The sequence below is a fragment of the Rhinatrema bivittatum genome, chromosome 1 (genome assembly GCF_901001135.1).
Source record: "Rhinatrema bivittatum chromosome 1, aRhiBiv1.1, whole genome shotgun sequence".
NCBI classification, from domain to species: domain Eukaryota; kingdom Metazoa; phylum Chordata; class Amphibia; order Gymnophiona; family Rhinatrematidae; genus Rhinatrema; species Rhinatrema bivittatum.
Window position 1 is genome coordinate 680937388 of NC_042615.1, and position 982034 is coordinate 681919421.

General features: G+C 43.7%; 9 protein-coding genes and 1 long non-coding RNA gene across 28 annotated transcripts; 6 read left to right on the forward strand and 4 right to left on the reverse strand.

The window, feature by feature from the left end:
• Positions 1-305: 305 nt before the first annotated feature.
• On the reverse strand, positions 306-106513 carry FAM151B (family with sequence similarity 151 member B). Of its 2 annotated transcripts, XM_029574238.1 has the most exons (6): positions 106299-106513; positions 95343-95468; positions 69646-69811; positions 35698-35915; positions 18534-18669; positions 306-507 (listed from the first exon to the last, which is right to left on the reverse strand). In XM_029574238.1, the coding sequence occupies exons 1-6, from the start codon at positions 106312-106314 to the stop codon at positions 348-350; spliced, it is 822 nt and encodes a 273-aa protein (XP_029430098.1). In that variant the 5' UTR covers positions 106315-106513; the 3' UTR covers positions 306-347. The 2 variants fall into 2 exon arrangements, with proteins under 2 accessions (XP_029430098.1, XP_029430106.1); XM_029574246.1 differs by lacking the exons at positions 95343-95468; positions 106299-106513 and adding an exon at positions 70050-70162.
• Positions 36998-40813, reverse strand: LOC115074632. The gene is made up of 2 exons (XR_003852300.1): positions 40756-40813; positions 36998-37380 (listed from the first exon to the last, which is right to left on the reverse strand). It is a non-coding gene; the product is annotated as an uncharacterized LOC115074632 (long non-coding RNA).
• A 22196-nt stretch (positions 106514-128709) lies between the features above and the next one.
• Positions 128710-355732, reverse strand: ZFYVE16 (zinc finger FYVE-type containing 16). Of its 2 annotated transcripts, XM_029574267.1 has the most exons (18): positions 355478-355732; positions 339474-339582; positions 326302-328613; positions 279242-279338; positions 265071-265244; positions 259417-259568; positions 235967-236219; positions 196528-196650; positions 192226-192381; positions 188482-188706; positions 181501-181583; positions 180949-181053; positions 178238-178388; positions 165494-165574; positions 161555-161717; positions 150698-150803; positions 146568-146735; positions 128710-133055 (listed from the first exon to the last, which is right to left on the reverse strand). In XM_029574267.1, the coding sequence occupies exons 2-18, from the start codon at positions 339541-339543 to the stop codon at positions 132894-132896; spliced, it is 4581 nt and encodes a 1526-aa protein (XP_029430127.1). In that variant the 5' UTR covers positions 339544-339582; positions 355478-355732; the 3' UTR covers positions 128710-132893. The 2 variants fall into 2 exon arrangements, with proteins under 2 accessions (XP_029430127.1, XP_029430138.1); XM_029574278.1 differs by lacking the exon at positions 265071-265244 and having other exon boundaries at positions 355478-355667.
• Positions 355733-355759: 27 nt separating this feature from the next.
• Positions 355760-437003, forward strand: RAD17 (RAD17 checkpoint clamp loader component). Of its 2 annotated transcripts, none has more exons than XM_029574290.1 (17): positions 355760-356235; positions 363124-363226; positions 363390-363638; positions 366349-366432; positions 375528-375669; positions 381568-381704; positions 387374-387426; positions 387523-387648; positions 387926-387995; positions 393334-393442; positions 401006-401203; positions 403445-403530; positions 415033-415179; positions 424678-424824; positions 432168-432288; positions 434428-434485; positions 436336-437003. In XM_029574290.1, exons 2-17 carry the CDS (start codon positions 363185-363187, stop codon positions 436574-436576), a joined length of 2010 nt encoding a protein of 669 aa, XP_029430150.1. In that variant the 5' UTR covers positions 355760-356235; positions 363124-363184; the 3' UTR covers positions 436577-437003. The 2 variants fall into 2 exon arrangements, with proteins under 2 accessions (XP_029430150.1, XP_029430152.1); XM_029574292.1 differs by having other exon boundaries at positions 355798-355946.
• A 15903-nt stretch (positions 437004-452906) lies between these two features.
• Positions 452907-522367, reverse strand: CCDC125 (coiled-coil domain containing 125). 2 transcript variants are annotated; one of them, XM_029574306.1, is made up of 12 exons: positions 522240-522367; positions 493838-494207; positions 493610-493668; positions 486887-486973; positions 486347-486424; positions 483831-483916; positions 476631-476713; positions 472048-472163; positions 468018-468128; positions 465902-466079; positions 455162-455295; positions 452907-454982 (listed from the first exon to the last, which is right to left on the reverse strand). In XM_029574306.1, the coding sequence occupies exons 2-12, from the start codon at positions 494157-494159 to the stop codon at positions 454629-454631; spliced, it is 1608 nt and encodes a 535-aa protein (XP_029430166.1). In that variant the 5' UTR covers positions 494160-494207; positions 522240-522367; the 3' UTR covers positions 452907-454628. The 2 variants fall into 2 exon arrangements, with proteins under 2 accessions (XP_029430166.1, XP_029430177.1); XM_029574317.1 differs by having other exon boundaries at positions 522195-522296.
• An 18083-nt stretch (positions 522368-540450) lies between these two features.
• Positions 540451-576144, forward strand: AK6 (adenylate kinase 6). Its single transcript, XM_029574329.1, has 5 exons — positions 540451-540588; positions 569138-569230; positions 573684-573742; positions 574757-574902; positions 575847-576144. Exons 1-5 carry the CDS (start codon positions 540558-540560, stop codon positions 576034-576036), a joined length of 519 nt encoding a protein of 172 aa, XP_029430189.1. The 5' UTR covers positions 540451-540557; the 3' UTR covers positions 576037-576144.
• Positions 576145-587695: 11551 nt separating this feature from the next.
• MARVELD2 (MARVEL domain containing 2) lies at positions 587696-636588 on the forward strand. Of its 12 annotated transcripts, none has more exons than XM_029574413.1 (9): positions 587696-588200; positions 588913-589026; positions 605466-605522; positions 606524-607714; positions 610682-610717; positions 618841-618983; positions 627897-628068; positions 628651-628701; positions 636243-636588. In XM_029574413.1, exons 4-9 carry the CDS (start codon positions 606524-606526, stop codon positions 636360-636362), a joined length of 1713 nt encoding a protein of 570 aa, XP_029430273.1. In that variant the 5' UTR covers positions 587696-588200; positions 588913-589026; positions 605466-605522; the 3' UTR covers positions 636363-636588. The 12 variants fall into 12 exon arrangements, with proteins under 12 accessions (XP_029430273.1, XP_029430253.1, XP_029430301.1 ...); XM_029574393.1 differs by having other exon boundaries at positions 587696-588155; XM_029574367.1 differs by lacking the exon at positions 605466-605522 and adding an exon at positions 605604-605702 and having other exon boundaries at positions 587697-588200.
• A 28261-nt stretch (positions 636589-664849) lies between these two features.
• On the forward strand, positions 664850-711557 carry OCLN (occludin). Its single transcript, XM_029574455.1, has 9 exons — positions 664850-664974; positions 670420-670534; positions 672221-672899; positions 678340-678501; positions 691955-692091; positions 703585-703785; positions 705537-705708; positions 707586-707627; positions 709849-711557. The coding sequence occupies exons 2-9, from the start codon at positions 670485-670487 to the stop codon at positions 709948-709950; spliced, it is 1545 nt and encodes a 514-aa protein (XP_029430315.1). The 5' UTR covers positions 664850-664974; positions 670420-670484; the 3' UTR covers positions 709951-711557.
• A 41773-nt stretch (positions 711558-753330) lies between these two features.
• On the forward strand, positions 753331-858989 carry LOC115074713 (general transcription factor IIH subunit 2). 4 transcript variants are annotated; one of them, XM_029574469.1, is made up of 17 exons: positions 753337-753673; positions 754143-754210; positions 756959-757055; positions 757148-757225; positions 773412-773448; positions 781479-781565; positions 786250-786300; positions 793089-793143; positions 801122-801227; positions 801509-801599; positions 806649-806736; positions 817128-817235; positions 826379-826442; positions 828290-828393; positions 837466-837568; positions 851128-851167; positions 858535-858989. In XM_029574469.1, exons 3-17 carry the CDS (start codon positions 757000-757002, stop codon positions 858652-858654), a joined length of 1188 nt encoding a protein of 395 aa, XP_029430329.1. In that variant the 5' UTR covers positions 753337-753673; positions 754143-754210; positions 756959-756999; the 3' UTR covers positions 858655-858989. The 4 variants fall into 4 exon arrangements, 3 of the variants coding, with proteins under 3 accessions (XP_029430329.1, XP_029430346.1, XP_029430337.1); XM_029574477.1 differs by lacking the exon at positions 753337-753673 and adding an exon at positions 753733-753864; XR_003852326.1 differs by lacking the exon at positions 858535-858989 and having other exon boundaries at positions 753331-753673; positions 828290-828407; positions 851128-851169.
• A 28926-nt stretch (positions 858990-887915) lies between these two features.
• On the forward strand, positions 887916-953021 carry NAIP (NLR family apoptosis inhibitory protein). The gene is made up of 15 exons (XM_029574496.1): positions 887916-888605; positions 895065-895645; positions 904043-904142; positions 905700-905781; positions 910167-910218; positions 913267-913386; positions 913604-913703; positions 915633-915714; positions 919855-919918; positions 921043-923145; positions 938408-938578; positions 940054-940215; positions 947053-947139; positions 948970-949137; positions 951879-953021. The coding sequence occupies exons 2-15, from the start codon at positions 895099-895101 to the stop codon at positions 952241-952243; spliced, it is 4203 nt and encodes a 1400-aa protein (XP_029430356.1). The 5' UTR covers positions 887916-888605; positions 895065-895098; the 3' UTR covers positions 952244-953021.
• Positions 953022-982034: the final 29013 nt, after the last annotated feature.

Here is a 982034-nt window from a genome sequence, read left to right on the forward strand (position 1 = left end):
AAAATACAAAAGCAGCACTTAGGCGGATGGCTGTGGCTGGTGGCCGCGAGCAACACCTGTCACGTGATTGGGGTGACCGGCCCACTGGGGCATGCCTGAAGCCCCGATAGGCCAATCCGCCCCGGTCCCCCACCCAGCAAATACACCATGTGCTTCTTAATGGGTCCACCTGAAAGTCAGTACTGCAGTTGCCTCCCTCTCATATTTAGTCAATAATAAAGAATGATAACTGTGGACTTTTTAAAGATAACTAATCCCCCCTCTCTAAAGATCGCTTTCAATATAGCTCAGTCTTGACATACACGTACACGCACATAGAGATACACATTTATATATGAACATTTCTTTTAGTGTTTCATTTCTTTTTCTATGGCCTCTCTGAATTCACTGCTTCGTGGCTCCAGCAAATCAAAGTAAACCCTACTTTTATCAAACTTTTCTCTGATGAACAACAGGTCTTCCAAGGAGTACACGTCATCTTTTCCCGTCCAGATCGTCAGGCTGTACCTGCAGTAACAGACAGTGACACGTTACTATCCTTTATTCTTAGGAAGAAGAGCACCACCACCAGCAAAGACGCACAGTTTCAGGCAGCTGCTAAAAATAGCCACAACTCAACGCATCTTAAATCTGCAGTGCAACAAACACCTTTACTGAAAATTAGTCACTGTCGCTTTATTACGCTGCAGACTGAAAATAAAGCTGGTCTCATGACACTGACGCAGATCTATGCGCTTGGCAGATGTGTCCTGCTTCATAACTTGTTGCAGTGCCTGGGGTGTCTTCATGTACCAGGCTGCAAGGCACAATCCTGAAATTGGGACACCTTTTTTTCTGTTCCAAATAAGACAAAAAAAACCCTCCTCAGAGTTCCACTTTGCCCTGGTATGTACTGCAGGGTTGTCGCATAGCTTTGCTTGTCTGTACCAATGCACACAAAAATGATTTTCATAATAGTACTTTGTGACATATACACTCTGACTGCCAACAGGAGGCCTCTCTTGAACTCAAACAGTGTGCGTTCTAAACTAGTGGAACTTAACATCCCTTTTACACTAATGGGGTGATGATGCCACAAACAATTAGATCTGGCACTTGGAATGCTCACAATCTAATCAAGTTCCAGATCTGCAGGCACTAATGGTGGAAGCAGAATTGCACCTTTGTGCAATTACAGAGACACACAGTTCTGAGAGTCTCATGAACGGGATACAGCCAGACCAGGCTGTTAAGGAAGGACAGAGATGACAGAAAAGGGGGGAGGAATTGCTCCTTATGTCAACATCATCATCCAAGCAACTAAAATGCAACTGGTTTGGGGATAGGAAGAAACACTGTGGATGGTCTTAAAACAAATACAATGGCACTCCCATTTACACTGGAGTGCTCCTCAGTCCTCTGACTCAGACAGAAGAACTGGATAGAGATCTGGCTGAAGACATCCATAAAAAGCGGGGAAAAAAGAGCGAGGTGTCTGAGATTTTTATCTATTAGACCTGCTGTAGAATCTGCTCAGATGACGATGGAACCCAGGAGAGGAAGGGGGATACTGGACTTGGCATTCACAAATGGAGACAGTATCTCTTATGTCTGGGTAAGCACCCATTTGAGCGCCAGTGATCATCAGATGGCACGGTTTGATATAGCAGCTGAGACGGAGAGAAGACATATGAAGACCAAAGTCCTGGATTTCAGAAATAGTGATTTTGGTAAAAGGGGTTAAATATCTTGAGGAGAAGCCAGAAGACTGGAAGAAGATGGGCGAAGTGTAACTATGGGCCAGATTAAAAGGAACTATAATAAAGGCAACAGATCTTTATGTAAAAAATGTAAATAAGAGGAAAAGGAAACTGGCATTGTTCACTGAAAAGGTGGCTGAAAAAATAAAAGCAAAAAGAGCAGCATTCAAAAATTACAAAGGAACTCAAAAAGAGAAACACAGGGAAGAATGAAATACCGGTGAAGTTGAAAGATGAGGAGAGAGATGAAGAGAGCAAAAGGTCATGTGAAAGAAAGGATTGCCAAAGAAGCTAAGCCAGGTGACAACATTTTTCAGCTACCTCAGAGAAAGGAGGAAGGTCAGAGGTGATATTGTAAGACTGAAAAGGAGACAAGGAGCAACGTGTGGAGCAAGACCTGGAAATAACAGAAAATATTAAACAAATACTTCAGTTTGGTGTTCATTAAAGAAGTCCAGCAAAAAAAAAAAAAAGGGATAGATAAAGGCTGTCCTTGAAAAATAAAAATTGCAGGCAAAGATTTAGCTTATTTAGATAATATTTAATGTAGATAACACCAACGCCAATAATAATTTGTTCCCCAGTACCGTCTGTGTTTTGTGAAGAGCTTCATCTGGAGGGACAACACAATTATTTAAATATAAAAGATAAATAAAAGATGGTTTCAAATGACAGCACAAAAAAAAAAAAAAAGACCACAGACAAAAAAAACAAAACAAACAAAATGTAAAGACCTACCAGAATCAGCAGTGCAAACATTTCTTATGGCAAATGACTAAATGGCAGCCACAGAAAGCTTTGTAATAAAATCTCAAAAAACATGCCAAAAGAAGAGAGCGCCAATCCACAGCAGAGAGAAAAAATGTCAATCATTAAATCAAATGATCTGGAGCAGCCAGAGTCGGGTCTCAAGAGTCATCACAGAGGGGCGGACTAGAATGAATGGAATCACATGATCAACAGGAACCAATGAAAGGCCCAACATCAGGGGATTTAAATCGGGAACGAAAAAGACAATACAAAGCTTAAAAAAATTATGAGAAAAATAAAATCAGAACTGCACAGCAAATACAAACAGAGCAGCAGTTAGAAGGCATGGGGGGGGGGGGGGAGTAATCTGCATGGAGCAGCAGTTACTATCCTTAACTTGCTGTGCAGACTGGATGGATCTTTGGGGGGTTTTTTTTATCTGCTGTCGTATACTATGTTACTATAAGATCTTGGGATTTCCATTTCAGTTTTTGTTTGCATGTTGGTTTCAAATTTGTGGGCACTTATTTTATATTTGGTCAGGGTCCGCGTGACACAGGTGAGGTACTCTGCTGGTGTGTAGAGTCTGTGCCAGAATATACAGTAGTCTGGTTTGTTTTGTTTTTCTAGCGTGAGACATTGCCATTTTAGGGCCTGGTGTAGTATTTGCACTGCTGCCTTTTTATGGTAGAGTTACTACTGTTTGAGTCTGGTAGTTAGTGTGTTATGGTATTGCAGGTTTGCTTTATTATTATTTTACAGGATTGTTCTCCAAGAGGGGAAGAGGGAGCTGCTAATTGTGATTAAGTTGCTTAGTTATCAAAATTTCAGAAGAGGGAGTGCATGAGCTTATAGGCCCATGCCCCAGATCTTTTAAATACCTAGCAATGCTTCTGCCCCTACCTCTTCCCTCCCTAAAACCTCTTTATCCTTACCTATTAGTCTTTCCCTTCTCTTTCTCTCTCTCCATCTCCCAGCCCCCAACTCCACTCTTTTCTCTACTTATCTCTTGGCTCTCCATCTCCCTAGTCTTGGGTTCTCTTCCATGGCAACTGGAGAGCAGTACAAAGCAACCACCACAAGCTTGGGAGTAGTGGGACTCAGGAGAAGTAGCTGGCTACAAGACGAAAGCAGAAACACCAGGCACTAAGGGGGACAATGCTTCCTGTCTCCATGACTGCGTCTTCTTTCCCCTATCCCTACAGAAGTTTCATTTCCATTCAGGAAGCCCATGTGATAAGGAAACAAGTCGGAGAGGAGATATTTGTGAGAACAGGAAGTCCAGAGTTTCACTGTCCTTGGAAAGAACCTGCTTTAGTTCCGTAGCCAGCTGCCTTCCCTGCTCTTTTTGCATTAGTAATGACAGCCTTGGGCTCTCCTCTCCTGTGCTGCAGCAGTGATGCCGCACATTTCCATTTTACTTCTCCCAGTCAGAATATGACAGTTGACGAGCAGCCCATGATTTAACACTGGAGGCTAGCACTTTGTACGGCAGAGGCCAGTGGGTTGCTTTCTTCAGTTTAAGCTTCCCTCTCCCATATGGTGGTGGTCTGGTTTCCAAGAACTCCTAGGGTTATGCGTACCCCTAGTTCAGAATCACTGAACTAGACCATTGATTCTCAAGGCATCATTTCCACTAGTCTGTGGAGCGACAGAAATATGATTTGTAGCACTGCTCCTGCAATTGTTCTTGTCTGTGTGCTTTCTGATTTTCTTCTGCAGGCCCTCCAGCAGTATAGTGTGCCAGTTTGGCCTGTGAGGCACTTACTAATATCCACAGTTTTTTACTGCCCCATGGACCTTTTCTTTTTAAGTTGGGGCCGGTTCTGAGGCCAGAACAGTGGCAGCAGCTAAAACTTAAGAAGCATGGGCTGGAGATTACCAGCACATGCACTGCTCTCAGGCCCTGCCATCCTATGCAAGCCAGAAGCAGGGAGAGCTACCACAGGTCTTGCGAGCAGAGCATGCTGACAGTTTCCTGCTTTTAAGAACATAATAAATTGCCATACTGGGTCAGACCAAGGGTCTATCAAGCCCAGCATCCTGTTTCCAAAAGAGGCCAAACCAGGCCACAAAAACCTGGCAAGTACCCAAACACTAAGAAGATCCCATGCTACTGATGCAATTAATAGCAGTGGCTATTCCCTAAGTAAACTTGATTAATAGCAGTTAATGGACTTCTCCTCCAAGAACTTGTCCAAACCCAGCTACACTAACCACATCATATGGCAACAAATTCCAGAGCATAATTGTGCACGGAGTGAAAAATAATTTTCTCCGATTAGTTTTAAATGTGCTACTTGCTAACTCATGGAGTGCCCTCTAGTCCTTCTATTATCCGAAAGGGTAAATAACCAATTCACATCTACCCATTCTAGACCTCTCATGATTTTAAACACCTCTATAATATCCCCACTCAGCCGTCTCTTCTCCAAGCTGAACAGCCCTAACCTCTTCAGCCTTTCCTCATAGGGGAGCTGTTCCATCCTCTTTATCATTTTGGTTGCCCTTCTCTGTACCCTCTCCAGTGCAACTATATCTTTTTTTAAAATGTGGTGACCACAATTGTATACAGTATTCAAGGTGCGTTCTCACCATGGAGCAATACAGAGGCATTATGACATTTTCCGTTCTATTAACCATTCCCTTCCTAATAATTCCTAACATTCTGTTTGCTTTTTTGACTGCTGCAGCACACTGAGCCAATGATTTCAATGTATTGTCCACTATGATGCCTAGATCTTTTTCCTGGGTGGTAGCTCCTAATATGGAACCCAACATCGTGTAACTACAGCAAGGATTATTTTCCCTATGCAACACCTTGCACTTGTCCATATTAAATTTCATCTGCCACCCAATCTTCCAGTCTTGCAAGGTCCTCCTGCAATGTATCACAATTCACTTATGATTTATCCACTCTGAATAATTTTGTATCATCTGCAAATCTGATTACCTGACTTGTATTATTCCTTTCCAGATCATTTATACATATATTGAAAAGCCCCACTCCAAATATAGATCCCTGAGGCACTCCACTGTTTACCCTTTTCCGTTGAGAAAATTGACCATTTAATCCTACCCTCTGTTTCCTGTCTTTTAACCAGTTTGTAATCCATGAAAGGACATCACCTCCTATCCCATGACTTTTTAGTTTTCTTAGAAGCCTCTCATGAGGGACTTTGTCAAACGCCTTCTGAAAATCCAAATACACCACATCTACCGGTTCACCTGTCTCTACATGTTTATTAACCCTTTAAAAAAAATTGAAGCAGATTTGTGTGACAAGACTGCCCTTGGGATCCATGCTATGTTCCATTAAACCATGTCTTTCTATATGCTCTGTGATTTTGATCTTTAGAATAGTTTCCACTATTTTTCCTGAAGTCAGGCTCACTGGTCTATAGTTTCCCAGATCGCCCTTGGAGCCCTTTTTAAATATTGGGATTACATTGGTCACCCTCCAGTCTTCATGTACACTAACATTCATTTGTTACTCCCATTCCACTTAGTGGGCCTTGAGATTGGCTCCAATTTAATTCAAAGGTCTGGGGGGATATGGGGGTTAAGATTAGGGGACTGTCTTCTGTTGGCTGGCTTGGAGAAGGGGGAAGGGAGAGAGAGGCAGCATTTATTTTTAATACAAGCCACTTTAAAAAAAAAAAAAGAAAATATAGCTTTAACTGTTTAGTCGCCTTCTTAAAATGATATGGAGTGAAGAACAAGGTTTTGGGGGGGGGGGGGGAGCGGAGGCAGAACACCTCCCCTTCTGCTCTTCAATTTTCAGGGGGCACCTCTCCTCCCCCTCCCTCATCATTCCTGAAGGAAGGTAATTAGCTGGTCCCTGGCATACAAAAGTTGAGAAATACTGACCTAGACTGAGCTGCTGCACTGAAATGCCCAACACCCCTCCAAATGATGATGCTGTAGTGGCTTTTAGACCTCAGTCCACCAGCCTCTTTAGGAACTTGTAGTTTACTCTCAAAGGAAACTAGTAAGAGGCTCTCTGAGTCTCTTCAGTGTAACTATCTTTTCTTCACAATCATTTATAAAAGCCTCAGCGGCCTTGGCACAGTGCACCCACTACCACCAGAAGCCTCTTTTTCTCTCTCGCAGGGAGTGCTTTTGGAGATTTTGCTCTGAGCAGGCTGCTTCTGAAGCAGGTTTTTCAAATAGCAGGCCCACCCACCTATCAGGCAATTAATTAGGCTACAGCAGCCCATACATCCAGTGACCCTGCTGCTTATGCTCTTTACTAGATGTCAAGCTGACTTGTCAAAGCTTTTATGATTTTAAACTCAGTAGAATCTACGGACAAGAATTGTTTTACCTCCTCAATTCAATAGAAAGACCCTATCACAGGCTGAAGAACACAAATTATTCCATGTATTATTGTAGTAGTGTTAGTGGGGAAAAGACAGGGCAGAAAGATAATGGCAATACCAGGCCAGAGGAAGAGTCAAGGTTTTGGAAAATAAATGAACAGAAAGACAGGGCTGGCTTTTGGGGTGTATAGGATGCCATGCATGAGGGAGCACCATCACTACCCTCCTGACATAGTGTGTGTGTGTGGGGGGGGGGGGGGGGGGGGGGGGGGGGGGAGGGGCAAAGAAAAGTACTGCCACCATTCCTGTTCCTGACAGGGCCTGTAGGGCCATAAAATACCACTACTATTCCCCTGTCCTGATGCAGGGCAGAGTTGCTGCTCTGTTTTCTCACTGTGACCCATCTAGCAGGATATCAACAAGGGAGGGTCGGGCATTTCTAGGCTGCTCCGACTGCCACTGGCCCCTCTCCCTTTCACATGATCACATAGCTGATCTGAACCATGCAAAGGAGGCAGCAGAAGCAGGTCAGAAGCATTAGACCACCAGCCCCTGCCTTCTTGCTAGCTGAACCACATCCAGGTCAAGAAGTAGAAGAGAGTGGCAGTAGAAGATGAGGAAAAACGAACCTGGGAGGCAGAAGGAGCATCTTGAAGCTTGAGGGATTAGGTGAGGGTTGGGGGGGCGGGGGAGGAAGAGTTGGAATGGAAAGATTCAGTGGAGACTCAGGGACTGCGTAAGGGAAGAACGGAGACTAGGCATTTAGAGAAGGGACTCAGCAATCAGGTGGAGAGGAGAGCTAGGATCGGAAGAGGACTCAGAGATTGGATGGGGGAGAGTTGGGATTGAGTAGGGATTGGGGGACAGCAGAGACTCAGACTGGGGTAAGAAATGGAGGGCTAAAAAGGGAAGAGGTTGAGAGATGATGTGAAGAACCTGGAGGCCTGTAGAGTGAGTGAGAGGCAGAAGAAAAGTAGTAGGGGCTCTGGAGAAAGTGAGGAGGGAAATAGAGGAAGCTGAAGAAAGGATGAAAGAGGATGGGGTGAATGACAAAGGAGCTGAGGCTGGTGAGGGAATGAGATGCAGAAGTAGATGAGGATTGGGAGAAAATGTGTATAGAAGGTAGAAATGGGGTTCTAAGGAATGGATGAAAGAAGAGGGCAAAGAATGAGAGACAGAAATGGGAGGACTGGGGAAGGAATGAGATGGGGGAATGAAGGAGATGGATGACTGGGAAGGACAATGGGAATAAGAGAAAGGTGGGATGGGGGAAGGTAGAGATGTAAGTGACAAGAGGGGGAGGGTGCAAAATAATAAAAAATGCAGAAGACAGCAAGAAGGGAGAAGTAAAGAGATGGTTACGGGAAAAGAGCATTGAAAATGGAAAGGAGATCCTGGAAAAGAAGTTAAGAGGAGAACGACAAGAACGAAGTGGAAATGAGAGACCAGGAACAGCACATTTTAGAAAAATAAAACGTACAGACAACAAAAAGGGGGTTTTTTTGTTTTGGTTTTTTTTTAGTTATTGCAATGTTAATGGTAAAAATCTAAATTCATCACCAGTGGCAGGGCAGAGGGAAAGAGATCCTGGAAAAGGCTGTGGGTAGTGGCACAAGTTAAACACATTTTTCATGGGGTAGAAGTGGTGGAATACCAATTTCATTTTTCACACAGGGTCCTGGTTAGTCTTAAACTGGCCCTGCGGAAAGGTTCCAAGCCACAACTGAATAGAAAAAATTTAAGTAAGGAGCAGAAAGATAAAGGGAACTGATTTTTCATGGCTCGTTTTCAGAATTTAAAAATGAAAAAAATGAAGTTGCTTTGCTTGAAGGATCTTCACATGCCACAAAGTACAAGGAATTTAATTTCTGAACCTTTCATTGGCTGGCAGAAATATTGCATTCTCACTACCTGCAAGGGTGAAAGGTCTCGTTCTGGTCTGGAGAACAGGTGAAAGGTCGCAACCTGGTTGCTTTTTTTTTTTTTTTTTTTTTAAATAACCCTTCACGGTATCTCTCTCTCTGAGAAGGAATATATCTTTTTTCAATTATTATCACTTTCAGTTATCTTAAACTATTTGTCTAGGGTAATTAAATCCACTTGAATTCTGTTTTTCAGATACTGTAATGATATATGTTTAAGTCTCTCCCTTACCAGTTCAGCCTGCTAATTAATTTGAAGTTGCATGATATTTCTTAACACATTTAATACAGAAAGTCCTTGAGTTAAGGCATTTCAAGTTACAATTCAGAGTTACAGCATTTCTAAACTGACACTTGTTTTGACTTTAAGAAACCTGAGTGTCTCCCAATGGGCAAACAATGGTCTGCTGATGACCACGAGGCCTGGAGAGGTAATGTCAGAAGGAAGAATACCAGAGATTTCCTCTCCTCAAAATAGTGTCACTGCAATGTCCTGTAGGCAAGCCTTGCACTTTCTCTTTAAAACGTGTCTGTGCCTTTTATAGTACTATATAATAATGAGAAACTTTAGGGTTATTTTGGTGAAAATAGAGGAACTGGGCCCTTGTGCTGGAACCAATCATTATTTATAACATTGTTCTTATGATAGAATACGTTTCGATCTACAACATTTTAAACTTAAGATATGGTTTTCAGGAACCAATTGTGTCTTAAGTCTGAAGACGTCCTGTATACTTAATAAGCAATAGGGTTTAGAGGGATAATGGCACTAGGAACTAGAGCAAAAATATAAGAAATGCCATGCTGAGTCAGACCAAAGGACCATCGCGTCCAGCATCGTATCCGTAACAATGGCTAATCCAAGTCATTAGCAAGTACCAGGCCGATCCCATAGAATAGATTCAATTCCTTGTTGTTCACTCCCAGGGATAAGCGGTGGCAGGGGGCGGTCCACCCTGAGTGACAACAGGGGGAGGGGTGCCATTGCTGCCAGCAGGAAGATCCTGCGGCATCACGTAGCTGTGACGTGCTGATGGGGTTTTCACTCCCCGCCAGCAAAAGTAAGGTCCTGTGGAAGAGGTCAGCAGCACCACAGGCATTACTGTTGGGAATCCTGGCCGGGCCACCCCTTACCACCAAGCATGCCTCCTGCTCCGCGGGCTGTCCCGTCCATTTCGGGCCGTGTCAGAGCTTCTCGCGGCGTTCTCCCCACGAGGGAAATGCCACCGGCATCTTCAGGCGGCTTCGCCCACTAGGCGCGCGCACACGCACGACTGCCCGGGATTTAAAGGGGTCGCTGTGGGAAACTTCGGCCTGGCCCCAAATCCCATGTCATCCTGCCCGTTCCAGCTCCTATCCTGCTCCTGAGTTCCAGTTCCTACTTGCTTGCTTCTTCGGTTTGACTTCGGCTTGGTACCTGGTTTCGTCTGTCTGCTGCCCGTCCTGACCCTTGGCTTGCTCTCTGACTTTGTCTGTCTTCAGCCGGCCCTGACCTCTGGCCTGTCTCCTCGTCTTGCACCTCTGCTGCCTGCCTCGAACCCTGGACCATCTCAGACTTTCCCCCATCTTCAGCCTGCCTTGACTCGGACTGTTCTTGTACTCCTCTTTGCTCGGAGACCTTCTCCTAAGTCCTGCTGGCCCCAGCACCCAAGGGCTCAACCTGCGGGGAACGAGGGCTGGTATAGGTGAAGGTCCTGTCTAGTCTCCTGGTCCTGATCTGCCTTCTGACTATAAGTACCGCTGCAGGCCTTCCTTCAGTGGGTCCACATTCACAACAATTACCTGGAGCCAGAGGCAGAAGAGGCCAATCATTGCCGCCAGCATCTCCCGGAGCCAGCAGCAGAAAAAGAGGCCGGCTGAAGAAGTGAGAGACTGGCCCTGTGAGAGTAAGTGCCAGTGTATGAGGTGTGTGTGTGTGTATATATATGAGGGAGGGCGTGTGTGTGTGTGTAGGAGGGGGTCAGTATGTAGGAGGATGTGAGTGCATGTGTGTATGAGACATTGAGTGTATAGAAGAGTGAGTGTGTGAGGGCCTGTGGGTGCATATGTGTGAGAGGGTGCCTGTGTGTGTGTGTGTGTATGAGGATGCCTGTGCTCAGAGGTGGGGGTGAGAGAGAGGAAGTGTGTGTGTGTGTGTGTGTGTACACGTGGGTGAGACAGGAATCTTGTGTGAAAGATACAAAGGAAGCGTGTATGTGTGTTATGTGTATATGGGAGAGAGATGGAGGAAATGTGTATCTGTCTCTTTCTCACACACACACACACACACACATACACACACACACACACACACACACACTCAAGTTCCCTTGGTCTCTCACCAAGTGTGTATGTGCGTGAGAGACAGAGGGAGCATATTTTGTTTGTGTCTCTGTGTGTGTGTACCCTCACTTCATCACAATCTCAGGGTGTCAGGTATGGAGAGTGGGAGACTTTTAAAATCCTTATTAATTTTAATTAGGTGTTATTTGATGCCTGCTGTTTTGAAATATTTTAGCGATGTTTAGGAAATTTTTAAAAATTTGTACAGGATGGTTTTACTATTTTGATTGATTTATATTTCTTGATTGTATTGTTTTGAGGATAGTGATTTTTTGCTTTTCCACTGTTGCACCGCATGCAGAATCTGGCTTGTGGTTTCCAGTTCAGTTTTTGTCTGCATGTGTGAGCGAGAAAGAGAGAGAGGAAACATGCGTGTGTCTGTCAGCATGTGAAACAGACACAGAGGAAGTGTGTGTGTATGTGTATGAGAGAGAGGTACAGAGAAAGTGTGTCTCTCTCACACATACACGCCCCCCTTTGTCGCTCATCAAGCATGTGTGTGTGTATGAGAGAGAGGGCACATATTGTTTGTGTGTGTGTGTGTGCATGCGTGCCCCCAGTCTACAACAATCTTAGGATGACTGATATAGAGAGTGGGTGATTTTTAAAATCCTTATTAGTTTTAATTATTAGGTTTTATTTAATGTGTCTGCTGTTTTGAAATATTTTATCAATATTTAGGACATTTTAAAATTATACATAGGGGGTGTGTCAAAGTAGTATCCGCCCCAGGTGCCAAAATAGAGGCTTCACTTATAACAGCCTCTTCCCCCACAGGTTGATCCCTTAGGTTCTGAGGTTGGCAAGACTTAGGTGAATGTTCACAGCTGGAGAGCGGTCCCAGTGTTAGGACAGCCAGCAGTTAGACAACATCAGCATGCAGACAAGGGTCAAGACAGGTGGCAATCCGGCAGAGACAGGAAAGACTAAAGAGGTTAGGACTTTTCAGCTTGGAGAAGAGACGGCTGAGGGGGGATATGATAGAGATGTTTAAAATCATGAGAGGTCTAGAACGGGTAGATGTGAATCGGTTATTTACTCTTTCGGATAATAGAAAGACTAGGGGGCACTCCATGAAGTTAGCATGTGGCACTTTTAAAACTAATCGGAGAAAGTTCTTTTTTACTCAACGCACAATTAAACTCTGAAATTTGTTGTCAGAGGATGTGATTAGTGCAGTTAGTATAGCTGTGTTTAAAAAAGGATTGGATAAGTTCTTGGAGGAGAAGTCCATTACCTGCTATTAATTAAGTTGACTTAGAAAATAGCAACTGCTATTACTAGCAACGGTAACATGGAACAGACTTAGTTTTTGGGTACTTGCCAGGTTCTTATGGCCTGGATTGGCCACTGTTGGAAACAGGATGCTGGGCTTGATGGACCCTTGGTCTGACTCAGTATGGCATGCTCTTATGTTCTTATGTACTTTTCAACACCAGCTCGTAGTCTAATTTCAATAGTCAAAGCAACTAGGGCTGACTCAATATTATAAGCATGCCTAAATCCTGATTATTGAGGATGCAGAACATTAGTTTTAAGAACAAAGTCATTAAATTGATCAGCAATGACTCTCAATGCCTTTAGATACAAATCTAACATTTGACACAGGACAGATGACCTTTTATGTTTTTTAGACAAAGGCAGAAACTCAGTTATTATGCTGCTGGATCCAAGTGTAGCTTTTGATGCCATTGCCCACAGCATTCTATTAAAAAGTTTGTGGTATTTTGGTGTCAGAGATATTGTTTTTAATTGGTTTAAATATTTTCTTCTGAGACATTCACAGCGAGCACTTTTCTCAGGAAATGTATCTTCTCCAACAGACTCATGTTATAGAGTATCACAGAGGGCTCTATTGTCTCCTACCCCTTTAAATCTTTCTTTCAGGCCACTCGCTCCAAAGGGTTCTGGTTCCAAATGTATGCTGATGGCAAACAAGTAGTGAGAAAGTATATATTTGTGATTTAAGGTAGATCAAGAACTCTCCCTGCCACCATATATAGCAGCTATATCCAAGTCATGTTTTTTTCAACTATACCAATTACATCAACTAAGAAGGTTTGTAGAGTAGTCAAATCACTTTACTCATTTCTCTGGTCATCAATCAGCTAGACTATTTTAATTCTACTTTAATTGGCCTGAGTAAAACATTTTTGGCAAAATTACAGTTAAAACAGAATGCTGCTGCTCATTTGCTGTCAGGTGTACACCCATGGGTTTCCCTGGTATTGTAACATAGAAACATAGAAACATAGAAATGACGGCAGAAGAAGACCAAATGGCCCATCCAGTCTGCCCAGCAAGCTTCCCTCATTTCTTCTCCCATACTTATCTGTTTCTCTTAGCTCTTGGTTCTAATTCCCTTCCACCCCCGCCATTAATGTAGAGAGCGGTGGAGGAGCTGCATCCAAGTGAAATATCTAGCTTGATTAGTTAGAGGTAGTAGGAGTAGTAACCGCCGCAATAAGCAAGCTACACCCATGCTTATTTGTTTTTACCCAGATTATGTTATACAGCCCTTATTGGTTGTTTATCTTCTCCCCTGCTGTTGAAGCAGAGAGCTATGCTGGATATGCATCGAAAGTGAAGTATCAGGCACATTTGGTTTGGGGTAGTAACCGCCGTGACAAGCCAGCTACTCCCCGCTTTGTGAGTGTGAATCCTTTTTTCTTCTCCCCTGCCGTTGAAGTTATGCTGGATATGCGTGAAGTATCAGTTTTTCTTTTCCCCTGCCGTTGAAGCAGAGAGCTATGCTGGAAATTCGTGATGTATCAGTCTTTCTCCGATGCTGTTGAAGTAGAGAGCCATGCTGGATATGCGTCGAGAGTGAAGTATCAGGTACATTTGGTTTGGGGTAGTAACCGCCGTAACAAGCCAGCTACTCCCCGCTTTGTGAGTGCGAACCCTTTTTTCTTCTCCCCTGCCGTTTAAGCAGAGAGCTCTGCTGGATGTGTGAAGTAACAGTTTTTCTTTTCCCCTGCTGTTGAAGCAGAGAACTATGCTGGATATGCATTGAAAGTGAAGTATAAGTATAAGAAGTATAAGAATGGAGTGATCAAGCTAGTTGAAAGGCATCAGGAATAGAGGAAGGTGGCGCCCTATAGAATTTAGGAGTACATTTAAAATCATTTCACTCATTTAGAGAGTATTACATGATCAAACACCATGTTCATCGATATCTCCCATCAAGAAATGTGATCCTCAGAATAAACTTTATGATGTATCCCTCCACCTATGGCAGCAAGGCTGGTTTCTACTACAAACAGAACTTTGTGCTGTGTAGGCCCAAAACTCTGGAACTCATTAGAAGGATCAACTAGGGATAGTTATGACTGTTGCATGTTCTGGAAGTTTGTAAAAGATTCTTTTTGCTCATGCCTCTTTTTGATAATGCTTAGCTTGAACTTATTTAGATGTATTTTAATAACTTAACTGTCTGAAGAGTAAGGCTGGCTAATTTCTAGTTATGTTGGATTTCATTAGGTTTTTGTTTTTGACTACGAATGCTTATTTTAAATTCCATTATTGTCATTTGTTATTATTTGATTATATACGTTGTAATAAATGTTAAGTTATTACATTTTATTTCATGTACTGTATATTACTATGAGCATTTTTGGATATAGTGAGTTAAGTTTGACAAAATATATAAATAACAAGACTAAATATATTGGTTAAAAAAAAATTAGTTGCTGAGCAGCGCCAATCCCTATTTCCCCCCCTCATCCCCAAACTCTTCAGAAAAATAGCAACGGAGCCCATGCCACCCCCAATCTTTTACAAAAATTGCAATGGAGGCCCCTAATCTCTTAAAAGATTAGTGGCCCAAGTGGAGCTAATCCCAGCTCCCTCCACAATTTAAACAAAATATTTGGGAAAAAAAAAAAAAACCCTATCCCCAAAATGTTCCCCAATGTATAGCATAAGGCGCAGAGTCTTTTATGCCCTCCTGCTTGCTTAATACATAAGTGCCACAAGCCGTGACAGTTCTTAGTATTTATGTATTCATTTATTCACACCACTCTTTTACCGATTGGCTCTTCACTGACAGCTGAGTTCTGTACAGGAATTGGCTCTTCAGTTGTCAGTGAAGGAGTGAAATGAATAAATGTATACATAAGTGCTTTCAGAGCTTATGGCACTTATACATTAAATGAGCGGGAGGAAGTAAAATACACTATTCCAGCTCTGCTTGCACAGGGGGACCTTTTGGAGGCTGTGGATGGGGGGCAGAATTTTCTTAAATATTCTAAGTTAGGGAACAGGGTGGAAACAGCCCTGCTTGGGCTGATCATTTTCTGACGTGATTAGGGGGTGTGGGAAGGCAGGGTCTGCTGCTATTTGTTAAAGAGATGGGGAAGGTGGTTCCATTATGCTTTTTTTTTTTTTTTTTTTTTTTTTTTTTTTAAGAGATTGAGAAGGGGGATCAGTTTTCTTTTCTTTAAACATTATCTGGCTAACTTTAGGCTTGGATTTTTTCAAACAGCCAGTTAAGCCACGACTCTGGAATGCCCGTGCCTTATCTCTTTTTTTTTACTCTGCTAAGTCAGAGATGGGCAAATTATGGCCCATCAGTACATTTTTCATAGCCTGCCTACCTATATCCTGCATTCCCTTATCTCTGGCCCACCAATGCCATCATCTACACGCCAGATATCATCATTGATGGCTTAACATTGCATGCATTAGGACAGCTCTGGCAAAAAGAGAAAGGGCCTCAGAACTGCCAGCAGAGCCCTCCTGCCAGCAACTGAAGAGTGGAAGAAGCCCCCAGGACCGCTGGAGCCCATCTCACCGGCAGCCAAAGAGTGAAAGAGGATGCATGAGAGAGAGAGAGCATTTGTGAGTAAGAGAAAGCAAGAGTGTATAAGTGAGCAAGAGAGATCATGTATAAGTAAGGGCATGGAAAAAAGCGCGAGTCAGAGTGTGGAAGAAAGCTGTGTATAAGTGAGAGAAAGAGGGACACAGAGATGTATCCAACATACACATATGCTAGAGGAGCTCCATAGGAGGATCACCTTCCACTCCCCTTTGCTGGAGGAGTTCCGAGGAGGACACCCCTGGACCCTTTGTACAGATGAGAGCTAGTAATATGGTATTGGTTAGAAAAGATCTTCTCTCACCCCTGTGTTAAGTTTTAGCCAGGTAATGACTTACCCAGTTAAATCTACTGGTTCAGCAGGGCAGGATATTTAGAACATGCGGTTGGACCAGCCAAGTCCTGAACAGGCCGGACAAACCCTTTTGAATATCAACCTTGTGGGGGTTTTCTAAGACTTAGCATACATTTCAGTGGTTGGCTGATACATGTAACGTGCAGAAGCCTGGAAATATGTATTTAGGGTTGATGGTCTTTTATTGGGGTCTATATTAAGTTGAATAAGTTGATTAGACTTAGAGCTGCGTGTCAGTAGATTTAATTTGGGTGGCGGAGGCGTGGGTGATCACATTTGTTCTTCTGATCATGGAGTGAATTGTCCAAAATTATTAAAAAAAAAAAGTATGATTTTTGTAAAAATGTAGATTTGGATATTTATTTTTAAGTCTGTCATTTAATGTAGCTTATGCGGAAACTGTATTTTATTTTATTGTTGTATGCAGATGGCTTCGTTGGAAATGCAGTATAGAAATAGTTTAAATAATATTGTTATTGATATTGCTCTTTTAAACAAAAGACTTTGGTATAAGTGTAGTCATTCATTTGGGGTACAGAATCCCAGGACAGTCACATATGATTGGGGGTTAAGGTATCAATAAACCACAAAACAGGAACTGGGAGTGATCAAATATTATGATTTCAAGGTTGCCAAAAAAAGAGATAAGGCATTAAGGGAGACAATGGAATGCTAGGAGAAACAAGGCAAGGTATAATGAGCAGAGAAATGAGATACTAGTCCTATAACAATTAATTAGTGAGACTTCTTGAGTACTGTGGCTATTTCTACAGAGGTATACATGGACTAGAGATTGTCCAGAGGAGATCTACCAACATTTTGGCTAATCTGCACCATAAGCCCTCTGATGTGAGACTTAAAACCTAAATATGCATACCCTAAAGGAGAGGGAGAACATATTAGAGACATTTCAGTTCTTCAACTGTATAAGTAGTGCACAAGAAGCAAAACAGGGGGTGTCATGGCATATGGTTGGGGGGGAGATGCAGAGAGTCAGGAGTAATATAAGGAAAAGTGGTAAATGCATGGGACAATCTCCTACCAGAGGGGGGAAACAGTATTGGATTTCAAGAAGGCATAGGACAAGCACAGATGATTTGTAGTGGTGGGAAAGCAAGGGTGAAGTCAGATGCCTGCTAAGGTCTGTGATACTGAAGCAGGCAGGGAAGACAGATGAGATGGGCCAGGCAGGCTTTATCTACCATTAGGTTTTATTTCTGTTTCCATAAAGGAATCATTCACAGTTCAGAAAATATGAAGCTAAAGAAAGGAATGCTTAATCATACTGACATTAAATACCTGTTTCATATTATTTAATTTGACACCAGCATGAGATATCTGCTGAAACTTAACAGGCAAAGTCTGTGGAGCCCTTTTATAAAATCTCTGCAGGTGCTCCACAATGGCCTGCATGTAATAGATAATGCTTAAATCTGATAAAAAGGCCCTGAAATGAAAGCTCTGTGTTCCAAGTGGTTTACTTTCCAGTTGTAGAAGCCAGATCATTAGGTTGTGCATAATGACAGAGAAAAGCCAAGAACTGATAGCCGAATAAGGAACAAAGGTATAGCTCAGCCAGAGGCTGGAACCGGCTATGGAAGGAACTCTATTATTATGACGTTAAACACTGGAGAGTGCAACTGATGGCTCCAAGAGAGCTTCCTCTCTCATCCTTAGTTCATAAGCAATTGGAATATGGACCATGGTTTAATGTGTCTCACCGTTCTGTGTCTATGGGACAAGACCCAGATAAATCAGGCCCTTAGAAACCGACTTTTGCAAGATTTGAACACATGCATCACATCTCTTTTCTCATAGGTTAGTGGAAGTAACTTGGGGTTAATTTAGTGATTCTTCGTTTCATGCCCCAACAAGCAGCTTTAGTTTCAGGAATACCCACAATGAATAGGCTTGAAATATACCTGCAGACATCTGGTCTAAGAACAAGGTTAACTAGCACTGATAAATTACCCTGTAAACCTGTCTGCAGCCCTGCCTCAACCTCATGCACCTCCCCTTGTATTCGGGTTTGGGAGCACGTGAGATGTCTTTCCAAAGCAAAGCCAAAGAACGACCCAAGAAAGTATGTGGCACTGTTGAATCAAAGCTAATGTACTGACCAAAGGTCCACAGATCCAAAAATAATAGCAAAATTAGCCAAGTATAAAAAACATTAAAAAAAAAAAATCTATACGCAGACTAATGATTAATTTGCACAGAGGAGACAAATTTCATGTCAGGGCTGCATCTACTTTTAGTTCAGTGCTTTATTAGAACAAATATTCTTCTCTGCTAATTACTCACCTTACTGAGCTCTGTAGCAACCAAAGCAATTCAGACCAGGACTGGCGCACAAGAGCTGCTCTGACCGGGAATGTGACAGGTTGGCTGAGAGCACTGCATATATGCTCCATTTCTTTCACCATCTCCCAGCTGTAGCCTAAAGCAGGAAAACCAAGACAGATGAGAGACATCATTCTTAAAGTAGCAGCATTCGTGTATTAGCAGCTGGTACAATTCCAGCTAGATGAATGGATCTCCACTAGATGTCCCTAGTCTCAGTCCTTGGATAGACAGCTGCAGAGGGACCAACCATTAATTACAGCATCTCCCCCAGAGTTTGTCTGGAATTGGACGTCCCTTAAGCACAAGGTGGGACTAGTTTAGGTGAGATTAGGGGCAGATGTAATTTGCTTCAGAAGGGAAGATGTGTATCATGTGTGCATTTGGTGTTAGGTCCAGTAATCTGACATTGGACAAGAGAGGCCTGTTTGTACTGCAAATACTCTTGTCTATACATCTACATAGGCAGAGTGGGAGTAATACCCCACAACCGTTATTCTACATATACACAGTAAGCATCTTTTTACAGTTTTATCACCTCCTTGAGTGTATAGATATGCTTTACATTGACATTTATTTATTTAGCACTTTTATATACCGATATTCATGTAAAATTACATATCATTTCGGTTTACAGTATAACAAAAACAGGCATGTAAGAATGCTTTACATTAAACAAGGGATAAAAAACTAGGAGTAATGGAACTGGGATCAAAGAACCGAATAAATAACAGGATATTTTTTGTGGAGTCAGCAATTAAGAAGGCTAAAGATCTAAGTGCCTATTGAGTTCACTTAGGGTTAAGATAAAATGTTGTTAGTTTCATCAAGTTGTTCTGTGTTTCAGAGTTTTGCACAGATCCGCAACACAGTAATCAAATGATTTATTAAAAGTTTTCCAATTTTTGGTTACACTAAGTTTAGTCTTGTTCTGACAAGTATCAAAATACCACCTCATCCACTACTACATTACAACACCCCACCCATATCTATGTGTGTAGAATCTATTCTTTTCTTTTGGTGCTTATTTGGTTTCCATTGCCCACACACATATATTGATTCCATGTTTTTGTATTCACATAATAGTTTTTATCTATGTTTTGATTTATATCTTTATGTTCTTTTGTCAGATGTAATTTAACATATATTTATGTGCTATACTGTCTTTTATGTGTGAGATTTAATTTCAATATTTATTTTAATTTTAGTAGCCCCTGAGGTAGCTCTCCAGAGGGAGCAAAACTTGGCCAGAGTCGGGCTTGCAATTTGTCACAATAAAGCTCTTTTACATATACCGATCCAGTTCTCCTGTTTTTTGGTCGCTACATAGCCAACTTGGATCGACTTACAGTCTGTTTTTTGGGTCCAACAGTGGTCATTCCAGATCACAAGTACCTAGCAGATCCTATAAAGTAGATCTAATGCCTGTTACTCACTTCCAGGGATAGCAATAGCTTTCATCAGTTTTTTTTAATTAACAGTTTCATTAAATTTTATACATTACAGTAATTTCAAAAGCGAAACAAAAAACAGATATCAAGATATAATTGACAAACATTGCATCCCAACCCAACCTCTCAAGGAGTTCACAAAGAAATGTAAGTACCACTATCATATCCATATTCTGCAAAATTGTAGGGCAATAGTATAAAACATAAGCATAAACATAATCAAGAGCATTGTCAGAAGCGGAAACCCCAGCTATCTCGGTTGCGCAAATCCCCTTATAAAAGAAAGGGAAAATGAAGGAAACAATCATCTCCAAAAACAGGTATTTAAATACATAAGAACACAGAGACACAAGGAAGGCTGGTAACTAAGGAAACCCCCCAAAGATACTGAGGGGTTCTGGGAAACAAGGTATCGACAATACAGCTAACATGCTAAGCCTACTTCTGGCAGGTTAGATTAAGAAAAGGTTTCCAAAGTGCATAAAAAGAAGACAATCTATGATATCTTGTAGCCGTCAAGGATGCTAAAATGACAATAAGTGTGCAGTTTTTCCATGATTTTATGAAAAGAAGGCCTTGCTGGCTGTCTCCAACCGGCAGCCATTACCCAGTGTGCTGCAATAAAGACTTGCAGGCAGAAATGCTGTTGGTATTTGTTCAAACCCGGGATTGGCCAGTGTCTTAATACAAGTTCTGCTTCTAGGAAAATATCAGTACTTAAAACCTTATTCAGCCACCTATTAAGTTCAGACCAATAGGGAGTGAGGACAGGCAATTGCCACCATATATGTAGAAAGGATTCCTTCAGCCCACAATTTAGCCAGTACAAATCAGATTGCGTGGGGAGTAGTCTATGCAGCTTTACAAGAATAAAGTGCCATTTATATAGCAACTTAAAGCTATTCTCCTGTAACTGAGCCAAGAAGGAGCACTTACTAATGCTGGAGTAGACTAAATTCCAATCAGTTGGGCTTAGAGATCGGCCCAAATCTGCTTCCCAATGTTTAATATGAGAAAAGGGCTCCTTCTCTGGGCCAAGAAAAAGCATATAAGTTTTCAAGACGATATTCCGAATGGAGTCAGCTTGGGAGCAAAAATTTTCAAATAATGACCTACCACTTCTCCGGGTTCCAGCACATAGCAATGATTGAATACAATGATAAGCTTGGGCAAAAGCTAAAAAGTTTAAATGCTCCGGTAGAAGTACTGCCGCAAGCGCATTAAAATCAATCCAGTTGTCCTGTCTCATTAGGTGGCCTATGGTAGAAATCCCAGCAGATTTCCAGGAGAGGTACAGGATGGTTTGAAACCCAGCTGGGAAAGCCAAATTATAATAAAGCGAGGAGGAATAAAATTATAATGAGATCCCCACCAATTTAGTTTTCCACTGTGTCCAGACTTTTAGAGAAGTGTGAAGAGCAAGAGGAATGCATCTTAATGGCCTCCAGGAAGAGAGAGGTTGCCAGGGTAATACAGCTGCTGGAATCGAGCCAATAATTTCCTGTTCTGTCAAGGCCCATTGTTTGATAGAAGAGACTGTGTAGGTCTACAAGTGCTCGTAACTGTGCAGCTGAATAGTACCAGGACAAATTGGGAACGCCCAAAAAAAAAAAAAACAACATGCCGGGCTACCCTCAGGGGCCATCACCTCAAAACGAAATAAAAATTTTTCTTCTGCCATCTACAGAGGAGAGCATTTGGTAAAAAGATGGGTAGAGTGGAAAACAAATCTAAAAATCATTCATCTTGACTATGGCTATACATCCAAGCCATGAAAAACTTCCTTTGTCACTTCTCCAGATATTTCTCTAGAGCAGAAAGAAGGGGGTATAATTAAGGTCAAACAATTCAGAAATGCGAATACTCAGATGTACTCCTACGTATTTAAGTGATGCTTTAGCCCATCGAAAAGGGAATTGCTGCCGGACAGAAGAGACAACCTGAGCAGGTAAATTGATATTTAAGAGCTCCGACTTGTCTAAGTTTATCTTAAAACCAGACATCAAGCTAAAACACTAACTCAGACTCATCGTCAGCCAAAGACAGGCTGGGTTCTGTCAGGGTGAACAAAATATCATCCGCAAAGACCGAGAGTTTATAATAATGGTTACCCAAAAAAAAACCACTCCCTGAATCCAAGGTAATCTTGCGCACTCGCTGCAAAAGGCTCTAAAAATAAGGCGATTAACAGTGGGGAGAGAGAACAACCCTGCCTAGTCCCTCTGCAGATGTCAAAACTTGACCAATAACTTTTATTTATTTTTACTTTCGTTCAAGGAAGTTTATATAGTTTCTGTATCCAGTGAAGTTCATCCATTGAAAAGTTTTAAATAGAAAGGACCAATGAACTAAATCACAGGCCTTCTCCGTATCAATGGACAAGAGATCCAAGGGGATATGTTTCCAAATAGCCCATCACATAATGTCAATAAACTTGCGGACGTTGCCCACAGCCATGCGTTGGGATACAAAGCTCATTTGGTCTGAATGAACTAACTGCGGTAAAAAAGTGTTTAAATGTAGGGCTAACACTCTGGCTAAGATCTTCAAGTCCACATGGATTAGAGAGATGGGTCTATAAGACCAGGGTCTCTACCTGGTTTCGCTATAACAGAGATACCAGCAAAGGCAGGGACTCCTCATCATGTAGAGCAGCGGTTCTCAACCAGTGTGTCACGGCACACTAATGTGTCACAAAGCACCGGCAGGTGTGTCGCACACCCGCTGCTCTTCCCCCCCACCTTTCACCTCAGCGAGATGAACACTGCTGCCGTTCCTGCCCGGGCTATCGCACATTCGAGCCCAGAGTGGAACGGCAGCAGTGTTTGTGAAAGCCGGCAACAGCAATATGATCTTTTCTTTTTCCCGCCCCTGTGGTCCGGAAGAGGAAGTGATGTTTACCGGGCATGTGGGAAGAAGAAGAGGCCATGCATGCTGCTGCAGAAATCGCATCTCAAGGCTCTCCCCAGCCCTGCTACACTCAGCAGTTTGCCTGTGCTACGGTCATCGCGGCACAGAGCAATCAGCTGAGAATATGGCCGCCGGGATTTCCTGCCGCGCGGCTGTTGGGGAAAGCCGTCCATCAGCTGCCCGGACCTGGAGCTGAAGATCGGTGCTGGCTGGCCACTTTGCCAGGGGCTACAGGAGTACGGTGCCGCTGCCTCCCCCCCCCCCCGACCTCCCCTTCTCTCGCCAGTGCGACACCAGCAAGAAAACATAAAAATAATAATAATCAAACTGCAAAAATATGAAAGGCTGGGGTGGGGAGAGCAAAAAGCAATTACATTCTAGGCTGACTGATCTGTGCCGTGATAGCAGCACAAATAATCAGCTGAGTGCTGCCGCCTTACCACTGCGGGGCAGGGAGGTCATTCCTGCTGCAGTTTCTAGCTTGTCAGTACTCTTCTTTAATAGCAGCATACCGGCTACCTTGTGTTGTAGATGCCATGTGTGATGTGGGTGGGGGTGAGTGAGTGAGACAGAGTGAGCCGGTATGTGTGTAAGTGTATAAGAGAATATATGTGTGTGTGTGTGTGTGTGTGTGTGTGTGTGTGTAAGTAAGAGAGAAAACGTATGAGAGCAAGATAAGGCTCAGGAAAGTCACTGGTGTGTGAGAGAGAAAGACTGGTCAGGGATGGGACTGGTGTGAGAGAAAGACATTGGTCAGGGAGGTGACTGGTGTGTATGCGTCAGAGAAAGACATTGGTCAGGATGTGACTAGTGTGTGTGAGAGAGAGAAAGTGACTAGTGTGTGTGAGAGAGAGAGAAAGACATTGGTCAGGGAGGTGACTGGTGCGTGTGTGTGAGAGAAATGTGTGTGTGTGTGAGAGAAAGATATTGGTCAGGGAAGTGACTTGTGTGTGTGTGAGAGAAATAGATTGGTCAGGGAAGTGACTGGTGTGTGTGTGTGTGAGAGAAAGATATTGGTCAGGGAAGTGACTGGTGTGTGTGTGTGAGAGAATGTGTGTGTGTGTGAGAGAATGTGTGTGAATGTGTGAGTGAGAGAGAGAGAGAAATAAATAGACTAGTCATGGGCCCTAAGGAAGAAAAACGTGAGGACAGAGCTTCAGCAGCCCTTGTTGCCTCTGGTATATGCTATTGGCCTCAAGGGAAAGAAGTAGGAGAGTTACTGGAGAGGGTAAGTAAAAGTGGCTTTTTAAGTTTATCTTTCTTGATTGACTGCCATTTTAATTATTGGGTATTATGTGATGTGTCTGCTGTTAAGAAATATTTTATTGGTGTTTGGAGAATTTTTAATAATTTTGAAAATGTTTAATGATTGGATGTTATTCCATTTATCAGTTGTTTTGAAACATTTATTATATTCTAGTTTTAGAATTATTTTATATTTCACAAGGAATGTATAAATAGAAATGTGGAGACAAAAACTGAACTGGAAACAGCAAGAAGCCAAACTCTGTATGCAGTGGTCACTTTATTCTGTATTTGGTGAGGGTCTGTGTTTTCTGCATGTGTGACCCAGCTAAGGGTGTTCTGCAAGCTTGTTTCTTGGTAGGGATCTATAGCAGCTTGGCTCGTTCTGTTTTCCTAATAGGAGCTGTATTGGTGTTTAGGGCCTGGTGTAATTTTTGCAGTGCTGACATTTCATAGGTAGGGTTATTACTGTGAGTTACATAATGCAGGTGTAACTTTGAATATATATATTAATTTCCCACTTTGTAAAGAACTTGTGAAGTACAATTACCGTGTTAGCTAAAGCAACCTTCATATGGCACTAGGTTCCTGATAAATATATCGGGTAACCTGTCAGAGCTGGGCAAGCTTCTGTGTGCAGTTTTGTATAATCATTGGTTGCTACAAAACTGCACACAGAAGCTTGCCCAGCTCTGACAGGTTACCAGATATATTTATCAGGAACCTAGTGCCATATGAAGGTTGCTTTAGCTAACACACAGGTCAATACAGTAAAGTGCGGCCGCGGTTATCCTGCTTCTAACCCGCTTTCTACTCACTTTTCGGCTGCGTAAGTCCAACCCGCGATACACTATCCCCTTTAACCCATTCTTACCACCTCTTTAAATCACCGGGTAACCCCTTCCGCACGCGGCATGTATATTAGATGTAAACGATCGAATTAGCTATTCCCTCCCATACAGTAACGCGCGCCCCGACTATCGCTTTTTTAACCTGCCGTTTTGCTGCGCGTTTCACCTGCTAATTTACCGCCTACTCCTACCCCTGCGTTAGAGGCAGGGGTAAGGGTAGACAGCAAACTTTCCCCCAAAAGGAAACCTAAAAGCCTAAAATCCCCTCCTCCCAAAGCGACTCGACATGTTACCAACTTACTTTTGGTTGCTTTCAGCCCCTTCCCTTCTCTGCCATCCTCCGGAGGGGGCAGCCGGCGGCGAAAGCGGCTTGCAGCGGTCCCCCCCCCCCCCCGCGCAGGTCCCGGTTCTCCTGGCTCAGCCCTCATCTGCTTAAGGAAGATTGTGAAGTCAGGTAAGAGCCCACTGTTCTGTGCCCTCTCCAGTCACGGCGCGAGCGAAGCGAAGCGTACTTTCATTGGCTTGAGCGCCCGTCATTTCGGGCGCTCCAGCCAATGAAAGCACATGGACGGGCAGGTAATGTCACGCCCGCCCGTCCATGTGCTTCATTGGCTTGAGCGCCCGAAATGACGGGCGCTCAAGCCAATGAAAGTACGCTTCGCTTCGCTCGCGCCGTGACTGGAGGGGGCACAGAACAGTGGGCTCTTACCTGACTTCACAATCTTCCTTAAGCAGATGAGGGCTGAGCCAGGAGAACCGGGACCTGCGCGGGGGGGGACGACTGCTGCAAGCCGCTTTCGCCGCCGGCTGCCCCCTCCGGAGGATGGCAGAGAAGGACTGAAAGCAACCAAAAGTAAGTTGGTAACATGTCGAGTCGCTTCGGGAGGAGGGGATTTTAGGTTTTTAGGTTTTCATGGGTTAAAGTTGGGATCCACTTCCTGGTGCCTGTCATTTCAAATGACATTTGAAATGACAGGCACCAGCGCACCCAGGATACTGTATAGGCGCTGTATTAAGCTCCTATACAGTAAAATGGGTTGCGCGGGCCTAACGTGTCACAGACGCTTCTTGGACGTGGCTTGCATTTGCAAGCTATTTACATACAGTATCGAGCAATAGGTGAGCCGGACTGTGCGTGCGGCAAACGCGGGTGCGCCCGGCACTAACGCAGCTCTTCCTACCGCTCCTTACTGTATCGGCCCGACAGTAATTGTACTTCACAAGTTCTTTACAAAGTGGGAAATTAATATATATATTTGGTGTAGCTTTGTGCGCATTCGTTTGTGTACATTATTGCAGATCCCAGAAGTCTGTTTTTTTCATAAGGAGGGCTATTACACCTGGTAGGAGAGAGTGTTTATGTTGCTGTTACTGAGATGACACGAGAAATATCTTTTTTGTATGGTAAATTGAACGGGGAATGTCCTAGTTCTGTTCTGTAGCCATTGTTGGGGGGGTCAGGGTGGATCCTGAAGATACAGAGTATATGTTTACATTTAGCCCCGTGATGATTATGTGCTCAGTGTGTCACGCATGTGAGAACCATCTGTCAGGTGGGTCCCAACAGAAAAAAAGGTTGAGAACCACCGATGTAGAGAGGTAAACATATTAGCTAGAAAAGCAGTGAGAATATGGGCTAATTTGTGATAATACCCACTGGTAAACCCGGCTTAAGCATCCCAATGACCCGCAACACCTCTTCAGGGGTAATTGGGCCATCGAGATAGTCCTGTTGCTCAGATGTAAGCAGAGGTAATGTGAAGGACTGGAGATAGCTATCAATATCTTTGTCTTCAATACCAGAGTTCCTGCTACACAGAGTTGCATAAAACTCAGTGAAGAAACTACGTATTTCACTGACTGTGGTATGAAGCCAGCCCTGAGAATCCTTTATCTTGGTGACGGTTCTCTGGGCAATACGTGCTTTCAGCTATCGGGCCAAATAGTGCCCTGCTTTATTGCCCCATTTGTAAAAAGCCTGTATAGACTGATCTAACTTTTGGACTAGCCGTTCATCCTCCAGGCATAACAACTCGGAATGAGCACCTAGATACACAGATCTTGGCTGAATGAGTATGTTTGAGATGTTAAAGAATCAATTTTAGTCAAAGAAGATCTTTTCTTTCCCGTTCCCTTTTACAGGCAACTGCTTTAGCAATGAATAGGCCTCTAGCTACAGATTTGGAGTATTCCCATAACACACCTTGGGAATTATGAGATAGAGTTCAGTTCAAAATATTCTCTTAAGCAATCCCCCAATAGGGTAACGAAAGCCTCATCTTTGAGTAAGGCGTCATTTAAGCGCCAAAACCGTTGGCCCTGATCATAATCATTAAGTTGGAGTTTGAGCCATACAGGAGGGTGGACCGACCAGGTGATTGACTCAATCCTGACTGAGTGGGCTCGCAACTCCATAGCTTTATCAAATAAAAAATAATCAATGCGCAAGTAAGAATCATGCGCTTGCGAGTGGAATGTATAAACTCAGGACGTAGGGAATCTCCGTCTCCATATATCAACCAGGCTCCAATCATAGATAATAGAGGCCAAAACTGCCCTCAGCTCTCAAACTGAAGAGCTCAGTAACTGCGAATTGTCTAAATTTGGATGTAAGGTGAGGTTGAAATCACCATCCAGAATTAATAACCTGTCCCCATGTGTTCCAAGAGTGTCCTAAGTGTCTGAAAAAAACTGACCCTGAACCTGGTTAGGGGCATACACAGACACTAGAGTAAAGACTTCAGTGCCTAATCTGATTTTAATTAATACATACTGACCGTGAGGGTCGGGGGCATAAAAAAGCAGCTCAAATGTTAGGTGGGATGAAATAAGAATACAGACTCTGGTGTACTGTGAGTCTTTTATACAAGCAGATAAAAATTTGTAGGGAAAATCCTTGGATGACAAATTCTCATGTCTTTTCCAGAGGTGCATCTCCTGTACGAGAGCAATCAGAGCTTTCTGGGAGATCAGCTCTCGGAAAAGGAGATGACACTTTCATGGGGAATTAAGGCCCTTTACACTTTATTCTGCTTTTAGTTCTTGCTTATTACGGGGGGAGGGTGGAGATATGTTTGTGTGCCCACACCCGAGGGCGGATTCGCCATTTGAAATGGCGGATCAGAGAGTGCTTCGGGAGTCCTTAGGAGTTTTTGGATTTGGGAGGTCCTTTTATTTTTATACCCATACAGCTTCTCTTTTCATTTTAGAACTTTATTATCGTGTCCATTTTATTTTCCCCAGTGATTTCCTCCAATTATGGCACTGAAGGTGACTTTTCCTTTAGGCTCTTGTCTTTTAAATCCAGCTACGTTAATCATCCTGATCACATCCTCTGGCAAAGGATTCCACAGCTTGACAGTGGGTGGAGTTAAAAAAGTACTTTCTATAATTTGAATGTGTTGGATTTTATGATTCATTCAGGGTCTCCTTGTAGTATTATTTGAAAGGGTAAATAACCATATATATTTACCCATTACACCTCACTCATAATTTTATAAATTCTTATGTCCCCTCTCAGCCATCTCTTTTCCAAGAAGAACCCTAGCCTGCGTAGCCTGATCATAGGAGAAATGTTCCATCCCCTTTATCATTTTTATCACCCTCCTCTGCACCTTTTCTAGTTCTGCTATGTCCTTCTTGAGATGGGCGACCAAAACTACCCTCAGTACTCAAGGTGCCATCACTCCATGGCTGAAAACAGAGGCAATATATTTTCCATTCCTTTTCAGATCATTCCTACATTCTATTTGCTTTTTTGACCATTGCTGCACACTGAGCTGAGGATTTAAATATATTATACACAAGGACTCTAAGGTCCTTTTCCTGGGTAGCGATTCCTAATACAGAGTCCAGCATCGTGTACCTGTAGTTGGGATTATTTTTCCCTATCTGCATCACTTTGCACTTTTCCACATTAAATTTCATCTGCCATTTGTATTCTAGTCTCTCAAGGTCCTTCTGCAGTTCCATGCACTGTTGTTTTAACTAACTTAAATAATTTTGTGTCTTCTGCAAATTTGATCAAATCACTTGTCATTCCCTTTTCCAGATCATTTATGAACATGTTAAACAGCACAGGTCCCAATACTAGTCCCTGTGGTACTCCACAAGCAACCTTTCTCCATTTGGATGTAATGGCGTACACTAAGGGGGATGTGAAGGGGCCTCCGCCCCAGGTGACAGCCAGGAGGGGGCATCATCAGGAAGCCAAACTGGGAGAGAAAGTCCCGCAATAGCGCAGTGCAATTTGATGCCAGTGGAGTTCCTACCTCTCCCGCCAGTAGGCATATTCAGACCCATGGAGATAGTGCACTATAATGAAGTGCCTTTGGGGTTTTCACCCCTCACCAGCAAGAAGTAAACCTGTGCACTGGCGAGATTCCCACCTTTCCAACCAACAGGAAGAGACAGACCAGTGGAGGCAGCACACTATAATGACATGGAGGAGTTCCCACCCCCTACCAGCAAGAAGAAAACCTGCATACCAGCGGAATTACCACCCCACATTATGACAACGTGCTGATGGGGTTCCCACCGCTCACTGACAAGATCAAGACCTGTGCACCCACGAAGTTACCGCTTCCCCCATGGCAGGACAGTCCTATGGCAGTGACCCAGTGGAATTATTTATTTTATTTATTTAACACTTTTTTATACCGACCTTCATAGTAATAACTATATCGGATCGGTTTACATAGAACAAGGATAACTGAAGCAATAAATAAATTGATAAAACAATAGAGGTGAATAAGGCAAAAAGTTACATTTAACAAGGAGTAGAAACTTGGAAGCTTAAATAGCTGGAAAAAGATAAAGGCAGGAAGTATTGTAACATAATAAAAAGAATATGGGTTAAAGCTTAAGGTGCTTTAACCTAGAAGTGCAGAGTCCATCTTTCAAGAGGATAGCAGATCATTCGTCCAGGTGGGGATAATTTCGTCCAGGTGAGAATAATGGTGGTTAGAGATTGTCTGGAGGATCAGCGAAGGCTTGGTGAAAGAGCCACGTCTTAAGTTTTTTTCTGAACATTAAGAGGCATGGTTCTAATCTGAGGCTTGAGGGGATGTTATTCCAAATAGAAGGTCCTGCTATTGAAAACGCTCGGGCTTTGGTCGAGGAAAGGCGTGTGGCTTTAGTTGGGGGGGAAATTCAGAGTACCTTTGAGAATATCTCTAATTGGTCTGTTGGAGGAGTGTAATTTGAAGGGGATTTCGCGGTCGAGTTGGAGTTGATGATGAATGAATTTGTGTATTAGGGTGATTGATTTATAAAGGATTCTAAAATTCACTGGAAGCCAATGTAGAGTTCTGAGGATGGGAGAAATGTGATCTCCACGGCTGGTGTTGGTCAGTAATCTTGCCGCGGCATTTTGTATCATCTGCAGTGGTTTGGTAGTAGATTTAGGGAGGCCAAAGAAAAGGGCACTGCAGTAGTCTATTTTGGCAAATAGCAACGCTTGGAGAACTGTCCTGAAGTCTTGGAAAAATAGTAGTGGTTTTAGACGTTTTAGAACTTGAAGTCTATAAAACAGTCTTTGGAAGTGTTGTTAACCATTTTCTTTAGGTTTAGTCGATTATCTAGAAGAACCCCAAGGTCTTTCACATGTTTATGGGTGATATATGAGTTGTGTGGGGATGATGTGTGAAAAATTTCTTCGTTTGAAGAGATGAGGAGGAGCTCCGTCTTTGAGGCATTTAGTACCAAGTTTAATCTATTGAGGAGGCTAGTGATAGATAAAAGGCAGCTATTCCAGTGGGTGAGTGCTTTTGAAATAGATTCTGTAATAGGGATTAGTATCTGGACGTCGTCTGCATAGAGATAATGAATTAAATTAAGATCAGTTAACAATTGGCAAAGGGGGAGGAGGTAAATATTAAAAAGGGTTGGAGATAGGGAGGACCCTTGTGGTACACCAAGGGTGGATTTAGTTAAGGGCGATTCTATATTATTAATTTTAACTTTGAATGTTCTATTACAGAGGAAGGATTTGAACCAACTGTGGGCTGATCCGGAGATGCCGATATCTGCTAGGCGATCCAGGAGGATGGAGTGGTTGACGGTGTCAAATGCCGCCGAAATGTCTAGTAGGATTAATAAAAAGGAGTGGCCTTTGTCTAGACCCATTAAAATATGGTCTGTAAGAGAGATGAGGAGAGTTTCCGTGCTGCGTGATTTGCGGAAGCCATATTGTGAAGGGTATAAGATGTTGTGATCTTCAATGTACTCAGATAGTCGGGTGTTTACCAGCTTCTCCGTTAGTTTGGCTAGGAATGGGAGATTGGAGATGGGTCTGAAGTTGGCTGGTTCATTGGGGTCTAGATTATATTTCTTAAGGAGGGGTTTGATTGCTGCGGTTTTTAAACTGTCTGGATAACTCCCTTGAGTTAGAAGGCAATTTATAATACTTGTCAAAGGACCTGAGATCGTGTTTGGAATGAGAAGCAGGAGTCTCGATGGGATATTATCTGCTGGATGGCTAGAATTAGGTTCTGGAGGGTTCCCACTCCACACCAGCAGAAAGAGATGAATCCACAGAGGCAGCACGCACTAATAAGGTGTCAGTGGAGTTCCTAACCCCAACCAGCAAAAGGAAGACCTGTGCGCCAGCAGGAATCCCCCTTCCCTTCCCTTCTGCCAAAAGAGGGACAAGTAGAAGCTGTCTGGTGAGTTTGCAATAGAAAGAACACAGGGAGGTAGAGGGTGAGAGTGAAGGGATGGGAAGGGGAAAGGAAGGACCTGAGGTTGGAGAAAGAGGTGAGTGAGAGGGAAGGGGAAAGAAGGGGGGAGTGTAAAAGAGGGAAAGGAAAAGAAGGGAAGGGGTGTGGGTGACTGGGAGTAAGGGGTCACCTCTTCCCCACAGCTGGAAAAAGGAAGGCAAGACAGAGGCCCCAGCCTGATTGCGAGTGAGGGTTTTGTGTGTGTCAGACAGAAAGTGAAAGAGAGAGTTGCTAAAAGGATGCCATATACTTTGGTTATGCCATTGTTTGGATGACAGTGATAAACACAGGAATAAAGAAAGAGAGAAAGAGTGAAGTAGGTTAGGAGGAAAATGTAAGAAGTTTTGTCCTAGTTATGTTAAGTTTAAGGTGTTGGTGGGGCATCCAGGTGGTGATGTCAGACAAGTAAGCAGAGATTTGGGACTGGATTCCTGGTGTAGAAAGGTAGATATGGGAGTCATTAGAATATGGATAGTACTGAAAGTCAGGGGAGGAGATCAGAACACCAGGAGAACAAATACAAGAGAGAAGAGATCCCAAGAAAGAGCACAGAGTCACACTTATTGTGAGTAGGATAGTGATGGAGGAAGATCCAGCAGAGCATACACTAAACATGTGATAAAAGAGATAAGAAAAGAACCAAGTCTCAAAATCCAAGTGAGGACAGAGTATCAAGAAGTAGGTAGTAATCAACAGTGTTGAAAGCAACAGATAGGTCAAGAAGAATGAAGATCTGTAGAGGACCTTGGACAGAATCAGGTTGCAGGAGACACTAACAAGAGCTTTTTCTGTGGAATGTAGATGGTGAAAGAAACTGAAGTGGATCTAGAATGGCTTGAGATGAAAGCAAGTCAAGCAGCAGAGGTGAATGGCTGCAAAAGGGAGGAGCGAGATGGGACAATAGTTTGCAGGACAGCTAGGGTCCAGTGAAGTATTTTTGAGGAGTCATGTGATCACTGCATGTTTGAAGGAAGAGGGAACAATTGCAGGGGCAAATGATTGATTAAGGATATGGCAGATGGAGGGGAAAACAGTAGGGGAGATAGGGCTGAGAAGCTGGGTGAGAATAGGGTCAGAGGAACAGGTACTCAAGTTTGGAAGAGGAGAGAAGATGGGCAGTTTCCTCCTCTATGATTACAGAAAAGAAAGAAAGAAAGGATGCCAGGGGTCAACAGAAGGGGGCGGTAACTTGGTAGAGAACTCACGTTTAACCTTATGAACTGTATCATGAAAGTAGTCAACTATAATATGGTCAGAGCGTGAAGAGGGGAGAGGGACTGGATGCAGAGGCATTTTGAGGAGGGACGAGTGTGGCAAATAGATGGCATGGGCTAGAGGCAAGGGAGTTTGTTAGATAGACATTGTATTCTTGTCTGGCATGTGTAATAGCAGACTGGAAGGAAGTCTACATGAATTTGAAATGCATGAAATCAGCATGGGCTTAGGATTTTAGCCAGAGATGCTTTGCACAGCAGGCACAAGAACATACAGAGCGAATTCTGGAGGTAAGCTGCCTTGAGTGATTTAATTAAATCAGGGAGGCAGATTATCAATGTGTTAAATTCATACATACAGCTAGGTTTGGTAGTCTTAGGACAGAACAAGGGCAAAACAAGATTGTCCAAATCACAGGATAGAGTTATAAGAAGAACCTGGTCAACAGATTATAACAGCATAGTGGAGAGGATGCAAGGATCAATAGCCTGGAGATTCCTAAATGTGGTGACTGGATGAGACTGTAAGGGAGGGCAGTTAAGTGTGAAAGTTATCAAATGATGGTCAGGGAGGGGAGGAACTGAGATGGAGAACTTTGAGAGAGCAGATGGAGGAAAGAACTAGGTCAAAGTAGTGGCCATGTTGGTAAGTAGGGGCAATACAGCATAGCTGGAAATCAAATGAGGAAGTTAAAGCAAGGAGTTTTGAGGCATAACAGTCAGAGGGGATGGGGAAGATGGTAAGCCAGAAATCGAAATCAGTGAGAAAGGAGGCGAGCGATTTATGAAGGGGTCGATAAATAACAGGTACCCAGATAGATAGTGGGTGAATAGGTGGGTGGCGTGGACCTTGAAGGAAGAAAATGAGTGGGATTGAGGTGAAAGAAGAAGTTGAAATTTACAGAAGGGGAGAGTAGCAGCCCAATACTACCACTGTGGCCAAATGAATTATGTTGTATGGGAGAGTAGGTAACTTCCATGACATAGGCCTCAAAAGAAAGCCATGCCTCAGTCAAAGTGAGAAGATGGATAGTATGAGAGAGAAAGAGGTCATGAATAGAGGCAAACTTCTGCAAATACAGCAGGCATTCCACTGGAGTATGAGAAAGGGAGTGAAGAGAGGAGGAGGAGGAGGGGGATAGGGTTAAGATTAAAGGGCTAATGGTTTTGATGTGTACAAATAGGGCGCGAGTTTCCTTAGAGGGCCAGGATTGGGATTAATATTCCCAGTTGAAAGGAGGAGGAGGATCACAGAAGGGAAGGTGATGACAGTGACAAGATGGCCTCAGGGAGAATGGAGATGGCTGGATGACAGGAAGAAAATTTTGAAGCTCAAGAGCTGTGAATAGTGCAGAAAACAGAATGGTTGGTGAGGTAAAAAATATAGAGAATAAGGACAATGTATTTGATGTCTGTAGCAGATTGCAGTAGGGAAAAAGATTGGGAAGGATTAGCATCAAGAAGAGAAGTTGTAATGGAGCCATAGGAAACAGAAGGAGAAAATTCTACTGATCAGAGAGGATAGGATGGTATGGCAATGTGCCTTCTGACAAGCGACTGGAAGGAGTATGAGGTGTCACAGCACAAGTGGGCTGTGTTGGAATTGGAATTCTAACATCAGGGAAGCTAGAAGCATGCAAATGGGCTGCACCTCCTCAGTTACATGGCAAGCAGCTGGAAGGATTGTGGAATATCAGCAGCCCAAGCCCAGGTGGGTTGGGGTGGACCTGGGAGTCCACTACCAAGGAAGCTGGGAGAAGCATGCAGATGGACTGAAACCTCCCTCCAGAGGCTCTTTGTTTCTCACTCCCCCTCTCTTCCTCCACCCAGAGGCTTCCTTCTTACCCCTTTCAAGGTTCTTACCTCTTCTCACCCCCTTCTCACTTCCTCCCTTCCAGAGGCTATCCCACCTTTATACATCCATTTTTATTTGACTCTATCCAGTGTCTCTCCCCTTCTCACTTCCCCTTCCTCCATTTGCTTTATCCTTCATTCTCATCCTGTCCCTCCCAGGCTCTTTATCTCATTCTTACTCCCTCCCAGTTTCCACAATATGGCACACTGGGATGTCTTTTCTGCTGGGTCTTGCAGCACACCCCATGGTTACCAGGATACAGCTTCTTGCCCTCCTGATCCTCCTTCGCACCCTGGAAGCAGAAGCAGCATTTAAGCACACAATATCTCCTGCTGCCATATGTCCAGTGTCATGATATGAGCTGTGCAATGTCAATTCCTACCACAAAACTAGCCTCGTGATAGAAGACGACCTGTGATTAAATGCTGCTGGCCTGGGAGGGTGAGGAGGAAGATCAAGAGGACAGGAAAGCACTGCACCCCCATCAGATTGGGTGGGTTACCCTAGCCCATATTTGATGTCTTTGAAACTGTGATGGCAAGCCATTCTTTTTTTTGGAGGGAGGGGGCATTTAACCCTTGCCACTCTCTAGCATTTCCAATGGGAAGGGGTGAAGAAGCAAAGTTAAGGAGAGGAAAGAGAGAGGGAATTAAAGCGTATGTGAGTGGAAGATGTGCGCATTTCAAGTCACCGAAAGGGCAAGACCTGGTTCTCCCCCAGGTCAATGAATTCTGAGGGGATCCTTCCCTCCGCAAACTGTCCTGCGAGGGAGATTTTTCCCCTTCCCCTGTTTATTTGAAATGTAATAGAACATATTAAATTATCAGATTACCCATCTGTGCTGAGAGGAAGAGGACCATTTATAATCTATACTTTTTACCTTCATTACTTTTCTGTGGATGCCATCCAGTTGTCCATCCCAAAGACAAAGTCACATCTGAGAAGAATGAAGTCACAACCTCTAGAAATCTTTTGGCATCCAAAGGCATGTTGGTTCCACCAGGACCAGGGAGAATATCCGCATTGATCCAAACTGGACTCTTAATACGTGTCTTTACCCCATTCAGAAGCACCATCGATGGTTTAACAGCTTCTAAACTATTAAGAAAAGAGATTGGCAAGACAGAGAAAGATGAACATAGGTATGCGCAGATACAGAATATACTGTGATATTTGTACTTCAAGGGACACGCTGTCAGAGCTGACAAAATGGAAATAGATTACATTTCTTAACCACCTTTGTACAGCAACACAAATACATACAATGAAGCCCAGAGCCTCAGCAGAAACACACCAGGAACTGCTTCAGCAGGAGAGGCCCATTACACTGCTTCAGTTGGCAGATTCTCCATGAACAAGCAGGATAAAGTCTGCCACACTAATGGTAACATCATTAAATAGTTACTCAGCTAACTCTAGATTTGGCCAAGAGCAGGGTTAAAGTTACCCAGGAATGTGTTCAAAGAATATAGCTAATTAAGTGGCAATCATCTTAAAAAAATAAAAATGGCAGCCAAGCAGACCTGCAAGCCCTACTGCTCACCATAGTGAGAAGAATTTGGGGCACAGTGGCCTAATCTGCACCCCCCCCCCCCCCCCCAAGCCACCACCCTCAAGTTTTAGCAAAGTAAATGCTGAATGGGGCCGATCGCTGCTCCTCCCCCCTCCGCCCCAGTTGGCCAAACAAACATATTTCTGGCCCCCTTCTCTTCTCTTCCCTTCCACCACCCCAACCCTAACCATTCTACCCTGCACCCTACAAAACCTTCTGTGCTGCCTGGATGGTGGTACCCTCATACCTCATACTGCAATCTTGTGGCTTCCAGCGTTGCTTTGACAGCAGAGCTGAAGTATAAGCGCCCAGTGCTGCTGTCAGAGTAACAGCAATTCTGGTAGGTGATGTTTTCAGCATTACTGTCGAAGGTATAATGGAAGCCATCGGGACTGTGATATGAATGCACCACAATCCTGGTGGCACAGGGAGTTTTTGGAGGGTGTCAGGTGGGGTGGATAGATTACGGTTGTGGTGGCAAGTGGGAGAAGAAGGCCAGAGGTATGTTTTTTTGCTAAATCTTTGAGGGAACTTGGGGGGGGAGGGGTGGAATAGGGGGAATCAGACTGGCAAGGCCCCACATTTCTCTCACTGGGATGGGAGGTGGATGTCGTGCCCACCGACTGCATTTTTTTTTTTTTTTTTTAATGGTTGTTGGACGTTTTCTTACTGAATATCCCTGATAACTTATCTGGATAAGTTATTCATTTTCTGGGTTTTTAAATACTCACCTCAACAAGGTTTTGTTTTTCCCTACCCGGAGATCAGACTCAGATGCCAAATATTATAGCACATCAATAATCAATTGTGAATGGACCATCATAATAAGCACTACTGGTTTTATACCCTCTTTGCTTTACATTTAATCATCGGTCCAATATAGACTCCAATCTTTTTTTATTTTTGTTTTTTTGCAAATTAAATTATTCTCAAAACAGTCTTGTTTACTTATCTTTATATTAATCCAATGTTCCAAGAACAATCCAGATATGTGTATTTTGAAAACAGATTCTGCGTCAGGGAAACAAATGGTTATTTTCTTTTTCGTGTATAGACATTTCAACATAACTGGAGTGTCTAGCACCAAGTTTTATTCCATGTTTCTATGGCTTCCATGGCTACAATGCCTAGCTGTTCAACAACTAATAAGATTGAGCATATTCCCATCACTCATCACAGTGTAACAGAAACCTCCTACTTTCTAGCCTTCAATCTTTAGCTCCAACTGCTTGGATGTTGAAAGTTTGGTAGTATCATCTAGGAAATTGCCTACAGAGATGAAGAAAATTCTTCTAGCTTCAAGGAAGTACTCTACTAAATATTATACAACTTTAAATGGAAATGATTTACTACCTGTTGTTCACGTTTTAGTCAGGACCCTTTTTTTTTTTTTTTTAGAAATTTCTTTATTGAGCTTTTTTAAATACAACATGTAAATACCAACCTCCAACAACAGATGATAAAGTAACTATAAACTGACTTATGACCCTATTCCTCCTAGTAAGGACTTCCTTAGTCAGGACCCTTTTAAATGTTCTCTTTGTTACTTCAATATCTACTAAGCCTTTCTAACTCAGATTTGAAATCTAACTCCGTCACAGTTAGATTAACTCGGCACCATAACATGATGACTAGGATAGTGCTCTTATTTCCCATCAAGTCTGGACACTTGCCAGGAAGTGATGTCAGGGGATTGCCATATTTAAAACTTGCAGACAGGCATGTAGGCTGTTGACAAGGGATATCCTAAGGTTGCTGTCCTTAGCATCTTTTGAGTCTTTGTGCTTCTGGCTGAAGCCTGCATGCCTTTTTGCCTACCTCAGCTTTTTATCATAGGATTTTCTTCATATCTTTCTGACTGCGTTTACTGATCATCTGGGATAATAAACCGTGGGTGGATAGATCCCTTTTATATGGAATCTCACAGGGCTCCATGCCTGAACCTGACAACAGAATTCCAGGATTGGATTATAGTTGCTTTTTTTTTTTTATGCTGACAATATCCAGGTGATCACTCACTTAAATGCAGATAGTCATGAAGAGCTTCAGAGATTTAACCAATGCAGAGACCATATTGATCATTGGCTTTGGTTACATAAGATTACGATTAATCCATTAAAATCTGAAGCACCCTGGGTGTACAGGCAAGATATTATGCCTGCAATAGCCCTTCTATGTCAGGCATTAATATTCCACTTAAAGTTGTGACAATGTTATGTAGGATCAAATTTAAGATTGTATGTCTGACATTTCAAGCATAATCAAACATACACAATATGTGAGAATTAATTATGTTTTAACATTTCATCCGTTTATTTTTCACCTTCAGAAATTGGTATCAGACTGCGTGCTCAATCGCTTAGGCTCTTGCCCTATACAGGGCTACAACCTCTTTCATGATGGCAATGGCACTAGAATAGTAACTTCATTTACCAATTTCACTAATGTACTCTTTTTATTATATATGCCAATTTTTGAACTTTTTTATCGTTTTAAAATTTTTTTTTAAATTTTTTACTTATCTTGCCAAATTCATGACAACCTCTCCGCACCGTTGTGTGAACTTGTCCCGTGAATATCCAGAACAACTGCCTGACAGGCAGTACTATCAACCAATATGTGTGTGTGATTGCTAAAATAGTACTGCCTGCCAGGCAGTTGTTCTGGATATTCACGGGACAAGTTCACCACCAGGTCCCCATCGACCTGCAAATCCCTCTCAAACCCCACACCTCTTCAAGACCTATCAGGGAAGCATACAAAGGTTCTTTACACACCCCTCCCACCAAATCCACCCATCTGTCAACCACCAGAACTTGCTTAGCACACTGCAAGCCTTTCAAACTATTAATAGGAGAAACCACAGCATCATAAGTTTTTAATACATAATGCACATTAAACTGGGAATTGTCACTGAACTCATTGCAGAACAAAATGGACAGGCTCTGTGATGAGGCATATTCACAGAAAAGCATTTATATTTCCACCAGGTAGGATTAAGGAAACCACATCCCATAGAATCTGGAAATATCAGAGAATTTTTAGCTGGAAAATTGTTACACTTTCAATAAGCTAGAATCTGGGGTGCAATTGTATCATCGGGAAGTGAAATCTGTAGCTTGGGATCCGGTTAAGGTGCAGCACAACTGCTACAGACATTTACAGATGCAGATATAGTCCCACAATTTAAAATTAGGGATATGGCAAACATTACATTGTAGATAATGCAAAGGATTCCAAACTTGGCAGGCAGGACAAACAAAACATCACACACAATCTGGAATGGGTTGAGGTACTGGGGCAGAAACACAATTGCTAATATTAATAGCAGAATGATTAGAATCTGTATCAGACTCACTTCACCCACTTCTGTGGGAGTTATTTGACCTTTTTATTCGGTCACGGACTAGCAGGCTGGAATCAGGCAGTACCCCCATAGAAGCAGTACAAGGCTACAGGACTTTTGCCTAACTAACCCCCTCCCCCAAAGGTTGAGTCCTTGGGTTCTGGGGGCTGGTAGGACTTGTCTTCTGATGAGCATCAGGGCATGGATTGGGAGCTGAGATCAGGCACAGGCTGGACAAGGCAGAGAGCTGGATACAACTAGTAGCTGAGGACTGGATACAGAGCACAAGCTGGGACTGTATCTGAGGCAAGGACAAGATCTGGGGAGTACACAAGGGACGGAACTGGACTAGGAAGGACAGGGACTAGATAGGTAACAGGGAACAAGAAAGCCCAACAGGGCATAAGATTGGGCAAAGTAAACCTAGTAGGCCTGGAGGCTGTAAGGTAAGACAGAAAACACCAGGAGGGCACAGAGCATGACAGGGAGGCCTGAGAAGCCACAGAGCAAGGCCAGAAGACCTGAAAGGGCCAAGAGAAAAGAAATATAGATTGATATGGTTGATCATCAGCTTCTACTCAAAGGCAGTGCTGAGCTCAAGACAGACTAGAAGAGTTGCATCACCTTAAAAACATAAGAAACTGCCATACTGGGTCAGACCAAGGGTCCATTAAGCCCAGCATCCTGTTTCCAACAGTGGCCAATCCAGGCTACAAGTACCCAAAAACTAAATATATCCCTCGCTACTGATGCTAGTAATAGCAGTGGCTATTTTCTAAGTCAACTTGATTATGTTATCAAACCGCTGTCTGATGGGAGGAGCAATCAGATAGGAATTAGCAATCTGTGATCATTCGGAGTTAGCAGTCTGCATGGAGTCGCAATCTGTTATAGTTAGGGATAGTTGTGGGTGGATCCTTGGGCCGGTGGCAGATGACCACGCCCCCGGGGGGGAAGATCCCGAGAGAGACCACCAGTCAGGCTCAGAGTTTGGAGACAGACACACACTAGTTCTTTTATTAAACAATATATTGAACTACCAGAGATGGCAGTAGTGAGCTGGATGCGCCTGGCTGGGCTGTAGTCCCTCAGATACTGGAACAGCGATCCCTGGAGGCTGAGCTGTAGAGAAACTGAGATATAGTGAGTAGGCAGGGTATGCAGAAGGTAACACTCACACAATGTCCCAATAAAGCCCAGGCGCTGGAATGTATAGGCCCTCGAGGAACGAGTACCTGGTTCCAGGGAAAGCTCAGAGAGAACGATGGTAACTCACTGATGTAGCTGATATAGTTGGTAGTGATGACTTCCAGGCTGAAGAGTATATGAAGCAAGTCTGGGAACAAGGGCCCTCAAGGAGCGAGTACCGGTTCCAGACTGTCACCTGAAAAACAAAGGAGAGAGCGAGGCCCCTGATGAGCGGATACCTCTGGTAAGTCCGAGGAGGCAGAGTTGCTTAGAAAGACAAGCGAGCCCGTTGTCAATCCTTGCTAACTCAATGTGTTAGCAAATACTGAGACCTTAAATATCCGTCGCAGGTGACATCATCTTTGGGAGATGCCCCCGAGGTTCGCGCCTAGGCCTCCAGGAACATGGCAGATAGCAGCGTCAAGCCGGTCCGGGAACACCCGAAGACTTGTGGCAGCAGGACGCCACGGCATCCAATCTTCCCGCGGACGGAGAGGGAGGCGCCAGAGAGGTAAGGAGGGCAGAGAGAGGGCGTCGGGCACCGACGGACACAACAGATTAATAGCAGGTAATGGACTTCTCCAACAAGAACTTATCCAAACCTTTTTTAAACCCAGCTACACTAACCACATCCCCTGGCAACAAATTCTAGAGAGTTTAATTGTGCACTGAGTGAAAAAGAATTTTCTCCCATTAGTTTTAAATGTGCTACTTGCTAACTTCATGGAGTGCCCCCTAGTCCTTCTGTTAACCAAAAGAGTAAATAGCCGATTCACATTTACCCGTTCTAGACCTCTCATGATTTTAAAGACCTCTATCATATCCCCCCCCTCAGCCATCTTCTCCAAGCTGAATGGCCCTAACCTCTTTAGTCTTTCCTCATAGGGGAGCAGTTCCATCCCCTTTATCATTTTGGTCTCCCTTCTCTGTACCTTCTTCATCGCAACTATATCTTTCTTGAGATGCAGCGACCAGAATTGTACACAGTACTCAAGGTGTGGTCTCACCATGGAGCGATACAGAAGTATTATGACATCCTCCGTTTTATTCACCATTCCCTTCCTAATAATTCCTAACATGGTTTGCTTTCTTAACTGCCACAGTACACTGAGCTGAAGATTTCAAAGTAATATCCACTATGATGCCTAGATCTCTTTCCTGGGAGGTAGCTCCTAATATGGAATCTAACATTGTGTATCCATAGCATGGGTTATTTTTCCATATATGCATCTCCTTGCACTTATCTGCCATTTTGATGCCCAATTTTCCAGTCTCACAAGGTCCTCCTGCAATTTATCACAATCTGCTTGTGATTTAACTATTCTGAATAATTTTATATCTGCAAATTTGATTACTTCACTCATCGTATTCCTTTCTAGATCATTTATAAATATATCGAAAAGCATGGGTCCTAGTACAGATCCTTGAGGCACTCCACTGTATACCCTTTTCCACTGAGAAAATTGTCCATTTAATTCTACTCTGTTTCCTGTCTTTTAGCCAGTTTGTAATCCACAAAAGGACATCACCACCTAACCCATGACTTTTTACTTTACTTAGAAGCCTCTCATGAGGAACTTTGTCACATGCCTTCTGAAAATCCAAGTACACTACATCCACCAGTTCACTTATATCTAATGTTTATTAATCCCGTCAAAAAAGTGAAGATTTGTGAGGCAAGACTTCCCTTGGGTAAAAGCCATGCTGACTTTGTTTCTATATGTTCTGTTATTTTGATCTTTATCCAGACAACGATCAGTACTATGTCCCTGCCTATAACTAGACTGCTTAGGATGAAGTGGACATAGCTTTTAAAAGAAATGCTGATAACTGAAATTTCAATACTTTTTCAATAACCTTAGCAAGAGTAGGAAGGTTGGAACCAGGACGATAGTTCTCAGGGACCTCAGGGTCAAGTCTGGAAGAACCCAGAGCAAGGCAAGAGGCCACAAGGCAATACAGAAGGCCTCGATAGGGCACAAGGCTAGGCAAGGTAGAACAGAAATGTAACAGTAGTCAGCTCAGATGGCCGAGGTGACTCAATGAAGAGGCACTAAGGCATTGAAGAGGCTAGGTTAAGTAAGGCTGCAGCGTGGTATGACCAATGAGGAGGTGACTGGCAGGGCTAGGAGGTAGAAGGAAGGTTGCGCAGCAGGCAGAACCTTGTAACGGGGAGACTACATAGGCTGTCATAGTTTAACCTGCTATCACCCAAATCATAAAAATGCTCGAACCTGAATATTTTACTCACACAGTCCCTATCTGGTTGGGGAGTATAAGAACATAAGAACATGCCATACTGGGTCAGACCAAGAGTCCATCAAGCCCAGGATCCTGTTTCCAACAGTGGCCAATCCAGGCCATAAGAACCTGGCAAGTACTCAAAAACTATGTGTGCGTGTGTGTGTTGGAGGGGCAGTATATTTAGACATTTACCTATCACTTGGCAAGAAACATGGGAAATCAATGTAAAAACAGACTTCAAAATGCTAACAGTTATTCTTTTTCCAGATTAAAATGTACATTTTTTTCCAGCAAGAATGCTTTAAGTATATAATCCTGCTAGTCATGACTGCTTTAATTAGTAGCATACTAGCTGCCTTACGCTGGGGGTAGAGGTGAGTGAGTGAGAGAGAGAGAGAGATTGGTCAGGGAGGTGACTGGTGTGTGTGTGTGTGAGAGAGAGAGAAAGATTGGTCAGGGAGTTGACGTGTGTGTGAGAGAGAGAGAAAGATTGGTCAGGGAGTTGACGTGTGTGTGAGAGAGAGAGAGAAAGATTGGTCAGGGAGTTGACGTGTATGTGTGTGAGAGAGAGAGAGAGAGAAAGAGATTGGTCAGGGAGTTGACTTGTGTGTGTGTGTGTGTGTGAGAGAGAGAAAGATTGGTCAGGGAGTTGACTTGAGTGTGTGTGTGTGTGTGTGTGTGTGTGTGTGTGTGAGAGAGAGATTGGTCAGGGAGTTGACGTGTGTGTGTGTGTGTGAGAGATTGGTCAGGGAGTTGACTTGTGTGTGTATGAGAGAGAAAGATTGGTCAGGGAGTTGACGTGTGTGTGTGTGCGCGTGTGTGTGAGAGAGAGAGAAAGAGATTGGTCAGGGAGTTGACGTGTGTGTGAGAGAGAGAGAAAGATTGGTCAGGGAGTTGACGTGTGTGTGTGTGTGAGAGAGAGAGAGAAAGATTGGTCAGGGAGTTGACGTGTGTGTGTGTGTGTGTGTGTGTGTGTGTGTGTGAGAAAGAGGTTGGTCAGGGAGGTGACTGGTGTGTGTGTGTGTGAGAGAGAAAGATTGGTCAGGGAGGTGACATGTGTGGGCATGTGAGAGAAAGATTGGTCAGGGAGGTGAGAGTATTTGTGTTTTTTCACTCCTTCAGTCCAGCCTTGCCCTCCCCTCTAGCTCCCCCTCTCCCACCCTTCCGGTATCCTCGCTTCCCACTCCCCTCCCCTGTATTATTGCTCTATTGTGCTATTGTTTTATTATCTATTTATCTGTTTTACTGTTTTATTGTTATATTGTAACTTTCCTCCGTTTGAGTTTTTTGTAAACCGGCATGATGTGTTTCACGAATGTCGGTAAATAAAAGTTAATAAATAAATAAATAAATAAATAAATAAATGTGTGGGCATGTGAGAGAAAGATTGGTCAGGGAGGTGACTGGTGTGAGAGTTGTGGGCCCTAAGGAAGAGGACCATGAGGACAGAGCTTCAGCAGCTAATGATGCTTCTAGGGTGTGCTATTGGACTACAAGGGAAAGGAGTAGGAGAGTTGCTGGAGAGGATAAGTAAAGGTGGCTTTTTAATTTTATCTTCCTTGATTGACTACCATTTTAATTATTGGGTTTTGGGGTTTTTTTTAATTTAGATTTTTAAACTTGGCTTTTCAAGCTAGCATACCCATAATACCTACCATTACCCCCAGCCACTGATGCTCTATTTTAAAGTTATAAACTGCTTTAAAGTCATAAAATGCTCTCTGAACATGCCTAGTCACCAAGCCATTTTCCTTTAACACATATTTTATTTCAACAGCCATCTACTCACTAGTTTTAATGATATATACCGCACTTTAAGCATGCCTGTTACCATAATCTTTAACCAAACATTGTATATAGTGTACTATATATATATATATATATATATATATATATATATATATACACACACACACCTTTATCATCAGTTATATTTCACTCTGTATATAACGTCATGCACCTTTCTTTAGTTTCAATAATATATACGTATCTCTAAACATGCCCTATTACCTAATTTTTATCCAAATATATATATATATACACACACACACACATATACTTATATCAACAGTTATGTTCACCCTGCATATAAAGTTATTCTTCTTTCTCTGTTTGCCATGTAACCAAATTGTTCAATGTACTCTCTATCATTATTATAAGTTCTATGTAAACCGATACGATGTGAATATGGTTATCGGCATATAAAAACACAAATAAATATTCTGCTTTTGGCACTTTTTCAGCATTTCAAAGCATTCAGGTACTATGTGATGTGTCTGTTTGAAATAGTCTATTGGTGTTTAGAGAATTTTTAATTTTGTAAGTTTTTAATGATTGGATGTTATTCTATTTATCAGAAATTTTGAAACATTTATTATATTTATTATTCTAGTGTTAGATTATTTTATATTACTTGAGAAATGTATAAATAGAAATGTGGAGACAAAAACTGAACTGGAAATGGCAAGAAGCCAAACTGAGGGTATGCAGTGCAACAATGGAAAAACAAAAACATTAACTTGATGGTCACTTTTTACTGTATTTGGTCAAGGTCTGCCTGTGTTCTGCGTGTGTGACCCAGGTAAGGGTATTCTGCAAGCTTGTAGTTTCTGTGGAGGGATCTTGGCTTGTTCTGTTTTCCTAAGAGGAGGTGTATTGGTGTTTAGGGCCTGGTTAAATATTTGTAGGTAGGGTTGTTACTGTTTGAATGAGTTCCATAATGCAGCTGTAACTTTTTGCATATTAGATTGTGTACACTATTGCAGATCCTGGGAGGCTGTTAGGTGCTATATTTCTGTTTCCATTTCTTCAGTTTTGCACTGAATGCAGAGTGGCTTTTTTGTGTTTCCATTCCAGTTTCTGTTTCCATATTTGTAATTTGTGGTCTTTCTTTGTTTGGTGAAGGTCGATTCTATGTGTGTGACCGAGGTGAGGTATTTTACTAGCACGTAGGCATTTGTACCAATATTATTTGTTGTGTTTTCTCAACAGGACATGTATTGGTGGTAAATTACTGTTTTTTTCCTAAGGAGGGCTATTGCACCTGCTAGGAGAGAGTGTTTATGTTGCTGTTCAATTGAACAGGAAATGTCCTAGCTCTGTTCTGTACCCGCTGTTGGGAGGTCTGGGAGGTTCCAGTAGAGAGAGTATATGTTTACATCTAACCCCATGATAATCGTGTGTACTGTGTGTCACGCATGTGAGAACCATCTGTCAGGTGTGTCCCGAAAGAAAGAGAGTTGAGAACCACTGTTCTAGCGCAATACATTTTGAAGGCACCAAATACCCAGGCCAAAGAGGAACACAACTGGGCCAAGGAGAAGCCTGCTCCACTGTCCACTTCAAAGATTTGCTGCTATGGCACTTAGACTCTAAAGGGGGGGGGGAGAGGGAATTCACCCACTATCTGATCTCCATGGTCTTTCTCCCCCCCCCCCCCCCCACCACTCCAATCCTGCCACTGGATGTCCAAATCATAAATCTGGCCCTGTAGAAACCCTCTCCAACAACTTCCTCTTCTCTGGCTTACAACACTGCTTGCAAGGTCACTCTCAAAGAGTGCTCTCCAACTAGCTCTCAGCAAGGTCTGCCACAGCCCCCCTTATCTGCCTATTTCTTTGTCCCTCCATGGTGAACTGCTTTGTTGAATGTTCTATGATTATACACTGCACTTATAGAAGGTACTTTAATTATAAATCATATACATAACATAGCAGTATTTTGTGTTAAATACTTTCATTAAAATGCAATGCAAAGCAGCTTTGGAGTCTTAATGCACTGCAAAGGTTTATAATACTCAAGATGCATAGTGAAGGAAACAGCCAGACACAAGGCAAAAGTACATATTCTGAACAATTGTGGCTAGATTTGAATAATGCAGGACTTTAGTATAAAGAGTATTCTGGGGAATGCAGGTAAGACACAGTGTTCTTTTGCTAGGATTCCAGTTTGTTCTTTATAAAAGCCCCTCAGACAAGCGGCATCATGCCTATCATGTGACACTGCTACAATACCCGGGGGGGGGGCATGGAGCTTGAGAACAAGAGCAGAGTGCCTCAAGCATCTGAGAGGTTTGCCAAAATCTTTCAATCTTAACAGTCCACACTATGTTACTGCACTTATTCAGTGTCCTGGTATCCCAAATAAGATGCATTTTTCCTTTCAGCTATTCAGGTGACATTAGAAATTCATCTGAGGTGCAAATACATTTTGATATTAACCATCTGCCTCATGCATTCACCCTATTTCAAAGGCTTGTGACAGTCACATGGTTCTGTCTGGAAAAAAACATTTCCCACCCATTTTATAAAAATAGCTAAATAAATGCTGAATTACATGAATATTAAGGTTGTTTATTTGACCAAACTCCTTCCACTGAGATAAACCAATAGATATTTTTGACCACTGTAAAATTGGAGTTCCTAATTACATTTCATGACCTTAACATAGTAGACAAGCCCCATTCGCCCCCCTCTACACTATTCTAGGATTGGTAAGAGAAAGGAAGGTTAATAACCATCGCACTCTGTACTAAGGAGCTCTCCAAGCCAACCAAGCTTGATTGCCTGTAGATGTTGCTTATTCTATGATCAGCTGGGAGTATAGCCAACGGGTCTGTCTCATAAAAAGTAAAGCTGAAGATAACAAGGCTGGAAATGACCTACTGGTGGAGGCCATCATTGTAACATTTCAACATTTTTTCCTCCCAATGCACTCCAGTGCATTGGGAGGAAAAAAAGGTTGAAAGATCAAGTAAAAGACTCTGGGAGAAGAGGGAGATGGAAACAGTACATGACAGCAGATAAAGACAAAATGATCCATTTAGTCTGCCCAGCAAGGTGCTTAGGGTAGTGATTGCCATTCTGTGCAGGTTACCCCCATGCAGAAATATTACACTTAATATTAACATATGTAACTCTTTTTTGGAGATAGTTTATGTACATTTAGGATGCAGCCTAATTAGTATTTTGGGGCTAGTTCCACAGTCTCTTTCTCCCTCTTTTTGTCCCAAGTGGTGGCTCCTTTCTGTTTTGTTTTGGGTTTGTTTTGTTTTTTTTTGGGGGGGGGGGGGGGAGAATAATCTTCTAGGCCCAGGGAATAGGTAATTTCCTGTGTGTGTGTATTACCATAGCTCTTTGGGACAGGTACACTTACAAACAAGGCTAGACTATTTGAATGGGTATTCAAATTAAAGTTTACTGTGATTTCAAAAGAATTAATAGATGCAATAAACAAAGTGCCCAAGTATATCCAGAGGCCTCAAATTTACAGAATCTCTGCCTCTGTGTACGTGTCCCTTCAGGCAGAGGCTTGAAACTTGCTTATTTTCCATGGAATAAGATGATACATTTCCCCAAGGGCGCTGAGGTGTCCTAACCGTGACTAGATCCCTTACCGCCGTACCTAAGGTCCATGAAGAATCCCGCCCTCCAACTTGGCAGTGACCTGTGTCCCGGGGTGGAAACTCTTTTGGGGGTCTCCAGATGTCCTTCTCCTCTTCTCTCCCTTCAACTCCTCTTCAAAAGATAACTTTAGGCCTTCCTGAAGGAAAGGCCAAATACTGAAAGCAGTCCTTACAGCTTCAAGCTCTGGGCAAAGAAGGGTGACAGAAAGCTTACTTCCTTGCCTCTGCAACAGGAAAAACAAACTGGGAAAAACCTCCTCTCTTCCTTAACTGGTCACTGTAACCTCCTCTTGAGCTGGGTGAAGAGGTACACAGTTCCCTCCTGACCAGGGGAGATACAGCCTGCCAGCAATGGTACAGGTCAAAAATTGCAAAAGCCAGAAAAAAAATGCAACAATCCTCTCTCTCTCCCCCCCCCCCCCCCAAAATCTAACCCTAACATAGGGACTGGCAGAGCAGTGTCTCTTCCATTCTGTGCTAGATTGGGGACCTAACTTGGAGAGCACAGTGAATCAGCTCCTCCTTCCTCAAAATCAGATCTACACTGCCACACTAACATGATCTAGCCCTCCCTTGTGCCTAAAGGTTTCTCCAATCCCGACATCCTCTGGGGGAGGTGCAGTAAAGACTAGGATGCCCTGGATGGGCCATTTTGGTCTTTATCTAGTCATTTACTAAGTTACTTTGCCCTGCAGCCATTGCCAGGAGGCCTGCCATTTCCAAATTATATATGAGAAAGTACTAAAATGCCCTACCAATGTTCCATGCTGCTTGAACTTCTCTCTTCTTGAGTTCTTAATGCAGCCACACCCCTGCTTCAGTGCAAGGTCAACCCTTCCTTCTGGCCCTGTGCTGATCCAAAGAGCCTTAGAAGACATGAAGTGAGAGCTGAATACAAATTACTTTCAATAACACCTGCTTTAATGATGTTTAAAGTCAATTTTCTTACCAATAAAACGGATTTGAAATTTCTTAAGTTATTCCTTAACTGGCATTATTACTTTTGATTGAAACCTGGCTACCACCTACAGTCACTGTAACAGTAAGTGATGTGAATCTGCCCACAGACTCTTTGTATGCTCAAATTCCTGATATTTACAAAGGAAGGAAGAGAGGGGGATGCATTCAGAGCATGCAAGATGAAAAGAAAAAGAAAAAAAACCTCACTTTGCTTTACAAGTTTCCTTTCACCTCTGCATTCTGAGCAAGCCTGTCTCACCTGCATCCTGGACAGTTTTCATAGAACTTAGAAAAGCAAAAGAAGCTAGAAGCACATCTGGAATGAGTAATCATTTAAGGTTGTTCATGCTGGCAGGAGGCATCTTGTTCTTGTGGACAGCACAAAGGCAAAGTACACATTCTAAACCTGATTTTGCATGACCTCTCACCCCTTTCAACTTGTGCACTTGCATTGCCATTATACTGAAACTACCAGTAAGGCTAAGGAGCAGATAAGGGCAACAAAAATCACAAAGGGGATGAAACAGCTCCCTTATGAAGAAAGGCTCAACAGGGGATATGGTAGAGGTTTATATAATCATGAGTAGAATAGAACAGGTAGATGTAAATCAGTTATTTACTCTTTCAAAAAAATACAAAGACTAGGGGGCACCCATGAAGTTAGTAAACAGACATTCAAAACAAATCGAAGAAAATGCTTTTTCACTCAATGCACAATTAAGCTCTGGAAAGTCATTACCAGAGGATATGGTTAAGGCAGTTTGTGTAGCTGGGTTTAAAAACAGTTTGGACAAATTCCTGCAGAAATCAAACTGTTATTAACCAAACAGACTTAAGAAATAACCTCTACTGATTACTCCGCAACAGCAGTATGGGATCTGTTTACTGTTTGGGATCTTGTCAGATACTAGTGACCTTGATTGGCCTCTGTTGGAAACAGGGTACTAGGCTTGATAGATCCTCAGTCTGACCCAGTATGGCAAATTCTTAGGTTCTGGGATTATAGTCTGGAGGCGCTGTAGCTTCAAGAAAATATCCCTTACCGCTTCTCTCTCGAGTTGAAAAGAGCAAGTTTGCTTACCGTAAACAGTGTTTTCTGTATACAGCAGATGAATTAGCCATGCTGTCTGGGTACGTCCTCCGTGCAACTAGGTGGCGGAGCTCTCTAAGTATGGTTAAGTCTTTCAGCTAGGTACTCCCTCCTGTATATCGCTTGCTCTGCCTCAGGTACCTCAGTCTGTATCAAAGCAAGTGTTATGCCATGTCAGAACTGTCCGGGGAGGCAGGAGGGTCAGCATGGCTAATTCATCTGCTATCTACGGTAAACACAGTTTACGGTAAGCAAACTTGCTCTTTTCATGTAGATAAGCAGCTGAATTAGCCATGCTGTCTGGGAGTCCCCAGCTGACGTACAGGTCGATACAGTAAGGCCACGGTAAAAACAGTGCGGCAGTGTCAGGCGCACCCTTCCTCCCCGCACGCACAGTTCTCTTGACCTAGCGCCTGATACTGTCTTCTAATTGCATGCAAATGCATGCCGAGGCTGTGAAGCTTTAGGGAAGGGTTATGCCCGCGCAACCCATTTTACTGTATAGGCGCTTAATACAGCGCCTATACAGTAACCTGGGTGCGCTGGTACCTGTCATTTCAAATGACATTTGAAATGACAGGCACCAGGAAGTGTAAAAAGTGTAAAAAAACAAAAAAACAAAAACCTGTGTGTTATATAAAAAATAAAAAAAATTTTTAAATACCTGTCGGAGGGCCGTGGGTCCAGGCGGCCGGTGGGCGGACGGGCAGACGGGCAGGCGGCGGCGAGAAGCAAAAAAAGCGGCATCCGGGATCCGGGGGCAGCAGCGGGATCCGGGGCGGCAGCAGGATCCGGGAGCGGCGGGTAGGTAGCAGCGGCAGCGGCAGCGGGGGGGGGGGGGGCAGCAGCGAGATCCGGGGGGCGAGTAGGAGGCGGCGTGTTCGATCGGGCGGGCAGGTAGGTGGCAAAAAAAAGAAAAGATGGCCGCCTGCACGGGGGAAAGCGTGCAATTGGCCGCCAAACGTCGTGATGTCACGTCTTCAGCGGCCAATTGCACGCTTTCCCCCGTACAGGCGGCCATCTTTTCTTTTTTTGCCACCTACCTGCCCGCCCGATCGAACACGCCGCCTCCTACTCGCCCCCCGGATCTCGCTGCCGCCCCCGGATCCCGCTGCCCCCCCGCTGCCGCTGCTGCCCCCGGATCCCGCTGCCCCCCCCCGCTGCCGCTGCTACCCCCGGATCCCGGATGCCGCTTTTTTTGTTTCTTTGCTGCCCCCCCCCCCCGCTGCCGCTGCTGCCCCCGGATGCCGCTTTTTTTGCTTCTCGCTGCTGCCGCCCCTGGATCCTGCTGCCGCTGCCGGACCCCCCGGATCCCTCTGCCGCTGCTACCTACCCACCGCTCCCGGATCCTGCTGCCGCCCCGCATCCCGCTGCCCCCCCCGCTGCCGCTGCTGCCCCTGGATCCCGGATGCCGCTTTTTTTGCTTCTCGCCGCCGCCTGCCCGCCCGCCCACCGGCCGCCTGGACCCACGGCCCTCCGACAGGTATTTAAAAAAATTTTTTATTTTTTATATAACACACAGGTTTTTGGTTTTTTTTACACTTTTTACACTTCCTGGTGGGAGGAAGGGAGGAAGGGAGAAGGGTCTGCCGTAGCAGGCCCGAGCCTTGCTACTTTTTCGTTTTTTTTGCTTCGGGAGGAGGGGACCGGACGGGGCTGCAGGAGACCGGACTGGGGCTACACCGGACGGCTGGACCGGGGACCAGGGCGGGTAAGCAATGTTTTTTACACTACACTACACTAACACTTACTAGGGGGAGGCGGTAAACTAGCACATTAAGGCTGCGGCAGAACAGCGGGTTACTGAGGAGATAATATCAGCGCCCGTTACAGTATCGGAGGGGAATAGCTAATTCCTTCATTATACAGCTTTTTCGTTCATTTACATGCTGGGTGTGGAAAGGGTTATGTGTTTATTTTAGGAAGCGCTAAGGACGCGTGAAACTGGAGACTGTATTGCTGGACCGCCTTACTCGTCTGTATTGTGCGCTCCCAGCACGTTACAGACGGGGAATCTTTAACTGAACGTTACTGTATCGACCTGGTAATGAGCAGTTGATTTTTTTTTTTTTTATGGTGCTCAATACGGGATATATTGGCAGACAGTTCCTATGAAGGCTGTTTATGTGAGGTACATGTGCTCTTCTGTAGGATAGTCCGTCACACTAGCACGTCATCCGCAGCTTGCTAATCTAAGCAGTAATGGGATGTGAAAGTATGTAAAAATGACGACATCGCCATTTTACAGATGTGTATGATAGGTGCTTCATGAAAGTGGGCAACTGAGGTCGCCACAGCTGTTACTTGATGCGTTTTGCAGTTGTAGATAGCGACTGCGATCATTTATGGTAACAAATTTGTAAACCGTTGGACATATTTGTGATTGGACGTCCTTTAGCGTTAGGAATGAACGAAAGAAACAGTTGCGAAGGATTGTTTGGTGAATGGGTGCACTGTGTACAATAGGGAAGTGCACACTTATTGTCCAATGTAAGTTCTTCTCCTTGTCATTTTCATGAGGTCTTGGATGAAAAATGGGTAAGGTGATAATCTCGTCGAGATGGAAACTGGATATTACCTTTGGTAGAAATTTAGCGTGAGTTCGCAAGGTCACCCTGAGATGATGGAATGCAGATAAGGAGAGTAGTGAACAAAGGTTTGAAGGTCACTAACTCGTTCCACTGATGGGAAGGCCGTTAGGAAAGTACTCATCATGGGAGGTATCAAAGTTACAAGTCTCTAATGGTTCAAATGGAGGAAGCACCTGTTGTTCGTGGATTATGTTAATATTCCACGTTACTGGCGGTGTCTTTATTGGTGGACACCCTCCATGAATGTGGAAAACAAGCGAATGATATGAAATAAATTCTCCGTTTAGCGGAGTATGGGAAGGTGTTAAGCTCTTAAGTGAACTAGCAGCGAAGATGCGGCGAGACCTTCACTGTATAGGAGATAGAGGTAAGAAAGAAGGTGCTTTGGTGGACAAGGTAGAGGGTCCATTCCCGTTGTGGAGCGCCCAGAAGTGTAGCGAGACCACTTTCTCTGGTAGTTGAGTATGGTCAAAGGCTTCCTTGAGGACAGTGATATGCCCTGGAGGGAAGGATGTAAGTTCAAGTTGCGGTAGATGATCCGTTCAACCTGCACCCCGTGAGGTGGAGGGAGGAGTGAAGATGATAATTTAGGGATCCGTTGTCCTGGGTCAGAAGAGGAGGATGCTGTTCAGGGGAATTGGGTCTGTTATGGATAGAAGTAGTTGATAATTGTACTATGGTTGTAACGGCCATGCTGGTGCGATAAGAATTAGATTCGACTGCTCTGCGATGCATCTCTGGATTGTCCGAGAGTTGAGAGGTATTGGAGGGAATGCATAGAGTTGGTCGTGAGACCAGTTTATGAGGAATGCGTCTGGAGCTAGTCTAAGTGGGCTCGGGTACACCAAGCAGATGTTCTCCAGCTTCCTGTTGTTTTTCGGTTGCAAAGAGGTCGATGGAAGGAAGACCTCATATGGAGAATATGTGGTGCGCAACCTTCTGAGCTAGTTCCCATTCGTGGGAATGAAAATGCTGCTCAGTTTGGCTGCCATGGAATTGTGTATTCCGGGAAGTTAAATTTTTAAGAAGGATGGATCTGTGACGAGTTCAGCTTAGTATTTGAACTGCTTATCTGCAGAGATTCCAAGAACCTGATCCTCCTTTGCTTATGTAGAACAATGCAAATTGAATGTCGTAGGAATCATTACCACCATCTGTGGTAAGGTGCTTTCGAAGGTCGGAAGGGTGTTTCTATCCACCTTGAGGTCCAGGAGGTTTATGGGCCCGCACATGTTCGTATGTGGTCCATAGACTCTGAGTCTGTAAGTGGGCTAGGTGAGGTCTGCAGCCTCTGGGGGATGCATCAGTAGGGAGTGGTACATGAATGCCCAAGGGGTGGTAGAGGTGAACCCATTATTAGTATTAATGGGAGAAGCCACCACAGTAGGTTTTTCTCCATGTTGTTATGGTTATAGGGTTGGACAATGTATGGAAGATCTGATCCTATTGGCTTTGTATACCTCATTGGAGACGACGCATATGTAGGCGTGTATGAATAGCTACGTAAATGATCGCTGCAATGTGTCCTAATGAGGTTAGGACTTGGCGTTCTGGAACTGTTGCACTGTGAAGTAGAAGTGACGCCAGCGTGGAGAGAGCTAATGCTCTCGGATGTGGTAGGAAAGACTTGTCCTGAATTGTGTCGATATTTGCTGACTTGAAATGTAAAGTTTGTGTTGGTTGTAAAGTGTTTTGTAAATTACTGGTTGTGCCGTAGGAGAGTCTGATTTGGCACGATGAAGAGACCATCGTCCAGATAGGGAAAACATTTTTACCCCTTTACGATGAAGGTGCGCCAATGTTACTGCCAGATCTTTTGTGAAGACCTTGGGGGCAGATGAAGGCCGAAAGGAAGGACCTTATATTGGTAGTGACTGCTTGTCCGCCTGGAAATAGGCAGGACCAGGAATCTGGATGCATTGGTATGTGTATCTTTTAAATTCAGGGAACACAGCCAATCCTTGGGTCGTAGAAATGGAAGAATGGACTTGTGGGAAGTCCTTGAAGTTGTCCTTGTAGAGATTTTTGTTGAGTTAACAGAGCTCTAGGATGGGACGTAGGCCTCCTGACCTCTTGGGAATTAGGAAATATTGAGAATAGAATCCCCGATAGATCTGTTGGTAGAGTACTCTCTGAATGCAGTGATTTTGGAGAAGAGCAGTAATTTCCTTCAGTCTGGAATTTGAGGGGAGACACGTTGTTTCTGTGCAACTACCTGTTAAGGATGAGAAATGAAGAGAGTAATGGTGTTTTATAATGGAAAAAACCCAACAATCCAAAGTGATGAGCTTCCAGGTTGGAAGGAGGTTGGGTCTCCTGCGTCACTCATCAGAAGTATGTGCGCAGGTGGTGATGTGCCAGAATCAGTCTACGCAAGGGCAATGGTCTCCAGTCTAATCTCAATGGCACATCAATCGTCTGGAGGCCCGAGTGGTTCGCATGGTGCTCAAGACACTCCTGCTCCAATTTATTTATTTTTTTTACATTGAGGATTTGGCGGTTGCAGGGTTTGGTGAGGCAGCGTAGTCCGCTGTCTTTACACCTGTTGTTGATTAATATGTAGTCACGATGGTTAGCGAGACGGAGGCTTATAATGGAGATAAGGGTTAAGCTCCTCTTTTTTTTTTTTTTTTGTAATGCTCAGCAGTGGGCCAAGACTGAAAAGTAACATCATGCTATATATGGACATGATGAGATGTTAATGAAAAAAGGTTGATGTTCTCTGTCTGTAAGCCTTGTGAACTGTTCAGTAAAATTGATGTTAGTAAAGAGATGCTAGACTGTATGGTAAGCTTTCGCCGTGTCGGGAACCATGTCTGTTATGTCGGTCAAACGCAACCATGGAAGACATCCGTGAGTCTAGGCATTCGTTGAAGTCTGTAAAGAGACACCAAATCTATGGAAATGGATTGTCAGTAGCCTACGCAAGATATGCGCGATTATTGAAAGGGAGGCCTGGAGCATTTTAGATGCAATGGTCTATGCTTCCCTTTTTTTTTTTTTTTTGAAAAGTCCCAGTGACTCACTAAGTAATACATTAAGGCAGTCAAGTGGATTTTTGTAGTAAGTGACCGGTTCCGAAGGCACCTCAAGAAAGCCGTGGAATACCTAGTATTACACTGTCGCGGAACTGGACTCAGTGTGGTGACCGTAATTAGCATGCGAATGAAATACACGGCACCGTTTAGTGGCAGGATGCTGTCAAGGATGGAATGGGTTGCAGTATGCGAGACTCCGTTCTTCTCTTTTTTATTTTTTTAAATTTTTTATATTTATATATTTATTTTTTTTGTCGCTAATGTACATTTGTAGGTACTAGCGATGAGTAGGCGCACGTGCCTCTTTTGGATGCCCTCGCGTGTAGCTGCAAGGCAATCCAACGTGTGGGTGCCCTGGTGCATACTTGGCTGACTGCATTGTTGTTTTTTTTTTGCAGCTAACGCCATGATTGTATCAGGCAGTTGTTGTGCAGAATAGCATGCCCCCGCGCCGTCTCAGATGTTTTCCATTTTTTTTTTTTTTTAAATTTTGCACCTACGCTTATGCATCGGCTCAACCAGTGCCCATGTGCAAGCGAAGACCGATATGTGGCACGCCCGTCTTCCGTTACTCGTGTCCATGTTGTAGGCAGGTCACGGCGCGTCTGCAGCGCTGATCCAGCGCATTTGCGCACGTGGTGTCATACATTGGCGCGACCGCGTCAATGTGTTGGCACGCCGGCTCATGCGTTGAAGCGCATTGCATGCGTCGGTACAGCAGCATCTTTGGCGCACTGCATAAAGGTCACAGCGCTTCAACTGATTTATCGATGCTTCCTGCAGTGCTTCAGCTGTGATGGTCCCAGCGCTTCTAGTGCGCATGTCAATGCTTCGGCCGAAGTGGACTAAATCCGTTGGCGCCGGCACGGTTTGATGTTTCAGCACCAAGGCAATAGCCTCCGACTCAGGCTATGATTTTGGCTTGCTGTCTCTCAGCAGACCGGTGAGTATCAGTGGCTGTGAGAGCGTCCCTCCCCCAGTCTCTACTCAGTGGGTCCCGGAAGAAACAGGAGGGTGACCAAGGAGACAGAAGAATATAGCAGTCAGCTGTGAGAAGAGGGAGGGGAATGCCCAGAGATATAAATAAAATCTCGTAAGTGCAAGGCTCATGAAGAGGTTCTTTTTTTTTTTTTTTTTTTTTAAGATGAGATCTGTTGATGCAGCTTCTCTTTTTTTTTAATGTTATTTATCAGTTGAAGTGAGAAGTAGAGAGCTCCGTATACTCTGTTGCGTGGAAAAATTTAGACTGAGGTACCTCAGGCAGAGCGAGTGATATACAGGAGGGAGTGCCTAGCTGAAAGACTTAACCATACTTACAGAGCTTCGCCACCTAGTGGCATGGAGGACGTACCCAGACAGCATGGCTAATTCAGTTGCTTATCTACGTGAAAAATAAGGAGAAATCACAAAGGCCTCTGGCACTAGCGTCACACATTCTGGGGGATAACCCTTTATAAAATGTCCAGAACCTATTTGTCTGTTGTGATTCAGATCCACTCTGAATACTACTGCAAGAGGTGGCCGCACACTAGCATTATTGTCAGAGAACATAAGACTTGCTATACAGGGTCAGACCAAACGTTCCATCAAGTCCAGTATGCTGTTTCCAACAGTGGCCAATTCAGGTCACAAATACCTGGTATGTCATTGGGCGTAGCAGCTACTTTCTGCTGCTACAGAAGGCTCTGCCTTAGTTCTCCTGGCCCTTCGAAATGGATGGGCCTTATTTTGTGTGGTACATGGTGGGGATTGCCTGACTGGTTTGTATCTGTGTCGCTGGAATCTGGGACCTCACGTTCCCAGCAATCTTTGGGGTTTTGATTCCCCCAAATCTTTACCAGCTTTTCCAAGCCTTCTTCAAAGAACAGATCCGCTTTAAAAGGCAATTTACATAGTTGCACTTTGAAAGCTGAATCTGCTGCCCAGTTACGTAGCCATCTGGCTGCTACCCCAGAGTCCAGATCCCCGGAGGACATCCTTATCAAGCCATACATAGCATCTGCCAGGAATGCTATGCCAGATTCTAGTCATACTGTTTCCGTGCTATCTGGAAGCTCTTGGATTCAGCGTAATGCTGCTTGAGCAACGTAACGTCTACAACTGGATGTCTGTAATATCATGGAGTTTGTAGAAAAGGTCTGTTTCAAAAAGGAATCTATCTTCCTATCCCGAGGATCCAACTTTACAAGAGCTGGTTTTTCGTGTTACTGCTTAGACCAATGAATCTACTCGGGGTATTCTAAGGGCATTAATTTGTCTCCTTCAGGGCAGGGGATATATTTTACTCATAACCTTACCCCCCCAAAAAAACATGGATTGCCCCATTCTATCACTACCATATACTTTAAGGCATTATTCAATGGGATTGCTTCTGTAGGCCCTCCTTATTCCCTGAAGAATGGGATCCCCTTCTTCTATGTTCTTTGGGGTAAGATATGTTACCTTCAGCATGGCTAAAATACTAGATATAAGGGACAAATGTGCCTCCTTTCTGAATAGCATTCACTTTCCTCCTGGGAGCCCCTAGGGGAATCACGGTTCAAATCCTCTCCCGACTGGGAGTCTTGAGTGGGCATGCAAAAAGAGTGCGGGGGTTCAGGAACCTCCCTTGCTTGCTTGAATATAGGTCCTTTTAAAGTGTAGCAGACACCTAAGGACCCAGAAAGGGAAAGTTGCTCTGGCTTTTCCAGGGCACAAAATGCTTGGTGCAGCAGCACTAAAACTTCCAGACCTCAGTGGGCCCAGCTGCCCTTCCAGAGGAACCAGCTTTCCCAAGTTGGAAGCTTTTGAACCCTGCTCTTATATCCAATGGAGGGGCTAAGGGAGCTTGCCCATAAGGAAGAAAGGGGCTTCCCTCCCCTAATACAGGCTGGGCTGGTTTAATCAATGAATCATGGGTTGATTGCTCTTCCCTAGCTGCAGGGGGGGGGGGGGGGAAACTTCCTCCTCCTGAGAATCTGGGTCTGGTCTGCCATCACAAATGGGGCAGAAGGAACCTGATACACTAGTGATCTGCTTTGCCCCACAGCCAAGACACCTCTTGGCTCCATGCATAGCAATGGGAGAGGCAGTTAGCTGTCCCATAGTGGCATTTGTAGCTCCCTATAGTGGAATTTATGCTGCTGCTGCTTCTGTGCTAAACTTGCTGTTCACAGCTAGTGCTGTGGTTTTCTTTCACACACACCTCTCGTTGTCTTGCCTTGCTGTGTTGCCTCTGTTACCCTGTTCCCTTGCCTTGACCACCCGCCTTATCGTAATCCTCAATGACTTCCAAATCCTCCCTGTCTCAGCCTGCTTCCCGGTACTGATATCTGCCTTGGACTTGAATTACTTTTGCCTACCATAGTTAAAATTGTATATATTGTATAAGTTATTTTTTATTCAATTCAATGTTGTCCAAGTTCCGAATTTTCCTTGTTCTCTGTAAGACATTTGTGTTAAGTCATTTCTAAGTTCTATGTAAACCGAAGTGATTGGTAACATTGTTACCAGAACTTCGGTATATAAAAAATGTTAAATAAATAAAAAATAAATAAATACCATGGACTTCTGAATTGGACACAGCTCGCTCTTGCCTGCCACTTGACACTGACCTCAGCTTGGCCCCAGACTCTCTCCTTGTCTTTACCTTGTGGGAACATTACCTAAGTCCTGCCGACCCCTGGAACCCAAGGGTTCAACCTGCAGGGAACAGGACTGGTACAGGTGAAACCCCAGCTCTGTCCCAGCCCAGGGTGCAGTCAGCTATCAGCATGGGCCTAGTGAGTTTGTCTACTAGGCTGTGCCAATCACACCACAGCACAGTCTGTGCTGTGGTGTCCCTTCAGTCTGCAGCTATAGCCAATGATGACAGTGGGTGCATTCTGTAACCAGGTGTGGTAGTTGCGCAACGTGAGAAAAATTCCAGGCACACAATGGAAAGGACCATGGTGATTAAATTCCTGCTCATGTGGTACTCTTATTCTACTTCCCACAGGAACTTGCTTCTCCAGGAGTGATTGAGCTAAAAGCTCTGGGGAGTCTTTACCTGTGACTGCTGAAGTGGTTTTGGTGATCTATGATCATGTGGTCGTATCCATGGTGAATGTTGTTGGGATTGTTGTCACGGCACTTGCAGTGGGGGTAGCCAATAATGCTGTAATGGTCAGTATGGTCATCTGGAGTAATATGGACATTTGATTTAGTACAGCCTCCGGGCCACTGTGGGTTGTTCAGTTGCAGGTAAGGACTGGACAACTACATTCTGTTCCTTCAACTGCAATACTGTTTCCTGAGGTTTCTCACCAAATTGGTTATCACCAAGGCATGGCAGATCCACTAATTTCTCATAGACATCGTCGCAGATGGCATTCATGCAGAGCCAAGCAATCCTCCGAGCACCAAATGGATGCCACCAACGTTCTTGCCAGAGTCGAAAGATTTATAGATCACCCGCAAAAGGTGACGAACCGCCTCTTCGAGATCTGAAAGCGGCAGTAGCATGAAGGCACTATCAGCCTCATTCTTAGTGAATGATTTTAAATTCTGAACATAAAAAAATGCCATACTGGGTCAGATCAAGGGTCCATCAAAGTCAGTATCCTGGTGTCCAACAGTGGCCAACCAAGTTGCAAGTACCTGGCAAGTACCCAAACATTAAATGAATAGATTCCAAGATACTAATATCTATTAATTAATAGCAGTTTATGGACTTCTGCTCTAGGAACCTATCCACCAGGTTGATGCTCTCCGACCAGGAGACCTCCCTCCTCCAAGGCAGCCTGCAGTTGTGTATATATTGAATTATAAAATTCATGGTGCACAATGCAGACCACCAGCAGCATGGAGGAATATAACCTCACTTTCTTGGCCCTTTTTAGCACCAAGTCCACCACTTTCAATTGGGAAGGCAATTGAACCACACCATAGCCCAGTGACTTTTGATTGTGGAACTTTATGTCTACTTTTCTAGCCGCCAGTGAAAGGGAGATAGGATTCTCCCACATCTTCATTTGGACCTTATCCAACAGCGAGTGTGTCGGAAGAGCTGCAGGCTCCAAAGGGACTTCCAAAATGTGGAGGATATTCATAATATCAGCTCTTGGGTCTGGCTCCGTTCGTACATGGACCCCTAGGGATTTCCCCATCATTTCTACAAATTTGGAATACGTTAGATCTTCCAAGATGGGGGTGTGTGTGTGAACGAGATGCTGGCAAGGGGTCTGAAGGGATTCCCGTTGAACTTCCTGAGGACTCCCCAGGTGAGTGGCCCACCAATGAAGGCTATGGAGATTGAGATGAGAAAATAGGCAACATTGGAGGGGGTTGAGCGATGGAGAGTACTCAGCTCCTGGGATCTCTGGCGGGGTCTCTGCTCCAGACAAGAATGCGTCTTGTGGCAAGAAAGGTGGCATTCCCAGCATAACATCAGGAGGATGCAGAAGTATGGAAGGTAGTGGTGTGGGTGTAGGTGGAAAAGTGTGATAATCCGGTGAGAACATTGTGATGAATAATTTAACGATATCTGTGAGTTGCTCCAATGAAGTCTGGAGTTTCTGAGTGGGAGATGGTGGCTCACTGTCTTCCTCTGATACCATAACGTAACATAGTAACATAGAACTGATGACAGAAAAGGACAAAGTGTTCCATCCAGTCTGCCCAGCAAGCATCTTATGGTAGTATCTGCTGCACTGTGCAAGTTAACCCCATGTTTCTCTTAAGGGTAGCTACTGCTGCTCCATGCAATTATCCCAAGCTTTATGATAACCCATAAAAATTTACTGCTACCAACATTTTTACTGGGTGGTGGGCTTTCTTGAAAATTCAGCCAGTGCTGCTTGACATACTTTGCTTATGGACTTGGCTGTAGAAGTACTGGTTCTGGTTGCAAAGATGAGAGCTTTGTAGATGAAAGCAGGACAATGGAGCACCGTGGATCTAAATGAAGTCCCCGAGCCACCAGGAGACTAATTGGCATTGTATAGATTGGAGGTGGATATCAAAATGATGGCATTGGGTATGCCATACTGTGGTACAGCACTGATAGAGCTGAAGGTATTAAGTAGACTGAACAGTGATTGGTTCCCTCCTTGGGGAGCGACTAGGCAAGTGAAAGGACTTGAGGGAATCTGGGCTTCACCTACGGGTTTTATGCATCAAGGAGTGTGTCGCTAGAACTGGAGAGGTTGAATGATGTGCCAGTGTGCTCAGTGGAGTTTTGTGCGCAGACAGCTTCATATATATCGAGTTAGCTCGCTTCAGTAGTTCCTACACATCCCACTTCAGATGCTTTGAGGCACCTGGGGCTTCAGACACACTTTTCTTAACATGCTTCTGTAGGGAAATACCAGATGTTTTACTGCTGTATGCAACCAAATATGAATACTGACTCCACAAGAGGGATGCTGACATGTATTTCAACAAAAATACAAAGATGAGAAACTTTGGCCAGAACATCAATACATGACTAAGTTATCTGAACTGCTTGCTTAGCTTAAGGAATATGGCTGTGCTGGCTCAATAAAAACATCCAAATTTCCCTCATCCAGACAGCTAACTTTCCTTCCCAGTCAGTCTTCAGGCAAAGATCTTTTAAGTTTGAAATTATTTATTGTACAGATAATTTTTCATTACTTACAATTGTTGCTTCCAAACGTGTAACCCCAGGCAAAGACCTTTGTAGCTGGAATAGGTAGGAGAGGGGAGAACGGAGTTTCTTGGGATTCAGGGTGAGAAGACAAAATGGTTCTGAAGCTGATTTAATCTTTGGAATTAAAGCGATAGGAAGAAATGTAAAAAAGCTAATCGTATCACAGAGCTTGCAGGCACTTCTGGCTTTGAGGCCGCATGGCCGAGACTGGGAACAGTCTTGGAGAGTGATTATACAAAACATCCCCACAAGCTGGGGGCAGGGGGCAAGATCCAATGGCAGCGAGCCTAGGATCCATGTGACACAGGAGGCAACATGAAGGGCAGTCCCTTCGGCCAATAAGGCACTTAAGAAGACTCAAATTAGATTGAGAGAGTATGCAGACCCTTCCCAAATGAGAGAAGCAGGGGGGAGGGAGTTTCTCTTAAAGGCAAAACTCCCTTTAAAGGCAGGGCTCTCAGGCTTCCATCATGGGTTACAAAAATGTTTCAATATCAAGAGTTCTCGGAAGGAGGGGCTGTAGTAAACACAGTTGAGCTACAGTATATACAGACACAAACATGTACCCACTCCTGGGGATAGAACAATGGCTTCTCTCCGCAAACAAAGACCTAAACTTCCCAGGTGTATATGTCAGGGACCTGTCCTAGACTGAAAGCAGCCCAAATCTGCTTGGAGAATAGCCTATCCATAAAGGCAAACTTATCAGATAGATCTGCTCACCATGAACTCTGCCACAGCCAGGATAGCGCTGGTCCAAATGTCACAGGACCAAGATCATGCATCTGAGTCAGGAGTTGCCATGCAGCAAGAGCAGTGACCAAAAGGGGGACCAGCAGTCTGAAATGGAGAGACCCCATTTTCATGCTCCTGGTTTGATTATGCATAAGCTTTGCATATGTATATCCTGCCTGTTAAAAGCAGAAGGAGAGAGGGTTCAGGGAGGCAGCCAATGGAAGACGTCCATTCACACCAGCAGAAGACAATGCCTGAGACATCATTCCTGCCCCTCCCTGCAAAGCAGAAGAGCTCCTGTGTCTTTGAAGGCTGCATGTAAGAAAGTCCTGTCTGTTACCTGGCTGCTCATGTCGAACCTGTCTTTTCTTCTCTAGGGCTAAGAAAAGCCTCCTTAGTCCAGCAAGTGACAGGGGCCAAGAATGGATGCTCCCTTCAGTAGAGACTGCTCCAGGCTGAAACTGAAGTTAATCTCCTAAAGTTATGGGAGTAGTTAGCTAGTTACGTTTATTAAAATACTGAAAGCATGTCAAAGTCTCTGATATTTTTGCCCCAAGTTCACTAATGATGCACAGTTTTACTCAATATAAGCCTATGCTGTGTTAAGGACTGACAGGCATGTTTTGTCTATAGTATTTTAACTGGTAAGCCTGAAATGTCTGATTAATAAAAATCTGATTCTGAGGCAGACCGTGTCCTTCCTGAGCCATTCAGATTGCATATATAGGTGGTCAATTTATGTGGTGCTGCCCCTCCCCTATACTTCCCTGAAGACTAAAGGGAGGAGGAAGCAGATGGCAATCCACAGGTTACAAAATACTCTTGTATTTTCCTACACTTTGATGATACAGCATAGTCAACACAGAGTCCTTTGAAGGCGTCAGCGGGGGCGAAGCAGTCGGGTTTGGGTGCTTATCTTACGTCAGTTTGCTTGAGGCATGTATCAGCTTCTCCAACAACATTTGGCTCTTCTCCAATGCTCTTTGGTCACTCAAAGCTGTGTTCTTCCAATGCCATAGTCTTCAAATGCATCAGTTTTTCCCAGGGCATGTGTCAAAGTGTGCGTCAACAGTGCTCTCTAGCTTTTTTCAAGCCTGGGAATATCCCCCATCCCGTTTCCGTTTATGTTGGGATTCGGGATGTCTAGGTGGTGTTGCAAGTGAATAACTGATGCTCACTGTACTACCCAGGGAAGGAGATGAGGAGCGACAGTGGCCTACTTGGGCCAGATGCAGTTCCTCGATTTTACCCGCTCTTTTTCTTTGAGCTCGTGGGGACGTTTTGTTGCAGGCTGGGCAGCCGGGCTGGTCATGATCAGGTCCTAGGTTTCAGTAATCCGCCTCGTGGGTATCTGTCATGGACATCAGCCGTCCGCAGGAACAAGCCTTGAAGCCACTTACTAGCTTTTTGGGCTGAGACATCATTGAAGAAAGAAAAAAGGACTTTTCTGTAAATAGGGTAGAAAAAATTGTTTGCCTGACCCTGGTGCTGTAGTGGAATCCTGGAATTGTGCTGGGGATTGAAGTTCTGAAAGAAATAGCTTGAGTTGTATTACAATAATAAAGAAAAAGTGGTTTGTTTACTTGTCCCCTTTCTGGGGAACTTACATTTGTTTATTAATGTTTGGTTTGAGGAAAAATGGGGAAAACTGTTATGGTTATAAGCTGCTTCTACATTAAAATATTGAAAATGAAGCTTGTTAATACAGAAATGTATTTAAAAAGCTACATTCTAGCAGAATCCCTCACCTTGGTCACACAAAGAAAACAGACCTAATACAGAATAAAGAACCACAAATTAGAAACCAAAACATGCAGAAAAAACATTGAAATGGAAACTCCCAAGAAGCCAGACTCTGCACAGAGTTCAACAATGGAGAGAGAGAGACATATGTTACTAAAAATATTTTCTGACATTTCTCACATGCCATAGAGGAAGTGGAAGAGTTTTTAGCGATGTGTTCTGAAGTTTTTAAAATGTTGGGAGTGTGGGGGGGGGGGGGGGGGGGAAGAGAAGCTATATTCACTGCGAAATCTCCTGCTAAGATAGTTGTCACCTTTCTTCTCCCTCACCCTTAATCTCCCTCGCTTACTACTTCCTCAGCCTTCCCATTCCTCACGCCCTCTCACGCCCTCTCACTTCTTTCCCAGCCTCCTATTGCTCCTCTTTCGCTCCCTAGTCTTCCTTTCTACCTTCTGTATTCACCTCCTCTCCTCTGCCTTTCATCCTCATACCAGCCCCAGCTTCTTCCCCATCATTCATGCCCAGCCCCATCCTTCTGTCTTTTACCCCCTACCCAGCTTCCCATTCCCCCTCTAATTATCTTTTATTCTGCCCCCATTTCCACTTTCTGTCAATCCCTTCCCAGCCCTAGAATTTTACATCCCAACTCACCCTGCTTCATACCTCCAACTGATCTATATATCCCCACTCATACCCCACACCCAATTCTCTGCTCTTCCAAATCTGCACTCCCTCCCCCCCCCCCAAATCCCTGATTCCTCTGCTTTCACATGATATTTAGGCCCTTAAGGCTTTGGATGCAGACTCTGCACCATTTTGGTAGCACATCTCTGGACTTCTTCTCGGTTTCTATCCTTTTGGAGTCACAACCTCCAGGACTGGACAAAATACTCCAATGACATCTACAAAGGCATTTGTACAGTTCAGTTTTTCTCTTTATTTACTTTTCTACCAAAGGTTTGTTGCTCTTACAATGGCTCCTTTAAGTTTAGCCTGTTATTGTTCGACTTCATAAAGATCTTCTCACCCTACCAATAACTACCTAAGAAATTTCTTCATTTTAACAAAGGTGGCACTTTTCAAGTCCAGGATCTTAAGAACATAAGAAATTGCCATGCTGGGTCAGACCAAGGGTCCATCAAGCTCAGCATCCTGTTTCCAACAGAGGCCATACCAGGCCACAAGAACCTGGCAATTACCCAAACACTAAGAAGATCCCATGCCACTGATGCAATTAATAGCAGTGGCTATTCCCTAAGTAAATTTGATTAATAGCCGTTAATGGACTTCTCCTCCAAGAACTTATCCAATCCTTTTTTGAACCCAGCTACACTAACTGCACTAACCACATCCTCTGGCAACAAATTCCAGAGCTTTATTGTGCGTTGAGTGAAAAAGAATTTTCTCCGATTAGTCTTAAATGTGCTACTTGCTAACTTCATGAAATGCCCCCTAGTCCTTCTATTGTCCGAAAGAGTAAATAACGGATTCACATCTACTCGTTCAAGACCTCTCATGATCTTTAAAACCTTTATCATATCCCCCCTCAGCCTTCTCTTCTCCAAGCTGAACAGCCCTAACCTCTTCAGCCTTTCCTCATAGGAGAGCTGTTCCATCCCCTTTATCATTTTGGTTGCCCTTCTCTGTAACTTCTCCATCGCAACTATATCTTTTTTGAGATGCGGCGACCAGAATTGTACACAGTATTCCAGGTGCGGTCTCACCATGGAGCGATATAGAGGCATTATGACATATTCCGTTTTATTAACCATTCCCTTCCTAATAATTCCTAACATTCTGTTTGCTTTTTTGACTGCTGCAGCACACTGAGTCGACTATTTAAAAGTATTATCCACTATGATGCCTAGATCTTTTTCCTGGGTGGTAGCTCCTAATATGGAACCTAACATCTTGAGCTTTCTATATATGATATGATATATCTATCTTTGTTCTTACATTACGCTACATGTCTCCAGAGCTCAGATGGCCACAGAGTCAGACATGGGAAGCACCTTCCATATGTGTAAGTAAGTATCAGCTCCCTCTCTTGTGGGTTCTATTATCAATAGCTTGAGGAGCTCCCTGTGAAGGAAACTCACAATCTCTCTACTCCTTTCTGCAGATGGGATGCTATCAGTCACCTGTCTGATGTCATAATTATATATCCTATTGCTAAACATATATAAAAGGACTGAATTTTCAAAAGCAGATGTGTGTAAAACATTTTACATGTGTATATAGGCTTTTAAAAAATTACCGGGGCGTTTCCAAGATGGCGACTTAGACGGTGTGTGCTGTTGCGCTCCCGCTTGCTGTTTCCACAAATATCTAAGAACCAAAGTTGATCTTAGTAATTTTTATTATGCCGCATAAGCGCAAGGGCAAGATTAGGGTCTTCCCAGCGGACCCTGATCCTGCGGTGGAGCAGCGTTTGACCACCCAGTACATCGTCACTGCACCCTCTAAACCGGCGGAGAGCCCCATTGGCGGTTTGCGGAGAGAGGCCACGATATCGCCCGGGGAAATCACCCTAAGCCCGCCGGATTCAAAGCAACCTCTAATTGCATCCTCACCGAATCCTGCCGCTTCTGCACCGACACAGACTGAGGGTGGAAGTCTCGTCGGAAGGTCTGTGCTTGCAGGGAGGAGCGGCGGTGACGTGGAGGAACTCCCAACCTCCTCATTGTTGAATGCCCCAGATCCACCGGAGGGAGGAGCGGTTGGAGGTGAACGTGTTGAGCCACGTTCCTCTGGCTGGAGAGGAACATGGCTCAACAGAGGAATTTGGATTAAAAGATCTGGAGACAGAGGATTTGGTCAAACCAGAGGTTGTCTCGATGGACTCCCTTTGGGGAATGACGGCAGGTATGTCTAAACTGATAAAAGAACAAATCTCTCAAATAGCAAGTTTGGGGAGAAAACTAGATTCGGTGTCCAAGGACAGTTTTCAAGCACAACAAGAGCAAGTGCATGTGGCTGAGACGCTAAAGATAGAAGTGAAAAAGTTACAGGACACGTCTACAGACCTAGTGCGGGACTCTTTGGCCTCTTCAAGGCATTTAGAAGCAGTCGAGAATTTTCTCAGGCATTTGAACATCAGACTCTTGAATTTCCCCAAAGTTTTGGGTGAAATACCTATTGTGACTTTCAAGAAATATCGTCAAGAGGCCTTAAAAATCCCACTCGAGCAGATACCTTCAGTTAAAAATCAGCTTTTTAACTCAAAGAACTGGTAATGTTTCTTTAAGGGAGGAGAATAGGCCTGATTTATCGAATCTTATCCAGTACTTGGAAAATTTAGAAGTAGAGGTAACAGAGAGAGCTGTATTGTTTATCTCATTATATTCAGAATAGGACTTTAGCTTTATAATGAGAGCTTATTTTAAGAATATGAAAGAATTGTACCTAGGTCAACTGATCCATATATTTCCTGATCTCTCTCGGCCGACCCAATTGCGGCGAAAAGTTTTCTTATCGATGAGAGCGGAAGTGTTGGCACTGGGTGCGAGTTTTCATCTTCGCTATCCGTGCAGAAGTGTAGTAAAAATTTCCAATAATGTATATGTTTTCTTTAACCCGGACCATTTGAGAGAATTCCTTGTTAGTAAAAGCCAACTGCCTTCCATTATTGGATAAAAAATAATGTCTGTGTAGTAGTTTCGCCATTTTTTTTTCTTTTCTCTATACTGATTTAAATATCTTCTCAATTATAGTAAATACAGCCCCCCCCCCCCCCCCCAAGTTTCTTATATAAATCTGTTGGGATACAAAGTAGGAGAAGGATTATATCTATGATGTAATTAGACTCATGTGATGCATGTAATTTGATTTTCTTGCTATTTTTTTTCTCTTGTATCTCATGGAAATGTTTCAAACAAAGTTATTCTTTGTGAATTATGTTTAAAACTGACAAATAAAAAATTAAAAAAAAAAAAAAAATTACCCCAGGAGTTGTATGCTTAGAAGTATGCACAGAAGCTACTTCACATATACTTTTATGCATACTTGAAAGACATTCCTGGGGGGGGTGGGGGAAATCGAAGTTATAATGTAAAATGTATGTGTGTGGGTATAAGTGTGCACATGCCGCACAAGGGTTCATGTATACCCACTAATTTTCAAGCAGACTTACATGTTTAAGTCCACTTTGAAAATTATGGCTCTAAAAGAATAAGACTTCAGTAATAAAAAGTGAATGATAAATTTACAAATTTGTGATCCAATGTTTTCTTTAGAAGAGCTATGTAGTCCTAGCTCCTTTTTTCTGCTTTTTGTGCACCACACAGTGAATGGCTAAAAAGGTAATGACCTTTTAAAATCCAGCTTGATGCCTCTGTTTGTTTTCATCACTTCACTGAGCCACTCCCACAACGTGATGTCACTGTCAGTCTGAGGAGGGTGAGCCAAGATTGGTTCTTCATTCCCTGTCCCTCCAGCACGAAGAAGGACATCAGCCTCTATCATGTGAGCAGCACCTGGATATGTACAGAACAAAGCATAATTAGATATTCTAGAAGCAGAAGCCCTATTTTTGTATCCTTTTTCAACACTTAACATTTTAATATTTTTCTAGATTTTTTTTTTTAAGTTAAAATTAATGTCTGTGTAGTATATATATAAAAAAAAACTAAATAAAAATAAAATAATTTAACAGGTTATGTGACAGAGTGGGTAAAAGACAAACTAAACATTTCCTGGGATTAGATGACTTACATGAGTTGTTGGTTTCTTTTTTAATTAACTGATTTGCTGGGTGGGACAACAGCCTTAAAACTTGCTCTTGAAAGGAAGAACTTCCAGGCACTCAGTGCTGTGCTGCTTCCCTTGTGAAAAACTGGAAAAACCCTTTTGGGGGAAAAGGACCAAAAGTCTTGGTGAAGTTTGAGACTGAAGAGAAGCAGTGATGGCTGTTTAAAGGAGCCAGGCATTACCCAACTGCAGATATGAGTCAAGATACCACTTTTAAGGAGGCAAGTGATTTTTGGAACTACTTGTTCCTCTTTTGAGGATCTCACTTAAGTCCTGAGATAAAGGACTGGCTAAAGACTTCACAATGTTCACACAGGCCTTCCCCAACTCCAACTCCATCTAACTCCCTTCATGCAACAAGCTCCGCTAGCATTAGCGTTAATAACCACCTTTCACAATGTTATTTATACTTGTATATAACTATCTGATCTTCATTTCCTCTCTCATTCCAAGTTATTGTTTTCCTTGTTATATGTAACTGCTTTTCTGCACTTTTGTTTAAATGGTAAAGTTTATTATAATTTCACCCCTGTTTCTTGTGAACCAGCATGATGGGACCACCGTCCTGAATGTTGGTATATAAAAAACTTAAATAAATAAAAAATAAAATAAACAATGTGTCAGTTATAATACACTGAGAGGAGAGGATCACCTTGCTGGTGGCTGAAAGTAATCAGTAAGTTTTTGCTTGGGACATTGACATTGACTTTTTTAAAAGTATTGGGGCAAAGTTAACTATTTGGGAATATTATTTAGTGTGTTTGTGTGTTTGTGCCTTTAATAGTCAGGCAGTGAATAAACAAGTTAGACTGTTTGCATTTTTAAATAGTCAGTCAATAAGGTAGCAGTAGGTAGGCAGTGAATACACAAGTTAGACTGTTTGTATTTTTAGTCAGTCAATAAGGTAGCAGTAGATTGGCAGTGAATAAACAAGTTAGACTGTTTGTATTTAGTCAGTCAATAAGGTAGCAGTAGGTAGTGTGTTTATTTTTTAAAAGTCTGCCTGACTATTAAAGTGTCCTCCAGACTTTTAAAGAGCTGTGTTTTATTTAATAATAACTGAGTGCATTGTATTGAAAAACAAAAAAAAAAAAATCCACAAAAAAAAAAAAAACCCCCACAAAAAAGTAGCCAGAAGCTAGAAATAAGCTAGGAGCAGTATATACCAAAGTAAAAAAGTTGAATAGTTCAGCTCAGTTACTCACCTTGGAAAGGTGTTGAGGTAGTGTGATTGGGTTTGAATAGGGAACAACATTTGTTAATCAAGGGAGCTGTGAGTCACTCAGGCTGACTAACTAAAGTTAGACTGTTTGTATTTCCCAACCCTCCCACCCCTCGCCCATCCCTTGCCCATCCCTTAATTTACAGGCAGGTGCCACTTGCACACAAAAAAAAAACCAAAAAACCCATCAACAAAAACTTTGAGAATTCGATCAGACCCCAGTAGGCCACTACCAGACATATAGTGAATTCACTAATACATTTAAAGGAACTTAGACACATTCCTACTCCCATAGCAACCTAAAACTTAACTAGGAACTGATCAAAATTGAGATGAAGGCAGCAGTCCAGCAGCAAGAGGGGGGCTTCCCAGTCTTTTGCATCGAGTGTCACATGTATGATTTTTTACCCACCGGTGAGAAGTTGTACATGTGCATGCGATGCAAAGAGCTCCTGGCTCTCAGAGAACGAGTCCGATCTCTGGAGGCTAGAGTGGCAGACCTGGAGGAGCTGAGGGAGACAGAGAGGTATATAGATGAGACCTTCAGGGACATAGTAGTCCAGTCCCAACTTCAGACTGGCAGCCCTGGTGCTGCCTTGGAGGAAGAAGGTCTCATAATGGGAGAGCACCAACCAGGTGTAGCAGGAAATGATCCTGTAGCAAGGACCTGCTCTCTAGGTGATGCATTGTCCTTTCGCACTGAGGATATCTCCCCAAAGCCTACTGCCCAGGAGGGAAGGGTTAGGTCGGCCGTCATAGTTGGTGATTCGATTATTAGGAATGTAGATAGCTGGGTGGCGGGTGGGCGTGAGGATCGCCTGATAACATGCCTACCTGGTGCAAAGGTGGCGGACCTCACGCGTCACCTAGATGGGATTTTAGACAGTGCTGGGGAGGAGCCCGCTGTCGTGGTACACGTGGGCACCAACGACATAGGAAAATGTGGGAGGGAGGTTCTGGAAGCCAAATTTAGGCTCTTAGGTAGAAAGATTAAATCCAGAACCTCCAGGGTAGCATTCTCTGAAATGCTCCCTGTTCCACGCGCAGGTCACCAGAGGCAGGCAGAGCTCCGGAGTCTCAATGCGTGGATGAGACGATGGTGCAAGGAAGAGGGATTCAGTTTTGTTAGGAACTGGGGAACCTTTTGGGGAAGGGGGAGTCTCTTCCGAAGGGATGGGCTCCACCTTAACCAGGGTGGAACCAGACTGCTGGCGCTAACCTTTAAAAAGGAGATAGAGCAGCTTTTAAACTAGAACAAAGGGGAAAGCCGACAGTCGCTCAGCAGCGCATGGTTCGGAGAGATGTATCTTTAAAGGATACTAATGATGCATTAGAATTAGGGCATCCCGACAGTGAGGTTCCAATAATTAGAAAAGTAGTCCAAGTGCCTGTAACTAAAAACTCACCTGAGCTAAAAAATTCTAACTTATCCCTATCAATTAAAAAGCAGAATAAAAATACAAACAAAAAACAAACTTTGAAATATTTGTATGCTAATGCCAGAAGTCTAAGTAGTAAGATGGGAGAATTAGAATGTATAGCAGTAAATGATGACATAGACTTAATTGGCATCTCAGAGACATGGTGGAAAGAGGATAACCAATGGGACAGTGCTATACCGGGGTACAAATTATATCGCAATGACTGAGAGGAGCAGTCGGGAGGAGGTGTGGCGCTTTATGTCCGGGATGGCATAGAGTCCAACAGGATAAACATCCTGCATGAGACTAAATACAAAATTGAATCTTTATGGGTAGAAATCCCTTGTGTATCAGGGAAGACTACAGTGATAGGGGTATACTACCGTCCACCTGGTCAAGATGGTGAGATGGACAGTGAAATGCTAAGAGAAATTAGGGAAGCTAACCAAATTGGTAGTGCAGTAATAATGGGAGACTTCAATTACCCCAATATAGACTGGGAAAATCTATCATCGGGTCACGCTAGAGAGATAACGTTCCTGGATGGAATAAATGATAGTTTTATGGAGCAATTTGTTCAGGAACCGATGAGAGAGGGAGCAATTTTAGATCTAATTCTCAGTGGAGCACAGGACTTTGTGAGAGAGGTAACGGTGGTGGGGCCGCTTGGCAATAGTGATCATAATATGATCAAATTTGATTTAATGACTGGAAAAGGAACAGTGTGCAAATCCAAGGCTCTCGTGCTAAACTTTCAAAAGGGAAACTTTGATAAAATGAGAAAAATTGTTAGAAAAAAACTGAAAGGAGCAGCTACAAAAGTAAAAAATGTCCAAGAGGCGTGGTCATTGTTAAAAAATACCATTCTAGAAGCACAGTCCAGATGTATTCCACACATTAAGAAAGGTGGAAAGAAGACAAAACGATTACCGGCATGGTTAAAAGGGGAGGTGAAAGAAGCTATTTTAGCCAAAAGATCTTCATTCAAAAATTGGAAAAAGGATCCAACAGAAGAAAATAGGACAAAGCATAAACATTGGCAAGTTAAATGTAAGACATTGATAAGACAGGCTAAGAGAGAATTTGAAAAGAAGTTGGCTGTAGAGGCAAAAACTCACAGTAAAAACTTTTTTAAATATATCCGAAGCAGAAAGCCTGTGAGGGAGTCAGTTGGACCGTTAGATGATCGAGGGGTTAAAGGGGCACTTAGAGAAGATAAGGCCATCGTGGAAAGATTAAATGATTTCTTTGCTTCGGTGTTTACTGAAGAGGATGTTGGGGAGGTACCCGTAATGGAGAAGGTTTTCATGGGTAATGATTCAGGTGGACTGAATCAAATCACGGTGAACCTAGAAGATGTGGTAGGCCTGATTGACAAACTGAAGAGTAGTAAATCACCTGGACCGGATGGTATACACCCCAGAGTTCTGAAGGAACTAAAAAATGAAATTTCAGACCTATTAGTAAAAATTTGTAACTTATCATTAAAATCATCCATTGTACCTGAAGACTGGAGGATAGCAAATGTAACCCCAATATTTAAAAAGGGCTCCAGGGGCGATCCGGGAAACTACAGACCGGTTAGCCTGACTTCAGTGCCAGGAAAAATAGTGGAAAGTGATCTAAACATCAAAATCACAGAACATATAGAAATACATGATTTAATGGAACAAAGTCAGCATGGCTTTACCCAGGGCAAGTCTTGCCTCACAAATCTGCTTCACTTTTTTGAAGGAGTTAATAAACATGTGGATAAAGGTGAACCGGTAGATGTAGTATACTTGGATTTTCAGAAGGTGTTTGACAAAGTTCCTCATGAGAGGCTTCTAGGAAAAGTAAAAAGTCATGGGATGGTGGCGATGTCCTTTCGTGGATTGCAAACTGGCTAAAAGACAGGAAACAGAGAGTAGGATTAAATGGGCAATTTTCTCAGTGGAAGGGAGTGGACAGTGGAGTGCCTCAGGGATCTGTATTGGGACCCTTACTGTTCAATATATTTATAAATGATCTGGAAAGAAATACGACGAGTGAGATAATCAAATTTGCAGATGACACAAAATTGTTCAGAGTAGTTAAATCACAAGCAGATTGTGATAAATTGCAGGAAGACCTTGTGAGACTGGAAAATTGGGCATCCAAATGGCAGGTGAAATTTAATGTGGATAAGTGCAAGGTGATGCATATAGGGAAAAATAACCCATGCTATAATTACACGATGTTGGGTTCCATATTAGGTGCTACAACCCAAGAAAGAGATCTAGGTGTCATAACACATTGAAATCGGTTCAGTGTGCTGCGGCAGTCAAAAAAGCAAACAGAATGTTGGGAATTATTAGAAAAGGAATGATGAATAAAACGGAAAATGTCATAATGCCTCTGTATCGCTCCATGGTGAGACCGCACCTTGAATACTGTGTACAATTCTGGTCGCCGCATCTCAAAAAAGATATAATTGCGATGGAGAAGGTACAGAGAAGGGCTACCAAAATGATAAGGGGAATGGAACAACTCCCCTATGAGGAAAGACTAAAGAGGTTAGGACTTTTCAGCTTGGAGAAGAGATGACTGAGGGGGGATATGATAGAGGTGTTTAAAATCATGAGAGGTCTAGAACGGGTAGATGTGAATCGGTTATTTACTCTTTCGGATAGTAGAAAGACTAGGGGACACTCCATGAAGTTAGCATGGGGCACGTTTAAAACTAATCGGAGAAAGTTCTTTTTTACTCAACGCACAATTAAACTCTGGAATTTGTTGCCAGAGAATGTAGTTCGTGCAGTTAGTATAGCTGTGTTTAAAAAAGGATTGGATAAGTTCTTGGAGGAGAAGTCCATTACCTGCTATTAAGTTCACTTAGAGAATAGCCACTGCCATTAGCAATGGTTACATAGAATAGACTTAGTTTTTGGGTACTTGCCAGGTTCTTATGACCTGGATTGGCCACTGTTGGAAACAGGATGCTGGGCTTGATGGACCCTTGGTCTGACCCAGTATAGCATTTTCTTATGTTCTTATAGATTCCAGTTGCAGACAGGTTTTGGTTTACAATTGACATCAAAAGCAATACTTTGTTACCCCCAGAAGCACTTTGTAAATATTGCAAAATAAAACTTGTCCCAATGTTTATGTACCAAACTCCCAGTTTTGGGATGTTCCTCTCTCATCTGAAGACTAAAACAAGAGGGATGCACAGAGATCAGAAAGGGACCCCATCACAATCTATTGCTGATCTTTTTAATAAATATTTTGGGTGTCTATTTTTCAGTCACAAGAATGCATACATTTCCTAATAAGGAAGTCTTTTTTTTTTTTTTAATTTTATGTTTATTGAATTTTCATAATTATACAAACAAGAAAAAAAACTTGTCATACAGCAATTACTGAGCTTATTATAATGTGTAATTCAATTCTCACAAGAAATAAATTTACTTAATCTCTTAAACATTATAAATCATGCACAGCTTATAACTTAAGAAAAATTAAGAGAAGATAATCTGAGCGATTCTACATTAATCATATATATTTCTCAGGAAAACATGCATAAATCCCTTAACCTACTTATTAGCCGGCGTTGCTATATTCTCAAAATGATTCTCAAGCTGCATAAGGTCTGAAAACAGATAAACCTTCCCCTCAAATTTTACTACGCAACTACACGGATATTTTAACAAAAAGGAACCACCTTTTTCCAATACTTCTTTTCTAAGAGTTAAAAATTTCCTCCTACGTAGCTGGGTACCCCTGACTAGGTCAGGATATACCCAGATGTTTTGCCCATAGAATGTACCTAATCTATTACAGAAAAAATATCTCAATACATTTTCTTTATCAGTGATGAAAACAAATTTTACCAGCAAGGTACTTCTATTTGTTACTAACAATTCTTCTTGAGATTTTTTAAGTAAATCTGATATATTTAATACATTTCCTTGAGGAGTTTTTCCTTCTTTTTCATCTTTTACCTCAAGCTGAGTTGAATCTCATTTACCTTGTTGTTCCCTCTTCTTCCCTATATAAAATGCTCTTTCAATAACAGGAGTTACCTGTTCAGGAACCTTTAAAACCTGTGTAACATAAGTTTTAAATAAATCAACAGGATTAATTTGTTCAATAATTGGGAAGTTAATTATTCTTAAATTCAAAGCCCGCATAGAGTTTTCCAAATTTTTTATGAAACTCCTCTTCAGTTTTATCCTGATTACATTGAATTTTTTCAAATTTTTACAAGACGCTGTTCCATATTACCAATTACGTTTTGCTGGTTTTCTATTTTTTCTGAGTTATTTTTCATAGATTTATTTGCTTCCATCACTGCTACTGTTAAATTAGTAATTGAGGTATCCAATTTGGCAATATAATTCCACAATGTTTCAAGTGTGATATTCAGTGGCTTCATTATCACTGATGTTGAACCCTTAGATTTAAAAGATGTTATATTGTCTTTTGATTTTGTCAAACTCGTAGTTTCCACTTTGGGGGTACTTTCCTCTTTAGGAGTAAAAGAAATATTAGTAGATTCTCCAGATCCAGATGTTTCAAAAAACAAATCCTTATTAGAATCACTAAATATAACTCCTTTTACTGTTCTCTGATCCACGGCACAAGAGGCTTCTTGAGAAACGCCTGGTTCATTTCCTGGGATAACCCCAGTTTTACCAGGTGGAGGAGGTGTTGCCGGCGCCCCTGGACTCAATGAGATCTCTTCAACCAAGTGGGGAGCATTTCGCTCCATTTGCATCCCCACAGCGGTTCCCTCGACAGGGGTAATCTGAGGGGATTCCAGCCACTCCGTTACACTCCTCTGGTTCATCTCAGTAACTGTAATACCAGAGGAACGTTTTAACTTTGCCTTCCTCTTGGTATGAGGCATTGTTCAACACTAGAAATCACTCAAATGAGCTTGAGGAGGCTATCCGTTTTGGCAATGCAATAAATTTGAATAAATATCTTCTCTAATGGGGGATTAGGCAAAGCAATGTTTATAAAAAGAAAACGTTTGCGCCTACCGAAGCTCAGAAGGGTAGAAACATCATCAGGTTCCCATTTCAAATATTTCCATACAGTTCCACTCGATTCCACGCGGATCCAGGCGGAGCCAGGCATAGCCATGCGCCCTTTTGGGGCGCGCGGCTTCGGTGCTGCGCCGCTGTAAGGTCAGTTTTAAGGTCTCCTTCCGGACTTAGCAATTGACACCAGCTGAGCCCTGTCGGGGCAGGGATCAGTCCTACCCCCGGAAAGGCAGCACTGGAGGTAAATCTTTCTCCTCAAGGTGAAGAAGGCAAAGAGACCGGTTTTAAGGTCTCCTTCCGGTCTTAGCAATTGACACCAGCTGAGCCCAGTCGGGGCAGGGATCAGTCCTTCCCCCAGAAAGGCAGCACTGGAGGTAAATCTTTCTCCTTTCTCCCCCCTTGTTTTTTTTATTTTGTATTTCTCACAAGTTCTTTTATTTTTTTCCTCTTTGTTTCCTGTTTTTGACTCAAGACCTGCATCTGCCCCTCCATGTTCTTAACACAGATATAGAATAAAACTGAAAAAGACTCCACAAAACTTAAATCCTACCTGGAAGACAAATAGTCCTGAAGCGAGTCTAAGCTTAAGTATTTTATTGCTTTGGGAAAGGTGCAGATTCATATACAAATCTTCCTGCATGCTGATTTTTCTTTATGTGAGGGCGGAGGTTTACTTCTGTTAATACTTTTTTCTCCTTTCCAATGCTTACCCTCTTGGTCATCACCTTTTCCCCTTCATCCCCTCCACTTTTTTCACCCTTTCACCATCTTTCATCTCTCCTCACCTTGACCCCTCCCCCAAACTCTCCAGCGTATTTTTTCTGTTCTTGCTGAAGGGCCACTATTGCCCTCTTTCCTGGCCCTGCACAGGCCACAGCTATTTTTCTATCGTGTCCAACTGAGCCCTACCATCTCCTTCTAGGTACTGTTCAGTCTCCACAAAAGCCCAATAATGCTCTCCTCCCCTTTCTGTAACTGCCACCCCCCCAATCTTTCTTTACCCAAATACACTGATCTACCTCTGTTCCCTCCAAGTCTCCATCAGGCCTTATTGCCCCGCCTGGTCTCACGCCTTCTAATTCAAGCCCTCTGTCCAAACATTTCCTAGGAACCTTCAACAACCCCAGAGCTCCAATTGCCAGTGACTTGGAGCCTGATATATATTATGGCAGCAAAAATGAAGGATGAAATTAGGATTCCCTCATATACACAAAAATAAGGGAAAATGTACACTATACAAATATAATAAAGTAAATGAATCAATAACTTACAGACCCTTTACAATAATTTCTATTTATCAAAGGATGTGCATTTATATAATCACATGACATATTATACAATATAAATATCCTCTAATTATAACGCTGGACGTTTAAACCCCATATGCCCAATATCTTAAAAATAACTTAACCCATACACATCCATCACACATACCAACCCTAAACCCACGTATAAAACCAAAGGCAATAAAAATACTAATTTATGTGCCAGAGAAAGTTAGGACATACTATGAAGTAGGGTGATTTCAACTAAATTGAGATCTCTTCCCCTTAATCAACTTCTTTGATAACTGTGATTACGAACTGCATTTATTTCAGACAACAAAGACTTCTCAATCCTTCCTCCTTCTTCCATAAATATTCATCATAAATGTAGGTAGCAAACATGTGAATGGTAACGCCCGTAACGTCTGACGCTCCTGTTCCCTTTTTGTTTTTGACCGTTTGACATGATCCTGTCATGATTTGCGTTTGAGATTGGCAAGTTTGAGCATGGGTTGCGCTGGAGAGGGGTTGCGCTGGTAGGCGTTAATTTCTGCCTGTGCTGGAGAAGTGCACAGAAAAGCAGTAAAAACTGTTTTTCTGTGCACTCTCCAACTTAATATCATGGCGATATTAAGTCGGAGGCCCCAAAAGTTTAAAAAAAGTAAAAAATAAAAAAAATAAAAAAAATCTAAAACGGGCCCGCAGCTTGAAAACCGGACGCTCAATTTTCGAACCCATGGCTGTCAGCGGGCTCGAGAACCGACACCGGCAAAATTGCGCGTCGGCTGTCAAACTCGCTGACAGCTGCCGCTCCTGTCCAAAAAGAGGCGCTAGGGACGCACTAGTGTCCCTAGCGCCTCTTTTTGCCGCGTAACCTAATTTAAATAAATTAATTTATTGTGTTGCGTGCACAGGAGAGCGGGCAAGCGCCCGCTCTCCCGCGATTTTTACTGTATCGGCCCAATAAATGGGAGAAGAGCTAGTATGGATTTAGCAAAAGGGAGGTCGTGCTTTATTAACATTTTAGAATTCTTTGAAGGTGTGAATAAGTGTCTGCAAAAAAAACTGACAATGTGTATTTGGATTTTCAGAAGGTGTTTGATAAGTCCCTTGTGAGAGATTCCTCAGTTGTGCGATAGGAAGTGAGATCTTACTGTGGATAGGTAACTGGTTAAATGACAGGTAACAAAATGGTCAGTTTTCCCAATGGTGAAAGGTAAATAGTGGAGATCTCTATTGGGACAGTGTTTAATTTATTCATTAATGACTCAAAAAAAGTGAGCAAGTGATTAATAGTGAAGTTGACAAAAATATTCAAAATAGTTAACATACAAGCAGATTGTGAGGAACTGCACAAGGACCTTCCCATACTGGGGAACTGGGCATCTAAATGGCATATGAAATTTAAAAGTGGACAAGTCCAAAGTGATGCACATAGTGAAAAATAATTGTAACTATAGTTACACAATGCCAGGGTCCGTATTAAGCATAATCATGTAGGAAAAGTATCTTTGAGTCAATGTGGACAATACATTGAAATCCTCAGTTCAGTATGCAATGGCGGTTAAAAAAAAAACAAAAAACAACAAATAAAATGTTAAGAATTATTTGGAAATGAATGGAAAATTAAACTGAGAATATCATAACTCCTCTGTATAGATCTATAGTGTGATTGCACCTTGAGTAGTACAACTGTGGTTGCTCCAGCTCAAAAAAGCAATAGCAGAATTAGGAAAGGTACAAGGGAAGACAACAAAAAACGATAAAGAGGATAGAACAGCTTTCTTATGAAGAAAGGCTAAACAGATTAGGACTCTTCACCTTGAAGAACAGAAGACAGAAGGGCCTTTTTAGAGGTTTATAAAATGATGAGTGGCACAGAACAGGTAAATAGGGAATAGTTATTTACCTTTTCATACATTACTGGGATTAGGGGACACTCCAAGAAATTAGCAGGGATCAAATTTGAAACAAATTGGAGAAAGTATCTTTTCATTCTAGCACACAATTAAGCTGAGGAATTTATTGCTGGAGGATGTGGTCAAGGCATCCAGCACAACAGGGTTTACAAAGGATTTGGGCAAGTTCCTGGCGGACATATAATTTGGGACAAAGGCAAACTATAACAGATTACCCAGAGGTCAAACATGATGCAGAACGGTGAAGTTTGTATTGTTTACCGGTGTGAGGATGTTAAAAGTAGTGAGTGAAATAGTTTGCCCTTGTCGGCAAAACCGTATGTCCTTTGAAAACATGCATAATAGAACATTGATCAAGTATCCGATCATCCCGTGAAGGAGCCCCCTTGGTATCAATGGCCTTCTATCCCTCACTCCCCATCTGTTTTAAGATTGTTTGTAATTGATGCCATCAAACCCTCTCCTTGGGGCAGTAATTTCCCTGCACAATTACTGTGCAGGGAACAGAAATGGATTTTCATTTTCTCCACAGGGTGTTGAACGCAGACGTAGAATGGATGCACTTTCTATAACATTGTTATATCTCCTCTGTTTCACTTGCTTTTTGGAATATTTCCTTGAGGACACTAACTTTTCCATGCTCCTATTATTACAATAGAGTTTCTCTTGAGCATGTGTACTACTCAGATTTGGTTTTCGGAAAAAAAAAGTCTAAAACCCATTATTAGTCAAGTATACTTGAGAACAGCCACCGCTTATCCCTGGGAACAAGGAATTGTTGCGTTGGAGGTGGACACTTGGGCCGAGGTGGGGTTAACGCAACCCGTAGGTAAGGACATACGGGTCCCCACCGTCGTCAGTCGGAGTGGGCTGATAGACAGAGGCCACTGGAGCTTCATCTATACCATCCCTCGTTCCCCACGAATTGAGCCTTTGGGTGCCAGCAGGACTTAGGTGGGCCTCCGTATGAGGCTGCAATAGGAGTTGGTTCAGCCCAGAGACAGCAGGTGAGAGATGGTACAGTCTTACCCCGGATTGGGTAATGCCCTGGAAACTCGGGCGCCAATGGAACAAAGGTAGACAGAGGGCGTTCGAGCAAAAACAGGCCGAAGCCTGAAGAAACCACGTTCAGGGCGTAAGCTGAAGAGGCATCCAAAGATAGGCATGGGTCAGGGCTGGCAGCAATCTGAAGGCAGTGGCAAGCAAGGCAGAGGTCTGATCACAGAGATAATCAAGAGCATAGTCAAGCGATGCAGAGGTCTGATCACAGAGATAATCAAGAGCATAGTCAAGCGATGCAGAGGTCTGATCACGGAGATAATCAAGAGCATAGTCAAGCGATGCAGAGGTCTGATCACGGAGATAATCAAGAGCATAGTCAAGCGATGCAGAGGTCTGATCACGGAGATAATCAAGAGCATAGTCAGGCAAGGCAGAGGTCCGGGTCTGGAGATAGGCAGTAGCGTGGTCAGGCGAAGCAGAGGTCCGGGTCTGGAGATAGGCAGTAGCGTGGTCAGGCGAAGCAGAGGTCCGGGTCTGGAGATGATCAATGGCAAGGTCAGGCAAAGCAAAGAAAGTCAATGTAGTCAGTCTGATGCATAAGCAGGGTAGGAGCGAAGAGAAAGGAACCAGGAACACGAGGAACAGGAACGCAGGGATAAGACGAATCTCTAGGAAGCAACGAGTACTCGACCAGCAAGGAGACCTGTTGCAAAGGCAACGCTAGGGAGCGGAGCCTGAGCTTAAATACTGTAGTTAGGTTGACATCATCCGGAGCCGTGGCTAGGTTCCTGCCACGGTCCCTACTTAAGAATCAATGGTGCGCGTGCCTAGGGAGGGCCACGCAGAGAGGCCCAACGAGAAGTGGAAGCAGGACCGGGAACGCTGGGAACTGTGGCAGAGCCAGAGGCACTGGGGGAGGCCAGAGGATGGAGCTGATGGCCCACCGCCGCCAGCGAGGAGGAACCAGAGGCTGGAGTCACTGTAGAAAGGTGAGGGGGCCATGCTGCAGGTCTGCTGCGGACAGCACACGTAGCAGGAATGAGATCAATTCTTTGAGATATGCCGGATTCTTTCTAATGACCTGGATTAACCACCGTGGGAGACACAATGCTGATTGACAATCTTTAGTCTCTCTCAACATGGCATTTATTTTCTTACAGAACATTTACAATAAAATTTTACTAAATATGAGGCACCCAGATGAAACACTTAGGGCCCCCATCTAGGGAAATAACCTTTTCCATCAAGTGGTTCTATCTATATCAGGGAAAAGCCTAGCTTTCAAACTGAAGCAAAGAAACTCCCTCATAATTTCTCAGGGAGAGCCTAAAGACCCAGTCCAAGTCAAGTTTTAAAACAAAGTTCATAATTAACATTGCGAGAAAAACCTGGACTTCGGACCTTGAGGAGTTCCTAGAAAAGGATCTTTGCCTTACTGAGGCTGCCACTCCAAGATGCATCTTAGTCAAGCAAATTCCTTTGAGTAAGATTGTTCCCAAAATAGCCCTTCATGGATGTTCATTTAAATGGCCCTAGGGGCCACCTACCCAAGGCCTTTAGCATTCAAATGATATCCCACTTGATTCTCAACCCAACCTGACTGTAAAAGGAGGTGGGGTATTGGAGGCCTGATGACAGCCACCTTGGCACTTAAAAGCCAGACACTTAAGTAAAAGTGTGGCACAGTGCCCTGTGTATGCTGGGCTGCTGACATCACTACCACAATCTTTGTGAAGGTTTTGGGGCTGTTGCTAGGTCAAGTCACCCTTGAGACAGAGAACTACTGGTTTTGGCTAGGGTCACACCTCCTTTATAACCCTCGGTGAGGTCATGAAAAGAGTGTGTCCACTGTCTCCATCAGCTGTGGAGGAGGGAAATCATCATAATGACTGGTCTAGCAGGATGATTAGGAAAGATTTATTCATTCCAGTTCTTACTCACTAAATTACAATCGGGCCGATACAGAAAACCTCGCGGGAGAGCCAGCGAGCGCCCGCTCTCCCGACGTGCACCCAGGCCACTCTCATGGGCGCGCGATTCAGGAAGCCAAGGAATGCATTTAGGGCCCACGGTAAAAAGGAGGCACTAGGGACACTAGCGCGTCCCTAGCGCCTCCTTTTTGACAGAAGCGGCGGCAGTCGGTGGGTTTCACAGGCGACTCTTAATTTTACCAGCGTTGGTTGTCAAACCTGCTGACAGCTACAGGTTCGGAAAATGGATGCAGGCAAAATTGAACAACCGTTTTCCAACCTGCGGGCAGAATTTTTATTTTTTTTTTTAATCTTTGGGGCTTCCGACTTTTTTCTGCTTTTCTGTACACGTTCCCTGTTTGGGCAGGCAATTTCTGAAAGTAAAATGTTGCGGGTGCTATTAGTTTCGGGGGGGTTGGCCGCACGTTTTCCACGCGCTATTACCCCTTACTGTATAAAGGGGTAAAAATAGCGCGTCGAAAACGCGAAGCCAAACGGGAGCTACAGGTGCTCTTGGCCAAATGTGCCCTTATTTAGGTACAGCAATATAAAAAAACAAATACAAGACATATCAGCTAAAGGTTCTGCCAGATAGGAATGTGCATTTGTCGAGGACGAATTAGACAAATAACAAAATTGTCTAATTCGTCCTGTTTCGGCCACCCTGAAAAACAAAGGAAATTTCCCTGAAATTTCGGGAAATTTTGTTTTTCGGAGTTAGTGCGCACTAACCCGAAATTCAGGATGACCAAAAAAAAAAAAAAGGCCCGAACTGCAGGAAACCGAAATTTCCCACAGTGGGCCGATAACGAAGGCTGAACCGAAAAGTTTCAGCCGAAACACATCACTACTGCCAGAAGACCAAAACACAGCAACACAATTATATAAAAATAACAAAGAGAAACCATACACATATGAGCAGTTATACAAAAACACTCCTATTGTTTTGAATATACCCAGATATTTATTCTTACCTTCTATTTTACTACCCATTTTAGGCTTGTTCAAGTTGCACTATATGTTTCTATCTTATTTTGACTTATTTGTACTTGTTTTGTTCTATGGTCATTAGAATGTAAAGCTAGTTGCTGAATTATTGTTTACTGTAAACCGAGGTGATGTTTTCAACGTGCCGTGGTATATAAAAAATGTATAAATAAATAAACAAACAAACATTAATAAAGATGGCTGAGAAGTTATCGCCTAAGCTTGTTCTACTCCCTTCTTGGATTCAAGAAGCCAGAGTACCCTATAAATTGGTGGAAGAGACTCTGCTGAAGTTTTGAAATATCTCTGGCAAGTATTTTTTAAACAAGTATATCCAGAGCCAAAATGGTCTTCACTCTCAGAAAGTTCATAAAACACAGATTACGGTCTCTCAGCATGTCTTTTCTAGCTTACTGGCAAACAATATATTATCCTTCACTAAGGATCTTTACAGTTCTAAACTTCCATCAACATTTCCAATCTATTTTTTTTACAAAATAAAATCTCAGTAACCTGGACTTCTTTCAGAAAGGTCTCTTGCAGCTGTCCAGAAAGCTGGGTCTGTTGGTCGGAACATCACAGGAAAAGCAAGTTTGCTTACCGTAAACGGTGTTTCCGTAGATAGCAGGATGAATTAGCCATGTTGTCATGGGACTGTCCGTCAGGCTTTGGAGGCGGAGCTTAATCAAGCTGTTACAGAGCTTAGTTCTGTGTGGCTGCACGTGTGTTCCCACACAGGAAGGCAGCATCTCCTCAGTCTGCATCATAGCAATAAGAAAAGCTGTCCAGGGAGGCAGGTGGGTCAGCATGGCTAATTCATCCTGCTATCTACGGAAACATCATTTATGGTAAGCAAACTTGCTTTTTCCCAGTCTATAGCAGGGCTGAATTAGCCATACTGTCATGGGAGTCCCTAGCTCCCGGTCACGTTATGTAGTTTTTGGTGCTGTCATTCTTGTAGTGTGACCTTGTTTCTGTGGACAGCCTTTTGGATCGTTTATATGGCGAAATTTTTCAAGACCGCTTGTCCCAGCTTGGCATCCTCAGATGTTTGCTGGTCTAGACAGCAATGGGACGTGAAAGTATGGAGAGATGACCAGATGGCAGCTTTGCAGATGGTTAAAGGTGGGACATGTCGTAGGTGGGCCACCGAGGTGGAGATTGCTCGCAGTTGATGAGCATTCAGCTTTTTGTGCAGTGGAATGTCTCTCGTTGTAGCAGAATTGAATACATTGTGCTAGCCAACTGGAGATTGTCCATTCCGCCACTGGCAGGCCAGGGGCGGAATGGACAATGGAATGGGTTAAAGGAGAGAAAAGGTTGTGATGGCCTCGTTGTTGAGTGGGTTCTAGTCTTGTAGTAGGCCAGCGCCTTTTTACAGTCCAGAGTGTGTAATAATCTTTCCCATGCGTTCTGATGTGATTTGGGAAAGAACGCAGGGAGTTCTACAGACTGGTTAATGTGGAAGGTTGAGACCACCTTCGGAAGGAAGGAGGGATGAGTCCTTAGCACTGCCCTGTGGTGGAAAAACTGAAGATAAGGAGTGTAGTGCACCAGTGCTTGTAGTTAGCTGACTCGAGTAGCTGATGTTACAGCAACAAGAAAAACGACCTTCCATGTGAAGTATTTGATGTGTGCGGATTCCATGGGCTCGAATGGAGGTAGCATTAGTTGCTCCAAGACTAGGTTGAGATCCCAGGCCACTGGAGGCTTGGATACTGGGGGCCAAAGATGGTAGAGGTCTCTAATGAAGCTGGTAACGAGTGGGTGATTAGATAATCGGGTGTCCATGAAATGGTTTGTGGTAGGCCGCAATGGGACTCAGGTGTACCCAAACAGTAGTAGTCACTAGTCCCGCTGTTTATAGCGTGAATAGATAGTCCAGGAGGGTTGTCGGAGCGCATTCAAAGGGATTACAGTGATGAAAGGTATACCAGGAGGCGTAGCACTTCCATTTTAATTGGTACATTCTTCTGGTAGAGGGTTTTCTGATCGCAAGCAGAATGTCCTGAGCAGTCTGTGATATCCCTTGTTCTGTCAGTATTGACTGTTTAATCTCCACACTGTCAGGTGGAGCGAGCTCTGCATTGGGTGTAGAAGGGCACCCTGCTCCTGGGATAAGAGGCCATTTTTGTCACCCAGTGGAATGGGAGTGTCGACTGATAAGCGGAGAAGGCAAGCTTACCAAGGTTGCCTGGGCCATGCTGGAGCAATGAGGATCAGGTCCGCAGTGTTGGCTATGCATTTCTGAGTTGTGCGCGTGATGAGTGGAATCGGTGGGAATGTGTACATTAGTCCTTTCGACCACGGGAGTAGAAAGGATCCTGTACTGCGCGGAGATGACTTGGAAAAACCTGTTCAGCTCCGTGGCGAAGAGGTCTATGGTCGGTATTTCCCATCGAGTGAAAATGTCATCGGCCACCTGCTGGTGTCCCACTCATAAGGGTGAAATATGCGACTCAACTTGTCCGCCCAGCTGTTGGCTATGCCTGGTAGGTATGTCGCTTGAAGGTGGATTGCATGATGGAGTTGCCCAATCCAAGATGAGGAGTGCATCCCTGCAGAGGATCCATGAACCTGACCCTCCTTGTTTGTTGATATAGAATATGGCCACTTGGTTGTCTGTGTATATCATGACATGTTTCCCCTGTAAGTTTGAGACAAAGGTCTTGAGGGCATATCGAATGGCTCTCAGTTCAAGAAGATTGATCTGATATGACTGTTCAAGGGGACATAGGCCCTGCATTTGTAGGGGTTGCACCCGTTGCAGATGGCTGCGCCCTCTGTTGCTCACCTCTTTTCTCTCAGCTCCAGCGATTCTAGCTAAGATGGCCACCTCCGCCTCCAAACGCCAACCTCCCTGGCGTCCCCGGGACAGAGTGGGCGCTCACGGTCGCCATCTTGAATTGGGGATAACCTAGGGCACGCGTGCGCCAGCCCTCTCTTATACATGTCATAGCGGGAACCTCGGGGGCATCCCCTCCGCATGACGTCATCTGCCTGTGTGTACTTAACCCTCTCGGACCTTCCTACCTATGAGTTAGCAAGGACTTCCTTCCTGCTGAATTCCACTACCTCTGAGACGTTCGCTCCTGTGACTCTCGCTGAACGCCTTAGGTACCCGCTCCTTCGGGGCCTTGCTCATTCAGGGCTATCTGCTCCTCGAAGGGCCTTCTTCACTCAGTCTCCTTCTCTTCGCTCCATGAGTACAACTCACTTCTATCTACTCTACTGACGGAATCTCCGGTGTACCCCATACCTCGGGCCATTGCCGTGCCATCCGCAGCAAGACCACCTTCTACACTTCAGAGTGAGTACCACATGCTCCTCAGCTCTACTGCCTGCCTACTCCGCTTCTACCATCAGCTGGGTGGATTCTCGGCATACCCCGCGCTGCGGGCCACTACCGGATGGATCTACCTTGGCAAGATATCGAGGAGTCAATACTTCTCGGTGTACCCCACTCTGCAGGCCACTACCAAGGAGATCACCATCGAACAGTACTCCATCTCTGGACTGTGTCTCAAATCCATTTGGTGGGCTTCCTTCCACAATACTGTACAATAAAGTCTCTTCTCTTCCTGTGTCCATAGTACTGAGGCTAGCCTATCATAGTGAGTCCCCTCAGGGCTCCTCCCTGAGGGTGGAGTCACCTCTCACCACAATCCAAGAGTCCACACAAGTACACTAAATTATAACAGTAGGTGGTAGAGGTGGGCTCCCCATCCTTTCTGGGAAGCGTCCGTTGTTAGAACCACGTTGTGAGGTGGTGCATTGAATAGTGCTTCCTTGAGAAGCGCATGCGGTTTTAGCCACCAGTCCAGGTCTAGGATCATGTCTGGCGTCAAGGAGACTGTCCGAGATAACTGTTGAGAGTTGTTACCATTGCCGTTTTAGGCCCCATTGTAGTCGGCATATGTGAAGACGGGTACATAAGAACATAAGAAATTGCCATGCTGGGTCAGACCAAGGGTCCATCAAGCCCAGCATCCTGTTTCCAACAGAGGCCAAACCAGGCCACAAGAACCTGGCAATTACCCAAACACCTAGAAGATCCCATGCTACTGATGCAATTAATAGCAGTGGCTATTCCCTAAGTAAACTTGATTAATAGCAGTTAATAGACTTCTCTTCCAAGAACTTATCCAAGCCTTTTTTGAACCCAGCTACACTAACTGCACTAACCACATCCTCTGGCAACAAATTCCAGAGCTTTATTGTGCGTTGAGTGAAAAAGAATTTTCTCCCATTAGTCTTAAATGTGCTACTTGCTAACTTCATGGAATGCCCCCTAGTCCTTCTATTATTCGAAAGTGTAAATAACCGAGTCACATCTACTCGTTCAAGACCTCTCATGATCTTAAAGACCTCTATTATATCCCCCCTCAGCCGTCTCTTCTCAAAGCTGAAAAGCCCTAACCTCTTCAGCTTTTCCTCATAGGGGAGCTGTTCCATCCCCTTTATCATTTTGGTTGCTCTTCTCTGTACCTTCTCCATTGCAACTATATCTTTTTTGGATACGGCGACCAGAATTGTACACAGTATTCAAGGTGTGGTCTCACCATGGAGCGATATAGAGGCATTATGACATTTTCCGTTTTATTAACCATTCCCTTCCTAATAATTCCTAACATTCTATTTGCTTTTTTGACTGCTGCAGCACACTGAGCCGACGATTTCAATGTATTATCTACTATGACGCCTAATTCTCTTTCTTGGGTGGTAGCTCCTAATATGGAACCTAACATCGTGTAACTACAGCAAGGGTTATTTTTCCCTATATGCAACACCTTGCACTTGTCCACATTAAATTTAATCTGCCATTTGGATGCCCAATCTTCCAGTCTTGCAAGGTCCTCCTGTAATGTATCACAGTCTGCTTGTGATTTAACTACTCTGAATAATTTTGATTCATCCGCAAATTTGATAATGTCACTCGTCATATTCCTTTCCAGATCATTGATATATATATTGAAAAGCACCGGTCCAAGTACAGATCCCTGAGGCACTCCACTGTTTACCCTTTTCCACTGAGAAAATTGACCATTTAGTCCTACTCTCTGTTTCCTGTCTTTTAACCAGTTGGTAATCCACGAAAGGACATCGCCTCCTATCCCATGACTTTTTAGTTTTCGTAGAAGCCTCTCATGAGGGACTTTGTCAAACGCCTTCTGAAAATCCAAATACACTACATCTACCGGTTCACCTTTATCCACATGTTTATTAACCCCTACAAAAAAATGAAGCAGGTTTGTTAGGCAAGACTTCCCTTGGGTAAATCCATGTTGACTGTGTTCCATTAAATCATGTCTTTCTATATGCTCTACAATTTTGATCTTGATGATAGTTTCCACTATTTTTCCCGGCACTGAAGTTAGGCTCACTGGTCTATAGTTACCCGGATCACCCCTGGAGCCTTTTTTAAATATTGGGGTTACATTGTACCTGAAGACTGGAGGGTGGCCAATGGATGATTTTAATGATAGGTTACAAATTTTAACTAATAGGTCAGAAATTTCATTTTTTAGTTCCTTTAGAACCCTAGGATGCATACCATCCGGTCCAGGTGACTTGCTACTCTTTAGTTTGTCAATCTGGCCTACTACACCTTCCAGGTTGACAGTGATTTCATTCAGTTCGTCTGACTCATCGCCCCTGAAAACCAACTCCGGAACTGGTATCTCCCCAACATCCTCATTAGTAAACACGGAACCAAATAATTCATTTAGTCTTTCTGCAATGGCAGTATCTTCCCTAAGAGCCCCTTTAACCCCTCGGTCATCTAATGGTCCAACCGACTCCCTCACAGGTTTCTTGCTTTGGATATATTTAAAAAAGCTTTTATTATGAGTTTTTGCCTCTACGGCCAACTTCATTTCACATTCTCTCTTCGCTTGTTTTATCAATATTTTACACTTAACTTGACAATGCTTATGTTTTATGCTATTTTCTTCAGATGGATCCTTCTTCCAATTTTTGAAGGATGATTTTTTGGGTAAAATAGCCTCTTTCACCTCACCTTTTAACCATGACGGTGGGTATTTGGGACCATATGAATGGCTGCTGCCATATGACCCAAAACTGTCAGAATCTGGCGGGCCATTGGCCTTATTGTGGAACGTAGATCTCCTGTTAGTCTCTGTAGTATTAATCGTTGTTCCTTGGGAAGGAAGGCTCTGCTTCTGGTCACATCCAACTGAGCTCCTATGAACTGAAGTATTTCGGGAGAGTTGGAGGTTTGACTTTTCGTAATTGATGATGAGTCCTAGGTTCTGAAGACAGGAGATGGTCTTTAGAAGGTGGGATTGAAGAGTTTCCGGATCCGAGGCTACTAAGAGCCAATCATCCAGGTACAGGAATAACTGGATCCCCAGTTGTCGAAGGTGGGCCCCCACCACTGCCATGCACTTTGTGAATACTCGGGGGCGGCAGATAGGCCAAAGGGGAGAACCTTGTATTGGTAATGTTGCCCCCTGTATTGGAAACAGAGATACGGCCATGAAGAAGGGTGCATTGGAATATGCGTGTAGGCATCTTTCAAGTCCAGCGAGCACATCCAATCGTTGGGTTGAAGAAGGGGAAATATTGTTTTTGGGGAGACCATTTTGAATTTCTCCCGGAGGGAGTAAAATCCCATATACCGGAGCTGTGGGGTTAGGACACGAATTGCCTGCTGTTGTTGCAGAGTTGATATTTCTTCGGCTAGTTGAAGATAGTTGTTCCCCACTCTCTTGATCAGAACGAGATTTGGTAGGGGTGGTCTGGACGTGAAGTTGAGTTGTTAGCCCTGGTGGACTTTTTCTAAAACCCAGTGGTCCTTCGTGATCTGGAACCAGGCTTGACTGAACGCAGTTATTCTTTCTCCATGGCCGTGGGGGGTGGTAGCCTTGCTGGAGTTAAAAAGATGGTGGGGCTTTTGAGCTGGTGGTAGGTTGTTGGCCCTGTTGTCGCTGTGATCTTGGCCTGCCTCGACGTTGCTGGTGCTGTTGTGGCAGCTGTCGAAGTAGCTGCGGATAGGGGGCCGGGCAATATGACGGATAGGCCCAGAACAGATGTCTCTGATAGGGTGCGCAACGAATGGGTGCAAAATAGCGGCGAGAGAAGGCACCGTATGTGTGAGGCGTTGTTAAAGATTGTACCACCACGTTCTTCTCCTTCAATTGGGCAACTGTTTCTTGGAGACTGTTAACGAACAGATTATCCCCTCGGCAAGGAAGGTTGGCCAGTTTCTCATGGATGTCTTCCCTTATGGCACTAGCATGCAGCCAGGCCAAATGTCTGACTGCAATAACTGACGCAGAAGCTCTGGAAGACGTCTCAAAACCTTCATAGAATTGTACGGAGGAGATGTCTTATGCCTTCCTCCATGTCTTGAACTGGCTGCGGCAGGTGAATCGCGGGATCCGCATCTGGCAGGAGTTCTTTGAATTGTTGTAGGGACTTAAAAAGGTATTGGACGATATAGAACTGATGTTGGTGAATATGAGCTCCTAACATTGATGATTGGACGTTATCTTACTGCATGCACATGGCTTAAATCCAGATGGTCAGGGCATCGTGGTGTGCTGCGGCTCAATGGTGGTTGATCCGATGTCTTGTTCATTGTGTTTATACTCTTTTTTTTTTTTTTAGTCTTGCTGAGGAGACAGCAGCTCTGCATGTGTTCTCGCTCGTGGAAAAGGACAGACTGAGGAGATTCTGCCTTCCTGCGCGGGAACACGCACAGCCGCACAGAGCTAAGCTCTGTAACAGCTAAAACTCTGCCTCCAAAGCCTGACGGACAGTCCCATGACAGCATGGCTAATTCAGCCCTGCTATCGACGGGAAAACATGGTCAGTGGGACCAAAGAACTACCTATAAATGCCATCCCTCCCAGCAACATTGCTCTAGAGCTAAAGCCGGCTTCAAATGCTGCACACTGTACAAAAGGGTCCATTGAACCAAATGCTGGACTATGCAGAGGTTTGAGGGAGAAACTCAAGCCTTCCCCTTTTGCTTCACCATTTTAAAGTGTCATTTAGGTAATAAGTACGCAAGGACAGAGCCGAGACAGCAACTACCTCCTCCTGCCATCTTAGATCTCTGGAAGGAAAGAACTTTTATATTTAGTTCTGGACCATCTGGGGGATAGTGTATTGTATAAAGTAAGCAGAAAACTAAGGAAGAAGTAGGATGAAATTGGGGGGGGGGAGATACAAGTAACTCTGTCCTAAAAATGGTCCAAGGCATGCATAAGCCAGATATTCAGGTCAGATGACTCCATACAGGGTGCTTTATTGCGCTTGGAAAATCATCCTCACCTATTTTGACCACCGACTCTTATGAAAACAAGGCTCCTTTTCTGCCATTCCTTTGCATTTCTCGAAATACCCTTTTTATTGAACACACAAGAAATGGGCATATCGTCTCCTGCTGCAATACAGATATCAAGACAGAGCCGCCTCAGTCCTTCAAAGTCTTAGAGCCACATAAATGGCCAGATGTCGAGATATTTGGCCTGTGGAATATTTCTCACATTGCATAAAAAAAGATATTCAAGTTGGTGCAGGGGATATTGGACTGTCTGGCTGAGATTTACTGCTGTGTGATTTCTTGTGCACATCTAGATTTTGCAGAATAGAGGCCTAAATACTGAAAAAAATATAAAGTATTCATTGGTTACAGAAGTGAAGACAAGACTCATTTTTTTGCTTATGCCTGCCAGTAACATTATTTCTCCGATATTTAATGACTGGGTACACAAAGTGGCACAAGATTCGCCAGACACGCTCAGAACTACCCTGCATAATGCAGAAATCTCGATGCTAACAGATGTTATCACATTACCTGAAATGAGTACTTTACCACAAAATACTGCGATCACCAGTACAAAACAGGTAGATTTTTAAAACGAGCATGCGTGCGCCAATACACGTGTGTATCAGCGCATAAGTGAGAATAGAATTTTTAATCATGCATACACTTACACACATATGTTAGTATACTAATTGTAAGAGGTTACATAAGAACCTAAGATATACCATACTAGGTCAGACTAAGGGTCCATCAAGCCCACCATCCTGTGTCCAACAGTGGCCAATCCAAGTCACAAGTACCCAAATATTAAATAGATCCCAAGCTACTATTGCTTACTGATTAAAAGCAGTTTATGTACTTCTCCTCTAGGAATTTATCCAAACCTTTTTTTAAACCCAGTTACACTAACTGCTGTAACCACATCCTCTGGCAATGAATTCCAGAGTTTAACTATGCATCGAGTTACGTGAGCACAGCTAACGCTCGTCTTCAATAGTACCATATCAACTTTTATGCACAGATGACAGTGAATTTTAAAACATGCTCGCACAATAATAGTGAGGTCTTTCAAACTCCTCTGATTCTTCATCCTGCCCAGTTGACTAGGACCCCTCACCCTGTTCTATAAGCCCTAAACATACTTGCTCCTCCTCTGGAGCAGCAGTAAAGTTACGCAGCTGTGTTTGCTTAATAAAAATCGTTTTAACTAAAAAAAAAAAAAAAAAAAGGTTACGCAGCTATCTAGCAAACATGTGCTGCTGGTTCCATTTTTTAAAATCTGGAATTATGCACATATTGGCCCTGCCCCCTTATTCCTCATGCATGGACGGGTAATATGTATGTATTTTGCGGCTTTTCAAAACCCATGTTGCTCGCACATGGTCTACATACTTGCACAAAAATGCCCACGTATGCATGTAAAAACTAATCGGAGAAAGTTCTTTTTTACTCAACGCACAATTAAACTCTGGAATTTGTTGCCAGAGGATGTGGTTAGTGCAGTTAGTATAGCTGTGTTTAAAAAAGGATTGGATAAGTTCTTGGAGGAGAAGTCCATTACCTGCTATTAAGTTCACTTAGAGAATAGCCACTGCCATTAGCAATGGTTACATGGAATAGACTTAGTTTTTGGGTACTTGCCAGGTTCTTATGGCCTGGATTGGCCACTGTTGGAAACAGGATGCTGGGCTTGATAGACCCTTGGTCTGACCCAGTATGGCATTTTCTTATGTTCTTATGTAATGCTTTTAAATCAACCTGTAAAATTAAAAAAAAAAATGCAGGAAATTGGTAGTTAAATAGAACAAAGTCACAGACTAATAGAGAACACCACAGCTTCCACCATGGCACCTGATGGTATGTGCCCTGACTGTGGAGCCCAATACACAGCGTGTTCTCTCAACCAAAATGGGAGTTGAGAAAGTTTGCTTTCCTGAGAGACAGAAAACATTAGCATGGACTTTGATTTTAAAGTGTTTTGTCATTTGCTCAGAGCTGAGCTAAAAAGCTGAAGATGTCCTACATCAGATTTGACTATTGCTCTGGATTTGGACTGCAGCACGCCAGCACCACCACAAACACTAGCAGCACATGAATCCAGCTCATACAGGACAAATAACACCGATCACACACTGAGTGCTAACTGATAACAGAACTGGTCCTCACCTGCCAGTGCTTCTTGAAGTTGTGACCTGCTGTTGGCTGCATGATACCAGATGATTTCAGCTCCATCTCTTGCTTTAATTTGTTTATTATTTAGAAAATAGTCCAGTATATCTTCACGCCAATATCCTGCAGCGATCACAAATGTATAGTCAATATGTTAGATATGAAACATCTTAAACTGTATCAGGTCCAACATGGAACAGCTACCCTATGAGGAAAGGCTGAAGAGGTTAGGGCTGTTCAGCTTGGAGAAGAGATGGCTGAAGGGGGATATGATAGAGGTCTTTAAAATCATGAGAGGTCTGGAACGAGTAGATGTGAATCCGTTATTTACACTTTCGGATATTAGAAGGACTAGGGGGCATTCCATGAAGTTAGCAAGTAGCACATTTAAGACTAATTGGAAAAAATTATTTCACTCAACACACAATTAAGCTCTGGAATTTGTTGCCAGAGGACGTGGTTAGTGCAGTTAGTGTAGCTGGGTTCAAAAAAAGGTTTGGAGAAGTTCTTGGAGGAGAAGTCCATTACCTGCTATTAATCAAGTTTACTTAGGGAATAGCCACTGCTATTAATTGCATCAGTAGCATGGGATCTTCTTAGTGTTTGGGTACTTGCCAGGTTCTTGTGGCCTGGTTTGGCCTCAGTTGGAAACAGGATGCTGGGCTTGATGGATCCTTGGTCTGACCCAGCATGGCAATTTCTTATGTTCTTAAGTCCTTGGCTGCTATATATGAAACTTTACTGCAGTAGATGTGCAGAGCTCACAAGAACCTTCAGTTTGCTCCCACATGGCCAAGGCTGCTAGTTTTGCTATGCTATAAACTTGTGGATTTGTACTATTTTCCCTACCGTGTTTTGCTATTTAGCATGATGTGATCTTGTGGGACTTTTACCGCTGGTGAGGGGAGGGCAAGGAGATGAACAAAATCTTAAAAATGAAACTACAAAGGCTTTATGAGAAGTGTCCATGCTTTCTTTGTTTCTCTACAGTTACTCTTTCTCCCCTGCAGGGCACAGGGGGAATGGACTCCTGATGCAGCTGTTTCAACAGCCAGGTGAAGGTAGGAAAGATACACAAAATCTGGCCTGGCAGATTACTCCTACAATCTTTTGAGTTTTTCGAGATGGTGGGGTTTCTCCAGGCACTTTCCTCTTACTTCTTTGGTTTCCAGCTCAATTGGAGCCAATGATGGGATTCTGGCACCATCAGCCTTCATTTATAGCCACCCAGATATTTTTTCCCTATTTTATATCTCCTCCCAATTTACTCTAGTCCAGTCCCTGCAGCACCAGGGGTTTCTTCTGGAACCCCACATTCAGTCCTTAAATCCAGCCACTAGGTGTCACTGTTGCACAATGACTAGGACTCCCGCCCCACCAGAGGCTATGAGCACTGCCTCCATAGTATCCTTGGGGTTATTTTAATATTTTTCCCCTCAGTGCACTATGCTATGTTTTAACATTGATAAGTTTTAACATTGATAAGTTTAGAAATGTATGTAGGAAGAGGAGAGGATTGTGGCAGGATCTTCAGCAATGTGCGATTCTGACTATATTTTTGAGAATTTCCCGTTACTCTAAGTTAACTTCTAGCTAATTATAAAAAAAAAACAAAAAAAGCCCCCCCACCCCACACACACACTATCTGGAGTTGAAACTTTAGTGATTATTGCTACTGCTCACCAGAGATTTAACTTCTGCTAATTCCATCCCTTTGTCAGCATTCTACCACAGGTGCAATATAAGCACACATTTTGCTTCCTAATTTTAGTCTGTAACACTGACCAAAATATCTGAGTTGAACTGCTACTTTATACTGGAATTATTCTATTTCATTTTTAACCCTTGCACATACTGTACTTCAAAATATGCTGCACATGGGAGGCAATTTTTAGTAGCCTATGTTGTTGCAAAGTTGTAAAGGCAAAAAAAAAAAAAAGCCCTGGCTGGCCCTCGACTGGGCAGATTGCTGGAGCTCTGCCCTCGAGCCACAGAGCGACTGACAAAGCTGAGCAGCCCTGGAAGTTTGCAGCAACAAGCTGATCCCCACCCCCGAGGACTCAGACTGCTCCCCAGGGCTTCAAAAGGGGTGCTGGGGCTGCAGGAAGGCATGCCTGGCAATTAGCTGGCCAGGCTGGACAACCCTGGAAGAGATTTGTGAGATCTGAATCCAGAAGTAGGTTGACCTGTGCTTTTTTAAGTCCTGCAGGCGTAAGCCAGAACATGTCTGTCTTCCTCTCAAAAGCGCATACTTTGTGATTAAAGCTCTACTTTAAATCCGGAACAAAGTGTGTCTAATATTGGCAGGAAAGCCTAACCTGGAAAAGAGTATGCAGGCACTTTCGTACCTGTGGACTTTGTAGCCAATTTTCAAAGGGAAACACTGTGGGCGCAAAAGCAACCGCATATTTTGATACTTTTATTTCCGTAAGTGGTGGAACGGGGGGGGGAAAAGCACCGTGTGTACACATGCCTGAAAATCCAAATATACAGGAGTTGTTTACGCTCTCCATTTTCAAACATTCCTTCAGGAATTGCTCTCTTTTTTTCATCTGGCTAAACATGTGTGTGTTGTGAAAGCCTGTGTATACTTTTAACTGCTCTGAGTGGGATAATTTTCAAACAGAGCAACCTAACATAGTAATGACTTAGTTACCTGGCTAAATCTTTGTCCTCAGAGCAGGGGTGGGCAAAATATGGCCCAGCGACAGGTTTTTTCTGACCCTCCTCCTACATGATTTGCCTATTATCTCTGGCTTGCTGGTACCTTGCAATGTCGTCATCAACAATGGCCTGACTTAAAGGGCCTTTATTGATGACCTCGACCTGGGTATTGGCAGCTAATGATGACATCCTACTCAGAAACACATAGCATATGCAGGAGAACAAAGCGGCCCCAGGAACAAAAATTAAAATACGAGCTGTGTGCCAGCACTGCAGGAAGAGGAGGAACATTGTGGCCCTACTGGAATCAGCACATGCTGACAACCAACATAGGAAGGCCCTTGTTGATGCCAGTGGACCCCATTCCATCAGCAGCTGAAAAACAGGAAGAGAAGCCCATGAGGCCACCAGTGGACTCCATCCCACTGGCAGCTATAAAACAGGGAGAGAGGCCTGTGTAGTGGCAACGGAAGAGTGAGAGAGGATCCGAGGCTGCCGGCAAAAGAGAGGAGCCTGCCTGGGTGTGTGAGTGTGTGTAAGAATGAATGGGAGCTTCCCTGGTGGGGTGTGTGTGTGTGTGTGTGTGTGTGTGTGTGTGTGTGTGTGTGAGGGAGTCAGTGAGAATGAATGCATGCATGTGAATATGGGTGGGTGAGCATTTTACATTGATATTTATAATTATTTTAATCTCAGGCATTACTGTAATGTCATTTAATATAGCTAGAGTTCACATGCCATAAAAAGAAAAAAAGATTTTAAGTCTTTATAAAAGAGAAAAAGCTCACATCGTTTTTTTGCAAAAAACTAATTTAGATTCAAAGCAGCACTTAAAATGTAAACATGATTGGGTAGATTAATGCATATTTTCTTTTTACACTAGGTTTAATCATTTTTTTTCATAAACTTACCTTTTGTAGTAAAAAAACCAAAACAAAAAACCATTGCAGACCCTGAGGAGTGGTATGTGTTTGTTAGTGGATCTTTGGAGCAAAAGAAATATTTGTTAATGCGTATGCACCTAATGTTTACAGCCATGTACTTTTTCACAAGTGGCTGCAATGATTAAGTCAATTTTCAAACATATAATCCTTCTTGGAGCAGATTTTAATTTACTTGTTACTGCTAGCATACATGCTAAACTGCCTAAAATGGAAAAAGATGTGAAACCAGGCATGGATCTACAATTTATTATGAAGGAACTGCAACATTTGACATCTGGAGGGTATTGCACCGAAATGAGTTAGACTTTTTTTTTTTTTTACTCAAATCCTCATAAATCTTACTCACATATTGATTGTCTCTTCCTCCCTTTTACTTATTGTAAAGGCTGTTGCTATCAGGATTATGTCAATCCTTGACCATGCCCCTGTTACCATGGTATTCAAGATGGATAAAGATATTACGCAACCTTTTAATGACGTTTCAATACCAATCTTTTCTGTGATCCTCAGTTTTGCACCTTTTCGGCAAATAATGGCTGGAATATCTAAAACTGAATAGGACTCCTGAAACTGGTCCAGATATTTTATAGCCAGCAGGGAAAGCAGTAATGAGAGGGGAGGTTATTGTATATGTGACAAAAAAAGAATAAGAACAGAGATGCTGAAATTGTATACTTAACCAGTCAGTTGCAAATCCTGAAACAACATCTTAAATCACACAGTTTAAAGGATAAAGAGCAGCTAGACCTTGTACGAAAAAGATTTGAATCATTTACTTCATCAGAGAGCACTGAACTCTATTCAAACTTTTAAAGCAAAAATATTGTGATATGCTAATAAATCAGGCAAGCTGTTAGACTAGTCAAACGTCATCAACCTAAATATATTACAAGAATGAAAAATAGCAATGCCTCTGAATTTACAGATATAGTCCATTTTATACAAAATTTCCTGGATAACTATAGTCGTTTATACTCAGAACAAGTGATTTCAGATGAGCTTAAGGAACAAAAATATGGCAAGGCTAAATCTGTATCAATTACACTGGGCAACAAATTTTCACAAAAGTCAAGTTATGGAAATGAAATTAGTCAATTCTTATACATTTCCATGTGCTAAACACGAATGTGACTGTGAAAATGAAAAATTGGCTCTAGTTTTTTTGTAATATTCAATAATATAATTACATCTTGAATTGTATGCCAATAGTAGGAGACCTACGGTTAATACCGTTTGAAAAATGAAGTCATAGACTATGTCTTAGATTTCTTTACTTGTCTCTTGTATGCCTGCTCGGGAGCATCTCTGCAGAGTGTCCAGCAGTAGTCAGCCAGCATGAATATTTCAAATGCTCACCCTTTCTGACTGGGCTTCATATAGTACACTGCTGACGTCAGCTTACTCAGCAGCAGCATGGCAGGAGAACTGCATTGCATCAGAAAATGATGTAATAAACTCTGGATGATGTGTGCATGATGGTATTATGCAATATTACATCATTCTAGGCTTATTTACAGTCCTACTGGATAAATTTACATGACTAAACATAGAAAGTGAACTATATTAAATATCTTCAAAACGAGAGCCAATAAAAATGTTTCATGGTCATATTCGTGTTCAGCACATCAAGATACTACAGAGTAGGACCTTTTTAGGTCAGTAACACTTTCATTGTTGCCCAGTGTTATCTGCATCTCAGAAAGGAGGAGGAACATTTAAATAGCCTATTTTAGTAATAGATGTAGTTACTCAATGTTGAAATTGGGTAAAACCCCAGGGATGCTCAGTATTTTATAAAACCTTTCAAGAACACATGATTAGCCCGATTCAGTGGATGTTTAATTTTTCCTTTAGTAAAGTGGCTTTTCTATTAGAAGATAAACAAGCCTTGATAAGAAGAACAAGGATTTTCCAAACCTGAAATGATAGGCCCATATCTCTCATCAATACAGCTGTTAAAATGTGGGCTTCCATAACTGGCTAATAAGCTCTGCCTAGCGTTACCTGATCGAGTAGGATTTGGAAAGAATAGACATGGGGTATGTAACGCCCAGAAGCCTATTCATGCTCTGTGGGATAGCTGAATTTCTGAGAAAGGGATCATAGCTAGTCTGGACGCAGAGAAAGCCTTTGATAAAAAGTACAATAGAAATACATGTTTTGGATTTTGGAACAAAACGGTTTTCATGGCGCTTTTCTTCTATGGCTCCAGCTTCTCTGCGCCAATCCACAGGCCCTACTGGTTAATTGGCAGGTTTCATCTTCTTTTGGGCTTTTTGGAGGTACCAGGCAGGGATGCCCTTTATCTCCCTTGCTTTATGTTCTAGCTATAGAGCCTTTGGCAACTTGTCTTTTTCTATCTTTTAAGGATTACAATTAGGTAGGACAGAACAACAAATGTACAAGTTTGCTGATATTTTACTTTTTATTGCAATCCCTACTGAGGTGCTACATAACATTTTGGAAGGTTTTTTTATTAGGTTTGGGGACATTTTCAGGCTTGAAAATTAATCTAAGACAGAGGCCATGCCCATTGTTGAGTCTATGTGGAGGAAATGGACAGGGACCTTCTATTACATTGAGCATCTTCACATCTCACTTATTGGGACTGACAATTCCTGCAGTGTAAATATTATCCAGTTGCTTGATGACTTTTGTTCTCATTTACAAATCTGGATGGAATTGCTTTTGTCTTTGTTTGGTAGGGCTTCCCTATTTAAAAAGGCTTTATTGCTGAAGCACCTATATAGTTTGCAAATGCTGCCCTGCTGGCTTACAGCTGAAGTACATTTAAAGTCTATGACAGCTTATTCTTCTAGCTTTAGTCCGCCCCAGAAATGTAGTTATCGGACCCTGGACTTGGGTGACAACTGCCTGTTAAGAAGTCACAGGAAGGTGGTGCTTCTGGGAGTCAGCCACAGTTTTACTTGATTTTTCTCACATAAGAAATTGCCATGCTGGGTCAGACCAAGGGTCTATCAAGCCCAGCATCCTGTTTCCAATCCAGGACATAAGAACCTGGCAAGTACCCAAAAACTAAGTGGGAGCACTGAGAGAATCACCTTGCTGGTGGCTGAAAGGAATCAGTAAGTTTTTGCTTGGGAAATTTTCTTTTTTAAAAGTATTGGGGCAAAGTTAACTATTTGGGAATATTATTTAGTGTGTTTGTGCTTTTAATAGTCAGTAAGGCAGAGAATAAACAGAATTTAGACTGTATTTTAATTAGTCAGTGGTAAGGCAGCTAGTAAGCAGTAGTTAGTGTGTTTGTATATTAAAAACAAAAAAACAAAAACCACAAAAAGAAAAAAGTAGCCAGAAGCTACTAATAAGCTAGGAGCAGTGTATACCCAAGTAAAAAGGTTGAAAAGTTCAGTTCAGTTACTCACCTTGGAAAAAAGTGTTGAGGTAAGGTTTGATTAGGTACCAACATTTGTTAATCAAGAGAGCAGCGAGTCACTCCTGCTGACTAACTGAAGTTAGACTGTTTGTATTTCCCAATCCTCCCACCTCTCGCCCACACACCCCCAGCTCATCCTTTAAATTTATAGGCAGGTGCCACTTACCAAAAAAAACGAAACAAAACAACAAAAACACCTTATTGAGAGTTTGATCATTCCCCTGCAGGCCACTACCAGACATATATTTATTTTATATAGTGAATTCACTAATACATTTAATTAGACAAATTCCTACTCCCATAGCAACCTAAAACTTAACTAGGAACTGAACAAATTTGAAATGAAGGCAGCAGTCCAGCAGCAAGAGAGGGACCTCCCAGTCTTTTGCATAGAGTGTCACATGTATGATTTTTTACCCGCCAGTGAGAAGTTGTACATGTGCATGCGATGCAAAGAGCTCCTGGCTCTCAGAAAACAAGTCCGATCTCTGGAGGCTAGAGTGGCAAACCTGGAGGAGCTGAGGCAGACAGAGAGGTATATAGATGAGACCTTCAGGGACATGGTAGCCAAGTCCCAACTTCAGACTGGCAGCCCTGGTGCTGCCTTGGAGGAAGAAGATCTCATGATGGGAGAGCACCAACCAGGTGCAGCAGGAAAGGATCCTGTAGCAAGGACCTGCTCTCCAGGTGATGCATTGTCCTTTCGCACTGAGGATATCTCCCCAAGGCCTACTGCCCAGGAGGGAAGGGTTAGATCGGCCGTCATAGTTGGTGATTTGATTATTAGGAATGTAGATAGCTGGGTGGCTGGTGGGCGTGAGGATTGCCTGGTAACATGCCTACCTGGTGCGAAGGTGGCGGACCTTACGCATCACCTAGACAGGATTTTAGACAGTGCTGGGGAGGAGCCGGTTGTCATGGTACCTGTGGGCACCAGCGACATAGGAAAATGTGGGAGGGTGGTTCTGGAAGCCAAATTTAAGCTCAGAGGTAGAAAGCTTAAATCCAGAACCTCCAGGGTAGCATTCTCTGAAATGCTCCCTGTTCTACGTGCAGGTCCCCAGAGGCAGGCAGAGCTCCGTGGATGAGACGATGGTGCAAGGAAGAGGGATTCAGTTTTATAAGGAATTGGGGGAAGCTATTGGGGAAGGGGGGAGTCTCTTCCGAAGGGATGGCTCCACCTTAACCAGGGTGGAACCAAACTGCTGGCGCTAACCTTTAAAAAGGAGATAGAGCAGCTTTTAAACTAGAACAAAGGGGAAATTCGACAGTTGCTCAGAGGCACATGGTTCGGAAAGAGGTATCTTCAAAGGATACTAATGGTGCATTAGAATTAGGGCATCCAAAGGTGAGGTTCCAATAATAAGAAAAGTAGTCCAAGTGCCTGTAACTAAAAAGTCAGCTGAGCTAAAAAATTCTAACTTATTCCTATCAATTAAAAAGCAGAAAGAAAATACAAACAACAAACTTTGAAATGTTTGTATGCTAAGGCCAGAAGTCTAAGAAGTAAGATGGGAGAATTAGAATGTATAGCAGTAAATGAGGACCGACTTAATTGGCATCTCAGAGACATGGTGGAAGGAGGATAACCAAGGGGACAGTGCTATACCGGGGTACAAATTATATCGCAATGACAGAGAGGAGCACCCGGGAGGTGGTGTAGCACTTTATATCCGGGAGGGCATAGAGACCAACAGGATAAACATCCTGCATGAAACTAAATGCACAATTGAATCTTTATGGGTAGAAATCCCATGTGTGTTGGGGAAGACTATAGTGATAGGAGTATACTACCATCCACCCGGTCAAGATGGTGAGACGGACAGTGAAATGCTAAGAGAAATTAGGGAAGCTAACCAAATTGGTAGTGCGATAATAATGGAAGATTTCAATTACATTTACCCAGTCAATATTGGGGTATCATTGGTACATGCCAAAGATATAAAGTTCCTGGATGGAATAAATGACATTTCTATTGGTTCAGGAACAGACAAGAGAGGGAGCAATTTTAGATCTAATTCTCAGTGGAGCACAGGATTTGGTGAGAGAGGTCAACGGTGGTGGGGCCGATTGGCAATAGTGATCATATGATCAAACTTGAATTAATGACTGGAAGGGGGGGCAGTAAGCAAATCCACGGCTCTCATGCTAAATTTTCAAAAGGGAAACTTTGATAAAATGAGAAAAATAGTTAGAAAAAAACTGAAAGGAGCAGCTACAAAAGTAAAAAGTTTGCAAGAGGCATGGTCATTGTTAAAAAATACCATCCTAGAAGCACAGTCCAGATGTATTCCACACATTAAGAAAGGTAGAAAGAAGGCAAAACGATTACTGGCATGGTTAAAAGGGGAGGTGAAAGAAGCTATTTTAGCCAAAAGATTTTCATTCAACAATTGGAAGAAGGATCCAACAGAAGAAAATAGGATAATGCATAAGCATTGGCAAGTTAAATGTAAGCCATTGATAAGACAGGCTAAGAGAGAATTTGAAAAGAATCTGGCCGTAGAGGCAAAAACTCACAGTAAAAACTTTTTTAAATATATCCGAAGCAGAAAGTCTGTGAGGGAGTCAGTTGGACCGTTAGATGATCGAGGGGTTAAAGGAGCACTTAGAGAAGATAAGGCCATCGCGGAAAGATTAAATGATTTCTTTGCTTCGGTGTTTACTGAAGAGGATGTTGGGGAGGTACCCGTAATGGAGAAGGTTTTCATGGGTAATGATTCAGATGGACTGAATCAAATCACGGTAGGCCTGATTGACAAACTGAAGAGTAGTAAATCACCTGGACCGGATGGTATACACCCCAGGGTTCTGAAGGAACTAAAAAATTGTTTCTGTGCGTAGTTCAAGGGGCATGGAATTCCATAGTGTGGGGCCTGCGAGGGAGATATCTAGGCATCATAGTGGATAATACTTTAAAACCGACGGCTCAATGTGCTGCAGCAGTCAAAAAAAGCAAACAGAATGTTAGGAATTATTAGGAAGGGAATGGTTAATAAAAACAGAAAATGTCATAATGCCTCTGTATCGCTCCATGGTGAGACCGCACCTTGAATACTGTGTACAATTCTGGTCGCCGCATCTCAAAAGGGATATAGTTGCGATGGAGAAGGTACAGAGAAGGGCAACCAGAATGATAGAGGGGATGGAGCAACTCCCCTATGAGGAAAGGCTGGAGAGGTTAAGGCTGTTCAGCTTGGAGAAGAAGCGGCTGAGGGGGGGGGGGGGGGGATATGACAGAGGTCTTTAAGATCATGAGAGGTCTTGAACGAGTAGATGTGAATCGGTTATTTACACTTTCGAATAATAGGACGACTAGGGGGCATTCTATGAAGTTAGTAAGTAGCACATTTAAGACTAATCGGAGAAAATTCTTTTTCACTGAACACACAATAAAGCGCTGGAATTTGTTGCCAGAGGATGTGGTTAGTGCAGTTAGTGTAGCTGGGTTCAAAAAAGGTTTGGATAAGTTATTGGAGGAGAAGTCCATTAACTGCTATTAATCAAGTTTACTTAGGGAATAGCCACTGCTATTAATTGCATCAGTAGCATGGGATCTTCTTAGTGTTTGGGTAATTGCTAGGTTCTTGTGGCCTGGTTTGGCCTCTGTTGGAATCAGGATGCTGGGCTTGATGGACCCTTGGTCTGACCCAGCATGGCAATTTCTTATATTCTTAAGAATCAGGAAGTGGGAGTAAAGAATCAACTTCAGCTTTGTGCTGCTGGCCAAAAGGGCAACAAATATAGGAAGCAAGTCCTGCAGAACATGCCAATCCTACATATCCTTGAAAAGTTCTAACTGGAAAGCATGTAAAGGAAGAAACAATTTTTATATAAGACAATATTATGCTCCTTGTGGAAATTCATAGAAAGAAAAATAATATCTGATTTTCTTTAACACCTTATAAATAACGAAACCAGAGTGAATTTCCAGTTCAACAAACAGCTTACCGTGTTTCTGGTCCATTTTGAACGGACAATAAGTTACTTTGCAGCAAGCATGCCACCTCTCTATAACACAGCCAAGAAAAGGCAAAGAGACAAGGGTCTGCGTACACTATGACTGAAGCGTAGTCAGGAAGAGCTCATGCTCCTAAACCCCTATTCTTGCGTTAATCATCCAGATAGTTTCTGGCAAGCCTCTCTCCCAGTGCGAGAAACATACACCTTACCAGCTTCCGAAGACGGGAGGCGAGCTGAAATGGGCAATAGCGCCGGCCAATCAAAAGGGGCCGCTCGGGGCCTGCCGATACCAAACCGAGAATGGCCAATCAGGAAGAGGTTTACAAATTCTGCTCAATCTGCTTTATGTTCTACTAGTGAACAACTATCAGCTTGCTTCTACTTCCGGCTTCCGTAGCTCGGCCCGTGCTACCAGGTTTGCTTATGCATGTATATAAAACCCAAATCTGGCCAGTTCTAATTAGAGGATCAAGGTCTGTGACTGGCGCTGCTCTGAAATGCCACAAGGTTTAAACAATCGTGTTCAGGAAAAAAGTGGTAGATTACATAGTTGGCGAGACAATTAAGATTTTTCATTTTATTTTGTTCTGTTTTGGATTTTATTTGTTAATGAATGCGTGGATATACAAGTTGACGATCAAAGCGAATTCCTTCTCTTTATCAATTCCTCCTGCAACTGTGAATCCAACTCTGTCAGGGAGCTGCTGTCCTGATCCTTACCAAGTCCCCCATGCGGGCTTCACACGCCTGTACTGGTAAAGGAAGTGAGAAAAGCTGTAGAGTTGACTCCGGGGAGGATGGCTGCGAAAATGCAGAATATGACCATAATAAAAAGGCATATATACTTTTTTCTAATACCAAAAAGTGTAAAAGAATAATAAAAAGCAAACAGGGAAATTTGTATTTTGAGAAATCTATTTTATACTTCGCCTGCCTTTAAAGAAAGCAATCTTTTATTATTTATTTATTTATATTAAAAAATTATTATGATTGAGAAAGCCAAATGAAATGTTTTGTTTTCCGTGAACTCCCACTATTTTCTGCTTGAATGATCCTGCATTCTCAGGTAGAAACAATTGTCATATATATAAAATGTGGTTTCTATCCACATATTTGTGTGCTTGCACTGGTGACCGCCCTGCACATGCTCTGGACTAGGAAGTGGAGGGTATTAGTACGTACTAGATGCAAATATGCAATAAGAGGGAAATACCGTGCATGAATCGCAAATAACACATACCCTATGACACATGTTGCACTTTCATATAGCACGTGCTATTCACAAATAAGATGTGCTAATCACCTTTAGTGCATGCGCAGAGCCAATGCTGAGGGTACAGGGGACACAGGAATCTGATGTTACCATCTTGAATGCCCCTAGGCACTGTTGGTGCTGTCACCACTCTTCCTGCCTCCCCCCTGCCCAAGGTTGGACAACAGGGAACAGATCTATGGCACAGTCCTCTAGTTTCCTGTGGTAGCTCAAGGGTAAATCCTGTGGCATAAATTTAAAAATTCTGAAGGAAATTGTCAAACATTTCCATCTTTTATATACATTATAAAAATAAAGTAGTTTTACACTATAATTAGTAGAATATTTTATTTTTCTTGGGTGAAGAAAATTGGTCTCAAGTTTCAGTACAGGCAGGAGACAGGAATGGGGAGAAGAAGGGAGGAGAGTCAGGAATGGGGTGACGAGAAAGGGGGAGGAGTGTGAGAAGGAAAGAGAAATAAGGATGGGGAGGATGGGAGATGGGGAAGATTAAGAATCTTGGATGGGGACAAGGAGAGAGAGGGAAGTTCTAGAATTGAAGCGGAGGAGGAAGTAGGCAGAGTTGGGGAGTGGGTTTCAGGATCTGGGGAGAAGGGAGGTTCTCGGATCTGCGCGAGAGAATCCAAGATCAACGGAGGGAAGAATTACAATGAGTGGGGAGGAGAGGAGGGAGGTGTCCTTACCATGATCTGGTCCTGTTCCTCCTTGCATCCCTTCTCTAAATCCTACCCAATATGACATGCACGCAAACACACACACGGCACCAATCCCTTTTCTCTCATACACACAAACATTGTCCCCCCCTCTCACACACAGACACACTCCCCAGCCAATCCTGCTCTCATTTCCCAGCCTCTCTTATCCTTCAATGATCTCTACTCAGCCCCTCCTAATCTCCCCAAAATTATTTCCCTTTGTTGTGTCTGCTGCAGGCTCTCCTGTTCCCTGCATGCTGCCTGGACAAGATCAGGAAACAGAGAGCTGTTCTCTGCTGAGTGAGATTCAGCACAGATGAAAGGCAGCAAATCTTCAGCCAGCCTGCTGCCTCTCACATTTCTGCTGCCCTAGGCACAGGCCTAGTGTGCCTACTGACAGATCCAGGCCTGGGCAGGAGCTATTGGGCATCACTCCTGGACCCCCAAAGCCTCAGCTTGCCCTGGGGTGGGAGGGGGGGGGGGTTGTTTGAAAATTGGCTGGGGCCAAGGTTCCTGGCATGGGTGTTGGGGGGGGGGGGGGGAATAGGAGCATTGCTATTGTACCACATCATAAAGATCAGGCATTCCAGCAAGCTAAACATAGATATGCTCACTAAAAAAATGTCTACATGCACAAGGCAAATAATATTAGGTAAAAGCCTGAACAAATAAAAAGAAATTAAATAGGGGTGACCATCCTGGGCTTCACACTATGGGGATCCCACACCGACATTGTAGCCCCATCTGCCACACTATTAATATCAATGTTCCAGGTTCCCTCTGCAGTTGATTAACCCTGGGCCCCTGCACCCTCCTAAGATCAGCCCTGTCTGGCTCTATAAATATGAATCCAGCCCATGCAAGTATTTCAGAACATTAAAGGAGGAACTCTCATGACTGAAATTTGATTTTCCACTATGGACATAAAACGTTTATTCCCAGCTGGCATTTTAGAAACAGAAGTGGTCCACAGGCCTATCTATGAACAACTTGTAACTCATTTTTGCTGCTCTCAGTAGGTATATTCTTCTAATTATGTTAACTGCATATGTTAACAGCAAATGACATTATTAACACAGAAGTGAACACAAATAAAAGACCCTGCAAAATTTTTACTATTTTAATGCATCTGTACAAAATATGATGATTTTCAACTTAAGTATGGGATCAATTTATCAATTCTAGGCTGGAAAGAAGGCCAAGGAAAACAGCAATATGAGAGGGCCGGATGAATATTTTAAATGCTAGCTCGAGAATAAAAAAGTTAATGAGCAGAATGCATTATCAGCATCAATTAAAATACTCATAAGCTTTATTATTCCTTTTCGGACCTGAAAAATGGTCTAGTGATGTTGGTCCTAAACGCAATGCAAATACATGGACCATGTTATTGCGCTTTCCTTTCATGGGACAGGCCTGCGAGTGGTTCACTCATCCCCAACGCCGCACTGCCCCGACTGAGTCTGTGCCGCACTGTCTCTTGCAGTCTGAGCCACTGCCCTGTCTTAATGGTGGGAGAGATGCCGCTGGCTCCTGATGCTGGCTGGACACCGCCACCTCCGTCCATGCAGTGGGGGAATGCCACCGTTGCTGATCTGCTTCTTCATGGCCTGGGACGCTGACTTCCTCCCTGCTGCTGGCATCTTCCTAGATGTGTACACCTCTGTTTGTAATTTAAAAGGACTGGGGCTGGAAAAGTCCCACGGCCCTTCCTGATTATGTCATGCCTGCAGCCCTATAAAAGGGCTTCTCTGCCAGTCCCTGATTGTCTTTGCAATGGATCGCTAGTGCCATCAAGGTCTTCTGTTCTTCATTCCCCATGTTCCTGGTCTCTTGTTCTTGTTCCTGGTATGTGTTCCTGTCTTTGTCACCTGCGGTCCTAGTCTGATGTTTCTGCCTTTGTCTTCTGAGTTCTTCAGTCTGAAGTCCAAGTCCTCGGCTGGTTCAAGTCCTCGGAGTCCTCAACCTTGCTTTTAGATTCTGAGTTCCTGAGTCTTATTCCAAGATCCTGAGTCGAGTTCCTGGTTCCAGAGTTCCTGTTCCTGTCTTGGAGACTTGTTCCAGTCGGAGGAAACCTTGTCTTCAGTCTTCACCGGTCTCTCGTCTTGCCTGCATCCCTTGTCTTCAGCTGGTTCCAAGTCCAGAGTCTGCACTGCCGTCGGCGTGGTCCATGACAAGCCCTGGATTAGGGCTCTTTAGCATGGAGAAGAGATGACAGAGAGGATATGATTGAGATTTATAAAATCATGAGTAGGGTGGAACAAGTAAATGAACAGTTATTTACCCTTTTAAACAACTGGCAGATTTAAAAGAAATCACAGGAATTCTTTTTTTTCGCTCACCAAACAATCGAGCTATGGAATCTCTTGGCGGAGGACGTGGTCAAGGCAACTAACAAACAGGCCGATGCAATATCGGTGTATGGAAAACGGGCGCTCATTCATGAGCGCCCGTTTTCCATACCAGGAATGCACGACGATTGACCTCTCCGGGGTGCCCGATTTAATATTTAAATCAGCTGCCATGGTAAAAAGGAGGAATTAGGGGAAATTGGGCACCCTTAGTGCCTCCTCAGCATCGGGCACCCAGGAGAGGTGACTGTCAGCAGGTTAGGAAAATGGACACTCAATTTTATGAGTGTCCATTTTCCTAACATGTGCCCAGCCAGTATTTTCTGCTTTTCTATACACTTTTTGGGCTGCTCAAAAATTAACGCCTGCTCTGGGACGGGCGTTAATTTTGGAGAGTAAAAATGTGCACGTCGGGTGCACATTTTTTTATTGCATCGGAGGAGAATAGCTAATAGCCTCATCAACATGAATTTATGTGTGATGAGTGCTATTAGCTTCGCAGGGGTTTGGATGCGTGTTTTGGACAAGCTAATCCCCTTATAGCATAAGGGATTGTGGATGTGTGTCCAAAACGCACGTCCAAGCATGTATTAACCAGCGTGCTCAGCTGAGCATCGGCCTGATAGTGAGGTTCAAAAGAGAGCTGGACAATTTCCTGAAGAAACAGTCCAAAACCAGTTATTAGTAAGGTAGACCTTACTCCTAGGAGTGAGATACAAGAAATAGATCAACTATTTGGGATCTGATAGGAACTGTCCACTGTCAAAGACAGGATGCTGGGCTCAATGCCCAGCATAGCACTTATGTTCTTAGTCTCTCACTAGGTTTCTCGGTATGCCACAAATCCAGCATGTCTGGTCAGCCGTACGCCGCTCCTTCACAGCCTGCTAGTTTTCTAACCCACTCTCTTTCTTTGTTCTTTTTATAAATGAGTTCAGCACTTGCCGGACGGGTGCCTTAGACAAACCCCTAGTCTTATACGGTCTCCCCCCGACAAGATTTAATTATTGGCAGCAGCTCCAGCATAGCGCTCCCTTCTTTAGCGGCAATGGCTCTGTCGCAGCACCACCACCCCCCACCCCGATCTCTACTTTCAGTTTCTGCTTAGCATTCACTCTTTCTCTCTCCCTGCCTAGCTCTCCCCTCTCTCCCCTCCATGTCTAGCATGCCAGTATTAAATAGCGGTGATCATCCTGGGCCAATCTTTTTCCACAGTGCCAGTATCCTCTTTTTCTCCACTCCCCCATCATCTACCCAGCACTCTCTCTCTCTTTCTTCACCCCACCAACTGCTTAGCGCCTCTCTCTCTTAGTCTCTCTCTACCCCCTACACACTCAGGACCTTCTCGCTTTCCCTAGCCTGCCACTGGCTCTACATACTCTCTACACACTCTCCTACCCCCCAACTCACTCAGCATACTCTCTTCCTCACCTTCACCTGCTCAGCTTACACTCTCAATAATCCTCCCCAGCACACTCTCTCTACCCCTCACCAAATCAGTACCCTCCCTCTCTATTCTCCACCTGCCCAGTATCTTCTTTTTTCTACTCCCCGTTTACTCAGTACACACCCCTCTCTCTCCTCCACTTCCCCCCCAGTATTCATTTCCCTCTTTCTCTCATTCTCTCTTCTAAGGCCAGGCCGCCTCCTGCTTTCACTATCAACAGCCCTGGACCTCTCCTTCAGCCACCAGTAGGATGGGTTTCACCAGCAGCCACAGGTATCTCCTCCCTCGGCTGCCAGCAGGATAGGCTCCACCAGCAGCCTTGGGACTCTTCTTTTTCTATGGCCACCAGCAGGATGGGCTCTGCCAGTGGTCCTGGGACCCTCTCTCTACTTTAGTCACTGGAAGTATGAACTCTGCTTGCTGCCCTTTCTATAAATGACATCCCTGGGAACTTCTGAAATGTGGTGACCCTGAGCTTCGATGTGGATTGGGGAGGGATGTGTGCATCAACTTTCTTTCTTCCACGTCCCCCCATCCTGGCTCATGCACACATTATCTCAGGGCTGGTGCAAAGGTATTAGATACCCTATATGAACCTTCAGCCTTGTGGCCCCTCTCCTACTTTTTAATTTCCTAACAAGCCTCTCATGAGGGACTTTGTCAAATGCTTTCTGGAAATCCAGGTACAATATATCACCTGGCTCACCTTTAACCACATGTTTATTTATGTCCTCAAAATAAATGTAGCAAATTGGTGAGGCAAGACTTCCCTTGGCTAAATCCATGTTGGCTTTGTCTCATTAAATTATGCTATCTATGGCCTGGATTCATCATTCTTCGCAGAATGATGAATCCTGCAAAAACGGGGGGGCGGGCCTGTGAAAGCCCGCAGTCTTCGCACCACGGCAGTGCGCCGGCTTTCACACCAAATAGCGCCACAGTGAAAGGTGGTGCTATTCGGTGTGCTACTGCCGACGATAACGTTACTAACATTATCGCCAGCAGCGAAGACACTGCTAACTCCACCCCTCCCCACCCCAACTCCTCCCCGCCCCCTAATTTGCATTCTATCGCATGCGAAAAGGCCCTTATCGCATGCGATATGGCCGTATCGTGTGCGATACGCCTTTGATAAATGACCCCCTATATGTTCAGCAATTTTGTTCCTTATGATAGTTTCCAACATTTTGCCTGGCACAGATGTCACTCTCACTCATCTGTAGTTTCCTGGATCGCCCCTTGATCCCTTTTTAAAAATTGATGTTACATTGGCAACTCTTCAGTCGTCAGGTACCATAGACGATTTTAGTGATAGTTCACAAATTACTAAGAACAGGTCTACAATTTCATTTTTCAAATCACCTTCTGAACCAGGTGATTTGCTACTTTTTAGTTTGTCAATTTGCCCTAGTATATATTTGAGGTTCACTGAGATTTATTTCAGTTCCTCAGAATCATAACCTTTGAATATCATTTCTAGTCTGGGTATCTCTCTTACATCTTCCTCAGTGAAGATCGAAGCAATGAATTCATTTAGTCTCTCTGGTATTTGGAGGGGGGTGGGGGGAGAGGAATTGGATTCAGATGACAACCAACACAAGCCCTAACTTTTACAATCTGGGATGCTGATATGCAGACATAAGGGAAAAAGCACAGGACTGCTTCTCTGGCCAAGTCCATAAGCAAAGCATTTCAAGCAGCACCATCTGAATTTTCAAGAAGGCTCATCACCCAATAAAAATGTTGATAGTAATACATTTTTATTTGGTTATCATAAGGCTTGGAGATAACTGCCCGGAGTGGTAGTTGCTACCCTTAAGAGAAACATGGGGTAACCTGCCGGTGCGGCAGTTATTACCATAATAGTCTTGCCGGACAAACTGGATGGACCATTTGGTCCTTTTCTGCTGTCATTACAATGTTACTATGTTTAACCCCTTGATCATCTAATGGTCCAATTGACTCCCTCACAGGTTTTTTACTTTGAATGTGCCTGTAAAAGTCTTTATTATGAGTTTTTGCTTCCACGGAAGCCTTGAATAACACTCTCACAGAATTATTTTTCCCAATAATAGGGCAGCTTCTTCTACCTTCAAGAATTCCCTTTCTAGGGTACATTGTCTCCAGTAAAGGGTTCACCATGGACCCAGACAAACTCAAGATTATCGAGGATTGAGCCCAGCCAAGTGGGTTACAGGCCCTACAAAGGTTCTTGGGCTTCAATTATTACAGACATTTCATTGCTAACTATTCCAAAATTGCCGCTCCTCTCACTGCCCTCATGCGAAAAGGGGCTAATGCCAAGCTCTGGCAACCTGAGCCTGTGACAGCCTTCTAAGACCTGAAAGACACCTTTCTGCAAGAACCATATCTCCATCATTCCATGATGCATCCCTTCATCATCGAACTGGATGCCTCCTCAGTGGGGACAGGGGCCGTCTTAATTCAGCACTCCACCAAGGGCGTTCTTTTCCCATGTTCTTTCTCAAAACAATTCTCCCTGGCTGAATGCAACTATGGAATTGGCGATAGGGAACTCCTCACGATTAACTTAGCCCTAGAAGAATGGTGCCACTGGCTCGAGGGTGCCCAATACCACATATTCATTTACACTGATCATAAAAATCTGGAGCCCCTCCATCATGCCCAATGTTTAAACGCTCGACAGGCCCGCTGATCTCTATTTTTTTATTTCGAACTGAGATATTGGCCTGCACTCAAGAATGCTTGGGCAGATGCCCTCTCCTACTGTTATGATTATTGATGTTTGGGTGGATCCTTGGACACTGTGGCAGCTGACCACGCCCACGGGGGCAGTCCCGTGAGGGACCACAGTGTCAGGCTAGACTCTGGCCACACAAACACAGATTTGAATATTTTATTAAACAGTTCTGGAAACCACCAGAGGTGGCAGTAGTGAGTAGTGGATGTTCAGCCCGGCTGGGCAGGTCTCCCACAGAATGCTGGAACAGCGAATCCTCTGCTAGCCAGTGCTGTAGTGGAAAGAGACTGAGAGTTATGAGTACACAATAAGAAGCATTCAGAGTCCCAGGTAGAATTAGGAGAAGCTCCAAGACAGGGAGAGCAGGACCTCGAGGAGGGAGTACCTGATCCCTTTGTTGCAACCGTCTCTTCCTGGCAGCTTCACTCCGCCTACCTTTCTTTCTTTGCACCTCCTCTCGCTGTGCATGGACGCCTGGCTGCCACGGCATCTGCCTGCCGTCCTCTCCGGTGTCCCCGGACCGGCTTGGGCACTGCCTCCCGCCATGCTCCGCTGGTACCTTAGGGCACACACGCCGAGTGGCCCTCACTCTTATTTCCTACTTGGCGCAAACCTCAGGGGCGTCCCTCTGTGATGATGTCATGCTGCCCAGATATTTAAAGCCTACGATGTTTGCTAGCCTTTGAGTTAGCAAGGGGAATCTTACGAATGGGATTCGCTCTCCGTACCCAGCTACTCTGCCTCTCCAATTCTCCATTGGACTCAACGCTAACGGAGTACCCGCTCCTCGGGGGCCTCACTTGCTTTTCAGGTCGCTATCAGGAAACCGGTACTCGCTCCTTGAGGACCCATGTTCCCTGTCTCACTGCCTGCTCCTACCTTCTCTTCTGCCTGGAAGGATTTGCTATCTTCAACACCAGTGAGTACTACCATCTTCACCTCAGAGCTGTTCCCTGGAACCAGGTACTCGCTTCTCGAGGGCCTGCCTCCATTCCAGCCCTAGTGCCATCTCCTACGTGGAACCGCTGTGCATTACCTTCAAGCCTCTCAGCCCTCAGAGATCAGGTACTCGCTTCTCGAGGACCTGCCTCCGTTCCAGCCCTAGTGCCATCTCCTACGTGGAACCGCTGTGCATTACCTTCAAGCCTCTCAGCCCTCAGAGATCAGGTACTCGCTTCTCGAGGGCCTGCCTCCATTCCAGCCCTAGTGCCATCTCCTACGTGGAACCGCTGTGCATTACCTTCAAGCTTCTCAGCCCTCAGAGATCAGGTACTCGCTCCTCGAGGGCCTGCTCTCCCTATCCCTGGGGTTCTCCATACTGGGGCTTTGTGCATATTCCACTGTACTCATTATTCTCAGTTCTTTCCACTACAGCACTGTTACTGAAGGAGGCGCTGTTCCAGCACCTGAGGGATACTAGCCCAGCCGGGCTACTTCTGCTGCTCACTACTGCCATCTCTGGTCGCTTCACCACATTGTCTAATAAAAGATTAATCTCTGTGTTTGTGTGTCCTAAGCTGAGCCTGACCTGTGGCCCCTCACGGGACTTCCCCCCATCGGCGTGGTCAGCTGCCACAGTGTCTAAGGGTCCACCCAAACCTCACTAATTATAACACCCTTAGAGCAGAGAGACTCAGTTGTATTGTACTCACGTAGCAGTAACAGAGATTCCATTAGATGAGAGGTCTAGCACTGGAACAGAGGGCAGGCCCTCAAGGAGCGAGTACCTGGTTCTAGTGAAGCAGTACTGTGGAATAGATGGTAGTTGTACTCACAGATGGAAACTGTTAGTGAAGTCTTCCAAGTAGAAAGGTTTGAATATGCAGGCAGCGACTCAGGGAACATGGGCCCTCGAGAAGCGAGTACCGGTTTCCTTATAGCACCTGAAAGAAGCAGAAGAAGCCCCCGAGGAGCGGGTACCCAAAGGATATAAGAGTTCCAGATAGCGCTGGAGTGGCAGAGCAGCTTCGGTACGGAGAGCGAATCCCATCCATAGAATTTCCATTGCTAATTCGATGAGCTAGCAAATACTGTAGGCTTAAATATCTGGCCAGCGTGATGTCATATCAGGGGGACGCCCCTGAGGTTCGCGCCAACGTGGAAATAAAGATGAGGGCGGCATGCGCCCTAAGGTACCTTGGAGGAGCATGGCGGAAGGCAGCACCAAAGCCGGTCCGGGGACGCCGGAGAGGACGGCAAACAGACGCCGCGACAGCCAGTAGTCCGAGGTGAGCGGGAGGAGCTGTAAGTAGTGAGAGGTAGGCAGGACCACGGAGCCTCTCAAGCACATCATCGAGACAGTTGTCTCACACATACTCAGAGAAAAGGTATTAAGATGGTCCTACGACTCCCGTATAGCAGGGAACCCTGATGACCACAGATGCAACGAGACAACCGAGCCTTCGTGGACTCCTGTCCCACTTGCACACAGCAGAAAACTTGGTCAGGATGACCCCCTGGAGCTGTTACAGCTGTTGCCAGCCCCCAAAGGAACCCTGGACCCATTCTCCACCAATTTCATAGTGGACCTCCCTTTTTCTAATGGCTGCACCATTATTGGGCTGTTATTGACCATTTCTCTAAGATGGCTCATTTTGTTCCCCTACCTGGACTTTGCTCAGCACCCGAGTTGGCCCGCCTATTCACGCACCACATTTTCTGTCTGCATGGTCTGCCCAGACAAATAGTCTCAGACCAAGGAACCCAATTAATCGCCAGATACTGGAGCTTTTTGTGCAAGAAATTCAGTGTTTCTCTGGACTTCATGAAGGCATACCACTCCCAGGGGAATGGCCAATCCCTCAAAGCATTTCTCAGAGTTCATTTGCCAATGAATGACAGGATTATTGGCATCTCTCTTGCCCTGGGCAGAATTTTCCCACAACTCACACATCTGTGCGGCCATGGGCTCCTCACCCTTCCAAATTGTTTATGGAAGACAGCTGCTACCTCCTTTACCACTTCCTTTAACCATCCCTTCGCCGGTGGCCGATCCTCCACACAGGAGCTCCGTGGATTCACACCCAAGAAATGCTCCTAAAAGCAGCACAAAAGGCCAAGAGGTTCATAGACATTCATCGGAGACCCACTCCACAGTTCAAACCTGGCGAAAAGGTATGAGTAAGTACTCACCATACCAGACTCTGTGTGCCCTCCATGCAGCTTGTTCCCCGGTACATCGGACCATTTCCAGTCATCCAGAATCTTGACCCCGTAACCTACCAACTACAGGTACCCGCTTCCTTGGGAGTTCACAATGTATTCCACGTCTCGCTCCTAAAACCCTTGGCCCTCTCGTGTCCCTCCAGGAAAACCCCAGAGCCGCAAGAGATCTCCTCCAAGGAGAATACTACCTATCAGCAGGGCCGGTGCAAGGGTATTAGGCGCCCTAGGCGAAACGTCAGCTATGCCGCCCCCCCGCCTCCACACACAATTAACTTACATTGTGCATTAATGAAAATAACGAAGTCTGTATTTATAACAGAACACTTATTTGACATTTTTATGCCATGTAAACCATTGAGATGATTTGTCTTATCGACGGTATAGAAACTTTTATAAATAAATAAATAAAAATAAATAAAATAAACATAAACCAAAGCTATACTTGTTGCTCAAACAAAAAAAGCAGACACATCACATAATATTAAACAATTAAAATGGCAGTCAATCAAGAAAAATAAACTTAAAAAGCCATCTTTACTTACCCCCTCCAGCAGCTCTCTTACTCCTCTTCCATGCAGGCTGTAGTACACACCAGAAGCAGCAGTAGAAGCTAAGCTCTATACTCATGGTCCTCTTCCTTAAGGCCCATGTCTCTCACACACACACCATATCAGTCATGCCCCCATGACCAGTTTCTGTCTCTCACACACCAATCATCTCCCAAACAGTCTTTGACAAACACACCAGTCACCTTCCTGAACAGTTTCTCTCATGCCATACACACACAGGCTTCCCACTCCCGTGTTCCACTTACATATATGGGCTTCTCACTCTTATAATCACTTTCTCTTTCTCACACACACTCACCAGTCTCTCACTCTCATGCTTGTTCTCTCCACATGCACAGGCTTCTCATTCCCATAATCACTTTCTTTCTCTCACACACATACACAAACACACACACCAGTCACCTGATCTCTCTCATGCATACACACACACAGGCTTCCCACTCCCATGTTCTCTTTCAGATATACAGGCTTCTCACTCCCATGCTGTATCTCACACACTCCCAGCTTTCTCACTCCCATGCTCACTCTTCACATGCACAGGCTTCTCATTCCCATAATCACTTTCTTTCTCTCTCTCACATACACACAAACACACACCAGTCACCTGTTCTGTCTTACATATACAGGCTTCTCCCTCCCATGCCGTGTCTCACACACACCCAGGTTCTCACTCCCATGCTCACTCTCTTCACATGCACAGACTTCTCATTCCCATAATCACTTTCTCTCTGTTACACACACACACATACACCAGTCTCTCTCTCATTTCCATGCTCGCTCTCCAGGTGCACAGGCTTCTCATTCCCTGAATCACATTCTCTCTCTCTCACATTCACATACACACCAGTCACACCGTCACCTTACCAACCAGTCTCTCTCTCATACATGCACACACACACAGGCTTCCCACTCCCATGCTCTCTCTCACATAATCAGGCTTCTCACTCCAATGGTTTCTTTCACATACACCCCCACAACACCAGGCTTCTTACTCCCATGCTTTCTCACATACCCAGAGTTCTCACTTCCATGCTTTTTCTCTCTTTCACACACACACACACACATCAGTCACATCCCTGACTGTCTCACACTCTCACACATCAGTCACATCCCTGACTGTCTCACACATCAGTCATCTCTCTGAGCAGTCACTTTCATTGTCTCTCACATATACACATACATCAGCTCTCTGACCAGTTTCTCTCAATCACACACACATGCTCTCGATCAAATACGTTCTCTCACTTACACACAGGCTGAGGCTCTCACTTACACACTGGCTGGCTGGCTGGCTGCTTCTCTCTCTCTCACTCACTTCCTCTCTCCCCCCCCTAGCACAAATGGTAGCTGCAGCAGCCTCCTCCTCCAGCCCCCGCAGGCCAAAAAGGAAGAATCCCATCGGCCGCGGGAGGCTCGTGCTGCTGACTCCTTTACCTATTATCAGCTGCTTCAATTGCTCGGGGGCCGATGCTGCTGTCGCCGCTATTTTTTTCATGTGGCACCGCTCTTTCTCCTTCCCGCGCATCACTTCCTGTTCCGGGTCGGGGGGGGGGGGGGGCGGGAGGAAGAAAAGGCCAGCCGCGGATGCCACAGCTTTTTTTTTTTTTTTGCACTGCTGCCGTTCCCGCTGGGCTTGAACGTGCTGATAGCCCAGCATCAACGGCAGCAGGAGAGACCGGGAGCGCGCGAACCGCTGGGGGAGGTCAGATGGGTCTTTTGGGGCGGGCTGCCGGCAGCGGCTCTTTTATTTTTATCGGGGGGGGGGGGGCGGCGGCTTAATGCAGCTCTTTTCATTTTACCGGGGCAGCGGCTGAGCGCGGCTCTCTTAATTTTACCGGGGCAGTTCCGCCCCCGGGAAGCTGGCGCCCTAGGCGACCGCCTAGTTCGCCTAGTGCTTCCGCTGGCCCTGCCTATCAGTTGAAAGAGGTCTTGGATGTCAGATGACACAACAAGAAATGGGAATATCTTTTCGCTTGGGAGGGATATAGACCAGAAGAGAACACATGGAAACCAGCCTCCAATATCTTGGATAATTACCTCTTGAAGGAATTCCATGCTGCGCATTCCGGGAAGCCTAACCCATCAGGAGTGGGGTTAGAGGAGGGAGTACTCTTATGATTGGTTGTCCGCGTGGCAAAGCTGCAGACTGCCGCTCTCACCTGCTTCCCAGATGCAGGCCTGGCCCTTCCTTTTCTCAATGCGTCTGTCTGCCACGCTCCCCCGTTCCCCTTGGCCTGGGGCCCCGCTCCTCTGCGTGACTGACTGCTGCGCCACTGCAGCCCGATGCAGCCTGTGTCAGGACACTGGGCCTAGCCTGCCTTCCGTGGTGCCTGATTACCAGCCCCTCCTAGGCGCACGCACGGCCAATTCCCCCACATTTAAAGGCCCAGTGGTGGGAGCGGCAAGGTGGTGCTCCCTGATGACGTCACCCAGCCAGTCCTATAAAAGGCCTATCCAGGGCCTCGGCAAAAGGTCATCTCGCTTTGAGAAGGACTTTGCGCCACATTCCTGATTCTTGGTCCAGGCTCCTGTTCCTGCTGTGTGTTCCTTGGTTCCTGTGTCTCATTCCTGTTCCTGTTTGGCGGTCCGGTTCATCTTGAGTTCTTGTCTTTGTGGCCAGGCTCCCCTTGTCTGTCTTCAACATGCCAGACTCTAAGCTCTGGAATCCTCCAAATTCTCAAGTCTCATCCTCTATTCCCTTGCATCACATGGGGCAGGAGTTTTTATTATCTCCAATGAGAACCGGCTCACCTCCCTATCAGTCTACATGACCACATGGGCAAGGACTGGTTGAGACCTCTGATGCATACTTAGGGCACTCAGGCCAGCTGAGGCCATGCTGCTATAATAGTAAGGGGCAACACTCTTAGTAAGGGGCAGAATTTGACACCACCTTACATATGCATGTACCGTAGCTCGCTGGGAGTCTGAAGAATGGAAGACAATAAGAATCAGTCATACTTATCCTGAATATGTTTAAATTACTAGGAAGTCATAGGCAAAGAATCCGTGAATGCTGATATTGTACATTCATTATAAAAGGAAAGCAGCTCAACAGTGGAACAGAAGGAGGAGGTGACAGGAGATGTGGCAGCTTGAGTGGGTTGCTCCCAGGATGGGCTCTAGGCTAACTGCACCCTATGTGAAAACTGAAATTGGCATGTCCCACCCTTCCCCCATCTTGGCAGCAGCTCTGATGTAGCACTCCCTCCGGCAGCATGGTAGGCCCATCTCTCTCTCCACCCCTCCCCCCTTCCTTCATTCTCTACGCAGCACTAGTATCCGCTCGCCAGTATCCCCACCTCTCTGTTCCCTCTAGCATCTTCTTCTTTCCCCCTCTTTTTTAGCTGCATCCCCTCTTTTCTTGCTTCTCCTTCTCCTTTGCGGACCACCACAGATAGATGCCTCCTCCCACCTGCGCATTATTCTTGAGTCTCCTGCTTGTAGACATCATATGAAAAGGTGCAGGAAGGAGGGGGCAGAAATGATGACCCCTTGAGCATGGTTCTCTTTGTGGTCACGCACGTCGCACATCTGAAAAGCCAGCTCTAGTTGCCCCCAGTCTTTGGATGTGGAGGAAAAAAAAACTGCTAATGACTGTAATTTTCTTTAACTGATTATTTTTAGTGATCTTATCTATTTTTCACACTGGAAATCTTAGACTTGTCTAGCAATATGTGTGAAAATGTTCTATGTATGTACCTCGAGAAAGTGACAACAGAAAGCAAGCGTCTGGTCTTTTATGGACTAGCAACTTTTTTTTAAATTTTAAGCATTTTATTTTTATTTTTTGCAAACAATCATGATTGTTAATTTGCATTTTTTGCATATTATTACAGTTACACATCTGTTTCTAAGCTCTGTGGGAGAATGCTCTGTAAATAGTATTCATTTTATAATTGTAAAGTGCATGTGGTGGAATCAGAGTTTGCAAATTTGGATTCTTCTATATTTTGAAAACATTACAAATTCTGCACCACCAGAATGCTGATGCAGTATTTTTATCTCTTCTCTCCACACTCTTCAGTTTGTTTGAAATCTCATCTTCTCTCTACCTGCATTCTTCAACAGCAGCTGCTTGCTCATTGGCTGTACTTTTCCTCTCCTTCCCTTTCAGCTGTTACCTGACAAACGCTGCCATACCTTAACAGTCACAGTCAACTTACATTTGCTCCCATCATATCTTATATTCTGCTATAACAGGTGTTTCCTTAAAACGTCTCCCCCCAATCTGTCCCAAGTACATCCAAACCTCACCACAGCAAATGCCTTCACCACTTCTGCTGGCAGTTCCTCTGCCAGGCCTTGTCATCTTTCTTTCTCATTCCCCAAAACAGCAATATCTAAGCCCTCTTCCACCTTCTTCCCCTGTCACTTCCACAAATATGAATCTAATCTGCTGCAGAATTGACCCTCATCAATCATCACATTATTACACATTATACACAAATATAGCATGAAAACCTGACTAGTGGATTTGAGCCTTTTAAAAATAGAAGCATGGACATAAAGCAGAGGCATGCTCATATTTTGAAAAAGCTAACTAGTACCACTGCTTTCCTTTCCCTGAGATGAAAAGCTGGAAATCTGCAATAAAGCTGAAATGACTGCCTTCCAGGCAGCATAAATGTTATTGGTTCTTAGCTACTGTTTAGGTTTGCTGGGCCCAAAATAGAAAGCTGGCCGTTTAAGTAACTTAACCAGATATGACTTATCGGTTAAGATACAAGGGATATTCAGCAGATGGCTATACCACTGAAAATCTGCATACTTCCCGCTCTTAGCCAGATAACTTATCTCCACTTGTTACACCTGCTTGTTCGCAGGTATAACTTGCCCGCATAACTTATCGGCCTAAGGCTAAATATCGCTACTTAGCCGAATAAGTTATCCAGCTATGTAGCACCACCCTGATCCGCCCACTGCCCATCCACTATCTAGCTGGCTAAGAGAGAGCTGGATAAGTGACTGATCCGGTTATCTAGCAGCTGCTGTTATTCAGCCAGATACATCCTACTTTTCTGGCTATTATGTGCTGACCACACTTTCAAATTTGGGCCCGTAGAATCTATATTCAGCCACTATCCAGCTGCACAAGCTACCCAGATACTTGGCTATCTTATGACCAGCCAGATAAGTTTATTCAGCTAACTATAGAACAGCTATCCTAGACTTAACTAAGCCAGATAAGGCTGAAAATTGGCACTAAGATAGCATGATAAGTAGCTCCTGCCTGGCGTTGCAAAATGCAAGGCTGCATGATATTCTGTGCATGGTTCAGCTGACCTTGGAGCAAAACTCACAAAATAGTCGCATGGATTCATTTTGTAATTGTGGATTCCAAAAATAAAGTCAGCTTTATTTTTTTAAATCTAGAAGCAGATTACCTTTTTTAGTTTAGAAATACTTTAATTGTTCTGTTGATAAGTAGCAGAATTTCATAGCCCACAATTCATAGTTATTTGTTTCTCTTCAGATTATGGGGATATGTGAAAGGAAGTGTGCTTAGGTAACTCACAAGAGATGAAACAAAGAAGAGTTCGTATGTGCTGTTAGCAAACTCATAAAGAAGGTCAAAACAGTAAATAAAATTCAATGGGGAGTAGAAGTGTTTATAGGATATATTGAAATAACAGAATCCATGTGATCTAAGTATACAGAGTATACAGATGTATATATTCAATACACTTACACAGAATATAGAAACACTGATTTCAAAAGGATAAGTGTAGCTTTTATTATGATTATAAATATCACTAAATTCACTCTGAAATATTCACTTGCCATCTATACATTCATCTTGGTAGGTTCAAAGTACATGCATCATAAACATTTCTTCTATGAAAAATAACCAAAGTTTTTTGTTTTGTTTTAATCTGGAAATGGAACTCCTATTCCCTGAGCTTGCTATGCTAATAAGTACAAGGAGTAATGAACAAAGTCCTTTTCACTGGAAAGTGAGTTTGCTTACTGGAAACAAGGTTCTCTGTGGACAGGAGGATAAATTAGCCATGGCACATAGTTGACATCATCCGATGGTGCAGACTAGAATCCTCTCTCTGAGCTCAGCAGAGCTTTCTCATTGACCATGCATGCGAGTTTATTACACAACTGCTGCCTCATGAAACCCTCAGTCAATTATAGAACTCAGCTTCAGTTGGTAGTCTACTCTCTAGGTGGGTATTAAGCATGGCTAATTTATTCTGCTGTCTATGGAGAACCACATTTACAGCAGGCAAACTTGCCTTCGCTGTTGACAAACGGGGCTGAATTAGCCAGGACACGTGGGGATTCCCATGCTGAAGGTGGTGTAATGGAAAACTTACTGAAAAATCAACCCGGATCCCCCATGGAGAGTAGACTAGGCAAACAGATTTGATAAGACTGCCTGCGCCAAAGCTACTGTCCCTCTTTGAAAGATTGTCTGGACATGAATGGGATTTGAAGGTGTGTACAGATGACCAAGTTGCCACTTCGATGAAGGGACGGATGAGTCTCAGACTCACTGTTCTTTTGGGGATAAGAAAATATCAAGAGTAAAATCCCTTGCCATGCTCCAAGGAGGACCAACTATCACCCTTTGTTGAAGTAGTATGTCCGCTATGAAATGGAATTGGGTCTAGTGAGACGGATTGGAATTGAAGGCCAAACAGTGGTGCTGCACTGGCAGATGGGAGAAATAAAAGTGGTAATCACACTCCATGATCTTAAGTATCCAGAAGTTCTTGGTAATTTTCTTCCATTCAGGGAGGAACAGTTGAATCTTCCCTTCACTGGAGGAGATGGGGCATGAGATTCTATTCCCACCAAAAACTGGGTCCTACCTTTGTCTGAAATTGTTAAGCTGTCTTCAGCTAGCACTATTCGTGCAGCAATCCTCTGGGTGAAAGTTGTTTGACTGCATTTGAGGAGCCTGATAGCACTGGTATATACAGAAGGGGTAATGTTGGAAGTAAGCTCGCTTGTATGAGAAATACAGACACCTCTGAGCAGACTGTTGATCTGCTGTAGTTGATAAGGATTGGACTAGATAGTGTTCTATGAGACAATCTCTCTGACCTTCTCTTTAAAGAAATTGCCTCCAAACATGAGATGTCTTCCAGCTTATCATGGATGTCCTTTCATAGGCCACTAGCCTGTAACCATGCCATTCTTCAGGTTCTGATGATGGCAGCTGAACCCCTAGCCACTGAATCCATAAAGAGCCTCCTCATCTTGTTGATATAAGCATGCAAATACTACATCATATAAAACTGGTGACTGGCTATCCAGCTTTAAAAAGACTTCTTTCCAAATAAATCGAGTAGTCTTGGATCCTTCCCAGGTGGGGCATTAGAGAAAATTCTCATTTTCTTTGCCTTCTTCAGAATGGACTCCACCACCACTACTGACTGATGGGAAAGTTGGACCACCCCAAACCGAGGAGACTGCTGTACTCCATCCTTAAGATCCAGATTTCTCACAACTGGTGGACAAGAAGCTGGACTTTCCCAAATTCTGGTCTGAAGATTTTGGAGAATTTTTGAACTGGAAGGGCCAATGGTTGAAACAGAATCTCTAGAACATGGAGAATGTTAGACATCTTTGTGAGGATCTTTATCCCTCCACCCATGGATATTGATGGCCTTTCCCAGAAATTTAGAACACAACAGGTCTTCCAGTTCAGAGGCGTGTTCCAATGGGTCTTATACTCATCTATCTCTTTTCTGAATCTGATAAAGGCAGATGCCCATCCAAGACTCCGATGAAGGCCAAGGTGTCTGAGATGGGGACCTAGATAACTAAGTGTGAGCTCCCATGGATGATAGAAACCAGATCCCCCATGGCCCTCTTCTCCGGCTAGCCAGTAATAGCATCTGATGCTACTGATGGAGCTGACCCTTCAGGACTAACCCCAAGAACTGGAAGCTGTTGCACTGGGATAGAAGTCGCTGGGACTCCCCCTTGAGGGAAGGCAACTGTCACCTGGGACAGGATAGGATATAAGATTCCCTGTTTATAACTAGCTGCTAAATATGTGAAGATCTTGAACAATTCCCTCATCTGGTCTGTCTGTTCCCCTGTGGTGCTGTTGGGGGGAGATACATTTTCTTCTGAAGCCAGAACAGGGTCATCATTCTGGAAGGCTTCCCCTGAGCTCCACAGAAGGGCTTCTGATGGGGAATGGTCATGGACTCGTCCTAACATTGACTCAGATCCCCATGCTAAGGGAATCCTTTCCTTTGGACCTTTGCTTAAGTGATGATGGCTCCACAGGAGTTGGATGCCTTAATGGCACCAACTGCAATGATCCTTCATACTTTGGCACCAGTTGCACTGAGCCCTGACACTTTAATGGTGCTAATTACATTGGGTCCTTACCTTCAACGCCAACTGCATTGAATGTGCTGGTTCTGAGAACCCTGGCTTAGAAGAAACAGCTTTCTGCTTAGTCAGTCTGTTGGGGTCCTGTGCCAATGGCAGTGAGAAGCCTTGAACTCATGTTTTGTGCTCCATGGAGCTGAGGCCCATTTCTTTGAGCTGTTCGACCCAGACACTGCCTCTGCCAGTGGGGGGAGCCTTCGGTACAGAGCTCTTGCTTGACTCACCATGCACAGAGCTCAAGGAAGATGAAGAGCTCAGACAGTCCCTGAGCTCGGACATCTTGTAGGCCCAACTCTTCTGTGTTCTGGGGGACATCCAGCCACAATTATAACAAATGGAGGAGTCATGATAGGGCCCTATCATTCATGATGGACATCTTTTGCCCACAGAAGCAGTCCTTGAAACTGTTTATGGTAGGCTTCATGGGCTTAGGCAGCTTCATTTTTTCTTCTAATATACTTTTGTATTTGTAGCACTGAAAAGTGCTGTTGAGGGACTGCCCATGCAGTGAAGCAGGGCAAGGACCACTGAAGGATTGAGAAATATTCAGAAAGAGAGACTGGTGAATGTCTAGATGGCAGTGCAGACAAAAAATGACTGAATGGATCATGAGGCAGCACTTGCATGGGAACTCCTACACATGCTCAGTAGAGCAAAAGCTCTGCTGAACTTAGAGAAAGGTTTCCATTTGGCACAGTCACCCACGGGTCATAATTAATTCAGCCCTGTTTGTTGACAGAGAACCCACTATTTTATTGGTGAAAAGGTTTTTGAAAGAAACTCTGTATTTTTAATTTATTTATACATATGATATGCAGGTATCTGTGATGCATCTGGAATGTGTACAATCTTGCTCAAACATGCAAATGTTTGATTTAAAAAATTACAATTGTATACAGCCCCAAGCTCACTGTGGTACTTCTGCTCATGCCAAAGCATTAGGAGTAGTTCTTTTGATTTTTAGAATTTTGGAAAGATGTGCTCTTAACTTTTGAGGCTTGTGTTTTTGTCAATGAAACCAATTCTTTGCATCATTTTCTTTTAAGTCATCACTGTTGTGGAGAAGTGACATTTGGATACCTTACAAATAAATATGGTGACTTCAGAGGCTTGTTAAATGTGACTACATGTGATGTATCTGTAAATTTGGGCCCTCTTTATTGTGGCCGATCAGACTGCATCAGAATGGCAAATGTTTATAAGCTTATTGGAACAGACACTCAACTCTTATCTACAATATGGTCAGAGCTAGGGCAGTTGCCAAACTAATACTGCCCAGAGCTCCAAGTGTGCAGGGGGGGGGGGGGGGGGGGATAACTGAGCCATGTATTGCTTTTACAGTGGCACTCTGGGTTTGGCCAAGATGCATCAGTGGAAGGGGCACTTGTATCCCTCCCACCACAACCTGTCAAAGTATCTGGTCTACAGTGGGAGAAAACAAGGAGAATACTGCCGGCCATGCTTGTGCTCTTGCTAATGATAATTGGATGGGAAGAACCAAGGATAGAATATTTCTATGGAAGGACAAACAAAATCTTATCTATCGGCACAAATTCCAGGAAAAATACGTTACCTATAATTCGTGTAAGCACACAATCTATTACCTAAACTCTAAAATGAAAATTCTTCATTCAAACAAGAAAATAGATTTAGTATTAATTCAGTATTTGCAACAATTTCAATCCTGAGAGAGAACTAATTATACAGATCATGAAACAAGAACCTAATAAAAAATTCAGATTCATATCCTGTGATGCTTATAAACCATGATCATACTGTTTATATGAGCTAAAGCATGCAAATGTAACAAATGGACTTTCAAAAGAAATTTACTTGAAAATTGCTTTTATCTTCTATAATTATGCTTAACAATGCAGTCAAATCATTTATCAGGATTTGAAAAAGATATTTAACATTCCCCCCCCATCATTCCCCCCCCATCTTCCTTTTGATTTACTTCGTCAGTCTTCATCTGTGAATCGGAAGGATGGATAACTTGTATCAGCTGCATCTAGTGGAGAAGTCTTTGGCTGTTCAGAAAAGCTATAAATCTTCTGATTCAGGGAAGTGCCCAGCCTCATGATGGGCCTGAGAGTTTTACATCAATTCCTGAGCATTTTTCCTAGCTTTGGCCCTTCAAGTAGTTGAATAGGTTGGTTGGTTAATACAATTTATTTTAAGTTGTTTTTGATATAAAAATGAGATCAAGGTTTTTCTTTGAGAATCAATAAAGGCAGCTGAATAATAGGTGAAGGAAATTCTCAATCAGACTTTAAACCAGCTGAGTATAACTTGTATCCTATGCACAGCTGACTCACTGATTGGTCCGACAGAGATGCATTTTCCTTAAAGTGATCTAAAAGTAAAGTGTTTGTCTTCCTCTCCTGTGCTATCTCCATACTGCTTTTGCAGTGAACCACCTTTCTTAGCTTCCTGTATTTTTCTAGGTTGCACCCTCACTCTTGCAATTACCGCCTGTGGCCAAGACAGCAGAATACTGACATGACCTTGTGAAGTGTTTCCGATGCAACTCACCGGCTGATCACTAGATGCTGCCACCAGAAGGACCGTGTGATTCAGCCCTCTCAGCTAGGGCTGGTGTGGGTTGCATTAGCAACACCCCAAGCCTTAGTCAATTCAGGAAACAGGTACACAAACTAAGAATCAAGCACAGGCATCCTCCTCAAGAATAGCACAGGGAAACAATCTTTAGGCCATTAGTCTGACCTTGAATACATAATTTTAGAAATGTAATAAAGGCTCTAAATTAGTGCTACACTGGAACCATAATCCCATTTCTGATGCAATACTGTTGGGTGGTCGCTCTCTCATTTCTCCCTTATTGTTAAGAGATTTCCAGAGCTGTGCAGCAGACTTCATAACTACAGCTCAGATGCAATTCTCATACAGTGTTGAGCAAGCTGGTTTTTTTTTTTTGTTGTTTTTTTTAAGAAGAATGTACTGGAAAATACATTTTCTGAGACTTATGGGAGCTATGTCATTTTTTCAAGACAAAAATATGTGTTAGAAGAATAATAAAAGTACTTAAGAGAAAATGATCCAGGTAGTAGTCTTTATAAGGCCAATGAATTCTTTAGAGTATCCATATTTATTTATTTACAAGGTTTTTTTTTATACCACCCATATTGTAGAAGCTGTGCTAGATGATTCACAACAACAAGAATATTGCTAATTCTTAGAAGGGTGATAACAGGCACCTGGCATGGGGGGATCTTCTTTCAAGTAGACAGGCAATCCAAAGTCTAACAGGAAATAGTATCTTTTGTCTATATCTATGGCCAATTTCATTAACCCACTTTTCAAGTCTGATTGAGAATTTACTGTTAATATTCCAGAACCTTTTGGGCGTACATTCTATATCATTGTGTGTCTTTCACTCCCTATCACAGCCCTTGGCTTCTTTCTACTAGACGAGTAATGTATTTTCTCAAGACCCATGTGCACTCTCTGTTGGACCTGAGCGCTTGTTACATGTAAATCCCACAAGTATATAAATATATTGTAAACGTTAACTAATATCTAAACATCAACAGGCACAGTACAAAGGCTTGAAGTCAGGCAGGTCATGAAACTTTACACAATATTATTTTTTTTCCTTCTACTTTGGTTTCTAGAAAAACAAGAGAAAAGGGTGGGGGGGGGGGGGGGGGGGGGGAAGATTGCGATGCAGAGATAATGCCTCATTTATTGCTATGTTACAACCACTTCTGGGCCGACTGGCAATATCTTTCTAAGCCCAGCATACTGTGATAAGCAACTCACCGCAGGAAGAAAAAAGGATGAATATAATAGAAACATATATTACACATTTACGGATAATTGCAGATACTATCCTATGTGAACATAATGTAATGGCCGCTTACTCCCTCTGTAGAAAAACAACAGAGATGTTAGATGGAGGTGCAGAACTTGATCCTGTGGGTCCCAGTTTGACAGTGAAAAAGAAAATTTGAAGGCCTGCATGTAGGATGCATAGTCTTGTTTTCATGTAGTTCCTCAACTTACCGCTGCTTAAGCACCCGTCTAACTAATACAGCAGGTGCACCTCTTGTCACTGGTGTCCACGCCCTCCACGATGGTTCCAAGGGAACCCAAAATGACACAGCATCACCCGGCTGGTAAGAGGTCACCTAGAAGTCTGAGCATGAGAAGCTCTTCAAACCTGAATTACGGCAGAGACCTGCACACACCGTTCTGTGCTAGGTAAGGCAACAATCTGTGTTAGCTGGCCAGTGTATTTTATTTTTATTTTCCAATCACCCCACAGAGCACCACTATGTGTTTCCACTGATTTCAAGTAATATGTACCTTCTGTGCTCTGTGCATTTTAGTTAAACATCCAAAGCCCAAATCTAGAAAACAAAGGAAAATATTAAACATCTTGCCTGCTTGTGCTTAGTAATAACAGGAGCACAGCTGCTGTCCAGTTTCCTGGTTGTTCAACTAGGCTACAGTTGTTTTTTCCATTTGCTCACTCTGTGATGCCAGCTAAATTATGGCTGAATATTAGAACAGTTGCCGTTTTTAGCAACCTTTTTCCTTTAGAAAATGAATTTCAGTCTTCTTTATGCAAACTGCACTCACTAACAGGAGTAGCATAAAACTGTTACGTGCTCATTGCCAACGAGATACTGTATTTTCCCATTCTTTAGACAGTATGAATTAAAGGCATTTAATTCACCAGAAAATCCTGGCAATGCTACATCATGTGTTTCAAAACGTGTTTATCCCTTCACCAGGCACCATATGCCTGGCAAATAGACAGCCTGAACATATACCCATGGCAAATCTATTGGACTTGAAGCTATTGTTTTACTGTGCACAATAAAAAGTGCATTTAGTTGAAATTGAATAAATAACTGTTTTTTGTGCTGTTTATAATCACTCATATTACTAGGTGCTGTTTTGTCCTAATACTTATTTATCAATGTCTTATCCTCATTGTTCACAGCACAGTACAAACTAATTCACATAGATACAATGTACCTTTCCTTGAACCAAGCTCACAACAAAAATTCTTTTACTACAAGTACATTAAGGTGAGTATCCTGGGAACAGTGAAACCACATCATTACACCTCATTGCCAGTTCACCTACACGTGAGGGTCCAAATATCTACCTGGCCTCAGTTGGGGAAATATAGACTGGATTTACAAATGTCAGTGAGTGGATGCAACATGCACGGTGAAAGAATCAACGTCTGTAGCAGTCTTTCATGAAGCAGCGTGGGGCAGGTTATTCTCCATGGTGAAGGCTGCTGCTTTAAGTTAATTTTTTACTAGCTGATATGAAAGCCCCTATGGATGTCCACATGACTAACCAAACATTCCGCCATCTGAGAGATGGAGTGAGAGCTACTCCAAACACAATTTCTGCCAGAATGAGTCTCCAAACTATTCAGTCTTTACTGTTTTCACAATGGACATAAACCCAAAGATAACCAACAAAGCCTTCTTCTGACCAAAGACGCAGTGTTGATATATAACTTCACAAATGCAGTAAAAAACTTAGATTCTCCATCAAGTAGATTCTCATTTTGTGCTTTTTATGTCAAAAATAAAAAATTCCCAAATGGTAAAGGCTCCTATTAGGCAAAGCTAATTTGCACTTCCCGTTCACAAATTGGGAGCCGATTACTTTGTTATGGCTTGTGTTCTACAATGGGGCATGAAAAGTGAGCATATAAACCCTAACATTACTATAGCACCTTTTTCACTCTACCTCAAAAGGTGTTCAAAGTCCCTGCTTTACTGACTATATTAAGTGTAAAAGTTCAGACACTAGAGAAACAAACTCTTGCTAGAAAAGTGGATGGTGCTTTGTCTTTTAAATTAAAACCCATTAAAAGAAATGTTGAGTTTTGCTTTCATTTTGAACAGCCCGACCCCCTTAAATGTTAGTGTTTTTAATCAATAAAGCTGTGGTGTGCAGTTTAGTTTTCCACTAGATTTGATAAAAGATGCAAAGTCACTGTGATTAAAAGAGGTTCTCTATAAGAAAAAAAAAGAGCTCCATCATGAGCGGCAAAGTGCTGGTATCGGAAGCCCTGCCGTGGATCACCGGGACCAGTGCACTGTCCAACTCATTCAGGTAATGCTGAGGGAGAAGCTGGCCTCCAGATCCTGCCCGATACTCCACCTGAAATAGAGAAACAATGTAAGCTGTCATCACAACAGCAGATATTCAATATGAAGGGTTGGTCATTGGTGCAGTTTTGCTTTTGGTTTAAATTATCACCATCCAAATTTTCCAAAAATTCATGGAAGATATGAAATGCATGCAGCATGACTTTATTAGAGGTGGGATATACAACAAACATCAAGGGTTTCAACCACAGGGAAGAAAAAAATTTTTTATGAAGAATTACATGGAGGAGAAAGTTGAAATATATGGATGACATCATACAGAATGAATAATATATGGATTATATTATTTGGTAGATAAGTATGTGTAAAGAATCAACTGTAGGAGACTTAAATATTTAAAAATAATTTGATACTTATGGGAATGTTTAAATATTTGTTTTTTGATAATTGTATTAAAAGTGGTATAATATTGTGGAAATTATTCAATGTATTGCACTGAGTATGTATGTGGAGAGTGAATGTTGATGGTTGATATTTTATATTTTATATTGTATTTGTATTGTGATGGTATAAATCATTTTTTAAAAATGTTTTGTTGAAAAAATTGTATAAATAGAAATCTGATAAATATGTACATACAGGTATGTGATGATTTACTTTTTACTAGAGGTGGGTCTTGTCAGACAAATCTGATCAATATCTTTGAGTGGCTAGAAATCTGGACTGGGGGGAGGTCACTAGACGCAGTGTACTTGGATTTCAATAAGGCCTTTGACATGGCTCTGCAAAGGTGACATACATAACTTGCTATGGGATTGAGTTAGGAACTAGTTGCATAGGGGGACTGCAAACGATAGTGATAAATGGAGTTCACTCAAAGGAGAGGGACATTACTAGCAATGTGCCAGAAGGATCAATTCCTGGACTAATTCAACATTTTCATGAGCCACTTTGTGGAAGAATTATCAGGAAAAGGTTTGTCTTCTTACTGATGATACCAAAATCTACAACAGACATCCAGGAAGGTGTGAAAACCATGAGACGGGATCTAGTGAAACTATAGGAACAGTCTTGGGACTGGCAACTAAGATTTAATGCTAAAAATGCAGAGTTATGTATTTAGGATGAAAAAACCTGAGGAAGAAGTACAGTATAAGGAGTGAAATTCTAAGCATGAAAGAAGAGTGGGATCTGGAGGTGATCTTATCAGATGGTCTTAAGATGGCCAAACACGTGAATAAGGTGACAGTAAAAGCAGAAAGATGTTTGGATGCATAAGGAGAAGAATGATCTGCAGAAAAAAGAGATGATATTGCTCCTGTATATGTCCCTGGTAAGACCTTATTTGGAATACTCTATACAGTTCTGAAGACTGCATCTTCGATATAAACTAGCTGGAGTTGGTCCAGGGGGTGGCTTCTAAAATGGTCAGTGGTCTTCGTTCTAATGCATATGGAAACAGACTTAAAGATCCAAACATGAGTACCCTGGAGGAAAGGTGAGATTTGATAGGGACATTTAAATACTGCCAAGGCTTCCATGCAGAGGAGTCGGGCCTCTTTCAAAAGAAAGGAGGCTCTAACAAAAGGGTCAAGGAATGAGGGTGAAATGGGGTCGACATGGCAGTAATCTAAGGCAGTGGTTCCCAATATGGGGTCTGTAGGAAATGAGGCAATCAAAGTGCAGCTGCTGAGAAAAATAGCAGGCTGACATCACCTCTGAGGAGCTCTGCTCTAAGGAGGCTGCTGACTGATTTCACTGCCTGATCCCATCCTGCCCATGACAAAAGGAGAGAAATATCAATCTCAAGGAGCCCAAACATACACAGAGAGGAGGAGCAGGGGAAGAGTGGGGCTGATCACTGCCATGGGGAGCCAGAGCTAGTACAGACAGGACACAAGAAATTGCCACGCTGGGTCAGACCAAGGGTCCATCAAGCCCAGCATCCTGTTTCCAACAGAGGCCAAACCAGGCCACAAGAACCTGGCAATCACCCAAACACCAAGAAGGTCCCATGCTACTGATGCAATTAATAGCAGTGGAGTCAATGGACCTCTCCTCCAAGAACCCATCCAAACAAACCCCTTCCGAACCCAGCTACACCAGCTGCACCAACCACATCCTCTGGCAACAAACTCCAGAGCTCTACTGTGCACTGAGTGAAAAAGAACAGTCTCCGACCAGTCCCAAATGTGCCACCTGCTAACCCCATGGAATGCCCCTCAGTCCCTCCACCATCCGAAAGTGCAGGAGGCAGGGAAGAGTGCAGATGTTTGCTACCATGTGGAGCCTGATGTCACATGAAATGGAGGATGGAAAGTATACTAATTTCAGCATCCAAATTAGCTGCTGCTCCATACTACCAGAAGAGGCCAGCAGGGCAATAACCTTAAGGAGTGTTTCTGGACACTGCTGCATGTGCTCTGGCTGCCTTGCTGACCCGACAAGTGAGGGAGAAAAGCTGCACTAAGGGCCTGATTTTAAAAAGCATTTACTCAAGTAAAACTGGGTTTTACTTGTGTAAATGCACTTTTCTCGAGTAAGTGGGCTTTTGAAAATTGCCACAATATATGCCATTAAATTCTCCATAGGAGTAACTACAGTAAATGGCTTTTGAAAATTGCTACGATTATATGTTACATTTATGCACATAACACCTTTGAAAATTATCCGCTAAGTGAATAGTATGACCACGGGGGAAGAAGGAGGAAAGCAGGAGAAAACAGACCAATTGAGATCCAGCATGTGGGACTGGGAGGAGTAAAACAAGCACTCAAGAGGTGACCTGGCCACAGGGAGTAGAGGGCAGGAGGAAGAGCACTCAGGAAGACAAAGGTGAACTGGTAGATGTGCTGTATTTCGGTTTTCAGAAGTCATTCAACAAAGTCCCTCATGAAAGGCTTCTAAGAAAACTAAAAAGTCATGGGATAGGAGGTGATGTTCTTTTATGGATAGAAAACTGGTTATAAGACAGAAAACAGAGAGCAGGATTAAATAGTTTGTTTTCACAGTGGAAAAAGATAAACAGTGGAGAGCCTCAGGGATCTGTACTTGGACCGGTGCTTTTTAATATATTAATAAATCATCTGGACAGGGGTACAATGAGTGAGGTCATCAAATTTGTGGATAACACAAATTTATGCAGCATAATTAAATCTTAAGCGGATTGTGATAAATTGCAGGAGGACCTTGTGAGACTGGAAGATTGGGCTTCCAAATGGCAGATGAAATTTAATGTGCAAAGTGATGCATATAGGGTAAAATAACCCTTGCTGTAGTTACACAATGTTAGGTTCTATCTTAGGAGTTACCACCCAGGAAAGAGATCTCGGAGTCATAGTGGATAATACGTTAAAATCGTTGGCTCAGTGTGCTGTGGCGATCAAAAAAGCAAACTGAATGGCATATAAAATGGTGAATGTCATAATAAGAACATAAGAAATTGCCATGCTGGGTCAGACCAAGGGTCCATCAAGCCCAGCATCCTGTTTCCAACAGAGGCCAAACCAGGCCACAAGAACCTGGCAATTACCCAAACACCAAGAAGATCCCATGCTACTGATGCAATTAATAGCAGTGGCTATTCCCTAAGTAAACTTGATTAATAGCAGTTAATGGACTTCTCCTCCAAGAACTTATCCAAACCTTTTCTGAACCCAGCTACACTAACTGCACTAACCACCTCCTCTGGCAACAAATTCCAGTGCTTAATTGTACGTTGAGTGAAAAATAATTTTCTCCGATTAGTTTTAAATGTGCTTACTTGCTAACTTCATGGAATGCCCCCTAGTCCTTCTATAGTACCGCTCCAGGGTGAGACCGCAACTTGAATACTGTGTGCAATTCTGGTTGCCACATCTCAAAAAAGATATAGCTGCACTGGAGAAAGTGCAGAGAAGGGCGAACAAAATGATAAGGGCCATGGAATGGCTCCCTTATGAGCAAAGGCTAAAGAAGTTAGGGCTGTTCAGATTGGAGAAGAGAAGACTGAGGGGGGGTTATGAATGAAGTCTACAAAATCATGAAAGGACTCGAACAGGTTAATGTAAATCGGTTATTTATTTTTATTTATTTATTTATTTAGCATTTTTTTATATACCGAGGTAGAGCAGAGTAGCCTTCACTCCGGTTTACAAATTATAACAACATGTTACATAAAACTATTGAAGACATTGAAGAAAAACAACAATTAACAATCTGAGAACTGTCATGTCAAACATATGAACAAGGCAAGATATCCTAAAGGATAAGCATATTGAGTATAAACCAGATAAGATGTACCAAAGGATAGGTACATTAAATAGACTGAGTTCAAGTATAATGATAAAATAGTCTTAGATATCTGTAGGAAACAGGATGATTAGACAGAGGGGGGAATAAATGACAAAATATGGGAAGCTGTGGGATTAAGTTTTGAGATTGTTGTGCAGGCTGTCAGTATGAGATTGGCAGAGTAGCCAGGCTTTTAGTTCTTTCTTAAAAGATTTTGGGTTTTCTTGGGAGGTGAGGAACTGAGGTAAGGAGTTCCATAGTTTTGGGCCGATGATAGAAATGGCTCTGTTTCTGGTGGACGAGAGTTTAGCATAAGGGAGTGATGGAATCACTAGCTGTAGTTTACTAGTTGATCTTGTTGTGCGTGGAGAGTACTGGATATGAATGATGTCATCAAGTGCGGTGTAGTCTGCTTTGTATATTGCTTTCTGTAAAGTTGAGAGGACCTTAAATTCGATTCTTTGTTCAATTGAGAGCCATTGTAATTGCTTGAGTACGGGTGTGATATGATCAAATTTTCTTTTACCCGTCAGAACTCTGGCAGCAGCATTCTGAAGGAGTTGTAAGGGTCTTAGGGATGATTTAGGTAAGCCAATTAGTAGAGAATTGCAATAATCCAGACCAGAGAAGATTAGGGTTTGAAGGACGGTTTTGAAATCATGGGGGTGTGAAGCAGAGGTTTTAGGTGTTTGATTACATGTAATTTATGAAATCCTTCTTTTATTTTTGAAGAGATGTGTATTTTATAGTTTAGATCGCTATCAATCCAGAAGCCCAAGTCTTTAACGTTGTCTTTGAGTTGGATGGTGGTATTGTCGAATTGGAAAGGTGGGATAAATTTTGGTCTGACATTATTTCTGGCGATTAGAATGCATTCGGTTTTGTTCATGTTTAAGCATAATTTGAGCTGGAGTAACATGTTTCTGATTGAATCAAGGAGTGAGGCAGCACTGGACATAGAATCTTCAATGGAGGAGGAGATTGGAATGAGAATTTGAATATCATCGGCGTACATGTAATAGGTAATATCAAGTTTGGATAGGAGATGGCATAGCGGAATAAGGTAAATGTTAAACAGAATGGGAGAGAGAGCTGATCCTTGTGGTACACCAGTATTGAGGGGGATGGCATTTGAAGAAGAGTTGTTGTAAGAGACTCTGAAAAATCTATTTTTCAGGAAGGATGAAAACCAACTTAGGGTTTTTTCAGCGAGACCGATGGTTTCCAGACTAGAAATAAGCAAATTGTGGTCCACCGTATCGAAGGCTGCGGAGAGGTCTAGAAGAATCAGTAAATTTGCCATTTACTCTTTCAGATAATAGAAGGACTAGGGGGCATTGCATGAAGTTAACAAGTAGCTCATTTAAAACAAATCGAAGAAAATTCTTTCACTCAGCGCATAGTTAAGCTCTGGAATTCACTGCCAGATGATGTGGTTATGTCAGTTAGTGTAACTGGGTTTAAAAATGGTTTGGCGAAGTTCCTAGAGAAAAATCCATAAACTGCTATTGATCAATAAGGAATAGTAGCTTGAGATCTATTTAATGTTTGAGTACTTGCCAAGTACTTATACCCTAGATTGGCCACTGTTGGAAACAGGATGCTGGGCGGGCTTGATGGACCCTTGGTCTGACCCAGTATGGCATATCTTATATTCTTATGTAGGCCATGATAGGGTTAGCACTCAGGAAGAGGTTATGGGAAAAGTGCTATATGTGGGATAAAGCAGTGCACAAAGGAAGGCACTTGGGAAGGGGCCATGGATAAGACAGCACTCAGAAAGGAGTGAAAGAGGGAGGCAGCCACGAGAAGAGGAAAGCAGGAGGGAACGCCCCATGGGAGGCAGAAAGGGGCCAGAAGGTCCAGGGACAAGAAGACAGGGTGGAGCTGGAAAGATAGAAGGCATTCAGAAAGGAGCCATGCGGAAGGCAAAAGGGAGAGGAGCAGTGGGGGGGGGGGGGGGGGGGAGTTACAGGAGGAAAGGGCAGGAGGGAAGACACTTGGGAAGAAATCATTGGGGAGGGCAGGAGGGAGAGACGACTGCCAGGGATCATAAGGAAGGTGGGGACAGATGGTTGCCAGGGATCAAGGAAGGCGGGAGGGACAGACAACCACCAGGGATCATTTTGGAATCACCTGCCCACCACTGGCTCCTGAATGTTCTGAGGGTCACTCCATTAGGGGTGTCCATGAAAATTTGTTTGCAAGCCTGTGAGTACAAAATACAAAGTATACTGCTGGGTGGAAGCTGAAAGGGAGAGAGACTGGTGGAGGAAGTGGAAGAGTGCTTGAGTGGCAGAGACTGGAAGGGGGGAGAGACTAGTAAGTGTGAGAAAGACTGTTGGGGAGGGTATGGGGAGAAAGACTAGTGAGGGGAACTGAAGGAAAGAAAGACTAATGGAGAGAGGCTGGGGGGGGGGGGGCTAAGAGAGACAGAATAGTGGGGAAGAGCTAAGGAAAGAGAGACTATTGGGGAGAGACTGCAGTGAGAGCCTGATTGGATGGGAGCTTGGGGAGAGACTAGTAAGGATGCGTTTGGATATGAGATACTGGTGGGTTGGGGCTGGGTAGGAATGGGGAGAGACTGACTTGTGGAGAGGGTCTGGGAGGAGAGATTGGGAAGACGGGTGATGGGAGAGAAACCTGTGGGGAGAGGCTGATGGAGAGGACTGGTGGGGAAGAGTTAGGGGAGAGAAAGAGACTGATCGGGAGTGACTGGCTGAGGGAAACGAGACTGGTAAGGAAAGAATGGGGATCCCTAAAACTTATGAATGTTGAACAGGGGTCCCTGCATCCAAAAAGGTTGGGAACTCCTCTGATCCAAGTAAATATTTCTTTACAGAGAGGGTTGGTGGATACATGGAGCAGCCTCAACATGGAGACAAGAACAGTATTTGAAGTCGCGAAATCATGGGATAAACACAGAGGACCCTTAAGGAGTGGAAGGGATTGTAAAGCTGGATAGTGGGTGTGGATGGGAAGACTAGATAGATCATAATGATCTTTTTCACCCATCATGTTTCTAGGACATCTCAGTTTCAGAAAAGGCTTACATAACACAAGACAGGTTTTCAGAGACTATTTCAGAGCTCTACATTTTCTACACCTATGCAATACAAACCATATTCAGTCCCTCCATGTGTATATATATTAAGCACAGTTGTTTTGCATGGCTGCTGATGTAGAATTTTGTTCTTTATTCCCCATTTTGAAATTCTCCTTCTCCAGATGGCTCGCCCAGTTGTCACAGAATCCCTCACTGGTGGATGGATCAGTGGCACAGCCAGAACTGAATTTTTTAGGGGGTCCAAGGTTAACATGGGTGAGCAGTAGGCATATAGGTTTGAGCCCTACTAGTTGTACTCTTATCAGTAAATAATGCCTTAGAGTGTACCTGACAATCGGGCCGATACAGTAAAGTCGCCCGCTTTCCCGGCACGCGCACAGGCCACTCTCCTGTTCGTGCGATTCAGTATTCAAATTAGGGCTGGCGGTAAAAAGAGGTGCTAGCGGGTTTGACAGCTGACGCTCAATTTTGCCGGCGTCGGTTCTCAAACCCGCTGACAGCCACGGGTTTGGAAACCGGACGCCGGCAAAATTGAGCGTCTGGTTTTCAAGCCGCGGGCCGACTTCAAATTTTTTTTTTTTTTAACTTTTTGTAACTTTCGGGACCTCCGACTTAATATTGCCATGATATTAAGTCGGAGAGTGCAGAAAAGAAGTTTTTAATGCTTTTCTGTGCACTTTCCCAGTGCCCAGAGAAATTAGCGTCTACCTTTGGGTAGGCGCTAATTTCTGAAAGTAAAATGTGCGGCTTGGCTGCACATTTTCCTTTCTGAATCGCACGGGAATACCTAATAGGGCCATCAACATGCATTTGCATGTTGCGGGCGCTATTAGGTTCGGGGGGGAGGGGGGGTTGGATGTGCGTTTTCGACCCATTACTAAATAAGGGGTAAAACTAGCGCGTCGAAAACACGTGTCCAATCGCGGGTTAACAGTGTGCTCCGCTGGAGTGCACTGTACTGTATTGGCCCGTATGGATTTCTTTGTAGTCTGCAACAAGCTATCATGCATCATGAGTGATGCTTTAAAATATTTTGTTTCAAGCACTTATCAACATTAAAATAGTGTATTGATCTGTATTAATTTATTTTATATGTACTGCAGTTTAGAAATACACAAAAATCATATAAAAGTAAACAAAGAACACTTAACAGAAACATCAGATCCAATCATGTCATAAAACAAATATTCTCTTTTATGAATTCTCTTTCCAAAAATGCAGAGCATATAACTAATAAAACAGCAAAAATCATAAGAATCATTAGAACTTAAGATTCACAATGGGTGCAAAGCAGAACTAGGATCATTCATATTATAACCCAACATGCAAAAAAAAAATATATATATATATTCAGATTCTGGTGTCACCTCAGTAACAGCAAAACAAACTCCCTCCACTGCCAAGCACTTTGTGAAGTAACATAAACCCCTAAAAACATATAATAAAAAAAAACATCAAGAGCCTTGCCATACTATACCATAACAGCAGTAACTCTCAGGACTCAAAACAAAAGTAACCTTATCTATGAAAAGGCAACAAGGCAAATGTTATGCCTGGCCCTAGAACACTAATACACCACCTACTGGGCAAACAAGCCAGAGTGCTACAAATCCCTACAGAGAAACTACACACTAGCCGAAATACTGCAACTCTGTCACACATGCGCAACACAGACAGACCCTTACCTAATACTGAATAAGAGACTACAAATTAAAAACAAACATGCAGACAAGACTGAAATGGAAAACCCAAGAAATCAGACTCTGTGAACAGTAAAATACTGAAGAAAAGAAAAATACAAATATAGAAGAAATGCACATTCCCAAAGATGGCATATTTCAATCCTGACATATGCCATTTTTATTTTTTTTTAACTTTGTTGTCTGATCTTATTTTTTTTAATAGGTTGGTCACAGTCTAATTTTTCCCTTGTCTGTCTTTTCCTAATTCATTTTCCAAAGTCTCTTTTATTGTTTCTTCTTTCTTCTCCTGTCTTCTTTCCTTCCTTCCTCATACAGGCTCCCTCTCCCAAACACTCTCTCTTACCCAGGCCCCCACTCTCACATGCAGGTTCTCACTCTTATGTACTATCTCTAACAGGTAGGTTCCCACTCCCACACACACAGGCTCTCACTCTTACATTTTCTCTCTTACACGTAGGCTCCCACTCCTACATACATGCTCTCTCTCTTATTGGAGACTCTGCTGAAGGAAAGGATAGTGAACTATCTACAGTCCAGTGGGTTGCTGGACCTGAGGCAGCATGGATTCACCAGGGGAAGATAATATGAGACAAATCTGATTGAATTTTTTATTAGGTGACTAGAGAATTGGATTAAAGAAGAGAAATCAATGTGATTTACTTGGATTTCAGCAAATCTTTTGATACAGCCCCACATAGAAAGTTTATGAATAAAATGAAAAGCTTGGGAGTGGGCAACAAGAAGGTGGTATGGATTACAAACTGGTTGATAGTGTGTAATGGTAAATGGAACTTACTCTGAAGACAGAACAGTGTTAAGTGGACTGCCGTTAATAGCTACTTCTTGTGGGTCTAATATAAGGGATTGAGTAGTACATTCTTATTTTTCAGACAAGGATGTGAGATCATCGGGATATTATACCAAGTGCCAACAATGTAGTGTGTGTACCAACACTACTCAAGGGCAATTTTGGCACAATCCTATTAATGGATATTGCATTAAATGTAAGTCCATTACTAAGTGTCAATCAGCAAATGTTATTTACATTATTATGTGTCCTTGCCCTAAAGTATATGTGGGCCGTACTAGCTGCCCGGTGCGTGTTAGGATAATGGAACATCAGTCACGTTTAAACACATCTAATTTGACGGTGCCTAGAGTGGCTCACTGTATGGCTAAACATCTTTTTGAAGATCTGCAGTGGATGGTTTTGGAAAAACTTGATTGGACTATACACAGAGGAGACCTCTCAGAGTGGTTAAATTACTGCGAACAATGTTGCAGTTTGATGCTGCTGGAGAGATAGTGGACCCTTGGGCCGGCCTACCTAGGGAGACAGGGTAGGCCGGGGGGCAGAGCCACAAGCTGGAAGGGTTCACCCAGGAACCAGGGACCCCCCGGGAGGAGCCCGTAGGGTCCCGGGTCCTCGGGACTAGGAGCTGACACAGAAAGTAAAGAGGCTGAGATGGGCGTAGGCCGGGACCAGAGCAAGCAGAAAGGATAGGAAGTCCAAGGGAACCGGCTGCACAGGGCCGAGGGCCGGCTGAAGGCAGGACAGCGGGCGGCTGCGGAGTCTGTAGCAACCGGAGACAGAGGCAGGCAGTGGGTGAAGCGGGGTCAGAAGCAGGCCGGAGTCAGAGGCTGGCTGCAGGCTGAAGCGGAGTCGGAGGCAGACCAGAGCCAGAGGCTGGCTGCAGGCTGAAGCGGAGTCGGAGGCAGACCAGAGCCAGAGGCTGGCTGCAGGCTGAAGCGGAGTCAGAAGCAAATCGGAGTCGGAGGCAGGCAGCGGGCTGAAGCGGAATCAGAAGCAAGCCGGGGTCAGAAGCAGGCAACGTGGAGATCAACAGGAACGCAACTGAGAACAACTACGGAGTTGTGAACCTCGTTGCAAGGCGATGAGAGAGAGTTTGAACACCGGTTATATCGGGACTTGGGCGTGACGTCAGCAGCGTGGGCGGGGCCGGGCTTCCGGGAGCTGGGCGCTCAAGACGGATGTCCTCGCGTGCGCGTGAGACCGAAGGGAAGCAGGCCCGTAATGGCGGCCACCACGTGGAGTGAGAGAAGCCCCCGGGGTCCGGAGCGGGCGGAATGCGGTGATCACTGAAGCGGAGATAGGCGGGCCTGAGCCCTAACAGAAGGGAAGCGGTCGGGACCGCAACAAACAATATTGGATATTTACATTGCTCGCAGTATCCCCTAAGGGTTTGAATGAAAAAGTGTGATTGGTTATCCTTGTTATGACGTTGGTTGTTCCTATTGGTTGATTTCCGGGTTCTGGGAAATTTAAATCAATTGGCATTCTATTTGTTTCTCAAATGGGTACAGACGAACATTCTTTAAGTGGCATCCAGCTTTAAACAAAAAGAGCATTTTGTAAAAAAAAAAAAAAAAAAGAAGAAGAATGGACGGACATTTGGCTGTGTCACAAAGAATGAAAGAACGATGGAAATTTGGCCGTGTCGGGTCCCCTGAAGAAGGGGAATTGTTTCCGAAACTCGGCTGCATCGGGATTCACATTTGCTGCTAAGTAGTCCTGTTCTTTAAAACAATTTCAAAAGAAATTTTAAAAGAAAGTTTGCTTTTGATCACAGCAGCATTTTGAGACAAAAACACAAAAAAGTTTTTGAGATGCTACAATTGTTTTCATCAATATAGGTAGTTGCAGGTTGGTTAATGATTACATTGAGACAATGTTCGGTAATTTGAATAAGTACCACTAAAAAAGTTATATATGAAACCACCTCCATCTATATTTATAATATTTTTTATTTATATAGTATTTAATAGTGTCTTCATTACAAGTTTGGTAGTGAGTGTTGTTGGGTTTGATGCAACTGCAACATTGCTTTCCACTTCGACAGCAGGAAGGGAAGGGGAGCAAGGGGAATTGGACTCAGACGACAGCCAGTGCTGGGCCCCAACTTTTACGGTCCGGGGTACTAATATGCAGACATTAGAGAAAAAGCACAGGACTGCTTCTTCAGCCAAGTCCAAAAGCAAAGCGCATTCAAGTAGCATTGTCTGAATTATCAAGAAACCTGCTCACCCTGTAAAAATGTTGTTAGCAGTAATTTTGTTAAGGGTTTGACAGTTGCTTGGTTTTGATTGTAAATATTACTGCCCTTAACATAAGGCTTGGGAGTAACCTGCATAGACTAGGAGTTACTGCCATAAGAAACTTGCTGGGCAGATTGTTTGGACCATTTGGTCTTTTCCTGCCATTACTATGCTTCTGTGAGTCTTGAACAAGATGTCTAGTTCTGTTACATGTCACCTTCTGCATCAGTTATACCAATATCAACTGCTTATATGATGTAACTATAACAAAATAATTCAAAATAACACCATAAGCGGAAGCTGTTATTTGTTTTTTTTTAAATTTTTTTTTTGGAGTAGAGGGAGGAGACCTCATATATTCAAACAGAGAGTACTATATTCATGTACTCATACTATCAAGTGGTAGGTTCCACAAAACAGTTTCATTGGCATTTCATATCTGCCATACTTCAGGATATATAATCATTGGTCTCTAACCCTCTTTTTTTGTTTAACAAGCATAAACTTAACGTCAAATTAACGTGAGCCATTCAACAGAGTCATTCATACAGAGTCACTGGATATGAATGGCTCACGTTAATTTGACGTCAGCCGTTGTAGCATCTCATTGGATACTTCTGGTAAGAATGATGATTGGCCACATTAATATCCCATGATACGGTTTAAATAGGACCCAGGAACAACAAAATGGAGGGTTACCTGGAGGAAACGCTGTAGCGGGTTACAACAAGCAACAATTTAAAAATTGGACAAAATGACTCACAGAGTGTATGTAAGGTTGGTTTTGTTTAAATCAATTTGCTAAATAGATGAATGATATGCTAACAGTTTTTTCCATCACAGCAACAACATAGACACACCGAGAGCCCCTGACGAAGCAGCCGACGAAACACGAGCCGTGTCAGGCAGCTCGTCATGCCTCACTACCGCAGCGTCCACCACCCAGCTTCTGCTCTAAATGGTAAGTGCTATTTTTTGTTATATATAGCGTGAAAGCACACAACAAAAGTTAAAAGTTTATGCTTGTTAAACAAAAAAAAAAAAAAAGAGGGTTAGAGACCAATGATTATATATCCTGAAGTATGGCAGATATGAAATGCCAAAGAAACTGTTTTGTGGAACCTACCACTTGATAGTATGAGTACATGAATATAGTACTCTCTGTATGGATATATGAGGCCTCCTCCCTCTACTCCAAAAAATAATATAAAAAACAAAAAACAAATAACAGCTTCCGCTTATGATGTTATTTTGAATTACCTTCTGCATCAGGACTTCAAGCCTGAACTAGGATATTCTCCAAAGGACCAGAAGGCATTCAGTCAATCTTCTAATATAAGCTATTTGCCTGTGCAAATTTATTACAGCTGCCACTGTGAAAAGCTTATTAATTGGGTCACAGCAAATGTTACAGTTGAACTGAATCCTACAGAAGTAGGAAACTTGAAAGAAAAATAAAGTTTACCATGTCAATATCCATGGAAATCCGGAGGCCAATCTTACTCATTCCATTTTCTTTCAAGATTTTGAGGTGTGGACAAAGAGCAGCACTGCAGGCTGTTCCAATCTCTTTTGCAAACTGATAGTGAGTGGCTGTACTGGCTGAGTCATGGCCCCTTAGAAGATAGAACACCTGCAATAAAACAGAAGCAAAGGAAGAGGCAGAGATTTTATTGACAGCTTTTAGCAGGCGTTGACCTAACAGGATGCCACTGCTCAACTCTGCTTAGACATGTGGGTCTGTTCTGTAAGGAACAATTTTTCTTCATTCATTATTAAGGGAAAAATTTAATGGGGCATAAAGCAAACATAAAAATGAGAGCAAATAGGAAAAGGGAACAAGTCTTGTCTTCTGAAGTTTGTATTGTTTAATTTAGTCTGTTTGTAATTTTGTTTTATTGACTATGTTTACCTTAGGGCCTTGAATAGGATAGCTCCATTGATGTCTGGTTGTTATCCATCCCATCTAGACATTCACAGCTGCACCTTCAGCTGCTATGGTTTTATGTATACATTGTTTTTATTTTTTTTTTTGTATTTTGTCTGTTAGTTTTATTGATCAATTATGGATGTAATATTGTAACCCAATGAGAATTGTAGATTAGCAGGCTATAAGTTTTTTAAAATAAACAAAACACACAAACTGTGTGCGCCTATGTGTTGGGATTTGACCCTCTATCAGGCTGTACTAACCGCATTTTACAATGGTTCACAGTTCTGAATCTGACCTGGGGCATCTAATTTCCAGAGCTGAGACCATTGGATGTTACTGTATTCGATGTTAATAATGGCACCTTTGAGGTTAATATGCAAAGGCTTTGTGTGGGTAACATTTGGAGTTACACATACAAAATCCAAGATTTGAATATGTTCCCTCACTGACCGCACAAAATATATGTAAATAAAAAGGGGTGCTGAGGGAGCTGTTCTCAGGCTGGGGTAAACTTTTGAGGATGATTTGTACGCACAACCCGGCACGCACAAATCTACACCCGATTTTATAACATGCATGAGCAGCCGCGTGCATATTATAAAATCCAGGGTCGGCGTGCGCACAAGGGGGTGCACACTTGTGCACCTTGCGCGTGCCAAGCCCTAGGGGAGCACCAATGGCTTTCCCCGTTCCCTCCAAGGCCGCTCCGAAATCGGAGCGGCCTTGGAGGGAACTTTCCTTCTGCCCCCCCACCTTCCCCTCCCTAACCCGCCCCCAGCCCTACCTAAACCCCCCCCCCCGACCTTTATTTTAGAAGTTGTGCCTGCCTCTGGGCAGGCGTAGATTACGAGCGCCGGCCGAGTGCCGGTGCGCGTTCCCCCAGCCTAGCGGCCCTATGAAGGCCTCTGGCCATGCCCCCGCCCCGGACCGCCCACACCCTGCCCCTTTTTTCAAGCCCCAGGACATACGTGCGTCGCCAGGCCCATGCAAAATAGGCTCGGCACGCATAGGGCTTTTAAAATCTGCCCCAAAGGTTTTATGCATATAAATGGCTGTTATAAAATTGCCTGTGATTCATCGTATATATATAAAATATATGCTTAGTCTAATTTTGTACATATATTACAAATACCGGGAAGAGACATTTAGGGGGTAGAGTTAGGCCTTATGCACATACATTTGTGTTTTAAAAAGTATGCATATAAGTTTACCCACACAAGTTGTGTCCTGGATAGAGCAGGTGTAAAATTAGATTTCTCAATAGCTGACTCAGGGGTGCATAGTGATCAAGGACACCATCGAACAGATAGGATCGGGTGTCTCTAGATGAATACCTTGCTCTAGAAGCTATGATGGGGAAATAGCCTTTGAAATAGGAGGAGATAAGTGGAGCATATCACCCTCTGTATCTCCCAATCTCTCTGAGTGCAGAGGGGATCGACGATTTACGGAATAGCTGTGTCAGCAGTACCAAGGCCCAGTGCATCAATGGTATCGACTTGCACACTGAGGCTCAAGGCATCAAGAGTTCCCAGGTCCAACTTAACATTGCCAAGGGAGAAGTATCACCAACGCAGAGGCTCAGTGCTTCGGCAAGTGGTGTGTTGATGGTGCTGCCAGCATCAATTGCACCACCAACTCCAAAGAATGATGCTTTTTCTTCTTGGCCTATCCCAAGTCCTGAGGTGCCCACGAAGGGCTTGCGGATGCCTGAGAGTGGTGTTTTTGCGATTTGCTTGACCCTGACAAGGTGGAGGGGCCTTAAGCCTGTTCCAAAGAGGGGTGGAGACCTTCTCAAGGAGTTCCTACTCAACTCAGCACTTGGGGAACTAGAAGCAGCTCCACTCTGGGAGGAGGAACATATCTGTGGCTTTTCAGCAACTTGCACAGTTCTCCTATCTTCCAGGATCTGCATTTCTGGGCCCATGGTGATATCTTGTCACAGTGGTAACAGGTATGTTGTGGTCAAGCCCGAGACACTGGTAACAAATATAATGGCCATCAGTGGTAGACATCTTCTTACCACACATGCAATCTTTGAAACCGCTGAGGGTGGCCTTGTTGAAGCCAGACACTTTGTAAGATTTTTTTTTTTTTTATATTAGAGATAGCACTGAAAAGTGCTGTTTTGGGGGCTGTTGAGGAGGTGAGGCAATAGAGAGATTGAAAAAAATGTAAGAAATAGTTATTTTTATTTATTTAAATAGATTTGTTGGCTGCGTCCTCCAAGATTCGGGGCGGTTTACAATAATAAGAATGTAACAAAAAAAAACCCAGAGTAAATATCTGTGAAATAGCTTGGATGAAAAAAGACTGAGGGGTTCACAAGGCATCTTCTGCATGGGAACTCCCGCACATGCTCAGTAGAGTAAAAGCTCTATAAGCTAAAAGAGACACACACTCATGTGTCATGACTAATTCAGCCCTGCTTGTCGAAGGGGAAAAGATCTTTGAAGACTTTACCTCTACAAGCAGAGTTATAAAATTACTCTTATTTAGCACTTTCTGGAGTTCGATGCAGAAGTCTGGTCAGAAAAAAGCTACCCTAACTTTATCCAGGTAAATTACACATGTAACATTGTACATGTATATTCAGTGGTAGTCTTATCCAGTTAAGTCCTGTTGAATATCCGTAAAAAGTTATATGCATTTAATTTTACCTGGATACATTTTCTGCTCACAAGCTCTCTGAATATTGATCTCATTGTGTTCTTTAATCAGTCCACTTTATTTGAATCAGAAATTGAATACATAGGTGCTCTTTGTAGCACCATACTTTCAGACTGACACTGCACTGTCTTTACTATGCTTGTAACGAGGTTCAGGATGCATTTTAGGACAAGATTTTTCTTTTTAATGCAGATCTATATCTTAAAAATACTTAATATGCCATATTTTACATTTCATGGTGCAGGGGTGGCCCACTCTGGTACTCATGAGCTACAAAAAGGTCTGATTTTCAGAATATTCACTATGAGAATGTAAGAGATAGATTTTAATACAATTGAGGCAGTGCATACAAACCTCTCTCATGCATTTTTCATTGTAGATATCCTGAAAACTAGGCCTGTTTATGGCACTTGAGAACTGAAGCTGGCCATCCCTGTTGTAGAGTATTAAAAACCTGCAAAATGTGATCTTGAATGTCTAATAAACATAAAATTAACTGAATATAAGTAGGTTCAGACTGGGTTTTTAAAGCAGACTGGACTTTTAGCCAGGTTGAAATACTCCTCATTAATACAGTGCTAAAATGTAAAGTTGTATACTCTGGAGAAAATATGTTTTTTAATTTAAAAAGTAAATGGCAGAGGTGATGTGTCCAGGGAGAACAACACATGCATGTTATCTATCAATGTCCCCCTGGCACATACGGCTGCTGCTGATCCAAAGCATTTGGAGGAGGAGAGGAAGGGGAAGTTTGTGTACAGCTGTTGATTTGGAACCCACAACTCCAGTGTCTGAGCTCAGAGACATAGCAGAGATTGCAGGAGATGCAGCACACAGCCTGAATATCTCGGGCTGTCTGCATTCACAAATTCAGCTTGAAGTGCACAAGCCACGTTGGGAACAATTACTAGGCCCTGGAACCCTCAACCATGGGGATTATTATTGCATGGGGTACTCCAAAAGTTGAAAAGTGTTCCAAATTATCCACTTACGTCAGTGCACTTTACTAGTTTGTCATCAGTTTCAAAGTCTGCTTCCTGAAATATTTTCTCACTTGGAATTCCTTCCATTGATTGTCCATCTATAGGGCTTATAACACTATGAAGAAAAACATGTAACAACAGTATTTAATAAGTGGCATAAAAAAATCTAAAATGCATAAAAACCTGGACAGAATCATTCAGGATGCAAACATTTCAACATATCACTTCAAACCTTAATTTATATATTCTTTTTAACCTTTAAAACTGGCTGTTGCAACCAGCCACAGTAAGAACAGACTTTGGTTTTATGCTCTGCAATTCAGTTTAAATTTCCCCTCTCTCTAGCATGTTCACCCAGGCTTAATCCTCTGGGTTTAGCCATGGACCAAACAGTTTCATATGCCAAACAGGGTCTACTGGCAGGGTGTTAAAGCCCTCCACTCAATACTATAAAGTACAGGTTCTCAGTCTCAGACAAATGGTCAGGAAAAGATTTATCCTCAGATCACAGCTCAGTTCGAGAAGCCTCCTCTTTTACACTTCTCTCTTCTCCCCTCAACCCAAAAGGCTTAAGTATCAAATCAAGAAGCCATAGCTCTGTCAATTAGCAGATACCAAATCCCTCAGCTGCAGGAAATTCTGCTGGTTTCTGACACACATCAAAATCGGAGGCTTATTTCTATGACTTAAGAGTGATCATTCACACGGAGAAATTCTAGCCAGTTGCTTGCATCTGCATTGGGTATCCATCTATATATGACTAATACATACATTTGCATATTTCAAGGAAAACCATTTGAATTGTGCATGTCAACCACTATTTGTTTAATAGAAATCAATTCATGGTGCCTGGGGAGTTGCTATGAATTAGAAATTATTCTTTTTAATATGTTCATTGGAATTTTTCAGCGAAGAAATAATTATATCGAGAATACCAACACAGGGATTATGATCTAGTGTTCATAATTTTTCCTACTAGAGGTCAGGGCACCAATTTATATAGAAGTTGTAATTGCACCTCAATTCTGGAATATTTCAGTGTCTTCCAACCAGTTTGTGTGTTTCATGCACATTGTATGGTGCCAAAGCTAAAACTCGATGCAATATTAGGCGCTGAGCTCAGCACACCAGGAAACGCGTGGTTAGATGTGCGTTTTGGACGCGCTAGACATATGCCCAATGCAATATCGGGATTAGCGTGTCCAAAATGTGCATCCATACCGGCACATAGCTAATAGCGTTCATCACTTGCAAATGCCATGTTGATGATGCTATTCGCTAGTACCTCAGATTTAAAAATAAATGCCAGCCCAGAGCTGGTGTTAAGTTTTGAGGAACCCCAAGCCATGCTCAGAAGAGCAAAAAAAATACAGTTTTTTTGTGGTTCCTCCTACTTAATATTGCTTGACCCTGTTTTTGCTTGACCCTGTTGTTGCAGAAAGCTGCAACAACAACAACAAAAAAAACCCCACAACTTGACAGCAGTCAGGTTAGGAGAAGGGATGCTCAATTTACAAAAGCAGGCATTTTCCTAACCCGTAAATGTGTACCGGTTAGGAAAACGGACGCTCAGAAAATTGAATGTCTGTTTTCCTTATCTGTGCACAGCCACTTCTCCTGGGTGCTCGATGGCACAGACGCACTAAGGAGGTGCAAATTATCCATTGCGCGTCCCTTTTAGCGAGCCAGCTCATTAGACTATTAGATTGAGAGCCCAAGAGAGGAGATGTGCGGGCGTTCAAAAACATGCATCGGCCCCAAGGTGTTTCCACTACTTGCCCTTGTTTCACCCTCTTGACACTGAGCATTGACTTCTGATCAAGGGGGTCAAGGTCTCATCAAAATGTGGCCTAATTCTCCTTCATCTTTGTAAGAGAGGAACTGATGGGCCATTTCCAAGTGCTTGCAAAACTATGAGTATTTCACAACCACAAATCTTTCAGCAAAACTAGATACTGCAGCTATTGCTGGCATACCTGACAGATCCAACGCTACAAGTTTAAAAGCAGGAAGACTAAACAAATGTTTACACAATCCAGTTAAGAGTCAAACAAAATCATCAAAACTCTACTAAAATGTTTTTTTTTTGTTTTGACAAAGAACAACAAAGGCAGGTAAACTCAAAAAGGGAAGCAATACCACTAAAACACAAGTGAATTCCATATTCTGAAGGCTAACTCACATTGCTTCTTTACCAACTTCTAAGCTATTAACACATACCCAGAAAGATTACTGAAAAGCCAATACATTAACATTTAGAAGAAAATTTCATATACTTTTGTTTAAAATTCTCTAAACACAGCTTTAAAAGCCAAAAAAACCCCCAAAAACCAACGGGTTAGCTGCACTGCTGTGCAGGAGTCCTGTGTTCAATTCCTAGATCAGAGTTTCCAGTCCTTCTGCCAGCCAGGGCTCGGGAAGGTATGGAGGCTGCATTCACAGCTTCTGGGGTGATATGTACTGGCCAGACTCAGGAGGTACACACATAGAAGCCAATTCAATAAGGTGTGCTCAGCTTAGCACACAATTTAACCCTCAGGTGTGCATATATTTTTTATGCATAAACTTTATTGCCAATGCAGCAAGGAGTTTTGGCTCAATAATGTGTATTTAAGTCAGCGCCCTCGCTAGTGCTGGAAATGTAACTCCTAGTCTAGATGGAGTAAAGTTCCCATTGCTAATGTTAGTCTAAGGGCTGGTGTTCCAGTGCTAGAATCTGTAATCAGTGTTTTCTGCGTAGAAAACATGCTTTCCAAGCATAAAATATTATTTGTGCTCACAAAAAATGCTTTCTATGCTGAAAACATGTTTTATATGCATAACATTTTATGGACAGAAAACATGGCTTATGCACACAAATCGTTTTCTGTGCATAAAATATGATTTATAGTCAAAAAATGCTTTGTATGGAAAGCATTTTTTTGTGCACATAAATCATATTTTATATGCGGAAAGCATGATTTGTGCAGATAAAGAAAATTTGCTTACTGTAAACGGGGTTCTCCACAGACAGCAGGATGGGTGACATAGGTGACATCATCCAACAGCACTGAATGAACCCATCTCTGTTCTTCAGTAATGTTTTACTACAGAGCATGCACAGGAGTTCCCATGCACACTGCCTTATGAGCCCTTCAGTCTTTTGCAAAACTTAGCTTTAGCTATGTAGTCAATTCACCACAGATGTGGGCAGATATTAAGCATGACTAATTCATCCTACCCAATTTACAATAAGAAACTTGCTTTCTCAGTCAACAAGCAGGGCTGAATTAGCCATGACACATGGGGAGTCCCAAGCTGAAGGTTGTGTAGTGGAGCACTTACTGAATAAGCAACCCAGAGCCCCCCAAGGAGAGTGGACTACTGGGTGAACATGCTGCTCAAAATTGATTGCCCAAAGTTACTGTCACTTCTTGAGAGGTTATCTAGATAGTAGTGAGATGTAAAGGTCTGAACTGAAAACCAAGTTGTAGCTTTGCAAATGTCTTGGACTGAGATGGCTCTCGGAAGAGCCACTGAGGTAGCCATGGCTCTTACTTGACGAGCCTTGACAAAGTCTGTGATCTGAAGGTCAGCCAGTGCATAGCAAATTGTGATACAGTCTGCTAACCAGTTAGACAATGTATGTTTGGCGACAGACATGCCCAGTCTATTAGGATTAAAAGAGATGAAGAGTAAAGAAACATTACAATGCGGTTGAGTTCTCTTTTTACAGTCCAGTGAATGGAGGACCTTCTCTCCTTTATGCGCACGAGATCTTGGAAAGAACGAGGGCAAAATGATAGCTTGATTAAAATGAAATGCAGAAACCATTTTAGGCAGAAACTTAGGATAAATGCGGAGCACCACCCTATTGTGGAAAAACTGTAGGTATGGAGATTATAAAACAAACACTTGTAGCTCTCTGACTCTTCACATCATTGTGATAGCAATTAAGAATACCACTTTCCATGTCAGAAACTTTAAGGAAGCTGAGTCTAACGGCTCATAGGAAGATTTAATCAGTTGGGCTAAGACAAGGTTGAGATCCCATGGTACAGGTGGCTTTGCAACCAGAAGTCTTATATGGCACAAGCCCTTCATGAATCTCGATACCAGAGGATGGATGGAAATCAGCTTTCCATTCACTTGAGGGTGGTAAACAGCAATGGCACTGAAATATACTGACAACATACTGAGGTACAAAGAGGAGAGGGACAGCAAGTACTGAAGCAGATCTTTTGGAGCACAGGCAAATGGGTTCAGGGAGCCTGCCTGACATTAAGATGAGAAATGCTTCCATTTAAGGCCATACACTCTTCTGGTAGATGGTTTCCAGTCCGAAATCACAATGTCCTCAGCCTCCTTAGACAGTGACATTGAGGAGACCATCAAACGCTCAACCATCCATGCTATTAAACTGAAGGAGGGGAGGCTCAGATGACAGACAACTCTCCTCTTCAGTCAGTAGAGCCAGGTTAGTCCCCAGAGGGATCAGTGGATGGACTGACAACATGATGAGGTAGACAACCACATTTTTGGGGTAGAAAATCCCTACTGAGGCAACTAACCAGTAGGGTGGGTGCACACACAGACTCCTTACTTGGTCAGCACTTTCTTCAAGGAAAGAGAATTCTGATCCAGACCAACAACTAACTGGCAGTATTCTGTGTGAACAAACAACTAACCAGTAGGGTGGGTGCACACACAGACTCCTTACTTGGTCAGCACTTTCTTCAAGGAAAGAGAATTCTGATCCAGACCAACAACTAACTGGCAGTATTCTGTGTGAACAAACAATGGGACACAGGGTCCTGTATCCCCTGCCAGGAATCTCTGAGTATTTGGGAGTGGGTGCTCAGTCACAGAGTTTTTCTTCAAGCAACTTACCTTCCTGGGATCTCCCAACATGTTAGGAGATCCCAGGAAGGTAAGTTGCTTGGAGTCTGTGTGTGCACCCACCTACTGGTGAACACATCAATGCCAGCATTATCTAATGAGGTAGAAATCAAAGAGGGAGACCTATTTTGAGGAACCATGGTTCTAGTCACGACTGGAAGAATGTTTTCATCTCCGTGGCTACCCTTACGGAATGTGACAAAGGCTGACACAGCTGATCCCACTGCGAACGGAGGCCCCATTGTAGAACTGTTGGGGGTTCATATTCAGCCGCTGTGTGGCTTGCTAGTTAACCAGATAAAACCATCTAGTTAACTTAGCCTGTATATTTAGCAAATATACCTGGCTAACCTAAAGTTAGCCAGATAAGTCTATCTGGTCCATAGGATGACCAAACTTTGCCAGATAAATTATCCAGCTAATTCTGAATATTAGAGTTAGCCGGATAACTCATATGGCTAACTCTGCTCCTCCCAGATACGCACCAGGAATGCCCCCTAACTTATCGAGCCAAAGTTTGGCCGGATAATAAGTTACCTGGCTAAATATTTCAGAATATGGACCTCCTTCTGTTTAGGCACATCATTGGGACCATATACACTGCTGCCGCCAGGTGCCCAAGGACAACCAGTATTGATCAGGCCGGGACTTGATCTCATTACAGTAAGCCCTGGACCCGCATTTGAAACAAATCACATGTTCCAACAAGAGGAATGCTTTCTCTTCCGAGTCTGTCTATACCCCAAAGAACTTGATTCTCTGGGTAAGAATGATGTCTGATTTGACAAAGTTGACTATGAAATCTAGAGGTCCATATTCAGAAACATTTAGCTGGATAATTCAAACATTATCTGGCTAAATGAAGATTTGGGCACTTATCCAGCTAATAAGTTAGCCAGCTAGAATTTAGCGGGATAAATTAAGGGTGTTCCAGGGTCATAACTGGGAAGAGCTGAGTTAGCTGGCTAACTTTGATATTTATAGTTAGCTGGATAATTTACAGGCAGTAAGGTGCGGTAGAAAGAGGTGCGTTAGTGCCGGGCGCACCCGCGTTTGCCGCACGCACAGTCTGGATCACATACCTCTCGATACTGTATTTAAATGGCATGCAAATGCAAGCTGCGTCCAACGCGCGTCCACGAAGTGCAATCCATTTTAATGTATAGGCACTATACAGCGCCTATACAGTATCCTGGGTGCGCTGGTACCTGTCATTTCAAATGACATTTGAAATGACAGGTACCAGGAAGTGGATCCCAACTTTAAGCAAAAGAAAACCTAAAAACCTAAAATCCAATGCACCGGGAAAGCCACACTTCAGATCGTGACTAATCCCATCCCCCAGCCCCCGCTCACCTGCCCTGGCTGCGTCCATGGGTGCCGATCTCCGGGGCAGCCCCAGTCCTCTCTCCCATCCTCCCAGGGGCAGCCGGCGGCAAGAGCGAGAGCAGCCCGGGGCGGATCGCGAGGCGGCTTCCAGCAGCCCTCGGCAGCGATGGTGAATGGGCGCACGCCGTGACCTCTGATGTCCAGCCGGGCGCTCAGGTCACGGCGTGTGTGCGCTTATGCACCTTCACTGCCATGAGCGCACGCCGTGACCTCGGACGTCCAGCCAGGCGTGCGTTCATGCACCCTCGCCGGCGGGGGCTGCTGGAAGCCGCCTCACGATCCGCCCCGGGCTGCTCTCGCCGCCGGCTGTCCCCGGGAGGATGGGAGAGAGGACTGGGGCTGCCCCGGAGACCGGCACCCATGGACGCGGCCAAGGCAGGTGAGCGGGGGCTGGGATTAGCCGTGATCTGAAGAGTGGCTTTCCCGGCTCGTTGGATTTTAGGTTGGGCAGGCAAGAGTTTAGGTTATGCTTGGAAACAACAGGTCCTTCCTTCCTGCTCCGGAGCGGTCAGCGCGCCCGCACGGGAGACCGGCACCCATGGACGCGACCAGGGCAGGTGAGCGGGGGCTGGGAGAAAGTTTGCCCGATCCTGGCTCTTGTTCCGGGGGGTGAGGGGGTCGTTTGCCTGTGAAATTTCGTCTCTCTGACCTGACGCTCCACACTAACGCAGGGGTAAGGGTAGGCGGTAAATTAGCAGGTTAAACATGCAGCAAAACTGCAGGTTAAAAAAGCGATAATCGGGGCGCACGTTACTGTATGGGAGGGAATAGCTAATCCGATCGTTTACATCTCATATACATGCCGCGGGCGGAAAGGGTTTCCCGTTGATATAAAGAAGCGGTAAGGATGGGTTAAAAGGGATAGTGAATCGCGGGTTGGACTAATGCGGCCAAATTGTGAGTAGAAAGAGGGTTAGAAGCAGGGTAACCGCGGCCGCACTTTACTGTATCGGCCTGTTAGCCAGCTAAGTCTGTTTGGGCCAAAGAGCTGCCCTAAAGTTAGCCGGATAAAGTTAGCTGGCTAACTTTTAAGGAAGCTGACTATATTCAATTGTGTGGCTACACTATTTAATATACCTCCAAAGTTAGCTGCATAAGTTTATCCAGTTAACTTTGCTATCCAGTGACTGAATACAAACCTCCTAGTGACTGAAGGAATTGGATCATTTTCTGCAGGAAGGTCAACACCCCTGCTTGAGAAGGTCCCATCACCAGCCAGTCTTCCAGGTAAAGGAAGACAAATCCCCAATGAAGAAGATGAGCTGCTGTTACTGTTAGGCATTTCATGAAAACTTTTGTGGTGGCTGAGAGGTCAAAGGGGAGAACCTTGTATTAGTGGCGAGACAAATCCACCACAAATCTGAGGTATTCCCAGTGAGACTGATGGATTAGTATGTGAGCATACGTATCCTTCAAATGCAAGGCATACATCCAGTCCGCTGCATGAATGAAGGATACGATGGTGTGGAGGACATTCATCTTGAACTTCTACCATAACAGGCTCTTGTTCAGTCTTTGTAAATCCAGGCTAGATCTCAGTCCTCCTGACTTCTTGAGGATAAAGAAATAGTGGGAATAGAACTGCTTACCATGATCTTTAGAAGGGACAGGTTCTATAACCAATTGGCTAAGAATTGACTCTAACCTTGAGATGGAGTTGGATCATGAGACATAGATCTGGATTGAAGGCTAAATCGTGGTGCAGTGCTGGGGGATGGGAGAAGCGCAAATGGTGACCAGATTTCACAATTTTGAAGACCCAACAGTCCTTGGTTATCTTCTGCCATTCTTCGAGGAACAGGTGAATCCTCCTCCCTACTGGAGTGGTTGAATCTTAAGAGTCAAGTTTCATAAAAAACTAGGCCCAGGTTTGGGCTGGGACTGTTGTGGCATCTTAAGTGTCTGTGTGCTGGAAGCTCCTATTGCAGCAGTGTAGGTGGAGTGCAAGACTGCTGCTTTGAAGTGCTGAAAAAGTGTGAAAAGCAGAATATAAAAATCTAAATAAATAAATTGGCAAAAGGAATGTCTCTGGAAGAAGGAGCATATAAAAGCGAAGTAAGGATGTGTAGAGGAAGAAGGCTATTCGGCTCCTGCCAACAAAGACTGAATATCTGTATGCTGCTCCATAATCTGGGCAATGGCTTCCCTAACATTATCCCTGAAGAGATTGTCTCCAGAATGTGGATCATCAGCCAAATTGTCAGGAACATCCTCACGCAGGCTGTTGGCTCTCAATTAGGCCATCCAGCATGCTCCAATGACTGCTGCTGAGGATCTTGCTGCAGTGTCAAAGGATGTGGTGCTCATATTCTTCTAAATCCTGAAGAGCCTGCTGATAACCCTCCTGCTCCCTGTCCAGAGACTATACTAGAGGCTTCAATTTGTTGATGAGGTTGTGTAAGCTTCGCATTATAAAAAGCTGGTGAGCTGCAATGCAGGAGTTAAGCATCAAGCTCTGGAATATTTTATTCCCAAAATTGTCCAGCAATCTGGGGTTCTTACCTGGGGGTGTGTTGGAAAAAATTCTAATCTTTTTAGCCATTTCAATGCCAACTCCACCACTACAGAATGATGTGGCAGTTGGACTATGCTAATAACAGGAGTTTGTTTAACTTTGGGGGGTAACAGAATAGAAAAAAAAGTCTGTATGGCCAATCTAGTCTGCCCCTGCTCAATTAATTTAGAATTATAATTTCCATCATTTCCTTAGAGATCTCCTGTATTTATTCCATGCTTTCTTGAATTCAGATACTGTTTTTGTCTCCACCGCTTCCATTGGGAGGCTGTTCTACACATCCACTGCCCTCTCTGTAAAGAAAATATTCCTAATATTACTCCTGAGCCTACACTCTTTCAACTTTATCCCATGACCCCTCGTTCTAGTGCCTCATTTCTGTTTAATGAAGCTCGCCTTCTATGCATGGAAACCTTTAAGATATTTGAATTTTTCTATCAAATCTCCCTTTTCTCACCCATCCTCCAGGGTACACATGTTTAGATCTTTATGTCTATCCCCATATGCTTTAGAATAAAGACCACTGACCATTCAGTAGCCACCCTTTGAACAGATTCCGTCTTGTTTATATCCTTTTAAAGGTGTGGTCTCCAGAAACGGGAACTCCCACGCATGCTCAGTAATAAAACTTTATTGAGCTACAGAGAAGGGTCCATTCAGTGCTATCAGATGTCTTCACCCATGTATTGTGGAAAATTCAGCTCCGCTTGTTGATGAAGAAATGTTTTCTGCATATAAAATATGGATTTATGTGCACAAATCATGTTTTGCTATACTAAGATTTTTCTTTATGCAAATTTTCTGGTTTGTGTAGATTTTTTACTGCATCGGGTGTTAAAAAAAATTAGCTTGTGTGTTAAGAAACTATGCTGAATTTCAGTGCACAGTTTTAACACTTAGCTTTTTACATTGGCCCCAAAGTAATGAAATTCAAAAAAGTACGGGAAAAGCACAAGGGGATCCTTAGTGGCAAAGAAGTGAAAGGAAAGCAAGAGCTCAGCTGGGTCTGTGGTGCTGCACCAGCAGTGAATTTGGCAGAATGGATGGGCTTAATTGTCCTTATCTGCTGTCATTTTCTATGACGGTGGTATGAACAGGATTGGGAGGTTATGATATTGCAAACAACCCACATTTCACTTCCTCAAGAGCAGAGACAAGGTGATAAGGACAAAACAGTGTGTGAAGAAAGGAAGCATTACCTAGGGATACTGCAAGCCATGGAGTAGCCAGGTTGGTACTAGCAGGTTACAACTCCCCAGAAACCAACTGGATCAGTACCTATGGGGTTCTAGGAGGCTAGCTGTTCAGGCAAAAGCCTCACTAGTTTTGAGAGCTCTTTGTTTTGTTACAGGACTTGCTGGTGGACGGAGTATGAGATCTTGTATTGTCATCTACCCAGGATGGTAGAGACCCAATGAGGAAACAAGCAAAGTCTATGTCCCCTGGCCAAAGAATATAGCTGCAATGGCTGTGCTGCTGCATCTAACCCAGGAGTACATCGAAAGGTGATGGCACTAGCTTTAGGTGACTTGCATTTGAAGAATCCATTTCTTTTCATTTTGATGTTATTTCTAAAAACATCCATGCGTTCTGATTTTATAAGAGGTTATCACAGATAGATTCAGAAAATCATTCTGCTCTGCATGTATAACTATTAATGCCAAAAGAAAGCGGAATATATAAGGCCCCTGACACAAAAGGGACTGGCACATGGGAGTTCTTGCAGGCCATCCCAAGCATCAGCAAGTTAATGGTCATCCTCAAATTAGGTATATGTGATGTGTTACTGTAAACAGTCACCACTTCAGTAGTTCTTTTTCTCTACCGCCAATGCACAGACCACAAACAAAGAGTGCAAAATAATCCGAAAAAGGATCTCATAAGCTTCCAGATTAAGGGCTGACAGCCAACATGAATTTAGAAAGCAGACTGCACCCCAGGCTTCTCTCCACAACTCCCATTTGATATACTTATATTGGCTACTTTTTGTCCTCTCTAAAAGCACATGGTTTAACATACTGAAGGAGTAGACATGCTACAGGTTGCCTCCAGCATTGGAGGAACTACTCAGTTACTTTTGTTACCCTTTGTTAACTTTGTCTTCAGTTTCCACCCAGCAGATGTTTACATCTTCTCTCAGGTCTCCTGCATCCAGTTTTCCACATGCAATGCAAAAGTCTCTCTTTTCCCTCAGAGCTTGCCGCAGGGCTTCCATCGTCTCTGGGGTTATCTGCACCATTAGCCCATCTGCAGGAAGACAAGTATAACACTTCTCACTTTCTTTTACAGATAAGCAATGCAACAGATTTTAGTTGGAAAACAATGAGGTCCATACGAAAAAGCAGTTTGCTGGATAAGTTCAGACTTCGCCAGACAAACCACAGGATTTGAATTTTGTGCTATACTGACCACTGTTAATTTATCTGGATGCATTTTTAGCCAGATAAAACTTTACCTGGCGGGGGCTAACTTAGTAACATAGTAAAGGAACAAATAAGCAGACTTATCCAGATAATGCTAATATTCAGTGTTATCTAGCTAAGTTATCCGAGTAAGTCTGGCCATGCTGGAGAGTAGTCCTAAAGTTATTTGGATAACTTGGACTTTATCGGAGAATATTCAGCAGAATGCAAAACTGGCTGTATTGTACTGAATGTCCGAGTAAAGTTATCTAGATGTAAACATTCCATTTTCTAATAAGGAACAGTGACTGCCAGTTGGAACCTGACAGTGGACAATAATTGTTTTCTCTTTCTCAGGAAAACGTTCTCTCTCTGAATGCTGTAACATGTACCTTATTTTTTAAAATATTTTTATTCCACCTATGTTTACATCTTTAATCCGATCGGGGGAAATTTTCAAAATGGTGAGTTTTAAAGCAAAGTCTGTAGTTCCTTTTACCTGCGGACTTTGCACCATTTTCAAAGGGAGCGTGCACATGTATTTTCCCTTTAAAAATGATCTAGAGAATAAGTACCCGCAGTTTGCACCTGTTTTTACTGCAAATACTTTTTCCGTCAAAAACAAAACACTTAGTTTTGAAAATGCAAACCTAGGTGTGTTGTTTCATTTCACCTCTGTTCAATGCAAATAAAAGTACTCGCACTGTGGCACAATGCATGTACATTTACCCACACACAGGCTGGGCAGTTTTCAAAAAAGCAAGTTTGCTTATCATAAACGGTGTTTTCCGTGGATAGCAGGGTGAATTAGCCATGATATCTGGAGATGTCCCTCCGGTCCTCTAGGTGGCAGAACTCCAAAGAGCACACAGAGTTGAGCTCTGTGTGCCTGCCTGTGCATATCACCACATGGTTCCCAGCTTGTTTCAGTCTGTTATCCAAGCTTGCAGTTTCACTGTCCCGGGGAGGCAGGCAGGTTAGCATGGCTAATTCACCCTGCTATCCACGGAAAACACTGTTTACGGTAAGCAAACTTGCTTTTTTCCGCAGATAAGCAGATTCAATTAGCCATGATATCTGGGGAGTCCCCAGCTGAAAAAAGGTTGAGCACCACCAGACCTGGGAATGACGTACAGTCCATTCCAGTTCTTGTCTGGGGTTATGCTCAACCTGGTACCCCCCTTTGCAGACAGTCTCCTTTGCTGTCCCTGCCAGCAGAATGGCTCGACCCACTGCTGCATCCGCGGTTGCTTGCTGGTTAAGGCAGTAATGTGTCATGAAGGTGTGTAGTGACAACCACGTGGCGGCTTTACATATGTCCTGAATAGGCACTTCACACAAATGTGCCACAGAAGCTGCCATTGCTCTAACCTGGTGAGCCTTTGGTGTGGTAGACAAGGATTCTGCTCTTATCATAGCAGAACTCTATGCACTGGGCGATCTACGATGACAACGTCCACTTGGCTTTGATGTGTTGGATACTTCGATGCATCGGATGCTTCACGTCGATGCTTCGAGATGGCGGATGCTTCGCATTGGTGCGTCGACCGCAACTTGCCTGGGTCTGTGAAGCTGCTGCTCCTCCAACGTCCTGCATCGAGGCAGCTAGGGCGCGCTTCCGCGGGGCCCTCTCATTGCCCGAGGGATCTACAGAGCAGGTACTTCTTTTCCCTCTCTCTCAGGGCTTCCCGACTGGGGCATGGAGAGGACTGGGTGGATCCCAGGGCAGGCTGTGCAGTCTGAGGTACTGCTGCTGCCTCCTTTAACACTTGGATCTTTGCTGCTCTTTGCCTCGTGCCCTTGGAGACATGCGGCCGCAGTCCCTGCAGTTGGCCTGGTCATGGTCGGGCCCCAGGCAAACATAGCAGAGTGTATGTCCATCAGTAATCGACATAATCTTGCCCCACTGGCAGGATTTGAATCCAGATGGTCTTGGCATCTTCACTACTCAGTTTTGGGCCCATGAGGAGTTAATTCCTGTAGTTCCAACAATGTAGCAGTGAAAGGCAGAGAAAGAACAAGACTGAGGCAGGCGGGATCCAAGTGGTGATATGCACAGGCAGAGTTCAACTCTGTGTGCTCTTTGGAGCACCGCCACCTAGAGGACTGGAAGGACGTCCCCAGATATCACGGTTAATTCAACCTGCTTATCTGCGGAAAAAGCCTTTTATCCAGGTAAATAGCCATTTCTGCCCACTTATTCAGAAAAGCATTTACTGGGAAAAATTATAAACTTCAGCTGATATATTAAAATTTTAATGCATTGTTAAATGTTTTCTGTTTCATGTTTATAATGTATTTTGCATTGTTTTATGTTTATGTATTTATGATTGAGTGTTAATTTTAAATCTGCACTGAACATAGTTTGAGAATTTATTTATTTATTTAACAGCTTTTAATATACCAGTGTTCGTGCGGGCACATCACGCCGGTTTACAATAAAACTTGAGAAAGGAGGAAAATTACAAAAAACAGGGAGCGGGTGATGGAGCAGGTGCGAAAAGGGGCGGGAGAGAGGGAGAAAGGTAGAGGAGGAAAGGATAGCAGCTGAGAAAGTAAAGGAACGTAACCATAATTGAAGAGGAGGTATTTACAGGAGGAGATATTTACAGCAGAAAGATTGTAGAGGTGTGAAAGTTTAAAGTATGTTGTGCATTGTGACTTATTTAGAGCAAATTAAACATTATTGCTTATTTACAGCCATTAGAGTAGGTTATATATATATATATATATATATATATATAATAACTTATTTACAGCATTTCAGAATTGCGGTGAATAAACAAACAAAAATACATAATATCGGTAAATAGCTTTTGAAAATTATCCTCAATAAGAGTTACATTTTAAATTGCAACAAGGTCAGCAATTAAGTTGTAGGTGATAGCTTTATACTGGATTAACCCAATACATTTGTGACGAGCTTTCGGGAGCTATACACAGGGACCTAATGCTATCGTGGTTCCCCCTCCCCCCCCCCCCCAAAAAAAAGTGAAAAGCAGTCTCCCCAATGAAAGGTCAGTTCCCTAGAGAAAACCTGGCTTCTTCCCCCAAAAAAGCTGTGTCAGGCATAGGGTTCTCTCTCTTTCCTGCAATCCCCAGTCCTCACTGTCCTCACCCCTACCCCCTCCCCTGATTAATCCCCGGATATGCCTCCCTCCCTCCCTCCCTCCCCTCTTCCTCTGGCTGGCAGGTGGAGGGCTCCCTTACCCTTGACTGACTCCTTTGCTGGCCGGCTTTAATCCCGCGGTGCCCCACAGTCTTGTGAGAGCTGCCAGCACCGCAGTTCAAACCATCACACTGAAGTTGGCTGGTAGAGGAGGCTGGTAGAGGATGCACACTCCTACCAGCCAGGGGAAAGGAGAGAGGCCCAAGGACTGATCGAGAAGTGAAGGAGAGATGTGGGGGGAAGGAAAGAGGGAGGACAAATTGTTTGTCTTAAATGTCCCCTTCCTTTTCCTCAACAAAACCACTGGAAGGTTATATTCTTGTGGTTCCTAAGGTGGCCCACGATAAAACTGGGTCTCTGATTATACTTCCCTCATCAAATCAGTGCAAATGGACAAATGGACTAACAAAGCAGCCACATTACTTTATTCAAGTTGCAACACAGACGCATACCTTCAACTATGCTGGATTTGGCAAGAAATCCAGAAGATGCTTTCAAGGCTCCATTGAACACAACAAAACTTGCACCTGTAACTAAAAATGCAATCTCAATTAGGAAAAACAATTATTGCAATATGATAAGTGGATGAACTGCTTTTTTTTCCCTCTCCATAACCAGGCCTATACAAGGCACCCTACCCTAGGTGAACCTTCAGCCTTGCGCCTCCTCATCCCACTCCTCCCCCGGCTTATCGCACACACAAGTAAAAATTATGCATTTATAACAGTAGATTTTACATGAAAAAGGACATTCAAAGTCCATTTTTGTGAGGTAAAAGTATCACTTAAAGCAGTGCATGAATATATAATTTGCATATTGAATGTCAACCAAAAAGCCCTGCTAAAAGGCAAAAAAAGGTAATTGGAACCCATATGTATTAGGTCTATTGTAATGCATGTTGGGTGTGAGCTTGGCATTTAAAGTCATGAGTCAACTGAATTACAATATAGTAAACCTCCCATACCAAAACAGCACTAACTGCCAGCACTCAAATAGTAACAACCCTACTTATGAAAATGTAATTCTGTAAATATTACACCAGGCCAAAAATACCAAAAAACTTCCTATTAAGAAAACAGAACAAGCCTATCTGCTATAGAACCCTATACAGAAACTACACACTAGCAGAATACCTAAAGTTCAATCATGCATTCAGAACACAGACAGAACTTCACCAAATACAGAATAGAGAGGCCATAAAGTAAAAATGAAAAATGTGCAGACAAAAACTGAACTGGAAACCCTACCCTGTATGCAGTACAACAATGGAAAAACAGAAACATTGCCATTCTTCATAAAATATCAAACAATAAAATCAAGCAATATAAAACATCAACAACATTGGTCTACAGCCTAAATGCTTCCGAAATAAATGTAGTCAAACTTTACTAAATCTGGGTCACTGAGAACAAAAATGATGCTTAAAATTGTTGATTGGCTTTAGTTTCCAAAGATATATATATGACCTTTAACTTGGGAATTACAGTGGGTAAGAAGGGAAAGGATTTCAAATTAAACCAGAAATGACTAATATTCATCTTTGACTGAATCTATGAATACATCTTTGACTGGGTTTGCATGGAAAGCCTTCCAGTTAGTGGTAGCAAATTTTCTTGGAAACAAGGCCGACAACTCAAGGAGTTGGTGGGAAACTTTCTCAAGGCATACAAAAGCCTTGGCAGCAACATGTCACTAAAGATACATTTTTTGCACTCTCTTCTAGATTCTTTTCCACCAAACTGAGAAGCAGTGAGCGATGAGCATGGTGAGCGACTTCACTAGGACAATGCAGCAATAGAAAAATGGTATCAGGGCAAATGGAGCCCATCAATGCTTGCAGACTATTGCTGGACAGTGACAAGAGATGTTCCATTTAATGAACACAAGAGACAAAATTTGTATACCATTTGTCTACCAGTGTAATAGTATACCAGTTAAGAATATTTCAAAATAGCTGATAAATAGAATGACATCCAATAATTTAAAACATAAAAATAAAAAAAAATGTTCCAAACTCCAAAAAATATTGAAAGTCAGCAGACATATCAAATAACTATCAATGATTTAAATGAACAAAGATAAAAAATCAACTGCTCTTCATACCTGGGAACTTTTGATTTTGAGATGCCCTGAGATTGTCGGACATAGCTAATTTGATGGGGGGTTCTTGCACACAAATTTTCTCCTCTCTCTCATACACAAACACACATTCTCTCACTCTCACACTTTCTCTCCTTCACACATAGGCGCACACATACATACCCCACATTCACTCATGTATACCCTTCCTCTCTCTCATGCACACATACACATGTTCCTTGTCCCACTCACACCACACACTTCTTCACACAGGCTCTCTCTCATACACACACACCCCTTCACACAGGCTCCCTCTCTCACACAAACATGCACCCTCACTCCCTCATGCATACACAATCCCTCTCTCACACACATAAGACTCCTAATCTCTCACTTACATACACACTCCCTCACAAACACTCCCCCTCTCTCTCACACACACACATACACTTACCCTCACTCACTCATATACAAACATCTCTCTCTCTTATATAGGCTCATAGGCTCTCTTGCATTCTCACTCTGTGCCTTTTCATCTTCTGCTGCAGGTGGGATAAGCTCTGCCTGCAGCTCTCATGGGTCTATTTCTTCTGTGTCTTTGTCCATGGGTGTGAAGGGCTCTGCTCACGGCTCTCTCAGGCTTCTCTGTATCTTCGGCTGCAGGTGGGATGGGTCCTGCTGGGCCTAACTTTGGCCATGAGTGGGACGGACTCCACTTGCAGCTTGCCAAGCCTCTCTCCTAATTTTTGGCCACAAGCGAGGTGGGCTCCACTTATGGTCCAGCCAGGTCATCTTTGGCTGTGAGAGGAATGTACTCTGTGCGAGCAGGATGGGCTCTGCTTGTGGTTCTGCCAGGCCTCTCTCAATCTTTGGGTGTGAGAGGGATGGGCTTGGCTCATGGCCCCACTGAGCCTAATCTTTAACCGTGAGCAAGACTGGTTCCGCTCGTGGCTCTATGAGGCCTATCTTTGACTATGAGCAGGATGGGCTCTGCTTGCGGCCCACCGGGCTTAATCTTTGGCCACAAGCGGGATGGGCTCTGCTCTCATGGCCCCACTCGGCTGTTCTCATTTGTATCTTTGGCTACTGACCAGGGGTTTGCGCTGGTGATTCTGATGCCCCCTAGTGGTCAGCGTTCTAGGTGAATGCCCAGTTCAGCTAATGGATGTTCCAGCCCTGCCCATAACTATAAGTCTCCTCTTCTGTCTTCTTCCTCTTGGGCACACCTATTTCTGCCCAAATCTCACTATGTGAGCTCCTGCAAGACTGTTTGCTCTGCAGCTGCAGCATTAAGGAGGCACTTTAGCTGCCTTATATGAGTCTGCTAGGGTTATGACTGCTGTTTCAATCATCTCAGTCCTGAATCACAAGTACAAGTTGCTGGGCAACTGTATGACATAGATAGCAGACACAGATCTGCTGCACTTTACAATAAAATAAACACATAGAGGATAACTTTTAAATAACTCTGCTTGGTTGCATATATGAGCGAATATGGCCACAGATGATATGACAATGCTGTATAACCTGCGCTTATCAGATACACACATATTAAAATACATGTTCGTCGACCCCCAACATATGTGCTTACACGTGAATACATGGAATGCATGGAAAACAAGTATTTCAATGTACTGAATATGAATACTTTCCCTATCAATTTAAAAAATATATGTGCATATATTTTATGCACAAAAAAAAGTAGGACTTGCTTGTGCAGAAGTCGGTATATTTTAAAACATGCGCACATAACTGAAATTACTAGTTTTCTGATTCATCCACCAGTTCAACCAGTCTTTCCTCCAGGTCAATGAGGCTCTTCTGGTTCTTCAGATCACCCAGACCTCCCAACCATCCAATAGAACATAATAAACAAGTCTGATATCAAATATGCAAGGTATTTAGCAAGTGTAAAATTATGCAAGTTGACAAATGTACATGCAGAAGAGTCTTTAAACTAGCAACTTATGCACGTAACTGTTGGCCCCACGCTGAACTCCCTCAGGCTGCCCCTTTTTTCGCATGAATAGATGCACAAAATGTAACGTACACATGTACATTCAAGGTTTATAATACAGTGATTTCATGAGTACAAGCTAGTTACACTCATATATGTTAACTTTTGCGTGCTTAATTCTTTGAAAATTCACCCCATAGATCTTAACATATATTGTGTTAAGATTTGCAGCTCACGGGTCTGCCCTTCGAGTCACTGAACTTAGCCCCGATGTTGCCATTACCGTGCAGGCCCCAGATCCTCAGAAGGCTCTGCTGCTGCTCTCTGTCGCCATGCTTTGGCTCCTTCCTGCGGTGCCTCTTAAAGGACCTGCGGTATCCTTGGATGACAGCAGCAGCCCTGGCCTATATAAGTGCTCCTCGGACCTTCCTGCTTTGCCTCAGCAACAGGTCTTCTGCTTTTGCAGTGCGTGTTTCCTTGAGTTCCTGGCTCCTGACTCCTGCGTTCCTGATTCTTCGTCCAGCCTTGCCTCGCTCATCCTTGTCTCTCCCTGTCTTGTCCTTCTATATCGACCAGTGTCTTCAGTGTTTTTTCATCTACTCCTAGCCTGACTCTCCAGATCTTGAACTCTTTCCTGGACCTGACCACAACTGCCTGCCAGCTGGACCTGACCATCCTTGTTAGCCACCGGACCTTGGGCTGTCTCAGACTCCATTAGCCTGCTGCCTGCCCTGACCCCAGCATGCTTTTGGACTCTTGTTCTCTTCATTGCCCTAGGGACCTACCTAAGTCTTGCCAGCTGTCAGAACCCAAGAGTTCAATCTGTGAGAAAGGTGGCTGGATTAGGTGAAGCTTCAGACTGTCCCGCTATAGGGCACATTTGCCAGCTGCTTGCGCAGGCCTCTTAGTCTGTGTCAATTATGCTGCAGCACAAAGGGCCCACACACCCATGTTACCTTTCATAGTTTGCTGAGGCCTTGATCTCAGTGAACTCGTCTCAGACCTCCACACTTGCTGGGTTAGCACACCAACTTCAGCAGCAGTAGGACCAGCTGAATACTATGGCCGGGTACCTCCATGATATGGCTCTCCGGCCTACTCCAGCTTCTGGTTCAGCACCCATGATACAGCCTACTACTCCCACTTTCACCTGCCTTCGCCACCGAAGTACATTAGAGATGTAATGCAATGTAGGGGCTTCCTAAAACAGTGTTGGATGCCATTCAAACTACAGGCACCTGTGTTTCCCATTGATTGTGCCAAGATCACTTATATTCTAACCTTGCTGGGTGGCTTGGCCCTGGCCTGGGACTTGCCCCTCTGGGAAAGAGAAGATCCGCTCCTGGGAGACATTGTTTCCTGCAAGAATTCTGGTAGATCTTCGACGAGCCTGGCTGCATGGCTTCCAAAGCATCCAAACTCCAGCAGATCCGACAAGGTTCTCAGTCTGTGGGGGGAGTATGCTGTGCATTTCCGCTCTCTGGTCTCTGAACTTCAATGGGGCGGTGACAGTCTGATTGCAATTTTCAGGCAAGGGTTTGCAGAGCTATAAAGGATGAGTTGGCTGCCAGGGATCTGCCTGAAATATTGGAGGGCCTAATCAGCCTAGACCTAAGATTCCAGGAAAGGGCCCAGGAAAGGGTCTTGGTCTGCCGCCACGTCCGCCTTGCCCCACGTTTCCAGTGACCAGTTTCCTCTCGCTCACCTCCTGAGCCAGGTTGACTGTTTCAAGCTATCTGCAGATGAGAAGCAAAGGAGCCACAATCTAAACCTGTGCCTTTATTGTGTGGCATCTGAGCAGTTCGCAAGTCGCTGTTCGAATAAGCCAGGAAACTCAAGGACCTTGGTCTGGTGGGAGAGGCCACCCTAGGTCATCCCTTCACCTCTCTACAACTACTAGTTCCAGTATCTCTCTCTTGGGCACATTCCCGTAAACATTCTTGCTTTCTTGGATACACCTGTGCAGGTGGCAGCTTCATCCATGATGCTTTGATCCATCACTACCAGATACAGACAGTCCCCTTGGATACCTTCACTCTAAGTCTTGTCCATATATGGATAACCTTTGCCTGGATTTGTTGCAACAGCCATTGTGTCCCTCAATATGCAAACAGGAATTCTGCATAAAGAACAAATCAGCCTTTATGACTTCCCTAAAGCAGTCAATGCAGTTATCCTGGGCCTACCATGGATTGTACTTCATCAGCCCCAAATTGTTTGGGACACACTACAGATCATCAAGTGGATTCCTAGCTATCATGAACGATGCTTTACCAAGGTTTCGCCTGTGGTGCCCATGGCTCAAACAATTACTTCAGAGCTTCCGAGTCTGCCATGCAATATGCAGAGTTTGCAGATGTGTTCAGCAAATAGTAAGCGGAGGTCCTGCCACCTCTTCGCTCCAACAATTGTACCATAGACTTGGTTCCTATTAAGGTTCCACCCACAAGCAAGCAGAGTATACCCGCTCTCTGCTCCTGAAACAGAAGCTATGACCAATTATATTAAAGAGAATTTGGATTGAGGCTTCATTTGCCCTTCTTCGTCACCTGCTGGGGCTGGATTGTTTTTCGAAGGCAAGAAGGACGGGTTCTTACATCCCTGCATAGACTTATCGTGGTCATAATTTCATTACCAAGAAAAATCACTATCTTCTTCCCTTGATCTCTAAGCTCTTTGACTGGCTTTGGGGCACACAAATATTTATCAAGCTGGACCATCGGGGGGGGGGGGGGGGGGGGGCGGCATATAACCTGATCAGAATTTGAGAAGGTGACGAATGGAAGACCGCCTTTAACACCTGTGACGGACACTATGAAGCATTAACAGAAATAAAATGTAGTTCATAACACAACATCATCACATCATCAAAAAAGAAAAACCAATTACATCATACCTCATATATATGTAGCAGATCACCATAAACCAATACTATACTGCACTGTCAAAGGCTAATGTGAAAAGATACGTCTGTATCTCCTTAGTATTAGGTGTTAACCAGAGTGAATCAGGCAGGGTGTTTCAGAGGATAAGACCAGCGACAGAGAAGGCATGCCTTCTGGTGAGATCAAGCCTTGCTAACTTAATTGTGGGGACATTGAGATTTTTGTTCAATGATCAAAGATGTCTACCAAATTGCTAAATGCGAAGACTAGAACATAACCAGATTGAAGGTTTATTGTATAGTAAGTTATGAATTATAGTGAGGACTTTGTACTGTATACGAAATGAAACAGGAAGCCATTGTAATGAATGAAGGGTAGGTGTTATGTGTTCTTGGTGACTTGGATTCACTAGGATGCATGCTGCTGCATTTTGGATTAGTTGCAGTGGACATGTGGGAGTTTACCTGGATGATAACCTAGTCTTCTCTATGTCCCTGATGGAGCATCGACGTCATGTAAAAAAGGTCCTCCAGAGACTCCATTAGCACCACCTCTATGCCAAGTTACAGAAGTGTACCTTTGAACAGGAAGAATTTCCCCTCTTGGGATATATATTATCTCCCACCAAGGCCTACATATGATCCCAGACAAATTAAAGGCCACACTAGAGTGGACCCAGCCTGTGGATATTAAGGCGCTGCAGCGTTTCCTGGGGATCGCAAATTATTATATATAATTTATTCATGATTACTCCTCCTTGGCAGCCCTGCTTGCAGCCCTAACTAGGAAGGGCTCAAACACCAAAAACTGAATCGGGATGCTATCCAAGCTTTCGAGAATCTCAAAGAGGAGTTCACTCTTGATCCATGCCTACACCACTCAGATCCATCCAAGCCATTCATTCTGGAAGTGAATGCATTTACCCCTCAGGGTAGGCGCTGTCCTCCTGCAGCATAACCATAATGGTACTCCTATGACCTGCTCCTATTTCTCGAAAACAAATTCTCCCCAACAGAGAAGAACTATACCATTGGTGATCATCTGCTGTTAGCAATCAAACTGGGCAACAACTGTTGGAAGGAGCTAAACACCCAGTAACCATCTATACAGATCACTAAAACCTAGAACACCTAGCACAAGTGCAGAGGCTGAACCCCAGGGCAAGCCCGCTGGTCATTGTTTTCTTTTTTTTAATTGTTTTGATTTTGAGTTGCAATACTGTCCCGCTGAAAAGAACCAACAAACTGATACGCTATCATTTTCCTTTGATATGGAGGGCTCTGTGGAGTCTTCATGGCATATCATTGACCCTGCAAAAATTGTGGTTGTTGTCACATTCACTGTTCCTCTTGGGAGGACAGTGGTTCCCCAGTGCCTACGACAAAAGGCTCTTCAGTGGGCTTAACACTCCCTCTTTGCAGGTCACTCAGGCACCACCCGAACCTTGGTATTAATTGTCCAACATTACTGTTGGCCTCAGATGAAGACAAACGTAAAGCATTGCACAGAGTCCTGTCCCACATGCATGATGAATAAGAGAGTGTGCGAGCACAACCTTGGGGGTTCTTATAGCCGCTGCCAGCCCCGAAGGAACCCTGGACCCATTTGGCCACTGACTTCATTACGGACTTTCCACTCTCTTGCAGCAACACCCCCACATGGGTGGTAGTGGATAGATTTTCTAAGATTGCTCATTTCACACCCCTTCTGAGCCTCCTGTCTGCGCCTGAACTGGTTAAACACTTTGTCCAACATATCTTCCGTCTGCACGGGGTCCGCCTTCACATCCAGGGAGTTCAGTTTATGTCCCACTACAAGAAGGGCTTTTGCAAGAAGTTTGGAATTATGTTGGATTTCACTTCAACTTACCACCCAGGGCAATGGACAAACCAAGAAAGTAAATTAGATCTCAAGGCCTTTCTACCAGCCTATGTGAACCAACAGCAGGATATCTGGGCCTCTCTCCTTCCATGAGCCGAATTCTGCCATAATAACCACGCGAACAGTTACACTGGGTCATCGCCCTTCTACATAGTGTTCAGATGTCATCCTCGTACACCCAGATCTGGTTCCAGTCATTTTCCCGACAGCTAACCTGATAGAGATGAACTCCAGGAACTTTGGCAGAAGACACACCGCCTCCTTGACAGTTTAAAAAATACGCAGAAAAGAAATGTCATGCAGCGCCTCAACTCTATCCAGGATGCTTGGTTTGGCTCAGCACTAAAAAGCTGCACTTGGATATGCCATCCCTTAAGTTTGCACTGCAATTCATGGGTCCATTTCCCATTAAGCACCAGGTTGTTTAAGTAAACGTGTTTTTGTCATTGCACTACTTTGTGATTGACCAGATACAGAATGATGTTAGAGGAGGAGATTGTGATAAGCATCTGGTTCAGTTAGAACAAAGATGGATTTTTTGTCTACAATCTGTTGAACCATTAGGTTTAAATGTGGCCATAGAGTGGGCTGCGTTATTTTGAACAAGACGACTTTTTATTTACAGAATTTTCCAACAAGGTCAATATTTTATTTTTAGTGGGTCATTTTTCATTAGCTTTGTGATTATATTAAAGACATTTGATGACAATATGATTTCACTGTGCATGTTCAAATTTTTGCATAAGTTCTCTGTGCATGCTGGGGCATTTCTTCATAAAAGATTTCTATTGAGAGCAGTCTGCTCTGACATAACATTTATATGGTCTGAACAAGTTTAATGCTGTGAGTAGGATGTTGTTTATTTGCTGTTCCAAACATTTATGCCTCAGCATTTTTTTGTTTCTTTTGGCCTACATTTCACCCTGAAGCCTCATCTTTCGAAACGCTGGCCACCATTGGTTCTTTTGATATTTGCCAAATGTTGTCTTAGTGTCTGCTAAAATAAGCAGCAATGAAGGATATCAGTTTTGTCTTTAAGTTCACTGTGCTTCTTATGAGATAAGTTGCAGCATTTTTTTTTTGCTCACTCCATAAAAAAGCAGCAATTAATAAAGGAAGGGGGAACCTTAAGGAAAAAAGCAGTTTCGCTTGAAAGTTAGCCACGAATCTTACCAGACAAATTGTGGCATTTTCTGTTTATTGTTTAAAGAAGCAGCAACTGATAGAGAAGGGGAAACCTCATTTTTAAGATTGGTTTACATCACAACAGGTTAAGTTAATCGGTTTACATTATAACAAGTTAAGCCTAGGAGTTTTTTTTTAGATGGGTGGTTACAAATGAGCACATGCCTCTCCTGCTCTTGTGCACGGTGAAGCATCATTGCATCTCTGAGGTCTTTTGCCTCCTAATTAAATGTATCTACTCTATACAAGCATTTGATGCATAATTTATTGTGAAGGATTTCTCTGGGTATCAGTTATTTTCTCCTTCACTTGCCTGTTTCAAATTGATGTATTTTATAACAGACCATGAATTTATAACTATATCCTCACGGAGCTGAAGGACTATTGGTGACTTTGTAGTAGAAAGTTTCTGAACAGTTTTTTCCCCAGAGAAAGAGACATGGTAATATAATGCTGACCGTAGCAGACTCAGGTGGTTTCCTTGAACAAGGCACATGTTTTACAGAACCAGTGAAAGAGAGGAAGTCATCACAGAGAGAGGAATGGCATGTAAGATAGAGACTTCACTACTTGCACAGCTCAACATATGATTTCTTACTTAACGTGCCCAGGGAGTTTGAAAGACAAAGGATGCATAAAACCTTTGAAACATTGAATATAAAAACATGTGAGCTCCTGTAAAAACATAACTTTTTCATTATTTCATAACTGAGTATTTTTAGGTAGCACAAGAGAGAAATCCATTAGGATTCTGTTTTCTTGTTTTCAATGGATGTGCGATGTAATTTTACTCATTGAGATGATGTGGGTACAGAACCAGATACTATAATTCCATCTGTGTTTAACGAGGATTACAGCTGGACATATTTCCTCCTAAAAATGAGTCAGATAACTAAATATTGATTCATGCTATCCCCTGTTCTGGATTTTTGGAGCTCTTTATTAAGAGTTTACACTGTGTTTTGGATTGTCACTGGCTAGTAAGGCTAGGGAGGGCTAACGCCTGCGGGGTTATTTTTTTTTTACCCACAGACTTTAGGCAGAATTTTCAAAGCAGATTTGTAGGCGTATAGCCACTTTGAAAATTTGCAGGTGCACCCTGAACCAGGCGCAACTGCTCTTGAGTACTTGAAAAATTATGCATGCCAACTTGCACTCGTACTTTCAAAAATAAAAAATGTGCGTCTAAATCCTATCCCGCCCCCAACTCTGGCCCCCTTCCCCAGAATGCCTTACAATGCATGTAGGTGTGAAATCATGTTCCATGCGTAATTTTATGCGCATAGAGCCTGAATTGATTTTTCAAAGGATTTATGTATAGAAAGCCAGGTGGAGTTCACCTTGGGATTAAGCATATACAAAGTCATGCCACTCTCCTTCTCCCCCCCCCCCTCCTATATCTGGAGGTTCATAGCATACTTTGTATGTTTTGGGAGATAATAACTGGAATTTGAAATGTTTTTTGCAGGGGAAATTGGATTTGGTTTTTTAATTTATTCACCTTTCCAAATCTGAGCTCAAGGTGAGTTACATTCAGGTAGAATAGGTATTTCCCGATTTCTGGAGAGCTTACAATCTAAAAAGGTCTATTTACTAAAGCTTTTTTCCTATTTTGTGTCTACTGAAAAAAAAATTTGTAAATGAGGCCTTAAGTTTGTACCTGAGGCAATGGAGGGTTAAGTGATTTGCCCAAGGTCACATGGATTGCCAGTGGGAGAAGCAGGAGTCAAACCCTAAACACTAGATTTCAGTTCTTCTCCCTTCACTACAATGAGACTGATTCATTCCTGAACTGTGGGTGCCTTGATTGTGCATATATATTATCATCAGTGTGGCGTGGCACCAATTCAGTAACGTTGGGACTGTAGGTGTTTGCCAACTCGGGCAACAGTTACTATAACTTTTTCTGAAAAGTCTGGCCAGCCAACATTTCCGGAGCAATACAGAGCTTGAAAATTGGTAGAGGAACATGTTTGAAGAGTTTTGATTAAAGTTCAAAATTTTTTCTGGTGGAAGTCACAAATGTTTTCTTCACTTGTCCTAACAAATTTGTCCACATGATATTGGCTTGTTAAGGATGGAGAACCAAACTGTGATTCCATTGTAAACCAAACTCACGATTACGGTGTAAATGATTAATTATACAAAGAAATTCTAACTTTCATGTATAACCAAACATATTACCAGAAGACAATAATCAAAACCTTTCAGTTGCTGAGAAACCATTTCTGGGAGTAAACATATCAGCCACGCCAATAATTTAATTCATCCCTTTAGAAATTATAGAAATGAAATGCCAGACACACCAGACCATTCTCCCTCCAAATCAGCTCTCTGATTCTCAGAAGGTCAATCAATATCCTGCATTCAGTGAGCTGCTCTTTGATCACACTTGGTTGATTAACACCCTACACTCTGTGAGCTGCTCTCTGAGATCCTCACAGGCTAATCTATGCCCTGCACTCTGTAAGCTGCTTGCTAAAATCCTACCAGGACCAATCAATACCCTGGACTCTGTGTGTTGTTCTCTGACTCTCGGAGGATCAATCAGTAAAATGCACTGCGTGAACCGTTCTCTGACTCTCTCAGGGCCAATCAGTAACTTGAATTAAGTGAGCCGCTCTCTCAATGGACTGGAACAGTAAGACAATCCATAAAAGGAGAACCACAGAAGAGGGAAAAACTCATTTTGCAAAATTCAATTTCAAAAAGATACTTTTTCCTACAAAGGGGATTTGATACTACCTTGATTCTTTTCAAGCTACTGAATGCAGAGTTGCCTTTTAAATTTCACACTTGCCTTATAATACACCACCTATCCCTGCTTGTAGAAGACATCCCTACAATACATAAAGGAGTATTTTTACCAATGGTGTTTACACCAGTCATCAAAACAAAACTACACCTGTAGTTTGGCTTTGATTATTGCTCAAGAAACAATTATGCACAGAGGCTGGAGCCTGCTTCCATTGTATGCAAGTTTTTGGCACAAAACTACACTCACAGTTGCCTCTCCTGAATTAACCCTGGCCCTTGGGAATGCCTACCAAGTACGAGGGTAAAAATACACGTTGTTGATGTATGCACACACTTTCACCTGGGTAGAGAGTGGCAGTAATCAAACAGTGTTTTACGTGTGGAAACGTCTTTCATCATTGCCCCAGAAGGCTTTCGACTCTGTTCTTGCAGAGACTGGCTAGGCTGCTTACCTTTGCGGGGTTCATCTGTGGCGCTGTTTGCTTGCGTCTGATACTGCCCCTCATCGTTCTGCACACAGACTAGGTGAGAGTCTGCTTCCACGCTGAAACTGGCTCCAATGCTAATCACGTGTTCATTGCAAGAGTTTATGACTTTCAGTACCTAGAAAAGAAAACGTTACTTCATTTTCCCCCCTTTTAGAATTTTGCACCATCTTACTGAGACATTAGTACAAGCCAGGAAACCTCAAAGGGAAAGCAAATGAGGAAGAATTCAGGACTGACATGCATTCCAGCACAGGTACACAGATCTCAGTTTTATTTTCTATTGGTTTGTTTTCTTCTTTGTACATTTTCTTCTCTTTTCTGAGCTCACAGCAAATAACGGTGGGCACTGCTTCTGTTCCCTCACTGTCACATGTCCCTCATCCCACAGCAGTGTTGCTCCCTGCTGACTTGCTTGACTTGCAGAATTTCTTCAGAGATGATAGTGCCATCAGCAAGAGAATAATCGATTTATGAAACTTCAGAAACTCAATTAATCCCTTTCAATTTAGATATGAAATTCATGATTTCACATTACAAAGCCAATGGTACATGCTTTTTTTTTTATATGGGTGATTAATCAAATTTGAAAACTCATCATAATAAAACCACAATCAATGTTTCAACATCCCCTGTAAGCCCTTTTTTTTTTTTTTTTCTTTCTGGTGGTTTAATAGCAGTATTATGATATACTTAATTTACAAGAAAAGGCAAAAGCACCCTCATTATTTCTGTATCTTTTGAGCGTGGTATTTACACTGAAATATCTGTAGTGATAACATTAAAGTAGTAGGAAAAAAAAAGCAGTGACAGGTGGAGGCATCAGGGGACAGAGGAAGCAGGATACTTGCAGTATAATTATGATTTTGTTTTGCAATATATTTCCTCTCGGACATGTTCTTTTTTTTTTTTTTTTTTTTTTTAATTTGGCTCTTCTGGCTTCAAGTGCAATCAGAACTGGCTGCTACTATGTTAGGGTGCTATGAGCAAACAAGGTTCCTCCTTCTCCCCCATTTTTAGCCCTTTTCTAGTCTAGCCCTGTCATTGCATTAACAATCCTGGACCATCAGCCACAGACAGGGGCTCCCCTCAGAGCCCGGATGGCATGCACAGTCTCTGGCCACCTGGTGTCCCTATTGTGCAATAGCTTCAACTCCCAGCTTCAGCAGAAGAAGCTGGGCTTGGGAATCGGACCTCCCACACAGCAACCTATAGCACTGACACTAGGATTGCCAACTGGTTCCATTTATTTGCAGGACATGCTGACACAGCCCTGGTTTTACCTCCATAACCTGCATGGAATTGTAGCTCTGGTTTTCTTCGGGACATCAACAGGGGAACCGGAACTACAAGGTCATGCAGGTGCTGAGGGGTAAAACCAGGACTGTATCAGCCTGTTCTGTAAAAACATGAAGCCAATTGGCAATCCCAAATGCCACCCAGGCCAGACCCAGCATGTTCACTTATTAAACAAAAGATCATATTCAAAAAGTGCCCTGGATACTGTGTTCCTAGAACAAGCAAAAATGAACAAACAAAAATTAAATAAAATTAGCCAATAAGGCTAGAACAGAATTTACATAAACTATTCACTTCCTTTTCTATGCTGAAGACTCAAATGGCAATAAATCCCCAGAGGCATGTGAGATTAACACAGCTTTAAAGAAGCAGGAATAACAGGAGGCTCACTTTACCAGTTTCTTGATTCTATTGCTTGCAACTTTTGTCTATTACTCTCGGGTTTACTTATTAATAGAATAATTTTCAGACAACCCGCATATCTTGTGTCATAAATACACCAATTTTCAAAGTAGACTTGCATGCACAAGCCTGCTTTGAAAATTACCCCACCAAACCTAGCCCCCACAAACTACATCTGCTATTTGGTGTTCACAAAATTTCCCTGAAAATATATGTATATATGGTAGGATTTTGTAAAGTATGCACATGAATCCAAACCCCTCCCCTTCTCCACCTCCGGGAATGCCACTGCTCAGTCTAGGTAACTTATATACAAACATGACATATGCATGTAAATTTACCTGGCAGGCAATTTTATAAAAGGCTACTTCTGCCAGTAAAACTCGTGCTTTTTAATACAGAAGTCCCTTTGAAAATATCCCCATTTTATTTCTTATAATTTTAAACCTTTTTTTGGGTGGCGTGGGGGCGAGGCACTGCATTTAGTACAACTTTAATTAGGCGCCACAGTCCCCATTTTGGAAAATCTCTCGTGTGTAATCTCCAAGGCTTGTGCTATAGGCACACTTTTTAATGTAGCAGTGAGAGGCCTGTATGGGCTCCTGATACGGATCAACATAACAGAGTTCTGATTCGCTTTCATTTACAGTCGGGGATGGGGAGGAAACTAAGCAGGGGGGGGGGGGGCTTTCCACAACTTTACATACTAATCTCTGGTCGTTTCCTCAGTAATTTTATATCCTACAGTTGCATATACTCTGGGCTAATTCATTTCAGTGTACAGGAATATGGGGTAACGTGCACAAGAACAGTGGAAGAGTGCGTTAAACCTGTGCAGTGCAAGCTAATGTCAGGGATCTTAAGTTTTAAACACCAAACGACTTATCAAAAAATCGCATTACTAATATGGATGCTATAAGGCAAAGGTAACAAAAATCCCCAAAACAAACAGTATCATATGCTATCTATTTACTTACCTCACTGTACCGTCTTAGGGGTATTTTAATGCAGCTTTTACCCATTTCCATATGGATTAATAATCCATCTACATTAGGTAAGGTGTACTGAAAATTTCTGAGGTCCTGCAAGGCATATTAGAAAGTTATCAGATACAATTTCAAGAGCATTACAAAGCTGTAAATGAATCCTCCCCACACACATGCACATGTTTTCACGTTTACAGCTGCTGCATTTTGTGGACAACACGCCATGCATTCTTTTCCACCCTTTCTACGCTGCGGCTAGCTCCCCCATAACGGAGTGATTTGCTGAAAGCATCATCTTTTGTCCTGCTAATTACAGCACAGAAAGCAGCTCCAGTACTAAACGAAAGACTGTAATAAATGCGGAGGGGTGGGGGAAGAGAGGACTTATACGAGATTTATATGACCTGCAGCAGGATCACTGCTGACGGGGAGACAAGGTGGCTTTCTCCTTGTCTGACGTACCCATGTTCCTCGATTGTTTTGTTGTATCTTTTTAAAATGCAAAAACAATCTGGAATAACAGAATATAAATGCCTTACTTACAGCTAATAAATTCATAATCGTATGTCCTATTTCACCAAAGAGAGGCTTCCGATGTCTAATGCTCATCACAGGAGATGGATACACTTTATAAGAAATAAAAGAATAAACATTTGAGATTCAATATATTTCAGCTACCAAATAGGTGCATGAAATTTCTTTTTTCCCTATATGTTACTAAATATTGTAATTCACTACACAAAAATGTATGCAACAATTAATATAATATTAATTTTGGTCCCTCCTAAACTATTTTATTATATATATATAAAAAAAAAAATCAGACATTGTATAAAACCACTCACCTCCCCCTGCCACGTGATGTGCTCTTCACCTTTAATACCAATAGTTTTTACTCTCCCTCTACATTATATCTTAGACAAAGCTGCAAGCTGATTAAATAGCACCATTTATAATTCCAAAAATGTAGAATTTTTGGTTACTTTGCTTTCCTACAAAAACCAGGACTTTCAAATTATCATGAATCACTTCTAAGAATTGAAAACTACCACTGTTGAACTTTACAAAAACGTCAATTCCTTTAAATAATATTTATTATTATATACCTCCTTTACAGAACAGCTCAAGGTGGTGTTAACAAAAGTAACATATTAGCGATCAGAAGAGAAGGACTTCTTGATTGACCTGATCTGCCCAGGTGACCTTGCCCACTGCGTCACTGTAGACCCTACTCAACCTACCCTTGCCTCCCTCCCTAGCCCTCTGTAGTTGAGCTGAATGCACCAGAATCCTGTCGGTTTAGCTTACTGCTGGTAGGGTATTCTCAACATCCACTACTCTCAGTATAACTCAAGGTGTGAAGAAATAAACTGATCAGTCCTTTCCTTCCTGGTTTGTCCACAAGCGTTTTGGGGGATTTTTCCATATGCAGTTATAAGAGTCGACAAATTTAAAGTAAAAAAGTTAACATGGATACAGCATGCAGAGCAAGTTTCACTTTACGGTTTTCCACGAACTGGACAACAAGGCATGAATCCCCTATACTACAACTAAATAAAATATTGTATTTTTAGAAAGAAGACTAAAGGCCTGCAATGCTGTGTTAGTTGTCAAAGTGGGAAAAACAAAGGCAAAACGTCTGAGCTTCCAGTGATAGAGCAACTGGTCTGAATTCTGGCATTGGGATCAGCTAACTTTATATCCCTGACGCTCAAGAACAATAAGGCCATTCAAAATAGTAAAAGTTTGTTTTTTCTTTTGCTGATGACACTTTAACATTTGCAACAGTAAGGACTCCCCATATGGGACTAAAGCACTACGAAGAGTGATCGAGTCCTTAGCAGCTAAGCGTCAAAGCAAAAAAAGTACAGAGTCATACATTCGGGGAAAAGAAGCAGCACATGACCGGGGGGGTAATAGTGTCTTATGATCTCAAGGTAACAAGACCGTGTGACAAAGCGGTGGCCACAGCTAGATGGTTGCCTGGTGGTATAGGAATAGGTAATAGGTATAACCAATAGTAAAAAGGAGGTGATAATGCCTCTGTGCAGATTGTTGCTAAGACTTCACCTGGAGCATCGTGCTCCATTCTGGAGGCTTTACCTCCAAAAAGATCTCTCTATATATAATGTGCTGTTTGTGCACTGGTGACTCTGTGCATCACATTACAAAAACCATATTTGCGCCATCTTTTCACAGATTTAAAGACTGGTTTGTTTCCTTAGGGTCTTCTCTCAGCACTCCACCAAAAATTGTTCCTTAATAAACTTAATTGACCACAAAGGACAATTCAAATCTAATTTCTTGTGGAACAAGTAAAGGCGGCAATTTATGCGTTTCCCACGTGTAAGCACATATTTACACGTGCAAAACAGACTTCTGAACACTGCCTCACCTCTGTGTGGGTAAAAGTACACGCATATTCCATACCCCGCACAAAACCTTCAGCTCCCTCAAATTAGAATTTGGTGGCAGTCAAATAATCCCGTTGAGCACCATGTTTGCCGGTCAATGTCGGAAAATGTCAGAAGCAATGACGAAAAGGGCAGCTTCTCCATGTAGGAGCAGAAACTGAATTAACCAGGCCATGGAGGTAATTTTAAAAGGAGTTACATGTGTAAATGCAACATACTATTGTAGCAAATTTTAAAAATCCATTTAAGTGCACTTACACATGAATATCCTATGGACGATTCAATAGCCTATATTGTAGCAACCTTCAAAAGCCCACTTACATGGGTAAAGTGCATTTACACATGCAAAACCCAATTTTAAGCGTGAAAATGCTTTTTAAAATCAGGTCCCCATGTGTGCTGGTCAGGATCCATCCTTTAAAAGAATTACAAATCCTTAACTTATGGCTGGGCTCCTGATGAACATGAAGCACAGAATTACCCAAATGAGATGAGGCAGCCAAAACAATGGGGAGGGACGGAGGGAAAGGCATGTTTGCCACCTTTGTACAATGGAATTGTTTAGCTGCAGCATAAACCGATGTATTTATACATATGCGTCTGGAGGCCTTTACACTCACAAAGAACTCTGGCTGTGCCAAGTCTATGCTCCGGAAGACAGCAAAGGTCAACTTTCAAAAAAGAGAAAACCTGCATTTTCAGGTCCGTGATATTATTGGGCTTGATGTAACAGCACAACATGAGTCTGCTGACCTTCAGGATTAGCAGCATCCTTAGCATGTCCAATCTGAAACCGTTTTTTGTTTTTTTTTTTTATAAAGTTATAAACCCAGTGTTTGCAATATTTGACCTAGATTTCAATTTTAGCTCAGAAAGCTGGAAGACTGATATCTGTCATTAAGTTACTATGGTTTAAACTGGATTGTGATAGGGGATCATGCGATGCTGTGAGAGAGAGCAGACGTGCTTTTGGTCTCTCCGAGGGTCCTCTCCCCTCTTACTCGATTTCTTAGCAAGCTTCTTCCTTTGGATTTGGCCACTTTCTTCACCCCTTCCTCCTTTTGGTCTGTCGTGTCAACTCTGCTGCCTTTGAAATCTTTACCATCAGGAATGGGGAAAAAAAAAGACAAAGAAGGTGAAAGGGGCCGAAACCAAAATGACCGATGGACCTCATTCCAATTTGGGGATTGACGGGCCAGATCCTCAAAGCTCTGATATCGCCGCGGAGGTCATCGTGGCTCTGGAAGGCAGATTTATCAACCTTTCTGGCCAAATTACCGGGGAGAGTGCTCAGCTGACCACCAAAAAGCAACAGCTACAGATGCTGGAACAACACTTGTTGGATGTGGAGGACGCCGCGGTTATCATGTTGCAAGATTTTAAGATGCTGAAGGAGAGCTGAAAAATCTTACAAGCCAAGGTCGACAACCTTGAAAACCAATCGTGAGGAATAATCTCCGGGCCATAAGAATACCCAAGTCTGTCCCTGAATAGGTTTTGTGCGAACGATTGGAACAACGACTGCCACAAGCTTTGAAATTGGATACCAAAAATGGCGTCCTGCGGATTGAGCGGCCCCACTGGCTAGGGCCCATTCCTTCTGGGGATAACACATCTCATAAGCTGTTAACAGTTCTCTTCAAGATTCTCAACTTTGCCCATAAAGTCAAAATTTTGCAGGCCTATCGGCGCCAAAAGAATCTGCTCTTTGAAGGGGGAAAGATACTCCTATTTCAGGACTACTTGGCGTCCCTGTGCAGGAAAGCTTTTGCTCCTGTTTGCAATGGCACTGTGAATGCTCCATACTGCTTTTTCCTGCCAAGTTAAAAATTCTGCATAATGGGAAGAATCAATTCTTTACCTCTGCAGAAAAAGCCAAAACTTTCCTAACTAGTCTGAGCTCTGACTGAAGTCAGCTGCGAACTCAAGTGTTTTTTTTCTCCTATGCTTCACTTGTTTCTCTATCTGCTTTGCTGCAACATTATGATAACTTAGAGCAAGAGCTTGCTACTTTATTTTTTTTCTGTCTCTACTTGATGGGGGGACCCTCACGGCACAAATGATCCAGATTTTTGGAAAATAATTAAGGTCAATTTTTTCTTCATCACCCAGAAAAAATAAAATATTGTTCGGTCCCTCCCGACGCAGCCTCACGGCTAAACACGGGTCCGTGTCGGGGGACCGGTCCTGAATCATACCCCGTTATAAACACTGTGGAGTTGCCATCTCAAAAATATAATTCTTTCACTTAAAATGTGTGGACATTGAATAATTTTCTGCACATTTGTTTGCTTTATTTGATTGGTTTGTTAAGGATCGCCAGGCGGTTGTTAATGTGTGTAGGGTCCTGGCCTCTCTAGATTTCTCTATCAAAAAACAATTTTATTTATTTAAGTATTTTTATATACCGCGGCACGCTGGGAACATCACCTCGGTTCCCTTAGTTAGTTTCGATGTCGAAAAGACTTTCGACAGAGTGAATTGGCTGTTTCTGTTTGAGATTCTTAATGGATTTGGTTTTCAAGGCCAATTTATTTTTTTCTTACTACGCTTTACACAAACCCCCAGGCAGCAATTTTGGTTAATGGGAAATTCTCCAGGGATTTTATTTTGTTACGGGGAACTTGTCAGGGGTGCCCCTTATCCCAATTACTTTTTGTTCTTTCCCTAGATCCTCTTTTGAGAATTCTGAATACTTCTGCTACTTTACATGGGATAGAGTGTAGGAATACTTTTTTTTTTTTTTTTTTTTTTTTTTTTTTTTTTTTAAAGGTAACGGCATTTGCCGCTGATTTGCTGATACACGTTGCAGAACTCATTAATTCTTTGCATAATGCTTTCAGTGCCATTGGAGAATATGGCCTTCTGGCTGGTTTCAAATTAAATTTGGACAAATCAGAGGCTATTGGTGTACGGCAGAGTGGGGGGATGATTTTCCCTTGAAGTGGGCAGGGACCTGACTTACATATTTAAGAGTGTGGCTCCCTAGCGACATTTCCAATCTTTGTTTCATAAATATTTCCAAGCTACAGGAAGAGACTGAGACGTCAGTACTTTCTTGGATACTTTTACACTTATCGCTCACAGGCCGTATTCATCTAATAAGAATGACTATACCTCCCCATTGGCTTTACATAATGGGAGTTCTCTCTTTATCTCTCCGTGATTCTACCCTCAAAAGGTTTCATGGGGTACTTAACTGCTTCCTTTGGAGCGGTAAAAAACCTAGATTGGCTCTACACACTACATTCTACTCAGACATCATTTTAGAAGCACAGCTAGATTCCCCTTTATCTTTGCAGTTTGTGCTCCAGGCTAAACATGCAGATGTGGCTCGCCATGTACGATCTATGTTACTTTTCTCTCCTCTTTGACGGACTTGGCATGGCTGACTTCAAAGGTCTCCTTGTCGTCTTGTCTCTCTCCTTTCTTGCCTATCAGGGGGAATGGGAACTTTCTTCCAGGTATGGGTCTATCACATTTTCAAAAGTGGGAATTGCAAGGGTTAGTGTATTTGTCTCAAATATTTAATACCACTGGCTCCATACTGGCATTCTCTGAAATATGCACTAGATACCATTTGCCTTTTCAGGACTTCTACTATTACCAAGTGCAAGACATTACTTTCAAACTCTTCAAGTCCAGGACTTCAGAGGCCTGAACTGGCAATTCATTTTGGAATGGTTTGATCACGAGGATCCTCAACCTCACTCTGTCTCTTTCTTTTATAAGACTCTGGAAACTCAATACAAACCCTGGTCTTCGGATGTACCCTGGACTAAATGGCAACATGAATTGCAAATCCAACTTTCTCTTTCTACTTTCATGGCTGCCTTTTCGACCATACCCAAGACTACTTGCAATGTTCTGATGAGAAAAACCCCATATAAAAGTATTTTATTGGATCTACTTGTTTCAACGCCAAGCGTATCTGGCTAAGATTACAGATTCTGATCTATGTATTAAATGCTGAGTGTAAGTGGCGAATTTGGGTCACTCTCTTTCGGGCTGCAGTTTCATTCAAACGATTTGGAAAAATGTTTTTTCACTTCACTGCTCAGATTTTAGACCTTATGATTCCTCTCTCTTCACATATTGCATTGCTTGGGAATTTCCCGGGGTCCTTTTTTTTTTTGTAACTTTTAATTTTTAGCACAGTCAGAACATATAACAGGCATGAAAATGACAGAGAGAACAGTAAGAACGATGCCCCATAAGATAAAATACTAAATAAAGGCAACTTGGCAAAGGGTTGGCCGCCTTATTGCATAAATTACAGTCTGTCCCCTATCTTTCTCCGGCACTCTGCCTTCTGGGTTTGTGGCAGGTTCTCAGGGTCCTTCTCGGGGACTCTGAAATAAACTCTGGCTCAATAACATTTTTATCTTAGCAACAACAGCTATCTTGCAAGTTTGGAGACAAACTGAAGCACCTTCCATCACCCACTGGAATAATACAATCTTGCCTTATTAAGGGTGGAACCGCTCCAGTAGATACTCTTCTCTGATGTCTAAGCGATGGTTTATGTCGGTGTGGATGCCCTTTATACAATCTCTGCCACATAGGATGCATAGCCAAATTCTGAATGATTTTTACTACTGAATTCTGCTTATTCTTCTGAGTAGTATATGTTCTTATTCTTTTGTGACTGTGACAGCCTTCTCAGCAGGGGGAGGGTGTTCGGGGAGGGTTGAGATTTTGGGATTTAAATAAGGTTCTGATCCCATATTCCTTGCAATAATGTGTGATATGTAACAGGGTACCTTATGTATCATATATTACCATTTGTGTATACTTCATTCTTCTATTTTGTAAATTAATAAAACAGATTACACATAAAATGGTTTGTGATATTATAATCTTGCATCTCAGCACCCTTAGATATCAAAAGGAAATCACTGTATTAAAATAAGTGTCAAGGTATATTTCAGAATAAATGCTAAAGCTGAATTTACAGCAATGTAATGTAAGCATTTATTAAGGAGGGATTAACAATCTTGTATAATTTTGAAGTGAAGGGGTGGTGAGGTATCTGCATTTTTATCCACAGCCTTTTCTTAGCTTGGGTGAAAGGTTAGAGCTTCAGCACTAGCAAACTCTTTGAACTTACCGCCATATTCTGCTCCCAATCTCAACATTAGCCGAACTGGAAAAACTTTTGCCCAGGGCACCTCCAGCTTCTGGATGAGAATTCCACAGAGAAAAGGACTGCTTGGCAAAGGGAGTTCACCAAGATCCTGAAATGTGGGCGCAATGAACAAAAATCCTCCATGGTCCTTGCTGTTGAGAAAACTTTCAGTAAAGGTAATATTTTCCAGGTTTCCTATGTACTTTCCTATTGAAAAAAGAAAATGTGCATGCGTTCTAGGTCAAAACAAGTTTAATTGTTCCCAAACACAAGTTAAAATATCTGAACGTTACACTAAAAACAGAGTAAGCATCCTATTCTATTTCTTAAGTTCTTTTACATCTTATAAGATTTATTTACAATGTTAGTTTTAATTTTATATAGTTAAGTTTTATTTGTTGTATTGGACTAGGCCTGGCCCCATCATATTGTGAACAGACATGAAGTGATAAACAAATGTTCGGTATATAAAAATGTTAAATAAATAAACAAACAAACAAATAAATAAATAAAGTATCCCTGAAGCACAAGAATTCTGATATGTTCTCTGACCTTAAAGCTAACCAACCAGCCACAGCCTGAGATTACCTATACCATATGGTTTACCCTGGAAAGTCCATTTACTTTGCAAAGGGTTCATTCTTTACTCACAGGTCATATCTAAACCCAGATACTTGAGATAAGATTGAGAACTTAACGTGCATAGCGTGCTGATTATGAATTATCAATCTGCGTAAACAGTGCACAAATCTCCCATTTAGTTTTCTAGAATCTAGACGAGGATTTTAGATTTCCAAAGCAAGAAAAGGGCTGTACCCACTGCACACTGCTTTATATTTCAAAATTACACATGGCAAATAGCAATACTCTCTCTGTAGCATTAATGACTTTGGAGGAAAAAAAAGTTAATTTTTTAAATCCTTTAAGCTGCTTCCCTGTAATTTCTCTGCAACCACTGAGAACAGCCCTGCTAGAAAGTAAGTCACAAATTACATCTCATACCATAGTATCCAACCAGGTCACGTAATATTATTTCTGACATCACAGTCAATATGATCCAATCAAATAGCAGTGAGAGTGAAGTCGTGGTATGTCTTCCTTGCTAACACAGCTGCTCTCCTGGTTTCATGGAACTTGCAGTTTGAGCTGATGCGGGCTGAATAATTCAGTCTGTCAGGTACTTGCTGAAAATCCTGGGCTGTGCATGGAAGGTATAGCTTCCTTGTACAGAAGGAATATCCATTTGTGGCAACACAAGGATGGTTATTATGGTATACTTTGACGCTCCATTTTTATATTGTCTGTAGAATTCAATGATTGGCACTGGTGTCCAGGGCCAGATTTAAGATAATGGCACCCATAGACAGTGCCATGGCAATGGTGCCCCTTTGACGCTGTGCTAACACATGGTACAAGCTGAAGCCAAAGAGAAGCTGGATATTTGGTACCTTTATCATGTGGTGCCCTAAGCAATTGCCTATGTTGCCTCTGCCTAAGTTCTAGACTTGTTGGTGCCCTTAAATCACTACAAGTGTGTTCGAAAAGAGCTTCTTGCTAGGATGAAAACAAAAATGTCCATGATTCACATCATCAGTAATGGTTGCTTCCCACAGTGAACCTTTTCTCTCCTTGTGCTACCTACTCTCTGGTCTAGTGAGGCAGCCAATGTCTAGAGAAAATTCCCAGAGATACTTGCTTGCCAGGAGAGCATAAGCATGCCTGGTCTTTGGGGTATGCACTCACCTACACCTTTTTAGGCAAGTAAAAGGAACTAAACTAAAAACTCATCTATTCCTTCCACATGCAGCTTCAAAGGGTGGACACAAGATCTCCACCTGACCCTATGTTACAAAGGGAAGAGTCTCTGCATACTCGGGCCAGATAACTGTGTTGCTGCTTTAAAAAAAAAAAAAAAGAAAAAAGAAAACCAATATCCTTTTATTGTTCGTATTTTTATGACAAACTATATAATTTATATATTAAAAAAATTAATAAAATTGTGTCCTTTGTGCACTTTGTGATATTTTAAAAGTATAACATGGCATGTAATGTAAGAATCCTCATTTTAGATTGCTTAAACATTTCACCGTTAAGCTATATCTTATCTTTACATTTCTATAAGTAAAGCAAGTGTGAATGTGTATATCTGGAGCATCACTAATGACATCTAACACCCTGAGTTTTCTTGGTCCTCAATGACTGTGATGTTAGAAAGGACATCATATATACAGCAAGAACCAAACCAGTTCTACTGAATGGAATAGGATTTGTGTTGCTTTCAAACATGCCTCCATATCCAAGTAAAGAATGAGGAGAGCAGCTTCAAGAAACCTAAACACTTATAAACAGGTTACATCTCTACAGAGTGAATACTGTGGCTTGCCATGAGTATGCCTAAAATATTGCACTGTACAGAGAAGTGTATATATATATTTTGTTTTAACAACTGCTTTCTGAAAGTTTTCACTGCTCAAAATAGAGGTGAAAAATCTACGCTTACTGACACACTAATCAACACTATGCACACTAAAGGTTTCATTCTAAAACTAAACTCTTCCTTCCTCTGGAGGAGGGAAAGCAGAAATGCACAATCATTATTTAGAACAAAAGTGGCAAAATGACTCCTCCACTGTGTTTGGTAAACAATATTACATAGCTCTATACACCCCTAACAAAATGCTATTCCGTAATGCACCAGGATCTGATTGTTCCCTCCCTGTGGCTCCTCACACTCCTGCAAAGCCCCTTTCAGAGCGCTAGAGCTCCCTAAGCAGCTTCCTGACATTTTCTGAGGCTGGCTGGGAGACCCGCGTCTGCTGCTGGTCTCAAAAAGAAAGGAAATCAATTCTCCATAAAACATTATATTTACTTTGGAGAGGTGAATGTTGTTAACTTATAATGTTACATGCATAGTCTATTTTAGCATTTGTAGTAATTTAGATTATAGAACAGGAAGACATCTTCTGGGTGCAATTCCCAGCTCAGGTCTTCTGTTCCTTTAGTCAGTTGGGGCTGGGGATGCTGTGGAGGCAGCTTCACAGTCCCCAGGAGGAGGAAGTCTCAGTCATCCTTCAATGGTGACAACTAATAACTGGACTGGAGGTTTGTGACTGCAATGGCTGGGCTAGACGAGAGGTGGGGTTATGAAAATAGGGGTAATACCCCTGATGAAGGCTCCAGGCACTGTAGTCTCAGTTGGGGCAGGTTCTATCTGATCTGGAAGCCCAAAAGGGCAGGAGAAAAATGCTGGGTCAAAAATAAAACAACTTAAAAGAAAAGAATTATTATGGGGCTCCACCAATAGAGAATTCAGTTTTCACAAGGACTCATATGGCTACAGTTACACCACAAAACAAAATGACTTCAAAATTCAAATCACCATGGACCTTTTAATTAAGTGAATGTGATGCGTATTTATAACAAACTACAAGCTCCCACCTTGCTGTCCTGCTTTGTGGTATTTTTTTCCTAAGTGACCATAAAATCAGTTTATCCTCTTAGCTAAAGTTTCTGTACCCTCCTAGTCTGGAAACCTGTGCCAGCATACACAGCCAGCGAGCATGTGTTTCTAGTATGGCAATCAAATTAATATAAGGATCCTCTCTTTTTTTTTTTTTTTTTTTTTTTTTTTTTAATTGTGTTGTGACCCTTTTCGCTATGTGCACCAACAACTACAAGAAAACACTCACATAATTCCTAGGACTAGTCCATTCAAACTGTATGTACCTTTCAATGCATCCTTATATATGCTGAGAAATAGCTTGAAGATGTCTTTTGGAAGAGAGTCTTCATGTGGCAAACATTGTAGGAGAATAATGATTTCTGCCTGACCCAAGCCATGTAATCCATTGGTTGAGAAGTACCAGCACTTTTCTGAAGAATCTTTGTAAATAATAATAATAAAATTATTACAATGATTAAAAATCGATCCCAGGGCATTTTTTTGTTCTCATTAAAGAAACCTGTACCCCTTGTGTTTTGTACGATTCTTCAAAGGTACACATGGCAATGTCATCCAAAGAAATAAAAGTCACCTTTTAACATCTTTAAATCTAACTACTTACCTCAAAAATGTTTCTGAAGTCATTTTAATGTTGACTAGACTAACTAACCTATATCAGCAAACTTGAGTGCCCTATTGCAGACATGATGCCTTTTGGTTTAATTGTAAGAAATTCAATGGAAAAATAACACTCGATAGCAAGTATGTCAACTCCGATCCTTAAGAGCCAAGGATAGGTCTGGTAATTCAGGATATCCATAATGAATATACATGAGAATTTTGCATGCAAATCTCTCTCATGCATATTCATTGGGGATATCCTGAAAACCAGGCCTGCTGGTGGCTCTTGTGGATAGGAGTTGGCCAATGCTCCTTTATAGTATGATCGGTTAGTATTACATCTTCATCATTAATTACAAGTTGTAGATCAGATTTATGGGTTTGTGTATGCTCATCTACCCAGAATGGTAGAGGACCAAGGAGGAAGGACAGCAAAACTGATATGGATAAGGAGCTATTATCCTATAGATTGTCAAGTCTGTATGACTGATAACTAGGATACATTTTTAGGTACAACTGAAGGGAACAAATGGGAAGACTGGGTGGGCCAAATGGTTGTTACCTGCTGTTACCTACTATGTTCCCAGGAACTATACAAGGGATGAGGACTACACAAATGGACATTTACTTAGAGATAAAGAGTGAAACTTAAGCTTTAAGCTAATTAGATTTGTTCAGTAATTTTCTTACACTCAGGCAACTCGTCCTCGATTGCCACAAGCTGGTCTAGTTTTCAAGATATCCACACTGAATAATTATGCATGAAATGCATTTGCCTGCATCACCTCCATTGCATGCAGACGCATCTCATGCATAATCATTCTGGATATCCTGAAAACTCAAGTGACTTGTAGCATTTGAGGACTGGAGTTGCCTACCTCGGTGTCATGTTAGGAGCAATATATTACATCACATGCATTGGATTTGATTTGTCCATGCCTTTTGATAATGTCAATGCTGGCAGACACCAGCATGTGGTAGGTTATTTATGTTACTCTTGCTCATGTTCTCCCATACTCTTGGTACCAAGTGGATAATCTCAGGGTTATTTCAGGCATTTAAACCACCATGGAAGGTATTCGCCAAAACCCTGCCGATCTTCTCTCTAAACACCTTTCCATCTATCTTTCATAAGTAATCTATTTCATGGTGAATCCAGCAATCTCAGTTGACCACTTATACCCCAGGGAGAATTTTATGGTCCAGTGGCAAAAATTTACTTTGGGTATTTTCAGTGAAATCTGTCCATCTTGCTGGCAACAAGGCTTCATGCATTTTTCATTTTGGGGCCAGAATGTTGGAATGCTCTGCGTGGACATATGAGAGAGACTGTTGATTTAAAGATATTTCGGAGATATCTCAAGACCCTTCTATTTCAAGAAGCATTTGTGTAATTGTAATGAGGCATGCATTTCAGTCACAATGTTTTTGTTTTATATATTTTGTTTTTAGTTTTATGTTATGTTTTAACTGATTTTAATTTAATTTTATTTATTGTACTTCACCTAGCATGACTTTGATATAGGTGGACAATAAATACTTGAATGAATACATAAATAAATTTCACATTTTTCTCCCAGATAAGACCAAATAGTGCAGCAGACTCTTAAGGCTGAAGAAGTAGGGTACAGTGACTCCCAATGTTGACCTGTAGTGGCTAATCTCTAAGTATCATTGAAAAAACAGTGCTTAATCCTTCTCTTCCAGAAGCTGAGTGTGCTACTTCAAGAGTACTCAGGATCCCAACATTTTCAGGACCTACAATTATGCTAGGTGATGAATATGTAAACCAGCACTTCTACAGAAGTATATATATGTGTGCAGGCTACCCACTCAGAATTCTGTTAGGCCACATGCTATTTTCCTAATGCTGGTTTTATGATAAAGGATTGACAGCCATTGACAGTAATGGCATCTTTTTTATTTAATTAATTGCAACCGAAAGCCCATTCTTACAAACCACAAAACAACCACTATTTAACATCTTGGAGAGGGGGAAGAAATTAGCAGCCTAAAGTTTGGGGGCACATTGGCCAGGAAAAGACTGTCGGGTGAGTGTATGTGGGGAAGCTCCACAGCGCCAACATGAATTTCAAGGCTAATAGTGTTTTTAACTGATAACAAACATACAGGTCAATACAGTAAAGTGCGGCCGCGGTTACCCTGCTTCTAACCCGCCTTCTACTCACAATTTGGCCGCGTTAGTCCAACCCGCGATTCACTATCCCCTTTAACCCATTCTTACCGCCTCTTTAAATCAACGAGTAACCCCTTCCACCCACGGCATGTATATGAGATGTAAACGATCGGATTAGCTATTCCCCCCCATTCAGTAACGCGCGCCCCGACTATCTCCTTTTTAACCTGCAGTTTAGCCGCGCGTTTAACCTGCTAACTTACCGCCTACCCTTACCCCTGCGTTAGAGGCAGGGGTAAGGGTAGACGGCAAACTTTCCCCCAAAAGAAAACCTAAAAACCTAAAATCCCCTCCTCCCAAAGCGACCGGACATGTAAAATATGTAAAACCTAAAATCCCCTCCTCCCGAAGCGACTGGACATGTAAAATATGTAAAACCTAAAAACCTAAAATCCCCTCCTCCCGACACGCACGCCCGTCCATGTGCTTTCTTTGGCTTGAGTGCCCGTGCACTACGGGCGTGCGTTCGTCCGTCTTCGCCGGCGGGGGCCGCTGGAAGCGGCTTTCGCCGCCGGCTGCCCCCTCCGGAGGACGGCAGAGAAGGCTGAAAGGGCTGAAAAAGAAACAAAAAGTAAGTTGGTTACACTTATTCATATATTTTACATGTCGAGTCGCTTCGGGAGGAGGGGATTTTAGTTTTTTAGGTTTTCTTTGGTTAAAGTTGGGATCCACTTCCTGGTGCCTGTCATTTGAAATGAGAGGTACCAGCGCACCCAGAATACTGTATAGGCGCTGTATAAAGCGCCTATACAGTAAAATGGGTTGCGCAGGCCTAGCGCTTCACGGACGCTTCTTGGATGCAGCTTGCATTTGCATGCGATTTTAATACAGTATCGAGCGGTAGGTGAGCCGGACTGTGCGTGCGGCAAACGCGGGTGCGCCCGGCACTAACACAGCTCTTCCTACCGCTCCTTACTGTATCGGCCTGATAGCAAATGATGGCAGAAAAATGTCACAGTGGCCCATTCAATCTGCCAGTTGCATCTCTTCCATTTGAGTTAGATGAGCACATAAATTCCCATATTCAACATCAATACCAGCTTCCCACCCTCAAGCCTTATGCCTGAACTTTCAAACCCCCCCCCTTTTTTTTTTTTTTTACCATTGCCCTTTATATCAATCACAATCATATCCAGAATCTACAAAAGCACTGGCCTAGACCATCTCTGCTGGTAGGTCCTAATCATCATCTTCTGATTCTTACAAGATAAAAAAAAAAAAAAGAATCCAAGACCCAGGTCCCCTTCCATGAGTCAATACCAAGTTTGCTAATAATCCACACAACTGCCAAAACAAGCAAACCCATTGTCCAAAACATTTGGCCTTCCCCATGCTCACTGAAGTTTGGGTTTAACCATGGTCACTTCAAACAGATTTCCCTTTCATATCTAATCACGTACACGGCACCATGTCTCTTGTACTTTTGAAGAATTGCACAGGACACAGAGGATTCAGCTTTCTTATGAAAAGATGGCAAATCACACCAACAAGCTGAGACAAACAGAAGAACTCGAATTACTACTGTCCCAGCAGCCACACTGATTTGATACAAAATAAATACTGTAATACAAAAAAAACCCTTCTTACTGTTTGAAAAAGTTTAGATTCAACTAATATAGGATTAAGATAAAAATATTTATAACATATCTGTGACATACAAGCACTTCATTTTAAATTAGTTGACTGGAAAAGCCAGATTAAGACACAGGTACACAGAGTAGTGATGAAGCACATGAAATTGGCGCTGTGTGCGTGATCTCTTACTTACATGACGTAAGCTTGATGTTCACAAGAAGGTTAGCATTTAGGATAAAGGTCAGAGGGTTGGGTCCTCCTTCCTCCAGCAGCATCATTAGCTGCTTGTGGGATGGGTGTTTTTCAACTATTGGATCTACACACACACAAAAAAAGACATTTTAAGCTACTAAGCCATGGCTTGCACCTTCAGAGCAAAATATGAGAAATCTTTAATTCACCATATAACAAAAAATTCACAGGCTGTTGAACTGAAAACGGGACTTACGTATCTGCATACCTTCGACTGAACATTTACAAACACTGCATTAATGTAAAGAGAGGTTAAAAAATATGCCGCTACATTTTCATGCTATTCTACAAGAAATAAAATATTTTGTCTTGAACAGTTAGAGGGTTATTTTCAAATGCACTTTTCCAGGTAAAGTATGCTTTAGCCACAGAAAAGCAAGTTTGCTTACTTGTAAACAGGGTTCTTTGTAGACAGCTGGATAAATCAACTATAATCCATGGGTGACGACAACCGACGATGCTGATATAGCTTTCAAAAAAAGACTTTCTGAGCAGATGCAGGAGTTCCTGCACATAGACACGGACTTGTGAGCCTCTCAGTCTCTTTAAGAGCTTAACCTTTAGTGAGGTAGTCGACTCTCCAGTGAAACGGGTGGGTATTAAGTATGGCTGATTCATCCTGTTGTCTGTGAAGAACTCTGCTAATAGGTAACCATACTTGCTTTCTCCATTGACAAACAGGAATGAATAGGTCATAATGTGTGAGGAGCCCCAGGCTAAGAGTTGCATTATGGAACAATGGAGAAATTACTTACCTGATAATTTTGTTTTCCTTAGTGTAGACAGATGGACTCAGGACCAATGGGTTTATGCTTCCCTGCCAGCAGATGGAAATGGAGTCAGGTTTCAAAGCTGTCGTCACCCTAGATACACCCCTGCAGTGACCTCAGCCCTTCAGTATTCGCTTCAAAAGCCACTGTGGGCATACTATCGAAAAAACATATTTAAAAACGGATAACCATAAATATACTTGACCAAACAAACACTGAACTCCATTAAAATTATAGATGCCCTGATCTAGGGACTGGATGACGGTTTACCCGTAATCACTTGCAATCGATATCCACTCCACGGGCGAATCCTTGGCACCATTCTTGGGCAGCCGTGGGCAGGATGCTGCTTCATCTGTCTACACTAAGAAAAACAAAATTATCAGGTAAGTAATTTCTCTATTTCCTAGCATGTAGCCAGATGGACTCAGGAGCAATGGGATGTACAAAAGCTACTCCTGATCGGGGCAGGAGGCTGCCCACAGTCCAGTTAACACTGCTCTTGCAAAGGCTGTGTCTTCCCGGGCCTTAACGTCCGGGTGATAGAAACAGGAGAAGGTGTGCAAAAAGGACCACGTCACCGCTCAGCAGATAAGACGGGAGACAGCAGTCTAGCTTCTGCCCATGAGACTGCCTGAGTCCTAGTGGAATGAGCTTTAACCTGAAAGGGTAATGGCTTTCCTGCCTCCACACAGGCTCCTCTGACCACCTTCTTAATCCAGCGAGCTATGGTAGTCCACGAAACTAGTTCGCCCTGCTTCCTTTTCACCGTGAAGGATAACAGGTGGTCCCATCTTTCAGACTGGTTCTGAAACTTTCAGATACCGCCCCAAAAGCCTAGTGACATTCAAATGGCAGAGGATGCGGTATTCTTCTGAGTCCTTGTGCTTACCTAGAGATGGCAACGAAATGGACTGATTCAAATGAAACTCTGAGACTATCTTGGGCAAGAAGGTATGCAGCTGTAATGCTCCTGGAGTCATCCAGAGGAACTGTTCCCGACATGACATCTGTATATATAACTGTATATATAACTGTTATACATCTGTATATATAACTGTTATACATCTGTATATATAACTGTTCCCGACATGACATCTGTATATATATCCAGTGTACAACTTCTGTATATAACCATTGTACATATTTCTTCCTCGAATCCCTATTCACATTTTATCCCCATGTATCTGTTTGCACCCTCCCCCTGCCCCCCCTTTGTATCGACCCCCCCCCCCCCATCCCTCCCCAGTTACTTAGTTATTTGTTCTGTTACTGCGTTTTACGTTATACACCGTTCTCTGTAAAGGCTATGCCTATATACTTTCTGTTGTAAGTTACTTGTGAACCGGCACGATGTGCAAACGGTTGCCGGTATATAAAATTAAATAAATAAAAAAAAAAAAAAAATAATGACAATGCCTGTAGTTCAGAGATGCGACGTGCCAAGAATACAGCCACCAAGAACATTGTTTACAGAGTTAATAAACACAAGGAAAAACTGAGCAGCGGCCCAAAAGGAGGGCCCTGTCAAAAACTCCAATACTAGATTAAGATTCCACAAGGGAATTGGCCACCATAGGGGTGGCCAGAGATGCTTCACCCCTTTCAGAAAACGGGCCATGTCTGGATGAGTCAAAAGGCGGGTTCCATTCATCTCATCCCAGAAACAGGAAAAAGCTGCTACCTGGACCTTCAAGGAGTTAAGGGTCAAACCTTTATTCAATCTGTCCTGCAAAAATTCCAGAATTAGTGGGATTTTGACCATCTGAGGGGGAAACACCGCGTTCCTTGCACCAGGCTTAAAATACTCTCTAGACTTGCACATACGCTAGGGACGTAGAGAATTTCCGCGCGCAGAGTAAGGTGGCAATTACTGCTGCCGAATATCCTCGTTTCATCAGGCGAGCCCTCTCAAGGGCCAGACCGTAAGACAGAATCTAGTCAGATCCTCGTGAAGGACTGGTCCCTGCTGCAGCAGGTCCCTGTGCGGTAGGAGGCACAGGGGAGTCTCCACATATCCGCATACCATGTACGCCTGGGCCAATCTGGAGCTATTGGTAGAACTAATCGCCTGTGGCATTCGATTCTGCGAGTGATGCTGCCCAGGAGGGGCCACGGAGGGAAGGCGTATAGCAGCTCCTCTTCCGGCTAGGTCTGAACGAGAGTGTCGATCCCCAGGGTCAACTGATCTCTTCTGCAACTAACGAATTGGGGAACATTCGCATTGTTAGATGCGGCCAGCAAGTCAATGGACAGGAGACCCCAGCGATCTACTACCAACTGAAATGCTTTGCCCGACAATACCCACTTCTCCTGGATTCGGATTCTCTCTGCTATGAAAGTCTGCTCTGATGTACTTTCCTGCGATATAGGAGGCTGAGATCATCTGTAAATGTATTTCCATCCATTCCATAAGAAGATCTATCTCCTGTGACACTTGCTGGCTTTTGGTTCCACCCTGGCGGTTGATGTAGGCTACCGTTGTTGCGCTGTCTGACATTATGTGGACCGCATGACCCTGGAGTATGTGGCTGAATTGTAGACACGCCAATCTGACTGCCTGGGCTTCCAGGAGGTTTATGTTCCAGAGGGCCTCTTCCTTGGTCCAACGCCCCTGGGCCATCAGTTCGTGACAGTGAGCTCCACAGCCCCAGAGGCTCGCGTCTGTCGTGAGGACCAGCCAGTTCGGAGGGGACAGGGGGTACACCCCTGCCTGGATGAGCTTCCTGCAGTCACCACTGGAGCAGAGAGTATACTTCCATCAGCAAGTGGAGGCGAATCGAATAGTCTTGAGACAGTGGGTTCCAACGTGACAGCAGGGAGTGTTGACATGGTCACATGTGTGCCCTCGCTCATGGCACTACTTCCAGGATTGCTGCCATCAAACTGAGGACTTGAAGATAGCTCCACACAGTTAGGCGTATTGTGTTCATCAACAGATACACTTGGGACATCAACTTCCTTATCCATGTGCTCGGGAGAAAAACCTTGCCCTGCTTGGTGTCGAACTAGACTCCCAGATATTCCAAGAACTGGGAGGGTTTACGACCTAACCGAGTTCCTGAAGCAAGGAGGTCATCCTATTGGTCACCCAGAGACTATTCCATGGACTTTGCCAGGATCAACCAGTCGCCCAAGTATGGATGCACCAGGATTCTCTCTTTTCTCAATGCTACCGCTATGACGACCATAATCTTGGAAAATGTTCTGGGAGCGGTGCCCGGAACTGATAATGGTGACCCAGTACCACAAAACGTAGGAAACAATGTTCTTGCCGGATTGGAATATGAAGGTAGGCCTCAGATAGGTCCAGGGAGGGTAAGAACTCTCCTGATTGTATGGCCATTATCACGGAATGTTGGGTTTCCATGTGGAAATGAATCACTCGTAGATGTCGGTTGCGCTCTTGAGGTCCAGGATGGGGCGAAAGGAACCTTCCTTCTTGGGTACAATGAAAAATATGGAATAACGCCCCATATTTTCCTGGGGCGCAGGTACTGTGATTATAGCCCTCATCCTGAGAAGCCTTAAAAGGGAAGTCTCTACTGCCTGCTTCTTGTGCTGGGAGTGGTAAGGAGATATCATGAATATATCCCGAGTAGTACTGCGAAATTCCAGGGCATATCCTTCCCGAATGACCTCCAGTACCCATTTGTCCGAAGTGATCTCGACCCACCGTTGGAAGAAGAGAGACAGTCAACCCCCATCTCCTCGGTCCGAGGGTGGGTCGGCAAAATTTCATTAAGGGGTTCAGGCAAACCTGAACACAAGCCTGCCTCTCTCTTGATCTGACGACTCTGAAAGGACTGAGACCTCCTAAATGCCGAGTTTCTGTAGAGGTGAAAGCGTTGGGAGCCCTTGGATCAACCCCTCATGGTCGAGGGGCACTGTAACAGTTTTCTCTCATCTTCTGGTAGCCAGGGTACTGAAGATTCACCCCATTTACTGGCCAGCTTTTCCAATTCGCTTCTGAAGAGGAGTGATCCTTTAAAGGGCATCTTTGTAAGATCTGCCTTGGAGGTTGCATCGACCAATTCTGCAGCCATAGCTATCTTCTGGCCGCCACCACCGAGGCCACCTCCTCTGGATGAGGTATGGACTAGCTCCTAGCCCGCGTCAGCTAAAAAGGTGGTGGTGGGTTCCCATAACCGTTCTGGAATTCGTCCCAGAGTCATTCACCTCCCAAGAGAGGAGCAGGCATAAATGAACTACCAGGCTACAACAAGAAGCAATCTGTAAGGACACTGCTATTGAATGAAAGGCATGTTTAAGGATGGACTCCATCTGCCTATCATGCGCATCCTTTAAGATCCTTCCTCCCTAAACTGGAATACTTGTTCGCTTAGAGACAACACAGACCAGAGCATCCACATTAGGGAAACACAAACATGGATACAGAGCTTCTAACACTTGTCTACCTTTAAAACTTGCTTCTGGGGCATCCCATTCCAGGTCAATCAACTCCTGGATGGCTTCCAGTACTGGAAAGTAGCAAGAGGCTTTCTGTAGGGAAATCAGAATAGGATTCTTCTTTGGTTCCATCATAGAGTCTGCCCCAGGAACTCCCAGCATCTTCAAGGTCTGGGAAACCTGGGCTGGCAATTTGTCTCTATGGAAAAACCATAACAGGTCCGATACGGTTCTAAACCAGGGGGGATTTCCCTATCTTCTAAGGAATCTGGATCATCTTCTTCATCTGTGCCATCCGGGTCCCTGCCAAGGGTACCCTTGGTGAGTCGAGGCATGCCTCGAGGTCTGCCAATAGGACTGGGAGAGGGAGGGCTTACCGGCTGAGGTTCCGTCCGGACAAGGGCAAGTGAGGGTACCTGTACAAAGGTTTGAAGGCCTTGAAAGAATTCCACCCAAGAGAAGGCGGTTGGGTCCATGCCTAGCCCAGGAGACACTGGGGTAGGTGCCGCTACTTTTCCCTCTTCCATGGATGACCCCAGTCCTGGGATACTCAGATCCGGGGTACTTCCGATTAAGACTGGCTGACTCATCCTCTGAATGGGAGGAGCCAGGCTTAGCAAAGTCTGGGGAGGCAAACTCTCCCTGGGCTTCCTCAGTGCTGACATAAGAATCCAGGTCAGACTGTGCAGCCCTAATATAACAAGCAGCGCAGAGAGAGAAGTGCTTATGTGTTGCAGCAAGGCACATGCACAGCCTGTGCACCCCGCTTTACTTGTATTCTGTGCTTAGTAAGTTGTGCGCGTAAGTATGCGTGACGTTATGTGTCAACGCATGCACAGAGCCGACACGCACTGCGTTATCGAAGCTCAATGGTGGGCAATACAGGCACAAACACGTGCAAGATGGCGCCGCTGCAACCTACCACGTGGTGTGCTGACCAAGCCTAAAGTGGGGCCTAGCCCACCGGGGGGCTGCTCAACCCACTCAGAAGCCCACTTCCCCTTAACCCGACGGGATCGGGATGGACATTGATATGGCGTGTCGAGCAAGGAGTCCAGAGGAAGTCTTACCAAAACCCCTCCAATGTCTCTGAATTGGGAGGACATCCTCTTCTTTTTTTTTTTTTTTCCTTACCTGGGCTCAGCGCTTACCAGCTGAGTACAGAGACTGTCTCTGGCTGCAGGGGGGAGAGAGTTTTGGCCATCACCAACGCACTCTGCTTCCTGCACCCGCTGCCTTTCAGCTGCTTCAGCAACCGGCTACCAGACCAAGGCATACCTTGGAGGGAGCTCGGAAATCACTTCAGGAATTCTCAGCTGGAGAGGGAACTTTAGGTATCATCACAGGAGAGCGGGCTCAATCTTTTCTCCAATTTAAAAGTAGAATTTCTTCTTCCAAAAGGTACAGCGATCCCCATAGGGAAAGCATGTCTGCATCTGCTGGAGATGGAGAAATACTGAAGGGCTGAGGTCACTGCAGGGGTGTATCTAGATTGACGTCAGCTTTGAAAGCTGACTCCATCTCCATCTGCTGGCAGGGGAGCATAAACCCATTGGTCCTGAATCCATCTGGCTACATGCTAGGAAACTAATAACAAACAACCCAGACCTCATCAGTGGAGAGTGGTCTATTGATGAACAGGCTATACAGAACTGCTTGTCCCAAGCTACTGGTCCTGTAATATTTCTGCATAGATATGACTCTTAGTGACTAGATGGAATCACTTTGAAACTGGAAGAAAACTCAGATTGACAAACTAAGGAATAACAAATCACTGGAAGTGGATGGTAATCACTCCAGAGTTCTCAAAGTACTAAAAAATGAAATTGCAGACCTATTTCTGGTGATTTTCAATCTATGATCTAAAACAGCTACAGTACCAGAAGGCTGGAGGCTGGCCAATGTAATGCCAATTTTTAAAAAGAGCACTAGAAGTGATCCAAGAAACTATAGACCAGTGAGCCTGATGTCTGTACTGGGCAAAATGGTCAAAGCTATTCTTAAAAACAGAATTACTGACCACATAAATAGGCATGGTTTTTACTGGTAGGGAGTCAATATGTGTTTTACCAAGGAAAGTCTTGCCTTATCAATTTACTAGATTTTTTTTTTTATTTTTATTGCAGACAAAGGTGAGCCAGTTGATAAAGTGTATTTGGATTTTCAGAAGGGACTTGATAAAGTCCCTCATGAGAGACTCATAAATTGGTAACTAGATAAAAGACAGGAAAGAGAAGGCAGGCCTAAACAGAGTAGAGAAGTAGCCTAGTGTTTAGAGCAGCAGGCTACAAACCATGGAAACAAGGGTTCAAATCCCACTACTGGTCCTTGTGACCTTAGGTAAGTTACTTCACCATCAACTGCCTCAAGTACAAACACTCTGTAAGACGGGGAATACCTTTGAAGTGCCTATAAAGTAAAATATAAATAATCAGTATTTCCAAATGGAGAAAAAATAATTAATGGAGTGCCCTGGGGGTCTGTATTTTGACCTGTGCTATTTAAGCATATTTCATAAGCAACCTGGAAAAATAAATGAGGTGACCAAATTTGCAGAGGACACAAAATTGTTTCAAGACAGCAGATTGTGAAAAATTGCAGAAGGACATTGTGAGACTAGGAGATTAAGCTTCTAAATGGCAGATGCAATTTAATGTGGACAAGTGCAAAGTAATGCAGGTAGGGAAAAATTATCCCAGCTACAGTTATACGATGCTGGGTTCCGTGTTAGGAGTCACCACCCAGGAAAAGGACCTTGGATTCCCTGAGGGCAGTACCTTGAAATCTTCAGCTCAGTGTGTGGCAGCAGTCAAAAAGGCAAATAGAATTGTAAGAATTATTTGAAAAGGAATACAAAATTGAGAATATCATAATGTTCTTGTATAGATCCATGGTGCAACTGCACCTTGAATATTGTTGGAAGTTCTGGTCGCCCTACCTCAAGAAAGACACAGTGGACATAGAAAAGGTACAAAAAAGTGCGACAAAAATAATAAAGGGGATGGAAAAGCTCCCTCATTGAGAAAGACTAAACAGATTAGGTCTCTTTAGCTTAGAAAAGAGACAACCGAGAGGGGATATGATTGAAATTTATAAAATCATAAGTGGGGTGGAACAAGTAAATAGGGATCACAACACTACAAGAAGTACACAGCACTGTACAAACTCAAAAAGTGCAATGCATTCCCACAGCAGAAAAATCAATGTAAACAGCCTGTAGGGTTCTACAACTGTTTAGATAAATTATTATTATTATTATTTATTTCTTTTGTATACCGACATTCGATCGAGATATCACATCGGTTTCCAGAAAACAGGTTGAATAGAGCCGGAACTGCCCTATTTTACATTGTAACAAGAGAACAGTTGATTAAACAATAAATATAAGGAACATTGTAACATATGAATAAAATTAAAATTAAATATTAGATGTGGGTATATAGAAATGGCATATAGCCTATATACAATATGTACAATATGACTTGGTTATGAGTAGGGTGGGGGACAGGGAAAAGGGAGGTTACGAGAAGGGTGGGGGTCAATCTAATTTTGTACCTGAGGCTATGGAGGTTAAAGTGACTTGCTCAAGTGTAGTAGGGATCAAATAAATGGTGATAGGCTGTCCTGTGCTGGACATTTTTTTCAACCTCCATAAAAATTTCTTAAAACAATGTAGGTATATGATTGTACTCTGCTGCACAGATGCTGACAAGTATGCATAGCAGGAACCCAGCACCAGTTTAATTGATTTATTTAAGCCTTTGTAGAGCCATACTTATTGTTTATATTTACACAGCACTCAACAGATGAAATATAAAGTTAATACCCTTAACAGAAGGCATGGGGGATTATTAACCTTAACTAATTAGCCTTGATGCTTTTGACGCAACTGCAACATCAATCTCTGCTTTGATGGTGGGGAGGAAGAAGGGAGGTATTGGATTCTGATGGCAGCCAACACTGGGCCTCGACTTTTGTGGTCTGCGGTACTGATTCACTGGCAGTGATAGGGCACAGGACTCCTTCTATGGCCAGGTCCAAGAGCAAGGCATGTGCAAGCAGCACTGTCTGAATTGTCGGGAAGGCTGCTCACCATGTGAGGAAGTTGTTTCCAGTGATTTTGTTATGGGTTTGACAGTTGCTTGGTTTGGATTATGAATATTACTATCCTTAACAAGAGGCATGGGGAATGTTGCAGGGAAACCAGGGTTCAAATCCCGCTGGCGCTCCTTGTGACCTTGAGCAAGTCACTTTAACCTCCATAGCCTCAGGTACAAAATTAGATTGTGAGCCCTGTGGGGATAGGGAAATACCTATAGTACCTGATTGTAATCTGCTTTGATGTACACTCTGAAGTGCCAAAAAGAGAAACATAAAAAAATCTAAATAAATAAACAGTTATTTACCCTGTCGAACAACATTAGGACTAGGGGATACTCCATGAAAACTAGCACCTAACAGATTTAAAACAAATCATAGGAACTATTTTTTTCACTCAGCACACAATCAAGAAATGGAATCTGTTGCCGGAGGACATGGTCAAAGCAGCTAATATAGAGGGGTTTAGAGGACTGGTAAAGTTTCTGAAGGGAAAGTCCATAAACAGTTACTAGCCAAGCAGCAAGCCAGTGTTTATCCTGGGAGTGAGCTACAAGAAGTAGATCAACTATTGGGGATTTGATGGGTTCTTGTGACTCAGACTGGCCACTGTCAGAGAGAAAATGCTGGGCTCACTGCCAGGGATAAGCACTGGCAGAATGGCTCACTGCCAGGGATAAGCACTGGCAGAATGGCTCACTGCCAGGGATAAGCACTGGCAGAATGGCTCTTCTAATGTTCTTATTTAGAATGTAGAATATAATTAATGATAGAAGCATAATGATAGCAATCTGTCTTTCATTTATTGGTATTCTTATATCTATAACTTGGGTACTTGCATGATAACCTTTGTAGAGTGATGATGAAGAATTGCACATAAATGCAAGAACCAATTGCTTGGTTCTTGCATTTATTTGCTGCTTCATACAAGACTGGAATTAAAATTCTTACAACAAAGAAAAACTGTTTCTAAAGATGATGAATGACTGACAACTATGTGTCCAAACTCCAGATAGCTAAATACAGTTAAAACAGATCAGAAAACTGCCTCAACAAAAGGAAAGAGTTAAAAACAGGACTATTAGAAATTATAAAAAATCTATTGTCTTTTTGTAAATGGAGAGACTCTAAAATCAAGTCTACCCCATATGTCAAGCATGCTAAAAACTGTAAACAATAGTGTTTGGCAATGCTGAAAAAGGATCCAATGATTGGATAACAATGAATAGCCATGTATTATATATAATACATATCTAGGCATCCGGCTTTCTATATAAGAAAGCTACCAAGGCTTTGTGGATGAAGATGAAGATGAAACAAAGAAGAAAAAACAGCCGTCTGTTTTAAAACGGGGTGGATCCAGGATCTCTCGCTCATGTTTTTTAGGTTTGTTCTCCAATTCAGAGATTCTGGCAGAAAATTACCAGCTTTCTTGGGGACCTTTTGGGACAAGTTATTGTGTTCAAGCCTAAGGCGGCACGTTTTGACCATGCTTCCACTCTCAGACTTAGAGAGATTATTGGTGCACAAAACGCTTATGTTAGGGAAGAAAACAATTTTATCAAATGGGCTGGGAACCTCGCCGCCATCTTTTTGGCACTGGCATAATTTGCTACACAGATGGAAAACATGAGATGCAGATGGAAAACATGGTCAGTGCTTCTGAGTTTCTACGAAGAAGAGAGTTTTCTTGGCTGTCTGGGACAGATATAGTATATAGGAAAATTAGTTCTTACCTGATAATTTTCGTTCCTGTAGTACCACGGATCAGTCCAGACACCTGGGTTGTGACTCCGCACCAGCAGGTGGAGACAGAGTAAAACTTGTCGGGCTCCCTACATATAGTAAGGTGCCACCCACAGCCCCTCAGTCGCACGTAATGTCAAAGCCAGATAAAGCCAAAAACTAGCTAACTAGAAAAAAACCCCAAACATGAGGCCAATTCACAACAGCCCCTTGAGCTGGAGCCGAAAACCTTCAGAACCATGAACACAACGTGCAAAACTGCAAACTACAATGGCCAAATAACCAACCGAGCAGACTCTCTCTCTTTCTTCTGACATAAACTACAAGACACAGACGGGCGGGAGCCTGGACTGATCCGTGGTACTACAGGAACGAAAATTATCAGGTAAGAACTAATTTTCCTTTCCCTGTACGTACCCGGATCAGTCCAGACACCTGGGATGTTCCAGAGCCAATTTACCCAAGGTGGGAAGCAGAGAGTCCCGCTCGGAGAACACTTGCCCCAAAACCCTGAGCCTCAGCCGCCTGGACATCAAGCCTGTAATGTCTCGTGAAAGTGTGCAACGATTTCCACGTTGCCGCTCTACAGATCTCCTGTGTGGACACACTAGAAACCTCGGCCCAAGACGTGGCCTGTGCCCGAGTCGAATGGGCACGAAGCTCCCTGGGTGCCAACTTGCCCTGCAGAAGATACGCCGAACCAATCGCCTCCTTGAGCCAACGCGCAATCGTGGCCCGTGAAGCCGCCGATCCTCTACGAGCCCCCGACCAGAGAACAAACAAGTGATCGGAAACCCGGAAAGGATTCGTAACTTCCAGATAACGAAGTAGAATCCTACGGACATCAAGTTTCCTCAGTTCCCTCGATCCCCTGGCCTGAGGATCCATGGCCGAGAACCCGGGAAGATCAACTGACTGATTCAAGTGAAAGGACGAGACCACCTTGGGTAAAAAGGAGGGGACAGTCCGCAGAGAGACACCTGTCTCTGTAAAACGCAAAAACGGTTCTCTACAAGAAAGAGCTTGTAACTCCGAGACCCGACGCGCGGACGTAATAGCGACCAAAAACACTGTTTTCAATGTTAAATCCTTCAACGTCGCACGCTTGACCGGTTCAAAAGGCGACCCACAAAGAGCCGAAAGCACGCAGTTTAAGTTCCAGGAGGGACACGGATTCCGGACCGGCGGACGGAGATGCTTTGCCCCCCGCAGAAACCGCGTCACATCTGGATGGCCCGCCAAGGACACTCCCCGGACCTTTCCTCGAAGGCAGCCAAGGGCTGCCACTTGAACCTTCAGGGTACTCCAGGACAGTCCCTTCGAGAGTCCCTCTTGAAGGAAAGAGAGAATCTCCGGCACCTCCGGCCGAATTGGGTTCACCTCGTGAGCACTACACCAGTCCTCAAAGACCGTCCAGACCCTCATGTAGGTCAAAGACGTGGACTGTTTTCTAGCCCTCAACAACGTGGTGATCACTGCCTCGGAGTACCCCTTGGATCTCAGGCGCGCCCTCTCAAAAGCCAAGCCGCGAGACAGAAGTGATCCGCGTCCTCCAAACAAACGGGTCCCTGCCGCAGAATGGTCGCGTCGCCCCGCAAACGGAGCGGAGATTCCACCGCCAGCCGCAGTAGATCCGCGAACCACGGACGCCGTGGCCACTCCGGCGCCACCAATATCACCGCCGCCGGATGTAGCTCGATCCGTCGGAGCACCTTGCCTATCAGAGGCCACGGGGGAAACACGTAGAGCAGCACGTCCGTGGGCCAAGGAAGCACGAGTGCATCGACCCCTTCCGCGCCCCGCTCCCTCCGACGGCTGAAGAACCTCGGAGCCTTTGCGTTTTGCGCGGTGGCCATCAGATCCAGACGTGGCTGACCCCACCTGGCACAGATGAGACGATATGCTACCTCCGGGAGCTCCCACTCCCCTGGATCCAGCCGGTGCCGGCTGAGGAAGTCCGCTTGTACGTTGTCGACGCCGGCGATGTGTGACGCCGCAATGCTGCTGAGGTGCCGTTCCGCCCAGCACATCAACTGAGCCGCTTCCTCCGCCACTTGCTGACTCCTTGTCCCGCCTTGACGGTTGATATAGGCTACCATGGTGGCGTTGTCCGACAGGACTCGTACCGCCTGGCCCCGTATCCACGGCAGAAAAGCTTGCAACACCAGCGCCACCGCCTTGGTCTCCAACCGATTGATGGGCCACTGCGATTGCTGGGCTGACCACAGACCCTGCACCGAGCGCCCCCCACAGACCGCTCCCCAACCCGAGAGACTGGCATCCGTCGTGACCACCGTCCAGTTGGGCAGGATCAGAGAAACGCCGCACGTCAGGTGGTTGGGGCAGAGCCACCACTGCAGGCTGGCCCTGGCGCGGTCCGTGAGAGGCAGCGGGCGCAGGAACTCTTCCGAGACCGGCCTCCAGCGGGAAAGTAACGCTGATTGTAACGGTCGCAGATGAGCAAAAGCCCAGGGCACCAAGGCGAGTGTCGACGCCATGGAACCCAAGACCATCAGGTAATCGCGGACCAAAGGGCAACGTAGGGCTAACAAATGCCTCACCTGTCCCTGGAGCTTGAGGACCCTGTCCTGAGTCAGGGATACCATGGCCTCCTTGGTGTCGAACAAGGCCCCCAGATATTCCAACCGCTGGGTGGGCTGAAGGTGACTCTTGGCTAGATTGACCACCCAACCAAGCGACCGCAGGAGCTGCAGAACCCTGGCCACCGCTTGCCGACACTCCATCTCGGATTTGGCCCGAATGAGCCAATCGTCCAGGTAAGGGTGAACGAAGAGCCCTTCCCGTCGGAGCTGAGCAGCCACCACCACCATAACCTTGGTGAAGGTGCGTGGAGCCGTGGCTAGACCGAAGGGAAGAGCCCTGAACTGGAAATGCTTGCCCAGGATGCAAAATCGCAAGTACTGATGATAGGCTGGCTGGATCCCTATGTGGAGATATGCCTCCGTCAGATCCAGGGACGCTAGAAACTCGCCCGGGCGAACCGCCGCCACTATCGAGCGAATTGTTTCCATCTTGAACCGGGGAACACGAAGGCACCGGTTTACTCCTTTTAGATCGAGGATCGGACGATACGCTCCGTCCTTCTTTGGAACCACGAAATAAATGGAGTACCTTCCCATGCCCCGTTGCGTCGGCGGAACAGTAGTGATGGCGCCCAGCGCCTCCAGACGCTGGAGGGTTGCCCGTACGGCGGCCCTTTTGGCTACGGCCTTGCAGGGGGAGACGAGAAACTTGTCCCAGGGGAGACGTGCAAATTCTAACGCGTAACCGTGTCTTATCACGTCTAACACCCACTGGTCCGAAGTGATTTTGGTCCATTCCTCGTAAAAACGCTCGAGGCGCGCTCCCACCAGGGGCACGGCCTCCCGAGCCCTCGCCAAGGAACGAACCAATCGCGTATCATTGGGCCGACTTGGCCCCGGATCCCGCCGAGGATCCCCCTGACCTGTTGAATCTCTTCCCCCGAAAGGACTGAGGCCAGGTCAAAGCTCTGGCAGCGCCTCCTCTGAAGGATTGACCCGCCCCAGCTGACCTCTGCGGCCTCTGGCGACGGTTGTTTCGAAAACGGTTCCGTGCAGAGAAATTGGGTCTAGGACGTGGCCTGTCCTCCGGTAGCTTAAAAGCCTTGTTCTCACTCAGGAACTGCATGATATCATCCAGCTGCTTTCCAAACAGCAACTTCCCCTTAAAAGGCAAGGCGCCGAGATGAGCCTTAGACGTACCGTCCGCCGCCCAGTTTCGGAGCCAGAGAAGACGGCGCGCTGAAACCGCAGACACCATGGCCCGGGCCGAGGTGCGCAGCAAATCGTGCATGGCATCAGCGCTGTAAGCGATTACCGCCTCCAGAAGGTCCGCCTGAGCAGCCTCCCCTTCTGAGAGACCCGCATTCGCTTGTAAGGTCTGGGCCCAGCGGAGCCCAGCCCGCAACGCAAAATTGCTGCAAATAGCTGCCCTGGCTCCCAGGGCGGACACCTCGAAAACTTTCTTGAGCTGCACCTCCAGCTTCCGATCCTGGACATCCTGCAGCGCCGTAGCGCCTGTGACGGGAATGGTCGACCTCTTGGTGACCGCCGACACGGCGGCATCCACGCGAGGGAGCCGCAGTAGCTCCAAAGCATCCTCCGGCAGAGGATATAGCTTATCCATGGCCTTACTTACCTTGAGGCCCAGCTCCGGGGTGTCCCATTCTCGGAAAAGAATGTCGGACGCAGAAAAATGGAAAGGGAACGCCACCGTAGGGCCCGCGAGTCCCAGGAGTACCGGATCCATCTTAGGCCCTTGGCGGGTTTCCACCGGTGGGGCCTCCACTCCAATTTCGTCGAGAATCGCTGGAATGAGAGAGGAAAGTTCCTCCCTCTTAAAAAGGCGGACGACCTTGGGGTCGTCACCATCCCCCGTCAGCGCGCCCTTGCTCGTGCCCGGCTGTACTGGATCCTGATCATCGGGCCCCTCAGGCCCTCCAGGCGCCCCCGAGACCGACCGCTCCCCCTCCGAGGAAGTAGAGTCCGGTTCCGCGTCCTGGGGAACGCCTCGCGCCGGTCTCTTGTCCTTCGGGCATATCGAGACATCCCTAGGGCGGGCCGACCTCTTCCGGGAGCGAGAACGTGCTTCATCCTCACCTGGCACCTTCCCGTGCCTGCGCCGCGTCCTGCGGTACTTTGCCAGTTTCTTTAATAAAAAATCAAGATCTTCCGAAAAGGACTCCTCCGAGTCCGAAGGCCCCTCCTCCGAGCCACAATCCGCCGAATCAGAGGCACCCCGAGGCGCCCCCCCCGAGGCCCGAGGCTGGGGAGAGAGAGGAGGAGGCTGGGCGCCATGATCTATGGCTCTCCTGGTGGCCTCGCGGACGGAAGACAAAATGGCCGCCGTTCCCGCGCTAAGCGGGAATGGATCCGGCCCCCCCACCTCGGCCGTGAAAACGCGCGGCGGCGAACGGGACGCCCGGGTTCGACCCCCCCGATCGCCCCCGGACGGTCCCTCGCCTCCGGCGAGACAGCCTGAGCAAATTCCATCCCGCGAGACCCGCGTGCGCGTGGACCCACACGCGCGGCAGGCGGCCCCGACGGGCATCTCGACCGCGCCGAAAAACCAAAGGAACGCCGCCTCAAAAACCGCCCCCCCCGAACGAGCTTGCTGACCGAGCTTGCTGACCGAGGTGCTGAAGGCCTCCGGGCTCCACCGGGGGTGAGTGAACCGGGCTCCCCGGTGTCACCCCGGACGCTGCTGCCAGAGAGGCCGGGTCCTCGACCCCAGCAGCGGCCTCTACCAGGGGGGGATGATCCCCTCAGGATCTGACAACCCCCCTGGGAGGTACTTACAAAACTGGAGCTTCCTGAAACGCTAAAACAAAAAACCTCTTCTTTTCTTTCTTTTTTTTTTTTTTTTTTTAAACTTTCTAAAGTTAAAAGACAAAAATTGAAATCGCTATCTTTTTTTTTTTTTTTTCCTATCCCTGACTAGCTACACCCCAGGGATCCCAGAGACTGTGGGTGGACCTGCCCCATCTGCTGGAGACAGAGAAAGACTGAGGGGCTGTGGGTGGCACCTTACTATATGTAGGGAGCCCGACAAGTTTTACTCTGTCTCCACCTGCTGGTGCGGAGTCACAACCCAGGTGTCTGGACTGATCCGGGTACGTACAGGGAACTAGTATTTACCTGCTCATGCTCTCAGTCTAATAATTAATATATTTGTTATCTAAATCATCTTATGTATTCTGTTGAATTTCTACTTGGGTTTGACTTGATCTATGTAGCCTATAGCTGGAGAATGGGAGGGGCACTGTTTAGGGGGCTGCTATAATGATGGGGAAGGGTAAAATTGTTACAAAAAATTAGCAAACTATATCTGAACAAATTAGCCTAGTGTGCATAAGGTAACAATGCACACTGGGTTTTTTGTGTGTATTTTTGAACTTTTTATTAAAGTTTGAACATAAAAAGAAGAAAAAACATTGAGCGGATGTCAAGGGTACGTTTGAAGTTCTTTTCATTGACTACCAGACATTAGTGTCCATGCTATCGGATACCTCCTGGGCAGACAGTGAGTATTTTAAGTTGTAAGATGTAAGATATGCAGATAAAAGAAAAAAGAAAATTATTCCTCATCTGCTAATTTTCGTTCCTGTAGTACCAAGGATCAGTCCAGACGGTGGGTTATGTCCCCTGTCCAGCAGATGGAGTCAGAACAAAAGCTCGAGAGGGGGCGGTCCTATATGACCTCACACCTGAAGCTAGAATCCTCAGTAACAAGACTTTCATAGCCAAAAAGAGGAAAAAAATGGAGGAATCAAGAAACACAACTGTTCATAAAAAGATAATTAACAATTGAACTGTTTTAAACCAATTACAACAATGGAACTTGCAAACAACAAACACACAAAACTCGATCATTCCCTAGAGAACTAGGGAATGTCAGAGGTAGAGACAGAAAAGAGTAGTAATGACGAGCAGAGGCGTTCCCCAAACAAGAATCCCCCCAAAAAATTAGGGAGGGTGTCTGGACTGATCCTTGGTACTACAGGAACGAAAATTAGCAGGTGAGGAATAATTTTCTTTTCCCTGTACGTACCAGGATCAGTCCAGACGGTGGGATGTACCAAAGCTTCCCTACTACGGGTGGGCCTTGGAAAGCCCTGCTCGAATGACACTATCTCCGAAAGATCTGAAGACAGGAGCACATATGTCCAGACGATAGTGCTTGGAAAAGGTATGCAGTGACTTCCAGGTAGCCGCCCTACAGATCTCTTGCGCAGATACTGACATACTCTCCGCCCAAGAGGCCGCTTGAGCCCTTACAGAATGAGCCTTAACAGCTAACGGTGGTTGTCTTCCAGCCGTTATGTATGCCGAGACTATCGCACCCTTCAACCAACGGGCGATAGTAGCCTTGGAAGCCATACAACCCTTCCTAGGCCCTGACCAAAGGACAAACAAGTGGTCTGAGAGTCGAAAATCATTTGTAGATGCTAGATACTGCAAAAGACACCGCTTGACATCCAAGGAACGCAGATGTCTAGAGTCCTCCGACGAGAAAGAAGGCAATTCGACCGACTGGTTGAGATGAAAAGGAGAGACTACCTTTGGTAGAAAAGAAGGAACCGTGCGTAAAGATACTCCGCAGTCCGTGAAACGGAGATACGGTTCCCTACAGGACAGCGCCTGGAGTTCTGAAATGCGACGCGCTGAAGTAATAGCCACCAGGAAAATAGACTTAAGCGTAAGATCCTTTATGGTGGACGACCGTAGAGGCTCGAATGGTGGATCCCCCAGTACCTTGAGTACCAAGTTGAGACTCCATGAAGGACAGAGTGGTCTGATCGGAGGCTTCAATTGTCGTACTCCCCGAAGGAAGCGTACAACATCTGGATGCGCCGAGAGAAGCGAGTCCTTTCCATTATGGAGAAGCGCTCCCAAGGCAGCCACCTGTACCCTAATGGAGTTGTAGGCGAGACCCATCTCCAAACCTGACTGCAAAAAGTCAAGAATCTGTGCGACCGAAGCTTTACTCGGAATAAGAGAGCGCGAAACGCACCAATCCTCAAAAACCTTCCAGACTCTTACATAAGTAACCGAAGTAGAAGACTTACGAGCTCGTAGAAGAGTGGAAATCACAGCCTCCGGGTATCCCCGACGCCTGAATCTACGCCTCTCAAAAGCCAGGCCGCAAGACAGAAGCGATCCGCCGCTTCGAAAAATATGGGCCCCTGCCTGAGAAGCCGTGGGAGATGACCGAGCCGGATCGGACCGTTGTGAGCGAGGTGTAGAAGATCCCCGAACCACGGACGACGAGGCCATTCCGGAGCTACCAGGATCACCGGACCCGGATGGGTCTCTATCCGCCTTAACACCTTCCCCACCAGAGGCCACGGTGGGAAGACATACAGAAGAATCCGGTGTGGCCATGGCAGGACTAGCGCATCGACCCCTTCTGCACCGTGTTCCCTTCTGCGACTGAAGAAGCGTGGTGCCTTTGCGTTTGCCGCTGTGGCCATGAGATCCAAGCGAGGCTTGCCCCAACGATGTTCTATCAGGGACATCGCAGCCATGGAGAGTTCCCACTCCCCGGGATCCAGACGCTGACGGCTGAGAAAGTCTGCCTGTACGTTGTCGATGCCTGCTATGTGAGAGGCTGATATGCGGAGTAAGTTGAGCTCTGCCCAACGCATCAACTTCTCCGCTTCCCACGCTACAAGGCGACTCTTTGTGCCTCCCTGGTGATTGATGTAAGATACTGTTGTTGCATTGTCGGACAGAATCCGAACCGCCCTTTGACGAACCATCGGGAAGAAACCCTGGAGAGCAAGACGAACTGCCCTGGTCTCCAGACGATTGATGGACCACTTCCTTTGTTCTTCTGTCCAAGTTCCTTGGATGGAACTTAAGTAGCAGACCGCCCCCCATCCGGTGAGGCTGGCGTCCGTGGTGATTACTACCCAGTCCGGAGTCTCCAGGGACACTCCCTGAGCTAAGTGACGAGGGTCTAACCACCAATGGAAACTGAGACGAGTCACCGCCGGGATTGGAAGTACTGTTCGATAATCCCCTGAAGCCGGTTTCCAACGAGACAGCAAGGCCCACTGAAGAGGCCGAAGATGAGCGAAGGCCCACGGAACCAGGTCGATTGTGGACGCCATAGTCCCTAGCACCTGAAGATAATCCCAGGCTGTGGGTTCTGGGAGGGATGAGAATCGTCGAATCTGTGCACGCAACGTCTGTGCCCGTTCCGGTTTCAGAAAAACCTTGCCCACTTTTGTGTTGAAATGAGCTCCCAGAAAATTCAGCGTCTGCGAGGAGGTGAGATGACTCTTGTCGAGATTGATGATCCAGCCTAGTGATCGTAGAAGAGAAACCACACGGTTCACGGCTTGTACACCCTGCAGTTGAGACTTTGACCGAATGAGCCAGTCGTCGAGATATGGGTGAACTAAGATCCCTTCCTTGCGGAGAGCAGCTGCAACTACCACCATCACCTTCGTGAAGACACGTGGTGCCGTGGCGAGGCCAAAAGGTAAGGCTTGGAACTGAAAGTGCTGACCTAGAATCTTGAAGCGTAAATACTTCTGGAAATCCGGATGAATAGGAATATGAAGATATGCCTCCATCAAATCCAGAGATGCAAGGAATTCCCCTTGATGAACCGCAGCTAGGACCGAGCGTAAGGTTTCCATGCGAAAACGCGGGACCCGTAGCGCCCTGTTGATGGTCTTGAGGTCCAAAATGGGACGGAAATTGCCTTCCTTCTTGGGCACTACGAAATATATTGAGTAATGACCTCGTCCCAGATTGGAGGCTGATACTGGCTTTATTGCTCCTAAAGCTAGCAGCCGATCGAGGGTCTGCCGAACAGCTTTTTGTTTGTGGGAAGACCCGCATGGGGAGAAGAGGAACCTGTCCCTTGGGGCGTGGACAAAATCCAATGCGTAACCGTTCTTTAGAATGTCCAGAACCCACTGATCCGAAGTGATGTGGACCCACTCTTTGTAGAAAAGAGCGAGACGACCCCCTACCCTCGGAATCGTCTCGTGGGTCCATCTGGCATCATTGGGCTGGTTTGGTGGAAGAGCGAGGTCCAGCCGGCTCCTTACCGGATCTGCGCCCACGAAAGGACCGGTTCCAAGTCTGAGAACGAGAGGAGGGATACCGAGGAGTTTGCTGTTGCCTAGAAGTTCTTGCTCGACGCTGGGTACGAGTCCGATTTCTAGAGAAGCTGAAAGACCTGGTAGAGCGAGGTCTGTCTTCTGGAAGTTTATGCACTGTGTTTTCATTAAGAGACTTAATGATTTGGTCCAAATCTTCCCCAAAAAGGAATTTGCCTTTAAAAGGCAGGGATCCCAGTCGAGCTTTGGAAGAAGAATCAGCCGACCAGTTGCGGAGCCACAGAAGACGACGAGCCGAGACCGCTGCCACCATGGAGCGAGACAAGACCCGGAGAAGGTCATATAGGGCATCTGCCCCATAAGCCAGCACCGACTCTAACCTGTCCGCCTGTTGAGCCTCGGAATCCGGGAGATCCTGCGAGGTGAGTAGTTGTTGTACCCAACGCAGTCCTGCTCTCTGAGCTAAGGCAGTGCAAATAGCCGCTCTGACCCCAAGTGCGGAAACTTCGAAGATCCTCTTCAGATAAACCTCCAGCTTCCTGTCTTGAAGATCCTTCAAAGCAGTACCGCCTGTAACTGGAATGGTAGTACTCTTAGTTACTGCTGAAACCGCCGAATCCACCGCTGGGACCTTAAGCAATTCGAGAAAATCCATAGGGAGAGGATAGAGCTTATCCATAGCTCTGCTTACTTTAAGAGAAGCCTCCGGAGCATCCCACTCCCTAGAAATCAACTGTAAGAAACTGGGATGTGTGGGAAAAGCCTTGGCCAGCGGGCGAAGGCCTGCCAGAAGAGGATCCCCCTGTTTTACCTTAGGATCCGGAGTAGAAGGGTCCGGGGGAGGATCAATGTCCATCTCTTGGAGAATATGAGGAATGAGTCCCTCCAACTCCTCAGCCTGAAAAATCCTAAGGACCCGTGGATCGTCGCCCTCCATTTGGACCGACACACTGGGATCATTCCCAGTTGGGTCCTGAGAGGGGTCCACTTGTGGACTTAAATTGGAACCGCTTGAAGGTCCTGCGGGAGTCCTAGAGGGAGCCTGTGAAGCCCCTGACTGCTGAAGCGGTCCCGAAGGCCCCCCTAAGGAAACATCCAAACGTGGCAGTTTAGCTGGCGTAGGTGCCAAGAGAGGTCCCAGGGGCTGACTGCTTTGCAGAAAAGCCCGGTGCATAAGCACCACAAACTCCGGTGAAAAACCGGGGAGTCCCGGGGGAAAACCACCCGGAACATTTGTAGTCGACTGACTGTCATTCTTTTCAGACCGGGGAGCCAAAACGGGGGGAGGCGGCAAAAGCGAGCCCCCTGCATCCTCTTCTGAACTGTCGGCTTCCTCATCTGAAAATAAAATGGCCGCCGTTCCCACGCTCAGCGGGAACGGAGCTTGCCGCAGTTGAAAAGAGCTCTCTTCAGAGAGAGTTCCTGTGCCATCCCCAGCTTGAACTTCGGCTCCTTCCACCGGGATACAAGCGGAACAAAGCCCCTCAGAAAGGCGACTGGTTTGTCGACCGCACGAGGAACAGGTCGACGCGCGCGGCATAGCAGCTGTGAGGGGAGGCAGGAACGGGCGGCGCGCCAAAAAATGAAAAGCAATTCCCCCTTAGAATTAGCGCTCTTCTCTGCCCTAAAAAGTTCTCGGCTCCCTGTAAAACCGAAGGAGCTGCCGGGGAATGAACCTCCCGGCAGCTAGCAGCCCCGGGGAATGGACTTCGCGGGGCCGCAAGGTAGAGATACACGGGAGCGGGGGGGGGGGGGGGGGGGGGGGGGGAGGAGGGGAGCTTTATCAGTGCCACTGACGGTCAACCCTGAGAAAAAAGAAAACGCTGCCCTCCAGTGCCAGTAAGAAACGGCAAGAGGTGAGGTCCTGAAATAAAAAATTGAGGAGAAAAATCACACTTACCCCCAAAACGGACCCTCAAGAAGAGAAACAGAAAAAGGAGAGAGAAGACTGAAAGCAAGTCCCTCCCCTTGCAGGACAGCCACTGAAGTAGCTGTCACCAGGTTTTGTCAGAGAAAATTCTCTATCTAAACTTAAATAATATAAAACTTCTTTTTTTTTTTTTTTTTTTTAATTTTCTTGATTCCTCAGAGACAGGAAGGCCTAAACCTAATAACCTGTGCTGGGGACTAGCCAGTCCCCTGCTCACATCTGCTGGAGTCAGAAGATACTGAGGATTCTAGCTTCAGGTGTGAGGTCATATAGGACCTCCCCCTCTCGAGCTTTTGTTCTGACTCCATCTGCTGGACAGGGGACATAACCCACCGTCTGGACTGATCCTGGTACGTACAGGGAAACTGTGATTGCTATTCATTGGAAATAATTATAATCCAGTATAAGAACATAAAAATTGCCATACCAGGTCAGACCAAGGGTCCATCAAGCCCCATATCCTGTTTCCAACAGTGACCAATCGAAGTCACAAGTACCTGGCAAGTACCTAAACATTAAATAAATCTCAAGCTATGATTGCTTATTAATTAATTGCAGTTTATGGATTTTTCCTCTAGGAACTTATTCAAACCTTTTTAATACCAGTTTCACTAACTGCTGTAACCACATCCTCTGCGCTGAAGAAAAATAATTTTCTTCAATTCCTTTTAAATAAGCTACTTGCTAACATCACAGAGAGTAAATAACAGATTTACATTAACTTTTTCAAGTTCTTTCATGATTTTGTAGACCTCTATCATATCCCGCCCCCCCCTCAGTTGTTTCTTCTCAAAACCGAACAGCCCTAACATCCTTAGTCTTACCTCATAGAGCAGCCGTTCCATGTCACTTTCTCCAGTGCAACTATATCTTTTTGAGATGCGGCGACTAGAATTGTACACAGTTTCAAGATGCAGCCTCACCATGGAGCGATACAGAGGCATTATGACATCCATCGTTTTATTTGCCATTCCCTTTTTTTAATAATTCCTAACATTCTTTTCACTTTTTTTTGATTGCCACAGCACACTGAGATGACAATTTCAATGTATTATCCACTATGACACCTAGATCTCTTTCCTGGGTGGTAACTCCTAAGATAGTACCTAACATTGTGTAACTACAGCAAGGATTATTTTTCCCTATATGCATCACTTTGCACTTGTCCACATTAAATTTCATCTGACATTTGAAAGCCCAATCTTCCAGTCTCGCAATGTTCTCATGCAAATTATCACAATCCACTTGAGATTTAACTACTCTGCATAATTTTGTAACATCCGCAAATTTGATCACCTCACTCGTCGTACCCCTTTCCAGATCAATTAGAAATATACTAAAAAGCACTGGTCCAAGTACAGATCCATGAAGCACGTCACTGTTTACCTATTTTCCACTGTGAAAACAGAATATTTAATCCTACTCTCTGTTTCCTGACTTTTAACCAGCTTGCAATCCACAAAAGGACATCACCTCCTATCCCATGACTTTTTATTTTTTTGGAAATCTCTCATGCGGGACTTTGTTGTATGACTTCTGAAAATCCAAATACACCACATCTACCGGCTCACCTTTGTCTACATGTGTATTCACCCCTTCAAAAAATGTAGATTTGTGAGGCAAGATTTCCCCTGGGTAAATCTATGCTGACTGTGTTCCATTAACCATGTCTATCTAAATGTTTTGTGATTTTATTCTTTATAACAATTTCCACAATTTTTCCCGGCACTGAAGTCAGGCTCACTGATCTATAGCTTCCCACATCACCCCTGGAGCCCTTTTTAAATAATCGGGGTTACATGGGCCATCTTCCAATCTTCAGGTACCACAGATGATCTTAATGATAGGTTACAAATTAATTGAAATAGGTCTGAAATTTCATTTTTTAGTTTGTTTGGAACTCTGGGGTGTATGCTATCTGGACCAGATGATTTACTACTCTTCAGTTTGTCAATCTGGCCTATCACATCTTCTGGGTTCAACATGATTTGGTTCAGTTTATCTGAATCATCACCCTTGAAAACAGTCTCTGGAAAGGGTATCTCCCCAACATCCTCTTCAGTTAAACACCGAAGCAAAGAAATCATTTAGTCTTTCTGCGATGGCCTTATCTTCTCTAAGTGCCCCTTTAACCCCTCAATCAGTCGAACAGACTCCTCTGCAGGTTTTTTGCTTTGGATATATTTTAAAGTTTTTATTGTGAGTTTTTGCCTCTATGGCCAATTTCTTTTCAAATTCTCTTAGTCTATCTTATCAATGTCTTACACTTAACTTGCCAATCCTTATGCTTAATCCTTTTTCCTTCTGATGGATACTTCTTCCAATTTTTGAATGAAGATTTTTTGGCTAAAATAGCCTCTTTCACCTCACTTTTTAGCCATGCTGGCAATTGTTTGACCTTCCTTCCACCTTTCTTTTTTTTTTTTTTTTTAAATTTTTAATTTATAATCTTTTAACAAATATACAAATAAACATTTGTATTGGAAATACAGAGATATATTGTACATATAATCTAAGGCAAAAGCCTATAAATTTTAAACACCAAATTCTCAATCTCAATCTCTTGTTTCATAGGAAAACTGGAGAGAACAGAAACTCTTACGAGGAGTATATAACATAAGCATTTTCAAATTTAGGAACCCTGACCACCACAGTATTAATATACTCCCATTATTCCTCATCAGGAAGTCTCCTACCAGAAATAAAACCCTCAACTGTTCCGGTAAAAAGAAAACGTAAGTATCTCTGGCCAGTTGGATTATGCATTTACAGGGATAGCGCAACTTAAAGCTACCCCCCAATGCTAAGGTCTCAGCTTTCAAAGATAGGAATTCTTTTCTATGCTGCTGCGTAGACCTAGCTCGGTCTGGGTACACTCGTACTAGGCCCCCATAGAAAGAAACATTTATATTCTTAAAATAACTCTTCATTATCAGAGATACTGCCATTTCATCAAAAAAAGTAACAAAAAGCACCGCACGGTCCATTATATCATCATTGGAATTTTCAAAATAATCTGTCAGGTTTTGAAAATCTGATCGTGGAGGAATTATTAACGGTGTGCTGCTTCTCTAAGGTAGAAAAAAAAGTTTTTTTATAGGTGGTATCTCTTCACATGGTATTTTTAATACCTCCATTGCATATTTCTTGAAGGACAATAGGGGTATTTCCCCATTGATAACTGGAAAGTTTAGTAGCCTTAGATTAAGATGTCTCATATAATTTTCAATAGACTCAAGTCTTCTCAGAGATGATACTTTTTCTAAAACCATTGCAGCGTTAGCACTCTGGAGGCTTTTTATATCTTTGTTAATTTTCTTTATAGAGTTATCTTGCTCATTAAATTTAATTCTTGTGTCCGTTTCGAGAACTCCAACCTTAGCTACTATTTCGTCCAGTTTTTGAGTTTGAACATCTAGTTTAAAAGACATTCCTGCCATGAGTTCCCAGATATTATCTAGGGTTATCACCGCCGGTTTATTCAATTGCCGGGGAGGGTTCCTTACCCCAAGACCGACGTTTTCGTCAGTTTTGCCCGATGTTCTGGGAGTTGCCACTCTCATTCCTCCTTCTTCTCCTGGCGTTTCAAATTCTCGAGGATCCAGAAAAGCTCCCTCCTCTCCACTCGTTCGGCAGACGTCTGGGCCACCCAACGGGCTCCGTCCGATGATGTCATCGGGTTGCGACTCGTCTCCACGGTCGGCTGTTAGAGGCAAAGCTCTCGGCAGTGTTCTAAATTCGGGGGGGCTCAGTGAAAGTTCCCCAGGAGAGTAAGGCTCTCCTCTCGCCTGCTCTCCAACGGAGTCTGACGCCCTTGGTTGCGGTGGTTGGAGGGCGAAGTCGGAAATCAGTCGCTGTCCGGCAGCAGAGTTCAGGTCCGGTGGAAAGACCCGAACTTTACCTTTCCTTTTGTGAGGCATTTGTAAAAATCAGAAACTCCAAAAAAGACAGCAAGAAACTGGAACCGGAGCTAGCGACAGCACACCCTCTTAAGGCGCCATCTTGGATTCTCTCCGAGAGGCTTCCCTTCCACCTTTCTTAATGGGAGGAATACATGACTGTGCTTCTAGGAATTTTTTTTTTTTTTTTTAATGTCCACGTCTGTTGCACACCTTTTACCTGCACCTTTCAATTCTTTTAAAACTATTTTTCTCATTTTATGAAAGTTTCCCTTTTGAAATGTTAGTGTTACAGGTGTAGATTTGCTTACTGTCCCCCTTCCAGGCATTAATTCAAATTTGATCATATTATGATCACTATTGCTAAGTGGCCCCACCACTATTTCCTCTCTCACCAAATTCTGCGCTCTACTGAGAATTAGATCTAAAATTGCTCCCTCTCTCGTCGGTTCCTCATTTATTCCATTCAGAAACTTTCTCTCTCTAGCATGTCCTGATGTTTCACTTGCCCAGTCAATATTGGAGTAAATGAAATCTCCCATTATTATTGCATTACCAATTTGGTTAACTTCCCTAATTTCTCTTAGCATTTCACTGTCTGTCTCACCATCTTGGCCAGGTGAATGGTAGTATACTCCTATCACTATACTCTTCCCCAACATGCAAGGGATTTCTACCCATAAAGATTTGAATGTGCATTTAGTCTCATGCAGGACTGTTGGACTCTGCCATCCCAGACATAAAGCACCACCCTGCCACCAAGATGCTCCTCTCTGTTATTGCGATATAATTTGTACCCTGGTATAGCACTATCCTATTGGTTATCCTCTTTCCACCACGTCTCTGAGATGCCAATTAATTCTAGGTCATCATTCACTGCTATACACTCTAATTCTCCCATCTTACTTCTTAGACTTCTGGTATTAGCATACAAACATTTCAAAGTGTTTTTTGTTTGTATTAGCATTCTGCTTTTCAGTTGACAGGGATACATTGGAATCTTTTAGCTCAGGTGAGTTTTTAATTATAAGCACTTGGAGTATTTTTCTTATTATTGGAACCTCTGTGTTGTGATGCCCTAACTCTAATGCTTCATTAGTACCCTTCACAGATACTTCCCTCCGAACCATGCATAGATGAGCGACTGTCGGCTTTTCCCTTTGATTTAGTCTAAAAGTGTTTTATCTCCTTAGTGTCAGCAGCTTGGTTCCACTTCGGTTAAGGTGGAGTCCATCCCTTTGGAGAAGGCTTCCCCCCTTCCCCAAAAGGTTCCCCAGTTCCTTACAAAACAATCTCTCTTCCTTGCACCATCGTCTCATCCATGCATCGAGACTCTGGGCCCTGCGCGTGGAACAGGGAGCATTTCAGAGAACATTACCCTGGAAGTTCTGGATTTCAGCTTTCTACCTAAGAGCCTAAATTTGGCTTTCAGAACCTCCCTCCCACATTTTCCTATGTCGTTGGTGCCCACATGTATGATGACAGCTGGCTCCTCCCCAGCACTGTCTAAAATCCTATCTAAGAGCCGCATGAAATCTGCTACCTTCGCACCAAGAAGGCATGTTACCAGGTGATCCTTACACCCACCAACTGTCTACATTCCTAATAAAAGAATCACCAACTATAATGGCCGACCTAACCCTTCCTTCCAGGGCAGTAGCCCCGGGAGACACATCCTTGGTGGAAGAGACAATGCACCATCTGGAGAGCAGGTCCTTGCTACAGGATCATTTCCTGCTGTACCAGGTTGATGCTCTCCAATTATGAGACATTCATCCTCCAAGGCAGTACCAGGGCTGCCAAACTGGAGTTGAGACTTAGCTATGATGCCACTGAAGAACTCATCTATATACCTCTCTGTCTGCCTCATCTCCTCCAGGTCTGCCACTCTAGCCTCCAGAGATCAGACTCGTTCTCTGAGAGACAGAAGCTCTTTGCATTGCATGCACATGTACAATTTCTCACCAGCGGGTAAAAAATCATACATGTGACACTCGATGCAAAAGACTGGGAAGCCCCCTCTTGCTGCTGGACTGCTACCTTCATCTCAAATTTGTTCATTTCCTAGTTAAGTTTTAGGTTGCTATGGGAGTAGGCCTGCAAATGTATTAATGTATTCACTATATATCCGGTAGTGACCTGCAAGGGAATGATTAAACTTTTGATAAGGTGTGGGGAATTTCTGAATTTAAGTTAAAAGGCCAACTAATTAATTAATTACTTCTTGGAGTGTGAAATTGCCAGCTACCTATAACTTAAAGGATGAGTTAGGAGTGAGTGGGAGGTTTGGAAAACAAACACAAACTTCTGTTTTGGTTTTTTTTTGCCTGCCTTTCTGACCACCTATTTAATACAAAACACAAACACACTACATAATATATCCCAATAGTTTTACTTCTCCCCAATACTTTTAAGTTTTAAAAAAATGTCCACAAGCAGTACTTACTGATTCTTTTCAGCCACCAGCAAGATGATCTTCTCTCCTTATCTTCCTCACAAGATCCTGTTACATTTTTTTTAATTCTGATAAAATTCTGTTAAACATCTGAGTATAATCTTTTAAAAGATTTGTTCTAAATTGTATTAATTTGCTCAAATATCTAAATTGTATTACTTTTAAAGATTTTAATACATTTCTAAATTTATATTTACTCAAAGATAACTGATAATGAATAGAGATAAATTCCCCTAATTTTTATATATTTTTTTCTCAGGACATACCTCCAGACAGTAGTGGGACATGAAGATATGAACAGACAAACAAACAGCAGCTTTGCATATGCTTTCAATGGAAATGGCTCTGAAGTGGCATGGCTCTTAACTGATGAACCTTCACAGAGTCTGTAATCTGTAAACCAGCCAGCATGTTACAGTGCACTATACTGTTTGTTAGGCAACTAGACAAAGTTCTTTTGGCAACTGTCTTCCCAGTTTATTGGTATTAAAGGACACAACCAGTTGAGAAGCTTAATGATGAGACTGAGTCCTCCTTAAATAATACACTAGGACTTTCTTGCTGCTCAAGCAATGAGGAGCCCGTTCTCCTTTGTGTGCCTGCAGTCTCGGAAAGAAAATCAGCAGCACAATGCCTTTGTTAATGTGAAATACAGACACTACTTTCAGAAGGAACTTAGGATGAGCTCACAGAACTCTGTTATGAATGAACTCTAGGTAGGACGAATAAGAAATCAGAGTTTAATTCCCTAACTCTTCGTGCCATGTTGATGGCCACAAAATATACTGTTTTCCAGGTAAGAAACTTCAAGTCCACCAACTTGAAAAGTTCAAAAGAAGGTTTCATTAGGTGAGTCAAGAACTTGCTGAAGTCCAAAGGCAATAAAAGGTAACAGACCAGATGATCAGATGCCATAATCCTTACACAAACTCAGATACAAAAGGCTAGAGAGAGAATGGAGCTCCATCCAATTGCTGATCATATTTCACAGTTATGCTAGAGTATACTTTAACTAAAGAGGTGCTGAGGCCTGAGAAAAGATACTGAAGCAAGTTCTTTGGACCACAGGAAGAGAGATCTACTTGACTGGTCCCACCATGTAGAGAAGCTCTTCCACGTCAAACTTTAGAATTTTCTAACTGAAGGTTTCATGGTTGAAACTGGTGTGTCAGTTACGTTCTTAGGAAGCAGTAAGGGGGTAAATACTGCCATTCAACAACAATGCCATAAGGGCCAGAGAAGGCAGATTTGGATGATGGAGTCTGTCATCCTCCTGAGTGATGAGAATCTGAAACACCCTCAAGGGAAATGGAGGCTGAATTGACAGATGGAAGAGATACAGATACCATACTTGTGCCTAGGTCAGGGTATGAAAATACCTTCATCTTGTCCTGAATGGACAGTCCTAACAATGAGAGGAATTGGCATGTAAGCACAGAGTAGATTGATGCTCCAATTTATCACAAAAGCATCGGGAGCTAATCTGTAGCTGCTCAGATGCATGCAGTACAATCTGACTTTTCATTTGTCTTCTGACATGAACAGATCAATTATCAGTGCTTTTCAATGACAGAACAATTTGTTCACAACCTCTTGATCCAAAGATTACTCATGAGGTTGTAGAACTGTGCTGAGACAATCTGTCAGTGAATTCTAGATTCCTAGCAGGTAGGTTGCCTGGAGATGCACATTGTGATGACCAGCCCACATCCAGATTCAAAGGGCCTTCTCACAGAGAGCATACAAGCCCATGCATCTTTGCTTGTTTACAAAGAATATGAACACCTGATTGTCTATCTGGATCAAGATTCTCTCGCCTGAAAACAGATGGGAGATAGCCCTAAGCACATAATGGATAGCTCCAAAAGATTGATTTGCAGGTGACTCTCCATTAGGATCCAAGTTCTTTAGATCTATGCCACACTGATGTGTGCTCCCAACCCTCTAGTAGAGGCGTCAATAGACAGGATCACAATGTGCTAGGACAAGCAGTGAGACTCTCTGGACTGATCCACCATTCGCATGCCAGAAGTTGGTAGGATAATGATTGGATCAGTTGATCTCTCTGGCAGCAGACAGCCCACATGCACTACTGCAGCCATGTACCCTAGAAGAACAATGATACACCTTTCTGCATGCCAGGTTCTGCTGTGGAAGGGACATCACCAGGCCCAACAAAATTCTGGCTCTTTTGACAGGAAGGAACTCTTTTCCCATAGCAAGTCTATCCAGGTTCCTACTCTAGCATTTATTAAATTTATATTCCACCAATATTGAGCAAGTCATACTAAGTGGAATACAGAAAGAAAAAAGAAAAGAGCACTTAAATAAAGCATGACAGATATATAGAACAAGCACTACACCCGCTCCCAATCACCAATTCTCTCATGCCTCTACCCTTGTCTATCACTTTCATTTAGGATAAGACCAAGCTGGACATTGAATAATTGACCACGAATCCCAGGACTGGAAAAGATGGATGGTCATGCTGAGGGACTTGAGTACTCCTGCCAAAGATGAGTTCATCACCAACCAACTGTCCAGATATGAGAACATGCAGACTCCCTGCTGATGGAGTTGTGCAGCCATGACTATGAGATATAGTCGTAGTTGAAGGCGTTCGACAAAGTCCTGCATGAGAGGCTTCTAAGAAAAGTAAAAGTCATGGGATAGGAGGTGATGCCCTTTTGTGGATTGCAAGTTGGTTAAAAGACAGGACACAGAGTAGGATTAAATGGTCAGTTTTCACAGTGGAAAAAGGTAAACAGTTGAGTGCCTCAGGACTGGTGCTTTTTAACATATTTAGAAATGATCTGGAAATGAGTGAGGTGATCAAATTTGCAGATGGCACAAAATTATGCAGAGTAGTTAAATCTCAAGTGGATTGTGATGAATTGCAGGAGGATCTTGCGAGACTGGAAGATTGGGCTTCCAAATGACAGATGAAATTTAACGTGGACAAGTGCAAAGTGATGCATATAGAGAAAAATAACCCTTGCTGTAGTTACACAATGTTAGGTTCTATCTTAGGAGTTACCAGCCATGAAAGAGTTCGCCCAGTGTGCTGTGGCGATCAAAAAAGCAAACTGAATGTAAGGAATTATTAAGAAGGGAATGGAAAACGGAGAATGTCATAATGCCTCTGTATCGCTCCATTGTGAGACCGCACCATGAATACTGTGTGCAATTCTGGTCACCGCATCTCAAAAAGGATATAGCTGTACTGGCGAAAGTGCATAGAAGGGCAACCAAAATGATAAGGGACATGAAACAGCTGTCATATGAGGAAAGGCTAAAGGAGTTAAGGCTGTTCGGTTTGGAGAAGAGATGACTGAGAGGGGATATGTTAGAAGTCTACAAAATCATGAAAAGACTTGAACAAGTTAATGTAAATCAATTATTTACGCTCTCAGATAATAGAAGGCCCAGGGGGCATTCCTTGAAGTTAGCAAGTAACTCATTTAAAACAGATCAAAGAAAATTATTTTTCACTCAGCACATAGTTAAGCTCTGGAATTCATTGCCAGCGGATGTGATTACAGCAGTTAGTGTAACTGGGTTTAAAAAAGGTTTGGATAAGTTCCTAGAGGATAAATCCATAAACTGCTATGACGGTAATTAATAAGCAATAGTAGCTTGTGATCTGTTTGGGTACTTGCCAGGTACTTGTGACTTGGACTGGCCACTGTTGGAAACAGGATACTGGGCTTGATGGATCCTTGGCCTAAAGGAAGCACCTTGTACTGGTAGTGCACGCACTCCACCATGAACCTGAGGAACTACTTATAGGCAGGGTGAATGGGAATTTGTGCATAAGTGTCTTTCAATTTCAATGCACACATCCAGTCCCATAGTTGAATAAAAGACAGAATTGTCTGGCGAGAATTCATCTTGAACCTCTCTTGACAAATAGTCTGTTCAGTTTCTACAAATCCAGGATAGGCCTCAACCCTGCTGAGTTCTTGGGAATTAACAGGTACTGGGTATAAATCCCTGGCCACATTCCTAAGATTGAACAAGCTCTATCACCTTCTGCTGAATAAGAGATGCTACTTCTAGCCTCAGTTGAATAGACAGAATCAGAATTGAAGACTGATCTCCACTGGGCTGGAGGAGGGAGAGAGACACGCAAGTGGTAGCCATACTCCACAATTTTCAGGACACATTTGTTATTGATGATGCAGATTCACTTTGGAAGAAAGTACTGGACCCTTCCCTCATTGAAGGAGATGGACTTTAGGGATGTCAAAAACTGGTCCCAGGCTTAAGCTGAGATTGTTCTTGGGCCTTTGGAGTAACTGCCGCTCTGTGCAGAGTATTCTAGTTAACATAGGTTACCTCTTTTCTTAATTTCCAACCTTTAGCCACAAAGGATCTTTGCTGGAAGGGACTGCCGTGGTAGTCCCGAGACCTGGCGCCCAGGCCCCTCCTCCAGCTGCCTGCGTCACAGGCCGGTGCAGCTCGCCCCTTTAAGGGCCAGAAGGTAAGAACTGTGTGGGATACAATCAGTGGTGGCAGGGTTGAGTCCAGGCTTGTCCTCTAATTTGGGCCTCCCTCTCTCCTTCCACCACCATCGTTACTGGATATCCACGGGAGCCCTGGTTGCCCAGGACCCTATTCCAGCAACCTACATCACTGGTTGGCGCCACCCATCCCTTTAAGGGCCAGTAAGGAAGGACCACATAAGACACCATCAGCAGGGTGAGTCTGGCCTTGTCCTCCATCTTGGGCCTCCCCCCACCCCTGCTGCTACTATATAACCACAGAAGCCCCAAGACTGGGCTGCCGAAGCCCTCCTCCAACTGTCTACATCACCAGCTTTAAAGGCTGGCCTAGAAGCAGATTTTCCACCGGAGGACCATGCTTGGTAGGCTACACCAAGGGGCCTGCCCCTTTGTGCATCCCAAGGGAGCACCCTTAGGCCAAGGCTCCCTGTAATCTCTCAATGCAGAGAGATGATTCCAGTGATCTCTTCCTTCCTCTTGCTCCCACCAGAAGGTGCTTCCCCCCCCCCCCAATCCTCCATCCATCAACTTGGCACCCCCCTCCCACCTGGACCTCTCAATGCTGTCCCCCTCTCACTTCCTCAGAATGCCTCTATGGTGTCCTACGTCCCTTGGTAATTGCTGGGTACCTCCTGAAAGTTGCTTACTAGCTTTTGCCACTTGGCTCTCTGCTGGCTACAACCTCTTACTCCCCCCTCCCCCCTTAATCTCCTGTCTCTTTGCCTGATCATGCTGTGGATCATCATCATGTATCTTACACTCCATCTTCACTTCATATACTCACTGGCAGGTGCAAATATTCCCCCTCACAGGCATACAAGTACTCACCATATGCTCATTCACCCTCCCAGAGAACCTCAATTGTTGACCAAAGTCTCCAGCCAAAACACCCCTCACAAGCTTCTCCTCCCACCCACCAGATCCATCCACAAGAAACTAGACTCACTACATTATCTACTTGCTGACCACAATGCCGATATTCTGTGCCTAACAAAATCCTGGACCCCAGCTCTTTCAAATTTGCCTGCAGGGTTATTCCTTTGCTCACTCTCTGTCAAAGCAAACATAGTGGTGGAGGGGGGTGTTGTGATTCTTTTCAAGGAAACCCTTGGCTTATCTCATGCCCTACAAGGAAAGTGGATGGTACTGAATGCCCACTAGTCCAATCAAATACCCATCCCAAATGAGGGCTCTTTCTGGTGTACTGCCCACTTCAGCATACCAATGAATCCCTCCAGGAGCTCCTAACACTAATGTCTGAGATCATATTTGAACATCCCAGTTCTCCTATCCTGGGTGACTAACATCCACATGGACAACTAACTCAGCAAGTGCAGAAGATTTCCTCTCCTTGCTGGAAGCTCTTGATCTCTCGCAGCTGGTCATGAGTCAATCCTCGAGACTGGCCACATTCTGGATGAGAACTATCGAGATATGAGCAACTATCAATCATCACTATCATGGACTGACCATTACCCTATCTATCGGGAGATGCTAACCCTCCCATAGTGCAGGCACTGTGAAACTCACACCAAAAGGCTTCCTACAGAAACTCCAAGCACTGGCTAACAATCTGGCCATTAAATACAACTAATGTAGTAAACTCCATCTAGTCGACACATGGAACTCTGACCTCAGGAAAATCCTAGATGAGCTTGCCCCAAAAAGGATTACAACCATAAAGAAGACCAAACCCATCCTTTGGTACACCCTTAAGCTGAAGGAATTAAAAGAACAAGCTAGAAGATTGGAATATCACTGGCAGAAATCTAAATCACAAGCAGACAGAGACAATTGCAAAAGACACCAGAAAATCTACTGCAAGGCAATCTTAGAAGTTAAGAGAAGCTATTATTCCAAAACAATTGCCCAAGCAGAGAACTCACCTAAAGAACTCTTCTGCCCAATCAAACTCATAGGAGTAACTGCATCCATATCTTTATCCCTTCACACAGGCACCTACGTTAATAAGCTAGCTGAATTCTTTGTCAACAAAATCACAAGCCTGGTGCTTACTGAACCAAACACTCATTCACACCCTTTTACTTCCTTCCATTCCCTAACCCCTGAAGAAGTGGACTCCATTCTTGCAGACCTCAAGCCTAGTGCTTGTCTAGATAACCCCTACCCATCCTGGCTCAAAAGCAGGCCAAAGATGGTCTTCTTGCCCACCTTCAGATTATCATAAACATCTTGTTGTTGGAAGGCCACCCAACTAAATGCCTTAAGAAAGCTGTAGCAAAACCCACACTGAAAAAACCCCAACCTTGACCCATACAACCTTAGCAATTATTGGCTAGTCTTCAATCTTCCTTTCCTCAGCAAAATCATTGAAAAAGCAGTCCTGTGACAACTAACTGAACTCCTTTACATCACTAACTACTTGGACCCCTACCAATCAGGCTTTAGACTGTAACACAGCACAGAAACAGCACTAACCTGCCTTGTGGATGATCTGTGACCATATCTAGACCAGAGTCCACAGGCCCTCCTGGTGTTATTGGACCTCTCAGCAGCATCTGACACAGTTGACCTTGAGTCCTCATCACCTGCTTTGTAGTCCTAGGTCTCTCTGTCCCAACTCTTGCTTGGTTCAAATCTTTCCTTTATATCATACTCAGACTATATCCCTAGGTCAGGCCTTCTCCTACCTGTACCTCCTCCAATGTGGTGTATCATAAGGCTCCATTCTTTCCCTTATACTTTAACAGTTATCTGGCCCCACTTAGCAAGCTAATCAAAGACTGTCAATTCACTTTATATGCCCATGTTGATAATATTAAACTGCTATGCTCCTTGGATGCTAACTATGATCAAGCAATCACAAATTTGAATAACTACTTAAGAGAATCGCAAACTGGTTACACCTCAACAAGCTGAAGCTTAACCCTCAAAAACCGGAAGTATTATGGATTGGAAAAAACAGACCACACCTTCCCTCCACTTTAGCGTAACCTTGAAAGGATCTATGATACCAGTCAAGTCCACAGTCTTGGCTTCATCTTAAACACCAAGCTGTCCATGGAGGCACAAATACACTCCATTACAAAATTAGCCTTTTTCCACCTTCGCCATTTCCGTCCCCTCTTTGATTTCCCTGCCTTTGCCACTGTTATCCAAGCTTGTAAAATCTCCTGCCTAGACTTCTGCAGTTCTCTCTACATTGGCCTGCCAAAAATGCTCTTTTGCCATCTGCAGTTCATTCAAATCCCTGCAGCACAGAGCCTGCTCAGTGCTATAAAATCTGATCCAGTCACTCCACTTCTAAAGCCTCATCCCTTGCTGCCAATCTGCTATTGCATCACCTTCAAAGTCCTGGTTCTAGCTTTTAAAGTGCTCAAGGGCCTAGCACCACTCTATTTAGCCAATTGACTCTCCCTGTATATGCCTGCTTGCCTGCTCTCTGCACACACTACCAAACACTCACCTGGTCTTGCCTGCCCCCAAGGAAATCTAGCTCATCAGCATGAGGAAGAGGACCTTTGCTGGTTCAGTCCCTATTCAGTGGATCTCTCTGACTCTGGACATCAGGATTACAACTGATCTCCTGACTTTCATGAAAAAACTACAAACCTGGCTATTTGTTGAAGCCTTTGGCCCATAGCTGAGGCCTTTTGACTTTGGCATCTCTTGACTGGGACCTGTTGTCTCGCTTGACCAGTGACCGATTTCCCTACCCTTCCCACTCCCTTGACCGGTCGAAATTCCTGTTTGCCCTCCTCTCTAATTTCCTGCTTGGTTGTCTCAACCCTGGATTACTATGGGCAGCATCAGGTCCCCTTCCTATGCAAGAAGTTTTAATTTAATTATTGTTGTACTACTCCCTTATTTGTTGGTTTGTTATCTTATTACTCCTGTTCATTACACCTCTTCCTGATGTTTTTCCTCTTATTGCTGCTTTACATTCACTTTATTGCTTAACCTTGTTTATTACTCACTCATTCTACTTTCAGTGCTGTGGGTTTGGAATCTATTGACCTGCTACTATGTAACACACACTGATCTTTGCTGTTGTAAAAGCATGAGAAATATAAATGATATGTTTTGCATAAATGCTCTTCCTTCCAAGCGAGATGGATGCCTGCTCCCCTACACTCCACTCTAATGAAAGTACTGCGTGTGGTACTCTACGCTGAGAAGAATGACTGCGACCTAGAATACACCAGCATGCTTTAATGCTGATGAGACAGATGGCATCGTGACTGGAAAGTACAGAAAGAACAGGTTGCTCAGCACCATGGGGATTTTTCACTTCAGGAAAACCGATCCCTTCACCAAAGGAACTACCTCTAATCTCAGCATCGAGGAAAGTTCACTCTGGCAAAGTCCCACCCTGACGATGCTGACTTCTTCAGTGCCAAGGGAGACTGCCCCAGAGGGAAACCCTCACGTTATTTAAGTGCTCATCTTGGTGTCTCATCCAACGTCTTCTGCTTCCACGCCTCACTCAACCCCTGACCTGTGACAGGTTTGGAAGCCAGAAGCAAGGGGGGCAGGGGGAGAGCCTTCCCTTATCTGCAGAAACATCAGTGCCAGCAGCCTGGATAAAGAAAAAACGGAACTCCTGCACATGGCTCAGAAAGACGTTTTCTGGTCTCTAAGAGCTAGGTCCCTATCAACATTGTCAGATGACATCACCCATGCATTATGACTGACGCATGTCTGCTCATCAATGGAGAATGGCTCTTTAGAAAATTATTTATTTATTTTTTAAATTATTTTCATGTATTTCTATGATTGAAACAAGTGTAAAATTATGTACATACACAGTGTATGTGTATACTTTTACACGCACAGGGAAGAGACATTCCAGGGGATGGAATCTAGGTGGGATTGAGATTTTTGCACATATGTTTTGATTTTAAATTCTCTCAGCAAAACTACATGCACCAAATAACAGGTATAATTGAGTATGCATGGTTTTGCCAGGATAATTTTCAAAGTGATGCATAAATCCATTTTGAAAATTATTTAGATAATTTTCTAAAGGGCCATTGCTGGTGGGTTAAGCAATACTTTACCCACAGAAGTCCCTTTGAAAATTACCCTCATAAGGGATTAACAAGACATTTAGAAGCAAGTCTGTCAATACCAAGGAACTGAATTAAGTTAATAGTATCAATCATGTCTTTCTATATATCTAACAACAGACAGCAATGCATAAGGATGAAAGAAATCAAGGACTGCTGCTGATATTCACATAACTTGAGCATGATAATTAAGAGCTTCAATGTAACAAAGCAGAGCCTTTAACAGTCCTCATTTTCACCATTACTCATACATTACTGTATATGGATTAAGGAACAATCTTCACACTCCCCATCTCTAGATCTTTCTTGCTCTACTCAAAGTCTATTCCATACCCCAAAACATTTTTCTCAGTCTCTGTGTTGTCATTGTCTCTTAAAGCTGGGCTAGAGTGGAGAGAAGAGGTGAAACTGGACCCTGTTACTGTGATCTGCTGGCCTAGTCAGGCTCTGCTTGTATGGTGCCTCTCAAAACTATATGCGTTAGTGGCCTGCATAATCAAGCACATTTTTACCATGGTACACTAGAAGGGCATTCCTGTAATAGTGCTTTCCCAGCTGTAAGGACATCACAATGTTAGCACTGCATTTTAATTGATGACAGCACCCAGAACTAACATCAAGGTGATGTTCAGTGCATTGAAATGAGCCTAAGTCTCAAACAAATGTTCCCATGAGAAACAGAAATCCAGTGTTCATGTTATGAAATATACATACAAGTACTTGATAAAGGATAAATCCCAATTATAGAACAGACTTACCATGGATCAAGACCCTGCAATTTACCTTAACTGTAGCAGTCAACTTGAATTACTAAACTGACAATTTTTAACCAAAATTACATTTTCTTTTGCTTTGATTTTCTCTAATGATTTTTATCTGGCAATTCATTGTTAATCCAGTCACGCATCCTGGTTTTACCTTCTCCAACTGCTACTAAAAGAGGTGGTAGCTGATCCTCCTCTTCAGGCAGAAGGCTGATCTCTTTGCTAACATATTTTGCAATATTACATCTCATCTTGTCAGCAGAAGAACAAATCACTGGTAAAGCAGCATCTGAGGAAATTGCAGGAACAGGACTCAGCAGCTGCTCAGCTTCTGCAACCAGACTGTTTGTGTCTTCCTTGGGCCATACATCAGCTGTACAAGGGTCATCATCCACTAGACTTGCAACCTGTGGGAAATACGACAGGCTCCAGCTCACCTACTTCAGTTTTCTTTTGAATATGCATATCAAGATGCTGCTCATTAAGGACCACATGGACAAAAAGACTTTTATTCCATTTGCACCTGTGAAAAAACCTTATAAAACACAATTACAATATCATAGTTTGTTTACAGATAAGGATGTCTTGGCTTATCCAGTTGCCCCCTGCTTACCGTGTCAACGCAGACCCTAACCATTCTTCAATCACCTCCCTCCCATATCACCACCATAGATAGTTGTCCCAGGCAAGTTGGAAGCTTCTCACCATTTTAGTTCACACCCCCTCTGCAGTTAGGTCAGAGCTTCCCAGACCTGTCCTGGTGACCCCAAAGTCAATTGGCATATACTTAGTCTTCAGCCCATTCAAATTTATCTCATTTATATTCATTGTGGAGATCTTGAAAACCTGACTGGCTGTGGTATCACCAGGCCACGTTTGGGAAATCCTACATTAAGCTACTCCAGGCTTTTATTATCCTCAGTAAATATTTCTTCATATTTCCTTAGAACATTACTCTAATTTCCTATCATAACTTTTTATCCTTGACTACCTTTTTCTATGGAAGAAGAGAAATTTAGCCCAGCTAGACCAGACAAGTGGGTTTATGTTCCCCAATCAGAAGATGGAAACTGAAACAGGTTTGCTGTCGTCACTCTATATAGGGTCCTGTGCCGACATTGGCCTGCCAGTAGTCTTGTAACAAGCAGAAATGAACACCACACCCCATACCCCCAAATGCTAGGGGCTTCCAGGTTATCAACAATAGCAAACTCCCACAATATGGGAAACCAGATAACCAAATCAGACCCAAGGAGATTATATATACAACCTTAAATCTCCTGAAAACCCCCCAGGAACATCACGGAATAGTTTGAAGGTCTTGGACTGGTTTGGCATAGCTGAACTCAAAAAAGAATTAGCAGATAAGACAATTTCTCCTTCTTTATCCAGTCAGACCAATCCAGACAAGTGGTATGTACCAAAAACCATATATAAAACTAGGTAGGAAACTGCTAACCCTGTTTGCAAAATGCTAACATCAAACACAGCATCTTTCTTGGTATTCACATCAATGCGGCAATACTTTGTAAAGGAAAGCAAGGATACCCAAGTAGTTGCCTGACAAGTCTCCATCTGAGAAATGAATCAGAGCTCTGCCTATGATGAAGCTTGGGACTTAGTCGAATGTGCCCTTGGACGTTTAGTAGCGAGAGGTGCATCGCTAGCAATGTACACCAAACCAATTGCTTCCTTAATCCATGTGGCAATGGAGACCTTCAAGGCCACTTCCTCCTTCCGCTGACCACTGAAGAGAACAAATTATCTCTTAAAAGAGTTAGTTATCTTCAGAAAGCTCTGAAAGACCCTGTGAACATACAAATAATGGCTTTCCCATTACCTTCCAGAGCAGACTCCTTCTTGAAAGACAGAAGGAACAGCACCTGATTGAGCTGAAACTGCAAGACTACCTTAGGAAGGAAGAATAGAACTCTATGGATCAAAACTCTCTCTGTAATCCTCAGGAATGGCTCTCTTTAAGAAGGCTTAAGCACAGAACAGCCTTGCTGAGAAGGGTTATCAGATAAGAAATATTGAACCCAGTGCTTTATATGATGGTCGCTTGAATACGAGTTCTAAATAGTCCATTTTAAAAAATTGTATGTAAAAAATATTTTTGTAAAGTACATGGTTGGGGTTTTCTTACAGTAATAGGTTCACACAACATAGTACAATTCTAATCTCAGCACCAAGCCCAACATTGGGATAGATGGAATGGTATTAAAATGCTCTACATCCTTCCTAGATGAGAGAACATACCAAACAAAATTTGATGATTAACAGATATCTGACACCTTTCAATGCAACACTGGTGCTCCTTGAGGATCAACTCTATCAGCTACACTATTAAACATCTATAGGCTACCATTATGCAGACTACTCTTAGACCTTGAAATAAACGTCTTCCTTTATGCGGATGACCTACAATTCTATATACCACTAACAAAATCTATAGAAAACACTACATCTATAATCGCAAAATATATGACAACGATAAACGAAAATCTATCAACTTAAAACACACTAAATACAAAAAAAAAAAAAAGAAATCATTTGGCTGAGCTGAAACCTCCACAAAATCAATACCACCTGCTGTAGATTTGGGAAATTGCCAAATTAATCCATTGATGCAAGTAAGAGACTTAGGGGTACAACGCGATGAAAACAATCAATGAAAGGATATATCAGTAAATTGATTAAAACTGGTTATAAAAATTGTGGCTAATAAGCTGCTTGAAACCATTACTAACTGCTACAGACTTCGGAACTGTTTTACAAACACTAATATTCTCAAACCTTGAGTACTGCAATTCCTTGTTCCTAGGTCTTCCTGCATGTCACATAAAACCTCCAACTTCTCCAAAATGCAGCAGCAAGACTATTATCTGGCGCCAGAAAATATGAAGACACCACTCCTACACTGAAGGCACTACACTGGCTACCAATCCAATCAAGAATCCAATATAAAGCATTAGTGAACATATTCAATTAACATTAACCTAAATAACAATGATCTACTTGGGCTGTCTTTTAAACAGCACAAGCCTTAACGAACTCTGAGATCACAAAATAAAGGTCTCCTTTCAATCCCAACATTACAAACCTCTCTCTCTATAGCAGGTCCTGAACTATGGAATTCTATGCCTGAAGATGTAAGAACTACAAAAGACAAAAAGAAATTCAAACAAGACTCGAAAGCATATAACAAACTGTCTGATTACATAATCTCATAATAAAATAGGCTGTCCGATTTCTCAAATCTCCATAATATCTAAAAAAACAGAATGATTCCCACGAAATTATATTTAAGAAACTGATCGTATAAAGAGACTTTACCATCTCCTGCACTTATTACCTGTGAACCATGCCTCAATTAGCATTCAAGATGTGTTTTCCCCCTTTGTCTGGTCACTTATAATTGTGAATGTTTATGCTATAAACCATTGTGATCTAGTGATAACGATGGTATATAAAACCTCTAAATAAACAAAATCTGAGAATTCTTGAGGAAGAAAAAATTAACTTGCCAACGTCTGTAGAAAATGGTCAATTTCATCTTTGGAAGTAAGCATGATGGGACCTCCAGTGCGAAATATTTTAAGCTTAGTTGGGAAAATAACCGCAAATTTGATGCCTTTTTGTATAAGCTCCTTGCACACTGAATTTAAGGCTTTGTGGCTTGCAGAGACCTTAGCTGAGTAATTGTTGAATAAGAAAATCTTTTCCTCCTGGTATTGCAGGTTGTCCTTATGTAGGCCTGTATTTATTTAACAGCATAATTCAAAATTTTAGCCATCACTGGTCTTGCGCATTGAGTATGTCACCAACCGAATCTGTGCAACATATCCTCTTAGCTAGCACTAACTCCATTTCTAGAGAAAAATCTAATGTTTTATTGTAACTGCATTCCTTAGCCTTTCTCTTGTTTAATGTGTTAATGTTTTATCATTACTGTTATCATTATTTATTACTATTATTAGGATCAATGTTATTTTTTACCTTTTTGTTCCCTATCCACTTGTTAAATGTAAACCGGCATGATGCGATATTTATCGCGAATGCCGGTATAGAAAAACTTAAAATAAATAAATAAAATAAATAATGTTTTCGAAAGCCATATTTGAATGAAATGTATTAGCTCAGAGTCCTTAAGCTGTTCTGGGGGACCAATAATCCTGATATAGTTCCTGTGGCCTCGATTCTCCTGGTCTTCAATTCGGGCAATAAGGAGAACATTCTCCCACTGTGAAGCTGTAATCTGGGTGGTAAATTGCTGTGTGTTCAATTCTTATGTTGCTAGTCTATGGTCTATATCATTGATTTTTGTAGTGTGTCTTTCGACACCTTCTTTAATATCTTCGAAGGCTGAACATTTTTTATCATCTTTGAATGCATGCAGTGAAAATTTCACCTTCCAATGCCATTTTGTTATCTCTGGATTTCAGTTTGTCTCACAACCCTCGAGATTTCAACAACATAGTAATTACGCCACTGACTAAATAAACACCCCTTCCCCGGGTAGATAAAAGGAGCAAAAAAAAACAAAAAACCCCAAACAAAAAAAAACCTCCAGAAAAAATTAGCACTAGGAGGAAAAGAAAATCACAAGGATAACAGAGGACTCCAAGAGCAGTATGATCCTATGACTTCTTAGACAGCAATCTTGCCAGAGATCTTCCTTAGGATCCATTATGATAGGAATATGCAAACAGGCTTCCATCAGATCCAGAGAGGTTAAAAATTCACCCTGTCTTACCAATAACATGAGGATCTTCATTCGGAAACAAGGAACTCTAAGCACTCTGTTGACCTGCTTCAAATCCAAAATAGGACAAAATATTCTTTCCTTCTTGGAGACCATGAAGTAAATAGAATACCTTCCTTATCCCCACCTCACAATGGAAACAGGAATTACTGGCCTTATCTGCCAGAGTTGATCCAGAGTAGACTGAACCATCACTTTCTTCTGCAGACCATAAAGTGGTCTGAAATCAGACGGGAAAACTCCAAAGCGAACCATATATCACAATGTGCAGGACCTAATGATCCAATATAATCCGGACCCGCCTCTGGTAAAATAATATATATATTAGGCGGCTGCAATTTGTAGCTCTGGAAGGTGGACTTCCACACCTTCATTGAGCCATCGGGTTCAGTAGCCCCACTTGAACTTCCGTCTTGGCTGCGTTTTCTTCCTCCTTGAAAGGACTGGTATCTCTGAAAAGGCAGGTTTCCACAGATGGTAGCATGTACTGCCCCTAAAGCAACTTCTATGTAGTGTAGCACAGGTGCAATCTTATGCTTTCCCTAAATCCTTGATTATCTTTTCCAGATATTCCCCAAATGAGAAATTTTCCCCTAAAAGAAAGCTTGGCCAGTTGGGCTTCGGATGCAGAGGCAACTGCCCAGTTTCTCAATCAGAGAAAACAGCAAGCAGCTACCACAAGATCATACGCCAAGATGAATCCCAAATAGAAATCATATGAAGCACCTACTAAAAACATTGTGCCTGTTTCCAGCAGAGCCACAACTTCCAGATCTGTTCCTGAAATTCTCACCAGTCTGCATCCGCCTCAAATACATCCTGGCCATTTAACCACTACAGACCACTATCTGTTACGCCAAACCAAAGACTTCTAAGGACTGCTTGAGCCAAGATTCACTCTTATGATCCTGAGTGCCCTTAAGTGCCATGCCCTCTTCAACAAGGATCGAGGTCTTAATCATGACAATTGTTATCAAGGAATTATTCACATTACCTTTAACTTCTCCTTCTCAAACTGAAGAGGGTAGTTTCTTCATCATTTTACCAGACTTGAGGTGAGAGTTTTGGGAATCCAATTCCACTTCTATCAATTCTGTAACGGATTGTTGTATAGAAAAATCTTTTGCAGTCTCTCTTATTCCTGTCATAATGGGATTTCCAGAAGTCTTACTCTCACTTTCCTGCTCCTCCAAAATGTTCAAGGGTCTTCTGATCTTATCAATCAGTGAAGAGAGCTCTTTTCTAACCCCCCCCAAAAAAAAACAAAAGGGAAAATCCCTAATCACAGAGGACTCCACTTCTCTGGAGGAAATCTTGTCCTCATCTGAGATTTTCTCAAACTCCCTCTATTATGCCTTAGGAGACCCCTCGTAATTGACAGAGCAACAGGACCAATCTTCCTCTATGTCCCATATCTCCTCCTACCTGCAGTGCTTCTTGAAGGTTCCCATGGACACATCCCCTATAGGAAGAGCAATGAGAAATGAAATCTCTCCAGCCATTCCCTGCTTCATCAAAAAAAACCTGATGAAGCAGGAGAATAACTCAGCGGACAACTGAGAAGAAGAGGTAAGGGCAATAGGGAAGGCCCTGTACTTCCTCCTGCAATAGTCAACCTGGGAAATTGTCAAAAGTTGTACTTCCCTAGGGGACATCCGCAATAAGACTAAAGGTCCAATCTCCTCCTCTCCTGCAAAAGGACTATGGCTTTAAGATGTCTGCCATTCCCACCACAGTGCTGTGTGTGTTAGTGGCCATTTTTTTGAATTCAGGTTTTGCTGTTGCCAAACTCTCCCATATCACAGCAGCTTATATTCTGGGCCTCCCTTCTCTAAGCATGAATGGCACCTGCGAGAGTTGCATGTATCATGGGTACCACATTTCACAGGCCTTGACAGGGACCCTATATAGGGTGACAACAGCAAACCTGTTTTCTCTGTCTCCATCTGCTGGTTGGGGAGCATAAACGCACCTATCTGAATTGGTCTGGCTGAATGAAGAGGAATGCTACCTTTTAATATTTCATTAATGTTTGTTAGATGTTTGAATGCATATTTCCCCTTCTAGAATACATTGTGAGAAATGTCTGATTATATTATCACAAATGGCATCTCAGACATCCTATAAACCAGAAAGACCTTACTGTGTGCATAAGAATTATGACAATCTGCCGTACATACTTACCACCCTAACACAGGACTTTACTCAGTGCAATGTACACTCTTGAAAACAAGCCCAGTGCACAGGGTTCAAGGTTTCTTTTAATTTAACAATGCCTACCACAGATATAAGACAACAAGCATCTGTTGTAATATGGTATATCTGGCTATTCTATTGTATAACAAATAAAGCTAATTGTACATTATGAAGCCTCATTTTTATCACCAATTATATTTATTCAACATTATACAGTACAACATGCTATATCAGGAGTGTGGAACCTAAACCAGTTGGGTTTCCAGGATATCCCTAATGAATATGTATGAAATTGATTTACATGCACACACAGTGCATCACTTATATGCAAATCTCTCTCATGTGTGTTCATTAGTGATATCTTGAAAACCTGATCAATCTATGGCTCTGGAGGGCCTGAGGTTCCCTACACCTCTGCCCTATACCATCCAATATAGCAGTGGTTCTCAATTCACTTGTAGGGTCACGCTCAGATTTTCAGAATATCCACAATAAATATTCATGAATTAGATCTGCATATAATGAAGGCAGGGCATGCTAATTTATCACATCTATTCATTATGGATATCCTGATAACCAAACTGGACTAGCCTGTGTCCCAAGGACTGGGTTGAGAACCATTGCAGCCTAGTGCAAGACTTCCCAAACCAATCTTCAGGATCCCATAGCCAGTCAGGTTTTCAGAATATTCATAATGGATATGCACAAGATAGTTAGACAAATTTATCTCGTGCATATCCATTATTGTTATGCTGAGAACTTAACTGTCTGGGGAGTCACCAGGATAGGTTTGTGAAGCCCCAGCCTAATGTTAAGAAGGAAATGTTTTCAAAGTCACCCAAAACAATGTGACTAAGCAAGAACAAGCTTTGACAGAAGACACAACTCCTAAAAGAATATGCATATCTATCATCAGGTCACTATTGTTTTATGGTATATATTTTAACTGAATGTTGCTGAGGCATTTGTGGATCATGATAACTTTTTTTTTACAAGTGTGCTCTTCCGTCCCGTAGAGCAATACTATTGGAAGGCTTTCTGTTTAAACACACCAGGATAGACTGTTTGGGTGCAGTTAAATCATTTAAAGCAGCAATCTCTCTTACTCATGAGGAATTGAAAATACCTTACAGGAGTAGGGTAAAAGAAGAGCAGGAAGTGCTTTTCTAAACCCGGCTCATTTTTTCAAAATATAATTAATTCAATTAAAATATAACTGGAAGTTAAGAGGGGGCTGTTTAGTGCTTAGTCCACCATTTGCTACTCCTCCATTTCTTCCTCGTCACATCTTAACCAACTGGATAAAAACTAGACACAAATTGATTTCCTTTCTTCTTCCTCTCCTACAGTAATTTTATTTGAAATTGACTCTTGTGCTGCTCCTATACCATAGTTGTAGACAATCCATAATATATTATTTTTTGGTTAAAACTAAGTTTCATGTTAACTTTGCAATTTGACTTTGTCTATTCCAAGAATTAGCTTTGTAAAATAGTCTGATTATTGCATTTTGAATTTCAATAAACAGATCTAAACAAAAAACTAAGCTTCAAATGAATTCAACGAGGCAAGGCAGGATCAAGTTAATCCCCCTTTACAAAGGAATTAATTAGCTCAAGTGACAGCAATCACTTAACTTGAGAAACTGATGCTAATATTTTCCAAACCCCCCCCCCCCCCCCCAATTGAGAACATTACCCCAGGGTCAGGAAATCTCTAAACTAGGACAACTGAAAACTGAGACAATATGACACATCCTACTTTTGATTCCCTTTTTAAGAACCCATTATTTATCACTATCAAGGGAAGAATGCAGAATTCTTATGGATTAAAATATTTGTGAGCCCTATTAACTTATTAACAGGGATTTTGTGCCTCTCCTTGCTCCTACTGCCCAGGAGGCTTTACATTTTAACCCCTCTACTCTATTTCAAAGTAATCTTTAGTTATGTTCAATATCTCACCATCCTCAAGTCCACCAGGTTTCACTTTCTAATCACCTCAATCTCACCACCATATTGTGCTTCTGTCCCTTCCACCAGAAGGCTCTATATTTCAACTCTTCTCCCCCCCCCCCCCCCCCCCCAACCACGTTATACTTTCAATTTATCCTCTCTCCCTTTCCTGTCTCATTTCCTTCCTACCATTTCCAGGCAGTTTCTGGTCAGCTTGAATCATCAAGATGTTGTTGTACATGAATTTATACGACCACATTGATCTCTTCTTCAAACGTGACTGCAAGACTGAAGGAAGCAAAATGTTTTAGCTATAGTATGGTGTAAGTCAGGGGTAGGCAACTCTGGTCCTCAAGTACCATAAACTGGTCAGGTTTTCGAGTATGCCATTGAGTATTCTTGAGATATAATTTTATGCATTGCATGCATTCCATGCAAATGCATATTCATTATGGATATCCTGAAAACCTTGACAGCTTGCGGTACTCAAGGACCAGCGTTGTCTAGCCTCTGATGTAAGGGTTTGAATTCTCAGAGTAGAGGGCTTCAGGAAGTGGCAAGTGGACACTGGATTAACATCAATTAGCATTTTAGGCATAGGAAGTGCAAGAGATAATGGGAACAGAGTGTTAAAGTAGCACCTCATCAGGATTATCAACAGGTAGCGTTAAAATCATGAATCCAATGTTTTGGTGCAGGCCATTATTTTTTTTTAAGGTAATAAGATTAATTTATTTCAGTTTATATATCCATCCTTTCTTTCTGTATTTTTTCATAATTGCCATTAAGGGTAAATATAGATCACTAGAGATGTGTCCTTTCTATGAGAAGCGCTGTCCCACTGGTGTACTAGTGCTCTGGGTGGCTATAGGAGTATATTAGATAGCAATAAAGCCCAGCTGGCTCATTCAGTCTGTAAGATTAATGGTTCATCTTGGTTTGGAAGGTCAGAAATTCTCCAATAAGCACTATTTGAGAGATTAAACCAACTCTCCAATGCATTAACATCAGAAGCCGAATATCCAGTACCACATTCAAAATGTAAAAGACTGCTTTTTAAGCAGAAGAAATTTCTGATGGTGACTATAGTACTCATTTAAAGTAAAACTGACGTGAAATCAGGTGTTCAGGACATCCACAATGAATATGAATGAGACAGGTCTGCATACAATGGAAGAAAAGCATGCAAATCTATCATATATGCATATTTATTTTGGATATCCTGAAAAACTGTCTAGGTGCATCCTGAGGACTGGGTTGAGAATCTATGTGCTGGAAAACAAGCATCCATGGCAGTCCCCTATTAAATTTAAGGGTCTGGGCAGCAACATGGGTTATTTGCATTTTGGCTCTCTTAGAACTAATACAATCATGCAAAACACCCACTTAATGCTCATGAGAAATGATAGTGGAATACTTTTTTAGCAATGCACTGTCATCCCTAAAACACCATGTTTATTTTTTTCAGATTTTATTTTATAAAATCCTGGAAAGGCTGGCTGACAAACAGACTGTGATGGCTCCTCTATAAAAAAAAAAAAAGTGGTGAAAACACTGTCAAATTAGACTACATGATTGTAAAGTAAGATATATATATATAGATTATCCGTTCACTATATTCGATATGTTCAATGTAAACTGCCTCCCCGGCGATAGTTATCTCTGTTAAATGTGAACCGGAGTGATATGTATTGTATACAGGAACTTCCGGTATATAAAAACCAAAAATAAATAAATAAATAAATAAATATACCTACATGGCAAAGGACAACAGCAACTGGTTATGCAACCCCCACCTCTCCCCCCATGGGACAGATTTAGATCTGGGAAGCTGAGTAGCTGGAGGTGAGATGGTTTTATGTATGATTTTAACAGGTGGGTGGGAAGCTATTATACTAATATGCATGCTAATTTTTTGGGGTTTTTTGCTATGCTGTACATCACTTCAGGTGGTTTCACAGAGGCAATTCATAAATGTAAGAAAATAATTAAGTCTGTTTATGAAATATTCACTCAAAACTGTGTTCAAATAACAAAAATTGTTATGCAAAGGAATTTATGAACCATAATACATTTTGTGCAGTTCGTGTACACCTAGAGCATTTTTTACGTAAGCAGTTAAGAGCAAATAAGATTGTTTATGTGCCATTATGAATAATGGTGTTGAATACACAATAGCCAGGCATTTATATTTAGTACATGGGAAGTAACCATAACCAGATCAGTTTTAAAGGTACCTCATTCAAATTAAACTGAACTAAGGCTGGCCTTATGCACCTTTCACAGGTAGGTTGGCTGGACTTCCAAAATTATACTCTTCTAGCTTATGCTTTTAATGAATATGCTGAACTTTTCTTGCCTGTATTTAACATTCTGATTTTGAACTAGATATGCCATCATATAATCAAGTATGGTAGGTCTTCGAGATGCATGTGCTCGGTGAGGCAGAAATCTAGTTGGCAGGTAAAGTACTACTAGTCATCATATAAACTAAATTGGCTTTTTGGTCACCACGTTTAGAGCCAGTGTGGCATATATGCAGTGACAAATGATGATCCTGAAAGTGGATGTTTGCAGCTTCACCTGTAGGTGGCCAAATAACTACCAGGCTATCAAGAGATTTTTTACCACTCCAAGTGTTATTATCTCTAAAAAGCAAACACTATCTACAAAAAATCCTTTATTTCAAATTCTCGTACAGAAAAGGAAACATCTGACTAATACATCACTTCTTCATATCCTTTCTTCCTAGTTCTTCTCTCTGGAGAATAGGTGCCATGGTACTGCAGGATCCACTCCGTTCTCCAATACCTCTCTCCCTACAAATAAACAGGAGCTGGGGGTGAAAAATGTCTACTTAATTTCTCAGCTGATATGCTAACTTGAATAAATGGACCAGAAAAATGTATATGGGTATAATGGTGTGTGATATGCTCTAAATTCAAAGTGAAATGTGAGCATTTGACACTTATTTTAATACTAACAGTGATTTGTTTAAATCAATTAAACCAGGATCCTTATGACTGAGTAGTATTATGTAAAACCAGGGGTAAGCAACTCCAGTCACCAAAAGCCACAAACAGGTCCAGTTTTCAGGATATGCACAATGAATATACATGAGATAATTTGCATACAATGGACAGTGCATGCAAATCTCTCTCGTGCATATTTATTGCGGATATCCTGAAAACCAGACCTGTTTGTGGCACTTGAGGACTGGAGTTGCCTATCCCTGATATAAACAGATTTCTGTGATTTGGATATTGAGAGTTATCCATACACACACTGGTAATAATACACAGGTAATTTGCTATTTCCACTTCACATTGTGTCTGGTGTTTACTGAGCTTTCAGAACTGCAAATCGTTTGATTTCCTAGCACAGTGGCTAGCCTTTCAGGTTATTAAATCAGGGTGTTACCTTTTACTAGGAAGTTTGCCAATCAGTTAACAGATGATATTGAAGTAGCCCTGTCAACAAATCCAGCCCTCTGAAGGCTCTTAAATAAATGTCTTTGCAGCCATAATATGAAGAGCCTCTTTAGACAGAACTCTTCTCTCCCCCTTATGCCAGAGTGTGGCTCTGCTTTTCATTTCCATCATCATGCATGCAAAGATATCAAGGAGCTATAAATTGCCCATTGGGTCCCTGATATCTATGGTTGCAACTGAGTCTATATAGAATGATTTTTGTATGTAGTGACACATGCTCTTTGAGCCCTGCTCCCCCCTTCTGTTATTTGAACATTAACATTTATTAGATCTCTGGCCAGCTCAGTGGCTCAGTAGCAATTGCTATGCATGATAGCAGAATACCTCATCTTGGTAACACACGCAAAACACAGACAGATTCTCATCAGAAACAGAGTAGGTGACCACCGCTTAGAAATAAAAATACAGCAACAAAAACTGAACTGGAAACCCCAAGAAGCCAGACAGCCTAGAGTCTGGTTTCTTGCATTTCTTCCTGTACTGTGCAAAAATACAAAGATATCAGGGATGCACATTAGTGAAAGCTGACAGAGAAAATCATAGACATCCCATAAAAGAGCAAGCAGGAAAAACTTTATATAATCCTTAAAGAAACAGGAGAAACTGCAGCTATAACAGCAGAATTGTAATCTGATCACGGTCAATACAGACCAGCATTAAAACCATAGAACTGTCCTTGTTATTGTTGTTATTGTGGACTGTAATTTTATTACTATGCTGTAAATATTTTCCCTTTTTATTTTAAATCACTTTTTGTACTACTTTGGCAACACATGTAAAACTGTCATGCCAATAAAGTTATCTAAAAGAATTGCATATAAGGAAAATAATGAAGCTTGATGACTCTTCTGGTTGATGTCACTTTCCATGTTAGAAATTGAGAAGCAGACTCCAATGGTTCAAATGGCTGCTTCATCAGTTGTGCCAGAACCATGTTTAGGTCTCATGAAACAGGTAATTTCACAACTGGAGATTTAATGTGCTATAAACCTTTCATAAACTTGGAAGCCAACGGATAAGTGGAGATTGGCTTACCCTTAATTTGAGCATTGTAAGCTGTTCTGTTACTGAGATGCACTCTTACTGATAAGGTGCTAAATCCTGAAGCAGAAACAGAGAGCAAATAGCCAGTAAGTCTTTAGATTTGCATACCCAAAGTATTGTGTTGACACCATGTGAAGAACCTTTTCCATTTAAAACCGCAGGCCCTTCCAGTTGATGGTTTTCCTGGCAGACACTAATGTGTCCTCAACCTCCTTGGGTAAGGACAATTTGGCGATCACTGAGCGCTCAACATCCAAGCCATCAAGTTGAGGGAGGGAAGCTTCTTTTTGAGTTAATAAGGATGGATCAGATCAGAAAGAGATCAGAGGACCGATAGACAGTTGTACTAGATACATGAACCAAATTTCTCTGGGCCATGCTGGAGCTATGAGGATCAGATGAGCCTGGTCTCTGAGCACTTTTTGTACCATTCTTGCTATCGGTGGAAAGGTGCATTTGAGATCTGCATTCTAATCTAGCAGAAAAGCATCCTGAGTGGATCAGAGTTCACTAGGAAGAATGGAGCAAAACTTTTCAAGTTTTTTGTTTTGTTCTGATGCAAATAGGTCAATTGCTGGAAGTCCCCATAGACAAAATAGTCTGTCAGCCATTGACTGCTGTAGAGATCTTTTTATGGTTGAGAAACTCTGCTGAGGAAATCTGCTAATGTGTTGGAGATTTCTGGAAGGTAGATCGTTTGCAGGACAGCTTGATGTCCTGCAAACCTATATCTTTATGGCTTCTGGGGAAAAAAAAAAAAAAAGAGTCTTTAACCCTGTGCCCCCCCGATTGTCTGAATGAGAATGCTCTTTCCCTGAAGGAAGCGAATGAAAATATATCTGATCCTTCTCAATTCTAACAAGTTGATTTAAAATTGTCTTTCTATGAATGATCAAGTCCCTTGAGATCAAAAAGTATATGTGCGGGGGGACCCCCCCCCAAACCCTCTGTGGAGGCATCCATTGTTAACATTATTTGGTGAGGAAGTAAACGGAGAGATGCTCCTTTTTGAAGAATTAAGGGAGTCTAGCCGCCAGCATAGCTCCTGCTTCATTTCTTGTGAAATTACCACTTTGGTTGACAGGGGGCAAGTTAGCTGGTCCCACTGGGAATGAAGACCCCACTGCAAGAGGTTAGTGAAACTACATGAATTGCCGCTATGTGGCCCAGAGCATCTTGCACCTCCCTGGCTGATGAATGATCTGTGTTCACCAGTCTTTATACAAGGAATCTGAGTGTGTTCACCTGATCTATCAGAAGGAAAGCTCTCTCTTGTAGAGAATCTACCCAAGCACAAATGAATTAGATTTTCCTGGAAAGGAATTAGAGTAGATTTCTCAAAATCCAAAAGGAACCCTAACAACTGTAAGTAGTTGTATTGATTTTTGAAGAAAGGTTAGTATATTATCCTGGGAGTTCGCCAATACAGTCATCCAAGTAAGGGAAGAATTTGATGCCCTGTCATTGCAGATGCACTGCTACTACAGCCAGGTACTTGGTGAAGACCCTGCAACAGTAATAACTTCCAGTTGTTGCTGCTCACAGGCTGTACTAATAGAGAGAGGTCCACCATAAAGCACAGGTATTGCCAGTGGGAGGGATGGTTGGGAATAGGAGTATAAGCATCCTTTAGATCCAGAACACACATCCACTCACTCCTCTGGAAGAGGGGAAAACTGTATGGAGGGAATTCATTTTGAATTTTTCCCCGAGTATATGCTTGTTCATTCTTCTTAAATCTAGGCTGGGTCTCAGTTGCCCGGATTTCTTGAAGATAAGGACGTAGCGGGAGTTGAACCCCTAGCTATGGTGATGTGGAAGAACTTGTTCTATTGCTCGCTGTCTGTGAAAACATTCCATTTCCAGGCAGAGTTGTGTCGAGTGAGATGGATCCAGATTGAAGGCTGAGCAATGCAGAAGTGTGGGAAGCTGGAAGAAATGCAGGCAGTACCCAGACTCAACAACCTTGACAACCCAATGATATCTGGTAATCTTGTGCCACCACTCCAGCTAGTGTTGGACTCTTCCCTTACCAGAAAGGATTGTTGCTGGACATGGGGGGGGGGGGGGGGAACCAAAAAACTAGGTCCAGACTTGGGCTGGACTTGCTGAGTTGCTTTTGGCTGATGGTGTTCACACAGTCGAGCATGAACTGGCGGTTGTTACTATTGCAGAAGTAAGGCAGAATCAGATATCATTGGAATTGCCAGAAGAGGTACCTCTGAAATATAGTCTTTAAAAAGTAGAGTAAGTGCACCTTGCAGAAGACTGTTCCAGTACTACACTCCTTTATTTGAACTATTGTTTCTCTAAGCTTTTTTCTGAAAAGATGATCACCCAGGCAGGGAACATCCACCAACTGGTCATAAGAACATAAGATAATCCATACTGGGTCAGACCAAGGGTCCATCAAGCCCAGTATCCTGTATCTAACAGTGGCCAATCCAAGTCACAAGTACCTGGCAAGTACCCAAACATTAGACAGATCATAAGCTACTATTGCTTATTAATTACCGTCATAGCAGTTTATGGATTTATCCATAAACTAGAGTTTATCCTCTAGGAACTTATCCAAACCATTTTATACCCAGTTACACTAACTGCCGAAAACACATCCTCTGGCAATGAATTCCAGAGCATAACTATGCGCCGAGTGAAAAATAATTTTCTTCAATTTGTTTTAAATGAGCTACTTGCTAACTTCATGGAGTGCCCCCTGGTTCTTCTATTATCTGAGAGAGTAAATAACCAATTTACATTAACCTGTTCAAGTCCTTTCATATCCCCTTCTCAGCTGTCTCTTCTCCAATCTGAACAGTCCTATGCTCTTTAGCCTTTTCTCATAGGGGAGCCATTCCATCCCATTTATCATTTCGGTCATCCTTCTCTTTACTTTCTCCAGTGCAATTATAGATCTTGTGGTCTAACCATTTTAAGTTTGTAAAAAACTACTTTTGATACATAGCATATTTGCTGCTTCATTGTCAACAGAGTCCAAAGAAACTCCCAAACTTTCTACTTCCATTTGAAAAGGAACAGATAATCCATCTGCCAATACGGCTTCTACAGGAACCCATCTTTCAAATCCCTCTCTCACCCAAATAATCTTAGTTTTCTTAATATTTAAAAACAACTGGTGATCTGTCAGCCAGCCCCTTTCCATCCTGATTAACGCTTGCAGCTCAGTCGCAGTAAAAAGAACTGCACATCATCCACATATATTAACAACTTCACATTTAGAGACTGCAGTAATGTTGCCAAAGGGGAAAGAAATATATTAAAAAGTACTGAGGAAAGTGCCGACCCCTGTGGCACACCTCATCGAATGTGATGCTATGTCGAGCACAGGGCACCTATCTGTATCCTCTGTGTTTGATCTGTTAGATAGGACTGAAACCAATTTAGCACTGAGCCTCCCAGACCATATTTGGAAAGGTATTCAAAGTCTTGGGATGAATTGTATCAAACGCTGCAGACAGATCCAACTGGATCAATATGCCTGCACATCCCTGATCCAAACTACTCAGAGTGTCCATCAAACTCAAAAGCAGATGCTCTGTATTTTGATATCTATGAAATACAAATTGATTTGGGTTTAATAACTGGCTCTCACCTACAAAATTCTCTAGCTGCTCTATCTTTTCTAAAATTTTTGCCACTGTTGGCAAGTTCAAAACTGGGTGATAATTTGCTAATTCAGTGGAAGGAAGCTTACTATCCATTTTAATAGGTCTCATCGTAGCCCGGGAGAAACATCCCGCTGAATATACTAGCCTAAAGTTATCTGGCTACATATTTTCATTTATTTATTTTTTTATGTATCGCCAGACCCTTCCCTTCCACGCACCTCCAGTGCTGCTCTAACAGAGGGAGGAAGTGTATGTTTGAAAAGTGGAGTGCTTGAATGTATATCCTTGCCAAGTTCCATCAGCTATCATCCACTTTTTCTCAACTTACTTGTGTAACTTTATTACTGGTCAATTTACACATGTAAGTTCCACAGACATAATACATACTCATATGGAATCAGATGAAGAAATGAACTCCACATGGTCTCCAGTTTTTATAAGGTGTTAGGTGAAGGATTACTGATCAGCTGTATGGGCACAGAAAAATATGGAAGGAAGATTTAGATATGGTCTTGTCAATGGATCAGTGGTGATTAAGTTGGTCAAAATGTCTCCCCTTTACATTCCGTACCGATGTTATAATCACTATTTTGTAGCTCATTGGACTCTCTGGACTCCATTAAAACTAAGTTCCGAAAGGACTCATCCAACATTTGTTCACACTGTAAGATGCTGCTGGTCATTTGGAACATGTTATATTTCTGTCTAGTTCTTCTCAGTTTCTGGGTATCAGTGTGAATAGTGTCCAGACGATTCTCTCTTCTATTGGACATTTCTCCCCAAGTGGTTATTCTGCGGTCCACACTGTTATGGTCTACACCCCCACCCCCCCCCCACACACACACACAGACAAAAGGCCTGATCAACATGTTACCATCATTGGCCATGAAGGTTTTAATGGTCAACTGGAAAGTTATTACCTTTATGGATGTTCATTATTGGTGGAGCCTGGTATGTATATCATGTATTGAAATGAAGCAATTATGGCTGAAAAGATTAATTGTATGTCTATTTCACAAAATTTGGGAACCCAGTGGAGAGATATAACAATATGGAATCACATTAAATATCAGACATTACATAAATACTTTAACACATTTCTTAACTGCCTTACCAGCCAATTCAAGCTGCCCAATGTGGTGTTCAATAAAATCACACAACAATACAAATAAAAACAAAACAATTTAATCAAACTATAAAAACGTATCAACTTGCAGGTACATCCACTTGACCTATCTGCAAAAGCAATCCACTGGCGAAAATTATTCCGTTTCTTTCTAAAAGCAAGATACAGTTGTATGCAAAAGTTCAAGCACCCTTGGTCAAGTTGCATGTTTCAATAAATCTCTAAGTGAACAGAAGCTGATAACTTCTATATACTACAAATTTATGTATCACAGCTTTCTTCAATATTTAATGCACAATTACCATTTGATGATTTTAAAACACTGAAAATTAAAAAAAAATACCCTTCCAGTTGATTAATTACTCTAATTTTAAAATTGTAAATAAATCTCAAGAGGTTGATTGGCTTGTTAGGTCTTCAATTAGTCAGGTAAAGCAATTTGCACAGTTGAACAAATGCTCTAATCTTTCTAACCTCTTTGGTTATGATTGTTGTTCTGGACTACTTTCAACAATTGTGGGGTCCTCAAAGCAGCTGAGATTTGAAAAAGATAATTAATACTTACAAAGCAGGGGGAAGATTATAAAAAAAAAAAATTAAAAAAAAAAAAAATCTCCAACCACTTCCAGATAGCAATCTCAATTATCAGAAACATTATTCAGACATGGAAGTTAGATGGAACTGTGAAGTCAAGGCAACATCTGGAAAACAAGACAAATCTGAGAACTGCCCAAAAACTGGTCAGATCTATAAAACAGAATCCACAGATCACTGCAATCAACCTGCTGAAAAGTTTAGCTGACAATGGAGTAGTTCCTAAAATACAGGGGTGTTTATACAATAATGTTCTGCATGGGAGAATTGTCAGAAAGAAAGCTCTTCTACAAACTCATCTAAAGTATGCAAATCAAAATCTTGATAAACCTGAAATGTTTTGAAATATCCTAGAAGTTAATGTCCCACAATCAGTGAAGAAACTGAAGATGAGAAAAGGTTGGATATTTTAACAAGACAACAATCCAAAACATATGTCAAACCAACCATAAAGGTTGTGAATGGCCTTAAGAGTACCCAGATTGATTATTATTGAGAATCTATGGGGAGTGTCTGAATTAGAAGAGTGAGAAAGAAGTCCAAAAGCAGGACTAGAAAGACTCTTAGATGGCTACAGAAAATGTTTGGAAGCTGTTATTTCTGCTAAAGGAAGTGTTACAAAGTACTGACTAAAAAAGAGTGTCCAAAATTTTGTACATGCCACTTTTTGTTTTTTTATTGCCTTCAATCTTTTAAAATCAGCATATAAAATAGTAATTTTTCATTAAAAACTGCAGAAAGATGTGTTTAACTTTGTTCCCATGTAGGGGATTGCTTCAGTTTCTGTTTACTTACAGATCCAATGAAAAATATGACCAGGCGAGCCTAAACTTTTGCATACAACTAATTCTGTTTATTTAACCTCAACAGAGAGAGGAAATCCACTCCACAACTGTATGACGCAACATAGATTTCTGCCATATTTTACACAAAGGTAGTGCCAAGTAAAGCCTGCTGGGAAGAAAGGAGTGCGTCTGAGAGCTTCTCTCTCAAATAGGGCAGCCCAGTTCTCTGTAATATCACATTACATGGTCAGCCATATATATCACAGATGTTCTTAGGTCTCTAATTTTCCCTATGCTGCTCGGAATGTAATTCTGAAATATTTATAAGGCAGTTATATTATCATTTTTTAAGAAAATGTAAGGATGTGGGAATAGATGCCATCTTGCTGCATCCGATAGAGTCGATATATGTGCCCTTATTTTCCAAATTTCATGAAAGTTACTCAAGCAAGCTGGAAAAGGACACAGAGAAACTGATTGACATACAAAAAAAGCCCAAAACAAACATTCCCTACTTACGGTAAAGACTGCCTAAAAATAGACAAGCATTGCTATGTTGAAGAAAAATCCTGTGGGTTGCCTCAACAAAACTGCCAAAACTCCCCCCCCTCCGCCCCAAAAATAACTAAGAAATTTCTAAAACAGCCAGAGGAAAGAAGGAAAAAATCCCATTTCTTCAGAAGACTATTCATTGTGGAGACGATGGTCTCAATGGCCAAAAAAGAGGGAAGCTTCAGAGACGCTGCAAAGTGAAAACTGCCACATATGCACTGTAAAAGACTTTTGCCTTTCCAAAAAACCATGGAAATTTCCTGGTCATTTGACTATTTTTATTCTACCCTCAAGACTTTCTCCCCCATTCTCTTCTGTCCCCTTCAGCCTCTCCTCTTTGGTGATCAGCCTGTGGCACCTGTTCTCCTACCTACCCAGACCCAGCTCCTCACCCATTGCTCCTTCCCCACAGGCAGAATCAAATTTAGAGGCCTGAGTGACCTGGCACATCGGATTTTTCCAATCTACTACTAATCATCACTTCTATAGCACTACTCAGCAATTAGAAGCACTTTAAAATAGTCAATAAAACAGTCCCTTGCTCTACAGAGCTTTCAATCTAATCAAGACAAACATACAGGGTAAAAGAATTTGGAAATGTCATTTATTAAGAAAAAGGTTAAAATCAATAAGGCTATGAGCAGGATAATCAGGGGTTCCGATTTAAAAGCAGTCTCAAAAAGGTGGAATTTTAGTGGATTTGAAAAGGCCTGAGAGAGAGCACGACTCACTAATTCAGAAAGCATACAGACTAGCAAGATGGAAAGCACACTTAGGAGTTGGCAGTGAAGGAGAAGGCGATAGATAAGATTAGAATGGATTGAGAATGGCTTGTGATGAAAGGAACTCAAGACAGTGGAGGAGAACTGCATGTTCTCGTAATCTAAACGCAAGCAAGGAGGAGATGGGCCAACAGTTAGCAGGGCAGATAGGGTCCAGTGAGGGGTTTTGAGGAATGGAGGGATCATAGCATGGTTTGAAAGCAGTGGGTGTTTGCTTCCTCTTAAGATGCTTACCCTCTTGTATGGGTTTAACCTTTAACTCACTTCACTAAGCCACTGCACCACTTCTTGGCCAAGAGAAAAGGAAACAAGTATTCTGAAAGGAATTGGAATTTCTCAAGTTTTGGAGGTTTACCAGATTCTTCTGCTCAATGCACTACCACTACACCATAGGCAGAAGGATCCAGTTTCAGAAGCCTGGTCCCGTGGAGTATGCCCCTCCCCCTTATTTGCCAGGGTACCACCTTTTATTTGTCCTTAGGGAAACGATTTGGGAGGAATGCCCTGAACAATTCAATCCTTTGCTGAAATGTGCAAACTAGATAGTCTAGTGACCTAGTGATATTCTCAATGCCGGTGTTTAAGAGAGAGACAAGAATTGATTTGATGAGTCTGCCCTGATCCTATGATTCCAAGGAAGACAGAAGGCTCATAGAGGGGCCCTGCCTTAAACAAGCAGATCCCTAAAATGGATCTTGTTAAAAGTATGCCCAAAGTGGCTTGTTCTATCCTTTCCTCCAACAAAGTGACAACCTAGGACTGTCAAAAAATAGAGCGCACTCAAAAAATCCAAGGCCCTAAGACTTTACTCATAGTTTTAATGTAAGTTTCTCTGATTTCAACATGGCAACCCCAGAGAGCCTTACCACATGAGAGAGGCGTGGCCTAATGGTTAGAATCATGATTTGAGAATTAAGAGACCTGGCTTCAATCCTGCCTCTGCCACTGAGACTCGTCACCTTGGACAAGTCACTTTAGGTCCTGTTGTCTCAGGAACCCACCTAGATTACAAACTCTCTAGGGAACAGATTCATTGTACCTGTATGTAATTTGCTGCACAACTCCCTGATTTAAGGCAATATGTACACGAACAAGTAATAAGGATGAAGCTGAAATAGTGACCACAGAGGCTCAAGTGTAGTGCAGGCCAATGTAAATCAAGTCCACTAAGGCCCCAAGCCTGCTGTTCTACAGCAGGCTCTGCATTTCCTCTCCTTAGTTTGCAAACAGTTCTACAGGTGCTACTGAACCCTTTCGGTAGGACATTGTACAGTGAAAGTCTACTGCCAAGAGGAAGAAGATGTATTAGGCCCAGAGGTCATATCACTAAAAACGTCCATTTGATTGGTCTTTTAATAAAAAGACCTGTTCTGTTCTTATTCAGGAAAAGGCTCATGTATTCCTGATGGAATACATGAGCCTTTTTCTTAAAAGTCAATTCCACAGTTTACTTATGCTAGCTGGTCAGCACCATTTATATCTATTCATAAGATGTCTCATGGTCTTCCATAAAAATCACAGATTGCATGGTGTATCTTAGACATGAATAACCACCTACAAAGACTGTGTAAATAGTTCCTTGTATATTTATTCTCCTCATTTAAATCCTCATATATATTCATACATACATATATATATATATTGTTCATGGCATTGTATGTACTTGTTTTCATGTTACCTGTCAAGCGCCTTTTAAGTGTAGTTTCTTGTTTATTGTAAACCGATGTGATGTCCCTAATGAATGTTGGTATATAAAACCGTCAAATAAATAAATAAATTATAGTAAAGGAAAAAATGTGTGTAAAATTTTCTCCTTAAAGTATATGTTTAGTTATAAACCTTATGTTGTTAAATTTCTATTTAGATTTATAAACAAAATTAGAAATGAAGTAAAAAATCCCAGTTCCCTCAAAAAGAAACTCCATTATACTGATGACATTAAGTATGTTAAAGCTAACTGGATATCTTCAGAATATTGCTGGTTAGGTTTAAAGTTAACTGGCCTCATGTAGCTGGATAATTTTAAACTTAACTTGCAATATTTGAAGATTAAAGTCGGTTAAATGGCAAAAAGCTGGAAAAAAAAAAGTAGTGTGGGCCTAGTGACCCTATACTCCCTCCCCTCCACTAAAAGGGATAAAAGACCTCTCCTGCCAGGCCAAGCCCAAACCCCTCATTATTCATCTTTAAAAAGCTAAGTTTCAAGGGCCTCAGTCCAGCAGGGTAGGGCGCTTATGAAGCTGCATCACTTGTTCTCTGCTGCATCTGGAGATAGCTAAATAACTTATTTGGCTAACTCCAAATATTTGAGTTAGCTGGTTAAGTCATTCAGCTAACTTGTCCCTGCCCTGGAACACTTGCAACATGCCCCTTACTTATTTGGTTTAAATCTTAGCCAGATAATCATTTATCTGGCTAAAGGTTGGCATGATAAGTACATGGAGTATTTAAAACTCACCATTTAGCTGGATAACTTGTGAGTTATCTGGTTAAAAGGCTCTGAATACTGGCTTCTCTGTCTAATTAAAATAGCATGATAATTTAGTTTCAGAATAGCTTGGTTAACAAAGCTGAGTGAAAAGCTGAGTGAAAAGTGCAATCAGGTGTCCAACCCCCTTTTCCTACTCCCCCCCACCCCTTTAATCAGGAAAAATGAGTGTGCAGGCCTGTGCATCATGACCTTACCATTGGTGACTCCGGTATGACAGGGCTCACTGGACTGACATCTTGTGAGGATCTTTTGATGCCTGTTGACAATTTTGTTGTATCTGCAACTTCACCATTAGGCAAAATACCGTCAGCAAACCACACCCTCTTCTGTTCTTTTGGACACGTAACTAAGGTGGATGAAAAAAAGCATACAAGTTAATATCACTGTAGGATTTTATTAGCAAAAAGGATTGACATAATTCAAATACTTTTGCTTTGAACAAGAAATATTAATTTCAAAGAACACAAATTAGACACTGATTTTGCAGATATAGATGTTGCACCAGATACCATTTATAGCCAAAAATCAGCCTTCTGAATGTAGTGACATGCCACACCATCGCTTCAAAACACATTTGGAATGTGGAATAAACTTTTAATGATGTAAATATCTGTCCAAATATCTATTCTCTTCCCACCTACCAAGATAAATAAATAAATCTGAGTTAAAATCTTACTCTGACATGTGCTAACTTACAGGCCTTGATCCTACCAAATTCAGAAAGCAAGTCCTAGGTAAATATCAGAAAGTGAATGGGTACTTTTTTTTTTTGCTGTGCTAAAAAATGCTATTCAAAATTTATTTTTCCAGATATTTGGGAGGTGCTGCACAAAAATATTCAGACTATGTTTAAAAAAAAAAAAAGTAGTATCCACAGACATTCCATATCCACCCCCCCACCCAACTCAAAACAACTCTATCCCCTGTTGAGAGATTTCTCAGAAGCCTCCTGTATATTACGTATCTACCTGCTGGCAAACATATTTTCTCCAGCCTGAAGAGGAATAGCCATGTAGGTCCCATTAAACCTATAAAACTGTTTCTTGCTGCTCCTATTTCTTTTCCTTCTATCCCTATCTCTCAACCTCTTCACTTCCCCTAACCCATCAGTCTATATTTTTCTCTTCTCTTCTTAGCCTTTTTTCTTTACCTTTTTATAAAGGTATAACCCAGGTAAAAGAACATAAGCTGCGAAGGCTGTTTAAGCCTAGAGGCAAGCTCCCCACTTCTTGATTCTCAGCCTTGGCTAGTAGATATTTGAAGGAGTCTCACTGGCAGAATTGAATAGATACAGCTTGGTTGACTGGAATAGGAGGGTCATGAGAGACTAACGTACTGAGCGGTGATAGATGTGTGCTCTATTGAAGGGACGAGTGCTACAGTGTACACATGATGCCTGCCTGGTGTCAATGAAGAGCATGTGGAGATGAGGTAGTGTCTCCAATATGGTCCCTGATAGAAATGAAGCAGTGATCACCAGTATAGGTTCTCCAGAAAGCATACTCAGGCAATATCAGATGAAACCGGGGGAGTTCTAAATGAGGATACCTACAAGGAAGTTGTGGTCCCTAAAATTTATAGGGAAGTTCTAGCCACTGCAGGATTGGATGGGAGTTATTTATTTTATGTATTCATTTAATTTGATATATCACCTAATATGAAAACGTTTAAGCAGTGTACAATAATCAGGATATCACCCACCCCCAACAATCAGGTTATTGTCCATCCCTGATAACCAATCATGTTATCTATCACCCACCCCATTCAGTCCCCCGCCATATATTTTACAAAATAGCATAAAAGCAGACGTTGCACTTTGTGCCAGAAATTCAAGGAGATGTATAGTGGCTTGAAGAATATATTTCCTCCAGCTCTTGAGGACCGGAGCTGGCCATGTCTGCACCATAAAGAAAAGGCAGTTTTACTGCTTTATGTTCCCCATGGTGTTTGAAAGTTTCACCCACTAGTCTGCACATGTGTGGGCAGGGGGACATGCATGTGCACATTGTGTTCGAAAGACTCTTGGGCTACAGTGACACCAAGATATGTTTCCGGCTGGCGGCATCCCACGGAGGCTATGGTGGTGCAGGGGCCTTTTATGTAGGCTAGAGGGCAGACAAAACAGTTCTAGAGCAGGCTGCGACAACAGGGTTTTCTCATGGCTGGCAGGGGTTAGGGGCAGCAGTAAGAGCAGGCCAAAGGACAGATAACAGCTGTGGTGGTAGAAGCATGGGCTAGTGGAGGAACAAAATAAAACAGATGTGGAGGCTGATATGGCCTGCACTGCCCAGAGGAAAGATAAAGTGGAAGAGAAAGGTGAGGAGAATTGGGACCTCAGCATGCACTAGGGAGGCCATGTAAGCCTGTTATTTTTGACTGGCCTTTTCAACTATTAAGCTACATAATATTTCAGTTACAAAGCTTCCACTGAAAGATGCAGCGCCCTTCCAGCCTCATATTTTTTTTCTGCTGGTCCCTAATGCACAATAGGGACATCAGCAAAGGAAAAAAAAAAAATAGAAAGACAACTAAAGTCCGCCTTGTTTTGAATACAAAAAAAAAAAATCTGTATCCTATTTCATTCCTTATTTTATCAAAATGAATTTTTAAAAGTCAGAACTTTTTTTTTCCCCAAATGGTAAAAATCTACATCACACTGAGGCAATCTTTTCATCTTTGAATGAATTAGGTATTTATTTTGGATCAGTTCACTAATTCTCTGACTTGACTTCCCTGCCAAAAATTCAGATGTGCTGTGCAGGTTAATTAAAACTGCAAAGTGGTGAGAAAAATAAAGAATGCAGCTGAGTATTTTTAAGCAATGTTTGGAGTATTATTACATTGAGAGGGCCTGGACCATACATAACGTAAGGCAGGGGCAGGTTTTAATCCTCTTTAAAAAGGTACTGCGGGGGTAAAGTTTCTTACTCTCTCGCAGCTACAAAGCCCAGGGGTAACTTTTTACCCACGGTCTTTGCACCAATTTTCAAAGTAAAAGTAGGCATGTAGGCTTACTTGGAAAAATTCCAAAGGAAAAAGCACCCATAAAGGTTTGCAACTGTTTTCTGCAGATACTTTTTCTTCCCGAACCTAACCTCACCCTGGGAAAACTTCCATTAAAATGAGGGGAAAAGTATAGGGGTTGTAGAACTATGCATGTACTTTTTATGTGCATTCAGAAGGGACGATGTTTTGGGTGAGTTTAAATGCTTTTTGCCTGCAGAAATCCCTTTGCAAGCTGCCCTATGGGGGGGGGGGTAAGTTTCAATAGGGATGTCTGCGCAAAAGTGGCCGTCTACAACATCGCCTGCTCGATATGCAGGCAAACTTTCATGGGCATAGGTCCCATTTGTGCCCAAGTTTGCTTGGACTGAGCGGAGGCATTGCTGGGGCCGAGCTGGGAAGGGGTTTGGATTTACACATGCACGGAAATTTTGTGTGCATCTTGTGTAGAGAGCAGGTGGGATCATTTTCAAAGCCAACTTACACACTTAGGTTGGTTTTGAAAATTAGAGTAACCTTTGCATATATCTGCAGCATAAGTTATGCAGGATGTTTTAAAATTACCCTACCTATGTGCAATTAACTAAAAGTTTACTCAGCACCAGCTATTAGTGCAGCTTTCTTTTTTTAAACAAAGTTACATTTAGGTTTGTTTTTTGTTTTTTTTTATTACAGAAATAAAGAGGTCATATTTCAAAATCTGTACAACAGATACCTTATCAAGCTAAAGGTTCAATAGATAGCTGGATAAGCTATCAGGGATATTCGTCGGGATAAATATTCTGCTGAATTTCTTCAAATAAAGTTTTCCAGCTACTTTTAGTCAGACAGCTGGTTAGGTTTTAAAGCTGTCTGGCTAAAGGTAGCTGGATAACTTTAGACTTAACCAGTTATATTCAAAAGAATGCAGCCGTTTAAGTGGCGATAGTGTCTTAAAATAAAGAGTGCTGTGCGGGCCTGGTGGCGCAATTCCCTGACCCCCACCCAATGTCTGAAAAACGGGACCTGCCAGGCCAAGCCCACCCAACCCTTCCAAGTAAACTTTAAATTAGAAATGGCACAGGTCCAGCCTCCCCCCCTCAGTTGACCAAAATAAGATTGGAATGCCCCCAGCTCTACCCATCTGGCACTTTACCAAACCTCTTTCAGTTGTTGGGATCACTGTACACTACCTCCCTGACAGCAATACAGGTAAGTTTCTGCCTCCAGCATGGCTGTCAACGCAATGCTGGAGGCCGCCGGAAGCAGTGCATGTGTACAGCAATCCCGGGGCCTGAAAGGGATCTGGTAAAGTGCTGGGTGCGTGGGCAGGGAGGATGAAGAAGGGATATTCCAATCTTACTTTGGCCAACCAGAGGTGAGGGGATGGGAGGCTGGCATGTGGACTTGTGCCATTTCTACTTTTAAAGTTTACTTGGAGGGGTTTGGGGGATGGAGGAAGGAGGAAGGGGGAGGGCTTGGCCCACTAGGGCCCATTTTTCAGACTGGATGGAGGGGGGGGGTCTGAGAACCAGGCCACCAAGCCTGCATGGCACTTTTATTTTAAGACACTATCACCACTAAACTGGCTATATTCTTTTGTATACAGCCAGTTACGCCTAAACGTTATCCGGGAACATGTTTCTGGATAACTCTGGACCTGGTCCTGGGGCCAACCACAGCTAGCTGAAAAATGTATTCAGCTAGCCACTCATATCATAATTAACCAGATAAATTTCCTGGCATATCCCCAACTCCAGAATACCCCTAGCCAAGACCGCCCTCCCAAATTTAGCTGGATAAGTACTGCCATATTGAAAAATTGATATTAACCTGAATAACTCACATGTTATCCAGCTAAAAGCCTTTGAATATTGGCCTCATAGTGCACATGAAAATATATCATATTTATTTCATACAGCAATTGCAATTTCAGTTTACTCATGCCTTTCTGTGGGCAAATCCCATACCCAATGCAAGCTCTGCTGCAGCTTAGTAGCTCATTTAATCATCATCTGTCCAATGACTAATTTAGGTACCAGTAATAAATAATAATGTTTCAAGGATTCAAGGAAAGTTCTTTCACCTGTCATCTAAAAAATATGGCCCTGCTCCAGTGTATTTACTCAATCTCCTCCTGACCTAACAACATTTGTTGAGTAATGCACAGTTACAGAGTCAGTAGAAGCCTATTAACACCGCCATATTAGGACAGAAACCAGTTAAATCTGGCATAAACACTTCCCCACAGATTTTTCTGCTTCTCTTCACTCAGTGTAAAAGACTAGGGAAAAAAAATATAAAAGCATAGCCATTCACTGCATGTTTAATTTCTTTTAGTTTTGGTTTGTTTTTTTTTAAACATAATACCTATAAAATTTAGGGTATTTTACCACAATGGTTTCCATTCTGCAAAATTCAGAGCTGTACAAAAAATATGCACACGAATCTCGCTTAATGGGACTGAGTCAGCCAGAGTGTTGTCTTTGCAATATGAGAACAATCTCCCCCACCCCTTTCAAAGCAAAAATACAAAACACACCCATTCCATAGCTGAGGTGGGTTGTAGAGATACTATAGGCAACACTCATCTGTGCTAATATTGTCAGGTCACCACCTTGGAAATGCATTTAAGCAAGTGGCCAGCTGACGATCAGGGATGTGAGAAGGGGGATGCAAGCTATTCAGGAATCCTGCCCCACTTGTTTGAACAAAGTCTGGGGGGCATGGTGTGCCAGCGACTATTCCCAAAAAGTGGCCTTCAAATGCAACTATTCTCACAAACTTCTATATGTTCAAGTTGTAAATTAGCCTTTTCTAAACCCAAATCATCAGAGACTGTAACTAACAAATTTGCTTGAATTACCTTCAACTCCTGGTTGTTTAAGTATTGAGACAGGCACCATAACAGTAGGCGGAGGAGAGTTAAATGTGCCTGCCGCCTGGGCCTGATGCAAAGGTGGAATAGCAGAATATTCAGAGGGGGTATTGGGGTTTGGGCTAGGAGCAGTTGGGCTCATCATCCTTGCAAATGCCTGTGCTAAAGGAAGGAAAAGAAAAAAAAAATCATAGTTCTTCATCTCCCAGGTGTTTCACAGATGCTCTATAGCTGTCTCAATCTAAAACTCATTTTCTACAGCAGACCCAGAAATGGAAACTTAACCACAGAAATCATAACTCAAAGACTTAGGCTATATAAACAGTGGAAGTTTTGTCTTAAGAATATCAGCAAATAATATACTTCTAGTTGAACAGAAGTGCTCCTGAATTTACAATGGAATTATATAGGTTTCTGCACAACTATGCACTGTGAGGTCGATATTCAGATGCCAGATAGCCGGATAACTAGGTAGACTTATTTGGCTATCTAGCTGCTGCTGAATATCTGTTATATTCAGAGGCCGCTAAATAGCCAGATAAGTCACTTATCTAGATATCTGGTTAGGCGGAAAAATTGTGGGCAGGCAAGGGGTGGATCGGGGTGGCCCTTCTTAGCCAGATAAGTTACCCAGCTAAGTAGTGATATTCAGCCTTAGACGGATAACTTATTCAGCTGCATCTGCTACTGAGCAGGTCTTACTTAAACTTAAATAGATATGACTTATCCGTCTAAGTAGTGATTTCTACGGGGATATTCAGTAGCATAGCATTGCTGCTGAATATCCCATCTAAGTTAGCCAAATATGTCTTATCTGGTTAACAGATAACTGGCTAGCTTTTAAATATTGACCCCTGTATATTCACTGCATTGATTTCTGTTATTCCAAATTGAGAACCTGCATGATTTACTATTCTGAACCAGTTCCGCAACAAGAACACACACCATAGTTCTCGGAGGGCTATTTACACAGCCTCATACTATTAGATTGGTTTTTTTTACAACTTCATATTACAGAATGTAGTCACTAGTGAGTCTAAAAGGTAAGAAGATACTCTGAATGGGTGGAGCTAGCCTCCAGGTGGTATGTTTGCATTTTTACAGCTCTCAGCTTTATGTGGGGGAAAATGGATTTGTGAGAATTTAGTTTGTGGTTAACTCACTTTAAGAGCACAGAAGTAGACTAATGGCAGCCAATCTACTCATTTTAATAGGAAAATACATAAAACAGGGCTACGGGAAGGGATCAATAATGAAGAAAAGGCTGAGTAAAAGGCAACAAGAGTGACGGGAAACAATGGAACTTTCGGTAATGCATATAAATTAACAAATAACCAAATGGGTTCTAACAGTGTACAGAGACAATACTATATACATATACCATCACAAATACTACTACTCCTATTGCCACTTTTAAATATATATATATTTTTAAGAGTGTCTAAAGTATAAGACAAAGACACTGGAATCGCTGGTTTTAACACTTGTTGTACAACAGTACAAGGATAGTAGTTTTCTCTTTCCATCTACTTACATATCAATGTTATTTTACGCAGCTTGTAATTTGGGCATATCAAATCAAACTTTCCTTTGTTCTCACATAACCAGTAATTTACCAATTTTGGTTTATATGTAATAAAAAGTTACAAGATACAAAACGACCTACCTGTGGAAATATACTGTCCAGTACGGAATTACATAAAGCAGCTTTTATGAAAAGCAAGTTCGCTTACTATAAACGATGTTTGTCATGGATAGCAGGATGAATTAGATGTGATCTGTGGTGATGTTATCTAGTGGCACTGAATGGACTTGCCACTCCAAGCTAGTAGAGCTTTGAGTTCTACTGAGCATGTGCAGGAGTTCCCAGCAGGAGTTGCCTCAGACACTTCCTCGGATAATGTCAAAGCTAAGTAGGTTTATAGTCGACTCTCCAGGGAGTAGAGCAGGCATTTCATGGCTAATTCATCCTGCAAGCTATGGAAAACACTGTTTACAGTAAGCAAACTTGTTTTTTCCGTCAATAAGCAGGCTGAATTATCCATGATTTATGGGAGCCCCAAGCTGAGGGTTGCAGTGAAAAATTTACTGTATAAACAACCCAGACACAACTGTGGAGAGTAAACTATACACTTTACATAATGTCTTCCAAATGTACTTCTCGCAAGCGAGCAATGAAAATGGCCATTGCCCAGACTTGGTGAGCCTGGTCTGGGTTTGGGAGATCAAGTCCTGCAGCAGTATTGGATGCATTCTGTTATTAGTTAGATAAGTTTGTTTGGAAACAGCCACAAACAGTCTATTTACATCGATTGAGACAAAGAGCTGAGATTTTTTTCTATAAGTCTGAGTTTTTCTTTTATAGCATGCAAACATTCTCTTACAGTCTAAGGTGTGAAGAGTTCTCTCACCATCATGGGCATGCGGCTATGGAAAGAAAGTTAGCAGAAAACAACTGATTTAGGTGAAACACAGATATCACTTCTGGCAGGAACTCAGAATGAGTTTGAAACGCTACTTTATCATGGAAAGCCTGCAGGTATGGAGGATAATGAACCGATGCCTACATCTCATTTATTCGGCGGGCAGAAGTAACTGCCACCAGAAAAATCATTTTCCAGGTGAGATATTTGAGAGATGCTGAATCTAGAGGTGTGAACAGCGGCTTTCTCAAATAATTAAGGATGATATTAAGATCCCAAGGCAGAGGTGGTCTGCAGATAGGCGGTGTGACCTGTAAGAACCCCTTCATAAACTTAAATACAAAGGGATGCGTTGAGATGGGTCCAATGTTCACTGGAGTAGGATAGGCTGCTATGGCACTAAGGTGTACTCTGCCTGAGGATTTGGCCAGGGCAGACTTGGACAAGTGGTACAGATAAGACAATAGATATCGTGGTTCACAGGAGAACAGGTTCGGCTTATGTGTAGACCACCACATGGAGTATCTTTTCCACTTAAATTAATAATTATGCCTAATAGACTGTTTTCTAGCAGAGAGCATAATATCTTCCATCTGCTTAGGCAGAGACAGGTCGGCTAAGACAGTGTGTTCAACATCCGTGATGTGAAGTTGAGAGACTGCAGAACTGGATGGAGTAGATGGCCATCTTCCTCAGAGAGGAGGAATGGATTAAAATCGAGGTGGATTGGAGGGCATGACAATAGCCGCATGAGATATGCATAGCAAACTTGTCCCTCCATATTGGAGCAATGAGAATCACGTGGGCTCAGTCCCACAGAAGTTTCTGCAGTGTCTTCGCAATAAGTGTAACAGAGGAAAAGCATACACAAAGGTCTGTTCCCCAGTGCAGTAGGAAGGTACTGTGAGCCATCCAGTGAGAGCTTACAAAGTTTGGAGCAAAACTGATCTAGTTTTTGGTTGTGTTCTGACGTGAAAAGGTCTAGTGATGGTTAACCCCATTAAGTAAAACAGCCGGTTGACAAATGACTATTTCAACAATTTTTGGGGGTAGAAGGTCCTGCTGAGATGCTCCAATGTATTGGCCACTCCAAGGAGATACATGACCTGAAGAATTGCGTGGTAATTATCTCCCACTGCAAGATGTGTAGGGTTTTGTGACATAGAGCCCAGGATCCTATGTCACCCTGTAGGTCTACATAGAACATGGCGACCTGGTTGTCCATTTGAATCATGATACTCTGCCCCTGAAGTGTGTGAAGGCATGCAGGGCATTTCTGATAGCTCTCAGCTCGAGGAGGTTGATCTGAAAGAGACACTCTACAGAAAACCAGGTTCCCGGTGTTTGGCAACAGCCAGTGTGAGTACCCCAGCCCATGGTGGATGCATCTGTCAACAAAGAGTGTGGGCGAAGCGGAGCTCCATCCTGAAGGACTTGCAGCTGTACCACCATGACAGTTCCTGTTTCATCTCCAGCATGAGTCGCACCCCCATGATTAGCAGCTGTGTGAGCTGGTTCCATTGGGTTTGCAACCCCCATTGTAAGCAATGAATGTGTAAGACAGCATCAGTGGGACTACATGGATCACAGCTACCATGTAGCCTACTAGAATTTGGCAGGCTGAGAGCACTAGAATTTGGCAGGTTAAGAGGGGACTGCGACAATCAAAGGTTCCTGGTGAGATGGGTTAGTACTTGTACCCAGTCCAATAGTAAAGAATCAGTGCTCCAATGAATTACAAGCACTGAATTGGTACCAGATTGGATTTTTCAAAGTTGATGAGAAAACCCAACAACTGAAAGAGATAGATTGTGGACTCTCAGGCTGTATCACACCATCCTCCAACATTGAGGTAATGAGCCAGTCGCCAGATAAAGGGAAAATCTGTATCCCTTGGCATCCAAGGTGGGCGGCTACCACTGCAAAGTAATTCAGGGAGCCACTGAGAACCCAAATGGAAAAACTTTGTACTAAGTAATGGGTAGAATCCACTTGGAAATGAAGGTAGCACCAAAATGATGGGTGTTTAGGGTGTGAACATAGGCCTCCTTGAAGTTCAGAGAGCACATCCAATCTTCCTGTTGAATGAAGGAGAAGATTGTGCCCAGCAAGTTCATTTTAAACTTCTCCCAAGGGTATTTGTCCAAATCCAAGATATATTGGGGATTAGAAGTAATGGGAATAAAATCTCCAGTGAGATGGGCAAGATGGTACCTTCTCTATCGCACATTACCTGAGAAGACTCTTGACCTCCAGGTAGAGTTGAGAAAGCTGGTTAGAGACCAATGGAGATGCAATAGAGTAGGGTAGCTAGGAGAAATATAATCAGTGACTATATATCAGTAACTGCCTCCTCCAAGTCTTCTGGGGCGCCTTCTGTTGATGGTAACCCACTGGCAGGAGCATGGTGGAAGCTACTGGTGTTGATAATGGAAGTAGTTGATATTGATGGAAGGGGCGATAAAAGCACCTAAGTTAATAAGTATGCTTATATGAGGAGAAGGGGCATCTGGTAGGAGGATGTGGTTCTAGAGCGGCACACAGGGACTGAACCACCACATTGTTCTTTGATTTATGAAAGTGTTTCCTGCAGCTTCTCCCCAAATAGCCTGTCACCCAGACAAGTTAAGTCAGCAAGCTTTTCAAGAATGTTTTCTCTAATACTACTCACTCTGAGCTACCCTATGAGGTGTGCCCAGATAGATGCTGCAGAAGTTCTTACTGCCATATCGAAGGACTTGTAGGCTGAGTGAAGGAGATGTCGCACAGCTTCTTCCAGGTCCAGCAGAGGTGGAGATGAAACTGTTTGCTGGAGTTGGAATGTGTGAATGGTTTCATTCATGGATTTATTGCACCATGTAAAACTGGTGGTGCACAATGTGGGCCAGTAAAATGGTTTCTTGGAATATCTTCTTTCCAAAATTGCAAGGATGCGATGATCCTTCTCAGGTTGGGAATTAGAGTGCAAACAGGTCGTCTTAACCTTCTTAAAGGCTGATTCAATTTCCACCAGTTGATGAGGATGCTGCACCACTCCAAATCCCGGGGATTTTTTCAGTCAATATTTCAAATCGAGCTTCCTGGATGCTGTGTTCCCAAGCTAGAGGTTTCCTATATACACATTTGTACTGTATCCAAAACAGCATGCATAGGTAAAGTGGTTGGTTCAGAGGGAATATCAAGAATTCTCAACAGCCCCATAACTTCAGAGATTGGACTCCTTGTGTACCTCAATCTTGGGCATTGTACCCATCTTCTTGATAAATTATGAGTACAAGAGATCCTCCAGTGGAGATGTATGATCCAACAGGAACAGTGATGTGTCTGAGGGGATATTCATGGAGCTTCCTGGTGTTTCCCCTGGTGATGGAGCACTCGACCAAGAGTAGTAAGAAGACTTCAGCAAGCCAGGAGGGTACTGGGCTTGATCTACGTACAACAAGGGTGGAGGTTGGTCCTCTAATCTGGAGGAATCTGTTGCCCCTGAGGAAGAGGACATAAGTATCAGACGTGCTCAGGGCATGACACTAGCTAGAGAGGATGTTGAAGCAACATGGGTGTGAAGTGTTGGGATAGCTTGCAAGAAGGGAGGGAAGGGTTCCATCATGGAAGCACAGAAGCTTCCATGATGGAACCCTGTGAGCCCTCAGAGCCCTGTGAGCCCTCAGATACGGGCTCACAGGACCCATCCACAAAGGGATGGGTCCTGTGAGCCCGTATCTGAGGAGGAAAGTCTTCTAAGACCAAGATGGGGTCTCTTTCCACTATCTGAGACTTACTGGAAGACAGGGGAACAAATAGGCTCTGGGGACTTCAAGCATAAGCCTTAAGTCAAGAGCTGCGAGAGAGGCAAAGTACTGGCAATTGAAGGCAGGCGATGGAGTAAATCTTCCCAGGCAAGTGTAAAGTTGTCTGGAAAAAGTATCCAGCAGGATTTCATGGGCATAGCACTTATGAGAAAGGATAGGAAGAATAGGTGCTAAAACAAGCTTTTCTCATGAAGAACATATGGAATGGTGGGAAAAAGTAACTGAATGCGTGATCGAGGAGATAATTGAGTAGGACCCATAGAATGCATCAAAAGGTCTGGGTAGGATGAAAAAAGCCCAGATGCAGAGAGAGTCGACGTGCATCATGTGTGTTGTGGTAGTGGGCACAGAATGCGTCAATGGAGTGGTATCAAAGATGTTTTCGATGTATGTTTTGACAGTATGCTTTGAGGAATGCATCAGGTGCTCAAATACACCTTGCATCAGGAACTCTGATGTGCCATGTGCTATGACATTCCATGCATCTTTTTTATTTCCTTTTTATTGGTGCCAGAGCTTGGGACATCGATGGTGCCGATGCATCATAGTACTTATGTTTCTTCTATGCACTGGCTGGTTCAACAGAGTGCCTGTGCTTTGTCTTCGATGCATGCCAGCTCTCCGAACTCTGATCACTCTGCAAAGGAGAGGTTTTGCAAACAGCTAGACTCAAGTGGCTACCTGGGGAGCATGAAGAAGCTTGGCTCCAGAAGGAGGACTTGCTGCAACTCCTTGCTTGACAGAAGCTAGCTATCTTGGCTGCTTTGGAGCGCTGAGAGCGTGTGGACATCTGACCACAAACTGGGCAATTCGATTGGTCATGGTCATATCCCAGACAAATGTAGCAGCAGTCATGGCCATCGGCGATAGATCTTATTTGGCCATAGATACAAGATTTAAAGTTGCTGACCATGGTCTTCCGTTTACCAGACAGTCTGAATAGGTTTTCATAATATTCTCCCATATGGAAAAATTACTCCTTACTTTGTGTTTTTCTCTTTTTTTTTTTTTTTGTTTTTGGAGGTAGCACTTAAAAGTGCTGTTTAGGGTGCTGCAGAGCAGTAAGTTAGAAAAAAAAAAGAAGCAAATAGAAAAAAAAAGTTTTAGAGAAAAATAGAGCAGAAACAAAGTAACCTTGTGCTTTTGCTCAGACAAAGAGAGACTGAAGCGGCTTCTGACGCAACGCCTGCATGGGAACTCCCACACATACTCAGTAGAGCTCAAAGTTCTACTAGCTTGGAGAAATAAGCTTGTTTGGTGCCACCGGATGATGTTACCCACACATTATGGCTAATTCAGCCTGCTTATCAGTGAAAAAATGGCATGAGGCTCTTTGTGAATGAAAATGTGTAAAATATACTCAGATAGCAATAGTTTAAAAGTGTGTGATGAGTTAGTCTTGAACAGAGAACACAGGGACTGGAAAAAATTAGAGAAGGATTACATGTCATGAATATGGCATCTGCCATTTCAGCTGAGGCAAGTGAATTAGAAAATACTTGGCTTCCAAATTTTCTGGAATATTGCAATTAAAGCTTTTGATAAGACTGTTAAAGATATTGTTAAGATTTTGAACAAAGCATTACCAATGAAAGACTTGTGCCTTCTACCTTAGTTTCAGGACACTGTTAAAAATAAATACATTACAAAACTTCTGAATATTGCCTTACTGGTAGCAAAGAAGTTCATCCTTTTATACAGGAAAGTGCAGTTACATCCATCAATAAGTGACTAGATGAGTCCGTATTGTACTTTGTGAAGGTGATGCACTACTCTACAGGTAAATCATTGGATTTTGTCACTGTCTGGGAACCTCAGATGGATCAAGTAGACCTAAATTTGAGAACAGTATAGACCTTTATAAGGAGAAATTTTAACCTGTTAATTTTCTTTCCATGAATACTGCTACACAAGTCCAGTCCACACAAGTGGATTATGTCCCCCTACCAGCAGATGGAAGCAGTGCACACTGTTTTTTTTCTCTGTTCTATCATCGCCGCTACTTAGAGGTGGAACAGCACAGAGAAAATCCAATATTCTTATGACAAAGCCCTGGAACAGACTACAGCCTTTAATAAGAGAAGAACCAACCCATAACATGTATGAGGAGAAAATCCTCTGACAACCTGTCACTTGTTTAAGAAACAAAGAATGAGAAAGGAACAACAACAACAAACTTCAGGACAGGAGGGCGATAGACTGAAAAGACCCGAGTATACAGAGGTTAAAAAAAAAAAAATGGACTCTTCTGGTACTCAAAACAGTCCAGCTTCCCTGGATTGGTGAAGCAAGATTCATAGAAAGAAAATTTAATAGGTAAAAATGTTTCCTTTCATTTCATCCAGCTACACCAGTCCAGTCCACATAAGTGGGAAGTACTAAAGCCTGACTAATAAGGGAAGGAGGAAGTAAGGGCTGCCTTGAGAACAACAAAAAAATCTAACCTATAATTCTTCACAAAAGAATATAAGGACAGCCAGGTCACGGTCTTACAGATGTCCACCGGCACAACTGCAACCACTGCCACCCAGGAAGAAAACTGCTCTCTAGTAAAGTGAGCATGAATAATCCCCAGGGCCTGTCAGCGTTTGAGCAAAAAAGCTGACAATTGTATCCTTTATCCATCTAGCCAGAGCACACTTAGGGGCTGCCTTTCCCAAACAAGATAATAATTAAGTACCTCCAAGTATCTAATGATCACCCCACAAATGTTCAAACATTGTGTTAGCACCATGACACCCTTCCTAAGAAAAAGCCTGCAGGGTGATAGACTGATTTAAATAAAATCCTGATAACACCTTTGGAAGAAAGAAAGGGAACCAGATGGAAGGAGACCAAATCAAAAATGGATGATCAGGAAGGGGTTTCTGCAAGACAGCCTGAATTTCTGAAACTCAGCGAGCTAAAACAGATTGCTACAAGAAAGAATCTTTTCTTGAAGGTGATTTTAAGTATCACTTGACTAAAAGGCTCAAAGGGGAGGCAAAATCAAAGCTCTAAGAACCAAATTAAGGTCCCGCTGATGAACAGAAGGCCTAAAAGGAGGTCACAATTTTTCAAATCCCTGCCCCCCCCCAAAAAAAAAAACAAACTGAGAAACATCCAGATGAACTGCCACAAAGTCCACGATCTGGCCTCTATAACAAGAAACAGCTGCAACCTGAACCTTCAGGGAATTCAGGGCCAATCTTTTCCAAAGCTCTATGAAGGAAGGCCAAAATGTCTCAAAAAAGCACCAAACCCAAATGTAAGCAATTTAGTCTTAAAGGGCTCTCAACAGGGTAGAAATAACTGAAGAGCAGTGTCTCTTCTTCAAGCATGTCCTCTCAAGAGCCAAGCCACAAGATAAACCTGAGCTGGATCTTCCGTGATTATGAGATATTTAAGGTAGGTAAATCCAACACTGCTGCATGCTCTAGTTGACTTTCTTTAATAGACTCCATTTTGTTTTGTCCCAAATAATTTTTAAAGGACAGTAGATAGCATGCTCATGTTAAAGGAGGAACAGCATTTTCAGGTATCTTAAGGATTTCAGTAACATATCCTTTGGTGTTATATAAGATATCTTCGGAAAGTTCACTAAACGAAGATTTTTACCCTTCACCACATTCTCTAGATTTTCAACTTTACTAGATAGAAGTGTATTTTCATTTACTAGCGATTCCTGCAACAACTTTCCAGATAGCAATTTTGTGTTAACTTCAGTAATCTGCTGGAGTATTTAGTGTTCGTTTTTTCCATATGTTGTATTCGTGTTTCATAATCCTTATTTCTATCTACCAGAGCATTTATTTGGCTTGCTAACAGGTTCCCCAGGCCTTCTATGGCTTCCCACAAAGAGTCTAATGTTACCAATTGAGGTTTAGCCATGGGGAATCACATTTTCGGCTGCAGTGGAGTGGGAAAAGTTCCCATATTAAACTCTTCTTCCTCTCACCTGATTACGTTACCGGCAATCTCATCGGGCAATCTCGCTGTTACCTCCCGGCTCAGGGCAACCTGATTGGTGATCTCTTGTGTCAACAGCTTCAGTAGGCGTCTTCACCAGATTCCCTTCCAGGTTTCGGCTCGTGGCAGGGTTTGCCGGTGCTTCTCTCCAGATCGGGGATAGAGATATTTCCAAGTTCAGTAAGGAAACCTGCATCTCCTCCGCAGCTCCGAACCGTTGCAACTCCTCTCCTGACCTCAAGCCCCCTCGAACCACATGGCTATCCATCAGACCAGTCTCCAACGCCTCTGGGGGTAGCCCAGGGTAGGCTTTCTCCCTTGTACGTCTTTTTCTGGCCGAATGAGGCATAAGGAAATAATTTCGCAAGAAAAATCTAAGCGCAAGAGAGCCACGGCGTTCAGTGCGAGTGTGCAAGCGCCATCTTGACTCCCCCATAATCATTGCATTTCTGATCATATATTTATATTATTACTGTTTTTTTAGTTCTATGTATTTTTATTGCTCTTTCAAAATTTATGTACACCATTGTGATGGTTCCACCAAATGACGGTATATAAAATCAACAAATAAATAAAAATAAATAAATATCCTAAACAATAAAGTATCCTGGCTTCTCTCTCCCTCCTTTTTTTTTTTTTTTTAAAACAAGTGGCAGAAGTGCAGAGTTGGCTGTGAAAAAAATGTGCTGTTGATCACTGCCGAAAAAAACAACGAATTGAGAGCACTGACCAACTGAGGGAGCCGTGGTGAGTGTCGATGCGACGCTTGCGCTTGAAGGCTAAGGCTACCCGGGAACAAAGAGGATGAATGTGCCCTAGTCCCAGCCCTTTAATGGGCCATGATGTCATCCAGCTGAAACCACACCTCTCCTCCCCTCATCATCGGCATGACAGGAAACCGCAAATGTGAGAGAAAGGAGGAGTGTCGGCGGGGGGAGCGAGTCGGGCAGGAGGTACAATGCGCTGCAGGAGTACCACCTGTGGTCAGGTCACAAACAGCCCTCCACACACAGCACCCAGTTACAGTTGGGCTCTGGGCATGAAGCACAGGCCCACGTATTTCTCTATTTCAAATTTAAATTTTTTTTATATAAAAAGCTGGTGGCCTCCCCCAAGTTCCCATCTGGGACTGGGAGCTCCTAAACAATGGGCTTGCACTGCTGGGAGTACCAGTGGCCTGGCCCTATGCCTGCTTTAGAGTCTATCCAGAAATCCTGCTGCATAACCAGTGAGTCCTACCATCTGCTGGAAACAGAGAATAGTGGATTTCCTCTGTGCTGCACCACCTGTATGTAGCAGCAACGATATCACAGAGAAAGTTCTGTGCTTTGCCTCCATCTGCTGGTAGGGGGGGACATAACCCACTTATGTGGACTGGACCAAAGTAGCAGGATGAAATGGAAAAAAGGCACTAATATGATCTTATTTGTTCAACATTACATGTTCTCAACATATATGACTTTGTATAAATGAAGTTTCTATGGTATTTGCTTTTCATCTATGTTAGGTGTGTGAAACATTTGGTATATGTGTTGCTTTGTACTGTGATCCGTTTCTAACAAAATATTATGAAAAAAATGTACTTGGCTTGTTTTCACATAAATCCAAGGAACAAGTATGGCATGCTGCTACCCTTTCTTTACAACCTGAAATGAAGCTCGTCTTCGGATGATTAACATATGTCAGGTAACAGTTAGATGTGCACTATAGAAGGGTAACTAAAATTACAATGTACAATGTCTTTCAAAACACAGACATGCTTTCTAAGTACTGTAAAAGCTTACTAGCAATGAGCAGAGGTCATGGGCATCCCACACATTACAATTATTTCTACAATCTCGACTCAAAAGAAAGACTTCCATTATATTAAAAATAAAATTGGAAATGATCACAAATCTAAGGTAAAAAAAATAAAGTGTATCAGTCAAATACTCCCTAGTCCCCCAAGATTGTGGGATCCATACTAGTAGGGAGGCTTCAAATCCAATAGTTTAGATGGAAAAGAACATATTTTGTAATACGATTCTGGATTTTTGCTATTAATATTTCCATTAGCAAAAAAAAAAAAATAGTAATAAATAAGCAGACTGGTTTTGTAAGCAGTATGCTATTTGGCATTCTCACACCATGCTAAGGCAGAAGGTCCCTCTCCTATGCTTTTCCTGCTGCTGCACTGATAGACAGTCATGTCCTTATTATATCCCTCCTCAAAACAAACAAGATTTCTTTTCCAAAAGCTTGTTTTTGAGGCCAGGTCATCTGCCAGCTTTTACCACTAAAATGCACTTATCAGTGGCTTCTTGTCATTAAATGTCAGTCAGGAGATGTTTTCAATTAGAGCACGATTCTTGCATTACAGCCCCCTTTTCATATCATTCAAACTGGAAACTATGCCCTGACTATGCTAGTCAAAAGGTTTTCTACATTTTAAAATGCATTTATTTTGCACAGTCTCCGATGCTCTTGTTGGTTTGTTTATAAGCCAGGAGGCAGGTGTAGGGCATGTGGGGTGAATCTTCCATTTGGCTCTGGATGTTCCCTATTCGTTCACACTAACCCTTACAGAGCTACTTTCATTGCTGCTTTTTGGCTGACCACTGTGTGTCGCCAGAAGAGCAGTACTTGGTTCATCAATCTCATAATTTCATTTTCAGCATCTATCTTATGAAAGCTTTAGAGCCTTGCTGTGAAACAGCCAATTAAAAGGAATTTAAGGGTGCCTTAAGTGCAAAACAAAAAAAAAAACTTTACTGTTTTGTTCCTTCATATCACAAACTGGAAAGTGTACAGTTTTTGATCAGAAAAGGAAATTCTTGTCAAGGCCAAGGAAATTTCCCTCAAAAGTCTGTCTCAAACAAACAGCACTTTAGATGAGTATCCCTTTAATAGGGTTCTTTGCCTATCAGGATTCATGGATAATCGCAATCCTTTTTAAACTGTGCCTTTGAAGAGGCTTTTTGAGTTACTCTACCCTATATTTTAGCTTAATGCACAGAAAATATACTGTTCTCAGAGGCTTACTCTTTTCAACTGATATTGCAGTGCAATATAAATAAAAAAAAAATAACATCGAGAAACTTAAAATCTTATTTGATCAATATGATGAACTGCAGAAACATTGTGTTTCCCTGATAAGGGATAAGGAGTGGTCTTGTTATCAATTTGAAAACCTGGACATCTCTAGGAGATTTAAGATTTTTAAAAATTTTCCTAAAGCTGATTTGCTATCCTCTCTTGAAAGGCTAAAAAGACTCTATTTGGATATTTTTAAAATACCTATTGAATCTTTTCCACCTGTATCAGGGAGATAAAAAACCCCTAACAAAATCAAATATAAGGATGTTGGTATTGATAACATTGCTGTAGACAGTGTAGATTTAACTGCTCTCTTACAGAAATCACAGCTTGAACTTAGTCCCTTGAGCAACTCTTTGTTGTTTTTATTTTAGAAGCTGATAAAGAGTGGACATTAAAAATGTATTTTTGTTTAAATTCCTGTCTATTTTTAGGACAAAATTTTTCTATATTTTCTGATATTGCCAGATCCACTCAAGACGAAAAAAAAGTTTCTTACTTGCGACAGAGAGTGTTAGCTCTGGGTGCAACTTTTGCCTTGTAAATGTCAAGTTAAATGGAATGACAACCAATATGTGTTCTTTGACTAGTCAGTTGGACAGTTTTATTTCAAATAGAGAATTGCCATCAGCTATTAACTAGAATTCTAGAATTGCATATTTAGCAGTTTAATTTAATTCTTGGGTTCATTTTTTGTGCAATTCAATTTTCTTTTCCTAAGAGTCCCCACTAATTTTTGGGATTTGAGTTTATCTGTTTATACTTCACGAAGTTTATTCTTCCGTACTGTATGTGTATTACTTAAAGGTAAAATGAATTTTCTTTGACTTGTAAATCTAAATATGAATAATGAAAGTTTAAAAAAAACCAAAACATTATAATAATAATTTGTATGTTCATTTACCTTTATTAATTGAGTCATAGCAGACTACGCAAACTCTTGCCTCTTTTTCCATGTACTGCAGCTTACACTTTCGATTGCAACAGGCAGTACAGAAAACCTGTACAAAGATAAAAACTAGGTTAGAAGTTGCTTCTTTTAAAGCACAAACTCAAATGACAAAAAAGAAAAACACACCCCCAGCATTTGTAACTACTAGGCCTATCTCCTTGAGCACCAAAACTAAGTACGATGAAACCTAGTAAGAACGGCACTAGGTCTTAAAAGGAGGGCTCTCGGGTCCTCACCGTGGCCATGCTAGTGTTTAATTTAGTGAGAGTTCCTGTCTGGATAGAAACTAGTGTAAAGTTTGTAAATGGCTTCCAGCCTTCCATAAGTAGTGGGAACCACTATTATGTATTCAGTACAGTGCTGGAACATGACACTTTGGTGAGCCAGAAGGCCAGTGTGAATGTGGAACTTTGATTATGTTAATCTTTGTGAAAAGCCCTCCTACATGTAAAATCTTTCACCTCACCTTCATATTCAGACAACTCTGGTTTGTACTCCCTTCAGACAGTTTAAAAATCTAATATCCTGAAAACAAAATTACACCACCACATCCCAGTACCCCAAGGAACAAAACTGCCACAGTGTGCAATGTCTGATTTGAGAAAATTAAACAAATTTTGAACAACAAACTATTGTCGTTTCATTATGACAGGGAGAAAAGTCATCTCATCAGTCTCCATGAACTTGAGGGTGAAACTATTTCAATCACTACATCTTCAAAAAGCCAAAATCAACAGCTTACATACAGTAGAATATATAAACAAAATAGATAAAACAAAGTAAATATATCCTTTAATACAGAACAAAGTACCTAATCACCATAATCTAATCCAATATAAAATCCCTGTTGGAAATGCCATAAAATCCTACTAACATACCTTATTTATTCCAGCTTCTACTCCATCCAATACGCACTCCACTAAACCATCAATTACCTGGCTTCAAATGCTTTATTAAAAATCAATGCCTTGATCTTCTTCCAAACATGTAAAAAAATATCTCTTGGTAAAAGACCAAGGAAAGAAATTCCACACAACTGGTCCCATATAAGAAAAGGAACTGTTATAAATTGCCATCACATGTATATCCTTTGGGAGTTGGCATACAAAGTGGCAGCACCAAATGATCTCAACCAGTGAGTAGGTTCATAGGAAAAGTGAATGCAAGTAGACTCATCTTTTTTCCCCCCTATTACAGGTAAGCAACTTCACTTTACTTCTTTTCTGTCAGAGGAGGATAAACGAGCATGCAGTCCTTTCAGGATCCACATTCCCTTACTGATATATGCGAATTCTAATCTTGAAATTGTAGCTTGGGAAACTGCTTCACCTCTTCTCTGGACACTGAACACCACAAATAACCTATCTGACTTATGGAAAGCATTAGTGACCTTCAGGTATCTAAATAAAATCCATCAGACATCCAGAAAAAGCAAGTGTGCTGACTTGTAAACAGGGTTCAACGCAGACAGCAGGATGAATTATCCATGATGTCAGACAGCACTGAATAAACCCATCTCTCCAAGCTCAGTAAACGTTTGACTATGCATGGTGGTTCCTGTGCACACACTGCCTTGTGAGTCCCTCAGTCAACTTCAGAGCTTCGTAAGCTTTAGTGAGGTAGCTGACTCCAGGGAGGTGGGTGGAAATTTAGCAAGGCTAATTCATCCTGTCTACAGGGAACCCTGTTTACAGATAAGCAAATTTGCTTTTTCAGTTGGCAAGCAGGGCTGAATTAGTTATGACGTGTGGGGAGTCCCAAATTGAGAGTTGCTCAGTGTAGCACTTACTTAAAAAAAAGCAACTTGGCCTTATCAGCAGAGTGTTGACTATTGGAATAAAAGGTACGGTATACACAATCACGCCCTTCACCCCCCATCATAAGCACCTGGGGCCGGCCAACTGACCACCCAATCTCCCCCCCCCTCCCCCCGGGCTGCTCCACCGTAGACAGAGTCCTGATGAGGCAGCCGGCAGCACAGTCTGGAGGAGCAGCCCACTTGTTCCTCATGACATCAGCCAGCATTTAAAGAGCTGTGCACCATCACTGTTTTCCCCTTTTCATCCAGCGTAGAATTCTCAGGAGCATCAGCAGCCAGAGCGAGAAGGACCTGCAGGACAGAATCGCTGGCTGCAAGGAGGCTGCATGATCAGGGAGAAAGTGGCTTTTGCACAGCTGAGACCTGCACTCATGGCGCTTCCCTCCCAGTTTCATTTAAAAAAAACAAAAAACAAAACTGCAAATAAGGACAAGTGCAGTGCAGTGCGGCCACGTACATGGCCGACCCAGCTTGATTGCAGCAACGGATGAAGATCATGCAAGCCAGGCAGTGAGTGAACAAATGACAATGCGGGCATATGAGGGCACAGCATATTATACCTTGTGTGGCCCAGTGCCTCAGATTGGACTGTAGCAAGAGCAGCCGGCAGGTACATATTTTAGCAGCATTCAATTGCCCACAGGGACACCGTGGGGTTCACAGCGGTCTGACGAGAATGTACCTTCCATCACTGTATGGGCCACAGCAATGGATGATGAACATACACCCTGCTTACCCAGGAATCTACTCCTATTTGCCCTACACATGGGGGCCACGGACGGGACCTTCTCAATCATGCTATAGCAGTGCAGCGCATGGGCAGAGCGCAGGCCTCAGATGACAGTTAAGCTGGCGCCAAGACATTTTGAGTTGCCTATTGATAATGGCTCCAGGAACCTGCAGACAGGCTGCGAGAACAGCACACAGCAGCAGCCAGGAACCAGCAGAGGAGTTGGCATGTCAAACGAAGAGGACAGACAAACCACAACCGTGACAACCATCACAACAGCAGATCATGATGCTGGAATCTCGACTGGTGAGTGTGGTAGAGAATCAGGAGGTACTGGGCAAGCTTCGGGGGATCCTTCAGTGCACAAGCAGAATAAGAAAAAAAGAGAAGGAATAGCTCAATGTCTAGCTCCCGTAGCTCTTCAGATACTTCAGACTCTGAAAGCATCTCTGATTCCAGTCCGGTCACACTGTGCAGTGAAGCAGCAAGAGGACCACCGGGGTTAACAGCCCTATCACAACTATGGGAAAGTGTCCCAAAAGCCATATGAAAAAATATTTAAAAACACACGTATATTGATATACTCAGATAATTGGAAGGAAGAAGGGAGGAGGGACAAGAAGGATGATGGCCAGCCGGAGCTGACAAAACCGTCCCCAGGATCATCATTAAGATGAGAGCCTTCATGAAGATGATGAGTGTCATTGGACAGGAAGATCCATCACAGTATGGCCCCATGTTGAGTTATGTCAACACCATTTTGGAAGCCTATAAGGAGTATGACAGTTGGGCTTGGCTTAACTACCATGAGCGCTTTCGGGACAAAATGGAAGAAAACTGATTCATGTCCTAGGGCACACAAGACATAGGTCTCTAGCTAAAGCAGATGACAAACAAGGCAAGCGATGCTGGAATGTGTGACCGAAACACACAAACACTATACTATACCAGCGACTGCCCCTTCAGCTACAAGTTTGAACACCACTTGTTGGAGATATAACATGTCTTCCTGCACTTTTCAGGAATGCAAGTTTCGCCATACCTGTTCCATATATTCTGGTTCACATTCAGCGAACAAATGTGCCAGTAAGTCCAGTAAAGGGTGTACTGCAAAAGCAAGATGAGGCAATCCTTTTCAGAAAGGTCATGTTCTTCATTAACTCAAGTGCAATGTTGGCATGGTTAAATCCTTACCCCAAACGTCTGGAAGCAGAAAAATCTTCAGTGGTTTCTGGAGTAGATTTATCATACCTTTCCAGGGAGATATCAATAGCCTTGAGGCATGTAATGCACCTTTGGCAGTGCGATGCCAAGACACAGTACAACAGAAGATTGACAAGGAGCTTGAGCTGGGTAGGATGGCCGGTCCATTCCAGGAACCATCTTTTGAAAAGATGATATCACCACTGACCATGATTCCAAAGGAGGAGCCAGGAAAATTCAGGCTCATTCAGAACCTCTTACCCAAAGGGCACTTCCGTGAATGACAATCTGCCAAGGAATGCACGGTTCAATATGCTTCCTTCGATAGTGTCATCACCCTGCTGAGAGAATTCGGTCAGAATGCCCTGATGGCAAAGATGGATATTGAATTGGCATTCTGATTGCTGCCTGTTCATCCAGACAGCTTCTCCATTGCTGAGTTTCAAGTTTCGGGGTCAATATTACTTCAATAAATATATGTCAATGGGCTGTTCAGTATCATGTTCAGGTTTCAAATTATTCAGCTCTTTTATACATTAGGTGGCAGCACAGAGAATCGGTATCAACAACATTATTCATTACCTTGAATATTTCTTACTTGCAGGCAGGTGGAGTAGAAACCTGTACCAGATTGTTACAAGCTTTCCACGACTTGGCAAAGAAATTCAAAGTACCGCTGGCACACAAGAAAACTGAAGGACCAGCTACTTTAATTCATTTCTTGGGGATTGAGCTCAACTTGGTTAAAATGGTATCAAGACTGCCCGAGGACAAATTGCTTAAACTGAAGTCAATGCTCCAGCATACGTCAAGGGCCAAGAAACTAGTTGAGGGACTTGTATTTCCTCATATGTACCCTGAACTTCGCAAGTAGGGTTATACATATGGGAAGAGTTTTTCTCCGGAGATTGGCTGTGATGACTGCAGATGTTAACAGACCAAATCACTTTATCAGGGTAATGAAGTCCATCAAGGACGATTTGGTTATTTGGGTATCATTCACTGAAGAATTCAATGGTGTTTCCATGCAAGAACCTACAAGTCTCCAACAGGGATTTGGATATGCATTCCAATGCCTCAGGGGGATGGGGATTTGGCCTATATTGTCAGGGCTCTTGGTCTGCCATGCCATGGCTGGTTACATGGATTGAAGCTGGCTTAACCAGCAACGTCACATTTCTGCAACAATTTCCAATAATGGTCAATCTAGTTACATGGGGAGGCAAGTTACGAAACAAGCAGATAATCTTCTGGTGCGATAACCATGCCATCATGGTCGTAATCAATAGTCAGCCCACCAGGTGTCTACATCAGTGTAGACCTATTGAGATAAATTGCATTGGCAAGCTTAAGACTTAATGCTACAATATGGTCACATCACGTGCCAGGCATTAACAATGGTATTGCTGATGCTTTGTCATGAGCTAAATGGGATTTGTTCCGCATGCAGGTTCTGAATGCAGACGAAGCCGGGATCCCGGTTCCAGAGTAAATAGGAGGATTGGATCGCAACCACCAAAGATCTTCTCCAGAGATCTGTAGTCCCAGCTACTTGGGCAGCATACTGCAGGGGTGTGGGCTCATTTGCAACTTCTTAGTGGATCAGAAAATGTAATTGTGCGATATGTAGCAAAGACAAAAAATGTGGGCATATCTAGAGAGCCGTGTCCAATCACTTAGCTAGGTTTGTTTTGTCAAGGCACAAGGTTGGGGAGACCTTACCAAGGGCTTCCTGGTAAAGAAAATGACGACTGGATGGGGCTAGGAAAGTGGGTATTTCAAAGAATTCTCGACGCTCGGTTATGCACGACATACTCGTTAAGCTTTGGCATGCACTGTCTTCTGTTTGTGAATCCGAATTTGAAACATCCCTGTCTGACTGGCATTTTCTCTCGCGTTCTTAGGAGAGCTATGGATGAGCAATTTGGTGGCAAGCTCCAAGACTACTGTTGGCCATAACGGCATACTATTTAAGAATGTTGTGATCAGGAGCCAAGTTGTGTATAGCTCACAGGTCTAAGACTGAACAGGCCGGACGGGGTGAAACATTGTTTAAAACAGATCGAGTCACTAGTCACTTGCCCAGTAGAGAATTTGAGAGATACTTAAAGTGCCCCCACAAGGGCACACTTTTTCTAGTCCATGCCGACTGGGTTCTGCTGGTCTGATACCAATTCTATGCAGTTTTAGAGCACTGCTAACCAACAGGCCGATACAGTACAGTGCCCTTGGATGCGCGTTTTCCCTTACCCTTTATTCAGTAAGGGGCGGAAAACGCGCGTCCAACCCGCAGCACCTAATAGCGCCCTTAACATGCAAATGCATGTTGATGGCCCTATTAGGTATGCCCGCGTGATACAGAAAGTAAAATGTGCAGCCAAGCCGCACATTTTACTTTCAGAAATTAGCCGGCACCGGGAAAATGCACAGAAAAGCAGTAAAAACTGCTTTCTGTGCACCCTCCGACTTAATATCATGGCGATATTAAGTCGGAGGTCCCAAACAGTAAAAAAAGTAAAAAAAAAAAAAAAAAAAAATGTAAAATGGGCTGGCGGCTGTTGGGCCGAAAACCGGACGCTCAATTTTGCCAGCGTCCGGTTTCCGAGCCCGTGGCTGTCAGCGGGCTTGAGAACCGACGCCGGCAAAATTGAGCGTCTGCTGTCAAACCCGCTGACAGCCGCCACTCCGGGTCAAAAGGAGTTGTTAGGGCGCGCTAGTGTCCCTAGCGCCTCCTTTTGCCCGTTTCTACTGTACCACCTAATTTAAATACAGAATCGCGCGCCGGGAGAGCGGGCGTTCGTCTGCTCTCCCGCGGACTTTACTGAATCGGCCCGCGATTTTAGGTGTCAATGCAGCACAATTTGAAACCCATTCCTTTACAATAGGTGTGACCACTAGCACAGCACAAGTGGGGCTCCACATGGAAACAATACAGAGAATTGGGTGGTGGAAGTCAGCAGCAGTCAATTCTTATCTGCGATTAGATTTAGCCAGTATGCCTTATCTTCTTGATTGATCTTTTTAGACGTCCCTCCTGGCAAAGGAGGGTGTGGATCATGGGATATTTTTATGTGCATTGGGCAGCGCGGAGGGCACCAGACCGCTCATATGGTTCCTCACTTGAACTTGGCTCCTTATGAGGTTCACATTTCTTGGTTGTGCACTCAAGCATGTGATGGGGTCAACTGTTACCTTTCTTGCAACACTAGAAGAAAGTAGTCGCAGCTCCAGAAGCTTTAATAATCCATCTTGGGGGTAATGATTTGGGGGAACAGCAACTGCAGGTGGCTGGTACAGGTGATAAGGAAAAATCTTGGGGAATTGGCTATTTTCAGCAATATGTGTTTACTATAGTCAGATATTATATCCTGGGCATAAAATGGAGGGACTCGAAACTTTGGAAGCGAGGTCACAAGAAAGTGAACCGTCAGATCGGGAGATGGATCCACAAACTGAGGGTCAGACAAATTTTGTATGACTGGATTAACAACCAGTGTGAAGGTTTTTACAGGCAGGATTGAATTCACCTATCAGCCATAGGTTATGACCTATTCAACAATGCATTATAGGAGGCCTTGGAAACTGCATTGCATATCATAGGAGGGGTTCACTGATAGAGGCATGGGAAGGCATGAGGCAAATATAACATGCATCACACCTGTGGCAGGGTACCCAATCCAGTGTGCATTTTAATGGATGGACATGGGTTGTTTTTGTTTTTTTACACTAGCCTTCAGGGCCGGGGCTAGATAAAATAATGGCTTAAGGCCTCATTTTATGTGGGCCTAAACATTCTGTAGTACAACAAAGGTGAGAGCATGGTAATACCTGGCAGAAGGCCCCCTTGCTTCTTGACACGGCAGAAGGCCAAGTTAAACATCGTTGCTGCCTTGCTAGCCATGCAGTGGTCGGCTGAAATTGGAGCAACCTGGTTAGTAACAGGTGTCCAGCTTGGGTACGCTAGTGATAGTTTTGTCAATTTGAAAATTATTAATAAAAATGGCTGTGGCCTTTTACATTCAAAATAATAGTGTATGCGTTTCATTGATGTGACATCTGGGTGGAAGGTTGGGGGGACTAGGGGCGGTGGACATGTTCATCGTCGCTGCTGGGATTAGCTGCTTACCCAAAACTGTTGTCTCTTGATATGCTGTCCAGACAAGTAGTGGAATGTGAAGGTGTGCACAGTCAACCAAGTCACACTTTTGCAGATGTCTTCAATTGAATCAGTCCTTAGGAGAGCCAAAGTCACCATGGTTCTCACTTGATGAACCTGATAAGAGTATGATGTGTAGACCAGCCAGCGCATAACAATGGACAATACAGTAAGCTAATCAATTTGACAGTCCTTTTGGCAACTGCCACTCCTAGTCTATTTGGATCAAAAGACACAAATGAGAGGCTTTCCAATGGGAGGGAATCCTCGTTAAAATAGTAGGACAAAGCTCTCTTACAATCTAACAAATGAAGAGCTTTCTACCTTCATACATATGAGGCTTTGGAAAAAGGTAGGAAGAATAGTTTGATTGATGTGAAAAGCCAAAATCACCTTAAGAAAAAACTTAGGGCAAATATGCAGGGCTACCCTGCCTTGGAAGAACTGGAGATTTGGTGGATAAGTCATCAAAGCATGCAACTCACCAACATGTCATGCAGACGTGACAGTAACCAGAAACACCTTTCATTTGAGAAACTTTAAAGGAACAGTCTCCAGAGGTTCAAATGGAGGGCTGTAAGCTGAGTTAAGATGATATTCAGATCACAAGGTACCAGAGGTTTAGAATGTCATAATCCTTTCATAAATTTGGATACTAAAGGATAAAAAGCAGAGCGGCTTACCTGTAACAGGTGTTCTCCTAGGACAGCAGGAAGTTAGTCCTCACAGATAGGTGACATCATCAGAAAAGGCCCGGCATGGAAAACTGTGTGTCCACACGGGGTCCCCCTTCAGTCTCGAAACATAGAATTCATGAGCGAAAAATAAAACAAAAAACACAGGAGAACCCAACTCCATGGGGCGGTGGGTGGGTTTCCTAAGGACTCCTAGGTGTTCCTAGGAGAACACCTCCTGTAACAGGTGGTCTTCTAGGTGTTCCTAGGAGAACACCTGTTACAGGTAAGCAACTCTGCTTTCTCCGATGACAAGCAGGACGGTAGTCCTCACAGATGGGTGAATACCAAGCTACAGGCTGCTCCCAGAAACATATATGACCAACCTGCACTGAAAACAAGTGCCAATAGGCACAAAAACAACTGCAGTGCAGTTGGGAAGACTGGGGGACAGCCTGATCCCAAACCTAGGGCCTTAGGTAGGAAGAGTTGGGTTTAAGCCTGGAAGAGGTTGCGAAGGATAGATTGGTTGAAGCTACCATCTTGCTGACCATCCTTGTTCAAGCAGTAGTGGACCGCAAACGTGTGCAGAGAACTCCAAGTCGCAGCCCTGCAGATTTCAGCGATGGCTAGATGAATGGAAGGATTATGTTGACAGATCATATTGAACTTCTTCCACAACAGCAGCTCGTTCAGACTTCATAAAGCCAGAACAGGTCTCAGTCCCCTGGTTTTCTTTGGAATGAGGAAATAACAGAAATAGAATCCTTGGTCCCTCTGCTGGGAAGGAACTAGCTCTATAGCCCTCTGCTGAAGAAGCAATTTTACCTCCAAAGATGGGCAGACACACAGGTCTAAAATGAAAACGGCTAGGTTGAGGGTAGGCAAGAGAAATGCAAACAGTAACCACACTCCTGAATTTTTAGGGCCCAACAATCTTTGGTGATCTTTTTCCATTCAAACGACTGGACCCTTCTCTCACTGGAGGCAGTGGCGAGTGAGGCTTGAAGCACATCAACACCTAAGCCCAGGTTTCACCTATGGCTGAACATATGAAATGCTATGCTGGGTCAGATCAAGGTTTGAGAAGCCCTGACAGTGGCCAGGCTGGGTTACAAATATCCAGTAGATCTCATGAAGATCTATTTCCTATTACATGTTCCCTAGAATAGCAACAGTTTTCTTTAGCCTACCTGACAAATGTCTTATGGACTTTTCCTCCAGAAACTTGTCCAAACCTCTTTTTTTTCTTTATTTTATTGAACTAAGCACTAAAAAAAAAAAAATATATATATATATAGATATATATATATATATAGAAACTGACCATAATTGCAATGGAGAAGGTACAGAGAAGGGCTACCAAAATGATAAGGGGAATGGAACAACTCCCCTATGAGGAAAGACTAAAGAGGTTAGGACTTTTCAGCTTGGAGAAGAGACGACTGAGGGGGGATATGATAGAGGTGTTTAAAATCATGAGAGGTCTAGAACGGGTAGATGTGAATCAGTTATTTACTCTTTCGGATAGTAGAAAGACTAGGGGGCACTCCATGAAGTTAGCATGGGGCACATTTAAAACTAATCGGAGAAAGTTCTTTTTTACTCAACGCACAATTAAACTCTTGAATTTGTTGCCAGAGGATGTGGTTAGTGCAGTTAGTATAGCTGTGTTTAAAAAAGGTTGGATAAGTTCTTGGAGGAGAAGTCCATTACCTGCTATTACCTGCTATTAAGTTCACCTAGAGAATAGCCACTGCCATTAGCAATGGTAACATGGAATAGACTTAGTTTTTGGGTACTTGCCAGGTTCTTGTGGCCTGGATTGGCCACTGTTGGAAGCAGGATGCTGGGCTTGATGGACCCTTGGTCTGACCCAGTATGGCATTTTCTTATGTTCTTAAGGAACATCACAATGGACAGTCCACCACAGAAAAATATCAGCCAATACAGTTCAGTAGTTTCCAATTTGTATTATATCTCCCCAAAACCCAACCCTTTTTAAAAGACTGCTATTCTAGTCACCTTGATCAGATGCTCTGGTGACAGATTCCACAGTTTGACTTTGTGCAGAGTAAAAAAGTATTTTCTACAGCTTGTTTTAAATCTGATTTTTAGTTTCATGGAGTGTACCCTTGTTTTAGTATTATTTGAAATGGGAAATAACAGTCTTTTATTACCTGTTCTGTCCCATTCATGATTTTATAAGCTATCATGTCCCCTCTCAGTCGTCTTTTCCAAGCTGAAGAGATAAAACCTATGGAGCCTGTCATCATAGGAGAACCATCCCATTCCCTTTTATCATTTTTGTCACCCTCCTCTGCACCCTTTTCTAGTTCCATTATGTCTTTTTTGAGATAGGGGACCAGAATTGCACACAATTGCACCATGTATCGATACAAAGGCAACAGGTTAATTTCTATTTATTCTCCATTCCTTCTTAGATAAATCATAACATTCTAGTTTGTTTTTTGATTTTTTTACTGCTGCAACACTGAACTGAAGATTTCAATATATTGTCCACAAGAACTGTAAGTTATTTTTCTTGTGTAGTGTCTCCCAATAATCCCAACTACATATGCTCGGCATGGTGTACTGGGATTTTTTTTTCCCTGTGTGCATCACTTTGCACTTTTCTACATTAAATTTCATCTGCCATTCATATGCCTGTCTTCTAATCTCCATAGGTCTTTCTACAATTCCTCCCAATCCACTGCTGTTTTAACAATTTTGAATAATTTCATGTCATCTGCAAATATAATCACCTCACTTATTGTTCCCTTTTCCAGATCAATCATAAATATGTTAAATAGCACAGCTCCAAGCACCAATCCCTGTGGTACTCACTAATGACATTTCTCCATTTGGAAAATTATTTACTCCTACCCTATTTTTTCTGTCTTAACCAGCTCTAATCCACAGAAAACCACTGCCTCCAATCCCATGATTTTGTAATTTCCTGAAAAGTCTCTCATGAAGCACTTTGTCAAATGTCTTCTAAAAATCCAAAGCACACTATATCAATGGATCACCTTTATCTAGATGTTTATTCATACCTTAAAAAAAATATTAAGACAAGACATCCCTTTACTAAAGCTATCATTTAAATTGTCTATGGTATCTGAAGACCGGAAGGTTGCTAATGCAATGCTAATTTTTAAAAAGGGATCATGGGGTGATCCAGGAAACTACAGACCAGTGAGTCTGACATCTATGCCAGGCAAAATGGTAGGAACGTTGGAGGGCACGGGATATAAATACTTTTAAATAAACAAACTATCATAAAGAACAAAACTGCTAAACATATAGATAGGCATAGTTTAATGGAAATAAACAAATATGGATTTAGCCAATGGAAGTGTTGCCTCACCAATTTGCTACATTTATTTTGAGGGCACAAACAAACAAGTGGATAAAGGTGAGCCAGTTAATATAGTGTAGCTGGATTTCCAAAAAGCATTTGAGAAAGACTTCTTGGGAAATTAAAAAGTTGTGTAAAAAGGGGCAATGTCCTATTGTGGATTGGCAACAGGTTAAAAGACAGAAAACAGAGAGTAGGGTAAATGGAAAATTTTCCCAGTGGAGAAAGGTGAATAGTGGAGTACCCCAGGGATCTGTTTTGAGACCACTAGTTTGCTTTTTTTCATTAACTTTCTCTTTATGCATTTTTAACTATATTACAAAGAAACATGAGAAACAAATGTAGACAGTTATATAATACATCATCTTATAAAGAAATTATTAATTCTTGATGAGCCCACAAACAAAAAAAAAAAAGCAAAATATGGGGCGAGGGGGTCACAAAAAGAGGAGAAAATCAGAAGAAAAGAATTTTTAGGAAACAGCTATAATATGACATTGATCTACAATCAATACAACTGATGTTCTTTATGAACAAATTATAGGACTGGAAATCAAAAGCTTTCTTAGAGTTTACAAATACTTGTAACTGTTCAGGAGCAAAAAATATAAAATTCTGATTACCCAATTTAATGAAACATTTACAAGGAAATCTTAACAAAAGGTGGCACCTATTATTCAAGAACTTCTTGGCAAAGAGCTAAAACAGCTCTTATTTTCTGACTAACACAAGAGAGATCAGGGAAGATCCGAACAGGACAACCCATGAAAGAGTCACCAATATTTTTAGAGAAACTTCAAAAGCTGAGATCTGACTCTGGGGAAAAAAAAAAGGTAACCAGTAAAGTGGTTCTTTCAATGATCTCAACATTAGAAGTCTTTAAGAAAGCCATTAATCTAGGTCCCCGACCTGTATCTGATGGTGCCCAGATGTAAAAAGTAAAATTTGTTTAGGGCTGGAATGGTTTCTTCAGGAATCTTCAAGGTTAGTACAAACAAATCACCTCAAGGTCATCCTAGGAGGTTCTAGAATAACCCTAGGAAAGTTAATGAGTCTTGAGTTGACATGATCTATTTTCCAGAAATTCTATTCTTCTCTGAAGACTGTTCCACTCCTTAAGTATTTTCAATGGCAGAAACATCTTGTTCTAAGGATAAAATTCTCTTTTGAGATTTATTTTGAGAAAAGTTCCATGTGGTAATATGGGACTCTAACCGATGAGAAACTTTGTCAGCCTTACTGGAACAGTTTGCACAGGTCTGGCCTATAGAGATACTAAGTCCCAGAGCGCACCTATTGTAACCACCGCCGGTTTAGGAGGAACTGCGTAGGCTGAGGGAATACCGGGAACCTGACCAGACTCACAGTCAGATTCCTCGACCTCTGGCAAAGCTGCAACTTCTCCAAAAGAATTAACTTCTTCGTCAACACCCATAGTGGCACCAGGATCTCCTTTCAAAGCAGCTTGTGGTGCAATGTCTTTGTCCGACAGTGCTGCAACCACCGGGGCTTTGTCACAATGAGCCGGCGGTAAGCGAATGTTGAGGGGGCTGAGGGAAGCCTCATCCCTAGCTGGGAGAGGCTCTCCTCCCCCCAAGCCAGCATCAGTGATTCCCCCTCTTGAGACGCAGTGGCCATGAAGTCCGATATCATTTGTTGCCTGACCGGCAAAGAAGGCTCAGAGGGATAAATCTGCATTTTGCCTTTGCGTTTGGGAGGCATATTGTGAGGAAATCCAAAGAATCATAAAAGAAATCTCGGGCTGGTGGTCCGTGGCTGCGTCAGGCCATTTGTCCCACCCAGACCACAGCTTTTTATATTTATAAATGACCTGGAAATGGGAACGAGTGAGGTGATCAAATTTGCTGATGGCACAAAATTATTCAAATTTGTTAAAACACAAGAGGATCGAGAGAAATTACTAGAGGACCTTATAAAACTTGGAAATTGGGTATGCAAATGGCAAAGGAAATTTAATGTGGATAACTGCAAAGTGATGCAGTAACCCAAATTATAACTACACAATGCAAAGTTCCACATTAGGAGTCACCACTCAGGGAAAGGATCTAGGCGTCACCATAGACAATAGGTTGAAATCTTCTGCTCAGTGGGCCGCAGCAGCCAAGAAATCACATAGGGATTATTAGGAAAAGAATGGAGAATAAAACAGAGAGTATCATACTGTCTCTGTATATCTCTACATGGTGCGTCCTCATCTTGATGCGCCAACATTTCCTCTCCTCTATTACTAGCTGCTGCAGTCAGACCAGAAACAAGTATATCTTGAAAAAAAAACCAGAAGCGATCTTAAGAATGCATGCTGATAAATATTTAGGGCCAGATTTTAAGATTTACGCGTGGGTGTAGATTTCTGCGCGCAACCCGGTGTGCACAAATCTACGCCCGATTTTATAACATGCGCACGCAGCCGCGCGCATGTTATAAAATCTGGGGTCGGCGCGCGCAAGGGAGTGCACACTTGTGCACGCTGAGCCACGCAGCGTTCCTCTGTTCCCGCCGATGCTGCTCCGAAATCCAGGCAGGCATAGGTTGCGAGCGCCGGCCAATGGCCGTCGCACGATCCCGGGCACAGCAGCAAATGACTGCTGTGCCTGGAGGCTCCAGCCCCGCCCTTGCCCCACTCACTCCCCACCCCCTTTTTCAAGCCCTGGGACATACGCGCGTCGCCGGGCCTATGCAAAATAGGCTTGGCGCGTGCAAGAGCGGATTCTCAGCCTTACGCACATAACCCTTTGAAAATCTGCCCCTTAGTATGCTATAGTAACCCTGCTCTACCCCGGACCCTCTTCCTGCCCAATATGCCCCCTGCTTCCCTCTCTTCTCCCTGCCCAGTAGCACCCAGACCCCCTCTCTCTCCTTGATATCCCTCTGCTCCCCTGAGGACTGTTGGGCTGTGGAAGGGGGAGGGTGGTGGGATGTTGCCCTTTAACAGCACCACAGAGGCTAAGAAGGGCTTGTACCATTTAGAGGAATAATATGCAAAACTGATGCCCAGCCTCTGATAAGGTGCATTTATCTGGTCGCCGCATCTAAAAAAAGATATAGTTGCGATGGAGAAGGTACAGAGAAGGGCGATCAAAATGATAAGGGGAATGGAACAGCTCCCCTATGAGGAAAGACTAAAGAGGTTAGGACTTTTCAGCTTGGAGAAGAGACGGCTGAGGAGGGATATATAATAGAGGTGCTTAAAATCATGAGAGGTCTAGAACTGGTAGATGTGAATCAGTTATTTACTCTTTCAGATAATAGAAAGACTAGGGGGCACTCCATGAAGTTAGCATGTGGCACATTTAAAACTAATCGGCGAAAGTTCTTTTTCACTCAACGCACAATTAAACTCTGGAATTTGTTGCCAGAGGATGTGGTTAATGCAGTTAGTGTAGCTGTGTTTAAAAAAGGATTGGATAAGTTCTTGGAGGAGAAGTCCATTACCTGCTATTAAGTTGACTTAGAAAATAGCCACTGCTATTACTAGCAACGGTAACATGGAATAGACTTAGTTTTTGGGTACTTGCCAGGTTCTTATGGCCTGGATTGGCCACTGTTAGAAACAGGATGCTGGGCTTGATGGACCCTTGGTCTGACCCAGTACGGCATGTTCTTACGCACCCTCCCCCAGCCTGGTGCCCCAGGTGGTTACCAGCCACACCCTTTTCAACAGCTCTGGCTCCCTTCTCTTCCCCAGCATCCCTCTGTCTGACCTCTTCTGTCCCCTACACTTCCCTGTCAGCAAGCCAAAGAGAGGGTTGGATATAATTCTGATGGAGCATCTCAAAATTGTTTTTAAATCACATAGCAGCAGCAAGTTTTCCGGTTAGCCACCCTATGCCCCTGGATGAGACTACTAACAGGGCCCTGGATGTGCCAGGATCTGGATAGAAAAGTTGGCTCAGCTCCATAGAGATCTTCCATGCCATGAAGGATGAGGAGACTTGCGATGTTATGGCCCTGACAGGTATTGGCGCCAACAAGGGACTCAAAGCTGTGAGGCCAAGCAATTTCTTCTCGCTCAGCTCCAATGAGCTCCCCCCTTGGGGGATGAGCCCCTCAAACAGCAACCATGATGAACACTTCTGTGCTTTGCTCGACTCAGCATGAGCCAGAAGATGCCAGGCTCTAGGAAGACAAACAGCTCCTATGACTGGACTACTGAGAGACTGCTTCTCCTTAAGCACCCTACAGAGCTCCTGCATCTTCCAAGCATAAGACTCTTGCGCCCTGGGAGACATGCGACCACAGTTATAGCAGTTTGCGATATTGTGGTTGAGGCCCCAACATTTATAATAGACCTCATGGGCATATCTAATCAACATCCAGTGCCCACAAACAAAGGACTTGAAGCTCTGCTGGCTTCCTGACTGACTTTTTTGGGCCTTTCTCCAGAATTTGAGACTATCCAAAAGTTTTGGGGGGTTTTGTTTTTTTTTTGGTTTTTTTTTTAATTAACACTGATGTCAAGATTCATGGCTCGGCCCCACGAGGCGCTGTACTCACCCCCAATGCTGCTTGGACCGTGCAGGCCCCAGCCCTGCCAGTGGCTCAGACAACGCATCCCATCACCATACTTCTGTTCCTCCCTGCAATCCCCTTTGGCATGCGCGCACCTCTTAAAGGGTCCACAGCAGGAAGTGCTCCACGGTGCCCTGGATGACGTCAGTAGTTCTTCCCTATATAATAAGGGCTTTCTGGAGCTTCCTGCCTTGCCTCAGCAATGGGAATCCTGCGTTGCAGTGTGTGTTGCGAACATTCCTGATTCCTGTGCCTAGTCCTCCAGCCTTGCCTCATCTTCTCTGGCCTTCTTTGTCCAGCCTTACCCTGTCCTGTCCATCTCGTCCAGTGTCTTCTGTGTGTCTATGTCTCTCTTGGCCTGACTCTCCAGATCTTGATCTCTTGCTTGGACCTGACCATGATCGCCTACTGCTTGGACCTGACACCACTCTTGTTAGTTGCCTGCCCCGACCTTGGCCTGTTCCTGATGCCATTAGTCTGCTGCCTGCTCCGATCCAGGTGTGCCTCTGGACTGTAGTTATCTTCTCTGCCCAAGGAACCCAATTAAGTCCTGCCGGCCGCCAGAACCCAAGGGCTCAACCTGCTGGGGAGGCAGCTGGTAAAGTTGAAGCTCCAGACTACAGGGCACATTTGCCAGTTGTTGGCATAGGCCTCGTAGGTATGCCCTTGAGACTGTCAACTACGCTGCAGCACAAATGTTTCACACACCTGCTACCCTTCACAGTTTGCTGAGGTCATGAGCTCAGCGGACTCATCTCAAGCCCCCATCTTTGGACTAGCACTTCAGTGGGAGTAGCTGCAAGACCAGCTACAGGATTTTACAAAGCTCATGCAAGTTCTGGCTTCCTGGTCAGAGACTTCTATGATCACCTGCCCAGGTGCCTCCTGTCTTGTCCACATCTACCATGCTCCATCTGCATTCTCTACCATGGTATAAGTGGGAAGGGATCCCAAGAAGTGTCGAAGCTTTCTGAATCAATGCAGAATGTAATTTGAATTACAAGTGCCTTTTTTTCCCTCAGACTGGGTGAAAGTCACTTACATCCTTTTCCTTAATAAAGGGAAAGACTAAAGAGGTTAGGACGTTTCAGCTTGGAGAAGAGACGGCTGAGGGGAGATATGATAGATGTGTTTAAAATCATGAGAGGTCTAGAATGGGTAGATGTGAATCGGTTATTTACTCTTTCGGATAATAGAAAGACTAGGCGGCACTCCATGAAGTTAGCATATGGCACATTTAAAACTAATCGGACAAAGTTCTTTTTCACTCAACGCACAATTAAACTCTGGAATTTATTGCCAGAGGATGTGGTTAGTGCAGTTAGTGTAGCTGTGTTTAAAAAAGGATTGGATAAGTTCTTGGAGAAGAAATCCATTACCTGCTATTAAGTTGACTTAGAAAATAGCCACTGCTATTACTAGCACAGTAACATAGAATAGACTTAGTTTTTGGGTAATTGCCAGGTTCTTATGGCCTGGATTGGCCATAAGAACTGGCCAATCCAGGCTGGGCTTGATGGTCCCTTGGTCTGACCCAGTATGGCATGTTCTTCTTCAGGATTCATCCTAGCCTTGGCTTCCCCTCTCTGGGAGCAAGATGACCTGCTATTAGAGAACCTGGACAATTCCCTGAGGAGTTCTGATTGATATTTGACAAACCCGGGCACCCTCCATGGCCGCTTGACTACTCCAGATTGGCAAGGCTCCAGGACTGTAGGCGAATATGCAGTTAACTTTCAGTCACTCGCAGATTGACTCCAATGGGACAATGCCAGCCTGATTGCCATCTTCCATCAAAGGTTGTCAGAGAGAATCAAAGACAAGCTAGCCAGACATGATCTACAGGACACCCTGGAGAGCCTGATCAGCTAGGCCATATGACTATCTCCATTTACAGGAGCAAGCCTGTGAGAAAGTCGCAACTCGACATCCAATTCATTTGGCTCCCAGCTTCCAGTGTCAGGTGGCTCCCTTGCCACTTCATAAGAACATAAGAAAATGACATGCTGGATCAGACCAAGGGACCATCAAGCCCAGCATCCTGTTTCCAACAGAGGCCAAACCAGGCCACCAGAACCTGACAAGTACCCAAACACCAAGAAAATCCCATGCTACTGATGCAATTAATAGTAGTGGCTATTTCCTAAGTAAACTTGATTAATAGCAGTTAATGGACTTCTCCTTCAATAACTTATCCAAACCTTTTTTGAATCCAGCTACACTAACTGCACTAACCACATCCCCTGGCAACAAATTCCAGAGCATAACTGTGCGTTGAGTGAAAAAGAATTTTCTCCGATTAGTCTTAAATGTGCTACTTGCTAACTTCATGGAATGCCCTTAGTCCTATTATCCGAAAGTGTAAATGTGCTTTCGCTGTTGCTGGACCTACATTATGAAATTCTCTACCAATTGATCTGAGGCAATCAGACTCAGTTAAACTTTTCAAGAAACAAATTAAAACTTTATTTATTTTAGCTAATTTTTAATATTTTATTTATGTAATTCATACTTCTGTTTTAATTCTATAATTGTTGTTGCCTTTTTTGTTATTTTAACTATGTTTTATTTCATTTTACATTGAAGACTTGTTTTATTATCTGTGCTTAACTTTGTATTTTTATGTTCATCGCCCAGGCATTCCTGTGTTGGGTGATTCATAAATCCAATAAATGTAAAATGAGACCCAAAGACGCTCTTCCAGACTCTTGGCCCAAATCAGCCAATTCTTTAAGTACAGGGAACCAAAATGCCATTCTTTCTCCATACTGCCACAACCACTACGATAACCTCGGAAAAAGGTTCTGGGTGCGGAGGCCAACACAAAAGGCAGCGCTTGAAACGATAATGTCACCCCAAAACAGCAAAACACAGAAACCATTGATGCTCCAGATGGATGGGAATATGAAGGTATGCCTCTGACAAATCCAGAAACGTCAAAAACTCCCGACTGTACCGCCATTATCACTGAGCGTAAGGTTTCCATGCAAAAACGAGTCACCCGCAAATGACGGTTAACTCCCTTGAGATCTAGGATGGGGCGAAAGGAGCCCTCATTCTTGGGCACAATAAACTAAATAGAATACTGGCCCATATTTTCTTGTCACTACCCTGACCACGCAGACCACTTGTTGTAAAATTTTGGACCGTTGGTTACTATATTATCAATATATCCAAATTACCAATAAGTCCATTCTTATCATGGTCAATTTCCAGACGTCATACATTTAAGTAAAGATATTATGACCTTCATACTAGGCTTCATCATTTAGTAATCAAACTTTAGGACTCAGCCTTCTTTTTAATCATCGGTCATATTTTTCAAGTGACCCAATGTCCCCAATTCTGTGAAAATACTATTATTTTATATTTTGCTTTTTCAGATAACTTGCAATTCAAATTCATTCATAGGAACTTTTCATGAAGTATAATAGTGCACTTATCTGTGTGCCCGAATTTCATTATCTTGCAGAAGCCGTCATATCTAAAGCTCGACTCAGGACCGTGTTTCGGATATAAGTCCTTTTTCAAGGGCTCAAATATCTGCGTTGTTTGTGAGTTCAGAAATCGTGCATGATGGCGACTCAGTGTTCTATTTACAGACGTTCCTATGAATTTGAATTGCAAATTATCTGAAAAAGCAAAATATGGTGGTGGTTTCCAAGACTGTTTAATAAAAGATTCAAATCTGTGTTTGTGTGTCCAGAGTCTAGCCTGACACCAGGACTGCCCCCCATGGGTGTGGTCAGCTGCCACAGTGTCCAATGATCCACCCAAACACCACTAACCATAACATTGGCCCTCTCTTGGGTAGCCATTAGATCCATCTGAGACCTTCCCCATCTTTCTACTATGAGACTGAAAACTGATTCTGCCACTTCCCATCTCTGGGTTCAGGGAGTTTCTGCTTAGCCTGCATGAACATTGTCTATCCCTGCTAAATGAGCTGCTAAAATAGCTTATGGATTTCTACCCCCATAAGCAAAGTCGCCTTTTGTGCCACTTGAGGGTTCCTCTCCCTCCCTGTCTGTTGACATATGCTACTGATATGACATTGTCCAAAACTGTCCTTATGGCTTTCCCCTGAATCACAAGAAGGAAGGAACTGACTAAAGGCCAACCGAACAGCCCTGGTTTCCAAGCAATTTATCAACCAGCATGCTTCTGTCAGAGACCACAGACCCTGTGCTACCTGAACCAAATAATGCAAAAACTCACATCCACAGTAACCAGAATCCAATTTGGGAGGCTCCAGCTCTACTCCCTTCTGGACATGTTCTCTGGATAGTCACCACTTCAAACTCTCCCCGACTACTCTCAAAGGAAGGTGAAGCTTGAAATTCTGCGGTCAAGGAGACCACCTGGAGAGAAGCATCCCCTGAAGCAACTATATGTGAGCTCAGTCTCAGGTACCACCACCAAGAATGCTGCCATGGATCCCAGCATTTGGAGATAAGACCACACTCTGTGTCTCTCAGCTTTGAGAAGCTGCTGAATCAGACCATGTAGCATGAACATCTGGGTGTCCATCAGAAACACTTTTCCAACCTGAATGTTGGACTGAGTTCTGAGACTTCCTAATTCCAGGAGGGCACCAACCGACTCTTGCCAACATTTACTATCCATCTCAAAGACTGTAATATGTGAACAACTTTGCTAAATACTGTGTGGCAATCCTGCTCCAGCCTGGCTCTTATTAATCAGACATTTAGATAAAGATAAATCAAAATGCACTCTCTGTGGAGTAAGGCTGCCACAATCATAACATTGGAGAACATTCTTCAAGCGGTAGCCAAACCAAATGGCAGAGCCTGAGAATGGTAGTGTTTGCCCAACACTATAAACCAAAAGAATCTCTAATGAGATTCTCCAATTGGGATGTGAAGGTAAATCTCTGTGAGATCAAATGATGTAAGAAATTCTCATTGCCTAACTGCCATATGCCTGACCGAAGAATTTCCATGTGGAAGCATGGTATATGAAGGAAACTCACTTGAGATCCAAAATTGGCCTGAAAGTGCCTTCCTTCTCTAGCACGGGAAAATAGATAAACTACCTCCCTAGATCTCTCTTGTCCTCTGGAAATGGCACTACTGCTTCCATTAATACCAACTGCCTTAAGATATTCAATATGGCCTTCTGCTTGGCTGCAGAACAAGGAGAAGCTATAAAAGGCATCTGAAACAGTCTGCTGAATTTCAGAATATAACCATACTGTATTAATTTCAGAACCTTGTGGTCTTAAGTAAAGAGATGAGCAACCACCAGCAGCATCTCATAGCAGATCCTCTGACTTTCATTGAGAGGTTCAGGCTCCAGATGCAGACTCTACGCCTCCCATCCAGTCTTCTATAGATTTCTCAAAAGGGCTGTCCCCTGCCTAGATCTCTGATCTTCTGATCAGCAGACCTTCCTGGCCTCTCTAAAACTAGCTTCTAAATGAAGAGACCTTGGATGCCCCCTAACTTCAAACCTCTGTCAACCCAGGAACTTTGATTCCCTCAAGTCCTTCACCAGCTTTTCCAGATCCGCTCCAAACAAGGTTCCCTTAAAGGTCAGATTGCAAAGTCATGAAGTGGAGGCAGAATCTACAAACCAATGAGGCAGACAAAGTAGTCTGAGTGGAGACAGCTGAGGCCACGAATTTGAAGAAGCTCTAATCAGGTCATTAAGGGAATCTGCGACTCCCGATTCCACATTGCACACCTTAACCAAGGACGAAGGTTAACAACCCTCAGATCCATTCAGAGGCTGTTGCATCCAGCAAAGAACTGTCCTTGTCACCAAATTGCCACACCGCAGCCTGCAATGCTGAGCTAGAGAACTTGAAAATCTGCTTCAGTAAAGACTACAACTTCCTATCTTAAGGGTCTCTAAGAGTTGTAACCCCATTCTACTGGGATTATAGAAACATAGAAACATATAGAAACATAGAAATGACGGCAGAAGAAGACCAAATGGCCCATCCAGTCTGCCCAGCAAGCTTCCCTCATTTTTTCTCTCATACTTATCTGTTTCTCTTAGCTCTTGGTTCTAATTCCCTTCCACCCCCACCATTAATGTAGAGAGCAGTGATAGAGCTGCATCCAAGTGAAATATCTAGCTTGATTAGTTAGAGGTAGTAGGGGTAGTAACCGTCGCAATAAGCAAGCTACACCCATGCTTATTTGTTTTTACCCAGATTATGTTATACAGCCCTTATTGGTTGTTTATCTTCTCCCCTGCCGTTGAAGCAGGGAGCTATGCTGGAAATTCGTGATGTATCAGTCTTTCTCCCCTGCCGTTGAAGCAGAGAGCTATGCTGGATATGCGTCGAGAGTGAAGTATCAGGTACATTTGGTTTGGGGTAGTAACCGCCGTAACAAGCCAGCTACTCCCTGCTTTGTGAGTGTGAATCCTTTTTTCTTCTCCCCTGCCGTTGAAGTTATGCTGGATATGCGTGAAGTATCAGTTTTTCTTTTCCCCTGCCGTTGAAGCAGAGAGCTATGCTGGAAATTCGTGATGTATCAGTCTTTCTCCCCTGCCGTTGAAGCAGAGAGCCATGCTGGATATGCGTCGAAAGTGAAGTATCAGGCTTATTTGGTTTGGGGTAGTAACCGCCGTAACAAGCCAGCTACTCCCCGCTTTGTGGGTGCGAACCCTTTTTTCTTCTCCCCTGCCGTTTAAGCAGAGAGCTCTGCTGGATGTGTGAAGTAACAGTTTTTCTTCTCCCCTGCTGTTGAAGCAGAGAGCTCTGCTGGATATGCAGTGAAAGTGAAGTATAAGAATGGAGTGATCAAGCTAGTTGAAAGGCATAGTGACCAAGGCATCCGAACCTGGGGAGGCAGAAGGCTCCCTCTAAAAAAAACTTTAGCCTATGGATAGAGCTTGACCATAAACCAAACCACTTTAAGATGTCCATCTGGATTTTCCTACTCTGATACTATTTTTCAAATGAATTAGAAAAAAGAAAAAGCTCTAGAGAGTTTTCTGATCCCTGCCAAAATGGAATGTTCTGCAGTCAGCCTCCAGCTGTTCTTCCAAAATGGCCCGTGTGCTAAGGCATCTTAGAAAGAGGGCCCTCGCTCATCGAGAGCTTAATCCTCAAAATAGAAGATCCAGGCCATCTGCTGCATACAGCAATAAGCCCTATACATCAGCAAAACAAAATCCACCAAAAAAGGTCCTGACGAAAGATAGTTTCCCAGCTGTAGTGAAAATACTGACTCAGCCGAAGCAAGGCCCTGTGTAGCACAGCACAGTTGGGGAGAAAGACCCATTTTTCTCCTGCAAGGCCCCATGATGTTGCAGCAAAATGATGGATTTTCCCACCAGCGCATTTAGCACCACCGCAGCCTCCTCTCCAAAGGCTTCCCCATGAAATAATTGGAAACCCTTGCAAATACTCCCCCCTGAAAGGCCCTAGTCTACCAGTTACCCATGCACCCCACACATTTAGTGCCTGCTGCAGACGACACCTGCCAGGTTAGGCACACTGAACACTTCTTGCCTTTCTAATTGGACATACTTGTGGGCAAGGAACTGCTGATTACTTTCTTTGCCCAAAGAACAGCACCACAAATCTGGAGGACCACAGCACTTCAACTTCAGGAAGAAATGCTGCCGCACACCTTATCACTTAGAAGCTGATGCAATAAGGTGCACTCAGTGCAGTGCAACCCTCAAATGGGCACACAATTTGTGCAAATTTTACTGCCATTGCAACTAATTTTCCACACAAAATGTGTGCAAAGCTAGGATAAGCAGCTTGGAGTCTATCTACTACTTGGGATCCTGCAAGTACTTGTGTTCTGGATTGGCCACTGTTGGAAACAGGATACTGGGCTTGGTGGACCTTTGGTTTGACCCAGTATGGCAAGTCTTATGTGCATTTAAGTTAGTGCCCTCGCATGGACATTCCATGCAAATGAAGGCATTAGCTATTATATTCAATGCAGAGAGGTGTGATGATGTTTTCATAGGGCTGGAAACTTAACTCCTAGTCCAAGATGAAGCAAAGTTTCCAGAACTAATGTTAGTCTAAGGGCAGAAGCTGGAGCTCCAATACTAGGACCTTTAGTTTGTATTTTATATTCAGAAAACATGCTTTCTGCACAAAACGTAATGTTTCCATGCATAAAATATGATTTATACGGACAAAAAATAATGCATATTTTATGCATAGAAAACATGGTTTGTATGCACATATTTTCCATGCATAAAATGATTTTTGTGTGCAAAAAATGTTTCCTGTGCAGAAAGCATTTTATGTCTATAAATACTTTATAGACAGAAAACATGATTTGTGCACATAAACCATGTTCTCTGTGCATAAAATAAGAATTAACTCCCAATGCATTAGCATACCATTAGCTTACCTAGGAAGTAAAAAAAAAAAAAAAATGTAACTGTTGCTTTAAGAAACTATGTGCTGAATGTCAGCTTTTTCATTGGCCCATAATTTTTTGTGTTTTTTTCAAATAAGCTGTGGAAAAATCAACAAATCCACCTGCTGCACCACCAAGCCATTGTCCCCTAGCCCCTCAGGACCTTGGGGGAATCTGCAGGAAGACCTAGGCCTTCTCTGGGTTGGAACCTCAGGGGGGGAAGAGAATCAGCCCGACTGGCTGTCTGTAACTCTCCAGCTGGCCTCAGGAATGCATTACAAGGAAGTGGAGGCCAAACTCCTCCTCTGTCCCTTGCACCTGTCCTCATCCACTGCTAGATTTCAGACTTCTGCACCATCTGCTGGAGACAGAAAAAATACAGGTTCTGTGCTCTGCTGCTCCAGTCTTAATTGAGGTTAGAGGGAGCATAACAATTCTCTCTTCATCTCCATCTGCTGGTATGGGGACAAAACCCACTTGTCCGGACTGGTCTGGTAAAGATACAGAAGGCTGCAAGCAGTTGCAGGAATTCTATGTCCTTCATGCTGACAACTTCATTCCTGTGGCAGCCAGGGGTGGGGGGAGGAAATAAGAAGTAAAGGATCCTGTGGTAGTATTTTCTTTTGCAGCCTGCAAGAGAATGCCACCAGTTGCATGCATTTCTCCTCCTTACAGGCCCGAAGTAGGGCTCAATCACAGTAGAGTACCATACCAACCCATTGTGGAATCGGAGTGCCAGCAACTGAGCACCTGTGAAATTTCCAGCCTTTAGGATGAGGATTGAGTAAGGGCCCCTGGTCTTGGACCTGAAGAGGCCACTGAAGATGTTGGTAAGGGCTGTCTCCTTAGAACATAGAGGGCAGAAGCCAGATTAGAGTGAATGAAGAATGGCTTAAGATAAAAAAAAAGTAGAGGTAGCAGAGGTGAAACAGCATGTTTTGAGTAGGTTAGATGCAAAAGGGAATGGGATGACATGTAGCAGGACAGATAGGGTCTTGTGAAGAATTTTGAGGAATGATCTGATCACAGCATGTTTAAAGGCATTGGGAATAGTTCAGTGGAAAGTGATACACTGAACATGTGACAGGTGGAGAGGATGACTTGCAGGGGAGGTAGAACTGAGGATCCGGAGAAGAATGGGGCCAGAACAAAATAGTGAGCTTGGAGGAAAGAAATGAAGTTTCTTCTTCTGTAACTTCAGACAGGGAAGAAAGAGCTGCAGGAGCTAAAGGGAGAGGAATGAAGTGGGAGAAGTGGAGGGATACCTTTGGAGTACTCAAAGTTAATCTTGAGAACTTTATCAGGGAAATCAGTCATAGTCTGAGCAGCGTGTGAAATGGGGTGTGGGGGCAGATGCAGTCTGAGGAGGAAGGTGACTGTGGTGATGATGGAAGTTGTAGGCAAGGGTATTTGTCAAACAGACTTGCTTATCAAGTGCAATAAGCAGACTGGAAGAAAGTGAGCATGCATTTGAAAGGACAGAAGTCAGCATGGCAACAAAGTTTAGACAGAGAAACTCTACAGAGCACATACAAGAAAATAGGAAGTAAAATCTGGAGATGAGCCAAAGTTGGGGGTTTTGTACACCTTCCAGAGCAGGGGAGGGATGGGGAAAAACTGTCCTGAGCAGAACAGTATTAACAAGATGTGAAGGAGAGAAGATAGTAGTAGAGGGGATGTAACGTTCAATGTCTTTACATTCCTAAAGGTTTTGGTCATTTCTCAACCATCTTCCCCACAGTCTTGTAAAGTGTGAACGTTATCAGGTGATAGTCAGAGATGGAAAGAATAGAGGTGGAGAAGACAGAGAAGAACTAGATAGATCAAGCAGTGTCCATGCTGGTTAATGGGAGTGGTACAGGATAGGTAGAGGTCAAATGGAGGTTAAGGCAATAAGCATTTGAGGCATTAGTCAGCAGGGTTATCAGCATGAAAGTAAAAGTCCCCCAGAATAAGGGACAAGAAAGATGTCAAAAGTAGGAAAGCTAGGAAGTGAAATTGGTGAGGAAGGACAGGAACAGAAAAAGCATAACTAGCAGAATGGAATGGATCCCAAAGGAAAATAAGGAATAAGATTGAGGGTTTTCTCCCCCTCAGTCTCTTCTTCACTTTCATCTTGTCTGTATTCAAATTTTGCTTCCCAGATCTCTTATGCTCTCTTTTCGTCCATGCATATCTCATCTCTTTACCTTAACGGTCTCAAATATTTCTCTAATTTCATTTCTTGCTATTTCTCTCCCTTCATTACAAACACTTTACCTCTCTCACTCTTCATATATTTCCCACCTTTCCACTTCCCTTTCTCTTTTCCCACCGAGCCCTTAATTTCTTCTTCACTCTTAGCACACCCTCACTCTTTATCTCACTCTAACTCTTCCCCTTCACACCATCCGGCCCTTCCCATCTCCCTTTCTCTAGCTTTCAACCATAACCCCCCAAATCACCACACAAACACACCAGCATTCTATCTGGCTTTCTCCATTCCCTGTCTCCCTACTCTCGTTCTCTCTTCAAACCTGTCAGCCGCCTGTCACTCGTGTGATTTCCCCATCTCCCAGCCCCAAACTCCCTTCTTAGCTCTTCTCACCTCTTAGACTTCAACATCCTCAATCTTGCTTTCTTTCCCATGGTAACAAGAGCAGTAGCAAAGCAATCATCACAAGTACAGAAGTAATAGGGCTCAGGAGATGTAGCAGGCACCTCAAGAGACAATGAAAGCACTGTATTTTTTTGTCCCCTCAGATATTCTTTCCTTGTTGTCCTACCCTTGGGCAGTCTTCATTTCATAGTGGTCACTGGATTAGCATATAATAAACACTTTTCCTCAAATGGGCCTACCTGAGTTGTATCAGCCTTCTGTTGGAAGAGAAGATATAAAGGATCCATGTTCTTTATAGCACTGTACTGGCTATGTTAGAAGTAGTTCTAACTCCTATATAGAGATGATTATCAAAAAACTCATCAGGCTGAGATTTTCTCCAAGCCTAAAAAGAACATAAGAAATTGCCATGCTGGGTCAGACCAAGGGTCCATCAAGCCCAGCATCCTGTTTCCAACAGAGGCCAAACCAGGCCACAAGAACCTGGCAAGTACCCAGCACTAAGAAGATCCCACGCTACTGATGCAATTAATAGCAGTGACTTTTCCCTAAGTAAACTTGATTAATTATGGACTTCTCCTCCAAGAACTTATCCAAACCTTTTTTGAACCCAGCTACACTAACTGCACTAACCACATCCTCTGGCAACAAATTCCAGAGCTTTATTGTGCATTGAGTGAAAAATAAATTTTCTTCGATTAGTCTTAAATAATAATAATTCACAATCAAGGATCCCTATGCCACCCTGACATCTAGTCTCTAGCTCTCTCACCCAGAATACTGAATTAGTCCTAGCCCCATACTACCCTAGGGTCAGTCATGCCTCCGGGACACAGTCCTGGTCCAGAGCACAATTGACAAATTATGACTAAGACAAACTTGGTTTCAATACACAAGAATTCAAATTTTACAGTCTACTTTATGAAGAGGAAGTCCACTGATGTTGGGTGAGCTGAGAAACTATTAGATGTAAAGATTGACAATTCCTAGTTTTGTTTTTTTGTTTTTCTTCAAACTATGTGCTAGATCAGAAGTTTAATGGGAAAGCCTTATTTCAGTGTCTACCTTTAATATACACTTAGCCTGAAAATTTGGTTGCTGTAGGTTGAATGGTATGGGAGATTATTTACATTTGACAAAAAACAAATACAGATATGTTATGCTCTTGCACAGAGGATGCATCATCAGAACTGTCCAATGAGGACAGGGATAGGACTGCCATTATTAGTTATCCTAGGAATATAGATTGTTGAGTGGCTGGTGGCTGCGAGGATCACTTGTTAACTTACCTGCCTGGTGCAAAGGTAGCAAACCTCACATACCAGCTAGATAGGATTTTAGAGAATGCTGGGGAGGAGCTGGCAGTCATGGTCCATGAGGGTATCAATGACACAGGAAGATGTTGCAGCCTAAATTTAGGATACGTATGAAAGTAAAATTGAGACCCTCTGGGTAGCATTCTCAGAATTGCATCCAGTTCCCTGTGCAGGACCCCAGAAGCAAGCTGAGCAACCAAGTCTCAATGTGCAAAACAATGGGACAAGGAAGAGAGCTTCAGATTCTTTAGGAACTTTGAAAGAGAGGAGTCTATTCCAGCAGGATGGATGCCACCTTAACCAAAATAAGACCAGGCTACTGGTGCTAACAATTAAAAGAGAGATACAGCAGTTTTTGAACTAGATCACAGGAGAAAACTGACAGTTGCTTAGGAGCATGTAGTTCAGAACAGAGTATCCAAAAAGGGGAAATCTGAGAGTCCTGATAATGAGGATGTGGAAGAAACTGATTCCAGATTATCTACGTCAACTGATACTAACTGGATTATGAAGAATGTATTTAAGTGTCTGTATGCAAATGCAAGAAGTCTAAAAACAATAAGATGGAAGAGTTAGAGGCTGCACAATTTGGCAAATCATGACTTGAGCCAAGGTATCAGACCCCTTTATCATAGAAATCCATGACTGCCATTTTCATGGCATATATCTGGCATTTTTTGAATTGAATGTTTCTTGTCAGCCATATCTAGGAAAATCCAATTTGCTAAATATAATTCAGTTAGGAAAGAAAACGATGACAGAAAAACTGATGAAGCAGCAAAAAGAGAATTTTATGAGAGAGCTAATATGCATCTGGCTGGTTGAGAAAGCAAAAGAAACCTGAGGGGGCGCATGTGGGAACCATCACACATGCTCAGGAAAACCTTCTAGGTTTTTCTGAGCTCTGAGAGAGCTGGTCTGTCACAACACCGGGTGACATCACCCACTATTGTAGACAATCTCCATCCTGCTTATCGATGGAGAAACTCAGGCACAGGTTCCAGAAGCATGTGGGAACCTCATACACCTGCTCAGAAACTTTTCCTAGAAAGCTCTGGAAGAATCCTAGGAAGCTGGCACAAGACTGACCCACAGGCCCCCTTCTGTGCAGTTCACTGCAGTTGTGTGCCAGAGACCAACACAGGCTCCTTCAACCCTCTGACCTTCGTTGCTCTGTCTTCAGTTGCCCTTGCTCTGTTGGAAGGACAGTCCTCTTTCATTTCTTTCATCGTCTTCACAGACTTCTCTACAGCAATTGACTTCAAAATGTACAGTATAATAAACTCATTTGAAATGCACACATGACAGAATTCCATCTTTTTATGATGTATGCAATAAATTATTACACTCTTCTGAGGTGTTCTGCTCTTACATCACATTCAATACTGATGTAATCACTGCATCTAGTTACAAGCCTGTATATTCTGAGTTTGTAAAAAGTATTTCATCTATAAAATTGAACTGTACCAGCCATGTATTATGCAACACTTCAAAAAGTAGAAGCAAAATATCATTAATTACATATTTAAGTCACATTTTAAATTCTACATCCTACCTACCCCCCAATAAATTCCCTTGAACTGCTGAGAGCAACTTTATACATTACCTCATGTGGAATGGGACTGGATTGGTTATGTGGTATATGATGTCATTTTTGGATATCACAGCAAATTTGGACCAACTGGACCTAGCAAGTATGAAGCAATTTTTGAGATTTGCTAATGGTGAATGCCTTTATGCTTCTGGTGAACTGCAAGGAGCTGCTTAAAGAATGTTTTGTTTTCTTAAAGTGAAATACCAAATATGAAAAAGCACCCAAAACAATTTTTGGGGGAATCACACTATGTAATCTGATTCACATTCAAAAAACCCCCTTTTTTTAATTATTTTTCATAAGATATTAAATCATTTGATAGCTCACAATCTGTGAATCTTGTCAATAAACCTTGTTCAAGCAGGAGGTCAGCGGATCTATTGTCCGACCCGAACCAACCTCACTGCTAAAAACTGAAAGAAAATTTTTAAAGAGACGGAGGGCAGGTTTCATATATATGAGTATCAAACCCCAACCAGGGTGTGCTCAATCTTGTGCATATAATCATAAACCGAAGCCACCACCGTCCAAATTTTTTTAGAGAACACTCTGTGCAACCAATTCTAATTAAGTCTTCGTATCCAAAAGTGAGAAAAATATTTTTGTTCTACTTTTTTTGAAAAATTATCAAAACGCAGATGACTTAGCGAAATGTGTTGAAAAAGTCCCGACTTATCTGATGGTGAAAAGCCCGACGTAGCCACGTTTCTGGTCTAGACAGACCTTTCTTCAGGGGATGTTATCCTATATGAATAATAGCCGGTGAATCAAAAGCCTTCTGCGAAAAATCAATCATTTCTTCAAACAGACGCCATGAATGCGTTCAGCGGTGTAGAGACGCTGTCTGCTAACTCCCTCTGTTTTTAAACCCGGTGCACAGATGAATGAGCTACCAATTACAACGTACGTTGCTGTGGGCGTGATGACGTCAATTAATGAATGCATTTCACTAATCGTTGAAATGCTATATTGAATTTGAGACCCTATGCAATATTGCATTCTGAACTTCCGAAATGCAACAAAACACATCATAGACATGAATTTAGATTAATGAGTGCCATTCTAGCTCTTCATTTAAACCATGGGGTGCCTGGGTTTTAAGCGTAAAGATCCAAAAAGCTTCACGCTTATTTAATAACCTTTCACGATCACCACCTCTCAGAGATATTGGCACATAGTCTATCACAGTCCATTTCAGCATATTAAATGAATGTCCTTGCTGTACACAATGTGTCACTATGGGAGCTGTCAGAGTGCCTGTGTTCAATTTTGACTTATGTTCATTAAGTCTGATCCGTACTTTACGGGTCGTTCTGCCCACGTAAACACGGGGGCAGGGACAGATGATCGCATACACCACGTGATCAGAATTGCAAGTAGTGTCAAATTTACGATAAATACGATAGCCCGTATTTGGTTCTTGCCACATTTGACCATCAATACTATTTGTACAATGAAAACACTGTCCGCAGTGCTTATGTCCTTCAAATAACGTTTCAGATGGTCTGAAACACTGTGCGTGAACTAACTTATCTCTGATGTTAGTGCCCCGGGTAGTAACAATCAATGGTGTATCCTTAAAGGTATCATGTAGGGCTAATATATGCCAGTGTCGGCGTATAGATGAAGAGATAACATTGGTAGCAACTGAATGTTGGAGTACACAAACCAGCTGGGGATCTTTTTTAGAAGGCTTATATTGCAGAAGACACTGTCTATCTGAATATTTAGCCCGTTTGTAGGCTTTTTTGATCGCTGATTGTGGGTACCCTCGTTCCAAAAATCTTTTTCGAAGTAATGATGCTTGCAATTCGAAATCATAACTGGTGGAACAAATACGTTTGGCACGAAAAAACTGACTAACAGGCAAGCCACATTTAAAGGAGTAGGGGTGGTGGCTATGAAATTTCAACAAGTTGTTTTTATCGGTCGGTTTCCGATACATGGTGGTATTGAAAGAGCCGTTTTCCAAAGAGATCAGTACATCCAGGAATGCAATATGGGATGGTGAACATTGCATCGTGAATTTTAAATAGGCATTTTGCTGGTTTAACCAATCAAAAAATGATGTGAGTTGTGACTGTGTACCCCGCCAAACCATCAGTATATCGTCTATATACCTGACCCACAAAGCTATTTCCTGCCACCAACTAGCTTTATAGATAACATTCTCTTCAAATTTCATTACATAGATGTTTGCTGTTGTCGGTGCCAAGGGGGATCCCATAGGGATGCCATGCGTCTGTAAAAAAATGTCAGATTGAAACATGAAGTAATTGTGATGCAAAACTATGTCTGTCAGTTGTAATATCACACTTGTGGGTATGCGATGATGATTTATTCGTTGTGTTAGACACTGTGAAATCATCTCAAACGCTTCAGTTTGAGGTATGTTGGTATACAGTGCAGTTATATCCAATGTAACCAATATGTAATTATGAGATGCATCCAGATGTGTTGACTGGAGTTTTTGCAATAAGTGTATTGTATCTTTAATATAAGAATCTGCTTGCATCATATATGGTTGTAAGATTTTGTCAATTAAAATGGCAGGAGCTTCCAACAACGAATCATTTAAAGATACTATGGGACGGATGGGAGGGTTGACCAAGTTTTTATGAATCTTTGGCAACGAATATATCACTGGTAGCCTGGGATGTTCATTGATCAAAAATTTTTTTTCTTTCTCAGTTAAACCTATTGCTGAATCAACAATGCTCTGTAAAATCGATGATATTGTATGAGTGGGATCTGCAACCATTTTTCGATAAAAATTGGTGTCAACCCTCCCATCCGTCCCATAGTATCTTTAAATGATTCGTTGTTGGAAGCTCCTGCCATTTTAATTGACAAAATCTTACAACCATATATGATGCAAGCAGATTCTTATATTAAAGATACAATACACTTATTGCAAAAACTCCAGTCAACACATCTGGATGCATCTCATAATTACATATTGGTTACATTGGATATAACTGCACTGTATACCAACATACCTCAAACTGAAGCGTTTGAGATGATTTCACAGTGTCTAACACAACGAATAGATCATCATCGCATACCCACAAGTGTGATATTACAACTGACAGACATAGTTTTGCATCACAATTACTTCATGTTTCAATCTGACATTTTTTTACAGACGCATGGCATCCCTATGGGATCCCCCTTGGCACCGACAACAGCAAACATCTATGTAATGAAATTTGAAGAGAATGTTATCTATAAAGCTAGTTGGTGGCAGGAAATAGCTTTGTGGGTCAGGTATATAGACGATATACTGATGGTTTGGCGGGGTACACAGTCACAACTCACATCATTTTTTGATTGGTTAAACCAGCAAAATGCCTATTTAAAATTCACGATGCAATGTTCACCATCCCATATTGCATTCCTGGATGTACTGATCTCTTTGGAAAACGGCTCTTTCAATACCACCATGTATCGGAAACCGACCGATAAAAACAACTTGTTGAAATTTCATAGCCACCACCCCTACTCCTTTAAATGTGGCTTGCCTGTTAGTCAGTTTTTTCGTGCCAAACGTATTTGTTCCACCAGTTATGATTTCGAATTGCAAGCATCATTACTTCGAAAAAGATTTTTGGAACGAGGGTACCCACAATCAGCGATCAAAAAAGCCTACAAACGGGCTAAATATTCAGATAGACAGTGTCTTCTGCAATATAAGCCTTCTAAAAAAGATCCCCAGCTGGTTTGTGTACTCCAACATTCAGTTGCTACCAATGTTATCTCTTCATCTATACGCCGACACTGGCATATATTAGCCCTACATGATACCTTTAAGGATACACCATTGATTGTTACTACCCGGGGCACTAACATCAGAGATAAGTTAGTTCACGCACAGTGTTTCAGACCATCTGAAACGTTATTTGAAGGACATAAGCACTGCGGACAGTGTTTTCATTGTACAAATAGTATTGATGGTCAAATGTGGCAAGAACCAAATACGGGCTATCGTATTTATCGTAAATTTGACACTACTTGCAATTCTGATCATGTGGTGTATGCGATCATCTGTCCCTGCCCCCGTGTTTACGTGGGCAGAACGACCCGTAAAGTACGGATCAGACTTAATGAACATAAGTCAAAATTGAACACAGGCACTCTGACAGCTCCCATAGTGACACATTGTGTACAGCAAGGACATTCATTTAATATGCTGAAATGGACTGTGATAGACTATGTGCCAATATCTCTGAGAGGTGGTGATCGTGAAAGGTTATTAAATAAGCGTGAAGCTTTTTGGATCTTTACGCTTAAAACCCAGGCACCCCATGGTTTAAATGAAGAGCTAGAATGGCACTCATTAATCTAAATTCATGTCTATGATGTGTTTTGTTGCATTTCGGAAGTTCAGAATGCAATATTGCATAGGGTCTCAAATTCAATATAGCATTTCAACGATTAGTGAAATGCATTCATTAATTGACGTCATCACGCCCACAGCAACGTACGTTGTAATTGGTAGCTCATTCATCTGTGCACCGGGTTTAAAAACAGAGGGAGTTAGCAGACAGCGTCTCTACACCGCTGAACGCATTCATGGCGTCTGTTTGAAGAAATGATTGATTTTTCGCAGAAGGCTTTTGATTCACTGGCTATTATTCATATAGGATAACATCCCCTGAAGAAAGGTCTGTCTAGACCAGAAACGTGGCTACGTCGGGCTTTTCACCATCAGATAAGTCGGGACTTTTTCAACACATTTCGCTACGTCATCTGCGTTTTGATAATTTTTCAAAAAAAGTAGAACAAAAAATTTTCTCTCACTTTTGGATACGAAGACTTAATTAGAATTGGTTGCACAGAGTGTTCTCTAAAAAAATTTGGACGGTGGTGGCTTCGGTTTATGATTATATGCACAAGATTGAGCACACCCTGGTTGGGGTTTGATACTCATATATATGAAACCTGCCCTCCGTCTCTTTAAAAATTTTCTTTCAGTTTTTAGCAGTGAGGTTGGTTCGGGTCGGACAATAGATCCGCTGACCTCCTGCTTGAACAAGGTTTATTGACAAGATTCATAAATTGTTTTCTTAAAGGACATTCTAATTTAAAAACAGTCCATATTTAGTTATTCTTTGCAATTTACTATAAATAGACAAGGGTTAATTTTTTAAATAAAAATGCTTGCAATCCAAAAAGAAAAAGAGCTCTATCTCACTATTTCCCAAGAGACAAGCTTTTTAATATTTGGCTCATGAGCTGCAATTGGATTTCTACAGTTTTATAAAGTCTGATCCTCAATTACAATCACTGATAAAAGCCCAACTATCATATACATGGATGGTGCATTTCCTTTTAGGATTGCAATCATTGGGACACAAAAAATTGGCCCTTTTCCAATTAGAAACTGGAGAAATTACTACTTACCTGGTAATTTCCTTTCCTTTAGTAATGGGTAGGTCAATACCAATAAGTGGGTTATGCACCTCTGCCAGCAGATGGAGACTGAGCAAAAGCTGACGTCATGGCTATATAGTACCACTTAGACATTAACCCGCCAGTATTCTCTGAAAAAGCCAAACTGTGGACAAACCTGATTAAACTTGAACATTATTAGCAACAGGCAACCAGTCGTGTTTCTCAACCAACCGGAACACTGAGCAAAGCCAAAAAAAGGAAAATATCTAGCACACAAGAGCTAGAGAAGCCACTTACCAGTTATCAATGAAAAGCAGGAATCATATTCTGCATCGCTCGCCCTAAGAAGGATAACCACAAAATCCAAATCTGACAGCCAAGGGCAGGTCTGGGATTGACCTACTCATCACAAAAAGGAAATTATCAAGTAAGTAGTAATTTCTCCTTCCTTAGTTTTCGGGTAAGTCAATCTCAACAAGTGAGATGTACACAAGCTAATCTCAAAAAGGGTGGGAGGCTGCCAGCGGCCCAGTCAAAACTGCCCATGCAAAAGCAGCGTCCTCCCTAGCCCTAATAACCAAGTGGCAATGCTTGGAGAAGGTGTGCAAATATGACCATGTTGCTGCTCAGTAAATTTCAGCAGGCAACAAACAAAGTTCTATCCACGATACTGCCTGAGCCCTCATGGAATGAGGTCCAATCTGCATTGTAAGGCAACCTCAACAGCCACATAGGCTGCCGTAATGACCTCCTTAACCCAGTGGGCAATCGTTGCTCATGTCGCAGGTGCTCCCTGTTTACCTCTCCATGGAGCACCAACAGGCGATCAGACGTCCGAACAGTCTTAGTAACCACCAAGTAGCGCAGTAAATGATGCTTGACATCCAAGGAATGCAAAATACAGTACTCAGCTTCATCTCTGTCCCTGTCCAAGGCTGGCACAGAAATGGACAGATTCAAATGAAAGTCCGAAACCACTTTGGGCAAAAAGGAAGGCACAGTCCGAAGCTGAGCACACCCGGAGTCATATGGAGAAAAGGCTCAAGGCAGGAAAGAATATGCAGAGACCTGGTGAGCCAAACAGATTGCTACCAGAAAGACAGTCATCAAAGAAAGCAGCCACGAGGAAAGAGTATGTAACGGTTGAAAAGTCGGACTTGCCAAGAACTCAAGGACCAAGTTAAGATCCCACAAAGGCACCAAAAGCTGTAAGGGGGGGGGGGGGAGGAGGTGTTTAACTCCCCACGAGAACCAGAACATGTCCGGATGGGAAGACAAAGGCCCTCCATTGACTCTCCCCCTATAACAAGCCAGTGCCGCAACTTAAACCTTCAAGGTATTAAGGGCCAAACTCTTAAGCAAGCAGTCCTGTTAAAATTCCAAAATCAAAGGAATATCCACTTTGAGCGGCTGTGTACCTCACTCAGAACACCAGGCCTCAAAGACCTTCCAAATTCTAACATAAGCTAGAGAAGTAGAAAATTTCCGGGCCTGAAAAAGAGTGGAAATTACAGAAGGTGAATAACCACGCTTCAACAGCTGAGCCCTATCGATGGCTAAATGACAAGACAGAACAGACCTGGATCCTCATGTAGAATGGGCCTGACATTATAGATCCGTCCAAGATGGTAGCCGGAGAAGACTACCCAACCAGATGTCTCTGAGATCAATGTACCATGGCATTTGAGCCCAATCTGGAGCCATTAAAAGGTCGGTGTTGGTATGACTTGCAATCTTCTGTACCCAGCCTGCCTATCAAAGGCCAAGGGGGAATGCATACAACAGGGCGCCATGTGGCCAATCCTGAATGAAAGTGCTTATGCCTTTTGCTTTTGGGTCCCACCTGCAACCAAAGAAGTGTGGAACTTTCTCATTGTTGAAGTTCACCAGCAAGTCTTTGATCCAGTAGGCCCCAGGGTCTACCAGGAGCTGAAAAGCCTCATCTGCAAGCTCCCATTCCCCCGGGTCCAAGCTTCTCCTGCTGATGAAATCTGCTCAGATATCGTCCTTTCCGGCTATGTGAGATGCGGATATGCTTAGGAGATACTGCTCTGCCCATACCATGAGCGCATCTATCTCCTCCAACATCTGTCGACTCTTGGTTCCACCCTGATCATTGATGTAAGCCAATGTTGTCGCATTATTTGGACTGCCCGAACTTCTAGCCACTCGGTGAATGGCAGGCACGCCAATCGAACTGCTCGTGCCTCCAATCTGTTATGTTCCACTGCCACTACACTGCATTCCAGCACCCTTGCACCACCAACTCCTGACAATGAGTTCCCCAGCCCCAGAGGCTCACATCTGTCATGAGTACCAACCAATCCAGCATCATCAGGGAAATTCCCTTCCTGAGATGATCTACGTGTAACCACCACTTCAACTGGGATCTCACTTCTAACGAAAGGAGCAGTCTCACTGCATAGTTCTGAGACTGCAGACTCCATCAGGAGAACAAGGCACGCTGAAGAGGGTGCATATGTGCTCTCGCCCAGGGAACCATTTCTAATGTGGTAGCCATCAACTCCAGGACCTGTAGATAAGACCACACAGTTGACAAACAGAGTTCCATAGGGATCATACTTGCAGCATCAAGGATGGATACAAGACTCCAGCAGAAACAAACACTCTGCCCTGCCTTGTAACGAAACAAACCCAGAGATACTCCAGGATCTGAGAAGGCTGCAAATTGTTCTTGGCCAGATTCACCACCCAGCCTAGTTCCTGCAGCAAGGAAACCACCCTGCGGGAAACACAAAGACTCTCATCCAATGTACTGGCTCGAATCAACCAGTCATCCAGATAGCGGTGAACTAGAATCCGTTCTTGCAAAGGACCACCACTACCACTACCATGACCTTGGAAAAGGTCCTGGGCACTGTGGCTAGTCCAAAAGGCAAGGTTTGAAACTGGTAATGATGACCCAGGATGGAAAATTGGAGGAACTGCTGTTCCTGCCAGATGAGAATATGCAGATACACCTCCATCAGATCCAGACACATGAGGTACTGCCATTGTGACAGAGCACATCATTTCCATCCTGAAATATGTGACTCGTAATGTCAGCTGACGCCCTTGAGATCTAGTATTGGCCGAAATGACCTTTCTTTCTTGGGCATGACAAAATAAATGGAATATCGGCCCCTATTTCACTGCGCTAAGGAACAGCAATCATACTTTCAGAATCACAGCCATTGTAATGTTGCTTCCACTTCTACCCTCTTCTGAGGGGAGTTGCTAGGAGAGACCATGAAGGCAACTGGAGGAATGCAAAGAAATTCTAGAGCATAGCCATTCCGAATCACTTCGAGAACCCACTGATCTGAAGTAATCTGGGCCCACCTGTGATAAAACCAGGATAGACGATCACCTATCTCCCCGCAAACCTTCATTGGGAAGACAGAGGGGCTCTGCCTCCAGAGCTCATATCTTTACAAGACCCTCAGGGATTAAAGAACTGAGATCAGCAGAAGGGATGGGACCTCTGGGAAGAACCTCCCCTATAAGGGACAAAACACCGGATGTTTCGAGAGTGGTTATTTGCGCGGGAAGTCCAGGAAACTGACTTCATATCCTCCAAACACAGGACCGGGGTCTCTCCCCATTTACTTTACTTTTTTTCCAATTCACTGCCAAACAAAAGTGAGCCTTTGAAAGGCAGCTTAGTCAGATCGACTTTGAAATAGTATCTGTGGACCAGTTGCGCAGCCTCAGTTGTTATCTGGTTGCAATAACTGAAGCAGCTCCTCTGGTGGCTATGCGTACCAAGTCACAGCCCGTAACAACCAAGAAGGCAGCCTCTGGTTCTACCATAGGTTCTAAATCAGACCCAACGCCACCAGACTCTTGACAAAGCTGCAAGGTAGCCCGAGCTACCAAGGCACAACAAGAAGCAATTTGCAATTTCATTGTCACTGCTTCAAAGGCTTGCCTTCAGGATAGCCTCAATCCTCCTATCCTGAGCATCCTTCAGAGCCACACCTCCCTCTACCGCGATGGCGATATGTTTCAAGACAGTATACACCAAAGCTTCCATGTCAGGGAAATGCAACTGCTGTGGATCCAAGGGGTAAATGTAACATCAGGACATGCTAGAGACATAAAGTTCCTGGATGGAATAAATGACAGTTTTATGGAACAATTAGTTCAAGAACCAATGGGAGAGGGAGCAATTTTAGATCTAATTCTCAGTGGATCACAGGATTTGGTGAGAGAGGTAACAGTGGTGGGGGCTGCTTGGCAATAGTGATCATAATATGATCAAATTTGAATTAATGACTGGAAGAGGGACAGTAAGCAAATCCACGGCTCTAGTGCTAAACTTTCAAAAGGGAAACTTTGATAAAATGAGAAAAATAGCTAGAAAAAAACCCCGAAAGGAGCAGCTACGAAGGTAAAAAAAAGTGTGCAAGAGGCATGGACATTCTAAAAAATACCATCCTAGAAGCACAGTCCAGATGTATTCCACACATTAAGAAAGATGGAAGGAAGGCAAAAAGATTACCGGCATGTTTAAAAGGTGAGGTGAAAGAGGCTATTTTAGCCAAAAGATCTTCATTCAAATAATTGGAAGAAAGATCCAACAGAAGAAAACAAGATAAAGCATAAGCATTGGCAAGTTAAATGTAAGACATTAATAAGACAGGCTAAGAGAGAAACTGAAAAGAAGTTGGCTGTAGATGCAAAAACTCACAGTAAAACCTTTTTAAAATATATCCGAAGCAGAAAGTCTGCAAGGGAATCAGTTGGACTGTTAGATGATCGAGGGGTTAAAGAGGCACTTAGAGATAAAGCCATCGCGGAAAGATTAAACGATTTCTTTGCTTCGGTGTTTACTGAAGACTATGTTGGGGAGATCCCTGTTCTGAAGAAGGTTTTCATGGGTAATGATTCAGATGGACTAAACCAAATCACGGTGAACCCAGAAGATGTGGTAGGCCTGACTGACAAACTGGAGTGGTAAATCACATGGACAGGATGGTATACACCACAGGGTTCTGAAAGAACTCAAAAGTGAAATTTCAGATCTATTAGTGAAAATGTATAACCTGGCATTAAAATCATTCATTGTACCTTAAGACTAGAGGGTGGCTAATGTAACCCCAATATTTAAAAAGGGCTCCAGGGGTGATCCAGGAAACTACAGTCTAGTTAGTCTGACTTCAGTGCCAGGAAAAATAGTGGAAATTGTTCTAAAGATCAAAATTACAGAACATATAGAAAGACATGGTTTAATGGAACAAAGTCAGCATGGCTTTTACCCAAGGCAAGTCCTGCCTCACAAATATGCTTCAATTTTTTGAAGGGGTTAATAAACATGTAGATAAAGGTGAATCAGTAGATTTAGTGTATTTGGATTTTCAGAAGGCATTTGACAAAGTTCCTCATGAGAGGCTTCTAAGAAAAGTAAAAAGTCATGGGATAGGTGGCAATGTCATTTTGTGGATTACAAACTGGTTAAAAGACAGGAAACAGAGAGTAGGACTAAATGGACAATTTTCTCAGTGGAGGGGAGTAGGCAGTGGAGTGCCTCAGGGATCTGTACTGGGACCTGTGTTTTTCAATATATTTATAAATGATCTGGAAAGGAATACGACGAATGAGGTAATCAAATTTGCAGATGATACAAAATTATTTAGAGTAGTTAAATCAAAAACAGATTATGATAAATTGCAGGAGGACCTTGTGAGACTGGAAAATTGGGCATCCAAATGGCAGATGAAATTTAATGTGGATAAGTGCAAGGTGATACATAGAGGGAAAAATAACCCATGCTATAGTTACGCATCTCAAAAAAGATATAGCTCCATATTAGGAGCTACCACCCAGGAAAAAGATCTAGGCATCATAGTGGATAATACTTTAAAATCGTTGGCTCAGTGTGCTGCAGCAGTCAAAAAAGCAAATAGAATGTTGGGAATTATTAAGAAGGGAATGGTTAATAGAACGGAAAATGTCATAATGCCTCTATATCGCTCCACTATGAGACCACACCTTGAATACTGTGTACAATTCTGGTTGCCGCATCTCAAAAGAGTTATAGTTGCAATGGAGAAGGTACAGAGAAGGGCAACTAAAATGATAAAGGGGATGGAACAGCTTCCCTATGAGGAAAGGCTGAAGAGGTTAGGGCTGTTCAGCTTGGAGAAGAGACGGCTGAGGGGGGATATTTTAGAGATCTTAAAGATCATGAGAGGTCTTGAACGAGTAGATGTGACTCAGTTATTTTCACTTTCGAATAATAGAAGGACTAGGGGGCATTCCATGAAGTTAGCAAGTAGCACATTTAAGACTAATCGGAGAAAATTCTTTTTCACTCAATGCACAATAAAGCTCTGGAATTTGTTGTCAGAGGATGTGATTAGTGCAGTTAGTGTAGCTGGGTTCAAAAAAGGTTTGGATAAGTTCTTGGAGGAGAAGTCCATTAATGGCTATTAATCAATTTTACTTAGGGAATAGCCACTGCTATTAATTGCATCAGTAGCATGGGATCTTCTTAGTGTTTGGGTAATTGCTAGGTTCTTGTGGCCTGGTTTGGCCTCTGTTGGAAACAGAATGCTGGGCTTGATAGACCCTTGGTCTGACCCAGCATGGCAATTTCTTATGTTCTTATAGAGAAGGTATAGAGAAGGGCGACCAAAATGATAAAGGGGATGAAACAACTCCCCTATGAGGAAAGACTAAAGAGGTTAGGGCTGTTCAGCTTGGAGAAGAGACGGCTGAGGGGGTATATGATAGAGGTGTTTAAAATCATGAGAGGTCTAGAACGGTTAAATGTGAATCTGTTATTTCCTCTTTCGTATAATAGAAGGACTAGGGGCACTCCATGAAGTTAGCATGAAGCACATTTAAAACTAATCAGAGAAAATTCTTTTTCACTTAACACACAATTACACTCTGGAATTTGTTGCCAGAGGATGTGATTAGTGCAGTTAATGTAGCTGGGTTTAAAAAAGATTTGGATATGTTCTTGGAGAAGAAGTCCATTACCTGCTATTAATCAAGTTGACTTAGAAAATAGCCACTGCTATTAACTAGCATCAGTAGCATGGGATATACTTAGTTTTTGGGTACTTGTAGTCTGGATTGGCCACTGTTGGAAATAGGATGCTGGACTTGTTGGACCCTTGGTCTGAATTTCTAACATTCTTATGTTCTTAAGGTGCATTCCATTCCAGATCAACCAACTCCTGGATTGCATCCAAGAGGGGAAAGAAACAAGAAGCCTTGCGCAGGGTGACCAAAATAGGATCCTCCTTCTGCGTCCCCAAGGAATCAAACACAACTACTCTGAGGGTCTTCAGGGTCTGAGATATCAGACATGGCAACTCATCTCTCTGAAAGAAATGTAGAAGAGTTCTATTTGGCTTCAAATCTGGGGGAATATCCCCCTTCCTCGCCAGGAGAGCCCACACTATCATCATCAGAATAATCCTGATCCACCTGCATTCGAGCTCTGTCACACTGCACTGCGCTATGGCGCTGGAACATGAAGACAGGCATAGGAGCACTTGGAGTGCCTGGACTTACCTTAGTAGGAACTGCTGCTTCAGCAAACCGGCCCTGTAGAAATGATGCAATCCCTGGAAAAATTCCACCCAGGAAAAGGAGGCAGGGCCATTCCAGGCCCCATAGGCTTGAACCTGACATCCTGCGAGCTAGTGTCCCCTGCAGACCAATCAGGGGAGGAGACACCACTGCAGTGTCTCCCTCGGTCCCAATCCCCTCAGACCAATGAGATGGAACATCGTTGGCAAAATCAGAGAGAGGCAAATGTCCCCCAGCATCCAGGCAACGCTGACACAGGCTTAAGGAAATCTCCGGCTGATGTGGCAAGCAGCACAGATAGGCAGGCGCTTAGATTAGTTCGCCACAGGCGCCATGCTATAAGTGCACAACCCGATGAAGGCTTGCACCTAATATGGACGCACAAAAAATGTGAACGCCCAAACTGGATGCCCAGGATAGACACCTAAACTGGGCACACAAGATGTACATCCAGAAGGAAAAACACCCAATTGCACGCACAAATGAGAATGGGTGCACACCCAGATGCGCAAGCGCACGCAGATGGTCTGCAGCAAAAAAGCACGCAAAAGTATTTCTTGGCCTACCACATGCCAAAATGGGAGAAGCCTGGAAGCGGAGCCTGCTGAACCCACCATAACTGCACTTCCTCCTCACCTCACAGAACTCCCCAGAGACATGAGTGGGACAGCTGAACGCAGAGGAAACAGATCCTTCTCCTGCTGTCTTCCTGTCGCTAAATTTTTTTTTGTTAAAAACTTTTTTTTAAGTTAAAAACTTTTACCTGAGTTGAGCCCTCCATGGCTGAGAGCAGGAACAAGCCCCAGCTCTCTGAACCTCTCTCAGCCTGCAACCACTAATTAGAATTTAGGTCCACGCCAGTCAAGGCTACCAGACAGAGGCACTTTACTGAGGTAGGGACTGCATGGTATCACTACCTTTGCAACTTTATTATTATTATTTTTATTTTTTTTTTTACTCACAGGCAATCCCCCGAAGGGAAATGCACTTCCACAGAAAATACTGGCAGGCTGTCAGGGCAGGACTATATAACCATGTTGTCAGCTTTTGCTCCATCTCCATCTGCTGGCAAAAGTGCATTATCAACTTATTGGGATTGACCTATCTTAATGGTAAGGAAGTAAAATCTTCAACAAGTTTGCCTTTTCATTTAAATTAAATTGTGGCTTTTCTACTTGTTTTTATTTAATCTCCATTTTTGCCCAGGGCAAATCGACCCTCATGCCAGCTGAGTGCTTCAGATGAAGCCTTCAAGGCTCAACACAGTAGTGTCCTCTTAATCCCCACAGTGGTCCATACAGCAGTGGGGCAGTTGGCCACCTCTCCCACCCAAGCCATATTAGTTCAGATTATTAACAGTAACAGTAAAAATATATGATAATCAGGGATTATTTTCTGGTTGTCAGAGTGGTATTTCCTGGGGTTTCTTTAGCTTCTCAGACTTGCAATTCTAAATATCCTCCAGTCACATCATGCGGGGGAGAAAGAAAGAGACAAATGGAAATTGTGTATGTTTACCTAGAATAATGTACAAAATACCTAGCTTGCTTCTCAAACATTTAACTGACAGTGTCCATTCTTAGTCTCCTCTGATCTACCCTCTGCCAGGAAAGTTTCTCCTTGTTCTATCCTTGTCCTCAGTCTAACTGCGGACTCTGACACTGTGAACCACTAGTATTCACTTTTATCTTCAAACTCTTGGACTCCCTAGGCACAGTTTTAGCAGGTATGGCTTCCAACTTTGCTAACAGCCTTTGATTTTCTGAAGCGTCAATTCTTCTCATGTGCTCATGATGGGACCAACAAGGCTCCATCATTATACTTTTTTTTTTTTTTTTTTTTTTTTTAAACTTAACACGCACTTGTTGGATTCCAAAATGAGAGTACGTTGAATGTAATACCTATAACACACTTTCCTATATCATGGTCCAAGCTCCTGACTGCTTTTGTTGCATACAACTGTATCTCCAATCGCTGGCTCAGATTCAGTATGCAAGACTGAGCTACTTGTCTCTTCTTTGCATTCCTAACCCTTGGCCTATCTGCTTCTTTCTTTTCCTATTATAATTTTTACCTCTCTTCCCCCAACACATAATCTTAGTGTTTTCTTCCATTCTTCTCTATGCTCAAATGTATACTACTGTAAAAAGTGTCCTTACTACTACATATTTATCCTCCCAACAAAAAAATACCGTATTCCTTTATTTCTTGGATTACCATTCACCCACAGAATGAATTCACTCACCCTATGTGTTGGGTCCACTGCTTCTCTCATATGACCAAGCTGAAAGAATTAAATTGGTTCCCTAAAAAACATTTGCATCCAGTTCCAAACCCCCCCCCCCCAAAAAAACCCAAAAAAACCTCACTTTTGTATGCTTTATAGATACTCAGTTCAGCTCCTCTCTCTGCTTTCAAGTCCAACTGTCCCTTTGCCTCTTGGCACAAGATTCATGGCATCAACCCGCCCTTTTGCCCATTCCTCATCTTACATCTTTGCCCTTGCAGCTCTTCCTTTGGAATCAGCTGCCTTACCTTGTATGCCTCTCTCTTCTTTCTGTTCCTAAGACCTGTCACATCATTAACTCAATCCCTTCCTCTTTTCTTATTACCTGATTGTTACTTGTTCAGTAATCATTTCCTTGTGTATCCACGATATTGTACAAGATATTTCTTTTGTAAGTAAGGGACCTTCTGCAAAAGTGTGTTATGAAATTGATAATTATGTAGTGATATATGTATCATAACCTCTAATTTGAGGGAGAAAGAAAAGGGTGTTTTTATTTCTCAGCAAAATAAAGAAAAAAAAAACCCCAAAACCTAACAATGCACCAACAAAATTTACTAATTAAAATCATCAGGCACAATTTCTGATATCATGCAACTTACCACCTATAAAGCATGCAAAAAAACCCAACAAAAAACTAAAGTATAAAACTTATTAAACACTTGTCCCTTTCCTAATTTTCATGTGTGTATCATCTACCATATTGCTAGACTTCAAAACCCTGAACTGTCTACCAGGGCTTGCAATGGGATCCAGCAAAAAAGCAAATAAACTTCCTTACCCTTAAAGGTGAACACCACCTTGCCTGATGCTGCAGGTGACCTACACAGATTCAGAGCATCGACAGTGCTAGGACCAAAATGAAAGAAGGAAAAGCCAAGTGTCCACCTCGCATATACTTAGTTTAAAAGAAAAGCCAGAAGCAATCATGTTCTCAGTGGGGAAAAAAGCAACACCAGTACTGGATACATTTTCTGATTTTTCCTTTTCTGTTCTATACTCCTCCTTCCTTTCCTCAAACACAAAAACGTTGAAATTAAGACACTGACAACAGAAAGACCTCCAGAACCATCTAAGTGTGCCCATTTTCCCTTCTTGCTGCAATACCGAGCTTTTTCCTACTGAAGCTCCTTGTCACCTCAGGCAAGTCACTTAACCCTTCAATTGCCTCAGGCACAGACTGTAAGTCCTCTGGGGCAGAAAACTATCTACTGTACCCGAATATAACTTGTCTTGAGCTTGAATTCAGAAAGGAGACCAATTAAATCTAAAATCTATATCCTGCTTGATGATTCCTGGCTTTACCTCTGCTGATTTTTTTCCAGGCTTTTCCCTTCTATTCTTTGTGTAAAATACCCTTTGATTAATCAGACCCTAAATGTGCCATCAGATCTGCAACAATAGAAATTAGTTTTGGTTTTTTTTGCTTACTTACTTTTCCACATGCTCGACAATGGTGTCTTCTTTTGGTGAAGGTGAACCTGACTTGGCAATTCATGCAATTTGGAGCTTCTGCATCTGGAACCCAGGACGGTTGTTTGTGTCCTAAAACTGTACCTTCTTGTGTACTTTCCTCATCTGCTGCACTTTCTTGCTTTTCTGTGCTAGCAAGAGCAGATTCTCCTTCTGTTTCTAAGCTGGTTTCCATGCCAGAATAATTGCAGCTGGAGCTTAAGTCAGAGCTGGTCTTGCTGCCAGTAGGTGCAGCCCCTGGAGTACCAAAATTCACTTTCTGCTGCTCATTTCTGGTTTCTACTAAATTCTGTATAAGTGATGTGCTGAGCTCTCTCTCACTCACAGTTCTCGGAGGAAGGTCAAATAATAGTTTAGGTCTGGCACCTCCAAGGTTTATAGCTTGACTATTAACATTAGGAGCCTGTGCTTCGCTAGTCTCCATTATAGGGTTAAAGCACGGTGTGTTTTTTCCAGTCTGAGATGTTGAAAGACTGTCCGACTTACATTCATTGTTCATCAAGCCAAAAGTCCTAGGATCATCAGAAACTGTTGTGCACCGTGCCCCAGTATTGAATTTTGTATGTACATCCGTTAGTAGATCATCACCATCATCCATGTTCATTAAAGACATTTGATTTGCATCAGACATTGAAAAATCTTCTATACAAGGTTTTGAATTACTATACTGAAAAGTCTGTTCATTTAAGAAAGCATCAAGTTCCGCATCACTGATTAACATATCACATTTCAATATATCTTCATCTGCAGTCAACAAGGCCTGATCAATGGTGCCCTCCGCTGTTGATACATTCTCCTTATAACTATCACACTGATGGATATCAACACTAGTGAAATTACTTTCAGATTTTCCTACAACAGGAAAAGATGGAATTACCTTATGACGTTCATCCTCTGTTACTATTTTTCCCCAGATCTCCTTCCTGTCCACCTCATCAACTTTGCCTTTTTCCACAAACGTTTGATAGGCTTTACCCAAATACTGTTGTTCTCCCTGAACAGCAGAATCGGTCTGTTCACAGGACACCCTCTCGGGGATACCAGTATTTGATGCAGCTTCAGGCACTGTGACAGTATCACTGACCACCCTTCCTTTGCCTTGCTGGAGTACACTACATTCTTTGTCATCTGTTACAACTAAAGAACCACATATTGAAACTGCAAGTGGAAGACAGGACAGTGAGGTCTGGTCCTCCTCTGCAGGTAGACATGAGTTTAAAGAGGCATCTTCTGATATTTCATTGGTATTCTTGCCATTCGAAGAGCATACAATTTTATCTACAAACTGCTCCTTTTCTAACGTTACAGAACACTCTTCATGAAGCAAAACATCAGGTGACTCACACTCTTCCAGTCTTAAATTTATATGCGCTTCATACAAACTGTGCCCCTTTGGAAGTGCAGAAGGCATGGATCCTGTGCTGCTGCTGCCGCCATCATTTGACTCAGCTTTTACATCTCTTCCCTCCACATTTCCTTCTTTACTTATTGAACTATTGGCATTTTCTTTCATTAGAAATTTGTGAGACAATTCTATATTTATTTCTTCACCTTTTAAGTTCGTTGTGTTTAGATTTCCTGATGATATAAAACCTGATGTAGCACCAATAATGTTAATATTTTCTTCCTGATCACCCTTTGTGAATTCTACCCTACTTTGATTAAAATATAATTCAGAGAGTTCTGTGTTGATGGGACTGGCTGTTTCTAAGTCCTGCAGACTTAACTCGCCTGTTGTAAAGCATTCTGTTTCTGGCAAGAAAGCTCCTCCAATCTTTTGCTCCACTGGGCCCAAAGAACCACCATCCTCTTTTGATGAAAGACAGATAGTAGCTGGTACAGAGGATAAATCAAAGCCAAGTACAAAATCCTTATGGGACTGGAAGTCCTCAGGCTGCAACTCTTGATCATCTTTAGAAGCTGTTGTAAGGATTAAACTCCCAGTGTCACTAATGAGATCACAGACTGGTACACTGCATCTCCCCAAGCTTGAAGGTTGTGTTTCATCAGAGGCACTGCTATCTACTGTAGAAAGAAGATCTAGTCCTGTGACATTTCTCTCATACAGTGCAGAAGGCGTCAGTTCAGCAAAATTAATTGTATTAGCTGTCGTCTGACCTAACTTCAGAGGTGGTTCTGGTGTAGTGCTTTCAGAGATACCATGCTGCAACGTGGGAGCTGGGATTTCCGCTTGTAGGTGATGCAGTGCTGAAGGGAAGTGATGGTGGGCTGTACTGCATAAGCTTACTATTGTTCTGCTGCAATCCAGTTCATCTACAAAAAAATAAAAACAAAGCTATAAGCACAAGTCATACAAAATTCAGATTTCTTTCCAATTATAAATTATGTATTATTTAAACACTGCTACTGTACGACTGGGAATCAAAATCATATGGTTAGCAAGTCCCAGCCCTGCAAAATCAAACATAAGCACTCAGATCTATATTCAGAAATATTTAGCCAGATAACTTTAGTTATCCAGCTAAATGCCAACTTTTGAATATTTCCTCCCCTTAGCTGGCTAAAGCTTAACTGGAAAACTCAGGGTCATTCCAGGGGCATTTCTGGAAGAAGTTAGGTTAGCCGGCTAAGTTATCCAACTAACTCTGGTTATGCTGTAGGAATATCCTAAAGTTATCCGGCTATGTTTAAGATAGCCATCTATATTCAATAGTGGCTGTGCTATTGAATGTCCCTCCAAAGTTAGTTGGATAAAGTTTGTCTGGCTAACTCTGTAATCTGGCCAATGGCTGAATATGAACCTCAGGGGGGTGGGGATCAGTGCCTTGCTCCAGGTCACAAAGCAGGTGGTGGCTAGATATGGTAATCATACAGCTTGAGGAAGCAAGCTAAACCTGTCTGGTGTGCCCCTGATTGTATGCATGGTGATATAGTCCTGCTTTTCTTAGAGAGCTCACTACAGAAATCAGAATTATCTCTCTGTGCCATGGGATAAAATTATTATTATTAAAGCTTATATGCCTAATTCCAAAAATATCAACTCCTGGTGGCAACAAAACAAAAATAATCAGACAAATGAAGTACAACTAATAACAAAATCCTAGACAGTAATAATACAATATCACAATTATATGACAAATTAAATGGCTTGAAGTCTCAACTGCAGGACAACTAACCAAACTAGCAATTAAGCAGAGTTGCTTACCTGTAACAAGTGTTCTCAGAGGGTAGCAAGCTGTAAGTCCTCGCACATGGGCAGGATGGTAGTCCTCACACATGGATGACATCAGCAGATGGAGCCAGATGCAGGAAACTTATGTCAAAGTCCCTAGAAACTTTGACTAGGTACATTGAGAATGCCCAGCATGCCTTATACCACGTGGGGTCCCTCTTCAGTCTCGCAACATAGAATTACGATAAAATAAAAAAATAGGAGAAACCCAACTCCGCAAGGTAGCGAGCGGGTTTCGTGAGGACACCTGTTAAAGTTAAGCAACTATGCTTTCTCTGAGGACAAGCAGAATAGTAGTCCTCACACATGGGTGAATCCCTAGCTATAGGCTGCTCCCCAACACAAAAAGGGGACAAACAGACATCTAACCAGGTGCCAATGGGCACCACGACAACAATGGTGCTGTTGGTAACAGAGGGGGGAAGACAGCCTGAACCCAAACAAAAGGCCCTAGGTTGGAAGAGTTGGTTTCTACATCTCAAACAGATCCTGGAAGCAGAATAGCTGACCCTACCATTGTGTGGATGTGAATGTATAGAGAGAAAACTACGTCGCAGCCTTGCAGATCTCCTCCACCCCATCCCAGAGTAGATGCATTCATGATTAGCACAACTTAAGCAGGGAGACTCCGAACGCAAATCCCCTGTTCCAGATTGGAAAGTATCTGCCATTGGGACAAGGAGTGCCTGAGAAACGGGGTGATTCAGATGCAATCTTGGAGGCTCTAAGTGGCTTGGCGCCACTGTGACCTCAGGGTCCATTGGGCTCTGCATATGTGCAAGCATGCCAAGGGAGTAACATAGATGGTTGTAGCCATTTGGTCCAACTGCCTCAACATGTGCCAGGCTGGAATCTGCTGGCTCTGTTGAATTCCTGCTGCAATGGCCGCCAAGGCGACAGCTCTCTGGCACAGCAGAAAGGCCTTGGCCTGAGCTGTCTCTAGCAGGACTCAAATGAAGAAGGTGGATGGACTGAGATGGGACTTTGGGTATTTGAGAACAACCACCAGTGACTCCATCACCTGGATTGTCAAGCGCATGAACCTGGTGGCTCCTGCCTGAGACATGCTCTTGAGCACCTAATCATCCAGATATGAGAAACATGCACTCCCAGCTGCAGAGTTGCAGTGCCATCACATCCAGGCATTTTGTGAAGACCCGTGGGGCTGACGCGAGCCTGAACAGCAACACCTGGTACTGGAAGTGCTTTTTTCCCCACCACAAATCGGAGATACTTCCTATGGCCAGGGAAGATCTCGATATGGGTGTATATATTCTTTAGGTCAAAGGATCATAGCCAATCCCTTTTTTGCAAAAGGGGGGGGGGGGGGGTCAAGGTGCCAAGAGAAACCATCTTGAACTTTTCTTTTCTTAGAAACTTGTTCAGGGCCCTCAGGTCTAGGATGGGACGGAGTCCTCCTGTTCTCTTTGCAATCAGGAAGTACCTGGAGTAGAATCCCCACCCTCTTTGCCCTGGTATGGCTCATTGAAAAAACTTGTTAAAAAAGGATAACCGTAAATGCACTCAAAGATAAACATTGAACCCCAGTAAGATTATAGATGCCCTTATCTAGGAACTGGATGATGGCTTACCCATAATCTTTTGGAATCTATATCTACTCCTCGGGCGAATCCTTGGCACCATTCTTGGGCAGCCGTGCCAGGATGCTGAGCCCAACTGTCTACACTAAGGAAAACAAAATTATCAGTTAAGTAATTTCTCCATTTCCTAGCATGTAGCCAGATGGACTCAAGACCAATGGGATGTACAAACGCTACTCCCAATCAGGGCGGGAGGTTGCCCACAGTCCGGTTAACACCGCCCTTGCAAAGGTTGCATCCTCCTGGGGCTGAATGTCCAGGCGATAGAACCGGAAGAAGGTGTACAAGGAGCACTATATAGCCGCTCAACAGATGTCGACAGGAGACAGCAGTCTAGCCTCCGCCCATGAGACCACCTGAGCCCTAGTGGAATGAACTTTAACTTGAAGGGATAATGACTTTCCTACCTCCACATAGGCTCCTGTGACCACTTCCTTAATCCAGCAAGCTATGGTAGCCTGCGAAGCAGTTCACCTTGCTTCCTTCCACCGTGAAGGACAAACAGGCAGTCCGTCTTTCGGACGGTTCTGAAACTTCCAGATACCGCACCAAAAGCCTACTAACATTCAAATGGCAGAGGAGGCAGTATTCTTCCACGCATTGTGCTTATTTAGGGATGGCAATGAAATGGACTGATTCAAATGAAACTCCGAGACTACCTTGGGCAAGAAGGATGGAATCATCCGGAGGAATGGTTCCCGACACGACAATGCCTGTAGTTCAGAAATGCGACGTGCCGAACATATAGCCACCAGGAACACCATTTTCAAGTTTAATAAACGGAAGGAAAGACTACGCAGTGGCCGAAAGGAGGGCTCTGCCAAAAACTCCAATACTAGATTAAGATTCCACAAGGGGGGGAGGAAGTGACATCATCTATGGTGCAAGCAGCTTGATTGTGAAGCTCCTCTCCTCACCTGGCGAATCTACCTTCATCAAAGCTCAAAATTGCTTGGAGCCATGAATTCTGCCCTACAAGATTATCACAAGCAACCACATAATGGCTGCTAAACGGAAAACTGTCAGTTTTGGGCATTTTTTGTATCGCAAGAATGAGAGCCCAGTGTTACGCCCGTCAGTCGCAGACAGCTGCGACCGCTGATACTCACCTCTTTCTTTGCTACATTGATCCCGTTGGGGAGAATGATGGCCTCCGCCAGCTACCTCCGACCTGCCTGACGTTCCCGGGACGGCGTGGGCGCTGCCGACTGCCATCTTGCCCTTGGAATCATTTAGGCGCACGCACAGGCCAGTCTTAAGCATGTCATGGTGGGAACCTCAGGGGCATCCCCTACGGATGACATCAACATTCGAGCATACTTAAGCCGGCTAGCCCTGCCTACCTACGACTTGGCAACGAGTTTCCTCATTGCTGAATCCACTACACTCAATATGGACTTCCCGTTCCAGTTCCTGCACCTTTGGCGTAAAACACTTTGGGTACCCGCTCCTCGAGGGCCCTTTCCTTGTCTCTGGCTATCCGCTCCTCTGAGGGCCTTTTGCCTTGGACTGCTGCCTATCCCCAATCCACGGGGCTTCTCCTGGACCATTCGCTACTGTGAGTACCTCCGTTCTACAGACAACCACTGTACCATCTCGTGTGGAATGCCCACTGGTGTACCCCGTGCTGCGGGCTACTACTGTATCATCTCTAAGTAAGGAAATCTCCTCTGTGTACTTCGCGCTGCGGATCTCCACCGTACCACCTCTAGTGGGAAACCCTCACCAGTGTACCCCGCGCTGCAGGCCACTACCGTACCATCTCTAAGTGAGGAAGGCCATCAATGTACCCTGTGCTGCGGGCCATTGCCGTATCTTCACTACGGAGGTATTCCCCCTGGGTATTCCCCACCGCACAGGCTCTCTGACTTTCACCTGCACTCCCCGCTTTGCGGGCAGTGCCTATCTCTCTAATAAAGACTCTATTCCACAGCTGTGTCTGACGTCTGCTGAGACCTCGCCTCCCGATGGTGAGGCTCATAGGGCTCCTCACTGTGGGCGGTACCATCTCTCACCTCGGCCCAGGGCCCACATACCTACAAATCCTAACACCCAGACAGCGGTGAGGGCCAAGATAGCAAACGGATGGAAGAACAGGAAACAGGCCTACCTTCCGATGAAGCCCCACTAGAAAACTCTATGGACCTGCCAACTAGGGAAGAATTCAGAGAGTAGTTCTGTGAACTGAGAAGAGACACGAAAAAAAAAAGCTATCCGAGGGGTGACCAAAGGACGCGATCAGTTTTAAATATCTCTTTTCGCGGATGACATCCTATTCACTCTCACTGATCCTGGCCGATCCCTCCAGGGAGTCATGGATGAGTTGGGCCGTTTCACGGCACTCTCAGGCATGAAAATAAATTTTGATAAATCAGAAATACTTAATCTTACCCTATCTGTCTCTGAAGCCACTGATTTGCAGACAGCATTTCCCTTTAAGTGGGCCACAACTTCACTCAAATATCTGGGGGTTAAGTTAGGCTCACACACTGATGCACTGTACGATCTAAACTATAAGCCTCTCACTGATGCTATCCAGGCGGATTTGAATAAATGGTTAGAACATACCCATTCTTGGTTGGGTCGTCTGGCAATCATTAAAATGAACGTCCTCCCACGTTTTTTATACTTCTTTACCACCATCCCTCTTTTCATACCCTCTAAATTACTTAAAAAATGGCAGCAGATGCTGGGACACTATCTGGAGGCGCCGCCCCCCTAGGATCACTAGAGCCACGTTATTTCAGCCTAAGATTAGGGGAGGGATACAATTACCGAATCTTACGTGGTACTATGGTGCCGCTCAATTGAGGGCTCTGGTAGCGTTACATGGTACTAGGGACACCCCACAGTGGGTTAAACTGGAACAAGCTTACCTAGGGCCATTTCCTATAGATGCCCTCCCTTGGCAGCCCCAGTCATCTTGGGGGGAGATTTCATACGAAACTTTTGCTTTGAGGACCACTCTGAGAGTATGGCGTATTTGGCAACCCTTGTTGGTGGGCAGGGAGCACTATTCTATGATGACTCACATATTTTCTAACCTTATACTGCCACTACGGGATTGCTCCAGGCTCATCAACAATGGCTTAAGGCTGGTGTCTGTACATTGGGGCATGTATATAAACAGGACGCTATTGTAACTAAAGAATATTTACGGCAAACTCATGCTCTGGATAACATTGATTTCTTTCTGTACACCAAGGTGTATCACTTTTTGCATAAGGGGGTGAGGGAGGGCTCTATCAGGACCAGAGGTACTCTTTTTGAAACATTATGCAAAAATGCCTCTTCCATCCGAGGAGTGATATCCAAAATTTACGCTCTTATAAATGGCAGAAAACTGGATCGGGCGAGACACAGGACTTTGTGGGAAATGGACTTCAATACGTCCCTGGAAGACAAAGATTGGGAACAGATTTACACAGCCGCCTACAAGTGTTCGATCTCCACAGGTCTCCAGGAAAATTGCTATAAAATGATTTATCGGTGGCATTATACACCGGTCACTCTTCACAAATTTGCTCCCGACATATCTGACACTTGCTGGAGAGGCTGTGAGGACAAAGGCACTCAAAGGCGTGAAGTGTTTGATTGGGTAGCCCAGATTCTTCACGCTGACCACTACGTTGAGCCCTGGCATGCATTATTGGGCACCCCGCTTCCAGACGTCAGCCGTTCCAATCAGCGGCTGGTCTTACAAGTCTTCATTGCAACGAGAACAGAAATTGCGCTTCACTGGAAGAGGGATTACGCTCCCCCGCTGGCTACCATTCAACACAGTTTGCACTCTTATTATCAGCTGTATAAACTCACAGCGATTCACCAAGATCACGTTCCTCTCTTCCAGAAAATATGGGAACCTTACAGTCGCTGGCTTGCGAGTCAGGGTGACTCAGAGACATAATTTGTGCGTGATTGAATTGTTTGAGAGATCAACCCTGCTCAGGGGCTAGTGACATTATGTTTGTTCATTCCCGGATGACTGGTTAATTATGATTTCTTGCCCTGCTTCATGATGGACTTATCTACTGGTCTCATATAGTTGTGTTGCACCGTGTTCTTTCCACCTAACCCCTTTTTCTTTTATTCCCTATACTATTTGTAACTTTCCTCATTTCTTTTTTCCATATTTCCCATATTGATTATCCGCTATCAATTTGGTATCTTACCTCACATACAACCTGTACTACCTATTGGTTTGGTCGGGGGGGGGAGGGGTTACGGGAGGGATGGGTGTTGTACTGATGGGGAATAACATGGAACCAGTTGATGTTTTTCTTTGATTTGATACTATTTAAGGAATGTTTCTTAATATCACGTTATCTAATTTGATATGTCTAATGCTCCAAACTTTGTACTGATTTTCCTGTGGTTCCTAATAAAAATACGGTAGTTTCAATACAAAAAAAAAAGAAAGTGTAAGCATACAGAAGAAAGTTTATTTGATCAATCTCTGAACAATTTTCAACCTATCCAGCTAGATAACTATGATACGTTTCTGTTTCACTTCGGGAAGATTTTAATGCATTTTGAAACTAAAGCATTAATATGGTAATCAATTAGTTTTAAGAAAAGGAATCAGCAATCTATAACTAAGTAATTTCAAAAAGTAATATTACCAATTCTACAAAATACTACTACTACTACTATTTGTACCTGTAACTCCCATCATGCCAACTTATGACAGTAAGTCTGAAGCAAAATAAAGGGTCTTAAAGCACAGCAGCTTATTTTTCTAATGATATATAAATCATTTCACATTTGCCAGTTTACTACGACAGAGCCAGTTTATATTTGATCCCTATGACTGAACATGCATTCTGCTTAAAAACAAGTAGGAAAAGCATACAGAGGCATCACCTTGGGAATGCTTTCCAATATAGATCTACAGGCATGTATGGGTGTGGGGTAGAATATGTGTGTGTGTATGTGTGTGTGTACGTACATACACGCGCATAACAGAGGTGTTTATATGGGGATATAGGGCTGTGTTTAGTGTAGATGGACATGTGTTAGGCTGCATCTGGGGGTGATGTATGTGTGTAGAGTATTTTTGGGTGGGTAGGGTGTTATGTGGTTGAGAGTTTTGTGGAGAGGTTGTGTGTGCAGGTAGCAGATGTTGATGTGAGGGCAAGTATGTGTGCAAGTCCTATATGTTTGGAGGGGTTGCATGTGTGGGAGTGTATGTATATGTGTGGGGTGTAAATGTGTGTACGCAGGAATCAGAGGATGGATGTGTTTGTTGGGGGTTCTGTGCTGGGTGGTAATGTGTGGCAGGGTTGTATATGTAGGTGGGAGTTGTGGTTGCAGGGGTATGACTGGGGCAAATGTGTGCATTTGGAGGGGGGCGGTTGCATGGGGAAGTGAATTGAAAAGCTGTGTCATTCATTTTTCCTCTCTGGTGGGGTATGTATAGGTGTAGATATGTTGGGAACATGTGTGCCTGCTGGATATGGGTGTTTGTATAGGGTGTGGTGCATTCAAAGGCCTCCCGCTGTACCATCTTTCTGCACTGCTATCTACTCAAAATTTGTTTGCAAGACTCCTTTTTTCAACATCATTATGATCATTTAACCCTTTTTTCTCAAATCACTACATTGGCTCTCTGTCTACATCTGCATAAGGTTCAAACTTCTCTTACTCTCCTATAAATGCATTTCCTCTGCAGCTCCTCATTTACCAATCTTCTCTTCTCTCTTCCCACATTCTTCCTTATGAATACTGTTTATCAACTCCCTCTTCTCTTTGCCCTGATTCTCCACAACCAACTTCATAATCTGCACTTTCTATCATGTTGTGCTATAATGTCTGGAATAGACTTCCTGAATTAGTGTGCCATGCTCCTTCTCTGGCCGTAATAAAATTCAGTTTATAAACTCGCCTTTTTGAAGCTGATTTTAAATGCTAAGCATTTCCTTACGATAAATACATAACAGACAAGTCTATAGGAGTGTATGTTATTTATTTTTATTTAAAAGCTTTTATATACCGATGTTCATGTACTGGTACATATCACGTCGGTTTACATAGAACCAAAGTTGGAAATTACATCGAACAATCGAACATTATATCAAACAAGAGGGTACAAATAACAGGTCTAACATCATGAGAAATTACAGCTAATGCTGAGAACTTATAGATAGAGCTGAAGACGATTTAGGGGTGCACATTTGTGCAACTTCCGCATGCCGAGCCCTGCGATTTAGGATTAAAATTAACATTATTATTACAAATAATAAATAATAAATAAATAAATAAATAAAATACATAAATAAATGTTCACCTTGTCTAGACTGTAAGCTCCACAAAGCAGGAACTCTCTCTTATGTATATACAAGCCGTTAAGCCCGTTAAAACGGGCTACATCCCTCTGTCTCTCACCTCCCCCCTCATTCTCTCTCCCCTCCACCCCCTACCTCCCTCCCTCTCAACCCACTCCTCCCACTCCTCCCTCTCCTCCCACTCAGTCCCTCCCTCCCACTCAGTCTCACTCCCTCCCTCCCCCCCTCTCTCCCACCCTCCCTCAGTCCCACTCCCTCCCTCCCTCCTTCTCTCAGTCCCACTCACTCTCCCTCAGTCCCACTCCCTCCCCCTCTCCCTCAGTCCCACTCCTTCCCTCTGTCCCACTCCCTCCCTCTCTCTCCCTCCCCCCTCTCCCTCAGTCCCACTCCTTCCCTGTCCCTCCCTCCCCCCTCTCCCTCTATCTCCCTCCCCCCTCACTCAGTCCCCCCCCATCCTTCCGTCCCACTCCCTCCCTCCCACTCACTCCCAACTCCCTCTCTACTCCTCCCCTCTCACTCAGTCCCTCACTCTCTCTTGTCAGTCCCTCCTCTCTCTCTCTCTCCTCCCTCGCTGCCACCGCCGTATTAAGCCGTTAAAAGGGCTACATCCCTCTGTCTCTCACCTCCCCCTCATTCTCTCTCCCCTCCACCCCCTACCTCCCACCCACTCCTCCCTCTCCTCTCACTCCCTCCCCCCCTCTCTCCCTCCCACTCTCCCTCAGTCCCACTCCCTCCCCCTCTCCCTCAGTCCCACTCCCTCCCTCCCACTCTCCCTCAGTCCCACTCCCTCCCCCTCTCACTCTGTCCCACTCCCTCCCCCTCTCACTCTGTCCCACTCCCTCCCTCTCACTCTGTCCCACTCACTCTGTCCCACTCCTTCCCTCTGTCCCACTCCTTCCCTCTGTCCCACTCCCTCCCTCTCTCTCCCTCAGTCCCTCTCTCCCTCTATGTCCCACTCCCTCTCTATCTCCCTCCCCCCCTCACTCAGTCCCCCCCTCTCCCTCCGTCCCACTCCCTCCCCCTCCCACTCACTCAGTCCCACTCCCTCTCTCCCTCTCACTCAGTCCCACTCCCTCTCTCCCTCTCACTCAGTCCCACTCCCTCTCTCTCCTCCCCTCTCACTCAGTCCCTCCCTCTCTCTGTCAGTCCCTCCCTCTCTCTCTCCTCCCTTGCTGCCGCCGCCGCCGCTGCCACCCGCCGCCACCGGACGCCACCGCCACCGGACGCCGCCATGCCGCTGCCACCCACCGCCGCCGCCGCTGCCTCCCGCCGCCGCCGCTACCACCGGACGCCGCCACCACCCAACGCCGCCGCCGCTGGATGCCGCCATGCCGCTGCCACCCGCCGCCGCTACCACCGGACGCCGCCACCCAACGCCGCCGCCGCTGCCGCTGCACGCCGCCATTGTTTTTTCTTTTTTTCTGACGCTGGCTCAGACCGACGTGCTCGCCCGCACATGCGCGGTAGAGCTGGTCTCTACTGCGCATTTGCGGCACGTCGGTCAAGCTTCGTTTATTAGTATAGATGTACATTAGGCAAGGATCACTTTAGAAATGGAATAAAGGAATATTAGTTGCACTATGAGTAGTAGGTGTGTGTGAGTGTGTGCGTGCTTTGGAAGCACCTCTATGTAGCATCCTTTGCATACTTGCTTCAGTTATGGTCCCTGTCTCTCTCTGCTTCTGTTGTTCTGTGGCAAAATGCTGATTGGATTGGGGGGGGGGGGGGGGGGGGGGGAGGGGATGCATTTGGAATAGAGCGCTAATCAGCATTCTAAGTTTCCCATAGAAAGCAATGGGAATGGGGGTTTTTTTGGAGACTTGTTTTTCTGAAAATACCAATCTGATGTTTCTGGTTTTCAAGCTTGTCTGAGATATTCAAATTTTCATCCTGCATGCTAAATTTGGTGAATTTCCATCCTTTTTTGGATATTTATTGTGTCGACTGACAGATGGACATTGATCCTTTGTACATAGTTCTATTCACCATTCCTTATGATAGAAAACATTTTTAAAAAGGTACATAACCCAAAGCAATCTCAAAGGGAATGACAAACCTGTGTTCTGCTCAAAATCATCCAGTAGTTTATCCAGATCGCAAACAGCTGCTTTGAAATAGCTGTCCATCTTAACTCTGGCTATGGAATGAATTTAGCCTTCTTGATTCTAGAGAAGAAAATGTAAAAAAGATTCATTCACACCAATGCTAAATCTTTAACAGGTCTTAAGAAAAACACATCTGAATGCTTTATTTAAAATCAAAAAGGTACAAACAAAGAATAAGATACATATACATAAAAAGGAGTAGAAAATATTTAGAAAGTGTAGGTGCCAGTCAAAAGTTTTTATTTTAATTATTTTTAAAAGAGCAAAAGGATATTTCTTCCTTATAATTTCTTGGCACACTGGTATAGTGTCTAGCAACAAGGAGACAAGCTCCTGGCAGAAGTGTTTTGGTTAAGGTTTCACCAGCAGTAGCAGCAGATTATTAGTCTGGGACCCCGATATCAGCAGTGCCCTGTGTATAAACTCATGTTATAGATTATATATTGGTCTTTAGACTACATTGTGGGAAATAAGCACAATTTCTAAACAGCAGCACTGAAATAAGATTTAATTGGTCACACAAGTCAATTAAACCTTTAAATCTGTTGCTTCCCTCTCTAAACATGATCAACTGTTAAAAACACTGTTAAGCAAAATCACAGAAGCCAAATTAGCAAAGAAACCTCAAATTATGAGCAGCCTATAACCAGACTGGTGGCCCAGTGGCAGTGCTGTGCACTGCAGTATGGAAGGTCTCCAATTTGATCCCTAATTTGTCTTCCACATCTCAGGTTAGCTGGAGATGTTGCAGAAGCAGTGCTTACAGCTCCTAGAAGGGAAGGGAGCTGTGGTTGTTATGGATGATACCTAGGGGCAGATTTAGCATCCACAATAAAAGGTTCAAGAAGGAAGCTTGGTGCATGGCTCCCAGCTTCAGGACCAGACTAGAAACAGTAAGAGAGGAATTATAAGATAAGGGGAAAATCTCTGGGTAGTGTAGCCTCAAGCACTCCTGAACCCCCAGAAGCCTCTACTAAGGAGTATTGAAACTAATGCTGTGCAAAGAGTAACTTTGCTTTTCTACTTTGTTACAAGAACATCCTAAGGTCAGCAACAAGTACAAAGGCCTAGAAACAGATGGAAAAAAAAAAAAAAAAAAAAAAAGGCTTGCGCCCATGAACATAAAAATAAATGAGAATGAGGGCTAGTAGCAGATGGATTCTAACTTGCATCAATTCTTATCAGATAGGTATAACAAATGTATCTTATGTTTTCTTAGAAGTAGTTTGTATAGGTCAGAAATAATGAGTCCACGATTAGGTTAAAACTAATAAAGCACATACCAAAGCATAAATGAAACTACAAAGAAATCTGATGGCAGAAAAGACCAGACTGACCTACTCTGCTCTTCCACACTAACTGCTCAGCTCTACAATTCCTACTACTCCTTCAGAGATCCTTTGTGATTATCCCATGCTTTCCTGAATTCAGATACTATCCTTATCTCCACCACCTCCACTGGGAGGCTGTTCCATTCCTTCTTGCTCATTCCCAGAGATAAGGAGGTGGTTTTCCACCCAAGTCTACCTAGCTACGTAATAAGTTTATGGAATTCTCCTTGAAGAACTTGTCCAAACCCGGATATGCTAGATGCCTTGACCATATCCTACAGCCACAAATTAAGCAAATAAACTACTTTCTCCAATTTGTTTTAAATCTGTTTTCCATCGATAAGCAGGCTGAATTTGATATGCTTTCTGGGTGACGTTATCAGACAGCACAAAGGTGGAGTCATGTCTCCAAGCTTGCACAGCATTACTGTTCTGAGCATGAGTAGGTGTTCCCACACGATCATCTGCTGTTAGATCTCCTCAAATACTTTTTTCCGCACTACACATTCAAATTTCTTTTGCCTCAGTGAACTCCAAAAAGTGCTACAATGTCCAATCTCCTGGATTTAAATACTGACAGTGCATACATATTATGTCCATCACCGATGGTCATAATTACTGTTATCTCTACCCTCAGGCCTGACCACAATCAGGAAACCTGATGCGATTGTAGATGAGTGTCCCCTCCTGCTCATCAGCAGAGGGTCCAGAAAATTGCCCGTCTGTGTGATGAAGGATCCAAGTCAGCCAGAAAATTGGAGATTCCTCAAAGTCAGGAAGCTATGCTCCTTCTCTGAGGCATTTAGACAATCGATGCAATCATCACCGGTGCCTAAACTACATCATACAGACCTTCACAGGCAAGCTGCAATAATAGGCCCCAAGGGAAAACCATATGCATCATTTATGCATCTAAACAAATTAAAAGTAAAGGAGCCAAGATGTCTAAGGAAAAGTTGACGCATGTCGCCCCTAAGACGCAGGTCATTTCAAAGTCCATACCGTCAGGAGTTCCGATGCATAAAGCATCGAAAACTACTGCTCCAAAGCACTTGATGCACAATGACTACTCATTTGAAACATGCGGCACAGGGACACGATTGGTTGAAGCATATGGTGCACAATGTGGCAAAATGCAACACGTTGAAGCATGCATCATACAAAGCACCAAGACGCATCAAAATGAAGCATGCACTGAGTGAAGCATCGAGATGCAATGTCACAAAATGAATGGCGCATGATAATCAGCAGCATACACTTAAAACGACGCAAGCATCATCACAATCAGGATCTGCTGGCAAGAAGGGCAAGACATCGGAAGTGCCTGGCACTGAAATCATTGGCAGGACCACAGACTTTGAAAGAGCACCGTGAAAAGGGCTCTGCTGCATCAGACTTCCTGAGCCATCTAGAAGTGGTTTCCTTGTTGGACGTGATTGGTCATCCCCATCTCACACAGTAGTTCGCTCTTTTTCTTCCTCAGCTTCTTCTCTAAGAAGCTGTCCTCCCCTAACCCTGAGAGCCAAACTCTCTGGTATTAAGTCTTCCTCCTTTGCTTGATGCAGTAGAACACAGTCTACTTCCCTCCCCACATTCAGAGGCTCCATCGGACAAGTCAGTGAAAAACTCACCAAACAGATCAACGGGAATTCTGTCTGACCCTCCTGAAGAACCTCCCAAGCACGCCTCTCCACTGGAGGATCTCATGTACTCCAGGTACGTGGAAAAGCTGGGTAACACCTTGAATGTGGCAGACCAAAAAAAGCCAGACCTGCGTACAGAAGTGTTGGGCATCTTAAAAATTCTGGATATCACTATTTGCCAACAGCCCTTCATTCCCATGCCATTTTAGATTCAGTACTATTGAAAACATGGGAGTCCCCCTTTTTTAACTTACCGGCAGCTTGGAAAGCAGTCCTGATATTTCATCTAAAGAAATCTCCTGGGTATGGAATAGTCCAGCTGCCTCATGCCTCAGTTGTTGTGGAGTCAGCAATGAAAAAAAAAAAAAAACTAAAAAAAATCTAGACTCCACTTGAATGCACAGCTCAGAAAAGACCACAAGATCTTTACAGCCGAAAAGTATTCCAGAGCTCGATACTCGTCTCACGGATAGAGCAACATCAGTTTTACATTTTGCATACACTCAGAGATATTGAACAAACTCACTTTTTATACAATCTGACACAGGGGAAGAGATAACATCTCAACTGCTCCATGATTTGGAGGAGGGCCTTAGATACCTCCTCTGTTCAGCATATGAAGCCTTTGAGACCATGGTCACACTTCTGCAGCGTCGACTGCAGCCCACCAGATGGCTTGGCTAAGAGCTAGCACTGTTCGAGAAAACGTTCACGAGAAGTTGGCAGACTTGCTGTGCTTGGGTGACAATCTCAGAGAGATAGTATCCAGAAAAAGGAACAAAAACACAAAATTCTTCTTACCTGATAACTTGCTTTCCTTGACACCTGCTAGACCAGTCCTCACCATAGGGCTTTCCTCCTCCGTAACTAGTGCAGAAAGAGAACATGCCTCCAAGCTGTTTGCTGTGATATCACTTTCCCTGTAAGGGAAGCATGCCCAAGGCAGTCCCCAGTAGCCTTCTGCCAAAGCTGATTTCTTTAGCTGGACTGCCCTATTTTGGGTAAATGCCAAGAAAACCATGAATTTTAGTGCGAAAAAACAAACTTGAAGTTGTCCCCAGAGGACTTGGGGCTGGGGTACTCTGCCCCATTACTTTTGGATAAACTGGTGTCTGTTCTGGCTTCCTCCATGCAGAGTACCCATAAGCCCTCTGAAAAGGCAGAGCGACCAGTGTAAGTGCACCATAAAGAATAACATGCCCTGTCTCCATAACACACAAAAAAAAAGGATTTCTAAGTGCTTTGCCCCTTCATATATAGGGGCTGGAAATCTAGCCATGCTCGGCAAACAGAAAAAGAGAAACCCAAAGGGTGGAGGATACCCTTGCCCCTGGCTGCTGATAGGGGCTAAGTTTCTGCCCAGCTCCCCCAGGATGGGGCAGAGAGATGAGACAGGAACATCACAGGAGAAGAATTACCTCCTTCTTCTGAAAGCTCCTTTCTTGTGTTCCCTTTGCCCTCTTTTATTCTTCGTTTGCACCGGGCAGGAACTGAACTGGTCTAGCAATTGTCAAGGAAAGCAAATTATCAGGCAAGAATAATTTAGCGTTCCTTATCCCTCTGCTAGTCCAGTCCTCACCATAGGAATATACAAAAGCTATCAATCGCCAGGGTGGGAGGCCGTGAGTGCGGTACCTAGAACCCCTGCCCCGAAGGAGGCATCCGAGCTAGCCCAAACATCCACTCTATAGTGCTTAGTGAAGAAGTGCAGGGACGTCCATGTGGCCGCCCTGCAAATCTCCTCCAGAGGCACCTCAACACCTCTGCCCATGACGTTGCCACCTCTGCCCATGACGTGCCACTTGTCTCTTTAATCCATCTGGTCAGAGTTGCTTTAGAGGCTGCCTTCCCTTTGCATGGGCCACCAAGTAAGATGAACAGTCTGTTGGTTTTCCTGAATGGGTTTGTGATTTTGAGATACCACAGTAATGTCCGCCTGACATCCAGCGAATGCACCTCCCTCCCCCTTGTTTGAATTAGCCTTCTTGAAGACCGGCAGGTTGATAGTCTGGTTGAGTTGAAAGGATGAGAGAGCCTTAGGCAAGAAGAAGGGGTCAGGGTGGAGGATCACTGCCCTTTTGGCGAAGACCAAGTATGGATCTCTGCAGGAAAGGACCTGAATCTCGGAGATCTGCTTAGCTGAACAGATAGCCACCAAGAACACCGCTTTAAGTGAAATGTCCTTAAGCGATGCCTGCCTCAGAGGCTTGAAGGAAGGGCCTGTCAAGGCCTTAAGTACCAGGTTAAGGTCCCAAGGTGGGACCAGGGAGCAGAATGGTGGTTTAAGATGCTTTACCCCTTTGAGGTAACGCATCATGTCCGGGTGTGCTGTAACATGGTGCTCCCTTGACTAGATCACTGAAAGCTGTACTCTCAGGGAGCTAAACTCCAAGATATGTTCCACCCTGGCTTTCCACAGGGATGTCCCATTGTTGCAACAGAATGTCTCAAACATGCGCCATATTCAGATATAGGATAGCGAAGTTGTCCACTTCCTAGCTTTCAACATGGTAGAAATGACTGAGGGGGAATACCCCTTCCTGCTCAAGCATGTCCTTTCAAGGGCCCTGCCATAAGATAGAATGGAGCCAGGTCTTCCAGGAGTATGGGGCCTTGCTGAAAAAGGCCCTTCCCCTGTGGAAGGTGCAGGGGCAGACCTATCAGTAACCTCTGGAAGTCCACGTACCATGCTCTCCTTAGCCAGTCCAGAGCCACCAGGATGGCTAAATATGCTTCGTTTTCTATTTTCTCCAGTATCATTATCAACGGCCACAGGGGAAACATGTACAGTAGGCCTCTGGTTGGCCAGGGAACTAGCAGGGCATCTATCCCGCTGGAGCCTGGCTCCCTTCTTCAGCTGAAAAGTGTTGTCTTCGTGTTGAGTCGGGACGCCATCAGGTCCATCATTGGCTACCTCCATTTAGTCACAATCCTGAGGAAAGCTTCTTGGCTCAACTCCCATTCTCCCTGGTCTAATTTGTTCCTACTCAGGAAGTCCGCCTCAGTGTTGCAGGAGCTCTCAATGTGGACTGCCATCAGGCTCTTTAGCCTCTGCTCTAACCAGGCACAAATTGCCACAGTCTCACGTGCTAGCAACAGACTGTGGGTGCCCCTCTGGTGGTTTACATATGCCACCGCTGTGGTGTTGTCTCAGAGTACTTTGACTGGCCTGCCTTTTAACGATGGGAAAAAGGCTCTGAACTGCAGGCTGAAAGCCTGCAAAATCAAATCTGTTTATGTGCCAGGACTTTTCCTGCTTGTCCCATTGCTATTGGGCTGTCCGCCCCCGGCATTGGGTTCCCCAGCCTATGGTGCTGGCATCTGTGATCAGTGTGATCCATTTTAGCATGGCTAGGCTTACCCCCCTTAAGAGGCTGGGTAGATGTGCACACCAGACTAGAATGTTCCTTACTAGATGTTGCAGAGGTAACTCCTGTTCAAAGTCCATTGAGGAAGATGACCACCTGGAGTCCAGGGAGTCTTGAAGGAGGTGCATGTGTACCTGGCCCAGGGGACCAGATCTATGGCTGCTGCCATGAGGCTTAACAGGTGCATGTAGTCCCTGGCCGTATGCATGGGCTGGGTTTGGAAGCTTCTTGTGTGGGAAATTAATTTTTCCCGCCTACTGCAGTTGAGAAACACCCATCTGACTTAAGTGTCGAATAGTGCTCCCAGAAATTCCAGGGCCTGAGAGGGCACTAGGGTGTTCTTCGCATAATTCAACACCCAGCCTAGCCGCTTCAGCAGGTGGACTACCGAGGAAGTGGCCCGGGAGCTTTCCTGGGCAGATTTGGCTTGAATGAGCCAATCATCCAGGTAGGGATGGACTTGAATACTCTGCTTGCACAGCCTGGTTGTTACCACCTCCATTATATCTTGGTAAAGGTCTTCGGTGCGGTTGCAATGCCAAAGGGAAGGGCTCAAAACTGGAAATGTTTGCCCAATACATGCATAAGAGGTTCTGGTGGGATTCCCTTATCAGTATGTGGAACTATGGCTCTGCTAAGTCTAGGGAAGAGACAAACTCCCCTTTCTTTACCACTGCTATAACAGAGTGCAGGGTTTCGATGCAGAAATGAAGGATCCCGAGGCATTTGCTGACTTCCTTGAGGTCTAGTACAAACTGGAAGGAGTCATCCTTCTTGGGCACCACAAAATAGATAGAATAGGTTCCAGTGCCCTGTTCCCCAGATGGGACAGGACAAACTGCTCATAGCCTCTGTAATATTGGCTACGGTAGTTTCTATAGCTACCGCCTTGTCTGGTGATGAGCAGGGAGTGGCCATGAATATCTGGAGTACTGACCTGATCAGTGTGGGTACATACCCTATGTGGATCACTTCATGTACCCAGTGGATGAGGTTGTGTGGGACCACTCTCAAGGCACACCCCCCCCCCCCCCCCAGCATCATTGGAAAGGGCGACTAGGGCCTGCCACAGAGTCAGACTTGGAGTGCCTGGCTCCTCGAAAGGGCTGATTCCTAGGTATCCTTGCCCACTAACTAGAGGGGCTGCTAAACTTGCACCTACAATAGACACTGGCACCTCTGATGCCTAGCACTGTGCCTTGGTTTATTCTCGGGGAGCCTTTGGGGCTCCGAATCCCCCCGGGCCCTTTACTAGTTTATGTAGCTCCTTCCCAAAAAGCAGGCCCCCTTTAAAAGGGAGCTTACCCAGGCAGGTTTTTGCGGCCTCATCCGTGGCCCAATTCCTGAGCCAGAGCAGCCTCCTTATGAACACTTCCGAGGCCAAGGTCCAAGAAGCTATCCTGAGGAGGTCATTAAGGGTATCCACCATGAAGGCTACCCCGATTCAATTCTGGCTGAGTCTTCCAATTTTGGCCACTACTGGACCCAGTGGACCACTAACCAAGCAACATAAACTCCACAAATGGAGGCCTGTAGGGCCTGTGTATTGGTGGCAGGGGGGAAGGAGAGCATGCATTGGTAGGGGGGGAAAGAGGGCAGGGATCAACTGCAGGCAGATGTGTATTGCAGAGGGAACCTGCCACGGTCAGGAGCCTCTTGGTCCTGCAGGTAGGATGGGATGTGACTGTGGAGCTTGCAAGCTGATTGCAGAAACACCCATGCCCCCCCCCCCCCCCCGGCAGAAGGGCCTGCATCTGAAGCTCTCTCACTGCAGCTCCAGAGTGAGGAGCCTCTTACGCCCTTAGTTCCACCGGGTACCGGAGGCAAACACTTCCTGTTTGCCTCCGTCCCCTTTTAAGACTTTTTTTTTTTTTTACACTCACTGAAATTCCAGCAGCGGGGGAAAGATGGCATCAGGGCAAAGCACTAGGCCTTTAGGCTTCCTGCCTCCCTGTGTGTGTGTGGGGGGGGGGGGGGGGGAAGAGTCCCCTACCAGGCAGCCTCTCCGGCCCTCACCAGGGCTGGGGGCATGACCCAAGGGATATCACCGGTGGGGTGGGGGGGGGGGAGCGCCAAACCTCAACCTGGGAATGAGGCTAACAGGGGAGGCCCCAAGGGGACTGCCCATCTTCTTAACAGGAAAAAAACAAAAGAAGTTAAGATGTCAAACAGCGCTCATCCATACCTGCCACGATCGCCAGTTCAGGATGGTGGCAGAATCCAACAATATTTGTCAGCAAGGTCTCAGATAATGGACCAATGAGTTCTGAGCATAGTGCAAAAGGGATACCATCTGGATTTCAACCGACCCACTATTCCCCATCTGGCCGCTCTCCCAGGAGACCCCTCTCAGCTGCCCCTCTTAAGCCAGAAACCTGCAAGTTACTGGCTCAAGATGCCATTCAGTTAATACCAGAATTTCTATGCAGAGGGTATTATTTACAGTATTTTTTTCATTCCCAAGAAATGGGAGGGCTCTGCCTTATATTGGACCTCAGATCTGTCAAATATCTGCAAAGGGAGAAATTCAAGATGACATCTCTGAAACCAATTTTAGCTTTCATCCAGCCCAAAGATTGGATGTGCTCTTTACCTCAAGGATGCTTATACGCACTTTACAAGTCACCAGTCTTGTTGGGAATACCTCTGCTTCAAGATAGGATCCCACCATTAACAATACAAAGTACTCCTGTTTAGACTCTCCTCTACTCCAAGAGTCTTCACCCTGTTCATCGGATAAGAATATTCCTCTATTTGGGCGACTGGCTCATAGTTTCCCTGGAGCCGGGGGCCCTACATTCCAACTTAAGAGATACCATTCAAGTTTAGGCTTCCTGATAAATTACGAGAAGTCAGTACTCAAAGAGACACAGATTCTACAGTTTATAGGAGCCCAAACAGATACAATTTGCTCACAAGCAATTCTTCCCAATGATAGAACCTTACTGTTATGTCAACTGACTTCTCAGCTTCATCAATTCATCAACAATCCTCCTCAATAGTATGCCATTTACTGGTATTACTTGGCCATATGGCAGTAGCGATTCATGCTGTTCCTCGAACCTGCTGCACATGTGACATTTATAGTGGAGTCAAACACCAATTTTTGCAGTATCTACAGCCACTGTCCACCAGAATCAATGAAAACAGACATTGCATAGTGGCTAATACAAAACATCTTAGCCACAGGTGCCCCTCCATCAGCTGATTCTCACAAAAGATGCTTCAACCCAAGGATGGGGAGGCTCATGTACTTCATTACAAGATGCAAGGACTATAGTCCTGAGAGAAGAGTTGCTACCAGATCAATCTACTGGAGCTGAGAGCAAAACGGAATGAACTATGCATGTTCTGTTACATACTACAAAATAGATTAGTTATGATTCATACAGAATATCAAATGGCAATGGGGGGGGGGGGTCCGGTTCATGGGTCCTTTGCAGAGAAGCGATTCACATCTGAGGCTGAGTGGAAAACCACTCAATCTCCCTGCAAGCAACATACCAGGGATAAGATTCTGAGTCTGTCACTTGGCTGACAGACTCATTCACCCACATGAATGGTCCCTCAATCAACAAGTAACCGACGACATCTTTCTCCATTGGGGCCATCCAAAGATACATTTCTTTGCGTCAGAATATAACAGGAAACTGCAGAGGTTTTGTTCAATTCATCCCAGTTCCAATAGAGAGGGCCAAGATGCTTTTCTTCTCTCTTGATAGAGGGGCCTGCTTTACATATTTCCCCCAATCCACTTATTGCCAGAACAGTTCAAAAGTGCATACAAGACAATGCAAGAATGGTTATAACAACTCCAGATTGGCCAAGACAACCATGGTATGCATATCTCATACAGTTTTCAATGTGAACTCCAAAACCCCTGATCTAAAGCCCAAACCTCTTAACCCAAGAGAGAGGATCACTTCTGCATTTAATATACGCATCCCTACACCTCATAGCTTGGAAGTTGAATGCGCAGCATTAACTCAGTTTGGCTTACCAGAATCGATTCAGGAAATTCTCATTTCAGCGAGGAAGCCATCCACCGGACGAAACTACTTCTTTAAATGGCAATGATACTCAACATATTTCTAAGTCAATTAATCTTTACACTTGTGAGCACTTTCGCAGCCTCTCACAATTGGAATGAAAGACCACCAATTTCATCCCATGCTCTCACACCCCATTTCATGAGGGGACTTCTAAAAATTCACCCGCCACCGCAGAAACTTCCAGTGCCGTGAGACATAAATGTAGTTTTAACAACACTAATGAAGCTTCACTTTAACCTTTGGAACTGGAATCATTAAAGTATCTGACTTGGAAGGTTCTATTTTTGGTGGTGACAACTTCAGCCAGAAGAATAAGTGAACTTCAAGCTTTGTTGCATTTTCCTCCATATTTGGAGTTCTTCCATGATATGATAATACTTCAGACACATCCAAAATTTCCACCAAAATAGTGTCCCTTTTCACCTCAATCAATCTATTACACTTTCTAGCTTTTTCGCTAAGCCACACAAGAATGAAAGAGAAAGGGGGGAGGGGGGAAATCAAGTGATTCATCTAAGCTGAGCAGACGATCTCCGCTGCTCTCCCGATCCTGCATTTTTTGCAGAACCCTAACTCTGTTCCTAGTATATTTGTTGGAGTCTCGTATGGAGGATAAAGCAGCCAAGAATTTGCTGCCCATGATGTGTGTGTGTGGGGGGGGAGAACAGAACTCCAGGCTTCTGTTATGACCCAGCTGGTCTCAACTGCAGGCGAAACAACTGCTCGCCTTGATAACGTTACTGAACACATGAAGGAATTAAGAGTTTTTGCTGACTGCCACGAGGCAGCACTTGGAGGTGCTGAAGGAAATGCACAAACGCGCATAGGAAAAGCAAGATGATTTGGAGAACAGAAACAGAAGAGAACTTGAGAATCGGTCTTCTGGAAAAGGCTGAGGGCACAGATGCTGTGAAATTTCTATCATCTTGGCTACTGGCACTCTTGAATGTGTCATTCAAAAACGGTAGGCTTAAACTGGACCGGGCCCGCAGAGGCTTGGTGCCACCTCCAAAGGAGAATAGGAGACCACGAGCGCTTATTCATGTGCAAACGTTTGGAGGTAAATGACGTGTGGTGGAGGCAAGCAAACAGCAAAAAGAACTGAGATATATGGCGCAGAAAGTTTATATCTTTCAGGACTACTCTGCAGAAGTTAAACAGAAACAGCTGACGTATACGGAGGTAAATCGAGAACTGCAGCAAAGAGGGCTGGCATATACAATGCTTTACCCTGCCTGGCTGAGAGTGATTCGGGCTGACAAGACTATGCTATTTAGGTCCATGAACAGTGCAGGCTTTCCTACAGAAGATTCGAGAAGAGATTCCAGATACAGTACCCTGAATCGGCTGGACAACGGATATCCTTTTCTTGTGATTTTTATTTCTGATTTAAGTTGTCATCGCTCTTTATGGGGATGAGAGATCACAACAGAGTTTCTTTTATATCATGCTGGAATGGGGTTAAGGGCGGGCATTATTTCTCTTCTTCTCCTATATCAAGGTATTGGTCGGAGGGTGGGTGTGGGTTGAAAATGTGGAGGCAGGTGGGAGGTGGGTGGACGGGGATGTTTGTGGGATGGTTTTTCTTGGCATCGGTCCTTCAGATACCTAGACATGGTCCCACACCTTTGATTGTATGTAACTCGTCCTATACCGATCGAACCTTGTAAACAGTGATGATAGCGATACCGAATGATGGTATATAAAACTCGACAAATAAATAAATATTTGGGAGTGCAGGGGAGGAATCACTTGCCAGTCCCTTGAGAATGAGGAATGGACTCAAATGATGAACAGTGACCACAGATGTTCTATTGGGCAGCCACCTGGGTGCTTCTCAAGAGTGCTCGATGATTGTGATGGCGACTCAGCAATATGGAACCATGTGGACATTTATAGGGGAGGGGGAAGCTGGAGGGATTGTTTTTTGAAATGGGGAGGGATGGGTTGGATGGGTGGATCGGTTTGGGGATTGAACTTTAGAGAAGCACACGGGTCTCAGGATTTCCCCCACCCATTTCTGCTTCTGGTTAGGGGGAAGGTTTAGGATGTTTTGGGTCTAGAGATTCTACTAGGGCTGGAGTTCGGTCTTTTGAGGAATTGCTGTCCTTTATGTTGGCTCTTGTGGCGTTCAGCTTGGGTGATGAGTTGGGGATCTGGTTAGTGGTGGGTTTGGAGGTTTCTTTCTAAAAAAAATAAAGAAAGCTGGGCATCTCTCATTTATTTATTTGTTATTTAACAGTTTTTATATACCGGCATTCATCAAAGATATCATGTCGGTGTACATTGAACAGGGACATTATGCCAAAGGCATATGACAAGAAACTCGTTGGAATAAATGGGAATAAACTAAGGGGACAACATTATTTAAGAAATTATATAATAGATTTACAGGGTAGAATCATTAATATATAGGATTTTTTAAAGATAACGGTACAGGAAAAATATATACAGGATAACGTACAACGGTGTGAAGATATAACAGTGCAGGGTGATATGTACAGGATAAAAAAACAGCGCTATGCATCTCTCATGTGGTATGAGAGATGAGTGCGGTATACGTGGAAATATCTTTTTTTTTTTAATTTCTCCTTCTGTGGGAAATTATTCATAAGCAAATTGATTTGGGAATATTGCTAACCTCCCAATTAATATAATTTCTCTTAATGTACTAGGTATTGGGACTCCAACTCCCCTTCTCTAACCTCCCATCCAATCTGACATGCACATGCACAAATCCAGAGCCAATCCCTTCTCTTTCATATATACAAACACTGCCCATCATTCCCCCCCCCCCCAACCACACCACACACACCCACCCACATACCCCCTAGCCAATCCCCTCTCACCACCCACTCTGCAATGATCATCCTCTCAAACCCTAACCTCCACAAAATAATCCGCCTTTGCTCTGTCTGCTCCAGGCTCCCCTCCTGTTCTGAATGATAAGAGGGGAGGGGCTGGATTAGGAAGAGGGGTGGCTTTTCTTTTCTCTGCTATCTCTTCCCTATTTGGTTGGAGGGGAGAATGCTTTCCGTTGAGAGAGATTCAGCTCAATTGGGAGGCAACAAATCTTCAGCAGGCCTGCTGCCAATATGATTTTTGCTATTCCAGGCTCAGGCCTAGTGTGCTTACTGGCAAATCCAGGCCTGAGCATGGATCTGGAAAAAAAAAAGCAGCACTCCTATTAAACAGTCCTCATATTCCCCCTGACACGTTCTGAAAATCTGGTGCAGCTAGGACATCAAACACAAAAGTTATTAGGAAACACCAACCTAGCAATCTCGTAAATCTTATTTTCTTGGGAAAGGAAGCTAAAAAACAAGTGTTGTGAGCACAAACAATTGCTCATAAGCACCTACTGAAACCACAGAAACCAATAGCTGAATCTGGTCAAAGCTAGACATGGATTCAGGAACAGGAAATGAGGTTTTTTGGAGGAATTTCTGTACCAGAAAAAAAGGCCAAAGAAGTCTGTGTGGCTGAAGAAATCAAACTTTATCCATAAATACATTTCTACTGAGGAAGAGAGGAAGGCAAACCTGCTCCGGGCTGTCCATCTGAGCAACGTGAGCAAAGCAGGACTTGAGCTGGAGGAGGGTTCAGGAACCTAAAGGGACTCGGGCCAGGGTGGGGAGGAGTCGGAACCACAGAAGGGACTGGCAGCGTTGATTTCATAAATGTAGAGGGCTCACGCTCAGTTTCAGTGTTGCTAGTTGGGCAGTTTTCCTACCCAACTGGGTTAGTTTTTGAGACTGGCTGTGGGAAATTTTTGTCTTTTTTTGGGGCTTTTTTTTTTTGCGATGTGTGTGATTTTTAGATGACTTTTCTCTGTCACACAGAATGAAGGCCAGAAGGAGTACATAGAGGGCGGGGCATACGGCCTTAAAGCTGTAGGCAGATATTTTGTGACCAAATATCTTATTTCCTTGTGGTGTTGCCTTATAAAATTGTGGGAGAGTCTCACAATATCCAATCTAGTAAGGTAATTTGGCTTATCCATTGCCTACACTGTTTGTAGTTTTTGTAGCTATGCAGTCTGGGGTTGAATCAAGTATTTACACAGCCATGTATCACCCACAGAGAAGGCTTGATCTATACCCTTATATTTATGTGCGTTTTATATTTATTTTGGTAGTGTCTTGTGCATTTTACTATTCAAAAACTCATTAGTGAGATTTAAAGATGTGACAATAGTTTTGTTGGGAATATTAAAAAAGTGCATTAATATACAATCTACATTTCTTTTAGCTATGAAAAGTATTATTATTGTCTTGTAATATATATAATATGGGTTGGCATTTTTATGTGATTTCAAACGTATACCATAAAAATAAATACTCTGTACTCTTTATTTAATCAGAAATTATGCAGTTGAGTACTTCTGTGAAATACAGTTTTAATGGAGTCTGTACAGCAGCTTTATGTAAGGTAGCTGTGTATATAGGAATGGATAAATGGACCTCATGGTGAATTTCTGAATTATGTTAAAGGGTACATACACCTCAAAATGATTTATTCCTCCTGAAGTGTTTTTCCTTGCCCCGAAATATCAAACATTTTCCAGCAAATTCTTAGTTTAGTGCAGAATCACCAGTTTAAAGACTATTTTGCACACTTCTTTTCAAAGTAGCAGCTTGCTCTATGCCATTTTATTGAATTTTGATGCAGGCTTGGGACACTGTTTCTCCGAGAGTTTTATGAGATGTGAGCTCAAGTAATGGGAAAAAATGAGTAGCACTTTCAGAAAATGGAGCTTTAAAAACAAAATCAGCAAAATTGTTGATGCTGCTATTGCAAATAAAGGGGTGAGTAGGTTATAGTTTATTTTGATTTATATGGCACATGGCAGGGTAACAAGAATGTGTTACAAAAAAAAAACCTGGAGGGCTTGATTTGGCTGGCTAAGTTTAAGCAAATTTTCAGCCATCACTTTGCGGCTGAACATTTGTCCCAGCTAACATAGCTATCTAAAATCTAGTTGGCTGAGTGGTAAGTGGCTTTTTAAAACAGATCCCTATGTTACCCTACTTGCCCCCGTAAGTTAAATGGTAGATCCTTAGGAAAAAACCAAAAACACCACACCCCGGCCCCAACACTATAGTCCGATCAGACACAGATCCTTCTAGGGCTCTTTCCTAGCCCACAGCCGCAACAGATATGTACAGATGTACACGACAATCTAGATTTCTAGGCTTTTCTAGCTTTGTTTTTAAAGTGTTTTATATCCATAGTTATTTTTGTCAATTCATATGCATGCAATGCAGGACTCTGTAAAGAATCTTACATAAATAAAATTATTTTTGCACTTTTGTTTAGTTTTGGGCTAGATTTTGTGATCAGCTGGGCTATGAAAGTTTTTTGGCATCTAGCAACACTCTCGCTTTTCACAAACTACATTGCTCGTGCGCTTTGTTGTCAGAGGCTCCTAACAGAGTTAAAGAGCCTCTTGCAAAACCTTGCTACCAAACCCTGCAGCCGAGAATTCTTCAGAGGACGACACTACACCATCTCACGGTCATGTAAGAGAGCGTAAGCAAATGTAAGGTTAAAAACGGTACCATGTTCGGCGACCTCAGCGAGAGTATCCCTCCCTCTTCTCCAGGAGGGAGAACGTGCAGTTCAGAGATGGAGAAATAAAAGCCTCACTGAGAAGTGGCAGGGAAACCTCTTTTCGCGCGGCACCAGGCGAGCTCCTCCAATCCCAGCCACTACTCCTACGAGAACAAACTCTGCCAGAAACGTAAGCGGCGCGCGCACAAAATCCGTCACCGGCCGCGGTCCTTCCTCTAGAAGTCGCCTAAATAAAACATCATCGGGAAAGCGGTAGAAGGGAACAGCTCCTTCAATAGCACTTAGTTATGCTTGCTATGAAGCCGCTATAGCGTGTCCCGGCGATTTCCTTTAGTGCACCAAGTATTGTGGACTGACGGAAACCAGCAGAAGGCCACAGGCCCGGTGAGGGCAGCTGCGGGTGACGTAGAAGTATGCGCCTGCGAGAGACCGAGGTCCCTACTTGCTGATGTTTCTGTGAGTGGAACAATATTGCCAGACGTTCGATAGTATTTGATTTTCTGCATTGTGCTTGTGCAGCAGACAGCAGCGACTAATTAAAAAAAAAACCAAAAACACAACTCTTCACTGGAAACTGACTGGGCGAAGCTGGAGCTGCTGTTTTAAACTCTGTTCCGCTCCCAGCGCCCCAGCAAAGTTCGAGCCCTTCTACCGACGCTTTCCGTCGCCCCTGCTCATTGGTTGCCCACGCCGAGCGATAAAGGGGGCAGCTAAACGGTGACCATCGCATGAAGGAGACTTGAAGGTATGTGGGCTGCTTCCTTACGGTGGTTGCACCTAGCTGTCTTCCTGAACTCCACTGTGATCCTGTTGCACTAAGGGTGTGAGCAAGTTATAGCACTAGCTCTGTTCACCTCTGCTTGTTCTCCCCTAGCCCTCTGTATAGCTGCCTGGCGATCCGACTCACTACCACGGTCCCGATTCTCTCCTTCAGTGATGCAGCACGCAATAGCTGATCGGCAGGAAAAGTTGCCTGTATTTTGGCCCTCTTAGCCCTCCAAAAAATATTGGGCCAAGCTGGGCTGTCCCCAGACCTGTCATTTAAATGGGCACCATGTAATTAAACATATTTGAGCCACTTGCTCAGTTTGCGGATCTGACATACCCACCTCTCTCGTGCCCCCTCACATTCAACCGGTAAAATGCTCTCAGAGGCAAAACGGTATGGTATAGGGGGCAATATTCTTCTATGCATGAAACAAGAGTGGGATCCAGGGGTGATCGTATCTAATGAGCTCAAGAAGGCCAAACAAGTGGATAAGTTGATGACAAAAGCCAGAAAGATGTTTGGTTGCATAGGGAAAGGAATGGTCAGCAGAAAAAAAGGAGATATTGCCCTGGTATAAGCACCTGGTGGAACCTCGTTTGGAACACTATGTACAATTCTGGAGATCACATCTTCAAAAAGATATAAACTGGATGGAGACAGTCCAGAAGGTGGCTACTAAAATGGTCAGTGATCTTTGTTGTAAAACACATGGGAACAGACTTAAAGGTCTAAATATGTATATCCTAGATGAAAGGCAGGGTGAGAGAGAAACATTTACTTCCAAGGTATTGATGCAGAGGCAGGGCCGGAGGAACCACTAGGCGAGCTAGGCCTGTGCCTAGGCCGCCGAAACTTAGGGGGTGCTGCGGCAGGCGGTAGAATTTTGAAAGGGCAAAAAGTGCCCTTTCAAAATTCTGCTAGCCCCGCCTCACCTTGCCTCCCCCCCGTGCCATCCTCCCAAAGCCCCCCTGGTGGTCCAGCGGAGGGCCTGGGAGCGATCTGCCGCTCCCAGTAGCCCCTGTCACATGGTAGGGGCTGAAGGCCACCGGTGCCAGGGGCGGATTGCCCCACCGGGGGAAGCCCGATCCCCCGATAGGACAATCCGCCCCGGCGCCGGTGCTTCTGTGTGTGGTGTGTATGTGAGCAGGGAGGGTGCTTCTGTGTGTGTGTGTGAGAGAGAGAGAAACTGGTTGGGGAGATGATTGGTGTGTGAGAGATGAAAAACTGGTCCTGAGGATGTGACTGGTGTGTGTTTGTGTGAGAGAGAAGAAACTAGTTGTGGTCCCTGAGGAAGAGGACCATGAGGACAGCTTCAGCAGCTACTGCTGCTTCTGGTGTGGCCTGCAAGGGAAAGGAGTAGGAGAACTGCTGGAGAGGGTAAGTAAAGGTGGCTTTTTTAAGTTCATTTTTCTTGATTGACCACCATTTTAATTATTGGGTAGTATGTGATGTGTCTGCTGTTTTGGAATATTTTATTGGTGTTTGGTAAAGCTTTCAAAATTTGCATGAGTCTTTAATTATTGGATATTCTATTCATTAGCTGTTTTGAAATTATTTTATTAGTATGATTTTACTATTATGATTAATGATTTATATATCTTGATTTTATTCATTGTTTCATGAGGAATGGTGATTTTTGTTTTTCCATTGTGCACTGTAGAGTCTGGCGTGATACGTTTTACAGTTCAGTTTTTGTCTGCACATTTCTATTTATACTTTATGTGGCTTTATTCTGTAATTGGTGAGGGTTTGTGTTCTGCATGCAAAGTCTGAGATGAAGCATTCTTAGCATGTGGTTTCTCTGTAGGGATCTGTAGTAGCTTGGCCTGTTCTGTTTTCCTGATAGGAGGTTTATTGATATTTTAGATTCTGCTGTAATATTTGTGGTATTCTTTTTCATAGGTAAGGTTGTTATTCTTTGAGTGTTGGCAGATAGTACTGTGCTGATACGGGAGGACCATGCCAAAACATCATAATAGGTATGATGCCATATGAATTCCAAGATGCAAAGTTTTCTTGTTGGCATCACAACAGTGCATGAAAGAAGGAATCCTCGTACACCCATATCTGGACGATTGACTGATCAGGGCAAAATCCCCAGACGAAAGTCACCAGGTGACCACCAGAGTCAAGACTCTACTGGAGAGCCTCGGGTGGGTCGTCAACACAAACAAGAGCTGTCTGCAGCCCTCCCAATCTCTAGAATACCTGGGAGTCTGGTTCGACACCAAACAAGACAGTCATTCTTCCCCCTACAAGGAGAAGAAAACTGATGAACCAATTGCGAAAACTGCTAGGAGTTCCCCGCCCCAAAGTATGGGACTACATCCAAGTCCTTGGCCTCATGACATCGACCCTGGAAGTGGTCCCATGGGCAAGAGCCCACACGCGACCGCGCTCCCTACTGTCACGATGGAACCCGATGTCCCAGGACTACTCAGTTTGCCTCCAGCTCCCGGAGGAAGTGCAGAACCAGCTCCAGTGGTGGCTACAAGAAGACCATCTAAGCAAGGGAGTAAGGCTGTCTCCACCAACCTGGGTTTTGCTCACCACAGATGCGAGCCTACGAGGGTAGGGAGCCCACTGCCAAAAACTGATGGCCCAGGGGCAATGGAACAAGGAAGAGTCGGGGTGGAACATCAACCGACTGGAAGCCCGGGCGGTCAGACTAGCCTGCCTATGGTTCTGTCACAGACTCCAGGGCAAATTTGTCAGACCCATGTCGGACAACGCCACAACAGTTGCCTACATCAACCGACAAGGGGGAACCAGAAGCCAACAGGTGTCCCTGGAAATAGATTCCCTAATGGCGTGGGCGGAAACAAACCTACAAGGGATCTCAGCCACCCACATCGTGGGAAAAGACAACGTCACTGCGGACTACCTCAGCAGAGAAAGTCTAGACCCAGGGGAATGGAAGCTGTCAACCACAGCCTTCCAGTTGATAATAAACCGCTGGGGAACCCCAGCCATGGATCTCCTGGCAACCCAGTCCAACGCCCAAGTTCCCAACTTCTTCAGTCGCAGACGAGAATCACAATCCCAAGGGATCGATGCCCTTGTCCAGACCTGGCCATAGGAAGACTTGCTATATGCCTTCCCCCCTTGACCACTACTGGGCAGGATCATCCGCAAGACAGAGCACCACAGGGGACTAGTACTTCTAGTGGCCCCGGACTGGCCAAGAAGACCATGGTACCGCAGACATGCGAAGACTCGTGACGGGGAGCTCTCTACCTCCACACAGGGATCTGCTTCATCAAAGCCCGATCCTCCACGAAGACCCAACTCTATTCTCTCTTACGGTCTGGCCATTGAGAGGACACGCCCGAAGAAGAGCAGATACTCGAGGGCAGTGATTGACACCTTGCTCCGAGCATGCAAGTTCTCCACATCGCTAACCTACATACGAATATGGAGAATATTCGAAGCCTGGTGCGAAGACCACAACATCCTTCCGTGGCAGCCAAAATTCCCACGATCCTGGAATTCCTGCAGGACTGCTTACAGAAGGGGTTGTCCCTCAACTCCATTAAGGTTCAGGAGGCCATGTTGGCATGCTTCGGAACCAAAATGGAAGGCATTAGCCTAACATCTCATCCAGACGTCTCCCGCTTCCTGAGAGGGGTCAAGCAGATCCGTCCACCATTAAGGTGGCCAGTACCCCTATGGAACTTCAATCTAGTACTAGAATTCCTAGCGGGAGCTTCCTTCACACCTATCCGCGGTCTGTCTCTACGACTAATAACCTTGAAGACCACATTTCTAGTGGCAATAATTTCGGCCCGTCACATCTCCGAACTTCAAGCACTGTCCTGTCGGGAACCCTTTCTCAGGTTCATGCTGGGATCCATACAGCTACGCACTGTCCCCTCCTTCCTTCCAAAGGTGGTTTCTCACTTCCATCTAAACCAACCATCTTGCTACCATCTCCAGACGAGCACAAGGGCTTGGAAGAATCTCACCGTCTTCGCCACCTTAACGTCGGCAGACTCCTAGTCCGATACCTGGAAAGGTCGGAACCCGTACGAAAGACGGACCACCTATTCTTCCTTCACAGTGGGAAGAAACAAGGAGAAGCGGCCTCGCGGGCAACCATAGCCCACTGGATCAAAGAAGCAATCAAGGTGGCCTACATAGAGGCAGGCAAGCCTCCACCGCTACAAGTTAATGCCCATTCCACTAGAGCCCAGGAAGTGTCCTGGGTGGAAACAAAGATGCTGTCACCCACCGAGATCTGTCGGGCGGCGAAATGGTCCTCCATTCACACCTTCGTCAGGTTCTACCGCCTGGATGTTCAAGCTCGAGAGGACACAGCATTCGCAAGGGCAGTACTAAGTGGGCCACGGGCAGCCTCCCTCCCGCTTTGGGATTAGCTTTTGTACATCCTGTTGGTCTTGAATCCATCTGCTACACGCTAGGAAATGGAGAAATTACTTACCTGATAATTTTGTTTTCCTTAGTGTAGACAGATGGATTCAGAATCCCGCCCACAGCTGCCGCTATACGAAAACCTCAGGTGTCAATTCCCGAGAGCAAGACAAACACAGGTAAGCCACGCTTCCTTTCAGCTAGGACACCCATAGTTACCGGGTGTCGGCGTTTCTCGGTTGAGGGCACTGGCAGTCTCCAGCTATAGTCCACGTCAACCAGTTCAAGTTAATCACGTTTCTCAAGTTATTCAAGTTAAACAAAGTTAACCAAATTAATCAAATTATCCAGACACACATATATCCACAATTGCTTTGCGAGGTGAATACTGAAAAGCAGAGCTTCCTGCACGGGTATATGTACTGGTGCTGACGTCAGATTGACATCTGACTCCGTCTCCAACTGCTATCAGGAGCACACTATACCCATTGGTCCTGAATCCATCGGTCTACACTAAGGAAAACGAAATTATCAGGTAAGTAATTTCTCCATTTCTTTTTCAATGAGAGAAACTGTGCCAGCCTTTATTGCACTCCATAAGCTTAACCATGGAAACGAAAGTGTCGACCCACTGGTGGCTGAAGCAGACAGTCCTGGAAGTAAGTTCCTCTCTTTGAATTTTACCTTATCAGATGACAATGGCAACTGATGCATTCACCAGAGGGTGGGGCGCACATATACTCTCTTTTTCTGAACTCAAGGGACTTGGTCGCTCACAGAATGTCTGTTCTAAATCAACCTCTTGGAACTACAAGAGGTTGATTTAGCATTCTCAAAGCATTTGACATGCTTTGAGAATGCTCTTCCATCTGCTTCAGGGAGCAATAATTCTGATCCAAATCAACAAATACAGTTGTGCTCATAAGTTTACATACCCCTTGCTGAATTTGTAACATGTGTAGCATTTTAAGAAAACATGAATGATCAGACAAAACTGTCAAAGGATCTGCAAGCACAAGTAGTTCAACTTTATAAATCAGGAAAAAGATATCCAAAGATATCCAAAGATATGAAAATGACAATCAGTACTATTCAAACTCTGATCAAGAAATGGAAAATTATGGGATCTGTTAATACCATGCCATGGTCAGGTAGACCAATAAAAATTTCAGATACAACTACCAGGAAATTTTGTCAGGATGCAAAGAAAAACCCACAAGCAGCTTCTACTGTGTCCAGCTGTTCCATCCAATGAAGGTCAGTGATTCACCTCCTTGGAGGTGCTTGTAGGCACTCAACTTCAGCAATTTTTCCAAGGCAGCACACTGGAACTCCCGCACATGCTCAGTAATAAAACTTTACTGAGCAAGAGAGATGGGTCTGTTTTCTGTCAGATAATGTCATGGATAATTCATCCTACTGTTTAAGAGAACCCTGTTTACAGTAAGCAAACGTGCTATCTGGGATACCGGTGTCATGATCTGCCATGAGAGTATAAATTCTTTTCTGTTACAGGTTAATAACCCCTATTGTTAATGAGTTCTGCATATTTAACCCTGGTGTTTCTCAGTACAGCTACTCACCCACGCTTCTTATAAAATGCATGGTGACAGATGCTATGCAGAATTTACATGTGGAAGAAAGAGCATGGTGAGTTTCTGTGTGTAGCACTAGTTTACTACTTCCTGGCATCATGGAGGTCTTGCTCTGCACTGTTCTCCCATTAAAACACCTGGAGGTAGGAGAGAGAAACACAAACATTGGTAGTGGTGGTTTATTTTTCAATCCAGCCGTTTCCTCCTGTTCTTTTGGACTTCAAACTCAATTGTAACCAGAGCTGGGATCTGGCGCAATGACTGTATCATAGCTGCCCAGAGATTTTTTTTTCTACACATTTTATATTCTCTTTCAACTCACTTAGTCTAGTTACTGCAATTTGTTTGTAAACTTAGTATAGCACTTTTCTTTAAATTATTACACCAAAGCAACTAAAATCATAATATAACAAATACATGAGACTAAAATGTTACAGGTAATGATATAAGTAATAGATATTTAGTATAAAAAATAAAATCAAATAAAATACAGTACAATTAATGAGAGAAAAAATAAAACACAATCATTACAGCATAAATAAAATGAGAAGCTTGAGTAAAATAAAAACAGCGCCTTTTAAAAGCTTGAGTGAAAAAAAACAGTGCCTTTAAACCCTTCCTAAATTTGATTCCAGGATTTCTTTCGGAACCCTGCTATCATGAACCCTAAATCCAGCCATTAGGTGTCACGAATTCATGATGAAGGACTCACGCCTCCCAAAAGGACTGGAAATGCTGCCCCTGCAGCCTCCTGTTCCAGGAACTGAACTCAGGCCCCTCACAGCCCCACAAACCTGTTTTGACATGTGGTGAAAATGTTTAACATGTTTCATATTCTTGGTTGATGCAGTGAGGAATAGGTTCTGATGTTTTGTGTTTTTTTACATTTTTTCCCCAGATTACTCTTGCTTTGATGTGCTCAAGTGACAAGTTGCTGATGGGAATTGCCATAGCTGATAATGTCAACAACTTCCTACAGCAGAAAGATAGCTTCTGCTAAGGTATAAGATTTCTTAGCTAAATATGAGACTGGAAAGTTGACATTGCATTGTAATTGCGGCTAAGCTGCACAATTGTAACTCTGTGGATGTGATTTGTGCTAAAATTAATTTATTGAGTATTTGAAAACTAGAATATTGTGCTTTTCACATTTATTTATTTCAGTTAACAGACTGGGTAGAACCATCATTTGAGGATTTCTGTGGAAGCCCGGCTTTCTTATCCTCAGCTTCTTGGACTAAGCCATTAGGAAGGCGACAGCAGAGAACCAAAGGACAGTCCTCATCCACAGGCAGCAGCAGTAGCAACAGCAAGTGTCAGAACCAAAAGAGAGCAAAGCCCTTTTCCACAGAACAACAATCTAGCCAACCTGAAAATGATGCATGGATTGTCAAATACAAACCAGAAACACAGGTATGAGAACTAGGCTGGCTATCTATATCAACACATGGAAATTTGCATGCCCTGTGCCACAGTGTGATAACAGGTCACAGTGAACATCTAAACCTAGTGGGCTACCTGCCATTCCCATTGGCTTCTGGTGGAGAAATTCATAGCACTTCTGGAGGTTATGGTTTGGATCTGACTGTGGACTGAGCAGAGTTTTATGGCATTAAATTACATAATGAATGCTGTCTGTTTAACCAGGAAGTTGTAAATGGAGCCTCCGGTTTCCTGTGGCAGAGTTTTTGAGATTCTGCAGCAAGAGTTAGCAATTCTCTGGCAGACTTTTCAAGATTCTGTGCACTTATGTGGCAAATTTGCATAATTTTACATAAAGATTCATAACTCTGGCAATGCGAAATAGTTTTTTAACCATTCAGATTGTTTGTTTGATTTTAAGCAATATGTAAACTATATAAAAATAACAAAATATCCTTGCCTTTTGGAATACATGAGCTTGTATGCTAAAAATGCCCTCAACATCAGCAGTTTGTCTTGCTATTATTATTACTCAGAAAAATGTGTGCATATATTGGGCACATGGTAACAGACACAAAAAGGGGTTGAATTAATACAAGTTTGAAACTCCTCAGCAGTAGTAACAGTTGTCAAGGCTTCTATGAATTGAAATTAATGCCTTCTCTGTCGGCTGTGAAACATCAGCAGTTGCAGATTTCCAAAAAACATATCCAGGTCTTTGTAGTTGATACATGGTTGACCATATGTGCAGGTGCAAGAACCTTTTATATAATGATAAAATTCTTGTAAAGGGACATCACCCCATCCAGGAATATTATTTCAAGAAAAGCATGGGATAAGCACAAGTGATCTCTGAGGGAGTGGTAGGGATTGTGGAGCTGAGTAGTTGGTGTGGATGAACAGTCTAGATAGGCCAAATGGTCTTTCTCTGCTGTCATGTTTTTATATCAAAATCATTTTTGGTTTGAGAGATCAAACATTCTTACTGCTTTCTCTGTACACTCCAACTTCAGCCCTTCCCTCCTGTTCCCTTCAGAACAGGAGAAAGTAGGGATCGGGGGGGGGGGGGGGCAACAAGAGTCAGAGGAGATGCTGGATTGGGGAGCAGAGTGCCTATTTTCATCTGCTCCAATCTCAGCCTCACCTCTTTTCTTGTTGCCTGTAGACAGATTGCTAAGGGAGGGGCTGGAGCAGGCTGGAGCAGGACAGAGATAGTGATACTGAAGGCATGCACCCTGTTTCTTTCTTCAAATGATTGAATTAAGGGGCAGGGAAACTTCATTCAGGAATGTTGATTGTTTGGCAGGTTGTCGATTATGTGGCAACAATCTGTTTATACGGTTTCTCCAATGACCCATACAATTGTGGGAGCTTAGGGGCATTGGTTATACATTTTTTTAAAAATATTCCAAGACGTTTTGCCAACTCTCCAAGAATCTAGTTTCTGTAGTCCTCTGATTCTTTTACTACTGAACAAGGCACCACATTCAGTAATGTGGCAGATGATAGGATAAAGACCAATTGACTCATCCAGTCTGCCCAGTTAGCTTGTTCATACTGCTAAAGAAACATCCCAGCTACCAGCCATACAGGTCGATGCGATATCCGTGCAGGAAAAATGGCACTTAGGAAAGCAGGCGCTCAATCATAACACGCGCCCATTCACCTCTCCCGGGCGTGCAATGCTGCTATGTTAAAACGGAGGTGCTAGGGGAAATTGTGCGTACCTAGTGCTTCCTTGACATTGGGCGCCCAGGAGAAGTGGCTGTGCATGGGTTAGGAAAACGGACGCCCGTAAAATTGAGCATCAGTTTTCCTAACCTGACCGCTGGCAAGACTTTTTTTTTTTTTACATTGCTGCTTTCTATGGTTCCTTCGATTTAATATCGCCATGATAATAAGTTGGAGGAAACCACAGAAAAGCAGTATTTTCTACTTTTCTGTTAAACTTTTGGAGTTCCTTAAGCTTTAACACCAGCTCCAGGGCTGGCATAAATTTTTGAGAGTTAAAATGTGTGCGTCAGTTGCACATTTATTTTTTACGTAAGGGAATACTAGCTAATAGCCTCATCGACATAGCATTTACATGTGATGAGCACTGTTAGCTACACGCTGGTTTGGATGTGTGTTTTGGATGCGCTGATCCCCTTACCATTTTTCCTTATCCGGAACAATCATTTTATCTTCCTCCTTTGTACTGCACCATCTTGGGTAGAAGAGCATACAATCTTTAGTTCCCTCTAACACCCACCTTTCCTATGTCTAACCACAAGACTCTGTAATAATCTAAATAGTCAGCAATACTAATGTGGCTGTTGCCCAAACATCCAGCCTGCTAGGTCCCCTGCATTGCCTGCCGGATGGACCTGGGTACATGAGTGCCTGTACTTCCACTAAGATTTCTAGTTAATTACAGACTAACAGACAGACCCATTTGCTAAATTGATCGTGACCTGCCAAATAAACCCAGCCTTGTAGATGCTTATTTTACTGTTAGGACTTCTAACATTTCATATTAACCTTTTAACCACGCATTCTGGCAGACGCAACACCCACTGTTGAATCAGGCAAGTTCAGCACTATGAATGCTTAATACAAAAACAAACTTTCCAAAATTACAAAGAAATATATACACCTAATTAATATGTATATTATTTTGTGGATAATCTGAATACTGTGTGAGAATAATCTTGTTGTATAGACAGAACTTGCTGTCCACAAGAAGAAAATTGAAGAGGTTGAAGCCTGGTTAAAACTCCATGTTGTACAAAGGGAGCCAAAACAGGTAATACAAGAGCTTTTTATTTTTCTTATAAACTTTATGAAAACAAAACCGTTAAACCAATTTTAACAAATATATATACAACGTACCTAAGCAACATTAACAGGTGAATTTTTAAAGGTCTGTGTACGTAAATATACAATCATAAATTGGAGTTTACAGATAAGTCCTAATAACATTTATAATTATAGCTACTTGTAGGATTTAATACTTTAAACTGGATTAAACAAAGTTGCTTTATTAAGATTTACAAATCCAGAAAAAATGTCATACAATATCACAGATCACGTGTCAATAATATATACAGCACAGCCAATAGGAAGTGGAGACGATAAGAGGTATACACTAATGGTTGATAACCATATAGGGAGAGGTAATATAGCGCTTAAAATGGTGACAGATCCTTGTGATGAATTAATCCAAGGAATTAAAGCCTTGGATCAAGCGTTTTCACTTTTTATTCATAAATTCTTAACCAGAAGTTTTCCGTCCCCCAATACGGGACCATGTTTGCCACATGGGCTGCGTCGGGAGGGACAGAGGCCCGGAAAAACTGCTGCAAATGTCAGAAATGTTTAACACATGAGTCTGTAAACATGTCCAGGTGTTCTATCAGGTAAAAATGCCAGAGTTGAAAGAGGGGAGCCTTGAGGAGAGTTGTCCAAAAGAGTGAAAACAAAAAATGGTGCAATCACAGGTTCCCAAACAATTTCTAAATTTAAACGGCTTAATGATGACAGAGAGATTTTTTTTGTGTGTATAAAGGGGCACTCCGAAATATGAAGACAACTGAAGCGGTAAACAGATGCACAAAAAATGTTTCTTAACAGCAATAATCAAGAACCAGCCATGCTCACTATCATTCACAACCATCCATACTCATCTATAAAAACATATTCAACTTGTGACACTGCTAAGCACTAGATAGAAGGAATCATATATAAATATCTATCTCATGAAGTAATTTTTCTGTGTATTCCTTTCGGAAAACCCTGACAATGGGCCCTCTTGTTTCGCCAAATTGGCTTCTTCAGGGGGATTGATATCAATCAGTTTTTCTTCTCCCCTGCATAGCTCCCCTGCATAGCAGAGAGCTATGCTGGATATGCGTGAAGTATCAGTTTTTCTTCTCCCCTGCCGTTGAAGCAGAGAGCTATGCTGATTATGCGTGAAGTATTAGTTTTTCTTCTCCCCTGCCGTTGAAGCAGAGAGCTATGCTGGATATGCGTGAATTATCAGGTTTTCTTCTCCCCTGCCGTTGAAGCAAAGAGCTATGCTGATTATGCATGAAGTATTAGTTTTTCTTCTCCCCTGCCGTTGAAGCAGAGAGCTATGCTGGATATGCGTGAATTATCAGTCTTTCTCCCCTGCCGTTGAAGCAGAGAGCTATGCTGGTTATGCGTGAAGTATCAGGTTTTCTTCTCCCCTGCCGTTGAACAGAGAGCTAAGCTGGATATGCGTGAAGTATCAGTTTTTCTTCTCCCCTGCCGTTGAAGCAGAGAGCTATTCTGGATATGCATTGAAAGTTAACTGTGAGACTTTCTCCCCTGCCGTTGAAGCAGAGAGCTATGCTGGATATGCATTGAAAGTGAAGTATCGGGCTTATTTGGTTTGGGTAGTAAACCGCCGTAACAAGCCATCTACTCCCCGCTTTGTAGGTGCAATCCTTTTTTCCACATTTCCTCTTGCTGTTGAAGCTTAGAGCGATGTTGGAGTCACAGTAACCCTGTGTATGTTTATTGAATAAGGGTATTATCTCCAGGCAGTAGCAGTCATTCTGGCAAGCCACCCACTCTTCATTGACTGCCTCTTGACTTTATGGATCCACAGTGTTTATCCCGCGCCCCTTTGAAGTCCTTCACAGTTCTGGTCTTCACTACTTCCTCGGAAGGGCATTCCAGGCATCTACCACCCCCTCTCCGTGAAGAAATACTTCCTGACATTGGTTCTGAATCTTCCTCCCTGGAGCTTTAAATCGTGACCCCTGGTTCTGCTGATTTTTTTCCTACGGAAAAGGTTTGTCGATGTCTTTGGATCATTAAAACCTTTCAAGTATCTGAAAGTCTGTATCATATCACCTCTGCTCCTCCTTTCCTCCAGGGTGTACATATTTAGATTCTTCAATCTCTCCTCATAAGTCATTTGATGAAGACCTTCCACCTTTTTGGTCGCCCTTCTCTGGACCGCCTCCATCTTGTCTCTGTCTCTTTGGAGATACGGTCTCCAGAACTGAACACAATACTCCAGGTGAGGTCTCACCAAGGACCTGTACAAGGGGATAATCACTTCCCTTTTCTTACTCGATATTCCTCTCTCTATGCAGCCCGGCATTCTTCTGGCTTTAGCTATCGCCTTGCCACATTGTTTCGCCGACTTTAGATCATTAGACACCATCACCCCAAGGTCTCTCTCCTGCTCCATGCACATCTGCCTTTCTCCCCCCATCGAATACAGTTCATTCGGATTTCCACTCCCCATATGCATGACTCTCTGCACTTCTTGGCATTGAATCTCAGCTGCCATATCTTCGCCCACTCTTCCAGCTTCCTTAAATCCCATCTCATTCTCTCCACTCCTTCCGGCATGTCCACTCTGTTGCAGATCTTAGTGTCATCCGCAAAAAGACATACCTTACCTTCTATCCCTTCCGCAATGTCGCTCACAAAGATATTGAAAAGGACCGGTCCCAACATCGATCCCTGCGGTACACCGCTTAAAACCGCTCTCTCTTCAGAGAGAGTTCCATTTACCATCACACATTGTCTTCTGTCCATCAACCAGTTTGCAATCCAGGCCACCACCTCGGCACTCACTCCTAAGCTTCTCATTTTATTCACCAGTGTCCTGTGCGGGACAATGTCAAAAGCTTTGCTGAAATCCAAGTAGATGACAGAGTGCTCTTCCTTGATCCAATTCCTTGGTTACCCAGTCAAAAAAGTCAATCAGATTTGTCTGACAGGATCTTCCAATGGTGAATCCATGCTGCCTCTGGTCCAGCAATTCTTCCGACTGTAGATAGTTCACTATTCTCTCTTTCAACAGTGACTCCATTACTTTTCCCACCACCGAAGTGAGGCTAACCGGTCTGTCGGTACCAGCCTCTTCTCTGTTCCCACTCTTGTGAAGCGGGACCACCACTGCTCTCCTCCAATCACTCGGCACCACTCCCGTTTCTAGGGATCTATTGAACAGGTCACACAGTGGACCCGCCAGCACATCTCTGAGCTCCCTCAGTATTCTGGGATGAACTTCATCAGGCCCCATGGCTTTGTCCACTTTCAGTTTTACCAGCTCTTCCCATACATTTTCTACTGTAAATGGAGTTACATCTACTCCATTCCCCTCCAGTTTCTTGTTAACTAGTGAAGGGCCTTCTCCAGGGTCCTTTTTAGTGAACACAGAACTGAAATATTCATTTAATATTTCTGCCATTCTTCGTCTCTCTCCACACATTGATCCTTTCCACCTTTCAATTTCAATATACCACTTTGAACTTTTCTCTTTTCACTGATGTATCTGAAAAATGTTTTGTTACCACTCTTTACCTCCTTGACAGTCCTCTCTTCTGCTTGACTTTTTGCCATCTTGATTAATTTCTTTGTCTCCCTCAGTTCTACCAGATATTCTTCTTTGTGCTCCTCCTTTTGGGATCTTTTATATTTCTTGAACGCTGTTCTTTTAGCCTTTATTTTGTCAGCCACCTCTTTTGAGAACCAGATAGGTTTCATTTTTCTTTTGCTTTTCTTTACTTTTCTAACATTTAGATTAGTTGCCTTGGTAATTGCTCCTTTTAGATTGGTCCACTGTTGATCCACATCTCTCTCTTTCTCCCAGCCTTTTAGTTCTTAATAACATAAGAAGAACATAAGAAAATGCCATACTGGGTCAGACCAAGGGTCCATCAAGCCCAGCATCCTGTTTCCAACAGTGGCCAATCCAGGCCATAAAAATCTGGCAATTACCCAAAAACTAAGTCTATTCCATGTTACCATTGCTAATGGCAGTGGCTATTCTCTAAGTGAACTTAATAGCAGGTAATGGACTTCTCCAAGAACTTATCCAATCCTTTTTTAAACACAGCTATACTAACTGCACTAACCACATCCTCTGGCAACAAATTCCAGAGTTTAATTGTGCATTGAGTAAAAAAGAACTTTCTCCGATTAGTCTTAAATGTGCCCCATGCTAACTTCATGGAGTGTCCCCTAGTCTTTCTACTATCCGAAAGAGTAAATAACCGATTCACATCTACCCGTTCTAGACCTCTCATGATTTTAAACACCTCTATCATATCCCCCCTCAGTCGTCTCTTCTCCAAGCTGAAAAGTCCTAACCTCTTTAGCCTTTCCTCATAGGGGAGCTGTTCCATTCCCCTTATCATTTTGGTAGCCCTTCTCTGTACCTTCTCTATCGCAATTATATCTTTTTTGAGATGCGGCGACCAGAATTGTACACAGTATTCAAGGTGCAGTCTCACCATGGAGCGATACAGAGGCATTATGACATTTTCTGTCTTATTCACCATTCCCTTTCTAATAATTCCCAACATTCTGTTTCCTTTTTTGACTGCCGCAGCACACTGTACCGACGATTTCAATGTGTTATCCACTATGACACCTAGATCTCTTTCTTGGGTTGTAGCACCTAATATGGAACCCAACATTGCGTAATTATAGCCTGGGTTATTTTTCCCTATATGCATCACCTTGCACTTATCTACATTAAATTTCATCTGCCATTTGGATGCCCAATTTTCCAGTCTCACAAGGTCTTCCTGCAATTTATCACAATCTGCTTGTGATTTAACTACTCTGAACAATTTTGTGTCATCTGCAAATTTGATTATCTCACTCGTCGTATTTCTTTCCAGATCATTTATAAATATATTGAAAAGTAAGGGTCCCAGTACAGATCCCTGAGGCACTCCACTGCCCACTCCCTTCCACTGAGAAAATTGTCCATTTATCCTACTCTCTGTTTCCTGTCTTTTTAGCCAGTTTGCAATCCACGAAAGGGACATCGCCACCTATCCCATGACTTTTTACTTTTCCTAGAAGCCTCTCATGAGGAACTTTGTCAAACGCCTTCTGAAAATCCAAGTATACTATATCTACCAGTTCACCTTTATCCACATGTTTATTAACTCCTTCAAAAAAGTGAAGCAGATTTGTGAGGCAAGACTTGCCCTCGGTAAAGCCATGCTGACTTTGTTCCATTAAACCATGTCTTTCTATATATTCTGTGATTTTGATGTTTAGAACATTTTCCACTATTTTTCCTGGCACTGAAGTCAGGCTAACCGGTCTGTAGTTTCCCGGATCGCCCCTGGAGCCCTTTTTAAATATTGGGGTTACATTTGCTATCCTCCAGTCTTCAGGTACAATGGATGATTTTAATGATAAGTTACAAATTTTTACTAATAGGTCTGAAATTTCATTTTTTAGTTCCTTCAGAACTCTGGGGTGTATACCATCTGGTCCAGGTGATTTACTACTCTTCAGTTTGTCAATCAGGCCTACCACATCTTCTAGGTTCACCGTGATTTGATTCAGTCCATCTGAATCATTGCCCATGAAAACCTTCTCCATTACGGGTACCTCCCCAACATTCCTCCAGGTACTTCCCCATTTCATCAAAGTCTGTGTTTTTGAACAGCAAAACATGGATTTTTGTGCTTCTTTTCCGTGTCCTTTTTGTAATATTAAACCATACCGTTTGATGATCACTGGTGCTGAGGTGGGCACCCACCTGGACATCTGAGACATTATCTCCATTAGTGAGCACTAAGTAGAGTATAGCTCCTTCTCTCGTGGGTTCCATTACCATTTGTTTGAACAAAGCTACTTGCAGGGCATCTACTATTTCTCTACTATTATTAGATTCTGCAGATGGGATTCTCCAGTCTACATCTGGCATATTAAAGTCTCCAACGATCACCACTTCTCCTTTCTTTCCTATCCTGTGGATGTCTTCAACCAGATCTCTGTCCAGCTCTTCCTTTTGGTTTGGAGGCCTGTAAACCACTCCAATAAAAATGGATGCCCCATCTTTTTTTAAGTCGGCCCATAGTGCTTCTTCATTGCCCCATCTTCCTTGCAGCTCAGGTGCTTGGATATTGTTTCTGACATACAGAGCCACTCCTCCCCCTTTCCTATCCTCTCTGTCCTTCCTTAACAAGTTATAGCCTGGTATTGCCGTATCCCAGTCATGAGATTCCGTAAACCACGTTTCCGTGACAGCAACAATGTCCAAGTCCGCCTCCACCATTAGGGCTTGCAGATCTGGGATTTTATTACCCAAACTATGAGCATTTGTGCTCATAGCTTTCCAGCTTTCTTCGTTCAGGTTACTGCTGTTCCTGGACTCCTTTTGTGACCTATTTAGTTGAGTTTTGTTATCCACTTTTCTCTTTGCATTTGTGCAAGGGAAGAGATTAGTGCCTCTGATGACAGTCATCCATCACCGTGAGCTTTTTTCTTTGGTTTCTGATCTGGAATTTCTGTATGCATTGGGTTTTTTCTCTCTTTTCCGATAACACTTCAATCTTTTTCTCAAGGACTTCTTCAGAATTTAATACAGAGAAGGCATTTTGTACTTGTTGCACTTGATACAGTGTGTGTCTCCGGAACACAGGTCTTATTCTACTAGAGCCCACTGTAATACTTTTTAAGTTCCTTAATGGCCTGTGTGAGTGGGGGGATAGAGTTGTGGGCTGCACAGCTTTCAATAATGGGTGTCTGTGGGTTTCAGGTCTTATCCTACCTGAGCCCACAGTAAATCTCTTTTTTCTTTTGGTTATTCAGTGGTAAGGGGAAATTATTTCCTGAATAATGTACAGTGGCTGAGACTCTCTTTATTGAAGCTAATTCAGCTTTAAAGTCATCCAGCTCCTTTTCCAAGGTAGAGAGTTTTGAACAAAAGGGGCAAGCCTTAAGTTTCCATATGATTACCCTCAATATAAAGGCTCCACAGCAGTTGCATTGAATAGTACTCATTTAGGTAAGTTATTTGATTGGTACACCTAAGGAATAATCAATTTACTAATTTATCTTGTTGCCAATTATGAAGTTAGGATGACTACATTAGAAATACAAACCTAGGGGTGGGTGGGAGGGAGTTAAACAGTTTACACCTAGGTCAAGCTGGGTAGGGCAAGACACTTTCTGAAAGTTTACTTGTCCTTTAGCTAGTAAATGATCCCACAGCACTTATATGAAACAGATTATAATGACATCTATACAATAAGAGAGATACTGGGAATTTATTTTTTTTTTTGGGGGGGGGGGTTTTGAATCTTACAGCAATCTAATATCAAGAAACCAAACAGATTATACAGTATAATACAATATAAGATCAGTATAGACTCCTGATCCATTCTGATTATGATTAATTTTTAGAAAGACCTCTCCTGATTCTGGATCCTGCTGGTGATGCAGAGTTTAGATTTGTTCTGCAAAAGATAATTGTATATAGTTCTTGCTGGTTTGAGATTTAAAATTCTTTTTCTTCACCATAGTTTGGGGGTCAGTTTGGTTGGGAGTTCCAACTTGTTCCCCAGCTCTTTTAGTGGAAGAGATCCTGGTGGCTTGGAGTTACATATCTTGGCTTGGGTACAGGTCAATACTGAGGGACTGAAGATGGCATTCTCAGTTATGTAGCAGTGCCTCAAAGTTTTTGTTCTCTGCCTCCATCTGCTGGTAGGAATGCATAAACCCACTTGTCTGGACTGAACTGTGATGTTCCAGGAACGAAAATTAGCGGATGAGAACCAATGTTCCTTTCTTCTTAATTAGATACACTTCTTTAACAGTGGTATAAACATGTAACCTCCAGCTTCATTTACATTTCTTTCCATCTGTAAATTATATATATTTTAAAATAATCTCATAACAATCCTAGTATCAGAGGTAAATACAATTTCACATACACTCACCAACTGACTGATAGTTTTGTGCATTTTCCTCCACCGAACAAATCACTTACTCAACTACACAACCTAAAATATAATCAAAACCTCTGTCATATATCATTTAACTAACTATGGTATTTTCCTGTATTAGGCAGCAAACGCTGATCTACTAACCTTCTCATTTTGGCATCAAGGTGTGTGCATCCTTCATCAAGTTCCAAAAAACACTGTGCATACCTATTCTCCCACCAAACGTTTTGAAAGCACTTTGTTTGTAGTTGACTAATCCTAAATCAAACGATGGTACCATGTGATAATCCCTAGTACCTTCAAAAACTACAACTAATCAATCATTAATCATGACATATCACACATCTATACAAAGAAACCACAATCTTCAATGTCAACTTACAGATTTACACATCCCTAAATAAATCTCTCCCATACATTTATGTCTGTTATAACTGTCTATAAGAAAGCTTCCCATTCTTCACGGTTCAATCCCTCAGTTTCCAAGATACCCCAATCAAAAATAAATCGTTCTTTTTGAATCTGTAACAGTGATACATTCTGTTTTGAATGCATATAATTAAATTTAAATTATGATTCCTTTTTTGTGCTAATATATTATTGAAGACATAGTCATGAAATTAAAATGAAAGCCGAAATTTACTTGGACTAAAAGTCTTGCCACAAATCGGTGATGAGGAATGCAGCAGAATTCACAGATTTATGGGAATGCGACAGGGACTATGATGTGACTGTGTCTGCTATGGCCTCTGGAGCTGGACTGAGGTTTCCAACTCATTTCACATAGGCAACCTTACAAAGTCCCTGCTAAACTGAGCTGGATTTGAATGAATGATGCAGGGGTGAAAGGCTCTTAGGCCATCCATTCCATGCAGTGATCAGCCTGTTTTAATGCTCTGCCGCACGCTGTTGAGAGAGAGGTGGCGTAAACTCATTTCAAAACTCCTTACGTATTTTAACAAAACTACAAACTGTTTCTGGTGTAGGGAGTCAACTACACCAAACTAAAAAGAAAAAGAAATTCTTCATTTCATGAAATAAAATTAAGCTGCAACCTAAATTTCTGTGTAATAAAAGTATCTGAAATAATCTCCTATCCTATCCCCTTAGAAAATGCATCCAGAGTGCTGTTTCTTCACAATGTTTTTCTCCACTCCAGGGTGGGTCCCTTTTGCTACTAACAGGTCCTCCTGGTTGTGGGAAAACTGCCACTGTTCAAGTGCTAGCGAAAGACCTTGGGCTTCAGGTGCAAGAGTGGACAAACCCAGTCTTTCTGGATGCCAAGAACCTGTTTGACCATGGTAAGATCAGTAACTTGACTGGCATTTAAGAATTTTCAGGGCAATTTTCAAAAATGTTTAGGCTTTTAAACCAGTGTTTACCTGCAAGCCTTTGTTATCTCCTGATTAGGCTATTGCAACTCCCTCTATAACATGCTTTGATCTCATCTGCTATAAGAGCATGTAATAAATAGATGATTGATTGATTTACCTTCCTAAAAGTGGCTGCTGAAAATGACCCCTTCTCCATGCTGCAGGTAATAATTACCTGTTCTCGGTCAAGAAGCAGAAACCCATCTCTCAAAGCTCAGTAAACTTTTTAGATTGTAAGCTTGATGTCACATCCAGGTAAAATGGTAGAAGCTATTTTTAAAAATAAAATCACTGACTATATAGATAATGGAAAAGAGTCGACATGGTTTTAGCATAAGCAAGTCTTGCCTTACAAATCTATAGGATTTTTTTGAATGTATAAATAAGCGTAAAGGTGAGCTGGTTGATTTGGTATATTTGGATTTTCAGAAGGCATTTGACAAGTCTCCCATGAGAGACTCCTCAGGAAATTAAAAAGTCATGGGATAGGAGGCAATGTCCTTTTGTGAATTGATAACTAGTTAAAAGACAGGAAACAGAGGATAGGGCTAAATTGTCAGTTTTCCAAATGGAGAAAGGTCATTAGTGGAGTACTACAGGGTTCTATACTGGGACCTGTACTGTTTAGCATATTCATAAATGATCTGGAAAAGGAAATGAGTGAATTGATAAAATTAGCAGATGACACAAAGTTATTCAAAGATGTTAAAACAGTAGTGTATTATGGGGAACTATAGAAGGACCTTGCAAGACTAGAAGATTGGGCTTCTGAATGGCAGATGAAATTTAATGTGGAAAAGTACAATGCGATGTACATATACTGGGTTCTGTATTGGGAGTCGCTACCCAGGAAATGGACCGTGGCATGCTTAGTGGACAATACATTATAATCCTTGGCTGAATTCACAGTGGCAGTCAATAAAGCAAACTGAATATTAGGAATGATATGAAAAGAAATGGAGAATAAATTGGAAAATATCACATTGCTTCTCTATCGAGCCATGGTGCAAGTGCATCTAGAGTATTGTGTGCAGTTGTGGTTGCCCCATCTTAAAAAAAAAGAAAAAAAACCACAGCAGAACTAGAAAAGGTGCAGAGGAGGATGACAAAAATGATAAAGGGGATGGAATGGTTCCCCTGTGATGAGAGGCTACACAGACTCGGGCTCTTCAGCTTGGAAAAGAAACAGCTGAGAGAGGGCATGATAGAAGTTTAACCGTTCCACCCCACTCATGATTTTATAAATAAAGGATAGTTATTTACCCTTTCAAATAATATTAAAACAAAGAGACACTCCATGATACAAACATCGAGTAGATTTAAAGCAGATTCAAATTATAGAACGTACTTTGTCACTCAACACTCAATTGAGTTGTAGAATCTGTTGCCAGAAGACATGATCAAGGCAATTAGCATAGCAGGGTTGAAAAGAGGTTTGGACAAGTTCCTGGGGGCAAAAATACATAAAACAATATTAGCCAGGTAGACTAGAGAAAGCCATTGCTATTCCGGGGAATGATTAACAAGAGATTGATCTATTTTTTGGGATCTGTTTGGTTCTTGAGACCCGAACTGCTGGGCTCGATGGACCTTGGTGTGACCCAACATAGCACTTCTTATGTTTTTGTGGAATTGCTTCAAAGCAGTTGGAAAAACTATGCACAAGCCCTGCTCCCCATCAGCTCCATGGGCAATTTCCCTTTGAAAATTAGCTTGCAGGCCCATGGGTACGAGGTAACCATGGACATGCAAACCTGTGTTTCGGTTTCTTTTCTGCCATGGAAAATCCTGGGAGCTGGACTGCTACCTTGTTTTCCTTTTTATGTGCTCATATTTCTTTGGAACAGAGTCTTAAACTTTTCCATTTTAGCAGGATTTTCTTGCCAGCAAAATCACCACCATACATTGTGATTCCTACCTCTCTGTGAGGCATGGATAACGTCATCTAATGGTGCCAACCCAGATCCATCTATCAGAACTCAGTATAAACTTGTACTGAGCATGTGCAGGAGTTCCCACACACTGCCTAGTGAGCCCCTAAGTCTTTGTCTGAGCTACCACATAGACATATCCCAGTCTGTCTTTTACATTTTTTTGTTTTTGGCCTGATTGCTCTTTACTGCTTTGCTGTTGCTTCTGTTTTCCTGCTGCTGCTTCAGCAGCCCCTCAAACAGAACTTTAAATTGTAAAAAAAAAAAGAAAGAAAGAAATTAGATGAGTATGGAAAAGTCCAAGGCGAAGTCGTCCATGGTCAGCATGGATGTCCATCATGGATACACACTGGTTGCTTGGGCCCAGTCTATGACTCCAACTGCTACAGCTGCATCGGATGTTGCCTAGGATGCAGCAACACTGCACTTGCAAGATAGAAGCCCTACAGAAAATTTCAAAGGGTAAGAGCCCAAAGTATCGGCACAGGACTGAGCAGCGGAGCTGCAAGGCATTATCAGATTCTCAGCACAGGAAACTGAGATAAGAATCTTCCCTCTCTCGTGCCCACAAGCATAGGAAAGCTCCCTTCCCCCTTGTAGTGTTGGTTCCTAGATTTGACTTAGATCAGGGGTTGATAGTTCTGTAAAAGCCTGTAGTGCCACTGAGAAAACAGTGCATAAATGATGCAAGGGAGCCCCATGAGACCATTCCCCTTGGCATTGAAAAAAAGGTTGGCACCATTGTTTCAGGTTCCCCATGGACTAGGTCCTTCTTTGATGCCAAAATGGGAGATAACCTTATCTGCACAGGTCCCAGCATCCATTATGGCGCCTGGTCTGATCAGGGTGCCATCCATCGGTGTCATCAATGAAGAATGTGCATTCTAGGGTTTAGTCCACACACTCAGCGCAGCATATCAAGGCGCCATCAATTTGTGTCAAAACGGAGCACTTCGGTGCATAAGTTCAAGAGTCCCATTGCTGGTGCTATGGCATGGAAGGAGACTTGGTCAGCGCCATTTAACAGGCATTGATGTAACCAGCGTGGAGCACCATTACTGATGCAGCTGTTATGATGCTGTGTTCCTCCTCAGCTTTGCGTGCAGCTCTTAGTGAGCATGAAACTATATGAGTTTCCAAAGAGCCTGTCTACTCCAGCCAGTTGAAACCCAGCTAGTGAAATATTTCTTTGACTCCTTAAGCCCTGAAGACTGGAAAGGAAGATTAGAATCGCTTCTCTCCAACATAGAGGGAATTTTTCTAAGTAATGGGGATGCTCACAGTCCCACACCGGTACATACCTCCCCTCAAGAGCTTCTGAGATTGGGGAAAAAGTCCTCCCCATGAGATGGCGGATTCTTCTTCTCCCAAGGGAGTCCTTTCATGAATCAGAAGGGGATGAAGTAGGCTCAATCCACTTTGAGTTCCTTCCAGATGTTGTAAGCAATATAAGAGAGTTCTGTAACCTGTCTGATAAAGCGCACCTCCTTCCTCTTCCCCCACACATCTTAGGACGGGAAGTGCTCTAGACAATTACCGCTATACCTATGTAATCTAAATAGCTCAGAAAAGACCTTGGGGTTTTTCCATAGAATCAAACTTTTATTTGTCAGATTTTTCAGGTTTAGAGTGAAATAGGCAATACATATCTCTATAGTCCTTGCTGCTCAGCATTGGTTTATACTGAGTAAAGCTCTGCATCATTGGTAAACTTAACATGTCATAGACCTTGACTTGCTTAGGGTATATTAATAAACGCAACAAGCTAACTACCCCCATAACTTTAGGAGATAAACTTCTGTTTCACCCTGAAACAATTTCTGAGGAGGCAGACTCTGCTGAAGGGAGTAGGCATTTTTGGCCCCTGTCTCTTGCAGGGCTAAGGCTGGTCTGAGCCCTGGAGAAGAAAAAAATCAGGTTCAAGACGAACAGCCAGGTAACAGCAGGGCTTCTTACATGCACAGGACACAGGAGCTCATCTACTTCATTGCAGACAGGGGCAGAGGGTGCTGGCTCAGGTGTCGTCCTCAGCTGTTAATGGTTCTTCTTTCACCAGCCCCCTTGAGCCCTCTCCCCAGCTGCTTTTAACATGCAAAGCATGAACATTAAACAGCTCCATTTCAGACTGCTGGCTCCCTTTTCCCATCGAGAGGAGGTGGGGGGGGGGGTGTCACTGCTCCTGCTGCATGGCAACACTGGATCAGGACCTGATTTAGGTCCTGCAGTCTTTTGATCTGCGAGCTATCTTGTGACAGTGCTTTTCTGTGAGCTGACTTGTTCCTGTCCTGGGCAGTCTTAACTCATTGTATGAAAAAAGCTATAGCCCTTAGATAACCTGGGCACATATTGTCATTCTGGTCAAAAGTTCCTCATTTTATTTTTCTGTTGAAACATATACATGTCAGCGTCCACTTATGAAGTCAGCGTCCCTCTTGTGGGGTCAGTATTCATATTTGGTTGCATACAGTGGTAAAAACTATTGATATCTCCTACAGTGTTTCCCCCTCGGACCAACAGAGATCTCCTTGGTCTTCCTCTTTGTTGGCTTGATGTTTTATCATGGTTGGGAGTGAAGAAAGATTCCATGGGGATTCCCTGCTGGACTTGCCTCAGTGTACCTTGCCTCTGGAGCCATGCGCATTACTTGGGGAATAAAGGGAAGTGAGAACTGTGAGAAGGACAGGCCTTGTGTGACAGATGAGGGATGCCTAGGGAGTGATGGTAATTATTGGAAAATAAAAAGGAATTCCTTCATCAGCCACATCATCCACCTTACAAGCTGCAGTGTGATCTAAAAATAATGGCATGTCCACTTTGTTCTCTCATATTCAACAGCAGTACAGTACTTTGATCTTCCAGCTTTGCTATTGTCAGAACAATGCTGGAAGCACCAGGAGGAGGATACTTCGCTCCCAGCTGGCCTTTGCGCTGCTGGGGATGGAGGGAGGTGGCAGCAGGAGGGTGACTATGGTAGAGAGTGGGGAATGCAGGAAGGAGCCACATTAAAAATTAAGAAAAACAGGAAGAGGATAGGGAGGGACCTAACCTGCTGACCCTGCAACACTTTCTTTTTAACAATTCGGAATGATTTGGGGAAGGGGGAATCGGGCCCACATTATACCTTCCCCCACCTCCCACTAACTGTGCCACTTAACTGGATATCTTTTGAAGATATTCATTTAAGTAGCAAGTTATCTAGGCACATAAACCTGGAGAACTAACATCTAACCACTTATATTCAGACATAGCTGATTAGGTTTCCAAGTTATCTGAACTAGTGATTCCCACACAGAATGACGATATATAAAACACTCAAATAATTAAATAAATAAATCTAGCCACGTATATCACACTGAATATTTGAGACAAGTTATCTGGCTAACTTTAGCTTGATAACTTGTTCACTCGTTGGCTTACTGATTATGCATCTCTACAGTGCCACAAAATCAAGTTTGATACAATTTGGTGTTTTGTGTGAGCAGGATGGTTTTTATTAAAAAAAAAAAAATACTTTGAGGAAGAAAGCCTTCTTTCTTTCTTTCTTTTTTAGATTGATCAATTGTTTTTTCTGCAGTTCTGTTTCCCTTATTGATATTCTTCAAGCTATTTATTGAAAATATGTCTGGGAGGGGTGGGGACGAGATGGGTGAGTATGGTATAGAAAGTAAAAAAAAAAAAAAAAAAACCCCAAAATAAAATCAGCATGTAAGTCATTTTTATGTACGCTTTATTGCTATGCTTAGTTATTTGTATATTAATACTTTATCGGTTGCTGTGTTGGTTCAAGAAACTTTTAAATAAAAAAGAAAATATGTCTAAGAACTACAAAGTTGCTTGATTCTGGCCTGTCCTTGCAGTAATATGAAGATGAAAATGTTGTGCATTCTTTTTTCAGATTCGAGATATCAGACATTTCCCAGTCAGTCCCAAACGGTCCTTTTTCAAGAGTTTCTGTTGAGAGCAAACAAATACAACAAACTGCAGATGGTAGGAGAATCTCTGGAGACAGACAAGAAGCTTGTGCTTGTGGAAGTGAGTGAAGCTAGCAAATGTCTGCAGGGCTTTACAAGGCAACACTTAATCCTTTTTCCTTTGTTTGTTTGTTTTTTCTAGTGCTTTCCTTCTGTTCCTTTGGGCTGCCGGCTCAAATGGAACCAGCCAATAAATCATTAATATGTGAGCAGAGGGCTAAAAAAACTGGTGAGCCTAACATTGTTCAGCAAAATGGTCAAAGCTGTTCCAAAAAACAAAATTACTGACCCTATAAATAGACAAGGTTTAATGGGGGAGAGTCAACATGGGCTTTGCAAAGGGATCTGAAGAAAGGAACGATGAGTGAGGTGACCAAATTTGCAAATAACATAAAATTGAAACAGTTTGTTTAAACAGAGGTGGATTGTGAAGAACTGCAGAAAGACCTTGTGAGACTGGGCTTCTAAATGGCACATTTAATTTAATGTGGACCATTGCAAAATAATGCACATAGGGAAAAATTATCCCAATTATAGGTACATGATGCTGGGTTCCATGTTAGGAGTCACCACCAAAGAAAAGAACCTCTTGAGTCCTTGTGGACAAAGCCTTGAAATCTTTGATTCAGTATGCAGCGGTGGTCAAAAAAGCAAATAGAATGTTAGGAATTGTTTAGAAAGAAATAGAGAACAAAACGGAGTATAATAATGCAGGGTTTCCCAAACCTGTTGTAATGGATCTGGTGATGGTGGACCCTTGGTGCCAAGGAGTGGTAGAAAACCTGTTAGGCCCATTCTGTCATCTGGTGGACACTCCCTGTGGTGGGACTGACTGGAGCCTCACCTATATCAGCCACCTGTTGTGTCCGTCGGTCTCAGACGGCTTCGACCTCTGTGCCTCACCTTTCTTCCTTCTCTCTCCTCTTGGGAAGATGGCTGCTGCCGCGTCTTCATGCCGCTCTCTCCGGCGTCCCCGGATTGGTAACAGCGATGGTGTTCGCCAGGATTTCCTGAGGGCCTCCTACTGTGTCACCACCCACGTCTTTATCCACGTCATGGCCGGAACCTCGGGGTCGTCTCCTCCGAGTGACATCATCCCGTCCTGGTATTTAGCCTGTACTTTGATTGCTAACAAACTGAGTTAGCAAGGACTGGATTGAACTGCCTCCAGTCTAAGCTGCTCTGCCGCTTCCCAGCTGCCGCTGGAAGCTCTCTCTCTGCCCTTCGGAGTAATTCATCGCTAACCTGGGTACTCGCTCCTCAGGGGACCTATCTGGGAAACCGGGTACTCGCTCCTCGAGGGCCTGCTCTCCCTACTCTGGTGCCTGCATCTGATCTGCTTCTGACTGCCAGGATCTTCATCAATACAGCTTACTACTCAGTGAGTACTAACTCTCCATCTGTCTCACCTTCAGCTTCAGCACTCTGAGTCTACATCTGGGACCTGCCTCTGCTACCCTGTCCTGCCTTTCATCTACTCAAGTGTGAGACTGGTCTCCTCTGCCGAGGACCCCTGGACTACTTCTACTGGGTTACCTTCACTGCTGCCCACCCCGGGCAGTACCACCGAGCTGTATAATAAAGACAAACTCTCTGTGTCTGCGTGTATAGAGTCTAGCCTAGTACTGCGGTTCCTCACAGGCTCCTCCCCGTGGGAGTGGCCATCACTGCAGTACCCAAGAACCCACTTCAACACCTCCCCCGCAGATTGAGCCCTTGGGTTCTTAAAGCTGGCAAGTCTTAGGTGGGTCCCTAGGGCAATAGCAAGAACAAGTCCAAGGCCTTCTAAAAGTCAGGGCAGGCAGCGAGAACCAGTTTGACAAGCTGGAGGTCGAGGCAGGCAGCAGGCAAGGCAAGGTCAGGTCCAGGCAGCAAATGAGAATGGTCAAGGGTCCAGAACTGAGGTCATCATGCAGGAAATCTGGCCAAGAGAAGACCAGACAGAAGAAGGGCAGTGGCAGGACCAGGCAGGTTTGGAGGATAAGGATCGGGCAAGGCAGGAACTCAAGAGTACAGGAACAAGACGGGAATACTGGAACACAGGAACAAAGCAACATCAGAGCAAGGCACGTCAGAGGACCTGTTACTGAGGCATCGTAGGGCTGTTTTGGTTTTGCTTATGTAGGGAGGACCAGTGATCACAGGGCACCGCAGGGCTTTTCCCGCTGCAGGATTTTTAAGAAACCGGTGATCTGGCACACAAGTGCCTAGAGGGAGCCAGATCAGAATGGCAGTTTTCAGCATTGGGCAGAGTATATGCCTTGCGGGGGATCCAGTGGCGTTGGGGGTGAGTGATGCCGGTTGTGAATGGGTCCCTCGACCGGCGATCGTAACACCTCTCCTGGGGATGCCACAGCCAGTCGGGTTTTCAGGATAGGCAAAATGAATATCATGAGATAAAATTGCATTGTCGTGGAGACTCGGTATATGCAAATTTATCTTATGCATATTCATTGTGGATATCCTGAAAACTTGATTGGCTTTGGGGTCCCCAGGACAGGTTTGGGAAACCCTGTCATAATGCCTTTATTATAGATCCATGATGTGCCCACACCTTCGGGGCGATGCAATAAATGTGCACAGAAAGCGGATGCTCAGCGTTGAGTGCCCACTTTCCTAACGCACGCCCAGCCACCTCTCCTGGGCTCATGATCCATTATTTAAATGAGGGGTTACGCTAAAAAGGAGGCGCTAGGACAAATGTGCATCCCTAGTACCTCCTCGGCATCAAGCACACAGGAGAGGTGCTGTCAAGTGGCCTGTCAAGCGCGTTGGGAAAACGGTCGCTCAATCTACAAGCATCCATTTTCTCCCACTACCTGCATATGCACGCGCACGATACATGGCCTGGATTTTGTATTTTGTGTGTTTACTGGATGTCCAGAATTTTATTTTTTTTAAATAAATACTACTTTATTTATTTGGTTCCTTCTACTTAGTATCGCTACTATACTATTAGGAGGGATCACAGAAAGCAGGATTTTTCTTTTTTTTTTTTTTTTCAATTCACCCTTGAGCGTGGCATACCTTCACGCCAACCCCTGGGCAGGCGTAAAATTTGCCACATTGCAAGGCCGCATTGGCGGCGTGGAAAATTTATTGGATCGCGCGGATTAGCTAATAGCCTCATCTACATGAATTTCCATGTGATGAGCGCTATTAGCTATGTGGTGATTGGGACATGCGTTTTGGATGCGCTAATCCCCGTATTGGATCAGGGGTATGGGCAAGCGTTCAATCGCATGTTAAGCTATGAGAAGCGGCTAGCGCACAGTATAGCATCGGCCTGCTTCAGTATTGTGTGCAGTTTTACTCCATCTCAAAAAAACTCAGCAGATATAGAAAAGGTACAAAAAAAGATAACAAAATGATAAAAGGGGATGGAGAAGCTCCCTTCTGGAAAAGGACTAAACAGATTAGGGCTCTTTAGCTTGGAAAAGGGATAACTGAGAGGGGATTTGGTTGAAATCATCTATATAATCATGAGAGGGGTGAAACGTGTAGGGAATGGTTGGTTACCCTTTCAAACAACGGACTACGGGATACCCATGAAGCTGGCATCCAACAGATTTAAAACAAATCATAGGAAGTATTTTTTTCACTCTGAACGCATTCAAGCTATGGAATCTGTTGGAGGACATGGTCTAGGCAACTAATATAGTAGGGTTTAAAAGATAATTGGACAAGTTCCTGAAGGAAAAGTCTATAAACAGTTATTAGCCAGGTAAACTTGGGAAAGCCAGCGCTTATCCCTGGGAGCTGGGAATGTAATACAAGTGATAGATTAGTTAGTGGGGATCTGATGGCTACTTGTAACCTGGACTGGCCACTGTTGGAGATAGAATGCCGGGCTTGATGGACCTTGTTCTGACCCAGCATGGCACTTCTTATGTTCTTTTATATAAACATTGTCATTCTTTGAATATCCTTTTCTTTCATTAAATACTGTTTATTTTTAGGCGCCTAACCTTTCTGTGAATGTTGAAGGAAATTGTATTGGTTCTGAGCATCCTGAGGTCAATATTCAAAAAATATTTAGATGGATAACAGAAATGTTATCTGTCTAAGTGGCAAAATTACAAGCCCTATGCGGCTAAATTCTAGCTACATAAGTCTGGGATGTTCCAGAGGCAGGCAGGAGCATTTTAGGAAGAAGCAGAGGTAGCCGCATAAGCTATGCAGCTATCTCCAGTATTCGCAGTTAGCCACTTAACATATGTAGCTAACTCTGGTCAAGCCGCTGACCTGTCCTAATGTTAGCCACATAAACGTATGTGGATAAATTTAAGATAGCTGGGTATCTTCAGCACTGCTAGTTAGCTGGATACATTTATCCAGCTAACTAGCCGAGTTGCTCAGCATCTGAATATAGCCCCCCCCCCCCCCCCCCCCCCCCCCCCCCCCCCCCGTCTACTCTGTGTAATAATAATCATGGCTGCATATTACCATATAGTGTTCCCGTGTTCTGGTGTCTCCACAAACTGTTATTGGCCAAGTGCGCAATAGCAGCATGGGATCTATTTAAAGATCTTGCTAGTTACTTGTGCCCTGGATTGGCCACTTCTGGAAACAGGGCACTGGGCTTGATGGACCCTCAATCTGACCCAGTATGGTAATTCTTATGTTCCCATCATATTTTCCCTCAAGCAAGTGGTTTAATGTCATGAAGTAGCTGTCAGGGATCACTGTTGTCTGGCATGTGCTCTGTCAAGAGTATGGGTGGAAGCTGGTATTTACTCAGACTCCAGAAATGGTTCAGGGCTTGTGTATGAGGGGAAGAGGTCAGTTAGTTCTCTTTGTGCCCCTTGGATAAAAGGAGAAGACCAATTCTGGGGTGAAGGGAGGAAGAGGGTTGTTCCCTGTACGTACCAGGATCAGTCCAAACATTCATAACAAATGTCGAGTAATACAGTAATAAAGGCATATAATCATAAAGAAAAATTTTCCCTTCATCATTTCTACATTTACATGTAATAAGTAACTATGGTAACATTTAACTAAACTGCAAAAAACACATATATTTCCTGTATTTCACTTATATACTATTATGTGGAGATCCATTTTAATTTTAGAGCAATATTAACCAAACTATATTTTCAATACTGCTGAAAGTTAGGCAGCTTTAAATCTTACGCTGTTTCTATCTTATCCAGTGTCCAGATTCCATTGATGATTTTGTATAAAGTTCCCCAACTGGTCAGGGTCATAAAAAACATATCTGTGACCTTCCACTCTCATCACACATTTGCAAGGGAATCTCAGTATTATCTGAGCACCATGTAATCTTGCTTGGGGCAACAAAGATAGGAATTTCTTCCTTTTCCTTTGAGTTTCTTTCGAAACATCTGGGTACATCCATATTTTTTGTTCTAGATATAACATTGTCCTGTGTTGGAGAAATTTTTTCATTATTATATCTCTGTCCATCGATGACATAAATTTAACCAATAAGGTACCTCTTCCTTCCACTTGATGTTGTTGGGAAGTCTCTAGAAACTCCGTGATATTTATCCTTTCTCCTTCCATTTCCATCTGATTCTCTGAACTTTTCCTTTTTTAAGTGAAAATGTTTTTCGATGAGCTGGAGGCACTGCTGGTTTAAGCAATAAGTAACCCCCTATTCGATTTCTAATACCAGACTTGTACTGGACTGCCTTCTACTGTTAACTTTTTACCTCCATATGCAGAATGCCTGCATTTGACAAATGATTATGTACATGTGTTCAACAGGACATGCCCAACCTGTTCTATAGGGAGCCTGCCAGCTTACAGCAAATCCTGAGGTGAGTTTGAGAAAAATGAAGCGACATTCTGTCAATTTCAGCTGAAAGTCAGATCCTGTAGTCACTAACCTGAAATCTGCTACTGTTTAACTCCAGGCGGTTTGTGCAGACTGGTCGCTGTCCCCTGGTGTTCATAGTCTCCGATAGTTTCAGTGGAGACAGCAACCAAAGACTTCTGTTTCCCAAGGAGATCCAGGAAGAGCTCTCCCTTTCTAATATTAGGTGAGGAAGAGTTCTCATGCCATTCCACCTCACCCCATACATTGCTCTGGTTATGAGTTAAAAAGATGGCTTATGTCAATGGCTTGGTGAATTGTTTTTGGCAATATTAGTCTGGTGAAATGTGTTTTATTATGTACATTGTTTTAATGTTATGTTGTAAATCACCTTGAGAGATATAATTAGTAAGGCGATCAAAAAGTACTTTTAAAATAAATAAATGAGTTGGAAGTGTGTCATGTGGTACTTTACTTTACTTTTCCTTGATTCATTTTAACAGTTTCAACCCCATTGCTCCGACAAGCATGATGAAAGTTCTTCATCGAATAGCCGCTGCTGAGGCTAATGTGGTAAGCCTGATTCTGATTTTAATAACTTTATTAGCATGACAGTTTTACATGTGTTGCCAAAGTAATATACAGAATGATTAAAATAAAAGGGTAAGCCATTGAGTTCTTTAATGGTGAGCTTGTGCAAAGAATTGCTTATCTCAGGTGACTGCATTTAGAGTACTAAGGGGTCTGCCAATATTTAAACCTTGATATTTGATTGTGATAGTCACATAACTCAGTGATACCCTTATCACCCACTCAAGGTTAACCCTATGGACATTTGGAGGGTCCTACCAAGTATTGCTCAGGCCTGCCTTCACCTGTGCACATTTCCCTATCTGGCAGCCTCCCACCTGACAACTGAGTTTCTGCTTGCCTTCTGGGCAAGAACTCTACCTCCAAGCTATCCCCCTGGTGGGTTTCTAGGGACACTGAAACACTACACAATCCAGGGGTTACTCAGTTCCTAGAAAATGCACCCATAGACCAAATACAAAAAATACTTGGATCAAAAATCAGGACAGACAGAGCTAACAAACTAAAGAATTTATTAACAAAAAACAGGAACAGTGAACCGAAAAGATTTAATTTGCAACTAGTAACAAGTAAAACAATGATTTATAGTAAATGCTGTCTAGAAAATTTTCACTGTACTTAGTACCTGGGGAGTTTAGGAAAGTGCTATCCACATGAGCTGGAACAAGGCCTTAGCACGGATCTGGTCTGTCTGTACACCTAATCAATACTGCAGTTTTCTGACAAATTCTGAGTTGAGTCACCCTGGGCTGGTATTTATTTTATTTATTTATTTAAAAATTGTTTGTATACTGCTTTTACAAAAATAATATTTGATCAAAATGGTTCACAACTAAAACAAACATAATTTAAAACAAATAAAAACAATAAAATAAATCTAAAAATAACAATCGACAAAGTAACAACAATTATCAACTCAAAAGACTGTCATTGGTTGTGCAAGGCACCAACTTGCTGATCAGTAACAATACAGAATGTTGCAAAATTATACCACCAGGCCTCACTTTGGGTCGTACAAGGAAGTTAAGCTGCTAAGTCCTAGTTGCAGGAAATTTCAGAACATAGTAGGAGTTAGGCTACCACCCTCTTGTCAGTTTCAGAATTGCAAGGGAAACAAAAAGGTAATAAAAAAGCCTTAGGATAAAATAAGAAACCTCATTGGGCACAGAGATCCCCATTTTGCCATTGTGACATTTCCTATTTATGTATGTAGATTATTTGCAACACACGTGCAAGGACAGAGTAAGTTCCTGGGAAGATTTTCAAAATAATGTTTATTTATTATTTTATTGCGGCAACTCCTTATGTTAAATACAGTCCTTACAATGACTCCCCCAACACGGTCCCGTGTTTCGCCTCCCGGCTGCCTCGGGGGGGGGATACATTCAACAATGATCTGAAAGCGCAAACATATACAAAACCAGGAACTAAAATTAGTACTGTACAGACTATTGACGTCAGAGTGCATAAATTTTACTAACTCACAACAAACTTCAAAAAACATACCTGTGTCAAACTGTCATGATTCTTAGTAGGAGTGCATCTACAACTTCTTACTAGCAAGTTTAAAAGCGCTTCATTTGCGCGCGAAAATCACCTCAATTGCTTGCCAGCTTTATCATCCAATGAACGTCGGCTTGGCTTGCTGACGTCATTGCCCTTTTATGGTGAGTGCAACCAGGTGTACCCCGCTAACGTGATGACGCATAACCAGGAACGTGGTGACATAGACTAATAGGATTACGCTATACTGTACTGGGCAGTCCGTTCAGCAAGTATCTAAATAAAATGGTTCCACTCGATCTCACTGTTGAGACCGTGTGGTGAAATGGTATTGAGTTGGAATATCCATCTCTGTTCCTGCCGTAGAAGCCTGAGGGGGAAATCCCCCTCCTCTAACGGAGGGTAAAACGACCTCAAGGACAAAAAATTGTAATTGAACTATAGTGTGTGATTTTTCTAACCAGTGAGACACTAGTGGAGCATTCTCCTTACTAATGTTTATACTCGATCTATGTTCAATAATGCGGGTTTTAATGCTACGTTGGGTCTTCCCCACATACAGTAAGTGACAAGGGCAGGTGATGACGTATACCACCCCCTTTGTGTCACAGTCCGAGGTGCCTCTCAACTTGTATGTACGACCAGTGTGTGGATGTGTAAATTGTGTGAGTGTGTAGGGAATAGCCACTGCTATTATTAGCAACAGTAGCATGGGATAGACTTAGTTTTGGGGTACTTGCCAGGTTCTTATGGCCTGGCTTGGCCACTGTTGGAAACAGGATGCTGGACTTGATGGACCCTTGGTTTGACCCAGTATGGCATGTTCTTATGTAAGCCCCAGGGGTTAGAAGGCAAGGCACAGTTCAAGAAACTGAGTTTTCCCCAGAATTCATTTTACTGATGCACCAGGCCTCTAAAGATATGAAAGCCAAAGGGGCTGTATTAGTAGGTCCCTTGGGAGGCAGTTCCCCATTGGGCTCACAAGACACAGGATTAAAGAAACCCAGGACAGAGGGATCTTCCCTGGGTCTCCCTCCCTTCCTTTCCTGGTGTTTTGGAGAGTGATGCAGGGAATTTAGAACACCCAGAGGAAGCTCCCATGGAGGAGGAGGAGATTGAAGGAGAAGATGCATCAGTGAGGCTGTCTAGGAAGAAAGAACTGAGCCTCCTAATAGTAAAGGTTATGTAAACCTTAAGCCTGCAGGAGTTAGGCAAGGAAAAGGATGTGCAAGGGGACCCAGTCATTAGAGTTATACGGAGACCAGCAAAAGCCTATCCCCGCCACTCTGTTATACCCACTACGGCAGGGGGAGGTAGATAGGTTACTAAAAGTCCCAAAGGTAGAAGCCCTGGTGGTAATAGTGTTGAAGAAGACAACTATACCTGTAGAATGGGGCACCGCTTTAAGAGATACACTAGATAAAAAGTGGAAACGTTTTTGAAGAAAGCATTTGAGACAACCAGTTTGTCTTTACAAGCAACAGTATGTGGCAGCTATGTAGCCAGGGCACTGGTCAAATGGCTTCAGCAGCTCCAGGAAGAAATGCTAGTTATAGGAGAGAGCCCAGGAAATAATATGGCCAGAATAGAGTCAGGGATCACCTTTTTGGTAGACACATTTTATGATCTGATCAGAACCTCAACCAAGCAGATGTGTAGGGGGCCCGACCAATTTGCATGGATGGAAAAGGGGCTGCAGCTCTGCTCACCCCTGGTCTAGATTGTCCTCAACTTCTTAGTTATTTAGGAAAGATGAAATTTATTTTGAAGATATTTTGGCTCAATTCTACTAGGTTCCAGGGTTGACTTGGCGTATTTTGGGGAGCTATTGAAACATGTGCTTCAGGGAAAGTGCATGAGGGAGTCAGATACCCCATGGGCCAGTTTTGAAAAAATCCCCCGGGCCGATATTTTCCTGCAATCTGCCCCGGTCCTCCTTTCCACTTTCCTCCATTCAGCTGTATGTGAGTTCTCTGACCCACATCCTGCAGCCCTGATGTGAGTAAGGGACAGACAGATGGAGCTTACTGTGCTAGTTCCTGCGGCCAATCAGCTGAGACCTCATTCCTGTGGTCTGTTAGGCTTTGAGGAGGAGCAGAGCTAGCTTCAAACTTAGTGCCTCTTACAACTGCTAGTACCTCCTCACTCCATGTATAGGGAGGGGAAGAATAGAACTGTAGGGTGGCCTGTGTGCTAAGAGGCAGAGGAAATGTATGTATGAGGGAAATGCTGGGGAAAAGGTAGGGAACATGCCGGGGATTGGGTGAGGTGGATGCTGGAGAAAAGGGAAAAACAGATGGAATAAATGTTGGAGAATGGGAGGGGAAAGAGCTAAGGATGGACAGATGCTGGGGAAAATGGAGGGACTGGTGGAGGCAAGGTGTAAAATGTGGATGGTGGTAAAGGAAACATTATAGGGGTGAGGGATGTGGATATGGAGGAATAAAAGAAGTAGGTGGAAGAGATGAGACAAAAAGAATGGAAGAATAAAGAGGACAATGGAGCAGGGGGTAGATGAAGGAACTGAAAGATGTGAGAGTCAAAACTAAGGAGGTGTGTTCTGTTCTCAGCTCCCATTGTCCTAGCACGGGAGCCTATCCAGAAAGTTAAACCTCTTCCTTTTTAGGCTTCCCAGAGTCAGAGAGAACTCAGATCTTAATGTTTGACACTCACTGCTAATGGCATGGTAGTGAAGATAACTGCACAGACAGCAGACCTGGTATACAGAGAAACTCTGAGTCATAGGCAGACAACTGAAGTCGTATAGAAAGCTGTAGCTACCAGTAAACTGCAGAAACCAGCAGGGGGTGGGAAATAGATGAGAGAGAAGGTAAGGGAGCAATGCTTGTAGGAGCCCACAGAAGAATTCTGGAGAGCTGCAAGCTTGGCCAGAGCCAAACTGAGTTTTCAACAGGAAGTAAGGTCTGCCAGCGATTTCAAGGGGCAAAAGATCAAGAGGAAGAGGCAAGAGAACATAGACAGAGGAGAAGCAAACAGGAACAGATCCGATCAGAAGCTCAGCAACATTTAAACAATAATCAGTATGGAGGGTTAGCTGTACAACATTTAGAGAACCTAAGCTAAGCAATTACATAAATTGATGCAGGCGGCAGTGTAATAAAGAAACATATATAAATACACGTTCAAATACACTGCGAAGGCAGAACAAGCTGTGAGAAGGGAATAAATGGAGAAGGAACTTGGGTCCTTATTGGCAGTGGTATGTTAGAAAAAAATACAGCAGGGGAGGAGAATCCTATCTCCCTTGCTCATTTGATTTAAAGTTACATGTACAACTTCCTAGAATATTCTTTGTAACCCTCTGTCTGCCATACCTCTAGGTAATCTGCCGCCTCTCTTCCCCAGCATTTCAAATCACCTAAAGGGTAAGACTCTCCCAGGGAGACATGCCCCCCCCCCCCCCAGCCCTCTTAGTGATTTGAAATGTCACATATAAGCTTTTGCTGGAAAAGTTTGGGGGACCCCTGCCTAAATAGATGCTTCCAGAACTCAATCAAAAATGAATACTGCGGCAACCGCCTGAGCCAGCGGAGTGAGGCTGTTTGGCCTCCTGGGGCCTCCTTCGGTGCTGCTTCTGGTCAACCATGCTGTTGCCACAGTAACCATGTGTGATGTCCCCTTCCCCCACAGCTCAGATCCCTCAGTGGTACTGCAGCATGGTTCCATGTGTGAGTACGAGAAATCTGAGAAATAAACTGTGTCTCCCTGCCCCCCTGGTCAGTATTGCACCTGGGCTATAGCTGTTAATCTCCGTTTCCTCAAGTCCTTTAATTTGTTGTCTTTTTCTTACTTTTAGAGTGGAGGAAGAATTGTTCCTGACAAAACTACCCTGGAGCTGCTTTGTTCTGGTAGCTCAGGTGACATTAGAAGTGCAATAAACAGTCTCCAGTTTTCTTCTTTGAAAGGTAATTGCAGAGATTAATTAACTTTTCGCCATGTAGAATGGACAATAAAATTGCTTTTCTTGTATGGGGGTTAGAGCCAGGAGGAGAAGGGGTACACTTAAGGAATGGTTACCAATGTTTTAAGGGGTTTAGATATGTCAATATTTTCCAAATTTGTTCTCAAAATGTTTTCACATGAAAAAAATTGGTGTTACAAAGTAGTACGTGTAATGATTTCTCTTTGTGAGGATTCCAATATAGCTATTAAATCCAAGCTAACAGATGATAAAACAGTATCCGTGCCCCCTTCTTTGGAACTCCTATCTCATTTACTGAGCTATTAGTAAAATTCCCAGGTTCTGGTGATAGTCCATATTTTCCTTGATCAGATTATATTTTTGGCTAGCTGGCAAGATGCAACATATTTTGCTCCCATTTCTCCTGTTTTCCCCAAGAATTATAGAGTTTGCTGCTTTTTCTTTTATGGAAAATCTTTGATTTACTCTGTTAGTCTTGGAGAATGTGCATCTCTGATATTTTTGTATTCTCTGAGGACAAGCAGGATGTGAAAGTCTCACAGATAAGTGATATCATCTGACAGAGTTTGGCTGCTGAAGATTACTCCAAAGCATCTAGATGCTTCTAACATGCTCTATTCTGTATGTGCATGCTGTCCTGTGTCACAGGGGTCCTTCAGTTTGTTTTTCTGCAAAGCCTAATGGTTGCGTTTGTCTCTCTCTGTGAACAAATTTTCAATTGTTTCACAGTGTTTTTCTTACAGTTTTCATCAACCACCGTGTGCATCAACATTAGTGCACTGAGTGCTGTCTGTCAGGTTTTCTAAAAATTGAATCATTTGATTTCATCTTATTAGTTTTTCGGTCAGTGGCCCAAAAAGAAGAGAGGGCCAGTGGCTCCAGGAAGTGCCCTTGGTGCAGATTCATCTTGTCTATTATGGATTTCCGTGATAGGTGTGTGCTCAGTCTGGGGGATATCATGACGACTCAAGAGGGTTCCATATGTAGGAAAATGACTCCCAGAGGATGTATTTCCTGCCGTGAGCTTATGGAGAAGCTCTTCAGGAAAAGTAAATTTAGCCCATTGGAACTGGCAATGAAGGGCCCAGAACGCTAGCAATGCGTCATCATTGAGGAAACATCGATCTCCCCCACCATTGAGCTCTCACAGAGGCCAGACAGACAAACCAATATCTAGTTCACTCCATTTTTTGTGAATGTTTGTGTTGTAATCCACACTGAAAAAGTATTGAAAGATGCAGAATTCAAAAGCTTTTAAATAAATAAAATAAATTCTGAAGAAAGTGAAGGGTTCCATTTCATTGTCACTAGCATCAAAGACTACCAATGCCAAGCATTGGCATCAGTCCCATTTGCATGCATGATGCTGAGATCGGAGCAATTTTAGCTGCAGCAGTAAATCCCCTGAAGCATTCCCATAGAAATGGCAGCTCACCCTCTCATTGATCTTGAGAATTGGAAAAGGCTCCAAGGGCCTAGATGCTAGCCACTGATTTCCTCGGTTGTCTGAGGAAGATGTGGCATTGGCAATTTTCAAGGAGGACTTGGGGGGGTGGGGCGGGGAAAGGATCCAAGCAGTGTTGGATCGAAGGGTTGCAAGCATGGGTGCATTGGCCTTAACATTATTGATGGACTTGTAAACTGATGTCCATTCCCTGCTGGAAACTCTTATGGCATCTGACAGAAAGACCCCGATGCTGGTGTCCAAGGAAGCACTGGCATCGAAAACCACTGTGTCATGCCAATTTCCATTGCATCGGGTAAGGGAATGAGGGAAGCTTCCCAAAGTACAGAGGTTCATCAAGATCTAGAAACCAACAGGCAAAGGGGTACCCTCACAGAGGCCTTGTCTTCTAGCCAGATGCAAACTCAGACTGAGCTGTCAACTTTTGATTCTGGCTCAGTCTGAGTATTTCTTGGGGTACACTTATGAATCTGAAGGCTATTTTGATCAGGAGGAATCAACAGGTCTCCCATTGGGTCACTCTCTTCCATAGGAAAGGAGAAAGTTTCCAAAGGACCTCTCCACCAATTTTGTAAAGAAAATGGCAGGAACAGTGTGCAAATCCAAGGCTCTCGTGCTAAACTTTCAAAAGGGAAACTTTGATAAAATGAGAAAAATTTAAAAAAAAAACAAAACTGAAAGGAGCAGCTACAAAAGTAAAAAATGTCCAAGAGTCGTGGTCATTGTTAAAAAATACCATTCTAGAAGCACAGTCCAGATGTATTCCACACATTAAGAAAGGTCGAAAGAAGGCAAAACGATTACCGGCATGGTTAAAAGAGGAGGTGAAAGAAGCTATTTTAGCCAAAAGATCTTCATTCAAAAAGTGGAAGAAGGATCCAACAGAAGAAAATAGGATAAAGCATAAACGTTGGCAAGTTAAATGTAAGACATTGATAAGACAGGCTAAGAGAGAATTTGAAAAGAAGTTGGCTGTAGAGGCAAAAACTCACAGTAAAAACTTTTTAAATATATCCGAAGCAGAAAGCCTGTGAGGGAGTCAGTTGGATCATTAGATGATCGAGGGGTTAAAGGGGCACTTAGAGAAGATAAGGCCATCGCGGAAAGATTAAATTATTTCTTTGCTTCGGTGTTTATTGAAGAGGATGTTGGGGACGTACCCGTAATGGAAAGGTTTTCATGGGTAATGATTCAGATGGACTGAATCAAATCACGGTGAACCTAGAAGATGTGGTAGACCTGACTGACAAACTGAAGAGTATTAAATCACCTGGACCAGATGGTATACACCCCAGAGTTCTGAAGGAACTAAAAAATGAAATTTCAGACCTATAAGTAAAAATTTGTAACCTATCATTAAAATCATCCATTGTACCTGAAGACTGGAGGATAGCAAATATAACCCCAATATTTAAAAAGGGCTCCAGGGGCGATCCGGGAAACTACAGATCGGTTAGCCTGACTTCAGTGTCAGGAAAAATAGTGGAAAGTGTTCTAAACATCAAAATCACAGAACATATAGAAAGACATGGTTTAGTGGAACAAAGTCAGCATGGCTTTACCCAAGGCAAGTCTTGCCTCACAAACCTGTTTCACTTTTTTGAAGGAGTTAATAAACATGTGGCTAAAGGTGAACCGGTAGATGTAGAATATTTGGATTTTCAGAAGGTGTTTGACAAAGTTCCTCATGAGAGGCTTCTAGGAAAAGTAAAAAGTCATGGGATAGGTGGCGATGTCCTTTCGTGGATTGCAAACTGGCTAAAAGACAGGAAACGGAGAGTAGGATTAAATGGACAATTTTCTCAGTGGAAGGGAGTGGACATTGGAGTGCCTCAGGGATCTGTATTGGGACCCTTAGTTTTCAATATATTTATAAATGATCTGGAAAGAAATACGACGAGTGAGATAATCAAATTTGCAGATGACACAAAATTATTCAGAGTAGTTAAATTACAAGCAGATTGTGATAAATTGCAGGAAGACCTTGTGAGACTGGAAAATTGGGCATCCAAATAGCAGATGAAATTTAATGTGGATAAGTGCAAGGTGATGCATATAGGGAAAAATAACCCATGCTATAATTACACAATGTTGGGTTCCATATTAGGTGCTACAACCCAAGAAAGAGATCTAGGCGTCATAGTGGATAACACATTGAAATCGTCGGTTCAGTGTGCTGCGGCAGTCAAAAAAGCAAATAGAATGTTGGGAATTATTAGAAAGGGAATGGTGAATAAAACGGAAAATATCATAATGCCTCTGTATCGCTCCATGGTGAGACCGCACCTTGAATACTGTGTACAATTCTGGTCGCCGCATCTCAAAAAAGATATAATTGCCATGGAGAAGGTACAGAGAAGGGCTACCAAAATGATAAGGGGAATGGAACAGCTCCCCTGTGAGGAAAGACTAAAGAGGTTAGGACTTTTCAGCTTGGAGAAGAGATGCTGAGGGGGGATATGATAGAGATGTTTAAAATCATTAAACTCTGGAATTTGTTGCCAGAAGATGTGGTTAGTGCAGTTAGTATAGCTGTGTTTAAAAAAGGATTGGATAAGTTCTTGGAGGAGAAGTCCATTACCTGCTATTAAGTTCACTTAGAGAATAGCCACTGCCATTAGCAATGGTAACATGGAATAGACTTAGTTTTTGGGTACTTGCTAGGTTCTTATGGCCTGGATTGGCCACTTTTGGAAACAGAATGCTGGGCTTGATGGACCCTTGGTCTGACCCAGTATGGCATTTTCTTATGTTCTTAAAGAGGAGGAAAAATCCAGGGCAAAAAATGCTTCACATCCTCCAGTTTGTGGTTTCAACCCTCCCCCCGTGCAAAAAAAATAAGATCATGGCAGTGCCCATCCAAAAAATCCTGCAGGAGACAGAGATGAGCATCTGCGAGATGATTTTGGGCTCAGGGGAGATGTTGGAAGCGAGGTCGATGTTTTTTCTTCCCTCCCAGTCATTCTTCCTCCCCCCTCTTGTGGCTTTCGGGCACATTTGTGGGGCGGGTATGCAGCAGTCGAGCGCCGGGAGGCTGCTCACTGCTCTGGGGCTCCCAGCCGTTTCCCCTGAGCGCTGGAACGGTGGCCATTTTGGGCGCTTTTCGCACCGCGGAGGAGAGAGAGCTGTGGGGGGTAGGGATCTTCCCCCAGCACTTTCTCCAGCTAGTGCCAGTCCTAGGGCAGCCCGAGGAGCAGTGAAAGGGCTCCATAGTGAGGACCTCATGTCCCCCGGAGAGAATTTTGGGGGGCTCACGGTTTATTCTCCAGAGTTTATCTTGTTAATGCACCAGGCCTTTTTAGCCAGTGGTGCTTCTAAGCGGGATCTCCCCAACCCCCAGGGGGGGGTCCGCCAGCTAAGAACCCCAGGAGGGAGGATACGCCATCGGCGACCAGGATCCGGAGAGTTCACTCCCAGGCCCCACTCGGGAGGTCGCTGCCGAAGATTCGGATCCGGGGAAGAGGCCTGCGGACCCCATGCCGCTCCCGGACGCCCCGGACCTTAATGCCGAGCCTGAACGCCTACCATCTGTGGAGGGGGGTGACCGTAAGGTGGTGTGCCTTTTTCGGCGTGACGAGATGGCGCCCCTAATTCCTCATATCCTGGCAGAGCTAGGAATTGCGGAATCTCCATCGGACCCAAGCCCGGACACAGTGGACCCAGTTCTCACGGGTTTGCGGGGGCCTGCTATGACTTTCCCTTTGCATGACTTGCTCAGACAGATGATGCTCCGGGAGTGGGATACTCCTGAGACTGGCCTCAAAGTCAGCAGGGCAATGAACAAGCTTTACCCCTTGACTGAGGAGGTCTTGGAGCTTCTGCGATTTCCAAAAGTCGATACCTATGTTACGGTGGTCACCAAGTGCACGTCCATTCCTGTGGCAGATGCTGCGGCTCTGAAAGATCTCCAGGATCGCAAATTGGAGGGTTATCTCAAGAAGATATTTGAAGTTTCTGCCCTGGGCATTCGTGCTCTGTCATTGCAGCGGTACGAAAGGGCGAATATATTTGGCATCCCTGGACCTGACGGAAGCCTATCTCCATATCGGACCATCAGAGGTTAATGCGCCAGGGTAACATTTCCAGTTTTGTGCTCTATCTTTCGGCTTTGCCACAGCGCCACAGACCTTCACCAAAGTTATGGTGGTGGTAGCAGCAGTCCTCAGGAAGGTGGGGGTTCTGGTGCATCCCTACCTGAACGATTGGCTTATCTGAGCGAAGTCAGAAGTTCTATGCTCCCAGGCAGTGGATGTGGTCTTATGTCACCTGAGGTCCCTGGGCTGGGTAGTCAAACTCGCCATGAGACATTTAGTCCACTCCCAGGTCCTGGAATTTTTGGGAGCGTGCTTCAATACCCGAGTGGGGAAGGTCTTTCTCTCCAAAGACAGGATTTGCAAGGTGCAGTGCCAAGTCCATAATTTGTGGCGAGCCTAGGTGCCCAGAGTCTGGGATTATTTACAGGTTCTTGGTTCCAAGGCGTCTACCTTAGAGCTAGTCCCATGGGCCTTTGCGCATATAAGGTACAGAGAAGAGCAACCAAAATGATAAGGGGAATGGAACAGCTCCCCTATGAGGAAAGGCTGTTAGGGCTGTTCAGCTTGGAGAAGAGACGGCTGAGGGGGGATATGATAGAGATGTTTAAAATCATGAGAGGTCTAGAACGGGTAGATGTGAATCGGTTATTTATTCTTTCGGATAATAGAAAGACTAGGGGGGACTCCATGAAGTTAGCATGGGGCACATTTAAAACTAATCGGAGAAAGTTCTTTTTTACTCAACGCACAATTAAACTCTGGAATTTGTTGCCAGAGGATGTGGTTAGTGCAGTTAGTATAGCTGTGTTTAAAAAAGGATTGGATAAGTTCTTGGAGAAGTCCATTACCTGCTATTAATTAAGTTGACTTAGAAAATAGCCACTGCTATTACTAGCATCAGTAGCATGGGATAAACTTAGTTTTTGGGTACTTGCCAGGTTCTTATGGCCTGGATTGGCCACTGTTGGAAACAGGATGCTGGACTTGATGGACCCTTGGTCTGACCCAGCATGGCATGTTCTTATGTTCTTATTATTTCTAGCCTTTTCTGAAGAGTGGCATAGGCTATTATATTGTTTCCAGGAGGTTCACATTTCGAAGTTCGGTTCTTTATCCTCTGCTCGTTCGGGGGTACAGGGAAGTTAATTGAGTTGCATGGTTATTTGAATACTATTGTTCTGCTTGGGTGCGAGTACATACTGAGGAGCAGCAGGTGGCACACCAGGTTCAGAGAGGGTGCTCTCGAAGTTTTTCTCTGTCTCCATCTGCTGGAAGGGAGGCAAATCCCAGCTGTCTGGACTGATCCAAGGTACTACAGGAACGAAAATTAGCAGGTAAGAACCAATTTTCCTTTCCCCTCCCCAGGAGAAAATGCTATTCTGTTTTTACTTTTCCACTGTTGCATTTCATGCTAAAGTTTATTTCTACATGTTTCTAGTTCTTGTTTATGGTTATTTATTCTGAATAACATAGGTGCACACATTTACACAAAAATAGTGCAAATACCATATATGGGAAATAAAATAATAGTAAAAGGGAAAAAAGACTTGAGTAAGCAGTACAGCCAGGGAATGGGTAAGCTGATATATTAAGAAAGGTCATTGCAACGGGTGAACAAGCCAGGAGACTGACTGGGATCCCAAAAGATTGTTGTAGTTAGATGTGTGGGAGAATGGCAGCAACGGGGCAAGCAGTGTACTGCACTACTCCCTGCCTTATGTATCAAAACCCCCACTCCCCGAACATGCATGTGCTCTTCCCAAGCTGGCCAGTAGCAGCTCAGCCTACCTAACTATTTGGGCAACTAGAAGAGCTGCAGAGACAGCTGGCGAGTTTTTAACTGCCGCGAGGGGTGGGGCACCAACAGCAGCCCTTTCTTGAGGCATCAGTTTGCTGAGCAATAGTCTTGATTTTAAGTAATTTAGCTAGTACTGATGCTGCAAATGGACCTAGCCTGACCCCTGTGAACCTCTGTATGGGTTAAAGGACTTTTACAAATGACTGTAGGATCTTTCATCCAAATTTCTTGTTCACTTGTCTGTCACAGATTCCTCACTTCGAGATACCTCGTGGTCAATCAAGAAGGGGAAAACTGCTCCCAAACTGGGGAAAACCTCATCCAGAGCAAAACAAAAACAGAATTTGGAAAAGGTTTTGGACAAGCAGGAACTGCCACAAGCCATTGGTGGCAAAGATGCCTCGCTCTTTCTCTTCCGAGCCCTGGGGAAGATTCTGTACTGTAAAAGTAAGTAGCACAGAAAGCTCACAGGTCAAGGTTTTGGAATTGTGTCGTTTACGTTATTTCCCACTCATTTTCTTTGATGGTAGCAGAGGGTGGGGCCCGTCTGGCTTCACCTGAGCACTTTGGTTCACAAGCTATTGATGAACCAGCTGAGGTTCCTTCTTACTCTTCTGGTGTTCTTTCACTCTAGTGTTGCTATATGAGAGTGAAACGCCCCCTTCCCTGATGTCCTCTTGAATTTGTTCCTGTTGACTCTATTCCCTTTCATTTTTCTGACTCTGCAAGGAATTTGCGGTTTATATTTGATTCTGCTTTCTCTTTGCACCTCACACAAAGGTCCATGTTCAAAAATCTGCTGAGCAGGTAAACTATCTGGATAACTTTATCCTGATATCCAGTGGCACTCTTCCAAATAAAAATGCTGCTGAATGTATACTAGATAAAGTTTATCAGAAGAAAGTTATGGTCCCAAAAAACAAAGCGGAAGCCGATCCAGTATTGCTGTGTAGCGGGGAAAAAAACAAAGAAGGATTGGTGTGTCAGAAGGACTTTTATTAGAAGAAAGTTATACATCTAGCTTTAGTCCTGCTATTTGTCCAATCAGTTACCCAGGTAACTGGCCAGCCAGCGTTAAGCAGTTAAATGTTAACCTCTGCCCTGGGAACATCCTCTTTTTATCTGGCTAAATTTCGTGCATGCAGTGATTTGTGTAGACAAAATTTAGACAGATAGCGGATGGAGAAATTGAAACAGTAAGATTTGTCCAGCTAACGCCTAAAGTTAGCTAGACAAACCTTTTGATTATTGACCTCTTGGCTATCAGTAGGGTTTTTTTTTCCAATTTAAACCGATTTTCACTGAAAAGTTCCTGGGTTTTCAGTTTATTTTTGGCCCTCGCTAGCTACATTGATCCAGATTCTTGGTTATAATTGTTGTTTTTACTAATTTTAACAAGTCAATCAATACAGTTGCCTCATGGTTATCGGAGCATAAACTTTAAGTAAATCCTCTGAAATCTGAAGCGATTTGGTTTTCAATTCAGAAGAACAATCTAGTAGCTCCTAAAATTAAAGGGATTAAGTTATCGTTAGTAACTTTACAGTTTTAGGCGTAAAGCTCGATTCCTCTTTATCACTGTCAGCTCAGATTTTGGGAGTAACAAGATCAGTATTTTATATCATTGACATGATCTGTAGGTTAAAAGCCAGCTTTCAAAAATGTGACCCTATAACTATTACTTATACTTTTACTCCTGTCACGTCTGGATTATTGTAAGTACCTGTATATAGGATTAACAGAGGAAAATTAAATTATTACAAAATACTGTGGCCAGAGTGATTTTTGTGGTCTCTAAATTCAATCACATTACACCTCTACTTAAGGAATTACATTGGTTACCAGTCCAGACTAGGATTGCCTTTAAGATTCTGTGCCTTACCCATAAAGCAGTCTGTAAAGGGGTGCCTATAGACCATCTAGAACATTGTCAAAGCTGGAGTTACTAAAATTGCCTTCTCCACGCAATGTCAGGTTAAAAGAGATGAGGCAGTCCTCTTTTCAATACCAGGCCCTGTCCTGTGGAATTTTTTACCATTGGACTTGTGCCTGGAAAAGAATTAGCTGAAATTTAGAAAATATAGCAGAGGTGTGATTTTTTTTACAAAGGTATTTGATGAATTAGCAGCTAATGTGAATCACCTCAAGACATATTTCAATTTGCTAGTTATTTTTGGGTTTTTTAGATGGTATCTCATGGTTGCATTATCTAATATTGTGTTTTTTATGTTGATATTTTACATTTGTTTTTAATTATGATTTGTTTTTTAGAGTGATATATATTTGATTTACTATGTATGTATTTTATTTTTCTCTGTAAACCGTTTTGATGTTTTGTTTTGTTTTTTAAAGAAAGATGGTTTATCAAATAAAAAATGACCATTAGGATAATAGTATTAAAGCAATTTAAAAAATTCTTCTGAATTCAGTATGTGAACACAAAAAGGTAGATTTTTGTTTTTTAATATTTTTGTGATCAGATAGTCAGGAAGAGTTTCAGGTGTCATATGAAGAAACATGAGGTCAATGAATCTCTGATACCATTACATTAATGGTGGCACCTGAAAAACAGATTAGCTAGCAGAGAAATATTTCAAGTTGTCAAAAACCATACTACAATGTTGCTGTTTTGAAGAGGTCACTGGTGGTGGTGATAAAAAGCTGAACATATCTTTACCTCCCTTATAGGGGAACCAGTCACGGATTCTCATTTTCCTCGCTTGCCACCTCATCTGTCAGCACATGAGAGAGACCTTTTACTAACTCAGCCAGAGGTAACTGACTTTATTCATGCCTCTTAAGCTTTATGTCCTGGACTGTTTAGCTCAAACCTTTGCCTCACAAGGCATGTATTTGTTCCTGTAATTCTGTTTGCTTCAGTCAGAGAATAAATGGATTCTACCCTCCCTCCAAACTGAGGTGGAGCAGAGAAAATGTCACCTTCCATTTCTATTGGTGCTTGAAGCATAGAGCTCATTATATATTCAGATCCCCTTTTATAGGGTTTATTATAGAAATATTGAGATTGTCTGAAATCACTGATTACAACTGTCCTTCTTGCATGAGTCTCCTTTAAAATATCATGATATTATAGTAACCTTAGATATGGCACAGATAGTCCTCAGTGCCATTTTAGCATACAAGAAGACCATGTTTCTATGTGTGCATTTTGCTGGTTTGAAAGGGCTTTCTTTAACTGCAGGACAGAGGGGCAGTTAGTATGTCCACGATAGCTTCTCGCATCTTGGATAAGACCAAATGAAAGTTCTTGGCTATGGACTGAGGACGGTGCCTCCTTGCTTTTTGACTTAGATTGAAAATCTGTACGTTATTTGGGAGATGCGGTTTAACATCCTATTTACTCGACTCTTTTGGGGATACAAAAGTGTTAAGGTTATTGCCAGTGCAGGAAGTATAAACCTTCAGGTAAAAAACACAATGTAATACAGTCACAATGAAATTAATAAATGGGGGCCACTTCAGAGTAGGAGCCAGTGGAGATTTCTCAGAAAGAAAACTCGACTTAAGAGGCCCACTTAAAAGTGAGTCCATTTAAAATATCCCCCTTCCCTCCTTCTATAGCTGCATAGTACTCTGTTAGCTCTATAACATTCAAGAGAAAAATAAGTTGAATATTTTCTCTAAGAGTGGAAATCTGTGTTCAGAGTTTTTGTTTTTTTGGTCTTATTTTTATTTTCTCTATTTTCCATATTTCCTTTTTGTTGTTCTTGTTTTGCTTTTTTGGTGCATTTGCTTGAGTGAGAGTGCCTGTTGTGGAGGCTTTGCCATACATATGCACACTTCAAGATGCAGACTCTTAGTGAAGCAGCCTGTGGGAGACCGACCGGAGTTTCCCAGGCTGGAGACCGAAATCCATACTGACTCCAGCCTTTCTAATGCAGATAAAAACTCGATTACACAAACACAAACTTCTCAATATACTTCCTACCTTAACCCTATTCACTTACAACATATGGGCTGTAGACTGCCTTGCTTTCTTGGTCAATGTACACTCACTCCCTTTTCATATGCCAGCGTACTTATGGGGGCTGCCTTCCTCTGGGAGGCTTAGGGACCTCCTGAACACAGCTAGGTCTATGCTGTTATCCCAGTCCAGCTGGGTCCCGCCCTGGTCTTGCACATACAAACAAGAGTAGAAACGGGGGTCACACGGCCACACACGTGACATGTCAGTCAATTTAGGACCTGAAAGGAGAGCAGGAGGAGCAGAAGGAGCCTGCAGCAGTGTTAAGTGAAGGAGCAGGAGCATCACCAGCCATCCATGCCCCTGCTGTCGGTACTCCCTAGCTCTGCCAATCCTCCAAACTTTCTGTGGGAGGGGACAGGGAGGGGTGGAAGAAGTGGGTTAAGGTAAACCTGCTGCTGCGCACTGCTTTTAAGCTTGCATATTCCCATAAGAACATAAGAAATTGCCATGCTGGGTCAGACCAAGGGTCCATCAAGCCCAGCATCCTGTTTCCAACAGAGGCCAATCCAGGCCATAAGAACCTGGCAATTACCCAAACACCAAGAAGATCCCATGCCACTGATGCAATTAATGGCAGTGGCTATTCTCTAAGGGGTAGATTTTCAGACGAGCGCGAACAGCCTACTTTTGTTTGCGCTCCAGGCGCAAACAAAAGTACGCTGGATTTTAGTAGATACGCGCGGAGCCGCGCGTATCCACTAAAATCCTGGATCGGCGCGCGCAAGGCTATCGATTTTGTATAGCCTGCGCGCGCCGAGCCGCGCTGCCTCCCCCCGTTCCCTCCAAGGCCGCTCCGAAATCGGAGCGGCCTCGGAGGGAACTTTCCTTTGCCCTCCCCTCACCTTACCCTCCCTTCCCCTACCTAACCCACCCACCCGGCCCTGTCTACACCCCCCCCTTACCTTTGTCGGGGGATTTACGCCTCCCGGAGGGAGACGTAAATCCCCGCGCGCCAGCGGGCCTGCTGCGCGCCGGGCCGCGACCTGGGGGCGGGTACGGAGGGCGCGGCCGCGCCCCCGGGCCGGGGCCGCGCCCCGTACCCGCCCCCAAAACGCTGCCGACACGCCCCCGCAACGCCGCGCGCTCCGGCCCCGCCCCCCGCCACGCCCCCCTCCGAGAACCCCGGGACGTACGCGAGTCCCGGGGCTCTGCGCGCGCCGGGAGGCCTATGTAAAATAGGCTTCCCGGCGCGCAGGGCCCTGCTCGCGTAAATCCGCCCGGTTTTGGGCGGATTTAGGCGAGCAGGGCTCTGAAAATCTACCCCTAAGTAAACTTGATTAATAGCCGTTAATGGACTTCTCCTCCAAGAACTTATCCAAACCTTTTTTGAACCCAGCTACACTAACTGCAGCACTAACCACATCCTCTGGCAACTTTTTTGATTTGTTTTAATTTTGTCTAGTAGTTTTGTTTTTTTTTTTCATCTCTCCCCACTGATGCAGCCTCTCTTCTATGTGGGCAGGGAACAATCCCAGTCTGCAGCTACAACAGCTTTTGCCAGATTCTGACCCACCACAGTAATGATGTCTTGGACTGCGGCGGCAGCAGCAGCAGCTTCTGCCTTTGGGCCAGAGCCCTTAGTAATTCATCCTAGGCCACGGATCTCTTTGGGCCCAATCCCAGGCCCAGTGGCAGCTGCCAATTTGTTTGCACCCAAAAATTATTCTAACACTAATTTTCTCAGTTTGCTTCAGCCACTGAACCAGTATAAAATCTACATGGTGACAAATAGACAGCCCAGGAGAGAGATGGTGCTTACCGAGCAACCAGGTACCATACACCTATGCGAGAGCTCTGAAACAGTCCTTTTCTCTTTGGGGGTGTAGTACTGGTTTTTAGAGATGTGGCCTGTGGAGGGGGTGAGGAGAGGAAAATTTCACCATGACCATGTTGACTTGTCACTTTCCTCCCCCAGATGTTGGCAGCCACCTATTGTGTCTCTGTTTTGGTCAGGCAAAGCTTGAAAAGAGGAAATACTGACTCAGACCTATTCACCATATTTAATAATATGTAGAAAGTGTAGAAACACTTTTGGATAATAATCTGCTGATGTGAATTAGATGAATTTCCATCTTATGGCATTTAATATTGTCAGCAACTCCGATGGATAGATTTTGGTATATTTTGATGCAATGCTGCTTTTCTTTTATGCATATTTATACATGGCATTAAGGGCATTCCGGAAAGTGTTATGGAGGCCTTAAACAGAAACATACAGAATGGAACAACCACAGATTCCTCCTTGCTTACTGAATCCTGCATTTTTATTGTTGAAGGAAATCTGAGGCTTTCTCAACAATCTCTTCCTGTAGTATTTTATTTATTTATTTATTTATTTAATTTTATATACCGGTAACCGTTTGCACATCGTGCCGGTTTACAAGTAACTTACAACAAAAGATATATAGGCGTAGCCTTTACAGAGAACGGTGTATAACATAAACGCAGTAACAGAATAAATAACTAAATAACTAAGGGAGGGATGGAGGGGGGTAGTCGAGACAAATGGGGGGGCAGGGGGAGGGTGCAAACAGACACATGGGGATAAGATATGAATTGGGATAGCAGTATAGCAGTTGCAGGACTGTCTGTCTTCCAATGAGGAAGTTCCATCTGATTGCTGCCTGTCCTAGATCGATAATGCAGAATGTGCTAATGTTATGTGTATGGGTGTTTGTATATATATATATATAGGGCTCAATATTCAGCCATATCTGCTATGCCACTGAATATCCACACACAAATCACTACTTAGCCGGATAAGTTATATTCTGGTTTTTGTTAAAAACGTAAACTTTTAACTTTATGTTTTGTGTTTAGTGTGTCTTAAGATTGTTTTATTTTGAATATCATGCATAGCATGATTGTATTATTATAGGAAGACTATAAATATTTTAAATAAATATTATGGGTGCCATATTTAAAAGAGAAAGGGAGCCTGTGTGAGTGTTTATACAAGAGAGAGAGGGACCCCATATGAGAGGATATGTGTGTGCAAGAGAGGGACTCTGTATGAGGGCATGTGTGTGTGAGAGAGTGAGAGAGCCTGTATGAGGGGGTGCGTGTGTGTGAGAGAGCTTGTATGAGGGGGTGTGTGGGTATGCAAGAGAGAGGAACCCTGTATGAGGGCATGTGTGTGTGAGAGAGGGAGTCTGTATGAGGGTGTGTGTGTGTGAGAGAGTGAGATAGCCTGTATAAGGGAGGGGTGTATGTGTGTGAGAGAGAGAGGGACAAGAGGGAGCCTATGTGAGGAACAGTACTGAGAGAGGGGCCAACCTCTGGGAGTGGAGATAGTGTGGAAAGGGTTGAGCCTAGAGGGGGAGGGGAGAGATGCTGGCGCCTGAAAGGGCAAAGTGGCCAGGGAAGTAGGGAAAGAGAGTGGAAAGGACACTCTTATAATGAACTTCTTGATTAATTCTGCTCAAAATATTTAAAATTCTGCATCTTTAAGTAATAACATTTCTGTATTACATTTTAAATTAATCACCTAAAGACTGTCATGTATATTGTGTTATTTTGACCAATATAAAGTATGCAGAATTTTGCAGAATTTTGTTTTGTGTGTAGAATTTAACATTTTTTTGCACAGAATTTCCCCAGGAGTAAATCATAATTGTTCGGGACAGATAACAATGATATATTCATAAATATAAACAAATCAACAAAAAACATAACAGACACAAATTAAAATACAGTACATTAAAAACTACTTTAATCAAATGCCTACTTAAAACAAAAGTTTTAACTTCTTTCTGAACCTCAGGTAATCTGATTCTTCCCTCAACTCATCAGGTAACTCATTCCTAGGGACCTTCGTTATTAGTTTTTCCCAGTCATTCTTGGTCTTCCATGGCTGGAACTACATGAGCCGTTCATCAATTGGAAGATCTGGCAGGTGATGTTCCCATCACTATATTGCCAACAGAAGTGTGTACCCAATGGAGAATCCTAGGAAGTGGAGTCCGAAGAAGAGAATTTGGACCATCTGTGTTATCTAGCACTCAAAGTTAGAATTGAATAGTTGCGGAAAAGTATTCAGCATACGGAAATGTTTTTGACAAAAAAGGAGCTGTCACTCTCCCCACTCATAGACCATATGACTGCCCCATAGGTTTACTCTCAGGGGCAGAAACCCTTTTGGAAGAATCTATTCTTCATCAGAGCTTGAATTAAAGGCCTTCTGGGAATATTTAAAGGAACATTTGTAGAAAAGTTTTATTTGACATTCGACTTCACCAGCAGAGGCGCCTATCGAAAGAAGGTTCCCTTTAGCCTTGTATTGATTATCAAGCTTTGAATGCCATAACAATTAGCTACCAGTATCCTCTGCCTCTTATCAGTGAACTATTGGCATGCCTTCAGGCAGCCCAAATATTTATTAAAATCAATTTGAGGGGAGCATATAATCTTGTTCAGATTAGATAGCGAGATGAATGGAAGATGACATTTCAAACATACTATGGCCACTTTTAATTCCTGGTGATGCTGTTTGGTTTAAGAAATGCTCCTACTACCTTCCAAAACCTGGTGAACAAAATATTTTGCGACATGCTAGATCAGGGTGTAGTTATTTATTTATTTGATTTTTATATTCCGCTTTTTGGCAATTCAAAGTGGATTACATTCAGATACTGAAGGTATTTACCTATCCCTTGAGGGTTTACAATCTAAGGCCAAGATGCATTAAACTGCTAAAAAATATTGCAGCCATATGCCACATTGTTTTGTCTCACAGTAAAATACAGCAGGACAAAACAGTATGGCTAGCGGCCCTTTAGGTGTGATGGTGGCCTCCTAACCTCAAGGGACCGTCATTGCCTTAAAGAGCCACTGCCAAAAAATAAAGTGTGCCATGCCAAAATGAGCAAGCGTAGCAGGGGTCAAAGCTGACCCTTGGCTCTACCTAGGACCCTGAAACCCAAAAGTAAATATATATATATATATGTTTCTTAGCAATAGGCACCCACCCCCCAACCCTGGCTTGAATATAATGTGTTAAAAAAAGAATTTTTGAGTTGTGGGAGGCCCTGATTCCCCCTCCTAGCCCAGATGTGATCAGCGCCATTTTTCAAAATGGCGCCGACTTGACCTTGCCCCTATCCTTTAAATGTAACACACAGGAGCCTCGGAACCCGCATTAGGGTCCTGGGACTGTAACGATACATATTTAATGATTCCCCAGAAGGTGTTATTTTATTGCGGCTGATCACTTTCTCGCTCGGCCACAATAAAATACTAACATGAAATTGCCTAGTAATGACCGGTTTTGCATGTATTTGCATTATTCATGCATACAAATATCATGCAAAGCAGCTCATTGTAAGAGGGGAGGGAACCTGGGCAGGGCCATGCAAAATATTGCCACGACAGAGCCCTACTGCATCTTAATGCATCTCCCAGTAAGTTTGTACCTGAGGCAACGGAGGATAAAGTGACTTGCTCAAGGTCACAAGAAGCAGCAGTGGGATTTGTACATGGGTTTCCCTGGTTCATAGCCCTCTGCTAATTCCACCTAACTTCTTGATATTTTCCAAAGATCTGGCAGAACATGATTAGAGGGTCTCTCAGGTCCTGAACCATGTCTGGAAACACACATTGTATGCCAAGCTCGAGAAATGTGAATTTGACAAGCGATCTGTGGAATTCCTGGGATACATAATTTCACCCGAAGGAATAGAGATGGACTCCAGTAAGGTCAGCGAAGTAGCACAATGGCCTGACCTGAAAAATGTTAAGGAAATCAATGCTTCCTGGGATTCGAAAACTTTTGCCAACATTTTATCCTGGGCTTTTCCAAATTGACAGCTCCTCCAATGGAGGTTCTTACGTTGTAACATAGAATAGCAATACAGTAAATGACAGCAGATAAAAACCAAAGGTCCAGCCAGTGTGCCCAGCAAGTTGCTTTTGGTAGTAACTGCTGCTTCATGCAGCTTACTCCTGTGCCTACCATTAAGGGTAGTAGGGAACATCGTTCAAGTGGACCCATGAACAGCAATCGGCATTTGATCAGCTGAAGAAGATCTTTACGACGGCCCTAATTCTAGAACATCCAGACCCACCACAACTTTTTATAGTGGAAGCTGATGCATCAAAGATGGCTATTAGGGCTGTACTATTGCAAAGGAGGGGACCTAAAGACCTCTTCCATCCATGTGCCTTCCACTCTTGTAAGCTTACAGCTGCTGAAAAGAATTACCACGTCTATGACAAGGAATTTCTGGCCATAAAATCTGCCTTTGAGGAATGCCGTCCACCTTCTGGAAAAGGCCCATCACCAAGATCAAGTTTTCACTGACAACAAGAATTTAGAATTCCTAAAGACCATGCACAGTATGAATTCCAGGCAAGCTCCATGGTCTGTCTTTTTTATTTTTTTTTTTCCCCAGTTCAGTTTCATATTAACTTACTGACCAGGCTCCATGAACAGTAAGGCAGATGCTTTGTCCTGGAGGGAAGGGGAAGAATTTGCAGAACCAGAAGTTTCCACCTCAATCCTTTGACCAGAGAACTTCATCTTCGGAACTAGAAATTCTGATTTAATGGAGATAATATGGGGGAACCTGCAGCATGACGAGTTTGCACGAGCCTGGCTGCAGGGATTGGAAAAGGGAGAAAAGGATACTGTTAGGAGCCAGCAAGAAACTTTGTCTCAGGCGCTATCCATTCCAGATCAATGAGATCCTGTTCTGCCTCATATAAAGAGAAAAAAAAAGGATGTTTTCCTTAAACTGACCATAATAGGGTGGGTCTTTTTTCAGAGGGTTGGAAGAAACAGTCTCCTCCTCCTCCAGCTGCAGTGCACAGAGCCACTGAGAGATCAAACCAGATAACTCCATGAAAGAATCAGAGCATCAACCTGTTTGGTTCTACCTCAGGGGGAATATCACCTTTCTCTAAAGCCAGGTCTCCAAGTTCCTCTGGAGGGTTCTTAAGATCATCCAAAGAATCCTCTGAGTAATCCTGCTCATCCTCCTCTTCCTCCCTGTGTCTACGTCCCCTCTTCAGCTGCCAGACCCGCACCAGAGGGAAACACTGGTGATCCAGGCACCTCTTGCCCCGGGAGGAAGGAGGTTCCAGAAGTGGTCAGGCTATGGACTTCAAACATGGGGTCTCTTGATCCATATAAAAAGTTTGCAGGGCCTTTGAGAATTCCAGGCACCAGGCAAGGCTACACTCGCACACACTGCCACCAGTTCTGGAGGATAGTAAACAGGGGAGCAGGTACCTGCTCCCATTTTTCCATGGAGGCCTCAAGCCTATCCCCATAGGGTGATTCCCCTTCCAGCTCCATAGACTAGGACTGTGAACCCCCCTCCACAAGGCTAACTCCTTTGTGGATCTCCCCCTCCCCCTCCCCCGCACCGAGAATCAGTTTACACACAGAGTTCGAGAGATATCCGGCTGCATACACATCATGCTGCAAGCAGAACACAGCGGGAGCTGTTTCCCCACACTGACTGCCTAGTGTCATCTTGTCCTCCTGCACAGTTACACATGGTCAGCCCAATGCACAAAATGGCAGAACGCTCCCCTCTCGCTCCCTGACTACCCTTAAGAGAAACATGGCGGTAACCTGCATGGCAGATACTATCATAAGAAACTTACTGGGCAGACTGGATGGACCATTTGGTCCTTTTCTGCCGTCATTACTATGTTGTTATGTTACTATGACTGCGCTGCAGTGAACACCTGCAAACTACTATCGCTGGCACAACTCTGCCTCCCCAAAGAACTCCATGCAGCATTTTATTGTACTTTATACATTATTGTTCCACTTGATCGGGCACAGAACCCTTAAAGCAATACACTTCCTGACATGCTGAAACGCAAGGGAGATAGAGGGAGAAGAAGAGATGCAAGATAAATAAACTGGAGCAGGCAGAAAGGAAGAAAGATCAAGGCTGCCTTATCCTGTTGGAAGCCTGCCTAGTTCCTTTCAGAGAGAGAGAGGGACCCTATCTTTACCTCCTGAAACCTTCCCTGCAAAAGCCATCTGTCACTAGGAGCAGTCCAGCTGAGGGAGGAAGACAACTATCATCCCAGGAGTGCCTAGATCCATCCCAAACCTGGCATGGGGGCCACCTCTCTCCCGAGGGTCCCAAACCAGACAGAAGGGGGGGCCGCCTCTCTCCCGTAGCGCTCCGCACGTTCATGGGGAACTTGGTGCTAAATCATTCATAGAACAAGTTACTCTCATCCTTGTTCTTTGTAAGACATATTCTGTCATTTTGCTATTTGTTGTAATGTAAACCAGAATGATAAGTAACTCTGTTATTTGAACTTCGGTATAAAAAAGTTATAAATAAATAAATAAATAAGAACACCATCTATTGGAGACAGAAAATACTGGCAGGAATATATGAGGTGACATCAGTGAGTCTGTTAATCTCTGTCTCCATCTGCTGGTTGGCATGCATAAAACTAGTTGTGTGGACTATCCTGCCTGGATGAAGAGGAATTCCTTTTGTCGGCAGCATATCACCCACAATCTAATGGGCAGATAGTATCTCCTCTGCTTCTATAACTTTCTTCAGACAAACTGGGTGCAGTTACTCCCTATGGCGCAGTTTGCATATAATAATTCCGAGCACTTAGTGACTCAAATGTCTCTGTTCTTTGCAAGCTATGGTAGCCATCCCCTTTTCTGTCAAAGGAGGTTTGGCAGTTCAGGTCCCTGCAGCAGCAGCACAATGGGTAGATGCTTTAACAGAATTACTGTGCAAATCCAATGTGAATTGGAACAGGCTAAGAATTTGCAAGCAGACAATACCAGTTCACAGTAGCGGACAAGGTCTGGATGTCCACAAGGAACATAAGGAGCAAGAGATCATCAAGTAAGTTTGAGGAGAAATGTATGGGTCCATTCCTAATTAAGGAACAAATAAATCTAGTGGCATTCAGGCTTTGGCTTCCAGTTAATCTGCGTTTTCACCCAGTGTTCTTTGTGGCCCTTCTGAAACCTTATATACCGAATCCTTTCCCAGGAAGATGACCTCCTCCTCCAGTGCCAGCCATGGTGAAACGACATCAAGAGTTTATTGTCCTCCAGATTCTGGATCCCAGAATTAGCAGGAGATGCCTGCATTATTTAGTGGATTTGAAAAGGATTTGATCCTGAGGACTGCAGTTGGGAACTGGTCCAAAATGTCCACGTAAAAGAATTGCTGTCCAAATTTTACCAAGAACACCCAGAAAGTCAAGATTGAGAGCCGCAGGAGAGGGGCTACTGGGGGGGGGGGGGGGGAGACACTGTAGGGATTGAATCTGCAGCCCTGGATGTTAAAACCATTGAGATCTTGCAGTGGAGCCACAGGGACTCTGAATCAGCAAGAATCCTCTATTAAATATAAAGCGAAGAAAAGTTAGAGTGACTCGACTCCAGATGCTCCCTGCTGGACCAACATTAGGTCCAATTAATTAAATTCAGCTCAAAGAGCTGAATTTAAAGAGCTCCAGCTTGCCACACCTTTGCTAGTCCACCAGTCAATACTGAGTTCACTCTGTTATCCTGTTACCTGGTCATGGTCCTACATTCCTGGTTCCTTCTCCAGTCTTGGCCTTTAGCTGCGGTCCTGGTCTTCATTTCACTCCGATTCCTGTTCTCATGGCCACCTGCACCCAAGGCTCAATGCATGGAGAACAACGGCTGCCTTAGGTGGAAGACAGCAGCTCCAGACGCTCAGCCTTTCAAGGTACACCTTTGCTTAGCTATCACACTTTCCATCATCCTTAGCGGAACAGGCCATGACAATAAATCGTCTTAATCTGAGGCTCCATTCAGCAGATAAATAACTGAAGGGACTCAGTTTCCCACCAAATAAGGAGTCTTTTTTTTTAAGTCCCAGATGTCCAGATTGGTGCATGGAAAATGACATGGATAAAGGAATTTGTTATAACTGTCAGTCCATTTTCCATTATTTCTTTGTACCAGGCTGGAATGATCCACTATCTTTCTTTGTTTTCTAATAATCTCTTCCACAGTCCTTTGTGCTGGCCCTGCTTCCCTTTCTTTATCATTTCAGGCATTTAAAGGGACATTACTAATATAAGTTCTGTTTGCAGTTACAGAGCTTTTGAATAAGTTTTTATCTGGGTTGCTAGTACGGAACAGGGGCAGATTGGAGGAACTTACAAAAACCTAATTTTTGATTGGTCTGTTCCTGGAGCTGGTAACCTCTGTCCAGACCTGATGGAAATGGGCTTGACACAGATAAACCAAAATTGTTGATATGTTAATTTTTTTTAATGATGTACCCTTGCAATGTTTCTCTTTTATTAATTATAGGCAGTTGTAGAAAAGTCACATATGCCTGGGGACCTGTTTAATTTATACCTGCATCAAAACTATCTCGATTTCTTGACGGACATTGATGATGTTGTCAGATCCAGTGAATACCTTAGCGCTGCGGACTTCCTCACAGGAGACTGGACTGTAAGTATCATGGTTACATTATCTTTAGCTATCACATGAAAAAAGTAACTTGCCACAATGAGACAGATGTGGCAGGGGGGAGTGTAAATGTCATGCTTCATAATGAAATGTACTTTCAGTTAGTATCAGTAAAATGTAATATATTTATGTATACATTTCTGTGAATATATGTATCATTATATAAAGTAAAGCACACAGCTAGTAGTTCCCTGCTCAAAGTAATGTGAGAATGTTTAGTGACTTACTTGAGGGGAGCTTAACCTGTCAAAAACAATAGGCAACATTTACAGGGAGGGCAGGTATGAGGATATACAGAGAGAAGAAGAGGAGGAGAATTACCTAGAAGTCTATGAGCATCTTGCTACAATGGGGAACACACACTGGTCTTTATCCCAGGACAAGCAGGATGATAGTCCTCACATATGGGTGACGTCACTGGACGGAGCCCTATCACGGAAAACTTTCTGTCAAAGTTTCTAGAAACTTTTGACTGGCACACTGAGCATGCCCAGCATGCCATTATCCCTCGAACCACAGGGGTCTCCCTTCAGTTTCTTTTTTTCCGTCCTGCAGTTTGCCTCGTGGTTAGGAGCCCTGTGTGATTTTTCACACAATTTTCCTCACGGAAAAAGTATTAATATTTCTTCAAAAAAAATCCCCTCATAGGGGTTTCCCATTACAATTCATTTTTCTCCGATCAGTGAGTAAAATACTTATGTGCGGTCGATACCGTTCTCGCCATTCCTCGGTGCCTGCAGGCCGTCGATGGCTGTCCGGCCTCAACTTTTGTCATCAAGGCAACAGGGTTTAAAAAGTACCCAAATTGCCCTCGTACTATGTCGATAACCGACCCCCATAATGAGTGTGTCTTATGCCTTGGCATGGGACATAATGTTTCTTCTTGTCCTCAATGTGCCGAAATGACAGCAAAAAGTAGGCGGGCCCGTCTGGAAAAAATGGAGAATCTTTTTAAAATACAGATACTTCCATCGACATTGATTCAATCTTCACCGGCATGGGTAATCAAAAAAGTAGTAATAAAGACCCGCCGGGTACATGAAGGTAGTGGTGACCACCCGTCTCCGACTCCATCAAAGTCATCGACCAAATCTACCTCTGTACTCGAGAAAAAAAGAACCGAGTACCGAGAAAAGCATAGACAGGAATCCACACCCATTGCTGGCTCTGATCCTGGAGCGGATTCGATGGCTATCGAGCCGCCCCCGAAGAGGACTAGGTTAGAGGAGCCGTCTATGCCCTCAACACCACACAGTCCAAGGCGATCCCCACCGATATTGGTGCCAGGTACTGCGCCCACACAGAGACCTGTGGAGGAGCCAGTTCCGCCTACTCTGCCACCCCCATAGCTGCTCTGTCTTCATCAGCTATACGGGAGGAACTGGACGGATTTATCCACCGGTGCCGGTTCCCACACCACCACCAATGCCGGAGCCATCGAGTCTCACACCATTACTCACCAAACTCGATACATTGATTGGTGCCCTACTGACGCAACCTGGGCCATCGCTACTGAAGGAACCGATCAAGCATCCGAAAGACCCAATACGGATTCCCAGATCTTTGGATGAAGAAGGCACTGACTCTGATCCAAAGTCACCAATGCCTCAGCCGATGCCGGGACCGTCAGGACTCTCGGGACTGAGACATCAGTCTTCCCTCGATGCCATCGATTCCACATCCATTACCATCGAGGCCACCGAAGCATCAACCAAAACCATCGAAGGATCCATCAATGACTTTACATCCTTCGATGCCATTCTTCATTCCTCCTTCCAGTCCTCAACCTCACACCTTGTCAGATACCTGGGAAGATGTAGATACTGATTCTTCAAAATGTATTAAATCCAGCTCAAAAGAAAGAGGGTAAATGTTTTTAAGCTCTGGAGTAACCTTATATAGTGCCACTAGGGGCTACAAGCTTGTAAATAAAGCTCTAGAAGGCGCTAGGGCTTTTTTAATCATTGGTTACCCAGAGTGGATGATTCTTCACTAGAAGCTGTCATATATTTAGGTAAAAGTCCATCTTAAAGTCGAAAAGATAATAAATCTTTGTTACCAGTGTGTAGTTCACAATAAGGTCGTGCCGGGCTTCATTCATAGAATGTCTTATGCTGTCCTTGTGCTGTCCGACACTGCAATATTTCGGAAGGCGCTCCTTCTTCAGGGAAACAGGGGATGCTTGATGCCGGCAAATTGTGACTGATGGATAACCTAAAACAATGTGCAACAGAGAACCCTTTCAATGATGTGTAACATCTAAATTTGGAGGCGAAACAAGATTTGATCTATATAGAACGGTCAATGTATCGTTGAGATTGAGACTTCATAAACGCTGAAAAAAACGAGCCAACTGATCAAAATTTACATTTTTTTGCATAATTCAATATATGTAGAGGACTTCAGAGTAAAAACTTACATGCGCGGTGAAAACTGGTCTACCTGTTACATCCAATGAGTCTGTCATTGACAGTCACCCGCTGTAAAACGCTGACATTTAAGTGAAAAAAATCCCGCCAGTTTAGAAGATTGACAGGCGGATGTAACATGAGTATATCCAAAGAAGGACATATACGTCATACAGCGGCCATTTTGGAAAAGCTGGGAAAGCCTAGTTCTCCTTAAATGGGTATGTACGTCATCTGGAAGCCATATTGAAAAAAAGAGAGAAATAGACTTTATAACGTTGTTAAATCAGAGAATACTATTCAACTTTTTCATTCAGGCCAAACTGTTCAATGCACTGTAAATGGAAAATCCATTGATTCTCCTTGAAATTGAGAATCGATTGTCTGTCCCCTCCACACCACGAGTGGGGGACATGCTCAAAAATTAACCACTTGAGATCTTCAAAGGAGTGATTGGCAGAAATGCAATGTACAATGGGTGCTTTGAGGTCCTTGTTTTTGATGCGACTTTATGTTCGGTTAATCGTGTCTGGATTCTATGTTTTGTACGACCGACATATGTCAAAAGACAGGGACATTGTAGGCCATATACTACGAAGCTCGTGTTGCAGTCAAAGTCTTGTTTTCTATGTATCTTAATACCACTTCTAGGGTCAATCCATTCTATGCCTATGAGTGCTTGTGCACAAAAGATGCATTTCCCACATTGGGTTTGTCCTATTGTACTGACTGTTGGTTTAGACTGGAGAGCTGCCCTAACCACATGTTGTTTAATATTAATACCCCTGGAGTAAGCGAACATGGGGGGAGGATTGAAAAGTGGAGTGTGGGCTTAGAACGTGCCAGTTTCTTTGAATAATTTGCTTGATTTGCTGGGTTGATACAATATGTGGTAAGACACATATCAAGTTGGAGGCTCGTGACCTATGTCTATATTCTAACAACTGGTCGCGGTCGGAGAATTTGGCTCTTTTAAATGCTCGATTAATGATGTAATCAGGATAACCCCTTTCACGGAACCTGTGTCCTAATGTATTTGCCTGATCAAAAACCTCCTGTTTCTCTGAGCATATTCTGCGAATCTGAAAAAATTGTCCGGGAAGACCACCTTTAAACCATCGGGGATGATGACTCTCAAATCTGAGAAAATTATTTCTATCTGCGGATTTTCGGTATAGTGTAGTCTGGATCCCTGTTGATGTTTTATTGATGAGTATATCCAAAAATGATAGCTGATCTTGATGATAAGATAATGTGAACTTTAAATGAGGATCAGATTGATTGAGCCAAATGTGAAATTGTAATAGCTGGTCTTCCATATTCATCCAAATGAAAAATATATCATCTATATACCGTGACCATTGCTGGACATATGTGAAATATTGTGACGGATAGACAGTGGTTTCTTCAAATTTTGATACGAACAGATTGGCAACGTCTGGGGACATTGGGGACCCTATAGCTACTCCATGTGTTTGTAGGAAGTATTGTTGTTCAAAAGAGAAAAAATTATTAAATAAAACCAGTTCTATTAGTGACAATAGGAATTCCGATGGGATGTATTTTGGACACTCTCTCTTTCAGACATTCTATGAATGAAGCCCAGCACGACCTTATTGTGAACTTCAGACTGGTAATATAAAGATTTATTATCTTTTCGACTTTAAGGTGAACTTTTACCTAAACATATTACAGCTTCTAATGAAGAATCATCCACTCTGGGTAACCAATGATTAAAAAAGCCCTAGCACCTTCTAGAGCTTTATTTACAAGCTTGTAGCCCCTAGTGGCACTATATGAGGTTATTCCAGAGCTTAAAAACATTTACCCTCTTTCTTTCAAGCTAGATTTAATACATTTTGATATTTAATAGTTTCCAGCCATTTTTGGATTTTCAGTTTTTGTATTTACACAATACTGATTCTTCTACAGAAGATATCTTGTCAGACCCATCTCCACCAGAGGAAAGGAGAAAGTCACCATCTGAAGACCTCTCCTTCTCAAATTTCAGAAGGGAAATGTCAGAAGCAATCCCTTTTCAATTATTAACAGAAGAAGATACAAGACACAGGACATTGGAGGTCCTCCAATTTGTGGATGCCCCCAAGGAGATAGTGGCTATACCAGTACACAAAGTACTAGTTGACCTCCAACATCGACTTTGGGAACATCCCTGCACTGTTCCACCGGTAAACAGAAGAACAGATGCTACATATTTGGTGCAGCATATACCGGGTTTCCAAAAGCCTCAACTCCCACATCAATCTGTTGTGGTGGAGTCAGCACAAAAGAGATCAAAGAGGATTTGTCCACATTCATCTACACCTCCTGGCAAAGAGCAAAAGTTTTTGGACAATTTAGAATGTAAAATGTTCCAAGGCTCCATGCTCTTATCAAGAATTGCCTCATACCAACTGTACATGACATAATACCAGAGAAACCTGTGGAAGCAGGTTCAAGAACTATCAGAAACTCTTCCACAACAACATCAGGACACCCTCAATACCATCATACATAAAGGTCTTGAGGCTGGGAAGCACGAAGTACGTGCGGCCTACGACTCATTCGAGACAGCCTCTAGGATGGCAACAACTGGCATCAGTGCCAGAAGATGGGCATGATTAAAAGCATGCGATCTCAGGCCTGCGTCCAAGAAAAATTGGCTGACTTACCTTGCACTGGTGAAAACGTATTTGGAGAAAAAGGGCATGATGCAGTTGCGCAACTTAAAGTTCACAACAAAACGCTGCACCAACTGTCCACAGTCACTGCAGAAACCCCTTCTTCTGCAAGACACCCATCTAGAAAAGGCACCAGAAAGCCATTCTATCGACCATGCAGGTATTATTCACCAGCTCCTCATGGGACAACAACTAGGCCATCTCAAAGAGACATCCCAGGCAACCAAAAACATCCAGACCTCAGCCTCCCCCACAAACAGGCCAAGCATCTGGGTTTTGAAAAACTCCTTGAGAACAGCAGCCTTTCCAGAAACCCAAATCAAATTTTACCAGTTGGAGGCCGGGTTTATTATTTTCTACCCAATTGGACAAGCATCACCACAGATCAATGGGTCCTGTCCATTATAACAAAAGGTTACCGTCTATACTTTCTCACGGGACCCAGAGATTCCCCACCAAACTTACTGTGGGTACGCAAAGATCATACCACTCTTCTAGAAACAGAATTATCCACCCTCCTGAGAGCCAGGGCCGTGGAACCAGTTCCCTGACCTCAGCAGGGCAGAGGATTCTACTCCCACTATTTTCTCATTCCAAAGAAAACAGGAGGCCTCTGCCCCATCTTAGACCTCCAAAATCTCAACAAATTTCTACAAAAAGAAAAATTCAGGATGGTGACCTTAGGCACCTTGCTTCCCCTTCTTCAAACAGGAGTTTGGCTCTGTTCTCTGGACTTTCAAGACGCTTACGCTCATATTCCAATATTCCCCCCTCATCACAAGTACCTGCGTTTCATAGTGGGAAATCAACATTTTCAATACCGGGTTCTGCCTTTCGGACTTGCCTCGGCACCCCATGTATTTACAAAGTGCCTAGCAGTGGCTGCGGCCCATCTACAAAGGAAAAGCATACATGTGTTTCCCTATCTAGACGGCTGACTCATCAAGAACCAATCCGAACAAGGAGCTCTGGACGCTCTCAAGCTCACTATCAATCTGCTTCACTCGTTGGAATTTCTCATCAACTACCAAAAATCCCACCTGACTCCATCTCGCCTCCAACATTTCATCGGAGCAGAGTTAGATACCACCATATCAAAGGCCTTTTTGCCAAACGACCACGCAGATACACTCTCCAGGCTAGCTACATCTCTGCGCACAAAGAAAACAGCCTCAGCCCATCAATTCCTAACACTACTGGGCCACATGGCTTCCACAGTTCACATCACTCCTATGGCCAGATTAGCCATGAGATCACAGTGGCTCCAAGCCTTTCAACCACGTCATCTCTAATTCAAATAACCCACCAGTTATGCTTGTCTCTCCTCTGGTGGATGAACAAAAACAACTTGCTAACAGGCTGCTAACAGGTTAAGTCACCTTAACCACAGATGCATCCACCTTGGGTTGGGGAGCACATATGGACAATCTTCAGACTCAGGGTACTTGGACACAACTCGAAGCAACATTTCAGATCAACTTCCTGGAACTTCGAGCTATACGTTATGCTCTACATGCGTTCAAGGACTGCCTTTCACACAAAACTGTTCTAATACAAACAGACAACACAGTTGCCATTTGGTACCTGAACAAACAAGGAGGCACAGGCTCTTATCTCCTCTGCCAAAAAGCTGCACAGATTTGGAACTGGGCCCTAACACATTCTATGTTTCTTCGGGCCAATTATCTAGCAGGCATACACAACGTAGTTGCAGATCGCCTCATTCATCAATTCCATCCCTACGAGTGGTCCCTGGATCCTGTGGTAATGACCAGAATCTTCCAACGCTGGGGTCAACCAACAATAGACTTCTTTGCATCCCAATTGAATCACAAAGTGGACAGATTCTGCTCCCTGCACAAGCAGAGGAACCAGTTAGCCATGGACGCCTTTGCTTACCCCTGGAACTCAGGCCTCCTATATGCGTATCCCCCGATACCGCTGATAGCCAAAACTCTAATGAAGCTACAGCAGGACAAGGGGTCAATGATACTCATAGCCCCATATTGGCCTCGACAAGTAGGGTTTCCCATACTTCTCGACCTCTCGATCAACGAACCAATTCACCTGGGCACAGCACCCACGCTCATAACTCAGAACCAAGGCAGGTTACGCCATCCGAACCTTCAAAGCCTATCCCTCACAGCCTGGATGTTGAAAGCTTGATCCTGCAACTGTTCAACCTTTCAACTAATGTTTCTCAAGTGCTTGTAGCTTCACGAAAGCCTTCCACACGAAAATCTTATCGTAAGTGGAAAAGATTCACCGCGTGGTGCGCACAGAAAGGTATCGACCCCTTTTCCTGCCCCACGCCATCTCTATTAGACTATCTCTGGCACCTTTCAGACTCTGGTCTCCAAACTTCTTCAGTGCGGGTACACCTGAATGCAATCTCAGCGTACCACAAGGGAGTAGGGGATGCCCCAATAACAGCGCAACCCCTTGTAAGTAGACTTATGAGGGGCTTAATTCAACTTAAGCCCCTCTCTACAACCACCAGTCACTGAATGGGACCTTAATGTAGTACTAACAAGGCTCATGCGTTCCCCCTTTGAGCTCATAGATTCCTGCGATGTTAAATTTCTTACATGGAAAGTTCTTTCCCTAGTAGCCATTACATCTGCTCGAAAGGTTAGTGAGTTACAAGCACTTGTCACATACTCACCCTATACAAGGTTCCTACATGACAGAGTGGTCCAAGGTACTCGCCCTAAATTCCTTCCCAAGATGGTTACTGACTTTCCACTTGAATCAGTCTATAGTCTTGCCCACATTCTTCCCAAGACCTCACTCTCACCAAGATGAAAAGGTTTTACACACCTTAGACTGTAAACGTGCACTTGCATATACCTCGACCGCACTGCAGTCCATAGGAAATCCACCCAGCTCTTTGTTTCTTTTGACAAAAACAAACCAGGAGTTGCAGTGGGCAAACAAACTCTCTCCAACTGACTAGGAAATTGTATAGAGTTATGCTATGAGAAAGCGGGCCTTCCTCTCCAGGGACGAGTAAAGGCACACTCAATAAGAGCAATGGCAACCTCAGTAGCACACTATCGTTCAGTACCAATTGCTGAGATTTATAAGGCTGCAACATGAAGCTCTCTTCATACCTTTGCAGCACATTACTGCTTGGACAAGGAAGGATGACAAGATTTGGCCTTCAGACAATCTGTCTTAAAGAACTTATTTCCAGTATAATCCCAACTCCTTCCACATCCAACCTGCTGTGATTTCAGGCTGCCTCATTTTTTCCCAACAGTACACCAGTTGTTGTGCCTGTTGCACAAGTCGTACGCTGTTGGTTCAAAACAAAGCTGACTCAGCCTGTAGCTTGCTAATCACCCATATGTGAGGACTATCATCCTGCTTGTCCTAGGATAAAGCAAAATTCCTTACCTGTAATAGGTGTTATCCCAGGACAGCAGGATGTAGTCCTCACAAAACCCATCCGCCACCCCGCAGAGTTGGGTCCGAAACATTTTATTATTTATTTTTCGCTCGCACTTATTGCTACAAAAGAGACTGTGGTTCGAGGGATAATGGCATGCCGGGCATGCTCAGTGTGCCAGTCAAAAGTTTCTAGAAACTTTGACAAAGTTTTCCGTGATAGGGCTCCATCCAGTGACGTCACCCATATGTGAGGACTACATCCTGCTGTCCTGGGATAACACCTGTTACAGGTAAGCAACTCTGCTTTCTCCTGCTTCTGTCAGCAGCACCTTGGCTTCTCCTTCTTCCTGCTTGTGTGGACCCACACCATGCCATTTTTTCTTCTGAACCGTGTGGGCGGGACGAAGGAGAAGCCAAGCTGTTGCCACCCCCAGACCAGGGACACTCTAGGTGGCCGCCTAGACTGCCTAGTGCTTCCACTGGCCCTGCAAATGGCAGAGGCAGATTAATATATTATCACTGTCACAGAAACAGGATTCAATGAGTCCTTATATCAGACTATAGTATGTTTAGGAAGGATGAAGTAGGCAGAAAAGGGTGAGGAATAGCATTTTATGTAAAAAAAAAAAAAAAGAGAGAATTATGTTAAAGCAACTGAAATGCAAGGAGTATTGGGGAGAAGGCACTGTGGATTAGCCTGGAAAGGGAGGATGGTGTTTCTATTTACAATTAAAGCCCTCCAGCCTCACTTTTGCCTGTAACTGAAATCTGGCCCTAAGAAAAATGTATAGCAAAGAATGCGTGATACTTTAAGGTTTTTACATACTTACCTTCATTCTTTTTGTAGTTACTGTGTACCTACTTTTTATTGCAGACTATTTCTGTCCTTTACACTTATTTTGCACAATAAGATCATTGCATTAATTACTTATATTTCCTTCCCAATAACATCGGTATTCACGTTGTGCTGTCTCGTGTATGACATCTCTCTTCCCCAGTCTCGAGCTGCTCTGAGGGAGTACAGTGCGTCTGTGGCCACCAGAGGGGTGATACATTCCAACACAGCAAGAGCATTTGCCCACCGCCAAACCGGAGTCGGGTTTAAACCTTTACATAAACCTCAGTGGCTCCTCATCAACAAGAAGGTAAATTATAGTATGTGCTGGAGGAAACTTGTTCACGGGTATGATGGTGGCAATCTTGAGTAATTAAGAAACATTTTGCTTTCTTTATGCAGCACTGTAGGAGTGATTGTGGGGATTACAGACTGAAACAAAGCAAGATTCTTTGATCTTTGGTGAAGATGATTCACTGGGGATCTATGAGCCGAGAAAAGGGAATTTATATATCAGAAAGTATAGAAACTTAGAAATATGATGGCAGAAAAAGACTATATGGACTATCTATTCTGCCCATCCACCCAGCTAATTTAGCTTTACAATTCCTATCACTCCCTCAGAGATCCTCGGTTTATCCCATACTTTCTTGATTTCAGATACTGTTTGTCTCCATCACCTCCACTGGGAGACTGTTCCATGTATCCACTGACCTCTCTGTAAAGAAATATTTCCTAAGATGGCTCCTGTCTACCCCCGTTCACATTCATCCCATGACTGTTCTAGAGCCTCCTTTCCGTTGAAAGAGGCTCACCTCCTGTGCATGAAAACCTTGAGAAATTTAAATGTCTCTATCATATCTCCCCTATCTGGCTTTTTCTCTAGGGTGTACATATTTAGATCTTCAAGTCTATCCCCATATGCTTTAGAACGAAGACCCCTGACTAATATAGTAGCCACCCTCTGTACTCGCACCAACCAGTTTATATCCTTTTCAAGGTGCGGTCTCCAGAATTGTATACAGTATTCCAATTAAGGTCTCACCGGGGAGCAATAGAGGGCAATATCCCTTTTTCTGCTGATCATTCCTCTCCCTATGCAGCCAGGCATTTTTCTGATTTTGCCATCACTTTATCCACCTGTTGGGGCACAGTAAGGTCATCATATACAATCACCCCAAGATCCTGTTCTTTCATGCTTAGAAGAATTTCAACTCCAATACTCTCTCCCTTGGGTTTTTGAATCCTAAATGCACAACTCTGCATTTTTAGCATTAAATCTTAGCTGCCAGACCCTAGACCAGACCTGGGCGTGGGGCGGCCCGCGGGCTGAATCCGGCCCACCTACGGTCTGTGACCGGCCCGCCCACTGCTGAGAGCAGACGGAGAATGAGGCACGCTGCCTTCCCTTCAGAGGGAAGGCAGCAGTTCATTCTCTGCTCCCTCGCTCCCCGATTGGCCGGCCAATCGGGGAGCGAGGGAGCAGAGAATGAACTGTTTTTTTTACAGCATCCGGTGGGGGGGAGGGAGTGACTCGAGCGAAGGCACGCTGTCCGATTGGCCGGTGCTGGGCAAGCCTTGCCCAGCACCGGCCAATCGGACAGCGTGCCTTCGCTCGAGTTTCTTTCCTACATATGTCACAGTTCCGCCTTTCGTGGTCTTTTATCTCAGGGGTCCCCAACCACCGGTCCGCGGACCGGGACCAGGCCTTGGGAGTTTTTTGCCGGTCCGCAGCGCGTGCTCCCGGTCTCTCCCGCTGCCGTTGCCGCTGGGCTGTCAGCACGTTCAAGCCCAGTGGGAACGGCAGCGGTGTTAGAAGAAGCTGTGGTACCCGCGGCTGGCCTTTTCTTCTTCCCGCGCCTGCACCCCCCCTCCCGTGACCCGGAACAGGAAGTGATACACGGAGCGGTGCGCGGGAAGGAGAAAGAGCCGTGCCGCGTCGGCTGCAGCGTCGGTCCCCAAGCAATTGAAGCAGCCAGTAATCGAGAAAGGAGTCAGCAGCATGAGCCTCCCGCGGCCGATGGGATTCTTCTTTCTTGGCCTGCGGGGGCTGCTGCAGCTCCCATTTGTGCTCGGGGGGGGGGGGGGGGGGGGGGGGGGGGAGAGAAAGAGAGAGAAGCAGCCAGCCAGCCAGCCTGTGTATGATTGACTGGTCAGAGAGCTGATGTGTGTGTGTATGTGAGAGACAATGAAAGTGATTGCTCAGGGAGATGACTGATGTGTATGTGAGAGTGTGAGACATTAGTCAGGGAGGTGACTGATGTGTGTGTGTGTGTGTGAGAGAAAAAGCATGGAAGTGAGAAGTCTGGGTATGTGGGAAAGCATGAGCGTAAGAAGCCTGGTGTTGTGTGAGTGAGAAACCTGGGTGAGTGTGCATGCATGAGAGAGAGAGAGACTGCTTGGTAAGGTGACGGTGTGTGTGAGAGAAAAAGACTGGTGTGTGTGAATGTGAGAGAATGTGATTCAGGGAATGAGAAGCCTGTGCACGTGGAGAGTGAGCATGGAAATGAGAGAGACTGGTGTGTGTGTAACAGAGAGAAAGTGATTATGGGAATGAGAAGCCTGTGCATGTGAAGAGTGAGCATGGGAGTGAGAAACCTGGGTGTGTGTGAGACACATCATGGGAGGGAGAAGCCTGTATATCTGAAAGAGAACATGGGAGTGAGATACTGGTGAGTGTGTGTGAGAGAGAGAAAGAAAGTGATTATGGGAATGAGAAGCCTGTGCATGTGGAGAGAACAAGCATGGGAGTGAGAGACTGGTGTGTGTGTGTGTGAGAGAGAGACAGAGAAAGTGATTATGAGAGTGAGAAGCCCATATATGTAAGTAGAACACGGGAGTGGGAAGCCTCTGTGTGTGTGTGTGTGTGTGTGACATGAGAGAAACTGTTCAGGAAGGTGACTGGTGTGTGTGTGCCAAAGACTGTTTGGGAGATGATTGGTGTGTGAGAGACAGAAACTGGTCATGGGGGCATGACTGGTATGGTGTGTGTGTGAGAGACATGGGCACTAAGGAAGAGGACCATAAGTATAGAGCTTAGCTTCTACTGCTGCTTCTGGTGTGTGCCACGGCCTGCAGGGAAGGGGAGTAGGAGAGCTGCTGGAGGGGGTAAGTAAAGGTGGCTTTAAGTTTATTTTTCTTGACTGCCATTTTAATTGTGTGATGTCTGCTTTTTTGAAATATTTTATTGTTGTTTGGAGAATGTTTAATAGTTTTTATGAGTTTTTAATTGTTGGATGTTATTCTGTTCATAGCTGTTTTGAAACATTTATTCTGCTTATTAGTATAGTTTAGGCAAAAACACCAATGAGACAACCTTATGCCGTGGAAAGATTTATTATTTGTATTACAAAGCCCGACTCCGGCCGAGTTTCGCCAATTAAGGCTGCATCAGGTGATCCACCACCCAGCAGAAAAATGGGAGAAAATGTTTTGTAAAAAGCCCGTGATGCAGCCTTAATTGGCGAAACTCGGCCGGAGTCGGGCTTTGTAATACAAATAATAAATCTTTCCACAGCATAAGGTTGTCTCATTGGTGTTTTTGCCTTGGCTACGTGGGACCGCCTTCCGATTTGTTTTATTGGACCTATTAGTATAGTTTTACAATTATTTCTGTGTGGGGATCTATAGTGCTTGCTAGTTCTGTTTTCCTAATAAGAGGTGTATTGGTTTTTAGGACCTGATTTAATATTTGTAGTGTTGCCTTTTCATAGATAGGGTTGCTCCTGTTTGAGTGTATTCCATAATACAGGTGTAACTGTGTGCGGATTAGTTTATGTGCATTACTACAGATCCTGGGAGTATGTTAGGTCGGTTCTGTGTCTGTTACCGAGATGAGATATTTTGCTAGCATGTAAGCGTTTGTATCTGTCTTATTTGTTGTATTTTCTCAGAGGACATGCATTGGTGGTAAACTGCTGTCTTTTCATAAGTAGGGCTATTGAGAACTGAATTAATTATATTAGTCCGGCCCTCTAAAACCATCCCAATTTCTCATGCGGCCCCATGGGAAAATTAATTGCCCACCCCTGCCCTAGACCATTCCTTGCGCTTTGCTAGATTCCTCCTCCTGTTTTACACACCTCCTTGGTTGTCTACCCTGTTGCAGATTTTGATATCATCGGTAAAAAGACAAACCTTTCCTGACAATCCTTCCACTGTGTCACTCACGAAAATGTTGAAAAGAACCAGTCCTTGGACTGATCCCTGGTGTACTCTGCTAGTAACACCTCCCTCAGTAAACGCCATTTACCACTATCCTTTGTCTCCTCCCATTCAGCCAGTTTCTAAACCAGTCAGTCATTCTAGGTCTCATACCAAAGGCACTCAATTTATTTATAACTCTCCTATGCGGAAGTGTGTCAAAGGCCTTACTGAAATCCAAATACACTACATCTAGCACTCTCCCTTGATCTAACTCTTTGGTCACCCAATCAAAGAAATTGATCAGAATTTTCTGACAACATTTACCTCTGGTAAAACCATGCTGCTTGGCTCTTGCAATCTGTTGGATTCCAGAACTGCACTATCCTCTCTTTTAGCTGTGATTCCACTAATTTGCTTACCACAGAGGTCAGACTAACTGGTCTGTGGTTCCCAGCCTCCTCCTTACTTTCTCTTTTATGAAGAGGAACCATATCCGCCTGTTTCCAGACCTCCAGAACTACTCCAGACTCTAAAGAAACATTAAAAGGTCATGCAGCAGAGCTGCCATAACTTTGTAAGTTCCCTTAGTACTCTTGGATATCTCCCATCCAACCACATCACCCTATCTACTTTAAGTTTAGTTAGCTCCTCATGAACACACTTTTCTGAAAATGAATTGAGGTTTATTTCACTTCCAATCTTATTTGTATTCATTTTATGCGGTCCTGCTCCTGGCCCTTCCACAGTGAACACTAAACAGAAATATTTGTTAAGCAATTTTGCTTTTTCCTCATTATCTTTTACATATTCCTCCCCTTCACCACTGAAAACAGCAGAGAGAAATGAGGTGATGAGGTTCCCAAGTTTCCTTCCATGCTGGGCTTTTAGTCTGAGTGGAATTACAAATCAGTTTATTTAAAAATACAATAAAATTGTCACACACTTTTCCTCTTTTTTTTTTTTTTTTTGAGGACAGAAATAGTGGATCTTCCACAGAAGGGCTTGGATTGCCTTAACCAAAACCTTTTTGATGGGAGACAATTGTAGAGTGAAATAAAAATCCACCAGTGTCTTGATGGACAAACATGTTCTTTTTCAATTAGCAGACTGAATTAGCAAGCACTTTTGCATTTAAGGATGAGCCTGATTTAGTAGTTTAAAAAGGCAAATAAGGTGTTTTTTTGGCTTTGATACATAACTGCACCCTTCTCTGGTCAACTAAGGTAACCATATAGCCAAATCAAGAGGTACAAGTTGAGCCAGTCCTAGGCTAGCCCCATTGTTTGCAGGGAAATGTAGTTCTAATTTCCTAAATGATTTCTCTAAGAAAAACCACATACATCTCCAAGCTTGCAATGGGGCAAAACCAGGACCTGCTCAGCCTGTCCCTACTGTCATGGTTGTGCTCATAAGTTTACATACCCCTGGCAGAATTTGTAAAATGTGTATATTTTAAGAAAGCATGAGTGATCAGACAAAACACATCTGTTATTTTTAATGTGTTTCAACTTAAACTATTATGCATCACAGAACAGCGCAATCATTAAACAAACCATAACAATAAGGGAAATAATAAAATGGTCCTGTTCAAAAGTTTGCATATCCTTAGTTTTTAATATCGTATATTGCCTCCTTTTGCATCAATGACAGCTTGTAGTCTTTTGTGATAGTTGTGAAAGAAGCCCTTTATTTTCTCATGTGGTAAAACTGCCCATTCCTCTTGGCAAAAAGCATCCAGATCCTGTAAATTATTTGACTGTCTAGCATGAATTGCATGTTTGAATTCCTCTCAAAGTGGCTCAATGAAGTTGAGGTCTGGAGACTGTTATGGCCGCTCCAGAACCTTCACTTTCTTCATATTATTGTCATGTTGGAAAGTCCAAGTGTGCCTCATAAGCAGCTTCTTGGCTGATGAATGCAAAATTCTCCTCCAATTTTTTCTGAGAAGATGCTGCATTCGTCCTGCCATCAATTTTGACTAAATTCCCTGTGTGGCTGTAGCTCACAGACCCCCAAAGCAGCAGAGATCCACCTCCATGCTTCACAGTAGGAATGGTGTTGACTTCTCTTCAAACATAGCATTTATGATTGTGACCATAAGGTTTAATTTTGGTCTTAGCACTCCAAATTATTTTGTTCCAGAAGTTTTGAGGCTTCACTAGGTGCTGTTTGGCATATTGTAAGCGGGCTGTTTTGTGGCATTTGTGTAGCAATGGCTTTTTTCTGGCAACTCTACCATGCAGCCCATTTTTGTTCAAGTATCTCCTTACTGTGCATGCTGAAACACCCACACCACTTTGTTTCAGAGAAGCCTGTATTTCAGTAGAAGTTGCTTGTGGGGTTTTCTTTGTATCTCGACAAATTTTCCTGGCAGCTGTGTCTGAAACCTTTCTTTGTCTACCTGACTATGGTATGAACAGAACCCTTAATTTTCCACTTCTTGGTCAGAGTTTGAACAGTACTGATTGGCATTTTCAAATCTTTGGATATTTTTTTATATCCTTTTCATGATTTATAAAGTTGAACTACTTTTGCTTAGAGATCCTTTGACAGTTCTTTTGCTTTCCTCATGCTTCAGTAACCACCAAAGTCAGTGCAGCCCTAGTTGAAATGCACAAGGATTTCTTAAGAGCTAAGAAACTCATTGACTATTTATACACAGACACTAATTACAATCAGATAAGGCACAGGTGTGGATTCCTACCCTTCATTGCCATCTCAACCTGTATGTGTCAATTTGAGTGTATATTATCAGTATAAACATTCAAGGATATGTAAACTTTTCAACAGAACCATTTTATTATTCCCTTATTGCTATGGTTTGTTTAATAATTGTGCTATTCTGTGATGCATAATAGCTTTAATTTGAAGCACATTAAAAATAACAGACATGTTTTGTCTGATCACTCATATTTTCTTAAAATGCTGTACATCTTACAAATTCTGCCAGGGGTATGTAAACTTATGAGCACAACTGTATCTGGTCACCCTTAGGCAATGCAGTTTCCCTTCCCAGAGCTGGCTCCTGCTTCTCTAGCATCAGCAGTTGGGGTGATGCAGAGGCAGTGGTTACAGCCTTAGCCTTTGTCCTGCAGTACCCACCTACTGGTCAGCCCAAGAGCACAGTTTTACTGAAAAGAACAGTCCCTGTTCTTCAGCCACAGGAATACCACTGAAGGGATGGGGTGTGGTAGGGATCTCAGCAAAGACAAAATTCCTCAATTACTATGAATGAGACTCTGTCATAAATGTCAGAGCATAACTGAAACTGCTTCCGATTTAAGCCAAAAATCCAAGAATCTGAAGATGCAGGTCAACTAAAAGAAATCTGCTTAGCAAGGTGAAATTTCTCATGTTCTTGGTGTGGCTGCTTTTTACAAGACCAAGATAAACATTTTTATGGCTGCTCAGTACCAGAATTCAGTCGACACCTCAGATCCTGTCACTTTTATTAGCATTTATATTGTTCAATTTAAATATTTTCTTTTTTCTTCTTTTTTTGTTTAGTATCGAGAGAACTGCCTTGCTGCAAAAGCTCTGTTTTCAAGTTTCTGCTTAACTCCTTTGTGTATTCAAACCCAGCTGTTACCATACCTTGCTCTGCTAACCAATCCAATGAGAAATCAAGGTATGCTAAACATTTTGTAACACCTATAGATAAATTTTTAAAAAGCTTATTCTATATTATTCTATATTTATTTGTTTTCAATTTGTTTGTATATTTATATGATCTCAATTTCTGGCTTGTAACCGTTATACCTCACCCTATAATTGCTATGTTATTTGTTAACTGATATGATGCTTGTATCTCTTATACACCATTCTATTTGCACTGTTTCTTGGTAAACCCTCTAATTGCACTGTTTTTCATTGTAAACTCTTTTTTTTGTCCAAGGAAAAATACAAGGGGTTTTGCAGTTTCCTATTTTTTACACTTATAGCATATTTAAAAGAAACAAAAAAACCATAATCTATTATAAATTAAACTAAGCAAACTGCAACATCTTCCCATGTAATATTAATGAAACGAAAGACAACTCCTATCCTGAGCGATCAAAGAAATCAGGAAAACATATCACTAATAGGAAATAATAGAAGTAGAGAAGTTAGTGTTACTTATCATTTTCTATACCGTAATCAAGATATTTCTTAACTTGGACGTACCAAGGTTCTTGAGTCTAAAAATTTTTGTAACTGATCAGGTTCAAAGTATACATTTTTAACCCCCTGCTTATGAATAAGCAGGGGGTAAACTCTCTAATTGCACTGTTTTTCTCTGTAAACCGATACGATGTGCAAACCGCAATCGGTATACAAAAACCTTAAAAAGAAAATAAATAAATAAATGGTTGAAATTACAAATTTAGTATTTTTGTTTTAATTTGTTTGCCTTATTCATGAAAGAGAGCTCAAGGTATGGCCTAGAACAGAGCTACAATGGCATGTTGTACTGGAAGCTGGAGCAACTGGACCTTCTATGAAAGGATCTGTATTTCAGAGCTCTGTTCAGTCCTGTTCTCAGTCTGTATACCAGCATGCAGAGTTTTGCTGCCAGCTCTTATCCCTATTTAGTTCACCCCAGCACCTTACTATGTATGTTATTATGGATAGCACATTTCATTATGCATCAGTATTGTATCAAAGAGAAGACCTTGGGGTTTTGTTTTGGTTTTTTGCAGAGGATTTATTACAGATCTTTCATGAACCCCTTATTCAGTCTGAGAATGCAAGATGTCTAAAACATTTTCCCCATTGACACAAAATGGGGATTACCCTTTAGGACAACGGGGCTCAGAAATGCTTGGATCGATCTCTTTGGAAAATCTTGCTGAATGTGACAGATTGGCGAGTTAGTGGCCCTCATGTGTAACCAGGAAAACCTGAGTTGCCACTGTCCGGTTGTTCTGTGTCTGTTTGTGGATTTGTTTAAAGTTGGGTCTTTGAGTGCACTTTATTTTATCCACCTTTTGCCAAATTGCTGCTATTTCAAATTGCTCACACTCTTGAAATGTGAAGCTACAACAGATTTGTTGGTAAGCTAATTTTTCCAATATGGTGTAACCCACTTTGAGTGAATTCCATATTCAAAAAGGTGGATTTTTAAATTCAAGTAATAAATAAACAAGCTCAAAAGTACTTGATTTACTAGGTTAAGTCACTTTTTTGCACACCAAGGGTCAGATTAAAGAATTGGGTGAAAGAGTACAGTTGACTTGCACAGTTTGGAACCATCCAGCTCATCTATTGATCAAGGATTTAATTTTTCACAACTCTTGAAAGGGTAAAATGCTGGTATAAAAAGCGCTGTGGACTTTAGCCTGAAAGTGTTCGATATAAGAATTCCCCGGCGCCATTGCACAAATTATTGCTCACACTTTTTTTCTTTCCTTCCAGAAGTTGTAGGAAAATAGACTTGCCCAAAAGATACATTGTTCATAAATTTTATAAGCAATGTGGCTTGCAGGCTTTTTACACTTCTTTTTTCCTAAAACTTAAATCTGGAGGTTAGTGATTGCCTCTGAAAAATAAAGACTGTAAGTGCACTGCAGGTCTCGGGGGAGGGGACCTTTGGAAGCCATCTCAATTGATAATATGAAGGCAGTACGTTGCTTTCACTCTTCAGTGGCTAAGAGTGTAAAAAGGTGATTTTGAATCCTTAAGTGAGAAGATAGGAATTGGACACAGGAAACCCTCTGCATGCTACCTTTTCGTGCTATGTGCATTTGACATTCAGTTCTCATGGAAAACTTGATTTATATCTTTTCAGCTCAGATTGCTTTCATCCAAGATGTTGGCAGACTCCCCCTGAAGAGACATTTTGAGAGGTAAAGTAATACAACCATTGATCATTCTGGTCCTATAATGAATCTGAGAACTGTCTTTAAGGAATTATGGACCTTGAAGGCAGAATCTTTGCTATAGATTAAAACAAAAACATTGAAAACAGATGTTTCCAGTTGGTGATGAGTGATCTTTTATCTTTCCTTCTGTGTGATTTGATTAGTTTATAGCCTGCAATTTTGGGATTTTGAACATCTGCAGACCTGCAGTCTAAAGTGTGTTTGGAGAGTGATCAAAAGGCTTGGCAGGAGCAGCCCCCTAGGTTCAACTCTTACTCCCGAGGAAGCAGGGTGGCTTTGTAAACTCAGCGGGTCTCAGTGTTACTGACAGTGTAAGCTCTCACAGGCAGTTTAGGGGAAATATGAGAGGTGAATGAGGATGCGCACCATAAAAATGCTAAGAAAAAAATGTGCGCTGGTTTAGAAAACTTTAGATGTACAGACCTTTGCCTTCCAGGAGATGACCATGCTAGAAAACTAGCAGTGTGCTTGGAAGAAGTCCTGCTAATGACTGAGAGCATGCAGAACAATATTTCTTATTATAGATGCAAAAGTCCTACCAATACAGAAAGCTATTTTGCCAGGTACAGATGTTCAATACTGCAATGCAGTGTTTCTGTCTGGTGTCCTGCACATTTTAGCTCTTTAACAAGACTCCAAAACTCAGCATCGTGAGGCTTTAATATAGGTCTCTATCGCCTTTACCATGGCTTCCCAAACTGTGGGTTATTGATTGCAGAAGAGTGGGTCACCGGGGAGGGATGGAAGGGGGAGGACTATTTAGGTCAGAGGAGGAAAACAGTTTGTATGCTTCACATTGCCAAAAGTGTTAATGCTGTTTTATTGCACTCACAAAGAAAAAAGGATTCACACTCACAAAGCGGGGAGTAGCTGGCTTGTCACGGCGGTTACTACCCCAAACCAAATGTGCCTGATACTTCACTTTCGATGCATATCCAGCATAGCTCTCTGCTTCAACGGCAGGGGAGAAGAAAAAAACTGATACCTCACGCATATCCAGCATAGCTCCCTGCTTCAACGGCAGGGGAGAAGATAAACAACCAATAAGGGCTGTATAACATAATCTGGGTAAAAACAAATAAGCATGGATGTAGCTTGCTTATTGCGGCGGTTGCTACTCCTACTACCTCTAACTAATCAAGCTAGATATTTCACTTGGATGCAGCTCCTCCACCGCTCTCTACATTAATGGCGGGGGTGGAAGGGAATTAGAACCAAGAGCTAAGAGAAACAGATAAGTATGGGAGAAGAAATGAGGGAGGCTTGCTGGGCAGACTGGATGGGCCATTTGGTCTTCTTCTGCCGTCATTTCTATGTTTCTATGTTTCTATATATATATATATATATATATATATATATATAGACACCATCACCCCACCCCCATAAATAGCCGGTGTTTTGATTGCTTGTACTTTATGCTAGCTAAATTCAGAGGAACTTCCTGGGTGGTTTCTTTGAAAATTAACTACAAAGTACCTGCATGCTCTTCAAATAACACAGGCTACAAAACTTGCCCCCTTCATTTATAGCAATGCACTTACAGTCTTAAATATATGAAATCACACTTTGATTTGTCTTTCAAAGTCTTTATTTTTGGTGTGTCCTGTAAGATTACAGCTCAGATGATTCCCAGATATGAAGTTTGGGAACAACTGAGTTAAAAGTGATCAAAGTGGTGGCTGGTCAGAGTGGGACAGGCATGCAGCCCTGTGTCCTTTCTGGAGGCTTGATGGTTCTAGCAGACTGGACGGGCCGTTTGGTCTTCTTCTGCCGTCATTTCTATGTTTCTATGTTTGTTTCTTCCTTCCTTGCAGGTTGAAACTTGAATCCTTGACTGACAAAGAGCCCGGGGTCCTGCACCAAGACAGTTGTGACGAGGAGGAGCCTGCTGGAGCACAGCCAGAACAAGCACTTGAACAAGCTGAGAAGAGTGATGCCTGCGACGAACCTGTCGCTGATGAATCCTGTCTGCCAGCCAGCCAGCCTCAGCCCTCCACAGCCCAGGCTATTATGGAGGAAGAGGAGATAAAGATAGATGAATATTATAGTGACTGAGGTCCAGCACGGATATTTGGCTTCCTGTTTGACAAAATACATTAAGCCTTGGCCAAAAAATGAATTAACTTGCCCTCAATGGCAAGAGTGAATAGCTACTGTCATTAGCAGCCAGTGAATGCCTGCATCATCGAATGAGGCCTCTGCAAAAGATGCATAAGCAATGTAAAATACTGGAAGGAAAATAACCCCTGGTAAACAAGAAGAAGATAATTTTAAATTTATTTTTTTATCATTGTTTTTTCTGCTTTCTAGATGACCAGTATACTGTGTTTTGCTCATACACATGCTAAGTTTCTAGAATATTTATTTGAAGAAAAATATACACTAGAAGTCACTTTTGCACAGTATGCCTAGCACACATACACTGTGCACTGTACTGTTTAGTGAACTGTTTATGATGTAAATAAAAAAAATATTGAATGCCTTGTTTTATTAATGTTCTTTTGTGCTCTTTTGCTGCTTGGGATTTCATCCATGCCTATAAACTGAAAGTCATGTTAGACAGTGGCTATTTTTAGATACCTTCATTTCTGGTCAGTGTGCATACTTTTATATGTTTTCCATCTTAAAATGACATACAAGAGACAATTCACTAAGCCTCCTTTCAGGTACTAAACCCGATCAAATCTTGGGAATGGTTCATAATCTATTTCATTTTATTTTGTAATCTACCTTTCCAATAAAAAACTACTATGCAAAGCTGTTGTTAACAATTGTACATTTACAAGAGCATGTTCTTGGCCTGCTGTCCCCACCCCATCCTCTTTCTGTGACCCTAGTCTTTGGACCATAGCCTGTCAGAGTCATGCATGCATCCAGATCTTGGTTCTCACCCCATCTTTAGCAGAAATAGGGAGCATGTACCCAGATGTCTAAAACTCTCTTAATGCTCTGTTCCACAGCTGAAGGTTAATGCCTTCTTTTTTTTTTCATTTGCTTTATTCTTTTTCCAAAAGAAAATTAGGTCTTACCTTCGATAATTTTCGTTCCTGTAGTACCAAGGATCAGTCCAGACTCCTGGGTTTTGCCTTCGCACCAGCAGGTGAGTGTGAGTCCAGTTGCAATAGTGACTACATGTGGATCATCTCAGGGAGAGATTTCCATGAAGACACCGGGCTGTTTCGTTCTCATATCTGATGTGAACTGTCCAAGTTATAGGACTCGCTGTCAGGAGCTGGAGGTGCACACGGTCCCTCTGGCATGGTTGTGCTTCTCAGAGCCGCTGGAAGCTCTGCTGGTCATAGTACTGTCAACAATGTATAGATAGTGATCTACATCAATCATATAGGTGGCACAGAAGCCTTTCAACTCCTAGCAGTGCATCAGCATTGTCCAATATCGCAAAAGTACGATTCTTCAGGCAGCATTCCAAGAATACAAAATAATGGTGCTCTCGTTCAGGTTGGGCAGTGGAATAGGATATTATAAACCTTTCTGCCACAAACAGGCATCATATGTCTCCTGATTGCTAGCCAGACTGAAGCAGATTGCTACAGATTAGCTCTGAGGGCCGTGTTTGCTAATCTGCAGAGGCTTCTAGCGAGCTGTTCTCACAGGACAAGCAGGATGGTAGTCCTCACAAATGGGTGACATCGAGGATGGAGCCCTGTACGGAAAACTTTTCTGTCAAAGTTTCAACAAGCTTTGACTGACACTAGCACACTGGGTGCACTGAGCATGCCCAGCCTGCAATTATCCCTGTGAGCCACAGGTGTCTCCCTCAGTCTTCTTTTTTCCGCTCTGCAGTCAGCATAGCGGTTGGAGCTCTGTGAGGATTTTTTAACTACCGTATTTTTCGCTCCATAAGACGCACCTGACCATAAGACGCACCTAGGATTCAGAGGGGGAAAATTTAAAAAAAAAAAAAAATTGTGCTAAACCGGTTCTGCGTCTGGGCGTCTTATGGAGCAAATTAGGGGAGTGCATAGGTTTTTTTTTTCTCCCCATTTTGTTTTCGGGTCTGGGGAGGGCCATTTCGGTCCACTCCCCAGATCAGAATATTTTTCTTTCTGTGGGAACCCCCAAACCCCCCCATCCCAACCCTTTAAATTAACAACCTCCACCCCCCTGACCCCCCCAAGACCTGCCGAATTAATTTCCTGCAACCCCCCACCCTCCTGACCCCCCCAAGACCTGCCGAATTAATTTCCTGCAACCCCCCACCCTCCTGACCCCCCCAAGACCTGCCAAACGTCCCTGGTGGTCCAGCGGGGGTCCAGGAGCGGTCCGGGAACGATCTCCTGGGCGTGAGCCGTCGGCTGCCAGTAAACAAAATGGCGCCGACGGCCCTATGCCCTCACTATGTCACTGAGACCGACTGCTGCTATTGGTCGGTCTCAGTGACATAGTGAGGGCATAGGGCCGTCGGCGCCATTTTGTTTACCGGCAGCTGACGGCCCTATGCCCTCACTATGTCACTGAGACCGACCAATAGCAGCGATCGGTCTCAGTGACATAGTGAGGGCATAGGGCCGTCGGCTGCCAGTAAACAAAATGGCGCCGACGGCCCTATGCCCTCACTATGTCACTGAGACCGACCAATAGCAGCGGTCGGTCTCAGTGACATAGTGAGGGCATAGGGCCGTCGGCGCCATTTTGTTTACTGGCAGCCGATGGCCCACGCCCAGGAGATCATTCCCGGACCCCCGCTGGACCACCAGGGACGTTTGGCAGGTCTTGGGGGGGTCAGGAGGGTGGGGGGGTTGCAGGAAATTAATTTGTCAGGTCTTGGGGGGGGGTTTGTAGGAAATTAAGTCGGCAGGTCTTGGGGGAGTCGGGGGGGGGGGTGTTTGTTAGATTTTTGTTTGGTTTTTTTTTATATTCGCTCCATAAGACGCACATACATTTTCCCCCCACCTTTGGGGGAAAAAAAGTGCGTCTTATGGAGCGAAAAATACGGTAATTACCTCATGGAAACACTTAACTTTTCACTTCAAAAAACACTTTTCCCTGCACAGGTCTCCCTCCGCGTACGTTTTTACGACGCTCGGTGAGTACTAATTCTTATTTTTCGGTCGGTTTCTGTCACTATCTTAAGGCTGTTAACTGACTGAAGCCTTCCCTTCCCCCATTTTTCAGTTAGCTTTAAACAGCTTGCGAGTATCTCTGTGACACTCTGCTTGCTTATGCTAGTGGGGTAGGGATTTTTTCCTTAACTTTAGGACCTCTGTAGCTTCAAGTCCTTCGTTCCCTGGTACCCTCACGCAGTCGATACCCTATCGCTACACCGGGACCCTCCTAAACCGCCCTGGGCTTTTATATGTCATCAGCGCCCCTCCCCCCACGGTGCCCTGATGCCTTTATCCATGTTTTTTGCTTTTCAGTGCTACCAGGCTTTTTCCTCCTACGCACTGTTTTTTTCCTTGGGCTTCCTCGGTGCCGTCCCTACCCGGATGCATGCCATTGACGCACACGCTGTTAGTCACTGCCATGCATACTCGGGTCGCCGCCACCGCTGCCCGAGACACTTTTTAACGATCCCAGGGTCACTTCATTGATGCCACCCCCCCTTTTGGGGATGCCATCGATGCCCCATCCTCCCCACCGATGTCCAGCCCTTTTCCATCGGTGGGCATCGGTGCCACATCGATTCGTCGGTGGGCATCGATGCCGGATGGTCCCCATCGGTGGACATCGGTGCCGGATGGTCCCCATCGATGGACATCGGTGCCGGATGGCTTGTCCGTCGATGGCATTGGTGCCGGATGGCCGTCCGTCGATGGCATCGGTGCCAGGTCCTTTTGCATCGATGGACACCGATGCCCAGGTGTTTCATCCATGGGCATCTATGTTAGAATGCATCCATCGAGGGCAGTCGATGCCAGGCTGCTCCCATCGGTGAAATTCGATGCCCAGGTGGGTCCCATCGGTGGGTATCCATGCCGGCTCGATTCCGTGGATGGGCGTTGATGCCAATGCCAGCCTTATGGCTGGCATCGATGCCCATGCCGATTCCAGGACTGGCGTTGATGCCGGGATGGAATTCATCGACTGGGAGATCCATGCCATCGATTCCATACGTGTCCATATCGATGCCACCGACACACGTGTCTGGGGCACCGATGCCATGTACACTTGGAAATCTGAGTCTGTCCAAATCAATACCGTCAACGTCTGTGGCCCTATAGTTGATGCCCGTGGCCATGCCACAAACGGCATAAATGCCCGCCTCCATGCATCGATGCCCTCGACACCTCCGTTTTCCTTCGGTGTCCTTGACGCCCTATTGATTCGACTTCGACTCAGTCGATGCCGGTATCTTTTTCAATAACGGCAATGTTTTTCGATTATTCGATTCCACATCGTTTCAAAGATACCTATGCCACTGCTGTCAGTGCCCGTCACTGTCATCATTCTCCTGGCCAGTCATCGACGATTTTTCATACCCATTTTGATGATATCCTCGAAGCCCCTTAGGTTGCCTTCAATATCGTCAATACCGACATAGCACCGCCACATAATACCCTCGCCTCCTCACATTGCTCCACGCTTTGGGTTCTTTTTTAAGCCCCGTATTAGCTTAAGACACTCCATTGTGTCAGGAGCAGAGCAGGCGTGCTGACAGTTCGTCATCGATCGCCTTCCAGGACGACGAGGGCTTCCATCTCGGCGCTGGGGAAAGACCGGGCCGAGCACCGTGGCACCCATCATCGCCGACATCGTGATCGTCCGCCGCTGACGCCATCCAGCACATCGGTGCCATCCTTCTCCAGGCTGGACAACGCTCGGGCAGAGCGACATCACCACTGCCATCAGCACTGTTCCTACAGTTTTGGCAGTCCTTGGTGATCCAGAACTTCCGGATCCAGGTCCGACAGCTTCTGCATTGGCGTCACGACACATCGAGCTGCTGTGACGAGGGAAGGGAACATGAGTTCCGTTAGGGCTCCTCTGTTCCTGGCGTGCCCCACCGTCAAGTGGTGTGAGACTATGGCCATCTGTTACACTTAGCAGTCTAAACGCCACTCACGCCTGGCCTGTCTCCTCTGTACCTGTGCCACCATACCGGGTTTCAGAGCGAGATGGACGTTTACGTCCCCGGCCTTACCCTCGAGGACTCCGGAGACCGTCGGAGTCAACAATCTTCACCGGCTCGTCTTGCGGCGATCCACGTCGGATGGTAAGTACCCGCTTCGGCGGCATTCCCATAGAGTTGTGTTCTCCCATTCGGACCGTGGTTCGAAAAGTTCTGGGTCATGTGCCTTTTAGAACTGTATTAGTGTCACATATCGCTATGTTAGCTATGTTAGCCACAATATCAGGAGAACCCCTCTATCTTCTTGGGATTGCAGCAGGGCTTCTTCTCTTGTCAGTAACAAGTCCCTGTGCCGACCAATGCTCTGACTCTTGGTTCCCTCCCAACCAAGGTCCAGCTGCATTGGCTGATCTGCTAAACATGAGATTCAGCAACCATTGCCCCATGTACAAGTCCACCTTGAGGCCTGGCCACAGGTCTCAGTGTCTCCTTGTACAGCATACAGAAATGCGGGTACCACTTACCGCTCACACATCTGCAGGAGCCTACATGATATCCTCCATTGGGACACCTCCTGGTCTCCCATCTGGTCAGATATCAGAGCGGCCACCCCACCTTGTACCAAAGTCCCGGTACACTCCCCCAGGCGCTACGAAGTGCAGAGGGGAGAAGGGAAGGGGGTTGGGGAGGTTTAATTGCACTATTCTTTCTTTTAACAGAAAATAGTTACTCTCCGCACATCCTGGACCTAAGAAAATCCAACTTTCTTTAGACGTCACAGGTACAATGGTATCTTTGGTTACCATCACTCCATACTGCAGTAAGTACATTATTTTAATGTTTCTATGTGCTTTATGGTGAGTCAACATTACAACCCCAAGCTCTGCCGCTGGCACCAGCTTCGGTAAGTGAACTGTCTCTTGCATCACTGTTGGTGAATGCTGTTTTCTCTGCGGAGTGTAACATCATTCACTTTCCTTGCATAGACTACTGCTAACCACTTTCAGTACATGCAAGGAGCTCTCACTTTTTTCAGGACTCACTATACATTTACTAACTGGGATTACTGTCACTGCCATAAATCCCTTCTGTAACACTTCTGGACACCACAGTCTTAAGACCCCTCTTGTCCAGCATGCGCACAGACATTCTGATACATTGTTATATGTCCCTGCGCATATTTTCCATAACCTCAGCCTTTCAACTTTTCATGGTTGGGCTATGGGGTTTCTTCCCACTATGCATTTTCTCATAATTCAAAACTGCTATGGGTTATATTCAGTGACATTCTATACTCAATGGACCTAAGTGGTTTCATTGCTTTCGTCCCTGATTCTTATCCCAGTTCGAACTAGGACCTAGTCTCCTTCGACTCATGCTCGCAATTCCTTAGGGTTATAAAGTTTCTCCTGAAAGCTGTCAACCCATTATGCATCTATTGCACTCCAGCATAGTTTCTCATAAACTTCCTGGACGTTGCACCCATGAGTTATGCCCTTATGCCTTCCAATACTGCTTTTGAAACAATTCTTTGTGCATACAGACAGACAGCATAGGGACAATGTGCTTTCCAACTCATAAGCACGCATTACCTCTTAGCTGCTCTGCTAGACAGCTGCGCAGCTCTACCCTTGGCCCTTGTTCACTTCATGCGTCCTTGGGCCACATATCTAAGAGATTTAATGAACGCTCTATCAGACCTTCTCCACGTAGGTTCTATCCTCTCGAATGGTCTCAATTACATGTGTACAGGGCAAATCTTTTAACGCTGAGTTTAACTAAACTTTCCTCGGCGTCTGCATCATTCCATACGATGCACAGGTTCTGCTCCCTGCACATGTTTCCTATGCGTTCCCTTAGATGCCTTTTCTTCCATCAAAGGCCTCTTCAATATATCTCTTCTGCTGCCTCTCGTAGCCAGCATTCTTCTAATGTTGAACTGGGATGGGGTTCAGTATTCTTTTCCCCACTCCCTGACTGAGATCAGTATGCTTTCCCATACTTCTCAATCCATCATATCAGTAACCTTTTATTCTCTCACCAGTCAGTCCCAAATCATAGATTTACTGATGTTCTTAGGTTCTGGTAGCGTCACAAAACCTTCTAAACATAAATCTTGCCGTTTAATATGGCAGGCTTTACCTCCTGACGCATAAAAAAAAAAAAAAAAAAAAGAGGTATTACCCCTTTTACTTTTCCACCATTTTTTCTTACTCCCTCGGATTCTGTTCTCCAGACATCCTCCACATAGATACACCTTTCTCTTAGGAGGTGTATCGTTTTGGGAGTTGGGTTCCCGTTTTCGGTAATCCTCTCTGAGTCGGCTTACCATGGATTATCCACTGATCAAGCCGCCTCTATTTCTCTAATCACGGAATGAACATATATATTCTCCTTATAAGTCTCATACATTCTACGTTTGAGCCTTTCCATTCCTCTCTTCCACAGTTTGGCAAGGGAACTTCTTTCCCTCTTAATGTCATTCCTGCCAGCAGGGTCCGTGAGTTATGCACTCTTTCCATACTCACCTGACTCCGTTCCTCTGCCACTGAGTAGTTCTACGCATTCAACTTTCTATCCTTTTCAGGTAGATGTTGTATCTCCTTTCCTCAGGAAATACTCTATTAATTTTTCCTAACCTCTCTCTCTCGCCCTAGGGAGAGACTGGGTTTTCCACATTCCTGGACAGTAATGCTGCGCTTACATTCTATCTACATTGCACTGCATTCCATGTGAATTCCACTTGACTCTTTCCTTCATGCAAGGGTCAAGCTGCTACTTCCAGTGGCCACACAGACCTAATCCTTCTGATTAAGTGGTCTATATTTCCTTTCCTACCAACAAGCAGACATTTCACTACAACACTGTGGGTATCCACATACTGTTGTGTCCGTCTTAGCCTTAACAGCTTCCCTTTGGTTACTGCTGCTTGTACTTTTTTATCAGGTTGCAGCCTGGAGTCCTCTCCATACCTTCGCAGCCTATTATTGCTTACATTTGACTAGCCGGCATGCTCCATGTTTGGCCAGTCCGCCTACTCTTACTTTTTTCAATTCACTACCCAACATCCTTCCACGAACCCATTATGGTGTTGCGGATGCCCTCCGTTCCCATTTCCACCTCAGTTGTTACGCCTTTGCGCATCTGCGGTGTATCTGGTGCATTCCCGGGCATCCTCAGCTCGGTACTCACCCATTTGTGAGGACTACCATCCTGCTTGTCCTGTGAGAAAGCAAATGTTGCTTACCTGATGTAACAGGTGTTCTCACAGGACAGCAGGATGTTAGTCCTCACGAAACCCGCCCGCCACCCCGCGGAGTTGGGTCTGTATACTTTTATTTTAGTTTCGCTTTTTAGCTATAAGACGAGACTGAGGGAGACACCTGTGGCTCACAGGGATAATTGCAGGCTGGGCATGCTCAGTGCACCCAGTGTGCTAGTGTCAGTCAAAGCTTGTTGAAACTTTGACAGAAAAGTTTTCCGTACAGGGCTCCATCCTCGATGTCACCCATTTGTGAGGACTAACATCCTGCTGTCCTGTGAGAACACCTGTTACATCAGGTAAGCAACATTTGCTTTCTCTAAGCCTGTCCTTCATGAACTATCAGTTACTTCAGGGACCCGTGCTAAGCCATGACCTGGGTCGATTTTGTTTAATAATTTGACCCTTGAGAGAGTTCAGTTGCTGAAGTGTGGTATTCTTCTGCGGTGATTTCCACTTTGCTCAAGGCCACAAAGTGTTTTATTTCTCTGGCTTCTTTTACAGTCGAAATTTTTCAAGGCCTGGTGGGAAGAGTGAGGTCCTCAATCTCTTCAAAAGAAATTCCTTACTCTTGGAATTTTTGACAGATTTGCTTACAGGCTTGGTCTTTACCATCCTGAAGGTTCAGGTAGCAACTCTAGCTTGTTATAGCAGGCATGTCTTCAGTGGACCATTATCTTCTTATCCAGAGGTGTCCTGGTTCTTGACGGGAGGTAAGCGTTTTCAGGCTCCCATGTGGCTACTGGTGCCACTACGGGACTTTCATCAGGTCTTGACTTTTTTTTTTTTTGCTGAGTTCCTCCGTTTTTCCACTCTGTGGGAGTTATGTGCAGCTACTTGCCTTGAAGTAGTGTTTTTTCATTGCAATCTGTTCAGCACGTCGGGTTTCTGGGCTGCAAGATCTTTTTTGCCATGAGCCATCTTTGTGCCTGCCTCCAAGTGGTTTCGGAACTTTCACTTATTTATTTATTTATTTATTTCGAATTTTTCTATACCGACATTCTTGAACAAAGATATCAAATCATATCGGTTTACAATTGAACATAACTGTCGCGGCTATGGCGTTACATCGAACATAGAACATTGAGCAATAAACATAGAACAGGTCAACAGTTCAACAATAATATATAGTGAAATGCTTCATCATAGAGTAACATAATATATATAAATAGGGGAACAACAACTGGGGCGACTGTATGCGTAATATCAAAATACGTTTAATGAAGTGTCATTATGCAGCTGCATAGTGGATAAGGCGTGGTGGTAGCATAGGGCATAAGGTAGCTATGAGAGTAAGACTGAGTGGTGGAGGGAAGGAGGAGTATGTAGGCAGGAAGGGAGTGAGGCATTGAAACAAGATTAACACTTGACTCATTCTATCCCCCTTCCCATGCTGGAGGGGGTTCATCATGAAAGTGGGTCTCTTTTTGTGTGCATTGAATGTTAAGTGGCATTGGCTGAGATACTTTAAGATTCCTGAATCTTTCAAGCAGTCGGATCAGTTGTTTGTGCTCCATGGTGGAGGTAAACCAGGAGATACGGCAACATGAGCAGCTATAGCCCAGATGCTGAGGCTTCCTTCTCTCAGTAAGTTTGAACGCATTTGGCAGTATTGTGTGCAGAGAGTTGGTTATTCTCTCCTGACAAGATTTCCCAAGCAGCAACATGATCTTTCTTGCGCACATTCCCAAGCATTACCACTTGGACATTCGAGCTCCGACAAGTGCAGATTTCACACATGCAGTGTTTGCTGCACCATAGGCAGCCTCCTGCCCTGGTCGGGAGTAGCTTTGGTACAACCCACTCGTGTGGATTAACCTGCCTGAGCGTAGAGGAAAGAGAAATTACTACTTACCTGATAATTTCCTTTCCTCTAAAGAGGGCAGGCTAATCCACAACCTGGTCTTGGCTGCCTATTTGCTTTTAGCTCATCCCTTCTTGTGAGCAAAGCAGGCTGTTATTCTATTCATTCATTAAGTGACATAACCAGCCCCTGAGATTAGTGCATGTTAATGCTTTTGTCCAAGCTCTGTGTTCCTGATTGGGTGAAAATATGTCAGGTTCACTGTTAATAATCATGTTCTTGTATAATCAGTTTGTCCATAGTTTGGCTTTTCCAGCAAATACTGGCGGGCTGATGTTGGGGTAGGGCTATATGTCTGTGACATCAGGCTTTGTTCTATCCATCTGCTAATAGGTGCATAATCCACTGCTTTAGCTAAGCCTACCCTCCTTAGAGGAAAGGAAATTTTCAGGTAAGTAGTAATTTCTACTTACAATATCAAAGTAATCATCCTAAGAACTGAAATCATTTACCACTAGGGCAGTTTCTGCCTCTCTGAAATCTGATATAGATGAATATAAACCTCCAAACAGAGTGCTGCTGAGGCTATGAAGTTCAGGTTCCGATAGATGTGATGTTATTAATCCTACATATAAAAGGGCAAGGTCGGCTAATCTGGACTTACTTTTACATTCAGCAGCTAAGGCTTCTTAAACTCACCCAGTGTGTTTTACCATTTACATATCATGTACAGCAGTGTGTCAGGAAGCACCGGTCTATTTTAAATTTACGTAAACAATTGCAAGATCCTCCCCTTGTTGCCTTAACCAGAAGATTTAATTTACTTAAGTATTTGGTCCAATCAACATTCATTTCCCAGACAATTTCAGATTCATATAATGGTACTGCTACTGGCCATTATTCATGTGGTATTTTTTGTTCAATGGGAGTAAAATAAAATTTGAGAAGTTCTCTTCTATTAGACTCTTACAGTTTACATTATGTGATGCTTTGATGGCCATTTACATTATTTGGTGCCCTTGTCCTTTGCTTTACCTAGATAAAATATGTGTGAAGTTAGGACACATTACCAACCATCTGAATTGTAGAAGATGTGAACGGATTGAGGCACTACTTGTAATGTATTGAGTATCAGTTCAGCATATGAACAATCTATGATCTGCTGTTTTAGACGTACCACAAGTTAAGATCAGAGATGGCAACTATTATTTTAAATTATTATGCTATGAACAATGCTAGATTCATAGACTGGGAACCATGTCCCCTTTTGGGTTTGAACAAGGACATTAATTAGACCATCTTTCTTTAAGATATCTGCATAGCTGGTGTTCTACCTGGTAGGGATGTGCAGACCAAAAGTTTAAGTTCATAAGTCCATAAGTCGAAAGGGGGTCCCATTTGCGGTCAATATGGACATATGGAGAATTCCATAAGTTGAGTCTATGTCCATATGTGCAAATAAAAATTTAAACCCCTCACCCGCCTTAATCCCGCCCCCCCCCCCAAGACTTACCAAAACTCCCTGGTGGTCCAGCGGGGTCAGGACGCCATTCCTGAACTCCTTTGCAAGGAGCACGTGACGTCGGCGTGACGCGGCGTCACATGATTCCCCTCGGGTTTGCTCCCGGACCCCTCATTAGGCTCAAAAGGAACTTTTGGCCAGCTTGGAGGGGCCTCCTGACCCCCCCCAAGCTGGCCAAAAGTGCCTTTTGAGCCCAACGAGGATTCCGGGAGCGAACCCGAGGGGAATCACGTGACGTCGGCGTCACGTGATTCCCCTCGGGTTCGCTCCCGGACCCCTCGTTGGGCCCAAAAGGCACTTTTGGCCAGCTTGGGGGGGGCAGGAGGCCCCCCCCAAGCTGGCCAAAAGTGCCGTTTGGGTCCAACGAGGGGTCCGGGAGCGGAACCGCGATGGACCACGTGACGTCGGAGTGACGCGGACGTCACGTGATTCCCCACGCGTCCGCTCCCGGACCCTCACGGAACTTTTGGCCAGCTTGGGGAGTTTTGGTAAGTCTTGGGGGGGGGGGGGATTAAGGAGGGTGAGGGGTTTAAATTTTTATTTAGATCAACAATCGCGATTTCCAACGTATTCAACATAGCTATGTTGAATAAGTTGGAAATCCGATCGTTTACGCCTCATCATTTTTTTAAGTTAAATGGAAAACACAACTTTTTTTTTTTAAGTTCAAAACGAATGCACACCCCTACTACCTAGTGGCTATTTCTTGAAAGTTAGTGATTAGCTCCTTCTTATTTATAGGTGGAGTACAGTACAGTACCCACCATTTTGCCACTTTTGAGAAACCCGAGAGACAGACTAGCCAATGTTTTATGTAAAATGCCATGGTTTCAATTTTATTTTACATTGTGAACAATAACATTTTACTTTTGTGTTTAGCAGATTTGAAACTCTTATGAAGGCAGCCTCTGCTGAAACATTGTCTATGTTAGGTTACAGAGGCAGGCATGATAATTTTCCCATCATTTTGCCCTGCAGCAGTCCTTATGGTTAAATTGATCCAGCTATTGAAGTATACTTCATTTAAAAGATAAGTGCATAAGAACATAAGAAATTGCCATGCTGGGTTAGACCAAAGGTCCATCAAGCCCAGCATCCTGTTTCCAACAGAGGCCAAACCAGGCCACAAGAACCTGGCACTTACCCAAACACCAAAAAGATACCATGTTACTGATGCAATTAATAGCAGTGGCTATTCCCTAAGTAAACTTGATCAATAGCAGTTAATGGACTTCTCCTCCAAGAACTTATCCAAACCTTTTTTGAACACAGCTATACTAACTACACTAACCACATCCTCTGGCAACAAATTCCAGAGCTTAATTGTGCATTGAGTGAAAAATAATTTTCTACGATTAGTCTTAAATGTGCTACTTGCTAACTTCATGGAATGCCCCCTAGTCCTCCTATTATCCGGAAGTGTAAATATCCGATTCACATCTACTCCTTCAAGACCTCTAACATATCCCCCCCTCAGCCATCTCTTCTCCAAGCTGAACAGCCCTAACCTCTTCAACCTTTCCTAATAGAGGAGCTGTTCCATCCCCTTTATCATTTTGGTTGCCTTTCTCTGTACCTTCTTCATCACAACTATATCTTTTTTGAAATGTGGCGACCAGAACTGTACACAGTATTCAAGTTGTGGGCTTACCATGGAGCGATTCAGAGGCATTGTGACATTTTCCATTTCATTAACCATTCCCTTCCTAATAATTCCTAACATTCTGTTTGCTTTTTTGACTGCTGCAGCACAGTGAGCTGACAATTTCAAAATATTATCCACTATGATGCCTAGATCTTTTCCCTTGGTGGTAGCTCCTAATATGAAACCTAACATTGTGTAACTACAGCAAGAGTTATTTTTTCCTATATGCAACACCTTGCACTTGTCCACATTAAATTTAATCTGCCATTTAGATGCCCAATCTTCCAAGGTCCTCCTTTAATGTATCACAATCTGCTTGTGATTTAACTAATCTGAATAATTTTGTATCATCCACAAATTTGATAACGTCACTCGTCATATTTCTTTCCAGATCATTTATAAATATATTGAAAAGCACTGGTCCAAGTACAGATCCCTGAGGCACTCCACTGTTTACCCTTTTCCACTGAGAAAATGGACCATTTAATCCTACTGTTTCCTGTCTTTTAACCAGTTTGTAATCAATGAAAGGACATCGCCTCCTATCCCATGACTTTTTAGTTTTCTTAGAAGCCTCTCATGAGGAAGTTTGTCAAACGCTTTCTGAAAATCCAAATACACTATCTCTACCAGTTCACCTTTATCCACATTTATTAACCCCTTCAAAAAAAAATGAAGCAGATGTTAGGCAAGACTTGCCTTGAGTAAATCCATGTTGACTGTGTTCCATTAAACCATGTCTTTCTATATAGTCTACAATTTTGATCTTTAGAATAGTTTCCACTATTTTTCCCAGCACTGAAGTCAGGCTCACTGGTCTATAGTTTCCCAGATCACCCCTGGAGCCCTTTTTAAATATTGGTGTTACATTGGCCACCCTCCAGTCTTCAGGTATAATGGATGATTTTAATGATAGGTTACTTTGTGATATTGTGTGAACTATGATAATATGTGGACTATAGCTTTTATTTGCAAGAAAAATACAGACAAAAACATTTTGAGGTAAATATTTGAGTTTTGCTATGCGTAGTCTAGATAGCATTTTCTACAACGTTAATAGATGTTTTTGACTAACTGTTGTTGGCATTGACACCAATACCCATTAAAGTATTTTAGTTATCATTCCTATTTCATCTCCCACTTTTGCTATTATTGTTTAGATACAAAAAAATAAGATACAATATATTTGCTCACATGCTAAGTTTACTGCATACCATGATCACCAAAGAAAGGAAGAGAGTGTTTGTTTTTTTTCACACAACAGGACATGCTAGTATTGCTAGACATACTGTTGAAGAGTGCGCAAAGAAAAACAAATGCTGTTCTATGACTGAACTCAAAACTGTCCTATGGTTCTGTTTTCACTTGCTTATTACATTAATCACCATCATCGTGCTTTAAAACAAACCCCTTCATAATAAATCTTGATTCAAATAAATTATTACAGATTATTGATTTCAAGAGCTCAGATTCTGTTGTAATACAACAGAGTAACAGATTTATTGATTCTTTGTCAGTTTTGCCAAGAACCACCATGATACTTTGGTCTTAAAAAATAAAACACATTTGAAGAATTCTTATTGCAAATTATACGCTAACCAGTCAAACACTTGGTTTGATTGTTCTTGTAGAAACAGAGATAAACCATGACTATTTTTATGTTACAATCCCACACCAATCCTAACTAATCTTAGCTGCAGGACAAAATGTTCCTGGAAATACATAATGTGTGCAGATGTTATTTTCTAGACCCTGTCATGCAAGTTCTTCTATCTTGTATTGGTGTTTACATGTTGGGACTGGAGAAGAAATAAATGGCTTATTAACTTTTTTATCTTATGGTTGATGTAAACTCAATGTAGATGAGTAAACATGCACAGCATACGTATTAAAGCACTATATTTCCAGAATGTATTAGGTAGTGACACTTTAAAAGCTACTGCCAGTTGCCAACCTTCACCAGTTATCAGTACACTGAAAATAGAAAAAGGTCTCATTAAAAAAATAAATAAATATAAGGCTCTGGGTAGCATTTTGGTCCTAAAGAAAACTGGACTCTCAACGGGCTGAGATATCTTAATAGAGCCAACAAGAGTAAAATTAAATAAAAAGAAAAAAGTTGGCAGACGGATACTGTCAGGTTCCCTGCTTATAGGGGTACTCACAGGTGAGAATCTGGCCCTAGGTAATAACACACCCTGATTGTGTCCTGGAAGAGTGGGGTAGCAGGTTGGGGCAAGTCTAGGTCCTAGGAATGGTGGTGGAGATGGAGCAAAGTATGTTTCAGAACTGGAGCAGATGGTAGCAGAACCGTGTGGAGGCTGGGTGCAGGACTGAAGTGGAGTCCAGGAACCAAAGTGTGCAGCAGCAGCAGCACTGGAACAGATCAGGGTCCAAATTACTTGCCAACCAGTTTCAGGATCTGAAGGAAGGCAAATCAAGCTCTAGCGATAAAGCACAGAAGATTCACATAAAAAAAAAGGTCAAGGCAGTCTTCTCATTACTGGAAACAACTTTTCCAGCCACATCTTTTATTTGAGCTTCAGCCAATCCAGGTTATTAGGGGAGTGGTCACAAGAATCCCTTTTCAGCCTCTTCTGCTTCCTGATTTATTTTGCCATTGACTCATTGGATAGCTCTGTGGCTTGGATGTGAAACTTAGTGGCCCAAGCTGACCCCAATTTGAACCATGCTGATGCTGTTACCCAACAGATAGAGTCCTTTTCCCCTTGATGGCTCAAGGCAGTAACGGAAATTCATCATTTAAAATGAGTTGATGGTCTCAGTCCAATGGACAGAATCTAACACTACTAAAGAAATACTGCACAATAATTTAAAAACACATCCTTCTTAGTCTCAGGAGAGCTGTCGAAGATCATATACACATGCAATTACTCTCTGCTAGAGGAGGCTCCTCCAGAGCCAACTTGAGGCAGGGTGGCACAGCTGTGTGGGGATGTTTGCACTGTGCCTGACTGCACTATAGCTGTTTCAAGCACTAAAAACTCACTAGAAAGCAAACTTAAAATCCAAAAGTTATTCCTTTGTGTTAACATCTATTCAGATATGATTTTAAACTAGAAAGACATAACATTAATAAAAACATAAACAACCAAATCTTATAATAGAATCCTAAAGGCTTGAAATATCTTTATTGTAACTGGAGTCTTCAACAAAAGATTTAAAATTAGGTTCAGTTTATGAATGTTTTAAATATTTAATCACACATCACCAAAAGAATGGATTAAATCCTAAGAACTTTCTGGTATATCATATGCATAATCGCCATCTGTTTCAGGGACCAACTGGATAGAATCAGAGTTTCTTCCGTCAAAAGGAGGTGGCTGCTCGAGCTCGATGTGTTTTTGTTGAAACACTGCCAATGGCAAGCTGAGGCTCCTGAGATGCTGGTAGTAATAAGTACCAAGACGGCATTAGGAAAAGCCTCTCTTACTCCAAGTGAACCTTTTTATGCTTAAGTACATCTATGCTGGGGGGTTTGTATACCTGCAGAGCAAGAAGCAGCTCTAGCAGATATATTTTATTTATTTATCGAGTTTTAGATACCATGTGATGCCCATGAACCAAGGAGATCTGATAACCAGACAGAAGGGATGTATGACAAGAGACTCATGATGCTGAAACCGCTGACATCAGGTGGAGCTCAAACTCAGATAGAAGGGAGATAGCCTGTGGGAACAGAAAAGTATAATGTTGGGCGCAACAATAGTGGACTAGGCTAAGATGAAAAGGAACAGAACCAACTGTCATGATGCTGAGATAAGAGGAAACTGGTAAATAAAGAAAAATTCTCTATATAAGCAGCTAATGTGCAGGCAGAAAACTGAAGGTGCTCCAACAGTAACTGTCAGGCCTGTCCCAGTACTCTGGCTCATTTTGTATACAAATAAATGCTTCTTACCTGACTGAGTACAGAGTCTGTTTATCTGTAAACAAGGGGATAAGCACTCTAAGAAGCCTTCAGTTTGTGACATGGACACTTGCATTATTATTTTTTACACAAGTATCACAGCTGGTGGACATTTGGCTTAGTTTTTGAAAGACATCTTTTGACTCAGCCACAAAAATGCATGTTTTAGATGCAAAAAAATAAGTAAAAAAAATAAAACCACACATCATAGGGATTCTAGTTTATGATTAAACCGATAGTGCTTTGGCCAAATATGATGGCTGTTATACACATATGATACTAGAAGTTTCTTAGGATTTAAACCATTCTTTTGATATTGTGTGATAAGTTTTGTTTTGGATAGGCTTTTTAGCTTCCATCACGTTGTAGTTAAATTTTAATCACCAACCCACCTTTGTCAAATCATGCAAACAATTACATTTAATTTCTAGGGAGGACTTGCCAGGCATTCTTGTGATGACTTGAGTTTGTCATGTTGACAAGTATTGGATTAGACATAATCCTTGTACATCACAAACTGCATTACAATCAGTGCAAAGGTTACAGGGAGCACGTCACAGGTAAATTTATTTTTCACCAAAATAATTAGTTCTTGAATAGTGAAGAGTTACATCAGGTATCAGGCCACTGCTCAAACACAATCAGCTGTTAGCAATTGATTTTCTCTTTTTTCCTGAACTACATCCATCTCCTGAGTGACATTTCTGTTCTTAAACAGTAGGTTGCAATATGCTCTATAGGAAAATCTCTCTCTGTTTAGATCAATATCTGCACTGGCCTCAACTATTTACAAAGTTCAGTCAAGGAACATATCACAGTATATCTACATTTTGTTTTCAGTTATGACGACTAAACAGTCTGAGATGTCCAGTTTTCATTCACCTTCAGCACTAAACTGTTCTGCTTGTTTTCAACATTTGTGATTTGCAGAGGTCTCCGTGAGAGTTTCAGCTGTTCCTTGGGTATGAGTTTCATCATAAAATGCAGACTTTGATGGCAAGGAATGGAGGATGTCAAGCGCCGTGCTAGAGTTTTGTGAACTGCTAGTGTGGGCTGAGCACAGAGAGTCCTGAGAGCCGGTATCCTGGTGGCACAGGCTTGTGCATTCAGCTGAATCCTTCAGTGCCAGGGTTCTGCCCAAGTGATTTCCCGAGACACCCGCCTCCTCACGTGATTTTGCAGCTTCACTGTTTTCCTCTATGCTGCGAGCCAGCATGTAGCTCACCTTTCTTTGATGAGCGAGAGCCTCCTCTTTGTCATTCAACTGAGAAGCAGAAAAAAAAAAAAAAAAAAAAAAAAAAGAGGCACCTCAATGTGTAACTTTACCTCTCAGAACTGAAAACACCACTGGCACGAGCAAAGGAAAGCACAACATAGAATGCAAACCAGCTCCATCAGTATCCAAAGGACGCAAACACAGAAAATAAGATGCAGATTACAAACCAGATCTATTAGAATCCGGAGGATTTCTTGAGGATCATCCAGAGCTTCTAGCTTCCTACAGTCAGCAGAAGATATTAGCATGCCCATCAACCTCTGCCCCAGGCTTTTCTTATTTGCCTTTGATAAAAGTGGCCCTGGAAACAGAAATGTGATGTTAAATGAAATCAAAGCAAAAGGAGGATGTGTGACAGTAGGTAAAACTGTTTAAGGTTGAAAAAGAAGTGCTTCATAGATATTTGGTTTCCAATGTTCAAATAAACAGTTTATTTATAAAGCTTCATACAAGGTACAGTCCCCCAACATGTTTGGCTGGAGGGGCTACGTAAGGAGGGACTCACTAGGTGATATTCACATCAGTGTAAAAATGTTTCACGGAAAACTTTTAGAATTAGGTAACTGCACATAAAAAGGCATTCTGGTTACAAGTTATCAAGGTTAGGCGCTTTAATGGCTGTGCAGACTAGTAGATAAGATGCCAAAATGTTAGAAAGGCATGCATATAAACAGTGTAACATCAAAGGAGGTTCTATGATTTAAAGGGCACGCATGGCACCAGTTCACAGTCTATAAACTAAGATGGAAGAGTTATAATGTATGGCACTAAATAAACATGGCATCTCAGAGACCTGGAGAAAGAAGGGACAGTGTGATACAGGATACAAATTATATTGCAATGATAGGATGGATCAAATTGACTATGGTAATGTAGATAGGGGGATGCTTCATGTTAAGGATGGCATAGAGTCAAGGATGAAGATTCTACAAGAGAGCAAATGCATAGTGGACTAGAAATTTCAAATGTGATGGGGGAAGTGTATACGGGTGGCTGGATACTACCATCTGTCTGGCAAGAACAAACATACCAATGATGAAATGCAGCAGAAATTAAGGAAGCTACAAATTTGGCTACATAATAATAATAGGAGATTTCAATGATCCCAACAATTTTTTGGCAATGAAGCAGAACATAAAGTATAAAGAATACTGAATGGGTGTCATCAGGACATGCTAGGGAGGTAAAATAAATGATGAAAAAGACTAAATAAAAATATTTGTAATGTTTAAAGACTTTACCACTACTCTAATTCTCAATTAAGCTGTGTTCAAGATATTTAAGAAATTCTGTAAAGATGCCTTTGTAAGCAACTCTTTGTTCATTGTAAACCGATGTGATATACAAGTTCGAATGTCGGTATATATAAATAAATGTAGAGATTACTTACCTGATAATCTCGTTTTCCTTAGTGTATGCAGATGGACTCAAAACAAGTGGGTGTAGCGTGCTCGTGCTAGCAGTTGGAGACTGATCTGACGTCAGCACGGGTACATATACCCCCATAGGAAGTGCAGCAATTCAGTAATCTTCCTTGCAAAAGCTGTATGGATATATGTGTAACTGACCGATCGATTAAATGAACAGGATTACCCTGACCAATTGATAGTAGCTGGAGACCGCCAGTGTTCTCAACCGGAAGGCGTTGACACCCGGCAGGGTGGATGCCCTATATAAGGAAACATGACTTACCGTGAATCGGCGAATCCCCATGTCTACCGGCAGCCAGGGGGGGATGCTGAGTCCATCTGCATACACTAAGGAAAACGAGATTATCAGGTAAGTAATCTCTACATTTCCTAGCGTGTAGCAGATGGACTCAAAACAAGTGGGATGTACAAAAGCTATTCCCGGACTGGGCGGGAGGCTGCCCGAGGTCCATTCAGGATTGCCCTCGCAAATGCAGTGTCCTCCCTGGCCTGTACGTCCAGACGGTAGAATCTGGAGAAGGTATGGAGGGAGGACCACATCGCTGCTTTACATATCTCTGCAGGTGACAGCAATCTAGTTTCTGCCCAAGAGGCCGCTTGCGCTCTGGTAGAGTGAGCCTTGACATGTAGAGGTGGCGGTTTCCCCGCTTCTACATAGGCTGCCTTGATAACTTCTTTGATCCAGCGGGTGATGGTTGCCCTTGAGACCGCTTCCCTTTGCTTCTTCCCGCTGTGAAGGACGAACAGGTGGTCCGTCTTTCGTACTGCTTCTGACATTTCCAGGTATCTGGACAGCAGCCTACCGATGTCGAGATGGCGTAATAATCGACCTTCTTCCGACTTCTTCAAACCTTCCGTGGTAGGCAAGGATATGGTTTGGTTGAGGTGGAAGTGTGAGACTACTTTGGGTAAGAAGGAAGGAACCGTGCGAAGATGGATAGCCTCCGGAGTGATTCTGAGAAACGGATCACGGCAGGACAGCACTTGTAGCTCTGAGATGCGGCGTGCTGAGCATACGGCCAGCAGGAACACCATCTTCAAGGTTAACAAACGGAGGGACAGGCCTCAAAGGGGCCTGAAGGCGGGTCCCGCTAGAAATTCCAAAACTAGGTTGAGGTTCCATAGGGGCACCGGCCACTTCAGTGGCAGGCGAATGTGTTTGACTCCTTTCAGGAAACGTGAAACGTCTGGGTGTGTGGCAGGGCTAGCAGACGAATCTGGAGCTTTGATCTCCTCTTGGAGGTCAGACTGACCTTGTCTTCCTGGGTGTCGAACCGGACTCCTAGGTATTCCAGCGACTGAGAAGGCTGTAGGGAACTCTTGTTCAAGTTTACAACACATCCTAGGCTTTCCAGAAGAGCTATAACTCTGTTGGTTGCCTGGTGGCTCTCCTCCGGTGACTTCGCCCGGATCAGCCAATCGTCCAGGTAGGGATGGACGAGGATTCCCTCTCCTTCCTGAGGGACGCTGCTGCTACTACTACTATGACCTTGGTAAAGGTCTGCGGCGCGGTGGCTAACTCGAAGGGTAAAGCTTGGAACTGGAAGTGCTGGTCCAGGACCTTGAAGCGTAAATAGCGCTGATGATCCCGATGGATTGGGATATGCAGGTAGGCTTCCGACAGATCTAGGGATGTGAGAAACTCCCCTGGCTGCAATGAATTTTTGACAGACCGCAGAGTTTCCATGCGAAAGCTGGGGACCCGTAGGTAACAGTTGACTGACTTGAGGTCCAGGACGGGCCGGAAAGTGCCCTCCTTCTTGGGCATGATGAAATAAATGGAATAATGCCCAGAATTCATCTCCCTTGCAGGCACTGGGATTATGGCCTTTAGGGATAGGAGCCTCCGCAAAGTAACTTCTAGGGCCGTCCTCTTGATGGGCGAACAAGGAGATTCCACAAACTTGTCCGGCGGAAGACGAAGAAAATCCAGGTAATACCCTTCTCGGATGATGGCGAGGACCCACTGATCTGAGGTAATCTCGACCCACCTGCGGTAGAAGAGGGATAGCCTGCCCCCTATGGCCGCTACCCCCGGATGGGTCGGCTGATTGTCATTGTGGGGTACGGCCGGGACCCGAACCCGAGCCGGTTCCCCTCTTGTTATGCTTAGGCCGAAAGGACTGGTTCCTGGCCTGCGAACGAGGTGCTTGGTAGCGAGTCCTGTAAGGGTTGAAGCGCTGAGAGGTTCTACCTCTGGATGGTCTAGGAAAGGGGCGCTGGTTCCTCCTTGACCGGTCTTCTGGTAGACAGGGTAATGGAGAGGCGCCCCATTTATTGGCCAGTTTCTCAAGGTCTCTGCCGAACAGGAGGGATCCCTTGAAGGGCATTCTCGTGAGGCGTGTCTTGGAGGAGTCGTCGGCCGACCAATTACGTAGCCAGAGCTGTCTCCTGGCTGCCACTGAGGATGACACTCCCTTGGCTGCTGTACCGGACTAGGTCGGAGGCTGCATCAGTGAGGAACGAGAGAGCTGATTCCATTTCCTCTCCCGGGGTGTTGTTCCTAGCCTGTGATAAACAGGAACGTGTCACCACGGTGCAGCAGGTCGCAATTCGTAGGGACATGGCTGCCACCTCAAAGGCTTGTTTCAGAATGGTGTCCATGCGCCGGTCATGTGTATCCCTGGCATAATTTTTCTTAAGCTATAACTAATTAAGTGGCTCTCAAAGTCAGTCCTCTAAACCAGTGGTTCTCAACCTTTTTTCTGTTGGGACACACCTGACGGATGGTTCTCACATGCGTGTCACACTGAACACATGACCATCATAGGGCTAAATGTAAAAGTAGTTTGCATCCACAGGAACCCCCCTGACCCACAATTATGGATGTAAAGCAGAATTATGACATTACTCGTACAACTCACCTTACAAAAAATATATTCCAACAATTAAAAACTAAGCAAAATTATTTAAAATTCTCCAAACAGCAATAAAATATTTCAAAACAGCAGACACATCACATCATATTCAGTAATTAAAATGGCAGTCAATCAAGAAAAATAAACTTAAAAAGCCACCTTTACTAACCCCCTCCAGCAGCTCTCCCTACTCCTCTTCCATGCAGGCCAGTAGCACACACCAGAAGCAGTAGTGGCTGAAGATTTGTACTCATGGTCCTCTTCCTTAGTGCCCACGACCAGTCTCACACACACACACACACACATACCAGTTACACCCCCATGACAAGTTTCTGTCTCTCACACACCAATCATCTCCCGACCAGTCTCTCTCTTACATACACACCAGTCACCTTCCCGACCAGTCTCTCTCTCATGCGCACACACACACAGGCTTCCCACTTCCATGTTCTATCTTACATATACAGGCTTCTCACTCCCATTTCTCACTCCTATGCTAGCTCTCTCCACATGCACAGGCTTCTCATTCCCATAATCACTTTCTTTCTCTCTCACACACACATATACCAGTCATGCTCACATACCAGTTTCTGTCTCTCACACACCAATCATCTCCTGACCAGTCTCTCTCTTACACATACACACACACCAGTCACCTTCCCAAACTGTCTCTCTCTCATGCACACACACGCACAGGCTTCCCACTTCCATGTTCTATCTTACATATACAGGCTCACTCCCATCCGTTTCTCACTCCTATGCTAGTTCTCTGCACATGCACAGGCTTCATTCCCATAATCACTTTCTCTCACACACACACACTTCAGTCATCTCCCTGACCAGTCACTTCTATTGTCTCTCCTATATACACACACACACATCACCTCTGTCCAGTTTCTCTCAATCACACACATGCTCTCTCGCATACTTTACATAGATCTCAATCAAATGCTCTCACTTATACACAGGCTCTCAGTTACAGTTACACATGCACACTCTCAATCACACATACATGCTCTCACTTACAGACAGGCTGACTGGCTTTCTCTCTCTCATTTCCTGCCCCCCCCCCCCGAGCACAAATAGTAGCTGCAGCAGCCTCCTCCTCCAGCCCCCGCAGGCCAAGAAAAAAGAATCCCATCGGCCATGGAAGGCTAATTCTGTCTCCTGTGCCGATTTCTTGCTGCTTCTGATTTTGCTTCGGGCAACGCTACTGCTTGGGGCCGCTGCTGCAGACGCTACTTTTTCGTGCAGCTTGGCTCTTTCTTCTTCCCGTGCACCCCACTGCACATCACTTCCTGTTCCGGGCCAGGGTTGGGGGCAGGTATGGGAAAAAGAAAAGGCCCCCTCCACTAACACTGCTGCCGTTCCCATCCGGGCTTAAACGTGCTGATAGCCCGGACGGCAACTGCAGCAGTGGAAGATAGCCTGCTTCTTGGTGAGGGAAGAGCAGCGGGAGACCGGTGGCACACGACATACCTGCCACTGCTTGGCGACACACCGGTTGAGAAGCACTGCTCTAAACCAGTGTTTCCCAACCCGCTCCTGGAGGCACACCTAACCCAGCCTGGTTTGCAGGATTGCCATAATAAATATGAATGACAGATTTGCATACACTAGGCCTCCAACATATGTACATTTCTCATGTATATTCATTATGGAAATCCTGAAAACCCAACTGGTTAAGTGGGCCTCCAGAAGAGAGATTTGAGAAACACTGCTCTAGACCCTCAGCCAAGTCTGGTTTTCAGGGTAACCCAAATCAACCTACATTCTAGACCAAAATATACCATCCTGAAAGTGAGATCTGGCTTAAAGACTTGAAAATTGAATTCAGGAACCACTTGCTTAATTCCTGGCCAGGGGAACACAGATAAGGAGAAGCGATAGAAAAGGGGATAGTTACCTCACAAGCTATATTCTTCATTCCCACTTAACACATTTTTTATATTACAGTGGATGATATGAGAGGAAGGGGATTAGAAAACACAACAATGTTCTCAGTTCCTCGTCTTTACCCTTATAAAGCTTTGTTCTTACAGTTCATTTTGCCACTGCTTTTAAAAGGCTCTGCCCGTACATGGCTTCTCTGTGCATTCCAGACAATATCTGCTCACTGTACTAGCTAAAATTATATTTAGTAAAAAAACAATTGCCAAATGACAAGGCCCACTAGACAAGGTATATCATAAATAAATCAAAAACAAACAAGAAAATAAAACCAATAGCATAAAAACAATAACCAGCAAGGAAATACCAAGCAAGAAATAAAAAGAAAGATCTTTACAAGTTTCCTGAACCAAAGCTAATGCACACAAACTTGAACTTCCAAAGGAAGAGTTCCTCAAAACAGAAGCTACACAGTGAAGGTGCACTTCCTGGTATATACAAGCCTAACAGCTTTAGGAGGTTTTAAAGTTAACAAAGCAGCTTGGGACAGTGGTAAAGGATGCAAAGGAGTATAACATTTCAAACCCTTCAGATAACCATCCCCAAATCACAAACAGAACAAAAAATTATACAAATGATCATGACTGCAGGAAGCCAGTATAAAGTATATAAAATAGGGGAAATCCTATCCCTGTAGCCATAGCCTGAGATTATCCGGCTACAGCATTTTGAACCATCTGCAGACATTTAATGTATTTTTTAGGAAGGCTGACCAGGACAGAATTACATAAATCAGCAGGCAAAAGTATATTTAAGTAAACAAAGGTAAACTGATGCAAGCTCTGCAAAACAGCTTGAGGTAGGGGATCATAGTTAACTCACAATCAATGCCCAAATAACACACCTGTAAGTAAACAAATAGGTGACCTACCAGGAAAAAGAAAATATCCATAGAGGGATTTAGATAAAAAGACTGGCTTCCCCACTTGAATGACCTCTATTTTAACTGAATTAAACATTAGAAAATTGCTTACAGTCCAGCAGGATAATCACCCTAATGAGGGAACTCTGATCATCCTAACAGGCCCTTCTAGCCTTCCCTCCCATTGGCTTCAGTGTGACTAATATGCATGAGGCTTCACACATTCAGCAACTTTGCCCCTAAAATACGGAACAAGTTACCTTCAACAATGCACCTGGAAACTTGTTATGTCAACGCCTGGCTGTTTAACCAAGCCTTCTCCTAGACTCCATAACAGTGTCTCAACCTCTAGTACATGCCCAACAGAAGTCTTCCTGAGCATGAATCTCACAAGATTCACTCACTTATGGGCTGCCTCTAATTCAACTGGTTCTTAATATCTCTCACTATACTGATGTTTAACTTACTTCTTAATGCATTTTATACCCAATGCACCTGCTTCCTTATTCCTACCTAATGTACCCCACTTCTTATTTATTTTCTTGAAACAGTATCCACACCTCATGCAAATGTTTAAACCTTTGTAACCACTCCTTATAGGGTTTTATTTTCCCCAAATATGTTATCACTCTCCCTTTATAAAGCTGGAATGCTTCTGCAGTAGTTTTAGTTAATGCCCTTGCCCCAGTGATTGTGTCGTTTGACTGCATTCTCATCATTATTGCTATCTCCCTGTTACCCCTTGTGCAGACCTTTATGGCATCTAGAAATTTCACCAACCTGGCATGTCCTGATGAGACATTACCCAATCAGTACTGGGGTAACTGAAATCTCCCATTATTACTGGTCAATTTTATTTGCCTAATTTCTGTTAGCATTTCACTGTCTTGATTCTTCATCCTGGCCAGGCAGAAAGTGGCATCATATACTGCTATATTTCTTCCCCAGCACACAAGGAATTTCTGTTCATAAAAATGTCACACTGGATGTGTTTCTTGCAGAATATTTATCCTGCTAGACTCCATCCCATGTTTAACATATAGTGCTACACTCTCCGCCAATTTGATCTGTCCTTTTATGTCAACATAATTGTACTCTGGTATCAGAGTCCCTCATTGGTAATCCTCCTTTAACCAGGTCTCTGAGATGCCTATTTTGATGTAGATATCTTCATTTAGTACCATACATTCTAATTTTAGCCTTAGGTGTTAAACTTCTGGTATTTTGCATACAATTTAGAGTATGCTTACTATTTATATTTTTATTAGTATTGTCAACCTGCTTATTAGCAGTTAAATCAGATAATTTGGAAAATTTCATGTCTACTTATTTAATTCTACCTGGGCTACTTCAGTCTATCACAACCTCTCCATTGGGATATTCTAACTTCCCTGTCATGCCAATATCCTTTGACGATATCTCACTCCAAATCTCACGCTTCTGAGCAACTACTGGCTTTCCCCCATAATCCTGTTTAAAAAGAAATGCAGTGATATGGCTGCTTTGTGTTTCCTGGATGACATGGAGAAACCTGCATGGAGTGGCATTTGCAATCTTAAAGAGGACACAGTGGAATTTGGTTCCATGTGGGAATTTTATCTACTTTGGGTAAATGCACATAAATCACTACTAGGCAGACTAGACAGGCCTTGTTAATCTTTATCTGCCGTCATAAACTATGTTACTATGTTATCTCCTCTTTAAAATGTTAGCACCAGCAGCCACGTTCCCCCCTGGTTAAATAGGTTACCCCTTCCCAAAATGTTCTCCAGATCCTAATAAATCTAAATCCCTGTTCCCTGCACCATTGTCCTATCCACATTGAGACTCTGGAGCACAGCCTGCCTCTAGGATTCTGCATATGGAATGGGGAACATTTCTAAGAATGTAACTCTGGAGGTTTCTGGATTTCAATTCCTACCTAAACTCTATGTCATTGGTACCCACATTTATTTATTTATTTATTAAATTTCTATGCCGATATTAGTGAGAACATCATATTGGTTTACATCAAAACAATGAACATCGAAAGATAGTTACATTAAACAGGGAGATGGGGAGGGAATGAGAGGAACTGCGAGAAAGAAGATTGAAAGTACCTAGGAAACAGGCTACTCTGGAACAGATTAGCCAAATAAATTAACATTGAGTATACAATTTGGAGAAACAATAAGAACTATGTACAAAAGGGTGTAAGGAGGGTTTGCATGGAAGGTTCGGGTGTGTTTACATGGTTTGAGTATGTTTGCAAGGGGTGAGAAGGGTGTTTGAAGAGCCAAGTTTTCAAGTTGGCTCTGAATTTTGAGGTGCGGGTCTCGAGTCTGAGATTGGAGGGAAGAGAATTCCAGAGTGTGGGTCTAGCAATGGGTAGGGCTCGTTCCCTTGTGGAAGTGAGGTGTGCTCTTTTTAGTGAGGGTACGTGGAAGGTTCCATTATTGGAGGCTCTGGTAGATTTTTTGGATTGTACCAGGCAGAATGGATCAACTAGCCAGTTTGAGTTGTGTGAGAGTATAGCTTTGTGTGTCAGTGTTAGGGTTTTGTATACGATGCGAGAGGGGATTAGAAGCCAATGTAAGTTCTTGAGGAGGGGAGTAATATGGTCATATTTGCAAGCGTTAGAGATGGTTCTTGCTGCTGCATTCTGCAGCATTTGGAGGGGTTTTATAGTAGAGTATGGAAGGCCTAGGAAAAGGGAGTTACAGTAGTCCATTTTTGTTGAGAGGGTGGCTTGAACGACGGTGTGAAAATCACTGGCATGAAGTAATGTACCATGACAGCCAGCTCCTTGCCAGTGCTCTCTAAAATGCTACAGAGATGTGTGACGTTTGCTACCTTCACTCCAGACAGACAAGTTATCAACTGTTTCTCATACCTATTAGTCACCCATCTACCTATATTCCTAATGACTGAATCGCCAACTACAATGGCAGTCCTAACCCTTTCCTCCTGGGAACATGCCGAAGAAAGGCATCCTCAGTGTGAGAGAAGACATCAACTGGAGTGTAAGTCCTAGCTACAAGATCACTTTGTACCACACCAAGTGACCTTGCGCCTCTAAAGCAGCACAGGAGTTGCCAGACTGAAGGTCTCTCTGTCTGCCTCAGCTCCTCCAGGTCTTCCCTTCAGACTCTAGAGATCGGACTTGGTCTCTGGGAGCTAGTAGCAATTTGTGCTGGATGTGTACAATCTCTCACAAAGAGAGAGATATTCATACATGTGGCACTTGGTGCAAAAGACTAGATAGCCCCATTCTGTTGGGCTGCTGTCTGCATCTCAATGTTGTTAAGCTATTAAAGTTATCTAAGTAGGGATGCTTAATCCAATTTAAAATACCTTAAAAAAATTTAAGGAACTTTATTTCAATCTGTTTGTCAATGATCTGCAATAGGATTAAAATTAAGCAATTGCTAAGGTCTGAATTAATCACCTATTGAGTTAAATTGATTCTTATTAGGGCAAAATTCCCTCCTAACCTTCTAATTTGGGTAACAGTTTATGCACTGTATGAAACTGTGTGACAAGGGTGGATAAGAAAAATCAAACATTGCTGATTGTTTCTCCAGAAAACAGCATACACCCCTGTCCACAGCAAAAGAACTGAATTTTGCAAACTCTTAACACTCACTAAGTCAATCCTCTAACTGGGGTATCTGAAATCTCCCAGTTTCCTTAACACACTTTATAGTAATTACACCACAGCATCAATGAAGCAATGACAGCCATTAAAGCATCTTCCAACCTCAAGTGGTACATCCTCCTATATGTTCACAAGAGAATGAGTAATAAAAGAGCATAAGGGACAATCACCATCATCCATAAGATGTTTCCAGTTGTTCATGCGCTTTGTCTCTTTCCTGCAGATCTTGTCCACTTCATTCAGTCGCAGGGTCTGCTCATTCCTCCTCTTCAACTGCTGCTCAAATGCAATTCTGAAGGCATCAGCCACTATGAAGGCTTCTTCTTTACTCTTTTTCTCAAGTTCAAACTATTGTACAAAATTCAAATTAGTTTTAGGGTATATCACACAAGCTATGACTGTCTGTAAATACAGTTTTGCTATGTTGGATAGGAAACAGCAAATATTTTCAGATAGGGGAATGCCCAGTAATAAACTAGTGACTTCAAAAGCAGCATTTCAACATTAATACTCAGCAGCCTCCAGTGGCTCATTCTGCTGCACAGTACAGTGTTCTCTGGATGAAAAAATTACATTTATGATTAAACAAAAAAGATTGTCTTTATCCAACAGTGTTTCCTAGAAACATAGTTTTAAAAAGGTAGTTTAAATTTCAATTCATTCTCCTTCCCTCAAAATAAACATTGTGGACTGCGCCTCAATGTCTGTCTATTGACTAGATTTATCGCAAATCCCGTTTTGGGCGAGGAGAAGGAAAGGAGGGGAGAAGAGAGACACATGCTAACTTTTTATACCACTGTAAGAGGGGACATTCTGACCTCAGGGTGAGGTTTTGGTGTGCAGTTTTACATGCACAGTCAGAGGTACGAACAGCACCTAGAGCAGAGCTTTCCAAACTTTTCATGTTGGTGCCACACTTTTTAGACAAACATAATTTAATGACACAGTAATTCAGTTTACTAGCAAACCAGAGGTTAAAGGTTAAACGAACGAAACATATTTTGACAATTTATGTATATTTCCTTAAATATATACATAAATAAAATGTTTCACGACACAACCTACCTCATGAAAACCTTTCATTTATATTAAAAATAAATATTCCAAGAGCTATTTTCCAAAAAAAACAAGCCCAAGCACATGTCTGGCCCCCACACACTCATCTCTCCCCCCCCCCCACCCCAAGCACATGTCTGGCCCCCACACTCATATACTTCTTCTTTTTGATTGTTGCCAGTTAAATGCTTCACTCCCTTCAGGGTTCAAGCCTGCCGTGGTGCATAACACCTTCCATGATCACCAGACACTGATGCTTGCAGTCAGTACTCCTCGTGGCCAGGCCTCATCGGCAGCAGCAGCTGGGCTCAAGTCCCACCCACCAAGCCCAAAAAGAGTGATTGACAGCAAAAATCGCCCAATAATAAAAAAAACCCCACGAACTGAAAAAAGAAAAAGTGAATCGCTAGAAAAAAACCCCAAACTCATGTCAGAGTTGAAGGTGTGGCGCGCGACACACCTGCACACTGCAGGCAACACACTAACGTGTCGTGACACACAGTTTGGAAAGCTCTGACCTAGAGAGTGCATCAAGCTAGTTTGAGAGTACACTGTAGAAATCTTATCTTTTTGTACCTTTCATCACTCCAAATCACATAAAAACCTTCACTTATGTCTACTGTGCTATTCATCTCTCTGTGCGTGTAAAACTGCACTCCAAAACCTAGCCCACCAAAACCTCATCCCAAGTTACTAGTTGCCCCTCTTACAGTGGTATAAATAGTTTATTTATGAGACTCTTATAAAGAGCGCTCTCTCTTTATGCCCCCTGCCTTATATTTTTTTTTATCCCAGTTGATATTTTCACAAAATTTATAGGAAATTGATAAATCTAGGCCTCAATGAACTGCTTGACTAACTTTCGGGAGCTAATAATCTCTTCTTCAGGTCAGAAGAGAATCAGCAAAAGACTATTCATAAAAGGCATTCCAATTATAACATAAAGGGGAAGAGGGCTTGAGGGGAGGGAATGTTTTATGAGTGACCAAAAGGTAACAGGCAGTATAATTTTTATGGCTTATAAAGAGTTAAAAACGCAGGTCTTTGAGTCCTCACTTATTCCCAATAGTACGGTCAAGCTTAAGCAACTGAACCCCTGGTGGTGTTAGACAGAGGAAGTATCACTGTCTGAGATCCAATAGTACTGTTACTGATATAATGGAAGATTCTCTCCTCTGTTTGGCTACCCACTGCTGTGGCCTGTAACCTAAACCAGAAATTGTAGATTACCTCCCGTCGCAGCTGGAGAAGCTGTTTGCGAGTTGCAGCAGACATCCTGGCACAGGAGCAGGGCTCCCCCCCAGAGCTGTTACAGCAGGTGCAGGCTCCAAGTACTGCCAGCTTAAAATGCAAAAGGTACATAAATTACTAAATATTACAAAGAGATGGTTTTGATTCTTAAAAAAAAAATCACTTCATTCTATTCCCTGAAAGATATAACTACATGAAACAAATCAACAAATTATTCAACAAGATTAGAGAATATTTTTGTGCTGAGCCCATAGGTGTCACTACGTGTGGCTAGGGGTGGCAAGCATCACCCCCAATAAAATGGCTTGCCACCCCTTTGTATCAGATTGGACTCGCAGGGCCAGTGTAAGAACTAGGCAACTGACTACTGCTTTCAGCAGTCTTGCTGAGATGTGGAAGCAGAACCCTTCCTGGCAGCAGGTCTGTGGCTATTGGGCCTCCTCCTTCCTGCTTCCAAGGGGGGGGTCAGAGGTTTATCATGGGTCTGCACAGGTGGGAAGAAGGCAGCCCAACTGTGCCGGAAGGAGCAGAAGGCCTGGGCCTTGCAGGCTAGAAGAAAATAGGCCTTGGGAGAGCAGCATCGGCTGGCCCAGCCAAGAGAGGAGCCAGAGCAGCGGCCAGGCCCTCCTGGCAGGCAAAGAAGAGCAGGAGCAGCAGCTGGGCCCACATGGCCCAAGAGAAAAGCAGAGCAGCAGCCAAAGAGGGAAACCGCTGCATCTGGCTGCTTCCAACCAGCGGTGCCAGCAGTCCAAGGAAAAGGAAAGGCCCAGTAGGGCCATCTGTGGACCTCATCCCACCAGGGGCCAGATGAACAGGAGAAGACGACAGCATGGCCTCAGTGAATGATAGAGAGCATGCATGTGTATGCAGGACCCAAATGTACACAAGAAACATAGGCTATTGCTTAGGGCACCAAGATTAAAAGCGCCAGAGAGGAGTCTGATTGCTTTACAGTCATGTGCTGGCACAGCTTCAAAGAGGTACTGCCATGGCACCCTGGCTATGGGCACCAAAATCTTAAATATGGGCCTGTGTGCGAGAGACAGCATGCATATATGTGTGTGTGAGAGTTTCAGGATAGGATTTCAGTGGAGTACACCCAAAGGCAATCAGGAGGGAAGAGGGGAGGGGCCAATATGCCCCTTCCCAAATCCTCCCGTCTCAGGACATGCCCCCTTCTCCAAGTCGCAGTGCTAGCACCACAGCAGCTGCAGCAATTGCAAATTTTAAAAATTCAGCTCAAGACATCCTGCATCCCTCACATGCTGGCAGGCCCTGTGGCATCCTGCCCCCATCCTGGTTTCCAAGGTAACAGAAATCCCATGCAGGAGGGGATGCGGCACAGCAGGTTCCATCAGCACGTGAAGGCTGCAGGAGATACCACATTGAATTTTTTTTTAAATTTCCAATTGCTGCTGCTGCTATTGCTATGGACCTAGTACTGCTAAGAGGACAAGAAACATTGCAATGGCAGACCCACATGAAGGCTTGACAGTGGCAGTGACAGAAACACAAACGGCAGAAAAAGACCGTATGGCCCATCCAGTCTGCCCATCCATCCAATTCATTTAGCATTATAATTCTCATCACTCCCTTAGAGATCCCTTGTGTTTATCCCTCGCTTTCTTGAATTCAGATACTGTTTTTGTTTCCACCACTTCCACTGGGAGGCTGATCCATACACTTAAGCACCTAGACAATTGCCTCCGGTGCCAAATTTGTATAAGTTACCTATTCCTAAATCCCGGCCTGGAGAGCATGCATGTCAAAATGACAGAGAGCACACATGTGTGCGAGAATGAGAGGGTATGTATAAGAGAGAATGAACATGTGTATTAGAAAGTGTGAATATGAGAGAGAAGAAAGTGCGCGCGCCATCCCCTCCACTACTCCATGACAATCTCAGGGAATCTGAAAATCTAGTTTCCATGTATTGAAAGAGGAATTATTTTATCCTTATTTGTTTTAATTATTGCATGGTATTGTGATATGTATGCTGTTTTGATATATTTTATTAATGTTTGCAAAATTGTGGATGTTCTGGTCATCAGTTGTTTTGAAATATTTTTTCTTTTTATTAATATAGTTTTATTATTATGTTTTTGTTATGTCTTGATTTTGTTTGATGTTTTATGAAGAACGGTGATATTTCTGTTTTTTTATTTTGTACTGCATACAGAGCCTGGCTTGTTGAGAGTTCTTGTTCAGTTTGCATGTTTCTGCTTACATTTTATGGCATTTAATTCTTATTTAGTAAGGATTGGTCTGTGTTCTGCATGTATGACCGAGGTAAGGTATTGTGCTATCTTGAGGCTTCTTTAAGGATCTGTTGTAGTACAGTCTGTTGTGTTTTCCATATAGGAGCTGTATTGCATTGCTTTCTTTTCCTAGGCAAGGTTGTTGCTGTTTGAATTCAGGGAGTTAGTGCTGTGTCTTTTTGCAGAGCTTTGTGTTACTTCACAAAGTTCTTGCAGTGAAAGGTGTTTATGTTGCTGTTACTGAGGTGATACCAGAATTTATAAATTTTACTTTGAATAGTGAGCTGTAAAGGGAAACCACCAAGGTCCATCATAAGGGAAACTTCGAGATGCAAAGTGTATGTGAAGATGGAGGGTTTATATTCAGATTCTGTCCCTTTATGCATAGGCTCCAGTCTTCATTCTCATATCCACACTGAAGAACTGATTGAATTAGGCTATCAAATAATTAATTGTTATTTTACTAAGATGATGAAGCTGTCCAGGTTTTTTTTTTTTTGGGGGGAGGGGCGGTTTAATTGCACAGAAGGCTCTTAGGAATTTTTTTTTTATTATTTTGTCTATTATAGCCAATTTAAAGGCAGGGGATTATGCTGTGGGGATGGGTGCGATTTGTGGAAATGTCACTTTGGCTTGCCCCCTCCCCATTTCCCCCCCAAAATAATGTCCTACCCACATCTATACATATTCATCTTCTGCTTATACTGCTCAAACTTATTTTTTGCCATGTAATCAAAAAAATATTTTTTTTTAATTTTAAGTTAAATTTCATAATGGCAACGAGTTATTTAAAAGAAAAATACAAAGCACGTGGGTAGAGATAATACTTAAGGCTAATAAACGTTTAAAGATGTAAACTCTCAGGATTGCTAAGGTTTTTCTCTCAGGTATGATCAGGATGGTAACTTGGTAGTCCCACAAGCTTCCATCAAACACCTACTTACTACAAGTATCCTGTGGTTTTGTTAATTTTTTTTTTCAAATTTATATTCTGCCTTTTGCGATTGGTCAGCCATTTCAAAGCAAATTGCATTCAAGTACTGTAGGTATTTCCCTGTTCACAGAGGGCTTGCAATCTAAGGAGTCTATTTACTAAGCTGTAGTATTTTCTTTCAACTAATTCTTACTTTTGTAATGGGCTAACATGATCCTCTCCCTAGAAAGACATGGCGTAGCCCTCCTGGAGGAGATACCCAGTGCTGTTTTAGACTGAAGGATGGAGCTTTACTGAAGCTTGGTTTTACATTCTCCGATGTATGAAATCCAGGAGAAGAAAAGTCAAGCACATTCCCCCCTCAATCTAATCTAAACCATGTTTGGGGAGATAGGAGAACATGCCATGCTGTATTTTGGCAGCTTTCACCACTGCTTGCAGAACATACATAGAGTAATGGTTGTAATGTTTGTGTTTTATTTTTGTTATGTATGGCATTTCTAAGTCATGTGAGGACAATATTTTCTACAGAAGAAACAAAAAACAAACCCATACCAAATGATAGCATACTTTATAAAGTATACCACAGTAAACTGATTTTTCTGTCAAACATGGATTCCCTATCATTTTCTTTACACAATACCCTTCACTTTTGTAAAACATTGATTCACAATGATTTTTCAATACACAGATTAAAAGGAGTCACCGGAATGAGTAAGACTAGAAGAATCAGACCTTGGGTTTAGATAACTGGATTGCACGGGTGCAAAAAAAAAAAACAAAAAACACCTCAGAAACCTCCTCCCCCCACACTTACTTCAAGAGCTGTGATGTCGGTAAAGCCACTTGTACTGACAGACATGTTTTTTTGAAACATCTTCTGTTGTTTCACATCAAGCATTGCAAGCAACTCCAAGTACTGCTGGTTGAGGACTGTTCAATACAACATGAGAAAACCAATATTAACATAAGAACATAAGAAATTGCCATGCTGGGTCAGACCAAGGATCCATCAATCCCAGTATCCTGTTTCCAACAGAGGCCAAACCAGGCCACAAGAACCTGGCAATTACCCAAATACTAAGAAGATCCCATGCTACTGATGCAATTAATAGCAGTGGATATTCCCTAAGTAAACTTGATTAATAACAGTTAATGGACTTCTCCTCCAAGAACTTATCCAACCTTTTTTGAACCCAGCTACACTAACTGCACTAACCACATCCTCTGCCAACAAATTCCAGAGCTTTATTGTGCGTTGAGTGAAAAAGAATTTTCTCCGATTAGTCTTAAATGTGCTACTTGCTAACTTCATGGAATGCCCCCTAGACCTTCTATTATTCAAAAGTGTAAATAACCGATTCACATCTACTCTTTCAAGACCTCTCAAGATCTTAAAGACCTCTATCATATCCCCCCTCAGCCATCTCTTCTCCAAGCTGAAAGGTCCTAACCTCTTTAACCTTTCCTCGTAGGGGAGCTGTTCCATCCCCTTTATCATTTTGGTCACCCTTCTCTGTTCTTTCTCCATCGCAACTATATCTTTTTTGAGATGCGGCGACCAGAATTGTACACAGTATTCAAGGTGCAGTCTCACCATGAAGCAGTACAGAAGCATTATGACATTTTACGTTTTATTAACCATTCTGATTGTTTGCTTTTTTGACTGCTGCAGCACACTGAACAGACGATTTTAAAGTATTATCCACTATGATGCCTAGATCTCTTTCCTGGGTGGAGGTCCTAATATGAAACCTATTGTTGTGTAACTACAGCGAGAGTTATTTTTTCCTATATGCAACACCTTGCACTTGTCCACATTAAATTTCATCTGCCATTTGGCTGCCTAATCTTCCAGTCTCGCAAGGTCCTCCTGCAATGTATCACAGTCTGCTTGTGATTTAACTACTCTGAATAATTTTGTATCATCCGCAGATTTGATAACTTCACTTGTCGTATTCCTTTCCAGATCATTTATAAATATATTGAAAAGCACAGGTCCAAGTACAGATCCCAAGTACAGATTACTGTGCACCTATTCTTCTCTATTTACATTCCATCTGTCACTTCTGATAGCAGCACAACATCCTGGAGTAATTCAGAGACTGATCACTTCCGCACCCTCCAGTGGAATGCAGATCTTTTTTAAACCTCTTGGAATAAAAACTGGGATCCTTTGATAGCTCGAGTATTTAGTGAATCCTGATTGTTCAGAACCTCCTTTTTCCATTCTAGAGTAAGAGATGGTTTTTTATGAAATCAGCTGATCACCAGGCAGGATTAGTAGTACACACTGTATCTGCTTCCTTGTCCGGTGTGATGCCATTCCCACCCAGTTACTTAGTTTTCTCCCCCCTGCAATCATCTCATCTGTCACATCCTCAATGTTTCGCTTTCCACTGCAACCATTCCCTCTGCCTTCAAGCATGCTGTGAACACACCATTCCTCAAAAATCCTTCACTGGTCTTAAATATTCCCCATTCCCCCAGTTTCAGCCTTCCGTCAACCACCTAACCTGAAATAAAAACTTACAAGGAGTAAGCTCCAAACAGAATAAAACCTTGCAGGACACCATGATTCAAGCTGTGCCAGCAGATCTCACATGACCCTATAACTACCTACATGGGAAAAAACATCCAAAATAAGGGATTCGCGTTCATCCAAAATAAGGGATTCGCATTCATGCTGCTCTACGAAAATTGTGTACATGATCCAATGCAAAAAATATGAAGGATGCTACATTGGTGAAACAAGCCAAAAATTAAGGACAAGAGTAAAACTTAATAACAAAAAACATTATAGAGAAAGACCAGAATGACAGTTCATGAGGTGAGGTCTTTTCAAAAGAAGACCATTCCCTTAATGATTTCACAATCGGTATACTTAAAGGGAACTTTAGAAGTACACAACAGAAAACATTTGAAATTAGGATGATCAAATACTTTGTAACAAACACAAAAGGACTTAAGAACATTGGCTCTCTCACCCACTATCAAATACAAGCCCTTTCAACTGCAAACTTTAACTGTCTCATCACTTCTGGCATTCTTCCCCTCCCTCGTCCTTTACTAACACACAAGCAGACAGCCTTATTGACCCAGTGTAACTGCTCTATTTCTTCACTGGCCTGATGAAGAGAGGATAACTCTGGAAATCTTGTCACAGATGTATCAACAGACCCTAGAATGCTTTTCACCATAGTAAAAAAACCTCATCAAATCACCTAATGAAACAAGAACACCTCCAAACACATGTCAAAGCAACAACTTTGCAGAATACTTTACTGAAAAAAAAATCAGAAAACTTTTAAACAACTCTAACATCGACAACACTTCACACATCCAATTTCCCATATCACCTCTGGAAATAACAACAACCTGGAATGATTTTGACTTTGACTCAACTCTTGAAATCCAAAGAATAATCAGAAAAATGAGCCCAGCAAACCACCCCATTGACAGCATCCCCATACAAACAATTAAACTACTTGATATCTCAACAATAAAATCATTAACGGACATATTAAACCTCTCCCTCACTGAAGGGATATATCCTGAATGCCTAAAATCTGCAATCATCAAACCACTAATAAAAAAAAAAAAAAGTGTAACCTAGATCCAGAAAACACCAAAACTATATATATCAACCTATGATGGACTAATAAAACCACAAACTCTACAACAGACATCTAAGAACTTTTTCCTATATAATCTAACCCTCTATTACCCCCCAATGCTACCCAATTTTATCTTTAAATTGTATTTGTTAAAATTCTAATGTTATTCTCCTAATGTAAACCGTTATGATGGCAAAACCGAATATACGGTATACAAATCATGTTAAAATAAATAAATTTTAAAAAATGTATTTAGTTCAATAAGGTATCACCAACAACTTGTTAACCCTTAATTCACTTATCAAAGTAGACTTAACACAACAACCACAATTCTTTACTTCTTGCTTAGATGTTATATCAGGTGGATCAGATTCTATGACTGCTTAAAGTCCCTTAGTTTTTAGAAGAATCATCTCAAATCTACAGGTTGGATAACTGCTGGAATTCAGCCTTTCAATACGATCTGTAGCATTTTAAGACATTTTTAGTTATTTTCAATTTGTTCACAGAAAATCTTTTCTATGCAAGCTGTTTACTAAATTCTCTGCAATAAGTTTACCTAGCTTCTCTTACAGTTTGATTTTTTCCTTGCTTGGGAGCTCACACTGCTTTTGACTGTGGGATATTTATCTATTCTGGCTTTTTTTTTTATCCTCTGTCATTATCTGGGCCCATAACCCATTTTTTGAGATATTTGACACACAATAGAGTTTGTTTAGAAAAAAGAATGCCTTCTGAAGAAAAAACAAGCCAAAGAGATTTCCTCTTTACAAGGATTTATCACTTGAAAAGTTCTGATCTGAATTATAATTTTCTACATATATTTTGTTATGACTTGTAATTCTGCTTTTTTAATAGTTATTGGTTATCATGCATTTTATTCCTATTTGCTTGTATTTTTATCATGGTTAATGTAAGCCTGAACTAAAGGTTCTCCCAGCACAATAAGAGTAATGACACAATACTTGGATTTAAATGGGCTGCAGCTCTATTAATAACAACCAAGCACTCATCTAGTACCCCTACTTGCAGTTCTATCTAGAAAAGATGAGATAAGTGTATAATCTCCCTCTTCCTCTGAGGGCAGGGTTGGTCTAATCAGTCCATCACAAGACAGCAAGGCAGCAGTCCTTTTGGTGAGGGGACCGCTGGCTGGCCCTCACCAAGCAACCCACCACATACAAAGGTTGCTAGCCAGCCTTACCAATACACAGTCCCCACTGCAAGCTAACAGGTCTACTAGTAAAACTGGGGCCAATCGTGACCCATACCACAGACAACTCTGTCTGTGCCAGAAAATTCAAAATATGTGCATTTCCCTAACAAACAGATCCCTCCTTCACATCCCAGCCTGGGTACCCCTGCCCATTCTGCAACAATTAGTTAATTACAACAAAAATCAATTTATAAATATAGAGGTAGGTAATAAAATTTCATATAGGGTTGTCTAACTGATTCAAGCTCAGTTTGCCAGGCACATAACCTAGGGTGGAAGGATGGGGATAGAGAAGCAAAGAGTCCGGATGGAGTGCCTGTTTTATTCCTCTCTTGTCCTTCCCATGCTCTCCCTTCCCTGTTTGAATGGCCCAATCAGAGCTAAGCATTGGTCAAGACAGCAACAGCAGGGGAAACTAGCTTGTTGTACCAATGCATAGTATTACTCTGTATTGTGCCCTGCTTCATATCCAAGCCAATTAATTTTAGATTTCCACACAACTGGTAAAAATAAAAAACCCACACAAAAGGAAAATTAGAAAAATGAACTGCTTAACTATTTACTTACTTATATTTTCTGATTTCAAAGTTTTAATTTCATTTGTTCTCAGTTCCAGAGTTTCTTTAAGAGCAGCATTTTCACAATAAATTCTGCAAAACAGTAAAGAAATATTATTTAATACATAAGAATCCGATCCGACACTTAAAAATTAAGTTCTCCCCCTTTTGGGCACTACCAATGTGCTAATGTACAGTCTCTCCTCTGTCAATATGCAAAAGAAAAAAGTTAAACAACTTGAGCCATTTTTACTGGACTAATTCCCAACATTGTTTACTAGCTTTGGAGTTACATACACACTAACACACACATTTTATTATATCTACGGTAGGCTAGAACAAAAAAAACCAGACAGAAATGGTGTCATGCATGCAAAGAAATTATTAGACAACCCAATAGGGGCAGAATGTTTCATGGTTCAAATGGGCTGCAAGACTAGGCTGCAACCTTATGGCTGTGATAACTTTCTAAATTGTTTCTTAAATATTCAGATTGAAATTATAAACTTGCTGATAGTTGGTGATTTTAATATTCATCTACATGAATATTTGACAGGCCAATTTGATTCTTCTATCTACCCTCAAGGATTTGCTCAATAGGATAAACAGACACACAAAAGGGCATGTTTTGGATGGGATATTTTTGTGCACTGGAAGGGGTGGTTAATGAGGGACATGAATGTTAACCCATTAGCCTGGTCAGATAACCATTTCATCTGTTTTAATTTACTGGTGTGTGATCTTAGTAGTATTTGGGGGGGGGGGGGAAAACGACAAAATATTTTATTTAGAACAAAAGAGAATTTAATTGCTATAAAGCTTCTTGACACTTTCGATCAATCACCTTTTCAGGCTGACAGGCATCCAAGACTGTTGGGTAGATAGCTGGCATCAGACAATAGATACTTTGGCCCAATGAAAACTAAAATGCTTAGATCTCAAAATTCTGCACCATAATTTACAGATGATCTGAAGAGTACAGTTTAAAACTTTAGTCCTAGCTCATGAAATGTATTCTTATGGGTGGGCCTGATTATTTGAAAGAAAAGGATAGCCTGGTATATACCAGGAAGGGCGTTACTATCTGCTCAAAATATTCCCTCCCCCGAGTATGCCCCTGATGTGGACATTGAATATGTGGAGACAGGAAGAGAGCTTTCTGGTTATGTTCCATAACTTAAAAACCATAGTAACATAGTAATGATGGCAGAAATGACCGAATGATTCATCAGTCTGCCCAGCAAGCTTCTTATGGCACTAACTGCCATGAAGTGACCCCCATATTTCTCTTAAGGGTAGCAACTGCTACTCCATGCAGTTATCCTCAAGCCATATAATAGTCCATAAAAAAAAAATGTACTGCTAGCAATATATTTAATTGCTAATGAGCCTTCTTGAAAATTCAGATAGTGCTGCTTCACGTGCTTTGGTTATGGCCTTGGCTGTAGAAGCAGTCCTGTGCTTTTTCCCTTATATCTGCGTATCAGTACCCCAGATGGTAAACGTCAGAGCCCGTGTTGGTTGTTGTCTAAATCCAGTTTCCCTTTTCTTCCTGCCATGGAAGCTGAGCGCAACGGTGCAATTGCATCAAAAGCATCAAGGTTTATTGGTTAAGGGTAGTAAACACTGCACCCAGCAAGTTACCCCCGCCCTCAGATTTTCTTAATTTCCTAGCCTTTAGGGATCCACAGTATTTATCCCATGCCCCTTTGACTGTTTTCGTCTTCACCACTGTGGAACACAACGTCAAATTTCTTCATAGTATTTCGGAAAAGATTTGAGACCTGGTTTTTTTTAATAAGGCTTTTAGAGGGCTGGTCTAATTTTATAAGAATGAAATATGTGGTATGAATATTCAGTACAATTTTTAATTTGTAGGAGGCTGTTTTATCCCATACAATATGAGGGTAACATTCAAACAACCCAGCACAGCCGCATAAACTTGCATATATGCCAGGATGGAGATCTACAATAATATTTCATTACCCACATTTATCAGATATGTGCAATTTATAAAACAAACACGTATGTATGCTTATGTGCAAACACAGGCAATGCTTTCCCTACTAATGTTAAAAATACATGTGCATATATTTTATATATGAAAATATAGTAGGACTTGCTCACATAACACTATTTATACCCACAAGTCAGCATATTTTAAAACATGTGCATGTAATTGATATTATCAGTTTCCACGATTCCTCCATCAGTTCACCCAGTCCTTCTCCAGGTTATTAAGACCCTCCTGGTTTTTCAGCCTGAATTCCCCCAGTTCACCCAGACCTCCCACGCGGTCAGTAGTACACAATAAACAAGTCTGATACCATACATAGTAACAGTCATGACGGCAAAATCAATTACACACGGTAATAAATAGGTGCAAAATTTACACAAATGATTACCAAATGTATGCACGTCCCTTATAAAATAGCAACTTACGCATGTAACTGTTGGCTCCACCCCAGAATACCCTTAGACCACCCCTTTTTTCGTGTGTGCATGCGCACGTGAAACCTAAAGTACATGTATATTTTTCATGTTTACAAAATAGTGCTTGTGTAAGCACATGCTACGTACGCATATACAAGTTAATTTTAAGCACATAATTGCTTTAAAAATGTATTCCTGTTTTTATGTTTATGAATTTTATGCTGCTTGTGGGTATGATGTACCTTACATTATACTGTCAGTGGCAATGCATGTTATATACAGGGCAATTTTGTAAGTTGCTTGGAACTTTTAAGACAAGTGTCTGAAAATGGAATGAATGAATACATTTTATAGTGGGAGGGGGGAAGAAAAAGGTAAAAAGGGAGAGTTACAAGAGGAAAAACTTCATTTCCAATTCAATACAAATTAAATATCTTTTTCTATATAAAAAGAAATTTGTGAAGTCCCCTCTTTTTGTGAGGGGCTGCAATCAGGGCCAGCTCTAAGCTAACAGGCACCCTGGACAAAAACTTTGGTCTTCTTCTGCCGTCATTTCTATGTTTCTATTTCATTGAGGTTTTATATGAGTAATCTTGAAAGTGTCTTATGTTACAGACCTGATATTTTATTTTGTGTTGTATCCAAGCCGCTTGCATAAGCAGCTGCTTATGAGCAAATTTTAGTATCTTTGCAATGACCAACCGCAGATGAGAATCACCATCCGGCTTCAAGCCCAGCCTATGCACTCTCTCCACAGTCACACAATATTGCAATTCCCTCAGTTTCAATACTTCCGGGAGCCATTTCTCCAAAAAGGTAGGCAAGTTTTTATCCTCAATACTCTCCGGTAGCCTACAAGTCTTATGTTACTCCTTCGAGCACAATTCTCCGGCTCATCTAAATTTCTCTTCTTGCGCCACCACTGTTTTCTCTAATTTATCCACCTTTCCCACCAGACAGACATCTGTCCCTCTACCATGTCTAAGCTGGAGCCCAACTCTGCCAGCGAATTTTTTTAATCTGTTATTTGATTTGAGATAGAGTCCAACTTCTCTTGCACTGTAGCCACAACTGCTGACGTCAGCTCCGCACTCTGCTTAACTACCACTCTGCTTAACGGCGGTCCTTCCTCAGATTCCAAGTCAGCAGCCATCTTGTCTTCTATTGCTCTCATTTTCTTTTTCCTGGCCAGAACGGGTTTGCTATCAGTCAATTTCTGCATGTATTTATCTATAAACAAAACCTTTTATAGTGAGAAAAACATCCAACATCAAACATATATACTGATTTCTCACTTTGTAAAGAAATGAAGTACAATTACTGTATGAAATAAAGCAACTTTCATATAGCATCAGGTTCCTGAGAAATGTATCAGGTAACCTATCAAAGCCAAGATAGATTCTGTGTGCAGTGTTGTATAATCATTAGTTACTTAGAGTGCTTTTTCAAGCTAGCATCAGCTTAGCTACTGAAGTTAGTAAAGTACTTAACTTGAAAATTGTTGCCAAATGCTGCAAAACGTACTTAACTTTGAAGTTGTTGCCATGTACCGCGATGTACTGTAAATCCAATAGCAAGATCCCCTTCAGGTACACGATTATATTCCCCGGCCGGGGCTGTACATTAAACGTCCTGCAAATGGGTCCCTTTCAAGTCCTCATCGCCGCTCGCTGTCTAAACGCCTGACTCTGCAGGGTTTCGGAATCTCTTCCTTCTTCAGGGATGTAGCAAGCTGATAGATAGCGGCCAGTTCTGTGGATATGCAACTTTATGTTTGTGATCAGCGAAGAGTTAGGGTAATCTTCCCGTGTGTGCAGGGATTACTGTAGCATCTAACCTATACACGGGAAGATTACCCTAACTCTGCACTGCACACAGAAGCTATCTTGGTTCTGATAGGTTACCTGATACATTTCTCAGGAACCTGCTGCTGTATGAAGGTTGCTTTCATACAGTAATTGTACTTCATAAGTTCTTTACAAAGTGAGAAATCAGTATATATGTATTTATCTATCGACATGCGATGTGTTGAGGAGTACTTTTTGAGAGATTTTTGGTGTGATTAACTCCCAATTACCACAGAGGATGACGGGATGGAGCCCAGAAGTCTGCATCCTAGGTTCACTGCATCACGTGCCCTCCCCATTTTTTTTTGGCATCTTTAAAGCACAAAAAAGGTAAGGAGTGCTTAGAATGACAGATTTTGAGCCAGGGGACTGGGAGTGTCAGCCACAAGTGTCCTTGCCATTCAGTACATCATATGATCTCCCTGACTTTTCACATTTTTAAATGTCAAACAAGAATCTCATTCACTGCTCTATTTCATAATCCCCTCACTTCAAGACTGTGTGGAAGGGAGAGAGATTTACACACAAGCTTCAAATCTAGAAAACAATGTGCAATGTTTAAAAAAAAAAAAAGTAGTACTTCCATGGCCTGCATTAATGTTAAGAATTTTTATTCAATACTCTTGCATATTGGAAACTGTAGTCTGCTGGCTGCGATACCTTTCATTGGACTACCAAAAATTAGAGATACTGATGTTTGTTTTAAAAACACATGTGGTCTCACAACTTTCCTTGAAGATTCCCTTGATAATATTCCCACCAGAGCCACTTTGCTTGTATCATTTGTGTCTAAGAGTGATAAAGAAGAAGTAATTTGTAAATACTTTCAGTATAAACAGATGATTTTTTGTGGACAGAAAGTCCAAATTTTTCCTGATGTTTCAAGAGCTACACAAGCTCGTAGGAAACTTTTCTTAGCATACAAACAAAGGGTTCTGGATTTGGGTGCCAGTTATTTTCTAAAATATCCATGTAAGTGTTTACTTACATATAATAATAACAAGTTTGTTTTTTCTGACCCATTACATTTGGAACAATTTATTAAAGATAAAACTAGCAATTAGTTAGCGAGGTTGCTATGAAGGTAATTTAGGCTGCGAAATAAAGAGAGATGTTGCAGTTACAGTCGCTCTCCTCCTTTTCTCAAGAATGTGGACTAGATTAATACAAATGTGGATAAGTTGGTTTTCATTATTGTCATGTGATATAACTATTTTCTTTAAATTCCTTGATTTTTTCATTGTATTCAATGTTTAATTTCAATAAATATTAAATTAAAAAAAAAAACCAAACAAACCACGTGGTCTGTCACAGCTGAAGAAAGGGACCCATGAGGTCTCCAAAGCGCAAGTGAAATATCTTCATAAAATTCTTACATTGATTCAATAGAAGGTACCACCTCCTGCAATGAATAAAGGTTTCAAGGATAGATATAAACTAGAATGCTGTACTACCAAACAGTAAGAGCATGTGTGCTTTGCCAAAGGACTTTTAAAAGTCAAGAGTACTAGTACTTTTAATTTTTTTATTTTTTTTTTAATAATTCACTAGTTAAATTTATTAGACGAATTCCATGCTTCACATCCCCTGTGCCCTGGATCTGGCAGATGTCGGGCAGGCTGCAGAAGTGATGTAGTTGTTCCTGGGGTGGGAGAGAAGACAGCTGGCTGCTGCGGCACAAATAAATGGAAGACAAGTCAAGCCTCAGAGGATATGTCCCTCCAGCCCTGGGAAGTTACTTCTGTATTGCTTAGGGGGTGAGGGTATACAAAAAGGGGAATAATGGGTGCTAAATATATATTTTAAAACAAACAAAAAAAAGATTAAGATTGCCCCTTGAACTCAGATTTATATTCCATTACATAGGAGGAGATGTAAGCATTTAGACAATTTCAAAGTTCCTCCTACTTAACCATTTCCATGAGTATGAATTGAAATCAGGGTGCTGCTGCCCTGATCATTATCAGAACTCTGAGGTTATCAAAGTAATACATGCAAAGCCTAAATATAGCAAAAATAATGAAGAATGACGCAGAAAAGCCGATGTTAAAAACCAGGACACAGTTATAAACAAATGCGCATACCCTTAACTGCAAATTAAGTGGAAAATAGGTCAAAAAAGAAAGAAAACCTAAATGAGAAAGTGTGAATCTTTAAAACACTGGCCACTCATTTCAACAAAACTGAAAAACTTGCAGGTTTGTGTCATTTCGCCAAATGTCTAAGACTATGTGTTTGCATCAAAATCCACAGCAGATCCTTTTGAATCTGGAGATTGCCTCAAATCTGCAGATCTGTCACAGATTTTCTCTGGGATCTGCCAGGAAAATTCCAATGAATCTTCCCAATAGATTTTGGTAAAATCTATATTTTCTGTCAAGAGGAATTAAATCAGCCTGCTCTGAGTTGGATTTTGAATTGTTCATACATCCCTAATCCTAAGAACATGACCCAAAGAGCCAGAAAACCAGTCACTTGGTAGTTTGAGAACTCAAGTTGCTGCACCGCTGCTTTATAGTAACAGTAGAATGGAAAAAATTTTAAATTAAATTAAAAGGGTCAGAATCTTAACATCCTTTAGAAACCCTGTGCAGAGAGACAGTGGGAAGAAGGCATTTAGTATTGAGGCTACTGAGAAAATCCTAATGATCTCAACAAGGCTAACAGGGCTGCTTCCTAGCCCTGCTTTTATTCCAGTTTATTTAAATGTTTATATTCCGCTTTTCGGCACTTCAAAGTGTACATCAAAGCAGGTTACATTCTGGTACTGTAGGTATTTCCCTCTCCCCATAGGGCTTACAATCTAATTTTGTACCTGAGGCAACAGAGGATAAAGTGACTTGCCCAAGGTCACAAGGCGTGACAGTGAACAAAGGTAGAAATGCGTAGCATGTTGCAGATCATAAAAGTTACAGTGCTATGAAGCATACCTTTCATACTTTTCCTTCCATGACTCTTCAAGATTTTTAAACTTATCTTGCTCAAATTCAATTTCCCACTGCAAAGCGTTTATTTCCTGTAAAGAAAGGTAATGCACATATTACCTCAGCAGGTGGTAAAACATGTTACTCCTCCGGGTTCCTTATGCTGGCTTCCTGGCAGTTTTATTATTCTTATGTGCTCTTGTATGTTAAATGTTCTTGTTCTGATTTATGGTATCTTATTGCAGTAATGCCTATAATTTTAATGTGTTGCAAGCAGGACCACAGTCCTTACCTACAGTAAAAGCTGCACCGTGGGGGAGGGGGGGCCTATTCTCCTAAAACACAGCTCCTCCAGCATTAACATGGAACTGAGAAAATGCACAATGTGAATGAAGAGGACAACGAAGAATGAGGCCCAAAGGTCATTTTGTTTCCAAGTAAAACTATGTATTAGGAAAGTTCTTTTTACTGCCAGCTTCGGCTTCCTCCCCCCCCCCCCCCCCCCCCCCCCCAACCACACACTCACTTTAACATGCCATATTCAACCTGTCCCCCTCCCTGACAGCATGCACAGGAAGCTCTGGGAATCTTTGCCAACCTCAGGGCTGGAGAGATGCCCCTCCACGCCAATAGGGACCAATACAGCAAGTGAAGATATCTTCCCTCCTTCCCCAGGTCAGAGTATACCACATTCGAGCAGCTCTAACAGAAGAGGGAACAGATTCAAACGCCGATGCAATCAAGTGTGCCCAGCCTGGCGCACAGGTTTACATGCGGTTGGATGCGCATTTTGAACGCACTAGACTAGAACCCGATGCAATAAGGTGATTAGCACGTCCAAAAAGCACACCCAAACAAATGGGTAGCCGATAGCGCCCATCACATGTAAATTCCATGTAGATGAGACTGATGAGACTATTAGCTAAAATTGAGCGTCTGTTTACCTAACCTGACCCACTGATACTTTTTTTTTTTTTTTTTTTTAACCTTTGGAGGATGTACAGAAAAGGAGTATTTTCTGCTTTTCTGTACACTTTGTCAGGCTGCTCAGAAATTAACACCTGCTCAAGGTTGGAAGCGTTAAACCCCTTATTGTATAAGAGGTTGTGGACGTCCGGGTTAAACAGTGCACTCAGCTGAGCACACTTTACAGCATCGGCCTGATTGTTTCTGTAAGGGATGGAGGTGTCACATTGAAACTACTATGCTCCTACTACTGTTCTTGTTGGGGAGGGGGGTTATGGGGTGTTTATGTTGTATTTTCTTGAAGGTGGGGGAGAAGGGTACAAATTTCAGTTTTCACACAGGGTGTGTGCCTAGAGCAGGCTCTGCATAGATTATATGATTTATATCTAGTCTGCCCTAGCCATACTTACTGCAATACTGCCGACCCTAGTTGACTTCCAGTTTTACTCTAACTCCATCACTAAGGATCCTCAATGCTCATCCCCTCGCTCTCTGTTACCATTTCTGTCTCACCGTATCCGCTGAGATTCTATTTCATGCATCCACCAGCCTTTCTGTGAAAAGATGCTTCTTTGCATTATTCCCATGTCTTCCCCTTTCTGGCCTTATATAATGAACTTTGTCCTACTGCTTCCTTACCACCTAAAAGATTGACCCCTTTTCCATTTCTTAACCCTGTATTCCCTCCCCCCCCCACCTCTTTTCCTTCAAGGCCTACATATTTAGGTTCTCAGGTTTCACCTCATATGGCTTAAGGTGAACACTGAGTGTCTCTGCAAACCTCTAGAGATTACATCTCCAGAATTTAACAAAATACTCCATAGTAACATAGCAGCATAGTAATGACAGCAGAAAAAGCCCAAATGGTCCATCCAGGCTGCCCAGCAAGTTTGTTTTGATAGTTAACTGCCGCTCCGTGCCAGTTACCCCCAAGCCTTAGAGTAAGGATAGTAATATTTACATCAAAAAATTTGGCAACTCTCAAGCCAACAACAAAATTAATGCTAGCAACATTTTTACAGGGGGACCAGACTTCTTAATTCAAACAATGCTGTTTGAATGTGTTTTGCTTTTGTACTTTGTCACAGAATCAGTCCTGTGCTATTCCCTAACATCTGGGTATCAGTACCCCGGACCATAAAAGTCAGGGCCCAGCACTGACTGTCAACTGAATCCAATTCTCCGCCCTGCCCCCTGTCAAAGCTGAGAGGAATGTTGCAATTGCATCAAAACCTGTACTTTAGTACAAATCTTTGCTGAGACTACCAGATGAGGTCTCAGCAATGATTTCTATAAAAGTATTGCTGCCTCTTTCTGATCGTTATACCTTCACCGTGCATCCTAATTTTCCACTGTCTGGCCACTTTCAGTTACATCTGATATGATCACCTCCTGGGTTTCTGTACATGATTGCATTTTTGGCATTAAATTTCAGTTATGACACTTGTCCAGGGATTTTGTAACACACAGATTAGTGTTCCAATTAACAAGGTATGAAGACATCTCTGCAGCACTGGAAGTAGCACATATTTAGCATATCAAGACAGAACTCTTACCTTTTCCAAAGCTCTCCTTTGTTCCTCCATTTTTTGGAGCATAACCTTTGTATGAATTGTAGCTTTATCAAATACTGCCTGGGAAAGTGTAGAAAACTGCATTAATATAACTGCATTAATAAATGCATTAATAAATTAATAAGTGTAGAAAACTGCATTAATAAATGCAGTCAGACCTAACTGAAGAGCAGTATAGTAATCAGTGCACCCTCCTTGTTAAGACATGACTTCAAAATAGACATTTCAAATGGACAGAGCAGGATGAACAAATATACCTGTTAACCTCAACCATGCTATTAAATACGTAGCATCTTCTTTTTTTTTTGAGCTGGTTTAAACCTCCAGTCCCTTATCTGTCTTGAGTAATGTATCAGGAGCCCTGCCAATGACTACTCTGCACAAACCAGGGATAAAGGAATTGAGACTTCTGCTCACTGGGCAGGTGGACAGTGCACGCGCACACACACACACACACACACCAGAGATTAGATAACCATTATGGGCTTAGGACCATAATCACAACTCCTCCATCATTCTCACCATGTTTTGCAGAATTTTCAGTGCTTCATCCTTTCCTTCAAGTTGCCTTTGAGATGCTTCCAGTTCACTTCTTAAAATTTCTAGTTCCTGAATGATAAAAAATTTAAAAAAAACCCTCAGAAGTGTAATTCTCCATATCCAAGAGTACAAATTCCAGCTCTGCAACCAAAGCAAATTATGGTTTCAAAAGTACGCCAAGTACAGACTTTAGCTCACTACAGATAAACTGATCTTTACCATAAGCAGCAAGCATGAAGTAGTGGTTAGTGCAATGGACTCACATCCCACTGCTCCCACTGACTATCCTTGTTACCTTGGGCAAGTGACTCCCTCATTATCCCAGGTACTCAATTAGATTTTAAATTCTCGTACCTGATTATGTATCACCATTGTACAGCACTGTATGTCCACTAGCACTATAAAAATAATCACCACAACAGGATACGAAAAAAGCACACCTGAATTCAATGGTCATACTGTCTTCTGCCTTTTGAAAACTGATTGAAAGAGAAACAAGAAAAGTAAACCCCGAAATATCATTTTTTTCTTTTCTGCTTTATTGATAAAAGATGATTCTTGCTGGCATTAAAAACAGAGATTAGCCCAGATCTTGCACTACATATTTATTTATTTATTTAAGACTTTTTATATACCGAAGATCATGTACTGGTACATATCGCTTCGGTTTACATATAACCAGATTTGGAATTACCATAGATATGGTGTACATAGAACAATAATCAATAATCAGTAATCAATAAACAGTAAACAGAATGCATAGAACAATGAATAATAATAATAATAAATAGAAAACAGTAGATAAAACTGTGCGGAAGTAAGAAACTGGTTAAACTGGTTGAACTGGTTATGTTAGGAGTAATATGCGAGTACAGGCATTAAATATGAATAGTACAGCTTAAGTGTAGGTCTTTAAGGTTAGCATGGGGCTTTAAGTGAAGGCTTCCGTAAAGAGCCAGGTTTTCAATTTTTTCTTGAATGTCCGCAGGCAGGGTTCTAAGCGGAGGTCTGATGGTAGATTGTTCCAGTGTGTGGGACCGGCTATTGAGAGGGCACGTTTCTTCATTGAAGACTTGGCTGGGGGTACATAAAGGGTGCCTAGATACATTTGTCTAATGGGTCTGGATGCTGTATGAACTTGGAGAGGGCGATTTAATTCGAGTGCTGTTTGTTAGTGGATGGTTTTGTGTATAATAGTTAGCACTTTGTAAAGGATTCTGAACTTAATGGGGAGCCAGTGTAGGCTCTTAGGTATAGGGGTGATGTGTTCACATCTGCTGGTATTGGTCAGGATCCTAGCTGCGGAGTTTTGTATCATTTGTAGTGGCTTTGTAGTGACTGCTGGGAGGCCGATTAGGATGGAATTGCAGTAGTCTATTTTCGAGAATAAGATAGCTTGGAGAACAGTACAGAAGTCCTGTAGATGGAGGAGAGGTTTCAAGTTTTTTAATACATGAAGTTTGTGGAAGCATTCTTTAGTTGTTTTATTGACAAATTTTTTTAAATTCAGTCGGTTGTCAATGGTTACTCCTAGATCTCTTACATGTGTGGTCAAGGGCGTTTGAATTGATGGGGAGTTTTCATCCTGTGTGATGAGTAGTAGTTCAGTTTTTGAGGTGTTGAGCACCAAATTGAGGCTGGTGAGAAGTGTATTGATGGATAGTAGACAGTTGTTCCAAAAATTGAGTGTTTTAGCTATTGATTCTGAGACTGATATCAGGATCTGGACGTCGTCGGCGTAGATAAAATGCGTAACTTTTAGGTTTGTGAGGAGTTGACAGAGGGGTAGGAGGTAGATGTTAAATAGAGTAGGAGATAAAGAAAATCCTTGAGGGACTCCAAGAGTGGCTTTGACCTGGTGTGACTCTTTGTTGTTTATTCTGACCTTGAACTTTCTATTGTCTAGGAATGACTTGAACCAGTCCAGGGCTGTTCCTGCTATACCGATGTCAGCTAGACGGTTGATAAGTATGGAGTGCTTTACCGTGTCAAAGGCCGCAGATAAGTCAAGTAGAGCCAGCAAGTATGAGGTCTTTTTTTCGAGGCCTGAGTAGATTCTGTCTGTCAGAGAAATGATAAGGGATTCCATATTGAGGGATTTACGGAAACCAAATTGTGCTGGAGCTAGAATTTTATTTTCCTCTAGGTATTCTGAGAGTTGTTTATTCACTACTTTCTCCATAAGTTTGGCTACAAATGGCAAGTTAGCAATGGGGCGAAAGTTTGTTGGGTCAGTTGGGTTCAGATTGGGTTTTTTAAGAAGTGGCTTGAGTGTGGATAGCTTCAGTGTGTCCGGTACAGCTCCTTGAGTTAGCGAACAGTTGATAATCTTCGCTAGAGGCTTGGAGATAATTTCTGGAATGGAGAGCAATAATTTAGAGGGAATATAGTCAATAGGATGAGTGGAGGGTTTCATCTTTTTGAGCATGGATTCAATTTCCAGGGAGGTAGTTGGTTCGAAGGAATTTAATTGTGCTTTCTGGTCTATGCTGGGGGCGCAGTGTGAAGGTGATCCAGTATTCGAGGATGCCAAAGGGGCTATAAGTTTGAGGATTTTGTTTTCAAAGAAAAGTGCGAGTTCTGTGCACTTTGTGTGGGCTTGTTCATCTGGGATGACTGGAGCGTTAGGTTTAGTAAGTTCTGTGACGTAGGAGAACAAAGCTTTGGCGTCGAAGAAGAAATTGTGAATTTTACTGGCATAAGAGTCTCTTTTTGTACGGAGGATATTATTTCTGTAGGTGTGCATGAGGGTTTTATACTCAGTTTGATTATCAGCAGTGGGTCTCTTTCTCCATAAGTGTTCTTTGCGTCTTAGTTCTAGTTTGATTTTTTTCAGTTCCTGTGTGAACCAGGGTTTTCTGTTCAAGGTGTGAGGGTCTAGCTCTTTTGTTTGTAAAGGGCAGATTTTTTCCGCTACCTTATTTGTGATATTGTGCCAGGAGGTGATGGCTGAGTCTGCGTCTGAGAAATCCAAGTTGCCGATTTCTGTTGAAAGTTGGGATCTAAGGTCCTCTAAGGTGCAGGATTTTCTGTAGTGGATCGTGGTTTTGGGGAGGGTGGGAGCTGGGTTTTCCTTGATAGCAAGATCGGTTGTGATCATCCGGTGGTCTGACCAAGGAATATGAACGCAATGGGGCGGTGAGGGTTGAGTGAGACCTGAATTTATGAAAATGAGGTCTAAAGTGTGTCCAGCCATGTGCGTGGGGCTGTTAACGATTTGTGTGAATCCCATAGCCTTTAGGGATGAAAGCAATGCTTCGCAGTTGGGGGCATGTGGGATTACATCGATGTGGAGGTTGAAGTCTCCCATTATGATGGCTGGAGTGTCGGCTTTGATGTATTTTTGCAATAAACTCTACCAATGGAGAAGGGTCTGATTCTAGAAGACCAGGTGGGGCATAAATTAAGCAGATCTGAAGCTGTTTAGAGCACATTCGAGTTTGGAGTTGAGTTTAGTGCTTTGTAGTGTTAATCTTAGCTCTTTTTTTGCTGCTAAGATCAGTCCGCCTCCCCTCTTTTTCAGTCTAGGAATTGAGAAATCATATAGGTGTGTGGGTAATTGGTTAATTAGTGTGATGTCTGTGGGTTTCAGCCAGGTCTCTGTAATGCCACAGATATCTGGTTGTGAGTCAAGTAGATAGTCGTTGATGAGATGTGTTTTTTGTGTGATGGATTGGGCATTAAAGAGCATTAATGAGAAGATAGAGAGCCCCAGGAATTGAGTTAGGGGGAGGTCATGATGGGGATCAAACGATTGTGCTGGTGGATGGTGGGATGAGTGGAACTTTTCCTTTGAGAGTAGAGGTTTTTTTTATAGTGGGGATAGGGAAGGAGAGCATAATTAAAGGCAGTTGACAACAGAGCCTGAGAATTATGTAGAGAATAGAGGCAACAGTAAAGATGCCTGAGAAACAGCACGTTCTTGGTGAAGTACTTGGTGGTTGCACTGAGTGGTGCACGAGGTTCCTGCTCCTATGACGCGGTCCTATGGTGCACAGTGTCGGAGCAGTCCCTGAATTTAAAGGGCTGGAGAGGGCATCGTTCCTGGCCTTGGGAGAGTCCGATGGTGAAGTGGAAGGCGCGGCTAAGCGCCAGGAGACGGTAGGCGGTAGCGGGTCAAATCTGTTACGGTAGCGTAGGGGTTCTATCCATATTCGTTCGGTTGTTGTGGTATGAGGATTCCTAGGTTTGTAGAGCTCCTCCAGCGTGCTTGACTAGGCTTAGGGAATTCCTTTGGCGTGGAGGAGGACAATAGATGTAGTCATGCAGATTGCTGGGGAGTGTAAGGTAAGGTCCGGTTGAGTGTGAGAGTATGTTGATGAATATAGCTGGCGGATGATTGATAGGTGTTTGAGATATCTGAGAGTTGAGTGAAAGGTTTGTGATTGTTGTGGTTTGAGCGCTTGGTATCGTTGGTATGTTCGTCTGTGCGATGTAGAATAGTTGCTGTTCCTGGGTCCTGGGGTGCTCCAAGGGACGCGCTAAGGGGCAGGCCCCTTAGGTCGCGCTCCTTCGGGCACACGACGCCGCTGGGCATCTCTAAAATTTAAAGGGCTTCTCCTCTTGCTCTGATAGGCTGGCGTCTTTCGGGGGTGCGGCTTGCAATTACTCACTGCTTGCTTGCGATCAGGGCTTCGGGCGATTCCCCTTACTTTGTGTTCGTTTTTCTCCCTTCCTTCTGTCTCCTCTGCGCGGCTCGCAGTTTCAGGCGAGCGGGCTCTGGCCTTGTAAGACCATGCGAGCCCCAGCAGAGGATGTTAGGTGGAGCGGCTGATGCTGGGAGTACGATGGCGTGAAAGAGCATATGGAAAGAGTACAGGTCAACCTCTGGTGTATTTCAACCACTCTTTCCAAACAGCAGCAGCAGCTGGTTTTGTTTTGTTTACTTTTAGGGACAACTGCATATTATGACAAATTGTTGTATATGAAATACATAAACTGTCATTAACAAAAGTAGACTTAGGGAATAGCTACTACTTAGCACTGCATGAAAGCACCATGGGATTTATTTACTGTCTGAGATCTTGCCAGGTACTTGAGAGCTGGACTGGCCACTGTTGGAAACAGTATATGGACCCAGAATAGCAATTCTTATATTCTTTCCCATACACTAAAAGCATCAGTCACAGGATTTAACAGTTTGTAAAGCAACTTGTTAACACTGGTCACATGGGATTCAGATGGTTAGAATGAGGATTTCTTAAAACCACTTATGGAGTCTTCTAGTGTGAGAGTGCTTTGAAGGGTTCATGTGAAAATATACCAGAGTGTGGCAAGGAAGCAGAAAAAGGCAAAGGCAGTATAAAGAATCTTCTGGAACCAACCAGAACTGCAGTTCACTGTGGAATGTTGAGACTGTAGGTAGTAAGGAATGCAGAACTGTGCTAAAGATCAGTGCTATCCTGCCATCCTAGCTCCAGCCCATCTTACAAGCAGATAGTATTTAGCATATTAGAGATAAGAAATTAGCATCAACCAGTTAGAGAAATGTTATGTTAACTAAAGTAGCTATCTCAGGGCTTCCCAAACCTGTCCTGGGGACCTCACAGCCAATCATCATGATATGTAAATTTATCTCATACATATTTATTGTGGATATCCTGAAAACCCAACTGATTGTGGGAGTCCCCCAGGACAGGTTTGGGAAGCGTTGAGCTAACTCACTGGTGTGTAAATTAGAGGTGGTGACCTATTTAACCTATTGTATCAATGAAAGATTTCCAAGTCTGCTCTTGCTTTGCTTTCCCTGGTAATTTGAAACTCCTAAGAAGTAAAAAGTTAAAAAAAAAAAATTTTAAATGGCATACACTTAGGACAAGAGACAAAAAACAAAACAAAAACAGAATTTATACAGTATCAAATACAAGCAGTACAACAGCAAATAGACTTGAATAAAGAATTTTTCTCATGTTTGCTTGTCAGTATTAAGCCCTAGCAAGTCACCCATAAAATTATCCAAATGTGAAAAAATGTTTTTTCAATCCTATTTTCAAAAACATATGGAAGAAACTTTCAGAGTTATAACCCTCTCTCTCTTGACCACAATCAAAATAAACTAAGATTCTAAAATATCATGTCTAATTTTGCAAGGACATGAAAGTCATACTGTGGCCTTAATTCACAAAAGTGTGGAGTCATGAACCAAACAGGAATGGGATCTTGGGGTAACCTGAGGATTTTGAGATTATCAAACTGCAAGAAGACACTGGCCAGAGTCAGAATAACTAGCAGAAAAAAAAAAAAAAAGAAAGGATGAAATATGTCTACACATCATTGCTGTGATCTCATCTGGAATACTGTGTCTGCTTTGAGGCCACAACTCCAAAAAGGATACAGAGTGGCATTACATATTAAGAGCATTCTCCACCATAAATTCTAAGAAAATTAATGACTTACACTTGTATATACTACATGAGGAAAGGTAAAAGGAGAATATGAAAGACATTCAAATACCTCAAAGGTATTGAAGAAAGCAAGTACAAAGGATCCTTCTCTGTGAGAAAGTGAAGGTAAATCAGAAATCAAGCAGGGTCTGCAAAGTTGGAAAAGGAAAGGAAAATGAGAACAGATGAGCCTCGCCGTCTTCATCTGTCATTATATATTCCATGTTTCTACAGCTACATGTTCCACTGCACTAAGACGATGGACAACACTTTGGCCAGCACTAAGTTAGCAAGGTTAGTCACAGCCATGTGCATTACTCACCTCTGTAACTTCTTGAAGCTGCTGTCTCAATTCTGCATTTGACATTTCATGATTTTTATCTGTGCACAAGAAGGATTAACCAGAGACAACAGATCACATTTCAAACAAACAAAAATATATTAATTTCAATACAAGAAATAGGAGAAAATATTTTATCTTGATATGAAAGCCAATGTAAAGGTTCTGGTGCAAATCTTAAGGTGGTGGGGAGCTGGAAATTTGCCTTACCAGAGCTGCATCTAGTCGTCACATCTATTCCAGGTCTTTTGGATGAAGCATCACATGAGTTGCTGCATTTCGCACCTTGAAAACTTGCGGTACCATTGTCGTCTCCTTTCTTCATCAGAAGACAATGACCAAAACCCCTGTCATCCAAGCTCTTCCTGGATTTAGATATAAGTCCACTTACACCCTCTGCTGTCTCATAAACACCACCAGGTCTTCTACCGTATCCATCCCCCAAGTCACCACCTGCCAGGAAATCCTCTTCCTCCTCATTAGGCCCATTTTCATGCTCTTGTTCAGTTGGCAATGGAACTCCCTCACTCATTGGGTTATGCTAAAATGCCAATGGACTGTCGTGCACAAATCCAGGTAACTATTTAAAAGAAACAGTTAATGTTAAAAAAAACCCAAAAAACACACACCTTTATGGAACAGAAGTGAAAAACTTTAGCTTTAAAAGAGTCAAGTTTCAGGAATACTAAAATCCCAGGAAATGACAGCTTTGTGTATGTATAAAGAACTTAACCAACAAAAACTAATTCATTAAAAACTACAATCTAACGTGTTCTCAGTGCCCGACACAAAAGGCTTCACAGCTCTTTTGGGTTCTGGGTATCAGCTTGTTTTAAACAGTTAAAGAAATCTGATCCCCATGATTATACAAAAATGGATCTACTTCAGATTGTACATAAAAACCTTTTATAAATCATCTAAAAATTAAGTTTCTGTTTACACAGCAAATCAGGGTGTTGAGCGGTGTCTCAGCAGAGCAAGCCCATCCTCCTCCACCCCTTAAAAGCACATCTTTTGGGACAGATTTACATTTCATTCAGGAAAGCCTGCAAACCAGTTGTAATGCACAGTTTTGCGATGGCACATCTTTTACTCAAGTTTACTAAGTAGGATTGGGTTGCATTTCCATTTTTCAAGTGAGGACTTCTTAGTAGCTTGCCTTTGGAGAGACCTACCTGGTGGCATCCTTTCATGGCATTCCTTGGATGCCGGGAAGTATTTTCTGTTTTATAACATGCCGAAGTACTGGTATTCTTTCTGTTTCTTAGAAATTGCTTTAGACCTTATTTCGCACTAATCTTTGATTCTTTGTATTTTAAACATTCTAATTTAAATTTTAAAATCCTGATATTTTGGTTAGATCATTAAGTTGCTTGAGCTTCAAAATGATTCCCCCACTTGCTATGATAGTTCCTAAATTGTTTTCTTTATTCTACTAATCCTTTGGATATCTTTATTTCACATTAATGGAACCACAGCAATGTCTGTTCTTGTTTTGCAATACCCTGTTGGGCTTTTTTTTTTTTTTTTTTTAAATAAAGGACTACCTTTTACTGGACTAACCAAAAATCTGGGATTGCAACCAAACCTATATTTAAATCAAGAGGGTATACAAAGAAAGCATGCCAAAAACTGGAAGAAAGAGGATCATCATCCAAGGAAAAGCTACAAAAATTAACTGACCTTTAACTGATGTGTTGCATCAGTGTAAGACAGTTGAGAAAGCAGAGTGCAGAGAAACACCAGGAAATGTGGAAACGGATATGTACGCTAGAGTCCAGAAGAGGGAATGAGTACTGAAGATAAATCTGACACCTAAGGTGTGTTAAAATTTCACTGCTACTAGAGTGCAGTAGGATTCTCCCATATCCTTGTTCATAAATCTTGCAAGGTCAAATGGATTGATATGGCTAGAATCTGGAGAAGGCCTAAGACTTCCCTGTGAAGGGTTCTTATCCTTATGGACATTTGACTCCCAGAGCCTTACCCAACTTATCAAAAAATGTGGAATAAGAGAAGTCCTCAGGTGGAGATAAGTATTCTGAAGGCTCAGGTATGAGGTCAGAGGGAATTCCTGTCAATCCACTCTCTGATCTGAGACATGAAGGAACACTGATCCAGGCCCCCAATAATGATGCAGGTGACTGAGGAGGGATCCTTAGTTGTCTCGGAGGGGAGTACTCCTGGTGAACATCCTCCCACTAGCTGGACTCCGCAAGAGTGGAGGACTTGAACTGCCTCATGGGGGTTCTGATGGGGTACCCCCTTGGGTCAGTGGCTAGCGGTACTCTTTGACTGGGCAAATCTGAGACCCTAGAGAGGCTGAAGAGTACCCTTTACCGCCCTAGCATGTCCTGATGTCATATCTACCCAGTCAATATTGGAGTAACTGAAATATTCCATTACTACTTATGTTTGGCTGGCCATGGACTGTCCACAGCTGTCCGCACTCACCCCGATGCTGCCAATGCTCCTCCCTATGTATGTTGCTATGCTTCCTGCTCCTCCCAGGCTCTACTTAGGTACATGTGCACAGCATGCACCAATTCTTAAAGGACCCAAGGCGAAAATGCCCCTGTGGCAGCTTGTGATGACATAAGCATGCTTGGATCCACTTAAGCGCACCCAGCACAGCAGCTCACTGCCTCAACAGGTCCTTCTACCTACACTGCAGTACATGTTGCTACTCCTTGCCTGTTTCCTGCCTGTTCCTTGTCTGCCTGCCTTGCTCCAGTCCTCTTCCTGCCTTCCTGCTCTCTCTCCGGACTGATCTTTTGTGCTTCACTCCTGCTTGAATATTAATGCTGCATGACCTCTGCCTGCCCTGACTTCTGCTTGAATACTGATGCTGCCTGACCTATGTTTGGATTCCAATGCTGCCTGATCGCTGCCTGCAGATGACCTTCAACTGCTTCCTGATTCCACCCAACCACTCTCTATGGACCCTTGCCTAAGACCTCAACCTGAGGGGAAAGGGGTTGGCACAGGTGAAGCTGCCTGCTGTTGGCGGGGGCCCAGCCAGTCCGCCTGTTGGGTTACATCATCCATGCCACAGCCACACACTCCCACTCTGTGACACTACTATGCTGCCAAATTTGTTAGCTTCCCTAATTTCTTTAGCATTTCATCACCTGTCTATTCATTTTGGCCAAGGGAATGGTAGCATATTCCCACCGCTATACTCGTCCCCATTACACATGTAATTTCCACCCATAAAGATTGTACCCATAAAGATTGTACTGTGTATTTAGTCTCCTGCAGGATCTTACTATCAGGAAGATCTTGTTTTTAGTGGAGTCTAGTATTGCCCCAACTTTAAAGGAAATCTATATTGTCTTGTGAGCCTAGCTAGAACTTGCGGTCTTCTTCTGAAGATCTCCTTATTGTCCCACCTACAAAAGATGTGAACAGAGCATTCTCATCATTGGCCCACATTTGTGGAATAATTTTGCGGGCATTGAAGCTTGAAATGCATTACTTGCACTATTAGAAGACTGTAAAAGCCTTGTTGTTCTGTCGGGCTTTTTAGTAACTGATGCAGCTTATAAGGAAGATATGTATATTAATGAACGGGGCAGAGGAGGAATATGGAGAGGGTTGTATTGATTGTTTTATGTTTTTAAATAGCATGTGTTTTAAAATGTATTAAAAATTGTTATTGTAATAAAGACATATGAAACTGTAAATGGCTGCCAGTTTGTAGCAGTGGCTGATAAATATGACTAAATAAAAAAGGTTACAGAGCAAGAAACTAGGCAGCACCACCTGTTTGAACAGTTGTGGTAAGTGAAAAGGCAATACACGTCAACATTAATTCTACTAGTCTGGCAAGTTTGAAATCATGTTCTTCAGAGTCTCTAAGTTACACAAAAATTGGATTTAAGACAAAAGGATTGTAAGCCCTCTGTGGATAAGGACATATCTACAGTACCTGAATGTGATCAGCTTTGAAGTGGCTGACCATTCATGAAAAGCAGAATATAAATTTGGAAAAAAAAAAAAAAAAAAAGGGGGAAGCAGTATGCAACTATGGCACATAAGGTATGAATTATTTGTACATACCAAGGCCCTATAAAACGTGCATACTAGACTGTGCTACTATCAAAAATTTTAAATTATTATTTACAACAAGAAAGACCAAACCATAAGATTGCCCTCCAGTTATTTTGGTTAAAAGTATCAAAGAATCCAAGTGCAAAAAAAAAAAAAAAATAGATGATAGTCTACCCTCTGACTTGCAAGCAAATAATTTAGGTCCAAATATTTCATACAAAGGCTCACTTTTGTCCTGAGTTAACATCTCTGCCTGACATGTGAGGCATGTTCAAGATGGTGGAAGCTAAGCAGTGGGCTCCTTGAGTCCCATCAAGTTAGTATCTCTTCCAGTGGTTAAACATAAAGGAAAGTCCTGGATATACCCTGCAGTCCCAGCTGCAGTAATATCTTCTGGTCTGATGGATGCTCATATTACCAGTGTTCAATAGCCAGAGTGCTCTGGTGCTTTGTCCTTTGAGTCTGTGACCATAAGCAAAGCATGGCGTGATGGTGGAGACCCTGGATCTCAATATATCTTTAAATCCAGAGAAGCAAGAGCCTCCTATTACACCAGACAGAGGAAGATGTTCCTACGAATGCCAAGTGACAGCACCAATGAGTGATATCAAAACAGAGACTTGCTGCAAAGGGGGAAACTGCTGAAGCTGCTATGGATTTAGATCTACTGCAACACTAGTCTGTGCAAGGATAGAGTGCCAGGCAGAATAAATGCTGGAAAGGGCTCAATGCGAAAATATCTTTAATGCTGGAAGTTTGGATTCCATGGTATTATTGTGACCAATAGGAGGAATACGTATGGACACGTAAGTAGTTGGAGGTGTGTGATAAATGGACAAATTGGATTGGTTAAGAGAAGGTTAGGTGTGGCTTGTAGTGGATATAAAAGGCTCTTTAAATTGAGGGAAGTAGAATTCTTCTTCTGGTATGGTGAATCGTTGGATGAAGGCGTCTCTGAAAATGTTGTCAGTAAGTAATTTGGAATATCGGGAGTTTAGTGATATTAGGTGAGGCAATGATATTTAATTCATTATGGATGATTCGTTGTAGGTGAAACAATGATGGATATTTGGTGGATATTGGAGGGTAGAAAGGAATAGCGGAATAATCTGGAGACGAGTCAACTACCATTGTCTAAGTAAGTGTTAGATATGAAGTAGTGCATTATATTAAATGACTGAGATGATTAGGAAGTTGGCATATGTTATATTATTTTTATAGAATTGAGAAGCGATAAAAATTAATGATATGGGACAAACAGAAGAATTTTGAAGCCGGTTTTGCGATGAAAGGAGTGCTGTAGTACTGTTATACTGTGCGATGTAAGTAGTATAATCATCGAATGAATGTGTAGTAGATGTATTAAATGTAGTGTTAAATTGGTGTTACAATATTTTTGCATATTATAGGACACTATTGGACACTTGGCTATAACGACGTGAAAATTGTGATCAGTGGGATTGTATATATTATCAAAGGAAAGAAGCATGGTTAATGAAGATCATTGAAGAAGATAACCCCTGAGGAAGCCGAGCTAGGCGAAACAAGGGTCCTTGTAGGGAATGTGGAAATATTGATAAATGCACTGAATTTATTAGAGTTACATTGATAATATAGACAATAGAAAAAAGTTGTAATAGGATATTGGGGGAGGGTATGTATTTTAATGTATCCCGTAGAGGGATGGGTAGTGAATGAGGTATATTTTTAGGGGTGTGTATTTAAATGGTGATGTATTAGGGCAATTAGGTGCATACAGTAGGTGTCCAAAATGTCAGAGGACAAAAAGTTATATGTTTGAAAAATTGAATATTTAATGCTGTTTTACGAAGCGATATGTAATTAAAGAATTTATATGTAGTAAAAGTGATATTGTTTATGAAGAGAAGATAAAAGTATCCCTTATTTTATTATGATTACTAGGATTAAGTATAAGGGAGGGTGATAAGTCTCTTTGTGTGTTACTATATACAGATTCAAGTTCTATCATCTTAGATTTGAGATATCCCTAGAGAGCTGGAACTTGAAGGTAATGATCATAGTAATGGCTGGACACTATTGAAATTAATGTTGGGAGTATTCAGGATAATAAATATTCTTTGGTTAAGGACAATTTGTTGATCCAGAATAAAAGAGAACATTTAGAAAATATAGATAGAAATTGGACACTTGTTAATTTTCCTAAATTGTTCAATTTTCCTTGTTAAAGCAATATTTTGTAAGATGTTGAAGATTCTGGAGAATGCATGTCATTCTATTTCCAGAGCACATCTGTGAAAAAAAATTGAGACTCCAGGGGCAAATATCTGTTCCAGAGGTATCTCTTGATATCTTAGAATTGTCTAGAGATCTGGGTAAAGAGGAAATCGGAGCTAGTGAATTTTCAATGCTTACTGTTAAATTTGTTTTAGAACCAGACAAGGACTGGGTTATGAAATTATTTTTCCCACTAATAAAGAAGCACTTTCTTAATCCTAAGGTTAATTTTTTATTGATGTTGCTAGATCTACTCATTAGAAATGGAAGTAATTATGCTTGATGTGACCGCAGATCTTACAACTGGGTGCTAGTTTTTCATTAAACTATCTTTGTATTCTTTGAGCCCTGAGGTAAAAGGACCCAGTCAAAGCCAGTTATAGCTGTAGGCTGTAATAATGTACCAGTGCCATCACACTATGAAGACAAGATGGCAGGAAAAACCCTGGATGTTTCCAGGGCGGTTACAGCATCTCTGGCTTTGGGAGCCATTCCGAAGTTTTCCTCAACCCCCAATTTAAAAAAGCCTTCTCTTTTTCTGTCAAATATCCAGCTTCAAAACCATGCCATACAATTTCCCCCAGCAACGTTCGGATCAATGGTGTTGGATCTTCTATCAGGGACTGGCAGCAATTCCGATTTGTCGGCTAATTTCTGTACCTTAAGCCTCTTCACTCATGACAATCCCTCCCCCTTTGTTTGCAGATTTGATGATAATATTGCATCGTCATTTCAGTTCCATGTTGGCTTGCTTTTTCTTTCCTTGAAACATTGAAATACCTCCTAGTTGATGTCTTTTCTAATTGTTCATAAATACAAATGTAAATACACAACAAATGCTGGATTAAGGTGATACAGTCCAAAAATCTCAAAACGGTTTATATGTCCAAAAAGGTCTTTATTCGAAAGCGGCAACTCCACTGTATAACATTGGCATAATTTTTCACAAAGGGTCCCCCGACACGGACCCGTGTTTCGCCAGAGGCTGCGTCGGGAGGGATGCCCAGGAAATATTTATTAGAATTTCTAAAAACAATTACAAAGGACTGTATTAGGAGAACGTGTCGGGGGACCCTTGGTGAAAAATTATGCCGATGTTATACAGTGGAGTTGCCGCTTTCGAATAAAGAACTTTTTGGACATATAAACCGTTTTGAGATTTTTGGACTGTATCACCTTAATCCAGCATTTGTTGTGTATTTACATTTTGTTGAATGCTGGCTCCCGCTTGGTTGCTTGTGGATTTTTCTAATTGTTCAACATCATATATTACTTTCTGTTGGAATGCATACATCATTGGGTTGATAGGACCCGGGAGGGATCCAATTGGATGGATTTTTCACTAATGACAAATTAAAAGAGAATGACTGATTTCTTTCAAAAAATAGTTTCCTCTGACACTGTCAAACTTGAGAAAAATCATATCAGAACAAGAAAGGGTCATAATCTTGAGTTGGGATGAAAGAGTCCCTGGGGTTAAGAATTGCTTCCTGAGATGTGGTTAATTTGAGATACTGAGAACAGCAGATTCACTCACTTGTTCAGTTACTACCGTATCTATGTCCAAGGTCTTTCCCATTCAGGGATCCTTGCTGGTTTTTATCTTTGTCTCCTTCTGGGAGGTCAGCCTCTGCAAGTTGGGTTACTTCATCCAAGTATTTTTTAGGTATCTTCATCAATTCCCAAAGAACTGCCAGATGGAAGATCAAACATTACCCTCTTTTTATTTTTGGTATAAGTTGTTAAGCCATGGATATATAGGGCCCTTTTTATAATCGCTCTCATCCCGTCTAAACTTAACTTTCAGGATTCTGAAATCCACTCTGAACTTGTCCATTATACGTTGGAAATCAGCATGTGCAGGGTCAAAAATCTCCAGCATTGAATCTTTTTTAATTATGTCTAAAAGCAAAGCAGACTGTTCCTGCAACTCAGTGGCCATTTTGCCAGCTTATTGAACAATGAGCAGCATTAAATCCATGAAGCGTTTGTTCAAGATTGTAGACCACCTATCAAATAAGTCAGCATACTCACAATCAACCTTTGGTTCTTTAATAATCCACAAACCCTGAGGTATACGCTATTTGAGATATTCAATAAAGTATAGCATTATGCAGTTCAATGTGGATAAGTCTCTTGGGTATAATCAACAAGTGGCTCCAACTAGTGGACTCACCAAACAGTGAAGCCCTTTTCAAAGCATCAGCCAACTGATCTTCCGAATAGCTGTATATCTGGGCCCACTGCATATGCAACATGACTCAAAATCTAATTTTGAATCACCACAATAGACTAGAGTCAAATTATGAAGGCACTCTTAATAGATATATTGAAAAAGCATTCAAAAATTCCTTAACAATACTTGTTGGGCAAGCATCATTGTGAGATGTGAAGGCCATCATACCACCCATGCATGTCAGCCAAACTTCTGCTTAAACACGTATGGTCACTTATAATCATCGGTCCAAAGTTGTGAGTATACTCAAATTTTAGAAATTTTTTAGAACTTTTCTTATGCAATTAAAACAGTTTGGGCCTGGTTTTCAAAAGCATTTACTCGAATAAAACTGAATTTTACTCAAGTAAATCCACTTTATGCAAGTGGGCTTTTGAAAATCGGTACGATAGTAGTTACATTTATGTGTGTAACTTCTTCGAAAATTACCCTTTACATTCAAGGTTACTTCCCTTCAAGCATTCCCTTCAGGGCTCACCATTCTTGATACTGGAAAATCCAAGGACAAACACCTGACAAAATACTATGTTTCGAGGTTCTGCGTCAGGGGTCTCCACAAGATTTGATGGTACTTTTTCAGCTTGTTAATGCTACGATGAGACATTTGGCAGATTTCGGATGAACTTCAAATGCCTTCCCATTTCAAAGAACTGTACCTATATCAGACTCCATTTGATCCAAATATTAAGAAAAAGTGGAAATCCATGAAAAATGCACAGCTACCTACTCCCCACCTATAAGTCTCTGACCTAGTATGGGTCCCCACTGCCTGGCATGGACCATGCCCCTCTTTTCTTTCTCTACCATTGCAGTTGCTGTTGCCTCACACATGCACAACACACCAACATCAGTCATTTTCACACCAGCCTGTCTAACAGCCAATTAAGAACATAAGAAAGACCAAGGGTCCATCAAGCCCAGAATCCTGTTTCCAACAGTGGCCAATCCAAGTCACATGTACTTGGCAAGTACCCAAACATTAGATAGATCACAAGCTACTACTATTGCTTATTAATTATTGTAATAGTTTATGGATTTAACCTCTAGGAACTTATCCAAACCTTTTTTAAACCCAGTAACACTAACTGTTGAATCCACATCCCCTGGCAAAGAATTCCAGAGTTTAACTATGCGCTGAGTGAAAAAGAATTTTCTTCAATTTGTTTTAAATGAGCTACTTGCTAACTCCATGGAGTGCCCCCTGGTCCTTCTATTATCAGAGAGTAAATAACCAATTTACATTAACACTACATTCCTTTCCCTTCATTTGCACATAGTATTAAGTTTGAAAAATAATGTTGCAGATGTAAAAAGATGAGCATTAGAACTGTGTGCTGAAATTCAATGCTATTTTAAACAAGTGGTATGCTAAGGCATCAAGAGTTTAAAAAAATGTGCACAAACCGGATTATGTGCACAAGGAAAAGGCTTGGCACATAAATCATTTTATGCACAGAAAACATGGTTTATCTGCACATATGTTTTCTGTGCTGCTAACTCATGTTGTGCTCGAGTGTACTTTGGATTTAGGTGCAGAAAGTATGTTTTGTACCCAAACCATTTATCCAGGGCAATAGGAAGAGCCTTAACATTGTATAAGCAGAGTAGCTTACCTGTAACAGGTGTTCTCACAGGACAGCAGGATGTTAGTCCTCACATATGGGTGACATCATCAGGATGGAGCCCAATCACGGAACACTTTTGTCAAAAAGTTTCTAGAACTTTGACTGGCACCTACTGGGCATGCCCAGCATAGCACCAACCCTGCATCCAGCAGGGGTCCCCCTTCAATCTCGTATTATAGCAAACAGTACATGCGAAAAATAAAATAAGAAAACGTAAACGAACCCAACTCCGTGGGGTGGCGGGTGGGTTTCTTGAGGACTAACATCCTGCTGTCCTGTGAGAACACCTGTTACAGGTAAGCAATTCCACTTTCTCACAGGACAAGCAGGATGGTAGTCTTCACATATGGGTGAGTACCGAGCTGAGGATGCCTGAGCATTGCACCAAATGCACCCAAAGAAGTACAACGGGCACAACAAGGGAGGCATTCTGGTTAGGAGGGCATCCTGAACCCTGACTGGGTCAGTGGAAAGCTGTTGGGTAATTAAACTGAAAACAAGTTACGTAGAACAGTCTAGCCAAAGATGGAATCCTGTCTGCCAGCCTTACCTAAGCAATAATGGGCTGCGAATGTATGAAGAGAACTCTAGGTCGCAGCCTTACAAATGTCAGCAAGTGGCACTGAACAAAGGTGTGCTACTGACGTCGCCATGGCCCTGATAGAGTGTGCTTTCACACGGTCTTGTAACAGAATGCCTGCTTGCTCGTAGCAAAAAGAAATGCAGTCCGCCAACCAGGAGGAGAGGGTTTGCTTTCCCACAGGATTTCCAAGTTTGAAGGCATCAAAAGAAAAGAACAATTTAGTGGACTTCCTGTGGCTGACGTGCGGTCTAGATAGAAAGCTAGGGCTCGCTTACAATCTAAGGAATACAAAGCCTGTTCTCCTGGGTTTGTATGGGGCCTGGGAAAAAAGGTAGGCAGGATAATAGATTGGTTAATATAAAATTCCGACACTACCTTCGGTAAAACTTTAGGGTGACACTACCCTGTCATGCAGAATTTTAGTGTAAGGCGGGTAGGTAACTAACGCCTGCAGCTCACTAACTCTGCGAGCGGACATGATCGCAAGAAGAAAAACTACCTTCCAGGTAGGATAGCGTAGATCACAGGAGTGGAGAGGCTCAACGGAGGTTTCATGAGCTGTCCCTAAACCACATTAAGGTCCCAAGCAGGGGCAGGAGGGTGCAGTGGAGGTTTTAAATGGAGCAAGCCTCTCATGAAACGTGATACTAAGGGTTGTGTTGAGATGGAGACAGCTCCTAAACCCTTATGGTACGCAGACACTGCACTAACATGCACCCTGATAGAGGAAGTTTTTAGGCCTAACTCTGACAGGTACCAGAGATAGTCTAGGAACCTCGCAGTGGAACACGTGAAGGGGGTCTATGGACATGGAAGTGCACCAGACCGTAAACCTCTTCCATTTAGAGCGATAAGACCTTCTCATTGAAGGCTTTCGTGAAGCCACCAGGACTCGGGATACAGACTCTGAAAGGTTAAAAGGTTGGAGTATTAACCTTTTAACATCCAAGCCATCAGAGACAGAGCCTGGAGATTGGGGTGATGCAAGTACCCTTCGTTCTGAGTTATTAGATGGGGATCCTTCATAAGAACATAAGAAATTGCCATGCTGGGTCAGACCAAGGGTCCATCAAGCCCAGCATCCTGTTTCCAACAGAGGCCAAAACCAGGCCACAAGAACCTGGCAATTACCCAAACACTAAGAAGATCCCATGTTACTGATGCAATTAATAGCAGTGGCTATTCCCTAAGTAAAATTGATTAATAGCCATTAATGGACTTCTCCTCCAAGAACTTATCCAAACCTTTTTTGAACCCAGCTACACTAACTACATCCTCTTGCAACAAATTCCAGAGCTTTATTGTGCGTTGAGTGAAAAAGAATTTTCTCCGATTAGTCTTAAATGTGCTACTTGCTAACTTCATGGAATGCCCCCTAGTCCTTCTATTATTCGAAAGTGAAAATAACCGAGTCACATCTACTCGTTCAAGATCTCTCATGATCTTAAAGACCTCTATCATATCCCCCCTCAGCCGTCTCTTCTCCAAGCTGAACAGCCCTAATCTCTTCAGCCTTTCCTCATAGGGAAGCTGTTCCATCCCCTTTATCATTTTGGTTGCCCTTCTCTGTACCTTCTCCATCGCAACTATATCTTTTTTGAGATGCGGCGACCAGAATTGTACACAGTATTCAAGGTGTGGTCTCACATCCCAGAGGAATGTGCCGGTGTACTGAAAGGTCCTGGAGGATTGGAAACAACACCTGGCGTGGCCAGCGGGGAGCTATCAGGATCATTAATCCCTTGTCCTGCCGGAGCTTCACAAGAGTCTTTGAAATGAGAGGAAGTGGAGGGTATGCGTAAAGGAGAGCACTGGCCCAGGAGACGGCGAAGGCATCTCTTGATTGCGAGTGGTGAGTGCAAAAGAGAGCAGAAGTTGTCTACTTTGTGGTTGTGGACCGACGCAAAGAGGTCTATGGAAGGGTAACCCCAGCGTTGGAATATCGTTTCCGCTATCGTGGGGTTGAGAGACTACTCGTGCGGATGGAAAGTGCGACTCAGCTTGTCCGCCAAAAGATTGTCCACTCACGGCAAGTAGGTTGCTTTGAGGTACATCGAGTGGGAAAGGACCCACGCCCATGTCTGTGCAGCTTCCTGACACAGGAAGTAGGAGCCCGCTCCCCCTTGTTTGTTGATGTACCACATCGCAACCTGATTGTCGGTTTGAATCAGGATGGCTTTGTTTGATAGGCAATCCTGAAAAGCCTTGAGGGCATATCTGATCGCCCGTAGCTCCAGGAAATTTATCTGGTGTTTGGCTTCCTCTGGAGACCAGGTTCCCTGAGTCTGCAGGTCGCCTACATGTGCACCCCACCCGAGGTTGGATGTATCTCTTAAGGTAATTTGAGGATCTGGAGCCTGAAATGGAAGGGCAATGTAAAAATCAGGGATTAACTAGTTGACAATTAAACCAAAAAATCACTAGTTATTGTAATTTGTTGATTAAATCCACAAATTGAAGTTGTGTAATGAGATTAAAATGATACTTTTTGTTATATAATTAAAATCACTATCATATTTAATATACTTTGTGATGACCAATGTGACAAAATCTTTTCTTATTAAAAAATCTTTTAAATTTTTTAAATAAGGTTTTTATAAAGCAGAAGATAAGACCTTAGCACCGGCATGAATTTCTGGTAATGAACAGAAACTTGATGCACCGGTCGGTACAATCACTGGTCTGTTATCTTCTTCTTTTTATTTGTGCTTTTTTTTTTTTCTAAAATGATTTTTTAAAGTGCTGAAACGTGCAATAAAACTACCGTATTTTTCGCTCCATAAGACACACCTGACCATAAGACGCACCTAGGATTCAGAGGGGGAAAATTAAAAAAAAAAAAATTGTGCTAAACCGGCTCTGTGTCTGGGCGTCTTATGGAGCAAATTAGGGGAGTGCATAGCTTTTTTTTTTCTCCCCATTTTGTTTTCGGGTCTGGGGAGGGCCATTTCGGTCCACTCCCCAGATCAGAAAACGTTTCTTTCTCTGGGAACCCCTCCCCCCCAAAAAAAAACACCCCATCCCAACCCTTTAAATTAACAACCCCCACCCTCCTGACCCCCCCAAGACCTGCCAAACGTCCCTGGTGGTCCAGCGGGGTCCAGGAGCGGTGCGGGAACGATCTCCTGGGCGTGGGCCGTCGGCTGCCAGTAATCAAAATGGCACCAACGGCCCTTTGCCCTCACTATGTCACTGGGACCGACCGCTGCTATTGGTCGGTCTCAGTGACATAGTGAGGGCAAAGGGCCGTCGGCGCCATTTTGTTTACTGGCAGCCGATGGCCAAAGCCCAGGAGATCGTTCCCGGACCGCTCCTGGACCCCCGCTGGACCACCAGGAACGTTTGGCAGGTCTTGGGGGGGTCAGGAGGGTGGGGGGTTGCAGTAAATTAAGTCAGCAGGTCTTGGGGGGAGTCAGGAGGGGGGAGGTTGTTAGATTCTTTTTATATATTCGCTCCATAAGATGCACATACATTTTCCCCCCACTTTTGGGGGAAAAAAAGTGCATCTTATGGAGCGAAAAATACGGTATTTGTTGAATGCACTACAACTTCAAGGTATTGGACTTGAACTTCAAACCACTGGGGTTTTGAGTAATCGAATTTGAAGTTAAACTGTAGCAGTCTATATTAGTGCCGCCCAACTGAGTAATCACAAAGTGAGCAAAATTTCTTAATTATAACTCTCCAAGGGGGAGTAAAGAAAATTAAGAAATTTTACTCGCTTTGTGATTACTCAGTCGGGCGGCACTAATATAGACTGCTATAGTTTGAATAGGTATAGACTATTTCCTTAGGAGCATCAAGAAACTGGAGTACCTCCAGCATCTTGTGCCTAGAGTCCTCTTCTGTCTGAAGTTGGAAAGGAATAGTTTCAGACATTTCCTTGATGAAATTAATAAAAAACAAAACCTCTGGTGGAGAATGTCATCTTTCATCCGGGGGAGAGGGCTCTGATGGTAGATCATCTGTATCCTGGGACGTATCATCTGTCCAAGGATCATAGGGTTGATCTCCAGCACTTAGCAGGTCTCCAGCAGGGAGTAAAGGTGCTAATCCTGAGGGATCAGGCCTAGGCATCAGTGGCATCGGAGGTAGCAGAGAGGGCATCGATTGAGGCACAGATGGGTCCGGTGACATCGATGGATGAGTCGGTGGTAAAATCCCAGACTGTGGAATGGGTATCGGTGATTCCTCATCATCCGATGATAATGGAATCGGTGTAGAAGACACTGGAGGTACTGGTGCTCTTGGTTCCATCGATTGCAGGGCACCGATCAACGCATCCAGTCTTCCCAGTAGCGGTGAGAGGGCTTCAGGAATCAGATCAGTGACTGGCTCGGGGACCGGTACCGGCGTCGATGGAGGCTGGAAGCCCTGAAGTAAGAACATAAGAAAATGCCATACTGGGTCAGACCAAGGGTCCATCAAGCCCAGCATCCTGTTTCCAACAGTGGCCAATCCAGGCCATAGGAACCTGGCAAGTACCCAAAAACTAAGTCTATTCCATGTTACCATTGCTAATGGCAGTGGCTATTCTCTAAGTGAACTTAATAGCAGGTAATGGACTTCTCCTCCAAGAACTTATCCAATCCTTTTTTAAACACAGCCTCTTGGATCATCCAATCCAATTCCTCACGGAAGACTGGGGCGTGGAACCCCAGCTCCGGAGTAGGAGGCAGCATTGGCGTAGTCGGATGGTCCACCGGTGAAGGTGGAATCATGGATTCCTGCACCACTGAAGGTGGGGGAACACCTCGGTGACCCGGTCACAGAAGAGGATGGGACCTTTTCTGTATAGGGTTTCTCTGTCGGTGGCTCTGTCAAGGCTGATGCCAATGACTTGCCTGGATTGTCAGACTGAGCCTTCCGATGGCGGTGTCGACGCTTTTCACGATGATCCCCTCGGTCGTTTTCTTGAGGAGGCAAGGAGGGAATCGACACCTTTGGAATTTTCGATGCCGGTCGAGCAGCAGCGGTGTCCCGGTGCTGGCGAGAAGTCAATGGTACCGGCTCAGATGACGTCAAAGCTATCGATGGAGTCGGGGTTTTTGCCTGAAAGAGAGACTCCATTTTCCCTAAACGAGCCTTACGACCCTTCGGTGTCATTTGGGCACATTTGGTGCAAGTAAGGACATCATGGTCGGACCCCAGACACATAACACAGACCCCCTGTGGGTCAGTGATGGACATTGTTCGAGTACAGTCGGGGCACCACCGAAAACCTGACGCCATGACTCAGACAAAAATTTAGCTGTGGTGTGGTTGATGGCCGGTAGGCCCCGAAGGGAAAACTTGACGGCAATCAACCACAATTAGGGTAAAGCCTTACCTTTCAACTGCTATCGATAGGGGGACCCCTATGGTGTAAAATATTTTGAAAATTTTGAAAGAAGTTCCGTGAGGAAAATTCCTGTCAGGAATCTCTAGAGAGCTCCTTAACCCACGTGGCTACTGCTGCGCGGAAAAAAAAAGACTGAAGGGGGACCCCTGCTGGTTGCAGGGTTAGTGCTATGCTGGGCATGCCCCGTAGGTGCCAGTCAAAGTTCTAGAAACTTTGACAAAAGTGTTCTGTGATTGGGCTCCATCCTGATGATGTCACCCATACGTGAGGACTACCATCCTGCTTGTCCCATGAGAATGTAACAAATACTTCAGTTTACTTATTAGTAGACAAATTGGTTAACTAGAACTCTTTCATTCTAAAAACTAATAAGATAGGAATATTTTTTCTATGTATCCCCTCTGAAGCAGTATCCACAAGCTACACAAGTTAAAATGAAGATTCTGTAATTTTCAGGCCAAAACTACAGAATGATGAACCCAGAGTTGTTCATAAGGGGTTGCTGTGAGGCATGGAGAGGCAGAACTGCACTTGCTTGGGGGTGGAGAGAAGCCCTGCCAGGAAGAGACTGGTGTGAGAAAGGACAGCAACCTAAAGACTCATTCATGGAAGCCATAGGGTATTTGATCTAGTCCCAGATAAAATAAACTGGCATCATGCATTGTACCAGAGGTGTTTTCCTGATTTTTTGTTTACAGAATCGCTGTATTAGTCCATATATTTTTTTTTATTTATATTCTGCCTTTCGTGACTGATCAGCTACTTCAGAGCAGATTACATTCAGGTACTGTAGATATTTCCCTATCCATAGAGGACATACAATCTAAGGGGTCTATTTACTAAGCTGCAGTATGGGAAAAATACCACTGGATTCATTAACAGTAACAAATACTGCAGGTTCGCGAATCTCATAGTATTTCCCCTGCTGGCTGTAAAATACCACCAGAAATATCACAGCCAAGCAACGCCCCACACAATGGTGGTGCCACATCCTGGGGCCACCATTTTTTGCCTCCCAGACCAAGTGTTAAAATTCATGAGGGTCTGAGGAAACCCCTCCCCTGCAGCAGCAAAAGATTCCAAATGTTAAAAAAGGCATGTTTTTAGCCCTAATTCCAACTCCCCAAGCCCTTCTTCCTGGTTAGTCCAAAAATATCAAGCCTCACCCCCTGGATCCTCTCTCTCCCCTGGACCACTTACTTTTAATTCCTGGTGGTAGTGTCTGAAACACCTCCTAGACCTGACAGTGCGGTGGCACCATTTTCCAAAATGGCCCAGAGCACCTCTTTACCCATCACATGACCAGGGCAAATGCATGTCAGAGGCTGGTCGGCACCATTTTGGAAATGGCGCCAAAACACCAGCAGGCCTAGGGGGTACTCTGGACACCGCCACTAGAGCATCAGGGATTAAGGGTAAGTGATTCAGAATACGGAGGCTTAATTTTTTTTGAACCAGAAGCAGAGAAGCTTGGGAGGAGGGATGCTGAGATTGAGGCTACAAACAAGCCACATGTTTTTAATTTGGAAACTTGCTGCCACAAGAGGCAACAGAGAGAAGTGGGAGAGGGTTCATTAAACCCATCCATGGAGGGGAGGGGGAGGGAGACAGACTTTATGGACTGCATGACCCATTTTAGGCCTGCTTCCGGGAATCATTAGCTATATCAAGGTTATAGCTAACTTTCAATCAAATAACATGGCAGTAAAGCCTCAACCCAGCCTAGCAAATGACTCCCTCAGTTTGTACGTGAGCCAACCGATGGTGAAGTGCCTTGTCCATGATTGCAAGGACAGCAGTGGGATTTGAACCCTGGCTCCATGGCTCGCAGCCTGCGGCTCTAATCGCTAGGTTACTCCGCACTTGAATGCACAGAATTAAAGGATAACAAATCATAACTGCATAGCTGCAACTGGAGCTCTCCGTGGACAGAAGCACAAAACAGCCACATATGCTGAGTGACGTCACCAAGAGCACCAAGTTCGGACCAATTACGTCTTCTATAGCGCCGAAAACTCTAGAAAACTTTGGAGAATGTGCAGAGGGTATACTGCACCATTACCGCTAAAAGTTACCTCAGGAAGTGTTTAGCGGAAACAAACTTAATCATCTAAAATATCAACCAATAGGAGGAGCAAGAGAATATGTGGCTCTTTTGTGCTTCTGTCCATGGAGAACTCCAGTCACAGAACTATGATTTCTCCATGGAGATGCACACAAAACAGTCCCAGGTGCTGGGACTGATAAGCTCAGTAAAATAAAACAGATCTCTGAGAAAGAAAAAAAAACATTCTGCTTATTTTCTTCTTCCTCCACCCCCCTCTTTTTTTTATTTTTATACTGAAGAATAGGAGAGATATTTAAATTATTGAATACAAACTTTGAAATGTGTGTATGCTACTGCCAGGAGTCTAAGACGTAAGATGGGAGAATTAGAATGTATAGCATGAATGAGGACTGACTTAATTGGCATCTCAGAGACATGGTGGAAAGAGGATAACCAATGGGACAGTGCTATATCAGGGTACAAATTATATCACAGAGACAGATAGGAGTACCCGGGAGGAGGTGTGGCGCTTTATGTCCGGGATGGCATAGAGTCCAACAGGATAAACATACTGCATGAGACTAAATGCAAAATTGAATCTTTATGGGTAGAAATCCCTTGTGTGTTGGGGAAGACTATTGTGATAGGAGTACACTACCGTCCACCTGGTCAAGATGGTGAGATGGACAGTGAAATGCTAAGAGAAATTAGGGAAGCTAACCAAATTGGTAGTGCAGTAATAATGGGAGACTTCAATTACCCCAATATTGACTGGGTAAATGTATCATCGGGACACGCTAGAGAGATAACGTTCCTGGATGGAATAAATGATAGCAATTGGTTCAGGAACAGACAAGAGAGGGGGCAATTTTAGATCTAATTCTCAGTGGAGCACAGGACTTGGTGAGAGAGGTAACAGTGGTGGGGCCGCTTGACAATAGTGATCATAATTTGATCAAATTTGAATTAATGACTGGAAGAGGAACAGTATGCAAATCCACGGCTCTCGTGCTAAACTTTCAAAAGGGAAACTTTGATAAAATGAGAAATGTTAGAAAAAAACTGAAAGGAGCAGCTACAAAAGTAAAAAAATGTGCAAGAGGCGTGGTCATTGTTAAAAAATACCATTCTAGAAGCACAGTCCAGATGTATTCCACACATTAAGAAAGGTGGAAAGAAGGCAAAACGATTACCGGCATGGTTAAAAGGGGAGGTGAAAGAAGCTATTTTAGCCAAAAGATCTTCATTCAAAAATTTGAAGAAGGATCCAACAGAAGAAAATTGGATAATGCATAAACATTGGCAAGTAAATATAAGACATTGATAAGACAGGCTAAGAGAGAATTTGAAAAGAAGATGGCCGTAGAGGCAAAAACTCACAGTAAAAATTTTTTAAATATATCCGAAGCAGAAAGCCTGTGAGGGAATCAGTTGGACCGTTAGATGATCGAGGGGTTAAAGGGGCACTTAGAGAAGATAAGGCCATCGCGGAAAGATTAAATGATTTCTTTGCTTCGGTGTTTACTGAAGAGGATGTTGAGGAGGTATCCGTACTGGAGAAGGTTTTCATGGGTAATGATTCAGATGGACTGAATCAAATCACAGTGAACCTAGAAGATGTGGTAGACCTGATTGACAAACTGAAGAGTAGTAAATAACCTGGACCGGATGGTATACACCCCAGAGTTCTGAAGGAACTAAAAAATGAAATTTCAGACCTATTAGTAAAAATTTGTAACCTATCATTAAAATCATCCATTGTACCTGAAGACTGGAGGATAGCAAATGTAACCCCAATATTTAAAAAGGGCTCCAGGGGCGATCCGGGAAACTACAGACCAGTTAGCCTGACTTCAGTGCCAGGAAAAATAGTGGAAAGTGTTCTAAACATCAAAATCACAGAACATATAGAAAGACATGGTTTAATGGAACACAGTCAACATGGCTTTACTTAACCAAGGCAAGTCTTGCCTCACAAATCTGCTCCAGTTTTTTGAAAGCGTTAATAAACATGTGGATAAAGGTGAAGCGGTAGATGTAGTATACTTGGATTTTCAGAAGGCATTTGACAAAGTTCCTCATGAGAAGCTTCTAGGAAAAGTAAAAAGTCATGGGATAGGTGGCGATGTCCTTTCGTGGACTGCAAACTGGCTAAAAGACAGGAAACAGAGAGTAGGATTAAATGGACAATTTTCTCAGTGGAAGGGAGTGGGCAGTGGAGTGCCTCAGGGATCTGTATCGGGACCCTTACTTCTCAATATATTTATAAATGATCTGGAAAGAAATACGACGAGTGAGGTAATCAAATTTGCAGATGATACAAAATTGTTCAGAGTAGTTAAATCACAAGCAGTTTGTGATAAATTGCAGGAAGACCTTGTGAGACTGGAAAATTGGACATCAAAATGGCAGATGAAATTTAATGTGGATAAGTGCAACGTGATGCATATAGGGAAAAATAACCCATGCTATAGTTACACAATGTTAGGTTCCATATTAGGTGCTACAACCCAAGAAAGAGATCTAGGCGTCATAATGGATAACACATTGACATCTTCGGTTCAGAGTGCTGCGGCAGTCAAAAAAGCAAACAGAATGTTGGGAATTATTAGAAAGGGAATGGTGAATAAAACAGAAAATGTCATAATGCCTCTGTATCGCTCCATGGTGAGACCGCACCTTGAATACTGTGTACAATTCTGGTTGCCGCATCTCAAAAAAGATATAATTGCGATGGAGAAGGTACAGAGAAGGGCTACCAAAATGATAAGGGGAATGGAACAGCTTCCCTATGAGGAAAGACTAAAGAGGTTAGGCCTTTTCAGCTTGGAGAAGAGACGGCTGAGGGGGGATATGATAGAGTTGTTTAAAATCATGAGAGGTCTAGAACGGGTAGATGTGAATCGGTTATTTACTCTTTCAGATAATAGAAAGACTAGGGGACACTCCATGAAGTTAGCATGGGGCACATTTAAAACTAATTGGAGAAAGTTCTTTTTCACTCAACACACAATTAAACTCTGGAATTTGTTGCCAGAGGATGTGGTTAGTGCAGTTAGTATAGCTGGGTTTAAAAAAGGATTGGATACGTTCTTGGAGGAGAAATCCATTACCTGCTATTAATTAAGATGACTTAGTTTTTGGGTACTTGCCAGGTTCTTATGGCCTGGATTGGCCACTGTTGGAAACAGGATGCTGGGCTTGATGGACCCTTGGTCTGACCCAGTATGGCATGTTCTTATGAAGGTCCCAATATTTCGTTGGAATCCCATTGAAACAAAATACAATGTTTTAAGAATGTGTGAATAGAGGTCCAAGTGGCGGCTCTGCAAATTAAAAATGCTAAAGATGTCGCTTTTGCTCTTAATGCATGAGCAATTACAAGAGATTTTAAAAGTTTAGAATCCTCATGGTAACAAAAAGTTATACATCTAGTAATCCAATGAAATAAAGGCTTGGATTTCCCTTTTCCCATCACTCTATGGCATAAGGGAATTCCTTCTCAACTTAATTAAGGGCCTCTCACTTTCCTGACCTGGTATAACAAAAGGCAAGAGATTCGTGCTCTTCTCAGTGTTAGAGGCAAGGAGCACTAAAAATGGTGCTGCCAGTGCCAAGGAGAATGCCTTTAACAATGTGACAGCACAATTGTTTTCTAGGACTTCCAAAGTTTGAGTACGAATTCCTTCCACCATAATTCCATGGACTATAAACATGGCAGCAAGTTACAAAAGAAAAATATTATTTTACCATACATCTTGCCAGCCACTACAATGGCTTCAGGACCCACTACCCAGGCCTTTGCATAAGCCTTCGTGGAGTCTACTTGTCAGTCAAGCACCCAACCCCCATATTTCTAGCTTAAGCTAAGGTACATCCCAAATGACATGGGGTCCTGCCTCTCACCACCCCCCCCCCCCCCCCCCACCCACTGAATCCCCTGGAAGGCCACTCTTCACCATACTAGGAGGAGGAATAACCTAGTGGGGTGGGGTGTTGCACACACATGTGCTCTATCACCCACACACAGATCCCCAGGCAGGCACCCATTCATTCTCTCACACACATGGCAGACTCTGAGCCCCTTTACTCCTCCACTGCCGCATGCCGATCTATTGTCCCTCCAGAAACTCACTCTGCTGCTCCTCCTCTCTGCAGGCCGCGTGGTATAAAACATTCACGGGTGATTTAGCTTCTGCATACTGATCTAGTCTATTGCAAGATCAGCACGAAGAAAGTGCTGCCCTCACGAGCTTTTAATACCAAGGGCTGCAGTTCACCCAGCAGGGCAGAAGCACAGCTTCTGCCCCGCTGGGTGAACTGAAGAGAAAGGCCTCTCCTCGTCTTCCCAACCGGTGGGATGAGGTCCACTGGCTTTCTCTGTACTAAAGACTTTTCTGAATCCAGACTGTTTTGGATGAAAGACTAACCTTTTGTTAAGACAGTTGAATAACAGACCAAAAACAATCTCACAGTAATACTAGGGCCAGCTCCTCCCTTACCCTCAGGTCCAACTGGAGCCTGCTCCTCATTGCCTATCTCTTGTCCCCGACTGGGCTTTCTGCAGAAGGAAGGAGTAGGATTGATAAACACCAGGAAATCTTTATTGAGCACAGAACAGAATAACAGCCCGACTCAGGCCGAGTTTCGCTCATAGAGCTGCTTCAGGGGCTAGCAAAATAAAACAATTGCGAAGACATGTAAATACATAGAAATACAAATAAAAACATATACACCATACATAAATAAATTATATAAAATAATATTAGAGACAAACTAAAAACAGACGTGCCTCATTATGCCATAATTTTTAGATTTTTAAAATTTTAGCATTTTAGACATATTATGTGCTCCCATTTTAAACATGCCTAAAAAATGTGCAGACTATCTAACCCATCGGTGCTATATATCAAAAATAGGTGCTACAGAAAATTTTTTACCTATGTGTTCAATTGTAGATAAAAAATCTCCAAGTATCTGGTGAGCTTTGTCAGTGTGCTGAAAGACCAGACATAATTACCATAGGCACATTCAACTAGTATGAAAATAAAGTAACAAGTCATTTCAACAAATAATTTGTCGTTTAAGAGAAACACTAACTAATCTGGTAAGAAAAATTGTTGTCAGCACTATTTAAACACAGTTGAGGATGAGTATCTTCAAAGAAAAAATATTCAAAAACTGTATGAACGTATACCTCAACTGATGGCTCAGTCAGACAACAGAAAATACATCATTGCATTCTAATCTATGTACCAAATATAACAATATATATGGCCTGGATTGGCCACTGAAAACCTGGCTGTTCGCAGAAGCCTACCGTTGAAGGAACTTCTTCAACCATCACTGACTCTCACCCTTCCACCCCTCCCTAACCACTCCCCCCTCTTCATTTCCCTCCCCCCCCCCCCCCCACTCACCTCACCCCTCTCCTTCTCCCACTGGACTTACCATGTTAATAATCGCCTAGGATAAATCTCTGTTTATGTATCTTTAACATATAGTTTTTTGTTGATTATATTTATCACTCTCCAGTTGTTTTAGTTTAAAATCTGTCCTGTCTTCCATCTCCCATGTTTTATGCTCCCTGTTTAATGTAACTTTACTTTCTACCTAGATGTTAATTGGTTTCCCCTCAGTTGCATTGTAAACCGGTACGATAAGACCTGGTCTTGAGCATCGGTATAGTAAAAGAAATTAATTAAATAAATAAATAAATATAAAAAATATTTTGACTCCAAACTATGTAACCGTACCACATTGACTGATGACTCATTCGGAGAGCGTCCTGCTCTATGAATATTAAATGAGGTAATATTAAAAATGAAAATAAAAATAAAAACAAAAATAGCTTAAGCATGTTATATTTTGTACATAGATTAGAATGCAATGATGTATTTTCTGTTGTCTAACTGAGCCATCAGTTGAGGTGGTACGTTCATACAGTTTTTGAATATTTTTTCATTGAAGATACTCGTTCTCAACTGTGTTTAAATAGTGCTGACAACAATTTTTCTTACCAGATTAGTTAGTGTTTCTCTTAAATGAAAAATTGTTATTTGTTGAAATGATTTGTTACTTTGTTTTTATACTAGTTGAATGTGCCTATGGTAATTATGTCTGGTCTTTCAGCACACTGACAAAGCTCACCAGATACTTGGAGATTTTTTATCTACAATTGAACACATAGGTAAAAAATTTTCTGTAGCACCTATTTTTGATATATAGCACCAATGGGTTAGATAGTCTGCACATTTTTTAGGCATGTTTAAAATGGGAGCACATAATATGTCTAAAATGCTAAAATTTTAAAAATTTTAAAAATCTAAAAATTATGGCATAATGAGGCACGTCTGTTTTTAGTTTGTCTAATATTACTTTTTTTTTTAATTTATGTATGGTGTATATGTTTTTACATGTTTTTATTTGTATTTCTATGTATTTACATGTCTTCGCAACTGTTTTATTTTGCTAGCCCCTGAAGCAGCTCTATGAGCGAAACTCGGCCTGAGTCGGGCTGTTATTCTGTTCTGTGCTCAATAAAGATTTCCTGGTGTTTATCGATCCTACTTATTCTTTGGTTGCTACTGCAATATTGGATCAATTTCCGATCTGTTTCTTTGGACCTTCCCTTTTGCAGAAGGAAGGTGCAGGCAAAGGAGAATAGGCGGAAAGTGCCCTCCTTAAAAGAAGACAAAATCTTTGATTTTTATGAAGAGCAAGCTAACAGGCTGATGCAATAAGACACACACACAAAAAAGCATCCGCATCCACATCCCTTGCGCATCTTATGCAATATTTAAATGAGAAAAAGTGAAGTGGTGTACAAAAAGGGCATGCTAAGGAGAAATGTGCGTTTCTGATGCTCAAAGGTTTATTGCATCATCCACACAAATGTCTAAATTGTGTGTTCCTAACAAAAGTGCATTTACATTAAATTACAAAAACCTGCAATCCATGTTGTTTACCAATAAGAAAGTAATCGCACACAATTTTTTTAAAGGTATCTTTAGCTAATTAATCACGTTCTACTCAATTACTCCCTCTATACATTTTTTTTTTAATTTTTTTCTTTTAACCCCAAGTAACTAACTATTTAAAACAGTAACAGCAGCAGAAAAAGACCAAATGGTCCATCCAGCCTGCCCAGCAAGTAGTAACTGCTGCTCTATTCTGGTTACCCCCAAGCCTTATGTTAAAGGTAGTAATATTTACAATCAAACATGCTGCTTGAACATGTTTTGATCTTTCCTACCCTACAAGGGTCACATTTATCACAACACAGAGGACCACAATTTTTATATTTCTCATGAACTCCACCTCTGGCATAAAAAAAAAATGTGCGTTGGGCACCCAGCCTTTGGATGCATGTTACTGCATCGGGCAGTGAAAGAAACAGACAAATCCTTCTTGGAAGGAAAGAAAATGAACCCAAGTTTAGTGAAACAGTATAAGTTTTTTTTTGTTTTATTCACAGACTTGCAAGTACGGGTGTCATACAGAAGTAGGCAGCCCCCATGGGCTCAAGCAGTACATTTTATACACTTTTTCTTGCTTATGCAAACCCTTTTTCCCTCGCTTTTCCCCCTTGTGTATGTGCAAATTCCCTTGCCCAATAAGATACTGTTCATGATGCCTTTGTCTACGTGCAATTTCTAAAATACGGTTTTCTATGCAAAAGTCCTTGCTAAAGCCAGGTATGGGGAGGGATACAGTCTTATCTCTGCTTGCCTCCTTCCAACTGCTAAAGAAACAACATTCCTCACTCTCTGACAATCCGTTGTTCACATGCTCCCTCCTCTGTCTGTACTATATGTGCTACTCTAAGCAGATTGTGGTTTCTAATTTGTTCTTATGCATTATTATTGCCAAGTAAGGAAGCAGGGGGTTGCTGGGTTTCTCTTGTAAGTTGCTTGCACGCAGCTACGCCGTTTTCTAATGTTATCTATTTTATAAGATACAAATAAAATAAAATTTAAAAAAAAGCTGATACAGCTCTATCCCTGTGTTAACCACTGACAGGCCGAGTGCACTGTTTAGCCGCGCATTTTCAACTCGCGTCTATTACCCCTTATGCTGTAAGGGGTAATAGCGCCTTGAAAACGCGCGGCCAAACTTGCAAAAACTAAAAGCGCTCATCACATGCAAACACATGTTGATGAGCCTGTCAGTCGCCCAGGATACTGGCCGCACATTTTACTCTCAGAAATTAACACCTGCCCAAAGACAGGCGTTAACCATAGGCAGCACCAGGAAAGTGTACAGAAAAGCAGAAAAAACTGCTTTTCTGTACACCCTCCGACTTAATATTATATCGATATTAAGTCAGAGGCCCCAAAAATTAAAAAATGTAAAAGTTCAAGAAAAAAAAAATCTGCCTGCCGGATTCGAAAACGGACCCTCAATTTTGCGAGCGTTTGTTTTCTGAACCCGTAGCCGTCAGTGGGTTCCAAAACAGATGCCGGTAAAATTAAGCGTCAGTTGTCAGACCCACTGACAGCCGCTGCTTCCGCTAATAAGGAGGCGCTAGGGACTCACTAGTGTCCCTAGTGCCTCCTTATTAGCACGGGCCCTAATTTAAATACAAAATTGCACGCCCAGGAGAGGTGACTGGGTGCACGTTGGGAGAGTGAGTGCTCAACACAGAGCGCCGGCTCTCCCGCACTTTTTAACCAATCGGCCTGTTAGAAGGCAATAGTGGTGAGCCTTTGCTCACAGGCAGCAATACCCGACTTCATTTACAGGAAACGTAAATGTGATGGGCACTATCAGATACACTTTTGTTAGGTCATGTGTTTTAGACACGCAAATCTCGTTGTTGCATTGGTCACTATTGTGTGCCCAACGGCGAGTAAACCTGAGCACACCTTATTGCATCTTTCTGTCAAGGAACAGCAAGGTGAACAACAAAACAAAATACAAAGTTAGAGCACCAAAAGAGCAAAGCAGGAAAAAAAAATGTGTGCTGACCTCCTACTGCTCCTGATAAGCAGGCCGATTCAGTAAAGTCCACGGGAGAGTTTGGCGCGCGCACCGGCCACTTGCCGGTGCGCACGATTCAGTATTTAAATTAGGCCCGGCAGTAAAAACGGGCAAAAGGAGGCGCTAGGGACACTAGCGCATCCCTAGCTCCTCCTTTTTGACAGGAGCGGTGTCTGTCAGTGGGTTTGACAGCTGACGCTGGTTCTCGAGCCCGCTGACAGCAACGGACTCGGAAACTGGACACCGGCAAAATTGAGCGTCCGGTTTTCGACCCGACAGCCACCGGCCGACTTCCAATTTTTGTTTTCTTTTTTTTTTTAACTTTTTTTTTACTCTTCGGGACCTCCAACTTAATATCGACATGATATTAAGTCAGAGGGTGCACAGAAAAGCAGTTTTTACTGCTTTTCTGTGCACTTTCCCGGTGCCGGAAGAAGGTAGGTGCTAATTTCTGAAAGTAAAATGTGGGGCTTGGCTGCACATTTTACTTTCTGAATAGCGCGTGAATACCTAATAGGGCCATCAACATGCATTTGCATGTTGAGGGCGCTATTAGGTTCGGCGGGTTGGACATGCGTTTTCCACCCCTTACTGAATAAGGGATAAGGGAAAACGCGCGTCCAAGGACAGGTTAACAGTGCGCTCTGTCGGAGCACACTGTACTGTATCGGCCTGAAGGTGATTAAGGCTCACAGCCCTCAAATGTTTCTTGGCTACTGATGCTGGTGTTGGTAAGGCCCACCAGGAGTTTTGGGAGGCTTTAAACAGAAAAATATGTAAATATAAAAACTCTACAAATCAAGGCCGAGCGCATAAGCTAAAAAAGGGAGGAATAAATACGAAGCAAGTCTCTCTCTGAAGCTCCGCGGAGAGGGAAGGAAAAATGAAACAGATGCTGATAAAGGGGCTCTGCGGAAGCAGACTCCGAGACACTTCTGTCATTGCTTTGAGAGAGGGCCTTAATGCAGGAAATAAAGTAAATAAATAATAGAAAACACAGCAATACGAAGGGAGAAAAGAAAAGAAATATAGCAGGCTTTGAGGGAGCATTATGAAGCTAGGAAGGTATTAAATAATAGAAAAAAAAAGAGCGTAGGATAAAAGAAAGAATAAATAGACCCGTGAGGCTCAAGAGAGAGCAGTACAAGGGAAACAAACGAGTTTACACAAAACAGAAAGCAAAGGTTTCGTATGCCTACCTATCCTAGATTTAATGCGTTTGTGCATATGGAAATAAAAGTGAACTGGAAACGAAAGGGAGAAGTGTCCTTTAAAAACGAGGGGAGTGGGGGGGGGGGGGGGGGGAGCGAGAGATCTTAACAAACAAACGAAACCAAAAACGTAAGTCTAAAGAAGCCCCCAGCAAACTAAATTCACAAACTAAAAGGCACAAACAGAAATGAAATTTCGGCCATAACGCTCAAAAGGATCACAATTAAGTTACCAGCGCTCTCGGTTGGTTGTCTTTCCCTTTCCCTCTCGGCCTCACCTGTTGGCTTCCGCCAATTTCCGTCTCGCGCTCCCTCCTCCCCCGGCAAGAGAGAGGGACACGGCGTTCTCTCGGTCACGTGACGGCCCCCAGCAGTGACGTCACGCGTGCGACCCGCAGGTACAAACTCACCTGCAGAGAGTCGGCTGTTCGCGCTTATGAAAGCTCTTCTTTGGCACATCCATAGCTTCTTAGATTTTCGGCTCACAAACTTGGGACACTTGTTTCCATGGTACGAATAGTGGGCCTCCTCAACAAAACTTTTAATGAAAATGCGTTAGACCTTCATAGTAGGCGTCATCAGGAAAATGTATTTAAACATTTTAACTGTCTTCGGCTTTATATATTATCATAGGTCTACAGTATTGTCCCATTTTTTTATTTTTATCTTATTTTCTTTTTGTAATTAAAATATATTATCTCAATTCAAAAATAGTCCAGCAACTTCTTATGTAGAGTCAATTACAGTAAGAAACGCCGAGTAAGATACGACGAGTGAGATAATCAAATTTGCAGATGACACAAAATTGTTCAGAGTAGTTAAATAACAAGCGGATTGTGATAAATTGCAGGAAGACCTTGTGAGACTGGAAAATTGGGCATCCAAATGGCAGATGAAATTTAATGTGGATAAGTGCAAGGTGATGCATATAGGGAAAAATAACCCATGCTATAATTACACAATGTTGGGTTCCGTATTAGGTGCTACAACCCAAGAAAGAGATCTAGGTGTCATAGTGGATAACCCATTGAAATCGTCGGTTCAGTGTACTGCGGCAGTCAAAAAAGCAAACAGAATGTTGGGAATTATTAGAAAGGGAATGGTGAATAAAATGGAAAATGTCATAATGCCTCTGTATCGCTCCATGGTGAGACCACACCTTGAATACTGTGTACAATTCTGGTCGCCGCATCTAAAAAAAGATATAATTGCGATGGAGAAGGTACAGAGAAGGGCTACCAAAATGATAAGGGGAATGGAACAACTCCCCATATGAGGAAAGACTAAAAAGGTTAGGACTTTTCAGCTTGGAGAAGAGACGACTGAGGGGGGATATGATAGAGGTGTTTAAAATCATGAGAGGTCTAGAACGGGTAGATGTGAATCGGTTATTTACTCTTTCGGATAGTAGAAAGACTAGGGGGCACTCCATGAAGTTAGTATGGGGCACATTTAAAACTAATCGGAGAAAGTTCTTTTTTACTCAACGCACAATTAAACTCTGGAATTTGTTGCCAGAGGATGTGGTTAGTGCAGTTAGTATAGCTGTGTTTAAAAAAGGATTGGATAAGTTCTTGGAGGAGAAGTCCATTACCTGCTATTAAGTTCACTTAGAGAATAGCCACTGCCATTAGCAATGGTTACATGGAATAGACTTAGTTTTTGGGTACTTGCCAGGTTCTTATGGCCTGGATTGGCCACTGTTGGAAACAGGATGCTGGGCTTGATGGACCCTTGGTCTGACCCAGTATGGCATTTTCTTATGTTCTTATATTCACAGACACCTCAGAATAATGTATACTTCAAGGACGCCCGTCTCTTCTTAGCCCAACATGAGTCTGTATTTTAAACCAAAGCTCTTCAGGGTGCTATCTAATGATCAAGGTCTAAAAACAAAAATTATATTAAGCATTTTTTATTTTTTAAATTAAAAAAAAGAAGATATATGCTATTTTAAACATTCACATATATCATGGCATCAGACTGGAAATGAAATCAATGTCCTCTCAGTCAGTCGGTGAATTTAAAACCCAAACCTGTCAATCAACAGTCATGTTACAACGTCAAAGGAAGATCCTAGAGGAACATGTAGATTCACAATAGTGAATACCATTCTATTTCATTATTAAGACCGTCAGGTTGTATTGAATTAAGGTTAAATATCCAAAACTGTTCCTTGTAGTTTAACTGATAAGCAAGGTCCCCTTTTGGTACATTATCACATGCTTGCTCATTCACACCACATTTGAGATCGGAGAACTGGTGACAAAACGTGACCCAATGTTGCACCAGGGGGAGCTTGCATTTTCTGAGTAGAAATACAGCTACAGTGCTCTACAATGCGTTTGCAAACAGGCCGCAATGTTCTTCCAATATATTTCTTGCCACATGGGCAAATTACCATGTATACGACATTAGAGGACATGCAGTCAGTGTGCTTTTGGGCATAATACTCTTTTCCTGTCATTTTGTCATGCCAAGAGGGACCAGTGATGGATTGCCCACAAATCAAGCAGCCATCGCAACACCAGTGACCTTTCCGAATGGTGTCTTCCTCAGTATTCACCATTTTGATAGTAAACCCGGAATGTACCATATGATTGCGTATATTCTTACCGCATTTGAAGGCTATTAAAGGCTTACTTGAGAAATTAGTGTGAAGTTGTAAAAGAGGCCAATACGTATGGACCAATGAAACTACACAAGGTGCTAGAGATGTATATTTCAAAACATACACCAAACTCTCATATATATTATCATTCTTACGATACAGAAGAAGCCATTGCACTCAGCATAGAGTGCCCTCTTAAATGCCTGTTTAATTATCTTGTAACATAAGAAATTGCCATATTGTGTCAGACCAAGGGTCCATCAAGCCCAGCATCCTGTTTCTAACAGCAGCCAATCCAGGCTGCAAGTACCTGGCAAGTAACCAAAAACTAAGTATCCTATGCTACTGATGCTAGTAATAGCAGTGGTTATTTTCCAAGTCAACTTGATTATTAGCAGGTATTGGACTTCTCCAAGTACTTATCCAAACCTTTTTTAAACTCAGCTTCACTAACTGCACTAACCACATCTCCTGGCAACAAATTCCAGAGTTTAATTGTGCATTGAGTGAAAAAGAATTTTCTCTGATAAGTTTTAAATGTGCTACATGCTAACTTCATGGAGTGCCCCCTAGTCCTTCTATTATCCGAAAGAGAAAATATCGATTCGCATTTACCCATTCTAGACCTCTTCTGAACAAAAGGTCAGATTGTTGTAGATAATCTTGTGAAAAGGAACAATTCCGCTCAGCCCCAGGCTTGCAGTCTTACACACAAACACACACAGACTCACTCTCACTGGGGCCTGCTCCAACTCTGCTGTGAGTGGGACGGCCTCCGTTCCACCTTTGTCGCAAGTGGAGGCTGTCCCGCTTGCAGCAAAGATGAAGCAGGCCCACGTTGCCACAAGCTGAGGCCATCCCACTTGCGGCAAAGAATGAGCAGGCTCCGGCCTGCTGCAAGTGGAGCCCATCTCAATCATGGTGAAGATGAAATGGCCCAGGCGAGTGGGACGGCCTTTGCTTGTGGCATGCTGGGCCCTGCTCCATCTTCACTGTGAGTGGGACGGCCTCCGCTCACAGCACTCCTGGGCCTGCTTCATCTTTGCCATGAGCAGGACGACCTCCACTCACAGTGCACCGGGGCCTGTTCCGCTTGCAGCAAAGATGAACCAGGCCCAGGTGTGCCACTAGCTGAGGCCATCCCGCTTGCAGCAAAGAAGCAGCAGGCTCCGGCCTGCTGCAAGTGGAGCCCATCTCAATCATGGCAAAGATGAAACGGCTCAGGCGAGTGGGACAGCCTCCGCTTGTGGCACGCCGGGCCCTGCTCCATCTTCGCTGCGAACGGGACAGCCTCCACTCACGGCATGCCGGGGCCTGCCAAATTCTTTGCAGACTCTGCGCAGCTGCACAGAATGGGAATTCTGTGAGAATTCTGCACTCTGCAGTAGCACAGAATTCCCCCAAGACTACAAAATGCAACCCAGTCATCCCTCTAAGCAGCGCAGTTGCATGGTTATCTACAATTTCAGTTTGTCCCAGGCTCAACTTCTGATTCTCCGCAAAGGTTGGGAATTGGCTGTCTTCCAGTTCCAGCTCTTGGTTCAGTACAGCCAGTCTACTGTGCCTGTGTGAGTCCTCTTTCCTCCATCTGTCTCCTTCAGCCAGTCTGCGGAGTCTGAGTGAATCCTTGGATCCCTCCTGCAGTCATGCTTGGGGGGGGGGGGGGGGTGGAATCAGCTGAGGAGTCAGTTTGCCCTTCTTCCAAGCTTTCTACATTTCTTACTCCTTACTGTGGCCAGTCAGCTGAGGCTTCACTCCTGTGGCCTGCTTCTAGGGGGAGCCTAGCAGAGCTGAGTTTGTTACTGGAATGTGATGGCAGTGCCTCTTGCCTCCAGGCACAAGGGAGAAGAGGGAGGGAACTGCAATAAACTGTGTATTAGGAAAGAGGGGGAATGTATTCAGTGGGATGGATGCTGGGGAAGAGGAAAAAGATGATGGATAGATACGGGGAAGGGAAAAAAGAGGAAGGTATGAGAAAAATTAAGGAAGAGTGAGAAAGACTAGCAATGAAGGGGAAAGATGGAAGCTGAGAATGAGGAAGAAAGGGGAGGAGATAGAGCTCAGTCCCTAGCTGGTGGTGCTATGTTAGAAAGAGCACATAATGAGGACCCCTTCCCCCCTCTCCTGCATACTTGTAAAGTTAAGTGTGCAACAGCAGTGCATACATCCATCCCTCCCCTCCCCCCATAAAAATTAGACCATATATGGCTGGGGGTGTAACATGAAGGAACCCCCCCCCCCCCCAGTCCTGTTGCTCACAGATGAAATTAAGCACCCAGCAGCAATGCATTCCCACAAAAACATTAGAGGGAACATTGTCAGGGACATTACTGAACATCACCAGAATCATGGAATTATGCTTGTTGTCCTCTGAAATTATTATAATTATTATTATTACCATTAGATACTTCATATATTACTTTGCCAGGAACAAACTGTCATACCAATAACGCTTCTTGAATCCAAATCCAGGGAAATATACCCCGGGAAAAGGTCTGATTCACTGAAGCTTTCCTCCCATTCTGTTTTCCAAAGCTCTGCAAGCATGGGTCCTAAATACGGCCACTAGGTGTCACCATTGCACAATGATCATCTCCCACCATCCTCAGCTAACTTGACCTGGCAATCAAACTCTGGTTCCTCCACCCGGTGGTGTACAGCACTGCTAATGAGATTACAACTCAGCCACATGCTTAATGTTTCCATTCAACCTTACAAAGACACATACAAACTTAAAAAAAATTCAAAGAGATTTTTATTTGATTACCCTTCTCAACTAGTTACATCCTTCGTTAATTCATGTCATTTATGTACATTACACTGCAACAAAGCTTTATCTTTCAAACCATCACATGGAGGTAAAAATATGCAAAAATACAGATGTTTTTAATAAACTTCTTTAAAATATCTAGGATCTAGAATAAGATTCCTCGTGTCACACATTTTGACAAGCAGCATGTCAATACCAAGGGGAATATTCCTTTGGTTTTCCACAAGGCTAAAAATATAACTCAGCTTTCTAGGCAGCTTTCTAGGCACACCAAAGTCAGAAGCTGTTATTTTAAACTAACAATGCATTGTAATGGTAAAACCAAACCGCCTAAATGTTCCCAACAATCAAGCTTAACATACACACTTAGTTTATAATTATGAATTGTTACAGTACAATGATAGCACTTAACCAAGTTGTAATCTATACCACCCATATGTTTATTGTTGTGCCCCTATGTAAACCGTTGTGATGGTTAACTAACTTAACGACGGTATAGGAAAGTTTTTAAATAAATAAATAAATAGTTTGCTCCCATTTCCTCCTTAACATTTACTGTTATTGCTCAATGTAACCCAAACTTGGAGTCTAGGACAAGGCTGGCCTAGTCTGTGAAGATTATACAGTTTATCTAGTATAAACTGAAGCAGACTGAAGCCCAAATCACCTCCCACAATGCCCCCAGCTGGGCTCCACCATCCATTACTAATGAGCTGTGAAAGTACTTCAGGGTGGCTTGGACTCTTAATAGAAATCAATATCTAGCCCATATCATTATCTTAAGAGCTTATTTTTTTTTGTCATAGAGAAAAGGATCAAACAACTGTTATTTTTCATGGTGTATGGTGCACTTGCTATGTCCCTGGCAAAAAATCATAAAAGGAAAGTTTACTCATGGCACTCATGACCAAAAACAATTCTATTCACAAATAGGATCCCTCCTAGCGATCAAGAGAGAGCCCAGAATGATTTAAAATGGCCAGGAACTCCTAGTTAAAGTACTGGCATTATTCCTGCTGCAAAATTTTTTTAACCAACACTACCAATGCTTTGAGTGTGTACAGATCTTTCAGAAGAAAGCAAGTTTGGTTACCTGTAAATAGCAGAGTTGCTTACCTGTAACAGGTGTTCTCACAGGAAAGCAGGATGTTAGTCCTCACATATGGGTGATATCATCAGAATGGAGCCCAATCACGGAACACTTTTGTCAAAGTTTCTAGAATTTTGACTGGCACCTACTGGGCATGCCCTGCATAGCACCAACCCTGCATCCAGTCTCATCTTATAGCACCAATCCCTTCAGTCTTGTCTTATAGTAAAAAGTACATGCAAAAAAATAAAATAAGAAAACGTAAACGAACCCAACACCACGGGGTGGCGGGCAGGTTTCGTGAGGACTACCATCCTGCTGTCCTGTGAGAACATCTGTTAAAGGTAAGCAACTCTGCTTTCTCAGAGGACAAGCAGGATGGTAGTCCTCACATATGGGTGAGTACTAAGCTGAGGATGCCCGAGCAATGCACCAAATGCATCCAAAGACGTGCAACAGGCACAACATCAGGGGAGGCATTCTGGTTAGGAGGGCATCCTGAACCCTGAATGGGTCAGTGGAAAGCTGTTGGGTAATTAAACTGAAAACAAGTTGCATAGAACAGGCTGGCTGAAGATGGAATCTTGTCTGCCAGCCTTATCTAAGCAATAATGGGCTGCGAATGTGTGGAGAGAACTCCAGGTCGCAGCCTTACAAATGTCAGCAAGCAGCACCGAACGGAGGTGTGCTACTGACGTCGCCATGGCCCTGATAGAGTGTGCTTTCACACAGTCTTGTAACGGAATGCCTGCTTGCTCGTAGCAAAAAGAAATGCAGTCCGCCAACCAGGAGGAGAGGGTTTGCTTTCCCACAGGATTTCCAAGTTTGATGGCATCAAAAGAAACGAACAATTGAGTGGACTTCCTGTGGGCTGACGTGCGCTCTAGATAGAAAGCTAGGGCATGCTTACAATCTAAGGAATGCAAAGGTTCTTACCTGCTAATTTTCGTTCCTGTAGTACCAAGTATCAGTCCAGACCGCTGGGTTGTGTCTCCCTTCCAGCAGAGGGAGTCCGAAAAAAAACCTGAAAAGGCACCCCTCTTAACCTGGTGTGCCACCTGTGATCCCTCAGTATATACGATATCAAAGCAAAATAACCAATAAAGGAGAACAAATCCCCAAACATAACAACCAGTGGCTACAACAATACGCAAGGTAAAATAAACAAACCGTACTGCCGTATAACACATCAATCAAGAAGATTGCTTCCCATGCCTGTAAAGAACTCTGCCAAGGTAAGAAGAAGGAAGAAAACATACAGAAAAAACGGACTCTCCAAAAAATCCAAGGGCGGGCGTCTGGACTGATCCTTGGTACTACAGGAACGAAAATTAGCAGGTAAGAACCAATTTTCCTTTCCCTATACGTACCAGGATCAGTCCAGACCGCTGGGATGTACCAGAGCTGCCCTAATTGGGGTGGTATCTGGAGAGTCCCGCACGAAGAACACTGCTGCCAAAACAGTCGACCTCCGGATCCCAGACGTCCACACGATAATGTTTCTCAAAAGTATGCAAGGATTTCCAAGTGGCTGCTCTACAAATCTCCTGCAGGGAGACTGACTGGCTCTCTGCCCAAGAGGCCGCTTGAGACCTGGTAGAGTGCACTTTCAAGCCTTCTAGTATGGCACGTCCTGCACAAAGATAAGTGGAGGAAATGGCCTCCTTCAACCACATAGCAACCGTAGCTTTGGATGCCTTGTGTCCCTGTCTAGGACCAGTCAATAAGACAAACAAATGATCCGATAATCGAAAAGCATTGGTCACCTCTAGATAACGAAGGAGAACCTGGCGCACATCCAACTTATGCAGATCCTTATTCGTCGCAGAAGTCGGATCCAAATTCAGGAAGGCCGGTAACTCTACTGTCTGATTGACATGAAAAGACAATACCACCTTGGGCAAGAAGGAGGGAACGGTCCGCAGCGAAACTCCGGAATCCAAAATACGAAGATACGGATCCTGACATGACAAAGCTTGAAGCTCTGAAATTCGCTGTGCGGAGGTAATGGCTACCAAAAAAACACAGTCTTGCGTGTCAAATCCTTCAATGTAGCCTGCCGGAGGAGCTGAAAAGGAAGACCACATAAGCCCTTGAGAACTAAATTCAAGCTCCAAGCAGGACAAATTTATTGTCCCGGTGGGCGCAAATGCTTGGCCCCCTTCAAAAAATGGGACACATCTGGATGAGCTGCCAGTGAAAAGCCATCAATCTTGCAGCGCAGGCAACCCAGTGCCGCGACCTGCACCTGGAGAGAACTGCAAGCTAGACCTTTCTTCAGTCCCTCCTGCAGGAAGGATAGGATGTGTACCACCGAAGCCAGATGCGGGGGGGATGTTCAAACCTTGGCACCAAGAGTCGAAAACTCTCCAAACACGAATATAGGCCAACGACATGGACGATTTCCGTGCTTTCAAGAAGGTAGAAATAACCGAATCCGAATATCCCCTCTTCCTCAATTGCCTCCTATCATAAGCCAGGCCACTAGACAAAAGCGATCTGCTCGATCGAAAAATACTGGACCTTGTCGAAGAAGATTCGGAAGGTGGGTGAGACGCACCGGACCATTGATCGCCAACGAGATCAGATCCGCAAACCATGGCCTTCGGGGCCACTCTGAGGCTACAAGAATGACAGTCCCCACTTGGTTCTCTATCCGACGCACGATCTTGCCCACTAGTGGCCAAGGCGGAAACACATACAGCAGTACGCCACAAAGCCACGGAAGGATGAGAGCGCCTTTGCATTTGTCCGAGTTGCCATCAGGTCGAGGTGTGGAACCCCCCCAACGACGAGTGATCAGCTGGAAAGCTGCGTCGGACAAATCCCACTCGCCGGGATCTCGATGCTGGCGGCTGAGAAAGTCTGCCTGCACATTGTCCACCCCGACTATGTGCAAGGCCGCCAGCCGGACCAGATGTCGCTCTGCCCACGTCATGAGCCTTTCGGCCTCCCAGGCCACCGACCGGCTCCTGGTTCCCCCTTGGAGGTTGATGTAGCTACCGTCGTCGCTTTGTCTGACAAGACTTGCATCGCACACTGAGCTACCAGAGGGAGAAAAACACGTAACACCAGGTGTACCGCCCTGGTTTCCAATCGATTGATTGACCACGTCGCCTGATAACTTGTCCAACGACCCTGAGCAGATTGTGACTGGCAAACTGCTCCCCAACCACTGAGGCTGGCATCCGTTGGGACTATTACCCACTGCGGCTCCTCCAGGTCCATCCCCTGTAACAAGTGGGCCGGAATCAACCACCAATCGAGACTGGACCTGGCTGGTTCCATCAGTGGCAAAGGCAGGTGAAACTCCTCCGATTTCGGATCCCACTGAGAAAGCAATGCGCGTTGTAATGATCTCATATCGCCCACGCCCAAGGAACCATTTCCAGAGTAGACGCCATAGAACCAAGTACCTGCAAATACTATGGGCAGGAATAAGGACATGAGCCGACGGATCTGCGCCACTAACTTGAGCCTCCTCTCCTGAGTGAGGAAGACCTTGCCTACCGAGGTATCGAAGCGTGCTCCCAGGAAGTTGAGAACCTAAGATGGTACCAACTGGCTCTTGGCAAAGTTGACCACCCAACCAAGGGACTGGAGCTGGAGTGGAACCTTGCTCTCTGCTTCCTGATTTGGCCCGGAGGAGCCAAATCGCCCAGGTATGGGTAAACCAAGATCCCCTCCTGCCAGAGGGCCACTGCTACTACCATTACCTTGGTGAAGACCCGAGGCGCTGTCGCTAAGCCGCACGGAAGAGCTTGGAACTGATAATGCTCCCCCAGGACCATGAACCGGAGAAACCGCTGATGGCGCATTCGTATCCCGATGTGAAAATACGCCTCGGTCAGATCCAAAGATGCCAAATATTCTCCTGAGTGGACGGCTGCAATGACCGACCGTAAAGTCTCCATGCAAAATCGGGAAACCCGAAGTGCTCGGTTGACTGCCTTGAGATCCAATATTGGCCGGAAGGATCCCTCCTTCTTCAGACTACAAAATAGATGGAGTACCTGCCGGCCCTGCACTCTTCGGGAGGGACCGGAACAATAGCCCCCAGGGATTTCAAGCGACTCAGGGTTTGCCCGACTACCTCTTGCTTGGTCAGAGAGCCGGCGGGAGAAATCAGAAAAAGATCCCTTAACGGGCGGGCAAAATCCAACTCATAACCGTGGGCGATGATATTGAGGACCCACTGGTCCGACGTGATCCTGACCCACTCCTCGAGAAAGAGGGAGAGACGACCTCCCACCACTGGAACTGGGGAGAGGGTCGGAACACCTTCATTGGGACTGCTTACCTCCAGTGGCCCCTTGAGAGCCTCCCTCCCGAAATGGCCTCCGACCATGAAAGGAAGTAGGCCAAGACAGAGCTCTCTGAGTCTATTGTCGGGCGGGAAAAGCGGGTGGCTGCGACTGCCAAAATCTGCGCTGTCCTCGGAAACGGTAACGTGCTGCCCCAAAGGGCCTGGAAGACTTAGGCTTGTCTTCTGGCAATTTATACACCTTATTCTCCCCAAGAGACTTAATAAGGGCGTCAAGTTCCTCCCCAAACAACAATTTTCCCTTAAAAGGAAGATTACCCAACTGAGTTTTGGAAGAAACGTCCGCGGATCAGTTCCGGAGCCAGAGAAGCCGTCTAGCCGAAACTGCAGTGGCCATGTTGCGTGAAGATGCCCGCAACAGATCATATAATGCATCCGCTGTGTAAGCTACCATGGACTCCATCCTATTCACCTGAGCTGCTTCCTCTGGCGGCAACACCTGTGATGTGAGCATTTGCTGGACCCACCCGAGGGTCGCTCGCTGCATGAGACTATTGCAGACCGCCGCTCTAACATAGAGTGCTGACACCTCAAAAATGCGCTTGAGGAGGACTTCTAGCCGCCTATCCTGTAAGTCCTTAAGAGCCGTCGCTCCTGTAACAGGAATGGTAGTCCGCTTGGTGACCGCAGTAACCGACGCATCCACCTTGGGAATCCTGAGGATATCCAAGGCTTCCTCGGGTAAAGGGGTAGAGTTTGTCCATCGCCCGTCCCACCCGCAGGGTTGCGTCCGGAGATTCCCACTCCCGAGTGACCAACTGCTTAAGCATTGGGTGGAAAGGAAAAGTTTGGGGCAGGGCACGCAGTGCCGAGAGTACTGGTTTCCCTTTAACTGGCTCCGAACTGGGGACTGGTGCCTCCACTTCCAGTTCCTCCAGGACATAGGGGATCAAGGGATCCAATTCCTCCCGGCGAAACAGCCGAGAAACCCGGGGGACATCCCCCTCTACTGGAGCGGACTCATCAACACCCTCATCTAGGTTTTGGAGGAGAGGATCCAGAAAAGATCCCAAGGGAGCAGGATCTGGAGCCCCCCCAGGGGCCGAAAGGGCATCCAGAGACGTGTCCTGCCACGCAATCTTCGCGGGAGGGGGCTGCTCATCCTGCTGATGAGCTTCCGCCTCCAAAAAAGCCCTATGCATAAGTAAAATAAATTTTGAAGAAAAAACTGACTGGCTCTTTAAGGGATTCGATAGGTGAGAAGGAGGGGGGGGGGGAGGGGGAGGACCGGGCTCCCTGAGGGGGCGGGCCCCGAATCGTGCAGTCGAACAGGACTCAGATTGGGAGGAGAAATCGGAGAATCCTCTCCCCCAGTCGGCAGGCAGGGCTCCGACAAAATGGCCGCCGTTCCTGCGTGTGCCGGCGATGGACCTGGGCGCGATCGCCATTCCGCGCCTCGTAGCAAAATGGGCCCAAAATCTCCCCCAGATGAGCCCTCCCCCCCCGGGGAGGCAGCGGGCACAAACCCCGTCCCACGAGAGGCGCAACGCCGCCTCCCCACATGCTGAGCACAATAGCCCTCGTGGCATCCCGGGGGGGGGGGGGGGGGGTTTCCAAACAGCGCGGTAGGGAAAAAAAAGGAAGAACTTAAAATACCCTGCCGACTCGCGGCCTTCCGGAGCTCTAGGAATGCTGCAGCACCCGAGGAAACTCGTCTTGGGGTGCCGAGGAGAGGGACCGGCCCACCAGTTAATTCCCCTCCAGAGAGAAACGGCCCTCCGGGAACAAGGCTTTTAGAGCTGCCAGCCTTACCTCTTCCTGCTGAGTGAAAAGCCTGGGAAAATAAAACCGCACTGAGCTTTTTTTTTTATACAACCAACTTGCTGTAGCCAAAGGTGTTAACTAAAGCATCCAGAGCCTTAGAACTCTGTTAAAAAAAAAGATGTAACTAAATTTAAAGAAATTGAAAAATCAGGACCGCATGTTCTGTCAACCCTTCTGCTGAGAGTCAGAGAAAATACTGGGGGATCGCAGGTGGCACACCAGGTTAAGAGGGGTGCCTTTTCAGTTTTTTTCTCTGACTCCCTCTGCTGGAAGGGAGACACAACCCAGCGATCTGGACTGATCCTGGTACGTACAGGGAAAGCCTATTCTCCTGGGTATGTATGGGGTCTGGGAAAAAAGGTAGTTAGGATAATAGATTAGTTAATATGAAATTCCAACCCTACCTTTGGTAAAAATTTAGGGTGAGTGCGGAGCACTACTCTGTCATGCAGAATTTTAGTGTAAGGCGGGTAGGTAACTAACGCCTGCAGCTCACTAACTCTGCGAGCGGTCGTGATTGCAAGAAGAAAAACTACCTTCCAGGTAAGATAGCGTAGATCACAGGAGTGGAGAGGCTCAAACGGAGGTTTCATCAGCTGTCCCAAAACCAAATTAAGGTCCCAAGCAGGGGCAGAGGGCGCAGTGGAGATTTTAAATGGAGCAAGCCTCTCATGAAATGTGATACTAAGGGTTGTGTTGAGATGGAGACAGCTCCTATACCCTTATGGTACGCAGATACTACACTAACATGCACCCTGATAGAGGAAGTTTTTAGGCCTAACTCTGAAAGGTGCCAAAGATAATCTAGGAACCTCGCAGTGGAACAAGTGAAGGGGTCTAAGGACATGGAAGTGCACCAGACCGTAAAACTCTTCCATTTAGAATGATAAGACCTTCTCGTTGATGTTGCGTCCGTCAGTCCTCGACGGCTTCGCCCTGTTTGCCTCACCTTATTCATGGCTCCTCCCACTTACCTGGGCAAAATGGCTATCGCCGCATCTACAAGTCAACCTCTCTGGCGTCCCCGGAACGGCTATGGTGCAGCCTCCCGTCATTGCTCCTCCCAGGTACCTACTAGGGTACGCGCATGCACGCAACCCACGTCTTTGTACCACACTTGGCGCGAACCTCAAGGGCGTTCCCTCATGCTGACGTCACCCCATCCGGGTATATTACCTTCACGCATTTGCTAGCTCCGCGTGGTAGCAAGGACTCGAATCCGTTCTTGTCTACGCTACTCTGCCGTTTCTGTGCTTCCACAGGAAGCTCTTTCTCTCTCTGCCCTTCGGGGTTTATGCTAACCTGGGTACCCACTCCTCGGGGTCCCTCTGCTTTATTTCAGGTGCTTTACAGGGAACAGGTACTCGCTCCTCGAGGGCATCCTGCCTCAGTGCCTGTACCTTCTACAACATACCTGGTGGAATCGCATATCAACAGCAAACACCTTGTGAGTACTCTAACTCTCAGTCTATCTCATCCACAGTATCTCCTCACTGGGAGACCTGCTGCGGAACCTCCTGACGTCATCAAGGAGAGAAGGGCTCCTTCTGCCGAGGTCCCTGAGACTGCAAATACTAGACTGCCTCACTACTGCCACCTCTGGTGGTTCTCTTCAAGCTGTTTAATAAAAGAGCTCTTGTGTTTGTGTAGTACGAGTCTAGCCCAGTGCTGTGGCTTCTCACGGGGCTCCTCCCTGTGGGCGTGGTCACCTTCACAGCACGCAAGGATCCACAAACACACATAATTACAATAGATTGCTAACTCCATGGATCCGGCTCAGCTCACTGCATTGCAGGCCATTCAAGGCCTGGTCCAGCAGATCTCCGAACAGCAGACTGCGCTGGAGGGACTGACCGCTGCATTTAATCTACTGCACACACAGATGAACTCGCCTTCCACCTCAGGTAAAGAAGCTAAACCGTCTGAGGTGACGGTCAAGACTACTGTGCCTCTTGCAGCTCCCACCCGCTTCTCGGGAGAAGTCTGGAAATGCAGAGACTTCATTAACCAGTGCTGCATGCACTTTGCATTACAACCTGGCCACTTTCCCACAGCCTATGCCAAGACGACCTATATCATGTCGTATCTAGACGGATGAGCATTGTCTTGGGCCTCTTCGCTGTGGGAGCACAAGGATCCAATTCTTTATGACCTTGAAGGATTTCTCAAACTCTTTAAGTCAGTTTTCGATGATCCTGCCCGGTATACCATTGCAGGATCTTCTTTGGTTCACCTGAAGCAAGGGGACAAACCACTAGCTGACTTCGCTATTGAATTCAAGACACTGGCGTCTGAATTATCCTGGGACCCGAGATGCCTGAAGACCCTCTACTTTGAAGGACTGAACTCCCGTCTGAAAGACGAACTCGCCGCTGTTGAAATGCCTGAGTCCTTGGCTGAACTAGTGAAATTGGCAACAAGGATTGATTGCCGACTTCGCGATAAGGTTCAAGAGACCAAGACTTCCAGGACACCCTTTCTGGGTGAAGTTCGAGTCAAGTCCACACTCAGGCCTGTTCCTTCGGTCCTAGCAGCCAGCGAAGAAGAACCTATGCAGTTAGGCTGTAGCCACCTGACATCAAAAGAAAGAAGAACACGGAAGAAATTAGGGTTGTGTATGTACTGTGGACAAGCTGGTCATGCTGTCCAAACTTTCCCTATATGTCTGGGAAACTGGCAGACCTAAGTCCTGCGGGAGGACTCTTCTTAGGTCTCACCACTCCTTCTCCTTTGTTTTCTCTTCCTGTATCTTTGATCTGCGGACCCTTAGAGTACCAGACTCTTGCCCTAGTGGACTCCGGGGCAGGAGGCAATTTCATTCTATAACGATTAGTGGAGGACCTACGGATCCCCACTTCCACTATAAAGCCTCCACTACTTCTTTCATCCATCCATGGAGAGCCCTTACTGGGTGAAGTAACACTACGCACTGAACCAGTGTGTCTATGAACCGGTGCCTTCCATTCTGAGACCTTCTCTTTCTTTGTTTTAGAGAAGGCTATGCACCCTATAGTACTGGGATTACCTTGGCTGCAGAAGCATATGCCTCATTTCAATTGGGCTACACTGGAACTGTCAAGATGGGGTCCAGACTGCCATTATAAATGCCTGATGGAGGTAGCTCCGTTACCCTGTATGCCTACCACCCCAGTAATGCTGGGATTACCGCCTCAATATGCATCTTTCCAAGATGTCTTTTCAAAAGAAGCTGCAGATGTACTTTCGCCTCACAGACCTTATGACTGCGCTATTAATCTGAAGCCTAATACGGAGCCACCAAGAGTTGAGTGTACCCCCTGTCCATGGCAGAAAATAAAGCCATGTCCGAATATATTTAGGAAAACCTCCAAAAAGGTTTCATAAGACCATTCAAGTCCCCTGCTGGCGCAGGCTTTTTCTTTTTGGGCAAAAAGGATGGTACACTACATCCATGTATAGAATACAGAGGCCTCAATGAGATAACAATAAAGGATCACTACCCTCTGCCTCTGATATCAGAGCTATTTGACAGACTACAAGGAAAGGAACTCAAATCTTTTCCAAACTGGATCTGAAAGGAACCTACAATTTACTTCGCATTCGAGCTGGCGATGAGTGGAAGACGGCCTTCAACACTCGGGATGGCCACTTTGAATATCTAGTGATGCCCTTCGGCCTGTGCAACGCCCCGGCAGTCTTTCAAAATTTAATGAATGACATTTTCCGGGATCTCCTCTATAAGTGTGTTGTTATTTACTTGGACGACATCTTGATTTTCTCTCAAGACATGATCACTCATCTGGAGGATGTTAAGAGAGTACTACAGAGGCTCTGTGAGAACCATCTCTACGCAAAGCTATCCAAATGTGAATTTCACAAAGAGTCAGTGCCTTTCTTAGGCTACATCGTCTCCAATCAAGGCTTTCAAATGGATCCACAGAAGCTGGAGAGATGTTGCAACTGTCGCGGCCTGATGGCTTCACTCCACCTTTCTTTTTCTGCGACTCCTCCTGCTCCCTGTAGATGTCTGGCTGCCGCGGCATCTGGCCGCCATCCACTCCGGCATCCCTGGACCGGCTTGGGCGCTGCCTCCCGCCATGCTCCTCAGGTACCTTAGGGCGTGCGTGCCACGAGGCCCTCATTCTTATTTCCTCTATGGCGCGAACCTCAGGGGTGTCCCCCTGTGATGACGTCATGCTGCCCGGATATTTAAGCCTGTTGTTTATTGCTAGCCTTTGAGTAAGCAAGGGATTCCTACGGATGGGATTCACTCTCCGTACCCAGCTACTCTGCCTCCAACTTCTATTTGGACTCTTTGCTTTTAACGAGGTACCCTCTCCTCGGGGACCTCTCTGCTTCTTTCAGGTAACTATCAGGAACCGGTACTCGCTCCTCGAGGGCCCATGTTCCCTGACTCGCTGCCTGTGTCGATCTCCTCTTCTACTTGCAGGAATTCACTACAGACACCATCTGTGAGTACTACTACCATCTACTCCTCAGAGCTGTTTCCCTGGAACCAGGTACTTGCTCGAGGGCCTGTCTCCGTTCCAGCTCCAGTGCCATCTTCCATGGCTCTGATTCCTCCCCACCCCTTCCCTTTCTGTCCTCCTACCCATCAGTGTATCTTGGTCCCATGCCTACCCCTCCTCTCTGTCCCCACCTCTCAAGATCCCCTTCCTCCTCCTACGCTGGAACATCAGCAGGAAGAGAGCAGTAGTACCTTGAGCCACTTCTCCGACAAATCAGGCAGCTGTATAGAGTTCCGTGGATCACAGCAGCAGTCAGACCCACAGCTGAAAAGGTGGAGGACACTGCTACTCTCTCCTCCTCTGTGGATATCTTCTTTTTGAAACAGCAGCTGATTCCAGGCTCAAATGCAGTGGTGGCGGCAGCAGCAGCAGCAACAAGTTGCCAAGGAGCACCACCTGGGAACTGCACCATTGCTCACTCTGCTCCTAGGCCCCATGGTACCTCTATTCACTTCTGGCTTCCTTTTGGGATGCAGAAGCTGGCAGTGAAGCATATACCTGCTTAGTCCCTGGCCAGTGCTCCTTCACAATGGGTCTCTGCCACTACCGCATTTGGGCCTTAGACAGATGTTGCTTCAACAAGAGGGGTGATGGGAGGTTATGAAGGGGAGAAGATCCCAGGAGCTGGCTGTTTTTTTCAAGTTCTAATCCAAGACCAGAATACGTTCAAAATTAAAATGATTAGACATTTATTTATTTAGCTATTTATATATTCCAAACAAGTATAAAAGTATTTAACAGGGATCTGGGTTTCCTCAACCATTAGCAGACATAACCTTAGCTCCCTCTCAGTTTTCTCACAAATCACCCCTCCCATCATCATTTACACCCTGAGGAATTATGCACCAAAAAAAATAAAAATTCTGGCAACATAAAAATAAATGTAGCCAGAACTATTTAGTTTTCGGTTTACTTACTTTCCTGAGGTGATAAAAATACTCTCATCGTGTATTCTTATTAGGGAAATACCTTAATTGCATAGTTCCCTGGAGGTGTAACCCTATAAAAATGTAAACAGTCTACAAAATAGTTTGTCTTTACCCGTTCTTTCTCTTGTGACCTAATAGAGAGAATATAACTACTGAAAGCTAGTCAAGAAATTATTAAATGAATCCAGTATAAATAAACCATCTTTTTTTTGATGTTGTTGACTTTTACTTTCGGTCGTCTATTGGAAAAATAGTGCATGAAGCTGATAGCTATAATACGGTGTAACTTCGTTTTTTATGCAGTCGTCCCCTTCTAATCAAAGGACTCCTGCCAGGGACCGAAAGGACCCTAAAGTGCCGCTGAAGGGTCATTTTACTGACGGACACAGACCGCTCGCACAACCACCACAAGAAGAATTTGGATTCAGGCACGGACATAGACAACCCGTAATCTAAGGACCGCTGTCAGCTCTCTTTTCCTTACCCATGGCTCACCGCATCCTTGCGACTCGTGGAGCTAAGACCCCTGACGCGACTTACGTCACTGGCCACGTAAGTCGCGCGACTCTTTTGACCGCACGTGCGCTGACTACAGGGAAGATGCTGAAGAAACCGAATCTGCTCTTGACAGGTGGGATCCGCGCGTGCACTCTTGTTCCTGGGTTCTTTGTTTACGTGCACCGGCGCGAGTTGTCTGTTCGGGGCAAGAAGCACTTCACTAGCGCAAGAGTCGCCGTCCATTATCTGCAGTCTCTATTCGAGCCCCTGATCTGAAAATCTGTTTTCAAATGAAAAGGCCCCAAAGCACGTTTATAAAATGGAAATAAACCCCGGGGCGCCGTGTGATACACGGTCTTCGGTTCTGGGTAGCAAGCTGGAAAGAAGGCAAAACGATTACCGGCATGGTTAAAAGGGGAGGTGAAAGAAGCTATTTTAGCCAAAAGATCTTCATTCAAAAATTGGAAGAAGGATCCAACAGAAGAAAATAGGATAAAGCATAAACATTGGCAAGTTAAATGTAAGACATTGATAAGACAGGCTAAGAGAGAATTTGAAAAGAAGTTGGCTGTAGAGGCAAAAACTCACAGTAAAAACTTTTTTAAATATATCCGAAGCAGAAAGCCTGTGAGGGAGTCAGTTGGACCGTTAGATGATCGAGGGGTTAAAGGGGCACTTAGAGAAGATAAGGCCATCGCGGAAAGATTAAATGATTTCTTTGCTTCGGTGTTTACTGAAGAGGATGTTGGGGAGGTACCCGTAATGGAGAAGGTTTTCATGGGTAATGATTCAGATGGACTGAATCAAATCACGGTGAACCTAGAAGATGTGCTAGGCCTGATTGACAAACTGAAGAGTAGTAAATCACCTGGACCGGATGGTATACACCCCAGAGTTCTGAAGGAACTAAAAAATGAAATTTCAGACCTATTAGTAAAAATTTGTAACTTATCATTAAAATCATCCATTGTACCTGAAGACTGGAGGATAGCAAATGTAACCCCAATATTTAAAAAGGGCTCCAGGGGCGATCCGGGAAACTACAGACCGGTTAGCCTGACTTCAGTGCCAGGAAAAATAGTGGAAAGTGTTCTAAACATCAAAATCACAGAACATATAGAAAGACATGGTTTAATGGAACAAAGTCAGCATGGCTTTACCCAAGGCAAGTCTTGCCTCACAAATCTGCTTCACTTTTTTGAAGGAGTTAATAAACATGTGGATAAAGGTGAACCGGTAGATATAGTATACTTGGATTTTCAGAAGGCGTTTGACAAAGTTCCTCATGAGAGGCTTCTAGGAAAAGTAAAAAGTCATGGGATAGGTGGTGATGTCCTTTCGTGGATTGCAAACTGGCTAAAAGACAGGAAACAGAGAGTAGGATTAAATGGGCAATTTTCTCAGTGGAAGGGAGTGGACAGTGGAGTGCCTCAGGGATCTGTATTGGGACCCTTACTGTTCAATATATTTATAAATGATCTGGAAAGAAATACGACGAGTGAGATAATCAAATTTGCAGATGACACAAAATTGTTCAGAGTAGTTAAATCACAAGCAGATTGTGATAAATTGCAGGAAGACCTTGTGAGACTGGAAAATTGGGCATCCAAATGGCAGATGAAATTTAATGTGGATAAGTGCAAGGTGATGCATATAGGGAAAAATAACCCATGCTATAATTACACGATGTTGGGTTCCATATTAGGTGCTACAACCCAAGAAAGAGATCTAGGTGTCATAGTGGATAACACATTGAAATCGTCGGTTCAGTGTGCTGCGGCAGTCAAAAAAGCAAACAGAATGTTGGGAATTATTAGAAAAGGAATGATGAATAAAATGGAAAATGTCATAATGCCTCTGTATCGCTCCATGGTGAGACCGCACCTTGAATACTGTGTACAATTCTGGTCGCCGCATCTCAAAAAAGATATAATTGCGATGGAGAAGGTACAGAGAAGGGCTACCAAAATGATAAGGGGAATGGAACAACTCCCCTATGAGGAAAGACTAAAGAGGTTAGGACTTTTCAGCTTGGAGAAGAGACGACTGAGGGGGGATATGATAGAGGTGTTTAAAATCATGAGAGGTCTACAACGGGTAGATGTGAATCGGTTATTTACTCTTTCGGATAGTAGAAAGACTAGGGGACACTCCATGAAGTTAGCATGGGGCACATTTAAAACTAATCGGAGAAAGTTCTTTTTTACTCAACGCACAATTAAACTCTGGAATTTGTTGCCAGAGAATGTGGTTCGTGCAGTAAGTATAGCTGTGTTTAAAAAAGGATTGGATAAGTTCTTGGAGGAGAAGTCCATTACCTGCTATTAAGTTCACTTAGAGAATAGCCACTGCCATTAGCAATGGTTACATGGAATAGACTTAGTTTTTGGGTACTTGCCAGGTTCTTATGGCCTGGATTGGCCACTGTTGGAAACAGGATGCTGGGCTTGATGGACCCTTGGTCTGACCCAGTATGGCATTTTCTTATGTTCTTATGTTCCCGGCCCTTCCCTGACGGCATAGAAGAAGGGAAGGAGGGAGTCTCCAAAGGACATTGAGAGAAGTACGGCCAGAACCTATTGTTTGAATGAATAACATCCGTTGCACGCTATTTATTTATTCAAGGACATCGTAATTCTGAATGACATATGTCAAGGCAAACGGATCTGAGTGCGTCAGTGCGATTTGTGTTCTTCTCCCAGGCTTCGATATAAGTAGGAAATGGCACTGTGGGCCTGATTCACTATATTTCCCAATAATGCCGAATGGGAGAAAAACATAGTGAATCAGACCTATGTACTTGTATTTCGACAGAGCTCGCTCTTTGGGTCGCTGCCTAACACAAGTGTAGTAACTATATTAGTCCTAGAGAGCAATAGTCTTGTTAAATTGTGAGAAAGGACCAAGAGACGAGATACCAGTTTTTGAGTATACGCAGATCCCATCTTCAGATGACGAAGCAACTTGTAAAGACTATAGGAAAAAACTGTATTTCTCCTTCTCTAAATACTCGCCTTTTATTTCCCTTTTTCTTATGATACCTCAAGTTTCTGGTGTATTTTGTGCTTTTTGTTTAATCATTTATTATTTGCCCAGTATTCCTTATTTTTTATATTCCCAAGGTCATGCAGAATGGAAAAAAAAAGTACATTCTCAATTTAAATAGATAAATAGCTCTGGTTGGTATCTTATGATGCTAAAACAATATCACTTATGTACTTGAGGTAACCAGAACTGCATACAATACTCATCTCAAAAAAGACATAGTGGTCATAGAAAAGCTACAGAGAGCAATGATAAAATGAATAGAAAAGCTCCCTTATAGAGAATGGTTGTACAGATTAGGGCTCCTTAGTTTGGAAAAGAGACTGAAAGGGGATATGTTTGAAATCTATAAAATCAGGAGAGGAGTGGAATGGGTACATAGGAAACAGTTATTTACTCTTTCAACTACTAGAACTAGGGGACACTCCTTGAAACTAGCATCTGTCAGATTTAAAACATTTTTTCACTCAGCGCACAATAAAGCTATGGGATCTTTTGCCGGAGGACATGGTCAAGGTAATTAACATAGTGGGTTTTGGAATAGGATTGGACAAATTTCTGAAGGAAAAGTCCATAAATAGTTAATAGCAGGTAGATTTGGGAAAGCCAGTGCTTATTCGTGGGAGTGAGATACAAGAAATAGATCAACTAGTGGGGATGAGATCTGGACTGACCACTGTTGGAGACAGAATGCTGGGCTTGATAGACTTTGGTTTGACCCAGCATGGCACTTCTTATATTTTAAAGAGGAAAGAATGTTATGACAGAGTCCAGGATTATGATTAAGGAGTCATAGGATATGCATTTAATACTTCCTTTTGCCATTGATTCTCCATGTGACCAGGACCTAATTGAAAATAAGGCATTTGTCTTAGGGCCTGATTCACTATGGCCTTTTTTCCCAATTCGGTATCTATGGGGAGATAAAACAGCATTGCAAATCAGGCTCTTAGTGTACCTTTCCCAGTTAACATTTTGGGAGAATCTTTTGTTTATGAGATGAATACCCATGCAAGCATTTGACCAGGGGTGGATTGCAGGAAGATATCAGCCCGGGGGATTTTTTTTCAAAACCAGCCCATGGGGTAACTGATTCCCTTGTGTTCCCTGCAGCATATGTTTCATCAGTTGCCAAAAGCATGCCTCACCCGTCAGAGGTATATCATGTGATCTGGTGCCTGGCAGAACTCAGACAAAAATCTCCAACATAAATTTCACATTTTTCTAAGTTAACTAAGTAGTAGAGCATACCCCAGACCAGGAGTGAGCAAAGACAGCTGCAAGCCCCCTTCCTTTCAAGCTGCCCTTCCTCCCTCCAGTTTGGTTACATCTCTCATTATATATACAGTGTTTATATATCCTGGGTTCCTGGTCTAGTATTAAAGTCTTTTGGTAACCAATCAGCTCTTGAACCATTTGCAAATAATGAGACAACCATACTGCCAGCCAGTGTCAGATATACTCACATATACTCTGACTTTCTCATGCTCCCTAGTGGTCTCTGTCACACACGCTGCTTTCCGCATGCTGACACACATACCCAGCTGAAACACACGCACGCAATCCGCCCTTGCATATGACAGCAGTACCATCGATAAACGTCTGTGATGTATAGGAAAACAATACAAAAGGAATCCGCCGATTACCTTCAAAGAAATCACCATTTCACTAATTTAATGATTCATTGGTTTTATCTTATTCTATTTTTATTTTTTATTGATATTAACCGCATCAGCAAGCCTGATGACGTGCCTTGTCACAACCAAAGCCGTCTGGACTGATCAGTCATCTGCGGTTTTATTGGTCACAGAGTGCTCTCAAAAAATCTTTTAGCAAAATGAGTATTTTCAAGAAAAGTCTGTCTAATCCTGTTAATGGCTCGAAAGTGGCCGGTGTTTCACAACTATGTTGCTTCATCAGGAGCCAATATACGAAGAAGAAACATTGTGCCCAACCATGTTGCAACAATGTATATAGTTAGCCTGCAGTGTAGAACAAACCATTCAATTATCAGAAACATTTTTGTAATGAGAAACCTTATTACTTATGTTATTAGTGGCGGTGGAGCAAACATCTTCTAAGACGCCATGTCTCAGTATGTTTTACCATCGGGATAGAGACTGCATTACTGCTTCATCATAGTTTAAATAGCCCCAGTCATCACTTATGTTGTCGTGCTGACGTCTGCCAGTGCGTGTGCGTCATGTACGTTTGTGGAGACAGACAATCATGATATTTTAAAGTACTGGAATTAGATAAAAAGATGTTAATATTTACAGAAACACATTTAGTTCCAATGCAGAATTTAAATCAAAAGGTGAACTGTGTGTAATCGATGTATCCGTCATGTGTCTGAGTAACTGTAAATTCAGATCTCCACCCCGCCAGGAAGGTTGGATCTGTTCAAGCACATTTAAGTCATCAAAAACATGAGAAAATTTGAGGCAGTGTGTCACCAATGGAGTGTTTACCCGATGCATAGATAGACATGACCTATGTTCTATTAACCGAGTCTTGAGCGCATGTTTAGTTTTTCCTACGTAGAACATTTTGCATGGGCATTGGATTATATAAATTACTCCGGTTGATGTACAAGTAGTATTATGTTGTAAATAAATCCGACTGTGTATCATGATATGGCACACCGAGCATGTGTGGCTGTGTGGAAACCTGCTGAATGTTGAGTTGTGTGCATTGAAGAATCAGAATGGACCAATTGATCCAATGAGCTTTTTTAAGAGCAAAGCACACTCATCAGGAATGGTTATTCCTATCCTGTACATCAAGTGACGAAGAGATTTTGACTTATGTGTTACCTTTTTCATCCATGACACATAAAATTAAAACAATTGATTTACAAAAATTGGCACATCTTGCAAACACATGAAGAACTTCGACAGACACCAAGGTTCACATTTACCCGTGGCTCTAATCTGAAAGATCAATTGGTCCATTCTGATTCTTGAAAATACTCATTTTGATAAAAGATTTTTGAGAGCGCTCGGTGACCAATTCAACCGTAGATGATTGAGCAGTCTGGACGGCTTTGGTTGTGACAAGGCACGTCGTCAGCCTTGCTGATGCGGTTAATATCAATAAAAAATAAAAATAGAATAGGATAAAACCAATGAATCATTAAATTAGTGAAGTGAGTGGTGATTGTTTTGAAGGTAATCAGCGGATTCCTTTTGTATTGTTTTCATTTTGCATGTAGGATCAATTTGGCTCTTTTTTTGTGTGTCTTTTGAGATGTGTAGGAGTCATGAACGCTTATGTTTATATGAACCAATAATACAGAACACACAAGAAAGAAACTTTAATGAACAATTCAAGCGTAGTGATCTGTGAAATTTAATTTGTTTTAAATGTGAATGCTTATGATATAGGGGTAGAATTGTGGTCCCAGAAGATCTCCTTGAACACAAGTTTGAATTACAGCTTTGCTACTGACTAAGACATGGGGCAAATTACTTTGTCACCATTGGAGTTTCTCCCGTTCAAAAGCAGTTGTGCAGGATTACAGGATGCTCTGAGTAGCAGCAAGTTGGCTAGTTCTCGCCTGATTCCTCTTCAAAATCTTTTTAATTTCATATACTCGACTTCAGAATTTACAAATATGAGTGGTAAGGACTCTAAGAAAAGATCTATCCCCAAGATGTGGGCGGAAAAAGAACTTAAAAAGAATTTAAAAGCAGATCTAGGATCATGACGCCAAAAGTGCCACTGAAGATTCAGCATTGAGAGATGACAATGTCACTGATTTGCAAATGTTAAAAGCATCTGAGGATGCGTTTATAAAATATTTTGACCTTTTTTTCCTACAAGGTGGCTAAGAATATTGATGCAAAACTAACTATCATGGTGGAAAAAGTTGCAAACTTGGTGACATTGGTGCGCGAACAAGAACGCCTGGATGTTATTGATACTTGAGTAACAGACTTGGAACATGCCTATATGGCTTATGGTTAAAAAAAGGCTGGAAAAGACTGTGAGGAACACTGGAGGAGAAGGCAGATGATTTAGAGACTAGAAGCTGCCACAGTACCATTTGGATTGTTGACTTACCAGAGGCCTCTGAGGGTCTGGGTGCTGTAGCCTTTATTTCAAAATGGCTGTCACAGTTGCTAGAAATGGAGGCCAAAGAGAGTAAACCTAAAGTGGACAGGGCACATCGATCGCTAGTGCCTCCGCCTGGCCCTCATGATAGACCGCAAGCAATTATCGCTCACTTGAACAATTTTGTGGATAAACGAGTACTAAAATGTGGCTAGAATGAAGAAGGAACTCCTCTTCCAGGGTACAAGTATCTTTCTCTTCCCTGACTTTTCTGTAGCGGTGCAGAAATGCCGCAAGGTTTCAACGAAGTGAAGCGCAAGCTGCGAGATAAAGGCCTCAGCCCAGGTCAGAATAAAGTTTTTCAGTTTCCAGAGGAAGTGGAGGAATTTCGCAATCTCTGCTCTACTGCGGGTGCAGATCGTTGACTGAGTGACTTCATTTTATTTTACTGTTTCTTACTAGGTTTATTTTTTTCGTGGTGGAATCGGGTGGGAGTCTCTGCTCATAGATAACTGTGGCTGTAAGACCCTCACTCAGTCTGCACACATTTCTCTTCCTTTTTTGCTTTTTATTTTTTTTTAACTTTCCTTTTTTATTTTTGTGGTTTGCTCCAGTTTTGGCCTCTTCAGGTTTTCAGTGGATCTTGTGACTTTCAGGGTTTGATAATTGTACAGTCCTGTGCACACCTGTTTTCTCCACATGTTTGCTTTGGATCCTGTTCACCAATTACACGGAGACTATTTTTGCAAATATTATTTTTCTTGGCGAAGATCCTTTGGTTTGTAAACTGTGAACCGTTATATTTTTGGTTTCTTTATTGTTTTATTTTTTTCTGCTGTATTTCATGTATTTGGGCTACTCCTGTGTGGATGCTGTTTGTCTGAAATGGGGTCACTTTCACTAGTGGTTGGTGGGAGGGGGAAAAGTGAGGGATTACTGTTTATGGGGATAAGCTTATCAAGGGGTGGTTATATATCTTTGGAGGTGGATGAGTTGTTTGTGTTGTAAAACTGCTTGCGGGCCGAGCCGCAAGCAGCTTCTTATCTCTTCTGTGCTGCCTGCTTCCCGTCACGGCCGAGAAGCCGCCGAAGCCACGCTGCCGACTTGTCTTCTGTCCTGCGGCAGGGAGCCGCTGAAACTGCCCCTCCTCCGTGGCATGAACCGCCGCGCTTTCGACCTCCTAAGCGACCAGGAGGCCACCCTCAGCTTTGTACTCCTTCGCGGCAGGGAGCTGCGAGTCAGCTGGCCTTCAGCGGCAGGGAGCCGCGGATTTCAGTCCTCTTAGCGGCCTGGAGGCCGCCGCCGGAGTTTCCTCGTGGCAGGAGCCGCCCTCTGTCCTCCTTGAGCAGCAGGAGCCGCCACCAACATTGGGGCCTAGTCCGGCTCCTCCTCTTCTCAGCGTTGTCAGCAGGGCCGCTGTCCAGGGTCCTGCTGTTTCCTGTTTCCTGCTCTCTAGGTGCTTGGCCACACCTCTCAGCCACATTTAAAGGGCCCGTGACCGGATATGCCTCGGGGCCCACCTGATGTTGTCTTCCTGCCAGCCCTATAAAAGGGCTCATCTCCAGTAACTCCTGGCCTTCAGATAGGGTTCCACAGTTGTCTGTGCTCCGTGACCGGTCCAGGTCCTCCATGGTCTTCATCTGTTTAGATGGCTTCATGTTCTTGGTCTCGTCCTTCATCGCCTGTTCCAAGTCCCAATGTTACATGTCCTGATGTCCTGATGTTCCGCTCCTCCTTCGCCTGTTCCAGTCCTGAGTTCCAAGTCCTCGTCTGAGTCTTCCTAGCGCTCAGAGTCTTCCAAGTCTCTTGTCCTGCCAGTTCCTCGAGTCCTCCAGATGGCCACCCCGAGGGTAAATCCGTTCTGTCTGGTTCCTGTTTCCGGTCATAGGAGCCTCGTTGTGACTGGGTTCCCTTCCTGTGCTTGTCCCGCTCTCCGCATGGTCCGTGACAAGCCTTCCTAGGTTGTGTAAGGCGCGCAGTGGGACAGGGTGGTCCATGACCAGCCCCGTGGGTCCGCCCTGTGCCTTTTTGAACCTTCCAAGTTCCAAGTCTACATGTGAGTTTTCCATGTTCCAAGGCCTCTGTCTGTCCTTGTCCTCTGACCGGCCTGCCGCTTATTGCCATTCCCAAGTGGCAGGTCCGAAAGGGCTTGGAATGTCGGAGGACCATTCAAAGACCATCATTGCATTGTTGGTTTTCTTGAAGTGTGCAGGTCCAGTAGAGGGTCAGACCTTCAGTTTTTCTTGTCTTTGTACCAGTCTTGTTCTGCTCCGCCCGTGCTTGCATCAGCTCACCTTTCGCTGTGCTCTCGGGGCTCCTCCCTGAGCGGCATGGCGATCCAAGGGCTCACAACTCCTGTCAGAAGCAACTGCGCATCTGCGCTCACAACAGTTTGTGCGAAAACTCTGAGTCTGTTGTTGGAACACACACAGATGGACATACTTTTTGGGTTTGGGTTGTTGGTAAGCGGTTACGAGAGATTTATTGGTTGATGGGTGATAAGCTGGAATTGGGTGGGACTGTTTCTCATTATTCCTTTTGGTTTATAATATATTGTCCTTCTTTTATATTATGCTTTTTGGTTTGCTGAGGGATAGAAAGTTTCTTATGGAAAACAGGCCATATGAAATGTTGTTAATGAATTACAGGTATAGTTAAACAGACTTAAATGGTTCTTATTTTACTGTAGGTCGGCTGGCTGGTGAGTATGATGCTATGGCTTTTTTCAAATTTATTTTTGCTGAAGGTGATGTCTCTTTCTAATATTAAATTTGTCTCTCTTAATGTTAGGGGTCTTTCTAATCCCATCTAGAGACCCAGAACATTGCAACACCTGAAAAAGCTGGGTGCTAATGTAGTATTCCTTCAAAAAACCCATATGACACCATCGGATCATGTCAAGTTGGAAAATAGCTGGGTAGGAAAGGTGATTGCTGCTTCATACTCTACTAGGAGTAGTGGCACCTGTATCTTTACAAAAACTTGCCAATTTCAATTGCTAGAACCTTTAGAGATCTTGAATTGTAATTGTTGAAGGTTCTCTTTATGGGGGTGGATCTCTTATCAGTGACTGTCCATGGTCCTAATCAATATTCGAGGAGTTTTTTGTACAGTTATTTGCTGTTCTCAAATTCTATCCTGCTGATAGAGTCATTATGGGTGGGGGGGGGGGGGGGGGTGTGTGACTGGAACTTGTGTCTAAATGCTAAAGTGGATAGGTCTCACTCTCCCAACTCTTCTTTGCTCACCCCGGCCGCATTACAAAATATTATACAGTTTTACAACCTCACAGATGTATGGTGAGCACGATTTCCTAGTGACTTGGGACTATAAATTTTATTCTCCCAGACACTATGGGGCGGATTTTCAGAGCCCTGCTCGCCTAAATCCGCCCAAATCCGGGCGGATTTAGGCGAGCAGGGCCCTGCGCGCCGGTGGGCCTATTTTACATAGGCCTACCGGCGCGCGCAGAGCCCCAGGACTCGCGTAAGTCCTGGGGTTTTCGGAGGGGGGCGTGTCGGGGGCGGGACCGAGCGCAGCGGCGTTTTCGGGGCGTGTCGGCAGCGTTTTGGGGGCGGGTACGGGGGCGTGGCTATTGCCCGGGGCGGTCCGGGGCGTGGCCGCGCCCTCCGTACCCGCCCCCAGGTCACGTCCCGGGGCGCAAGAGGCCCGCTGGCGCGCGGGGATTTACGCCTCCCTCTGGGAGGCGTAAATCCCCCGACAAAGGTAAGGGGGGGCTTAGACAGGGCCGGGTGGGTGGGTTAGGTAGGGGAAGGGAGGGGAAGGTGAGGGGAGGGCAAAAGGAAGTTCCCTCCGAGGCTGCTCCGATTTCGGAGCGGCCTCGGAGGGAACGGGGGTAGGCTGCGCGGCTCGGCGCGCGTCGGCTATACAAAATCAATAGCCTTGCGCGCACCGATCCAGGTTTTTAGCAGATACGCGTGGCTCCGCGCATATCTACTAAAATCCAGCTTACTTTTGCTTGCGCCTGATGCGCCAGCAAAAGTAGGCCAATTCGCGCTATTTGAAAATCTACCCCTATACGTATAGTAGGATAGACATTTTTTTGGTAGCCAACACCAAGTGGTTGTTTAATTTAATTCATTTGGCTGGGAAGTTGAATATTTCTGGAACTGCCCTTTCTCTAAATGCTGACAAAACATTTGACCAGATTTCATGACAATATTTATTTATGGTCTTGCGTCATTATGGTTTCCCTGAACAGTTTGTAAATTGGATATTGGCACTATATAAGCAATCCAAAGCTCGGATATTAGTTAATGGATTTCTTTCAGATCCATTTATTATATTCAGGGGAGCCAGGCAGGGGTTCTCTCTCTCTCTCTCTCTCTCTCTCTCTCTCTCTCTGTTTAATTTGGCCCTTGAGCCATTGGCTCAAAAAATTAGGGAGTCCAGAGACACTGAATGCTTCAAATTTGGGACTATGTTTCATAAAATATCATTATATGTGTTACATGGTATCGGTTTTCCTTTTCCTTTAAAAACGTAAAAGGTATGAAAACTAATAAACCCTGACCATTCAGAATTATTTTAAATTGTTCTGAATCATTTTTGATCTAAAAACGACTAGTGCGTGTTCTGATTGTGGACCCTTGGACCGAGGGGGAGTTGCTTCTACCTGTGAGGAGGAGCCCCACAAGTCCCCACCATTAGCAGGCGAGGCTGGAGAGGAGCAGAGAACCCCGCTGGAGCTTCATTACTACCAGCCCTCGGGTACCGGGGCTGGCTGGACTTATGTGGAATCTTTGTGGTCGATGTCCAGGCAAGGATTGAGGCATGTCCAGGCAAAGGTCGGGCAGGCGGCAATACATGTGGTCAGTGTTCAGGCAAAGGTCGAGGCAGGTGGCGATACTCGTGGTCAGTGTCCAGGTTAAGGTCAAGCAGGAATCAGTCCGAAGAACAGGATGAGACAGGAACGCGGGAAACTCAGGAGGCACTCAGGAAGCTCTGGAGTCTCAGGAAAGACATTGCCAAAACACTGGTAAAGTGCAGGGGCTATTCTTATATAGTCCCTGCAATATGATGTCATGGCCCTTTAAATCAAAAGAAAACGGCCCGTGCACATGCCTAGGGAGTCAGTTGAGGCAGGCTTGGTCAGATGGCCTGCAGGCCCCTCAGAGTCAGCTCGGGGCGTCCCACCATGCTGCCAGCTGAAGGAGAGGCAGGCTGATCACAGGAAGACAGCAGCAAACCCAAGCTGCATCCAGGGAGCCTGGAACCCCGCCGCTGGAGGAGAGGACAGCCCGGAACCTCACTGGCTGCGCCACAGCAAAAAGTAAGCAGTATCGGACACCGGACAACAGTGCAGCACAGCTGTTTTAGTGTCATTTTATTTCTAGATAAATCTTTAACCTTTTTTTCCTGAAAATTGTTCTTATCTCTCTTAACACACGAAGTGCAGATGTTAGATCTAGGAAAGCCAGCCAGTATTTTGTTAAGAGTGATTTATGTCCTGGCATGGCAGAGTTCCCAGAATCTGTAGCACAGAGTTATCAGAGTCTGTGTCTTTAATTAGCACTAGACTCTAAATAAACAATGATGATGTCTTTTGACCATTTACAATTATGATAAACATATACCTATTGCATTTAAAAATTAGAGAAGTAAAATCAAGTGCTTTTTTTTGTCAATTAGAATTACTATACTAGATCAAGGCACGCTCTCTGCTTCAACGGCAGGGGAGAACAACTGATACTTCACGCATATCCAGCATAACTCTCTGCTTCAACGGCAGAGGGAATGAAGAACAACCAACAAGGGCTGAATTACATAGTTTGGTAAACAAATAAGCATGGGTGTAGCTTGCTTATTGCGGCGGTTACTACCCCTAACTAATCAAGCTTGATATTTCACTTAGGTGCAGCTCCATCACTGCTCTCTACATTAATGGTGGGGGTGGAAGGGAAATAGAACCAAAAGGTTACTAAGAGCCAAGAGTAACAGATAAGTATGAGAAAAAAAAAAAGTGTGAAGCTTGCTGGGCAGACTGGATGGGCCATTTGGTCGTCTTCTGCTGTCATTTCTATGTTTCTATGTAAGTCTTAATGTAGTGTATCTGATGTATTTTACAGCTATATTCTTTTTGTACATTTAGTGGTTTAGTGATTTACAAAGACAAAAGATTTGTAAGTTAGTTGTTCATAAGCTTACTATAGTCTGTCATGAATAGTAGGCAGGAAAGAGTATATATTCAGTATGGTCAAGATATTCGGGGCTGCTGCTGTCCTATTCTTATCACAACATGCCCGCATCAGAGTGGACAATCCAGAAGGAGTACAGAGAATGAGACAAGATTTAAGGAAGCTGAAAGAGTGGTCGAAGATATGGCAGCTGGGATTCAATGCCAAGAAATGCAGAGTCATGCATCTGGGGTGTGGTAATCCGAAAGAATTGTATGCGTTGGGGGTGAAGGGCTGATGTTCACAGAGCAGGAGAGAAACCTTGGGGTGATAGTGTCTAACGACCTGAAGATGACAAAGCAGTGTGACACGGCAATAGCCAAAGCCAGAAGAATGCTAGGCTGCATAGAGAGAGGAATATCTAGTAAGAAAATGGAAGTGATAATCCCCTTGTACAGGTCCTTGGTGAGGCCTCACCTGGAGTACTGTGTTCAGTTCTGGAGACCGTATCTCAAAGGAGACAGAGACAGGATGGAGGCGGTCCAGAGAAGGGTGACCAAAATGGTGGGTGGTCTTCATCGAATGACTTATGAGGAGAGGTTGAAGAACCTGAATATGTATACCCTGGAGGAGAGGAGGAGCAGAGGTGATATGATACAGACCTTCAGATACTTGAAAGGTTTTAATGATCCATGGTCGTCAACAAACCTTTTCCATTGGAAACAATTTAGTAGAACTAGGGGTCACGATTTGAAACTCCAGGGAGAAAGACTTAGAACCAATGTCAGGAAATATTTCTTCACTGAGAGGGTGGTGGATGCCTGGAATGCCCTTCTGGAGGAAGTGGTGAAGACTAAAACTGTGAAGGATTTCAAAGGGGTATGGGATAAACACTGTGGGTCCCTAAAGGCTAGAGGATGGGAATGAATAAAAAGGCTTGGGGGTAACCTGCCCGGAGTGGCAGTTACTACCCTTAACAGAAACTTGGGGGTAACCTGCACGGAGCAGCAGTTACTACCTTGGGAAGCTTGCTGGGCAGACTAGATGGACCATTTTGTTTTTTTTGTGCCATCATTACTATGTTACTATGTTTGGTAAAAAGAATTGTAACTCTTTGGTAAGCAATCACTTTGAATTTTATCTTTTCATATCAAATGGTTTGATCTGAAGACTGGAGGGTGGCCAATGTAACCCCAATATTTAAAAAAGGCAAAAGGGGCGATCCGGGTAACTATAGACCAGTGAGCCTGACTTCAGTGCCTGGAAAAATAGTGGAAACTTGTTGCGATCCCCCCTGCTGCTGCGCTACAGGAGGTCTCTTACCTTCCTCCAGAGGCCGCTCTGAAGCCAGGGCCTCGCCTACGTTCCATCCGGGACTTGCTCCAGGGCCTGAGAGGCCTAGCTGTGCCTGTGGCTTGCATGCCTCTGCGTTTGGACTTCCTGTCTGGCGACGCCCTTCTTCTAGGGGCTGGCCCGCAGCTCTCTTCCCCAGTTATAGGACCAGCGGTGGGCGGTCCTGGCAAGCTCCTCCCAGGGAGTTGCCTTCTACCTCCAGTACTTAAGGACTTTCTGTTCACTTGCAAAGGGCCTGCGGATCGGGCTCTACAGTCGTCTGTAACTTTGCCGATCCAGGTCCCCCGGTTTCGCCTATGCTTTGATGGGTCCCTGCCCAGTGTCTCTGCCTGATGTTTGTTCCTGTGCCTGCCAGCCGTAAGGACTTCGGATGTGAGTATCCCAGCATCGGAGTTCCTGTTTGCCTGGAGTTTCCCTGCACCCTCCTTTCTTCAGCGTGGTCCGTGACCAGCCTTCCTGGGCTGTGTAGGGCGCGTCTGGGACAGGGTGGTCCGCGACTCAGTCCCACGGGTGGGCTGAGTAGGGCGCCCTGATGGACAGTGCCATGTTCCCGTCCAGCCTTGTCTACAGTGTCTGCTTCAGCCCTTGCCCGGATGTCTTCCTGTCTCTGCCTTGACCTACGTCCTCGTCTGGTTCCTGAGCCTTCTGTCCTGTTGGGCCCTGGAGTGGCCAACAGGAGGGATTCGTCCCACGGGCTCTTGAGCTTCTGCCAGCCGAGGGGGCTTCGGATGTGAGTATCCCAGCATCGGAGTTCCTGCTCGCCTGGATCTTTCCTGTGTCTCGCTTCAGCCCTTGTCCTGATGTCTCCGTCTTGCTTCAGCCTGCTTCTGCCCCGTCTGATGTCTTCTGTTTAAGGACTCTGTCTGCCCTCGCCTCTGTCCGGCCTGCTGCCCATTGCCGTTCCCTGCGGCAGGTCCGAAAGGGCCGGGAACAGTCGGAGGACCGTTCATTAGTCAACTTCCCCGTGTTGGCTACCATGGGCATGCAGGTCCGGCTGAGGGTCGGACTCCTTGCTTCTGTTCCTGCCTGCCTCGCTCACCATGCCTGCTCAGCTCACCTCCCACGGTGTGGCTTGGGGCTCCTCCTTGAGTCCTGCCGTGGCCCAAGGGCTCACCACCACCCGCTTACGACGACCGCGCCCGCGCGCGCTCGTAACAAAACTATTCTCAAGATCAAAATCGTAGAACATATAGAAAGACATGATTTAATGGAACACAGTCAACATGGATTTACCCAAGGGAAGTCTTGCCTAACAAATTTGTTTCATTTTTTTGAAGGGGTTAATATACATGTGGATAAAGGTGAACCGGTAAATGTAGTGTATTTGAATTTTCAGAAGGCATTTGACAAAGTCCCTCAAGAGAGGCTTCTACGAAAACTAAAAAGTCATGGGATAGGAGGCAATGTCCTTTCGTGGACTACTAACTGGTTAAAAGACAGGAAACAGAGAGTAGGATTAAATGGTCAATTTTCTCAGTGGAAAAAGGTAAACAGTGGAGTGCCACAGGGATCTGTACTTGGACCGATTCTTTTCAATATATATATAAATGATCTGGAAAGGAATACGATGAGTGAGGTTATCAAATTTGCGGATGATACAAAATTATTCAGAATAGTTAAATCACAAGCGGATTGTGATACATTACAGGAGGACTTGCAAGACTGGAAGATTGGGCATCCAAATGGCAGATGAAATTTAATGTGGACAAGTGCAAGGTATTGCATATCGGGAAAAATAACCCTTGCTGTAGTTACACGATGTTAGGTTCCAACACCCAGGAAAAAGATCTAGGCATCATAGTAGATAATACTTTAAAATCGTCGGCTCAGTGTGCTGCAGCAGTCAAAAAAGCAAACAGAATGTTAGGAATTATTAGGAAGTGAATGGCAATAAAACGGAAAATGTCATAATGCCTCTGTATCGCTCCATGGTGAGACCGCAACTTGAATACCGTGTACAATTCTGGTCGCCGCATGTCAAAAAAAGATATAGTTGCGATGGAGAAGGTATAGAGAAGGGCAACCAAAATGATAAAGGGGATGGAATAGCTCCCCTTTGAGGAAAGGCTGAAGAGGTTAAGGCTATTCAGCTTGGAGAAGAGACAGCTGAGGGGGGATATGATAGAGGTCTTTAAGATCATGAGAGGTCTTGAAGGAGTAGATGTGAATCGGTTATTTACACTTTCGAATAATAGAAGGACTAGGGGGCATTCCATGAAGTTAGCAAGTAACACATTTAAGACTAATCGGAGAAAATTCTTTTTCACTCAACGCACAATAAAGCTTTGGAATTTGTTGCCAGAGGATGTGATTAATGCAGTTAGTGTAGCTGGGTTCAAAAAAGGTTTGGATAAGTTCTTGGAGGAGAAGTCCATTAATGGCTATTAATCAAGTTTTCTTAGGGAACAGCCACTGCTTTAATTGCATCTGTAGCATGGGATCTTCTTAGTGTTTGGGTAATTGCCAGGTTTTTGTGGCCTGGTTTGGCCTCTGTTGGAAACAGGATGCTGGGCTTGATGGACCCTTGGTCTGACCCAGCATGGCAATTTCTTATGTTCTTATCTGAATTAATTTGATTTAAACAGACTTAATCTAAATTTATCTGAATTGATCTGACTTAATTAAATTTATCAATTGAATTTAATTGTATACTTTTCTCATGTAAAAAAAAATATATTCTTCTTTTGAGAATATGTCTCTGACTGAGTAAATCTGAGTGGGTCTGATTTCATAAGCTCAATAAATGCATTAATTCTTAGGAGCTCTATTGTGTTAATTTATGTGACATGGTTTTTCTAATGCCAGGAGAGTGACTTTTAATGGGTGATCTGTTAATAACGTTTCTCCCCTTAGAAATATCTATCAGAGCAAGGACAGAGACATGCGGATGATATCTTACTTTATATTATTTATTTATTTATTTAAAAACTTTTCTATATCGTCGCTAAGTCATGTACCATCGCAACGGTTTACAAATAGGCACAAAAAAGGTATATATCGGTAGTTTATCGTACATTCTAACAAGTGCCAATTAAGTACGGTTACAATATCATTAATAAAATCAATATTTGGGTAGTGATGGTTTAGTCCTAGTGTGTTATTGAGTTACTTTTTATATTGGTCTACATCATAACTGTATTATCATGTATTTTTAATATTGCAATGTCGTTTATTCTTAGCTGTGCTTCTCTGTATTTTCGTTCTCTCTCTCCCTCTCTACCCCACCGTTTCTTTTGGAAAGGCTTGCTCATAGAGCCATGTCTTTAAGGTTTTCTTGAAGGTCTTGATATCATTATGATTATGCATCCTGAAAAAGCCAATTCCTGCAATTGTATCCCTTTTGAAGGAATATGGAGCCTTGTCAGGGTATATTATCAATTATACTAAATCGCTTTTGTTGTATACCTCGGGATAGATGTTCTAAATTCTGGTGACTTGTATAAGTTAAATTATTCCAAGGTCTTTGTAAAATTACAGGCAGATTTTAATCATTGGACCAATTTCCCGTTGTCACTTTTAGATAGAGCCTATTTGGTAAAATTGGTTGTTCTCTCATGCCTTTTATACCTTCTCAACATCTTTCTTGTAACATTCTTCAGAAAGCATTTAGGGATCTTAATGGTGGTATTTCCTCTTTTTTTTATGGTGTCGAAAACTGCCACATATAAAACTGTTGACTTTACAGTATCCCAGAAATTGTGAGAGGAGGGTGGATGTCCCAAATTTTATTTATTATTTGGCTGTGAGCTTGGTGGGTATTAAAAACTGGCTGATATACCCACACTTCCGTAGTTGGGTTTCGTTCAACAGTTTACAACTGGGAGAAATAACATTGATATCACTTCTCACTTTGCCTCACAGCTTCCCTCATTATGCTGGATTGGACACTTGAATCCTATCTTATCATGCATTCTTAGGACAGGATTCATCATTCCTTGGAATGATGAACGTGGCGGTAAAGGGAGGCCGGGGGGGGGGGGGGGGGGCGAAGAAGGGGGTGGTAGGGCGATAGCCTGCAGCCAGCCGCACCACGGCGGAGCAGTTTCGCCTGCCGCGGTGCGGCCATGCTGCATGCTATCGCAGGCATAGCGCCACCGTAAAAGGTGGTGCTGTTTCCCTTGCTACTGCTGGCGATAATGTTCTAAACATTATTGCTTGCAGCAGTGCCGCCGGCCTATTTCCCTAATCCCCTCCCTAACTCCTCCCCTCCACCTAATTTGAATGCTCTGCCGCGATAATGGCCTTTTGCAGGTTGGAAAATAACTCCCTTAATTTGGTGTGCAGTGAATAATTGGGTTTTCAATATGAGGGTCTGTCCCCTATCACCAGTCTCCAAGGAAACCCAGTTTAGTCCTCTCTTACTCTGTCCCCGGATTTCAAGGATTGAGGTATGAGGGGTTTAAGATTCTTGGATCAGATAAGGGTGGAGGGCCAATTTTAAGAACTTTCAGGATCTCCAAGTTGAGTATCACACTGGAGACATACAAGCTATATTTTTTCATAATTGTGGAGGGCTGTTGTGCGTCATTTAGAAGGTGTTGGCCCATTGCTCCCTCGTTCTGGGTTGGAAGCATCTCTTATTACACCCAGGTCACCAAAATGTTGGATTTCCAGAATGTATTTGTACTTGCTTGATGGTATTTTTGATCCTGAGACGTGTGCCACTCTCATAGAAAGGTGGAATGAGGATTTGTCATAGAGTTTAGACAAGGATGATTAGAAAGATATATGGGACTCAACTCTCAAACTATTCCTTTGTAATAAGGTTCAGGAACTAATGTTTCGATTGTTAAATAGAACATACAGATTTCTCTTGGTTTTCTCTAAATTTAGCATGGCCAGCCCCCTCTGTTGGAGAGGGTATGGAGAACCTACCTCCCATTTTCACATATGGTGGGACTGTTTCATTGTTAACAGCTTTTGGCAAAGGGTTGGGACTTTGATTGGAGAAATTTTGGGATGACCACTTCAACTTACAGCACCTCTCTGTTTGTTGGGAAGATGGGATGACCTCATTTTGACTACATCTTTGAAATGTTTGGCTGTCCAGCTGCTGCATGCTGCTCATATTTATTTATTTATTTATTTAGGCATTTTATATACCATCGTTCCAAAAGAAGATCACAATGGTTTGCAATATCCACATTCATATTCATGGTCAACGACCACATACTGTGTGTCAACATTCACCTAGTTCAGCACCACAGTGTATACATATTCTAGTTCATAATCATAAATATTCTAGGATATCAAACTATATACTATATAATCTAGTTCATATTCATACATTTTGTTTATCAACCTAACAATAAATACAAGTTCCAGTTCTACTAACAATACACTTCACATCATATTACCATCACCTGCCATTGGAAATCGACCCCCTTCAATAGATCATTGGAAATCGGTGGTTGCAGACATTGCCATAATAGAAAAGGTCTCCTCTCTTCTTAAGAAGCAAGGGACTGTTGCGTCCGTCTGTCTCAGCTTCGCCCCGTATGCCTCACCTTGTTCTCGGCTCCTCCCGCTTACCTTGGGCAAAATGGCTACCACCGCATCTGCAAGCTGCCCTCTCCGGCGTCCCTGGAATGGCTGTGGCGTTGCCTCCCGCCATGCTCCTCCCAGGGGCCTACTAGGCTGTGCGCATGCGCACTACCCACATCTTTATTCCAGCAATGGCGCGAACCTCGGGGGCATCCCCCTCAAGTGACGTCACACCATCCGGGTATATAGCCTGTACTTGTTTGCTAGCGCACTGAGTTAGCAAGGATTGGTCTCGGCCGGTCTAAGCTACTCTGCCACTTCCGTGCTGCCGCTGGAAGCTCTCTCTCTCTGCCCTTCGGGGTATTGACTAACCTGGGTACCCGCTCCTCGGGGGCCCTATGCTTTATTTGAGGTGCCTTACTGGGATCAGGTACTCGCTCCTCGAGGACCTGCACTCCCAGCCTCGGTGCTAGTACCATCAACTTTAGCCTGGTGGAATCGCCAACCTACAGCTACCATCTAGTGAGTAATCTAACTCCCAGGCAAGGTTTCCCAGCATTTCCTTGCCTGGGAAACCTACACCGGAATCCCATATACCAACGGGGTGAGACGGCTTCCCTCTGCTAAGGGTCCCAGGACTGTTACCTCTGGATCACCTCACTACTGCCACCTCTGGTGGTACACATCAAGCTGTATAATAAAAGAACTAAAATCTGTGTTTGTGCATCCTGAGTCTAGCCCAGTACTGTGGCTCCTCACGGGGCTCTTCCCCGTGGGCGTGGTCATCTACCACAGTACCCAAGAATCCACCCAAACACCGCTAAACCATAACAGGGCCTCTGATAGTGTCTGGAAGATGTACTGGCAATGGAGACAATGTACTGACTGATCTATCTCTATATCACTGTGGCTGATCTTATTATTTGTATGTTTTTCCTTTTAGCTGCTTGTTTTCTTTGTATTGATATGTCCCTAAAATAAAAAGCATTTAAAAAATGCCCTTGTACAGACATAAGACTGTCATACTGGGTCAGTCAAAGGTCCATCAATCCCAGCATCCTGTTTCCAACAGTGATCAGTCCAGGTCACAAGTACATGACAGGATTGTAAATAGCAGATAGATTCCATGTTGCTTACTCCCAGAGATAAGCAGTGACTGTTGCATTGGCCAGCCGCGGTCTCAGCGACCGGCCTTCCTCACCCGACGCTCTGACGCCTCGCGGAGGGCGGACCCCAGCTGCCCGATGTGGTAGGGGGGTTCCTGCCTGCCGCCCTCTTCACAGCTTGCCTGCCGCTGGTGGGCTGAGAGTGCAGCAGGGACGCCGCCATCGGCTCCCCTCTTCCGTCCCCTTAGGCACGCGGACTCTTCTCCTCGCGTCATTTAAAGGGGCCACGGTAGCCTAAGGCTGCCAGCCCCTTTCAGTGAGGTCATCAACCTGGGACTATTTAAGGCGAGCTCTGATGGTCAGAGCTCGCCTTGGCAACAGGTCTCCACGCTAGTCGTGTGCTAGTTGCTTGTTCCTGCGTACCTTCGCGTTCCTGGTTACTTATCTGTTCCTGCTTCATCTTTGCTCCTGTTCCTGCTCCTGGTATCCGTTCCTGCTCCTGTGTTCCGTGTCTACCCTCCTTGTCTTCCACTGACCATGCTACTTATTGATACCTGACTTGACTTTTGCTTCGTCTGATCACGCTACTGATTGATATCCGACTGACTTCCGCTATGTCTGACTATGCTCCTCCCCATCTCCTGGTTTGACCTTTGCCTTGCCTGACCATTCTCTATCTGACTCCTGGTTTTGATCTGTGCTTGTTTTGACACTCTTCCTTGCCACCTGCCCTGACTTCAGCCTGCTCTACGATGCTCCTGGTGAACCTACTCTGGACTTGGCTTCTCAGGCTTTCGCCTGTTCTTACTCGGGCACCCTCTGTCTGTCTCCTGTTCTCCTTGGCATCTGGGACTCTGCCTCGTCCGGACCTGATCACCTACTTCAACTACCACTGCTGGCCCCTGGCTGACTCTCTCGTCATCCTTAGAGGACCTCAGACGGAGGCCCACCTAAGTCCAGCTGGCCCTGGTACCCAAGGGCTCAACCTGCGGGGAACAACCGCTGGTATTGGTGAAGCTCCAGCTAGCCTCTGCCAGTCAGCCAGCTCCACCTGCCGACAGTGGGGACCCATAGGGCTTGCCCTGCGGGTAGCATCAGTCCAAGGGTCCACCTCCTGCGTAACAGGTTGCCAAGGCCATGGACTCGGTGGACCTGTCCGCTCTCCTGGCCATTTTGGGCCTGGCCCAGAAGATCCAGGAGCAGCAACGATTCTTGGAGGCGTTGGCTACTTCTATTGAGCGCCTAAATGCCCGATTGGATTCTCACCCGTGGACTTGGCTGCGCTGAAATCCATTTCCAGGCTCGTTATGAAGCTCCAGAATCTTCAGTTGACCTTAGAACTGGTGGTGGCGGACGTGATCCATTTTGCCACTCGTCAAGACTCCCTGACCCAGTTTAGCGCCCTACCACCATCCCCAGCGGCCTCAGTGTCGGCTTCCGATACCAGTCAGGTGGTCATTCCTTTGCTGGCACCGCCTCGTTACTCGGGATACCCAAGTGGTGTCAGGGATTTTTAAATCAATGCCACATGCATTTTACTCTTCAGTCAGCGCTTTTTCCAAATGACTTGGTCAAGATGACCTTTATTCTATCCCTTTTTGGATGGCAAGGCCCTGGCCTGGGCCTTCCCTTTGTGGGAGCGCTCCAACCCCTTGCTTTCAAATCTCCCACAGTTTGTGTCGGCCATGCTCCACTTCTTCCACAGAGATGAATTAACGGTCCTTGTTTCCCAGACTCTGAAAACTCTGGATATTCCAGGCACGGACCCTATGGCGGAAACAAAGAATAACCCCATCTTGGTGTCCCTTCGTAAAGCCTAATGCTACTTCCAATGATGGAAGCCATCCATGAACTGATTGACCTGGAGTGGGATGCCCTGGAGACCAGCTTTAAAGGAGGTCTGGCCTTGGAAGCCTTATACCCTCTGGAACCGGCTACCAAGGAACGCCTGTGTTTTCCCAAAGTGGACACCATGGTCTGTACTGTCTCAAAGAGAACAATCATTCCCATTGAAGGATACTCAGGATAGACGATTGGAATCCATTCTTATGCAGGCCTTCAGTGCAACAGCAATGACACTGCAGATTGCTTCCTGCTGCGCACTAGTTGCACGTTCCTGCTTGCTCCTCGAGAGAGAGGCAAATAACTCCAGAATGTATACCGGTGAGACAATGGAAACTGCAGCAGCCTTCCTGACGGAAGCAAGCTCAGATCTGGTGTGTACTTCAGCCAGAGGGGTATCCTCGGTAGTAGCAGCCAGAAGACAACTATGGCTGCGGAATTGGTCTGCTGACGCGACCTCTAAAGCGACTCTCACAAGAATGCCCTTTAAAGGATCTCTCTTATTCGGAAGCGAATTGGAGAAGTTAGCCAGCAAGTGGGGCGAATCTCCACTACCGGAAGATGGGTAAAAGATCCCAGTGCCCCTCCCCCAGAAGAACCAGGGCAGAGGCTTGCAACGCTTTAGAGCCTACAGGAACTCGAGGTTCCAGGCACCTCATCCCTCCAGAAGATCTCAGCCCTTTCTGAACCGACAGACCAAAAGAGGAACAGGTCCGGGGGCAGGCTCCAGCCATGCTCCCCAATGAGAATGGGCCGACCCATCCACAGGAAGAGGAAATATGGGGTCGACTTTCCTATTCTACCAAAGATGGGTCGAGATCACGTCAGACAAATGGGTACTAAACATCATTCGAGAAGGTTACTCTCTGGAGTTCCGCAGCATCCCTCGGGACAAATTTATGATGTCACCCTACTACTCCCACAGCAAGAGACTGGCAGTAGAAGCCACTCTGACAAGACTACTCAGTCTGAAAGCAATTTCTCCGGTTCCTACGCCCCAACAAAATATGGGGCGCTATTCCATCTATTTTATCGTTCCCAGGAAGGAAGGATCATTCCAACCCATCTTGGATCTCAAGAACGTCAACCATCATCTGCGGATTCTACACTTCCGCATGGAGACTCTTTGTTCCGTAATAATGGCAGTACAACCAGGAGAGTTCCTAACCTCCTTGGAACTCTCCGAAGCCTACCTTCACATTCCAGTCCATCAAGATCACCAGCGTTTTCTGCGCTTTGTGATACTGGGTCACCATTACCAGTTCCGAGCACTACCCTTCGGACTAGCAACCACACCCAGTACATTCTCCAAAATTATGGTGGTCGTGACGGCAACACTGACGAAGGAAGGGATCTTGGTACACCTTTACCTGGACGACTGGCTGATCAGGACAAGGTATTCGGAGAAGAGTCGACAGGCGACCAACAGAGTCAAGAACCTACTGCAGGAACTTGGTTGGGTCGTGCACACAGGCAAGAGCAGTCTGCAGCCCTCTCAGTCTCTAGAGTACCTGGGGGCCCCTTTCGACACCAAACAGAAGAAAGTCTTCCTCCCTCCCCCGAGGAGAAGGAAGCTGATGGAACAATTACAACGATTGATGACCAATGCACGCCCCAAGGTATGGGACTATCTTCAATTCCTCGGCCTCATGGCAGCAACCATGGAGGTCATGGGAAAGGGCCCACATGCGACCGTTCCAGCGCTCTTTACTGTCACGCTGGAACCCACTATCCAAATACTACTCAATTCGCCTCAAACTATCAGCAGAGATACGTTCTCAGCTTCAGGGGTGGCTACAAGAGACCACCTAAGCAGAGGAGTAAGCCTATCCCCACCAAACTGGATTTTGCTCACCCACTGTCAGGAACTGATGGCCCAGGGACAATGGAGCAAGGAAGAGGCGGGATGGAACATAAACCGCCTGGAAGCTCGAGCAGTCAGACTAGCGTGCCTGCGATTTGGTCACAGACTCTGAGACAAAGTGGTTCGAGTAATGTCAGACAACGCTACAACGGTTGCCTACATCAACCGCCAGGGAGGAACCAGGAGTCAGCAAGTATCTCTGGAGATAGATCCTCTTATGGCATAGGCGGAGATAAACCTACAAGGGATCTCGGCCTCCCACATCACAGGAAAAGACAACGTCTCAGAAGACTTCCTCAGCAAAGAGAGCCTGGACCCAGGGGAATGGACGCTGTCGACCACAGCCTTCCAACTGATAGTAAGTCACTGGGGCCTCCCAGCCATGGACCTACTGGCCACCTATCTCAGTGCCCAAGTCCCCAGATTCTTCAGCCGCAGACGAGAGCCACACTCCCAAGGGATCAACACTCTCGTTCTGACCTGGCCGGAGGAATACCTACTGTACTCCTTCCTCCCCCCCCCCCCCCCCCCATGGCCACTACTGGGCAAGGTCATCCGCAAGATAGAACACCACAGGGGACTAGTCCTACTAGTGGCCCTGGATTGGCCTAGACGCCCATGGTACGCAGACATGCAAAGACTCCTTGCGGGGAGCCCTCTGTGCCTACCTCAACACAGGGATCTTCTCCAGCAAGGCCCGATTCTTCCCAAAGATCCATCTCTATTCTCTCTTGCGGGGACTCGCCTGAAGAAGCGTGGTTACTCGAAACCTGTGATTGACACCCTGCGCCGAGCGCGCAAGTTCTCAACATCCCTGGCATACATACGGATCTGGAGAATATTCGAAGCCTGGTGCGAGAACCGCAAGATACTCCCATGGACGGCCAAGATCCCCATGATTCTGGAGTTTCTACAGGATGGTATGAAGAAGGGGTTGTCACTCAAGGTCCAAGTAACCGCCCTCTCTTGCTTCAGAGCCGAAGTGAACGGTATCTGTCGATCAGCTCATCCGGATTTGACCCGTTTCCTAAAAAGGGGTTAAGCATCTTCGACGTCCCCTAAAATGGCCGGTGCCCTATGGAACCTCAATCTGGTATTAGATTTCCTAGCGGGGGCTTCCTTCAGACCAACGCGTAGTCTGTCACTACGCCTCATAACATTGAAGACGGTATTCCTGGTGGCAATATGTTCAGCTTGTCGCATCTCCGAACTACAAGCACTATCCTGTCGGGAACCGTTCCTTAGGTTCACCCCTGGAACCATAGTCTGCTGGATCAAGGAAGTAATCAAGGCAGCCTACATAGAGGCAGGAAAACCTTTACCACTGCAGGTTAAGGCTCATTTTACTAGGACCCAGGCAGTATCTTGGGCAGAAACCAAACTGCTATCACCCGCCGAGATCTGTCGGGCGGCACCGTGGTCCTCCCTACACACCTTCTTCAGGTTCTACCGCCTGGATATTCAGGCCCGAGAAGACGCAGCCTTCGCAAGGGCAGTACTAAGAGGGCCACGGGCAGCCTCCCGCCCTGTCCGGGAGTAGCTTTTGTACATCCACTGGTCCTGAATCCATCTGGCTACATGCTAGGAAATGGAGAAATTACTTACCTGATAATTTCGTTTTCCTTAGTGTAGACAGATGGACTCAGCATCTCTCCCACGGCTGCTCCAGAGAAGGAGGACCCTGGAAAACGAACCTCAAGACTAAACAAATACGGGTAAGCCGTTGCCTACCCCTAGTTCAAGACACCCGCAGTTTAGTCTGGTGTCGGCATTAATTTAGTTGAGTGCACTGGCGGTTTCCAGTTTTGAAACCAGTTAAGTCAGTTTAATCAAGTTGTTTATGCAAATATATATATCCACAATGGCTTTTCTAGAGGATACTGAGGAGTTGAGGTCACTGTAGGGGTATATCTAGGGTGACGTCCGCTTTGAAATCTGACTCCGTCTCCCATCTGTTAGCAGAGGAACACATAACCCACTGGTCCTGAGTCCATCTGTCTACACTAAGGAAAATGAAATTATCAGGTAAGTAATTTCTCCAATGTATCTGAAATAATTTGATTGTAAAATTTAGTTAAGTCCAGAAAGGCTAAAATTATTACTATTTAGGTGGTTCAACCACTATACAAATGATTCTTTCTAAACTGCTCTGTTCAAAACTTATGGCCAGATTTTAAATCCCCCGCACGCGTAAAATCAGGCCTTTACACGTGTGGCCGGACCTTGCACGCGCCGAGCCTATTTTCATAAAGGCCGGTACGCCCATAAATGCCAGCCTTCCTACAAGGGGTGGGCCCAGGGACGTGTTCTGGGCAGGGGGCGGGCCGGGACAGTGGCATTGACCTCACATGCCGGCAACTTCAGATCGGGTCCTGAAGTAAGTTGGGGAGGGGAAAAAAATAAAAAAAAGGTAGGAATTAGGGGCTGGGGAAGGGAGGTTATGGTAGGGGTTAGGGAAGTTCCCTCCCAGTCTGCTCCTTAATTGGACACGTGCGCACGCACCTTTTAAAATCTACCAGTTAGGTGCTAACTGGGCTGGAAAACCCTGGAAGCCAGATCACCTGACTTTCTAAAATTCTGAAAACCCAAAATAAAAATAATGGAAAAGCAAAAAACATATTTAAAAACTAATCTAAAAATAGAAAAAAAGAGCAAAATAAATAAACGTCAAAATAATAAGCACGTTAGCAACAACACAAAAGTAAAAAAAAAAAAAGTGAGAAAGCTAAAGAACATTTTTAGCCCCTAAAAACTTTTGATTCGCATTTAAGTTATAGTTTTTTTTAATGTATTTCTACTCCAGGTGTTAAAAAAAAATGTTATTTTTATTATTAGTACTGAAATACCATACTATGTTATTTTGTTACTTTACTACCTTTTTGGAAATATCTGTGTAAAATTGGGATCTTTAGGTAGGGTGTAGGTATATGTTGTATGCCTTCCAGTTCCCATATGCTCTGTTTAGCAATTTAAACCCTAGGGATGTGCAGAGGGACGCCATACGTTGCATTCGGGATTCGGATTCGTCGGGGGCAGATACGTTGCATTCGGCTGTATGGCGCCCCGATACGTTAATATGTTGATCCCTATTCGTTTCCCCACTAAAATTAAATTAAGTACAACCCCCCACCCTCCTGACCCCCCCCCCCCCAAAGACTTGCCAAAAGTCCCTGGTGGTCCAGCGGGGGTCCGGGAGCTATCTCCTGCACTTGGGCCGTCGGCTGCCAGTAATCAAAATGGCGCTGATAGCCTTTGCCCTTACTATGTCACAGGGGCTACCGGTGCCATTGGTCAGCCCCTGTCACATGGCCATCGGCGCCATCTTGTGCTCCTACCATGTGACAGGGGCTGACCAATGGCACCGGTAGCCCCTGTGACATAGTACGGTCAAAGGCTATCGGCACCATTTTGAATACCGGCAGCCGAGGGCGTGAGTGCAGGGGATGGCTCCCGGACCCCCCGTTGGACCACCAGAGAGTTTTGGTAAGTTTTGGGGGGGGGGGATCAGGAGGGTGGGGGGTTTGTTTAAATTGGCTCCTAGGCAGCCGAATAATTTGGCGAAGATTTGTTGTATTCGTGGGGAATCGTGATAAGTTTCGCTTCCCCACAAATACAACAAATAGGGCCCTTTATGTTGCAGATTCCCAATTCGTAGGGAACGAATGCACACCCCTATTAAACCCTCAATATACGATTGACATCTTAAAGCACTTGCGATCACTTGTAATGACCTAGATTTGTTCTGAACTATTCTGATTTGTCATACCTGTTAACCTTGCTGTCCTTTTTGTGCAGGAACACCAGGTGTAGGAAAGACCACACTGGGAAAAGAGCTTGCAGAAAGAACAGGGCTGACCTACATCAACGTGGGTGATTTGGCAAAAGATGGTAGGCATTTTCTGTGCTGTAGCACTAGAGAACAGGAATGAGGTTCTTTGGGTATATCTATATACACAAAAGTGCTCTCTGCTTCCACGACACGGGTTAAGGGAAATTGGATTCAAACAGCATCCGAGGGCCCTGACTTTTACGGTCTGGGAAACTGATAAGTATGGGGGTAACCTGCACAGTGCAACAGATATTGGCATAAGCATAAGCTTGTTGGGCAGACTGAGTGGATCATTTGGTCTTTTTCTGCTGTCATTTCTATGTTTCTGTGTATGTATATATTTATTTATTACCCACCTTTTTGAATGCAAAATTAATCCATCAATGTTTACAGCAAATTAGAATAGTAGCATATAACCAATGGTTAATTGCAGCTTTACAATAAGAAACAGTGCATCACAGATTAAAATAAAAGTGCAAAATCCATTTATATTATTGGCAAATAAAAAGATTTTATTTAAGGGAGGGGGCCACATAAACAATTCCAACTCTCAGCTGTGATTCCAGTAGTGGGTCCTAGAGGCTGAAACATAAAAAATAAAATTAAACACAAAATACTACCATTTTAAGTTATGCAAGCAAAATCAGTGTGTGTACATTTACATAATACTGACTCTCTGTCTCTAAAGGAGATAGAAATGCATGGCGTTGTAGTAAAATATGTATTAGCATAGAAAAGCAAGAAAAATTATAACCAGAAACCCCATCCTTTCTCAAAGTTCCCAGTTCAAGTAAATTGAAAATGAGTTTCCCAAAATCCCACATCGAAATTCTGGCTAGAATATTAGCGTGATTGCCGAATAATTTCAATGAGTTTCTCTGCAGTCCAGTTCCAGGATGGTTGGAGAATCTGTTATGATTTCCCAGTGCTCCACATGGATTCTGCAGTGCTGTAAGTTATATAGACACTGCCTCTATGGTTCAGCAGCAGTCCTGTGTTCCGATTTCTTGACTTTTGCTTCTGTTCCTGGGTCTGAATGGGGCTGGGAGTACTGCTGAGATTTACCAGGAATAGAGAGATATATTTACTCCTTTCTTCAGGCCAGTATGGAAACATTTTTTTACATTTTTTACTCGAGCGTCTGTAGGATAATCGTACTAATGTAATGGGTATAATGGGAAGCATGAGACTAGTTTCACTGCCCTGTGATTTTGCTTTTGTGGGAAGTTTCACTTTATCCTGTATGGATACTAGAAAAGAGGGCTTGTGTTAAGATTGACTGACTGCAGGCTGCTTGGTTCAGATTCTTGCCTGCTCACCCATGAATGTACAGCAATAAAGTAAAGTGCTACATGTTCTCAAAAGAGTGGAATTAACTATTAAAAAATGTATTTCTGGATATTTATATGTTAAATGGAAAAAAATCAGTTCTTCAGGGTTATATTAAATAAGATCATTTCCCTTTTCCTATTTCTTGCCTAGAAAAGGACTAATTGGTGTTCTTCTGGATGTGATCATCTTGTACATTAACCTATACTTCTAAAGATATGCACAAAAAAGGAAAATGTCGGTCTGGCTCAGTGGCAGTGCTGTGCACAGCCATTCAGCGGGACATGGGTGCGATTCTTGGATCAAATCTTCCACTTCCAGGGCCGCCTGGGGTTGGGGGATGCCGTGGAGGCTGCATTCACAAGGCTTCTAGGCCCTGGGAAGGGGAGGGAATCGCAGTCATCATACAACAGTAACGCCTAGTTGCTGTATTCAGGGCTGATAATTGCAGGATTCCCTAATGCATGGCCCCCTGCTGAGGACTGTTGCTGTGATGACTGGCAGGTCTATCCAGTAAAGTGCGGCCGCGTTTACCCCGCTCCTAACCCGCGTTCTACTCACTTGCCGGCCACATTAGCCCTTCCTGCGATCCACAACCCCCTTTAACCTACCCTTACCGCGTCCTAAAATCCCCGGGCAACCCCTTCCGCACGCGGCATGTATATTGCATGCAAACGAGCGAATTAGCTATTCCCTAGCATCCAGTAACCCGCGCCCGACTATCGCTATTTTACCCTGCCGTTTTGCCGCGCGTTTAACCTGCTAACTTACCACCTACCCTTACCCCTGCATTAGAGGCAGGGGTAAGGGTAGGCGGCAAGCTTTCCTCCATCCCCCGCTCACCAGCCCTGGCCGCGTCCATGGATGCTGGTCTCCGGGGCAGCCCCAGTCCTCTCCCCTCCTCCCGAAGCAAAAAAAAAGTGAAAAAAAAAATTGCAAGAGAGAGAGGGGAGAGGACGGGCAATCCTACGCTCGGCGACTAACTTTTGCAGCTCCCCTCCGGACATCGTGGCTTCCCCCGTGCCAGTCCCCTCTCCCCTCCTCCCGAAGCAGGGTGTGAAAAGCAGCCTTGCTCCGGGAAGAGGGAAGAAGGGACTGGCAGTGTGAAGCGGCGAAGCGACTTACTTTTTGCAGCCCCTCCGGACATCGGACGACCTCTCCTGCCTCCAGCTGCTCGCGAAGATGGACGCCTGCACGGCCGCTGAAGACGTGACGTCACGACGTTTGGCGTCACGGCATGTGACGCCAAACGTCATGACGTCACATGCCGAGACGCCAAACGTCGTGACGTCACATGCCGTGACGCCAAACGTCGTGACGTCACGTCTTCAGCGGCCGTGCAGGCGTCCATCTTCGCGAGCAGCTGGAGGCAGGAGAGGTCGTCCGATGTTCGGAGGGGCTGCAAAAAGTAAGTCGCTTCGCCTCTTCGTCGCTTTACACTGCCAGTCCCTTCTTCCCTCCTCCCGGAGCAAGGCTGCTTTTCACACCCTGCTTCGGGAGGAGGGAAGAAGGGACTGGCAGTGTAAAGCGACCTCTCCTGGCAATCCCGACTTCCTGGTATCTGTCATTTCAAATGACATTTGAAATGACAGATACCAGCGTGGCCGTGAAGCGTTAGGCCGGCGCACCCAGGATACTGTATAGGCGCTCTATCCAGTAAAATGGGTTGCGCGGGCCTAACGCTTCCGGACGCTTCTTAGACGCAGCTTGCATTTGCAAGCTATTTACATACAGGATCGAGCGGTAGGTGAGCTGCACTGTGTGTGCGGCAACCGCGGGTGCGCCGGGTACTAACGCAGCTCTTCCTACCGCTCGTTACTGGATAGACCTGTGGGCTAGGTGAGCTGGGAGAAGATATAAAGTGGTGCTTTGGGGGGGGGGGGGGGGGGGGGGAGAGGTGGAAATCCCTGGGTAGTTGCACATGAAGGCTCATGGTGCTGGATCCCAACCCTGGTTCCAAATAAGCTGGAGATCGAAAGGGGCAGGAGAAACCTTTTTAATTTTTGCACCTGGCAGTCATTTACCTTGTAATTTGGAATCATAAGAACATAGAAATGCTGTGCTGGATCAGACCAAGGTCCATTGAGGCCAGCATCCTGACTCTCATCCCACAGGCCGTAATGTAGGGACCAAGAATTCTCTTATCACATGCCAGGTCCTAAAGTACAGCAAAAAATTAGCACTTATTTTATTAATTTTCCCCATTTATATTACTACAACTTTAACATAGTACCAAGATCATGCATTAAGAAATTTCATGTGATACAAATGTGAAAAAACAGTAGCTTGGTTCTTTACTACTTTCCACTGTTTGAAGGTTATTTTGCTTTTTTTGGTGGGGGGGGGGGATTACTGGGGGGAGGAGGTGCAGGTAAGGGCATATCAACTTAAATGCATTTGCAATGTCTATTTAATACCATTGAACATATGATGGGAGATATTTTCAGGAAAGCAAAGCTATGTACCCAGTCATTCACCAGGTGGCAGTGTTCTACCACACTGGGTATAGTTCAGCAAAGCTACCTGGAATTCAGTACTCAAGCTGTTTCAGGGATCAAATGTCCATGGTGAAAAATATATATTTCAGAAGTTTCACAGCCCTTATGGCCTCCCACAGTCAGAAGTATACAAAAAATTAAACATAACAGTAAATCTCTGAGGGGCAGCGATGGATATTGCCAGAGGCACACAAATATATTTTTTGTAACATGAATAAACATGACACCGCTCTGTTTCTATAGATTGGCAGCCACTTCCACAGCTCATGAGTTTATTTATATTCTGCTTTTCAGCACTTCAAAGTGGATTACATTCAATTACTGTATATATTTTCCTATCCCCAGAGGGATTACAAATCTACTAGAGGCAAAGGAGGGTAAAGTGACTTGCCCAAATCCCAGCAGTGGGATTTGAATGCTGGTTTCTCTAGTTCATAACCCACTGCTCTTACCACTAGGCTACTCTTCCACTTCTGCCTCTTTAAATAATAAAGTGGTACTTTATTATTGATACAGCATGCTCCCAGAGCAGGGATTACTAAGGCTTGAGTGTGGCAACTTTAGGGGTGAAGGGTCATGGAGAAAACCAAAATGTGTTGCAGTAGATTTTAGTGTTTACTGAAACCTTATCTACTTCATTTCCTGTCACTTGAGGAAACATTTTAATGTGGTTTTATTTCACCAGGTGACTTGTATGAAGGTTATGATGAGGAATATGACTGTCCAATTTTGGATGAAGACCGGGTGAGTCCTGTTTTAAATAAAGTAAGAGGCAAACTAAGACCCAGAGTGAGCATTAAAGTGTGGCTATACCCTTGTCTTAAAATAAGGCTGGAGGATTTTATTTTTTTGGCTCCAATTTAAGGAAAACAAATACTGTTTTCTAAAGTTGGTATGCTCCCACACTTCCTCTGTTTATATGTAGGGGTGGGACTGACTTGTGGAGCCAAGTCAGCTTATGGTATTCTGGGTAGATTTTTTGCGTGAGCTCCCATGGACAAGCAAGGTTGGACAGTGTTGGAGAAGCAGGAGCATGGTAAAATTTTAAAAAAGTATTAAAGTAGGACTGATTAAAAAAAAAAAAAAAAAAGCAAGCTCTTGGGCCCCTTTCTCCTCTTAATAGGTTCCAAGGAGAGGAGAGCTTTTAGGAAAGAGCTTTGCTTTAAGTGGGGCCAATTTTCAAGACTTATTTAAAGAAAAAAAAATGTCTTCATTTTCCCCAAGTAGCAGATGTTTGTCCCAAAATCTTGAAAGAAAAATAGGTGCACAGGTCATACTGGTATTTGTGAGATGTAAGCTGAGAATGGTTCCATGGTAGGGGCAGACAGACAGTTGTTTGTTGCCAGCACTTCCTTTCTCCTCCAACCTGTGTCACTGGCTCCCTCGCGGAGGCAGGGAGGGTGATTTACAGCAGCCATTCTGCCAAGAGCCCTGTCAGTTTTAAGGTCCAGAGTTTTATTTGTTTGTAACACTGGGTGCAGCTTCGTGCTTTCAGTGGATCCTGTGGAGCGTGCATCCCATTGGCCTCAGTTTATCCTGTTCTGGGGATTTTCCAAATTCAACAGAGCAAGTATCAGACCTGTAATAGGGCTCATTAAATAAATAAAAAGCTAAACTTAAAAATGAAAAGTGGATCTAATCCTTGATAATGCTGCCCCTGAGTGCTGCTCCCTCTTGACATCCTTCCTCTATTTAGATGAGCAGTCCTTTAAGGGGAATGCCGCTGATTATCCGGTGCTTATTCTTCTGGATCTCTAGGTAGTCGATGAACTGGAGGACAAGATGAGCGAGGGTGGCATCATCCTGGATTACCATGGCTGCGACTTCTTCCCAGAGCGATGGTTTCACATCGTCTTTGTCCTGCGCACCGACAATTCCTTCCTGTATGACAGACTGGAAAGCAGGTGAGGCCCCGTGCAGCAGCCTGAGCGGTGTGGAAGTGCTGAATGTTGTAGTGCCCAATTGTGGACGTGTTCTGGGTGCATAGTCTGGCTGGAGTGCAGATGCAATGATGTAACCGGTTTAATGTAGTCCGTGGCAGGTACTCACCGGTCGGTAAGGCTCTGGTAGGAAGTTTTTGCTTCTCTTATTGACGCGTTCTCCGGGGACCATTTTATTTTGTGGGGGGGAGAGGGGGGGGCAGGGGGCGCACAGGCTGAAAAAGAATACTACCAAAGCTGAGTCTCTCCCGCTGTGCCCAGAGCTGACATCCTATCTTTCTTGGACTTTAGAAATGTTAATTCATGCAGGGGGCTGTGTTTCAGCCAGGCAGCCTTGTACTGGTTAAGAATTGAATTCTATTTTTACACAGCTAACCTGCATGAGCCAGTGTTTGTAAGGGAAAAAAATCCAGTAGACAATAACATGAAAAAATAAGTAGCATTTTACTGTTAGTCCACTTGACTAAGTAGAAATAAAAGTCAGTAAATAAGTCATAGGTGATACCTTTTTTATTGGACTAACAATGCATCTCTGGCTAGCTTTATAAACTATGCCCCTTTCATACAGTCAAAGCAAAATGAGCAGATTAATGCAAAGGAGGATGTTGTCCAAATATATTAGTAAATCGCAGGTTGTGTTATGGCAATGATGTAAAATAAATGGGGAAGGAGGAGAACAAAAGAGGGGATGATGGGAAAGCAGAAAGGTGAGAAGAATGGCAGAGAAGTAACAGGATTATGTCTGAGAATGAGCAAGGAAACCCACACGGGGCATTCCTTCAACTAGTCAGCCTGCAGTGTTTGCAAGTACTGTAGCTTTAAGTAAAGTAAAAGGATGCTGATGAAATTTTTTTTTTTTAAGTTTCTCCACATAGTTACATTTGTTCCTTTTTCTTTATTTTCCCTAGGGGCTATAGGGGGAAAAAGCTGCAAGACAATATTCAGTGTGAGATCTTTCAGACTATCTATGAGGAGGCCGCCGAGTCATATCGGCAAGAAATTGTGCACCAGCTGCCTAGCAACACCCCAGAGGACCTGGAAAGCAACATAGATCAGATTTCACAGTGGATACAGCAGTGGATGAATAACAGTAACTGAAGCCCACGTGGACAGACACTGGGACCTTACCTGAAATTATTTGTCACAAGGGAGAGTTCTGATTGTTCTCAGGCCCGTAATAAAGTATGTAATTTTTTTTCCGTTGTAGCAAACCACCGACTTCTTATCTAATGGCAGCCTGCTGGATTTGGTGGCTATTTACTTAACACCTAGCTCCTATTAGACAGAGGTTGAGCTAGTTCTGCTCACTGGGCAGCTCAGTTATGCAGTTTTCATTTGTGAATTCTTTAGTTTTGTGGATCTCTCCTAAATTGCATCTACAATCCCCCGGATCAGAGCTCAGCAGCACTTAATAATATCTTTCATACAATCCTTGAACTAAAGTCCTTAGTTTTCCTTACCTTTCACACTGCATACTGAGAGAGGGAGCTGAGAGGAATGAGATTTTAGAGGTTGCTGGATGCAGAGTCATCTTAGGGCATCCCTTTATCCTTGCTGGACACTTGTTAACACAACAGAGCAAGAAGAATGAGATTCAGTAAATATGGCCTTCCCTCTGCCAGAAAGCCAAAAATAGTAGCTTAAATTCACTTGGTAGCTGAATAATTATAATAATTTTTTAATTTTTAGCCTTTCTTTCTAAATGACTCTCAAGATGACTTACATTATAAGCTCTTTTGCCTAATACTAATAACTTAAGTGGGTATCTGGGCAGTGGGCAATAACACAACGTACTCAGTATCACAAAGTGTTGGTGGGGGAAGTGGGATTTGAAAGCTAGTTACAAATGGCTTTGATACACCATATGTCTCTGCAGCTAATGGTTTTATGTTGATTTGCTTTAATGTATTACTCTTTATGATAAAGTCCAAAACAGCTAAGTTTTCAAGCAGCAGCTTCACTATTTCATAGCCAAAAATGCCAGTGTTTATTCATCGACAAGCAGGGCTGAATTAGACATAATATCATTCGACAGTGCCAGACAAACCCATCCAAGCTCACTAAAAAATGACTGCATGAGTATGGTGGTTTCTATGTGCATACTGCCGCATGAACCCCTGAGTTTGAGTTTTGCCCAAGCTTCTGCACCTATGTGCGGTGCTCTTGATGTTTTTCTGTCATGGATGTTGATCACACTATTTCTTCCCTGATTTTCCCTAAAGAAGTGGTAGTGGAAGGTATCCTGATATCAGCCAGGAAGCCTTTGAAGGCTTACAGCTTCCTATGGAGAGATGTTTGGCCTGGTACCAGTCTAGTCGCTGGACCCATTTATTTTCAGCCTACAGGATCTGCTTTGCTCCTTGTTTTACTTTTCTTCATCGGGATTTGGCACATCCACAGTGAAAATTCACTTTAACACCATTGGGGCACATTATCAAGAGGTGGAAGGTGCTCCAATTTCTACCCATCTTATGGTATCCAAATTCATGAAAGGTTTGTGGCACTGTAAGCCTCTGGAGCCTTGGGACCTTAAAATCCTGCTGACCCAACTTATGAAGTTGCCATTTGCACCTTTGGAGCAGGTGCCTTTTAAAGGACCTCATGTGGAAGGTGTTGTTTCTAGTGGGTGTCATGTTTGCTCAGGTGGTCAGTGAGTTACAAGCTTTGATGCTCTACTCACCTTATCTCCAGTTTTTCTAAAGTAGATTGGTCCTTTCCACTTACCCTAAGTTCCTTCCTAAAGTGGTGTTGGCTTTTCTTATAAATCAATAGGGATGTGTATTTGTTGAGCCATTCATTTCGGCCGTGTGCACATATCTTGCGATTGGAAGGTATGTGCACAAAACTGATTGTACACGTACATTCAGGTAGGCGCACATACCATCGGTTTTGTGTTCATACTTACCGATTGCGAGATATGTGCATAAAGGCCGAAACGAATGAAACAAATGAAGTACAAAAAAAATCAACAAATGCAATTCCTGATAAACCAAGCCATTGTTCTTCCTACTTTCTTTCCAAGGCTGCATGCTGATGAAGATGAGAGGGCTCTTCAGTTGCTGGACTGAAAGAGGGCCTTGGTCTACTATTTGAAAAGGATTCAGCATCAGTCTCCATTTGTTGCCTTTGATCCTAATAGACTGGGAGTGGCACTTGCCAAAAGAACTCTGACAAATTGGCTAGCAGACTGTATCGTCCACTGTTATGCACTAGTTGGTCTACAAATCAAAGACTCTGTCAAAGCTTATCAAGTGAGAGCCAAGATGATTTCAGTGGAGCACATAAAGGTGGCATCATTGAAGACATCTGAAAAGCTGAAAGTTGGTCATCTGAGCACATCTTCACAGCTCACTACTGTCTTGGGACAGCATGTCAAGCAGTTTTTTGTAACTACAAAACTTATACCGCACTCAATGTTCTAATCCACATCATAAATTGATTGGTTCAAAATACCAAAAAATTTTTTTAATTTTATTTTGTTTTCAAGGAGGAAAAGGTTACGCTCGCCACCTGCGGCAACCCCGTGGTGCGGCCCTCGTACCTTTCTGCACAGCCTGCAGGACCCAGCTCTCCCTTGCTGGTGGCGGTGGGCCGCCAGCCCTGATCTCGGGTGTCCACCAGCGCCTCCGGTCTTGCATCATGTCCTGGCGTCTCCAGCCGGGACGCTTCCGTTCTGTGAGTCTCTCTGCGTGGGCTACCTCCAGTAGCACCGTGCCTCCCTTGACACTTTTAAAGGGCCTGCGGCAGGAACCGGGCCGCGGACCTCAGATGATGTCGTCACACCCTGCATAATATATATATTCCGGTGTTCCACAGAACCTTTGCCTTTGCTACAGGTCTCCTTGGTTTGCCTGTTCCTGTTTTCCAAGTGCTCGTTGCCTCCTCGTGTTCCTGATCTTGTTCCTGTGTCTTCAGTTCCTGGTTCCAGTGTTCGTCTTATCTTTGTGTGCTGATCGACTTCCTGGCTTGACCTCTGCTTCGCCTGCCTTCTCCAAGCCTGACCTCTGCTTCGCCCGACTACACCTGCCTTCTCCAAGCCTGACTTCTGCTTTGCCTGACTACGCCTGCCTTCTCCAAGCCTGACTTCTGCTTCGTCCGACTACGCCTGCCTTCTCCAAGCCTGGCCTCTGCTACGCCTGACCACATTTGCTTTCTCCTTGCCATGACCATTGCTACGCCTGACCACGTTTGCCTTCTCTGTGCCTTGACCATTGCTACGCCTGACAACGCTTGCCTTCTCCGTGCCTTGAAATTGCTACGCCTGACCACGCTTGCCTTCTCCGTGCCTTGACCATTGCTACACCTGATCATGCTTGCCTTCTCCGAGCCTTGACCATTGCTACGTCTGACTACGCCTGCCTTCTCTGTGCCCTGATCATAGCTACGAACGACATTGTCATAGACTTGTCTTCTATCCAGAGTTCTACGTTGCTTGCTACACCTCCCAGTGGCTGCCAGCCTCCATTCACGTTCGACAGTGACGCCTCTGTCTCTATCCTCCGGAAATGGACTCTTAAGGCTTCGGCCTTTTCTTGCTCAGGCATCCTCAGCCATTCCTTGTTCCTTGGTGCTTGAGTTTCAGTTCCGTAACCCGTCAGGGATAGAACTATGCCATCTACTGGCTGCTGTTTCTGGGCTGAACTGTCATTACTGCTCAAACTCGAGGCCCACCTAAGTCTTGCCGGCCCCGGCACCCAAAAGCTCAACCCGAGGGGAACATGGGCTGGTATAGGTAAAGCTCCAGTGGCCTCTAGCTTCAGCCCACTCCACCTGCTGATGGTGAAGACCCGTAGGCCCTTGCCTACGGGTAGCGTCAACCCCACCTCAGCCCAAGAATCCACTTCCAGTGCAACAGAAAAAACTTCAGATGCCAGATTGTCTATTTTTAAAAAGTCATTCTGGTAAAGGGCAAAATCATTAATCTAAAAAAACCTCTTTATTTTTGGTATTATCAATTTTACCTTTATTATTTTAAATTTTCTTTCTTTTTTGTTAATTAAGGAACACTGAACTTGTTTTTATTGCCATGTGCAATTCTCTAATTTTATGTATAATTTTGCAAAGTCCATTTCCTTTTTCCATTCATACTTAATTCTCAAAAACGGAAACTGTTTTGTGAAACCGCTTTTCGAAACACTCCAATTTATATGAATGATAGCATACGGTACTTATCTTAGCTCATTCAAAATTGGTAGAGTACTCTTGCTTCGGATCTGATAATTCACATGAGCATAAACTCCATTATCGTCCTCTTTCCAGAAAACAACATGCTGGCCAGTGTTTCGCCTTAACAGCCTCATCAGGGAAACTTTTCTGAACAGCTCCTTCCAAAATGATGTGTTTTCTTCAAAAACCTATATGAAGCTTAATGGTGATCAGGTAGATTCTGATCTTGAATGAGATAAGTACCATGTGCTATCATTCATATAAATTGGAGTGTTTCAAAAAGTGGTTTCACAAAACAGTTTCTATTTTTGAGAATGAATTATGAATGGAAAAAGGAAATGAACTTTGCAAAATTATAAATACAATTAGAGAATTGCACATGGCAATAACAACAAGTTCAGTGTTGCTTTTTAATTAACAAAAAAGAAAGAAAATTTAAAATAATAAAGGTAAAATTGATAAAACCAAAAATAAAAAGAGGCTTTTTTAGACTAATGATTTTGCCCTTTACCAGAATTACTTTTTAAAAATAGTCAATCTGGCATCTGAAGTCTTTTCCCTCTTGAAAAAAAATAAAAAATGTTTTTGGTATTTTGAACCAATCAGTTTATGATGTGGATTAGAAAATTGAGTGCGGTATAAGTTTTGTAGTTGCATATAACGCACTAATTGCCTTTAAGCAGTTTTTTGTAACCTGTTCACCTAGTAGTCTAATCTTCACTAGTGGGACTGGGTTCCTCTACTCAGTTGCTCCGCTGTACATCATGCAGCTTGGGACTCCCCACGTGCCATTGCTAATTCAGCTCTGTTTGTTGACAGAGAAAGCAAGTTTGCTTACCTGTAAGCAGGGTACTCCATAGACAGCAGGATGAATTAGTTATGCTTTAATTCCAACCCTCATCCCTGGAAAGTTGACTATCTCCCTAAAGCTTGTTATGCTTTGAAAATTGACTAAGGGGCTCATGAGGCAGCACACACATGGGAGCTCCTTTGCATTCTCAGTAAACATTTGCTAAGCTCAAGAAATATGGGTCCATGTCGTCTAAGTGTCATGGCTAATTCATCCTGCTGTCTATGGGAGAACCCAGTTATTTACAGGTAACTAAACTTGCTTTCTACTGAATGATCTGAACAGACGCAAAGCAGTGGAAGTGTTGGTTAAAACATTGTGCAGCAGGAATAATGCCAGTACTTTAACTAGGAGTTCCTGGCCATTTAAAATCATTCTGCGCTCTCTCTTGATCGCTAGGAGGGATCCTATTTATGAATAGAATTGTTTTTGGTCACGAGTGCCATGAGTAAACTTTTCCTTTTATGGTTTTTTGTCAGGGACATGGCAAGTGCACCATACACCGTGAAAAATAACAGTTAAGTTTGATTCTTTTCTCTATGAGAATAAAAATAAGCTCTTAAAATAATTATATGGGTTACATATTGATTTCTGTTAGACTCCAGGTCACCCTGCTCATTAGAAATGGATGGTGGAGCCCCGCTGGGGACATTGTGGAAGGTGATTTTGGCTTCAATCTGCTTCCTCTCTCTTATACTAGATAAGCTGTAAAATGGCGACAAATATACAATATTTTTAGTGAAGGACTTGAGAAAAAGCAAAAAATTGTTTTCCAACCCACTGTCTGCATGAATTCCACTTTAGCAGAAAGGGGAAAACATGCCTAGGAATTTTTGTAAATTTTCAAAAGTCCAAGTATCTTTTTGCAGATACTGGATTTTGTTTGAATTCTGAGTAATCTTCACAGCCTGTAGCAGGCCAGTCTTGGCCTGGGCTCCAAGTTTGGGTCAAATTGAGCAATAACAATAAATGCTAACGAGGAAGTTGTAGCAAACTAGAAAGCTGAGTTATATTTTTGGCCTTGTGGACAACTGAAGGAATATTCCCCTTGGTAGTGAAATACTGCTTGTCAAAATGTGTGACACGAGGAATCTTATTCTAGATCCTAGATATTTTAAAGAAGTTTATTAAAAACATCTGTATTTTTGCATATTTTTACCTCTATATGATGGTTTGAAAGATAAGTCATGGTTGCAGTGTAATATAGATGAATGACATGAATTAACAAAGGATGTAACTAGTTGAGAAGAAAAATCGAATAAAAAATCTTTAAATTTTTTTTTGTTTGTATGTGGCTTTTTAAGGTTGAACAGAAAAATTAAGCATGGGGCTGGCCTGGTGTCTCAGTAGCAGTGCTGTACACTGCCAAGCGGAGGAACCAGAGTTAGATTCCCAGGTCAAGTTAGCTGAGGATGGAGGGAGGGAGGAGGGGGATGGTCATTATGCAATGGAGACACCTAGTGACTGGGTTTAGGATCCATACTTGCAGGGCTTTGGAAAAAAGTGATGAGTGGGTTAAGGGAGTTGGCTAGGATATAAAACAGGCAAAAATAAAATATCCCTGGGTTGTTGTGAATAAAGTCTCATGGTGCTGGATCCCAGCCCCCTTTCCGATTGAGGTGGAAGCCTGAAGGAGCAGGAAGAAGCTGCCAGGCGCAGCAAAAGAAAAGAAATAGTAAGCTTTAATGCCCTGTTTGGAGGTTAAATCGTGGTGCTGTTTAATCCTAGAAAAAAATTAAGATCCAGTGTGGGGGAAGCAGTACAACAGTTTCTGCTCAAGCAATAGAAATTCTTTAGATAGCGGCTGTCAGCGGGGTTGACAGCAGATGCTCAATTTTGCCGGCGTCAGTTCCCGCTGACAACCACGGGTTCGGAAACCAGACGCCGGCAAAATTGAGCGTCCGGTTTTCAACCCGCGAGCAGATTTCAATTTTTATTTTTTTTTAACTTTCGGGACCTCCGACTTAATATCGCCATGATAGCCGGATAACAAGTACGAATTCCAGGGGCAGAGTAGAATTATCTGGCTAAGAGCCTGATTCACTTAAGGTTTTTCCCATAGACATAAAATGGGAGAAAGGGCCAGATTCATTAAGGCCTAAGTTAGCCAGATAGCTTTAGGACTTCCCGAAACCAGTCCTACAGTTAGCCGGATAAGTTAATCTGGCTAACTTTCTGATAGGTTGTTATATTCAGTGGCGTATCTGTGCCACAGAATATCCAGATAAGTTAGCCAGAACACCCCAGTGCTGAGCAGGGTATGTAGAATGTTTTTATGGACTGTTCTGAGTGTCTAAAAGGATGATACTTTGCCTGCCTGTCCTTGCCTCCAGATTCTGTTCCTTGCCTCGTCTTCACCAACTCTGTTCTGGTTCTCCCTGCTCCAGCTCGAACCCGACCGCACTCCTGTGTCTGTGGGCACGCCGGACTTCCACTCTCCCAGGAGACCCTGCGAGGCCCACCTAAGTCCAAGCAGCCCAGGTCCCTATGGGCTCCTCCCGGGGGGACCTCGGGTTTCCAGTGGTGAAGCTCTACCTAGCCTCTGTCTCCATCAGTGCTCCGCCCCCTGGGGCCAGTTACCTCCTGTTTCCTTTCAGGAGCCATTCCATCCTTGCCCCAGGACAAGAGTCCACCCCCGAGCGCAGGAAAATCATACTATTACACCAGCCTTTATTGAGAGTTTAATCATCCCTTTGTAGGATACTGGCAGATTAATTAGTGAATACACCTATAAATTTAAAGTACCCTAATTCCAACTCCCTTAGCAACCTAAACTTAACTAGGAACTCAACAAAATTAAGATGAAGGCAGCAGTCCAGCAGCAAGTGGGGGACATTCCAGTCTTTTGCATCGAGTGTCACATGTATGATTTTTTTACCCACTGGTGAGAGATATGTGTGCACCAGGTGCAAAATGCTCCTGGCTCTCAGAGAACGAGTTTGATCTTTTGAGGCTAGAGTGGCAGACCTGGAGGAATTGAGGCAGACAGAGAGGTACATTGATGAGACCTTCAAGGACATAGTAGCCAAGTCCCAAATCCAATATGGCAGCCCCGCCTTGGATCAGAAGGGTTTTCCCAGTTGGAGAGCAGGGTCGGAAGGTAGACCCGTCGAGGAACTGGGAGACGAGACAGATGTGATTGGCGATTCTGGATTGTAAGTGGGGTCTGGCATAGGCAATATGGGATCTTGATCTTCTCTAGGAGAGGGTTCCCGAGGTGAAGATGGTGGTGGCAAGTCCTGTGGTGGAAGATTTTTATCTTCATGAGAAACTTGCAGGTCCTCAAAAAAGGAAGACAATGCCTGAGATATACAAGCCATCGCCCTTGAAGCTAAAACCCCACTTGGCTGGACTAGGTGTAGTGGTGCGGAAGGTGGGCTAGCCGGAGTTGCTGGTAAGAGAGGATCGTCAGGAGAGACAACCTTTACTGGTGGAAACACTTGGGATAGTTTGTGTTTTTTAGATAATGGCTCCTGTAGAACTGAAGAATGAGTCCGTTTGGAAACTGATGACATATCCGAATATATAGAACTCACCTTTGAGGATTCAGACGGTGAGTCCGAGAGACACTCTACATCGACATCTGAGATGGATACTCTGGAATGGGCTGAGTATCCAGAATGCACTGAAGCTGGCTTAGGCTTGTGCGTATGCCTACGGTGACTGCATGGAGTATGAGGCCTTTGTGTGTGATGATGTCTCTTCTCTTTGCGTTTCAATGAAGGTGGAGGTGCTGACGGTGTTATAGGCACTCCTTGTGTTGTTGGCTGTTTAGGTTTTGAATGATGCATCGTTGGCTCCATAGACGGCGCATGTTGCGTCGTTGGCACTGTCTCTCTTCTATTATGCACATCCATATTCATAATCCCATCACAATCCTGTCACTCATTCCCTCCTAGCCCATCTAATATACCCCCATTCATTCCCTCCACAGTCCCCTAACCCCCTCTAAATCTGAGTCCCTGTTCTTTCCGCATCCCAGAGTTCCTACTCTCACACCTAATCCTTGAGTCCCACCCCTCCCCCTCAAACCCTATCCAATCTCTAAATCCCCATTCTCCCATAAAATCCACATTCAGTCCCCAAATCCAGCCATTCCAGAGTCCTTGCTCTCTCTCTCTCACCAGTCTCCACCCAGAGTCTCCATTCACTCCAGTCCCTAATCGATCCCCAACTATTCTCTTAATTCCAAATCCCCTCTCCCCAACCAATTCCTGGATCCCCCATTTTCCTGCTCAATCCCTAAATTCTTACTTTCCCCCCAATCCCAGAGTCACTCACCTCTCCCCAAACCCCAGAAAGCTCTTCCCCCATCTCTGGATGGAGAAGCTGGACTACATGCTGTAGCCAACTCAACAGTGTGATGCCACTCTAATGCTAGCCTTATATGGTAGATGCACATACGGTACATTGGCCCTGGCCAACAAGATCAAGGAGCAGGATGGTAATCTGGGGCCTCCAATCAATGCAGGGTCTTGAGATTGCACTCTAATGGCCCATGCCTTAAGACAATTTTGGCTAGAATAAGGAGAAGGAAAAGAGTCAGGAAACGAAATACAGGGAAAGGAATGAATTCACTGAAGGAAAGAGACAATGAAAAAGAAACAGAACTGAAAAATAAAAATGAAGAACAAACACTAAAGAGAAACCAGAAAAAAAAACAACAAAACAAGCAAAAAAAAGTGGAACAGAGGTTGAAAAAAGCAGCAGAGCAAAAAGAGAATACATGTTAGCTAAGCAATATACTGTTATTTGTTTTGATTTGCAAAATTATTTAATAAAATGTTTGAATACCACTAAGCAATATAAAGAACCTTGGGACCCAATTCAAAATGCTATGGTCTGTGTGTGTGTCTCAAAATCTGAATTCGAATGGTTGATTTAGATTTTTCTAATGCCTGTTTCCTTCTGGGCAGGACAAATCCCAGCAAGTTAAACTGGGTCATTAATGATTGTTTTAGTAATTTATATAAAAAACTTGTGGCGGTCCTTTAATCAGTCACACTGTCATGGCTGTCTATGGCAACCAGATGATGCCTGTCACTGTGCAAAGAAAATATGCTCTGCAAAACCTTGTCTCACACACACACACAACACAGGCACAGATAGCCATGCTTGCACACATAGGCTGTTATTATTAACCAGACAATCTGAGCAACCTAGGTACTGATCACAAATATGTTATCTCTGTGAAGGCCTTGCTCTCACACTGCCACACACACACAGGCACAAAGACACACAAGGAAAAATACACACACAAAGGCCCAGGTGCCCATGCACACACAAACACAGGCACAGACACACACAGGCTGTTATTGACCAGACAACCCAAGAAATGCTGGTACTGTTCACTAATACAGTGTTTCCCAACCCACTCCTGGAGGCACACCTAACCAGTTGGGTTTTCAGAATTTCCACAATGAATATGCATGAGATAATTTGCATATCCTGGGTCTACATGTGTGTAAATCTATCATGCATATTCATTATGGATATCCTGTTTAGGTGTGCCTCCAGGAGAGGGTTGGAAAACACTGCACTGATATACTCTGGCTGTGAAGCCCTGTCACTCACATTCCCACAGACAGGCACAGGCACACACACGCAAGCTCATAAACTCGCACAAATACACGCAAGCCCACATAAGCTCTCACAAGCACGCACACACACATATGCATATATATATACACACGCAGGCAGGCAAAAACATACACAGGCAGACATACATAGGTGCAGGCACCCTACACACACAGGATCCCCCAACACACAGGTCCAGACCTCACATCTACAGACACACATACAAGGTGTTAGAGACCAGACTACACTGGGCACATTTCACTAGTAAAACAGAAAGAATGTTTCTTAGGTATCAGAAAATTGCATATTTTGAGACTATGGGTGGATTAAGCATAATTCCATGATTCTGTTGATATTCAGTAATGTCCCTGACAATGTTCCCTCTAATGTTTTTGTGGGCATGCATTGCTGCTGGGTGCTTAATTTCATCTGTGAGCAGCAGGACTGAGGAGGGGGGTCCTTCATGTTACACTCCCAGCCATATATGCTCTAATTTTTATGGGGGGAGGGGAGGCATGGTGTATGCATTTTTTTTTTATGGGGGAAGGGGTCCCCATTATGTGCTCTTTGTACCATAGCACCACCACCTAGGGACTGAGCTCTATCTCTTCCCCTTTCTCTCTCATTCTCTTCTCAGCTTTCATCTTTTCCCTTCATTACCATCTCGTCTCACTCTAACTTTTCTGGCACCGCCATCTCCACTCCATTCCTTTGTCTCCCATTCCATCCACCTCCTTCTCAGATTCCTTTCACATCATTTCTCATTGCTATACCAGCTCCCTTCCATGTTCCTCCCTCTTTTCTCCCTTCCCCTGCATCTATCCATCATCTTTTTCCCCTTCCCCAGCATCTATCTCACTGAACACATTCCCTGGCTCTAACACACAGCCTACTGCACTTCCCTCCCTCCTCTCCCCTGTGCCTGGAGGAAAGAGGCACTGCCATCACATTCCAGTATCAAACTCAGCTCTGCTAGGCTCCCCCTGGAAGCAGGCCACAGGAGTAAATCCTCAGCTGACTGGTCACAGTAAGAAGTAAGAAATGTAGAAAGCCTGGAAGCAGGGCAAACTACTTCTCAGCTGATTCCCGCCCCCAGCATTCACTCAGGCTCAGCAGATTGGCTGAAGGAGACAGATGGAGGAAAGAAGACTCACACAGGCACATCAGACTGGCAGGAGAAAACCAAAAGCTGGCACTGGAAAACAGCCCATTCCCGACTTGTGCATAAATACAGAAGTTGTGCCTTGGACAGATTGAAATTGTAGATAACCACGCATCTGCGCAGCTTGGAGGGATCACTGGGTTGCATTTTGTTTCTGGCCTGGTGGCAGAAACATATGTTGTTGTTATTCCTTCTCCCCCATCCAAGATTATTACAGAGATTTTCCTGCTCCTTTTGTGGGACCACTTAAAAATTCTTGGCTTGCTATTCGTGCCATGGAATCAAGTGTCCCAAGGTTGTCAGCCGGCAGAGGAGAGCTTTTATGTGCAGGCGAGTCTGTACCTGTGGGACGCACCTGGTGATGTCACTCCCGGGGCCGTCACGTGACCGAGAGAACGCCGCGTCCCTCTCTCTTGCTGGGGGAGGAGGGAGCGCGAGACGGAAACTGGCGGAAGCCAACAGGTGAGGCCGAGAGGGAAAGGGAAAGGCAACCAACCGAGAGCGCTGGTAACTTAATTGTGATCCTTTTTTAGCGTTATGTCTAAATTTCATTTTTGTTTGTGCCTTTTCGTTTATGAATTTAGTTTTCGGGGGGCTTTTTTAGATTTAAGTTTTTGATTTCACTTGTTTAAGATCTTTCCACCCCCGTTTTTAAAATACACTTCCCCCCCCCCTCCCCTCGTTTTTAAAGTACACTTCCCCCCTTTCGTTTCCAGTTCACTTTTCTTTTTATTTCCATATGCACAAAAGCATTAAATCTAGGATAGGTAGGCGTATGAAACCTTTGCTTTCTGTTTTGTGTAAACTCGTTTGCTTCCCTTGTACTGCTCTCTCTTGAGCCTCACGGGTTAATTTCTTCTTTCTTTTATTCTGTGGCCGACACGTTCTTTTAGTTTGTATTATTTAATACCTTCCTCCCTGAAAGCCTGATTGATTTCTCCTTTCCTTACTCCCTCGCATTGTTTGCTGCTTATCGTTATGCTTTATATTATTTACTTTATTTCCACCCTTCAGGCACTCTCTGAAAGCGTTGAGAGAAGAGTTTGGGAGCGCTCTTCAGCAGCCCCCCCCCCCCCCGCTTTTATGTGTCTCATTTTTTCTCCCTGCGGAGCTTCAGAGAGAAATTTGTGTATATTTATTCCTTGTTGGCTTATGCGCTCGCCCTTGATTTGTAGAGGTAAAATCCAACTTTTTATATTTACATATTTTTCTGTTTAAGGCCTCCCAAAACTCCTGGTGGGCCTTACCAACACCAGCATCAGTAGCCAAGAAACATTTGAGGGCTGTGAGCCTTAATCGCCTTTCAGGAGCAGCAGGAGGTCAGCATTGTTGGGTGAGACTTAAAAAAAAAAAAAAAAAAAGGTTTTTCCCTGTCTCACGCGTTTGGTGCTCTATCTTTGTATTTTGTTTTGTTGTTCACCTGTGGTAGGAAGCACATAGGACACTATTCTTTAAATTTCTCCTGAGCCCTTGACTCGTGTATTGATTTAATGTCAACTCCAAGGCTGGATTTAAATTTGCCACGTTGAAAAGTGTGCATTGGGTGCCCAGCGATTTTCTGCATGGGGGGAGGGGTAATACCCTCATCTTCATAGGATTTACATGTGTGACGAGTGCAATCAGCTATACAGTAGTTAGGACATGCTGATCTCATTGTATCGGGTGCTAGTCTGGTGCATGCAAAACTGCGTGTAAATCTGTGCAGTAGGCTGAGCGCACTTCCCATGCAGCAAGTAAATAAGTGTGTCTAAAATACACACCTAATAAAAGCACCCATCACGTTTACATTCCCTGTAAATAAAGATATCAAATATTGTTGCCCAGTGTAGGAAAGTGAGCCCAAAAGTTGGGTGCTTAATATACACTTTTTTTTTTCCAAAAAATTAACTCCAGCTCAGGAAGTGGAGTAAAGTTAACTCGCAGTCAAGGGCTCAAGCGAAATATAAAAAATGTGGTCCTCTGTATTGCAATAAATGTCCCCTTGTAGGGTAGGAAAGACCAAACGTGAAGCATGTTGAAGCGGCATGTCTGATTGTAAATATTACTACCCTTAGATTAAGGCTTGGGGGTAACCTGCACGACGAGCAGTTACCCCTATGTCTCTGTTTAGGGTTGAAACCTGCACTGAGTGGCGGTTACAACCTTATGAAACTTGCTGGGCAGGCTGGATGGACCATTTGGTCTTTTTCTGCCATTGTTACTATGTTATATATTTAGTTATTTGGTGTTAAAACAAAAAATAAAAAAAAATGTACATAGGAAGTAATGGCGCCAAGCAAAGTTATAATCCAATTATAACTTTCCACCTCCCTGTTACATGGTTTCACTAGCTGTTACTTATCTTGAAAGTCGTTCCATATCTTGTATTTCGTTGCTCTATCAGTGGATCCAGTACCTGTTGTTCCATAACTTGAAATATAATGTTTCTACAGTTGCTTCCCAAATTGTAATAAGTTGTTGTCTGTAAACCGGAGTGAAGGCATCTAGCTAAACTTCGGTATATAAAAGCCTTTAAATAAATAAATAAATGATGATTAGCTAAAGGACACCTTAAAACATTTTGGGTGACTGCTTTCCTTTTGGTCAACAATACGCATTGCAGTTTTCCATAATTTCATGTAAACGATGCACTTTTTTTTAGGAATGCACAGTTTAGATGTTCGTGTGTCCACTGCAATAAACATTTGAGCATCAGATGTGCACATTTCTCCTTAGCATGCCCTTTTTGTACGCCACTCTGCTTTCTTTTTCATTTAAATATTGCATCGGGTATGCAAGGGATGAGGATACAGATGTATTTTATTGCATCGACCTGTTAGCTCACTCTTGTTAAAAATCAGTTTGTGTTTCCTTTTTTTTTTTTTTTAAAGGAGAGCACTTTGCCCCCATTCTCCTTTGCCTGCATCGTCATTGTGCAAGAACAGCCCAGATGGGGAAAAGAGGTAGGCAGTGGGGAAACAGGCAGGCTCCAGTTGGACCTGAGGATAAGGGAAGTGCTGGCTCTAGTATTACTATTCTGAGTCAGTTACATGGCTATCTTAACAAAACAGTCTGGATTGAAAGGCTTTCTATCCCTACCCTATTTAATGTTTATATCTCTCTCCTGGCTACTCCAATACAAAGCCTTGGTTATGGGTGCTATTTTTATACAGATGACTGTATAAATTCAAAATATCTGACACAATTTAACTGTCTGTCTAAGGCCTCAAACTGGCTCACTTTGAATAAACAAAAGTTAGCCCCAAAAAATGTGAGACCAAGAATCAGCAAGGTTATCCCTCTCCAGGAATGGCTGGTTATACTATTGAACTCAAAGAAGTGGTCACAATGTTGGGGTTAAGCTTGACCTTCATTGACATTTATTCCTCATGTTTCTTCCTTAATACAGTACTTTTTTTTAAATTATCCTACATTTTATTTGTAGATTCCGATTGATTTATAAACATTCACTTGCACATTAATTCTTAAATTAGACTACTGCAATGCCCTTTTTCATGGACATGCATCGCACTCAATTGCTAGTTCAAAACACTTTTGATGAGCTTATTTTTGGCAAATAAAAATAGTCTTATCCCTGTTACTGTAGGAACTTCACTGGCTCCCGATATTCTCCTATGTCCAATTCAAAATCTTGTGTTTAACTTTTAAAGCATGACAGTATCATACACCCTCCTGTTTCTGCCAAGCAGTGGTCCCATACCATCCTACACAAAGTCTTCATTCATCTCAACAAGAACTTTTGAAATTACCCTCTCCTAAAGGTATTATCTATGAGCAGATGTGAGAGGTGTGTTTAATTTCTTACCCCCTCATAATGGAACTTGTCATTGGACATGGGCCTGAAATTCAGGCAACTACTAAAGTCCTGGTTGTTTTCTAAAGTTTTGTTTGTAACGATTTATTTTTAAACTTTTATTGTTTATCCATTTTTATGCGTATACTTTGTATTTATATATTATTTTGATTTTATTTTATTGTACATTGTATTGGTTTTATTAACACATGCAATTCATGAAATAATGCCAGTACTCTTGAGGCTGCAGCAATCGCATCAGTTTAGCCGTACTCTAGGTAATAGTTGCAGCCCTAGAGTCTTCAGGTTCCACCCCAGCAGCAGTGATGTCTAGTGCTACTATGGTGGCTATTGGTGATGCTACTCCCGCTCTTCCTAATGTTAAGAATATAAGATTTGCCTTACAGGGTTAGACCAGAGGTCTATTAAATCCAGTATCCTGTTTTCAGCAGTGGCCAATCCAGGTCCCAAGACCCTGTACCTGAAACTTCTCAGGGCACAGCACCATTTAAGCCAGTTTCTTTGTCATCAGCTGCCTAAAAAAAGTGCATCGTTTACATGAAATTATGGAAAACTGCAACGCGTAGAACACTGATAAGACTCTGCCTGGCATTGATATAGAAACATCTCTATCCAGGGTACTCCAAGCTGCAGTGGTTTTTATTGGTTTTTTTACCTGCTGCTGTGACAGTGACTGTGGTGTCATACTAACATAGTAATGATGGCAGAAAAGGACCAGATGGTTTGCCCAGCAAGCTTCTTTTGGTAGTATCTGCTGCTCTGTGCAAGATTCCCTCATTTTTCTTTCAAGGGTAGTAATTGACACTCCGTGCAGTTACCCCCAAGCCTTATGATAATGTTTATAATCAATCAAAACCAAGCAACTGTCAAACCCATAAATTACTGCTAGCAATGTTTTTACTGGGTGAGGAGCCGCCTTTAAAATTCAGACAATGCTGCTTGACATTCTTTCCTTTTGGGACTTGGCCATCTGTGTGTCAGGACCCATGTTTGTTGTTGTCTGTATCCAGTTCCCCTTTTTCCCCATCGTCAAAGTGGGGAATAAAGTTGCAGTTGCGTCAAACATCAAGGCTTATTGATTGAGGATAGTAATCCCCATGCATTCTGCTAAGGGTAGTAACTGCCGATCCGTGTAGGTTACCCCCATGTGCCCTTTTCTTCATATCCATTTTCTAGCATTTAGGTATACACAGTGTGTATCCCATGCCATTTTGAATTTGTTGACTGTTTTCTTCTTCATCACCTCCTCCAGAAGGGCATTCCAAGCATCCACCACCCTCTCCGTGAAGAAATATTTCCTGACGTTGGTTCTGATTTGTCCCCCATGGAGTTTCATTTCGTGACCCCCTAGTCCTACTGTTTCCTTTCTGATGGAAAAGATTTGAAGTTTGTGCAACATTAAAACCTCTCCAGTATCTGAAGTTCTGTATTGTATTTAGATCTTTCAGCCTCTCCTCATAAGTCTTTCAATACAGACCTCGTACCATTTTGGTCGCCCTTGTCTGGACGGCCTCCATCCTTTCTCTATTCTGAGATACAGTCTCCAGAACTGAACACAGTACTCCAGGTGAGGCCTCACTAAGGATCTGTAAAGGACATTATCACCTCCTTTTTCCTGCTGGTTATTCTTCTAGCTTTGCCATCTTCACATCACCAGATGCTATTACCACAGGGTCTCTCTCTTGGTCTGTGCACATCAGTGTTTCACTCCCCATCATATACAGCTTTTTTTGGATTACCACATCCCAGATGCATGACTCTGCACATCTTGGCATTGAATCCCAGCTGCCAAATCTTCGACCATTCTTCAAGCTTTCTTAAATCACTTTTCATTCTCTCTACTCCTTCAGGCTTGTCCACTTTGTTGCAGATCTTAGTATCCTTTGTAAACAGACCAGGCTTTACCTTCTATCCCTTCTGCAATGTCATTCACAAAGATAGTGAACAGGATCGATCCCTGTGGCACTCTCTCTTCAGAGTTGGTTCCATTTATCATTACTTGCTGTCTCCTATTAGTCAACTAGTTTGTAATTCATGCCACCACCTTGGTGCTCACTCCCAAGCGTCTCATTTTATTCACAAGCCTCCTATGCAGGACTGTATCAAAAGCTTTGCTGAAATCCAAGTAGATCACATCAAGCACCCTTCCTTGATCTAATTCTCTAGTCATCCAATCAAAAAAATTGATGATTGGTCTGACAGGCTGTCCCCTAGTGACTCCATGCTGTCTTGGATCCAGCAAACCACTTGCTTGTAGATAGTTCACTATCCTTTCCTTCAGCAGAGTCTCCATTAATATTTTCACTACCAAGGTGAGGCTGACCAGCCTGTAGTTTTCGGTCCCACTTGTGGTCAAGAGAGTCCATTCTTCATCTGGCACCACCCCTCCTTCCATCTTAAAGTTGGCTGCCTTCCCTGGATGGAGAAGCTAAGGAACATCTCCATACCAGAGTCTCCCCTTCATCCGCGACAGCAGCAGGCCCCACCCCATCTACTTTTGTAGCACCTATGTGGTGACTATTTATATTCCGCTTTTCAGCACTTCAAAGCAGATTACATTCAGTACTGTAGGGATTTCCCTATCCTCAGAGGGCTTACAATCTAAGTTTGTACCTGAGGCAATGGAGGATAAAGTGACTTGCCTAAGGTCACAAGGAACAGCGGTGGGATTTGAGCCTTGGTTTCCTTGGTTTGTAGCCTGCTGCTCTAACCACTAGACGACTACTCCTCCTGGCATGGTGAAGAATGGCCCTCCAGGAGAATTAGTGGGGGGAGGGAGGCAGGACCCCTGTGTCATTTAGGATGGACCTTAGCTTAAGCTAGAAGCATGGGATTAGGTGCTTGGCTCTCGGGTTAGACTCCTGCAAAGGCTCTGGCCCAGGTAGTGGGTCCTGAGGCCATTGGGGTGTCTGGCAAGATGTATGGTAAAATAGTATTCTTGTGTAGCTTGCTGCCATGCTTATAGTCCATGGAATTATGGTGGAAGGAATTTTTACTCGCCCCAGTAGTGAGAGTGATACTAGTGAATGTGCCATCCTATATGCCAGAGGGCATGTTAAGGCATCTCTGCATCCTTGGGGGGAGAGAGAAAGCAATCATACTGACACATTGTTAAAGGCATTCTCCATAGCGCTGGCAGTACCATTTTTAGTTCTCCCTGTCTCTAATGCTGAGCAGAGCACGAGTCTCTTACCTTGGTTATACAAGATCAGGGAAGTGAAGGGCTCTTAAAGATTAAGTTGAGAAAGAAGTCCTTCATGCCATAGGGTGATGGGAAGAGGGAGATCCTAAGCACTTCTTTCATTTTAAGAGGCTGCTTTTCCAAAATTATGCTCGGAGGCAGGGGATGATAGGTCCTCAGGCACTGCAAAGCCCATTATCCCTTGCAGTAGATCCTTTATTTTTATGGCTGAAGCCTCAATTTGTCCTTGAGAAATGACCAGATGTGGAGTTGCTTCAGCACTTGGTCTGTGCCTATCCGAGATGCACTTCTCAGTTCAAACTGATTATAAAAACTTTTACGCTGGGTCCCTGTACCTTAATGGAATGGTAAAGGCTGTTTACAAATGCATTACTAAACACTGCAGATAAAATCAATTGCTGGCAAACAAAAATAAGTCCATTAAAAAGCACTTAACCACATAAGAACATGCCATACTGGGTCAGACCAAGGGTCCATCAAGCCCTGTTTCCAGCAGTGGCCAATCCAGGCCACAAGAACCTGGCAAGTACCCAAAAACTAAGTCTATCCCATGCTACTGTTGCTAATATTAGCAGTGGCTATTCTCTAAGTGAACTTAATAGCAGGTAATGGACTTCTCCTCCAAGAACTTATCCAATCCTTTTTTAAACATAGTTATACTAACTGCACTAACTACATCCCCTGGCAACAAATTCCAGAGTTTAATTGTGCGTTGAGTAAAAAAGAACTTTCTCCGATTTAGTTTTAAATGTGCCACATGCTAACTTCAGGGAGTGCCCCCTAGTCGTCCTATTATCCGAAAGAGTAAATAACCGATTCACATCTACCCGTTCTAGACCTCTCATGATCTTAAAGACCTCTATCATATCCCCCCTCAGTCGTCTCTTCTCCAAGCTGAAAAGTCCTAACCTCTTCAGCCTTTCCTCATAGGGGAGCTGTTCCATTCCCCTTATCATTTTGGTCACCCTTCTCTGTACCTTCTCCATCGCAATTATATCTTTTTTTGAGATGCGGCGACCAGAATTGTTCACAGTTTTCAAGGTGCGGTCTCACCAACATGCTCTCTCCAGATGTTGAGAGAGCTGCCAAATCCAATACCCCAGAACAGGCTCCCCACACTTAACTATCCAGAACAGAAGTTCTAAAATCATCTCAAGTGCCTTAAGTGTAAGGTATGTGGTGATTTATAACTGACAGACGTGGCTCTCAAAAAAATTTGCAGTGGTTGTAGAGAGGGTCTCCAGAGACTCCAGATATTCAGCTTGTGAAAGGAGAAGTACATTGTGAGTCTCCTTCATAATACCCATTCTACTCCAGCAGATGAAGCCAATTGGCCACTGGAGTGGCACAGCAGTGGTTTGTTTTTGTTTGTCTTTTTTTATTTATTTATTCACCTCATTTCTACATCTTGTGGGGTGATCATATTGTTCTGAGCCTTTGCAGCCTGAGATGCTTATTGCTAAAGTCACCTTGCCAGAGCGTCTGCTTAATCTCTGGGTCCAGCTTGAAAGCAGTATCATTAATATCAATGTGTATGCTTGGAGTGCAGGCCTAAAAGATATTGGCCTATTTTGACATTTTGGATATCAATGAAGGTATGTGATTTGGGTGATTTTTTATTTATTTATTTATTTTTTTTTAAATGTATGCCCTCTAGAGCCGCACCTAGGGTTGCCAGCAGCCTTGTGGGACTTGATCTGCTGCTGCTTCCTGGTAGATTTTTGGTAGGAACATCATTCTTCACCTTCATGAGAGGTGTGAGGTAAGGTAGGGTGTTCTGTCCTGGATCAGCCAGCTTTATCCATCTAGCTACATGGAATCACAAGCCCAGTAATATTAGATTGGCACTGTTCATGGATCACAGTGCTATATCCATGATGGTGGGCTGAATTGCTAGAACCTTGAGACACCTATCCACACTCTAATAACCCTTTGGAGGACTGGGGTTTATGACTGCAGTCCAGGAGTTTTGGAAAGACTAGTGCAGCCACAGAGCATATTTTTCTGGAGAAAGTCTGTCTCAAGGTCCTCTTTCGGGAGCATAGCAAAGATGCTAGCAGGTGGCATATTGTTGAAATCATGCAACGTAGGAGGAAATGATTGATCTTGAGAAATACTTGCCTGTGCTCGGGGACTGCAAGGCATGTATGGAGTAGGAGGTGCACCCTCTGGGTCGTTATCAATCATTTAAAACTAGGGAATCTTGTGAGGTCATGTATCCAGTTTCTTTACAAAATGGATCATGGCTTGCACCTTTTCTACAAGTTGGAGAAGCCAAGAAGCAGATGGCCTGCCTTCTCTCTGTGGATGGGTCTCCTTACAGATCCAGAGAGCATTCACAAGAGAGCCTGGGAATTCTACTCGACTTTCTTGTCTAAAATTTTTAACTTGGAAGGTGATTTTTCTAGTTGCGATCATTTCTACTAGAAGAATCTGTGCACTCCAGGCTGTTCACTATCCATCATATCTGCCATTTTTTCCCAACAGGGTAGTACTCTGAACTCACCCCAGGTTTCTTCCAAAGGTAGTCTCTGCCTTCCACATCAATCAATCGTTCTGCCTACATTTTTCCTAAGGTCAATTGCTTATGAAGGCGAAAAAGCCCTCCATAGTTTGGACTGCAAACAGACCTTGGCATATTACAAAAGGGAGGACTCTGCCACATCATCAAACCAATCAGCTTTTCACTTCCTATGCCCCGAACTGGCTGGAGCTGTGGTCACCAAACGAACTTTATCTAATTGGTTAGCTGAGTGCATTCAAAACTGCTATGATTTAGTCTAATTACAGCTCGCAGACTCTAAGGCTCACCAAGTGAGAGCTAAGGCTGCCTTTTGCTCATCTTCGTGACGTGCCTATTGAGGACATCTGCATAGCTGCAGCTTGGTCTTCATTTCATACCTTCACATCCTATTATTATCTTGATATGATCTCAAAGGCTGACAGTAAATTCAGACAAGTAGTTTTGCGAAAACTGTTTTCACTGTAGTCCACACTCCATGATGGGGACTGGGTTGCTTACTAAGTAAGTGCTCTGCTACAACTCTCAGCTTGGGACTCCCCAAATATAATGGTTAATTCAGTGTATGTATCAACAGGAAAAAGCAAGCTTGCTTACCATAAACAGTGTTTTGCATAGATAGCAGGATGAATTAGCCATGGAATTCCCACCTGCTTCCCTGGAGAGTTGATCACATGGCTAGATTTAGTTCTAGTACTGATTGAGGAGGCTCATGAGGCAATGCCCATGTGGAAATTCCCACACATGTTCCGTAGTAACATAGTGAATGATAGCAGATAAAGACCAAAATGGTTTCCTCTACTATCTTAGAGAGATGAGCTCAGTGCCACCGGATGACATCACCCACATGTAATGGCTAATTCATCCTATCTATGGAAAACACTCTAAATAGCAAACTTGCTAATTTCACTGCAGCTAAAGACTGTGCTGGTTAAGGTGATTCATCCTGACAAATTCTACATGATCCCAGACCAGACTATAACATCTTTTTGGTATGGGATCTTATTCATCTTGATCATAGGACTGGTCTGTCAGTTGCTTTGTTGACACATGATTAGGAAAAGGTGTTTCACAAGGTGGATCAATGTTATCTTATGCCAACACTGCAGGCATTTGGATTCAACACATGTTAAATGGAGCTGCTTCAGCTTTTGTACATCTGTGTGGAGTGCCTAGTAAAGATTAACTGGTCCTTGATAGCACCACTGGCATTTAGTCAAGGAGTGCACCAAGGATGCTCCCTGTGGGGGAGCTCACCAGGCTGGTACTACAGGAACTGGACTTGCATGTGACTTCCAGCTTAAGCTGATGACATACTCCACTTGGCTTAAGACTCAGTTGATCTGGAGAGGTTGCAGGCTTGCCAGCATAATTATTCTGTGACATCCTTGGCGAATATCAACTAGGCCAAGTGTTCTATGCCTTAAAGCAATTGTTACCATTTCCAGTACCGGCAGAACTTCCTCCCGATGTCAGCGTGATTCCGGCATCCCTGTCCCCGCGACGCCAGCAGCGCGCCTTCGCCCCGCACGGGCTCGGCGTTCTCAGAGGACGTCAGAAAATCATCCCTGACGCCGGAGGCAAGTCTCGCGCCTCGTTCACGCCCCCTGACGTCAGACGCCGACCGGCTTCAGTTTGCGCGGGAAGGGATTGATATTTAAGGAGAGCTCCTTCTTTTTAACAAAAAAAAAACCTGCTCCAGCAGGGGATGTTGAAGGTCGAATAAAACCCCGAGCTAAATTCTCCTTGATGTATTGTCGTAACGCCTCGGATTCAGGCTCTGAAAGCGCATAAATTCTCCCTCTGGGCGGAATCTTTTCCGGAAGATCTATAGCGCAATCATACTGTCGGTGAGGTGGTAGATTCTCTGCTTGTTGTTTACTGAAAACATCCTCGAAGTCTTGATAGGGAGCTGGAATACTAGAGGAGAGTTGCGTGGTCTGGATGGCAGTTCTTTGAAGAGACGTTAAACAGTTCTTGAAGCAAAGGACTCCAGGAGGTAAGTTGCAATGAAGCCCAATCCAGACGGGGTTGATGAATCCTTAACCAGGGTAGGCCTAAAATGATTTGATTGACGGAAGATGGAAGTACGTATAGCTGGATGCGTTCTTGGTGCAATATTCCCGTGTTGAGTAAGATGGGTTCGGTGACGTAACAGATTCGCGTTCCTACAGAATGCCCGGACACTGAAGTGACTGAGAGAGGAATTGCTAAAGGTTCGACCGGTATCTGATATAACTTGACCAGTCTCTCCTGAATGAAATTGCCTGCCGCTCCCGAATCTATGAAGGCCTGAAATGAATGAACTTCCTCCTTTAGCCAAAGGGTAACTGGAAGTAGTAGTTGAGGAGAGGAAATGGTGGGACCCAGGGAGGCCTCTCCCACCCATCCTAGGTCCGGGAGTTTCCCGCCTTGTTGGGACATTTATTGACGAAATGCCCTGCCCCAGCACAATATAAACAGAGATTCTTGACTCTCCTTCTGTGGCGTTCTTCGGATGTTAGTCGAACCCTGTCAATCTGCATCGGTTCATCGGTCCCTCCCGAAGCTTCTGCGGCAGGTGGGACAGAAATAGGCTGCTGAAAGGTTGGAGGTAGATGAAAAGTCCTTCGGGAAGCAGCTCACTCTCGTGTTCTCTCCTGGAAGCGTAAATCTAGTCGGATAGATAAACGGATTAAGTCCTCCGAGGTTTCAGGGGGGTCTCTGCCAGCGAGTTCATCCTTAATGTTCTCCGCAAGGCCCTGTCGAAAAATTGCCAGCAAACTATCCTCTCCCCAAGCGAGTTCAGCTGCTAATGTCCGGAACTGGATGGCGTACTCTCCCACGGATCGAGAACCTTGTTTGATCTGAAGTAAATCGTTCGCTGCTGAGGTCGAACGTCAGGTTCGTCAAAAATAAGGCGGAATTCCTTTAAGAATCGATCCAGGTTAGAGAGGAGAGGATCATCTCTCTCCCAAAGGGGAGAAGCCCAAGCCAGAGCTGGTCCTTCCAACAATGAAAGAATAAATGTAGTCTTGGTTTTATTGTTGGGAAACGAAGCAGGTTATAACGAGAAGTGCATTCGACACTGGTTAATAAATCCTCTACAAAGTGTTGCAGTTCCGTTAAATCGGGGCGGAGGAGGAATCCTAATAGGAGTAGGATTCGCTGCGGTACTGGTTATGGGTATTGCCGGGGTATGGGCTAAAGCATCCATTCGGGCAACCAGGTGATCCAAGACCCCTGTGACTTGATCTAGGACCCCCTGTTGTTGCTGAATTCGATTGGCCATCCCGGGAATAGCCTGAAGTGCGGCCAAGTCGACTGGTTCCATGGCTTCGGCCAACTGTTACTGTGGTTAAGTGGAACCTGGGTCGAGACCGCTTACCTGGAGCCCGGGAAGCACAGGAACTGAAGTCACCCTCTCAGACACCAAGAAGGGACAATCCTGAGGATACGGCCTGTAGAGTAATCCAGCCGGACAGTCCAGGTCAGGGCAGGCAGCAGACAGAGATACCCAGGCAAACAAATCCAGTAGGCAGGCAGAGTAATCCAATGAGACAGTCCAGGTCAGGGCAGGCGGAAGACAGAGGAACCAAGGTAAACAAATCCAGTAGGCAGGCAGCAGGCAGAGTAATCCAATGAGACAGTCCAGGTCAGGGCAGGCAGCAGACAGAGGAACCAAGGCAAACAAATCCAGTAGGCAGGCAGCAGGCAGAGTAATCCAATAAGACAGTCCAGGTCAGGAGCTGAAGCAACAGGCACGGTAAGCAGCAAAAACACTCCCCAAACGCACTGTGGCCGAAGCGATGAGCCCAGGAAGGAGCTCTCCTTAAATATCAATCCCTTCCCGCGCAAACTGAAGCCGGTCGGCGTCTGACGTCAGGGGGCGTGTCCGAGGCGCGAGACTTGCCTCCAGCGTCAGGGATGATTTTCTGACGTCCTCGGAGAACACCGAGCCCGTGCGGGGCGAAGGCGCGCTGCTGGCGGTCACGGGGACAGGGGTGCCGGATGCGGAATCACGCTGACATCGGGAGGAAGTTCTGCCGGTACTGGAAATGGTAACAGCAATAGGACATCCACAATGAATATGCATGAGATTGCATGCACTGCCTCCATTGTATGCACATCAAATTTATCTCATAAGAAATTTCCATACTGGGTCAGACCAAGGGTCCATCAAGCCCAGCATCCTGTTTCCAACAGTGGCCAATCCAGGCCATAAGAACCTGGCAAGTACCCAAAAACTAAGTCTATTCCATGTTACCGTTGCTAGTAATAGCAGTGGCTATTTTCTAAGTCAACTTAATTAATAACAGGTGATGGACTTCTCCTCCAAGAACTTATCCAATCCTTTTTTAAACACAGCTATACTAACTGCACTAACCACATCCTCTGGCAACAAATTCCAGAGATTAATTGTGCTTTGAGTAAAAAAGAACTTTCTTGTTAATAGATATGTCCTATACCAAACCAAGCTAACAGGGGGTTTAGGTGTCCCTAATCTTTTCTGGTATTATGTTTCAGCACAGCTTTGACCTTTAATCATATGGCATCAGACCACTGAAATCAAACACTGGGCGATCATTGAGCAAGCCCAGCATCCAGCTATGCCGCTTGCAGCTATGGCGTTGCAGTCCAGGAAAACATGGAGCTGCTGGACCAATCTACTTCCTACTACCAAACATTCGATTGATCTATGGGAAAGGTGGAAGGCGTGTCTTGCAGGAATCAAGTCCTGTTACCATCTTTCGCATTTCTTTCATAATACCTCTTTTCCTATTGGCCTCGGACACAAGTCTTTTACAAGGTGGCGTAACAGGGGAATCGCCCAATTTGAACATGTTTGGGGGGGAGACGATATTCTATCGTTTGAGACTGTGAGTTTGTAGTATAATCTTCCTCCCACTAAGTATCTAGCATACTCCCAAATACGCCACTTTTGCACTTCCCAACAGTTGCTTGGGCAAGGGAAAATCTCTTTTCGAAGGGTACTGCTCTACCTTTTCTTCAATCCGGGGTTTGATTACCAAGATCTACCAATTACTAAATGCAAAACTCATTTTTACCCCCACCCACATCAAAGCTTGGACTGTAGACTTACCACAGACCTACTCCGACAATGAATGGGAACAAGTGTATCTACAACTCAGCAAAGCTTCTATTTCAGTGACACTGGTAGAAAACAGCTATATCGTTGGTACTTGACTCCGGAACGTTTAGCCAAAATAACACCCTCACAATCGGGACTGTGCTGGAGAGGATGCACCGCCACTGGTACCTATATCCACATGTGGTGGTCGGGGGATTGCGTACATCCTTTATGGCAGCAGCTTGAAATTCAGATATCCCTCATCCTTAAACAATCTATACATCTCACTTTGGACGTAGCTCTGCTTAATAACGCTGAACCAGTAGGCCAAGATATGTTACATCCCCTCCTTATTCAGGGATGTATTGCAGCTCGGATGGTAATAGCCAAAGAATGGAAGGCGCCTCGTTGTCCTTCTTTGAAAGCGGTGTTAGCACAAATGGACACTGTGTGTACAATGTACCGGATGACGGCAGAGAAACATCACACCATCCCTAAATTCTAGTCCATCTGGCAACCATATCTAGATTGGGCTGCTAGCCTTGCGGATGGAACGGTATAATACCTATGCAGCATTGATATTGGCTTCTATCCTATTATATGATGGAGAATAAGAGCGAGTGCATTGCATTAGCAATGGTCTGCTAATACCATTGGTTCCCTGGGGTATGGCTCCTTGTACATGAACAATTTATCTTGAAGGTTTCTCCTTACTAGTTCTCCATTCCAATATGATTCTCTTTCACTCAATATGGACTCTATGTGTTTAAATTTTCTCCTGTCTTGTGTACGTTTTTCATGATGTACCTATGTTATGTGCAAGATCTTATATCAAGGAGGAGGGAGGGGGGGGGAGTTAGGGTGAAGGTTAAATGGTGAAGCAGAGAATGTTATCTACTGTTGCTAGAATTGTATTTACTGCTTTCCTCTGTTTACCAATAAAAGCATTTACACACACAAAAAAAAGAACTTTCTCCGATTAGTTTTAAATGTGCCACATGCTAACTTCATGGAGTGCCCCCTAGTCTTTCTATTATGCGAAAGAGTAAATAACCGATTCACATCTACCCGTTCTAGACCTCTCATGATTTTAAACACCTCTATCATATCCCCCCTCAGCCGTCTCTTCTCCAAGCTGAAAAGTCCTAACCTCTTTAGTCTTTCCTCATAGGGGAGCTGTTCCATTCCCCTTATCATTTTGGTAGCCCTTCTCAGGGCATATTCATTGTGGATATCCTGAAAACCTGGGCTGTTTGTCGCTCTCAAGGACTGGAGTTGGCCACCCCTGGCCTATGCTATGACTGGCTGCTTTTTTTGTATATATCAGGCTTTGATGGAGATTCCTTGCAGCTGATGGCTTTTTATATCAAGAGGTTTAAGAGCCTGAGTTTGATCTCCACAATGAGCGAGATCACAGCAGCCATGAATGAAAACTTTTAATCCAAGCCTCTGCTCTTCAAATCTGAGCAGGACACAGTAAGAGACCACAGCTCATCACCCAGCCTCTGTGGATGGCAGCCCTGCTTTTCTTGACTCTTTTGGGGGGAGAGGAGGTTCGTAAGGAGCAGAACATGGGCCCAGAATTCCCAACGGGAGTGACTCCAAGTCCAAACCCCTTGACTGTGTGTGCATAATGAGGGTTTCCCTGATGTAGCAGTCAGCCCATATGATGTCATGGAGGGAGATGGCCGAGGAGAAATAGGAATTAACTCCCACATCTGAAATATGAAACTGATGTAAAGTAGCCACCAGGCAATCAATGCAGAACTTGGTTCTCCAGAGTTTTGTGGCTTATTTGATGGCTTTGAGCACCATTTTGTTTAGCATGTTGTTCGTGAACACTCTCTTCACTTATAGAAGAAGTTGTGATTTTGGAAACTGTGCTTTATTAATCTGCCCTTTTATATATACTTTCTGATGTGGTACTTTTAACTCAGTCCAGTGATATTGTGGTGATGAAAGTAGGTTTCTAATGTTGCTGCAGGACTGACTTCTATGCAGTAAGTTCCTGCTGTTGCAGGGCCACATTCAAAATCTGTAGTAGACCCGAGTTTTATAATGTTTTCCAAACAGTCTTCTGGGTTAGATGATTAAAATGATTAAAATGTTCACTTACAGTAATATCATAAACGTGCCATATCTACAGCAGGCCCCATTCAATGGAATGCGCTCCCACCAGACATTCGGCTTGAGTTCTGCCACTCTTCATTCAAAAAAAAACTTAAAACCTGGCTCTTTAGCCAAGCTTTTCCAGGACCATGATCATCATTTTTTCCCCTCCAACCAGCAAGAACATATCTTCTTCACAAACTCCCATTTTCCATACCACTACCTACTTCGGTATCTAATCTCTTGCTGCAGGACACTTGAGACTTTCTCACTTATACGTTATAATTTTTATGCTCAATAAGACCTGTCAACTTAATTGTTTAAGTCTTTTTTTTTTTTTTTTTTTTTCCTCCTCTATCTTTTGGTCATCAATGTTACAACGTTATTGTTAAATTTTGAACTTATGTACACTGTTCCAAGTTTCATAACCTTGTTCTATGTAATGCCTTTTGGCAATTTTCATGTTCTGTTTCAATGTAAACCGATGTGATCTTTATTTCATATAGGAACACCGGTATATAAAAATCTAAAAATAAATAAATAAATATTTTAAAAAGCTGCTGGATCAGTTTTTACTCCACTGTAGTGTTAGACAATAACAGTACATTTTCATGTATTATATTTTAGGTTACAGTCTTGATTTGTTTCTGTGAATATGCACATCTGTAAAGTTTTGCTCTTGACCAGAGTCCACAGACTTTGGCTCCTTCTGGAACTCTTAAGTTCAACCAATGGGTCACTGAGACTTTCCCTCCTCTGGCTAAGAATAATTTTACCACAATATCCCCAGCCCTGTTCAGCCCAGGGAGCAGAAGCCAGGCCCTGGAATTAAATCCAGATCTTCCACTGAGCTACTGGGCTGGCCTGGCTTTCTGATGATTAAATCTTTAATTGTGAAATCTTGAGTGACTTTTGCAGGCTCTGTAGGCACAAGGCACATTGAAACTGGTGGCTAGGGCTAACAAGAAAAAGCAAAGAGTAGATTCTGCTATTGATGGGGAAATAAATTGTTGTTATGCTGGCTTTTCAGTGTAGTTTTAACTCGTGTTTTCTAGTAACCAAGATGATGCATAGGAGAGCAGTTATCCTCCCTCAAAATGCCTTGAACTGCAGTAAGTTCTATGGATTCTCTTCTATTCTGAGCACAGATCTTGTGTTTTTGTTTTGTGTTTGTTTTTTTTTTGCATTGGCAGGCCTTGGCAGAAGTTTTCCGTACAAGACAACCTTTTCAGAACAACATGACTTGCCTACCGACTTCTATTATCTGATTTCTCAAGGCTGGGATTTTGAAAGTGGGTAAAGTGCTTGGACGTATGGATGAATCAATTTTGAACTCTGGAATTAAAAATCAAATTGGGAATGGGAACCCGTGCTGTTTCTTTCAAGTGTGACATCAGCCTGGGGGTTTCGATTAGGGTCAGCACAGCTTCAGAAAAAATAAAAAAAAATCATTGAGAAGAAAACCTTTGAGCTATCTCTGAGGTCACTTTGCAATCTGCATGTTTACAATCACTTTTTACAATATTTCTGGGTTTCTCTGGCATAAGCTATACAAATCAGAATGAAAACGGGAATCTTAATCGTTTGCCAGCTGAATTAGCTTCCTGTTGATTGTAAATAATGACACAACTTTAATTGGAATTTATTTAAATTTGATTGCAATCCTCTTTGAGACTAGCTTGGAAAAGGTGGAATATCAAATGCTTTATAAATAAAGAAATCTAAAGATGTTGCTAATGATGATTTTAACATAGCAACTTTGAAAGAGGCTTTTGACACTGCAGTTTTGCAGAGAAATCATAACTCTTAATTCTGTTCGGAAAACTGCAAGCTTTGTTTTGGGAAGTAGAAAGAACTACTGTGTGGTTGGTGCTGAAAGATGCAACCAGAAAGTTGTGTGGGCCTTAACTAGTTAAGAAAATTCTGTTTTCTCTAATGCTGAAAAAAGAATTCTCATGCTAGCTCCAAAAAGAGAGAGAGCTTTTTGGATATATATACCCATCACAGACTGGCAATTTTGTTTCCTATAAGCAAAACTTGAGGAGTGTTTGGAATTGCTAAGAGATCTAATAAGCTGCTATTCTTTTTTTTTTTTTTTTTTTTTCTTGGATAGATGTCTGGAGGTGGTTCATCAGGGCGGGGGTCAAGGGCAGCACGGCAACAGCAAAGACCTGCCCAGTATGACGAGGTTCCTGTGGATTCTTCCATTCCGGAGGAGACGGGACGGACTCTTCAGAGTCTGAAAGACTGCGAGCTGGCTGGAAGTGGGGACCCGTTGCCGCCACCACCCCTGCCACTGCAGCCTCCATTCGGCCATGACTTTTATCCCAGCGATGGTGAGGAGCCCGCCACAGCTCTTGACCTCAGACCGGTAAGGCGATTTATTCCCGATTCCTGGAAGAACTTCTTCAAGGGAAAAAGAGAGGAACAGTGGGACAGGCCCATGTCGGACATAAATTACATTTCTGACGGTGTCGAGTGTTCTCCGCCTCCCTCTCCAGGGCATGCTGTTCCATTACAGAAAGGACAGGGTTCCACCCAAGACCAAAGGTCAGCGCCAAGTTCCTACAAGGATCCGTACGGTGGGTCCGGAGGGAGCTACAATTCACGGAAAGAAACCGAAGCCATGCTTCCTGAAGACTCTTTAGGATCTCTTGGACATCATGCTCAGACGGTGAAAACCTACAGTGAGCGAGTAGAAGAATACAATATGAGATACTCCTACATGAAGTCCTGGGCAGGCTTGCTAAGAATTCTGTGCATAGTGGAGCTGCTTTTGGGTGCAGCAGTTTTTGCCTGTGTTACCACTTACATCCATAAAGACAATGAATGGTACAACATGTATGGATATTCACAACCGTATAGTTATGGAGCCAACAGCATGTACGGCGGATACTATTATAGTGGACCTAAAACGCCATTTGTATTGGTGATCGCTGGGTTGGCCTGGGTAGTGACTGTGATTCTCCTTGTCCTTGGCATGTCCATGTACTATCGGACTATCCTTCTAGACTCCAGCTGGTGGCCTTTAACGGAATTTGGCATAAATCTGGCATTATTCATTTTGTACTTGGCTGCTGCCATAGTCTATGTAAATGATGCAAACCGAGGTGGCCTCTGCTACTACCCGTTATTTAATACACCTCTGAATGCATCCTTTTGCCGCATTGAAGGTGGACAGACAGCTGCTATTATCTTTTTGTTTGTCTTAATGATTGTGTATCTCATTAGTGCCATCGTTAGCTTAAAGCTGTGGCGACACGAAGGAGCACGGAAGCAGCGAGAGTTCATGGAGCAGCACAAGGTAAGGAATATAATGTCATGGTCACGCAAAGCCTCTAATCAAAGAACTTGAGCCACCTGCCAGTTCAAAAAGGACGGTTTCCCTAAATCCAGCAAGGACTGTCTGGTTGGGCGTTGCGTTGGGATTCAGTTGTTGGTTCTCTGTGTAATCTGTGGGAATTAAGTAGAGTGGTTGCTTTGCCGCCTCTGAGGGTTGAGCTCATCGTGCATTGACCCTTTGCAGTGCTGGCCCAGCCACAAAGAGAAAATTTAGCTACTTTTGTTTGTGGTGTAAACACAAGTACCTGTTTGTTTATTTTTTGTTTTTTTTTTTGAGGGGGGGGGTGTATTATTCTTTTAAATCTGGTGTTTTATTACCAGAATGATCTGTACCCCTTGTAGTTTAAAGCCACTGCTGTGGAGCCTAGCAAAGACACTGAACTCTTGACCTTTATTGAGCACTCACGGTTCGTGCTTTTGTGGGTGCTTTTTTAAAAAATTGTATTCCTGGGTTCAGAGTAGGTTTCATACTGCCCTTCTTTGTACCAATTGCTAGATTAAAGCTGTGATATGGTCTGAATTGTATGCCCATGCCCCTCTCAACCAAAATCTGCAGGATTTTGTTTTTCAAATTCCTGTGTTAGCTATCGGATACCAGATATCCGTATCAGCTAGGTAAGTTGCTGGGCACATCTGCCACCAATGTGCCCAAACATATTGCATGTTCTTCACTTTCTCTTTCCTATCACTACCTCACTAGGAAGTATATGTTCTAGAGATAACTTTCTTATAGGTACTGTGGGTATGTGTGTGTGTGTGTGTGTAGATATTTATGTGTATATACCAACAATTCTGCATGGGAAAAAGAAATGTTGTAAATCTTAAATTAGTTGCTGCTTCTACATCAAAGAACAACATCGAATTACAAATGATAGAACCTAACTCTAAAAGAAACTGCTCCTTCTGTTCCAGGGGCTATAGTGGTAGTTTAAAGAGAGGTGCTATAGAAACACACCTCTTTTTAACATAAAGGCCTGGAAGTGAGTGGAGTTCTGATACTTCTGCAAAGTGCTTGGTTATGTTTTCTATTTCTGTTGTTGAAATTACTAAAGCAGAAAAAAAATAAAGGGATGAGTGTGAAATTTTGACCTCAGTGGTAACCTCTAAAAGGAAATGCTTATTTAATGCACACTCTGGGGTAGATTTTCAGACCGCGCGAATAGGCGTACTTTTGCTGGCGCATCAGGCACAAGCAAAAGTACGCGGGATTTTAGTAGATACGCGCGTATCCGCTAAAATCCTGGATCGGCGCGCGCAAGGCTATCTATTCTGTATAGCTGGCGCGCGCCAAGCCGCGCAGCCTACCCCCATTCCCTCCGAGGCCGCTCCAATTTCGGAGCGGCCTCGGAGGGAATCCTCTAACGCCCTCCCCTCACCTTCCCCTCACCTTCCTCTACCTAACCCACCCGCCCGGCCCTGTCTAAACCCCCTCCTTACCTTTGTCGGGGGATTTACGCCTCCCAGAGGGAGGCGTAAATCCCCGCGCGCCAGCGGGCCGCTAGAGCGCAGGGACGAGACCGGTCCGGAGGGCGCGGCCACGCCCCGGACCGCCCCAGGCTGTAACCACGCCCCCGGGCCCAACCCCAAAACGCTGCCGACACGCCCCCTAAACGCCGCGCGGCTCGGGCACACCCCCCTCGCCAAACCCTGGGACTTATGCGAGTCCCGGGGTCTGCGTGCGCCGGTGCGCCTATTGAACATAGGCGCACCGGCACGCAGGGCCCTGCTCGCCTAAATCCACCCGGATTTGGGCGGATTTAGGCGAGCAGGGCTCTTAAAATCTGCCCCTCTATGTACTCCAAAGCTTATAAAACTACCAAAACCCAGTCAAGTTCAAGCCTGCTGTCATTGTAACTGGGATGGGATGCCCTAAACTGAAATGGGCTTCTCCAGAATGCAGAATGATCACACAGAACCCCTACAAAACCTTTTATTTATTTATTTTTGATGGCTCAGATGAGGGTAGCTTGCAAGAAACCACAGAAGCAAAAATCTGCAAAGCTGAGGTCTCGAAGCCAAGTGGGACAGGCTGAGCCGGTCCTGGTGTCATCCCGGGACGTGCATACACTGGCAGTGGTTTTTTTTTCTTGAGGAATAGCAAGATTCCCAACTTCAAATTTAGGATAGGGCAGAACCAGAACTGGCTAATCCTGTCCTTGATAACCCCAAGAGAGAGTGTTATGTTTCCTGATTGGTGCTTATAGCAAAGCAATTTATTAGGTTCCTTAGAGTCTTGCTCATAAAGGATTTCTACTCAGTTAGTGTAAGGAAAATTATAGGCTGCACTGTACAAAATTAGTAATTTATGCTCGGGGGGGGGGGGGGGAGGTTTTATATGCCTAATATTTAGTGCTTAGTATTGCTGCATGCCCAAGAAGACGACATTGCTAATTTGGGCCTGAGAAGAGTCTCAGTATGACTGGGCCGGAGCTTCAGGGGCAGCACTGTGACCCAGGACTGCCTCCTGCTGGCACTCTTCATAGAAGTGGTGTAACATGGTAGGGGAAGGGTGGCTGGCTGGATGATGGGGAGAGGCTGCAGAGAGTGGGGAAGCAAGGAAAGAGCAAAAAAAAGCAAAAGAAACAAATTCCCTGGCTTCTACCATCCAAGAGTTCACACACCTTTTTTTTTTTTTTTTTTTGGGCAAGTGATTTCTGTTGTACACTTGCCCGTTGGCATCAGGCATGGTATGACTCAGCTGGCTATTGAATCATAGCTTTCCAGAGAAGGGGCAGCAAGCAATGTGCACTTTCCGTTCTATAATCTGCTCTTGATATTTATTTAGGTGGGAAGGGGCAACCCGTGCATACATTTAAAGTTTAGAAGGCACCATATTTTGAATAATTTTGAGGTGATTTCAGGATTGTATGCACAGTACTTTAAGGAAAAAGATTTAAAATCTACTTAATTTTATTATTTCTCTTTTTAGATTACTTCAGGACAGAATTCTTCACCAAAGCTGATGGTAAGATGACATTTTCTTTTTTGTTTTTACTTTGGGGAGGCTTTTTCTCTGTGTGTGTGTGTACGCATCAGGAAGGAGGGCTAAGTACAATCTATTCATAGTCTTCAGTAAGGACCAGTGTTTGGAAAAATGAATACAGCTTGCGTAAAACCATTATGCTGTGTTTGTATGACAACACAAGACAGAGACAAAGATCCAATAGTCTTATAAGTTGGCTCATGATTCACTTTATTTCATAAGGTGAAGGTTAGTGTAGTGTATTAGAGCTCTATCTGGCTCTCCAATGGTACGTTCCTGGTCACTGGTAAATGTTCCATTATTGCTGCTCAGCCTTGGTGCATTACCTGTTGCAGCTATATTGAATATATGCTATAAAGAAACACACATTGAGGTTCTCAATCTTTGTAAGTGCTCTAGCTTCCCTTTCCTGTTGGAGCTGCACAGCTGATGTCTTTTCATTAACAGCTGGAGTGATGAGAGTTGGCACATGACTGGTGCTAAGAATGCATGTCTTGCCCCTCCCTAGGTTATGTGGGAGTTTCCAGTTCTAGTCTTCGTCCCTTCTGAATGCAGGCTCCTGAGTCCTAGAGATTGCATCCTAGTTTTCATCACTAATGGCCTTGCTTTTCATTCGTTTCTTGTCCATGAGATTTGAATTTTACGCCTTTCCACTGTTTTCTTGCTTTTTGGACAGGTTTAAAACAAAAAAAAAAAAGTCAGTCACTCAGTTTTAAATCTATCTTAGTCTTTAGCATTTGAAAACTAAGGTGCTTATAAAATTTTGGAAGACTTCATTTCAGTTAACTTTTTGTGTTTGCTGTTTTTGTAAATGCTTGCTCACGCGGTTTTCATCAAACTTAAGTGAGGCCAATGGTAATTTTCTACCCCTCTGGGTAATCCAGCCAATCCTTTTGCTCCCATGTCTCTAGGAACTAACACCAAAGCAGCCTTAATAATAATTGAGGATCCGTTTTGAATGTGACTTGTCAGAGCACATCTTGAGTTTCTTCAGTTTGTAGCCATGTCTTTTTTTGCATTGTGGAATGTAAGTTGGCACTGGTGAACAGCAAGGATATGAGGTGGAGTGGTCCAGGGATGCTGTAAATTGTTTTGCAAAAACTGAGACAGAAATATTACAGGCAGCTTCAGATTTTAGTGGATCTGAGATGTATGAGAACAGTAATGGTATATTTTAAAACACATTTATGGCCTTTAAGGATATTTGAAGCTACTGCAACATCTACTCTTGCAGATTCTTATTGCTGCCAGATGTTCATTAGCAGCTGTCTGGAAAAAAATCTATTACTCTCCATATACTTGCAGATAACTGTTTTTAAATCCCCTGCGCGAGGAAAACGGGGGTTATGTGCGTGGCTGGGCCTTGTGTGCATTTTAGAAGAGGCCCAGCCGCGGGCGTAACCTTCGTTACGCGCACAAGAGCCAGGCCTCTATCGAGGAGCAATCCCATGGACGGGGAGGAGCTGGAGGCCGCTGTGCCGGCAGGATGCAGGCGTAACTTCCGAAATAAAATAACAAAGGGTAGGGCCTTCAAAGGGGTTGGGGAAGAGGGAGGGATGGTAGGTAGGGGGTTAGGAAAGTTCCCTCCCAGTCCACTCCAATCTCGTTGCCACGTGTAAACTGGGCAATTCTCCCCCCCGCCGGCCCAGATTTTATAACGTGCGGGCGCAGGTTATAAAATCGTGCGTCCATGTGCATGCACTGGGTAGTGCGTGTATTTTTTTTTTAAATCTATCCTTTGGTGTGCCAATGGTTTGCGGCTATCCATTGGGGAAATTCACTGCGATTTAAGAAGGATGCTCTTTCAGAGTTTCACATTTGGGGACCTTTTATAAGTCCTGGTTAGAAAAGCATTAGACTTGCGTGGGATCTACAATTGCAAGTTTGTTCTGCTTGGTGTTGCCACTTGTTTCTTTTGTTCTGATGGGGGGTGGAAAGTATTACTGTAACTGGGCATTGAGTTGCTGAGAATTTTGCTTTGCATTTGTAATGCCTTCTTGTTCACCAATTTAAATTATAACACAAATTTAAAAATCAGAAAAAATAAAGAAAAGTTCCTTTATGGGGGCAAGTAAAGCCGTATTGACTATTTTAGCTCTGTCTCTAGTAGGCACAGCTGCTTTTGAAGGCGGCTTGAGACAGATCTGAGAGCCGCAATAGGGTTTCTTTTCTGTGAGTTACTCATAAGCCCTGATTTCCTGGATAAATAATATCCAAGGCAAATGTTAGGATAAAATATTTTATATGTTCTACTTTCTAAAAAATTTTTTTAGCAACATTTATTCTTTGATTTCATTTTTATTTAAATATGTACTATTGCTGTTTTCAGATTTTTAGCGAGTGAGGAGATATTTGTCCCTTTATATTAAGCCACTGCTTTTGTCATGCAAGAGATTGCATTTTATGACAAGGCACAAACGGAGTTTACATAGTCCAGTGCTTAGACTTGCAGAGGCTGGAAGGATGTCCTTGCACTCCTTGGCCATAAACTACAGAGCCTTCAGCATGTGCCTTAGGGAGTTGCATCCTTGTCTATCAGATGTCATAACACACGTTTCTTTGAAGAACACTTTTTTTTTTCTTCTTTTCAATCTTTCAAAAGACATCTTTCACGTTCTCAAAAAAAGTATCCCTAATGTCCTGGTTTGGTAAAATGAGAGTGGTTGTTTTGTCTTCATCCTTGGTGCAGCAAGAAAGAGATTTGAAAACTGAAACAGCGAGGTCGTTGGACCTGTTCAGCTCCAGTGACTGTAAAGCTGTAAACAGATTTGTTGTGACATGCATCAGAGCTTCAATTCCTTCAAATCGGTATCAAAACAAATGCAAGCAAAGACTGAAATTGTCAAAATTAAAAAAAACAATCAAAAAACCCTGCTAAAATAAAACTTTTCAAAATTTTGTTGTACCATCATACCGACCCCCGACTATGTCCCTGTTAGAAAACCAATTTGCTGGTAAACCCATTTCGAAATCCCACACCTCAGTAGTGGAGCTTGTGCCATTGGCTCATCCAGTCCTTCAGTAGGTGGATGCCATGAATTGCTATATTAGCAACATCTGCTGGGTGGAATCTAAAAACATGAAGCTTTTTCTCACATGTGACCCTGTCAGTAGTGTCAAGCAGGGCTGTTGAGACTCGTTAAATGACGTGTTGGAAAGCTGCATTTGTGTAGAGTGTGTTTATGTAGCTCTCAACTGTGAAGTTTAAAGGCGTGCTGATTGGTTTTGCATGTGAATGATTTCAGCAGAAGCAGAACAGTGCTCGTAGATGACATTTTGTTGAATTATTGGTGTTAGTCCTGCATGGGTGGCGTGAGACCAGTAAATCAACCCCTATGAACCCAGGTCTCGAGGTGTGCATGGCTTCCCCATGTATTTGCTTTCATAGCTGCTGTCAGATCTCGTGCAGGATGTACTTGCGAGGTCTCTAAGGTCAGGTGGGTGCTATTTCTAGGCATTGACCAGGATATACTGGATAACAGACACACAGGTTAGCTTTGATCTTGGCAATAGGGGAACGACTAGTTCTAGTTGCAAACTAAGGTGGGTAGGTGCAGGGGGAAGGTAAGGCTGCAGACAGGCAGATCAAGTCCAGAGTCAGAAAGCAGGAAGAAGTTGGCAATCTTCAAGTTGCTGGGAACAGCCTCCTTGTTTCTAACAACCCTTTTTTTTACTGCTCCTGCAATCAGTCCATTTTGCTGGGAGGATCTGGTTTCAGAGATTTATTTTTTTAATCCATTCCTCCTAGGGCTTTGGTCTCTGCCTGTGTGTTCTTATGTTAGTCCAGGTTATCTGACCTCTTACCTAAGCCATTCCTGGTTCCAACACCCTGGAGACCAGACCTTGTGGTTAGGAAAGATGAGGGTAACCCTTCTCCCCCACCCCCCACATGCCCTCCGATTCCTTCTTGCTCTCCAGGTAAAAAGCTTTTTGATAACTTATCTAACCTGAGCTGAGTGGAGAATTTAGTAAATCAAAACTGTTTGGTTCTTATTTCATACTGAGATATGTGTGGAAAATGCAGTTTATAGTAGTGTGTTATATAAAGCTGAGGCACCCTTGAGACCTTCAGCTGCAAAGAGGGAGAACGTGTTGCTTCTTATCTGTTTCATTGTGACTGATTTAGCTTGTAGATAAATGTCGAATGGATGAAAACTGCTAAGCAGTGGGAGTCCCAGTAAATATTCTAAATCTTGAAATGTTTGTTCCATGCTGCTAAATAGAAGACTCTAGTTTAGACTTTTCTGCCCAGCAGCCCTGTCTGGCTCTGCAAAAATTCTTTTTACCCCCATGTTTTAGAGCAACAGTGCGTCCAAGAAACACGTCTACTAGAAGACTAACACTTTCCGAGGGTTGAATGGTATATGGGGGGGAGTCCCCTCCAGTTTCTTGCTCTTTCACCCTTCTGGCCCTCCTTTGCATGTATTGGAGCTTTTAATTCCCTTCTCCATTCTTCATCTCTCTTCAAGCTCTCTGAATTTTTCTCTCCTCCTCCATCCAGTAGTGGCAGAGAGGCACTGCTTAAATGTCGACTCTCCCCTGGCACATACTGGTTCCGGCAGGTTTCGTGATTAACCATGGTCTTGCCTCATGCTCAAGCAGCAAAGGGGGCTTGCGTGTTGAAACGACATCCTCTTTCCTGTTGGTGAGAAGCCGAAGAGTGCCGAGTAGGTTGGCGGGATGGGGAGTCGGGGTAGGGAATGCAGAATTGACCTGCTGGGGGGAGGGGGCAGGGACAAGTGCCGGTGTACTGAACTGCTCCACTTCCAGCTCAGATTCTTGGAATAAGTTCTCCTTGCCGAAAAGGTAATTTCTGCATTGTGTTTCCCCCCCTTTATTAAACTAAGACCATTTTGGTTGTCCTGCTTGGACATGCTCGGCTTTCTTTTTCTACTCAGGTTTTCTGTAATTTCCCCATACCTCTGTCCTCCTCATTGTAAGGCTGATGATGTTTTCACATCGTAAAAGGAGAAATTGGAGAGCTGTACTAATTCTGAGAGACTTGGTAATAAAAGAATTGGTCATAGTATTGTACTGACCTGAGTACAAGATGAATCCGTTTTTTATATGCAGATCAGTACAGTAGCACTTGCAGCACTTTCCTTACCTGCCTCCCGAGCCCCTACTTCTGTTGCACTGGCTATACCCCAATTTTCAACTAAGTCCCAGTAGTAAGTGACCCCCCCTGAGAGTGAGGGGCACTAATCTAGCCTAGGACATGGTGCAGTGGAGCCTGGGATTCACAGATCTAGTTCAAGGCTCAGAGTGGCAGAGGTGGCTGGGCTTGTGAGAGACACGTGCAGCTGAGGCAGAGGCAGCCCCAAAAGTGGCAGGGTTCAGATTATCAGGTCCCCTGCAACTGGTCAACCGTGCTGTGAGCACTGTCACTCTTTGTGGTTGGGGGCTCCCATGCTGGTAAGTTAGTTGAATTATAAGATGAGGTTTTTTCACATGCACAACAGAGAAGAAACTCAAAACCTCTTATAATTTGGCCAATATAGTACTACTCGAGGTAAAACATCACTGACTGCCTCACGCAAATTTAGTAAAGTTTAATTTTCTGTGAGACTGCTGCTTTAATAAAACAAAAGAAGCTTACCTTCCTGAACTCTGATTTACTTATTGACACATTCTGTCTTCAAAATGACTGCAACTAGACCAAATATATTTCAGCTGCATATTTTTTTTTGCTGTGACTGGTGGCTTTTCTCCTATCCCTTTGGGGAAGAACGAGCCATTAATTTGATTCAGAAGGGGAAATAACCCTGGGGCACCCACTATGCTTAAAATGCAAAAAAAGAAATGAAAATTCAGCTAAAACAGGAGAAAAGGATGAACTGCTCCTTTAGATCCAGAGCGTACATCCTGAAGTACAAGGCCCTTCTAATCCTGATAGCTCCAGCATGGCCCAGAAGTCTCTAGTTTGCATATCTCGTTCAGCTCTCTAGCCATCCTCTGATTCCTCTTGGGTCAGATCCATACTTAATAACTCCAGAAGAGGGATGTCTGGTTTACCCAAATCTTTTCTCCCTCAATCTGGTGGGTTGGATGTTGAATGCTCAATGAGAAGTTGAGGGCCTGAAAACTATCAACCAGAAAAGGTTTGCTACATGGTGTTGACATAACTGCATGGATAATGAAGCACCTGGAAATTAGGCTTGGGGATTTTGTTTTTAATAGTAAGTGAGGCATGCAATTGGGGGGTACTTTTAGACTCTAGATTGTCAATGAAGCCACATTTTAGAATGATTGCTAAATCTGTGTGAGTGTGTGTGTTAAATTAAAAATTCTGTCAAATAATTGTTACCTAAATCTTATTTCCAAATCGTGGTTCAGTCATTAGTTCATAGCAGAATTGGCTACTGTAATGCTCTGTATATGGGATTGCATAAGAAATTAAGTGTACTTGAACTAGTACAGCGCACAGCAGCTCGGGTACTCACTGGTTTACAATATTATGTATTGTGTTACTGCCTTTGCTGGAAAGGATACATTTTAAAGTGATAACCTTGATTTTTAAAGCAACAAATGTAGAAGGTTTTCTGTTGACTGAATTAGTTACAAAATATAGTTGTTCTCTCCGTTCTGTGGATCAGAATTTTTTGGATGTTCCTAGTTTAAAAGAAACTAGGAAAAAAAAGCATTTTCAGTTGCAGGGCCATCTAGTTTAGAATACACTGGATGCTCATCTTAGGGATGAAGCGTATAAGTTCTTTTGTGTTTTGTTAGAAAGCAGCTTAAAGTAGTGATTTTTAAGCAGGTTTTTAAGACTGTTTGAATATTTGATTTTTAACTGATAATATATTGCTGTGTTAATGTATTTTAAAATATTTGTGCATTTTTGTGTTTTAATGATCATTATATGGGGTGTGTGTGGCTTTTTTCTTTTTTATGTGTGTGAACTGCACTGATTGATGTACTTTGGATATTGCAGAATACAAGTGCATTAAGTAAATAAATACTAAACTGCCAGTTCTAAAATCTCCTGCCCCATTGAGGTTTGAACATGGTCCTGGCACAACTGATGAAGCCGCCCTTTGAACCATTGGAGATGGCTTCTGTCAAGTTTCTAACATGGAAATTGATATTCCTGGTAGCAATAACCTGAGACAGAAGAGTCTGCAATCTTCAGACTTTAGTTCAGTATCTTCCTTGAATACAATTCTTCCACAATAGAATGGTGCTCTGCACCACCCAAAGATTTTCTACCAAAGGTTGTGTCCGTGTTCCATATTAATCAACCCATCGTGCTACCCACATCCTTCATGAGGCCTCATGCACAAGAAGGTGGGGGGAAAACCCTTCATACCTCAAACTATAAAATAGCCAAACCTTTTTATGTATTTATTTAACTACAAAAGAACGCGGTCTCCTTCTCAAGCTTTTCCCAACAAAGTAAACATAGCAATGACCAAATGTGTATTGTCCAACTGGCTAGCAGACTGCATTGAACACTGCTATAAGTTAGCAGGCATTCAAATTGTAGATGCCATCAAGGCATATCAGTTTAGAGCCATGGCAGCATCACTAGCTCACCTGCAAGCTGTGCCTCAGACATTTGCAAAACTACAGCTTGGTCATCGGTTCACTCCTTTACATCTCATTACTGTCTGAGATGTAAAGGAGTGAATTTACTATCACTCTGTCAAAGACAGACAGTAAATTCGAACAAGCAGTTTTGCGTAACCTGTTCACCCAGTAGTGTAAACTCGCCATGGTGGTATTGGGTTGCCTATTAACTAAATACTCCACTGCAACCCTCAGCTTGGGACTCCTCACATGTTATGCTAATTTAGCCCTGCTTATCAACCAGAAAAAGCAAATTTGCTTACCATAATAGTGTTCTCCATAGGATGAATTAGCCATACAAAATTCCCACCTGCATCCCCATTCCAGCAGGCCGCTCATGCTTTTGGCCAAATTCGTACACGGATGGTCATTCCAGGAGACTGGTGCCAAGAAAACTATTAAGCAAACCTCCTTTTGTGTTATGCTGAAATGTATGATTCTCACACTTAAGTTAATTCAGTCCAGCAAGCTTTTTAAAATGTTGTTTGTAATTTGTACTATGTTCTCATCTAATTGTCTCTTTTTTATTTATTTAGTACAAAGTGGCTTTAGGTAATGATGCATCAAGAGAAGTCAGCTCTAAAGAATTCAAGCATGTACAGCTAAAGCCGGAACTTCTTAGTGGACCCATTCCAGCAGGGCACATCCCCAAGCCCATAGTGATGCCAGACTATATTGCGTGAGTACAGATGTAGGAAAAGGAGTCCTGTGCACTACTTTTTCCTGAGGTAATGTCACATTTTTCCATGGAAAGTGGATGTGAATCTATATTGGGAGAGGTAACTTCAGTGATGAGGCCTTGTGTTTTCATCAGCAGAAACACCAGCACAATTTTCACTTACAACAATGAGAGAAGATGTTTGTAAATGTACTAATACCCTAGGATGACGATTCAGTTTATACCTTGGTAAGATTTCCTATGGGGTAGAAGGTACTTAAAAAATCATTCCTGGAATATGCAGTTACATTATCTGCTTTTCAACATGTCAAAGCAATTTATATGCAAGTACTATCCCCAGAGGGCTTCCAATCTGTTTGTACCTGAGGCAGTGGAGGGTAGAGTGACATGCCCAAAATCACAAGGAGTGGCAGTGGCATTTGAACCCTGAATCGTAGCCACTACGCTAACCACTAGGCTACTCCTTCACTCCGCTAGTGCACTCTTATAAAATGCATCTCAGAAATCTGCCCTGCAGTTGGTGAGCATTACACCAAGAAGTCACAACTGAGGGTCTGAGACTGACTTAAGATATGCTTTTGTTTGCTTCATAGCTCTCAGCAGCTTAGGAAGTGCAGTAATATCTGTCTAACCATGTACGTGGAGGTGACTGACTTCACATTTGCTGTGCAGAGTCCTGTGGTCTGGTTTAATTGGTCATTATACGCAGTTTTTCTACCATTATTGAGTGCATGTGCCTCTATTGGACACACAGTAATGCATGCAAAGAAAAGGCTGAATTAGCATGTTTTGAAATTTGTGAGCAGGGGCATCAATCATCCAAGCTACAGATCATTTGCATATCTTTCATGAGTTTATAAGTTGTGTGAATGGTTGGTAGCGGAGGCTGAAGCCTTGAGGACTGGCATTGCCACCAAAATAATTGCCTTTCTCTGTTCATTCACTTCCCTCGCCTTTTGGGTCAGGTCATTTTTATTTATTTATTTATTTTTAATTTTTATATACCGAGGTTCTTATAGAGACTATAAATCACTCCGGTTTACATATAACGATAAACTGCCCAACAGAGATAAGGGGGCTTTACATAGAACAGTGGTACATATGGAACATTATAACTGGATGACAATTTAACATAATGATAATAAATAATATAGAATAGTTTTACTTGTAATTAATAAAATTATGTAATATAAACTGTATAATTTAAAGATTTAACTTGGATATAGTGACATATTAACCATGCCAAATATAAATAATAAGATAAAATGAATTTTGAACTTAGAAATTGTAGTCCAGTTGCAGAGGAAAATATAAATAAGATTAATTTTTAGCACTCAAAGATTGTTGTCCAGTTGCAGAGACCTGAAGGTAGGACTTGGTATGGTGACCATAATTAGGGGATACTTCTTATTTGGAAGACTTTCCGTCTTGGTAGGATTGTGAGTCTGGGAAGGCTTGTTGGAAAAGAAGAGTCTTTAGCCTTTTTTTGAACTCTTGATGATTGGGTTCAAGTCTTAGATTTGGGGGGAGCATGTTCCACTGGTGGGGGCCTGCTAAGGATAGCGCTCTTTTGCTCAGAGATGATTTTACTTGTTGGGCATGCAGTGATCCTTTGTAAGCGCTTCTGATAGGTCTGGAAGATGTGTGCGGTTGGAGTTGAAAGCTTAACGTGATGGGAGCTATTTTGTTTGTCGCTTTGTGGATGATTGTGAGTACCTTATAGAGTATCCTTTGTTTAATGGGAAGCCAATGTAGATTACTAAGGATTGGGGTGATGTGATCTTTTTTGTTAGTGCTTGTTAGAATTCTGGCAGCAGAATTCTGTACCATCTGTAATGGTTTGATCGTGTTGTTGGGTAGACCTAGTAGCAGGGAGTTGCAATAGTCGAGCTTTGATAATATTATGGATTGAAGTACTAGCCTGAAATCGGAGAAATAAAGGAGGGGTTTAAGTTTTTTGAGGACTTGCAGTTTGTAAAAGCAGTCCTTCGTGGTATTGTTTACGAACTTTTTTAGGTTAAGATGATTGTCAAGCCATGCTCCAAGGTCTCTGACGTCCGGTGAGAACATGTTATTAGCGTTTGGTAGAGAGAAGCTAGAAGAGATTGTGAGTGGATCCTGAGAGACAATGAGCATTTCGGTTTTATTGGCATTCAATACTAGGTTGAGGCTTGAGAGTAATTCCTTAATGGGCTGTAGGCATTCGTTCCAGTAAGTGATGGTTTTTTGAAGGGATTCTGTAATCGGGAGAAGGATTTGAATGTCGTCTGCATAGAGGTAATGGGTAAGCTTGAGGTTTGAGAGTAGGTGGCAGAGAGGGAGGAGGTAGATATTGAATAAGGTGGGAGAAAGTGAGGATCCTTGCGGGACTCCTTGCTCTGTAAGGATTGGATGCGATTCTTTGTTGTTTATCCTTACTTTGTAGAATCTGTTGCTTAGGAAGGAGTGAAACCATTTGAGAGCTGTGCCTTTGATCCCTATATTAGTTAGTTGGTCTATAAGTGTAGTATGTTTTACCGTATCAAACGCCGCAGAAAGATCAAGTAGAACCAGCAGGTAAGATTGTTTTTTCTCCAGGTTCACGAGGATGGTATCAGTGAGCGATAATAAGAGAGATTCGGTGTTTAGTCGTTTTCGGAAGCCATATTGAGCTGGGGATAGAATGTTATGATCTTCCAGATATTCTGACAGTTGCTTGTTGACAATTTTTTCCATCAGTTTGGCGATGAGTGGTAAGTTTGCAATCGGTCGGAAGTTAGCTGGGTCTGATGGAGAAGCATTTGGTTTCTTCAGTAACGGTTTCAGGATTGCCAATTTTAACTGGTTAGGAACTGAGCCTTGAGACAGGGATGTGTTGATAATTTCTGCTATTGGTTTTGAGATGGTGTTTGGTATGGCAATGAGGAGATTTGTTGGTAATGGGTCTGATGGGTGTGAGGATGGTTTTAGTTTTTTGAGTGTATTTTCGATCTCCAGTGAAGAAGTGAGCTCGAATGAGTCCATGCTTGTGTTTTGTTGCGGCACTGTTGTTAGATGGTGTGTTAAGGTGGGGCTATTGGATGTAATTGAATGGGTAAGGTTAGTGATTTTTGTCTTGAAGTAGTTGGCTAGCTCGTTAGCTTTGTTGAGCGCTTGGTGGTCTGGGATCGTGAGAGGAGATGGTTTGGTTAGAGAGGAGCCGTAAGAAAAAAGGGCCTTTGAGTCGAAAATGAAGTTGTGTATTTTTTTTGCATAGAATTCTTTCTTTGTTCTAAGGATAGTATTCCTGTAGGAGTTGAGGTGGGATTTGTAGATGGTTTGTGTCGAAGTGGATGAGTTTTTTCTCCAGCTTTGCTCTTTTTTTCTAAGAGATTGTTTGAGGGATTTAAGTTCGGCTGTAAACCAAGGTTTTCTATTGTCTAATGTAGGTTGTATGGTTTTAGTTGTGGTTGGGCAGATTTTATCTGCAATTTTATTGTTAATATTGATCCAAGAGGTGGTAGCAGTTGTTGCGTCTGTGAGGTCAAGTTGATTTAAAGCTTCGGACATCTTTTCACTGAGTATGTCTAGAGAGCAAGGTTTCCTGAATTGGATGGTGGATTTGGTAGTGATTTGAGGTGGAGGTTTGTTGATCCTAAGGGTTGTGTGGATGACTCTGTGGTCTGACCATGGAACTGGTAAACAAGTGGGGTTGGTGTAAATGTTGAAGAGTTCGTTAATAAAGATGAGGTCCAAAGTGTGGCCTGCCTTGTGGGTAGGACTGTTGATAATTTGAGCGAAGCCCAAGTGGTTGAGTGAGGAAAGAAAGGTTTGGCAGTTGATAGATTGTGGAGTAGCGTCTACATGTAAATTAAAGTCTCCGAGGATTATAGCAGGTTTTTCAGTGTTTATGTGTTTAGCTATAAGTTCGATCAGTGGGGAGGGATCCAGTTCTAGGGTACCTGGTGGGGCGTAGACTAAGGCTATTTGGATTTGATCCGATTTAAAGAGGGAGAATTCTAGTTTGGTGGAGGCGTTGGTAAGTTGTAAAGTTATATTAAGTCCTTTTTTGCTGCAAGGAGGAGTCCCCCACCTCTTTTTTTGGGTCTGGGGACAGAAAATAAGTCATAAGATTGAATGGGCAGTTGATTTGTAAGTACAGTATCTGTGTGTTTTAGCCATGTCTCTGTAATTGCACAGATATCTGGGTTGACTTCTATGAGATAGTCACTGAGGATGTCCATTTTTTTGGAAAGAGACTGAGCATTGAATAGAGTTAATGTAAATAAAGAGAGTCCTAAGATTTGTGTTATAGGTGATATCATTATTGGTAAAAGCCTTTGTTGTCGTGCGATGTGATGAATTGCAGGTTTTGTGTGCTTTCTGAGGTTATGCCAGATTTTGGGTATGGTGCAGAGGTGCATTGTTGTGGTTCAGTTGGTTGGGAGCAATGTTTCGATATTGAAGATGCTGGGCTAAGTATTGGTGAGGTTGACTGAATGCTGGACTGAATGCTGGAAAATGCTGAGTGAATGCTGGAGAGGCTGACTGAATGCCGGAGAGGCTGACTGAATGCCGGAGAGGCTGACTGAATGCCGGAGAGGCTGACTGAATGCCGGAGAGGCTGACTGAATGCCGGAGAGGCTGACTGAATGCCGGAGAGGCTAGATGAATGCCGGAGAGGCTAGATGAATGCCGGAGAGGCTAGATGAATGCCGGAGAGGCTAGATGAGTGCTGGAGAATGCTGGAGAGGCTGGATGAATGCTGGAGAGGCTGGAGAGGTCGGATGAATGCTGGAGAGGCTGGGTGAATGCTGGAGAGGCTGGGTGAATGCTGGAGAGGCTGGGTGAATGCTGGAGAGGCTGGAGGCTGGATGAGTGCTGGAGAATGCTGGATGAATGCTGGAGAGGCTGGAGGCTGGATGAGTGCTGGAGAATGCTGGATGAATGCTGGAGAGGCTGGAGGCTGGATGAGTGCTGGAGAATGCTGGATGAATGCTGGAGAGGCTGGAGGCTGGATGAGTGCTGGAGAATGCTGGATGAATGCTGGAGAGGCTGGAGGCTGGATGAGTGCTGGAGAATGCTGGATGAATGCTGGAGAGGCTGGAGGCTGGATGAGTGCTGGAGAATGCTGGATGAATGCTGGAGAGGCTGGAGGCTGGATGAGTGCTGGAGAATGCTGGATGAATGCTGGAGAGGCTGGATGAGTGCTGGAGAATGCTGGATGAATGCTGGAGAGGCTGGAGGCTGGATGAGTGCTGGAGAGTCTGATTACATGCTGGAGCAGCTTGTGAGTGTTGGAAAGGCTGTTATGTGTATGGGTCGCTGGACAAATGGTTGGATAACGTTGATGTAGCGTGCTTCGGTAGTGTAGGCTGGGTTGTGTGGCAGAGTCGTTTAGCATAGGTGGTTTCTTGTTGTGCTCAGGTTCACACGAAGGGGCACAGAAAGGGGCAAGCCCCTTTGTCGTGCTCCTTCGGCGTGCGACGCACGGCGCGCGACGCCTAGCTGGGTGGGATTTAAAGCTCTGCTGAGCTTTAACTGGTTGGCTAGCTATATTATTTATGGGCGGGTCTTAGCGTGTGTCCCTGCTTTTTTAATCTTTTAGTTTGTCTTTTTATATCTTTTCGTCGAGTTGTGTCCGCCGGACTGGGCCTCGGCGCGCGCGGCTGGCGTTGGGGTCCCCCGGGTGGGGAGGCCGAGCACTGACCTGACCTTCCCCCGGTGGGGCTCCGGCGCCGGTCGCGCAGGTCTTCGGTCGCCGCGTGTAGCAGGAGGAAAAGGAGGTAATGGCGCCTGCAGTCGGGATTTAAAGCCCTGTCGGGCTTTCTCTGGTTGGCTGGTAATTTTGGTTGGCTGGTGATTTTACTTCTAGGGTAGGCAGTTACATAGCAGTAGAGTACAACTGTTGGAATTACCACGGAAGTAACAACACACCTCTGAAGCCTTTTGTCTTGCACTAGGTGGTTCAACTAAGCTGCATTTGCTTCAGCATGAAATGCAGTCTGTTTTATTAATTATAATGTGGCTCTGGCAGCATCAGCTGGACTGGCTCTGTTGTGTCCGACTCTTCAGGTTGATTCATAGGGTGCAGAGCTTTAACATCTTACTGCCACTACCTTGGAGATTTTTTACAGGATTTTTTTTTTTAACCCCACTGTAGAGACTATAGAGTCAGACTTGGTTAATTCATATGAATCATATAATGTTTCATACACATTAGAAGCTTGGTTATCAGCTGGAGGGCATATTTACTGATTAACTGGTGCCGGCAACAATATAAATAAAGGGCTAAGTTCTTTCTGGTTATGGTGTTTGCTTTTTTTTCTTCTTTTTATGGTCCTCTCCTTGGTTTCTCCAGTTCATTCTTGAGCCCTTAAGAATATGTCCCAGGCTAAAAGCAGCAGTATAATATCTTTTTGAAGGAGGGACTCTTAATTTATGTAAGTGAAGTCACTTTGAGAAGCTATTTGCTTTCGTAGATTGGAGGAGGAGACGGATAATGTGCAAATCATGATCAGTCTCAAGTAACTTTTATAAGACTGTATGTTTGTATCCCCCTTGTGACTTAAAGATCTCAAAATAATTTTTGAGATGATAAAAGGACTAGGGGGCACTTCATGAAGTTAGCAAGTAGCACATTTAAAACTAATTGGAGAACATTTTTTCACTATGCATAATTAAGCTCTGGAATTTGTTGCCAGAGGATGTGGTTAGTGTAGCTGGGTTTATAAAAGGTTTGAATAACTTCTTGGAGGAGAAGTCCATTAACTGCTATTGATCAAGTTGTCTTTAGAGAATAGCCACTGCTATTACTGGCTTCGGTAGGATGGGATCTACTTAGTGTTTTGGTGCTTGTGGCCTGGTTTGGCCTCTGTTGGAAACAGGATGCTGGGCTTGATGGACCCTTGGTCTTGACCCACTGGCAATTTCTTATGTTCTGATGAGAAAAACTACACCTGGTGATGGGCCATCCTATTCTTTAGGTTGCTAGATATACTGCTTATTTACAAAGGATGCTTACTTCATCTTTGAGCAAAATCTCATTTGTCTTGTCCAGCACACTATGGGGTAGATTTTAAAAGGAGCATGTCCATGTGCGTGTGGCTCCTGGCGCACATGGATGCACCGATTTTTATAACGTGCTCGCCAGCATGCCCATGTTATAAAATGGGATGGCCGCGCGCACATGTGCACTGGGTTTTAAAACCTGCGCGTGCATGTGTGAGCAACACATGCAGTGGGGGGGCAAATTTTTGCTAACTACGCACGGTGATCTCCTCCAGGTCCCTCCCAGTCTGCTCCAATTAAGGAGCAGACTGGGAGGGAAGTTCCCTACCTAAACTCCCTACCTCTTCCTCTCTCCTCCCCACCCCCTAAACCCTTTCTATGAATTTACCTTTTTTTGTTTTATTACTCTCTTCTCCCCTGGAGCAGAAGTGATCTGTGCACGCTGGCCCCCGGACAGTGTAGAATGGCGCTGTCCTGGCCCGCCCCTTGGTTTTTATGCGCGTAGGCCTTTAAAAATCCGGCCTTATATTTCTCTGTGGTGGTGGGGTAGGAGGGAAATATTGAAAACATCTTATATCTAGCACTAAGTAGCTACTTGTAAACCCCCTCCCCCCTTTCAAAGGGGAGAGTCGTTGGGCACTTCGGGTGAGGGAAAACCTTTCTGCAGCCCTGTCACAGGATTCCTTCCATTAGGGAATAGCTATTGCTATGGGGTCCAAGGGGAGTTGCACCCCAGAAAAAAATAGCAGTCCACACTCTGTGTTCCAGAAAATATAGAAAAAAAATGTATTGTGGAGATCAAATTCAAAGGCCAGAGAGTTAGAAAATTGAAGTGGAGAAGACTGATAAAATACTTAATATGAAAGGCAGCTTCTCAGTCCACCACAATTACACTTTGCAATTATTTCCCAATTCTTTGAGCAAAGATCTTCAGAATCTGGTCCCTCTCAGCTTACCCACCAAGCTTCCTTTTCCTCAAGACCCCACTGAGGAGTACAGATTAGTAAAACTCCTCATCTGACAGCATTTTTCCCAACAGTGGACATCCCCAGGCAGAACTGGGGGTCCCCATGGACTTGGTGGCCTGTAGCTGTACTGGAAGGCGCTCTGCTGCTCTTCCAACAAACCTTCCCAGCAGCTGTCTAGCTCTGAACTCTCAAGGGCTAAACTTTCAAAACTGCTGGATCTGTCAGTCTCAGAATCTGTATCTCGTCTCTGGTCTCATGAGAGGCGCTTTTATAAACCTCCCCAGACCATAAATGGAAGGCACCCACCTTCACTCAACTAGAAACGCCTCTCAGAACCTCCGCATATGGGAAAATGATCCATTATTCATATATAATAGACTTTAGTGACTTAACTGGGGGCCATATACTGTACATATATTACTGGCACATCAGATGTGCCAAAGGCAATGCTCGAGCACTGCCTTTTCGCTCTGCTCATGTGCATGCTGCTGATTGTTCAGATTAATCAAAATGGTGTATGCAGTGGAGTGACTTTTATTTCTCAGCTGCTACAAATGCAGAAAGATTACCTGGCAGTTGTCTTGAACAAACCATATTAGAACAGTGAGGGCTGGTATATTTTAATCCTTTAGTTTAGTTTGAAGAACAAAAACATGTGTAAGTTTTTTTTGAAAGGTAATGCATATTATAAAGGTTGGTATTTTCTACAGCGCACCTGAAGCAGTAGGGTTGTTGGAGATTAGTGCTGCTCTGTCCCCACTTGCATTGAAGCATGTCTGTCCTTTTTCTTTAAGAGGTAAGGCAAGGTCAGGGCCTAGGAGCTCTTCCATCACAGAAAAGCCAAACCTCAAAACTGCCTAGTATGATAAATTGAGAACAAACTTTTTTACGTGTGGCATTTGCACAAAACAATAGAGGAAACCACAGTGCATTGGCTACTGAATTAATTTAACCACCTGGTTTTTTTCTCTCGCAGAAAGTACCCTGCAATTAAGACAGATGACGAGCGAGAGCGTTACAAAGCTGTGTTCAATGATCAGTTCTCGGAGTACAAGGAGCTCTCTGCTGAAGTTCAGGCAATCCTAAAGAAATTTGACGAACTGGATGCAGTTATGAACAAGTTACCGCTTCGTCCTGACAACCAGCTTGTGAGTGTCTAATTAAAACCCAGACAAACTGACCTGCAGCTGGATGGGTGTCTGTAAAGAAGAGCTTAGTCTGACGTGCACTTTTTAAACCTTAAATAATGAATGCTTAAGTCCCTGTGACTGTGCAGAGAGTGAGGTAAGTGCTGGAGTGAGAATTAGGCCAGGCCTCTCTTGCCATCAGGCGTAACTCATAAAAGCCCAGCCCGACACCTCTGGCTTTCATCAGCCCTGGCAAAGGTCAGATTTGTCGGGGTTAAAGGTTGGTGTTGGTTGTTGCATTTTGAGGAGAGCCTGGCCTTTGTGCTGTGATAGTGTTGTATTTTGTCTTTCCTGTGTACTCTCTGCTGTTATCAGTCTGAAGCAGTCTTTCCTTGTTTCCATCTGTTGATTTGGAGGGATGGACTCAAAGGTCATTTAACTCGTATTTGTTTTTAACTGTTGTGTGTGATGTAAAGATTTTTTTTTTCATTATGCATTGCATAGGAAGTTTCTGGAGCACAGTGAGAGACAACCTAAAAATGATATTTTTTTGGAGGGGCGGCTATATGAATTCATTTTGTATTATTATTTTTTTTTTTGTAGGAGTATGACAGGATTTCAAATGTTCTTCAGGAGTACAAAAAGAAAAAGAATGTAAGTGGAAATACCTTTGTTAGTGGTTTAGTTTTTGTCAGTCTGTCCTTTATTTGTTAGGTAAGGGGAGTTGTAGTTCTGCTATTACATTTAAAGGGGAAGTATTTTGTATTCTAGACATCTTGGGTAGTCTGTACTTTGTCTTGGCAATTCCTGAATAATTTTTTTTTTTTTTTTTTGGTGGAGAGGTAATTTGTAATTTCTTAAGTTATGTTGGGACTTTTTTTTTTGTGACCCTGTTCCACAACCCTGATAATTGGGATGAAGTCGGGCACAAACTTTTGATCTAGAGCCAGATATCTTCTGCATATTTATTGTAGATCTCCTGAAAACCAGGACTGGGTTTGAGAGCCACTGATGTAGAGTTAAGTAGAGCAGAATATCTCCTGTAAAGGATTCCAGCACCATAAAAATCAATCAGCGTTGCCTTCCACCAGCAGATGTACAATTAAAGCAGTTGGCATACTCCTCCTCTCTGGGATGGTTAAGCAGGAGTAAACTGCACCCAAGCTTGCACACCGCCTCCCTGCTCTGAAACATGCAATTCAGCCTCTCCAAAGGTGGATAATCTCTCTTAAGCAGCCCCTGCTGCTATTCCACACAGGCAGCAACAGCAAAAGGAGCTATCCTGAGCAAAGGAGCCAAATTCTTCATGCGGAGCATAGGGTAGACACTGACTTGCCACTCTTACGTAAGCCATCTTGTCAGGGCCTGTGCAAGGGGATTAGGCGCCCCGACTCCTACATCGTTCTCGATCACGCCCGCTGACTGTGTGGTTTTCTGGGTCGTGAGCAGGTTGGGCACTGCTTGTGGCCCGCCAAATCTCCACTCCTCTTTGCCGCCGCTTGTGGCCCCATATGACTCGCACCCAGTGGCACACCAAGGGTCTCCGGCGCCCGGGGGCCAATGCATTTCTGTGCCTTTCCAGCATCCCCCCCCATAATCCTTCTTGTACTAATGCTTAAGGTCACAGAAAATCAGTGGCATCTCTACAGAAGAATGTTTTTTTTGGGGGGGAGCCAAAATTTCTTCATCACACCCACCTCTATAGCATGGATCCTGCTTTAAAATTGGTTACAAAAAAAAAGTGTTAAAAAAAATAAAAAAAAGTCCAAAGGGTCTTCTGCGTAATTTTAAAAAGCTGGCCAGTTTCACACTTCTAGTAAAACTACTATAAAATTATTTGATAGCCTCATTCAACTAATTCTATGTGGCTGTGAGAGTGAAGTCTGGAATATGTAGGAAGGGACAGGATGTCAATATAAATCCTGCACCTCCAGTTCTCTAACTCTGTGCATCCACTGAAATTCCCCCAAACAATGGAGCTTGGATGTTTCCCTTACAGATCATCATACTAAAAGATATTTTCAAAATCTGTTGTCACCTCACAGTAACAGCAGCACAAACACCTTCCACTGCCAGGCACATTGTGAACTAACACAAAACCTCGCAAAAAAAGACACTCAAAATCTATACTGCAATCCCATCGTAACATAACACTTTATCTTGAAAAGGATAAGACCTCTCTTTCACTTGCAGGACTTTAGAACAATCCTTCAGGCATTAGTTTTCTCAAAGTTAGACTATTGCAATTCTATCCTACTAGGTCTCCCTTCCTCCTATACCAAACCGCTTCAGATGGTACAGAATGCGGCAGCACGAATATTAACTAACACCAGAAGAAGAGATCACATCTCCCCTATCCTAAAAAGCCTTCATTGGCTGCCAGTGCACTTCAGAATTCTCTACAAATCCATCTCCGTTATCTACAAATCATTCATCAACATACTTCTATCGACCTGCAAATTCCTCTCCTCTTACACAATTCCTCAAGACCTACCAGAGACGCATATAGAGGTTCACTCCAGGTTCCTCCAACCAAAGCCACTAGACATATTACCTTGAGAGATCGGGCCCTCTCTACCACCGGTCCCCCTTTATGGAATTCCATCCCCCCAGACCTAAGACAGGAACCCTGCCTTCTAACCTTCAGGAAGAGACTTAAGACTTGGCTCTTCAAACAAGCTTTCCCGGACTCCAGCTAATGTCCTTCAACTTCAAGTTCTATAACACAACCAGCTCTTTTAACTGTTCGTTGTAAATATTTAAAATGCTATTAACCTTTTCTTTTTCCTTCCTCTCCCAGTTTAAGCATCCCTGTTTTTTGTAACTGCTTTCTTCCGCACTACAGTTCGTTTGTTTTTTCTTTCTATGCACCACTGTTTTAATGTAAACCAGCATGATGTGATTTTATCATGAATGCCGGTATATAAAAACCTTAAAATAAATAACAGTAATAACAACAAGGACTCAAACAACAATAACCCTACCTGTGAATAAGCAAGGGTAAATATTACACTGGGTCCTAGAATACCAATACACCACCTACTGAGGAAACAAAACAAACCCGATTGCTATAGATCCCTATACAGACACTACATGCTAGCAGAATCTCTCATCACTGTCACACACACAGAGCAGAGACAGACCCTCACCAAATACAGAATACAAAATAAAGGAGCACAAATTAAACAAAAACTAAAATGGAAACTCCAAGAAGCCAGACTGTGTATTAACAATTGACAAACAGAACCACCATTCCTCATAAAACAAATAAAATCAAGAAACAAAGCATCAGTGATAATAGTAAAACCATAATAAAGAGTATTTTAAAACTACTGATAAATAGAATTTCTATTAATTAAAATCATATACTTTTTTTACAATTTCCCAAACACCAATAAAATATTTCAAAACAGCACACATATCAAATAACATCCAATAATTAAAACTAATAATGATTTTAAAAAGCCCCTGCATCCCCTTCTGTAGGAGCTCTTGACTTCGTCACCCTGATATTGTCAATGATTAGGAGGTTATCCTCTCTCTCTCACACATACTCACATGTCCATTTTCTCTCATACATACACATTCATGCTCTTATACCACCCTAACCTCTCGCTCTCACAGACACTGACACACTCTCAGGCTCTAAGACACTCTCTCTCCCTCCACACACAAACTCTTACTCCCCTGGATTTTCTCATACACACACACTCTCTCTCACACACACGCACACACTAAATGCAGACCCCCCTCTTTCTTTTGCCAGCGACCTCAGAACCTCTCGCATTCCTCTGCTGCCACTGTCACTGCTGCCGCATGGCTATTAGGGAGGCACCAATTGCTGCTACTGGCACTGAAGCCCATTCTGCTACCTCCTCTGTGCAGGCCCCGTGGGCTTCCACTTCCTCCATGCTGATCTCGTACATTATGAGATCCGCATAGAGAAAGTACTACTCTTGCACATTCCGAAAGATTACATGTGCCAATCACTAAAGTAATTTTTTTTTTTTTACCTTTGTTGTCTGATCTTAGTTTTCAAATCGGTTGGTCACAGGCTTTTGTTCCACCTCCCCTTTCTTATTTTTTTGCCAATTCCTTTTATATTGTCTTTTTTCTATTTCTTTTCTCTCCATCTTTCCTCAAACACACAGTCAGGTTCTCATTCTCACATGCTTTCTCTCTCACACACAGGCTCTCACTGTCACATCCTGTCTGACTCGCACACCCTGGCTCTCTCTCCCTCCCACATGCTGTCTTGCTCAAGCACAGGCTCTGACTGTCACATGCTCTCTCTCATATAGTCATTCATACACACAGGCTCTCACTGTCACATACTGTCTTGAGTTTCACACACACAGGCTCTCTCTCATTCCCACATGCTGTCTTGCTCAAGCACAGGTTCTCACTGTCACATGCTCTCTCTCTCTCTTACACACACACACAGGCTCTCACATGCTGTCTCTGCAAACATTCAGGTTCTCAATCCCACACACAATCTCTCAACTCACTCTATAGACTCTCAGCCTCTCTCACCTCTGGGCCTCCTCTTCACGGGTCGCCGCAGGATGTGCTCTGCAGCGGCCCTGATCTTCTCAGGCCACCTGCCGCAATGTGAGATCCGAGGCGGCCCTGCTACCGAGCCTCTTCCTCTTCTCGGGCCGCTGCGACTTGGGATTCGCGGTGGCCCATAAGCGTTGCTCCTCTTCTGCACGCACTGATGCTCCTCCTCCTTCCTGCCTGCGCGGCTCTGGCAACAGTTTATTCCGGGGCCGCGCAGGCAGGAAGGAGGAGCAGCACCTGCACGTTTAGACGCGACCTTTTTCTTCGGGCCGTGGTGATGTGAGTTCCACCACGGCCCTGCCGATCTGCCTGCTATGTGTGTCGCTGCTCAGCCACCAGTGGGATGAGGTCCACCGGTGGCCGCATGAGCCTCCCTGTGCCCGGGGGCATTGGCTCCCCTCGGGATACCACTGCTCACGGCGCCCACTAATACTTGGCGCCCTAGGCCCATGCCTAGTTCACCTAGTGCTTCCACTGGCCCTGCATTGTGTAGTTTTCCTACCATGTAACAGCAGAAAAGAATCACAAATTAATACACTTGAAGTTTCACATGTGAAGCCAAACTCGGGCTTCTTTTGTAAACTGGTTCATTTTAATCCATATGACTCATGACCCCTTCGAACCACTTTCCTTTTGATATGAACATGCAGTGTTGTACCACAGAAAATGTGATGTAGCTTACATCTCAGAGTTAGTTGCATGTATGTGTTGTGCAGGTCAACATGAGACGTCTGTGTCGCTTTGCTGCACTGGCTGAAACTTGCCCGTAGTGGAATGGTTCTCAACTCTGGCCTGCAAGGCCTCCAAACAGATCTATGTGGTTTATCTTTTTTTTTGTTTTAAAGATATCCACAGTAAATATTTGAGGCATATGATTAGACTATTAATCTGACTAAACTGCATACTTTGGTTACTGTGGAAACCAGACCTAGTCGGAGGCCTTCAGTTTAGAAAAAAGTGCTCTAGTGAATTCCCAGTATAAAAGGTATTAGAAAATATAGGCATGTATTAGATACTGAGGGGATTTACTTGGTTATTAATCACATTGGAGTAAGAGGCTTAGTAAAGTTTTGTGTAGAATGAAGGATAGAAAATGCAAAAAAAAACCAAAACACAAAGTGCTGCTGTGGGAGACAGAACTTGATTGCATTCCACACAGACACATTGCTAATGCTTGCATATATGTGATGGGGAACGGGAGAAATAGGGAGCCCCCCCCAAACCAAAGCCCAGATGTCGGTGGCATCCTAAAGTGGGAAGATACTTCAAATAAAATAGTCTTCTGGGAGGGCTTGGGCTAGCGAAGGCAGGAGCAAATGAACTAAAGAAGAGCTGTAAGCACCCTTTTATGTAGAGCTACCTGAGAGAAGCCTCTGGAGTGTGGATCCAGTAGTATAACACAACCCTTTCTTCATGCTCATTATTCCCACCAGCGTAACATGATGGTTTTTATCAATCCCACTGTCTTTCCTTTCCTCGCCTTTGCTTCCCTTCACCCCATCCGAAATGAATATTTCAAGAGAGCCAGAAGGCCATCCATTTGGGTACTTGCCAGGTTCTTTTGGCCTCTGTTGGAGACAGGATGCTGGGCTTGATGGACCCTTGGTCTGACTCAGTATGGCATGTTCTTATGTTCATTCCTGCCTCGGTTCTTCTAAATGTAAATCTTAGTGTCATAATGTTTCTCAGAGTTTCAGATTATTCCCAGTCTCAACAGGCAGCCGCTGCCAGCTGCTGATGTCACCTTTCCTGTATGAATGAATGCACGAAATGCAATTAGCGTCTCCAGGGATCTTCCTCTCTCTGCCTCCTCTGGGTGCAGGCACTGTGCCACAATTGTCTGCTGAGCATCATGATTGTTTAAAGCTGTAGGAAATTAGGATGGCTTCCCCTCCTGTCCCAATTTTTATTTTTAAAAATTGCCTCTGTCAAATGGGCATCAGAAAAGTTTCAAAATCAGGGAGAGATGGAAAGGGCATTACCAGCAGCAGCTGTGCCCCTCCCCCAACCCACGAAGTGTGGTGTGAGAGCTGCCCACTGCTAATGTCGTCAGGGACTCTGGATCATTATGGGTAAGAAGAGAGGAGGTCATTGTACAGGTTTACCCACCTGCCTTCCCTCGTCTTCATCGCAGATGACTTTTGAAGCCTTTGTGTTGCGCACAGGTTGATACTGGTCTTTAGTGAACTTGGAACAGCAGGAGGCTTTGGTTTCCCTAAGCGCAGAGAGTCCTCTCCCTCCTCAGGCTGAACTGATAGATGTTAGTAGAGCCGGGGTTGGGAATGAAGTGTTTGGGTGAATCCTCCCTTCACCCTACACAAGATGGGGAGCTCTCTGTAATTGGGGGCTGTGTCATCAATGCCCCCTGCCAATATGGAAGAATTTAGTCCACCTTGTTTAAGCCTGCAGTAGTGACTCTCGATATATTATGGACTGCTATTACCAACCTGGAAAATTGTCTTCAAGAATAGATTCGCTGTTGAATTCTGTTGGTGAATTACCTGTACAGGTTAATCTACATTCTTCTTCTGTTAAGGAGCCAGGCGATAGAATAATTACTAACCAGTTCAGCTAAGATAAAAGAATGTAACATGGTATTAATTAAAAGAATCAGGTAATGCATGGTAAAATTTAAAACAGGGGGAATTTATGAGAAGGCTAAATTTTGAGATTTTTAAATTTTCCCTGATGCTACTTAATTTCTCCTTTGGAGATAAGTTTTATATAGAATTCTTAAAAGTTTCTGAAGAATCTCTATCCCATCAGCTTCCAAAATATATTGTTTTCCAGACCAAGAGAAAGGGTCATCTTTGGACAATGCAGGGAAAATCTGAATTGACATTGGAGAGTTTTGATCTTTCTGGTATTTTAGAACAGTCGCAATCAGTAGTTGCCGATAGGTAACCAAGAGGGTAGCCCTATGTTCAAGAATTAGATAGATATTCAGTGGACAATGAGGCTGCCTTTTTTTTTCCCCCCCACTTGAGATACTTTTTTCCTTGGGTTAAAAAATGGGTTCCCTGCCATGGTCTGGGAAACACGACAGAGAAGAACATTCTTTCAATGAGAAGTACATGGTGCTAGTGTCCTGTTAGAGTTTCCCTGTAAATGTGGTGTAAATCTTGAAAGGGTGAAACATGTTTTTTATCTGACTCACTTGGAAGGCTTTTTGCAAAATAAGTGCATTCCATCTGGGGCTGTTTCATAATGTTTAGGATAAGGACTTAAATATAAATTATAGTGGAACTGAAATTAATAACTTTTTTTCCCTTTGAACTCTCTCCCCATTTGAAGTCTAAATTAGTGGCAAAGAGATGTAATTTTATTTCTTTGTGAATATTTCTCTTTTGTATTACTCACATGTTTCTGCCATGTGTTTCTTGTGATCGGGGTTTACCTGATTCGTGGATTTGAAAATTTTAATAAAGAGATGGGGAAAAAGTGTCAAAATACCAGAGACCCCCTAAAATTGTGGGGCATTTTCTTTTAAGTGGGGCTGGAGAGGGGGTAGTTGTGCTTTTTGTATTATCTGAGCCCTTTCCTTTTAAATCTTCCTTAACTGGCAATCTAGGTGAGCAGTTCAGTGAGCATGGTGCTGGTACCCTGTTTTTGATTTACCTGGTGCTTCCCCACAGGATCCTACATTTTTGGAGAAAAAGGAGCGCTGTGAATATCTGAAGAATAAACTGTCTCACATTAAACAAAGAATCCAGGACTACGATAAAGTTATGAACTGGAATGATGGATACCATTAAAGGACTTGTCTTCATCTTATCTGAAGCTTAGGAGTTTCTGTGTAACACTTCCTACCATATCTCCCCCCCAGAGAGCGAAAGAGAATGTGAAACTGATTTCCTCATTGTTTTAACCCTCTTGTTTAATTTTATTCCTCTTTGTATGTAGAGAATTTTTTGTACAGAAATTTCAGTAAGGTGTGTTTGTAAAAGGACACTGCGATTTTATAAATTAATTGTATCAGTATATTTTAAAGAGCATTTCATTATTTTGTCAGCGGTACTGCAGATAAGTACCTCATCTCTTCTGTAGTATTTGCTAGACGAAGAATTTTTATACTTTTGTCTTCTGCTTTTTTATGTGGCTACTGGGATCCCTGGGCAAATGCAAGAACAAAGTTAATGCAATATATCAAATCCTGTCATTCAGGCCGATATAGAAAGCTGCGCTTGGCCAAGCGCACCGTTTAGCAGCATGTTTTAGACGCACTATCATTACCCTTATACTGTAAGGGGTAATACTGCATGGAAAACGTGTGGCCAACCACTCTGAGACTAATAGCGCTCATCACATGCAAATGCATGTTGATGAGCCTATTAGTTATTCCCCCGGAATACTGATAGTAAATGTGCAGCCAAGCAGCACCTTTTACTCTCAGAAAAACTTGAAAGCACTGGGAAAAGTGTACAGAAAAGCAGAAAAAACTGCTTTTCTGAATACCCTCTGACTTAATATCATAGTGATATTAAGTCTGAGGCACAAAAAACTAAAATAAATAAATCTGCCCACCAGTCGGTGGGTTCGAAAACGGACAGTTTTGCTGGCGTCCATTTTCTGAACCCTTGGCTGTCAGTGGGTTCAAAAACAAACGCTGGTAAAACTAAGCGTCAGTTGTCAGACCCGCTAAAGCCATCGTTTCCATTAATGAGACGCTAGGGATGTGCTAGTGTTGCTAGCGCCTCCTTATTAGAGCATGGCCTAATTTGAATACAAAATCGCGCACTCAAGACTTGCTTGGGCACGCGGCAGGAGAGTGAGTGCTTGACTCAGAGCGCTGGCTCTCCTGCACCTTTTATTGCATCGGCTTGTTTGCTAGTTGAATGACAGACTGCCACCTCCTGTAATTACATCACTAGCCAGTGTCTTAGTAATATGGCATGGGCTGAGAGGAGGAAGCTGCTCTGTGGTATCACTACTTGAAGTGCAGGATATAGCTTTAATAACATTTTATAGAGCTAGCATTGCAGGGAAAGGGGATATTGAAATATTCCATGTATCAGATTAAGGGCTTGATAAATGTATTATTTTTTAAATGTTTCCTGACTGTAGCTCTACAAAATTAGCATCCTTTCTTGGAAGCTTTTTTTTTTTAATTTAATTTTTTTTTTTAAATGCACTGAATTTCCTTTCCCCACCAGCTTCATTCTGTGTATGCATTCCTGCAGGCTGTTTTATGGTATCTTCTATCTTGTGTGAAGCTATTGCAGCACTTAAACACTGAACATGGGTCTCTAAAGCAGGGGCTTGGCAACTCACAGCATATGTGGCACATAGCCACATTCTTTACAGCACGCCAGTTGCTCTCCCTCCCACTACCCAATGCTGTCTGCACTGAGCATTTTCAAAACATGCGGGCTGGCTGTGCTGGTCCCACGATGCACAAGATTAGAGTAGCCAGCCTGAGACTTCTGAAAAGGCTTGCAGGGGGAGAGCGAGCTTTGGGTAGTGCTGACAGAGGGGGGAGGCACCCCTCTCACCTCACCAGCCTTTTCCAGTGGTGCTGAACCAAAAAAAGGTTGCCAGCACCTGCTGTAAAAAAATGTGTATATATTCTAGTTTAAATTTGTAAGATAAAGCTAATTACAGTGTAATAAAGCCAGCCTGTTACTGTTAGGCATATTAAAAGAAAAATAACACTAATCACTTCAGTTTGCATTCTTCATAGTTCACATTTGTGAATTTCTGTAACTAGAAATCACTGTAAATGAGCCATGAAATTGTATAGAAACATGTATATGCTTCAGGCACCTCAGGCTGACTTCAGTTTGGACAGTAATTTCCTAAGCAAGAATAAGTCTGCACAGAGGTTTAAGCAAAAATACTTTTGTACTTAGATTTTCAGTAGATCTGCATGCTGAAAATTAAATCTTATACTAAATAAATTAGGGGGGTAGGTTTTTGTGTTTTTTTAAATGTTTGAAAAACTTGGTGAAAATGCAGGCAACTCTGTGGCTGGGTTTGTCTGGCAGGCTGAGAAGGTAGAATGGGCTACTGACTGGGTCTGCCTAGCAAGCAATGCTGGGGACCTAGGCGACCAGGTGGTCACTCAGTGGCCACATTGATATTGCTTGCTATTTAGATTTATTAGAGCTTTTGTGTTTAGGCCTGGGAAAGGTGTGTGCTGGAGGAAACTGGGGGAAGGAATCATGTACACTCCCCTAGCTGAGATAGGGGAACAAAGGAGAAAGATAAAAAAAAAAAAAAAGACTGGATAAGAAGAAATTTTGCAGTTGATCACTCTCTGGCTGGCAAGTGCCCTGGCAGTCTGAACAGAATAATTGGGCAAGCTCGATGGGCTGCTATCATTTTACTATGATACTATGGTCTGTGTGTGGTGACCACTAAAGGTATTCCTAGCTTTTGCTTGTGTTTATGGTTTGATGCTTGAAATTGGGGACAGCACACAAAGACCACAGATCCTCCTCCATGCATGTCCTGACCTAGGCCAGGGTTGTACAGCTCTAGTCCCAAGGTCCACAAGCACCTTATTTTCAAGATAAGCTATGCAAATTAAGTTATTTATCTAAATATGTATATACTATATTTTAAATGACAGTGGTGTGGAACCTTCAAGGACTACTTGGATTTTTGTTTTAGATTTGTGCTGTGTCAAATACAGTAAACCTAAAGTTGTGTACATCTGATTAGATAGAATAGTATTTCAGTTTAAATTCAAAATTACTGGTGAGAAAATTAAGTTTAAACTAAAGCATGCAAACCCTCCTTCACTCTCTCCCCTAGCTGTTGCAAGCACTGACTGCCACATACGAGCAGATCCTGCTGCCCCTTCCTGTTGCTCTCTCTCTCGCTTGGTGGTGCCTTGAACTGAGCAACCTCTAACAACATAAGAAATTTCCATGCTGTGACAGACAGAGTCCATCAAGTCCAGCATCTTGTTTACAACAGAGGCCAAACCAGGCCACAAGAACCTGGCACTTACCCAAACACCAAGAAGATCCCATGCTACTAATGCCAGTAATAGCAGAGGCCATTCCCTAAGGCAACTTGATTAATAGCAGTTAATGGACTTCTCCTACAAGAACTTATCCAAACCTTTTCTGAACCCAGCTATACTAACTGCACTAACCATATCCTCTGGCAACAAAGTCCAGAGCTTAATTCTGTTTTGACTGAAAATAATTTTCTCCAATTAGTCTTAAATGTGCTACTTACTAATTTCAGAGTGCCCCCTAGTCCTTCTATTATCCAAAAGTGTAAATAACTGATTCACAGCTGCTTATTCAAGAGCTCTCATGATCTTAAAGACCTCTATCATATCCCCTCTCAGCTGTCTCTTCTCCAAGCTGAACAGCCCTAACCTCTTCAGCCTTTCCTCAAAGGGGAGCTGTTCCATCCCATTTATCATTTTGGTCGCCCTTCTCTGTACCTTCTCCATCCCAACTATATCTTTTTTGAGATGCGGCGACCAGAATTGTTTACAGTATCCAAGGTGCGGTCTCACCATGGAGCAACACAGAGGCATTGACATTTTTTACTGCTGCAGCACACTGAGCCAATGATTTCAACTTATTATCCTAGTATGGAACCTAACATTGTCTAACTACAGCAAGGGTTATTTTTCCTTATATGCAACACCTTGCACTTGTCCACATTAAATTTCATCTGCTATTTGGAGACTTTTCAGAACGGGGGTTATATGATCTGATTTCTTCTTGCCAGTGAGGATTCTGGCGGCGGCGTTTTGCAACATTTGGAGTGGCTTTATGGTGGATTTTGGGAGGCCGATCATAAGAGAGTTGCAGTAGTCGAGGCTGTTAAAGATCAGGGATTGCAGCACTGTTCGGAAATCTTGATGGTGGATAAGTGGTTTTAGGTGTTTCAGGATGTGGAGTTTCAGAAAGCCTTCTTTCGTTTTCGCTGCGATGTTCTTTAAGTTGAGTTCATTGTCAATCCAGATTCCGAGGTCTTTTGTTGTGTTTTTGAGTTGGATGCAAGTGTTGTCAATTTGTAGGAAGTGTGAGGAAGTTGTCTACCCTGGGTTGTGTTTACCTATGAGGATGCATTCGGTTTTATTCATTAAGAATAAAGGTATAATATAATGGCTTGATGAAAAATAAATTCTCACTACGCACAATATGCATGTTCAATAGACTTGCTCCAGGCTGATTTCACCCCTTGCTATTGTGTGTGTGTTCTGAGCGTGGACCCTTGGACCGAAGGGGAGTTTTCTACCTGTGAGGAACAAACCCCACAAGTCCCTACCTTTGGCAGGCGAGGCTGCAGTGGAGCAGAGACCCCGCTGGAGCTTCACCACTACTAGTCCACATTCCCCTTAGGTTGAGCCCTTGGCTACCGGGCCCGGCTGGACTTATGTGGGGTCTCTGTGGTCGAGGCAGGTGGCGATTCTTGTGGTCGGTGTCCAGGCTATGATAGAGGCAGGAATTAGTTCAAAGAACAGGACAGGATAGAAATTCAGGAGACACACAGGAAGCTCAGGAAGCCTGGCTAGGAGCCTTGTTGCCAAGGCACTGGCAGAGTGCAGGGACTATCCTTATATAGTCCCTGCACTATGATGTTATCTGAGAGGGCCCTTTAAATTCAAAAACAACGAGAATGCGAGCCTAGGGAGCCAGCTAAACGCTGGCTGTGTGGGAGGACCTGCAGCCCAGACAAAGACAGCCCTGAGCTTCCCACCGTGCTGCCAACCAAAGAACGATAGCAACAGGCTCTGGCAACAGCAGCGGGGAAAAGAGGCAAACCGGCTGTGTGAAAGCAGCTACGGGGTCCGGCGACAGCGGTAGGCCCCAGGCTGGCTGCAGGACAACGGTGGCAGGCTCTGGTGAAACTTCATGCAGCAAAGGTAAGTGGAATCGGACGCTGGGCAGGGCAGCCGACCCACGCATCAGTACCCCTCCCTCTAAGCCCTCCTCCTGGAGGCTTGGGTTTCCCTGGATGATCCACTTGGAATTGCTTAATTAGGTTCTTGTCTAAAATATTGGAAGCCATTTCCCATGAATTCTCCTTGGGCCCGTATCCCTCTCCTTGGGCCATATCCCTTCGGCCTCGTCTCTGAACATCCAGGATCTCGTGCACTTGATAGATTGCGTCGCCCTCAGAGGCAAGCTGTGGTGGATCAGGTACTCTCCATGCGGGCCAGGAGAGAATGAGAGGCTTAAAAAGAGAGACATAGGAGTTATGAATCTTTAGTGAAGGAGGTAGCCAAAGTTGTTATGTCACTGGTCCCAAATGTCTGAGCACTGTGAAGGGTCCAATGAAGTGAGGAGCCAGATGCATAGATGGGACCCTTAGGCGGATGTAGCGAGTGCTGAGCCAAACTTTCTCTCCTCGTTGGAATTGGGGTGCCAATCTGCAGTGGCGGTCTGTGAACATTTTGGCCATCAAGCCTGCTTGCTTAATCATATGTTGGGTATGGATCCACAGTTGTTTTAACTTCTTGGCCATCAATTCAGCTGCCGGAGATGGGACGGACAAAGGCAGTGGCAACGGTGAGAGTGGCTGTTTGCCGTAGACGATCTGAAATGGCGAGGCTCCTGTGGCCATGCAGGGATGCAAGAACTCGGCCCAAGGTATGAGATCAGCCCAATCATCTTGTCGAGCGTTGACGTAGGTTCTCACAAACTGCTTTAGAGAGCAGTTAGTCCACTCAGCCTGACCGTTAGCTTGAGGATGATAAGCGGTCAAGAAATCTAGAGTATTGTAGACTTGCTCCTCAAGAAGGGAGGAGTTAGCAATCTGTTGATGACCTGTTAGGGAGTTAGCATTCTGTTAGGAATCTGCTCCTGTGGTAGGAGGAGTTAGCAATCTTTGTTATGAGTGAGCTCCTCTGGAGGGAGGAGCTAGCTATCTGTGATGGTTAAACTCCTATGAAGGGGAGGAGTGAGCAAGCTGGTTGTGAATGACACCTCAAGAGGGAGGAGTTAACAATCTGTTATGAATCTCCGTACTGAGTAGCAATCTGTTATAATCTATTCCCAAGGAAGGAGAAGTTAATATACTGATATGCTCAGCTCCTGTAAAGGGAGTAGTAACAAACTGTAATGAATCTGTTGCTAAAGACTCCTGGTGTGGAAGGAGTAGCCATCTGTTACCAGCGGAGTGCTTGGAGAGGACACTCAGCTGTAGAGGAATGTAGATAGGTAAATCCTTGGGCCGATGGCAGATGACTGCGCCCCAGGAGGATATCCTGAGAGGGACCACTGGCTAGGCTTGAGTACGGAGACAGACACAGATAATTCTTTTATTAGACAGGTTAGTAGAACCACCAGAGGTGGCAGTAGTGAGCTGATATACCCGGCAGGGCTGAAGTCCCTCAGGTACTGGAACAGCGATCCCAGGGTTGCTGAGCTATAGAGAAACTATAGATAGTGAGTAGACTGGGTATGCTGTGTTCATAGCCAGAACTAGATGACAAAACTCACATAAGGTCTTAAGGAAGCTCAGTAGCTGGAAAAGGTTAGGCCCTCGAGGAGCGAGTACCTGGTTCCAGGGAAAGCTCTGAGAGAGCGATGGTAACTCACAATTGTCTGTACCTGTGATAGCTTCCAGGCAGTAGAGAATCTTCAGAATGTTCAGGAACATGGGCCCTCGAGGAGCGAGTACCGGTTCCTATCAGCAATCTGAAACAGAGAAAAGAGAGCGAGGCCCCTGAGGAGTGGGTACCCCTGGTAAATCTGAGGAGGCAGAGTAGCTTGGACGAATCCTTGCTAACTCAATTCGTTAGCAAATACTGAGATCTTTTATATTGGAAGCGGATGACGTCAGTTCAGGGAGACGCCCCCGAAGTTCGCGCCCTTGCTGGTACATATTTCGGAGAGTGCGCGCATGCCCTACGTCATCAGGATTATGTCGGATCCACAGCATCGTGCCGCTCTGGGGACGCTGGAGGAAGACGGCAAGAAGACGCCACGGCAGCAAACTGTCCATCAGGCCCGGAGGGAGTCGCCACATTGGTAAGGAGGGCGGAGTGAGGGCATCGAGCAGCGACGGACACAACATAGAGCAATGAACTGGGTGCCCTGATCTGAAGTAATATGCTTAGGAAGCCCATGCAAGTGAAAAATATGCTGCACAAAGAGTTGAGCCAATTGGGGAGCCAGAGTAATGCCGTGAAGTGGGCAATCTTCGAAAAGCGATCAATTATCACCCAGATGACTGTCTTACCCTGCGAAATTGAGAGGTTCATGATGAAGTCATTGGATGTGTGTGGCCATGGTTCCTCGGGGACCGGCAGCAGCTGTAACTGCCCCCAAGGGTGTCCTACCAGAGCTTTCTGTTGTGTGCAGACTGGACAAGAATCCACATATGCCTGGACATCTTTGTGCATATTAGGCCACCAATAGAACTGCTGAAGTAAGGCCAGGATTCTGGCACAGCCTGGATGGGCCAGCAATGCGAGAGTCGTGGGACCAAGACAAAACCTTGTTCCAGAGTCTATCCTTATATAGTCCCTGCACTATGATATCATCTGAGAGGGCCCCGAGATTAACTGCCACTGGCCCTTTAAATTGAAAGACAACAGCACGAACGCAAGCCTAGGGAGCCGGCTAAACTGGCTTCGTGGGAGGACCTTCAGGCCACACAAAGACAGCCCGGAGCTTCCTGCTGCACCGCCGACCGAAGGAGAGGCAGGCCAGCCGTGGGACGATAGCGACGGGCTCCGGCAACAGCAGCGGGGAGGAGAGGTAAACCAGCTGTGGGAAAACAGTGGCAGGCTCTGGGCCGGCCGCAGGACAATGGCAATGGGCTCTGGCGAAACTCCATCGGCTGCAACGGTGGCAGGCTCCGGCAAGACTCCATGCGGGAAAGGATGCCGGGCAGGGCAGCTGACCCACACAACAATGTGTCTATTGTGTGTATATTGGGTGAAATTGACCTGAAGAGGGATAAAACGGACACTCATAGGGCCAGATTTTCAAAGGGTTACACGCGCCGAGCCTATTTTGCATAGGACGGCGATGCACGCAAGTCCCGGGACGCGCGTATGTCCCAGGGCTTTGTGAAAGGGGTGGGAGTGGGGTGGGACAGAGGCCTCCGGCACAGCTGCTGTGCCGGGGGATTGCGCGCCGGCACGCGCAACCTACGTCTGCCTAGAGGCAAGCATAACTTATTAAACAAAGGTTGGGGGGGGGGGGTAGATAGGGAGGGGAAGGTAGGGGGGTGTAAGGAAAGTTCCTTCCGAGGCTGTTCCGATTTCAGAGCGGCCTCAGAGGGAACGAGGAAAGCCATCGAGGCTCCCCTGGGGCTCGGCGCGCAAGGTGCACAAGTGTGCACCCCCTTGCATGCGCTGACCCTGGATTTTATAAAATTGGGTGTACATTTGTGCGCGCCGGGTAGCGCACAAATGTACCCATGCGTGTAGGTTTTAAAATCCGGCCCATATTGAGCACCCATTGCAATTGTGGGTACCTGATGCATTTGAGCGCTAGGGTTGCACAATTCTTCCCTAGTGCGTCCTTTTTAACACAGCAGCTCATTTGAATATTGCATCGGTGGCCCAGGAGACGTGGCTGTGTGCGTGTTAGGAAAATGGGCCCTCAATACGAGTGCCTGTTTTAATGCACGTCTTATTGCATTGGCCTGAAAGTGAGAAGTGTTAAGAATGCAATTATTGCAATGTTCCCAAATCTGTCCTAGTGACCTCACAGTCTGTTGGCTTTTCCTGATTGTTCACATCTGTTCTTTGTGGAAATGTGCAGACATTGGACATCCAGTATAGGCAGATTTACCTTGTGCATATTTATTGTGGCTATCCTACAAACCTGGCCGACTCTGGGATCACTAGGACAGGTTTGGGAAGCTGCAGAATTACTCACTGGGAATACCTGAGATTTCTTAGGCCTTACTGCCTCTGTCACCCAGCTGGTTGTGGAAAGATTCATTCAGATCCAGCATGGACTCTGCCATATACATTAATGCTCCTTTCCCAGTCTTTTGCTAAATTAATTTTGCTGCAATACTGTGCATCCTGTTTTGTCACAAGTAAAGCATGAGGTGGATTGATTATAGTGCTGTGAAATATTAGTATAAAAAATATTCTGTGCTGCCAAAGTGGAATTTAATAGTACATCACGTTTATCAAGTGCTGTAGATTACTCACACTTAATAATGGCATGTGGACATTGTTTCATTTAATGACTTGTTGCTCATATTTACCAGGAAGTTATAGAGTAGGTTCAAACTGACAACAGTCCTTGGGTTGCAGACACAGATGAAAGGCATGAGGAGTTGGTGTATCATTGTCCCCCTCTGGCTATATTCAAATCCCACCTATGCTAATTAACGTTCCTGAAATTTCTTTAATGTGTGTGTACTGACCAGACTGTAAGCTCTATGGAGTAGATACTGTCTCTGTTTCATTTATTTACTTGGATTTGATATTCTACTCATTTCATTGGATTTACCTCAAAGCGGATTACGACACTGTATGTGTCCTTCAGAAATTTATGTTTTTGTATTTTGTTAAATTTGTAAATAAAAATGTAAAAACACCTAAATAAGTAATTGCAAACATTTAAAACCATAATGAAGCAGTTAAGGTGGGTGCAAAAAAGTTAAAGGCTTTCCATCTAGTGTCTACAGGCCTGCTCTTTTTCAGTGCTGGACCAGCCTGCAGTGCTTGTTGGGATGATTCGAATTTCACGATGGAGAATATCGAGTCACTAAATGTGACAGCTGTTCGGGTCCCATCTGATGTAAAGATTTAAAAACACTAGACAGGAACTTAAATTTACTTCTTGTCTCCAGTGAGAGCTAGTGTAGCTCCTTCAGAACTGGTGTAATATGACAGTCGCTAAATAAGGTGAATTGAATCTGTTTTGATGCTATTCTAATATGTATCTTGTTTATTGACACCTCCTCCCCCCATATGATCTCTGGGCTTAGCCGCAGCTACGAATCTCGCCTCCATGTCCTGGAGATGCTGGAGAATAGCCTAGTGCTTTTTTTTTGGGGGGGGGGGGAAAGAGGCTGAGGTTTGGCAACCCTTTGTAGAGAGTACAATAGTCAGGTTGACACAGTAGTAATGCATGAATGATAGTGGTCAAGTCTTTCATCCCTAAGAAGTGATGGGATTGTCTATTTAACACAGATGGCTTGTTATTTGAGTACCAAAGGACAATAAAGAATCCAATAACACCCTTGGTGAACAAACTACCTCTTTTGGTTTGAGTTCAGTTGTCCCGAGCTACCCGTGTTCTTATAACATTGACCAGAGCCAGTAAAACTGTCTCCACCCGATGACCCTTGTAGAAAACAGATTGATATATAAAATGAGGGTGTCAGATTTCTCTAACAATTGTAATAATCTGTTCTCTGTGTGTCTGTACAACGCTGCATACATCTTGTACTGTAATATAGAAATGTTTAATAGTAGTAGTAAAAGCATGCTTTTTAGGGTCACCCAGCATAACATGTATTCTCAATATGAGAAAAACAACATTAGAATGTCAAGTTAAGTATTATTTCTCATGTTTTAAAATCAGATAACTTTTTTTTGCAAAATTTCAACTTGGTTTGTATACAAGGGTCTAATATTGAATCATCACTCAGCATAAAAGTTCTGGAGTTTTCTGATTTGCATCATTGTCTTTTATGGGCTAACCCAGGGCCTAACCAACCAACCCCTGGCCTAACCAATTAACGTTTCTCTCAGTTCTGTCTTTTGTTCTTTTGCGTGTATATCTTAAAAAGCAGTCATAAAATCAGTTGCTCTTATTTTTTTCTGCTGAGATAGGTCTGTATTCTCCCTGTGTCTAAGCCAGGGCTTCCCAAATCTGTCCTGGTGACATCACTGTCAGTAGGTTTTCAGGATTTCCAACATAAATATGCATGAGATAAATTTGCATATATTGGAGACCCAGTGTTTGAGAAGCCCTGGTCTAAGAACCTCTCTCCATCTCTACCTTTATCAAATTTGCTGTTAATTGGTGGTAAAACAAGATGGTACTGGCAGAATGTAATGGTTTTGAGTCTTCCCCCCATAGGTGAGCCAATATTGAAACTCTATTTTGCAGAATGCAGTATTTTATGTTTCCCACCTGAAAGGTTTTATGCACAACTAGGTCAATGTTACTGCCATATCTGGTGTGGTGTTAGCTGGCAACAGGTTTGGAATGATGGGCTGCTGACTGCAGACTGTGCCTTTTTCCTGGCCCCAGGGGTGTCTGTGCCATTGTTGGGACAACATCCCATGGCTTTGTGCCATGGTATCTACATCGTCTTGTAGGGCTTCAGGTGTGCATGCTCTGCCATTCAGGTGGTCTGGGAGGCAGTGGTTGGTGATGTTCAGGACTGTGGAGATAGTAGATGCACACAGAGAGCAACAGGCTGTGGAGCTGAAGACTCACATTGGTTACGTTAGAAATCTAACCCTAGTCCTGACCAATGATTTCTTTCCAGACCAATTGATCCCTCCGGGTGAAGATCTGTGAGTGGCACTGCAGACTATGGCTGGTGACTAAACCCCAGAGTGCAGGGTTGGAGCTCTGTTACCTTCCCAGTTGGGAAGGAGTGACCTAGTGATTAGTGGATGACTGCTATCCATAGCCAGCTGTCTATTATAAGAGTTATAAACTGAGTCATGTGCTTCCCCCCCCCTCCCCACACCCCTTAATTCACCAGAGCTCATTTTTAAGATTTATTTATATTTAGCTCATGCCTTTTCTTTGGTTGCTCAAAGTGATTTACAACCAGGTGCTGTAGGTATCTTCATGTTCCCTAGAGGACTTACAATCTAAGGATCTCACTTACTAAGTATGTTTCCCATAGATATAGAATGGGAGGAAAGCTTTAGTAAATCAGGCCCTAAGTTTGTACCTGGGGCAGTGGAGGTGAAGTGACTTACCCAAGGTTACAAGGAGTATCCGCAGAATTTGAACCCTGGCTTCCCTGGTTCTCAGCCTGCAGCACTCAACATTGGGCAAACTCCTCCTCTCCCAGGGCAGCTCATCACAGCCAGCATATTTGTCCTTTATAATATGAAAATGATTGTGTGCTTCTTCTAACAGACAAGCTGGAGTCTGTTCTGCTTTTCAACAGTTTAATTACAAAACGTTCAGAAGACAGAATCAAAATATTTGCTACCGCAGCAGACTGACAATGCAAGAACAGTTTTTCCAAAAGAGCACAGCAGTCCATTACAGCTTCCTTCTTCTCCCTGGGGCCTATCTAACTCTCTCAGGGCCTCACCTTTGTATCCCTTACCTCAGGGAAATGCCCCCACCCGAGGATCCCTTTCCTGTCTGTCTTAAGGTGGAGCCGGTCAGTTAAGGCAGTCTGAGGCTCTCTGTCATATACTCTATCACAGGAACCTACTCTGAGGAGAGAGCTGTATAAAGTGGAGTGCCACAGGGATTGGTTTTGGGACCAGTTATGTTCAATATCTTTTTGAGCGTCATTGCGGAAAAGATAGAAGATAAAGTTTGTCTATTTGCAGATGATACCAAGATCTGCAATAGAGTGTACACGCCTGAAGGATTAGAATGAAAAGTGATTTCTGAAAGCTTGAAGGGAGGTCAAAGATTTGGCAGCTGGGATTCAGTGCCAAGAAGTGCAGATTCATGCATCTGGGATGCGGTAATACAAAAGAGCTGTATGTGATGAGGGAGGGGGGAAGGCTGATGTGCACAGACCAAGAGTGGGTTCTTGGGGTGATAGTCTCTGACGATCTGAAGATGGCGAAGCAATGTGACAAGGCTACAGCTAAAGCCAGAAAAATGCTAGGCTGCATCGAGAGAGGAATAACCTGTAAGAAAATGTAGGTGGGGATGCCCTTGTACAGGTCCTTGGGGAGGCCTCTCCTGGAATACTGTGTTCAGTTCTGAAGCCTGCATCTCAAAAGGAATGGAGGTGGTCCAGAGAAGGGCTACCAAAATGGTATGGGGTCAGTATCAGAAAACCTATGCGGAGAGACTAAAGGATATGAAATATGTATACCCTGGAAGAGAGGAGGCACGGGGTGATATGATACAGACCTTCAGATACCTGAAAAGTTTTAATGATGTACAAACATCATACTTTTTCATTGGAAAGAAATCAGAAGAACTAGGGGTCACGAAATTAAACTCCAGGGAGGACAGCTCAGAACCATGGTCAGAAAATATTTCTTCATGGAGAGGATGGTGGATGCTTGGAATACCCTTCTGGAGGAGATGGTGAAGACAAAAACAGTGAAAGAATTCAAAAGGTCATGGGATAAATATTGTGGATCCCTGAAGGCTAAAGGATGGAAATGAAGAAGAGTGCATGTAGTAACTTGCTGGTGCAGCGGTTACCGCCTTTTAACCAATAAGCTTTGATACTGTTGTTGCAACTCCATCATTGCTCTCTGCTTCAACGGCAGGGGAAAAAGGATTCATACAGCGAGCAATGAGGGCCCCAACTTTTACGGTCTGGAGAAACAGGTATGGGGAGAACTTACTGATGCGGTGGTTACTACCCTTAAGCGATTAGCCTTGCTACTGTTGATGCAACTCAAATATTGCTTTCTGCTTCAACGGCAAGGCATAACGGGGAACTGGATTCTAACAGCAACCACCGAGGGCCCTGACTTTTACAGTGTGGGAAACTGATAAGCATGGCGTATCCTACAAGGCGCAGCAGATATTACCATAAGTTATTGGGAAGATTGGATGGACAATTTGGTCCTTTTCTGCCATCATTTCTATGTTTCTTTGTTTTTTTGTGAGTTCTTCAGCACTAGGGTGTAGTGATTGTCACACTTGCTTACCATGCAAATAATTTCCAGTTAGAAGCTGTCCAGAAACAGAGCACATTGTTAATTCTTCATAATAACATTATTTTTTCCTCTATTCCATATCTAAATGACCAGTATCTTACCCCATTAACGGGATAGGCCAATCTTTGCACATCTTCATGGTGATACAGTATTGCTATGAAGACAGATACTATCATGATATCATAAATTGTATTAATAAAAAGTTACATATTTACAGAAACCGATCACATGATGTTGCAGCTTCTTTGTTCACTAATCCAGGGTTAAAGCCTCTAGAAGCTTTTTTTTTTTTTTTACAAAATAGTAAGTCATATGGGCTCTGCTGCTCACAATATAGTTATTGATTACACCAGTTCCCTCCTTTCAGTTAAGCTGCCTGTGGATATGCTGTGGCTAACACATATATGGCATACACATCTATAGCAATAGTAAATAATAGCAGATAAAGACTAACTAATTACAGGCAACAGCCTCACTTGTTTTGGTAGCTCTCTAGATTATTAAAAAGTTTGTTGGTAAGTCATGGTGAGTGGGAGGACCTAGGTTTTGGATTAAGTATGGGAATTTGTATGCTCCTTTACCCAGATGGGAAGACAACAAAACTGACCAGGGTAAGGCTCAGTAAACTACAAGCAGTGAAACAGTGTAGACCAAAATAATTGTGCGAACTGGGTGGACCAATTATAAAGTAAAATAATAACATAGTAAATGTTGGCAGAAAAAAATAGATCAAATTGGCCCTTCCAGTCTGCCCAGTTGAAATTCCTCCACTTTGATCAGACAAGCATACAACACCCATATACAACCCAACACCAGCTCCCCAACCCTAATGGCTGTAGTAATTTGCCTTATCCTGTGTTTCCACTGTTTTCTTGTTCCAGCGTCTCCGTGTTCCTAAGTCTTCATGTGTTCCTGCATCCTCAGGTAGTACCTTCCCGGACTGATCTCTGGTACTGACCTCTGCCTGCCTGACCATTCTCTTCATCTGCCGCCTGGAACTGACCCTCGCTTGCCTGGGTATTGACCCCTGCTTTGGCTAACCACTCCTGGACTGATGCTCTGGCTCTGACCCTTGCACTTCACTCGGACGCTCTCTTCTGGCCTACTGTGACTACCAGACTAACCTGCTTGGAATCTACTCGCAGCTTTCACCTGACTAGATCCGCAGGTGCTGGCTGTCTTGCCTGGAGAACCTTCCTGAACTGTTACCTCCCTGAAGTCTCCGGAGCTTCCAGTTTGGGTCTAGTCCATCCTCTGCATCAGCTGCGCACCCTTGCTCGTGTGGGCACACCCCTCCGCTACCTCTCCGGGAGACCACCTGAGGTCCACCTAAGTCCTGGCAGTCCAGGTACCCAAGGGCTCAACCTGCGGAAACCCCGGACTGTTATTGGCGAAGCTCCAGCTAGCCTCTGTCTCCTCATGTGCTCTGCCTCCTGGTGGCAGGCACTCTCTGGGTCCGACCAGAGGGCCGTACCAATCCTGCACCATGCCAAGGGCCCACCTCCAGCGCAACAATGGCCTTCCACTCGCTGCCATGTTCTCCACTTGATCCTTCAATCTCTTCCCTACCACTGCCCTTCACATAAGTGCCAAGCTTGCCCAAAATCGGTGAATGTTCTGGCCTTCATAATTTCCATTAGCAGGTCACCCCAGGGCCCTCTATCCTGCTCCTTGATTCCTACAGGATACCCAAGCCGCCTTTGGAGCATGATACAGTCATACCGCTTTGATAAGGTCGTAACCGCCGCTCCATGAAGGTTACCCCAATTCATTCTTGAAAGCTGGATGCAGTCTTACCACAACTATCAGGATGAAAACCAGAATGCAGATATGTGCCCAGAATGCTGGCGTGCCATATCTGTTAACTGGTTTAAGATACATTGTATACTAAATGTTTATGTAAAGACAAAAACTTGTAAGATTTAGTATCTAGGGTGCTTTAGATGAATTGTACAAAGAAACATAATTGAAGTAATTCGTGCCTTGTAAAAAAAAGCAATACAGATGCTGCCTCTCCCTACGGAAGTGCTGTTAGACTCATCATTGTGGTGGTTCTGTCAAGTCACCATAATGTATTGTCGAAGTAACTTTCTATCAACAATGGCCACCGCTTACAACACACCCCAGTGTTTCTTGTGATAGCCAGCCTCTGCTAAACGTTAAAGCAAATCTGCTTTAGTGCAATTTAATTGGATCTCAGTCCATTTTTAGTAAAGAAAGTTTGCATGTAAACGTGTTAACAAAAACTAGAAAAGCATCCAGCCCCCCTCCCCCCCCAATTAACATATTGGGGGGGGAGGGGGGCTGGATGCTTCAGGGAATGATCAGAGCATTACAGAGTCTTCCACCTCTATACCATCAGCTCAGATCCCAGCTAAACTAAGCTCAGGCTAAGGTGGCCTATTCAGAATGAGCTGGTGGTCTCAGTCCAGCCCAGGGGCTATAGCAGAAGCATTTACCTCCGCATCATGGCTCTGTCAGATTCTTATGAATCTTTGAATTCTGCTGCACACCTCATCACTGCCTCATGATGAGGATGCACTGAGAGAAACCGAACAGCAGTGACCCATACTCTCCAACTGGACAGACTATACGCTCTGTTAGAATGTGGAGAAGATTAATTTTCTAGTCAAAAAGAACATTTTATTTTGAGAATATTGCATTACGGTGCATAAATTGAATGGTTGTGACATTGCTTTTTTACAGTGCACAGGGAGGTTAACGGACATGCTCAAGGCCACATAGTGCCTAGAGAATAGGAGCTTAAACCCTAGAGCTCTGCATTTCTCAGTTCTGTGTTTTCACTAGTAAGTAACAATGCCATCTGGTATTTCACTTTCTCTATAATAACTCAATGCTTCAAATATCTAGGGCATCCACGTAGTAACCCACAAAACACTTTTTAAGTTTAGGAAACTTCCTGGTGACACATGCCAATGAAAGGTCAGCATGGCATACCAAGAGTACACTAAAAGGAAGATTTGTCTTCTAGCGTAATATGTGATTGACATTTGCAAGCAGTAAAGACTCATAAAAGCTGCTAAGTCTGCCAGTGTTGTATTTAATGGTTGTGATCCTGCAGACTGCTTTCTCATAAAGCTGCACTGGTTGTTTGTTTTTTTTTTGACTAGTTACCAATCAACTAAGGCAGTGAACACAGCTTTTGCCACAGTCTCATTGTGAGAGGGATGCCCTCACAGGAAGGCAGTCACCTTCCTGAACAAGGCATTAAGGAATGGATCAAAGACTTTACTGGTGGCACTCCTTAAGAACAAGGCAGCCCAGTGTTACATCCAGTTGCATTGACTTCCCACTTTTACATTAGTAAGTTTGCCAGTAATGAAGCAGCTTTGAAACTTCACTCCTCAGCTATCTGGTACCTCATTCTCATGTCCTACAGCAGAAGCAGTCTGTAACACGGGCATGTCCCTCACTCTGCTGAAGGAAATAGCGAATCCAACATGATAGCGACTGCAGCTGGGCACAAACACAAAGTGACAAATGCCAGCAGTTCATGAAGGGAACAGCAGCAGCAACACAACAAAAAACATGCCAACCTAGAATACAAGGACTGTACGGCCCATCTCGTCTTCCCAGTTTGATTTCCATTGGATTGTTGGCACCCAGTTGACATCTGTCTTCCCCATACTTCTATACATAAGACCAAAGCAGCTACCAGCTAAGGAGTGCGATTTAGAAACTGATCTATAGGTAAAATACAATTATTTTTAACTGTCAGGGTGCTCTGATACCAATATAATTTTGGCCATTCTTTGGATTTTGAAATCACATCTACAGGGATTTTTTTTTTTTTTGTATTTATTGAGTTTTGCAGTTAACAACATCACAACGTAATCAGTCCACAGCACACAACAACAACTAAATTGAGTCATGCATAAAGTTGGTACAAGGAGTTATAGTCTTCAATTACAACTTAAGCAAGATCATTTTTAACGTTAATCCCCGTAATTGCCCTCTGAGGCGCTCTGCGATCGATTCATATCGAGCTCCATGGCGAATTTGTCACGAGTATTACAAGTACCACTGTGCATTCGTATAAAGGAATTGTTGTTGTCTCTCCTATCTCTCCCTCCCTTACCTACTACCCTCCCTCCCCTCCCTCTACAGGGATTTTAAAATTCCTTCAGGACTCACTCACCATAGATGAAATGTACTCACCATGTGCTCCCACCTCCTACCCCTCCCTGCCCAATAATCTGTGTGTGTTTGTGGTGAGCAGAAGGTGGAGGTGGAGGTGATGGGAGTACTTAATGATTATACATCCTTCTACCCCCACCATGGTTCAGCCTTCTCCTTCACTCTACATCTCCTCCCTCACCCAGATGCAATCCCATCTTCTCCAGTCCCCTCCTCCCCATACCCTGAAAGCAAACTCGTCCTCCTTACTTCCTCCCCTCCTCAACCCCCCCTCTCTCTCCTCCTCCATTCTATACTGTCTCCCTCCCCTTACTCTGATGCTGTCCTCTCTCTCCTCCTTCAGACTACATTCTCCCCAGTCTTCTCCCTCTCTTTTCTCCCTTCCCTCCATCTACATCTCTCATTCTCCTTGCTCAAAATAGTCTGAAGATTTCAAACAAAAATGTTTTGGAATGACCTAAGAGATATTTTGTCTCTCAGAATATGTAATCTGAGAAGGAACCTGTTTTTAGCTGATTCCTACTGGGAAACTATACTTATATCATGTCTGAGCATCTATCTATCTATCTATCTATCCCCCCAATAAATGTGTCTCCCTCCCCACTCAATCCAATTTCATTCCCATTTCTGCCACAGATAGTAGAGCACCCAGTGATTCCCAGCTCACACTTTTCATGTGCCCTTGACAACCCTTACGTTTCAAATTCCTTCTTCTTTTTCATTCCTATAGGGAAACAGGCCAGTTCAGTTGTAATCTCCGGAAAATCAAAGCATATTGCGATGTCCTTAAGCATTTGGAAAGCTGCTCTACCAGTGGTTAGTAATCATGGGGCCCAAGGGTGACTGCCGAAGGTGGTGGTGAACCAGAAATTTTGCTGCTGCCATGTGACAGAAAAACAAGACTTTTGAGATCCTCCAACAGAATTATATCTGACCCTCTCTCAGGCTTGCTAATAGGGAGATCTAAGGGGAGAGAGGATCAGACACAGGGATGCTGGGTGGGGGGAAGAGAGAGGAAAGGAGAGTAGTGGCAGGTGATCACCTAGAGCACCAGGCCTGCAATGGCACCAATGTGCCTCATCAGAAGGCTGGGCACCATGCCGCATGCCAATGCTATAGTTGCATAATCACTCCTTAGTACTAGGGCGTCCCAAACCTGTCCTGGGGACCCTACAGCCAGGTGGGTTTTCAGGATATCCACAATGAATATGCATGAGATAAATTTGCATTCACAGAATCTCCATTATATGTAAATTTATTTCATGCATATTCATTGTGGATATCCTGAAAATGCGACTGGCTGTGGGGTCCCCAGGACAGGTTAGGGAGCCCCTATGCAGATGCTGGCTTGGGTGGAAAGGCTGATTATCAGGCCGATACAGTAAAGGTCACGGGAGAGCGGCAGAGCGCCCGCTCTCCCGGAGCGCGCACAGGCCACTCTCCTGTGCGCACGATTCAGTAAAAAAAAAAAAAATTCAAATTAGGGTCCACTGACAGGAGCGGCGGCTGTCAGCGGGTTTGACAGCCGACGCTCAATTTTGCTGGCGTCGGTTCTCAAACCCGCTGACTTTCCCGGTGCACTTTCCCGGTGCAGGCAGAAATTAGCACCTACCTTTGGGTAGGTGCTAATTTCTGAAAGTAAAATGTGCGGCTTGGCTGCACATTTTACTTACTGAATTGCGCAGGAATAACTAATAGGGCCATCAACATGCATTTGCATGTTGCGGGTGCTATTAGTTTTTTTTTGGGGGGGGGGGGGGGGGGGGGGGGGTTGGTCTCGCGTTTTCGACACGTTATTACCCCTTACTGGAGCGCACTGTACTGTATCGGCCTGTATGTTATCAAAGGAGGAATCCCCCTTCCAGGGCTGGCCATGTCCTCCCCTAGACACCCCAGCAACAGGCCTGAGGAGAGCAGGGAGAAGCTGGTCAGGAAAAGGAGCAGGAAGGGGGTCCAGGGCAGAGATGAAGTTACTAGAGTACACTGCATGTTTATTTATCATCAGCCATTCCTGCCAAGATGATTCCATTTTTTTTTAAATTACTATTTCAATAATAATTGTGGACTAATGCAAGCTTGCAAGCTCTGCAGCTGCAGGTCTAGCAGGCTCTGGTCTATCTGCAGCAGCCAGTAGTAAAAAAGAAGAAGCATCCGGTGCTGATGGTGCCAGCCCTGGGCTGGGGCAGTGTGATACCGGGTCAATGCCTGAGGGAGGGAAGCAGTGGCAGAAGTGGCACAATGCAGAGATGTGGCAATAGCCGTGAGGAAAAAAAAAGGATGCTGCTGCCACCTGCCCTCTGTGCCCAGAAGGAAAAAGTCAAGTGGGATTACAGGAGTCACTCTGCCAGATGAAGGGAAAGCTGAGGTATCAGCTGAAGCCTGTAACAAGAGGGAGGGATGCCAGCAGTGGCAGGAAGATGAGCAGTGTACCGGGAATGCTGTCCTCTTCCTTTTTCTGCAGAAGAAGGAAGCTGATCGGTGCACTGTGGTGGGGGAACAATCGTGCTTAGGGGAAAAGCTGGGAGCAGGAAAATGGCAGGTAGAAGATTATAGCAATAAATAGACAAGCAGACCAGCGTCTCAGGTTGGTGGTACACAGCATACTCCTCTTGTAAGTTGGTGGTGCCTGTGGACGCTATGCCCCTGTGTAATCATAATATTTGCAAACTTCTACACCAAAGAAGGAAACGTGATAGGCATCATGAAATGCTGATACATCTCTTTGTTCATGTATGTCTATCATATCATGCAATAATAGAATGTATCTGCTATTAGGGATCCTGCCAAGCACTTGTGATCTGGATTGGTGACTGAATACTGGGTTTGAGGGACATTTAGTTTGACCCAATATGGCGGGTCTTATCTTTTTGCCTGCTTATTTGGATTTAACTCATGCCTTTTCATTGGAATCTCAAGGCGAGTTACATTCAGGTACCTTAGTTATTTCCCTGCCCATGATATCACAGAGACATTTAAATACCTCAAAGCTGTCAATAATATATGAGAAGCACCCATTTTCAGTAGAAAGCAACTCCTAGAATAAGTTGTCATACTTTGAGACTCCAAAAAGGTAGACTCTGGAGTATTGCTAGAAATGATTTATTTCACAGAAAAGATGGTGGAACAGCTTCCCAGGGAGGTGATGGAGGCAAGAACAGCAAACTGAATTCAAGAAGATGCGGAATAAGCTCAGAGCATCCTTAGTTTGAGGGCGAGAAAACCATTGATCAACTGGGGTCTTTTGCAGTGGTTCCCAAAGCTGGCCTCAGGACCCACCCAGTCTGGTGTTCAGGCTACCCACAATGAACATACATGAGATAGATTCAGTGCTTTTTTTTTTTTTTCCTAGAAAGAAAATTGCTGGCACTCAGATGCAGGGGCTCTCCTTGAAGGGGGAGGGAAAAATTGAGGGCAGCCACCCCTCTCCCTGCAAATAGGTGCAGGGTTCAGCCACAGTGTGATCTTCCCCTCTTGCCATCCTCTCTCCCACTGGCAGGAGGCACAAGAGCTGCGCCATTACCTGCTGGTGCCTTCTCTACCACCTTCATCAGCAATGGGATGGAAAAAGCACCAGTGCAGGAAGGAAGTTCAGAGAGAGAGAGAGGCACCACTGATGCTTTTTTGTTTTTTCTCTCTCTGCTTTCCCTCCCTTACAGGTGTCAGATTTAAGAAACATTATTGTCATGACAAAATGTGTAATATATAAAGCGGTTACAAGGAGAAAAAAAAAAGAAAGAATACCTAACAGTGCTAATAACAGTAATTAAACTTTCAGGCTCTGCAATGGTTAAATAATATGAACTCCCATGTTCTCTTGCTGGTCTGTATTGTCTTTGGTCATGGCCTACAGCAGAGCTTCCCAAACTGTGGGTTGGGATGCCAAATGGGGATCACAGAACCTTCAGCTGGGGTCACAAGTGCCTCAAACGGCAGCACTCTTCACGTGCCAGCAGCAGCAATAGTGGAAAGAATATACTCACAAGCCCTGCAGGGGCCTTGCCCCTCATCACATGAGTTCCTGTAGTAACAGGAAACCCTGCACAGGAGTGATTGAGAGAGACTGCTGCAGGGCCCGCGTGCTTGCGTTATTCCACAGGTTCCCATGCTGATTTCCAGTCGTATTGCTGCTGCCCTTTACAGATCACCACTGGGCTTGGGACCACCCATAAGGAAGAGAAGGGATGAGCGTGCATGAGCTGGTGGAGACGGCCATTGTTCCAGGGTCTAAAGCGCCATGGGTCGGGGGAAAGTGAGGAAAAGCAGGAGGCAGCATGGTAGGGATGGTATGAGCAAATGGAGGATGAGCTGGAGCAGTGTGGAGTCTGCCGCACTGGAGGATATCACGAGGACCAGGTGCAGAGAGAAAGGTTTATTGATTTATTTATTCACTTTTTGTATGCCGATATTCATGAGAGCTTCATATCGGTTTACATCACGTGTCATTGTACAAATCCAACAATGCACAACATTAAAATAATCAATGACTAGACTAAGCTGAAAAACAATCTTAAAACGTTTAAAACATATTATGAAACACAGTTACTGTAAAATCGTTAATAAATAAATTTAGATTCTAACATCAAGCTAATTCTAGCTGCCCATAAAATAATGTAAAAGTATGTAAGTACAATAAAATCAATTATATATTAAAGCAAGGGGACCAGCCTGACTATGAAAATGCTTGTTCGAATAGCCATGTCTTGGGTTTTTTCTTAAAAGAATGCAGGTGTGACTCAAGCCTTATGTCAAGAGGTAATGCATTCCATATATTAGGACCTGCTAGGGATAAAGCTCTGTCTCAAACAGTGTTTAAATGTGCTAATTTTGGGGATGGGATGGATAATAATGCCTTGCCAGAAGATCGTAAGTTTCGTTGACGAGTATGAATGTGTAGGGCGGCATTCAGCCATTCGATTTTGTCACCGTATATTGTTTTGTGTATTAGGGTCAATCATTTGTAGTCAGTTCTAGAGTAAATGGGGAGGGGAGGTGAGGGCACGTGGCACAATGGCTTGCCTAGGGCAGCTGAGCCCCTTACACCAGCCCTGCACCGCGCCTCTCCCTTCACCCACAACACTGAACCTGCCCAAGAGAAAAAGGTTGCCCCTGTCATCAGCCTGCTCTCTCTTCCCACCAATGGCCATCCATCCTTGGCCCAGGACCCAAAGCCAAATTGCCGCTGATCCTGACCAGAGAATGTTTAGAGAGGCTATTTGAAGGAAAGGATGAGAGGCAGGAGGTGTTTCAGATTTGGATAAGGTGGAAAGAAATTGGCTATGGAGGGTGAGAGAGGGGCGAATAACAGAAGATCATCTGGGGCATGTAAGTGAAGTTGGGTGGCGAGAGGGGATCAGCTGGGAGGGAATTTGAGAGAAGGGTCGGAGGCGAGGTTGGAAGGTGAGAGAAGGATTGGGGAATGGGATGAGAGGGAGTGAATGAAAAAGAATTAGTTGGGGGTTATATAAACAGCTTGGGGAGGAGAAGATCAGACTGGGGATGCAAAAAGGTCTGGAGGGGTGGGAGGGGTGAGAGGGGACGGTCTGGGGAGGTGAAAGGTTCCAAGGTTGAGAGAAGAGGTATTCTGGAGGGGAGAAGATTATGAGAGGAGGTCGTCTGGAGGAGGTGGCAGTTGAAAAAGGAAATCAGTTGGAGTGAAGAGAGGGTGAGGAATGATTGCTGGAGGGGGACCTCACCCCTGCCAATTTGTTTTGGTTGTCCATTGGAGTTGTTATGTGAATTTTCAAGTGCTAAAATAGGGTCACACTGGCTAAAAGTTTGGGAAGCTCTGGTCTAGTGCCCCAACTCTATTGACTAGTATCTTGAAGAAAACAGCCCTCTGCTTCCTGCTTCATTCAGCCCCTCCCCTCCCAGGAAATAGCCTGCAGAGATGAGGAGGGGAGGGGTAAGTATGGAACAGACAGAACAGAGCAGAGATGAGTTACTCTGCTCTCTAAGCAAGCCCCTCCTCTCCTGTCATTAAACGGATCAAAATCTTTATCTGTTATTAGATACCAGTAGCATAAAAACTCCTCAGAAACATGTGTTTTTCATCTATGACCCTGTAAAGGTCGCATGCATTGGGAGGGGATGAGGCTGGCAGCATCTTCAGCCCCATGTAGACCTCATCAAGAGGAGGGAGGTGTCAGAGAACTAGTGAAGCCCATTCACTTCCCCTTGCCCCCTCATTGTTTTTAAAAGTGGGGATATTAATCCCTTCCCATCTCCTTGCAACACTGATTGGCCACGGTCCTTTTGAGGGTGGGGAATAATGATGGCTCTGTCAGTGAAGTCTGGCAAGCTCCCCTGAGCTGGGAATTTACAGTTTGTGGCTGTAACTGGACCCTGTACAAATTGTCCAGAAACTAGTTTTTCTGGTCCAAAACTGGACAGTTGGCAACCCCAAGTGCAAGGCAGGAGAAAGAGAAGCAGAAATGCATTCCCTCTGTGTGAAGTACAAAAATATGAGATGCACATTTTCCAAAGCTGGCAGAGAAAATAAAAGAACTTCCACAAAGGAATGAGTAGGAAAAATTCTGTATAATCCTTGGGCAACCAGAAACAACATCTATAGCAACAAAACGTGTTGTATCCGGGCACCGGACCAGAAGTAGGCATAATTTAATCTTTATTTTTATTTCATCTGACCACAAACAATACTGAACATAACCAGAATCCTGAAATTGGCCTTATTATTGTACTTTTTGTACTTTGCAATTTTATTTTACTATTTTATTGCTAGCATAATTTTATTCACCTCTTTTAATAACTTTATACATTACTTGGGCAGCACATGTACAAACCGCCTTGCCACTAAAGTCTCCTGAGTCTGACAGAGGGCTGCAGGAAGGGGATGTGGTGAGAAGGGGATAGAGAAAATTATAGAGGTAAGCAGGTCTTAAGTAAGGGGTGGCACGAGAAGGGCAGTTATCGGATGGCAAAGCACCTTGAGGGTTAAAAAGAAGGGGCTGAAATACAAGCCCGGGCCAGCAGTGAATGAAAAGCCAGGTAGAGTGCTGCGGGTGAGGGGGGGAGGAGTGGGACTCAGAGTGATGGGAGAGAGAAATCGGAATCAGTGGTAAAATGCCTTGTCAGAGCTCTGGAGCAGGTCATCATTTTCTTGCCCTGCCCCAAACTACACCGTCCGAGATGTGCTGGCCACCCCCAGCAGCTTCCTATCTCACAGGCCGATGCAATAAAACTGAGTTGAGTGCCTGTGCTCCCAACGCGCGCCCAGGCACTTCTCCTGGGCACGTGATTTTGTATTCAAATTAGGCTGCGCGCTAATATAGAGGTGCTAGAGACACTAGCGAATCCCTAGCGCCTCCTTAATTAGCAGAAGCGGCGGCTGTCAGTGGGTTTGACAACCGACGCTTAATTTTACCGGCGTCGGTTGTCAAACCCGCTGACAGCAACAGTTTCAGAAAACAGATGCCGGCAAAACTGAGTGTCTGTTTTCAAACCTGTCGACCAGCGGGCAGATTTTTTTTTTTTGTATTTTTGCTGCCTCCGATTTAATATCGCTATGATATTAAGTCGGAGGGTGTACAGAAAAGCATTTTTTTCTGCTTTTCTGAACACTTTTCCCGGTGCTTTCAAGTTAAAACTTGCCCTTGGACAGGAGGAATAACTAACAGGCTCATCAACATGCATTTGCATGAGATGAGCACTATAAGTTTTAGGGGGTGGGGGGGGGGGGTGGGGTTTTGGCCAGGCACTTTCGATGGGTTATTACTCCTTACAGTCGGACCGATGCAGTATGGTGCGCTTACACCGTTAGCCCCCATTTGGCCGCGAGTTTTCCACACGCTATTTTTACCTCTTATACAGTAAGGGGTAATAGCGCGTGGAAAACATGTGGCCAACCCCCCCCCCCCCCCCGAAACTAATAGCGCCTGCAACATGCAAATGCATGTTGATAAGCCTATTAGTTAGTCCTGCGCGATCCAGAAAGTAAAATGTGCAGCCAAACCGCACATTTAATTTCAGTCAGCATTGGGCAAATGTACAGAAAAGCAGAAAAAAACTGCTTTTCTGTACACCCTCTGAATTAATATCATAGGGATATTAAGTCAGAGGCCTGAAAATTTAGAAAAACAAAAAAAAAAAATCAGCCCATAGCTCGGAAGACAGACACTCAATTTTGCCAGCGTCCGTTTTCCGAACCCGTGGCTGTCAGCAGGTTCGACAACCCACGCTGGTAAAATTAAGTGTCGATTGTCAAATCCGCTGACAGCCGCTGCTTCTGTCAATAAGGAGGCACTAGGGACGCGCTAGTGTCCCTAGCGCCTCCTTATTACCGTGGGCCCTCATTTGAATAGAAAATCACATGCCCAGGAGAGTGGCTTGGGAGCACGTCGGGAGAGCGGGTGCTCGTCTCGGAGCACCGACTCTCTGGCGCATTTTACTGTATCTGCCCGAGTATCAGGTCGATACTCTAAGGCCGCGGTAGAAAGAGTGCGGCAGTGCCAGGCGCACCCTCGTTCCCCGCACGCACAGTTTTCTTCACATACCGCTCGATACTCTATTCAAATTGCTTGCAAATGCAAGCCGCGTCCAACCCGTGCTCAACGCGCGTCCATGAAGCGAAACCCCTTTTACTGTATAGGCGGTATATTCAGCGCCTATACAGTATCCCGGGGTGCGCTGGTACCTGTCATTTCAAGTGACATTTGAAATGACAGGTACCAGGAAGTGGATGGTTCCCCCCCTCCCGAAGCAAGGCGCAGGGCGAAAATTAAAACAAAAGGGAATAAAGTGTAAAAAAAAAGTAAACTTACTGGCGGGAGCCGGCGGGCGCGTGTTCGATCAGGCGGCGGCGGGAGCCGGCGGGCGGGTGGGCGCCTATTCATCCAGGCGGCGGCGGCAGGAGCCGGCAGGTGGGTGGGCGCACGTTCGATCCAGGCGGCGGTGGGAGCCGGCGGGCGCCCGTTCATCCAGGCGGCGGCGGCGGCGGGAGCCGGCGGGCGGGCACGCATTCGATCCAGGCGGCAGCGGGAGGGTGAGCGCGCGTTTATCCGGGAGCCGGCAGGCGGGTGGGCGTGCATTCATCCAGGCGGCGGCGGGCGGGTGGGCGCGCGTTCGATCCAGGCGGCGGCGGGAGGGTGGGCGCGCGTTTATCCGGGAGCCGGCAGGCAGGTGGGCGCGCGTTCGATCCAGGCGGCGGCGGGAGGGTGGGTGCGCGTTTATCCAGGGGCGGGTGGGCGTGCATTCATCCAGGTGGAGGGAGCCGGCGGCGAAAGCGGCCTCCGGCAGCCCCCGTCGGCAGTGAATGAATGTGCGCCTGTGCGACCCGTGCGATTTCGGCGCGCCTGTGCGACCCGTGCGATTTCGGCGCTCAAGGCGACGTCAAGCGTTGTGACATCACACCTTGAGCACCGAAATCGAACGGGTCGCACAGGCGCGCATTCATTCAGGCGGAGGGAGCCGGCGGCGAAAGCGGCCTCCGGCAGCCCCCGCCGGCAGTGAATGAATGCGCGCCTGTGCGACCCGTGCGATTTCGGCGCGCCTGTGCGACCTGTGCGATTTCGGCGCTCAAGGTTTGACGTCACACCTTATATATATATATATATAACAACTTTAGCATTTTATGAGAACTGTAATTTTTTTTGTAAGCCACTGTCAGCTCCCATACGGAACATGCGGGATGAATAATTTTTTTAAGCAAATAACTAATGCAATCGGAGTTCCATGCATCGTTCATGCAAAAAGAAGGGCTGAATGCAGTTTGAAAGCGGGTTAGTATATATGGAGGTCGTCCATGGTGTAGGACTAACACCAGGTAGAGGGTAGGCAGTAAACTAACAGGCTAAGGACACGGCAAAATAGTGGGTTACAAAGGAGATAATCGGAGCGCGTGTCACAGTATCGGAAGGGAATAGCTAAATCCTTCACTAAATAGCTAATTCGTTCATTTACATATGATATACATGCTGGGTGCTGAAAGGGTTATACGTTGGTTTCAAGAAGTGCTAAGGAGGAGTGAAACTGGAGACTGTATCGCAGGATCGCTTTAGGCGTCCCAATTGTGCGCCCACAGCGAGTTGCAGACGAAGAATCTCCAACCGCACTTTACGGTATAGACCTGTATAAGGGCCAGGGGTACTAATAGCGCGTCTAAAACGCGCGGCCAAACGGTGCGCTCGGCCTGTCAGTCAGGAACCTGTCCGGCAACCTGCAGCAGCCACGCCCGCCAGGGGAGGGACTCCTGCGAGGTAACGCCAGCCGCATTGTTTCGGTGGGATTTGGAAGGGAGGGAGGGCAGCCAATCAGCTCCGCCCGACGAGCGATTGGCTCTTCCCTTGCTGCTCAGGGGGTGGGGGGAGGTGGTTTCGCGGGAGCTTCCAGTTTCTGGTCGCACCTGTGCAGTCGGTGCGCCTGCGCCGAGCTTGGGCGTGAGCGGCTAGGCAGAGGGCGAGGGGAACGAGAGTGTGAGGCTGAGACGGCGCCAGGAGCAGCAGGTGGTAGCGGCTGCTTGCAAGGTAAGGGCCCTGTGCTTGTTCTTCTTTGGGATGGGGGCTGCCAGATGCAATCTGCTGCTTTTGGGGCTCGATCGGCCCATGCCATTAGTTCTGGGAGATTTGTTTTCAGATTTTTGTCTGGTGCAGAGGATGGCTTGTGTCTTTAAAGGGACTACGGTCCGGAAGAAATGGGATTAGCGCCGAATGCTTATTTTAGTTTGGTTGAAAAAATACGGAGTCGGACTGATTTCGTTTTTGCTTTTTAGTTTAAAGCTTCAGAGATGTAGGTAGAACAGGGAACATTAGCTAGAAATCGAGTCTTTTCCCAGTCCGGGCTAGGATCCACATTCAGGGGGCGAATTTGGATTGGTTTCTCAAGTTTCTTTGATCTTTGTCCTGGTTGCTTGAGTCTCTGCCTCTTGCTGGAGCCTGGCGATGGGGCGGGACGCTGCATTCTTTTGTCTTGTTTTGTTTGGGAGTGGTCTAGTGGTTAGAGCAACGAGCTGACCAGGGAAACCAGGCTTCAGACCCTGCTGAGGCTGCTTTATCTCCTATTTCCTCAGGTACCCGCGTAATTTGTAAGCTCTTTGGGGCAGGGAATTGTTGCACCAGAACTCTAAAAATGCTGTAAGTCCCTCGAGCCTTATTTGAAAAAGGCTTCCCCCTTTTCAGCTCTTTATATGTACAGGTATTCCAAAGTGCGATCGCCACCTTCTGCTTCTATATAATTCCTTTCTGGCCTCAAGCAGGCAGGGGCTTCAGTTAATCTTACTTTAAAGCTATTTATTTATTTATTTATTTAATACTGCTAGTTCCTTCCTATTGCCCTCCTTCCCCAGAAAAAAAAGTAAAAAGTAGTATTTAATTTCCAATTTTTTACTTTAAAACTGTAGTGATATTAAATTCTAATAAGATGGTGATATTTTACAGTTTGGATAGATGGAGCTCTCATTCCCTTTAAAAAAAAAAAAAAAAAAAAAAAAGTAGGCTGCTCACAGACTTACTCAATTATGGGGGGGGGGGAACCCCCCCTCCCCCCAAACATGAATGATCAGGTATTCCAAGAACTTAGTGTTCTGTGTCCAATATTTGCTGCCTGGTTATAGATGATAAATCTTTAGTAATTATTTCCTTTAGAAGAACGTGATATGATGGTAACTTTTTCTTGTTTATATAAAAAGTGTTCAGTCAGTCTTTGCACATAAGTAGGCTGATGCAGTAAGGTGGACATTAAGAAACTGTTATCTGGGTAAGTGGTGGCAGCCACTGTTTAGCCAGATTAGTACAGATAAGTACTTATCTATGGACATTTTTAGACTTTATTTATTTTTTAAATTCACCACCCCCCCCCTTTTTTTTTTTTAAGGAGTTTTAAGTGCCAGAACAGTAGCGCTAGAAACTTAACTCCAGCTCTGACCTGAAGTTACTTTTTCCAGCACCTAAAAAAGTGAGTTGGCCAATCTGCACTGGGGAGTACTGTTTAATGCCCTCCTTTGCATGCGATTTCCATGCAAGGGCGCTAAGCACTACTCCTGATTAAGTATACGCATTTTCTGTGGGTAAAACTCCTTTCTGCATCAGGAGTAAACTTTGCACACAGAAAATGCGCATTGATGTGCAGGCAGAAAGGTGCGTTCGACTGTACACATCCTTCTGCATCTGACGCTAACTCTCAAAGCTCAGACCTTTTACTGCTTGACTGGTTTTGTCCTGACTCATCCAGTGCCGTTCTCTGTAAATAGTTGTGTCTCCTCCTAGAAGTGTTCTTGAGGAACATGTTTTTCTTTTTCTCCATTACAAACAGTGTGACTTGTCCTGAAGAAAATGCCTGAATGTAAAGCAACTACCAATTATTGTCATTCAGAACTGTGTGGTGTGTTGGGGTTTTTTTGTGTTCCAAAGGAGGTTTAATCCTCTTGGCAATGGTCATTGTGGGAATAATTTTCAAAGGGACATAGGTGCTTAAAACCACTGTTTTACATCCAGAAATTGCTGCCTACAAAATTGCCTGCTCAATATGCTGGTTAACTTAAGCACGTATGTGATTACCAAGACTAAGTGAAGGTGGAACTTGGGCAGAGTTTGGGTTTACACACACTTTGTAAAATTCAACCTCAGCCCTGTAAATCAGGAAGGTTGGGTGTACATCAAATAGATGTAACTTGTGCATTTGGGATAATTTTTGAAAGTGGACTTATGCACATAAGTCCACTTTGAAAACAGGTGTAACTTGTGTATAGTTGTAACTCATGATCACTGGTGAAAACTGTACTTAAGCGTCCCTTGTGAAGTTTCATGTTTTGATGTGCTTTATCTGGGCACATTCCAGTTTTAGTTGAGCCACTCCTGGGAAAGCACTTGTAAGCTTTGAGGAGGAAATGCCAACCTTTTGCTGGGATTCCTCTGGCTGAGGCATGGGGCAAACCATCCATATAGGAGCACCATGGGGGTTCCGTTAGTTCCCCTGATGGTGAAATCTGAGAAATATGGGCAGCATTGCCTGATGATGGACTATGAAATTGCATTGGATGGTAATAACCACCGATGTGCTGATGGCTTGGGGTTTTATTGAATTCCATATACTACCTCACAACAGGAACCTGCACTTTGTGTGTCGTATCTGTGCAAGAAATTAAACAAGAGGGTTGGACTCAAGCGAGTGAATCCTGTGGTTTTATTTGGAGTTGGGTGGAAGGAACACTCAAAGCCCACCCTCTTGGAGAAACCCTGCTGAATGTGCAAGACAGTATAGTGATAAGTTACACGATGATTTTGAAAATTACCTTCCATTTTATTGTGGTTCCCCCCCCCCCTCCAGTATTGTACAAGTTCTCTATTTTTGCCAAAAGGCAAAGAGACAATACTTAACGCAGACCCTGCTCTTGGATCCAAGCCAAATAGAGGCAAAGAGCAATACTGCAGCTTAGTCACGGGCCGATTCAGTATAGTCCGCGAGAGAACAGGCGAACGCCCTCTCTCCCGAAGCACGCACAGGCCACTCTCCTGTGCGCGCGATTCTGTATTCAAATTAGGGCCGGTGGTAAAAAGAGACACTAGGGCATCCCTAGCACCTCTTTTTGGATAGGAGCGGTGGCTGTCAACGGGTTTGACAGCCGACGCTCAATTTTGCCGGTGTCGGTTCTCAAACCCGCTGACAGCTACAGGTTTGGAAACCGGATGCCGGCAAAATTGAGCATCCGGTTTTCAAGCCGTGGGCTGACTTCAAATTATTTTTTTTTTGTAACTTTTGGGACCTCTGACTTAATATCACCATGATATTAAGTCGGAAGGTGACCAGAAAAGCAGTTTTTACTGCTTTTCTGTACTTTCCCGGTGCCCGGAGAAATTAGGGCCTACCCAAAGGTAGGCCCTAATTTCTGAAAGTAAAATGTGCGGCTTGGCTGCACATTTTCCTTTCTGAGTCACGCAGGACTAGCCTAGTGGTTAGAGCAGTGGACTATGAACCAGGAGACCAGGATTCGAGTCCTGCTGTCGCTCCTTGTGACCTTGGGCAAGTCACTTTACCCTCCATTGCCTCAGGTACAAAACTTAGATTGTAAGGTACCTACAGTACCTGAATGTAAACCGGTGTGATATCTCAATTGAGATCGAATGTCGGTATATAAAAAAATAATAAATAAATAAAATAAAAAATAGGGCCATCAACATGCTTTTGCATGTTGCGGGTTCTATTAGGTTCCGGGGGGCTTGGATGCGTATTTTCGACCCCTTACTGAATGAGGGGTAACGCTAGCATGTCAAACCCGCGTCCAATTGTGGGTTAACAGTGCGCACTGTACTGTATCGGCCTGATAGTTTGAAGAGAAGCCAGAGGACGGTGTTTTGTTGTCACATTCTCGAACCTACCTTTCTCTGTCGGCCTTTACTAGCTCAGGTCTGCCATTGTAACTTCGTTTTCACCTGGGCTTCAGTCCCCGCACACTACCCTTATTGATGTGAGGTCGGAGTGCCGGGGGCTGCCTCTCTTGCAGGTATCCAGAATTTGCCCCCCACATTTTTATTCCCTCTCCCTTCCCCATCCAGTTCAGCCCTTGCTGCGGCAGTCTGAGAGGCAGAGATTGCAGTTCGCTCCGGAGCCCAGCACAAACGTGAGCTCAAGCCAGTGTGTAGATGTTGCTGTTGAGCAATGGATGTGAACGCTGCCTCTGCAGCATAATCCTGTTATTGCTGGCTTAAGCTGCTGAGTTAGAGAAATAAAGCTGGGTCTTGTTCACTGCCTCAGGACTATTGAGCCAGCCTTGTAGTACTTTTAAAACCCGATACTTTGTTCCAGTAGAAGGCAAAGTCGGGTGAAAAGGATGATTTGGACTTGCTGACTTAAAATAAATATTGGTGTTATTAGCTTGCTGTGCTCAGAGCAAAAGCTGCTGAGAAGACTTCTAGCTTTGTAATTTGTATTCTGTATAATTTAAATATAACTAAAATAACAAAGTGAAAAAATGAGTTGTAGTGACAGCAGGGCTTTAGTATATTCTCAGGTATAGATGGTAGGGGTTCAGAAGGTCACCGAGCAGAGGCTGCAGGCTGACTTGTCTACATTTCTCAGCCAAGGGCATAAAGCCGTGGCTTTGATATCCATTCCTCAAATACCCTCCACAGTTTGTTTTTAGGATATACCCAATAAATATTCATAAGAGAAACTTCTACATATTTGGTCCCAGACCGTATTAACTTGTGTAGTTCAGTTTCCACAAAAACCTGACCTCTTGGGGGCACTTGAGATGAGGCATTGAAAACCAACAGACAGGGAACCACAGATCTCCTGCAGGTGGTCAGGTTTGTACAGCTGTCAGCTAGGCAGTACCCTTAGTCAGTGGGTAGTAGTAAGGGCAAGGGAGGATAATGACTTGAGCAATGTCGGTGGTTCAGACTGTAAGGCTGATAGTTGGGTGATATCCTTCCCTAGAGCAGTATAAGTGTGAATGACTGGGTAGGCCATGTGGTCTTGAGAGATGACTCCTGGTATGGATGCAGTGGATTCTTACCCATAATTCAGTTATCTTTAAAAAAAAAAAAAAAAAAAAAAAAGTGGAGAATGTTTCAGAATTACTTACCTCCTGTTTGGATCAGAGATGGCAGGGTGCTCAGGTTTCAAACTCTAAAGGAGTATCCTTGGGCAATTTAAATATCAGTAGGAAAACAGGTTTGTAGGTGGCTGTGATTGTCGGGGGCTGAGAGAGAAGCCCATTTTATTTTTAAGATGAAAGATTAAGGAAAGCAGAGAAAACGTTTTGGTATAGGGAGACCATGCGACTTTTCAAGTTCATGTATGGTGGGAGCTGCAGGATAAGGATTTGGGCTTGGGAGGGACCCAGGTGTTTATGGCAGTGTGCTTCTGCTGCGGGACCGCACTGCCAGGGATTATTTTACAGTCCCTCTTTATGGAATGGACAGAGGTGTCCTCACAATTTCATTTATTGACTCTTCCTTTTGTATTTTCCACAGGCTGTTTGCAAGATTTACTTGTTCTGGAAGATTTTCGAAGTCCAAGAGACCATCCAGCATCCACCATGTCCTCCAGGCCTTTGGAAAGTCCTCCACCTTATCGGCCAGATGACTTGTAAATATCCACACTGATTACTGAATAAACGTACCTGTGATAAGTAGTGTATATACTTGGTCATATCTCTAAAAGTTCATTTGCTTAGCAGTTAACAATAACTGTGCAAACTGTGACACTGCTGCTATGTTTAATTTTGCTGTTTCCTTATTGTTTGATTGGGAAAGATGGCATGCACGCCTAGGTCCCGGGAATTTACAGACTTCCGAAGGTTTTGTGCACCAGTGGGAAGTTAAGGATATAAGAACAGTAGTACTTTAATAGATGCCCCTATGCAGCTTTTTCTACCCTGTTGAGGTGTTCAAAAACAACTATAATATGCAACTAGAAGGCGAATACCACGAGAAAGTTACAGGAACTGCTAGTATTATTTTATTTATTTATTTTTATATACCGCCGCTCATCAATGATATCACGTCGGTGTACATGGAACAAAAATACGCAGTTGCGTGTACATATAACAGTATAATAGCTGAATTCAACAATACATTAAAACAGTAAAATATGGTATAAAACACAACTTATTTAGTTAATATTAGATAATATAGTAGAGTAAGAATGACTTTGATTGCATAACTTAATCTAGTATCAAGGCAAAAACTGGAAGGGAAGGAGGGGGGTGGGGAGTAAATTGGAGCGGGAAGGAAAGAGAAAGGGTCAGGAAGGAACAGGTTATATACATATATACAGAGGGCGGGATCATTGGTTAAAAGAAGGAAACAAAGGTACTAGGAATGAACAGAGGAGGGCATAGATAAACTAAAGTTAAGAGTAAAAGTTTCGGAAAAAGTGGAAAGATAGACTAAAAAGGGAGAAAAAAGAGTTAAGAAAGATCATAAGAGTTAGTAGCAAGTAAGGAACAAAAGTTAAGGGGGGGCATTGCAGTAAATTACATGAACTAGAACTGTCAAACGGAGAACCCGTGTGCTGGTTTGCGTGTTAGCCGCACACGGCCCGGGGGCCTTTGGCTGAAAGGGAGCCCACGGCATCTGGTGAGGTTGAGTGGGGCCCTGCTTGTGCAAAGTCTCCTGGTTTGACCCGGAGACCCCCAGTCCCAAAGAGTCTGCCCTGGGTCCCCAAGGTGGATGGGATCCGTACTTCCAGCACCGCTTCTGCGCTCTGGCAAAGGACGTTTCAACAAGCGGTGCCGGCGGTACAAAGGCTGCGTCTGTTGAGCGAGGAGTTATGGCCTCCTGTAGTGCTTAGGGCAAAGGGCACAAAACCACTAGCCTGCAAATGAGGGTGGTGGCAGATCAGACGGGCTTCCTCCCTATCCCTTCCCTCAGCTGCTCTCCCCATTTGGGGAGGGAGGGGGAAGGAGAGAGGAGCAGTGGCAGCTCGGCACCTCCCCGAGGCTCTGAATAGAAAAAGGGCGCAGCTTGTCTGCTGCTTGTTCACCACAGGAGGGCGGTGGGCGAGGGGATGGGTAGGGCTTTGATTTAGAAAGGAGTCAATGGGTTGGGGGCAGCAGGAATGTTAACTACTTCAGGCATCCTGTCTTCCCCCATCCCGTCTACAGCAGTGATATCATGAGAGAGGAGTGTTGCTCTGTTAGATGAGATTTGGTGGCAGGGATGGAGACCCTGCTTTTTCAGTTTCATGGGTCCAAACACCCTTAATCAGGACCTGATTTTAATGGTTATTTATATCTGGTTAATGGAATTCTGTTTATTATTATTATTACAGTAAGCCATCGTATTATGCACCAAGCAAGGACATGTATGGTGGTGAGATGCGCTCGCAGCCAGCCTATTCCTACTATGCAGAGGACGAGGTGCAGCACTTTTACAAGTGGACCTCCCCGCCGGGGGTGATTAAGATCATGTCCATTCTGATCGTGGTGATGTGCGTGGGCATCTTTGCCTGTGTGGCGTCCACCCTGCCTTGGGATTTGGATTTCAGTGGAAGTGGCCTGGGTTATCCAATGTATGGAAGCTACGGAGGAAACTATGGCAGTTTTGGATCGGGCTACGGCAGTTATGGAGGCGGGGCTAACTTTGGGTACGGCTTCGGATACGGAGGCAACTACACCGATCCTCGGGCGGCAAAGGGCTTCATTCTGGCCATGGCGGCTTTCTGCTTTCTCTCTGGATTGGTGATTTTCATCATCACTGTCACTAGGACTCGGATGTCCAGGACAAGGAAGTTTTATTTGATAGTGATCGTGGTTAGCGCACTCCTAGGCTTCTTAACGCTGGTGGCGACCATCGTGTACATCATGGGCGTGAACCCAACAGCGCAGGCTTCGGGGTCCGTGTTCTACACGCAGATCGTCTCCATCTGCAACCAGTTCTATGCCCCTGCACAAACAGGAGTCTTTGTGAACCAGTATCTCTACCACTACTGTGTGGTGGAGCCACAAGAGGTAAGTACCTTGTGTTTTTTCACTCTTACTAGTTAACTGGTAAGTCCATTTTGATCCTCTGCCTAAGTATAGGACTGATGTAATCCGGTTGCAAGTTAGATTCCCCGTTTTGGGTCAGCAAGTGATGAGGATGTTGCAGGAGGCAGTGATCTCGGCGCTCATGAGGGAGTCCTAACCACGGCAATATAATGACATGTTCCTGGCCCAGCTTAAGGGTGCAGACAACCAGAATATGAAGTAAGTAGAGGCTCCTGAGCAAAGGAGTATCACAGCTACATCTGGCATGTAGAGGACGGTAGTTTGACAATGGGCAAGGGTGGAAAAATCTTAGCTGCCCACATGACTGACTTTTTTTTTTTTCTTTTTTCTTAGTCCTAGCACCTGCCAGTAGGCTCCAAGCCAACAGCAGAAAGGTAGTGGTGGTGCTGCTACGGCCTGATGGTCTTTGAGGTGTGAGGTTAGGCAGAACTGAAGCAGGAAGGGAGGGGTGCAGGCAAGAAACTGGAGGAAGAGCTTGAGGTAGGACAGAAAGGGGGGGGGAAATGGTTTAGGGGGGGCGGGGCAGGGAGGGAAGCATAGGGCAGCCAAAAAAGAGACCATCTTAAAAGCAAAGGACACCCCTCCCCCCCGCAACATGCATACACCAGTAAATTAAAAAAAAAATTCAGAATAAATTACAGAAAGAGATTATATCTTCCCCCCCCCCCCCCCAACTCTTAAATATTTTGGCTGGTGCCTGACGTTTTCTAAACACTTCTCTTGCTCTTAAAATGGAGAATGACCCTAAATGCTGGGAAAGCAAAATTCAGCTTATCCCCCAAATAAAAGATTAAAAAGAGAGCTGGGATTTTAAGGAGACCGAAGCTTTTTAAGCTGCTGAGGGCCATTCCTCAGGCAGTGATGGCTAAATGTTTGTTTGTTCCCCTGCCCACGAAGGCGCTGGCGCTTGCTCTGCCTTCTGCTCTCGCTGCTGCTTTTTACTGCACCAGGCTGACGATTTGGAAACTTGAGCAGGGGAAAGAAAGCCGGTGATGGCAGCGTCTCAAAGAGGGAGCACACGGCACCTGCAACCCCTCCCGATGGCTCCGGCCGCGCTCAGAATGGGTGCTTGGGTACAATCTTCTGCCGCCTCTTCCACCGGGTCCCGTGCATACGACTCTTCACAGGTTCCTTGCAGCAGCACATCTGATTTGGGCATCTGTAATATCAGACCGTGAACCCCAGCAAAATCCACTTCTGGTGCAGGCATGGAGTCTCGTCAGTCAGGGAGTCCATTAAAAGTGGCTGTAGTCTGTGGGTTTTGCATAACCTACTGCTTGGGTAACTTTGAAAATAGTAATAGTTAAAGCAATGGAAGTGGCTTTTTATTTATTTTCTAGGATTCCCCTTCATTCTAATTTTGTATTTAATTGCCAAGGAAGATTTTGAGAGCTGCTTTTCAGCTGTTTCCAGCAGCGTGGCTGTAGTAAATCGGGGATGCTGCTCTTCAGCAAAACCCACTGATGGCTGTAAAACTCCTGGGAGCCAGGACATGTGGGTGCCTAAAATTCAGAATATAAAGAATGAAAGAAAAAAAAAAAAGGAAGGGGAAAATTTTGACTGGTGCCTAAATTTTCTAAGCTATAAGGCTGGAATATATCCTATGAGCAGCTGAAAGATGGGTTCAGGAGCTGGAACCGCTAAGGAGGTGGCTATAAGGAAAGGTGAAAATGGCCAAAAAAAAAAAAAATGGGACTAGAGGTCTCAAACAATTTAAGGGAAAAGACCACCAAATTACCAAAATCAAATGACTCCAAAATACTGCAAAAGGAGTTCATACACACTGCGTCTCGGGATGGTTTTGGATCCTGTATGGGGACCTCTGTCAGGGTGCATGCTGTGCAGCTCTGTCTCGCGCATACCCATGCCTTTTCCAGCTCCTCTCCCACTGCTTTTAATGAAGCACCCACTTCAGCAGCATAGCCTTAAAATCCCTGGTATGAATATTCCCTCGGCCCAGCAACCAGGGGTGTTCTAGGACCTCTGGGTGCTGCCCACCCAGTTTTGTGGATGGTCTGGTACTTCTGGGACTGGCAGAGTGCTCCCACTGTCTGTCTCTGTCACTGTCTGTCTCTGTCTCTCTCCTGCTGTTTATTTCTCTCTCCTCTTTTGATTGGACGGGTGCTGTCAAGGCGCTCCCACCCATTGTCAGGGATCGTGGCCACTGCTGCTCTTTCCTAGCTTTCTCTTCCTGTTAGCCAGTAGGTAAGTCAGTTGGAGGGGTGGGGAGTGGAAGAGAACAAGTCTGAAGGTTTGCCTAGGTTGCCTGAATCCCTGGATGGTTACATTTTTCTGATACGTTTTCAGATAAATACAGAAAAATAATTTGCAGCAGGAACCCTTTGTTTCAAGTGTATTACTTTAAATCCTGTCCTATACTGCAGTTCTTTGAAAATATGGGAAACTGTGCCGAAGCCTCCTGGAGCAGCTAATACTATATTCTGTGCAAGATTCCCTCCTCCCAGGTGCTCTATGTATCATCATTTATTATATGGTGATAACAGGCATATTGTGCACCCACAGGAGGGATCCTTTGGTGTGTACCTAGCCCTGAATCTGACTTTCTTGGAGCATTTTGTGATGTAGATTAAGAATAGTGTTTAAAGAGCCAGAAAAATGGTCATAAAAAAACCCCCTCTCAAATGTGCTTTCATCCCTTTTCAAGTCTTTTCCCCCTCCCTGCTAAGAAAATAAAGCCCTCCCACCCCCCCATGAGGATTTTCCAGATGGCATGCTCTCTGACTGTAGACGTGCTGCTTCTGGTCTTGACCTGCCTTCTGTTCAGACTGCTGCGCTGTGGTGAACTTCCCGTCCTTGTAAACAGCCGAGGTTTGGTGTGAGGTGTATTAGACGATCTAGGTGAACCTTCAATCTCGTGCTCACCCCCTTACACACCTGCCTGTCAAGGGCAGTTCTAGCACTAGATTCCCCCCCCCCCCCCCTCCTTACCCCACACACAGCCTCCTCCCACTCTGCCAAATCCTGCATTCCCCCCCCCCCCCAATCCACATTCTTCCTCTCTCAGCCCCTTCACTCGCTGCTCAGCATTGTCCTAATCTCTCTGCCCCTATTTTTGCACTGCCCAGGATCCTCTCCCCCTCCGCATTTACCCAGAATCCCTTTCCTTCTTTCTTCTGGTGCCATGCCTTAAAAGTGGGTAGGCAACACCTGGAGGTTTTTACTGCCGTTCCCCCCCCCCCCCCCCCCCCCCCAAGTTGGTGCCCTAGGTAACTGCCTGTTTTGCCTAAGGGAGGAACTGGGCCTGCAAATGGCTGCTGTTTTTGCAGAAGTTAACTGTTCACAGCTTTCATTTTACAATTGTTTCGCTGTTTTTTTGTTATATTGGGCACAAGAAAATAAGAGAACCACCTCCAAAATAAGTAGCATTGGCCTGGAATTGGGGGAAACAAGGCAGAGATCAGAAACTTCCCTTTCTTTGTAACTAGGCTTTTGACCTAAGGGCCCCAGCTGATACTTTTTGTCCTGGATCTCAAAGCCAGTAGCAGCATCCTAATCCCTTCCAGAGCACTGATCTTCCCTCAGGAGAGCCAGTTTCTGTTTCGGTCATGTTCATATTATTTAATCCTGCCCTTGGGGTTGTTGTTTACCACCTGCATTAGACAGTCTGAGAGAGCACTGCTCCAATACTTTCCATTAATGGCTGAAGCAGGGAATTAGATTGGCAGATTAGAATCCTTCTGGTGAGCAGAGATGAGAGATGGCTTACAGACTGACACCCGTCAGGCCAGCAGAGTAGCAAAGAAGAGAGGGTGATGGCCTCGGGGGAAGGTGCTTGGTTTAGATACCACCAGAGGAAGTCCAGCACATGCTGTGCTGAGCCATGCCAGAGACTGTTGCAGTGTCGTGGGCCTTATTTTGGTGAAACCCCCCCCCCCCCCCCCATGGTGTGTAAAAGTTAGGCACAGTAGTAAATTTTGTTTTGAGACAGGCTGACTCAGTGACAACTGGCTCTAAATCCCACTCTGGCATTTTATTGATTTTTTTTTTTTAATATAGTGCTACAAGGCATACACAGCACATAGGAGATAATCCCTGCTCAGTGGTGCTTGGTCTAGCCAAGGTGCACACAAGTTGTAGAAGGAAACATTATTTTTCACAAGCCCAAGAGCTCACGATAATGCAGCCATCTAGGAAGCTCAGGAATTTTGCTCAATCAAGGGGATAGTGAAAAACAGACTCTTAGGATAAACCATGCGTGCTGTCTGTTTTCAGCTGGGTGCTTATAATAAGTTTTATAAAATGAGGGATTGCAACTCACCCTGTTCTGTGAGCAGAGTTTTAAGAGAGAAAATGGTGGCCCTAGCTCCTGAGCTCTGCAGGACTTATTTTCTTTGCCTGCGGGCTGAGATTTTGTCGTGGTATGCCGCTTAAACTGAAACACAAATGTGCACTCTTGAAGTTACAGAAGCGTTTGTAAACCTTTTTTTCCCCGAGTGATTTAAAATGGCCGACCGGTAAACTGCTCACTGTCTGAGCACGGCAAAACAAAAGCCTGCCTCTCTGTTTCTAACATGGACAATGCCTTTTTTTAAAGAGCAAATTGACTGAGGCACATTCTGATAGAACAGAAAGATACTGTGAGGTAAGGCCAGTGCCCCTGGTTTGCTGTAGCGATTGCTGAGATTCTGCAGCAAGAACGAAATTGGGGTAGACTGTCTGCCCTCGCTGTTACCCCTCCTAGCAGCTCCTGCTGCCAGGACTGGTTTTGTGGGGGGGGGGGGCAGGCAGGGCAACTGCCCAGGACTCCAGCACCACAAGGTAATGTCACTGTGGCGGAGCCTCAAAGCTCCTGGCCCGTGTCGGGCCCACTTCTTAGTTTCTGCCTCTGCTCCGGCATGTTTAACAATGGCCTTGCTGGCTGCTGAAGCCTGGAGGGCTGTGTCTGCAGAGAGCTGGGCAGTGCCGGTAGTAATTCTGTTCTCAGTGGGGGATGGGGGTGACAGGATCAACCAGGCAACTGAGGAGGGAGGCAAAGAAGCTGGCATGAGGGTGAGGGAAAGACCTGTAAGGGAGGCAGCAGTGGGGCATGGGCAGTGATAAAGAGACTGGAGGGCAAGGAAATAGGGATGTGAAGAGCATGAGGAGGGGCTGGACAGGAGGCTACACTGAAGAAAGGAAGGAGAGGAGAGAGTGGCAGGGATGGGTAAAGGAAAAGATGAGACTGGGATAGCACAAGCAGGAGAGGGGGAAACAGTTTAATTTTCTTACGGGGATATATTTAAAATATTAGTATTTTCAAGAAAATGGACTTTTTTATGCAAAGAATGTGTGTGAAGTTTGAGGGCCTTGTGGCGTTGGGAAGCAGGTTACCAGCCTGTGGTTTGGGCTGCCTACAGCCTGGCACGCTGGTTTGATTCTGGTCTTGCTTTTTTGCCCGCAGGCAATTGCTATCGTGCTGGGCTTCCTGATCGTCGTGGCATTCGCCCTCATCATTTTCTTCGCTGTGAAGACTCGAATTAAGATCAATAATTGCGGCAAAATGAACATCCTATGGGACAAGCAGAAGTTTGCGGGGGAAGGAGACCCCCAGGTGGAGGAATGGGTAAGTGGTGCAGGGTGTAGTGGAGAATTACTGGAAGCAGCATTGGTGCATGAGGGTCCCGAGGTGGGGGTTGAGTTAATCGGTGTCTGCTCCATCTGCAGAGCGGTAATTTTACAAGCCAGGCCTTCGGCTCGCTGCAGACATTGAGGCCTCTTGAAAAGGTTTCGGCTGGTACACGGAGAAAGCAGGGTGGGAGGTGCAGGGAACTGCTGCCCAGTTCGTTGCTTAATTGGAGTGCGGGGTAGAACTGTGGAGCAGACGCAATACATTGTGCTCCAAGCCATCCTCCAAAAAGTAAATGTTAATTCACAAGAATCTACTCTTTTTGGGGTATTTTGGAACACAGTGCTATTTAGAAACATGGCAGAAAAAGACTATATGGGACCATCTGTCCAATTTATCTTACAATTCCCATCACTCCCTCAGAGAGGTGATGTCCTTTTGTGGATTACAAACTGGTTAAAAGACAGGAAACAGAGAGAACGATTAAATGGTTAATTTTCTCAGTGGAAAAGGGGAAACAGTGGAGTGCCTCAGGGATCTGTACTTGGACCAGTGCTTTTCAATATGTTTATAAATGATTTGGAAAGGAATACGATGAGAGAGGTTATCAAATTTGCAGATCATACAGAATTATTCAGTGTAGTTAAATCACAAGCAGACTGTGATACATTACAGGAGGACCTTGCAAGGCTGAAGGGTTGGGCATTCAAATGGCAGATGAAATATAATGTGGACAAGTGCAAGGTGATGCATATAGGGAAAAATAACCCATGCTGTAGTCACACGATGTTAGGTTCCATATTAGGAGCTACCACCCAGGAAAAAGATCTAGGCATCATAGTGGATAATACTTTAAAACCGTCGGCTCAGTGTGCTGCAGCAGTCAAAAAAGCAAACAGGAAGGGAATGGTTAATAGAACGGAAAATGTCACAATGCCTCTGTATCGCTCCATGGTGAGACCGCACCTTGAATACTGTGTACAATTCTGGTCGCTGCATCTCAAAAAAGATAGTTGCGATGGAGAAGGTACAGAGAAGGGCGACCAAAGTGATAAAGGGGATGGAACAGCTCCCCTATGAGGAAAGGCTGAGGAGGTTAGGGCTGTTCAGCTTGGAGAAGAGACGGCTGAGGGAGGATATGATAGAGGTCTTTAAAATTATGAGAGGTCTTGAATGAGTAGATGTGAATCGGTTATTTACACTTTCGGATAATAGACTAGGGGGCACTCCATGAAGTTGGCAAGTAGCACATTTAAGACTAATCAGAGAAAATTATTTTTCACTCGATGCACAATAAAGCTCTGGAATTTGTTGCCAGAGGATGTGGTTAGTGCAGTTAGTGTAGCTGGGTTTATAAAAGGGTTGAAGAAGTCCATTAACTGCTATTAATCAAGTTGACTTATGGCATGGCCTCTGCTATTACTGGCATTAGTAGCATGGGATCTTCTTAGTGTTTGGGTAATTGCCAGGTTCTTGTGGCCTGGTTTGGCTTCTGTTGGAAACAGGATGCTGGGCATGGCAATTTCTTATGTTATGTATTCTTCTCATGCTTTTTTGAATTTACACTTTTTTTTTTCACCTTCACTGGCATGCCGTTCCATGTATCCACCACCCTCTCTGTAAAGAAATATTTCCTAAGATTACTCCTGAGTCTACCCCCTTTCACTCTAATCCCATGACCTAGAACCTCATTTCTGTTGAGAGGCTCACCTCCTGTGCATGGAAACCTGAGATATTTTAATATCTCTATCATATATCTCGCCTTTTCTCTAGGATATACATATTTACATCTTTAAGACTATCCCCATGTGCTTTAGAACGAAGACCACGGGCCACCCTCTGGTCCAGCTTCATCCTCCATCCTGTTTATATCCTTTTGAAGGAGCGGACTCCAGAATTGTCCACAATATTCCTACAGGCTGATACAGTATCAGTGCGTGTTAAATGGGCACTCAAGATTCAGGGCCTGCTCCCTTAATGTGCCCCCAATTCACCTCTCCTAGTCACCTGATTTAATGTTTAAATGGGCTGCCATGGTAAAAAGGAGCCGCTAGGGAAAAAGCTTGCGTCCCTAGTGCCTTCTTGGCATCTGGCACCCAGGAAAGGTGGCTGTCAGCAGGTTAGGAAAATGGATGCTTTTTTTCCTAGCGTGTAGCCAGATAAACTCAGGACCAATGGGTTGAGCTCTCCTGCCAGCAAAAGGAGACTGAAGCTGATGTCACCCTAGATAAACCCCTGCCGTGACCTCAGCCCTTCAGTATTTCTCTGTCTCCAGCAGATGCAGACATGCTTTCTCTACGGGGATCGCTGTACCTTTTTGGAAGAAGAAATTCTACTTTTAAATTGGAGAAAAGATTGAGCCCCGCTCTCCTGCAGTGATACCTAAAGGTTCCTCCCCCAGTTGAGAATTCCTGAGGTGATTTCTGAGAGCTCTCGGAGGTGTGCCCTGGTCCAGTAGCCGGTTCACAGCGTGGACTTTGCTACTGAAGCAGCGGGTGCAGGAAGCCAAGAATGATGGTCAAAGCCCTCTCCCCCACAGCAGGAGGCTGTCTCTGTACTCAGTTGGTAAGCACTGAGCCCAGGCACAGGCGACATTGGGGCATAGGGAAGAGGGCTTATGAGCGGATTGAGCCCCCCCCCCCCAGTGGGCTAGGCCCTGCTTTAAACTTGGTCAGCACACCATGTGGTAGGGCGTGGCAGCGCCGTCTTGTATTGTCTGCCATAGCAGTGCGTCGGTTCTGCGCACACGCCGTGCATAATGTCATGCACGTATTTACGCGCAGGATACAGGAAAAGCCGGGCGCATGGGCTGTGCATGCGCCTCGCCATGCCCCGCCTAGGCACACATAATTTGTGCACATAACTTTAAGCACGAGCCGATTGAGTGTGGATTTACCAGTGGCACTGGCAGCCAAGAAACATAAGTGCATTGCTCTCTGCACTGCTTGTCATATTAGGGCTTCTCGGCCTGACCTGGACTCCAACTTGTCAGCACTGTGAGGAAGCCCAGGGGGATTTGACCTCCCCAGACTTTGCTGAGCCCGGCTCCTTCCATTCAGATGATGGATTGGCAGCCTTAACTGGAAGTACTCTGGATCTGAGAAACCCCTTGGCTGGGTCTTCCATGGGAGAGGGAAACACGGCTGGGCCCACTCCAGTTCTCCCCAGACTAGGCATGGACCCGGCAGCCTTTTCTTGGGTGGAATATTTCCAGGGACTACAGGTGCAGTCTACTTCCTCGCTTGCCCCTGCCTGGATGGAACCCCAGCCGGCCCCCTCTCCCTCTTCCATTCCTGTGGCAGACCTAAAGGCATGCCCTGCTTGACCAAGGGTATCTCTAGTGGGGATCCTGATGGCACAGATCCCTTAGAAGAAGGGGAAATTTCCCCGGGATTAGAACCATATCGAACCATGTTATTTTATAGAGATGAATTGCCAGTCTTGGTTTCCCAGACCCTGAAAACGCTGGGAGTTCCTGGAGTGGAATCTGACAAAACCAAAGAAGAATCCCATTCTGATTTCCTTGCGAAAAGCCTCTTGCTATTTCCCAGAACTGGAAGCCACCCAGGAGTTGATTGACCTGGAATGGGATGCCCCAGAAGCAAGTTTTTTTTTTTAAGGGGGGCCAGGAGTTAGCAGCTCCTTATCCACTGGATCCAGCAGTGAGAGATTGTTTGCATTTCCCTAAAGTGGATGCTGTCTCTAAGCGAACAACTATCCCAGCAGAGGGAGGAGTGGCCTTAGAGGATGCGCACGATAGACGGTTGTAGTTGATCCTTAAACAAGCCTTTGCTGTAGCAATGACCTTACAGATTGCTTCTTGTTGTACCCTGGTAGCACATTCATGCCTACTTCTCTCTCAGGAGGTGGATAACTTGGAACCTGCCACCGCCTTTTTAGCAGATGTGGGCTTGGATTTAGTCCACTCTTCAGTCAGAGGAGTGGCCTCAGTGGTAGTGGCCAGATGACAGCTATGGATGCGGATTTGGTCAGCCGACGTAACCTCCAAGGCCAGCCTTACAAAGATGCCCTTTAATGGATCATTCCTATTCAGAAATGAATTGGAAAAACTGGCTGGTAAATGGGGCGAATCTCCAGTCCCCCAGCTACCAGAAGATAAGAGGAAGCAGTTGCAGTGCCCCTAGCCTATGAGGGGCTGGTCCAGGAGCTCTCAACATTTCCACCCCTACTTGACATTTCAGAGGTCTCGGCCCTTTGGAAGTACTCGGTCCTTTCATAGTAGACAGCCTAAGAGGGGCAGGTTCGGATTCAGGATCGTCCCGAACCTCCCAGTTAAATTTTACTGACCCATCTTCGGAACGAGGAGATAGGGGGTTGACTGTCTCTTTTACCAAAGGTGGGTTGAGATCACGTTGGACAAGTGGGTACTGGAAGTCATACGAGAAGGATATGCGCTGAAATTTCGCAGCACTCCTCTGGACATATTCATGTCTCCTTGGAACTCCTAGCACAAAAAGCAGGCTGTGTAGATGACTCTTTTTAAGACTCCTCAGAATGAGGGCTGTAATCCCAGTACCTACAGCCCAGGAAAATGTGGGGGGGTTATTCCATCTATTTCATCATACCCAAGAAGGAAGGTTCCTTATGCCCCCATCCTGGCCTTCAAGAGTCAGTCACCTACGAGTGAGTCATTTCCGCATAGAAACCTTATGCTCCGTGGTAATGGCCGTACAACTGGGAGAGTTCCTAATCTCCCTGGATATATCCGAGGCCTACCTACATATTCCAATCCGTCAAGAACACAAACGCTTCCTAAGCTTTACTGTACTGGGTCGCCATTATCTGTTCCGTGCATTGCCCTTTGGCCTAGCCACTGCCCCAAGAACATTTTCCAAGACTATGGTGGTCATGGCAGCATCATTGACTAGAGAAGGAATCCTGGTACACCAGTACTTGGGACACCTGGTTGATCTGGGCCAAGTCCATGGAAGAAAATCTCTGGGTGACAAAACAGGGTGACCTCCTTGCTTTAGGGAAGCATAATCCGTTGGTCCTGAGTACATCTGTCTACACTAAAGAAAACGATGTTATATTTCTTCAATCTGCTCCCCCTTCTCTTTCTTTCCTTTTGCTCACCTCTTAAGGATTGATAATTTGTTCTCAGAGCCCTGCTGTTCCTGTCAGGTCTTCTCATCACTGGGATGGCTTTGTTCTTCTCAATGAACATAATCTCAGCTCTGTCGGTCACCACCTTCTTTATACTATTTGCATATCCTTTGTCCTCTCTTTTCAATAGTAGGGAGAACACGATGGAAAGCCGTCGAACAAATAGCTGTTCCTTTCCTCCTGCAAAAAAATAATAAAGTTCGCACATCCTGGTATTTATACCTAGTTTCATGTGCTACAACAGTCATTTTAATCTTTCACTGCTTATTACTATAAACAATTGCATAACAGTAGCAATGCTTACACAGAAACTACATGCTAGGAGAGTAACCTCACCTTGGTCAGCACACAAACCACAGACTTACACCAGATACAGAACATGTGACCACAAATTAGAAATAGAAATGAACAAACACAAAGCAAAATAAACGCCCCCGAAAAAGTCAGACTGGACCTGCATGTTAAAGCTGGAGAAATAGTTTTTCCTGATCACTTTTTTTTTTTGTTAACCTTGGGAAAACAGAAGAGAACAGCAGGCCAGAAACTTAATCCAACCAGAGACAATACAGAATGCCATCAGATTCTTGGAATTGGCTTTTTCTCGCCTGTCTTTTTTGTAATTCTTTCCTTTTTAACACTTTTATGTGTCATTTTGGCAGCACATGTACAAATTATCATGCCAAAAATTTTCCTGAAACCTGCTATGTAACTTCACTTTCCTAAGCCTAGGGCTGTTACTGCAGATGTCTCGATGGAGAAAGCAAGTCGACTCCTCTTCTGTGTTAGGAATGAAATGGGCTCACTGGTGAAGAACAAAAGGATGACTGAGACACCGTGTAGATTTAAAGCTGGCCCTGCCAACATTGCATCCTTGGCATGCTGTCTGCACCATCCTTTCCTCTTTATTAGGCCATGAGCATTTGACAGCAGGAGATGGCACGGGACTCCAGAAGTGATCACATACGGCAGACGTTTCAGTGGGAGAGTTTCTGGGCGTGGCAGCGAGTTTCATTACCTTATAGCTCTGTTTACTTGGGCTTCGTGCCAGCAGAGAGAAGCACAGCAGCGAGTCCTGACATGTTGGCAGTAGGCCACCCTGGGAATTCTGCTGTGCTGAAACTGTACAGTTTTGCTGAGCGGCTTCTCCTGGCCCACGTGGAATACATCACAGCACATCATTCTATTTTGTGCTTTTATTGGTTTTTTGTTTTTTTTTTTTTTTTGATCTTTTCCTGCATTCCTATCTTTGTCATTTTACTGCCACCTTCTGGTTCATAGACAGCTGGCTATTTCCCATTTAAATTCTTTGGATGTGGGGAGGGATAGTTGATCTAGATTTTTATTGATAATGGTTTAATATGTATGTGATGATCTTCCTTGCATCCATATAAACAAGAGAATTTGTGGCTCTTGTGGATGCTTATCCAGCTGTAGAATCAGTGTAGCATGTACTGTGTACTTTCATTGGCAGTAAGATAATGAACCATATATTTATATATATATTTATTTATATTCCACTTTTCACCCTTTTCCCTATCCCCAGGGGGCTTACAATCTAAGGGCTAGTTTTATCAAAATATAGGAAGAGGGGCGTGTTTTATGGTAACACACATTTTTTCCACACTTTGCAGTAATACCACAAGAATTGAGTTTCCTACTTGCAAAGTGCTCATTTCCCTACTGGGAGGGAGACACACACTCTATAAGGCCCTTGTAGTAGTTGGCTATTTATGCTACTATAGGAGGCCCACCTAGTTAACTCTAGGTGAGGTTCAGGTTGTAGTGTAGGGGTTAGGGGCCACTTTGACATGCAGAGTGAGACGTATGAACAGAACAGTGCACTCTTGTGAAGATTTGATGTCCTTCGGAGTGAGGAAACTCAGCCAATGATGAGATTTGTACAAGGTTCTCTCAACCTAGTTTGATGGCCTCTCTACCTGGGTAACATCAAGCTAGGTTGAGAGAACACTGTACTATGGTGCCACCCCAGAGACTTTCATGCTCTGCCCTTCCCCCAAGTAACAAATGCCCAAAAAGGAATTTGCAAAAAAAATCGCAATTTGCGTTATGGGCATATCGCATGACATTTCATTAGTGTTAAGCTGTGCAAAGGTGTAGTTATTTTCGGTGTTAAAACTGTGCAGTATCATGCGTTATGGCTTCACACTTTGCGAAGCCAGCCCACTTTTACAAAATTCCCCCCCCCCCCCCCCCCCCCCCCCCCCCGACTCTACCCCAATACCTCCCCTTTTAAAAATTAGCATCGCACCAATTTTGCATGTGAAAACGCCATAACGTGAGTTGGAAAATGACCCTATAAGTTTGTACCTGAGGCAATGGTGGGTAAAGTGATTTGGCCAAGGTCACAAGGAGCGACAGTGGGACTTGGACCCTGGTCTCCTGGTTCCTAGCCCACTGCTCTAACCACTAGGTTACTCCACTCCAGTGTATACCTTGAAGGAGCTGAGTTCTGCATGTTTCTCATAGAAATTAGGTGGCGTTTACTTACATTGATACCCTAACTGCCATTTTTGTTATTAAACACTTTGAATGTTAGGGGCAGGGTTCGTGCACTTGAAACAAAAAAAACCAAAAGCTTAGTTTCAGGCATTTTGTATTTTAAAAATTAAAAAATCAGCATCTTGGAAATGTTCAAGGATTCCATTTCAGGGCTTACCTATCTTGTACATTTTAGTTTCTGTAATAGGGCAGCATGGAAACGGGGAATATAACGACCATAAAGCCCCTCTGGTCTTCCCAGTTTATTTCTGGGTGCAGTGCCATAGGCTCCAGTTGTTCTCTAGCATAGGCACAGAGATCCTTGTTACTGTATTATGGATATGAAAATTCACAAGATTGGAAATTGAATTCTTAAAGGTTTCTAAGTTCATGCAGCTCATTTGGGAGCTCCTTTTGTAAGTAGATTTTTTTTTTTTTTTTAAATATTTGCTGAATATCAGCAAATACCAGTGAAAGTGATCTCACGGGATCCAGCCTCAGGGGGTGTGAAGTGTTTGCTAGGAGCTGCCTCCTTTACACACAAGCGTTACAGCGTTGAAGGAAAATGCTTTTATCTTTGTTTTAGACAAAAGTAAATACAGTTGAGGGGTTTTAAAACAATTATATTTTAAACTTATTTTATTGTTATAAATATATTATAATCCATTGTGCAAACACTTTTTGGCTTTTAATCCACTCGCATGCAAAATTTGTATGGACTTCAACTCTTCTCCTTACCTACGTGTCTAGTATTAGACGCCTCTGAAGGAAGGAGATTTGGGAAAAGAAAGTTTTACTTTTTTTTTCTTTCTTTTTAATTTGTTGAGCAGAAAAGTCAGATTAAGGCAAAAGCCTTGTTTTCTCCTGGTTATGGGATAAAACATAAAGCATGACGGAGAGCAGATGAAGACCATCGCTTGCTCAGCTTTATAGTCTCTTCCTGGACCTCGGCGATCCTCTGTGCCTGTCTCATGTTTTCTTGAATTCATGTCCTCATCTCCAAATGGAGGCTGTTCCAAACATCCCTCACACTTCCTGAGTCTACCCCCTTTCACCTTGATCCCACTACCCCTTGCTCCACAGCCTATTAAAAGTGAATCTGCAGAATATTAGATCATAACAATTCATGAGCAGCTCATTAAAGCATTTACAACATGCTTCAAGATCATGTGTGTATCTAGAGCCAATCTGAAGCTATTTCGAGCAGAACATCTGCATTGGTTAGGCGCGCTCACAATAACTTTTATGTGTGCCAGCTCCTTCACTTGGGATCTGTCCACTTAACATTTGTAACCCACTGGAATGTGTGATCTTTAGAGCATTCAGAACAGATCTACAGATTCTATTGCACAGTAATCGTAATTCCTCCAGATTTCATTGTATTAGAACAAGAAAGCTTTATACTGTAAAGCAGGGCCAACCATAAAGTGTCAGATTTCAGAATGTCAGGAAGAGCTTGGTGCAAAATAACCTGATATCTGATTCAGATAACTTTATTGGCATGACAGTTTTACGTATTTTGCCACAATACAAAGCCAATCTCTGCAGTATTACATGTTTCTGTCAATTGACTTGTGGCCTGAGGAAAGGGATTTCAAGCAATCTCATGTTCCTGCTTCAGTCTTGTGGCAAGCTACTGTTAGGTTGGATGTCCTAAGCCAGAATTGGCTAACTTTTCATGAGCCAAGGAGCCAGAATGGACATTGCCAAAGAATTATGTTTTCAAGAGATGGTATGAGGAGTCAGGTCCCCTTTGACCATCAAGGGAAAAATAACCCATGCTATAGTTACACAATGTTAGGTTCCATATTAGGAGCTACCACCCAAGAAAGAGATCTAGGCGTCATAGTGGATAACACATTGAAATCATCTGTTCCCTGTACGTACCCGGATCAGTCCAGACACCTGGGTTGTGACTCCGCACCAGCAGGTGGAGACAGAGCAAAACTTGTGAGGCTTCCCTACATATAGTAAGGTGCCACCCACAGCCCCTCAGTCTTACTCTGTCTCCAGCAGGTGGTGCAGGGTCACTCACAGCCTCTGGGATCCCTGGGGTTTTTTTTCTATTGATAATCAGGGATTAGTTGTTTTGGAAGTTTTTCTTTGGTGTTTAAAAAAAAAAAAAAAAAAAAAAAAAGGAAGAAGATTTCAAGGCATGTTCTTAAGAACATTATGGCATGTTCTTAAGAACATGCCATAATGGGTCAGACTAAGGGTCCATCAAGCCCAGCATCCTGTTTCCAACAGAGGCCAAATCAGGCCAAAAGAACCTGGCAAGTACCCAAACACTAAGAAGATCCCATGCTACTGATGCAATTAATAGCAGTGGCTACTCCCTAAGTAAATTTGATTTAATAGCCGTTAATGGACTTCTCCTCCAAGAACTTATCCAAACCTTTTTTGAACCCAGCTACACTAACTGCACTAACTACATCCTCTGACAACAAATTCCAGAGCTTTATTGTGCGGTGAGTGAAAGAATTTTCTTCGATTAGTCTTAAATGTGCTACTTGCTAACTTCATGGAATTGCCCCCTAGTCCTTTTATTATTTGAAAGTGTAAATAACCAATTCACATCTACTCGTTCAAGACCTCTCATGATCTTAAAAGACTTCTATCATATCCCCCCTCAGGTTAGGGCTTCTCCAAGCCCTACCCTTTTCAGCCTTTCCTCATAGGGGAGCTGTTCCATCCCCTTTAACATTTTGGTTGCCCTTCTCTGTACCTTCTCCATTGCAACTATATCTCTTTTGAGATGCGGCGACCAGAATTGAACACAGTATTCCAGGTGCGGGTTCACCATGGAGCGATTATAGATGCATTATGACATTTTCTGTTTTATTAACCATTCCCTTCCTAATAATTCCTAACATTCTGTTTGCTTTTTTGACTGCTGCAGCACACTGAGCCGACGATTTTAAAGTATTATCCACTATGATGCCTAGATCTTTCTCCTGGGTGGTAGCTCCTAATATGGAACCTAACATCGTGTAACTACAGTAAGGGTTATTTTTCCCTATATGCAACACCTTGTACTTGTCCACATTAAATTTCATCTGCCATTTGGATGCCCAATCTTCCAGTCTTGCATGGTCCTCCTGTAATATATCACAATCTGCTTGTGATTTAACTACTCTGAATAATTTTGTATCATCTGCAAATTTGATAACCTCACTCATCGTATTCCTTTCCCGAGTCCAAGTACAGAACCCTGAGGCACTCCACTCTTTACCCTTTTCCACTGAGAAAATTGACCATTTAATCCTACTCTCTGTTTCCTGTCTAAAATTTACCTCGAAAGCAGCAGTCCTGAGTCATTCATTTTTAGATCCTTCAGCTGCCAGTTTAAAATCATTAAGATCCATTCTTGTCTAGATTTTGTTCTGGAGGTGGTGCTGGTGTATTTTAATTGCAGAAAGCAGCTCTTAGCCACTCTCACCTTTTGGGCATGTAATCAGCCTGGGCACATGATTCACCCACAATCTGAACAAACAATAAGCAGCTGTGGAGTGGACTTGGGAACATGAGTTTAAAAAAAAAAAAAAAAAAAAGCAGGAATTTGTGGTCATAATAAGAAATGTATCTTTTGTTCTTTTCAAAATCATTTGTGATGATCATAATAAAATATATTTAAGCTAATATGAGATCAGAAATGGGATCAAAAGAGAAAGTAAGTGAATGTGTTGAACTTGAGCGCAGATTGCTGTTTTTAAAGTGCTGCTTGCACGTTTAAAATTCTCTAAGGCTTGGCTGAGAAGTTTTGTTTTTCTTTAAAACTTTACTTAAACATTTAGAAGCTTCGTATGACTTTTAAGGCTGTGCATTTGAGCCTATGTCAGGAATGGGCAAAACTGGCTTATGGGAGCCTTTCTTCCAGCCCTTGGTGGTCCTGTGCATCTTGACCTGTGATAGCTCAGATTGCTTGCACTTTTTTATGACCCTCTGCTGTTCCAAATGTTTCCATATTGCAGTAGCTTGGGTGCTATGGGTAGTGCAGGATCGGTGGCAGTGGCGCCAGGCTTGGTGCTCCCCACAGCTTCTCCTGTGGAATTGGAAACCTCTGGGCCAGCTCTTTCCCACCGTGTACAAATGGCCAAGCACAGGATACCAGGATCAGGGTGCAAACGGCTTGCAAAACTTTTTTAATAATTTTTATTTTATTTTTTTTTAACAGACTTGCCAGCCAGCCTACCATGTCATGAGTTCATTGTTTTCAGACCTAGAGATGTAAGAGATACCTATATCTGGGGATGGGATCCACCCCTAACTTTAACTGGAGCTCTGAGGAAAAACCACTCCAGCCCCTGGTACAGGCACCAGATGCTAAGATGACCCTCTGTCTGTCTCTGGTGGTAAGTAAAAACAGATTAGAGTAAGGTCCACCCCTGTTGTAGACCCAAGCTACTCTGATCTGTTTTTACTTGCCACCAGTTTAAACTTGGCTATGTTAGCCTCTAACACTTGGGTGTTTTAAGTATGAGATCTAGCTGTTCCAATTCAGCAGTGTAGATTCCTGATTTTATACAAATATTGATGGTTACAGAGATGCTTTGTGTAAATTCTCTGACCAAAGAGTTTCTTCATTTGTTGCAGATGTGTCCAAATTCATAAGCACATCTGCAGATGCAGGTGGGGCTATACCAGCTTCCTGAATGCTTTGGGGCCAGAAAGGAATAGTTTCCTAGGTGTGCAGATTGAGGGGCTTGTGGTGTGCGATATATTCAGTGTCTGGGCAACCAATGCCCTGGCTCTTATTATATAGGACTGTCCTGTCAAACTTGCACAGCAGCATTGACTTAAGTGTTGGTAACTTCATAAGTTAGTCCTGGTACTATACACTTCGAGAGCTTTGGTGAGCAAAAAATGAGTGCTTTGCATTCTTCATTTGCTGTTAACTGGTGTGTTGTGTTAATTTCAGAAATGTTACTTTAAAGGGATTTTTTTATCCTTTCATAATGTTCGAGAGTCAATATAAGCCTATTTTTTGATCCCATGGACTTGAGATGTTAGGAACTTGTGAGCCAGGAACCTCTTCATAACTCGAATCAACCTTCCATATTTTGTGTGCTTTCAGTTCTGTTTTTGCCAGATAATTTGTTTCTGGGTCAAATCATTTAAGACTACAGATTTGCCAGATTATTTTCCTCACTGTATTTCCTCACTATTTTATGCATGGTCCAAAATGGAAAAAAAAATGACCTTGTGTAAACAATTGTACTCTTACTTGGCATGGGCCATCCTGATGGGTCACTGACAGAACGATGGCTTACCTGGTAAGATGATGGAAAGGTCTGTGTTAGGGCACAATATCCCATTTGTAGTGGACTCTGAAGCATGCTGTGAGAGCTTCTGAGGCCTTCCCTGAAAAGAAACTGGTGATGAAAGGAAGAGAGCTGGACGGACGAGTTCTTCCACTTTCCGCATTGCAGAGAACATGCAGCCCAGAAGCAGCAAGTCTGTATAAATGAGAGCTGTAAGATTCAAGAGGTCGGCTCACACTGTTAGTTCTCTCATAGATTTGAGCTGCTCATCTGAGAGCGAGCTGAAGTTCCTGTCCATCATGTTAGGCTGCACACCTTCTTGATTAGAATGACCTACCTGGGTCTGGTTTGTACACTCACCTCATCTCCCTGTCTGGGTGTGATATTTGAAATTTTGTCCAAATATGTTAGGGCAGTTTGTATATGATTTTTATTTAATGTAATGGATATTTATGGAAGGCAGTTCTGTACAGCACATGATCTTCTGTAGTGCTTGGTATAATCATTTTAGATTTTAAATGTAATTTTTGTGTGTTTTTTTTTCTTTTAATTATTTGCTGTAGGTGAAAAATGTGTCTGCGGATCCAGAGCAACCCCCACCACTGTCTGAGTATACTGACAGGATCAACGGTTCAGTGGCCGATCAGAGCAGACCAAACGGGATGGGGACCTATCTGGACATTCCTTACAAGGACTCTCAGTAAGTAAACTCTCCATTGTTTTTCAGGTTGTCACAGCAATAGAAACTAAAGTTCAGAGGGCCATATTGGCTTGCTTGCACTGCTTCTGAATGTGTTTTGCGGGTGAGTTTAGAAACCAGCAGCTAAGTGGGCCTAGAGGCACTACAGAAATGTTAAGCAGCAATAAGAGGAAGCAAAGTTCTGACAGCGGTAGAAATAGTAACCGGAATATGAAACCACTTCTGGGAAGGCGCTCCCTCCAAGATATGGGTGTGTTTCAGACCGGTTCAAGAGTATTTCACACCCTAGGTAAACCTTTGGTCATCCACCCCCTCCCTCCCCCAATGTACCTCCAGCACATCGCTCCCTTTGGTGGCATTGGCTCTGGCACAGTCTTGGCTTCATGCTGGTGGGATTTTGGTGCTCTAGGCAACCACACAGTTTGTGTAATGGAAGCACTGGCCCTGGATGTGGCAATGGTTAACCCTATACAGCAATCTGGTTTGTTTTTTTTGTTTTTTAAACCGGATGCTGTCAAATTTAATTGGCATGTCCACTATGTGTCAGTATAACTTTTTTGTCCTGGTTTCCACCACATCCATTCTATTACAGTAGTAGGATTTGTGACATCGCATCTCTGCAAGTTCTCTGCTTCCATCATAGAAATGTCTTCCTCCCCCCCACCCTTATTTATTTTTTCCCCTTTTGTGTCTTTTCCAGTAGTGAATCTGTGGTTACTGTAGACTTGCTGCTTGCTGCTGCTTGTGTTCATGCTAGAATAAATAATTGTTTTAAGATCCTCTAGCTACAAGGGGACTTATAAATTTCTGTCCTACAGGAAAGAAGTTGCATTATCTTCTTAATCCTACTATTTTGCCAGGAAATCTTGAAAGGGTGCTTTTCAGCAGCTCGCGCAGAGAGCGAAAGTCTGCATTCACAGAGCGTGCGCAGACTTCAGCCCGGGTTTAGCAAAGCACACTGAGCCCTCATTGCTCTTTTTGGCTCCTGTGAACCCCATTTACTCCTGTCTGTTAGCCGGGTTTATGTGTGTGTGTGTGTGTGTGAATAGTTTCTCTTCCCCAGGAGTGCCTCTTTCTACCGCATGTAAAAGTACAGGCAAAATCGCTTCTGCACATGCTCTTGCATGCACAACCCAAGGGCAGTTTTTCAAAATCCCAGTTCACTCATGAAACCATGTTTTACATTTTGTAAAGCCTTTTGAAAATCAGGTCCTAAATGATTATTAGTTTTACCATGACTTATGTGGGTATATCAGTATGTGGCTGAGGGTTTTGGAGTCTTAACTGTGTGAACACAAAGAATCCAAACCCAATTTGATACTGGAATAGTGAGTAATAGATTAACTAATCCAGAACAGACCTCTGGTGTAACAAGGGCTTAGTTTGTTTGAAAACCTTCAAGAATTCCACTCCTAAAATCCAGCGATATCTTTGAATTATTTGGCTGACCTAGTCTCGGTTTGCATCCTGGGGGGCAGCTGTGCGAGGCCCTGCAGTTGGGGAGGTCGTACTGGACACGAGGTAATGAGGTGGCATGCGCTGACAGGCCCCGCAGTAGTCCTGCCCCCGTTTTTCTCCTGTGGGTTTCCTGTTTTGAAAAGGAAAATGTGTGCGTGTGTATGTATTGGACAAATGGTAACGGATGTGCAAATTCAGCCTCCTTGTATAAGTTTTGAAACCTTTGTGAGCAGTAGCGCCAGTTGTCAAAGCTTTCACAATAGCCGAGTTTGAAGTCACGACGACTGGGGAGGCTGCATGCGAGTTTCCACCCTTTGCTGATTCGATGCCTGTGTGGGAGCAGGGGGATGCGGCTGTCGCAGGGGACTGTGAGTAGTCCGACACTCTCTGTGTGGGAGCAGCTCCCTGCACGCCTCTGGCCAGGGTGGTGGTGGAAGCAGATCTGTATTCTTTAGAGCTTTAGTTGCAGAGATGTGCTAAAGCTTTTGGAAAGGGGCACAGACTTATCCACGATGTGACCTTGGAGAACAGCCTCTATGTCCTGGCCTTCTGGAAGCAGCATGTGGTGGAAAATTATTTTAGAAACGGCATTGGGATGGGAGGAGGAAGATGGTGATGCATAATAAAGTTAGTAATGGCTTGTGTTTATTCGGAGGGGATTTAAATAAAAAAAACAAGAACCCAAAACACTTTAAGCTCATAATTGAAGGTTTGTTCTTACTTATAAACAGTGTGGAGGGGAATCTGAAGCATGTCTCAAGGTGTTAATTTTTGTTCTTCATCAACTTTATTGTGGAGAAGAGATCAGAATCCCACCTCCTAGAGTTATCTTCCTTTCACCTTTGACTATAATGTTTCATAAACCCTCTAATGGCCATGGCAAGGGTGGAGAGTCTTTATTATGGCGTTATCTCTAGCCATATCTCTGTCCTTACAAATGAGAACATCATGACTGTGCATTCTGTCGCAATTTCAATGCAAAAATAAAGGTTGACAGGCAGGTTTGTAGGTGATGCCTTTTTTTTTAATCTAATTTACGTAACTCATGGTTGATTTAGCTTTGGAGAGTTGCTCTTAATTAGTCTGCTGCAGAATGAGCTAGAGATTTATTTAAAGCTATTGTATCGCGTGCTCCCATGATTGCGGCGGATTAGAAAGTCTAGCATAGACATATAATTAAAATAAGTAGACAATACTTAAGGTGTGGGGTTTTTTTTTTGTTTTTTAATTATGTTTATAAGAGAAATAATACATCTGCATTTCCATTTGACCCAGCTCCATTTTATAATTTTATGATTAATTATTTTTTACTATTATTTGTATTTAATTATGAAACTTTGTATTTTCTTCTTCATTTAATTTTGGAAATGCAAGTATTTTTAAATGAATATTTAACTAATGTAAACCGATGTGATATGTTCTCCTGAAACATCGGTATATAAAAATTAATAAATAAAATAAATAGATAAATTTGTAGTAGCACAGTGTACTTGTGCTGTTTACTAAATTGCTTGCTCCATCAGGTATTTTTTGAATGACTGTTGGAACAGCCATGTTTTTAAGGTCATCTTAAATGCTTTAGTGTTTATCGTTCTTAATTAAGAACATAAGAACATGCCATACTGGGTCAGACGAAGGGTCCATCAAGCCCAGCATCCTATCTCCAACAGTGGCCAATCCAGGCCATAAGAACCTGGCAAGTACCCAAAAAATAAGTCATCTTAATTAATAGCAGGTAATGGACTTCTCCTCCAAGAACTTATCCAATCCTTTTTTAAACACAGCTATACTAACTGCACTAACCACATCCTCTGGCAACAAATTCCAGAGTTTAATTGTGCGTTGAGTGAAAAAGAACTTTCTCCGATTAGTTTTAAATGTGCCCCATGCTAACTTCATGGAGTGCCCCCTAGTCTTTCTACTACCCGAAAGAGTAAATAACCGATTCACATCTACCTGTTCTAGACCTCTCATGATTTTAAACATCTCTATCATATCCCCCCTCAGTCGTCTCTTCTCCAAGCTGAAAAGTCCTAATCTCTTTAGTGGCATAATGTACCTAAGAAATGAACATGAGGAAATGGCTCGGTAAAATAGGACTTTATTGAATCTTGCCCGACTCTGGCCGAGTTTCGCTCAACGAGCTGCCTCAGGAGCTATTATAAATAAGTAAAAAAACACACACGTACATAAATGAGACAACAAATAAAATGGAATATGCCCATATTGAATAAATAATAAATACTAAACATACAACTGTACAAACATTAAAAACTCCAGTTTTACAACATATATGTATTACATATATATGTACAGACATATGTGTGAAATTATAAGAAATAAACATACATGTGTGTATAAATATCAGAATGGCAAATAAAAATTAAAAAACAATTAAAAATGTAAGGAGGGAAAACAGTGCTTATAAACAACTTGATAAATAAAAGACTTGAAAAAAACTATATAAAATTAATTATGTGTATCAAAAATTATTGTTGGTGTTTATTGGAAAAAAGAAAAAAACATAAAAAGAGAGGAGGAAAAAGTGGGGGGAAAAAACTGGAAAGACAGTGGGAAAAGGGTGAAAAAAAAGGAGAAAAGAAAACAGGAGGGGAGAGGGAAAAGAGAGGGAACAAGACAATTTTCCCAGTCCTTTATGTAATTGTCTATATAATAAGATTTGAGCCTGGGGTGGATGTGAGAGGAAAGCCTTCAGTCAGCTCTCAAACAGCCAGAAATTAACACACAGATTCCACAAGCATAAAGGCTACAGACCCTTTAGCTCCCCACTAGATATTCTGTCCTAGTTTAAATCTTAAATTAGAATTAGGTAGGAGGTAGTAGTTTGCACACCATCCCTTGCAGGCACCTCCTGTGAGGAGGCCAGAATTGGTCAGCAAGGCAGTGCACGAGGAGCAGTGTGGCATATTGAGTTGGAATTTTGTAAAATTGGACATTATTGCAGTGGTCCCCAGTTTAGGCTCCTGGCCAGTATCCCCCAGGTCTGGAAGGAAGAGCGAAAGAGGAGTTTGAGAGAGCTGCCCAGGAAGATTTTCACTCCCTGCCTATGGAAGGTCAGGATAAAGTGCCGTGATTGCTTCCATCTAGCTAGGGAGGGATGCAGGGACCTGATAGAGAAGTAGTAGTTGGTGTCTTGAGAAGCTTTTGTGACAATTTTGTTTTGGGAGGGATTTTTTTTTTTTTTTTTTGGGAACCCAGTCCCTAACCACTGAGAGGAAAAGCTATTGTGGAATTTTGGGCATTGTTTGGGAGGTCTAACTTCAGAGTTCTACAGCTAACATCAGCCAGAGAGAGGAGATCCCAGTCCCCACTAGTGGCCTCCTCTCAGTCACTCGGTGTTGGGTCCTGCCATTCTAAGGAACACTTACTCAGCTGATGGGCTGAGAAAAGACCTACTTTTGGACTGCTCAATTTTTGTGACAAGATCTACTGTAGAATTTTTGTTGCTAATTGGACTTGAAATATTTTTGGTTGCAGTAAATTTTTATTTTGGAATAGCCCAATAGTGTCCCGTGTCCTTTAAGAATGCAAGGTGCCCTAAAGCAAGGATATCCTAATTTTGAGTACAGCTAGGAGACAAACAGCTTGAGACTGTGCGTGGGTCCCCACCCCTGTGAGCCTAGGGCCCTGGAGGTGACTCCTCCCTGCCAGAAAGAACCCCACCATCCTGGGGCAAGTGGACTGTCTTTTTAGTGTGAGAAAAGAGAGAGCTGCTAGAAAATGGCCCTGGGGACAACAGTGTGCCCCTATATTCCGGATGCCCACTGGAAAGAGGGCTACACAAGGTTTATAGAAACTTTAAAAAAAAAAAAAGAATCAGCAGCCACCAAACAGATAGTCTACTAACCTATAGTTTGATTGAATTCCCCTCAAATATAAGCTCTCTTATTATAGGCAAAAACTTCCCACTCTTTGCAATGCAACTCCTATGCTCGCTGGCCTCGTCTCCCTCCAGCTATAAATACAAAATTATACTTCATCTTGACATGATGATGCACTGTCTTGTAGATGCTCCAGTATTTCGCACACCAGTTTTTATGCATTTGAAAATCAGAACATGGATTCCAGGCACCTCCAGTTCTGTTTGAGCTTTAGGAGATGGTCTGGTTTGGGAGGGGAGAAGTGGAGCATGCTACCTGGGCGATGAAATCAAGCCTGGTCTTCCTGTTCATGGAGTGTGCTGGGGAAAGCAGAAGTAAGGGTCAGTGTGCCAGCAGTGCGTGCAAGTCACAGGCTGACGAGAGAGAGTGGGAATAAAAGGGAGAGCACTTCAGGAAAAGAAAGTTCACATTCAGAAAAGGTTTTTCCAGGTTTGTGCAAAAACTAAAAAAAAAAAGTCCTACTTAGCTGTTCCATAACACATTTTGGGGCTGACTTAATAAAATCCATTCTAAACTTGGTTATATTTTAGTGTGGGTTTGTGTTAATGTGCATGCTAGAAGCCCAGCGCCCTGCAGGATGCAGTAAGCTAATGGCCCTGTGAGCATGTAAAAGAGAGCTTTTTTTTTTGTTTACATTGGCTCTTTGCAAATCTGCAGTAAAAAGATGAGGGTGTCTCTAGCTGGGTTAACTGAAAAGCATGTATTTGCCCTGTAGACTTTTTTTCACTTTGTGGCAAAAACCAACTTTTTTTTTTTTTTGTTGATGTTGTTGCTGATAGACCCAGCCTGGCTAATAGAAAATGCAAACCATTCCAGCCAGAGAGAAGGGGGGCTAAGTGGTGAACGCGCTCCCTCCCATCCAAGCAAGCAAGCGGTGGCCAAAGCCCAGGGCACCTACGTTCCCTCCAGAACCCCCTCCCCCCACACCCCTAAGTAGAACTGGAGAATAGTTTTTCCACCTCCTGCCTGGCAACCTGCTGCAATTACATGTAATACTTATTCACTTCACTGGCAGAACTAGACATTTAAATTTCCTGCGATAAAATAATCCACACTCTGGTGTCTGTCCTTTTAGTTCTTGCATTGCAGATTAGTAGCTAATAAACTCGCTACCCTGCAATTTGCATGGAGTCATGCTAAACCTAGCACAACTCTTCTTCCTTTTTTTTTTTTTTTACTCTTGTTTTTTCCACACTAAAACCCATGTTGCATACCTTGGTTATATTAAAACTGAAAAACCTGCACTAAAACAGTAGTAAAAGAGCCTTGCCAGGGTCAGCACAGCTTATTACATCGGCTTCTTTAATCTTTTTTTACAGTAAATCCAGTTTTCCCAAAAAGCAAAATTTCCTTTGATCTAACCTTTTGTGTTTAAGAAACAATTGTAACTCTGTATTTGTGTTGGATTTGAAAAGGTGTGTGCCCCTGAGGGGGGGGGGAGGGGGGTTGTTTTCCCTCTGCCAAAGGCTGTAAAACTTGTTGCACAACTCCAGAGCCAAGTGCAGTTTGTAACCTGGCTTCACTAGCTGCATTTTGGCAGCTCTCCCATTGACAGCTGCAGTTTTAATATCCAATCCTCTCCTTTTTATTAAGGAGTTGCACCAGAAACCGAGCCCTATTCGCCCGTCTGTGTCTGGTTTGGTTGGAAAAACCTTACGGTGTTGCTCTGAAACTTGTTTTTATGATGCACTTCAAATAATATCAACACTACCTGAATTTTATGTGCAGCTCAGTGTGTGAAGTGATTTTCCGTCAGCCTCGTCCATGTCAGGAACTGTAGAATTCCTTCAGGCCTTACCATGTACTCCCCTCCCCCTTTATTGTTCTGGGGTTTGCGTTTTATTTTTTTGAGGGGGGTTAGCAGCAGAAGTAATTAGTAAGTACACTTATGTCTAGCAAGTGTAAGCGCCCTACTTTACACCAGTACAGCCCCTTTACTCTCCTCTCATCCCCCACCCCAGTGTGGCTGCCTCTCTCCTCCTTATTCACCCCTGCAGCCTTCTCACTCTCCTCTCTCCCCTTCTCTCTAGTGCTCTTACCTTATCTCTTCTTCCCCTCCCCCTTCCCCCACTCTATCTGTCTGTATCTCTTTCCCCTCATTCAGCCCTCCTGCTCCTTCCAGTTCCCCAAGATATCTCTGCCCTGCCCCTGGCCCCCAGTTAGGGCCCCACGATTATTCTGCTTCCTGCTCCCTGAGCCATCTAACCAGCCCAGAAAATGCATTTGCCCCCAGGCAAGCAGACGAGTGCATTTTCAAAACCCTGCAAATTGAGATCAATCTAACCTATACTTTACTTTTCCTTCTGCCCTTCCTCCTATGTCTTGTACAACCTGAGGGAATAAATATTGAGAGCGTAACCTCTGGGTTTTCCCCCCAAACTTCTATAAATGGTCAGTCTCTCTTTGTTCATGAAAGAAAAAAAAAGATGCTAAGATTAAAATTTTCAATTGGCTTCTTCCACAACTGAGCTACATTCGAAATGCCAGATCCCTGATTTTGACTTTCCCTGGCTCACTATGCAGGAGATTCCCACAAAACCTGGAAGATGTGGCAGCCATACAGGTTCCCTCCTGACATGGTGTGTGCAAAACATTATCCCTGAGAGGAATGTAGTTCACTCTTACACATGAAGTTTTCATGCTAACTGCTGGTTGCACACACGATATAAGTGAAAAGCTGCTGCTGCTTCTGGGTAAGGGTCATGTGGGGACACATAGCCCACACTGAATTATTGGGTATGCATTGGAAACTAGAACTGGGTTTAGCTGGCACCTCATCTCTGGAGAACTGTATGGGTTACAGCTAGAAATGTTAACGCTGAAGGAAGCCTCTCGTAAAATGAAACCCAGGAATTAAATGACTAGATATTGTAAATAAAGATTGATTTTACCTTCATAATTAGGAGGTTCACTTATGACTCGTATAGAATACAAACTGGGTTTGGTGATATTAACAACTCTGGCCATGGCGAAAACGATATGCCCCTACTGCGGATGTTTTATTACCAATTTTTGCGCTTCAAATAAGATTGGCTTATGAATAGACTAGGTCCAAACTCAACATTCAAAGCCCCTGAGGCAGCCACGTAAAGAGTGGCGAAACTTGGCTGAGTCGGGCATTTTTAACATGTCTCCACCATAATAAATACGTTCAAAGGACATCCGGCATCTATTTGTTTTGTTTTTACCCTGCGGTTTTATGTGATACATGATATGATAGAGGACTTTAAGATCATGAGAGGTCTTGAACGAGTAGATGTGAATCGGTTATTTACACTTTCGAATAATAGAAGGACTAGGGGGCATTCCATGAAGCTAGCAAGTAGCACATTTAAGACTAATCGGAGAAAATTCTTTTTCACTCAACGCACAGTAAAGCTCTGGAATTTGTTGCCAGAGGATGTGGTTAGTGCAGTTAGTGTAGCTGGGTTCAAAAAAAGGTTTGGATAAGTTCTTGGAGGAGTAGTCCATTAACAGCTATTAATCAAGTTTACTTGGGGAATAGCCACTGCTATTACTGGCATCAGTAGCATGGGATCTTCTTGGTGTTTGGGTAATTGCCAGGTTCTTGTGGCCTGGATTGGCCTCTGTTGGAAACAGGATGCTGGGCTTGATGGACCCTTGGTCTGACTCAGCATGGCAATTTCTTATGTTCTTATGTTTTGGATGTTATGAAAGCCTTGCTTAAACAGATCTTTAGCATTTTTTTTTAAACATGCCTTTTAAGGATTAAGATGTCAGCCATGGACAGATGAAAACATCTCTGGTTTGTAATATGTTGGTTTTGTCTTTTGTATGATCTGTTTGACGTATGTTTTATTGTAAGCCGCTAAGAGCACTGGATTGGCGGCATATACATTTTTGAAATAAGTCAACAATTAGCCCTCACTTTTTTTTTTTTACAGTCTGGGGTACTGATGCTAGACATAAGGGGGGGGGGGGGGGGGACAAACTACAGGACTGCTTCTATAGCAAAGACCATAAGCAAAGCACATCAAGCAGCACTGTCTGAATTTTCAGGAAGGCTCATCACCCAGTAACAATGTTTCTAGCAATAAATCTTTATGGGTTGACTCTTGGGAATAACTGCAGGGAACAGCAGTTGCTGTCCTTAAGAGAAACACAGGGCCGGCGCGTCCATTAGGCGAACTTCAGCGGTCACCTAGGGCGCAGAGCCATAGGGGGCGCCGAAGAGCAGCCATGTGGTGCCGCAAACGGGGCCTCTCCCGCTCGCGGCAAAGAGAAATAGAGCCCTGAGAAGCACACAGTCAGCGCCAAAACGGGGGGGGGGGGGGGGTGTGCATGCCCCAATACCCTTGCACTGGCCCTGGAGAAACATGGGGGGGTAACCTGCATGGCCCGGCAGATACTACCATAAGAAGCTTGCTGGGCAGACTGGCTGAACCATTTGGTCCTTTCCTGCCTCATTTCTGCATTACTATGTTTGCTGCACTGAAGGGCTAGGGTTGTCCCCTTCCAGTCCCCCTGCTGGTCTGACAGTTGATAAATATGCTAGACCAGTGGTTCCCAAACCTGTCCTGGAAGACCTCAGCTAGTCATGGTTTTGTGTTTTTTTTAGGATTTCCACAATGAATATGCATGAGTTAATTTACATACCATGGAGACTCAGTATATGCAAATGCATCTCATGCATATTCATTGTGGATATCCTGAAAATCTGACTGGCTGGGGGTCCCCCAGGATAGATTTGGCAACCTCTGCACTAGATGAATGAATAAGTCATTGGAAAGACTGATGCTGGAGTTGATTAGTCTTGTTTCCCAGTGAGCGTTGGCACTGAGGCTAAATCTTGAACTTGTGGCGATTTTTAAATTGTAGAACTACAGGGAAAGCTCTGAAGGTTGAAGGGGAAAAAAAATACCAGTGCATGTTGTGTAAGTCATTCTACCAAACCCAAGTCCCAAAAATACTCAATTCTGAAAATGATTTTGTTCCTGATCTTGTAAGCTCTGAGAAATTTTAATAAATACATTTTTTTCATTATTCATTTTATTTAAGAGTTTATATACTGCTTTTACAACTAAAAAGTCAGGCAAAACAGTTTACAAATAAATGTACATAAAAACAAACAGTAAAAACAAGTAACAAAAGGAGAACTAAAATAAGGGTAAGGTGGAGAGGGAAAATTTTAGGAGGAGAGGCTCCAAAGAAGACTGTTTGCAAACAGAAGTCAGGGTATTGTTTGTTTATTAAGGCGTTGGGCTTGATGAGGGGTGGGTGGGGACTGGTCTATGCCTTTATTACATTGGTAGATATCTACAGCCTTCAGAGATAATCTGCAGAGGAAATTCAGAATCACAAGTGCAAGACTCTCAGGGCCTTCGAGAATGAGATTATCCTGCTCATGGCATGAGAACCCACCAGCAGCAGCATTTTACTGCAGAGTTAGGAGTTGGTTGGCGAGATGGTCACTGTCTGTGTGTACCGACCACATCTTTGTTCTTGTACCGTGGTCCTCAGAAACCGCTTTAGGTTTGAAGGATTTTCCTGGGTTGGTGGGGGAGGGGAGGGAGCTAAGAAGGGTTGTTAATAGGTTCGAACAGGCCTAACCGGCAAGGCCTGGTTCTTAGACTTGTTCTGGCAGGTTGGTGACGTCAGTTTACTGTTGGTGAATTTCTTGTGTGCTTATGTACACACAAATTGCCCCTTGTCAAAAGCACTTCTTTAATGAAATATATAAATGAAAACCAAAAATAGGGTGCAAATACCTTGCTTGCTAAGCCATCATCATTCTTCAAAAAATACAAAATTTGAGGTAAATGTTCTCTGGCTGTTAATATTCCAGACTTAGAGAGGGTAGTTGAGCAGTGCACAAAAGCTTGTTGAACTTCTTTAAAGATTGACGCTTTTATTTGCACTTCAAAAAAACAAAAAAGAAAAATAAATTTGAGACAACATATTAAAAGCGGTAAGTAAAGTAAGGCATAGTCCAAGAGGTGGCAGATGCCTTATTAGTCAATACCGGACAAACTGATATGGCAAGCAAGGTATTTGCAGCCTATTTTTGGTTTTCGGGTGAACTTCTTATAACAATCTAGGCTTGATTAACAATCGGTAAGACTTTATTTTTTACAATGTGCCTTTCCTTTTTTTTAATTTTTTTTTTTATTAGTATGCCAGAGGTTGTTTACCCCTTGAAGAATGAATCTCGCCTGCCATCCAATGTTTATAGCAGCAGCTCCGATGGAACGGCTAAGAAACCTCGGAAGAAAAGAGCAGGAAGGCCAAGGAGAGCGGAGAACGAGACCTATGACACAGATTACACCACAGGAGGGGAGTCCTGTGAGGAAATGGATGAGGAGGACTGGGAGAGGTACATGCAGGGGTTTGTTTGGTTTTTTTTGTTCTGTTTACAGAGGGCATCTGCAAACTGGTGAGAAATACCGAGGGTAGCGTGCGAGTAAGAGGCATTAACAGACAACATGGTGGCCATGTTGTCTGTTAATGCCCTTCTTATCCATGTTGCATGTTACCCCTGTTTCTCTTTAACATCGTTCTCGTGAGGCTGTGAAACATACTCTGCCTCAGACTGTAATTCAGAGGTAAATTATAGGGAGAGTGCCTGTAGTCTAAAAATGTTTCCCAGAAAACTGTAAATGTGCAAGATAATTGGCTTAAAAATGTGTTAATGGTGTTGCTCTAAACAGCCAGTAATGGTATTATAAGATAGTGACCAAGAGCCCAGAGAGCCATCACAATCTTATCTCTACTAACAAGAGGTTTAAAAAAAAAAAAATTCAGGGAGATTCTTTGAAATTCTCTGGGCTCTTGGCCACTACCTTACATTACCATTACTTGCTGTTCAGAGTATATATTTTTCTTTTAACATGGCCGGAGTGCTTCGTGTTAGTCATTCAGTCAGCTCTTTTGGTGCTGATGTGGGTTTCGCACCCTCTGGTGTCTCCTGAGATTTATTTATTTTATTTATTTACTAATTTTTTACTATACCGATATTCAAGACAAGTCTTATCGTACTGGTTTACATCAAACAAGGGAAAAACTATCTAAACATGCGGAGCAAAAAGTTGCATATAACAGGGGCGAGGAACTCGGAACAGATCGGAAATGTAAACTTATTTTAGCATAGGGCTAGTATGAAAGTGAGACTAACTTAAGTTGGAATAAATTTAGCGTTAAAAAAGATTAACATCAAGTAACTTATCGGGATTGCAGCTGACGTCATTGCTGGCGATTTGTCTGCACTGCAGTGTCATCACCATGCCACAGGCTGGTCCTTTGGAAGATATGGGAACTTGATTTTAAAAGTTGGATTTTTTTTAAATTTTATGGTGAAGTAAAACTTGCAAGCAAGTGGTTCAATAGCACACAGATGTGGAACTCTCTGCTAATGTGTCTGCATGAGATTTTTAGTGTACAAGCAGAGAACATTTTTAAACAAAACTTCTAGAATGGCACAAATTTGCTGAACAGAATTTTTAAAACAGCACAAGAGAGGAACAAGTCACAAATTATAAGATAAAAGAACAAGTGTGAGGGGTGTGATGTGTTTTTTGTTTGTTTGTTTTTTTTAATCTTATTAAAACGCAGCTTCTGTGAAAATTAAACTCAAGTACTTTGTAAAGTTATACACCCTAAATCCAGGCTAGAAGCTGAATCCACTGTGCAGATGCTATTTTATCCTCTGGCACCTGAGAGGGCTAAAGAGAAATTAGAGAGAACCATTTACTGCTGTGAACAAACTGGTTTATAAAGTAAGGACAGGTGAATAAATATGTTGACAGATTTGTTTATCCAGCCAGATATACACTCACTCCTCAAAGAAAAAAAAATACTGGGATCATTTGTTCACTGAAGCTTCCCCCGCCCCAAGTTGATCCTTGCCCTTACCTGCTCAAATTACCAAAGTTTTGCTGGTCAGGTTGACTGATAGAAGTTTGAAGGCATCTTGTCATTTCTTTACCAAAAATACCTGTTTATTTTATTTATTTTTATTTTTTTTAAGTGCTCTCATGTCATACCAGAAGCCTGATGCATAGTCTTTAGCTATAATGCCAGTAGGAGTGACCAGGTCTTTTTAAAAGGAGACCAATGATTTTCTTTCAGTGAATACCCACCGATTACTTCGGACCAGCAAAGGCAAGAATACAAGCGCGAATTTGACAGTGGGCTGCAGGAGTACAAGAGCTTACAAGCCGATCTTGATGAGATCAATAAAGCACTTGCCCATGTTGATGGGGAACTGGATAACCTACCAGAAGAAAGCGAGGAATACAAGGTACAGCAATACTGTGGGACTTGAATGGATAAAGATTGTTAAATGATGTTAGCTATTAATCACAAAAGTATCAAATTCTTTTTCAGTTTTATTTTATTTATATTCTGCTTTTTAGCATTTCAGAGCAGATTACGTTCAGGGACTGTAGCTATTTCACTGTCCCCAGAGGGCTTATAGTCTAAGCTGGCAGGGATGCTGGGAAAACTTTAGAAAGGATGATTTACAGGGATTTATTTAGATGTATGCATATAGGTGTCCAACAGTCGGTGATGAGAGAGGGAGTGCAATTTTTAAAACATGAGAAATTGCATAATCTATAGGTACTTTATCCACTGACTTTGCACCAGTTCTCAAAGGGAAAGTCCAGTAGTGTTTACATTTTGAAAAAGTGAGGATCAGCTTTAAAGGAGGCAAGGAATTGAGAATTTTTAATTTTGAAGAAGAAAAGAAGGCATGGGAGCCTGGAAGAGACGAAGCAAGCCATAGATGACATTTGGTAGGTCAACACAGCCATTCAGGAGACGGTTGTGGAGGAAGAAGAGATGAGGATACTGAGTCGTGGATGGAGGTTTTGTTAAGGAGGACATGCCTGAGCCCATCTGATGCAAGGGTGGAGGAGGTGATGGGAAAGGTTTATGGGCCTCAGAGGCAGTGTCTGGAGCTGAAGCTGTTAGATGTGGGCAGTCCTGCCTGGCAGGGGAGAGAATAAGAAGGTTAGAAGCTAAGAAATCAGAAGGAGAATGTTTGGTTATTTATATGAGAGTGGTGGTGAACATTTAATACAAGATACGAGATGAACAGTCTACAGCCTCCGCTTTGTCAACTTTGTAGATTAAGGGCACTGCTGCTGCTTTTACCTACATCTTTCTTTCAGCTCTGCAGCAGGGAAGGCAGACCTAGTGGGATAAGAAGGAAAATGACAAAATGCATCTGAGGATGAACGGGCAGGAGATCCATTGCTCACAGTTTTCCGCTAATCGATACTTGAGGGAAGGAGGGGATATGGGAGGGATGAAAAGACCAAGGTTAGGGGGTGAAGGTAATGACAAAAAGAAAAATGGGAAGGAGGGCATAGAGAGGTGGGGGATGGAGTGTAGCATCTAGGCTGTGACTGACAGACCAGTTGCTGGCCAAGGGATATGACTCTAAAAGAGCAGATGGAAGCAGGGAAAGAAGGTCAATGGAGCTGAAAGATCGCACTTGATAAGGAAGAATACTGGAGGTTGGAAAAGTTAGGAACATGTCAGATTCATCAGGGTAGTGGCCAGTGGGTTTAGACAGAGTCCAGTGATGATATGGAGCAGGTGATGTGAATAAATGAGTAGGGGTGAGAGAAAGTAAGGAGTTGGAGGTAAGGAAGCAAACACTTCTGCAGCTGCCAGTGAGACTTGGGATAAGATAAGCATGTTGATGGCTTAAACCCCCACTAGGCATCAAATGCTGCTGAACAGCCAAAGCACTGGAGGTGTAATAATGAAGTGAGTTTATTAGACTGTCATTACTAGACAGTCTAATAAATGTACTAGAAAGGTTAGAGGAATGAAGTTAGAGTGATTTATCCCAACATAACAATAAGATTTCTGGGCAATGATCCAAATATGAACAAGTAGGATAATCACGGTGGTAAGAGGAAACCCGTCCAGATGAATTGCAGCGAGAAGTTGTTAAAAGCGTCTCAAACTATTCTGATGTGACAGCAACCTTACTGCATCTTCATAGTTCGGTGTAATCCATCGTGTCTCGTGACTTATGACTTGACTTTAAACTGATTTCAATAGCATGGTTCAACTGTTTTTCAGCCTCACCTACAAACTTGTCTTGCATAGAAATTTGTATCTTCATCCTTTTTTTTTTTCTCTTCCCCCTTTTAATTCTAGGCTGCTGCCGATGAGTACAATAGACTGAAGGAGATAAAGGCAGTAAGTCTCATATGAAATGTTTCCTATTGGTTTTTTTGAAACAAAATGGCCCTTTCCTGTCTTGCCCTGGGTCTGTTTCCGCTCTGGTCTCTCACTCTCTTGGGTGCACAGTGCTATCAGTTGGCCAGGAAAGGTGGCTCGGACCAGTTCAGGCAGCTTTGTCTCACTTGGTGTAAAATGTGCCCGAGTCGGCCCAGACTTACTGTTAAATGATTCCAAGCCGTGTCTGCTTCTTTTAAAAAAAAAACCCACTAAATAGTATGAAGAAGCATTAGATCCTGAGCAAAGGAGAGTAAATGTTGTAGTGTGGGTACTTTTTTTTTTTTTTCCCCCTAGGTTTCAGAGAGCTGTGATAGTTATGATTTAGAGAGGGCTCGGCTTATTCACAAACATTCATGGACTGGCACTTGGGAGGATTAACTTAAATGTACCTACATTTTTACTTCAAATATGCATCAGCTCAGCTATTTGTACATCCCAGGGTCCACTAACACTTAAATTAGCAGCTATAAACTCAGGTAACCTAAAAAATGCTTCAGATCTTATGGTAATTGGTTCCAGAACCTTAACACTGAGCTGAAAGTACCTTTTCTTTTTTTTTCTTGGTCAGCATTTACTTATGCCCTCTGGTTCTGCTAGCCCTGTGTATGTTGAACTATTCCTTATATAGATCCCAGTAAGATTCTTGTCAGTACATTTCAGCATTTATTTTGTCCTCTTCAGATTTTCCATGGTGAATGTCCCAAGCTTGTTTTGCTTCTCTTGGTGTGATAAATGCTCTATGTATCTAGTCAAGTCTTTACTAGGTGAAAAGTGTAACTGCTTCCAAGGGTCCATCCTTTGCTATTTGTTATCGCTGGGAATTCCCTTCAGGTTGAGTCCCCATAAAACTAATCCTTAAGGTTGCTACCAGTAGTCAGTTTCAGCAGGGTAATCTAATGCTGAAAAGCTACTGGATTTTTTTTTTGTGTTTTGTTTTTTTTAATTGACAGAAATGTCTTTAACCAAGACTAAAACCAGCAAACCTGCTGGGCCCAAGAGTTCAGCTCTGCCTATCAGCTTCAAGGTCATCCTTCTACTAACCCAGTTATTAGATGGCAGACGGGGTGCTAATTACACCATCAACCCTCTCTTACGTACATGGCTCAGCACACGGACCGAGGCTGTTCAACATATTCGTTTTCCTTATTTACTACACATGAGAGCATCTGAAGATTTCAGGGACTCATATTCACAACTGGAGACCACCATAAGGCAATGTTCCTCAACTTGGACTAGAGATGCAGCCTTCTGGCCTAAAGTCAGGAGCTCTAGCAATCTGCCAATACCAGTTGCATTTACTGATCATGCTGTATGAGTTATGATTTTTCTTTTCTGGTTGGATTGTAGTTTTTCATCACTAGAGGGGGGAGTCTGTTTTATTACATCTCCTTAACTGGGAAAGTACCCTCAAATTGATGTCCCTCCTCCAGTATCCTCTTGACTCTCTACTGTCTTTCTAAATTTTTGAAAGGATTTTTCATCATGAAAAAGCTTTCAAAGTTCTGTTGTGAAAATGTAATCTTAGGGGGAAAAAAATACGAGGGGGGAGAGGAGAGAATTACTCTCACAATGGAGTTGCTCCGTTTTGTAGATAAGCATATAAGATGTGCCATGCTGGGTCAGACCAGGAGACAGGATACAGGGCTCAATGGCTCTATGAGTGGTCAGTCCCCTCTTGCTCCATTCCCAGATGAATAAAGTGGTGATCCTCCTGTGCTGGCTAATTATTAACGGACCTGCCCTCCAGAAACTTGCCCCAAACTGTGTTTAAACTCAGCTGTACTGCTGCCCTTCTTTGCGTTTTCCAGCAACAAATTCCATAGCTTAATTGTGTATTGACTGAAGCCGTACTTAACGTTTTCATTTAAATCTGCTTCCAGTTAATTTCATGGCATGCCCCCCCCCCCCCCCCCAGCGGAACTGTGTGAAAGGGTAAAAGTCAATAAAACCAGGCTGTATGGATGACTTGCATTTACTTATTGCCTGCAATAGAATTTAACTTCTACTGTCTTGCTTCACCTTTCCTTCTGGGTTTGAAATGGGTATAAAAACAGGTTGGGAGTCGGCAGAACTTCGGCTGTGTCCATGCTACTTTTTGCATATTTAAATACCATTCACCATTTTGTCTCTTACAAAAGGAGGGGGCATTTTTTTTTTTTTTAACTTGCTGTATTTTTAGTCTGCAGGCCACCAGGACAAAAAGAAACGCAGCAAAGAACTGAAGCAAAAACTGTCCCACATCAAAAGGATGGTCAGCGATTATGACAGTCTGAAATCATAGAGCGCACACCAAAAACAACTCAAGGGAGTGCCTTTTTTTTTTTTAAATGTGATTCTGATATAACTGTGTTCATTTGGAGTCGAGGGAAGCAAGTTTTCTGACTCCTGAAATCTTCATGTTCACTATCACATAACAAATGTTTTGTAAGAGTGTGTGTGTGAGAGCATATTTAAAAAAAAAAAAAAAAAATTGTTTTTAGGAATTGTTTTTAAATATGCCAAATAAGTTTTGAAATGTAAAGATTGGGTTCAGCATTTTTGCCTTCTGATATCAGCTGCCGAGACCTTCAGTGCATCTTGTCTTGTCTGGGGGTTTCTCAAATATTTAAATGCATTATTCTTGCCTTTTGATTGTAGCTCTCTCCCTGTGCAGCTGCGGTTTGTGAGGTGATTCTAGACTGCTGTAACTCTTTGAGATACCTCACTCCTTGTTTTACTATAACAGTTCAGCCGTTGAACAATATTCCTTCCTTGAGACAATGCTAATATGTTCACCTTTGAGTGGTTCATCTGCAGTGTTCTGTGGTTGGGCTGATCTAGGAAAGATCCTAGGTCTGTTCCAGAAAGTCGATCAGTAGCTTTATAGTTTGGTAAATATTTTCGAAAAGTAACAAACACTTCATGGAGCTGCAATATTACTGTGTATATAATTTTTTACAGTTTTTTTTTTTTTGTAAAACAGACTATCTAAATTTGTATTTTAGAATAGTATTTTTTTACTTGTACATATATATTTGAATACCTGTTGTGATTTACACAGGGTTCAGTATTGGGTAATGTGCAGTATCTGGATCTCTTTCTATAAATATTGGCCCCTCCTGGTTTAAATGTACACAGCAGATCTTTAAGATAAAATTAGTGTGTTCGTCAGATCATTTGAGTATGCGCTGTCAGTTGCATATGTGTATGGTTATGATTATTGTATGACAGAGCACTGTGTTTGTCCAACATGTCCTAGCTATTCCAATTCTTTTTTCAAAACCGCGTTTATTTTTACACATCCAAATGGTTTGACAAGAATGTAGTCCCCAGACACGGCCGTGTTTCACCATAGGGACTGTCGGTAGGGGCCCATGAAAGCAGATTCACATAGAGTTTGTTTCACAAGATGAAAAAGTTTAAGGTATAGATTTGAAAGATGAGAGATCCAGGCAGCATAGATCGGTCAGAGAATGACCATCACTCCAATCTAAGATCATACAGATATCCGAGCAGACTTTAGAGCAGACTTCAAAACAGGTTCAGCCACATAAAGGGCGTCTGTTCTTTCAGTTTTGAAGTCTGCTTGGATATCTTTATAATAGATTGGTGTAACGGTCTCTCTTTGACTGGTCTAAGCCTACACTCATGCTATGTCGTCTGGACATCTCATCTTTCAAATTTATACCTTAAATTTTATTTTGTGAAACATAAATTGATGTGAATCTGCTTTCAGGGGTCCCTCCCAACGGAGCCCCTATAGCAGAGCTTTCCAAACTGTGTGTCGGGACACTTTAGTGTGTCACCTGCAGTGTGCAGGTGTGTCTCGCAAGCCCGGTCCACATAGCAGCTCCCCTCCAGCGATTCACTTTTTTTTTTTTTTCAGTTCGTGTGTTGCTTATTATTGGGCGATTTTTGCTGTCAATCACATTTTTTTTGGGGGGGGGGCTTGGTGGGTGGGACTTGAGCCCAGCTGTCCCTGTCATTGGCTGCTGCTGCCGATGAGGCCTGGCCACCAGGAGTACTGACTGCAAGCAAGTGTCTGGTGATCATGGAAGGTGTTATGCAGCACAGCAGGCTTGAACCCTGAAGGGAGTGAAGCATTTAACTGGCAACAATCAAAAAGAAGAGGCACATGAGTGTGGGGGACAGACAAGTGCTGGGGGGGGGGGAGATATGAGTGTGTGGGGGACAGACATGTGCTTGGGGGAGAGAGAGATGAGTGTGTGGGGGACATACATGCTTGGGGGGAAGATATGAATGTGGGGGACAGACATGCTTGGGGGGGAGAGAGATGAGTGTGTGGGGGACATACATGTGCTTAGGCTTGTTTTTTTGAAAAATAGCACTTGTTTTTCATGAAACACTGGCAACAATCAAAAAGAAGAGGTACATGAGTGTGGGGGCCAGACATGTGCTGGGGGGGGGGGCGGAAAAGATGAGTGTATGGGGGAGAGAGAGATGAGTATGTGGGGGACAGACAATTTGTTTTATTATTGATACTTATAAATTATAACAATAACATTAAATTTGGAATATTATATATTTTTAATATAAATGAAATGTTTTCATGAGACAGGTTGTGTCGTGAAACATTTTATTTATGTATGTATTTAAGGAAACACATAAATTGTCTAAATACATTTCGTTCATTTAACCTCTGATTTGCTAGTGGACCGAATTATTGTGTCGTGAAATTATGTTTGTCTAAAAAGTGTGTCACCAACATGAAAAGTTTGGAAAGCTCTGCCCTATAGTGAAACACAGCCATGTCTGGGACTGCATTCTTGAAACAAATCATTTGGAAGTGTAAAAATAAACATTGTTTTCTAAGAGGAAGTGGAACAGTACTCTGTTTATTTGGAACAGCTATATGGGTTGGACACACACTCTGCTCCATCTTACAAGTATATTTGTGTGTTCCTGTTTACTCCACAATAACTGTTTTATCATTGCATTACATAATGTTGGCATTTCTTGGTTATGTTGTTGAAATACAGCCAAAATCCTCCATGCTCATTTACTCATCTATTTTTTTTTTTTTTATCTGCCTGGCAGCTTAGTGTTGCTCATTTTTAGGCTTTGGCGGCTCTTTCAGAGAGACTTGGGCTTTAATTCAGTTACCAGGATTTTTCCCCGCTGGGTATGCCCCACCCCATCCTGGTCATGCCTGTTCTGGCATCCGTCTTCTGCTAAGAGGCACGGGCCCCGCCTTCCTTCCAAATTCAGTGCAGGCCTGCTCCGTGATGGCGAGGAGCTGTTGCGATTGAGCACTAACACAGGGCCCTTTTCCTTCTCAGGGGCTGTCGGCCCTGCCTCTGAAGTGAAGAAAGGAAACTGGGTTTGTTATCAGACAGATTTCCTGCAGGGATGTGTACAGCACTGCAATTGCACGCCTCAATTTAATCTATTGTTGAAACAGTATTTTGGCATCCATGATAGTGCAGAAACATTATACTTTCGGCTTTGATTGGGGCAAATCCAGATTGCAGCTGGAATTTTCTTCTGTGCTTCTGGTTAAGAATAAAATTCGCTCTCTTGTACAGTAGTACTGATAGGTTGATTAACGTATCTCAAAATTCATCACAAGTGACAGCATGATGGTTTTAGGAGCTGCCTTTTTTGTTTGTTTTTTACATCCAATTTAACCAGTTTAGGAGAAATGTGATATGAAAATTCAGCATATTGTGCAAATTAACATGGACTTTTTGGATAAATAAAACAGCGCTTCATTGGTTGACTGTTCATAGGTGGAATAAAATGGACATGAGAAACAAAATGTTGTTGCTAAGTGACATCAATCAATGACTTAATGTACATATAGAATTTAACTGTGCATGAATTTCTTTGTAGTCTTAGGTTGTTTTGGGTTTTTTTTGTCATTTTGTTAACTTAAGTCATTTGCCTTTTGTGCATCTCAATAAAATGGTTTCTCAAATACTTCTGGTTTTCACTTTCTTGTCAGATGCATAGATTGATTAATCTGCTTCATTCTATAAAGCCAGCTGTTAACTTTTTCATGTGTGTTTAAACTGAGGGTGCAATTACCTGAATTCTGTTATGTACTGTGCACGTCTTGTGATTAAAATGGATTTCCACATATGAATTTGAGGCATAGCTGCATTTTATCTTCAGGTTTTCATAGTTTAGCTGCTCTGTGTTGCAAACCAGAACTGACTGGACATTGTCTTAAATTGTCTTCAAATTACTTTGTGTGTCTTTTTTTTTTCCCCAGGAAACTGTCTTGTTAAACAAGCATTCTGCTAACATTTGGTAGCACTTCATCTTAAAAATTTCAAGTCAGTTTCCAACAGTACAAAGATCTCCTGAATTAGTTTTAGATTCTGTACCAGTCTGCTCCATTTTCTTTGGGTGCAGCATGTGGTGGGGGGTGAGTTTGGTCACGAAAGAAGGAATTTCTCCTGCTGTCATCGCCAACAGTCAGGCCGATACAGTACAGTGCGCTCTGGTGGTGCTTTTCTGTACATCCTCCGACTTAATATCATAGCGCTATTAAGTCGGAAGCCCCCCCCCCCCCCCCCCCAAAAAAATTAAAAAGTAAAAAAAAAAAAGTAAAATGTGCCCGTGGATTGGAAGACGGACGCTCAATTATGCTGGCATCTGTTTTCCGAACCCGTGGCTGTCAGCGGGCTCGAGAACAGACGCCGTAAAAATTGAGCATCGGCTGTCAAACCCGCTGACAGCCGCTACTCCTGTCAAAAAGGCGCTAGGGACGCGCTAGTGTCCCTAGCGCCTCTTTTTACCGCGGGCCTTCATTTAAATACTTGATCGTGTGCCCAGGAGAGTGGCCTGGGCGCGCGTTCGGAGAGCGGGCGCTCGCCTCGGAGCGCCGGCTCTCCCGCGGGATTTTCTGTATAGGCCCGAATGTAACTTATTGAGAGCCTGAGTTTCCCCTTAGGAGTCCTTAAATATTAGTTTTGGACAGTCCTCTGCAGAAGGGACACAGTAGCATCTCTTGACCAAAACTGTGAGGTACATTGTCCTGCTGCAACAGTAAGCAATGCTGAATCTTAAGGTTGAAAAGGCAATCTGCTTCATCTTGAAATTACTAACTTGTCTGATGGGTCCTTGGATCCAAATCACCCCCACCCCTCTGGAAAATTTTCAGAAAACCTTTCAGAAAGGGTGTGGCCAGCATCTTGCTGTACCTGGTCTAGTTTACCAGTTCAGCAGGAAGCCCAACCCTGCCTAAAGAGGAAATCCTTAATTTCTGTTCAAACCAGTGTTTCATGTTCTCGTTTCTCCATTTAGGGAAAGAGTTGTCCAGTTTGGATATTTGATCTAGTAATATGGTTCTCATGTTAGTCCTCTTAAATATGTTTAAACAAAAAATCAACAAACGAGCTGCAGCAAGGGCCGCCCTTTTATTTGTGTAACTAGCCTAATGCTTTTGGGCCTGGAGTAGGAGCATTATAGTCCATCAGCTCATTAGCGCAGAGTTGATGCAACCCACCATGTGCAAGTTCTGATCCTATTAACTTAGTCAAGATGCCTTCAATTAACCAAATTTCACCAATTTCATTTTTAGTATCTTCATAGAAAAGCTTGTTACTTTATTCAAATCATATTTAGTTTGCATGACTTTTGATTTTACATCATTGATGGTAAAATTTAGTTGTGTGGGTCTAGGAATATATATAAAATCTCTTTTCATTCACGTTAGAATAGTGATGACTGACTAACTCCAGTCCTCGAGTGCCACAAACTGGCCAGGTTTTCAGGATCTCCACAATGAGTATGCATGAGAGAGATTTGCATACAATGGAGGCAGTGCATGCAAATCTCTCTCTCATGCATATTCATTGTGGATATCCTGAAAACCTGGCCAGTTTGTGGCACTTGAGGACTGGAGCTCGCCATCACTGTGGTAGAACTTTGTTCTAATGAGAAAACAGATGTTTAAAATCTGAAATCTTTACTAATATTCATGTTAAATCTGATACACACAGAAAGCCCATTGCCTGCTAAGACACTAGATCCCTCCTCTGCTTATTGGAACTCTAATGTTCTATTTCTAGTCAACCACAGTGTTGTCTTCGATATAGATGACTAATCTGGCTGATGCGGTTGAATATTACATAATCTCTTGCTCCTTCAGTGAGAGATTTTCTTGCACTTCTAATCATAGGTCATAGCAGAGGAATTCAAAAAAACAAAAAAATCTTTACATAAAATGTATGTAGGTGTTTAAAATGGATGTAAGTTAATACAAATAAAAGCACTTCTTCCAGACAAAACAACCCATTTAAGGGCTTTAAACCATGGTGCAGGATTAGATGTACATACAGCATAGCAATTAGACATCCAAAGTTTTAAATTGGATCAATGAACTGGCTCAGTAGTAGGGCTGTGTGGAAGACCTGGGTTTGATTGCTGGATCTGACTTTCACTCCCTGAGCTAGCCAGGGCTGGGATTGTTGTGGGTGAGGCAGACATAGCATTCTAAGGCCCTGGTGGAGAGGGGAGTCCCAGTCATTGCTCAGTGGTGATACCTACTAGATGGAACAAAGATTCACAGCCAGTGGTTCCTGGCATAGGACTATCACTGCAATGATTGGGTTAGAGTGCCCCAAACAGGTCAGGTTTTCAGGATGTCTACCATGAATCTGCATGAGCTATATGTACATATCACATATGTATTCATGGTAGACAAACTGTTGTGATTGGATACAGAATGGGTATACAAAAGCAATGAATAATAAATAGATATCCTAAAAATAAACTTGTTTGTGGCACTCCAGGATGAGTTGCTTACCCTTGGGCTCAATAGCAGAAAAACCCCAGCTAGGTGTTGCTTTTGGTATTGTCCAACAGAGGCTGGTTCAATTGAACTGGAAGCCCAAAGGAACAAGAGGAAACTGCAGGGCCAAAAAAAAAACAAAAAACCCCAAACAAATTGGATCATGATGTGTACATTGAAACCGTGCTTCCTGCCTGAATCTAACTTAGATGCATAAAACGTGGTTTTAAAACTGAGCAGACAGATTTAGGACTGAAAGTCTTAATTTTACATGTATAGGTCCTGACCAAGCCTTTGAAATGTAATCCCTGGGATTGAGCAGGAGGCTTAGTAAATGGTGTTGTGTGCCGCCATGTGGAGGACATACGTTTGATTCTGGGATCAGGTCTTCTGTTTCCCCAGACAGGACAGAGCTGGGAATGCTGTGGAAGCAGTGTTTACAGTCCTTGGGGTGGAGAAAATCTCAGCTGTATCTCGGGGGTGGCCCTGACTGGCCAGAGTTGGGGTGCATGCAAACCACTTTTTGGAAGGAGCTGTGGTCTGTTGCTTCTGGCCAATGGCTGTTACACAGGCCGATACGGTAAAGCGCGGCCGCGGTTACCCTGTTTTTAACCCGCTTTGTAGTCACATTTTGGACGCGTATGTCTAACCCGCGATTCAGTATCTGGTTTTACGCGTCCTTACCGCTTACTGAAATCGATGCGTATCCCTTTCTGCCCGCCGCATGTATATGATATGTTAATGATCGGATTAGCTATTCCCTCCGATACAGTAACGTGCGCCCAGATTATCGCGTCTTTAACCTGCAAATTTACCGCCTACCCTGACCCTGGCGTTAGTGTGGCATTAGTGTGGTGAACTTAGCCGCCCAGTCCCAAACCAACCCAATCCAGAGAAAAAAATGCTTCTCGCACAAGGGGCAAAAAAGTAACCCAACCTGGCACCACCGCGCTTAACCTCAGAGTACTTCGGTTCCGTAGGGAAGAACAGACACCGTTTCCGGGGGCTCCTCTGGCCTTCTTGTGGGTCTGGGCTCCTTGTCGCCGCTGACTTGCAGTGAGCACAAGCTCCTGTATCAGGCCCTATCCCTTCACACCCTACGCTGTGACCTCGGACGTCCACCCCGGCGCTCAAGGCAGCGGGAAGGTGCATGAATGCACGCCGTGACCTGAGCGCCCGGCAGGACGTCAGAGGTCACAGCTTGCGTTCATGCATCTTCGTGCTGCCTTGAGTGCCCGCCTGGACGTCTTGAAAACTCAGTTGGCTTATGGCCCTTGACTACCAGAGTTGCCCACCCCTGCTCTAGAGCAGGGGCGCTCAAACCAGTCCTTGGAGGCCTCCCAGCCACTCAGGTTTTCAGGATCTCTAATGAATATGCATGAAATTTATTTGCTTACACCAGTGGTCCCCAGCCCTGTCCTGGGGGCCTACCAGCCAGTCGGGTTTTCAGGATACCCACAATGAATATGCATGAGACGTCCAAGTTGGGCACTCAAGGCAGCGGGAAGGTGCATGAACGCACACCGTGACCTCTGACGTCCAGCCGGGCGCTCGGGACGCGGCGTGCGTTCATGCACCTTCCCGCTGCCTTGAGCACCCGACTTGGATGTCCAGGCAGGCGCTCAAGGCAGCGGGAAGATGCATGAACACACGCCGCGCCCTGACCGGCTATGACAGCAGCAGCAAGCCCGTACAGAAAGGTGCACCCCAGCGCTAGAAACCAAGACGGAGTCCTCGAAGCTGGAAGCATAGAATCTGCGAGCCCCAGCCCGGATTGTCCCGCTCAGCCGAGGGAAAGAAAGTTGGGATCAGGAGCTCTCCTGGCCCAGATGCCGTGTGCAGCTGCCACATTAGCACGAACTCTACTGGAGATCGGGCTGCTGGGAGCAAGTCAGGAATTTGCAACTTACCTGATGTAGAGGCAAAAGGGATGCTCCTGCCGAGTTGGACTGTGGATCTGGGCAGAAGCGGCCCTGCAGGCAGCGGGAAGGTGCATGAACACACGCCACGCCACGCCCTGACCGGCTATGACAGCAGCAGCAAGCCCAGCAGCAACCGGTACAGCGGCATCGGCATGGGCTTCGACCAGTGGCACGTCGGCCCTCGCTCCAGCTACTCTGACTCACACTACAGGGCCCCGGGTGACCCTGAGGCTGATGGCGCCGGCCCGCCACAGGTCAGTCCACGCTCAAGCCTGTGCGGTCAGTCCCTGGAACTGGAGAAGGAGCTGGTGCTGTACATGAAGAAAGAGTATTTTGGTGAGTAACTAGTGTGTGGTACTTGCTTCAATGCCGACAGGAGTTCATGGGCCTTCCCCCTGCCTTGAGCGCCCAGGCTGGACGTCCAAGCTGCGACCTCGGACTTCCGGCTTGGACATCCAGCCGGGCGCTCAAGGCAGCGGGGTCTGTAGGAGAACCATCCACTTTCCTGGTGGAATGACATCTCAAATGACAGGTACCAGCGTACCCTGGATACTGTATAGGCGCTGTACACCGCTCTATACAGTAAAATGGATTGCGCACACCTACCGCTTCATGGACGAACTTTGGACGCCGCTTGCATTTGCGTCTCATTTGAATACTGTATCGTGTGGTACGTGAACCAAATTGTGCGTGCGGCAAACGAGGGTGTGCCCGGCACTGCCGCACTCTTTCTTACGCGTCCTTACTGTATCGGCCTGACAGCTAGTTAAGGTAGGTTATAAAGCAAGGGAAAAACTGTGTGGTTGAGAAAAGAGGATTATAGTATCATAGCCTGATGAGGCTGGAAGCAAAGGAGGAAGCCGCTGGGGCCTCCTCCTATCAAAAAACGTAATCCCTGAAAGTCTTTCTTTCTCTTTTAATTTAAAAAAAAAGTGGAACTATTCTAAAGGAGACTTGAGGAATATGAGAGGGCATTTTGCCTGGCATTTTCCTCCTTTGGGCTTCCAACTCCATTAGAATTGGCCTCTAGAAGGGGTGAGCAATTATGGTCCAGGAGGACCACAAACTGGTCTGGGTTTTAGCATAAGTGTGTGACCTTAAGACTCAAGTCTTAAGGTCACACACTTCATATACGCAGACGATGTCCAGATTTTGCTGCCAATCACTGACTCCATCTCCAGCACCATCAACCTCTGGAACAATTGTCTACAGTCCATAAACTCACTCCTCTCTAGCCTTAACCTAGTACTTAATATGTCAAAAATGGAACTTATGCTAATCACTAGCAGAGGTGAACACATAACACCTATACTAAAAAATTTACACTGGCTCCCTATCAGATCCAGAATCATTTTCAAAGTACTAACTATAACCCACAAGACCATCCATTCCCAAACTTCGCTAGATCTAAGCTGCCCACTTCGTCCACATGCATCATCAAGACCAATCAGAACCAGTTACTTAGGCACCTTACACATACCTTCAGCCAAGTCCTCGTTCAAGAAACGTGCATTCTCGACTGCCAGCCCCTTCCACTGGAATGCCCTTCCCACTGACATTCGTCTTGAAACCTGTACTCGAACATTCAAAAAGAAACTCAAAAACCTGGCTCTTCACAAAAGCCTTCACTTAAAGTTTTCGCTCAGAGCCATGTCCCAGGACTAGACTCATTCATGCATTTCATAATCACATAAACCAGATGTCTGATGCCGCAACTAGTAATCGTATTTCTTTGTCTCATATTCCCAACTGTTAAATGTACAGCATGATACACCCATACCTTTTAAGTCTGATGTAACCTTAGTCTTGAAGACTGTAAACCTTGAAGATGTAAACCTTAGATTTTGAAGACTGTTATTTGTAAGCATTTGTATTTGTTAGCTATTTACATTGATCTGTAACCACTCTATGTCTTGTTCTCTCCTTTACTTTAAGTTCTAAGTTCCTACGAAGTTAGCCTTGTTATTTTGGACCCACTTGTTTGATGTAATTTTCCTTTATTTATTTATTTAAAAACATTTTTATACCGGCATTAGTGGGTACATCATGCCGGTTCACATTGTAACTGGAGAAAGGAAAAGAAATACATCTAACAAGGGCGAGGGGAAGGGGATGAAAGGATAGAGAGGAGAAGGAAAGATTAAACAGCAGAATAGACATTAACAATGTAAGATAATAATAAAAAAACTCGTATAGTGACAGATAATACTGTCATTAACATCAAAAGTAAAAATATGTAAACTGAAGCGGTATGTACTAGTACATGAACTCCAGTATATAAAAGCCTTTAAATAAATAAATTATGATTTATTTTATTTACTTATGATTTAATTCTCGGATTACGTTGTATGCCTATCGATTTTGTACTTTGACTCTGCTATTTATGTACTTATCTATTGTATATAGTTTTGATGATATGTATATAGTGATTTTTGCTGTTCTCAGTTTTATGTAAGGGCCCTGCCCAAAAGTTAACCTGTTTGCAATGTTATATGTAAGGGTTCTGCCCAATGGTTCCTGTTTAATTGTAAACCGATACGATGTGTGAACGGCTATCGGTATAAAAAAAGACATTAAATAAATAAATAAATAAATAAATAAATATCCCTGCCTCAGTTGTATGCAAATCTCATGCACATTCTTTAGGGATGTGTTGAAAATGCAGTTGGCTTATGGCCCTTGACTACCAGAGTTGCCCAACCCTGCTCTAGAGCAGGGGTGCTCAAAGCAGTCCTTGGAGGCCTCCCAGCCACTCAGGTTTTCAGGATCTCTAATGAATATGCATGAAATTTATTTGCTTACACCAGTGGTTCCCAACCCTGTCCTAGGGACCCCCCAGCCAGTTGGGTTTTCAGGATACCCACAATGAATATGCATGAGAGAAAATGTGCATGTTATGGAGGACTCAAACCCAGGAGACCACGGTTCGAGTCCTCCATTGCCTCAGGTACAAAACTTAGATTGTAAGCCCTCTGGGGATAGGAAAATACCTACAGTCCCTGAATGTAAACCGATGTGATATCTCAGATGAATGTTGGTATATAACAATAATAAATAAATTTGCATAGTGAATCACTCGCCTCGGAGTGCTGGCTCTCCTGTGCACTTTACTGCATTGGCCCGATTATGCTAAAAAAATAAATAAAAATGTAGGGTCATGTATTTGGGTTGCAAAAATGCAAGGCAGTGGTATAGTCTGGGGGTGGCTAACTCCAGTCTTCACCAACCACAACCAGGCTCAGTTTTCAGGATATCCACAATGAATTTTCATGACCTGCATGCACTACCTCCATTGCGTGCAAGTCTCCCTCATCCATATTCATTGTAGATATCCTAAAAACTGATTAGCTATGTTAGCCCCAAAGACTAAGTTAAGAAACACTGCTCTAGTGGATGAAGTTTTTTCTGTGTATGAGATGAGTAGGATCTAGAGCTGAATCTGATGCTCTCAAGGACCCAAACTGGTAGACAAAGTGCTGGCAAAAGCCAGCAAGCTCCTTTGGAGCATAGATAGAGTAATAGCTGGAAAAAGCAGAAGTTGCTAGGTAGACCTCATTTGCAGTACTGCAAAACACTGAAGACCACACCTTTAAAAGGATATAAACAGGATGGAGTTGGCCTTGAAGGTGGCTACTAAAATGGCCAACAGTCTTCATCTTAAAAAATATGGGGACAGGCTTAAAGATCTAAATATATATACCCTGGAGGGAGGAGAGCAAAAGGGAAATATGATAAATACATTTAAATAGCAATGAGGAATAAATGCACAGGTGCCAGGGTATTCTGGAATGAGGGTGAATGGGGATAGACTTAGGAATAATCTAAAAAAAAATATTTCTCTACAGCAAAGTGAATGGATGCATGGCCGTTTCCCTGTTGAGGCAGTAGAGATGAGGGAATTATCAGAGCTCAGGAAGACATGGAACAAGCTTAGAGGGATCGCTAAGGCAGGGCTTCCAAAACCTGGGCGGGGGACCCCACAGCCAATAGGGTTTTCAGGCTATCCACAATGAATATGCATGAGACATTTGCATATCATGGAGACTGTTATGCAAATTTCTCTCATGAGTATTCAGTGTGGCTATCCCGAAAACCTGAGTGCCTGAGAGAACCCAGGAAAGGCTTGGGAAGCCTTGCTCTGAGCGATAGGAAGAAACTCTAATGCTGAACAGGAGATGTGAATGGGCCGTCTGACCTTAATGACAAATAATGTTATATGTTTCTATTGAGCAATAGGGCCATGAACCTTCATAACTATCTGGAGTTTTCTCCCTCTTTTCTAAGCCCCCCAAGTAGACTGGCCATTGCAGCGACTGTTCAGGAAGCCACTGACCATGAATCTCTGTGTTACACAGTACATGTGCACCCTAGTTCCAACTAGAAGGCATCACCATTAAGCAATGACTGAGACTTCCTCAGGCGCAGTGAATGGTGACTCTGACCAGTTTGTAGCATGAAAGCTGAGCCCAGGAAATCAAAGAGGGGGTCTTCTGTATGTACTGCCACTGAGCCTCCAGGCCAGTTCAGGTTTTTAAAAACTTGTTTCATTGAAAAATGATTCAAAGTAGCCTAAGGCTAGATCCAAAGAAGTTTCTTCCCTGTGCTTGCCTCTCTGAAATATGTATTTGTACGTTTAGCCATTAACTTGAAACCTTACACAGGGTCTAGTATAATGTTATCTTACTGCATCAACATCCTGCTTTTGTAAAGCTGTGTGGAGGAAAAAAATCCAAACATTCATGGAAATTTGTTTATTTTTCTAGGTTGCATTCTGAGAAGCAAAAATACATTTTGATGTATTCTTGCTAAAGCTACATTTTCAATTTGCTCCTCTATAGACTGGATAAAAAAAAAATCCCCCTATGTATATGTTTACATCTCTGTACAGAATGCATGGAAAACTAATGTAATTATGTTGGGGTAAACTGAGTTAGTAAGCTGGTTTACCCTTTTGACAAGCTGTATTGGAGGTTGCCAAGGTCATAGATGCACATGATGTTCCACTTAGGAACGGAGGTGGACTGCTGGGACTTCCTTCCTGAGCAGCTCCAGTTTATTATTTTGCCATGTGATTTTCTGATTAACATCAGGGGGCACCAACATTGGAACCAGAGTAGCTGATTGGCAGCTTTGGAGGCCAATTTAGGATTAGAAATAGTATATGAAAGCTGTAGTGTACTGGGGCAAGATGGCCGACAGATGTGCACGAAGCGAGCCCCTGCGCGGTGCCTTTTTCCTTCTATACTTACCTAAAGAAAATGCCTCATACTAAATGAAAGGGGAAAATCCGGGGAGCACTGACTAGCTCTCCGGATGTTGACCCCCTTACAGCCACACATTGAGGGCTTCCTGACGGGAGTAACTGGAACGCCAGAGGGGCTGGTCGCTGGGGGGACGCCGGTAGAGCGAACACATTCTCCCCTGACCCTGGACGTCACCTTGAGCCCTGGCAAGCCGATCAGGCCAGTGCATCCAGCACAGCAAATCGTCCCCGCTTGAGCTAGTCCGAAGCGGTTTACATCTGGAGTCTTCGGAGGCCGAGCGGGTTAGCCCTGGGACGAGTGAGATTGGGATGACCGCCCCGCAAGGAGGAGAAATTCGTGGGTTGCTGGAGATGGGTCCTGGAGGAGAAGAGCTGACCCAAACTCCTATCACCATCTCAGGTAACATGCTGTGCACGGCAACACTGCGGGAACAGGGTGAGACCCGACTGGAACCTACAGCAGTTAATGTTAATCTCGGGCAACCTGAGGACATAATGCTGGGAAAAGTTTGGTATGCCCTCAAAGCTATTGAAATGGCTTTGAAATCTATAGCTCAGTCAATAATTGAGGTAAAAAATCAAACTAAGAAGAATAATAACCTGATTGGAGCCTTTAATTTGAAAATACAAGACCATGAGGAACATTTACAAAAAATGGAGTCCATACAACAAAATTTGGTAAAGTCAGAAATGGCAATGGATAAAAGAATTGAAAAAGCTGAGAATAACTTAAGGATGATGAATCTGCATGTGATAAATTCCCTGTGGTCAGGATGATCTCGCCTGCTGAATTGTTTAAAACATACATGAAGGAAATACTGAAGATACCAGAGACAGCGTTACCTGTATGCACTAGAGCATACTATCTTCCCCAGCTGGGTCGTGAGGTTGAAGGAGAGAACATACCTTCTATGAACATTTCTAAGATATTAGAATTATCAATGGAAACAGAAATAAAGGAAAGAAAAGCAATGTTAATAATGTTCACGTTTATATCAGATCAAAATTATGTTTTGAAGATGTTTCTGAGAAACAGACAAGCCCTATTTTATGGGGCTGAGTTGTGGATATATCCTGACGTAATTAAAATAATGCAGCAACGCAGGAAAGAATTCCTTGCCATGAAAGAAAGGGTTAGTATGGGAGCCCGTTACATCTTAAAATTTCCCTGCAAATGCTGCGTTAGATATCAGGGAAATAGTTATGTGTTTTTCGATCCAAAGCAATTGAAAGCTATCCTGTTGAGTCATCCCTTTGAAACTCCCGCAATGTGATCGACCTAAAAGATATAGAGTAGCTCCCCTATCTTAATTCAGTATATGGAAAATTGTTATTCACTCTATATTTCCTTGCCCATGTAATTCCTATATTTAGGGACATAGTCTGGAGATACCTTTTGCTTGTGGTGTGATGCTATATATATGGGTTTTTTATTTTTCCTCTCAGTATATGTACCGAATTTCATTTGAAATATTTCATGTAAAAATTTGTGAAATTTGAAAATAAATAATAATAAAAAAAAAAGAAATCTGTAGTGTACCAAAGGTGGTCAAATAAGAACATAAGAAATTGCCATGTGGGTCAGACCAAGGGTCCATCAAGCCCAGCATCCTGTTTCCAACAGAGGCCAAAACCAGGCAACAAGAACCTGGCAATTACCCAAACACTAAGAAGATCCCATGCTACTGATGCAATTAATAGCAGTGGCTATTCCCTAAGTAAACTTGATTAATAGCCGTTAATGGACTTTTCCTCCAAGAACTTATCCAAACCTTTTTTGAACCCAACTACACAAACTTCACTAACCACATCCTCTGGCAACAAATTCCAGAGCTTTATTGTGCATTGAGTGAAAAATAATCTTCTCCGATTAGTCTTCAATGTGCTACTTGCTAACTTCATGGAATGCCCCCTAGTCCTTCTATTATTTGAAAGTGTAAATAACCGATTCACATCTACTCGTTCAAGACCTCTCATGATCTTAAAGACCTCTATCATATTCCCCCTCAGCCATCTCTTCTCCAAGATGAACAGCCCTAACCTCTTCAGCCTTTCCTCATAGGGGAGCTGTTCCATCCCCTTTAACATTTTGGTTGCCTTTCTCTGTACCTTCTCCATCGCAACTATATCTTTTTTGAGATGCGGCGACCAGAATTGTACACAGTATTCAAGGTGCGGTCTCACCATGGAGCGATATAGAGGCATTATGACATTTTCCGTTTTATTAACCATTCCCTTCCTAATAATTCCTAACATTCTGTTTGCTTTTTTGACTGCTGCAGCACACTGAGCCAATGATTTCAATGTATTATCCATTATGATGCCTAGATCTTTTTCCTGGGTGGTAGCTCCTAATATGGAACCTAACATCATGTAACTACAGCAAGGGTTATTTTTCCCTATATGCAACACCTTGCACTTGTCCACATTAAATTTCATCTGCCATATGGATGCCCAATCTTCCAGTCTTGCAAGGTCCTCCTGTAATGTATCACAATCCGCTTGGGATTTAACTACTCTGAATAATTTTGTATCATCCGCAAATTTGATAACCTCACTCGTCGTATTCCTTTCCAGATCATTTATATATATATATATATATATATATTGAAAAGCACCGGTCCAAGTACAGATCCCTGAGGCACTCCACTGTTTACACTTTTCCACTGAAAAAATTGACCATTTAATCCTACTCTCTGTTTCCTGTCTTTTAACCAGTTTGTAATCAACGAAAGGACATCGCCTCCTATCCCATGACACTTCAATTTTCTTAGAAGCCTCTCATGAGGGACTTTGTCAAACATCTTCTGAAAATCCAAATACACTACAACTACCGGTTCACCTTTATCCACATGTTTATTAACCCCTTCAAAAAAATGAAGCAGATTTGTTAGGCAAGACTTCCCTTGGGTAAATCCATGTTGATTGTGTTCCATTAAACCATGTCTTTCTATATGCTCTACGATTTTCATCTTCAGAATAGTTTCCACTATTTTTCCCGGCACTGAAGTCAGGCTCACTGGTCTATAGTTACCTGGATCGCCTCTGGAGCCTTTTTTAATTATTGAGGTTACATTGGCCACCCTCCAGTCTTCAGGTACAATGGATGATTTTAATGATAGGTTACAAATTTTAACTAATAGATCAGAAATTTCATTTTTTAGTTCCTTCAGTACCCTAGGATTCATACCATCAGGTCCAAGTGATTTACTACTCTTGTAGTAGGCCACATTGACAAACTAATCTTCCAGGTTCACAGTGATTTTGTTCATCTCATCTGACTCATCATCCCTGAAAACCATCTCTGGAACTGGTATCTCTCCAACATCCTCATTAGTAAACACGGAGGCAAAGAATTCATTTAGTCTTTCTGCAATGGCCTTATCTTCCCTAAGAGCTTCTTTAACCCCTCTGTCATCTAATAGTCCAACCGACTCCCTCACAGGTTTCTTTCTTCGGATATATTTTAAAAAGTTTTTATTATGAGTTTTTGCCTCTATGACCAACTTCATTTCAAATTCTCTTTTTGCCTGTCTTATCAATGTTTTACACTTAACTTGACAATGCTTATCTTTTATCCTATTTTCTTCAGATGGATCCTTCTTCCAATTTTTTAAGGATTTTTTTGGCTAAAATAGCCTCTTTCACCTCACCTTTTAACCATGACGGTAATCATTTTGCCTTCTTTCCACCTTTCTTAATGTGCGCCCATTTCTGGATACTTTCCAGCTTCTGTGGATCCATTTGAAAGCCTTGATTGGAAACGATGTAGCCTATGAAAGGCACTGACTCTTTGTGAAATTCACATTTGGATAGCTTGGCGTAGAGATGGTTCTCATGAAGCCTCTGTAGTACTCTTTTAACATCCTCCAGATGAGTGGTCATGTCTTGAGAGAATATCAAGATGTTGTCCAAGTAAATAACAACACACTTATAGAGGAGATCCCGAAAAATGTCGTTCATTAAATTTTGAAAGACAGCCGGGTTGTTGCACAGGCCAAAGGGCATCACTAGATATTCAAAGTGACTGTCCCGAGTGTTGAAGGCCGTCTTCCATTCATCGCCAGCTCGAATGCGAAGTAAATTGTAGGCTCCTTTCAGATCCAGTTTGGAAAAGATTTGAGCTCCTTGTAGTCTGTCTTGGTAGAGTTAAAAGCTCTACTGGCTTGGACAGACAAGTTCGTTCGGTGCCACTGGATGACGTCACCCATGTCATGGCTAATTCAACATGCATATTGATGGAAAATGTATATATCACATAATTTTTAGCTTTTTATACTTACATATTGAGTGAAGGAATTTCTGTTCCAGAAATCTCTCTCAGTAGCAGACAATGGCCAAATTGTAGTGTGCATGCAATCAGTTAGCCCCTGACATGTAGAAATATTAGCTATTTTTATAAGTCTCAGATTGGTCAATTTTCCTGGGTGAAGTTTCCACAGCATATGCTCTTTTAGCCTGGTTAAAAAGAGTCATTCCAAGGGATGAACTTGGATCAGGATGTAACTGTTGGGAATCTGTTAGGATCTGATGCTAGGAGTTAGCAATCTGTTATTATTCTCCTTGAGGAGTTTGCAATCTGTTAGGGAAACTCTGTGGTAGAGCTGGGAGTTAGCAATCTGTTATTGATCTGATATAGTTGTGGGTGGATCCCTGGGCAGGTGGCAGATGACCATGCCCACGGGAGGATATCCCGAGAGGGACCACCGGCTAGGCTTGAGTATGGAGACAGACACACATTAGTTCTTTTATTATACAGGTTTTTGAAACCACCACAGGTGGCAATAGTGAGCTGATATGCCTGGCAGGGCTGTAGTCCCTCAGGTACTGGAACAGCGATCCAGGATGGCTGAGCTGTTGAGAAACTGTAGAAAGTGAGTAGGCAGAGTAGACAGAGTTCATGAACAGAACTAGATGACAAAACTCACATAAGGTCTCAAGAAAGCTCAGGAGCTGGAAAGGTTTAGGCCCTCGAGGAGCGAGTACCTGGTTCCAGGGAAAGTTCTGAGAGAGCGATGGTAACTCACAATTGTTTGTAGCAGTGATAGCTTCCAGGCAGTAGAGAATCTCCAGAGTGTCCAGGAACATGGGCCCTCGAGGAGCGAGTACCGGTTCCTATCTGTAATCTGAAAGTAAAGAAAAGAGTGAGGCCACCGAGGAGCGGGTACCTCTGGTAAGTCCAAGGAGGCAGAGTAGCTTAGGTAGAGTAACCCCTGCTAACTCCATTAGATAGCGAAATAGAGACCTTTAAATATTGGAAGTGGATGATGTCATCTCAGGGGGACGCCCCTGAGGTTCGTGCCCTTGCTGGTACTTCAATCAGAGCACGCGCGCCCTAGGTCTTCAGGCAACATGGCGAATCTGCAACGTCGAGCCAGTCCGGGGACGCCGGAGGGAGATGGCATGGAGACGCAGCGGCAGCCAGCCGTCCATCAGACCCGGAGGGAGTCGCCACAGAGGTAAAGAGGGTGGAGTGAGGACGTCGAGCAGCGACGGTCGCAACAGTAACAGCATGCAAACATTCTTGTCTCTCCAAACTAGTAGAAATTTTAGCTCTACCGAGCATGTGTGGGATTTCCCAGGTAGGCATTGCCTTGTGAGCCTTCTCAGCTCTCAGGGGTTTTCATTTTCTTCTAATTTAGAATGATTAAGAGAGTAATTTTCAAAGAAACTTCCAGGTATAAAATAATGTTTTACCTGCAGAAGTGATCCTTTTGAAAATTACCCACTCAATATGTGCATAATTTTACACACACAGTGGGGTGGATTCTGGGTGAAGTATGGATTTACACACACACACACTTAGCACTTTTGAAAAGCACGTGTGTAAAGTTTCTCAGAAAAACAGGTGGAAATTCTGCAGGAACTTTGGCCATGAGAATTTTCAAAGCAAACACTGTATACAACAGCCTGCAAATTGTTACAAACGTACCCCCCTTCAGAGGGCAATTTTCAAAGCCATTTACCCAGATAAATACTGATTAAACCAGATTGAAGAGGGTAATTTTCAGATTTGGTCAATTTTCCTGGGTAAAAATACATGTAAGCTTGCAGAGCACATGCTCTTTTAGCCTAGTTAAAAAGAGTCATTCCAAGGGGTGTGCTTGGATCAGAGGTGTAACAGCATGCATACGTGACATTTTCAAAAAGTTCACACGCTACTTTATTACTCTTTCACATCCCCCCTTTGATGTCCACACAAAGAACAGGTATAGAGTGCATGGGTACTTCTCAGCGCACATACTTTATGCTGTCTACCCGAGTAGTTTCTCTTTGAACATTAGCCACAAAGCACACAGGGTACAACTACCTACATACTCTGCTGCTACAGCAAGCAACTGAACAATGGTTAACTGGTTGATCCAGGAAGGATATCAGTGTTGAGTCTGCCACCTGGTCCTCCTCTCCTTGTTATATCTTTAAAAATGGAAATATGGAGGGAAGTGACGTCAGCCTTCCAATATGGACGCTTGAAGCGTTAGCTCCCCTCACGCTCTTCATAATCTTCAAAATTTCAGCGTCTCTGCAATACCAAACCGTTTCTAAAAAGAGGGACATGACCTCCAGGAAAAGAGTAATCGATTTGAAATCGTTTTCGTTCGAGTCTAGCGGCTCCCGTTTTGCGGCCCTACAAGAGGGCTCAGAGAGGGAGGAAGACAACATGGCGACTGAAGGCGCACAACATTTGGCGGAGCCCGGCACTCAGACGGCCCAGAGCTCGACTAAGCAAACGGAAGACCCTACGAAGGAAGACTTTCGGGGCTGGTTCACGGAGATCCAGAGTGATATTAAATCGATTAAGCAGGATATGCAGGCGGCGCTAGCGGAATTCTGGACGGAGATGGGTGAGCTGGGCCTCTGAGTGGAAAACGTGGTAGAAGGGCAGGTTTTAGAAGCCTCGTGCGTCAGTGCTGAAATATCTCCACAGAAAAAATGCTCAAACTTGAAGATATTGAAAACAGAGCTCGACGATCGAATATTAGGATAAGGGGAGTGCCAGAATCCGAGGCCTACATGGACGCAGCTCAGGTGGTAAAAAAAATCTGCCGCATGATACTTTACGGCGGGGCTGAGGACTCCGGCGATCGAGACGCTGATATTGAGCTGGACCGAGCCCACAGGGCCTTGGGAGCTGCAAGAAATAATGCCCCGAGGGATATTATAGCTTGCATTCAACATTTTAACCAAAAAGACAGGATCATGCAGAAAGCCCGCCAAATGAGTACTATCACCTGGGAAGGGCACAAAGTAGCCATCTATAATGATTTAGCTGCCGCTACTCTCCAAAAATGACATGAACTGCATACAGTTACAACATGCCTTCGTAAGGAGAATATTAGATATAAATGGATTTACCCCAGCGGATTGGCGTTCACAAAGGATGGGATAACATGCCGGATTATCAAGCGAGAGGATGCAAGTTCCATCATGGCGGAGGCCGGCCTATCCCTGCCAGAAGACACAACTACAGCCCAACCGACTGGTGGCATGGAGAAACCGCGTTGGCAGAGAACGGGAAAGTCGGGAGCGAGGCTGCGTCGAAAGTCGGTGGACCCCAGCTTTTCGAGAGAAGGAGGGGAGTGAAATTTGGGGAACATTATATGCTGACTTTGCATTATTAACCAAATAGAGGAATTCCTCTATGATTATGGGCACAACCGACGAATGTGTTTTTACTCATTACAGGTGCCTAGTATGCAGTGCAGGTTTGGTACTGATTTATACTGTTAAGTGTTTCAATAGCTGAAATGTTATTTACAGACATTAAGTTATGTTGGAATGAGAGGGGGGTGGGGGGGCAAGGGAGGTTGATACCTTCTCTTCACACAACACTGCTGATGATTCAGTGGTGGGAGTTCAAGGGAGGGGGGAGGGAGGTAGGAGGGGAGGGGGGAAGAGGGGGGGTACGTAAACCTAATCAACAATCAAAGAGAGTGGTATGGCAGTTAGTTGTCCGTTTGGTATAGGGGCGAATGGAGTTTGTGCTGTTTAGTTGCTCCGCAGTATGGGAAAAATTATCCATCGATGATGTCCATTAAAGTAGTGACCCTTAATGTTAAGGGTCTGAACATGCCGCTTAAACGGAAACGAATGTTTAAGGAAGCACTTTCTTTAAAGGCTTCCATAATTTTCCTACAGGAAACCCACTTAAGGAAAAAGTACGAAAAGTTGCTGACATCATCTCAATTTCCTCACACTCTGTTTGCAGCCAGTACGCCACAACATAAATATACTGGGGTGGGGATTTTGTTGTCTAGAGATTTAATCGTGAGCGTTGACTCGGTCCATAGAGACGAGGGTGGGCGTTTCTTGATAGCTTCTTTGTCCATAAATAAGGTTCTTTATACTTTGGTTAATATCTATAATCCTAGCTCAAATCAGAGGAAGATATTTCAAAGGGTGGATGAGATATTATTAACTTGTAAGAGCGGTATTATGATTATAGGGGGCGATTTTAATTTGGTAAGGGACCCGATATTAGACTGCTCCAAAGGTGGTGGACACCACTCCAAATTAGACAGGAGTGCTCTGCAGAACTTTCTTAATAAATGGTCGGTGGTGGACATTTGGCGGGAACGAAATCCAACAGGGCGAGATTACTCATTCTATTCCTCCGCACATGATAACGTATACTCGCATTGATTTTCTTTTTATAGACAGAACAATGGTGCATAGCATCTTGGATGCTGGCATAGGTAATATAGTATGGTCGGATCATGCGCCTGCGTGGTGGAAATTTAATAGCTTGCGAATAGATTGTGGGCGTAGGTTCTGGAAAAATGATTCTATCATAAAAGACAGAGAGGGAGAATTGCAGATTAGAGCTGCTATTAAAGAATACTTAACAGTCAATGATACGCCGGATACGACACCAATTATTTTATGGGACTGTTTGAAGGCAGTTACACGGGGAAAGATTATTGCGCTAGCGGCTTATAAAAAGAAAGAAAAGGGTCAAAAACAACAGCTATTGCGGGACCGCTTAGCGAAGGTGGAGACGGCCATAAGCAGAACCTTACAAGGGCGCTCTTGAAGGAATTGAGGGATATCCGCTATCAACTGCGCATGTTGGAATCAGAGGAATTGGCTTACAATTTAGATTTAGCTAAACAAACCTATTATGAACATGGTAATAAGGCTGGGCGACTGCTGGCCCATAAGCTGAAAGCTAGGGTAGCTCAGTCGCAGATTACTAAGATTAGGGCGAAAGATGGGTCTCTACTTGTCAATGGGGAGGGAATCAGGCAACAGTTTAATCAGTTTTTTGCTGACCTCTATGCTCGGGAAGAAGGGGTTCTGGAAGAGGATATAACTAAGTACCTGGATGATATTCCTTTGCCTCGTCTAGATCACTCTATATCAGAGGGAATAAGTCAGCCTATTACTTCTGCGGAAGTATTAGCGGCAATAACCGAGTTAAAACCAGGGAAGGCTCCAGGAATAGATGGATACACCCCACTTTTTTATAAAAAGTTTAAAGACTTATTGGTAGTCCCACTAGTTAACATGTTTAATATGTTGGGGAATGATGGTCACCTTTTGCAGGTGGCTAACGTTGCGGGCATTACAATCTTGCCTAAACCTGGCAAGGACCCCACACAATGTAGCGCGTATCGCCCAATCTCGCTTATAAACATTAACTTGAAAATTTTGGCAAAAATTCTGGCCACCAGACTGAATGTAGTCATAACCACTTTAATTCATGACGATCAAGCCAGTTTCATGCCGGGCAGAATGGCTGGGGACAACATTCGTAAAGTGATTAATCTCATATACCATGCTAGGACGAATGCTGTAGAGTCTTTGTTATTTGGGGTGGATGCTGAAAAAGCATTCGACAGGGTGCACTGGCCCTTCCTTTTTCGGGTCATGGAAGCAGTTGGTCTGGGGGGGGCTTCCTCACGTGGGTGCAGGCATTATATCGCGAACCAGCTGCCTGCATAAAGGTGAATGGAGGATATTTGGATAATTTCCGGGTGCAACGGGGAACGAGGCAGGGTTGCCCTCTATCGCCATTATTATTTGCATTATACCTGGAGCCCCTTGCAGTTAAAATACGGATGAAGGCAGAAGTGAGGGGTGTACAACTAGGGGACCGGGATTATAAGATCTCGCTCTATGCTGATGACGTGCTCTTTACTCTGACACACCCGGAAGAGTCCTTATCAGCATTACTGGTGGAGTTAGAGGACTTTGGACGAGTTTCAGGGTTTAAAGTCAATAAGGAAAAATCTGAATTACTGCCTATCTTTCTGCCATCATCTAGGGTCTCTGCACTAAAACAGTCCTTCCCCTTCCAATGGGCCAAGCAGTCGGTAAAATATTTAGGGGTCCAACTTGGTTCAGTGTACGGGGATCTCTTTAGTCGGAATTATTTGCCCTTATTTACACAATTAGAGAAGGATCTTCAGAAGTGGGATAGATTGGAACTATCTTGGTTAGGTAGGATTGCGGCTATAAAAATGACTTATTTGCCGAAATTAGCATTTTTTTTCAGACTCTTCCCTGCTTGGTACCGTGGCAGCATTTTAAAAGGTTACAAGCTAAGGTTTTTTCCTTTATTTGGAAAAGACGACCTCCTAGGGTATCGAGATCTGTACTCTACCAGGGAAAAGCAGATGGCGGATTGGGGGTTCCCAATCTCCTTAAATATTACGTAGCCTCTCAACTAAAGGCCTTGATAGAATTTCTTGACCAGGTACATCCTAAACAGTGGGTTCAAATTGAAAAGGATATGAATCAGGGGGTTTCGGTGCGGAAGCTTTTCTGGACAGATGGGCGGGGCCAACTTCAGGATATTCAATCGTCCCCATGTACTGCGGTCACTCTGCATCTTTGGCATACCTGGAGACCACATATGACAGGGGTTCGAAAATATTGGTACTCCACCCCGATTAGGGGTTGTGCAATGTTTCCTGTTGGGATGATGGGCAAGTGGTTCCAACAGTGGGAGGAGAAAGGGTTGCGGACCTTGGGTCAGGCCTGGTTTGATCAGAGGGTAATACCTTTTGCGGACTTGAAAGAAACATATAGCCTATCTGTAAAAGATTACTATGCCTATTTGCAGCTACATCACTTCCTTGTCTCTAATGAAGTTCGTATGGATTTAAATAAAGGGAAAACATTGATGGAAAGTTATTGCGATAGAGCACACCTAGTAAAGGGGGCTATATCTAAGCTTTATACAATACTTAATGGGCCACTCCCTCACAAAGCGAGACATTTGATAGCCTGGGAAGCTGATTTGGGGGGGACCATTGGGGGAGGGTGAATGGGATGCATGTTACCAGGAGGTACGTCTGAGTTCACTATCTGCACAGTTAGTAGAACAAAGTTATAAGATGTTGTTTCGCTGGTTTTTAACTCCTTATAAATTACAGAAGATGGGCCTTAAACAAGATAACCTCTGCTGGAGAAAATGTGGGATGGTGGGAGATTTCTATCACATGTGGTGGACTTGTTCGGAGATTCAGCATCTATGGCGGAAGGTAGAAAGTTGGTTATGTGAATTGTGGAGTACAGACATTCGATGGACTATCCGGGGGGCCTTGTTACATGACTCAATGGATGGGGTATCCACGATCCACAGGCCCTTCATCAGAGCAGTCGCGACGGCGGTGAGAGGGGAGATTGTGAAACACTGGAAGGAGGTGAAGCCGCCTTCCTTAACATCAGTGCTTCTTCGATTAAAATGGACGCATTATATGGAACATTTAACTGCCTTACGACGGGACAGTCTTCAACACTTCTCTGCCATCTGGCATGATTTTCAATTATGGATTGATAAAAATGATATCTCTCTGATGCATAGTAGCTGATGATGGTTAACAAGGGGGGGGGGGGGTTTGTTGGGGAGATAGGGTTGTTAAAACACCTGAGTTATATAACAACTGTGTGTCATCTGATCTTTGTAGTACTGTGTATGTCTTTCGGATTCTATGTCCATATACGTTTATGGTTGTTTATTTTATTATGTGGCATAATAAACAGATATTCACAAAAAAAAAAATGGAAATATGATGAGGACTGGGCCTGTATTTAACATGAATCACCCATCCGAAAGATGAAAACTGTTTAATCAAACACATGAAAAAAGAAATTCCTTAATTGAAATGAAAAACACTATGTTCATACAAGTCAGTGGTAGTTGAGTCGGCGATGCAAAAAGCTCGCAAATCCAGAATTCACTCCAACATGCCACTGACTAAAGATAATAAGATATTGGATGACTTTGCAAAGAAGGCATATTCATCTGCGATGCGCAATGCCTGCATTCAAAACCACCAGTTTTACATAACACAATGTCTCTTTGAGAGTCTGCAAGCGTTGCAACCACATCTTCAGCAATCCTCTGCAGACACTTCCTTACCTCCTCAATACTATAACCTTGAGGAAGGTTTGTGTCATTTACTGAGATCCATCTACGAAGGTATTGATGTTTCATCTAAAACTTCAGCAAATGCCTTAGCAGCCAGACACCTCGCGTGGTTGTGATCTAGTACCATAAGGGACAATGTCCATGACAAATTGGCTAATTTAACAAGTCATCCAGAAAATTTGTTCGGAGATCAGTTCACTGATACTGTAACAAAACTCAAGGAGCAAAAAACAGCAGTTCTTTCCTTAACATCGCCGCAACGTCCCAATACTTCACGACGTCAATATTCTGCCTCAACTTTTTATCGTAGGTCTTCCTATAAGACCTTTAGACCTTACACCTATTATAAGGCTCAGTACAATCAGCCATCAAGGCAACAGACTTATCAACAGCAGCCTGCACGCCAGCATACTAGAAATCCTAGGCAGCCATTGCAACAATCCGATCCTCAACCGGCAAAAGCCCAGTCGAGTTTTTAAAGATGATAATACCACCGTCATCACCAGTCAGAGGGAGGTTGTCCAACTATCTTCCAGCCTGGAATCCCATTACGTCGGATCAATGGGTTTTATCAATAATACAGAAGAGCTATGCTCTCAATTTCTCATCCTCCCAACCCTCCCATACTGGGTTCCTCAGAAGTTCGTAACTCAGAGGGAACATATCCTACAATCCAACTTCTTTTACAAAATCAGTGTATCCAGAAGCTACCTCCCCAGGAATTTCATCAGGGCTTCTATTCACAATGGGGCGGATTTTAAAACGAGCGCGAATAGCCTACTTTTGTTTGCGCTCCAGGCGCAAACAAAAGTACGCTGGATTTTAGTAGATACGCGCGGAGCCGCGCGTATCCGCTAAAATCCTGGATCGGCGCGCGCAAGGCTATCGATTTCGTATAGCCGGCGCGCGCCGAGCCGCGCAGCCTACCCCCGTTCCCTCCAAGGCCGCTCCGAAATCGGAGCGGCCTTGGAGGGAATCCTCTAACGCCCTCCCCTCACCTTCCCCTCCCTTCCTCTACCTAACCCACCCCCCCCGGCCCTGTCTACACCCCCCCCTTACCTTTCTCCGGGGATTTACGCCTCCCGGAGGGAGAAGTAAATCCCCGCGCGCGAGCGGGCCTCCTGCGCGCCGGGCTGCGACCTGGGGGCGGGTACGGAGGGCGTGGCCACGCCCCCGGACCGCCCCAGGCCGTAGCCACGCCCCCATACCTGCCCCCAAAACGCTGCCGACACGCCCCCCGAAACGCCGCAACGACCGGGCCCGCCCCCGACACGCCCCCGACACGCCCCCCTCGGAGAACCCCGGGACTTACGCGAGTCCCGGGGCTCTGCGCGCGCCGGGAGGCCTATGTAAAATAGGCTTCCCGGCGCGCAGGGCCCTGCTCGCGTAAATCCGCCCGGTTTTGGGCGGATTTACGCGAGCAGGGCTCTGAAAATCCGCCCCAATATTTCCTAATTCCCAAGAAAACAGGAGGTTCATGCCCGATTCTGGACCTATGTTCTCTCAACAAACACTTACACAAGGAGAAGTTCAAAATGACTTCTCTCAAATCCATTTCTTCAACCCGGGGATCTGGATGTGCTCACTGGACTTGAAAGATGCTTATGCTCACATACCAATGCACCCCAGTTCCTGGTGTTACCTTTCCAGTAAAAAGTTCTTCCATTCGGCCTGGCTTCGGCCCCCAGAGTTTTCACCAAATGCATGGCAGTGTGTGCGGTTAAGCGGTGTTTGGGTGGATTCTTGGGTATTGTGGCAGATGACCATGCCCACGGGGAGGAGCCCCGTGGGGAGCCACAGTATTAGGCTAGGCTCAGGATGCACACAGAGTTTAGTTCTTTTATTAAACAGCTTGAGATGTACCACCAGAGGTGGCAGTAGTGAGGTAGTCTGGAAGTAGCAGTCTCAGGACCCTCTGCAAGGGACCCTTCTCACCCCATTGGTGTAGGGGAATTCTGGTGTAGGTTTTCCAGCAAAGCAGTACTGTGGATGAGATAGACTGAGAGTTAGATTACTCACTAGGTGTTGCTGCAGGTATGCGATTCCACCAGGTTGTAGAAGATAGTGCAGGCACCGAGGCAGGGAAAGCAGGCCCTCGAGGAGCGAGTACCTGTTCCCTATGAGGCACCTGAAATAAAGCAGAGGGCCCCCAAGGAGCGGGTACCCAGGTTAGTAATACCGCGAAGTGCAGAGAAAGAGTTTCCAGCGGCAGCACGGAAGCAGAAGAGTAGCTTGGATCGGCAGAACTAATCCGAGTCCTTGCTAACTCAGTGAGAGGTAGCAGGAAGGAGTTTTAAAAAACTATCCCAGGATGAAGTAATCGGGGAGGCTGGTCCAGAGTTTCCCGCTCTGGACCCTTTAAATCTGCCTGGTGTGGCACGCGCATGCACTAACAGGCAGCAGGGGGCAGAGCCTGAAGTTGGCGGCGTTCCTGCAGGCCCAAAAAGGAAAATGTGGTGGGCTGCGGGTGTCCCCAGTGGCCCGCAGTGGGTCGGGAATGGCTGCGACCGGGGAGGTAAGCACAGTCGGTCGCGGCTCCTGCGGCCGACGGGCATAACACAGTGGCGGTGGCGCACCTTCGTCATCAGAAGGTGCAAATCTTTCCCTACCTGGACAATTCAATCCTAGTAGCATCCAATCCAAACCTACTACAGGATAATCTTCTCAAAACGATTTCTTGCCTGGACAACTTAGGACTCCTCATTAAGTACGAGAAGTCGAAACTGGAGCCCACTCCAACTTTACAATTCATAGGAGCCTACATCGATACGATCCAAGACAAGGTTTTCCTACCTCACCTGAGAGCATTAGCTCTCTCTACAATCTCTACGATGCTACTTCACAGTGCAACAGTACCAGCTCATCAAGTGCTCACTGTTCTGGGGCACATGGCGGCAGCCATTTATTTGGTTCCACACACACGCCTTCATATGCGCCGCCTACAATGGGGTCTCAAACTTCAATGGACTCAATATCTACATCCATTGTCCACACCTGTTTCCTTGACCACCAGCATGAAATGAGACCTACAATGGTGGTTACTCCCACAAACACTTTCCTTGGGTTCACCACTGAGACCCCTTCGACATCACGTGATACTCACCATGGATGCATCTCCCACAGGATGGGGAGCTCATCTGCAAACGTTACAGACACAAGGGCTATGGACCCAGTTCGAGCGGACACTTCATATCAACCTTCTAGAGCTCAAAGCAGTAAAAAGCGCCCTTTGAAGATTCCTTACAGGGGAAAATAGTCATGGTGCACACAGACAACCAGGTGACCATGTTTTATATAAACAAAGGAGGAGGGTCCGGTTCATGGAACCTCTGCAAGGAAGCAGTGCAAATGCTGGAATGGGCTCATCACAGATCCATCTCACTACAGGCAACTTATCTGCCAGGGATATATAATTCCAGAGCGGACAAGCTCAGCAGAATTTTTCGCCCACACGAATGGGAACTGAATCCAGAGGTGACGCAGGATCTTTTTGCGACATGGGGTCTCCCTACAGTTGACCTGTTTGCAACAGAGAACAACAGGAAACTAGAGAGATTTTGCTCGGATTACCCAAGCCCCCTCAGACTCGCCCCAGATGCCTTTCTCATCGATTGGTCACAAGACCTACTCTATGCATTCCCTCCGATACCACTCATCTCTCGAACACTCCAGAGATGCATTAAGGATCAAGCAGATCTAATCCTAATTGCACCAGCATGGCCTCGTCAACCATGGTACAGTTACCTACTACGACTATCAATCCACAGCCCGATTCCCCTGGGCGACAGTCCACACCTTCTCACCCAGAACAAGGGAACACTGCTACATCCTCTACACTCCTCGCTACATCTCACGGCGTGGAGATTGAAAGGTTCGCTTACCAGCATCTAAACATTTCTCCTACTCTTTAGGACATACTGCTGTCCTCCAGAAAGCTATCAACCAGACTGAATTACCAGAGAAATTGGACACGCTACACTTCTTGGTATATATCACTAGGTATTGACCCGTTAACTTGCCCACCTGAACGGCTTCTTTCATATCTCCATCTACTATACAGCAAAGGACTTGCTACGTCCTCGCTACGAGTTCATTTAAGCGTTATAGCCGCTTATTATACCCCTCTAGATGGAGAGCCTATATCATGTCATACCTTAGTATTCAGATTTATGAAAGGCATATTACACCTTCGTCCACCTGTACACAAATCACCGGTACTGTGGGACATTAATATAGTTCTCGATAAGCTAATGCTTTCGCCCTTTGAACTTTTGGAAACTTGCCACCTGCGCTTCCTTTCCTGGAAGGTGTTTTTTCTGGTTGCTTTAACTTCTGTAAGGAGAGTTAGTGAATTGCAAGCCTTAGTTCACTACCCTTCTTATCTTCAATTTCACCATGATAAAGTGACCCTATGCACTCATCCTAAGTTTCTACCAAAGGTGATCTCCAGTTTCCACATTAACCAGACCATCACCTTGCCCACATTCCATCCTAAACCTCATGCTAATGCTAATGAGAAGAAATTACACACTTTAGATTGCAAACGTGGACTAGCGTACTACAAAAGACACACACTTTCACCCAATCGACCTTCACAACTATTTCTTTAATTCAAACCGAATGCTCCAGGGCATCCTGTGACAAAAAGAACTTTATCCGCATGGATAACAGAACTGTATACAGTTCTGTTATCAACAAAGGTCACAAACTTTACCTGAAACACCTAAGGTACATCAGGTGCGTGCCATGGCAGCCTTGATCGCCTCTCTACATTAAGTTCCTATCATAGACATAATTAAAGCGGTGACATGGTCCTCGCTTCACACCTTCACATCCCACTATTGTTTAGATAAACAAATGGTGAATGATGCCCTAGTGGGGCAGATTATCCTTCAGAAGATCAAAGATTCCATATAACTGCAGCCTTCATAGGAACTGTCCGCTATGTCTCAATGTATTGAGCAAAAAAAAAAAAACATTATTACACATTACCTGCTCAATACATCAGCTGGGGACTCCCAGACAGCATGGCTAATTCAGCTGCTTATGTAGGTGAAAAGAGCAAGTTTGCTTACCGTAAACGGTGTTTTCCGTAGATAGATGAATTAGCCATGCTGACCCGCCCGCCTCCCCGGACAGCTCTAGCATACCTAACTTGCTTTGATACTGACTGAGGAGACTGAGGTAATCCTGTCAGGATACAGGAGGGAGCACCTAGCTGGAAGACTTTGAGAGACCTAGAGAGCTCCGCCACCTAGTGGCACGGAAGACGTACCCAGACAGCATGGCTAATTCATCTGCTATCTACGGAAAACACCGTTTACGGTAAGCAAACTTGCTCTTCCTATCTGTTGTTGGGTGCTGTGGAGATGACCACGCACATGGGGAGGAGCCCCGTGAGGAGCCCCGTGAGGAGCCACAGCACGGGGCTAGACTCTAAACACAAAACACCGGAATAATTCTTTATTTATACAGCTTGAGGTAGCCACCAGGTGGCAGTGGTGAGTTGTAGTCTCAAGGACCTCAGCAGAGGGAGCCCTTCTCTCCAAGATGACATCAGGAGGTTCCACAGCAGATACTGTGAATGAGACAGATGAAAGGTTAAAGTACTCACTCACTGTTAGCTGTTATGGATGTGATTCCACCAGATAGTTAGCAGTAGGTAAAGGCACTGTGTTGCATCCTTCGCTGCTCGACGCCCTCACTCTGCTCTCTTTACCTCTGTTGCGACTCCCTCCGGGTCTGATGGACGGCTGGCTACCACGGTGTCTCCATGCCATCTCCCTCCAGCGTACCCGGACCGGCTCGACACTGCAACTCCGCCATCTTGTCCTGATGCCTAGGGCGCGTGCGCGTCCCGACTCTTGTACCAGCAAGGGCGCGAACCTCAGGGGCGTCCCCCTGAGATGACGTCATCTGCTTCCAATATTTAAAGGTCTTTGAAAACACTAACAAACCGAGTTAGCGAGGGGATTGCTTCGGCTACACTCCCAAGCTACTCTGCCTCCTCGAACTTACCAGAGGTACTCGCTCCTCGGGGGCCTCGCTCTTTTCTCTATTTTCAGATTATAGATAGGAACCGGTACTCGCTCCTCGAGGGCCCATGTTCCTGAACACTCCGAAGATTCTCTACTGCCTGGAAGCTATCACTGCTACAAACAACTGTGAGTTACCATCGCTCTCTCAGAGCTTTTCCAAGAACCAGGTACTCGCTCCTCAAGGGCCTAATCCTTTCCAGCTCCTGAGCTTACTTGAGACCTTACGTGAGTTTTGTCATCTAGTTCTACTCATAAACTCTGCCTACACTGCCTACTCACTTTCTACAGTTTCTCACTAGCTCAGCTATCCTGGGATCGTTGTTCCAGTACCTGAGGGACTACAGCCCTGCCGGGCATATCAGCTCACTACTGTCACCTCTGGTGGTTTCTAATAACCTATCTAATAAAAGAACTAATGTGTGTTTGTCTCCATACTCCAGCCTAGCCAGTGGTCCCTCTTGGGGTATCCTCCCGAGAGCGTGGTCATTTGCCATCGGCCAGGCATCCACCACAACTATATCAGATTCATTACAGATTGCTACACCTTAGCAAGACGATATCTGAGACACTACAAGATTGCTGACTCCTCCCTCTTCAGGAGACCGCTACACAGAGTTTTCTCTTCAGATTGCTCCTCCTATCTGACTGCTCCTCCCACCAAGCATCTTCTCCATACAGCTACTCGAGCAATCAGTCTATAACATATTGCTAACTCCTGCATTCAGGTTTACAACACACTGAGGCAGGGAGAGCAGACCCTCAAGGAGCAAGTGTCTGTTCCCTGAATGGTATCTGAAATAGAACAGAGGGCCCCCGAGGAGTGGGTACCCAAGTTAGTAGTAAACCCCGAAGGGCAGAAGGAAAGCTTCCTGCAGGTGGCAGAGTAGCGCAGACAGGAACAGTCGAGACATTCTGTCAGAAAGCTGTTATAAAAGCTGGTATTTAGCAATCTGTAGTTATTTAGAATAGTTGTGGGTGGATCCTTGGACCAGTGGCAGGTGACCACGCCCTCGGGGGAAATCCCAAGAGGGACCACTGGTCAAGCTTAGTGTAGGAGACAGACACACACACACTAGTTCTTTTATTAGACAATATTGTAAACCACCAGAGGTGGCAGTAGTGAGCTGGAAGTGCCTGGCTGGGCTGTAGTCCCTCAGGTATTGGAACAGCGATCCCAGGGTGGTTGAGCTGTAGAGAAACTAAGACAGTGAGTAGAAAGTATATGCAGAGTTCTGGAACAAGTCCTTGATGGTAACACTCACACAATAGTCTCTTAAGGCAGCCCAGGAGTTGGTATGCATTAGGCCCTCGAGGAGCGAGAACCTGTACCCAGGGAAAGCTCTGAGAGATAGATGGAAACTCACAATGTTGTAAGCAGCAATGACTTCTTAGCAGAAGTGGAATTCAGGAGCAAGTCCAGGAAGTGGGCCCTCGAGGAGCGAGTACCGGTTCCGGACTGCGACCTGCAAAGAAAAAGAGAAAGCGAGGCCCCCGAGGAGCGGGTACCTCTAGTGAAGTCCGAGGAGGCAGAGTAGCTAGGGTCGCGGAGAGCGAATTCCATCCGCAGCGACCAGGAGGAAGCGAACCCTTGCTAACTCGTCTTGTTAGCGAAAACTGAGACCTTAAATATCTGGAGCTGGTGATGTCATCTCAGGGGGACGCCCCTGAGGTTCGCGCTAACGCTGGTATATCAGCCGGGCTGCGCGCGTGCCCGCCCTTAGACATCTGATCAACATGGCGGCTTGCAGCATCGAGCCGGTCTGGGAACGCCGGAGGAGGATGGCCTGGAGGTGCCGCAGCAGCTAGCCTTCCATCAACCCCGAAGGGAGTCGCCAATGAGGTAAGATGGGCAGAGCAGAGACGTCGGACAGCGACGGACACAACAGTACCCCCCTTCAAAGGGCAGTCTCCTCTTCGGGTACCAGGTTTGGGTTTTGAAGGATGCGCGAAATGGAATCAACGAAGCATCACTTATCCATGATAATGGTCTGAAGCTCCCAAGTGTGTACTTCGGGGCCGAACCCTTCCCATCTTAGATGGTATTCAAAAATATTGCCTCTATTATGAACATCCAGTATCTCTTGAATTTGATCTCAAGTCGCCTTCTGCATATATGATAGGTGGATCTTGAAATTTGAAGACAATTCGCTGAGTATGAGCAGTATCAGATGAAACGTAGAATGTGTTATGGAAATTGACCAGGTGGTAGCTTCAGACGGTAGGTGACAATGTTCAAACGATGAAGAACTGGGAATGGACTCACGTAGCGAGAAGCAATCCAAAGGAGAGTAGATGAAACAGAGTTGCTTGGTTGACAACCAGACCTTGAAGACTGAAGCCTGCACAAGGAGCGCATAGTAGTACTTCTTAGCATGGTCACCCGCTTAAATGAGCATGTCCTTGGTCTGAAACCACAGTCTATGGAAATCATCAGCAGTGGTTAAGCTGCTGGGGACGTCACTGAAACTTCAGTGGAAATGGCGATGTAAGAACGTCCAAAAACCACTTCAAAGATGACAGTCCAGTACATATAGCTGGATGAAAGTTGATGATGTTGCCAGCGGATACGGACTGGATAGTTACCAAGAGTATCTTCTTCGGGTCTTAATATGTGCTGTGGCTCATCAGGCACATCCTCCGAATGGAAAAGAGCGACAGAGATTAAGGTATAGCATCCGTAAATACGGTATTGATGTTCAGCGCCTTTGAGCCACGGTGAAGGTTGAAGGCGTAAGAATATCAGCAGCAATTGAAAGGGCTGCTGGGGACATCATAGCGTTCTTCAATAGAGGTGGCAGTGTTGAGAAACGTCCAAAGCCCACCTCAAGTTGTAATACAATAGTGGATCTTCTGAATTGGCAAGAGGACTCTTCAGATATTCCACTAGAGTTTGAGGAGTAAAGTTGCCTCCTTTCCCTGAGTCCACCAGGACAGGAGTCTGAACTGAACCGTCTGCAGGTCAAAGAGACTGGGAGAGAATGCGGAGGAGAAGACACGGTAATGCCCAAGAACAATCCTCCTGCAGGACTTAGGCCCGTCCGTTTCCCAGATGAATAGAGCATGTAGAGACATCATGGCCAGGATGACCACAGTTCATGCAGAGGCCGCGCTTCTTCCGAAATCTTCTCTCTTTAGAAGTCAAATGTCCTCGACCAAGTTGCATAGGTTCATCTTTATCAGCAGCAGAAATTATTGGAACCGTTTGAGGTGCAGGTATAGAACTAGCCTGATCCAACCCAGATAAACTCCTAGGCTGAAGTTCCTTCACCTTGTCCCACAGCCGGTGATCAATCCGAGTAGCCAAGGATACTAATTCGTCCAGTGAGTCAGGTGTTTCACGAACAGCCAGCTCGTCTTTTAAACGGGTATGCAGGCCTCTGCAAAAGAGAATCTTGAGACATTTAGGGTCCCAGCAAAGTTCTGCCATAAGAGTTTTAAACTCTATGGCAAATTCAGCCAATGATCTGTTGCCTTGCTTCAGATCCACCAAAGCAAAACTGGCTACAGAATTTCAAGCAGGGTCATCAAAAATGGATTTAAATAAGTCCATAAATCCTTCTATGTCCTGAAAAATAGGGTCTTTGTGCTCCCTCAAAGTAGATGCCCAAGACAAGGGCCTACCATCCAAGTAAGAAAGGATGTAGGTAGTCTTGGAGAGAGCAGTAGGAAATAAAGATGGTTGTAAAGTAAAGTGCATGCAGCACTGGTTTAAAAAGCCCCGAGTCTTCTGTATTTCTCCAGAGAAGCGGATCGGAGCCGCCAGTGGTACAGCAGTCATTAAAGTTACCTCCTGTAACTGACTTTCATGGTTAGAAGCAGTACTTTGAACTTTCTGTGTATGTAGCTGATAAAAAGCTGAAGTAAGTTTTTCCAAGGCGTCCTGTTGTTCTGCAATGCGCTGAGCCAGGCCCGGTATAGCCTGCAAAGCAATGAGTTATGCTGGATCCATGCTGAACCCTGTAGTCAAGCCGGATCCTTGAAGTTAAGCGGAACCCTGGACACAAGCTGGATCCTTGGAGTTACTTCACCTTGTAGTCAAGCCGGATACATGGAGTTAGCAATCTGTAGGAAAGCTCTGTTGTAAAAGCTGGTATTTAGCAATCTGTAGTTATTTAGAATAGTTGTGGGTGGATCCTTGGACCAGTGGCAGTGACCATACCCTCGGGGGAAATCCCGAGAGGGACCACTGGTCAGGCTTAGTGTAGGAGACAGACACACACTAGTTCTTTTATTAGACAATATGGTAAACCACCAGAGGTGGCAGAGGTAAACTGGAAGTGCCTGGCTGGGCTGTAGTCCCTCAGGTATTGGAACAGCGATCCCAGGGTGGTTGAGCTTAGAGAAACTAAGACAGTGAGTAGACAGTGTATGCAGAGTTCTGGAACACTCACACAATAGTCTCTTAAGGCAGCCCAGGAGTTGGTATGCATTAGGCCCTCGAGGAGCGAGTACCTATAACCAGGGAAAGCTCTGAGAGATAGATGAAAACTCACAATGTTGTAAGCAGCAAAGACTTCTTAGCAGAAGTGGTATTCAGGAGCAAGTCCGGGACGTAGGCCCTTGAGGAGCGAGTACCGGTTCCAGACTGCGACCTGCAAAGAAAAAGAGAAAGCGAGGCCCCTGAGGAGCAGGTACCTCTAGTGAAGTCCGAGGAGGCAGAGTAGCTAGGGTCGCGGAGAGCGAATCCCATCCGCAGCGACCAGGAGGAAGCGAACCCTTGCTAACTCATCTTGTTAGTGAAAACTGAGACCTTAAATATCTGGAGCTGGTGACGTCATCTCAGGGGGACGTCCCTGAGGTTCGCGCTAATGCTGGTACATCAGTCGGGCCGCGTGCGTGCGCCCTTAGGCATCTGGTCAACATGGCGACTTGTAGCATCAAGCCGGTCCGGGAACGCCGGAGGAGGATGGCCTGGAGACGCCGCAGCAGCTAGCCTTCCATCAACCCCAAAGGGAGTCGCCAACGAGGTAAGTAGCGCAGAGCAGAGATGTCGGACAGCGACAGACACAACACATTCGAGTCATTTCGTGTCTATTCGTGCCTTTGCCAACTCAACGAGCTAGCAATCTTGAGAAGTAGATATACACGGAGTGGCTTGACGTCAGATGACGGAATGCCCTCGAGGTTCGCGCCACTGGGCATACTTAGACGTGGGTTGCGCGCGCACGCATACACCCTAGCAGGTACCTGAGAGGAGCAATGGCGTACGGCTGCACCATAGCTGTTCCGGGGACGCCAGAGAAGTCGGATTGACGACGATGTGGTAGCCATCTTGCCCAGGTAAGCGGGAGGAGCTGAGATAGGAGTGCAACAAATGGGTCGAAGCCGTCGAAGACTGACAGACGCAATACCTATTTCTGCAATGACTCCACTGGGGGGGGCGCAGACTCTGTGCAAAACTTTCTTGTGAATTTCTGGCCGGATAATGGAGAATCAGACTCAGGCTCAAGGGCTACATTACCATCTTGTTTTTTCCAATGTTAATTTGGTGGAAGACTAGGAAGACCCTTTAAATATACCCCTATTGGATATATGGCGAATTGACAATAAACTGGACAAAACTTTATGAAACTCCTTGAGTCAGCTAAAATTACAGAGGAAATGAGATCTAAACTGAGTGAATAAGAATCATTTGGATGCTATAGAAAAATCTTTGCAGACCGTGAATATTCAAATTACTTTTGGAAAGGTTCAGAAACCTCCAGATACCGCCCATAAAGCCTCATGACATCCAAGGATTGCAGGAGGCGAAACTCCTCTGTGTTCCTGACCTTATCCAGGGACGGCAAGGAAATAGACTGATTCAAATGAAACTCCAAGACCACCTTAGGCAAGAAGGATAGAACAGTACACAACTGCCCCTGGAATCACCCGAAGGAACGGCTCCCAGCAAGACAAGGCCTGCAACTCAAAAATGCGAAACACAGAACATATAGCCACCAAGAACACAGTCTTCAGGGTCAGTAACCGCAAGGAAAGGATACGCAGTGGTCGAAACGTAGGGTACACTAAAAAAATCCAGCACCAGGTTAAGAGGGAGGCTGAAGGTGTTTCACGCCCTTCAAGAAACGAGCCACATCAGGATGGGATAATAAGGGGACACCACATACCAGGCCTATGAAACATGTAAGAGCCACAACCTGAACCTTTAAGGAATTAAGGGCCAATCCTTTATTCAACCCATCCTGCAAAATATCCAGAAAAAGCGGGATCTTAACTGAACGAGGAAGAACACCGCACTCCTCGCACCAGACCTCAAACACTCTCCAAAACCGCACATATGCTAGAGAAGTGAAGAACGTCTGAGCATGGGGTAAGGTAGCAATCACTGCAGAAGAATATCCACACTTTAACAGGTGAGCCCTCTCGACGGCTAAACCATAAGACAGAACTGAGCAGGATACTTGTGAAGAACTGGCCCCTGCTGCAACAGATCCATATGAAGGGGGTCCTCCACCAGGAGTCTCCGCAAATCTGCATACCACGGATGCCTGGGCCAATCCAGAGCCCCCAGGAGTACTAGCCCCCTGTGGATTTCGATTCTGCGAATGAACATGCCCAGCAAGGGCCACAGAGGACAGGCATAAAGCAACTCATCTTCTGGCCAGACCTGTATGAGAGCATTGATACCCAGGGACCACAGATCTCTCCTGCCATTGAAGAATTGAGGATCCTTCGCAATGAGAGAAGTCGCCAGCAGGTCTAGGAACAGAAGGCTCCAGCGATCCATTATCAGCTGAAATGCCTGGGGATTCTTGAGGGTTCAGACTCTCCCTGCTGAGAAAGTCTGCTTGTACATTGTCTTTTCCTGAGATGTGAGAGGCCGATTATCATCTGAAGATGTCCTTCCACCCATGCCATAAGTTGGTCTGTTTCCTGCGACACTTTCTGGCTCTTGGTTTCTCTCTGGTGATTGATGTTCACCATCGTTGCGTTGTCCAACATCACACTGACCACTCCACCCAGTAGTCTGTGGCTAAACTGCAAGCACGCCAACCTGACCACCCGGGCTTCTAGGCGATTGATGTTCCAGAGAGCCTCTTCAGCCGTCCATCGTCCCTGGGCCTTCAATTCCTGATAGTGAGCTCCCCAACCCTGGAGACTCACATGTGATGTGAGCATCAATCAGCTTGAGGAGGACAAGGAAACTCCCTTTCTCAAGTGAGCCGTCTGCAACCATCACTGGAGGTGAGAGCAGATTTCCATGGGCAAGAGAAGCCGAACCGAATAGTCCTGAGACTTCGGGTTCCAACGAGACTGCAGTGAGCGCTGAAGAGGACACATATGCGCCCTTGCCTACGGCACCACTTCCAGAGTTGCTGTCATCAAACCGAGCACCTGTAGATAGCTTCACACCAGGTGGATAGTGTCCACGGATGCAACTGAAACATCAACTCTTGGATCCATACGTCCGGAGGAAAAACTTTGCCTCATGTCGTAGCAAACTCCCAGATACTCCAACAACTGAGAAGGCCGGAGACGCTCTTGGCCAGGTTTACCAGCCAACTGTTCTCCTGCAGCAAAGAAATTACCTTGTTGGTCACCAGACTGCTCTCTGCCAAAGACTTGGTCTGAATCAGCCAGTTGTCCAAGTATAGGTGTAACAAGATCCCATCTTTTCTCGGCGCCACCGTCACTACCACCATAAACTTGGAAAATGTTTTGGGGGTGTGGCCAGATCAAAGGGCAGCACCCGAAACTGATAATGGTGCCCCAGCACCGCAAAGCATAGAAAATGTTGGTGCTTCAAACGGATAGGAATATGAAGGTAAACCTCAGATAGATCCAGTGACGTCAGAAACTGCCCCAATCGTACGCCCATTATCACAGATTATAAGGTTTCCACAGATGCTGGTTGACATTCTAGAGGTCCAGGATGGGGGCACAACAAAATAAATGGAATAGTGCCCCATATTTTCCTGAGACGTAGGCATGGGAACCACAGCCCTCAGGCAGAGGAGCCTCAGAAACGTAGACTCCACTGCCTGCTTCTTTTGCAGGGAGTGGCAAGGAGACACCATGAACGTATCTGGAGGAATGCTGTGAAATTCCAACGCATAGCTTCCTGTATCACTTCCAAGACCCACTGATCCAATTAGATCTCGACCCACCTCTGATAAAAAAAATAAAAGAGATAGCATCCCCCTATCTCCTCCTTCCAAAGGTGTGTCAACAAACCTTCATTGGGAAGCTTGAGACGGTCCGCCACCCGAGCCTGCTCCCTTCTTGGACTGTCGAAGACAAAAGGATTGAGACCTATCAAAAAGCTGAGTCCTTTGAAAGGTCGGGTTTCTGTAGGGATGAAAATACTTGGAACCCCTGAGACGACCCCTGATAGAAAAAGGGCACTGCAATTGCTTCTTATCCTCTGGTAACTGGAGAACTGGAGATTCGTCCCACTTACTGGCCAGCTTTTCCAACTCGCTCCCAAATAAGAGGGAGCCTTTAAAGGGCATTTTTATAAGATTAGCCTTAGAGGCTGCGTCAACTGACCAATTCCGCAACCATAGCTGATGTCTGGCCACTACTACCGAAGCCACTCCTCTGGCCGAGGTACGGACCAAATCACAGCCCGCATCTGCCAAAAAGGCAGCAGCGGGTTCCATAACTGCTCTGGAATTCACCCCCAAATCATCCACCTCCTGAGAGAGAAGCAGACAAGAACTGCCACAAGAGTGCAACAGGAAGCTATCTGCAAGGTCAGTGGCACTGCATCAAAAGCCTGCTTAAGGATAGATTCAATCCACCTATCATGTACCCGCTGCCTTTCAGCTGTACAGGCAGCTAGGTCCATGCTGGGAACTGGCTATCAGACCAAGGCACACCTCTGAGGGACCAAGGAAGTCACCTCAGGAATTCTCAACTGGGGGAGGAACCTTTAGGTATCACCTCAGGAGAGTGGGGCTTTTGCTTCTCAATATAAAATTCTCCTTTCAAAATTCACAGAAATCCCCTTAGGGGGATGCCACTATCTGCTGGAGATGGAGAATACTGGCAGGCTGGGGTCACTGCAGGAGTATATATACTGTGATGTCAACTCGCTCCATCTCCATCTGCTGGCAGGGAAACATAACCCACTGGTCCTGAGTCCATCTGTCTACACACTAGGAAATTGAGATTTTACCTATTCCTGAATCCAAATGTCCTTCTTTGTCTAAAATATTTTACTTTCTTAAGTCTAGGAAGGTGCTTTCCTTAGAAGGAGCTATGGACTCTCTTGAATTGGATAATCCTGGGTTCTCTGATTGCCTAGCGTTGTCAATCAATAACATTCCTGTTAGAGCAAATTTGATTGTTCCTTTTATTAAGAACAAGAGAAAGATTTGTTTTCTAAATTTTGTAGAAATAGAGAGAGTTTTCTGAGGCCAGAAAATCTAAATGTTCACCGATGTCTCGTGGGTCACTCAAAATCATAGGAAATTATTTCTTCAGTTGCAATCACAGGTTCTGGCAATGGGAGCCAACTTCTTTTTTAAATATCCCTGCAAGTTGTTATGGTTTTGAGGTGTTTGAGTGGATTCTTGGGTTCTGTGGAGATGACCACGCCCACGGGGAGGGGCCCCGTGAGGAACCACAGTACTAAGCTAGACTCAAGGCGCACAAACACAGAGATTCGTCTTTTATTATACAGCTGATGTATACCACCAGAGGTGGCAGTAGTGAGGTCATCCAGAGGTAGCAGTCCAGGGACCCTCGGCAGAGGGGACCCGTCTCAGAGATAGTATAGGGAGATCCGGATGCAGGATCTCAGTGTAGCAGAGCTGTAGATGAGACAGACTGAGAATGTTATATTACTCACTAAGTTGGTAGCTGTATAGGTGGAGATCCCAGCAGGCAGAAGTAGTTGAAAACAGGCACCGAGCCAGGGAGAGCAGGCCCTCGAGGAACGAGTACCTGATCCCAGATAGGCACTTGAAAGAAAGCAAAGGGCCCCCGAGGAGCAGGTACCCAGATTAGAGAAATACCCCGAAGGGCAGAGAGAGCTTCCAGCGGCAGACCGGAAGTTTTCCATCCATTCACGATCCTTGCTAACTCGATGAGCTAGCAAACAAGGGCAGCCTAAATACCCATATGGCGTGACGTCACTCGAGGGGGACGCCCCCGAGGTTTCCCCCATGACGTGGATAAAGACGTGGGTGGCGTACGAGCGCACCCTAGGAGGCCCTTAGGAGAAACATGGCGTGAGGCTTTGCCATAGCCGTTCCGGGGATGCCGGAGAGAGCGGCATGCAGACGTGGTGGTAGCCATCTTCCCAAGGTTAGCTGGGAAAGCAGAGAGAAAGGTGAGACACAAAGGTCGAAGCCGTCTGAGACCGACGGACGCAACACAAGTACCTCATTTCATACCAGCAGAACCAATTTGTATTTATGGATTTTTGTCATTTGGAGACATTTATCAGGGATAAGGCTGGTGGGTTGAATGTTGTTTGGTATTGTTATAATCCCCTCCCCCCATTATGTGGGCTAATGGCACACAGTTTTTTTTTGTTTTTTTTACCTTTGTTTCTTTATTATTCTTGTATAATTGTACCTTTCTTGATTTTCATTGTGGTGAAAATGTAATAAAAATTTTAAAAATTATAAATTAAAAACAAACAAACCCTATTTTACAAGTGCTCAGATAAGGCAATATGTGCTAATAATTAAATCATAATTTTACCATTTATTTATTTAATTAATTAAAATACTACTTCAAAGTGAGCCTGCATTAGATGGTTTAGTTCCCATAGAAAATAATGGGAAAATCTATCGGAAGCTTCATGTTTAAATAAATACCTTTTGGAGCTACAAAATTAGCACCAACTTAAAGGTCTTTCAAATGAGCCCCTCCTGTTTTTATTTGTAGCTCCTGTTAATTTTTACCTGTACAGTCCCAGTCTGCCACCATGTGCTCAAAGAAAAATACAGTCCACTATACAGGCCTGGATTTGCCATGACACACTAGGCCTGTGACTAGGACATCAGAAATCTGGGGGATGAGGTGGAGGCAGCAGTCTAGTTGAAGATACAGTGTAAAACTACTTTAGCTTGTTTCATAATGTAATATAAAAGATATACATGTTTGCCAATTAGATTTAGAATTTTTTAATTTTTGCCACAGGATCTACCACAGGAAAGTAGTTGGCACTTGCCTTAGACCTTCTGCCCCATTTTGTCCAAACTTGGGAAGGAGGGAAGAGGGGGATGACTGGGGGTGAGACGGTTACAGGGGTGGCAGCACCAACAGTGTGCCTTGGGGGCGCCAAAATCCAAAATCCGTCACCGACGCTATATGTATGATCATTGTCCCCCCATGAGCCACTACTTCTGGTCCCTCCTTAAGCCCTGCAGCTCGACCTAACCCGTGCAGCCGTCATCCCTCTTCAGGCGCGATACCTCGCCCCTCCCCCGCCTTGGGGGACCCTTTTTCCTGCTGCACCGGACGGCTCGTGTTTCCCTCCGGATCACTAATTGCGCATCCCCCTTCACTATAGCTGCTCCGGCCGAATCAATTGCCTTGTAGTTCCTCCCTCTTACCCCTTGCTGTGTTGGTGCTGCTTCTGAGAGAAACCCTCGCCTCTCTGAAACTATAAACCGGGCTTGCAGAGTATCGGAAAAGTGTGCGGCCCTGACCTGTCGATCCCAACTGGCAGCTTTTTAAAACGGCAGCACCCGACCCAAAAGTAAGCCTCACCCCGTAAACAGACGCTCTTTTGCCCTTCTGGCGCTGCACATGGATAAGACTTTTATGCCCGTGCGATCGCTCTTGAATGCTCCACGCTTCTCGTCAGTTGTCGGAACCTTCTCCCCGGGTCTGTGAGCGGCGGCTTCGCTAGTGCAGCGCTGATTGCTCTCCGGCGTGTAGTGGGTAGAGGTACCTGTCTGCTGTGGGAGTTTACCCTCAGAGTCTCTCGATTGGTGGTGGGTGTGCAACCGATTTCTCTTTCTCCTCCGGGGCTCTCCCAAGTGATTGCCGTGTGTATTTCTTGACCGCAGGGGCCCAGCCGGTTCCTCTACACTCGCTCTTCGCTGTTGTGATTCCCCTAACCCCAGCGTTAGATCTGTTGCATGGGATCAACTTCTTTTTATACCCGTTCACTGTTTTTATTAGGCTACTGTTTTTATTCGGCTTTTCCCTTTCACGTTTTGCAGGTCCTTTGCGGAAGGTGAAATTGTCAGCGTGTGACAGTCTTAGAAAGCTAAAGAATTTACATTTCTTGGTAAGAACGAACACGGTTTGCTAGTTTTCTCATAATATTGACCAAGTAGGGAGACAGTGGATCACACTTAAGAGTGTGCTCAAATGACTTGGAGAGATAATCCCTAAACTTAAGATTGCTGGATTTATGTCCGCAGTGGGAGAAATTATTGGAATTTGAATTCTTTAAAATTGATTGTATTTTTTTTCACTCAGTCGTGTTTCTTTAATGTGAAAGTGACACATTCTACTTCTATAAAATAATAATGGGCTCTGGACTTTGTATATAAATCTTTAATGCAGATCGTGTTCTGTCATGCAGTACAGCAGACAGGTTACAGTGCTCTGGTTACAATGACTTACTCTGGGCTTTGTGGGTAGGGTGTGCAATCACATTTGGCTAAATAAAATAAATACATAAATCTTGGGTTGAGAACATTCCTGACCCAATAATTAAGGTTGGGGGAGAGGAATGATAATGGAGTTCCCCCAGCGAATTGTACACAGCTCCTCCAACAGCATGCAGGAAAATTGTATTAACCAGAGTGTGAAGCATTTTTCACTCATCCTGGTTCCTCTGCCACATTGCAGTATGACCTTCTTGGGATTTTTTATCTTATGTACAGCTTACTTGAAGCATTTGTTCCTTTAATTCAATATGTATTGAAAACAAGGTTTGCACCTGCTGTGCAAAATTGGAAATGCACACAAAGGAAGATATTTTATCTTTTATCAATTAAATATTGCATTATATGCCAAACTGGCACCAGGATCTGATGGGTTGATAGCAGAATTTTATAAACTGTTTAGAGGGTGAGATTTAGGTGTGATGTTTGATGCCTTTGTAGCCAGTAAAGGATTTGCTGGTAGTGAAAATAAAGCTGCTATTGTTATTCCTAAACCAGACAAGGACCCCCTCAGTTCCAGAATCCTATTGTCCCATATCACTTTTAAATGTTGATATTAAAATAATCAAAAATTATGGCATATAGATTGGCTGGAATATTGGCCAAACTTATCACTGTTGAACAGGTCGGTTTTGTCATAGGGAGACACGTAGTAGTTAATGTTTGAAAGATACTGGCTTCCATGGATTATTGTGCTGCATATAATTTACAATTCATCCTTATTAATTTTGATACTGAAAAAGGATTTGACAGTCCTTTTTTATTTATACTTGTTGAGTTTTGTTTTTTTTTTTCAGGATTCTTTGTGAATGTAGTTCAGGCATTATATCACAAACCCATTGCCTTGGCTTTTGTGAATTGGTATTTTTTGATGATTTCATATTGCAGCAGGGGACTAGACAGGTCTGCCTATTCTCCCACTTTTGTTTCTTTTGGCTTTGGATCCTTATTATAGGCTGTTGTAGGTAATGATAAAATTTCGTGAATTAAGTTTGTGGCATTTGCTGATGATACTTTGGATCATTTATTTCATCCTGTTCCCAGATCAGTCCAGACTCCTGGGTTTTGCCTCCCTTCCAGCAGATGGAGACAGAGAAAGTTTCACAGGCACCGCCTCTTAACCCAGTGTGCCACCTGCATCTCCTCAGTATTTCTCTATCTCCAGCAGATGGAGTTGGTGCAAAACCTGTGGTTCTGTACCGGAGGGGGGGAAAAAAAAAAGAAAAGAAAGAAAACATAGTTGAGATTTTCCTCTCAGGAGGTTGTCAGGTCCTGGTGGGACCATCACTCCTGGTAGCAGGTTGCGAAAGAGCAGGGGTTGGGAACCCCAATTTTGCTCTCTGAGATGCTGGAGGGTGACAGCTGATGGTCCGGCTCCCTCCCCTTCAGTAAGGATTGAGGGAAGCTTTTGCCACCATTCTTCAGGAAAGTACTCCTTTTCTTTCTTTCCTGTTTGTAAAGTTAAAAAAAAAAAGGTAAAACAGGAAAGGCAGTTTGCAGCACTGAAGCAGTTGCCAGTGCTTTCTGGCTCTCGCCCCATCGCTGGCAAGTGTCCAAGCTACTTCGGTCCTGTGGTTCCCAATCCTCTTTTTGCTAGCGTTGGCGTATGTAGCGTGGTCTCAGTTGCGCCAGCCATGGCATATATTAGCCGCTGCTTCGCATGTGCTAAGAATGATGTGCGGCTTTCTAAACTTGGCTGAAGTTCTCTTCACCAGAGAGGCAGCGAGGGCCAGTCGTGGGGATCTCTGGCGGCATCCCCCAAGCAGCACGACCCTTGTAGCTTCCTGGCTGCTTGGCAGGGCGAGTACAGCAGCCATCTTAAAAACTTTTGCGGCTACTGAAGAGAGGGTGGCAGGGGGAAGGGATCTCTCACCAGTGCTATCGCTGACTGATTCGAGCCCAGAGGAGGCCCCGGGGGGAGGGATCCCGATCCCCTGGGAGGGGATTTTTGTGGTCTTTCACAATTTTCTACGGATTTTATTCTCTTGTTGCATGAGGCTTATATGGCCAGTAGAGGCAAGAAGATTTGCTTTCCCAGGGGCAGGGCCCCTGGGGGCCTGCCCAGAAAGTTGCCCAGGTTGTCGGAGATTCTGGGGGCTACAAGGAATCGTACAGTCCAGTGATGCAGAGGGCTGCAGATGACCTTTCCTCTGAAGAGTCCGACTAGGGGCTGCCCTCGGGGGATGTTCCTCTAGGTGACCATCGGTTTCCCATGGTTTGCAGTGGAACAGTATAATCAGCTTTTTCTCCATGTGCTGACACTATACTAAAATTACAGGCAGAGGGGGGTGGCTGAACACTTGCTGGTACTTCAGTGACCTAAGATGTTTGGCAAATTTCTTAATAAAGATTTTATTTTCCAGATATTACAACATTGCAAAGCCATTAGGTTGCAGAGAAAGCAATGGATGACGAGCCCGAAAGAGCCAAGCACTGGGAGGGAGGTTATGAGCGCACATGGTAGGAGTGACTTCTTTTGCCACCTTGTTTTTCATTTCTCTTACATACCAAGGTCTTATTAAAGCTAACCAAGACATGTATGTTGCTCATAGGGAAGTCCTCAAGGAAGATGAATCTGGATCACTCAAAGCAACTATAGAAGATATTTTATTTAAGGCCAAGAGAAAAAGGTGAGGACTTGGTAAGATTTCTTGCAAGCATGCCCAAGTTCTTGGGCATGCTTGCTTTCAGTCTGAGTAAAAATGCTTGCTTTCAGTCTGAGTAAAAATGATAGGCTTAAAAGCTTATGAACAAAGTTACTAGATTTTTGTGCTGTTCCCCAGTTAGAAAATGGTGTTACTTCCAGGGTATTAGATTTTACATAAAAGCCTACTAAAAATCAATGTTCTACTTTTTTTAGAATAGAGAGAGAGTTGTATATGGGCTGATTTGCATGTTCTAAGCTTAAACTGAGATCTATTCTAACTATAGTACCTGTCTGTAGGACAAGAATTGTCATGGTTAAAAAATGTAATTACAACTTTGTAAGCTTGCAGATAATGGGCTTCTGCTATCATGTGCACTTGCTGATTTATAGTAATTTATTCTAAAATAGCTGAACACAGAAAGGTTGATATTCAAAAGGGTTTGTCCATCTAAATTTGTTGAAGTTAGCTGGACAAATCCCAAGGTTTGAATTTCTTACTCTGCTGAGTGGTTACATTTTAAGTTATTACCCGGCTAATAAAAGGTGATTCCAGAACATTCTGGGACATAGCTTCAGCGCTAGCCAGATAAAGTTATTCTGCTAACTCTGTTAGAAAAAAAACTTCTATCCTACAGTTAGTCAGATAACTACAAAAAAAACCAACCTAGGGGTAGAGCCCCCCATTCACTCCCAATGTGTATTAAAATTGTAATGTTGAACACCACTGATGATTTATTTTTCTTTCCTTCTCCCACTTCCAGTCCCCCTAATCTTAAAAAGAATTGTGGGCAAAAATCTGACAGCTACTGGCATTTAATTTGAAGTTATTCACTTCATTCTGGCAATAAGAACTGTCCGTGAAGGGACCAATCGCTGCCCGAGTGAAGTGTATAAATTCATATTTAAGTGTCAGTAACAGAGCTATTGTCACTTAATATTTAGTGGAGTGGGATACGGTAAGAGCTCCTTCTCTTCCCGCTCTGCTGTGGGGATAGTTTGGGGGGATGGGAGGGAGGGATTTTTGCTGCTCAGCGCTACAGTTTGAAAACATATTGGATGGGGGCAATTGGTGGGAGGGTGGGGGGATTAGGCTGCCGTTGGCCACTATACTTTTATTTTTTCCAAATACTGAGTAAGCCAGTGAGCAGCAAAATTACTCGGGCAACTTTAGCTGAGTATATTCAGGAGAAGATAAGTTCCACTGAGTGTGCAGTTTAAGTCATCCAGGTAACTTTACCCAGATAACTTTCCCGCTTCCCGGCTAACTCAATATGGACCTTTTTAATATTTAGGGCCATCATACAATGTATGCCTGTGGAAACAATCCTTGATTTTTCAATGTACTTGCTGGTGGCCTGTGATCTAGTAAAGCAGAGCTTTCCAAACTTTTCAAGTTGGTGGCACACTTTTTAGACGAACATAATTGCACAACACAGTAATTCAGTTTACTAGCAAACCAGAGGTTAAAGGTTAAACGAACAAAACATATTTTGACAATTTATGTATGTTTCCTTAAATATATACATAGGTTGTGTCGTGAACACTTTATTTATCTCATGAAAACCTTTCATTTATATTAAAAATATATATTCCAAGATTGTTATTGTTATAATTTGGTGGCCCCCACACTCATATACCTCTTCTTTTTGATTGTTGCCAGTTAAGTGCTTCACTCCCTTCAGGGTTCAAGCCTGCCGTGGTGCATAACACCTTCCATGATCACCAGACGCTTGCAGTCAGTACTTCTCGTGGCCAGGCCTCATCGGCAGCAGCAGCCAATGACAGGGACAGCTGGGCTCAAGTTCCACCCACCAAGCCCCCCAAAAAACACGACAGCAAAAATCGCCCAATAATAAGCAACCCATGAACCGGGAAAAAAAAAAAAAGTGAATCGCTAGGAAAAAAGCCCAAACTCACATCGGAGTTGACCGGGCTTGCGCGACACACCTGTACACTGCAGGCAACACACTAATGTGTCGCGACACACAGTTTGGAAAGCTCTGTAGTAAAGAGTGACTGAAACCAAGATCAGGAGTCATTTCCCCAGAGTTTTATGTGCTTATTGAACATTAAAACTTCTGCCAAACTTAGAAACATCCTGTGAGCCTCAAAGAAGCATTAAATACACAGGCAGGTTCGGGATGGTTGGCAGGACCCCAATGTGGATGTGGGATGGCCACTGAGACTCAGTTTTACAGAACTTGGTATAAATTGAGTCCATGGGAGAAGAGAAGGGACAGAGTTGTAATCTTCCACTCTGTCTTCTTCGGGCCATACCAGAGATAATTCACTTTTACAAATGTAAAAACAAGATTCAAAATTATATTAGTTGTATAGATGGGCATGAACCAAAGTGATTCCATATGCTTAGTTCTTGTTTGCAGAAACTAAAATGTGAATGTCTGGTGGTACATGTGTAGTGTTTATATTAATGCAGTTCAGAAGATTGACAGCTGCTCAGTTTCAGTATTTGCAAATCTGAGCATCACTTATTTTCATGGTTTCTAAGTTAAACAAATTACATACCTATTTGAAAATGAAAGTGTAAAATTATTTCTGGGTAATTTATTCTCCAAAGTAACAAGTATCAGGCAGGAAGCATTGTTTTCTTCAGCTTGGTGGCTTTGACACGATACAAGGCTTCCACACTTTAAGCAAGAATCAGCAGAACTGTTTTGAAGACAATTGAGTTGGCAGCTTTATTTTATTTCATGTAACATTTTTCTTGATTATAAACCAAATCAAAGGGATATACAAAAGCAATGTAATAAAAAAAAAAACAAAAAACTGTGACCAGTTAGTTGCTTTTCTTCTAGAAATGACCACCGTCCAGTGCTTATATTGGAAGGAAGCCCTACCAATAAATGATCTGCCGCAGACTGCATCCTAGAGCTGTCCTTGGAGTGAGCGGGCGGGTGGCAGCTAAAGTAAAATTCTTAAGCTTTTCCTTAGTGTCTGTGAAGACTTCTCCTACTCAGCTATTCACCCAGCAGTAAATGTAAGCAACTGGGGCTCTGCAGTGCTAACTCTTCTAAGAACCCTATGCAGGTATTGCACTGATGCATATAAAACATGAATATAGGGACAAACAGCTGAAATGGGCAGTCAAGCAAGAAAGAATGTTTTTAAAGACTTAAGGTGTAGCCCTAATACATGGAAATTTGAATCTCCAAGAAATAAAATACAGGGAATAAATAGAGAAGGCAATAGATCCAAAACACAGTCAATCGAATCTTTTGAGCAATCTCAGTTGTACTGTTGCTTTAAAGGACAATTGGATGTTGGTGTAGGTAATATTCTAAATATGTGCTGAGCTGTTATAGCTTAGACTATATCTAAGTATATCAGAATAAATCTCCTCCTGGAGGAAATGACGTTATCGGGGTGAACGGCTGCTGAGAACTGAGCTCCCTTGCCAGATTGCTTGATCTAAACTTAAAATAAGGCATCCGAAGCTGCAAAATAGTGACTTTAATTCGCATATTTCATATGAACCACAGCGATGTCGGTAAGGAAGAAATTAATAGACATTCGTAAATTCTCCTACTCTAAAACCTCCGAGGAACAGGAGGCTGCTGAGGGGAACATGGCACCCGGGGAGGGCTCAGAGGAAGAACTAGGCCGTGAGCTTACTCAAGGACAGATTAACATGGATGTACCCAGCTGTGATGAATTTTGCGGCTGGTTCAGAGACTTAAGAGAGGACATTAAAAATTATAAAAAAAAGAGACCAATGATGTAATTCATGAGCTGAGAGAGGAAATTTCAGATCTAGGTCACAGAATTGATGAAACTGAAATTTGCACTGACGTCCACGCAGTAGAACTGTGGCGGATCAGGGAGGAACAGATGGCTACGACAACAGAAGCTGAGAGGATCGCTAAAAAATTAGAAGATATAGAAAACTGCACCCGCAGGTGTAATTTAAGATTTCGTGGCAAACCAGAATCTCCAGAATACGCTGACTGTGCCGCAATGGTCACTAAACTATGCTTTGATTTATTCTTACCAGCAAAAAACCCTGATGACAGGGCCTCATTCACATTACAGATTGAAAGAGCACACCGCTGATTGGGTCCCAGAATTTTAAATTGAACCCGTGATATCATTGTGTGCCTTCTATCATTTGTTACTAAGGAAAAAAATTTTAATGAGTGCATGAAAGAAGAATACATGGAACTGGGAGGGCAATGAGATTGCTGTGTTTGAGTACATCTCCCCCTCCACACTAAAAAAGAGGCAAGATTTAAGAGAGATTACCGGTTGTCTGCGGAAAGAAAACGTTTGTTATAGACGGCTGTTCCCATTTGGATTGTGGTTTATGAGCAAGGGAATTTCTTATTGGGTAAAAACTGTTACAGAGGCTGCGACAATTCTAAAAGAAATGGGCCTCACAATCACAATTCCACTGGCGGCTAGGGCCTTCAACAAAGCACGCCTTAGAAGAACATTCCTGCTGGCAGCGGGTAACGCAAGGAGGCATGCGACTCAGGCGCAACTCGGCGGGCTCAACTTCATCAACAAAGTAAACTACATGAGAAAATGACTTCTTATCGTGATCAAGTTATCTTACTTCTGCATATGACTGTGACATCATGGATCAGAAACGGATGACAATTGATTAAGGCATGAGACTTTAGTTGTTTTATAGACCACTTTTACCACAGAAAGCATTTCATCCTAAAATGAATTACAGCCATAAATTATGGTGCTCTGGCGAGGGGCACAGCAGCCCTAACCTGATATATTCCTCTAATGGAGGGTTTGACGGAGTTTGGGCACAGCGCCGATGGGGTAGGTTGGGGAGGTGGAGGGGAAGGGGATAGTCTTGCTAAACTGAAAGGTAAACAAGGCAGGAAGCACGAGTGAGTTTACATGATAACTTTCACAGTGGGTCATGTTTATGTCTAAAGGGGGCATTCAAGCTATTGGGGGATATAAATGCTAAGGGCAAAGGGGGAGGACAGGAAGAATGCTGTCAGATCTGGTGAAAATTGTATCCAAAAAAAAAAAAAAAAAAGGCGCTTGCTCTACAAAGAAATAGATAGATTATGCACCCGTGTTGCGTTCCTTCAGGAAACACACCTCAAAAAGAGATTCGAGTCGCTAATGCAATCTGCAAAATTTTCCCATAGATTCTGGGTCGCGGGGGTGGGGATACTAATTAGGAGGGATATGGTTTTTTATCTCAAATCATGGTATGCAGACCCAGAGGGTAGATATATACTAATTAACATTGTACTGGAGGGATATATCTACTCACTTATTAGCATAATAATTATAGGAGGGGGCTTTGACATAACACTAAATGTGTTCCTGGATAATTTGACCAGCTACAGCGGAACCCCGAGAGTTGCCAGAGCTGCATTAAAACATATATCACAAGAGAAACTACTGGATATATGGCATTCAAGGTTCCCTAAATCACAGAACTATACTTTTCATTCAAATGCGCATCAATCATACTCGCGTATAGATATGTTCTTGATGGATAAAAGAATAGCAAATAAAATTAGACAGGCTGAGATAGATCTAATGACATGGTCAGTGTTATGTTTGTGGCATTGTGGACCCTTGGTTGCTGTGAAGATAACTCCGCCCACGGGGAGGAGCCCTGTGGGGAACACAGTGATAGGCTAAACTCAGATAGCAGACACAGAATGGAAGGCTTTATTGTACTGCTGTAGGTAGATGGTATGAAGCAGGAAGATAAAGCACTGAGGTCCACGAGGTACCAGTACGTTCAACAGTCTCAGAAGAAGATGCTCACCCAGATGTTTCAGAGAGGCGGGGACCTGCGGTGTGGGCAGCGCCGAGCCTGGTGGGTGGAGTTGGAGCACCGGATCGCAAAGGTACTCACAGGAGTGTAGGTGTCTTCCTGGTAGAGATGGTGTGACTGAAGATCCGTGGTACAGGATACTAGAATGGTAGGCCCTTGAGGAACGAGTACCTGGTAGTCCAGAGGTCCTGTAGAATAAGAGAGAGAGAGACCCCCGAGGAGCGGTTGTCTCAATTAGTAAGGCCCCGAAGAGATGGAAGCGAGAGACCCCCAAGGAGCAGGTGTCTTGAGCTTCTGAAGGAGCGAGGCCCTTGGAGTGTAGAACGACATCTAAGCGTGCAGCTTAGAGCGGTCAGAATAGCTAAACCGAAGTCCTTGCTAACTCAATGGTGGTAGTGAAGCGGAGGCTTGAAATACCTGGAGGTATTGACGTCATGCGGTGGGGATGCCCTTGAGGTTCCCGCCATGACGTGTATTTGAGCGTAGGAGAGGTGCGTGCGCCCGCCCGCCCTAGGAGGCCATGGGAGTGAGCATGGTGGACTGGAGACGCCCATGCTAGACTGGAGACGCAGAGGCCCTCGGCATTTGGCACCGGAGGCAGCCATCTTGCCCAAAGAGGAGGAAAAGGGAAGAAAAGAGGTAAGGCAGAGTGGTCGCAACAGTCAGATCATGCTCCAGTATGGGTTACAATGTCTATCAATCAATCTGACCAGGGACGGCAATACTGGAGACTAAATGATGCTTTGCTAGAAGATTCTGATTTTATTAAGAAATTAGAAGGGATTATAACAGAGTATCTAGAAATAACAACTCCAATGAAATTTTCCCACCAGTGCGATGGGATTGCCTGAAAGCAGTAATACGGGGCCACTTAATATCCAGAGCCACCTATATAAAACGTAAAAATAGGGAAGACCGAATGTTGATCTTGCACCAGATCAAAAATTTAGAAAGAAGACATAATCTCTTTCTAAATTCTGACCATAAAAAGTTGCTTTCATTGCGCCAACAATTGGACTGGTTAGATTCCGCCTGTATTGCTCATTCTTTATTAATTACGCATCAGAGATTTTTTGAGGGAGGCAATAAGGCAGGCAAATTATTAGCAAATCAACTCTGCAAATGAGCAGCACAGAACAATGTGATTAAAATTAAAGATAGTAATGGGAATATACTAACAGATAAAAAAGATTTCAGGAGGAGATTTTCCCAATTTTATACGGCTCTTTATACAGTAAACACTACCATTAAGCAAGAAGGTATAGACAATTACTTAGACAAAGTGGAGCTGCCTCTCCTATCAGATACTCAAAAAGAGATTCTAGATAAAGAGATCATGGAGGTAGAGGTTGCTGCTGCTATAAAATCTTTAAAATTGGGGAAATCGCCTGGCCTAGATGGGTACACGTCATATTTTTATCAAAAATTCAGCACCATATTGATTCCTCCCCTTGTAGACATGTTTAACTCTCTTCGAAGTCAGATTAATTTGTTGTTCAACTCTACTCGCAGGAATAACTATACTAGCTAAGCCAGGACATGACCCCATGGTCTGCGAGTCATATCAACTTATATCATTATTATTATTAAACATAGACCTGAAATTATTGGCAAAAATATTGGCTTCTAGGTTAAATTGTTTTATCGCCAATTTTATACACTCTGACCAAACAGGCTTTATACCGGGACATAAAATATAGATATCATGTGGGTAGTGAAAAGTCGCAAAATCCCATTTCTTTTCTTTTCATTGGATGCAGAACAGGCCTTCAACTTAGTACACTGGTCCGTTCTTTTTCAAGTCCTTCAGAGGATGAAATTCGTAGGCTTTTATCAACAATGGCTAAAGCAGCTATATATTCCTCTCCTAAAGCCTGCATAAAAGTAAATGGAGGCTACTCTGATATGTTCGAGGACTGCAGAAGCATGAGGAAGGGGTGTTCCCTGTCACCTATTTTATTTGCAATCTTTTTGGAACCCCTTGTGACTAAAAATTAGAGCTAATGAGGCAATTTCAGGTGTTGAGGTGGGAAAGTTTTCCTCTAAGCTTTCATTATTTGCAGATGACATGCTACTCACATTAACAAACCCAAAAAACTATCTACCAGCAACAGTAATAGAGTTAGAAGAGTTTAGTTCAATAGCTGGGTTCCGCATCTACTGGGACAAATCTGAAATTCTAAACATTACAGTACCCAATAATGAGATTCAGTTCCTTAAAAGACGTATGCTGTTTAAATGGGCCCATTCCAAAATTAAATATTTGGGGGTATACATAAATAGCCAAGACTATCTGTTAGTATAAATTATAAATCCTTAATGGCAATATGGGGCAAGGAGATGGAAGAATGGACCAGATATCTCATCTCCTGGCTGGGGTGAATCACAGCTATAAAAATGAATGTGTTACCTCATATAACCTGTCTATTCCAGACACTACCAATTAGCATCCCTGCAAAGATATTGAAAGAATGGCAAACAAAATTAATGAAATTTATCTGGAAAGGCAAACACCCGAGAATAGCAAGGAGGGTTCTATTTCTCCATAGATTGAGGGGTGGACTGGGGGTACCAAATTTCTTGGTATCTGGCGGCGACACACCTGAGAGTTATAATAGATTGGCATAGTAAAGATAATGTCAAATCTAGGGTAGCTCTACTGTAAGCTCTGGTGGGGTCCCAACCAATATCCTCATTAATATGGCAACCAAAGAGATTCAGACAGCTACCGGCATTGGTACCCCCATCATTGGTGGCTGTTCTTGAGGAATGGGAGAAATGGAGACTCTCTTTGGGAACGAGGGAATACCATTATAGTACTTCTTTTTTTCATGATCCATAGTTCATACCTGGGATGTTAAATCCTGCTTTCAGGCAATGGCAATCTCTAGGGATCACACGTTGGGAGCATATGTGGAATCATGAAGGGCTGTTAAACTTCCCAGATTTGCATCTAAATATGGTCTACCAGATCGGACCTTATTCCCATATCTTCAATTATGTCACTTCGCTATACAAACAAAGATCCAGGAGCATCTTGGGCAAGGAGTCTCATATTTTGAATCTCTTTACAGACATGCTGGCTCTGTTAAGGGAATTATTTCTAAAATTTATACGTTCCTGAACAAAGATCCACTGACCAAGCCAGCTTTTATCAAGAGCTGGGAATAGGACCTACGGAAGGAGTATACCACAGATCAATGGCTGGGCATATATGCTAATATTGCTAAGGGGTTAATCTCAGCACAATTGATAGAAAATAGCTATAAAGTACTATATAGATGGTATTTAACACCAGAACATCTAAATAAAATCAATACTAAGTACAACAGAATATGCTGGAAAGGTTGTAATTGTTTAGGCTCATACATTCATCTCTGGTGGGAGTGCCCAAATATAAAGGCATATTGGAGGGAGATTCAGAATTGGACAGAGCAGATGATTCAAAATAAAATAATATGAGCCCTGAGAATGTTCTATTACATGTTCCTATTGCTCAAATAGGGAAATATGAAGAACTATTGGTGAGAGCTATATGTGCTGTGGCTAAACGAGATATTGCTCTTAAATGGAGAACACTGCAGGCTTCATCATAGAGGATGTGCTAGTTGCCCTGCGAGTTTGAATGCTGCGGGCAGGCTCATGAAGAGCAGCAGCAGAACAGGCTCCTTTGGGCTCCCGATGGGGAGCCTGCCTGTGTTTGTTTGAGTGTATGTATGTAAATGATAGCTTGCCTGGATGTGTGTGAATGGTAGCCTGCCTGAGGGTGGAGGTGTGCGAATGAGAGCCTGCTTGGGGGTGTGTGCAGATGTGAATCGGAGCCTGCCTGGATGTGTGGGGGTGTGTGTGTGTGTGAGAGAGAGAATGGGAGTCTGCCTGGGGGGCTGGAGGGGATATGAATGGTAGCCTGCCTGAGGGTGGAGGTGTGCGAATGAGAGCCTGCTTGGGGATGTGTGCAGATGTGAATCGGAGCCTGCCTGGGTGTGTGTGTGTGTGTGAGAGAGAGAATGGGAGTCTGCCTGGGGGGCTGAGGGGATATGAATGGGAGTCTGCTTGGGGGCGTGAGAGCGAGCATATGGGAGTGGGAGCCTGTGTGTGTGTGTGTGTGAGAGTGGGAGCCTGCATGTGAGAGTGAAAGCTTGTGTGTGTACATATGTATGGAAGTGGGAGCAAGAGCCTGCATGTGAGAGCCTGTGTGTTTGTGTGGGAAGATAAAGCTGTGTGTGAGAGAGAATGTAAAAGTGAGAGCTGTGTCTGTGAGGGGGAATTGGAGACAGCATATGAGACTCTGTGTGTGTGAGCATGTGAGAGAGAGATCCTGTGTGTATATGTATGTATGGGAGTGGGAGCCTGCATGTGTGAGAGAGCATGCGAGAGCTTATCTGTAAGGGTGAATATGAATCATGTGGGAGCATGTGACAGCATGTGGGAGTGAGAGCCTGTGTATTGTGTTTGTGGGAATGGAAGCATGTGTGTGAAAGAGAGCATGTAAGAGTGAGAGCCTGTATGTGTGTGTGAGTGGGAGCCTATGTGTATGTGAGAGAAAGCGTATGGTGTATGAGAGAACATGTGAGAGAGAGTCTGTGTGCGTGTGTATGAAGGAGGAAGGAAAGAAGATAGGAGGGTGAACAAACAGAATAAAAGAGACCCTGCAAAAGCAATAAGGAAAAGACAAACAAAGCGAGAAAAAAAGAGACAGGGACCAACCGATTAGAAAAATGAGATCAGACAACAAAGATAAAAAAAAAATAAATTATTTTTCCTTTCAGTGATTGGAATATGCCATCTTTGGGAATGTGCATTTCTTAAATATTTGTATTTTGCTTTTTCTTTACTATTCCAGTGTCTCGTTTCTCAGGCTTTCCATTTCAGTTTTGTCTACTTGTTTGTTTCTAATTTGTAGTCCCTTATTCTGCATCAGATAAGGGTCTGTCTGTGTTGTGCATGGGTGACTAGAGATGCAGTATTTTGGCTAGTGTGTAGTTTCTCTGTAGGGATTTGTAACATTCTGGTTTGTTTTGTTTGCCCACTAGCAGGGGCGGCTCGAGGCAGTCTGCTGCCTGAGGCGAGGGATGAGATGGTGGCCCTATGCCCCGCTTCCTCTCATTTTGCCCACCCTTTTGCCCCACTACTGTCGGTGGAAGCGGTGTCCCTCCTCCACGCCGCCAACCTGGCCTCTGATGGCAGCAGCATCCCTCTACCATGTTGCTGGCCTGGCCTCCGGTGGCGGCGTTCCTTCTCCAGCTGCCACCGGCTTGGACTCCGGCATCGGTGTTCCTCCTCCTTTCAGCCGCTGCTGGCCTGGCCTCCAGCTGGGGCGTCCCGCGACAGCGACCCTCCTCTTTAATGCCGCCGCCGGCCTGGGTCGGCAGTCACGGCAGGGGCAGACAGAGTGAGGAGGATACCACAGTGGCATTCTGAGAGGGGCATTTTTTTGCTGCCTCAAAATTCTGCCACCTGAAGCGGCCGCCTCATCCTGCCTCATTATAGAACCGCCCCTGCCCACTAGGTAATGTATTAGTGTTCTAGGGCCTGGTGTAATGTTTGCCTTTGCTGCATTTTCATAGATAAGGTTGCTGCTGTTTGAGTCCTGAGAGTTACTGCTGTTATGGTCTGGTAAGGTTCTAGATATTTATTTGCAAGGGTTTGTGTTACTTCACAAGGTGTGTTTGGCAGTGAAGGGAATTTGTTTTGCTGTCACTGAAGTGACACCAGAATTTGGGGGGGGAAATATTTTTTTTTTTTTTTTTTTGCATGTCCTAGTTTTGTTCTGCACCTGTTGCAAATCTTATGATGGTTATTATGATTATTGCTGTTTTATTGTACTCTTTTATGCATTTTTGGAAAGAGGATTCATAAAAGAAATATTGATATTTGTTTTTTTTATGTGATTGGATCTGATGTTTCTGTTGTGTTCTTTGTTTACTTTTTACATGATGATAATGTGCATTTATTTCCAACCTTGGAATCACTTTCTTTCTATATGCCGACGATATCCAACTTCTAATCCCTATAACAACTACCATTGAAGAAGCCATATCCCTCACAGTAAATTACCTCAAATCAATCAAAACTTTTCTGAACCAACTAAAACTTTGTCTAAATATGAACAAAACCGAATGGATATTAATAAAGAGAAACATATCAACTCAATCTTCTCAAATACCCAACATTCAAATTGACAACTCTAACATCCAAATGAAGAATCCTATAAAGGACCTTGGTATCTGGTTAGATAATGAATTGAGCTTTAAAAACTGTATAGCTATAAAAATGAGAGAAGGCTTTCATAAACTACAGATTCTCAAACATCTCAAACCCTTACTGTACCCAAACGACTTTAGAACGATTCTACAAACTCTTATTTTCTCAAGCATAGATTACTGCAACGCAATCTTTTTAGGACTTCCTCAATCCACTTTAAAACTGTTACAATTATTACAGAACGCAGCAGCACGAGTGCTCATGGGCAAAAGGAAGTTTGATCATATTTCTCCAACATTAAAAAACCTTCATTGGCTACCAATCTCACAAAGAATCAAGTACAAGACCTTAACCATTCTACATAGCGAAATTTACAAAGAAAAGAATTCCTCTCTAGATAATATGATCGCAATTCACAAGTCTCCCCGTACTTTATGATCTTCTGAAAAATTACAACTAATCATTCCCCCCCTTTGTCATCTGCGAAACTATCTGCTACTAGAAATAGAGCCTTCTCGATAGCAGGACCCTTAGAATGGAACTCTTTTCCAAACTACTTATAGAAACATAGAAATGACGGCAGAAGAAGACCAAACGGCCCATCCAGTCTGCCCAGCAAGCTTCACACATTTTTTTTCTCTCATACTTATCTGTTTCTCTTAGCTCTTGGTTCTATTTCCCTTCCACCCCCACTGTTAATGTAGAAAGCAGTGATGGAGCTGCATCCAAGTGAAATATCTAGCTTGATTAGTTAGGGGTAGTAGGGGTAGTAACCGCCGCAATAAGCAAGCTACACCCATGCTTATTTGTTTTACCCAGACTATGTTATTCAGCCCTTATTGGTTGTTTTTCTTCTCCCCTGCTGTTGAAGCAGGGAGCTATGCTGGATATGCTTGAAGTATCAGTTTATTCTTCTCCCATGCTGTTGAAGCAGAGAGCCATGCTGGATATGCATCGAAAGTGAAGTATCAGGCACATTTGGTTTGGGGTAGTAACCGCCGTAACAAGCCAGCTACTCCCCGCTTTGTGAGTGCGAACCCTTTTTTCTTCTCCCCTGCTGTTGAAGCAGAGAGCTCTGCTGGATGTGTGTAGTATCAGTTTTTCTTCTCCCCTGGCGTTGAAGCAGAGAACTATGCTGTATATGCATAGAAATTGAAGTATCAGGCTTATTTGGTTTGGGGTAGTAACCGCCGTAACAAGCCAGCTACTCCCCTCTTTGTGAGTGCAAATCCTTTATTCCACATTTCCTCTTGCTGTTGAAGCTAGAACGATGTTGGAGTCACAGTAAGCATGTGTACGTTTATTGAATAAGGGTATTGTCTCCAGGCAGTAGCCATCATTCTGGCGAGTCACCCACTCTTCATTGGCGGCCTCTTGACTTTATGGATCCACAGTGTTCTTAAGTTCTTAAGTTCTATCAGAGATTCCAAATCTTTCAAAAAAGAACTAAAAACTTGGTTGTTTAGACAATCATTCACAGACTATTTCGAATAACATTAATCCTCATCTTGAGCTCTAATACTTCTGTATTAAATTTCTTCGAACTTAAGATGTAAATTGTATACTGCTAATTTGTTATTCTCTACCTCTGTTGAGTTGTGTTATTCATATTTTTCTGTTCTTACGTTATGAGTTAAAAACAAAACAAAAAACTGTTTCTTGTATGAATTGTTATTTATTTATTTATTTATTTTTAATTTTTATATACCGAAGTTCTTGTAGGGACTACAAATCAATCCGGTTTACATAAAAAGAAGAACTGCTCAACAGAGGGCGGAGCTTTACATGGAACCGAGGAACATATGAAAAAGTATAACTGGTTGACAATTTAACTGGCTGACAATTTAACATAGTGCTAAATAAAGTAATAATTGTTTAACTGGCAATAAAGAAATATAATATTTTATATAAAGCAGTTTAACTGTTTAACGTATCAATAAATATGAATATAAGCAATGCCAAATATATATATGAAATAAAGTAAGTTTTTGAGCTCAAAGGTAATTGTCCAGTTGCAGATTCTTAAAATTAGTACTTGATACAGTGTCCATAATTAGGGTAATTAGGCTACTTTGAAATTCGGAAGTCTGTCCGTCACAGTAAGATTAATCGTCTGGGAAAGCTTGTTACAATGTAAACCGGAGTGAAGGCAATCTGCTATACTTCGGTATATAAAAGAATTTAAATAAATAAATAAATTTATAAAATGCAATAAATATAAAATTAATACAGATTACTAAGGCATTTTTAATGTTAGTAAGAACTTGAAGTAAAAGAAGTAAAATATTTTAAAATGTCACTCATTCATGATGGCTGTTTTAGACTACCCAGAAAGCCATTGTATGGTGCATGTTAAGGCATTATTTATTGATAAGAGTACAACTATAGTAGGGCTTAGATCTATATACCTACTGCCCATCCATGTTAACCTTGGGCCCCCCCCAAAATTCAGTTCTGGCTGTGCCACTGAGACAGTCTAACTATCATTAATGAGATTAGATAAGTAGCCCAAACCTTACAGATGCAGTGAATCTCAGGAATGCTTGAGTCTGGAATATCTCTTCCTCCTCCTTAGCTGCAAACAGTGAGAGTCTAGCAAAATAAAGCCAAGAAGTGAGGATCAATGTTTGGTGAAGTCCAGTGATGTCCGTTGGTATCCGTTTATCCATTAGCCCTTGATTTCTTTGTTCTCACCTTTTTTAAAAGCCTCAGTTTGTATTTCTTAGTGTGATTAATGCAAATAGGCTACAAGATGGACAGTGCATTTGGACCCATTTTGGGCACCCATAGACAGTGGGGGGGGGGGGAGGTTTCCCCTCCTGAATTAATTAGAAGGTGTGGGATAGGCGGTGATTTGACTCCGATGCCACCCCTTCACGTTCAACAGAAGCACAGTGGGGAAGGAAGAGGAGGGTGGCAAGGGATCCCAGATCCTCCTCTCTCCAGTCCTCCCCCTCATTTCCGAGCCGCTTGTTACCTAGAGCAGTGGCGCCCCCATCTGTCAGCTGCAGCAACTTTGAAAAAGCAATTCAGTGCGGGACCTTCAGTTCCGCCCCTCACATAGGTTTCCATAGTAACAGGAGGAGGAGGCGGGGCCACTGAAGGATGTTGAGCACACAACTGCCGCTGGAAGCCCCCGCACTGAATTTCCTTTTCAGAGTTGCTGCGGGATTGGAGCACCGCCGCGCTAGGTAATAAGCGGCTTGGAGGCAGGTTCAAACAGAGGCAAGGCAGTGGTAGCACCACTCCAGCGCCTATCAGAATTTGGCACCAGAGGCAGTTGCCTGTGTTTAAATTCTTGGTCCAGTCCATATAATGTTTGGAGTTTTTTTTTTTTCTTCAAAATAGCTAGTTTAGCTTCTGGTCAAACAGACATTTAACACATGGCTGCTAGAGACATATAATTGAGAAGTTCGTCCTCTGATAGGCTAGGTTTTTTTGTAGAAGACTGAAACTTGAGACTAGCTGGCACTGTGCCTGCCTGGTATGCGGCACAAACCGTTCTTTATTCATAAAGCTGGTCAAATATCCAAGAAGCATTTAGGATGTGACTCCATATTCAGTCATAGCATACAAAAGTCTGTTTAAAAGATTTCCTTGGGCATTGCTTTATTATTGATAGTGTGAGTTGTTCACCCACAGCTCTTGTGAGACCACAATGAGTTATGTCTTCTAGAGGGAAATGAGGAAATATTAAGCTGTTGCACCACTTGTTATTATAATTTATCCTACCTTGGAGGGGGGAGGAGGGGTGGTGAGTAATAATAGCAGGAAAGAATATACTAGAGACTATGACTTCACTGGTGACAGCAGGTGTTAGCCTGGCTTGTGGAGGTGCCATGCTAATCCCTGAAACTTTGCGTAACAGATGTTAATATGATGAAGCTGGCTACTCAGGGCTGTGCCAATTCGATGCTTTGTTACACTTCTGCAGTAGAGGCTTCCCTGTCTCTGCTAAAGTTACTTATGAGGGTTTGGAACACAAAACTTTAGTCAATCATGTGTATTGCTTTCAACTTTCAATTTATTTATGTATGTTAGGGAGAAGGAACTGAAAAGCAGAGTGGCAGTGGTAGAATGTAGGATGTTTTGTGAAGGTTTTGCTGTATTCCACATTAGCCATTGGTGGTGGTGGTTTCTTTTAGTCATTATTTGCTTCTGTTTTATATTTTTTCTGTTTTAACAGGGTCTTTGAACACCGTGGGCAAGTTCGGCTAGGAATGGTACGTTTGCTTCATTAAACGTTATCCTGAATAGGAGGTGCATGATGATTAGAGCAATATGCTGAAAACCAAGGAAATCAGATTCAAATCCCACTTCTTGCATTGACACTCTTTCTGAGCTAGGGCAAGTCTTTTTATCTCCTATTGCCTTAGGGTATACTTAAATTGTAAGCTCTTTTGAGCATGAACTTAGAGTATCTCAATATCATTGTACAATGCTTTGTACATCTAGTAGTGCTATTAAAGTAAGTAATATTGTGCCATAAAGAGTTATAAATTTCAAGGATCCAGGAGGAAATGGAAAAAGTAAAGAAATATTAACTGTTCCAGTAATGGAGACCAGAGCTATCCTGTAAGATAATTCTCAAGCAAATCTCTGAGCTCTGAATTGACACATTTGCAAGCTAAGAGACAGGACTGGGGGCACAAAGCAGTATAAACTTTAACATTTATTACCAAACTGGTTAAAAAAGCTCTTTTTATCAAGTACAGTTTTTCAAAATATATTATATTCCTGGACATCTTGTTTCAGTGTAACAGAACATTTTCTTAGCGTCCAGTCAGATGAATCCAGAGCAAATGAGTTATGCACCTCTACCAGCAGATGGAGATGGAGCAAACTGATGTCACAGTATATATACCCCTGCAATGACATCAGCCTGCCAATATTTTCTGTCTCCAGCAGATGGTGGACGTACATCTCCCTACTGGGGATTGCTTAATTTTTTCAAAGGAGAATTAAGGATATTACATTGCCCTGCTCTCCTGCGGTGATACCAAAAGGTCCCTCTCCCAGTTGAGAATTACTGAGGTGACTTCCATGCTCCCTCAGATGAGTGCCTTGGTCCGGTAGCTGGTTTTTCAGCTGGCATGGACTTAGCTGATAAGTGGCTGAAAGGCAGCGGGTGCAGGAAGCCGAGCACTGTGGTGACGGCATATGCCCTCTCCCCCCACAGCCGGAGACCGTCTCTGTACTCAGTCAGGAAAGGCTGAGCTCAGGTAAGTTTAAAAAAAAAAATGTTTGCAGAGACGTAAAAGGAGGCTTTTCTGAAGCATAAGGTTCTCTCTTTTTTTTTTTTTTTTTTCCAGTCTCCGTGCATGGCTTGCTGTTCTAACGTTCATCCCACTCTGTGGGAGGTTGAGGGACGTGGGCAGCCTGGTAGGTTGAGCAGCCTCTTTAGGATAGGCCCCGCTCTGATGCTTTTTCACTGCGCGCCATGAGGTAGGCCACAGTGGCTTTTTGCGCACTTTTCTTAGGCTGCCCTCTACAGGATTGTTGGTTCGGCGTGTGCGTCTAGCTGTACATCCAGGTTGTGCATCCAGTGTTTGGACGCTTAGTTGGGCCTTGTATTCCATGCGTCTATGTTAAGCAGCGCCTTAAGTAACCCACACACTTATCTGAGCGCCCAAGTTTCATTGTGCGCTTACATTGTTTTTACGGTGCTTACGTTTTAGGATGCATAGGTGTGAGACGCCTAGTATTTTTGTCTGTACAAAAAAGACAGACCCATGCCTCTGGCCTCCGCTTAAAAACACTGTCTGCCATAATGGCACCTAAACCTAAGCGCCTTTCTCTTTGCACTGGCTGTCATATTTGGGCATCTCGTGTCAGTGCTGTGTGGAGACTCAGGGGGAATTGCCTTCTGATTTCATTAAGCCTGGTTCTTCCCAGCCAGATAAAGGCCTGGGTACAGATGCCTCAGGTGGGGCGCCTGATTTTGGAACTCCCCTAACTGGTTCCTCAGCTCAGTATGTTTGCTCCAAGTACCTCCTGGATTGGATGCTTCTGCATTTTCGTGGATAGAGTTTCTTTTCATGGATTGCAATTCTTTCTTCAGCTAATACTCACGGGATGGAATCGCAGGTACGAACCTTGCCGGGATCTATTGTTAAGCGCCAGAGTACTGCTAAGAGTGGCAGCAGGACTTCCCAATGGAGGTCCGGATGGCACAGATGACGCCAAACCTGACTCCCTTGAGGATGGTGAAATTCCTCCAGGATTAGAACCATATAGAACTATGCTATGGTTCTTTCATAAGGGCAAACTGCCAGCTCTAATTTCCCAGACCTTGAAAATGCTCGGAGTTCCTGGGGCAGATGCTGTGATAGAGCCAAAGAAAAATCCCATTTTGGTTTCCTTGCGTGAGGCCTCGTGGTTTTTTCCCCCGCGATGGATGCCATTTAAGAATTAATTGATCTTGAGTGGGGTACCCCAGAGGCTAATTTCAAAGGGGGTTGGGTTTTGGAAGGCCTGTACTCTCTCTGGATCCAGTGGCAAGAGAGCGTTTACATTTTCCGAAGGTGGATGCACTTGTGTGTGCAGTCTTCAAGCGGACCACTATTCCCATAGAAGCAGCGGCCTTGAAAGATGCTCATGATAGGATAGAAACTATTCTTAAGCAAGCATTTGATGCTGTGGCAATGACCTTGCAGATTGCTTCTTGTTGTTCCTTGGCGGCTCAATCTTGTTTGCTTCTCTCCCAGGAGGTCGATGACTCTGGGGTGAACTCCAGGGAAATTATGGAGCCAGCTGCTGCTATTCTAGCAGATGCGGGCTGTGATTTGGTCCACTCTTCAGCCAGAGGAGTGGCTTCCATATTAGTGGCTAGGTGTCAGTTATGGCTGAGAAGTTGGTCGGCCGATGCGACCTCCAAGGCTAACGTTACCAAATTGTCCTTTAAAGGCTCGCTATTATTTGGGAGTGAGTTGGAGAAACTGGCCAGTAAATGGGGCAGATCTCCAGTTCCTCATTTGCCAGAGGATTAGAGGCAGATGTCGCACTCTTTTTAACATGAGAGATCGTACTAGAGGAGCCAGGCATTTTCGTCCCTATTGGGGAACGACCCTTCAGAGAACGCGACCTTTTGGTAGGTCTCAGTCCTTTCTTCCCTGACAGCCAAGAAGGGGCGCTGGTTCGGGTAATGGTACCTCCTGACCCTCCCAATGAAGGTTTGCCGATACACCCCCAGGAACAGGAGATAAGGGGATGCCTCTCTCTCTTCTATCAGAGGTGGGTCGAGATCACATCAGATTAATTGGTCCTGGAGGTGATACGAGAAGGATGTGCGCCGGAGTTTCGCAGTGCTCCTCAGGACGTGTTCGTGGTGTCTTCCTGCCACTCATCACAGAAGAAGCAGGCAGTAGAAACTACATTGGCAAGGGCCCTCAGTCTGAGGGCTGTGGTTCTAGTGCCCACGTCTCAAGAAAATACGGGTTGATATTCCATTTATTTCATTGTGCCCAAAAAGGAGGGCTCCTTTCATCCCTTGCTGGATCTCAAAGGTGTCAAACATAATCTCCGAGTGATGCGTTTTCACATGGAAACATTGCACGCTGTAGTAATGGCCGTGCAGTTGGGAGATTTTCTAACCTCTTTAGATCTGTCTGAGGCATACCTTCATATTCCCATCCGACTAGAGCATCAACGCTTTCTACGGTTTGCAGTTCTGGGACGCATTATCAGTTTTGAGCCCTGCCCTTTGGTCTGGCCACTGCCCCAAGGACCTTTTCCAAGGTAATGGTAGTAGTGGCAGCAGAATTGAGAAAAGATGGGATCCCTGAACACCTGTATTTAAATGACTGGTTGATTCGAGCCAAGTCACTGGAAAAGAGCTGCAGAGTGACCCACAAGGTGATCTCCCGGTTGCAGGAGCTTGGCTGGGTGGTGAACCTGGCCAAGAGCAGTCTTTAGCCAGTTCAGTTGTTGGAATATCTCTGAGTTCGGTTTGACCCGAGGCAGGGCAAGGTTTTCCTGCCAGAAACACGCATTCAGAAGTTGTCACAGCTCTGTTATTGAACACTTGCGCCCAACTATATGGTCCTACCTGCAGGAACTTGGATAAATGGTGGCAACCCTGAAAGTGGTCCCATGGGTGAGGGTGCATATGCGTCCTCTTCAGCACTCCCTACTTTCTTGGTGCAACCCGCAGTCTTAGGATTATTTGATTCGGCTCCTCCTGCCAGTGGAAGTCTCCTCCCAACTGCAGTGGTGGCTGCAAGTGGATCATCTATGGAAGGGACTTTCCCTAGCACCATCAGACTGGCTAATATATTGACAATAGATGCAAGCCGTCATGGTTGGGATGCTCATTGTCAGGAGCTGATGATGCAAGGGAGCTGGAATACAGAAGAATCTCTCTGGAGATCAATCGACTGGAAGCCAGGGCGATCCGGTTGGCATGTTTGTAGTTCAATGACAGGCTGCAGGGGCGGTTGGTACGGATAATGTCGGCAATGCAACAACTGTGGCTTACATCATTTGGCAGGGGGGAACCAAGAGCCAGCAAGTATTGCAGGAAATAGATCAGCTTATGGAATGGGCAGAAGTGCTTTGCCAGATGATCTCAGCCTCACACATCACAGGAAAAGACAATGTAAGAGCAGACTTTCTCAGCAGAGAGAGTCTGGACTCAGGAAAATGGGCTTTGTCCAGCTGATTCTGGATCGCTGGGGTTCCCCGTTCCTAGACCTCTTGGCGACTTCTCGCAATGCAAAAGTTCCGCGATTCTTCAGTCGCAGGAGAGATCCAAAATCATTGGGAATCTATGGCCTGGTGCAGGAGTGGCTGGAGGACTAGTTGCTATATGCCTTTCCTCCATGGCCCATGTTGGGCAGATTGATCCGAAGGATTGAGCATGACAGATGGGTGGTGCTCTTGGTTGCTTCGGATTGGCCTAGGAGGTCATGGTATGTGGATTTGCGTCGGCTCCTGAGGGATTCCCCCCTTCAACTTCTGGCACACTGGACCCTGCTAAGTCAGGATCCAGTTCTTCACAAAGATCTGATTCGATTTTGTCTTACGGGATGGCCCTTGAGAGGGCTCGATTGCTGAAATATAGATACTCGGTGGCAGTGATTTCCACTTTGCTTAGAGGTAGGCCAAGGAAGTGGAGAACTTTCTATGTGGGAATTTGGCGATTTGTTTGAGACCTGCTGTGAGGATCGAGGTACTCTTCCTCATTTGGCTAAGATTCTGCTCATTTTTTAATTTTTCCATGATGGTTTGAATAAAAGTTTGGCCCTTAATTCCTTAAAGGTGCAAGTAGCAGCTCTTGCCTGTTTCAGGGGCCAGGTGAATGGTGGTTCCTTATTGGCTCATCCTGATGTGGCTCGTTTCCTGAAAGGAGTGAAACATCTTTGTCCTCCCTTGCGGTTTCCAGTACCCTAATGGAGTCTAAATTTGGTCTTGGATTTCTTAGTGGGTCTTACTTTTAGACCGATGTGTAACCTGTCCTTGCTGTTAATGACCTTGAAAATGGTGTTTCTTGTGGCAATTTGTACTGTGCGGAGAGTTTTCGAGCTGCAGGCCTGATCTTGCCGGGAGCTCTTCCTCCTAGTGATGCCAGGGGTGATACAGCTGCGTGCTGTTCCTTCTGTGGTAGAGGTGCATAACCCACTTGTTCTGGATTCATCTGACTGTCCTAAAGAAAAGGAAATTATCAGGTAAGTAGTAGTTTCTCATTCTTGGGGTATAAGAATATGACAGTGAATAGGCGAATATTTTTTTTTTTTTTAGTTTAGACAATATTTAAACTGCAGAACAGAAAACCTTTGTGTACCTATTTGTTGCAAACTGAAGATAGGTCTACCAAAAGAGTCCTGTATAGTGTTTTCTTTCTAGCCGTCACACTGCTTGTACTAAGCCCCATGGCTGATGTTTTCCTCCATTTCCACTCTGCCGCCAGCCAGCCATTGACCTGCTCTCCTCCCTGCTGAAGTCATTTGGGGGTGCCTTTTTAGGCTCCCCCCATAAGGGAGTAGGTTACCCCCAAAGATGGAAACTTACCGGTGGTAGTTAGGGGATGGTAGTTTTATTAGGGAGTATATTAAGGTGGAGATGGTTGTAGATTAGGATCGGGATTGTTTAGAATTTAAATTGGTTTATCAATGTGTGAGTTTTGGTAAGGAGTGCAATTTTGATCTATTGCTATAGTTTTGTTATACAGTTTGTTCCAGTTCCCTAGTGAGAGTGGGGGAAGGGTCAGATTGTAGTATTGTGTTTTTATGTTGATGTAATTTGTATTTATTTTTTTATGATTATATTTAATTGCTTGTACTATGTATGTATGCTCTTAGGCCTATTGTAATCTGCTTTGCCTGGAGAAAGGTGAGAATATGCTATAATAAATATATTGGGCTGCTCCCGAGTTTGTTAGCACCATTCAGCCCATCAGTGCTTGGAGCCCGATCCCCGCATGCTAAGCTTGGTGGTGTAAATGTTGATGTTCTATAATGGAGGCTATTTTCCTTTTGTAGCCTGCTGTATATTTCCAGGGTCAATCAGGAGCACCTATTGAACTCTGTAGAATTTATCACTCTATTTTCTTTCTTTCTCTCTCTCTCTCTGAGTATTGTAAATACTGTGGCTCAACAGAAAGTTTGCACTCCTTTCAGCATTTTTCACATTTTATTATGTCGGTGCATTGGCCTTGCATGCATTTAAATGAAGATATATTTTTTAATACTACTCAATACACCATACCCCCCACACCTTTCAGGGCCAGAAATGTTTTATGGGGGGCAGGGGTGTATGTATCAAAAAAGAAAACAAATCCAGTTGGATAAGTCTCCATCCCCCCCGAGTCAGTGCTTGTTGGAAGCACCTTTGGCAGCAATTACAGCTGTGAGTTTGTTGAGATAGGTCTTCACCAATTTTGCCCACCTAGATTTGTAAGTATTAGACCTTTATTCTTTACAAAACTGTTCAAGATATGTTCGGTTCCTTAGGGACCATTGATGGGCATCAGGCTTCAAGTCGTACCACAGATTTTCAGTTGGATTAAAGGCAGGGTTCTGATAGCTACTCTAGAACATTTACCTTTGTTTTTAGCCATACCAGCATTGTTTGTCTGTATGCATCGGATTGTCGTCCTGCTGAAAGGTGAACTTTCATCCCAGTTTCAGATTTCTTGCAGAGCATACTTTTCTCCATTCGTTATTCCTTCTATTCTGACAAGTGCCCCGGTCCCTGCTGATGAGAAACATCTCCATAACACGATGCGGCCACTGCCATGCTTCACAGTAGATATGTGTTCTCTGGGGATGTGCTATGTTGGGTTTTGCCCCCTCACTATGCGATCTCTTGAGTGTTGCTATATATATACTTCAAATGGATTCAAGGTGAGCTTTCTTGAGGAATGGCTTCCTTTGGCCACCGTACCACACAGGCCAGATTTGCGGAGTGCTTGAGATATTGTTAAATACATGCTTGGCCATGGAAATCTATAGCTCCTGATCTTAGTTGTCTCAGTGATCAGTTTACTCCTTGCTTGGACAACCAGTTTGGAGGGGGCAGCCTGATCTAGGCATGATCTTAGTGATGCCTTACACCTTTCACTTTTTAATAATTGCCTTAAATATGATCTGAGGGATTTTGATGTGTGCTTATGAAGGCGATTGGTTACACCAGAGCTTCAAGTACTTATCTGGCTACAGAAGTACAAGGGATGTAGATGCTTATCCAACCAAGCTATTCAATGTTTTATTTCTACTTCATTTTTTAAGGCATTCTAGGATATATTTTTCACTTGATAGTTGTGAGGTTATGATGTGTGGATACATGGAACTAACACTGTTGTAATGCATTTTACTTCTAGGCTATAAGGTAACAAAAGATGAACATTTTGGAAGGTGGCTTAAACTTTCTATAGCCAATGTATCAACTGCTGGCTCACTGACCAGAATTGAATCCTGAGCCATATCTAGTTAACCCTCTCAGTGTTGCACAGGTTATGCACCTGGGGTTTAGCACTTTGCATTATTATCTTTGGGGGAAGAAAACATTTCAGCTCCCCGCTCTTCAGAGATCCTGAAACTGGGCTTTTCATATGAACGAAACTATGGCCTTGGGAGTCCCTTTTTTTCACTTGCAAGATTTTGGCAGTGAATGGCACTGCTGCTTGCAATCTCACATGGAGAACTAACAGTAACTCACCAAGTGCTTTTTCCATGTATGTAGAGGACCTGGCCAATTACATTAATCTTGATGTGCAGAAACTATTGTGGCATTAATTCATCTCTTGGTACTACAGATGCGTCATCTTTATGTGGTAGTTGATGGCTCAAGAACGATGGAAGACCAGGATTTAAAACCCAACCGGCTCACGTGTACGTTAAAGGTAAGTTTGAAATGTTCACAAAAGCCCAAAAACATCAGGTGCCAGAAATGTATCTATATTAAAGCAACAGTGCGTCCTGCTTTCTGTAAAATCACATTTTGGCAGGGCTAACTTTGCTGTAGTAAGGCAGCTAAGCCTCCTCCAGGACAGTATATTAAAAAAAAAAAAAAAAAGTGATGACCCTTCGTTCCCTTTCCTGCTGCACATAAAAGGTTGAAATAAGTGGAAGGTGAGAAAATGATCAGTGGATCTGTTCCTCTGTCTTTCACTTTCACTGTCTTGCAACTCATTCTGTTCCTGACCATCTATTGGATTCCACTTCTAGACGTGCAGCTGTTGATCCGGAGGATGATAAAATGAGAGAAACTGCAAAAACTGAGGAAGATAGGTGGTCACTAGAGGCTTTCTGATGCCTTCATCTGTGAATAAAGTAAACAAGCTAGCAATTGAGTTAGTCTCTAACAACCACCATCTTATAACATTTTGGGGCCTTATTCATTGAGCTTTTCTTAACTTTTTATAATTTATTGGCATTCAAAAAATACAACTTTGAGAAATAGTTCTTAAGAGGAAATCAGGATACGCACGTGAAATGAAAGAGGAAAAAAAAAGAAAAATATACCATCTTCATTTAGGTGCAATACCAAAACAAGTCCTCAATTTAAGACACAATCCAGAGATAATATAGAAAAGCTAAATATAGACTTTTTTTTTTTTTTTTTTTAACAAAAGCAACCTAACATACACACAAATTGTATTATGAGAGAGAGAAACTAATCCCTGCACTCAAGGGAGTTACAGACTGGGCTTCTTGCACAGTCAATTGACTCTGCTAAAAAAAAACATAGGAGATGTTCTGATAGCTAACTAAACACTTGCAGGGAAATTTAAGGAATAATGAAGCACCCAATTGGAGAACATGTGGTCTTAACAAAAATTGCCTAGGCTTTCTTTGTGTCTCTTTTACTATATCAGCAAACATCCTACTCTTCATATTCAACAATAAATCCTCCCAATGCCTAAAACACATTTTAAATAAACAGTCCCTGTTAGGGTCTAATGCTAAGGTAACAATCAAGGTCGCTGGAACTGCGATCTTATCAGAATTCTCCAGTATCTGAGCTAAATTCAAATTGTCATCAGATATAGGTGAAAGAACAGGGTCATCGGACACCACCTTCTTATAGTGTAAGATAAAAAAATATGTGAAACAGGAGGGACAGATTGTACTGGAACTTTCAATATCTCAATGAAATATCTTTTAAACATCTATACAGGAGACACCAATGGTAGTTTAGGAAAATTAATGAAATGCAAATTGCAGCATTTCATTTTGTCCTCGGTTCTCTAATGTAGATGATAAACTGAGGTTATCTTTAATTTTAGCCTCTTGAACTGTCCCCATTCAAACTAAATCTTTCTCCATCAATTCATGTTTTTTCTCTTTTTCCTGTATTTGCAATTGAAACTGCTCCATAGTCATTTCCAAAATTTGTTTTCCCATCCAGAGGGGCAGTCTGTGGTGAAAGAGATTGTCAAAGTCCTACAATGCCATTCCATACTTACTCCAAAGGTTTTGCTAAATTGAAAATTCCCTGCTCACCTTGTATCCCAGAAATTCCATCAACTGCCTGATGATTGTTGACTCCATTTCTACCAAAATGTGGATACTCCATGAGAGGCAGTACTAGCCACTCCACTGTTACTAGTAAGCGTTGCTGACTGCCAGGACCAATATCTCACTTGCAGTTCTCCCTATATGTGGACTCCAGTCAATGACATCAAGCCTTAGAAACATAGAAGTGATGGCAGAAGAAGACCATGCGGCCCATCCAGTCTGCCCAAAAGCTTTCACAATTATTTTTCTCATACTTATCTGTTACTCTGACTGCTGAGGTCAGGGCCCTTATTGGTAAAGCCTTGACTGCTTGGGAGCAGTGCTGGACAAAGGCTCCCTCCCAGCAGCTGTAACAGAGGTTCTCTCATCGTGGGACTGAGAAAAAGAATGTGGTCTGGGGAAGGAGAAGGCCAAGTTTCCTCTTCAGTTCTTCCCAATAATTTATCCCCACTGTCCAATCCTTGATGTTCAATGAAGGAATCAATTGGGCCCATTGCAGCAGCTGCACTGGGAATTGCAGAGGATGTCCTCAGATGGCCTTTCCTCTTTCTATTAGATATTGCTAGATTTACTAAACAAAGGAATAAACCAGTGATGGGATTGAGAGCTTCACTGAAGGCCACCACTCTCAGATGTTATCTTGCTCTACACCCTTTTCACTAAGAGATCGATATTCAGCACCACTTAGCTGGATAAGTTTGGATTTATCTAATTACGTGGCAGCATTTTAATATTTGATCGTGTTCAGCAGCTACCACATAGCTCAATAACTATTTATTCAATTAAATAGTTATCTATCTAAGTGGTGGTTGGGAAGGAATGTTCTGGCTAAGTTATCATCAGTTGATATTACTCTGTTCATCAAAATTGCTGAACACTTTAAGAATAAAATTACTACAGTATCACAAGAGTTTGCACACCTCCCCTTTCCAAAAGCTCCTCCCCCTCCGACAAAGATTGTACCTGGTCCTCCTTCACTCCCATTGCTTCTTCTACATTAACATTTACTCTTCAAAAACTGAAAACGTCTCTTCCCCATTCAGCCCATGCCCAGAATATCTTCTAAAAGTTCTGTCCAATGTTGCTAGCCCTTTTCTCTGTCAAATATTGAACCAATCTCTTGATTCAGGTATTTTTTCCTGACATTCTCAAACAAACCTCTATTCTCCCCATACAAAAGAAAATAATCACACGATCCCCTGGACCTCAATAACTTAAGACCCATTGCCTCACTCACTTCCCTTGCAAAATTAATTGAATCCATTGTTCTACATCAACTCACTGAATTTCTAACAGATAATGACATTCTTCATCCCAACTAAATGGGTTCCTCATTCGACACTCTTCTCTGTGGCTTCGATTCTAACACTGACTACATTCTTGTACTTCTTGATATCTCCACTGCCTTTGATACTCTCAATCACCAAATTCTTCTCTCTGGTTTACAATCCGTCAGACTTTCTGCCACTGTTCTTAAATGGTTCATGTCTTACCTCGATAATCATCCTCAACGAATTAACATTGTTTCCCATTCCTCTGGCTGGTATTTCCTTTCCTCTGGTGTTCCCCAAGGTTCTTGTCTATCATCTATTCTGTTCAGTATCTACCTACTACTTCTCTGTCAGCTGCTATCTGAATTTAGTATTCAATTCAAAATTTACGCAGTTGATATCCAATTTCTGGTCCCATATAACTCTTCCTGGTCCAATATGCTTTCCACAGTCAGTCTTTACATCACTACAATCAATACTTGGCATTCTTATAACCGCCTTAAACTCAATACCTCAAAAACTGAAATGCTGTTCTTATCTTCAGTCTCTCAGTCTTCTTGCAGCCATCCCCCCACCCCCATCTGTCTCTTAATGGTCTCTAGCTTCATTCTATCCAAAGCTCATAATCTCGGTATATTTCTTGACTATGATCTGTCCATTACCTCTCATATATCTTCACTAGTAAAGAACTCTCTTTTTCGAACTGCACATGCTCAAATGTCTACATCCTCTTCTCTTTCCTCAGGATTTTCGTACTGTTCTCCAATCACTAATTTTCTCAGGACTTGATTACTGCAACGCTCTGTATCTCGGTCTCCCTGACTCTTCACTCCGACCCTTACAACTGATTCTAAATGCTGCTGCCCGTATTTTAATCTGTTCTCCATGGAAAAATCATATAACTCCTATACTGTACTCCTTACATTGGCTTCCAATCAGTTATATAAACTTTTATCTATTATTAATACACTTATTCACAGCCCATCTTCTGTCTGGTTATGCTCCTTTCTCCATATGTACAAACCCTATAGACACGATCCCTAAATAAATGCCTCCTTGATGTTCCATCCATTCGCTTAGCTAGGCTTGACATTACCAGGAAATGAGCCTTTACCGTTGCTGACCCCTTACTTTGGAATTCCATACCCAACTCTTTACGTCAAAATCCCAATTCTAATTATTTCTAGAAAAATATAAAAACCTATCTACTCTCCAAAGCTTTCAGTCTCCACATCACACAACCCAACCAACTGTCTGCTGTCACAGTCAATCATAAATTATTTCACTTGCTTATTTCTGTTAACTGCTGTTTTAGTATTTCATTTGTTTTTATGTCTGATTTTTTAATGTATGTTTTTAACCATAAACTGTTTTGACCAATTTGTATTGTATACAAACAATTTTAAATACATAGATCTAGATAATAGTAATATTTACATTTATTTGGCTTAATTAGCTGGATAAGTTAGACTTGATATTGAACAGGTCTGAAGTTAGTTGGATAAACGTATCTGGGTAACTCTGTTACCTGGGTATATTCAGAGGCACGGCTGTGCTGCAGAATATCCCAGAGAAGTTAGCAGGATATATATCCGGCTAAGAAAATTAGCCGGATAAATTTTCTGAATATGGACCTCTAAGCATGTTTTCCCCCATACACAGAATGGGAGAAGTGCCTTAGTAAATCAAGCTTTGGTGAGAATCTGAGATGGTCAAAAGCAGACAGCTTGTAATGTGGCTATGAAATTTCCATGTTTATTATTAAAATGTCATTCCTTATTCTCCTTCTTTGTAGTTACTGGAGCATTTTGTTGAAGAATACTTTGATCAGAATCCTATTAGTCAGGTATGTATAATGGTGCTGAGAATGTAATGGCTTGGGTGACTATTCGAAATCTTCTTCTAGTTTTCAAGTTATTCCAGCTTGATTGCCATGTGTCTCCATGACTCCTCTCTGATCCGCCTAACATTGACAAGGAAACTGGAACCAGTGTATTTTATCCCCATTAGGTCTTAGCTCTGAGATTTTGGAAGAATATCAGCGATTGGACACTGATGCCTCTGTTCTGGGTAACAAAGTTGGAATCAAGGGTGGATTTGTAGTCACATTTTAGCAAGATATATTGACTCATTATTTTAGCTCTTTTCCCTCCATGATAGGCTTGTGACTTTTTCTTGTAGAGGAATATATGTACAAATGTATAAATTAATAGCCCCCCAAAAATGAAACCAGATAAACAAATTAAGTTATTTTTTACAAACATAAAAATCCTAGTGCCCACACTGTCACGATTAACCTTTAAAGGAGTGAAAAAGCTAGCTCATATCACAAAATGGATATCAACTGCAAGAGGCAGTCATATGTTTTAATTGTGGCTAGCAAAAACCCTCAAAAAATGCTAAGCAAACAATGTAAGAATTTGTATAGTTCATAGATTGTATATGTTGCAAAGTGCACTTGTCAGTCACCCGAAAAAAAAACAGAAAGTAGAAACCTTTGTTTTAGTGCCAGAAATTTTGGGACCTCTGCAAAGAATTATTTTCCCACTCTGGTTCATATTATTTGGAAGGACATATCATGGGCTGGGGATTATTACCTTAGATGAAAGTGTGTTTGTTTTTTCTTTTTTGTTTCTTGCCCTCTTTTTCTATGTATTGGGATAGGAAGGATGGATTAAATTTGAGGTTGATTTTTATTCAGCAGAACAAATACAAAATAAAAGGCATGGCTGTATAAAAGTAAAAATGATACTGACTCAAAAGTATAAATGATACTGACTTCGAGTTGGCTGGACTGAGAAATGCTGCTTGTCAGGGCTGGCAGCTGGTGCTAGTTCTTCATTAGCAAACTCATCAAAGGAAGCACTCAAAGGCGGGCAGAATCCAGTGGCAGGAGCTGGTAATCCACAAACATCACTCCACACAAGGTAACGAACACTCAGGAAGCTCCCATGCGGCCATAAACAGCATCTATACATAACTAGGCATCCAAATATATTACCACACATTTTCTCAAGAATTCCCCCACTGAAACTTTTCAGCTGTTCTTCAGAACATGGAAGATACAGAATAAACCTCAGACATTTTCTCCATTAGTACTTATGAAGTGACTCCCGTGGGGATTAGAAGCTGGCACCATGTTAGTCTGCCAAGCATGGCTTTGGTTTGCTTGCTGGTTTTTTTTCTTTTGGACATGGCAGTTTCCTCTGTCCTGCTCCTTTTGGGCTTCTTGCTCAGTGAAACCCAGGGCTGAGGACTGGCATCAGAATCCTTCATAGATAAGTACCTAGAGATTTTTCCTCTATTTTATAAGAATCCACTCCCTCACCCTGTCCCAATAAATTTAGTCTTTTCATTGAGTGACAGTCCTTGGTAGGGGACAGTACACAAAAGACTTCTTCTGAAATTCAGCCATTAGGTGTCACCCTTTAGCAGAGACCATGAGTTATTCCCCCACCTGGAGGCTTGAATGCTGCATCTGCAGCAGCCCCAGCTGACTCTGGGATAGAACCAACAACCTTCTGTCTTTACCTCTGAAGTACTGGGCCAGCCTCCAAATACTGTTCAAGTGTGTGTATATAGAAGAGGTCTTTTGAACCTCACTTGCATCGTGTATAAGAAACAGTTGGAAAAAAATGTTATGCTACATTTACTTCCGTGAATGGATTGTGAAAAGCAAGCAGAATGGGTTGCAGGATTACCATCTTGTTCTAAGAGAGAGTATGTTTTGTTTTCCGTCGATAAACAGACTGAATAAGCCATGCTCCATGGGTGAAGTCATCAGGTGGCACGTGGCAGAGTTATCTCTCAAATTAGTTAAAGTTTTTGGTGTATTAAGCATGTGCAGGTCTTTCCACACGAATGACTGTTCCAGAACTCTTGTCAGTCTTATTTCATCCATGCTTCGCTCAGATGCAGGAGATTGTCTCTACTTGTTTGGCACACTCACATCTTTTTTGACAAAAAAACCCTAAAAGCATTTTTCAGTGCTACGATGGGTTTGTGCCCTCAGCGAGCTTTAAGTACTATGCCTGCGGATATATCATGTACGTTAAGGATGGCCATGCCTCTTATATTTGCCTGGACCCAGACCATGACCAAACAAGCTGTCGGGACTTCGGCTACATGTCCGCAAGGGCTCAGTTGACAGAGGGCTGAGAAAATAACCTGTCTTCGGATAGACTTCCAACAATGTGCAGATAACTCTTCATTGGGCAGTGCCCAAAGCACCAACCAACACACTGAAAAACAGTATGTTTCACTTAGTGCTCACAACAAATGTGCCCAAAACAATCTTATTCCAGATCCATACGAATGTACACACACATCAAACTAAACAAAGAATCTGGTGTATCCATTAACATCAATATTGCTGGGAACCACGCACAATTTTTATTACGTTTGTAGGACCTCTGTGCTACATGGGTGTGTAACATGTACAACCCATCTGTAGTTTACAGGTCCAAAATTACTTTATTTTACTTGAACCATACTCTTCCTTAGAGTTTTTTAGACAATTTTTAAAGACTTTTTTTAAAAGACTTTACCCAGTATTGGGAATAAATGAGTACGACCTGATAGAAGACTGCAGTGGTGAGACCGGATGCTGCGATTGCGTACTTATACCGGAAGAGGTGCCATGTTTTGACAAAATGGCCGCCGAGGATATCGACGGGAATACAAGGAAGAAGGAACTGTAATTGGAACTGCGAGAATAGTGCTTTTTGGAGACCCTTGAGAACTGGAATCTACACTTTACCCCTGAAGCAGGACCAGGACGGTCCGAAACATGATCGTGTCGGGATGGGACGATGTTATGAGTGCGTCAGAAAATCATACTACAGATGAGTATCATGCTCCGATGAGTGGTCTGAATGTGTATTTGAAGTGAAGAGCTGTTGCTTTCACATACATTGATAGCACGGTATTCCTATGATACCTTGATTAGTGGGGTCTTTGAATAGTTTTATATAAAACAAAGAAAAATAACTTTAAAAATTCACTTAGTGCTCAGCCAGCCTCTGAGAAAAGCTGTGTGGAAGGCAAAGGGCCTTCCTCAGAAAAGCCGGTGCAAAAAGCATTATCCCAGCACCTTTCTACATGCCCTGGAACCCATAAAAAGCAAATGCCAAAGTGCATCGTGCTCAGTGCGTAATCTACGCAGAGCACATCAAAGAAGTATAGCGCATCTACAGCGCATGGCACATCATCAGAACACGGTACATCGAGCTCGCTCGGCTCACTAGCAGCGCATGGCACTTCAGAGCTACATGGCGCATTAATGATGCTTCACCAGCACATAGCGCCTCATCCAGGCATGGCACATCATCAGTACATGGGTTTTCATTGGCACACGCCGCACTAGAGACCACAGTTTGGGATGCCAGGAAAATACACAGAGCAAAACATCATCCCGACAACAGAGCAAAGAGGGATCCAAACCTCACTCCCTAAGGCCTTCATCCTGAGCAAGTTCTCCTCACTCAGAAAGGGATTTGTTGTAGGACATATTAAGGGCAGCCATTCTACCACCTAGGATGCCCATATCCTCTTCCAGCCACTGTGTCAAGACCATGTCGCAGCAAGGCTTCCATCTGCAAACCCAGACCTGATCATGTCTGTCATACCGATTTCATTCCTGAATTTGGATCCAGACCAAGTTTTAGTTCATGAGGAAGACGTACCACTGCCATCACCCAGGCAGTACCATATCAGGCTGTGGAGCAAATCACAGAGATGAGGGAGTAGCATCAATACACTACTTGAACCTAGCCGTTAAATTATGTTTCTTTGTTTAACATGTTATAGTTATAGTTCTGATCTCTTGTTTGCCATCTCCTGGCTAACTTTCTCTTTGTGCCTGTAGTCCCTTCCCCTGTCCCTGTTTGATGTATTTTCTACCTCAGTTCGGATGTAAACTGGTATGATGTAACCACTAATACCGGTATAAAAAAGAATTAAATAAATACATTTCCTCAAATACTATCACCATCGTTTCCACCGATCTACCCAGTTCTCCTGCCCAAAGAGAAGGTAATATCAGGAGCGCCACCACTCCCTCTTCTATCTTCGTCATCTTCAGACAGCAACTTATAAGAGGATCTGCCACTTCCTCCGAGTCTGGGGGAATGTTCACCCGCTGCCTTTTCTGCCTTAAGATGCCTCCCCAAGGGAGTCCCCCCAACAGTTCCACAGGGCTACCATCTGATCCCCCTGAAGAACCATCAGAACATACTTCACCTCCAGAGGACATAACCTATGCCAAGTTCATGGAGAAATTGGGCTTCATGCTGAAATTGCAGATCAGGAAGGAGCAGGATCCTTGAGTAGAGGTGATGGGTCTGGTTAAGATCCTGGATATCCCTGCAGAATACTCAATTTTACCATCCCATGAGGTACTGGATGCTCTCTTCCTGAAAAAAATGGGGCACTCCTTATTTGGGGGTCCACAACAGCTAGAAAGATGGACTTAAAGTTTAAACTGAAACTGCCCAGGAAGTGGGCAGGTACAACTCGGTGGTAGTTGAGTCGGCAATGAAGAAAGCAAAGAATACAAGACTACCACTCGAATGCATCACCTGGGAGAGACCACAAGCTCCTGCATGATTTCAGTAGGAAAGTCTTCCAAAGAACCATGTTGGCAGCAAAAATAGAGCAACATCAGTTTTACATTGTGCAATATCTCTAGGATTGCATGCAAAATCTAAAGTCATTCATACATTTGGAATCAAGCAAATCTATCACATTTCAACTTCTTCACAACCTCCAAGGAAGGTCTTATACATTTTCTTTGCTTATATACAAGGTGTTTGACACCACGACTAGGACCTCTGCAGCATCAATTGGTGCTAGAAGGATGGCTTGGTTGAGAGCAAGTAATATCAGGGAAGATGTTTACAAAAAGCTCACAGATCCTCTGCTCAAGGATCCAGCTCCTTCCTGATCTGCATTTTCAGCACGAAGCCCAATTTCTCCACAAACTTGCTCAGGTAATTATCTTTTCGACAACAGGTTGAAAGACACGGTGGCGCAGCTTAAAGAACATAATGTAGCAGTTCAAACCCTATCATCACAGCAATATAAACTAGCCCCAGAAACAATTCCGCTCTTGCCAAGCCTACTGCCCGGCTTACTATCAACAGAGCCAACACTAAACATGATAGTCCCCGCAAAGGGGGAAGATCAACAACACGACATGCACCAAAGCTACAGTCATATCCTTCCATAAAACCCCAGCAGCAACTATTCCACTGCCACAACCACGAATATCTGTTGGGGGCAGGATACAGCATTTCAGCAAGCCTGAAAGATCATTACGGACCAATGGGTCCTCAAAATAATTCTAGGATATCATCTAAATTTTCAAAACCAACCCAAGTTTCCAGATCTAGAGTCACAACCTACGAATCCCATCTGCCTCTCCTCAGTCAGGAGACGTGACAATTGATCGCCCAGGGAACAATACAAACCATCCCAATTCAGGATTGCAGCAAGGGATTCTTTTTCCCATTACTTCCTCATACCCAAGAAGACAGGAGATCTCTAACAAATTTTAGACCTCCGGTCCTTAAGCATCTCTGTTGAGAGAAATTAAAGATGACATCCTTGAGCACTATTTTGCCCTTTATCCAGCCCAACGACTGGATGTGTTCACTCGACCTGAAAGATGCATTTGCTCACATCCCAATTCACCCCTCCTGTTGGCGTTACCTCTTCTTCCAGGTGGGTCATCTCCATTACCAGTACAAGGTCCTCCCATTTGGACTCTCCTCTGTCCTGAGAGTATTCACAAAATGTATACCAGGATATGTCTGTTCCCCTACCTGGGTGACCTGCTAATAGTAGCACTGAATGAACAAATCCTTCGATCTCACACACAACAGACTATTCTGTGCCTGGAGAAGTTGGGATTACGAAAAATCCATACTCCTTCCTTCCACAACAGATACAATTTATAGGCACACAAATAGATTCCGTCAAATCCAGAGCATATCATCTTCACAAGCGAAGCCCGCAAGCTTCGCTGGCAGTGAACAGACTTTAACAATGCAGAAAAATGCATCTGGGGACAGTGCTGAAACAAGCCGCATCATCCTAGTTGCCTGTCCATGGGGCAGCCTGGGTTGCAAAACATTACTATATAACATTACTATATAAAAAAAAAAAAATGTATGCAAATATAACTTGTTCTACAGCAGTCCTCAACTTGGGACTCCCCATGGAGCATGGCTAATTCAGCCTGCTTATCTTAAATAGTTTTTCCATAGGGAGCAGGATGAATTAGCCAATTGAAACTCTCCCTCCTCTCTTGGACAGCAACTCTTTACCCAATAATTAAACCAGCTTTGTTATGGACGGAAGAGAGTTCTGGAACAGTTGTTCACACAGGAAGTCCTGAGCATGGTCAGTACACCAAAAACTTTAACTGACTTGAAAGTCAACTCTGCAACGTGCTGCCTGATGATGGAGCATAGCTAATTCATCCTGTCTCAGTTGGCTAGCAAAAATCACCTTCATTTGGAGGCAAATATTATGTTCAGTTAGATTTCCTCTTCTCTTTTTATAAAATAACCTTGGCAAGTTTGATGAAAAATTTTGTTGCTCAGTTCACATTTAAATCTTTTTGTTTTTCAGATTGGTATAATTGTCACAAAAGGTAAAAGGGCAGAAAAGCTGACTGAACTTGCAGGTATAATGACTTTCTTCCAATTCAATATGCTTTTTATTCAGGGCTGAAAGTTAAAATGTAAGCGTACCTATTAGTTTCCTTTCCTTGAGTCCTGACAGACCAGTCCAGATGAATGGGTTATCCTTACTTGCCAGCAAGTGGAGGCATAGAACATAAAACTTTTCTGACATGTTCTCTTATATATCTGGGTGCAGCAGGAAAGGCTGTCAGTAGTTTCTTGCCCAGATCTTTGTCTAATGTAAATATTTTTCATCAACCCAAATATCTAAACAAAAATTTATTTACTCATCCTAGTGCCTCTTGTTCTTTCTTCTCTGGAGACTTTCTTCTCCTCCCTTCCCCTTCCCTTGTATGCCAATACTAGGAGGCCTCCTAAATATTTCTAAACAAGAACCAAATGGAAAAAGAAAAAAGTTCTATGGCCCCTGGGTGGGTTCTGGACTGGTCTGTCAGGAAAGGAAATTAACAGGTATACTTAAATTTCACTTTATTTTTCTGCCAGATGAATGGGACATGCCTGAGCAGTACCTAACCCAAGTAAGAAGAGGCCATTATGGCTTCCAGTACTCTTGTGCCAAATACTGAGTCCTCCTTAGCTTGAATATCTAACTTGGAATGCTTGACAAATCAATGTAAAGAAACCCATGTGCCTGTCTTGCATATGTCCTATGGGGAGAGACTAGTCTTTTGCTCTGACCATGTTGAGGCTTGTGCGTTCATGGAGAACAGCCTCTCTATGACCCTTCTGCTGCTTCCAATATAAGCTGAGGCGATGGCCACCTTAATCCACCTTCTGATGGACACTTTTGAGACTGCCTTCCCCTTTCATCATCCTCCAAAGTGGATGAAAAGTTTTTGTCTGACCTCTGGAAGGCATTTACGACTTTCAGGTACCTAAGTAGTACCTTATGCACATCCAGAAATTATGAGGTGTCCCTTAACCCTGTACACCCCTGTCTCCTGAACACGGACAGTGAATTCCCCCAGTTCAGATGGAACTCTGACACCATGTTCATTAAAAAGGAAGGTACTGGCTGAATGGTAACCAGGGTCTTCAAAAAAAAAAAATATCAAATTAGGATCTCTATATTACAGTGCCTGGACTCCAGAATTTTTCTGGCTGAACAGATGAAACTAGGAATACCATCTTCAATGTTAGGTCCTTGATAAATACCTCCCTGTGGCTCAAAGGAGGCTTCTGTTAGGGATCTCGGCATTAACTTCAGATCCCAAGATGGAATCGCCTGGTGGACTGGAGCCTACACATGTTTCACCCTCTAGAAAAAATGTGCTACATCTGGGCATGAGGCTAAGATACCACTCCCAACTGTCCCCTGTAGCTTGACAGGGCTGCTACCTCTACCTTTAAAGAATGTATTGCTAAACCTTCTCCAAACTAACCTGCAGAAAGTCTGGGATTGAAACCAATTGGGTTTTGAAGGGTCAGACCCTTGCTACAGCACCAGGCTCCAAAGATCTTGCATACTCTGATGCCAGTGAAGTGGATATCTTTTTTTGCCTTCAGCATGGTTCTCTTACCACTTCCGAATAGAAATTCCTTTTCATTCTCTTCCTTTTGATAGCCAGGCCGTAAGATAAAATGAAGCCAGATGCGCCATTCTTGCTGGACTTTGTTGAAGAAGCCCCTTGGCCGAAGCGAGTCTGAGTAATTTTCCTCTGACCTGATCCTATCCGCATATCAAGAGTGTCTGACCCAGTCCAGAACTACCAGAATAACCTGCCCATGGTGGGTCGTAATCCTTTGAAGAAGGGAATATGTATAGAAGCTCGTTTGATAGTCAAGGTTGTGTCAGGGTTTCTATCCCTTTTGAATCCCTTTCCCTTCACTAGCTAAAGAAATTTGCTGTCTTGGTATTTCAGCAGGTTGCCATCAGGTCCTGGTGGGCGGAGGGGAGGGTTCCCCATCTGGGCATAATCTGTGCAAAGGCTTGTAATGTTAATTCCCATTCCCCTGAGTCTAAAGTGTGCCTGCTAGGAAGTCTGCTTTTATGTTGTCCATCCCCATTAAGCAACTCTGTCAGTACCTCGAGATGAGCTTCTGCCCAGCTTGTTAGCAAACGTATTTCCCATGCCAGCTTAGGGCTCTTGGTACCCACCTGCCTATTCCTCATGAGACTCTTGAGGAAATTTAAAAAGTCATGGGATAGGAGGCAATGTTCTATTGTGGATTGAGAAATGGTTAAAAAATAGAAAATGGGGCTAAATGGTTCATTTTCTCAATGGAGAAAAGTGAAAGGATTTGAATGGGTAAATGTGAATTGGTTATTTACTCTTTTGGATAATACAAGGACTGGTTAACAAGTAGCACATTTAAAACAAAGCAGAGAAAATTCTTTTTCACTTAATGCACAGTTAAGCTCTGGAATTCATTGCCAGAGGATGTGGTCAAGGCAGTTAGTATAGCTGGGTTTAAAAAAGGTTTGGATAAGTTCCTGGGGGAGAAGTCCATAAACTGCTATTAATCGTTGCCGGCATTAGTAGCTTGGGATCTATTTAATGTTTGGGTGCTTGCCAGGCACTTGCGATTTAGATTGGCCACTGTTGAAAACAAGATATTGGGCTTGATGGACCTTTGGTCTGACCCAGTATGGCATTTCTTATGTTCTTATGTGAATAGTGAAGTGCCCCAGGGATCTGTATTGGGACCATTGCTTTTTAACATATTTATAAATGACCAAGAAATGGGAAGAATAAGTGAAGTGATCTAATTTATTCAAAGTTGTTAAATCACAAGAAGATTGTGAGAAATTGCAAGAAGACCTTGAGAGACTGGGCATCCAAATGGCAGATGACATTTAATGTGGACAAGTGCCAAATGATACACATAGGGAAGAGCCACCCAAATTATGAACATAAGAACATGCCTATACTGGGTCAGACCAAGGGTCCATCAAGCCCAAAATCCTGTTTCCAACAGTGGCCAATCCAGGCCATAAGAACCTGGCAAGTACCCAAAAACTAAGTCAACTTAATTAATAGCAGGTAATGGACTTCTCCTCCAAGAACTTTTTTTTTTAATAATTTCTTTATTGAACATGTTGACAAAAACAACACCAAGGAACAGTCAGATATTTGTCAAACAGTATGGAGTTCAAGCCATCAATTTGCAAAAATTTTTTATATATAGAGGAACACCCCCTAACACCAGCCTTATTCCCCTCCACCCCCTTTTTGCAGAGAATCTCATTACCCTTCCAGCGTCAATATACAGCAATCCAAGATAATTGAGGAAAAAAAAAACCACATGAAAAATTAAAGATTTTAGAGTATTGAATATAGAACCTAAAATAAATAAATGTTGCGTGGTCCCACATCTAGAAGATACAATAGAGCAGAACACAGAGTAATAAGAGGCTGTCCGCATTGGGTCATGTAAGCAATGGATCTTGATTAAGGCATAACCAATACTTCCAAGGGAGCAAGGTCCCTTGTACTGGTAGGAAGAGCATCATAGTAAGGACCCCAGATCTCTCGAAAAATATGTCTCTTGCGTGGAGTAAAGATTTTGTACATGGATCCATATTCCAATAGATATAGTTTCTTCATCAAGGTTGACCAAAGATCAGCAGTGGGTGGTTGCGATCAATCCATTTCAGTAGAATACACTTTTTTGCTATCAAGCAGGCTTTAGATACTAGACCTATGTTGTCCACATTGAGACTAATCTCCCCAATGTCATTGTTCAAGATGCAAAAAGAGCAGGACCAATGAACGTCAGTATGAACCAATCGTCCGATTTTTCCACGTATAGCATCCCAGAATGCAACTATTGCTGGACACTCCTAGAGACAATGAATCAGCGTTGCACCTGGCGAGGCACACTTTAAGCAGTTCGAGGAAGATATGCGTCCCATCTGATATGCCTTTGCTGGCGAATAGACAATGCGATGGAAAATCCTCTGTTGTAGTTCTCGAAGATTCACATTGTTAGTAATTTGAACAATAGACTGGTAACAGTGGTTAAGCATCTGTTCATCCAATTCTTCCCCGCAGTCCTTAGACCACTTAGGGATCAGCCTGGTAAAGATAGGACACACTGAAGCAGTATTGTAAAATTGATACAGGCAAGATAAAGAGCCCTGCTTGGCCTTGAAACATTCCAGCAAATCATCATACACCGAATTGGTAACCTTTCCCCCTGCCCCATGTAACGCTAACTGCGCCGATGCCTTTAAGTGACCATAAAGAAGAAAATGGTGAGGCTGGAGGCTGACTCGCCCCTCAACCCGCTCCACTCTCCCATCAAAATCCACCAGCGACGCTCTTACTTCAGCGATCTGTTCAGAAATCTGGTGGAGACGCATATCAAGCGCTGTCACTACGGCATGGGAAATCTTTTCTTCTAGGGAGCCATCTGTCGATTCCACTCTCCTCGGTGAGGCAGCCATTTTGGAAGCGGTGGTTTTCAATTTATCCTTTTCTTTGCGGGCCAGTTGGGAAGCCATACAGGATTCACAGCTTCAGAAATCGGTTATCGGCAAGTCCACGAGTGCAAAGTCAGTGAATAGAGCGCAAAAAAGACCCGGGGTAAGCACGATGAAATAAGATTAGGTCAGGGTGGCAACCGGAGCTTAGATAGTTACCTCCTATCGAGCCCACCACATCACGTGATCTCAGAACTTTTTTAAACACAGCTATACTAACTGCACTAACCACATCTTCTGGCAACAAATTCCAGAGTTTAATTGTGCGTTGAGTGAAAAAGAACTTTCTCTGACTAGTTTTAAATGTGCCACATGCTAACTTCATGGAGTGCCCCCTAGTCTTTCTATTATCCGAAAGAGTAAAAAAACGATTCACATCTACACGTTCTCGACCTCTCATGATTTTAAACACCTTTATCATATCCCCCCTCAGCCGTCTCTTCTCCAAGCTGAAAAGTCCTAACCTCTTTAGTCTTTCCTCAATGCAAGGTTCCTCATTGGGAGTCACCTACCCAGGAAAAGGATCTAGGCATCATCACCTACCCAGGAAAAGGATCTAGGCATCATCATGGTTAATATGTTGAAATCCTCTGCTCAGTGTGTGATGGTAGCCAAGAACGCAAATAGAATGCTAGGAATTATTAGGAAAGAATGGAGATTTGGCTCTTCTCCTTTCGGTTGTAACTGTGGGTGGGGATGTTTCAGGAGCTGGGTTCACTTCCTTGGGGGAAGGAGAGAATCCTGGTCCTTGTTCAAGCTTAACGTTTAGTAGCTGGATTCAGAGCCCATGGTTCAGGATTGCAGAAGGACCCCTGGCGCATGGCCCCTGACCCAGGACCACCTCGGCAATGATGAGATTAGGGTATGTTGGGGTGGGGATATAAACTAAGAGGAAAAACCCCTGTATAGTTGCCGACAAAGCCCTATGGTGCCAGATACAAACTCTGTTCCAGCTGAGCTGGAGGTGCAAAGTAGTAGGAGGAAACCTACTTGGAGCACCCTAGAAATGTGTTAGAATATTCTTTCATTTCTGTTTTGTGGTTTGTGTATTTAATGTTCATTGTAGAAGGGAAACTTCTGGCTCCAAGGCAGCTTCCTGTCTCATTTAGGAGGGAAGGGGCAGGTCGGCTGCTGTGCAGTATGTTTTAGACTCGAGGGGTGTGGGTGGGTGGATGTACTGCTGCTGCTGGGAATATCCATTTTGTGCTAACTGAAGCACACATGCCAGGCAGGTCTTGCTGATAGTGGTGACTACTTCGCCGCTGCTCGAACACAAAAATGGATACTCCCAGCTGCAGCAGCAGGGAATTCCTTCACTATGAGCAAGCAGACAAGGCACCTGAAGCTAAACGGTATTGACAAGCCCAGGGCTGGTAAAATAAGGCAGGAAAGTAAAATAAGCTGTCTTGTCCCTTTAATTTTAATATTGTCTTCAAAATTTCTGCATTTTAATTATACAGATTTTCATCTGGATCTAAAATTTTGAAAGCAAGACTAAATAATGTATACTCATCTATTAAAGGGCTGCACTGGATAAAATGATTACTTTAAGCTCCATGTGAGCAGAGGTCAGATAGCGTGGCTATACTAAAATCAGAATGAAGTATCTTTTTAATGGAGATTTGCCTTCACTTTTATCCTTTTGTGATCTCAGACATGTTTTGTTTTGTTTTTTGTCCTATGATTGAGTTCTCCTGACTTATCCATGGCTCAGCAGCCACAAAGTCTTGTTTTGTTCATCTCCTTTCCAGATTTTGCAAATGTTCACTCTGCAATGCAGGGTGAACATTTGAGTCCTATCTCAGTTCTAGAGGAAAGGTAGGATAGGGGAAATATGATAGAGACATTTAAATACTTCCTAGGTTTCTATGCACAGGAGGCTAGCCTCTTTCAAAGGAAAGGAGACTCTAGAACAAGGGTTCATGGGATGAGGGTGAAAGGGGGTAGACTCAGGAGTGATCTAAGGAAATATTTCTTTACAGAGAAGGTGGTGGATGCATGGAACAGCTTCCTGGTGGAGATGGTGGAAATGAGGGCAGTATCTGACTTCAAGAAAGCATGGAATAAACAGAGAATCTCTGAGGGAGTGGCAGGGATCATAAAACTGAATAGTTGGTGTGCATAGGTTGACTAGATAGGCCGTATGGTCTCTCTTTGCTGTCATGTCATGCCAGTACTCTGAACCCCCCAGTAAGAGAGAGGCCAGAAAACCAGTGTAGCCCTGATAGCTCTTAATTCTGTTGAATGCATACACCAAGCCTCACTAATATTGCTGGTGTTCTAGCATTGCACTGGCTCTTTAATTTTTTTTTAAACGTGTCTCATTTAGTTTATACACTTAAATTTCTTGAAACCTGTATACAAAATACCTCTGTACAGGTCTCTGGTGAGATCCACCTAGAACATTGTGTTCATTTCTGAAGACCTTATCTGGAAAAGGACAATGGCAAGGTAAAAGCAGTTCAAAATAGGCCACTAAAATGATGCATGGCCTATACTGTAAGCAGAAGGGAGGATGGAAGGAGTATAATAATGAAATATCACCCTTGTTTTTAAAATTCTACATCTGCCTATCTGTGCATCTCAAAGAATTACATTGGCTTTCTGTTTGCTCATGGGTTCAATTTAAGATCTTGAGCTTTAATATTGAAAGCTCTCCATGGCTCAAGAGCAATTTATTTAAAAGATCATCTAATTTGATATGTTGCTGCCCTGACTTTAAGGTTGAATAGTAAGGCTTTTCTGTGTTCTTGCTTTAAAGGAACTATGATTTTGTCATGTCTAATTGCTTTCTTCTGTCTGGCCCCAACTCTCTGGAATTTTCTTATGAAAGAAACCAGAATGGAGTTAGATATTATTTAAAATTTAAAAGCATATAAACACCTTTTTTATTTATTTTTTTTTTAATCTTTGCCATGTTTGGTTTTATTTGTTTTCTTTTCAGAGCTGTTAGTTTTTATTCTTGTGATTTTATTGCACTTTTTGTGATATTATATTTGTGATTTTATTATTGCTATTGTTTACCATCTTGAGCTCTTTCAGAAGGATGGTTAATAAACTGAATGTCGTTTTCTTGCAGAAGTAAAACATAGAACAAGTTCTTTAAAACAAACAAACAAAAAAAAAAAGGCAGGACATTTGGCCACTCCAACTTCTCCCTTCTGCACATTTCCTCCTGTTTTAGCTCCTCTTTTGTATGATGGTCTGTCGTTCAAACTATTACATGACAAATGCAGTTCTGGAAATCTATGATAAGAAAACTTGGCATTTCCTTTGAACTATTAGTACTGCTGTATTTCTTCACTTGGATTCACAACCATCCTTATTTTTAGGTTGTGTTGTGTTTTTTTATATTGCCATTATTTATAGAACCAATATTTATTATTTATAGAAGATTATTTATAGATCCAAGAAGCCTAACTTGGGAGCTGGGATATTTCTTCCTGAGTGGGGTTAAAAAGTAAATTTAGGGTTATTGCTATTTTGTTATCCCAGTGAACAGTTTCAGATTTGTTTTTTTGTTTTAATTGCAGGGAACCCAAGAAAGCATGTGACTGCTCTGAAGAAAGCTGTTGACATGAGCTGCCATGGAGAGCCTTCACTGTACAACTCCTTAAACCTGGCTATGCAGACTCTCAAGTCAGTGTCCTTTGCTGGTCCTGGATTTTCAGAAGTAAAAGCAGTAATCAGCCAATAATTCACAAGACAAAGCATGAACAGGAAAAATATAATGTGCAGTGTTGTGATTCCTATCATTTGTGTACACAGAGATGTTGCCATAAACCAAAATTGATTTTTTAATATGAACTATTGAGTGTCCTTGAAACAACTGTGGGAAAGGTTTGGGTTTATTTAGAAACAGTTTTGTAAAAGATGATACACATGGGGCCTTCTAATTTTAGTAAATATTTTACCCTTAGGCATATGCCAGGACATACAAGTCGAGAAGTATTGGTAATTTTTAGCAGCCTTACAACATGTGACCCAACTAACATCTATGACCTCATTAAGGTATGCATAAAAACAAAACACAAATATTTTATACTGTGTTTTTTTTTCCCTCTATTCTCTTTAGGCACTGTTCAAGGTTAAGAGAAGCGAATCAGATTGTAATGATGTGTTTGTGTGTGTATTCCCATCCCTTCCCCCTTGCTTTCATAACTTTTGAATGATTGGATCTAGCCTCCCAAAATTTGGTATGGGGCTAGATTACGATGGGGGTGGTGCACATTATACCATTGGAATTTTCAGACTTGGGTGGAGAATGCAGGAGAGGGATCAGAGTGGGGAAATTTTGCCGTAAGAGGTGCATTGGTACTAGAATCAAGGATAGATAAAATGTTGCTCATTCTTGTTTGTTTTGTAGATAGACAATTTGGACCCACAGTTTCCTCCTGTTCCTTTGGGTTTTGTGCTCATACGGAACCAGGGCTGGGATCTGCCACCATGAGCCTTCATTTGCTTCTTCCTAGAGATTTTTCCCCTGTTTTATATCCCCTTCCACTCATTGCAGCAACAATCAGGGGCCATGCACCAGGGCTTCTTCCAGAACCTTGCAATCATGTGCTCTAGATATGGCCACTAGGTGTCACCCTTGAATGATGACAGACTACCTCTGCAGCATCTCCAGCCCCAGCTGACCCAGGGAGCAGAAGACCGGACTCAGGAATCAGATTGGGGACCCATCCACATGCTGAGCCATTTTAGGGATTTTGTACTATCTTTTTAAGCTTAAAGCAAGAGCACAAGGTGTATCACTCAAAATACCAATGTCACTGTTTTTTTGGGCTCTATTATTCTGTTCCCCGTATGTACCCGGATCAGTCCAGACTCCTGGGTTTTGCCCTCCCTCTAGCAGATGGAGACAAAGGTTTACCAAATAAAACTCCGCCTTATATAGGAGGGTGCACCTACAGTCTGGCCACCTACAGTCTGTCTCCAGCAGGTGGAGGAGGTGCAAAACCTACAGTCTGTGCTAGGGCCTAGTTTGTTTTTTGAGACAGGATAGTTAGGTGATTGGAAAAAATAAATAAATAAAAAGAAAGAGCACCATAGCTGTTAGATCACTGGCGTGCTAAAGATCGCAGAGTTTGCCTGCAGGTCACGGTCTTAGCCTCCCAGGGGGTGGTGAGGTCCTGAGGGGACCACCCCCCCTGGTTTCAGAGGCAGCTGAGGTACTGGGTGGACAACCCCGATTGCCAGCTTGTGGAGGTCACTGGGGGTGATACCAGGGAGCCCGGCTCACTCCCCCCAGTTTGATCCAGGACCCGGAGGCTTTAGGTCAGGTATTTAAAAAAAAATATTTTCAGAGTTTTTTTTAACTGCAGGGCTCAACTCTCCCTTCTTTTCTTTTGTGTTGGAGGCTCACTGCGTTCTGTTTCCTGGAGGAATAAGGGTGCTTTGGGGAGCGACAGCATGCCGCACCGGGCCACATATAGAGCCTGTGGCGCCGCCGCATGACAGGGTCTGTGCGGATTGCCTTCCGGGGGGAGAGGGAGCCTCTACGACCCATGGTAGGGTCTTCCTTCGGGTCCAAACGGTGTCCGGTGCATTTGGGGAGCTGCAGCCCCCGGCCTCTGGTCTGTTCCCGCTAAGTGCGGGAACGGGCGCCAATTTAGGTGCACTAGGGTCAGCGTCTCAGGGAGCGGGCGCCATCTTGCCTTCAATGGTACCGGCGGCCTCCGCAGCGCAAATGGCACTTGGGGAGGAGGACCCTCCGCCACGGTCACCACAGCGCAAAGTCCCTGAGGGCGATAAGTCTGCGGGGCATGGCTCGACTATTGATGCGGACCCCAATGCGGATGGGGATGATATGTCCTCTGATTCCTCCTTCTCATCTGACTTCGTTTTGCTTATGCATAAGGCCTTTAAGGCCCGGAAGTTGGGTAAGGAGAGGGTTCATAGCCAGGACTCTCTGCTAAGATCACAGAAGCGAGCCAAACCGGCCCAAGTCCCGGGCCCACCGGGGGGGGGGGGGGGGGGACCGCGTTCTTTCAACTTATGGACTCCTCTAGTGGATCCGGATACTTCTTTGGACACGGATGTCCAGGACAGTCAAGACTTGCCCACCCAGCCCCTGAGGGGAGTTGAGGGGGAGTAAGATCCCCTGCAGGGGTGTCTGTGGGGGTCCTATTGGGCAGACGGCGATGATCCGAAGGTTATCCGTCTTTTTAGGAAAGACGAGCTAGGTCTGCTCATTCTTCTATCCTAGGGGAATTGGGCATTCAGCTCCCCCAGGAAGAGTCCAGGTTAGGAGCTACGGATCCTGTGGTCCTAGGCCTGAGGGGTCCGCCTTAGACATTTCCTTTCCACTTTTCAGCAACGGATTTATTTTTCAAGGAATGGGATACTCCGGATTTAGGTCTTAAAGTAGTGAAGGCGATGGATAAGCTTTACCCCCTGCCGGAGGATGCCTTGGACTTGCTGAGAGTGCATAAAGTGGATGCAGCGGTAGCGGTGGTCATGAAAAAGACTACCATCCCGGTTACAGGGGGAACGGCCCTTAAAGATTTGCAGGATCGCAAACTGGAGGTCCAACTTAATAAGATATTCGACGTATCCGCACTAGGAGTCCAAGTGGCTATGTGCTGTAATTTTTCCTTACGCGCAGGTCTCCGTTGGGTGCAACAGCTGCTAGCCAACGAGTCACTTTCACAAGAGGAAGCGCTCCAGACGGGGAGACGAGGCCATGATTGCCTACAGTGCGGATGCTTTTCATGATTTGCTTCGCACATCGGCCAGATCCATGGTGTCGGCGCTGTGTTTGTTATGGCTCCGCAACTGGGTAGCAGATGTTTCATCTAAATCTCAGCTGGGTTCTTTGCCGTTTAAGGGCAAGCTACTTTTTGGAAAAGAACTGGAGGATCTGATTCAGTCTTTAGGCGAGAATAAGATGCATCAGTTACCGGAAGATAGGCCGAAGTCAAGGGGGTCCTTTGCTTCACGATCTCGATTTCGAGGAGGTCGGAGGCCTCTGACTTCCAGGGGGTCCGTTTCTTCTTTCCGGCATAATGCCAGCCGGCAGCAGGCGTACTCTCAATCCTTTCGGGGGCGATGTTTCGGTAGACCTGGCGCCAACCAGAACGCACTGGGCGGAAAGCCCTTGCAATGATGTGCAGCCGGTCCATTCCTCGGTACCAGTGGTGGGAGGCAGATTGTCTCTATTTTACGAGGAATGGGCCAAAATCACGTCGGATCAGTGGGTCCTCACTTTGATAAGACACGGCTACGCATTAGATTTTGCTCACCGATCCCGCCAGTGGTTCCTGGTCTCGCCATGTGGTATTGCAACAAAACGACGGGCAATAAAGGAGACTCTACAGCGGCTGCTCGACCTCGGAGCCATTGTTCCGGTTCCATCCGCGGAGCTTCAGAGAGGCCGGTATTCCATTTATTTCGTGGTGCCAAAGAAAGAAGGAACTTTCCGACCCATACTCGATTTAAAAAGGGTCAACAGATGCCTCTGGATCCCCCGGTTCCGGATGGAGACGCTACGGTCAGTAATTGCGTCGGTTCGACAGGAAGAGTTTCTGGCATCCCTGGATCTAACAGAAGCATATCTGCACATCAGGATACGGTCCGATCACCAGCGGTTCCTGAGGTTCTCTGTGTTGGGTCAGCATTATCAGTTTCAGGCGCCGCCATTTGGCCTTGCCACCGCCCCCAGGATATTCACCAAGATTATGGTGGTGGTGGTGGTGGCAGCGCAGTTACGCAGGGAAGGATTTTTAGTACATCTGTACCTGGACAATTGGCTGATTTGCGCAAAGTCGGTGTTGCTCTACCAGGAGGCGATACATCGAGTCTCCAGTTGTTGAGATCGCTGGAGTGGATAGTCAACGAATCCAAGAGCTGACTTGTGCCTTCCCAGTCGCTGGAGTTTTTGGGAGCTTTGTTCGACACTCGACAAGAGGGTGCTCAAGCTTCAAGGTCAGGTTCACGCCTTGTTATCCAAGTGAGTTCCGATGGTCTGGGATTACCTGCAGGTGCTAGGATCCATGACTTCGACATTGGAATTGGTTCCCTGGGCTTTCACTCATATGTGACCGTTACAGTCAGCATTGCTATCCCGATGGAATCCGATTTCGGAACAGTTATCTCCCCTTGCTACTGACTGGGTCGGCTCGGGACAGCCTGGCTTGATGGTGAGCCTCAGACAACTTACGACGGGGAGTGCTGTTGGTAGTGCCGAACTGGACGGTGGTCACTACGGATGCCAGCTTATCCGGTTGGGGGGCGGTTTGCCTGCAAAAATCGTTGCAGGGGCAGTGGTCCCAGGAGGAAGCTTGATGGTCCAGCAATCGTCTGGAGACCAGAGCGGTGAGATTGGCACTGAAAGCATTCCTCCTGCTTCTCCGGAGCAAAGTGGTCAGAGTCCTTTCCGACAATGAGACCACGGTGGCTTATATCAATCGTCAAGGGGGAACCAAGAGTCAACCAGTGGCGATGGAAGCTCGTCTCTTGATTTCATGGGCAGAACAACATTTAGCATGCATAGCGGCTTCTCAATTGCCGGAGTAGAGATACACATTTACTGACACTGTGCTAGATAATATAGTGTGCCACCTGCAGTCACTCGGTATTTCTCTGTCTCCAGCAGATGGTAGAGGTGCAAATTCTGCAGTCGGAATGAAGACAGAAATTACTCCCAGGGGTGTTAGGCTCCGTTTTGGATTCATGCTATGTTCCTGCTTTATGTATATTTTGTGCTGCTTGTAGGAAGATATGATGAAGATCAGTATGGCTGCACTCCAGTTTGCTTAGGTTCATTATTATGGACATGGCCTAGGAAGAGCATTTAAAAAATTCAACTACTCGTTTCTCTTCAAAAGTAAGAAAAGAGAATAAAGGAAAATATTAATCATTTAGTTAGCTTTAAATAATCAGATTTATGAGAAAACAACATACTAGTACTGATACTTTAAGAAAGTTATAACTTTAAAATAATTTGCAGAAAGCAGGGCCCTAGTTTTATGTGGGCCACGGAATGTTTTTTAAAATTGCATAACTTTGTGGGTTCTGTCCCCTAACACATTGTGATGGTATTTTTTTCTTGTGCAGTGTCTGAAGGCTGTTAAAATCAGAGTATCTGTAATTGGTCTGTCTGCTGAAGTCCGGGTCTGCACTGTGCTCACGCGAGAGACTGGAGGTAAATACATGAAAGGAATATTCAGCACTGATCAGAGTATAATGCAAGTGGCAATTGCCAGAGTTTCCTTATGAAAAACATTCTGTGATGCCATGTTTCTGTGACTTTGTGGAGTAGGCTGAAAATTTCCTGAAATCCTGTTTCTTGGTAATGTTTGAAACGAAGATGGTAAAGTAGAACAACATCAATAACACAAAAGAACCTCTGTGCAGCAGAAGCTAGGTGAATGGTCATATAATGACTGCCTTGTTATAAAATGCAGAACAAATACAAAAAGCTTGGATTTATGTACTTCCTGTCTTCTAGACAAGATCGCACTGTATTTCACATTTCAGAAATGCACATTCAACAGTCAACTGGCAATAGAGCTGTGACAGTCAGATTGTGTTAGAGATTTGTGACACAGTGGAGATAGTTTTGGTAAGTGAATGCCTTCTGAAGAAAAACAAACAAGCCAGGGAGGTCTTTTGTTTGCAAGGGCAGTAAACCAGCACTGCTTTTGTTATCAAGGTAAAATGGAGCTGTAAGCAACCAGCAACTCAGTTCACACAGAAACAGGAGGCAAGTAAGTACTCATACAGGGAAGTAATGGAAGATCTGATAGCTCAAAATAGTTCAGTACTTGCTAACTCAATATAGTCCTGTACAGTGACAAGAAACATGTTTCCAATGGATTGCATGAAAGCTTATAAAGAAAATATTACTTTTTTTTTTTTTTTTAGTTCAGTAAACTGAGCCATTGGGCGGTACAGACACTTAGGGGCCGATGCAATACAGTGCGCTCAGCTGAGCACACTGTATAACCTGCAGTTGGACGCGGGTTGTATAGGCGCAATAAGGGGATTAGCACCTCTACAACGTGGAGTGAATCTAATAGCGCTCATCACATGCAAATGCATGTGAATGAGGCTATTAGGTATTCACTTCCAATGCAAAAAAAAAAATGTGCGTCTAGGGTGCACATTTAGCTGAGCACTCTTAAAACTAGTACAGAAAAGCAGAAAAAAACTGGTTTTCTGTACTGCCTCCTACTTAATATCTTTGTGATATTAAGTAGGAGGAAAAACGAAACAAAATAAACTGAAAAAAAAAAAAAGTTAAAAAAAAAATGCTGGCAGTCGGGTGCAGGAAACAGACACTCAACTGACGAGCGTCTGTTTCCTGAACCCCCTGGCTGTGCGCCTGGGGGCACATTAAAAAAGCGGGCGCTGCCTGTTCAGCACCCGCTTTCTGCACATAATTATTGCATCGGCCCCTTAGGGCAGTGGGCATTTGTGGCCCACATGTTCTGATTCATAGTTGAATGTTCCAACCATTACCCCCAACTCGATCACTTGTAATTCAAAATTGCAGCATAAAGCAAGATCCTGTAAGTTTAAAAACTTTGTGTTCATGTTCCTCATAGGCAGTTTTGTTGTCTTTCTGCAGTCTTTGGTGTTATTTGAATTTAAATCTCAATAAAAATATTTTTAAAAAAAACAACATTTGAGACAGTGCGTCTTGTGCACGCAGTGACATTCTTATGTAACTTAACGATGGTATAGAAAAGATTTTAAATAAATAAAATAAAAGGACCTCTGAGTTAGTGGTTCTGTCTGGTCAAATACTGTATATTAATGTTAATAATCTTACATAGTAAGTGCTAATGGCTCCAGTGCATTCTTGGTTTTAAATCATTAATATGTCCAATGGAAAAATTCCCCTAAACATCCTGCAGTGAAGCAATCCAGCTGCTGTTCCATTGTGCATATCAGGGCTGAAGTTCAGCCAGAGCTGACTGGATGTGGAGTTGTGGTAAATATTTTCCCCACATTCCCTGGGCATGTGGTTCCACACAGTGTTGCCTCTTTCATCTTCTTCTACTCACTGAACCACTAAAATGTTTTGCCCTTTCTTGCTCCTTGCTCTTCTCCCCCTGCCATCCTTGGTGATGATCTCCCAGCTGGCAAGAGGGGATGCTGGCAGGCTTCAGTTTGCGGTTTGACTGCACAAGATCTTATAGTCTTGCAGGACTGATTGTACTGCATGTTCAGACTGTAGAGTGAAGCTGACAGGCAGCATCTCTCCCCTCCGCTGACTGGAGGCAAGAGGATCACATGGATCAAGGGAAGAGAGGATTTTACAGGATGCCAGGGTTGTTTGGGGGGGGGGTGGGGGGCGAGAGGAAAGAGAGAGTTGCAAAACTTATACCAACCAAAACCAACCCTGAATCATTTGTCTAGCAAAATTATTTCATCCAAACAAAAAATCAATAGGGTCAAAAAAACCTGTCAAACGATTTATGTCCAAAACATATATGACAGATCACTCCTTTTCCAAATGGTTCCAGAGAAATATCCAATCAATAAAAATCTTTAAAACTTCTCCTTGTTATCAAAATAGATTGTATCTTAAGCATGAATCCACTTATAGCAATACTTGCAACACTTTTTGAACTTCTGTCTTTGTTGCCAGTTTTCAGGAAATGCCAGTAGATACAATGGCATAACTATGTGTTGGGGTTGATGAAATGGCTAATGATATTTTGTTTGCAAGTGTAGTGAAAACAGCAGAGAGTTGGACAAAGAAGTAAGAGGTACTTGGTTGCAGCTCTGCTCTGATTGAAGAAATCCAAAAGATGGGAAAGAAGGGAGTAGTGGTGATTGTTGTTGGAGACTTTAATTTGCCGGATGTAGACTGGAGAATCCCATCTGCAGAACCTAACAATAGCAGAGAAATAGTGGATGCTCTGCAAGGAGCTTTGTTAGGGCTCCCCATTCCACGCTAAAACCGTGGCAAATGTTACAAAATGCAACAGCCAGAATCATCACGAATGCCAGTAAAAAAGACCACATCACCCCCATCCTCAAAGATCTTCACTGGCTCCCTATCCCCTCCCGAATACTCTATAAAACCCTGACCATCGTACACAAATCCATCCATTCTCACAACTCCAACTGGCTTGACATTCCTCTCAGCCCTATTCAGCCCAATCGACCGACCAGAAATGTCAACAAAGGAACCTTGATTGTGCCATCCCTAAAAATAGCCCACCTCTCATCAACAAGAGGTTTGTGCCCTCTCAATTGCTGGCCCATCACGTTGGAATTCCCTGCCCACAAGCCTTCGCCTCAAACCCTGTTCCTTCAAGTTTAAAAAGAAACTCAAAACGTGGCTGTTTAAACAGGTGTTTCCCGACTAATTTACCTTCACTTATCCTCACTCCTGCCACCCAGCCTGTCCCCTTCCCTATTATACATTCTTCATGGCATTTTGCTCATATCGTAATGTAATTATGTATATATATCCTCATTGCTATACTGTCCCTCTTTGATTTTATCTGACAGTTGCCTTTTGTTTAGGAGTTTATCTTATTGTTGCCCTGTACTTCTATCCTGTACCTGTGTGATCCCCCCCTCTCGTTGTTTTATTCCCTGTTATAATGTACTTTCAACCTGTTGTTCAATTGTAAACCGGTATGATGTCCACACTAATACCGGTATAAAAAAGTTCCTAAATAAATGGTAATGGAACCCACAAGAGAGGGAGCTATACTCGATTTAGTGCTCACTAATGGAGATAATGTCTCTGTTCAGGTGGGCGCCCACCTCAGCACCAGTGATCATCAAACGGTATGGTTTAATATCACAAAAAGGATATGGAAAAGAAGCACACAGACCCGAGTTTTGCAGTTCAAAAACACGGACTTTGATGAAATGGGGAAGTACCTGGAGGAAGAACTAGTAGGCTGGGAGAACGAGAGAGATGTGGAACAACAGTGGACCAAACTAAAAGGAGCAATTACCAAGGCAACTAATCTTTGTTAGAAAAGTAAAGAAAAGCAAAAGAAAAATGAAACCTATCTGGTTCTCCAAGGAGGTGGCTGACAAAGGCTAAAAGAACAGCGTTCAAGAAATATAAAGGATCCCAAAGGGATGAGCACAAAGAAGAATATCTGGTAGAACTGAGGGAGACAAAGAAAGTAATCAAGACGGCAAAAAGTCAAGCAGAAGAAAGGATTGCCAAAGAGGTAAAAAGAGGGTGACAAAACATTTTTCAGATACATCAGTGAAAGGAGAAAAGTTCAAAGTGGTATAGTAAAATTGAAAGGTGAAAAGGATCAATGTGTGGAAAGAGACGAAGAAATGGCAGAAATATTAAACAAATACTTCAGTTCTGTGTTCACTAAAGAAGACCCTGGAGAAGGACTGTCGCTAGTTAACAAGAAAATAGAGGGGAATGGAGTAGATGTAACTCCATTTACAGTAGAGAATGTATGGGAAGTGCTGGGGAAACTGAAAGTGGACAAAGCCATGGGGCCTGATGAGGTTCATCCTAGGATACTAAGGGAGCTCAGAGATGTGCTGGCGGGTCCACTGTGTGACCTGTTCAATAGATCCCTAGAAACGGGAGTAGTGCCGAGTGATTGGAGAAGAGCGGTGGTGATCCTGCTTCACAAGAGTGGAAACAGAGAAGAGGCTGTTAACTACAGACCAGTTAGCCTCACCTCTGTGGTGGGAAAAGTAATGGAGTCGCTGTTAAAAGAAGGAATAGTGAACTATCTACAGTCGGAAGAATTGCTGGACCAGAGGCAGCATGGATTCACCAGGAGAAGATCCTGTCAGACAAATCTGATAGACTTTTTTGACTGGGTAACCAAGGAATTGGATCAAGGAAGAGCACTCGATGTCATCTGCTTGGACTTCAGCAAAGCTTTTGAATCGGTTCCGCACAGGAGACTGGTGAATAAAATAAGAAGCTTAGGAGTGAGTGCCAAGGTGGTGGCCTGGATTGCAAACTGGTTGACGGACAGAAGACAATGTGTGATGGTAAATGGAACTTACTCTGAAGAGAGAGCGGTGTTGAGCGGAGTGCCGCAAGGGTCGGTGTTGGGACCGGTCCTGTTCAATATCTTTGTGAGCGACATTGCGGACGGGATAGAAGGTAAGGTTTGTCTTTTTGCGGATGACACTAAGATCTGCAACAGAGTGGACACGCCAGAAGGAGTGGAGAGAATGAGACTGGATTTAAGGAAACTGGAAGAGTGGTCGAAGATATGGCAGCTGAGATTCAATGCCAAGAAGTGCAGAGTCATGCATATGGGGTGTGGAAATCAGAAAGAACTGTATTCGATTAGGGGGAGAAGGGCTGATGTGCACGGGGCAGGAGAGAAACCTTGGGGTGATAGTGTCTAATGATCTGAAGTGGGCGAAACAATGTGACAAGGCAATAACTAAAGCAGGAAGAATGCTGGGCTGCATAGAGAGAGGAATATCGAGTAAGAAAAGGGAAGTGATTATCCCCTTGTTACAGGTCCTTGGTGAGGCCTCACCTGGAGTACTCTGTCCCTTCGGAGACCGTATCTCCGAAGGGACAGAGACAGGATGGAGGCGATCCAGAGAAGGGCGACCAAAAAGGTGGAGGGTCTTCATCAAATGACTTATGAGGAGAGATTGAAGAATCTAAATATGTACACCCTGGAAGAAAGGAGGAGCAGGGGTGATATGATACAGACTTTCAGATACTTGAAAGGTTTTAATGATCCAAAGGCAACGACAGACCTTTTCCGTTGCAAAAAAATCAGCAGAACCAGGGGTCACGATTTAAAACTCCAGGGAGGAAGACTCAGAACCAATGTCAGGAAGTATTTCTTCACGGAGACGGTGGTGGATGCCTGGAACGCCCTTCCGGAGGAAGTGGTGAAGACCAAAACTGTGAAGGATTTCAAAGGGGCGTGTGATAAATACTGTGGATCAATAAAGTCTAGAGGATGTGAATGAAGAGAAGAGGCATGGGGGTGGCTTGCGGGAATGACTGCTATTACCTGGAGATGAATATCCTTATTCAATAAACACACACACGGTTGATGCGTTCCAACATTGCTCTATGCTTCAACGGCAAGAGGAAACATGGAAAAAAGGATTTGCATCCACATAAAAGCAGGGGAGTAGCTTGCTTGTTACGGTGGTTTCTACCCCAAACCAAAAATGCCTGATATTTCAATGCATATCCAGCATAGCTCTCTGCTTCAACAGCAGGGGGAATGAAGAAAAGATGTTTTATATTCAGACATCTACCAACAAGGACTGAATTACATAGTCTAGGTAAAACAATTAAGCATGGGTGTAGCTTGCTTGTTGCGGCGGTTACTACCCCAAATCAAGCCTGATACTTCACTTAGAATACGTATCCAGCGCAGCCCACTGCTTCAGGGGAATGAAAGGAGGATTTATATTCAAACAACCAACAAAGACTGAATTCACAGGCTGGATAAACAAGCGTGGGAGAAGCTGACTTATTACAACAGTTACTACCCCAAACCAATTAGCTGGATACTTCACTCAGATGCAGGTCCAGCACTGCTATCAGCGATGGTGGGGGTGGAAGGGAAATAGAACCAAAAAAAGTTATTTAAAAGGACAAGAGTAACAGAAAAGTATAAAAAAAAAAAGTGTGAAAGCTTGCTGGGCAGACTGGATGGACCATTTGGTCTTCTTCTGCCGTCATTTCTATGTTTCTATCCCTTTCTGCAGATTTCAGAGTCAGATGTGTTGTCTGGTACGGTGCCGCTTTTTCTGCCTAAGTTGGTGTCGGCATTTCATGTTAATCAGATGGTGGATCTCCCAGCTTTTTCAGATTTGGATTCCTCTGCTCCTCATGCAAGAGTACTTAGGCCCTTGGAATGTGGGGCAGGTCTTATTGAGATATCTAAAGGTGACTAATGACTTTAGAAGATCATATCACCTGTTTATGTGGAATGGTACAAAGAGGGGTGGTCAAACCTCTATGGACACAGTTGCGTGTTGGCTTAAGGAGGCGATTGGTTCGACTAGTAGTGGAAAGTTTGAGAGCCCACTTGACACATTCTCAGGCAATGCAGGGCAGCAACATGGAAGATTTGCAGGGCAGCAAAATGGAAGTCGCTGTATACTTTTTCCAGACACTGTCGTTTGGTTGTGGGGGCTCCGGCTTCCATGGCCTTTGAAAGTGTTCTGAGAGTGGGACTCTCCAGGGCCCATCCTGGTTAGGGAACTTAGGTACATCCCAGGAGTCTAAACTGATTTCGGTATGTACAGGGAAAAGAAAATTGGTTCTTATCTGTTAATTTTCATTCCTGTAGTACCACAAATCAGTTCAGAACCTGCCCAAATAGGGGAGGAGAGTCATCCACTCATTCTGTTAATTGGCATCCAATGCAGAGTTGTTAGTTGGTGTTTTCATGCTGTTGGTTTCGTTTTTGACTGCTTAAGGTGTCATCATCCTCCAGTTTGTAGGGAGAGTTTAAGGTTGAACTTTTTTAGAATATGGATTATTGCTTGGGTACAGGTCAATACTGAGGGATTGCAGGTGGCACACAAGGTTATGTAGCAGTGTCAGTAAAGCTTTCTGTATCTCCATCTGCTGGGAGGGATGCAAAACCCAGGAGTCTGGACTGATCTGAGGTACTACAGGAATGAAAATTAGCAGATAAGAACCAATTTTCCTTTGTGAGAGCCAGGACTATCACCAGACAAGCGGCCAGTGAGCCCTTCAATGATGTGGCCGGCTCAGCTGCTTAGGCACAATAGGAATGACTTGTCTGACTGAAACAGTCTGCCCCCCCCCCCCCCCCCCATACTCAATCTCTGTCTCACAGCATGTCTTCCCTCCCCATACACAATCCTCCTTAGCCCATCTCCACCCCACTCTTTTCTCCCTCACCAGCTCATCTCCCCAACACACTTTTTCCCCAGCTGCTCTCTTCACATCCTCTATGCCCTTAATGCACTCTCTCCCCAACCCCATCGGAGCCAGTCTCAACACCCATCATCCCACCCACATGCCTTCTACGCCAGCTCTAATCCCCCCCCCCCCCCCCAACCTCTGGAAGCTTGCCAAGGACCACAGCTGTTCTGTTGTCGTCTGGCTCCTCATGGCTCTCGGTGAGTTTGAACTACGTGATGCCCGAACTCCCACTCTGTTCTCACTGGGTACTGCATGGCTCAAACTTGCTGAGAGTGGTATGGTGCCAGGAGAAAACAGAACAGCCATTTCAGAGTCTCTGCCGATAGTAAGCCTCCGGAGAAGGTGGGGGGGTAGATAATGTATTGGGGGAAGAGAGTCAGAGAGCCGCGCTTGGTTCCCAGGCCTTACAATGAAGACCACCGGACTAAAGCCCTAAAACTGTAAAGAAATGCCGGCCACTGTAGTACGGCACACTGAGGCCTTAATTTATTTATTTATTATTTATTTTAAGTTTTTCTATACCGGCATTCGCGATAAAAATCGCATCATGTCGGTTTACAATTAACAAGTGGATAGGGAACAAAGTCAAAAAATAACATTTAGTAATAAATAATAATAATAATAGTAGTAATGTAGTGTTCTTTATACCAAAGCCATGGTGATGATAAAAACAAAACCTTGCAAAAAGTGAGATGTCATTACTGGACTTAAGGAACATTAGGATATTAAGCATCTTCTTTTCAAAAGCTTTTTGGGGTTTTTTTTTCCTTTTTGAAATACCAACTTCAGTGGCATCCCTTGAACTAAAGATTCACTTCGACTATGGGGTAATTTAACATCCTGCATAACTTACACTAGTGCAAAGGGAAAGTGTATGTGTACTTTGCCTTTGAAAATTATCTCACTGAAACCACTTGCATACAATTATGTCTGCTAAAGCAGTGGTTCTCAACCTTTTCCCCATCGTGGCACACCTGACAGACCACGCTCACATGTGTGACACACTGCTCATTACAATTCATGGCAGAAATAAAAAGTAAAGGTCCGGTAATTATTTTTATTGTTAAGAATGACACAAGGAAAAGATACGTATTCTGTCTGAATAGAAACTGCATAAATAGTAAACATCCCACACCAAAACATCACCAATTTCCAGCACTTAAACAGTAACCACCTTACCTAAGAAAAGGCAACACTGAAAATATTACACCAGGCCTTAAGACACCAATATACCTCCTGTTAGGAAAACGGACCAAGTCAGGCTGCTATAGAGCCCTATACAGAAACTACACGCCAGCAGAAAAACTCACCTAAATCACATGTGCTGACCCTCACCTAACAAAGAATAAAGAGACCAAAACGCATAACTAGAAGCATGCAGACAAAACTGAATTGGAAAGCGCAACAAGCCAGAGTCTCTGTATGCTCCCTCACCTAAACCAGCTTTCAATCACACAGAGACACACATGCTCTCTCTCTCTTACTTATACACACACAGGCTCTTAATCATACATACACATACATACAGGGGAGGAGGAATAGCCTAGTGGTTAGAGCAGTGGACTATGAACCAGGAGACCAAGGTTCAAGTCCCGCTGTCACTCCTTGTGACCTTGGGCAAGTCACTTTACCCTACATTGCCTCAGGTACAAAAACTTAGATTGTAAGTCCTCTGGGGATAGAGAAATACCTACAGTACCTGAATGTAAACCGGTGTGATATCTCAATTGAGATGAATGTCGGTATATAAAAATAATAAATAATAATAATAATAAATAATCTCTCTCACACACAAAGGATCTCAATCACACAAACATACTCTTTCACACAAACAGGTTTTCAATCACAAACTTACACATACAGATTCTCAGTCATACACTTACATTCATGCTATCTCTCACACACAGGCTCTCAATCACACACCTATTCTCTTTCTCATATATATAGGCTCTCAATCGTTCACATACATGCTGTCTCACTCACACACATACACACACACACACACACAATCTCAAACACATATGCTTGTTCATTCACACACTCTTCCCCCCCCCCCTCCCGAACTAACGGCAGCAGCAGCATCCTCCCAACCCTAAAGGCAGCAGCAACCTCCTTCACTTTCAACCCTCGTGGAGAAAGGAGTCCCATTGGCCGCGGGGTTTGACATTGTTCCTCATTTTACTCCGAGCTGCACTGCTCATCCTTCATGCCGCGCCTCTCTTCTTTTCTTCAGGCCGATGCTAACCGCACTAGTATGGTCTTTTCTTTCCGCGCACGCACCTGCTGCTCACCACTTCCTCTTCCGGGGCGGGAAGAAGAGAGCATGCCGGTGCTGCGTTCCGCCTGGGCAATCATCATTTTAAGCCCGGGCGGACGACCTATTTCGCTTGGGTAGGGAGGAGCAGCTGGGTCAGCGGGGGACCAGGAAGTGTGGCAACACACCTGTGTGTTCTTGGTGACACACTGGTCAGTCAAAGTAAACTTGCGTGCATGCAGAACACACACATGAAATTTTATCCACATATTAGTCAGGTCTCTAAAGCACTCTTTTTTTTTTTTTTTTTTTTTTACCCATGGAAATACCTTTGAAAATGACCCTCCCTATGTCAAGTACTGTCGCAGAACTTTTCAATTATTTTGTAAAAGAATTTGGACGTTGTATATCTTCAGCATTTGTCCTGTTACAGGCACGTACCATGTCATTTTGGATGAAAGCCATTACAAGGAATTGCTGATGTACCACGTTAGTCCGCCCCCTGCCAGTTCAAGCTCGGAGTGCTCTCTCATCCGAATGGGTAAGTGCTCTTGCCATGAAAGCTTCAAAATCCTCCCCTAAACCAACCGTACGACACTGGGTCAGATGTACTAAGCTTTTTTCTCCTTAGACTCAAAATGGGAAAGTGCCTTTAATACATCTCATCTCCTGTGTGACTTAACCAAGTCACATCAACTTTGTTCTGCTCAAACCAAGATTACAAACTCTTAGAGACAGGGAGCTTGCACCTATAGTCTATTCTGTAACATTTGGAAATCATTTATTCATTAATGGATTGTTACTGTGAGTGCAATAGTTACAAAAAGCAGTAACAAGATGGGTAGAAATGCAAAAGTAGTTTTAATGGTTGCAGTATGTAAGAGAGGAGTGGTGCTATGGAGGGCAACAATGCTTGGGTGTAGTATTATGTAACTTGCTCTGGGCTGCAAAGGTAGGGCGGATATCAAGTTTAACTATCTAAATAAAGCCCATAACTAGGTGGGAGTGAAGAGAGACAGTATGGAAAAACAGACCCCTATGACGTAATTATAATGGTATCATTCGAAGACAAACAAATGTTACTTGGTTGTAGTAGTCACAGGTAACAGTTACAGATGATGCAGTATGATGCAGTAATAGAACTAAAAGGCAGCATGGAATCTGAGGTGACATGGGAGAGAGAGTGGCTGGGATGGGTACAAGTACAGTGAGGGAGGAGACAGGTCAGGAGCTTTCTGAAATTCATGAGGTCAGGTATCAGCTGTATGAGATGGGGAGCAGACCTCAAGGAGCAGAGTCAAATATTACCTTAGTCAATCCGAACAGCGTCTTTGCAATATAAGGAAAGTGTTACATGCTGAATGTGTATGTAAACAAAATTCACACCAACAACAACTGATTGAACCCGGAACAAAAGTAACCTTTTTTCATACGTTTCCTTTCCCCTGACCAATTCCAAATGTTGGTAGCATCAGGAGAGAGACTGCGTCTCAGGAAAGGTTCATTGAGTGTCATGCATATTCTAACTATGAGACTGAATGTATTATACTGTTTAGAGCAAGTCTTGACCTACAAGGCCTGTACAGGGTGTTTATGCAACTCTGTCAAGATGCAGTGAGTTTCTGAGCTATGTTTTAAACAACATGGGATGAGACTATTTATATATGTATATTGTATGTATGTAGGCTGAAAATGTGCATTGGTTTGCTGACAGTAGGAACTGGTTCCAACTGAGCTTGGAAGCCCAAAGTAGCATGGATAAACTTGGGACTATATTAATTCATGTCGATTAAGAGCCCATAATCAATAAATTAGTAAAACCATATAAAGTTATGTCCTGTCCAAGATACCTGCTTAACCAACAAGCAGGTGGAGGATGAGCACACCAAAGGATAAATCCACTGTGAGCAGGATGTGTTCAAAAGGTTAAGAAACATCTACAGGCACAAAGCCATCTTGAGCTATCAGTAGCCCGATACGCCATTCTACACTCGGTGTAAAAGATTTTGATTCCTTTCTGGTTTTACCTTTCTAAATATTTGACATACATGGAGATATTCATGTTCTATCACTGTTGAAGATGTTTTTGGTCTCCCGCCCTGTACCTCTCAATGCAGCCAGTGCGAAACACAGCCCGTATCAGGGGGCTCACAGTGCTGTTACTATGAACTGATTAAACTGCTTTAATCTGCAAGGTGCATCTGCCTGATAATTGATTTGATGGAATGAAAATTCTACTGATACCTCAAGACGGCTTTGTGCCTGTAGATGTTTTTTAACCTTTTGAACACACCCTGCTCCCAGTGGGCAAGATACCTGCTTAACAATTGCACACAGGATAAAAATATTTTCTTATGCCTTCCTGAAAAGGCTTTTTACCATAAAAACATAATCGAGGAAAATATTTTTCTCACAGGACAAGCAGGATGGTAGTCCTCACATATGGGTGACATCACAGGATGGAGCCCAATCACGGAACACTTTTGTCAAAGTTTCTAGAACTTTGACTGGCACCCATTGGGCATGCCCAGGATGGCACTAACCCTGCACCCAGCAGGGGTCCCCCTTCAGTCTTCTTTTTTCCGTGCAGCAATAGCCACGCGGGTTAAGGAGCTCTACAGAGATTCCTGACAGGAATTTTCCTCACGAAATTACTTTATAATTTAATACCCCACAGGGGTCCCCCTATTCAATTTTTGCTTCCAAGGTGGTCCGGTAAGTTTTTACCCAATTCCGGTCGATTCCCGTCTAGTTCGGCCCTCGTGGCCTAATGGCCGTTGACTGCACTGCGGCTAAATTTTTTGAGAGGCCATGGCGTCTGTCGATGCCCCGACTGCACTCGCACAATTGTCATTACTTGACCCTCACAAGGTTTGTGTAATGTGTTTAGGGAACGAGCATGATGTCCTTACTTGCACCAAATGTGCTCTTATGCGACCAAAAGGTCGCAAGGCTAGAATGGAGAAGATGGAACTTCTCTTTCGGTCACAAGCTCCGACGCCGTCCATAGCCTCAACGTCGTCCGAGCCGACACCACCTACGTCGTGCCAGTATCGTGCACCGACCGGTGTCCAACCGGCATCGACGACTCCGCAGCCATCGACGCCCTCTGTTCCTCCTCAGCATAAGGACCAAGGAGATCGTCGAGAAAAACATCGACACCGTAGGTCTCAGACCATCGACTCAGGCAAGCCCTCGACGTCGCCACCGTCTGAGCAGCCGCCGAAGAAACTCCGTCCAGAAAAGGCACTGTCCCTCTCTGGCTCCGGGTCACTGAGGCAACCTTCACCGGGACCGGTGATAGGAGCTGAGATTCCACCTCCAACGGTGGTCCCTCCGGCTACGCCTCCGCCTCTTCCTCTGGCATTGGGGCTCCAGGTTTCCGAGAGGAATTGGATCAGATGATTCAAGAGGCCATCGGCAGAGCGATGCAAGGCTTCAAGAATACTCCGATGCCAGTGCCGATTCCTGAACTGGTTACCGATCCCATTCCTGTAGCGCTGGCACCGCTACTAACAAGGATGGAAGCGCTGCTCGCCACTTTTCCTCTGGATCCGGGGGCACCATTGGGCCCGGTGCCCTCCTCCCCAATTCGTCTTTCATTGACAGAAGAAGGAGAAACACAGTTACTTCCTCCATCGGGAGTCTTACCGATGCCTCAGCCATCGATGTCACCGATAGCGTCTTTGCTACCATCGGTGCCATCGATGCCTCCGGTGACTCCCTCGATGCCTTCGGTGCCTCAACCAGGACCCTCAGGAATACCAATATTCCATCCATCTAAGGATCCTAGGGGTGCTGGTGATGGACCGATGACGCGTCCCAGGATACCGATGACTTACCATCACCATCCTCTCCTACTGAAAGCAGGAAGCGTTCTCCTCCAGAGGACTTGTCCTTCATTAATTTTGTGAGGAAATGTCTGAATTGGTTCCATTCCAACTTCACACAGAACAGGATGATAGACACCAGATGATGGAACTTCTGCAATTTCTGGATGCTCCTAAAGAAATCACCTCTATCCCTATCCATGAAGTCCTCATGGATCTTCTGAAGAGGAATTGGGAGCATCCTGGTTCAGTGGCCCCAGTTAACTGAAAAGCGGACACCACATACCTAGTCCAGTCAACTCCAGGTTTCCAAAAAACCCAATTGGATCACCATTCAGTGGTTGTTGAGTCAGCCCAAAAGAAAGCCCAACGCTCCAAGCCTCACTCTTCTTTCCCTCCAAGGAAGGAGCAAAAGTTCCTGGATGCCATAGATCGACATGTCTTTCAGGGGTCAATGCTTATATCCCGCATTGCCTCTTACCAACTCTATATGACCCAGTACAACAGGGTCCTCTTTAAACAAATATAGGACTTTGCTGAGTCCCTGCCTCAGCAGTCTCAAGAGCAATTACATGCCCTGGCTCAAAAAGGATTAGAAGCAGGCAAACATGAAATAAGATCATCATATGATATTTTTGACACCGCTTCCAGGGTATCAGCTACAGCTATTTCTGCGAGGAAGTGGGCCTGGCTAAAGTCTTCAGACCTACGATCTGAGGTCCAGGGCAGACTATCTGACTTGCCTTGCACTGGTGACAGTCTTTTTGGTGAACAGATACAACAAGCAGTGTCACAGCTCAAAGATCACCATGAGACTCTTTGCCAACTCTCCTTGTTGTCTTCTGAATATCCTGCTAAACAAACATTCAGAAAGGATCCCAAAAAGTCTTTCTGCCGCCAAAGGAAATCTTATCCTCTACCGTCCAAAGGTCGCTCTACAAAGCCTTACCAGAAAGGCCAGTCCAGGCAACCTCGCAGGCAAAAAACACAGACAACCCCTCAGCCAAGCCCCGCATCCGGTTTTTGACTCGTTCCTAGAGAGCAGCATTCAGCCTCCACTACTGCATATATCAGTGGGAGGTCGATTGTGCCATTTCAGCAACATCTGGCACACAATCACCTCAGACCAGTGGGTTCTTGTCATAATCACTCAAGGTTATCTCAACTTTCTTGCCATCCCGCCGGACTCCCCACCTCGGCTGAAGTGGGGAACATCCGATCACTCACCACTTCTGGATCAGGAAGTCTGCCTCCTCCTTCGATCCAGAACAATCGAACCAGTGCCCTACTCTCAATAGGGCCTCTGCTTCTATTCCCGATACTTTCTAATCCCAAAAAAGTTAGGTGGCATTCGCCCAATACTAGACTTTCGTGCCTTAAACAAATACCTACAGAGAGAAAAGTTCAAGATGGTAACCTTGGATTCCCTCCTTCCCCTTCTGCAAAGGGAAGACTGGCTCTGCTCTCTAGACCTCCAGGATGCTTACACACACATCGCAATAACACCCTCTCATCACAAATTTCTGCGATTCCTGGTAGGCCCAAAGCACTATCAATACCGAGTGCTACCATTCGGCCTGACATCTGCACCACGAGTCTTCACCAAGTGCCTCATAGAAGTAGCAGCATTCCTCAGGACTCAAGGTGTCCATGTCTACCCCTACCTCGACGACTGGTTGATCAGGGCTCCCACCCAGCAAGCTGCTCTGATGTCCCTACGTCTCACCTTGCATACCCTGATCTCCCTAGGGTTTCTCATCAATTACCCAAAGTCCAACTTAGTCCCATCACAAACCCTGTTGTTCATAGGAGCAGACTTGGCCACCTTCAAAGCAAAAGCATTTCTTCCTCAAGAGCGAGCTCTCACTCTCACCCCTCTCGCCCATCAACTGCAGTCTCAAAAACACTCAACTGCACATCACTTCCTAGTGTTGCTAGGACACATGGCGTCCTCGGTACATGCCACTCCAATGGCTCGTCTCGCCATAAGAGTCATGCAGTAGACTCTAAGGTCACAGTGGATACAATCATCCCAACCACTGTCGGCCATTGTCCACATCACCAACCCACTTTGCTTATCTCTGGCTTGGTGGAAGAATCAGTCCAATCTCCTCCAAGGCCTTCCTTTCCAGGCTCCGGATCCTCAAATAACCCTTACAACCGATGCCTCCAACCTCTGCTGAGGAGCACATGTTGCCAATTTGCAAACTCAAGGCACCTGGTCTCCAGAGGAAGCCAAACACCAAATACATTTTCTGGAACTAAGAGCAATCAGATATGCTCTCAGGGTGTTTCAGGATCGCCTTTCCAACCAGGTCATCCTGATTCAGACAGACAACCAGATGGCTATGTGGTACATCAACAAACAAGGAGGAACGGGCTCCTACCTCCTGTGGCAGGAAGCTGCACAGATATGAGAGGAGGCCCTTTCCCACTCGATGTACCTCAAGGGCACCTACTTGCCGGGAGTGGACAATGTGTTGGCAGACAAGCTGAGTCGCACCTTACAGCCGCACAAGTGGTCCCTCAACCCCTCAGTAGCGGACTCAATATTCCAACATTGGGGTTACCCTCACAAAGACCTCTTTGCGTCACCTCAAAACCGCAAATTAGAGAACTTTTGCTCTCTCACTCGCAGCCAACACTCACTACCAAGAGATGCGTTCTCCCTCTCATGGGCAACCGGTCTCCTATATGCATTCCCTCCACTTCCACTTCTCTCAAAGACAAGGGAAGCATGATCCTGATAGCCCCTCACTGGCCACGCCAAGTGTGGTTTCCGATTCTTCAGGACCTCTCCATTCGCAGGCACATTCCCCTGGGGAAGGACCCGCTTCTGATCACTCAAAACGACGGGAGCCTATGCCACCCCAATCTTCAGGCCTTGTCCCTGACTGTTGAAAGGTTAATTCTTCAGCCACTCAACCTTTCGGAACCAGTTTCCCGTGTCCTGATTGCTTCACGAAAGCCTTCCACGAGAAAATCTTATTACAAATGGAACAGGTTTAAGTCATGGTGTTCCTCACTGTCCCTTGATCCTTTCACTTGTTCCACCACGAAGTTTCTAGACTGTCTCTGGCACTTGTCAGAATCAGGTCTATAAACTTCTTCCATCAGGATGCATGTCAGTGCGGTAGCTGCCTTCCATAAAGGTATTGGGGATGTTCCCATTTCAGTACAACCCCTTGTAAAATGTTTTCTGAAGGGCTTGCTCCACCTCAAACCTCCACTGCGCCCTCCGGCCCTTTCTTGGGATCTCAATCTGGTTTTGGGTCGGCTCATGAAACCACCATTCGAGCCTCTCCAATCTTGTGATCTTCGCTATCTCATATGGAAAGTGATTTTTCTTTTGGCAATCACATCCGCTCACAGAGTTAGTGAGTTACAGGCCTTAGTCACCTATCTGCCTTACACTAAACTTCTGCATGACCGGGTAGTACTCCGCACTCGCCCTAAGTTTTTGCCTAAGGTAGTATCGGAGTTTCACATTAATCAATCCATTATACCAGCCACCTTCTTTCCCAGGCCCCATTCCAATCCAGGAGAACAGGCTTTGCATACCCTTGGCTGTAAATGGGCTCTAGCATTCTATCTAGACCGTACAGCTACCCACAGAAAATCCACCCAACTGTTTGTTTCTTTCTACCCCATCAGATTGGGTCAACCTGTGGGTAAGCAGACTCTCTCCTCCTGGTTAGCAGACTGCATATCTTTTTGCTATCAGCAAGCAGGCATTCCTTTTCAAGACCGTGTTAAAGCACACTCTGTCAGGGCCATGGCAACTTCAGTAGCGCACCTATGCTCAGTGCCACTTCCTGATATTTGTAGGGCTGCTACCTGGAGTTCTCTCCATACCTTTGCAGCTCATTATTGTTTAGACAAGGCTGGTAGACAAGATTCCATTTCGGCCAGTCTGTCTTGCACAACCTATTTGCAACTTGATGTACCAACACCCTTCCACCTGCCCGTTAGGGTTCAGGATGCCCTCTACCAAATTCCGTCTCAGTCCTTGTGCTTATTGCACATCTTGGGTACATTTGGTGCATACTCTGACATCCTCAGCTCAGTACTCACCCATATGTGAGGTCTACCATCCTGCTTGTTCTGTGAGAAAGCAGAAGTTGCTTATCTGTAACAGGTGTTTTCACAGGACAGCAGGATGTTAGTCCTCACGAAACCCGCCAGCCACCCCACGGTGTTGGGTTTGTTACGTTTTCTTATTTTATTTTTTGGCACTTACTATAGCTTTTAAACAAGACTGAAGGGGGACCCCTACTGGTTGCAGGGTTAGTGCCATCCTGGGCATGCCCAGTGGATGCCAGTCAAAGGTCTAGAAACTTTTTGACAAAAGTGTTCCGTGATTGGGCTCCATCCTGTGCTGTCACCCATATGTTATTCACCCAGACTTTCAGAGACGGCGTGGGCTAAGTAATACACTCTCATCATGAACCACTACACTGCGATGATCCCTCTCTCTTTGACACACCATACCCGCCCCCCTCCACACCTCTCTCCTCCTACCCCCCCCCAGACCCATTTTCCCTCCGCCCCCTTCCTTTCCACCCCGAGACCTGTCCTGCCTCTCCCTACATGCTACGATCCCCTCTTCAGACCACTATCGCTGTTCAATTAAGACGCCTGTTGAACAATTACGTTGTTAATTGTGGTTTACTTGCTCTTCTATGAAATGAGCTAACAGTTCTATTAATGTTTATCGTGTTCATATATAATCCCGGTTAGAATGTTACTTAAGGTCTTAGTTAAATGAATGTATTATGTTGTTATCATGTAAACCGGAGTGAAGGCAGTTCGCTATACTTCGGTATATAAAAAAATCCAAATAAAATAAATAAATATGTGAGGACTAACATCCTGCTGCCCTGTGAGAACACCTGTTACAGGTAAGCAACTTCTGCTATTCACCCTGAATTATGGCTTAGAAAGTTTTATGGTCAACTTTGATAAATAAATAGTTTCATCCTACCTGATCTTCCCTTTACTGTGGGGTGGCCTCTTTGAAAAGGGAGGAAGTAGAATCAAGCTTGTTCAGCAGCCAGGTTAGCTATGTCTTCTGATCAACTCGGTTTTGACCAAAACCTTCCAGGAAGTCAGGCTTGCAGTTCATATCCAATCCATCTGTTCATGCACACATCATCCTTCTTAGTGCTGGAAACGTAACTCCATCTCTGACCTAGAGTTAAGATTCCAGCGCTAAGAAAATGACAACCGGCCCAACGTCATGCTTTGCATCGGGGAATAATACTTAATGCCCTATTTGCATGGGATTTCCATGCGAGGACGCTAAGGATTTACTCCCATTTTAGAATGCTCATTTTGTTAGTGTAAAACTTCTTACTGCATGAGCAGTAAAGTTTATGCTCTCAAAATGAGCATTGCAGGCCGGAATGCACCTTTCCGCATCGCCCCTTAGACATGAATGAGAGCTGTGTGGCTGCCGGAGAACTTCAGCCTGAGCAGGAGTAAATATGATTGGATCCAGAGGCTTTTGGAGGCAGTAGATGGTGGTGTACGTATTTGGGTGAATCACTGTTTGTATTCATGTCTGTTGGCAGAGTAGAGGGCACAAGTGGAGGTTCTAGTGCAGCTCTTTCTGCTTGGGTCCTTTCTAATTTTTTTTTGTGTTTTGTTTTGTTTTTTTGCCAAATGTCAAATTCTTTTACAATAGTAGCTATTTCAGTTTTTAGCTTTGTTTGAGCTCCATAGACAAAACAATTTGAGTAAATCAAATCAATATTGAATAGAGCTCTAAAATAAGTTGGACTGTTGCATGTTTATGATGTTGTCATCTTGCATAAATATGCAATGTACTAATTAAATTATTTTTTCCTCTAAGGCTTTCCGCAGCATACTGTTGCATCTCTTTCTGATCAGGATGCTAAACCATCCTTCAGCATGGCGTAAGTAGAGGGAGGCTAATTTCATAGACCCATAGTCCCTAGTAAGCTAGAGATGGAAAGTGCCTCAAACAGGCACCTATTCCATCTTCCTGCTGGGAGTTATTATATAGAAACCATTCTAGACAAATAGTTGCCTCACCTGTTATTAAAAACCTCCAATAACAAAGATTCCACCATTCCCTAGGTAACTTGTCCAGTGGGTTACTGAAACATACTGTAGAATAAAAAAAATTACTAATATATTTTTTACATTTCTTACCCTTACAGTAAGAAAGTGCTTCCTAATATCTAATGTCAGTGTTCTCTAGGTGCAATATAAGCCCACTACTTTTGTTGGAGACAGTTTGTTGAATTTGTTCAGGTAGAATATTTTAATGTAAAAAGAGGTGCATTTTGGAGAAAAGGTGAAAAGTGGATGGGTTGATGTGATGACCCAGTAATTGGGGCTCTGTAGGAGACCTGGGTTTCAGATCCCCTGGGGTGAGCATGAGCATTGTGGAAGTAACACAGTCTGCATGGATAAGCCAGTGCAAATGTCTGTATCATGTCCTCCGTGTTTACCCACTGTAGTGGAAAAATCCCTCTTAAAGGAAAGTTGAGTTGGTAAATGGTTAGGTACAAACTTAGGGCCAGGTTTTCAAAAGTATTTACACGCTTAAAACTGGGTTTCACACATGTAAATGCACTTTACCCATGTAAGTGGGCTTTTGAAACTTGCTATAATATATGCCACTGAATTGTTTTACACACCTTAAGAGGTAGATTTTATAAATGTACGCCCGTGCGTACTTTTGTTCGCGCACCAGACGCAAACAAAAGTATGCCGGATTTTATAAGATACGCGCGTATCTTACAAAATCCGGGGTCAGCGTGTGCAAGGGGGGTGCACATTTGTGCACCTTGCACGTGCCGAGCCCTGCGCGTGCTGCCCGTTCCCTCTAAGTGGCATCGGAGGGAACTTTCATTCGGCCTCCCACACCTTCCCCTCCCTTCCCCTACTTAACCCACCCCCCAGCCCTATCTACACCCCCCGCCTACCTTTATTATGAAAGTTACGCCTGCTCCAGGCAGGCATAACCCGTGAGCGCCGATCGGCCGCCGCCGCCGCGTGATTCCCCGGCCCGGGAGCGATTTCAGAAGCCACGGCCACGCCCCGGAAACGCCCCCGGGCCGGCACCACGCCCCCCTAGCAAAGCCCCGGGACTTACTCGTGTCCCGGGGCTTGCACGCGCTGCTGAGCCTATGCAAACTAGGTGCGGTGCGCGGAGGGGGGGGGTTTTGAAAGGATTACGCACATAACTTAAGCGCATAACCTTTACCCATGTTAAGTGCACTTAACATGGGTAAAGGGCTTTTGAAAATTGCTGCGATAGTGTTACATTTATTTACTTGTGTAACTCCTTTGAAAATGTACCTGTTAGATTGTGAGCCCTCTGGAGACAGAGAAATGCCTACAGTACCTGAATGTAATCTGCCTTAATATAAATCAGCTAAATAAAATAAATACATTTTTGTTGGCAAAAAGAAAACAAAGAGCAACTCCATGATGTGTGATGTAAAAAAAAATAATTAGAAAAATGTAAAATATATATTTTTAGCAATATTTTTTATTCTACAGTATGTTTCAGGTCAGGTGAAATAGCATTCTTATGTACCAGTCATCTAATCAGATGGATGCTATTAAATGCTTTCTTATACCTATGTTCTCCTGTAAACCACCTCCACATAAAGAGAATCAAAATATTGAATGGATTTCTTTATTTGCATCCTCAACCCATTTCTTCAGGACTGTTTGTTTTTGTTTCTGGCATTCAAGTTTCCAAATATGGTGATCTTCTGTCTCACAGGCATTTGGATAGCAATAATGAACCAGGCCTTACGTTGGGAGGATATTTCTGTCCACAGTGTAGGGCGAAATATTCAGAACTTCCTGTGGAATGCAAAATCTGCCGTGAGTACCTTCAGGTATTTTCACCTTATGGATGTTAACGTATTCTAAGCATATAGTAAGCAAAATTTATTTTTTTTTAATGGCTTCATTCTCTATTATGAATACAACTTTAATTGATTAATTCCACCTAAGCTAAAAGCATTAGCATTGGTGGACCCATGATGCCTATTGAACTCAGTTTGTAAAAAGGCACAAAATTGCTCTTAAACATTGAATGGGAGCCTATGCACTGCAGTATGGGGGTTATCAGTTTGTACTCTTTGTCTAGGACCAGTGCACTTCAGATCAGGGAGGGGGAGGGAAGATGATTTCCGCTGTGGTGGCAGCCCCCTCTGGCTAAACAGTGGTGCTGAAGACGATCCTTGAAAAAGATGCCCCACAAGCCTTTGGGATTGACCAAGGGGGGGGGGGGGGGGGGGGGGGCTAAGGATGGTATAGGCTGCTGAGAGCTTAAAAGGAAAAAAGCAAAATTAATGAGCCAAATTTACTTGATTGTGCATTGCTTATTCTAAGTCAGGTGATATTTCTTTGGGTACTAAGGATCATGTTTTACTATCTTTTTTTTTTTTTTTAATGTATTTGATATTAAAACCAGAGTAGTCTCAGGCTATACAGAGTGTTTTAGATGTAAAAAATATGACGACTGTAAATTGACTGACGTGGGTTTCATATGTGAGCAAAGGTCTACGTTGCTTGAGGGATTTGTCTGAATCTGGCCCTTAAAATTTGGCAATGAAGTCTTTTTTTTTCTTTCTCATAGTATATAAAATATTATAAATTTTGTATATTAACTGTCTTAATGTGTTTAGCGAAATAGGTCAGAATTTGTACAGTTCTTATTTTTAATTTTGAAGGAACTGGGATTTTTCTCAAAGGTGAGTGGTTCATCATAGCCACGCAGATGGGTCATCTGACCATGCTTAGTGCGGAATGGACAGAATCTTCCAGAGCTCTCTGGAAAAGGCAAAAGGTTTTCTCTTATGTGTGGTAGTTCCAGGGATCTCCCCAATTCCTTTTAATTTTTTTTTATTTTTTTGGCAAAATTGCAGATGTGTGCCGCCATGCTGCAGTCCTGAAGGCTTGTGAAAAAAAAGCTTTTTTTTTTTTTTTAATCTCTTCTTTCTTCACTGTGAGATTCCCATAGTTTTTGCCTTTGTTTGGGATTTGGTACATTCTAAGTTTTCTGAATGTGACCCTACTGAGCTGGACTAGGTTTTCCTTTGTCTGAAGACAGCCCAGATAAATGTTTTCATCTCTGAATTGTCTTCATTTCATGTCACCTCTTCAGTTTTCCTCACCATGTCTAACAAGCAGATCCGTGGCTTCAAGTTTTGCCCCAATTACAAAACAAATATCCATTCCGTTTCATCCTGCTACAACAGTCCAGTCTTGTTGAGTGGGTTATATCCTCCTACCAGCAAATGGATACAGAGTACACAGTTTTCTTTTGTGACGTCTTTTCTACTACTTAGTTGTGGTGCAGTACAGAAAAAGAACTGCTTTTTCCGCTCCAGCAGATGGTAGGATGTTTTGGAAGTGCAGCAGGATTTCTCATTCGCCTGCCTCCCTTTGTGGGTTTTTGACACTCATTTGTAATTTTCCCAGTGTTAAGAAGGCCAGGCACTTGGTTGACTCAGGATTGCGAGCCCTACAGTGGAGCGGACCAGGCACCTGGCTTGCTTAGAGTAGTGAGCCTGCAGCGGAGGTTCTCAGAACCAGAGGGGGTTTGTTGCCCAGAGAGTTTTTTGTTTGGCAGAACTCATGAAAAACTAAACAGAGCTAGCCAAGCATGCAGGAGCAGTTTTGTCCCTTACACGGATTGTGTGGAGCTAAATGGACTGCTGGGGTTGGGGGTGTTTTCATTGGAGGAAATCAGCCAACTCTGCACGGAGTTCTTCTGTTCTTAGAGGAACTGTCGCTGTTGGGCCTGTGGCTGCAGATGCTCCACAGGCACATCAAACTTGATTAGTGCGGCCTGTTTTTAATATGAGTTTTTGCCTGGACTTTAATTTTCTGCACCAGACCTTCTGTGCCATTCAGAGGCCTGGTAAGGGGGTGAAACTCATGACCATCATTTTTTCTGAATATTGTTCTCAGCCTTCAATTAGATCAAGTGCCTGGTAAACCTGTTAGGTGGGCTGTGGAGGCTTTCTGCTCCCCCAGAGGGCTCATTAAGTTCTTGAGCTCCCTCGGAGAAGAAAGTTGTCTTTCTTCATCTTTTTCACAGGTCTGAGATTGCAGACCTTATTGGTCAGGTGGTCTCATCTGTTAACATTATTGGTTATAAACCAGAAGGGGTACCTGGCTAGGGCCCCATTTTTAGAGGAGTCCGCTAATCCTATAAGGCTTTCCACTTCATTCTGCAGAATAGGAGTCACCTGAGATCTCAAAGGAGTCTTCAGTTTCTCTAAGCTGTATCTGCTTCCACAAGAGGCAGTACAAAGCTAATTTTAGTTGCCTTGAATTGAGACTTTAGTTTCTGCCAGAACTTCTGTTCCAGTGGAGGATAGTGTCTCTCTCTGGGATTCCTCTGGAAAATGTTTTTTTCCTCAGTGGCCTTATTGATGCAGTGGTTTGGTTGCAGTGGTATGGTCGCTTGGACTTTAGGACTAGTCTCAAGAACTCCTTGAAGGCATGCAGGCTGGATTCGGCATTAGTTGTCTTAGCGGATGCCTTATGTGATCTTACCTGGATTTTCAATAGATTTGTGGCTCCTGCTGTAGTTGCTGGAAGACTTCTATGGCTTTGATATTGGGCAGTGGATTTGTGATCACAACACTAAGAATCACAACACTAAGACCTACTAAGGTTGGAAATCTCCTCCTTCTTATAGACCTGTCTCCATTGCAGGAGAAAGCACTGGGATTTTACTCCAGGTTTTTCCTGGTTCCTCAGAAGACAGGATTCCATCCCATTTTAGACCAAAGAGCCTTGAACAAATCCTTGAAGAGAGAAAAGCTCAAGATCATTCACTGAGCTACATAAGAACATGCCATACTGGATTAGACCAAGGGTCCATCAAGCCCAGGATCCTTTTTCCAACATTGGCCAATCCAGGCCATAAGAACCTGGCAAGTACCCAAAAACTAAGTCTATTCCATGTTACCATTGCTAGTAATAGCAGTGGCTATTTTCTAAGTCAACTCAATTAATAGCAGGTAATGGACTTCTCCAAGAACTTATCCAATCCTTTTTTAAACACAGCTATACTAACTGCACTAACCACATCCTCTGCCAACAAATTCCAGAGTTTAATTGTGCATTGAGTGAAAAAGAACTTTCTCCGATTAGTTTTAAATGTGCCACACGCTAACTTCATGGAGTGCCTCTATTATCCAAAAGAGTAAATAACTGATTCACCTCTACCCATTCTAGACCTCTCATGATTTTAAACACCTCTATCATATCCCTCCTCAGCCGTCTCTTCTCCAAGCTGAAAAGTCCTAACCTCTTTAGTCTTTTCTCATAGGGGGAGCTATTCCATTCCCCTTATCATTTTGGTAGCCCTTCTCTGTACTTTCTCCATCGCAATTATATCTTTTTTGAGATGCGGCGACCAGAATTGTACACAGTATTCAAGGTGTGGTCTCACCATGGAGCGATACAGAGGCATTATGACATTTTCCATTTTATTCACCATTCCCTTTCTAATAATTCTCAACATTCTGTTTGCTTTTTTGACTGCCGCAGCACACTGAACAGACAATTTCAATGTGTTATCCACTATGACGCCTAGATCTTTCTTGGGTTGTAGCACCTAATATGGAACCTAACATTGTGTAACTATAGCATGGGTTATTTTCCTTATATGCATCACCTTGCATTTATCCACATTAAATTTCATCTGTCATCTTGATGCCCAATTTTCCAGTCTCACAAGGTCTTCCTGCAATTTATCACAATCTACTTGTGATTTAACTACTCTGAACAATTTTGTATCATCTGCAGATTTGATTATCTCACTTGTCATATTCAAAGTTCCCCTTCTAAACAAAAGAGACTGATTTATGATTTTGGATCTTAAGAAGTCTTACTTTTGTGACTGGATGTATCTGTTATGTAGGTGTATCTCAAATTTATATTAAGGGAATACTACCTCCAATATCAGATATAGATTTGGCACCATGGGTATTCACAATATCTCAGTCGTCAGACCATTTTTACTCAAGCAGGCAGTTGGTACTGTATATTTTCCTGCTTGGACAATTGGTTGCTCAAGAGCACATCTTGGGCAGGAGAAGATGAATCCATGCAGAGCCCTGTATGGGTGCTGCATTGCTAGACTTTGTCATCAACTACAGCAAAATCAAGTTGTGCCCGACACCAAGATTGAAGTTTATAGCAGCTCTGCTAGACATGACTCGAGCCCACCAACAGGACCAACAATATTGTGGCTGCAATGGAAGTTGTGATTCTGACACAGGAGACATCAGCCAGGTCCATATTGAGAATGTTCTTTACAGCTCACAAAGCTCCCTGGATGCATCTTCAGATGAGACAAGACCAGTGGACTCTAAAATACCAGTGTAATTTAAGCCAGCTATGTAGGGATTTCTGGAAAGCATCTATATTATGGAACAGTTCAGTTTGACTTTGGGTTTACCCTTTCAATTTTGTCCTCACCAAATTGTCCTAATCACAGATGTTTCTAGCCTGAACTTGGGCTTTACGCCCAAGACTTCTGGTTTCTCCAAGGGAAAAGGTTGCACACCAACCTGCTGAAGCTAGGTACAGTTCTGAATGCTTTTAAAGTTTTTCAGGAATCAGGTGAACAACAAAATTTTCCTAGTCCAAACAAACAATAGTGATAAAATTTTATCTGAACAAGCAGAAAGGAAAATGGTCCAGCCTCCTGAGACCTTCTCTCATGGGATAACCGAAAGAGACATTTACTTGACAGGACGAACCAACATCCTGGTCGATGGGCTAAGCCATCTCTTGGGCCCTCATGAGTGGTTCTGGATTAGGAGGTTGCAAATAAGATTTTCCTCATGTAGGACATACTCAATATTGACCTGTTTAGAACAGTCCTGAACAGGAAGATACCAGTCTCTAGGAGGAGATCAGAAGACAGACTAGCTGCAGATACCATTTTTCCTTCAATAGGAAATGGGTCTTCTGCATATGGCATTTACGCATATGGCATATATGCATTTCTGCATATGGCATTTACGTTCTCTCTATTTAATCCCCAGCTTCTTTTCTATGCTCCAAGTTGTATTACTCCCTTGTTTTATTGTAACTGCATTCCTTAACCTTCTCTTGTTTAATGTTTTTTATCATTTTTATCATTATTATTACTACAACTATTATTATTATTATTATTATTATTAAGATAAATGTTAGTTTTTTACCGAGTTTTGTTACCTATCCACTTGTTAATTGTAAACCGACATGATGCGATACCTATTGCGAAGGCCGGTATAGAAAAACTTAAAATAAATAAATAAATAAATATGCATCCTCCAGAAACTCTAGTAGTCAAAATTGTGATAAAACTCAAAGATCAAATAACCATGATCCTCATAGTTTTCTTTAAACTGAGACCGATTCGATTTCTACTTCTTTGACAAAGTTCCTGAGGAACTAGTTCAGTTAGAAACTTCCCTAAACTTGATCACACAGAAACAGGGAGAATTGCTCCACCCCAATATTCAGTCTCTAGCCCTCACAGCCTAGATCTTGAGGGGGATGTAATACAATCTCTCACTTTCTCAAACAAGGTGTCTCAAATTCTTTTGGCTTTTTGGAAAGGACTCCATCAAAATGTCTTATGGTTTTAAATGAAGGTGGTTTGCCATCTGGTGTGAGGATATAAAACCTGCTTGAATACCTTATGTATTTTTTAGTGTCTACCTAAAAAACAATTCCATTAGGGGTCATCTCATGCACTGACATGTACCAGGGCACCCTGTTTCTTTATAGCCTTTAGATATTAGATTCACATGGGGCTTGCTTCCTTTCCATCAAGTCTACCATGGAATCATAGGACATCAATGTGATTCTTGTAGTAACCTTTGCACAGAACCCTAAAGTGAGCATTAACAGAATTAGTCACTTAACTCTTGTGAGCTCAAGTACCTGACCCGGAAGATTGTACTTTTGATGGTGATCACGTCAACCATCAGATTCCATGAGCTGCAGACTCTAGTAACTTATCCAATAGATTTCACCATAATTGGGGAGTGCTCTACATGCATCCTAGTTTCCTACCTAAAGTGATATCAAGACTTCTATTTTAATCAGTTAGTTATCTTGGCAACAGTTTTCTATAGGTAAAATCTGCATAAAGGTGAAAGGCCTCTTCATTTCCTGGATTGCAAGAGAACTATTGTCTTCCAGCTGAAGCAGACTCAGGCTCATAGAAAGTCAACCCAACTTTGTTTCTTTTGATCCCAATAGATCTGGGAATACAGCAACATAATGCACCATTTCTAATTTGGTAGCAGATTATATCTCCTGTTAGGCTTATGCAGGCTGGATTATAAAAAGACATGTCAAGGTCCACAGTGTTAGGTGACCAAAGCTGCCGAGGTCTTATCTAAGATCTGCCTTCATTGAGGAGATATACAAGTTTACAGTGTGGTGTTCAGGCCATACAATCACGTCCCACTGCTCTTTGGACACAGCCTCCTAGTATTACAGTAGGTTTGAGCTCCATGGTCTCTCTTTGAGGAATAGAGCCCAATTCCATCCCTCCTAGGGCCCATTTTATAATTTAGGGTTGACTTCCATGTCAATAAAAAGAAATGATGAAAAATAAGAAAAAGGGATTTTCCTAATAAAATACTTGCTGCTCATGGGCGGTTCTTGTTGTTTGTCTCTCTTTTTTTTGTTGTTGTTGTTGAAAACCAGGCGTAGCTAGAGAGTCCAATTTGTGTGACTGCTGTGAACGGCTTGTCTTCAGAGAAAATGAAGTTACAGCAGTTCATCAGTCACACAAACCCATCTACCTCTCCTTAGAAATTTTCTCCCCCAGTCAAAGCTAAATAATAAATTGGAGAAAGCTGTGGGAAAACAGCAGCATGGAAACTACTACTAAAGAGTAGAGAAATGTTTTTGCATTTTCCAGAGAGCTCTGGAAGATTCTGTCCATTTGGTATCAAACGCAGTCATGTGAACTACTTCAGAGAACACCTGTTACAAGTAAGCAACTTTACTTTATTTAGTAACAGTGGTTGTCTGCAAATAAATATTTTTGGCTCTCCCAGACTGATCAGTTACTCCTGTCTACTGAAATTCTATCATCTTCCTCTCCTACCTCTACCTCTGCTCTCTGTATCTGTCCAAGCATGCTTGGTCTGTCACTGTTTTGGTTAATACCATTTTGATAGATTTTTCCGTGCATCAATACTTGTTGAGTTTATTTATTTATATATTGGTTTTTATATACCGCCACTCATCAGAGATATCACGTCTGTGTACAGAGAACAAAATAACATACGCCATAGCGTTATACATAAAACAAAATAGTAATAGTTGAAAACCAGTACATAAAACAACTCGAGAAAGTAAAGGATGTAACAAGGAATAACTTATGTACATAAAAGTAGCAAGGTATAACTAGTACATAAAAACAACGTAAGATATTAATAAGGCATAACTTAAGGCAAAACCTAAAGGTAATAATAATAACTTAAAATGACGGGGAAATCTGAGGGGGTTGGGCAGTAGGAGAGAATGTATAAGAATTGGGAATGCGAGACTGTGACTGGCGTTGTATCTTAGAAAAGGCATAAGAGTGAAGTAATAAAGCAGTGGTTTCAAAGTTTTTAATGGCAGGCCTAAAATAAACAATTGCCTAACTCCCCACAGTCCGAAGTGGAAAACGCATGAAAAACTCAGTGCAACCCAAATTCCACCCTATTTTAATATATCAATAATAATATTAAATGCACTCATGATACAATGATTATATTAAATGTTGTAAGGACCTTCATAACCAGTGCTAAAACATCGCAAAACTTATAAAGCAACAATTACGTAGTCACGCCTATATTTTGTATAATCATCGGTCCTGTGTATCCGTATGTCACAAATTTATTTTTAAACTTTTTTTTATTCATTTAAAAATCCTGTACTTGTTATACTTAATTTCAGTATCCCAGTCTAATCCACCACACCACTTGTACTTATCTTTAACGTCTTGGTGTAACCAATATTGCCATGCATAAACTTCAAAAACTCTCTTGCTTTTGAATCCTGTTGATCACTCACTGACCATCTCTGAGCATCCTACTCTGTCCATATTTCGGAAGATACGCTTCCTTCCTCAGTGGATAAAAATTCTTGGTACAGCAGCACCTGACGTCATTACTGTTGTTGTTTTTAGCCCTGGTTATGAGGTCCTTACAACATTTAACATAATCATTGTATCATGAATGTATTTAATATTAAGAATTATTGATATATTAAAATAGGGTGGAATTTGGGTTACATTGTGAGACCTAAATAAAAATCATTACAGTAATCCAGGGCAGGAAAGAATTAATGCCTGGACCATGATACGAAAGTCAGTCTCACTCAGGAGGTTTTTTAAACCATGAACAACACGTAATTTAAAAAAGCCAGATCGAATCAGTTTTAATGTGCTGTTTGAAGGAAAGATTGGAATCATTCCATACTCCTAGATGTTGAGCACAAGTACAGATAGGAAACGATTGATCACAAATATTTAAAACAGTAGGACAATACATAACTGAGCAAGGTTTACACTGAATTAAAACAAACTCAGTATTAGCCATATTTAAAGCAAGCTTGTATAAACAAAATAAAACTCCACAGCCATTTCTGAACTGACTTAAAAATCACTAAATTCTCAACAATCTGCCTCCTTGTATTTTATTGAAGCTTGCTAGATATTAAAACATTTGCATCATATTTCTCCCCTTCTTTATGCTAGATAATATCTCTCTGTTTTTGTTAATTCTCCTTGGAAGTCATGCAAAATGCAGTCACAGCTCTAAACTTGGCTTGCACCAAGGGGTTAATGAACAGGTACCTTTTCTGCAGTATGATATGGTTTGGGAGGTAAGATACCTAAAGGACTGTACTATGTTATGTTTTGTTCAGGCCTCACCTTAGTGTCTGCACCCCATTTGGCACGGTCTTACCATCACCTCTTTCCTTTGGATGCCTTTCAAGAAGTTCCTCTGGAAGACTACCAAGGAGAACGGTAGGTTTCTAGGGCCTGTTGTGTGCCATCAGTGGTTTGTTTGGACATCTGGAAATTCTTTCTTAGTAATGTACGGTAACTGATTACAGAAAGCATTCTAAATGTATAGCGAGAAGAAGGGCAGCAATTGCATCAAAGCATCTTTTCCCGCAGATAAGCAGGCTGAATTAGCCATGCTGTCTGAGAGCTCTCCCTGGCAGTCCGGTGCGGGAGCTTCCCTTAGAATGTTGAGAAAAACATCGCTCCTGTGCGCCTGCACGGTGGCTTCCCATATGACTGAGTCCCTCTCTCTTCAGTTTTTAGCTTTCCCGCACAGTAATGATCACAGGTTCTTCTCGCTCTTCAGTTTTTTTCTCTCTCTTCTTTTAATCACTAAGGTGATCCCCAAATGGCACTTCTCAGTGCCCCGATGGCTCCGAAGGCTCTGGGATTCAAATTTTGCCAATGCAGCAAAATCATGTCCCTCACAGATGGCCATACTCGTTGTTACCTATGCCTCGGCCCGGACTACAATCAGGCGTCCTGCCACAATTGTGGCAGGATGTCCCCACAGGCCCAGCAGCAAAGAGCTGCAAAGATCGCCGGACTAAAAAAAAAAAAAAAAATTGCAAGAAAACCCACCTGGTACTTATGCCCCGAGTCAGCGCTCTGCACAGTCTTTGCTGGGGCAAGAACCCAGCAGATCAGGCAAGCAAAAATGGGCATCCTCCGTGGAGCCGGCTCCCAGTAAGTCGAAATCCTAAGGGGAGCATACAAAGCATGGGCGTAGCTGTTCCAGCCTGGGTGCACTGAAGTGCAATCTGTTAAGATTCATTGCATCATCGTATATGTTGCCCAATGCTTCCTGAGATAACTGGGGTATCACTGAGCCATCGAGACTGACACACAAATCCGACTGATGCAAAGGAACCGACGATCTGCATCGACCGATGCAAGCATCAAAAGGTGCGTCAGTCTGCTTCAGGCCACGCTGCCATGACGCTGATGCATCAGATGCCGACGCAGGAGTCAAGTCTATTAAAACTAAAAAAAAAAAAATCGACGCATTTGACGCAGAAACAACATGCATCGAAAGTTTTGCCAGTAGGACATTTGCATCAACCTAAAGAGGTGTTTATAATCTCCGATCTAGAAGATTCTGATGCTACAGATGTTGAAACCCTTTGCATCCCAAAACGTAGAGATAAATACAGAGGGGAAGACACTAAGCAACCTTTCTACCACCCTTCAAAACGGATGGGCAAGTCTGTTTCACCCGTAGAAGACATCTCTCTACCAGCCAAGAAAAAGAAACTTCTCCACCTACCACCAAGGGGTTAGAAGCAGCATCCTCTCATTCGCTGTCCCAAATCACAGGAATTCTACAAATCTTCTTTGACACTATAGTATCCTCTCAAAATCCATGCCCCCCCCCCCCCCCCCAAGTTCATCTGTGGAGGAATCAGACCATTCCATTATTTTTCCCTTGCCCGTCATACAATTGGAAGGCGAGGAACAGATACTAGGACGGAGTCCACTACAACAAATAACATGTGAAGAGCCTCTTTATTCCCCTGCACCCTCACCAGAGTCTTCTCTAAGTATACTATCAGATCCTCCAGAAGATGCACCAGAACATCACCACCACTGGAGGATCTCTCATACCACAGGTTCATAGCAAAGGTGGGAACCACCTTGAACCTATAAACCAAAAAGCTACCAGATTCTAGGGCAGACATGCATTGTCTTCTAAAAATATTTGATATACCTGCTGAACCAACGGCTCTGCCGTCCCACTCCGTATTAAATGGAGTAATGGAAACGACATGGGAGTCAGCTTTCTCAGTACCTCCCACTTCCAAGAAGTCAGACTCAAAATTCAGGATAAGGAAGTCTACATATTATGGTCCAGTCAACTTTCCGCATGCATCTGTCGTGGTCAAGTCTGCAATGAAGAAAGCCAGAAAAACCAGGCTCTATTCTAACACCCCTCGGAGTAAAGATAGCCGGTATCTAGATGACTTTGGAAAGAAGGTGTTCCAAGGTGCAGTCTATATGAATGTCTTCAAAAACTGAAGTATGATACACAACCTAAAGAAAATGTCCCACACACACAAAGTATAGCAGACATGGAAGAGGGATCGCGGCATCTACTCTGCATGATTTACGAAGGATTTGATACTTCAGCACACACTTCGGCAGCAGCCATTGCGCAGAAGAATAGCATAGCTCTGGGCAAGTGCCATTTGTGAAGAGTTCCACGACAAGCTAGCAGACCTTCCATGTAGACAAGAGACACCCTTTTTGGAGAAAAACTATGGGAAACGATGTCCCAACTCAAAGAATGAAATGTGGCAGTTTCGTCACTTGCAGCGCCCTCTGATTAAACAACAGCAAAACATTATCCACCATACCGGGAGCCATTTTACCCTAGACGCTCCTATAGGCTCTTCTCTTCCTACAGGACTCCGCCATATAAGACCATAGTCCCAAAATACCCAACCTTGAGGGCGGAATCACTCTGTGTACATCAAAGTCGCCATAGCCAATTGCTTCAAAACCCCAACTGTCGTTTTGAGCCTAAAAAAGCCACAGCTACAAATACCCGTAAGAGGCTGCCTTCTATCCTTTTTTTTTTTTAAGAATGGCATCGGATCACATCAGATCATTGGGTCCTCAACATCATAAGGACAGGTTATTGCCTAAAATTCCGTACCAAACCTAGCTCCGCTCCAAAAAAGGGAAAGGGATGTTCCCATTTTCCTTCAGGAAATCCAATTGCTACTTCACCGACAAGTGATTCAAATGCTACCATGTCATCTGCAACTCCAAGGATTTTATTCCCAGTACTTCCTCATCCCCAAAAAGAGTGGAGGCTTACGTCCAATTCTGGACCTCCGGCCCCTGAATCGATACCTTCAACTGGAGAGGTTCAAAATAACAACTCTGTGAAAACCATTTTACCTTTGCTGTAACCCAATGACCGGATGTGTTCTTTGGACCTGAAGGATGCATACACCCACATACCAATGCACCCCTCATCCCGGTGCTACCTTTGTTTTTCAGTCAGTACCTACACTTCCAGTTCAAAGATCTACAATTTGGCCTTTCCTCGCCACCCAGGGTATTCACAAAATGTCTAGCAGTAGCTGTGGCCCACCTTCCCAAACAGGGAATAAAACTTCTTCCATACCTGGATGACTGGCTGCTTGTAGCAAAGAGTCCAGATCCCATCCATGCCCACCAAATACAAACAATAACTTGCCTGGAAAAATTGGGCTTCATCATAAATTATGAAAAGTCACATCTCGACCCTTCTCAAACCCTGCAATTCATAGGGGCGATGATGAACACGTACCTTTGCAAGGCCTTCCTGCCGGAGGACAGAATTCACACCTTTCAGAACCTGGCCTCAACAGTAAAGCTCCTTCCACATCCAACAGCTGGACAAATTCTCACCATTTTGGGTCACATGGCAGTAGTGATGTATGTAGTCCCTCACACATGCCTTCACATTCACCGTTTGCAGTGGGGTCTGAAGTCTCAGTGGTCGCAAATATTCTACCCTATGTCGAAGAAGCTAACATTGACTCAACCAGTGTCATCGGACTTGGACTGGTGATTGAAGCCCGGAATCTTACAGGCAGGCGCACCTTTCAGAGTACCAACTCATCAGATAGTTCTAATTACAGATGCCTCCACAAAGGGATGGGGTGCCCACGGTTTGTTCTTGAAAACACAAGGCCTTTGGTCCCCCATTGAAAGATCATTCCAGATCAACCTTCTAGAACTATATGCAGTCCACGCCTTCTCACACATTCTTCAGCACAAGACAGTGATGATTTACACGGACAATCAAGTGGTTATGTTCTACATAAACAAAGAAGGTGGGTCCAGTTCAAAGATTATATGCAAGGAATCAGTATTGACACTGGAATGGGCACTAGCTCACTCGATACAACTGCAGGCGACCTATCTCCCAGGAGTAAAGAATACAGAGGCCGATTGCCTCAGCAGAATCTTTCACCCCCATGAATGGGAGCTTCATTGGGAAGTAACAAACTCTCAATTCCAAAAGTAAGGAATGCCCCACATAGATCTTTTTGCGACTGAGTGCATCGCAAAGCTACAAAGATTCTGTACTCTATATCCAAGCAGATGAAGATTAGCGCAAGACGCTTTCTACTCAAATGGATGGAGAACCTATTGTATGTGTTCCCTCCAATCCCACTAATAACTTGACTACTAAAGAAATGCATAGCAGACGAGTCAGATCTCATCCTCATAGCAGCAGCATGGCCCAGACAACCTTGGTACGCCTACCTCACGCATGTTGCCATACAATCACCGATCCTTCTTCCAAACAGAGTAGACCTTCTAATGTAGGAGGAGGGAACACTGCTTCACCCCATGCACGACTCCCTTCACTTGACAGCATGGAGATTTGAGGTAGCTTAGTATTTCCCTTTCAAATTCCAATAGAGATTAAGGATATTCTTATTTCTTCAAGGAAACCGTCCACGAGGAAAAATTATGCAGCTAAATGGCATAGATATTGCCACTGGTGTGTGTTAATAGCACTCGACCTCTTTCATGCTACACCAGAATAGTTGCTTAAAAAACTTCCATCTACTATTCCTTTCTGGTCTAGCGTTTTCTTCCATCAAAGTCCACCTAAGCGCCATAGCGGTGTATCGTCCCTCATTCGAAGGAGCCTCCATATCCACGCACCCCCTCGTATCTTGCTTCATGAGGGGCACCATGAGACTCTGACATCCGACGGAAAACCTCCTGCCTGAGCTCCTATTCTCTGGGATAGTGACAGTTTCACTTAGGAAGTCCGTGTATACATTGTTCTGACTATCAATGTGCACTGTTGACGAGATTTTCCTCTTCCCAGAGAAAGAGAAGATTTGTCTCCTCTGACACCCTTTGACTCCTGGTGCCGCCCTATCTGTTCTTATATTAGCCATCGCAGTCTCACTGTTGGAAAGGACCCAAATAGAGCTAACCAAATGGTCCTGATTTCCAATCTGATGATGCACCAGGGCTATAGTTTCAGGGACTAGACTTGCTGAGTCATCTGATGTAAGCAGTGAGCCTACCAACCAGACAGGCTAGCATCCATCGTGACTAGCACCCAAGATGCCACCAACATATCTACACTCTAAAACAGACTGTGAGGATCAATCCACCACTGGAGGCCCTGATTTACTACAGCTGGAAGATGACAAAGGAGATCGTAATTCTGAGACTGTGAAGACCAGCCATACAGAAGTGACTATTGAAGGGGGTCTCATATGAGCCCTGACCAAAGGAACTAGATCCAGGGTCGCTGCCATGGAGCCAAGAGCTGAAGATAATCTCAAGCATTTGGAGGCGGGAGAGCCATAAACCTTTTAATTTGACAAATTAACTGGACTATCCTCTCTGTTGTCAGGCAAACTTGGCCTGCATTGGTATTGAAGAGAGCCCCTATATACTCCCAGTGATTGAGAGGGAACCAGACTGCTCTTTGCAAAATTTACTACCTAGCTCAAGCCTTGGACTCTTCTGTGGGATGCCTTCATGCCTTCTTGATAAGACTTGGCCCTGATCAAATAATCGTCCAGATAGGAATGAACCCGCATACCCTCTTATCTCAGGGACACCGCCATCACCACTAATACCTTAATGAAAACTTGCAGCACAGTGGCCTGATTAAAAGGGAGCACTCTGAACTGAAAATGCTCCTGAAGAATACAAAAATGAAGGTACGTTTGGTCTTCATAAGAGATAGGAAGGTGGACTAAGCCTCCAACATATCCAAGGAGGATAGGAAAAAACACTTATGAACCACTGAAAGCACAGACCAAAGCATCTCCATACAAAAGTGAGACACCCAGAGGTGTCACTGGGACCGACCGCTGCTATTGGTCGATCTCAGTGACACGGAGAGGGCAAAGGGCCGTTGGCGCCATTTTGTTTACTGGCAGCCGACGGCCGAAGCCGAGGAGATCGTTCCCGGACCACTCCTGGACCCCCCGCTGGACCACCAGGGACGTTTGGCAGGTTTTGGGGGGGTCAGGAGGGTGGGGGGTTGTAGTAAATTAAGTCGCATGGTCTTGGAGGTGGGTCAGGAGGGTGGGGGTTGTTAATTAATTTAAAGGGTTGGGATGGGGTTTTTTTTAGGGGGGAGGGGTTCCCAGAGAAAGAAAAGTTTTCTGATCTGGGGAGTGGACCGAAATGGCCCTCCCCAGACCTGAAAACAAAATGGGGAGAAAAAAAAAAGCTATGCACTCCCCTAATTTGCTCCATAAGACGCACAGACGCAGAGCCGGTTTAGCACAATTTTTTTTTTTTTTTTTAATTTTCCCCCTCTGAATCCTAGGTGCGTCTTATGGTCAGGTGCGTCATGGAGCAAAAAATACGGTAGTAATTTTTATTGAAGATCAAACTATACAGCACTCATTTATTTATTTTATTTATTTAACAGTTTTTTATACCGACCTTCATAGTAAATTACCATATCGGATCGGTTTACAATTTAACAAAAGGGAAAAAACTAGAGTAACAAATTCACGTAAACGAAAGATAACAATAAGTAGGAATAAGTCAAAGTTACAATCAACAGGGGGAGAGAACTTGGAAGCTTGCAACAAGCTGGAAAGAAGATAGGCCGGTAAAAGAAATTTTACCATAGAGTGTACAAGTTAAAAACTTAAGGACGGTGCTTTAACCTGAATGTCTCAGAGTCCATTTATTTTTTCTTTGAGAAACGGAGTGCCAGACCGGGTAGGAATGAAGGCCAACTAGTGATTGTCTGGTTGTTCAGGGAAGGCTTCACAACATATGGAAAAGTTGACATTCTTTATACAAAACATAGTTTTTATCTTCCATCCTCCCTCACCCCAGAACATAGCAAGCTGTTCAAGGTGTCCGGTCTTGGATAACATGAAAAGGAAAAATAAAAATAGCTAGTGTCTAGAAGACATTGTCTATACAGGAAGATGCCTTGTCGCTCGGTTGTATATTGTAAATACACAGCAGGGGAGAGAGAACAAACGGGATGCTAATGAGGTCAGGGACTCCTGCCTCATTCACTACTAAGGTGGGGAGGATTAGGTTGGTGGCGGGATGGTCCCTTTCTGCAAAAACGGTTTCCAGATCTTCTGAAAGAGGGGTAATTGATGGCTCTATAAGCATCAATAGAGGCCATCCTATGGTAAAAGTGCAACGTATGTAAAACTGGTTGCAATGAGGGTACTTCCGTACGCTTCCAGTAAAGTGCCAATTCACTTCTTGCAGCTATGAATACCTGCTGACAGAAGCGTTATTGGTACTTATCTAGATGTGAGTGAGGCACATTCAGTAGAACTAGGCCCGCATTGGATAAATCCCGAACTCCCAAGATGGATTCAACCCATTGTAATATTTGGGACCAAAATGTAGCAACTCTGGGACAATCCCTCCAAATATGTATAAATGTGCCTGTCCCATTACAGTTCCTCCAGCATTTATCATCAATTCTAGGATTCATGTGGTGTAATCTGGAGGGCGTGAGGTACCATCTCATTAATATTTTATAACAGTTTTCCTGCAGCGAGGAGGAAAGCGAACATTTACAAGTGGAGAGAAATATTTGGTCCCATATTTCAGGGGTCAAGGTAGAACCCAAATCGGTCTCCCAGGCTCGAGAGTATATAAAGGGTTCCTTTACTATACGCAAAATCATGGAATACATTTTTGACACCAACCCCTTTTTCTTGTCAACTTCTGTACACAAATGTTCAAATAGGGTCTTTCTCATGGCTAATGAGGTGGAAACTGCTTGGGGCAATAGGGAGTGTCTCAATTGGGCATATGCTAAGAAATCTGGCAGGTTCAATTGATAACATTCCTTAAATGCAGCAGCCGACATGAACATGCTCAAAATTACTAATACCCTTGGCTCTCCTTCCTGGAATGTTTTATTTTGAAATTCTGCTGGAAAACCAGTATTATGAAAAAGACGGGTCATATAAAAATATTACCTCTTTCCCACTAGTTCTACCTTCCATTTCTCCCAGACCCGTAGTGTTGTTTGAGGGCACCTGGGATATCACCATGCAGTGGCCATGTGTAACGCGGTTGCCAAGGTAAAGCACCAGGGGGTGCACCACCCACCAAGCTCTGCTCACAAAAGTGGTTTTTACAAAAAAGATTGTGCAACGTGCCCATATTTTTGTACGTGTATGCAGGTGTGTGTTTCAAATTTTGCTCACAAAACAAGGTTTTTGTGTGAAATTTCACAAGTTAGTACAATGGCATTGGAGAAATTTCCTTATAGCCCTTGGGGATGGTGAGAGCAGACGCAGCCCAACGGGACTGCATTGAATTATAAAGAAGAAGCAATACCAATGGATTTATAAAAGGCTGCCTTACGACGCTCTCAAAAAACTTCGAAGGACACCCCCTGAAGCAGGACGATTCCGTCCGAAACACAGCTGTGTCGGGTGAACTACCATGGAGTAGATGAGTATTTGTGTCCCCTCCTTACAATTACGGAGATTGTGTGACTATCGATTTTATGATAAAAAGAAAATAATCAAAAAGAGTTAATTTAAATTAAAGCAAGGTGACCCTATACATGAATAGAGTCTGTTGCACAATACAGACCCTTTAAGTAAGGGGCCTACATACATTTGGTTGTGCACAAACGTAATGTGTTTAAACTATACCTGTGGTACCATTTATTGTTGATATTGTTGCTAAACGGTTCGGTACACTGGAATACAGTGGTATTGGGTTATTTTTGTTGTGAGAGAGTATTTATTCACCAGGGCATGTAACTTGGAGGGAAGGTTGGACGTAATGAGAGAAGATTGGAGGCTAAAAATAACAAGAATAAAACACAGGTACAAAGGAAAGAGTGCTCTAGATAAGGAGTTCCCATATCTGTCCTGGGGAGATCACTAGCCAGTCAGGTTTCAGGATATCTGCAAAGAATATGCATGAGAGAGATTTGCATGCAAATATGTCATGCATATTCATTGTAAATAACCTGAAAACCTTACAGGCTGAGGTCCCCCAGGATGTTTGGGAATCACTGCTGTAGAACAAGAGGTCACAGTATGAGACTCCAAAGGACGCAAAGTCAGAAGCAGCTTAAGGACTGATTTCTTTATGGTATGTTGTGAGAAATAATGCTTGTTTGCTGAGGATGAGCAGAATGGCAGTCCTCACACATGGGTGACATCATCTGATGGAGTCCGGCACGGAAAACTGATGTCAAAGTTTCTAGAACTTTGGCTGAGCCCCTCTCGGCATTCCCGAACATGCATTATACCACACCTCCACGCGGGGGTCCCTTCAGTCTTATAGCATAGAATTCTAAGGAAAAACCCACAAAGTGGAGACCAAACTTCACGGGGAGGCAAGCAGATCTTGTGAGGAAGGACATCCTGCCATTTTTTGGAACATGGAACAGGGTTGCTACCTTCCTTTTTCAGGACGACTGACAGACAATTCTTATATTATTTTGTCTGGAACGGTTCTCCAGGTCATCTAGTTTTGCTGTTGCCAAGGTGAGTACGTGTTCCACTTTATCAAATCTCGCATGCACCGAAGTGAGCAAGTCCTCGAGGTTGGATACCCGGATTTCAACCTTATTGATCCAGGATGAATTTTCTTTCACTGTTTCTACCAACTGTGCAATTTATTTTTTTTAACTACAGTGCCCATTCTGGAGTTGAGCTGCTGTGTGATTTTTGCCACCAAATTTCAACTGCTAAACTGGCTCTGAACCACCCTCCGCCTCCACAATCAAATCCTCGCAGTCATCATCAGAGGGCATGGTGGCCCCCATTTTCCCATTTTTGAACTTTGCTCGGCCCAGAGAGCAGGCAGGGAGCTCTGATCCATGTCCTTGTCACTTGCCATTTTAAATGCTGTGATGAAATTTAATATATAAACAGACCAGATGTAGGCCCAATGGGAGCCCTGTTACTCACAGCCTGTCCTCATCAGCACATAACCGGAAATCCATCAGTTTATATTTTTAATTCCCTTTTTCCTACTTGATACAGATTTGTATATGTTTTTCTCATACCTCACCCCACCACCGCCCTGCACCCATCAATCCCAGACAGCACGCCTAAGGGGTTCAGTTACTTTTTCCAGCCTTGAAGACCGAAGGACCATTTAATGTGAGATTAGAACTTGGCCCTGCTCTGAGATTGGCAAGGTTTGTGGCAGTAGTAGCAACTCTCTTTTTTTCTGCTTAGGCATGTGGTCTTTGTAGCCTTTCCTTTAATTTAACTTCTTTTAATATTTCCTTCACAGCACATTGTAGTAGTGAATGTATGATGTCTATAAGACTCTCACAGCTTTTGGTGGGAGCTATGGATCTCTTAATTAATGTCTGTTGAGCTGATTTTGATATTGATATTGATATTGATCCCGCAGTTAGTTGAGTTTTTAGAATATTCACAATAAATATGAATAGAGTCTTCTGAAGCAAAACAGAAACACGACTAGTCTCTAAGCCAAGATGCTGCTGCCAGTTCAAGGCCACCAATGCCAAAAATGTATAAAATAAAAATATAGAAATCTGTAAATTTCTGCCTTAGAGGACCAGGCACAAACCACACAGATCCTCAGTTCAAGGTATTGTGGCAGCCCTTTCACTGAATGGGAATATGAAAAATGTCAGAAATGTGATTTTCAAAGCTCCCTTTTCAGCCACGTTGTTCAAGAAACAATACCACAATTCTGCTGAAGGTTGCATCATTAGTCTTTTGCTAGAATTAATGGCAAACAGGCTGATACAGTACGGTGCGCTTGGCCGAATGCACTGTTTAGCACCCGTTTGGCCTCGCATTTTCGACACACGTCTATTACCCCTTATACTCTCCCAAGGGCAGGCGTTAAAATCTAAGCAACCCGGAAAAGTGTACAGAAAAGCAGTATTTTCTGCTTTTCTGTACACCCTCTGACTTAATATCCTAACGATATTAAGTTGAAGGAAGCAAAAATTAAGAAAAAAAAAAATCTGCCAGTCAGCAGGTTAGAAAAACAGGCGCTCAATTTTACCGGTGTCCGTTTTCCTAACCCATGGTTGTCAGCGGGTTCGACAATAGACGCCTGTAAAATTGAGCATCGGTTGTCGGACCCGCTGACAACCACCTCTATTGCTAATAAGGAGGCGCTAGGGACGCGCTGTTGTCCCTATCGCCTTCTTATTAGTGCGACACCTCATTTAAATAGAGAATCGCGTGCCCAGGGGAGGTGCCTGGGTGCACTTCAGGAGAGTGGAGTGCCAGTTCTCCCACACTTTTTACACTATCGGCCTGAAAGTGATTAATATGAAATGCTAGAAGTCCTAGTGGAAACAGTGGCAACCATATTGGGTGGGTTTGTTGGACAAACTGCGATGGTAGAATCGACTAGCAGCTGGTTCTGTCTCGCAGGCTCAAATTCAGTAATAATTGGAAGTCCTAGCAGAAACGCAGGTGCTCATGAGTCTGGGTCTGTCTGGCAGACTATACAAGAGACCGAAGAAGCCAAATGTTAGGACAATGGCTGCTTTAGTATTGCTGGATATTTAGATTATTAGAGCCTTGTGGTTAGGCATAGGAAAGGTGGGTGCTGGAGGGAGCTAAGATGGGAAATCAAGATGCAGGAGTAGAAAGGAGGACGAGAAAAAAGATTGTCCTAGATTAAAAAGTCTTGCAAGTGATTATATTCTGTGGCTGGCAGCTGGGATGTATCCTTATTATGGACACAACTGGACAGACTGGATGGGCCAATGGTCTTTTTCTGCTGTCATCTGCTATGCATTTGTGATGCATGTTTGCATTCATTAGAGACCCAGATTTTACTCATGTATATTCATTGTGGCATCCTGAAAACCTAAGTGGCTGTGGGGGACAGGTTTGGGAAGCCCTGCCTTAACGTAATTGACCAGAATCCTTTAATACATCTGTGATATTTCCAACCAGTGTTGGTATAAACCTGCTACAATTATTGAGGGGGTAATTTTCAAAACTCTGCAGATTGTTGCAAAGATGTGGGTACTTTTATCCATAGATTTTGCACTGATTCTCAAAGGGGAAAGTACATGTGTACTTTGCCTTTAAAAATTGTCCAAGGAAAAAGTACCTACAGAAATTTGCACCTGTTTGCTATGCGAATAAGTCTTGTGGCAAAATCAATATATGTAGATTTGAAAACGAAAAATTATGCACATTATTGCCTTTCCTGGCCTAATCTCACCCTGGGAACTCCTCCATGAAAAAGCTGGTAAATATAAGAACATACAATTTGCCATACTGGGTCAGACGGGAGGGTCCATCAAGCCCCAGTATTCTATTTCCAGCAGTAGCCAATCCAGGTCACAAGTACTTGGCAGGATCCCAAATGGGTGATAGTTTCCGTGCTGCTTATCCCAGGAATGAGCAGGGGATTTTCTCAAGTCCACCTTAATAATGGTTTATGGACTTTTCTTCCAGGAACTTCTCCAAGTCTTTTTTAAACCCAGCTACACCAACAGCTTTTACTTTATCCTCCAGCAACGAATACCAGAGCTTAATTATGCATTGTGGAATACCATATTACTTCACGCATACCCAGCATAGCTCCCTGCTTCAACGGCAGGGGAGAAAGACCGATACTTCACACATATCAAGCATAGCTCTCTGCTTCAATGGCAGGGGAGAAAGACCGATAATTCACGCATATCCAGCATGGCTCTCTGCTTCAACGGCAGGGGGGATGAAGAAAAGTGGATCTATATACAGACAACATAGTCTGGGAAAACAAATTACATAGTCTGGGTAAACAAATAAGCATTACATAGTCTGGGTAAACAAATAAGCATGGGTGTAGCTTGCTTTATTGCGGCGGTTACTACCCCTAACTAATTAAGCTAGATATTCACTTAGATGCAGTTCCAACACTGCTCTCTACATTAATGGTGGAGGTGGAAGGGAAATAGAACCAAAAGGTTACTAAGAGCCAAGACTAACAGAATTATGAGAAAAAAAAAAAGTGTGGGGCTTGCTGGGCAGACTGGATGGGCCGTTTGGTCGTCTTCTGCCGTCATTTCTATGTTTCTATATGTACCTTTACCCAAGTACGTTAACGCACACATCTTCTGCTATTGCTTTTCAGCTTGCAGAGACTAGGAAGCATTCATTCTCAGTATTTGGCCCAGTTCTTTGGAACTTGCTACCCAAGGAGTTCAGATTAATCTCTGATTATTTATCGTTTAGGAAACGTTGTCTTTTTAAATAATATTTTATTAAGATTGTCTTTGTATTTAATTGCTGTATTCCTACAGAACCTGAATGTAATCCGCTTTGTTGTGCCTGGAAGGTGGAATATAAAATAAATGTTTGTAGTTAAATTTATTTTTCATGGTTTGTTTTTGCAAAGATGAGCAGTATAAATAAATTAATGGTAGGCAGTTTTCAAAAAGCCCTTTTACCCTTGTAGTAGCCTTTTACATGGGTAAATGGCTTTCAGAAACTGCCCTCCCTAATCCAGTATGCTGTAACCTTTTTTTTTTTTTTTAAAGAAATTGTGTAAATTTTCATTGGCTTTAAACTGTTCTCTTCTAGGTTTTGTGAGAGCTGTCAAGGAGAACTGAAAGATCAATATGTAAGTCGGTTTCTTAATTTAATAATGTTCTGAGTACTGGGTCTGAGACACATCACCACTCAGGTCTAAATACGTCTGAGGTGCTTAATACGTTTAAACACAACAAATATAAAGAAAAACAAGGACAAGCACAAAACTGGAAAATTCTAATTTAAAATTAAATTAGAGGGACTGGCTAGGTAGCCCAGAGAGATTTGGGTTTGAATCCCAATTTGGGTCTTTCCCTTCCTGGGTTAGCTGGAATGCTGCAGAGGCAGCATTCACAACCCTGAGTGGGAAGGGAAGGCATGGAGTGAGTGAGTCATCATACAGTGGGTGACACCTAGTGGACAAATCTAGGGCCCATAATTGCAGGATTCTGGAAGGAGCCTTGGTGTATGGCCCTCTGCTGAGCAGAGGCGTAGCCATGGGTGGATCATGGCCCACCCACTTTGGGCTCAGGCCCATCCAAACAGAGCTGCCCAATACCAGAGCAGCACAGTGCTGACCTGCCCATGGGGATCTTCCCCCCCCCCCCCCCCCCCAACGGACACATGAGCAGACCCCCGGCGGCGTGATAATGACCTGCTCTTGAGGTTTCCACCCCCCGCGGGCTGAAGAGGATGAAAGCCTGGCGACAAATGGCCCACAAGCGTATCACTTCCAGTGGGCTGAAGACCATAGGAGATGAGTTAGGGAGGAGGAGTGAGAATGTCTTACTCCCTCACCTCTTCTCCCCATCTCTTACCTTTCCAGCTGCCTCACTCGCTCAGCTTCCTTTCCCTCTGCTTCCTTCTTACTGAGAAGGGAGGGAAGGAAGAGGGAAGAAAAGGGAGAGGTTTGTGATTGGGGGGAGGGATGAGTGAGAGGGAATGGAAGAGAAGTGACTGAGAGAATAGGGTGTAAGAGGGAAAGTGGTAAGAGGGAAGGAAAGGGTGGAATAGTGAGAGAAGGGTAAATGGGGAAGGAGGATTGGAAATGGGATTAATGAGAGGAAAGGAAATGGAGGAGAGAGGTGAGATGGGATGGAAGGAATTAAGATAGGAGGGGTAAGTGAGAGGGAAAGAGAGCGGAGAGGGAAGGAAAAGGGGATGGATAAGTGAGAGGGAAGGAACAAGAACAAGGTAGGCAATGAAAGAATGCCTGAGACTCATTTCTCGTGTGTGTGTGAGAGTGTGAGAGAGAGAGAGAGCATGGGGGCTTGTGTTTGATTGGAGCCTGAGAACAAGAACCTGTGTGTGTGTGAGGGGGAAAGTATGTGAGATTGAGAGCCTGTATGTATGTGTGTGTGAGAGAGAGAAGTTAGATTCCATATTAGTTACCACCCATGAAAAAGACCTGGTCAATATAGTGGAAAATACTTTGAAAGGCTCTGTTCAGTGTGTGCTGTCTGTCAGATCGATACAGTAAGGCCACGTTACAAAGAGTGCGGCAGTGCCCGGCACACCCTCGTTTGCCGCACGCACAGTTCTGATCACATACCACTCGATACTCTATTTAAATTGCTTGCAAATGCAAGCTGCGTCTGCGAAGCGTTAGGCGAAGCGTTAGGCCCGCGCAACCCATTTTACTGTATAGGTGCTTAATACAGCGCCTATACAGTATCCTGGGTGCGCTGGTACCTGTCATTTCAAATGTTATTTCAAATGACATTTGAAATGACAGGCACCAGGAAGTGGATCCCAACTTTAACCCATGAAAACCTAAAAACCGAAAATCCCCTCCTCCCGAAGCGGCTCGACATGTGGCAACTTACCTTTTGTTGCTTTTCAGCCCCTTCCCTTCTCTGCTGCCCTCGGAGGGGGCAGCCGGCGGCGAAAGCAGCTCGCAGCGGTCCCCCCCGCGCAGGTCCCGGTTCTCCTGGCTCGGCAACAGCTAGGGCTCCATCGGCCCGTCGATTTGGGCGCTCCAGCCTAACCTCTGCACAGCTCCCAGACTTTGCCAAAAGATGGCATCCAACTTGCCTACCCTCCCCTTACAGCGTCCATAAAATTTATCTAGCACGAGTCTGGAAACCCACCTTACTAGCCCTCCCCCCCTACACAGCACCTAGAAATCTGCCCAGTGTACCCCAATCTAACAATTCTCACTGTCCCCATTATCCAAAGTACGCCGAACACTACCATCACCTGCGATTCAACCTCCGTCATCCAAACGTACTTCAGACCCACAGTTCATTTCCTCCCCTATACATACCCTCCAAACGCACATAGACTGCCGTGCTTTCATTGGCCGGAGCGCCCGTCAATTTGGGCGCTCTGGCCAATGAAAGCACATAGACGGGCACGCGTGACGCACGCCGTGACCAGATTTCTAGGTGCTGTGTAGGGGGGGAGGGCTAGTAAGGTGGGTTTCCAGACTCGTGCTAGATAAATTTTATGGATGCTGTAATGGGAGGGGAGGCAAGTTGGGTGCCATCTTTTGGCAAAGTCTGGGAGCTGTGCAGAGGTTAGGCTGGAGCGCCCAAATCGACGGGCCGATGGAGCCCTAGCTGTTGCCGAGCCAGGACCTGCGGGGGGGGGGATGGACCGCTGCGTGCTGCTTTCGCCGCCGGCTGCCCCCTCCGGAGGGCGACAGGGAAGGGGCTGAAAAGCAACAAAAGGTAAGTTGCCACATGTCGAGCCGCTTCGGGAGGAGGGGATTTTCGGTTTCTTTTGAGGGAAAATTTGCCATCTACCCTTACCCCTGCCTCTAACGCAGGGGTAAGGGTAGGCGGTAAGTTAGCAGGTTAAACGCGCGGCAAAACGGCAGGGTAAAATAGCGATAGTCGGGGAGCGCGTTACTGTATGGGAGGGAATAGCTAATTCGATCGTTTACATCTAATATACATGCCGCGTGCGGAAGGGGTTACCCGGGGATTTAAAGAGGCGGTAAGAATGGGTTAAAGGGGATAGTGTATCGCGGGTTGGACTAACGCGGCCGAAAAGTGAGTAGAAAGCGGGTTAGGAGCAGGGTAACCGCGGCCCCACTTTACTGTATCGAGCTGAGTGTTAGGAATTGTTAGGCGCGTGGGAGCCTGTTTCTGAGAAAAGAGAGAGCATGTGTGAGTGTGTGTGTGTGTGGAAGGGAAGAATATAGGAAGAGAGAGAAGTCGAAAGAGAAGAGTGACCCTGGAGAAGGAATTAGGAAAAGACTGACAAGGGGAAAGTGGAAAAAATAGACCAGGACCAACCGATTAGAAAAATGAAAAGATCAGACAAAGGTTAAAAAAAAAAAAAAAAATGTTGTTTTTAGCAATTGGAATATGCCATCTTTGGGAATCTGCATTTCTTATGTATTTGTATTTTGTTGTTTCTTTAGAGTTCCACTGTTCAGAGTATGGTTTCTCAGGCTTTGTTTTGGTTTTGTCTGCATGTTTTGGTTTCTAATTTGCAGTCCCTTATTTCTCTGTTAATAATTGTCCGTCTGAGTTCTGCTAGTGTGTATTTTCTCTGTAGGGATTTGTACCAGTCCAGCTTGTTCGCTTTGTCCAGTAGGTGGTGTATTAGTATTCTGGGGCCTGGTGTAATATTTGTATTGCTGCCTTTTATAAATAAAAGTGCTGTTTGATGCCTGTATGGTATGGCAAGGTTCTAGGGGTTTTTATTTATTTATTTTTTGCAGGGATTTGTTAACTTCACAAAGTGTTTAGCAGTGGAAGGCTTTTGTTTTGCTGAGGTGATACCAAAATTTGAATTTGTTTTTCTTTTGCATGTTGGGTTGTAATGTGATCTGGCCTAGTTCTGCTGTACACTTGTTCTTATGATTATGATTAGTGCTATTTTATTGTAGTTATGATGATCTCTGCCTTTTTAGAAAGAGGATTCATGAAAGAATACATTGATATTTGTTTTATTACATGATTGGATGTGATGTTTATATTCTTTGCTTTTTACATGACATTCTTATTTATTTATAAACTACAATAAAATTAATACAGATTAATAAGACATTTTTAATGTTAAGTGCTTGAAATTAATTTAAAATATTTTAAAGTTTTACTCATGGGGCAGATTTTATAAATCTGCGCACACGCGTACTTTTGTTCGCGCACTAGGCGTGAACAAGACTACACGGGATTTCAATAGATACACACGTAGCCGTGCGTATCCATTAAAATCCGGGGTCGGCGTGCGCAAGGCTGCCCAAAATCGGCAGCCTGCGCGCACCGAGCCGCGCAGCCTGCCTCCGAGGCCGCTCCGAAATCGGAGCGGCCTCGGAGGGAACTTTCCTTCACCCTCCCCCCGGCCCTATCTAAACCTCCCCCTACCTCTATCACGAAAGTTACGCCTGCTTTGAGCAGGCGTAACTTTGTGCGCGCCGGGCCGGCTGCCGCGCTCCATGTTCCAATCCGGGGGCTGGTCCAGGGGCCATTGTCACGTCCCCGAAACGCCGCGTCGCCCCCGACACGCCCCGACACGCCGCGTCACTCCCGATACGCCCCTCCATGCAAGCCCCGGGACTTAGGCGTGTCCCTGGGCTTGCGCGCGCTGCCGAGCCTATGCAAAATAGGCTCGGCGTGCGCAGGGGAGGGTTTGGGGTAGGTTTGCGGGGGGTTACGCGCGTATCCCTTTGAAAATCTACCCCATAATGCATAACAGACTACTTAGAAATGCTTTGCCAGGTGCACTCTAAGGCATTATTCATGGGTAAGAGTACAACTAGTAGGGCTCAGACCTGAATGCCTACCCACCCATGTTAACCTTGGGCCCCCCCTAAAAATCAGTTCTGGCTATGTCCACTGCTGCTGAGGTCTTTTGCTGCAGTGACTTGTCTAAAATGTAAATTGGGAAAGGGTATAATATAGGGGAAAACTTCCTGGGTTGTTGCAAATGCAGGCTTATGGTGCCAGATCCTGAGCTCTGGTTCCGGTTTGAGCCGAAATCCCAAAGGGACAGGAGAAAACGGCCAGTTTAATTTTAGCATAGCATTGATTGAAGACACTGAAAAGAGCAAATTCAGGGGTCCTGCTCTCCAGCCCATAGTAAAAGTTAACTGAAAACTGTTCACCATTATGCCCTTTCTGTTTATCATTTTTCCTTCCAATATGTGCACCTTTCTGTGCTTTCCACTTCTTGGCCACACTCCCTGCCTCGTACATGAAATTATTGCAGCGACCTCCTGTGCCTGACGGCAGCATGCTCCTGTCGGGGCCTCTTTCAGCTCTGTGAGGAAGAACAGTACTTTTTCTCAAGCCATCCTGAGGCGTAAGAGCTTAGTCATGTCTGGCGCTTGGCACAGACTGTTCTTAGGTGCATCTGTTTAAAAACTACCTCTCTGTTAGGAAAACGAGGAAAAGGTAACAAGACTACTGTGCCGTATTCACTCTTGGGTAAGGGGATTGTTTCTCCGCGTCAGGTGCTAGACTACTTTGGTCATATATGCAGGAGACTAGCTAGACTTCTATTATTAGGCAGCTGTGCTTTAGTTTTCACTTGTATTATCTGTTTACCTGAAAATCTGTTTTGGGGTTTGTTTTTTTGTAAAACGTTTTTGGGGTTTTTTTTATATTATCCTCTAAATTTAATTTTTCTGGGCATACAGTAGTAAAATTATTGGAAATGCATTCTTTTTTTTTTTTTTTAATATTTAAAGTTTATTAATGCACCAACACAATACAACAATCCATGAAAACAATATCTGAGCATACAGTAGCACTGTAAGAAATGAATTGGTACATTTTTACTTTGCCATCTATTCACTCCTTATTCCCCATCTCCTCCCTAAATGAAGAATACAATATTAAGCAGTAATCATAACATATAAAACATAAAGTAGCATCGTGTGTACAATCCGATTCAAACCTATAAATATCAAAAATGAAATAGAAACCCTTGCAAACAGTCCCCCTTCAAATCTTATTAGCAAACCGCTTCTCATATGTCTCCCAGATTGTCTTAAATTTTTTCAGCGTATCATTACATAGCACTGTCAATTTATCCATAATGGGGTAGATTTTATAATCCGTGCGCGGATGTTTGTTCGGCACGCGCAGGGGGCCGAACATTACAAACATACGTGCGGTGACGAAATCGGGCCTCTCCAGTTCCCTCCCAGTCCGCTCCAATTAAGGAGGAGCTGTCTGGGAGGGAACTTCCCTACTCCCCCTACCTAATCTCTCTTTCCCTTCCCCTCGCCTCCCCACCCCCTAAACCTTTTCTACTACCTTTCTGTTTTTATTATTTTGTTGCTGTACCAGCTGCCTCCTGCCCCGCTCCTCCCCACCTCCCTGCCTGTCCCTTTCCTTCGGCCTGGCACTTCTGCGTGTAACGGGAGTTATGCACACGGCTGGGCCCCTTCTAAAATGTGCGCCGCGCGCACAAGGCCCAGCTATACACATAAACCCCGGGTTTTACACGCACGAAGGGATTTAAAATTCCCCCGCTAATGAATAGTCTTCAGTTTCCCTAATAGTGAGTCAGAAGTTGGGCCATTAGGACTCTTCCATCTAACAGCTATTTCACATCTAGGTACTATACAAACATACAAAATAAGTTTCATAATTTTTGGAGACCATTCGTGAGATATAATTTAGAATAAAACAAAAAATCTTAGGATCTGGTGAGACCACTATATTCAACACTTCATCCATCAAATTTGTTACAGTTTTCCAAAAGCCTAGATCTCCTCACACCCCCACCATACATGCCAAAAAGTACCAATGCGTCCAAATTTTCGCCAACAGTCCTTTGATACTACTGGATGCATCTGATTTAATTTGCTTGGTGTTAAGTACCAGTGATTATAGAATTTTGTACCCATTTTTCAGAATCAGTGCTGATATTGACCCCCTTAGTTGTATGTTGATATAATTGGTCCCACAATGCCTCCTCCAGTTCCTTACCCAAATCAGTTTCCTGGAAGTGCATTCTTGGTCAGAATAAATTAAATCATATCACATGAAAAAAAACAGTTTAGTAGTTTGCCTCATAGATTATTTTCCAGGGAGAGCAAAGAGCGGTGCATGCATCTTAGGTATGTGCTGCGTTCATTAATTTAAAGTTGGGGAGGGCAATGAGTGAAATACTTAACTGAAAGTATCCTATGGATAATATGAGTACATTTTAGGGATGGATTTGGGGTAAAGTGGGAATTGGGGATGGGAATGTATAGTCGGTCAGGGGGTTTATTAGCTTTTATAATAGTGTTCAGTTTCATAATATTGTTCTGAGGGAATAGAACTGGGAGTTGACTGACTAGAAGGGTGTTGGATTTGGTTATGGTTAATGCGGCATGCTGGCTAGGGATTTGTTTTATTGATAGTGTGTTGTTGTTCTGTAATATTTTTTTATTTTTGCTATTTTGTACTGTTTTGATTGGCCTGAAAAAGCCTTGAAAAGTGGAATAGAAATTCTAAATTAAATAACATGTAAATTTTTCTCTTTGCTGTTTTTTCCCCTCTCTTGCAGGTTTACATTTGCACAATATGCCAGAATGTATTCTGTGTTGAATGTGACTTATTTATTCATGATTCCCTCCATTGTTGCCCTGGTTGCATTCACAAGAGCCCTGTTCCTGCAGGAATGTGACTCCCTGACAAAATCCAGGACACAGCGAAAAGAAAAGCAAAGGGCAAATTCATTTTCTACAGCAGATGAACGAGGCATTTTCTATTTACAGCTGCACATCTCACTGTTATACAGTGTGCTGAATATAGTATGGTACTGTTCAGCTTGAGAGACCCTTTATTATAACTTGAAAATCTCTCACTGTCTTGTCTTTGTGATTTTTTTTTTTTTGTAATTCAGATGTGTTGATTTGTAGCAAAATAATAAGGCTAAACTTTTTATCCACTTCATGTTTTGAAGTTCAGTTGGAACAATTTGGTGAATGAAAATGTCTTTAATGTAATTTTCAAAACCAGGCCCCTGTTTTCATGTTTTTTTGTGTGTATGTGATCGAGAAATGGTTCCAGATTTTCAAGTATGTCTCTGCACTGTGAACTGGTGGAAGGTTAATTCTAGTGTGTTAGAGCAGTGGTCCCCAACCCTGTCCTGGGGGCCCTCCAGCCAGTCGGGTTTTCAGGATATCCGCAATGAATATGCATGAGAGAAAATTTGCATGCACTGCTTCCATAACATGCAAATTTTCTGTCATGCATATTCATTGCGGATATCCTGAAAACCCGACTGGATGGTGGGACCCCAGGATAGGGTTGGGGACCTCTGCATTAGAGCAGTGGTCCTCAACCTTTTTTGCACCAGGGACCAGCTTCAAGCAAGACCATTTTTCCATGGTCCAGCAGGGCGGGGTGGGGCAGGGGCAGGGCTTTGGTCATATGGGGGCGAGGTTATCATTCATACACACAGTCTCTCACTGGCACATGCTGTCTTGCTCAAGCACAGGCTCTCACTGTCACATGTTGTCTCTCTCACACACACACAGGCTCTCACATGCTGTCTCTGCAAACATTCAGGTCTTCACTCCCACACATAGTCTCTCAACTCACTCTCACACACAATCTCTCAACTCATGTCATACACGCACACATACACACTCTACAGGCCCTCAGCCTCTCTCTCACCTCTGGGCCTCTTCTTTACGGGTCACCACTGGATGGGCTCTGCAGCGGCCCTGGTCTTCTCGGGCCGCACTGCTCCTCTTCTGCAAGCGGCTGATGCTCATCCTCCTTCCTGCCCGTGCGGCTCTGGCAAGATTTTTCTTCCGGGGTCGCACGGGCAGGAAGGAGGAGGAGCACCTGCTGTGGCTGATGCTTCTCCTCCTTCTGGGGCTGCGCGGGCAGGAAGGAGGAGGAAGAGGAGGAGGAGCACCTGCACATTTAGATGCAACCTTTTTCTTCGGGCCGTGGTGACGTGAGCTCCACCACGGCCCTGTTGATCTTCTTGCTGTGTGTGTCCGGCACACAGCACAGCAGTAGTTCACCTCTCAGCCGCCAGTGGGATGAGGTCCACCGGTGGCCATCTATGGCTCGGTGCCCCCTAATGCTCGGCGCCCTTGGCGATCGCCTAGTTCGCCTAGTGCTTCCACCGGCCCTGCCAAGACCTAGACGTGTACGCTGAGAGGAAGGGAGCATGATGCAAGAGTAACATTTTAAATGTCACGGCTCCCGGCAGAGAACATTATGCAGGGCGGGGCAGCGGGCGGCATCCACCCCACGAAGTGTGCTCTGAGCCGCCGCAGAGCACACTGTCAGTGTTTAGTGCTGGTCTGCAGCGGCGCCGGAGAGTGGCAAAAAACCCCCAACGGCCCGGTCCTGGTCCGCAGACCGGTGGTTGAGGACCCCTGCGTTAGAGCATCTTTCTGCTCCAAGTTGGCAGACTAAATGAAGACCTTATACTCAATAAAAGAGTCGCTATATGAATGCACAAATTATCACTAGCATTCAATGAACATTTTGTATATCTTTCATAAAAGGATTTAAAAGCATCAAGTATCAAATTTCAGCTTGCATGTGTTTACATATATAATCATAGGTCCCAAGTGAAAATTAGTTTTTGCAAGACATTTTTTCAAACTTGTATTTAAAAACATAAAGTTCACTTTCAAATATAAAGTTTACTTCCCTTTAAAAAGTCATGCCTATGTCTGACATATGTTTTAAAGCCTCAGCCTCTGCTTCAGGGGCATTTTTAATTTACTCAGCAGCCATATATTCTTTTCTCTTTCTGGTTTACTCATCTATCTCAAAAATAACTGTGAAGATGGGGGAGGAATCTAAGATGATGGCATTTGCTACTCTCATTTGCCCCTGAATAATGCCTTCCAAAGGGAACGTTCTCCGAGGACAAGCAGGATGGTAGTCCTCACACAAGGGAGACATCATCAGATGAAGTCTTGTGTGGACAACTTATGTCAAAGTTTCTAGAACTTTCACTAGGCACACTGAATATGCCCTATACCATGTGTCCACACAGGGTCCATCTTCAGTCTCTTCTTTTCCATGGAGCTGATTGCCTCGCGGTGTGATTGAGCTCACTTTGGCTGGTTTTAGCCTTGTGGAAATCTTTCTCTCTTCACGCTTTTTCATGGTTTTATCTTCTCAATTCTGTCGCCAGGTCACTTGGTGCCTCCCCATATTGTCTCTAGTCAGGGTTTTCAGTGTTTCAGGTAAGTTTCCTTTCACGGTCAATTCCCACTGTGGTAGCGGTGCCTCTGTGCCTGCTGTCCATCGATGCCTACTGCTATTGCTTTCGACTTCGCAGCCCTTTTGTTTTGCCCTGTCATGGCCAGATCTGGTTTTTGCCGGTGCCCGAGGTCCATGTCTATCGCTGATCCTCATGAGATATGTATCCTCTGCCTGGGGGCATCGCATGACATCCGAGGTTGCCACTTATGGACCCAGATGACCCTAAAAGGGACATTGGCTTTGATTCGACAAGATGGAACACCTCTTCAGGTCGTGGAAGTTTGAGGCATCAGCATCGATGGACTTTAGAACCTCACCGATGGACACTGTACTATTGACATCAGCAGGATAGGAGTGCTGGAGACCGACCGTTGTCGATTTCTTCTGGGCCGAGGATGCCGGGTTCATCATCTTCGGCCTCGGCACCAGGGAAAGACCGGGCTGAGCATCGAGGGAAGCCTAAGAAGTATCAGCATCTGTCCCCATCAGTGCAGGGTACGAGGATGTTTATTTAGTTATTTATTTAAAATTCTTTATATACCAAATTTTTCATGTGAACATATCAAACCGGTTTACAGTAGGTAACAAATATTAATTTAATATTTGCATTTCCAAAAAGAAGGAAATAAATACATGGTTTCATAATATCATTAAATAGATTAAAATATTAACGAATTAGCATAGTAAACTAATTGTTAACAAAGTTTGTTATTAGAGAGGCAGGATAGCAAGTGCAGATATAATAAATTTAAAAGTATACATTACCTTAATATATGTCCAGTGTAGTTCCTGGAAGGCTTTTGCTGCAATGGGCCCAAAGCGACCCCGCGGAGAGGAGAGCCCATCCTCTGTCGGTGCTGGGGGTCCGTGATGGTCTCCACCGTTCCCTTGTCAATCGCTGATCCACCTCGTGGGTCTGAAGATCTGGCCACTCTTCCTTCCTTCCCATTAGGTGTTGGTATCGACAACATTTGAGGAGGAGCTGGAGCAAGAGGTCCAGCTGGCGGTGGATCAGGCACTGCAGTGCATCGGGCCTGTGGCACCGAAGGCACCGGAACCAATGCTGCCTGTCATCCTATTGCTGCTGGAGAAGCTCAACGTGCTCATTGGTGCATTACTGACCCAGCTGGCAGCGGGGCACCGAGGCCTCCCCCTTCTGATATAGTTGTCGTTGCTGGTTCCGAGGAGGAGGAAGCTCCACAGAGTCGGAAGAGACATCAAGGCCTGTAGCTCCCCGTCCAGCTCTACCAGTACCTGCATCTCTGAATGAAGGCAGAGCACTAAGGCTCCATCCTCTATAGCATACAGCAGGGGTGGGCAGTTCCGGTCCTCGAGGGCCACAAACCAGTCTGGTTTTCAGGATATCCCTAATGAATATGCATGAGAGAGATTTGCATGCACTCTGCCTCAGTTGTATGCAAATCTGTCATGCATATTCATTAGGATATCCTAAAACCTCGACAGGTTTGTGGCCCTCGAGGACTGGAATTGCCCACCCCTGGCATACAGTGAGAATGAGGGTTACAATGACCTCTGGGGCATGATCCAGTGGAGTCCCCTGAGAAATCTTATGGTCTCCCGTAAGACACTTCTCCACCAGATGAGCGAAGGATGTTTCTACCTGAGGATTTGACCTTCGCTGGGTTTGTGAGGGTTGATGGTGGAGGCCACCCCATTTCAACTTTTGACTGAGGAGGATACTAGGCACAAAATGCTTGAGATCCTCCAGTTTGTGGAGCCTCCTAAGGAGATCGTAGCAGTCCTGGTACATGAGATCCTTAAGGAGTTGCTGCTGAGGATATGGGAATATCCTCTCACAATGGCTCCTGTTAATAAGAAGACAGATGGGGGTCTACCTTGTCCAGAAGGCTGTTAGATTCGATAAGCGTCAGCTGCCTCACTAGTGGGTGTTGGTCAAATCTGCCCTCGAGGGCCAAGCGCTCTTGCACCCATTCCTTGACGCCACCCGGTAAAGGACCACAGAGTGATGGACACTCTTGAGAGGAAGGTGTTCCAGGGCGCCATGTTTATTGCCCGCATCGCTGCCTACCAGCTCTACATGAGCCAGTACTCGTGAGAAATCTGGAAGCAAGTGCAGGTAGTGGCTGAGCAGCTGCCTCAATAACAGCAAGACACCCTCAGGTTGTTGATGCACAAGGTGTGCATCAACAACCTGAGGGAATCAATACGGGAAACATGAGGTCCATGCTACCTACGAAGTTTTCAAGACAGCATTGTGTCTCTGCAGTGGGTATTGGTGCCTGCAGAATGGCATGGCTGCGGGCCTTGGATCTACGACCAGAGGTACAGGAATGACTCACTGATGTGCCATGTACTGGAGAGAAACTCTTTGGTGATAGAGTGAGGGATTCTGTGGCCTAACTCCAGGACCAGCATGAAATTCTCCAACAACTGTTGTTCTCATCCAGGAGGCCGACAAGACAGGTCCAAGGAAGACGTTTTCCAAAAGTACTATCTTCCGTCTGTTTGTTCCTGTCAACACCATCAGGATTTCTGTGACTGTCCCAGGCAGCAGAGAGCTCCCAAGCCCCAGCCAGCTCCTCAGTCATCTCCGGGGACAAGGTTTTGACTGGGCCACAGGGAGCGCAAGCCAGTCACCCGTACCCAGGGCAGGCTTTGCGAACCAGTGGTCCAGTGTAACCTCAGACCAGTGGGTTCTGTCCAAAGTCTATCGTGTACCAATTAAATCTATTGGGTGTTCTGCCAGATTGCCCTCTGTACCCATATTGGGGGTCGGTAGCGCATCAGGAGATACTTCTGATGGAGCTGTCCTCCCTCTTAATGTACGAGCTCGACTGCTGTGGCCCATTAGCGCAAAGAGGGCAGGGATTCTACTTCAGGTATTTCCTGATTCCAAAGAGAACAGAAGGACTCCATCCTATCCTAGATCTAAGGGCCTTGAACAAGTTCCTAAAAAAATAAAAATTTAAGATGTTTTTCCTCTGCACCTTGATTACCTTTTTGCAAAAAGGGAACTAGCTATGCTCTGTTGACCTAAAGGATGCATACACTCATAACGAGATCTCTGATACGTGGTGGGATATCAGCAGTTCCAATACCGGATGTTGCCATTCAGGCTTGCATCCACCCCATGGGTCTTAACAAAATGCCTGGCCGTGGTGGCAGCACACTTCAGACTGGGAGTGCATGTTTTCCCGTACCTAGATGATTGGCTGGTTAAGAGCATGTCTCAGGCAGGAGCTCTCAGGTCCATGCACTTGACCATTTGGGTGTTGGAGTGACTATAGTTCTTTCTTAACTACCCAAAGTCCCATCTCAGCCTGTTACCTCAACTGGACTTCATAGGAGCCCTGCTAGACAAGGCTCAGGCCAAGGCCTTTCTGCCTCATCAAAGGGCTTTTCCCTTGGTGACCATTGCAGCAGAGGTTCAACATTGACAGCAAGTGGCATATGTTGAGGCTGTTGGGCCATATGTTTACTACCTTGGCACGTTTACACATGCACAGAGCCCAATGAATCCTGAGGTCACAGTGGCACTTGGCCATTCAGAGCCTCCAGGATTGCAACCAAGTCTCCCTATTTCTCAAGGACTCATTGTCTGTGCTAACCACGAATGCATCTACCCTGATGTGGGGAGATCATGTAGATGTGCTCGGCACCCAGGACCTGTGGTCTGCTCAGGAATGTTCTAGTCAAATCAACTTTCGGGAGCTCAGAGCGATCAGGTGCACAACACTATGGGATTTCAGAAATAGGGTGTCCAGCAAAGTTGTCCTGATCCAGACAGACAGACAGCCAGGTAGCCATGTAGAATATCAACAAGCAGGGAGACACGGGATTGTACCTTCTGTGTCAGGAAGCGGTTCAGATCTGGTTGTGTGCCCTTTCGCATGGGATGGTCCTCAGAAATATGTACTTGACTGGGCAGAGAATGTAGTAGCGGATAGGCTGAGTTGAGCCTTCACACCCCACGAGTGATCCCTGGACCAGGTAGTAGCAAATCAAATATTCTGACTCTGGGGGAGCCCGGACATAGATGTGTTTGCGTCCCCCTGCAACAGGGAAGGTGCCTTGGTTCTGCTCCCTGTACAGGTCAGACGGCAAACCAGCCTCTGAAGCCTTTACCCATCATTGGGGCAAGAATCTTCTGTATGTGTATCCTTCAATTCCCTTAGTGGTGAAGACCCTCTTGAAGCTTTGCGAGGACAGAGGGATTATGATCCTCATGGCCCCTTATTGGCCAAGATAGGTGTGGTTTCCACTCCTGTGAGAGTTGTCCATCCAGAAACTGATCAGTCTGGGGACTTCCCCAGATCTCATCACGCAAGACCAAGGCAGGCTGTGGCATTCTAACCTCCAGGCCCTGTTGCTCACAGCCTAGATGTTGAGAAGTTAATCCTGCAGCCGCTTGATCTTTCAGAGGATGTACCTCTTGTACTGATTGTTTCTAGAAAGCCTTGTACTAGAAAGTTCAATGGACTGAAGTGGAGGAGGTTTTCCATGTGGTGTGAGCAGAAGGCTCTAGATCTGTTCTCCTGCCCCACACAAAAACTGCTTTAATTATCTTCTACACCTATTGGAGGCTGGCTTAAAAACCAACTCTGTTAGTTTATCTTAATGCAATCGGCACCACCACAGTGTAGATAGTATGCCCATCTCTGTACAGTCTATAGTTGCATGTTTCATGTAGGGCCTGCTTCAATCGAAGCCTACACTAAGGCCTTCTACTGTGGGACCTCAATGTGGTGTTAGCTCAGCTGATGAAAGCTCCTTTTGAGCTGCTGCACACCTATGACTTGAAGTACCTGACCTGGAAGGTCATATTTTTGGTGGCGATCACCTCAGTGCGCAGGGTCAGCAAGCTCCTGGCCTTAGTAACTTATCCACCTTATTCTAAGTTTTATCACAACAAGGTGGTCTTGCGTATGCATCCTAAGTTCCTACCTAAGGTGGTGATGGATTTCCTTCTTAACCAGTTAATCCTGCCAATATTCTTTCTCATGCCCCATTTGCCTCAAGGCGAATGAGCACTGCACAGTTTGAACTACAATTGAGCCTTAGCCTTCTATCTGGAGTGGACAGAAGCCCATAGACAGTACACCCAACTTTTTATTTCTTTTGATAAGAATAGGTTGGGCGTTGCCATTGCCAAACAGACACTATCCAGTTGGCTAGCAGATTGCATGTCCTTCTATTATGCTCAGGTGGGACTGCACCTTGGGGATCGTGTCAAGGCTCATTCTGTCAGAGCCATGGCTGCATTGGTGGCCCACTTGTGAGTAGTTCCCATGGGAGGAGATCTGCAAGACTGTGATGTGGAATTCTCTCCACACATTCACATCGCGTTACTGTCTGCATAGAGATGACCGACGCAACGGTAGGTTTGATCAGTCCTGTCGTTCACAACCTATTTGAGGTGTAGAACCCAGCTCTCCTGACCTAGGGCCCATTGTTTGGGTTCAGGCTGTCTCTTCCCCCCCCCCCCCCCCTTGTTACCAACAGCACTGGTGTGTTGTGCCGTTGGCACCTGGTTAGGTCCCCTTTTTGTGTTAAGGAGAAGGGATTCACCCATGTATGAGGACTACCAAACTGCTTGTCCATGGAAAAAGCAGAGTTGCTTACCTGTAACGGGTATTTTCCAAGGACAGCAGGATGTTAGTCCTTACGAAACCCACCTGCCATCTTTTAGAGTTAGGTTTCTCCTATTTTTTTATTGTAATCATAATTCTGTGTTACGAGACTGAAGAGGGGACCCCACTTGGATGCATAGTAGAGGGCATGCTGGGCATGCTCAGTCTGCCTAGTCGAAGTTCTAGGAACTTTGACATAAGTTTCTCCACGTCGGAGCTTCTTCTGACTATGTCACCCATGTGTGAGGACTAACATCCTGCTGTCCTCAGAGAATACCTGTTACAGTTAAGCAATTCTGCTGTAGTCTGAAAGTGTTCCCCTCTGAATTGGTCTATTAATTACCTGGTCAGCAGATGCTATTGAGCTGTGGGTCTGAGGAATCAGAGAGGAAGGATACATCCATTGGAGCCTTGTCTGAGGTGATCGGGACTCCCAGGATGGTGATGTGACCCTCTCTTCTCCCAAGCGTCAACCTCTAATGCAGCCTGCAGTCGCCGAGTTCTTGCTCGTGTTGCTGACACAGGCTGAATTAATACTGTGGTGTGCCACAATTTTCTTAAATTATCTCAACAGCTCCACATCCAAATGTAAAATAATAATCCATTGCACTAGGCACAATCTCTTCCAAGATAATCATTATTTGTATATTTTAACTGCTTGTATAGAAGTTAAAACTTTCCTATTTGCCTTATCCCATCTATTATTAAGGTAAAGAATATATGATTAATTCTTTGTGAAATCACGTATTACATTTGGATATCTCATGTAGATTTTAAAACTCAACGACTGTGAAAGAGGGGGTCTAGATAACTTTTCTCATCTGAATCATTAAAATTGGTCACTGATATGTTTGATAAGGCTAAGAAGTTACCCATTTTTTCATTATTTTTCACATATCCCTCTTCTTATGCATATGTATTATCACCTATTGCATCATAATATACATCTACTGGCCAGTATTCATTATGTTCTTTGTTAAACAGAAAACCAGTTTCTTCTTGCTTCCAACCTTTTGGGAGTCCAAAACTATCATTAGAAAAAAAACAAAAAATGTATTGTCAATTATAGAGTATTCTTTCTCATGAGTGTTAGCAGACTCTTTGCCTTCAGAAGGTAAATAAAAACACCAGTCTACTGGGCCTGCCCACTAGGAGAGATTAATCGAAGTCATGCTGGCTGGAGGTGTCACAAGTTTTGGTCGCCAGGGTCCTTGTTAAACCAACTAATAAAGTTTGCTGGCACTGCTTGAAACAAAGAGGTGGCTAAGATAAAGAGAAGGAAAAAAACAGTTGACTGATAAGGACGCACCAAACTAAAAGTAGTTACTTGTAAGCTACAAATGCACATTAATGTTAAATTCAAACCGCCTAATATGATCCCAACAGACAAACCTAATTTACACACACTGGGGTTTTTTTTAATGAATTGTTACTGCACTATGATGGCACATGATTAATTTGTAATCTATACCACTCACATTTTCATTAGCGTGCCTTGCTGTAAACCGTTGTGATGGTTATCTAACTTAACGACGGTATAGAAAAGTTTTTAAATAAATAAATAAAAATAAGAAAGCAGACTCTGAAGCTGGTATATAGGAATAGATCCAGCTATCAGTCAGGTTAAAAACCTGCACTAGGACCGGTGCTTTTTAATAAATTTATAAATGATATGGAAAGGGGCACGATGAGTGAGGTGTTTACATTTGTGGATGGCAGAACATTTTGCAAAGTACTTAAATCTTAAGTGGATTGTATTAAATTGCAGGAGGACCTTGTGAGACTGGAAGATTGGGCTTCCAAATGGAAGATGAAATTTAATGTGGACAAGTATAATATGTTGCATATAGGGAAAAATAACCCTTTCTGTGGTTACATGATGTTAGGTTCTACATTAGGAGCTACCACCCAGGAAAGAGATCTAGGCATCATAGTGGATAATACATTAAAATTATCAGATCAGTGTGCTTGGCAGTCAAGAAAGCAAATAGAATGTTAGAAATTATTAGGAAGGGAATGGCGAATAAAATCATGGATGTCATAATGCCTCTCTGTTGCTCCATGGTGAGACTGCAACTTGAATACTATGTGCAATTCTTGTCACTATATCAAAAAAGATATAGTTGGACTGGAGAAAGTACAGAGAAGGGCAACCAAAATGATAATGGGGATGGAATAGCTCCCCTATGAGAAAAGGCTAAAGAGGTTAGGGCTGTTCAGCTTGGAGAAGAGACAACTTGAGTCCCAGTTTCTGGGATAGAAACTCCCCCATGTGGTCCTAGCTAACAAATGAAAGGAGTCAGTCTGTCTCATCTCATCTTAAGTAGAAAGATACTCTATTCCTCCTTGTTCTGTTTCTGATTTTTAAAGGACACATTGAAACTGGAGTTGCCCTCTGGTTCACAAACTGGAGAGTGACCCTCTGCCAGCTCTGTATAAGGAAAGAGACCGATCAAGAAAACCCTCAGATTGCAGCCCTTAGAATCCCAATTTCTGGGTAGATCAGGGGTCTTAGGTTGCATTTCTTTATACAGGGACACTGTTGATACATGTTTGGGTTCCTCTCCCCTTTCTGCCCCTGATGGTAGGGTTTAGTGGCTGCATGTAACAAAGGGGGGGGGGTTCATGAAGGAAGGGTCCCACACACTTTATTTCTTATATACAGTTTAATAATAGTGGTATGGCAGGCAGAGTCTGCTTATTCACAGTTTTAAATCTCTCTGTTCTCCAACCAAGAGGTGTTTCAGTTCTCTGTGCTTCACCAATGGGGATACTGGTTCATTCCAGACAGTAGTGGCTGCTGCACAGCACATGGGGTGAATTTTAACAGTGCTCAGACCCAGGCTTTATGTTATTATTTGTGATAATTGTGGGTGGATCCTTGGGCCGGTGGCAGATGACCACGCCCATGAGGGAAGATCCCGAGAGGGACCACTGGTCAGGTTCAGAGTTGGGAGACAGACACACACTAGTTATTTTATTAAACTGTTTTAAAGAACCACCAGAGGTGGCAGTAGTGAGCTGGAAGAGCCCGGCTGGGCTGTAGTCCCTCAGGCACTGGAACAGCGATCCCAGGATGGCTGAGCTGTAGAGAAACTGAGACAGTGAGTAGGCAGAGTTCAGGAACAGAACCTTGATGGTAACACTCACATAATAGTCTCTTGGAACAGCCCAGGAGCTGGAATGAAGTAGGCCCTCGAGGAGCAAGTACCTAGTTCCAGGGAAAGCTCTGAGAGAGAGATGGTAACTCACTGGCGTTGTAGGCAGCGGTGACTTCCTGGCAGAAGTTATGTTCAGTAGCAGGTCCGGGAACGTGGGCCCTCGAGGAGCGAGTACCGGTTCCAGACTGCGACCTGAAAAGCAAGAGAGAGAACGAGGCCCCCGAGGAGCAGGTACCCCTGGTAAAGTCCGAGGAGGCAGAGTTGCAAGGTAAGAGGAGAGCGAGTCCTATCTGCAGCGATACCTGGAGGCAGCTAGATAGGAAACCCTTTGCTAACTCGATTAGCTAGCAAATCAAGAGACCTTAAATATCTGGCGATGATGACAACATCTCAGGGGGACGCCCCTGAGGTTCGTGCCACAGCTGGTACTTGAGTCGGGGCCGCGCCGCATGCGCCCTTAGGCCTCAGGAGAACATGGTGGAAGGCAGCGTCTAGCCGGTCCGGGGATGCCGGAGGAGGTCGGCAAAATGACACCGTGGCAGCCAAACTTTCCATCAACCAAAGAAGGAGTCGCCAAAGAGGTAAGGTGGGCGGAGTGGAGACGTCGGGCAGCGACGGTCGCAACAGTACCTCCCTTCAAAGGGCGATCTCTTCCGGTACCAGGCTTGGGTTTTTAAGGTTGGGCGATGTGGAACTGACGAAGCATCTTTGTCCAGAATATTGGTCTGAGGCTCCCAAGAGTTTTCTTCGGGGCCGAAACCTTCCCATGATAGAAGGTATTCAAAAGTATTGCCTCTTTTTCGAACATCCAGAATCTCTTCGACTTTGGACTCTAAATCGTCTTCTGCATTGATGACAGGTGGGTCTTGAGATTTGGAAGTAAATTCGCTGAGTATGAGTGGTTTCAGAAGTGAAACGTGGAAAGCATAATGGATGTTGAGACCAGGTGGTCGCTTCAGACAGTAGGTGACTTTGCCAATACGTTGAAGGACTGGGAATGGTCCCACGTAGCGAGGAGCAAACCAAGAAGAGGGTAGTTTAAGTCTGAGGTGCTTGGTTGACAACCAGACCTTGTCTCCTGGCTTGAAGACTGGAGCTTGCAAATGGTGTGCATCGTAGTACTTCTTAGCACGGTCACTCGCTTTGATTAGCATGTCCTTTGTCTGAACCCACAGATTATGGATATCATCAGCAGTGGATTGAACTGCTGGGGACATCACTGAGAGCTTCAGTGGAAGTGGTAGTGTTGGGGAACGTCCAAAAGCCACTTCAAAAGGTGACAATCCAGTAGATGTTGCTGGATGAGAGTTGATGGCAAATTCAGCCCATGGAAGCAATTCGGCCCAGTTATTCTGTCGGGACGTGACATAAGCTCGAATAAACTGCTTCATGGTTCGATTCATCTGTTCCATCTGGCCATTCGACTGCGGATGATAGGCTGAGGTGTAGTCTAGAGAGATGTCAAACAATTTGTACAAGGCCCTCCAAAATCGTGCCGTGAATTGGGACCCACGGTCAGATACAATGTGAGAAGGTAGTTCGTGGAGGCGGAATATGTGCTTTATGAAGAGCTTTGCAAGCTCCAAGGCTGAAGGTATGCCAGGGAGCGCCACAAAGTGTACCATCTTGATAAATCGATCCACTGTCACCCAGATGGTATTCATTCCTCCGGAAGAAGGTAAATCGACTACAAAGTCAGTAGTGATGTGCGACCAGGGCCGTTCCGGAACTGGCAGTGGTTGCATCTGACCCCATGGTTGTCCAGAAGCAGGTTTGTTCTTAACACAATTGGTGCAGGATGCCATGTAGGAATAGGTATCCTTTTTGATGGTAGGCCACCAATACAGCTTCTGTATCTTGAGCAGGGTACGGCGTTGGCCAGGATGGCCAGCCAGCTTGGAATCATGCGTCCAAAAGAACACTTTCTTCCCAAGTCTTTTAGAAACAATAGTTTTACCAGCGGGTACAGACTGAATGGCTGCCAAGAAGATCTTCTTCGGGTCAATTATGTGCTGTGGCTCATCAGGCACATCCTCTGAATGAAAGGAGCGTGACAATGCGTCTGCTCTGGTGTTTCTATCTCCAGGGCGGTACTTCAACACAAAATCGAAATGATTAAAAAATAAGGACCATCTGGCCTGTCTGTAATTCAGACGTTGTGCGTGGCGGAGATACTCTAGATTTTTATGATCCATGAATATGGTTATTTGATGTTGAGTGCCTTCGAGCCAAGACCACCATTCCTCGAATGCAAGCTTTATTGCCAAGAGCTCTTTATCGCCGATCCCATAATTTTTCTCGGCTGGAGAAAGTCTTCGTGAGAAGAAAGAACAGGGACGTAAGGCTTTCGAGTCTCCTGTTTGGCTAAACACAGCTCCTACACCCACATCTGAAGCATCAACTTCGACGATAAAGGGCTTGTTTGGGTCTGGATGCTGCAAGCACGGTTCTGTGGAGGCAGTCTTCAATTTCTCGAACGCGGAAATGGCCTCCGCTATTTTGAAGCGTTGGCACTCTTGCGGGTCATCGCAGTCAAGGGTACGGTTAAAGAAGAATGGTTCTTTATAAAGCTTCGATAATAGTTGGTGAACCCCAAGAATCTCCTTAAAGCCTTCAGGCTGGTAGGTTGGGCCCGGTTCTTGATACTTTCAAGTTTGTGAGGGTCCATTTGGAAGCCGCCTTTTGACATGATGTAGCCTAGAAAAGGCACTGAGTCTTTGTGAAATTCACACTTAAAGAGTTTGACGTACTGCCGGTGTTCACGAAGACGGTGGAGTACTTGCTTGACATCTGCAATATGGGTGTCCAAATCCTGGGAGAAGATTAGTATGTCATCCAGGTAGACCACAACATTCTTGTACAGCAGGTCCCGCAAGATGTCGTTCATCATATTTTAGAAAATGGCGGGTGCATTGCACAACCCGAACGACATTACTAGATACTCGAAGTGGCTGTCTCGCGTGTTGAAGGCTGTTTTTCATTCATCGCCGCTCCGAATGCGAATGAGGTTGTAGGCCCCCTTCAGGTCAAGCTTTGAAAATATCTTGGCCCCTTGCAGCCTGTCAAACAGCTCCGAGATTAACGGCAAGGGGTAACGGTCTTTGATCGTGATTTCATTTAGACCTCAGTAATCGATACATGGTCAGGGTACCGTCCTTCTTCCCCACAAAGAAAAAGCCTGCGCTGGCTGGCGACTTTGGTCGGATAAAGCCCTTCTGGAGATTTTCTTCAATGTATTCCAACATTGCCTTATTCTCAATGGCTGAGAGAGGGTACACCCGTCCTTTCGGTGGCTCAGCATTGGGCTTCAGTCTTATGGCATAGTTATAGGGCCTATGTGGAGGAAGAATATTAGCTGCTTCTTTGGAAAATACATCTCCAAAGGAAGCATATTGGGGCGGCAGTCCTGGCATCACTGGAGTCGTAGGCATGCAAATGATAAGCGAGATTTCCTTAAGGCACCTCCCGTGACATTCTGGGCCCCAGCGGGAGAGATCCAAGGATGCCCAGTCAAATTGGGGTTGGTGCACTTGCAACCAGGGTAACCCCAGGACAATAGAGTGCATGGCCCTTTCCAGTACAAAGGAGAGCGATTCCGTATGGAGAGCTCCGGTGCAGAGAGTAACTGGTACAGTTTGGCATGTCACGTCACCCTGTAAGGGCTCTCCGTTAATGGAGGATAACAGTAGTGGATCTTTCAACTTGATGAGGGGAATCCTCCGACGGAGCGCACTGTTAACCTGCTATTGGACGCGCGTTTTCCTCCCCTTACTGATGGCCCTATTAGGTATGTGCGCGGGATACAGAAAGTAAAATGTGCAGCCAAGCCGCATATTTTACTTTCAGAAATTAGCGCCGACTGGCACCAGGAAAATGCACAGAAAAGCAGTAAAAACTGCTATTCTGTGCACCTCCGACTTAATATCATAGCGATATTAAGTCGGAGGTCCCGAAGAGTAAAAAAAGTTTAAAAAAATAAATAAAAAAATAAAAATTTGAATTCGGCCCGCAGCTGTCAGGCCGAAAACCGGACGCTCAATTTTGCCGGCGTCCGGTTTCTGAGCCCGTGGCTGTCAGCGGGCTCGAGAACCGACGCCGGCAAAATTGAGCGTCGGCCGTCAAACCCGTTGACAGCCGCCGCTCCTGTCAAAAAGGAGGTGCTAGGGACGCGCTAGTGTCCCTAGCGCCTCCTGACCTGGATCTGGGCATTAGGCACATATATTTGTGTTTTCATTTTTAGTGCTTGCTAATTTTCTTTAGTGTGCATTATTTTGATTTAGTGTACACTAAAAAAAAAAAAAAATTATTTTTGGCTGCACATCCCTATCAAGCAGTAGTGGCTTTATTCTATGGCGCACTTGATCAGTGCTGAAAGCACCCTGGTTGTAAAACATGTATGTTGTGTTGGTCTAAACCAGCATTATCAATAGTATTTTTTCAAACTTTTCCACAACCTACAACCTTCACAGTTCATACACCTTTTTTGTACTATTGGGATGTGGAGTTGGCAAAAAAAAAAAAAAAAAAAGTCAGGATAGACTGTCTGACTCCCAGGTGGCTGCTGGAGATTATTCTGCCCCATTAGGGATACCCACCTTGAACTAAGGGTTTCTCCCACTAGGCAACTGTCAGCATCACTGTCCGCCCAACCTGGGCTCCAGTTTGTTTGTTTCGTGCAACATAGTTCTTCTGCTTCTGCCACTGATACAGTACCTTCAGGTCTTTCTGAACCTTGGTTTGGCAGCTATGTCTTCCAGATGTTGCTTTTTTTATCCTGGAACTGTAGTGGGGGTCCTTTTAGGTGGTTTATCAAATGGATTCAGCTCTGCCTATATCAGTAGTGTACCATTTCCAGGTATTTTCCCAAGACCTGGTACCGCAGCAAGATGGATGCCAACTGGTCCTGTTGGCTGGTTTTGAGGGACTCACTAGAAGTGGTGACCAGTTTTTTCCAGGTGAAGAAGAAGAGCCATTATGCCACTCCATTGGACAAGCGACATTGAGGGGTTCTCCTCTCCTTTGGTATCTATTTCTCTGTTGGTTGAGAATATCGAGAAAGGGTTTGCTTCTTCCAAAATCCCCATGTCATAGTCAGGTCTCTGTTGATGTCAGGTTGTAGACTTGAATGGAAACTCTTGCCTTCCTTTCTACCAGCATGTTATCTGATGTGATGCCCACCCCCAGGCTCAGCAATTTAAGCACAGCTTCAGGCTTGAGATTTTCTACAGTTGCCCATACCACACACTCTCTGGAATCATCTGGCTCATGTGGCATCAGCTTTCAACATCATTTGGTAGCAGTGTTGTCAACGTTAGCTTCTCCAGTGATGCATGCAAGCACAGTATCTATCCTAAGCAACACTCTTCTTCACCATGTATGGTGACAGCTGCAGCTTGGCAGAAGTCCAATCCCAGAAACACTGGCTCGGTGATTGGGGCCACTAGCACTTCCCATGGGATCCTCTGGTTAGCAATGCTCGGGATCACCTTGACTCCTTGTTGGGCCTTCATCACATTACCAGCCTGTGCATTCTGCATGGTCATAGGCTGAGTTTCGATGTCTTCTGGCTGAGGAATCCAGCAGTATAACTCTTCTGAGACAATGGTGGCCTTTGCCCCACTGTACAGAATAGCTTCTGTCGGCATACTATTGATGGCTATTGGTACTTGTATACTCAGTCCTTTTTTGATCACCTGACCAATGATGGGGCGATTTTACAATGTGGTGGTTTCTTTCTTCTGGCTGCTTGGTTCAGGGTTCACTTGTTCCACTAGTGTCCCAGCTGTTGAAGGGCTAGGAGAATGGGAGCATTCTCTCTTCCAATGTCCCTTTTTTCACACTGAAAACAAGGGTGGAGCCCCTTATGAAGTAGGGTTGGGAGAATGCAAGCAGAAGTCTGTCCCTGGACTCCTGGATGAGGAGTTCCTCTTTCTTGCTTTTTGACAATGAATGTAATGTTGGCGGCTAAGTCCTATTGCCGAGAAGATTCCAGGTTTGGATTCTTTAGGGTCAGCTGTTTTAACTTATTGCATATTTGGTTCATAGTTTTCAGCAGTAGACCTTTCACAGCAGCCTGCTTCACTGCAGGGATTCTGGGAAACTATTGAGCATGTAGGGACTGGCCCAGGCTGAACTTTGCCCCTGGTTTATTTCCTCCTCTGCTTGCACCAGTCATTCTCTTCCACTTGCCTGGGTCAGAGTGTTGTTGCAAGTAATTAACACTGAGGTGATAAGGGAGATATGAGAAATTGGCAAATAAAGATTTTGCTCTTAGAGCTCAGTAGACCGGTGAATCACCTTCTGTCCGTGAGACCAGATTACCATTATTATAGCTGACATTGTTGTGGCAAATATAAAACCTCAGTGTTAATTACTTGCAACAACACTCTGACCCAGGCAAGTGGAAGAGAATGACTGGTGCAAGCAGAGGAGGAAATAAACCAGGGGCAAAGTTCAGCCTGGGCCAGTCCCTACATGCTCAATAGTTTCCCAGAATCCCTGCAGTGAAGCAGGCTGCTGTGAAAGGTCTACTGCTGAAAACTATGAACCAAATCTAGCCTCCTATCCCCACAACAGTGAAATGATTGAGGGGATAGAGTCCTGAGACTGGTTTGCAGTGTTGCATTTTGCAATGTTTGAAATTGCATCCTGTGCTGATGTAGCCATTCTCACTGACCAATAATAGGTGAGGGCCAGGAGTACAGCATTAGGACACAAGCTCATGGACAATGGGAAAGGGCAGCAGGGTGGGAGGAATAATGGGTGCCAGCAGTTGACTGCCCCTCCGCTACACCTGCAAAGAAAGGTGGGGTGGGTTGGGGGGTGATTCTAAGTCACTAATGTGAGGAGAAGCACCAGCATGCACTTGCACACGTGCATTGTGTACAGCCAGTTAGCTGAGCCTGCAGTAGTTGCACACAACAGCAGGAGAGCGATGTGGGAATCTGGCACTGAGTGAGTCAGTGCATGGTGGGCTCTGAGCTAGCATTGCTATTTTCAGCCACATTCTGCCGTTATTTGTGTGGCATGAGACCACAGGAAAGAATAAACAGCCAGCGTAAGAAAATAGCTTCTGGTTCAGTAGTTAAAGAACTGCCTGCTACTTTTACTGTTAACATATTCTGCTGGAGCTCCTCAAAGGAGGCTGGACTGGGGCTGGTAATATTTCCTGTGACTGTTCAGGGCAGCAGTGGACCCAATTCTCCTTTTCTTTTGATAGGAGTGGGGTAAAACAAAGGAGAGTGACTGAGTGAAAGGGCACAAAATAAGGGGACCAAGAGAAGAATTAGATACAGTAACATAACAAATGATGGCAGATAATGACCCAAATGGTTCATCCAATCTGCCCAGCAAGTTGCTTGGGTAGTAACTGCTGCCCTAGGTAGATTACCCCTATTCATAAATGCTACACCAAAAATAAGTCAGAAGTAATCCCTTTTCTTCATGTACATCCTCTAGCCCAGGGATAAGCAAATATTTTGAGCCATGGTCCCCTTCCATTCATGAAATTGGTTGCCGCCCCCCTCCCCCCCAAGATAGGTTGTTATATGTATATGTATTGTATACATATGTATGCATACATACATATATGAAGAATATTCACCAGGCAGCCACACTGCCAACCAGTGGCTCAGAGAGCAAAATAGTCAGACAAGAGACTCTACACAGAGACATAGTTACCCCATACTCAGACTTAAACAGAGAGACAGACACCCCGAACCCACAAATGGACATCCCACAGATAGATAGAAACCCAACATACAGACAAGCACAGAGACATATACATACCATACCTAGACAGAAAACCACAGAGACAAGAATAGACAGATGTAATGTAATTACTTCTGATTACTTTGGCTGAGAATGTATTTAGAGGTTAGGCCCTAGTGGATTCCAAGTTCTCACCCAGACATAGACTGGTTTGAAGGCCACAGGCCAACCTCTAAGTGAATTCATATTTACTGTTTTGCATTGTGAATTGCTAAAAAAAAATGCTTACTATCAGACAAGAATCTGAGAACTGTAAAGCCAGTAATTCCCAGATGGGAAAGTAAATAATTAACAATTACTAAAGTCTGAAGGCCACAAAGCTGCCTTTGGAATTGATGAGACTTTGCAGGGAGGGAGGAGGCATTTCTTCTATCCCAAACAAACTGCCAGTTTTAGGGTATAAGAACTGAATAACTAGAGGAGGGAGAGATAGCTTCCTGCCCAGGCTAGCACACACTGATCCCTTGGAAAACGTAGGCTTTATATGTATGTAGTAATTGTTATTATCTGTAACTAACTCTTCTGCATTATCAGATTTTATTGATTCTCTGATCTATCCTCTTATTGCTTAAATAAACCTATCAAAAATACCTGGAACCATGATGTACTGAGTCAGAGGGTGTATGTAACTATTTGTTTGGGATAAAAATTCCTGGGTTCAAGAGCACCCTGGTCCACCCCTGCCCACCCCTTTTGCAGGTCCCGGCACTTCGGCACGTAATGGGGTTATGCGTGTGGCTGGGCCTGTTCTAAAATGTGCATGGCGCGTGCAGGGCCCAGCTACTCATGTAACCCCCATTTTTCATGCGTGTGGCCCTTTTACAATTGGGCTGTTTATTTTCTTTCAATAAATATCAGTAAATATTATTTTGAGCACCCATCCAGCGAGTTCTGCCTATTTTGTCCAGGTACCTGTCCCAAAGAGCAAGGGTAACTAACACAAACACACACACAGAAGATTTCCAGTGCCTGGACCCAGAAGGTTATTTCCCCCCCCCCCCCCCCCCCCCCCCCAAAGAAATAAAAGAGTCAGGGAAAGCACTGAGGAGTTAACCCACCTGAAATATTTCTTGTATGGTCCTTTGGAATATTCTCCAAAAAAGGTTTACATTTACAGTTGTGCTCATAGGTTTACATACCCCTGGCAGAATTTGTAAGATGTGTAGCATTTTAAGAAAACGTGAGTGATCAGACAAAACACGTCTGTCATTTTTAATGTTTAAAATGAAATGGTCCTGGTCAAAAGTTTGCATACCCTTGGTTCTTAATATTGTGAATTGCCCTCTTTTGCATCAATGACAGCTTGCAGACTTTTGTGATAGTTGTGGTAAAGCTGCCCATTCCTCTTGGCAAAAAGCCTCTAAATCCTGTAAATTCTTTGGTTGTCTAGCATGAACTGTATGTTTGAGTTCTCCCCAAAGTGGCTCAATGATGTTGTCTTGATACTGTGATGGCTGTTCCAGAACCTTCTCTTTCTTCTGCTCCAGCCACTGAAGGCCTTATGATTCAGATCATTGTCATGTTGGAAAGTGCCCCATATGCAGCTTCCTGGCTGATGAATAAAAATTCTCTTCCAATATTTTCTGATAAGATGTTGCATTCATCCTGACATCAATTTTGACTAAATTCCCTGTGTGGCTGTGGCTGTAGCTCACACACCCCCAAACAGCAGTGATCCACCTCCATGCTTCATGATAGGGATGATGTGCTTCTCTTCATAGGCCTTGTTGACCTCTCTCCAAACATACAGGCCGATACAGTAAACTGCGCAGGAAAGCCGGCGAGCGCCCAGGCCACTCTCCTGGGCGTGTGATTCACTAAGAACCACACTATGCAAATTAGGGTCCGCGGTAATAAAGAGGCGCTAGGGACACTACCGCGTCCCTAGCGCCTCCTTATTAACAGAAGTGGCGGCTGTCAGCGCGTTTGACAGCTGACACTTAAGTTTACCGGCGTTGGTTGTCGAACCCGCTGACAGTCACGGGTTCAGAAAACGGATGCCGGCAAAATTGACTATCCGTTTTCCAACCTGCGGGCAGATTTTTAAATTTTTTTTAATTTTTGGGTCCTCTGACTTAATATCGCTATGATATTAAGTCGGAGGGTGTACAGAAAAGCATTTTTTTCTGCTTTTCTATATACTTTCCCGGTGCTGGCCAAAATTAAAGCCTGCCTTTGGCAGGCGTTAATTTCTGAGAGTAAAATGTGTGGTTTGGCTGCATGTTTTACTTTCTGTATCGCGCGGGACTAATAGGCTCATCAACATGCATTTGCATGTTGCAGGTGCTATTAGTTTTGGGGGGGTTGGCCGCGCATTTTCCACGTGCTATTGCCCCTTACTGTATAAGGGGTAAAAATAGCGTGTGGAAAACGTGCATCCAAACGGGGGCTAACCGTGCGCTTGGCCTGAGTGCATTTTTCTGTATCGGCCCGATAGCATTTATGATTGTGATCATAAAGTTCAATTTTCCTAGCGTGTAGCCAGATGGACTCAGAACAAGTGGGTATAGCGTGCTCGTGCTAGCAGTTGGAGATGGATCTGACGTCAGCACGGGTACATATACCCCCACAGGAAGTGAAGCAACTCAGTAATTTCCGTCTCCAAAGCAGTTTGCTGAGCGTGTTTTCCAAATCTACTTTCTACTTTTCAAATTTCTCAGACGACGAGCCCCGCACTCCTGTGGTGATACCCTCGGGTCCCTCCCCCAGTCGAGTTTCCCGAGGTGATTTCCGTGGTCCCTCGGAGGTTTTAGGCCTCGGTCCGGTGGCCGAATCGCGGAAGGGATCTAGCCTCCGAGCGAGAAGGGCTCGGGCCGGACTGAGAGGCGCCTCGGTCCCGGCGTGGACTTAGCCCCGAGCGAGACGAGTTCGGCGGCTTAGAGGCAGCGGGTGCAATTCCTCGAGCGCGGTGGTGAAGGTATTCCCCCTCTCCCCCCGCAGCCGGAGACCGCCCGGGTTACAGCTGGGAAGCGCCGAGGATCAGGTAAGGCGTACATCTCTTACTTTTGGTCTCTGAGGTACGAGGATCGGCGGCGGCGGTGCCTGCATGCAGCACGCCGTGGAGGTCGCCATTTTGTCTGCCTGGTTCAGGTATTGAGCGCCCACAGATAGGCGCACACGGATAGGCGCCCTTGGATAGGTGCACAACGCAGCATATATATTGCTAAGCGTATGTTATTGAGCGCATATTGCTGAACGCATATTGTATATTATTGAGCGCATATTGTATATTATTGAGCGCATATGGCTGAACGCATATTATTGAGCGCATATGGTATATTATTGAGCGCATATTGCTGAACGCATATTATTGAGCGCATAGTTTATTATTGAGCGCATATTGTTTATTAAGCGCATATTGCTGTACGCATATTGTTGAGCGCATATTGCTGTACACATATTATTGAGCGCATATTGTTTATTATTGAGCGCATATTGCTGTACGCATATTATTGAGCGCATATTATTGAGCGCATATTATTATTGGGCTCATATTACTATTGAGTGCATATCGCTGACAGTATAAGCGTCGGCGCCCTGCATTCGCAAGACGCGATGGAACACCTAAACGTCCCGGCGTCTCCAGAGGTGGCACCTCCTGAGTCCGGCGTGAAAGCTCTTGGCCTGTGCTCAGCGTGCCAGCTTAGAGCCACGCAGAGCGAGGAGCCAGACTCCCTTTGTGCCCAATGTGAGGAGGCTGTGGGAGCCTCGGGCCAGGACCAGTCTCAACCGAGGTTTACCGACAGTTCCCCAGGGGCCACCCCGGACCTAGCGGGCCGTCTCGAACAGCCAGGAATCCCGGGGGACCTGGTACCCCGACGGCTGGAGACCACTTCCATTTCCTGGGTGGACTTATTTAAGGGGATCCACGCCTTTGTACAGATGCAGTCGGCTTCCTGTCCTGGACCTACTGCTGCTCCAGCTGACCCTGCCCCCAGGCCTTCTTGCCCTTATCGCGGGCACCAGCCTCCGGGCAGTCCGGCTCTTGCGGACCGTGATGTCTCGGAGGACGAGTCCGAACCCCCCCGAGGAGGGGTACCTTCCCTCGGGGATAGAGCCATATCGAACTATGAGGCGGTTCTTTCCCAAGGAAGATCTCTCCGACCTGGTTTCTCAGTGCCTGACGGAGTTGGCTATTCCAGGCCCCAGCACCATGGAGGCATCTACGCAGAACCCCCTGCTGGAGGGTCTTCGTCCCACAGCCCGCCATTTCCCCTTCCTGCAAGCGGCGCAACAACTGATAGATTTGGAGTGGAATGCGCCGGAGGCCTCGTTCAAAGGGGGTCGGGCCCTGTCCGGCATGTACCCCCTGGACCGGCAATCAAGGATATGTTGGCGTGCCCTAAGGTGGACGCCTTGGTTAGCGCTGTGGTCAAGCGCACTAGCATTCCAGTGGATGGGGGGGCGGCCCTCAAGGACGCTCATGACCGACGCCTGGACGCCATCCTGAAACACACCTTTGAGGTGGCAGCTCTGTCTTTGCGAATCGCAACCTGCTGCACCGTGGTAACATGTTCCTGTTTGTCACAGGTCAGGAACAATGCGCCGGCAGCAGACATGGAGTCAGCTCTCTCGTTCCTTACGGATGCCGCCTCCGACCTAGTCCGTACGACAGCCAAGGGGGTCTCATCCTCAGTAGCAGCCAGGAGGCAGCTCTGGATACGGAATTGGTCAGCCGACGCCCCTTCTAAGACACGTCTCACTAGAATGCCGTTCAAGGGTTCTCTCCTGTTCGGCAGTGACCTAGATAAACTGGCCAGCACATGGGCGCCTCTCCAGTACCTCGACTACCGGAAGACAGGTCCAAGAGGAACCAGCGCATCTTTCCGAGGCCCTCCAGAGGTAGAAGCTACCAACGCTTCACTCCCTATAGGAGTCGCTACCAGGCACCTCGTCCTCAGGCCAGGAACCAGTCCTTTCGGACCAAGCAGCGCAAGAGGGGAGCCGGCTCGGGGTCAGGTCCCGGCCGCGCCTCACAATGAGAATCAGCCGATCCATCCGGGGGATGGAGCCATAGAGGGCAGGTTAACCCTCTTCTACCCCAGATGGGTTGAGATTACGTCGGACCAGTGGGTCCTCACCATCATCCGAGAGGGCTATTATCTAGACTTCCATCACACCCCTCCGGAAAGGTTTGTGGAGTCTCCGTGTCCAATTCACAAGAAGGCAGCATTAGAAGTTACCCTGGCGAGGCTCCTGTCCTTAAAAGCCATCATCCCAGTACCTGCATGGGAAATGGATCCTGGGCACTATTCCATTTATTTCATGGTACCCAAGAAAGAGGGCACTTTGCGGCCCGTATTGGACCTCAAGTCGGTCAACCGAGACTTAAGGGTCCCGAGGTTTCTCATGGAAACTCTGCGCTCAGTCAAGACCGCAGTACAGCCAGGGGAGTTCCTCACAGCCTTAGACTTGTCAGAAGCCTACCTGCATATCCCGATCCATCAGGATTATCAGCGGTACTGCTTGCCAACTTCAAGTCCTTTGTGTATGATTGCTTGGGCTGCTTTTTGATATTGCTGTTGTAACGAATTTGAAAATTCTTGCTTCTATTTCCACAGATTTCTTTGATATTGAGTCATGTATAACTGATATGATGAAAATTGGGCATTTTCAAATCAGGCCTTCAGATATATGCTCAGGACTTTACAGGTCGGATGGCATTCATCTATCGGATATGGGTATTGACTTTTTTAACAACATGCTTCAAGAGGCATTGGAGAGGTTTTTCTTGTAAGGGAATTCAGGTTGCAGTTTGGGAGGACAAGGACTACTGGGGTAGTCCTTGCTTGTGGCAGTAAACCTAAGCCCAAGTTGGTTTATTGTTAGCTGAAGAGGTTTTGCACTTGGGGGAAACATGGGGTGGTGCACATGATAGCTGGGTGGGGGCTGCCATACGTGGCAGCTTTGCTATGTGGTCACAGCATTGTTGTGAGTGCTTCCGGTAAGCAGTGGGGGTGCCGCTGGTTGATGGACTGTCGGGGGTGGGTGAGGGATTTCACAGTATGTCACTGGGGTGTGGTGGCATACGGCCTGGAGGATTTTGGTGGGGGGGGGGGGGGTGTTGATATTTTATATTAGTAGGCTCTGATATAATTTGTTAATAAACTGCGGCCATGCTAATTCCCAATTTGGTGTTCTGTGTTTTGTTTTGGAGGAATGGGGGATGGGAGAGAATGCCTTATGTCCTGCCTTGCCCATGTTATTGCCCTCTCCTCCCTGTGTGACCCCCTTCTCCACATCTTTCTGACTGCTGATCCCACTATGGCCCTTTTCTTTCTGCACTCCGACCCCTACCATGGACATACTACACCCTCAGTGCAGCTTTCTTTACTCGCTATCAGGGCAGCAGGACAGCCAGAGCACATGTAGCAGTGGCCAGAAATGCTTCTCATGGTTGTCACCCTACTTGCTAATGCTTCACCAGCAGAAGCTGGTGAAGGTGCTGGTGGCAGCACTCTTTCCTTCTTCCTCTCGGTGCAACTTCCGACTCCTCGTGGTGGCTATCAGCTGCATCTTCCCTGCCTCCTCTCTGCATCAGTTTGGGTTTCTTAAGGCTGTGTTCTTCCTCTCCTTTCGACACGGTGAACCACGATATTTTACTAACAAGATTGTTAGAAATTGGATTATCCAGCAATACTATCAGTTGGTTCACTGCTTTTCTCCAAGAGAGATCATTTCAAGTCAAGATAGGTAACATTGTATCTGACAAAGTTGAACTGAAAAATGGTGTACCTCAAGGTTCGGCATTGTCCGCTACCTTATTCAATATCTATCTGCTTCCAATGTGCCATCTCCTAGCCGGCTTAGGCCTCAATTTTTACATCTATGCAGATGACATCCAGTTACTGGTCCCTGTGTCAGACACAATAGAACAAACATTTAAACTAATTTCCATTTATTTAATTGCTATTAAACAATTGTTAAGCCAGATGAATTTGGTGCTAAATATGGAAAAAACAGAAATCATTCTGCTTGACAGGAAACCAAAAAATATCACCAATAATACCCTCACCCTTCCAAATAACGTCAATCTCATTCTCTCTGACTCAGTTAGAGACTTAGGGGTAACTATTGACTGTCAGCTAAATTTTAAAAAGCATATTACAAATAAATTAAGGGAAGGTTACTATAAACTGTTAGTTCTCAGAAGAATAAAATCCCTGCTCGACATCAATGACTTTCGATCAGTGTTACAAGCTCTGATATTCTCATCACTAGATTACTGTAATTCTCTCCTTTTGGGCCTCCTACAAACTTCTTTACGTCCCTTACAAGTTCTCCAGAACTCTGCGGCGAGTGTACTAACAAACTGCAAGAAGCGTGATCATATCACACCCATTTTGATGAACTTACATTGGCTTCCAATAGCCCAAAGAATACTTTATAAAATATGTTGTCCTCTACATAAGGCTATCTATGGGCAAGAAACAGATTGGCTGAACTTTTCAATTTGCCTATATACTCCACATAGGACTTTACGATCAGCCAACAAAGGCCTTTTCCAAATCCCTTCAGTAAATACAACCCACCTCACATTAGTTCATGAGAGGATCATCTCCATTGCAGGTCCCAGTGTGTGGAATACAATGCCTGCTGAATTGAGACTCGAAACAGAGTTTAAAAATTTTTTAAAAGCCTTAAAGACCTGGCTGTTTGAAAAAGCGTACTCAGACTACCTTGAGAAAGGATAACAACTTTGAGAGCTAAGGACTAGTTTTAATTTCTGGTTGTGTTTTTTGAGAATGAAGTAACTGTGTATTGAATGTGTGCTGTAAAATTCTAATATATGTTCTGTGTTTTATATTTTATTTGTGAACCGTTGTGATGTATTTCGAACGACGGTATACAAAAGTTTTTAAATAAATAAATAGGCAGTGGTATTAGGCAGCAGGAACCTTAGAGTAGAGCTGCTCAGAGGCGAGGTCAGACTGCTTATTTCTCAGCAGTTGTTCTTTGGTTGCTTCCCTTCTGGCGGATCCCCTGTGACGGTCCCACGGACCCCCTAGGCAGAGGCGGAATGGCCTATCGGGGGATCAGGCATCCCCCAGTGGGCAGGTCACACTGATCAGGTGGTCTGCTGAGGGGGGCTGCTGTGGAAGACGGTCTCAGTGGGGCCATGACAGAACTCAACCTGTCGTGGCTTGATAAAGGTCTTGGCAGGGCTGTGACGGAGCTCAACCTACCACGGCTCGAAGGGCTCGGCAGGGCCAACGAGCACAACCCGCTGTGGCTCAGTGAAGGGCTCGGCAGGGCTGCAACGGAGCTCTACCTGCTGCTAGGGATGTGCAGCAGGGATGGATTCGTCCCATTCGGTATTCGTATTCGTCGGGACCCAAATCCGTTGCATCCGTTCTCAGGGGACCCCGATTCGTTCATTAATTACATGTATTCGTTTTGCAAAAAGCCCCCATCCCAACCCTATAAATTTAATTAACTACAACCCCCCACCCTCCTGACTCCCCCAAGACTTACCAAAAGTCCCTGGTGGTCCAGCGGGGGACCTGGAGCGATCTCCTGCACTCGGGCCGTTGGCTGCCGGTATTCAAAATGGCGCCGATAGCCTTTGCCCTTACTATGTCACAGGGGCTACCGGTGCCATTGGTTGGCCCCTGTCACATGGTAGGAGCACATGCACTCATGGAGGCTCTCTCTCTCTGCATCCCAGACATGCATTCCAGGCCTGTAGGCCTTTCTCTTTGAGCTGCAGCAGGTAGGGGTGTGCATTCGGTGTGCACATGCTCCTACCAAGTGACAGGGGCCGACCAATGGCACCAGTAGCCCCTGTGACATAGTAAGGACAAAGGCTATTGGCGCCATTTTGAATACCGGCAGCCGACGGCCCGAGTGCAGGAGATCGCTCCAGGACCCTCGCTGGACCACCAGGGACTTTTGGCAAGTCTTGGGGGGGGGGGGGTCAGGAGGGTGGGGGTTTATTCGTTAGTGATACGTTGTATTCGTGGGGGTTCGCCATACGTTTCGTGACCCCCACAAATACAAAGAATATGGCATATACGTTGCGGATTGCCAATATGTTGCAACCGAATGCACACCCCCTACCTGCTGCAGCTTGAAGAGAAACGCCTACAGGTCTGGACGAAAGACACATCTGGCAGTTGCAGGGCCACCAAAAGCACTGACCTCTTCCAACCTCCCCTCCGGCAGGAAATAAAGAGCAGCTCCAGCATGCCCAGCAGAAAGGAGGAGGCCTAAGGTAGGTATGTATGAGAGAAAGCACCTGCATATCTGTATAAAAGAAAGAAGCTGTGTGTGTGTGTGTGTGTGTGTAAGAGAGAGCCTGCATGTGTGCATGCATGAGGAAGAGAGCCTTTGTGTGCATGGGATGCAGAGAGAGAGCCTCCATGAGTGTATGAGATAGAAAGCACTTGCATGTGTGCATGAGAGAAAGAGCCTGCATATGTGCATGAGAGTGGCGTGCCTGCATGTGTATTGAGAGACTGAGCGCCTCCATGATTGTTATGAGATAGACAGCGCCTGTGTGTATGTGAGCTTGAATAGATGTATGACAGAGCCTTCATACGTGAGAGAGAGCGTGCGCCTGCATGTTTGTATGAAAGCCTGCACGTATATGAGAGCCTGCATGTGTACATGAGTGAACAACTGCATGTGTGTATGAGAGCATACCTATATGTGTGAAGGGGAGAGACAGAGGATAAAAATTGTATGACGCCCCCCCCCCCCCCCTTCCCCCAAATCCACAATAATCTCTGGGTGAGTGGAAATCAAAAGATCCTTGGTATTTATTTATTTTATGGTATGGAGAGCTGGAAATTTTTTAATCCTATTATTTTAAATTTGGGGGTGTGATTTCATGTGTCTGCTAGTTTGAAATATTTTAGTGGTATTTGGAAAGTATTAGAACAAAGCTATGTGACTTTTTAAAATTATTAGATGTTTGTGGTCTGTTTTGATATGAGGAAATCAGATACCCAGTGGGCCGGTTTGGAAAAAAATCCCTGGGGCTGATATTTTCCTGCGATCCGCCCTTACCCATAGGGGTCCCGAGACCCCAGGTTAGGAACCACTGATCTAAGGTACTAGGCAGATACGATCAGTGCTTAAACTTTATGCCATCTCTGACCAGGACAAAAATTTTCAGTGTTATGAAAACGTGAGCCATGCCTGCATCCCTCTGTGTATTGACGAGGAAGGTTAATGCTTTTAATGCCCTCATTTGCATGGGAATACCATGTGCAGGTGCAGGTAAACACTGGATTCTGCTGAGCGCACCCTATTGCATAGGCCTCCTCTGCTTGTGTGATGTTCTTTACAGCAGTCGCTCAGCCTGTTCTGTCTCATAATCAGTTTTATGTCTATTTGTATACTTTTTTAAAATGTTGTTATATTAAATGTTTTATACCAGTGCCGGTTCCTGAAAAACGGTGTCAAAATTTGCTAAAGTACATTTTTTTTTCCTTTGATTGCTGTGCAGTTGGATAGCCCCCTCCTCTCCCCGACTGATATTTTCCTACACTACTCCCCTGGCCGAAAACAAACTACAAGAGTGGCTCAGAATTCAAAAGAAAGGTAATGGAAAAGCAGGTGGCAAAGGGCAGAGATTGACATGGAAGGTCGGAGGCAACCGCGTCTATAGAAAACGTTTAGGGACAATAAACATGAAATAAGGAAGCGGCGGTCGGGGAGAGGAGACTGCGGGGCGTTGCCGAAGAGCCTCACGGAGCACGAAAGCGAAACCCAGGGCCGCTCTCAGAAGGAGGCGGAGGTGCTGCTCGAGGCAGCGTCCAAGGAGCGAGATCGGGACTCCGGCTGGCTTGTGAGGCCTAGGAAGTGAGAAACTGCTTTCAGCAACTCCCTCACTCTGAATACTGGTGAGTAAAGCAAATGAACAGCAGCCCGAGGAAGGTTAATCCCACCTCTTTCAGAGTTTAGTGTTCAAGTGCGTTTGTATGTGCCCGAGTCACTCCTCAGCCTCCCCTTTCTTACAAGGCGCGAACGCTCTCGCTGCTAAAGGGATATGGACTCAGGATGTGGGCATGGGCGGGAGGCGTTTCCCCAGCGCAGCGGAATCCGTGAGAAACTTTTCAGTGCTGAAGACTGCTGCATTTTTTTTTGTGTTCCCAGAAATCCCGGCACATTATTCCACAGTACTGAGATAATTCCTAGGGTACTCGAAATTTCAAATATAAATGATGACTGTACTTATAATTTACATAGCTTAAAAGGAAGAATACGGAATTGATAGTGTAGAAAATTAAAATAAGGAGAAAGCTCAGGTTGGTTTGTTATAAACACTTTCTGGTTCCCTCTATTTCTGACACTCTACGATAATTCCTTATTTATTGCTGTTTCCGAATGACACACTAACCCTGGGGACACCCACAAATATACTTCTGTGCATTCATTACTCCTGGGGGAATTCTGTGCACAATTCTGCAAACTTTATATTAGTCCAAATAACACAATTTACATGACAATCTTTAAGTAATTAACTTTTTTCTGTATTAATTTAAAATGTATTGCTTAAAGATACAGAATTTTAAATATTTTGAGCAGAATTTCCCTAGAAATTCACTGTAAGAGTGTCCCTTCCACTCACTCTCCCTACTCCCCTGGCCACTTTGCCCTCTCAGGCCCCAACTCCTCCACCTGCCAGTATCTCTCCCCTCCTCCACCTCTAGGCTCAACCCCTTCCACTCTATTGCCAGTCCCAGAGTTTGACCCCGTTCTTACTACTGCCCCTCACACAGGCGCCCTCTGTCCTTCCCTCTCTCACACACATGCTCACTCTCTCTAGTACACATACACACACCCTCATATAGGCTCCCTCACTCTCTTGCACACACACATGTCCCCTCATACAGGGCCCTCTCTCTTGCATACACACCCACACAAGCTCCCTTTCTCTCTCTCTCACACATACATCCTCACACAGGCTACCTATGTCTCTCTCTCACGCACCCCTTCACACAGGCTGTGTCTCACACATACACAATCCCTCCACACAGGCTAGCACCCTCACATACACACGATCCCTTTTTCATACACACCAGCTCCCAATCTCTCACACACATACACACTCCTTCACAATCTCCTCATATAGGCTCCCTCTCTCTGAAACCCACACTCAAGCATCCCCCACCTGCTCTCTTACCTCCCATGCTCTCTCTCACACCTTCCTGCTCTCTCACATCCTCCCCTCATATAGGCTCCCTCTCTCTGAAACCCACACTCAAGCATCCCTCCCCTCCCCTCTCTCTCAATTATTCTCTCTCACCGGAGCCTTCATCTTCACCGTGAACGGAGCACATCCTACGGCACATGCGGGCCGTCATCTTCGCGCGCTCCGTTTGCGGCATGCCGGGGTCTCCTTTGCAAGATGGCGGCCTCCGGCTGTGAAGGAACATTGTCGGTGGTTCCAGTCGCTCTGGGAAGTAAAAGGCGGCCTGTGGCGCAACAAAAACTCAGTCATTCCTTAAAAATTAACAAAACTAATACAAATAAAATAAGTTACATTATTATAAGGGGTTGGTAAATGCTTGTCTGAAAAGCAAGGTTTTAACTGCTTTCTTAAACTTTACAAAATTAACATCAACATGAAGATCTAAAGGTAAACATGTTCCACAGCAATGGGGCCTGTTAACTAAATCACAGATGGCAAAGATAGAGCTAACAAACCTTTCTGGGAAGAATGAAAAGAATGTACAGTTACATTAGGTGATAATTTAGCGAGATATGTAGAAACTGTATGTAGTGCACAAAAAGTAAAACAAACTGTATTTGATAATATAAATGATTGTAAGCAAATGTAAGTCTGACAAAATAGGAGTAATATGATCATATCTCGAGACCATAGATTAATCTAGCCTAGGAGTTTTGAAGCAATTGTAATCTTTTAAGATGATAATGTGTTACTCCTGACAATAAAGAATTAGAATAGTCAACTCTGGATGTTACAAAAGTGTGCACCAAAGTTTTTAAGTCATGTAATTCCAAAAAAGGCCGTAAACAACGAATAAATCTTAAATAGAAAATCCCTTTCTGAATAATAGATGAATTCTGAGAAGTCATAGTAAGATATGAGTCCAAAGCAACACCCAGGATACAAACAGTATCTTTCATTGGAATATTAATTCCAGCTATCACCGGAATCAATGGAGAAGAAATCGTTCTAAGATTAAACCAAACAGCTTCAGATTTAGCCGGGTTAGGGTTGCCAACTGGCTCCAGGTTTTCAGGACAGATTGATCCAGTCCTGGTTTTACCCCATTGCATGCTGGGACTTTGTTGTGTTCGGGCCTATTCTCGCCCTCGCTCCACCCTCTCTACCTTTGTGGCGACTCCCTTCAGCTCAGACGGACAGATGAAGTCGCAGCTTCTCTCCGCCTCTTGGTCCCGGAATCCCCGGGCTGGCTTGATGCTACAGATCCGCCATGTTCCTGATGACGTAAGGGCGCACACTCCAGACTTTGTACCAACAAGAGTGCGAACCTCGGGGGCGTCCCCCCGTAGTGACGTCATCCATTTTCAATTTAAAAGGTCTTTGCTAACTACAAGGGAGTTAGTAAGGAACTCCATCGGGACTTGCTTTGGCAGTCCACGCTACTTGCAACAATGATCCGAGTCAGCAAGGGGAAATCTTTCTCCATTGCTCGGCCTTTTCAAACTTACCAGGAGTACCCGCTCCTCAGGGGCTCCACTCTCTTATTCTTGATTTCAGATTGTTGGAAGGGATCCGGTACTCGCTCCTCGAGGGCCTACGTTCCCAAAGACTCAGAAGACTCCTATTGCCTGGAGGCGATCGCAGACGTGAACACAGTGAGTCCTTTTACAGACAGGAACCGGTACTCGCTCCACAAGGGCCCTTGTTCCTAATTGCTAAGGCTCCCTTCAGTCTAAGACGTTATCGCAGGTACGGAGATTGTGAGTTACCACGAGGGCCTATGTTCCTAAAACCTTTCTCATACTCTCTTCTTCCTCAGAAGATATTGCATACCTATATCTTATGGATTATTATTACCGGTCTTCGCTCGACGAGGGCCTACGTTCCTAAATCTCTCATAGCCTCTCTTCTATTCCAGAAGCCATCCCATACACAGTTTGTGAGTTCTATTTCAGATTGCCTATAGGAACCAGTATTCGCCTGCGGCTCCTGTTCCTGAATACTGAAGACTCTCTGTTGCATAAAGAAGACATTATAGATATCTACAATTGTGAGTGTATCATCTACCACTGGTTTTGCCCAGCATACCCTGTCTACTCACTACCTATAGTCTCTCCTTGCAGCTCAGAGATCGTAGTTCCAGTATCAGAGAGACTTCAGCCTTGCCGGGCATATCAACTCACTACTGCCACCTCTGGTGGTTCTACTTCCAGTCTAATAAAGGACTATCTGTGTTTATCTCAATACTCCAGCCTAACCGGTGGTCCCTCTCAAGATCTCCACTTGAGGGCACTGTCATCTGCCATCGGTCCAGGGATTCACTATTCTAATAAGTGTTACTCCTTACACTAATAGAGCGGTATTATCATCTGCAACTCTGTGGGAGCCAACCCACATCAGACCATTACTCCTTTCTCTGCGGAAGCTGAACCATATCAGATAGCTATCTCCCCATGGGGATCATACAGGTTGCTGGCTCATCTGTCTACAGGAACTAATCGCTAACAGATTGCTAACTCCTCCTTCAATGGGAATATCCAGCAGCCAGATTCATAACAGATTGCTAGCTCCTCCCCTGTGGAGGAGCAGATCTATAACAGATTGCTAGCTCCTCCCCTGTGGAGGAGCAGATCTATAACAGATTGCTAACTCCTCCCCTCTGGGGGAGCAGATCTATAACAGACTTATTCTGATTTACCTATTGTATTCCCTCAGAAAATCAAGACTATAAGTCCCTGCATGCAGGGAAGTAAAACCAGGACCTGATCAACCTGTCCTGAAAATCTGGAGCCAGTTGGCAACCCTGAGTCGGATTTACTTGTAAATGATGATTTGTTAGCCAAAGAGCAACAGAATCCAAACAGGAATTTAAAATTTTTATGTCAAATTTAGAACCAGTTTTAACAAATAATGTGATCTGAATATCATCTGCTTAAAATTATGGCTGACAAACATGGTCTTGAATCAGAGGAGCCAAAGGTGAAATGAAGATAGTAAATAATAATGGAGAAAGAACAGAGCCTTGTGGAACTCCTGTTGGCACACTCCTAATACTTGATTTCTCATCAGCCCAGTCCATATGGAATGACCGATCTGTGAGACTGGATATAAACCAATTAAGAACACCATCTGCAATACCAATTTAAACCAATCGGTTTACAGGTAAAGAATGGTTAATAGTGTCAAAAGCGGCACTCATATCTAAAAGGACAGTAATAGCAGTATCACCTAAATCCGAAAGAAGTCTGATATCATTTGTTAATGACATCAAAGCAGATTCTGTACTATGATTAGTATGAAAACCAGATTGATTGGGATGTAAAACATTTGTCTTTTGAACAAAGTCATTAAGTTGGTTAAAAATAACTCTGTCAATGACTTTTGACATTACTGGTAAATTAGAAATTGGTCTATAGTTGACCGAGACATTTGGATCTAAAGATTCTTTCTTTTTTGTTTTAAATTGGTTTAACTCTTGCAGTCTTTAGCACATTAGGAAAACGACTACAACTAGCTGAGTGCTGGAATGGTTGTTAATAATCAAGTTTTTGTTAGTTTGTCCACAGTTGGCTTTTGTGGAGAATACTGGCAGGCTGATGTCAGTGCAGGAGTATATTTATTTAATTTTATTTATTTAACATTTCTTATATACCGATATCCGTTCGCACATCGTATCGGTTCACAATGAACATAAAACTTTGGGCATTGCCCTTACATATAACACATAAAGATGGTGAACTCAGTAACATATAGATAATCTTCGGGAGGAGCCCTTAGATATAACAAGCATCAATGGGGAGATGCTGATTATAATAATTATAACTAGAACTATATACATGAAAGTGCACAGTACAGAATCAGCAGACATAAAGGCGTTCATACCAGGATATCAATCTAACAATTCACATGGGGGTTTATGTAATAGGGGGTGAAATGGAGTAGGCTTGCCGAAAGAGCCAGGTTTTAAGTTTCTTTTTGAAAATGGGGGTATAAGTCTCTATTCGAATATCATGAGGCAGTGAGTTCCATAATGTGGGTGCGGCAAGAGAGAAGGCTCTGTTAATAGTAGAGGAGAGTTTAAAAGATTTGATAGAATGGGCATGGAGTGTTCCTTGGAGTGCTGGGCGGGTGGGTCTATTGGAGGAACGGGGTGAGATGGGGGGGTTAATCCAGTTCAGGTTAGAATTTACTAGACTCTTATGAATGATCGAGAGTGTTTTGTAAAGAATTCGTGACTGTATAGGGAGCCAGTGTAGTTGAATATATATATAGTGACATCAGCTTTGCTCAGTCTCCATCTGCTGGTAGAGGTGCATAACCCATGGTCGAGGATCCACCTATCCTCCTTAAAGAAAAGAAAATGATCAGGCAAGTAGTATTTTTTCCTATTCTCTCTCTCTCTCTAGAACCTAGTTTAACACAAAGTGTTTGTCCTAATCTGTCTTTTCTAGTCAGCAAGTTTAAAACAAAACAGTCCCATCAGTGAAAAGAAGAAAAAAGTATGCAAAATACTGGCTTGTCAATTGGGAAAGCAGCTCTAGTACAAGGGGACACTGTTTTCATCACAGTTTGAGAGAGAGAGAACACATGAAACTTTCATAGTTATGCTACAGACTGTGGCCGCATGGTAGGCCACTGATGCTGAACTCCTATACACTTTATGGTAAAAGCCATTAAAAAATAAAAGTGTGGAGGAAACTGAAGTTACATGTAACTCCTTTTCCACACCACTTAGTTTATGTTTATTATGCACTCCTGTTTTATGTGAACCAGCATGATGTGACTGCGGTCTCGAATGCCGGTATATAAAAAAACCGAAATAAAATAAATAAATAAATAAATAAATAAATAAGTGACAAGACTTTTATCAGAGCAAAAGTTGCTTAAGTCATACATAATCATGTAAGGTCATGTATAAATAAATAAACATAAGATCAGATTCAAACTATGGGCCAGAGATAAATTACAGGCTGGGGAAAAAAATTCACTAATCTAATTGACTGGTGATGCATATCTGAATTGGAAAAAGTATTAGCCCTCTAAGTTTTAATCAGGCCTATATTTATCCCTATTGTTCAGTCTTTTAATGTACTAGTTAGGTGCTCTCTAATCTGTTTGCATTAAAAGGCTCTATTTTCTATCACGTTTGTGTTTATATTTTTTTCAGATAATTGGACCCTCAAGAATTTCCAACTTTGACTATGGCTGCCAGGAAGACCTCAGAGTATGACGTGTCTGACATGAAAACCAGATTGTCATTTTTACATATTAACACTGAAAAGATGATAGGTGAGCTAGAAGAAGAACGGCAGGACATCCTTGAGAAATTAGAAACAGGTTACAAATGCCACATGAGAAGTGAGCTGAAGAGGTTGCAATCCTTTGTATCCTATGAATTGCTTTCATCTTGGTGCCCAAAGAAAATGGCTGCTGCAGGATTTTACTACACCGGTCTAAAACGCAGTGTCCAGTGCTTCTGTTGTGGGTTGCTTTTCTGCAGCACAAGTCTCAGAACACCTCCCTATGAGGATCATTTGAAATTTCGGCCTGACTGTGAGTTCATCCAAGGAAAAGATGTAGGGAACATTCCAAAGTATGATGTGCGTGTCCAGAATCCAGCGGAGAATCTGACAGAGAGATCAGAAAAGTACAAAACAGAAGACATCAGACTGAAGTCATTTGACCGCTGGCCGTTCTATGCCAGAACAGAGCCTACACTACTGGCCGCTGCAGGTTTTTTCTTTACAGGTAAATATATATATATATTTCAAGACATTTCAATGTCTTTCACAACAAATCTGTAACCCCCTTTTCTGGCACCTTACCGGAATGCAGGGGCACACAGTTTTCCCTGGGGCCAATTCTGTACCCAGATCTCTGCTTCTGTAAGGGTATTGCTGCATAAGCTTTATTCACCCACTATACCTTTTTACCAGCAATCTGGGTATGTAGAGTTACACAAGTCCATTTGTCTTAGATAATGGAATTTTTAATTATAGTGATATTTAGGTTTATTACCAGGAGTTATCACAACAACCTGGCAATTATCAGGAAAAGAATTTGGTACTAAAAAATTGAATAAAGGAATATACTTAGTAGATGTTAGAAAATTAACAAGACAATAACATACCCCATTAGCCTCAACTTGCATCTAAAAATAGCAAAAAATGTTATGATTACCCATGAATAAACAGCTAGGAGCAAACCCCAAATCTCACTACTGTGTAAGCAGAAGGCCTCTGGTCGGTGCAGAGAATATTTGCTGTTACGGGAGTGGTCTCTGCTGCTCGGACTCACACACTGCTTGTCTTGTGGCCCTCGCTTAGCCAGATGGGGCCTCACTTTGTTCTGTGAGGGAAACAAAGCAGGTTCAGCACCTAGGATAAGGTGTATCAGGAAGGAGACTTCAGTTTTGTACTGTGCCTTCCAGCGATGCTGGGTCACGATGCTCTTAGCACCTTCTTGCAGCCATGATGCAAGAAGGTGATAAGAGCATTGGGCTCTGATAAGGGTGGTGATCTTTTTGATGGTGATAAAGATAAGTCTCTGATGGTGAGATTTCTGCTTTCTCTTCCCCTACTATTTTAAGGGCTTTGATTTGCATTATTCAGTAAGCTAATGCATAATAAAGTAGGTCCACGATTAGAGATGCGATAGATCCATTTTTCCCATTCTGGACAGCTTCTTTGTTCTCTCTGGTGCATCAGCTCTAGGCCAGCATGAAATTGAACAGGGATCCATGGCTAACACCTTACTGTTAAATCCTCTGCTGCAGATAGGCTGGCTTGGCTACTAAGCTGTAAATTTTGCAGTTTCTGGGGGCCCAGGGGTGTCAGTTTTTACACACACACAAGCCCTTTCATTGTCTTTAGGTCAGACCTAAAGACCTTTCATTGTCTTTAGGACAGACCATATGCATGTGGTCCTGCATATGGTCTGTCTTTGCAGAACAGATAAGCCAGGCATGTATGCTGCCTGGTTAGAGAAGTCCGTCATCTCTGGATGCAGGGTGCAGAGAAAACAGGGCAAGTGTCCATTTTATGCTGATGTCAGAGAGTCTATTTTGGGGCTGCATACACAGTTTGTGAAGATTTAGGGCTCTCCCCTATAGTTCTCTTAACTCTCCCTTTCAATATAGTTTTCCACAGGCCACCAGGGTCCATTTTGATGGGGAGGAGGATACACCTACAGGGATGGTGAGTCAGTACTCCCAGCTTTAGATATCCCAGCTTGATGGCAAGACACTTGAGTTACTATTCAAAACAAAAGTTTGCTGCAACAAAAATAAAATTTGGGTCTAATTAAAAAATGAAGAGCCCAAAATCTCAATATATGTCAAAAGTGCTTGCTCTTAACTTAGTTCTTTCTGAGCCAGTATTCCTATAGGCTGAGGACACTGAATAAGTCCGTCCACACTCCTGAGAGACCAGCAGGTGGGTTGGATCTCAGTCTCTCTGCTGGGAGTCAAAATCCTGGACTTTGAGTGGGAAAAGTCCAAAAAGAAAAACAAAACTCTTCCTCCCGGCAAAAATTCTCTTCTGATGGGCAGGAGATGGGTGGCAAAAGTTTTTCCCAACACAATACTCTTCTCTACTTCTCTTTTCTCTCCTATGGCAGTTGCAATCCCCACTTCAGCTGGTAGTGGGGCAGAGTAGCACTCTTTGTAGATCCCCTCAGGCAGGGGGCTTCCCTCCTGGACTGGATCAGGTCCAAAATAGACTTGTCACAAAAAGACAACTGCTCTCTTCTCACAAAAATATCCCTCTTAGGTCTATGGGGCTCAACTTAAAAACTCACTTTTCCCTATGGTGTAGACCAGGGGGCCCTACAGAAATGTCCTCCTAAACTTCATGTCTCTCACTCCTACCACCAAGTCTGCCACACGTTGCACATGCTCAGCCTGGTTTTTATAGGTAGAGCTGACCAATCCCAAACTCCTAGGAGGAAGAAATCGTTAGGGATGGTAAAAAATTGCTGAAAAATTGAACCCCTAACTGAGCTAAGGGTACATTATTGGTAAGGGATCGAAGCATCCCTTACAAATTATTTTCAGGATATAGTTAATTGCTGAGGCAACAGTACAGGTTTACTGAAAATACTTAGCTAATATGCCACTTTGGGATTTTTACTATGATGTGAGACCTAGTTATGTTTTTAATTTTTAGGAAGCACCATTCTGTAACACCTTCTAATGAATAAAAAAGGACTAAGTGGACGAAGATGAATGTGCTATTAGGATCTTTGTGAAAGGAGGACATATAATGAAATAACTGAAATAGGTAATTTGAGCAGATATACTATACATTTGTTCTGAGTGATCATTACATCCTCTCCTTATGTGTGGAAAGAGGAGAAAGAGGAATTGGGGGCCTTTGTAGGTTTTTGCTGTGTGTGAAAGGAGGAGGAGGAAAACTGCCCTTGTATTTATTGTGTGAGAGGCTATCAAGTGTCCGTGTGCCAAGGCACAACTACTGGTTATGGTATTCCCCCAGAGCAGGAGCAGGCAGGACCCATGAATGGCTGGCTCAAACAAGACTGGCCTGGCACTAGGTATCTTCTGCCTGACTAGCCACCTCCCCCCTCGGGTTGCACCCTCAAGTTCTGATGGCCAGCAGGACTTGGCAGAAGGTGCACTAAGGAGCAAGAAAGCATCCACAAGGGCTGGACTGGCTATTAAAACAAACAGGGAACCGAAGGGTGCCCACAAATAAGTCAAAACAGAGTCCACCTTAAGAAAAAACATAAAAACAGAACAAGCGAACAGAAACAGAAGGCCATGATACTGGGGCTAAACAATACACAGGAACAAACAAAGGCTTGGAATAAACACCGAGAATACAAATCTAAGGCTAAAACAAAGATAATCATGGAAGGCCAGAAAGCAAGGTACTATTGATACTGATGCTAAGACACAGAGGAGCTGATAGTGATGCTAAAGCTACACACGGAGGAACACAGCCACATCTAAGAGACTTCAAGATGAGTCAAGGAACTTACTGTGATAACAGCTTCTTACCTGTGGCAGTGCAAGGAACATGGCCGCCAGAAGGACCTCCAAGCCATAGGACTTGGAGGACTGAGCAGCAGGGAAACATGGCCCACTGAGGGCCCCTGTTGGCAGGAGGGCAGCACTGCACACAGACCCTCTCACCAAGCATAAAACATCATATAAACCCCCATCTATGGGAGGGGCCACATAAATAACTCCCATCTCTCAGCTGTGTGATTAAGAATGGGCATGTGTAACATGCCCACACAACTAAAGGTTCTCCGAGGGATTGGGCGTAGAGGCTGGAGCTGACAAAATAAAAAAACCCACAAAATATTATAAGTAATATAAGCAAAACCAGTACATGCATATGTGCATAAAACATTTAGACTCTTGTACTTTTAGAAACCCATGGCATTATAATAAAAGAATGTATTAGGATAGGAAAAGATAGAAAAATTAGCTTTTTGCAGCTTATAACCAGAATTCACAAACCCCACCCTTTTCTCAGGTATCAGTTCAAGCAAAATTAAAAATGTGTTCCCAGAATCCCCATCTGAATTCTGGCCAGAATATTTGTATATTCAATTCAACCTCACAAGACTTGCTGAATTCTTTGCTGCAGTCCAGTTGTAGGATGATTGGGGAATCCATGATGACTTCCAGCATACATGCAGATCAGATGATTAGCTTGTCTCTCAGAGATATCTTCAAAACTTCACCTAAATAAAATAAGAATTCCCTCTCTCTTCTGAATAAAATTGATACATTTTTCTGATTGTTCCTAAGACTATTTTTGCTTAAAACTAATAGGATGTAAAGTATATCCTAATACAGTTCATCTAGCCAGAAAATAAGCAAACAAAAATGACTCCAAAATCATCTTAAATACTATTGCTAAAAAAAGAAAATGCAACAGCTTCACTGTGCACTTCCTCTCCAGTTCTAACCAGTGACATGCTGCATCTTTTAACTGCTGTACTAAAGGATGAGGCCTATCCCCAACACCCATTCTAGCCTCCCAGTACCATCTCCGGTTTACTTCCTGTGTAATCCCAAGATGGCATTTGGCTGCTTTAACAACCTCAATATAGGTAGTTTGCTTGGCTTCCAAGGCTCTGTAGGTGTCCTGAGCCTATTCCATTAGTCATGGTGCCAATCTTAATGCTCACTGGGCTCGTGGCCAACCCACTTACCTCAGCATTTGTTTGAAGGTGGTGAGAAAATCGCAAACACAGATGTTCCTTCTGCTAGTTATACTCTGCAGTGGCTGATCGTGAAGTTTCCCCTCTCACTCTGGTTTCTTACTGTTTCCTTAATCTATTTTATTTATTTATTTTCAGCAATTTATTAGCCGCCTATTACCAGATACCCTGGGTGTTTTACAAGATTACATATTCAGAATTTAAAACAGATCACAGCAACAAGGCTCCCTTTGATGCTCAACCGAGGCACTGCTATTAATATATTCTGTTCTTGGGGAAACAGTCTTTAAGCCTCCAAGCCACTCTTGCTAGTACCTCCCGGGGTCAGCAAAAACACTTACAAAACACAGTTCTTTGGTAAGCAAAATTGACCTCATTTGGATTCTATGTTCATGGTCACGGTGTCAACCCCTTCTTCTAGTTTCATTTCTTTTGTGTCTTTTGACTAACTCTCCTACCTTGTGCTGCTGCTCCTCCTCCTCCTGCAAAAGCTAGTCACTCACCTACTCCATAGGGAAGTCCTTTCTACATACTTCCTTTCTAATGTCATTTTTATATACTTCCCCCTTACTTCCAGGAAATAGAAGTACCTACCTTCCAATCTCTCAGAGGTTTCATTCTCCGAGCCCCATTGGTCTATCCCTTCCCAAAGTCTTTTGGGAGATGTAATCCATCTAATACTTTTCTTCATTCTGGGATTTTGTGCTTTATAGCTTGCTTTTGCTACTGCTTTTTTGCCTGAGATGTGACGTATTTTACCAGATAGGAGGAGATTTAAATGTGAGCTAAAAACATGGCTATTCAAAAACGCATATAAACTAACTTAAAACATCAGAATACACTGAGCCACAAAGACAAGAAGGATAAAAGATAATCGAATCATGAAGAATAAATCAAATCAGAGAATGTAAGATTCTCAAAACAACTCTCCGACTAAGATGTGAAAAATATCATTTTGTTTTAATTTTCTATACTATTTACCTTAAATACAAGATCAATTATTAATATATACTAGATAATTTCACTTGATAAATATTAATGCATGTCTATGAATACCACCTCTGTAACCAATCATTGTTTGTTTGTTGAGTAATAACTATGAATGTCACTTTGTAAACCATTGTGATCTATACATGGAAAGATAGTATATAAAATGTCATAAATAAATAAGGTTCTCCCGCTGGGACATTTTCTCAAACCAAGATGAGGGCCACATCTCGCCACTTGTGTATATGCCTGATTTCCCAAGCAATTAGAAGATGTTAAGAGCAAGCTTGCAATCTTTGGGCTTCATTTTCCAAGCACTTTACCGCGTGCGATAAATTCGCAAATTGCGTTAACAGCTGTTAACGCGATTTGCGAATTAGTCATTTGGTATTCAGGGGGCGGAGTTGGGGCGGAGCATATGTAAAGCGGGAACCTGTGTATCGCGTGCGGCGAAACAGCCGCAGTGTTAGCGCGGCTGCAATAGTTCCGGACAGCCTGTTTCCCTACTAACTCGGGGTGGGGATTAGGTATGAGCGTCGGGGGTTGGGGGCCACTTTCGCATTCCACATGAGACCTACGACAGAACAGTGGTCTCTAGTGCAGATTTGCTGGCCGTCGGAGTGAGGACGCTCACTCCAAGAGGAGATTTGGCCAACATTCTCTCCACCTAGCATGTTGTTGCCCAGGTAGAGTGTCCATCAAGCTAGGTAGAGAGAACGTTGCCCAAACCACTTCTTGGAGTGAGCATCCTCACTCCGACGGCCAGCAAATCTGCACTAGAGACCACTGTTCTCTCCGTAGGTCTCATGTGGAATGCGAAAGTGGCCCCCAACCCCCGACGCTCATACCTAATCCCCACCCCGAGTTAGTAGGTAGCCCTCCCATAGGGATTCAAATACCTATGTAGGGCATAGGCACTATAGTAAGTCTCTCTCTCTCTCGATGAAAACTGGCAAATATCGTGCACCGCGATAAAAGACTGAAAGAAGCATCGCACACTGGGAAAAGATCGCGTGCGGCGCTAATGTTTTCGCGAATGGCGAAAACATCGTCGCACGCGATGTTTCCCCACTGCACGAAAGAAGCCTCATTTGCATTGGTAACGCCCCCTAATGCGTTACCAATGCGATAATGGAAAATGAGGCCCTTTGTTGGTTATTGTGAAAACAGCAAAGGGTATTGTAGAAATCCCTTGGATCCCTACTAGGAACAAATGTAGGACTAAACCATTTTTTGTCCTGGGAGGAACATAACAATAGTGTGGGTATATACATTAGTTCCCCCATGTGGATTTATTTATTTATTTATTTTAGTTATTTATTTTTATATACCGATATTCACACGAGAGTCTCACATCGGTTTACATAATATCTAGTGAGATAGTGTGGTTACAGCTCATACTATCTTTACATTGAGGCATTGTAAAATTACAGTGAAATATACAGCAAAGTATAGTTTTGTAAGGATAGGATTATAACATTGTAATAAAAAAAGGCTTATTTTCATGACAATATAATAGCTTGACATTTGATTTGACTATTAAGAGTACTTATTATAGGATATGTGCGGGGTTGGAAATCTGTTTGGTAGTGGTTGTTGGGGATGCCGTGGAGTTAACTGTTGGCTGGGTAGCTATGTTTTTAGTGATTTCTTGAATATCTGTGATGAGGGTTCCGTTCTGCTGGTAGTTTGTTCCATAGTGTGGGTCCTGCTATTGAAAGTGCTCATTCACGTGTTGAGGTGCGTTGTGCCTGTTTGTTGGAGGGAATGGAAAGTAATCCGGAGCTGTTGGATCGTAGGTTTCTTTGGGAGGAGTATGGATGAAGGGTGTCCTTTAGCCAGTCTGTTTTTTTGTTGTTAAGGGATTTGTGCATTAGGGTAAGGGCTTTGTATCGAATTCTGTGGGTTATGGGGAGCCAGTGGAGGTCTTTTAGTATGGGGGTGATGTGTGTGTGGAGCGCTTGCTGTTTGTGAGGGATCTGGCTGCCGCATTTTGGAGTGGCTTGAGGGTGGAGGTAGGGAGTCCAAGGAGGATGGAGTTACAGTAGTCAAGTTTGGATGAGAGTAAATGGTGTATTCATCTGCTATATAAGATCTGACCACCATCTTAAGGTGTGGACTTTTCTGTTTTCTTACCAGGGGCAGCATACTTTTAATTGTTCTCTGATTTAAACGAGCCTTTGAGAAGTCACAAATTTATTTAAAAGCGCTTGTAACATCTATAACTCAGACTGGGACTTAAGTGTTGCACTGTGACGGGCCTTGAAAGTTATCTGTCTCAGGGAACCCATGATATTTTGAGACATTTTGACATTATGGGAAATTTACCACCTGAAACTCGGATTTAAGGTATGGCCTCTAGAGCCACTAACTGGGTTTAATTAGCACATGGGTTTCACTTGTATAATCTCAAAATGAAGAAGATTCTGACAAGTACAGATCCAAAGTTTGAGTCAAGAAAAGGAGCTGAAATGATAGAAAATGGAGGTGACACATTGAGGAAATATGATCATGTCACTTAATTCCCAAGTAAAGAGAACAATGGATGTTGTTATAGTGCTGAAGTACCAAGTTGTGCCAATAAAAAGTTAGTTGATAATAAGACAGTATCATCACATGAAAATTCATCATCTGTGGCAGAAACAGATGGTGAAATCTTATTAGAAAAGAATTCAACCAACCAGACATGCACACCTATGTCAAGGTGATCTATGGAGTTGGTTGACAACCTGATAGGTATTGGAGCTAATTTTTAACACGGTCAGTCAATTAGCCAACATTGCACAGCCAGAAAAAGGGAAATACAAAATGCCTAAACTGGTTGAACATAGTCTTTGAGACCTTATAATTATGAAGTACTTATTGAGAGAAATAGATATAAGAAATTTATGTTTACAATAATTCATTACCAAAAGAATCTTCTAGTATGCTCTTGTTCTGAGATGCATGTTATCCCTTATTTAGGTGTGAAAGATACAGTACAGTGCTTCTCTTGTGGAGGATGTTTGGGGAACTGGGAAGAAGGTGATGATCCCTGGAAGGAACATGCCAAATGGTTCCCAGAGTAAGTAAAACAATATCATTATGTCCAATAATTTTGTAATCTTTTATCAAGTACCTAAACATTTATGTCCTTGATGTATCATAGTAATATTGTAGATGACACTTAATAAAGGACCAGTTTGCCCACCAAGTCTGCCCAGTTGACTTTCTCGCTGGTTCTTGATAACTTTATATAGGTCAGTATATCAATTCCTGTACTTAACATCAGTAACCCCCTCTTCATGTCTTTTGCTCAAACTCTTAACCCTGTTCCTACTTCTGCTCTCTACAAATGCTAGTAGGCCATTTTAGGCATTGACTTCTACTTTATAAAATAGGCCCAGCGCGTAGGGCTTTTAAAATCAGCCCCTAAGGGGTTTAGTGCGTCAAACGCTTGGCCAAAGCCCCTGGAAACTAATAGCGCTCATTACATGCAAATGCATATTGATAAAGCTATTAGTTAGTCGTCCGGGATACTGAAAGTAAAATGTGCGGCCAATCCACACTTTTTATGCTCATAAATTAATGCCTGCCCAAGGGCAGGCATTAATTTATGAGCAGCCCTAAAACGTGTACAGAAAAGCAGAAAATACTAGTGATATTAAGTCGGAGGAACCAAAAATGTTAAATAAATAAACAAGATGATAAAATAAATATTTTTAAAAAATGTACCGGCTGGTCCAGTTAGGTGAACGGACGCTCAATTTTAAAGGTGTCCATTTTATTCCTAACTAATGCTGTCAGCGGTTCAGAAAACAGACACATAAAATTGAGTGTCTGTTTCCTAAACCCGCTGACAGAACCCCTCTCCTGGGCTAAGGAGGTGCTAGGGGCGCATAATCATCCCTAGCATCTCCTTTTAGTGCAACCCCTCATTTAAATGTAGGATTGTGCGTTGGGAGAGCGGGCGCTCAACACGGAGCACCCATTCTCCTTCGTTTCTTACTGAATCGGCCTGATAAGAGGGGTGAGAAGATGATAAATTCAAGATTTGCTCACTATCAAGATCTTTGTCAAGGCACAACTACAAATATTATGTAAAAAAAATTATACATTTGTACCCCTAACTTCACTCTCATAAAGTCAGTGTCATTAGATATGGTAACTCCCTTCCCCAAGGATATAGGTTTAAGATAATAGTTTATTTATTTATTCATTCTATTAGTCTCAGAATGCCAGTATCTACTGATCTTGATTGTTGTTGAGGTTAATAAACAGAAGCTGACAGGAAAATTAATTTTATGTAATACTGATCAGTTAAGCCTAAGTCAAGAAAATGTTGTCATTGCTTTTTAAATTTTAGTCTTCTATAGCTAGCAAACAACCTCAAATCAATTAGCTAATCATAGTTCAACTTTAAGCAAACATTTGATAAAATAATTATGCAATAAGCTTATTTAATTACATATTTTTCTCAATAAAAGTTTTGCGTTGCATCTTTTTTAAATCTAGAGATTAGTAAATCTAGAATATTTGTCTGTTATCAGTTGAATTTAAACTTTTTGTTATTGAAATAGAACTTTATAATTTATTATTTATTCACATGGTGGATGTGATCTTTTACTTTCATATTTTTAAGGTGTGAATTTCTTAAAATCAAGAAATCCCAAAAGGAGATAAAGCACTATATTCAGAATTATGATGGATTTATTGGTGTGGTGGTAAGTTACAATTATGAATTTTTCTTTTACAATTGAAGTTCTGAGTTTATAATAGGGCCAGTGATGAACTGTAAGGATAATAGCAGACAGGTCCCTGGAATTCCTCTTTCTCTGATGGGTCGTATTTTCAGAAGTGTTGTATGATGAGCTCTATATGCCTCATTTCAAGCAGTACCTAGTAATTTTCTGTTGCTTTATCTGTGACTTTTTGAAAGTGTCCACATTGGTTATACTCTCAGACAAATGCATCTATGATACTCCGCTGAGAATAAGCTTTCTGGATTGGCAGACTGCAGCCTGCTCCTCTAATCACTATAGCTTAGTAGTCAGAGCAACAGTAGGCAGTGAAGCAGGGAAACCAGGTTTCAAATCTTGCTGATGCTCCTTGTGACATTGGGCAAGTCACTTCACCCTCTGTTGCCTCAGGTACAAACTTAAGGGTACATTTACTAAACCGTGTTAAGAATCTATCATGCAAAAAACCAGTGTTAATTGCATGATATGTTAATAAGCTGCTTTGATATTAATATATTAACATATTAACATATAAAAGTTAATAAGCTTTTGCAAGTGCATAAAAAGCAGCTCATTATTAATTTTATGTAAATAAAATAATGCTGTTTTCCTCAAAAAAAACAAAAAACAAGTCCTGTTATTTTACTGAAAATTAACTACAACTCAGGAGATGTAGCTAACTTATCCTGGGGGCCCGGCTGGCCTGGAGCCTAGAGGGCACTCCAGGCCCCACTAGACCACTAGGTATGCCAGGAGGTTGGGGGGGCATGCTAGGGTGCGTTGGGGGTTCTGGGAATAGCTACCTTCTCCTGGGAGGGAGGCCCTTTTTGGCGTGACTTTAAATTCTCCCAGGAGAGGTCTTTTACACATTGGTGGAGGGGCTATTTCTGACTGGCTTGGCCCTTTAAGAAGATGGTCCCTGGGGAAGGGGGCTGCCATCGCGTGATTTTGTAGGCATTTCCCTGTGGTATTTTTTTCCTCTGTAATTCTTCCGTGGGGGCGAATATCACACAATTTTCAAAGCTGCAGTACCCAATACTGCAGCTTTAGAGGCCCCCTTGGTATTTCTCCGCAGCCCACAGTATATTTCCCCTCTTCAGAAATATCCAATAGGTTAGTAAATGATCCCCCTTAGATTGTAAGCCTTTTGGGAATAGAGGTGTAATCCACTTTTTTAAGTGCCTGAAAAGTAGAATATAAAAAAAATCAAATCAATAAGTAAAAAAGAGGGATATGGAGGTTAGATGGCAATCAACAATGGAAACAACCTGCTGAAAATGTTTTGGTCCTTTCCATTTTCCCCTTCCCGCACAGCTCCATTTGTTAGAATTACTACATTTAACTCAACTTTCACATGAATGAACCTTGACATCCAGCTCAGCCAACTGCAGAAAAGCTGTATATGTCTAAGGAAATAGCATCAATCGATGCTTGTTCAAGAGCCATTTTCAGCCCCTCACTGGGCAGTAAGATTCCCAGGAAACTGATTCCCTCCTCCTCCCTCCGTGCAGGAAAAATCACTGACCAGTAATAGTAAGGGCAGTAGCACTGCTACTGGGAACACTCTTATCAGAAAAAGTGCTATTCAATCTGTGGGCAGTCGTGCATGGGCGAAAGAAGCACTGCGTTAGTTTGATTTTATGCAAGATGTGAAGACATCTGAGATGTAACGTATAAGGCCTTAGAAGATACACTGCTGGTAGTCCAACCAGTGAACCGTATTTTGCCTCTGGCATGGTTGAGGACTGCGTAAAAGAGACTTCTCCTTATTGTTGATGCAGGCAAATAGGTCGACCTCAAGGACAATAGAGCAGATCCTCCTTGAGAATAAAAATCTCTTAAGAAAAGTTTCACTTTGCTTTTGTTTTGTTTCAAAGAAGTTATTAAATAATAAGAGTTCAGCACAGCTGAAATGAAAAAATGAATACAATTTTATTGGGTAGGCTTTTTTGCTAGCTTAGATCTGAATGAATCTTAACCACATTTCTTTACAAAATATTAATAAGAATCACATTAGTTGGGCTATGGTGCCATGATCCTTCATTTTAACCAACTGAGGCTTTTGTCCCTATTTTTTATTGCTTTTATTGATTTTCAATAAACTATTATCTTAAAAGTAATGCTTGTCATGTGTTAATGCAGAATATATCGTTTCACCAAAATGGGAGTCTTCCCATTCTGAACAGCATTAATTCAGTTAAACCCCTGTTCGTGTGGAACATGCAAAATATCCCACTTACTCCTCCAGGAAAGCTTACCTGCATGCGATACAGAGGAACCAACTTTTCAAAATACTTGGAAGTTCTAATTTAGCCAGTGCTGGGTACAGGTTCAGTTCAATATTGTTTAAAAAAAATTTTTTTTTTAACTTCTCTGGGGAAGAGGGATGGCCACTTTACAAAATCTTGCCCAGGAATATTAAAACATAGAAACATTAAAAACATGATGGCAGACAAAGACCATATGGCCTATTTAGTTGGTCCATCTGCCCAACTAATTTAGCTTTATAAATCTCATCACTCCCTCAGAGATCACCCCTGTGTTTATCCCAAGCTTTCTTGAATTCATATACTGATTTTTGTCTTCACCATGCATCCACTGTTCTTTGTGTCCATTGGGCCCCTTAGCAGTTAATGCGCAGCAGTGACAGGCACCAGAGACAGGAGGTCTCAGAAGGACCTCCCAACAACATCTGTTTCATGTTGGGCCTGAGCTTGCTGTTCTGGCTGCAGTAGTGGCAAAATTTAAGGGGGAAGGAGACAGGTTTAGCCAGACTGGTGGTGGTGCAATGGCAAACTGGAAGTAAGCCTTACTGTTGACAGGGTTTCAGAGGTAGGCAAATTTGACTGCTAGGTAGTGGCATGGGCTATATCTTGCAGCAGTGATGAACCCATAATAGGGTCCCTTAAAAGAGCCACACATGCGGCGTGATACTGGATTATGCTTGGTTGAAACTTAATTTACAGATTGATATGGATTAGATGTTGGATCTTTTTTGTTAAATTTTGCTTAATTTGGCTATTTCATTATCATTTTGTTTTATTATAATTTGTTTTTCTGTCGATATTAGTTGATAGAATTTTGTTTTTAGTCTCTTGATTGGCTTTTAATGTGTTGTTTATGTTATCCAACTTGAACCTGGATATTCTGGGTAAAAGATGAATATAAATACCAATTTAAATTAAATGACAACGGGCATTGGCAGTGTGTTTGCATCCTGGGAATGGCTGCAGTAGACCACTTCATTAAAGCAGCAGCATATTTTGACTGCCAGGCACTATTACAATTTAAAATGCCCTGGTTTATGTGGTAATTTTTAGCTGTGATCAAGGGTGAGTTTCCTAAGGGCATTAGAGTCCCTGAAATATTTATTATTTATTTATTGACATTTGATATTGTGCTTTTTACCATGAATGGCCTCAAAGCGGATTACAGTAGATTTTAAATAGGTTGGTCTTTTAACTGTATGCTTCCATATTTTCCCCTATAACTACAGCCATATTTATAGTCCTTGCAATGGAATCACAGAAATTTTACTTGTTGTATTTTGACTTGAATAAATAAGGTTTCCTCAGAAAAAGGAAGGAGAGCTTTTTCAGAGAATGTATAATTTGGGTTGGTCCAGAGGCAGTGGTAGTGCCAGTGCTTTGGTGTATATCCCCAGTTGGGGACCCATGCACCAAGGGCTCCTTCCAGGATCCTCTAGTCATGGAGCCTCAATTCAACCACTAGGTGTCGCCGTTGCAGTGACTGGTGCTCCCTCCCCTCAGGGGCTGTGAATGCTACCTCCGTAGCATCATCCTCAGCTCTGGATGATACGGGGAGTGGAAAGCCTGAGTCAGGAATTGCTCTTTCTGCAATTCCTAAAATAAGAGCAGGTCTTCCCAAATCTGTCTAGGTGACTCCACAGTGAGCCAGGTTTTCTGGATTTCCAGAAAATCCAGAAAGCTCAAGTGGTCATAGGTCCACAGGACAGGTTTGTGAAGACCTGGGTGAAGAGTGTTGTAGTGTCAATAAGAGAACCTGACAAAGAAGAAACAAAATAGTAACCTGAAGCTTGGGAAGGTGAATGTATTTGCCTGTATGAAATACCTAGTAAAGAAAACCCACCTTATTTCTAGGTGACTGTATTTAGCTGTTCAGAATGTAAATGAATCACATTTGTGTGATATTCCTCTATCAATGAGCATCTTTTAACCCAAGAGAATAAATCTAGTTTTTGAAAGATCAAAATCCAATGGGGTTTTTTTTCATGTGGGTAACAAATATGAATTGACAAGACTGTTTGCTCTTTGGTAAGATTGGAGTTATTGCACTGATCTTATTTTATTAGCAAATATGCTTTAACCTTTTGTGTACTTCTTTTCCAGGGAAAGCATTTCACAACTGAATGGCAAAAGAGAACATGTCCTCTAGAATCAGGTAAGATCAGGAATTGTTTTCCTTGCTCTAAACAGAAGAAGGTCCATATTCAATGCTATTTTAACTGCTGTGAATCTGTTGCCAGAGGACATGGTAAAGGGGACTAGCATAGCAGGGTTTAAAAGATGTTTGGGAAAGTTCTTGGAGAAAAAGCCCATAAAACATGTCTGATCATTTTGGCTGGGTGGACAGTAGTATACCCCCATTGTTATACTCTTTCCCCATCACACATGGGATTTCTACCAATAAAGATTCTACTGTGCATTTAGTCTCCTGCAGGATCTTTATCATGTTGGACTCTGTCAATCCTAACATAAAGTGCCACCCCCTCCCCCCCAACCAAGTTGATCCACTGTATCATTGTGATATAATTTGTACCCTGGTATAGCACTGTCCCATTGTTTATCCTCCTTCCACTAGGTCTCTGAGATGCCAATTATGCCTACCTCTTCATTCAGTGCTATACACTCTTACTCTCCCATCTTACTTCTTAGACATCTGGCATTAGCATACAGACATTTCAAAGTATGTTTATGTTTGTATTAACGACCTGCGTATCAGTCGACAGGTTTAATTTGGAAATCTTTTAACTCAGCTGGTTCTTTACTTATAGGTACATGGACTACTTTTTGCTTTTATTGGAACCTCTCTGTTCTAATTCTATTTCATTAGTATCTTTCAGAGACACTTCCCTCCCAAACATGTGCTGCTGAGTGACTGTCAGCTTTCCCCTTTTTCTAGTTTAAAAGACCCCCCCCTCCCCTTTTTCCAAAAGACTGCCCAGTTCCTTACAAAACTGAATCTCTGTTCCCTGCACTATTTACTCATCCACGCATTGAGACTCCAGAGCTCTGCCTGTCTCTGGGGTCCTGCGTGTAGAACAGGAAGCATTTCAGAAAATGCTACCCTGAAAATTCAGGATTTTAACTTTCTACCTAAAAGCTTAAACTTGGCTTCTAGAACCTCCCTCCCACATCATCCTATGTTGTTGGTGCCCACATGTTCTACGACAGCCGGCTCCTCCCCAGCACTATCTATAATCCTATCTAGGTGACGCGTGAGGCCTGCCACCTTCGCACCAGGCTGACAAGTTACCAAGCGATCGTCATGTCCACCAGCCACCCAGCTAGCTACATTCCTAAAATTTGAATCACCAAATCTGATGACCAACCTAACCCTTCTTTCCTGGGCAGTAGCCCAGGGAGACCTGTCCTTGGTGTGAGAGGATAATCCATCACCTGGAGAGCAAGTCCTTGCTACAGGATCACTTTCTGCTACACTAAGGTGATGCTGTCTGACCAAGTGACCTTCCTTCTCCAAGTCAGGACTTGGCTACTATGTCCCAGAAAGTCTCCTCTGTATATCTTTCTGTCTGCCTCACCTCTTCCAGATCTGCCACTCTAGCCTCCAGAGAATTGGACTCGTTCTCTGAGAACCAGGAGCTCTTTACACAATAAACCTTGGTCTGACCTAGCATGGTATTTCTTACGATGTTATGCATGTTGCATGACTTCCAGGTAACCTGTTTTTCAAACAAAATCATATTTTGACCCTCAGTTACTGATTATTGAAAATAGATTATTCAGCTCAGGCTGGGATCTTTCTGCTCGTGACACTGTCATAAAATTCCCAGTCTATTTTCTGATAATGTCTCAGATAAAAAAAACAAATTTATATTCTGCCCCATTCAACTATAGTTGTTCTAAGAGGATTATATTTCAAAGCATCAATATCAATTAAAACCAAGACCAAACATAGAAGAAATCAATGCAACAATACCAATATCTAAACATAAAACACATCTTGGAAATAAAAGCATGAAGAAATTACAGTCCTATCTATTTAGGCAAGCCTTTCCAACTGAAGTTCACACGTGTCCTTTTATGAAAAGGGGTAGCGATGAGACAAATGGGTTAGCAGTTCAGCTTATATAAATATGCCGTATTTTCTCATTTGTCTCATCACTGCCCTTTTTCATAAAAGGACACGTGTAAACTTCAATTGGAAAGGCTTGCCTAAATAGATAGGGCTATAATTTCTTTTTAAAAGAGGCTAGCTCCTTTTGAGCCTTAATGTTCAAAGGCAAGCCATTTGAAAGCTTGGAGAATACCCGTTTGCGAGTAATTTGCGGCCTAACCTTGGTAAAGCATAAGTGTCAGAATGGGGTGGGTCACAAGGTCACCAGAATCTGACCCTTTCCACAAAATCACTGCGGGAGATCCAGGGCCAGGTTGGGTAAGGCAGCAGATGTTTGGCAGCAAAAGGAGGAGGAGAGCAGAGCTGTGTCAGCCGCGTCCTCCACCTCTGCAGCTCAGGGCCCGAATGCTGATTTGAACTGCATGGGACTCTGTAAAGCCTCATGGTTGAAAGCAGCAGTCTGGCCAGGCAGCAGAGGAGGAGAAGCATGCAGTCCGAGCACTACTGCTCTCCTCCTGATCTATGTGATGGAGGTGGGGAAGAGAGGGAGAGAGAGGCAGGGTTGATGGAAAGAGAGAGACAGAGGGTTGGGCAGGGAAAGAGAGAGACGTGGCAGTGGCATGGGAAAAGAGGGAGGGAGGGTTGAGGTAGACAAAGGGGGATGTGGGGCAAGGGGAGGGAGGGAGAGAGAGAGAGACCCATAAGGGGCAAGGGGATGGAAGGAGGGGGGTGAGGAAGAAGCAGAGCTTGATTAGCCTGGCCCCTCTAACCAAAAACGTGTACCTCTGCCCCTGCCGTAATGGTAGATAATTTATTCCCTGTGGAATGCAATATCCATGGAGGCAAATAACATTGAAGAAGATCTTTCAGGTAGGATGGACGAATACAATTAAGCAACTTATAAGCATTCATCTCAAGGTGTATCAGCCTCTTTTATTTGGACTGTTTAAGACAAATAATCCATGCAAAGAAGGCCACACCCAGTACATTAGTTTCAGTTTAGTGCCTTGTGAAGTCAGATTTTATTGTCACGTCACTGTTGCCATTCATTTTGGTTGTCTCTCTGTACGAAATGTAATCCTGTATCCAACGGGTTTGTTTTGTAACTTTTTTTATTTTCATTTTTAACAGCAACAATTGCATCCAACATTTTTGAGGATGAAAAAGTTAGGCAAGATTCTTTCAAAACGTGGCCACGGGATGCACATGCAGATCCAGATGCTCTTGCTAAAGCTGGATTTTTCTACACAGGTTAGCAGATTCAGTGAAGGTTCCTTTTTCTGATGTGTTATTTCTTTCTTATTTTTGTCAGAGAAGGGTTGGAAAGGGTGAAAGAGGATTGAAGCATGGGTAACAAAAAGGGATCAAACCTATGAGTTTCTGCAAGGACAGTGGGTTTGATACATATGTGTAGACGTAAGAGATACGTGAAATCATGTGTAGATAACTATTTGGGTTTTTTTTCCAGGTGAACTGGACATTGTTGGATGCTTTTCTTGTGGTCTTTCCATTCGCTCATTTGAACCAGGAGATGATGCGTGGGCTGAGCATATGAAGTTTAATTCAAAGTAAAGAGTTCTGACAACATTTTGATTAGATGATTAATTTTTTTTTTTTGTTCACTCTGATAACACAAAAAAAATTCCGTTTTCACTTGCTCACTTGGCTAGTTTTTTTTTTTTGTTTTCTTTTGTTTTTTTAATGAAATCTCCAGAAATTTCCATGCCATTTCATTTGCTCAAAGAAAAACAATTTTGTAAAATTTCATTGCTTACATATGTATATACTTACACACCAGGATATAACTGTCTTGATTTGGTGTTCTGAGATACTGTGAATTTCTGCAGGTGTCAGTGCAAATACCAATTTTAATCAATCCAGAATTAAGCTATATACACCATCACTAAAAGTGAATCAAAATACAATAAAGTCAAGGGTAATTAAAAGGGAATTTAATGGAAGTAAGACACCTTCCCCCTACCGCTCACATGCATAAACCTACTCTCACATCTGTCCCTCCTCAACATTCCCCCACCTTTCCCAGCCCCCCCCCCCCCCCCCCCCCCCCATGTACACATACACCCATAACCCTCTGGACACCTCCACATGCATCCAGCAGATACACAAACACCCACATGCACACGCCCTCAGAACCACATCTGAACATAAGAACATGCCATACTGGGTCAGACCAAGGGTCCCTCAAGCCCAGTATCCTGTTTCCAACCGTGGCCAATCCAGGCCATAAGAACCTGGTAAGTACCCAAACACTAAGTCTATTCCATGCTACTGTTGCTAATAATAGCAGTGGCTGTTCTCTAAGTCAACTTAATTAATAGAAGGTAATGGACTTCTCCTCCAAGAACTTATCCAATCCTTTTTTAAACACAGCTACCCTAACTGCACTAACCACATCCTCTGGCAACAAATTCCAGAGTTTAATTGTGCGTTGAGTAAAAAAGAACTTTCTCCAATTAGTTTTAAATGTGCCACATGCTAACTTCAAGGAGTGCCCCCTAGTCTTTCTATTATCCAAAAGAGTAAATAACTGATTCACATCTACCCGTTCTAGACCTCTCATGATTTTAAACACCTCTATCATATCCCCCCTCAGCCATCTCTTCTCCAAGCTGAAAAGTCCTAACCTCTTTAGTCTTTCCTCATAGGGGAGCTGTTCCATTCCCTTTATCATTTTGGTTGCCCTTCTCTGTAGTTTCTCCATCGCAACTATATCTTGGAGAAGAGACGGCTGAGGGGGGATATGATAGAGGTCTTTAAGATCATGAGAGGTCTTGAACGAGTAGATGTGACTCGGTTATTTTCACTTTCGAATAATAGAAGGACTAGGGGGCATTCCATGAAGTTAGCAAGTAGCACATTTAAGACTAATCGGAGACAATTATTTTTCACTCAACGCACAATAAAGCTCTGGAATTTGTTGCCAGAGGATGTGGTTAGTGCAGTTAGTGTAGCTGGGTTCAAAAAAGGTTTGGATAAGTTCTTGGAGGAGAAGTCCATTAATAGCTATTAATCAATTTTACTTAGGGAATAGCCACTGCTATTAATTGCATCAGTAGCATGGGATCTTCTTAGTGTTTGGGTAATTGCCAGGTTCTTGTGGCCTGGTTTTGGCCTCTGTTGGAAACAGGATGCTGGGCTTGATGGACCCTTGGTCTGACCCAGCATGGCAATTTCTTATGTTCTTATGTAATATGTCTTGTCTTTTATAGACATGGTTGGTCACGGCCTTCCATCCACTTCGATCCTAGATGGTCTGTAGGAGATCTGTTATTTCCTTTTTTTCCATTCAATTACTGATGTTACTTGCATATTTGAGTCTGTCTCTCTCTGCTCTTTTTCCCTTCAGTCTTTAAAATATGAGCAGAATTTAAAGGATTAGCAGGGAGTATTCCTTGCAATGTTCAACGACAACGTTGAACAATGTAAACAAGTTTACAATATACAGCAATTTGTCATATTTGAATATTTTATTATAGGTGCAAATATTTGACTAGTAGGACACCGATAGAAGAAAAACATGCTGTGCTTGATAGTGAGAGAGCTGCACCACTTGCACAGGTAACAGGTTCTCTCCCATGTAGCTACCAAAAAGCCATATAATAAATTGATCGTGGTCTGCTGATGTGAATGGGTGTACAAGAGAGAGTTCGACAGCAAGAAAGAGCTGGAATCTATGTAGGTAGTGATACCTTTTATTGGAACAAGAAAAAAGATATAGTGCATGAGCTTTTCAGATCTTACATAAAGAGTGATAATACAAGAGGACAAAATCTTTACTTCTTTTTTTGTAAATTATATTTTATTGAAACATTTTAAACTGTTACAAACACCTTGTAAGACATAATGTATCATATATTGTTCTATGATATCATGTGTGTATCAAATTACATCATATTCGATTACAACATATTCGATTACAAATTTAGGCTAGTATCAAAAGTATAACTCCACATATTCCATACTATACTATTGTAAGAGGCACAAATGAGAGACCATGGGTAGCAAGGCATGTCTAGTACTTATAGATGACCAATCCACCATTTTTGATACAGGGACCGTATTGAGGAAAATCTGGGTATCGTATGATGCTTACGGGCCGTCAATTTATAGAGCTCACACATCTTGTCTAGTTTTAGAATGAGCAAATTTAAATGTGGTGGATAGGGTAGTTTCCAGGCTGCTGCTATAACACATCTGACAGTTATCAATATTTGGTGCGCCATTAGCCACTCGTTCTTGGAGCTTTCCAGGGCGGTATTTAATAAAGCATTTTCGGGAGATAGATGGATGTTTAAGATTTGCTGAATTATATGTGAAACTGTCCCCAAAATTTTACTATTTTAGGGCACTCCCACCTTTTGACCACAGTCCCTCCAACATAGGTCTTCTTTTGATAGGTTGGCTTTAAATATCCTGACCGGTGTGAAATGCCACCTCAGTAAAACTTTATAACTGTTTTCAGAAAGTGACGCTGATATTGAACTCCTTTTAGTGTTAAGGAAAATCATATCCCATGTTTCATCCTCAAGTTCTTTCCCTAAATCACTTTCCCATGCTTTTATATAGATTGGTTTCTGATTTCGATCATTATTAAGAAGGCTATATATCTTTGAGATTCCCCCTTTGATCTTATCTCCCTGTTCACACCAGTGTTCCAATTGAGTTTTCCCCATAGATAAGTCGTCTTCTGTTTTTTCGGAATGAAGGAAGTAGCACAATTGGAAATATAGAAATATATCCCTATCCATGAGTTGATATTTTTCTTTAAGATGTAGAAAAGTTAACAGCCCTCCCAAACCCCATATATTTCCCATTATTACAATCTTTTTCACTTTCCAATCTCTAAAACAAGGCGAGTTCCATCCCGGGGTGAATAGGCTATTATGGAACAGCGAAGAGCTAAAAAAAAATACTTCCTTCTACCCACCAATTTGTGCTGCCACTGTTTCCAAACTCTCGGGCCGATTCAGTAAAGTCCGCTCTCCTGTGTGCGCAATTCTCTATTCAAATGAGGCCCGGCGGTAAAAACAGGCAAAAGGAGGCGCTAGGGACACGATCGCGTCCCTAGCGCCTCCTTTTGGACTGGAGTGGCGGCTGTCAGCGGGTTTGACAGCCAACGCTCAATTTTGCCGGCGTTGGTTCTCGAGCCCGCTGACTGGAGCGCCATTCCTGCCATGTGTGGATTGAAGCGGCGTTGGGGGGTAAATGAGACGGCTCGCAGAGCCTTCCCATGAGCCGCACATCATAGCCTGAAGGGAAGAAGACTGCAGCTTCTCAGAATAGATGGCTTAGAGTAATTTTAATTTAGGATTGGACTCAGAACAAGGAACCTCTTTGATTTGTCAAGTTTTAGTAATTTCAAGAAAGAATGGGATAAATACAGGGATCTCTAAGGGATCGATGGGAATTGTAAAGCTTAATTAGTTGAGCGGATGGCCAAACTAGATAGGCCATATAGACTTTTTCTGCTGTCATGTTTCAATGCTTGTATCAATTAAACATAACTGATTAGATATTATGCAAATATATAGCAATTGCATTAATGTGATGCAAAATAGATGCACTTTTACAGCTTCTAAATTATGATAACAGATCATATCAGTTGTACACTTGCACAGATTTGTTAGTTTAAAAATCCTACTAGATAACTTTTCCCAGATTACTTAGAATACATTCTCTGATCTTTGCAATATTAGAAATTAGTCTCTTTTCTTATCACACTGGTAAACAGTCAGTAGTGGAAACATTGTGCAGTCTCTCTCTCTATGAGCAAGGAGTCTCTGTGCTGGACAGGAACACAGTGTCAGTAGTTATCCACCAAAGATAAGGCAGAGATGCAGGCTGATTACAGACTATCAGGCAGATATGTTGTAGCTTCTTTCTAGGAATCTTCCATTTGGTGATTTGATGTAGGGATCTCTGATCAGCATCTGTCTTTGGACCACAGACAGGAGCGCAGGCAGTTTCTGCTTAGATATCAGTGGTGATAATGCCAGTCCCAAGGGCAAGTCCTGAGGTGATGGCAGCTTCCTGATGGTGGCAGGCTCAGATGATGGTGACGGCCCTGCTGTTTTGTTGCTGGGTTCCACTTACTTTATAGCAGAGTACATGCATATGGATGAGAGTCAAACAATGTTTGATTGGAAGATTCTTTGTTTTTTTGGAGATGTAGGGACCGAAACTTTCAAATGAGTGTATGGGTGCACATATATGCATGTGCGTTGGTGCACATATGACCGCATGTTATAAAATAGCCTGTTCGCGTGCACATGTGCACCCTCTTTTAATTTTGTCCATGCCCAGCCACGTAAAGTTAGGTTTCAGCTGTGTAAGTCAGGGATTTTTATAACCGGCATGCATTCATGTCATGACTTCTTTCACCAGTTCATCCTCAAGTTTGCCTTGAGTAGAGCTAAGTCTTCCAATCCCCTGGTTTAATAGCCTGCACTCTCCCCAGATGCCTTCATCCCTTCTGCAATGCCATCATCAATAGCAGAAGTAAAGTTACATGACCTGTGTGGACACCCAGGCGTGTATCTACATATGTGCACATCTCTTGGCTCTGCCCTGAAACACCCATGCCCCGCACAGACTCTGTCCCTTTTTTATTCAAAGCAAGATGTGTTTGCTGTGGGAGATGTACGCACATCTAGGTGGCTTTTAAAATTTGCTCCGTGCACACCATTCATACCTGTGCACACAACCTAGTTGATGTGCATGCCGGGCTTTTAAAATTCACCTCTAAGAGTTCATCTTATGAGCTTAGGAATGCTTAAAGATAAGCAGTGTCCAATCAGGGTTAAGTTCTTTGTTTCAGGCAAGGCCAGAGGTAAATAGTTTTTCCCAGTCTTAAAACGTAGTGGAAATTCAAAGTCCTTGCTGCGGTTCCTTCCATCTCGGTTTGGTTCAGAGAAAATGCTCTTTGCATACCTCAGATTTGTGGCCTATTGTGCTTGCATGCTTCCTCCTTTCCCTTGCTTTAGCTACAATATTTTTTCCAGAATTGTTTCTTTGTAAATGTACTTGACTTCCCCTCTTTCATCTTCTCCTATTTCAGCTTGCTTCTGACCCTGTAGTCAAAAGTGCTTTAACTGAAGAAAGTTAATACAGGGGTCTTGAAGGGAAAGTAGAGTTGGCCGGTAGTGTTGTATATTGGTGCACCTGCCTACACTGACAATCTAATAATACATTTTAGATCTGACACCATCTGATCTATTCTAAGAGCTGTGATTGCTGTACACATTGAGCCCATTATTATGACAGCCATATAGTACATGTGGAGTTCAGCCTTAATTTTCAAAGTGAATGTATGCACCTAAGTCCACTTTTGAAAATTAGCAAGATTGTGCACACCTTAGCGCAACACAGGGGCACACATTTATGCCTGTTAGAGAGCAGGTGTAAATGTCTACGTGAATAACTACGCTCATACTTTTGAAAATCAAAAGTGCATGTGTAAATGATTTCCCTGCCCCAGATTCACCCCCAGGGACTTCTCTTTGCAGTACATGAAAAAGTAAGCACAAAATCAGTTCCGTGCATACTTTTCCGCATACAACCCCTGGGGTAATTTTCAAAATTCCCATTTATGAGTGTAAATTCTTTTGCAAATTTCTCCCATTGAAAGAGAGAACAACTTTTACATCTGCAGTTTACCTTAAATACTGATTAATTCAGAATATTAAATCCTCTTTGCAGGAAATAGAAATTGCGGTGATGTCTGGAAGAAAAGAAGGCATCAATTTTGTGCATGGTGTTAAAGGTAATCTCTCATTTCCAAGCATATTTCTTTATAGAAAGTAACCAAGTCAAATGTTTATATGGATGTAATGCTATTTTCTGTGTAAAATGTATGCATATTTATTATATTTTGTTTTGATTGTATATGTTTTATGTATAATTTTTTTTATAAACCACATTGAACACATAGGATTTGCAGAATATAAATTTATAGAAATAAATAGAAATCCATGTTTTTGTCTGATTTATGTATACATTTTATATTCTGTTCCTTTTGTTGTACTCCGCCAAGAACAAGCCATTCAAATTGGGAGAATAGAAAATTTCAAAAATAGAATAAACTTCAAAGAATGAAAAACAATAATAAAAATCGCTTACGGTGAAGAAAGCTAAAATGGTGGTAGCGTCTGAAGAGACTTAATGGCCCTATCTCTGGAGTGAATGACTCACAGATGATTGAAAATATCTGGAGATTTCTTAAAGCAGTAGGATGCATAAAAGGTTGGAGAGTCCCTGAGGCAGCAGCACACGAAACATGATTATCATGTTGGACTCTGTGCTCTAGATCCCAAACAAGGGGAAGTATCATATTTGCAATCTTTTAAAGTAAAATTTCAAAAAGTCTCTCTCTCTCTCTATCTATCTATCTATGTGTATATATATATATATATATATATATATATATATATATAGTCTTCCTAAAAGGACCAATGATTAAAGGTGACCCCGAGCGGTAAAAATGCAAGCAAATTCAAAGCCTGAAAACTGTGGGGTGGTATGAAGGTCCAAAATATTTACTTTAAAATATAAAAAAAATGAAAAAATAGAAGCATAAGATATGAGGGAAAATTTCCTGGGGTACTGAAGAGATAAAAAATTTTGATACGTCTTATATAATATCATTATGTTCATTGATTGAAGGACAATTTTGCATATAATATTGGTGTTTCAATATTGAAAGGTAAATAGCAAATGAGATGGAGACAGGAAGCTCAAAATGGAGCCGCCACATGACTTTGCTCCTAGACGTGCTATGCTGTGTGCAGCCAAGGATCAGAAGATGACGGGTTGTGTAGCGCATAACATTTTCATGAGTCCCTTTTAGTCCTTACATTCATTTTATTCAGTTCCTTTTTCTGTTTGCAGGTATGTCCCTTGGGAAACAGTGGCTTGAAGAGGCAAAAATCTTAAATGAACAACTGACATGGATATACAATGATATTAAGTTCAGGAAAATATCTTCCTTTGGTGAATCTACACATGTAGCCATTGATTTGAAGACCCTCTATGGAGACATTTCCATTGTCTCTAAGGACACCAGAGACCTGCCTCTGCAGCAGCTCACATTACCTGAAGCTCTTGCAAACCTGAGCTCCATCACTCTGATAGAAGGGGAGGCAGGCAGCGGAAAGACGGCGCTGCTCAGGAAGATTGCGATTCTGTGGGCCTCGGGATGCTGCCCCCTGCTGAGCAGATTCAGTCTTGTGTTTTATCTCTCCCTTAACTCCACAGAACGTGAGCAGGGTCTGGCCGACATCATCTGCAAACAGCTGGCAGGGCCCTCAGTACCGCTAACTGAAGTGACCCTGAAGGACATAATCCAGCAATTAAAGAATCGGGTCCTGTTCCTTTTGGATGATTTCAGTGAAATGGATTCAGTCCCCAGAGCCATAGAAGAACTGATGCAAAAGAATCATTTGAACAGACTGTGCCTGGTTATTGCAGTGCGCACTGACAGGAGTGGCCGAGTGCGTCAGTATGCAAAGACCGTTCTAAATATTAGAGAATTCCCTTTGTATAGTACTATTTATATATATCGGAATTTATTTTCACATAACATCTCTCTGGTGGAAAAGATATTTGTTGAATTAGCACAGTCTAAAACTTTTCAGGCTTCCTTAAAAACCCCTCTTTTTACAGTTGCCCTCTGTGCATTTTGGGTTCAGCACCCAAGTGATAATATGTTCAGTGACACAGCTATTTGTGAGGCATATTTGCATTATAACATGCTGAAATTCCCAAAGGAAGGAGAGTGGGTAAAGGCGATGCTGTCCTCATGTGGAGAGCTTGCATTAAGAGGTCTGTTTGCATCCTGCTTTGATTTCACGGAGGAGCTCCTCGCTGAAGCTGGTGTCAGTGGAGATGAAGCTCTCAGGCTGGGGCTGCTGAGCAAATTCACTACACAACGACTTCTCCCGGTCTATAGGTTCTTTCATCCCTCATTCCAGGAATTCCTTGCAGGGAAGAGGATGAGTGAGCTCCTCGAGTCTGACCTGCAAGTAGAACAAGAGCAAGGATTTCAATACCTGCGACAAATTGACACACTTTTAAGAGCTCTTGGACGTTTTCATTATGTTTTGAAGTACGCCTGCAGGAGTTCTTCAAAGGCAACTCCTAAAATAATTGACCATTTGTTTAACTTATTTAAGAGCAAAAAATCATTTGAGTGCCATTCCGAGAATAATGCTTATTTACAGCAGCATCCAGAGCTGGCAACAATAGAACAGATGATCTCTTTATCGCTTAGCAGTGATCGGGAAATATTTCTTTCATTTCTGATATCTGTTTTGCTGAAAATTGCAATAAATGCAGCTTATACGAGCCATTCCATTGATGAATGTGCTCCTATAATCTTTCAGTTTCTTACAGGAAAAGCACTTTCTTTTGACTTAACCCTACAGAATGATATTGTGCTCAGATTTTTAATAGAGCATCCAGAAAGCCTGCCATTACTGGACAGGATGACATTAACTATAACGGGGACTAAGGGAAATGCAGAAATGGATTTTTCACAAGTTGGAGATTGCTATGCCAACTTAGGAGTCCCAGCCGTTGACCAGGATTATTCTGCAGCATTTCAACTCCTTGAGGATGCCATAATGAAGGTGGAATATGAGAATGATTATAGTTTGCTCCATTTTCCCGATATCAGCCCATTTGCATCTGCCCCGACATGCAACAAGATCCCACTTCTGATCATTGAAGCCAAAAACACTGGCGCAGTGCACAGGAATGTCCTCAGCAACCTGGTGCCAGTGTTCTCCATTTCTGATCGAATTGAGATGTGTCTGGACAACAGTGGAGGATTTGTAGAAAGCATTGGAGCAGTGATTGAACAGCACAGGGAATCTTTCACAAAGTGCATCCTTTGCAATACTGAATTAAGTTCTGCAGAGCAGGAGCTGTTTCTCTCCATGTCAATGCTGGAATCTCTTGAAGTTACTAGGGTAAAATCTGGGCAGCTTCCAGGTATGTATGTGCAGCTATTTACACAGGGGAGTGACATTTGGGGTTGAGTTTAAAAACAATAATACTTTTCTTAAGATTTGTGTAAATAGAATGAGATAGGCCAGTTGCAATAAAATATATAACAAACTACATATGCACCAAAGAACCAGAAACTCAAGATGTAACTTGTTTTGTGTGTGTGCAGCCCTATTCTAGTCCCACGTTTAATTACCACACTTCTCCCCAGTTTTCTGAGTAATGCCACAGATCCTGGGTTCTGCTCTGCAATTGATGATATCTGTCCCTCCTTTGCAAGACTAGATAGATATTACCAGGAGACAACCAAAGTGTATAAAATATATTATGCAATGTAAAAGTAAACCAGAATATTTATTTATAGAATATATAAATGGTAGCAGTAAGAACACAATTATGCAATATAATACTGCTTTCACTATAGTAGAACAAATGTAATTTACAACATTCTATTCTGACCACCAGAGTACAGTGCAAACCAGATGGCCACCATGTATATCCTGGCATATAAAAGAAATCAAGTGCTGTTTCCAATAGATGGCATGGGAATGAAAGTAAAAATCACTATTGGCACCAGTGCCTGAATCAGAGTTAGTCTCATAGTTTCAAAGGATAAGAACATAAGGAGTGCCATGCTTGGTCAGATCAAGGTCCGTCCAAGCCCAGCATCTTGTTTCCAACAGTGGCCAGTCCAGGTCACAAGTACCCGGCAGATTCCAAATAGTTCGGTTTCACTCCCAGGAATAAGAGCTGGCTTTCCCAAGTCTACTTGTCTAACTGTTTATGGGCTTTTCGTTCAGGAACTTGTCCAATCCTTTTTTGATCCCCACTATGGGCCTTATTTACCAAGGCTATCGCAGGCTTGCGCTGTTAGCGCAAACCTGCGATAGCCTGTGAAGGTAGCACACGCCTGTGCTACCTAAATCGGGGCGGAGTCGGCCCTGGAAGAGGAGGAGTCGGGGCGTCACCGGGGCCGACTCCGCGAAGACGCTGCGGACGGCGAAAAGGTAGGTGCTTTTTCGCGTCCTATTTCACGCCCAATAGCTACACCTTCTATGGTGGCGCTATTGAGTGCGAAACCGGCAGCGATCGCACCATGGCGGTGCGATTGCTGCCGGCTAGCACAGGACTGCCCCCCTGGGTTGACTCCCCCCCGCCCCCCAGTAGCGCAATTTTCTAAAGTATCGCAGGCCTGCGATACTTTAGAAAATGAGGCCCTATGTTAGTTGCTTTGACCACATCCTCTGGCAACAGTTTCCGTAGCTTGATTGTGCAGTGATTGAAAAAATACTTTCTACGATTTGTTTTAAATCTTCTGGTTGTTAGTTTCATGGAGTGTCCCCTACTCCTAGTATCATTTGAACTGGTAAATAACCATTCCCTATTTATCCATTCCACCCCATACATGATTTTATAAATCTCAATCATATCCCCTCTCTTCCAAGCTAAAGAGCCCTAATCTGTTTAGCCTTTCTCCAGAAGGGAGCTTTTCTATTCCTGTCATTTTTGTTGCCCTCCTCTATATCTTTTCTATATCCGGTATGTCTTTTTTGAGATGGGGAGAAAAAGTTGCAAATAATACTCAGTGTGGACACACCTTGGATCTATATGCAGAGGCATTATGATATTCTCAGTTTTGTTCTCAATTCCTTTCCAAATAATTCCCAGCATTCCATGTGCCCCTTTGACCACCGCTGCACATTGAGCCGAAGATTTCAAGGTATTGTCCATAAGGATTCTGAGGTCTTTTTCCAAACATGAAACCCAGCATCTTGTACCTGTAATTGAGATTGATTGTTTCCCTATGTGCCTTACTTTGCACATGTCCACATTAATTTGCATTTGACATTTAGATGCTCAATTTCTTAGTTTCACAAGGTCCTTCTGGAGTTCCTCCAAAACTGCTGCTGTTTTAATGCCTCAAAGCAATTTTGTGTCATCTGCAAATTTAGTCATATCTCTCACTGTTCCCTTTTCCAGATAAATGATAAATGACAAGTAGCTCAGGTCTTAGTACAGACTCCTGGGACACTCCTCTAATTACCTTTCTTTTAGGCCGATTCAGTAAAGTCCGCGGGAGAGCGGGCAAATGCCCGCTCTCCCGGCGTGTGCACAGGCCACTCGCCTGTGCGCGTGATACAGTATTCAAATGAGGCCCGGTGGTAGAAACAGGCAAAAGGAGGCGCTAGGGACACTAGCGCGTCCCTAGATTCTCCTTTTTGACAGGAGCGGCAGCTGTCAGTGGGTTTGACAGCCGATGCTCAATTTTGCCAGCGTCAGTTTTCGAGCCTTCTGACAGCCACGGGCTCGGAAACTGGACGCCGGCAAAATTGAGCGTCCGGTTTTCGACCCGACAGCTGCCGGCCTACTTCAAATTTTTTTTTCTTTTTTTTTTTAACTTTTTTTTTACTCTTCGGGACCTCCAACTTAATATCGCCATGATATTAAGTCGGAGGGTGCACAGAAAAGCAGTTTTTACTGCTTTTCTGTGCACTTTCCCGGTGCCGGAAGAAATTAGCGCCTACCTTTGGGTAGGCGCTAATTTCTGAAAGTAAAATGTGCGGCTTGGCTGCACATTTTGCTTTCTGAATCGCATGCGAATACATAATAGGGCCATCAACATGCATTTGCATGTTGAGGGCGCTATTAGGTTCGGCGGGTTGGACGCGCATTTTCCGCCCCTTACTGAATAAGGGGTAAGGGAAAACGCGCGTCCAATTGCAGGTTAACAGTGCGCTCTGTCGGAGCGCACTGTACTGTATCGGCCTGTTTGTTTGGAAAATTGACCATTTAGACCTCTGTTTCCTGACTTTTGTCCACCAATCCACAATAGGACATTGTCGTCTATCCCATGACCTCTCAGTTTCCGGAGGAATCTCTCATGAGAGACTTTGTCAGATTCCTTCTGAAAAATCCAAATACACTATATCAACCAGCTCAGCTTTATCTGCATGTTTGTTTATACCTTTAAAAACAATCTAGTAAATTGGTCAGGCTAGTCTTGCAAAAACCTTGTTGACTCTCCACTAAACCATGTCTGCCTCTGTGGTCAGTAATTCTGCTTTTAAGGAAAACTTCTACTGTTTTGCTGGCACAGACATCAGGCTCCATCGGTCTATAGTTTCCTGGATCACCTCTGGATCTCTTTTTAAAATTTGGTGTCGCATTGGCCACTCTCCAGTCTTTAGGTACTGTGATTGTTTTAAATGATAGGCTGCAGATCACTGGAAACAGATCTTCAATTTCATGTTTGAGTTTCTTCAGAACTCTGGGCTGGATACCATCTGGCCACCACCACTGTTCCCTCTAGGCTGAGAGCCTGAGCCAATCGCTCATACGTTTTTGGTATGTTGCTCAAAGGTTTCACGTGGTTGCTCACAGAAATTTTTTCTTTGTGCTATATACAGAAACGCAATGCTTAATACTGGCGCTCAACAATTGTTGGTTTGAAAAAATTGTGGCTCAAATTAAAAACAATTTGCAGATACCTAGTCATTCCTTGCAGGGAACTTTGCTAATCACAGTGATTTTTTTTATTCTTTAATCTGTCGAACTGATTTATTACATGTTCCAGTTTCACAGTGATTTTGTTTTAGACGCTCAAAATCATTACCATAAAAAAAAAAAACTGTTTCTGGTGTGGGTATGACCCACAGTGAAGACAGAAGCAAAAGAATAAACTAAATGAATCTGCTGTTTCCTTGTTCTCCCTGAGAATCCCTTTTACTCCTTGGCCATCTAACTGCTGAACTGATTCCCTCATGAGCTTTGTTGTGGGAGTCTCAGTTTAGTGGACCCTTGGGCCGACCTGCTGGAGACTGGGAAAAGATGGTCAATGTCTCTAATGATTAGCAGGCCGGGAGGCAGATGATCAGGCAGGACGTAGAGGTGCTCTTCACCCTGGAAGCTGGTACTCCCCGGGAGGAGCCTGTAGGAGCCCAACCGCTGGGACTTAGGTGACTTCACCCTTGGAAGCCGAAGCCCCCCCGGGAGGAGCCCTTAGGGGCCCGGCCGCTGGGACTTAGGTGGGTTGTGGATCAGGACAGGTAACTGGAACCAGACTAGGACAGTAGCAAGACTGTAACTGGGTTCGGGTTCTAGAACCAGGCAGGAACTGTAGCAAGACTCGGGTACTGGAACCAGGCAGGAACTGTAGCAGGTAAACAGGAACCAAGCAGGCACTGTAGCGAGCAGACAGGGCCCAGGCAGGTACTGTAGCGAGCAGACAGGGCCCAGGCAGGTACTGTAGCAGGCAGGCAGGAACCAAGCAGATACTGTAGCAGGAACGGAGCGACGAAGCCAAGCGAGTCACTCCGGGGCACAGCGCAATAGGAAACCGGGAAGCTAACCCGTTGCAAGGCAAGAACTGGACGGCTGCGGCCAGCTTATCAAGGCCACGGCGTCTGACGTCAGGAAGTGGGCGGAGTCACCATTGGCGAGAAACGGGCTAGAAAGGCGCCCAAGTGGCGCGTGCCTAGGAGCAGGGCGTCCTCAGGCACCTTTGCGGTGGCGCAGCCCAAGTGGGGACGCCACCAAACAGGCCGCAAGCCAGGGCTCCGGAGGAGGGAGCAGGTCCAGAAACAAGAAGGTAAGGGCCTGGCCGCGGTGCTCGTGGCCAGGACCGCAACAGTACCTCCCCTCTTACGCCCCCTTTTAGCCGGTCCGGGTTTACTTGGGTGATCCAAATGGAACTGCTGTAATAATTCCTTGTCGAGGATGTTATGGGCCGGTTCCCAAGAGTTATCCTCGGGTCCGCAGCCCTCCCAGGCAAGCAGGTATTCCCATCGGCGTTGGTGGAACTGGACATCCAAAACTTCACGTACTTGATATGTAACCTCGTCCGGTACTGAATGGTCCGAGGGTTCAGGAGCCCGGGAGTGGTATCTGGACAACACAAGAGGCTTCAGCAATGACACATGGAATACATCATGTATGTGCATGGAGGAGGGTAGGCGTAGATGGTATGAGACTGCTGCCACTCGTTCGGCAACTCGAAAGAGCCCACAGAATTTCGGAGCTAGTTTTCGAGACGGAATACGTAGCTTTAGACTTCTGGTGCTAAGCCAGACACGGTCTCCTGGGAGGAAGATAGGTGCTGGCTGACGATGCCTATCTGCCCACTCCTTGGCGGAGAGGGCGGCTTTACGGATCTTTTCCTGGGTAGAGGTCCACAAGGAACGAAGCTGGCGGGCTGAGAGTTGCACTGCCGGGAGTGCACTAGGTTCAGGCCAAGGTAGGGGCGGTCGAAGTTACTTCCCATAGACAACGAGGAACGGCGAACTTCCAGTAGCAGTATGCGTGTGATTATTATACGAGAACTCCGCCCACGGGAGTATCTTGTCGTTCGTTCACAAAGGCACGGAGAAAAGTATTCAGGGTTTGATTGGTTCGTTCCGTTTGTCCATAACTCTGAGGATGGAACGCAGACGAAAGACTAAGTTGCACATTGAAGCGTTTACATAGGGCTTTCCAATAACGAGCTGTAAACTGTGGTCCTCTGTCGGAGACTATATCCTGCGGGAGACCGTGAAGTCTAAAGATATGCTGCGCGAACAGGCCAGCCAGGTCAGGGGCAGAAGGTAGTTTTGGTAAGGGAATGAAGTGCGCCATCTTGGAAAATCGGTCCACGGTTACCCAGATGACCGAATTACCTCCGGAGGCAGGAAGATCCATGACGAAATCAGTGGAGATATGAGTCCAAGGCTCCACCAGGATGGGCAATGGTTGCAACAAGCGCCTGGGCTTCCCGATGAGCGGCTTTTGAACGGCACAAGTAGGGCATGAGCCCACAAAAGCTTGGACGTCCTGTCTCACCGTTGGCCACCAGTAGAAATGGTTTAACAAGTCTAACGTCCCTTTCCAACCAACATGACCCCCAGTGAGGGAGTCATGGGCCCAAGCGAGAACTGCTCTCCGGGAGCGACGCAGAATGACAGTCTTCCCTTGGGAGGACACCAAGGTTGCAGCAAGACTTACTTTCACAGGGTCCAAGATATACTGAAGTGTGTCAGGGGTCTCTTCGACCTCAGAAGAGCGCGAGAGTGTGTCAGCTCAAACGTTCTTGGAGCCGGGTCGGTAGCGTAAGGTAAAGTCAAACCGATCAAAAAAACAGCGACCACTAGGCTTGTCTTGGATTCAGGCATTGGGCTTGCTTCAAGAATGCTAGGTTTTTGTGGCCGGTGTAAATCATAACTGGATGGTTGGCTCCCTCCAACCACTGTCTCCATTCCTCCAGGGCAAGTTTCACGGCTAGCAACTCTTTGTCACCAACACAGTAGTTGCTTTCTGCCGGGGAGAATTTCCTTGAGAAATATGAACAGGGCAACAGCTGTCCAGAATCAGAGTACTGGCTCAGTACGGCCCTTACGGCCACATTGGAGGCATCAACCTCCACCACGAAGGGCCGGTTGGGATCCGGATGACGAAGGCAGGTGTCTAATAAGAAGGCTTCTTTGAGGGCCTCAAAGGCTTGGCAGGCAGAAGTAGGCCAATCCAAGGCGTTAGCCCCCTTTCGGGTGAGGGTGGTTAACGGAGCCACAATACGAGAGTAATTGGGAATAAAGTGACGGTAGAAATTGGAAAAGCCGAGGAAGCGTTGCAACGCTTTAAGACCCCTCGGCCGGGGCCAATTCTTAATAGCCACCACTTTCTCAGGATCCATTTGAAAGCCAGCTGCAGAGACTATGTAGCCTAGGAACGGCAGGGAGGTCTTCTCAAAGCTGCACTTTTCCAGTTTCGCGTACAGACCATGCTCCCTAAGTATCTGGAGCACTTGGGGAACATGCTGACAGTCTGACGGCAGGTCCTGGGAGTAGACTAACACGTCATCGAGGTGTTCAGAAGGTCCCGTAACACCTCATTCATCAGGTGCTGGAACACCGCCGGGGCATTACATAAGCCGAAAGGCATCACGAGGTACTCGTAATGCCCGTCTCGGGTATTAAACGCGGTTTTCCACTCATCTCCGGGACGGATTCTGACCAAATTGTATGCTCCTCGTATGTCCAACTTTGAAAAAAATCTTCGTTCCTTGAAGCCGATCAAGGAGCTCCGGAATTAACGGGAGCGGGGAGCGGTCTCGCTTGGTAATTGAATTTAGGCCTCGATAGTCTGTACACGGCCTCAGCGAGCCGTCTTTCTTGCTGACAAAAAAGAAGCCTGCCCCTGCAGGCGACTTGGACAGGCAGATAAACCCCTTGGCCAGATTCTCTGCAATGTACTGGGACATGGCCCGGGTCTCAGGTATAGATAAGGGATAAACCCTTCCTCGAGGGGGCATAGTACCAGGTAGCAAGTCAATAGCACAGTCATACGGACGATGCTGCGGAAGGATCTCCGCCTTGGTCTTGGAGAATACATCCGTGAAGTCCTCATAAGGTGCAGGGGGACCCACGGTAGAGTGCATCAATGGAAGTGCGGGAGTCTTAGGCACTTTCATGCAATTAGCTAGGCAGAAGGGACTCCATTTAACAATCTGTAGCGTATCCCAGTGAAACGTGGGTGAGTTTTTCTGTAACCACGGCAATCCTAGCAACACAGAGTGGACAGCCTTATCCAACACTAGGAAGGCTATCTCCTCTGAATGGATCGCCCCGGTGTGGACCGTAATGGGTGCCGTGGATATCTGGACGGAACCAGGAAGGAGCATCCCCTGGATAGAGGTAATTCGTAACGGGATCTCACGTCTATGCGTAGGAATTCGCAACTGGGAGACTAAGTCATGCAGGATGAAATTACCTCCGGCTCCAGAATCCAGGAACGCCATCGTCTCAAAAGATCCTCTGGGGTATTCCAGAGTAACAGGGACAGTACATTGAGGAGCTGTAGGTGGCGGTCAATACGAGCAGCCATCTCAATCAAGGCATTGAGGTCCTCCGGCAGATCTCGAGCAGCAATTTCATCCTTTATGCGTCCGGAGAGGCCTTCCAGGAAGATGGCCTTAAGACTACCATCTTGCCAACCTACTTCCTGGGCTAAAGTCCGAAACTCCATTGCATAGTCTGCCAAGGAGCTAGCCCCCTGACGAAATTGCAGCAGGTCAGAAGTAGCCGTGGCTACTCGGGCGGGCTCATCAAAGGCCTGCAAAAGTTTGTGATGAACAATTGTAAATCCATTAGCGAAGAATCATTGTTTTCCCAAAGGGGAGAAGCCCATATCAAGGCTTTCCCGTCGAGCAAGGACAGGATATATGCCACTTTCACCGCATCCGAGGGAAACTGCCAAGGCAACAAGGAGAACCATACAAAACATTGGTTCAGGAAGCCGCGGCAGGTCCTTAAATCACCAGCGTAGTGGGAGGGTGCCGGCAGCTGAGTCACTGATGAATCTTGGCTCTCAGGTACTGGTTCTGGGGCAGATGAGGCCCTGGCATCCAATCGGGCCGACAACTCCCCTACCGAACCAGTAAGGGCCCTGAGGTATTGTTGTTGATACTGCAGCTGCTGGGCCAACCCTGGCAGGTCCAGGGGTACAGGCGCATCCGCCGAGTCCATGGCCTTGCAATCTGTTGTGGAAGTCTCAGTTTAGTGGACCCTTGGGCCGATCTGCTGGAGACTGGGAAAAGATGGTCAATGTCTCTAATGATTAGCAGGCCGGGAGGCAGATGATCAGGCGGGACGTAGATGCTCTTCACCCTGGAAGCTGGTACTCCTCGGGAGGAGCCCATAGGAGCCCAACCGCTGGGACTTAGGTGGCTTCACCCTTGGAAGCCGAAGCCCCCCCGGGAGGACCCCGTAGGGGCCCAGCCGCTGGGACTTAGGTGGGTTGTGGATCAGGACAGGTAAATGGAACCAGACTAGGACAGTAGCAAGACTGTAACTGGGTTCGGGTTCTGGAACCAGGCAGGAACTATAGCAGGGTTCGGGTACTGGAACCAGGCAGGTACTGTAGCAGGCAGGCAGGAACCAAGCAGATACTGTAGCAGGAACGGAGCGACGAAGCCAAGCGAGTCACTCCAGGGCACAGCACAACAGGCAACCGGGAAGCTAACCCGTTGCAAGGCAAGGACTGGATGGCCGCGGCCGGCTTATCAAGGCCGCGGCGTCTGACGTCAGGAAGTGGGTGGAGTCACCACTGGCAGGAAACGGGCTAGAAAGGTGCCCAAGTGGCACGCACACGCCTAGGAGCAGGGCATCCTCAGGCACCTTTGTGGCGGCGCAGCCCCAGTGGGGGCGCCGCCAAACAGGCCACAAGCCAGGGCTCCGGAGGCGGGAGCAGGTCCGGAAACAAGAAGGGAAAAAGATATAGTTGCGATGGAGAAGGTACAGAGAAGGGCAACCAAAATGATAAAGGGGATGGAACAGCTTCCCTATGAGGATAGGCTGAAGAGATTAGGGCTGTTCAGCTTGGAGAAGAGACGGCTGAGGGGTCAGTGTTCGGCCTCCCCACCCGGGGGACCCCGACGCCAGCCGCGATCGCCGAGGCCGTTTCCGGCGAAGGAAAACCTGAAAAAAAAGAAGAAAACAACAAAAAAAAACGCGCCTAGGCCCGCCCCAAAACAGAAGGCAGCCAACCAGAGAGAGCCCGGCAGGGATTTAAATCATACCCTGCTAGGCGCCGAGCGTCGCGCGCCGAAGGAGCGCGACAAAGGGGCCTGCCCCTTTGTCTCGCCCCTTCGTAGAGCCCCCAGGAGGCCCAGAGCCTTACCCATGGAACAACCGATATCTTCAACAAAGGCAACAGCCAGCAAAGATTCAGATTAACCGTTTCAGACGTATAGAATAAAAGTCCACCTCCCCAGCAAGCTCTCCAACAAGCGTCCAGCATTCATCCAGCCTCTTCAACAAGCGTCCAGCATTCATCCAGCCCCTCTTTCAAGCGTCCAGCATTCATCCAGCCTCTCCAGCAAGCTTTAAACATTCATACCAATCTCAGCACTCAACATCAGCTCTCAACCAAGATTCGCCCCAGCATTTCACCCCAGCACTCAACTTCAGCACTCAAACTTAGTGACCTCCAGAAGTGGAGCTCTACCACCACTTGATCAAACAACCACCCACACCTAAGGAGGACTGAGCACTCCTCCAATCAATCCAACAAGCTTATAGACTTCCTTTCAACAATCATCCAAACCGCCATTCATTCAGACAAACACCTTCTTTCTTCCGTCCACAGACATCTCTTCTTCATACAGACTTCTCACCAGTTGTATCCAGTCACAATCAAATATTGCTCAGACTTAACCTCTTCCGGAACCTCATTCATCATGTTCACACACAACATCCCAATCATCTACAACCAGAGGAGAATCTCCTTACCTAACTCCACAAACGTCTTACAAAAAAGAATTATTCCAATCATGACGTCTCCTTTGAACCAACTTCTAGGCCTCACGCTACTCTCAGTAACACTCCTCAATGCACAATCTTTAACTAAAAAGACACACATCCTCAATGATTACCTCCTGGACTCCAACCCAGACATCTGTGCCATCACAGAAACCTGGTTAAAAAACTCGGACATTGCCTTAACCAACCAACTACCTATCCAGTTATATGACATCTTCACCTTCCATAGACACAAAAAAAGAGGAGGCGGACTTCTTCTAGCCTCCAAGAAAGAACTCAGACTGACCGCTCACACCATCAAGACTGAATCCAAATTGGAACTAGGATTAGTCAAGTCAAAACTTCTACAAATTTTGTTAGTCTACGCTCCTCCTGGAGTTTTAGAAACCGACCCTTCACCCCTCATAGAATCCATAGCAAAACATATTAACTTAGACCTACCAACTATGATTATGGGTGATTTCAACCTCCATACAGACGCTATACCGCGATCTGCGAACTGCGAAGCCTTCCTCACCACCCTCACTGCTATGGGATTCTCTCAGACTATCAACAGCCCCACACACAAAGCTGGTCACATCCTGGATTTAATATTCATTAACTCTAAATTCACATGCACGGTTGATCCCACATGTACCCCAATCCCTTGGTCAGATCATTTCTTGATAGAATCATCCTTCTCCACATACAAACAGACTCGCACCTCTCCGCACCTTTCCACCATTCAATTCAGGAAATCATGTCCATCTGATATACTCAGCGAGCAGCTCTCCAAGGAACTCTCCAACCTGGACCTGTCTAATCCCGATTCAGCCCTATCTTCCTGGCAAACAATTACTGAAGCAGTCGCAAACAAATGGTGCCCAATAACCTCCAAAACAATCAATCCAAAAAAAAGGGGGAATCAACCTTGGTTCAGCACCGAACTAAAACAGATGAAACAGGACTTACGCCATAAAGAAAATAGATGGCGAAAAACCCCCAACTCAACTACCCTTTCAGCATACAAGGGTTTCTTACATCGCTATAGGACCTGTATACTACAAAAAAAAAAAGGAATATTACGCCAACAAAATACACCACTACCAGTATGACGCCCAGGCCCTATTTGCTTACGTAACACAAATAACTAAATCAACCCCGCCACCTATTCCAGATGAACAAGCTCTATCCAAGGCTAATGAACTCGCCTCATTTTTTCAACTGAAGATCCTAAATACTCTCGCCCTCCTTCCTCCTAATACAACACCTCTCAAATCAGATGAGAATTTCAATTTGTTCGCTAAACCTAGGTTGGACAGCTTCGAATTAATCTCCACCAAAGAGATTGAATCCATTCTAAAAAGACAGAAACCATCTAGTCATCCGGCTGATAATATCCCATCAAGACTCCTGCTGCTTATTCCAGACACGATCTCAGGACCTCTAACAAATATTATTAACAGCCTTCTAACTCAAGGAAGCTACCCAGACAGCCTAAAAACTGCTTCTCTTAAGCCCCTCCTCAAGAAACACAATCTAGACCCTAATGTACTAGCCAACTTTAGACCCATCTCCAATCTACCATTCGTTGCCAAACTTACAGAGAAACTGGTAAACACCCAGCTTTCAGAATATCTAGAGGACCATAAGATCCTATACCCCTCGCAATATGGCTTCCGGAAATCACGCAACACGGAGACCCTCCTCATTTCGCTTACAGACCATATTATAATGGGATTAGACAAAGGACATTCCTTCTTATTAGTTCTGTTAGACATTTCGGCGGCATTTGACACAGTCAACCACACCATCCTCCTGGATCGCCTTGAGGATATCGGCATCTCCGGATCAGCCCACAACTGGTTCAGGTCCTTTCTCAGCAATAGGACTTTTAAAGTCAAAATCAATAACAAGGAGTCACCTCTAACAAAATCTTCCCTTGGCGTACCACAAGGATCCTCCTTATCTCCAACCCTCTTTAATATATACCTCCTCCCCCTCTGCCAACTACTGACAGACCTCAACCTAATTCACTATCTGTACGCAGATGATGTACAGATTCTAATCCCAATATCAGAATCCATCTCAAAAGCTCTCACCTACTGGAATAACTGTCTTCTATCCATTACTAATCTACTCAACAGCTTAAACTTGGTCCTCAACGCCTCAAAGACGGAACTTCTCTTCATCTCTTCAAATGAAAACAATCTTCCTCCACCTTCACCGCACAATGCTCACATCACCTGTACGCACGTTAGAGACCTTGGGGTAATAATAGACAATCGTCTAAACCTTAAAAAAATGGTCAACACAACTACCAAAGACAGTTTCTTCAGACTACAGGTTTTGAAACGACTGAGACCACTCTTATTTTTCCAAGACTTCAGGACAGTCCTCCAGGCTCTTCTGTTCGCCAAAATAGATTACTGCAGTGCCCTCTTTCTAGGCCTCCCTAAATCTACCACCAAACCACTGCAGATGTTACAAAATGCGGCAGCGAGACTGCTGACCAACACCAGCCGCGGTGAACACATCTCCCCCGTCCTCAGAAACCTACATTGGTTACCAGTAAATTTCAGAATCCTGTACAAATCCATTACCCTAATACACAAAACCATCCATCAGCAACTCCAACTCGACCTGGATATCCCTTTCAAACTCCACTCCTCTAACAGACCAACGAGAGATATCCACAAAGGCACTCTGAAATTTCCCCCTACTAAAGCCACTCGCCTCTCTACGACCAAAGACAGAGCTTTTTCAATTGCAGGCCCAGCTATCTGGAACAATATCCCAGCAAATCTCAGATTGGAACCCTGCCTCTTAACCTTCAGAAAAAGACTAAAGACCTGGCTCTTTCACCAAGCCTTCCCAGATCCACCGGATAATCACTAGTTTGAGCCTCACTTCTTACAAGGACCTTGACACACTTCCTCCTGAACAATGGACACTGGCATTTCCTGGTTAAAGCATATGCTCTAACCCGTTAAATTATTCGTATCATGTTATATTTATTCTACCTGCCTCTATCTTCCTTCCAGCTTGTCTTTAAGCCTCCAAGTTTTCCATACCTTGTTGATTGTAACTTTGACTTATTCCTTTTCCTTTGTTATCTATTATTTACCAGAATTGTTACCTCAGTTTTACCCTTTGTTAAAATGTAAACCGATCCGATATGGTTATCTACTATGAAGGTCGGTATAGAAAACTGCTAAATAAATAAAATAAATAAATATGATAGAGGTCTTTAAGATCATGAGAGGTCTTGAACGAGTAGATGTAACTCGGTTATTTTCACTTTCGAATAATAGAAGGACTAGGGGGCATTCCATGAAGTTAGCAAGTAGCACATTTAAGACTAATCGGAGAAAATTCTTTTTCACTCAACGCACAATAAAGCTCTGGAATTTGTTGCCAGAGGATGTGGTTAGTGCAGTTAGTGTAGCTGGGTTCAAAAAAGGTTTGGATAAGTTCTTGGAGGAGAAGTCCATTAATGGCTATTAATCAATTTTACTTAGGGAATAGCCACTGCTATTAATTGCATCAGTAGCATGGGATCTTCTTAGTGTTTGGGTAATTGCCAGGTTCTTGTGGCCTGGTTTTTGGCCTCTGTTGGAAACAGGATGCTGGGCTTGATGGACCCTTGGTCTAACCCAGCATGGCAATTTCTTAAGACCGCGGCCAGGACCACAACAAGCTTTTTACTATGAATTCTCTCTTATCCTGTTTAAATACCTTTTTACATTTAATTTGCCAGTGCTTATGCTCTTACCTATTTTTCTTGTTTGGTTCTGCTTTTCTTTTTTTTTTTTTTTAATAATTGAAATTTTATTAACTTTTACGGAATACACAAGAACAATTACAAAGACAGAGGTGCATGACATCCATATGATCATACAGCAATACGTTCGAGTACAAATACATGCCTGCCAGCAGTCTATAGGAATTTAGCAACCTTATTGATGTTAGGATCACGAATCATACCATACCAGCAGCCCTTGCTTCCCCCATCCCCCAGCCCCATATGAGAAAATAAGATTCATGAGGGATTCCTTTATTGTGTTCAGCGATTAAGACATTTTAATAAATGTAAAAACATAGCCATAAAATAAGATAAGAAAAATAAGGTGATACAAATTGAGAGAGAATAAACAGCAGCTCATATATGCCAGAAAGGATTACACAGTACCCTAAGCAAACCTTAGCATTTAATACCCTTCCCTTGACCATGGGTTCTGGGGGGGAGGGGCTGTCAGTTTTTAAAAATTAAAGGCCGAATTTTCAAACAGCTGCATGCGTAAAAGTCGGCCCTTATGCGTGTGGCCGGGCCCTTTTGAAAATGCACACAGCCACATACATAAGTGCCGATACACGCACAAGTGCCTGGCCCTGAAAAAGGGGTGGGCAGGGAGGGGCGAGGCGGGATGGAGGCTGGCCGGGACAGTGTCCATTAGTTTAAAAGTTTTAATCTTGACCAAACTCTGCTGTGCCTGAGGCAGTGCACCAAAAGTCATCCATTCTCTCCAACTATCCCCTCCTTTTATTTTTATTTTTTACCTTGGCTAGACTAGCTCCAAGCATACTACCAGCAGAGAATCAAATAAATGGTTATCTGCTGGTAGTATTTTGATAGATTCACACACTATTTACCTATTTATTTACTCACTCATTCACTCAGCTGCCTATCCTTTTGGAGCGTCTCCCTCACCTCATGCTTGGAGCTAGACTAGCCTAGGAAAAAAAAAAAAGGAAGGGATGGTTGGAGAGAACGGATGACTTTCGGTGCATTGCCTCAGGCACAGCAGAGTTTGGTCTAGATTAACTTTTAAGCTAGGGGAGCTTCTGTGTACAGTATAACAAGTCATGTGTCCCAGGGTAAATCCTTGAAAAGTACCACCAGTTCCAGGTAAGAAAGTCAATAATTACCATTTATTCATAGAGCACTGCAATAACTCTCTTTACTTCATACTACTTTTCAGTACAACTATTCTCAAACTTGGACAAATATAGCCACTTGAAAGAACTGTCCTTGAAGATGTCTGAAGATCAGAGAGTAATTGATAAATTACCCAATAACTTCATGAGTCTTTGTAAGATGGAAAGACTTGTGATCGATCATGTTAACTTGGTGCATGATTCCTCCAGACTGGGTAAGAATAAGAATTATTTTTTAAATTGTATTTTCATGTTTTTTGGTTAAAATGTGGTTAATCCATGCTTATTATGCTCAAAAGAATAGGTCTATTTAACCCATCACTGGTAACAAGTATGTCCATATACAGTTGCTGCATCCTCTCTGAAGGCTTGATAATGCTGTTAAAATTTGAATTTACTGCCCAACTGTACTGTTTGTTTTCTGTTATTATTTTCAATTACAAGAAAAACAACAAACTAGTTAATGATGATTCTTTTATAAAGGTAATGAATGTTTAAAGCTACAAACTTTGAGGAATCGTAGGGTTCCTGCCTGAAACAGCATTATTGATTTTTTTGAAACTAGGTTTTATTCATAGTGGGGTTAACACAGTACTCTTCTTACCTTATGATTTTGAACTGACTGTATTGCCCCCTCTACCTTTTTGTTAGGAAGTGGTACCGTGGAAAATGGACAAGAGCAATATATTTGGAAAATAGCGAAGTCCTACAGATATCCAGAACACCTTGCACTACAGTTCCCTTTCTGCATAGATTCAACTTAGAAAATTTTCCTATACTGGCAGCAGTCAGGAGCACATATGGACATTCATATTTTCAACCAAATCGATATATTTTTTTAAACTGTAACCTTACCTAAAATAATATTGCACATAATTGTTTTTAAATTAATTTTTTATGAATTGTTTTAAGCAAAGGTGGAAAACCTGCAGGTTGGCTTTTTATACACTTTTCAGAAGATTTGCTGCCTGATACATAGAAATAAAAATCAACAGATTGTAGCTGATACCTTTATTTATTGGGTTAATTTGTGACTAGCCTTTGAAAGCTGTGCACCCTTCATCAGATCAGTGTGAAAGAGATCACCTACCGTAGGGGCGTCAAACTGCTATCCTCAAGGGCCACAAACCCTCAGGTTTTCAGGCTGTCACAAGAGAAAAAGGATGGGGTATATTTGCATCCACTGCCTCAACTGTATGCAAATATATCTTATGCATAGTCATTAGGGATAGTCTAACAATCTGACCGGTTTGCAGCCCTCAAGGATGGCAGATTGAAATCCCTGACCTAGAGCCTATTTGTCGACTTTTATTTCAACATATCCAAGGGGACTAATATATCAGCTACACTCCTTCTGTCAGATATGGGATCTAAGCAAATATTTGCACAATAATGATTGCATCACACAGACATGCCTTTCAAACACATTTTTTTTTGTGATATTAAGGGGTCCTCATTTTCTGTAAAGCTATTTTGTTGGGTGACCCAGACTAATACAGCAAAACAAAAGGGCATCAGTGAATAGCTGTGCACCACATCCTTCAGGGAATCACAGACCTCACTACTACAAGATTTATTGTTTAATTTAAATTTTGTTCTGTGTACATCTTCTTTTATAATCCATTCACGTCTGCTAAACTGCTAAATATAAATTATACATTTCGGTGTTCTTAATTTTACTTGTTTACAGTTGAGTTCATTCAACACTTCCCCAATCTCACTGTTCTTCATCTGAGCTGCACATCATTTCCTGATTTTGAGGCCCTCATGACAGTAATCTCTCTCTGTAAGAAACTCGAGGAAATCCAGTTAAAGGGATTTTTTATGACAGATGCTCAACAAGCCTTATTTGGTAAGAAGCATTTCATGTTTAGAGACTTAAAGGAGTTTAATTTTTAAACATCTGGAAATCAATATTCGAATGCTTTGTCTGGGTAATTTTTGGAACTACCCAGACAAAAACCAAGATTTAAAAATAATTCCCATCGCGTCCCCCCCGCATACAAATTTAGCTGAATAAAAAAGAAGCAATGATGGAGGCAATTCATGGGCAAGGGTAAAATTTTAGCCAGTGAGTACTGATATTCTTCAAGGTATTCTTCAAGCAGGATGATAGTCCTCACACATGGGTTACATCATCAGATGGAACCCCGATATGGGAAAACAAATGTCAAAGTTTTGAGAACTTTGACTAGGCACACTGAGGGGTAGATTTTAAAAGGGTGTGCGCGGGTGTATATGTGCATGCGCTACCCGGTGCACACACATGTACACCCAATTTTATAACTTGCGTGCGCAGGCGCACACAAGTTATAAAATCAGGGGTCTGCATGCGCAAGGGGGTGCACAATTGTGCGCCGAGCTGCACTGCCTTCCCCCATTCCCTTCCCCCTAGCCTGACCTTCACACACCCTTGACCCTTGTCTTACCTTTCGCGCCTGCCTCAGGGCAGGCGCAAGATGCGCACACCGGCAGCATGCTGGCACGCGATCCTCTGACACAGCGGCAATGGCCGCTATCTGAGGCCTCTGGCCCCACCCATGCCCCGCCCCAGACCACCCCTTTTTGCAAGCCCTGGGCCTTACACGTATCCTGAGGCTTTACGCGCATCACCGGGCCTTTTTAAAATAGGCCTGGCGCGGTAGGGCTTTTAAAATCCGCCCCTGAGAGCATAGTGGAAAACTTCTTCTTTTTTTTAATCGCGTTTTTTTCAGTTTTCAGTATTGTTCCATTGCCGGGTCCCTCTCAGTGCCTCCTCATAGTGTCATAGTCAGGGATTTTGATGTTTCTGGTAAGTTTCCTTTTGCAGTTGATTCCCCATGCAGCAGCGGTGCCATGGTGCCCGCTGCCCATCAACGGCCGCCTCCATCGTTTAGTTTCTATGGCCCCTTTTCTTTTGTCCTGTCATAGCTTTGTCCGGTTTTTGTTGATGCCCCCGGTTCCCGAGGACCATATCTATCACTGATCCCCATGATATGTGTGTCCTGTGCCTGGGGGCATTGCATGACATCCGAGGTTGTTACTTGTGTGCCTAAATGACCCCGAGGGGACATCTGCTCTCAACTTGATGAGATGGATCAGCTCTTCGTGTCGAAAGTCCAAGCCATTGGCATCGGCGGACCTTGGAGCCACACTGATGGACACCACCTTCAATATCAGCGGGACTGTCAGTTCCATCTGTGCCGTTGGTGGATAGCGGTGCCGGAGATCTATCGTTGTCGATCTCCTCCGAGCCATGGATGCTGGGTTCATTGTCTTTGTCTCAGCACTGGGGAAAGACCGGGCTGAGTAATGAGGGAAGCCTAAGAAGCATTGGCACCAGTCTCCTTTGATGTATGGTGCTGGGCGCAGGGATGCACCGGCTACTGCCGCAATGCCCCCGAAGTGTCCCCACAGCGAGGAGGGCCCATCCTCTATCAGTGCTAGAGGTCTGCAACAGTCTCCACCGGTCCTAGTCCAGTCACCAATCCACCTTGTGGGTCCAAAGAAGATCTGGCCACCCCTTCTTCCTCCCAGTCATTTTTGGCATCGGCAACGTTTGAGGAGGAGTTGGAGCATCAAGTCCAGCTGGTGGTGGATCGAGCACTGCAGGGCATCCAGCCTGTGGCACCAACGGCACCAGAGTCTGTGCTGCCTGTCATCCTACCACTGCTGGAGAAGCTCAACATGCTCATCTGTGTGTTATTGACTTAGTTGGTGCCAGTTCCCAGGACAGCACCAGTGCCCAGTGGGGCAATGGGGCCTCCCCTTACCGATACAGTAGTCGTTGCTGGTTCCAAGGAGGAGGAAGTTCCACTGAGGCTGGCAGAGACGCTGAGGCCTGTAGTTCCACTGTCCAGTTCTACTGGTGCCTGCAGCTCTGGACAAAGACCGAGCACTTAGGGCCCCATCCCCTGTAGGGGATGGGGCCCTAAGTGCTCGGATCATCCTCCCCCACGGACCCTGTAGGGTCCGTGGGGGAGGATGATCCAATGGATTCCTCCTCTGAGGGCTCTGATGGTCTCCCATCAGACCCTTCTTCTCCAGATGAGCGAAGGAAGTCCTTGCCTGAGGACTTGACCTTCATAGGGTGTGTGAGGGTGATGGTGAAGGCCTTCCCATTTCTACTTTTAATAGAGGATGCTGTGCACAAAATGCGTGAGATCCTCCAGTTCATGGAGCCTCCTAAGGAGATACTGGCAGTCTCCGTACACGAGATCCTTAAGGAGTTTCTGCTGAGGATATCGGAATACCCCCTCACAGTGCCTCCCATTAAGAAGGCAGACAGGGCCTACATCCAGAAGGCTGCTGGACTCTCTAAGAGTGGTGGTGGTGGTCAAATCTGCTCTCAAGAGGGCCAAACGTTCTTGGACCTGACCACAGAGAGGGAGGAAGGTGTTCCAAGGCACCATGCTTATTACCCACATCGCTGCCTACCCAGCTGTACATGAGGTGGCTGAGCAGCTGCCTCAATAGCAGCAAGACACCCTCATGTCGCTGGTATACAAGGGCCTGGAGTGCAGGAACTATGAGGTCTGAGGAATAGGTCTGAGCGTGCTTGAACATCTTGAGAGCAGATTCGACCACCACTGACTGGTGAGGCATTGGGAGTCTCTGCAGTGGGAATTGGCATTCGCAGAATGGCATGGCTGCAGGCCTCAGATCTTCGACCAGAGGTGCAGGAACAACTCGTTGACATGCCGTGTACTGGAGAGAATATCTTCGGAGATAGGATGAGTGATGCTGTGGCCCAACTTTGGGACCACCATGAAACCCTCCCAATAACTCTCCACCAGTACTCCAGACCCATCCTTCTCATCCAGGAGGCCTTTGAGACCAAGGCCAAGGAAGTCTTTCTTTCACCAAAGAAAGTACTATCATCCACCTTCTTGCTCCTGCAAAAACTATCAGGGCTTCTGCATCCGTCCCAGGCAGCAGAGAGCACCCAAACCCCAGCTAGCTCCTCAGTCAACTCCAGGGACAGAGTTTTGACTGGCCACAGGGAGCATAAGTCAGTCCCCCATACCCAGGACAATGGATCCTCTGGATGGGGGCAGGCTGCGAACCAGAGGCCTAGTGTAACCTTGGACCAGTGGGTTCTGTCCATTATCTGCCAGGATTACCAATTGAATCTATTGAATGTCCTACCAGATTGCCCTCTGTACCCATATTGGGGGCCGGTAGCATAGCAGGAGGTACTACTAATGGAGCTGTCCTCCATCTTAACGACCAGAGCAGTCAAGCCCGTACCACCAGGGCAAAGAGGGCAGGGATTCTACTCCAGATACTTCCTGATTCCAGAGAGAAGAGGACTCCGTCTCATCCTAGACCTAAGGGCCTTGAACAAGTTTCTAAAAACAAGAAAAGTTCAAGATGGTTTCCCTGGGCACCTTGATCCCCCTTTTGCAAAAGGAGGACTGGCTATGCTCCCTCAACCTAAAGGACACACACACTCATTTTGAGATCCCTCCGATTCGTGGTGTGAAAATAGCCCTGCTAGACACGGCTCAGGCCAAGGCCTTTCTGCCTTGCCAGAGGGTCTTTGCCTTGGTGACAATTGCGGCAGAGGTTCAACAGAAACAGCAGGTGGCATATGTTGAGGCTGTTGGGCCATACGGCCACAACTGTCCATGTCACTCCCTTGGCACATTTTACACATGTGCAGAGCCCAATAGACCCTGAAGTTGCAGTGGCACCAGGCCACTTAGAGCCTCCCACATTGCAACCGAGTCACCCTGTCTCTCCAGTACTTTCCAATCTGGACCAGGGGATCTCCTTTTGGAGTCTCCCTACTCAAACTGTGCTAACCATGGATGCATCTACCCTGGAGTGGGGAGCTCATGTAGATGGGCTCAGTATCCAGGGTCTATTGGGTGGATTTGACAAGAGAGTTCAGGAACGTTCTTGTCAAATCAACTTCCTGGAGCTCAGGGCGATCAGGTATGTGCTATGGGCTTTCAGAGATCGGCTGTCTGACAAAGTTGTCCTGATTCAGACTGTAAACTAGGTAGCCATGTGGTATGTCAACAAGCAGAGAGGCATGCGTTTGTAACTCCTGTGTCAGGAAATGTTCCAGATCTGGTCGTGGGCCCTGTCCCACATGATGGTGCTCAGGGCCCTGTACCTGGCCCAGATGGAGAGCATGGTAGTGGACAGGCTGAGTTGAGCCTTCAGATCTACGAATGGTCCCTGACCAGGACGTAGCAAACCAAATATGCTGCCTCTGGGTGAGCCCGGACGTAGATCTGTTCACATCCCCCTGCAAGAGGAAGGTGCCTCGGTATCTGCTCCCTGTACAGGTCAGATGGCAAACCAGCCTTGGACGCCTTTGCCCGTCATTGGGGCAAGGGTCTTCTGTATGCATATCCTCCGATTCCCTTAGTGGCAAAGACTCTCTTGAAGCTTTTCCAGGACAGAAGGACTATGATCCTCATAGCCCCTCATTGCCCGAGACAGGTCTGGTTTCCACACCTGCGGGAATTGTCCATCCAGAAACCAAGCAGACTGGGGACTTCCTTAGATCTCATCATGCAAGATCAGGGCAGGCTGCGGCATCCCAACCTCCAGACCCTGTTGCTCACAGCCTGGATGTTGAGAGGTTAATTCTGCAGCCGCTTGATCTTTCAGAGAATGTGTCTCCAGGTCCTGGTGGCTTCTAGAAAGCCTTCCACTAGAAAGTCCTATGGACTGAAGTGGAGGAGGTTTTTCGTGTGGTGAGAGCAGAAGGTTCTAGATCCATTCTCCTGCCTCACAAAAAAACTGCTTGATTACCTTCTACATCTATTGGAGGCTGGCTTAAAACCAACTCCATTAGAGTTCATCTTAGTGCAATTGGCGCATACCACCACAGTGCAGATTGTACCTCCATCTCTGTACTGCTTATAGTTGTATGTTTCATGTGGGGCCTGCTTCAATTGAAGCCTCCCCTAAGGCCTCCCGCTGTGTCTTGGACCTCAATGGAGTGTTAGCTCAGCTGATGAAAGCTCCTTTTGAGCCATTGCGCAACTGTGATCTGAAGTACCTGACCTGGAAGATCATATCTTTGGTGGCGGTCAGTTCAGCATGCAGGGTCAGCGAGCTCCAGGCCTTAGTGACTTATCCACCTTACACTAAGTCTTATTATTATGAGAGGGTGGTCTTGTGTACACACCCTAAGTTCCTCCCTAAGATGGTGATGGATTTCCATGTTAACCAGTTAATTGTCCTGAAGGTATTCTTTCCCAGGCATCTTTCGCACCAAGGCAAACGAGCACTGCACGGTTTGGACTATAAGAGAGCCTTCACCTTCTATTTGGAGCAGACAGCCCATAGATAGACCACCCAACATTTTTGTTTCTTTTGATAATAGGTTGGGCATTGCTGTTGCCAAACAAACAATATCGAGTTGGCTAGCAGATTGCATCTCCTTCTGTTATGCCCAGGCAGGACTGCATCTTGGGGGTCATGTCAAGGCTCATTCTGTCAGAGCCATGGCAGTGTCTGTGCCCACTTACAAGCAGTTCTGTGGAGATGATCTGCAAGGCTGCGACTTGGAGTTCTCTCCACATATTCACATCTCATTACTGTCTAGATAGGGATGGCTGACATGAGGGTAGGTTCGACCAGGCTGTCCTTCAGAACCTGTTGAGGTGTAGAACCCAACTATCTCAACCTAGGGCCTGTTTGGGTTTAGGCTGTCTCCCACTCTGTTACCAACAGCAATGTGGTGTTGTGCCCCTTGGCACCTGGTTAGGAGTGTTTTGGTCCCCTTTTTTTGTTGGGGAGCAGCCTGTAGCTAGGGATTCACCCATGTGTGAGGACTACTATCCTGCTTGCCCTTACACAATTCTGAGTCACTTCTTTGTAACAGGTCTTCTCCGAGGACAGCAGGATTAGTCCTCACGAAACCCGCCTGCCACCCTGTGGAGTTGGGTTTCTATTTTTTTTTTTAAATCGTAATTCTGTGTTAGAGATTGAAGAGGGACCCCTTGTGGACGCGTGGTATGGGGCATACACAACTGGGCTAAAGTTAGCTGGATATGTCAGGTTGGAAACATAGCTGTCCCAAAGTTATATGGCTCACTTTATGTGGGTAACTTTAAGCAGTTATATGCAGTGGAACACTTACCTGGCTGTTTTGTTGGAGGGTTATGGAGCCTTTCACATCTAGCTGGCTGCTCCATATTTATTTAGCTTAGGTCAACAGTGGCCAAAAATTATTACAATCTGAAAGCCATTTGATGGCCTGTGTGAAACGAATTGGTGGTCTCGGTCCATTTTCCTGGGGACATGTGTCCATATTACTAAACCCACTCTCACAGATTTGGCACTAACTGGCATTCTCAACAGAGAGGCCAAAGGCAGCACAGTCATGAAGAAACAGGTTTAAGGTACATTGATAAGGTGGTGCCACAGAAGTCTGGACTGCCTTTGCCCATGCTGTAATTGTTGTGTGGATAAATGCAGTACTTCTGTTTCCAGTATTGTCAGTGAGGAACCTTTACCAAGCGCTAACAAAAAATTCACTAGAAAAATAAAAATTCAATGAATGAAAGGGGAGGGGGAGGGGACGCTTAGGAGACCACAAAGGATAACCTACAAAACTCTGACTTTTTGTGAACACTGGCCAGCAACTGTGCATGCAGAAGCAAATCGAATGTAATCCACCATGTGTTGCTGCCTTAAACTTTTCCATCTTTTTGATATGCTGTGAATGAAACTTGTTTTCTAGCTTCTGTTTTGCCGAGGTGTAAAGCCCTTAGGATCTTGGAACTCAGCGGACAGTGTTTTACTGACAAGAAAACGTCAGAGCTGTTTGGTATGTGCATTTCCACAGTATAAGAAGCTTGTGTGTGCGTTTGTGTGTGTATATATCACTGAACGGAGAGAAGACATATAAAGTCGGGTTCCCTTTATCAGAACAACGCAAAATGAATCCCCTACGTTAGGGGTGTTAAGCTGAATAGAAAGTATGAGAACTTAACTTAAAACTTCTCTTGTGCTTCTTCTTAAAAGGGCGTCTCTCCTTTAAGAACAAGAGGAGTTTTAAGTTAAGTTCTCATACTTTTTCTATTCTTCTTAAAAGACTGCATACATAAAATTATTTTAAAAACACAATTGTATGACCAATGATTAAGACTTAAGAAGAGGTCTGGAAAAGGCCACTTTTTCTACTAATAAGTAGACATTACCGTCTTTTATATGATGGTCACATTTGTTTATTTCCTTTACAATGAATGGTCTATGAAGTATTGGTGAAGTATAAATTTCTCTGTTGATTCATTTACAACTAGTCAGGGTTTCTCACCGTTTTTAACCCTCTCCCACATCCTGGCTTGCTTAAGCTCTCACTGTGAGGTCCTCGGCCATGGGTTAGGAACTGCAGCTCCTCCAGAACCCCCCTCTCCCCACATGTGCCCTTAGTGGCTGTGAGAGCTCTGCAGCACCAGGGTCAGCAATTTTTAGACAAGAAGTTTCACTAACTAGCAGATATAAAATCTTAACCCATTACACTCATGTTATGGAGAATGTTTTAATTTGTGTACTACATTAGGGCCCAGTTGTATTAAGCATTTTTGCTATAGACAAAAAAAAACAAACCCCATAGAGAAATCCTTTAGTATACCTGACCCTAGATAAATCAATAAAATAATAAACTGATTTCTGAAGAGCAATTGTTTTATTAGGTACAGACACACGCATTATGTGGTATTACAGCCAAAGTGCTAGGTATATACAAGAGCAGTGCGTACCTTCTTTCCAATTTACTGCAATCTGGCAGAGAAAAGGGTAAGGGGTGGGAATGCTGTAATCTTTTATTGGAAGGGAGCAGCAACAGGAAATAAAGAGGAGTAAAGTTTTTTTTGTTTGTTTTGGGGGGGGGGGGGTTTGTTTTGGTTTTTTTGCTATAGGATACTGGGATAATACAGGAAATAAGCCATTCTCCACTTTCTCTGCTAATTTACTTAACAGTCCAACAAACAGAAATAACATCATCTCATCCAGCAGTTCAGTAAAACAAACCCCTCTCCCACCCTCACCCCCAAAATAGTTAAGGCTGGAAAGCAGACTTTATTTGACTCGTTTCAGAATCTTACAAAGAGCAATGCCGTCATCTCCGCTGGCTTCCTTGCACTTGGGGCGTTTTTAGGAAAGGGTTTTAATCCAGGCCCTTTCTTGACTGGCCTCTACCCCCAACAGCAGGAAAACTTGTCCTGGACCGCTCGGTCAGGTTCCCAGTGTGCAGTGCGAGTAGCGGAAAAACCTGCGGTCAGCTTGCAGGCCAGCGTGAGAAATGTAATCGGCCTGCCCCATTTGCCACCTAAGGATTGAGCTCAGCAATAATGCAGGTCATGCTCTCATTCCATTTCATACTTCCACCAGTCAACCTCTTATTTTTCTTGTTCATACACAGTTAATATTCTAGAGGAACCTTTACTTATAACCACTTATTAAAGTGTTTAACAAAAAAAACAGCCAACCGATCAAAATGGAGATGCATTACCAGTGAAGTGAAAGTTTTGAAATTAGAATTTGATTTACTCACATCTGGCAGTCGTGCTTTTGCCTTTCATTTGCCTGAGTTCTCTGGAAATCAAGTCATTCAGGTTTTACTGTAACAACTGCAGTGACGGTCTGTTCTCTCCAGCCTGTTCCTTAGCTTCCCTGGTTCATTTGGAACAGCTCTCCCTCCCAGAGGGGCCTGCGGTACTGGAGGCATCAGCGGCCATCGTGCGACAGTTCCAGCGGCTCAGCAACATCCAAGTGCTTTCATTTAATAATAATTGTCTAGATGACAGCGGCTTACTGGAATTAGGTAAGTTGTCTTCAGACAGATAAGCAGATTCTCTGCATTATTTGCCATTTTAGTGGCTAGTTAACCAGAGGGATTATTTTTAAATTCCTTAAATACATTGCTGGAGAAAATGTGCAGTGATTTGTAAGGAGGACTGCAGTTGGCTATAAAGGGAAGAGTGGAGGGTTCAGCCTGCAAGGAACCATACCCTGCTAGGCCACAATATTGTCAGCCTAGGCAGCCTACTCTCAGGAAGGACTGGGGAGAAGCCACCAACATTTCCTTTATTGTCAACATGTGTTTTGTTAATACTTTAATTTGCCTATGTAGCTTGGCATTTGGTAAGCTAAGCAGCACTATTTGATACAAAGACCTCGATTCTGTAGAATTCTGAGATGCTCGGTATTTTCGCACAGGGCAAATCCGTTATTCTCAAGAAGGCTTTTTTTAGCAGCATGAGAAAAAAATATTACAGAAAAAGAATATTGCATTATGGAGACCAAAGACAAAAAGTGGGCCGGTTTCAGAATCAATAAATGCAGGTATAGTTGAATGCCCAGTATTAGGTTGGATAGCACTATATGATAGTCTCCAGCCTCTTCAGTGACAAAGGTGATGGGTGGTTTTCACTGTTTCAAAAAAAAAAAAAGTGACATTCAAGAGAGAGGTACTGGCTATTATAGCATAGCTAGTTAGAGCTGCTATCTCAGGTGTACCAATGAGTAATGGGCATGTGGCGGTCCATATTCAGCCATTAACCAGCTGCCTAAGTTAGCTGGATAAACTTATCTGGCTGAGATAACTTGGCTGAGATATTCATTGGTGCAGCCACACTGCTGAATATACTCTGCTATCTTAAATGTTATCCAGCTAACTTTCATGTAACTGAACACCAGTCCTAAACTTATGTGACTGACTAAGCCAGATAAGGCTGGAAATTGGCTATATTAGCCAGATAAGTAGCTCCATCCCAGAATACCCCTGTCCTGCCCCTCACTTATCTGGATAAGTTTAGTCAGATAAACGGTTAGCCGGCTAAGTGGTGGCCGCTGAGCATGGTTGAATATTCAAACAGCACCAGTTAGCCAACAGAGTGATGCTGAATGTCAACCTCATGGCGACTATAGACATATATGTCTGTTACAAAATAATCCTCAATTAATTTTCTTCACCAAATGAACTTCAAACCACTTTAAACATAGGGAGAAATAGTCAGATGTTTATATGCAGGTAAAATCCATATTTCCCTGAGGACAAACAGGACGACAGTCTTCACACATGGGTGACATCATCAGATAGAGCCTGGCACAGAAATTTGATATCAGGATTTCTAGAAATTTTTGAAATTATGATTTGATTTACTCTCATCTGGCAGTCGTGTTTTTGTCTTCATTTGGCTGAGTTCTCTGGAAATCAAGTCATTCAGGTTTTACTGTAACAACTGCAGTGATGGTCTTTTCTCTGCAGCCTGCTCCTTAGCTTCCCTGGTTTCTAGAAACTTTGAATATGCCCCACTGGGCATGTGCTGCATGTCAAACTGCCATGTATCCACGTGAGGTCTCCTTCAGTCTATAATTTAGGCCAGGGAATGCAACAACTTGCATAGTTTTTAAGGGAATAAATATGTGCAGAAAAAGCAGGCACAATTCTCTGCAGGTACTTGTTCCCAAGGCAATTTTCAAAGGGAAAGTACACATTTAAAAATTGCCCCTTGAATGTCTCATTGGGGCACCCAGTTAGATGTGCAAATGTCTGGTGCAGTAGAATGCACAGCAAAGTACAACTTGTAACATACTGAAAATTAGCAGAGTGTGTTGAATAGCAAGGCCACGCCTCTAAAGAGAAAACTTTTTGGAATATGTATGATTAGCTCCTTTGGACATCCATCTATCTTCAGCCATCCAGCACTACTCAAATACTTAACTTGTTTCTATGAACATTCTTTTGAACTGCATTTTGTCCTTTTGAATGTCAAATATTTCTATTTTACGTCTAACACTTATGCTTATGAAAACTTAACCTCTTATCTGCCTTTTTTATTTTTCATGTTTACTTATCCCTAAATTTTTCTTGGGGATGCTGCCCTTGAAATAATATTGAGAGAGAGAGAGAACATTACTTTAAAAAAGCTGTATACCATAGAATAGCTGGGGCTGGGATCAATTATGACTTCACAGTGGGATGAATGTGTTTCCACTGGCAATGAAAGCCTGCAGGCCACATACTGCCTTGCAATGCTTGGGCTCCTGCAGCTATGGTGGACAATGCGCTGGGCTGAAGCATGTTCACTTTTTAAAATTCTTTTTGACAGTTATGCTGACAGGAACTCCTGTTCTGTAGTGACTGCAGCTGCTCTTTGCCAGTCCCCACACACTGCTGCTGATGCTGATGATTGCCTGAGAGTGCTGCCCTGTGCTGAATCGGCCCCAAAACATGAAAATGCCTATAGTGCATTTGGCCTTTTGTGTCTGTGCCAAGCATGCTTGAATTCTGTTTTGGCTTCTACCATCTGCACTGGAAATCTTTTGCAGCTATACCACCCTCTCGGTAAAAACAAAACGTATTTTCTCCCCATCCCATTAAAGTCTTTTTGACAAGTTTGGGATAACTGAAAAAATGTGCATTAAAAACTAGTATTTCTGTTTTTCACACTTTCACTTCTGTTGCTATATATACTCTGTTGCATAACACAAGTAAACATCTGGTTTCTGTCTTCCCACATGAAAACAGTAACAATTGGTCTTATTTGCTTGTTTTTTTAGCAATGGTAGCTAAAGATGGACACTTACAGAAACTACAGAAGCTCGAGATCATAGTCAATCACTGCATTACAGAAGCTGGATGGGGAAGATTCTTTCAGACCCTGGACAAGCTGCCCAACTTAAATGTGCTGAATATAACCAGACTGTTCACTCATCAAATCAAGTGTCATGCAACTACAGTGACATCCTTTGTCCAGTGTGTCTCTAGGCTGCCTGGCCTCAAAAAAATTTACATGCACGGCTGGCTGTTCGATGAAGATGATCTTAACATGTTTAATTCCATGAAAGAAAAGCATCCGCAGTCAAAGTGCTTACTTTTAATTTGGCAATGGCTTTTACCATTCTCCCCTACTATATTGGAATAGAAGAAAAGTACCCTTACAAACATATGACTTAAAGAAAAGTGTATTTTTAAAGTAAGAAAAAAATGGTAAAATAATATTTTACATTACTTCTGTAATTTAGGTTTGCTTTTACTCAGCATGGTTACCTCCAATTTTTTCCCCCCAGATTATTGAATAATAATGCAGTGAAATACATCTTATTCTCTGGCCATTATCACAGAAATGACCAGATAAAATTGAATCTAATCCCAGCTTCCCTGATGTAACAGCTCAAGCTGTCTTGGGGACAGCTCAGGAAGTGGTCAAATACTTGGCAGTTAAGATTCACTGCCAAAGAGTGCAGGGGGGAGAGATGTGATGGGTGGTGAAGAGCTAATGTTCACAGTCCAGGAGAGAGACCTTGCAGTTTTAGTATCTGATCATCTCAAGGTAGCAAAACAATGTGATAAGGTGGTAGCCAGAGCCAAGAGGATGATTGGGTGCATAGGGGAAAGCAAACCAGAAGAAAACAGGAGGTAATAATGCTTCTTTACAGGCCACCTAGAGTACTGTGTGCAGTGCTGGAGGCCATATCTCAGAAAGGATAGAGAGAGGCTAAAGATGGTCCAGAGAACGGCAACCAAAATAGTGTGCTGTTTGTACTATATGAGATGAGATTGAAAGACCTCAATATGTATATCCTAGGATAGAAAGCAGTGAACATTTTGTAGAAATATCTTATTTATTTATTTATTATTTTTATATACCGACATTTGATCTCAATCAAGATATCACATCGGTTTACATTCAGGTACTGTAGGTATTTCTCTATCCCCAGAGGGCTTACAATCTAAGTTTTTGTACCTGAGGCAATGGAGGGTAAAGTAGACCATATGATCTTTTTTTGCTATCTAGTCTTCCCATCCACCCAAAAAATTTAGTTTTACAATTCCCATCAGATCCTCAGAGATCCCCTGTATTTATCCCAGGCTTTCTTAAATACAGATACCATTTTTATCTCCACCACCTCCACTAGGAGGCTGTTCCATGCATTAACTACCCTCTCTGTAAAGAAACATTTCCCAAGATTACTCCTGAATCTGCCACCTTATGCCCTCATCCCATGACCCCTTGTTCTAGGGTGGCCTTTCCATTGAAAGAGGCTCACCTCCTATGCATGGAAATCTTTGAGATCTCGCCTTCCTCTAGGATATACTTGTTTAGATCTTTAAGTCGATCCCCGTATAATTTAGAACGAAGACTACTGACCATTTTAGTAGCCATATTCTGGACAGACTCCAACTGGTTTATATCCTTTTGAAGGTGTGGTCTCCAGAACTGTACACATTATTCCAAATAAGATTTCACCAAGAACCTATACAGGGGCAATATCACTTCCTTTTTTCTGCTGACCAAGCCTCTCCCTATGCAGCCAAACATATTTTGCTGTTTTTACCATCTGTTTGGCCACCTTAAGATCATCACATACAATCACCCCAGATCTCACTCTTTTATGTTTAGAACAATATTGTCTCCAATACTGCACCTCTCCTTTGGATTTTTGCATCCTAAGTGCATTATTCTGCAATTTTTAGCATTAAATCTTAGCTACCAGACTCTAGACCATTCTTTGAGCTTCACTAGATCCTGCCTCAAGTTTTCAACATCTTCCTGACTGTCCACCCTATTGTACATTGGCTTTCCTGACAATCCTGCTATGTTGCGCATGAACATGTTGAAAAGAACCGGTCCAAGGATCAATCTCTGAGGCACACCACTAGTAATACTTCCCCCCTCAGAGAAAACTCCATTTACTGCTACCCTTTGTCACCTCCCACTCAGTTTCTAACCCAGTCAGTCACCCCTAGATCCTATACCAAGGGCGCTCAATTTATCTGTCACCTATGCAGAACCGTGTCAAAGGCCATATTGAAATCTTTTAAATTGATTGTGTAACCTTGGTGCTGGCTGTATGTAGCCCACAAGAGGAAAGTTAGGAAAGTGAGCTGATCTTCTAGAGGAGGTTCTGCTGGAAGGATCTGTGCAACAATTTGTTCTGGGAGAAGAGTTAACAGCTATCCAGAAATAGCACTGCAAAACATGCTGATCTATTTTCTACTGAACTCGGACTTACCCATTTTGCTATTCGTAATATATAGATACGGATACCCATAAGTCACTAAAGCAGACTGCTTATCGAGTATCCACTGCTGAGAAGTATAGAGAGGGAGATACATGCAATCCTAGTTCTAGGTGCTATAAATAAGTCTCATGGTCTCTCGGCTTCTCCCATAGATTTTGTTTCCAAGAAAGATGGTACTACCCATGTCTATGTAGAGTACAGAAAACAAATGCACTGTATCTGATGCCGGAGATGTATGAATTACTAGACCACATAGCAGGGGCCCAGTACCTGACCTTGTGGATATTAGTCATAGAAACTAGCAAATTCTCCTATCAAGTGCTGCTGAGGCGTGATCTGCATTTACTAGTCTATTTGGTCTGTATGAACATAAGAACATGCCATACTGGGTCAGACCAAGGGTCCATCAAGCCCAGCATCCTGTTTCCAACAGTGGCCAATCCAGGCCATAAGAACGTGGCAAGTACCCAAAACCTAAGTCTATTCCATTATACTGTTGCTAGTAATAGCAGTGGCTATTTTCTAAGTCAACTTAATTGATATCAGGTAATTGACTTCTCCAAGGACTTCTCCAATCCTTTTTTAAACACAGCTATACTAACTGCACTAACCACATCCTCTGGCAACAAATTCCAGAATTTAATTGTGCGTTGAGTGAAAAAGAACTTTCTCTATTTAGTTTTAAATGTGCCACATGCTAACTTCATGGAGTTGCCCCCTAGTCTTTCTATTATCTGAAAGATTAAATAACCGATTCACAACTACCCATTCTAGAATTCTCATGATTTTAAACACCTCTGTCATATCCCCCCTCAACCTTCTCTTCTTCAAGCTGAAAAGTACTAACCTCTTTAGTCTTTCTTCATAGGGGAGCTGTTCCATTTTTCTTATCATTTTGGTCGCCCTCTGTACCTTCTCTATCACAACTATATCTTTTTTGAGATGCGGCGACCAGAATTATACACAGTATTCAAGTGCAGTCTCACCATGGAGCGATACAGAGGCATTATGACAATTTCTGTTTTATTCACCATTCCCTTTCTAATAATTCCCAACATTCTGTTTGCTTTTTTGACTGCCGCAGCACACTGAACTGACGATTTCAATGTGTTATCTACTATGACGCCTAGATCTCTTTCTTGGGTGGTAGCACCTAACGTGGAACCTAACATTGTGTAACTATAGCATGGGTTATTTTTCCCTATATGCATCACCTTGCATTTATCCACATTAAATTTCATCTGCCATTTGGATGCCCAATTTTCCAGTCTGACAAGGTCTTCCTGCAATTTATCACAATCTGCTTGTGATGTAACTACTCTGAACAATTTTGTGTCATCTGCAAATTTGATTACCTCACTCATCTTATTTCTTTCCAGATCATTTATAAATATATTGAAAAGTAAGGTTCCCAATACAGATCCCTGAGGCACTCCACTGCCTACTCCCTTCCACTGAGAAAATTGTCCATTTAATCCTACTCTCTGTTTCCTGTCTTTTAGCCAGTTTGTAATCCACGAAAGGACATCACCACCTATCCCATGACTTTTTCCTTTTCCTAGAAGCCTCTCATGAGGACATTTGTCAAATGCCTTCTGAAAATCCAAGTATACTACATCTACCAGTTCACGTTTATCCACATGTTTATTAACCCCTTCAAAAAAGTGAAGCAGATTTATGAGGCAAGACTTGCCTTGGGTAAAGCCATGCTGACTTTGTTCCATTAAACCACATCTTTCTATATGTTCTGTGATTTTGATATTTAGAACACTTTCCACTATTTTTCCTGGCACTAAAGTCAGGCTAACTGGTCTGTAGTTTCCCGGATTGCCCCTGGAGCCCTTTTTAAATATTGGGGTTACATTAGCTATCCTCCAGTATTCAGGTACAATGGATGATTTTAATGATAGGTTACAAACTTTTACTAATAGGTCTGAAATTTCATTTTTTAGTTTCTTCAGAACCCTGGGGTGTATACCATCTGGTCCAGGTGATTTACTACTCTTCAGTTTATCAATCAGGCCTATCACATCTTCCAGTTTCACCTTGATTTGGTTCAGTCCATCTGAATCATTACCCATGAAAACCTCCGGTAAGGGTACCTCCCCAACATCCTCTACAGTAAACACCGAAGCAAAGAAATCATTTAATCTTTCCGCCATGGCCTTATCTTCTCTAAGTGCCCCTTTAACACCTCAATCATCTAACGGTCCAACTGACTCCCTCACAGGCTTTCTGCTTCGGATATATTTTAAAACGTTTTCAAATTCTCTCTTAGCCTGTCTTATCAATGTCTTACATTTAACTTGCCAATGCTTATGCGTTATCCTATTTTCTTCGGTTGGATCCTTCTTACAATTTTTGAATGAAGATCTTTTGGCTAAAATAGCTTCTTTCACTTCCCCTTTTAACCATGCCAGTAATCATTTTGCCTTCTTTCCACCTTTCTTAATGTGTGGAATAAATCTGGACTGTGCTTCTAGGATGGTATTTTTTAATAATGACCACACCTCTTGCACACTTTTTACCTTTGTAGCTGCTCCTTTCAGTTTTTTTCTATTTTTCTCATTTTATCAAAGTTTCCCTTTTGAAAGTTTAGCATGAGAGTGTGGATTTGCTTACTGTCCCCCTTCCAGTCATTAATTCAAATTTGATCATATTATGATCTCTATTGCCAAGTGGCCCCACCACCATTACCTCTCTTACCAAATCCTGTGCTCCACTGAGAATTAGATCTAAAATTGCTCCCTCTCTTGTCTGTTCCTGAACCAATTGCTCCATAAAACTGTCATTTATTCCATCAAGGAATTTTATCTTGCTAGCATGTACCGATGATACATTTACCCAGTCACTATTGGGGTAATTGAAATCTCAAAATTATATCAAAAAGAGTCAACACAGTAACCCGATGGGAGAACTGTAACATATAAGGGAAACCGAATAGTGATTTAAATTGTAGCCTATAGTGACGGTGTCAGCAAGCCTGACGTTGTGATTCAAACCCAAATCCAACCGGACTTCTAATCATTCACCGTCACTTAAAATCCTTTTAATTATTTATTTGAAAAGATTTTTTGTTATTTTTTTCTTTTTCTTTAAAACATGAGCTTCCACTCTATTAATAGTGTTGTTCACTCCATTGGTAATATTTTACACTCCGTTGTCATTATATGAATAAGAGGTGGCTAGCACTCTCTCAGACTGATATTTGGAAAAACGCCCAACACGGCCGATGTTTCGCTTGACAAAGCTTCCTCAGGGGCATATAGACGAACATCAACTTAGGAGTGTTTATCGTTTCAAAATGGACCTGGCGTCTCAGCCAGGTCCACGTAGAAGAATGGCTGAGACGCCAGGTCCATTTTGAAACGATAAACACTCCTAAGTTGATGTTCGTCTATAATGCCCCTGAGGAAGCTTTGTCAAGCGAAACATCGGCCGTGTTGGGCGTTTTTCCAAATATCAGTCTGAGAGAGTGCTAGCCACCTCTTATTCATATAATGACAACGGAGTGTAAAATATTACCAATGGAGTGAACAACACTATTAATAGAGTGGAAGCTCATGTTTTAAAGAAAAAGAAAAAAATAACAAAAAATCTTTTCAAATAAATAATTAAAAGGATTTTAAGTGACGGCTGTGCCTGTCCATCCAGGCCTTATGTCCCTAAGAGTGTTTGACCTATGTCCTCGATTACTGTGCCTGTCCGTCCAGGCCTTATGTCCCTACAAGGGCTTGACTTAGATTGTAAGCCCTCTGGGGATAGGGAAATACCTACAGTACCTGAATGTAATCCACTTTGAAGTGCTGGAAAAGCGTGAAAAGCAGAATATAAATAAGTAAATAAATAAAAATTGCTGTGCCTGTTCGTCCAAGCCTTATGTCCCTAGGTGGGATTGACCTCTGTCCTCGACTGCTGTGCCTGTTCGTCCAAGCCTTATGTCCCTAGGTGGGATTGACCTCTGTCCTCGACTGCTGTGCCTGTCCGTCCAGGCCTTATGTCCCTAGGTGGTCCAGGCCTTATATTCCTACAAGGTTTTGACCTCGATTGCTGTGCCTGTTCGTCCAGGGCTTATGTCCATAGGTGGGATTGACCTCTGTCCTTGACTGCTGTGCCTGTTCGTACAAGCCTTATGTCCCTACAAGGGTTTGACCTGTGTCGTCGAATGCTCTGCCTGTTCGTCCAGGCCTTATGTCCAGTCCTAAAGGCTGAACCCTCATTGCAAAGGGAAACCTCAGTCTCTGGCAATTAAAACTAGTAATTCTTCACAGCATGGATCCTGAAAGAAAACAAACAGTTTTCTTTAGTTTCAGGGCAGAGAAGAGAACTTCCTCCATCTTGCTTGTGAAGTCATGATCTGTTTGCAAATGCTTAAATCCTAACAATTTGTACCATTATACACTCTTGGGGCCAACCCATTCCAGGGAGCCCTTTCCTGCTCAAAGGAAAGGGAACTCTCCCCGGTGTTGCAGCCTATCTCTTAGCACCTGTTGACCCATGTTCAGAATGAGAAAAGATCTCCAAGGTACTTAGACTGTGGCAAACACAGTGATACCATGCTCACAGCGAGACCCTGCTCCATGTCGCCATGCTTTGAATTCTCGTGCTCCATTCTAGGGGCCAACCCATTCTGCGGAGCCCTTTCCTGCTCAAAGAAAGGGAACTCTCCCCAGTGTTGCAGCCTATCTCTTATTACCTGTTGACCCATGTTGAACTGCTGTTCACATGGCACCCAGCTCTAGGTCACCACACTTTGAAGGCTCGTGCTCCACTCTAGGGGCCAACCCATTCTGGGGAGTCCTTCCTGGCTCAAAGGAAAGGGAACTCTCCCCGGGTGTAGCCAGCCTGTGTCTACCCTCTGACCCATGTTGAACCACTGTTTACATGGTAACCTCCTCTGCCTCGGCCTTGAAAATTCTCATTTGTATATCTGGTAACCCCACCAGATTTTAAAAGACCAGCGAGAGCTCACTAGATGCCAACAGAAACACCCCACTCTAGGGGTGAACCCATTCTAGGGAGCCCTTTCCTGCACAAAGGAAAGGGAACTCTCCCCGGGTGTAGCCAACCTGTATCTACTCTCTGCCTCTGTGCCTTGCTGCCATACACCAGATGACTGACTCAACTCCTTGTGGTGTTCTGGCCATGTGCTGGTTCAGTAAGAAACATCCGGGTTTCCCTCTTCCACACAGCTAATTTTTCTTCCCAATCAGTCTTCAGACAAAGATCTTTTAAGTTTGAAATTATTTATTGTACAGATAATTTTCCATTACTTACAATTGTCGCATTCCAAAGTATATGCCCCAGGCAGAGATCTTTGTAGCTGGAGATAGGCAGGAGAAGGGAGATGGAGTTTCTTGGGATTCAGGTTGAGAAGACAAAGGGTTCTGAAGCTGATTAATCTTTAGAATTAAAGCGGTAAGAAGAAATGTAAAAAAGCTAATTGTATTACAGAGGTTGCAGGCACTTCTAGCTTTGAGGCAGTATGGCTGAGACTGACTAACAGTCTTAGAAAGTGATTACAGGAAACGTCCCCACAAGCTGGGGCTAGAGGGCGAGATCCAATGGTAGAAAGCCTAGGATCCATGTGACACAGGAGGGAACATGAAGGGCAGTCCCTTGAGCCAAAAAGGCACTTAAGAGGACTCAAGCTAGATTGAGAGGGCATACAGACTCCTCCTAAGTGAGAGAAAGCAAAGGATGAAGGGAACTTCTCTTAAGGGCAAACTCCTTTAAAGGCAAGACTCACAGGTTTTTATTGTGGGTTACAAAAGGGTGTTTCTATTAAGTACAGTACATACAGACACAAACAGGTACCCACTCCTGGGGCAGAACAGGCCACTATCATAGTTGCTCAGTGTGTTGGTGCTAGTCTTTCTGCTTGCTATGTTCCCCCTTCATTGTGCTGTAGGATGTTGATGCCACTTGTCTTGCTGCTTTGCCTGTCGTGCTGCCTTCGAGGGTTCATGCATCTGTTATCGGTGCTCTCTTTTGAAGCTGTGGTGTGTTTTTGACACTCTTGCTGCTGCTCTGCACCTCTATTAAAGCACTCTTCTTGCCACTCCTGGTACCCCTTTGCCCCTTTAAAGTACCTTAGGCTATTCATGCCACTTTGGTGCCACTTTGCCACAGTCTAAGTACCTTGGAGCTCTTTTGTTGTTCTGATGATTGCTCCCCAGACGTTTCATCAAAATTGATAATAAAACCCCAATTCTGCAGCCAAAAATAGGCTGCAAATACTTCCCCCACTGACTTTAATGGGAACCAGAAAACGATTGCATGTATCAACGTATCGGGGGCGCCATTGAATGAATGCAACGTATTTGGCCGCTGACGAGTACAAATACCGAATCGGACGAATCCGTGCCCTCTGCACATCCGTAGTTCTTATTCAGGCTGCTACTTCTCTGCTGATTCAGTTTAGTTTCGTTAAGCCTGACACTCTTTCATGGTTATATGCACAGGCCATCACCACTGAAACAGAGGAGTTTGGCATTTTAGCCTGCCCACTTCCCAGAAATCTACCTCAAGGACCCTTACAGCTTCTGAAATGAAATGCCTTCAAGCTGATCAGCATCTTCCTCCCAGTGGACGAGATCATTGCACTTCCTTCAGTACCAGCTGTCTTGTTGTGGTTTAACCCTCTGCTCTCTATCTGCTCTTTCAGCCTGTGATAATCAAACCCCCATTACAATGTGAAAAACACACCATCACAAAACAAATGACTTCAATTTAGAGAAAACAGTGCCTGCTGTGAGACAGGTTTACATTTCTCAGTTTTAACAGTTTCAGAAGATACTCTGAGGTGCAGTACATGCTCTGTAGTTCCTGAAAAGGTGCCCATTGCAGGACTATCTTCCAGGGGGTTTTATTAAATGAACTCATTTATCCATAAATTAAAATCATCGATGCTCCATAAATTTCATCCATGTGGTAAAGGTTAGCACAGTCCTCATTCACAAGATGAGGGTCTTCAGTTATACATTTCTTCAGTGTGTACTTCCTTAAAATGAAACCAGATAGTAAAAATCCTGTGCTGGGAATGCAGGCTGTGAGATACTGGGAAGGGAAGGATTGTTTTAACAAGCAGTAACTGCCAGCAAGGACTCACACTTCATGCTGGAGACAGTCTGGGTAATGCACCTCTGAATTAATCAAATAACAATGCTCTGATCATAAACTCAAGTTTCAAAGTACAAGATTAGAATAGTCCATGTATCTGATTCATCACTGGTTAAATAAACCCTGTGTTAAAAGCACACACCCTCTCCCATCTATATACTCTCCTCCCACCCACTAGCCTCCCTATATCTCACTCCCATATTCAGCCCCATAATACAACCCCAAAACCAACCCTCCTGCGCCCATGCACACACACAATCAATGCAACACTAAAGAATTAGAAACAGAAATGCATTTCCTCCTGTACTTTGCAAAATAAAAGAAGATAACAGAAGATGCACATTTCCCAAAGAAGATTGAAAAAAAATAAGACCTCCACAAAAGAATAAACAGGAAAAACTCAATATAATCCTGGAGGAGTAACAGCAGCTAAGTACAGTATATTGAGGACAATTCTCAAATGATTGTACCCAGGTACCTAGAAATGCGTGATACATACTCAGGGTAATTGATATAAGCAGACATGATTAACAGAGGATGGATTTAATGGAATCTCATTTGTTGATGTAGTTTCTTGAAATTGTGAAGCCATTAGAAATTGTTCCATGGCTAAGTGTATTTGCATTTTTGTGAACTTGTTATAAAGTAGGTGATGTTTTACTGAAAGACATTTTAAAATTACAATTAAAAATAAAGGTAAAAAATAAAAAAAAGAACAGTGGGTTCCTCAGTGAAAAAAAATTGTTTTCTCTCTGTTTGCTAAGTAATAGGAAGAGGTAGTTACATGTGCAGAAGGAGGAAGTGGCCTTGTATAAAATTGTGGTGCACTGTTGAAACATTGCTTTGTTTTTCAGATGTGCAAAGGCAGGGACACCTACAGAGCACAGAGGGCAAGAGCTCCCCTCCTACCCCATCTCTTCCTTCAACACCGTTGAAGGCTTAGAGGTAAATGTTCAAGACTGATAAATATGTTCTAAAACAAGCCTGGCTTCCCTTTTCCAGCAGATTTTTCTTTTCTTTGTAGTCAAGACAATAAGGATTCACTATGTTGCAACAACTGGGAAAACCTTAATGAGGTGTAGCTGTGATGAAGCTAGGGGCAGGGACAGGGAAATCAAGATTGAGAACTATGACTGGCAGAAGCGGGGCCTTAGGGTGGAGTCTCTGAGCAGGGAGGGCAGAGACTTCCAGCACACAAGAGTGAGTGTTTTCAGATGTGCTCTCCCGAGGGGTGAGAGACAGAGACGGTTCGGGGAAAGGGAGAAAGCGCTTTTCCTACTGAGGTATGGCTTTTGAACTGAATTGAAACTTGTTTTGAACTGAACCGAACTGAAATGGAAGTTTGCTTTTGAACTGAATCAGCAAGATTTAATTTTCTTTGTATTTCTTATGTTTAGTTTAATTTTTTAATTGTGTTTTTTTTTATTAAGTATATGGAAATTGGAAACCACTTTTATTGTAGATGTGCTGGTTATGCGGTATATAAAAATTTTAAATAAATAGCTGATTGCACGTTTCAGTGATATTGTCTCCAGGGAGGAGGAATAGCCTAGTGGTTAGAGCAGTGGGCTATGAACCAGGAGACCAAGTTTCAAGTCTGCTGTCTCTCCTTGTGACCTCAAGCAAGACACTTTACCCTCCATTGCTTCAGGTACAAACTTATAGGCCAATACAGTAAGGAGCAGTAGGAAGAGCTGCATTAGTGCCAGGCGCACCCACGTTTGCTGCACGCACAGTCCAGCTCACCTACCGCTCGATACTGTATTTAAATAGCTTGCAAATGCAAGCCGCGTCTGTGAAGCGTTAGGCCCGTGCAACCCATTTTACTGTATAGGCGCTTTATACAGCGCCTATACAGTATCCTGGGTGCGCTGGTACCTGTCATTTCAAATGTCACATGTAAAATATGTAAAACCTAAAATCCTCTCCTCCCGAAGCGACTCGACATGTAAAATATGTGAATAAGTGTAACCAACTTACTTTTTGTTTCTTTTTCAGCCCTTTCAGCCTTCTCTGCCGTCCTCCGGAGGGAGCAGCCGGTGGCGAAAGCGGTTTCCAGTGGCCCCTGCCAGCGAAGCCGGACGAACGCATGCCCGTAGTGCACGGGCGCTCAAGCCAATAAAAGCACATGGACGGCGTACGTCACGCACTCCCGTCCATGTGCTTTTATTGGCTTGAGCGCATGATGACGTCATGCGCTTCACTGGCTGGAGCACCCAAATTGACGGGCGCTCAAGCCCATAGTGCACGGGCGCTCAAGCCAATGAAAGCACATGAACGCGCGTGCGTGACGTCACGGCGTACGTCACGCACTCCCGTCCATGTGCTTTTATTGGCTTGAGCGCCCGTGCACTATGGGCTTGCGTTTGTCGTCTTCGCCGGCGGGGGCACTGGAAGCCGCTTTCGCCGCCGGCTGCCCCCTCCGGAGCACAGCAGAGAAGGCTGAAAGGGCTGAAAAAGAAACAAAAAGTATGTTGGTTACACTTATTCACATATTTTACATGTCCGGTCGCTTTGGGAGGAGGGGATTTTAGGTTTTACATATTTTACATGTCCAGTCACTTCGGGAGGAGGGGATTTTAGGTTTTTAGGTTTTCTTTTGGGGAAAGTTTGCCAACTACCCTTACCCCTGCCTCTAATGCAGGGGTAGGGATAGGCGGTAAATTAGCAGGTTAAACGTGCGGCTAAACTGCAGGTTAAAAAGGCGATAGTTGGGGCGCGCGTTACTGAATGGGGGGGAATAGCTAATCCGATCGTTTACATCTCATATACATGCCGCGGGCGGAAGGGGTTACTCATTGATTTAAAGAGGCGGTAAGAATGGGTTAAAGGGGAAAGTGAATCGTGGGTTGGACTAATGCGGCCAAATTGTGAGTAGAAGGCGGGTTAGAAGCAGGGTAACCCAGGCCGCACTTTACTGTATTGACCTGTTAGATTGTAAGGGAAATACCTACAGTACCTGAATGTAAACTGATGTGCAGGAGACCAGGGTGCAAGTCCCACTTGTGCCCAAGGTCCTTGTGACCTTGGGCAAGTCACTTTACCCTCCATTGCCTCAGGTACAAACTTACCCCCTCATTTATCAAAATGCACTAAGGCATTTTTGCATGCGTTAAGGGCAAATCCAAAAAAGAGGAGGAGTTAGCTGGGTTTACAATTTGCTGATTTTAGCTACAATGTTTTCAATAGTGTTAAGCCTGTTTTAGTAGGTTTGAAAGAGAGAGAGAGAGACTAGCCATAATACCCTCTCCCTAGAGGGGTATTTATATCCCTATGGGAGGCCCACCTAGTAACTCGAGGTGAGGTTTAGGTATTAGTGTATTTAATTTATTTATTTAAACACTTTTATATACTGAAGTTCATATGGACATCACATCGGTTTACATAAAACAAAGGAAGCAGAGGGAGCAGAAATGGAAGAAAAGTTACAATAAAACAATTAATTGATTAAATATGAGGATTTAAGAGCAAAGAGGAGGGAAGAGACAGGTGGATAGGAGAGGGGGTGAAAGGTAGAGAAAAAGTTAACTGGAGAAATATAACATAGCATACAATCATAACTTTCGTGGGGGGGGGGGGCAGTATATACAGGGTAGGGGTATGTACAGAGGAGGGGAAAATGGTTGGCGATTAGGAGTGGTGATGTGTTATGAGATGGCCTATTTGAAGAGCCAGGTTTTTAATTTCTTTTTGAAGGTTTGGGTGCAGGGTTCTAGATGAATGTCAGAGGGCATCGAGTTCCGGTGATAGGGGCTGGCGATGGATAGGGTGCGGTCTCTGGTGGAGCTAAGGTATGTATGTTTGGTGGGGGGAATGAATAGGGTGCCGGTGTTGGAGGATCTGGTGAGTCTGGAAGGAGTGTGAAAGAATAGGGAATTGTTTGGCCATTGCATATCAGGGTTGTGTAGGGTTTTGTGTATTAAGGTGAGGGTCTTGTATAGAATTCTAGATGAGATGGGGAGCCAATGTAGGTCTTTAAGGATGGGGGTGATATGATCACATTTACAGAATTGGTGAGAATACGGGCAGTGGAGTTTTGGAGCATCTGCAAGGGTTTGAGGGATGAGGCAGGGAGGCCAATAAGGAGAGCGTTGCAGTAATCGATTTTGGAGAAAATTACTGCTTGGAGGACTGTGAGGAAATCAGTTTTGTAAAGGAGGGGTTGGAGTTTTTTAAGTACATGGAGTTTGTAGTAGCAGCCTTTGAGGGTGGAACTGATACATTTTTTGAAGTTGAGATTGCAGTCCAGGGTGACGCCAAGGCTTCGTGCTTGGTGGAGTAAGAGGGGGGAAGGGGTCGAGGGGGGGGGGTGGGAGGAGGAGGTGGAAGGTCATATATGAGAAGGAGGAGTTCAGTTTTGGAGGTGTTCAAAGCTAACTTTAGGTTCGAGAGAAGTGTATTAATAGAGGATAGGTGGTTTTGCCAGGTTTGAAGGGAAGCGGAGATAAATTTGGTGATAGGTATGAGGATTTGGACATCGTCTGCGTAGATGTAGTGGGTTAGGCCCAGGTCAGAAAGGAGACGGCAGAGGGGCAACATGTAAATGTTGAAGAGGGTGGAGGACAGAGAGGAGTCTTGGGGACTCCGCGGGTGAGACTGATGGGAAGGGATTCATGGTTGTCTACTTTGTAGGATCTATTGTTAAGGTACATTGTGATATTTAAAATATTTAATTTTGGAAATAAAACCATTTGATTAATATGACAGTGTGTAAGGATTGATAAATTGTTCTCTTGTTTTTGAGAAGTTATTGTTGAAGGTACAATTTGAACCAATTGAGGGCTGAGCCAGAAAAGCCTATCTCGGCTAGTCTGCATAAGAGGTTTTTGTGACAAATGGTGTCGAAAGAAGCAGAAATGTCAAGTAAAGCCAGGATGTATGAGTGGCCGGTGTCAAGGCCTTTGATAACGGTGTCCGAGAGTGAGAGAAGGAAGGTTTCGGTGTTAAAGAATTTTTGGAACCCAAACTGTGAGGGGAAGAGAATGTTGTGGTTTTTGAGGTGTTCAGAAATCTGGGTGTTAACGGTTTTTTCTAGGAGTTTGGCTATGAAGGGGAGATTGGAGATGGGTCTGAAGTTGGCGGGCTCAGTGGGGGAAAGGTTGGGTTTTTTTAGAATCGGTTTGACAATGGCCTGTTTAATAATGTCTGGGATGGTTCCGTGGGTGAGGGAGGAGTTTATAATGTCAGAAATTGGTTTGGCAATAGTGGAGGAGATGGATTTAAGGGTGTTGGGCGGAATGTGGTCGGAAGGGTGGGCTGCAGGTTTTATTTTCTTGATGAGGGATTCAGTTTGGGGGGCGGATGTGGTGTCAAAGGTGGTAATAGAGGTGTTGATGGTGACTGAGAGGATGTGGAGGTCCGGGTCAGAAGGTGGAAGGTTCATCATGATTTTGGAGGGGGTTAGGGGCCACTTTTGACATTCAAAGTGAGACGTACGAATAGAACAGTGGTCTCTTGTGAAGATTTGATACAAGCTAGGTGGAGAGAACATTGCACAAATCTCATCTTTGAGTGAGTTTCCTCACTCCGAAGGTCATCAAATCTTCACAAGAGATCACTGTTCTGTTCGTACGTCTCATAGGGATATAAATACCTATCTAGGGAGAGGGCATTATGGCTAGTCTCTCTTTCTCTTGTCTGAGCTCCCTGGGACCATTGGTTGTATGCAGGAAATACAGCAGGTCTGGCACTTATCGCAAAGTATGAAAAAGTTATCGCAATTTGCACTAACTTAACTCTTCACGTAAGTATTAGCGCAAATTGCGATAAACTGTCTATTAGCATAAAACTCGCCCCTTTTGCTATCGCATGTGATACTTAGCGCATTTTGATAAATCCAGGCTTTAGATTGTAAGCCCTCTGGAGATAGGGAAAATACCTACAGTAACTGAATGTAAACCGATGTGATGTGTCAGATCAAATGTCGGTATATAAAAAATAAATAAATAAAATAAATAATGCTGACTTACTGGAGAAGATGGTTTCTCTTTCATTTTAACTTTGGACAGTGAAGAGGTGTATGATGTTGTTAAATGACTGTTTGTTTGAGTATGATTGTGAATAGTATGCCTCATGATCAAAGTGATGTGAATGTGGGACAAATTAATTGTTAATGATTTGACATGGCTTTTTCAGCTGAAAGGAAGATAAAGATCATAAGAAGCTCAAATTGGACTGAGTAAGGAATGGGTTTTCTGAATTTTCTTCTTTAACTAGAAGGAAGAGAAGAATGTCTATTCTAATCCATAAAAGTATAAAATTTATTATTAAAAAAAAAAAGTAGTTCATGATCCTCAGGGTCATTTTCTCTGAAATGCAGGGTCAAGTCAGAGAAACTAAACTTTTATGGGGGAACATATATGCATCTATTAAATATGATAATTGGTTTTTCACCCAGTTTATGGTGCAGATAGCTCAGTTTGAGGATTATTGAGTTGTGGTTGCAGAAGATTTTAGATCTTTTTCCTGGGTGGTAGCTCCTAGTTTGGAACCTAACATTGTGTAACTACAGCAAGGGTTATTTTTCCCTAAATGCAACACCTTGCACTTGTCCACATTAAATTTCATCTGCCACTTGGATGCCCAATCTTCCAGTCTCACAAGGTCCTCCTGTAATGTATCACAATCCGCTTGTGATTTAACTATTCTGAATAATTTTGTATCATCCGTAAATTTGATAACCTCACTCATCGTATTCCTTTCCAGATCATTTATAAACATATTGAAAAGTACCAGTCCAAGTACAGATCCCTGAGGCACTCCTCTGTTTAACCTTTTCCACTGAGAAAATTAACCATTTAATCCTATTCTCTGTTTCCCGTCTTTTAACCAGTTTGTAATCCATGAAAGGACATTGCCTCCTATCCCATGACTTTTTAGTTTTCTTAGAAGTCTCTCATGAGGGACTTTGTCAAATGCCTTCTGAAACTCCAAATACACTACATCTACCGTTCACCTTTATCCACATGTTTATTAACCACTTCAAAAAATGAAGATTTGTTAGGCAAGACTTCTCTTGGGTAAATCCATAGAAACATAGAAATGACGGCAGAAGAAGACCAAATGGCCCATCCAGTCTGCCCTGCAAGTTTTGCACTTTTTTTTTCTCTCATACTTATCTGTTACGCATGGCTCTTAGTAAACTTTTGGTTCTATTTCCCTTCCACCCCCACCATTAATGTAGAGAGCAGTGATGGAGCTGCATCTAAGTGAAATATCTAGCTTAATTAGTTAGGGGTAGTAACCGCCGCAATAAGCAAGTTACACCCATGCTAATTTGTTTACCCAGACTATGTAATTCAGTCCTTGTTGGTTGTTGTCTGTATATAGATCCACTTTTCTTCATTCCTCTTGCCGTTGAAGCAGAGAGTTATGCTGGATATGCGTGGAGTATCAGACTTCTCTCCTGCCGTTGAAGCAGGGAGCTATGCTCGATATGCGTGAAGTATCAGTCTTTCTACCCTGCCGTTGAAGCAGAGAGCTGTGCTGGATATGCACTGAAAGTGAAGTATCAGTCTTTCTCCCCTGCTGTTGAAGCAGAGAGCTATGCTGGATATGCATTGACAGTGAAGTATCAGGCTTATTTGGTTTGGGGTAGTAACCGCCGTAACAAGCAAGCTACTCCCTGCTTTTTTGTGAATGCAAATCCTTTTTTCCACATTTCCTCTTGCCATTGAAGCTTAGAGCAATGTTGGAGTCGCATTAACCGTGTGTATGTTTATTGAATAAGGGCATTATCTCCAGGTGTTAGCTGTCATTCCCGTGAGCCACCCACTCTTCATTCACGTCCTCTAGACTTTATGGATCCACAGTGTTTATCCCACACCCCTTTGAAGTCCTTCACAGTTCTGGTCTTCACCACTTCCTCCGTGAAGAAATACTTCCTGACATTGGTTCTGAGTCTTCCTCCCTGGAGCTTCAAATTGTGACGCCTGGTTCTGCTAATTTTTTTCTGACGGAAAAGGTTTGTCGTTGTCTTTGGATCATTAAAACCTTTCAAGTATCTGAAAGTCTGTATCATATCACCTCTGCTTCTCCTTTCCTCCAGGGTGTACATATTTAGATTCTTCAATCTCTCCTCATAAGTCATTCGATGAAGACCTTCCACCTTATTGGTCGCCCTTCTCTGGACCGCCTCCATTCTGTCTCTGTTTGGAGATATGGTCTCCAGAACTGAACACAGTACTCCAGGTGAGGCCTCACCAAGGACCTGTTCAAGGAGATAATCACTTCCCTTTTCTTACTTGATATTCCTCTCTCTATGCAACCCAGCATTCTTCTGGCTTTAGTTATCGCCTTGTCACATTGTTTCGCCGACTTCAGATCATTTGATACTATCACCCCAAGGTCTCTCTGTCCTGCTCCGTGCACATCAGCCTTTCTCCCCCCATCGAATACAGTTCATTCACATTTCCACTCCCCATATGCATGACTTTGCACTTCTTGGCATTGAATCTCATCTGCCATATCTTCGACCACTTTTCCAGCTTTCTTAAATCCCATCTCATTCTCTCCACTCCTTCTGGTGTGTCCACTCTGTTGCAGATCTTAGTGTCATCCGCAATGTCGCTCACAAAGATATTGAACAGGACTGGTCCCAACACCGATCCTTGCGGTACACTGCTTAAAACCACTCTCTCTTCAGAGAGAGTTCAATTTTCCATCACATATTGTCTTCTGTCCATCAACCAGTTTGCAATCCAGGCCACCACCTCGGCATTCACTCCTAAGCTTCTCATTTTATTCACCAGTCTCCTGTGCAGAACCGTGTCAAAAGCTTTGCTGAAATCCAAGTAGATGACATCGAGCGCTCTTCCTTGATCCAATTCCTTGGTTACCCAGTCAAAAAAGTCGATCAGATTAGTCTGACTGTGTTCCATTAAACCATGTCTTTCTATATGCTTTACAATTTTGATATTTAGAATAGTTTTCACTATTTTTCCCAGCACTGAATTTAGGCTCACTGGTCTGTAGTTTCTCGAATCACCCCTGGAGCCCTTTTAAAATATTGGGGTTACATTGGCCATCCTCCAGTCTTCAGATACAATGGATAATTTTAATGATAGGCTACAAATTTTAACTAACAGATCAGAAATTTCATTTTTTAGTTCCTTCATTACTCTAAGATGCATACTATCCGGTTCAGGTGATTTGCTACTCTTTAGTTTGTCAATTTGGCCTACTATATATTCCAGGTTCACAGTAATTTGGTTCAGTTCATCTGACTCTTCACCCTTGAAAACCATCTCCAGAACTGGTATCTCCCCAACATCCTCATTAGTAAACACAGAAGCAAAGAATTAATTTATTCTTTCTGCAATAGCATTATCTTCCCTAAGAGCCCCTTTAACCTATCAGTCATCTAACTGTCCAAATGACTCCCTCACAGGTTTCTGGCTTTGAATATATTTTAAAACGTTTTTATTATGAGTTTTTGCCTCTAAGGCCAACTTCATTTCAAATTCTCTCTTCGCCTGTCTTATCAATGTTTTACACTTAACTTGACAATGCTTATGCTTTATCTTATTTTCTTCAGATGGATCCATCTTCCAATTTTTGAAGGATGTTTTTTTGGCTAAAATATCCTCTTTCACCTCACCTTTTAACCATTCTAGTAATCGTTTTGCCCTCCTTTCACCTTTTTTAATACATGGAATACATCTGGACTGTGCGTCTAGGATTGTATTTTTAAACAATGTCCATGCCTGTTAAACACTTTTAACCTTTGCAGCTGCACCTTTCAGTTTTTTTCTATTTTCCTCATTTAAGTTTCCCTTTTGAAAATTTAGTGTTAGAGCTGTAGATTTCCTTATTGTCCCCCTTCCAGTTATTAGTTTAAATTTGATCATGTTATGATCACTATTGCCAAGTGGCCCCACTACTGTTTCCTCTCTCACCAAATCCTGCATTCCACTAAGAATTAAATCTTAAAATACCTCCCTCTCTCATTGGTTCCTGAACCAATTGCTTCATGAAGCAATTGGTTCAGGAACCAATGCAGGAACTTTTTGTCTCTGGTAAGTCCTGATGTTACATTTACCCAGTCAGTATTGGGGTAATTGAAATCAAACACGTATGATTGCACAGGAACTTCGGGAACAGTCCCAAGTGATGCTGGAATCCCTTAAGCAAGATGTGGCCCTTGACTTATTTGACACCAGCCTTCAGGAATTTAATCAGAATATGGACAAATTTAAAGCTGAAATCAAGATCACTAAGGTGAACAAGTTCCGCAGGGATGAAGGTGACTATAAGAAGGGACCCATATACCCGTGGCTAAATCAAGATGCAAAACCTAAACAGGTCACTTTCAACTTGTCAGACAATTCATCAGGCAGGGCCGAAGACATTCCAGCGGGGGACTACCAGAAACCGGTCCAACACCGAGGACAAGCCACCAGGGGCAGAAGACGAGGATCACGCAACTACCAAAACACGGATTGGAGTCGGCCCAGGACCAGATCACAGTATCCAACCAACAATTATCTCCCTCTGACCGGACAGAAAGAGTGGTCATAACATTGGCTGTTATTAACATATCAGGATGTTCAATTACTACTTTGGAAAAAGCAGTGCTCATTATAAAGGACTTAATTTTGTTCCTACCCAACAGTCATATATTACATCCTGAAATCAAGATCACTAAGGTGAACAAGTTCCGCAGGGATGAAGGTGATTAAAAGAAGGGGCCCATATACCCATGGCTAAATCAAGATGCAAAACCTAAACAGGTCACTTTCAACTTGTCAGACAATTCATCAGGCAGTGACGAAGACATTCCAGCGGGGGACTACCAGAAACTGGTCCAAATTCATAAGACAATTGCAATGAAAGATTTTCTTATCCCGCACCTCCTTTGAAGTTTCATCATCAGCCATTACATCTATTGTGAAGCCCAAATCCAAATGGAGTCCCCCACCTCCTGGGGATGCAGCAATCAATACATTTCAAGCGCTCGTTTAACATGAGGTAGAAAAAATCGAGAAGATGACATTCCATTCTTTTTTTAACTTGACCCGTGAAGAATCACAAGCATTATACCACTTGCAAGCCCGACAAGACATTGTCATCAAACCAGCGGACAAGGAGGAGCCGTGGTGATTATGAATACTACATCATATCTGCAAGAAGTACAACATCAACTCTCCAACACATTTTACCAGGAACTTAGCGAAGATCCCACAGATAGTATCTTAGTTGAGGTTAAACAAATTGTGGAACGTGGACACGAACTAGGATACCGTAATTTCCTTATTAATCAAAATCCCAGAATACCAGTGTTATATATTGTGCCTAAAATCCACAAGAATGTGAAGAATCCTCCAGGGAGACCCATAGTCTCGGCCAAGGAATCAGTGCTCGAGCCGATATCAATTTTTCTTGACAAGATCCTCCAGCCTTTTGTTTCTCAAGCACAATCCTATATTAAGGATACATCTAATATGCTTCAGTTTTTATCCACTGTCACCCTCACTCAAGACAGCCTGTTAGTCACTATGGACATCGAGTCTCTTTATACTGTCATCCCACAGGAAGAAGCGTTAACAGTGATTGCTACAGTATTAAAAAGACGTCCACAACCACAACGAATACCCACATCCTTTATCATTGAACTTTTACATCTAGCTCTGAGCAAGAATCACTTTATGTTTCAAAACAAAATTTTTCTGCAGACTCGAGGGACTGCCATGCTTTCGAGAAGCAATATATCCAGGGGTGTCAGTGGACTCCACACCTAAAACATTGGAAGAGATACATTGACGATGTATTTGTCATGTGGGAAGGATCACAATCATCACTTTTGGAATTCCATGCTTGGCTTAATAGCTTAAATACATGCTTAAAATTCACCATGAATTTTCACCAAAAGCAAGTGGCGTATCTGGATATACTCATCACCAGACATTTTGACTCCATTACAACAACACTATATCGCAAACCCAATGACCGCAATAATCAACTGTGCTTTGACAGCTTCCACCCGAGCACTTTCAAATTAAATCTACCAGTGGGGCAATTCATGCGTCTAAGATGTCTGCACAGACCGCATGGAGTTTAAAAACCAAGCCTGACACATGGCCGACAGGTTCCTACAACGAGGATATCCAGCACAATGTGTTAAAAAAGCATATCGTAGGGCTCTCTATTCAAATAGAGATTACCTATTTTTGCAAAACAATTCTGATGATTCAAACCCTCAGATGTTGGTTCTAAGGTATACACTGGCGTCTCCAATCATCAGCAGAGCTATCAGAAAACACTGGGCGATTCTGTAGGAAATTCATCCATCATTTCAAGACCCTATTCGCATAGCCTACTCCAGAGGCAGAAACATTAAGGATCGTGTGGTCCACTCCAGCATAAATAACCCACCAGCAATAATAGAGGATACAATATGTGGTGGCAATTGCTCATATTGCCCTTTGAAATCGTTACAGACCACCATTCAGTTGAAATCTGGTCAGACGGTGGCTTTACCTCATTCCACTTGTAACACCTCATATGTGGTGTAAGCAATATTTTGTCCATGCCCATTAACATATGTTGGAATGACTAAGCGCCCAGTGCGCATTAGGTTAACAGAACACAAATGCTGTCTTAAAACAGGTAGAATGGATGAGCCACTAGTATCCCATTTTAGGGCAACTAATCATGTTTACTCTGACATTCTGTGGACCATTTTGGAAATTATCCCAGCACATTGGAGAAGAGGAGATAGAATCAAACGCCTCCATCAAAGTGAACAAAGGTGGATATTTCAACTTCAATCAATGGCCCCACACGGGCTCAATAAGGAGATTGAGTGGCTTCACTTCATGTGAATGTCATTCCATCAGGCCACCTTGATACACAGGTGAAGTATGTGAATTCACATATAAACAGCTCTGGTCTCGCGGTCTCTCTGTTCAGACGCCGAAAAGAGGAAATGGCGATAAAACTTGGTGAGTTGCAATCATCACACAAGTAAGAAACCCTAGGGATGTGCAGTATTAATTTTAAATTATGTGTGGTAAAACTCGTTGAATTTAATTTCGTAGAAATAAAGTAACAAGGACCAATGCTTGGAAAATGTATGTGGATTTAACAAAATATACTTCTTTGGATAAACATTGCCCGAAGTACACCGTCCACTACAGTCCCTGAAGCAGCAGCCCTGCGAAACGTATGTCGGACTGGACTTGTGCGGCAGCTCCAACAAAAAGTATTGGACTTGTGCGGCAGCGCGGTAGCGCCAGCAAAAGGGACGTACTGTTCCACATCTTTTAAGAAAATAAGAAAAATTAAGAGAGTATTTCAGTTGATAAAAAATAAAAAGGACATTTAGGTTCACAGACCGATGATTAAAAATGACCAAAAGCGGCTGAAAATACAGGCTTAAATACTTGCAAACCGCGGGTGTTATGATGGTCTTATATACAAAATAAAAAATAAATGATAACAAAAATATATACAAAAAGTTGACACACTGAAAGTTAAAAAAAACGTTTAATACAACGTGTTTGTTTGCGGTAAATGAAATCTCCCATTATTATTGCACTGCCAAATTGGTTAGCTTCCCTGATTTCTCTTAGCATTTCATCATCTGTCTGACCATTTTTTTTTTTTTTTAAATTTATACTTTATTCAGTTTCTTAATACAATTACAAAGAAAAAGAAAGGTAACATTTTGGAAAAAACAACATACTGGACTTTTGAAAGCAATTATGAAAGAAAATACACAATTATGTTTTTTGCCAATTTTTAAGTCCACAATATGGGAAGTCATCATATATAGAAAATATATAAAGGAAAATTCACTCCTTGAATATAAGAGCCTATCTATTCTATACCAGTTATATTACCCAATAAACTGTTAGGTACCCCTCCTCCACTCTTATCCGTAAGAAAAACTTCTAAATGTGCAGGGTCAAAGAAGATAAACTTATTTTTTTGATATATAATAATACATTTGCATGGGAATTTGAGAAAGAAGGTGGCTCCAATTGAAACCACCCTCTGTCTCATTTCAAGAAATTGTTTTCTTCTTGACTGGGTAGCCCTTGAGACATCCGGAAAGGCCTGAACTATTTGGCCACAAAATTTAAAGCTTCTATTTTTAAAGTATTTCTGCATTACCAGATTTTTCTCCTGCTCCAAACCAAATGCCACAATCAATGTGGCTCTTGTTTGGATATCGTCCTGCGACGCTTCAAGAAATGATGTCAAATTTGGGCTTTGTGCAGCAAGTTGGTCTATACCACCTTCTGATGTTCCCTCTATTCTCCTCATATTAGAAATATAATACATCTTAGAAATCGTTAGATCACCTAATATTCCCAAAATTTCTTTTACATATTTCTTGAAGAGTTCTTGTGCTGATATCAACCTTGTGTAAGGAAAATTCAAAAAACGTATGTTTTTACTCCTTATACTGTCTGACCATTTTATCCGGGTAGTCATTAGAATACTCCTATCGCTATACTCTTACCCAACACTCATGGGATTTCTACCCATACAGATTCTACTGAGCATTTAGTTTCTATGATCTTTATCCTGTTGGACTCTATACACTCCCGGACATAAAGTGCCACACCCCCACCAAGTTGATCCTCCCTATCATTGTGATATAATTTGTACTCTGATATAGCACTGTCCCATTGGTTATCCTCCTTCCACCAGTTCTCTGTGATGCCAATTATGTCAATTTCATCATTTACTGCTATACACTCTAACTCTCCCATCTTACTTCTTAGACTACTAGCACTGGCGTACAGAGATTTCAAAGTGTGGTTTTTGTTTTTATTTACAACCTGCTTTTCAGTTGTTAGGGATAATTTGGAAATCTTTAGCTCAGGTGATTTTTTTACATAAAGGCATATGGACTACATTTGCGTTTATTGGACCCTCTTGGTTGGGATGCCCTAACTCTCCTGTTTCATTAGTATCCTGCAAGGATACATTCCTCCAAACCATGCACTGCTGAGTGACTGTCGGCTTTCCCCCTTGTTCTAGTTTAAAAGCTGCTCTATCCTTTTCAAAAGTTAGTGCCAGCAGCTTGGTTCCACTCTGGTTTAGGTGGAGCCCATCCTTTCGAAAAAGCCTCCCCCTTCCCCAAAAGTTTCCCCAGTTCCTTACAAAACTGAATTCCTCTTCCCTGCACTATCATTTCATCCACGCATTGAAAATCTGGAGCTCTGCCTGCCTCTGGGGACCTGCACATGGAACAGGAAGCATTTCAGAGAATGCGACCTTGGAGGTTCTGGATTTCAGCTTTCTACCTAAAAATCCTAAATTTGGCTTCCAGAACCTCTCTCCCACATTTTTCACGACAGCCGGCTCCTCCCCAGCACTGTCTATAATCCTATCTAGGTGACACATGAGGTCTGCCACCATCACACCAGGCAAGCAAGTTACCAGGTGGTCCTCATGTCCACCAGCCACCCTGCTATATATATTTCTAATAATTGAATCACCAACTATGATGGCCGGCCTAAGCCTTCCCTCCTGGACCTTAGCCCTGGGAGACTTGACCTCAGTGTGAGAGGACAATACATCACCTGGAGAGCAGGTGATGTGCTACAGGATCACTTCCTGCTACACCAGGGTGATGTTCTCCTACTGGGAGACCTTTGTCATCCAAGGCAGCACTGGGGCTGCCAGACTGGATTTGGGACTTGGCTACTAGGTCCCTGAAAGTCTCATCAATGTACCTCTCTGTCTGCCTCAACTCTTCTAAGTCTGCTACTCTAGCCTCCAGAGATCAGACTCATTCCCTGAGAGCCAGGAGCTCTTTGCACCAAATGCACACATTCAATCTCTCACCGGCGGGTAAATAAAATCATACATGTGACACTCAATGCAAAAGACTGGAAATCCCCTTTCTTGCTGCTGGACTGCTGCCTTCTCTTAATTTTATTGAGTTCCTAGTTAAGTTTAGGATACTAAGGGAGTTGGAATTAGAGTACTTTAAATTTACAGGTGAATTTACTAATTAATCAGCTAGTGTCCTACAAGGGGATGATTAAATTTTCAATAAGGGCTGGTACAATAGTATGATTTAGATAAGAGCCTGATTGATTTTTAATGAGAAAGTGTCTCTTGCCTAAAAATCAAGGGTTGAGTGGATGGGAAAGACAGACACTAGAATTAACTATCTTTGGCTTGCTTATTACCTCAGACACACAAACTCTAAAGAATATATCCCACTATTTCACCTTTCTCCAAACTTTTATAATTCCAAAGATTTCCCAAAGCTATACTTACCAATCCTATTTAACCACCATTAAATTGATCTTCACTCAAAGAATTGAAGTGTTTGAGATTCCGGTCCTCTTCTACTGCAAAGGATGTGGGGCCTCTGGAAGCTGAGGCTGTGGAAGTCAATCCCTGGAGCGCTTGCGGTGACCTCTGGACTCCTCTTCCGGGGGCTGCTGGGAGCAGTATGCAGATGAGCCATGTGTGTGTGTGTGTCTGCGAGAATCTATATGTGACACATAGGCTCTCACAGGCATACACATATGCACAGGGCTGGAGGAACCACTAGGCGAGCTAGGCCTGTGCCTAGGGCGCTGAGATTTAGGGGGCGACGCCGCCACTCATGGCCACTTCAGGCAGCAGAATTTTGAAAGGGTAAAAAGTGCCCCTTCAAAATTCTGCCCATCCCCTGCTTCCCCATCGTGCCACCCTCCCGACGCCCCCCGGTGGTCCAGCGGAGGGCCAGGAGCGATCTGCCGCTCCCAGGGCCTTGGCTGCCACTAACCAAAATGGTGCCGGTGGCCTTTAGCCCCTACCATGTGACAGGGCCCAACCAATGGCACCAGTAGCCCCTATCACATGGTAGGGGCTGAAGACCACTGGAGCCTTTTTGATTAGTGGCAGCCGACGACCCGGGAGCAGCAGATCGCTCCTGGGCTCCCCGCTGGACCAGGTGTTTCATGAGTTTTTTTGGGGGAGTGGCGGCATGTGGTCCCTGCCCTTGGAGTCGGGGCTGCCACCGGGGCGGGGCGGCGCAAGGCTGAAGGTGTCTAGGGTGCCCAATCCCCTTGCACTAGCCCTGCATATGCACACAAAGACGCATTCTCACAGGCACACACACAAGCACCGGAGCCAACTTCTGAAAATAACTGGGGATGCTGAACTCATTATCTTCTCTCACCTCCTCCTAGTTTCACCTCTCCTGCTACTACCATCTCTATCCTCACATCTTCTTGCCTCTTCACTCCACCATGATCGCCTCTCTTCTCACAACCCTTCTCTTGGTTTACCTCCTTTATCTGTCCCTCCTCCCATCCACAAAGTTCTCTTCACCTCTCTTCCTTTTCAGTGTCCTTCACCTAACCCCTCACCCTTGCTGCTCTTCTTATCTCAGCTCATGTCCTCTCTCCCAGCTTGTATCCCCTTTTCACTTCTTTAGGCTACTTGCCCCTTCTCACAGCCCATGGCCCCTATCTCATCCCTCTCTGGCATCACAGCCTGTAGCTTCTCTTCTCCCAGTCCCCCTCTGTGAAGGAGTTTCCCTTTGTCCCAGAAAATAACAAAGAAAAGGGAAAGGATCGTCAGCCCCTGGACAAGGCAGAAAATCTGTAGCTTGAAAAGGACTCTCCACAAGAACAGAGTAACTAGCCCCAGGTGGGGAAGGACCAGGCAAGTGGACAAGTCCACCTCAGACAGAGAGACAGGTTGGAAGATCCTATGGCAAGGAAGAGGTAAGTCCCAACAGGAGGAAAGGAAGAGAGTGCACGAATCACCTGACCTAGGACAGGAGGCAGTCTAAAGTGAAGGGGAAGAGATGGGATTCATTCCAGCAGGATGACACAGATCATATTCTAGAAGGAAACGTTCCTGAGGAGGTCATGGAACCTGATTAATTTAAGGGCATCATGCAAGGAAGAGTAAGAAGAGACCAACACTCAGGTACAGCACAACTTACAAGCAGGGGAAGTTGTTTTTGTGGGCGGCTGTAGCAAAGCTGACCATAAAACGAGTAAGGAGCAGGAAACAGTCCTTCAAGACAGGCTCTTTCACAAGTTGGGAGGTGACGAAAACCCCTTAACTCTTTCTAAGAGCGAGGTTGGGAAGAAAAACTTTGGACTGTGACCGTTTGTTGTGCTAAGAGGGACTGCAGAAGAGTTGAGAAAAAAAAAATCCTTTCATTTCCGTTGAGGAAAACATTAAAACTGCATTGCAAGCTCTTGCGCTGGGAAAGGCTGCAATCAGTTTGGGAAAAAAAAAACCTGTTTCATTTCTTTTGGGAAACACGAAGACTGTACATTGCAAGTCCTAGTGCCGAGAAGGACTGCAGTTTGTTTTGGGAAAAAAACAAACAAACATAGAAACACAGGGTTTTTTTTGTTGTTGTTTTTTTTAGTTTGTACAAAAAAAAGTGTTTCATTTCATTGGGAAGGCCCACTGCTTAAACTCTGCACTGGCATGGTAGGTTTAGGGTGAGAAGTACAGGGAGAGACCAGTCCTGCGGATGTTCACACCCTCCCAGTTCCTCATCTCCTCCTGTTCCAGCCAGAATGACCTCTTTCAGTTCCTTTCCCAGCCAGAATGGCCTCTTACAACCGTCTGTCAGCAGTTCCCTCAGCCCCCACTCTCACCCTCCTCATAGTTTATTTGTCTATCTTTCCCTTTGTAGCCCCTCTATCAGCAGCTCTCCCCCATCTCCACTGCACCTCAGGAAGCTTAGGCTGCTGCTACTCTCTGGTCTCCCATTGATCAGAAGTCCCATAACCAGTCAGTAGGCTGTGGGGAGGGCCGGAACAGTTGTTGGGAGACAAATGTCAGTGTCTGCCTTTCCCTGAAGCTCACTGAGCAAACATTCCACAGCTAGCCATTACCAATAGACTTCAGGGGGGAGCTGGAGCAGTGGCAAGGAGACAGAAACCTTTCCTCCCTTTTTCCCCTGGTAGCTCTGCAGCATGGAGCTTTCAGCTCCCAGTCAACAGGAGTGCATGAACAAAATATTGGGGGTGCTCAATCGCCCACAGAGCAGTTGCCTGTGCACACAAGCAGGCTCCCAATCTCTCTGTCAAACGGCCAGGAGCACACGTGCAAGCAGGCTCCCAAAATCTCTGTCACACGGGCAGGCACACACGCAAGCAGGCTCCCAGTCACTCTGTCACACGGGCAGGCACACACATACAAGCAGGCTCCCAGTCCCTCTGTCACACGGGCAGGCACACACGCAAGCAGGCTCCCAGTCACTCTGTTACACGGGCAGGCACACACGCAAGCAGGCTCCCAGTCCCTCTGTCACACGGGCAGGCACACACGCAAGCAGGCTCCCAAAATCTCTGTCACTCAGGCAGGCACACACACGCAAGCAGGCTCCCAAAATCTCTCACTCGGGCAGGCACACACGCAAGCAGGCTCCCAGTCACTCTGTCACACGGGCAGGCACACGCACGCAAGCAGGCTCCCAGTCCCTCTGTCACACGGGCAGGCACACGCACGCAAGCAGGCTCCCAGTCCCTCTGTCACATGGGCAGGCACACACACAAGCAGGCTCTCAGTCCCTCTATCACACGGGCAGGCACACACACAAGCAGGCTCCCCGTCCCTCTGTCACACGGGCAGGCACACGCACGCAAGCAGGCTCCCAGTCCCTCTGTCACAGGGGCAGGCACACGCACGCAAGCAGGCTCCCAGTCCCTCTGTCACAGGGGCAGGCACACGCACGCAAGCAGGCTCCCAGTCCCTCTGTCACACGGGCAGGCACACAGACGCAAGCAGGCTCCCAGTCCCTCTGTCACACGGGCAGGCACACACGCAAGCAGGCTCCCAGTCCCTCTGTCACACGGGCAGGCACACGCACGCAAGCAGGCTCCCAGTCCCTCTGTCACACGGGAAGGCACACGCACGCAAGCAGGTTTCCAGTCCCTCTGTCACACGGGCAGGCACACGCACGCAAGCAGGCTCCCAGTCCCTCTGTCACACGGGCAGGCACACAGACGCAAGCAGGCTCCCAGTCCCTCTGTCACACGGGCAGGCACACGCACGCAAGCAGGCTCCCAGTCCCTCTGTCACACGGGCAGGCACACAGACGCAAGCAGGCTCCCAGTCCCTCTGTCACACGAGCAGGCACACACACGCAAGCAGGCTCCCAGTCCCTCTGTCACACGGGCAGGCACACAGACGCAAGCAGGCTCCAGTCCCTCTGTCACACAGGCAAGCACACACACAAGCAGGCTCCCAATCTCTCTCACACAATTGTGCTTGTGCTCATTCTTTGGCCCTGCTGACCTGGGCTCTTGCGGTGGCCTCTAGCCCGGTCTCTCTTTTTTTCACTTTGACCCCACTGACCTGGACTCTGGTGGCGGCTTGCAGCAAGGTCTCTTTTTTTTTTTCCCTTCGGCGCCACAGGCCTGGGCTCCGGCGATGGCCAGCAGCCAGGTCTGTTGTCTTTCACTTTGGGCTGTGGTGGAATGAGCTCCACCGTGGCCCCACTGGACTTCTACGCTGGGGAGAAAAACTTTGTGTACTTGCAGGAAACGTTGTGCGCAGGGGCACACATACACAGCTTAAAGGAAACACTGGTCCTGATCCAGGTGGTAAATTTCCTGCAGTAGAAAAAGGTGCACTAAG

Bases quoted from the DNA above. Each gene is read 5' to 3' on its own strand.
- NAIP (XM_029574496.1), top strand. From the start codon at position 895,099: ATGGCTGCCAGGAAGACCTCAGAGTATGACGTGTCTGACATGAAAACC. The intron at 895,646-904,042 runs GTAAATATATAT...TCCCTTATTTAG, and splicing joins TGCAGGTTTTTTCTTTACAG to GTGTGAAAGATACAGTACAG. The intron at 915,715-919,854 runs GTAACAGGTTCT...TCCTCTTTGCAG, and splicing joins GAGCTGCACCACTTGCACAG to GAAATAGAAATTGCGGTGAT.
- FAM151B (XM_029574238.1), bottom strand. The intron at 69,812-95,342 runs GTGAGGACCAGT...GTACATATCCAG, and splicing joins ACTTCAAGAAGCACTGGCAG to GTGCTGCTCACATGATAGAG. The intron at 35,916-69,645 runs GTCATTACCTTT...TTTTCTTAATAG, and splicing joins ATCAAGCTGGATTTTAAAAG to TTTAGAAGCTGTTAAACCAT.
- LOC115074713 (XM_029574469.1), top strand. From the start codon at position 757,000: ATGGATGACGAGCCCGAAAGAGCCAAGCACTGGGAGGGAGGTTATGAG. The intron at 757,056-757,147 runs GTAGGAGTGACT...TGTTGCTCATAG, and splicing joins GGAGGTTATGAGCGCACATG to GGAAGTCCTCAAGGAAGATG. The intron at 801,600-806,648 runs GTATGCATAAAA...TTTCTTGTGCAG, and splicing joins ACATCTATGACCTCATTAAG to TGTCTGAAGGCTGTTAAAAT.
- RAD17 (XM_029574290.1), top strand. From the start codon at position 363,185: ATGTCAACAACTTCCTACAGCAGAAAGATAGCTTCTGCTAAG. The intron at 363,639-366,348 runs GTATGAGAACTA...CTTGTTGTATAG, and splicing joins AATACAAACCAGAAACACAG to ACAGAACTTGCTGTCCACAA. The intron at 434,486-436,335 runs GTAAAGTAATAC...CCTTCCTTGCAG, and splicing joins CTGAAGAGACATTTTGAGAG to GTTGAAACTTGAATCCTTGA.
- ZFYVE16 (XM_029574267.1), bottom strand. From the start codon at position 339,543: ATGGACAGCTATTTCAAAGCAGCTGTTTGCGATCTGGATAAACTACTG. The intron at 236,220-259,416 runs GTAAGGTCATGA...TATTTCCCACAG, and splicing joins TCATACCGGAGTCACCAATG to GTTGCAAGTCTAGTGGATGA. The intron at 181,054-181,500 runs GTAAGTAAGGCA...TATGCCTTGCAG, and splicing joins CGATTATGAATTTATTAGCT to GACCTCAGAAATTTTCAGTA.
- CCDC125 (XM_029574306.1), bottom strand. From the start codon at position 494,159: ATGAGTGAGGGAGTTCCATTGCCAACTGAACAAGAGCATGAAAATGGG. The intron at 486,425-486,886 runs GTGAGAATGATG...ACACTTTCCCAG, and splicing joins TGAAAATTCTGCAAAACATG to GCAGTATTTGATAAAGCTAC. The intron at 455,296-465,901 runs GTGATTGTCCCT...TTCTGTTTCCAG, and splicing joins GAAACATCTTATGGATGATG to GGCCACTTTTATCAAAGGCA.
- OCLN (XM_029574455.1), top strand. From the start codon at position 670,485: ATGTCCTCCAGGCCTTTGGAAAGTCCTCCACCTTATCGGCCAGATGAC. The intron at 670,535-672,220 runs GTAAATATCCAC...TTATTATTACAG, and splicing joins CCTTATCGGCCAGATGACTT to TAAGCCATCGTATTATGCAC. The intron at 705,709-707,585 runs GTACAGCAATAC...TTTTAATTCTAG, and splicing joins AAGAAAGCGAGGAATACAAG to GCTGCTGCCGATGAGTACAA.
- MARVELD2 (XM_029574413.1), top strand. From the start codon at position 606,524: ATGTCTGGAGGTGGTTCATCAGGGCGGGGGTCAAGGGCAGCACGGCAA. The intron at 607,715-610,681 runs GTAAGGAATATA...TTCTCTTTTTAG, and splicing joins AGTTCATGGAGCAGCACAAG to ATTACTTCAGGACAGAATTC. The intron at 610,718-618,840 runs GTAAGATGACAT...TTATTTATTTAG, and splicing joins ATTCTTCACCAAAGCTGATG to TACAAAGTGGCTTTAGGTAA.
- AK6 (XM_029574329.1), top strand. From the start codon at position 540,558: ATGCTGAAGAAACCGAATCTGCTCTTGACAG. The intron at 573,743-574,756 runs GTGAGTCCTGTT...CTGGATCTCTAG, and splicing joins CAATTTTGGATGAAGACCGG to GTAGTCGATGAACTGGAGGA. The intron at 574,903-575,846 runs GTGAGGCCCCGT...TATTTTCCCTAG, and splicing joins TATGACAGACTGGAAAGCAG to GGGCTATAGGGGGAAAAAGC.